This window comes from Desmodus rotundus, chromosome 8, assembly GCF_022682495.2.
Source record: "Desmodus rotundus isolate HL8 chromosome 8, HLdesRot8A.1, whole genome shotgun sequence".
NCBI lineage: Eukaryota > Metazoa > Chordata > Mammalia > Chiroptera > Phyllostomidae > Desmodus > Desmodus rotundus.
In genome coordinates this window covers 18,100,844-19,146,385 of record NC_071394.1, presented here as the reverse complement: position 1 = coordinate 19,146,385, position 1,045,542 = coordinate 18,100,844, and the positions used below count along the sequence as shown (strand labels likewise).

General features: G+C 35.7%; 1 protein-coding gene, 1 non-coding gene and 1 pseudogene across 3 annotated transcripts; 1 reads left to right on the top strand and 2 right to left on the bottom strand.

Annotated features, from left to right (window-relative positions):
- Nucleotides 1-99,216: 99,216 nt before the first annotated feature.
- CSMD3 (CUB and Sushi multiple domains 3) lies at nucleotides 99,217-984,271 on the bottom strand. 2 transcript variants are annotated; one of them, XM_024572155.3, is made up of 71 exons: nucleotides 983,825-984,271; nucleotides 888,098-888,320; nucleotides 868,340-868,452; nucleotides 784,614-784,808; nucleotides 725,806-726,013; nucleotides 695,583-695,695; nucleotides 651,426-651,737; nucleotides 636,358-636,435; nucleotides 629,072-629,159; nucleotides 615,909-616,033; nucleotides 564,820-564,941; nucleotides 536,701-536,804; nucleotides 522,400-522,512; nucleotides 468,044-468,226; nucleotides 466,209-466,535; nucleotides 463,119-463,313; nucleotides 445,103-445,241; nucleotides 439,007-439,194; nucleotides 436,160-436,348; nucleotides 432,831-432,947; nucleotides 427,423-427,638; nucleotides 425,707-425,895; nucleotides 394,562-394,731; nucleotides 384,415-384,571; nucleotides 370,998-371,189; nucleotides 366,146-366,272; nucleotides 363,686-363,888; nucleotides 344,795-344,986; nucleotides 336,996-337,134; nucleotides 334,942-335,129; nucleotides 331,113-331,307; nucleotides 314,034-314,150; nucleotides 254,245-254,358; nucleotides 253,638-253,733; nucleotides 251,891-252,094; nucleotides 240,871-240,995; nucleotides 233,369-233,465; nucleotides 231,085-231,189; nucleotides 219,945-220,063; nucleotides 211,824-211,893; nucleotides 206,294-206,410; nucleotides 203,735-203,944; nucleotides 200,932-201,120; nucleotides 200,065-200,242; nucleotides 199,065-199,210; nucleotides 185,004-185,084; nucleotides 184,208-184,321; nucleotides 181,724-181,912; nucleotides 181,195-181,341; nucleotides 178,694-178,882; nucleotides 173,145-173,330; nucleotides 171,750-171,944; nucleotides 168,995-169,168; nucleotides 162,800-162,973; nucleotides 159,883-160,056; nucleotides 158,474-158,659; nucleotides 156,324-156,497; nucleotides 153,877-154,059; nucleotides 151,214-151,390; nucleotides 140,603-140,782; nucleotides 138,394-138,567; nucleotides 133,438-133,611; nucleotides 131,969-132,042; nucleotides 121,160-121,271; nucleotides 118,802-118,981; nucleotides 116,132-116,197; nucleotides 111,196-111,354; nucleotides 107,845-107,957; nucleotides 105,202-105,289; nucleotides 102,866-103,001; nucleotides 99,217-101,100 (listed from the first exon to the last, which is right to left on the bottom strand). In XM_024572155.3, the coding sequence occupies exons 1-71, from the start codon at nucleotides 984,000-984,002 to the stop codon at nucleotides 100,941-100,943; spliced, it is 11,124 nt and encodes a 3,707-aa protein (XP_024427923.2). In that variant the 5' UTR covers nucleotides 984,003-984,271; the 3' UTR covers nucleotides 99,217-100,940. The 2 variants fall into 2 exon arrangements, with proteins under 2 accessions (XP_024427923.2, XP_045037633.2); XM_045181698.2 differs by lacking the exons at nucleotides 253,638-253,733; nucleotides 254,245-254,358; nucleotides 636,358-636,435; nucleotides 651,426-651,737.
- On the bottom strand, nucleotides 385,375-385,538 carry LOC112315781 (U1 spliceosomal RNA). Its single transcript, XR_002975929.2, has one exon. It is a non-coding gene; the product is annotated as a U1 spliceosomal RNA (small nuclear RNA).
- On the top strand, nucleotides 588,506-596,417 carry LOC112315612 (large ribosomal subunit protein uL4-like; annotated as a pseudogene).
- Nucleotides 984,272-1,045,542: the final 61,271 nt, after the last annotated feature.

Here is a 1,045,542-nt window from a genome sequence, read left to right as displayed (position 1 = left end):
TAATTTGTAATGTTTTTGTTTTACTTTTTCTTCTCCCACTAGATATTAACTTTTTTAGAATACAAAATTTTATCTTATTCAGTTTAATGCCAGAACACCAAGGATAGTGCTTTAAGTAGAGAAGTGCTTTCTAAAATTCATGAATATAAATGTGTTACTAGCTTTGGAAATCATGATTTTATTCTAAAATTCTCATTTCAGATAGTGTAGATCACTTTATTCAAAAATTTCAAGCAGCACACTTTTGCTATTCTCCTTTAATCAAAGTATCTTAAACTTCAAATATCTTAATGATGTTTCTTGAAACATGAAGGGTAAAAGCCATTCCTAGTTTCTAGTAAAATGCTGCTTCCCCATAAAGTGATTCTCAAAATATTTATACTCTGCAGTCACATCCAAGATATAAAACTGGATTACAATTTGATTAAACAATGACAGGTGTTAAATATTGTTTTTTGCCAAGCACTTTCACACATTTTGCCATATGTGAAAAGTCATTGGATGTCAACAGACCTGAATTTTATTTAATGAACTTTAAAGTTCCTTACCGAATAAGTTTAATGCCAAGGGTAAAATCCACTTACTGGATAAATTAATGTCTGTTAGGTTTAATAGGAATCAGAGAAGGGATTTATTTCTTAATACTCATGTGTGGCCAAGAAATACTAGGATCAAATAGCTATTTAGCATCAAGAAATCAAATAAAAGGCAGGATTTTACTCCATTTTATTAATTAAAATATGAGAGAAAACTGGGTTGTTAAGGAGGCTTAGTAAAAATGTATTTGATTAATTGGGAAACAGGTAAAAATGCCATAGAAACTCAGGAAGTAACTGTTTCTACTCACTGGAAATGAATTCATAAGAGTAACCTAGTAGTGAATGATGAGAAGAAAACCAAGTTGGAATATCAGACACGGCATTAATTATTTCCTTAATGAATAAACTTAGCACATTATGTGTCATTGAGTTTGCTAAGTGCTAGGCACCAATCAGGAAATAGAAACTACATAGTTTAATGTAAATAATTATTCAATTATAGTAAGAGAAGAACTATAAAATGTAAAGGAACTCTATGTGCTATCCTAGACATCATGGAGACAGTATCTAAGAAAGGACAAATTGATAAGGGAGGGAGGCCCCATCCCAAGGCTGGAGCTCAGACCTCCTTGAAGAAGGTTTAGTATAACCCACCAGGTAGCAGAGAAGTTTGCTAATTTTCCCAAGCCAGAGTTGGGCTCTAGTTACTGGGCCAGGAGGCAACAACCTGCTAGAATACAGATGGGGAAAAAGATCAGCAACAGCAGGTAGCAGCATGCAGAGCGTCTGGGAACTGTCCTGCAGGTGGGTGGTGCACAACTGAGGCTGCAGTGTCACTAGGGGGCGTTCTATGAGCATGAGTGATGCACGGCTATGTAAGATGTCCTCATCCCCATCCTGCTGACCAAGGCACAGTAGCCAGAGAAGGCCCTCCCTCCTTCATGTCCCTCCAGTGATCGCTACGGAGAAAATGTAACATCACACTGACATTAAAGCAGAAATGCTTGAAGGGCTTCTGTTTCTTATCAGGCAGTATACAGTGCAGGGTGAATTTGGAGCTAAGAAGAAAGACTCGGTACAGTAACACACAGCTTTCACCTTGAGGGAGCATGATTTGAAATAAGCAGAATCTCTGATCAAATGAAATAAAAATCAGCATTATAGAGAACCATTAACAAAGGAAGCCCTTGTTAGATAGAGCACCGCTGTGGGAAATATGGATCCAATTTTATATTTGAATACAGAAGTGCAGAGTCAACAAGGGGAATTACCTCTTTAGATAGAAGACTTCAGTTATGGGGGAGATATAAAGAAATAATTCACTCATTGTCTCTATTCCTTTTACAATAGTCTCATTAAGACCTCTATAGCCTTGAATTAATCACCTGGCATACTGTTTCAATTCACTTTTAACTGTTAGGAGTTTTCAGTTTCCTGTTCTCTGGTCATATGGGTAGATGTCCAGTTTGGAGTTGTCATGGACCATTCACTCATCTTCCTTCAAAGGGGACTTAAAAAGAGTAAATGTGATCACAATTTCTTGCCAAAGAATTCAGATTCTCAATGGATAACTAAACTTAATATACTCACTTGTTTTTGTAATTGCTTTTAGGAATACTTAGGGTTAATCATAAAACCTTGGATATGGGAACTCAAGTGGCTGGGAGCATATAAAATATTAAAATATTAGTTTAAATAGGCAAGATGACTCATGGTATAAATTAGTCATAAAATACTTTCCCAGATATATTATTTTTGTTCTTTTTTGATGTCTTTTTATTAGCCATAATTAATACCTTTCCTGAAAAATAAGAGTGAACTGAATAGTATTAGTAAAATATTATTTGATGTATTTTCACTCATGGAATGACTTTTGTCAATGCAATATGTTTAAAGGTTTGAGCAAGACAAATATAATAAAAGCCCAGGGCTCTTTATCAGATGAATAGTATAAGAAGAACAAAGACATTATAAAGATTGTGCACTTAACAAAATTATAGGTTGACAAAGTCTTATGCAAGAAAGCTATCTTGAGAATAAACATTAAGAAGAATAATAAGAAAATTTACTAAAACCCACATGAAGAACCAAGTATTTCTCAAAGTATTAATGAGTTTTAATGATACTTGACAATGGAATTCATCAATAGTAATATCCATTGTATTTCCTGCAGTCTGAGCAAGGGGATGATCAATTATTTATTCAATATGTAGTTATTAAGTACCTATTGCATGGTAGACAATGTTACAGGAATTGGGTATTTAGCAGTGAACAAATTAGGGTACGTCTTTTCTCCCAAAAGGCTTCCACATCGGTTGGTGATGAGAAAAGGAAAAAGGAATGAAGGAATGAAAGGGTTGTCAGGTAAAGATAAGTGGTAAGTGCTATAGATTTCAGGGTTGAAATCAGAAAAAAGAAAAGGTTGGATTTAGGAGGCATTTCAGGTAAGATCCAACTCACTAACAAAATCAGCCAATGCAGGTGTGGAGAAGAGTAGATGATTGTATTTATGGATGTATGTGTATGAGTGTGTGTACTAGTGTATGAAACTCCTGAGTGAGGAGTTGCAGAGTCCTGAGATGAAAATTGGTATGTTCTCATAGGTGAAACACAATATAAAACATAGGTATAGGATGGAGCAAGTAGCTCCTCCCATTTCCCAACCCTTGCTGCCAGGCACCAAAGGATAGAGGGGACTGGAAGCTACTCCTGACCATGAGACAGCTATTTGGTTCTGTTAATATATTTTTCACCTTGTATCCTTGAAACATAAGCAAAATGGTGATATGAACATAGTGTTCTTTTTTGTCATTTCCAAATTTGGGACCATCTGCAATAGTCCATAAAAAGTTAGAAAGACTATTAGACATGGACTCAGAGATATCATCTGGGGAATTTGTAGAAGTCTGGAGTTCTGGGATAGTCATGGATTGAAATCTCAGCTTTGCAGTCCTCAGCTTATAAATGGGTCTGATAAACACTAAACACAACAAGGAGGAAGAATTATTGGTTGTTGCTTTTGTCATAGTTAAAATCTTTGCTAACATTTACAAGAATGGTTTTGGTTGGAAGACAGAAATAAAAATGGATGGAATTGAGAGAAACCATAGAGAGTATAGGTAAGAAAATGGAAACAGATAGAAGAAATAAATTTTTCAAGGATTCTTACCACAAATGAAAGAGAAGCGGCATAGGATCTACAGAAAAATGAGGGACGAGGCGAGGGTTTTGTTTATGATAGGAGATACTATAGCATGTTACTTTCCAGATTGGGGCGGAGCAACTGTGAGTGCAGAGCATGAGAGGTAATTAAACAGTGTTCTCAATAAGTAAGGAAGGGTGGGGTGCATCTCACAATGGCAGGGTTAGTCTTGGGCATAAGGAGAGAGGGTCTATCCACAGTGGAAATAAGGCAAGAAGGCAAGTGCAGAAACAACTTAGATGGAAAATTTTGTGAGAGCCAGATGAGGTCATTTTCTTACTGTTGCTTCTGGTTTCTTGGAGAAATAAGAAGCAAGGTCATAAAATATGAGAAAATGAAAAAAGAGTGTTGGGTATTTGTGGAGAGGAGTAAAATAGTTGTCTGAGAAAGTGGGGAGGGAATTTTTTACAGAAACTTGTTAAGTTTATTGTAACAGTGACTTTGTTGCTATCACAAATAGAAAAGTCAGGGGTAAGTTTCTCTGAGAAGGGGGCACTTTAACCAAAGCACTAAAAAAAAGGAGCCAGCCATGCAAATATCAGGAGAAAAATTATTCCAGGAAGAAGAAATAGCAAACAAACTATCTTATGGCAAAACAAGCTTCTGCTTAAGGCTCTGAAATAAAGCTGGTGCTGTTTGGGCACAGGTGAGAGGGAGGGAGGGTATATAAGTTGTGGTAGGAAAATTAGGTAAGAGCCAAATCCTTTCAGGTTCTGTAAACAAGGCAAAAAGACAAGATTTATAATGCATGTGGTTACCCATTACAGAGATAATTCTGTGGGTTTTTATTTTTATTTTTGGGGGGTCCATCTCTTACCTAAAAACAGGGAAGAAAAGTTGGCAAGTATCGTGAGATTTTAAATGATGTGATTTACCAGCAATCAAGTTGCTAAGGGTGTGGATAAATACCTTTTTTTTTTGTAACTTACCTCATCACCAACCTCTAGATTATCTCAAAGCAGTAGAAGAATTCAAGAGACTAATGAAAGACTAACAGTTCATCAGGGTCTGCTTCCTCACGTTCATTCATCTACTTCCTCTACCATGTCTTTGGGCTTCAGCTTGGTAGGAGAGGTGGGAGACAGAATGTCACCAAAGAGGTCTGCCTATCAGGGTGTCGGGGCGATGTGATGCAATCAGAAAGAATCCGCGTGGGATGCACTATCCGAGGGAGGCACTGGAGATGAGTGACAAGTGGCCGAATGTTGGGTTATGACCCATACCAGAAAAAGACACAGCAGCAGGTCTCAGTAAAATGATGGATCTCAAAACAAACAAACAAAAACCAAACACACAAAGAGGCCTTTAGGCTTTTGTTCCATGGAAGGATTGCCATTTCTCCTAAATCCTTCTTTTTTTAATACCAGGTTCTGGAGGACCCAGGAGTCAAAACTGTGAGTCAGGGAGTTGACAGCAAAAGAAAAAGAAAAAAACAAAGCATGTTTCTCTTTTCTGCTATTTTATATTCTTAAAAATCTGGATCAGGCCTGAGCTGTGGAGGGACATGATTTACACTCTATGACAGATTGAAGTATTCTGATGTTTCACTGGTCTGGTATTTCTAATACCAGAAAACAAGACTGCTAATCAATACATGAATATATTAAGAAAAAAAAATCTATGAAATTAGCTCAATAAAACATCCAGAAATGGAGAGGAAAGGTCCAACAGAATGATTTTGAATGGCAGTAGTGAAACAGTACAGAGACATTTCATTTTTTTATTCATTCTCAGCCCAGCTCATTTAATAAGTAGTGAGTCGTGTATGTGATGACAGGACATTTTTGAAGGGTTTTAGTCGGGGAATGACATTCTCTAATTAACAGACTGAACATATCAGTTTACTGGCTCTGTGGGAAGATTTCAGGAGAGAAAGAGAGAAAGCGAGGGGACAATTATGAAGCTAGGACAACAGTTCAAACAAACGATAGTGGTGATTTGGCTAAATTGGCTATTACTGGAGGTTAATTGGAAGGGACAGTTCTGAAAGATGTTCTAAAGGTAAATACAATAGGACCAGATGACATGGGAGTGAGGTGTGGAAAGAAATGAAGAGTACATGCTATATTTTAGGCTCCAACGACTCAGCACTAACACGTATGAGATGTAGAAGATTGGAAAAGAGCAGGGGACATACAGTTAGGGAGAGCAATTTATGGTTGTGTTTTGGCAATATTGAATCTGCGGTGCCAAGGAGTTATTCATTTGGAGAGGTAACATTTGGAATTGTCACTAGGAGTCGCAATTTGTGGAGGGAAGGCAGGGATGGATATGTAGATTTTGGAGTCTTCAGCACACAGATAGTTTTTAAAATCCTGAATTTAAAACAACTCCTCTGGGAAAAGTAACTGTAAATAAAAGAGAAAGAGTGCCAAGTTAGAAAAAAAATAGGATGCCATAACATTTGAAGTTTAAGGAGAGGAAAGGTACAAACAGGAAACTGGGTGAGCACACTGGGCAAAGAAGTACAAGGAAGAACATAATGTGCTTTATCTCAAAGCTACAGGGTGGGGGGTGAGTGACACAACAGTGTCAGATGCTGCTGAGAGCTGGAAAAAAAAAAAAAACAGAGCAGTTATCATTTTATTTGTTAAAAAGTAAGTATTTGCTGACCTTGGCAATTTATTCTCAGTTAATCGATTGAAAAATAACCCAAGGTTTGGAGAGTTGAGGAGAGAATGGGAGATGGGCAAATCCACATACCAGAATCATTCTATCAAGGAGTGAATGGGAAACAAAAAGCCTAGAAGCCAAAGAGGATCCACACTCAAGAACCACTAACAAATGCGTTTTTAATAAAGCAAAAACCTGATTGAACATCAAAAGCATGTTTGAGCACTGATGAGAATGACTCAATGGAGATGGATGACTCAGCGATGAGGGTGGGGGTGAGATTAAAAGAGCAACAGTCGTGAGAATTGACAGATCATAAAATACAGCATAAAATGTGAGGGTGTGGCCTTGACAGGAGCAGAGACATTTCTGTAGTTAGAGGAACAAAGGAAAAGGGGAGGATTAGGGCAGAGACACAAGAAGGATGATTCATTTTTACCACAACAAGATAAGAAGATTTCTATATGATAGCTTCTATTTATCTTCTCAATGAACTGCCAGCTGGTGGCTGAGGCCGTGGGGGCCAGGGGACCCGGCTGGACTTGGTGCCCTGAAGAGGCTTGTCAGTCATCTTGGCCTTGCTCAGCAGGGTCTGGGTCTTGGAGTAGGGCCACAGGACGGCCTGTGGAGGGAGGACCTGTCCAGGCAGGAGGCACTCCAGCAAGCTTTGGGCTCCACGGAGGTGGCCAGGGTTCAGGCCATGAAGGGGAGATCAGCGGAGCTGGGGAGGCAGGACAGACTTCTAGCAGGCCACAGGGCGACACTGAGGGTAGAAGGAGGCAGCCCACAGGTACTAATTCCCTTTACTACTTCAGCTGGCAGTCATTGAAATGGGGGTGGCTCCCCTTTCTAGAAACAATAGGAGTCCCAACTTGACACTGTTCCTTTCATTTTTCATAAATGACAAGGAGACTGCTTATAACCCACTTTACAGGACTGATTTGGAAAACCGTATCTACCGTCATGTATACTATTTCTGTTTTCTGTCCCCAGAACTGCTTTTTGCAGAAAATATATTTTACCCTTGGAGTGGTAAAAAAGATAATAGAAATTTACATCACCATGCTAACTACAAAGAGTCGCCCTCTCCCAAATTAGCTTGTATTTTAAAACCCTAGAGATTTCTACTATTTAATTTTACTCATTTTTGGAATGGATTAAAATGAGCTTCCCAGTTTATGAAGCATTGAGTGCACAAGAGTTATGGTTAACGCCAGTAAGAGTCTAGAGACATGGAAAATTAAATTCAACTGAATGAAAGCCAGCAGCCAATGGGCAGGGTTGCAGAGTACATCTTCAGGGGCACCGTTTCAATGTATGAGCTGCTACGTGGGTCCTGGCATAGTTAAATGGTGTAGACTCAACGCTTCACGATTACAGCAAGAGTTTGTCACAAGGACTATTTCTTTGCTGAAGAGCCCCAAGGAAACATAATTGAGTGTATTATTGGCTTGATTATAGTCACTGAGATGATGACTTATTCTGCAATCACCCACAATGATACCTCCTCCTCTCTAAGATGAAAACGCCTTCTGTTCCCCTAACATTTTTTAGGTACTAATAAAATGTTTTAATTTGACAAATGAGAGAAGTCTATTTACTTGTCCTACTAGAAGGAACTTTAAAGACCCACGCTACTCGGTTGGCATATGTATGTATGTAAAGATTCAGGGGAAGATTTAAGCATTTCTATTTTATGGCTCTTTTGTAAAGAAGCCAAAATGAACATTATGAAAATAGGCATCCTCATGGGATATTCTACTTTAAAAGGTCATAGTTTGGCAGAGGAAATGAGTATGGTTTTGTTTTTTGTTTGTTTGTTTTTTATTTCTGTACCTAGTATGTAAAAGGTTTGGAACTGAAACAGAATTTCATAACTAAGAAATGGAAATGGATGTTCCCTGACACAATAAACACATATTTGTCTGATTTGGATTGAAATGATTAAACCAATCAGCTTCTATCTATCCCATGCACCAGAACATTTACATTCCTTCTATTTTTCCTTCTGGATGCCATTCATTGTTGAAAAAACTGAGAACTTGCCGGTATCGTGACAAACTGGCCTCGTGATACAGCATATGATCAATATACTATGTAACATTCCTGCCATAACCACCAACTGTATTGCTGATCATAAGGTCTAAGTGGAGTTTCTTGCTCCCGTCCCTTATTCCATGTTCCACTTCCCATTAAGCACTGCTGGACTCAGTCAGTTGACAGTTCGTAACTGCTGGGATTACCCCAAATGCACAAGTGCTGAGTTATCCTGTATTTATTGGTTCCTCCAGTTCCTCATGGACCTCTGATACTGCTCATGGCTAGCAGTGTCTGCACCAGTAGCTGCTCCTATGAATCCTCAGATTTCTAGACACGGCCTTTGTATTAGTTTCCTATTACTGCCTCAACCAATCATCACAAAATTAGTGACTTAAAGCAAAGCACATTTACTGTAGTTCTGGAAGTGAGTAGTCTAAAGTGAATTCACAGGGTTGTATTCATTTCATAGGCTCTGGGGAGAGTCTCTTGTCTTGTCCTTTCCAGCTTCCAAAGCTGCCTACATCCTTTGGCTCATTACCCCTTACCTCGCTATCAAAGCTAGCACTTAGTAACTCAAATGTTTTTGCCTTGTTCCTCTATCCCTCCATTTCTGCCTTCTGTCTTTGTAATGATCCTTGGGATTATATCATCAGGCCTAACTACATCATTCAAGACTCTCTCCCCATCTCAGCGTGCTTCACGTAATCACATCTGCAAAGTTCCTACAGCCATGGAACATGACATGGTTCATAACCCCAGGGATTAGGAACGTCTTTGGGAGACCATTATTCAAGCTACCACGGCTCCTCATTTTGTTCATGGTATAGCAGCAATCTGTTTTTCCTCTTGGTAATTTGAATGAAACATCCCGGACAGTAAAACAAACTTCTTTTTTGACCACTGACTTATCAGTATGAGGAATCAAAAACAGTGGGTCAAAGTACAGTCTTAGCTTCTAGTTTAATATCGTCTGTGTATAGGACCTCCAAATCCGTTGAGTCCAAAGCTATGGGCAAGGGAAGAAAAACCCCAGTTTGGATTTTTAAGTGTAATACACGAGAGATCTTTTCTACTTGGACCCTTTAGTTTCTGAACTCAGATTTTGTCCGTGGAGGTAGCAACATTATATATCAACCACTGTTTTAAAGAATTAATTGTGTCCTATTCAAATAGTAACACAACACCAGCTGGAGCTCTGACTGAATCTCCTGGAAGCGACTCATCATGAACACTGCTGTGGGGAGGTGAGGGAACACCCCCGGCAAGAGCCGAGCTACATATCTCTTGCCTTATAGCAAGCTCTCTGTATGGTGGAAATATTACATGTAAAACATGTGTGTAAGCAGTACAGTGGTGCCCTTGACCGTCCATCCTGGCTCCTGAGGGACAACTGTTCCATTTTCAGGAATTTTGTGAATTGATTTTTAAGCACAGTCATTGTTAAAAATTAAATTGTTTAAACTTTCAGTGGGAAGTTTAAACTTTAAGTTTTTAGTGCTTCTGTATAGAGCCCTAGCTTTCTATGACCATTCTCAGACTTTGAGAATTATATATGTAGTCACCTCTCTAGTTAATTTCCCTAATCCAGTAGGGTAATAAGACTCTTATTTGCCTAAGAGAGTCAAATAGTTACAGCCAAGACAAGGTTCTTAGGTTAAGCTTCCAAAGTGCCAGAAATACTGGGGTGCTATCACTCTAGATTTGAAGCCAAGACATTGGAAAAGCCACTAGGTCATAAAAGACAGTCACCTGGGATTTATGTGGACCTTGAAAAGACTTATTGGCAATCCAAAAAGTTAGAGTAAGACCCAGGATGGGATAATCCGGGATCCCCTCCATCTGTCTCAAAGGAACAGAAGTGTTTTGCTGTTTTTGTTATTGTTATTTTTGTTTTTCTTTTGTTCTCTCTCTCCTTCAGGAGAGAAGAAGCATGCCTGTCTCATGGTGCCTGTTCATGGTGCCTTTACTATAGGTAGGAAAGCAAGTCAATATAGCTCAATATTGTAGTAACATTGATGAGAACGAGTCCACATTGTTGAATTCATACTTCACATCTCCACCCCTGTCACCTAAGTAGCTCATCTGCCAGAAAGCTAGATCATCCATTAAAAGGTTGCCTATCCTCTCAGAGAGTGAGGAAAAAGTTCCTACTTTTTCAAAGGTTCCAAACTAAAGAATCACCCACCTAGCAACATCAACCAACACTGTAATTAAGACATTAATCCAGAAATTTTCTTGTATGTTTTCACAGAGTAGAATTAGATATTATGTGAAAAATGAGTACAATTAAAAAAATTTAAGTAGGAAATTGACTGTCATTATCTTAGCCAGTGGCATTAGCATCTTATGTAAAGAACTGAAATGATAATTTGCTGAGTGACTGTTGAAAATGTGTGGAGATGTTTTAAGCAGAGAATTATTTTTATCTGGAATAATGATTTTCTCAGCTGAAGTAAAAATGCACCACGCACTGATGAACTTCCTCAAAGTCTATTTATGGACCTGCAAGCGTTCAGGTTTGTCAGAAGTATATCTGAACTCCAAGTTCTGTGTTAATACCATGCCTCTTAAGGAGAAAAGGCAAGCGTACTATTAAAGTTTATTTTTATTTCATACAACTTGCCTTAAAACCCATACTATTGGATAGGTATTCAAAGAGAAGCATCTCAAGATAATTATTTAAATTAGAGGAACTAGTTACAGGTCATAATTTATCTCTTAATTCTAACAGAATATATGTCCCTCTACCTTATGATTTTATCTATATAATCCCTTTCTGCAACATGCATTTTCTCCAAAGGAACCTTGGAGTATCTATCACTTCTCAATTTCTCTCATATATATGTGAACGTTGCATAGGAATGAACAACTAATGTAAAGTTCATTATAATAGAAAATTAGTACTTATATTTTTCAAATGTTATTATTATTTCTTGAGTTTTACTTAGTTTGAACTATACGAAGTTGTCATTTTTGTGGATCAAGTACATACTAATAATAGACATTTTTTATGGTTCAACCTAGTAGTTCATGCTCACTTTAACATAAGAATTAGACTATGTAATTAAGAACCTTCATGGTTCAATCTAGGTAAAATCAGCGATGAGCTAAATTAATCACTCTGTAAGTATCAAATAAAGGTAGAAAATGACAATGATGGGAAAGGTTAGAGTTTTACATTTAAACCCTCCAAAATAAAGAAATTTTATTATTACCGAAATTCAATCAGATATAACCACACACACAAACAAAAATGGACTTGAGAAGTGACTAATTAACAAGGGCCTGGTGAGTAACCGAAAGTGCTGATGCATTTTAGTACGAGGTACTCAGCATATGTGCTGAAATGTTAGAATGTTTTCTTTCTTCAAAGAGGAGTTAGAGTTCACTGGCACTATACCAGACACTTTGAAGCATTTCATCTAATTGTTAATTAACTCCAGGATATCTTGTCTCAAGTTTTTCAGAAAAATGAAGTACAACAAATTGCTTAAAGAGATACAGCTGATAAATAGCAGACCTGGATTTGAACCCACATCTCACTCAGTTCAGGGCCTCTGTTCATTTTTGTGATTCCTGGACTGATCCAAATCAATTCAAAAAGAATAAAATACAATCCCATAATGAAATCCAGTTACAAGTGATATTGAGAAAAAAGAACAGATGATTTTTAAAAAATACTCAAGGCATAGCAAATAGATCGCATCCCTGAAAATTGGTTGTGGGACCAGAGACCGTCTTTGCATGGATGCTGTAAGCATGTTTTTCCCCATAATCAGAACAGTAAAATTCACAAAACCATAATATTATTCTAAAGGAGAGCTTAATGACCTGTAAAGTATCATTTGAAAACGGAAGTAGCGAGTTAGCACAAGCACCAAGAAGTGCCCTATCATTCTCCTCCTCCTCTCAGTTGCGATGCAATCAGCTCAGATACTCAAGTGGCATCTTCACAAACTTCTCACCCACAGGACTGCGGCCTCCGAAAGGCAAGTTTCATCTGCAGAATTACCATTAGTGCTTGATTGGCAAACTCCTCAAGATCCAGAAGAAAGAGAAAGACCGTAAAGAGCAACATACTTTTACCCTTACAAAATAATTTCAAAGTCACCCATAATTGACTGGCATAATCCTTTGCATTTTGGTATTAACATTTGACCTAATTAAAATAAAACACTAGTAGGGATGAAAATTAAACCATTCTGATTTTTTGTAAATATGCCCTAAGTTAAATATATTTACATATAAATTTATACTTTCACATAAAATAACTAAGAAAATAATTTTATCTTCTAAATAAAATTTAAGATGTATGGTTAAAGTTGGGTTTTGCAGTTTATTATTTCATAATCCTACACAAGTACAATTAACATAAAATTTGCTTATGATTATATTCAATTATGGCAGTTCACCTATTCTGAACATGACAAATATATATGGAGAGATGAATCTTATAAATTGTTATTTATTCCAAAGATAGTCAGCAAAGATAGTCAATATCAGGAACCATAAGAATAAGCCAGTGGTATAAATTTGCCCTGCCTCTTATTTTTCAGCTGTTTCAAGCTGTCAAAACATGTGGTTTTGAAACACTGTGAATTTTTGTAAGCACTTAACTACACTTCAGATATTCATAATTTAAACTGGGCGTGTTAGTATCTGAATATTAAAATCCTAAGCATGAAACCTTTCAGCTAGCCATTAATCAACTACCACTATGTGTTTTTATTATGGTTCTCGTCACATTTTACCTTCTATTATAGCTATTTGTAAATAAGTCTTTTCCTCCTTAAACTTTTTAAAAATTCTTGAAGGTGGGAGTATTTTCGTTTGCATTTTCACACATAAAATATATGAATTTTTTGTAGTTGAATGTTTTTTAATACATTAAACACTTCAAACATGTTGTTTAAATGACATACCACCCTGGCCCATATTTATAATAATGGGTCCAGTCCAACTTGAGGTATTTCTTTGTATTGTTCCCTAATGAGAATTCTTCTTTATAAACATAGTTACATTGCCTTTTATTAATATGAGGAGTCTAAGCTTCTTATCCGTGAGTCTAAGTACCCCCTAAGGAGAAGGAAAGTGTCACTTTTCAGCTAACACATGGAAAATCACAACTTTATGGGTAGCATCACACTCTGTACTTGACAGTGCTCCAAAGAAAGTATTTAAAAAGTTCAGTCACTTGTAAATAACACCAACACACATTACATGTGAGTACTGACGAACCTAGACATATCATGATGCACATTTCTGAATATGCCCTGAAATGTCCCTGTGTCCAGGACACAGTATTTCTCACATTTGTCCCTGCAACATGGTTCTCTCAACTGCTGATAAAGCAAAAAACATTTTCTGATTCATAGTAGTCATTCTAGTGTTCCCCTTGAATAATTGACTAGAATAAAGGCATTTTTAGACCTGCAAGCATTATGAATTTGAATCCAATATGCATTCTCTTAGTATTCCCCTGAAGGGCTAACCAAAAATAAATAAATAAGTAAATAATAATAGTAATAATAAATGGTAATAATTTATAAATAAATACATAATAAGAAACAGAGGTGAGTCCTGGCTGGTGTGGCTCAGTAGGTTGAGTGCCAGCCTGTGAACCAAAGGAACGCCAGTTTGATTCCCAGTCAGAGCACATGCCTGGGTTGTGGGCCAGGTCCCCCATGGGGGGCATGTGAGAAGCAACCACACAGTGATGTTTCTCTCCCTCCCTATCTCCCTCCCTTCCCCTCTCTCTAGAAATAAATAAAATCTTAAAAAAAAAAAAAGAAAGAAAGAAGACGATCTAAAAATCATGGGATCTTACTCAGGAGGGTAGTGAGGGAAGCGCCTAGCATGTTGCTAACATAAGGAACAGGCCTGGAACTGGACAGCAGAACTAGAAAGCAATTGGGTCTGCATTGGGTCAGAGGGGGGCAACTGAAAGTGCTAAGAGGAGAGAGTTTCCTTGGAAACAGGCGGGTCAATGCCCTGCCATACTTCAGCCTTCAGGAGAGCTTTGCACCTTGAGGAGTAAATTAATGATAAACTCATTAGGAAACAAAAAAGCTAATGGAAAAATGACATACAAATTTATTTCAAAATCAAAAATGACAAATAAAAATGCAAGAATTCTATGCTCATGAATTGGAAGTATTAATTTTCATAAAATGTCCACACTACCCAAACCAATCTAAAAATTCAATGCAATTCCTATCAAAACAATAATAGATATAGAAAAAATTTAAAATTGGTATGGAACCACAAAAGACCCAAATAATGAAGAAATCTTAAGAAAAAATCACAAAGCTTGAAGCCTCGCTTTCCCTGATTTCAAAATATAACTCCTATTACAAAGCTGTAGTAATCCATTTGCAAAAGAGCAGACCAGAGATCAATAGAATAAAATAGAAAGCCAACACATAAACCCACACATACATCACACTCTGTACTTGACAGTGCTCCAAAGAAAGGAGGTATAAGGTAAATTAACTGACAACAAAGCAGCCAAAAACATGCAATGGGAAAAGAACAGTATCTTCAATAATTGGTGGTGGGATAACTGTACCTCGCAGGCAAAAGAATGAAATTGGACCACTGTCTTACACCATAAGCAAAAATTAACTCAAAATGGATTCAAGACTTTAATGAAAGACCTACGACCATAAAATTCAAGGAAAAAACATAGGTAGCAAGCTCCTTGATGTAGGTCTCAGAGATAATTTTTTGGATTTGACAACAAAGACAACAAAAGTAAAAATAAAAAAGTGGGACTACATTAAACTAAACAGCTTCTGCACAGTAAAGGAAATCATCAACAAAATGAAAAAGCAACCAACTTAATTGGAAAAATATTTGTGAATCATATCTGATAAAAGGTTAATATCCAAAACATACAGGGTCCAGCAGAAGTAAGGCCTGCCTGAGTGTGGTTGGTAGAATATGTGAATATCTCTCATGAGATGGACAGAGATTTGAACGTTTCACCTAAAATGTCATATGGTGTGCTTGAATATGCCATTGTTATGTTACAGAATTACATGCTTATGATTTTGTAATAAAAATGGGCACTACTTGTGCCAGATCCTGTATTTAAAAACTCACACAACTTAATAGCGAAAAAATAAAAATTCAAAAATCCAATTTAAAAATGGGCAGAATTCCACATAGACATTTTTCTGAAGAAGGCATCAGATGGCCAATAGGCCCATGAAAGGATTTTCCTCATCGCTAATCATCAGGGAATTGAAATTAAAACCACAATGTGATAGCGCCTCACACCTGTCAGAATAACTACTAACACAAAGACAAGAAATACGTGCTGGCAAAGACATAGAGAAAAGGCAACCCTTCTGCATTGTTGGTGGGAATGTAAATTAGCTCAGACATTATGGAGTTTCCTCAAAAAATCAAAAACAGAGCTACCATATGATGCAGTCATTACACCTTTGGATCTTTACCTGAAGAAAATGAAAACACTAACTTGAAAAGCTCTATGTACTCCCATGTTCATTGCAGCATTATTTACAATAGCCAAATTATGGAAATGACCTACATGTTCTTAGATAGATGAATAGATTGAAACATATGATAGACACCCTCCACACACTCACACACACACACACACACACACATACTACGGAACATTACTCAGCCATGAAGGAGAATGGAATCTTGTTGTTTGCAACAACATGGATAGTCCTAGAGAGCATTGTGCTAAATGGAATGATTAGAGAAAGACATATATATGATATTACTCATACATGGAATCTTAAAAAATAAAAAAATCTCATACAGAGAACAGGTTGGTTGTTGCTAGAGGTGGGGGGTGAGGGGTGGCAAATGTGTGAATAGAGGCAAAAAGTACTCTTTAAGCTATAAAATAATAAAGTCATGGAGGTATAATGTATAGCAGGCCAGCTATCGTTAATAATGACACTGTATTGTATACTTGAAAGGTGCTAGGGGAGTAAATCTTTAAAATCCTTATCTCAAGAAAAATTATGTAACTGTGTACAGTGACAGATGTTAACTAGACTTATCACAGTGATAATTTCACAAAATATACAAATATTGAATCATTACAGTATATACCTGAAATTAATATCTCAATTATACCTTGATGTAAAATAAACAAATATACAAATAAACATATATACATAATTCTGTGGGGGAAAATGTCATACTCTGATTACAAATAAAATTCACGTAGCTCAAATATAAGCAGCATAAATTCACAATAATCTACACTCTAGTTAAAATTGACTTTAAAATATTTGTACCATACTATGAGGCTATAACTAGAAAATGTACTCATTCGTGTGTGTATGAACAAATGCTCATAGAGAAGGAAGTGGGTAATAAACTGAAAGACTTTTTGCCTCGCAATGAAACAAAAATGGGGCTACAAAAAAAATAAACTTCAGAATGTATTACTTAAGCTCTTTACAAAGATGGAAGTAAATGAAAACAGCAGCAACAGAAAAAAACCTAAAGGTGTGAAGGTGATCATCTCTGAGCATAAGAAAGGTGGAGCATGATTTTACTTGGTGATTTTTGTGGTGTGTGTGTGTGTGTGTGTGTGTGTGTGTGGTTTATTTAAGAGAATTCTATGAGCCTGGGTGGAAAGGTGAAACACTCCAGAGAGGATTTGTGATTAATCGATGTGTTCCTAGCTTGAGATCTCTTCAAATTAATTTCCCAGTTTGGATGTTTTTGATACCACCTGTGTAGTGGGAATTTAAACTCCCATCTTGCACAGGGCAGGTTATAGTTACAAAGTCTCAGGAGTGACTTTCCTTCTACCAACAACTGTGAAAGCTGCGGCAAACTTGCTGAACATCTCCCTTTTACACAATGGATTATTTTTAGTTCCTCTGACACTGAAATTGCAGACCTTCCGAGGTCTTTGTGTGGTGTTATTATTCTGATTCTCTACCTTGGTAGGTCTTAGTTCTTTTTCTCATTGCAACTAGCAAAACTCAACAGTTTGAGTCCGGTGCCCTTGCGGCAGGTACGGGCTCACCATGCTTACTAAACTGGACTTGTGTTCCTAGCTCCTTCTTGTCCTCTGAGGAGCTTGTTTACTTTTCATTTCAGCTGTGTATTTTTAAAAGATGTTTTCAAACATTTCAACTAACATTAAACATTTTCACAGCTTTACTGAGGTACAATTCACCTATCATCTAACAGAAACACAATGGAAATTTAATCCTACATATATTTGGAAATGGGAGACTTTAGTGTATCTTTGTTTATTTTTTTTCTATCCATTTTCTCTCTTGTGTTTAGGGTCTTTTCTGGGTTGTTTGCCAGATCCACAATGCCTAAATTCTTGTCTTTTCACCTCTTTTTTTTTAAGCTTACTGTTTGTATTTATCTTTTTTCTATCCTCTTTCTTTTTTCCTGCTATCATATGTTTCATTCCAAGCACTCTGTAGTTTTTGAATGTTCCTTTCTATATCACTCTATTTTACTTTACAAGTACAATATATTCCCCTACATCTCTGAAGATATTATAATTTTTGGAGTTCATAGTTTGTCAATTATTCTTAGCTTGTTTTGTTATTTTTAATTGATATGAGAAACATTCTGAAATATCTACAGATCCATGGCTATTCATTTATATTTAAGAGTAAAAATCTTCAATGGAAGTTGTGGTTTGTCTAAGTTGGAGGTGTTAGTGTTAATGGGGGAGCTTCAATACAGGAAACAACTAATTCACAACCTGAATCTTTGGACTCTTTTAGTTTCTCCACAGAGGAATCTTCCACTCTCTTGCCTAAAGTCTCAAGTATGGTGGACAGCTTCTTGTTTATGAGTAGGAGGAGGAGGGTCACAACCTTATTTACCATGAATGTAGACATTGATTTAATTTCTCTACTTTTTTTTTCAATGAGGAGGCTCATCATTGCCCTTGACTATGCCTAGAGTTTTTGAGGGAGAATCTCCTTTTCAATCTCTTCAGAGTTTAAACCTTAATTGCCATTTCATGGTGGGAGAACGGCAGTCACTTGGCTATTCATGATAAAGGAGGCAATCTAAAATTTTCCACAAATTGTTTTTTGGGTTTTTTTTTTTTTTTTAGCCACATCTCTTACCTGTTCCCACTCCCTGGAATACCCAGGTCCTAGATCTTGATCAGCATAGATGGAAAAAAAACCTTTTTTGTTGTTGTTGTTGGCTTCCCCCCTTGTCAAACTTGGGTTTAAGTTTTTTCAGCTTTCAGTCAGTGACCATTTCTCATTAATGTCAATCCTTCAAAATTATGTTGATACCATTCATGCCCTGTTGTTTCTCCTCATTCTCTTTGTCGCTGTGCATTTATACCCTTGTTATTTAGTAAGGGTTATTTTAGTACACTTTTAGAAGGGATTGGAAGACAAACATTTAATCAATCCACCATGTTTAACTGGAATTTGAACAAACTAATGTTTGCTTCTCTAGTGATTACATGTAACTATTTATGAGCCATGATTATTATTTTCCTTGTCAACGTTTTATACTTTTTAAATCTGATTTGTGTACCAGACTACAAGAATCAGAACAGAAAACCAATTCCCTGTGCTTTTGCACTCCCTTTCACCCCACCCCCAACACACACACACACACACACACACACGCGTGCGTGCATTGCTGTCATTCCAGAGTCTTCATTTTGGATTTTTTAAATCATTGACTTGGTTTGGATAGTAGGCACAGAAGGAGAGTTAAAGAGTGAAGTTTGCCAGGTTAACTTGCTTCCTCTTGTGATCACTAGTTACATCTTCCTGTATTTATTGCTCTTTGTTTTGAGTGTCCTTTTCATGATTGTTTCAAAGTGTTTTGTGTGTGTGAGATAAAACATCCACTTTTATAAATAAGGGTGTTTAGTTCAGTTTTTTCTTTTTGCCAAAGGCACAGTATTTTTCTCAAAGGTCTGCTACCACTGCTGCGTATCCTGTTCAAAGGTTTCCCTTATTTAAGATTCAGTATCACAGGAGCAGGTATCTCACTGACTATTTAAACTGTGGCTGTATCAGGGAGCAGGTAGAAGGTAACCAGGCCGTCCATGATGGGAACTTCAGCAAGAAGCTGAGATGGTTATTGCCCCCAACCCTTACTGAGACTACTCACAATGGGGTTGTATTCATTAGGGCAACACTAACAACTGTAACAAACAAAGCCCACCATTGAACTGCTTAATACAATAGAAGTGTATTCCTTAGGCATACAACTGTCTAACACAGATATCCTGGTTGGCGGTCAACCTTTTGCAGGGTCCTTCTATATTGTGACAGAGACAATGAAAGTACACCCATTTCTTAAGATTCTTGTTCTAGATATGCCACACATCACTACTGCTCCCATTATGGGCAAGGACCAGCCCAATGGCTTCAATTACGTGTAAGGAGGGATAGGAAATGCTACTGGTAGGCAGATTCCACACTCTGTAAGAGGGAGTCCAATTTTCAATGGACGTGTAATTGTCTCTGTCATAATAGACCTCCAACAAAGAGAAATGGGTGCCAAAAAGAAGGGAATGGACAGGATGTGTGCCAGGGAAAAGTCAACATAAGTCTGTTGGCTTACAAAATGTATTTCCATTGTAAACTGTGCTGCTATGAACATTGGGGTGCATAGGTTCTTATGGATTGGTGTTTCAGGGTTCTTAGGATATAATCCCAGCAGAGGAATTGCTGGGTCAAAAGGCAGCTCCATTTTTAGTTTTCTGAGGAAATTCCACACTGTTTTCCACAGTGGCCGCACCAGTCTGCATTCCCACCAACAGTGCACTAGGGTTCCCTTTTCTCTGCATCCTCTCCAACATTTGTTTGTTGATTTGTTTATGTTGGCCACTCTGACTGGTGTGAGATGGTACCTCATTGTGGTTTTAATTTGCATCTCTCTGATGGCTAGTGATGCTGAGCATGTTTTCATATGTCTCTGGACCCTCTGTATGTCTTCCTTGGAAAAGTGTCTGTTCAAGTCCTCTGCCCATTTTTTAATTGTGTTGTTTGTCTTCCTGGAGTGGAGTCATGTGAGTTCTTTATATATTTTGGAGATCAGGCCCTTGTCTGAGGTATCATTGGCAAATATGTTTTCCCATACTGTTGGTTCTCTTTTTATTTTAATGCTGTTTTCTTTAGCCATGCAGAAGCTTTTTATTTTGATAAGATCCCATTTGTTTATTCTTTCCTTTATGTCCCTTGCTCTAGGTGACATATTGGTGAAAATATTGCTGTGTGGAATATCGGAGATTTTCCTGCCTATGTTCTCCTCTAGGACTTTTATGGTGTCATGACTTATATTTAAGTCTTTTATCCACCTTGAATTTATTTTTGTGTATGGTGTATGTTGGTAATAGAGTTTCATTTTTTTTGCATGTAGCTGTCCAAATCTCCCAACACCATTTGTTGAACGCTATTTTTGCTCCATTTTATGCTTCTGTTCCCTTTGTCAAGTGCTGGAAGCAATCTAAGTGCCCATCAGTAAATGAATGGATCAAAAAACTATGGTACATTTACATGATGGAATACTGTGCGGCAGAAAAAAAGAAGGACCTCCTACCCTTTGCAACAGCATGGATGGAGCTGGAGAGCATTATGCTAAGTGAATAAGCAAGGCAGTGAAAGACAAATACCATATGATCTCACCTTTAAGTGGAACCTAACCAACAAAACAAACAAGCAAGCAAAATGTAACCAGAGACATTGAAATTAAGAACAATCTGACAGTAACCAGAGGGGAGGTGGGAGGGGACAATGGGGAGAAAGGGGGAGAGGGTTTTCAGGAACAACTATAAAGGACACATGGACAAAACCAAAGGGGGTTGCAATTAGGGGAGGGGAATGGGGATGGCTGGGGTGGGGGGGAAATGCAGACAACTGTAACTGAGTAAAAATAAAATAATTAAAAAAAACAAATACATAAAAAAACAAAATGTATTTCCAGACGCTTGTAAATAAGCCTGAATTTTAACTTAAAGTTGGCTGTACCTCCTTAACCAGAGTTTACAGCTCTTGAGGGAGGATATTTCCTGGAGAGGTCCAGCTGCTCCAAGGCTGGAATTCCCTCTGACACCTTGATGACTAGGCCAAATTCCACTGCATTCCTAACCCTCCCCTGGGGCAGTGTGTCAAGGAGGATGATTTAAGAAGGCATAACAGAGAACCACACTCAAAGTGAAATGCAAAGGTACAGGAGCCTTCAGGCACAGGATGATCAGCAGCTTAATGAAAAAGTTCTTTCCATCTCTCTCCTCTGCCATTTTCAGGACTAGGTTCAGTCTTGCATTTAAATGATATTCTGAGAATATATATAAAATTGCAAGTTGGGAATTTTTTCTTTCAAATCTTTGAAAACCTTACCCTGTTTTCTTGCATTAGATGTCATTTTGGGGAAGTCTGAGTAACATGAGGTGAATACAGATTTCTTCATTCTTGGGATCTTTATTATAATCATTTAGCTTTGAAGTTTATAAATGATTGCATTTAGATGTGAATATTTTTATTTGTTTAGTGTGAGTTTTGTCTAAAATTCTATCACATTTTATGTATTTTATTAATTTGAAGAACTTGTAACTAACTGACAGTATTTTCTTTTTGTGTCTAATTTTTATACCTGTTTCATTTATTGAGACTTGTGCTTTAAACTTCTAATTTTTTAATTTTATTTTACATTTTATATTTGATTATCTCCTGTTAATGTCCTCTCCAAAGTCTCTCAATTTGATTTTTGACTCACTAATTCACTTTTTTGTTCATCTACACCAATAGTCAATCCACCTGTTGGCTTATTTCAAAATTTTGTATTCAATGTCTGAAGTTCATTTATTTGATGACCTCTTACTCTTGCTTTATGTTTCCACCATCCTTTTTGATGTCCTTAAGGACATTTATCATGCTTATTTAAAATTGTTATTTTCTTAGATTCATTCATTTTGCTTCACCTTATATAAAATTAGAGAGGAAAAGGTAGCCTCAGGGCAGAGTGTCTGGTGTTAACTATCAGCAAGCTTTCCTTCATTTTCATCCCCTTCTACTGCAGGGAACTGCCCTCAAAGTCTCCTCCCTCTCTCTCAATCTCTCTCTCTCTCTCTCTCTCTCTCTCTCTCTCTCTCTCTCAATCTCTCTCTCAATCTCTCTCTCAAATCTCTCTCTCAAATCTCTCTCTCAAATCTCTCTCTCAAATCTCTCTCTCTCTCTCTCTCTCTCTCTCAACAGTGGCCCTTCTGGATTTCAATCATGTAAACTCTGGAGTGAAACAGAGAGAAGGAAAAACTCAGCCCTGACACCTCTGCCACATACTAACTTGCTGATACTTGCCTACCAAACTAGGGCATCCATTGGGCTTGCACTGTGGGAATGAGTGGAAGAGCAAAAACAAAGTGTTCTTCCCCAGCCTCTTGTGTTTCTTAGGCATCATTTCTTTTCATTTCCATCTCAACTGGAATCAACTGTCATTGGCCTCCACAACTCTACCTCCATTCAGTTCTTAGGTTAGGTTCCAAGTCTTTCAAACTCACTCACATTTCTGTAATGTCTCCAGTATTCTATTCAAAGAAGGCATTCAGCAACAGCCCATGTTAGCTGGTTGTCCATGATAAAAATATAAATTAATATCCCAATCACTGTATGTTAAATGATTATGTGAGATAAAGAATGCTAAAAAATTAAGAGTTGGAAAGATGTAAGATTAGCAAACAACCTATGTAACTCCTGATATTTCAAAGCCATACCCAAGGGAGCTACAGAAATAAATATCCATGGCAAAATCTAGTGCATGTGATATGCAGTAAGAGAATTTCTATATACCATGGCCAGTTGGGCAGATATTTCTCTCTAAAATAACTAGTTAAAACACTTTGCACACTCTCCCAATGCTAGGTTCAGGCAATATTGAAACTGCTACCAGTTGAAATCTGCACAAGATAGAAGACATCCAAACAGCAGTCTCTAGTTTTAAGGTGTGTCACCTGTCATAGGTAAAGTGCACTCAGATTAGTAAGTGTTGTTTTGGGTTTACTTCAAATGGCCAAAACATGTTCTACATTTTGAGCAGAGTCTAAAAACTACACCATTTAGTAAGCAAAAAACACACAGAAGGGATGTGGTCTGCAAGCAGAGGCACCCGTAAAGGTCAAAAGTTGACCCAAGCATGCACAGGTGTCACTGCCAGGTGTCATGATTGGGAATTTTGTACACTGACAAGGCAGCCTGGATTTAGGTCATAGGGACACAAACCCAGTCCAAATTTTGCAATAAAATATGCCATGTCTATAAGTGATCAGAGTTCACTTGAAATACCACCATGTTTTTTCTTCTTTTGTTCCATTTACAATGAAAAATATTATTTTATATACATGTACCTTAAGTGTTCCAGCAATATTAATCACTCAGCTTAAAAATACATATTATGGTGAGTTTCAATCTGAACACAGAATAGGAACATTTCATAGTAAAGAGAGAGACATCTAAAATCGTTATACAAAGAACTGTTTGTACTATTACTAAAAGGCTACTGACAGGTTGGCTTCATTAGTAACTCTTAGAAATTCCTATTGTTAGATTCTTTGTAAATCTTCTAACCACAATGTAAATGCTGTCTTTTCACCTCTCTCTGATTTCCCTGTGTGAAACAGTATCCCCATCACTCTGCTCCTTTTCACCTGTTTTCTTTGTTGCACTCTTCACCAACTCCCACACTGTCTGTCTCCCTTCCACCACACACGATCTTCAAGATGATGAAGAAGTAGTCAACAGTGTCTGTTCCAATAAGTGCTATTAGATATTAGTTAAAGTAACAATGAAAGAAAATTAGAACTGAGAATTTCAAAAGGACCCTTTATCCAAAACAAATTGCCTAGACACTAGTGCTTGAGTGATGCAAGATGCATATGGTAACAACAGTTTTGAAATTCACAGTCCTCTCCTGTGGCTACGATGAACTAAAGGACATCAGCACAATGACAAAGTTTCCGACTGCCCATGGTCACGCAGTGCTTTTTGTGTGGCTGATGTATTGTGTTGGCCAAAAAGTCCATTTAGTTTTTTCTGTAAAATAAAAGACAGATTGTTCATTCTCACCTATAACTGTATTGATCTGGATATTTTGAGTCTGTCAGTGATCTACTATTGGCCAGGGGCGCTGCTAAACATCTTCCCATGCACCAGACAGCCCCACAGCAAAGAATTATTTGGCCAAAGTATCAATAGTACCAAGAAACTTCACAAACCACTTTTGACACGTTCGATCAGTCACAGAATGTTCTCCATAACTACCCAAATCTTTATTGTGTTTCAGTTTCATGTTTACCTTTCTTGAAATAATAAAGCATAAAACAGAAAATGTTGCCTGTATTCTTCAATTTTCAGTATTAAAATGGCAGCACAAAAATTCACAATTTTGATTTCTTTTTAAATGCACACTGATATGACAGCTGTCACAATATAACTTAACAAAATTGTTTCAAATGAAGTTAAAGACAACAAAACACTTCTAGAGCCATCGTACAGAAAAAAATAAACAAAACTTTTTGGCCAACAAAATATGTTGTCAGTTTAGCCAATTTAATATGTAAAATCTGCTTACATTTCCAACTGCTCCAAAAAGTAAGTTAGAAGTGCAGGACTTGCTGTGTATTGAATTTTATTAGTCAGTTTAAGTCCTTCTTCTGCGAAATGGGTCTGTCAGTTGTTGGCTATTAAAACAGGCAATTCACAGTACAGAGTGGATTTAGAGCTTTTGTTATGGTGTAATTGAATCTGTTTTTCTCATAGACTTAATTAATGTGAATATAAGACTCCAATTGGTAGATGGCATTTATATAAATTTTTCCTTAATTCAGGGCAAAATATTGAATTTGAAATGTTCTCTATTTTCTCACGAGACATAGAATAGAGCCTGTAAACACGACAGAGAATAATAACCTGAGGGATCACCCCATAACCAGCCAGAGCCTGACACAAACATTCTGCATGTGAAATTAAATGTCTTTCTTTATTGTCATTTTAATTTACATTTTGGAATGTAACTTAAAATGTTTTATAGCCCATACAGAGGGCTTTAGAAATAGTATATTTAGTTTTCATTAAAAATATAAGCCACCGGAGAGGATAAAAAGAGATTAATACACTGGCTGTAGGATAAGAAGTATCCAAGATATTTTCTAAAGAGTTTATTAGTAATTTGCTTTGAAGATACTGTCCAATGATCTCAAGTTAGGTTTATAGGGTGCAAATGTACATGTGGCCTCCTAATGGTATATCACCAGGTATAGTATTTTAAAATAGAGAAGACAGTTTAATGTCTCCCCCTAGATATATCAGAGAAAATAAAAATGTGAAAGACCTAATATAAAAACCAGAACCTCATACAGTTAACAGAAAATGGTGATGCAAGGAATAATGTCTGTGTAATTTTGCTTAGAACTCTTAATTAACTCTTTAATTTTATGTGACAAGTGTTGAACACCAAAAATTTAAAAGGTATTTAAGTTAACACAGTTATCACTGATTTATTAGCTATCTAAGCATTTAGCTTCGGTTTTGGCATTTCCATGGGTCCAGCAATCTATGTTGAACACACTGGATTTTGTAGTGGTAAAATCCCCCGGATGTAACTACTTTAAATTGTTGCTCATAATAAAAGATGATTGAATGGTTCTTGTTCAAGTTAGTACTTGTACCGAACCAGAGAAAGGAGATCCTTCACCTGTATACCCCTTGCAGTCCCACCCTTGGGTCTGTGGCCACTTTCTGGAAAGGACACAGGTTTCCTCTGGGGAAGAGACTAAGACGCCTTGCCTCCACCTCCACGGTGCCTCTGGGAAGAGCCAGCCGCTTCCCTCTGATGCTCTTCATGCTGAGCAGTTTCTCATCAGAGCCTGTCTTTCCTCTTGTTTCCCCTACTCAACACAAAGCAGGGAGGCTCACCTTTGACTTCCCCAGAACTGACTGACTTTAAACCTATCACTTAATTGTCTCTTTTTGCTTGAATAAGCCCATGCTTGGCACAAAGACATTACAGGACATCAGCCTGGTGGATGCTTGGCAGTTACTGGTTCTGCCCACTGGACTCTAACCTGTGCATCTACTAGACACCTGTTTCTTTTCCAGGCTTCTGATTCAGGAGATTTTGCTACACTGCTAACTGATTAGGCTAATTTTCCACTGGTTAAGATAGTCTATTTGTCTCTTCTTGACTCTTCCCATCTCTTATCCACAGATAAATGCACCTTTTCTTTTTCTTTTTTTTTTTTTTTTAAAGGGGGCATACAGAGGAGTTCAATCAACACACCAACTTTCCCAATGTCCCTTCTCTTTTTTTTTTTTCCTGTTTCATGACATGTCCCCTTGGCAAGGCCCAAGAGCGTACTCGCTTTTTCTCATATGGAAGCCTAGAAAGGTCTGTGCAGAAACCCAATCAGGCATGAGAGAGAAAAATTCATGATTAAATATTTGAATTATATATTCCCATATATTTTAACCTAGAGTCAATGAATTATCATAAACATTTAACTAAAATATTCACCTGGGCTTATTTTTTTGCTAAGACAAAAATCTCACAAAATATATTTTTATTTGAAACAAGAAAAATGTTTTTTGACACCTTATCAACAGAAGTTTCAAATCTTAATTAAATACTTCGGATTTTCATCTTGGAGGGCATCCAGCCCAAGTAAACATTCTCAGTTTCTATCTCTAAACATTTTTCCCCTTTGAACCCAATTATTTTTTTTAACACAGATATTCATGGTCAGAACTCAATAAAAGAGAAAGACTTAGAACACACTCTAAACAGAATTCCACAGTAAATGTGAGTAAAAGGAATTAATGTGGCCATTAAATTTTTTCTCAAACTACCTTTCTTTTAGCATCTTCATATTAAAACTATGCATTAATTCAACATTTTAATGTAGAAAGAATCTGAATTATTTTATTGATTTTTAAATCAACATTGTTGGTGCACAGGACAAATCTATTAGTAGTATATAATTGCCTTTTCTTAAATTAATAACCTATAAGTCTTAGGTCATTTATCTCAACTTTTACTCTCATGTAGTTTAGTCTAATGAAAAATTCTGGCTGGTGTGACTCAGTGGACTGAGCCCAGGCCTGCAAACTAAACTGTCTCTGGTTCGATTCCCCGTTGGGTCACATGCCTGGGTTGTGGGCCAGGTCCCCAGTTGGGGGCATGTGAGAGGCAATGAATCGATGTATCTCTCACACATTGATGTTCTCTCCCTCTCTCCCTCCCTTCCCTTCTAAGAAGTAAATAAATAAATAAATAAATAAATAAAGCCTTTTAAAAAAGAAAGAAAAAAAAGAAAAGAAAGAAGAAATGGTTATGTCACTGGAGTGTGTTTCCTACCCTCTGTATATGTCAGTTCTACATTTTCAAAAACAGTCACAGGGCAGACCCAAAGGGTGAAGGAGTTAATATTATTATATGCAGATGATCTCTAACAGTGTCTGATACAAAAGAAAAACCAAAACAAACCAAACCAAAAAACAGTGTTATGGGAGTCTACATGTTCACTTCTATCATAAATATTTTTGTCTTGAGTGCACATATTTTTTACATGTCCATGTCAGAAGTTCTACTCCGCGTCAGAAGCTCTACATTATAATCATGTTTGACACTTGCACATTTTTGTCTGAACATTGTTTCCTCTCCCTGCTCGTTATCAGCTTGATGATTTTTGCGAAAGGAGTACATATTCTAGACAATATAAATTTTGCCTTTATTATTTCATAAAAGCCAGGGGCGTATTTTAAACATTTTTTATAACACAGTTTACCTTCTACTTTTCCAGAGAAGGATGTCAAATGTATCATAGAAACAGAGCCCATCACAGGGAATTGGAATAGGGTCATGGAGCTCAGAGAAAGCTTCATAAGAAGCCCAATTGAGGCTGCGCTAATATCATCTCATGTCTAGGCTAGCATTTTCTGTTTGTGGGTCCCTCTTATTTCCTGAAATATGATGAAACAAAAAATCTGGAATAGTCCAGGAGAACTAAAGCAGAAAATTTGCCAAACTGTGTTATATTTATGACTGTATTGCAGGAAAAGATATTTCCTTCTGTCTTTATTTTATACTTTGATATTTTCCCCCAAAATACTTTGGTTCATAGACGGCAATTATTGTTTTTTCATGATCACTATTACTAGTAGTTTTTTATCCACTGCCTGAATTTATTTATACTTAAAATTAGTTTTTCTAAATAGGTACATAAATAAGTAAAATTCTAACAAACTAGATTTTTCCAAGTACATATTACACAATTCATATTTTATACTTTTTAATGCCTAATATATAAGATCCCTTGAATTCTTCAACCACTTTTAAATATAGCCAACTAACAAAACAATTATAGCAGGTTGCAAAAATATTAATATCAGCTTTAAAATTTCTTCTTTATTTTCTCTACATTTTCCCTTATAATATTTTTTTTCACTTTTTGAGAAAACTGTGTTCATTAAAGATTAGAGAAATTCTCACTTCTCTAATCATACTATCCCACATATCAGCTTGAGTTCTGATTTGTTTAATTCTTCCTCCTGAGATTCTTAATAATTTTCTAAATAAGTTTTAAAGCTAAAATGAGAACTCTATTATGCTCTGTTTTTAATCTGGCCAGTTTTAAAACAAACTGACAAATTGTGCTTCTAGTGCCTTTAGAAGATTAACTATTTTATCTAAGTCAAATTATCGAGTTGAAAGCATTTTAAATTGGAAGTGTTTTTCCTAAAGAAATATCAATTATCCAAGTACTCATAACAATCATGTCTATAATTTTGTTGGACATTTTTAATTGGCATATTAGAACATTATCTAGGCTCTAGTTAAGTTTTCTTTCGGATTCTGCAGGAGTTACTGGAAGGGTACCGGTGTAGCTGGTGACGTGAAATTATTTTCTTCACAGGAAGAACCAAAGCATGAACTATTGTACCCACCTGAGGGCCTTTCTCATTGGAGCACTTATTTCATTCGGAATAATTTACATATAATAATACTGTAAGGAGGCAATGTAATGGATTTAGACAAATTTACTTAATTACCACAAACTCAAAATAAAATACATCCATTAGCCCAAAAATATTTCCTCCCTGAAAATCCCCTTCTGTCCGTTTGTGGAACTGAGTTGCCATCTAGTGATGTTTCTTTTCAGATTGAAGGACTTTCTGTAACGTTTCTTATGGTGACAGTTTAGTAGCAAAAAAATTATTTCATTCATCTAAACAGGTTTTTATTTGCTTTTATTTATGAAGGATAGCCTGGATTTTGAATACTTAGTTACCTTTTTTTTTTTTTTTTGCTATTCCTTTTGAATGAGTCATTCCAGATTTTGTGGTTTCTGATGCAAAGTCACACAATAATTTTATTGTTGGTCCTCTTTATATTAAGCCATTTTTCTTTGCTTGCTTTCAAGATTTTTCTTTTTCTCTTTGCTTTTCAGCAATTTGACTATAGTGTGTCTTGAAGTATAAATTCTTTGTGTTTTTATCATGCTTGGAGTTTTCTGAGCTTCTTGGATCTCTAGTATATTTTGCTGTGTATAATGCTCACTTTTGCCCAGATTTTTGAGGGAAAAATAAGGATGTGCATTAGACATGGGTAGTACCTGAAATACCTTGTATCTGTTCTTATGTTTTGTAATTATTTGTTACATAAAATTATTGTAGCATAGTATATTCAAAAATAAATGCTAAAATTGTTTTATAACACAAAAACCAAGTATCTAAATATAAATTAATTAATTAAAAAAAATTTTAAAGATTTTTTCTTGAAAGTTTGAGCCAAAAATATGGATGCACATTATACACGGAGACACACGATACACAGTAAAATATGGTAAATTAATGTTTTCCAAGAATTTCATATGTTTTCAGCCATTATACCTTTAATTAATTTTTTCTGCCTACTTCTACCTCTCCTTATCTTTTATGAATCTATTTAGCCTTATGTGATTTCTTAAAAATACCTTCTGTATATGTAAAAGTAGTTATTACCTTTTACTACTGCCACTTCTATTTTGATGGGTAGAACATCTCTACTTCTTCAGATGTTATTATAAATTCCAATAATTCAAAACATTATAGAGTTTCCCAAAATTCCAAGAACATTTTTACACTCGAAAGCTTCTTAAGTTCGTAAGAACAGGGCCTACACTGTCACACTTTGCCTACCCCAAGTTTGTAGTTTTACTATCATATCAAAAACAGTTCTATCTTTAACATTGAGCCTCTTAATTGAATTTAAAATATTCACAAAAATGTCAGATGTTTCTGACAGAACTGAAATGATTTGATTCCATAATTTAAATGAGCCAATGATTTCTTATTGCAATTAACTTTCTGATTGAGGCATCAGATGACACTTGTTTATTGGCATGGTATAACTATTTGCGAAGCAACTCTGCTAATGGATCTAACATATCAATAGCTATCATCACATTTCTTGTAAGTGCAAATACACACACATACTTGATATCAATAATGAGCCAAAGTAATTTAGCAGAAATATCATCTGATATAATTAAAAGTCATGCTTGACACAGTATTATGTAATGAACCTTCTGAAACTGCCCCTATTAAACTCTCATTTTCAGACAACAGTGTTTTAATGACTATTAATTTATGAAGTGTGCCTGATGCTTTTTCGGGAACTGTGTTGTCTTCTGGTTTACATGTGGCCAGTGACATGGCCACCGCCCCCCACGGTGGACAGTAAGTGCCAGCAAATTTGGGGGCTAAGTCACACAGTTACCATCAACTTTTTGAGAAATCTAAATGCAGTATCGAATTTCTCATGAATCTACTTTTAGTTTATTGTTGCTGAAAGAGTTTATTGAAAATATGATTTGCCAATAATATCCAGTAGACGGTCAGTAATTACAAATCTGGATGGTATAGGATGCATGCTTAATGCAAGGATGATTTTTCTTTCCTCTAACTCATTTGAGGTTTTTTTCCCTCTCGCCCCAAAAAAGTTATATCTTTCCTGATGAAGAAATTATTCAGCCATATACTTACTCTCTTTCACACATTTAAATAACTATCAAAAATAGAACAGTATTTTTTCACAACAATGGAAACCACAGACACATTTAACAGATAGATGTAACAACACTGGGAGGAGACATTTCAGCAGCTAAACCTGACAAAGATAAAATTTTTAATATGTAATTAACTCCTAAGTTAAGAAGAAAAGTAATGTAAGGAAAAAATATATAAAAGTATTACATAAGCAATTCAACAGAATAAGTTTATGAAAATAAGCTCAATCTTTTTAGTGATCAGAAAAATGTAAACTTCAACAATAATGTGACACCATCATTCACCCTCAAATTGACCACAATGAAAGGAAAAGATGCTATGCTCCCTAGAATGTGTTAATAGACACTCTCATGCTTTTTGTGGGACTGCAACCAGTTGCTACTATTTGGGGGTAATCTGACAGTACATAAAAATACGTAAGCATAAACTCTAGGAACACATACTTTGACTCCTGATATTCACCACAGAATAATTTCTTAGAGAATATGTAGGTTCTAGCATTATTTGGGCTTTGAGGGAATGCAGTAAGTTGTCATTAGAGAGAAACGATTAAGTAGAATGTGGCAAGACATCCTTTGACATAGAGTGAAGCAACTAGATCAACTGTGATAAACAGACAACACGGATGAGCCAAAAAGAAAAAAAGCTCTGGTTCCTATTTTAAAATGGGAAATAGAATATTCATAACATTAGGGGTTAAGACACATACATTCACTATGCCATTGCTTTTTCAAAGATAGCTCATATCACAGGCATAACCTAAAATATTAGTGTAGGCTCATTTCAGGGGAGAGACAAAAAGAGAACATTGGAAGCAAAGGGAAAAGAACAGAACTTGCTAGACCAACAAAACGAAGTGAGCACAGTGTGCCACAGCACAGCGGCAGTCCCACAGAGGAGGGTGTGGCACAGACCGATGATCAGAGTGTGCTCAGGTCTAAAGAGTAAAATGCAGTCTCTCGCCTGCATTTGCAGCCCGAAGCACAACGCACGCACAGCTAAATACGCACCTATATCCATGACGACTGCAGAACATCACAGTCTGGTTCGGCAAAAGACAGAGATACACGTTCACGAAGTTACACACAGCCGAGGGAGGCCCGTGTGGAGATCACAGACTTTGTCAGTGAAGAGAAGCAGAGCGTGACAACCCCAAATGTGACTGTATGAGTGCAGGACATGCCACAAAATATGTCACTTGGGTATGTTGATTTTTTTGAGCTAGGCACGTGGAAAACAACAAATGCGGGGAGAGGCTTTCTCTGAACACTCCTCATCTGCCTAAACAGAAATCCTCAAAATGAGACCCAAATGTCATAAATGCTTTCTCCTGGCGTGTCATCAGTCAGGGAAGATGGACTCTTACCACGAGAGGGGCAGCCAGAAGTCAACAACAGGGTAACTTTTCCACAACCTGTCATATCTATCACATATTCTCCTGGGGATCCATTCCCCTTCCCTAAAAACTATGTACTCTCCCCTCAGGAGCCCTATATTCCTCCTCCCCTTCCCCTGTTAAGATGGTATTTAATCCTGATTCTCAGCCACCTTCGAAGTCACTCATTTGTCCCTAGGTATGTCCCACATGTTCACGAAGAGTACATGCTAATCTTCTGCTTTTTGTCTTTCTCGTGTCTACTTGTCTTCCGCTAGAGGGACCAGCTAAGACCTCAGAAGGATAAAGGGAGAATTATTACTCCTCCCCTACATAAATTCATAGGATGGAAGTGGCAGCCCAAAGTGGTAAAAATGATTCCTGTAGACAGCAGCACTCTTTAGCCGCATGACGTGGTTTTCCATCCGCCCTTCGCCCACATTCAGGACACTGCTGGATGCAGTAAGGGATATTGTGTGACACTGAGCAACATGTTGGGAAATATGAAGAGGCCACCTGGGTTTGATAAAGTGAGTTGCAAATATAGATACAGAGAAACGGGAACAGCTTAAGGAAGACATGAAGAGCAGAAATCACAGGAAAGCCCTGGGCTGAGTGAACTTCCAGTTAAATTCACACTGAGCATTGAGGGAAAGGAACGCCCCGGGGACATTAGGCTATCTAAGGACAAGGGGAGCCAGTGTTTTTTTGGCATTTAAGCTTTTGATTTCTGAAATTGGAAATATAAAGATTTATGCAAACAAATGGGGAAAATTATATTTTTCTAAGTACATGAAGATAAATGGAAGAACAGACGGAAAGTACTTTTTCTATCTAAATCATTCAAACTCCTCTTTGATTACATTTAAATTATTCCTTTTCTTTTTTAATTTTTGCATATTTCATGTGTATTGAATGAAAAAATGACAATTTTTGGTATGCATTTATTATTTGATGCACCATTATTTTACAGGGTAATTGGGTCCTGAGTTAAAATGAATTGATGTTTGCTAAATTAATCCTAATCTTTCCTATTCTTTGAAAGTTAATCCTATATTAATAAGGCCTAGAAGCCAATACTGCTTTTTTTCATCTTTATACTTGCTTATGTTAATTAAAGCTTTTTATATTCTACTATAAAAATGGCTTGATTGCAAAATAAAAGACAGCTCAATAGTAACATCTTATATGCATTTCATTTACTTTTTAAATAAGGACTCTGTTATTAGAAAGAAATGAATCATAATATGCACTTACAAGTACTTGGTTTTTTTTACATGTAAGTTGTTTGTTAATAAGAGATCCCTGAAGATTAAAGTTGTAATTGTAAACATACTTAAAAGTTTCAAAAGAATACAGAAAGAACATTTGATTGGAAGTGAATTACAGAACTTAGCCTTATTCTATGAAATTTGCTATAAAAATGTTCAAACATGCAGGAAAGTAGAGAGTAAACTCAATGTCTGTGTACTTATCAAAAATTAGCTACATTTTCACAGACTTATTTTTGTCAATCCTCATGCCATTCTGTTTTATATGGTGTTGTAAGACATGATACAATTCTGTACTCAAATACTTCAAAATACAACTCCAATATTGGTGTTACCTTATATAGCCACTCTTACATTTAACAAAATTAACAATAATTTCTTAACAACTAACATTCACTTAATCTAATATATAATCGAATGATAATCTTCTGTCATGGAAAATACAAGTGAAAAAAATGATAGATTTGACTGCTATGAAAAATTATCTGACATATACCACAGAGCCTGCCCAATGACTCAGCAATCTATTCCTAGGTATATACTGACGGAAATGTATAAAAATTGTCACAAAACTACATGTACAAGAACATTCAGAGCAACACTGTGTGTAATAGTCTCAAGACAGATGCAAACAAAAGGTCTGGGGACAGTAGAACAGATACAGTGATGAATGTTTACTCAGTGAAATGACATTTGGCAATGAGAAGAACTATCCTTACAATCAACAACATGGGTGGATTTCACTAACACAAAGTTTCTTAATGAAGCCAGGCACAAAACATTACATTTTGTTTGGTTTCAGTCCCATATATTTATTTCAAAATGGACAGAACTTATCCATGGTATAGGAAGGGGTGACTTTAGGTAGGGCCTTGCATCACTGGAAAGAACAGAAAGACGGCTTTTAGGCTACTAGTAATATTTCAGTTCTTGATTTGGGTGCTAATAACCCAAATGGGTTCCTGTGTGAGCTGCGTACTTATGATTTCTGTGTATATTTAATACTTTAAAATAACTCAGATGATTAATTCTTGAACCCAATGATTAATATAAGCATCACTGAAAGTGAGACTGTTACCGGGCAGCATGGGGTATGGCCGCTTGTCACCATGTACCAATACATCATGAAGATTTGTGAGGAAGGACATAGGTTTTTATTAACAGGAAACCCGATTTGAAGGAGCTGAAATGTTTCTGCTCCAAGCCAACCTCATCCCTAACCTACAGTAAGCCAGGAAGATTAGAGCCCAAGACCAAATCCAGGGTTCCCCATTAGAGCTTATCTGACCCTTGAGAGCTGAAGATGGCTGCACACCACATCCTCTAGCTCCAGGCTCTCTCTCTCAGATGCGTGCTCAGGGGGTAGGCGTCTCCATTGTCTCCCGCAGCTCTCTCTCCAGCCAGTCTCTGGGGTACACTGCCAGGTCACTCCAGTCATTGAAGGCAAGCTCCAGCCGTGGGGTCCTGGAGCCCCAGGCTGCTGTGCGCCCAGAGCCAGTGCTTCCTTGTGCTGCTCTTGGGGCAAGAGAGTAGAAGCTGTCCAGGACCTGCGTGCTATGCTGCACTGGGTCTCTGCGTCTCAGCTGGCAAGACAATGACACCGTGTAGGGTGCTGCCTCCAGGAGCTGGCTTCTGACCGTTGGAGGCTGACGTTCCAAAGGGGCCAGCCTCTGTCGGTCACCGCAAGTGCTCCCCAACTAGAAATGTGAGATGAACCAGCCAGGTAAGCGCTCCCCGCCAGTGCAGGGCAAAATTCAGACAGTGTGGTGCCAAGAGAGGACCTGAACCCAGAGAGTTGCTTCTCCAAGCCTTTGCTTTTAAAAAAGGCCCTCCTAAAATCCCACGCGTGCAAGAATTCAGTGGGAGTGCCTGGCTTTTTAACCGTTGGCCATATTTGTCTTTGCCCCTATATCAGGGCATCAGCAGAAGCCTCTAGTCACCTTGGATGGGGCATTGAGCCCCCAGCTGTGTAGCCTGTGTCTTGAGCTACTAGCCCCAAGGCTGTGGGCTATTAAGCCCCAGCTCTGGTTTCAACCCTAGGAGTGCTCTGCCTCTCCTTCTGCAAACTGCATTGTGTTTCTACTAGCCTCTTGCCTGGCACTTCCCCCTTTTCAGGTAGCCCCTCCCTTCACAGAAGGCTGCTTTAATCTGCCACCTCAGCACCCTCGGGGCAGGAGAGGTGCTGGCTCTGGTGGATTGGAGCTCTGGCGGATTGGGCCCCTCACACACACACTGGACTGGACTGGACTGGCCTCCAGCAATCTGGGCACACCTACCCATTACAAGACTACTAGACACCATGTGATTTCTGCTTTGGTTTAATGTAAGGGCCACAGCATCCCATATGAAATAGTTTTCCAACAGAAAAGGGAGAAGGAAGGATATCTGTAAGTAATCATACATTAGATCTACACTTACTCTAGACAATATCAGGACAGAGAAACAAGTTACGCAGCTTGTAAAGAATTAATAGCTGTAAACAAAATGTAGGGCCTTTTATATAAGTGAAATGGCTCAGGTTTTTTTTTCCTACAAGTCAATGTATGATTTTTTTTTTCCATTTAAAACAAGGCTTTAGAAAAGCTACACAAGAGACATGAGAGCGAATATAACAGATTCATTTCCCTCCGGGACTCCCCAATCTCCCTTCAGTTCTGTCTCAGGGTCTTGAAGGATCTCAAGTCTGGTGGAGCAGTAGCAGTGACATGGGCATTCCTGGGTTCCCACTCTTAAATTGGAGTTTTTGTAACGTTTCTCCTTTAGGGGCAACATTAGCTGTAGTTTTATGATACATAGTATTCTTTCTAAATGTAAGTTCCTCAATATTGCTAGTTCCTTAAGCAGTACACATATAAATAGGAATTAAACTATCGAAAGCTCTTTTGTATTTATTGTGATGATAATAAACATTTTATCAATTAATAAAGCACATTCTATTGGTTGGGTTTCCTTAAGGTAAGCCGTTGCTAGATTCCTGGGGTATGCCTCTCCTGATCATGTTATGTTAATATTTAATACGTCATTAGAACGCGTGTACTAACATTTTATTTGTCATGTTTGCATCTATGTTCGTGGGTTAATCAGGCTTGGAATTACTCACGGTACACTTATTCAGTTTCAGAATAGAAGGAAACGAGATGCAAAGGTTTCCTCCCTTTACATTTGTTGGGACACTGTTACTGAAGATAGCAGGTTCCTCTGAGATCTATTAGAACATATCTGTAATGCCATCAGACCACAGAGCTTTTATTTGGTTGAGGAAATATTGCTAAGCATTCCAATTTCTTTAATGCCTAATGTTCTGTTTAATTTTCCTCTTCTTTCTGGCACCAACTTTGACATTTTATCTTTTCAAATGCTTTTGCATATACAAATTTAAATCATTACGCCGGTCTTTTCACATCTGTTTTATGGACAATTATTTAACCTTATTCCATCTACAATTTTTATATGCATCTTTTCTGTTCCATTTTTTGATCAACCTGGTCAGGTATTTGTCAATATTACTAGCATTTTTAATGGCAATTTTTTATGTGTTTAAAATGTTTTCTTTTCATTGGTTTCTGCTCTTCCTTACTTTCTCCTTTTTCTTCTGTTGCTCTCTAACTTACTGAAATCAGTGATGAATTTACTCAAATCATTTCTCATTTTCTAACATGTTTAAAAATCTAAATAGGCTTTTAGGTGCTACTTTAGTTCTGTCTCCAAATTTTTGTGTTCAATATCATTCACTTCTGAATTTATTATCAATTTTTAATGTCTCTCATAATTTTCCCTCTAATCAGAGCATATTCAATTGTTTGCTTTTCCCTCCAGATTTGGAAAATTTTAGCTATCATTTTGCAATTTAGGTCTGATTTATATAATATCATACACAGTGTTTGATGTTAATTCTTCAAAATTATTAATGTTTACTTTGAGACTAAACAATTCTTAATTTTAGTGTATGTTCACCCTGGCTGGTGTGGCTCAATGGATTGAGTGCAGGCTGTGAACCAAAGGGTCGCCAGTTCAATTCCCAGTCAGGGCACATGCCTGGGTTGCAGGCCATGTCCCTAGTATGACTCACTCGAGAGGCAACCACGCATTGATGTTTCTCTCCCTCTCTTTCTCCCTCTCTTCCCCTCTCTCTAAAAATGAATAAATAAAATCTTTAAAAATATATTTTTAGTGTATATTCAATATTTGCATAAACAGAATGAAAAATTTTTATATTTTGGGGGGTCAAAGTTTTTATAATTTATGTTGTTTTGACTTTGTTAATTGCATTAAACATATATATTATTTATATTTTTGATATCCACTTCTGAGAGGAGTGTATCACAATCTCCAAATATAACTTTCTCTTTTTTTTCATTTATTGAAGTTTTTTAACTTGTTCTTTGTATGTTTTAAAATTATTATTTAAGGTGTATATATATTTCTCATTTTCATATTTTCTTAGTATTTTTTTCCTTTTTACTGCATAGTGTTCCTTTTTAACCAGGTGTTTTTTTTTTCTTAAAATTGCCTTTAAATATAAAAATTTATACACCAAATTTTAAGATTTATATTTCCTTGATATGTTTGTTTTCATCTCTTAATTTTTAATCTTTTTCCAATTTTTTAAGACAATATATTGCCTTGGCTTTGAAAAGTGATGAGTTCCTGTGGGGAAGGAGGGAGGCAACATTCAATGGATACTTTTATGCCCTTTTGAATAAATTTTGTACAGCGTGCTTTAGGATGAGAAGCCTCTGGTTTTATCACCTGTCCATCTCTCTTGGTATTTTTGTGTTTTCAAGATTATAGCTCTCTCCTTCAGCATGTCAGCTCCCTTTGGTATATGGGAGAGCTAAGGAATGATGGAATTCTCAAAGGCTGGGAAGTTTACTTGCACCTGTTGACATCTTCCCACCTGAACCATCTTTCAGGGCTACTTGGGCCCTCTCTGGGTGGCAGCTGCTGTTTTATGCCTTTGGTGGCAACAGAGGAAGGCCAAGAACTGCAGAGGGCATAACAGTAGAGAGAAATGGACACAATCACTAAACTTTCTTCTAACTTGCTTCTCATATGAGACACCTCGTCCTATTCCCTGAGATAACTTTTGACGCACAAATAAAAGACTCTTGTCACTGTGACTTTTTGCACCATAAGACATTAACAAAATTCAGAAGTTCTCTGTCCAATGTGGCTTATTGGACAGAAAAGGATACAGAAGATTGAAGATAACCAGAACCTTGGAGGACCTAAAGATTCCTAATAAAAGGTTGCTGCTCTTATTTTCCTTGAAATAAATTTCAATTTCCATGAGTGTGCCAAAGAGAGACAGCATGGGGGAAGGGACCCTATCAAATGTCCTGGCTCTGGAAGGCTCCTGTAGGCTGTTGCAAATGATGTGCCTTGTTATGAGCTGTCACTGAGCGATAATTCTGTTTTGAGTAGACAAGCTGAATTTTAGGTACAATGGTACCCTGAGCAGCTCCTGGCCTGGGTTGTGGCCCAGCTCTGTGTCTGCAGAGGACGACTGTAGAGCCAAGCTCTGCTCCTGTCCACTGGCCTCAGTCCCACAGCTGTGCCAGCAGGAGAAACTAGTATTCCATTTATTCACTATTCTTTTGGAAGTTCATTTTAGTGGTAATTGAAAGTCCCTACTTTTAAAATTGTTCTTAAGTTTTATTATATTTAAAGTATAAAATCAAATGCACTTAGAAGCATAATATATTTTTCATCACTTTGGCCACTAAGTTTTTTTCTCCAGCCTCACATCTAGCCACCGTGTCCCACTTCTTTACTCAGGAACTCCACGTCTGTTGCAAGAAAGAAGGCTCAGCCCTCCTTCCATCTTTTGGCAAACTCAGTGAGTCATCAACAGGTTCTGGGAAACTGTGACATTGCTTATCCATGTGTGTATGGGTGCGTGTGTATTTGCCTGTGTGCCCTTCGGTTCCCCCCATGGCTGCGTTTTACACCATGGACAACACAGTACAATAGCATGACCAGGATGCCGACACTGATGCAGTTGAGGTAGAGAACATTTCCACAGCTCCGTCACCACGGGGGTTCCTGTTGCCCTTTACAGCCATTCCCACCTCCCTCCACCCCCTCCGTAACCCCTGGCACCCACTGATCTGTTCTTCGTTTCCATAGCTTTATTATTTTTAAGAATGTTATATAAGTGGCATTATACAAAGTTAACCTTTGGGGAATGGCATTTTCTTTTCTTTTTTAAATTTTTTTTGTTGAACTCATTGCAGTGACAATGGTTAATACAATTGTATTGGTTTCGGGTGTATAATTCCATAATACATTCTCTGTATATTTATTGTATTGTGTGATAACCACCCAAAGTCAAGTCTCCTTCCATCACCCTTTACTACTCCTTTACCCTCTGCTACCTGCCCCCACCTCTTTTACCTCTAGAAATCACCGAACTGTTGTCTGGGCCAGTTTTTATGTTTTGCTTAATCCTTTCACTTTTTTTTTTTTTTTTTTTACCAAACCTTCTAACACCCCCCACCCCGTAACAACTGTCAGTTTCTTCTCTGTATCTATGAGTCAGTTTGTATTTTGTTTGTTGGTTTATTTTGTTCATTAGATTCAAGCATGTTCTCTGACTATAATGGTCTGAAACTAGAACAACAAAATAAAAACTGAAAAACACACAAAGACATGAAGGCTGAATAACATGTTACTAGACAATGAGTGAGTTAACAATGAGATGAAAAAGAAATCAAAAGACGCCTTGAAACAAATGAAAGTGAACACACAACCCCAAATCTGTGGGCCACAGGGAAAGCAGTCCTAAGAGGGAAATTGATGGCATTACAGGCCTACCTCAAGAAATAAGGAAAATCTCAAATAAACAATCTAACTTTACACTTAAAAGAACTAGAAAAAGAATAACAAGCAAAGCCTAAAGTGAGTAGAAGAAAGGAAATAATAAAGATCAGAGCAGAAGAAAACAAAATAGAGTCTTAAAAAATATATAAAAGATCAGTACAACCAACGGCTGGTTCTTGGAAAAGATAAACAAGACTGACAAACCTTTAACTAGACTTATGAAAATTTTTAGGGTGTGGAACTTCTCTGTATCATATGGTGGATACATGTCACCATCCATTTGTCCAAACCCATGTACTATACGACACCCTAAGTGAACACTGTTGTGAACTATAACTTTGGAGGACAGATGTGTCAATATAGGTTCATGGATTGTAAGAAAAGTACCACTCTCGTGGGGGTTATTAAACATGGGGACAACTATACCTGTGTGGGATTAGAGGGCATATGGGAAAGCTCTGTTCCTTCTCAATTTTGCTGTGAACTTAAAAAGTCTCTGAAAAGTCTTAGTGTTTTTCTAACTGAGACCTAACATGCATCTCTTTTGGGTTTCAGGTGTACTCAATGGCTTTGCACCAACCAAGGTTCTTTTACTTGTTGAAACTTGATACAATATACCTTGTTTGGTAGAACAATAGAGAGAATCTCCATGCTAAAGTACTGAAATCTGTTCTTTGTGCACTATGGTAAACGTAGGACTAATTAACACAAACGTTTTCTTCCTTGAGTCAATTGGTACAGGGTTTGGAGATCAAGGGCAAATGAAACCCTGGGAGTGCAGGTCGCTGGAATTGCTTCTTTAGTCCTTTATTTGAACACAGTTCTCTTACTGCTGCTGCCAGTTCCTGGGCGCCCAAACAAGACCATCACAGCTCTTACATCCTGACCCTCAGGGTAATTTCTTGAAGTAGTGCTAGGAGAAGGAACTCAGTTGCCAATTGGAAATTCATTGTTTCTGAATAGTATCTTTGCAGCATTTTAACTTTTGTAGCATTAGAATTAGAAGGCATACATTTCAAGACAGAATCTGTGTGTAGTCTTCATTTTTAATTCACACAAAAACATCACTATTGCTGGTGGTTAAGGACCTCCTGCCCTTCAACCATTGATTGTGTTTCCTGATTTGTTTTCTCGCTCCCTCCGTACCCTCCAGCTAAAACCACCTTTCCTAACCCCAAGATTATTTTGTTCAAGTGACCTTGCTATTATGTCTTGCAGGCATGAATATTTCATCTCCATGGGTTTATACACACACACACACACACACACACACGGATAGGACTCTCAAGTTATCTTTATTCCTATAAATTGTTAAGGATTTCCACGTAGGAATTGTTCTTTCCATTAGCAGTAAATACTGTTAACCCTTTTGCATATTAAAAAAATGCATCTCTTCTTACTGTATTTATACATTTTGGCCAAATGCTATCATATTGCAGTTAAATGCCTTATATTAATTAATTGGATTTAACATAAGGGGGGGCATTTTTTTTCTGTTACATGTGAATAAAAAAATCCATTTTGCAAAATATTTGGTTTGAGTCACGTTTCTGATTGTAATCCTTTTTAAAGACAGCAAAGCAGTTGGCCGAAACCGTTAAAGGAGTTCGGACACAGAAAGCTGTGTGAAGGTGACTTTGCAGACCTCACAGGCACCGCTTCCCTCCCTCAGCCCTTCCCGTGGTTCTCTGTGCCACCAGCTCGCCCAGCCTCTTAGGAATCACTCAAATGGTGCCCAATCAGAAAGGCCTTTCCTGGAAAAATAACACAAAGCACCCCTTGATATTTCTCTTGTACCCCTGGATATTTTTGATCACACATTATGTATTTTCTTCAGAGAATTCCTCTGAATATAAATAATGACATTATTTATAACTATATACATAATTATAAATAATGGCCCACTGTGCCTCTGTCACACTGCAATGCAAGGTTTCTTCACTCAGGTGCCTACTTTACTTTATTTACCATTGTATCCTCAAAGCTTAAGGAGCACCTAGTGTATAATACGTCCTCTGTAAATATTTGTTGAAAAGAAGGGAAACAAAGGAAGGGAGGAAATAAACACTGTTCTTCAGTCTGATTTTTTCCTTTTATTTGTTATAAAGGGCGGTGGCTCTCATCTCTGAAACCTGTGCATGTTACCTTATGTGGTAAATTTTTTACACTTTTTGGATTATTCTTGTGGGTCCTAATGCCATACAGGTGTCCTGGTGAGAGAGGTAGAGGGACATTAGGCATCCAGAGGAGAAGATGATGTGAAAACAGACAGGGAATGGGGTGATGGGGCTATGAGCCACGGAGTGCCAGCCACCAACGCACGCTGGAGTGAGGAGTGGATTCCCACCTAGAACCCTCAGCGGAACTGTGCCCCTGTCGAAACTGGAATTTTGGCCTATGAAACTGACTTTAGACTTCTAGACTTCGGCAGGTGAGATAAGAAACACCTATGGTTTTAAACCACCAATTTGTGTTACTTTGTTACAACAGCCATAGGAAACCAATAAGTATCATATTTCAAACAGAAAAATAAAAATAATTTAATACTAATCCTACTCAAATGTAAAAAATATTGTTTGTCTTATACGCTTCAGAATTTTTTTTAAACACATGAAGTAAGAAATGGTAGTAGTCCCTCCAACACCATCCAACCTCCCCAAAGATAGCCACAACTTGAAATAGGTTTGAGTTTTTCCCATGCAAATTCCCATATTTTACTACACATTTATGCATTTCTAAGCAATATAGAGTATTGTGTTGTGTTAAATTTTAAGTACATGTTAACTTTTATATAAATAATATCATTTCAGTTACGTTTTTCTGCTGTATGTTTAGTCACTAAACATTACGAATTCAAGACTTTCCATCTACATGCCTATAGTTCTAGTTAACTCATTTTAAATGTAAGACAATTTTTTATCATATGACCAAACAGCTATTCATCTGTTTTCCTTTGATAGGTATGTATGTGGATTTTAATTTGTTTTACTTGCAAACAATGCAGTTAACATGTCTGAGCAGGTTTTCGGGAGCATTATTTGAGAACTCCAGCAAATACTCCTAGAAGTGGCTTTGCTGTGCTGTTGGCAAAGTGCATAGTCAGCTCTACTGGCTACTGAGGAATTGCCATACAGAACGATTATACCATTAAATAATTCACTATGAGTACATGATTGCTTCTGTTTCTCACAATCTAGACAGCAATTGGTATAAATTTTACCCACATCTGTTAAGTGTGAAATGGTACCTCAGTTTCCAAAATATTTGCATTTCCCTGATTATAAATGATAGTGGATCTTTGAAGATCCGATTTTCCATGCTTGGGATTTTTGAATTATCCAATAAATATCCTTTGGTCCTTTGTGAGTGTGTTGGGGGTGGGGATGTATGTATATTACCATTTTTAGCAGCTATTTTTATGAATAATACTTTTATTTAGTTTATGTTTAAAATGTCTTCTATCAATCCGTTGCCTATGTTTTCTTTAACTGGGTCTTTTCTCACACATAATTTTTTAAAATTTTTATGTAGACAGATTTATCTTTCTCATGGCTTATGGGGTTGCACGTATATGTATATACTTTGTAAGATCTATTCCTATATATCTTTGAAATGTTAAAGTTAAGTTTTCATATTTAAGTCTTCAATCCTGGAATTTATTTTGTGAATGGAGAGAAGTACAGATTTCATTTTAATATTTTCATGCTGTTAGAAAACCTTTCCAGCACAGTTAACTGATTTAATGGAAATCAATTCAATGGATTCAGGGGGGAGTTTAAAATAAAGGCTATTTAAGTAATTTGTAAAAGTAGGCAAGTATGTTGTCAAATATTTAAGTAACTTTCAGTTTTAATCCTCTACTTTCTAAAGCAATACTTGGACATTCCAATCATCAACATAAAATTATCTTCCCTTCTCTTATTGACAAAGAGTATAAAATATCTTGATTTAGACAACTCTGATTAAAGAAAATAGAAAAGGTTATCTCTAAGTCAGTTTGAAAATGACAGGCACCTTTACTGAATTTTATATTAATTATCACCAACTTGTAGGAAAATCGTATACTGACAGGTATTTATGATGACTGCTACACGCCATATCTTTCTTGGCAATACTAAGACTTGGTTTACGCAACATCGGTTTTAAGTGCGGGTGCTCGAGCCATGATAGGAAAGGCAAGGGCCCTGATCCAAACACAGCAAAAGGGGAAGATAGATATAAGTACATTAACAATCCAAACTTATTTTAGCTATTGATAAATGCTATAAATAACATAGAACTAATTGATGTGATGGCAAGTGACAAGAACAGGCTCATCGGATAGGTTAACCAGGGAAAAACTCTCTGAGGGAGTTAAAACCGACCTGAGACCTCAGTGACAGGAAGGAGCCCGTCATGCTAGACAGGAGGAGAAAACGATCCGGGATGAGGGGTAACGTGCAAGGAAGAATAAGAAGGCTTGTGTGACTGGAACACAGAAAATCATGAAGACGTGAAGTCAAATAGGTATATGGATATAAGGAATAATAATTTCATTCTAAGTGCAGTGGAAAGACTTTGGGTGTTTTTAAGTAGGGATGTGGCTTAGAGTCAAGATAAAAAGAAGGTAGGGAGAAATCCCTACAAGTGGATGAGGAAATAGGAGTCCACACCACAGGCCATAAGCCACTAGTTCCTCTCACCAAAGCCCCAGTTTATGGCAGGAAACGGCCTGTGGTGACTGCAGAAGTCAGAAACAAGAAGGACTAGCTAAAACCAGATCATTCTACCATGGAGGAAAAAAATGACCAGAGAACACCACCAAAACTCATTATATCACCATTATATTGAAAACTGACACTCGAGTAGAGGGGAGATCTAGGGGGACAACTGCCATGACACTTCCAGAATGGACCAAATGGGAAAAGAGACCCTCTCCCAACCAGGAGGCAGAGACAGAATTTGGCACCACAAAGTTCAAAAACTGGAAACACATAAAAGTCGCAAGAACTAACTCACCACATGGGCGCGCACTCGCCAGGTGGCCCACATCCACTCGGAGCCTGCTTTCACAGAGGCAACTACTCTCTGGGTTCTTTCTTTTTTTCTACCCAAATAAAGTTTGCTTTGTTCTCACTCCAACTCATTCTTGAAATTTTTCCGGGGTGAGTCAAGAACTTGGAGATCACCTGACACAGGAAAGGTCTTGGACAATGCTGGGGCAGGACAGCCCCTGGTGTGGGAGTGGTCCAGTGACAGCGTCACATAACTTATACTTTAAAGACTGTTCAGAATATGAGAGATGAATATATTACAGCAGACAAAAGTGGCCTGAGAGTGACCAGTTAGGAGGCTGATGTAGGTTTTATAGTAGTCTAGGCAGAAATGTTGGAGTCTTGGAGTAATGTTAATTGTAGTAATAATTTATACACACACACACTTATTTGAGAAATATATCTGTATATATACATATATATTTGAATATATATACACACGTATTTGAGATACCGTACTTTTCAGACCATAAGACGTACCTAGGATTTAGAGAGGAAAATAGGAAAAAAAAAAGTTGAAGCAAAAAATGTGGAAAAATATTTGATAACATCCTTTAAAGCAGAAATCCTTTTCTGCTTTGACATCTTTCCACAATTACAGCAGATTCAGCAGGAGACTACGGTACGCTATTGTATCTTTCTACAGCAAAATACAGTAATGACAGAACTATCAGCACCGTGTCCTTCATAGTTATGGGGGCTCTGTAGCTGAGAACATCAGTGGATGACGCACTGTTATGGGGGGATCTGCTGACACTGTTGTGGGGGGAATCTTCTGCTGACACTGTTATGGGGGGATCTGCTGCTGGAGGGCCACAGGTTGTACAACACTCTTGTACGGGGACAGCAGTTTTGCACAACCTGTGTGTCTCTGCAGCTGCTGCCAAATTACAGCTTTCATCATCCCAACCTGTCCAAGCATGATGGGAGTTGTAGTTTTGCAACAGCTGCAGGGCCATGTTGACAGGTGACCCTGCAGTGGAATTTGCCTACGTTAATGTTAATGGGGGGGACCCATCAGTCACGGGATGGAGGCTTTCTTCTCCTAAAGTCCCGGCACTGCCTGCACATTCCTCCCTAGCACTGTACTATGCCACAAAGAGGACTCCGCTCCTGCCTCCCTTGCTTCGCACAACCGGGACTCCCCCTCCTCCCAGCCCAGGGCTGGAAGCATCACCCTACTCCTGCTGCAGCGACCCTGCTCCTGCCTCCTGTGACCCCACTCCACTGCCATGCCACCCCCACCCCCGCCAGAGAGCCAGGTAAGCTACATTCAGGCTATAAGACACACCTCCATTTTCCCCAAATTTGGGGGGTGCGTCTTATAGTATGAAAAATATGGTAAATTTTGAAGGTAGAGCTGAGATGACTTGCTAATAAAGGAAAGAGGGATTTGGAAAGATGGAAAGAAAGAAATTCAGGGTGGCTTCATGATTTGGGATTAAACAGTGTCATTTACAAACATGGAGAAAATGAGGAGAGGTCATGTTTGGGTAGAGGTGGGAATTAATCTCTATTTCTGCCATGGCATGAGATGCCCATTAGATATTTCAGTGAAGCCAACAATAAACAGATCAATACAAAAAAGCAATCATATTTCAATTTACTGTCAATAAATCATCTGATAATGAACATAAGTTTATGTACAATGGCACCAAAAGTAATTAAAATATTTAGGAATGAATACAACACAAAGAATTCCAAATCCATATAGTGGAAACTATAAAATATCATTGAAAGAAGTTAAAGACCTAAATAAATGGAAAATAATTCTGTGTTCAAGACTTAATATGGTTCACATGACAACATCTTAAAACTGATCTACAAATTTAAGCCAATCCTTATCAAAATCTCAGTGACTTTTTACAGATTTAGAATAACCAATACTGAAACTCGTCTGGGGATTCAAGGGAGTCAGAAAAGCCAAGACTATTTTTCAAAGAGAAACAAAGTTGGAAGACTCCCATGGCCCTGTTTCCAACCTAGCACAAAGCTACAGTAATCCAGATGCAAGTGTACTGGCACAGGGATAGATACAGATCAACGGGAGAGATTGAGAGTCTGGTAAATGAGCCCAAACATCTATGGTCAATTGACTTTCAACCAGGTGCCAAGATTGTGCAATAGGAAGAGAATAGTCTCTTCAATAAATGGTGCTGTGATAATTAGATATTCACATGCAAAAGAATGACACCTACTTGACACCAAACACCCGAGCTGACAAAGCTTGCTTAGATGTGATACCAAAAGCACAAGCAATAAAAGTCAGATAAATTGGTCATCATCAAAATTACATAGTTTTGTACATCAAAGGACACTATCAAGAAAGTGACAAGACAACCCACAAACAGGAGAAAATATTTTCACATCATGTGATAAGGATCTAGTACGACTACTATATAAAGAATTGAACAAATTAAAAATAATTAAAATAAGGAAAAATCAGAATAGGTATTTCCCTACATACAATGTACAACTGAGCAATATGCACATAAACATTGCTCAACATTATTTGTCATCAGGATAATGAAAACCAAAGCACAATGTGGTACCACTGTACATGCACTAGGATAAAGAGCTACACTCAAAGAGATGGGCAAAAACAAACGTTAGTGAGGGAGAGAGAGGAATCCCTCCTATACTGCTGCTGGTGATATAAAACGATGCAGCTGCCGTGGAGGAAAGTGTAATTTTCTCCAATTCTGGAAAAGCGTAAACACAGTTTTTGGTTGCCCCAGTAATTCCTACTTCTGGGCAAAACCCAAGAGTAAGAAATACTATACAGATACACACACACAAACTTGTATGCAAGTGTTCAGAGTAACACCACTCATCATCGCAAACAAGTGGAAACAACCCAAATGTCCATAAATTGATGAGCAGATACTATAAATATAATGTGGATTCCATGCATTTGGATATCATTCATCATTAAAAAGGAATAAAGTAATAATAAATACTACAACCTGGATATGCTTTGACACCATGACCTAAAGGAAGGAACTGATCACAAAGGCCACATTATATGATTCCATTTATATATAATATCCAGAATAGACCATTTTTCATACAGACAGAAGGTGGATTAATAGTTTCCAGGAGCTGAAGGGAGGAGGGTTTGGAAGGGACTGTTAATTGGTACTTGGTTTCTTGGAGGGAATAAAAATGTTCAAAAATTAGATTGTCATGATAGTTGCAGAACCCTGCGAATATGTTTTAAATTTAATTTTATACTTTAAATGAGCAAATTGTACAACATGTGAATTATCTCAAAAAAGCTGCCCAAATTAAGAAAAAACAACAATGGGGTATAACCTGCAATTCTATAAACAGATTGTTTATATATTTTAGAAACATAACTGCATGAAGACGTTATACATTCTTATATAATAATTCAGAGAAATAGCCACAAAAACATTTCATAAAATATCATTTTTAGTGTTTGTAGTTTATAGATACTTCATTATGAAAATTCACTTCCAAATATGAAAGTAAATGCACTGAAAGGAAGGTGGGATAGAAAACAAAGAAAGCAATCTTTCCTGTTTTTCTGCTTTGCCAATGGCAAATCTCATTAGTAGGCCTTCTTTATGCATTTCTGTACAGAAAGCCTTTGTTTAGGGCATACAAGTGCACTTAACAGCTAAAGACCCATGCAGCTTAGTGATGAAGAACAGAAACCTCGGAGTCAGTTGGTTTGGGATAAAATCCTGTCCACCAATTACTACTTGGATGACCTTGGCAGGTGACAATCTTTCTAAGCCTTGTTTTCCTCAACTATAAATAAGGATAACAATGTAACCATTTTGGGAGGAAAGGGAAGGGTATATAATATGTCACAGTAATAAGCCATAGTACAGATCAATTAACGATGTATAGGAAGAAATGCAACTGTCTCTACTGTTATATGAAGGCTCTTATCACGTCTGCCATACTAATTTCCCTATTATTTCCAAAATTGGCACGATTAAGGCCACTTCTTTAACCATCCTAGGATAATATTAATTTTTTATTAACCAAGATATTATGATTCCCAGAAGAGCTCACATGTAGCCAGATTGTCACCACTTTTTTTTAGTTAAGGACATCTTCTGGTCACCTCTCAGCTTTAAAGCACAATCCACCCTACTCTTTGCTGCAAAGTCAAAGGACAAAGGAGGTAAACAGGCAGCTAGTCTTCCGGGATGACTTCAGAAACGCTGCAAATGAAAATTGCTAGCATCCACTGAGGGTCTTCTATATGCTCGGACTCTGTCAAACCTTCTTTGTAGTTTTCTTCTAATCTCCAAAACAGCCTTAAATTTGCTATTATGTTCTCCACTTACAAATGAGAAATTGAAGTCCCATAAGGGTAACCAACGTTTCAAATTTACAAAGCAAGTAATTGCTGAAGCCCAAAATTAAAATTAGATTTTCCTGACTTAGTACATTTCTCCCATCACATTTACAGCCTACTCAAATGTGTCTTTTTACAGCTCTGTTTTCTGTTTTGTTTTGGTTTGGTTTTGTTATTTTCTTTCCATTATGCCTAAATCTCAAACATGAAATTTACTCCCTTGAAAAAGATATTAAGGCAGGTAATTTTGTCCTGATAAAAAAAAATGTTTAAATACATGTTCTTTTTTTATTGTTTATGTTATTACAGTTACCCACCTCCACCCAGTACCACCCCATCCTTCAGGCAATCCCCACACTGTTATCTGTGTCCATGGGCCATGCTTATATGTTCTTTGGCTATTCCCTTCACCTTCTTTTATCCAGTAACCCCTACCCCTTCTACTCTGACAGCTATCAGTCTGTTCCAGGTATCCATGCCTCTGTTTCTATTTTGTTCATTAGATTCCACTTATAGGTTAAGATCATATGGTATTTGTTTTTCACTGACTGGCTTATTTCACTTAGCATAGTAGTGTCCAGGTCTGTCTATGCTGTTGCAAAAGGTAAGAGTTCCTTCTTTTTTACTGCTGCATAGTATTCCACTGGGTAAGTACACCACATGTTCTTTTAAAATATCTACTATTCCTTTATTTCCGAAGAAAAAGGGACAATGGTTGCTTCATAAAGAGGTTTCCTTTCTATAAAGTAGTAATTTTAAAATCTACCCTACCATTGTCTTTGTTGTAACAGCTATTTATATGAGCTAACTGGAGTACAAAACTCTTACAAGGAGTCTATCCTATAAATTGCTATTAAAATTTAACCATATATTTCTTCCAAAGTAATGTACTTCAAAGAATCAATGAAAAACCATAAAAAGTACACAGCAGTGAGTAGGAATTGTCTCCTATTGAAGAGTTCCTATCTGCTGGATTTGGGCAATTTAATTCTATGAACTGTGCTTTGGGGAAAATTTAAAAATCACATTGTCATTGTTGATGTTTATGACATTTAAAATAGATATTTAACAGGTATAAAATAATTATAGTCATAAACTGCTTTTGAGCAAAAATTTCAGAAGAGAAATTTTAACTATTCAGCTTTCATGAGACAGCCAGTTTTTAAAAGCTGTAATACCTTTGACAATGAAACACTTTAAATCTTTAAATATAATTGGAAATTAAAGATAAAAATGAAGATAATGCTGAAAATAAAATGTTTACTTAATTACATTAAATTTGAAATATAAAATCCAGCAAGTGGTCAATATGAGCTTGCTATTGTTTCATTTTGAAACTGTATTCCTAAAAATTACAAAAAAATTGAATTTCCAATTGATATCATTCATCTACATTACAATATGATTTTTATCCTTTTCTGCTACTTAGTATCAAAGAGAACTTTCTAAAACATTAAAAGTACTAATCTAGAGAATAACAGATAATTTAAAAAATTTTGAAAGATTTTTATATAAATTTTTTATACAGAAATTGTGTACAGAACCAATATAATTGGAGTACCTCCTGCTTATTTTATTCCATACTTATCTCTGTTTATAAGGAAGTTCTGAGAAATGAATATTACTTACAATAATGCCATACATATTCATAAAGTAATATTAAAGGGTTATTTTATGGTGTCATTATTCAACATTTATGTGGCAAGGCTTAATGGCCTGTATCTATAAATAATCTGAAAATTGCATGCTTTGGTGACTAAATGAAGTCATCTAAAATGGAAAACTGAAAAATAATACAGAATACTAAATATCCATGTATGTTATTTAATAATTGGATTGTAATTCAGCTGAGGGGGGGATATGATTCTGGGCATTCATTCTCACCTGATTGCGTTTCATCTTTCTTAAACACTGATGCATGTGTCAGAATATGTACGTGTTGGAGAAAATTTGTGCATTCACTTCAATGAAGTAACTAAACTGATTTTTCAAAAATTCAAAGTGATTTATAATTATTAGCCCTCACAATGACTATCTTAACAGTTTGAAATCCAAAAATAGACATTGTATTTGCTTGTTTCAAATTTATTTTAATATAGGTAGGTTGAGCATTACAAACTTCTTTACTAAAAACAAACACCGAAAATGTAGACATATCTTTGAGTGTAATGAATATTTATAAAATATTTTAATTGTTGGAAGAATTTCCCTCTAAATGACTCCAGAATGAGCATAATTTAGATATGTGACATATCAAATATAAAGATTCCATGAAATATCCTTGATAACTTCTTATATTTTGCCTATCCTAATTATATATAATACATAATATATATAATCTGTGACATATATTATAAAATATCCTATAGAATACAAATTTATCCTAATAATGGGTCATTATATTTAAAGCTTCAAGCATGTCATTCTTTCATTAAATTAAAATAACAAGCACCTACTATCTTTCTAACTCACTTCCTCTCCTACCCCCATTCCAGAGCTATTCCAGCTTTGACTCTGCTGGCCTTTTACTTTGCTCCACCCCACCTCATTTCCTCACTTTCCATCTTGCCAACTTAAATTTTAAGGTCCTAATTAAAATCACCTGCTTTTGCAATACTACTAAGTACCTTCATTTGGTAAAAACCTCAAAGCTTGTCGAATCCAATTGTTTACTTAATCTACAGGGTGGAGCAAAAGTAAAAAAAGAAAATTAATAAATAATAATACATGAATTAACTGTATTCTCACAACTGTAAACCTACTTTTGCCCCACCCTGTATGTGTCCATCCAACAGACAAACATGGCTGGAGAGTAATAGATAACCATTTATTCTTAATCACTTTTAATTCTTGATCACCAACCTCAAATGAACCATTCAGTCACTAATCAATTACACTAGTTCAATCTTTTGTCCTGATGACTATTTTATAGCTTCTCCTTTCTCTTCAAACATGTAGACTTCCCTCCACCATAACTCCCTCTTGACAACAATCCTACTAAGGAAACAATAGGGGTCCTCCCCTAACCCTAATACCCATATCTCCTCCGCGTCTGGGACTACAGGCTGTACCTTCCCACTGGTTACTGTGGGTGAAATGGGCAGGCCCACATCATGTTCTCCTTTTCTATGAAAGTTCTGTTTTGGTTTTTTTTTTAATCATTTCCTTTTTTTTCCTTTTTGTTTTCTTTTAATTTCATCTGTAACTATAATTGCAATTTGGAGGAGAGGAAAAGGAAGGGAAAAAAACCCAAGACATTTCTTATAATATTATGCTAGTATGATACTATTAAATTATATATTGTTATAGTATAGTACAGTATAGTACTATCTCCAGACCTTGCAGATATTGAAAACTTCTATCGTGGACTACTTTCAAGGTTCTTCAGAAGTTCCCTGCTGGGCTCTTCTTCCCAAAGATCCCTTGATATGCCTGAGACCGCCTCTGCAGGTGGAGACTTTCATCTCAGCTCCACACTCAGACATAAGCTGCGGAGTTCCCTCACTCTCCCACGTAGTCCTCTTTGATAGGACATAAAAGGCTGTAGGCAAGATGTCTCTTCTACTTTGCCTCCCTGTGGTCCACAGGAAATGGTGATGTGCTTCTTGTCATCAGTGGGAGTGATGATTGCCTACTGCAGCCCTCTGGCTTCTTCCTCTGCTCTGCGGCAACCCCTTTGACTGCACTGAGTCAGTCCTGAGGCCCCCCAGAGAACGCACACGGGGCTTCAGGAATACTTCTGGTGACTCTTCAGGGGCTCCTCTTCTCTCCCATTTGTACTCCAGTGTCGTGACCACTTCTGGTTGCTATTGCTGTGTCATAAGTTATTTTAAAATTGAATGGTATAAAAATTAATTGTATTATGATCACAGATTCTGTGGGTTAGGAATTCAGACATAGCACAGTGGGGATGTCTTTTTCTTGCTCCATGACACCTGGGGCCTGTGCTAGGAACCCCTCAAGGTGGGAGGTGACTTTATTATTTGAGGTATGGAGTTATCTGGAAGTGTTTTCTGTCATATACCTGAGAGTCAATACTATCAACGGGGACCTCCACTGAAGCTTCTACAGATATTTAATTTGGCCTTTTCTTAATGTGGCCTCGGGGTAGTTGGATTTTACACTTTGTGGTTTAGGCTCCAAGATTAGTATCCTAGCTAGAAAGGTGAAAGCTTTATCGTTCATGGCATAGCTTCAGAAAACACAGTGTCACTCCTGTCACCTTCCATTGGTTATGGGCCTGTCATACTGCTACTTAGATTTAAGGAGAGAATTAAATTTTACCCCTAGATGGGGAACGTCAATGTTCTAAAAGGGCATTTGGGAAAGGAGCTATCACAGCCAACTTTGAAAATGCCCCATACTACATTTTCTCTTAACGTACTTTTACTAATTAAATCCTTTCTTCAAAATACATTTGACTTTTTTTTTAATGCACTTGAACTGACTGAGAGGTCGAAGACTGTGGGATATGTTTTTCATGTGTTTCCTTAGTACAGTGGTCATTTTAAAGGGTCACATTTCTTTGGTATGCCATGTCTTGCCATAAGATTTCAACATCTTGTTACAGAAAAGGAGAATAACAAGGAATTCTACCGTCTTTTCTCATCTGGCATCAACCTCTACACACGTGAGAAAAACAAACAAACTCCGAATGATACTCGCAATGGAGCTTTCTCAGGCACAAGACTAGGAAATCTTTCTAGCAGTTTTTAAACAGTTGAGAAAGAACTTGGTCTTTGGAGCTGGAACTTCTAAGTTTTAGACCTAAAGACCTTACAACCATAACAAGAAAGTTGCAAAATAGAAATTGAAAAGCATTATGATTTATGTAGTTAAATAGCTTTCTTTTTGGTAAGATATGCAGAACATAGCAACAACCTGAAATAGTGTGGGATTATTTGAAGTGCTATGAAGTCAAGAGACCTGGATTTTCTATATGATCACTTAAGAGATCACCATGGTTATAAGGAAAGTTGCATTTGTACAGATTATATTTCTGCTAGAAAAAATTTCCTTTTAAATTGTGCATTTAGTCTCTGCTACCCTTGTTTATTATGACCTCATAGTGTGAAAAGAGAGGGGAGACCTGGACAACTGCACAAAGAGTTAAAAGTACTCAACCCTCACAGGGGTTAACAAACTAAAGAGTCTGATAATTGCAAAAGCTCTATGTTTAGACTATAACACTATTATTCTATATAAACTATCACTTGGCTGAACAGTCTAACTTGGAGAATATAGGCATCATATACATTTAGGAGGTTACAACTTTAAAGGCTATAAAACAAGATCACTCTACATATCTCTCTCAAAGAAAACAGGTATTCTGATTTTTCATTTGTCTTAAGAGAATAGATTTGAAGACAGGAAACAAGGCTTCAGGAGGTGCACCTTGCTTTAGGGAGGGACACACTGTGGCTCTTTCTGTCCTACAAGGCTTTTGTAAGCACAATCTGAGCACTATGGACATGTCTAAGTGTATTCCCACTGGGGAAAGATAAGCTGCCTTTAGCCATATGATGCAGACCAAGAGCTGGGCCGAGGGGGCATTAACTGGACATTTCGAAATGCAGGACTCAATCTGAGGGGCACCATAAGTAGAACCAGCGAAATCTCACCCTCTGGGTTGGAAATGCACTTTGTAACTTTGGGTCTCATTAAAAGTATTAACTATTACTGCAAGGAGTCTAGAGAAAGTTCTTTCTTCGAATCTGGAATAAAGGACTGGCAGGAAAAGAAGCAGGGGCCTTTGGTGAGGTGGGCGGGTGGGCAGAATTGATGCTGACCTAAAACTAAGGGTTCGACAGTAGACTGGGAAGCCATTGTCCACAGGAAAAAAAACAAGTGACAACCAGGAAAGGTTTATCTAATGTATAGAGTATGTAAGATAAACCATTAAAGCTTTCTTTCAATTTTCCATTTTAATATAGATTATAAAAAACTGATATGAAATCAAAACCTGTTCTTTAGAGTTATGGAAGAACCTACCAAAATAAATAAATAAAAGAAAAATGGCTCTCTCAGGAGAATAGAATATTGATTTGATTTTTATAACCATGTATATATCAATTTTATAATAAACATTAAAACTAAGTACAAAATAGCACAGCAGCTCAATTTTATATATGAGCTGATGAAGCCAGGTGACATTTGAATTACAGACGTTTCAATATGCAGAAGTGAGAGAACAGAGAATTTTGCAGAGGAAGCAATTTCTTCAGGAAGGGAATAGTGGAGGAAAAAATGTATATTTTATGTTGGAAGGAATAGGTCAATTTATTTAGACCACAGTCTAAAAAAAGAGAAAAGGGAAAGACAGGATTAGAAAAGTAAGGTGAAATTCAATTGCAAGTTTAAAGAGTATAAATTTCTCCAATAACTATAAGAAAGATATCAAATGTTATTAGACCAAGGAGTGACATGCTTAAGGATCTTTAGAAAGATTAAACAGAGCATTATGTAAGATGGTTTAGAGGCGGTAAGGGACATATTTCAATAATTCGGTAAGTCAAATGGATGTCAAAATATGCCACAAACAGGAAGAATGGAGAGCAGAATCGGATGTAAGAGCTACTGCAGAGGTTCGGTCAGTAAGGCGGGATATCTATAATCATCAGACCAAAATAAATAAATAAAGTAAATAAATAAAGAACATCTGAAGTAATCCTAATATTTTAAGGCTAGGTAAATTAAAAACAAGTGATTCTAAAGCAGAAGCAGGAAATAGAAGAAGGAGAAATATTTAGGGAAAAATAAAGGCATATAAAAAACTGCTTCGCCTTTTGTCTTTTGTACATTTGATTTTGAGTTTCTGGAAGAACTACAAGATAGAGGTGTTTGTTTTTGTTTTTTTTTTTAAACTAAGTGGTTGGAAATGTAGGTATAAACTTCTTTTATGTGCAGTATTTTTTCTTGCAATGAAATTTAGAATTTTGATTAATAGTATTAGTAGCCATTCTAAACCGTATGAAGAATGCAGTCATACACACAAAAAAATGTAGTCACTTGCTACTCCTAATGCTAATTCCTACTGAGTTTTGAAAAATATGAAATGAATGAGTCACATACTTTTATTATGCCAGATATTTATGTCTGATTTCACAGCATGTTAATGAGGCTAGGTTAAGCAATACTCTACTATAGAAAAACAATACTCTATAATATACAACAGTCCCAAAAGCCATACACATTAGGGGATTCAGATTGAAGTGTAGTTTTTATACACACTTAAATGAGAATTATGGTGATTACATGTGAAGATTTCTGATTTATTTATCTTTCAGAATGAAGGAAAAATTTCTGTTTTATGGTTAAATCTCCATCTGTATACCGTTGACTTTGAAACTGTGTATCTGGCCTAGACCTCTGTCCTGTAATCCCACACACCCGTCCTACTGCTTTCACCAAATGTGCTAGTAGATGTCTAAAGCTAGTGCCTATGAAGTTATCAAAATGTGGACTTTTGAATATAAAGGTGGTGCTAAGAATAAGAGAATAAAATACACAGAAAATCTTGAGGACTACTTTACAAAATCATTTAATACTATTAAATATTCATTTACTAAGTAATTATGTTCAATTACTACATAATTCTTCAAAGGCTCAAATATGTCTGCAAGGGCAGCTAAGAGAGAACGCATTGCTCTATTTGAAGATATTTTTCCATTTGACACCAGCTTTGATGCCCAAGCAATTAAAGCAGTCATTCTTACTATGTAAAATACACCGTTACATATACACATCTTATTCCAGTTTTTCAACTTACTAACTTTTTGATTTTTACCTAATCATTTTTCTGCAACAAAATTTGTTCTTCTTATATCATTTAATTTTAAATGTCAAATCATTTAGTTGAATTTGTAATAAATAACCACAAGTTTGTCACATATTTCACCTGATCACTATCCATGTTCAAAATTTCTACATTTCATGAACTGGAATTATAAAAAATTAAGCCATTATTGGACTTGTTTTTCTATTTTAAGCATTTAACAACTTGTGATATAAAACTGGCATCATATATCTGTAAAGTACTCCTATTAATAGAGCTATTATATCACTTTTCATATTTGTATAAGAAAACTCAAAATCTAAAATAAACAAAATTATTTTAGAAGAGAAATTCCATCCAAATGAAAAAACTGTCTAAATAAGTCATACTTCAGAAAGAGATTAAACACAACTTCTGCAGTCGCATAAATAAAATTATTCTCATTGAATGAAATCTTTCCAAGTAGTTATAAATGTTTGAACTATATTTTTACTTTCTAATTTTTAGGTAGTCAGTGGAATCACATTGGCCTACTGTCCTAACAAAACATTATAGCCTGAGTGGTATAAACAGCAGAAATTTATTCATCAGTTCTGGAGCCCAAGGCCTCACTATTATGTCCTGCAGAGCATATTTATTTACAAAGAGGTCATTGGAGATGGAACTAAGCATTCCAGGATGAGATCATTCTGGTTTGGGACGGTCCCTAATTCTAGCAACTGTTCTTATAGGAAAAGAGAAGGGGAAAGGACACAGAGAAGGTTTTTACACTTGGTCTTCACACTTCTGTTACCATCTTACCCATAAGATCATCTCCCACTACATTTGTTGCCTAGTTCCCCCTTATCCAGCCAGATTGCTTTCCCAGTTCCCTCCAGTATGCTAGACATACTCTTCCCCGAGGGAACTGACATTTTCTGTTCTCTGCTTGAAAAGCTATTCCCCAAGATGACGAGACTTCTTGCTTTACTCACCAGCTCTGGGGCTTTCCTCATATGCTACAACCTGTCAGAATTTGTCTGGCCATCCTGTTTATAATTAAACCTATATTCCCTCAAACTCCTTATACCAATTTCCTACTTTTCAAATTCCAGAGTGCTTCTCACATACTTATATTCTATATTTTAATAATTAATGTATTGGATTTTTTAAATCACAATTATGTCCCTAGCACTCGGTATAGTAGCTGACACGTAGTAGAAACTCAAGACATTTTTTGAAAAAGTGAATATGTTAAAAATGTGGCATATTAGAGAACTTTGAATAACTGAACATGGCTCTGATTGATGTTTGCTTTCTTGTCAGTGTATGAAGAGTTAGAGATCAAGCTGAAAATTAATCAAAAGCCAGGTTGTAGATGATCATGTATGCCATGTAAGAGATTTGTAATTTATCTTTTAGTTCAATTGTTTTCAAAATTGTTTCATTGTGTTTTGTTTTTTATAGCTGCTTGCAGTGAAACACATCAGTCAAACACAATCTTACAAAAAAATATGTACAAGAGAGAAAGTTAAGCTGCTCAGTAAGAAGCAAGAATGCGGGTCCCAGAATCTTGCCCTCTCTCTGTTTCTTTTCTTCTTCACAGTACCTGAAGATCACTTTACACACCTACTGTGTCCTAAGAGCGCAAGTTGATAAACCTTGCTGAAAGCAACAGGAAACCTCTAAAGGATTAAACTGAGAAGTTACAAGATGAGATTTGCATCTCATTAGATAACTGGGGCTATACTACAAGGGATAAATCCGAGCCTTGCAAAACTGAGGGCAGAAAGGCCAGCGGGGACAATCCCACAATAATCCAGAAGAGCTAGGACAAGGGCCTGACTCAAAAAAAATATCAGTAGTAACATTGTCTACAGATGAGAAATAGTGTGGCTAAAATCTGATAAACTGATTAAATATGTAGAATGGGGAGAAAAAAAAGGGGGACTTCCAGATTTCTTTGTAGGACCAGTGAGCCAGAAATGATGCCATTTACTAATATAGAGACTATGGAAAGAGGAGCAGCTCTGCACAGCAATGCGATCAGCCCTCAGTACATATAGGACATTCAGGTGTGTGGGTCCGGCAGCTTAGGGAAACCATCATGCTGAGATTTATCTCTGGGTATTACCTTATTCAGCATTCGCTCACTAAGTTGAAAATAGTCATTGAGTTCTTTCAATATTTTAGATGCTTTGCAAGTTAAGGAGCATGCAATGGGACAAAACATTCAATTTTCTTACATATAGTGATAAGAAATTATAGCCGAAATATGAAAGGGTAAAGGCAGAGCTCTTTGTCCTGTGTATCACAGACAATGGAAGAGGAACCAGGAAAGGGCTTTACTAACTTAGTCTTTTATTGCCTCTCAGCTCCAGATTTACCCTGTTTGCCACACTATACAAATGAATCTTGGTTCTTTAATTTTTTTTTTCCTTTGCCAGCTGCCCTGCTGTTAAGTTTTATCAGTCAAGGGTGATGGAGAGACACTGCAGGAGGAAATGGGTTGGTTTCCCACTTTAGGTGTGGTCACCTGGCAGCCTCTGGAGCTGCAGAAACTTCTCCAGCATCTGTTTTCTGCAGCTCACATGGTCTTGCCAGGGCCTGGCTCCTTTAATTACAGTAGCCGCATCATCACCCAAGGCCATGGCTTTCTCCTAGCAACCCCATTAGACAACTTTATGTTAATTGCTATTTTAATTCAGAGTCCCAAGAAATCTTTCCTTGACTATTATTTCAGGAAAGAACACCACAATGACTTAAATTTCAATTTGATTTAATTAATTATATATACTTATATTTATTTATTGTGTGTATTTATATATACTTACATATGTATGTAATTTAAAACGTTTTTATTTAGCTCTGGCTGGTGTAGCTCAGCAGACTAAGTGTGGGCCTGTGAACCAAAGAGTCATTGGTTCAATTCCCAGTCAGGGCACATGCCTGGGTTGCAGGCCAGGTCCCTCCCTGGTGGGGGGCGCGTAAGAGGCAACCAAACATTGGTGTTTCTCTCCCTCTCTTTCCTCCTCCCTTCCAATCTCTCTAAAAATAAATAAATAAAATCTTTAAAAATGTTTTTAATTAAAGGCTGCAATCTCTTACCTATATTTCCTAAAGATGGTCACAGGGAGGAATCAATGAAATTAAAATCAGTACATTTTATTAAAAACCTGAAAATATTAATTGAATACTACTATTGAGACTACAGCTATTAACAAGATGTCTTTGTCCATATAGAGATGTAGGTGTTATAAAAAAGGGTATGGATCAGAAGTTTCCAATCAATAAATTTATGCAAATATTTTACCAATGGATTATTTGCTTATTAAATATTTTTGTGAATATTGGCTGATCATTCTTACCAGCTCTCCATCCTAAGATTAAACAGGACAACAAAATAAACTTAATGGAGTTTCAAGCCAGAATAAGGAAGTGATACTTTGAGCCAAGCAAGACTATGATTTAATGTCCTATGTGAAGATGACCCTGCATGCATGAAACAGCAATGATTAATTTTCTACAATAATTTTACCCCTTTCCACAGTGCAGTGATATTATTAAGAAGTAGTTCTCTTTCCAGGGACTACATATCCAGGTGTCCTGAACCTATATGGGACCACTTACGCACCCTCTATTCCCCCATCAGCCAACTAAATGCAGACAGAATACTCTGAAACCCTAGGGCCTGGCAGCAATACAGAATAGAAGGAGCCGGAATCCCTAACCAGCCACAAAGCAGAAAGCTACTTATGAACTAGGAGCTTTCTCATATTGGACTGTTCTATGAACATAAAATAAGTTTCTGGTGGCTAAAGTCTCTGAAATCTTAGGGCTCATTTTTGTCAGTAGTGAGAATCCTCATATGAGACCCAATGGTGGTAAAAGAGTAATGTAACAAAAGAAAAGCTACACTTCTTTCCTTTAAAAAATAGCTTTTGCCTTCCTAACTTTATCAAATTTTCATATAAATGTGTTTTCATTAATTCTTTAAAGTGATGGATATTGCTTTAAGTACAATCCTTTCTTAATTTTCAAACACATGTCCTTTTGTTAAAACCACAGTGAGATACTACTCACACCTGTCGGAATGGCCATCATTCATAAATCAACAAACAAGAAATGCTGGAGAGGTTGTGGGGGAAAGGAAACCTAGTGCCCTGTTGGTGGGAATGCAGACTGGTGAGGCCACTGTGCAAAACAGTATGAAATGTCCTCAAAAAACTAAAAATGGAACTGCCTTTTGATCCAGCCATCATGCTGCTGGGATGATACCCTAAGAACCCTGAATCATCAATCCAAAAGAACCTATGCACCCCAATGTTCATAGCAGCATTATTTACAATAGCCAAGTGCTGGAAACAGCCTAATTGCCCCTCAATAAATGAATGGATCAAAAAACTGTGGTACATTTACACAATAGAATACTATGAAGCAGAAAGAAAGAAGGAGCTGCTACCCTTCCCTAAAACATGGATAGAACTGGAGAGCATTATGCTAAATGAAATAAGACAGGTGGTGAAAGACTAATACCATATGATTTCACTATAAGTAGAACCTAATCAACAAAACTAACAAATGAGCAAAATAGAGCCAGAGACTTGGAAATAAAGGACTGACAGTTGCCAGAGGGGGGGGCGGGGAGTAACAGGGGAAGGAAGGGGAAGGGGCAAGCAAAAGGCCACGAATAGAGGACTCATGGGCATGGACAATTTGTGGGGATTGACTGTGGGAGTCGGGAGGGACAGGGTAGGGGTGAGGAATGATGGGAGAAAGACAGGACAACTGTAACTGAATGACAATAAATTAAAAAAAACAGTTCAATTACTTTGATATGAAAATTAAAACATGATGCACTGGACAGGTTGCTCTTTTCTAATGAAGATTTCCTAATTTTCTTCATGGCCAAAGGGGAAAAAAAAAAGAAGTCACTGATATTTAATTTGAACTTCACTGTTAGTTGTACAATTTCTATAGTATGAATAGTGCAAACATGGTCCCTTGAATTTCAGAAGTAATTTATGCAGATCTATTTTTAAAGAAAACACATTGCCACCATAATTCAGTTGGACTCAACTTTTGTAACATTGTACCATCTGGAAATAAAATAGAATGCAGATATCCTCTGTTTTATCGCTGTGGCACTTTTCCGCTAGGCAAACACTCTGTCTTCTGCTTTCAGATGAGTTTGTGCAGGTGTGCTGAAAATCCTTACTCAATAATTTATCAAAAAATCCTCATAAAAATATTACATTTATCCCTAAGCATGCATTATGCATTCCCAAATGCTTTAGGAGAAAATAAGTACAATTCAATAATTAAAATAAGGCATGCTGTAATTAGTGCATTAAATTACTATAATGTGTACTGTACACGTGAAAAGGATGCATCCTTTCAGTGTACAGGTCATTTCTTTAGTCAACGAATATTTACTGAGTGTCTGAATGAATCCCGAAGGCACTATAAATGAAGTGATATATCAGGTGTTTTACTCTGTAATAGAAATATCCTAACTGCATATAATGAGAACAGGAGTAAAGGTAAATTCAAGGTACGGTTGTGGACAGGACAGGGAAGCGAGTGATCATCTTGCTTAATGTTTCCATTTTGCAAGCAAAGAAAAAAATGAAGGAACTTGCTCAATTAAAATGATAATGATGACTAAACACAAAATCCATTGAATTCGTTTCAACTCCAAAAATACTTGTTTGGAATATGGAACACTGTGCTCACCACTCCCTTCCTTGGATGCAAAGACAGACGTGAATCTTGTCCCTATTGACTCACAACTGGGCTGCAGCAGTGTGAGGGTGTGACCGAAGGGTGTCTCGATCTAGTTATGCCACACTGAAGTCACAGCACGAAGGCTTTTCATCTGTCCTGTTTTGTCCCTCATCTTGATACAGCTAATTTTATAGCCGGTGTCAAGATGTCAAAGATGAATCCATGTAGAAAATATGCAGCAGGTCAAGTAATGGAGATATGACCTATATAAGTGAGTTAAAAATAGCCCAATTAATCTGAGGCAAATAAAAGTTAGCTTCATGATTTTATAAATCAAGTTATACAATAGGGGTCTCTTTAAAGTAGCAAGTGTCTTTGGAGCTTGTTACAGTTTTAGTATCTGTAATCCCCACTTATTAGGCATTGAATGACCTCATATGAGGTAATCTTTTAGGTCTGTTCCATTCAACTCTGTGACTGCAAATGACAACATACTACCTGGTATGTAATACGTGTTTGGTAAGTTTTAAAGAATTAGCGTGAACAAATATGAATGGCCGTTTCTGTCATGGTGTTAGATGCTGTAACTACATTATCTCACTAGGCTCTCACAATATTCTGGCGAGGCAGACCTCATCACTCCTCTTTCCACATGAAGACACTGAAGCTCATGCTTAAGTAACTTGTTAGATTACACAAGTTTTAGGAGCCCAAGTTATACGAAAGCTCTATTTTCGTAACCATGGTACCATCATAAATCCATTCTATCATAACACTACCTTGAAATATAAAACACAAATCATATTGGAAAGAACCAGAATAAAATAGATGTTGTCAGAAATTTGAGTTGTGCTTTTGAGTTTCGATTTCTGGAAGATATGGAAAGCGAAAATAAATCTTCATATTTGTTTTCAATATTTTCAGAAATAAATCTCACAAGCATGGCTTTTGTATTTGCTTTTTTTTAACTTGATATTTTCATAGGAAAATACAAAAAAAATAACATAAGATTTTTTGCAAAAACACACTAAATGATAGTTTGGCTCTATTTCCTAATGTGATCTCAGAACAAAACTTGTGGAATGGTCAATTCTTGAATCTGTCTTCTATATACAGAAATAAAAAACATATCTTTATATTACAGCTGAGGGAAGGCATTTTTGTAAGTGGCTGAAGCCATGTGTTTTAAGTACATTTTAATCTGGTTTTAAATCAGCATATCCATTACATTGTATTTCCCAGGGAGAAGATGAAATGGTACAAAATTTTGGTAAGTCTAAATCTCAGTATGCAAAAGCCACAGTTGTCACAAGTATTTGTAATGCATATAATCCTTTATTATTGGCTGAGTAAAATATGCTTTAGATGTCAAAGTTTAAAGAAACCAAAATTATTCTAGCAAGCCTCTGTTTTCCTATCATTGTTTGATGGGTTGTTTTGTTTTTTTCTGCCCGGAGTTCCTTTCATGTCTTTCTTCTTATAGACCTGCTTTTATTTGTCAATCATGGGATCTCACTCCTCTATTAAAAGAAAAAAAGATAAAGCTTAAACAAGCAGAGAAGCTAATATCTTTATACCAGGGATTTGGGGGGATGGGGTAAGAGGGAGACTAGGAAGATGAGTGACCTCAAGAAAACCAAGATTTGTCCTTTGTGGGGGACACCCAAGGAGGGTCCTTCTGAGTGAAGGAGAGGAATCTGACTAGGAATGAAGCCAGATGAAGGAGAGAGGAGTTAACTGCAAGACCACTTACAGCAGAGTGCAGTTACAACTTAGAGGTTAGATCCAGGGAATAGGTGATAGGATAAATTATTGTCTTAAACCACACAATTTGTGGTAATTTGTTCCTGCAGTCTGAGCAAACTATAGCAGAGTCCTTTATGAGTGCATGAATTATTATCGTGGGCTTTAGAGTAGGATAGTCAGGTGGAAACCAACCCATTATATAGGTCTTCTGACTTGGTTTCACCAATATTCTGCTGGTGTGATGGAGCTCACAAGGGTGCGTGTGTGCATATGTGTGTGGGGGTGGGGATGGGGGAAGGGCAGTGACAACAAACTTGTCTGCCAGGGTTCTTCTAGCCAAGGAAGGGAAGGAAGGTGGGGACTCCTAGCGCTCCTAGGGAGACTCTCACTTATTCTCCCAGTTTTCAGTAGAAGAGCAAACCCCTTCATCTGGTAGTGCCTGTGGACATGAGATCAGAGCCTCACTGGTTTAACTTGTCCAATAATATGCCTCCTTTCTTCTACCAGAATAGGAGTGGTACTCACCCAGTTTGGTAGATTGGGATTGATACTGTGAGCATCTAACTGCTTTTCAATCAGACTACCCCCTACCTATGTTCACAGTTAACTGGTGCCTCCAGTGATTCCCTTAACTTGTTTCTTGTCATCCTTTCCTCTGCAGTCTGTAACTTTTCAGCTTTCTGCATCTTCCTAATTTATTTGAATATATCCACTTATTTTTTGCAATTTTTTTGACATCTATACTTTGGTGTAACTTCCTTTCTCATATGTGTACCTAGAGGTTTATAATTTTTTCATATATTCATTATAATTCAGTGGGATTTTAGGAAGTACTGGTTATAATCTCATGTGTTTAGGTTATTAAATTAACTCCAGGTGTTCAAATATTTATTTTTGAAGCAACATTTACACTTTTTATTTTATGCTAGGAATTTTTAGGGGGTTATTTTCATCCATTATTTTCTGTCAGTCCCTAGGCTTCTTGTTTAAGATAAAAGGCAGAAAAAAATCAAAATAATCCTTCAGTTTATTGCATATGTGATCATCTCAAACTCTAAAATCTCTTAAGATCAATTTAATTCAATATATTTAGCATTCACTCATACAGATACTTTTATTAAATTCTTCACACTTAAGACATTAAAATACCACAAACTGGACAAAAATCTAAGAATTTTTGTAAAAACAAGCTATAATTTTCAAAAGCAGATGTTGCCTAAAACATATTAATATATGCTCTACCTAATAGTGATAGAACACAAAATATATGCAAAACTCCATCTGTGACTAAAATATAATGTAAAAAGATATACGGTTTTTACTAACAAATAAGGGAACATTTCATCAGGGAAATGAGTTATAAAAATTATTTTCCTCATTAAAAACTTATTCAACATTCAAGTTGTAGTCTAGACAGAAGCAGATCGAACTAGCGTGGTGGACAAATGTACTGTTAGTAACCTTTCTTGAATTATTCATCATTTTTACTTATCTGCCTAACATTTAGCCATCTGTCTCCTTAGGTTTATAGCTCTTAAATATGGAAATACTCCAATATATAATCTTAATGATAAAATATTTCAAGGAACAAAATTGGCACATGGAATACTCAAAGTTTCCTTATATAACATTGTGAAACATAGAATTTATAAGAATATACTCACACTACCTACCTCCGAACTAACAGACATATAATTTTGGACTGTCTTGGTGGCACATGATCATGATAATTAAAGATAGTTAATAGCAACTGCAGACCTTCATAAAACTCCGTCTCTATAATTAATTAAATATAGGTTCTTTCTCTTTTACTCCCATAATTTGATTTATTCTAAGTGTGAAGACATTAAAATACTACTCTATCATAGGAGAAATGTCTTTAGAAGGACAAAATGCACATCACACAAGAAAAGTGAGATGGAGAAATTTCTAGAAATCCATTCTGAAAAACACTGTCTCTGCTAGGCATTTATTCCATGGCAGGGAGGGACGAGATGATTAAAACATATTCTTTGGGCCATAAACTATGGAAAAACTCTCTGCCTTTATCTTCTGTCATAACGACACATGTCTCAGACTACCAGTCAATGGCATTCATGGACAATTTTTTACTTACATAAAGGAAGAAAGGGTAATTACTATTTTAATGAAAAATACCTTGAAATTTCCTGTGTCTAAATAATCCTTTAGTATTAAACAGTATTTATGAAGCAATTTGATAAATTCTGGCTCTGTTACTTAATGATTATTTAAAGATCCTTCATGTGTACAGCTTACTTATACTCTCATTCACCACCATGAGTTGAGTTGTTGAAAGATATACATCCTGAGACAGATATTTCCCAGTAAAAAAAAAAAAATATTGAGGTCGTGAATTTCCTTTCTTAATTAATTCATCTAACCTCAAAGCATGACAGATAAAATAGGTTGGGTCATGATAAAGGCAAAGAGCAGAAATTATATTTAAAGATTTTATTTATTTTTAGAGAGAGTGGAAGGAAAGGAGAAAGAGAGGGAGAGAAACATCAGTGTGTGGTTGCCTCTCACACATCCCCTCCTGGGGACCCAGCCTGCAACCCAGGCATGTGCCCTGATCGGGAATCGAACCCGCGACCCTTTGGTTCACAGGCCAGCACTCAGTCTACTCACTCACGCCAGCCAGGGCAGAAATCAGAAATAGCCCTTAAATATGGAAATACTCTGGTATATAATCTTAATGCTAAAATATTTCAAGGAACAAAATTGGTACACAGATTATTCAAATTTCCCTTCTATAACACTGTGAAACATAGAACTGATCCTTAGTGGAGGATCGACTCAGAAAACGTGCCACAGGGAAATTATTAAAAGCCCCTGCAGCACTTCAGCCTTTGTATCTCTTAGTCATTCCTCAAGTTCAACCAACTGTGATCGGCTTCTCTACCCTGATTGGATTCCATAGTCTGATACTAATTGTTGCTTTCTTGTTAGTGTTCACAAAACTCAATTCTACTTTAAGTTGATGTTTTGGTGTGGTTTTTGGCTCTTATTCAGGTCCACAGGATGCACCTGTGGGCTGCTCCCATCCAGGTCAATAACCAGAAATCCAGCCGCACATCTGTTCTCTGAGAAACAAGTCCATGTATCCTGACCCTTCATTTCTATTTTAGTAGATGCTTGGGGTCCTGCCTGTTCAGTGGTCACAGAATCTGCCAGTATCACTGATGGAATAACTGGTGTGTAATTAGCAACTGAATAACTGAATGGAATAACTGAAGTAATTAGCAACTGTGAATAGCAATGAATTCCCTTCATGTTCTCATATTGTATACAATGATGCTCATCCCCAAAATTGGAGAAATGAGGTAGAAAAAACTCTTAATAGCTTGGAAGGTTGGAAGGAATCATATAACCCAGCTTCCTCCAAACCACAGGCCAGTCCATATTCAATGTGGGGAAGAGCTTTACTTAGGACCCAAACAAGATTGAGACATAGGGAATAAAAGTTCCATTTTTTTAATGCTGTAACAGCGAGCAAGTAGTGAAAGCAACTTGCCCTGGCCAGGTGGCTGAGTCGGTCGGAGCATCATCCTGTGTACCAAAAATTGTTGCGGGTTTGATTCCCAGTCAGGGAACAGGCCTAGGTTATAGGCTCGATTCCCGGTTGGGATACATACAGGATACAACTCATCGATGTTTCTTTCTCTTTCTCTCTATCTCTGTCTCTTTCTCAAAACAATGAATATATCCTCAAACAAAGGTTAAAAGAGTAAGTATTGCTGTTAACAAAGAATAAGTCAATAAAAGTAAGTTATGTCACATATTACTATTAAGTAGTGAAGTTGTATTTAATCTGTGGTTTTTTGTTACTTAGCATTTTCATAAAAATGGCTACTATAGGATTGCCGGAAGGATTAAGTGTGTCACTAAATAAAAAAGTGACTTGATTTGGGATCTGATTTCATCCTAATGTATTTCAACACCAGTATTCAACCCAGAGTTGAGGGTCAGGAAACATTATTGGGTTACTGAATGAGCACTGACATTCGCATAGTGAGTGCTAGGAGCAATATAATCTTTTGTCCACTCCTAGAGATGTTGATGAGAATTTGATAATAGATTATATATAATACCTATTAAGCTGTTACATTTGTTTATAATAGGCATAACTGAAATAAAGGGTTCAAAACTAAACCTTTAATAAGTAAATACTTTATTCTATTAGTAACTGAAATTCACATCCCTAGTCATAGGCATCAATTTATCAATATGTGCCAATGGTCACAGAGTGGTTTGGGAAAGAATGTGTGCCATTAAGATAATTAGTTCCCATTAATCTTACAAAGAATGATCTTAAATATAAATGACTTAGTGTAGCTTCCAAACGTTGTGAATTTATATGTTCATACTAACTTAAATAACAGAATTGACTATATTTTTAGAGTAGTGCACTTTTTGAAAAAAAGAACATTAACATTTCATGTTTGGAGATGTTTTTCCTTAATTAAGCAATGAACTAGTCATTTATTTCTCAACCACAATATATTTCAAATTATGCTCCTTTTCCTTCAACTGTATTTAAATCCTGTTCTCCACAGGAAAGGATAGAAAAGATGATTTATGAAGCAGAGGGCTTAGAATTTTCCTGTCATTGGGAGTTATGCAGGATTTGAATTGGTGGGAAGGATATTACCTGATCCTATAAACCATGAAGATATAAAGCAAATGCTGAAATTCGAAGAAACAATGTGAAGGAAATGTAAATCAGTCTTCTAAAAGAATTATACAGAAAAGCACATAAATGCTGATTACTGAAATGTGTATCTTTAGCTCTGCCCAGTACCTGGATACCAGACACACATATCCCTCAGCCTATTTAACACCGTGACTTAGACTGCTATTTTGGGTTTAGCCTTTCAAAAAAAAAACAAAAAACAAAAAACAAAAAAAACAAAAAAAACCCTTTTTCCCCATCACAAGTTATCTCCCCTTGGCTTCCCCCAAACTCAGTAAATGACATGTTTAAGTTTACTGAACTCAAAAATCTTCAATTAGCTTTGTCCTCATTTTCTTTTTCCACCCTATGTCCACCAGACCTTTCATTTGGTTTGTGAATATTTCCTATACCTACGTCTAAGCACGCTTCAATATTCCACTATTACTCTGCTAAGTCGAACCACCCCATCACTCTTCTAGATTCAAAGCACTCGTGGACTCCCTGGCTCTCTGCTTCTCCTCATGCTTCCCTACTCTAAATCCCGCCCTCCAAGCTTTACTGACATAAAACTATGCTTAAAAACGTAATTAAAATGTACAACATGATAATTTGACATAATGTTCTCCAGGATTGTATCTTGTCACAAATAGCATGATTTCTTTTTTTTTTATTTTAATGGTTCGATAATGTTTCTTTGTGTGTGGGTGGGTGGGTACTGTTTTCTGTATCCATTCATCCATCAACACTCAGGTTGTTTTCATATCTTGGCTATTGTGAGTAATGCTGCAATGAACATGGAGTGCCCACAGCTCTTTAGGATCCAGATTTTATTTCTTTGATACATGTTCAGAGTGCGCTTGCTGAACATGGATAGTTCTGTTTGTAATTTCTGGGGAACCTCCATACTGTTTTCCATACGGCAGTGCCGATCCATGTTCCTGCCAAAAGTGTACAAGAGTTTCCTCCTCTCCAGGCCCTTGCTGACGCTTCTCTCTCAACTCTTCGACAACAGCAATCAGTCCTAACAAGTGGAAGTGCTAACTCATGTGGCTTTGATTTGCATTTTTCTGATGCAATGTGAGGTTGAGCACCTTCTCAAGTACCTGTTGGCCACTTGTATGCTGTCTTTTGAGAACTGTCTATGTAAATCTTTTGTCCATTTTTAATTGGCTTATTTGATTTTTTGCTATTGAGTTAAATGAGGTTCTCATGTATTTCGGACATTAGCCCTTTGTTAAGCAGATGATTTGCAGAATATTTTCTCTCATCCACGGTAAGCATTCAAATGCATAGCCTTCAGAACTGTAAGGCATATCAAAGCACTTTCCTCTTCAACACTCCACATTGAAATACCAGCACACTCAGAATGCAATCCAGATTTTACTCAGACCTCCAAACTATTGGGTTGGCCAAAAAGTTCATTTGTTTTTTTTTGTATGATGGTTCTAGTAGTACTTAGTTGTCTTTTAACTTCATCTGAAAGAATTTTATTAGATTGTATTGTGACAGCTGTCATATCAGCATGGATTTTTTAAAAACTGCCCAAATTGGTGAATTTTTGTGAAGTCATTTTAATATTAAAGATGGAAGAAAATATGCAACATTCTCAGCATATTATGCTTTATTATTTCAAGAAAGATAAAAACAAAATTTCTGTGCAGTGTATGGAGAAGGTGCAAGACTGATTGAATGTGTCAAAAGTGGTTTGTGAAGTTTCTTGGTACTATTGACATTATGGACAAATAATTCTTTGCTGTGGGGCTGTCTTATGCACTGGAAGATGTTTAGCAGCTTCCCTGGCCTCTACCCACTAGAAGCCAATAGCAGGATATAGCTGAAATACTCAGAATATCCAAATCAATAAAGTTATTGATGATAATGAGAAATGTGTCCTTTGTTTTATGGAAAAAAAACTAAATGGACTTTTTGGCCAACACAATATTACAGGATAACCCTACCCTCTCTCTCTTCCTCATTAATTGCACGCTAGCGATTTCCATCTTTGTGCTGTTCTAGTTGGCCAGACTCTTCACTGACTCAGATTTCCCACACTTGCTGTTTCCATTACTAGAAATGCAAGTTTCCAAAGTCTTTCTATGGTACATTCCCTCACTTGATTTGGGTTTCTCCTTAATATCACTTCTTAAAAAGTATTCTCTAGCCACTCAATTTTTTTTTGTAATATGGATAATTTTATTTTCAATTATGGAAAAGAGTGTCCAAGATGACATAGGTGTAATAGGAGACCCTACATTAAGTTGAGACGAGGGCTGTACACTTAGTATAAGAGTAAACAAGATATGAACCTGACAAGGTAAAAGGGACAAGGAAGATTGCTTGTCTCAATCTCACCACTGGCAAGAGAGATGAAACAAATTTCACCTGAACATTTAAAGCGGGTACTCACTCATCTTTGTGGTCGAAACATACAGTACAAGTTTAATGGAAAGTGGTTTCAGGATGGTGATTTCTGACAGAAGCAAACTCAACTGTCCTCTGCAAGAACTCACTGCAGTTCGAGCTTACGATGATTTGAACTGCCATTGATTGTGAATTGCATTCTGATTTCAGGGAAGTCAAAATGTGAAAAGTGCATCTCAGAATGAATGAAAGAGGATAGGAGCTGCACTTTCTGCCTTAAGAGAGCTTAGAAACAACTAATCTCATTATGATTCATGAGATAAAATACACACAATAGCACAATTCATTGTATCAAAGTGCAAAATCAGTGTTGCAGACACGTAGGGAAATGAGAGTTCAACATGGACAAACTTCTGGGAAGAACGGTGAGGTGGGAAGTCTTCCTAGGAAGGCGAGACTCGGTCTGGACTTCGCTATCTGGATTGGGTTTTGGTGAGAAGAGGAGGAGGGATGGTATTTGTAATAAAGTGTGGAGTCAGATTAAATTTCAATATTTTTAGGTTGGAGGGAAAGAGGAGACCAATGTAGCTGGATAGCCACTCAATTTTAAGTAAACACGAGTGTATCACTGTATCTCTTTACTTGCTTTATTTTACGGCAGATCATTTGACATATTATATAGTTTCTTTTCAGTCTTTACCACTATATTGTAAGTTGCACTAGGGCAAGGACTTGGTTTTGTATCCGGTTTATTATCGAACATCTAAATCATGCCTGGCAGGTAGCAGATGTTTAAGATATATTGCTGGAACAAATAAATGAGAGATTATGGGAAACCCTTTTTCACTGAAAGATTCAGAGACAGGTAGATAACTTCAAAAATTATGTTTTCACCATTCCTTTGTCCTATAACTCTACAATATTCACTATAAATGACCAAAGATTTCAATAGTTTTTTTTAATAAAATATATTATGAACATATAAATACAGTGATTGTTCTTTAGTCTATTCTAATTTCTGGGAAATTTCTGGGAAGAGAAACCAGAATGAATCAAGAGAACTGTCTGATTTGGGAAGTTTCTTTCCTTTTTTTTTTTTTAAAGAAATGTTTATTACTTTGAAGTTCATCTATAACTTTATTTGCATTGCTGAGTGGGGAACTTGTACAATTTTTTAAACCAGTTTATTTTCTTAAATTATATACATTTTATGTTAAGCCACTCAAATATAATTATTTTGTGATAATATAAAACAAATATGCAATCAAAACATTTTTAAAAAATCTATACTGAACCAGGCTGAGTTAAAGAGGATTTTGTTATATTTTTATGATCAGCTATTATGGTTCTTTAAGTTATTCATTATAATTTGCTAAGTTAAGGACCATTTATCACACAATGTACTAATGATATTTAAGGCATGGATATTTATTCATGGAATTGATAAAATTGCTCAACTTCACACTTAGAAATTGTGTTAATTTCTAAAATTCCAGTTAAGTCTTGATTTACATCCAAAATGTAATCAAAATGCTTTTTCTTTGTTTATAACAATAGATATTTACAACAGACTGCATCCTATCTTTATCATAACTTATCAAAGTACTCAAAATGATCCCAGATGACATCTTGGTTTGCTAAGTGGTTTGACCTTCATGTAGTGAGAGCCAGACAATTTCAGACATTTCAGAAATCTTTAAAGTATTTGAGAAACATTATTGTACCTTATCTCATATTCTTCTGAAACAGCTTTACATGGGATACAATCATTAAAGACTTTCATTGTAAAGAATTTTGAACATTTGTAAAACATAACAATTGAGCTCCATTTAATGAGGCCTTTAAGATTTTCATTGAATAAAGTATATCCAGTCTCTCCTCCAATGTTACATAAATTATATAACTTTGAACGTAGTACACTCTTATGTTGTTTGCCTCTAGACCAAAAGTTGTTTATTACTGATACAAAGTACATCCCAGAGGATTTTCATGATTTTATTTTCCTCTGTTCTATACATTTTCAAGAATTAATCTTGACATAATCTTTGTCATTTTATACATTAAACTTCCAGTTACATAAGTATTTATAATCCAATATGATTGTCTTTTATACTGAGTACTGTATAGTCATATTAAAATTATATTATTCATATTAAGATTATTATTAATTTTTTTATTATTTATAGCACAAAGATTTTAATATTTTTTCTTTGCTCGGTAATTTTGCATAAATTGAACAGGATTTGTAATACTAAAAAATAAGATGCAGCATTGTATATGAACCTGGAAGACTGAGTTATCAAAAAATATTTTATGTTAGCAGGGCTAAAATTTAGCTGGAGACCCAGATACAGGCTTAGGACAGTTGAAAATGAGACCAGGATCTCCAGTTAGAGCACAGGCAGCAAACACAGGGCGGGCTGAATCCGGCCCTCCACCTTGTTTCTACACGGTGGCAGCGCCAAGCTCTCGCTTAACTGTTAAGGAGTAGTTACATTTATACAGCCCTAAAATTACATTCAGCCCTTTGTAGGCAGCTGGGAGCCCCCAGTGAAAATGAGTTTGACACCCCTGAATTAGAGAAACAGATGTTTATTGTAGCTAAGTAATGAGAAACTTCCTAACTCTAGATCACTTGCTATCTAAAAACATACACATAGTTTTTTGTTGTTTTTAATGAAGGGAAGAGAATAATTTGACAAGTAGGTATAAGTAAATTAAAATGAAGAGCAATTTCTAGATTTAACATAATCACATATGATATTTAGGATGTTTGGACAAGGCTAATTCATCTCAGCATGGTAAGGGAGCTACTCAGGCTCTTCAGTTTGTGATGGGGTTACGTCCCAATAAACATATTGCAAGTTGAAAAAACCATATCAAGTTGAAAATGCATTTAGTACTTCACTGGAGGTATCAGTTGCTCAGCATCCTGATTGGAGTGATTGACTGGGAGCTGTGGCTGGCTGCCACTGCCCAGCATCACAGAAGAGTAGCGGATTGCCTACTGCTAGAGCAGGAGGGGGGGGGGGGGAATCAACATTCCCAAATTTTATTTTTTAACATTCCAAATTTGAACTATGGATTACACTGATTGCATGTCACTTTCATACCATTGTAAATTGCAAAAATTGCAAGTGGAACCATTGTTGTAAGTCAGGGACTATTTGTAATTTCAAAATTATGTTGTTTACTGAAAGTTCTATTTAAAATTTTTCTTGTATATGGTTTCCACTACTTTCTTAACTACTCCCATTAATTTCTCCATAATAGCTTTTCCCCTTCTATAAACATATATATATATATGATTTATATTTTAGAAGAATTCTAAAGATGAATTAATTTTTCTAAGACAGAAATTAAGATACACTTATTGACTAACAGCGTATTCTGGTAGAAATACATCAGTATTAACTAGTAGACTTTTAGGTTAAAAAAAGAGTAACAGTATGGTGATATTTTCATGCTTTTACTCTATCTGCTCCCCAGAGCCACATTCGCCTGTGAAGTGTCCACCAAGTCTATTAGAAGACTCTGAGTCTACAGAATGTTCTACCTGTTCTTAAAAGCAAAATAGATGCTGGGTTTTCTTCTGCACTGGACTTCTCCTGCTGGGCTACTGCATCTCCTGTTGCATTGATGGAAACCCGCACATCTGCTGAACGGCCCTCACTATGGGGCCGGATCCTACAAGGCTCCTGTCGACTTTGGCACCTCCACCACAAAACCAAGGTCCTGTTGCAGAAGGAATGACTGCCTGCCTGCTTGCCTTTTAGGAAAGCCCCAGCTTTTACAGACTTAGCATGAAGGCATCCAGCCACCTGAAACGTAGGTGCTGAGAGACCCTGACTGCAGTTATTTAAGTTTCTATATCAGTGAAATGGGGTAATAAGTGTTTCCCCTTCAGGGTTTTGTGGATTTCAGATGACTGAGTAAACACTCAATAAATGTATTTATTAGTAATATTTTACTTAGTACACTTGCTGAGGCAGAAAAGAATTAAATAGGAAGCTAGCTAAGAGATGTGATTTATTTACAGTAATACATATTTTATTCAGTTTAGGCCAGCTAATCTGACGCTGTCAGGAAAGATCTGATATGGTCATGGATGCACACCTTCACTTAAAACTTCAGATCATATTAGAGTGATGCAAATGCAAAAGCACGCCTCAGAATATACTCAAAATGAAAGTTGTTTTGGTATGGCAGAATAAACAAAATGTGAGGTTAAGTAATAAATTAATGTGCTAAATAAACATCTCAGAATAGAATATTAGGATAGACATGTAGATAAGGACAGTTAACATTTATTCATGGGAATAATTATTAGAGTGGTTTGCTTACTCCTCCAAACATGAAACTAAAGAAACTATATTTCTTTAGACAGTTTCATTTGACCAAAGATGTAAAAGACTTGTACTTGAAAACTAAGACACTAAAGAAAGAAACTGAAGAAGATACGAATAAGTAAGTGGAAACAGATATGTTTGTGGATAGGAAGAATTAAAATATTAAAATATCCATACTACCCAAAGCAATCTATAGATTCAACACAATTCCTATCAAGATACTACCAATGGCATATGTCATAGAACAATTATTCCAAAACTTTATATGGAAACACAAAAGATCCTTAATAGCCACAGCTGAGAAAGAACAAAGTTGGAGAAATGGTGGGACCTGATATTCAACTACACTACAAGTCCATAGTAATCAAGACAGCATGGTACTGGTGTAAAAATGGACACACAGATGACTGGAACAACATAGAGTGCAGAAGTAAACCCATGGCTTTATGATCAATTAATATTCGATGAAAGCAGCAAAAACATACAATGGGGTAAATACAGTCTATTCAGTAAGTGGTGTTGGGAGAACTGGACAGATGTGCAAAAAATAAATAAAACTAGACCACCTCCTCACACCATACAATTTTCTCCATTTTCCTAGTCCAAAGACCAATAAAGCCCCTCAAGGAGTGGACAGTTGTTGCTAACATTTTCCCATATTTGCTTAATTTTTGCTGGATATTAAAATAGATTACATACACCATTTCAAACTCAAAATGGATTAAAGACTTAAATGTTAGACTAGAAGCCATAACAATCCTAGAAGAAACATGAGCATTAAAATCTTATATTTCTTGTACTAATTTTTTTTCTGATATATTGCTTCAGCAAGGGAAACAAGAAAAAATAAACAAATGGGACTGCAAACTAAAAGTGTTTTCACAGTGCATGAAACCATCAACAAATGAAAAAATCTACTGCATGAGAGAAAATCGCAAAGCTTTCACCAGAGTATTAAATTCTGTTTATCATTGTGGTAAAAACAAAGTTGCTGAATCTAGCAAAGAACTCTGAAATGTTTTTATAACAGTATGTGAATTTATTATTACAAACACACTCACCATAAGCATTTTTGAAGTATAATTCATTTGAATTATATCAGTCTTTCTTATTCTAACAAGGATTCATTCAACACCAATACCAACTAATTCGCTATAACATGCATCTGTATGCTACTCACACACTGGGTGCTGAATATACAAAGATAAATGACTCAGTTTCTACTCACATATAATCTCACAGAGGAAACATGTACAGCAAAGATAATGTCAAGTAGGTTCTATTTATTATGGTCAAAGGAGGGAGTGATAAATTCCATAGTGTGGTGTGGTTGGAAGAAATGTGGTATTCAGAGTCAGATCTATTTTTTTCCCCCAAACAGAGCTAAACTTTAATCATGGGTCTGACCTACACCAGTTTATAATGCTATTTTCCCTTCCCAGAATCTGTTTATATTTCTTTAATAATCACACCCTGATTTTCCTTTTAGGGAAAAAGTCCCTTTTACTCTTGATTTATGTCTTGAGTTAGACTAATTACTAATCTCAGCCTCAGGCATGGACAAAACAAGACTCAGGCTTGGCCAATTTTCTCAACCTTTCTAGTCAAATGCCCCATAAATCCTCCTCTTGGAGTGGACAATTGTTAACATTTTCCCATATTTGCTTAATTTTTGCTGAAATATTTTAAGATAGATTAAATACATCATTGCTATTTATTCCTAAAGATAAAACAATGTCACTCTACTTCTGTCACATAACCACTAAATTGTTATAATACATAAAAATTGGCAATAGCATAGTATACTTGAATTTCCTCAACTTATGTCAGTTTGTTTAAATCAGGATCCAATCAAAGACCGCATGCCATATTTTGCAGTATAATGCACATCTTTTTGCCCAACTTTCTGAGAGAGAAGTAAGGATGCGCATTATACGTGGGTATAATGATTACATACCATGGGTATAATAGCGAGTATGTGTATATGCACACAAAATGTGGGTGCACATTATGCATGGTGAAATACAGTCGTTTGCATTTGGCTGTTACATCTCAAATATCTTTTCATCTAGACAATCCCCTACCCTCTAACTTTTCTTTTCGTACGAAATGTGTTAGTTGAGGCTGGACTAGTTAATCCCGTAAAACATCTCTTCTGAGGTTATCTAAACAAATACATTATTTATCGGGGGTTTTGTCATTTAACTCCTATTTCTATTTTTTGAGCAACATACCAAGAAAGCTAGATAAAAAGGTAATAGACACAGGTTAAACACATTTGGCAAGAAAAAGGCACAGGTGATTTTGAATAACGAAGACATCTGTTTTCTCTGACTGTTGGTAGTGAGATTGTTCCCTGGGTGAAGATGGGAACAGCTAGCTCTCTCCAGTGTGAAGCCACATTTTCCACGGTGTGCACCGCAAGTTATGTGTGTGGTGAAAACCTGTTTCCATGGCAATACTCAGGTCCACTCAACCTGTCGTCTACTGGTATTAGCACTCACTGCCTGCCTTCCTGGTGTCAGTCATTTCATTAGTATTGCAAACTACCAATTGCTAGTGATATTTGTTCTATAATTATTAGTTGGCATTCTTCTACAAGGGCCCTCCTTCATCACCTGTAGCCTTTTTGATATCCAATATGGTTCTCATTCCAGAGTTAGAAGATGTGCTTAGTTCTTACCTTTCTTTAATCACCACTTTTCACTAGAAGTCACTTGTGTAATAGTCACATTAGGATATATCAATTAATACAGAAGGCATTGCTACTCACCCTCACCAATATTTCTTCTGTCCTTCCTCTTCTGTGTCTTTGAGAGGACTGCATTCCTGGCTCCCTGGAGGTTCAGGATAAGCTAATCAAGTGAGGAGGTTAGAATAGGTTACTAGTATACACCTGAGATGTATTGTATACGGCATTCACCATGCTTTCTCTCTCCACAACCATAGCAAATATTATCCCTCTAGCTGGTGGCGCTTCATCTCCTGGTCCCCAGATGAGGGGCTATGGTAAACCCCATGCTCCTTTTGATTTACATGTAGTAAGAGTGAGAAAAGTGTTTATTGCTTTAAAATTTTGATTTTTTAAAAGTTTTATTGCAACATAAAATATCCTGACATATATAGTAAGATATTGTACAATATCTTACAGAAGAGTTTTATAATTATGACTTCAGAATTTGCCCATCACTAAAATATCTACATGCAATATGGGAGTGTTTTCAAATATTCAGATATTCTGTGCTAAGCAGCAAAAACTCAGTTAACTCTTCCTATTTTTTACTTTTCTTCCATATGTTCTCACTTTAGGTATATGCTTGTGTCTGCAATGTGCCAGCTCACTTAGTGGCAGAGTTGCAAATCCTTTAGATGCATTTTACTTAAATAGATCACTGTAGTTTATCTCCAGATTGAAGTCATTGGCAGAGGACTGGAAATAGCAGTCATAACAATTGTTTAACTGAGAAGCCATTATCCATATGTGGCTACAGGGCTTGTGAGAAGTTGAAAAGGCTAAAATGCTACCAGTGCCTCCATTCAGCTCCTATTCCCCTCCAGCTTGTTCATGTTTTCAGCTTCCCAACATTTTTTCAGACTTCATCTCTGTATCACGGCCAGTGCTGTCGTACCATATGCTGCCTTCCGCGCTTTCACACTTTCCAAGAACGCTTGAAAAGCTAAAATCCATGGTCTCGTCTGGGAAGGAAGAAAGGCTCAAAAATAACTATACTGCCAAGCGGAGAGTAATAAATGCCATAGGAAAGGGGCAGATAAAGCGCTAAGGAAGTAGGCAAAAAGATCCTTTCCAGCTGTGAATGAGAGGAGACGGTTTCTTACACAGACCCCCAAAAGTAGACAAAACCATGGATGTGTGCCTAGGAGGAGTAAACAGGCATTGTCCTAAGCAGACTGGCAGAGAACACTGGCCAGTGAAGACGTTAGGGAAGGCTCATCAAGGAGTTGTATTAGGGGAGAGAGTATGGTTTCTTTCATCTCCCTGAACTGGAATTTGTGACCTGCTTGCCCTTTGAGGGAATTATACGCAGTTCCTCATTTCCAGAACTCTGCAAACCAGCCTCCACTTGGAGATGATTTATATTCACCATTGAGGTCTCTACTTAAAAACCAGTTTTCCTTGGAATATTCTGTAACTCCTTTCCAACTACTTTTTCAACTACTCCTTTCCAACTGCTTTTCATACTTATTGCTCATGAAGCTTTTGTTGGGTTGTGCTTAATATCAAACTGTCATTGTTTGCTTTGTTTTTACCCTGCTCCCTTGTCAGGCTTTGAGCTTCATGAGAGAAGGGACTGGTAGTTTATAGCAAGTGCCCCAGACAGATAAATTGATTAAATCAAAGCTAGATTTGAAGGAGGTAGGCTTGTAATGTTTACTGTATTTTAGGGATTGGGAGTGAGTATAAGTCAACAAAAATGTACTTCAAGTTACTAAATGATAGGCTATTGAAGATAGCTCCATTCATTTTCTATAGCTGCTGTAACAAATTATCTCAAACTTGGAGCTTAAAACCACGCAATCTTGTAGATGAGAAAGCTGAGGTGGGTCTCCATGTCCCAAAGCCAAGATGTAGGCAGGCCCTCGTTACCTTCTGGCAGCAATAGGGAAGAATTCACTTCCAGGTACCAGGGGCTCCCAACTTACCTGGGCTCATGGTTTCTTCCTCCATCTTCAATGCTCAGTGACATCGGGTCGAGTCTTGCTTATGCTGCCATCCGTCTGTCTCTTCTTCTGGTTCCTTCTTCCACTTTTTAAACACCCGTGTGTTTACATTAGACCCACCTGGATAATCCAGGTTACTCTCGCTGAAGCCTGCTCATTAGCAACACTGATTTCACCTGTAACCTTCATTGTCCTCTGCCATGTAACCTACCACAATCGCAGTTTCCAGGGTTTATTTAATACAGAGGTATCTTGAGAGAGCCATTATTCTGCCTACTACATTAGCTGCTTTAACATTGGAGAACGCTGACAGACTGAAAGGGTACTTTAGTCTTATGAAACTGCTATGACATCCTCTCTCTTTGTGACAATGACTAAATAATAATCCCAATTGCTTCTTAACACCAGAGTAATTAAAACCATGCAAAAAGAATAGAAAAAGGGAAGACATTAGTACATATGCTGTGGGAAAACAACATAAATGTGCACTGCTAATAAGAACAGCAAGAACGATGTGGGGTTTTACTTCTGTATGTTCCTAAAAGACATCATCTGTGATCTAACTCTGCCTCTCATTCTAACTTCATGTATCAAACATTATTTGTTCCTCCCTTAAAACTAACCACACTTAGTTTACTTGGCCACACATTTATATATTAATGTCAATAACATTTTTCTTCTGTTTGTATCCATGTTTTTTTTTTCTTTTTTATTCGTACCAGCTTGTAGGCATGTTCAGAGTGAATTTATTTTGCTCTATGGACCTGGAAGTTAGTTCTGTGATTATTGTGTCAATCAGCTGTTCAGTAGGTGGCTGCTAACTCAATCAAGTTAGTGAATGTGGACATGGAGCAAATAAATCAAATAGTCAAATCACATCATTTAGATATAAATTGGAAAGGAAGTATTCTGTGATCCAGGCCTACTTGAAAACTGCTTAGGACAGAACCAAATCAGCCACAAGATTACACTTCCAGTTCTGATTTTAGCAGAATTCCAGGGACATACTACATGAAAAGGATTATCAGAATATTTAAATTACTGTCAAATAGTTCAGCCCACAAGGTATTATATATGTGTTGTTAAAGTTGTTGCCATGATCATTTTAAGTTACTTTTAAATAAAGTTTTACAGAAAATGAAAGAAGTATCTCCGCACTTACTTGGTGAGGTCGAGGGGATTAATGGCTTTGCACCATAATCAGGCACTGGGCTAGGAGGTGGGCAAGTTATAAATAAATTGTAAATTCCACCATAAAAAATGAGCTAGCCCAAGAGGTAAACGCCATTATGATGATTTTAATGCGGTCTTTAAGGAAAACTGCAGGGTCCATTAGCAATGCCACTTGGAGAGATACCGCTACATTTAGACTTGATGGATAGATCACAAATCTTTGTTTGATTCTCAGATATTCCCTGTTCGGCAATGCCTGATTAAAGATATTTTATTCTCTACACTTTCCAGCAATCTTCAAAATCACAGAAAACAAATCCTCTGTTTCTCTGGTAAAGGGCAATCAAAATTAGTATCATTCTGTTAAAAATTGGTATATATAGTTGAAGAAACATGTTTTTCTGAAGAAAGAATAAAGAACACATTAAAATATCTATTCTCATATTTACAATTTTGCTGGTCTAGTTTTTAAGAACATGGTGAATGTGAATCACTAAAATTGTAATAACTATAGAGGTCATATGGTCATTTCCATCAAATAAATGCCTGCTTCTGAAAAGGAAATAATCAATAACTAATGTTAATAACTAAGAAAGGTTGATGTTGCTTTACAGACATCTCACAAATACCTAGATGTACATTTCTTATAACACTGTGGTGTCATAAAGATACAACTGGCATTATCAAATTGTTGTTAGGAATTCACCTTTGAGAAATAACCTTGCCAGAATAGACAGGAGGATGTTAAGAACAGTATAGGCAATGGAGAAGCCAAGGAACTTACATGTACAACCCATGGATGTGACGTAATGAGGGGGAGTGCAGGAAGGAAGGGGGTAATCCAGCAGAGGTGAGCAAAGGGGGCAAAATTGTGACAACTATAATAGCATAATCATTAAAATATACTTTAAAAAAGAATAAAACTTTATCAGTTAAACCAAAAAAAAGAAAAGAAATTAAAAAAAAAGAAAGAACCTTATCATATTGATTTTCTTAAAAGTGCCTTTGCCAAATCAAGGCCTACTATCAGAAAATGATGCTGAAAGACCTTAAAACACTTGCCAACACATAGATAAGTCTTTTGCAAATTTATCAGTATGATTTTACACTTAACATTAAAAGCTTACCAAATTTACTTTGTTAAGAATCTGGGTCAAGCCCTGGCTGGCATGGATCAGTGGATTGAGTGCTGGCCTGTGAACCAAAGGGTCGGCAGTTCAGTACCCAGGGAGGGCACATGCCTGGGTTGTGGGCTGGGTCCCCAGTAGGGGGCACACAAGAGGCAACCACTCGGAGATGTTTCTCTCCCTCTTTTCTCCCTCCATTCCCCTCTCTAATAATAAATAAATACATAAAATCTTTTTTAAAAAAACCCCAAAACCTGGGTCAGAATGTTAGACTAATAGGAACCAAATAACTCAGAATCTAATTTCCTGATATTCACTTAAAATAAATGTCAATTGCTAAGTGGAAAATGGCCTGACAGTTTGAAAGTCTGTTTTCTGTATCTATGAGTTTTTGTTTGTTTATTTTTGTTTGTTCATTTGTTGCCATTTGTTTTTATCCCATATATGAGTGAAAGCATATGGTTCTTATCCTTTTCCATATGACTTACTTCACCTAGTATAACATTCTCATGATCTGTCCACTTATTTTCTGCTACGTAGTGGAACTGTAGCTCAAAAAAAAGTAATCAAGGTGAGTTATATAACAATAATGAAAGTTATATTTCTTGTGCACTTGTTTTTGCAACCTGAGATTTGAACCTGCTAGGCAAAGCCTTAAGAATAAATCAAGCTCTCTCAAATAATCGGAGGTACATTGAAGAAAGTACACATGGAAATAAAGATAACAAAAGCTCAGAATTTTAGGACCTGAAATATATCAGGGCTTCACAAAGAATAAAATATAATTTAGAAACTGGAAAATACTTCAGAACTCCAAGGATCAGGCAATCTCCACGTGCCCTCAATAGTGAGAATGCATTACGCTTTTGGGTGGTGACTCAACATCTCTATATCTGTTTCTATTATTCCTACAGATAATAATCACCTTGCATTTTTCTCTCCCTCCATTATTCACCTTACATCATCTGTGTTGTTATCATTTTTACTTATATCTTCAGTTATTAGGTATAGGCTCCTGCTTCTAGTGAGTTCCCTTTGTCTTTACAGCTTCTGCTCCCTGTATAAATGGTCTCATTCTGCTTCTATATTTCTAATTCAAATTCCTAAGAGAGATACACTGATTGGCCCAATTAGTCACCATTATATCCAGCTGGACAGACTTCATGGTGCTCACCAGCCATGGGCCCTGATATAACATGAAGTTATATAGGTCAAATATAACATGAAGTTGTGGGGTATATATTTCCCTTAAGTGGGGCTTTTATACCCATATCTCTGCAATAGGATTGATTATAAAATTTATAGCGTGTTGCTTATATTCTTAGTAGACTAGTGGTTTTCAATCTTTTCCTGACTATGCATGCCTATGAGAAAATATTTTGAACATACATTTTGAAATTTAACATAGTTAGACATAATCAATATGTAATGTTGTGCTAATACCATAGGTATATTAAAGGACCTACTAACCCAACAGATTTTAAAATTGTGAGGAACATTAAATACGAAACTGAGTCACATCTACTTCCCTCAACTGCAAAATCATTTTGTCTAGAATAGAATCAATGAACTAACTGTTGATATCACACTACTGGATTAAAAGCAATTAAGCTGACTGGTGCTAACAAGTATTAAAAATAGGAGTAGTAATTATAGTAGAATTAGTAGTAAAGGAAATGGTAATAATAATTGTACTGCTACTAGTAATAGTAATTATAGGTGTAGTGGTTGAGAATAGTCACAAAAATATTGATTGAGTTATTATTCCAGGCACTATGTTAGGTTTATATATATACTTTAATCTTTATATCTCTTCCCTGGTATAGATATTAAATATATTTTCACATTATATGTAGAGAAGATAAGGCTTGAAGGAACTATATAAGTTGCTTAAAGTTACACAAATCAAGCTCATAGATTCAGAGAGCAGATTGGTGGTTGACAGATAAGTTGAGGTCGGAGTAGAAGAAATAGGTGAAGGGGTTTAAATTTAGTTCTACAAATATATTACAGAGATAATCTATATTTTATTTATACTTTTTATAAACACTTTTGTTAAGTAGGCCAAAATTATATTGGAGAATATATATATAATTATTATATATGTAATAAAATTACATATATGTATATATATACACACTTATGATGTATATGACCCTACAGAAATGCATGTGTGTATGTGCCTGCATGTGTGTGTTCCTACAGAAATAATTCTAATTCCTTGGGTGTAAAACATCTCAGTTGAAAAACTTCTCGTCAGACACTTTTCCTACGGGATCTTAACTTCTTCTGAAAAGTTTATTTTGCTACTTGGCAGTTAGGAATTAATAAAAGACGATAGTTGATTTTACAAATGGAAATCATATGAGGACATCAGAAATATGGAGTGGGGTCAGGGACCAACTTTACCTGGTTCCCTTCTTAATGGATGATCATTGCTGCTGGATCCCTCTGCCAAAAGCCAAAGCCCAGCCCTTGCATGTGGCATTCTCAAGTCTGATGGCCACGGCCCCCATCTTGCCCCTTGATGCTTAAATAGTGGAATAGAAGAGAGAGGAATAGAATAGTTAGAATATTCTATTTATTAGCCTAACTGAATTACTGGTATTAACTTATTTAAACCATATAGTGGTCCAAACAGCTAGGTACATCCCCTTCTATAATGGTCAACATTCTTAAAATACACATTCCCATCAAGTCAAAGTTACCATACTTCAAACTGTTCTCACACATATTTTCAAAAGGAGAATTTTGAAGAAATTATCTTATTAATTTGCTTTTGTTCACAACTGAGTAGACTAGTAATGAGTGAAAATTCACTGAACTCCATTTAAAACTAAGTAATTTATTTTAATTTACTATTTTGTATTTGATTTGTTTCATTTTTATTCCACATTGATTATTATTTTTCTTTCACTTGACAAATTTCCACTTTTCTCCTCCTAATTTTTTTAAGTGAGTATGGTTTTATCTGCCATTTCCTAACTAAACTTTTAAGTCTTCGAGGTTCTAATTCTTAGAACTCTAATTAGAGTCTAATTCTTAGAGGTTCATGAAAAATAATTCAAGTTCTCTGTCCTCACATGTGATGTTGATGGGCAGAATTAATTGGCAATCAAACAAGCAATTGTGTGATATTTATGGGCTAGCTACTTCATGCTTTCCATTATACTTAGGTCCCCAGGGAATGTGCAATATATATATATATATATATATATATATATATATATATATATATATATATATACACACACACACACACACACACACACACACACACACACACACACACATTAACCTCTGTCCTTGGAGGGCTTTCTAAATCTGTATGTGCAAAGAAGGTAACTGAAAAAGATTTTGTAAGCTTGTTTGTAACTGGTTCATCATATTGTAGCTACCCATATTTTTAGGATAAACATTGTCAACCATCTTTAAGAACTTATGTGATAAAAGTAGAACAATATTTTAAGGTCAATCTGTGTCCTTTTGAATGTATTTCACCCTGGTAAGAGAATCTCCCAGACCAAAAAAAAAAAAAAAAAAACAACCCTGATAAAATGTCCTTAACTTTTCCACTGAATATAAATTTTCTACTTATAATTTTTCATCTTTGATTCCAGTTTTCCAGTCCTGGTGCTTTAGGTTCATATGGCTCTAATGTTCTTTTGTAAAAACTGTTCTTTCTTTTGTACCTTCAGGGTAGTTGAAATAGGTTGGTGTTAAAGTAATAAAAACAATACCTCAAAAGATAAAGATCAAATGTTAAAAAATACTAATGCAAAATTTTAAAAAAGGATAAAAAGTGCAAATGCAAACCAGTGTGAAATCATTCCAGACTAGTAGTTACCCATAAAGAGAAGTTGTCTGTAGTACGCTACCTGTCTTAACCACCTTCTTCCCACATTCTCATGGAACACCCCACAATTCCAAATAAAAATGCTCCCCCACTTCATCTGCTCTAGAATATAACTACTTATTGGAGACATTACTGAACCCCAGAAACTAAATATATTTAAAATTGGGTTTAAGACAACCTCTCTTATATTGATCAGCATGTGTGTTTTCTCTTGCACTTAATTTTGTCCATTGTTACCATTCTCCATCCACACTCTCCAAAGCAGAAAATTGGAGTCCATTTAGACTATCCCATTAATGCACTGTCATTCTCTGTCTCCCAGCACATTCAGCCTGGGCCACATTCTTCCAAGTCCATCTCCACTCTATCACCCCAATACCTCCCCTCCCTCCCAGACAATAGAACTGGTTTACATCATGTTCCTGACAGACCTCATGGTCTTTCCCAGGTCTTACCAGACTTCTTACTCTAAACTTGTCTCCTCTAACTCTGCTTTCCTCTGCTTCCAGAGTGATGTCTTTTTCCCTAAACAAACATTTCACACTGTTTCTAAGTCTAAAATCTTCATTGAATCCCAATTTAATGCAGACAAGAGTTGAATTTCTATATCATTGTGCAGGGGATTTTCTCGATCATGTACTTCTAAAGTATCTAGTTTCATCATTTTTCTTTCCTTCAAATGCACTGTAGGCTTCGGGGTTTCTAAACAATGTCAATCCTAGCATACTTGTATCTCTCTATATCATGTCTATTTGCTGCTATTTTGCCTGAATCTTCCCTTTCCTACTCATTGCTATCACCAGTTATCTACCTTTTGGATTCTTATTCGTCCTTCAAGAATCAACTAAAACTATTTTATTTTATTTTTATGTAATCTTTATTATATTTTTCTGTTACCATTTATTCCCTTTTTACTCCGCCCCCAACAGTCACCACACGGTTGTCCATGTCCATGAGTCCTTTTTCCTTTGTGCTCACTCCCTCCACCCTGTAACTTCCATCCCCCACTAGCTGTCATCTGTTCTCCATCTACAAGTCTGTTGGCCTCATCCAACAAGGTTAATCCCTTTTTACTCCTTGTTTTATTAGCACTGGGAGCAGACTTTATATCACTTATTACAAGGCTACATTTGTGATTTACACCCTCGCTGTGGCTGCTTTACAGAGAACAGATTAGGAAAAAGAGGACGACGTGAAGAGAGCACTTAGCAGGCTACTGTGTAGTTCAAGAGAAAGATAATGTTACTTTCAACTAACATATTTGCGATGGAATGGACAAAATGAATACATCCAAGAAACATTTAGCAGGTAAAATTGACATGACGTTGTCATACACTGGCCTATGGGAAATGAAGGTGAGAGAAATGTTAGGGGGGCTACCTCCACTGGTGGTGTGAATAACGTAATAGCTGGGGTGCAAATCATTGAGTCAGATGCCTCAAAATTGGTCTAGTTTTGATATGCTGAGTTTTAATGAGAGCAAATAATTGAAAATTTTAAAACAACTTTTTGAGGTAGGAACAAAATTGCTCCCTCAGGAATGCGAATACCATGAACAAAAATCTACTTATATCTGGTATATACAGTCACACACTTATTACCTAGAATCTTCTGGCACCATGCACATATTTGCTTAAGACCACTTTGCTAATGGGCATCTAGTTCTCATGTTACGAAACTAATGCCTACCTATGTTATGTAGGCATAACATAGGTTATTTGTTTAAGGTTTATAAAACTAATTCATAGTTTATTAAAATATCATAAATTATAATTAATGTAGTAATCAAAAATCTGCACATAGAGATAACAAACAATCTCCTAGGACAGTAATGTTTTAATAAAACATTTCGATTGTTAGCAATAATGAAATATCCTGCAGCTGAATTAGCACAGTTCCCCAATTAAAGCTACAGGAAGAAAAAATTTTTAGCCTAAATTTTGGTGTAACTCACATGAGCCCATGGAACCCAAAGTAGACTACACCCAGGAAAGAGACAAACAGCCCCTGACGTCCAGGAGCTGGCCTGGTGGAATCACATAGGACTTTGTGTGGCAACCAGTTACCCTGGCACTGATAGAACGGATATTTTCCTGTTAAAGACGGACAATTTCAATATTATATGACTATGATGGATTCATAAAAACATAAGACCACTCTGTAGTCATATGTGAACAAAGACAAAACATGAACACTATCCAAGCATAAAAATCACCTCTTCTGACCAACATGTGTGACCGTTAACTTCTTTACCAATTATGGCTAAACTCCAGTTTAATGTGTCCTCTTCCTGATGATTTATTAAAATGCTCAATCATAGAATTGACCCTGCTTCCAATCCAGCGAAGAAACCCACTTATGTAAACACCAAAACCATGTAATACAAGCCTGAATTCTACAATCTGTTCGTTCTCACACTTCTTACTGAGGTGCACGATGATTCCCCATGGTGCCCATTCCCCATCACTGAGACAAGTGAGAAGGCAAATTTTCTCAAGCGTATGTGTGTTCCTGGCAGCCTTCTCCTGAAGGAAATTGATACTAACACATTCAAAATCAAGTAAATGCAAAAGAGTTGTGTTACATAAGATGAGAAAAACAATCTAGACTAAAGCATGTTTAACTACAAGGAAGAAAATGATTATTAAATAATTTTAGTTCATGACAGAGTCGATGTTGGTTTGTTACTGTCACACTTTCCAGAATAAAGAAGTTGGTGAAATAAAGGAAGGCACCTGGAGAGCGCTGATGAGGTCGGTCCAGAAGGCAGAGCCCTGGCCTCTTTGTTAGGATGTTTCCAGATTCTGTACTCTTCTTACTTCAGGCCCTTTGTATAGGATTTTAATTAAATAATTATTCTCTTAACAGATCAAACCTTAGTAAAAACTATTTTTAAATAAGCCAGCTGTAAAATATTACAAATATTGGAATTCTTGTGCAATATATTCTAATACATTTAATAAAATTTCTTCCTCCATGATATTTTTAACATAAAATACTTTCAAGAAAGATTGCTACACATCTTAAAATTTAGAGTGCCTTAACACAAAGCAGAATAATTTCATAGCTTCAGCTCTTCAGTCAGAAGAATATAGTGTTGACTTTATTTATCTAAATAGGATTAACTTAGCATTATTTTTATGCTAGTTACTATACAGAAAGATTTAAATACCTTTATTATATAACTACAACAAAAGTATTAAATGCAATAGGTTTTATAGACAATGCTTAATATATGTACACCTAGTATCTTCCCAGGTAAATAATGGATGTCAGTAAATATTAATTTTTTCTTCCCACCTCAGTTGCAGCTTCACTCAGTAGAGTGAGCTACTAAGATAAGATTTGACCTTGAAAGGGTTCATGTAACTTATACAGGTCAGACATTTCATCGCACAAATACATTAATATATCAGCTATTATTAATGTAGACAAGAAGGATTATATGAGCATAAAGGAACAACCTTGCTTTGCTTGGAAGATTTTGAAAGCTAGTAGATATAGGTGATTAAGAAGATATAATAAAGGGAAAGAAATATAAAAAATGTATATTTCTGTTCAGATTTTCTTATGTAGGTTTCTTTGCCAAAAAAATTTACTTGAGTAAAAATATATTTTGATTGTTTCTTGAAAGGTTTCCTGGTTCTTATTTGTTGGTACTTTAGTATATTTCCTAGTAATATTTTGATAATACTAATTATTTTTTCTTACTCAGTCACTTTCATGAAATACAAAAATCAGCGGGACTAAAACTCACACTGGCAAAATACCAGAATTCATAAATAATCCTTCTTTGAGTTACAATGCATTGTTCCCTGTCTACAGTTTCAGGTATTAAGATATCAATCAAGATAAATTACTTCATTGGAATATTTTTGGTATTTTAAGAAAATATTCTATGCTCATCTGATTAACTAGAGAGAAGCTAACCTCTAGACAAACATCATCCTAAATATTTCTGTGCTTAGAGGTATGTTCCCAAATTGAAAAGGTCATGTAGATCTTTACTTTTTCCAAATTATGTTACCAGAAATTCCGGTGGTCTATGCGATGCTAATAGGTATTCCATGGTTGAATATTTCTAGAAACGTTTTATTTATATTCTCATTTACAATATTTAATGCACATTAGCATGTTAACTGTTCTGAGAATTTCTAGAGAAAACCTGTTCTATTCAAAGTTTCCTAAACTATTTTTGGCCATGAGGTTTTTATTTTCAAAAACATCTATTGAGCATTTTGAGGAACACCGGTATCTGTGGAACATAATGTAAGAAATTTGGTCATAGATGCGGAACAATACCCTGAATGAGACCTACAGAATATAGAGTAAATAGAATTTATGTAATGATTTTTGTTGAGAGAATATTAGAAAGTAGTCACATTCATGGCTATACAAAAATAATGTCATTTATGACTGATGAGAGGATAAAATGTCACAAATTATTTCATAGTCCTATCAAAATTTCAAATGTATCACATCGTTTGACCCAGCAATTTTGGTTCTAGAAAGTTAACCCATAGGCCTATTGGGACATGTACAAAATGACAAAAGTATGAAGTTAGTTATTCACTGTAGTATTTTTGTAATAACTTTGACTAAAACATCAATGGAAATGCCCATTGATAGGACCTATTTATACAAATTGTGATAAATATGCATAGAGTAAAATGAGGAAGCTTTCTGTGTCTTGATAAGATCTTCAAGAAATATTAAATTTAAAAATGAGGCACAGAAAAGTATGTACAGTTGTCTGAGATTAATTTAAAATAAGAGGAATTATTGCTTCCTGTAAGCATAAGATGATTTCTGCAAGAGTAAAGAACAAATTAGTAAGACTGAGGTTCATGGGACCTGGGAGTATGGGGACAGGGAAAAGAGGGGGACTTTTGCTTTATGGAATTTTATTCTTTCCAATGATTGAAACATATTAATGCATTAAAAATGGAAAAACAAATAATTATAATTAGTTCTGCTCTAATGTGATACAGTGTTACTAAAATTCACCATGTTAGGCAAAATCATCCAATAAAAAGCCACAAGGTTTTGAGGAAAATTTATGGTTAGGGGCATGACACTCAAGAATATTGTCAGTAGCACATGAAGAAAAAACAAAACTCATACAAATCTAATAAAAATGGTAGTACAGTTATGGAAATGTTGAGTGGACCCAAATCATGCATGCGTTACAATAAATATAGCACTTTACCTTGAAAAAAAATCAGAAGTGTGTTTTGGGGAGTGCATGTCACAAGGATGGTAGCTGGTGAGTTACTGTGTGGTGCAGGGAGGAGAGTCAGCTGAAACCTGCGGACAGTGGTAGCACCAGGTGCAGGTGGTATTTGCCCGTGTACTCCCACGCAGCTTTGTTCAGTGGGGTGCAGCTGTCTGTGTTTGCAATTTCCTGTGGTTGGGGGAGTCAGGTATCATCAAAGGCATAATTTGTTTGCACTCAAATTGCTTCTTCAATATCCATCATGTTGGAACAGATTCACATTTTCACAACAAATGATAAAAAACTATGATTTTTGCCATTTAAAGACTTTTTTACACACTAAACTTATTTTGTGAACGTTTATTGATTCTTAAAGCAACTGAGTTAATGTTAATTTTTCCACATGTTATACTAATTACCCATAACTTTACTTTCTTTCCTCTATATTTTTTCTATATACTTTTATACATCTTTGTCATTAGCATAATGTCAATCATATCCTGAGAACTGGAAGTGAAATTGTAATTTTAAACAGTAAGTCATCACTAAAATAGTGCCTTGGATTCTTTATATGTGAAAAATTAAGGCTTGTTCTCCCAAATCAATTGCTGCTGAAATCTGCCATTTAATGCATCATGTGGTGGGTAGGGGTGGAGGGACTTATGAAGACCTAAAATTTCCTTTAAATAAAGGAACCACTTATTAAGTTACTGGGTAAATAATATGGTTTCTGCTTCTTTCAGTACTTAGGAATATTTTAAACTGTCACTTAATAACGATGCACTTAGTTACATAGCATTGTTCAAGGTAAAAGTACTTTAAATACATCTTAGTAACAGAAAATGCCATGTAAAAGGCAAACGATTTTCACAATCTGAAAGAGAAACCAGAGCACAGGAAATGTTATGTAAAAAAAAAAAAAAAAAAAAAGGATGGGTAGTGTAATTGCTTTAAGTAAAAAACATTCATTAACTCGACAGGCTCAAAGGAATAATCACAAAACAAAATTTTTAACATTTAAAAATGTTATACAGGCAAATCATCTACTGTCATAGTTATTTGGAGAAGTATTTATTTTCTAAACTAGATAGAACAAACTAAAAATGTTTCAGCTTCTTTTCAGTACCATAGTTCCATTTTTAGGAGTTTAGTTTTCATGAGAAAAAAAATTACCTGTTTGTCCAATAATATCCTGGGCAATTTTGATGCACTGCAAACAGCTATCAAGGAAAGTGAAAATATATAGGCATTAATCTATTGTTCAATAGATTATTTATTTATTTAACTGATTTAAACAATTTTCTGCATATGTACACTATCCCTTTTAGTTCTAATGGGTTTCATTCATATCGACACAGTTGATGTGAGTTGATGTCCTAAACTCAAGCTCTTCTAGGTCTAAATATTTGCTTCTAGGTCTAAATATTTGTCTAAGCAAAGTTACTCGTATCATCAAAGTAAAATCTAGTTTTTAAATTTCAACTGATTTTTCACTTACAGCTATTACCTTTGTATTGAAATTAGTAAGTATGCACTCTGGGAAAAAAGTAAAACAAGAAAATTGTAGTTATTTACACACATTCTTGATAATCAGATCTACTATTCACATTATATTTCTTTGCTTCAAAATATCTGTGATTGTACATGTGTGTATTTGAAAGCAAAGGAGAGAAAAAGGGAGAGAGAAAAAGAAGCAGTCATTTTTATTTTGAATGCTGAAGTCTCCACACCATTAAAATGTGAACATAATTTTTAATAATTAGTTATAAATTTATGGTCATTTCTAATAGAGTTCCAGACCAGTAAATATTTATATTGCTGACACATTGGTAACTAGCAATGTATTTTTCACCATATATAAATAATGCATGGTTTGAATAGCCATGCCAAATCCCTCTCTCTGTTTCTTTCGGATAACCTATTAGGTAGATTTACTAGGCAAAAAACAACAATGATTTTGCTCACCCAGAAGATAGTGTATCTTTAAATACACTTTGACATCTAGCTTGTCTTGTATAATTGATTCCTATTAAAACTGTCAGTGCTTTTTCCCTTAAATTTAACTGCAAATAATATTTTATAGATAAATTTTCAACTAATAAAGATCCCTAAGGATCTTTATTATTTCATTTATTCTTTCTTTTTCTTTCATTTGTATATGTTTGTACAAATGAAATAAAAAGAAAGGGTAGAACATAGATTGCCCATGAAAAGTTTGAAGAGCCTATGATCATAATGACAGCAAATGTCCAAATTTCCCATGTAATTAAATTGACCTAATATACAATTTTAAAATGAAATCCATCACATTTTGAATATTCTGAAGAATATGTATCAATGCCATATAACCAAAATCATTTCCATAGCTCTTAATCATTAGATTAAAAAAAGGTGGCATCTTATTCAACAGATTAAAATTTGAGAAAATATCTTGCTTATAATTTCATAAAAGTCAATTCTAATTAATAGAAAATAATGAGATAAAGCATACAAAGACACACAATAGATAACAGAATTATTATGTGGCATTTCTAGATATACTTGAAGAATTTTTAATAATGTGAAAAGACTAGTTTACTTTAGGATAAGATCCATATGTTTCTTAAAATGTTATTCATCTAATATTCATTATACCCAATATATAGTAGTACACACAGGTTTAATGTTAAGAAATATTTGTTGCATTAACAGATTAATTGATTAGTGATATATTGCTATTTATACTCATTCTTTCACACTGGGGATTTTTCCTTAGACTTTATGCTGTTATTTGGTAATCGAAGTCCACACTAAGCACTATTTTCATTGCCAACAATAGCACAAGAGACCAGCAACGTCCCTTTCCGCCCCATGACAGCGTACTTGCTGTAACGTCACGAATCCGAGGTTCTTAATCTGGTACGCAGATAGAATTCAAAGAGTTTGTGAACTTGGATGGGAAAAATTATACTTTTACTTTCCTGATCTTCTAATAAAAATGTAATATTTCCTTTAGTAAAAGTTGGGCAAAAATAGTCTCTGCTTTGGTCACCAATAAAAATCCAGATATTTGCATGTCATATTAAATATGGATATCTCAAAATATTGCTTATGATACTACTAAAGTTATAGAAATTATTAGCTCCTCTGCTTATTTAATGTATCAGAAGAGTACAGATGTATGTATTAGTATCTCTTTATGTATCTTTATATATTCATGTATATGTATATTAGTATACCAGGTCTGTCCAGAAAAAGTCCAGCCACTGTCAATATAACAAGAATGGTGCACGTGACATCAGTGTAACCTGGCAGCCAAGGAGAGTGGACTGGAATGCACATGTGTGAATAATGATGACTTCACAGTACTAGTCAGTGGGAGCAGTAGACACCGTTGAGTGAGCATGTGTACTGTGTGGCCATCACATTCAAAATGAGTGAGTAGAGTGAGTAGAGCAACAAATCTGCATCAAACTTTGCATTAAGCTTGAACATTCCTCCACAGAAACTATTTGCATAATTCAGAAGGCCGCAGCTGTGGGCAACTGGTGATTGGCAGCTTCATCACAACAATGCACCTGCTCATGCATCGAATCTCTTGCAGAGTATTTTGGCAAACAAAACATCAAATCACCCAGGTGACCAAGCCCCCCAACAGCCCAGATTTGCAGCCTGTGACTTCTGACTTTCCTCAAAACTAAAATCACCTTTGAAAGAGAAGAGATTTCAGACCATCAATGAGCTTCAGGAAAATACAACAGGGCAGCTGATGGCAATTGGGAGAGCTATGTGAGGTCCCAAGGTGCCTACTTTGAAGTGGACTGAGGCATCATTGTCCTATGTACAATGTTTCTTGTATCTTGTATCTTCTTCAGTAAATGTCTCTATTTTTCATAGTACATGGCTGGATACCTTCTGGGCAGACCTTGTATATGCTAAAATATTTTAAAATATTTTTATAACTATTTTGTTCTGATTATTTTGTATTTCATGTTACGCATTTAAAAACATCATAACTAGAATAGTGCTATAGTGAGGGAAAACTGTATTAAAAATAAAAAGATTAGGAATGCATGCTCTACTGACTTGCTCTGTCATTAACTGTTCAGTTGCTTATTGGGATTACAATGCTATCATATAACATCCTCCAGGTAACATATTTCATTCTAACAAGTTCCTTCAGGAGATGCAAACTCTTAACTCGATGGTGTAAAAAGATACTTGTTGAGAAAGAAGGCCTTTTGGTTCATTTTAAGTTATACCATGTAGACAGTTTTATATTTTTCTCTACATCTGTGTATTTTACTGGTTCTGCCAAATACACATTTTCATAGATGTGCTAATAGTGACGAGCGAGGTTTGGATTTTTATGAGAGTTTAAACACAGATTCCTTATATTGTGTCTTGCAATACAGTTTATAGCTAAGAATTTGAATGTATAGAATATACTTCTTTTTCAAGAATAATAAAATTATTACACATGAGAACTTATTAAAAGTTGGAAAAGTATCTGGCAGGTGTTTGCCGTGCCCATTTCTTTGCATACTAAAGAATGAAATCTGATGTCCTGTGGCCATTTCTATTCCCTGGTAGCTTTAAAATAGGCTCTCAAATTACTTTGGAATACCCAGCTCATGAAAGTGATGACAGAAAAATATTTCTCAGATGTTTATGACATGCATATCTCCTCAGATCAATATCCCATCTCCTCCAAAGTCAGCCTAAAAAATAAAAAAAGAAGCAGCAGCAAATCAATATTACTTTCAGCTACATTTCAAACTACCTGTTCTAAATTATTTCTTAGACACATAAACTTCTAAAATTCTATAAGTTTTTTTACCTGACTTTAACTTTTCCTATTTTAAATTTATAGATATTTGCACATTAATACTTTGATAGGCAGTGTGTTATCTTATCCTCTTTCACACAGAATCACCTAGTTATTTTTATTGACTCTCTTAGCCAATGTGTGCTCTCTTTTTTCCCCTCACTTGTAAGTGAAAATGACAAGTAAAATAACTCTGACTCTTGGTCTATTTCCACAATCATTTTCATGAGGCTACAGTAGCAAAAGATCCTGCTGGAACCTATGGCTTTTATGTGCTTACATACAAGGGAAGTACAGGAAGACTCTTTCAAATTGCTTCCTTAATTGCAATTTGCTAAGAAAGTAGAGCTTAAATGTTCTCACCAAAAAAAAAAAAAAAGAAGAAGAAAGTGTACATTTAGTGAATCATCACATATTATGCTTGAAAGATCTTATAATATTGTTAATTATACTTCACCAAAGCTTGGAATATATAAAAATAAAATTACCTTATTGCTAACCTTCGAGAAGGTTAAGTATAAAGAGCACAGAGGGAAAAAAAAAGAGAAATAATAAAGGGTTAATAAGAATAAAATGTGTAAAACCAAGAAATAATATTAAGAAAAGCATCAGAAGAAAGAGAACAAAAAATAGAAAATGAAAAAGGAAGAAATAAAGAGCAGAGAGAAATAATTTAAGGGCAAAGAATAGCAAAGGAAAATACAGACGATATGAAATGAGTGAAAGGTAGAAGTCATATAGTTCACAACATAAAACAAGAAACTAAAATTATATCAAGAAGCATTTATTTGTAAAATGAAAGTGTAATAACCAGAGATAGACTTTAAAGGCTGGAGTTTGAGGTTTTCAAATATAAAGACAACACTATATTTTATGAAAAAGAGTTCCATGAGAAAATTGAACTTAAATAACTTGTGATTTGCACTTTATAAAAACTTGATTACTTTCTAACATGTAAAAATGTATATGTTCCAACATGGCAAGATATGTTTTTGAGTATTAGTTTAATGTAGCTGTTCAAAAGGTTACTGTGTTCATCCTTATGAAGCGCACTAAACATAAGCATGTCTAAGAAAATATACTAAGGAAATATTAGAAATCATCAGGTATCCCTACATAAATTCAGATGGTATTATTAAAATGTTTATATTTGAGAAAAATTCAAAGATGAGGTGCTTATGATACTATTATTTTAACTGGGAATCTATTCATTTCTAATAGAGTGCCACAGTTGGGGAACAATAGAAGATAAAGAAGAAAACCACCTATTTTCCATTGTTACATTGCTAAATGTATATAATATGCAGTCTTGGCAACTTAAAACATCAAATATATATGGGTTGTTCATTCCTTTTACTGACCAATCCACTGTCAGATAATTTTTTGTAAAGAATACACATTTTACAAAAGCAATTATCCATTTTTATTTTGTTTACATTGCACTGAAAATTTACATCATACTTTTACAAAGTTTTTTTTTCATAAAAATATACTTCTTTACAAAAGTGTATGCATTAATATAAGAGGAGTAGCCAGTTGCAGGAGAAACATCGTTTAAACAAGATCATAAATGTATTAACCTTAACATTAATGAATGAGTCATTGTTATTGCAGTCATTTGAATAAACAAGAATAAATAACTGATGGCATAAAATTTAAAACAGCATCCTGTCAGTAGAGTACCATGTTGAGAAAATCGTATGAATTTCCAAAACAAAGTATCTCCAAGTGGTTTACAAGAAATTCACCAAGTGTTGTAGATACAGATCCAACAAGCAGAGCTCCGGGGTGCGATGATTTCTCTTAGGCACTCTGTCTCATGATACAAAAGGTCAAGACTGTTTACAGAGTGATCCGTATTTGAAAGGGACAATGACAAAGAGTTCACACTGGGTGCATAATTTATTCAATGAAGTGAAACATGCTATGAAAGGAAGACAATGGCCTATGAAATCAAAACGTGGGCCTTACTGTGTGACACAGATGTAAATGAGCCACCGATAACTTGAAATGCATGAATTAATTTGACAATGAAAGAAACCTGTCATAGCTGAGCCTACTAAAGAACAGCATACAATTTTTAAATATATGAAAAGTTGTTAAATCCACAACTTTAGGATTGGGAAGATTCAAATTTTTTTGACATTATGTTTGGGGACTCATCCAAAACATATGACTAAATTTGTTAGATAACATTTCAAAACAATGTTAAATACATTTGAAGGCTCAGCCAGAAGGGCAAGTTAAGTACTGTAATTGAATTACAATAGATTAGTAAGTTTTATTTGGTCTTTCAAAAACACAGAAAAGTTTGGTAAAGGATGATAAGTTTGGTGTCTCAGATAACTGCAAAATCATCATTATTAATAGAAAATATTTGCCAGCTAAAGTGGTTTCTGGGTGACAAAACCAACCAACTCGAGGAGTTAAACACTGCATCAGGGCTCACTGAATACTATCGGTCCAAACACAAAGGGGGAAATCAGAGAACAGCATGAGGATCTTGCCATTTGCGGAAACTATGACAACCAGTCTAAATAAAGAAGAGCAATGTGATTGTGGAAAAAAAGAGTCAATTCAGAGTGGGTAATCTTATCTCTTCTGTGGCCTAAATCAGCTCCTACACATTTCAGGGCTTGACTCAAACTCAAATAACCATGGAAATAAGGAAAACAATGACTTAATTAACAAGACCAAATAGCCGATGAGATACAGACTGGTGGGTGTGATGTAGCACAGGACAGTAAAAGAGAAGCCAGTGATCTACCGACTCGTGTTAAGTATAGCTCTTATTGTCTACCTTATAGCATTTTTTAAAACCCAGTCCCTCTAATATAGTTTATAAAGCACAGAAATATTGATATGGATGCTCCTCCAATATATGCAAATAAGTTTATGTTTTAGAATAATCTCCTTTTTTAAAAAAGCAAATAAACTGTGAGTAAGCACTCTCAGAGTGCAGCCAAACCTCTGTAAAACTCTCCATGGTAAACACGAAGAAGAATTATATAGGTCCAGTTTATGAAAAAACACTCTTCTCTATCATTCCTCAGGAAAAGGTGACCCAGCAAGTCCTGAAAAGTGTGCTTTATTTTTTTTTTTTTAGCAGTGAACGAATGTGCACTGTTTTATGTGTTGACTTCCGAGCTTCTGGAGAAGGCAGAGGTGGCCACGCTATACCATTGTGCAGACCGTGTTCAGGTTGGGGTCGAATCGCACTGCCTTCCCTTCCACTGACTTTGCATTGGTGTCGTACATGGGGTTTTCGAACGCTGCTTGGCCATTGTTGTTTTCATGGACTGAACATCCCGTGTACTGTGTTTTGGGTGCAGTCCTGTCGATGAGAACATTGATTAGCTCCCTGTTAACTTTCTTCCAGCAATAGCAGCGTAGGCTCAAATATAATATTCTTCAGTTATTATCATTAAAGGATAATGGAACTGGAAAGTATTTAATGATGAATCATAAACACAATACATATGATTTGAACAATTTACTTTCACTTTTAAATCCTGGGTAACTTTATTTACATACAATACATATTTATATACAGCACCAATATGAGCAATATAAGTATAAATGAATGATATATTATGGCTACTATCTTACATTTTCTTATGAAATAATAAGTTACCATTATGAATTAGCATGTAGAAGTTGTGATGATGATGATGAATTTAAATCTTATTACTATTTATTCATTCATTTATCAAATATTTACTGAGCATCATGTGCCAGGTATGATCCTAGACATTGAAAACATATGTATAGTTTTAAAGCATAACAAGTAGTCTCATGGAGCTCATATTATAGTGACAGAAAAAAAAAGAATAAATTAAAAATAAATAAAACAAAAAATGATACCTAATCAGACTCGTTTTGATGAAAAGGAAAATGGCTACTATGATAGGAAGTAACTGGAAGGCACTTTGAATAACACATAAAGCATGCCCGAGGAGGCAAAATTTAATCTGAGACTTGAGGGACAAGAGCTGCTTCCAGGGGTAGTGGGTAAGTAATGCTGGGGCCGATTTGAGAAGAGATTCAGAGTATCTTCAAGACAGAAATACGCTGTCCATTTAAAAATGCTGTGTTTTTAGAGCATCTGAATTCAAAATCTCAAAGAAGAAATGACTGTGCTGATACTCAAGTCATGAAAACTGTTTCCCTTTTAGTTAACAGAAAGTCTGGAGTCTAGGCTGGCTCGTATAAGCCGCTGTTGTGCACTCCCTCTTCATTACTTCATTTCTCTCACCTTCCGCTAATGCTTATTTCCAGTTTCTCTTTCCCGCATCAATAATTTACTGACATTTGTAATGGAACGGAGGCAGACTTGCCCCTACCTGTTTCTGGGACCTAAATCCTAGAAAAGATATATATTAATATAAATGTTTCTCAACTCCTTTTTTTTACGCCAAGCACCACTAACTTTAATTATATTTTATCATAATTTACATTTGTTATATCATTTCACTATCTCTAATGCATTTTCTGAACTTTTTTTATACTGAAAACTGTTAGGTAATTTGAAAGACAATCTTTTTCTTTTTTAAAGCAAAAAGCTAACTTAAGTTTCTTTCAGAGGCATTAAATATCTGCTTACCTACATATTTCCTTTTCTTGATAAAGGATAGTCCTAAATAGTGGAGAATTGCTTAGTATAAAGCCCCTCGCCAGGAAGTTGCAATGGACATAATGAACAAGGACAGACTTATAACATGTATAAGTCCTATGTTAGATACATCAAAATATAACATACTAATTTCATAATCTTCTACGAGCAAAAGCAGGTATGTTTGGTAAACATATATCTTCTTAGTGTAAGTCCTATGTTAGATACATCACAAATACAACATACTAATTTCATAATCTTCTACGAGCAAAAGCAGTACGTTTGGTAAACATATATCTTCTTCGTGTATATATTTTGGTAAAGAGGCAGGCAGGGAAAATAAGGCTTACACAAAATATGGCAACATTTGGCACACAGATATTGCAACAATCCAGAATAAAATAGAAATTACAATTTGAAGTAGGGTAGTAAAAAGAACATGAATACAGATTTGGAAAATATTTGCAGTTAAAATAAACAAACTTACCTTTGTTTATAAAGATAAAATCCAAATCCTGCAAATATAAGTGCAAAAAAAGGCACAAGAATAGCAATGGCCACAGAACTACTATTTGTACCATGAGGTTGATTTGAAGAATTTAAACCTTCTGACACATTCAATCCTATAAAATAAACAATAAATTAGAAATATATAATCAACTCAATTTTATCGCAATACATTTTTTATTTTCTGAACCAATTAAGATATTCCTTTCCTGGGAATCTACATAATATAAAAATAATTCATGAAACTTTTCAACTCATTTCCACACAATTTTGCAAGATGTCTATTATACATAAGATATTTTTTTCAGGAAAGGGTACAGAATAAAAAATAAGCAAAGTCTCTGAAATGAAGAGTTTATACAAGTGTAGGAAGAACACTAAGACAGAAATGAGTGGATTCATTGGCATGAATTAATGATTAATGAATGTACTTCAGGAAGGGAAAAGGTAATTCCATCTGGTGGTATGCAAGAATGTTTTCTGCAGGATATGCAATATGAGCTTGGCCTTGAAGAATCAGTAGAGCAACAAATGTAGGAGGATGCAGGACCATCATAAACCTAGAAATGGGAAGTTCAGTGGCATATTTAGGCAATGTGATGAGCGTTAGGCATAGTAGTATGGAATAGTCTCCAGTAGGAATAGGAGGCTAAAATGGTTAACTATGGCTAGACTCTGAAAGAGCATAAATATTCTATAGGGTTCAAACCTACTGCTCATTTACAGTGAGGGATAACTGAAGGTGTTTAGAAATGAAAGGCGCAATGATAAGACACATGATTGAGAATGGTGGCTGGGTTGGGACGGGTGTGAGGGAGTCCAGACGGGCAGCCAGAGCAGTTTGAAGGCTGAAGTAACAGTCCAGATAAAACAAAACTAAAATGTAAACCAAAAAATTTGAAATCTAGAGCATGAAAAGATAGATTTAGGGAAACATTATGCAGTTAAAATCAAGAGAACTCATTTGTGTGCATGAAAGAAGAGAGCAATGCAGGGTGTCCAAACTCGTCGCGTCTCTGGGCCACACTGGAAGAAGAAGAGTCATCTTGGGCCACACATTAAATACACTGTGACATGTAATCACAAAAAAAATCTCATAATATTTTAAGTAAATTTATGATTTTGTGTTGGAGGCACTCACAGCCATCCTGGGCTGCGAGTGGGGCACCCCAGGCAGAGTGTTTTACTTAGGCTGAGTAAATGGCGAAGACATTGGCACAGTTAGAAAATGAGAAGGATCAGGTTTGCCAACATGGTGAAACATGTGGCAAGAGAAAATAACTAACAGTCATTTTTCAGTTCCTTTTTTATAGGTCCTATCTCAGGCATGCCATGTTTGAGATGCTTTCAGAAACATGACAACGTCTTGCATTTAATTACATGACTGGGTTACTGTACTATGCTAATGTCTTACCTTGTTTTTAAAAATAACATGATTTTACATAAGACATTATCGAAAATGGGATCTTATTATTGTTCATTTAGAAAAAGCTAATTTCACTTTTTGATAAATGGTTACATTGAGGTAAATATCAATAATACCTTAGGCCAGGTTTAAAAAGTTAGTACCTCATTCTATACCTATTTTTCCAGGGACTCCTAATATTTATGTCAAGTTCAAAGGAAATAAATTTGTTAAGATAAACATAAAGTGGTAGTTTTGGAGCCTGAATTTATTATTTGTATTAACACCACAATAAGAAAATGGGAGAGAGTATAACCAAAACTATGTTAATAAATACACTTCAAACAAGACCACTCAATGTTTACACCCATTTTAGCGGGATTGGAAATAAGAATGAGAAAGCCCTGTGCCGCCTGCCACAGCAAATTTACATAACTGCAGAGCACGAAGTCCTGAAGAGAGAGCCGTTCCTCAAAGTTATCTTCCCTTTCCGGACCCTATGAGTTTCTCGAAGTGCCACTGCATGTTGGAAGGAGTGAGAAAATTGCAACAATATTCAAACTGAAGAGAAGTATTACAGTTCTCATAAGATATTACAATTTACAGTTTAATATTTTCCTTTATATCTATATCACTTTTTCTCCTTTTTATTTGCTTAAGGGCAAGACAATTTGTCCTGTGTATTAGAAAAATGATGAAAACCACATTGTGCAGAGGTGGTACGTGGAGAACCAGCATTTGGAAGACCGTGATTCTGTTAAAGGCTATCGAAATGGATCAATGTATACAGTCCTGACAATACAAAATTGAAGCTATAGTGTGTGTGCCTAATATACAGAATTCTCTGGATTTACTTATGATACCTAGAGTAATAAATACTACATGAAAATGAAAATGAATAAATACATTACCCAGTCTTTGTAGTCCAAATTGCCCATAGTCTTTGCCCTGAATAAATCCTTGAAACACAAAAGTAGCTCCATCAGGCTCAGCAGAAACCTAAAAATATTTATAATTTGATTAAATGTGAATTTGGCCGCAGCTGTATTTCCCCAGACTTAATATTTAATTTTATCCTAAATGAATATTGTGCAATGTTCTTTCCTATAGATCTTCCTCTATGTAAAATACAGAACATTATACAAATTTGCCATCATTATAAGCAAAATCAAAATTTTCACTTTTAAATAATTATGATATAAAAGAGGTTGCTCATTAATACTGTTATGTAGATATATAGATTTCTTTTAGGCCAAGGAAAAAGACAAAGACACGGTGAAACAGGAGGGGATCAATGCTCAATTAAAAGTTAAAGTATGAAAACGCCGTGTTTTTTAGATTACGTTATTGTTCAGCTTCTCCCCACTCTCACCAACCTTCATGGGGAGAGTACACTTCCCATCTCTTTGAGTTGGGTTTGGTCCTGTGACTTGCTTTGGCCAATGGAATGTGGTGGAATTGACAATGCCAGTTCCTAGCCTAGGTCTTAAGAGGCACCTTTCCCATTATGTTAAGTTAAATAAGTCAGTCACAAAGCCCACGTATTATATGATTCCATTAATCTGAAAGTCCAGAACAGGGAAATCTGTACAGACAGAAAGTAGATTTGTGACTGCTTAGGGCTGGGGTGGTGATGAGGGGTGGTTGGGTGGGCTGATAGCTAAAGGATATGGAATTTCTCCTTGAGGTGATAAAAATATGATAAAATCAGCGGTGGTGATGGTTACTCATTTCCAAATAATGAAGTGCCACTGAATTCAACATTTTAAATGGGTGAATTCTAGGGTATATGAATTACATTTTAATAGGGCTGTTAAAAAAAGAGGGCATGCATGTTTTCTACTATGTCCCTCAGTGCTTCTGACCTCTGACAAAAAAGAATGTGCTCCAGGTAGCTGCTGCCCCTCCAGCTCGGGCCCCAGAATCAGATACCTGGAGCAGCTCTGGACTTGCTACCATGGCTTCAAGTACAGCCAATGGAATGTGAGTGAAATTAACAATCAGTCTATCCACAACCAACTTCAGACATACTAGAACGATATACTGGCCCTGGCTGGTATGACTCAGTGGATTGAGTGCTGGCCTGCGAACCAAAGGACCTTTGGTTCGATTCCCAGTCAGGGCAGGTGCTTGGGTTGCATGCAGGCCAGGCTCCCTGTAGGGGCCACAGGAGAGGCAACCACATATTGATGTTTCTTTCCCTCTCCTTCTCACCCCCTTCCATTCTCTCTCTAAAAATAAATAAATAAATATTTGAGAAAAAAAAAAGAACTATACACTGGTGAGTGGCTGAAAATTTTGTAGCAATGTCTAATGCTGTAGTGTATCACATATTCAGATAAGACTTTACATGCAAAGTACCATTTGATCTCATAGATAAAATAGGAATTGAAACTTTTCAGTGTTCCTGGTTAGCTGAAGTTTGTTCTAGTTACCAGTAGCTGCAATTAGCTACCTAAGCTATGTATGCTATTGTAAGAATTATAAAAACAAACAAAACAAACAAAAAACCTTGAATCTTGCCCCTTAAAAGCAAAATATTATACAAAACCATCCGTGCAAGTCTGATACATCTCCACAAGTGGTAAGATTGATTCTTTATTATCAGACATCATACTCTGGTCATGGCCATTTTAAAAAATTAAATGCTTCTAAAGAGAATAGCTCAAACTCTATTATTTAAATGCATATTTATTTTGTTTCCTAGATGAAATAATGCAATTATACAACCTGAGTGCTATGAAAACAGAGTTGATCCCCAACTCCATGAATAATGGCACCAATAGGGAAACAGTATGGACATGTTTTCCATGGGGAACAAACTAACTGAAGGTTGTAACTTACTAAATAAATATCTTCTTTCCTGCTAGGTGTTCCTTGTAAAAGAAGGCTTATTATTTGAGAGAATATGGCCAGAGCTCTTTCTCTCATACTCATTTTTAAACAAAGGGTCCTCGGCATTATGTGAATACAAGACTTGCTTCCAGCTCCCAATTTAGAAACTCCATTCACACAAGTGGCTGAATAGGACAGGGTGACTCCATGGTGAAGCTATGACAACTATCTCCTCACGTGAAGCAATTTCCATACCTTCCTGTTCATAGACAATTTTAGAAAATATTCTAAATCTGTACTTAAAGTTAGTGGGCATGCTTCATTTTTCTGAAGCCTTTTATTATGGTGCATATCCCTTAAATAGTGGTTCCAAAGACTGAATTATATTTTATCCAGATTTATATTTATCATAACATTGACTGCAAACAAAATAAATTTAATGAAACCGATACAAAACTATATACTTCTGCACACATGAATACTACAGAAATAAGCAAAGCTCACCGAATCCTAGTAATCCTAGGTTTAATACTCTAGATTACTAAATATACTTGGCCATTTTTTTCTAAAAAACTTACCCATAAGAGTAATTTTACCATTTTATATGTATATATATTCATAACTAGCTAAATTTAGGAACTCACCTTTTCCAGGAATTTTAGTGACAAACCTAAGCACAAATTTGTGTCAGCAGCAGGCTTGTAAAGAATTATACTTACAAAGCCATCCATGGCCCAATTTTCCTCCTTCATTTTCTTCACAGAAGCATGAGCTGGTACTTTAATAAGATAGATGTGTAACATTAGGCGAGCTTCCTGGCTTTTATATACTCCTGTAAAAACAGTTATGCTTTATTTTATTATCTATAACTCCTTAAATGTATCATGTAATACACATGATTGGAAAAGAAATAAACAAGGCCAAGTCAAAGCTAGTTTTATTGGTAATGCTGTTTACAAAGCCTGCAATATACAGTTGATCTCTCTTTCAGCTGAAATTCTCAATTTACATCCTCATTGTGGGTTTAAATGACCTATGCTATTACAATTAAGTAGTTCTGTTCTTAATAATACCATTCCATAATAGTGCAAACAAAAGTATCATATTTTGAGGTATATAATGCATACTTTTTGGCCCAAACTTTTAAGGGAAAAATAAGAATGTACATTCTACATGGGTAGTACTAACTCTGCATCTATATAAATGTTTTTAATTATTTTATTCATGCTCATACATTACAAATGTAACTCTAGAAAGCAGTAACATTATCTATATGCAAAAAAATACCCTAGAATATGACAGTTTTGTTTCTAAATATAAGTAAATAAAATATTTAATTAAAAAGATTTGTTTCCTGAAAGTTTGGGCCAAAAATGTGGGTGCATATTATACACAGGAGTGCATTATAAGTGGTAAAATATGGTATTTCTTCCCCCAAACATATTTAAAATCTTTAAAGATATTAATCACATTCTAAAACTGCTTATGTTTTTCTTAAGTTGGGTGGCAATCGTGTGAAAGAGAGTATTCTAGATGCAACTTCAGTCACAAAGATGAATATGTTTTGTTCCTATATAAAGATAGGATGCTCACAGGTATTCTCCATTAAGTAGAGATTTAAGTCAGGTACACAACTAACTAAAATAGATGAGAGAATACAATAAATAAAAGACAAGAAGAGAGGATCATTTCACCTGGAGTGATCAGGAAATGCTTATTTAAAAACAGGATTTGAACTGGGTCTTGAAAAATCAAGAGGGATTTTTAGCTCAATAAGGTCAATATAGGCAATGGCATAAAAGACCTAGGCAAAAATATATACAATGATTTTTTTCCCTTACACTGACTTTTTAAAAAGTAGAAATAAGCTGGATTGTAAGTTTGTTCACGGGAAGAATAATAAATATAATCATAAGTAAAAATTTTGTGGTTAATTGATGGCTGAAATTTGACTATTCATTCTTTCATTTTATCTTTTACCTATGTAATAAAGTATCATTAGAATATACTGGGAACACAAAGATAATGATAATTAGATCCTGACATAATATAAATTACAATTAATAGAAAAAAGACACAGCAGTAATCAAAAATACTATTAATGGGAAAGGTTATAATTCCTGTATATGGAGACAGTCATAGCAAATTAAATTAATCTAATTATTTATGTTTGCTTTTCTATATTTGTAAAAGAAAATCTGAACATTTTCTCAGAGTGAGTACCCTTGACTAGAAGAACATGGTGTCAGACGCACTGACCGCCCTCACGCAGTTGAAAATCTGTGTATAACTTAAGCCTGTCCTCTGCTCTGGCAGATTCCCACTGCTTGTGTGCCCTTGACCAACTTGAGTTGGGACTGTATACGTCAACTGGAAAAAGTCCACACGTGAAGTGGACCCAAGCAGTTTAAATCCATGCTGTTCGAGGTCAACATAAGCACTAATTTTGTCCTAACTCTTTTACAGAAAATTTCAAAAAATGGTTTGTTTCAAAGTTACATAAATCAGTAGTCATAATTTAAATGCCTTGCTCTTATTCACATAAAGCTTCTTTCAAAGTATATCACACAACTATCTATAATTTCAAAAATGTAATACATATTAACTTTTAATACTTGTACTCAGGGTGTAGTGCAGGATCATTCAATAATTTAAAACGACACTTGAGAGTATTTCTATCCACGGGTGTACTTCCAAGATCCCAGTGGATATAGGAAATTGCAGATAGTGCAGAACCCTGTATACAGTCGTATATTGTTTTTTCCTAAACATAAATACCGATGATAAAGTTTAAATTACTAACTAGATACGGTAAGATATTAACAACAGTAACTATGAAATAGGACAATTATAACAATATACTATAATAAAAGTTACATTTGTGTGCTGTCTCTCTCGAAACATCTTATTGCACGGTACTCACCCTTTTACATGATGATGTGACATGATACAGTGCCTACGTGAGGAGGTGGAGCACAGCGGATGCCACGGGCACTGTGACTTAGTGTGGGGCTGCTGCTGATCTTCTGTGGATATGGACACTAAGTGACTAAGGGTGGGTAGCATACAGCGTGGATACCCCAAAGGGATAAATCACTTCCCGGCTGGGAGGGATGGAGCAAGATAGAGTGATAACTTCATCATGCTATGCAGATGACTTGCAATTTAAAACTATGAAGTGCTCATTTTTGGAATTTTTCATTTAATATTTTAGGACCATAATTGTCTTGGGTAACTGAAACCATGGAAAGTGAAACCACAGATAAGGGGGAACTGTATTTAGAACATATAAATAGCCAGGATGTTTAAAAATATATATATATATGTATTTCATATTTGCAATATGAAGATATAAGATAATTTTAATGAGAGCAATAATTAATATTCATTATTTTGACAATATTCTTTGAGGCCTGTTTTTTTCAGATGCTGTTCTAACCTCTGAGATATAGTCTGACTGTGTTTGTACTATGGAGGCTACATTAGAAGGGTAATCAGGCATACTGTTGACAAGATGACATTTAAGAAAACATTCACATGTGAATGTTTCATTATGTTTTCTTAACGAAAGAAGCGTGCACTACAGAGAGAGAAGAGAAACTTGAAAATGCTAGCAGATGGATACTGGTCTAGGTCCATTATGCCCGTTTAAAGTAGTGTATCTCTTACCTTTCCTGTCTTAACTAATGGTGCCCACCTAAATATTTTCATACGAATAATTTTGTGACCATAAACTAGATTGCAAATCACTGATCCAGTCTCCTTGGTATTATGAGACTAGAGGGAAATTTCATTGTATTCAAATTAAAAGTTCTGTCCTACTTCACGATGTCTCATTCTGACTACAGAAAAATATTCTTGAGGGAGCTTATTTCAGTATCACAGAGTTTTGTATTTGTGTAGAAATATTCATGTGTCAATCCCAAAACCAGAAAGCTTTGTTTCTGGATAAATTATAATTGTCATAAAAAAATACCGAATATTTCACAGTATTAGAATCATGAACAAAAATGATGGAATGATGGAAATGAAAGCATGAAGGCGTTATTCGTTGTTCTTTAATGTGATACCTGAAAGTAGCAGCTCCATGTTGCTATTGCTGAGTGTTGCGTTGACTCTCCCGGTGGAAGCATTGAAACTAGTAACTGTCAAGGTCATGGGTTGTTTCCTCCCTTTGAAATTGTAAGAGCCTTTCCATATATAATTTTGGGCAAACACATCATCAGGAACTGTGAATAGATTGAATAAACACATACATTAACTTTATGGTGTCCTGTAAATGCAAGCTTTAAATAGTAGATGAATGAATATTAATGTATTGGATAATGAAATATGCTAACTACACAATAATATGGCATGTGTATTATAAAATAAATTTTTTCACATAAATGTTTCCATTACTTTAGAATAAACCAAAATTGTGATAACCTAGATTTGAACATGAGTCATCAATAAAAGATAAATAAACACCACCAATTAAAGATATGAAACTTATGGAGTCCAGCTAAATATCAAGTTTACTTATATTTGTTCCCCCATAATAATATCTTTATTTCAGGAGGAAAATAGAACGCTTTTTATTGGGCTAAGTCAGTCTGTATATGAGCCCTCCAGAGGCCTCCTTCTCTCCTGGCAGTGGGGATATAGATTCACAGGAGGAAGAACACAGAGTTTAGCTCCCCTGCAAAATAGCCCTTGAAGACTGGCAGGAGGCACACTCCCTTGTCCCCCACACAGAATTCTAGCTCAGTTATTCCAACAATAGATGCTCCTGAGGAAGAGCTGGGCTGCACCACATTCACACCTTTGAAGATAAAGGTATTTTTAGAAATAAAAGAATCGTCACTACAATTGTCTGTCATGGGAGAGAGACAAATTGTGGCAGAACCAAAGAATATTCTAAATGCTATAAAGCATCCATCTAAAGAAGAAACACTCTTGTGTTAGATGCAGTAAAATAAGACTTAGTACATTTGTATAAATTAGTTATGTGATTTATGGTTAGGTAATTTAGGCATGTCCAAGTCCACTCAGATCCTGGGAAAAGGCTGAGAGAAGTTTCCCTTAATCTCACACATCATTGTAAGGAACACACCCAGCAATCAACTACTCAGTGGATCCATGCCTGCTGGGGTGAGTGAGTGAATGCATGAACTTAGGAAAAAGGGTACTTTTTTCCTTAAGTTACTCACATTTAGTATCATCATGCAGATAAAACAGGGAAACCTCAGGCCGTATACTCACTGCATAGTTACTAATAAAACATGTACTTAGCAGACATGCAATTAGCATCATGAAAAATCCATAGTCCTGACCCTGTGACCTTTGCTCAGTCATCCTTCTAGTGGCAGCCCTCCTCAAACCTCAAATTTCACAGTGATGCTCTCATTGTAGAGGGGAACCTTACCTGAAATTTTGATAGCGTGCATGGGTAAAAGCCCTTGATTTGGTAAGCATCTTAGAGAGTTTTTAGCTTTTAAAAAGCATAGCTAGAACAAGTTTGCAGGAAGTAAAAAGCTGAACTGCCCTGCGTTGCAAGAATTGGGAGTTTCAAAGTGTTAGACTGTTAGTTGTAGAGGTAGGAGGAGAGCAAGGGAGAAGAATGTTCTGACAAAGAGTCGGCACTCAGTAAATAAGTGGTGTTGTGTCTCTGTTCATTTCCCCTGGCTTGTACTGTGATTACTCTTTGCTACCCTTGAACCTTTAATAAAAATATGTTACTCCTAATGATCATGTCCATCGCGCCTAGGGAAATTAGGAAGTGTTGATTGAAGGAAGTGAAGGAACACCTAGTGGCTGGAGAAAATAGCATGGAGAAAAGTAGACAGCAGCTGCAGCAATGTACACTGTATCAGGATTCATCATTGATTTGGTAGTGAATGCTTAACAACTGACTCTCCAGAAAAAGAAAATAAAAAAGATTTGTAGCAGTTGCTGATTTCTATGGTGTAAATATTCCCATAATGGCAGATTTCAAACTACCAGTATGACATCGGTGAAAGTAGTTTGGAAGAATGCACAGAATTGGCTATGGTAAACCTGTACTTGCTAGCTCCAGCATGCCAGCACCACCCTACCCTTCTTCCCTATACAGAACTCAGAAATGTAACTCATTATTGGGCAGGAGAGCCAGACACAATTTGTTCATCTATTTCCCTAAGGGGGAATACATAATACATCCCTGGATTGTTCAGCCTATTTTGAGAAGTAAATGGGATTATGTATTTGGCAGTTTTTTATAAATTCTGAAGTGTCACCCAACTATCATTGATGTGGATATCAATGAACAGGAGGAAAACAATGATGGACATGGTACTTTCTTCCAAGGCCTATTTGAACATAAAGTTTGAACATAAACTTTGCTTCATGGGCTTCACAGTTTTGCCAAAGAGAACGATGTGCTCCTGACTTTGAACCACTGCCAAATTTCATTCTTGTTTCTTTTGAGCAATCTAACCACTTTGTCTCATTCATGATTTTCAATAAAATGCTTCTAATATGTTGCTATTTAAGATGACACTGCTCTGGAGTGTTATAGATACCTTTACTCCGGTTTAAGAAATTCCTTTTCTTTCTAATTTATTAACAGGATTTCTGAAAATCATGAACAGGAGTTGAATCTCATAAAATATTTTTGGTGCAAGTATTATAATAATCTTATTTTACATGTTAATCTCTTAATGTGATGGATTACTTTTAACAATTATTTAACAAAAAATATGTATATCATGAACAAAACTAGATGTATCTTTACTATAATGCATTTGATTTGCTAAGATTTTATGTATATCATGAACCCAATTGGATGTGACCTCTTTATTATAATGTATCTGATTTGCTAAGATTTTATATAGAGATAATTTTTCGTCTAAAATCTTGAGTCAAATGGACCAGTAATTTCCCCTTTCTATGGATCTAGCTGAGCTATTGGAGTTGTATGGCACATATAGAATGAGTTTTATTGACAGGATGAGTTTCTGTAAAGCTGGGATGACCTTTTCCATCCCTAATTTGGTGTAACTCCTCAGTAAAGCCATACACGCCTGGTTTCTCTTCATGGAAATGGTTTCAACCACCACTTGGTTATGGGATTATTCAAGTTTTATTAGATCCAGTAACATATACTTTTCTAATAATTTGTTCATTTAGTTTAATAGTTTTAAATTGACAGTTTTGATAGTTTTGTGTTAATATATTTCTCATTTCTTTCATCTACTCTCTATGTAACTACATTCACATTTAATTTTATTTTTTTTATTTTTTGTTGTTTTCTTGATCAAACATACCAGAAATTTTTCACTTCAGTTTTTCGGTGAACTACCTTTGGGTCTGTTTAGGTTTTTCTTGTATTTTTAGTGTTTACTTGTTTGTTCATATTTATTACATTGATTTATGATTTCTTTTGGTTATTCTGTTATACTTTTTATATCTTCTCAACAGGAACACTTAATTCACTAATTCTGAGGCCTTGTTTTCTAATGTAAAGATTGGAGTGTTTAACTCTCCTTGTAACTTTTCTTTTGCTTCAGTTCCCACATTTTGATATTTAGATTTCAACATCAGTACTAGCGTTACAGTTTTCATTTTAATTTCATCTTTAACTCATGATTTATTCATCTGCATTAATTATTTTCTTAATTTACAAACATTCAGAAGTTTTAAAATGTATGCATTTCCTTATTAACTTTTAACTACATCATGATCAGCAGAGATTGAATTTTGAAATTTGTGTTGATTATTTATTACTTAATATATGATCAATTGTGACAGCTGTCCTATTCCTTTGAAGAGAATATATATTCTACAGTTGTTTCATGGAGATATCTTTACATTTGTATATTAGCCAAACTTATTGTGTTGCTCAGTTTTTCCATATTGTTTTTAATTTTTTAGGTCTGCTTGATTTACTTATTGGTGAGCACTGGCCGTGTTTTGCCCAGGACAGTCCAGGCTGGCACATGATGTTCTGGAGGTAGTGTTCGGAGCGCCCACCTGTTCCCAGATAAAGCAGCTCCCGTAGGGAAATTCTGTGTACTGATTGGCCGTCATGGCTTTCTGACTCCATTGCTAACCTTCTTGTCTTATGATGGCTGAAAGTCACTATCCCCTGCCTGCCTCAGTGACACTCAGTCTGCCACTGCTGAGTGTTGCATAATCAGTGTCTCAGCGTGCAGTGGGCACTCCAGTTTGGTAACATGTACATTGGAAATTTCTGAACCCAACTAAAATGAATCTTATCACTGTTCTTAGCTCAAAACAACTGGGCCAGTTCTATCTCCAAGGTAAAGATTAGACTCTAAGCCTGTAATTTTTTTAGTAGCTTTTCATTTATATCATGTAAATAAAATACTAATATGAAAACAGCTGCTCTTGTATATGAACGCTTACTGTGTGTTAAGCACTTTGCACTTCCTTTTCATACAATTCATTTATAATAATTTAATCATTATATGTTTTGTTCAGATACATAAAATAACTTCTCCAAAGTCAAAGGGTAGGAAAGATATAACATGAAAATTACATCATTGTTGTAGGACTTCAAGCCCATGTTTTTAATGACTATGCTAGGTTTTATAACTTGCTTTTTAAATCTCATAATTGAAAGTAAACTGCATAAGTTCCAGAAATTCCTGAACATTTTACTCACATTAAAAGTGCATTTGGTTTTTTTTTGTTAAAAAATCTATATTTAAAAATTATGTATAACATCTAATTTTTAATTTAATATTTCAAATATAATAATTGCTATTGTTATTTTCAGGTACTCTTGAAAGGAAATTTTGTAGAGAAAACTATAAATAATATTTTTGGAATATTAATAAGTCACATCATTACACTGCTTGAAATTCAACATGTTATGACACAAATTACCAAATTCTGAATTCCAAAGAGTCAAATACATTGTTTTCACATACTGAAATATAGGTTTATAAATAAATGCTCATTTAAAAATTGTTAATAGCTTTTAGATATCATGACTTCTAGAAAAAAAATGATGTTACTGACCACTTAGCTTTGGGCTGGGTGTTCCTAGCACCGGTCTAGGATCTTTCACCAATATTTTGGAACCAGCTACGAAGAGAAATAAAAAATGTTTAAAAAGTTAATATAATTAATAACACACACACAAATACAGTGTCCTGTCAGTTTTATTTTCTGACTTATATAGTTTACTCCAAAGCATCCTGTTTATCATGGCACCTCTGCCCCTAGCCAACTCTCCTGTTATCAGCCTGCATGTTCAGTAATTCCCCTGTCATGTGCCAGTGACACAAGAGGGGACTACTGCCGCCATATGATGGGTTACTGTATCTTATTGGTGAGGCATATCTAACACGGAAAAAGTGGGTTCCAACATAAAAGTTGAGGGCTGAGCACATGTCCCTGTTGCAAAAAGGCAAAAATCATTTGTTTGTGTTTCAAATACAAATTTGTTGAGAAAGCTCATAAGAAATTGAGTAGGCCCAATGATGAAAAGTTAAACTAAAGTTTTAAGTCGAACCAAAGGTAGCCCCCAAAGCAAGGACATCCCTGGGGTGTTAGAAGTGCCTGGAAAGTTGCAGGAGTCCCGACAGCCAGTGCTTGCAGACCACAGAAAGACTTTTATCTTTATCCGAAGGACCATGTGACGCCTTTGAAAGGTTTGTAGGGGAAGTGATTTGGGTGAACTCCATTCTGGCTGGAAGACGAGGAAAAAGTGAAAAGGAGTGGGTACTGACATGGGCAGGGAAGTTAGAAGGCTGCCGCCGTGATCCCCGGATAAGTGATAATCCGCAGTGAGACTACTGCAGTGGTAATGATAAAACAGAAAAGGGGATAGATAAAAAGCTGTGGAAATCCTGGTGGATTTAAAGGGATAGGAAGATGTCAAAGTGGACTACCAGGTTTCTATGTGCAATATGGTGATAGACCACTGAGCCAGGATTACCAAAAGAAGACTACGGTAAGAAGAAATGCATGAGTTCAGATTAGCATATATTGAGCACTGAAATTCTCCGAGGAATTCAAGAAGAGACGTCGAGTAAGCAACTGAACATATAAGTCTGGAGCTAAGAAAAGATAAATAAGCTAGAAACATTGATCTATGAATAGTTTCCATAAAAGACACTGTTGAAGGCATTGGCTTAAATGAGCTTATCTAGGGAGAGAATATAAAGTAAAACAAAGAGATGGCTAAGAATGAAGCCTTTAGAAAATCATGAGTAGAAAATAATAAACTTATAAGGGAGAATAGATAGGTAGAATTATGAAGGAATAACATATTTATTTATTCAAATATTTATTGAACACTTTTCACATGCAAGGAACTGATCTCAATGTTAAAATTAAGTTTTAAACACTTTGAACAAAGGTTTTTCTATTTATTGAGATTATATTCCAGTTGGGGAGGAGCAGATGAAAGGACAGAGAGGAAAAAGACAATGACAAGCAAAGAAATAAAAGAATAAGATCTCAAGGGCACGGATTTCTATCATAAAACTTTCTTAAATTAAAAAAAATAATGGTAATGTTCCAGCTAAGAGAGTAAAAACATCTCAAGAAGGATAAATTCATTAACATTTGTCAATGCTGCAAGAGATCGAGAATTATAAGGTCTGAAAAAAATTTAAAAAAAAGAAAAAGGTAGTTTATTGATGACCTTATCAAGAATTCAGAACAATTTCCTTTGCTGTTCCTTCTGGAAATATAACCCTATTTTCTCTGGCAAATTCCTTACATCTTGTCCAGATGGGGAATTGTCCTAATTAAGCAGCAAGATGAGTAGTCACTTCGTCTAGACAAGGTCAGTGAAAGCTGTCACCCAGGTTGAGCGATGGATTTGGGTATTTGGGTATGGACTCTGTTCCACCTGTGACACTTGAACTTGGGAAGAGTGCTTCCATGACCAAGCTTGGGGAAAGGCTCTTTTGACCAGGGTTGCTCTGCCAGAAGTGTATGAGCCTAGAATGCTGGCAATGAATCTCTCTCCTCTATGGCGTTGAAGACTATACCCCCAAAATTTATGTTCGCCAGGAACCTCAGCATATGATCTTATTTGGAGATAGGGTCTTTGAAGATATAATTAGTGGGGGCTTTCATGGTGAAATAATCCTGAAATAATCCCTAAGTCTAATGACTGGTGTCTTTATAAAGAGCAGAGAGGACATACGGAGATACACAGGATAGGCATGTGAAGATGACAGTAGAGAATGGAACGAGGCGGCTATGAGCTAAGGAATGCCAAGAACAGCCAGAAGCCATGAGCAGTCAGGGAAAAGCATGGAATGAGGGAGCCTTTGGAGGACATGTGGACCTGCTGACCACTTGATGTCGGATGTCTGGCCTCCAGAACTGTGAGAGAATAAATATCTTTTCTTTTAAGCCACCCAACTGGTGCTGTTTTGTTACAGTCAGCCCTATACAACCAGTACACCTACTGTGAATAGAAAACCTTGTACAAGAAGTAATAAAGGCAAGAATAAAAAACAGAGCATAGAACAGAAGCTACCAAGACCTGAAGGATATTTTTGTGCCTCTGAGCCCCGAAATATCTACATTACTCCTTTCCTTTAACTGGCCAACATATTTCCCTTGTTTTAAGCTAATTTGACTTTTTTTTTTGTTTGTCTCTTGTATCTAAGAGAGGTCAAAATAGTATAGTATCTTTTGTGAAAAGGTTTTATACAAAAAACTTACCTTCGCAAACAGGAACTTTTCCAGTCCAAGTGTTATCAGACCTACACACCCTGTGTTCTGTTCCACCAGCTAAGAAGAAGCCAGGCTGGCAGGTATAAATCAGTGTATAGCCGTGGGAGGGAAGGTCCATTCCTACGACGTTTGCATGAGCAGGAGTTTCTGGCTGTTTACAGCTGTGGGCTATATTTTTTAAAAAAAGAGAAAAATGTTCATTTTTATAGGCATGTTAAGAAAATTTTGAGACTAGAGACATGATATATGTTTAGAGGTATGTTAACATCTTTATATAAATATACTTTAAAATAACTATTCTAATGAGTCAAAGGAAGTATACAAATATAAATATACATGCTGATTTCATAGATTAGCATTTCCTAGTCATCGGGTGAATGTTATGTTAGTAGGTAGACTGAGGAAAAAAGATTGTGTGTGTATACTTAAGCCCATACATATATACTACACCACCATTTTAGAGAGTCAAATACATATTACCATTTTAAAGGGCCTAAAAGATCTCACAATAAGAAATGTTTTATAGTGTGTCAAACTCTAATTTTCTATGCCAGTTTAGGGAATATTAGTTTATTATACTGTGTTATATTTACTTTAAATTAAAAACATGTTTTCTAAAGTTAAATCCAACCACAGCTCATTATGTTATTCTTTTTTTTTAATTACTTTATTGTTGTTCAATTACAGTTGTCTGCATTTTCCCTCCCACCATTATGTCATTCTGATATTAATTAATACTCCCTAATGTAGAAAGTACAATTTAATAATATTTTACATATAAAATTTTCTGGACATATTTTGGGTTTATATGCTAGCATTATTTTTTCTTCCATTTAACTTTTTGTCCAATTTCTTCATTTCTTTTCATTCCTAATTTTCTACCTCGATTCCTCTCTACCTATACCTTTGGCACTCCTTGGCCCTGACCCCCAGTTCACCTGTCCCTGTGTTTTAAAGACCATTCCTTTTCAATCAGAAATAGATGGTACAATCTATTTTCCCCCCTAAGACAACATTTCCAATCATTTGTCCATGGATAAAAATCTTTAAAGGGTATCTGAAAAAACTGTTCTGTGGATATATTTGTTTGGAAAACAAGTTTTCATTTGTCTCCCAATGGAGATTTACAACAGTATAAATAACATTTTTAACCCTATGTGATACACATTGTATTACATGGTTTACATTTGATATAATTCTTTTAATGAAAAATGATCCTCATGAAGGGAATATTGCTAAGGATAAGCACACATAGTCGTCTCTGCTACATTCTTAGCCCCCTCATATGCACATATTAAAATTCTGAGATGCTTTGCAGTAACAGAAGCTGTTTAACCTCATTTAAATCATCGTATCCCAAATGTAGGTCATCAAAGCATTTTGATTTACTATGAAATACTTAGTCACGTTCCACACAGCTGTTCTAAAGTGCACACTGAGGAATTCTTTTAAGGGATTTTGCCACATTTAAATATAAACGAAGCTGGTATGTGATACAACTGAGTGGGGTGCCCTGCTGCTTTTCGGTGACCTGCAGGTCCATGGGGGCTCCCATGACCAGCCGGGTGGTGCTGACAGGGCTAGAGTAAAGTCTCAGGTCCCACTTGAACTTCAGCAATTCCTAAAAGTTACATACCATTCTCCCCTTGCTTACTCTTTATTTTTTCTCCCAAGGGGGTCAGAATTTAAAAAGATGGAGGTGGAGATAAAAAGAGGAGATATGAAGGAAAGAAGAGATAAGTAACTTAGCAGCTAAAATTGATTTCTAACTGTAAGGAAGAAAAGACTATTTAGCAGTGACCTTGGAGTCTGTTCTGACTGACTTCGTACAGCAAGTGTCATCAGTTTAGGGTCAGTGCACCTGCACAGGCTCCAGGAGATCCTGAATTAGTATTCCAATTTTCTGTCAAGGCGCATATTTTCTTTCATGGGTATTTCTAGCATTCCTCAGCTTCTCAGACAGTTTCACAAGTGACAATATTAAGAGTTCCTATGTTGGAGTCTCCTGTATCTGAGTGTTTCAGATTCATAATGTAGATCTATACACCTACAAATAATTATCATCTAAAATTACCAGGTGACTGAACTGAACACGATGACGAGGGCTTTTCAAACAGCACAAAATTGTGCCTCATGCCTTCTCACTTCTTTAGTAACAACGCTTCCCAATGGACACAGGGTAAGATATAGAAAGAAAATTATATACACGAACTATGGTGCATGGTAATATAAAACATCGATGTGATGCATCTATTGTGTGGATAGAGATTTATTTTCATAATTAGAAGAAAAATGCATATGAATTCCTACCTGTGACAAGTATAATTTCTTAGCCACAATACTCACGTATGCACTCAGGCTGAATTCCACTCCACGTGAGGTCAGGAAGGCAAGTACGTGTTGTAGACCCCTGGAGAAGGTGTCCTTTTTTGCAATGAAACTGTACAACACTTCCTACCTGTAGCGAATTACAGAGAAAAAAAAAAAAAAACAGATGTCACAATACAACTTCAAATATGGCAACAAACAGAAAAAACTTTGAGAAAATATTTCAAAAGCAATTGTGTATGGTGGCAGTTGGAGGGCAAATACATTGAAATCTGATTTAAAATAAAATTGGGTGGGGGGAAGTCAAGGCTGAAGAAAAATACTTAGATCTCTGTGTGTGCATATCACCATGAAATATTTGAGTATCCAAAGTTTACATACATGCTAAACTTTGCCATAATATAAAGAAGATATATGGGTACCAAGAGGTCAATAAACTACATGTAAGTACCAAGTAGAATAACAGAAAGACTGACAGAGAGTTCAAGATAGATAAATAAAGATAGATAACGATAGATACAGAAGATAACTAACAATATAAAAGAGACAGTAAAAGCAATATTATATTAGATGCAAAAGTGTTTACTGAAGGTCGTAAAGGTGATAGAAACACACAGTGGAGGATATGCAGTTTGCTCCGAGTTTTTAAGGATGTGGAATAGAGATAAACATATGTAACAATGGCCCTCAAAGTGGGGGCCCAGGACCAGTCACCTCTCCATCACCTAGGAACTTGTAAGAAATGCAAATGCTGGGACCTTACCCCAGACCCACTGACTCAGAACCTCTTAGGGTAGGGGTTATCAATCTGTGTTTTAACAGACGCCCCAAGTGATTTTAATGAACACGAAAGTTTGAGAGCGACTGAAATAGCAATGGAAAACACAAGAAAATGATGAGAAAATGTATGGAGGATAAAATACACCTCACGTAGTTTGGCGAAAATGAGACTACATCTCATTGTTTGACATGGGTAGTTCACACAGTGAGCGGAGAAGCTGGGGGTACAATGGGAGGCAATGAAACACAGTTTCAAAACAAAACAGACTCCAGAGGGATATATACTTGACTTTAACTCTGGATCTTCTCTTACTTGTATAATGTATATCTCACCTTTGAGACTTAACTTCCCATCTACAAATAAAGATGATAATATTATTTGTCGTGAGATTTGTATTAAGGATGAAATAAAATAAGATACATAATCCACTCCACACAGGGATGGCACATAAGTTTTAAATAAATTCTAGCTATAATTATTAAGTCAGACATCAGTAAGAATTAAGGGTCTCAAATGGCAAAAGGGCAGGCTATGACATTTAAAATCTTTTTTTTTAATTGAAACAAATTTGCTAAAGCTTTCAGAGCAAGTAAAATTGGTATAGAATATAATATCTTTAGAAAATTAACTAGCCATCACATGAAGAAATTATTAAACAAAATGAATGACGAATGGTAATTCTGATTATGAGGCTGATGCCACCATTTTATAGATTTGAGTGGGTGAAAGCTGGACTAACTTGTGGAAGGAGATGGGGGAAGGAAGTTGTTTACCCAAAATGTATTTCAAGGAAGAGCCACCAGGATTTATTAAATGCTTAGAAGTGGAGGATAAGATAAGGGGCAGTTAGGGTCTGCTGCTTCAACCTCCCCCAAACAGAGCCTGAGATGGTCAATTGCTCTCTTTGGAATTAACACAGAGAACCTGCCCCTGCCTTTCCCTTAGTTTCTATTGCCACCTGCCAAAGCAACATGAGGCTAAGCCTAATGTGACTTAATACAAGATTCTATTTGGACTCTGAGACTAGCTAAATTCACCATTTCTCACAGTCTCATTATCTGCCAGAACTATGCCCCACAAGAAACATTTGATTCCAATAGTCATGCTTTTATAACAAATGTTATCCTTCCAGTTACCTTGTATTATGTCTTCCATAATGCCTTCACTTTAACTTTGAGGAGATATCTTGTCTCCCCAATACCCCATTTCGTCCAAGATTACTACGTTGCTCAACTCCAGGCAGCACTTGCCACGCTGTATTTCATAGAAACAGAGTCCCTCAAATTGTGTTCCAGAGCCATTCACAGACTCCCCGAGGTTGTGTAATACGGTGTTACAGATTTTGACTTTCTCCTATGCCTTAGATTATGTGACTCATCATGCGGATTTTGCAATTCTGTTCTTTAAACAGTTCTTCAAAAGCCATCACCTCTATCAATCCAACAATCCTACTTTATGCTAGATCTCAGTTAATGGGGCCACCTCTCACCTAAATCTATCATCATTTCATCTACTACCAAATACTCTCAGTTTTACCTCCTAAATTTTCATCAAACCTTCTGCCTCTCCCCTCGCCACTTACATAACCTGTTTTAGTCCTCAAAATCTTTCCTGCGAGCTCTGTTTCTCCCAAGTTAGCAGATGTCATGATCGCCGGGAGGACTTACCAAAACACACATAGCTGAGCACCCTTCTAAAGGTTCCGACTGAGTAGAACAGGCATTTCTGACAAGTTTCCAGGTAAGACTGCCGCTGCTTGGTCAGGGACTACACTTTGAGAAGGACTGCCACAGACAATCACCATAATCATCTAACTTGTCTCCATTTCTCCAATCTTGACCCGTGAAATTGCATGCTATTCTCCCTGTATGGAATGCCTTTCCCAACTTTCTTTTCCTAGTCTTACTCTAAAAGATTTAGTCCAGACAACATTTCTAGAAAGACTTCCCTGCAGCAACTGACTAGGAAAACTATGTGCTTCCTTAACACATTTCAAGTTATTAATGTTTTACCTATCCTATGAAATCACCTATTTTATCTGACCCAAATACCAACATTAGCTTCTCTAGTTCAGAGACTGTGTATTACTTAATCCTGTGAACAAACAGCTTAGGCAAGTGTCTTGACAATGTTGAAACAGGGAAAGTTGCTATCACCTGGAAAGATGGGAACGAGTGGAAACATTTTGTTTCTGGAGGGCACTCTTCCACCCAACAGGCGGAAATTTCAGGGGCTATTCTTGCCCTCTACCATTGGCCCAGAGAGCCTCTTAACTTAGTTTGTGACTGTGGTTATACTGTATATACTCTCCTTCATATAGATCAGGCTCTATTAAAAGGGTCCATTGAGCCTCAGTTACTAAGTCTATTTCTAACCCTGCAAAGTCTTTTAGATAAAAGAAAGCACTCCTTATTTGTTACCCATATCCGATCTCATTCGGGCTTGCCTGGACATATGGCAGAGGGTAACTCTCGGGCTGATGCCCTTGTCATCCTAGCAGATACTTTTCAATCTGCGGTGATGTCTCATCAATTTCTTCACCAAAATAGTGAGGCCCTATGTAAAGAATTTAATATTCCACAGGCCCAAGCAAAACAGATTATCAGAGAATGTCCAGATTGTCAAACGCTCTCAAAAGTGCCCCCTACTCTTGGAATTAACCCTAGAGGGTTGCAAGCTTGAATGATTTGGCAGACAGATGTTACTCACTACCCCCCTTTCGGAAGATTGAAATATTTACATATCTCTGTAGACACTTACTCAGGTGCTCTACTCACCACTCCCCTCACCGGGGAATCAGCAAAGCATATTAGAGCTCACTGGCTCGAGGTCTTCAGCCACTTAGGCCGTCCACAAGAAATCAAGACTGATAATGGCCCAGGATACATTGCACAAGCCACTCAGGCTTCCTTATAGAAATGGGGAATTCAGCATAAAACAGGTATCCCCTATAACCCTACAGGCCAAGCAATTGTTGAAAGAGCTCACCAGACCTTTAAAACATTATTAAACAAAAAAAGGGGAGCCAGGAAATATGGCCCAAGAATTTAACCATGCTAGCAATATATATGTACAATTTTTTGAATTGTGATGATAACCTGAAGTCACCCAAAACAGGCCTGCTGGCCCACACCCTTTGGTCTTGTACAAAGACCCATTAGGGCAAGGAAAGTGGGAGGGCCCAGTTGAGCTATCAACATGGGGAAGAGGGTATGCCTGTGTTTCGATTCCCACAGGCCCACTGTGGCTCCCAGCAAAAAGAGTGAAACCATACCATAACAGACACGCCCCAACAACAGATGTGGCCGTTAGTCAGGATTCAACAGCTGGGACAGACGGAACAGATGTCCCTGAGGACCAAGGCAGAAGAATGCTGCCACCAGAAGACACAGAATCACAGGAGCAACCCCCCAGATCAACCTCAAGGAGTAATTTGGGGTGACCTAAAAACCCTTAACACAAGGGCAGAGCAGATTATCCAGCAATTAAGAGTCAGGGATACTCCAAAGAACGGGTTCCTAGCTTATTTGTCAGTTGTTTCTTCAAACTTCACCAAGGTGGCCCTAACCTTGGGCCCGATGGCCTGCCTTGGAGGGCTGGGCTTAGCCTCTGAAACTGATCATATATTGGAGCCTTGTTATAGACCCACCTATGTTTAAGCTCCATACTTGGTGGAATCCTGAGCCTCCTTTGTCTAGTAAGGATACTGAGTGGACCCGAGGCACCTGGCTCCCTCCAGATGGACATTTAGAGGAAAAACATCCTTGGCTGTCTGCTCCGGAAGGCACTGTATATGTCTCTGTCTCTAACCATTTGCCTGCTTGCTTTTCTGTGTTAACCAATACCGTCTGTTTACCTATTATGGCTAAGTGGTATGCTTATGCAGTAACTAATTATACCGTTCAACAGTCTCTGCCTGCAGTAAATCTTTCCTTAGTTGGAGCAATAGGACTTAAAGGAGAAAGGCCAGGGGATAGTACCAAACCACCCAAATTTCCTTTATGTCAAATAGATGGTGGATCAACTGAACCAGTCATTTGGAAATATGTCGTGATCAAACACTGTCATTGATTAATATCACTAGCACCCCTCTAGTAGCAGAAAAGTGGGGTGCAAAATGGAAGGTATATGCCATAGCAGGCTCAGCAATAGTGAACCCAGCGCCCCTCCAAATGTACAATAAACTTAGTTGGCATAGCGGAGGAGCAGGAGCCTCTATTCTCAGAATAAAAAACCTTAATTATACCAGCCCATGGCATACTTCCACTTGGAAGATGGGGCTCCCTTTTGTTGACTGTCAGACGGGACAATTTCAACTCATCCAAAGGAGAGGGGTTACTTTAACATTTGGAATATTAAACGTACCTGGGTTACTGTATATGCTTCTCATTCTTATTGGTTGTAACTGTCCCTGGTACACCTCAACTTACGTATAATGAGACTTCTGCTGTGTATACCCGGCACTATACCCGGCACTACATATACCACTTGCTTAACCCATGTGAATGTCACTCAATTAAATCTTACCACCATATTTGTCCTTCGCAGACAGGCTCAGGCCTGGGTTCCTGTTAACCTTACTGAGAGTGGGCTGATCCTGCAGGATTAAGTGTTCTCAGTAAGGCCCTTGCCCATGTCAGAGCCTGCCTATTTATAGGCATGCTTGTTGCTTCCATAGTTTCTGCTATTATAATAATTGGAGCTGTGACTACTGCATCTGTAGCCCTCACTGAATCCATTCAAACCACTCATGCAGTTGATGTTCTTCTCACTAATACTACTCAGCAAATGATCCAACAAAGCCAAATTGATCGGGAAATTCTTACTCGACTCTCCGCCACAGATTCTGCTATTGTCTGGCTTGGAGAGTGATAGGATGCTCTTGCCCTAAGGCAACAACTTACTTGTGATCCTGGTTTTTCTAAACTCTGTGTTACTCCATTAAAGTGGAATTCCAGTCAGCATTCCTGGGCAGATATTTGTCATCGCCCGCAGGGTGCGTTCTCTACCAATCTCAAAGGACAAATTGATCAGCTCCAGCTTGAGCTCCACCAGCAGCTCAGTGACATCAAACGCCTAACTGAACAGAAAGTGTTCCAGACACTCCATGATAATCTACAATGGCTGAACCCTAAGAACTAGTTTGATGGACTGAATTTACGAGTTTGGGTCCTGGCAGCCCTTGGGTGCCTCCTGGTCTTAATACTTATTTGTGCTTTACAATATATACGGAGGTTATTTTCTCGAGATCACACTTGGAAACAGCAAATAGTGCATTTCACAGGCTTAACAACTACAATTGATTTCATAAGCAAAAAAGGGGGAGATGTTGGAAACCACCCTGCTTTTTTTCAGAAGTTGTAAACCCCCATGGCTAAGGCTGATACCTTGGGACCCTCAGCCACTAAGGAGACAAAGCTTATCTCCCTGGCAGGAGCACCACTTCTGCCCACTTTACTTCACCGTGCCTGGCCCCCAATGCATGATTGGTTAGCCAATGATGGGTAAGATTCCTCAAGGGAGGGACCACCTAAGACAGGCATGGTCACAAAGAGGCCCGCAGGGAAGGACTTGGGGGGCTATAGAAAAAGGGGGTGATGAACTCTCATCTCTCAGCGTAGCCTGAGTCCTCATTCTGTCTGTAAGAAGTCTCCTAATCTCTTGGCTGCCTTACTTCCCCTGCCTGACTTAAGCCTGAAACAATGACAGAGGGCAGTGCAGCCCTGTGCTGGAAAGGGCGGATTCCCCAGGTGATCAGGCCTAAGAAAGAATGCATAAAATCCTGTGAAACCTGCTTTGCTAGTACCCTCAATTTAAATGATAAGGGTCCAAGCCCCAAATGAGTTTGTTCTCCAAAGTTTTATGGCCCTTTAGCTAACTGACCCTCACTCTAAATAAGCCCTCATAATTCTTTGAATGTTATCTATTGTTTGATCATTATTGCCTGACAATGAATGAGCTTTACAGTGTATATATAAACTCCCTGTATTCCTATGCAAATTAAACCCAATAAAAACCCATTGAGGAAAAGGCTCCTGCTACTTTTCCTTTGAGAGACAGGCCACCTTTCCTCCCCAAGCAGATCATGTCTTGGTAGACATATTCTCATCCTTGGCAGCCAGGAGGCTCCTGAGGACGGAGCTCCCCCACACTCTCTCTCTAAAATCAATAAACATATACTTGGGTGAGGATTTTTAAGAAGTACTGTTTGTATAAGCAGTTATATACAATGTGAAAATTAATACTGAAAATTATTTTTATATCAGGAGTTAACAATCATACATATCATTTTACTTTCACCAGTGTTTTAATAAAAATTACTTTAAATCAACCCAAAGCATCACTATGCATGCAAATGCATTATAAAATTTTATGTCATGTCTAATTAGTACACATGACATCTTCTTTAGTTCATTATTTCTTCTTTAAATGCTATATATCTCAGATCCTAAATCATGAAGTTTAGAGAACTGAATACAGGATTAACTGAAATTTTTGCACAAACTTAGAACTTTCTAAATAAGATCTACCTTCCCCTTTCATGATATTTCATAGTAAATGAGTCTGCTAGAATTTTCATCACTGTATTCGTTTGTACCTTATCTTTAATATCACACACTTGTGTAATTTGATTATACAGTATAGGTCCCAACAACTTTCAAAATATATTTATAGTTAAGGTTTCAAAAATTTATATGCAGTCTGTAATCTATTTTAAACAAGTTTTCTGCTTGTATTTTTATTATGCTTATATTACACATTATACCCTCCAAAATTGAGATAACCACTAATAAAAGGCATACATAAGTTAAAGTTAATAGAACTGAAGGAGAAAAGCAGGATCATAACAATAAAGGAATAATGTGTTTAAGATGCAGTGCAAATGGGGGTTTTCACTGAGCATCAATTTTTAACCCTGAGTTTCCTGGTCTTTAAAAAATTGAATTTTAAGGTATCTTGTAAATTTGTATTAAAAATAATAATTTTTAATTTAACAAATAAAATTTATGTTTTTTAAAAATTTCCTGTTGTTATATTCATCATTTAAAGATAATAAGACACTAGTAACATAGTTGCCTTATTTAATGTACTTATATACTAATTTGGATTATAAACTAGAAATTGCACAATCAGCATGCCCATTTTGTTCGGGTTAACTATTTTAGTGTTAAATAGTGTTAAATGTCTTGGGGTTAACCATCTAAGAGTCATATTTAAAACATTTCATGTATATATATGTAGATATAGATATAGATATAGATATATAGATAGATAGATAAAATAGCTTTATGTAACAAGTCCTAAATCTAAATAATGTGTCTTCCAAAGCTCAGATCTCAATTTAAAGAGTGATACAGTAGTTAATGAAATATGTATTTGGCATTTCTCCCATAATTAATCTACATGTTGTATCAATCATTTTGACATCTACTCCCTTCACTGCCAGCCCATTTCTAGAAAAAATTGTTCCAATTTTCAAGAGTTTAGATAAAAAGATAAATTACAATATGTTGAGTATTGTTTTCAATGCTAGAATTTTCATAATCTTTACCAAGAGGTGATGTATTCTTATATGTTAATAGTTATTTCTATGCCCATAAAAATCTATTAGTATTATAAATCCATATAGGAAAGGAGAGTGAATAAATGAACACATTACAGGGAAAATGAAGAAAATTATTGAAGTGCTATTGCAATCATAATTTTTTCCTTTTTCTTGTCCCTCCCAGAAGTGGGGTTCCTACAGCTCTTTCGACTTAACTCTCTATTGCCACCTGATAAAACCAGCAGTGGCTACAAACACTAGAACATTCTGATTATCTCTTTGGAAATTTGAAACTGAGATTGAGGTAATTAATCATGTTCTGTGTGTGACTGAAGTGTAAAGAGAAATGATACACCCCTGGCCTTGTGGCCAATATGCAGGGAGAGAAAATGAAGTAAACACAGACGAGTGGAAAAGACTGAGTACTGTGGTCCAGCTACTAAATTCTGGGCTTGGTGAGTCTCACTTGAATCCTTCTCTTGTGGCCTCAGACATACCGGCCACATGGCATGTAATGCCTTTAGGGTTAAGCTAGCTCAAAACCGTTTCTGTTACTTGCGAGAGTTTTTCTCAACCAATGAAGATGTCTTTTCTGGTTATATAAGACCATATGCATTTGGAATATAATAAATTGATAGTAGTTAGAATTAGAATTTTTAAAAATTCTGTTGGCTCTCTACAGATTTAGGAAATATAATTAGCGAATACTAGAGGGGCAAAGTAGGTTTACAGTTGCTTGCATGGAAAATAGTACAATAAATAATAAATAAGAATATACTGTTTTCCATACTCACAACTGTAAACCTACTCTTGCCCCACCCTGTACATGTAGTAAATATAACTAGTATGCATACACACACATGGACCCATACCTGCCATATACACGTACAAAAGTTGATTTCTAATTAAACACACTCAATATGTCACTTGCAATGATAATAGAGACTAATATAATTATATATAGACTTTATCATATTTGAAATCTAGTTTATTCAAATTTACCTAGATAGAATATAATGTTCTAATATATGTTTATTAGCCAAGTAATATGGATTCAGGGTCAGGTTCATTTTTAAATACATTTTTAGTGATTATAATAGAATTCTTAAAATGCAAACTTAAGGACTCTATTCATTCTTTTTATTTTATTTTTTCCATTACCATTTATCCACTCTATGCCCTCTTCTACCTCCACTCACCATTTAATTAGATGACTATTCCAGACTCAATTTTGCTCATTTCTATTTCCATTGTTTCAGAGCCAATTCACTAGGAAGAACTCATGTTTTTTTCAGAAAAATCACCGAATCCTGTGCACAGACAGAAACATCGCAGTACTGTACTCTGGGAGGACACTGCCGGTGGCTGCTTCTCTGGCCACAGCCAAGTCACACTCTATTTTAATTCCTTTGCCCATGTGATGAAGACTGATGCTGCTGTCCATGGTTCAGGATTTAGATCAACTGATAAAACTTTTATGTACACAGGAATTTAAAGTTTTCTAGAGCATCCATACAATAGAGACTGAGACACTTCTTTTACTCTTTTATTATCTAGAGAGGCCTGAGGCAAACTGGAAGAATTGGAAATGCTCTCAAATCAATGTCTTTACTGAGCCTGATCTGTAGATAAATGAAAAGTATTTTTAGCAATGAAAATATGGCACCTTTGATGAATACTCTCTTTAGAAAAAGATGTTCTTCAGGTTCACACTGAATTTCACACAAAATAGCACAATTTAGAACACCTTGCAACACAAAGTGGCTGGGTATTGTGGAAATGGACAATTTCCTCTTGGAATCAGTATGCACTTTGGCTCCCCTGAGGTCCTGTAATGAAAACCTTGCTGTATCTCTACATAAAATCTAAATTGGAAAAGAGAGAACAAGAAAGTCGGCCACACATGACTGGGCATGCTAAAGAATTGTAATTTAACCATCCGACTACATATTATGTAACAATAGGTTATGGTTAAATTATTTTCTCAGATGTTTCTCACATCAATGACAATGTGTAAAAAATATTTTGGTATTATATACACATTATAAAACAAAACTATTTTAGTCTTATCGCCTTACTGAATAAGCACGTTTTATGTACTGGGTAATTCTGTCTCAGGGGCCTCTCCTTTCCCCTCTTTCACCTGTACTGTTCCTCACTGTCCCCGCCTCTTCCTGTGGAGTGTGCTCGTTCACTGCCTCACTCACTCTTACTTCCCCTCTCCTCCTGCTTACGGATCCTCCTACGCTCATAGCTCTCTCCAATGTTCCTTTATCCTTATGATCAGTTAGGCTATTATTCTTGAAGCCCATTTTTCTTCTGTTTTCCTTTTACTTCAACTCTTTTTGTTGCCTACTACCTTTCATAAATACGTTCGTAAATGCAGACATAAGCGTAAATTTTCTTCTGTTTGCGTCAACAGGACTACATGCGCATGAACCAATAACGCCCTTATGATACAGTTTGATGTTAAATGGAAATATTTATTTAAAGCACTCACCTGAAATCCAAATGTATTGTTCTGAGATCCATGCCGTGGCACCCCTGGGTTTTCACATGAGGTACGAGTGGGCTCTAAAATGAAGATTAAAAACATAAGATTTATTCAAAATGTACAGTTACATTTAAATGTATATTTCTCTCATACAAAACTATTTTAGGTGACATCAGTGTTAATGAAATGGCCCTGGGTAATACGAGAGTGTAAATCCAATAGCATCTCACCCTGGATAGTAGCTTAGTAATCCTGCAGCAAGAAATTCAGGTAAATGACATTTTATATAAATTATGCAACTCTTGAACTCTGAAACCTTGTAATATAAAAGCACTTGACATGCAACTAACTCTGTGGATAAAAATTTAAAGAAAAATAAAGGAAGAACACATGTATAAAATATTTGTCTAAGGACTTTGCTAAATTACAATCTCAGGTATAATAATATTTCCCCTCAAGAAGCAAGAGTTTTTTCCAGTCACAGGACTTAGTTATTTGGATTATTTTACTGATATCTGTAGGAGATTCAGACATAAGAAGAGTAGGGCTACTTGTCTCTGAGTTGGCTAGTCTGTATGACACGTTATCTGGTTAGTTTACCAAAGGTGGCAGTTAGTTTGAGGATTATAGAAATGTACTTTGACCAACTGCCAGTTATAAAAATAGCCACATAGTTGTAAAGTAAGCATTGGGGATACAGTCAATGATAATGCGATGGCTACGTATGGGGCAAGATGGCTACTAGACTTATTGGAATGATCACATGTTCATAAGGTATACAATAGTCTAATTGCCACATTGTACACCTGAAACTAATATAATATTGTATGTCAAATGTAATCAAAAGTAAATTTATTTGTGCTGGCTGGTGTGACTTAGTGGATTGAGTGCCAGACTTCGAAGCAAAGGGCTGCCTGTTTGATTCCTAGTCAGGGCACATGCCTGAGTTGTGGGCCAGGTCCCGAATAGGGGGCTTGGGAGGGACAACCACAAATTGATGTTTCGTTCCCTCTCTTTCTTTCTCCCTCCCCCTCTCCCTAAAAATAAACAAACAATATTTTTAAAATTAATTCACTTTTTTAAAAAAGAAATGAACTTAGAGCCATTTTAAAATCAATGCATCTTTGGTATATTTTTTGGAGCAAGCTTAATTTCAGTTGAATAATTTTTATTAATGCTAAAGATCTATACTGATGTTAGTACTTAATGATGTTAGTACTAGGAAAGATTTTGTCTTTTTCATTTTATTGATAAACAAAAAAAAGTATTTCAAGTGTTCCTTCTGGAAGTTTTCCATGTTAAAAGTAATATATTTATCAATATTCATTTTCAATGTTTTCTAATTTCTTCTATATTTTACATTTGTTTTTCATATTTAGTCAACTGTAGCTTATAGGTTAAAGAAACCCATTAAATGTCACTACTATCTATTTATCCAAAATTATGAAGCGTGATCAACCTGTCATTGATATTACCTATGCAGTGAGGTGATGAGCCGCTCCAAGTGCCATCTGCTTGACATATTCTGGTGCTCGATCCCACTAATATGAAAGGTGAATTGCAACTGAATGAAACCTCTGACTGGTAGATAAAGCTTTTGCCTTCTCGTTTTCCCTGGGCAGGTATACCGGGGTCACCACAAAACTTTGCTGGAAGTGAAAAAAAAGACAATTACAATAAAGATTTAGGATGCACTAAACAATTTAGAAAAATAGTGACGACTAACTGAAATAGTGCACTAAAGTGACATGCTGTCCACGTCAATCTATCCCAGGGCACGTTTTAGCTTTTGTCTACATGAATACTGAGTGTTCAATTCAGTATACTGTTTTAAAACCTAGTCTGATTCAGATGTTTTCCACCCAATGGCCCCTTAATAATTGTAGGGTTTTGTTTTGTTTTTTTAACATGGATCAGAATCAAGCCACATAGTATTTGTATGTACAGGCTGTAAAGGTGAAGTGGAACCCTGAAAAGGCGTGTGCTTCTCAGATAGCTCTGCCAGAGAGAATCAACCCATGACACCTAGGTCGCACTCGCCCGAGTGCTCTGTGAGGAAAACACACGGTCACTTGTTTTGTAGTGCGCGGCTGACGGAGCACACACCTCCCTGGTTTGGTGCCTTCCTCTTCAAAATACTGTGGGGAATTTTGAGTGTTTATTTTTAAGAGAAGACCATCCGAGTCCAAAACTATACAAAACTAAGGAAACTCAATGGCCTACAACAACCTCTAAAAGGATCTCCTTGTCAGGATTTCTCACCCAATTGATTAGATAATTTCATTCGATCTCTCATATTAATAGCATTTTTTAACTACTGAAAGACAGTATTCTAGATAGTTGTAGACACTTGGACTTATGAGTAAACAAACTAAGATTCCTGCCCTTGTGGATTACTGTATTTGTGAAGAAAGCAAACAATAAACATAATTAATAAGTAAAGCTAACATATGAGAAGGCAATTAGGTCTTAAGAGGAAAAGTTGTGCAGGAGAAGGAGATCAGGACTGTGGGTGTGTGGATGAGATAAACGGCGAAGGCTAGGTGTGGATTTTAAATAGGGTGACAAGGGTGTCTCTCACTGAGAAAAGGTTTGAAGGAACAAAGAATTTAGCCATGCTGGTATCCCAAGGGAGAGCATTCCAGATGAAGGAAATAGCATTGCCAGCACGTTGGAGGAAGAATAAGGCCCGTGAGGCTGGAACAGAGTGAGCCTGCAGGAGTGTAATAGGGAGTAAAATCAGATGGGTTCAAATCTAATAGATAACCAAGGTATCTATACACTAGGCTTCCAATTTATTTTATTGTAGTAACATGACAAACAATAAGTTACCACTTTAACTATTTTTAAGTGTACTCAGTTCTTCAATTTGTAGATCCAGCAGCTAAAAAGTTATTTGCCTATAACACAAACAAATAGCAACAATAAAACATTATTAATTCTGCATTAGGATGGCCATAGGTTGAATGACCATAAAACGCATTATCCAAACCAAGACACTTCTGGGAGTGAAAGGGAGCTTCTAACTGGATCAGACAAGTATGGGGACCAGAAGAATAATTAGGAATGCTCCAGGCAAACTGGAATGAATGAATGCCCTGATTATAAAATACCTCAGTTTTAAGCTCAATGTTCAAAGAAAGACTTTCGCTGAAATTGAAGATGCTACAATAAACTTAAATTTTCAAAACTCTTTCTTTACAAACTTTTTTTTCCTTTTTAAACACTTGAAAGTGATCATAAATAATAAAATCAAATAAATTAATGGGAAAATTGAGAGTAAAGTAACACAGGTAAAATAAACATTTTTACTTTGTATTGTTTCAATTTTCACCATTTCTAATATACACAAGCACTTCTAGCAATATAACACGAGACCTTAGGCTCCCAGGCCAGGCTCCTTGTCTTACTATTATATCTCTAGTACATTTTGCATTGAATGGTGATTTCCTCAGGGATCACTATTAATGCACACTTTAGCTTTAGCAGTTGTTTCTATTGCCAAATTATTTCATAACTCATTTTTGAAGAGTTTCTCTTACATATATATATCTGCTGAATATCACTGACCTCAAAATCACATCTTCACCCAGAGAGAAAGGAGAGAAACACACCCACTGACACCCCCAAGTGCTGTCCCCACGCTCATCCTTCCGTCTACCTCTATCTGCAGGTTTTCATGTCCTACACCAAACCGCCTATGGGTGTCAGGGTTAGAGGCTTAAGACGGTTTATTTTCAAAGGCTTCAGATCACAATGACGAAAATTTTAACACAAAATGACATGCTTTGAACAGATTGAAAACGACTTTCCTCTTTATAAAAATCTCTAAAATGAATGAACTTGCCTATTCAATGGGTAAGAGAACTCTCTGTTAAGTCTACCTTCTCTGAACTAGAATGCGTACTCTGTCATTTCCTAGAAGTGTGACCATCGGCCACGTAACAATGTAGCCGGTTCCCTAAATAATGTCAGTGTCCTCACTATTTGATTTCTGAGCCCAACTGCCATTGCCTATTAAAGTGTCACGACTGAACACATTTACCCAGAGGTCTTGTTATATGTAGTAAAATGATATATGTAAAACAACTGGAACAAAGTCAGCCCTATTATATTTGTATAGTTATTATTTAAATGTCAATAATAATAATTTTATTATCTGCATTTTAATAGGTCAAAAATAAAATATCATTATCAAGAGGTGTTTAGAAATAATCTTAAGATGGGTGTTTTGTTGAGCAGAATAGTGTCTATTTCAGAACACGTGCAGGAAAGAATCCATAGATGAGGGAATGCCAACACAAGGCAATCCACATAGCACACATCCAAAAGGCTGTTGCGAGTGGGAATGCCACAGTCCTCTCGAGATATCGTTGTACATAAAGTGGTAGCTGATATTTATTGAGTGCTTCTTGTAAGCCAGTCATGGGTACATAGGAAGGAATCAACAAATATTTCTTCAATGAAAAGGAACACAAGAGAAGGTAAACAAAATAAATATTACTGTCATCCTTTGAACGTCCTGGAATTTCCCAGGGACCATCAGATTGGACTTAAAGCACAATGCTGCATTCTGGGAAATGCAAAAGGAGCCGAATGGAGGCATGTGCTGCACCCCAGACTGTGAAGATGCGTCAGTGTGAGGTCTGCCTGTGGCTGTTAGGGAAAAACGTTTTATGATGGAAAAATGAAGCACAGGGGAGATGAGGTTATTCCTGATTCAGAAGCAGTCAATGTGGGCATCAGGGTTTACCCCCCACTGTCGGACTCAAGCCATTCATTACTGAGTAGTCCCCAAGATGGAATGCTTTCAATCCAAGATGGAGCCCCAGACTGTTCTGCAGAGATGTCAGAAGACAATATCACAACCTGCATTCATATTTTCTCACCTAAGAAAACTCTTGGTGGAGATTTTTGCATTTATGTCAAACAAACTTTGCCATAAACACATGTCTATAATACCTCCTTGTCCCCATCTATGCATACACATTGATTTCTTATTTGGTGTGAGAGAGAGACCATGTGTCTGTGTGTGTCTGTAAACTGAGTGCCTTGTGTCATTAACTGCAAAGTCCATTCTTTCCCTGAATGCTTAGCTCTATAATGTACCAAGCATCGTAAATGATTCTGCACTCTAACATTGCTTCACCTTCTACCCCTGCACCAATACCAAACTGCCTTAAGTACTATAGCATTCTAAGTTTTGATATCTGCCACGCGCTGTGCTACACACCAATAACACAACCTGAGTGCAGGGCATCGTTCACATAAACACGGTAAGTAACATGTAGAGTGTGTTATACAGAGAAAAAAGAAGGGATGGGAGGAGACGATGAAGGAGAAAACAATAAAGTCTAAAAGGGCAGTGTTATAGGTCGACATATAAAATTTTAATTATGATGATGAGAGAAGACAACACAGAGAATAGATATGCTGAATAAAACAGCCCAAACAATAAAAGGAAATTTCCAGGCGGAGTAAAGAGTGAATACTCAAAGGACTGATGCCAAAGCAAGGCTGAATGCCCAGAGAAAGGTAAGGAAGCGGGTTAGCGTGGATGAGGGGGAGAATAGCAAGCCACCGGGAGTCAGGGGAAAATAAGCAAAAGGCTGTGTGAGGCTGTCAGCAGGCACTTTGGCTTCTCCTATGAATGAGCTGAGACTGGAGGATGCTGTGCCCCTTAGTTAGCTCTGCCTCACTTCAAGGCCATGGGGACAGGGAGAATGCTCTCCTATCTCATGCTGGGAAGGAAAAGCCTAGGAACAGGATAGCAATTAATGTCTCTGAATGAGTACCGCCCACATCACGTACTGCAATAACATATAAAACAAAAATCTGGCTTTTTGGGTTTTGTAATCTTGCAGATCAATCTTCAAATGATATTTGCTGGGATATATAGTATACAGCAACCTCTATAACAAATAATAATCTCTTATCTCTACACTTACCTTAGCAATTTTAGGTGTCTAATCACAATCATTATCATAGCAAATGCCAGCATAAGAACTTGATTTCAATGAACATGTAGAAGTAACATCAATTTATTGCAGAAAGAGATTTGGGGTTAAATTAAAGCATTCAGCTGTGATACACTGGACTTAAATAAGAATAATTCTGTCAGATTAATCTCAGAGGCTCTCTATTTTGAGGAATAAGTTTGAAAATTAAGAAAAGTTTGCAAACAAAGCAATTTAGTCTAAACGTTAGATTTAGAGCAGAAGAAATATAATGGTTGGATTACATGAAAAGTAGCTACATTGATAAACACTGATTTTTTTCAATGAAACTTTACACATTGGAAGGAGTATAACAATCTCATATTTATTCTGACAAAGTTAAAAAATTTTAAGTAACAGTTGTAATGTAAGTAAAATCGCTCTAAGAGAGTGAAAATGGGAAAATATAATTTTAAGCATGGAGATTGTACTTACGTAAGCACTGTGGTACTTCCCCACTCCAGGTACCATTCCCGACACAGGTCAAAACAGCAGGAAAGGACAGCTCATAGCCTGCAGAACAGATGTAGCTAATACTGAAGCCCCAGTCGAAATTTGTTCCTTCCAACCTTCCGTTAGAGATCTGGGGAGGGGCTGGGCAGGTAACAGCTGCAATTACATCAAAAGCGATTAGGCACAGATTTTGAAACATGCTGGGTGTAAAAAATAAACAAACATCAGTAGGAGAAGCATTTGTGCTCCTTTAACCTTTTGGAGGAGGATATGGTGTGCAACATGTTTTATCCTCCTGGCGGTATTCCTGACAGATCCCTGGAATTACTCCCTCTAGAACACAACGACTTCTTGGCAACATAATGGCTACTGAAGGTCAGAGATTCTCTTACAAAACAACAAACTGCCTGACGTCTCAGAGAAGGCAAATAGAGGCTAATCTTCCTCCAGTACTGTAACTGATAAATTATTGGTTTTATATTCTTTTCCAATGACGTTTAGACAGAATAAAGAGCTGGGTTGTTTGGCTATACGTATAGGATGTCAGCATTGTAGTAAGGAATTTGGTAGTAATTATATGATATTTTTGAAAACACAAATCATGTATCTCATTAAAATATCTAAATTGTTTCTATTATCCACTTAGATTCATATGTTAAAAGTTAATGTAGAATATTTAAATGTATTATGAGATTTTTAAACAGTCATTTTAGAAGTTATTTTAAGTCGTCCTCAAGCAGAGATAGGTCGGCTAAGGTGACAGAGACGAGGGGAAGAAGAAAGGTACCAGCTAAAATATGAGGAATGATTCCACGACTAGCAACATATCTGAATAATTTTTGCATTTGTATAACATTGTCATTATCAGGATCAATTAATTGTGTGTGAAATCACTTTTACAATATAAAGTGTCCATTCACATATCTTCATGGACTAGTTACAGCGATCTGATTCCCAAACTGTGATATCAATAAGAAAAACACACATCAGAATTTTTTGTGTTAGAGTCTTTGTTAGATGCCAGGGAGATACAAACCTATCAATTTATGTAGAGAGACACCTCAATGGGAAATCTAAATTATCTTTAAAAATCAATAGTATTATTATGCGATGTAAGTTACGTGACATTGCAATTACACTATTCCACAAGTAATCAATCTGAAAAACTGGCCACAAGTATGAAAATATTTCCAACTGAAAAATAAATAGCGTAAGGTAGCAACTCTATGTCTATATTGAGTAAAAGATTAATTCTAGATTGCATTCTTTACTTTGTCCTTTTCTTTAAGGAAAATTAAAGTTTTATATTTCAGGTTAACTGTTTTCAAACTACTACATTTTTTGCCCCGTCCATGTACTATTTAATCCAAACAAATCACCAAATTAAAGTTGTAACAGTGATTTTCAACTGGCGTGCTGCAAAAAAATTTTAAAACATGAAATACCTGACTAGTCAGGGCACTGACCTCTTTTCCATCAGATTGTCAAATAAAAAAAAAAAATGACAACATGCAACACAACAATAGCCGACCAGTTTGAATGCCCTGTCTTGAAACATAAATACATAGGTCATATAATAGAGTTACATCTCATTGGTCATGTTGCATAATAAGTTTGCATCTGATTGATTAATTCTTGGTACCAGAAATCCTTATATACAAGTATAGGCACCTTACTTTTTAAAAAGTCACTTTAGAGCAAAAACGTAGTTATTTACTCCTATATTTTTTGCAAGTCAAAATTATACCGTTCTTTGTCAGATTGGCAAAAACTATAAATTTCTGGTTTGTCACAGAAGTTTAGTAACTAGCTTATGTGTGTCAAGAGATGAAAAGGTTGGGTTGCTGTTGTAAATCATCAAGGTTCTATTCACCATTAACTCTTCATCAGTCAGTCTAAACGACAGTACTATTTACATGTCAGAGTACATGATATTTTTGTTGTTTCTGTTACATTAAAGTTCACTGGCACTACTCACAATAAGATAAAATGTTTTTATTGAAATGTTTTTGAATCCTATATATTATTATCTTCTATATGGTTTAAAAATAAGAACAGAAGCAATCATTTTTTCAGTTTCAAAAAAGTGAAACAATACACAACACACTATTTAAGTTTACCTTCAATCTTCATATTAAAAATGGACATACACGGTCATTGTCACTTATAAGTAACGAAGAACTCATTCTACCTCTACAGGTTGGCATCACTCCACTCCATGTGCCGTTGGTTGTACAAGTCCTGATCCTGGAGCCGTTCAGTTCCATGGTATAGCCTGGCTGGCACAGGTACGAGACGTTTTGTCCGACTACATGATCATCTCCATATCTCAATCCATTGGCAGGGATACCTGGGTCTCCACAACTGATTACTATCAATATTGAATTATAGAAGCAGATGGTTAATGTGGTACATATGTAATAGAGAGGAAACCAAGCATATGGCATACTTAACATATAAGTAGGGAAAATTAGTTATCATGTTCCTCTCTAATCATAAAAGACAAGCATATTTAAACCACATACTAGCAATTTCTGATGGTGACCAGGTATGCTTATTATGGGTTCTATACATATAGTTCAGAAATTGTCACTTACACCTCGCAAAGGTTAGGTTATTATGTCATTTTATGCTAGGAAACTCTGACGTGGTAACCTGTTTTAACACGCATTAGGTGATCATGAGCAAGCCATCCACAGAATCAAGCTTTCTAGCATAAAATTTAAAATCTGTATTTTTATATATGGCTACTGAAGTTTCCAATGTGTCAGGCTTCTTGGACTGAGAGAATATTTTCTGCACAGTATTACTCAACTGGATATTATAATAGTTTAATTAAAACTATGCTAGGTGCAAAAATATTTTTTATTGAATGGATAAAAGAATGAATAAACTCTAAACTGTAATTTTTATCATGTATAGGGTGGGATACATAATTTGTGAGGCTCGGTAAAAAATAAAACTGCTACAGCTAGGGACAGAGAGATCAATTTCCCATTTCCAAGAACTCATTGCCAACCCAAGTGAAAGAACAACCCGGAAAAAAAGAACCACCTCTACTTTGGAGTGAGCTTGCTCCCTGGATTGGGTGCGAGTGAAGGGCTTCCATCAAGGATTCTGTCAAGTGCTTGCTAAACATGCCCTGGCACGGCGAGCCCAGGGCACAGATATTCTGCACCAAGATTGCACAAATACACCAAACTCTGGCTGCCCTTTGCTTGCACCAGGGCCCTTCAAACAGGACGGAGAACGAAGGTGTAACATGAGCCTTCCTCTGCTGCGGACAGGATGGAGCATCTGAGCAGTGAGCATCAGTGGCCCCTAAGCAGGGGTGTGAACAGAGAGGCCAGAAAGGCGCAGGGGTGCCAGGTAGTGGGGAGCAAAAGGCCTACAACCCATCCTAGGAAGACAGGGAGGCAGAGAAGCCAGCTGCACCCCTCATTTTTGAGCAGAGGCTCCAAACCCTCATTACATGCTCCACTTTCCCAGGGGACTTCAGTTACAAAACACACATTCAAAGGTAAAGCTATCGAATCTTTCGAGATAGTAATCACAAAGCATTAAATCCTAAGCACAGGGCCCTTTGAGGTTCTACCAGCATCACTTGTCCATAACACAGGCTCTGATTACATATATCATCACTTATGATGCCACCAAAGCTTTCAAAAAGACGTAAGACAGCATAGAAGATTTTTTAAAAATCCTAATATGACAGTTAAGAATAAAACGTAACAGAGATTATACATAAGCCACCAAAGCACTTGCTGTTTCAAGCACATGACTTAAACATGATTTGGGCAATGAATTGGCTGAACATTTTCTTGCTGCTAAGAGAAAAAAAGAAAAGACAGGTTATACTTTTTCTTTTCTGGATATAAAAAAAACACAAACAGTGGCATGCTTGCCTTTTATTATCTTTTTTTGCCTCTCAAATCTTTTTGTTCATAAAAGGGTTAATAACTACATCAGGTGAATCTGGGTTATATTCCCTGATTTTTATTTTTAAGTAATTCTTCCTAGAAATTTGAAGGTACCAGGGTTAAAGACTAAAAATAGACATTAGATATTAAGTTTTGGAAGCCCTTGTACTTATTAACTTAACATTAAGAATTATGATCTCAACATTCCTTTCATATTATTCTAATCCATTGAGTCAGAAGTTTGAGGGCCATGCACAATGGTGAATAAATAAAGAACGATGTTCACGGCACTCTACCTGCTAATCCTCAAAGCTCTGGAGACAAGTTTGCTGAAATCACCCTCTTTGAGTATTTCTACCGGACTCCTAATAAGACTTTTTGCACACAAAATTATTTTTGTCCTTTTGATTATTGGTGAGGAAAAGATTTTTAAATTATACAACCAAGTTGGATAGGAAATCAAACCTTGTCTTTCCCCATATGCCTTTTTTTTTTTCCAGTTTCAAAATTTATGAAAGTGAGTATCAGCCTTCAATTTATTTTGTTTTATGTTACCTTGTGTTATTTTATATTTTTAAACTAGATTCCAATTATGAAGAGGAAAATGAAAGGGCACACCCACCATTGCTATTTTAGGGGCAATGCTTTACAGACTCAATTAGAACCCTGGAGAGAAAGGCCATCTAACTGGGTGGAAAGGCACAGGAGCTGAGATGCATCTATCAGAGGACAGAGGGTTTATTTTGCAGAGACACTGAGAAAGAGTTCTGCATAGCGTGGCAGCTCATGAATGGGGCACTGGACAACAGCAGCTTCAGAACGATGTGTTTGGTGACTTTCTAATGAAGCAAAGGCCAGTGAAAGAGGCAGTTTCCAATAGCAACGGTCTTTTTAAACAGCACCTGCTCCACAAGTCAATTCATTCACCACCAGCGTGTTTTCAACAACAGAAAGAGGCTTTTGGTCTCTGCAAGCAAAACTTTAGAATCATAGCTCCTTAGAGATTTACCTTAAAATTTGCAAACATCAGTACTGACAATGGAGTGCCTTGGTTTACTGTAAGAAAATCTTTTCAAAAGTCACCAAAATCGCTAAGGACACAGCATTTACGTACACACAGAAGCGCACTTACAGAAACACACACCAGTAAACTCCACGGAGACAGATTATCTCTTTTCCACACTGCTGCATTCTCAGCCTAGTCTAGTACATCACAAATATAAAGTAAATACTTGTTTCTAGAATAAATTAGTGAATGAGTATATAAGGAATGATGAAATAGCTCGGATTTGCAAAAACACATATGTTCTTGTAAAGGTTTGAATTTGTTTTTATGGGAGGTTTACTCATTAGCTTCTATCATTTAATTGATGCTCATTTGGCATCATTTATGATAAATTGAAGCAGATAACCTCTAGGCTAAAAATAAAACATCACTGTGGTAATTTTAGTCTATGGCACTTCAAAACATCTTAGACGATCATTATAAATATGCACATGTAAATGAAATAGGGTCATACTATCCACACTTTTAAACACAATCTATTTTTACTCAGTATCTAATGGATAGTTTTACATGTGAGTACGCATAGGTCCATGTAACATTTTAATCACATAGTACTCTCTTATATGGATAAACATGCGATGTAATTCATGAAACCAAACTCCTGTGGGCCCAGGTTTCAGTTACCTCATTGTTTCCTACTAGAGACAATGTAGCAATACACATGCTTGCTCAGGCATCCTTATGCTTTCGCTTTGCCAGGTTTCAAGCCTGGAATAAAATTCTACTAGAGCAAAATGAAGTTCCAGAAAGGTGATCAACCGTTTCTCTGACAGCACTTTCGGTTTTACATGATCTCTCAATCCAACTGTTGATTTTGTTTTTAGGTCTCAGTGAGGTAAATTTTCTTTATTTTAACCTTGGCACTATTGACAGTTGGGACTAATTAATTCTTGATTGTGTGAGGCTGCTCTTTGCGCGGAAGGTGTTCAGTATTGACCTCTTCCTGCTAGACACTGTTAGCACAATCCACTCACCTACAGTGTGACAGCCAAAAATAACCCCAGACATTATCAAATGTCCCCTGGGAAGCAAAATTGCCTGTTTAAGAACCACTGCATTCAGCCACAGCGCTCTCTCCTTGAGGAGATTTAGATGACTTTTCAGCCTCACTTCACCCCGTTTCATGCTGGGATAGCCCCCAGCTTTCTCTTGTGTGAGATTAGCTCCATCTCCCTGTCCTATGGTCTACAAAAACAAAACAACTCACAAACAAAAAACTTGGAGAGTTCTCGGGTTGGTAACAAAGTCCAGCGAGGACCATTTCTGTCCTGGTCCTTAGGAACAAAGCGCCTTAGATTCATTTAGGACTGGGTCTGATTAAGGATGCTGTCCCTGACCCAAATGACGAGATCTGCTGGGGGCAGGGCATTGGTCGTGTTGGAAGAAGTTCTAGTAGATTAAAAAAAATCCACGAAATAAGTGGACATATTTCTTTTAGACCTGAAAGCCAGTCCTTACTCCACCTGACAAGCCCCGCCCTGGCATGGATTGTATCTTTTTCCCCACACACTGTGAGCACTGTGTACTCCAGGTACCAGGCCTGTTAGACAGCAAAAGGTCCTATGCCATACCTACCCTGAGTGGTTCTCGTGCTGACAAAAGAAAAAAAAAAAAAAAGGAAAGAAAACAAAAAGCAGTAACTACAAAACAGTATTTTTGAATGAGTATTTACTTGTGCTTAGTTTTCAAATCTTTTCTTTCAGTATGAACATCACAGAGAACTTAAATAAATTTTATAATTAAATTACTGTTATGAGTTACTGATAGCGTGGCAACTACTTTCCTTTCCCATTTGGTTTAGTTCCGTGAATGTTTCTTACCATTTATAATCCCTCTGCCAACACGTGCACAATGTTTGAATGTGTGACCTTAACCTCAAGATACATGCTTTTACCCGCCCATGAGGGTATCTGGAGGAAGACTCACAATCCAGCACAGGTGATGAGCTTGAGAAGGACCTGTTTGGAGTTGCAGAAGGATGGGTGTAAAGAGAAGGGAAGTATTCTTGTTTGTGAGGCATAATTTTAGAGAAGGATCAATTAAATGGGAAATTTACCAACTCCTTTACAATCTGAAGGTGGTTAAATATTAGCAGATAGAATTTATGTGAGTAAAATTTTACACTTTTACCAACATCTCCACTATGGCGAGATATGAGGGGGGAAGCAGAGGGGAATTGCCATTGTTGTTAAATAATGTTTCTTCCAAACATGTTTCCAAAAATTATTAAAATGGGGAAAGCAATCACAGATGACACATTTATTTTTTTTAAGATTTTAGTTATTTACTTTTAGAGAGAGGGGAAGGGAGGAAGAAAGAGAGGGAGAGAGACACCAATGTGTGGTTGCCTCTCACAAGGCCCTCACTGGGGACCTGGCCCACAACCCAGGCAGGTGCCCTGACTAGGAATTGAACAAGTTACCCTTTGGTTCGCAGCTCAGGCTCAGTCCACTGAGCCACACAAGCCAGGGCTCAGATGACACATTTAAACATGTGATGGGACTAGGGTTTTTAAAGACCGGAGAAGAGCATGTGTGTGCATTTGTGAGGTGGTTGTGGTGTGTGTGCACATTGTTGCTGGGCATTCGAGCAAATAAAGATACATTTTCAAATCACCCCACTGAGGAATTCTCAAGGGGCCAAAATGCTTGGAATCCCAAAGCTACTACACAGGCCTATAAAATATTAGAGACCAGAGGCCTTACTTACTGAACTCTTCATTCTCATTTCTTGGCATAGTGCCCAAACATAGTAAGTTTTGTGTAAATGATTTTTTTTATTAACTGAAGCTATGCGTAGTCAAATTACATTATATCCCCACAGGTCTCTATTTCATTTTAACTGCATTTATAGATTAAAAAATATAATAAAATCATTGGATCACTTCTCTGATATTCCTTATGGAGGAAGAACTAAGGACAAAGTGCCTAAGGACAACTAGCCCAGGAAGAAATACTTCATGTGACCAAAATTTTATTTTTTTAAGTGGAAAACTCCAAATTAAATTTATTTATATTTTACTTTATCACACCATTGTAAATTATAATTTATTTAGCTATCTTCAAGGACTTATTAATTTCTGCAAGGGTCTCTATTAATTCTTTAATATTCAAATAACCCTTTATTGGATGCTCTATTATACCATCAGTCTTGCTGATTTCCTGTCTTTCCACTGATATTGTCCTAATTCTAGCAGATCCCCCTTGTTAATAATTATATATGTGATTCAACAGTACTTGGTTCATTTCCTTTGACTCATTACATGAAAATACTTCATCTCTTGTAAGGTTTTCAGATTTATTATGGAGATATATTTGCACTGTATGTGGCACATTTCATCTTGAGACAAGCAATAAAATTACTAAAGACAGAGAGAGTATATTGTAATTTTAAGGAGAAAGGATTGTTAAGCAAAAACAAATTTTACCAGTGGTCAGCTCAATAAGAAATGATATAGCACTGTGGTACTTAAATTGGTAAATGCAGAGAAACTGAAAAATTTTGAGGAATAGATTATAAATTAACAAAACACTTCCATATGCATAATAAACAATGTCCTATTTTCTATCATGTCAGATGCACTTGGCTAATGTACTAAAGATAGCAGATAAAAACAAGAAAATAATTGGAGAAAAATACAAAAGGAGAAAATGAAGTGAACTTGAGCACATTGTGTCTGGAATCAAATAGACTTGGATTTAAAACCTTAGAATCTACATAAACTAGCTGTGTTTCCATGGGAAAGTTCTGTTTTCTTTATAAGATACCATTTCTTCAAGTGTGAAATAGAAGAGATAATAATATACACTCCATAGCTTTATTATTAGAAATAAGTGAAGGAATATATGTACAGCACTTAGCACAAATCCTAACAAATGGTAAACACTATTATGACAGATATTATTCTTTATGAGTAAAATTGGTTACAATTTCAATAAAAGAAGTGAATTTTTGTTTCAGTAGATTTTCCAAAAATTGCTATCAGGGCTTTTGTTTGAAAATTTCGTTCAGGTACTTTAATTTTTTTCATAATTTATTTCAAATTATATTTAGGCCCTTGCACATGGATACCAGAAAAAAACAGTGCATACCGAATGTAATCAAATTAAATCAAAAGTTATTTAAATTTTTTTTATTTGAGCTTAACCTTTCTGGCATGTATAGAAAATACTGAAATTGAATGGCAAATTCAATCCATTACGTTTAGCAGTGTCAGAGTCAATTAAATGATTTGGTGCCTCGGTTTCCTTATCCACACATGTGAGTCGGTAACACAATCTCTTCCAGCTCCCAAATTACAGGAATTATATCAATCAAATATTTACATTAACTTCCACTGCAAATTAATGAGAAGGAATCTGAAACATCAGTTCTAATTCAATTTGATCACCATATATAAGCATTTTCAGTATATTAGATGCTTTAACTACAGAACTTCAATCTATTTTATTTTATTTATTTATTTTTATTCTCACTTGAGGACATAGCTGTTGGTTTCAGAGAGAGGGAAAGGCAGGGAGGGAGGGAAGAATCATTGATGAAGAAACATCCAATGGTTGCTTCTTGTATGTGGCCCAACCAGATCTAGGCATGAGCCCTGGCCCAGAACCACATCAGTGACCTTTTTGGCTTGTGGGACTACGGTCCAAGCAACTGAGCCACGGTGGCCAGGGCAGTTTAGTTTATTTTAATTGCTACTGAAACTTTACTCTTTGTTCTCTATCTGGGTATACTTTTGTGTTTTCTTCTGGTTTGGGTAGCTCCTCCTAGGGAATTAGCAACTTTTTTTTTTTTACCTATAAAGTCAATTGCTAACACGTTTTCAGTTTTTAGTTTAATAACAACATCATCATTTAAAAGCTGATGCTTGACAAACAAAATATAACCAGAGATATTGAAATTAAGAACATTGTAACAATAGCCACAGGGGAGTGGGGAGGGGATAGTGGGAAGAGGGGTCTATAGGAGCTACTATAAAGGACACAAGGACAAAATCAAGGGGGAGGGTAGAGGTGGGGGAGGGAGGTGGGACTGGCTGGGGTGGGGTGGAGAGAAGGGGAGAAAATGAAGACAATTGTAACTGAATAAAAATAAATTAATTAATTAAAAAAAAAGATGATGCTTGAAATGCTGCTTGAAATACCTTCTTTGAAGAATTTCTCCTTGAAGAACTGACATAAAAAAGGGACTTTCTTTATATTTTTGATATGTTATTTGTACTTAATCTGTCTTGAGTTGAGTGATTTTTAACTTGACTTACAACTTCTAAGGAAAAATGAAGACCATTTAATTTTAAAAATTAATGTATTAATGTAATTTTCAATCCAGGACTTGGGATATGCTTCCTTGTTTATCATTACTAACATTGGAAAATATCTTAAATATAATACTTAGGTATTTATCCATGATGAAAGAAAATTGCTATTCTTATTGTGAAAAAAAAAGGATGTGCTATTCAGATTTCTTTTACTCAGAATACACTCATTGTTTCAGTCTTTCCGTTAACTCTAATTTTAAAACACACAATATACTAGAAACTTATAAGCTCTTTCTGCAACTGCTTTAAAATGGAGTGAAACAATAGGTTGTGTACACTAATAGGTAAAATAAAATTCACATGCGATATTTGAGTCAGTCAACAATTATGTGTTGAGTCACTCATGTGTCACATGACATGCTCCACCCTAGAAGGGCAATGAGACGTGCAGACCTGGTTACCAATGGCCTGTAAGGTTCACAGGTTAGCCTACAGGTAATAGTGAGAAGAGTTACATGGTATGGAGAAATCACTTTTCGTTAGAAGGAATATGAGAAAGTACTGTGCTGAAAAGGCTTTTGCAAATGTGCATCATTTGAGCTGATACTTAAATGGCACTAGTAAGAATTTTAAGGCTCACATGGGTTGGTATAGTATGAAATAGTAAAGCCTATTTGTTAATTATTAAATTGTTCAGTCTTGCAGAATTGAGACATTTTCAAAGTAAGTAGGAGGACTTCTATCTTCAAGATGGAGAAATAGATAAGGCTTCACGCTCCATTTGAAACAACTCCCCCAAAAAAGGACACAATATTAAAACAAAACAAACAAAAAACAACAACAAAATTAGAAGAAAAAAAAACAAGTTTCAAAAGGCATCAAAGCGCAGTGGTCCTTGAGTGACAGGTAACCAATGAGTCCAAAAACGGCCCTGTCCTACTGCATTAAGAGTTTCTAGGCTGTAGCCCAGGGAGGAGGACCCCATGCAGAGCCCGGCAAACTCCCTGAATGGAAGAGATGTATGTGAGAGTCAGGAGAGAATGAAGTGGGCAGAGTTATTGAGACGGTACCCAAGAGGACACAAAAAGAGATCTATGGAGATGTAGGGAAAGAACTCCTTGGGTGTCCTGCAGACTACAGCTCAGCCTGTGAGGATGTTGCATAAGGTGAGGTAAAGAACTACGAGAAGATTGGATGTGACAGCAGCATTTGGTGCTGACACAGGGCCAGAAATATTACTTGTCACTGACTGATCAACAGCTAGAAAATGTTTTGCTATTATATTACTGACTTGTCTATTATGTTCTATTCAGTGCTTATTTCAACAGCCTCTTAGCTATAGTCTGCCTTCACCTTTGAAGAGACAATGTACACACGGAGTATCTCAATAGCCCTGTCAACACACACAATTGTGCAGGCGAGACACTAACTACAGCCAATTTTCTCCAGCATCCCAGCTACGACGTGACATTACTCCGATGGCATCCTCCTCTGAGTAGATTTATTTGAACCACTCATTCAGGATATACAAATATTCTCAAAGAAAAGGAGGCAGATGGTACAACCCCTGGATTCTCACTTAAATTTCTAGGTGTTACTAGGTCAGCCAATAGCTGCTCCCCCACCGTCCAAAGCAACTAGTAGCTTCTTAGCACTGCCTGTTAAAAAGCCCAACACCTTTTTAGGTCCTGGAAACAACATGTTCTTCCTTTACAAATTTTAATTAAGTCCATTTATATTGTTATTCACAAGCCGACCAACTTTTACTGAAGGCCCTACCGCAAAAACATATGTAAGCTGTCCAAAGTGCAACACAAAAGGCACCCTTTACTCTCCCCAGAGTCTCTTCCGCTGTGGAGGCTTAACAACCTCTCAGGACCCCTGGAGTCTCTGAACACATTCTAAACAGTCCTCCTTTCTAAACATCCCACGATTTCCACGATGCCACCGAAGTTCTTTTAAATAAATAAGCAACCATGATTTTCCAATAGACATATTATTGTTGCTTAAATAAATTCTATTTTATTCCATACATAAGCATTAATTTATATATAGGAATTTCAAATACATTTAAAAAATTTCTTCAAGTGAGTAATTTTATTATAATACAGACTCTCTAAAATACCATTTTTTTTTTGAGCCTATCTAAAGGGCAAATCAGCTACCAGGACTCCCTATGATGGAGATGCAAGAATCCATTAATAATCAGTATGATTTTTAAAAACCCAACTCAGTTATTGGTATGTGTTAGACTGGCAAAATAAAAATTGCATTCTTTGTATTAACCTTGATTATAACTGATCATTTATCTCTATTCTTAAAATATTGTTAAATTTCAATTAACAGCACTGATTTTCTGTGATCCCTCTTTGCTAAGTGAGTCTTTAAGTCACTAGTATAAACTCTACCCATAACACCATCATTTTTTAACCTGAAAGACACTACACATATTCAAAACCTCGCACAGTTTGATTAGCTGTAAACTGCACATGTACATGAATATACTCAAACACTTTTCACATAACTAGTGGTGCTGACAAACATGGAGAAGAGACGTACTTGTACAGTTCGGCAAAGTTCCGGACCACGTTCCGTTGGCGGTGCACTGCCTGACTGAGGGCCCCGACAGGCTATAGCCCTCCATGCAGGAGTAAATTATCGAGCTAGAAAATGTTGTGCCATCAATCCGAAAAACTCTTCCATTGGCTGTTGTTCCTGGGTTACCACACTGTACAGCTATGAAAAAAAAAAAATAGTTAAGAGTATGTATAAAAATAACATAATTAAAAATCCTCTCACAAAAAGTTAATGACTGAAGTTTTGTTTCAAATTATCCAAAGGAGCTATAAAATCCTCTAAAATAAGCATTAAATTATCTTTTACAAGTGGACGGAATTCAAGATTAATTTATGTTGATTTTATTACTTTAATTACTGGAGTACAAATTGTACAACAGCTATTTTTTTCAAGTTTTCTGTTAGTAGCTATGGTAAACACTTTATAAAGTGAAGTAATTACTCAAGAGTATTGCCTTCGGGTGCTGCGAAATCTTTCAAGGAACTATTATAGGAGTCTCTGCCTAAAAAGCAACTCATGTAAAATGGAAAGATATGTGATAATGAGATGCAACAGAGGTTCATTATAATTAAATTTCTAGGAGGACAGATGTAAAATAAGCAAGTTAAATATTTTAAGTAGCCACATATATTTTTATTTATATTACTATATACATTCTAAAGCGGCTTTCATTAAATTTTCAACATATCATAAACAGGAGTCACAAACACTTTCCGAAAGTACAATTCCATCTCTATCACTTACTGCATCGTATATGTTTGATTTTGCCGATCCTTTACAGTGGTGCTGTATGTTTCTGTGCACATGTGTTAGAGACAGGAGACTTACACAGTTTATACAGTTAGAACCTATGATATGCTAAAACTTTTTACTTCTGTTGACTGGAGTAATTACCCTCCTCTGTATTCATTAGTACCTGCCTAAAATAACAATCTGGTCATAGGTGTTTATGTGTCACGATCCACAGTCTTGACACAATCCGAGACGGATGTGGAAAGTGTCATCCTTGTCTGGATGAGCTGAAGAACATGTAAGTATAACCGACAGACACAGATAACGGTGTGGTGAGGGCCACAAGGAAGGGGGGAGGGGCCGGGAGGGAGAGGGCAAAAGAGGGGGAAGTGGGGACATATGTAATAGTGTCAACAATAAAAATAAAGTTAAAAAATTAACAAAATGTCAAGTGATTTGCATTTTGAAATAGAGACCCGGGTTCAGTTCTTTTCAACAATAAAAATGAAGAACTTTACAGATACAGACAAATCATGCTTACGCTTCTGTCCTCGTATCTAATTCCTTCATATTAATACCCATGTTTTTTGTCCATAGTAGTATTTGAATTAAATACAAGTAAATTCACTTAATAAAAGAGGTATGTGCACCCCCTCTCAAGAGGGAGGGCTCAAAGCTCTGTGGACACGGTGAAGAGAAGCAGCAAATACTTTGCCTCTGAAATGCTTTTCTGTATTTTGTGTTCCTTTCCTTTGTCCATTCATCTACTAGAATCTGTTTTTCTAAATGATTTATATAAGCTCTATTTATGACATGAGAAAAACATTAATTCTGTTATATCTTCTACAACTCCTTGCTCTTCTTTCTTCATAAAGTGCATACTAATAAAACAGTCAGCACCAGATGATACTTCATCTAAAACTCTTCTGCAGTTCAGCTGAACAAAGGCGGACTGACTAAGGTATCACCCAGTAATGACTGACGTTATAGAGACTTCGCCTTTGCAAAGTCTGAGTGGTAAAGCCAACAGTTAGGTCTTACTGTCTCCTCAACAACACTGTCCGCCCACTCCCTTCCCTGTGACAGCTACTGAGTTGTAATGCTCTCTGAATTAAGGTCGCTGAATTTGCTACTTTGAGATTACGAACTTTCCTAGAATATAGATCCTAATTTTAAACACAATAAAAGTTTCTGAAATATAATCAATCAAAAAGCTGTCAAAAAATCTTTGGGGAATTATTTCCTATTTATAAAACTATTACATCTGATACAATATGGAGTAATTTTCAAAAATACCTTTGCAAGTTTAGTTTTTGCACTAAAATCATCTCAAAAAGAACAATTGAAGTTATAAAGATAGTTTTCCAGCAACATTTTATTTTCTAGCCAATCTTATTAATATTTAAATATGTTAACTCAGAACAATTAACAATTTTACTCAAACATCCAAAATTTAAAAAATTCTAGTTACAAGCAATATAATCTATAAATAAAAATATCATTTATATTCAGACATCTTTGTATATGTTCCTATTTCTACAAACCTACAAACTAAAACACATCTTGATGTAATGTTGATGTAAGAAACTATTTTTCCCCCAATAGTGTCTACCATAGAGCACTGTGATAAAGGAAAAAATAAACCTTCTTAACAAATATTTTAAACTTTTCCAATCCAGATGTTTGCTAAGATGTGAACAATGTTTGTATATAAATGACCCATGAGAGATATTTTTCTAATTAATATTTATCATATGTAGAACGCTGTCAGTAAAGCTGAAATACTGTTGCTTTTATTCCATGGTCGGGTGCAACAAAGAACTGGTGAATAATTTCATTAGTACTAACAACTTGAATTTGGATACACATTAAATTCCAGCAATTTCAATACATTAATCTCTGCTTGAGTTTACCTTTGCATTCTGGCTGCCTTCCAGTCCAACTGCCATTAGCTAAGCATGTTCTCTCTTCTGAGCCATGAAGGATGTAACCAGTATCACAAGCAAAACGTACAGAAGTCTGGGTTCTGAAATTGCTTTCCTGTCTGGAACCATGACCGGGGCTACCTGGATCCCCACAGGTACCAGTAATGTCACCTGCAATTCAGTACAGTGCAAGTTAACTCATTTTAATAAACATTTACTACGTTCGTAATTTAGTTTGCCATTCTGACAGGCATTGGTTTTAGGCATGTTGTTTTTAGCGTGAAGTTGATCGGGTAAAATCATAATTCATATTTCCCATCTGAGTCCAGCCTTAAGAAAAAGCCTAAATGAGAAAGAAAATAGTTGCAGAGTGTGGTGTTATTTTTCTTAGCAGTGATATTTGGACCTATTAAGTAAGTTAAGGTCATTTTGTTAGTATTGCCAGGACTTGGTTAATAATGAAGTTATTAGAAAATTTATAAATGACAGTACTATGGGCTTGTATGACAATGGGTTTACAAAGCTAAAGTTAAAAACTGGATTTGGTAATTTGCATGTTTCCTCCTCTGAATTTTCTAATTAATGAATTTTGTTGTTTTTGTTGTTAAATTAGATCAGTAGTGTGCTGGAAAATGTAAATGTTGCAATACAATCTTCCCTGTACACTAAAATTTCACCCCTAATTTTCTCTACCAGTGATCACTGTCCCCGGTAAATGAACTGTGTACTCCTTATACATGAAATACAAAACTAAATTGTAAATAATCAAAGATTAAAACCTCTGACTTAAGTTACTAACCAGGATTTTGTTCATGGCTAGGTATTCACCTTTTTTACTTTTAGGAATTTACTTAGTCCTTTTATCATTTCTTAAATATTTTATTCCACCGAGCCACACCAGCCAGGGCTCATTTCTTGAATATTTTAAATAAAAGCTGCCATAGTGTTAGTATATATTAAGAAAGAGAAAGAAGAAAAGACAGGGCAATATATAAGTACTAAAAATGCTTTCTTTCTGTTTATACACCTTTTTGACATGCCCTGTGTATTTGGAATTCTTCCTTACACTTCCTCATTTTCATGAGATTTAATATTAATAACCATACAAATTTTAAGATAAATGTATCACTTGTAAATATCTATGTACAATTTCTATTTTTGCAATTCAGTACCAGTTTCCAAATACAACAGACTGTAGTATGTAAATGTGATTTTATGTATAAACAGTTATCTGACAGTTTTTAAATCTACAGATTAAATCTGAAGTCCCATAAAGTTACTTCACAGAGATTAACCACTAGTTACAAGGAGATTCTGAAATAAGTAACCATTTAACAACTTTTACTCCTAAAGGGAGAACAATGTAAAACAACTCCTCATAAGTGTTTACCATGCTCTCTATAGATATAAAATAACATAAAGATAATGGACAATATATAAATAAAGACACAGGCAGAAAAACTAGCACCAGTATCTGGTTAGTGGGTAAAACAAATAGAATAGGTAGTATGAAATAGGGAGAGGTCACAGATCTAAAACTTAATGACATTTTATTTATTTATTTTAAAGATTTTATTTCTTTTAGAGAGGGGAAGGGAGGGAGAAAGAAGGAGAGAAACATTGATGTGCAAGAGATACATCGATAGATTGGTTGCCTATTAAACGCCCCAACTAGGGACCTGGCTAACAACCGGGGCATATGCCCTGACTGGGACTCGAACCAGCGACCTTTTGATTCGCAGGCTGGCACTCAATCCATTGAGCCATACCAGCCAGGGCTTAAATGACATTTTAAAGAAAAGCATTAAACAAATCCAAAAAGATTTATCACACACTCACTCCTCCAAAAATTATTGATTAAAAATAGCCTTAATATTAACTTATTCTAAAATATTAATAACCGAGCAGTGTGGGGTTAGAGAGACTCAGAAATTGTGTGTTGCCTATTAATAACAAAGAAAGATAGAAAACATAAATATCTTTCATAAAACTTGGCTTAGTTTAATTTAAAACATTTAAACCTTTATTTTAATGTATGCTATTAAGCAACCAATTGTTTAGAAAGTGTAATAGACATGAATTCTAACAGAAAATCACCGAAACAACATTGCCTTCTGGGAAAAATTGTATCTGGTAACACCCTTTTAATGAACATAAGCCCTTTACAGAGTAGCACTCTAAAACCACTTAATTCTTAACATTAGCCACAATACAGTAGAAAACATGCCATCTGTAATTTACCATCTACAACATCAGCGCTACTTTATGCTCTGAATTTATATTACTTTAAGAAGCATTCCAATAAGTGTATAAATAATGTTACAGCCTCTCTCAAATTCTTACAGAAATATATTATTTCTTTTGTGCATATATTTCTAATAGTAATACTAATAATGTAATTTCCAACAAACACTGTCCAATTTTCCAAGTGGTACCTGAACAATGAGGTTGTGATCCACTCCAGTGGCCATTTAATTGGCAAGTCCTTGATGAATGGCCTAGAAGGACACGCTTTCCTGTGCAGGAATAGTGAACAGTGGACCCAAAGGTGTACTTCTCACCAGACAGGACTGCATTAGGCGGAACGCCAGGGTGTCCACAGTCAATCACTACAATACATAATTATTGAATATAAAATTTTTTTATATCTCCTATCGAACAACCTGAGCCAACTTTCTACAAAATAAATCAAAAGTAAATTATCTGCTCAGATATATACAACCTCTAGAAATCAAACATCTAGGAGAAACCTGACTTTTTAAAAAATAAAGGGGAAGTTGCAGCTATAGGAGCAATTCTGTTATCCCACTTACCCCGAACATGAGTTTAACAGGAACAGTGTAAATAAGCATAAATGATTGAGTGCGTATAAGTCTGCATGTATGGAGGTGGTGAGTGTGTGTTCATACGCATACGTGCATGGGTCTGAAGTACATATGTGCCCAGACAAGGATGTGCAAGTTAGGGAGAAGAGTAAATATGGATTGGCTAAATAAGGGCATAGGATGCCAATGGAATTCAAAATGAGCACATACAGAAATTAAAAGGGAAGGACTTGGAGGGTGAAATAAAAGGGGTAAGGATGGGTCTGTGCCACATTGTCTAATATGTAGTTTAGAATAATTATATTCCTAGTCATTAATAAATAAATTATGCTGTACAAAGAAAATAATCAGTGGCTTGTTAACCAAGACACTGCTGGGCACAGCAGACGCAGATGCCAATATATTGTAGAATTTTCTTGATGACCTAGAGGTAGCTTAGGAACTTACTGTGTGCCCCCTTTTAAATGTAACTTGAAAAAATATTGAGCACAGCAAGAGTCTGGAGTATAAAATAACACACAAGAGGACATAAAGTTAATAAGTCCCTGGAGATCTTAGCACAAAACCAGGAGTACTATATGAAATAAAGGCAAAAAAGTATATGAGAGCCACAAAAATCTGAAGTTCATGTTTACACATCCTAGAATATATTTTCATTTTAATGTTGTTGCCACATAAGGACAAGTAACTAAATTAGTCAAACTATTAGTCCAGTCAGTGTACAATAAGAAAGTGAAATACATTTTCAGCAAGGGATCAACAATTGACTTAATTTTTGCATAGAATCTGAAATTTAACACATGTTGCATAAATTTGTTAATTCAGAGCATGAATGATATTACAAAATTTTCCAAAAATCCTACCACATGAATGTGAAGAGAGTGCCTCTAAATGAAACATGATCATAAAATAATTTTATAGTTTAAAATTAAGCATAAGCAAAAATTACACAATGATTTTTTGATATTCTACTCCTTCAATTTATGAAGTTATATCTCCTATCATGTCCAAGATTCTCCAACTCTTTGAGAATCTTAGTAGCCCTATTTGAGACCTATCAACTTGCTGAATTCCTAGAATTCATGTTCACTTCCCTATTCCTCACATAAATTTCATTTATTTCTATTTTCTCAGCACACATACCAGTTACATATTTATCTGCTAGGATTTACCTAGTTTATATTCTACAAGTCCAACATAACATTTAACTAAATACACTCACCAAATGGTCGCTGACTTGAAAGATGGTATATATTAACACAACTACCTTCATATGTGTATATATCTGAATATGACAAATATTTATGATCAATTCGTTTTAAGCAATACCTTTGTCTAAATCCTCAAGTATTCTGAAGTCCTAGTGGCTGTTTACATTAAGACTAGCATTGCCTCAAATGAAATTTGAAATAGCAGTACAAAATATGATCAAAATAGTTGCCCTCGGGGGATGATAATATAGAATATGAAAGATGTCTGCCTTTCATAATTTATCTGCTCTATCAGATTTCAAAGTCCAAGAATGATAGAGTTATAAAGCACATTAATATTTAATACAAATGATGCCTGAGCATTGAATTATAAGAATATAGGAAAGTGTAGTTTCAAAACAATGAAGCAGTAAAATAAAAAGTCCAATTAAAATAATAATTACAAACAAAATATTTCTGATATATAGTTCTAGACATTGTATAAGACAATAAACATCCATGTTACTTACATGGCATTTTCTCAAGGAAGAATTCATATTATCTACTTACTGATACATTCTGGTAGCGGTTTGTCCCACTGTCCATTTGGCTGACATATCAAAACTGAAGATCCAAATAAAAAATACCCAGGATTGCAGTCATAGAACACAACAGTACCATAGGTGAAGTTCCCATGTTCTATTTTACTTTCTCTTTTGGAATTGGCTGGAATTCCGGGATCAGAACAGTTTACCACTGAACAAATGACAAATTTTAAAAAGCGTGTGTTTGAAATAACATACATATATGCATGTAGATGTCTACAAGAAATTTAGTTTCAAAGGTAAATTGAATCAAGCAAATTAAAAATAACAAATAAAATGAATGCATTAACTATCTAAGATAATGAAATAAAGTATGTGTGGCTGAAATATAGAAAAAAAGAAAACATTTTTTGCAAAAACTTTGTGAACAATAGCAACCCCACAAGCATATGCTTAGTACGGATTTTGAAACTGATTCATTTAAACTACAGTTAAACCTTAACAAATGTAAAGTCTATAATGATTTAGTTGAAGTTTATCAGATAATATGAAGTATATCATACTTCTTTGCAAAATGGAAAAACACCAAAACAAAATCTTTAATCTGTTTCTATGCAGAAAACAACAAACTCCCAGTAGGTGTCATGGTAATTGAGGCCTCAAACATATTTTTCCAAAAAAACATACTTTTACATTTTTTATTGTTGTTCATTTACAGTTGCCCCCATTTTCCCCATACTCTCCCCTGCCCTTCCCAGCCCCCACCCCCCACATTCAATCCTCCCCCCTCCCCGTTCTGGTCTGTGGGTCCTTTACACATGTTCCTAGATGTGACCCTTCCCCTTCTTTCTTCCATTTATAGAGAAAATAAATGCCGAAGTTGAGTTTCATTAATTATGGAGCAAACAATCTTAATGACATTTTTTCAACCCTCCCATGAGGACTTTTCTTCATTGCTTTTTAGAGAGAGAGAAAGAGGACAGGAGAAAGGGAAGGAGAGAGAGAAACATTGATGCAAGAAAGAAGTGCTGATTGGTTGTCTCCCACATGCACCTGGACCAGCGATTGAACCCACAGCCTAGGTATGTGACCTGACTGGGAATTGAACCCACAACCTGTGGGTTACAAGTTGACACTCCAACCAACTGAGCCAGGATATGGTCTTAATGACGTTTTATAAGCAGGCATAAAATAGGAACAAGATGGTAAATGTAAGCAGTTAATACAAAGCCTGCTGGTTTTAACTTAAAAAAATAAGCTAAAAATGAGAAAAATGTAAAGCATTGCTAATGAGATGACATCAACATTAAATATTTTTGTTTTATCAGCTGAAGACTTCCCACTGTTCTGCCCAAGCTGTTTCAAACACGGTCATTTATGTTTCCACAGACACATGGCGGCTATGCCTGAGCTGGAAGAGTGTGAGGCTCCTACCTTTGCACATGGGTGGGGGATGGCTCCACTGCCTGTTGGCCTGGCACTGGGCCTTTGTTGGCCCTTGCATAAGATACCCAATATTGCAGGAGAATGTTACCACATCATTAAAGTTGAATCCATTCCCACTTGTCCTTCCATAAATTGGACTACCAGGGTGACCACAGCTGACAGCTAATAGCAGTAAGTGGGGGCGGGGAAAGCACAAAACAATATTTGGTTGTCAGTCATCACATGTGAATTACTCCTAACCATTTCAAACAATGTAGAAAGAAGGGCACTTTTACGTGAAAATATGTCTAAAGTACTTTTACTAATGCAGAGGAATGATTTAGAAAGCCACAAAAATCTAATGTAGTAGAAATACTATATTAATAAGTAGACAATTATTTACAGTTGTGATAATTTTATGCAAGTGGTACACAGATGTTTACAGTTTCATGGTGTCTGTTTTTTCTCTATTTCTTTTTAGAGAAGAATACAGAATTTTTAAATTCTGGGAATGCCTGAAGTTCATAGTAGTCACTAACAGAAAGAAATTGAACTAATTTTCCATTTGAGCACTGGAAGATACTTGAAAACAGTTTCTTATATTCAACTTTGAAATTATTGATTTTAATATTTATACAATTTTTACTTATATAATTTTTAAAAATAATGATTGATAAGCAAACCTGTATTTGAGGAATAATTTTTGACTATAAAATGTGGACCGTAAAAAATAATGCTGTACTAGAATTCTTACTGGTTTATTTTATTCACAATTGATATTTGATAATTTAGCACAATTTTCTTTGTAAATAATGATATCAATTAGATGCATACTTAAATCCTTTTAGTGTTACAGTTCTATTCCAGATTTTATGTGGCTCTGGCTTTTCCCAAATACTGTTTCCATGGCACCTGTTTCACCGCATAATCTCACTCTATTAATCAGAGCAAGTCTTGTAATAGTTCTTCGTAATTGGGCACAATGAAAAACCAGAGTCACTTCCAGTACTTTTGAAATGACCCGAGAGCAATTATTCTTCAGCTGTATTGTTAATGTCAACCTACTCATTTGGAAATGTAATTGCATAGTATTCTTGTTAAAATGATCAATAAGGAAACCGGTTTTACCCCAAGGGCCAATTTTCATTTATAGTCTCAATTATTCAACAAAAAAATAGCCAAGTGGTGTGACTGGGCTATGCTTGAATATAAACGGAAGGGGGGAAACTCCAGGAAAGCCCTAGGCACACTACTGCTGTCTCTAAGTCATCAGACATTCTGTGAGTGTGCTCACGGGCATGAGTGTGCTCACAGGCGTGAGAGTGTGCTCACGGGCCTGTGCGTGCACACATCCCCTTAGTCAAGCAAGTTTAATTGTTACCTATGTGCTGCACTGTCCTATTAAACCTCAACACACAAATGTGTTTTCCATGAAACTAGAGTTTCAATAAATTTCTGTTGGTTGAATAAAAATTGACAATGATGTATTTTACAAATATATAATTAGTTACAGAATAAATTAAATATTTTTTGTGAATCCACACTAAGAGACCAATGTGTTATTATCTGAAGCTTCCAAAATCTCTATTGCATAATCCTAAAATGTTACAATTACAACATATTTGCAGTGTTTATTCTAATTTTCTAACATCAGTTTTAATGTAAATGTCAGTAATTTGGAGTATAAATAACTAGGAGGAAAAAAAAAAGAAATACATTGATAATTGACTTCAAGTCCAAAAAAGGATAGATTATGATGTGAAACATGGTATATTGCTGGGGATTCAATGGGGTAAGAAAAGTAACAGAATTATCAATATTCAACTATATTCTGCTTTTAGTAGTATAATAGTCACAATATATGCACAATGGGCAAATCTATATAATACATATAGCAAACACAAAGCACAGCAGGTATACTTAAAGATTAATAATAAAAATGTACTATTTTAAAATCGATTTTATTCTTCAAGTGTCATCATAACTAAATTAACTTAAAAGATCAGATAGATATATTTGTTGAACTGGTAAGTTATTATATTAAAACTATTTCAAAATTACATATGGTTATACAATTTTTTTGTGAATTTACAAATAGCAGGAAGAATGCTTGAGACATATTTTTACATAAAATTTAATATTTTATAATCTATTATATAATTGCATTATCTACGTATATATAATCTTGATGTATTTAAGAATGCCATAGATTTTGAACCACAAAGGGTCCATAATGATAAATACTTTTAACCATTTGCTTTATATATAAGGTAATTAGGGCCTAGAGAGATTAAAAGACTTTCATTAGCTCATCTAATTAGCAGTGAAACTGAAATAAGAACAATGGTTCTCCATGTCATGTCAGATGACTGCCCCCACACTAATTATACTGCACGAATATCTGATTTTTATATGACAGCTATAGTATCATAATTATTAGTAAAAAATGTATCCAAAGTATTTTCTGCTATAAAAAGCTACACAGTGTTACATCACAGCAATACTGATGCTACTACGACACAGTGGTCCCAAGAAATTGAAATCCTTGTAACTAAAATTTGTCGAGAATGCACCTTGATAAAAATATGTTTTTTAAATATTTATATAGTCCTATTAAATACTAGAATAGTTCAATTTCATCTTTTGTCTTTATAATAAAACATAAATAATAGACATTTTCTTCCATGTTCATAGTAGATGACTTTATATACCTCTGAACATACCCTATTTTAAAGATTAGGACATAGCAATATGAAAAATGATTTTTGAGAATTTGGTTTATGTCTTTGTCCTTAAATATATATGTGAATATATATTTACATATACATATGCATGTGTGTATGCTTATATATCTCACCTAAGAATAAAGTTACTGGTAATGGCATGAGAACAGAGGTTTCTAATTACTTCTGCCATGCTTACTTACGCACACAGGACGGGAGCTGACCGGACCAATTGTGATCCTGTTGACATATTCTCACTGAAGAACCGATCAATCGAAAACCAGGATTACACTGATAAACAACTGTGTCTCTGTATCCATAATTTTCTCCAATGACTTGACCATTCACAATGAGTTCTGGAATTCCACAGTGACCCGCTGAAATGGGTCAGAAAGCAGTATTTTTAATACTGTGATCTACATTTTATTTCTGTATCTATATACATATGTAATATTATTAAACCTTTAAAACTGACTTAGAAGCATGCCACAAATGATGCAAATATGATTACATGGCATAAGAGACTGAGTAAAAATGCCAAATACAGGGAATTTAAAGAAGAGACACTTCTAAGTAACATTTGCATCTAGTAGAAATTAGAATTTCAGTCTGTATAAAAGTTAAAATGTAATATCAAACTTTGAGAAATATAGATACAGCAGTAGTTAGTGGGGAAATTTACAGCATTAAATGCTTTATTAGAAAGGAAGATGCATAATTAAAGACCTAAGACTGCACTTCAAGAAGAGGAAAAAATGGAGCAAAATAAAAAAGAGAAGAAACTAAAGCCAAAGTAAGTGGATGAAAGACTATATTATAGTCAGTTAAAGAAGTCGAGAAAAAACAGAAAGATTAATAAAAAATAGCATCTAAACAAAAAATTCTTTCTTTAAGAACAGCAACTAAATTGTGAACCCCCTAGCTAATCCTATCAGCACAAAGTAAGAAAGAACAAAATTACCAATAACAGGAATGAATGAAGTCATATCTATACAAGCTTACAGAAAATAAAATCATAAGAAATATAAAGAACAGCTTTATGCCAATACATTTAAGAGTTCAGAAGACAAATTCTTTGAAAATGACATTATACCAAAATAAACACAAAAATAAAGTAGAAAATTTGAATAGTTCTTTATGTATTTAAAGTATCTGTATTAAAACCTTTTCCACATACACACAAAAAATGTCCAGCTCAGAGGCTGTCACTGGTCACATTCAATGAAACACTGAATTAAAAAAAAAAAAAAAAATCTTACACACACTCTTTAAGAAAGAATCACTTCCTAACTCGTTTTATGCGGTAATCATAGCCACAATAGAAATCCTGAAAAAGACACAGGAAAGAAGCAGTGTCCTTTCCGAACATAAATGCTAAAGTCCTTAAGAAAATCTTAGAAAATCAGTCTAGGAACATATGTAAATAATAATACATCAATCTGGGGTTTATCCAGAAATTAACAGTTGCTTTAGATGGAAAATCAACTACCGTAACTTACCATGTTGATAAAGTAAAGAAGAAAATAATACATACATGATTATTTCAATAAATGAATAAAAAGCATTTGGTAAAAGCCCATACGTCATTGAAACTAACAACACATTAGGTACTTAAGAAAAATTTTCAACCTGATAAAGATGTCTGTGATATTGTGACTTATAATAAGAAATATCCATTTAGTATTGGTTTCCTTTTCTTTCTTTAACAGAGCTCCTAAACCCCTTGGAATTACCTGAATGTTGAGAACAACTAAGGTGTCTTTAGTTATGTTAATTAGGTGACTTTCAGACCTCACCTGAGGGTATGAGCTGGCTGCCAGTGGAGTCAACTAAGTGATTAGAGGATTTAAAATTTCCGCCCCACCCCCTTAGCCTCCAGGGAGGGGAGAGGAGCTGGAGGCTGAATTAATCACCAATGGCCAGTAATTTAATCCATCATGCCTTTGTAAGGAGGTCTCCATAAAAACCTAAAAAGACAAGGTTCTTAGAGCTTCCTTCCCAGGTTCTGAACAGTGGGGATTCTGGCAGAGTGGTAAGCTCAGAGAGCAAGGAAGCTCGGAGCCCTTTCCACATATCTTGCCCTGTGGATCTCTTCCATCTGGCTGTTCCCAAGTTACCGTATTTCACCACGTATAATACACACTTTTCTTGCCCAAATGTTTGAGGGAAAATAAGGATGTGCATTGTACACGGGAATTAGTACGAAAACGTGGGTACACATTATACACAGCAGTGCATTATACACCCAAAATACACTCTATCTTTTTGTAACAGTATTTGAAAAAAACAAAACAAAACACATACTATACTAATCAAGTAGTAATTATAGAATAGGTGGTACTAACAGACTCATAGAAAAATCATGTATTAAAAGCTTCCTTATGAGTAATTTGCAGATATCAGCAGTTTCAGTCCCTGGCTTAGCCAGGAATGCAGGACCCTGCCCACAAGCACTGGATAAATGCCAGGAATTCCTGTCAGAACTCGCAGAAACACTGTCTGCGGGCCCTGCTCCTGAACACTGGCAGTGCAAGGGCAGGTACCGCATTGGGACTAGGTGGTTACACACACAGGGGATAGCATTGAGACCACCCTAGAGCAGAGCTGGGAAATCCCTTAGCCCCCCTCTTCCCATGGTTCCTCTGTTAACACAGCCGGGACGCCTGAGTTGCTGCCATGGTTTTGGAGGCATGAGCCTGCCATGTTGTCAGGCTGTCAACTCCTGAATAAACCCCTTGCCTTCTCAACCATAGCCTGCCTCACAAATTTGGCTTTCATGATGGTGGGCAGCTGGACCTGTGGGTCATTTTCCCAGTTTCACTTTTAAAACAAACTGGTGAGCTAATAAGTAAAATGTTTCTCTTAGTTCTGTGAGCCTCTTTAGCAAAGTAATCAAACCCAGTAACAAAGTCGTTGGAACCCCCAAACTTAGCTGGTTTTTCAGAATCACAGGAAACTAACTACCACGGTTTGTGACTGGCATCTACAGTGGCGGTTGGGGACAATCCTGTCAGAGAGAACCCTTAACTTGTAGAATCTGATAGAATCCCCAGGAAGTTAGTGTCAAAGTTGAACTGTAGGACACCCAGCTGGTGTCTAGAGAATTGCTTGTTATTGGAATCGTGTGTAGAACACCCAAAGACATCTAAGAGAGACCTGCAGCTAACATCGTATTTTTGGATGAAATGTTGAATTCTTTACTCATGATACAGCAAAAAAGATGAGGTTGTCTCCTTCTGGCAGTTCTACTTAAGGTTGTTTGGTTGGCTCTGTCTAGTATAATGCATTAGTACAAAGGAGGAAAGGGAAGCATAAACCTGAGAAATCAAAGTAAAACAGTTCTATGCTCAGATGAAACATATATAGAAAATCCTATTTTAAGAAAATCCTAAAACTAATGAGTAAATTTAGCAAAGTTGCAGGATACTAGATAAGTATTTTAAATAATTGTGTTTTTATGTACTATTGAATAGCAGGAAGCAATTGGGAAATATAATTAAAGATGAACAACTTCACTTACAGTATAAATACACTGAACATTTTGAGGAACAAATTTAGCAACAGACATATATGATCTCTATGCTAAAAATACAAAATATTGCTAATGCAAAAAAAAAATTAAGGCAGACTAAAATAAAGAAATAAAAATACTAAACATACTATGTTCGTAAACCGGAAGGTTCAACATTGTTAGATGCCAATTTTCCACAGTAATCTATAGATTCAATGCAATCCTTATCATTACTTAAAAGGCCTTTTTAAAAATAAAAATTAATAATCTAATTCTAAAAGTGTTATGAGACTACAGAGGACTTAAGAGTATCCAAAGTTGTCTTGAAAAAAATAAGAACAAATTTGGAGAATTAACATACAAAATTTCAAGACATAAAATACATTTTATAAATAGTGTCAAATATCCCTCTTGGAACAAATAAAATAAAACAAAACAACTTACCCTTATTCTGCAATACTTGTAACCACAACTTAAAAATAAATCACAGATACAAAAGTAAGACCAAAACTACACACTTTCTAGAGACTGTCTTTCACGTATTCTTTGTGACATACGGCTGAGCAAAGGTTTTCTAAATCAGCTACAGAAAGCAATAACCACACAGAAAAAAAAAGATAAGGTAAACTTTATCAAAATTTAAAAGTTCTGCACGTCAAAGATGCCATTATGGAATGCCTGCGCAAAATATTCAGAAAGCACATAATGATGAAGACCTTGCAACCAGAATATACAGAGAACTCCTCCATTCATAATAGAAAGCAATTCAATGTAAAAGATACTTTTACAAAGAACATTTACAAATGGCCAATAAGCCCAAGAAACTGTAGTACATAAATAGTTATCAAAATAATGCAAATTAAAATGTTATAATTTTATACACCCAACAGAATGAATAAAATTTAAAATAAACTGACTATACCATACGCTGGAGAAGTTGTGAGACCACCAGAACTCTACCAGGAAATTTACTCCTGATTATTAAAGAGAAATAAATGCATATGCACACAACAAGAGTTTTACATGAATATTCATAGCAGTTTTATTTAAAACAGCCCCAAACTGGACAGATTCCAGGTGTCCATCAACAGGGTGAAGGCTAAGTGTGGCATATTCATACAATGGCATTCTACTCAGTGATTAAAAAAAAATGCTGACGCACACATTGACATAGAGGAAAGGGAATGAAAGTAGCCTTAAACAAAGAGATACCATTCCAAGCCAAGGTGTCTGGGGCTATTAGGACAAGTTGTTTTCCAACGTGAGAAGAATGACTGGGCCGCATGAATCCACAAGGTCATTCTAAGCTTAAGATGCTAGGATTTGCTTGTTTTGCAACTGTACTTTCCTCCTACCAACACCCTTTTAAATTTATGGGTGATGCCAGCTATGTCCTCTGCAACGGAGGATGATGCTGTCTTCACAGACTGAGAGGCAATGTTTTCTCATAAATATTTTATGTCCTGTCTCTTCAGAGAACAGAATTGGGATTCTAAATAGCTGAAGAAAATCACCCTCTCTATATGTAATATTCAATAAACAATATACAATAACAGTCTATAAGGGTGAAGAACCATAAAATATCATATTTTAATTTTAGTTTGCATATACATTTTCAAAATTTTAAGTAAACTAAGTAATCTGTAATTGAAATCAGTATTACTAAATTCAGTTTAGGAATTACTAGAAGACTTTTTTATTTTATTATTTAACCCTACATTAACATATAAAGATTTAATTTATTTACTATTTTCTTTTTATACAGCAGTCTAATAGCACATTCAAGTGTATGTGTTCTTATAAAGAAATGATTATTGCTATTTCCAAGTATACCTATTAACAGATATGCCTGAAGGGGTAAAAATAATAATTTTACCAAAACTTCTAACAAAACCTTTTAGGTTTCAAACTACCATTGTATTACCATGAATATTTTCAAGCTAATTAACAAAACAATATGCATTTAAATTGCTAAAATATAGAATTTTCTGCAGTGTGTCATATTGTAAACAGTAAAACTTTACAGAGAAACTGTTGTACACATTTATCAATACACTGTTCATAATAATCAGCAATTTCGAGTTGGTAAACAAAATGATTATGCCTGTTCCCAAAAGACAAGTGAGTGAATAATTAGAACAATTTTTATTATATCTAATTCAATACTGGCTGTCACATCTTGATATCATTTTAGAGAAAAATAAGGCATACATCATACCATTTTCTTAATATTAAAAAGATACTGAAATCTTTGAAAAAAGAGATAAATCATAATATTATTTTAATAATAAAAGAAGAGGTGTAAAAAGACATAGCTAATTGTTTCTTTTACTGCAGTTGTTTTTTAATATTAAATTCAAAGAACCCTAAAGAAAAAAAAATTTGCCCTAAAATCAGGTTTGCAAACATATATATTTAAAGTTTTAATAGAAAGTAATATTATACATGTTGAAACTGTGAAACAAAAAGGGAGGAGAATTTTTAAATGTGGAAATTATTTTTCTTCTTCGGTTATTACCTTAAACAAACAGGTGAAGGCAGAACTGACTGTGGTTTAGAATGAATTAATTGCTACAGTAATTAATCCAGCTGAGTATGCAGATATATATTTTTCAGCCATTAGTTTTCCCCTTTTTATTTTCACCATGCCTGGAAGACAATGTGTCACTCCTTAATGACATGAGTTTCATTTGCCATAGTTGTTAAGTTTTAGAGTTATTTGTTAAATAACTTTCTACCATGAGACATTTGTAAAGTTAAATATTTTTTAGTGAGAACCCTTACTGAGTAAATAAAAGTTGTTACCTCATATTATGAAAAAAGGATTGCATCTTTTCCAGAGGGGAGGAAAAAAAAAGCTTGGTTAAAATGATTTAAAGATCCTTACCTAGACATCTGGTTTCAGACCCACTCCAAAGACCCGAAGAAAGGCATTCCCGCACTGCGGAGCCCACAAGAATGAAGCCCGCGTCGCAGGTAAAGATGGCTGTGGAGCCGTACGAAGTCTGGGTTCCGATCTTATTTCCATTTGGAGGTGTAGGTAGTTCTCCGCAGGAAATAACTTCAAAGCAGTGAAAAAGTTAAAACTGTTAAATACATAGTCAATATACACTGGTAACAAAACCATGCTTTTAACATTCTGAATTCCCTTTGATTTGACATATGTACATTGGAATGGACATCTGTAAACCATGTTTGAAAGAGTGTGGGCATGTAGAGAAAATTATGACATCATTTAAAATTTATCCCCTTTCAGTTCCAATAAAATCTAAGTTAGAGTGTCATGTGATGAAGCTGTTGTATTTGTGTCTTTTGCAGAGCCAACCTGGTAACTCAGCAGGTTATAGAGGGAGAAGAATAATCACAGGATTTAAGGGAAGCTAATTCATTAGTCCAAAATCTTTCTCTGACTTACCAAGTGACACTGGGCAATCCCTTGACAAACCTGAGAGAAAGTTTTTTCATCATCTAGACAATGCTAAGACAGTAATTATAATAACTTTTTGTTGAAGACCCTACTATGTAATAAGAATGCTTTACATGGGGAATATTTGGTTCTCACAAGTACCGTTAGATAAAGTTATAGTTCACATTTTGTTTGTAGGTTTTAAAATTGAAAAGGGCAGACTAACTGACTTGGTGGGTCTTTCAGAACCCAGGGCTTAGGAGTCCTCCATTTTTAAAGACAGCAAATGAATTCTCTTTCTGGGAAAAAGAAAATAATGGATCATGTTTATTGAGTCTTTATTTTGTACCAGACACTATTACTAGTGTTTTCACGTACGTACTTCTCTAAAGAACCCTGAGGAAGATGAAACCATTATCCAGATTATATGCACTAGCATATGGGCACATCAAGATTAAGTAATAAGATTACACAGCCTGTAAATAGATAATCAGAATTTAAACCCAGCAGTCTAACTTCAAATCCAATAGCTAACCATCAACCCATAATGCATTATTCTGGCTCCAGCTCTGCTTTCAGGTCGAGCCTTTAGATGGCCATCAGACAGACAAATAGAAAATGTGCAAACTTTAAATTGCTACATATAAAACTGAAAATGAACTGATTGTTTTGAACTAATCCCCAAGTAATCCTTTGAGGTAGCTATACTATGTGTTAACATTAACAGCACTAATATATATTATTTGAATTTAAATGATGAGCAAATGGAGGACCAGAAAAATTACTATTTTTGTATTTCTCAATGAATTGCAATTGTTAGATTCCTTGTTATTTCCTGTTCTTAGCTCTTGGCAGGGACCTGACCTTATAGACCAAGTAAACCCTTCTTCGCAGTAGAGGACAGAGCACAAAGAAGCCAGACAAACATTTGTTGAATGTCTCATTAATGTTTCTGTTGGAGATAATTTTTATTAGCTCTTTGAAATATCCCTATGTTATGTGCCTTTTTAATGAAATTATATTAGAAAAATAATAAAGGTGGAGGCAGAGAAAGATCCTGGGAGAAAACCCTAAGGAACAGGGCAAAAATTTATGAATACAGAAGTATATTTTTAGAATATCAACTATAATTTAAATGTCTATATTTGAGATTTTAACTCATCAACATGATTATCTTATAAAAAGGTCAACCCCCAAATTCTATGCTTACACAGAGACTAAGAAAGTAAATTACAAAACAGAAATTAATGAGTAGAACAAAACTTGGTCATTGTGTACTCACTACACAGATAGTTGTCTGCTGTATTAAACTTCTTATTTATCGTTAGACGTCTGATTCCTTTTTTAGTTTATTTATAAACTATAAGTGTCTATACCCTAGATGGGTTAGAGTAGTGTTGGACACAAAATAAAAGGAGGAATTTTCAGCCTATTTCCTGGCACTAAGTAAACAATCACTAAATGTAGCGAAGGAGGTTCGAAGTGAGTTTGAGAAATTTAATCTGACTATCCTGTGTTCCGTTAGTTTATCTACATTAGACACTGGCCATTTATATTATAAGAATGTATGGAAATAGGAAGGCAATATATTCAATTTGATTCAATAAATACTTATTGAACTCCAATTGTGAGTCAAGTTCTAGCAGATATTTTTCAATGCATCATACCATTAAATTTTTATAATAACTATGAGATAGGCATTATCATAATTTTATAGTTAAAATTTTTGACTTAAAAAGAATAAACACCATATAACATAGTGTTTAGCAGACAAGGGTGTAATCAGTCTACCTGGGTTGAGTTCCATTTTTCCACCATTTATAGTCTCTGTGACTTGTGTAAAATAATGCAATCTGGGGCACAGTTTTCTTTTTGATAAGATGAAGATAATAATATCAACTAATCTGTAGTTTGGGAACTAAGGAACAAAGAAAATAGTACTTGAAAAGGGCTAAAAGTGGTGCCGGCAAAGTGGAAGTAGGCAACAGCATTTTCTAGTTGTTGTAGTAAATGACATGCCGAGAATTCCAACACAGATTTCTGAAGCCAAAGCCCATGTTTTTTGCAAAAGCATTGACTAATACAAAATAATTTAGAAAAATTTAAAATTTATTGAGAATACATTATCTTTTAAATGATATTATGTCATTATTGTTCAGTGTGCTTGGAAAGGAAGTGATCAAGCATCAGTCACCAAAGGTAGCTTATGAAGTAAGTTAGCAAAGTGGGTACTTACTTTGGCAATATGGTCTTTCATTTCTCCAACTCCAGGTGCCGTTAGGAAGGCATTCAATAGAAGCAGGACCTAGTCCATGATAACCAGGGTCACAGCTGAACACTACCTTGGTTTTGTATTCATAATGGGAGCCATTCACTATTCGCCATCTTCCATGGTCCAAGGTAAAGGAATTGATGCTTGGACATGTAACAACTATACAGAAGCCAAGAACATAAATGCGAATAAGTCAGTCAGTCTATTCAACCTCCTAACTGTATCTCAGGTCTATTCCCCCCTTTACATCACGGTTGCCTTAATTCATTCCCTAGTGTGCCATCCAAGGTCCTTTAACTTTTGTTTTTATTTCTTCCCCATGTAATCTTTTCCACTCCCCAGCTCTATGATATTGCTGGGAGTTGAACTCACCGTGTTATTTCACACTTAAAAGTCTTTGTGCAGGTTTACTGAGGTATAATTGACAGAATGTGGGAAAAGGGAACCCTTGGACAAGTTGGTGAGAATTTAAACTGGTAGAGCCAACATGGAATGCATACATACAGCCAGTATAGAGGTTCCTCAGAAAATTAAAAACATGCTACTGTGTGATTCAGCTACTCCCCCCAGGTATATATACAAAGGAAATGAAATTAACGTCTCTAAGAGGTATCTGCACTCCATGATCATTGCAACATTAGTTGCAACAATAGGAAAAGCCTATTCTCTTCCTCCTTCATACATTTTGGAAGGACTATATTTTAAGGAAGTGTGTTTTATGAGAATGGTCTTTTTATGTAAGATCTGTGATATAAGCTGTGACTAATTCAAAACTTGCTCAACATAAGCAGAGAAGCATTGTTAGTCACCTATGTTAAGACTGCAAATAATTTAACAAGGATCACTTTAAATGAAATCACAGCTAAGTTAAAACATTAGTACTAAATTTTAAAAAATCATTGAAATATAGAGAAATAATGAAGACCTCATTTAAACCAATATTCTCTGATCTTTATTGCTACCAAATATTTTATCAGAATGATACCTCTTAACATTATATACTATTCATTTACCTTTTAATGCAGCAATGACAGCGATGGGAAATATTCTAAATGTAAGTAACCCAAAGAACACTGACAAAGTCAGACTTTATGGATCATCTCAGCAGCATCATTCTTCCTTATACAAATCAGGACCAATGTACAAAAACATAATTTATTAATGAAAATTTTCAAGGGCCCATACATTAAAACGCAGGTTGATCAATGGAGGACAAAATAAATGAAATGTTATCATGTAAGACAGCTAAGTTAACTTTTCCTCTTCAACATCACACTTCATTTAAACAATATGTAAAATTCCAAATCATGTAAGATGCCAAGAGAAATGCGAGTGACAGAATTTCCTTCACACACATACCAACACAGCGAGGGGTCTTGTTATGGTTGCTCCACGTTCCATCTGATTGACAGACGGCGGTGGTAAGTTCCTTAGAGGACAATCTGTATCCATCATGACAAAAATAGGTGACTCGGGTGCCTACTAAGTAGTCTGTTGTGAGTATTCCTCCATTTGTTGGAGCTTTAGGAATCCCACAGGAAATTGCTAGAATACATACATAGACACAAAAGTATAGAAAGAGAAATATAATTTATTTTCCAAGTCTTTTAAACTGTTTGGGATGTTAAACTATTTGGGATTTTTTTTAATCCTGAAACAATATCAGAATACCTCCTACAAATGCTTTTCTGAACCAAAAACTTTTTGAATAATGTATTTCAAACCCCCTGTGAATGTGTTTTTTTATTTGGTGAATCCATACATGGTTAACCTTTGTTTCTAGATTCTTACTTATTTTCTAGTCTCCATGTGCATGGTTATCAGCACTCATATAGATTGTATGAGGATGCAAGTGAGGTGAATACAGAGTGTATATAGGGCTTACCCTTGACTACATCACCCCACAGCAAGTTTGGTCCATTCGATGACACAGGTGACTACTAAATATTATAAAGGGGGTGGTAAGCAGTAGTAAATAGGATGCTGGCCAGGAACAAAACAAATAGATTTATTTTACCTGGAAGCTGGACATTGCTTTGTCTTAGGAGCAGCCAAACTCTCTGTGCTTGGATGCATCCATGAGATGTCATGTGTATGGACATGTTTAATAAATATAAGACCAGGACTTACTGTCTTAAAAACTAGTTTGGATCTTCCTGCATTTCATTAATATGTCATAAACGTCTTGATTTTTAAATGCAACAAATCTGATTTAGGTGAAAATTAATTTTTTCATAATGTGACAATTACAGTTAAAATTTTATATTAAAATAGATTATGTATATACAATATTTTTACATCTTATTAATTCAAATGCCTATAAAGACATCTCCTAAGATCAACTGTTATCCTTCTCTGCTCTACAAGTACACAATTTGCATCTCAAAAAGAACAAGAGCTTAAGTATTCAAAGAATACATTTGGCAGCTACACTCTAAATAAAGTGAGATTAGCTGTATCTTTCATATCATGTTCAAATATGTGTAAGCATTTATACATATCTCTGCAGCAAAAAATTAGAATATAAGTGCAGCGACAGGACCACTGAAGTTATTATGTAACATTTGGTGTATGTACTGTATATTACCTATACGAAATCAGAAAATGTCTGAATTTTGAAATATCTAGTATTATAGGTTTCAGAAAAAATTCTAGATTTTCAACTATGTATAATTTTCTCATATCAAAAGAAATAAAGAACAGAAAGACATAAGCTTATTTTCAATGTTTACAAATGCTGTGTTCCATTTATCTGTCTCCAATTATAACCTAAAATTATTTCTACTTCTAAAACCTCTCAGTAAGTTGTTTAATTTTAATTAATCAATATGAATTAAATATAAAGTAAATAATTTTAGTGAAATCTATATGATATTATCAAAACTGAATGGGGCACTCCTTATCAGTGGATAATGTAACCTTTTGTAATTTGATAACCTATACATTATGAACAGAAAAACAGTAACACTGGCTAAATAACTTGTATATGCAATGTCATGTAATTACATTATTATCCTTAATATCCAATTACAGAACCTCTAAAATAACAGTGTTATAAATATAAATAATTTCCTGATATCTTTTAAAGAAATGTTTGTATTTCCATTTATGACTTCTGGTAATTTCAAAAACCAAAGATGGTATATTAATTGATCTGTTAACAATGAACTCTACATTGTTGGAGTAGTATAGCTTGAACTTATATCAAAGTAAAAAGGGAATATAGATTAAATAGTATAGGTTCCACATATGTGGTTAAGGCAAAATGGCTATATTTTAGAGCTGAAAAAACATCATCACTGAGTGGTTGACAAAAGGGTTTCTCTGCAGAACTCTCAAAACAAAGCAGAAATTAAAAGTTAGGCAGGGAATACAAAGTGACAGTTTCTACATAACACTGTGTAATACTCGATTGTATAGTTGGATGGAAATGGTTCCGTTCCTGAAATGCACGAGGGCAGTCAATGAATGGCTATTTGATGTGTCCACAAAGAAGTGAAACACCAAACCAAATCCAAATAGAGATGGTAAACTAAATTTTCTATCTTCAAATATGCTCAGATTGTTGCTCAAGTAAATAATTGTACAAGGAGACTGAAGAGACAGAATAAAAATAGAGAGTGTAAAAAATATTTGGAACAAAACAAAAAGTTTGCATTATGTGAATAGCTCTTTCCAATGACATTTCAGCATTTTATTTTAAATAACTATGTCTAAACACAGATAGGTTACATATAACAAACATTTTTAGAAAGCAATTAATCTATTAAAATTGTTCAATGATAGGGGTAAAGACAGTCTCTTCCACTAAATATTGTTGGGAAAAGTGGACAGATACATGCAAAAAATGAAACTAGACCGCTTTCTTATACTATATGCAAGAATAAACTCAAAATGGAGTAAAGACTTAAATATAAGACCTGAAACCATAAAACTTCTAGAAGAAATCACACACAGTAAATAATTTGCCAACACTCTTAAGTAATTTTTTTGGATGTATCTTATAGGACAAGGGAAACAAAAGAAAAATAAGTGGGCCTACATCAAACTATGAAGTTTTTGCACAGCAAAGGACACCATTAACAAAATAAAAAGACAGCCTACCAAATTGGAGAATATATTTGCCAATGACATATCTGATAAGAGGTTAATATATGAAATAAAAAAACATATATATTTACACCAAAATAATCCAATTAAAGAATGGGCTGAGGACCTGAATAGATATTTCTCCGAAGGGGACATATAGATGGCCAACACATATAAGAAAAGCTGCTTAACGTCATTAGTCATCAGAGAAACAGAAATTGAAACCACAATAAGATATCACCTCACACCTGTCAGAATGGCTGTCATCAATAAATCAACAAACAAGTGTAAGTAAAGATGTGGAGAAAAGGGAGCCCTAGTGCAATGTTAGTGGGAATGCAGACTGGTACAGTCACTGTGGGAAACAGTATAGAATTTTCTCAAAAAATTAAAAATGGAACTGTCTCATGACCCAGCAATTTCATTTATGCATATTTACTGAAATAAATCAAAACATCAATTCAGAAAGATATATGCATCCCTGTGTTCACTGCAGCGTTACATCTGATAGTCAAGGCGTGGAAGCACTGGAAGTGTCCATCGGTGGATGGATGGCTAGATAAAGAGAAGCTGGTTCATACACATAAGGCAATGTGACTGGGCCGTAAAAGAATGAGCTCTTCCATTTGCAACATCATGGACAGACCTAGAAGGTACTATGCTAAGTGAAGTAAGTCAGAGAGAGAAAGACAAATAGCATATGATTTTACTTATATGTGCACTCTAAAAAAAGTAAGCAAACCCAACAGAGACTCATACATACAGAGAACAAAATGGTGGTTGCCAGTGGGAGGGGCTTGGGGGGCTGGGTGAGACAGGTGAAGGGGTTAAGAAGAGCAAATTGGTAGTTACAGAATAGTTATGGGGATGTCAAGTACAGCACAAGGATTACAGTCAATAATATTGTCCAGTAATAACTATGTATGGCGTCAGACTTGTCAAGGAGGATCACTTCGTAATTGTATAAATGTCTAACCACTATGCTGTGCACCTGAAACTAATAAAATACTGAATTCAGCCATAATCGAAAACAATGAAAATAAAAAAATAAGTAATATTGTCCAATGACAATAAAAGTTCCATTTTGGAATGCCTGCTTGAATTAGAAATGTTTAATTGCACTTCACTTTACCTATTCTAATTGTAAAATGATTTTAAACCAAGCAATTAAAAAACATGATTCCATATGTAAATGTTGTATTATATACAAAAATAATCAATGAAATTTTAGACCTGACTCTACCAAACAATTTCAAAATTTCAGAAATTGCAGGATGTATTTTATTTTAGCCAAGTTAATTATTTCCCTAAAGACTTCCTAATGGTTTTTATATATTAAAATATATTTATTGCATATAATGTACATATTAAATAATTCTTATATAATAAGATATAATAGTTAAAAGTTCAGAGCATTTTAATATTTAAAATATATGACTTAGAGGTAATTATATGTATATTTTAGATACCCACAATTCTAAAATTATGAGATCAAAGATTTTTTTCCCAAAGAATTTCGAGTTCCTAGAAATTATTTAGTACTAAGAATAGGTAAGTACTCCTGCTACTCATTGCTCAAAGGAAAGCAGAGGCTTCCATATTTATTAAAATATATATATATTCTACATGAAGTGAGCACCCTCAGTGTTTGCAACCCAGTAAGGTTAAGACACTTCCCAGAATTCTAGTAAGTGGTTAATGTTTCCTGTATCACTAGAACAAGGAAACGATAGTTCTTTCATTTCTCATTTATTTATACATGTCTATTAGAGATATTATCCTTTCATGAATTAAAAATTGCAGTTTAATATGTAAGAGCAGCCATTTCAGGTGTCAGGTAATATCTATTCTCTTCTCATTTTAACTTGCTGTTGTTTTATTTTAAATTGTAATTGATTTTATTATAATCAATTTATTACATTTTATTTATTTCATCAAAATCGCCTCCATTAATCAGACTACACGTAAGAACCATCATTTATTAAGTAAGAGCATGTGCATTTTTTAATATGAGGATTCATAGTTGTCATATACACCTCCACATTGTGGGAAGGATACATCAAATTTAAAATTAAATTTCATATTGACAATATAATATGTTAAATATTTTAAAATTCCAGTCAGATTTTCTTGATATGATTTGTCTTTGTGATTATACCTACCTAAGAGACTAAGATGCTTTTACAAACAAGACCTGGTCCAAAGCTCTAATAATGTGTTACTTGTTAATTAAGTAGCTTGTCATTCTGTTTTCAGTAGCAGGATGCAATGCTCAGATGGTGCCTCCATTTTTAACAAAATACAAATGAAAATAAAAGACATGTATCTGTTGAGTTAGCTAAACAGTGAAGAAGAAATAATGTGGCAATTAGCTCCATTGTCCTCTCTCAAATGTGTTGCTCTGTGAGTACATTTCTGGGTACTCGTACTCAGAGTGAAAGCCCTCAGGGAACTTGCCCCCTCTCATCCGCTCTGTTCTTCCTGCAGACTGCATAGTACCACCGCCTCCAGCTCGGGGTCCATCACTTTCTGACAACAGAGTAATGGAAGTGGTAGATGTGTGAGCGGAGTGTGTACAACAGTGGATACAGACAAGGCCTAAATCACACAACAAATGAAGAATTTTAAAAGATATATGTCAAATTCTCCTTAAATTCATCCTTCTATGTTTTTAAGCCTTATTTTCCTGAGAAGCATCTATAATAGGCTTCTGAATTCCTGTATCTTTGGAAATTATAGTGACCCAAATATTTTCTAAAAAGTAAAAAGAAGTAACCTTTTATTAATGTGTTTCTCCTTTCTTAAATAAAATACTTTACCTTGACACGCAGGGACAGGTGCATCCCAGGCATGATACCCATAGGAAGACTTTCTGCACACGGCCGTGCTTTTTCCAACAAGTCGGAACCCTCGATCGCAGGCCCAGCGGACCACGCTATTAAGCTGTCCGCCCGTCTGGCTGATAATGTACCCATGAGGCGGGGATTCTGGTGTACTACAGTAAAAAGCTTTTCAAAAGAAAAAAAGTATCACTGTATAATTAACGAATCTGCAATTCCTTACAACCCAGAGTTATAAAAACCTCTAAGTGAATACCAGTACTGAAAAAAAATAGGCCAGCTATATGAATTTTATTTTATATGAACATTGTTTTTATTTCTATTCTCTTGACAATCTATTGACATAGCTTTTATGACTCACAGCTATCTCTGAACTTTCCTCTTTTATTTCTTATTGTCACCAAAGATGCCTTCTAAGTTGAAATACATTGTATTTTCCTAACACCAGAGAGGTACACAAACCCTACAAATATGTCAGTGACTTTGGGAAGCTGTGTTTTCTGTCACCCGAAGGGCCTGAAGGCCACAGCCTCGGCGAGCAGATTTGAGAGCATGCAGTTACGCTTCACTGTGACCTTATCTCCAGACACCAATGTCACGTTACACCATGCAGTTAATTTTGGTTTACACTGAAAAATGATTCTGTACATCCCGTAATCTTTTCTCCCAGTTTATTAAAGTTTCCATGCTATCAAGAGTGCTTACAAATGGTGACAAAAATGTCAATAAAATAAAACTTTTTTCATCTCTTGAAGTCTGAAATGCCACAAGATAATGTCAAGTGGCTTTTTCATGTATGTATACTTTGAAGCTATTCAGCCTGGCAGGATCCATTTACCCTTTGAAACGCCAATATATTCATCTGAGAAAAATGAAACTTTAGGGGTAAATGGTGGGAAATAGATTAGACTTAGAATATATGTGTCATAACCTGTCACTTCTAAAGGAAAAATATATATTTATTCAATATGTCCAGCTGTGTGGGGGTTAAAAGTGGTGTTCTCACTGTATTTATATCCAAATGTGTCATAAATATCAAATATATAAGGATTCATTCTAGAACATGGTCAATCTATTGCTTATAATGGTTTGATTTGAATGGTTTCCCTTTAAGTTTTTCTGGTCTTTAAAAATACAATTTAATGTGCTGACTTTTAAATGACATCTTGGGCACAACTTTAATAAAAAGACATTTACATTGTTCATATGATAGAAACATATATCCAGATATAAAATATCTTAGGGAACAATGCATATATCATAACTAGATAATATATTTCAATTTTTTAAAACATTTCTTCTTTGCAAGCCCAAAATCATTTTTTTAACTTTATACAAATCTATTTTGTGATAAAACTTGCATTAGTAATACGATGTTAATGATAAGATGCTTCTCATATGCAAAAGAAAATTGGTAGGAAGTTAAATCAAACTATCATTGTATGGTTTTAAAATCAAAGTAAATAGACAAAAATTATTTTATTTACATAGTTATGCAAATTAGTCTAAATGAGTGAAATTTGAGAGCATATTTCTAGAACTGAAATTCAAAACTTATTTAAGTATCTGCCTAGAATTGTTGTGTTACAATCGTTTATGAAATACTTATTAAAGTAATTTTCAGCTGACCCGATTAGCAATGGCCCATGGCTTGGGAAGACATAATCTGAACACCAAATGGAAAGAAATGACCAATAGGTTCTGAAGTCTTACATTACTGAGCACATACCCCTGGCACGTGATATGAATTAGGAAGGCCAAAAAAAAAAAATGGGAAGAAAGAAAGGAAGGAATACCACCTTTTCATAACGGAGAACTATTTATGTACACTTACTCAATAAGAAATTACTAACTTAGTCTAGGTACACCTTATAAACAAAAGGCATTTATAAAGAGTTATTTTGTGTTGAGATTATTTTCAACCCACTTCTTTCTAAATATTATTGAATGAAAAACAGTGAAACAAAGATTTATTTTTTAAAAACATTTTTAATGATATATTCATTTTCTCTCAACATTTAATATATTTAGCAAGTATCACAAAGTGATGAATAATATGAAAACAAATTAAACAGATTGTATGTTTATCTTTTGTTTAAACTTGTCATTTAAAGGTCTTAAATAGATCAGATATACACAAGTGAGAAACACTACTAACTTTTTGTGAGAGTTCAAGGGAAACAAATCTATTGGGGAAAAAAGCATTAAAATATCAGAGCTTAATTTATAATTAATTTAGATACAAATATCCTAAGTGTTTTTAATCTTTTCCAAAGACATATGACCAAGTTGTAGAATTATTATCACTATAATGAGGAAACTGAGACAGAGAGGATACATAAATTGCTCAAGAATCATCAATGGAGGAAGTGAGATTTAAATTCACGTGTAATTCAACAGTGTTGGTGTCCGCGCCCTCTCATCACAGCCATACGGAGGACAGAGATGGGATCTGTACAGGAGTTGTAAGTGTCACATACCTATATATCTTATCCGGAAGCCTTTCTTGTTATTGCCATGATCTGCTGACCACTGAAGAAATACTTCATGACCGTTGCTTGTTATGTTAAAAGCAGATGAATAGTCTCCACTGAGGGAAATAAGCACTGGACTTTGAATATTTGGTCCTTTGAAAAGAAAATAACACAGTTTAGATACAACTGAATAATTATCTTCCAATTTATCTTTAGCATTTAATATCTTTAGAACAGTATTATATATGGTTAAATTGCTCCACAAGCAATTTACCTCATCAACAACAACCTAAAAATAATATAAAATATTTGTTTTATACATATTAATTTCATTGCTAAAGAATCTACAATTTGTGAAATAATAACCAAGTTAACTACAATTTTCATACATATGGTATATAAGCAAAGTTGACGATGATACTCTAAAAATATAACATAAAATAATGTAAGCTGTTGTTTAAACTGAAGGTCTGCATGTATGATAAATAGTTGGGGCTGAATTTATGAATATCCAATAAACATAACCCATGGTTACCATCATACACCTGAAGAACATCAAATTCCTTTTCTGTCTGGAAGAATTCTACAAACATGCTGATGTTATATCCCTTTTCTACTGAAATGCTCCAGGCACACATCTGAAGATTTGGGTAACTGTCAGGATATCCAGGGCTCAGTATGACTCCCGTGGAATCGAGCCGTAATTCATTAGCAGGGCAGAGCACTGTCAAGGAAAAGTATCATTACATAAGATTAGTGTTTTAGGCTTATATGAAAACTGCCTTTTAAATACTGGATACTCCGCTTTCACATTCAATACTAGAAAAATATAAAAGGATACCTTGAGTGATGTGTTAGAAGAGACAACTTGTATTAAGCTTGCATTTCAAAAAATGGAGGAATGACCTAAAAATTTAAGGTATGGATTTCCACATTTTAACTTTTCTAGACAGTAAATAGATAAATAATTAAAATATGAGGCATTTAAAGTGCACAATCTCGCAGATTCATCTGGATGAAATCCATATATTTAATCACCGAATGTAATCACTCATTATATTTCAATTATATCAGTTTTTGGAATGCACCACATTTAGAATTGCTTTCCATATTTTAACTGTGAGATAGGAAATTAAAGAGGATCTAGGAAAAGAATAACAAAAATGATGCAGCATCATTTAGAAAAAGTAAAAAATCATAGTAATAATAATCAAGTAATTTAAAATAGACTAAAAACAATGCAGATTTCTTTTAAAATAATCCAATCTAATGACTGTTTTAGCAAGCTTGAGAAATTACTCAAACAAAAATGTAAAGTAAGCTTTTTAGCTTAAGTATCTGGTCAATTATTCAATATAGCAACTCAGCACGGACTCATTCTGAGGGATGATTTATTAACTTTTAGCTAGCATCTCCTGTTATTCTGAGACAACAATTTATTGTCTTTTCTTGTATTCCCCACAGCAGATAGAATAAAAAGAGGTGCAATTACTAATCTATAGGAAATTCTGATTTTAAAAATTAGATATTGGAACTCTAAAAGGTTAGTGATTGTGAAATAATTAGGTTATCCAAATAGTTAATTTTAATTTTTTAAATTATTAAATTGAGATTCAAATATAAAATAAAAAAGTGTTGCCCTCCAAGAGAGAGCGCTCACAATGTAGTCTGCATGCTGTGGTCGAGAAAGAAATTCTAGTATGTAATTGCTCATTCATACGTTCCTGTGCCTGCCCACATCATCTCCCATGCAGAATCGCCCCAAAGCTGAGGCTCTGCCTCCTCCATTCACATGTCTAAATTCTAAATTGATCCTAAATAATTTATTGTAAATATAACAAGATAGTTGTATGTAAAGAAGGAAGTTAAATAAATGGCATCTAAATATCAGGAATATATATGATAGATTTCAAAATATCCAACCAGCTTTGAGATGTTCTAAAATCATGACTAAGAGCAAGGTAAATTCTCATATTGATACTGGTTTATACATCCAAAGTGTTGTTCTTTTTGTTGCTGTAAAAGCCCCTTACGAAAATCCTTCCATCTTTTCTTAAGAAATCCAATGACACAGGAAATCAAATCTTAACCCCAACTTTTAGCATGTTTGATGTAATAAACAGAGCTTTTGTTTTAGACTTGTAATAACAGTAAAGATAGTGCACAGGAAACAGGTTTGCCTTCCTCAGAAAGAACCTCAAAGAAAAAAATAATCCAAGAAAATCTAATTGTATTTGAATTAACCAATATCTATAAATAGTTGCTATGTGTGATGCCATTCTGGATCCTAGAAGCTACACACATTAACACCACGTGATTCCTGCACTTCCAAGCTGCTGCACGTCATTCAAATCCATGCTGGCCTTGCCCTTCAGCATAGTGGATTCAGTGTAGTCCACCACACACTACTGTGCTCCACTTCTGTGTCTTTACAGCCTCATCTGTCCCTTGAACCACACTTCCCCATCTCTATTCTAACAGAGGAAGTCTCACTTGTAATTTGGAACGCAGGCCTCGGGGAGCAATGCCTCCACAAGCTCTCCTCTCCCGATCGACAGGTACACCTCATGTGATTCTGCAGCCCTCTGCCATGGCCCTTTTGCTGTGCTGACTTCACAGCCAGGGCTATTTATAACTTGTTTTTTGTTTTTTCCTCAGCTGCTCATACTTGACAGGTGTACAGCAAAGTTTAATGAATCAGTGTTTAGATCAGAAACTACTTTCAAATTAAGGCAATCAACATTGGAGTCTTTATTTAAAGTGATATATCTTATTTTCTACCTTTCAGCAAAAATAATTTAAGTAAGTTGAACTGGCTTTGGATAAATTAGAAAAAATAAAACTTGGAAAAATAAAAAAATAATGGTTAAAGTCAAATCTGAGAAATAATGGAATAAAAAAATACCAGTACAACTTGTAACATTACTGCTAGTTAAATATTAAATATTTAAAATTATTCCTGGTATTAAGTTAAACATAAAACAAGTATTTAGAAATAAATAATCATAATAATTGGTACCTTGACAGACTGGAGGGGCTCCATCCATTTGGAGTCGTTCTCCCAATCTGCATGTCAGAATTGCGTTACCCACCAAAGTAAACCCTGGAAGGCACTGGTACCTGATAATATCACCTATGAAAAAAAGGAAAGGCAGAGGGGATTTCCGATAAGCAACAGGGTGAAAATTAACAGGTGTTTCTAAAGCGACAGAAACACCTGTTAATTTTGAATCATTATTAAAAATCTATCAATTCTAAGTAGGGGTGATATTCAAAATATTGAACTACTAGTACTTCACAGGCACTGATCTATCAGCACTGAAGCTAAGAGTGAATGACCAATAAAACTGTACCATGCATGCCAGTTGGAAAGAAACAATAGTGAAGAAATAATCTGGTTGGTCCAGGTAGGATATTCATTAAAATGTATGAAACAATTAAAATTATTCTTAGTTATTGCTTTTACATTAAGATTAGGTTTACATTGGCCATTGATATTTCCTTACATTTATCAACCAAAATCAATAGGATGATGATAAAAGTTTATTATGGCAACATTATACAGTTATATGGCTCAAAATCCTGCACTGTTGTCTAATTGTACATCCCAGAAATACAGAATCCCTTTCCTTGCCTGCTAGTTAGTCCCCTTTCCTCTTTCCACTGCTGTCCATTCTTAAGAATTCCAAACTTTCCCCATCAAAGACGGAAGATGGTCTAAGGCAGGCTGTAACTATTCTTTATTTTTGTTTATTTTTAAACAAATAGCTTTGTTAACAGTGTGGTTTCTTTGAAAGTAATTTAACAGACGTTACCTATTTCAAATTCATCATCTTCTGTCAAAATTTCAGCATTCGGTACGGGGGGCGGAGGTTGGCACACTCTTAGCTGATAGGCTAGAAAAACAGACAATGTGTTTACTCTTCCTCTGAGTAGCTATATTTACTCACATATGTGAGAAAAAATTATGCAGGAATTATATATAAGAATAAGAAATGATAAAATTTATCAAGTTTTAATTATTTTTTTTAATCTATAACACTGAGGAAAAATAAATCATTCCTTAAATGCCCCAAATTTCCCGATGGTAAGAATGTTTGCATTTAACTCATTAATTTTTAGCCTTGTTTTCTTCCTTCGTGTTCTGCACTTCATAAAACCAGTGATTAATTTTCTTGGTGCAGTCACCATCTGAAATTATATGTACCAATTGATGTACTCAGCGCCTATCGGCCCCAAGGCTCATCGCAGAACCCTCTGCGCCCAGGAGTGTGCCTGGCACCCAGTCATAACTGCAAACAGGTACTCTGCGCTTACTCTATTCTGGGAGATAGTTTCCACACTTTACTAATATTAATTATAGTAGTCCTTATAAAGGTGTATTTATTTTATTACTCAGTTTATGTAACTATTTCTATAATTGTTCCCATTTTACAAAAGAAAAAACTATTAAAGTCTAACATTTGGCCTAAATCACATAGCTATAATATGATAGAATTGGAATTTAATCAATCATTTCCTTGATTAAGGCTTTTTTTTTTTTTTACTGGAGCTCCTTTTTTAATTTATTTTTTAAAATATGTTATCTTTATTATATTTATTTCCATTACCATTTAGTCCCTATAAACCCCCTCCTGCCAAAATCACCACAGTTAGAAGTCTTTAAAAAATATAATCTTGTTCATTCAAGAAACATATTAAACTACTATAAAATTTGAATAAAAATGTGTTTTATATGCTTAATTTCATCAATTAAACATAGAAGTTATTTATACACCTTGGTGCTCAGATGTGATAGAGTAAGACTTAAAAGACACAGTGACTCATGTGTGATCACACAGGTAGCACAGAGCTAGCCAGGACTCCCTCGAACATCCCTGAGCTTCAAAGCCCATCCCTTCAGTGTTTTCCCTATCATTACATTATTATTAGAGTATTGAGGTACATCAATTAGACCAGTTAATGAAGACTCCTGTCAAAGGAGATGAATGAGATGAATCTTCAAAGATGAGTAAGAGCCCTGACTGGTGTGACTCAGTGGACTGGGCATCGTCCTGCAAACCAAAAAGTCACCGGTTCAATTCCCAGTCAGGGCACATCCCTGGGTGGCAGGCCAGGTCCCTCTGGGGGGTGTGCAAGAGGCAACTGACCGCTGTTTCTCTCACACAGGGATGCATCCACATTTCTCTCTCTCTTTCTCCCTCCCTTCCCCTCTCTCTAAAAATAAATAAATACAATCTTTTAAAAAATGAATAGTATTTTTCCAGTTCTGAAGGGTATCATGGACAAAGAGAATTTCAGAAGTAGGAGAAAACAAGCAAAAATCTGAGTACCGATTCATCATCAAATAACAACAAAAACAATTTATAAGAGGTTAACTGTCTAATAAACTTCCAGGTTACTAAGGACAAAGAAAGGGAAAACAATTTGAAAATGCAGATGAAGAGGGATAAATCAAGGGAGATTTGTTTCAATATCCTGCTGTAAATTGTTGTCTGTCTCTTCAAACATCTTGCTTTCAGTACTAATTTAACCTGTTTATGAAAACCCTCGCTGTGCAGGGCTGTTCATTTGCAAGTAAAACACCACTCTACACAGACAGAGGAGTTACCACTAGAAAAGAGAATTGCTGGGAAACAAGCTCAGTTAAGAGAAACATAACCTAGATTTTTTTTTTTTTTAATTGTTGTTCAAGTACAGTTGTCTCCATTTTCACAGTTGGGTATAACATTAGGAATTTTGAAAATCATGTTTCTGAACTTAGACCTTAGACCTTAAAAGGGATACGATTACCAGGGTGAAAGGTAAGTGTAAGAAACACCAAAGGGTTAAGAGAAAGGGGAAGAGATACGGAGAGACTTAACATGGAGAAATTCTTACCAATCTATGCTTTTGAGAAGAACATTATATCCGATCGTAACATAGAGTGGAGGTAAACTCAGAAGTTAAGAGAAGTGTAGAGATGCCCGTATGTATATTATTTTACTTTTGTTTGACTATAAAGTTAGTTTTAATCTTCATGCTAATCATGTTACTGTCTTATTTAAAAACAAGCACCTTTTTATCATTGACAAATCCGTGACTATTGCAGTTTCAGAACGTGCTTAGAATGACTCAGGTGACTCAGCTGCAGAGTTCATGGGACTAGAGTTTGTAAATTATTATTAATGAGGAGCATGATGTGCAGGGATATGTCATTTTCCCAAGACAGCACGGGTGCTATGAGCTAAATTGTGTCTTACTCTCTGCCATGTCCCATCACCGACACTTTCATAAACTGTCCCCAGAGCTGAGGGACTGCCGTAGCATCATGGAGGGGTCACAGTGTCCTTCCCCCCCACCTCTATGACAGTCCGAGCAGTTCTACTCACATCAGTTTTATAGCTGTGGATTCTGAATAAACTTGCCTTTGAACCGATCTTCAACAGTCTTCATCTAAGTGATTTCATTGATTTCTTCACTTCAAGTCTGACTTCACGCTTCAAATCCCAAATTTACATTACCAGAATAAGCATTTCTTCTGGGCTCCTGACTGCCTACCCCCCTCCCCCTTGTCCCCTACTGTTATTTTCTAATCATAGAACTCTGACGGCGCATGTAATAATGCCTTGTTTCAAAATCTATTATTGTTCATCCGTTGGCTTGCTTGTTCATTGTTTGTGTCTCTATCTAGACTTTAAGTAACATGAGGGAAGTGACTTGTTCACAATTAAGTGAAGAAGATAATGGGGAAAAAAACCCTTTGCATCTTTTCTTTAGACTTTTGAAGGTAAAGCACTACAAAAAGTGAAATCATAAACAGCTTCCAGAAATTCTGTTTTTTAATCTTTGTCAATTTCTACTAGTTTGTTAAAATAGGTCTAAAATTTTTCCAATGTTCTTTTTCTTTTTGTTGCCAGCATCCTGGTGTGAACCTCTGTCATTTCATACCTGTTTTACTGGGTTGAGCACTATCCCCTAAAATGTCTATCTTTCTGGAAACCTCAGAATCTTACTTGGCAATAGGCTTGTTTCAGATGTAATAAGCTAAGCGGAGGTCAGACTGAATTAAGGTGAGCCCTTAAACCACAAGGAATGCGACCGTTATAAAAAGAGAGGAGATAGGGAGGGACACACAGGGGAGACATGTGATGATGGGGACGGAGAGTGGAGAGATTTTTCTGCGAGCTAAGGAATGCCAGTGTTGCCCAGCTGCCCCAGAAGATGCTTACAGCCTTCAGAGAGAGCACGATCCTCTCGAGACTTCTTCATATGTGTACTTCTGTGTCTTCACACTTCTAGCCGCCAGAACTGGGAGAGAAAAACTTACTGTTTTCTTAAGCTACCCAGCTGTGGTACTTTGTTACAGCAGCCCTGGGAAACTAATACTCCTATATGATGAAATCGGTCTACAGGATATTTTCTGGCTTCTGTGTCTTTCTGGTACAATCATTCCTACAGATGAGTGAAGTGGTGCAAGGGAATTAAGACAGTATTTACATGAAATCCACTGTCTGCAAAGGAGCCAGCAAACGTAAAACCAGCAAAGAGAAAGGTCAGTGGGGCTAGGGGCTGGGGTGAGAGAGAACCCCAGGAGAGTCTATGGGCTGGGCTCAGGATTGGTTTATTTCAGTTTGAGGCCAGTGGGAAACCTGTGAAGAGTCTGAAGTCTGGGAGTAACATAATCAGATTTCTCCTTTTAAAAATTAACTCTGGCTGCCGTAGGAAAAAATACACACAGTTGGAAGGGGACAGGCAAATGTGTTCACCCAGACTGTACACTGCAGCAGGTGTTCAACAAACACTTGTTGATCGAGTCTAAAAAAACTCATGTGTGTCCCCGAATGACTTGACATTAAATTCAAAGTCTTGATTATGGCCCCCAAGGGTCTCTAGCTTTGTTTCATAAACTTCACCCCCACCTATTAACTGTTTTATATCTTCAGCTGCAAGTAAACAGGTAGTTCCTCTCTGCTTAGAACTGAAGTACCCTGACTTGCTATGTCACCCAATTACAACACCATTCTCTCCTCACACAAAGATGTTAAACCGCATCGCTTCACTTTTTCATTTAAAAAACCTTTGAAAAATCAAACCTGTCTGCAACCTACCCTTACCGTGGTCTCTTCTGTTCTCTAATCAGCGTAGCTCTCCAATGGTTGCTAGTGTAACACTTAATAATGTGGCTAAAACTTTAGGTTCTATATAACTTTTTAAATTTATTTTGCTTTTTAAAAAAAAATATTGTTGTTCAAATACAGTTGTCTCCCTTTCCCCCTATTTTGCTTTCTTTGAAACCTATCTTCCTTTCTCATTTTAAACTTTATTCTCAGATGACTAAAATAGAGACATTTTCACTAATCATGCTACCTAGAGTTACCTTCTTACAGTTACTATGTTTCCCTTGTCTTGATTTCCATGCCACCGATTTTCACAGTCCATAAGAAGGATCTGTTTCCTGTCCATTTGCTTGCACTAGAATGTGAGCTGTGTGAGAGCAGAGGCTTTTGTTTATGTTGTTATCTTCCAACCCCTAGGGGCATAATGCAGTAGCTAACATAGCAATACTCAGTAAATATCTGCCGAGTGCTGAATTCTAGAAAGATGAAAAACTACATGGTAAATGAGTAAATTACATGTACGTACTTTCTTATGATATTGAGCATAAACTTAGTCTAGACTCTCTGGGTTTAAAAGTCATTTCTAAGGCTGACAAATGGGGAAATTTGGGGCAAGCTGCCTGTCTTCCGCCTTATTTTTTCCCTCATCTGTAAAAGAGTAATGATAACAGTAATAATTTTATGCCACCTCAAAGGATGGCTATAAAGATCAAAATGTTTATATATGCAAAGCACATGGAGTGGTGCCTGGCACATAGAGGCACTGTGTATGAGGAAGCCCTTATTGCATGAGATTGTGGCATTTTGTTTCTTCCGGATAATTGGTGTTGAGAGATAAATAAAAACATTTGGTAAAATATTAATACTTTCTGTTTTTCCCAAGTTTCACTTTTTACTCATGAAAGACATTCTCATCTGGCAGTTACTGAAATAATTACAAGCCAAGGTTGGGCACATTATCGTCATTGGCAGGACCAGGCTGGAATCAAGCAGCGGTCTGAGGCATGATGCCTCACATGTGTCTCACTGAAGGCAATAGTGGGGAATTAGCACTATTCCCCACTATTCCCCACTCCATAGCTCTCTGACCTCAGGCAAATTGCTAAGACTCTATGATTCAATTTTCTCATCTGCAAGATAAACACAAAACTAAGATGGAGTTAATAGATTGTAAAGGGCTTAGAACAGTGCCTGCCGCACACTTCAAAGGGAAGCACAAGCCCTGTGTGTCGAAGGTTAACCTGAGCCCGGCCTCTGTGATGGCAGCTGTGTCCCCAATGCAGAGACTCTCAATCTGACGTGACCCCACACACAACCCCGAAGCCATTCCAAGGGCTAGTGTGCATGCGACTTCCCAGAACATATCAAACAAGTCATTTTGTTTCTACTCTGCTTTAAATCGCCTATACTTTGGAAATGCTGAAACTGTTTATTTATTTTATGTTGATGCACAATACATGACACTGTGATTTAAAATCCTCGAGTTCAACAATGCATTTTAGAGTCCTGTATAACATATGCTGTATGTGTCTGTGGTTTCAAAACTGCTAGCACAATGCCCAGGAAATCGTTTTCGACACATACTAACTGATAACTAATTGAATCAAAACATTATCTCATCCTATATAATGTATATAGTTTTGTTACTTTGGAAGAAAATAAATGGGTTTAGGATGAATACACCCAACACTGTATAAGTTAGAATCATAGGTTTCGATCTGGAAGTCACCCAGTAAGTCACCTATCCTAATTGCTTTATGTTGCTGCGGTAGAGGGAGGAGGAGACCTAACGAAGTGGAGTGAGCCAGGCTAGGCCACACACCCAGGTACGGGCAGAAGTGAAATGTTTAAATGAAATTAGTGTTTGGTATGAAGTCAAACTAGGTTTGGCATTAAGTTTCTCAAGTAGCAACTTGAGCACCGACTTCAACAAGGTTCTTCAAAGAGTGCGTGTTTGTAATGAACAGTTTTTGAAAGAGCCACTTGCAAACTACATTTGTCACAATGTTAAACCAAGAAATGGCATTATACTATAATATTTTCAAAAAGCTACCAGCATTTTGTACCCTGCATTCAGCAATATATTCTTTCAAATAGAGAAACACACTTGAACTAAGGAATGCATGTATTGCCTATTACATAAGTGTAATTCAAATGTTTCCAAAATCTAAAATAAATAAATAGTGTCATCTAAATTTTACATAGTATTAGCATATATTTTGGTTCATGCTTTTCATGGATTATTCTATTTAGAAACAGCTTCAGAATTATGACCATTAATGAAAAAGCTGCATAACACAGATATTTACACACTTAGAATAGACATTTGACCTAAATCTGTGTTATCTTTAGAAGAACCATTTATTTGACGTGTCATTCAGCTTGAGAACACCATTTACAATTTAATAACTATGTGAGGACATATTCTACATGTTGGTATCTTTTGAGGATGGCTGTTATTTGAATCATGCCTTGTTTTGGTTCAAGTGTGTGTAGCTGCCTGGTTCCTGGCCAAACACATATGCTTCTTGGAAATACTTTAGCCTAAAACAGGAGGGGGAGAGTGGGGGGAAAGGTACAGAGAATAAGTAGCATAAATGATAGGTGGAAAATAGACAGGGGGAGGGTAAGAATAGTGTAGGAAATGTAGAAGTTAAAGAACTTATAAGTATGACCCATGGACATGAACTATAGGGGGGGAATGTGGGAGGGAGGGGGTAGGCAGGATGGAGTGGAGTGAGGGGGGGGAATGGGACAACTGTAATAGCATAATCAATAAATATATTAAAAAAAGAAATACTTTAGGCTTTGATTCTGGAGATATTTTTTGGTTACCTTTAATTTCCTATTTTGTTTGTAATGAAACATCCAACCTAATTCCAGAAAAGAAGCTGCATTTATCTACTTTATTTCAATGGAGCTATTAAAGGCTCTTCAAAAAAGACAAAGCAGAACACTGGACAAATTGCCATTCTTCCTCTGAACCAAAAGGGCACAAGTGCACAGCCTTCCTGACAAGTAAGAAGACAGTATTTCTTACAGAGGAAGAAAAATGTAATATTCTCTGTTCCATTATAAACTCTAAGATCTCTATAACCACTGGCATACTTCAGTGGCAACCCAGATTAGTTCAAGTAAAATAATTTGACGATTTGGAGAAAAATTGCAAGAGAAAAGCATTGATAATTACATAGTCAGTTATATAATTCTGGAAATGTTATTTAAAAAGTTATATAAAATAAGTTTAAGCAGCTCCACATGAAAGCGGACTTAGGAGTGTTTATATAAATCCTCTCTCTGCTGGTTCTAATGAAGAGGAAAAATAGTAAATACTATTATTCCATTTTGGAAAAAATCTGCTAGTGAGTTGTTATGAACCACATAGGTAAGTGTCAGCAGTGGTTAAATTACACTACCAGTATCATCTTTGTGCTACTAATATTTTGTAATTGGTTTCTTTCCCTGCCTACAAAAAGAACCTTAGAAATTAAGAGAAATGCTCAGCCCCAAATTTAGAGATGATACAGAAAAGTCTCTGACATGAGAAATGAATCTGCAAGATCTACCTTATTCCTGGTATTTCCCTAGAGATGGGATGACAGAAGTACAGTAAGCAAAGCTATCGGGAAATCTGAATTACCCATAAGAAAATTCCATCATCTGTTGCATGAATTGACTTCTCCATAATCACGTAGCTAATTGAAAGTATCCTGTCTTTGTGCTCAGCCCATTAGAACCTAAAGGAAATGTGCCAAGAGTCACCTGGCTTATCAGGAGATAAGAGCATATCAACAGTGACAATGTTTCTTTTTCAGTCTCTAATTTCTTCTCCCCGTTCAATACCATAGTTGAAGTGCTGTGGTCTGTGAAGGAACATACTATAGCTATCGTTATTACTTTAAACGATTCTGCATATTAAAGAAAAGAAAAGAAAACCCAGCTCTTGTATGCTGTCAGCTGGGAGCTGGCCCGGCTGCTACACCATGATTTTCTACTGTCAACCATAAGAAGTTTCACCAACAACTAATGATAATTATTTGACCTTTTTGGAAAAACACAAACACAAGACCTTTCCATAATCATGTCTGAGTACACAAAGAAAGAAACAAACAAACCAAAAAATACCCCACAAAAAAACAAAGAAACAAGAACACAGTCCAAACAACCAAACTGACCAAGATTCTTCCATCTCAGCTAATACGAGTGAATGCTGCTTCCTAGTTAGTGATTACAGGTTAGGTATGTTCCAATCCTCTCACCTTCTAGAAAAAACATACTAAGATACCCCATTGTAGGACTGCTCCCACTTTCTGATTGCACCCAATCCAGAGGAAAGCATGTGTCCTTGAAACTTTCCAGAGCCACTGAGCACTGCCTGAATCCTATTACTAGCCCCTCCTAACACCTTCTTACTGATATGCCACAGGGTTCCTCAAGGTGCGTTGTCTCGCTCGTTACAATGAGCCAATACACCCAACTTTATTTAACTGAGGTTGTGTTCCTGATGGACTTTGGCTGGAAGGGGCTGACAGTAAGATACTGTAGAAAATAAATAGCTTATCAATAGGTGTGCACATACAGCAAGATGTCAAAATATAGTGAGCAATTTTGACATGTCTTTTAGTTACTTAACTAATCACTAAGTAGTCATTAAGTAATAATAAATGACACTAACTCATAATAGCTTCATCAGTTTGGTATTCAGCTTCAATATATGTATTTATATATAATTCTATGACATCTATAATCCTATGTTCTCTAGACATCAAACAACGAAACACTTTATGAGTTCAATGCATTATCTACTGAAATATGAAAGGAGGTCAGGCCTTCTGGTTGTGTGAGGCGAAGGGTCACACAGTCCAAAGCAGTGCTGATTTATGTTTTATGTGAAATGGGTCTTTATAGCTGCAGCAGTCTCTTTTAGGATGGGACTTTCTGGAGTTAAACATACTTGTCCCAAAATACAGCATTTATTGTAAATCCCACATAATTTTAAAGGATGACCTAAAAGACAGTGCAGTTCTTTTAAATACAATTTTTGAAGTAATCTGGAAGTCAGCATATAATCAACTCATCTTTTTATAGAAGATGTGCCAACAATAGAAAACAATAAATAATCTGTTATTAAATCATATTATGATTATTAAGAAAAATCTTCTGAGTATAAATTAAGGTACCCTAATACTCCGATATTAAAAGAAGAGGTGACTTGGATAATGGATAATGGATAAACATTAAAATGATACCTTCTGCTTTAAATTAATAAATATGGATTCTGGCTATACTACAGCCTCTGGCTATTTTGATTGGCATAAGTCAGATCCTCACTAAAACTTTTTTCCTCTCCTCACAGTCACCATAGCACATTCTGGGACCTATAAAGAAAAACATACTAAGTATACTAAGTTGCGATAAACCTATGAACGTGTTGTAGTTAGCTTGTAGGTCCTGAAGGAGAAGCACTAAGAAGTCTGAAGCTCCAAGTTGTCATTAGAAGGGGTATTTTCTAGAAAATAAGATGACCTACCATCTTGCTAAAAATGAAAATCCTTTCTGCTCATTTTTAATTAGGTTTATACGCCATTAAATACGAGCTGGGCATGGGACAGTACCAGTTTAGGACATTGCCTAGCACTTAGTTATTGCTGCTGCTGTTGTCACTATTTAAAAAGAGGCCATTCTTTGGAGTCAGACAGACCTATTTTGAATTCCAGGCAGCCCTTGTATTTATTAGTTCTCTGGCTTTAGGTCGGTTACAATTTTTTATTCAGCTCTTTCATTATTAAAATGGGAATAATAATGCTTACCTTGCAGGGTTGTAATAAAAATTAGCAATAATGCATGAGAAGTACCCAGTGTAGTGCCAGGCATATTAAGTTTTCTGTAAATGGTAACTATTGCTACTATAGTGACTATTATACAGAGTCAGTGTCTGCAAAAACATGTGGTTAAGTAGGTTTTGTGCAGTTTACCTCCAAAGAGTCATTGCTTAGGACTGAATAGTGTTATTATTTATCATAAGCCAACTACATCTTGACTCTATGGCAGATATCAGGAAAATTCAGCAATACAGAGAGAGACAAAAACATTTTCTCAGGTGAAGAAAAAATATGATAGCTGGGATAAAGCAGCTAAACATTTATGCCTGTCCTATTTTTTCATTGCACAGAAATTGTATTTTTCAAAGCTTTTTATGAACATTATTTTTGATCATGAAAGGTTTTATGGAAGTGATATTTTATAAAAGACAGATGGCTGGCTAGATCTCATAAAGGAAGTTCAGGTTAAAGAGAAAAAGAATAGTGTTTTTCTTCTTTACAAATATATTAAAAATACACTAATAAATAAAACCTAAATGATCAATATGACCTTAAGAAAATATCTGAAAATATTGATCTGTCAGATTTCAAAAATAAATACACTAGCCCTAAGAAAACCACTTCTGACTTACAGGGTTGGGCACAACAGAAGCAACTATTGAATCAATAGTGGACTTTAAAGAAAACTAAATGGAGGAGTAAACCATTCTAAACTTAGCTATACTTAATCAGCTTAAAATAAATGTTAAATAGTAAATTATCTACTGGTTTACTTATTTAAAAAATACCAAATTTCTTGAATGACTTTTTTTTATCATTGCAGGAATTCACTTTGGCACTAAGCTACAGGTACTGAATATGGGCCCAAGATATAAATATTATATTTTAGATGTATTAAATTACATTAGTTTTATAATACTAATTTGAACACTGGTATCTTTTTTTTTGTTTCTTTGAGAGGGAATTGGCATGCATCTATATATTATAAAATAATCTTTTCAGAAGTTGTCACTAGTACAGCTAAAAAATTCAGTCAAACTCTTTGAAAGGATCTGAACACACATTCCCACTGTGAGACTAACATACTATTAGTCAGTCAATCAGTCAATAATAAAAATATACAAGAGTTACAAAGCAGAAATATGCTATGTCTTCAAAAATTCATTCATTATTATTAAACTCACAGGCTTGTAAAACAAGATGCCAAACTGTACTTAAGTTCTCAAAAGTTTGGTAAAAAGAGCAAGTGCAACCATAGAGAAGACGTAGCAATACCTATGTGCTCGAATTATCAAGAAATGGAGGAAATGGGACTTACGGTGGGGAGACTTAAGATAACTGAGCAACTATTTAGGAATGGAAGTTCAGGAGGCGGTGAGAGAAGGAATCTGCCTGGAGTCAGATTTGATAAACACTGGGGAGTAAGATTCAGTAGACCAGACTGCAGGGAAGCTTTACATTGATTTAATGCAGGCCTCACGCGTTCTTGAAAAGACGGGTCAGGATGAAAGCAGTGCTTAGGAAAATTATCCCAAAACAGCTGTGGGAGTGTCAGGCATGTGTCAATTTTAATACGAGCCCCGGCTGCATCCCCAAATTTCAAGGTTATTTTAAGGTTTGGGTAATATTTCCAGGGATGTTGATCTAAATGGTGGGATTCTCTAGGCTCTGGCAATTGTGTCTTATTATGAAATTATTTAAAGCATAAAGATAAATGTCCTATCAGAAAATCTAAAACGTGAGATAACTTGCGGTAAGAAGAGGAAAACGCACGGAACATCTCCTCCACCAGGCGCCCTGATAACTGTGTGTCCCCACTGCCTCCAATTCTCCTCTCATCTCAGCAATTCAAGTGCTGGCAACAATAGCCATGGCGGCGGTCATTTGGGTTGAGCTGTGCAAAATGGCCAATACTCAGCATATTTTTACCAAAATTTTTTACGGTTCAGTCCAGTTTATGCCAGTAATTAGAGTGATGGCTACATATACAATGTCTCACTCATCGTCTCAGCAATCCTGCCACGGTGTTTTACAGCAAAAAAGGTAATGGTCCGAAGGGTAACTTGTCCCCAGTCAACAAGTCACTGGAAAACAAAGCACCCCAAAATGCTTAATGTTCTTATTCCTAAGCTAATTCTATTTTTTATATATATATATAATTTCATATAGATTATAGTTTATATCATTATATATAGCTTATATAGTTTATATAAGCTACAATTCTTATAGTTTAGGAATAAGAAGATCAAATGTGTATTTGTGAATATATATTTGTGTGTATATATATGTATATTTTGACCTATATATATAGCTCAAAAACTACTTACAAACAGGTGAAACATATTTTAGTGTGAGAATATCCTTAAATATTCATATAACTGTTTGTATAAATCTACATTCATATGTTGTGTGCAGATATACATTCTATCCTGTTTTCTACATGAGTGCAAATACACAGACATCTTTTTCTCTGACCTTATTTTCCCTTTGAAACATGTCCTAACTTTTATAATAATTTTACATTCTTTATAAGGTTATCTTATGGATATTTATTGTCCATTTATTGTTATTTATTCAGGCAGGACACAAAATAATAAAAATATATGCAGGCATCCATAAAAAGAGAAAATGTTCTGTACAAAATGTAGTCAGCAACTAATTCATCCTTCAATTTTATTATTTAATTTATTGGTTTCTGAGTTGTGATTATTTATTAAAATAATAAAGCTGTTGTTATAGCTTAGACTATACTACATACTGCTAGCATCAATGTCCAAGTCGGTAAAAAAGGCAAATGAGTTATTTTTGTAGCAGCCTGAATAAAAGTTGTCTAGCTGCCTGTCCCTGTCTTGCTGGCTATGCTGGAATGTACACACAGCTCCAGCAGCTGTGCGGCCTGTGGAAGTTCAACTGTGTACCATTTACCGGCTGGTAGGTGCTGAGATTAGGCAAATCAAGTATTTTCTGGTCTATGCTCTCACTACATCCAAACCTGATGCACTTTAAATGTGAGCATAACAATATTTGACTTAGCATATTTTTCATAGAATATAAGATTTGGGTATCAAAGCTTTGCTTTGTGTTAAAAAAGATGAAAGCATTAAATTGTGTAATAGACAAAACACATGTTCATGTTGCAAATTTTCATATAACTTGCAAATGTAACTCAATAGCTTATTGATCCTGTGAAATGTTCATGGAATTCATCTTACATAATCATATAAAACAGAATGTTTTCATGGAAGTATGGTCACAGCAGAAAATGGTATATAATAATTAGAAATAAAATGATATTTTATATATAATTAAATAAAATCAATTTGAGATGCAAGAAATTTTTTAAAACTGTGAAACCACCTGAATGCTCTTTTAAAAAGTTACCCTTATAACGTGACAACCCAGAATAATCCTATACAAAGAATTCAAATTGAAACCCTTCATAAATTATTCTACAGGAGTAAAGCTATGAACTTAATGATCTGAAATAGTCACTTGAAACTGTAAGAGTCTAGAATAGATGTGGTTTTGAGACAAGAGTATAAATGATTAATATGATTCAAAGCATAAAGATATTGGGTAATCGTTTTAGAAAGACTCACAGCAGGTTGAATAGATTAAACATTTTGTATTGAAAAATCTATTAATGTCTCAAAGTTGACATGCAATAAAATACGAACAGCTGGTTCTCTTTTATTGGTTTCCATGTGAAAAAAATGATCATTTTCTACTGGGTAATAATCGAGTGATTTTTTTCTTATTTCGATTTGCTTACATTTTAACTTCCCTAAGTGTTTAGAAGAGGTTATTCTTTGCAAGTAAATGTATTTGAAATAATAAAAAAAAGTGTCAAATTGTAATACCTTTTCAATCATTGGTTCAATACATTTTACATTCAATTATCCAGAACAATTTTAAACATTACCAAATGAAATATAAACTCTTAGATAATACAAACCATGATAACTGAGCACAAAAAAGCCACTTGTTGTGAAATCACTGTGGAATTTGATTAGAATCTGATTTGAAGTGCTGTAGACTGATTCCAAAGCAGTATTGCCACTGAACTGCCCAATCTGAGGGGAGTTTTGATCTGGCCCATCCCTATTAGAAAGAGACACAGCAGAGAGGGAGAAAGAGTAACATTAATTTTGGGGAGTTTTCTGCCAAGTGTAGTAAAAGTATTACATATGAGATGATACAAAGTAGGTGAGAGAACCAATGAGTGGCAAGTCATATCAGTATCCTTTATGTTTATATAGGTGATAACATTTAAAATGTGAAGTATAAAAATAGATCACAGTTCTACCTGAATAAAATACAGTTATCAATTATAGTCTTTGGTTTCCGACCACAACCCAGAGCTTCCCAAATGCTTGAAGTTTGCCATCCTTTTATTTTCTTCAAAATAATCTTGAGTATCACAGACTGTCAAATTTAGAAGGGATCTTAGAACTCACACAGTGGTTCTATTAACCATTTTCAATAATTAATTCAGATATTTTCTTTATATTTTAGATGATGTTTAACAGGATAATGATACAAATATATTTTATAACAAATTATTGTGATAAATTCAAAAGTTATATTAAATAATTGTGATTTGAATATAGGCTTTCAATTTTCACTGGCTTTGTAAATAGAGAACTTTCTTACCTTAAACTTACCCTGATATGAATTCTCTGTTTTTGCATATTAATTTAATCATGCATTTAAATGTTTGTCCACATATAAAGTTTGCGTTCGAAGTGTTTAGCTGCTTTACGAGCAAATAAGCCAAATTCTTATTTCTCTTTTGTCTCATTCTACAAAACACAAACTGTCACCTTCAGTCACACGATTCGAAGATCGGATGGCAATTTCTGTTTACAGAGGACCGTGACGTGCATTTTCATCCCGACCTTGTGTCGCTGGTATGCATAGCTACCAATCAATCAATAACAATGGCCCTGGCTTACCACACGGTAATGAAATCATAGACTGGTTCTGTTTGAAGAACAGTGAAATTGATGTAGATGCCGTTCCCAGGGGGCACTCGTACAAGCCACAAACAGTCTTGAAAGTTGGGATATTCATCAGGGTACCCGGGAGAGTAGATGGTGCCATTCATGGCAGTGATATTCCCTCCACAAAGCGCTGCAGGAAAGGTGTGACACAAAAGGGAAAATAAAACAAAACAGCAATGAGCTGATTCGAGAAAAAGACAAACATTTCACACCTCTTAAGCCGTATAAAATACATCTGTATTAGTTTTTGCCTCAGTGAGGTGTATAAAATGAAGTCGCAAACATGAACAAAATAGAGTCAGCTTTTATTTATTTTTCAGTGTGATGCATGCTACATAGTTATTAACTATCGCTAGATTAGTAAAGCATGCCATCTTCATCTTCTCTTTTTCCAAATACTTTATGAATATATATGATGTTAGCTCTTGTCTTTTACCATGTCTGCATATATAAGGTCTCACAAGAGGTTCAAGGCATTATTATTTAAAAGTTTTTTTTTAAAAAGAAGGAACCCAAATTCAGTAGCAGTGTCTGGGTTACTGGTTTTGAGGGAATGATTATTAAACACACACACCTACACCCACACAAATACACAAACAGGAGAAGCTGTAGAGTGTTAACTTTCTTATGTTCAATGGGGAAGGTTTGGACTTCTTCCAGTAATAGTAAAATCAGTTATTCATTATGGAGCCTTAAGGGTTGGACCTATGTGCTAACCCTAGTTACTCAAGTGAAAGGGAGACTCTATGTTTAGCATGCTACTTGAAGCGGAAGACAAAAAATGTGCTAAAAAAACTACTGAACATAGATGAAGCATACCTTCACACCTGGGAAGTGGATGATTCCAATTACGACTCACTCCATGAAGACAGGTGAGAGCTGAATTTCCAATGAGTGTGTACCCAGGGAAACATTCAAATGAAATGGTTTGACCCACAGTAAAGTCGTTGCCAATGACAAAGCCATTTCGAAACGGGCGTGGATCAGGGCAGCTTTGCAACTGGTAGGCTGCAAAAGGGAAAAAAAATTCTGCATTTTGGAAGACCACAGATGGGGTACTATTTGCAACTTGCAAAATAGATGCAGTGCTGCTTGTAGTTGGGTTATAAGTAGCAATTCAGGTTTATAATAAATGATGTTAATGAGAGTATGTTATGAATTTTTTCTCAAGTCTCCAATTTTCACATTTAAATGTTAGTACAATTCATAAAAAATGCATTCAGTGTCTTCACCCACTTATGCAATCTGAATTATAAGTGTTAATGAAAGTGTAAACTACTCTTACAGCCACAATTTTAATCAAACACATTCTGATGTCTTTATACAGAGTGTAATTGCTTCCTAGTTACATTGCATATACATAGAATAAAATAAACACACATGTAAGACTAATTCTGAGCCTTTTTGAATTTTATTTTTACTATTTTTTCTCTAAAAGAAACTAGCCACCATTAAGTTTCTCAAAAGCAGTTATTTAATCATATAAAGTACTAGGAAGCAAATTTCCTCCTAATGTAAATTTTGTACTCCAGTTATCATGGTACTTTAGCCACTGCAGCATACGCACCTGCGCACTTGTTCCTACTCCTCTCATTCTCATTCTGCGTGAGATCGAAGCTCCTGTCTGTTCTGTGTGTCACTGTATCCTAAGCCTTGTCAACTGCCCTTCACATAGTAAGCGCTTAATGCACTCTGCTGAGTAAATTTTGAGCCTCTAAATAGTGTATACAATGCATTTTTCCAAAATTCAGGAAGTTCTTAAAGTCTCATCACAAGATCATTTAAAACTAACATTGGTTTCTGACCCTGCGTAAATTAATGTATTTCTCAAAAATGCCATTACCTCAATAATATCAATGCAGTAGAAGAAGAGATAGTTTTAAAAGTCTATATAATTCACAAATAATATGTAGTGATGATTGTAACGCCTTATGGCTCATGTCAATAATATTAATATTAGATCAATAACAGTAACAGATTCTTTAACTTTATGCTTTTATCGTACAAAAAATTAATCTTTTCTTCAAGGTCATATTGATTAAAATGCAGTTAATAAAGTCCAAATTCCAGTTTTATATCATTCAAATATGACCATTATTTTGAGCAACTGAGAAAAAATGAGGGCAGGGAAAAGAACCTGAAGCCAGGTTTGGGTTAAATAGCAAAGTGCTGGCGTCAGGCTCCATACACTTTCCCGAGAAGGACAACAAAGACAGCGTTGAGTCTTCTAGCAACAAAGAAGAAAATAAATTGTTGCCCAATTGTTCCCGAAATAATTAAATTCTTTGGGAGCATAGTTAATTCTGTACTGCAAGGTGGTAGAAATGACTCCTATTTTATGTAAAGGATAACATGTGATATAGTGCTCTTATATCTGCAAATATGATTCAAATTTTAATTATTTTAGTCCCATGTAGTTGGATGTTACAGTATCTCCTTTAACTGTATTTATGTGTCCTTTCAGTTACATGCACTTTTGTGGAAATCACATCCTAAAGTATCACATACTCATGAGGTCCTTAATAATTGTGGCAGATGTATAATCAAATTTTAAGTTATTTTATTAAACACTGAAGTCACTGGAATTACATCATTTGTGTAAAATATCATAACTTTAAATATTTCATTTTAAATCTTAGACTTTAAAGATACAAAATAATATAAATAATAATAATGGCTAAAATGCACTAAATACCTACTAATGGTATATACCATGGTATATATTTTACATTCACTTTATAATATAAAGTTCAAAACAACTATTACTAACATGAAAATAAAAAAAGAAAACATGGAGTTGAGTCCTAGGCCACTTTAGGTTGAACAGGGGCATCAACCTTTGATTCTACATCTACCCACGTTGAAGCTATTCATAAGGGATAAAAATCTTGCTCAGAGTCATGCAGCACTTTTACATCAGAACTAGGCCTAATAGAATACGACTGTCAAAGTGTTTATTTCTGCCCTGGCTGGTGTAGCTCAATGGATTGAGCGCGGGCTGTGAATCAAAGGGTCACCAGTTCAATTCCCAGTCAGGGCACATGCCTGGGTTGTGGGCCAGGTTTCTCATGGGGGCCACATGAGAGGCAACCACACATTGGTATTTCTCTACCTTTCTTTCTCCCTCCCTTCTCCTCTCTATAAAAAATAAATAAAATCTTTATAAAAAAAAGTGTTTATTTCCTTTCTCATGGCTATGAAATGGAATCAAGGAATATCATATCATTCTATCATTAAAGGTTAAAAAAAACAATTTTACATATATTAGATGAGTACTAAAAATATATTTCCAACTCATTCATTTTAATATAAAAACTAAGGTAGATATTTGATGTCCAGCTTGCCTTGCTTAACTGCCTTGCCTTGATAGGCTTAATTTTATTATGCATTAATTCAATCCCTTTGTTCATTATAGGGTTTTTCTAAGACCTCAGAATGACATCATTCCCAATATACGTTTGCCTGAAGATTGCATAATTTAAAAAATCTTGCTAACTGAAGCTTGCCTTAGTTTAGGTTATTGCCCTTCTGAAACAGAAAATAGAAAATTCTTAGAGTTATTTAGATTGTTAGTAGCTGATTTGGAGCTAAATCAACTTTCACTTTGTGTTATTCATCTCACCTTGGTATACAATGTGAAACCCTTGCTTGTTTTGTGAATAGTCACTGTGAAAATACAGGCTGGTTTCATGAGTAGTGCTAAATAAGGAAGATGGGATTTGCGGACCACTAAGTCGGCCGATAACAGTACTAGTTTCTGAGGTTCCACTTCTTACTTCCAAATAATCATGTATAGTTTCTGTAGAAAAATTAACAAACTGGAGATGTACACCTAAAGAAGAAAAGCACACAAAAGACTACTTTATTTTTTAATAAAGCAAATGCACACACACATAAACGCACACGTCCACATGAATACACTTGACATATTTCCATGTAGGCTGCGAGGTGTATTCTCTGGATCCGGTTCCTGGGGTCGATGTCTGCCCAGGGCAATTAACTTTGCTAGAGTTCAGAGAAACACTACTGCTCGCAAACGCCCACTAGTTGTCACAAGAGGAAATGTCTTCCCTTTTACCAAGATGCCACCATAGTAAAACTAATCAAGAAAATGGCTTTCTTGCTCTTTAATATTCTTTAACATTATATCAACCAACTTTTAAAGGTAAAAAGCAACTCAATAAATTGTATTTTGTAAAATACCTATTTGAGGCCAAAATTTAACTGCGAAGTTTCTATATAATAATGTAATCAGATTCCATGATCAAATTAGAAATTATTCATCATAGGGAAAAAATTAATTTCTCTAAAATATCATTCAGAGGTGTACAAGGTATCAGTGTCTCCTTTAGTACTTTTGTCAGAAACTAATACTAAATGTTATGAAATAGTCTCAATAAAATCTAGTGATCTGTGTTATATGCCAAGAAATTGCAAAATAGTCTCAGTTTCCTTATAAACCAAACTAAAATATGAGATAGTAAAATGTCCCTGGGATGCAAAACAACATAAAATAAAAGCCTCATAAAGGCATGTTTGCATAATTCAATTTATATTCAATTTTAGTCAACTTGGTGTTTTTTTCTACAACTACCATTTTGCGATTGTTAATAATAAAATCTGACATTGAATATTTTCTTTTGGCTAGGCACTGTTTTAACTGTTTGTTTAATGCTCACAGTTACTCCTGAGGATGAAAAAACTGAGGCACTGAAATACTAGACAAATAAGCTAGGTTTATACAACTTACAAAAGCTGAAATTTGAAGTCAGACACACTAGCCCTGGAGCCCCTGCTTTTAATAATTAACTACACAAGGGTTGTCAAGTCAAGTTATATTTTGTTACTCAAAAAAGAGTTACATGGAAAAGAGTTCCATAGACAAATAAAATGGGAAATATTGAAAATATTCTTTAAAATATGAAATATGTTCCTCTACCATCAGACAAACTTAGAATTTGGACATGATACCTTAATATGTGAGGCCCCAAGATATGCATATTTTCTCTAATTTTTTTCCGAGAATTTTTCCCTGAGTCCCCTTTCCACAAATTATCTTGTCAATTATTGTTTCATGAGAATAAGAAAATAATTCTACAATTGTTGGTTTGTACTAAATTTTCTGTTAAAAATTATAAAGTACTTGATTCAAATACATTAGGACTATTATTTAATTTAAGCAAAAGTCAAAGAAAACAGTGAGATTATTTAAATGAAATCAAACCAGAAACAGTCTCTTATGTTTTCATTTCCAAAATAGAAATGTCTTTTTTTAGTTAGATGTGTCTAATAAAAATTAGATGTGTCTAATTTTTAATAGACAGTTTTTAAAATCAAGGAAGCATTAGCAACAGATAAACTGAAATAATGATACTATTGAAAATGTTTAATAATAATATATTTTAAAATAATTCATTTAACTCCATAAGCAACATGGGGTTAGTAAACGATGTAAGAATAGCCATTTTGGTGCAAATCTATTATTCATATTCATCAGTATTCTCTTTCAATCAATGAACAAGAACTTGACTACTTCAAACTAATAGTTTACATGTTGTAGCCAGGGTAATCCTCATTAGAAAGACTCTAAGCAGCCTTTTTTCCGATTGTTTCCTGTTCTCTCAACACCTCAGTCCAATAACACAGTGTTCAGCCTTGTCGAATTTCTCTAGCTTGTCTAGAATTTCTTTCCAGTTTCCCATACAAGGACCCTCTTTGTCGGGCTAACTCTTACAGGTCTTCAAAGGCACAGTTCAGGCATCAGCCCCTCAGGCAAGACTTTTCTGCGTTTTTTGGACTAGGCTGGTTGTCTGCACTAACTCCAGCCCTATACTCTTGATTATACTTTAATAGCATAATGACTATCTGTCTCCTCATTGTGATTTTAACTTATTTGGGGAAAGGTACAAAGTTCATTTCACTATGCATTTTATCCCCAGCACTTAGCATAGTACCTGGAGTATAATATGTACTCAGTAAAGAATTATCAAAAATATACCCCTGTCAAAATTATTTGGCTTAAGCAACAATTATCCAAATTTCATTCCACAATTTACATAAATGTACATAATCCAAATTAAACTATAGTTTTGTGAACATTTTATATTAGACATTGATAGTTACATTCAAGGATGCATTTAATGATATTGAAGACTTTTTCACGTGTTTTTAATATACATACCAAAACCTACGGGCAGCTTTATGGTCCATGTGCAATCTAAACTGCTGGGGTAGTTTCCAGGGTACCCAGGGCTGAGAATCACACCACTGAAATCGGACATAGAGCCGCCACACTGAGCTGCAAGGTAACAGAGGTCCCACGTGAGCCAGGGCAGTGGGATACCCTACTACAGTAAGAACCAATCAAAATAATTTCAAGTCTTAGTCAAGTCTCTGAATTAAAACTGATGTAAATTTGAATATTGTCAACTCTCATTCACCACACACTAGAAATCAAATATAATCAACTGACAATGAATTTTCTAAAATAGCTCCAAAGACATTATGTCTCCTTTCTCAGCAATATATACAAGTAAAACCCGCTTACAGCACAACAAGGAGTAGCTCATGTGCCATGAACACAACCGAACAAGAAGCACTTGTCCTTTTCTACGGTGGGCAGCTTATTCCTCATCCTTAGGTACTTCTAGTAATGTTTTGATTCATTCTAAAGATGATATCATGTAGAACAAAATCAAGCCTACAATATCCATTCTCAGTATCGTGTTCAAGAGGGAACCAGTTTTACAAACTTCCCTCCTTTTCCTCTTTTTGTAAGAAGGATAAATAAAGAATTAAAAAATACATATATTGGTTTCTATCAGGAATGTGCAAGGAGTTCACATATCACACATGGTCTTTATCCTAAAAGAATCTAAACAAAGAATAGGGAAGTACAAAATATGTAAAAAAATATACCCAAATTTGAGAATTTAGGTATAATTTATCAGTGTGCTTGTTTTAGAATCCCTGTAACACTGATTTACTATTGATAAGCTAAGTAAAAATTATAAGAACAGATGATAACCCCAAGTTTTAATTTTTGGATGATTAAATAGAACTACTTAATATAAAAGAGTAATAGAATTTTGGAAGCTAATTGTTCTAAATGAACATTTTTATCATTCCATCATAAAAGTACTAAAAAAACCACATCTGTTAATTGTAGGTTGAAGAATTACATTTCATGAATGCACATCAAGTTTGAAAGTTACCTGTATTTAACACTGACTTGTAATTTCATTCGTTTATTTCTTGTTAAGAATAGTAACAGACAGATACCCAGACTTCAGGTTACGTATTAGTAAGGAAAATTCAGTAGAAATGCTATTAATGTTCTGGAGGATAGGAATAACACGTTTGACTGCTATCTTTATGTGACCTGAATAAATTATGTATCAAGCATAGGGGCATATATATAACCTTGCAGTCCATCTGCACATAAAGCTTTTTTTCCACATGTGATTACCACTGAGATCTAAAGATACAAGTGTATCCTTTGCCATCCTTCCATGGCTCCAGAGTAGATTTTGTGCCCCATTACACTTTTTGTTAGGGACACAACCATACCATAGCACTCCAAGGTAAACTACTCTTTGATTCTTCCTTCTAATTTGTCTGTATTACCTAAAAATCTCAAGTGACTTTTCCTTTCTTCCATCAAAGTGTCTGGCAGATTATTTATTTTCCAATTCACTAGGCTGTAACCTTGTAACTTGATGACTAGACTTTTAACATTCTCTGACTCAGCCTCATGCTATCAGTGTCTCCTTAGAACACAGCCATGATGCCGATTCAAACACTGTTATCAATATAGTACAGACTTGTCCAAAACCTACAAAACACAAAATAAGATGGGTAGAAAAGAAATAAAAATGCCCTATAATTCCACTTCTCACCGATAGCCTGTTTATATTCTCTTTTTCTCTTCTGAAAAATACATGTTTATATGCTTATGTACATAATGAGAATAAAATATACTTTTATTGCCTATTTTTCACTATAATAACTACTACTCTGTGTGTTCCGGGTTCGGTAATAAACACTTTAAACACATTCCCTCCTTTAATTTTTACAAGAGGCCTGTGAGGAAGATATTATTATCACATTTAACAGGTGAGCCAACAGCAGTGCAAAGAATAATACCCTGCCAGACACACCTATTGTACCCTAGCTGAAATTTGAATATAGACATATTAGACATCCAAGTGAGTTAAGGATTCCATACAGTTTCATATCAACATATCCTATGTAATAAAACTTAAACTTCTAGCTAAATTATACTAAAATATCATTTCCTTCTAATACTTCCCTTGTGAATAAGGTACAATGGGGAATGAATGCATAGTTAGTCAAAATGCAGTACTTTACCTAAAAAAATTAGCAATTTAAGAGTAATAATTGGTGCTAATAATATAGAAAGATGGAAATCGTCATACAATACTGTGTGGTATTTAACATAATAATTTTATGAAAGCAATTTAGCAATGTTTATGAAAACCTTTAAACAATTATATGCAATGGCATCATTAATCAACTGGTAAAACCCAAAGTAAACAATTAGAGGTATGCATGAAGGCATGTGAAAAGGCCTTATAAATGTGTATTTCAAAGACAAAACACAACTCTAACAAAAAGAGAGTAACTACACAAACCAGACTTATGCTATGAGCCACGAAGCCATTTTAAAAGTTGGGATTTTAAAAACATCTTATGGCCCTGGCTGGTGTGGCTCAGTGGATTAAGTGCTGGCCTGGGAACCAAAGGGTTGCTAGTTCGATTCCCAGTCTAGGGCATGTGCCTGGTTTGCAGGCCAGGTCCCCAGTAGGAGGTGCATGAGAGGCATCACACATTGATGTTTCTCTCCCTCTCTTCCCCTCTGTCTAAAAATGATTAAATAAAAAATCTTTTAAAAAATAAAATAAATAAAAATGTTATGATATGTGTAATTCCTCTAAGTTAATATCAAGAAGGGAAACATTATATAAAATATACACACTGTAGAATCCCAAAACTTTAATTTGCTCACTAAACAATATTTATTGGATGTGTATTTAAAATGAGAGCTTTCCTAGGCATTGGAAATATAGTAATGAAAAAAGAGACCTACATTCTCTGCTCTCATATCAGCAGAATATACACATTATTTGTTTTTTATGCTCTTCTATGTTCCCAATTTTTATACACAATTGGATACAAATACATACATACCCCACACACATAACACATACATAATTGGCATGATCTGTATAGATACATTTTAAAATAGGCACTGTATTTATTTATATTTTTATAACTAGTATTATATGCATTTGTAAGTTTCTTCTGATATTAAAAGATATAATTCCTTTAAAAACTATCATCTGATATAAAGTCTAAATGCTGTCAATATCATTTGCCAATTAAACACATCCTTGCTCTTAAGTGTTATTTTCCAGTATTCTCCAACAAGAATTGAGTACGTGGTATATAACAGTTACACAGTTAATTGTGGCCACCCAATATTCCTACATGAAAGCCTTAACTCCCAGTGTGACTCTATTTGAAGACAGGGCCTTTTAGGAGGTAATTACGGTTGAATGAAGTCCTAAGAGCGGAGCCCTAATACGACAGTACTGGCGTCCTTCCAGGAAGAGGAAGAGACACAGGGAGCGCTCGCTCATGGACAAAGGACCGTGAGAAGATGTAGAGAGAAGATAGCAATCTAAAAGCCCAGGAAAGAAGCCCTCAGAAGTAAACATTCCTGCCATCACTTTGGCCTTGAACTATTTGCTCCTAGAGGAGTGAGAAAATTAATCTCTGTTGTCTCAGCCAGCCAGTCTGGGGTATTCAGTTATGGCAGCCCAAGCAAACTAATGTAACACAGGTTGGTCGTTGTATAGAGGTAGGTCATACAAGTCACAGCAATTCTTCTGCCTCTGCCCTTCTTCGTCCCCAGAAAAGGCTTTCTTCTTCATCCATTTATCATAATTACACATACCACCCAAAAGTCTGTGTAAATTATATGAGCTGACTACATTTCCTAATGACTTCAGTTAACAACAGCTCATATTTCTGAAGTTCCATCATGTGATCAATGGTTAATTTAACACTAAATTACTCTTATTGCATTTCTCTTATTCCTTCCACTCTAAATGGTAAATGGATATTTTAATGACAGGGATCCTCTCTGACATATATTTTCATACTCTGTAGAGCCCAGTATATTAATGGTTGCATACAGATAACAAAAAGGAGGAAGAGGGGAAAAAGTTAATTGGTGGGGAGAACTAATGGGGAGCAGTGTTAAGTTAGGGCAAAAGTTTGGGCCCCAACTTTCAAAGCCCCAAGTGCCCGTTTGGTATATGAGGTCTTTCCGGAAGAAGTCCCACCATTGTTAATATAACAAAAACAGTTTTTGTGACATCCATGTAACCTGGCAGACAAGGAGAATGGACAGGAATGCACATGCATGAACAGTGACAACTTCACTGTACTAGTCAGTGGGGGCAGTAGACACCACTGAGTAAGCATGTGTATGAGTAAGCATGTGTATGAGTAAGCATGTGTAAGAATGTGTGGTACATTCAAAATGATTGAGCCAGTAGAGCAACAAATATGCATCAAATTTTGCATTAAGCTTGCCCATTCCTTCTCGGACATTATTCAAATGATTCAGAAGGTTTTGGGGGATGATGCAATGGAAGTTGCCTAGTTCTCCATGCCAGAAAAAGGTGTGGCAAAGTCACAGCAAGATCAAGACCATATTAACTGTGTTTTTTGATTGGGAAGGTGTTGTCCTCACAAGTACTTCCATCCAGGCCAAACAATTGATAAGGGGTATTACCTCAATGTTTTTCATCAGTTAAGAGATGCAGTGAGGTGAAAACTGCTTCAACTATGGGCAACTGTGATTGGCAGATTTGTCATGGCAACTTGCCCACTCATGCATCATCATGTCTAGGTGCAAAGATTTTTGGTGAAACATCAAATCACCCAAGGTAACTCAGCCCCACTACAGCCCAGATTTGGCATCCCAAATCTTCTGGCTTTCCCCATAACTAAAATCACCTTTGGGAGGAGGGAGACTTCAGATGGTCAGAAATTAGGAAAATACAACAGGGCAGGTGATGGCTATTCCAACAAAGGAATTTGCAGGGAGTTTTGAACAGTGGAAGAGACACTGGGAGAACTGTGTGAGGTCCCAAGGTTCCTACTTTCAGGGGGACTGAGGCATCACTGTTCTATGTACAATATTTCTTGTTATCGTGTATCTTCTTCAATAAATTCTCTATTTTTCACATTACATGTCTGAAGACTTTCTTGACTGCCTGTCACCACTGAAGATATCCCACGGAGTGCCATGCTGCCTTTGGTAGACTCCAGATTCCTTGTCTATCTGCTCAATAGTAAGCAATAGGATACTTACTATTTTCCTGATCCATGGGTACTTCTATCATATCATACTTAAAAAAAAACTCTTTGGTGAATCAAAAAACCTAATACTTTTCCACAATTTTCTGCAGTTTTAAGTCATCCATTGATATTGAATTGGGGTTAAAAATGTAAAACTTTAAGATAAAAAAAACAAAAAGCTATAAAACATTTATCTCAAAGTATCATTTCCATAAAATCTGACAGAAGGCAACCTATATATTTAAACAACACCATATACAAAGTGCAGTGTTAAAATTTGATAAAGCTTGTAAATGATTTATAGGTCTTTAACTTACCCAAACAAATTGGGATTGGGTAATTCCATCTTCTTACAGGTCCAGGCATACATGTTATGTGAGAATGACCCTATATAGACAAAACAATGCAGTTTAGTACACCTTTTAAAAGTTGAACAAAGCATAGTGAATGATTATTATGAAAACAAGCTTAAATGTATATTGTCATCTTTATTTTTTTTAATTTTTACTATAAATCTTAGTATTAGTTAGAATAAGAAAGGTAATTATATATACTTGTGACAAAATGTAAAAAAAATAAAGTTCAGATAGAAAAATTAAGACTCCTTATCACATTAGAATTGTATTTTAGGTCCTGGCCAGGTAGCTCAGTTGGTTAGAGTGTCTTTGCTATATGCTAAGGTTGCAGGTCCGATCCCCAGTCAGGGCACATTTAAGAAGCAACGAATGAATACATAAATAACTGGAACAACAAAATGATGTTTCTCTCTCCCCCCACCCCTCCTTCCTGTCTTTCTCTAAAAAAAAAAAAAAAAGGAGGAGGGGAAGATGGCGGCAACATAGGTGGGAGCGGAGTCCACTTCCCCTCAACGCCAGGGAAATACCTAGCTGATCTGAGGAGCAGAGCGAACAGCCAACAGTATTCCAGCATATACGAAGATCAGAGACCAAAGATAGAGGACACTGAAAGATCTGACGGTAAGAAGAGTGCTGAAGGACAATAAGGTCCACGGGACCCAGGACCGCGTGGTACAAGGGCGGCAGAAGCGCCAGCCCTGGCGCAGGGGCTGCGGCAGGAGTCTTGGGAGAGGGCCAGGCTGCGCTGTGAGCAGCCAGGTGCTTGATTAGACCAGGGGGGCTTGAAAAGGAGGAATTTCTCAAAAAGAAAAAGAAAATAGAGACACTCAGGGGCTAATTAGAGAACTCTCGGTAGTAGCCGAGGCCCCTGGCGCCCCTCCCCCTCCACCCCTGGACTGCTACGCTCACCTGAGGTCCGGTCGCGCGCGCGAGCAGATTAGCGAACAGGACCCACACTTGAAACCCCGGAGGGGCGCCCACACCTGAAACCTCCGAGATAATTTGGAGCAGAGACTAGCTGCTCCACCCACAGGCCCAAAACCTCGGAACCGAGTGCCGCGTGATTCAGTCCCAGGGCGGCCCCGCCCGCCCGAGAGACTCAAGCCCAGGGCGGCTGGATCGGGCCCCCAAGCACAGAGCCTGTGGCTCAGCGGGCTGCGCGCGCTCACCAAGCACAGGGCCGGCTGGGTGCCTGTTTTCCAAATACAAAGCTGCTGGCGAGTGTCCTAACCCCAAGGCGGCTGAATCCGCCACCTGTGCGACAGCGTTCCAAGCCCTGGCGGCTCGATTGGTCCGCCGGCTGCGCGCTCAGGGCACAAAATAACGTCACAGACCCAAAGCGGCTGGATTCCCCTGCTGCGCGCGCACGCTTCACAAGCCAAAGCGGCTGGATTGGCTGATCAACGGACTGATTGACTGCCAGGGACCACACCTACAAAACAGCGAAGAGTGTGACCCAGGAAGAGAGAAAAGTGAAACCAATCCTTCCAACCACCCCCTCCCGTTGCACAGACAGGACACCAGCAGAAATAACCTGACCGGTTTAAAGCCAACAGAAGATTTTTTTTTTTTATCCTTTTTCTTTTTTTTCCTTTCCCCCTGAATTCCTTCTTCCTCTCTCTTTTTTTCTTTTTTTTCATTCCTTCTTCCTCCCATCCTTTACCATTTTTATGTCTTCTTCCTGCCTTCTTTTATCTATTTCTATGTTTTAATTTTTGCTAAAATTCCTTCTTATCTTGCCTACGATCTTTCTTTATTCCTTCTTCCCTCCTTCCTTCCTTTCCTCCTTTCCTATTTCCTTTTTCCCTCCTTCCCATCTTTGTTTTGGTTTGTTTTGTGTGTGTGTGTGTGTTTTTTTTTCTTTTCTTTCGCCCCCCCTTTCTCTTTTTCCCACAGGTGAGACAACAAAACCTGGAGTGCTGAAAAGACTAGAGTTAGACCGTGTTAAACACATAAACGTCAGCTCAAGACCAGTGAGCACAGGAGAGTAAGGAGACAGCACCACCGAATCCCATTGGCATTCTACCATAGAAGTTCATATCATAAATCCAGGGAGTCAGAACAAAGCAATTTAAGACGCAGAGGCCAACAAGAAGAGCCTCACAAACGATGGGAAGACAAAGAAACAATTCCCAAATGAAAGGAAAGGAGGAAGTCTCAGAAAGAATACTAACCGAAAAAGAGGCAAGTCAACTATCAGATACTGAGTTCAAAGCAATGGTCATCAGGAAACTCACTGAGCTCTCTGAGCTCAAAGAGAACTACCAGAAACTACAAGGAAACTACAATGAACTCACTGCAAACTATATCAACATGAAAAAGGAAATAGAAAATATCAACAAGAGCCAAGCGGAAATGAAGAATACAATTTCTGAATTGAAGAACACAGTAGAAGGAATTAAAAGCAGACTTGATGAAGCAGAGGATCGGATCAGCGAGCTGGAGGATAAAGTAGAAAAAAACACCCAGAAGGAGCAAGAAAAGGAAAAGAGGCTCAGAAAGAATGAAGAGTCAATAAGGGAAATGCAGGACAACATGAAACGTAACAATATCCGTATAATAGGAATACCAGAAGGAGAAGAAGAAGAGCAAGGGATAGAAAACCTGTTTGAAAAAGTAATGATGGAAAATTTCCCTAATCTGAGGAGAGAAAAAGTCACCCAAATCCAGGAAACACAGAGAGTCCCAAGCAAGAGGAACCCAAAGAGACCCACTGCAAGACACATCATAATTAAAATGGCAAATTTCCAAGACAAAGAGAGGATCTTAAAGGCAGCAAGGGAGAAAAAGGAAGTAACATACAAGGGAGCCCCGATAAGGTTAGCAACTGACTTCTCAATGGAAACGCTCCAAGCCAGAAGAGAATGGCAAAAAATATTCCAAGTACTGAGAACCAGAGGCCTGCAACCAAGACTACTTTACCCAGCAAGGCTCTCAATCAAGATAGAAGACCAAATAAAGAGTTTCCCAGACAAAAAAAGTCTAAAAGAATACAGCTCCATCAAACCAGCTCTGCAAGAGATGCTAAAGGGACTGCTTTAAGGAAAGGAAGGAAAAGAGAAAGACAGAGGAACACAGGTAGGAAATAACGGCAATGAATAACTACCTATCGATAATAACCTTAAACGTAAATGGATTAAATGCTCCAATCAAAAGACATAGAACAGCTGAATGGATAAGAAAACATGACCCACACATATGCTGCCTACAAGAGACCCATCTCAGGACAAAAGACTTACACAGACTGAAAGTGAAGGGCTGGAAACAAATCTTCCAAGCAAACGGACAGGAAAAAAAAGCAGGGGTAGCAATACTCATATCTGACAAAATAGACTTCCAAAGAAGGGCCATAAAGAGAGACCCAGAAGGTCACTTCATAATACTCAAAGGAAGAATCCACCAAGAAGACATAAACATTGTAAATATATATGCACCCAACATAGGAGCACCCAAATACATAAAGAAAATCTTGGAGGATTTCAAGAAAGATATTGACAGCAACACAATTATAGTAGGGGATTTTAACACCCCACTATCAAAAATGGACAGGTCTTCCAAACAAAAGATCAACAAAGATATTGTGTCACTTAACAATACCTTAGAGGAAATGGACTTAACTGATATATACAGAGCTTTTCATCCCAAAGAAGCAAAATACACGTTCTTTTCAAGTGTCCATGGAACTTTTTCAAAGATAGACCACATGATAGGACACAAAGCAAGCCTCAACAAATTCAAGAAAATTGAAATCATATCAAGCATCTTCTCTGACCACAAGGGTCTGAAACTAGAAACCAACGCCAAGGGTAAAAACCCAAAACACTCAAAAGAATGGAGACTGAATAGCATGCTATTAAACAATGAATGGGTCAAGAACGAGATTAGGGAAGAAATCAAAAACTTCCTGGAAACAAATGAAAACGAACTCACAACAACCCAAAACCTATGGGACACAGCAAAGGCAGTCCTGAGAGGGAAGTTCATAGCAATACAGGCCTACCTTAAGAAGTTAGAAACAGTTCAAACAAACAACCTAACCCTATGCCTACAAGAACTGGAGGAACAACAACAAAGACAGCCCAGAGCAAGCAGAAGGAAGGAAATAACCAAGATCAGAGCAGAACTAAATGACATAGAGACTAAAAGCACAATTGTAAGGATCAATGAATCCAGGAGCTGGTTCTTTGAAAAGATAAACAAAATCGACAAGCCTTTAAGTAGGCTCATCAAAAAGAAAAGAGAGAGGATCCAAATAAACAGAATTAGAAATGAAAGTGGAGAGATTACAACTGATACCACAGAAATACAAAGGATCGTAAGAAATTACTATGAAGACCTGTATGCTAAGAAATTTGAAAACCTAGATGAAATGGACACATTTCTAGAAAAATATAATCTTCCAAAACTGACTGAAGAAGAAGCAGAAAACCTGAACAGACCAATATCAGCAAAGGAAATTGAAGCAGTCATCAAGAAACTCCCATCACACAAAAGCCCTGGACCAGATGGTTTCACAGGAGATTTCTACAAAGCATTTAAGGAAGAACTAACCCCTATCCTTCACAGACTATTCGAAAAAATCCAAACTGATGGAAGACTCCCAAACTCTTTTTATGAAGCCAACATCATCCTAATCCCAAAACCAGATAAAGACACAACGAAGAAAGAAAACTTCAGGCCAATATCGCTGATGAACATAGACGCTAAAATTCTCAACAAAATATTAGCAAACCGCATCCAGCAATATATTAAAAAGATCATCCACCATGACCAAGTGGGATTCATCCCAGGGATGCAAGGATGGTACAATATTCGCAAATCAATAAACATAATACATCACATCAACAACAGCAAAGACAAAAATCACATGATCATATCAATAGATGCGGAAAAAGCATTTGATAAGATACAGCACCCATTTCTGATAAAAACACTCAGCAAAGTGGGAATAAAGGGAGCAGTCCTCAACATAATTAAGGCCATATATGAGAGACCTACAGCCAACATCACACTCAATGGACAAAAACTTAGAGCTTTCCCACTAAGATCAGGAACTAGACAAGGATGCCCTCTCTCACCACTCCTATTCAACATAGTATTGGAAGTCCTAGCCACAGCAATCAGACAAGAAAAAGCAATAAAAGGCATCCAAATTGGAAAGGAGGAAATGAAACTGTCACTGTTTGCAGACGACATGATAGTGTACATGGAAAACCCTATAGACTCCACTCAAAAACTACTCGACCTAATAAATGAATTTGGCAAAACAGCTGGATACAGAGTCAATACCCAGAAATCAAAGGCATTCCTGTACACCAGCAACGAAACTGCAGAAACAGAAATCAGGGAAAAAAATCCCATTCGATATAGCAACAAGAAAAATAAAGTACCTAGGAATAAACCTAACCAAGGAGGTAAAAGACCTGTACTCAGAAAACTACACAACACTGAAGAAAGAAATTAAGGAAGATACAAACAAATGGAAGCATGTACCATGTTCATGGATTGGAAGAATCAACATTATCAAAATGGCCATACTACCCAAAGCAATTTATAGATTCAATGCAATCCCTATTAGAGTACCCATGACATATTTCACAGATATAGAACAAACATTGCAGAAATTCATATGGAACCATAAACGACCTCGAATAGCTGCAGCAATTTTGAGAAAGAAAAACAAAGCAGGAGGGATCACAATACCTGATATCAAACTTTATTACAAGGCCACTGTAATCAAAACAGCCTGGTACTGGCATAAAAACAGGCACATAGACCAATGGAACAGAATAGAGAGCCCAGAAATAAACTCAAATCTATACGATCAATTAATATTTGACAAAGGAGGCAGGAGCATAAAATGGAGCAAAAACAGCCTCTTCAACAGATGGTGTTGGGAGATCTGGACAGCTACGTGCAAAAAAATGAAACTCGATCACCAACTTACGCCATACACGAAAATAAACTCAAGATGGATAAAAGACTTAAATATAAGCCGTAACACCATAAAAGTCCTTGAGGAAAACATTGGCAGGAAAATCTCAGACATTCCACGCAGCAACATCCTCACAGACACATCCCCTAAAGCAAGGGACATAAAGGAAAGAATAAACAAATGGGACCTCATCAAAATAAAAAGCTTCTGCATGGCTAAAGAAAACAGCACCAAATTACAAAGAGTACCAACAGTATGGGAAAACATATTTGCCAACGATACCTCAGACAAGGGCCTGATCTCCAAAATATCTAAAGTACTCACTCGACTCCACTCCAGGAAGACAAACAACCCAATTAAAAAATGGGCAAAGGACTTGAACAGACACTTCTCCAAGGAAGACATACAGAGGGCCCAGAGACATATGAAAAGATGCTCAGCATCACTAGCCATCAGAGAGATGCAAATTAAAACCACAATGAGGTATTATCTCACACCAGTCAGAATGGCCAACATAAACAAATCCACAAACAAATGTTGGAGAGGATGTGGAGAAAAGGGAACCCTTGTGCACTGTTGGTGGGAATGCAGACTGGTGAGGCCACTGTGGAAAACAATATGGAATTTCCTCAGAAAACTAAAAATGGAACTGCCCTTTGACCCAGTAATTCCGCTGCTGGGATTATACCCTAAGAACACTGAAACACCAATCCAAAAGAATCTGTGCACCCCAATGTTCATAGCAGCACAATTTACAATAGCCAAGTACTGGAAGCAACCGAAGTGCCCAACGGTAAATGAATGGATCCAAAAACTATGGTATATTTACACAATGGAATTCTACGCAGCAGAGAGAAAGAAGGAGCTTATACCCTTTGCAACAGCATGGATGAAACTGGAGAGCATTATGCTAAGTGAAATAAGCCAGGAAGTGAGGGACAAGTACCATATGATCTCACCTTTAACTGGAACATAAGCAATAGAAGAAAAAAGCAAACAAAATATAACCAGAGACATTGAAGTTAAGAACAATCTAACAATAGCCAGGGCGGGGGTGGGGGGTGGGGGCGGGGATAGTGGGAAGAGGGTATTACAGGAACTACTATAAAGGACACATGGACAAAACCAAGGGGGAGGGTGGAGAGGGGGGAGGGAGGTGGGTTCACCTGGGGTGGGGTAGAGGGATGGGGAGAAAAGGCATACAACTGTAATTGCATAACAATAAAAAAAAAAAAAAAAACAATGATACAAAAAAAAAAAATCAATCAATAAATATTTTTTTAGAAAGTATATTTCAACATTTTTAATTGAAATATTCTAGTAAGATACTACAATGATTACAGAAGTAAAGGGCCAGTGTAGTGGTTTATAATAAATTGCTATAATATTCAAGGTAAGATTGGTTAAATAATTATAAAATCCTGTCATAAAATATTAAAACAAGTCAGTTAAAGTATATTAAATTTTAAATTGAAATATAAAGTCCAGAAATATCTGATTGTCCTTCTGGGACTAATCATTTGAAATATAACTATAAAGACTATAAATTATTAATCTTTAATTTAGCTTCCTCAGGAACTTATTTACTTAACATGTAAAATAGTTTGTGTGTCAATTTTTTTCTTAATTTTGTAATATGTCTAAACTTTAGAGAGATTTTGTATAAGACCATAATTTTGAGACCCTTAAAAAACCTACAACAGATGATCAATATAAATATAAAAAATATGAATACACATTGCAAATCCACTTTCTTAGCAAAATATATTTATGGTTAATTTTCACTAATTTGGGGAACTTATTATCATGGAAATTTAATTTAATGCTTTAAGTAGTACTTCATTTTTATTTTCAAATACTAAAAAGCCAGGAGTTCAGTTCATCCTGTGTGAATAGAGAAAAGTGAAGAATTAATTTTGCTTCAAAAATCATTTTAAATTACTTGCAATCAAAACACATTTAGTTCATTCCAGCAATTTCTCTCATACACATATTTTAATGAAAAACTAAATGCCATTTGACTTCAGGCTAAAATATGAGGACCGATATCAACACTGTTTTAAAACTTGAGGATTACTATCATTGGTTTGTTCAAATATTCTGAAAGGGCAATGAAGATCAAAACTGTGATTTTAAAATAAACTTACCTGAAGAGAATAGCCTTGATCACACTGAAAAGATACTACATCACCAACCATATATCTGTCTCCAATTTTAATTCCACTGCTGGGAGTCTGTGGTTCAGGACAGGAGTCCAAGCCGATTGCTAGGAATAGGTAATGAAAACATAAGCAACTCTCAAATAATGAATGCTTAAATCATGCCTATTAAATTAGCAAAACTGAATATCTGGGTCATAAAACCAAATATTACAGGGAGACATTAAGAATATTCTGTGAACAAGATTTAACTGTAGATGTTAAGAGCGATGTGCTTTGGAACACCCCCGTAATTTTTTGAATTTTCCTGGTACTAACTATCAAATAGCTCTGTGATTATAACTAAATTCTCTTTTAACTCCCAGCCTAAATGTCTTCTACTGTAAGACAAAAACAAAAATTCCTGAAAATAAAATCCATAAATAAAAATAATAATGTATTGTGAGAATAAAATAAAAGTATTCATAAAATGTCCTTATTAAAATGATTAAAAACTATTTGCTACTTCATCCATATCACCTGGTTTCTTCCTCCTTCATAAAGAATGGGGTTTTAATGAGATGTACTTTAGTATATTTATTACATGTAAATTTTTAAAAATATAATAATAAGTAAGATTTGTTTTCCCAACATACTACAGTCAGAAAGGAGAGAAACAGGTCTCTCATGGAGACCTGAAAAGTGTTGTATAATATGTGAGATCAGTTATTTCTGAGAAGACAGTGATGTCATTCAAAACCACTATCATTATTTTATAGTGAAAATTTACTTTTAACATAAAAGAATAAAAACATCTAAAATGTAAAAGATTTTCTTAAATAATTCATTTAAGACTTAAAACTGTTTAATTTCTTTGGCCTAAATATTTTTAAAACATTGTATGTATTTCACATTATTAAAATCTTTTTATCATCAATAAAGCCAATCTTTATTATAGTCTTTTTAATTCACATTTTAAGCAATCATCACTCCAAAATTATATATATATTCATTTCATAAAAATGCATTTAAACAAAATCCTAAAGTATGACGATATTTCATATATTAGTTCACTTCTTGACGACATGATTTCCCACTGATAGATCCTCTCACATCACCAACTTCTCCATTTCCTCTGTGGCACTGAACATAAAATAATAATGAGTAAATAATTTTGTGATTCATTTTCAAGATTGATCTCCTCTCTCAGGACACAAGCTCCATAAGAGCAGCTGAAAGCACAGCATCTTGAGGAAGCATTCAATAAACACTGGGTGTAAGGATGAATAAATAGTATATGAAAGAAAGTAATTCTTACTGTAACTTTTTCTTAATAAATACAAATTTCTATCTCTGCAAATGGAAGATACTTTCTCTACCTAATAATACAATGAATGGTCAGAGTAGCTGAAAGTCATGCCTAATTAGGTGGCATTTAAGGATAGGAAATAGTATAATGGCAGTAACTTGATAGAGTTATGATTAGATCAGGAAGTAAGGCAGAAAGAGGAGGAGCTAATTGTTCATTTGGAAATGCATTTGAGGCAGTCCTGAAAGTCTGCGGAATGGAATCCCAGTGCCCAGTGCCTCAATTAGCTAGGTCTCTAAACATATAAAATGTTCTATTTTTCTTGGGGTTTTTTTTTTTTGGTAATCTTGAATTTATGGACCTAGAAAAGATGTTACCATTAAATTGTGACCTACTTTTGAAATTTTAAGGGACAAAGTCTCACTTCCCCAACTATATTGTGTGATCCAAGAAGACACAAAAACTTAGAATTATTTTAATCTTATTTAATACATATTATTGGGCCTTACACATTACATGTAGCTGATTTCATAGAGCCCTTTCCAGGAATTACTAAATATAAGAAACAAGTAAGTTATGATACAGACATGTGTCTTGTCAATATGATTTTACATTTCTTTGGCTTCCTAGGGCTCCTGAACAGGGCAATTTATTACTCTTCCCCACTAAGGTCATTCTCACAGTCATTGTTATGAAATAGGAAAGTTACATGTATTTTTAGAAAAATTTGGCCTAAGAAAAGAAGGCCAAATTTTGTACATGTTCATTTCTTTTCCTTTCTATCAAGTTCTCTATCCATCATCATATACACGGAAAGCTACCGATGACCAGATGTGTCGATTTCCTCCTCTGGGAGGGGGATAAATAAAACTGAGCCAGTGACGCCATAGACATTGAGAGCCTCACTTTATGCAAGGTTGTTGGATAATACATAATAAAATCATTATGGAAGAGTTTTAACTTTAAAAAGTAATACGAACTCTTATAAACTATGTAACAACAATGTTGCAACTTAAAAATTCTTAGATGTATATAAGCAGAGAAAAATGACCAAAAGGATATATGGCAAATGTTAGCAGTGAATATTCTTGATTATGAGATTTTCGTGGCTTGTATGTCCTTCCTTGTATTTTTCTGCATTTCTAAAATTTCTACAATGAACATAAATTATTTTTGTAAGTAATAAAATCCCTTGTCTATTGGATAAATTAGTACTAGCAGAGAATTTGGGGGTACAAGAACATACTCCCTAAAAATAATTGAGTTGGACCAGCTAACCCATTGAATATGATTGTTTCAGGGAAGAAATTAAGATGAAGAATTGATCAGATACGCAAGACAAGTCATATAATGGCCTCTAATTTTTTGCATCTTTTTAAATGTGTACTAGAGGAAATAAAATAGAAATACTTGAAAACAGTGCAGTTCATATTTTATAGACAGATTTTACTCACACAAATAAACCTCTGAGAATTAAAAATAATTTTAAAATGTCTCATTTAAGAATTAGTTTTTTACTTCTTTTGAAGTGAACAAACCAGTAAGTTATTATTTATAGGAATGAACAAAGAAAAAGAAGTTTTGTAAAAATGTTGCAAAGGATTCACTCATGCTTAACCATGGCAATCAAAATATTATCATTTTCAGCTTCACAAGTGTAAATTTTATAAAATTAGGCCCTTTGCAATCAAAGATGCTCTTTGAGTGAATTTTTCTTTAATGGGAATTGGATCAATTAATTTGCTGCTGTAGCTAAAAACAAACAGAAACAAATCCAGGGACAAATCCTTATCAGAAGCTACAGAGTTAAGTCTGGTGTCGAATTACTGTAGGCAATTACACTGCCTGAAACATCAAAACCTCAGTTCATCATTCTAACATTTATTTGTAATTACATATAATTCTCTCCAATTCTGTTTAGAAGGGAATCAATCTGGAGTAGAAAATGTTGCTAATCGTATGATTTATGTCAGATAATTCTGATTATATAATTACATGTATATCACTTCCTAGTATTTAATAATGATTTAAGGAGGCTTTAACGCATTGAGAGAGGGAAACAGGAAGAATAAAGCGTATTACTACTAAGACTCTCAGTAACATTGTCCTATAAAAGGAAACACTCCTTCATTAATTTTACATGACAACCCATGTATAAACTTATTGAAAATGAAGACAAAAAGCACGGGCTTTGCGTTCATGTGAGAAAGAAACAGAAATTGAATCATGTCTTTGAGCAAGAGGTTGTATTCATTGAGTGAAGATCTTGTTATTTTAAATATATTGCCTGTCTTGGGTTTAAAATTTCTCTCTAAACAATAGGTACAAAAGAAAGAACTGTTATTTCTGTGTTTATGGTACCTTTGAGGGTATTTTAAGGTACTAGAATTACCATTTGGCATTGCACACTAATTTTAGGACTGTGTAAATGTAACTACTCCTTAACTGTTAAAGAGTAGTTGACATTACATTCGGCCCTTTGAAGGCAACCAGGAGGCTGATGTGGCCCCCAGTGAAAATTAGTTTGACATCCCTGGTCTAGTGTGAAAATGAAGAAAACTACAATAGTAAGCATGCAGACTTTTTTCTGGTAAAATGTACCTTGGAATTTATTATTCAACTAAACAATTACCTATTTTGTAACATGTAACTTGGCTGTTTGTGGATAAGTCTTTTTAGAAGGAACAATTCTGACATTTATTAATCTCCTGTGGGCAGCAGTGGTTTAGGAACAGGTGGTGCAGGCTTCCTTCATATTTATCTTGATACTTAACATTTTCTTACTTTACTTATCTTTGCCTTCTTTAACATTTAATATAGCGCTACTGTGGATAACTAATTGGATATTCAATAATGGATACCACTTAGGACGTTTTAGCCTACAGAATAATGGTAAATTAAACGATAACATGTTTAATGGAATCTGACATGCAGGTACCATTCATTCTGGCAAATAAGCAATTAAATAAGCAATTACTGAGCACCTACTGTATATTCTGTATCACGTTAGATGCTGGACATGCTAAGATCAATTAGCGACATAACCATGTTCTGATCTAAAGGAACCCGTTTCGGTCCAGGAGAGTTAGTTTAACGAGGATTACGGTGTAGTAGAATAATCACTCTAAATGAAGGTTGTTTGTTCCTTCTTTAACTAATTATTTAATAGGAAATAAGTAAGCATTAAAAATGTATGTTTTATTGATTTATGACAATAAGGGAGAAGGTAAGTATGATATACTTTCAAACAAAATGGCATGGAGTTCTGAGTGGTTTTCCCTCCTTATGGAAAGAGAAGTATTATTCCCGAAAACAAATGTAGAATTTGGGGAAACGCAGCAAGAAATGAAGCTGAAAAGGAAGGTAGGGTATAGATTGTAAACAGCCTTATAATCTTAGCCAATATAGAGAGTTGCATTTTCCTTCTGTAGGTAATGAGGGGAAAATTCAGGATTTACAGCCAAATTAAGAACGTCTTCATTATGGTAATGTAACGGCACAGAAACACTTTTCTTTAACATGGCTCTTTCTCCTTTCTGCCCTCGCATTCCATTCCCTTCCTCAACTAATAAGCCCTCAGGACAAGAGGTTCTGATCAGCTTCAAGTAGTTTCAAGAACAAAGCCTCAGGTCTGTTGATCACAGAAAAAGAATATCTGTCAATCTAAAGATAACATCGTGACTTCAGTTGTATTTCAACCCCAGGCAGAAGAAAGTGGACTGACCCTAGGAACCACTCCCTCATGAAACCAGACAGAACAGAACAATGCCATAGCTGGCGTCAGGACCTGACACAAGGATCCTGGCCCCAGCCAACCAGGAGAGCCCACCACCCAGCTCATCCCCAGGAAGCCATTGGGAGCCAGGTTTTTGAGCACAAGCTCACCTGTGACCGGGCGTGGTACCACTTCCTTCAAAAGAAATGTTTACTTTCTTGGCAGCAAACTCCTGTTTGCATCTGATTGGGCTTTGCTGCACACAGGCAAATGCACCCCTTTAGTCTGGTCACAGTAACTCTTGCCTTTGGCTTCCTCAGAGATATCCTGAGATACTTGACCACCCCTACATTTGCAAACAACGTTACTGCTTGTATTTTCCCATTTTAAAACATATATATTTTATAAGTTCAAACCCAAAAACTATTCATTGATTTATAGATATTCTACTTTACTTCTAGGAATTTCCATTATTGAGACTCAAATGGGTTTCTCAACAAATTTAAGGAAATGTGAAGGAACTTACATATACATATAACAATCAAATAGTTATTTCCAAATGATCAATGATGAGCCTTTACCAGAATCAAAGGGGCTGAGAGACTAGAAATTACAAATTCACTTCATGAAAGCCGGCTAACAATTGATATATTTAACAGCATTCCACGTACAAGGGACATTTTCCCTACAATGAATAGGTTTATGCAACACATATAATTACAATCAGCATCACATGTATTTGAAGACAAAAAACCCCACGAATTGTCATTTTAAAAATGGATTCCCACCATCTTGTAGAATTAGGGGACAGACAAATTTTATACTTTACATTAAAAAATATTGGAAATAATATGTTAACTCAGAGCAGCTGCATCTATTCACATAACTACCAAATCAGCACAGTTTCTCAACAAAAAGAATGATGTAGCTTCATGGCAACTTTTGATAACTGAAGTTAGAAAAAAGCAAAATACTAAGCAGACTATTAACTAATGTTCCAGCTTCTTTTTATTGAGCAGAGAGATGCATCCTCTCAACTCTGGAACTATGGGAGATTTGCCTTGTTTTCCTCATGCCTCCCAAGGCATGTGAAGAACAGACTGGGCAGAAGAAACATCAGATTGGTTTCATATTGTTAATAATAATAATCAGGTATTCCCAAGTTAAATGTTATGACCTCAAATTCAAAGTGCAAAAGAGCACTATAGATAAAAATCAGTCTATTTGTTAGCACTTACTTTTTTAAGTAAATAAAAAGCAAGGCATATCTATCTAGTAACTGCCATCAAATAATCTACATTTTTGTATTTTTTTTCCTGAAAACCTTACTCACTAGAAGGAATCTCAGCCAAATTTCCTTTCCCACGACAGGACACTGCCATGTTTCCTGAAACCTTTACTGTTTAAAATACTCCTTTAGGAATATAGAGTTTACTTTCTTGGTTTTAAAAGAACACATGAAAACTATCCTTTCTATAGCAAACCTTGATGTCTTCTGCATCTGTTGCCGGTATTCAGAGTGTGATTATGAGACTGTTATTTGCCTGTTGTGATTCCTTCCTTATGTTACCCTGTGGGCAGAACTTTTATCTTAGAGACTGTCACAAATGAAATACCAAAGATGTGCAGTGAAATAGGCATGCTCCATGGAGAAAAGTAACTATAACCATTGTATTTAAAACACACACAAGTATTTTGTCCAGAACACGACTGCTTAAGCATTACACTTTTACTTAGCATGAAAGCAAGGGTTTAACTTTTGTTTCCTTTTAGTCCTTTTTATATTCATTAAAATATACAGTTTTCTCTTGTAGAGGCTATTGTGTTCTCGTATCTCATATTTCATATTGTGTTCTCATATCCCAGTGACTTCAGGGGCTTCTCAATATATAAAGTTCTTTAAAATTTTTATGTCTAGTTAATCTAACCTGCCTCCACCAGAGAACAGATTCTTACATTAGAACAAAATTGATGTTTGTCCACTAAGGGAAATTACTATTTTGAAACTCGACAGAAATTATGATTCCCTTTCCAAAAAATAAGATGGATTATTTGCCAAAAAAAAAAAAAGCCACTATGTTTAGGTGTAGTCCCTGGAGTTCCTTGAAACTGTGCCCTTCTCCAGGGCACTGAGTGATCAGACAGCCTTTGCGTTCGACCTGCTGGACCCTCTACCCAAACCACAGCTGCTCTACACAGTATTTGTCCCACCAAGGGCATGGCATGTACCTGCTTTTCACTCTGCCATTAGCAGAGCAGCCAAAAGTGCTGCCACTGCTTGTTTCATAAATTTGACCTTAGGGACGAGAGCATCAGTTATTAGTTATTTTAATTTGTAAAGCTGTATTTCCAATTTCCTTGTTTAACCTCCCCCCATTCCCTTTCACTTAATATTTTGCAATTACTATGTTAATGTCAATGTTAATTAGACAATGGATTTGAAAACATGAAGAATAGTCCAAAACCCTTCTAATTAATTTAAAGAATATTAGGCATCCTCTGGCACTGGTTTCACTAAATCTATCATTTTTTTCTTTCTTCTACTCTCTTTCTCTGTCCCTCTTGTCTTTCTTGCCCCTCTTTTTCTAGGCTTTGTAATTCTGCTATTTCTTTATACTTCTTCAGTTTTTATTTATAGTTCCTATTTAAATTTAAATTCACTCACTTTGTTAAAAACAGCACATGCAACTGGAGTATTTTTATGTGACAATATTACTCAGCTGTAACTATTTAATTTTTCCCTCCAAAGAGGTCTTTTTAAAAACACCTGGAGAATATTTTCACTTCTTTGTTTTGATTTGATAAAAAATCATGTTTTAATATAATTCTATAGAATTTGTGTAATCCTGATATTTTAAATTATATTTAATCCAGGAAGGTTTTTAGAATTTCGTTCCAATTAAAAGGAAACAGTCAGCAAATATTCCAATGTCTTAGTTTAGGCCCCTCAAAAGTTTAGAAAAATTGGTGATCATCTTATCATCTTCTGATAATATTCCACTTTCTGGTTTCTGCAAAATACAATTCATATTGTCATGCCATCTAAATATGGTGCTTAGTTTTCTGTTTGTCTTTCTCTTGGGTGGAAAATCCATCTATACAACGATTCTTAGGAAGTATCTGGGGATCAGTTGGAACACAAAGCCTGACTTTGTAGACATGTACTTGAGATTATGTGAACTGAAAGCTAACAAGTTAAATGCCATTCCCTGTGAGAAGCCTCTAGACCATTAGGAGTATTGTTGGTCTTATTTAAAGCAACTGCACACAAATACATCGATACACCATTTGTTCTTACACTTATTCATTAGCAATGGTGAGTTCTTCCCACATTTCTTGAATTCAAATCAGATAAGTACTTTAGAAAGTATCAGCATTCCTTCTTGACTGCTCATTTTATAGAAATAACTGTTTTTTTATAGTGGATAAATAATCACAAATATAGACAAAGATCCATATTTGACATAAGGTTAACCTTGATTAGGACAGAGGCGTATCTCATTCATAACCAATCCCCCTACAATTCTAATCAGACGTCCCTTGACACAGTTAGGTGCTTGACTTCTTAAATTAAAGATCATGATTAAAGATGCTTAAATTATATTTAGTGTATGCCTTTTCTGCCAAAAGATTGTAGTTTTTAAGACCAAAAATTGCAACATTTAAATCCAGTAGTCATTTATTTTCCTTAACAGTAGTTAAACTCTCAGTTCTTCATCTAAAAGATAAGCTACTATGTATACTAATGCCTAATATTTGATAAGTAGGATATGGCTCAACTTCCTTCATTTATTGAACATAATTAAGAGTTTCTAACCAAAAGAGCAGTTTGAAAAATATTATAGATCATTGGATAAGTTATCCCATTAAATTGTAATATTCTTATATTATCTATCATATACCAATAAAGGACCTTCTTGGCATTTAAGAAAACATTTTAGAAATGCAAAAGTCATATAAAGGGGCTTTAAAAAAGTTGTTGTAATTTATTTGTGATTATGAATAAACATCAAAACATATGCTGCTTTTAACTGCATCACTTACAAAAAAGTTAAATTTCTGATCATGACATCCTGTAACTTTCAGGAGTCGTCCTACCTATATAAACAGTAGTTCCTTGTGCTGCCTTACACTTTAGCTTAGTCCTACTGAACTGTTGCAATTCTCCTAACAAGCCATACAGAGGGGGGTGCCCACCAAATCTGGACTTATCTTCTGGAGGGTGGGACCCTTATACAGGCTTCCCTGCCAGGTGCATGTTCTGGAACCCATCTGTATCAGTGTACTGCTGGCGTTGTTGTGAGAGGCTGCATTCGGCTTCAGTGAATGTTTTTTGAAGACTCTTTCAACATGTTTGCCCATTTCATGAGGGGTGATTTACGAGTGGACTTGCCTACAGTGTGCCGAGTGTTCAGAAGTTTTTGACCAAAAATGGCATGATCCCCATGCCCCACTCTCCCTGTTCACCTGATCACACCCAGAGATACTTTTTTTTTAATTGTTTCCCTAGATGAAAAAAAAAAAAAGATCCTCAAAGAGAAACTCTTTGCTGATGTGGAAGAGGTGAAAAAAAAAATGACAGAAGCACTCAAAGGCATCGAAATCGACAGTTCAAAAACTGGGGTTGTGGAAAAGAAAAACCTTGCTAGGTGTATTGCATCAAATGGAAAGTATGCTGATGGTGACTACAGTTTAAACATGTAAGAATAAATATATAATTGTTTCTAAATAAACTCTGGTTTCTGGGGGGTCTGGCCTCATCTGTCATAGCACTGTCAGAACCCAAAGTTCTCATGCTGAAAATATCCACTCTTGTCGAATTGTAAAACTTGTACTTGTTTATTAAGAACAGCCAAAGTGTCACCTCCTACTTGAAATATTTCCTGAATTTCATAAGTGAAGCTGATTACCTGTTGCTTTTATGCACTCTACCATAAATATCTCTATTCCGTATTCAGAACACTGTGTTTTGCTTTATTTCTTTGTCTCTTCTACACTGAGAGCTCATCAAAAAAGATTCTGTGACATATTTATCTTTGCATTCCCCATGCTGAGCATAGTATGTGATATTTAGTAGGTGTTTCAAAGATTTATTGGTTGAATGAAGAATAAATGAATAAATATATTTTGATTTGTAATCTATTAACATTACAATGATACATTACAAAACAGTAAGAAACAACAAGTATTGGTGAGGATGTGACAAAAAGTGAACCCTTGTGCTCTGCTGATGAGCTTGTAAATTGGCACAATCACAATAAAGGCCCCTCCAAAAATTAAAAATAGAAGTATCATATAATCCAGTAGTACTTCTTCTGGTTTTATAGCCAAAGGAAATAAAATCAGGATCCCCAAAATACATTGGTACTGTATATTTATTGCAGCATTATTAACAACAGCTAAGATATGGAAATAATCGAAGTGGTGTCTGTCCATACATGGAGAAATGAAGACGTGTGATTTCTATACATATGTATAATATTCATATATAAATGACAGACACTATATATATATATATATATATATATATATATATATGTCATATATATATATGAATGTTATTTAAACGATGGGAAAAAAGGATATCCTGACTTTTGCAACAACATGGAAGGACCTTGAGAACGTTACGCTAAGTAAGTAAATCTGACAGAGGAAACAGATATTGCACACTCTCACTGACACGTGGGATGCCAAAAAGGTGAACTCTCAGAAGCAGTGAGTACAATGCTGGTTCCAGGGGCTGAGCGGAATAAGAAGTGGGAAGCTGCCATGCACCAAGAATAAAGTTGAAGTTATGCAAGATGAGAAAGTTCTAGAGAGCTGCTGTATTTGTGGCCAGAGTGAATTCTACCGTACTGTGCACTTAAAAATTTCCTTAAGAGCATGGATTTCATGTTCAGTGTTTTCAAAATTGAAAAAGAACTTGTAAATTCTGAGGAAAATCAGAACTTCACACACATTGATTTGTAACTGAATTCAAGGAACACGTCATCAAAATCTTAAAAAATAAGTCAAATGTTCTCTTTTGACAAATTCCAGTTAATTTCTATATTCACAAACATAATATTTAAAATTTAATATAATTGTTCTTAACTTTCCTCAACAGCACAACATGTTACATTTACCTGTGTATTCCAGGTGAAATCCTGCAGCTGAAACACTGATGTCCGATTGAAAATTTAGATACAGATTGTTAGACGTACTGTTCAAAAGATGAGGTATCGTTGTTCCTGAAACGGTCGTTGAAAAGGCAGGTCAATGTTCATACAACAAAAACCATAATAAAACTAAGTAAGTTAACTGTTAATCAGCCAACAGGTTGTCACTAAAATTATGTATTTGTTAAGTTTTTTCAAGAGTTTTTAAAAGTATTTCTCCCATTTTATTGTTTCTAATTATCTCCAAGGGGACAGACCTTTGAGATCACTTTAGATTGCTCCCTAAAAACAGGAGCAAAGAGAGCCGGTAAAAGTTAAAGTAGTAAATGTTATGGTCACCTAAATTAAATGTTCTGAATTTCAGGTGGACTTCAATATTTCATACAGACAATTTTAAAGTTTGCATGTGATTTTTATGGTATATTAACATAAGGCTTCAGAGGATATATTCATTTATTGTCCTTTATTAAAATATATGTTATTTTATATCAGATCAAGTACGTTGATGCTTCTTATACTCTGATAGCAAAGCTGATAGGTAGCATTAAAAAAATCCCATTTATGAGCTAGCGTTAGCCTTGTCTTTCGGCAAATGCATCATAACGATGTTTTCTAAATTTCTAAAGGCAATCAACTTTATTCAATTACTGAGTGAAAATATAAAATACGTGTTTAAACCAAATACTTCTTGACTATGTGACATTGAGTAATAGTTTAAGACTCTTAAGATTACAACTCAAGCAGTTTCAAATAACAAGCATAAAAATAAATGTCAGTTCTGTGTTTTAAGATAAAGTCCAATGAACATATCAGCTGATAGTGTGCAAAGAGTTTTTGGTACGTGACCAGTTACTTTACACTTACTTTGCACAATTCTGTGGACCTTAACCACTGTTTCTTCTACAAAAGAAATCTCGCAACAAACTCATCACAGAACACACAATAGCCTTTTTTCTTTTTTCCTGAACTTTGTCTGTAGTTTCCAGAGTGAATCACTGAAGACAGGGGGAAATAAAATCTCAAAGATCACTTAACCGGCCATTCAACCCTTAGAAAACCTAAATCTCAGTCCTCTGGCTCTGGAGTCATACCAGCTGGGTCCTAGCCGAATTCTAACTTTAACTGTACAATACAACCCTGGGCAATTTCATCTCTCTAAGCTTCAGTCACCTATGAGGACCGCTGGATAGATCAAATGAGAAGTTTATGATGAGCCTCCCTCCCACATGGCTAACACTCAGTTATCATGAGTGTGTTATTTATCACTATTATCATCTTTACTTTAGCATCCATTGTTAGGAACATATTATACCTAATCTATTATAAACAAATGTATACTCAAAATTTTGTAAATATTTTTTCAGGAAAGTTTTGTCTCAATATCTAAAATATATTTTAAGTCTTAATCAAATCACTCCTACTCTAAATATGTCTTCTTTTCTTTTCTCAATGATGATGCTAAAAAACTGGTTATAATGCTCTATTTAAAAAAACAATTTTTGAAAATCCATTCAAACTTACTGCAGTGTATCTAAAACATGTAAGTTAACAGTTTAACTATGTTCATATTTCTAGAGTTTAAAAGTATAATTAAAGTTAATGTAAAATGCATAGTTAAAATTAAAGTAAACCTTCATTTAACCTCTTACATGCTATAAGAACCTGTTGGATTATTACATAAATTACCTTTAAAAATCTTAAATTTTAAAAGCGTCTAATCTTGGTACACGTGTATACATTAATTTTATATAATTTTATTCATTTCATAGAAATAATTATATACTCTATTGGCACTCAATAGTACATTATAGCTTGTACCACGTTTTTACACAGTCTCTTTAATTATTTTGATGGCTACATAACATTCTATTAAGTGGACATACCATAATTACCGGGTACCATCTAATGTTTACCTACTATTGCTCACTCTTTTTTTTCTTAAGGGTAAAGGGCACGACACACATATCACTGATGAAACAGGGGAAAATGCTACCCTTAACATACAAGCATCAATAAATAATTATGCAAATATAGTAAAAAATATAGTAAGGTTTTAAACAGCGATTTCTATTTCATTACCTTTAAAGCCTTTCAAACTTCTACCTTTGTGATTTAGTTCATTGCCTATAGTTCTTAAAAAGCAAATTAAAACCACCAAGTCAGAGTTCTAGGGAGCATTTTTTAGAGAGAGAGAGATATTAAAATTACTGAGTATAACTGTATTTTAAATAAGCTCAGCTCTCGTGTTTACCTGAATAACTTCCAAGCCTTGGAGCATTGCTGTCTCCGCCATCGTAAAAGTCCAGAGAATCCCAATTATGCTCCGTAGCAAAGCTGACAACTTGTACCTGTGAAATAACAACTGCCGGTAAGAACACACGTTTCTAACAAAATAAATATGCTATCGTTTATCTACACGCCCTAGAAGAGAGCATTAAAGCCTGGAGTGTGTCACTGTGGCCCTTCCTCAAAGAATGTCGCAGGACTGATCTTTGGCATTATGGCTCTGACCGACACGAGCGACTGCCATGAGAAAAGCATACGGGACGTCGAGCGGTGTCCCTGTGGATGCTACACTGAGTTCCTCCCTGTCTCAGAGTGTTCTGTTCATTCACAGCTTTGTGTTATTCCAGGATCTCGGTGCTAGAGTCCCAATGCCTGCTCCACACAACCGGTTAACTTTTATGTTTTGGAGTGTTAGACTCTTGCCACTGATTGAGTTTTCTCATTGGCGTTAGCTCTTAGGAAATAACCAGATTTGTGGTCTACAAGTATACAGGACCTTATGCTATAAATGTTCCTAGAATTATCCTGGATACAATATATTTTCATTTATTTGCATAACCTTTGTTCAATTTCTTATCTTCTATTTAAAATTTTTTCCCCATCAAATTGTTTATTAGATTAATTAAATAGCTGAAAGATGATTCATTTTGTTTGGTACTCTACTAGAAAACATTGCAAGTTTTAAATAAACTTTCAATACATAAAACAAAATTATTTTATTAGACATAAAAGTTTTAACATTATTATTCCCTATGCACCTATTTAATAGGTCTCAGTATAGATGGCCAAAATGATACTTTTTAACTAATTTATGTACATCTTTTGGAGATTATTTTTATGAACGAATCATAATCACTGAGAAAGTCTGTAAGGTTAATAAAAAAAAATGCTGAAGTATAAGTCTCTCATGTCTTAAATTTTATTTAAGGAAAGAGGCATGTGTTACTTTGTTGCACTTCACTTGGCACAGCTTGAGCTTCGCCGGGACCCGCAGGATCCTCACAGCTGTGGGTGCTACCTGTTTTTCTCTTTGTTTTATCACAGAGGTTACAGCTTTGGAGATGGGAAAAGGAATAACTTTATTATAAAGTCCATGATTTTATTTGGCTGAAGCGTTCTAAAGTACTTAGCTAAAGAAAGCACAACATACTTGCTAAATAATTACAGCGATTGCATTCATTAAATATGTCTTATCCACAAAGAGTCCATCACCATTCTTCCGTTCACGTGAATGATGCTCGTGCCTCCTTCCCGGGGGGTGAGTGCCACATGGCAACAGATACCCTGCCTGTGCGACAGGCGTTCTGCCCGATGGCAATGTTCCAGGACAGGAAGAAGACCAGAATGAAAGCTGTATGATTACACTATAATTATCACCTCCTTAAACAATGACCTATTCTTTGATTTTTTTCCTTTCCCTTCAATTCAGAAAAAAAAAAAAGATCACATTCAGTTAAAAACAATTAAATCAAGGATTTATGCAGGAAAGGACATTTGAGATAAGCTAAAAGTATTGAGAGGTTTTCCACCAAAAGGAATTACTGAGTTAGTAAAAATGTAGGGAAGTCAAGCCAAGAGGTGGATTTAGTGAACCATTAATAATCCAATTTAGCCACAGTGGAGGGTATTTACATAAGAGGAAATATGCATGCAAACTTTGAAAAAGGAGAAGAAATTTAAAAAGAGGAGAGTTTAGGGGAAAAATAAAAGAGATAGTAGAGTCAGAGTGCCTGGGTTTGCAACTTCCTGGCTCCATCTGCTCTTGAGTTTTGCAAGAATCTCCAGAGCTTTATTGGCATGTAAACCTGGAGGAGTGGCTGATCACTCTATGCCTTGGATCACTGATTTTCAACTGTCCTGCCCCAAGAGATTTTGAAACATGCAATACCTGACTATTTAATCAGGGTCACTGACCTCTTTTCCCTTAGACTGTCAAATAAAAAATGACAACAGCCAACACAACAGTAACTGTCCAGTGTGAATAAACCAAAATTATGCCTCTTTTTTTATCAGATTAGCAAAAACCAAATTTTTTCAGTGTTAATTTTAGTAATTAGTTTTTGTGTGCCATGAAGCGAAAAAGGTTGAAAATGGCTGCCTCGGATGACTTACATAAATCGTTTTAGTAAAGTGATCTAGTTCATACATTTTCTATAAAATTAATTAATTTTAGCTTAGGACAGCACCCAGTGTGTGTTAAGAATTAAATTTAGCTTAGCTAAGAGAGAGGTTGAGAGAGACAAAAAGAGACTGTAAAGGCTGAACACCGTATTAGTTATGCACCTGAAGAAGGTTCCACTGAAGGTTTGAGGAGCAGGTGAAAGGAGCACAGTTAGGACTGCGCTCTAAGTTCAGTGCTGCACTGGGTAGAGGAAATGCGAGTGAAGCGACAAGTCTAATGTCGACTGCCGCAGCCAGTGTGAGAAGCGATGACAGACTAAAGTAGGCTGGAGACAGGAAGAGGAGAAATCAGAGAAAGATGTCACATGTGTTGCTGTAGGGAATGTTACTGGATTTCCCATGACTTGAACAAGGGAAGGAAGTGAGAAATCAGATTAAAGAATAATTTATCTTTTTGTTCCTGACTCATTGAGATCAGACTGGTGGTAAGAACAGAAATGTAGACATCTCCAGAAAAACCTATTACCTTGGTAGAAGGAAGAAAATGTGTCTACTTCTGGTTGTGAGTACAAATGTACAGCAGACTGAATAATGGCTCCCAAAGATACCAAGTTCTAACCCCTTGGGGCTTGTGAATATTGCCTACATGGAAAAGTGTTCTTTCACAATTGATTAAACTACCGATCTTGAGATAGGGAGATTATCCTGGATTATTTGGGTGGGCTCTGAATGCATTTCACATAACAATGATTAGTTTTATGTGAAAGATGCCACGGAGATTTGCCCCAGACAGAGGAGGAGAAGGCAAGGTGACCACAGAGGCAGAGCTTGGAGTGATGTGACCAGATTTGGAGGAATGCAGTCAGCCACCAGAAGGCGGAAGAGGCAGGGAAGGACTGTCCCGCCCAGTCCACAGTCCAGCCTGGGGAGGGTGGGGGCTGTGCATGCGGCCCTGTCAGCACCATGTTTTCAGTGCATCTGAACTGGAATGGAACTTCTAGCCTCCAGTACCATGAGAAAATAATTTTTTTAAAAAATTAAGATTTTATTTATTTATTTTTAGACAGAGGGGAAGGGAGGGAGAGAGGTAGAGAAACATCAATGTGTGGTTGCCTCTCAAGTGCCCTCTACTGGACACCTGGCCTGCAACCCAGGCATGTGCTCTGACTGGGAATTGAACCGGCGACCCTTTGGTTCCTGGGTTGGCACTCAATCCACCGAGACACACCAGCCAGGGCTGAGAGAATAAATTTATATCATTTCAAGCTATCAAATTCATGGTAATTTGTTACAGCAGCCACAGAAGACTACTACGATTTACTACTAGGATTCTGGTCAAATTATAAATGCAGTTTGGCATAATAAACACATAAAATGTAGAAAACTCAAGTAAAATGACTGAAGACAAACTAGGACAAAAGCCAAACAAGAGTCAAGTAAAAGATAAAGAGAAGCAACTGGTTCAGTGTTCAGAAATACTTCGCGTTAGGAGGAGCTGTCCATCACAGGTATATATCCCTCACGTAGACATTCAACTCTCATTTCGCTTTGTGTAAAATGTGTTAGTGATGGCCACTCTATAAATTAAGACAATTAAGTAACCCACTATTTTTCCCTATGGTTTATCACATAAAGATTTATCTTTGCTTCATAAATATGTTACTGTTGAATGTAGCCCCGTTGGAATTCTTCCTCCAATATATTTTGCTAAAATGAATAGGCAAACAAATGAAAATCTTTCTCCCCACAAACTTCTCACATAATATTAACAGAAAAAAATTGATCTGTGTGTTGAGGTTATTTCTAAAGGATGCTAAATCATCCTATATTATTTGTAAGTACATCAGCATTTCAAATGTTTCTTCTCTTTTCGCAAATGGTTATCACATTTCATCTCATATAGGATTTATTGGGCATTCATGCAATTCCTTATGCGTACACATATTCAGCCCAACAGAGTACAGTAAAAAGAAGCATCGCTTTGAATCTGGCGTACCCGCCAGGTAGCTTTTAGGTGAAGTCAGTGAAATTTCAAATATGTTATATATCCATATGTATGTGTGTATGCAGATATTATATAATTCTTTATGATTTAATGATGTGTCTAAAATTAGCATACTTATAAGAGGTTAATTAGAAATAAGTGTTTGGTTGTCCTTCAGAATATTTAAAATTATAAGTTCAATATGCTTCACATTTTATAAGTTTGATAAATGCTCTGCTAAACTCAAAATTGTTTTCTAAAGCGGATTCATTAAAGAAAATGCTTTCTCAGTGAAAAATTTTATAGTGTCATTTATGTGTGTCCAGTTTTGAACAATATTTGACTAGGGCAAGTGATATATAACATACTTTTTTCCACAGACTTTTTATTAGTTCATTATGTTGTGTTAACTCCTTAAAATAGTCCAAAGCTTCAGTGATTGTGGCGGCAGTCCTTAGCTCCTTCTCAAAATATTTGTGGGGCGTGTGTTGCCAGGCACTGTGTTATCTGCTGAAACAGTTAGATTACCACTCTCATGAACTTATAACTAAGGAAGGCATAACAGTAAAACACAGTAGATGTGATGACAATGAAAATACAAGAATCTGGGAACATATAAAATGGGAATTTAATCTTGTCTCAAGTTCATGGAAGGTCTTCCACAGAAACTGACCCTAAGTTGAGACAGAAATGATGATTAGAGTAAGCCAAGTCAAAGGAGATTGTAGCGTGTGTTGCAGGCAGAGGGAAAAACATGCACAGAGGCCCAGAGGCTCAAGAAGGCCAGGTTTTTATAAAGAATGAAAACAGTGTGAATAGAAGAGGCAAGAAATGGAGACAGAGCACAAGGGCATAATCAACTGTGTCTAGGCACAGAGGATGGAGGGCACAGACAACTGAGGCATTATAAGCAGGAAAACGCTAGTATTAGATTTTTATCTTTAGAAGGTTACTCTATTTGCCCTAGGACAGTAAGAACCTGGGGCAGGGATGATGGTCACCCAATCTTAAATGGTAGAAGTCTGGATGGAGAGAAATACTTAGATTTGTGAAAGACAGACCTGACATAGTTTATTCAGAAGAGTAGCAGACAAAGAAAACTCTTCAAGATTTCTGGCTTGGGCAACTGAAAGAATGAAGGGCTCCTTCTGGGGCAGAACATACGGTGGGTTGGGGGGGTCTCCATTTTGAGAAAAAATCATGAAGTCAGTTTTGAACGGGTTGAATTTGAGATGCCACAAGAAGTTTAGCAGAAAATGCCCAGTTGGGCCATTGGATATGCAAGGTGGGGCAAAAGTAGGTTTACAATTGTAAGTGCAAAACACACAGAGATTATTCTTGTATTATTATTTATTGATTTTTGTATTATTTTCAATGTGAACAACTGTAAACCTACTTTTGCAACATCCTGTAGGTCATACAGCTTAGGTAACAGGTCTGAGTTATATATTTAAGCTTTGAAATGATCATTTGTTCTGTTCTTCATTAAAAAAAAAAGTTTTCTGATGGTTTATTATGACTCAGGCCCCAGGCATCAGGACGCTCTGGCAGCAGAAGCAGTACAAGCAGACAGGTGGCAGAGAGACTGGTGTGAGGAGATGGAAAAGCCCAGCGATCTCAAAAATGCATTGGAGGACTTGAAGAGGAAGAGGAAACCATGCACCTAGATGTACAAGCAGGAGCGATAGATACAGAAAACAAAGTCCAAGAGAGTAGTGGTGCCATGGAAACCAAGAAGAGAAAAAGTGTTGGAAAAGTGAGGGGAGAATCCCCAGGACAGAACGTTACTGTCAGACCCAAGGGGATGAGCAGCTCAATGGATTTGATGACCAGGTCCTGAGCGCTCACTGCGTGAGGGGCTCAGTTAGAGCGTTGTATGCTGCAGCCACATTGCAGGCATCAAAAACACAGAATGAGAAGTAGAAGGAAACTCCACTGTTTTAGTATTTAAGGTGAGATAGAAATGGACAGGCTGATGCTAACATAAAGCATGCGCTAAAGTAACCTTCACAATCAGATGGCATAATACATGTTCTATAAAGATTCTAAAGGTTTCAGTTTCCCCGTTCCTAAATTCTTTGTTCCTAATATCCTTGTTAATTTTAGTGATTATAAGATAGGAATGACTGGTTATCTCCCGAGTTTACAAATTGGTCAGAAAGTGGTAGGAGTTACTCAGAATGTATGCACAGACCGACAGTCTTGATTTTTAATGTCCTTAAAACACTAAAAATGTATGTTTCATGTTTTCTTTTTGGCTTACTGACCTATTTGATTCCTGAAACCTGTCAAGTAATTTTTTTAATTTCCAGAAATATTATAAAGGTAAGTTAAAAATTAGATTTTTTATTGTAAATTATACTTCACCTAATTAATGATACCTTGGCTACTTTTTCCATAACTAATACATCTCAAGTTCTTAAAGGAAAACCTTCTGACTCAATTGGAGAAGTAATCAAGTTATTTTTATGGAATACAGACTATGTAACATTTTATAAAGCATTATTACCTTCCCTGGAGTATACGAGTATATTTACTCAACAGTAAAATGCCATCAATTTATCTGGAAACAATCTCTTTGTAAAATGGAATAACCAGTCAAATCACACCCCCACCAAAAAAAATTGGTCACAAATGAAACAATGTGGCAGACACCGTTGTCTCATAGAATAGCATCCCTCTTCCTCGTGACCAGAGAATGGGTTTTATTCAATTAAAGGAAAGCTGTGCACATCATAGAAGGCTGAGCCCCTTGCCTGGTCCAGGTACATGGCATTGATTTGGGTGAGTCAAATCATAGTAACCCTTTGCTATTGCTTAGTGCATGGCTTAGGAATGGATATGCTTACAATTTTGATCAATAGTACAGGGGAGGAAGTCTGCTGGAAGTCTTCTTGACAAGATCTTCTACCCATTTTAAAGGTACATAAGATGGAGACATTCAGTTTGGGGTGTTGGATATTTTATGTAAAGGCCGTTAGGCTCGGGGCTGTTGCAGCCCTCCACCACCAGAACAGGGGCCAGAGAACCAAGCCAACACGCTAGGGACGGCAGAGCAGAGAGATGGGGAAAACCTGGTCCAGAACGATCCAGCTGAAACTTTGAAATAACCAACCCCTGAATCATCTTACCCCAAGACTCGATGTTGTAAGTGGAGCAACGCATTTTTCTTACTTTTTATGCCATTTAGAATTGTCATTCTGTTACTTGCAGGTGAAACACTTAATAATAAGTAGCTTTCTATTAAGTTCAACCATGCCAGGCAAAAGGCTATACCTTCGGCAATAAGGTACACTCTGTTCCCTCTGAAAAGATCACTTTCACACATACCATGAAAAGAAGTAAAACTTAAATATCCTTACTTGAATGCCTGCTCCCTCGGGCACGGTGATCTTCCACACACAATTCAGATTGTTGTCATAAGGCTCAGGGTACCCGGGAGACAAAATCGTCCCTTTGCGCTTAGTTAAAATCCCGCCACAGGGCACTAAAAGTAAAGCAGTCCGAGAGAGGAAGTTAATTCTAAAGCAAAAACCCCAAAATAAGACAAAAAAGGTGAGAGCTAATGTGTTGGACAGATACTAGACTTGCAAATACGACCAAATCACGCTATTTAAAAAATCACAATTTTTAAATTCATAAGAAAAATAGAACATTAAGTCTTCCTATACCACAGAAATGTTCAAAATTAGACACATTAATGGATAACCTCACAATTCCATATCTAAAATCATACTATAATTAATTTAATGATAGCATGCCATTCATTGTGTAATACTAAAAAGTTCATGGACACACTCACATGAGAAATTTCTAAATACAATTGTTTTGAAAAAGTATTTTTTATTTGTTACCTCTCCTTTCATGCATTCTGTGAGGAGGAATAGCATCCTTTGAGGAGTAATGATGATGATGATAAAAATCATGTTATAATCATAACATTTATCTAGAGTTTATTCTTTGCCAGGCACTCTGACAAGCACTTCACATAGTTTAACTCATTACAGTTCGAACAATGCAATGAGATATGAACAAGCATATTCCCTATTTTACAGCTGAGGAAAGGGAGTCATAAAGAAATTAAATAACCTATGCAACATCATGTAGCTAGTAAGAGGAGGCGCTAGGATTTGAATCCTGGTAGTTGGATTCAAAATTCCCTGTTCTTCGGCGGAAGGAACATACCCAGTGGGGCGTCAGCCTGCTTACTGCCAGAACAAGTATTATATGAGAGAAGTACCTGGGCCTGCCGTAAAGTCAAAAAGTTGTCTCTCAAAAGTCCTAATCTTGAATTAAAATTCTCATAGCATCACCTTGGTTCACACGTGATCTAATTTACAATTTTAAATACTGTGAGATGTCAGACATATTCCTTAAACTCTCTGAAACTCAGATACCTTGTCTGTGAAATGGTAATGCAATTGTTTCCAAAGGGCTTCCGTGGGAAATATGACATGATAATGTACATGAAGGAGCTAGCTCATTACTTCAAAAACAGAAAAAAAATCAATAACTCATATTTCCTTTTGCAACTCTTATTATTTAGGTACCAATGGCACTGTTATCCTTGGGCATTTGTACTAGTCTGGCTATAATGCTGAAATATCTAAATAGATCTTTCATAATATTTTTTTAAAAAGTTAATGATACAGTTTTGTGCCACTTCCAAAGCCAAATGCAAAAATCTGGAGTGCTCAAATGTTTTTAATTGTGTGGTAATATATTTTTTAGAGAAAGTAATTTTGTTGTATTTTCTTATACAATATATTATTGAGTTAAATACACATTTAGGTTAAATTGGCTGGAGAGAATTTAGCTCCTTTAAAAAGAAAACCAACAGTTTTGTATAATTTAAGAATACATGCCAAGAGTGGAGGAAGTACTATAAAAAAGATTCACCCCAAATATAGGAGAAAAAGAAGTGATTGATGACGTGCTGATCCTGAGTCGAAGGAAGTCCTTCACGAATGCTCTTGCTCTCCACATTCGCTGTCACTACCCTCCTTCGCTCATTTTTTGCTAGGTCACTGTATTAATCACATCAATGGTCTTCCTTGTGACCAGTGTATTTTCCATGTAATATAGTACCCATGTTAGTGCTAAAATGACCATTCGAAAAAGAAAATTTGATCATGTTGCTTCACTGCTGAAATTCCATAAGACATCTCCCCACTGCCTGAATTCTACAGATAAATATAGTTAATTAAGTAGCCTTTAACTATAGCTCCAGGCTTATGTGTACCCATAATTTCCCAATAGTTCACTATCTAAATTCCCCATCTCCATTCAGCCTACTAAACTAATATAACCTCTTAATGCTTTGACTGGATGGTCCTCTCCCACCTGGCCTGCCCTCCGTGGGAAGTTCAAAGTCACCCTTACCTCTCTAACCCTTCCCTGCCTCCGTTGTGTGTTAAGTGCCCTGTAGTGTCCCATAGTTCACCAAGTGCTTTCCTCTATCATAGTTTAGGTTGTACTATGGTTTCACATTCCTTATGTTAGTCTCTTCCAGTAGATGAAACCTGGGAAGATGAAGTGATCCATTTTCTTTGTCTCGAACTCTGTTGGCTGTGGTACCAAGAGAGTAACTGTTCTACCCTCCACATTCTAGGGTTCCCTTCCCGCTGCCCCAGTGACAAGCCATCCCCTCTTCCTCACTTTCCATTCTTCTCCTCTACTCATTTCACAGGCCTGTGTCTTTTCCACTCTATTGAGACGACAATGTCAAAGTCACCAGAATAGTCTTGTTGTGATGTGGTGGTCAAATCTTATTTTGCATTTTACTCAATCAATGAGTAATTACCTACCGTATTTTGCCATGTATAATGTACACTTTTTTGCCCAAATTTTGGAAGGTAAAATAAGGATATGTGTTATACATGGGTAGTACTAATTCTGTATCTATATAAATGTTTTAAATTCTTTTATTATCCTTATACATTAAAAGTGTAACTCTACAAAGCAATAATGGTATCCATGTGCAAAATAATACCCTAGAATATGATAATAAGTTTTGTTTCTAAATATAAATAAATAAAAATTGAATTAAAAAATTAACATGAGAGATTGTTTCCCTGAAAGTTTGGGCCAAAAACGTGGGCATGCAGTATACACAGGAGCACATTGTACACAGCAAAATACAGTACCTCCTGCTGCCCAACTCTCCATCCACATTAGTCTTTCTTTGCTTAGTCAACAAACAGGACACTCTCCTGCTGTCTCCTATGCTGCTGGTTACAGTCACTTTCTTTTGTTTGTTTAGTTCATTGTGTCCTTTCTGATCCTTTAATACTCTGTGGGTTGATCCTAGGCTGCCTTCTCTGCTTTTTCTAACCACCAGCTATCAAGGACGGCATCCATTTCCATGTCATCTATATATTACAAGTACTAAATGTTTATCTCTAGCCATGACTTCTGCCCGGCACTCTGCAATAACATGTCTAATAAATATCTCAACATTAATATGTCTAAAACAATATTTTTAAAATCCTCTCCCATCTATACTATTCCTCACTTCAGTAAATATGGCCGCATTTCATCCAGTTCTTAGGCCAAAAATATAGAACTCAATTCTTTCTTACACTCAAGTTTACATTTACATCTATATTCAATCTATCAGTAAACCTTTCAACTCTATCTTCAAAATACATCTCAAAGTTTACAAATTCTCATCACTGACCTTGACCTTCCTATCTAATCACCATTACCTTTCCTCTTCACTACTGCAACAGGCTTCTAATCAATCTTAATGCTTCTATTCAACCCCTCCTTATACTAGCCATTGTTATTATTATTATTTTTTTAGAAACTAAAATCACATCACCACCCAGCTCAATAAATCCCCACACTAGCTAGAGAAAATTCAGCCTCCGCAGTCTACAACTCACAGTATACAACTCGCTCACTCCCAGACTTTTATATAACCCTCCATTTTGTTTCATTTAACTATAAAATAGCAGCATGCTCTGGATGTCTTCTCCTAACTTCCAGCCCTGGCTTACTTTCCTCCATAGTCCTCACTACTGTCTGGAAGACGAGAATATATTTGGTAATGTGTTCTGTTTCCACTGAAATTATCAACTGCCTAAGTCAGGGGTCTCCTTGTTCAGAGCTTTGCTGCCAGTGCCTGGCCCTTAGTAAGCGCTCAGTAAGAGTTTGTGGGTACGATACCGAATGACTGGTTGTGCATCCCTGTACATCCTGGGGTTATAAGTGAACTCTTTACCAATCCCACATCATTCCTTTACCCCAGCCTTTTCCTAACAAGCTGTCAACTGTTTAATTCCACTTTAATCATTTTATAGTTTACCAACAAAACGCACTATAAAAAGTGTTCCCAAACCTGACCATATACATGATGTTTGACAAAGTTTGACTTCACATGTATATTACTTAACCTAACATTTGTTTTCTATTTTAAAAAGGCTATGTTACCAATTTCTCTCTTGATCAGTATTATACTGTATAACATATGCATTAAGAGAACAGGCTTTAGAATCAAGCCGCCTGGGTTTAAACCCTAATGCTGCTTTTTTCTTTAGTAACTTTAGAATAACTAAAGCCTAATTCTGCCTTTACTATGTATACAAAAGAAACAATAATCGTATCTACTTTTGATATTGGTGTCAATACTAATTGAGATAATGCTTAATAGTGTGCTTTATACAAATGTTAATAATTACTATGCATTATTGTATCATGCTTCATACAGATGCTAATAATTGCTAGTCATTATTGTATTTAACAACTTTTTCATGGATGAGTGGATGGATGAATGAATGAATGAATCAATCAATCAATGAATGATGATTCAGGTCCTGTATATATTTCTTCATCTATTTCTTTCCCACTACAAGGAAAGATGATACAGACAGGTGTTGCCATGGAGCCAATTTAAATAAAATAGTTCTTTCTGAGTCTCTAAAGAACTTTGAAAAAGCAAACCCAGATAGGGCAACGGAATAAGCAGCTGATTAAAGGCTCTTTGCCTAAGGCTAGTAAGTGGCAGGTTCAGGGACTTTTCAAAAGAGACCTCCAGGCACCACAAGCACTTAGGCCTCAGGCCGTACATGGGGAGTGCTGTTAGTGGCTGCAGGGGCTGTTGGTATGTGTCTCACAGGGAGCAACGCTGGAGGTTTTAAGAGGCTAAAAATTTTAAGAAATCTGAAATATAACAAGGTCAAATTTAGAAGATGAAAACTCAGTCTTCAACATATTTTTCAATTTTATATTTGTTCCAAGTCCAATGTTCTTTTAAAAATCACTGTACTTTATTGTAATTTACCTAAGAATGGCTTGATAGAACAGCTTTGTATAAAATCATTAAATTTTGTTTACATACTGGTATTTAAATATGTACATCCCTTAACTTGGTATCTGACCATTTTTACTCGAAGCGCAGCTTGCCTGTCATGTCTAATGGGGCTGCTATCAAGTCAACAATTTAATTCCAGTGTGCCAGTTTATGTAGAATTACTGAGCATTTCATTGTGTTTTACTATGGCAGAAAAAGAAATGGAAGTGTTGGTAGCAGTATAATAAGAACTGTGAAACTGAAACAATGCAATTGAGATGGAAATCATTAGGAATGTGCAAAGCTGTTTTCTTTTCATTTAAATTGGATCTTCACTTGGCTTAAGCTGTTAACTGAGCATTCATTTAACAGTAAAAGCAGGGAAAATACAACCATTATGTACAAAATTCTGACAATAAATAGTCAAAGATTATGTCTAAACTACAAAGTATAATTAGAGAATTTGTTCTCTCTCAGCATAAAAATACCCATATAATATATAAATCTGTTGTTTGTGTTCCACCTATGTATCGCTCCTAGGGATTCTCAGGGTAGTTTCAAACTTGATTTCAGATGGTTTGTAAAGGTCTGAGCAAGCAAAGTGGGCAAGAACATCACCATGTGAGGAAAGCCTGAAATTAAAATGCATAGGCCCTGGGTTCAAGAAGCTGGCCAGTTGTTCAACCTCTACAAAAATTCAGGAAATGACAGTTCTCTGCTAAAATCCAATCATTAAATGAGTGTTTACTGAACACTTACTACGTGCCAAGTCCTCTTTCCTTTGAGCAGAAAAACAATATAGTGTCAGAGTAGAGGCGGTCAGGAGAGATTAAGACATTTTTTAAAAGTATATAATGTAGTGTATAGTTGCTGTAAGAATTTTTTTTAAAAAGCAGGGTAAGAATACAGAGACAAAGTGGCAGGTGGATGGCAGAAATTTATTTTAGATACAATGTCCAAGGAGAATAAACAGGTGGAGACTTGAATGAAGCGAGGCAATAAACCCAAAAGAAATCTCAAGGATGCACGTGCCAAAGAAGAGAAATACAAAGTTCAAATGCCTTGAGAAAGTCAATGTGCCATCCATTAACAGATAGTAAAAATGAACAATAATGGAATATAATGCTTTCATATTAATCTAAGATAATTCTGCTCTCGACTCATATTTGAATCTTTAAGACAGCCTGTTCTTTTTTGAATATTTTAAGACAATGATTTTTTATTCAAAACATTTGAAGCTAAAAATATTTATAGTTAAAAAATGGAATGCAAAATATGTTTTCATTTCTGTAAAGATGAGCAGTTGGACCAAATGGTAAAACCTAAGCTGAGCCATTATCCAGATGTCATTTAGAATCCGTCACCTTTCTATTTCTTGTCGCACACAGATCCCATATGTCCTTCTGCTATGTATTCGATATTCTGGGTTTACACCTATTTTTATAGAGTGAACAATATTGTTAAGTGGTGTAAGGTAATATGTTCTTTTCACGTGATCTTGGCAGGAAACAGAAGTCACTGATACAATTTCTATCTCTAGATACGTACTTTCAAACCGATGCAAAAACAAAAGACAGTCTGTTCTGTGTGTGAAAACTCTCCTTAGATGCAGTGACACGTTTCTGGAAAAGCCCAGGGACCTTCAAAGAGAAGGGTTTTTGACAGAGAGATTGTAATGGCTCCTGAGAATGTTGTGTTGTGCCTTTAAAGTAGAAACTGTGGCTGGATCCCTGCAGGGGAGGGTGGTACCTTAGCACTGACTCCTGAATATGAATATCAGCCATGAACTTGCACAGTCTTTCCTGACTGGCAGGAGCACCTGTCCTTGCAGAGATGAACTCAGTATTGATGCCATGACCTTCCTTTTACTTGCATGGAATTTTACTTCTGATGGCACACATACTGGGATTAGCAAGCTGACACATTTGACAGACAAAAAACTTTATAATAATCATATAGGAGTTTTCTTCTACTTTAAAAAAATGGTTTATGTTTATAGCTTACAATTCTTATTCTCTAAACTTCATCTCCCAAAATATTCTTTTACTTGCATTTCCCTTTCCTCTTTCTAAAATAATTCTTTTTTCCTCTTTTCTTTAATGTCAGCTCATTTCTCCCCTTTATCTCCTTCCTCTTTCTATCCCATCTAATCAGCATACCTTGTGGATAAAATAAATTTCTTTGGATAATATGATGTTTGGCTTTTTTCAGAGTTAGAAAAACATGGAGTGCAAACCTTTGTTAAATATATATATATATATTTTCAGCCCTGGCTGCTGCGGCTCAGTGGATTGAGTGCTGGCCGGTGAACCAAAGGGTCACAGGTTCGATTCCTGGTCAGGGCACATGACTGGGTTACAGGCCAGGTCCCCAGTGGGCTGCAGCGAGAGAGTCAACCACACACTGATGTCTCCCTGTCTTTCTCCTTCCCTTCCCCTCTGTCTAAAAATAAATAAATAAAATCTTAAAATATATATACATGTATATATATATTTTCAAGGCCAATTATAATTGTAGTGATTGTTATTTTAACATTATTTTTATTTTATACCCTTGTAAACAATGAAAACAAACCATATCTTGATTACATGCTTATAGTTTTAAATCTTTCTTTATTTGTCCTTAAATACATCAATTGATGGAAAGAAATTTCATTGTAATAGCATAGTCTAATAAATAATTACTATAATTCTAAAAAAATTGTCTTGATATTTCTCCAAAGCCTTTCTTAAAAATTTTAAGTGCAAAGGAAAATAGCAAATTCAAGAAACCCTAAGTTATTAGAATTGAAAGACTGAAGGGAGATTATGCTTTAGTCCTTTCTGAGATTCAAAATCATCTGTGGAAGATAAATTTTACATATAACTTTAAAGTATTATTAAATCAACCTATCGGTAGATGAAAATCAATAATATCAAATCCTTTATCAGCATTGCATATAAATTTTATATTCTAGATCCAATACCTTTAGAATCTTCTGATTCTATGTTGGAAGATTTGGCAAGAACAAGAACAACTTAATTTCAGGATACATACTCAGTTCCAAGAATTATGCTAAGACTTTAAATCATCAAATAGCCACAATAAATCTAAGAGAAAGTTCTATTATTTTCCTGTTTTATCAATATGAGGATGGAGAATCAGATATTATGTAAATTTTCCAGAAACACATAGTAACTCAGTGCCCTTCAGAGTTATCATCAAAAGCCAGACTATTACCCAAGACTTAATTAACCCCTATGTTGAAACCCTACTACAGTTCCCAGCTATCAAGATTTTATGCAGTTTTACAAGATTCTTTACAAATTTTCCCCAGTAATTAGGACATTAACGTAAGTATACAGAAAGAACTTTTAAGGAGTAATTCATAGAATTACAGTTTAGTACTCTGTATATGCAGGTACTTAAAACACTCCAACTGGAGGAATAGATGGATTTTTTTCAATAATATTTAAAGATTAATTTAGTAGTTTGTGAGTTTCCATGATCTCATCATATCGCTCTATTTTTAAAATAGTTGGTTACCTTGAAGGTATTTTCTTTAGATGTATGAAACTAAGTAGAAATCACTACTTCTCTAGTTACCTTCTATTACATTGTTTCGATATTTTCTATCAATACCTAAATAAATAAATTTAAAGTGACATAGAAATTATGTAAATAACTACAGGGAAAAGTGAGACAGAAATAATGATTAATTCCTGATGTGTACAGAGAAATATTTTTAAAATCCATTGTGAGCTGAAGAGATTTATTATTATGTGTCTGTCCTCAATTATTAAATAGATTTAAAGCACCGTAATATCTATTAATGCATATTACATGACTAATTTTGTCACAGAAATAGGAACATTTCTCTCAGCTCATGGTTTCTTACTTTAGGATAACGTACTTATTATTACTTTATAAGAGTATGCAGTCAACATACACTGAGGCTCAGAAAGGGGAACATAATCTCTTGTCTTTCCATGAGAGTATAAAAGCATGCAAAGAGGAAGGTCTGTTTGTTCCATTAATGGTAGCTCCACGCCAGGTACAAAATAGGAGGGCCATCAGGTCCAAATGATTTATTCTCCTCACTTACTGATTGTCAAAAAGTGTATTTTAATAGGCTAAGATATTCCACATTATAAAAATGTGTAGAATTCTAATTAGAAAAAAAAAAGCTACTTCTAAATCAAATCGTAAAGAGAAGCAGTCTCTTGTCACTGAAGTCAGAAAAGCAGTTTCAAATCCTGCCTCGTCTTCGCTGGCTGCTTTATGTCATGTCACTCTAAAGAGACCTGTCTTACCTCTCTAACATTCAGCCTATTTGTGTTAAGTTCTGAGAGTTAACTTCACAGGTGTACTGTGGGGATTCAGTTTGTATTTAAATTATTCACTATGGAACCTGGGAAATAGAAAGCATTAATAACCATATCAGAAACTGGGGTTATTTAGCTGACAGATGAGACAGTTGAACAGTCCGTTACAGCCTTCAGGGCTTTAAATTATTTTTGTAGGGGGTTTACAACAAAGGAACAAATAATAAGAGAATAATTCACATTCCATTCATTGTAGTGGGCAGAACTAAAATATCTGTTGTAAAAATAACGCCCTGTGAAATATGCTGGATAAATCAGCTGTGGGGGGTGGTATCAAGTTCCTAGAAAGATCCAGTGACCATCCTTGGTTCATACCATTTTCCCAGCAAAACTATTCATAACATTCTGATTTGAATGATAAAAACATATGTGTATTCTACCTATTTAGGCCAGATATGTCTTATACAAATTACATGTCCTATGAGTGCATATCAACATTTTACCCTTTCCTCAGCAGAAATGAATATACCTTCCACATTATTTCACAATTTAAAAATATATTTTATTTTAAAGAACTATGGGCTAATATTATGTTAAATCTGTGTAGAATATTGGTAAAATGTGTCTTAAGACTTAAGAACAAAAACTACTGACACATGTAAGTGCTTTTTAGGTGTGGCAAAAATGTCATTAAAATAAATTTTATGAATTACCATATGTATGTTATGTGTGTACATAGGCACACTCATGCTTTCTCTATAAAAAAATGGAGAACTGAGGTTATTAATAAAAACAAAATTTTGCTTATCTTTTGTTATTCAAAAATTTTCCTTTTATTTTCCAAATCACGTACCAATAAAACTTTAATGAGAAAGAATTCAATGTAGAAGAAGCATTTCTTAACTTGAAGTTTTACCAATTGTCTTTTAATTTAATAGCATGTAATTAAAAAATAAATAACTTCCAGTTATGCCCTTGAGACAGAGAGGAAAGTGACTTCCAACCTTCTACATTGTCCACATTTATGGCACCAAGAACCACTGTAATAATCCTGGAATACTATACAATTCTAAACTACTTTTTATTGTTTAGAAATTATCTGTCTGTTTTATGTAACAGCACGCAGAGGGCCCACCACTTAGTGCATATTCTATTTACCAATTTAAATTGGACATAGTATTGAAAAAATAAAGTTTAAAACTAGGAGATTTCTGGCTAAGCCTGTGCATTCTATATATTAAAAAGTTACCATTTATATTTGTAAAAGACTGTTAAAATCTATTTTATATTTTATACATATTTATAACTAATGGAGAAATATATTTATTCACTAATGCATATTTTCTAATTCTTCTGGTGTCCAAGTAAAATATGTCAAAAAATATCAGCTTCTGTGACCCTTAAAAGACATGCAAGTTCTTTACCTATTGGCATAGAAATCTTCACGTAAGATTTTTTAAAATGAAAAATGATGTTTATTTCAATCCCTTATTAGGAACAATCAAATTCTGTTATTGGAAATATGTTGTACATTTTTATCTATATAAGTAAATAAGTGAGGAAACTTTCCAGCTAATTTAACACAAAATATTTTTCATTGACTGCGCCACACCTCACTGCATCAATATTCACTCTAATTTGTATATTTAAGTATATTATAACTAAAAGAGTAATTAAACTTAATATATAACTATTAAATCTGAAATAGAAATACCAAAAGAAGCAAGATGACTAATTTGATATAAAGTCTGTACAATCGCAAAGCATACAAATTTATATACTCACCAATACAGGTAGGTAAGGAGTCGTTCCACTGGGCCAAAGAATTGGGCACTGTATCACACCTAATCACAATGGATCCATGGAGAATATATCCTGGACTGCATTCAAAAAGAACCAATGAACCAACTGCAAATTCATTGCCAATCCTTCTTCCGAATCTTGGTTCAGGCACAGAACTGCACTGTGTGGAACTTGTTCTGGGAACAGCTGTATACAAACAAGTCTCCATTTTAACTCCACATTTGATAGACAGATACAGGTTTCCAAATGTAACTATTTTAAAAGATTTCAAAGAAATCTTCACTTTTTATCAAAGCTTCAATGAAAAATTTAAATACATTTCTAAAAGTTTTAAAATTAATACAGAATAAATACAATTAAAATGAATATTGTCATCAAGATTGTTTTTAGTTAAAAACATTTTGCTTTGATCCTTTAAACAACACTTTTTCTATTTTTTTGTTTTACAAAATTCTTATTAATATAAAAACGTAGTTTGAATTATATAAGTCAATTTATGGGATGATAACTGAATATATGTTTTTCTTTTTAAACTGGGATACTGAGTTCAGATAATATGTGTCAGATTCTATGAGGTAATGTCACAATTTTGTCAGCAGTTGTTCCCTAAAAACATAGATTTGAAAAAGCAAACACAACACTTTATTAATCTCATAGCATGTTTACCAATTTAGTTTTCAAGACATGTTTGCTATTGATGAAGACAGAACTGCATTCAGGCTAAGCAAAAGTCAGACAGATTAACAACAATAGAAATTTATCTTTTAATACGAATTATATGATATCAAATTTGAGATTGCTTTTAGAATTATTATTATATCCTTTAATTGTGACTCTTTTTTTTTGGTTTAGTAAAAGAGAATGATAACAGGATGTTTTTTCTTTTTAAAATACCTAAAGATGGGATCAAAGTGTTTGACAATGCCTCCCAAAATGATACGATGAATTCCAAATAGATTGATTCCTATTATCCGACTTGAGTAAAAGTAATTCAATTTTAATAGTGCCTTTTAAAATTCATAATACCCCACATTGTTTAACAGAGGGAATACTATTAAAAATGAAACTATATTATAACCAATATTATAAATAGAATTAGAGGGCTTAAAATATCAAATCACAAATAATTATAAATGTGTTAGAAATGTCAAGATACATTTGAGAATAGTACATGATCATATATAACTAAAACAAAATATTTCAAATGATAGATTAATTTAATGATAATGTGGACGATTATCTGTGAAAGGTGAGAAAAATGGTGTGAACCTACGTTTAATTGCACAAAAATATTTAATAGCCATGAAAAACATTTGAATTCTCCTGAGACAAAGAGAAACTAAAATTTTAGAATGGAGTAATGTTTCCTTAGCGTATCTAAGCACATCAGCACACAATTTTGTACAATCCAGTTTAGAGTTCAAAACTATGAGGAAAATAGAATATGTAGAATGTGAAGAATTGTCAGCAAAAAAAACTTTTGAAAACAAAATGTTAGAAGAAAAGGAAATCATACAATTGAGAATGATGATGAAGCAATTGGTGTTTTTTGACTTCGGTCAAGGTAATAGTGCTGTAGAGATGGGGAAGGCACAGGGCAAAACTGTTCAAAGACACAACTTGTATCCCCCTTATATGATTATGAGAATTGGATCATTCAATAACTCTGAACACAGCATGGAAATTGATATCATTCCTTAGTGTGTTACTAGGCTACTGGGTCACTTACCTTGGTAAACAAAGTGAAATCCCTTAGCTGTTATTGGTCCAACTGAAGTAAATCGAATTGTGATCTGATTACCTGAACTCAGTGGAAGTGATTCTCCTACTCAACAAAACAAACACTAAGATATCATAAATAATTTCATTCAGTAAACCTAACAAATTATATTAATTTATACTGTCATTTGAAAATATGAATCTATGTTCTATCAAATTACTTTAGTATATCCTATTGCTGACAATATATTTTCTTTGGGTGCAGCTTTAATTGCAACCTTTTTACTGGCAGGCTTTAAGTACATTTTAATACATATTGCCTCATTCTTTAAAGAATCCTTAAATATTTTGTATTACATTAAATACCAAAGACTAAGTGACTAAATATTATATTTACTTTATCACAACCCCAGCAAATAGTTGGTTATATTTTTCTCAAAAGTTTGATTCACTATTAATTCTGTCTCTATTCTTTTTTAAAAAAAATAATGCGTAATTCTATTTTCAGTTTACTTTATCTCTAATATGGATGACATAAATCTCAACTTTCACTACAACATCAATCAAAGTCAGTCTTTAACCAATAACTGATGCACGGCAGTTCTATGAAAGGATACCTGAATGGGATCCTGAGAGGGAAGATAACAGAGAAGATTGCTGAGTTGGCCCATCATACACCTCAACAACATCGTGGAGTGATGTCTGGAAAAATACAAACTGGCCAAACACCACTGAGCAACAGGAACCAGGAGAAGCAAACAAATCACCAACCATCCAAAAACAAAAACAAAAAACAAAAAAAAAAAATAGAAAGAGGAGGAGAGAGAGAACAAAGTATTACAATATAATAGTCATCTTTTTTTCTATATTTAAAAAAGGATAGGTGCCAATTGGTTGATATGCCTGACACATGTATTTCAGGTCATGAAAGTAATGACCACGACCTAAAAGCAATAAAATTGTAAGAGTACTAGTTATAAAAAATAAATGAAATGGTATAACATTTAATTTAGATTGGAAATCATAAGGTTGGTGATTAATGCTTTATAATAACTATTTTTTGATTTTCCCATTGGGAGTTTAATTCTTATCACTTTGTGACTCTCTTCTCTTTTTCTAATTTTTTCTCCTCTTTTATGTGAGATAGATGGAGTTTTAACTTGGAGGAACTTTCTTTTAGCTTGCTTTTAAAATACTATCCTGTTATGAATAATAGTTTCACTGGAAAAATATCAGCAAGATATTTTTCAGGGATAGTGTTTAATTCACACTTTAAGTTAAAAGTGATTTCTAAACATTTATTGTTAATCTTCTGCCAAAGTGAGGAAATACTATGTACGATTCCTTAGCAATTGAGATATTATAAAATTTCACAATGTGATTGCTTTTTCATGGTAAGTACAGATCTGAAGTACTTACCTAAAGAGCTTTAAAAATGTCTCTTTTTTACTTCATTTTGTACTTTTCCTTAAATTATGTACTTACTTTATGTGCAGAAACTACCCAAACTATAACTTAAAAGAACACGTTCCAAAAGAGAAATCAACTTGTTCTGTGTTTTAAAAAAAGAAATGGATAATAAAAATTATCCTGAAAATATTTCTTAGGTAGAAAAATTGTGGGGTTTAAAAGGGCATGACTTTTTTAAAAAAAGTTTAATATTGTAAAATAAAGGTAACTTTTAATACTTCAAAATCACATTATTGTAATTAAACTATACAGTTTATTATAACCTATAATATATAGAGATTTCTTCACATTTTACACCTTAAATCAAGGTTATGGTTGTCCCTTGGTTGTTCTATGAAGACCGGCCAGTTCATTCAAAAAATGCCGGATTTTGCATATGAACACATACACGAATACTGTGTATTTATACTTATTTTTTGGCCTGCTAAAATAAGCTGGTAACCTCAGTCCAGATCTTTGTGGAGTAAAGATGAACTGGGTTGCTGCTCCGAACAATTTCTGAACATTAAAGTGGTAAATCTCATTAAAAAAAAATCATCCTTAAATCATTCCCTATAAGTCAGGAAAGCAAATTTATATTTCTACCAAGTCATATAAATGTAGTCAATTATTTTAATGGTTTGCAAGTTATATAAAACATTTTCAGTTTAGACCTTTTTAAAAGATCCATATTTTGATCTACCAAATGCCAATCTATTTCAAAAATACTCCAAAAGACAGTAAGAAAGTTTTTGTTTTCTGTTTTTCCACTTGTTTCAATTGGCGTTTAGATGATCTGTTTTCAAATGTGTCTTTAAGAGGCTCTAGTATGATGCAGACTTTGCCATTGACTTTCCATATGCAGGGACTAACCACAGGGACTTTGCTAAATCAAGTACACTCTGCAACCAGGCTCCTGACAGTAACATTCTTTCTCTATATCTTTTTGTGATGAATCATTTGGAAAAAAAACCCCAAACATTAAAGTTCAACATCTTTTACTCTTTATGCTTAAGTACCTCAAATTTCCGAGCAAACTGCTACATTTATAAACAACATCTAAAACAACCAAAGTATATTATCAGTGATCCAAGACATTATTCTAAGGATAAAAAAGAAAACAACAAAACTTCCCTCTTTTGTTTTTGTTTTTGTTTTTTTGTTTGCTTGTTTTGTTTTGTCTGTAGGCCTCTTATTGTCAATTGTTATTTCTGTACCTGATAGAGCAGAATTTTGTATCACCTGTAAACTGGGTATGTAGACTCTAACTTTGAACAATATAGCCATTAGTATGACTTATTCACATTATGTTAAGTAAAGAAAACTGTAGGGCATGCCCTTTAGAATAACTTGTGCCTATAATTTATTGTAGTAATTCTGAAGTGAGGTTGGGGAGAATTAAGAAACGTAGGGGTTAAAGAGGGGATTGTTGAAACCCGCCTTACTGAGCAAAGCAGGAAGCTACTTTTCTTTCACTGTGACCTAATTTTGCATTCACATGGCCAAAGGAAATTGTATTTCATTATTTTTATTTTTTTGTTTTAATATAACTGCTCTTTTTTTAAAAGGTGATTATTACACAATATTATATTAGTTATATTAGTTTCAGGTGTATAATATAGTGATTTTATATTTTTATACCTTGCAATGTGATCGCCCCGCTAAGTCTGGCAACCACGTGTCACCGTGCAAACTTATCACGATATTATTGGTTATATTCCCCTTCATTTCTAACCCATCTCCTCAACCATCTCCCCATGTTCAATGGACACTTTCAATTAAAAACAGCTTTCATTAGACAAAAAAACATTTTCTGAGAGGATACCGAATCATTATATGAAAGGTAAAATTAAATACATTTTGAACGTTTTTTGTAGTATGAAAAACCAAGAACACTTGCATACTAGATCTGATTTTTTTAAACATCAGGTTAACTATTTTCTCACTTAACCGATACATTACAATTCTAAATCAAATACCCCCTTCTCATCCAGAAATCTCAAGAATTAAATGGTACCCTTGAATTTGCTTCACCATTCTACCTGTAAATGTCTTAATGTACTTAGTTTTCTTATGTTCAGATAGCAGCAGGCCTTCTGTTTATAAAATATTTTGAATGGCCAACTGTACCCTTTGCATGTTTTAGACTGATGTAGGAAAAAAACTGTGATAGACTTTAAGATGAACCGAAAGATAACTGGATGGTTTTTTTAGTAAGCAAAAAATGTCATCTAGCACATGCTTCTGAGTTACCTGTGTTTATGGTGGCTGTGCGACAGGCGATGGATTATCATCTAATGGACAGATCTGTGTTGCATCTATTTGTAAATTCATTTCATCCATCCATCCATACACCTGTCATATCTGATTGTTCAAATACTCTTTTAAACCATTGTAACATCTTATTGGTTCCCTCATTAATTCATGACTTAAATGAAGAACTTTATCAATGTTTATTTTTTATTTGTATGGGAGCCATGATTATTTCCTTTTTAAAACAAAAATAAAAACAGAAAAGCAAACATTTTTTAACACTGATCTAGATGCTGATACTTCAACTTAATGGCTAGACCACCCTTCTATGTCAAGGACTATAATTAACTCCCACAGCCTGGGCTGAATATACCTTCTGGAATGATCAGCAACAGGCTACCTTCTTTTTCTTAGTTTCCAACAGAAATACTGAATTCTGTTCATCTCAGCTGCCAGTTTCTTTCCTTTCCTCTGGAGCTCTGCATGTAGATATGGAAAGCACTTTGCTCTTAGGCTATTAGAGTAGGCAATCAACACTAAACTGTTTCTTAAGGGAAACACCATTTTAAAGGAATTTTTTCTTCTTTAAGTGTAACAGATATTTAAAAAGTTTTAACTCTTTTGTTAAAAAACAATTTTATGATGTTACATGTATTACGGCAAGATGAAAAAGGTAAGAAGAAGGAAGTCTACTAAGAAAGAAAGAAACATGTAAAATATCCCTGTAAATAAGGCTATGCATAGAATCTATTATTATGCCTCTAACTACTCCTGAGCCTCTTATTTACCAAATGTTTTCTTCTAGAGTACAGTACATTAATTCAACCACTATTTGTTGATTCTCTTCTATGATGTACCAGGAACTGAGCTAATGGCTGGGGTTAAAAAGGTAACCAATACATTGAGGGTCCCTGCTCTCAGACTCCATTAATTATATTTGCAGATATTCAGATGGAAGTGTACCTTCTTTTGTCCTTATAAAAAGATATTAAACCAGCTAATTAATTATAAACCAATAAGAGAACACTCAGGGCCCGTCTCTCCATGCAGATCACTGCTGTGCTGATCATTTAAGTCACTCTCCTAAGCAAGCCCTCTACCAACCGCTAATGAGCAACATTTGGAGGAGGTCCAGTTGCACTTTTTGGAAATCTACAATTTAGACTTTAAAAAATCACTTTAAATTCTTATCAGATCACTTAAATAGAGGAAACCTTTAATTTAGATATTGGTAGGATGTTTACCCCAACTTTAAAATTTCGCCCTGGTTCATTTGATTGCCCCGTGACCAACTAAACTCAGATGAGACCAGGTAGTGTGTCTGTCTGCCTCAGGCAACTAGACAGGCTTGAGCAGGTATGGGATGTCAGGGGGTGGCGGCAAGCACTGGGCACCTAGCAACAGAAAACCATAGGGTGCAACCTCGCCCCCAGGGTGACCTTTCCTTCTCTAGCATATCCTCGGTCATGTGGTTGAGACTCTCCCACCTTTCCTCTCCTAGCACATTGCCAGGCATGTGGTAGACCCCCTCCCAGGAGGAACAAGGAGGCTGGAAAATAGCCTCATACAGCCCTTGCACGACCACTCTATTAAGTGTTAAGCCCTAAAGACAAGGAGGTTCTGAACCACATCAAACAATCTTAGGAACAAAGCATAAGGGCTGTTGACCACAGAGATAGAGTTTTAGTCAAACTAGAGGTAACATCTAGGCCTCAGTTGTGTTTCAGCTCCAGGCCCAGAAAAGCAACAAAACCAGGGCAGGCAACACAGTGGCTGACATCAGGACCAGATGCAATGACTGATGAGCCCCTCCCCTAGTGCCAGCCAGTCAGGAGAGATCATGATGCGGAAAGAACACGCCTGGCAAGTGATGTGTATTCTATTGAGATCCTTCCTTGGGAACCCCCCTATAATCCCCACCTTCAGAGAGGGGATAGAAACCCTCAGAACAGAAGACTCAGCAGGCTCTCTCTCTCTCTCTCTCTCTGGAGCAACCTGCACCTGTCCCTTCCTTTCTTTTCCTCTTTCCTTTTGCACCAGCACCCGTCTCATGAGTTTGGCTTTTGTTGTGACCGAACTGTGTTTCAGTTCTACAACCACTGCCTAAGTAAGTCAGGAATTTTGGGGAGTTACACTTAATTCTTTTTCCATCAAAATAACTAGCTAGTAGACTGTACAGCGGCTTATTGATTTATTAATTAACTTTAAATGAGATAATAAGATAAGCATGGGCATGATTATTTTTATTTAGTAATCAGGACTGGAGTTATTGAATAAAAATGAAAATCAAGCATATTCAAATAAAGAGGGGTTTCAATGTTATTTTTGTACATTTTGTTTTACTCGCAGAAGGAAGTAATTCTGTGTATCCTAATGGCAGACTAATGCGAGAAAGGAAGAAACTCAGAATCAGACTGAGCCATGACCAAGGGAAATAATCTAGCAACTTCTGGGAAGGTGGTAATTAAGATAAGATTAAAATGTCCAAGATCTCATGGTGAATTCAGGTCTATGGAACTTGCTTTGACATAAAAGGGTTCACGTTTGATGGGGAAGGGCAGTAGGTGTCTCTGGGAGGTGGTAGTTCTGCCAGTCAGAAGGGGGGGGGCCTTATTCGTTATCGTACCGTGATACTGAAATGACAACGTTTCTTTGCTCCACAACAGAACGGAAAGAGCACTTTAAAGATTGTCAGCATGTCTAGCTGAGAAGACTTAAAAAGACTAATGCTTTCAAATTACCACTCTGTGGATCTGACATTAGGGCTTTTCAGAAAACTACCTAATGAACACTTAAGGATTCATTTTCTGGAATCAGATTCTTTAGGACTGAATCCAGCACATAATATACAGGAAAGTTACTTTCCCTTTCTGTGCCTTAATTTCCTCATCTGTAAACTAGGGATTATAAATGTACCCAGCCTAGTAGGACTGAGGCATATATTACTAACACTGATCATTATAAAACCCTTTGAATGATGCCTGAAACATAGTAATATTAGTTACTATTTCTATTTACTTAGCTGTTAATATTTGCTGATAATTTTTTCTGAAATTTACTGATAGACTAAACTGAATTGGCCTTTGTTATTAAACAGCATATCTTTCTCGTCCTCGGCTTTCCATACATGTGCTTTTTGAACAAATGACAGATCTGTTTGGGTTGGAAGAGTATCCCAGCTACTACAGTCAAGGTTCGTTGCAATTTCAGAAAGGGTATGCACTTCTCTAACCACTTGATTTTATATCCTCTCCCTTTGGGTGGACTGTGAAAATGTAATTAGTAGCTTTCTAAATGGACAAAGAGAAGAAGAGGAAGACGAGAGGTCATTCTGCTTCCGTCTTTGTTTCTCCCTTCATCGTAATTCCATGCCCTTCTGTTGCAAAGGGAAACTCCATTACAAAGACATATTCCACACAAAGGGAGTTTGGACAGGAAAAGAACTGGAAAATATAAATTCCTAGTAGATCTCAGCTTGATTCTCAATGTGCCTGTAACTGCTCTTGAAAAATCTATACATTCTTTTGTATTTTAAGGGTTCATTTTGATTACATTAGGTGCTCAGCTAGTTGGCAACTATTCTAAAAAAATTTTAAGTCATAACTGTTTTGCTGAGTTTCCTTTTTATTCAACACAGTGCAGAAGAAAACACACACATGTATCCCCATTGCTAACAGAACAGAAGTAAAGGACATTCAAGGCAAAGTATGTTTGGAACTGTAGCTGACTACGTATGAAAGCAGAAAAAATGACTTTTAGTGAGATAAACAATCAACGAGCGTGGCTGGTTTTATATGCATTTTGCCTCACACTTTCATTTCATGCAAATATTTGAAGACATTTTGTAGAAATGTCCACCTGTGCCAAAGGCTTCCTCTTCAAATTAGTGACATCGATGCAACTCTTTGTTCTCTGTGAGCTGTGAATGTGAGACTACTCATGTACAAACTGCTCCAAGGGTGCACTGTGGAATCACACCGCTCGGGTATGTCATGATTGTAAAGGCTCTCTCACTTAAAAATAATTATGAGGTATCCAACTGGCACTTCTATTGTATGAAAAATAAACAAATAAAAGGTAAATACTATGAAAATTTACTGTGAAAAGCACCAAAAGGCGGCATTTTAAAAATCTTCTCAGATCAAATCAGTTCTCTACTTATTTTTAAAAAGTCATTTAGTAGGAAAGTTTGGGGAAAAGTTGCATTAATTGATAAAATAATAAGCAAGAGTTTCATTAGTAATTTGGAAGCTTATAATTTCTACATACCAGGTTTCAAATGCCAAAGATTATTATTATAGTATAATAGTTGTAACTATTAACTCACCATGAGATGCTTTATACTAATATAGAATTTTAGTTAAGGTAAATCATGTGAATCATATTTGAATTATCTAGGGGACTACTAAAACTTCCACGCAGAAGATTGGCTCCAACCTAGATGCTGGGGCCAATCCTGCCCTAGAGCCACAATCTAGAAGGGCTAGGGTAGCAGCTCACGGAGCACAGTGCGATCATTCTAGCTCTGCAAATAAATATGCCACACCTTATTATTGCTATTTTATAATAACCAGGAAATAAAATGTTATGTTAAAAACCTACTGATTTTTAGAGAAAGCGAGGGGAAGGGGGAAGAGAAAGAGAAACATTGATTTTTCATTCCACTTATTTATGCATTCAGTGGTTGGTTCCAGTATGTGCCCTGACTTGGGATTGAACTTGCAATCTTGGCGTATATAGGGATGATGCTCTAACCAACTGAGCTACCAGGTCAGGGCTTCAAAAATGTTATTATATATATCTCACCATGACACCCAGGTATCTAGTAACTTCGTAGCTCCAGAACTCTAGTCCCGTCTGAAGTCATAACAGTAAATAGGATTCTAATTTATTTGCCTGTTAGCAATTTCTGGCATGATATTTCTGTCAATCCATAAACCAGGCTTACTGAGTAAACCCATAATATTTACTTCAGGTTCCCCTTAAGCTGACTTTCTGTCTATATTGTGACCATTTCCTGACTAGCCAGATTTCAAAATTGCCCATTTGACATATTTTAAACATATAAACATTGTTAAAAAAAGAAAAAAGTATCTCATATAGCAAATATATTTCAATTTTCTTCAAATTTTTTTACCTGCAATTTGGCAGTTGTAACATTGCCCAACAGCTCAACATTAATTTGGTTTAAAAAGCAATGAAATCAAGAAAAACACAATAGCACATCTAGAGAATTAAACAAGGAAAGCAAAGTAAAAAGTTTAAAGTGTTGGAATATTATTATTAACACTTTTTAAAACTCAATTTCAATTTAGATGAGTGTTTTTCTTTAATCATCTCTAAGACGTTTTTCTGCATATTTGGTAGAATATGTCTTCCAAATACCAACTAGACCAGACAGGTTTAGGTGAGGAAAAGTTTCTCACATGGATAATAAAAGTAATTTGTGAGATATTTTTTTAATTATGGAAATTTCCAAATATGCACAAAATTGAAAGAATAGTAAAATAAACACCCAGGAACCCATCGTCCAGTTTCAGACCTTACTGACTTCTGCCAGCCCTGTGCCAGCTCTGTTTTCGCATCCGCTCTGTATCCTCCACCTGCCACTGCTGTAACTCCCAAGTCCTCTCCTTTCCCCACGAATGCTTCAGTATTTATGTGTAACAGATGAGGACTTACACAAGAAGCACAGTGTGATGACCGTATCTTAGAGAACTAACAATGTCTTTCTATCATTTAATAATCACTTTGTGATTCCATTTCCAGATGTTTCTCTCTCCAAAAGGTAGTTTCACAGTTGCTTTGATTAAATCAGGATCCAAACAAAATCCATATATTTCATGGGGTTGATATGTCCCTAAAGTTTTCTGGTATAAAATCTCTGACTCCTATATTATTTTTAATATCGTGTACTACTTATGGAAGAATCTGGGTCTTTTGAAGTTAGGAGACTAAACTAAGATAAAACTCAACTAATCCACATTATTTCTGTCATCTAGTTTTTGTTGAGATTTAATTTTATGAAGGTGCTATTAAGCAAGTAATGTTCTCTGTTTGCAGGACACTTCTGAGCCGAGAGGGCTGCTCTACGGGCATAGTTCCCAATCCTCCCAGGTCCCATTCCACCCAGGGCCGTGTTATTCCCCCCTGTTTTGCATATGGGAATTTCACAGACAATTCAGAATTTAGCCTGAACTCAAATTCTTGCTTTCACTGAATTCTTAAACTATACTCAGGATATCACCTCCTACACATCACATCTTCTCAGTGGGCACAGCCCCACAAACCCTCAACTCCCAAAGTTCTGCCTAAGAGCTCATTAATTGGTAGAATTTACAACTATTTTAGGATGGCAGATGACAGGGTATATCGTAGGGCACCATTTTTTTAAAGTTTCTCAGGTTTTCCATAACATCATCACCAGTCACCTCTTTAATTGGGGCTCTAGTCTCATCATGTCGAGAGTCATGCTCGTACATAATCACAGCAGGAGAAACTCCAAGCCTCCGTATTCTTATTACAGACATAACCCTCCCATGTTCTGAGACTGATTTCCCTGAACCAGTGTTAGAAACGTGAGAGAATTCGCTGGTGCTAGAAATTTAGAAAATGAGATATCTAGTGTATTCAACTATTTACTAAATACATATATATTTTAAAAATCCTAAAATTATAATATTAACCAGTTATCATTCATTGAACCTCTACTGTGTATAAGGATATAAGCTAAGTTCTTTTCTCACATCAGCTAGATTGACCCTCCAAACACTGAGGTAAGCACTATTATCTCCATTTTAAATATGAAAAATACCGAGACAAATAAGCTAAGACAACTATCAAAAACAACAAAGCCATCAAGGGGAAGGAAGACCTAAGATTTGAATTTGTGAAATATGACCAGTCACAAGCCTGGCCTTTCAACTATGACCCCACAGAGCATTTATAGTAGCCTGGGGTCTACTGGTGAACATGAGGTTTTGAAAGTCATTGAGGAAAACTTAAGGCAGCAAAGCCCTGCAGATAAGATACATGATAAAGATTCTGAACTAAAAGAAAAAAAAACAATATTTTGTTCAGAAAGGTGGGGAAGACATTTTTATAGTAGATTTATAAATGCATTTGTCCTAAAGAGCCAGAATGTTATTTATGATCATTAAAAATACGGGAGTAAATTTCTGTTATCTTGAAAATACACTCATGTTACTTATATGAAAATGTATTCTTAATAAATAAGGTCTCATATCTTCTGTAGACTATTAGCAATATGTTGTAGAATTCAGAGTAGTAGCTGGATCTACAACTTCTATGGTTCTCATTATTACAAAGTAAAATGTTAATCGTAAAGAGCCTGGGATTTGCAGTCTTGTAACCCTGGATTTGACCAGCTTTGCTCCTTGCTGTTGTGTGACCTTGACTGAACTACTAAATCTTTCTGGATATTTTTCCTAATCTGCAAAAATATACCCACTCCATATGATTTTTTGAAAGATCAACCTGTAAAGCATCTTACTCAGCAGGTGCTTAACATACACAACAATGCCATTCACATATACACACACACAGAAAAACATACCCCATTCCTTGTGACCTTTCTAATCTCTTCTATTAAAAGGTTTAAAATGAAAATATAATTTTATAAAAGAAATAAGGTACCCATTTATTTTTTAATTTTGTCAAACGTGATGGTTCAATAGCAATCTTACCAATGAAAACAATAATAATAGACTGTTAATTTTGATACTAACAGTCATTTTGCCCAAATCATCAGATCTGTAAATATCTTTGTAGTCCCTAACCTTCCCAAGAGAGTGCAAACACGCGTAACGGACACACACGTAACAGAGTGTGAAGGAATTGTTGAAATAATTCTGCAGATTATACATTCAAGGACCACACTGATGTGTATTAGTGGAGAAATGGTCTTATTATTGCAGTTTCCCAAAAGAGTTTTCTTCTAGTTTTTTCAGAATCAATTTCAGACTATTATTGTCCATAATTTTAAAAACAAATACTAAACTGCTGAGAAATTTATAGGTAAATGGAAATTCTAGATGCTGTAAATATGAATGTGTTTCAGCTTTTTGTATAAATATATTTTGACTAGACACTTATTTAGGTATGCAGATAGGCTGAAATAAATTGGAGATGATTGTTTTTCCCTTCAGTAATTGGGGTGCATGTAACTGATAGCTATGGTAAAACAAACTAACCTTCCACTGAACTAGTAAAATCCCATTTTTGAGTGGTGGCCTTTTATTAACAAAGAACCACATCTTGTGGGAAATTAGTGATCAAGGGCCCTTGGAGGTTAACAACAAGTGGTCCCATACCAGACCCGTCTACAGTCTGTAAACAGGTTAAGTTCGAAAGGTATTACGTGCACATCTTCATGGAAACAGTATAAAAATAATAGGTGCCCAGATTCATTCACACAATCAATTTGACCTGAAACCAGTGTAGTTCATGAAGATAACAGAATATTTTAACTTCGCAAGAGATTTTGCAACCTTCTGGTTCAATTCTTTGTTCTACAAATGAGGAAACTGAAGCTCAAAAGAGGCTGAATGATTGATTTGCAATCCGAATCCTGTGGGAAAATGCATTCTGAGTTCCAACTAGAATAGCAAGAAATGTATCCCAGCAGGATTTGGGATTTCCTTGGGAAAAGGGAGTTTAAAGCCCTTAGACGTGACTGGAAAACATTGCTTAGTCGTATGATGCCTACGTTGTTATACTCGAAGATGTCTAAGTTGATTATTAAGGTGGAGAAATGGAAAAAAGTGAGGTCTTTATGTTGAACTACATTGGAATAAGCACATGTGTGTAAGTCTAAGAATGACTGGACCTTTGTTCTTAATTTAAATTAATAATTTACTTTTGAGCTTCTGTGCCTATTTTTTGTGCCTTATTCTCTTCAGATGGTGTCTGCCCACCTCCCTACTCCAGATATCAGAGGGTGAAAGCCCTTGGCAGTGTTGTGTGATAAAGTATTTAAGATACTTGTATAGTCTAGATATGTCAGAAGCTGTGAAGTGTGGAATCATTCTAAATAATCTAAATTACTTAATAATTGATAACTCCAATGGAAATAGCTCATTTGATATTGTAAAGGAGCATTTTACTTGTATTTGCAAAATTTATTCATAGAACTGTATAAAACATTTAGCTGTTAACAGAAGCTGTGTGAAAAATATGTTTTGGATTTTCTTCAATAGAAAAATGGCTGCAAATTAATCATTCTGGTTCCGAATGAAAAAAGATCTAAAATAGCATCACTTTCGCTCCTCCCAATTTACTTGTAGAATGGTTAACTGTTCAAAGCCCTGACCGAAAGTAAATAAAAATAAAAATCCATATAATTTAAAAGTGAGATTTCACAAAGCAACAACTCATCTGTTTAATAATTTGGTTCTAGATACCATAACAAAGCTAATAGTAATTCATGTTTAACTAAAACTTAATTTAAAATCACATTATGATTATTAAGAACTGATATATAAGGAACACACAAAGATGTGTGTATGTGACCCACTATATCACGTGTTGTTAAATGGTTTACTAAGCCATGATCACCAGCTTCAAAACACAAATGGACACTTATTTTTCCACAAGGAATGAAACCCTATTGTCAGTGGAGCTTTTGTTAGAACTCCCCCTGGAGACCAAGGATATAATATGTAATTCAACAAACTTACTCAACTTTCCCCAAGTATGTCTGACCTTGATCCAAATTACCACAACAGAATTTTTGCTTTTCACATTTCCATTCTTCTACTTTTCTCTTTTACTTACTTAATTGGAATACTACTGTTTAAATATTTCTTGTAAAACAGTTATTCTAAGTAACTACATTTTACTTCTTAATTGTTAGTTGTTAAATATTCATTACAGTTAAACAATGCTGGGTCCTCATTAGCAATAATCATTAAGCAAGGAAAGTACTGTAAAGATGGATTCATATAATTTATTAGATATCATGTTCCAAAATAAATAACAGACTCGGAAAACCTTTGGAGAGTATACTTTAAACAGGCCACAGGTAGCTTACAAGTCAATTTTTGAAAATGAGAACTGTAAGAAATCTTACAGTAAATCCTGTTTCATGCATTTCTCATGTTTAGACATGATAGGTACAGGGTGTTAAATAATATTCTGACTTCAATTTGTGAACTCCAAACATTCTCCAAGGTTAATTTGGATTTAATTTATAGCTTCGATAAGGCACTTAAGTTCAGTAGAGGGTGAGGAGAGGCCACGAGAAAAACATCCAAAGGAAGCCTATTAGCAGTGTGGCGGCCACATTTGCTGCCCTTACTTATGCTGCCAGGGGTTTATGTGCATTTGTATTTCCTCGGGATTGACTAGTGACGGTCTGAGCAGAGTGTTACTGTCCCTATTTTGAGGAAGAGGAAACTGAGGCCCAAAGGCCGCCTCAAAGGAGACTTGTGCAGCTGAGATTCACACCTAGGGCCTCTTGAACTAACACTCACTTTTAACCACTGTAGAAAACAATGGCCTATCAAACAAATTGGACATGCAGTGTGAATCATTTTTGACATTCCCTCCCTCATATGGTAAAATTATTTTCATTGACAATCAGAAAATAAGCAAATAATAATGGCCAGAAAAGATACACAGATGGTGAAAGAGTTTCATTTATTGAACTGAACTGTGGTATGTACGAGAGGGGGCCCAAACAAACCGGAATTATCTTCTGGAGGGTGGGACCCTTGTAGTACAGGCTTCCCCCACTGGGTGGGTATTCTAGGAACCCATCTGTACCAGTGTACCAGCTGGTGGTGTTGTGAGAGGCTGCCTTTGGATTCAGTGAATTTTTTTTGAAGACTTAATGCATTTGCCCATTACATGATGGGTGATTTATGAATGCACTTGCCCACACCACACTGAGTGTTCAGCAGTTTTTGACCAAAAAATGCCAGACCCCTGGTGTCCCACCCTATTCACCCTATCTTGCCCCTGAGCGATTTTTTATTTGTTTGCTTCCCTGGATGAAAAAATATTCTTAAAGAGAAATGTTTGCTGATGTGGAAGAGGCAACAGAAAAAAAAATGGCATAAGCATTAAAAGGCATCAAAATCAATTAAGTTTAAAAACTGTTTTGAGCAGTGGGAAAAAGTCTCGATAGGTGTTTGTATCAACTAAAGAGTACTTTGAAATGACTAAAGTTTGAACATGTAAGAATAACTACAAAATTTTTTATAAATAAATTCCAGGTATTTTGGTTTCCCCCTCATATATAATGGTTATAATGTGTACAATATAATTTGCATAATTATATAATTATATGCTTATGTATAATAATATATGCTATAGTAGTAAAATTTTCAAAGAAAGAAAATAAATATTATAATACAAAAGGTAAGATGTAATGGAGTAACATTTTAATTATATACCCGTGATTTTGAAAAACAGGGGAAAACACATTTTTACTGAAGTCTGGGCACCATTTGAGTCTTTTCAATTTTAAACAAAAATAAAAGGCCCAAGTGTCCGCAGGGGATGGCTTCACTGAAATAAGTCAAAGTCAGTTTCTTTGCTTCACAATCGCTGTTCTGTCAAGTGGATACTATTTAAATGAAGGAATATGTAGTACAACGGGGCTGCAGACATGAACCAAGTCATTCAAACCTTTAAGAAAGGATTGCATTTGCTTAGTTCTATTGGATAAAGGGCAACAAAATGAAGTAAAATAAAACAGCTCTTGAGCTAGTGTGTGGGTAAAAACATTTTAAAAATTAGTTACACACTGCCTTCGATGTATTGTATTGATTGTGAACTTATAATATTTTTAGAAACAAGTCTTTGAATCAAAGGAACAAAATAGAATCATGTGTCTGGGTGAATTTTTAAATGTATTGTATAGGTAAAAAGCAAATAAAAGTGAATTATCTAATCAATGAGTGATTCCTGGTTCTTAGTCTGTGACCCCTTTTTTTCTGTACATTCTCCCCAACTTCTTTCTCATATATTCTCTCTGCCTTTGCGTATCTAGACTCTCTGCGTCATTTTCTTAGCTAATGTCTAGTCATCTCTGCAAACTCCGGTCAGAGAAGTTGTCACTGAGTACTCACTACCATCACCTCAGCATCGAGTGGGTTAAGGGCTGCTTACTTATCCCCTGCTTATTCTGGTCCTGTAAATTAGCACAGTATTTGGAAACTTCGGTTTAAATGTCTTTTTTCCTCCACTATTTGATATCACTTATTTGTGTATCCCAGTACCCACTCCCTGGCTCACAAATTTGTGCAATGAATATAGAAACGTCAATTAAGTTCAAAAAACTAAAATCAAAAACACTGAGAAAATGTTTTTTACTCTGTTCAGGTAATCACAATATCTTGTATTCATTTCAAATACTGGGTGTTAAAAAAGACTGTGTTGGCATGACAGGACTCTCCTTTTGGGTTTCCTTGTTTTGTCTTACAAACAATATTATTTAAGCAATTATCAGTCATGTCTGATGGATCTTCCTTACATATAAACTGAGTTGTCCTGAGTTGTTTAAAAAAGGATAACAAAAATAAGGGTATTCAGTTCAGTTCATTTGAGATATATGGCCTTGAATTTTTTTTTTTTTTTTTTAAGGAGGCAAGGCAGAAAGCTACCAGTCAAATAAAAACAATTCACCTCTTCCTCTACCAAATCTCTCCTAACTTGAGAAAAGATGTGTGCCTGGTCACCAGATCCACTTTACAATATGTATGAAGGCCTACTTTGTGTCTATGCTGGGTACCAAAGCACAGGGTCTGCCCCCCGAGCTGCTTCCTTGAACACTTCCTTCTGGTAGCCTCATATATGGAATCACACAAGTCATTACTTCCTATCTTCTAAATGTGTCTTGATTCTAATTTAGGTACCTTCTCTCCCCTCCATTCCTATTATTACATCAGTTCAGGCCCATGTGTCTTTAACCTTCTCTGTGATGTCCCTGTGTAGCAATCCAGAGCAACCCCACTTCATTCTCCATACCTTTATGGAAGTAATTAATTTAAAATGCAAATCTAATCATATCACTTCCCTATCTAAGACAGTGGTGCTGTGGAATTGAGCAGATGGGCTACATGAATAGTTTGATATTTTCATGTTCTTCCCCCCCAACTGTTTCCCTGGCATTTAATTTCTAAAGCTTGTCTAGATCCCTGCCTACCACCGTATCTACTGTTAAGAAAAAACACTCACGGACACTTTTTCACTTTCTGATATAAACTCTAGATCATGAAGCCATATTAGTGTTTTGATAATGCTCATTAATTAAACAATTGCAACTGTTTTTGCAATTTTTAACATCTTGATATGTAACTATATCTTTGCAAAGGGATCAGGAGGTACTAAGACCCAAGCTAAAATCAGAATATTAAGAACTTAAGCACACACAAAAACTGTCTTCAAAGCAGAGACATAACATAATTCATCACAGAAAGTAAACACTTAAAATATCAAGCAACCAGGTAGAGATTTAACTTTAAGGAAAACAAAGGTGGGAGGGTAACCTGAAAACTCAGCCTCAAGCTCATGAACAAATTAGAAGTCGAATATCCAATTATTCAACAAATGTATTTACTGAACATTAGTAATGTATAAGTAAATATTCTGGGAGCTGAAAATATACAGTTCCTGCCCTCAAGGATCTTACAGGCTAGTGGAGGAGACAATACGCAAACATTTACTCACCACCCTGTACGATTCTTTCTTTAGTGTTCTGTTCATGCTACTCCTTGCCTGGAATGCCTTCTCACTCCCCTTCTGCCTGTATGACATGTACCACTTGGCCATCAGAAAACAAGGCTCATTTCTTCTGTGAACCCTCTCTGAATTTCCATCATTCAACCCCACAAATTTTTAACTCACTTGACCTCCTTAATATTAATATCCGCACCACCCATTCTGCACACACGTTGCCATGAGCTCTTATTTAAAAGGAATCATTGATGACAGGTGCTCACACTGCACTTGGAGTTGGAGCACAAGTGTGAAAAAGACAGGTGCAGTTCCAGGTCTCGGGAACTGACAGTCTCACACAGAAGATGTCACTACATGCTGCATTAGAAGTATGTAAGAGGAGCTGTCCCCACCATCTCGGAGCCTGTGGAGGAGGCTGAGAACAGGACTTCTATAACGATAAATACATCTGGAAGGCTGAGGTGCAAGGCCACTTGTGCCAACCACGTGGGGGCTCTGGAACCAGAGGGAGCGCACAGCTCTTTCTCAGTTTGGAAGTGCTCATGCTCTAGAAGAACTGAACTCTATCTGGGCAAGACTGGCGCCTATGTGTGCAAGGCAAAGAACAACCCAGTAACTCCTCGGGGCGAAAGGAACAAAACCAGAGCCACCTGGGAAAGGGAGCTCGAGCTCATGGAAACAGTGGATGGCTCCTGCAACCTCCCTGCTCGGCCACTGCCCACAGCGTTCGTGTAATGCTGCACCTCTCAGCGATTTAAACTGATTGAAAAGTAAATACATAAAATGGATTAAAAAAACAAGTACATAACATGAGTACTATGACCCGGGGTGTAATAAGATAGCATAAAGGTACAAAAGTATGTTTGTATTACTAGTATGAAGATAAAAAGAATGGCTTTGTACGCAGTCTCCAGCATGGACTTCTTCTTAGGCAGAGAGTTTCAAAAGGAATTGTGTTAATATCAAAAACCATGGGAACCTAACTTAAAATCCCACTGAAGTTTATTGATATACTTGTACAGAAAATTAAAAATTAAAAACATTTATGAACAAAATATCCAAAGCAACAAATTCACTTATAAACATAAAACTATGTAAGTTCTGCTGGAATAGGCCACCAAAGACTTTATCTCTTTTTTTATAAAAACTGAAAGTTTGGAAATGATCAGTAATTTGTCACCAAACAATATTCACTGAATAGTCACTGTCCTGTGGCCTTTACAGAGATATAACAAATCAGGTGTCATGTTTTCTGTATTTTAGCAACAGGTGGAATTAAAAAAAAAATGTGTGGCACCCTGAGTAGCTTAAAACAATATAAATTAACAACTTAGTTCTAAATAAGGCTATGTTTCTCTCAATCATTTGAAATTTCTATCAATCAAATGAAATATCAATCTTTTTTTGCAATGGAGGCCAGTGTCTTTATGTATTCCTAATATTTTTTTTGTGTGTGTAAAATCTTCTTAAAAATTCCTTATTAGGATGTCTTTAAGTTTTGCCCCATATTTCTGGGGCCAGGAAAAGAGCAAATACGTTTGTCAAGTGGAAGTACTTGTACTATGTGCACCATGTCAGGAAGCATTTAAAATCAGCTCCCCAACCCCAATTCTCTAGTTTACTCATTACTCACTTCCCCAGACAAATCCAAGAATTAGTCACACAATGAGTATGTTCAGGGAAGAGTGACAGAGGCCAGATTAAGTGGGAAAAGAGAAAGCAGTTATCACCAAGCCCCAACACTGCCCTCTATAACTCTTCCTAAGATAAATACATTGTGCTATGGGAAACCGTCGCATGATTAAATTCACTTATTTATGCCATCCATTATAGTAAGCACTACCTATGGCTGGTACGCAGGGTTCGCTTAAAGCATGAGGGCATCCCCCGCTTGCTGAGGATTTGTTGCTCCTTCTAACCAATGCAGTCTTCTTTAAATACTTTCTGAAATTAACAACAAATTGGTTTTTAAGTAATAAAAATTGTATATATTTTATGTTCAAAATCTGGGATTTATTATATGTGAATATGAATTTATAAAAGAGTATCGATGAACCAGACAATACAACTCTTAGGAGACACAGCAAACGCTTCACATAAATCACCTGGTAAACAACCTTATGCCCAGCATTTGTAAGTTTCAGAAACACAATTAATGGCAGCTTTTGATTTTGGATAATACTGACTTCACTAACCCAGAGACTGACGGCACAGCTTATAAAATGTGATGTGGCTCCTACATTATTAGCCCGTCCCAAATGTACTCAAGAGAGATAGGTCAACAGAGGGAAAACGGGATTTAATTTAGCTGTTAGGGAAGTGTGTGTGTATGTGTGTGTGTGTGAGAGAGAGAGAGAGAGAGACAGAGAGAGAGAGAGAGAGACAGAGAGAGAGAGAGTTTCCACTTGAGGTAATTAGATAGGGATTCTAGATAGGGATGAGATTAATTTTTACTTCTGTGGGTTGATGCCTAAGATCTCACAGCCCCCAAATCAAGCTTTCTGGATAATTAAAGCCATTCTCTATTCACAGATATAAAGGCTAATAAACTTCCCAAGAGAATAATAGAAATAGTCTATTTCTAATAATATAAATTAATAATAATGGAAAGAGAAGTAAAACTGAAAGAAGGTTGCACTACACCTAGATATCATACACTTGATATTTCCTTTTAGTTTTGATGTTAAAAAGGCATGTTTTATTACTAAATAGAAAAAATCATTTTTAACTTTATCATTAAAAATTAACACTTTAAAAATGTATTTTTGTTTAAAGCTGACTGACCACGTAAAGCAGAGGTGCTGACTTCTTTAAGATTAATTTCATGAAAGAACAGTTTTTCACTGTATAGTTTTTACACATAAAATATGCAGTAGTACACTTGAAGCTGCAGATTGTTAGCAATGACTTAGAGCAAAGGACAGTAAGAAAAATGATTGGGGATGAGGTATGGCATGTGTCTACCGTTTAATTTCTTTGGAGAGGCAGAGCCTGAACAGAGAGATGATGGATGATTTCTGTGGACTGCACTACTCAATAAATATATGAAGGCCACCTTGAGCTGTGAAATCTACTCTCTTGAAAAAAAAGAAAGAAAAAGAAAAAGTTGAGCTGACCAGTGCTTGTCACCCTGAATGTGAAACTTGCTATACTTCATAGATATATGTTACTTTTCAGAGATTGACTGGGTCTGTGGTAAGCATCCATGATGTGCCACTTACTGAGTAACAGCCTTCACGAGGATGTACATGTGAACATACCAACAATGGAGTAGAGAGGAGGTAAAGCTTAGTAACACCCATTTTTCTTTCCGAGAGATTTCTCCTCTCCTACACCCAGCATGCAAGACATTTCTCTCGTCTTAGAGAATTCTCGCTTAGGCCCAGCCCTAACCTTCAGACGTCAGTTTTTCCTATCCTTTCACTTTCCTATGTCTGATTCCCTCTCTCCCTTTTCTTGACTGTACATTACACAGCTCTACTGGATAATCTGAAAACCAGCAGATTCATCCTGCATGGGGCAGAGAGCGGGGGGAGAGTGAGCAAAGCAATCACCTAAAGCAAGGGGAGGAGTAAGGCTGAGAACCAGTCATGTGTGAACAAATATATTCCTGTCATACCAGGGAGAAACATGCCCACTGCATCTTGTATGTGCTCAGTTTTCAAAAGCGTTTTCACACTGAATGCCAAGACTCTAAATAGTTTATAAAATCAATTCACTAGATCAGAACAAGCTCTATATTTTAATGAATGAGAGCAGTATGGAGTAGAGGAGAACCGAACAGACCAGAGACATGTCAGAAAGACTGAGTATGAATTGAGTGAGAGGCAACGTATTTCTTCCCGAGGGTCTTCGTCAAAAAGTTGGAGGGCCTGTACTGATATTAGGTGCTAAACTATTAGTTTCTACATAAAGACAAAAACTTCATCATGAAATACATTTACTGTAAATTTTTTTTAGAACTATTAACCTCGATCCAACCACATTTTGGCATGAATTAAGGGAACAGGGAAGTAATTGTGGCCCCAATTAAACTCTTATTCCAAAAGTACTGGCTGATCAGCTCAAAAAGTCTGTGTGAAAGCAGTGCTATCATTGTTTATTTAGAAATAAATTAAGAGAGTAAGCTCACATTCCAAGAAGACAAAATAATTCAGCACTGTAGACAGCTACCTCCCAAGGGCAGAAATGATCTACGACAGGGAAGGAATGAGGAATGTTCTTTTTATGTATTTTACCAGCTGTGTGGAACAGATCTAAGTTCTTGTGGGCAGGAAAGTTTAAGAACACATTTATGTATCTACCTGTACATTTTCCGCTTTACAAATGACTGCAGAAGTGCTCAAGCTAATAATTAATTTTTGGGTTTAGTGAGTTAAAAAGACAGCAGTAAGTCAACTCTTTTGGTGTTAGGATCAATTATTTCCTGTATTTATTGTATAAACCTATTATGGTAATTGTACTGAAGTTACTGGCAACGTCTCCCTAGTGTTTTGCATATGGTCTATGAGCTATTTCGTTTCTTAAAAGGGATAGAGGGGATAAAGCTGCCAGGGAACTGGATGGATTTTCATATGTACTAACTCCAGACTCCTTTCACTTGCTGAGAGAATAAATTTAGAGATCCTCACCCATGCTCAGACGTCCCAGGGAACTTGTGAAGGCAGTGTGAAATGACAGTGTGAACAGACTTGTGAAGTCCACGTGTGTGCGTAAAGTCTTTAGACTCGAGCTGCAAATCCCACACCGAAACTCCCTAAGGAAAGGACTTAGGGCAAGTTAATGGAACAAACCTACCTCATTCCACGGTTACGAAGTTTAAGTGAGACAAAAATGCAAACCCCTAGCTTAATGCCGGGCATATCATCATCATGGCTGCATTTATTGTTATACAATTGATGTGGCAGAACTGGGTTTAGTATCAGGTTGGTTGTTTAACTTATTAATAAAACTTCCAGACCAGTCTACTAATGTATCATCACCGTCACTCTTGTATGCACATTTATCAGCACATGTCTTTCATTCTCCTTCTCCGAATAGCTACAACGTGCTTCTCTCTCTCTTTAGGACTCCTTAGTACTTACAATCTGTGCCACATCATACTGTCTAGGACGCCATATAATTGTATACATACACTGTGAAATTAACCAAGTTCCTGCCTTGCGCAGGCTTCTGCCAGCACCTTGGAAGAGGACCATCAATGCATTTACAGGATATACATTTTGGCAAAATTTTCAAAAGTACATATTCTTTTTCTTACAAGGGGCTCCTGTAAATGGATCGGCTTTAGGACACACAAAACCTGTATGCATTCCTACCTCTGGGCAAAAACTCAAAGGTTCATTTATTTGTAAAGTTGCCTCCAACTTGAAAGTTTTGACACTCCAAATGTGTTGAAACCCATTCAATGACTAGTTCAGCAGAGTAGGTCTTCAGGTTCGCAGTACATCTTGACTGACTGCGTACTTTCAGGGAATGGGGAGATGCACATTCTTTCAACTGCTCTTCAGACTGTAGAGCAGCTCCTCTTGGAGCTGTCAATCAAAACAGCACTTGGATTTTGGAGGAGTGAATGAAACGAGAGAGCTTGGAGAACTTGGGAGCTGTCAGCTCTGGGACAGTATTTAAAAACATAGATAGGTTTGATTCAGGAAAAATAATGCATAGAAAGATGATAACAAGTTGTTATTTTTCTGCACGATAGAGAATACTTTTTGGATGTGAGAGAGATAACATTGAATCATTAAACATGCCAATAATAATAATAAATAATAACAACAGCAATACAATAATATAAAATAAGAAGAGTGCTAGGTGCTTTATAAATATTATTTTCAAACTCAAAGCAATTCTGTGAGGCAAGTACTAACATTCCTGTTTAATATGTGAGGTATTTGACACTTAGCATAAATAATTTCACATGATTATACAGCCAGTAGACACAAGCCAGTACGAGAACCTAGTCTGTTTGACTTTTAACCATTGTACTTATTACACCTACAGTATATGCCAAACAAGAAAACTTGGCTTTTAGAAGAAGGAAAGTAATTGAAAAGCATGTTTATTCATCAAGAGCTCATCCCTAAGGTCAGATTTCTTAGGTGCATATCAGTGAAGGCAGGTCCAGGCTCTGGAAATGAACAAACCTTGGTTACATGATGTAACAATTTAAAATATTCTTTGTTAAGTAATCCTTTTTCACAGCAGTTAGTAGAGTGCTTACTAAGACAAAACAATAGATGGGGCACATTTTTTTAACTTGGGTACTTTTCAAGATAGCTTAAGATGATTTATGACTTATATTTCAGAACCGTGCCTGATACTATGCACTGAACACAATGTGCATTTTCGCTCTCTATTTTTTCATTGTGTTGTCATTGCTGATTGGCGGACATACTCTCAGGGCCATGTCTCTAACACTCTGAAGGACTTCATTTACTTATTTTTAATTTTGCATTTAAATTAATGCATTTAATAATGCATTTACAGGCCTAATGCATTTCATATGTGTACACACATATATGTATATAGGAACATGTGTATATACATGTATATATGTGTGTATGTGTGTGTATGTGTGTATATATATATATATAGAGAGAGAGAGAGACAGAGAGACAGAGAGACAGAGAGACAGAGAGACAGAGAGAGAGAGAGAGAGACCATTTTAATCCAATTACATTTCAAAATCATTGTGGCAATGCTCTGAGGACAAGCAAATACAGATGAGTAAGGCACAACGCATTCCCTGGAGTGGTTTCAATCCTGGAGTGATGGTTGTCCAGTGGAGTGCACACAGGAACCATCTTGGATGCTTTTGAAATTAATGGAGGAGCTGTTCCCCAAGCACCCTAGCTATAACATTGACATAGAGCCTAACTAAGGAATCTGCATTTTTTAAAAAGTACTCCACTGATTATTACACTCTTGTTCCTGACCTTGAGAAATTGATCTAATAAAAAAGACAGACATGCGTACAACCAATTGCAATATAAAACATATTAAAATATGTATAATAAAGTTATAAAGTAAGGAAAGATTAATTCTTTTATGTATCTTTTTTGGATTAAAAATCACTATTACAGTCATTCTGTATTTACAAAGAAAATAATTGAGACAAAGCAAGAGTATCTAGACAAAGGCCCCTTCTTTTATCCATACATGCACTTATTTATAGTATTATACACTACACTCTGTTCTGATGACTAGAATAAACTATTCCTGGCAACAGATGTAGTTTTTCTATTCTAAAAATTTTCTGAAGAAAAGTTTTATTATATTGTGTAGACATAGGCACATTTCACCCCATCGGCATTGTTATTCAGTAATAAATGTTTCTTCCTCGGTTCTAGCAGGATATTTTATGCTAGTATAACAGCAGTCTACTGAAACTCTGGCATTTTAAATATATTATTGGAAATTAAATCAAAATATCCATAAAATAAAATGTGTTACAAACCCCACACAAAGCAGAGACATATGGCATTTGAATGGATGCGAATGCCATTGTGAGTAGTCAACTGTGGATGCTCAGTGGGAAATCCTCATGGTTCTGTGTCTAGTCTTCATCCAATGTGGACTTTAGACTTGGCTGAATGACAGCCTCTTATTTGAGCACAGCTAGATACTGATTAAGTTAGGTTCTGTCTACACCATAATGAAAGTCACTGAATTTATATAAGCTTTAGCACCTGAACCAAAAGAGATATGAAGAGTTATGTCAACATTAGAATGTTGAAAAGGAATTGCTTTTGGAGTAAAATCAACAGTAGAAATCAGTTGAAGCATCAGTCGATTTAATTATTTCTAACATGTTCCATGTATTTCTGTCAGTTATCATTTCCAACAAGCAAGCAAATACTGCCATATTTCAATCAATTTAAATATCCCATAAATGGAAAATAAAACCACAGTGTGGTGTATACTTATTTAAAGAAAGAGTTTATCTCTACTTTGAATATGCTTTTGCAGAAGAACAGATTGCAAATGTCTCAGATTAGGAGTCGGCTTTGCACATTGCCTTTGACATGACGGGAACTGGTGCATGGTCACCGAACAGATGAATAAAGGCATCCTTGGCACCAGGAATGTATATGTCAATAAAATGGAGGCATCCATAAAACATGATTTTCCTCTCGCTTGGAGGAAGAGAGCCCTTTCTGTAGCTTTTTTTTTTTTTTTTTTTTGGCTACGTACCTATACAAATCTGAATTATGTGACTGAAATCATTTGGATTTGTGAAGCTTTTCCTGTGTAACAGAACACACTCTTTGTTGTTGTTCTTGTTAGATTTTAGTGCTTTTTACAACTGTACAGTTGGTGGCTTTCCAGGACTTTTATCAATGTTCATTCTTATGAAACTGGTGCAAGCATGGCCAAGACAGTAGCATTATTCAGAGCAAAAAAAGTGATTTTTTTCCACGTTCACATAACTACATAAAAATCCAAGAGGGCTTCATAACTTCCATAAAGATACCTTCAATTTCTCAGACCTCAGTGATTCTCATCTTTTCCCTCCTACATTATTCAAGGTCCATTCTAACACTTAGCAGTTGATGATATATATTCATTTAGTTCTGTATTTGGTGTGTCTCATCACCTCCACGCACAATAACTCTTGAAGGGCAGAGGCTCCAATTTTTCTCAAAAACAACTGCAATACCATGTTCTCAATCACTGAGTCATAGAGTCAACTTGGATTTCTCCGTCTCACCTAACCTCTCCAACCATGCCCACACATTCACTGGAAGCAGAATCATCATCTCTCATATGCTTCTTGACTCTGTCATTTTCCTTCCACTCACGCCAAAAGCTTCCATAGAAGTCACAGGGGCAAAAAATAGGAATGTAAGTGAAAACAGACTGATAGAAATTAAGACAGCAGCTGTTGCCATTTTAAGAGATGACTCAGTGAAAAGATGAGGAGGTAGAAGTTCCTGGAGATAGATTTTAATTTTTGATTACAAAATCTAATATGTGGCAGAATGTTGACCATTCAGATTTCTGCTGGAGTCATGAAGGTACTATTTTGTTGAATTCACTTTCAACTTTTCTACTTAAGTAACTAAATTAACATCATTGGTATTACATACTGTCCCGAATGTTCAGAATTATGTCATCAGTATTAATTTCAGCACTGCTTTGAAATACTTTTCCCTACTTCTGCTCTTGCATTTTCTATTTGAAATCTGAAGCAACAGAGTATAGCAGAGTAATTGTTAATTTAAAAAAAAAGTAAAGGAAAAAATTCACTACCTTTTAAATATTTTTCTTTTATAAATAAACTGCTAAATTAAAGGGAATCCCTAATTTTCTCTAGGCAGTGTTGAAGTGACCAAGGAGTCATGGATTACATCTTATTCATCTTGATACAGCTAGTGCCCCCCAGCACAGACTAATAAAAAGATAGGATTTGGTTAGATACATTTGTAAAAAGTTACAACCCAATAGCAACTCCTTAACTCAGGATGTTATGCCCTTATACCATATTTCCAATGAGTTTTTAAATGAATTTTCTGAACCTTCTCCAAAGTAGGCACTAGCTTATGAGGGGGGCTATAAAGGAATAGATTCTAGTCCTGGCTGTTATTCATTGTCTTGTACTCTGGCTGAAATGATAAGACATTAAACATTGCTACGTTTTCTCATATATGAAATTATAATAATCATACTTTGCATGCTTCACAGGTAATGTAATGATAAAATAAGAGATTTTGTATCTATAAACATTTTGTAAAATATGATGCAAAAATACAATATTAAAATAATTGTCCCATTTTGGAGACTGGAACAATGATCTCATTAATAATAGCATGAATGCATATAATCTGTAGAAGCATTTTAGATAAACAGTATTTATCTATACATTCATGCAACAGTTTTGGAGGCACAAGATGTAGTAGGAAGAGCACAGAGCTTGGGGATATCATAGATATTATTTTCAGCATTGCGGCACCTGAATTTGCACCTCATCTCTGGCAGTAAGTGTAGGGCCACAGGGAAACACTTAACTCTCTGAGGCTCAGTATCTCCATCTAAAAATCACATGATTTGATATATCTCAGAAAGATGATTTTTTTGCCCTTCATTTTTATGTCTTTCCCCTTCTCCCCATAGCTGAGACAACTCAGTGTTCCTCAGTATCCAATCTCCTTGTCCTTCCAGTTTATAGTAGGGCTTACAGCCATCCAGCTAGAGAGTCCATTCCCCGGGTTCCCTGAGGCCTATTGCAGTTTCCTGACTAAACGCTCACCCACAGACTAGGAGCAGAAGTAGTGGCTACAACTCCTGTGTCTCATCCTTAAAAGGAAATGACTCGCCTCCATTTCATCCATTTCACTTTTCCCACAAATAGGAACGTAACTGTGAGGCAGATGAGTCAGATTCAAGCGTGTAGACAAGTCCAAAGCCTGGCCTAAGTGAGGTTAGACCAGGACAGCCCTGCGGGCCCTGCCTACCATGTGCCTGTCAGACAAGATAAACATATTTCTATTTTGTTCAAACTACTGTATTTGGGGTTCTTTCTGATGCATTGTCTTGGTCTCTATCCTAATAATATAACCCTCTTTTTCCTATATTTTTTGCCTACCTTCTAATCTTATTTATTGAGTGCTTAACTGGTGCCAGACATATAGGTATGAATTTAATTTAAAAACGTATTAAAGTGTTCAGGACAGTGATGCTGTGTAAATGCTTTTCTTCTCTCGGTACATGCCAGGAGCTGACCTGACACGCGGGAAACAGAAAGTGAACAGGTCTGCCCCTTACTCATGACAATAACTAGACAGGCAGGGGAGAGTGATTATTTTGAAATAACTTACTTCATGTTTATTCAATGCAATTTGGTAAAGTGAAAATATGAAGAGAAGGAATGAACAATACCAGTAAAAATCCTAGAAATATAATTTTTTTTGTGAATAAAAGAGCACAGTTCAACAAAATCAAATTTCTAAGATATAATCAGGCAAATACATCTTAACAATAGTGAAAATTTCCATGGGAAAATAGTAAAATATTGATATCTACATGCAGAGCTGCTTGTATTATTTCTTAATCAAATAAGATAAGCACATAGGTTTCTTCCTTTTTGTTTTGTTTTTTGGCTCATTTGTTTTCAGATGACCCAAAATAAGAAAGCTAAGCTTTTTTCAGAATAAGAAAAAAGCTAAGATGAGAAGGGGGAATGCTCTTGTTATGTCTATCTTGATATTAGAGTCAGCTATTTTAACTTCAATGAAAATATGCTTACTAAGGACAGATAATATCTGTTTTGATAACCAATCTTGTCTCAAAGGTTAGCAAAATGTGTGGCCCTTAATAACACTAGTTGCAATAATATTTGTTACTTAAATTTGTTATTAGTAATAAATAGTATTAATACTGCCATTGAATACTTACTATGTGCCAGACTCCGTCTTAAGTTCTTTACATATGTTAATTCATTTAATCTTTCTAAGAGATCTATGAAGTAGATGCAATACTCATGCCCATTTTGTAGAAAAGGAGGACAGAGACAGCATTTCTCACAGTCATAGTGCATTACAATGTAGTAGAGCTGAAAGATTACTTCAGAATTTGTCACTGAAGAAAAGACCAAACTAATCTATAGTGATACAAATCAGCGCTTCCTCTGGGAGGGAGGAAAGAGTTAAGGTAATTGACAGCAAGAGGCACAAGGGAACTTTCTCAGGTAATGAAAATGTTCTTTATACTGATCTGACTGATGGTTATAAAAGTGTATAGACCTGTCAAAACTCATTGAGGTGTATACTTAAGATCACTGTATTTTATTACATGTAAGTTATACCTAACGAAGTATGATTGAAATAAAGCAGAAGCATATAATATTAAGACTAGCTCTAAGAAAGAAAATCGTCCAACACTAATATTGCTAAAAAAAGAAGGGGGAAAACATTCTGGAGGAATACGCACAGTAATTTGTCAGTGATGAGATATATGTGGTACAGCCCAGCTGGCCTTATGATGATACTATTTTTTATGAAACCATGTTTCAAAGCTAAGTGTAAATTTTATAAGATAGTACTTATTGCCATCCCTTCCTTCATGTAATGGAGTCCACAAACTGCACTTAAAGAATCAAAGCTTTTGATCATCAAAAGTAACTAGTTTGATTTCAGCATTGGCTAGATTTTTTTTTTTTGTAACAGAAGGTATATAGTAAAAGCTATTAGGGATAAACACTGCATGATTCTACTTACATGAGGTATAAAATAGAATCATAGAAGCAAAGAGTAGAATGGCGGTTGCCTGGGGCTAGGGGGAGGGAAAATGAGGAACTGTGGTTAAGTGGGTATAAAGTTTCAGTTATGCAAGGTGAATAATTTCCAGAGATCTGATGAATGACACTGGGCCTATATCTAAGAATACTGTATTGAGCACTGAAGATTTGGTAAAGAATGTAGATTTCACATTACATGTTCTTAGTACCACTACCACAGCAAAACTTATTTCTTAAATAGTTCTAGGAAAAGGTAAACACTTTTCCTTCCAAAGAGATTTTATAAAACATAAAATTTAATGTTTTTCTATATTTTACTCTTGAGCCAGCTGAGACTCGGAGACATCATTGAACTTTCCCGAGTGCATGTAGCTAAGAAGTCTTGTGCCCAGCATTTAACAATCAACTAGGAGTCTAAAGCCACAACGTATGCTCTTACCTCATTAGGCTGTCCTGTGTGCCCCGGCTACACTTTTTCTCCTGTTGGTGCTCACGCTCAGTAACAAATTGTTTTACTTAAGTGCAGAGCGCATTTTAAAATGTGTATGTAAGAACACAGGTGACTCTCGTGCCCTATTTATGACACCCTGCAATGGAGTCAGTCACATCTGTTTTCTACTTAGGGCATCAACGCTTCTGAATGAAAAGCCCTTGCAGATTTGTTGATTTCTATAGTTTGTTTCTGTGGTTAGTTAGCAAATATTTTTTTAAAATTCTTTTTCAACAGAAATAGTGTTAATGTTTGTTATATATGTAAAAATTTTCCCCCTTGTATTTAAAAAACTATTTATTATTTACAGTATTTTTAACTTCCATTCTTGAAAATTCAACCAATTTACTTTTGAGAACTTAGAAAAGGTAGAAATAATTCATGTAACTTGAAAAATGTAATTCCATCAGTCAGGAAGTAATTATGAAAGTTATAATTATCAAACTTTAATTGACTTCATATGGTGCTAATTTCGAAGTGTTTGAAGCATTTTAAAATTAGAAACTTGGGGTAGTTAAGATATTCCAGGTGTTCTTTGTTAGGAACTGGGTGGGATCTTTGGGATCGTGGATCTGCATGTGGGGTGGATTTGCCCTGTGGAAAAATCAAGTCACATTTATTTTTCTTAAAGTGTACCTTGAGTTTTTCCCCCTTGCATTACAAACCTCATGCTCAACCTGTGTAATTTGGTTGGGGCTGATTCTACACCCCATCCAGGAATACTCTTAACTGGTATTCATGAATCAATATTTCCCATTCAACGCCTCATTGGACAGTTGAGGGATTGAAAAGTAACCCAATCAGAGCCTTTGAAATACCAGGAATTATTTTGAAGTGATTCTTGCAAGAAAAAGACTAATTTCCCTTTCCTTTTTTTTTTGTTTAAAAAAAATCAAAGAGACTCTTACTCTTCCAACCATGTGGTATAAAATCACGAGGTTTAGAATCGCCAGAGTGCTGGGCTGTGGTGTGGGGAGTGAGGCTGGGGCCAGCGACAGGAAGCTCAGAAGGGAGAGTGCTGATGAAGTTGCCACTGAGAAGCTGCGTGCAGAAAGAGAAGAGTCAGGAACCGGGCACCATGGCTTCATTGGCTGGACCAGGTGATGTCTGAAATCAGTGTCCTCTGGGAATTCCGATCATGTATATTGTTTATTAAATCAGTGATCATTTATATATTATATTACTTAGGCTCAACCATCAGAAATTTGTTTTGAAAGATTGACCTGTTTGTCTTGGGACTTTAGTGACTTTTGAAAGGAAATAAGAATGGCTAATATTTCTATTTTAAAAACACCACAACTGAGGAGGCTTAACAGTTTAATTTGTGTCTATAATCTAAAAATAATCGTTTTTCTTAAAAACAAAAAAAATCAGAAAAGCACAATATAAAGTAATATACAGGATAAAAGTTGATAATATGCATACAGGCTGATATTTTAGAATTATATATTAATAGAGGCAGATAGGAGATTCCAAGTACTTTAAGCAAAACATGACTAAGAATACTTGAATGTGAATTGATACTGTCTCCTTTCATTTCAGTTATTTCATACCAGGAATAGTTTTAACATTTACTGAGATAAGATATTTTAACATAATACAAGCCAAATATAAGACTTGTATTTTTGGACACTAACTCATAACAATCTTATCCTGCAAATAGCTCAAAGTATACATATATTTAGCATATATATATATATATATATATATATATATGCTAAAATAAAGATGATAAAAAGTCATTCTTTGAAAGTGTTCTATACAAATAGATAATCTAGCAAATAGTTAAAATGATAGTGCTTTGGAGCACACACAAAAAACAAAACACTTATCTAAACCCCTTCACAGTATCCTCTTCGACTTCACAGTTTTGAGAAAGAACAATGGCACTCCAGTGGACCACAGGAGGCATCAGGTCAACATCCTGACTCACGACTCTCAGAGGTACTCATCTGCAATCTCTATTTAAACATTTTCAGTGACAGAGAGAACTCACGGTGTGGCAGGGAAACTGTTTCTTGTTAGAAAAACCTACTTTCTAGACCATCCTTTTTTATCATGTGCTAGAATCTGCTTCCATGCATTTGCTTCCCATTCATTCACATTATTTCCTATGAAGTTTCCTTGCCAGTGAGCCTTCCTTGGAATGATCCTTGTCCTTTAATTATGCCTTACATATAATATGGCTTCCAGATATCTCACCATCCTTATCAAATGGGAAAAAATCTTGTATTTAAAACAAGTTAAAAAAACCAAAAAACAAAAAAACCTGTGCATTATCCTCAAAGGCTCAACTGAACATGATGTTATGTATTATTCAAATCCCAGGCCAACATCACTCACGTTTCCTGCTACCGTGCATATGATATGGTACCTTTCATAGGGTGCTTACCACTTTCTATCAGTTATATTTATGATATATTTATCTTTTTATCTATACTTATATTTATCTATACTTATCTATATTTAATGCCTCAAGATTTCAGCATTTGTTAAAATGAAAAACAAAGAAGCAATCATTTTACATGCTGTAATTAATTCATAAGCTCCTGAGTCTGAAAATTTAGTTTTAAAGAAAGTGTTAATGGCTCAGAGATTTTGGGTATCTTTTACTGAAAACCTTCTTTTGAAATCATGTGAGTACTGATCTGATCTGTTTTAACTATATTTCTTCCTGGTTATTACTGTTAGAGAGGAAAGTCAATGCATATTTACCATTTCCTCAGTCAGTTTTATTATCTTTTAATAGTTTCATTCAATTTCTTTGAGTTTTCTAATGTGCAGTGGTATCATTTTCAAGTAATGACATTTTGCTATTTTCTGTTCAATATCCACACTTCTGTTTCATATTTTATCACATTCCTAAAAGGAGATTAAATAATAAGCTTGAAAGACACTTTTGTTTCACTCTAAAGTTGTAACTAGGATGCTCTACAGATTTATCAGTTAGTAATATACTTATACCTGGCTAAGAATAAAAAAAAATATATGTATACATTTTCTCAATTTATTATATAGATGTATTAAAGATATACACATATATATCTTTAAATTCTAAATTATTTCTAAATTAAATAAAAACAAAAATCTTCAAGACAAAATAAGAGTTAGTTAGGTATGTGCATGAGAAATCCCATACTGCAGAGAGACTGAAATGACATGTTTTATAATGCTTCTGTTACATATCATTTGTTCATAAAAGCACATGAAATCCTTTTAAATTGTTGAAGACGTTTTAGTCAAACATGTGGGAAAAGATAGACTTGGTTATTTCTATTATGAGATAAGAAAGTAGTACTTGTTAATGTTTACTGAGCAGTTTCTATATTCTGGGCACTTGTACATAATTACTTTATATGGGAAATCCTACTAATAGTACTATGAAATTATTTTCTTCATTTTACAAATGAGGCATCTGAGGCCTAGAGAGGTAAAGAAACGTGTCCAATGTAATAATTTTATTAAGATTGGAAACCAGATTTAAAAATTAGACTTTGTGGATTTAAGAACCACACTATCAAAGGTTAATATGATCTCTAAAAATGTAAATGTACGACAAATCGCATTTTATTACACTGTAATTAGTATACAGAATGGTGTATATCACAAATAGTTTGAACCAACAAAACAAGGAAGCTTTAAAAATTTCACTTCTGGAGTGGAAAGGTAAGAAAATAAAAACCAACCTGCAGAAACTGAAATGACTGTAAACACCTAGTGAAAAGCTGTTTTTGAAATGTTGCTCATGAAAGCACAACCATTTCAAAATACCAGCCTAGTAAAAATTGGTAGACTGTAGTCTTACAAATGGACAGATGCTTGATGCCTGAACTAAGATATCGTAAGTGAAAGGTGATGCCCAGTTTGCAGAGAAGAGAATAAAAGTCATGCCCTGTGAGGGTATAATCTATAGCAAAGATCATGTTTTAGCTCACCAATAGTTGGAAAACTAAACATTATTATCACTGAATTATTTTATAAAATGATTCTGTACTCTAAAACATAATCTTCAGATTTCAGTTTAGAGGACTTTACAGTCAAAGAGAAAATGTATTGATTTGCTAAAAGTAATATTCAGGGCTATGTGGCATAGATATTGCTCCGTGCAAACTAACAAAATGTCATCTCATTTACAAATGAGTATTTGTAAGTGTGGCTGAGGAGCTGGAGTCCCTGAAGACCTGTTCAAGACTTCGTTTGGCAAAGCTGAGGACTGAGTTTGTTGAGTATATCTGGGTATGAGCATCTCATGAGGCTCCTACTGAATGTCTCTTTTTCTGGACATTTTAATAGTAAGAAGTGTTTTTGAATTTGCTGCTGATTGATCTATAGCTTCTAACTAAATTCAAAAAGCAATTGAGTACAATAATGTAGGCAATTCTCATACTTTTTGGTGGGACTCTAAACTCGCTAAACCTTTCTGGAAAACAATTTAAAAATATGTATCATCAGGCATTTCAAAGAAGTTCATGCCATCTGATTTAGGAATTTCTTTTTGGGAATCTAGTCTAGGTATTCATCAGATGCAGCCAAAGACTTATACTAAAGCTTGTTGTCACAGTGATATTTATAAAGGAAAAAAGGTATGGAGGAGGGACAATCCAGATGTCCAGCCTTGTGGAAGTGGTTAAACACACTTAGGTACTAATATATGATGAAATAAATATTATGCAACCATTAAAATGATGATGTAGTATGATAAAATGTTTAAAATACAGCTGGCTAAAAATGGATAGAAAATGACATATATTCTATATGTACTCTTTCATTAAAACTAAACATAAAATACTTGGAAAAAAGCTTCAATGTTTACAATAAATTATATCTGGATAGTGGCATCATGGATGGTTTAAAACACTCTTTGGGTCTCCTATTTTTTTTTTTTTTACAATTAGTATAAAATATTTAAAATAAGCCCAAAGATGCATCTTTAAAAAATTGTATAGGCATTATTCTTGAAGGTTTTCAAGAAACCAATCAATATGATTTAAAAATGAAATTACTCTTTTCTTAATTGTGCCTTCATTTTTGACTTTGTTTGATTAATTATATGGCCTTTTAATATTCTTGGTGAACCAAATTAACAACTATATGTAAGTACAAATAATCTTTTAAAGGCTAGAATTTTAACTTTAGACTTTAATGATGTTTCCATTTTATTGTATGTAAAAAATATTCATTATTTAGAATTATTTTTTAACAAATTTTGGGATAATTTATTATCTTGGTTACATACTAATTTTCCCCACAGCATCTGCTCATTTGGCTTGGATTTTCACTACTGAACCAGTGACTGAAATCCTCCCCAGCTGTGATTTATGATCTGTTTATATACAATCTGCCAGACCACACTGCCATAAAGTCTGTAAGATTCTCAGCTAAGAGGAAAGTGAGGTTATATAGCCTATTCCAGACTCCCCCATGTTTTACTATTTAAATCTTAGCAAACTACAAAATTAACTTTGGATAAAAAAGAATCTAAATAGCTATAAAATGAATCCATATCTGGGGGTTCTAAAACATACTTTATTCTTCAGTGCTGGATTCCAGTTTTTAATACGTTGTGGGGAGGGAAATTTAAAATATGTACGCCTTATCAACACATTGTTAGTCTCCCAAAAACCTGAGGATCTTTAATTGAAGATTAAAAAAGCTGACATTAAAGATATTTTTAAGTTTATTGTTTCTAAATACCTTTTTAGAAACACTATATTGTTTCTAAAAAGGTATTCATATGGTTTTAAAAATCAAAAGTAGAAAAAATTAAACCATGTTTTCTAAGCCAGTAAAATTTTCGTGATTACATTTTCTGTAAGGGGCTCTGGTCAAGGGATGAAGTAGGTGAATGTAATAATCACATCTTCCCATGACCATATAAGAATTATAACTAACCTACAGAAAAACTGTCATATTCAGAACTACCTGGAATCTAACTGAACAGAAGTCCTATAACTAAGGTACATAGAAGAAGCCACATTGAGACTGATAGGAGGGGTGGTGAGGGAGAATGGCTGCTCCCACATCCATGTGTGGTTGTTAAAAATAGGGAGGGATCTCAACTGCAAAGGTTGTCCCTGAGGAACAAGGGTTTCTGACCTCACACTAGGTATACCAGTCCAGGGGTCCAGGACTGGGAAGATAAATCTTCATTATTTATGAAAATCAGCAGGAATAATGGCTAAGTGGGACAGAGGGCTGCTGCAGTCGAAGGTATTCCTCTTTACACACACAGGCTTTCTCAGGCTTGGGTAACCAGGGAGGCAGTGCCAATGGGCTCCACAGGATACCCATCACTGTAAGGCCACTGCAAGGCCACTGTAAGACTGGGAGATGTAGCAGCTCTACCTAATATATAGAAACAAACACAGGGAGGCAGCCAGAATAAGTCTAATAAATATGTGCCAAATGAAAGAAGAGGATGAAATTCCAGGAAAAAAATATGAACAAAATGAAATCAAGCCATCTACCATAGGCAAAGTTCAAAACACTGTTTATAAGATGCTCAATGAACTTAGGACTCAGTGAGAACTTAAACAAAGAGATAGAAAACAAAAAATATGATAGAAAACATATAAAGAATCAGTCAGATAGGAAGAATACAAAAACAGAAATAAAAAAAATGTTAGAGGAAATGAATAGTAGATTAGATGAAGTACAGGATCAAATAAGTGATTTGTAAGATAAGATATCAGAAAACTGAATCAGAACAGCAAAAAGAAAAAAATGAGGACAGTTTAAATGACCTTGTGCACAAGATCAATCATAATGACATTAGCATCAAGGAGGTGCTGGAAAGGAAAAGGAAGCGAGAGGAATTAAAAACCTAGCTGAAAAAATATTGATGAAAAACTTCCCTAACCTGCTGAAGGAAATTGATGTACAAATCCAGGAAGCACAGAGTGTCCCGCACCAAGACACGCCATAATTAATACACCAGAGGTTAAAGGCAAAGAGAGAATCTTAAAAGCACTGAGAAAAGCAGTTTGTGATCTACCAGGGAGCTCCCATAAGACTGTCAGCTGATTTGTCAACAAAAACTTTGCAGGTCAAAAAAGATTGCCATGAAATATTCAAAGTGAGAAAAGGCAAGAATTTACAACTAACATTACTCCACCCAGCAAAGCTACCATTTAGAATTGAAGAATAAAAAACTTCCCAGATAAGAAAAAGCTAAAAGAGTTCATCACCACAAAACCAGTACTACAAGAAATGTTAAAGTGCCTTCTTTAAGAAGAAGGAGAAAACAAAAAGATCAAAAATATGAATAATAAACTGTCAGTAAGTAGAGAATGGGGCAAAAGTAGGTTTACAGTTGTCCCTCCATTAAGCACAGAGTTTATTCCTGTATTATTATTTATTAATTTTTGTATTATTTTCCATACAAACAACTATAAACCTATTTTGCCCCACCCTATACATTTTTAGAAACAATTACTTTAAATACAAGTGGATTAAATGCTTCAACTATAAAACATAAAGTGGCTAAATGGGTAAGAAAACACAACCCTTATATGTGCTGTCTACAAGAGACCCACTTCAGATCAAAAGACATGCACAGCCTTCAAGTAAAAGAATGAAAAAGAGCCCTGGCTGGTGTGGCTCAGTGGATTGAGCATGGGCTGCAAATCAAAGGGTTGCTGATTTGATTCCTGGTTAAAGCACATGCCTGGGTTGAGGGCCAGGACCCCAGTGGGGGCCATGTGACAGGCAACCACATATTATTGTTTTTCTCCCTCTCTTTCTCCCTCCTTTCCCCTCCCTCTAAAAATAAATAAATAAAATTTTTAAAAAAAGAATGTAGAAGATATTTCATGAAAATGGAAACATATTAAAAAAAAAGTCAGTGGTAATACTTATACCAAACAAAATAGACTAAAACAAAAGTTATAACAAGACTTAAAAAAACCAAATGAATAGCAATTCTACTTTAGGGTAATTACTGGAAGAACCCAAAACACTAAATCAAAAAATACATGCGCTTCCACAAGTTCATTGCAACATTATTTGCAATTGCCAAGGTATGGAAGCAACCTAAGTGTCTATCAATGGATAAATGCCTAAAGAAGAAGTGGTGTATATATACAATGGAACATGACTCAGCCATAAAAAGGAAGGGGATCTTGCCATCTGCAATAACACGGATGGACTTAGAGGGTATTATGCTAAGTGGAAAAAGTTAGACAGAGAAAGACAAATGTCATATGACTTCATTCATATGTGGAAACTGAAAAACAACCAACCAAGCAGAACAGAAGCAGACTCATAGATACAGAGAACATTTTGATGGTTGCCAGAGGGAAGGGGCATTGGGAACATGGCTGAAAAAGTTGAAGGGATTAAGAAGCACAAATTGGTAGTTATAGAATAGTTAGGAGATATAAAGTACAGCATAAGGACATGTCAATAATACTGTAATAACAATGTATGTATGTGTTAGATGGGCACTAGATTAATCAGCGTAATTACTTTGACAGTTATATAAATGTATCAATCCTGGGTTGCATGCTTGAAACTAATGAAATATTGTATATCAACTGGAATTGAAAATATAAAAAATATTTTAAAAATAAATTTTCTTTGAAAGTTCTTGAACTTAAAAATCAGTACACAATTTAATACTTATAACTTTCTTTGGTCAGAGATGTAAATACTTGGTAGAAAGGTAAGTTTTTATTAAGGTTTTAAGACATTTTCAGTGACACCTTTAAAGAGGCTATGTTTAGCATTTTCCATAGAGCAATACATTATTTGGTAATTATATTGCACACATGTTGCTTGTTTCAATCATGTGTTTTTTTTTCTTTAATTACCAGCTTGAGAGCTCAAACAACTAAACCTATGCATATCTAACATAATTCTGTGTATGCCAGGGCATGGCTGCTGTGGGAATATCACCACACAAATTAACAATTCAGTTCCCATGAGTGAACAGGGATAAGCACCCACTTAAAACAAGATGTATACCTGTACTTACCATGACATCTGTGTAAACAGATAACTTACACTGTTCAGGTATGTGCAACACAGATCTAAAAATAAATTATTTTGTACATTTTAAGTATATTTTCATTGACAAATTTGCTTTTATCACTACAACATAAATTGTACAAAATTACTTTCTGACATATTTTGTAGAATTCTACATCCCATCTTCTGAATCATGAACTATGAAATATAGTGAATTGAAAAAATATTAAATCCAGTTTACAAAAAAATAATGGCCTCAGAGAGGGGATATTGCAAACGGTTAATATCAACTGATTTCCTACATGACATGTATGATAAATGCTCTAAATAAATGACTTCTCATTAGATTCTTGATTCTCACTAGAAAGCCATTAGGCTGGAACAGTTATTTCCTCAGATTAAGAAAGTGAATATAGCAACTTGATGAAAATGGCCAACAAGTACACGGCAGAACTGGGATGGAAATGAATCTCTATTCACTGCTAGAGAAGTGAGAGGAAGAGAGCATAATAAACAGGCCAAGACAAAATCAAAATGTAAAGAAATTTACAGTGAATATATATCTAGAAATATTGTATAATGTCCTTATAGATGAGGAAACTGAGACAAAGGAATACTGAACGATTTATCCAGCTTCGCATAGCTTGTGAAGAAATGGACCACGGGCTAGTTGCTGGTCTTTCAGTCTTTAAGAAGATATAACTATTTAAATGTATGGAGGTCTAAGGCATAAGAAAATGAATAATTTATAAAACATCACACAGTATGCTGCTTCATTAGGATAACTATCCCAAGCAACTCCTCAATCAACCCTTGGTGATGTAAGTTGAAGATTAAAATATTTAGAGGTATAGATTTTTATTTTTATCCCATTTGTAAAAAGAATACAGTGAAAGATTAGTTGATTTTTAAAATATTTTCATGTAGAAAAAAATTAATTATACACTTGAAAACAACCTACTTTCACCTATATAAATCACTCCAGCCCCTGGGACTATGTGGAAGAAAATCCCAGATATTGTATTTTTCCTAAGTAAATATAAACACAAAATTTTAAAGCAGAAAAAAAGTAGAGGATGATTCTGTTTTAAATGTTATGAAGAAAAACAAGTGATAAGAGAGCTAGAATAAAATGACTGATGATATGTTTTATAATTAGGTAAGAACTATAAGTGTGGGCTAATTTTTCAAGCAGGACATCCATAAAATAATTACAACAGAAATGAGCAAAATAAAGGGGAATAACTTGATAGATTTTAGACAAATTGAGCAAATTGTTTTGGAGGGCAATAACCAGATAGATGAAACTTTGTGATCAGCAGCTTGAAGAGCTCAGATTTCATTAAATAAAGGATTCTAGTATGGTCAAAATTTATTCTCAAGTGCAGTAAGCAATGTGTAGAGATAAATGGTTCCATGAAAAACTGTTAATGAAAGATGCATGTACTTCCTGGGGTAGAGAAGAGTCTATTATCTGAAGGAAATAGAACCAAACACTTGTTCAGTACTCAAAAAATATTTAAGATATGGTTCTAAAAATTATGTGTCTAAATGAATGAGAAAACACTACATTGAAAAGATTATAATTAACTTTTACCTAAGCCCTAAAATTTACATGCACACACACACATATTTACTGTTTCACACTCAGAAAAAATCATACGGATTAGGGTGGGGCAGGAAAAATTATCCCTATTTTATATGAGATCATGTCAAAAAAGATAAATGATATGCCTGAGGTCACAAGAGTGGTAAGACAGAGTGTGGCCCTGGCCAGGTAGCTCAGTTCATTAAAGCATCATGCCGATATGCCAAGGTTGCAGATTTAATCTCCAGTCAGGGCACATACATATAAGAATCAGTCAAGAATGCCTAAGTGGAAAAACAAACTGATCTCTCTCTCTCTCTCTCTCAATCTCTCTCAAATCAATGATGAAAAAAAGAGAGAGAGCAAACAAGACTGGAACCCAACTCATATTAGCTAAATGAGGTCTACCCAGAAAAAGCTCAGCCATTGTTAATATAGTGAGAATGGTTTGTGAAACATCAGTGTAACCTCGCAGCTAAGGAGAGTAGCCCGGAATGTGCATGCATGAACAATGACAACTTCATTGTACTAGTCAGTGGCAGTGATAGGCGCCATTGAGTGAGTACTGTGTGGCTGTTGCATTCAAATGACTGAGTGAGTATAGCAACAGATCTGCATCAGATTTTTCGTGAAGCTTGAACATTCCTCCACAATAACTATTCAGATGATTTAGAAGGCTTTGGGGGAAGATGCAATGAGTGCAGCAAAAATAAAAATGTGGCAGGAACACTTCAAAGATGGTTGAGAATCTGTTGAAAATGATCCATGTTCTGAAAGGCCTGCTATGAGCAGAACACCTGAGAATGTTGAACATGTACGGGCTGCAACCAACAAAAATCAGTGACTGACAGGGTGAGAATTAGAAGCTGATCTGGGGATTCCAAAGCTACTGTGTCTGAGATTTTGATGCAGGATCTTGGCATGAAACAAATTGTGGCAAAATTCATTTCACAGCTTCTGCTACCAGAGCAGAAGGAACATCGTGCTGCAGTTGCTAAAGACTTGATTCACACCACTACTAATGGACCATATTTCCTCTAGAAGGTCATAACCAGAGATGAATGGTGGTCAATGGCTATGATCTGGAAATGAAGGCCCAGCCATCCCAACAGAAGTCGATTGGATCTCCAGGCCTGAAGAAGGCACAGCAAAGCTGCAGCAAGATCAAGACCATGTTAACTGTATTTTTTTATTGGGAACATGTTGTTCATCATGAGTACGCCCCTCCAGGCCAAGCAATTAATAAGGAGTACTGCCTCAATGTTCTTTGTTGGTTGAGAGATGCAATATGACAAAAACGGCCACAGCTATAGGTAATTGGCGATTGGCAGCTTCATCACAACACTCGTGTATCATGTCTCATGAAGTTTTCTGGTGAAACATCAAATCACCCAAGTGACTCAGCGCCCCCTACAGCCTAGATTTGGCATCCTAAGACTTCCTGTTTTTCTCAAAACTACAATCACCTTTGAAAGGGAAGAGATTTCAAACTGTCAATGAGAGTCCAGAAAAATACTATAGGGCAGCTGTTGGTGATTACTAGAAAGGATTTTGCAGTGTTTTGAACAATGGAAGACTCTGGGAGAACTGTGTGAGGCCCCAAGGTGCCTACTTTGAATGGGACTGAGGCATCATTGTCCTGTGCACCTTGTTTCTTATGTCTTCTTCAATAACTGTCTCTATGTTTTCATATCGCATGGCTGGGTACTTTGGACAGACCTATATGTTTGTCCTCTCACAGAAGAGACTATGGCTTAGGTTAAATCAATGGTCCCCAACCTTTTTGGCACCTGGGTCCAGTTTTGTGGAAGACAATTTTTCGACAGGTGGAGGGGGTAGTGGAAGGGAGGACAGGAGGTGGACCTCAGGTGAGAATGGGAGTGAAACTCCGCTATCTCACCCGCTGGTCACCTCCAGCTGTGCAGCCCCATTCCTAACAGGCCATGGATGGCACCTGTCTGCGGCCCGGGGGGTGGGGGACCCCTGATTTAAGTAGATATGGCTAGACACAAACCCTCATTATATATGAAAGTAAGCTCATGATGTGAAAAAGCATATTAAATAATATAAATATTAATCTATTAGTCAATTATAAATACAACAGGTATGTTCCTGAAAATTATAAAACTAAGCATCATACATGAATCTCTTTTATAAAATTGCTTTATGTTAATGCAAGAAAATATATTATGATTTTTGATCTTATTAATGTTCCCTCCCTGCATCCACAGAACCTTGCACCTTACACCCTTCTCTCTACATAGAACTCTAATTCTACTCCTACCACACCTTAGGGGAAGATTGACAGGACAGAATAGAAATAAAGGTCAACTTCACATTTTTGAGCTTCTGATAAAGTCTGGACATCAAAATTAAAAAAAAATTGGAAATATATCTGGCTAGTCAGATGGAATAATTCCTCTGCCTCACTCTACCACCGTCGTCCTCAGTAGAAGCTTCCCCACACGGAAGGGAGTGAGGGGAGTCTGCAAACGAGCATGCAAACTGGTCGCTGGTGGCAGTCTCTTAAGTGTGTGTTTGCACAGGGTCCTCTCCAGGCCAAACTCTGGGAGGCACCTTTGAGTAGGATAAGTAGCTACTGGAGCCTAGGTTTTTGGAAGAAATTCAGGTGAGCATCAGTCTTTGGCTTAGTCCTACACCTGCAGACATTCAGCTGTATCTGGGAGAAATCAGGTGAAGGAGGCACCTTGCAGTCGCAGTGAGGAGGGTGGAGCAGCAAATGCTGTACTGGCACTTAAATCCCACAGAAATGAAGATGCCTCAGCGAGCACTGAAGGACTAAATGCTACATGGAGACCTCCCAGAGTTCCTCCTTACCCGTGCCCTGCTCACAAACCCCCATATTTACTCTGGCCTGGCATTTTCTAAACTTGCAGAATGTAGATCAAACTGGATAAGATTGGAATTTACATTTCTTGAACACTTTAATTTGTGACATGAGAATTGTATCATTTCATATATTTTAGGAGCATCACAGAATATTTCTCCATAGATTAATTAAAATATTTCAGCAGGAAATATGGGTCACAGAACATGCTGCAGAATTCTAATTAGCATCACACCATTTTTTAGAATTTCATTTAGAATAGAAATTCCCAATAAAAATATGCAGGGTCACTGTTTCCAAACAATCCAAAGACAGATAATGATACTGCCAATAAAAACAAGAGTTTTGTCAGCATAAAGATTCACTTTCAACTTAACAAATGTTATTTCTATAATTAAAAAATTAGAGATTTTGTGTACCATGCTTACTTATAACACCTTTAAATTTTTAATTGGTAGCCAAGGTAGGGCGGAAAAATAAGTTAGAAGCAGCATCAAAACATGATGTGAATGGTCTTCTAAAAACAAAATCAATTATAAGCATTTCCTTAAGAAATTATGTGTAGCCTGATTTTATGAATACTAAAAAGGAGTTAGCAATGAAGCAAGCATATGGTTGATGGATACATGAATATACTAATCTTTTGTTTACTAAATATGATAGATTAGAGCCTAGAAAAAAAACATAAGAATGTGCCATTCCAACCCAGGAGAAAAGGTTACTCAATTCATTTATTAATCCAATCAGTCACATTCTTAAAATATAAATCGGACTGTTATAAACTGTCTGAAGGATTATCATGCTCTTAGGATTTTATCATAAAATAGAATTTCTGACCACAAAGAACTTACACATTAGTGAGATATTGTTATTGGGCTATAAATTCTAAAAAAGAGTGCCAACCAAATATATAGAAATGTATATATATTTGAAACACACGCAGAGATAAATATGTACATCGGCATATTAAATGTTCTGAGAAGACTAAGAGGTAATAAACCAAAAAGCCTTTCATACTTTTTTAACTCAGTGTTTACAGACATTTTTTTAGGGTTTCTGCCCCTGCCCCTCTAACTCATGTGCTAATGTTCCCTCCTGATACTTTCGGAAAGTTTGGTGTAGTGAATTCTAATGAAACAAGTTCCTTCCTCTAGGTAGGTTAGAATGCTTCTTCCAGCTATAGTTACTGAGATAAATTTTCCATAAGTAAATCAATCTCCTTCTGATGTCCTTAACAGTCAATAAACTTCTCATCTATAATTTGATAAATAATATATATTTTTTGTCATGGAGTGGACTTATTCATCAATACAGAGGGTTTTAAGCAAATAGCCAGGATGAATAAGCTTGCTGGATATTCTCTCACCATAAACTAGCTAATTGGCAGTGTGATTTATACATCAGTATCTTCTGGGTTTGGTTAGTGGTAATCTGTGTAAACCAGTCTCCTAAAGTGTGACAACATCAGATTGACAAATCTGAAAAGCTTATGACTGCATTCTGCACCTGGCCCACGTGCAGACACCAGGCTTTGGCTCAGGTCTTATTGCCTCTGTGATATCACTTGGTCCTTTTCACTCATGTGCCTGCTTCTATCATTTTCTCTTTTGGGATCCATGAATTACTCTAGAATACTAACTATGTATGTTTTGTTCATTTCTAATATTCCCTACGCACAACGAGTTTTTCCTCCCTTCTCCTAATGTCTGTTCATTTCCTCATTGACTCTTACCTGTGACTCAGCAACCACTGTCTTCCTGCCACCAATGCCATATCTGAAGTCCCCATCAGGATGTGTTATTCTCATGCTTAAATAGTTTCATAAGTTTCTACAGCATACACGATACATTTCAACCACCTTTTATCCTTCAGTTTACAGAGTATTTCAATCTTCACTAACTTCCCTGAAACCAATTTTGATCTTTTTGTTAATTCCTCTTATAGAACCTTATTTTCTTGTCCTTACTCTTCACTCCCCAAAGCAGAATTTATAGTCATAATTTTGGGTGTGCGTGTTTGAGTGTATTCAATTATAGCTACTAGGTGACTCTCAAAATATATAATCAATATGACATGGGCCCTGACCAGTCAGAACTGATTCCAGGCTAGGTAGTTATCTAGGTATTACACCTTTAATTGCTGAGGGGAAGGGCTAGATGGCCAGAAAAATGAGACATCATTCAAGACTACCAACAGCATGGAAATATTTCAAAATTCTACCAAGTGGCTGTGCCATTGCATTCCAGGTGAATATTATTCCTAGATTGCCTGACTATTTAAGATACAGTGTTTACTACTGAACCCAGTGAAACATTCTGTTTCATTGGGCACCAGACATCCCCAGCCTAGAAAATGTCTCTCTGAAACATAGTAGGAACTCAGTAAGCACTTCTGAATTGATTTAAATGTGGCATACAATGCCTTCCATAATCTGCTTCTCCAGTTTCAAGTATATTAGTTTCTGAATAGTACTTTGTTCTTCAACCAGAGAGAAAAATGTGTACTGTGTCCTTTTAGACACCATGTACCATATGTCTATGCCTTTGCCTATCTTGTTCTCTCTGGCTACAGTGTTGTTCAAGCAGCTAACAATTGTTCATCCTCAAAGACTCAGGTCATACGTCATCTCTTCAGCTAAGTATTTCTGACACTATGACCCCAATTTCCCAATCCTGCCATCAGTCTGCCTTAGATCTTCCCTCTCCATTTTTCCTTAGTAGCCTCATAAACATCTATATAGCATTTTCCACATTCTTTTAAAATAAACTCTTCAATTATCTAATTCCTTTTCTATAATCTCTTAAAGAGCAGGAACCATTGTTTACATAACTTACATACTCAGATTCTAGTTCAATGCTGAGTATGCATTTGGTTTGAATAATTGATCCAGTTAGTGAAAAACTGCCACTCACAAGCAATATGATATAGATTTCTACCCACCACGAGGTTAGAATTCATACAATGACATTTCTACAGATTTAGAGATGGTAAAATAGAGCAATGGGATAAAGAAAAGGAAAGTGAAGTCCTTCAGTTTCCATACCTCTAAACTAAACACCACAAACATATTAAGTTGATGTCAGATTCAATCCACTCCTGAGTTTTGTTTGGATCATATTATGTTTTAAACATTCCGGAATTCACCTGTGTTCAAGAAGGCATGGATGCTAGCCCACCAGATACCACCATTTCATCCCGACTAGGCCCACATCCCGCTGTCATTTATGTCATCTGCCATTAAGTCAGTGCTTTTAATTTTAATTTGAATTGACAACCCCCATTACAGTAAAATATGTATTATGCCATATTTTCAAAATTTGTATATAAAATGTTGCTAACAGAAGCAATAGGACAGATGGAACTCTGACATTTAGTTTGGAATTTTTGCAGATAAGATAGCTTTAGTAAATTTGGAAAATATTATAGTCACATATTTGTTTTAGATTTTCCATTTTCAGCAAAAGCAGCTAAGAGTTTTTATAAACTATAAGAGAACGTCCTTAAATCTCTCTTTACCCAGGGACTGGAACGACACTTCTATAGTGTGTGATAGGCACCGTGTGTTTGTATACCAACCGGACAACGAACACTCAATCCTGTAACTAAATTGAAATACAATTCATTGAGTTTTCAAACAAATGAACTATTTCAAAATTCTGTTTTGTTAGGTCTACAGCAGACAAATTAAATCACATGAGTCACCAAAACAGAAAAAAAATAAACATCTGTATTTAATTGTAATCAGCACTGGATTGCAGTGCTGAACAATCAGAGATCATTACACCATTCTTAAATATCAGTGGGAGAGTGTCAAAAATGATAAGCACTCCGTGTTTACAGAAGAGTCTGCCTGTGGCATGCTGTGTGCTGTTGTGAATCATTTATCTTAGAGCTTTAATCTGTCACAGAATGAAATATTACAAATGTGACTCTGCATGACAGAATAATGAAACACTAAAAAAGCCTGTATTTAATGACTTCTCCATAAAAACTTTCAGAAAATGTTATGCATACATATGCATTTCTTTTCCTTTTCATTATTTCAGATATTCTTCCATATCAAGTTCTTAAGGGAAAATCACCAATTTTATAGTGAAATTGCAGGTAACATTTTCTCCCTGGATATGAATTAGTGTTCATTTATGGAATTATTTGGTAACCCAGCTACCAGCAGGGGAATAGAGTAGGAAATTAATCTTCTAACATTAGTAGTGAATAAAAAATTTAAAAAATGTTCTCAAAAGTATTTATGGAACACTGATGAGGAATAGAGGTAACAAAGGTAAAGATAACCATCAAGGATATTCTGATGAATAAAACCAAATGAAAACAAATAAAATAGAAAAGAAGAAAAGGAGAGGAAGAGAATAAAAATAATGTAGCATATCATTACTACATAACTTATCTTACTTCTGTAGGAACATAGAAGACTCAGAATTTGTTAAATTTATAGTCACCTTTAGAATTAACTGAAATTACACAAATCCATATAATTCTATAAGGAGACTCCTGAATTTCAGAAAAATTGGTAGGACTTTCCTCTATGACACTTATCTAGCTACCAGTACCATACTCTTTACGGACAAAGACAATGGGGGGGGCCATTGTGGGGAGGGCACAGGAGAGTAATGGGAGGGAAATGGGGACAACTGTAATTGAACAACAATAAAAAAGAAAAGGAAAAATAAAAGTAGATTTCACATATTTTTTGAAATGGTCAGATCATTACAGACCACTGAATCAAAGTTTTATTGGCTTTATTCCTATAAATATAGAAAATGAGGGTCAGAAAGCTTAAATAATTTGCTCAAGGTCACGCTATCAATTAAGGAGAGATAAAAGACTGCAATTCAGAACTTTGGACTCCTAGCTCAGCTTATTTTCTACTTTTCCACAATAACTGTCCAGTATTCTCTTCAATCAGTTTACTATTGCTACCTTCACCGACTTTATTACTTTGAATCTCATTCGAACACAATCTTTAGCAATCTGACGCCAGCCAATTGGTATTAAACAACCTGATGAGACAATGACTGAACTTACCATCTTGGTAAAATGAAGCAAAATATAAAAGCAAACATGAATGGAAAAATACTGCTATGGTGAAATAACCACTATTTAAACGAAATTGTAAAATGTCTAGCCTGATGTACTTGTATTATGTTTTACAATAATTTTTTAGAATTATTGCATAATTTATTTTTATAGGTGCTATAACAACAAGAGAAATATGAAACATCAACCTTGACATTCACTACACAATGAGTGCAGAGACACTTTTACCATAATGACCTAGCGGGTCATTTGACAATTACTTTGAAAAGTCAACTAATCACACTCTAGTCAGGGGTGTCCAACCTTTTGGCGTCTCTGGGCCACATTGGAAGAAAAAGAGGTGCCTTGGGCCACACATTAAATACATAAATGCTTATGAAAACTGATGAAAAAAAAACAGTTTTAAGTAAATTTACGATTTTGCATTGGGCTGCATTCATAGCCACCCTGGGCCACATGGGCCTGTGGGCTGCGGGTTGGAGACCCCTGTAATAGAGCATATTATAGTTATTTACTTGGAGGCTGAAAGGAAATCATTTTGTTTAAATTGGAAAGAATATTATAGCAAGAGAAATTTTGAGACATATATTGATGTGTATCTATATATGTTATAGTATACAATTTTTATGTTATAAATTGCAGCTTTATAAAGTATAGCTTGTATTAAAGAGTCGAAACATCTTATGTATTAACACTCTAAACCATCCTTTGATGCTTGACTGTGGCTGGCATTCAAGTCCCAGCACTTTCCTCCCCCTTATCTGGGCCAGCTGATTAGGAAGCATAAGTCCCACCTCCTTTGGCAATAGTGGGAAGTTCAAATCATACAAGCACTGAGCTGAACACAAAACCCTCACCCACTGCCACTCCAACAGTAAGTGGTTATGGAGCCAGTTTTCTTTCTCTGCTCTCTCATGCCATTTTGAACCTGTTTAAGAGCCTGCTATGCTTTCCCCAGAAAGCCTAGTTTATGTGAGGAATGAAAACTCCTCACACACTCCCTTGGTGGTTGTGTGGTGTCATCAGTCTCCATATCTAAACCAACTGTGGGGTAACCGCAACAGTTGACGCAGTGAGGAGGGTGCGTAGGTGACCACCGCTGTGGCTGAGGGTCTCCTTTGTCTTACTTTGTCTAAGTATATGGCTCTGCTACCTGCTGGCAATCTTGTACTTTGGGCTGTGCTGCTTTGGGCTGCATTTGCTGATTCTACCAAATCTGAACCTATTACCCTAGGTTCAGAGATACAACTCTTACTTTGTGACTGTTGTTTGTGAGTCTCAACCGGGCACTGGCTTTCCTTGTATAGAGTTCTTATGAAAAACAAACACAAAAAACTGATACCCTGTGCAATACATGGGCCCCTTTGGTGGCCAGTTGTGTGGAAGATCAGTTAATACACAGCACACTGAGGTCTACACTCCTAAGAGCAGATGCCTCACTAAGATCCTATAAAAATGCTCTTCTGCTCAGGCTCCGCTGCAATATAGATCTTGATTCTTGGGCTTATAGATGAAAAACATGGCACCCACAGCACACAAATAAGGAGGTAATTCAAACTCAAACTGCATATCCGTAAACCTTATAAAGCAGCAGTTGTTTGGGAAAAACATGTAACTCTGATGTTACAGATTTGATACTCTCTGGTGGAGAAAATGTAGAAATAGGAGTAGGGTTAAGAGATCATCCTTCCTCCAAAGTATGTCCAGTAACTGATAAACAAACTAGATAAAAGGTGAGAAAAGACAGAACTAAAAAAAGAGTTCCACAATTTGAGCCAATTAGAAAACCAAAATTTACTATAAGAATGTACATAGCAAAAATATAAAATACCTCTAGTGAATCTTGAAACTCTACAACAAAGGTTTTGAATTAATTTTAATAACAACTGAAGTGCACCAACTGGCAGACCTTCATGGTCTTAATTGGTACAAAGGATGGAATTATAGTCTCACCAAATCTAAATGAGGTATGAAATGTAAAAGAATAAACAAAGAAGAATTCTTCACCTTAATCATCAGAATTATTGCCCTGACTAAATATCCCATAGTTGTCATGGAAAGTTTGACCAAAAAATGTAATAAATTAAATCATTTCTTTTGTACTTACCATAAATAGGCTTGACAAATTGATACTCCATGGGTCTTTCCCCACAACTAAAATAGTTAATATGTTGAATATGTATTAAAAGAGAGCCTTAAAAGATTAAATAAAGTAATTATTTAGAGAAGTGACATTTATTCCACTATTTCTTCATTTAACAGCCCATTTGCCTGTTCTTAAACCTGGAAAGAATGAAAGATACCTCATAGTGGATTACTGCAACCTTAATTCTTGCTCCCAACCACTGAAGGCCCATAATCACTATTATTGAAATTACGGATTCCATCCAATCACCAGTGGGTAAACATTTAGCTATTATTGATTTGACTCATATGTTCTGTTTATGCTGATTTCAATAGCCTCTTACCAATAGTGTCCCTTCACCTTTAATGAGATACAAGGCTTTCTGCTTTCAGCTTCAAAAGCATACATGTTCCTGACCATGTGGTTTTCAACAGCCCAGCCGCAGCACCCTGTCGTCGTGGGCTGGATCATAGATGGCATCCAACTTTCTCAGGCAAGACAAATAATGACATCACACTGATGACATCTTCCTTCTAGGACGTCCATTCGCCATGATCATTCAAGACATGCAAATACAAAAGAGCTCACACAAAGGGGGAGGTTCTGTTTCCTCACACATAATAGGAGGCCCTAGTTAAATCTCTAGGAATTATTTAATCAGCCAGAAGCCACTGTATCTCTGACACCATTAAGAAAGTACTATTGACCTTCATGGCACCACAATGTTAAACCCAGACCAAAATACTTTAGGAATGCTTGGATTTTGAGTGCAATATATTACTCATTTATAATTTTACTTAACTACACTTCTGCTGTTCCTATTAAGCTGGTCACCTTGAATAGAGCCTCCTACAAAAAGTCTCTAGAATCTTTCCAAATAATAATTAAATAGGCACTGCCCCCTGGAGAGTCCTTTATTGCAGAGGCTTTAACCTCTTCTCATGCCTCTTGGAGTCTCTGGACCACCCAAGACAGCTATATGTTGTCCATGGACTTCTAATGTAAGAAGCTCCCTTCCTAAGCCCCATGCCATAAGCCATTACAGTGGCAATTCTGCATTCTGTATCTCCTGGGAACAGGGGCCCTCACAGGGTTTGAGGCCATGACTCTCTGTATCCAGCTGCCCATCACTCCTTGGGTCATGGAAGTAGCACCCTGCAAATATGGTGTGACCACTAAGGCCTCCTTGCTAAAATAAAAACGATACCCCTATACCAAGGCCAAACCTAGGCCCTTTGGCATATCCCACTTGAATGAGGGTATGCATTTCCCTGTCCTCAGTTCCTTGGTAGATGCCAAAGATGGTCACACCTCCTTTGGACCTGTCAGCTATTTGAGGAGCCCCTTGGGATTAGCTGAGTGAACAGCAAAGGGAGTCCATACACCTTACAGACAGTATGGCCACCATCATTGCACATAACTGAACTTCCTGGAGAGCTGCTGCTTTTAATGCCTTAACTAAGACATCCCTGAAAAAGGACTCAATTATTGGGACGATTGCCCAAGCTTTGGACAGTCACCTTTGCACTGGATGTCCTGGTCAGCAATCGGGTCAGCAATCAGCTCCGGCTGAACATTTTCAAAAACCCTCGGGTCACTGCCAATTGTCTGGCCATGTGCTCTGGCCAGTGAAGCAACCACAATTCCTAAGCCAAGGCTGCCCTTTAGGGGTTGAAATGTCTGGGAATATTGTGTCAGAGACACCTAAAATATAAGTCAGTGCTACACACATCCCCATGCATCCTGCGGCCACAACACGAGGCCTCACCACGGTACTCCGTGTCTTCTTCAGCGTTCTAGTTTGTAGTCGACAGTGTTCGAGGCACTCGTTTCGCTTCTCACAACACACGACAATGCTGAACTAGGCCGTCAGTACAATTTTTGCATCCCTAACCAATCTCTGCATACAGGCCTGATAAAATACCATTGTGGTTTAATTAAATAAGGCCAAGTTCTATTAAATTAGGCATGGCATGGTTCACTCACCAGTCAAACACCAAGAATGAATTGGGATAAAGTTCCATCAATTTTTGATGTTTGACTGCTGACAGCTTTTCAGTCTCACCCCTCTTATTCCTGCCTCCCCGCTTCTGCTCCATATCTGGGCAAGTTGTAAAGCGCCTGGGCGCAAGCTCCACAAGGACCAGCAGAAAGCTCAAACTTCACACAGCCCTGGCCTGTGTTAGGGAACTTCCACACCGGTGCCACCCTGGCACCACAATAAATCCCCAAGCCACTTGGCCTGTCTTACTCCCTTCAGCAATTTTGGATCATTTTGAAATCTGCTCTGTTCTTCTCAGAAAGCCTCATTTCATGTGCAACAAAGCTTTTCACACCCTCTTAGTGCACATATGCTGTCCTGACATCCACATCAAATTGCAAATGGGGGGAGGCTCTGATTCCACCTGGTAACCAAACACACCTTCAGATATAATTACATAAGTATACCCAAAGGATTAAATAATGCAATTATTAATACACATGATAATCTCATTTTCCTTACTCCAAAATGTCAGTCCAACAAAATACAAATGGTTTTCTTTCTTATAGGCACAAAATTAACATATGGTAGTCCCCTCCGTACCATTGGAAATACACTCCAAGACCCTCAGTGGATGCCTCAAACCAGAAATGGTACCGAACCCTAAGTATACTGTTTTTGTCCTATACGTACACACTGTCATAAAGTTTAACTTACAAATTATGCTCAGTAGGAGATTAATGACCATAACTAATAATAAAATAGAAAATTATAATAATATATGTAATAAAAGTTATATGAATGTGACATCTATCTTTCTTTCAAAATATCTTACTCACCCTTCTTGCTGTGATGATGTGAGATGCTAACAGGCTAAACCTATTCCAGTATCTGTGTAACCATCCTTTACCTGCAGTACATGGCTTGGTGTCTCTCATTTCTGGAGATCCCGGATCTAAAGTCTTCATAAATGCTTTCTGGAGCAATAAGTTGCCATCAGTTGGAACCTGTTTTCCATTCACATCTTCCAGCACAAACTCAATGCCTTTTCCTTCTTAACTAAGCACTTATTGCTCACTATGGCCATAATTTTTGCAGTTTGAAGCGTGGCAGCAAAACTAACACAAATTTGCTTTTCCTTCTTCACAATTTCACTGATAGAAAATTCATGCTTACTATAGATCTTAGTAACCTCAGTGTAACATTTTTCTTTACTTATATTCAATGGAGAACTCTCACGTTTTGACTTAAAGGAAGCATCTTATGGCTTCTCTTTGGCTTAGCTGAATCGCCAGCATCACTACTCTTGCACTTTGGGGCTACTGTTAGGTAACAGAAGAGTTGCTGGGACACAGACACTACCATACTGTGTCAGTGGGTCCGGTGACAAAGATGGCTACTGAGTCCCTAATGAGTGTCTTAGCATGGGGATGCCGGAGGAAGGGAGGGCTCATGGCCAGCGTGGGACTGAGTGGGCCACACAGGATTTGTCATGCTTTCAGAAGGGCACACAATTTAAAACTTAGGGATGTTTTTGTCTTATGAATTTTATTAATTATTTCTGCAAATTTTCACTTAATGTTATCAGACTGCTGTTAAGCACAGAAAGTAAAACCACAGATTAGGTAACTCTTGTACTCATCCCTGAATTGTTTTTCATAAAAACAGCCACTAATAAAACAAGTTAAAGTTCCCTTTTCTTTTTAATTGTTCTATATCTAATAAATAGTGATAAATAGTAAACATAAATTTTGAATAAGCACACCTTTGTGACCATTAATTGTCATTTTTAGTTAAGTAAATTCAATATTCAGAAGATACTGAAAATTGATTTTGATGCAATTCTACTGTTAAAAAGTGAAGTGTCATACAGTTTAAATATAAAATATAAGAATTCTTTATTGACCATAAGGGTTCTTTCAATACTGAAAATGTCACATCAGGAAAAACAGAATGCCAATGAAATGATTTACTGACCTAATGAGCATACAAGAAGTATTGCAGAAAAATGAGTGACAGTAAATTACTGAATTAAGTATAAAAACAGGCCACAATAATATGTTATGTAAATGATGCCGAATAAAATAGATCATTCACAAACACCTAGACATAAGAGCAAATGGTCTACTATATGTAAGTTTTATAGGAGACCATACGTAGTATAAAAGAACAGCTATCAGTTTTAACATATAAGAGATAAAGAGTTAGTTAACTTTACATATGCAGGCCAAAACTACATTAGCATGTATTTACATATTAAAAAGCTCAGATTACCCAAAGGAAAAACATATATACGTATATTTATATACACCGCATGTATCTCAGTTTTAATTTATTAATTTTCTTTTTCCTTCTAATTTCTCAGGAGACCTACATTTTTTCTTTGATGAATTAATTTTAAAATTGAAGTTATATTGGTTTATAACATGATATAAATTTCAGGTGTATAACATTATAATTTAACAACTTGTATACACTACTTCAGGCTCACCACAAAAGGCCTAAAGTCAGGTTTCCATCCATCACTATACAGACCCCTACTATTGACCCCCTTTACCTACTTCATCCTCCCACCATGTCCTTTCCCTGTGGTATCCACCAACTTGTTACCTGCATCTATGATTTGTTTTTTGTTTCTTTGTTTTTATGTTCTATATATCAGTAAAATTATATGGCATTTGTCTTTCTCTGTCTGACTTACATCACTTAGCATAACACCCTCAAGGTCCATTCCATGTCACAAATGGCAAGATTTTATCCTTTCTTTCTTTAATCACTTTCTTTAATTTTCTTTCTGCATTCATTATTTGTTGGTGGACACTTAGGTTGTTTCCATACATTAGCTATTATAAATAATGCAGCTATGAACATGGGGGTGCTTATATCTGTCCAAATAAGTGTTTTTGTATTCTTTGGATAAATGACTAGAAGAAAAATAGCTTGATTATATGCTAGTTTTATCTTAATTTTTTGAGGAACCTTTATACTGTATTCTATAATGGCTGAATGAATTTACAAACCCAACGATGGCGTACCAGGATTCTCTTTTCTCCACATCCTTTTCCATACTTGTTATTTCTTGTCTTTTTAGTAATAGCCTTTCTAACAGGTACGAGATGATATCTCATTGAAGTTTTGATTTGTGTTTCTCTAATCAGTGATGGTAAACATCTTTTCATGTGCTTGTTATCCATCCGTATGTTTTCTTTGGAAAAAAACTCTATTCAAGTCATCTACCCATTTTTAATCAAATTTTGTTTTGTTGTTGAGTTGTATGAGTTTTTAAATATATTTTGGATATTTATACCATATCAGATACATGATTCACAAGTATCTTTCCTATTCAGTAGGTTGCCTTTTCATTTTGTGGATGGTTTCCTTTGTTGTAAAGAAGCTTTTTCATTTGACATAGTTCCGTGTGTTAGTTTTGTGTTTGCTACCTTTGCTGTTGGAGTCAAATCTGCAAAACCACCCCTAAGACTGACACACAGGAGCACAGCATCTATGCATTCCTCTATGTATTTCATGATTTCGGATCTTAAATTCACGTCATTCATCCATTTTGAGTTAATTGTTGTATAAAGTGTAAGATGGTGGTCTAATTTAGTTCTTCTACATGTGGATGTCCAGTTTTCCCAACATCATTTATTAAAGAGACTTTCTTTTGTCCACTGTGTGTTCTTGATAAGGAAACCTAAATTTTTACAGACTACTTTTCACAGAGAACAGTTTATGTAGTAATGTGAAAGATATGATATTGCAAAAATAAATTGCATTTAACAATCACCATGTAGTCACTTAAGTCTATAAGATAAAAAGAAAATATTAAATTTAATGAATATAATTTAGATAATTATCTAATCACTACCAGTAGTTTAATATAATATTATGGTAATGCCTGAAATAAAAAAAGCAAACTAAAACTCTTTATTAATGCCATAGGGAAAGTTTCTAGACTGGCTGGAGGAAAAAAACAGCAATGAGAAGTAGAAAAGATAATGGCTATGACTAAGAAACCAATATAAAATATGTAGAAGTAGAAGAGAAGTCCAATAGGAAGACAGCTATTTTTTAAAAAGCCTTTCCCACAGCAATACACGAAAGGTTTTAAAAGCTCTATGTGCCCATTGTACAGAGTAATCCATTACACAGAGTAGACTAGAGTGACAATAACTTTTCAGTATTGAGGTTTTCCTAAATTCAAAATCTATACAACCAAGAGCCCACACCAATAACACAACATATACATATATATGTATATACAGGTTAACTGAGCAATCTGTGTAAAAGTTTTCATGCACACTTCCAAGATTCCACCTGGCAGCTAATCTTGGGAAAGAGTAAGCTTTGTGGCTTAACAAATATGCATTCGGGGTGGATCTTTCAGGATTTAAAATTATCTGGGAGATTAAACACAAAATTAAGTTACCATAGATTATCATCTTGGCTAACCTCAAGGTGATTTATATATTGAAATTCTCTGAGGAATCTGAATAACTTCAAATGGAACCCAATGATGCTCAAAAGTATTATAATTGACAATTCTCTTATTGAGAAAAATCAAAGCATAGAAATTGAATGACAGAGCAAATAGTACTCAATCAACCAGTAAAATAGAATCAAATATGTGCACATTTAACTTACATGAATTCAATTCTACATCAGGCAAAAATAAATGGAAATAATTTGGTTCCATGTGACCTGTATAAGAAACCAAACTAGCTTGTCTGATGCTATATTAAGAAACTGTTACCTGGTTTGGTATTGGAGGGAAAAAATGTCCTGTTAGAATTACTCAAAGACAATATAGAGCCTGTGCAAAATCATGTAGACAATTTTCTATGGGAGATTTAAGATATTTCACGGGTAATGGCTATATGTGATTTTTCTCCTTATATCACTTTTGAACCTTCATTGATGTAAAAAATGAAATCCCAATGACTGAAGTGAGTGTATTTGACAGATATTATGCTAAATGACTTACAAAGTAAAATTCTAGGAGTGTATAGATAGTCAGTATATAAAACATAAAGAAAGCATGATTATGATGTGGGACAAATGAGAGAAAAAGAGAAAATAATAGTAAGTGTTATGTTATCAAATGATACTAAAAAATAATAATAAAGTAAAGCCCAATATGGCAACAGCAGGAAATTAAGCAGAGTATGAGAGGTAGCCGAAGCAAAATAGGAATTTTATCTGTAGACACCTAGTGATCATTGTTTGATCAACTCCCAGCAAGTAGGTAGAGGTAAAGATAGGACAAAGTCAATGATTAATCCATATTTATTTAATTCTGCTATTCTTCCAAAGTTTAAGGAATCACAAGGTAATTGGATATCTACTGGAGATGTAAAATACAAAATAATTGTTTTGTACTTTAATGACATTATATAAATGTTTTATTTTTAGTCATGTTACTCTTAAGGGCCTTGTCCAATCTAGTAATCCGGGTCTTTTATTTTATCTGGGGTTTTTTTTTGCAGGGAGGGACTATGAATGTGAACATGAAGGAAGGTATGTGTGTATGTGCCCAGATGTGTTTATATGACTTACTACATGTTATTTGTCACTTACATATATATTATTTAATTATAAAATAACCCTATGAAGTAGACATTTATCATTTCTCGTTCATAGATGAAAAAAATAAGGCTCAGGCAGATGATGTGATTTGTCCAATGAAAAAGAGCAAATTGGGTTGGGCTCTGAACCCAGAAATCTGACTCGAAAGCTACACTCTTAAACCTAATGGTTTTGAACATGAACTTGTGCAACATACTTTATACACACAATCGCACTTATTCCTCACAACAATGCTGCTCTGTAGACAAAATGATCCTCATTTTGCAAATAAACTAAGTCTCAAAGAGATTATAGAATTGTCTAAATGTAGTTTGCTAAGAGGTGATAGGCTGAAATGAGAATCCAAGTCTCTTTGACTTTATATGTATTTTGAAATTAACAATGATGTAACATCTATAAAAATAAATTTCCTTATTAATAGATCAAAGTATACTTGATTTTATTGACAAATAATCCTAGATTTATTTTTCAAAAAAATAGTGTTAAAAACTCCTGGTTATTGGTTGTATTATTTTTACATTAGAAAAATTAAATTTACCTTATATTACCCTGTTAAAATAAAGATTCCATTCTTTCTGAATCTGTTAATAGACTTTTATTTTAATCACTATTTTTCCTTCTCTTTTTGAACATACTGTAAAATATCTCCAGGTGATCAGCATGTCTACCCGCTAGAGAAAGAGCTATTTTTCCACTTTCTCATTCTTGTGGCCACATGGCATCCCAAGAACAGTGTGCAATAAAACAAATCAATGGCTTCTCAAGAGGACTCGGATGGCCATGAGTCTTCTGGACCATTGTTGTTGGGATTCTGTCAGCAGCCATGTAACATTTTTGGCAGCTGAAGACTATATGACCTTTCCAGCAAAGAAAGAACTCTCTTGGGCTCAAAATGTAGCAACAGCAACAAAAACACAGTTGAGTAGAAGATGTTTTTCTTTCTAAACTATTCTTCTCTTCACAAAGAGGTCAACTCTAATTCGAACAATCACAAAGCTAGGAAGAACAAATATTTTGTAGAGTACAGAAACAGACACCTTGCTAATCCTGGCATCGGCACTCTATTTCAAGGTTAAAATGAAAAGTTCAGTCCATCATTTCTGATGACAATATTCTCTCACATCAGTTGAGAATCTTGGACTTATTTCGGAAGAGAGAAAAGGAGGATATATAGGTAGTATCTGGTTATAAAAAATTGGACTGGAAGCATCAGCTTATTTTATATATCAGCAGAAACCTTAAGTCAAGACGTGATCCAAAAACCTTGATATGATAAAATCCTTGTTCTTCTGCTATAATGCTTAGTCACCCAGACCCACACATCCACTAAAGCTATAGCAAATCCTATACCACGGAATACAATGCTGTAAATCTAAATTCTAGAAATCTGAACTTTCAGCCTCTCTCCCATACTTTACTGCTCAATAAATTGCCTTTGCCTATCAATCTATAAGCAGAGCTTAACGGGTTAGATCTAGCTGGATCTCAGATCCAAAACCTTTAGAAGCAGGTCGGTGATTTCTGAGACTTGTAATCAGGGAGATGTAAAGGCAGCAAAGGACACATTATCTTCTCAGTGTCAGTGCAGACGAGACTGTCAGGTTGACAAGATGAGCCGAAATGGCCTGTGCTGTCTTTTAATACTCATGGCTGCCCCAGGAACTAGGTCTTAAAAACAAAATTTCTTCTCTCTGGAAATGTGTTCATAAATATAAGACTCACATGATTTTTTTTTACATACTTTTGTCATTATCATAATACTTCTGCATTTGACTTTATGCATATTTTCCAGAGCAAACTGCTTTATGCTCCAATGATTTCCCATTTTATGTAATTCAAATATGAAGGCACTTGCAAGGTTACTGGATGTACTTATTTTTAAAAATTAAAAACAATCCTGTTTTCATTTTTATATTGTTGTTCACCTGTGTATTTGACTGTAAATTTAGATGGAATAAAATGACCTAATTTTTTTATTATTGTTATAAAGCTATCTAAAAGGATTGCAGAGTAAAGTACTTTATGAATATGTTCATAAAAAACTAACATTTTTGAATAGCAGGTAGTGAGAAGTAAAGACATCTGTAATGAAACACTACGTGATAAGATGAATCTTACTTACCAAATTCCTTGGGAACTGCTATGGAATAAACACAATTGTGCCCCACACTATAATTTTTGGGGTAATTTGGTGATAGCACAGTGCCTTCTGAACCTGTTGAACGACTTCCACATGGAGCTAGAAAATAAAATAAAGTGATGAAACATTATTTTTAGAAAAAATTAAAAATCATATTATGAATATTTTCTTAATATGAAAATAGGTATCCAAAGAACAATAAAGAAGATAGTCGATATTCTTTAAGTGAATAATATCACTCAGAAAAGTACATAGTAATAGAATAGGAAAGATGGCCAAAAAGGAGGTCTGAGGGATGCTCAGATCAGATAGAGGGTGAATACAGAGAAATTAGTTTCTTGGGAGCCCAAGAAGAAGACAGTTTCAGTTAAAAGAAAGAGTTCAAAACAGTTAAGATTTGCAAAATGGTAATACATGAAAAATGAGTCTGAGTGGATTTGTCCATCTGGAGTATCAGGGATCAAGGAGCTTTTTCTCTATGCCCATGGCTTCCCTGGGAAGGGATCTTGCCTAGCACACCTGCCTGCTGGCCCCACCCCTCCCCCTGTGGAGGTCTAATGAGCTTCCTGATTTGTGGGCTCAGGGCAGGAACTTGACTGACAGCCAGGAGCAACCCTGCCTGTAGAGCACAATGGCTGGTTTCCTCCTCTACAGGGTGGGTATTTCGGGGTGAGTCTGTTGAGGGGGTGGCCGTGGTTGTTGCAGGACACCTGTAAGTGTGTAGGAAGCCCAATGTAACTGCTTCTCAGCTTCCATTAATATTAAAACTGGTGGTTGAATTCCTTCCATCTATCTCTTAACTAGCTTTGAACTTGTGCAGGATTCCCTTCAAGCACACAAAAAGGAAGTTTTGGGTGTTATTAATACAGTCGTTTCTATCAGAGAAGCTTTCTACCAGTTACAGCCAGCCAATCACAACCAGCCCATGCCAAGAAAACTTTTTACATTTTTAAAGAGTTACAAACAAAACAAAAGCTAAGAGTATGTGACAGAGATATGTGGCCAGCAAAGCCCAAAATGCTATTTGGCCCTTTACAGAAAAAGTTTAACCCTTGAAATAGAGAAGTGACAGCTGAACTGTAGTTGGATGAAGAGTAAGTGGTGGGTAAAGAAATACAAAAGTAATCAGAATCTTGACCATAAACAGGAGGAGAATGTAGAAATAGTGAGAGGGAGATGCACAGCTGAATGAGTTTTTGGTGTGTTGTGTTGTGTTGTGTTGTGTTGTGTTGTGTAATAGGGAGGGTGGCGCGGTTCTTACAAAGGGAATGTCAGGAGCCCTGGCCTGGAGGCCTAGAAAAATAAGACTAACAACAAAAGTGGAGTGACTAGCCATAGAAAGCATTAGTGACACTCCTCTGTACCTGAGAAGAGGGCTGAAAGAGACATATTTGGGTATATGTTGAAAACGTGTTGGAGTTAATGCCTGATTTCCTTTTAAGAGAACTGAATGGAGTGTGTTATGTGGCTTCAGAGGTGTCATGAAAGTTTCAAAAAGTGAAAACTTTTGATTGATTCCTGGGCAAAGTTTAAAATATAGCAATATATTAGTATATGTACCATATTTTTCAGACTATAAGACACAAAAAGTTGGGGGGGGGGTTGGGAGTGCATCTTATGATCTGAATGTAGCTTACCTGGTTCACTGTTGGGGGGGCAATAGTGGAGCAGGGTCACAAGAGGCAGGAGCAGGACCACATATTTTGCTTCAAAAATTTTTTTCCTATTTTCCTCCTCTAAAACCTTGGTGCATCTTATGGTCCGGTGTGTCATATAGTCCGGAAAATATGGTAAACACTCACGCACACGTGCACACACACACACACAAACATAACAGCATGTTGCACTGAGATGGTGGCTAATAAATGCTCTGCCATTTTTCTCTTTCAATGTTCTATAATATGGTAATAAATCGACGTTCAGATACTAAAATGGGAATTCCCAGAAAAACAAGTTGACGATCATGATAATAACCATAGATGCATGACTCTCGTCACTCATTATTGTTTGACACTAGTCAGGTGTATTCTTGTTTCAGCACTGACAACTTGATTCAAATGATACTACTACCGATGAGAGTATCATGCAAGAATAAGTAGTATATTTTATGTTAACTTTCTGATTTTAAGGTGCTCCCAAATTACAATATTTCAAATGTATGTGACAAACTTTTATTTTTTAAATTTTGCAAGTATGAATAGAAATGAGGGCTTCTAAGTGAAGTTACGCTGTTTGCCTTACGAATATTCTGCCATTCCCCATTAATGTACAGCTGACAGCTCAATTTGGTTTGTATACTTTATTTTGCATAATGGACATTCAGGGCAGCTTTTGTTGTAAATATATTTATAAATACAAAAAAGTTTTTATTTAAACCACTGATGAATATATATGAGGTTGCCTATACTCACATTCCTTATGGTGACTACTATTATGTTAGAGTCTGTTATTTGTACAGGTAGCAATGATTTTATATTTCATATGGTCAGAAATTACAGCATGGCTTAACTTACACTCAATTATGCTGACTACTGTAGTGACTGAAACATTCTATGCAGTTATGTAAATATAAATAGGGGAAATTAACTGGTGTGAGATTTAGTTTTATTTTAATCAGTTTTATATTTACACAAATCTAAATGGACTAATGACTAAGCCAGGCTAACTTCATTAATTTTTCTAATATTCTCTCTCCCTGTTTTAATTTCACCTCATTGGCTAGCAGAAAAAAGGACATCCTTTCTCTTTCTGGCTCTGTTAACAATCAGTAGAAGATACAGCAAACCAGGATTTTAATTCCACGCTTATTTTCTCCCACCTGGCTCACACATTCAGACCTTTTGTCTAAATAGCCTTTGTTATTGGAATTCATTAAATGTAAGAACTCACCTAGTCCTGATTATAACTTATGTGACACGATGACTACCTTAAACCTGCATTTTAGTAGCAGTTTCATAGAACACATGGATCATGAGAAGAAATGGTTCTATGGCTGAGTGTGGGAAATACTGATACATAGATTAAAAAATGAGATTCTTCACTACCGGAGTTCATTGACTTGTTTACAAGGTTTGGGACATCATGTGATTTCTCATAAACTTATTTGATCATGGAGTCTGTTTCACTATAACATCTCACGGGACCAACATTCCCCCAGAGCACACTTGGAAAATGCCAGACTAATGATTCTAAAATGGGCTATCACACTGGCAATTACTCCAACATTTTTTATTGACTGCAATTAATTATGATTTTGCAGCACGACAGAACTGTGTTTTATGTTTACACACACAGCCAGAGTATTTTAAAGATTTAAAATGTCAAAATTCACCTGTTGTAAAATGCCAGTACTCTTGTTGCTGTCTCCCTGACTTGGGGGTCCAGCACCTCATTCGTTGTCTGCACCCAGCTGTAGCTTACCAGCCCCTCCTGCCTGCCACTGTCACTGCCATGACCCAGGGTCCCAGCGGTTTCTGCAAGAACTCTCCCAATACACAGCCAGCTCCCCGCACCTGCACAAGCTCTTACCGCTGCTAGTTACGTTTACAGCACACGAGTCTTATCAACTCCTGTCTTCCCAGAACAGTTTTGATACACTTGTCAGCGTCTGTCGGATGATTAAATGAACTGCTCTCACAAGACCAGGCTACTATAAAATAGTGTTCCACAGTCAGCACATAACACAGCGCTTCATTTGGTTGACATTACCCTAGAAATGCACTTAAATCCAAGAAATAATTGAGCAAACCATCTCTTAATAAATCCATATAAACCTATTTTTCTTTCTCTGATTAAAATAATCAATGCTTCTTTAATTTCCAGGAATCACTGTTGCTTTACATTTAGAAGTGATATTACATGAAAGATTATGTATCTTTAAACATTAGAAATATATTCAATGATAAGATTTTTACAGCATGAGAGCCACATGGATATTGAGCTCCACTGAAGAAATACCAACCAGCAAACTCATGCCTACCACTCCACAGTAGCAAATGCATGCTAACGTTTATTCACTCTGGAGTAGTCCCTCATTGAGTAAGCAAAATCAGCCCCACAGTTTAATGATGTATTATGCTTTCTCTTCTCTCCTTTTCTGTCTGTGTTTTAAGACCTTCTTTTGGCTGAATTTTATGGTTTGATTTGTGTAAGTGAAAAGTGCCTGTGCTCTAACTATATTGTATATGCTTGCTTTGCTCCTGAACTAGGAAACAGTGATGGAATAGACAGATGTGGTATCTCCAGGGAAATCAGAGGATGAAACTGCAACGGGGTTTTAAAGGCCTCTAGTCCCCTAATGTAAATACTTCCCACCTATGGCTTGATCATATGTGTGGGATGGAGGAGGAAGATGAGGATGATGATAATGAAGATGCAGAGGAGAAGGGGAAGGAGAAGGAGGGGGAGGGGAAGGCTTACTGCTGAGTGAAACAGAAGAATCCCAAACCATTTATAGGGAAGAAGTACTACTTAAATGTCCATATATCATAGAGACTTTTAATATATGCAACATTGCCTTAAGCTACTTGCAATTTCAGATGTGTCTTTTCACTTATGTTATTTATAATTTATTACCAAATACATTTTATAATGAAAATTTTTATATAATGCATATTTTTTCTCAGAAAGCAAGATCGGTACTTTTCAAAGTGATGAATTCTTACAGGTCACAAAAGAGCCATAGCTATATTAAATCAATAATTTACTAGGTGTGACCTGTGACTCCTGCAGTTTGAAAGAACTGCTGTACTTTACGGAAGTGCTGGTCCAGGTCTAGTAAAATACTCATGCCCTGCTATAGCCTGATCGAAGGTCACAAATCATACATCCTGATGTAGAATGCGCTGAAAGCTTTATCAGCCACAGAGTCTTTTCTTTTTTTCTAAAGAAGGACTTCCATAACCTTACACTCCGTGATGTGAATTTGTAATACGGACAGCTAGACAGCCACTATTCCCAGTATTGACTTCAAGATTAAAAGGACTACCACTTTTTTTTCCCCTCTGTTCAAAACCTTGATCTTAGTAGAAATAACTAAAAATTCACCTATTTATTTCATTCCACTCTTCATGTCTCCTATGTAAGCATGCATGCTTCATTTTGTTTATCTGCCTTAGATCTTAAACTTCCAATATGGCTATATTATGAAAATGGTGATAAATACTACTTTAATTATAAACTATTACTCTAAGTAACTTATTTATCTTGTTCCTCATTTTCCTCTGCATTACTTTGATACATTTGCATTTATTTACGTGATATGAATTTTCTATTGCTTCATCTGTTCACCTAAATGAAAAACGCAAAAATCAGCCTTTATTACTTATGAATTAATTTTGTGTTATAATTCCATACTCTTGTTTCACACACAAAAAAATCCATCTCAGTGTTGTAATCAGTGGTTTGTAAACAATTTTAATGACTCCCTGAGTCAGCTTAGTAGGATATGAGCTTCTAGATCTGTCACCTCACTGATTGCTGGGACTCATTCATTAGCTTTTACTGGTAGGAAGGCATTCCCTTCCTCCTCCAGTCGATGAGCCATGTTCTCTCTCAGAGGTGTGTTTTTAGAACAAAAAGCGTCAGTCTACCACAGAGGCTTTGGCATAGCCGTATTCCTCAGATAGGTCTTTCATGTTACCATATACAAACTCTACTAACAACAGTAGATGTGGATGTTGGTAGTTCGCGTCTGGTAGTCATATCACTCATTTTAGCCTCACTTTCAAGACTGGGTTATAATCCTTTGAAATTCATGAAATTTACCACAAAATCCATCCTTTTAAAGTATACAATTGAACGTCATTTTTGAAAAGCAGATTCAAAAAGTTGTGTAACCAATGCCACTATTTCATTTCAGAATTTGTCACCCCCAAAAGAATTCTTGTGCTCATTAGCATACACACTCCATTCACTGCACCCCAAGTCCATAGCTGTCTCTAACTTATGATTTTATGGAAACTGTGTAAGGGAAGACAGATTCTTAAAATGATTTTGATTGAATTATTAGCACTTTTTAAACACTCAAATCCCTTTTCATCACTTGGTTTATCCTTATTTCTCTCCACATCATAGATTTTTAGTGATGACAATCTTTTAGTTTTGATAAAAATACTTAAAACAGTTAATATATTAGTATTAAATATGTTTAGATGGGAAGAGCCCTCTGAAACAGTTTTTTAACTCCTACTTGGTCTCCCCCCAAATGTTGTATTCTCAGGAAAGTCTTCTGTGTGCCAGACTATTCAGAAGCCCTCATAATACAGCACTTCAGCAGTTACTTTTGGGACATTGATTACAACTTGTACTTATCTATTTACTTGTGTGAGTCTTTGATTAAAGCCTGTCTCTGTCCCTAGACACCAAGATCTATTAAATTAGTTTCCATGTCTTTTTAACATACCATTTATACCCCTGGAACCTAGCATAATGTCTGTTTACATAATAAGACATATATATACTGTGTGTGTGTATATTCACATATATATGGAAAATAAAATATAAATTTTATTAATATCTTTCTATTGACTAAATGCATGAAATACAAAATTCATGGGTTATTCAGACCCTTTGTTTAGGGTAGCATAATAGAATGCCATCTAAGCCCAAAGATTTGGAATCAGAAAGGACTTGGTTTAATTTCCAGCTTCACTATTTATTGACTGAGTAGCCTTGCAAGAGAGGAAAATCAAATCAGAACCGGAAGTGTCTGTTAGATCGGACATATGAGGTGCGCTTTAGTAAAATGAATCAAGATTTCTCCTGACTTACTCCAGAATCATCTGGAGGTGATATAATGAAGCTTTCATAAAGGTCTTAGGATGGTGAACAAACATCATAAATCTCAGGAAGGAGTACAAAGGGAAGTGAGAGGGCAGGGGGAACTTCCCTGGTGTTTCTGCCAAACTCTTCTCTTGAGAGAGTTAGGGATGCCTTTAATGACCCCGCCCCACCCCCACCCACCCAGGGCATTGTTTATAAGGAGCTAAGGTTTTTCTTTTCCTCTCCTCGTTTTTCCCAACTGTGAAAAGCACCGTACTCCATCCCAAAACAAGAGGAACCTACGACTGCCATTCAGCTGTCTTCTCAAGGGGTGCGGTCACTGGGCCAGCTGTTACTGGTCAGTCTGGGTGTGGTCCTCTGCATTTTTTCAGACTCCTTTCTTCACAAGTCCAGGGGGAAATAGAAGCTAACACTATTAGTGAAAAGGAGGAGACACTGCCCCATCTTCTCTTTTCCCATATAATTCAGGGGTTCTTGTCACTGTTTCATGAATTTCAGATGGGGAAAAATGTCTATATTTTCACTAGACCCAAACTGAATTTTGTTTTCTAACTGGATTTTAGCATTTCCTTTAAATTTAAATGTAGGCAACAAAGCACAGTAGTATTAAAAGAAAGTGGGACTTTGTCACCATCGGAAATCAGATGTTTTACTGTTACATTATAACTGATGCCGATGCCTCAACACATTGTTTATGCTCATCAGTACTAAAAATCACAGTAGTTATTAGACCTGCTGCTATACCTTTTAATTAAGGCATTAATTAAGAAGTTACATATTATTACATCAAAAGTGTTTCAATTATAGATTTTTAAGTACTTTGTAATTGGTTTATTTTTCAAGCTTAAGTGCTTTATTTTATTCACTTAAAAAGATGGTTCTAAGGTCCATCAGGTTCATCAGAGGGCACACACACACAGGAAAGGAACCCCCGTTCTATTAGATTCATCTACTCTTTTCCTTAAGGGAAATGGCTCAGAGATTGTGCTTTGGCCTCCGGAGATCTGAAAAATATTAGTTTTGTGGGAGGATTCTTTCTTTCCTGCTCTCTTGCCTCTTTTCCTAACAGGACAGATTGATTTTTCCTTGAATCAGAAAGGTTTGAACTTGGGGAGAAATATGCAGCTATAGGCCTGGATTAAGCTTGAGGCTATTTAGAACCATAGGCTAACTATGGTTTAGATTTACTCACTAACCCATCCATGTGTTTCAACGTAACTCACTGGGTTTCTGTTTTGGGACTCGGAACCAAATTCCCAGTTGCACAGAGAACTCTATATTGTCTTCTTTTGTGCATGTATATCCACTAGGAATCTTGCAGTGAATGGCTCACTGGTTGAAGTTTAAGTGTAAAATGAATTTTTCCTATGTTTAATAAAGAGGAGGGAAGCGGCAGTCTCCCCCTGTCTTCCTTTACTTTGTCTCCTTGAAAAATAAATGGACCAACCTTTACATTTTACAGTGTAACAGTGCTGACCTACTGACCTTTGGCAATATAAACATACACTTCAGAGATGAACTCAGGATCCACAACAAGGTATACGTGAAACAAGGTACATCAAGGTACACAGTGTTATTTGATCTTCTTTTACTGTAGAAATTTGCATGAGATTCTGTCTGGTCTTTGTGGTGTATTTAATAAACTCCCTGCAACGTGCACTGTATTCTAGATATGCTTATTCAATAATAAAACTGCTTACTTTCTCTTCAAGGTCTTATAGAATTAACTTTGTTAGTAGGATTTCTGTTTCCCTAGTGAAACTAGAGATTGGTCCATCCTTAGATGTCTTTTCTTATTACCTGAAAGCCATTCTGTGATACATTATGAATCACACCATAACTTTTAATAATTACTGTTATATACATTATTTTCTTCATCTATAAGAAAAGAATCACTGGGTTGATTCAGTTTTCTGTATAAACACATTCTTTTCTTTTTTCTGCAATACCTGGCAACACATTAGGAAGGTATGTTTGAAGGCTGACTTAAAAATAGACTGCATCGTAGCAGAGCACGGGGACATCTTAGTACATTGAGGGGCCATGTGACTACCCTTCCAGAGATAAGGAGTCCGATTAAGATGTCAAAGGCAGGGGACATAAAAAAATGCTTTAAATATGAGCTCTAAGTCAGTGGTCACAAGAAAATATTCCATGAATGATAGCCATTGATTTGCAATCAAATTTCTTTTTACGTGGGTGATTCTACATAGTGTGCTCCAGAACCCACAACAGCAGAGGATTTATTGATAACAATGCTAATGATTCTCTAGAGTAGCAGGCAGGAGGCCAACGGGAGTGAAAATTACGTAAAAGGGCCTAGAAAATAGCAGGTACTTAATAACATCAGCTTTTTTCTCCACTTCTTTTTAAATACTACTTTCCTCCCACTGCATGAAAATGAACCATGCTTCAGTCTTATCCCAATACTATCTTAACTTGTCTCAATACAAAAATACATTACACTTCTTTATAGAACATTGTTCTGGCCATGATCTGTATATGGTCTCTGAATAAAATTCCTATGTGTAGCCGAGGAAAGGCAGGTTATTTGAGAGTACTGAGAAATACTGTACAACTAGGTATTTGTTTTATGAGTCTTTCATCTCCATGTTTTAATTATGTCATGTTTTTAGATGAAATACAATTCTAATGGTTCAGCATGTTAGACTAGATGACCTGAACATACACTTGTAACGAAACGGGACTACAGACTTGTTTCACGTCTCCAAAGTCAGGACACTTCAAGGACAGTTAAAATAAGAAATTAGCCCAAGGTAAACGCCATTTAAGCAGAAGATCTGGAATAAAAGTTCAGTTATTTATTTCTTCATATAGTCTAACAATATGATTTAATTAAAAGTAGGCCATATGTGGCTGTTAATGGGAGACAACTTTAAGGTTAGAAAGCTGTAATTATAAAATGGCCATTTTATTTTTCATGTCTTTAGTTGTTTCAATTTTTTTCTTCAGTTGTTAGCGTAAGAGGGCTCTTTTTTTAAAAAAAACAGCTTTTATTATTCTTTATATATTTAATTGGCAGGTGAGAAAGAATGATGTCAGCTGACTACTGGATGTCTAATAGTAACATATTCATGTTAATGCACTTTGGACAGACTTAAAGGTTATCAGTGATTGAGGTACTTAATTCTTTCGTTTTCACACCCCATCTCCCCCAGAGTCCAGAACTGGTGTTAGCATGAGTGAAACAAAGGTATTAAAATAAGTTGCAGATTTTCAAAAACTGAGTTGACACTGACTGCATCTATTGTCATTTGTACTCCGCGCAAAGTTGATATAAAATGGAATGGAAAAATGCACATCAGATAGATGCTTTTATCAGTTATTGGTAGGAATTTACCTTCCTAATTCTCACACTTAGCCTGGAGGGAGATTTCAGAAATAAGTGGAGAACCCTAAAACTCACCACTTACTTTTGGTGCCACAAGTCCATTCAGGAAACATCTAACCAACTAAAGTATGCCAGGGACTCTTAGGCTCTAGAGATATAAAAAGATCAATACAAGGTCATTTGAAGAATTAACCAGCCTACTTATAGGATAGTGATTAAGAGTACGGACTCCAAAACAAGGCTGTTGGACAAGTGTGACTTCGAGCAAGTGACTGAACCTCTCTGTGTGTCTCGGTCTCCTCATCTGTAAAATGAGAGTGCTAGTACCCCCTAAGCGAAGGAGTTGTGCTGAGGTATAAAATAATAGGGGCACACAGTTACACATTGTGCTCAGCACAGGTAGGTAAGCTATTACTCCTCATCGTTCTTCCTCACTATGCTCTTGCCCTGTTGAGCTGCTTTAATTTCTATCCACAGTTCCCTGTTTACTCATGTTCCTGCATGTTCACATACGATGGACCCTAGGGGAGAGACACCATCCCCTCATGCCCTGAAAGTCACCTGGTTCCTTCTTATTTATAATTTGAAGATTTAGTCCATGTATCACTTTTATAAGGAAGACTTCCCTGATCTCTCTTTGTAACTAGCTCAGATGCACCTTCATGCTGTGCTCATAGTAGTTTGTTTCCATCTCTAGCAATGGACCTTATTTGTCTGTATCTCATCAGAGTGTAACTCTTTACAGGAAAGGAGCTTACTGAATTCACATTTGATCCCTAATAGTAAGTATAGAACCAAGCTGATAACTGGTACTGTTGAATGCCTTTAAAAAGGAATGAATGATACTATTCTTTAGAACAATTGGCAAGCTAGTAATTATTTAACAGTCCAAATACTTTTATTCCTACAGTCTTTTTATTGTAACTATTAATTGCGTACTCACTCAATTGTTCACATTGTGTGCTATTACAATGAAAAAGGTCAAGAATATTGCATTGGACCAGTTAAAAAAATAAAGAAGTCATAGGGCTGTAATGTATAGCACATGGCTATAGGTAATAATACTCTATTCATAGTTGGAAGTTGATAGGGAATAGATCTTAAAAGTATTCATTACAAAAAATAAAACAAAACACTTTTTTGGTAACTATGTGTGGAGATGGATGTTAACCAGACTTATTGTTGTGATCATTTCTCAGCATATACAAATATCAAATCAATATGTCATATTCCTGAAGAAAATAATATGATGTTATGTCAATTTTACCTCATTAAAAATATTGATTGGAATTATGGTCAACACTCACAAATTTAATGATTTACCTTTTAAAGTTCTAAGGCCCTAAAATAACTAAGGCATTTGCAAACATCAGGGATATATTTACACAGGGTATATTGTTTCAATTTTAGATATATACGATTCCATGCTGGGAGCTTTAGGGAGCAGGGGGAGGGTTAAACGGGAGTGGTTTTTCTTCTTAAAGAAGAAAAGAGACCGTATATGCCTGAAGGAAGTTGGAGAGCTAGCTCACTCATGTGGTAGAGAGGGGGACCAGTAGAGAGGTCGGTGTTCATACAGGCAGATTAAGTAGAGCATTATAAAACTCTCAGTATTTATTCCGATTTAGGAAACCACAGGTGGCTTTTGAGTATACATGTGATGTGATCTGACCTATGCTTTCAAGACTACTTTGTGTGTTGAGACCGAAGACACAGGGAAGGGGAGAAACTAGTTAGGAGAGAGGATGAGAGGTAAGAGATGGCTGGTGCCCTAGATGTGTTTATACAAACAAATGCAATGCCATCAGGTGAAGTAAGTCAAATAATGAATATTAAGGGGAAAATATGGAATCAGTCACTATTTGTGTTTTATTACCTTTACTTAATATTGAGTCAGACCATGGATAATGATGATGTTTCAACAGATACTTTTTAAAATATGAAAAATAACAAAGAAAGAAATTATCTTCTAAAAACATTTTTTTATCGCAAAGTGATTTGCAGGTACAGATATCCCGTTCTGCTATCAGTTAATGCATGTGACTTTCTCATGAGATAATATGCAGGGTTTCTTATCACTGAGCAGAACTTACCATAGGATGCTATCATTTGGGGTATACTTCTGACAAAGATAATCTCTCATTGTCCAACATAAACTCTTATAAATATTTTCTTCAAGTTTAAAATGTGCACTTAATCCTAAACAATGATAAAAATCTATAATCTAAAGTAGACAAACTTTGTGCATTCTTACGGTTCAATGCAGGTTAAAAATATTTACTTGGAGCCTTCTTGTATAAACTCATGTACTGCGGGCTAAAAAGTAATATGTAGCATAGGACTTCATGAGTTTATGGTCTTTTAGGTGAGACTAAGACACTATTACAAGAAAAAGTAAAATATGTATGGTTGCATTTTAAAGGTTTGCAGAGTAAGGTCACATTTATTTTCATATAAAAAATGAAAGCCTTATTTCCTTATTTGGGCACTTAGGAATCACAATCCAATAGCTAACTTCCTACTTATACACTCTAAAGCAAAGGCTACCAGTCAGTCAAAAGTTCCAAAAGACTTAGCGTGAAAAGCAGCTGAGACTCACCACCTAATAGAGGTATAAGCAAATTAACAATGACAAAGGCAATTGCTAGAATAAGCAAAATTTATATCTCTCTGGAACACTGAAGAGGGGCGTTGTGGATGTGATGTAACTCCTTATCTCTTCTACCAGGGAATCAGTATATACTGTCTAGAGTTGGTGAGACAAGAAACAGAGCTTCCTAGGTTATGCAGGGTCACAGAGAGGGCTGTTAGAGCAAATAGGAACAGAAATTATTACAAGACTCAGCTGAGACTTAGGAGAACAGAGAGGGGTGGGGAGGCTGACCATTGCTTTAAACGGTAAGCTATTCTCTATTGTATTTTTAGTTACTGCATGCATATTTCACTTTAGTAAAAACATCAATTATATCTTAATTAAAAGTAATTTATCCTTATGAACATTGTTGTTTGTACCTTTCCATCACTAATGCACATGCTTTACACACTAATTTTGACTTTTAAAGTATTAAATTAAGAAATGTGAAAGCCAGCCAATCCTGTGTGTTTGGGATTTGATACAATCACTACAGAGGAAAACAATAAACATGTGTTAACCTGGTAAAGAAGAAAAACATGTAGTCATCTCTCCTTACTGTGTGACAGTGACAGTCACAGAACCAAATGCTTTAAATAAGTTATTTAATACAATTCTTGCAAGAACTTTACACATTACACAACATTATCTCACGCTTCGGTGTACAAAATAAATAATTTGAACAAGGTTACAGAGCTGAACCAGGCTTTTTTCTTGTTTTTAAATCATTGTTTATAGTTAAATAGACCTAACTCTAAAACATGGGGACCTTTTTCCCTTCCAGTATACTAGAAATTAACAGTTGTGGTCATATTTTTAACATCAAAGTATTTTAACTGTTTTCTAATAGCTTGAAATATGCATTGAATAACTTTTATTTGTTTTCCATAATACCTTGACATTATGGTTAAAAGTCATGTGAAATCCAATTATATTTATGGTAAAGTTTTTATCTCTGAAGGAATTTAAAAATGCTGAACTCCTATGCTATCTTTTGGAAGGGAGTAAATCTGTAGCCATATGATGACATTAATAAATTAGGTTTAATATTAAAATGACAAAAATATAGTATTTCAACTAAAATATAACAGGCAATGCATGTTTCCCAGGGCTGTGCTTCTTGTTGAAAACTTTACTGGGTCCTCTGTATGTGTTGTGTTAATTAATTGAGTTTTTGCAATAACTTACTGCAATAAAACTATTATCCAGTTTCTTTAACTATTAGAAATTGAGGCTCAGCTTGCCTCAGGCCATAGGCACATGAGAAGACTTGAATCCAGGTCTCTTCTTCCCTCCACACTGTTTGTATATATTACTATTCAACCAACATGGAACAATATACTTAATTGGGCTATAACTGATCCCATAAGAATTCACTCGTATATAATATGACATATTCCTTGCTGATATTGGCATTGCTATGACCTTTCAATAAAGAAGAAACTGCTGAAAAGGAATGGGATTATTTTAGGCAAGCACATTCTTCGTGAGCACATACTATACACTGGTACTCTTGTCTTCCCCACAGAAATCAGCGGAAGTCATCTACTTATCATTTATCCCAGTGTGTAGACCTATTCTTTTCATCTAAAATTATTGGTATACTTTGAGTTTTCTCCATCAGAATACTTGGTTATTTTTTACCTGGATTCTGAAATTTTCCATAGTTTCTTGATGATTACTGAGAGTAAAGTTTGAAAAGTGTTTTAGTATGCTTATCTGGCTATAAATAAATTTCTCTTTTGTACAGCTCTTAATTCTAAGACAATGTAATAACTCTTTTCTTAAATGTCCTATTAACTTCCATGCACCCATTGTTTTTTTTTCTCTTTTTTTCTTTGGGATAATTAAATCCAAACTAATTCATTCTATTTTTATTTCCCTCATCTTTCGATAAATGAAATGATCGATTCAAGTCAAGAACTAACCAGCTGTTCTAATGTTAACAAAATGACCCTTTACTAGATACCTACCTTTACTTTATTTCTTTATAACAACATTTTGAAGTAAAGAATTTCAATTTTCCCCATTTTAGAGATGAGTCAATAAGCCTAGAGAAGTTAAATGACTTGTGTTTTAGTCAGAAATCATTCACACATATTTCTAATCTATCGATATATCATACAAGCAGAAAAAATTACCATGTGCATCAGACACCAAAAATCCATACTTTTCACTATCTGATCAGGGCTGTTAGGGTATTTTTTCCCAATGAAATTCACAGTAAGCAGCAAATTCACAGTAAATTCACAGTAAATTCACAGTTCAAACTAATGAAAACATAAAACCTGCATGCAAACACACACACATGTATATCTATTGCATTTTATTTATCTCTGTATATAACCAAAAAAGTTCCACAAATCACATTTATCTTTACTGGGTTCTTTGAATTATAATGTTTTTCTCTTCTAATTTGTTTTTATTTATGTTATTAAATTTTATGTCCATTATAAAAATGCCAGTCATGACCCAGTGGATTGATTTTATGACTCACTGGTGGTGACCCAGAGGTTGGAAAATCTGCCCTAGATGATGTCACTCCATGTCCACCATGTACAGTGCAGTAGGATCATTCACCTGCCCAGAGAGTCTGTGATAACTTGCCCCTGTGGTGTCAGTGCTTCTCTCTCCTTACTGGCTGCTGTTTTCACTGCATTTCTATCCTCATAAATGTAGTTGTAGATGAGCATATGATTTTTGAACATGCAATATTATTTTGTTCTAATAAAATGATTTTATTCAGTTATAATACCCAATTCCACAGCTCAAAATAAAAAATTGCCATGGTCTACAACTGAACTCTCTGTCACTTTCTTTTAAAATGTATATTTTTCCCACCACCATTTCCCCCTCTTTCCAGAGACAACTATATTCAAACAATACAAAAAATGATTAAAAATAAAATAAAATGTCTGTTTTTCATTAAAATAATTTCTAAAAACACTCTGTGTTTGACTTTCTGTTTAACATTCAGATATGTTTTTTGTGTGTGTGAAAGGCCACAAGTCATCAGTTCCACAAAGATGTGAACTGGTCCCTGATTTGGAAAATCCACTGGGAATTTATCCAGAAATACACATTCATAAAATTCTGAACCACCAGCATCAAACCTGCTTCATTGGTGACTTGCATGGTTTCTGCTCTGTGTCCACTCTTGTTCCTTCAAAACCATTCCTAAACTGTTCATTTATGCAGCTAACTGCTTAGCAAATTCCACTCCCCAAGAGAAGGTGCCTCTCCAATTGGTAACTTCCTTCATCTCAAAAATATTAAGTCTCTCCCGTTTGAATGTATTTTTCCTAAGACTTTTTCTAGCATCACAGGTCTTCTCCTAGCTATGATCATTGTCTGATCTTTTGTCAAATTCATTCTGATGACTGGTCTTTTACTAGCTCTAGCTGAGGCAGTTCTGGTTACTTTCATACCTGATACTACGTCACCGAAACTAGTTTTAGGTCCTTCTCCACCCTGCTGTGTTTTTAGGTCTTCCCTGTGCTATTGGAGCTATCTGAGCAGCTCTGATTTGGTTGTCACTTTTACACAACCAGTTTCTTAGGAGAAATAGATATTTCCCTTTATCCCTATTTCACAGCAAGATTTACCACCAATTCTTGGTAATATTTAAGTTATTGCATGTACCTACTTCTGTCGAAACATCAGTTGCCATGTGTTTGTTCCTCATTTACTCAGCCAGTATTTTCTGAGCACCTAAGATTTCAGTCAATCCCCTAAGACCTGAGCACCAATGAAGAGGTGCTCTTGCTGCTCTTAGCTACTAGCTTTCCTACTATCATGCGCATATTGCTTTAGAGACACCTGGGAATAAACACTTTCCAAAACCATGTCTTTACTGAAATCAATCTAAAAATCCTTGATACAATCTCTGCATTGCTATATCCAATTTGTAGGCTATGTGTTAAATGGTTGATTTTTTTTTAAAGTACAGAAATGATGTTAAAAATGTATTGATTCCTTCTAATAATATAAAACCTAGCAGCCCTGGCCAGTGTGGCTTGGTGTTTTCGAGTGTCATCCATACACAGAAGGGTCATGGATCTGATTTCCAGTCAGAGTGCCTGCCGGGGTTGTGGGTTTGGTCCCCAGTCAGGTCATGAGCGAGAGGCAATCAGGCAATCAATGAATGCTTCTCTCTCACATGGATGTTTCTCACCCTCCCCCTCTCCCTCCCTTCCCCTCTCTCTAAAAATCAATGAACATGTCCTTGGAGGAGGATTAAAAAAAACAAACAAGAACAAAATAAAAAAACTCAGCAGAAGAAAATGCTTCTTACCATGACAACTTGGTAAGGCTCTGTTCCATCCAGGTCTGCCATCATCTCCCATGATACAGGTGAGCGTTGAATAACCTTGAAGAACATAGCCAGCATCACAGTAATAGGTGACTGTTGACCCTAGTTTATAATCCATTCCAAGTCTGGTGCCATTCATTATATTGCCTGGATCAAAGCAGGACTCTCGGAGTTTTGCTGTAAAACAATGTTGATATAAAGTTAATTGTTTTAAAATATTGTTTTCTACACAGCCTCTAAGACTTCCGCATTATCACCACTAAAGGAAAGTATCAGCACCCTTTCAGCCTCTGAGTGCTGGGCTTTTAAAGCAGCCCTAACCCATATCTGACCATTTTGCTAATTCATATTGATTAGTAAGAGAATAAAATGCTTCATTGGTTTTCTCATTAAAATCAGTATCTAATATATATAGTTAAACATAGGATTTTAGAGTCTATTATAAAAAGAAGCAGGACTTGCAGCCTTATCTAATATTTCTTTGTTAATGTGCACCCTTTCCATGACATCCCTGCCTACGTGGAGCTCAGTTCATCTCACCACTAAGAGGAAAATGAAAGACACTTTTTTCTGTCCTGAAAACGTTTTTCTTAACCTACTTGCTCTAGTCACTCCCCCCATTTCTATAAGAGGCCTGTCCATTGTAAGATGGTGACAATATCTGTACAAAACACAAACCAATGTCTTTTAAGACAGAGAGTCTGTCAAACCAAGCACTTTCAAAGCTAATAGAATGAGACAGTTGTAAAAGTGTAGTCCATTCACAACAAAGGAACTGCTTTCTGTGCACCCAGGTAGTGAACTACAGAGACAGAGAGAACATTTGCAAAATACATAGAGAAATAGACTAGTTTATGCATTGTGAGAACAGGTACTAGAACACTTTGTTGTTAAATGATCTAGTAATACCTTAATATTTTCAATATATTATTATTATTATTTACTTAAGAAATAATAGAGAAATGTACAATGTTAGCACCATTACAAATTCAGAATAACAAAGGTGATTTTCTACATTAGAGTATGTTAATGGGAAGTCAAGAGGTGGGTGTATCTCTGGATATGACTCACGGCATCTTCAGAACTTAAGTAAAACATATGTTTGTGTTTGGCTATTACAGAAATCATATTAACATATCCAAATATGATAAACTCCAACAGTAAAAATATATTTTTTTCCTTTCTTAGAATGTTTTCAGACTTCAAAGTACTTTAACATTTGTAGGAAATAATGAGAAATCAGTGTTTTAGGAAGAACAGTATATAAGATTTTCCCAATACAACTAAAAGAGGAATGGTAGAATGAACACTCAAATGATTTCAACCCAATATCAGAACAATGAAGACGGCCACTTTCTTTCCTTCCTTCTTTCCTGTCAACAAATACTGAAGAGCCCACTACCCAGGCAACTCTGGAAATACAGCAGTGGGCAATTAGAGAATATTCTAGCCCTCATGACATTGTCAGTCTATTAATACTTATATTAAATAGGCACTTGTAATTGTGAGTATTGCAAAAGAAACCTACCTGAAGAATTGACAGATAAACTGAATTGACGGGAAAACATTAAGAGATAATGAGCTGACTGGGTCAGAGACAGATGAGGGGCATGAAGGGGAGAAAGTGCATTGGAGCATGCAAGTCGAATACACGTGATTTTTGAGTTAAATACAAAACTAAAAACTTGATCTCCCACATGCGTGCACCCATGTCAGCATGCACATTTGCACACACACACACTAACACAATTTGCACCCACTTATTATATTCAGACTTCACTATAAAAATTGTTTTCCAATCCAAGGAACTATATCTCTTCCCAGATAAAATATCCACATAACACTATTTTCAGGTAAGAATCAGCAGAGCAAATACTAAGTTTGGTCACTAAGAACCAGGCTTTACTGTTGCAGGGGCTGCTTGTTTACTTTTAAGAATAAAACCTCACACCGAGTCTCCTTATACAAGCAGGAAAATACAATGTACTTTTTAGGCAGAACAACAACCTAGCATTTAAAGCTGGCCTTCATGAGATTGAGCTAAATCCCTTGAGGGAAATGGAATGATTGAAATCACTGTTTAAAAGGATTACTTTCTGACAAGTCTAACAGCCTAATATTCATCTTTTGAAAAGTTTGCCCTTTCTGCTTTAAAGCTTCCCCACAAGTCTCTATCATTGATAAATCTCAACAAAATTGAAGGGAAATTTTTTCCACAAAGATATAAACATGATGGAAATTTAAAATTGTGCATGTAGGATAAAGGACAGGCACATGACAGAAAATATAATTACATGTGTAATATTCATAGATGGAAAAGATAAGCACCAAACACAGAATCGGGAAGGTACTGTCATGAAAAAGTATGGCTGCCTTAAAATAGCCTTGCGAGCTCATCATGGTTTGCCTGGGTCATCAGCTAGCTGGGTCCTGCCCCATGGTGTTGGGAGCTTTTTCTAATAGAAAACACTGATAGAGTGCAACTCTCAAGTTCAACTCTCCACACGATGCTTCCTAGACCACAATCACAAGGTCTAAACTTCCCCAGGGTCCCGTGATTTGGAGCAGTTAGCATCTGCAGACAGCCCCAGTGAATAGCTGGCACCCCAAATCCTCACTGTCTGGTACCAAGCAGCCTGTATATGATGCTGATGACACAGCCATTTTCCTACTTTGCTCTGTAAAACGAGAGACCCAGAGAGGGCTCAGTCTTCCCACTGGAATAAAATCCATGCCATGCCCATGCCCAGCAGACACCTTGTCCCTGGCATGCATTCCAAAAAGTGATGAAGATATTGGGGGACTCCAAGCAATTGTATCTTGCTGACTTGTGAGTTTCTCCTTTCCCTAAAAAAGCCTTCCTTAACCCATACTATATGAAGTTGTGGAATTTATCCTGACTTCTTTTGATAGCCCTGAAGAGACAAACCCAGTGCCTGTGGCAATTGTAAAAGACATTTAATTGTATATGCAATATTGTATTTCTTAAAACAAGAATTAATAGATCTGAAGCAAATATGGCACAATGCTAAGGTTTGTCAAGTTAAATGGTAGATACTTTATAGTTTATTTTATTATTAGATATTACTTTCAGTTACTGAAAACACTTCATAATTTTAAAAAGCCAAGTGGTATGTTACAAATCCAAAATATGTATTTTAAAAACTCAGTTGACAACTTGAGTTAAATTATCAGTATGCCCTTTGTGCACTCAATTATTGAAAAAATAAATTTTAACTTTGAACAACTAAGATCTAATTCATTTATAATCACTGAGAGTAAAACTTAAGAAAAATACATTTATAAGCATCCATAGGCATTGTAATATTGATTCACTTAAATGCATGCAAAATTTCTAAAATATTATAATTATTACTATATTTTATTATGCTTATTCTGAATATTGACATATTTAAATTACTTTAGACATTTTCTGAAATATAAGTATCACTATACTTTGTTCTCTTTATCACTGAGAGTAGTCTTGGAATAAAAAATATTTAAATGAATCTTCAGCTCCCCCCAAAATGAGTTTTTTTAAATTATTTTGTGGTTTCAGCCAACTCTCAGAGTATACTAATTGCTAATTTGTTTGCTGATACATTTCCTTTGGTAGTAATTAGGGAAATGCTAATTTCCTTTTCACTGATAGGAAAAGTCAGAGCTCTTTATGAGATGAATTGTATGTAGGTAGCCTACACTAAGAAATACACAGATAGTAACCACTGACAACAGCCAATACAACATTATCCTCCTGTATAAAATACTCATAATTCAAATCATGATGCTAAAATCAAATGTTCATATTTACCTTTATATTCTAAATGAAATCCAGTGTAGCTAACAGATCCATCACTCCGAAAAGCCAAATGCATGGTATTGGAGCTACTTTCTATCCTCTCTGGTAACTTGCTGTCTTGAAAACTTCCAATTAGTAGACTATTACTGTCTGGCCCGTCATATATATAGAGGAAGTCGTAGTTTGGTTCTATGCTAAAACTAAACGAGAGAGAGAGAGAAGGAAGTGGAATGGTTATTACTAAGAAATTAACCTTAAGCCATATAATCATATACTAGTACAGCCAATATCTTTAAAAATAACAACAGTCCCTTCAAAAATAAGTTAATGTGAACATTTGCCTGGCAACAACACACTGAATATGAATATCAAGTCAGCAGTGAAACACAGAATACATATTGGTATCTTCAAATATGTCTAAGCTGGCATTGTATCTACAGGGAATACAAATGACCGCAAGGCAAACAGTTTAGCTGATGAAAGGGTGAATGTTCTGGAGTCATAAATGTAGGTTCAAACCTTGATCCTGTCTTTGGTAAGTTATATATTCTTACGTAAGCTACTTTATATCAGTAAAATGTGGAGGACGATATCTATTTTTAATTTTTTCATTCAGATATTTTGCATCAGAAAATGAAACCTCTTTTCCTTTATCAGTTACACTACTTGCCTTGATTTCAAAATTTATAAGCAGTTTTGCTGTTTTAAAAATCAAATGCATATCAGATTCAAACAAAAGTTTGAGATACAAATTTGCATTTAAATTATGCAAATGAAGCACCACATAGTTTTAGGTATACCTTTTTTGGAAATAAATATATTTTCTTCTTTTAGAACTTAATGTAGGAGAAATCAAACTAATACACTATTTGTCAAAATTAAATAATGTGCAGATAAAGACATTTTAGCATGTAAATTTTCTAAATTAATATTTTAATATTGCAAAATTTGCAAATTAAATTTGCCTAAGAACCCTGCCAAAGTATGATAATTGTCCCATAATGATTATGGAACCCACATATTTATAAGGCAGAACAAAGCAATCATTTGTCTCTCTATCACCTAGCTCACATTTTGGCAGAGAAGACGATGAACTTTTACGGAACTACCACGCAGTTTAACACACTAGCAGAAGGAGGGGCTGTGGTACTAGAGCCCATGTACATCGGTCTTGGACACTGAAGATCAGTAACATTCCTACTTGGACATTTTTGATTTGTTGATACCAATTACTCCCAATGAAACGTTAAGGGCAAGAGGTAGGTCAGGTTTTGTGATCGCAGCCTATTAGCTCCCTGTGAGAAAACAGAGACTCCTTCAAAGAATGTACCCAAGGTGACAGGGATGACAGCAGCAGAGCGAGGGCCCAAACTCAGCTGTCTCCTTTCTCACACAAGACGCTGCATTCTCTGTCGCTTCAGTACTGAGCTAACCCTGAAATCAAGTACAGGCATAAACAACAAATGCAAATTTGAAAACACTCCCGTGTCAAGTTCTATCAGTTCTGTGGAGAAATATATGGAGGATCCATAAAATTCTTGTCATCTTGATTTAATGAGACCACCAGCAAAGGTGATAAATAGATCCTATATCTTCCCAAGTCCAATGGTGGTGCTGTACAAATGGATATTTAGATGCTTCAAAGGATTTTGGGTGACCCACATATGGAGGAAGAAAAAAAATCCTTGAAGTACTGACCTTTTCATCTTGAAGTTTAGGAAAAACTGAATTTTTTGAAGCTGTGATGGCACGTACAAGGAGGTAGAAAAGGTTATAAAGAGATCACATTTCATGAGAGTCAATAAGCCACTTGACTTTTAACATGTTTCCCGTCCACTGAAATCCGGTGAAGACGCTCACCCACCAGCCTTCCGAACGGCACTGGCATCTCTGCTATTAGACAGGGCTTTGTAAACTGTAGACTGCGGGGTGTTGGTGTTGGAATTAATAAGCAATAATAAAAATGTCATGTATAGAAATAGAAATTTGCCTAAGCAAACATTACAGCCGATGACAAAAAGGTTTTTTGTTTTTTTTTTTTAATGTGGGAATGCATAGGCACTCACCTGATAAATGCCAAAGAGATGACGTAGTCTGTGTTGACGGTGATTGTCCAGTCACAGTCCCTGCTGTGCGGATACGGGTGAGGGAAGTTCGGCGAAAGAATAAAGCCTGAAGATCCCGTTAAGTTGCCTCCACAGGGTGCTTGGAGTAAGCAAAGAAAACCCCTTAAGTAATTAATAAAGTTTATTAGCTATCAATATTTGTAAAGACAGTTTTTAAAAAAGGTTTAGGAGATTTTATATAGACCTGAATTTTTATAGTTCTCAATGCTTGCATATGGCACTGTCTTTCAAGAAAAAACACTAAAATATTAAATACATATATGCATAGCTATATTGAATTTAGCTCTTTTTACTGGCTTCAAAAGACAAGAAAAATTACATGTATACTTAGGTCCCTTTCTATTTTTGTTTAATGGAGAAGAAAACCATGGAGAAGAGGGATAAAGATGGTTTGCCCATGGTTACTAAAAATATCTGAAGGATACTAGGAAAGCTGAAAAAAAAAAAAGAAAGCAAACCAAAACCTCTAATAATGGTATATAAGATTTTTTGCTTATTTTCACATCCTCCTGGTGCCTTTTTATATATTGATGGAGGAAGAGCCTTTGATATAGTTTATGAGTGAGAATGGATAATTTTCTGAGAACCTACAGCACTATACATTAAAATAATCTTTCCATAAAAAAAGATTTTGTTTATTTATTTTTAGAGAAGGGAAAAGGAGGAGTAAAGAGAGGGAGAGAAACATTGATGTGAGAGAGATACTTCAACTGGTTGCTTCTCATGTATGTCTCACCTAGGGACCGAACAGGCAACCCAGGCACTTGTGACCTTTAGTTTTGTGGGATGACACCCAACCGACTGAGCTACACTAGTCAGGACTGAAATAGTCTTATTGGGTTGGCCATAAACGTCTGTTTAGGTATTTTCTGTAAAATAAAAGGCACATTCTTAATTTTCACCAATGACTTTATTGAGTTGGATATTTTGAGTATGTCCCACAGCAAAGAATTATTTGGCCAAAATGTCAATAGTGCCAAGAAACTTCACAAACTACTTTTGACACATTCGCTCAGTCACAGCACCTTCTTCAGAGACTGCACAAGTCTTTTTGTGTGTGTTTCAGTTGCACTTCTACCTTTCTTGAAATAATAAAGCATGATATACTGAAAATATTGTTTCCCCTTCCATCTTTAATATTAAAATGGCACAAAACTTCAGCAATTTTGATTTTTTAAATGCATGCTGATATGACAGCTGTCACAATGCAATCTAACAAAATTGCTTCAAATGAAGTTAAAGACAACTAAGCACTACAGAGCCATTGTACGGAAAAATGTAACAGACTTTGGCCAACATGATATATTGTATGTCAGGACATTCCTAAATTCTAGTTGCCTAACTTATTAATAAAGTTAGGTCTCTCTCTATATAGAATCAGTAGCTTCAGAAAAATAAAAAAATAAACATATTAAGGCTCCTGGTGGTGGAGTGTGACTATAAATAAATGAGGCAGAGATTGAGATACTCATGATTTCATGATGTCTCCTGTACGTAATCAGCACGTCATAACTCTTCTTTTCAAATTATAATTTTCTCAGGTCAACTTTACCATTCTGTTATAAGGCAGTCTCCATTTTGCTGACAGCATAAAACTGGTTAGGGAAGGAGGAAAACCTGGTTCTGGTAACACTGTAGATCTCTGTTCTTTGTCTGGATCTAGATATGCAAAGTCATGAATAAAATGTGGGAACTTTTGCCATCTAAATTATGAATTACGGATGTCTGCTGTTACATTTCTCCAGGTCCCTCACTACCCTGGCCTCAGTACCTCAGTCACTGGAGGATGGTACAATCAACCTGGTCAACTAAGCAGGATAACACCCTCCACCTGGTTACATGATCCCTCTTTCTCCTCCAGAACTTTGTTCATTTATCTCCTGTACCCTCCAGCTTCTCCCCTTGTCCACAGCATACTCAAGTCTCTTTCATCTTAAAAATAAAATAAAGTCCCTAAAACGTGTTTAGTTTTTCACCTGACGGTTGCTTAAGGAATCCCCTCACCATTTAGTGTGGGGTTAAATGAGTCAATGAATTTACTGTTTTGGCACCAGAGATGGGTTTCCTGGAAGATGGTGGGAGCAGGGAGGACAGCAGGGGACTGGACTGGACGGGATGTAGGAGGTGAAGCTCAGAGCTCAGGTGAGCTTTGATGCTCACCCTGTGTGGATTGGGGGGTGGGGGGATAGGAGGCAGAGGGAAGCCCTGGTTGAGCTTGGCTTGCAGCTTGGTTCCTAGTAGGCCACAAACCGGTAGTGGCCCACAGTGGGGAATGGAAACCCCTGCAATAACCCATCCCCTTCATTTTCCTATGAGGAGCCCAGACACAAACCCTGCAAATTCCCACCATTCTACTCAAATGGTAAACTGAACTGCTTATCCACCCCCATCAATCAGCATTAAATGCCTGTAACCAAAGTAGGGTTAAATTTCTCTTATTCCTCTTTGTCCCTGGACTTTGGTCCACCCCTTAACCTTGAGCCAGCACACAACCCCTCCTGAGAACCAGCTGGACTCAGTACAACATTCTCTGATCTGCTATCCCACCTGGCCACCCCTGCATCCCATGTCCCCACACCTGGTTCTTCTGGCCTTGTGCACTCCTCTCTCTAAGAGCAAAATGCCTCTTGCCTAACTCGGGATGCTGGTACATCTCGGGGCCACATGGGTGTCCCTGTCACAGCAGTCTCTGCCCCCACTACCCTAACCTGACATCATTCTTTTTTACTAAAAGTATCTCTTTACTTACTTCAAATTTACTTTTTATTTTACAAGGAATCTTTTGCAAAGCAGATCTAATTACCTTGTTTCTTTCTTATCTACGTGCTGTATTTACCCACTGGCTGACTAACATGATTAGTAAAGCAAGTCGCTACTGGGAAATACGGTTTCTTGTGTTATATTTGAAAGAAAAGCACCCAAGTGTTCATTTCGAGAAACCTTATTTTCATAATAAGTTCTATTTGGAGAGACACAATAACTTTCTTGTTGCTTAGGGATCTACATGGCTGTATTTGGTACTTTTCACCTCTCATTCTCTCACCAGTCATGGCTAGTTCCCTTGCCAACAATACAAAGGCATCTCAGCTCTCCCTGAAATGACTTTCCCTTTGACTTGTACAATGGAGACTTCCCCGCCTTTATCTTTCTCTTCATATCTGTAGTCATCCTTAACTGTTGACTACATTAATTTCACTGTCTTTGTTTTCAGAACTCCTAATTTTCTTTGTATAGACCTGTTTCATTGCCAAGGAATTTTTCTTTCACTTCATCTTACTATTTTATTATTCCCCTACATTTCTTACCTAGTCATCTCTAATTTTTACCCTATTACAGTCTTCCTAGTTAACCATATCCATTTTTTTTACTTTATCTTTGATTATACGCGGGTGACTTTTTTCTCCATCTTCTCTATCAGATTTCTCTGCTTAATTCTAGACCATATGCCCAGATGCACACTGGTTATCTCTACCTGATAGCCTATAGGTACATTAAACACAGAATATCCAGTATGTCCAAACCTCAGCTCAAATTTGGTTCTTCTTCTGCACTCCTTCATTGTTTGACTAGCACTATCATCCACCTGTGCTCCCTAGCTAGAGATGTAAAATTCTTCTTCTCTGTTCTTCACTGCATGCTTGTATCCAGTCCAGCAGGAAGCACTACCAAGACTCCACCTTGTTGATCCTCATGGATATTTTTCAGGCCGTCTCTTTTCTCCTTGCCTAATAGCATATTTCTAGATCTGACCTTCTTATCTGCCTCCAGAATTACTGCAATGGCTTCTTGTTTCCCATGCTTCTAGTTGCTGGCAATTCATCTTTCCCCTAGTAGAAACATCTAATTATACGGTGCTCATGTACAAAATTCTGCAGTTGTTCCGCATTGCCTAAAAGATAATGCCTCAGCTCTAGTAGTTTTCATAATCTAATCCCTGCGACCTTTCCACTCAACTCAACGACCACTGTAGACATAATTTACACTCAAATCCCACCAAACTGCTTGGAGTTCCTGTTGCCCCCATGCGTTTGCCCATACACTTTGTTCTTCCTGAAACGCCTTTTGCCTTTCAGTATTTATATAGCTCTTATTTACATTTCAAGTTTCATTCTGCCTCTAGGAAGTTTTCCTGGGAATTTCCAGTCTGGGCTCTACTTAAACTGTCTCCAATGCACTTTGGTATCCATAGCAACCTCTGCCTATCTCCATTATTTCCCTTATGATACTTTATTTAAATGTTCCTTTCAGGTGTTGGAATTCATCACTGCTCTATGAGATTAAGATTGTGACTTATATGTTACTTTATCCCCAGGATTCAGCACATACTGTGTATTCCATACGTGTCTGAGGAACTGGTGGTGGCCCTTTGTATTTATTATGAAGACAGTTAAGATGCCTATAGATGAATGTGCAAATCTTATTTGTACCTATGTGTTGTGATTAAAACAGTAGCATATTTTGCCTTTGATACTTATAAAAATCAATGTGAATTTGAAAAAAATAGAAAAATATGTGTCATAACAGCAAATGTATGTATATATATGCATAAAAGACAGAAATAATAGCAAAATGTTTCTTGTGTTTATTTGTATGTGTTTAAATTGTGGGATTATGTGTAATATGATAGAGCACTGTTTGCTTCACTTTTTCTTATTTTTCACAGGGAACGCTGGTGTTTTTATTGTTATAAATTTTATACACATGCACACGCTCATAAATATACTTATGTAGGTTTATCCTTTCTCATAAAATATATAGAAAATATATTACATTTTTAAGTATTTTATTGGATATATTTCATGATTGTATTATTATTTGGGTATAAGATCCTATAAAATTATTTAAATTCTATTATTTAAATTATTTATCAAGGTTTTCCTGATTTATTGATATAATTGATTCTGAAAATCTACAAAAGCCATTGAAATAATCAAAAACATTATTTGACATTTATATATTTCAAACACTTGTGAGTAAAGAAAATTTTCTTTGCCTTAAAGATACTCAACTTTAATACCATTTGAAAAATGCATATTTTAAATGCATCTAATGATACACCATAAAGAATAAAATTCTCTTTAAGTCAAACAGATTTATGAGTTAAATGTTCAGTTAGGTTCCATGAAATTCTGACACTGATAATTTTTTCTGAGTGTAGTTTCTTGTGAAACAGTTATACAGGCCACTATTGATACCTGTTTTACAATCTTCTTAATTATTCACCACACTATAATTTTATTTGTGTTTACTGTCTATCTCAGCAGCCCACCCACACTGATGTCTTTGTTATTTACCTTCATATCGAGTGCTGCTACTTTCCCTCTGGCAACGTCAAAGTAATCTTCACACTGTCAATTTTGTTGGAATGAATTCCATTAACTCTCTTAAAGATGACGTCCTTCTGCTTGGTACTTGCCTAAGGCTGACTACTTTTACATGCAAGCGAAATGCTTTATGCTCCAGGGTCTGAGACATAGACTTATGGAGTTTCTAAAAAAGTTCAGGGTTTAATCTTTGGCATAGTGTTTCCAATCATGGAGTTCTTTCTTATCAGTTTCAGAGGTCAAGCTTTCTGCAGCCTTAGCAATTTCTCAGACATTTTATTTTTAGGTTATTTTCTTCCTCAGAGAAGCACTAATGCATATCTTCTCCTCAAGCTATCTTTTCCTACCAAAAATAATATGCAGCACCATAATCCACACAAAAACTTTCCACAATCAGCTCAATTTAAGTAAAATTTAGTGTTCAACTGTTTTTTTTCCTAGAATTAGGTCTTGCTAAAATCTTGTCTACAAATGGAATTTTATAACAGCTTATCTCAAAATTCTTCCTTTGTTTTTTATTTTAGTGATTACTAGATTTCAGTAAAAAGCTGTTCAGTATTTTAGAATTCTAAACGTAAAAATATATAATAGAGTCCTTCTAGTTATTCTACCAAGCAATGCCCTATTAACCAAGCCTAAGAATCACAATGAGCAAGATGTTCTATAGGAAGTCTGTGGTGTTCTGTCATTTGCTCTTCACACACAGATTCTCTGTATGAGACACTCAGTTAAATTCCATTTAATTGGAATGTGACATTTTAATTTAATGGCACTTTTGTAGGTTAACTGAGTAGTAAACAGATAACAACTTCATAGTTACAGATTTTTTCTTCACAAACATTTCTTGCTTCTATGAGTTTGTTATAATAAATATAAATTAATTTTGATGACTTAGAATCTTGCAGTGGAACATGAAGAGGTATAAATGGAAATAATAAAGTGCAGAGGGAGATATGGCTAAATCAGAAATGGTTCAAACTATGCCCTTATTTTGTGCTTTTAAAAAAAGTCTCTATAATATGATTTTCCTCTGACATGTGCCTCATTTCCACAGATGTCTAGAACCGTCTGCCTTCTCCCTGCCTGGTTTGAGCTATTGAATATGTTTTGTTTTGTGAATCAAGTGTTTTTTAAAAATACCAACATATGAAATACAGAAAATGTGATGTGACAATTCTGATTTTTTAGTTTCACTTCATTAGAAAGTAGCTTCACAAGAACAAGAAACTTCTCTGTTATGTTTTACTAATAAATCCTCAACTGTTATGTCAGTGCCTACAATATACTGAGTGACTAATAAATATTGAGTTTGCAACCCCATATAAAAAATTACAAAATGGGGTAAAATAAATCTAAATAATTGAGTCATTGAATTTGTTCCCTGACTCACTATTTATACTATTACCATGTTTTAAAAAATACTATAAAATGATTAATTAAAATGCATTTATGAGTGTGATTTAGTAAAAATATAAGGCTTTCTCTCTTCAATGTGTTAAATTTGTGCTAAATAGTATAAGAAATAAAAGGATGAACAAGCTGTGGAATCTTCTCTCAAGTTGTTTACAATGTAGTTAGAAACAAAGTATGTGCAGAAATAAAGTTTTGAGTAGAGAGTATATACATTGGTCAAAATGTATTATAAATTTAAATGACACCAATTCTAAAATACTTAAGCTAAAACATTGGAGATTAAATTAGTTTCACATAAAAAGTTAACAATGAGATTTTGAAACAAAGACTACATAGCAAGTTTTTCACCATTTTTACCCCCGAAGTGGTATATCCCTCTAACTCTTTCTCGGGCCCAGTAGAGCAGTGAAGTGTACTTTAATTTTCTGGAGTCTAACTTGGGGATTCAGGCACAGAGCATGGGGACTAAAGGCAGATAGAAGTATGAACAAAGCAGCTAAAACCCCTTAGATCATCAAATTCAGAACTAATATTCTTTTAGAATACATGAATTGAATGAAAAAGTCAAAGCTTTGAAGCACAAGCTTAAGTTCCAATAAAATTTTTTTCTTAGAAGGAATAACCATTGTAGAGGCAAAATCAACATGGCCCATTTAAAATGTAGAGTCTGAATCACTGTTTAAATATTAAAAGCAGGGTATAACTGCATTTATATAGCAGATAAAGAAAGATTAGGATTTTTCAAGGGTTTTGCTTCTTACATTTTTTAAGGATCTTAGAACCACTGAGAATCTAATAAAATTGTGGATCTGTCCTTCCGAGGAAAATAATGATCATTTAAATAAGGGTCATTGTACATTTTTTGAAGGTCCATGGACCTCTGAAATCTTAGACTTTCATATTAGGACCTGTTCTAGAATACTGTTCTTAATTAATGGTACCAATGCCCATTTATAACCATTTTATACTTATATAAAATTTTAATTGTTCTTTAGTTCATACCTATACAGACTGGTGGGCTGGGCTGCCAGAAGTATCGATTTTCTACCTGAATGCAGGTTATTCTTTCTTCTCCTTGAAGTTCATATCCTGGGTCACACTGAAAGACAACAGTGTCCCCAGGCTCTCGGCCATCCCCGTTTCGAGTTCCATTCATGGGAACACCTGGATCACGACACGCAGTGGCGACAGAACCTATTAAAAGATAGAAACCCAACTTCAGTTTTGAAGGTACCAAATCAACCTCACAGTTCCAGACACTAGAGTTTGGAACCTTCCACATACCTATGTGCTTCTAGAAAGTTAAAAATGCCTCAACCGATTTTTAATGCCTGTACAATAAATATTTAAAAAATATATTTGTTAAGTAATTTGTGTGCTACATTATTTCAAGAAGGGGGATGGCATTTCAGTAGCTAAATAACAGATTTATTCAGAATTATTAGATGCTCTGTGAAAGACACTGTGAAAAGTATGAAAAGAAAGAGGCATGCTGGGAGAACATGTCTGCATGGAATATATTCCACAAAGGATTTTCATCTAAGTGTATATAAAGAACTCTTGAGACCCATCTATAAAAAAGGAAAAAAGAGATGCAGAATACAAAATCTTATTACAAAATAAGCAAAAAAACCTACCCCATTTCAATGAAGAGGATTCCAGATGGCACATGAAAAGGCATTCAATATCATTAGCCATCAGGGAAATGCAAATTATGACCACAATGAAATATCACTAAATACCTATCAGAATGGTTAAAATAAAAAAATAGATAACACCAAATGCTGGCAAGATTCTGGAGAAAACTGAACTACTTATCCATTGCTGGTGGGAATGTAAAATGATACAGCCACTCTAAAAAGGAGTATGGCAGTTTCTTGCACAACTAAACTTGTGTTTACCATACCCCCCAGTAATTCCACGCTTGCCCATTTACCCCAGAGAAATAAAAACTACGTTCACATAAAAACATGAACACAGATCTTCATAGCACCTTTATTGGCACTAGTTGAAAACTAAGAATGACCCAAAAACCTTTCAAAGGGTGACTAGTTAAACGGTGGCAATACATATTACAGATAATTACTTAGCAATAAAAAAGAATGATATACACATGACAACGTGAATGGTTTTGAAGGGAATTATGCTGAGTGAAAACATACACCGAAAGGTTGTGCACTGTTTGACTAAATCCATGTAACATTCTCGAAGTGACAAAATCATGAAGATGGAACACAGGTTAGTAGTTACCAGGAGTTTGGGGGTTGAAGATGGAAGGAGGGGACTGTGTTTATAAAAGTAACATGAGGGACTATTGGGATGACCTGCACTGTGTCTTGATGTACTGGCGGCGGTCATACAACTCTACAGAGAGCTACATAAACACCCACAAGTATATTTGAAACTAGTAAAATCTACATAAGATCAGTGGGTTGTATGTAAATTTTCTGGTTGTGATATTGTGCTATAATTGTATAAGAATGGTTATTGGGGTAAACTGGGTAAAAGTATGCAGGATCTGTCTTTATTATTTCTTACAACTGCAGGTAAATCTAAAATGATCTAAAAATAAAAACTTTAAACACATCAGTAGAGGAGAATAGTATGAAACCATGGGAAAGTAACATCTTTCTATGCACAGTATATGGCACATTTAATAATAGAGTTAACTCCAATTATGTAGGTTAATGGAAAATATTATTTTGAATTATCACAAAGTACATTTACCCTAAAGCATATGCCAATTAAGCATCAAGACAAAGAAGCTATTAAAATATCCACTTAAGCCATTATTAAATTATATTCACAAATGTGGATTCAGCACTTGTACAAATTATTTTATGAGTTGCAGATTAAAGTAATGAGACAAACTGCTGGTTTACGGACACATAACTGATATTCACTCATTCATTCACTTACTAACAATATATTCCAGGTATTGTGCTAGGTGCTAGACATGCAAATAAGAAATGTGCAAATGCAAATAGAACTGAACAGAGATTAAATTGTCTTCTTTAGTGGTGGTACTAACAGATTCTATTGTTTACATTTCTAGTAGGTGAGTAGGAAGGTAGGTAGGCGTGTAGATAGATAGACAGATAGATTAATCAATTTGTTAATCCATCCATAAAATTTGTTCTAACTTGTCTCTCTAATACGCATAACAAAAAAGAAACCAGAGAGTCTGTACACAGCATTATAATATCCTGATTCTCAAAGTTGTGTGAAAAATAAAAGGACTTTATAAATTTAAGACTTAGAAAAGAGTAGATATTGATGGTGTATGTAAAAGCAGCAATGGCGGCAAAAAGTAGTTGTATATACATTGTGTACAAACATATATACATTGTGTACATACATATATACAAACACACTTTGTTTACAACTTTGGAAGAATAAAAATGTTTATTTTTTCAAAGGGTTGTATTTTTTAAAAGGATTACAAATGTAGACTTAAATGTCATTTTACCAATCACTTAAATAAACCAAAATCTACTAAATCAGAAGTCTTATAATTTTGCTTCATTTTATTGATGAACTAGTGATTCTGAGCAATGGACTAAAATGGGGACTTTACATGTATAATTTTTTAACTTATTTTACCAAACCTATGAGTCAAGTGTCACTATTATCCTCATTTTAGAAGTGAGAAAACTAAGGTTTAGGAGGCCTAACCTGTCCAATATTGCAACTAAAGAGTTCAGAACCACAATCTGAAATTGTCTTCCTGACTTCAGAAACCAAATCCTTAAATGTTATACTACACCACCCTGTCCTCTTCTGGTTGTGATTGTCCCAGAGATGCCATTTCTCCCCTCCGTTAAAGTAAAATGATAAACTGCATAAACAAATTATGAAAAAAGGTGGAGATTATATCCATAAGTAAAAAAGCTACAGGTAGCATATATCTGAATCCTTTTAAAAAATATTTAAATCTACCTTTATATAAGTACTATATTTTTGAGAGATTTGTTTTTAATTGTTCCTAAAATAAAAATTGAACACACACTGGAGAGTACCAAAAGTAGAGGGATAGGGTCTTGATTCCAATTCCCACGTTAATTTGTTCTGTATAACTATCTATGCACGCAGAGTCTGGGCAATTATAACCTTTCAATACTCATCGTTTTTGTAAACTGTTTTTGTGATAAGCTCATTCATTAACGTTTTTCCTGAAGTGCTCTAGGGTAGTTTCCACCAAAACTAAAACTTATCTACAGGCTGGTTTTGCAATATATAAGTGGAAATTGACATTCTACACACAAGATTTATATTTAAAATGCTTTTACTGGAAAGAGGTGACATAAATGTGAAATGTGCTACAGCTTTTAAGCTGGAAAGTAGGAATAACAAAAAATTATGAGAAAACTTCATTTTTTTTGAGGCTTCCCATGTGCTGGATTCTGTGTCTTCAAGAAGTTTTAATCTTAAAAATGACATTCTCAAAATTAAAAATGTACATATAATAATGTTACAAACATGTATCAAAATTAAAGCAGTTGCTATAATCATGTCCCGGCTGAATTTGAGGGGAAAAACGTTGTTGCTCTATTGTCAGATTTACTGTGCTTAAAGATTCAAAGTGGAACCAAGTAGCTATAATCAGATAATGTATAATACGTGGAATGGCAGCTAAAATATGTGAAAATACGCCTTTGCTTTTGGGTCTGGTTAATATATATTAACCACTTCTTAGTTTCTTTCTCTCTTAATTAACAAATTAGTAGGAAGATTTGAAGGCACAATAGAAAATGATGGGGTTTAATGAAAGACCAAAGAAGTTTTTTCCTCTTGCAATTACTTGAGTTCTAAAACCAATTAGTTAAATACACACAGGAACAATTACTTGGTGTAAACACTATTGTCTTAATTTCTTATTGAAAATTTAAATACCATAATGATTATATTCTGTGTTTGTGGGTAGACAAAATTATACTAATTTTAGTGTCAATCATTCTTGTTTTTTTGTATCAAATAGAAACTGTAACCTTTGAAAAAAATAGATAACCATTTAAAGAGCCATGCTATCTTTCCTTGGGAATTTGGAGTGAAATAATCTCACATACATATGTGGATAATTAAAAAAAAAAATAATATGATGTTGGAACATAATAAAGTATTAGTCACATATGTTAAAATAGATTAATGATTTTATTCAATACTTATTTTTCACTTTTGAGGAGCACACAATTCTTAAAATATAATTCTTATTTGCAATTTTTGTTGTTATACATGTTTTCAAGTAGATGTTTGATCATCTCTATTCTCTCCTGTTCTAAAATAAGATATAGGGTGTTTTTTATAAAATGAAGACTTTTTTGGTAAGTAAGCATTTTAGCAACTATTTTAAACATAATAAAAAGTATATGTCAAAAATATATTTATCACTGACAGAAAATTATATTTATTTTTTAATTCCTTCTGTTCAAATTGCTTCTAATTTAATTTATAAAATGGATATCTATATTTGTTCTAGTAGGTTTAAATATGCCATTCATTTCTGCATTTACCTGGCATAAATATGTAAAACAAGCAGAAATTCCAACAAAGTTAAAGGGTCTTAACAACCTTGTTGTCTCACCTGTAATAAAACCATGGACAGAACATTCTGGAAAATGCATCTAATAGGCTTATGGGCTACAGCATCCAAATATAGTTTGAATTTAACTTACAAAACCTTATGTCATTGATAATAAAGGATAACATTCCGTCCTTCTTTCCTTCCTCTCAGATTAGGAATTATCAAGTGGCTAGTCTTTACTCAACCTTCGATAGTATTCCTTACACTAGCTGATTACTCAACAGAAATGATAATAGTCACAGGGAAAGATATATAAATAGAAGAGTATGTGAGTAGTTAATATTATAAATACATAATATTTATTGAGCACTATCTTAAAAAAAACAATACACTGTGAGCTGTATCTCAGTCGATTCACAAGAAGTGGAGTTACTATTATTCATATTTTTTCAGTAAGAAAATTGAGGCTTAAAGGGTATAAGAAACTTACCCAACATCACATACTTACTTAGGCAGTTAAAGTGGGAATGCAGACATGAGACTTTATCAAAGAGATATTTCTTAAGTAAAAGTGATAGACACTTCCTAATAAAATGTGCCTAAAGTGTGGCCTATATAAACTCAAATGATATGAATACTGAAACTCAATAATATAAAACTCAAATAATATGATTAGTAAAGTTAAAATTTCTAAAATGTTATTAATCTTTAAATGTCATTTTAAAATCAAAAGCCCAACTCTCTACCTGCCTATCATTCTATTGGAGTAATCTAATAACCTGCACAATATTTAACTTTGAGTGTAATTAGTCACTCTTTTTACTAAAAGAATTACATAGATATCAACTTTATAGTCTTATCCACAGGACTGCATTAGTATATATTGTGTCAAACTGAAAAAAATCTGTGTATCTAAGAAAGAGATACAAAGTACTTGTTCAACATGAAGGAAAGTTAATTTAGAATAGATACCAATAAAATAATTATAATAATGATGACTTTCTCTGTTGAGAGCATATAGTATGTAAAATATTTCTTTAGAGGCTATTGATACTATTAAGCTAAAATACAAAATCTTTATGAAGTATTATTTCTAACAAAATGAGTTTTGTATCTGGTTACCAGGATCAGTTTAAAATAAATTTGTAATGACAAATTTTTGCTTTCCAAATGGAACTATTTATTCTACCAAAAACAACTTCTATTCATACCAGTTTTTCTTAATAATTCTCAAGACCCAGAATGTGACAAAAAAATACAGACAAGCAGAAGTAATAGTTTCATAACTACTATTGTATGCACCAGGAACAATTTTATAAGATATGTATGTTGTTCTTGTGTTAATTATCAGGTTGGCCAAAATGTTCATTTGTTTTTTTCCATAAGATGGCTCTAGTAGAGCTTAGTTGTCTTTAACTTCATTCAAAACAATTTTGTTAGACTGCATTGTGACAGAGTCATATCAGTGTGCATTAGAAAAAAAACCCTCAAAATTGTTATATTTTTGTGTAGCCATTTTAATATTGAAGATGAAGGAAAATATGCAATATCTTTGACACATTATGTTTTATTATTTCAAGAAAGGTAAAAACCAAAATGCAAAAATAAAAAAAAGATTTGTGCAGTGTGTGGAGAAGGCACTGTGACTGATCAAACATGTCAAAAGTTACAGGCTGGGGTTTTTCCCTGGACAATGCTCCACAGTCGGGCAGACCAGTTGAAGTTGATAGCAATCAAATCAAAACATTAACTGAGAACAATCAATATTATACCATGCAGGAGATAGCTGGCATACTCAAAATACCCAAATCAATAAAGTTATTGGTGAAAATGAAAAATGTGTCTTTTATTTTATGGAAAAAACTAAATGGACTTTTTGGCCAACTCAATGTACAGGACCCGGCGGAAGTAACACCTGCTTGAGTGTGGTTGGTAGGGTACATGAATGCCTCTTATGAGATGGACAACAATTTGAACATTTCACCCAACATGTCATATAGTGTGCTTGAGTGTGATATTGTTGTTACATGATTACTTGCTTATGATTTTGTAATAGAACATTTTGTAAAAGAAAAGGAGTATTGCCCTGGCTGGTGTGGCTCCGTGGATTGAGTGCCAAACTGCTAACAAAAGAATTGCCAGTTCAATTCCCAGTCTGGGCACATGCCAGGGTTGTGAGCCAGGTCCCCAGAAGGGGGCACATGAGAGGCAACCACACAATGATGTTTCCCTCCCTCTCTCTAAAAATAAGTCAATAAAATCTTTAAAAGAAAAAAAGAAAAAAAAAAAAGAAAAGGGGTGTTATTTGTGCCAGACCCTGTATATAAGCATCTCTCTCAGCATGCATTAGAAAACAATTTAAACTTTAGTTGAGAAAGTTTATATAAATGTTACACAAATGTTTTTTTTACATTGCCTTCAGTCTTCACCAATGATCTAAGTTCACTGAGTTAATTGCATTCATTAAATAATGTGATCCTATCAAAATAAGCTTTGTCCTTTAAATTGCCCTAAGATGTAAGAAAATGAGAAAATGTCCCACAATAATTAAAAATAGCTCATTAAATAAATATTTGTGAAATAAGTGAATGGATAAATGAATAAAATTATAATTTATCATTTCAGTGTATGCCAAAAGCTTATTTTTGTTTCAATGATTTTCTGATACTGGGAAATATTTATTCCAAGTATGTGGTAAGGACATTAACATTACACTTTAATTTGTGTTAATCTATCTGGATAACCTGAGGATGTTTCCAGAACAAAAGAGTACCAAGAATTACAAGATATGACTGAGTTCTCATCATTGTTACAATTCACTGATATTATAAATCTACTTCTAAATTTTCATTTTATATTTGTTTTCATCTAAGACAGTGTAATTTAATTGGAAATATGCACTTTACCTAATACAGATTTTACAATCCTAATGAGTGCATGTATAGGTTTCAACAAAATTGTAGATGATAGGTCGAACTGTTTTTCAGTGATACTATCTTGGTGACCCTAGGCAAATTAACATTCCAGTTTTCTTACTGCATCACTTTGTATAGCAGAGAATAAATGCATTAAAAATCACTCAATATGTTCTCGTGGGTCTTTCCTGTTCAGAAAGTTGACTCTGGTATAAACTTTTTTATCTCAAGACCTTTCATAAAAGATAAATCTTGAATTTCATACTGTTAAATAACTAGTGTTATCAAAAGCAGGAGACACTAGATTTTAGTGTGTAGTGCAGTAAGAAAGGGAGATTAAGTAGGTTGTAGACATTCTCTGAATTTTAGCTCTCTCATCTATAAAATTGGCAGAGTAATATTTTACCTGCCTGTTTTAGTACCAGATAAAATCTCAAAGTTTCACTGTAACAACAATATTGCATAATTTTAAGGAAATATCAATTCTGAAATGAATTTTTAAAGATGAGTAGATTTTATTGTACTATTCACTGTGTAGTTTATCTAAAGATAAAGCTGTTTTATGTATTTTTATGATACCAGGAGAGTTTAGAAAAGTTGTAGTTTAAATTTGATATTCATAAGGTCTTACTTTCTTCCAGTTTTATTGTCTTATATTGTTGTATTGACTAAGAAATGACACAATATTCTTCACTTCACTATCTGTAAGGAAATAAAGTTGGGCAACAGGAATGTTTAACCTGGAAGGAAATCCCATCCAGAGTCAAATCAATCAGAACACATTTGAAATGCAGATGGTAACCTAGAGGTGGATTTCACCCAGGAGAATTTTGACCTTGATTGAGCCCTTGCTTTGTACAAGATCCATCAATTTTATAAAGAATGTTCAACATCATTATTAGGTCTCTACTCTGCCAGCTACTCAGCAACGTGGCTATCTTTAGACTTTCATTATGTTTCTAAGGATGTACCTAATGATGTGGCAATTCAGGTTAAAGTAGATGGCAGTGTGACAGAGTCATTGCCATCGACTCACAGGGAAAACAAAGTGGCTTCATGAATGGGATGCAAAAGAAACTTCAAAGTCAGAGTTGTAATACACTTACAAGCATACGGAAATCTCTTTCAAAAGTATATTTATTAATTTAATTCACCAGGAAATTGTTGTGTACTCACAGTGAGCCAGGTATTATGCTTAATACTGGAGATGCATTTTAGTCAGAGAAAATGCCTCCCTGTATTCAATTATTATGCTCTAAACGTGGAGACAAGTGGGGCTAAAATTATGGGTACAACGTTTGTGAAATCAAAAGGCATGTTAGGTTGAAGTCTGTCAAAATTACCTATACAGGACACTGATTTCATATCTAAAGTTTATAAAAGATAATATGTATAAAGGTGTAATTTGAGATAAAATTCTTATATTTGGAGATCGCCAGAATTAATGAAAAAAATAAAAGAAAAACCACATAAATTTATTTTACATTATTTCTGACCAGCAATATAAACATATAGAATTAGTGTGCTTTTAATTTTACGTTATTATTTTTTTTCTATCCAATCAGATTTATTTTACATTTACTAAGTATTAAGTACCAGGCGCAGGGCCAAGTTCTGTGGAAAAAATATCCACATTATAACATCCTTGACCTTCAAAGGAACACAACCTAAGAGCAACTACAGATGTGTACATGGCTTTAATATAATAAAATGGGTATTAAAATCAGGTCGCTTTTTGCCATTCAAACTGAAAAATTCTGGGAATGAAACAGGAAGCTAAAATAATTTAAATTATGTCATTAAAATATGTAACTGCTAACAGACTGTTATGTTATTGATGAACATTTCAAAATAGTTATCTATACAAAAGCTATTTTAAAAATAAAATTTCTTAAAAAATGCCATATACCTATGCAAAAGAAACACATTCTTTATATAAATTATCTAAACATTAAGAATAATAGAAGCAAAACAATCATTTATAGCACATCTGTATTTTTAATATGTTTCTTAGTCATATTTAATGCATTTTTACTCTTTTTCTGAACAATTTTTTTCCATATTCTTATTTTCATTAGTATTGCTATAAGTGTTTTTAAATTGTTGGCATGTTCAACAGATGTCTCCATAGGCAATATTATTTTGAATTAAGAATGTTTTTTCTCCATAGGTGCTGAGGTACCTGCTAAATTTTTGGCTAATTTTTTTTTAATGATGGAAAATTTTAACTAGATTGGCTCAACAACATTGTATATACACTTCAGCTTAAATGTTTTCATCGAAGCTGAATGTTTATTTTTCAGAATACCTTTCTTTGACAAATTTTTATTTCATGGTAATGTCTTTAAGATTAACGGTGACAATAGTTCTAGTCAATATTTCATATTTACATGGCAGCCTTCAACACAAGAGCAATTTTGTAACTACCAATTTGTACTTCTTAGTCCTTTCACTTCCTTCACCCAGCCCCCAACTCACCTCCCCTCTGGCAACCTCAGTGTATCTTCTGTATCTATCAGTTTGTTTCTGTTTGGTTTATGCACATGAACTCATATGGTATTTGTTGCTGACTTATTTCACTTAGCATACTATCCTCTAGGTCCATTACTTTTGTCACAAATGGCAAGATTTCATTCTTTTAACAGCCAAGTAACATTCCATTGTATATATGTACCGCACTTTTTTATCCAATTGTCTATTGATGAGAACTCGGGTCACATAGCTGTGGCCTTCTGAATCATCCGAATAGTTTCAAGGGAGGAATGTTCAAGGTTAACGCACAATTTGATGGAGGTTCATTGCTCTTCTCACTCAGTCATTTTGAATGTGATGGCCACACAGTACACATGCTCACTCAGTGAGGTCTACCACCCCCACTGACTAGTACAGTGAAGTCATCATTGTTCACTCATGCGCATTCCAGTCCAGTTTCCTTGGCTGCCAGGTTACACTGATGTTATGTAAACCATTCTCATTGCATTAACAATGGCTGGACTTTTTCCAGATAGATCTCATATATCTTTTTGAATTATTGTTATGGATTTCTTTATATGTGTAAAGAAAATTGCTGGATATCAAGGTGGTTCTATTTTTTATATTTTGAGGAACCTCCATAACGTTTTCCACAGTGGTTGCAGCAATTTGCAATCCCACCAGCAGAGTATGAGGGTTCCCTTTTCTCCATATTCTCGCCAACACTTGTTTGTCGATTTATTGATGACAGCCATTCTCACAGGTGCAACGTGATATCACATTGTGTTTTTAATTTGCACTTTTATGATGATTAATGACATCAGGTCATTTTCTTTTTTTTGTTTTTCAGTTGTATGAAATTTTTATAAATTTTGAGAATTAACCCCTTATGGGGTATATCATTTGGAAATATCTTTTCCATTTGGTAGGTTGTCTTTTGTTTTGTTGATGGTTTCCTTTTTTTGTACAAACACTTTTTAGTGTGATGTAGCCTCATGTGTTTATTTTTCCCCTTGTCCAAAAAGATATAACAGAAAAAATATTACTAAGAGACATGTCAGAATTTTACTGCCTATATTTTCTTCATGGAATTTTATGGGTTCAAGTCTTACAGTTAAGTCTTTAATCCATTTTGAGTTTATTCTTGTATATAGTATAAGAAGGTGGTCTAGTTTCATTTCTTTTGCATGTATCAGTTCAATTTTCTCAGAACCATTTATTTAATAGATCATATTTACCTCATTGTAGGTTCTTGCCTCCTTTGTCAAATATTAATTGAGCATATAGGTATGAGTTTATTTTGGGGCTCTCTATTCTGTTCCATTGATCTACGTACCTGTTTTTATGCCAGTACCATAGTTTTCTTATTACTATAGCCTTATATTATAATCTGGTATCAGGTAACATAATACCTCCAAATTTGTTCTTCTTTCTCAAGATTCCCTAAGGTTATTCATGGTTTTTGGTGGTTCCATATAAATTTTAGGATTATTTTAGGTGGTTCCATGAAAAATGCCATTGGTATATTAATATGGATTGCATTGAATGTACAGGTTGCTTTGGGTACTATAGACATTTTAATGATGTTAATTCTTCCTTTGCATAAGCACGGTACGTGCTTCCATTTATTTTTATCTTCTTCAAAGTCTTTCTTCAATGTCTTATCATTTTCCAAGTATAAGTCTTTTACCTCCTTGGTTAAATTTATTCCTAGATATTTTATATTTTTTGACACAACTGTAAATGGGATTTTTTATATTTCTTTTGCTGACAGTTCATTATTGGTGTATAAATATGCAACAGATTTCTAAATGTTAATTTTATATCCTGCTACTGAATTCATTTGTCAATTCTAGTAGCTTTTTTTGGTGGAGTGTTTAGAGTTCTCTATGTACAGTATTAGGTCATCTACATATAATGACAGTGTTACTTCTTTCTTTCCAATATGGATGTATTTTAGTTATTTTACTTGTTTGACTACTATGGATAAGATTTCCAGTACCCCATTGAAGAAAAGTGGTGAAAATGAACAACCTGTTTTGACAAAAATATGTCATATGCCCCTTGCCTCATTTTAAAAAGTTAGTACATAATTGTCCACTTAAAGTTAGAAAATATATATACTATGGTATTACCATACATAGAAGTGAAATAAATGAAAACAATACCCTAAACACAGAAGGGGAAATCGGAAATAATGTAAGGTTCTTACATTATATGATAGATGGTATAATATCATTTGATTATATGTTTTGATAAGTGAAAAATGCATGTTATAAATAATACAGGTAGTACCAAAAAATGTATAGCTAACAACTTAATAGAGGAGAACAAAATGATGGTAAAAATAGGAACAAAAAACAGGTGGATCCCATAAAATATATAATAATAAGTTAGACACACTCAACCACATAAATAATTGCATTCAATGTAAATGATCTAATTATTCAAAAGACTATAAAAGGGAGAGATTTTCAGACTGTAGAGAAAATTAAGACTCAGTCATGTGCTATCTACTAGTTAATCTAAAGAGCTATTCTAAATATTGTCTTAAAATTTGTAGGCAATTTGTTCATAACACAAGAATACCAAGTATCAACATCTTAAAATTTAATACACTATTACATTTAAAGTGCCAACATCTCACATTTTAATATCATGCACACAACATTCTCAATCAAAATATTTCATCTTTCATATAAGTTTAACAAATTATCAGCAAAAATCTGGCCTATTACTATGAATTTTGTGATGCTAGGGATAAATGCAATACCAGAGAGTACTTTTATTTAGGAAGCGATTCTACTGAAAAGAATATGGCTACAGAAGACAGCTACATTAATATAATTAAGGCAGTTAATATATCAAGTATTTAAAAATGACAAAGCTAAAGTTAATACTTTATCATGGCTCCAAATGACCATTTAATCATGCTCCATGTTTTGGAATATAGAACCATGCCCTCCATAGTCTCCCAACTGCTAACGTGACGTACCAAATAACGATCTCATTATGTCGGTGTCAAGTACCCAATCCACGTGATTTCCCCTCTAAACTTTTTTTTACCACTTACCTATGTTTTATTGAAATGGAATCATGTGGCACTCCCTGCTTTTTAAAAAATGTGTAGCTGGAGGTACTAAAATACTTCGATTTACAAACAGTGATTTTAAAAAATCATTCTAGGTTGTTTTCTGCTGTATTTGTGGCCTTAGTTTCGACTTTTGCAAGGATCAGTTTGTCTGACATCCTTGTTGACCTCGGCTTGGAATCTTCTCAAGAGACCCTTCAATGGACTGACCTTCTCTTTAGACATCTCGGGGGAATCAGCTTCTTTTTCTTTTTGTACACAAAAGTGCTTTTATTTTTTTATTTTTTATTGTTATTCTATTTCAGTTGTCCCAATTTCCCCCCTTCCTCTCCCCTGTCCTGCCCACCCCTCACTCCCTTGTTTAGTAAATACTTTTTCATTAAGCCTGTACTTTTAAAAATTCCTCTGCTGCCATAAATATTTATTATAAAATAATATTTAAAGTATTTCTATGATAAATAAATAGGTGTGGTTTTATTCCATAAGATAAATAACAAATACACTTACAGCAAGAGCATTTGGATTATATTCCAAAGCAGCAATTTTCAGCTGGTGTGCTGTAGGAATTTTTAAAACATGCAGTGCCTGACTATTTAGTCAGGGGCACTGGCCTCTCTTTCCTTAGTTTGTCAAATAAAAAAAATGACAACAGTCAAAACAATTCCCATCCAATGTGAATGAATCAAAATTATACCTGTTTTTTGTCAGACCGGTAAAATCATATATTTTTTGGTGTGTGCAGAATTTTACTAATTAATTTATGTGTGCGATGAGGTTATGAGATGAAAAGAAGGTTGAGAATCACTGTTCTAGAGCTCCGTAGCACATCTGCCAAGCCTCTATTTCCGCACATAATTCCCACTAATTCTGCCAATTCATGGCCTGACAGCTTTATGTAGCTTTCAAACAACAGCACAGACTATGGGACCACTTGCTGTTACACTGACTAGCTGGAAGGGCAACAGCATCCAATGCTTCTCCCACTACCACCCGAGATCAGAATGGGTTAGGTGTTCCTGTCAGAGACTATTTCATTTTATCCACGAGCGCCCTGTGTGCTGTCCTTGAAAGGGAAGTGTGCATAACCCAGTATCTGGAAAAGATGGGGAAACAGAGATGAGTAATCAGTTTTTATCTTTCAAATTTTACCATCTATGATAATTACTCTGAGCACTGCAAACAAATCTCATACCCTACTGGGTAAGATGAAATAGAAAGTAGAGAACTGAAAAATATGCTTCGGCTAATTTAACAGAACTATTGTTAATGATACTATGCTTTTTTAAAAAAAATGTCAAGTACAGGGCAAATGGCAGACCAGTCAGGGTGCCAGGACAACGGGCATAAGCCGGGACCGTCCAGAACAAACCGGCACATGCGGCCATTCCGAGAGAACACACACACACAGTGTCACAGCAGTGAGGATATGAAAGTGTCCGATTAGGCGGTCACCAGTACTAGAGGTATTTGACCCAGGCCTCAGAAAATGACTAAGAGTTCATAGAATTTGACGTGGACATACGTGTTTCAGGAGCACGGAGGAGAGTTTGCGAGAGAGGCAGGAATGTGACTGTCGTGTTAACCACGGGCTGTGTGCCATGAAGTGTGAAGGATGAAACTGGCAGGTAGTTGGGGTGCAAAGTGTGAAGGCTTTAAGTGTAACTCCAAAGTTTTGAACTTATGACTGTGTGGCCATTAGAGAATGTTCCACAGAGGAGTGATGTCTGAATTGTATTTTTTAAAACATCAGCCAGGTGGAACTGTGGGGAAGTCTGGCCGGAGAGATAATGAGGTAAGAGGCTAGTCGACTGCCACAGCCACAGCGATGCGGGCAGTAATACTGAGGATGAGGAAACGGGGCGTACGTGCTATGCAGGCCTTTGAGGCTGGGAGACACTGACCTCTCATGGCTAAAAGGATCGTTTCCTTGAGAAGTTTAAACAGCATAAGCGATGGGCCTTGGTATTTTATGTTACCCAGCAAGGGCAGATTCTTAACAGAGAGGTTAAAGACTGAAGAGCATAGAAAATGCTCTGTCAAAATCAACTATTCTGTGGGCAAGTGACAGCATGATACTGAAAGATGCCCTCCCTGTGGAACTGAACTGAGACAAGCAGATTACAGTTTAAACAAGGGACAGAGTGGCTGGCTGCTGAGAACCAAGGACAGCACACAGGACGACCTGAGATGCAATGTCAGACTCCAGCAGCTCTGGTTAAGCAGCAGTGCCTTGCAGACCGCAGCACCAAGCAGCAGAGTGACAGACTCCGCCCAGAAGGAAAAGGTCATCAGCTAGGAGGCAAGAGGCTGTGCACAGTGCCTTGATGATGATTACGAAGTGGTTCCCTGACCTACGTTTCAGTCCCATTCACTTTGCACCAACTTCAGTGAAATCCATTTCATTGGCTGCGTTCTGTTGTTGGACACTGACCTGCGATGATGCCTTGACTCTTTTCTTTCTTACTATTTGACACTCAATAAATCACAGCTACTTGCTCAAAACAGAGATGCACATTCTGTGTGTGGGGAGAGTAGAGATACAATAAAAGTCTGACAATGAGTAGGGGGCAAATGGAACAACTGTACTTGAACAACAATAAAAAATAAAAATAAGTAAAAAATAAAAATAAATAAGATGACACATCCTGATTCAGCCACAACTGTTGCTTTATGCCTGTTGTCCAGTTTCATTTTTAATAATTTCTGCTTTTACTCTCAAAACCTATCTTAGATTAGTAAATTAAACTATCCCTCCATATATATATTTGGGGAGCAAAGATCACATAATTCAAACATCTTCAAGACAATGTGTTGATAAACCATTTAGTCTCATCTTCATTTGGAAAAAATCACAGCTGGTGCCTGGGGTATGGGCTGGAATATGTTTAATAAAGAAGGTTAGAAAATGTCTTATAAAGAGATGTTTTATAAACATTAAAGAATGTTTAGTTCAGGGGTCAGAAATTGCTTCTAAAGAGAGGTCTGGGTGCTGAGTCTATAAGAAGGAGCAGGGCTGCGGCAGAAAGGAACAAAGAATGAGGTTTAGAGGCAGAAGGCGGCACAGCGGTGGGCATGTTTATGAAACCAAGATATACCTCAGTGAGGGGGGGGGTGCAATTGAGAAGTACTTGGTGATAAATACGTTTAACATCTGGCCCTTAATAGACGCTCCTCAAATGAATGGATGAATAAATGAATAGATGGGTAACGTGAGATAAATGCATCTAGGGGAGGGGACTTTAGGAAGGGCACTAAAGGGGCAAACTGACCTGCAAGACAAATTTGACCTAAAATGTAGTGGCTTATTGGCTTATACAGTCTGTTAACCCTCCCTTTAATTTTTATTGTTTCACTGAAAATTAGATGACTTTACACATAAAAATACTTATTTCAAGTTATGCTTTAAAATTAGCCTGGCTTCCTGCAGGACAAAATGACTAAAGCCAGGGAGGACAAGTGTCCTTTTTAAGTGAGAATGTGCACAATCCAGCGTTCCTCCAGTCCTCACTGCTTCACTTGTACGAATCACCTGCTTTTCAGAGTGTGAGCTAAGAAGTGGTTCTTGGGAGCATCCTCAGGATCATAGCTGATGAAATTGTAGAACTTCATCATAACTAATAGAACTAAAAGCTTCCTATTTCCTCCAGCATATTAATGCATGCACCCAAATAATAACAAAAGCGTAATATTAATAATAGCAGCTAAGCATTTTACTGTGCTCCAGACACAGTGTCAAGCTCCTTTCAAACACCTGCACTTGAGTCACAGCTCCATACACTGCTAGCGGTATGACCTTGAACAAATTAACTCACTTTCTAAACCTTAGAGTGTTTATTTGGGAAATGGAGGTGAAATAAATATCTCATAGGGCTTTTTTCGAGGGTTAAATGAAAGACATCATGTAATTGAAACATTTAACACCATTCTTGATATACAAATAAGAGCTCATTCATTAAAAGGATACTTTCACATTTGAAATCTGGGCACTTGGCAAGCAGTGGAAGCATGAATTACAGGAAATATCCAACCAAGATGTCCAATCAGTGTTCATTGACTGATGCTATTCACAACATTGTAACCCTCAAAGCAATTTTATTTTGATACATAGGTGTTTAGTCTCAGATCAGTAGTACAAATTCCTATGCCTCTTAAAAGCATATTATGAAGGCAGACTTAGTAAAGATCTGGTATTATATGTATTATACATATTGTTTTGATAACTTTCATATATGTGGCAAATATAATAAACATAAAAACGCATTGCTAATTTTACAGAAAAATCTGCATTAAAACTTCCCAGAAACTCCCTGTTTGTCTGAAGCACATACACTTGGCATTCGCAAGCACTAGCCTGAGGTACTATTTAACACGAGCGTTTGCAGATGTTTAACCACAAAAACCATTTATTGTAAGATATAATATGCATCATGTGTTACTAACTTAAGGTAAAGGAAATGAGAACTGTTAGCTGCCAAACTATAATTAGAAAGAACTGATACCAGACAACAGTCAAAAGCAGTTCTCTGACAAATTGTTTGTAACTTAAAAGAAAGTGAGAGAGAGAGGTAAACAGTAGAAAACAGAAGATATAAAAATATTTGATTGGTGTTTCAGAATTAGAAGCCATTTATGTTCACCAATTACACAATAATTTTCTTATTTTTCATACCTTTTTAAAAAGATATATGTATTTAAATTACAAATTTACAGATTTTGATTCTTCTACACTGACACCTCTTACACAAGCTTGATTTATATACACTGCCAAACAATTCATTTCTATTAGTTAATTAAATGAAACTCTATTCCACAAGCAAAAAATCCATTAATATTGCATTAACTAGTTGTTTACCTAAAGCAGTATATTTGTGGAGAGTCAAATTTTAGAAGTCCTTCATGCTTTCCCCATTTTTTTCAAGTTTAATTTTGTATTTATTCATATAATGGTAACAGTTCACTGGGCGCCATCTACTCACTACCAAGTATTGTGCATGCATTATTATTCCCATGTGAGTAGAACACAGACTCAGGTAATGAGGTCAGGTGCCCAAAGTCAGCAATTAGTAAGGAGCTACGGCTTGGCATTAAGGGCCATTTGAAGAATACTGGTTTTCACCTTGGAAATTTGGATATGTTTCTGTCAATAAAAATTTTTAAACACCCTACAATTAGAAAATCCATTAGATAATTTTATTAAAGAGACAATGAGTCTTGGAAATAAAAGTAAAATGTAGCAATTAAAAACTTGAAGTTGTATTTTTCTCCAGTCACTAAACCAAAATTCTTTTTAACAGAACAATGTATTTATTCATGTAACAATGTCTAGGAAAAAAATAAGCAGTGAACACTGGTAATTACTTATAAGCCATGGTGCTTCATTGTCTAGGCAATCTTAAATTTGAAAGTGGGTCTAAAATATTTTGTCAAAGATATCAGTGACTATATAATAAAGATTTTTAACAGAAGAAAACAAAATTTGTAAAAATGTGGAGTTGCTCATTTTGTAATGGCAAGTACTCATTTCCTTACTTACCTATAAATATTGCACATTTTGGAAATATACTGTTTGATCGTAAATCCAGATTGCAAGCTTTTGTAATGCAATCATTTCATTTGTGGAATCATTATAATGATTCCAAAAATATAGGTGGTTATTCAGAATCACCACCTATATTTTAAGGAAAATCAGTTTGACAATTGGAGAGAGGGTCTCAACAATTAATTTTTTAATTAAAAGTTAACCGCATTTCTTTTTTCCAAATGTATTTAACCATAGATTAATGTGAAGATTAGATAAGAATATTTAAAATCATTAAAGTTTTGAGTGGTAAAGTTAACAGAACTATTTGAATACCATTTCTATTTTGCATTTAAGAAATAAAATAGTAACTCACTTGAAAACTGAATTGCAAATCCAGATTTGCTGATATAAAAATCCGTGTCGAACTGGATGGTCACGATGTTGAGGGTGCTATGGATTCCTTCAGGGATAAGAGAGCCACTAATTTCCTTTAAAAGCATCTCGTTTTCTGGCGGACCATCCCAAACTCGGAGTATATCATGTGATGCTTCCGTATCGAAAGCAAGAAACTGTAGGCTGTGGGGAAAACATATGTTTGATTATTTTAAGCACAAATTCACTTTTAAATAAAGAATACAACAAATGTGCATCTTTGCTTCTATTAGTCATTCCTTTTATTCTATCAGATAAAAATATAAACAGCATATGTAATCTTAACTTCTGAACTTTTTCTATAATTTATTTCTTTTAGAATATGATTAAAGGCATTATTATATCATCTTTGCAAATTACCAAAATGTCAGGTACACATTCTTTTCAGTGTTCACGAATTTCAGCAACGGCAACAGCAGGTAACACTTTTGGAGAATTCGGTACATTCCAGGCACTGTGTAAAATGCATTATTTTTATTTGTTTGTTTGTTTAATTATTATAATCACCCTATGAAAAAGGAACAGTTTTTATCTCAGTTGTACAAATGTGCTAAATGGATAAATTAAAATAAAATGGTCCGAAGGGTGGCAGAGTCGTGAACTGAAGTTTTCTGACTTGCATAGTATCTATTTTTACCAATGGTTCATGCTTGCTTTATTAGTATCAAATGAAGTTTATTCACAATTGCAAACATAGTTCACACTCAGAAATCAATATCATCACAATGACAGATAAAAGGGAAAAAATCACATGAAAATCTCAATATATACAGAAAAAATATGAGAGTTTTTAAAAAGTCAATGTTATAATTACATACAGCAATCTATGAGTAAAAGGAAACTTCCTAAACATGAAAAATCATGTTGACCTACCTTTCAAAAAATGAAGCCCCACAAATTGTTTTATATTAACTCTATTCTACTTTATATTTAATCTAGACACAATTAATATTGATACTTTTCATGGCTCATGCCAAACATTAGAAATCCAATTATATCAACAGGCCAACTCTTTCTACATATATTTCATATTCAGGTTTGATATGTGAATTGTCATAACTTTACATTTGAGTTGTAATTTAATATCAACTATTGCTCTTTAATTTTTAAAAAAATTCCAGAAACCCACTGAAATTAATATTTTCAAGTTTTCTAATTCTAATACTTAAATAAAACAATGCATTATCTATGCTACATAAAAATAGGCTGAGGATCAATCTAGAGTAGTCTATTTTGAGTTCTTCAAACTCCCTTCCAAAAACAACACACCAGTTTTTGTCCAATAACATACCAGTTCACATCCAACAATGCATTCAGTATAACTTTCGGCGTGTTTTTTGAATGATGATACTTGTTTTCTAAAACCACTTGCACCCCCCACAAGCCTGTCTGAAATTCCATTTACAGAAAGAATCAATTCCTAAGTTTAAAGTCATTGTTTGTGAGCAATGATAACTAGCTCATAGGACAAAGACAATTTGTTCATTTATTAATCCATTCCGAGCCATCACCCCGATATTTAACCTAAGGCTGAGAGCATGTGACAAGCTTGGAAACCTGGCTGTAGTTGATTTAAGAGGAGGCAATGGTTCTGCTCTCATCTAAAGGGCAGTGATGTGAAGAATCGTTAGCCACCTAACTAAGCAGGGAATGAAAATCAAATCTCAGTAAAGGGGCAGAGAGCAGGTGCTCCAGAGATATGTCTACAGCCATGAAAGGCATGGAGTAATCTAGTCCCACTTCTCCTCTTATTTTTTCTAAATGTTTGTGAGATTAAATTTTTTTTTTTCTTAATCTTCACTTGAGGACCTTTTTTCCATTGCTTTTAGAAAGAGAGAAAGGGAGAGAGAGAGAAACATTGATGCAAGAGAAAAGCGTGGATTGGTTGCCTCCCGTACGTGCTCTGACTGGGGATCTCACACACCCTGATCTGGGGTTGAACATTCAATCTAGGCATGTGCCCTGACCAGGAATCAAACCTGCAGCCCTTGGGGTACAGGGTGATGCTCCAACCAGCTGAGCCACACCTGCCAGGGCACGAGGCTAAATATATAATGGGGACGTGGACAACTGTGTACACCCATCAAAGGGGTAGACTTGATATTTTAAGTCGTCAAGAATTATATGAGTAGAGTGCCAAAGAAGCAGAAGAACTTCTCTCCCTCTGTAGCTTCTAACAAATATGAAAAGCTTCTTTTTAAGGTGTTATATGAGCAACCGCTGTGGCCCATAAATCAATAAATCATGCTCATTAATAATTTTTCATATGTTTAACAGATGAAAACCAAGTTTTTCTTTACCAGAGTGTAAAGATATTGAAAAATCTTGATGTTGATTGATTCTGTACTTAGGGGCTCCTCAGGAAATCCAGAGTAATTTTGACAAAATGAAATCCGTTTACCTGACAATGTTTCCTGGGTCTACTTCAATCATCCACATGCAACGCAGATTATTGTCATATGGGAAGGGATAACCAGGGGATAGAATTCTTCCTGATGATTCTCCTTTAAAACGACCTCCACATTCAGCTAACAAAAAAGTGATGAAAATTTTAACTCACAATTTAATGCCAATCTTTTCAAAACAATATACAAATTTCACAGGTGCACACACACATGCATATATTACTTTAAGGAACACAATTGATTTCCCCTCTTCTTGAAAGTATATATTTCTGTATGCTTTCTCAGACTAAGGTATTAATTGATGCAAGAACATATTGCACAATAAAGCAAGAGTGTCAAGTTAGATCCCATAAAAGATAATAAAATGAACACAATTAGGGTTTTAAAAAAAGAAGACACATTCAAAAACTCTGAGTTTAGGCTCCCAAACACCTTAAGATGTGTTGTTAAATAATGACAATTTAAAAAGCGGAAACAGATGGCCAGCTGCTCACTGCTAGTTGGTTGCAGGCTGAATAATTCATCATCTTGCTACACCACCTCCTAGAAAACGCTAATCTTTACTTCCGTCCCTCAGGCCTTCTCAATTTCGTTGTCCTTTTATTCCCCTTTAAATCACTCTAAATATTTTCCCTTTTAGCCTTCCAAAAGACAAAGTGTCATTTTTATTAGATTTCTTACTTCAGTTAAATATAGTTTGGTTTTGATTTAATGTGGTCTCATTTTTATCAAATTCATTGAATTAACATGTAGGTATTGTCACAAAATATAATATAATTGTTATCTTTTGGGGATTCCCTCTCCATTTTAACACTACTTAATATAGAGTGATGTCTGGTGTGGTCTTACTTCAGTGAGCAGATAATCTAGAAAGAACTCTGTATTCAAGAAGAGAGAAAGCAAATATTTTAGTTAGTACATTGTACAACACTGCTAAACCCTAGAAATAAGGAAACACTATCTCATATATTACACATTTTAAAAATGTCCAGCTTATTTTTTATGAAGAAGTAACCTAAACATTGTTTACTGTTTGCTTAAATATTTGAAGATATTCTGATGTTTTTCTTGTTCTCTATACTGTTTGTATTTTACTCAAATTCAATGACTGAACTTATCTACTTGGCTTTTGTTTTGTTTTGTTTTTATTATCAGGGCAAAGCTCAAAGACAAAGCTATAGCTTTGGGAGAGACCTAATAACGGTCTAATAGTTCAAATTTGCAGGCTTTATTTATACAGGTAAATTTGTTTCAAAGATTTTAGATACTATATTTCAATGCACTGTGGTGGCTAGTTATATGTGGCAACTTGGCTAGGCCATAGGACCCAGTTATTTAATCAAACACTGGCTTAGGTGTTGCTGTGAAGTTTTTATCGATGTGGACAACACATATAATCAGTTGATTTAAAGAGATTACCTTTGACCATGTGCTTGGCCCTGAACCAGTCAACTGAAAGGCCTTAGAGCAAAAACTGAATTTTCTAGAGAAGAAGAAATTCCCTCTCAAGACTGCAGTATAAACTCTTGCATGAGCTTCTAGCCTTTTAGTCTTTCCTAAAGGTTTTGGACATTTCAGCCACCACAACTCCCTAACATAAATACATCTTTTTAGAAAGATCAATTACAGATGATAGATAGTAAGTAGGTAGACAGACAGACAGACAGATCTGGATCTAGTACGGATTCTGTTTCTCTGGACATCCCTGGCACACACGCACACAGAGCACTAAGCAACTTTATTTTGTAACGCAACATCAATTCCATTCATGACAATTTCTTTTTTAAGTAAATAAGAAGATATCTATATTCAAACGTCACCAGCACTTGAGGTTTTTCTCATTTTTTAACAAAAGTTTTGTTGAACAACTAGAACTACATAACTACATAATTTCATGTTTTGTCATTTCTTACAATTTATCACTGTTATTGGCATATATTTATTATGCAAACACATCTGATACTTCATTTCTCTACATTATTTTTTAATCAACTGCAGGTCGATCTGGAGTTATGTGCACTATGTTGTATCTTGAATTTAACATAGGTTTTCTTTTTCTCCATATTTCTTTGCTACAAATATTGCTTGGTATCTTGACTTCAAAGGAGCCAGGGTCGTATGCCATAGCACTAGTGTTCACTGCTGCGAGAAGACTTATATTTGCAGGATAAAAATGACGGTGTTTAAAGAAGGTATGCTGGTTAAATCCCTCCAGCTATGGTGTTTAAAAATTAATTTTTTAAATCAATATGTAAGCCTCAGATAATTAATTATCTAGAAATAATTCATATATTAGAGAAAAGTTTCTTATTTGACAGAGGCCAAAATATAGCCATATAAATATTTAAGGTTAATAAACACAGAAAATTATAATTTTAGGCTAAGAGGTAAAGCTATTAATTGTTGTCAGCAGAGAGCACCACCTAAAATAGAATTTCACCTTCTGTCGTCATGGAAATCATCAGCACGACACACCATGTGTCCAGCTATTTTTGAACTGTCCTTCTTGATCATCCATCATTGAAAACCACGACAACAAACAACAACAGCAACAACAACAACAAAACTTTACACTTCTCATGAAATCTTGAGCAGTATCAAGTTACTAAGTTTGTCTTAGGATATTTGTAAATATAAAGTTCACTGATTCATTGCAAACATAACTAAAATCTCCTGATCATAGACCAAATGTCCTTCCATTTGCATAAAATGTTTCCAAAAAATAAATAGTGTCTTCATCTTGGTTCAAAGTATATAGAAAATACATGGTTTTAAACTTGTTTTGTGATTTTAATTTTAGGGATAGCATGCAAATCAGTGCTTACAAGTTTATAGTTTCATGTTGTTATAACTGTTAATGATTTTCTAAATTTGTTTCCTACACACATAAAAAATACAACCTCAGAGAGAATTAATCACTGTTACATTTTTTTCATAACCAATGCCAGTGGGCTGATTATTGTTCATATTCTAATTTCCAAGCTTTATCAATTTAGATTGATTACTATTTTAGATATAATCCTCAAAATCTATTCAAAATTCAGATGCTGCCTGCAGATAAAGGACTAAGTTGCATTTTGGTTTGATAAAAACATGTTTTCTTTCTGCATGAATTGATGTTTTAATAATCCAATAGAGGTTTTATGGCACCAATAACACTGTGCAATTAATCTCTAGGCTTTTAATAACTAAAATTCCATTTAAAAAAATTGGTATTCTAGCAAGTTTTGTGGAGATTTCTAGGTTGTCCATACCAACAAAGATGAAACTTTGTCTCACAATGTACACGTTTCCAAACTCCTTAAAGTGTATACAATAAATATGTACAGTTTTCTGGGGTATCAAGTATAGCTTAATAAAACTATTAAAAATATTTGGGGCAATTTAAACCATGTGGGTCTGATACAGAATACTTTGTGTCTCCATAAATGCCATGGTGGAGTAAATGACTGAAGAATCACCGCAGGTTTGTTCTCTACCAAGGAGCCAGTATTTTGTTAAAACGTTGGGTTCTTTGTGTTGCCCTAGTATTCTCACCCAGCACCTATTTAATGTGGGGGGAGGGAAGGAGAAAAAGTGAGGTATTTACAACACTTTTCTATCTACGGGCCACCACACATACCCAGTGTTCATTAGTTGATCTGTCAGAAGGTAGAAAATGATCATTCTCTAGCTTCCCAGAAGCTGTATATCTGATGTCACTTTCATATGAATCTTATGGAAAGTGGTTAATTATGTTTTGCTACATACACATGAAAAAACATATACACTTCCTCAGACTTTTGAAAAGGTAAGTATAATGAAAGACTTTTTAAATTATTGAAAATAGTTTACAGATTTTAATCTACCTTGATAGGAAGACAGGACATATTTTTTATATTAAATAAAATTAATATTTATGTTAAATATTAAATTTCAATGTGATTTAATAAATGTATATGACGAGTCTTAATATATTTTTGTAATGAGGTAAATTTTATATCAAGATGGGAGAAGTAAAATGACTTTATATTGTACAAAATAAGTATTCATCAGTAAAACTATTAAAAGGATACATTCACTTTCCATTAATGTCCTTTTAAAATGCAGACAACTGTACTGCATTTTAAAAATCTTTTAAAGACTTTATTCATTTATTTATTTATAGAGAGGGGAAGGTAGGGAGAAAAAGATCGAGAGAAACATCAGCGTGTGGTTGCCTCTCAAGCGTCCCCCCACTGGGGACCTGGCCTGTAACCCAGACATGTGCCCTGACTGGGAATCAAACCGGCAACCCTTTGGTTCACAGTCTGGAGCTCAATCCACTGAGCCACACCAGCCAGAGCCATTAACTTACTTTTTAAGGTTTTGAAATAGTGTATTTCTTAGCCATATATATTTTAAAATTTTTATTAATTCTATTGGGGTCACATTGGCTAATAACCTTTTATAAATTTCAGCTTTACAACTTTATAGCATCTGTATGCTCTATTACACCATGGATGGATGTCATGAAATAAGTCAGACAAAAAAAGAAGAACTTATGATTTCACTTCTATGTGTGATAAAAAAAACAGAAAGCACCAAATAAGCAAGCAAAACAAACATACAGAGAAACAACTAAAAAGTCTCATGGAGACAAACAGGAGAACGCTGGTTATCACAGGAGAAAAGAGGGGAGGATAAGCCGGGTAAAGGGGATCAAATACGTGGTGACATAAGGAATAGACTTCAGGTGGTGAGGACACGTTAACTTCTTGATTTCAGGTACGAGCTGTGTGTAGACAGATGGAATCACTTTAAAAGGTAGTGTGTTTTGCTTAACACTTCTAAAGAAATATTTCTTTAAAATCTAAAAGAGCATCCTACCAATGCAGGAAGGCAGAGGGTAGTCCCATGCCCGTCTCTCCCCGGTCATGCACTTGAGGAGGCTACTTCCATGGAGAGTGTAGCCTGGGTTGCATCCGTAAATGATGGTGCTACCCGCAAAGTGGCCTTGGTCACTGATCTTGTATCCAAATTGGGGGATGCCAGGATCTTCACAATGGGAAAGTTCAAAGCCTGTGAGAAGAGTATAAATGTATTAAAGGTGAAATTTAACAGAAAAAATTAAAATTCTACAAGTCATGTCTTCCTATTATTTTAATAGTTGCATCACTTTTTTCTAATTGTAGTATTCTTGCCATGTTTAAATTTGATAGGACACAACAGCCCTAGAGAACTTTCTTTATTAGAATTTTCTGTATTTTTCAAATGAGATCCTATGGTCTCTATGACTCTATCATAGCTTGTTATAGTACAAAGCTTCTTGCCTACGTCAAGTGCTTAACAGCTAATAATAGATTATAACTACCAGGATCCTATCATCAAAAATTCAAAATTCAGACAAAATATGTGAAATCATAACTTTCCAAGCAACAAATATGTCCATTACAGATATAAAGTCACACTGCTTTACTTCTATAGTCTTAGAAGAATGTGAAATAGTTCCATATTTAATATATACTTTATCAGGAGGCAATGTAACACAGTAACTAACTTGAATAAATCTGAATTGTTATATTCTGACTTCTCCAGAAATGTACAGCTCTGAGAAATTCTCACAGGAAAAAAAACCCACATATTTTTCTTCCTAAATGTTGTCATTATGGGGTGTAATAATGTTGTGTTTCTGCAGAGTGGGGGCTTTTTGCATTAATTTTACTGGAAACTTGGGGACCTGGGGCCAGAGCAACCTATGACAAGTTATTTTGCAACTGGAACAGCGTTAAGAGAATTCCATAGAGATTTACCAAACTTGGAGGAGTTTGGTTACATTTCAAGGGAAAATGAGGCCCCAGGACCTTATAGGCATTTCCAGATTCCAAAGACTGGAGACACAGGAGGCTAATCTGCCCTTTGGAGAGATGTATTTAAATTCCAAAGGTTAGAATAAAAACCTAGGGTCCTTCCTGTCTCATCCCAAAAGAACAATGATTTTCCCTCCCCTTTCCAGAAAGGACAGGGCAACAGCTACACTTGAAGCAGAGGAAGCCTGTTTTCTTCACTCCTTGTCCCTCTCCACCTGTGTGGGGTTTTCTCTCTGATTTTCCTCTTGTTATACAGGGTTAAGGGCTGGGTCAAAGGGGGCTGGCAGGCTTATTATTACTATTGTTACATCACCTTAATAATAATAGTTTGATTTCTCTAGATCCAGAAGACCTTGTGTGTACATTCAGAATAAAATTAATGAAGATGGATATTGGAAACCTAACAATCAGAGCATAATGAACAGTTAAGATTCTGAGAACTAGAAAAGGATTAACTTAAACCAAATATGACACTAGTCATCAAAACCTAGGCTCTCCAGCTATGGAGTTGTAGATTTAATGTTTTACAAAAAATATTAATAGTTAGGTGGAAAATTATACCACTTATGACTTCCGAGACTAAAGGATGACAAAGAATATTCTATAGGCAGCTCCATTTTTAGTTTCTTGAGGAAATTCCATACTGTTTTCCACAGTGGCTGCACCAGTCTACATTCCCACCAACAGTGTACAGTTTCCCTTTTCTCCCCAACTTTGCCAGCACTTGTTGTTTGTTGATTTGTTTATGATGGCCATTCTGACAGGTGTGAAGTGGTATCTCACTGTGGTTTTAATTTGCCTCTCTCTGATGGCTAGTGATGCTGAGCATCCTTTCATATGTCTCTGGGTCCTCTGTATGTCCTCCTTGGAGAAGTGTCTGTTCAGGTCCTTTGCCTATTTTTTAATTGATTGTTTGTCTTCCTGGAGTGGAGTCATGTGAGTTCTTTGTATATTTGGGAGATAAAACCCTTGTCTGAGATATCATTGGCAAATGTATTATCCCATGCAGTTGGTTCCCTTTTCACTTTGCTGATGTTTTCTTAAGCTGTGCAGAAACTTTTATTTTGATGAAGTCCTATCTGTTTATTCTTTCCTTTATGTCCCTTGCTCTAGAGGACATATCTGTGAAAATATTGCTGTTTGGAATATATGAGATTTTCCTGCCTATGTTCTCCTCTAGGACTTTTATGTTATCATGATCTACATTTAAGTCTTTTATCTATCTTGCATTTACTTTTGTGTATGGTGTAAATTGGTGGTCGAATTTCATGTTTGTGAATGTAGCTGTCCAGATCTCCCAATACCATTTTTTAAAGAGGCTGTTTTTACTCCATTTTAAACTTCTGTCCCCTTTGTCAAATATTAATTGATCATAGAGACTTGGGTTTGTTTCAGGGCTCTCTTTCTGTTCCATTGATCTATGTGTCTGTTCTTATGCCAGTACCAGACTGTTTTGATTACCGTGGCCTTGTGATATAGTTTGATGTCAGGTATGGTGATTCCTCCTACTCTGTTCTTCAATTCCACTGCTGGGATGATGCCCTAAGAACCCTGAAACACCAAATCAAAAGAACCTATGCAGCCCAATGTTTATAGCAGCATAATTTACAATAGTCAAATGTTGGAAGCAACCTAGGTACCCATCAGTAAATGAGTGGATCAAAAAACTGTGGTACATTTACATGATGGAATACCACACAGCAGAAAGAAAGAAGGAATTACTACCTTCACAACAGATTGGATGGAACTGGAGAGTATTGTGCTAAGTGAAATAAGGCAGGTGGTGAAAGACAAACACCATATGATCTCACCTATAAGTGGAACCTAATAACAAAACAAACACGCAGGCAAAACATAACCAGAGACATTGAAATAAAGAACAAACTGACAGTAACCAGAGGGGAGGAGGGAGGGAGATAATGGGGGAAAGAAGGGAAAAGGTTGTCAAGGAACATGTATAAAGGAACCATGGACAAAGCCAAAGGGGGGAAATGTGGAGGGTGGGAGTGGGTGAAGTGGGGGAAAGTGGTGGCAGAAAAATGAAAACAACTGCATTCCAACACCAATAAAAAAAGAATATTCTATATGGCATCATTCATGAGGGAAATCTGTGATTTTAAGACACATAATGCTGGAGACAAGGAAAAGCTTTGTGTCTTAAATCATAAGATAATCAAGAAGAGATTTGCATCACTTTTATAGGCACAGATCCTTGACCAAATTAGTCTAAACTTGAACTAGAAAGGAAAAAAACTGTGAATTAGTTCACTGATGTCAAGTAACTAATTTACATCATTTTTAGACTATCAAAACATAAGTAAAATCACCAAAATTTGTAAGCTGAAAGTAATGAGTTTGTACTAAGTCTTCTGTGTGGTGAGGGATACATTAGCTCTTGGAGGGAAAAAAAAAAAAGGATCTCTTCCTAATCTCTTTTAGAGGGTCTTAATCATTCCCTCCTCTGTTAATCCATAGAATCACTCTGTACATTTTAATTCATTTACAATCATTTGCTTCTTCTGTTTGTTTCCCTAAAACTAGATGATTTTTTTTTCTTTCCCACAATGCCCACCCAGCACAAATCCTGGCACATAGATGTTCAAGAATGTTAATGAGTACGTTTGGATTCTTACAGGCAATTATCCCTAGGAGTCAACTAGAAAAGAAACTAAAATAATGCTGATGAGGAACTGAAATTTATGAAACAGTGAAAAAAAACCACATGAAGGATACATGATCAAGAAAGTCAGGCTTTCAAACACAGAAGTAGAAAGAGCAGAAGTTGTAACTTTAAAATTTTAGGACACATTACTTTGCATGGATCTGCATATCTGATACTAGTCTTAAAGGGTCCCTGCTGAAAAATTGCAAGATCGCATTCCTTCTACCAGACACAATATTCCGTTCATTCAAGATGCAGCCACTTTTGAGTTTCACCACATATCATCAATCAAAACAAAAATGGAAATCAAGTTTTCTTTTCAAGGGTTATTACCAAATGCATCCTTCCTTCATTTGAATATCCTGTGAATGTTCAGAGAATGTGGTCTGCAATTGCTGGTGATGAAGTAAAATGGAGACATTCTTTGTAAATTAAGAGAATTTATAATACTTTGCATTGTAGATAAAAATGCACATGGACAATAGTCCATAAAGTACAAAGCACAACATAACTTAGTCCAATTTGGTGGAATTATTGTTGCTTATTCATAAATATTCAGAACTGTCTTATCTTATGGAAACATTCAGCTGCCAGTCTTTTCATTGAAAAGCTCAAATACTTAAAACTTACAATTAAATAAAGACTTGTATGAAAAATCACATATGCTATAAATATCCCCCGTTTCTTGTGAAATTTGATAGTCTGATGAAATGAAAATTTCCAGAGCACAAAAGTAACTGAAAAGTCCCCATGACCTGAATCTTTTTAACTTGCTGAATAACTTAAACTGAGATCTAATGCCTTTCCTGCTACGTGTACTGTATTTTTTAAGGGTTTCTAATTTGGTTTTAAGTTTTAATTTGAAACCTACAAAGGGGTAGAAAGGATAATGTAACTACCATCTCACTCTATGACATTCTAGAGTCATAGTAGCTTCAGGTTAATATTAATTTTAATTCAGATTCATTTTCAGATTAATACAGTAATTGATTAATATCCACATCAATATTATTAATAAAAGAACAAATATTGCAAAGCAAGTTAAGTTCCATTTGTGGCCCTCCTCAGTCCCTTTCTGGTCTTTCCCTACTAAGAGCTAAAGAATGTTCTGAATTACCACATTTTGTTTGCCATGTGTAATGAGCACCCACATTTTTGACCCAAACTTTCAGGAAAGAAACATCAATGTGTGGTTGCCTCTCGTGCACCCCTACTAGGGACCTGGCCTGCATCTGAGGCATGTGTCCTGATTAGGAATAGAACCGGCGACCTTTTGGCTTGCAGGCACTCTATCCACTGAGCCACACCATTCAGGGCTACAAGTTGTTTTTTTTTCAAATTAGCATATAACATACTAGTTTCAGCTATACAACATATTGATTCAACATTTGTGTATACAGTATTGTGAAATGATGTCTACAATAAGTCCAGTTAATATCCATCACCAAATATAGTTACAATTACTTTTCTGGTGATGAGAACTTTTATTATCTACTCTCTTAGCAACTTTCAAATTTACAGTACAACACAATGAACTGTAATTTCCATGCTGTACATTACATTCCTAGAACTTATTTTACAACTGGAAGTTGGTACCCTTTGATGACCTTTACCTATTCTAAGGAGAAAAATGAGAATTAGATTATTCTGTCATAAATAATCTCTATAGAACCCTTTGGTGGATTTAATTAATAATATGTAACAGAGTAATCTTTAAGAATTATATTTAATATTTAGGTATTAAATTTCATTTAGGCCATTAATTAATCTTAAAAGAAAAAAAAGACTTATTTTAGAATTTTTTATGTTTATATTAGGATGTATATAAAGCAGGATGTCAACTTTGCTATTTTAAAATTCACAAGCAGGAAATAATCCATGACACATGCAATAGCTATGATGATTCTTTTTGATTCAGACCTAATGAAGAATGTAATGGGAGTATAAATAGAAACTGTTGAAGAATAACTACACATTCCTTTTTCTCACTAATCAAGTGAATAAAATACCAATACATACTATTTTCACTAATCAAACTATATCAAGCATATCAAATTTTGAAACTACAAAACTTTAAAAGAAGGCTTTCAGAAGACAATCCTCCAATTTTCAGTTTGTAGAAGAATATAAACAAACAAACAAAAGACTGTGGAAATTGCTGATATGCATTCTAGGCTGGAGGAAGAAGATGTAAGGTAAAGAATTGTTTTTTAATCTGCTGACACTCTAAATCCTATGTATAAAGTTCTGAGAAAAATGTGCTGCTTTGTGTATGTACATCACTCAGGAATGCTGATATTCAGCTTTTTCTGAAATTTTCTTTTTAACCATCAGCTATTTGGTATTTGGCCAAATGATAAGTGGTGCAGTCTAGATACATATATTAATAATATTTTACTGGTGTTGCCAAAGTACTCTTCTAAGTGACTCTACCAATGTATATATACCAAAGTGACTCTATCATGTGTACATGCCAAAGTGGCTCTAGCAATGTACACGTACCAAAGGTAAAAGAGTTTCAAGCTATTCTGATTGTCGTCAACACTTGGTATTGTATAGCTTTAATGTTTACCAATTTTGTGAATGTGCAATAGCATATTATTGGGGTTTACTCTTAATTTCTTAATTTCTATTAAGCATTTATTTATTTTGTATATTGGACACGGGAGTATCTTCCACTGTGAAATTTTCTTTTACCCCTGTTTTCTCTCAGAAATTTTTTTCTTATTCACTTGTAGGATTTTTTTCTACATAGTGTATGTTTTTCACATATATGAAATAACATATATATAGAGATATGAGATATATAGATATGGATATATAGATATAAACATCATATATATTAAAACATAAACACACACACATATATAAAATACCTCCTAAAATGCCTTATCTTCTTACTTTTTTGTGGTATGTTTGTTATAGAGAAATTATAAAATATATTTAATGACTGGGGCTTGCTTAGGAACACGGGGGCTCCTAAATATTCTGAGTGGCTGAGATTCAATATAAAAAATTAGAGGGCAAATATGACATGTGGAGGGAGAGAAGGGCAGAAGACCACTGCTGGCTTCCAGGAAATGCAGTTCCGGGAAGCTGCTGCCACGCAGGCCCACCTGCCAGCTACACGCTGCTGCCGGAAGGTGCTGGAGGAAAACGAGGGCCTCGCCACCCTCCCACCTTTCAGTCTCACAGGGCTGCCTTTACGGGGCAGATTCTAAGCAGAGATCCTCACTGGCAAGAATACGGGAAACACAGCTGTCAGGTTTTGACCTCTGCCCTGAAGGACGTGCTTCTCTGAGAAGGGCAGGAAGGCTCCTGGCTGTGGACGGATTTCTGCTGGTATATTTTGTTTTAGAAATCTTTCTCCAACATAGCTATTTCAGGTGACATTTTTTTTTCCTGAACATTTGAAAGTTTTGATACTCCTATATGTCTTCAGCTGCCAGAAATTAAATTTTATGTAAACAGTAAATGTGTAGGAATGTGGAATTTAAGTTCAAAATTTACAAAAGCTTTTGGGATGTGCAGGCTGTGAAAATGGTATTGACTCTTGTGATTCAAGTAAGAAGAAATTATATCCAGTAGTGTCCATGTAAACAGATAATCAAGAAATATTTCTTTAATATTATAGTTAGAATACCTTTTGCTACATAATGTATCATTAATTGATATTTCCTTTATTATTTGGTTAATTCAAGATTTAAAGAATAAAGGGAATGCCAAAAATATTTGTTTTAAGTGGCTATATTTGTTTATAGGATATTTAGGAATACATAGTGTAATTCTGTTGCTCCCTTGTAATTTAATTATTTTTTTACTTGCCTTTGCATTAAATACATTATATATTAAGACTAAAGTTAGAGTTAATTGGTCATTTGATTAATTTTCATGGTTAACATTGCTAATAAGATACTGGTAGTTAAAATAAAGGGTTTATTTTTAAATTTAATCTTTATTGTATTCTTTTACATTATCTTTTAGTCCCCTTTACCCCCCTTCCCTCAGCAATTACCTTCTTACCTATTTATAAGGGTAGCACATGAGAAAAGGCATCACACATTAGCTAATGCCCATCTTTACTTTGAATATAAAATTTAAAATTGCCCTGTTCTGTGTGGCTTAATTAATTGTTTCAAGCTAACAAACAAACAAACAAACAAAACCTGGAAGTCTAAGAGAGTCCAAATATATCTGAACTTTTCACTTTGCAGTAACACGTGTCTCAGTTAGGCTTTTTAGTGAGTGAATTAAATGTACAGAAGTAATAACAAGGGGACATCTGAACCCAGAGGTCCTGCCTAATGGCCATTCTGGACATTTACCAGTTCAGCTTTAGAGAAGACTATGATCCATCAAAAGGAAACGATTTAACTCTGCAATAGTTAGCTTAAAATACCCAGTTCCTTTCTACTGAAAGAAAGTGAAATAACTACAAATAAAGCACTAAGAGAATCTACAGTGAAGAAACAGAGTTTAAAAACTTGACAAACACCATGAAAGAGACTAGGAGTAAGTCATTACCCTACAGACCACTTACCAAAAGGAAAGCATTCAGGCTCTCAGGCATAAAATGACAAAAGTTTCTTTGGGAAGAAATGCACTAACATTTATTATCTTTGGATAGTAAAAAGTATCCAATCATGGAATTTTAAAATTAAAATATCTCCAACAGGCTGGGAGTAACAGAGTGTAGTAATTAAGAGCGTGGATTCTGGAAGTACAACCCCTCCTTTCGGTTTCCGTATCTGCATTTATTAGCTATGTGACCTTGGGCTTTGTTCTTCTCCTGGGGCGTAACAGGACCTCACTCACAGGTCTACATCTTGTATCTAGTAGGTGGCAGATAAATGCGAGCTATTATTTTAAACGATTATATTTAATATGGTAATGTTAAAAATCTCTGTGTGCCTTTTAAATAAAACCCAAGCCCCCCACTTTAGCCCACCTCTCCTGCCTAGCTTCCACTTTTTCCCATTCTTCTTTCTCATCCAGCTCCAGGGAAACAACTCAGTCTCAGACCTCGCTCAGGCCTCTGCAGCTAGTATCTGCCTAGAGCCCTCTACCCTCAGATCTGAATGTGTTGCCCCTTTTTATAACCCGAGCATGAATCCAGGTGATTTCATCTGAGATGGAGTCCCTGAGCTAACTAGTTACAGTAGCCCCATCGCCTTCACTGTATCCGTCCCGTTGTCCAGATATAAACTAATTCTAAATGCAGTTCTCTTATCTTTCTTCACATCTTTATTTTTTGTCTCCTCCCCATAAAAAGTTGGCTCCACATGGGCACACGCTTTGTCTTGTTCACTGTTTTCTTTATCCCTGGACCATAATACATTTCAGTGGGGGAAGACAAAATTTAAACTGTGACCAAATTAATAAATAATTTCAACAATAAATAAGTTAGTTCTAGTTGAGGAGGGAAAGGGAAGATAAGAGAAGTCACCAAATAAAAATGACATTTTTACCACGTAGCCTTTAAAGAGAGAACTACAGTCAAGGAAACTAGGCTTAGAATGCCTTCTTGAAATGTGCATTGAGAGGCTAAGGGAGTCTGGTCAGAGTATCTTAACAGGATTTCCCAAGTTCAATTACGTAGAGAGTTATCCAGAGCACAGTGATGTTTTAGCAAGATACTCTATTCAGACCTTAATGTCTGATCTGTTCTTCCAGCTTTAGAAAAAGGAACAGTAATTTTTCTTACTTTACTCCTTTACACCCTCTAGGAAAGATTGCTACATCTTCATCGCTCAGAGGGAAATTAACCACTAATTTGTGTTATACAAAGCACCTGAAAATATGCTTCATCTAGATCTTTATTTGGGGTGAGTTTCAGATTTCTCAAGGGCAAGAGTAATTGCTGCCATTATTTTGAGGAGAATGGAAGAGTGATCTGACTCGAGGAAGTAATTACTTCCGAGAGGCCGGAGGGAAGGCGAGCGGTGGGATCCACTGCCTGGTGCAGTCAAGGTCTGACCAAGTGCAGCAGAGACTTTACATTCAAGCAGCGTGTCTGTCTGTACTTCAACTATATAATCAAACTAGGATTGACTGAGAAACCTATTAGAGGGAAAGAGAATATCTCCACAAAAGACTAAGTAAGATTATTCCTGACAATTCTAGGGATAAAGACGGCAGAAATTTAACTTGCTTTACAACATAAAGGAATAGGACATTTTCTCCCCTGCAGTGTTTTTTATACTGGGTATGTATATAATTTATTTATTGTTGGAGGAAAGTGAGAGAAGTTTACTGTCTTCTTATTCTATAGTAAAGCTAATATTAATAATGGGTAAACCAAATGCTTTTCTTTTCTAAACACCCAAGATTTTCTGGGCTTCCATGACACCACTGACCATGGAAGCAAATGTTAATACAATGTCTTTGAACATACTTTTTTGGAATGTCTGTTATAGCTGTACCCAATAGTAGACACTCTAAGTTGTCTTTTCAAGATCTCTTCTTCCCTTCTTTCTCCATAGCAAAACCCTGGTTTTGTCCCCAGGTACAATAGAATCGTACCAGGCAGTGTATCATGATGGTCTAGTAGTAAACCATTTAGTTGGCCAAAGATTCAATTTTCTGGTGTGCCATGCTGGCAAATTTAGGCAGAGCTACACTCCCAGTTGCAGACAAAGAGAGATTAGAGAATGTCTGACAGATGATTGTCATCCCTAATAAAACGGACACTTGTGGTTGGCACAGCCTGTTCCCTCTTTCTTCCTGCCCGGAATGTATCCGCCTGTGACCTTGTCACAACAAGCATGAGGGCAGACAGGGAACACTAGGGATGCCACAGCAGCAAGACAGGGGCAGGACCCTTACTGACTAGACTGAACAGTTGAATCCAAACCTATGTACCTTCTTTGTTGTCCTTTGTCTCATATTAAAAATATAGCTAAACCATTGTTGTTTAAGCCATGGTTAGGTTTTTCATTACTTGAAGCCAAAAGCAGCCTCTCAGCCAGCATTTCCACCAGTCTGCTTTGCTATTCATAATTAACAAATGGACCAATGAGACCAATGGACCAATTGAATTAAGATAAAGCTTAATGGCCTGTTCTAAAACATTTCTTCATTTTTATCTCAGTCAAGTGAGATTCTGTCTACCTGAAACTGAAAGTAACCACAAGCAGCAAGTGTTATTAAGTCAACAAAACAGATGGTATTAAGATAGAAAGTGTCCTCAGACAAGGGTGGTCAGGAAATGCTTCTTCATGCTAAGACTAAACTATGAGAATCTATGGAAACGGGATTAACCTGATTTGTATTACATGCCTGGAATGTAATCTCTGTGCCTTTCTTCATTCTATTTTCTTTGCCTGAGTACTTCCCATTTCTTTCTGTGACCTACCAACCCTACCTTTAGTACTACCTAATTCATGGATCCATACCTGACCTGCTTTACCCTAATGTTCTCTCTCCTGTCTCAAATTCTCTTAATGGCAGGGGTGGAGTTGGACTTAGGAATGACTGGACACAGGAATCCAAACACAAATACATGGTCTTTTTCATTTTTTCCTATAAGGGAACACCTTAGCAAATTCTCTCATGTGAGGAATTTCATTATTGCTTCTAAGAATTTTATGAATACTTGGACATATGTGGCCTAGTAGAATCTTCTGTATCACAAAGGTATTTTACAAACTCAGTATTAAGATCACATGTTAACTTATTAAGAATATGTAAAAAGATGCAATTGAACTAACACTAACTAAAAACATTATGAAGGGAAAAAACCAAAAAACTATGCATAATATGTTTGAAAAAATATAGCCACCACACAGGGTGATAACTATTATATTAGTTGTAGATATAAACACACATTTATAGAGGTACATCTGTGCTTTTAAAAAATAATTGCTTTATACTCTCTTCTGAAAACCTTTAGCTTCCCATCTTCATAAAGACATGCATTCTATAATGACCAGCTGGAGTCATTCAGAAAGAAGGGTGACTTCAAATATTTGCTTTTTAAGGTTCCTTTGTCTTTTTTGACACCCAATGGCTCATGCCAAGGTCAAGAAAGTCAATGATTTTCCTCATTCCAGAGCACCCCAAGCACCCCATACAATTAAAAAATCCATGTATGTACCCCAATAAATTTAATTAAAGAAAATCCAAGTATGTCACCCCAATAAATTCAATTAAAGAACAATCCATGTATGTCCTACAATGCTCAGTATCTTTGCATGAATAATCTCAAGTTACAGAGTTTAAATAGAAAAGAAAGTCTAGATTTCCTCTATGAAACCCATTAACATTTTAGACATGGATAAATGCAAAATGATGCAGAACAAAGAAAGACTATTATGTAAACACCGAGCCTTGACTTGAAAAATGTCAGCAGCCCTGTTTGAAAACAGAGAAAGAAGAGGAAAGTAGGTTTTAAAATATTTTCCTTTCTAAAGAGATCACATTAATTATATTTGAACAATAATCCTCGATTCCATTAGTTTAGTCTATCACCCAGTAATATTCATAACACAAATTGCTTGGATTTCATTTGTCTTTGGAAGGGCTTCATAAGAAATCACATTATACAACAGTTCTCAAGAATTAAAAACAGGCATTCAACATTCATTTTATTAATTTATGTTTTCTTAATGTTAATGATGTAACAATTAAAGAACAAGTAGAAAAAGCCTTCAGATAATCAGGGAGCAAGAGTAATCTTTCAGTGTTACGCACAAGGATATTTTTATACAATAAATCATTATACTCTCTTATCTACTACTCCTCACAACATTAAGAAAGACTATTTTCAGAAATGATCATTTGATTCAGATTCCCTTTAGGATCCCATGTGAATACCTTAAATGCTGTAACCTTTTCAATTTCACAGTTTCTGTGATAGTTTCCATTCATCTGACTTCTTTAGAAAATTTATAAGGGTCATTAGATTTTTTCCCAAATATTCTAATACTAAAGATTCCTGGATATCACTACTTAATTTATTTTGCTATGTTACATAAATAATATAAACTTTTAAAAGCTGACTTGATCTGGTAGATGGCAAATTTATTAAACACATGTAAGCACTTCAATTTTACACGTGCTTTACTTTTAAGTAGTGTCTTAGTGTAGAAACTCAATAAATATATTATTTTAATATATTTTATTGGGCATGGATATTATTAGTCTGTTTCTTGAATTTTGATGTTGCTAAAATAAATGCACAGAACAATTGAAGTAAGCCACCTGGTTCTCAGTCTTTGAAATGCTACCTGTTAACTGTTAGAATAGTTGACTTCAATATCATAGAAGAGGATTGTATGAAGTTATTTTTAATAAAGCAGTTCAACAACAAAACAAAACAAAATCGAAACTTAGCTATTCTTTACTGTAAAATCACCTAAAACCATCGTTTGTCATCAATGCCTGTCCAACTACGACTATTACACGTGTAATGTGCATGTTTTGCAATTAGGCTGGTAGCTGAAATATTGAATGTCTATCTACCAAAAAGTTTAATTGTATATTTCTTAAATATTCGATGAGGAGAATAGTGCCATTTAGAAAATAAATAAATAAGCTCAAAGTCACAGATTACTTAGCTTCTGAACTTTACTTGTTTCAAATGTAAAATAGCAACAGTGAGGATACCTGTAATTTATGGAATTGTTAGGGTCAAATAAAATTATATATTTATAAGGGAGTTCCATACTGCAAATCGATTATCCAATGTCAGATTTCACTTCACCTCATGTACTTTCATTATTTAACAAATACTCAGAATTAGTGTTTGATAACTTTATTCTTCCAAAATACTTACTGGTATAGACAAGTTGAAAGCCTTCATCTGTCCCTTCAGAATCAGAATTAAATTCTAGCCAGAGCTGATTTGAAGTACTACTAAGTGTCAGTCCTCTCATAGATGCACCAGTAAAAGCACCTAATAGATGAGTCGTTTTATCTTTTCCATCATAAATCTGCAAAATATATGTATAATTACAATGTAAATGTGCCAATAATAACCAACTCAAATGATATATTTAAATATATGTGTTAAAGAGAACATTGTTATACTCTTCTTAAATCAGTTTACTGCATGTTTCCAAAGGAAAATTATACATGTATGTAAATTCCTACAAATACCAGGTTAAGAGTTAAAATTCACATGGGTATAATTTTATAACTCCAAGCTCAGTAGAATCTAAGTAATATTCAAACTCATGTTATGTAATTTTGCTCTTATTATAATAGCAATGACTTTTTATGGCAGGCAACTTAAAATTGAGAAGATCTACAGAGAAATTAGTTTCCTAGGTGGTTGGTTGTTTTTTGAATGCAACTCCCTCAAGGGGACCAAACACCTGCTTTTCTAGTAACATAAATAATATAAAATGCACTTGCTTATTTTGCAAGTTCTATGTCCTTTAACTTACCTCACTTTTTACATTTTTAAAATATCAAGCTACAATTAGTACAAGAGTACTAATTGCTTCTAGAAACTAATTTGACAAGTCAAAAGTATACAACAAAACTGATAAGCTCCCAAGCATTACTCCATCATTCGCCTCATTGCACTCTCACTTGCCTTGTTTCCTCCCTCCCTCCCTCCCTCCCTCCCTCCCTCCCTCCCTCTCTCTCTCTCTCTCTCTCTCTCTCCCTTTCTTTCTTTCTTTCTTTCTTTCTTTCTTTCTTTCTTTCTTTCTTTCTTTCTTTCTTTCTCTCTTTCTCTCTCTCTCTCTCTCTCTCTCTCTCTCTCTCTCTCTCTCTCTCTCTCTCTCTTTCAGGGAGAGCATGAACACAGTCCCTCACTAGCACAAATTATACAGTCTAGTTCCCCGTGTTTGGGGAAAGGGCAGGGGTCAGCACGTCTGGAGTGCGATGGATAAGCCTTGTGATGGGAAGACCACCTTTGTGATCACAGTGTCTCCCCTGCCAGGTAAATACAGCTTTTCTTTCACCCATACATTCTGGACACCTCTTCAAGTCAGTGGATACAGAGTGTTCCTTTGGAGCACTATGCAATATTTCATACAGTGACATTAATACAACTTGCTGTATCATTTCCATATTAATAAACTCAAGCTTTTTGCCACTAAAAGTAATGTTGAAATAAGCAGATTTTACATATAAACACATTTTTTGGTGCTTGTATTTCATTAAGATGGTTTTCAAAATATGGGATTTCTGGGCTAAAATATTCATGTATTGCCAGATTATGTTCCAAAAATTGTACAATACTTAAACTAAAGGTATACCAGCACTGCATGTTACCACTGTTTTGCCTTTCAGGCATGCATTTCAATGTGGTAGTTATTACCTCCAATGAGGTGAAACTGGTTCTTGAGGGTTATAGTATTAGATATTATGATGCTATCCTACAAAGATCAATTCTACCTTACAAATCTTATTCCGTAGTACTTAATGTCATGGAGCTGGGGCTGGGAGTCTCTTAGTTGCATGCTAATGAGTAGAATAAACTGAGAAAAACTGCTCAAAGTTATGTCTCTGGCTTGAAATTGTCTTTCTCTGACCTGACATTAGAGTCAAAACTGGGTCACTAACCTCCCAATCTAGTGATCTTGCTATAGCACCCATGCTTCTCCAGTGTGGTATTCATTACATTGATACCACCTACAGGAGGATTTCTAGGTCATGCAAAATGGAAATCATTATTCTATTAACCTGAATGAAATATTTTAATTGTGCTAGATTATTTGGTTTAATTTGAAAGTCTATTTACAATGTTTCCTATAATTTATACATAAAAACTCATGTATAATTTTCTCTTTCCTTTGTTTTCAAATTATATTGATCAGGTTTTAGTGAGACGTTGAACTTAATGAAATGAATTGGAAATTTTTACCCGTATTTCTAAGCTGGATTACTCAAATAAAGTAATGAGCCTTGTCTATCTGCAGATTCAAGACCTTCTTTAGCCCGAAGAAATGTTCCTGAGTTTTTATTCATTTAATTATTCTGTCCTTTTAATCCTTTTACTTTCCACCTAGAGTTCCTATTATTTACATATTCAAGTCTCCAAAACTACATTGCGATTCTTTTATATTCTCTCCTCTGAAATTTATCTATTTTTTCCTCTGGAAACAATCTTTCACTGGATCTTTTGCACTAACAACTAGAGTTTCAGCAGAGACTAATTTCTTTTTAGGTCTTCTAAGAAAATTCTAAATTTTAAAATCATTAGTCAAACTCTAGAATCTCTTTCTCTCTCATACTCTAATTGTATTATTAAGATTTCTCATAACTTTTAAAATTATTACAAATTTCTCTTTTAATGCTTCCAGAGTTCAAATTAATGCATAGCTGCTGTTGTTATGTATTTAACTTTGTCTTTCTTCCCTCTGATTACTTAATTCCCTTAAGTATGTGCTTATTTATATTTAGCTCTTTATAGTTTTCTGTTTACTTATTATGGATACAAATTTAAATGTTATAGAGATAACAAAAACTTTAACATACCACACAAATATAATTTCTATTCAGGACCCTCACAATACACTTCTAACCACATGACCCATTCCCTTTTCTGCACAGGAAGTTTTAAGTCTACAGTGACAAGCCCTTCCTGCTCTCCCCGCTTGAGTTGAGGGAATCTACCGCCTCATACACCCTCTAAGCTCCACCAGTTTATGTACCTGCTGCATTACCACAGAGAGGGTGGTAGGTGGGAATAGTTCAAGCCTACATCTTTATTTAATTCCTAATAGCAAACATCTTACTCGCCACTCTCTCTTTTTAAATGTCTTTCTGACAATTTAAAAAAAAGTGTGTTGCTATTTAAAAAGCACTGGAGTAACAGAGAGAAGGTCATATGGACAATTTTCCTAAAATTATATTGAAATAACTTAAATACCTGGTAGAATCTTCTTTATCATACAAACAAGTTTCTGTTTTAGATAATAATAGAGAGAATTTATTTGTCTTCAATAATGCCAAACCAAATGTTGAGGTTCGTTAGTGCAGAAATGTTTTTTGTTTGGTTTTATAAGATTCAACTTTTCACTTAAGAATATTATTACTCAGGGATAATTCGGAAGTAAGGATCAGAAAACACAACTTCTGTGTCTGTGAGTTTCAAATGGTCAATATTCTCAGAAGTCCACTTCTGAATACCATTGTTTCATGATATGATATAGCTTATAGACACTGTAAATCTGGCGCATCTTATTTGTGGTTAATATTGTCACGGTAACCCCAAAGAATAGTTTCATTTTATTTCCCTTACTTCCCATCAATATATAATTTGATTTCCACGTTAAATATAAATAATTGTCTTTTGGATTTCAACTAGTTCTGATTTCATGTTGTGGACACATTGAAAGAAATTCCAGTCTGTCAAAAGCAGTCAAATAAGGGGAAAATATAAACTAAATAAGTTCTCACTATAACTGAGTAACCAAAAATTGGTTTTTTAAAATTTTTTAAGTCTCTCCTAATAATTTTTTCTCTCAAATTTTTGATGGCAATAAAAAATGTTTAATGATGACAAGTACCATTACTTCACTCCATATTTATAAATCATTGCTATATATAACAATGTAAAAAGTAACAAAGTACTTCAAAAACATTTCCATGCATGCGTTTCATTCTGGGAATAAAAATTTAAAAAGAATATTAAGACATTCTTCTTAATGCAAAGAAATATTTAAAAATTAATCTAATATTTTCTATTATAGGAGAAACATTTATTTTGGACCTTTGTATATTTTTAAGCTATAAGCATACTTTTTTCTTTTCAAAAGAGACTTTCTTAGAGAAATAATGTTAAGAATAATTATTGAAAGAAAGGACATGAAAAGACAAATATTAAAAAACAGGAAAAGAATTAACTGATGCCCATCTGGGAGGACCTAATTCAATACCAAAATGCAGGAACTAGTTTATTTCACAACGTATAGTCAAAAGGTAGAAAACAAATGCTAAGGAAGCACTACGATAATAAAGAAAGTAAAATGAAGCGTGATTATCCAACCATGAATGTTAAAAGCCTGTACAAAATTATTAAATCCAATGAAAAGCAAGTGTTAGGAAGGCTTTCAAAAAAATAATTTTATAGTAATAAGTTGATGCTGTTTAACTGGTAAATAAAATCCTTCAAATGTATTAAAATAACTATGGAAACATAAAGGCAACAAGGAAGGACAATGTAGTATAGCCAAAAACAAATTACTTTTGAAGGAGACGAGTACAAAGCATACAAATAAGAGATCATAAAAAAAATGTGTCTTTCACTTAAAAGTAAATTTACCATAACAGTGATTATTGGGTCTGATCAGAAGCACAAGAAACTTCTATGTGAGATTGTTACTTCTCACAATTCTATTCTTATTAAAATCAGGATCTTTAAGAATATTTTTATTTAAATGGGCCTGTTTTTCCTTTTTAAGATGTACTATAAATTATTATTATCATTATTTTCAGCACATATCTTAATATCTATTTTTATCAGACATTAGAAAGCTAAAAAAATTAGATAACTGTGTAACACATTTTAGTTGGAAGGGAACAGACTCTTAGTGTTTCCCACAGAAACATTCTTAGTTACTGAGCACCTAATTCATATACTGAAGACTTACTTTTATGCCAAATATGGAATTTCAAGTCAATTTAAGAATTAATATCATGAAAGACATTGAGTGCTTTTATAATGTTAATAAAATTATTTGATAAGACTCTAATTTGTTAAAAGGTTGCAATTAATTTGGTTAGTCTAACAGTGGGACAGACTAGAACTTAACATTGCCATTTTTCAATTACCAAACCTTTGTAATGGATCAGGGCTTGAAATTAATTATGGTGTACAGAGCCTCCTAAGTCTGGAAGGTCAAACCCTATTTTGATGAACTGATTATCAACCCCAAAAACTGTTGCTAATTTTGTCATACATGTATGATTAGAAGGTATATACTCAGTCATTTCTTCAATGAATTATCCAGAAAGATGTTATTTAAACCTAAGAGCAGAAAGTACATAAAAAGTAAAATCAAAAGAGAGAAATTACACATGTACTTATGTGCACAAACCTTCAAATTATTCCTTCTCATGAACATTATTAGGGTTTTCATTTTTGGTCATTTGTTTTACAGATTGATTTGGAAATGTAAATACATTTTTTTCTAACAAGGTAAGACACCAAATTGTGAATGAAAGAACACATTTTATAATGGTTAATCAAAAAGGACCATATTCTAAACCTTATATGTTCTTCCAAAAGTAATGTGAAACAGAGCAGAGAACTTTTGTTTGCATTCCAATATTTGTGTCTTGGAATAGCTATATCATGTTTCCTCAGTTACAAGAGCTGGTGTATCTTAGTGAGGGACTTGGGGGCACAATGAATGGCCAGCTTTTCAGGGGCATTAGCTGCGTGATTATGTAACAAAGTTGCCATCCCAACTTTATAGTTCAAGTTTTGTGGGCTGTCATTAATCATTTAATCATTTCACCTCTGTGATCCTCAGTGGGAGAGAGATTGAAGGGTTTCGTGAGGCCTAATGTGACACCTTATACTAACGGATATTTACAGAGTGCTTCTGAAAGGAGTGATAAAGGATTAGCAGTGAACAGCAATAAGCAGAGTTGGTATATATGCATGGTGGTCATATGAGCTCACTGATGTGCTGTAAAATGTTTAACAACCAGCTCTCAAACCAACAAAACTGGAAGTGTATATGTTCATACATTTTTTAAAAAATAACTTTTATTGGCATAAGGAGAAGTTGACAAACTTTTTCTGAAAAGGATAAGATAGTAAATATTTTAGGCTGTTGGGGTCCGAACATCCCTGTTGCAACTACTCAGTCCTCCCATTGCCATACAAAAGCAGCTACAAACAATGTATAAAGTGACCTTCTCCCAACAACATTTTATTTACAGAAACAGATCTCAGGCCATTTTTTCCCTTAGACTGTCATTTGGGAATCCCTGATTAAAGGATGTCTAGCACACAATTTACAAATAGTAATAAAATATACCATATTCATTATGATAAATCCCACAGAGTTGGTTGATTGTTACAAAATGCTTTCAATGTTCTTTGCCAAACTATTTTATCTGCATCTTATCAGTGCCAACGGACAAACAGTAGTAGCTCCTAAATGAATATAACTTGGTATTTTTGTTAGATAAAAGTGAAATATCAACAAAAAGTTATATCAGAACTTCACTGGTGTGTAAATGATATGAACAACTTTTCTAAGTGGAATAGTTTTCAAATACTAGAAAAGGTATTTTCTCAATTTGTGGTACTATTCACAATGTATAGGGAATGAGAAAAACAAGAAATCAGGTCAGGATTTGTGGTGCTTGCCAATTTCTGCAGCATACATGCTCCAGCTGGGAGCATGATCACCCTATTAATGGAACATCACTGAATGTAAAGTTGGGATGAGATGCACACTTGGATACAGTGTTTCCACCACAGAGATACAATATGCATGACTAACATGAAAAACACAGATAATAGTCAAAGTAGTAAAATAATTAGGATATTAAAGTATATTCATTACTTTTGTTTTTACTATAATTTAAATGTAAGTAAATTTAATAGTAATCAAATTCAATTTTTAATAGTAACTATGTATAACACCAAGCTGAAAATCTAACAATCGGCTCTTAGAAGTGGTACATCCAAACGATCACACGTAGGTTAGGAAAAAAGCTTGAAAATAATACGTCTTAGAAAACAACAACAATAATACATTAATAACCTTCTTATCATTCTCCTAAAAGACATTATTCATCAAGTGATCCTCAAATATCAAATTTTCATATCAAATATCAAGTGTCAAATTTTTTATAAATATGACAGCAATTGTCCTAACCCTTTTTTGGAGTCTCAAAATCAATTTTGAGTTATTTTGTTGGCTCTTTTCCATTGTCGCCCGTTTAGTCTACATTCTACATAAGAAGTAAGTCTTAAACTGCACCATGCCCGCTCTGGTAAAAAGATTCCCTTGAATTTTGTCTCTGCTAAGCAGCAACAAAAGTGGAAACAGTATCGATTGGTGTTCGGCTTTTGTCCTATCAGGCTGACAATGGGAACTCTTCATTGTTAATTGTTTAGAGTCTACATCAATCAAACACCTCCTATAAATGTTAGTTGAAAGAATTCATTATATCACATATTTTGAGTGAGGGTCTGAGAAGTTCAGTACTCTTGGCCAGCTGAAAAGAGTGGAACCAAAGAAGGACACCCATGTAATTCCCACACCGGGGATCCTCAGGTGATCTGGAGAGTTTTATAAAAATATATAACCCCAGGTACAGACCAATGGAAACCATTTTCCCAGGTTGAATGTGTCAGAAAATCTGGCAGTGGCACCAGGGATAGCCTACCTGGAAGGGTCATAGGATCCTTACCACTCGCTATGAAGTTTACTAGCGTAGTTATAAATAGCTACAGTAGTTTATGGAAAGAAGGGGGAGGGAGAGAGAGCACGAGTAAGTGAGCAGCAGCCTGGATTGTGAGCTCTCTGAGAGGAAAAGTGTGTGTGTGTGTGTGCGTGTGTGTTTAGAAATAGATAAATACATACACATATTTTCTGTTGCCATTTCTGTTTTTATTAGAACCCAATACAGTGATGTTCTAGTGTAAATACTACCAGAAAAAAAAACCCACCTTCCAAACCCAATGTTTGTATAAAGATTATAAGAGAATGTGGCCAGTGCTACCACATAAAGAAAATAATACTTTTAAATTCTCTCGGTCAGGGGGCAAAGGACTCTATAACAGACTATTGTTTTATTCATTTCTTCTTATTCCCTAGGCTGAATGTAGGGAGAGAACTGATTCTACTAGGTTTGATATTAGAAAGTGCTGGAGATTGGGACCGGTTCTTATGGGCTAGTTTGCAGTTAAGACAAATGACCTTTTCATTCTTAGAGGACTCGGGCTCCACAATCTGAGAAGTTTTCCTTTTTCCTTGGAGGGCGCGTCTCACTGCCTGTGCTTGCCTAACTCTACCTGTGCCATTAGGTGTCTGTGAACTATTAGTTGTCCATGGGATTAATGGGAGGAAAAAGGTAACATATTAGCAATTTACATCTTACACTGAGGGAGAGACCATGGAGACAGACTTGGAGTGTAAAAGCCCTTGATCCCAAACTGTCTCTATAGAGTGGTTTGTAGAAGTTATTTTAAAGTAACAATTTAGAATAAATCCCAGGCAGATTACCAGTAAGGCGATTACTGAATTTGCATGTTTCTCTTTTAATATGTAGCATATAGTATTTTCAATTTTGGGAATTACTCTAAGAAAATTACAAAACACATCTTAAAAATTGCTAGGAGTATATATTTCTATCCCCTCATTAATGATGGGAATTCATTATTTAATGAAATCCAGTAGTGCATTAAATTGATTTTTTTGGCCTGCCTTTATCTCTCACCATCACATCCCCTCACTTTTGTCACTTACTACCGAGGTCCTACTCTTCCTCAAGGTAACACAAGTCACAAGTGCATGAAACCTGACTCCAAACAAGTAAGGCTTCAGTCAGACAGCACGCTGAGGAATACGTAAGAGCTATTTTATTTTTAAAAGACAGAAGCCGTTATTCCAAATTAATTTTCCAATAATAAGCATTATTCATGCATTCATTCATGAAAAAGGAATGCATACATTTCAGCATCCAGAGAAAACAAATATTCTAGGAAAAGTGGGGGAGCGTTTCCTGACTTTAAGACAGAAATACACGTTTATTATGTTTCTAGTATGCTACAGAGTAGGGGCTGGGCCTCTTCTCTGTATCTTGATACACTCCCCCCCCCCACACACATTTAGTGCGATGAACAAAAGTGCAACGAACAGAAATGGACCTAAAATACTAAAATTTAACGTATTTAGTTGTACTGCAGGAGATCTTTCCCACGTCCAAAAGCCTCGCATGCATACAGTACTGTTTGTGTCAGAGAACCATGAATTATAATCAAAACAATATTCTTTTTTAAAAGAAGAAAATAACCAACACACTAAAATCACTGCTTATAGAAGAGATAAGTCAACCTGAGATATCTTAATTATTTTCAAGATTGTGAAAACAGAATTATGTTGTTTATTGACATGTTTACTTTTATTCTAATTGTATGTATAAATTATATTTATCAAAACCTTACTTCAAAAAATATGAATCAGCAAATACGGAAATATTTATTTGCCTAATATTAAATCTTTTAGAGAAGGACATCTGATTATTTCTAAATTTTAATGCAAGTAATTAATTTTATTCTAAATGCTTATTATTAACAGTTAATTTTAAAAATAATTTGTAAATAGAGTTTTAGTTTAATATATTCATAACTATGAATTTTAAAGTCATATTTGCAAAGAATTATCCATCTATCAATAGAAATAATTTTAATAAACAGAAAAATAAAACACTTATAACTATATTTATTTTTTATTATCCTAAGATTTTATTTATCTATTTTGAGAGAGAGGGGATGGGAGGGAAAAAGAGAGGGAGAGAAACATCAATGTGTGGTTGCCTCTCATGCACCCTCAACTGGGGACCTGGCCCGCAACCCAGGCATGTGCCGTGACTGGGAATCGAACCGGTGACCCTTAGGTTCGCAGGCCAGCACTCAATCCACTGAGCCACACCAGCCAGGACATGACTATATTTATTGAATAAATGACTATTCTGTTAATTATGATTTATATATAAATATTTATTGAATACAAGATATCTGGCATGAACGTGTTTTTGTGTTGATGTTAATAAAACATTAAACTTTCGGTATCATAAAATAAAAGTTACTTATAAACATTGGAAACAAAACACTTTATCTCAATGAAAATAATATTATAAACATGGGAAATAACATATAATTTAAATCTATGAATGGTAGCATCAATTTATGGTTGATTATGTACGCATATATATGTATTAGCATATACTTAATGACTAAAAACAATCAAAATACAAGTATGTCTGATGTCACTTACCTTAAGAACATCTCCTTGTGCTAAATGAAACGTTCTGGCTGAAATGTTGATCCCCTTTCCTGCTTGAACCTGAATGCTATAAATGCATTCATGGTTGTTTTCATAGTTGAGTGGATAATTTGGAGAGAGCAAAATTCCTTCGTTATTTGTCGCAGATGCACCACACTCGGCTGCAGGTAAAACAGAATATTGAAGCACCGTTGAATAGAAAGCATGGGCATTTTCAGGTAATGTAATGTATGAGTGTGTAAATGTATTTCCTTGTAACTAGAGCCTCACAGGAAAATAATGTACGGAATGGCTACGTGCTGTAGATGACTCGCTTCCTCAGATATTCTACGGGAAGAACTGCCTGTGGTCAGGACACTTGTACATACAGGGAAATACACAATAATTTCAGTACCTCACCCCCCTCCCCGTGAACGTATGGCATGGGAAAGAATGGGAGCAAACGATTTTCAGAATATATTGTAAGTTTCTGGATCTTTGATTAATTTATTACTTTTAAACTTACAGTTTAATTATTTAAAGTAAAAAAGTTGAGAAATTTTGTTGTATAATGATTCTAATAGGATCTTTTTATTTTTACTTTTGAATTTGACCCTTTTTCCTCCCAATAGTCAGCATTCTCCTGATCCAAGAAATTCAGTAACAAAAAAGTAAATGCACACTACATTGCCTTGTAAAACTGTATAATAAGTAGACCCCACTAAACAATAATTATAACAAATTGGGCATCTTTAGAAATGATACCACCTTTCAGTTTAAAAGATAGAATAGATTAAAGCATTCTCTTAATCAGTGTATGGTACTGCTAATTCTCCAGGACTAATTATGGAAAATTTGTAGACATGTTTAACCACTTAGAGAGAATTAGAAATTTCTTATTTTTAAAATTTAATTTCAAATTATTTCTTAAAAAGATCGTAGCAATATTGCAATGTCAAACAAGGCCTTATAGTCCTCAAACATTTTCCTTGTCTCTCAGAAACTCAATAAACTGTGTTTTGTGTCTCATCTAATAACTTGCTTCATATTACCATTACCATAGGGAGAGTTATATTTTTAAAGGATTAACTAATCAGAATATATATAAAGTCATTATATTCCAGAAATAAGACTTTTTGAATAATAATTCATGGGAACAGCATAGGAAGTGTACAAGAAGGTGAGTGACAATGAACTGCTTTACCTTTTAAATGACTGAACATTAACAAAATTAAGGCAAAAGAAAAAAAGCCTAATGAGAATATGAAAATAATCAAGATTGGGCAATCATTATAATATCAACATAGTGTAAAATAATAAAAACTAATGGTGTGATGCTATAAATAATCAAGTAGTCACATGAAGAAATGTAGCCCAATATAGCTCCTCCAAATTTATTTCAAGTAAAAGGAAAACAAAACAAATAAATCTTACAGACTCCCAATACTGATTTAAATTATTTTAATATTACTTAAGTATGTTTAAACATATGAATAGATAGGTCTTATGTTGTTAGCTATGTACAATTAAAATACCAAACCAAGTTCACAAATACAGGAACAACACTACAAAAATAATGAAACTAAAAAGAGCAACAAGTATCTAATGTGGCATAGATGTTGTCTTCCTGAAATTAAATTGGCCCTGGCAATCGGAATAAAGAGCCAGCTGCCAGAGTACTGGCTTTTGGAGTTTGCTGTGTCTTTCACTATGCTGTGCTGTGTACTGATTCAATTCTTCTGCATCTTATACGTTTCTGAGCTGCTGAGAAACTTTCATGGGTATAGCGTAACACGATACCATGAGTCCTTCACTTAGTGGAAAAGAATCATTTAAATTTTAAATCTGCCTCATTTCCTTCTCACTGTCTTGTTAGAATTTAGGTGCACTTGTGAGGACCTGAAGATAAATGCATTGAACCATACAGATGATCCAGAATGCAAACATATTTCTATCAGCTTCATTGTTAGAGACTGTGAACAAATGTGTTATAAAATCATGGGATTCTGACAGTGTATTTTTATGCCAACTTACAACACATTGACCTATTGATTAAGAGCTCATGCTTGAAAATTTGGAGATTTAGTTTTCAAAACTAAGCTCTATCCTCTATCTGTATATTTTTGGCAAGTTATTTACTCTCTATCTTAAACCTCAAAAGTGTTATTATTACAATGGGAATAATAACACCCTCCTCAGAGGATGTTTGGTTTGTCTGTGTATGAGTTGAAAATACATGTACACTGATGATACCCATAGAACATTAGCAAAGGGCTGGCATACAACAACGGCTTGATAAGTTAAAGCTATCCTTATGAGTATTTTAAGTATGAATAGTAATGCTGGCACCATGTAATACACACATACACAAAAAGAATTTGGATATTTATATTGTTCCTATTGTGACTATCCAGGTGTATACAGATATTTATATATGAAAAGCCAGAGGATTCTTCCTAATTTTGGAGAATCACTTATGATATTAAAATCATTTTAATATAACCTAAGATTTTTCTCAGTAAAGAGTTGTTTCAGCTACCCTTTACAATATACTAATAATTTATTGTTCAGTTCCCAACATTTGAATAGGCTGTCAGAACTTTCTGCCATAAACATTATTAGATTTATACTGTATAATTTAAAGGAGGTTTGCTATTATATGAAAAATAACCTGCTTTTGTTATACATTACTATTTCAGTTGGTTTAAAATGGATATGAAGGACTTATTTGGTAAAATAAAATGAGGACTTAAACCAGAATGAAGAAAATTAAGAAAGAAAATGTCAATTAAATTGGCACCTTTTTCACTTAATCAAGGATGACTATAAATCGTGGGGCCCGGTGCAGAATGAAAAGGCGCTGACCCTTGTTGACATGTATTAACAATTTCAGGAAACCAATACAGCACTAAACCAAGCATAGGGACCTTCTCAGCTTGGAGCCGTGTTCGACTACCTGTGTTTGAACCAGTGAAGCCAATTCTGCACATATTCCTCACAACAACTTACAGGGAAAAAACTCTTTTCGACAGTTTTATAGATGAAGACACCAAAGTGAGCCTTCTTGCTAAAACCAGAGTGTATCAGAGCTGGGATTCACATCTGTCATTGTACGTGGTGTTAATCTAAATACTTTTTAGTGTGACAGGAGGCACTATTAATAGTTATCCTATGGGACTAGAGAAATAGTTGTATATGTGTATACATACTCATATAATGTATACGCCTATAATCCATTATACATAATTAGTAATGTTCAGAATGATTATCTCATTTGAAAGGAAGGTATTGACACATAAAAAAAAGAAAAATCAGCCCTGGTTGGTGTGGCTCAGTGGACTGAGTGCAAGCCTGTAAATCAAAAGGTTGCTCACTCAATTCCCACTCAGGGCACATTCCTGGGTTGCAGGCCAGGTCCTCAGTGGGGGGTGCATGAAAGGCAACCACACATTGATGTTTTTCTCCCACCCTTCCTTCCCCCTCTCTAAAAATAAATAAATTTATAAAATCTTTTTTAAAAACCTTTTTTCAGAATGTACTTCTTATACATACATGAAAATGAACACATAATTTTTTCAATAAGGATTTTAATAAAATAAATTATTTTCTAATAGTAGGTTAAGGAGGAACTCATTTAACCACAGAACAGAACTCCAGCAGCTAGGTGATTAATAAAGAATTTATTTTTACATAGAATCCAATCTTTGATTTTATCTTTGAATTTAAAATGTACCAAACACTGGCTTCCCAGCACGCAATGTAGCACTAACATTTATCTTGTATAAGCTCTATTTCTGCACTTCAGCTGCAGCTGTCTTGTTTGCCAATTGAAACTGAACAAGATTTAATGTTGAAATTAACAACAAATTTTGCACAGTGTGACCATATGCCTAAGTCTAGCAATGAGCATGCTTCCATGTCTGTTGCATAATAAGCCGACACAATGATATTTTCCAAATGCGAATCTGATCTTGTACTTTCTGCCTAAAATTTACTCATCATCGGCAAGTCAGAGTCCATGGAATATCATACCTGGCCACTTATAACGTGAACACAGTCTAGCTTTCTAGCTATTAACTATCACTCTTTCCCCTGGACCTTGCAATTCAGTTTTTCTAAACTACTGGTCCTTTGCCATGGTCTCATACTCTTGGCCTTTGTACATGTACTTTTCTCTGCATGTAAGCATCACCTCAAGTCTCAAGGGATGTGATTCCAGGGCTCAAATAAAGAAAAAAAAGATGTGATATGGAATTATACTATTATGACTCTTTCAAGCATCGGGCTGCAGCGATGGTGTGTGAAATAAATGAAATAATGTCATATTGAATTATCAGGGATAATTCTCACAAATAGTCATGGCTGCAATGTTATGAATGTCCAGGCAAAGTACCATGACTACATATTTCCATTGTATAGGACATGAATATAACAGCAAGTTTTCACAAAGCATACTTAAATGAGAAGATATGAGTACTGGCCAACTGTGATTGAATATTCTCAAGATATGTTAAAGTAAACTTGGGAAAAGACCAACCCGCAGAACAGCTAGCCCGAGAGAGAAGGGCGGTTAGTGGATCCTAGGAAGTTATGGTTACATAGAACAGCCAACTATATGGGAAAAAAGGAGTTTGAGTAAAAGAAGTCCTAGAAATTCAAGTGGCAAAGGTGAATTGAAAACAGTCATCATTTACCAGCCACAGTGACATTTCTGAAGAGTACACAGCTGTAACTGAACAAGCCTGCATCTGTGACTGGCCATGTCAGGGCGTGCCAGCGTTTTCAGACAAGTGCAGTGGGCTTCAGGGGCTGCAATGTCTCCTGAAAGTGAGATAAGCACATTTTCCCTACCTTAATGTAAGCTCAGCAACTGTTTCCCTCATGTTCTGATCTACAATGAATTGCATGCTCTTGATAACATCACTAACTTTTAAAGCCTGAGACTATTAATACGGATTCCCTACAAAATAATCAATGTTGAAGTATTAATAGCTGATAATGTCTCTTTTCTCTGATTTGAACTGGGGGTCATCTTTAAATCATAGAAATTAATAATATTAAAACACTACGTAATTTAGCAGAGTATTAGGGAAATATTTTTAGAAAAAATGCCTTCAGTATTCATTAATAGACTATAAATACTTCCTACTTGTTATGATGCCTTTATTTTGTGAAAAACAAATCCTGTTCATGTAAAATATATTTAAACTAACAAATTAAGAAGTGTATAGAAATGCATTTGATTTACCAATATAAAACTCTTCGCAGAGTTGAACTTAGTATGTTGACAGACGTGGCCTTAGCTGGACTGGAATAGGGGAGACGTGTGTGCTGGCACCTGGTGATAAGAATCACTGCTACAGTGAGAAACACTGAGAGCTGGCGCATCCATTGAATTCCATTTTTTTTGTCATGTGCTGAAAACCAGAGCGGCCCACGCATCATTAATCTCCGTTGCTGCAGTGAGCAAATCTGGTATCTATTGTTTACACAGTCATGTATTTCCAGATAAACTGGTAAAACGCTTTTCTATAATTTGGCTGGAAACTTCAAAAAATGTCTATAATGAGTGAAGTTGGTAGATACTTTTAAGGATTTGCATTGCAATTGAATTCCTTCTTTTATGTTATTTTGATAGCACCACAGGTTATTTTTTAAATTGTTTTATAAAAACAGTTAAAATAAATGACTTGATTATTAAAAAAAAATTCATCTTTCAAACCTAGACATATGGTATGCTAAGTCAAGTAAGGTGTAGCATTAAGAAGAAATGTATTATCCATATGTTTCTAACCAGTGGAAAAATAATGGTAATACATGATTGTGTTCATATAGGAGGGGTGTGGGTTCAAGCTGTCAAATCCAAATTAGCCATTTCTTCTTGTCATATATGTGAATGTGCCTAGATTTCTAGTTTTATTTTTAGTTTATTTTTCAGCTAATTGAGCCCATTATGTTCCAAATCCAATTTCTACTTTATTTCTTCAAATTAAGACACCATAGAATGCAAGAGGTATCATTCATTTACATGCCTCTAAGAAAGCAAAATTGTTGACAGTAATATATAATAGCCATTGGTTATGGAATACATACCAATTTCAGAGATGTTAAAGTGTTTTGAAAAGAACATCTGAAAATTGTGAAAAATGATAAATTGTGTTAAGATTGAATATATTGATGAGAACTTCTAATATGCTATTATTACTTGGCAGCATTAATAACACATTGTTTTGTTTTGTTTTTAGAAAGTTTTTATCAAAAAAGATTTTTCTTAATTAGGTTCCTGAAAAATGCTTGGCTTCTCAGAAAGGGATGGAAAGTAGAAGATAGAGAGATAAATCAAAAGACAGTCTGGGGTAGAAGAACTTGTATCAGACAAAATACACTTTAAAACAAAGGCTGTAATAAGAGACAAAGAAGGACATTTCTCCTTTGATCCCCGTAATGATAAAGGGATCAATCCAACAAGAGGTTACAACCCTTGTGTACATTTATGCATCTAACGTAGAAGCACCTAAATATATAAAACAAATATTGACAGACAGAAAGGGAGAGATCAACAGTAATACAGTCATAGTGGGGGACTTTAACACCCTATTGTTATCAATGGATAGATCTTCCAGAGAAAAAAAATCAGCAAGGAAACAAGGGCCTTAAGTGACACCTTAGGTCAGATGTAGTTAATTGATATTTTTAGAGCACTTCACTCCAAAGCAGCAGGATATACATTCTTTCCATGAGCACATGGGACCAGCATTATTATAATAGCCAAGATATGGAAGCAACCTAAGTACCCATAAATGGACAATTGGATAAAGAAGATGTGGTGCATATGTACAATGAAATATTATTTGGTCGGGAAAAATAAATTCTTATCTTTTGCAACAACATGAATGAACCTAAAGGGTATTGTGCTAAGTAAAATAAGTCAGAAAGACAAATACCATATGATTTCACTTACATGTGGAATCCAAAGAACAAAATAAATGATCAAACAAAATAGAAACAGACTCATAGACACAAAGAACGAACTGATGATTGCCAGATAGGAGGAGTTTGGGGGGTGGGGCTGGGTGAGAAGGTGAAGGAATTATGAAGTACAAATTGGTAGTCACAAAATAGTCCCTGGGATGTAAATAGTCCCAGTATGGCATAAAGAATATAGTTAATATTATTTTCATAAGTAACTATATGTGATGCCAGGTGGATACTAGACTTACCAAGATAATCATGTCACAAAAAATATAAATGCCACATCACTATGTTGTACATATGAAACTAATATAATATTGTATGTCAACTGTAATTGAAAAATAAAATTTAAAACATCTATGATTCCCAAATCTATATTTCCAATCTAGTTCTTTTTTTTTTCCTTGTTAAGTTTAGTAGGCCTTTAATTCCTTTTTAAAATTGTTGTTCAGTTACAGTTGTCCCCATTTTTCCCCTATTACTCCCCCCTGACCTAACCACCCCCACTTCCCACATTTAATCCTCCATCCCTGTTGTCTTTGTACATGGGTCCTTTATACATGTTCCTTGACTTGACCCATACCCTTCTTTCCCCTGTGATCAGCCTCCTTCCTCCATTCTGAATCAAGAAGCAGCAGAAAACCTGAACAGACCAGTAACAGCTAGTGAAATTAATGCAATAATCAAAAAACTCCCAGCACACAAAAACCCTGGACACCTGGACTGGACAGTTTCACATGAGAATTCTAAAAAACATTTAAGGAAGAGCTAGCCCCTATCCTTCTCAAATTATTCCGAAAGATCCAAGAAGAGGGAAGACTCCCAAACTCTTTTTGTGAGGCCGACATCATCCTAACCCCCCAAATAAATAGACACAATAAAGAAAGAAAACTACAGGCCAATATCACTGATGAACAGAGATGCTAAATTTCTCAACAAAACATTGGCAAACCACATCCAGCAATACACTAAAAAGACCATACACCATGACCAAATGGGATTCATCCCAGGGGTGCAGTGATGGTAGAATATTTGCAAATTAATAAATGTAATACATCACATAAACAAAAGCAAAGATAAAAATCACATGATCATATCAATAGATATGGAAAATGCTTTTCATAAGGTACAGCACCCATTTATGATAAAAACACTCAGCAAAGTGGGAGTAGAGGGAGCATTCCTCAACGTAACTAAGGCCATGTATGAGAGACCTACAGGGAACATCATACTCAAGAGCAAAAACTAGAAGCTTTCCCACTAAGATCACAAACAAGAAAAGGATGTCTGCTTTCCCCCATTTCTATTCAACATAGTATTGGAAGTCCTAGCCACAGCAATCAGACCAGAAAAAGAAATAAAAGGCATCCAAATAGGAAAGAAGGAAGTAAAACTGTCACTGGGTGCAGATGACATAATAGTGTACATAGAAAACCCTATAGACTCCACCAACAAACTACTCGACCTAGTAGGTGAATTTAGCAAAACAGCAGGATACAGAGTCACTATTTATAAATAGAAGGCATTTTTGTATACCAACACTGAAATATCAGAAACAGAAGTTATGAAAAACTCCCATTTGCTATACCAATCTAATTCTCTTTTTCCAGCTCCAGATTTGTATACCCTGCTGTCTACCACCTATCTCCACATATACACACTATAAGCAGTTCAAATGTCCAAACTGAAAGTATTTACTTGATCTTCCCAATTCGCAGTCTTCTGTGCCCTCTTTGCACCCTATTTCAGTGAACGGCAGCCAAATGGCTTGTCAATACCTATACTACCACAAATGTGTTATTTTCCTGACACAGGACTTTTGCAGGAGACGTTACCCCTCAAATGAATATTTTCTCTTCCTTTCACATACATTCTCCCACCCAACATCAATGTATCTAACGCCTACTCATCCCTTAGTCTCAACTGGAGATCATTTCCTCTGGGAAGACTCTCCTGTTGATAGCATTTATCACGCTTTATTAGAAAGGCCTGTTTACTGTGTATACATCTCAGACTTTTAGCTTTCTGAAGTCAAGGAACTTATCACAGTACTGTATCTCAATTACCCAGCATAGTGCCCAGCCCAGAGTGGTTATTATTAAATGCATACTCAGTAAATCTGTATTAATTAAAATAGTCCCTTAGAGTGCTAATCTTAAATTAGGTTCCATATTATTAATAAACTAGGTCAAAATTTAAAAAATATGTTTAATAAACCATTTGTTATTTTCTAACCTCAGTAAATGTGAGTAGAGATGTTTCCCTCTTTATGTTTCTAATTATGCTAATCTCTAATAAGTTTAGGAAATGAATTAACTCAACGACTCTAATTTTTATGCTGAACCATGAGAATAGCAGTAGAGTACTTTAAAATTTAAACATTTTAAACTTAAGCATCTGAAAATGAATTACCAGCCACGTATAAAAGGTACTATTTGTGTACTAAATTGGTTCTTAAGAGGTTTTTTAAACACTCCAAGTCCAATCCTGGTGATAAATGCCTTAACAGGCATACAGGAAATGAGGTTTAAACTAAAAATAATTTTAATTTCTAACTTTGTATAGCTCTTGGTTTGAAATAGAATACTTTATTTTAGGAGGGAATGGTTAACTCTAAGACTGAGAATGAAATTCCAAAGACGAGAATGTAGCTGTCCACGGAACAGATAGAAACACAGGAACTCTGTAACAGAAGTATTCGGTTTGTCATAGAGCTGTGTGTCAATGTGTGTTTGGATGAGTGTTGGGATAAGGCAGCTGGGCGAGGTGACGTAGGAAGCTCCAATCATGGCCTAGGAGAAATATCCCTCCGGGATACCTTGTTCTGATCCGCAAGCTATCAAGCACCCTTCTGAGGCCTGATTTGCTATCCCTGGAAACATAATGTTAGGAAAAACCCCTGAAAATGACTATAAAGATTGTGATCAGTAGAAGAAAATATATTCCTCTTCCAATAAATTAATACGTTCATACAATCAATTTTGTCTGGCATGTGCCAATCCACTGAAAGTGGTTCACCAAACTGAGTTCCTGTCCTGCAATCTGGTTTTGGATCGGGGGCTTCACCCGGGAAAAGACACCCTTTGAGGCTGCATACAGTGACCACCCTCGCTGCACCTTCCCCTAACGACTTTGTCCATGAAGAGGGTAGGTTTTGGACTCAGGCTGACCTGACGTCAAAAATCCAGCTTTCCCATTACAAGCCAAATAAGTGACTTCTGGCAAGTTATTTAACCTCATGTTTCATTTTTTTTATCAGTGAACTGAGTAAACTCTCTCTTACAGTCGTGAGAATTAGAAATTATAAACTTAAATGCCTAGAATCAGGTTCAGCATATAGGAAATAATACATGATAAGTAGTAGTAGCCATCATAGTAGTAATTTAGTAGTAATACTGCCTTTCTCTAATTGCAATCTCAGATTTGTCTAAATATTAGTTACAGTGTATTTTGTAATCAGAATTATAGAAGTTAAGGCCATAGCACTCACTGACAGGACCAGCATGCAATGCAAATTAGGCTGCATTAACATATTTCATTGAAATTTAAATACTGAAACCAACTAAAAATAGCCCTTTGGAGCAAAATATTATATTGGATTAATCTGCTAATGGTCATTTGCACCATATACAAGGTCTGCCCAGAAGGTATCCAACCATAAAAATAGAGACATTTATTGAAGAAGATATAAGATACAGGAAACATTGTGTATAGGACAATGATATCTCAGTCCCCTTCAAAGTGGGCACCCTGGGACCTCACACAGTTCTCCCAATCACCATCAGCTGCTCCATCATATTTTTCTGAATCTCATCAACAGTCTGAAATCTCTACCCTTGCAAAGATAATTTTAGTTTTGAGAAAATCCAGAAGTCACAGGGCACCAAATCTGGGCTGTGGGAGAGCTGAGTCACCTGAATGATTCGATGTTTCACCAAAAAACTCTGCATGAGACATGATGCATGAGTGGGCACGTTTTCATGATGAAGCTGCCAATCACCGGTTGCCCATAGCTGTGGGCTTCTGAATCATCCAAATAGTTTCCATGGAGAAATGTTCAAGTTTAATGCAAAATATGATGCAGATTTGTTGCTCTACTTATTTACTCAGTGATTTTAAATGTAACTGCCACACAGTACACATGCTCACTAAACAATGTCTACCACCCCCACTGACTAGTACAGTGAAGTTGTCATTATTCACGCATGTGCATTCCAGTCCACTCTCCTTGGTGGCTGGGTTGCATCGATATCTCACAAATCGTTCTCATTATATAACAATGGCTGGATTTTTTCCACACAGGCCTCATATATAATTTCAATTAAATTGTTAAGCATAGAACACAACAACTTAGTTTAAATATATATTTTTGACAGTTAAGGACATTATAACTTATGGAGATTACTTAATATCCTAAAAATGTCAGTGATGACATATTGAATTTTATATTTGTTTTCTTTTATGTATCAGGATCAATATGTAATATCATGCAATTATATTAAAATTCAAATATCTTTTACTAAAAAATCATAATTTTAAAAAGTGACTTTAAACTAAGATAATATTACACAGATATCTGTGATATTTTTATGTTGTCATTTGAGATTTTACAGTTTATAATTTGAAGAGGACTGTTTAAGCTTTTTCTGGAGCAATGCATCCAGGTAAAACTTCAAAGTGTGCTATTCTATAAAACACACTACAAATATGTTATTTACTGATTATTTGGATGGTTATATTTTTATCACTTTACAGTTCTCTTGAATTATGTATTTTGACTTATCACAAAATAATATTTCTGTTTTTTGCAATGACCTACAACAAATGAAATTTCAAAAAAAAGTTGTAATTCCTGAACAAATTTTGAGCTGAAACTTAAAAGTGGTAAAACCTTTTTTATCATGCAAAATGTAGCACACCAAATGCTATAGCAAAACCTGAACTTGAACTGTCTAAACCCATAGTAGATGAGACTAATTTCAGAGCTCTGAACCATGACATTATACAGCATTGGACAAGAACTGAACAAATATGTTCCCAAGAGTTAACCTACCAATAAAACTTAAACACATCTCCTAAAATGCCTTTCAAATGCTCATAGAAGTAGTCATAAAATGACAGAACCTTCAAATTTTAATTGAGAGTTTGTTGACCTTTCCACATATTTAAGATAGCACAGTAATCAGTACCTAGAAACATGCAGGAAAGTACCTTACCATGGAACAAAAAGGTTCAAATAAAAAATCTTTACAGTCGCTTTTGACAAGATATAGAATATGTCTATATCATACAATTTAACCAATAGTGTAACTACTACTTGCAAAATCTATAATGTGATTCTTAAAGAAAGACAAAGTTAAAACCTATATCCTGTGAGTTAAATGAGAAACACTTCTAGTATTCTGGAACAGGTTGCAGGCATACACCTGTTGTCCCTAGGAATACTGGAACTACTACAAACAAAATATAACAAAGGGGCAGTGGACACATTCTGTTATTAAATTCTGTTAGATAACTCTCTATGTGAAAATATCTATATGAAATAAGTATCAGTCTTGTTTTTACTGGGAGACACCAGCAACTTCTTGTCTCTGGAATTAAGGACAGAAAATTCATTCCCTCCTTCTTTAATTTTAGAGGCATGTGTTTCCATAAAAGTGGCCATGGGCCTTGTTTGAACTGCCACTGAAATTGTAATGTTGGGGACATCATACTAACTAACTAGAGGCACACTATAACGCAGTAATTAAAAGTGAGTTAGAGTTGGGATTTCTGCATTCTCACCTGAGCCCCGACATCATGCATCTTATCTCTTAAATCTGGATATGTACCAAATTCTGTGTCCCGTGAGGATTAAAGAAGTTAGCGTATGAAATGGATTTGGAACAGAGCCATGTATCTGGCCTCTATTCAATAACTAGTGTCCATTTGTGTTCTTTTACCCTCACATATAATCTTTCAGTGCTGTTCCTATTTTAGAGACGTAGAAATATATGACATCAACATACAAGGCTTGAAAAAGTCCATCACGCATATTGTTCTCTTCCACTACAAAGAACTGCTGCTGTACGACATAAATGAACTGTAGGCGTTTCTTGAATGTTTCACTTCAGAACATTTTCCCAGTGACTTACGTTATTGTCAAGTGGTCAAGCAGTCCCTCAGTAACAGTGCAATGGCTAATAAAGCCAAGAAGCCACTGCTGCAGCTGCTAGGTTGGCTTGCTCTCTTCCGAAGGTTTTGTTGGTAAGGCGACAGCAAGCCCGAATGGATTCAGTTTATTACTCACAGAGGCAGGGGACACAAGATCAGCATGATGGCATCTTCCTGTAGTCCCTTCCCCACAGGATGATACCAAATGAAAAGAGGCCAGGTGACAGATGGCATGGGTTTTAGGTCACTAAGCCATTGAGAAGCTAACTCTAAATTATAGCCAACAAGTTCCCAAGGCTTATACAGAAGCTTCCAAATGTTCCTGAAGAAGGAACAACAGAAAATCTTGTATATTGACCAAAACTAGGGAGATGGGTGAGAAAGAGCCCCACAGTTACTCTTCATCAGGCTGCTTATCAATCGCGTATTCCAGAAGGAACCCCAGGAGTCAGGTCAGACTGCAGACAAGCCTCAGACCCATGGCCTACGTGGAAATATGCAATGTCATCAGGACACTCACTATGCAGTGAAGCTGTTTCCTCACAGGTGTGTTTTCCTTGAAACATTGGAGAGTAACACAGTGTAAAATCTTCTCAACACACTAATATAGATTATCTGTAGTTAAGGAGGAGTAGATTAACACTAATGTATATAAACTTGACCTTCCATGGTCCAGCACAAGGAGAAAAGAATATTGAGTTAGATTCTTTTTCTTATTTAGGCAAAATATTAACACCTATGCTATAAAAGGAGCCAGATGATTGTATTACTATTTCCTATTAAAACAATTACTACTTCTCTAAACATGCATTCTTCTGCCCAGATTACTACTCAACCAGAGTAAGAAAGAACATGAATTAGGGTTTAAAACACAAGTAAAGTCTTTTGCAATATGGGGTAGATTATGTGTAAATATGCCTAAGAGAAAACAACTTGCAATAGCTAAAAATATTCGAGCTCATTAGTAAAGCATGCAGGAGTTTCAAATCTGTAATTATCTCAGTGAATAAAGAGTCTCTCTTCTATTACTTAAAAGAATGCATTTCACATAGATCCTTCCTTGAAGGTCAAAAACTCAAAAGTTTCAGGTTATGTTAAAGAAATGCCAGGGCTAGGAAACTTGCAAATAACCTGGCCTTTCTCTGGCTTTTTATGAGTCAAATCCTAGGACCATTACACTGATGTACAGTATGCACATGTGTTTATTAACAGGCTGTTTCTGGGCCTTCGGCTCAGGGTAGGTATGGAGAGACCCTTCTTTCCTACAGCATACATGTTTGCGGCTGCCACCGGGGTTCACCAGGACCACTCATTTGTGTATTTCTCTGCATCCACGCATGTATGTATAGGAGTAGGCATAATTTCTGAGAATGGAGGTAATGAAACCCGATTATTTTAGCTCTGCCTTTGAGGCCGATACCTAAAACTGTGCCTGATAAACTGGAGGGGTCCTGGTGGAGGCCAAAGCTCCAGGGTGGAAGGGAATGTGAGCAGGAACTCAACACACGCTCAGGAGACAGGGCCAGGCAGACTAGGGCAGCCCGGGAGTGCTGACTGCGGCACTCACTACCTCATGCTGCACCTGCTGGAACCCGGGTGGCCAGTTGCCTTGGGGCCCGGGGCCCATCTTGAATACAGTAGTTACTTGAGCACCTGGAGTGCCCTATTACCAAAGCGCTCTAACACTTCAGGTTCAGCCACATTGTCTGCAAAATGCTTTTGGCAGAGGTCTTACACAAAGGGAAGCATTATCTCCCCTCTCCACAGAGCAGGTTTAGCAAAAAGAAATGGTTCAGCTTTGTTTTTAAAGATGTTGGCTTTGATCTGCCCTGCCCCACCCCCTCCTTCTCCCCCAGCATTTTAATGGACCTGCGGCTCTGTGGGAACTTTATTTACAGGAACTTTTTCATAGTCGCCTATATAAAAATAACTAGTAAACACAAACATAAAACATGTTCCCTTCTTTTACATGTTCTCTCCCATACAATTTTCTCTCATAAAATTTTCTTTATACCCATTTCAATCACAAGTTATGAAGGCCAGAGTGCTAGTGACTGGCTAAAGACAACATAGCTGATAAGTAGTAAATTAGGACTTAAATCCAGACACTCTGACTTGAAATTCCAGAGTCATTCTATCGTGCCAATTATTTATAAGCAGAAGCATGAAGTGATAAAACAGCAGCAGCTCAGGAAAGGAGTCACTGCACTCATTAGGGATGACAGGAAAAGAAAGACAGACCTCCTAATGAGAGAGGCAAAACCACTGAGGGAAGTGCTCTGGATGAAGATGAAAGAGTTCTCTAAGTCTCAAAACCAAAGCGTGGATAGACACTTTCCCTGCCTCATATCACGGCACACAGTAAGATTCAGAACAGGAGGGAAAGGTGGTTGAAAGCAGAGGGCTTTCTCATTGTAAAGGAATTGCCCAGGAGACTTCCTTTTCTTATAACTCTCAAGTTAACAGAAATTGAGAAATAGCAATTAGGAAGGAAAACAGAAATAGCATGAGGAATAGAAATAAGATTATTAAGTCCTAGTCAAGAGAGAAGGCTTATCTTTTATGGATTGGTATTGTGTCTTTGAAAAAGGAGAAAGTGTAACTTTTTTGCAATCAGAATATTAGCAGGAATCAACCCAAATCAGATTTATCAATGGGGCTTAAGTTTCTGGGACCCTCGTGTGCAGGGGTTCCTTCTAAGGCTCTGTGCCTAATTTTACATCCATAACTTTCTATAATTCTTCTCAGAAAGGGCTCCCAAATCCTTAGGGCTTTAAGTACTATGAAATCTAAATCCATCTTCAGAAGCTACTAGCCCAGTCTGGACCATCACAGAGTATGCACGCAGATGACTGGGATTGGCAACAGAGAACACGGACCATAAAAACATTTGGGGACTCAAGCCAGAACAACGGCACTAACTAAAGTTTCTACTTACTAAAGGTTTTTTATCAATATCCTAGAGAGGAGTGTTAATACTGAAGCATTATCTAAGTATGCCTGAATATTTTACAGGATACACTCATGATTAAGTCAAGCTTACAACCAGTTTTTCTGGGCTTCAGTTCCTTTCGAATCGATGGTTTGGATCTCTGTTTTGGTTTGAGTAATCTTTATATAAGAGGCAGCTGAATCAAAGTGATTCACAGGCCCAGAAATCAGACTGGGAGCTCTGCTTTCTGATCCTTTACTTATTGACAGCGTGACATTCTATTTTATCTCCCTGTGCCTCAGCTTCTGAATCTATAAAGTGAAGATTATAACAACAGTGCCTACATAGGGTGGCTGTGAAGATGACATTTATGTAAAATCTGAGATCAGTGCTAGGTGCGTGCTCAGCACTGATATTATTCATTTCAGTGGATTCTCTGCAGTCTTCTCCAGTAGTGGCTCTCTTCCCTTCTATGCTCCATTTCCCACTTGGCCTGCTGTGGGCGGAGGCAGGATTGCTTATTACTCGCCATTGCTGACTCCCCTCCTTCTAGGCTTCCACATTTCATCAGACTGTACTTCTCCTGTTGCAGTCATTACAACCCTCCGCACCTCCTCCCGCCCCGCACTTCTTCACTGAATTCACACTCCCGGCCCGCTGTTACTTTCAAGCATGACTACTGTCAGATTTTGGGGTGCTTTTAAAATTTCCTAATCCATTCAGCCCTCCCCCCATTCTTTTGTAATTATTCCATACCTTCACTTCTCTCCACAAAGGTGAAGGTCTCCTCGTCAACCCTCCTCTTAGCTAATGATCTTGCCTCCTACTCCACAGAGCAAGAGAACACCTCACAGGTTTCTCCCTGCACAGTGCCACCTTCTCCCGCTTACTGTGTCTCCGCCTCTCCCCTGTGATCCATCGCTTGTGGTGATCATGCCTGTACTTCAGATTTGTATATTAGTCTTGCTTATGCAATGGCATTGCTTTATTAATTTTCCATCAATTTTTCCTCCTCATCAATCAGTTCTCATTGGATTATTTTCATTAGCATGCAAACATGTTGTATTTTTCTGCTATCTTATTTTATTCAATTACCTTCAATCATGTGATCGTGCATCATCCATAACAGTGACACATCCAGATTTTGATAAATACTTAATGAGGTATAAGCATCACCCATGAAGGATTAGTGCTAAAAAATGTTTAATCAGAAACGAATCAAGTCTTTAGACCTAACTTTCTGTTTACATGACAAACTAGAAGAGGGTTAGGAGTGGGAGACTGGTGTAACTGAACAAGTTAAATAACCCGTTAAGAAAACAATTAGAACGATCCATAATATGGAATATTTTACATGACAACTGTCCCAGTATCTTCAAAAAGTAATGTTACAGGGAAAAAGACTAACAAATCATAACCAAATGTCAGCCTGAAACTTGATTCAGATCCTAATTTGAAAAAAAACAGCTACAATAGACTTTTGGAGGAAAATTTAGGGAAATCTGAGTATATACCAGGTATAGTAATGGTATTACAATTATATAAGGGAATGACATTATATTTAGAAATAAATGGTAAAATATTCTGGGGTATAATATTTGATGTATGTAATGTACTTCCAAATATTTCAGGAAAATAACATGAAAACAAATATGAAAAATTTAAAAAACTGTTAAACCTCAGTGGGACTTATATGGGCATCCTATTCATTTGTCTTTGGAGCATTTTTTTTTAATTATCATAAAAGGTTGGGGGGGGGGACTCTCGATCCAATGTTTCCCTCCAGCTAGCACTTGATTACACAGATATTTTCAGCAAAACTCCTCAGAAGAGCTGTCTGCATTCACTCTGCAATTCTCCTCCCTTTTTCTGAAACTTTCACCCTGTCATTCACTGAAATTGCATTTGTCAAGTTCACTGGTGACTTCTGCATCACTGCACATACTCACACCCCTCATTTTACTTAACCTGTCAGCAGCCTTTGGGGCAGGGATCACTTTTTTTCTCCTCCTATCCCTTTCTTCACTTAGCCTCGAAGGCATCAGTCTCTAGTTGTTTTTCTCTCCTGTGTTCCAGACTCCTCCTTCCCTGTCTCCTTTGCTGGCTTTTTTTCTATCTTCCAGATTTCTAAACATTGGCAAGGCCCAGGGCCTGGCTTCTTCTCAGTACATGCTTACTTCTGTGCTCATCTCATCCAACTTCATGGCTTTCAAGAACATCTATATGCTGGCAATCTGTAAATTTTTTCTCAGCCTGGAGCTCTCCCATGATTTCCAGATTGTGCATTCGGTTGGAATCCTCCTGTGTCTGTAGCCTAGAGACCATGCCACAGAAGTAGTGAGTACTTCTCCCTGTTCTCTCCATGTGGTATACTCAAGGGGAAGTGGGTTCTTGGAATAGTCTGAGGTCTGGCTATGATATAAAAGCAGTGAAAGAGCATAAATAAAAGTAGCTCTGTGAATTCTGATTGGGACGCCAAGAATCTGCCTCCGAATGGGAGATGTTTTTCTAAATTGATTCCAGGAATTAGGACTTTACTAGGCAAAAACTGCTGTTGCATGTAACTTGAACAAATTATGGAGCTTGTAATTAAACATTCTGAAGATCTCTAGCACAAATATTCTTCAGTTTTTAAAATGCCCCCATATCTCCAATTTTAGTGCTCTGTCGTTTGAGAATCTAGACAGGATACTATAACTCCTTCTTAATGGATTTCTCTAACTTCAGTAAAGCAAATGCAAGTTAGGGAAACACAAATCCATTACCCATACGTGTAGATATCTTGTAAAACACAACTTCGATCATATCATTCCTTTGCTTAAACATCTTAATGGGTTTCCTTAACATAGTATACAAGATTCTCCATCATTCAAACTCCATCTGCCTCTTATATTTTCCAGCCCTCATCCTCTTACACAAAGCTATGATGAATGTCACGCTTTGGCTTCATGTTTCTTGAAGAGTAAGCCTTCTAATCTTGTCTGTTTGTAAGAGAATATATGTAAGCTCATTCACGCTGAATCAGTGGGGCCCCTTCATGACAATGTAAAAGGCAGGCAATGAGCATTGTGTTATCTTGAGCACACGGCTACTTAAGTAAAGCAACGTTGCTGTATCTCATTGGTCTCATCTGAAAAATGGAGATGATAATAATACTTTCGACATCATACTTGCTGAGAAGAATGAGTAAGTTAATACATACAAAAAACTTAGCACAGTTCCCCACCATAGTAGAAACTCGATAACCTTCAAGATTTTTAAAACTATATCTCCATTTTACAGATGGGGTTCAGAGGAGTTAAATGTCTTGTTGAACTTGCCACAATGACTAAGTTATGAAACCATAATTTAAACCTAGGGTGTTGTTTTCCCAAATCCAAAAATATGAAATATTGTAGTTACTACTTATTAGTATACCGATTCTCCTAAACCACATACAAAGGCTTCCAAACAACACAGAGAAAGTTGTGAAATAAGAACTACTTATCACTTTAAGAAATGTGGCCTTCATGAATTGATTAAAAAGCAGAAAGGAGAAACAGTCAGCTACACACTGACTACACGTTTCACTGGGATTCAAAGGGAGCAGACCCAAAACAGATTTGTAAATATATTGATTTTACCTATTTGACTTATGTTATATATCCTTTGCCTATGATGCCTTTCCTACCTTTTGCATTTGCAAAATCTAGCTCATTTTTACAAAAATGCCATTTTTGAGATGCTGCTCCTTATCCCTTCAGAAAACATCTGTTTTCCTTCTCAGCTACATTAAGGTAAGGATTTATCATTCTCATCTCATGATGCCATAATTAGTCTTAGGTACTTCCCCTTGTGATAGAATAGGAGATCCTCAATGAGAGAGAACGTTTATATTTAATCTTTGCCATCCAACTCAGTGTTCACTAAAAATTTGTTGAATTGGATTAATCTAATTATCATTGGGTAGAGGAATAGATAAGTATATCAAACTTATCGGTGTGTCCTAATAAGTAATTGCTAATGTCTAATTCATCTCCACCATTACCTAGCACATCATGATGAGCATTGTCGTCAGTCGAACTAAGTTCGGTGAGTTATTGAACAGATGAATGAGTGAGTGAATGAATGAATACTATATTTCAAAGGGCTGAGTTTAGAGTTTCCCGAAGATAGAATGTAAGGGAGCTTAACTTGAGAGAACTCTGATCCCTTAAATAAATGACTTATTTTGGAGAGTAAAGGGGATATATTCTTAAGAAAATAATCATAAGGACTAAATGTCAAAGTTTTTGAAAGTGTTCAGTGCTATGTCATCACTCACAAAGAAAAAAAATAATTCTAACCCTAACTAGATCATATCACAATATTTATTGATATTTGATTCCTGTTGTTTTTACTGCAATTTCTATGGAGAGGACATGTAATGTGAAGAAAAACTTTGGAATGAATTAAATATCATAGAGCTACTTATCCTGAAAATTAAGTGAATCAATTCAAGGAAAAATTCTTTGGCAAATTTTGTAATTTTATTTTTAGTCCCCAAACTATTATTATTTCCCCCTGAAAAAAAATTTTTTAAAAAGGGTCTAGTCAAGGAACATGTATAAAGGACCCATGGACAAGGACAATGGGGGAAGGGGACAAAGTGGGAGAGGGGGCTGGGCAGGGCAGGGGAGAGCAATGGGAGGAAAATGGGGGCCACTGTAATTGAACAACAATGAAAACATTTTAAAAAATGTTCACAGAATGACATACTTCTCAAAATGTCTTGCTGCTTAATTATCTGTCATTAATACAATGCTGGAAAAATCAAACAATGAAGAATATGGAGTCCAAGATTTGGAAGATATAAAAATCTATACTTTGCTTACTAGCTGTGACATTCACCTCTCTGTACACTGCTCTCTCCGTATGAAAAGTAAAAATATTAAACCCTATTTAATGAAACTATTGAAAGGGGTAAATGAGAGAACAACTTTACAGTATCACACACACTGCCACGTACATGATAAGCAATAGACAATGTTACTACTCATCTGTCTCTCCATTATAGATCTTTGGTCAGACAACTGAATGTCTGAACACTCTTTAAAGATATGATTTCCGTATCTAGGGTATTTGGTTTTGCCTAACCAACAACTCACGGATCCCTTGCTGCTCATAAGCCCACAGCAATTGGCATGTTATCTATAATCGTCCTTGATTATTTTTTAGGCATTTCTTCATAAACTGATTTGTTTTTACTTTTATGAGAAAGACATTGTGAGATCAATAAATATAATATAATCAAATAAGGATGTTTCAGGGAAGGGGATCAAAAAATTGTTAAAAAAGGAAAACACAACAGGAAAGTGTGAGCTTTGTAGCTTTATAAAATTCACTAGATAGTTTTTATTTGTCCTCATTCAGAAGGAAGAAAGCAGAAAGCCTCTTAAACAAGCTACCGTGGAGGAAACATTGAATGAGCTTATATTCGATAAATAAAGGAATTTGGCATAAGGAGGCATAGGAAGCCTCAATCATACACCATCAGAGGAGTTTTTCTGCAATTTTTCCACGTAGTAAAAGGTATCAGCCAGTTTTCCTTTGACAGACAGGGCGCAAGGATAAGGTGGTGAAGCTCTGGTATAGTGTTTTACAAGTAAATGACACCAAGTATTTTCAAACACCACGGTTGAACAATGGGAAATTCTCTTACATATCAGAAAAACAGAACATCCTAGATTTTGTTTGTTCTGGAAACTTTTTATTTTTTAATCTGGAAAAAAAATCAAAAGTTTCCAGAACAAAATCTAGGATTTCTTTTAGAAAAGAGCGATCAGATTCAGTTGAGATGGCAATTTACATGATAAGATAAGGTTAATATTTTATGCGTGCAGAATTCTGCAGCCAAGGATGATAAAACATCAACTAGTGTGAGTTCAAAAGGTATAGGAAAATGCATGAAGGAAAAACTATCCATCACCTTTTGAAACACAGTCTTTGTAGATGGATTAAAACACATGAAAAGTAAAATGTGACCTACACATTGAGCATACCAATAATGGAATTGGGATTCAAAAAGAGCTACAAAGAGAAGATTTGGGTAAAATGCAGAGATATAGAAACCTGCCCTATAGCCAGACATTCAGTCTGTGGGAGGTTTAATAATCCCCCCCTTTTTTAAACACCTGCTTGAAGGGCAATATTTAAATTCTGCAATTAACTTTCTAAAGCTCTATGTTCATTTTTCTCTGTTTTCTCAGTCATTTACCTTGACATTTTTTATGATTACCAAGCTCTTGTTTATTCAAATAAACACTCTGTCTCATACCTGACCCATATGTCCCTTCTTGATTCTGGGTTTAATTTGTGATGCTTATTTTACAACATTATATTATTCCCATGGCAACTGTCTTGGTATAATAAACAAAGGAGAATGACTTTTGCTGCTTTATCCTGCAGAGAAGGAACTCAGTTTGAGATTGGTAAGCTTGAACTGAACATCAAACAGCTAACAATAGGATTAGTTATGACAAAAATAAAATTCACTTTATTGCATACCCTTGATTAAGTGCTGAATGTATTTACTAGGCGGAAAAATCGCAGTCCTTCCTACTCTCCTGGACTCCACATAAACCTACCCCCATTAATGCTACTGAACTTAAGGTTGGCTGGCTCCTTAGTAAAATGCACTGTTACTATTTGGTAGTTCTAGTCTATTCCATTGTTCTTTTGTCTGTTTTCAAATCCTTAGCTACATTTAAATATATCTTAGCTAAGTGCATTACCAGATGACAAATAGTAATACCATTTATTAGAAATCTACTTCTGTACTGATGACATACATTTTTGCTATTATTTTCAATCTTATGAAACTAAAATTGAAAAAAACTATACATATATGTCATACAAAAACAATGGACATGTGAACTTTATAAAAACATAGAATTAGAAGAAGTAGTTTTAAAACCTTTTTGCCTAATGTAACAATGACCTTTCCTTTCAGTTTCAAAAGGCTTTTAGGAACTGTCGCTCTATTGCAACTTCCATTAAATCCTGCCCTCTCCGGAGACTAATTCAGTTACAAGTAGTAATAACATTTAATTATCTCCTCCAGTTAACTACACCGCCAGAGATAGTATTTCCTGAGAGCCGCAGATGTCACTGTTGTAAACAAGAACCAGGTTGGGGATACGGACTGAATATCAGAACCACACTGATGTATACAGCGCTTTTACTCCTTATGGCTCATATTTGCATGTAGCAAACATTTGCTCCCATCTAAACTACTTCAAATACAATTTCTGTTAATATATTCTCCTAGGGAAAATTACTTAACCTTCCTGTGCCTCAGTGTCCTTAGTCAAACCTCATAAGAACATGCCAGGCATTTGGTAAACACACAGCTAATGTTAGCTTTTATTATTAGCTCAGGTAAACTATTTCTTTTCTAGCCCTAATACTACGAGGGACCAGTCATTTTTGAATTAAATGAAAATATATTAGGCTAAAAGCAAAAATTAATTTTTCTAATGAAAAAATTGATCAATTGCATGCTCTTAGGTTATTAAATTGAGTTTTCTTTTGACCACTTCTTATAGCTCTAATCATTTCCCTTTCTTTCCAGCATGTTTCCCAATGTGCCTAGGTTAATTTTATTAGACACAGATGGAAGAAGAGTATGCTATAGGTATTTCTGCACTTGGGAATATTCTCCACAAGACCAGGAAGAGGTTACCCAGAGATAATACAGAGATTAGGTAGCAGCTAGGAATGAGCGGCCAGAGGGAAATAAAGGCAGGGCCCTGACTATAACAATCTAATGAAGAACTTAATAGAGAAGGCTAGAAGCAAAAGGAAGACGTGTCTCACTCATTAACTCAGGAGTCCGGAGCTCGGTTTGATAAGGTTGCCAGGTGTCCCGAGCATCACAAGCAAAATAGTGCAGGAGATGGGGAGTGTTTGAGACTGTGCTGAGAAAAGGGGGCGTCTGTAAGCTTCTGTAACCATCCCACTAAGATCGCCAGGTGTCCTGAACATCGCAAGCAGGAACAGCACAGAAGGAGGGAGTGGTCCTTGAGATTCTATGCTGGGAAAGGCGGCCTCTGTAACAATTGCGCTAAGACAAAGAGCCTTTGCTAACTGAAAAAGAAAGCCTTTGTAGAGGTACATTATCCCCAAGTTTACAAGGGGGAGAAAGGGGGAACCTAAAAGCTAAGTAAGGTACATAACCCCTGAACTCCAATAGTCGGTGTAATTAGATTAGCTAAGTACACACTTGTTGGCTTGGCTCAGGTGTGCAGAATAAACTTACTAACAACTTTATTCCCTCCTCTATTCATGGGGCATTTAGACTTGCTGGGTGCCTGCTTACAGCTTTGTGCTTGTATGTATTTCATAAATAGACTTGCTCTTTCATTTCCACTATACATATTTCTCTCCCACTTCCATTTGTGTCTTGTGAGCCAGACTAGAACCTAGGCGAGGGTGGAGGGCCTCCTGACTCGGATCTCTCTTTCCTCTGTAACAGAGAAAGCAACCTTCTTTGGTACTTCTGTATACTTTTGTGATTCTTTCTGGTGTGAAGCCCTCATTATTACAATTGTTCAAGGACATGACCCTAAAGCATAGCCACAATAAATATTTCATGTTTTGCCTCTGTTCTGTGACTCAACTCTCTAAAGCACTCTGTGCCCCCTCTGTAATCCTAAAACTAACTCCGTTTCAATTAGGATGCAAATTTTGGCTTGCCACAAGATTTATACTGAAAGGACATATATGAGGTATAAAGTGTTTTTAGGAGTCTGCTCATTTATCATCTTAACATTTAAAACATCATTCAAGGATATTTAGATTCTAACAAGGTAGAGAATCGCTTTAATGAAAGTATCCTTAGGAGTGAATCAGTCTGGATAGCTGTACTCAGATTAACTTGGTGCATGGTGATCATATGGTGAATTAAGTTCATACTGTCTTATGCTCCAAATGAGCACCTATGGTTCACCAAAGCTTACGGTGGGCACAGCAGGCACACAGATGACTAAGGTACAGCTTCCACCTCCCCAAACAGCATGTATACACTTGTCAGCTATAGTATAATAAAGTTTAGAAGCTTATCTGCTGATGGGCCAGTTAGATTATAAAAGGCTCTCCATGACTCCATTTGTTTATAAACCCCAAATTAATGAAAAGATTTTAAGCTCACAGTCTTCAATGCAGTTCCATTACATTGGAACTATATATTGGTTATTCACATTTGATATTCAGTTTCTAACAGGCACATTTTTTTCTCCCTTTGTTTACTTGAATTTTTAATAAACTTTTTATTTTAGATTAGTTTTAGATGTACAGAGAAGTTACAATGATAGTAGAGTTCCCATATATGTGGCACCTTGTTTTACCTACTATCATTCATTTTTATGCTTAATAATACATAATGATCGGTATATGTCATGAAAAGGTCATAAAATGTAGGTGTGCACTGTAGAATTGTCATTTTTTGATTAAAATAAGATTGTTATTTGTCCAAGGTCAGATAAAAATTAATGGCACAAAAAATTATATATAGAAATAGATGTTAAATGGAGGATTTTGAGGATGACTAAGTGTCTTTAAAATGACCAAAAAATGTGGGGACTGCTCCCTACAAACAAATCGTTACTAGTATTTAACTTACTAATCTACTTTCCAAAATATGTTCTTTCATTAGCTTCTTGTTTATATGCAATATGACCGGGCTTGATTTCTGATTATTTGGAATGCTTAGTAAAGACATAAAGGTTTTTGTCTTGAGTTTCTGTATGGCTAAAGAAAACATCAATAAAATGAAAAGGGAACCAAACATATGGGAAAATATATTTGCCAATGATACCTCAGACAAGGGATTGATCTCCCAAATATACAAAAATTTCACACAACTCCACTCCAAGAGGACAAATAATCCAATTAAAAAATGGGCAAAGGATCTGAACAGGCATACAGAGGAGGACATACAGAGGACCCAGGGACATATGAAAGGATGCTCAGAATCACTAGCCATCAGAGAGATGAAAATTAAAACCACAATGAGATACCATTTCACACCATTCAGAATGGACATCATAACCAAATTAACAAACAAGGGCTGGTGAGGATGTGGAGAGAAGGGAACCCTAGTGCACTGTTGGTGGGAGTGAAGACTGGTACAGCCACTGTGGAAAACAGTATGGGATTTCCTCAAAATTCTAAAAACGGAACTGCTTTTTGACCCAGCAAATCCACTGCTGGGATTACACCCTGAGAATCCTGAAACACCAGTTCAAAATAGCCTATGCAGCCCAATGTTCATAGCATCCTTATTTACAGTAGCCACATGCTGAAAAGAGCCTAAGTGCCCATCAGTAGATGAGTGGATCACAAAACTGTGGCACATTTACACAATGGAATGCTATGCAGCAGAAAGGAAAAAGGAACTGCTATCCTTCATGACAGCATGGATGGAAGTGGAGAGCACTATGCTAAGTGAAGTAAGTCAGGCAGTGAAAGAAAAGTATCATATGATCTCACCCATAAGTGGAACCTAATCTCAAACAAATGAGAAAATATAATCAGAGACTTGGAAACAAAGAACAAACTGATAGTGACCAGAGGGGAGGGTAGAGGGGAATAAAGGAGGAAAGAAGGGCAAGGGTCAATTCAAGGAGCATGTAGAAAGGGCCCATGGTCAAAGACAAGGGGAGTTGGAGGATTAAATGTGGGAGAAGAGGGGTAGACAGGGCAGGGGAGAGTAATGGGGTAAAAATGGGGACAACTGTAATTGAACAACAATTTTAAAAGAAAGAAAGAAACACAACAGTGGAAAGGCCAGCGTTTTGTTGTAATGTGAACTTCACAAAAGGAAATTAGGGACTTATTTCTTGACTCAAAACAGGACAGTGTTTCTTATTTTCAAAGTAATCAGGTTTCATAAACTTTGATTTCTATTTTTTTTTTTTGCTTTGGACATTTGGTTGCTACTTATAAAGGTGACCAGATATCCATTTATCCACTTCCTTAGAAACATGCCTCTCCAGGATGGTCACTTTAACATAAAATATCTTTACTAAAATATCATTTTACCTGTTGATTTTCCCTTTTTCAAAATGTGAAAATAATAATAAAGGTAAACTTTCTATCTTGGTCACTAAATAGTCAGTGAGAAGGTATGTGTGAAGTACTTAGCTGCAGATAGCACACTAAAACTTTGTCATCTCCACCTCTCTTTTCTCTCCTGCTGGCCTGGGAAAATCACTTCTCACAGCTGTGAGACCTTGTGGCTCACAGGAGAATTGGCAACACGCGGTGGAGAGAGTTACAGGCGTTAGGAAAAGGGAATAAGGTTTGCTGAGCAAGTGCTATAGGTTGAGGAGTTCACTGGGTAACCTACAGGGCTTTCATTGTTCAGAGCAAGAAGCTCTCTTGCAGCATTTGAGGGAACTTGGCAGAAAAGAGATCTAACAACTTCCCGAAGGTCACACAGCTTAGGAAAGGGTGGAGTGTAAATAGGAACTTTGTGACTGCACTGGAGGCCAATGCTTGGAAAGAAGGGTCCCTGCTTCTGCGTGGGTGGTATGCTCTGGATTTCTACCAAGATTCTTTCCCTGCCTCTACACATTTCCCTGTACTTAAATAATCCCCCATAATGAATGGGTCATGGTTGAAGAAGTTTCCTCCAATTAAAATAGAGGGCAGCTTAAGGAGCTCTCTGAAGCCACGTGTCAACTAGAATTCAGGCCAGCTTTTCTCCTAACTTTTTGAAGCCTCCAGTCAAAGACAGTAGTGTGTGGCAGTGAACCCAGCACAGGCCTGGAGCTCAGAACATTGCGACAGGCATGGCTGTGCCCCTAGGTCTTGTGCACCGCGAGTTTTTTATAGACACTGTGTTTTCTCTGATGATCATGCCAAATCTACATTCAAAGCGTTGGTAGATTTTGGGATGAGACACTGCATGATAAAATTCTTTATAGAGTGTAAGACTATAAGATGGAATTATTATACTTTAATATTTGTTAAAATATCAGCTGAGAATGTAAATGCAAAGATTACACAGAAAATTGCTTAAATGAAAATGTTACTTACTATTCACCTATCATTCAGCGTTACGATAATTTTCACCAAATTCTACCAACAGAAACTGAAAGGCACTGACCAATTTATAAACTAAGTATAGAATCAACATTAAAGATACATAAACCAAAAATGAGCACAAAGTTCCCAGAATTAGCTTTATAACGTAGTTGCCTTACTGTCAGACGCCTTCTTATAGAACTATGTATAGATAAGTTTTTTTAGTAAATGGTGGTATTAGTTTTACACTTGATATAAAATTTAAAACCTCATCTACGGTTTGTTTTGAGAATGTACCCATTGTTTGCTACCTTATGCCAGGGAAAGGCCATCTAGTTTCCAAAAAAAATGAGAGAAAAGCAAATGCTTGGAATATGACCAACTCATAATTTGTCCTATAATATAAGTAAGAGTTTAGCAATGCTGAGGACTAAATAATAGTTTTTAAACACGTTACAAATCACGTGCATTTTATGTGACTAAAGACTGTGAACTTTGAAAAGATAACAAAATAAGAACTATAAGGAACCAGAAATAGGAAAAGAAATTCATTTGTTTTAAATCATAGTTAAAATAGTGAAGAAAACTTTAAAGAAAATTAGAGAAGTAAAATTTTTAAAATGCCATTTTATTTGGAGAAATATTTTCCCCCATCTTGTAATTTAAATGTGTACTTATAGTGGCATTTATTAAGGTCAATACACTCAATTATAAATTTCCTAAGCTTAAAAGCAAGCATGTTAACTTGAAATGGGGGGAAATTTCCATGGCAATAACTTCACTTTCTAAATTTGCCCCCAGGGTGATTTTATTTTATCCTTCCCATTAAAGATTTTGGCACAAATAAACCTACTCTCAAAAAAATACTTTAATAAAACAAAACTAACTTGTAGCTATTTTTTTGCAGTCAGATTTCCATAAATCACTTACTAAAAGTTATTGTAAACATGGACGAACCTTTAAAAATATATATGCAACAATTTCTTTTCAGACCATGTAGCAGTCTGGTACACGGAGAGAAAAGTGTTAGTTTTTATGACTCTGTATGGCTGATAGTCCTTTGAGACCTACCTTTCCTTAGATTTTTTTGAGATAAAAATCATCTGGTGGGAAAAAAAAGTTGGATTTTAGAATGAGAAAAACTACATACCAATCAAAGTCTGCCACTCACAAGCTTGATGCTCTTGGTCAAGTTATTTAACTCTAAGGCTCAGGTTCTTTCAATGAAAAATGAGGGCAATAATCAGGACTGTAGTAAGGAGTCCAGGCAATGAATGCATATGGAAGAGCCCAGTAGAACCTCATAAAGATTAGTGTTTTATGAAATGAACTGCATTCCGTACCACCTTCGACTTTATAAACTAGATTGATGGGCTGCACAGACAGCAGGCTATACTAAAATAATAATTTATAATGATATTTAAATTCTTAATCCTTTCCATATGCCAGGGATTGTACTAGGTGTCTGGTTCTCATGGCTAACCTCTTTTAATCCTCCCGACTAACTCGTAACCATGAACTAGGTGCTACTGCTGCAAACATTTAGCAGATAAGGAAAATGAAGTTTAGAAAAGTGAAGGAACTCAATACCAAATGACCAGGACATATACCCAGACTCTCTGCAACCCTCAGTGGGACTATTCCCAACATTCTCATTAACTGGCCTTTGAAAATATTCACACAAACAATAGTGGAAATGGGGGCAATTCAGGTAAATGAAAGAATTCTATATCTGGCAACAGCAAGGGAAAACAAAAAACAAACAAACAAAAAAACACAACAACAAAAAACCCAGAAGAACTGCTCCCTACTATCTTCTTGGAAAATATGTTTTGAGTGTGACTGATCATCACCTCCCAGCTTCAAGCCTCTATGGTTGCTTGTGTCATTTCTATAAAAGCCTGTGATTTTGAATGAAATTTCATTTGTTTTAAGTCACTTTGTCTGTTATATAACCCATAGGGTCTGTGAAAACAATCTCATCACTATTAAAGCCTTCAGAAGCACATTAACCTGCATGATCATTCCTTGCACTTGATATGGAGAGTCACAGGAAGTGGACAACACGTGGAGCGAGGCACGTACGGCATTGTCTTCCTGACTTATTTTCATCGGAGCCCTCTGCTGAAAAGGACAAGGTCCTGAAGCATAGAGCGATTTGCCTAATTTTGTATCATATTATAATTTACACAGATCCATGACCCACAATTAAATTTACTATGTGTAAATTATATGCTTCGGGGAGTTTTAATAGCTTTATGAAATAATTTATAAAATGACCATTTGCATCTTATTCTATTATAAAAATACGTACTGATAATGGCTGAATGACTAATGAACTGAAGAAATTCTTGCCTCTCTGTTTCCTAATGATTTACATCCTAATACAAAAAATCCTTCATTTTCTCTATAGAATTTTTTGTCAATCAAAACATTAATTTCCAAAGATTGAGGCGGTGGCTCCCAACTTTCAATACTTTAATTATTGCTATTCTTTATCTTACAATAAGAAATAAGTTGCCATCTTAATTAATCTAAAAGATTAATTATATAGATGTATAAATAGAGTCAATACACACCCTGATCACCATTAAATTATCTATTATTTATTTGACACATTTTTCCTTGTAATCATCTTTCATTAATGTGAATTCTAAATTATAGAACATTGTTAAAACTTCAATCAGAAGCCATGGAAAATCACCCATTGATAAAATACCAGAATGTAATTTTCTATAAGGTTTCTAAATATGATTTTTTCTATCTATCTATCTACCCATCCATCCATCCATCCATCCATCCATCTGTTGTCTGTCTATTCATTCCTTACACCCACCATTTGAAAACAAATTTAGAAGTATGGTTGCTTGTATGGAGAATTTGAAAAGTTAATTGAGGTACACCAGATTGCCAAGTGGAAAAAAAATTGAGATAACTAATATGAAGTAAATGAGGAAATTCAACAGATTGTTAAAAACGAAGGGTGTGTAACCATGCAGTTCCATGAACAGTGACTACACATACAAGCAAATGAAAGCAGCTGACCACGTACCCACACACCTTGGCAGAGGTGCACTCCACACCCGTCGGCCGCCACCAAGACAGATGATCTCTGATGTCCCTTCCAGTCGATACCCTGATGAGCATGAGAAGGTCAGAGTGTCGCCAACGCCAAAGTTGAAACCAATTCGGTTACCATACTGAGGAGTTCCAGGATCTTCACAAGGTTCAAGGTTATATTCTGTAAATGAGGTGAGAGGAGGACAGAGCAAATGATAGAAGTCACTTTTAAGGTATATTCCTAAACTTTGCAAACTGGATACTCTCAGAGCCTAGTCATACATTTAAAAACTGACTACATGTATAATTATGGGAACATGCCAATGACATGCAATTTTTCTTCTTTTGTTCTAATAACAGTAACAGTAGATAACATAACAAACAATAAGTTATAAGATCTAATAATAATAAATACTTCTATTTGGGAAATTCAATATAGATGATAAAATGTGACCTTCTGAGTGATAAACTGAAAATGTGGCTATTTATCTCAGTCTTTCTTTTGCATTAGAAAATTCATTTTATAGATTTTGGACTTATAATACTGGCATAATAGATGCATGTTTTCAAACACACACACACACATTTGAAATGAATTCATTTGTACTTTTGAAATGCATTTTACCTAGTGGTTTTAATCTTATGCTTCTGGGGTACAAGGAATTCAATTAATCCATATTCTGAAAACACCTGACTTCAGCTGCAAGGGTTTATACATAAGAGTGAAGAGCCCACACATGGAAGACTGTTATACTACAGAAGCAATGAATGAACCTCATGAAAACGAACAGCTAAACACTCTTCAAAGTATGAGAAAGTAGAGCTGATTGAACAATATTTTATGTCATCCTAAAAAGAAATCACTTATCTAAAAAATATTCCCAGAACACTCACTATATAATTGCAATGAAGAACAAGAAGAATTGTTTCATGTTGATGAACTATTATTATATTGTTTAAAAATTCATTTGTACCTACTGTCGACATTTTAGCTTAAAATGATTTATGCTCATTTACTACTCATTATGGAGTACCTGGATTATATAATAAGACAAGTATTTCTATGAAAATACTAAAATAACAGTTAAAGAAAAGGTTAGCATTTGTATGATTTCATATATTTATAATAATACAATTTTTAATATTAGCAAGTTGGTATGAGATTTACTTATTGTTTCACACATAATACAATACTTAATACTTAAGTAAACAATAAGTACTTTTCTCACAATGTCATTTAAGTAGACGGTAGAAACCTAACTGATGGGAAACACTTTTTATTCACTTCGATCTTACAAGTTTTGTTTTCTATAATCCAAGTCATAATGTTGCCTACAGATGAGGCCATTCTAAAATAACATGGTACATAGATTCATGTACCACATTAATTTATTTCTTGATCATCTCGTTCCAAGTGAATATATTAAGTATATCTAATTCTTGGCCTGTAAACTATCTCTTTTTCAAGATACTGAAAACTATACCACTGGCTTAATTCACATTTTATTTTTAATCCTAATTGCAACTTTGAAATATATAGTTGAATTTCCATTTTAAGTTCACTAGGTATTTTAGCTAGTTTTGCTCTCTTTTAGAATTCCACAGGAGAATAACTTAAAAAGATATGTAACAATGTACTTCTAGTGGATTTCTTAGCAAATTACTTTATTTCTTCGAGGTATTTCAAACTATGTGTCTCTTTTCTTACCAGAGAATGTAATATTGAATCCTTCGTAGGATATTGAGAAATCTGAAATGAAGCGCAACTGAGCCCTGAAATTTCCATAGAGACCAGCGTTGATGGTCGGAGGAAGCTCGGAACCGGTCAGGCGAGCCAGCGGCCGGGTGAAGCTCCCGTTCTCTGTGATCAGTAAGTAATCGTGATGGTCTTCCAGGTGAAAGGTGTGAAAGTTGAACTGCACACCTGTTCAGAAAAAGAGGACGATTAGATTTACAGAGTTAACAAAACAAGGAACGAGAGTTGCCAAACTAAATCAATCAGGCCCTCCTCGTAACTGATTTCTCTGAAAATGAGGGCACTGCTATAAAGTATTCCCATAGTATCTTTTTTATTTTTTAAAATCAGCGTCCTTATAAGAGATATAGTGAGACATGTCTTGAAAACTGCTTGGAAAGAAAATGTAAAAATCAATCCTTAAAAATAACCCATGTTTTATGAAAAGTTCAAGGAACATTTATATTCTTTATTTATAATAGGAGTACAGCTTTCTGTGGAACACTTTACATGCTTCCTTCGATTCCTTCTGAAACCCCTCAAACAACGTAGCACCCAACTTCCAAAAATGCTTAACTCTGCTTTAGAAGAGAGATATAAAGCAGGCAGAGGGAAAAGTATTTGTTATATGAATATAATGACTATTTATTTTTCACTCCCTTCAACCTGTGCACATCATATACTGAAAAGTGCTCATTGAATGTCACGAACTGAACACACCTTTGTCAATGCACCATAGTCAACAGACACACTACCGACACCCACAGCTCCCCTCATTCAACTTTTCCGTCACTTCAGAGAGCCGAAAGCTACCACTTACTCAACTTCTAATGGCACAGGCAAATTTAACTGCACTACATAAATATTTCTGTAGTTCATATAATAGATTCATGTAGCACACACTCTTTTGGGTCTGAGTTCTTTACTCAACGTTAGGTATGGAAAATTCATCTCTGCTTTTGTGTTCAGCTGTGAGTTGTTTATTTTAATGTTGTATGCTAGAGCATTTCATTATGTGAATGTACCATCCTCATGTATCTTTTCAATATTTGATGGTCAACGTTTGTATTTCAGCACAAATGTAGACAGTACTACCACAGTATTCCTGTATGTCTTTTGAAGAACATATGTGCTTACATCTGTTGGGTAAGTTACTGGACCGTCAGATAAATCTATATTACAGACTGTCTGACAAAGTGGCTGTGCAATGTACATTTCTATCACCAAATTGGTTGCTCTGCATCCTCACCAGTACTTGAAAGTTTTGACTGTTTTTTTTTTTTTCTGGTGATTTTGACATGGCATTGCATTGTGGTCTCGTGTCAGTTTTTAATGACATTGTCTAGAACACATGAAAAGACTAACGATTAAATACACACAGATACCATACTATGGGTAAGGTCCCAAATGAAATATATGACAATTGTATCATTCATCTTTCCCCGAGTGCTTTATTTTCCTTAACTGACCTAAAAAATTCACAATAATCTTTATTCAAAATCTCCAAAACCAGAGTATGATAAGTGACATTCTTTAATATTATTCATTTACATTTTAGTTCTTAATGCTAAATATTTTTGGAGTCCACTTTGTTTAAAAAAATAGATAGAAAATGAGACCAAAACAAATAAATTAAAAACACAAGCAGTGACAAGGCAACATTAGGCAGTGAAGGCCATGACCTTGGAAAGTGAAAAGTTTGTGGAGGAGCAGCCCTAGGGCAGAGTGTCCAGGAACAAGAGCAGACAGGTGAAGACACAGCAATGGCTATTTGAGGAATAGTAAGAAAAAGTCAGTGGTTTCAACATGAGGATATCTTCTCCTAAGAGCAATTAATCATGAAGCCCTATTAGGGAGATTTATGTTGCAGACATATATGAAACACTTGGGCATAAAGTAAAAGTATCATGAATATCTAGGTGTTAGTTGTCACATCACCAACCATGACTTTGAGGGTGCCATACTGACTCCTGTGTATGTCTTTATTCCACCTTAAACAAAGGATTGGACTACACTTCATTTAAGTAAGGATAATCCCACCTCTAAGAGTCTAAGTGTTTTTATGTAGATTTTTTCCCTCAGTATCTCCGGAAGGCTACATATAATTAGCATCCCGATTTCTGTAATGAGTTTAAGGGAAAGATCTTCTGGTATCATGTATACAGAACAATGTAGCTAAATGGCGCCGTGTTTACATGAATGTAAAACAGTCAAACAGCTGTGCATGTTTAAACACCTTCACTTAGTGTCACGTGGTACACAGATCACTGATGGTATGCTTGATGTTTCTTAAAGACTTGATGGTTGTGATTATTCAAGAAAATTCTGACTATATAACATAAATATAAATAAAATAAAATTATTTCAAAATGATCTCACAGGAACTCTGGATCAAAATAATATGACAAATATAATAGGCGTAAATAGAAAAGTCTGCGTTAGTGATAGAAAAAAAAAATCAATTGTGTAACTGCTTTAGGAATAGGGATTCACTATATTTTAAAGTTCCAATAGCCCTGGCTGGTATGGCTCAGTGGATTGAGTGCTGGCCTGTGAACCAAAGGGTCACTGGTTCGATTCCCAGTCAGGGTACAAGCCTGGGGTTGTGGACCAGGTCCCTGGTACGGAGCGTGCGAGAGGCAAGCACATACTGATGTTTCTCTCCCTCTCTGTCTCCCTCCCTTCCCATCTCTAAAAATAGATAAATAAAATCTTTTTAAAAAAGTTCCAATAATCTAAAAAGATGAATCTGTTGACTACAAGCTCATTATAAATTAGTAGTATGAAATGGCAGCCAAAAAGTTAATGAGAGCAAACTGAGGCTTCATTAATGGAATAATTTATACAGTCAGATGATGGCCGTACTGCATTTCATTCTGGAAAAACACACTTTTAGAATATTGGTGTCCCTGGATATCACTAAGCTAGAACACATTCAGAGAAAAGTAATTAAAATAGTGGTGATAATGAAAATATTTTACTATAAAGATTGAAAGGACCTGGGAGTTTTCAGTCTGAAAAAAAAAAGGCTCAGATAACAGTTTGGGGGTAGTGGACATGAAAAACTTGGTAGCCACAGAGTGATGACTTAGGTGCATTTGAGGAACTTCGGGTTGGATCAGGGATTAGTGTTGATCAACTGATTGATTTTCTAACTTCAAGGAGCTGAACAGGGATAACAGGCACAGAATAACTGACAAACAATTAAAACTATTCACACATTGAGCAAGTTTTCCCAAGAAGTTGAGCAAGTTTCCCCATCAGTAGAAGTATCAATATCAGGTCAGTTCATCGTGTTTCTGGAACGCTGTAGAAACTGGTATGCTGGGAGAAAGGTTAGACTATACTACCTTGACAACTTCTCTCGACTTTAAGAGATTATCCTTTGACACAGGCTGATCTTCTCCTGATAGGATTGGCATTTTCTTCAGTTTTACAGTAAACTGCACCCAATCAGCAGCTATACAAAATTTGTGCCAGTAGCCACAGTGACCTGCTTTACTGGACGGGACAAAGGGACTTTCAGGTCCTGACAAGCCACAGAGTCACTCCTGAATGATCTTAACCCTCATAGGTATAAAACACAGCCCTGGGTGGAGATTCGACATGCTAATGAGACGCATGACACATGAATAAACATGTACTTATACTGTGCAAGCGCCAGAATTCCTGCCTCTACATGCTTAGATGTCCTTCTCAGACTTCGTATTTCCCACGTAAAACTCTGTAAAACAGCTCCCCAGACTTCCTTTTCGAGAGCAGAAATTTCTTTCTTCTTTTTGGTGTTGTCTCCCTCCTTTGAGCTAATAATAAGTCTCTCCCAAGCACTGTCTTTGAGGGAAACTGTCTTGATTTCCTCCTTGTGAGTTCCCAAGGCCCCCAGATGCTGACAACGCCACATAACTTTGGCTTCACTTTGGAATAGCTGTACTTCCAACACACTTTGCTTGGCTCTTAAAAGAATGAAATCCAAATCTACATTTCTTGCCATGTAAATACAGATTTAATTAACACTTGCAACCTGTGAAGATGTAAAACCTTAAGTGCTAATTAAGCCTCTGTTTACATAGCAAGCAGTATGTAGCCGTCCATTTTCTTATATAATACAGAGAAGCTTATTTTAAACTCCTTTAATCCACTGTGCACGGGAATAATAGGACACTTCGCTCAACTTCCAGCCAAGTGTCTTGTGTTAGGAAGAAAAACAAAAAACAGTTTATAAAGTCTCCTACCTTGTTCCTGTTCTTCAATACTAGATTACTAAGTTTTACATTTTTCTCAATAATTAATTTTATTATAACAACCCTTATATAATTCTTACCCTCGATAAAATAATATATAATTTTAATAAAGGAAAACTCCATTTGTGAAAACACAATGAATTCAAAGGTATTGAACACAAGCTTTAATTTTCAAAATTGTAACACCATCTTTTCATCATTAGGATTTAAAAAAAACTTTTCTATAGTAAAATTAATAAGTACAATATAATAGTACAAATAATAAGAACAGTATAGCAACAGAGTTAAAAGAAAAACTACTTCTCCAAAGTAGGTTTTAAATGAACAAATCCACTCTTTTTTTACACATTAGCACATGCAGATTTTCTGGTAATTTTAACCCATTTTTGTGTGGATATATTATGATGGCGATCTTCCCATTGTTGTTATTGCTTTAATCACTTATATTGCTTATTTGCTGTCTTGGTTGTGTTGTGCGAATGAGCCCTGTGTACTGCCATGGGGCCTTTCATTTCTCTGCTTGAAGAGCATTTGTTAGCGTCTACTGTACGCGGAGTGCAGGTTTACACCCCTGATCTGTGATGCGAGCTGCACCTGCAGTTCTGGTGGAAAACTGAATACACGCACACTCCTAGAATGGTTAAAAATTGGTGTGACAATATAATTATATTCATCATGGCATACAATCATAAATATTTTAACAATCTAGTGTATCTACATAGGTACTTTTTGCTTTGCAGTTGGTTCAGCGCTTCCAACCATCCTCATACATTTTGATATAAACTTTTGAACTTTTGAAATCAACCTTTTAACCCTCTTTTAAAACCATGCCAGAGACAAAAGCCATCCTGTCTGAGATTTCTTTGATTTGCAAATTCCAAATAACATTAGTTTGACACATCAAAAGAAACTAAGGCTTTCTTATCACCATTCTGGTAAAAACATGTGCATATTATAATACTATAGAAAAGGAAACGTAATCCTCCGTTGCAGCTACTCAAATTGAATATTGTTTTAGTATATTTTACTACTGATCTGTTTTTGCTCATGCAAAATGACACTGTAAAGGACAATGAAGTAAAAATAGATGCAATCAAAAGTCAGAAGATAGCCCAATTATCATTGGATGAGGAAAATTACCTTTTCCATGGGTTACATCAACAGTCCATGTACAATTCAGAGAATTTGGATAAAATTCCGGGTAACCAGGTGATAAGATTGTTCCACTAGGCCCTCTAACATCTCCTCCACATAATGCTGAAAATAAAAAGAAATACAATTATATTGTAAATCACAGTGAGAAAGGCAGAGCCTCAACACACTTCATGTCTCCTCCCTTGAAATGGAAAGAGTCTGACTCTCTTAGCTTAAGCTACTTCCCGGCAGTAACAGAAGTGTGTAAAGACCTCCTCCGATACTAGGAAGCATTTCACCCATTGCAGCGGCACCAGAGAAGGGAAAGGTATGTAATAGCCTCTGAGAATTAATACTGGCCCCAAAAGAGCATAGCTAAACTTGCCACATTTGAATTTGAAGTACATACTTGTACATTTCTAATTATAAGCCACATTTGCATAAATTGTACATGAATAATTAGTTGTTTAGCAGGTCCCTCTTTTATTAAGATTTAAGAAAACAAATTGTTAATTATATAAAATTCTTTTAAATTCCTAATGGGATATTTGTCATTCTTCATAGAATTATTTTTAAAACAGTGAAGTAAACTAAAATTTTGAAGGCTACTTCTTTTTTTTTTTTTAAGATTTTTACATTTATTTATTTATTTTATTTTTTTTTAAATATATTTATTGATTATGCTATTACAGTTGTCCCATTTCCCCCCCCACTCCACTCCATCCTGCCCACCCCCCTCCCTCCCACATTCCCCCCCCATAGTTCATGTCCATGGGTCATACTTATAAGTTCTTTGGCTTCTACATTTCCTACACTATTTTTACCCTCCCCCTGTCTATTTTCCACCTATCATCTATGCTACTTATTCTCTGTACCTTTACCCCCCTCTCCCCCTCCCACTCCCTTATTGACAACCCTCATGTTCTAGTTGTTTGCCTAGTTTGCTCTCGTTTTTGTTTTATGTGTGGTCGTTAATAACTGTGAGTTTGCTGTCATTTTTACTGTTCCTATTTTTGATCTTTTTCTTAGGTAACTCCCTTTAACATTTCGTATAATAAGGGCTTGGTGATGATGAGCCTCTTCAACTTGACCTTATCTGAGAAGCACTTTATCCTCCCTTCCATTTAATGGAGAACTTCCCCGATCTGGCAAAGGAAATAGACTTCCGGGAAGTCCAGGAAGCTCAGAGAGTCCCAAAGAAGCTGGACCCAAGGAGGAACACAACAAGACACATCATAATTACATTACCCAAGATTAAACGCAAGGACCTACGTCCAAGATTACTGTATCCAGCAAAGCTATCATTTAGAATGGAAGGGAGGATACATTTATTTTTAGAGAGAGGAGAAGGGAGAAAGAGAGAGAGAGAAACCTGGATGGGTTGCCTCTTGTACAGCCCCAACCAAAGACCTGGCCCCCAATCCAGGTGTGTGCCCTGACCAAGAATCAAACCAAGCAGAAAGGAGAAAGAACTGGAAAGGATGGAGTCCACGTGGTTAAAGACCAGAATTCCATTATTAATAATTTGAACTTCCAGCCTTAGGCAACAAATACCCATTAAGTATTTTGACATGGGGTATAACATGAAACAACTTCAGTGTGAAGGATGGAGGTTGACCGAAAAAGTTGGAGGCCAAGTTTAAGGTTGATGGTGGTCGTGATGACAACAGGAGATGAGGGTCTGTGTTGTGAATTGGGAATTCACTTTTATTTTTAATCAAGTTTAAGCACGTTGGTATACTTAGGTATTATTTTTATCCCTGATTCTCCTGATGACATTACCTTCATACTTTTCCACCTTGGTGAATTTACTCTTGCCAACCATATGGCTTTACCAGAGCCTGGCAAACATAGTATCTTTATACTGCTATCATTTGTCTCAACCTTAGGAACAGATGGACACATGGCCTGGACAAGTCCAACCGAAGTGGACGCTTCTCTTTTACTATAGTAGCTGGTCTGGGAACAGACTGGTCAGAGACCTTTCCTGGGATTTTTCTACTTGGAAGAACAAAGAAAAACTCTCATTCTTCTCTGATAATACGAGGCTACATACACATTTCCAACTCCCTGAGAGTGCAATCTTCCCCGCCTGTCTCCTGTGCCTAGAAAGCCTGGCTGCAATTGCAAGGAATTGTGGTGATGAAGGAGACTTGACTTGGGGTGGTGAATACATACAGAGTGTAGAAAAGACATTGTAAAGAAGTGTGCACCTGAAATCTGTATAATCTCCTTAACTAATATCACCAAAAAAATTCAACGAAAAGCACAAAAAAAAAAATGATTTTGTGAATATACAGAGAAACACCTAGGAAAATAGAGAGATCTTAAAAAAGTTTTGAACTCATGATCATAATTACTTATGATAAGTACACCGCCGAGACCTTTTCTAAGATTTGAGTAGTTGTACAACAAATTCTGCTTTTATGTTTTAAAACCAGTAAGAATTGAGTTTCTGTCACTTATCACAAGAATGTCGGCTACTACGAACGGTACTGTACCAAATACTGGGGGATGTGCTGATGACTTTTTCAAACCCTGTTATAAAAACAAATTGGACCAACGCTGTTACTAAATAATGATAGCACTGACAGTACTTGAAATGTAATTATAAAATGAAGAATGTGATCTTTCATTTAGAAAAAAATAAGTATAGAAGCAGAAACTAGTGTTATAAATACAAATTAAGGCCCAGAGCTAAACAGTGCACAGATTTACATTGTGGGTGCTTTTTTGATAAAGCAGGTATGAAAGCACCTCCCAGTCTTAGGGAAAGCAGTCTCTTCCACTGTGTTTCCCTGTGTCTTTCCTGAAAAATGAATCACTTCTCACTTATTCTCCAGGGAAACAAAGACCTAAAAAGGACACTGGTATACTATTCATCATAACCAGCCACTTGCCGCCACAGGGCAGCCTGGCTGTACTGCCGGTGTGTTGCGCAGCTAGGTAGCATTTGAGTTGGTACACGTTGCCTTCCACAGCAGGAGGGAAATGTTCTGTCTCTTCAGTGCATTCATCCAGTACCAACTTGACATTTTCAATGCTATTTCATCAAAAGGTCCAAGCACACAATATGCACCTAAAATGATTACCTCGGCACGTTAAAAAAATAGACACAGCATCCTTGGGCGTGGGGTGTGTTTGGCTGGTTATCGATATGCATTCTTGCTTTTCTTTACTGATGGTTTGATCATATAAAATTGCCAAAAGTCAAGATTTCATTTAAGAATATCAACTATTTTTAGTTATGTTAAATATCACCCTTTATAAAGATTACATTGATTTCTTTTTTGGTTTATAACTCAGTTTATTTTGCATGTTGAATGAATTCTTACCATCACAGGTTGGGAGCGGATGACTCCACCAGTGGTTTTTTTCACATAGAAGGGGCTCTTCATGGCTCAGCCTATATCCTGGATCACAGCTAAATGAAACAGTAGAGCCGATGGAGAAATCCTGACCATAGCGACGGCCGTGTACAGGTATGCCAGGGTCCAGGCAAGAGTAAGTGTTCACTGTAACGCCTGGGAAACGGAGGGGATGTGACAAAAAGTAAGCTTGATGGGAATCAGGTTTGCTGAAATTTTTATCTTTGAACAATTGTGGATGATGATTTTCACTAATAAATCAATGTGCTCTGAGCTTTATTAAAAAAAAACAATTTATTTAACAAATGTGTTTTGTTGTTTCCTTTGGCATCCCCACAAAGACCAAATTCAGGTCATTTAGTTATGTAAAATCTCTATGAAAACATATAATTATCAAGCTCTGTGTTGTTGTAAATTTTATATATATACACATATATATACATAAATCATAGCATTAATTAATGTTTCTTGAGCTTATTATATTCCAGGGACTACACTAAAAATTGCTTCATTTAGTCATAAAAAGACACCTATGAAATTAGTTTTATCATGAAAATTTCATTTGATAGTTAGGTGACTCTAACTCTGGAGCCCTTGCTCACAACTGATATTATACTTAAGATTTACAATGATTTTAAAGTTTTAATCAACTTTTAAATTGGAAGTTTACCATTTTGGTAGAAAATGCATATACAGAGAAGAGTAGAGGCATGTTGCTGTGTATGAAATCATGAACACCGGTGTCTTTCTAAATAAAACAGTACTTGGCGGGACTTTCAATCCCCTGTAGTGCGCTTGGGTATCTCTCCCTTCAGATGTAAAATCTTTAGCTGAGACAGTATCATGACTATGCTTTTCCCTTTAATAAGAAATGGTTTCCCAAGTTGGCACTGCTGACTTTTGGGGCTGAATAATTCCTTGCTGTGGAACTGTATTCTTCTTGCAGGATGTTTAGCAGCATCCCTGGCCTTGACCTGCTAATTGCCAATAGCATTCCTGCAGCCGTGACAATCAGGGATGTCTCCAGGTGTCGCAAATGGCCTCTGGAGTGCAAATGTGCCCCCAGCTGAGAACTGGGCATAGGGTAGAATAAATAATTATCTTACTGTTCCTAGAACGGAGACTTGGCAATAAATAACTACTGATTAAATATTACAAAAAAGAATAATTAGCATTTAAAAATTTATATATCATATCCAATCTCATTCACATGAGAAAATATTTATTTGTATTAGTGACCCAATTTTAAAATGAAGCTAAGCAAAATACTAAAAATTAAGTTCAATTTTAAAGAAGTAGAGTGTACCTTTTAAGTATATCAACCATATTTATTTCATTTCAATGCTGTTGTTTTTAATATGAAACTAAAATTTATCAGGAAACTTTATGTTCAACACAATTACTTTCACCTGTTATACTCCTTGTCTAAATATGATCATTATTCTTCTAGGCAACCAAGGTTTTGAAATCCCCTTTCATTTTGAGTCCCTCTCAGAATATTCTTTCCAAAAATATGTCTGAAATCCATTGAAAAGCATAATGTCATTCACTCTCTTACCCTACCCAAAGCATTCATCAGTACCAGTATGTAACACAAACCATAATGTGTGGCCTTTATTCCAGTGTCTTCCATCTCTAATCTATTTTATATACAATTTGGGGTATGTACATCCCTAAAACCTGTTATTTCATTGCTCTTGTACCCTCCTGCTAATGGTGCCAAGTTCATTACATCCCCACAGTCATTCTTCATTTCCAGGCAGATAAGTCTCCTCATTAGTTTTATGCTTTATTTCTCTGCCACAAATAACCTCAATTTCCCCCCTTAATTTACACAACTGTCTCATGTTTAACAGACAAGCTCAGATCCACTTTCTTTCAAATCTTTATCTTCTAATGCTCCAGCTGACATATAACTTTCCTTTATTTCAAACTCTTATGTTGTAATGATATCTACGAAATCAGGTAAATGGGGGTTTAAAGGGGTCACACAAAATGTAAATTATGGGAAAAGGAAGATCAAGCATTTTTAATTAATCAAAAGTGATTTTAATTCTTTCAGATTACTCAGAGTAGAGGTCAGGGAATATCATAAGGTTAATCCTCTGATTTGTCCTCCTTATCTTTCCAACTGATACATGAATAAGACGATATGTTTCTTGTATATTCCCCAGTGTACTGTACCCACCCACCAGTTACAGAATGAATCTGAAGAAATATTTGATGATTGACTGACAACCAAAAAAGGAAATGATAATGTTACAAAACTGGGAAAATCAAAAAGATCATGATAAACTGATAATATAACTTATTGACAAATAACTGTTAAATTTACAATTTTGTTCATTCCAAAAATTTAAAAGTCTTCTAAACAAAAAAATAAAATTGAATATTTGAAATGGAAAATGTGTGCAATTATTGAGTAAAATATAAAAGAACCATTGAACTTATGAAATAATTGCTAAAAGAACTCCTCAACCTTCATACACATCTTCCACTGACATTCACTGCCTATTAGCTTCTCAGACTGTCCACGGATAACTAGCATGTGAGCTTATTTTAAACATTTTGTTGTTTGCTACCTCTGGCATTTCCTTAGTATTTCTTTCTAAGGACATTAGAGAGAGATTGTTAGAAAATCTTTTGCAGAATTTATTAAAATGCACAACTTGTAAACTATTAGCATTCTCATACATCAACAAGACCTTTGATTTTTTAAAAGAATAAATTTAGTTCTCTTAACAATACAATGGTATAATCAAACGTAGGGAAAAGAGAATAGAAAAATCAAAAGACATTTTTGGCAACACTTACTTTCATAATGAATCTTGAAACCATTATTAGAACGGCTGTTGTCTGTGGTAAACAGCAGGTATATGAAGTTACTGCTGCTGAATAGAAACTGGGGCACTTGTGTGCCATTGTAAGACCCAAGCAAGGGTGACAGAAGATTTGGCCCATCATGAACTTCCAGGACATCATAATTGAGCTCAGTCTGAAACCTGAGATGCAGAGACACATGCGAAACATATTTATTAGCATAACACTATATAGGAAAATAATTAGGTTATTTTCCTTAGATTGCTATTTAAATTGCTATTTAAAATGTTCACCAGTTGAGTAATTTGCTTTACCTTGTCTAATATATATTACTTAAGATCTCATCATTTGCAAATACCAAAGTTACAAACTCTTATTCCTAAGAATTATCATTAAAAAGGTATGTGTTTATATGTGTGGTTTATAAGTAATATTCCTTTCAAATATTATGAACTGTCCTCAGTAAATAAATGGCCTTTTCACTAATGAGGCATATTTTTTGGATTTACTTTTCTTTTGTCTTTGTTTCTATGAAAAACTACATGATTTATATTTATCTTCAATCAGAGTATCAGACGTTCATTAACTGTGTGTACACACACACATATGTGTATATATATGTATAATCTGAACTTTGCTTTATATAGTGGTTTTGAATATGACATGTTTTGAACATTAAAAGGCACTGAATTTTTATATAGTTTTTATTTAAAAACAGTGGTTCTAATTACAGGTAGGTAATAATAATGATGATGTGGTTGATGTTTACTAAGTAAATGAAGCTCTGCTAAATACTGTATTTACATTAGCTTATCTAATCCTCCCACTAATCCCATAAATGAGCTCCTATTATTATGTGCACTTTGAGGGTAGGAGACCCCTGCCTGCAGGACTTCACTGGAATTGCATTTTCTTAAATGACAGAGCTGAGTCTCAAACCCAAGCATCTCAGTTCCTGACCACTATTCTATGATGGATGCTTTTATTGTTGAATTTGTGCTTGTTGTTGCTCCTATCATTTTAAAATTTATTTAAGATACAATTATTTTATACATTGCAACCAACACAGAGCTACTTTTAACATTCCTAACACACTGATAAAAGAGCATTTTGCATTCCTTCCTTGTACTTCAAGATTATACCGTATTCTAAATCTGGATCAGAAATCTTAGCTGTGAAAAACTTCATGTGGAATCATGGAAAACTGCATCTTACTCCCTTGCCCACGATGATGATGCAGCCCAAGAAATTCTCTTCCTACCTTCGCCAAGGTTTTCCTACAGGTCTTATAGCATTCAGCTTAACTATGCCCTAGGAAGACTTTCCCTAACCTCGCAATATGGGTTAGTTACCTTACTATATTGCCACAATGTACCGTGCCTTTTGTGACATTAATCACAATTATGTTTGCTTGTTTAATAACTGTCTCATTTAAGAATCTATAAAGTTCATGAGGTCAGATAGTGTTTGTTTTGTCAATGTTTTGCATGTTGCTGACCTGCAATGAATACTTATTGGATAAATATAAATGGATGAATCAATGTATTTTAATGACCAAATTATCTTTCATTTCTCTAGGGCTGTTAGCAACTTGATGAAAAAGCACTCACTAACTTGGAAAATGAAATTTTAATCATGCATTTTTATCCCTTTAAATTGTATTTTCCAAAAACATTTTTGGTAACTAGGTATCTCTAGTAAACTTCAGAAAATAATTTTCAGTTGAAATGTTTACTTATTTTCAGATAATCACTCTTACTACCAAATCTACCAATCTTTTCAGGATTATAAGATTAAACTACATTATTTTTCAAAAAATCAGAATCAGACAAATAAAATTCAGTACTTAGTGAAAACAAACCAAATGGGAACTTTAAAAATTAGAAACTTCATTTCATTGTAAGATCTCTGATGTGATTTTGAACATGGCATGTAAGTGGTCAAAATTAAGTGTGTAATTTAAAGCTATGTAAGAAGTACAATTGATGGCATGACTTATATTTAAGTCTTTTATTCATCTTGAGTTTATTTTTGTATATGGTGTAAGTTGGTGGTCGAGTTTCATTTTTTTATATGTAGCTATCTAGTTCTTCCAATACTATTTGTTGTATGGGAAAATATATTTGCCAATGATACATAGGACAAGGGTTTGATCTCTAAAAGATATAAAGAACTCACACAACTCAACACCAAGAAGACAAATAATCCAATTAAACAAGGTGCAAAGGACTTGAACAGGCATTTCTCCAAGGAGGACATACAGGGGACCCAGAATATATGAAAGAATGCTCAGCATCACTAACCATCAGAGAGATGCAAATCAAAACCATGATGAGATACCACTTCACACCAGTCAGAATGTCCATCATAAACAAATCAACAAACAACAAGTGCAGGTGAGGATGTGGAGAAAAGGGAACCCTAGTGCACTGTTGGTGAGAATGCAGACTGGTGCAGCCACTGTGGAAAACAGTATGGAATTTCCTCAAAAAACTAAAAATGGAACTGCCTTTTGACCTTTCCATTCCACTGCTGGGATTATACTCTAAGAATCATGAAACACCAATTGAAAAGAACCTATGCACCAAATGTTCAAAGCAGCACAATTTACAATAGCCAATTGCTGGAAACAGCCTAAGTGCCCATCAGTAAACAAATGGATCAAAAAACTGGGGTACATTTACATGATGGAATACTGCAGAAGGAAAGAAGAGCTCCTGCCCTTCATGACAGCATGGATAGAACTGGAAAATATTATGTTAAGTGAAATAAGCCAGGTGGTGAAAGACAAATACCATATGATCTCACCTATAAGTGGAACCTAATCAACAAAACAATCAAGTGAGCAAAATAGAACCACAGACATGAAAATAAAAAACAAACTGATAGTGACCAGGGGGATAATGAGGAAAAGAAGGGAAAGGGTCAAGGAGCATGTAAGAAGGACCCATGGACAAAGACTAGGATTGAATGTGGTGGAGGGGAGTGGGTAGGGCAGGGGAGAGCAATGGGGAAAAATGGGGACAACTGTAACTGAACAACAAAAAAAGGGGGAAAAAAGTACAATTGAAATACCTTTCAATATGTACCACTGTTACATTCTGTTAAGCAACACTTAGTAAAATGAATGGATTTCATAAGTTTATCTTACTTTTTATTTTGAAACCTGGAATATATTGTATTTGTTCAAAATAATTTTTTCAATAATATAACATAGGATAGGAAAAGTATAGGAACACAATCATTTGTACAAGAGCGCAAAATCAGACAATTGTGCATTATGAATCCTGTATTCAGTTGTTTAGTAGTCCACCTATTGTAGTATTTAAATTGGAGTTTCACTTTGATAGCTAGTCAGCTGATAATAACCCAATAAAAATGCACAGAAGAGTCAGGGATTACTTTGAACTGAAACATAAAGTGACTTAATTCTTAATAGAATAGAACCATTAGCTGGTGATATAGAGAACATTGTTCAATAGGAGTGAAGCATTATATAGAAAATCATCACAAATTTTCCCTAAAGAACTATAAAAACATATTACGCTAACAAAGGAAATGGAATAGGGTTACACAATAATTTGAATTTCATCTCAGGTTTTAAAGTTGCTGTTTAAATTTCTCATGAATGGTCTCCATCTAATGTTCATTTGTTCATGATGTTATCAAATTTATTGTTATAAAACCACATGATGATATTTAACAATGAAGCTGGATCTAATTTTACCAGTTATTTGTTATCTTTTAAAAACATTCTTGGTATTAATTCAAACCTGTTCTGACCATAGTGTGTTAGCCCTCATAAATTAAAAAAAAAAGAAAAAGAATGCTCTCTGGAAGGCTGACACTGACTGCTTGTGGTCAAGTATTGTAGTTGAGGCGGGAAAAAATAGAAGAGAATGAGAAAGAAACAGGCTTGGCATAATTAATAGTACAATAAAACACGTTCAGTTAGGAGCTGCCAAATATTGAGAAAATTTAGGAACTGGGAAGACAGAAAGCAAAAATTTCTCTGTGGATTTAAGGATAAGACTTGTTAACAGTGTTTGATTATGTTATAAAGAGATAAATGCTAAAAAAAAACACCACATATGTTCACTGGCATTATTGTTACTCTGTACTTGACACACAATTATATTTCTGAAGATTTCATTGACTTAAACTACTTGAGACAATCTGAAGAAGCTTCATTGTTTGTTTCAATGGCTGCTATGTTTGTAATGTTTCTTAGTTTTGTTTTGTTTTTTCCCAATAGATTAATTCTAACCCATCTACACCAGACAATATAGGAAAAAATTTTTTTAAAAAAGCTATGCCACCATCTTCATTATATTAAATAAAGATAGCTATAACACCATCTCAATTATACTCTCTGATACTTTAAAATTCCATTTTTAACATAATTAATTTTAGTTATTCATGAGTACTGGTACTCTACACAGTCAGGTGGAGCCCTAGGGAGTCACCCTCATTGGCCAAGATAGAGGCAGGGGGAGGTTCTTACACTGAGCATGCCAAAAGCTATAAAACTAATTGGATGGAAAAAAGTCCTTCCTCCCTAACCCTATATGGGCCTCGGGCTAGGGCAGGAAGATTGAGATGGTTTCTGAGGCAGGAGTCCACCATTATCCCCGGTTGTACAGCACCTGAATAAAACCTCTTTCCTATTGTACCAGCACCTGCCTCACGAGTCTGGCTTTCGTGGCATCAGGCAGTCGAACCTCTGTTTTGCTTGTTTACAGTACTAGAAAGCAAGTGACGTAACTATGTAAAGAGTACAATTCATTATTTGGAACCAAATTCTATTAAAAATATTCTCAGAATGAGAGGGGCTATTAAAGAGTTGGCAGTCTCTTTACAGGAGCTTGGCTGGAACTCAAAAGGAAATAAGGTTTTTCAGGAACATAATTCTTACTATATTCTTCAGAGATAACTTGTTTCTTAAACAATTTTAAGGGGAAAACAAAGCACCAAGATACTAAGGATCACTAAACAAGGAAATGATAGATGATTTCATCTATCTGATATCAATGTGACTATTTCATGCCACTACCCTAATGGATTAAACTCTCATTTACTTGCTAACTTAATGCAGTCCCTGGCTCTGTGCTTTGCTACCGAGATCCTACAAACCAGGTGACAGCTGTTTAAGATGTGGATTATGTTAAGGAACCAATTATCTAACAAAGCACATGGAGTGTAGGCGGCCTTAAAGCAAAATTTCATATATTTTAAGGGTCTTAGGAAAGAAGAAATGAAAGACATTTCAATAATTTTCCCATCAAATAGCTGCAACTCAAGAATCTTATGGGCTTATTGTGTGTGTATGTTTGTCAAAATCAATCGTCAGAGTATAATTCTACTGTATTTATATATTTATATGCTTTCTATGTGAATGCAATGCTTAAGGAGGTTTCTTTCTCTTTTTTTTTAAAGAAAGGTGTAATGAAATGGAGTCAACAATATAATTGGGAAATTATACGGATACTCTTATTTGGATTTCTGAAAAGCAATCCAATCACAGATCAGAGGCTTCATTCTTGTAGTCATTTATATCACAATCATTTACCTTACAGATAATTTATAATACTAATTCAAAATTAGTAATACTAATTTCCTAGGAAAGACACAATTAACCAGTAATTAATACACATTAATTTGATAGTCATTTTTCTGAAAGCCTTGTAAGTGTAGGGATATGGGTAGTGTGAATAACTGTCTTAGGCTATAGCAGATACTGATTTGAATGTATTTACAGCGCCTTTGTTGAAACCTGGCACAGCAGAATTCACAAGACCTTCAAAATATAGGACAATTAGGTCATTAATTTAAAGGTCACATATTCATTTCTCAGTATAATGCATATATATTTAAAGCTAAAAGGTCCACCTTATATATCTCAATAGTATTGATATAGCATGAAACAAACAGAAAAATAACTTGAAAACAGACTGAAATGTTAAAAGGGGCAAACAAGGCATAAAAAATATTTATTGCAGAAAATTATACACTTATTTGGTAAATAAAATGGAAAAATCAACTCTTCCTTTAGATAATATTTTTAAGATAAAAATGAATTTTTCCAGAGACCTTTCAAATGTAATTTTGATAGAGTGTCCAGGCTCAGCTTCAATCACCCACTCACAGTTCAAAGAGTCTTTGTAGTACCCGGGCCACCCTGGTGAAAGAATCAGTCCACTGGGAGCTGAAAAGTGGCCACCGCACGGAGCTGAAAATGAAATCAGAGAGTGAATACAAAACTTTCAGAACAAGTTACAGAAATTATTTTTAGTATTTTCTCTAATTTTTAAAATGAATCTCTGCATATACTTATTAAATATGAGTTCATAATACTTTTAAAGTGCATCTACTCCTTCTATTATTGAATGCTTACTGTCCTTAAAAAGAAAGCAAATTACTTTTTAAAATATGACACAGTCAGCATGTCAGAAAAATTGATCATCTCAAGTCACCCAATATATCCCCTAAAGGTGTTCTTGTGTCTCCATCTTCATCTTCAAAGCCTGAAAAACAGAGTTGTTTTTCTCTTTTTAAATTTTCTTATTTATGTTTCCAAACACAACTAATTCCCACTACATACTATCTAAGACTTTAATTTTCCTTTTTCCAAAGTCCCTACGACTATTTAGGCCTTCATCGACCTGTTGGTCTCCTCTGATTTTCCGTCTGCTAATTTCTCTCTTGCTTCAGTCCAGCTGTCATATTACTGTTCTTCAAATTATAGTTTCATCATACCTTTTCTTTTCCTACACGTCTTTTCATCTCTTTCCTTTTCAATCCAGGTTATTTAAATACTTATCAAGTATTCAAGCTTCTGCTTTTCCCTACACTCACACGCAATTTAAATCACAATAATAGCATTGCAATTCCAGTAGCTACATGATTAGGTCTTTTAGTATAAACACTTCATTTTGGAGATAAATAAACCAAGCTTTGAGTAGAGCAACTTGCAAAAGTTCGCAAAGCTTGAAAAGTCTCAAAAATACTTTCAAGTCAGTTTTTACAAAATGGAACCTCAAAACCTCTCCTCTCCCATTATTTCCTGTATCGGTAAATGAAACTACCGCTGATGGAGTTGCATAAGCCAGAGAGCGAGAGGTAGTCATCCTTCACATTGCCATTATCCTTCCATTTACTCCCTTATCCAACCATTCTAAAACTCACTTTCTCTCTGTAGTCTACAGCTGCCACGATAGTTTAAATTACCATAATCTCATCTATGGAGCAAAACCTCCTCACTGACTGTCCTAACTGGTTTCTACATTCGCGTTAGCTATCCTCCATATTAGAGCCAAAGTGGTTTTTTAAAACAACATCTCTGATGCTGCCCTTCAACGGCTTCTTTCTGTGTTGATCAGTAAGGCCGTGCATGACCTAGCTGTCTCTTACTCTCTAGCCAAGCCTCTGAGCTCTTCCCCTTTGATCAGCAAGCCCAGCTACATTAGCCTGCTCTAAATACCTGCAGGAAGTACACATAGGAAAACATGGAATAAGGAGTATTTGAATTAATGGAAATTATTCAGAAAGAAAAAAATCAAGTGTATTGAAGACCATTCCAATGACTTCCCCACTTATATTTTTATTTTCTTGCAATCTTTCCATTTAAACTCTATCCCTTGTGTTTTATTTGTTGTTGATTATTTGTGTCTTTCTGTTTGCCTTACAGATTTTATAAAAAACTATTGTTCCAGGCACTATTTTTTACTTTTTAATTGTTCAGATAATTTGATATAACCCAAATGAAATAGGAAATATTTATAAATTGGCCTAGGAATCAAGCATTATTGAATGATGTCCATTTGGGGAAAAAATATTTTCTATGTAAAACTGGCAAAACCTGTTATTTGTATGAGAAAAACATCTTTCACATTAAACTAAATATCCTTCCTTAGTGGAATTTAATTGTTTCCTAAAATCTTTTAAAAGAGACAATTTTTATGAAGATTATTTACTTCTCTTTGTCATAATGACTCATAAGTAGGTCTCCTGTAGGGTTATTATACATTTCAAAAATAAAATTATGTGCATATCATTATTTAAAGTACTGTATTTTTAAAAGACAGAGTAAAGTATTTTAGTGAGAGAAGGTCTTGGAAATATGGAGAGTTTCTGACAAAACTTCTTGATATGTCTTTGGCCCCCCAAGAGGGTATGAGACCTAAGAGAAAGATGCTCAGAGCGGGTCACTCAGGAAAAGCCTCGGGACCGTGCCGACCAGCCGGCACAGGGCAGGAAAACGTGCACGTGGAGAGGCCATGGTCGCAACAGCAGCAGAGTACGGAGTGGACAAAACGAAGGACCAAAATAAGGAGAAACCAATGGTAGAGGAAAACACTAAAGAGGAAAAAAAAAAAGATATAGGAATCTGCTCACAGGAAAAAGCAGCATAAAATATAATACAGAAAGAAAAAAAAGCTTTGGAACTAATAATAATAATATTAATAACAAAGATTTGAATTTGTACAAAGAAACCTAACAATACAAACAGAAAGTCAATAACTTAGTTGCCCAAAACTTGCAATTTTGTCATATGTATGTACTACTTATATTACATATAATTAGGTTTTATTTAAATAGATACATTTTTATTTTAACTTATATGACCTCTTTAGACTTGCCCTAAGCAAAAATATCTATGAAATCATAGCTTTTGTGTGCTAGTTATATTTTCCCAAAATGCCTGAAAATAAATATGTAGCTATTGAAATTTAAGAAGTGCTTATATATTTAACACCTAAAGTATGTGTGTGTGTGTCCAGTGATAAAGATAGTACGGTTTAAGAAAGACTTCTGTAAAAGACAGTTACTATCCCTGACCAAACAAGGGCAACTTGGAACATATAGAAAGCAGAAAGGTCAACCATAACAATATCATTCACGATTTATTCATTCATATTTCAGTCATTCAACAAGCAATTGTGTGTCAGGTACGTGCCTGTGTGGTGTTTGTATGACATCTACTAATTAACATTTATTGAATATTTTTATGTGTCAGCCACTGTGTTAGAAACCCCTTCAATTATTTTATATGAAGCTCAACATAATCCAGACTCATGTACGATTATTATAGACAAGAACATTGATGTGTAATTTAAATAATTTTCACATCAGCTAGCAAGGATTTGAACAGAGGCAATTTGACTTTAGAAAATTCCTTGAAATGTTATACAGATACTCTTCTTCTTTCCTCCCCATTACACATGTGCAAAAGACAAATTGGAAGCAGAAAGTAATAATGCCATAAGTAGTATAAAATATGGAAGTCAATGGGATAAAGGACCTGGAGGAGGACATTAATTAAGGCTTCATGAAGGAGATGGTGTTTGTGTCTTCAAGATGTCAGAGTTCACCAGAAGGAAAAGAGAGAGAACATGCTGTAAACAGCATGTGCAAAAGAGTAGACCGATGAGTTAGCACAGTATTTTTGAGCAACACCAGTAACTTTTTTAGGAGGCTGAGAAGTAATGGGAGATGAAGGAAGAAGAGTACCAAAGCATCCAATATACTGTGGGACAACTTTAACAGCATAAACAATAAAATACAATTTAAATAAAAAAGAGAAAAGGTGAACAGGAATATAGCTAATAATATTGTGATAAGTTTGCATTGTGACTGGTGATTACTAGAATTAGTGGGGTTATAACATGGTGAGGTATAAAAATGTTAAATCACTATATTGTACACATGAAACTAGTATAGCTAATATAATATTACATACCAACTATACTTAAAAATTATGAAAAGTAAACCCTAGTCATTTGAAAATTATAAAGGAGATATATATATCCTATATATATCTATATCCTATATCTATCTATCTATCTATCTAAAAATATATCTATATGTGAAGAGAGACAAAGAATAACATTTCAATTTAAATGGAAGTTACCTGCAATATGGATTAGGGGCAGTGCACCTGAAGTTGATGAGATCAGTTAGGTTATCTAGGAAAGGCATAATCAGATTCTGAAATATGGTGACTATAAGGAAGGGTCAAATATGAGAGATATTTAGGAAGTTGATTGAGTAGACTCAAAAGTACTAATGGATTACATTCGATGAGTTAGCAAGATGTAGTCTAAGTAAGTGGTCACTGGGCCCCTGGCATGCATAACAAGACCGGCAGTGATTCCGTTCACTAAAACAAGGAACACAAAAGAGGAAGTTTTATGTAGAAAGGAAATGAGATTCAGTGCTGGGGCTGAAAAATCTGTAAAATATCACAAGAAACAACAAAAAATAGAATCTGGATCTCTTGGCTATATTGAGTCATTTTCAACAGAGATTGATCTTAAAGTTTCAATGTAGGTAGAACATGAATATGAATACTTAGAAGAAAAAATAAAAGATGGTTTAAGATGCAACCCTTTGAAAAATATTTCAATGTAATAAAATAAATAGATATTGACCAATATTATCAGTAAACTAGGGTGAAGGTGCATATGGGTTATTTCTATTGGGCCTTCTTTTCTCCTAACTGTGTGAATTATTATAATATTAGCTGATAAAATAAATGCCTAGATTTTCATAGCTTAACATTATGTTTAATTCTCATTTGACCAAAATGGCCTTTAGCTTGACTAAACTTTAAACAGGTTTCTTCAAGACTCTAAAACCCTCACCTAATTTCCTCCACTAGAGGAAATGAGTATTGTCCCACAAGATCACAGCAGTTAAAAAGCTTCCCTCAATGCAGTTCAGTTCAGTCTCTCTTCCCTATTGCAATCGTCTTGGATTAAGTGTCCTTTGCCTGTTTAGCTTTGGTGAAATTTATCTTTGACACATTCTTGTAACAGTACAGTGAGGTAGACCTACTGGCAGACCAACCTTCTTCCTCCTTCTCTCTCAAGACGCAGGATGGCAAAGCCTTGGCCATTCCCAACACCTAACTTCCTAGATTACCTCGACCGTCATTTCCATTTCAGCTGGAAGGAAAGGAAGCAGAGCATGGAGGACCACACTGTGTACGCCTCTTACGGACCAGGGCCTGGAAGGTATTGTTATTACTTCTGCTTACTCACATAACTTACCTGACTGCAAAAGAGGTTATGAAATGAAGTCCCTCAGCTGGTTAGCTATTCCCCTTCTACAATTCTATACATAGGGTAGGACAGCTTAAAGGTGAACAGCTAGCCGTTTCTGTTATACTAATAAAGATAGTCATAATACTTTCCAGTTTAGCATATGCTTTTATATGCATTACTCAACTTGATTCTTTTAATAATCTTGTAGCACAAAAATGCTGGTTTCTTTCCCATGACAGTTTTGCAGATGAGGAAGAAAATCATGAAACATATGACCATATGATTGGTGAGAAACACAGATCTAGGCAGTGGCAGAGGTGAGATTCGAATTCAAATCTTTAAGTTCTAGGTTAAGAACTACCTTTATGATAGGCGTACTGGATTAATTTTCCAAGACCGACATCCATCTAAGCATATCTCATCCTCTTTAGGTTTAGTGAAGACAGAGAAGGATGGTAAGGGAGAAAGAGTATTCTCCCCAAAGATTTTAATATAAATCTGTGATTCCAATCACCCCGTTTTAAGTGCTTACCCATTATTAATTATTAATGTATTTATTTATTTCAATTAGAGTTGACAGTCAATATCATGTATTCATTAATTCAAAAAGCATCCAGTTAGTTTCTGTATATGTATAAGATACTATGCTAAGGGCTAAAATTGAAAAAAATCTGTATGACATTTTATCTGTCCTCAAGAGACACAAATCTACAAGAAAGACAGGCACAGCTAACGTGCAATGTAACTAGCATGCTTGATCAGAAACAAGAAGATTGGGTGTGGGAGACAGAAAGAGCAATAATAGGGAGTAAGAAGTACTAATGTATATGAGAGGGAGTCACATACTTTTTGTTTCTGATGCTGATAGTGGAGGACTGAGGAGAGAACATTTTGGTTTTATGCAGTGGTTATTGCTTTTGAAGACCTTCAGACCTTGGTGGGTATCTAGGGGACTTGTTAAAAGGCTGATTTCCATAAGGTATTTCTAGTATAAATGAGGAGAGACCCAAAAAATGGAATTTAATTACAAAAAATTGTGTATTTACTCTTACAAGTTTAAACTTCAGTCACCTTCAAAGTACTCTCCATTTGATGCAATACAGTTACCTAGATTATTTTTTCCACTGCTCAAGACAGTTTTTGAACTCATAGATTTTGATGCCTTTTAGTGCTTCTGCTATTTTTTGTTTTACCTCTTCAACACCAGCAAAGCTTTTATCTTTGAGGACTTTTCTCATCCAAGTAAACAAAAAAAGTCCCTTGGGGTAAGGCTCGGTGAATAGGAAGGGTGGGGCATGAGGACCATGCTGTTTTGGTCAAAAACCACTCAACATGCAGTGCAACGGTGTGGGCAGGTGTGCTCATAAATCACCCATCATGAAATGGGCACACTCATTGAGAGAGTCTTCAAAAACTTCACTGAAGCTAAAGACAGTCTCTCACAGCATCACCAGCTAGCACACTGATACAGATGGGTTCCTAGAACACTCACCTAGCAGGGGAAGCTTGTACTACAAGGGACCCACCCTCCAGAAGATAATTCCTTGTGGGGGGGGTACCCTCCTTGTATAAGGTGGGGCCCAGAAATCTAAATTGTTAACAAGATCCTCACCCTACCCAAATAACTTAGGTCATTTTATTGCTGTTGTCCCACAGTCCACACTGACAAAATCTAAGAGGATTTGGCTGTCTTGTAGCTCCCAGATGCTCTTAAATATTCTATTAGGTTTCTGGGGTAAAGAGGTGACTTGGATCTATTAGTGAAATGAAGATTTTTACCTCTAATCCCCCCTTTATTTATTAGCAATGAAAACAGAGCATGAATGATAGATATAAAGTAGACATAGTTTATTCATCTAGTCGTTTGTCTAAGGCCTGAAGAAAGTCAGTTATAAATAATTCGTATTGGAGTGCTGATTCATTTTTGTTCCACTTTAAGTAGAATGGACAAACTCAAAATACCCAGGTGTTGTAAGACCTGTATGAAAGAGTCAGAAGTGCTACAGACTATATTCAGATAAAATTCTCTTGAATAAAAACGCTAAGGAATTCTAGTGTTCCACAGCATAAGAGCTCTGGCATCTGAGAAGTGGCATTTAGTTGCTCGGGAGGGAGCTGGGCACTGCAAGAGCTGGGTTTTGATGCCAGGGGTTTTGCTATACATGAATTTTAGAAGTGAGCATTCTAACATTTGATCTCAGATAGCCTTTCTGTGGAGCTGTGCATCATGAAATCTAGATGCCACATTATGGATTATCAACAATGATGGTTCCATTTCCTTACTTTTTTAAAACTTGTTTTATGGTTATAGGTATGGTAATTAATCACCAACTGTCTCTAATCTCAACACACTGGATGATGTTTCAAAGAAAGAAAGAAGAATAAAAGACTTAAGTATAAATTGTAACACCATAAAAGTCCTAGAGGAGAACATAGGCAGGAAAATTTCAGATGTTCCCTGCAGCAATATTTTCACTGATATGTCCCTTAGAATAAGGGACATAAAGGAGAGAATAAACAAATGGGCCCTCATCAAATTAAAAAGCATCTGCACAGCTAAAGAAAACATCAACAAAATGAAAAAGGAACCAACCGTATGGGAAAATATATTTGCCAATGATATCTCGGACAAGGATTTGATCTCCAGCATATATAAAGTAGACAAATGACTCCACACCAGGAAGACAAACATTCCAATTTAAAAATGGGCAAAGGAACTGAACAGACACTTCTCCAAGGAGGGCATACAGAGGGCCCAGAGACATATGAAAGGATGCTCAGCATCACTAGCCATCAGAGAGATGAAAATTAAAACCATAATGAGATACCACTTCACCCTGGTCAGAATGGCCATCATAAACAAATCAACAGACAAGTGCTGGACAGAATGTGGAGAAAAGGGAACCCTAGCACACTATCGGTGGGAATGCAGACTGGTGCAGCTGCTGTGGAAAACAGTATGGAATTTCCTTAAAAAACTAAAAATGGAACTGACTTTTGACCTGGCAATTCCACTGCTGGGATTATATCCTAAGAAAGCTGAAACATCAATTCAAAAGAACCTATGCACCTCAATGTTCATAGCAGCACAATTTACAATAACCAAGTGTCGGACACAGCCTAAGTGCCCTTCAGTAAATGAATGGATCAAAAACTACAGTACATTTACACAGTGGAATACTCACAGCAGGAAGAAAAAGGAGCTCCTACCCTTAGTGACAGTATGGATAGAACTGGAGAGCATTATGCTAAGTGAAATAAGCCAGGTGTTGAAAGACAAATACCATATGATCTCACCTATAAGTAGAACCTAATCAAGAAAACAAAAAAAAAGCAAGCAAAATATAACCAGAGACATTTAAATAGAGAACAAACTGACAGTAACCAGAGGGGAGAGGGAGTTGGATAACAGGGGAAAAAAGAGGAAGAGTGGTCAAGGGTCAAGGCATATGTATAAAGGACAAATGGTTGGGGGAGGATTGTGGGTGTGAGGTGGGGATTGGTGGGGCAGGGGGGAGTGGTGGGGGGAAATGGAGACAACTGTACTTAACAACAATAAAAGAACTTCTTAAAAAAAAGAAAGAAAGTGTGGGAAACAAATTGGGTCTGTATTTAGAATAAAAAGAGGAAACCAGAAACACAGTCATTAAAGGTCCAGGATGGCAGAGAAGCAATCACAGCTCTGCACCTCTTTCCATTTCCACAAACTCTTCCTGCCTTCGCCCATCCCCAGCTCCAAGGAGATCAGCAGCAAAACCCTGCAGATTGCTACTAAATGAGTTTCCCCTACATTCGTCCTCTAGAAGACCTGGGATTTAATACTACCTAGATATGTAACTAAAAGAGGGCATTATTGTTAGGTATAAGTATGTATACCTATATATAAATAGGTATAAATAATATAAATATGTAAACGTGTGAACACATATTCTCTCTATGAGAACTATAAATACATTCTGATCAGAATTTATTGTTACTAAGTAACGTCAGATTGTTACTCTAACTGCTCCCTCAAAGGAATGCTCTCTGAAGAGAATGCAATATCTGTGAATGAGAAACATTTTCTTTCCTTTGAGGCTAATTGAGATTCAAGAGAAAACCCCTTATACTCAAAGGGAAAGTTCATCAGGAATGCAAGTCCAGACATCCCTCAAACAGTCCTGCAGGGACTTCAGTCCCTTCCTATTCGCTCAAGGAATTCTAGCAGATATCACATTAGGGAGCAGAAAGGAGCATAAACCATAGTTATGCAGAGAGTTCTCTGCCAAGGGCAGGGAAGTTCTTGCTCAAGTGAGCATTTTATGGAATATTCTGAAATTGGTGGAACAAAAACAGATATTAGTTTCTTTTCTTTCCCCCTGATTACTGTCTTTGAACATTCCCTGACAAATCTCTTTTTAAAAAAATGTTGGGTAGACCCTCTAATTTTCTCATTACTTTGTGTATTAAAAATTTTGGTCCAGTCCAACTGAAAATTCTTACCTTATTCCCTCCACCCACCCACACAAATGCATCTGTGAGTAATAGCCAGAGAGACTTGGAGGATGGACAGATGGATGTTGTTGGAGGACCAGCACTAGCTGATTCACTCATCCACTCATTTCAGCACTTGGAGTAGAAAACACATAGCCTCCTTATTCTCATCTTATCCCTTCTCCTGATTTTTAGGTCATTTTCCCTGCGGTGTATTAGGGCTGGGATGTGGAAGACTGTGCTGTAAATATTCCCTAGTTGTTGTTTCCCTTACTAACCATGACTGGTCTCTGATGTCTTCCATTTGTCAGATGTAGAAAAGGGTTGTTCTCATATAGGAGAAGTTCAACCATTTCTAGTCACCTCTCTGCTCCACCCTTGGCAGGACACTGCAGGTCTGTGGCTGTCGGGTTGGGGGCCAAGCCCAGGCCACCGTCTTTGGTAATCTTTTCATGCATAGGAAACTCACATCACTGACTGGCCAAATTGTTTAAGCTAGACAGCTTTCCCTCTCTTCAATCTGCCAGCTTTCATCAATTTTCTTTCACTTGCTCAATGGGCATAGAAGCAGGTCAGCAAGTACACTGTATAATCAGATACCCATGTATGGATTCTAGTTTCATTTTCTCCCAGGCAACTCCATTCTCCATGAGGGGCTCTTTTAGAGCCTTTCTCCTCAACTTGGCATGAAGAGAAGGAGAATAGCATCCTCCTTCCTGTTGGGAGGTAAATCACAACCTGAAGAGCTTTTGACTTCAACAATTACAGATGGATACATACATACATGCGTACATGCATAGTAAATGTGCACATACATAATAATATAGATCTGAATCTCAGTTACTCTTGCTGCTTATATAAATTAGGAATCAGATGTCTGAGGTTATGATTTAGAGAGTTGAGTCAGTTAGGACCCACTTAATAGACACGCAAGGGGTATCTGGACCTCAAATTTTTGGAGGAGGTCTAAGTTGTCAATTCAAAAGCAACTGGAAAGTTTGCCTCAACACCTTGTTATGCACTTTGCTCCCATTATGTTTCTTGTCAGGGACATTACAGTATAACAATATACAAACATTATGTCTCTACAAGGAAGGGACAACTTTCCTTTAATTAGTGTTAACTCAGCATCTTAATTAAATCAACAGCTTTGAGCCAATAGCATTCACCCAACTCTTCCGATGTATTTCATTAAATGTAATCCTCTATATCTATAAAGCAGACCAGTGAATGTATTATGTCCTAATTATATTCAAGTACATGGCCATGTAATTCAGAAGGCCAATATTCCATTTCCAGTTTTGTTGAGGGGATTGCTTTAGATCAAAGAGGACAGCACTGGATATAGTTCAGAAAGGATGAAAGACAAAGAACCAAGTAAAAAGGAGAGACATGAATAGTAAATATGCATCAGAGTCTCTGAGTCCCAGAGAAGAGGTGGCTAAGAAGAAACTAATCTGTGGGCCCAGGTAAACTGAACAACAAGCCATTTCTATAGAACTGAAGAGCAGCAAGGGCAGAAGCAGGGAGACCAGTCAGAAAGCCACTGCAGAAATCTAGACTAGAGACTGCTGGCACCAGGACGTCAGCAATGGAGGAAGTATAAAAGCAGATGGGCTTTCAATCTATTCCAGAGATAGAGCTAATGGATTTTTCTAATAGATCGTGTATGGATGTGATAAAAAAGAAAGGAGTCAGGAATTACTTCGGGAGTGTTGGGCTGAATGACTGGAAAATGGAGTGCTATTAATGATGATGGAGAAAGCCTGTGACAGTGGCCTGTTTGGAGCGACTAGTGGAGATCAGATTGGTTTCTGACAAGTTAAGTCTGAGGGGCTTATTAAACATGTAAGTGGCATATTGAGTAGGCAGCTGAGTATATGAGTCTAGACTTCAGGGCAGAGAACTAGGCTGGAGATACACATTTGAGAGACATCGGCACATGGCTGGTAATTAAAGTTGAAGCCTGGATGAAAATTACCAATGAAGAAAGTGGAAATAGAGAAGAAAAAACATCTAGGATCTGGCTCTGGAATTCAGAACAACAGAGGTCGCAGAGATGAGAAGAAACCAGGAAGAGAGGATAAATGAGCCTGGGTAGTATACTTAATAAAGTGAAATGAAAGAAAGTTTAATTTTCTGGACCTGTTTAAAATTTTTCTGTGAACAGTTGAATAACGTTATAACTTAAAGCTATCAAGAGACATTTCATTTAAAAAAGGTAAATGGCAGGCATTTCAGATTTTACAACAAAATGATAGATGCATTTTAACCCAACTCTCATTTGTGTTCTGCAAATAAATCCTTTTCATCTTCCAGTCTATATGAGTGCAGTTTAGTAGTAGCACTTTAAAAAATGGCATTCACCAATAAATAATAAATCCTCATACATAGGAATAGTTCCTTTTGTGACTGAAACAGAGATAGAAGATTTAATGTGTGTCCAACAGTCTTGCTTTTTAAATCACACCTAGGAAGAAGAAACCTTTCATGTTTTAATCTGAGCCTCATGGCGTAGTATCTCTTTAAAGTTCTTTTGGGATTCAGTGGTTGATTTTTTACTGGCAAATACAGAAGCAGCTATTTATAATGTAGAAATGCAGCTTAGAGGGTAGCTTGAAAAGATATGTCAAAAACTTGATCTCTCCTTTTTTTTAAGGAGTGTATAATTCCATATAATGAGGTAGAAGATTGTATTCACCAAGCTTCCAAGAAGACAGAAACTTAATTGCAAACTATTAAAATGAGATGAACTAATCTTTCCTGGGAGCAGAGGTCAGTGGATTCGGTAGATTCAGGATGGAGGAGAGGGTCTGAATAAACGTGAATAAGAACATGGAGCAGAGAAAGGGAAAAGAAGAAGAGAGAGAAGACTAGCTTCGCAATAATAGAATTATGTGTGCAAGCATAAGAGAGAAAGATGATGAGGAGGAGGAAGATAATTTTTACACTAACAGCTATCTTGGTCAGAAGAAGGGGGAAGAGATGGCTTAGGAAGATATCTGGGAAACTTTCTGTTTAATGCACTATACAAAACTTTTTCCATCTGAACTCTAAGGAAAAACAAAGTAAAAATCTCCATTATTTATGAATGCTTCTTGAATAACTAATTTCTGAGTCTGCCTGAATCAAATCATGCTAGTCAATTGAGCCACATTAGCAGCTATATTATTGGGAAAAAAATGTATTGCCAAGTGGTGGAAAGAAAGGAGCAGACAGGAGCAGAATATAAATGCAAACCCAAAAGGACACTGCAGAAACTTACTTGGAGACTGAAATGATATCGGGGGAGAATGCAGAGTTAAGGATGAAGTGGGCTAGCCAGACTCTAGGAGCTGGAGGGTCAGACTTGAGCAGCATTACACAAATTCACAAAGAGGAGAGACTTCACACTTTTTCATGAAATAACTATCTGGAAAATGTTTTTTTATGTAAGTGCAAAGGACAACCAAGTTTTTGGAATATTGAGATGTCTTCTCTAAAGGGAAAGAGTGGATGGCCTCTTATCTACTCCTTTGGGTATCACACTTCCCAAGGGATTGGTCACTGCTGCTGGATTTCCCATGAAAGTGACCTTCACAATCAGTAATTCGAACCATTTCCCTCTTATGAGATGCCCTTTCCTCCTGTGCATGGAGGGACTATATGTGCTAACAGGAACACTATTGTCTCTTGTCAATGGCATTATTTTTATATTATTAATTATTGTTACTGTTAAATAGAGAAATGTCTATCTGTAACCATGTGTCTATGCAAAGTGAGACATCACACCTCACACTTAGGAGGGTGGTCTGTTTTGCTCAGCCCATCTAATTCATTTCTGCTACTGACCTGCTAATGTAGGCCTGTGTGGTCATGACTGCTACTCTACAGCCCTGGGTATCTGGTGTTACTTTTGGACTCAGAGCCATCCAAACCTCTATCTAATGAAACTCAGCTTTACCACGTTGGAAAAAATAAATATTCAATAAATTTGGGTGGAGACCTAGTGTTGGAACAGAATGTTCTGGGTAGGTGTATGAACTGATGCAAGGATCAGAAACACCTGTAAGAAGTTCATGGCAGAGTGGACTTCCAGCAAATTCACCAAAATAACCAGACTCCAGCCCCACACCATCAATCTGGTGAAGCAATTCAGAGTGGAGGACAGTGATTCAGCTGTGGCTATAGTTAAGAAAGAAGGCCTCAAACAACATAGATTTTAATCTACAAATGGTAAAAAGAGACAATGACAAAACAAGGCCTAGCAATGATCATTTGCGGTTGGATGATAAGGCAGGCGTGTTTCAGCCTTTAGGATTGGCCCTCGGCCAGGCAAAATACAGGTGACAGAAAATTGTGTTTCCCAAAGCCCAGTAAGGAAACCACTCAGGACTGGGTCACATGTTTCACCTAAAAATTTGCCTTCTATATAGCAGTGCTGGTCACAAGGAAACTTCCCGTGACTAGAAGGCATCTGGGATTTTTCTCAGTGAGAAAAAGATTCCAGGATTTGAGGGTCAGGTGTGGCTCAGTTTGCATTGCTAAGTGCAGTAAAGGAAATCTAGTTGCCCAGTACTCCCTTGACAAAAAGAGCAAAGTGAAAGCACCATTTTACTCACATTTCAGGAGATATAGGCACACACACATATACAGGTAAAAAGAGAAGTAAATTTAAATGCAGTTAAACCATGCTCCTTTTCCACATTTCCAAATTTCCTAGAACCTAGGCTGGTGGAAGGGACTTACAAAAACACAAGCTGGGTGAGGCTGGCAGTGCCCTCAGGGGCTGCAAAGTAATTCTGTCCATATTTTGAGAAAGAAAAAGGGTATGGAAAGAAGGAAGTCCAAGGCAGAAGATTCTCATGAGAAAACCTCACTCTTCAAAGGGCTGAATTTAGTGAGGAGGCTCACAGGTGCATGGCAGGGCACAAGGGCTGTGTGGAACAGAAAAAACTAAATGAATGCAATGGAGGAGGTTCATGAAGGGACCACCGGGCAAGAAAGGGAGAGTATTTATGCAGCTGCTATGAGTGAGACACTGTGGTGGAGAAGATTTTTAGGAAACGTTCTGGGGGGTACCTCATGAGAATCCCTACAGCAGGTGTATCTGTGATAACCATCTATGCCATTCTTCACTGCTTTAGGATGTGTCTTTGAAGGAGACACCATGCAGAGACCGGCTGGAGGGAAAGCCAGTTTTATTTAGGCTACAGTCCGAGCACGAGAGGAGTCACTGATTGTCACTCAGTGGAGTTAGGGTGACCATGGAATTCAAAGTGAATGATGTCGATGCTGAATATAGTGATTCATGTATTTTGTTTTCCATTAGCAGCACCGAAATATAATAAGACTTTAGAAGCATCGAATCTTTCTTCCTCATGAGGACATTTGATCGACCCATTCTAAAGAAATAGATTAAAGTTTTCACAAAGACAGCCTGAATCTTTCCTTAGTTACACATCAATGCTGAACTTCAGGTCAGTGAATAAATTATATAAGTCAGTTCTTCTCAATTGTATTTAAGCTATCGGAAGTGAGTCTCTGTGGGACCCTAAAACTGCAACAAATATGATCTCACTTCTCCCTTTTGATGAACAATTCTTATCCAAGGACTGGGGCAAATAAAGTTTCCTTTCACTTTTTTCAAAGATTTACCATAGCTTTAGAGTTGAAGATTGGTTGACGAGGGTGAGTCGCTAATTTGGCAATGTCTAAACTTCTAGACAATTGAGGTAGAGGGGAACTGGAGGGAAAGGGCAATCTTTGAGTGGGTTGAGTGGATTTTCTTATCAAAACATTTTATACTGACTTCCCTTGACCTATAAATTCTGATTAAAACAAATAACTTTCTAATTTTAACACACAGCAACCCATACACATAAGCAACTATTAATGATGCATTTGATTTTGGAGTATTTTGTCTAAAAATAATAAAGTGCAAATAGAAATGTATTTGCATTAATCAAAACATATAAACATGTATGTATTTCAATGTATGTATCTTATATCTCTATAAGATATTCAATATGATAATAAAAAAGTTTTAGCTAAAAGAGTAAGCATATTATGAGAGGCAGTGATAATGCTCTAAAATAGACTATAATAAATAATAAGCAAAACTTTTCTGTCAAAATATGGGTCCTGAAGAACCAAGAAGACATGCAGAGAGGGCTCCCAGAAAGTTCTTTATGGAAGTGAGGATGGCTGTGTGGCCACTTGAGGAATGGTGAAGGGTGGGTGGGGGTAATAATTAAAAAAAAGAAAACAGGGAAAAAGGAGTTTTCCTCAGCTATTCTCAAGCTTTTGTGTTTTGTACCTAAGTAGAATTGAGGCAAAACTAAAGGAAATCTTATTAACCTATGTTAGAATTGAAGTGAAATCCCCTTAGTTATATAGGAGTTGATAGTAGTCTCCTTTATTGGGTGGAAATTGGCTCAAAACATGGCCTGGGACATGGCAGGTAACCAGGCGAGCACCATGTAGGAGTGCATCCAGCCCACTATGACTCTGCCTTTTCTGGCTCCAACCTTATCCCGAGTGATGTCCCCACCCTGTTGTTGGATCTAGAACTTGGTGGGTGAGCCATCTGCACACAACTTCACTCAGGTGTGCAGTACAAAAATATTTTTCTCCTTTGGAAACTTTCATAAAGTTCTCTCTGGTGTGGGGAGGCCTGTTGGCCTGTGCCAAATGAGAGTTCTGAATATTTTGCTTTTCTCGTTTTTTAAAGTTCTATGCCATTAATTTTTCACAGTGAAAAATATCACTGAAATTGCTCTTTCACATTAAGCAGCAATTCATAAAATGATTTGTCGACATCGACCTCATTATTTTTACCTCTCCATGCAGCTAGACACCGAGTAGCTTCCCAACCAACACTCAAATTAGGCAAGTGAGGATCCAACAAGTTTCCATAGTTCCCGGGAGGTGGCCTCTGTGTCTATCCATCTGGACTGCACACAACTCCCAGTGCAGAGGACAGAGTGACTCAGATCACGTCACTTCCCGCTGGCTACAGGATAATTGTGAATTTGCTTAGCACTGTTAAAGAATGTCATGCTCCAGACCCCACTGGTTATTCGTCAAACTGCTGTCCTCCACTCTAGTCACACAAAACCCATGCTATCCCTTCCATCTGAAACACTTCTCCCATCTCCTACTTTTGCTTCAAATACTAATGTACACTTTCCTGACTTATTCCTCAACTCTGGGGCAGGAACTGTGAGGAAAAAATGAATGAGCTCAGAGGCAAAGTATATTGGAAAGAATGAAACATCACTTTCCATTTTTCCCTTTTTACTGTGCAAATCCATTATATATTTAAAACATAATAGCATAGTCATAACCATGATCAGGGGTAACGCCTGGGACATTGGAGGTTTGGAAACGAACAGCGAAGTCATCTTGTTTGGCACCCCTGATATTACAAACGGGAAAGGCATTAGAAATGGAGAGAGGTAACTGAAGGGGCTGATAGGAAAACAACAATTGCATGGTCTGGGTTACTTCATCATGAAACATTGTGAATACATTCGTTCAATGAAATTCAGCATTTACAGGCAATGTCTGTATTGCTCAATTAAGTCTTCTGTACTTATGAATATTATATATTAAATGTTCTCAATTTATCAGCTAGAAATTGAGAAAACAAATATTCCATTTTTAGTGTGGGCACAGGTGAGAATAAAAATGTGGAAAGCAAGAAAAAGAAGAAACCATTAAAAAATGATCACCTAATCATTACACGGTGATTTATTAAAGGGTGTTTCTTAGTTGTAGTTCATCAATTTCTTAGTAAAAGCTCTTCAATATCTTAAGAAAATAGATTTGTAACTTTAGGTACAAGATTGGAAGGAAAACAGTAGAATTTCACAATGTTAATTCCCACCAGGATCTTTCTAAACAAAGTGGCCACCCGCAGACCTATAGATTCTAAACCGATACACTATATATCTGTTGTATTTTATTTTTAACTATGATCATCCTTCCTTCTTACCAATACAACTTATGATTTATATGTATGCATATATTCAAAGTTATATACTTCCAAAGAATATATATGAATACTACACATTTATGCATAACATATATTGTCCTGAATTTTCTTGACCACATTTATTAGGGCAATCAAATTTTTTTTTAAATAGCAAACTGTGACTATAAAAAGTATACATTTTAAATAATGGCTGCTTCAGCACAATTTATTTATGGTAATTAATAATAGTGAACACACTTTTGATAATTAAATGTTCATACCACCAATGGTTAAAATGCCAGAAAAATGTGAACAGAAACTATAAAGCACAATGAACTCTACCTATAAGGTTTACTAAAGAGAATGCGAACATGCAATCAATATTTGCCATTTTTTAATGTATGTCTTTTCATAAGAGCTCTTTTTAAAGAAAACTTCTAAATGGTTACTAAAATTATTTTAACATGGAAAATTAAAAGTGTAATTTTTTAAACAGCATACGTCTAATGTATAAAACTAGTATTTCAAGAAAAAGATCACAATGGTTCTGGTAGAACAGTGCATTTCCTGCTGTGGTTTCTGGGGCATAAAGATGACGGGGTTAGGTTTTTTCACTGGCCTTCCTGCTTACCTCCACATTTTGGAATTGGTCCACTCCACATCACTTTTCCGTCCATAAGAATACATGTAATTGTTTCTGTTCCCTGGGTTTTAATAAATCCTTCTTCACAAATAACTGAAATCGAGCTTCCTAATTGGAAGTTGTCCCCGAACCGCCGTGCATTGATTGGTGTGCCCGGGTCAGGACACTCATTGTGTCCAAATGCTTGAGGAGGGAAAAGAAAAACGTGCAAACAGTGTGAGAGAAGCACTTGTGTATTTGAGAAAACAAGATTTTTTAAAAGAGTTATGTTTATTTCTAGAAAAGTCTTTATTTAAAAAAAAAATGGAGGCTCTCTTCTGCCCATACCTATTTGCCACGATGTGTAATTGGTGTGATTGTTTTAGAATGTGAATTTTACAAAATATCTAAATAGAACTTTTTCTGCTTATTTCTGGACAGTATTAGGCTTAGTCTATGCAAAAATTTTCAGTAAAAGTTAGTCAGAATTCCAATTAATGTGAATACAGAGCAGGTTAACATACACCATTGCAAACTTGTCTTATGATGCACTGTTTGGAATAAAGAACTGGTCTCATTTTGGGAATTAAAGTAAAGTGTTTCCATCTAGCATGAAGGTCTTACTATTTCTTTATAATTTTCCATATGTCACCTACTTTCTGCCAGCTAGGAAAGGGAAGAGAGATAACTCTTTTGCAATTACTAGGTTGTAGGCACTGTGATAGAAGCTTTAGAAATGCTATTATCTGGTTTAACATTTAGAACAGCCTGATGAGCAAAGTATCATCACTTTGTGAGATACAGAAAAAAGTTAAATAGCTTCCCTCAGAGCATAGAGATGGATTGAAATGTATCTCCTGGTCTGGCTTTTCATTTTTTCTTAACAACGTATTGTATCTTGGGCTATTTGTCTCATGTTTCCCATGGGAATGTGAGTTCTTGAGTGCAGAGCCTTTTGTCTCCCACGGTGTGTATCTTAGCACAGTCCCCGCAAGAGCAGAAGAGGAGTGGTGTTGCGTTTTTCTGAATTTTTCAGAGACTATAGACTCCATGAGCCCTATAATTTTTTCCTTATTCATCAAAATGACTTAATATGTATTTTAAATTTTTAAATTAGTATAGTATAAATGGAAGAATATTTAAAACAGCAAAGTCTAAATTTGTAAACCATTTTATTAGGGATTTACAATTGAACATTATTATATTCATACTGAATAAGTACATGCAAGTATTTTAAATATTCTCACTAATCCTCACTTTGATAGTGTCCATAAATTATATAATTACATTATTGATTCTCTTTTTTTTCTTTTCTCAACTTTTTTTTTTATAAGGATTTGATGTTGATTTACAGTCAAGGTCTAAATATTTTTAAGTTAAACAGTATAAAATATATTAAAATGAATTCTAAAATATATAAAATGAATTTGTAAGTACACATAGCTAACCATTGTTTTCTGTTCTTAAATCCAACTGTGATTAAGCCTAGTTGCTCCTATACAAAATTCCTGATAGATTTTTTCAGCAAAAAAATAATAAAAATAAGAATTTCACTAGTAAGCATTAAATATAGGAATTTACATATGATGAACTAAGCTTAAGTAACTACTAGATCAATGAAACAAGGAACAAGGAGGCATATTTCCATAATACCCAAAGGTAGCAAAACATTAAAGTCAAAATTATGCATTTAATACAAAATAAATATTGGAAATAGATATGTGCATATATGCATATATCTTTATATATATAAAGTGTTTCAAAAAGAACTTTCAGATAAAGCAACCATTTTAAACAGCAGGTCTCTATGACATGTCACAGACAATTTAGCTTTAATGATGAGCAATTACATGTTGACACATTAGTGACAGTATTCACCACTAGTGATACTTTGAAAAGACAATAACTGTGTTTTATTACTAATTGCTAAAGCTCAGCATTGAACAGACAGAGATGTGGGAGGGGTGCAATTCTCTTTTAAAGAGTAGAAAACTAAATCCTATTGTTATATGACGCAAATATTAACTTGTCAAGTTGGTCAATATCCAACATTGTGGAAGTTTCAAGGAAAAACAATAAAAATCACTACTAATCTATGGCTGCAGGTAAAACCTTTACAAACAGAAGCATTAGTATCTAAGCATATTAACTTACTAAGATTATTTTTTCTTTATGTAAATTATATTTTGGTAATATTGATGCCATTTTTTCAGAAAAAATCATATTCATTCTTTTGAAATACCAGTATATGAGTGATAGACAATAGCTAAGTAACATCAAAGACATCTCAAATCTAGAGCAATATAACAAGCACAATAATATACTATCAAACGTCAAGGTAATAGTCCAAAAGCCAACTAAACAATAATAGCTGATGTCTTCTGAGCATTTATTAGGTACCATATACTCTATGCTAAATTATTTATATGCATCACCTATTTTACTCAGTACAGAAACCCAGTATGGTTTTACTGATGAGGACACTGAGGCTATGTCATTTAACCTAAAAAATGTAGCAAAGCCAAACCTGAAGCTGCATAGTTTGGCTTTGGAGCTGATCTTCTTAATTGCTAAGGGATTCTCCCCTCTTGGTAGCTTCGCTAAATCAGCTCAGTGGCCTACTGTCCTTAAATTAATAAATTCCTTCTTTGTGATACTTCCTTAGCCTTATGGATTTGTCTTTGGAATTATAACTCTGTGCTGTTATTATTTGTTACAGTCTCCTCTTGGTTTATGAATATCTTGAAGGAAAGTTCTATCTCCCTTTTATCTTTGCATAAAGGCAGAGCAAAGCATGTACTATATAGTAGGTTCCAGGTTATGCTTACAAGATTTAATAAAATAAGCTAATATATTGGCTGATATAATAATGCTATCTTAAATATACATCCTTAATATCAGGCCTCTCACAAACAAAGAGAAATGATGCAATAGGGAGTAAAATATGGTTGGCAATCAAGGACCAAGTGACAATCCCTGGCACAATTATGTGTATTACTTGTTCCAGTTTCCTTCTCTATGGAACAAGAGAGCTACTTTCCAGAATTCCTTTCTAGTTCTACTTTGTAGAAACATGTTAAGTGGAAAAAATACACTTACTGTTATAAGTTATGTTAAAGCCACGTCCTGACATTGAGTGGTCAGCTTGAAATTCCAACCGCAGTATATGACTATTACTAGTCAGATGGGAAGGCACTTCAGCCCCAGTGAAGGTTCCAAGAATCGGGGAGTCTGGAGAGTCCCCATCTTTAACAGCGAGGAAGTCAAACTGAGATTCCAGGTCAAAGTCATTAAACGAAAGGTGTATGCGACTCCCGGGATCGGAGATTATTGTCCAGATGCAGTTTAAGTTATTTCCGTACCCTTCTGGATAGTCAGGAGAAAGGACGGTTCCCATCGGTGCAGTAAAGTTAGAGAGGCAAGGAACTGTTAAAAATAAGATTATAAAATACAATAAATGTTCAAAAGTCATACTTCACCTTATCTTGCCATATTCTACAGTTAGATAATCAATTACAGTTTGAAAAAATAATAACAATTTAAATTATCATATAAGACAGAAAATAAAAATTACCATTTTTCTGTATTAGAAAAAACAAGTAATATTTTGGATGACTATATGTCTAAATGTGCACAAAAGTATAACTGGAGCAATAGCAGCAATTTATTTAGACACTTAGGTTTTCATTACAGGCACAAAGTTTTTGTTCCTGTGCTTAAAAATACTGGTAGAGAAATATTTAGAGATTTCATAGAAAGTAATAACGCTCATGAAATAATTGAAGACGAAATACACTGTGTGACCATTCACAGAAGTGGGAATAAGAGCAGTGGGTTGACGAGTTTCATTCCCGCCATGGTCATGGATGCTCCGATGGCCCATAACCCGGACGAGGAGATGACTTAGCTTGCGTAACAGCCACCATGGATGGCTGACAGTGGGAAAACAAGGAAACTAGCCGGTCAGCATCTCCACCTGCCACCAGCAAAATACATTTTCAATAGTGGAAAATGTATTTTGCAGCATGTAGTGTAATTCAGATAAAATGTAGGTCTTGAAAAATGTCAGTATTTTTTAAAACCAGGAAAATATCGAAGTGAGGTTTGTGCTACTGTCTTTGCAGGAAATATATGATTTCACAAATGAAAAGCATTATGATTGCAAGTTGGATATAGATGGAAATTCTTATATTTAAAAACCAGAAAATTAGTTTTACACTCATGATTTTTGACTTATACGTTTTCACTTGTGAATATTCAAAACAAAAATTCAAATTTTTCAATATTGCAATCATACCTGGCAAGTTGTATTTATTGGTAGTGAAAGTTGTATTTAATTAAAACTAAATGTGCCTCAGTATATAACATAAATTATATTTTGTTGCAGTTAAAATAAAATGTATTTGAAGAAATACATTTTTAATACAAGTACAGTGTATTTCATAAACACTGATGAATTTTACTCTGTGCAATATAAATAAATGGCATTTAAGTATGCATTAGAGTGAGCAACTGCAAGCAAAACTAAGTTAAAGCATCATGCATAGAATATGTTTTAAATATTTTAAGTGTTTTTGATTGCACATAAGCATATACTATCTTATTGAAATAAATGAGTCTATTAGAATTAGCTCAGATGTATAATTTCCATAAAAGTATGCTATCTATAAAGTATAAAATGCCACCAATAAAGTGTTACGAGAACACATGTAATATATAGTTTGCAATTAACAAGTGAACTATGTTAACTTTATTTAAATCTGTAATAAAATTTATAATTTGGCATAAGCACACTTGTTAAAGATAGTATCACAAAGTGCTACTCATTCAAAAATAATTACACGGTTCCAGCTCTTTGCAATTAATTACAAAAGCAATTATATGCAAGGACAGGGTAACATATGCTCTCTGGAAGCAAAGCATTTGGTACTCACAGATACAGATGGGTATGTTTGCAGACCATTGGTTATTCTCTTGACAAACAATGGATTTTTCTCCAATTAATTCAAACCCAAACTGGCATTCGAACCTTAAAACATCACGATTAGAAAATCCATCGCCTTCTCGAATTCCATATAGAGGTGTACCAGGATCGCCACAGCTTTCTTTTTCAATTTCTGTAAAAATAGGTTAAAGTCAGTTCCCAAGGTTTTCAGGCATTTGGGATCCACACATCCAGTTTAGTTACTACATGAATACTCTCTACAGTTGAGATATTTCAGAGCAAAATATAAAAATGTTATCCAATGTTACTTTTTTCCCTTTGCTACTTTTTTGAACCTGATCTGATGAACTGATCTGTAGGGAACAATAAGGGTATTTCTCTCATTTTGGAAAACTGAGGGCACCAAAGCTACCGGTATTTCATTTTTGTTTATGTTGCAGTAACATTGGTCTATACATTCTGTGTTTGCACTGGTCTTATTCAGATTTAATATCAAGGGACAAGATGAGTGATTTTCTAACTTTCACTAGTCTTCAAGCTAGGTTTTATAACAAGAAAATTTGGATCCTTGGGTGTTAGAACTTGCCCCCCCCAAAAAAAGCTGGCTCAATGTGGTATAATTTTGAGGTACATATCTGACTACCATTTCTATCTCCTCTAAAATTATTTTCCTATTGAGGTAGGAATTTTAACACATCTCTTTGTAGTTGAATCAATTTCATTTAGTTTACAGCATCATTCAGCCATTTAATTTATTCAGTAACTCTTTATTTGAACACCTATGATTGCCAGATTATGTTCTAGGTATGTGGGATAAATCAATGAATGAACAACGGTTTCTGCTCTCTGGTAGTGTGAATTCCATACGTCTACAAATAACAAACAACAACAAAAAACATCTTGTTCTAGAAGGTTACAGGTGCTGTGGGGAGGGTGTTGAGCAGGGAATACTGGGATTAAAGTGCTAGGTGATGGTGGAATGATATTGTTACTAGACTCCACAATTTTATTACTTATTGAAATTGCTTCTCCTCTTGAAAGAATGAAAGAGTGGATATTTCTTCACCTGAAAATGTCTTTATTTTGGAGGCATTGATTTATGAAATTCTCAGCTTACCTCTAGATCCTATTTATAACTTTATATGTTCATTTATACGTATTTATTTTAGGGATGCCCTACAGCCTTATAACAGCTGGGATTTTCTCTTCTTATTCTTAAAGATCTGTATATTATTTTTAAATGTTTCCCATCATTGTTGGATTAGGATCGAGAGTGTTTATCACTTAAAAACCATATTTTTAATGTTGCTCTTTCAATTCAACATACCTTAAAATGAAGGAAATGTTTGCAAATAAAGGTATAATTTTGAAGCTGCAATACCCTCTCAGACAGAAAAGCAACAATATGCAGTAAGTAAAATAAACATATACCTATTGTATATAACTGCCTTTCACACTTATTTTCCTATCCAGGAGGCAAGCCTAATATCTGAACAAATAACTCATGTGCAACAGATGAGCGCTATACTAGAGATGTGTACAAAGAACAATTATAGATAATGACAACTATCACTTATTGAGCATTGACACTGCCCTGATACTATAAAAACATTTTAAAATGTTTACTATGTAATTTAATTGTCATTTAGCCTATGAAGGAACTATTGTCATCTACATTTACAGAGGAGAAAACTGATAGAGAAGTAATTTTAGAGACGGAATATTTGTGTCTATCCCTCAATTCATATGCTTCCCCAATTCATTTCATGAGGCTTAACCCCCAATGTGAATGTGATGGTATTTGGAGGTGACGCTTCGGGAAGTTATTAGGTAATGAGGGCAGAGCCCTCGTGAATGGGATTAATGCCCTTGCAAAACAGGACTTAAGTCCCCTTGTCTCTTCCACAGTGTGAGGACACAGGGAGAAGATAGCCATCTCTGAACCAGGAAATGAACTCTCTCCAGACCCGGAATCATTCTGTGCCTTGATATTGGACTTTCTAGTCTCTAAACTGCAATGTTCGCTGGTTATAAGCCACGTGGTCTACGGTATTTTTGTGACAACAGCCCAAAGAGACTAAGACACTAACTTGTCCAATTTCACACAATTTGTGAATAACACAGTCTAGGTCTGTCTGGTTCCAAAGTCTTCTGCACCAAGCTCCTGTGGAGGAATTTTCATTCATTAATTATCCATTTATAAAACATTTATTTAGTTTCTACAATGTATCAAAAACAATACTAAGCACTAAGAATATAAAAACAAATAAGATGTAGCCTCCATCCTTAAGTGAGAGCACAAAGAAGCCACAGCAAAGACCTCTTAGATGTGGAAGGTAGCAAATAAGTCAAGGTTTCACAGAACTGGTGACTTTGAGATATCTCTGAGTTATCTATCTGAGCGAACTGGGGAAAAGTAAGGAAGAAAAGGTATCCAAGGAGGAAGAAGAAAAGCAGTGTGAGAAAAGATATGAAGCATTCTTCCTTCTCTGTCCTTCCTCGCTCCATGGCTTGATTTGGGTTAGCTGGAAGGCTGCGGAGGAAAGGCTTGTACTTGTAAAGCTGTCAGGACGGTGACGGGCAAGGAGAACTGAGAAACACATCCAAATTGAAGGAAATAAAGGCGACATGACAAGTAAATGAAATGAAGTTACGTGGGTTGCATCCTGACAAGGAAGGAAAAAGAGACATATTTGGATAGAGAAATTTGAATGGGATCTGTGAATTATTTGGTAGTGTTATATCAATATTGATTTTTTAATTTAGATGGTTGTTATGTGAGAGTCTTTATTTTGGTGAAATTCAAAAAGTATTTGGGAGTAATGAAGCAATATATTTGTATCTTGCTCCCAGCTGGTTCTGTGGTGGTTTTAAAACATGTCTACAAATTCTTTACTGTTCCTCCTATTCAGGGGTGGAGTTAAATTCTCCTCTCTTTGATTATTGGTCAGCATTAGTAACTGGCATCTAATGAATGAAATGTGGTACAAGTGACAACCATGACTACTTCTTTTGGCTTCTCTCCTAACACTACAAGTTGTCTCCAGCCCCTGCAAGTTTTGGCCATGGAGTGACCATTGGTATAGGCACTTTTATCTTGTCCATTGTGGCAAAAACTGTAGCAGCTCCAGTAACCATATCTGACCCCACAGAATCGCCAGAAGCATGATTTTCCTCAACAGCTTTCCTAAGGAGCCGCTATGCAGTTGAGAGAGTTAAATGCCTGAGGGGTGAACTTTGACCACCAAGTAGCAGGAGATGGGAAGGAAACCAGTAGATAAATTGTTAAGACCTCCTCCCCCAAAACACATGGCTCCCGAAGCACAGCTGGTCCCTGTGGCCCACATCACCCACTACACAGCTGTGTTTCTCGTGAGGCTGTGGCCACTCAGTAACATGGCACCCTATATTTGATTCTCCTATTTCCTTGTTATTTCTCTCCCTCTCTCTCTCTCTCTCTCAACTCATTTTACTATCTTGGAATTGCATTTCTTCCTTCCTGCTGTAAAATATTAGTCCATAAGCTTTGCCTCAGTGTGTGCTTTCTAGGGAATCAAAGATAAGATAAGTAATGTCAGGGGCACAAAACTAGTAAGCAAGGTAATGGAATGGGCTATCTAAAGATTATAAGCATTGATGCAATTTCCAGGAACATAAGAATATTAGCTGTCATTACTGAGTGACTATTTGAAGGAGATTTGCTAATTATTATTACTATTTTAACTCATGAAGGTACCCCATGTATTTCTTATTGGGACACTGAGAGCAAGGCACTGTTTTTCTAGTTTAACAGATGGAAAAAATTAGCTTGGGCAAGTCTGACCAAGGTCATATATGTGGAAATACCTCAAATGAGATTCTACTCAACATCGACCTGACTCCAGTGACCACACTCTGCTCCACTATTCCATGCTGCTCAATAGAGATGATAGCGAGAATACTGTGAGCCAGGTACTGGGATAATTAAGAAAGAAGATTCCAGTATTGGAAGAGAAAAGATAGCAATGTTAATTTTTAAGTGAGTTTCATCTTGAATACTTCAACACACTAATTCCACCTCTGTATGGCTCAGCTACAGAGTGATTTAAAAGCTATTCAGTTCTCTTCAAATTGTTTCCTTGTCTCTCAGGTCCTGTCTCCCATCATCTTTGCTACAAGCTACCTAAGTGTCAGGCATGTTGAAACACTCGCTGTTCCCTTTTACACCTACATGCCCTTAGGCGTGACATGTTCTTTGCCTGGAAAGAAGGTGTTCTCCCATGATTAAAAATCCGAGGAAATTCTATGCATCTCCCAAGGTCAACCTATACCTCTTCCATAAAAGCTTTATGCTTGCCTTAAGCTTGCAAGCAGTTACTTCCTTTTTTTCTCTGGGATTCTATAAACCTTAGAGCATACTTACATTGGTCCACATATTTTATTATAATTATTAATTACTCCCCGTTAGCTTTTATTGATCTTTGCATTTCAAATGTCTACGCACATGGTGATAACAAATATTTATGTATCATTTGTATGTCAGGGAAAGTTCTAAGCGCTTATTACATTAAATCCTGACATGGCCCTATGAGGACCCAAGGAGATAACTTGTCTAAAGTCTCATAAATTTTAAGCGGCAAAACTGGATTTGCACCCAGATGATATGGTTCCAGAATATGAGTTCTTAAGCACTACATGCTCTTTCAGAGCCTAATATTCAGTAATAGTTGTGGAATATAAAAAAAGGAAGGAAAGCAATAAATAATTAGCATATAAAACCATGTGGTTCTATTAATAAACAATATCAACCATAAAAAATTCATGCAGTTATACAGAACTACATTGATTAAAAAACATAAAATGACACAGTTACGTCTCACAAATAATTTAAATGTTAGAGCTGTATTATTATTGTAGGATTTGAGTGGCAGATATTTTCTATTAACCCCACAAGAAGGATTCTCCACATTTTTCTGCCCTGCTCTACTCCCACCCCAAGCATGGGAGTAGAGGCTGACCCACACGGGCCCAGGCCGTGCTCCTCTGCTACCACACTTCCTGTGCAGGCATCAGGTGGTCAGGAAACAGGTGGCCCTGGCAGGAGGTCAGGAGAAAAGTACTGTAGGGGTATTTTTCTCCAGTTTCTTCTCTACCTGGTCACCATAGGTTGGACCCGGCCCTTTACCAAAAGCCAAGCTCATTTCAGGCTGCTCTTTCCATACAGCTGTCCTCCGAGAGGAATGTTCCCGTTCCTGAAGGTGAGGAGGGCTCCCCAGTGTCACCAGTCGGGGAAACTGTACAGCCCTTGTTAATTTCCTCAGGCTCTGTCCACACACACCCAGTGTTTAATAGTGGCAGTGTCCTTCTTGACTACAGTATAATTTGCCAGCGAAATCTCTAGCATCCTACTAATACTTGATTTCATTTTCTTACCATATTTTGTTTTTTAGAACATAAAATAAGGTTGGGATTCCTTTAACAAATGTTACCCCTTCCGGGAATCAGCTAAATATTATGTACCATTCAGAACTAAATTTGGGAGGAACGAAGTGAGTATCCATTCGCAGAGTCAGAGGTTGGGCGCCCACGGGATAGCACCTGGTTCTGCTCTTTTTCTTCCCTGCTGTGGAGGCAAAGAAACCCGAAGCTGGGGAAGAGGCGCTAAAGTACGTGAGGATGGGAGATTAGAGCAAATATAAGCACAACACTCCAGAAGGCTCTCCTGCAGTAAGTTGAGAACAAAAGTAGAAATGTAGGTTTAAATGACAATGGCTGAAATTTGGACAACAGGACTCTTTCAACATCCTTTTTTTTTTTCCTCTAGTGATCAAGTAACTTTGATCCTTGATGCCTAAAGTAATAAACTCTAATTTTAAATTCAATCAGATTTCCAGGCAAAGACTAACATCTGGCCTTAAAGTGACACAGAAATTGCCATTGATCAGTCTCTGGCTTGACAACAGTTGACACTGTAATTCAAATACTTCACACAGAAACTGTGTAGGTTAAAAGAAAGTGATCTGTAAAACTTGCAGTTTTGCTGATTCTTAATGTTAAGAAGCCTCTTGGGAATCTCATTACCTTGGCAACGGGCTTTCAAAGGTTGTGAAATATAGAATCATGCATCTAGAAAGGACCTTGTGAGTTAAACTCTATCTCACCTTCAAGCATTTCAGACAAATGAGACTACAGTCAACATTTAGGGATATGCTGAGAAGGAAGTCTATAACCTCCCAGGCAAAGTAAGGAAGGACATGTTTGCAATAGTAAGTGAAAAGTGTTTTAAATCCTGATGAAAACACTGACATTTAAAAGCTTCAGATTATGTACAACCATTTAATTAAAAATATGGAAAATTTATACTGCTGGTAAATATACCTTGAGATAAGACTCCCAGAGTTGACCATTTCACAGAGCTGGCATAAAAGACCACCTGCAATCAGTACTTAAATTATACGTACTTCTGAGATGTAGCAAATACAGGCACTTAAAAACAAAGAAACCAAAACTTATCAGTTCGTAGTCATATTTCACCTTAAAAGTTACTAAATACCTTAATACATTTAATAGAATGGGGAACTCCTCATCTGTGATAAAAAATATTTGCTTTTCTTTGGGCCTAATATAATGTTAGCTGACATATTATTGGCACTTTTTCTTTGAATTGTGTTTATGTATTTACGGCAAACCATTTATACATTGCTATCTCAGTGCCCAAGTCTAAATTGGGAAGATAGCTGAGGGACCTACGGTTAATGTCTGTGGATGCAAACAAGGAGTTCCCTGGCCTTCACAGGTCTCCTGGTCTGAACACGCTCCCTCCAGATTCAAAGATTCTGGTGTCAGGAGTTGGCTCCTTTGGGAGATGATTAGGTCAGCAGGCCAGAGCCCTCTTAAACAGGATTTGCACTCTTTTTAAAGGGGTTCCAGAGGGAACCATGTGAGGACACAGGGAGAAGGTGCCAGCTATGAACCAGAAAGAGAACTCCCACCAGAAAGTCACATGCTGGCACCTTGATCCAGCCTCCACATTGTGAGAAATCAGTTTCTATTGTTTATAAACTACCCAGTCTGTGGTATTCTGGTATAGCAGCCTAAATGGACTAAGGCAATAGGTTGAAAATCTATGAATTTTTATTATGGAGTATAATCCTCCAACCCAGTGATTATCAGACTTCTGGTCATGGGTATCCTGGGGTTTTATGCAAGATAATACTCAACAAATTTAGCTCTACACTATTTCTCTCTCAAGAGAACATGCTGGAATACAAGAACGTGAGACTAAGGTTATTTTTAGGGAAAATACTAAGTACCTTCTAGTTTAATTAAAATAAATAAATAAATAATGCACAGAAGTAGGTATCTCAATTATTACTAATGACATATTTCTTGAAATTTCACAACAGGTCAAAGTAAACCACAATGTAACAACTTCAAAATTGAGAACTAATGACGACGCTATAGTTCCCCAGTGTATAAACTTATTCCATTGTCCAAAACAACTTAATTGGACCAGGTGGGAGTCAATTAGAAAACATAGGCAAACAACAACAACAAAAACAAAGCCACTTCCTGATAATAATAAAGTATCTCAGTTCAGGGAATCTAAAGGCTATTCTTACCAACTTCAAAGCACTTAAATCACTTTAGTTCGTCATTGACTAAGGACCCACTGTGTCCCAAGAACTGTGAAAGAAAGAGTGACCACAGGTGTATGTCATAATCCCAGCCCTTAAAATGCCATCCCTTAAGAGCTGCCAAATAGATGGATTAAGGACATATTTTTATTTCCTTGGCACACACATGGTATGCTCTGAATAACACCTATGTCACAAAATGTAACTGTTTTAAAACAAATCTCAAACCCAAGATGACTTGCGAAGCTAAGTGCATTACCTGTGTGTTCTGATTTAAAGAATATCTTCAATATGCAATGTCAAGTGACAAGTGACTCCCCCCTGACTTGCTCTGAGGCAGTATCCTTAAAACTCAGCCCACTGTTTATATATGCAAGGCCCTTCAAACAGCCTCCTTGGCACTTGCCCCCACTTTGTGACTAGGTGCCCACACAGTGTCTGTGACAGCAGGGCAAGGTGGAGGGCCGATTGCGACTTGGATGGGCGGGAATACATGTTCATGGGCATTTTCACCATAAAAATCTCAAGTCATTAGATGGCATCAACCATAGCCAGCTAACCATAGACAGCTTCATTATCATTTTTTTCAGGCACAGTGACCTTACCCATTTCTATTTTCAATCAATCACCTATTAGTATCGTCATTTAAGAAAAATGTATTGAAATTGTACTGTGTCCTAAATGTTGGGAACTTGGATATGAGTAAGACTTAATCTATTACCTGGTAATCTATTACCAGGAGAAGGAAAGTCTTAAAAATAATATAGTTTTAGAATAAAATATATGGGAGACCTGAGAGGAACATGAACAATTTTACTTAGGAATGGAGAGGCAAAAAAGATTCTATAAACTGTAACAAAAACTAAGTTTGGGTAGATTTTAGGAATATGTGTGGTTGGGGGAGGAAGGAGGGTGTGTGGTAGTTTCAGACATTTCAGGTACAGGGAGCAATTTCGCCAAAGGGATGATAGTGTAAAACACAGTCGGAGAAATTCAAATAGCTCAGTGCTGCTGGAGGCTGGCTGTAAGGACGGTGAGGTGAGGTTAGAGAGAGATGTGGGGCACTCCTGTGAGCTGTATTAAGGACATCTGACTGCACTCTAAGCAGGGATAAGCATTCTCATGACACACACCTAACAAACACTCCACACACAACAGCCACACTAATCTTGTGCAAAAGGAACTAAACATGAAGAGTCAATCGGGAGACATGACCATGTTCTTTCGAACGTACAGTCTAATAATGGAGCAGTAAAAATAAATAAATATCAGGAAGCACACCTTTTCATAAGACTGTGTAGCATTGTTCAATTGCAACCTCACTTAACCTTTCTATTCTTTAAACATTTTCCTTTGAAGTACCTCGGATGAAAGAACAAAGTGAAATATAGATTTTTGTCTAAATCTCTGTACCTGTCTGTTTAAAAGAGTCTGCAAGCAGGGATAGATCGATATTTTTTTAACTATAATAGTAACCAAAGTAAATGGATTTTTCTTTTGAAAGAACCGTAACTGTTAGGAGCCTGACAGCAGCCATCAAAAACTTCTTTATTGCTCTTACTGCATATACCAGATGGTAAAAGGACTTATAATTATTTGAAGGTATATCTGTAAAGCAAGTAAGAAAAATCAACTACTCTTATTATTAAAAAAAAAAGACTACATGGAGAAAATGAGCAGAATACATCTTCTGTTTTAAAAAATAATAACATTGCTACAAAAATAGGCCTTTATGAAATTAAGCCCTGGCTCTATTCATGTCCCTTTTTTTCTATCTAAAAAACATGTATTAAGCTCAAATATATGCTGAGTTAGTCACTGGGGAGGGGGGTGTTCGGGGAAGTACCCTAGATGAACCGGTCTAGGTGTTTGCTCAAGAAGATAAACACAGCATTTAATCAGGCATTTTGAGGCACTGGTGACAGATAAGGTTTTGGGATCTGGTTTCTTCATATCATTTAGGTCTCTGGGGCTACTGTGATAACCACTTCTCCATTGTCTTTTCTGTATTTCAGGTTCCAGGGACTCTGTGTCCATTTGAAAATCTGTTCTCAGAAGAAGACCCTATGCCAATCAAATTTGAGTCATTCTATAACTTCTTACAAGCTATCTCCTTGCAACTTTGAATTTGAATGATCATGTAACTCCTTACAAGTTAAAAAACTCAATAACAAATTGCCAATTACAAAAATAGTCACAGGGATGTAAGGTAAAGCATAGAAATACATCCAATAATATTATAATAATCACGTATGGTGTCAGATGTGTACTAGACTCGGGGTGTGTATTTCATAAGCTGCGTAAATGTCTAATCACTATAGTGTACATCTGAAAGTAATATGATATTGTATGTCAACCATAATTTACACTTTTTTAAACTTAAAAGTTTAAAAAAAAGGAAAGACAATATTTTCCCCAGGTAAATTTCAGCCCTAATGAGGAGATTTTCCTCACAATGTTCTAAAATAGGCCAGAAGACCCTAAGTGGAGACCACTCCAAAACTGAGAATATAGTACATCTCAAAAGATTTACACAAAATCACACCTGTGATTTCCACTATTTTTCAAAAATTCTGGAGAAGGCAGCAAATGGAAGAGACGAGAAATATTAAAGGTAATTTTTATAATAATTTTATTTCTGTAACTGAAAAAACAGAAGAAAATAATATCAGAGAAAAAAAGTAGAAAGTGTTGAACTAGTTTAATTAAATGTGGACTCCTTAAACAGTAAACATTTCTAGGTTATCTTCATATACCCTGGACCCAGAAAATGGGAAGCATCCAATATGTTATTTTCTCTTGTATATTTTCATGAATCATAAGGGAAACCAGACATAGGCAAATTGGAAGCTAGAGCTGGACCTCAACAGACACCCCAGTTTACACTAATTAGTTGTAACTGGACTTACCCCAAACACAGTAATCTGGGTTTATAAATAGTTGCTATATTCGATTTACAGAGAGCCATTCTAAACAACTGTATGATTTATATGTCATCATCATCATTTAAAAATAATTATTTACTAATCATAAAGCAAGGCATTCTAGAACAACATGCTTTAGGACGTCCTATCTGGCCATTATGTGCCTGGTGATGTGTGAATCTCTGTGGACCTGATACAGAAGGAGATGAAGGGGAAAAAAGTTATGTGCAGAGGCCAGAGGGGAGAGAGAGGAGGGACTCCAATGATTAAGAAATGTTGCTTTTTGGATCCTTGCTGGTCCATGGGAAAGATTCTGATCGTAGACAGAGAGTGAAGTTGGGGTTAACTAAACATAAATAATCAACACATACTGAGTTTTCTTTTGTATTTCCCTGAACATATAAAATATAATACGCTAAAGCAGAGACCCACGTTAGGGATTGGTAACATTCAGATGACATATTTTTGTGAGTAACAAGCAGGTCACATTATTTGCTGATGGGAAACAAAAAATAACTTATCTGTCAATGCATCTATGCAATGTAGAGCTAAATTACCAGTGTAAAAATCTGAAAAACTAGAAATATAATAATCATTAACTTAAGCACATATTGAGGTAGAACCACTTGCTCAGTTTGAAAGAAATGATTAACAGAGAAAGAAAGAATAGGGAAAACTGCTATTACAGATTTCTTAAATTATAAATGATGAGCACACATTTTCTCAAGAATTTTCTTGTCAGTAATGACAGAACATGCGCTGTCCCTATTTCCTAATACAGGAGCCATCCTGCCACTGTGCCAGCAGGGGGTCAGAACAGCGCAGTGCATTTCTCACACGCATTTCAGTCTGTATTTGCCTGTTCTGGTGAGTACATCAGATTGGACATGTCACATCTCACACCCTTGAAGGCATCAAATGGATTAGTTGATGTATTTCATTAAAGTGTAAGATACATTCTAAACATCAAATGTCAGCAACGATCACTTTTCAGTCTTGTCAAGAAACAAGGCTATTATTCTCCATGAGCATCACCACTTGTTTTCAGAGTTCAACCCACTTTGCTACACAGATTTTAGATGCAATAATGAGCTGATATGAACATGGAACGAAACAGAACACAGGCTTTGGACTCAAGGTATCCGGGTTAAAAGCTAACCTTTGCTGCTGTTGCCTCTGTAACTTTGGATATATTACTTAAAATCACAAAGATTCAGTTGCATTATCCCTACCAGAAGGAACACAGCAATAACTACCTCATAAATTTATTAGTATGCTTAAATCACGTAATTAACAATGCATATACTAAGCACACGAATTCTGTTATTCAATAATAATGTAGTGGAAGCACACTCTGTGCCATGTACTGCACTAGGCACTTGGGTAGAAAGGGTGGAAGCAGAGAAATCAACTAGAAAATCATTGCAGTGATCTAGGGGATTGCGATGGTGGCTTGATCAGGCTATTAGCAGTGAAGGTGGTCATCTTGGGAATGTTTTCTTTTTTAAAAAAATTTTGTTCTTATCCTTTAACGAGCATTGTACTTTATATGGAGGTTAATTTGGGGAACTAACAGTTATGCACCAGCTGCCTCTTGCCATCCTTTCATCCTCCCCCCAACCATGTAAGCCCCACACTGTGCCGCCCCCCCCCCCCCCCAGATTCAGCCACAAAGAGTCTCCTGAGAAAATACATCCTGAATGATCAGGAATGTTTGAACTCACTTTGGGAGAAGTTTGTGTCTCCAGCTCCTTTGGTCTACATGTTCTCTTATTTAAAAAAGTAGCTTTGGAATAAACCATCGTAGGCAGTAACTTTAAAAACAAAGAAACTGAATTCACGTTATTTCAATTATTTTTTTCTTCTCTTTTTAATTGTTTATGTATTACTGTTGTCCCAATATTTCCCCTTTGCCCCCATCCTCCCTTTGGCAGAGTCAATCCCAGCACCTTTGTTCACGTCCATGGGTGATGCGTACTATGTTCTTTGTCGAATCCCTCTACCTTTTTTTACCCCCTCCCAACTTTCCCCTCCCCTCTTACAGCTGTCAGTCTGTTCCTTGTGTCTGTGCTTCTGATTCTATTTTGCTCATTAATTTATTTTGCTCCTTAGATTCCAGTTATAAGTGAGATCATGGGATATTTGTATTTCATTGCCTGGCTCATTTTACTTAGCCTAATAGTCTAAGTTCCATCCATGCTGTCACAGAAGGTAAGAATTCCTCCTCCTCCTCCTCCTCCTTCTTCTTCTTTTTTTTTTTTTTTTTTTACTGCTGTGTAGTATTGTGTAAATGGATCACAGATTTTTTATCCATTCATCTACTAGGTGTTTAGGCTGTTTCCAAATCTCGCCTAGTAGAGTGAATAGGATTTGCTGATAGATGAAATGAGGAGGGAAGATGATAGAAAAAGGTTAATCAATGATGTCTGTAATAATATTGGTCTTAGTAACCAGAAAGATGAAATTTCCATTAGTTGGGATGGAAAAGACTATAGGGAAAGCAGGTTGGTAGAAAATCAGTTGAGTTAAGTTTGGGAGCTCTGACAGTTATGCTAGTGGAAATATCAAGAAAGGCATTAAATGTCTGGAGCTCTAGCAGAAGATGACTGTAAAAGTGAGTTAACATATGGATGATAATTAAAACATACCACCATATGGAATCACAGAGGTAGTGAGTTCCAGAAGAGAAGAATTCTTGACTAAGGACCACACACATTAAGCAACTGGGCATAGGAGAAGAAAGTATGGTAGGACTTAATAATTAAAAAAAAAAAGTCTAATGTTCTGGAACACAAGTTAATAAAAGGAAAGAGGAAGCCTGAGCATTTAATGCAGAGTTAATTACTGCTGATTTGTCAAGTAAGATATGTACAGAGGATCGATTGTTAGACTTAGCAATGTGGAGGTTATGTTTTTTTTTTATCTTGACAAGAGATGTTTTAATACCACAATAACTCCTGTTTGAAACAATGTATTTAAAAGACTATAGGAAAAGGCAAATCAAAGATAGGCAAGAGTAATCAAGTCTGTTGAGAAATTTTGTAGCTAAGAGATGCAAAGCTATGGAGTAGTAGCTAGCAGGGGAATCAAGGTTATGATAACTGTTTTCCCCTTTTAAATGAAGGGAAAATAAATCTATGTTGGCATGATCAAGGGGATAATTCTATAAGGATAGAACATTTGATTTTGCAAGAGAAAGAGAGGAGACTTGGCTGGAGCGATGTTCTGGAGCAAGCTGTCAGCAGTGGGATTTAGTGTCCTAGTGGAAGGGTTTAGGTAAAAGCATTGATATTCCATTTATAATAACAGTGAGGAAGACACCCTAAATAGATAAAAGTCTGGATATCTGTGTAGATCTAATAATAGACATGGCATGTAATTAATGTCAACTAAAACCTGTTTAACTGCAATAGGAATGTGCACGTGAACATTTGGTTCTTTAACTCATCCCACAGTGGTTCAAAGGGAAGCTGATTAAATCCAGACACATGGAATCTAAACCATTTTTACACAACACATTTATACAAATTAGTTTCTAACAACCAAAATACAGGTTTTTTTCTTTTGTGTTGATTAAAAGGATAATTAACCAGCAACTGGTTTTATATGCTTTTGTAACATCAAGATGTAGTACTTCAAAATTTCTAACCTCATTTAGAGCAAGGATAAAAAGATCCAAAGCATTTCTTTCAAATAGTTATTTAAGTGATAAAGTTCCAGTTAATTTGGATTTCAATTCACTAAACATTTATTTCTTATTAAGTTTTAACTAGTGAAATGAGACTTCGACATGAAAGAAAAGAAATATGTAATTGCTCTAGACATGCAGGTTGCTACTTCCTGTTAAGAGACATCAACACTAATTACATAATTATTGTTTAGGTGAGTGAGGCCCTTGATGTTAACTAGCATATCACCTCTGCTTCTTCCTATGGTTAAAATACATTCTTAGTATTTAGTCAATAACTATGATTTGGGTCAATAATTTAGATAATTTTATTAGTGTCCGAGTGTGTGTGCCCTCTCCCCAAAATTTATATGTTGATATTGTAATCCCCAAAGTGATGGCATTAGGAGTGGGGGACTTTGGGAGGTGATTAGAGAGAAATTGGCAGTTTGTAACCTGGAAGAGGGAGGGCTCTCACCAGTTATCAAATCTACCAATGACTCCACCTTGGATTTCCCAGCCTTCATAATGGTGAGAAATAAATACTTGCCATGTATAGACTCTCCCCCTTCTATGGAATTCTTGTTCTGACAGACCGAATGGACTAAGACAGGGAGGTCGTTGGAGAAGGTGCAGATATTAGCGAGAAGGCCACATACCCTTGTAAGCTTCATACTGAGCATAGTGCCTGGTGCATACTATACTCACACCAGTGCTTGTTGGCTAGATGTTAATTAGATTCAGACTGTACTTTGGAAGAAGGAACACTACTCATCCAACCAATAGGGTTTCGGCCTTTACTACTTTGAAATTATTCTTTACCCCATACCATTATAGACATAGTTAAGACAATAATGGAATTGAGTAATCCATATATTACAGATCCCTCTTTAAATTAAAGCAAAAGAGGCTGAGAAAGGAGTGATTGGATAATTGATGTATAGTATTAAATTTAATGCTTAATTAATAACACTGGGCAACAAAATGATGTTGCCTCAAATAAACAAAGAACCAATGAGGATAAAATTCAGGAGATAATGGCTGATTAAAGCTCATGTTTTCCTCAATTTAGGTTATGGCCAAATAAAAAAATAAAGACTTGAAGAAACAATAACAGTACTACTTAATTTCTTTAGCATCATTCTTCATGTATTTCTAAACCTCAAAAATATAGATAGTATTAATGTTTCATATGCTATTTTCTTAATTTAAAATGTATATTGAATCCAAGCCAAAACTATAAAAATGTTAACAGGGGAAAGTAGGGGAAGGGTCAAGTCAAGGAACATGTGTAAAGGACCCATGGGCAAAGCCAAAGAGGGGTAGGATTAAGGGTGGGGGGTTGGGGGGAGTGGGGTGAGGGAAAGTGGTGGTGGGAAAATGGAGACAACTGTACTTGAAAAATAATTTAAAAAGCATCAAAAATAAAATAAAATATTTCTTTCACTCAAAAAATGTATAATTACCTTGAATAATCCTTGTATTCACAGAAAACTTTATACTCTGTGAAGGCCATATATGAAATCAGCAGCAATGATTTGTCAAAGAGCTAAATTGTGGTCTGAATCTGACTTTCCACCAACTGAATATAATTAATTGGTTGTACTGCTGCAGACATGAGATTTTGAGTAAAACAACATAAACATTTCGGATCTCTTTTATTGACTAATCATAATCTTCTTTGGCTTCTTTCCAACCCTGTTTAGCGTGTGAACATGATATTTTCTGTTGAATTAAGCTAACTAAGGGGATGATTGAGCATTTAGACTCCAAGGACTATTCTTGGAGAGTGTTACATAATACTTGAAGATTTTTAATGACCTCAGTAGAAATGGCATAATGTTCCTTCACATTTTGAAAATTGGCTTTTTAAAAAATGCTTACCACCAGCCAATATATAATTAAAAAGGATAGAATCAAAACTTAATTGTCTCCACTTTTACACAACTGCCATTATAAATCTGTTATTTTATAACATATGACTTTGGAGATCCAGTATTCATTCTATAGCATTAGTCTATTTCATATTACTTATCTGAAATAAGCACAATTCACCCAAATCATATTCAAAATGAAATGCAACAGTGAAATTGTGTATTCACTACATGTGGAGTTATTTCATTAACCAAACAGTGATTTTGAGAACATCAGATAATTAAATCTTAGTATTGACATTTGACTTATCATATTTTCAAGACTGTAAACTCTTGGGCTGAGTTGGTATCAATTTGGAATTATATTTTATAGTGCTGAGTTTCTTTCCTAAAAGCATTTGCTTGTTTATCATGAAAAATAAAAGGCATTAACTCTGGTTAATTGGTGGTAGTTATGTGATAGAAAATGCAGAGCATTTGGAAGATTAAGCTTAGTAAATTGTGGCCCCAATTCCCCTCTACTGAGATTAGCTAAAGTGCTCTCAAGACTAACTGATTATGACAACCTAACAGAATAACTAAATTTATTATATCAGAGGCTTGGAATATTGCTTTGTTGATTAGATTACACTTATAGGTATGATCATATAGTATTTGTCTTTCACTGCCTGATTTATTTCATTTAGCATAATGCTCTCCAGTTCCATCCATAAGGTTGCAAAGGGTAGGAGCTCCTTCTTTCTCTCTGCTGAGTAGTTTTCCATTGTGTAAATGTACCACAGTTTTTGGATCCATTCATTTACTGATGGGCACATAGGTTGCTTCCAGCACTTGGCTATTGTGAATTGTGCTGCTATGAACATTGGGGTGTATAGGTTCTTTTGGATTGGTGTTTCAAGGTTCTTAGGGAATAATCCTAGCAGTGGAATGGAAAGGTCAAAAGTCAGTTCCATTTTCAGTTTTTTGAGGAAATCCATGCTGAGGAATTCCACAGTGGCTGCAACACTCTGTATTCCCACCAACAGTGCACTAGGGTTCCCCTTTCTCTGCATCCTCTCCAACATTTGTTTGTTGATTTGTTTATGATGGCCACTCTCAATGGTGTGAGGTGGTATCTCACTGTGGTTTTAATTTGCATCTCTCTGATGGCTAGTGATGCTGAGCATTCTTTCACAAATCTCTGAGCCCTCTATATGTCCTCCCTGCAGAAGTGTCTGTTCAGGTCTTCTGCCTATTTTTTAATTGGGTTGTTTGTCTTCCTGGAGTCATGTGAGTTCTTTATATATTTTGGAGATTAAACCCTTGTTGAGGTATCATTGGCAAATATATTTTCCCACATGGTTGGTTCCCTTTTCATTTTGCTGATATTTTTCTTTAGCTGTGCAGAAGCTTTTTAATTTGATGAAGTCCCATTTGTTTATTCTTTTCCTTATGTCTCTTGCTCTAGGGGACATATTGGTGAGAATATTGCTGCATGTAATATCTGAAATGTTTCTGCCTATCATCAGTGGTTTTTATAAGGGAGAGGCAAAGGGAGATAATATAGTCACACAGAGAAGGCAGCATAAGGATGAAGACAGAGTGAAATGATATCATTGTAAGTTTAGAAATGGTGGGGCAGACACCGGAAGCTGGAAGAGACAAGAAACAGCTTCTCCACTTTTTACAGCCCCAGCAGGGAGCATAGCTCTACCAATCTTGCACTTCTTGCCACCAGAACTGAGAGAATAGAATTCTATTGTGTTAAGCCACCAAGTTTATAATAATTTGTTACAGTAGGAAACTAGTGTCACCAAAAAAACTAATACATAATGGCATATGTATTATCCTACATATTAAAGTAACATTTGAGGTTCCCAGTTATGAATCTGATGTACCATTACTTTGTCAGGCTGTATGGAGAAAGGATACTTTCTTTCAATCACGATTGGAATGTTTCTAGATGAGCATGGTATTACAGAAATAACAAGCAGTGAAGAAGGCAATTTTATGGTTTTTGCAAAAGATTAGTTATAATGAAGGACAAACTGATATCTAAAGTAGAAACAAAACAGCAAGGAAATAATGAACAGTAAAATAAGTAAAGGTCTATTCCTCAATAAGTTGGAAGATACTTCTTGTGAAGTGCTAAAATTACAAAGTCAGAAAGCAAGAGATCAGATCACTGGGAAGTTTGTAGTAGAAATGGCACAGGGTATAGAATTATTAATGCTAATAAATAATTTTTTTGTGTGCCAAAGCAGCATGATGCACACTTTGCTCCAAAGAGATTCCTTTGTTTAGACTCTCTGAGCAGCTTAATGATTAAGGGCTGATAAACCTGGATTTGGGGTCTGAGTTTCTGAAGAGGGATGGTTCATCAACCTCCATTCCTTGCTTCAACTTTTTTGATGTCACCTCCATCCTTAGGTACTGTCTCCTGGAATGCGGCAGTCTCCTGGATTTAATTCCAATAGGAAACAGTATACCCGTGTCCCTGACAGTTCAAAGACCATCCCCAAATTGAGTTTATTTGCTTGACTTTTGTCCTATGGCTATTACTGAATCAAGGAAATGACAAGGGTAACAGAAAACCCTTGGCTTAGCCCCATCAGCGGCCCACATTTGGGGGGTGGCAGTGGGCTAAATGCGTATGAGGAAAAAATGTAATTTATTTCAGCTCAAACTCAAGTAAAGGGTAGGATTTCTTTCATCATGCATTTTTAAAATATCCAATGATTTTTACATTAACCTCTCATTTAAGATTGTGTTTGACCTTCTACATTTCATCAACTCTCTATCCCTTGAGGAATATGAATCTACCTTCCTATTATGGATTATGTTTGGAAGGTCGCCATAGTAAATACCAGTATGGCCCAGTGAAATAATAATAGTTCTTTCTCTAACAACACATGGCCACCCTTCCCCTTCTTCAATCAAATTGAAAAATAAAATATAGATATGACTGTGTCCTTCCAGATAGATTCAGTCATTAGTTTGATGTACACTTTATTTTACAATTTAAACATGTTTTCACACTTTTGTTTTGGCTAAATAAATTAGAATTTGGAAAAAATAATAGTGCTTCACATAGTGCTTGTTAATTGTTTTTAAAATGCACTAGAAGTAAAGTCTTATTAAAGAGTCTTATTAAAGGAAGATCTTCTGCAAAAGATCAATAAGAGTAAGCAGAGAACACCATTTACAAATGTACCTGTGCAATTATTAATAATGATAACGCTCAATATGCACAAGTGGATTGAACAACTTTAAGGAAAACCGATAAATAAATGAAAAGTAAGTAATTTGTAAATTTTATGATAATTACTATTGATTTAATAAAAACAACTAAGAATACATGTATTTACTACTTTTGTAAACATGTTATGAAAAGAGCTTTTAGTCATATGGAAATGAGATTATGTTAATTCTGTTAAGAGAGAGAGAGAGAGAGCCAGTGAGACACTTTACTTGACTTTGGGCAAAATGTTAGTGCCTGTGTTATCTGTACACTTAAAATGAAGGTAGTAACAGAATCTCAAAGAGGTTCTGTGAGTCTTAATTAGTTTCTGCAGAGTTCTACGGACATGAGAAAAGCCTAAGCCACCTGGGCGTGTCGCACTGTTAGTCCTTCAGGAGTTTTCCCTGGTGCTGTCTGAGGGGGCCAGGGGAAAGCCCACCAAGGGACTGAGCACCGACAAGAAATAAATACCCACGTTGAACAACAAAATGAATGAATTAAAAGCTAGGCTTTTGAAGGAAACCTAGAGCAGGTGAAAAAGTTCCCCTCTTGGGGATAGCAGAGGGGGTTAAATAAATTAGCCTTATAATGTACAGTTTAACAAAAAGTAAAAAGAATATATGATGTAAACTTAAGGTCCTGAAAGAGAAGGAGAGAGGAAAAGGCATAGATATGGAGAGAGAAACAAAAGGTGAAAAATAAAAGAGATCTGATACATACATATCTTACATGAAAGAAAGAAAAAGAAGTAAAGGGGCATAAGATGTAGGGGGAGAGCAGCAGGATGAAGGGTATGGGTTAAGGTCATTGTCAAACACTAACAAATTGAAAAAAGATTAATTCAGAGGATTGTAATATTCTAAAGTGCTTGGATAGCTGTTAAATCTCTTCAAAATAATAAAAAGATGTGCAGCAGAATTAAGCTTGATATTCAGAACTCAGATGATTTCACGAGCTGTCTGACTCAGAGCAATGATAAAACGTAAGTTCTTCCAGGCATGAATAAGTTCACAAAATGTTTCTGAGGATTTATTGGAAATATTTCCATGTAAACCACTCAGAAGTTTAGCAGATAGAAAGTGCTGAATTATTTTTTCAGGAATTAGCATTCTTCAAACTATAATGAATGCACAAGGTAAAGTTGCACTAATTTCTTGCTATGTCATTTTATCTCTTTTATATTAAATATTTTATGTTTAAATTATTAACTGTGAATGCCTGGTATTGTAAGAGCAAAGCCAAGTCATGATTTGAGTGATACTGAAGTTTTCTGAATCATTTTCAAACTTGGAACACATTTTTCCCACAGAATCAATGTTACATATAAATGTTGTCTGTTCCTGAGGACATATGTTCACTGTTTTAAAATGTGATTAGTGGAAAAGAATTCATTCGCTGGATATTTGCTGAACAGTGCTTTGCACCAGCTGTTCGTGAGATAATACACTGGGAGACAACAACACTAGAAGTTGGTCTAAAGCAGTTTACTGTTTAGTGGAGTGATTTAAAATCCATAAATATGTGAATAAATTAAAATAAATGTTATGTAAGATAAATGCCAAGTAACACGATATTTAATTCTGGGAGAAAATATTTTAATAAAGTACTTCCTTGTAATATTATACTTATTCCTTTGTATTTTGTATAACTTTCCAAGCAATAGGCTACACACAGTAAAAGGTCCCTGAATTAATAAAAATGGAAGGAATAGAAGGGACAGTTGATTGGCCAGTTTTGCTCCTTGTTTTGAAAGTTCCTCTAGTGGTGTCAGAGAAAATACATGAATTTAAAAAAAACAATTAAAACAAGCAAACAAAATAATTTTTCTTTGGGACAAAAGTATCCAACTCTAGGAGAAATAAATGCTTGCATAAAAAAATAAATATAACCTCTATCAAAACCTCCCATTTACTCTTCCAATCTGGCTTGCCCTATACACGGTTAAGCACGACTTGAAGTTTTGTAAATAGATTATGGTTATTTAAAAACTGCTGAGAATAAATTAAAAAAAAACATACAGAGATGTTAGAAAAGCTAGCAAAGTACAATGTGAATGGAGCAGAAAATTCGGTATATATTTGCCCTTTCTTGTCCCCCCAAAACACAGCAAACAAACAACTTGAATATATTAAATCCTGATGAAAGCCCCTGATCCTGCTAGTGATGAGAAATAGTTTAGATCAGAGGTCCCCTTGTGAGTGTTAACTGAACGATCCTGCATTCCAATCCCAGATACCCATCTATCTTAATTTCGTCTGACAATTATCTAAAGTTTTATCTCCCAGCGTTTGCTCTAGACTGAGTGCAAAGACCTAATTCTTACTGAGAAGCAGCTTATGGTTCCGAAAAAAGAAAGAATATGTAAACCAACACCTGATGAAACCTGCAGGTTGCTGGCAGGTGCCCACAACTTGAGGTCCGCTCTCTCCTTGAATAAGAGGTCTGGGTTTATTGGGTCAATGCCGTTTTAGGAAAATATATGCTTCAGGCACAGCCAGTCTAGTATCGATCGCTGCCACACTCTCGCTCACCTTATGGAGAAATGTGCCAAGAACAACATAATGCTTTGCACTGTTTTTATTGATTCATCATCTGTCTTTAACTCTTTGGACAGGAATCAGTTGTGGGCTCATTGTGTGAGTTTAACACAGATCCTCATCCATGCATCATCAAAATCAAAAAGTTATAATCATATATCTCAAGGGCGAGGGTCGGCAGGAAACCAATCATAGTGCAATTTTCATTTTTTATAAAAATGAGACTATGTTCAAGTCCTCTTCCGTTTACATAACACTTTACCACCCTGGTTCATGTCTGGATGCTCACCATCTAGCACAGTATTTAAGTGTAAGTGCATGAGTATGCGGTTTCATCGCTTCTGCATGAGGTAAATGTCAACCTCCTTGTCACTGATTGACTTCTCTCAGGCCCTCAGCATTTCCCTCCATGCTTCTACAACTTCTTTTCTACACTGTTAACAAAATTAGTTTCCTTTGTAAATACCTTTGTGAGATCCTGCTAACTCTTAGTTAAAAACCCCTTCCTCTGTTACCTAGCTCCACTCACCCTCTGACCTACCTGCCTTAACAGGCGCCACGTCAAGGGTTCCCTGCGTTCCAGTCACAGCCCTAGCTCGCAGCTTCCTGAATACCACGTTCCCTCTGTGACTACGTGCTTTGTGCGAACTCCCCTGCAGGAGATCCTCAGCCTGCAGGATATTCTCCCACTTCTCTGCTTGGTAAATGCTCTCTCGTGCTTCAGGAGTCCACTGGTCTATGGCCTCTGTGAAGCTTTCCCAGATGAGAAAGTCCTCTGTGGCAGTCTTCCATGTTCTTCTCTTTGCTGTTCTATAGAGTTCTGCTCTTCTGTAATACCCTAAGTCCGTGTTAGTGTATGTGTCTCTCCCCTGCTGGACTGTGAGAGAAAAACTATGTCAACTTCCATTTTGTATTTCCAGTGTAGCACTTGATTGAAAGACACTCTGTTGACTACATAAGCAAATGAATGAATGAATGAATATATTTTTGTCAATGAAGAGTGTGAGGAAATCCCTGAATCCATGCCAGCATTTAGTTTCCTGACAGAAATTAGAACTTTTTCATCTACTAGGCTCATTGAAACAACTTTTGCAAAATTTTACTATTTTCACATTTCAATTGTTTTCTCTTTAAATTCTTTACAAAGTAACATTTACATTTTATGCTCACTTTTAGAAAAGTTAAGGTGATTGTCAGTGGAACCAAAATCTAGGGAAGAGCTAACAATTGAGGTAAGGTAGAATTAACTACTTGGATAAGCCATTGGGTGGCTTTCTGTAGCCGGCACAGTTTGCTTGAATGGAGGAGTAGGTAAATGCACACACACACACAAAAAGACTGTATATAAAAGAGTGTATCATTTCTGGAAATTTCTGAGACCTTGACAGGATATGAAGTTAGTAATAGGTGGAGAGGTAAGCCTATAATTAGCATCATTTACAGGACATTCCCTCTCTGGACACCTGTCTTTCATGTCTTTTATTACAAATGCTAAAACTTTTCACAGAGCTAATGTTTTGATTATTTGCTGGCATTTGACACTTAAAGTGATCAGTAGCTAAAGGCAGATTTTGGCACAGAAGTTAAAAAAAACGAAGTCCTAAGACAGGCTACCCTAAGTCCTCGTTTGCCCTCAACAGTTCCAGTTTATGCCTATTATATCACTGTCATTATTAATAGCATCCCACACCATTCTGAGAAGTGTCCTGGTTTGAACAATAAATTATGTTTTCACCTTAACAATGAGAAATAAATGGGCTGATGAGATATGTAATAAAGCATCTGGATGTGCTCAAAACAAGTACAGACACCCTAACAGCTGACCCCGATCCCTTAGCACTAACACCTACAATTCTAAAGGAAGCTTTACTTGCATACCTCATTTATGCAGTTGAGGAATGTGGTAACAATAAAGAAAAACCTTTTTGACCTGAGTAATGAGCTTATGAATCCATTACTGTAGCTTACATTTCCAACCATGAACATCTCTATTGTAAATTAAAACACGCCGTGTCTCAGGGAGATTATTTATTAATGTAAATCATTGTCTAAACTCATCTCCTATTCTTAGAGCTATGATTGCATTCTGATGATAGTTTGATTGATAGCTAGATGAAAAATAGTCTTGATAAGCAATAAACATGGAAGCTTACAGTGATACAACCTGACCTTGGTTTACAGATGGTGGTGTGTCATTGTTGTGGATGAAAAGGGAGGGAAGAGGGATTAGCCAGGGATCTGTAAGTGTGCTTACATGTCACTCTGGCATTTTTCAAGTAGAAAGTCAGCCAATATTTTAAATGATTAAGCACCCATTTTATGAATGTGAAGTTTGCACCTCCAAGGTTGATTAAATAATCCTCTCTAAGTGGTGGGATATCAAAAGATGCAGCCATTTCATCATTGCAACCAGGTATTCCAGCCAAGTCCTTACACAAGTAGTCAGTACCGATGATTACATAACAAAACATTACAAAGTTATGACTTTATTCACTAGTCAACTAACCACTTATATAATTACAATCATTCAAAAAGCCTGCTACATTTCACATTAGTAAATAGCTCCCTTCCTGCAATTTTTCCAGAAAATAAATTTTGCAATTCTTACAAAGAATGATAACATGGAACTTACTTCATATGGGAAATAGCTGTACCTCAAAGTTTTGAGAGACTCTTGGGAAAAGTGGGGAAATCACTAAACATTCTTCTCAAAAATGGCTCTCATTATGATCATGCTAAATGAGTCACATATGAAATGAAGAAAACTGTTTTGCACTTAATATTATTTTTAAAATGCCCAGAAGAACAAGGGAGCTCTTGACTCATTTTTTGGATGTATTTTAAGACCTATTATACCATTGCAATTAAAGTTGAAATTTTTGTCTAAAATTGAATGCAATGAATTCATTTCAATATATTTATTTAGTTTCAAGAAAATGTTTCCTGTAATTTGTTTCAATCATATGTTTCAGAAATTTGGACAATATTAAGAGGATTCATCCTAAATGGATTTTCTGAATGAAAATTATCTTCCAAATATAAAGACTTCCTATAATTTCATAATTCACTTATTGATTAGATGCTAATTGAATATCTATCTAGAAATAGATCTGAATCAAAAGCTGGAAATAGTTCAAAAATATTTTTTGAATATTCACCTAAACAAATCCAAGTCAAATAAAGATAGTGTATGCTAAGAGTATTCAGGATATGAATGAAATGTTAATTAAGAAAGTTGTTTTTTGTTTTAAACTATGCATGCTAGTTAAAGAAGGAAGGAACTTGAAATGGAAAGCCTACTCTTCCAGAAATTCTATATTTATATAAATGTATAGATAAACAGTTGTAATTCTTTCATGTATAACTTTCTGTACAATTCACATTCTATATTGCTTCGTACTCTGCAGTGTCTTTCATGAAAATTGCATCAACTTTAAATCTGCTTTTTCCTATATTCAATCATAGTCAATGATGACTGTCAGCCACCCTCTCATTAAGACCATAAATCTCGAGAACGCTGTATTCTCTGCTTTGTTGTTACATCCATAACTCATATTTATTAGTATTTCTTTAATTTTTTACATAGTGAAAGAACATAGATTGTTCAGGGAGAAGTTTTTTAATACAATGAGAAAAATTCAATTTTGTATTTTAAAACTCACTTCACTAAAATCTATGTGTCCTCAGAAAAAGCCTCTTAACCACTCTGAATATCAATTTCTCACATGTAAGGTAGAAAGGTGAAGAGCAGTCACTGTTTTCTAGCTCTAACATTCTAAGAACAATGATAAAATTATACCACGTTTATAATCGTCAAATATAAAAATGGAAAAAACATCTAAATGCAGTTAAAATCATATGCATAGTTTTTAAAAAAGATTAATACATATTATTTGTTTAGATGTCTGAATGTTAAATGTTAACAATTTAATTTCTAAATGTGTATTTGTACTTTCTACCCCAATTTATAATCTGTAATTTGAATATCATACATATTGTCACCAAACTCTCACATGATGATGTGTTGTAGAAAATGTAACAGCACAACAGCTAAATTAGACAAAAAGCAATCTGAATCTCATTCAACATCCTTGCTAATGAATGGTTATCAATGGTTATGGAGAATTCCTGGGAAGAAATTTTCATTGGTAACAGAAAGTGTGGTAAGATTGAACATTTCCAAAATATCTGTAAACAAATATTTGATTTTTTACAAAACTTTTAGTTTCAGAACCATTGGTAATATTTGCTCATTATATGTAATTATGATACAAAAATTAAAAGACACATTTTTATATGTCTCAATTCTTTTCAATACACACTCAAGCCTATCTGCACTCATCTTATTCTTATTTCTAATAAATTTTCTTTGCTAACTTTTCACCTTTTTTGATGAAGAGCTAATGATGATGAAAAAGCATTTCTAAAATCTAACATATGGTTTTGATCTCTGCTTTGGAAACCTCCCTTATCTGTTCATGTAGATCTTCCTCAATCTTTTTTTTTTTATATAGCTGAGATATTAAAGATTCAAAGATGAGGGAAACAGAATGTCCTACAGAAGCCAACTGAGGATGATACATAAAATATAATTAATAACTATGGAAGTGACCTATTGAAAAAGACAGTAAATCATTTTAAACATATATGTGAAATAAGATGAAATTGATGAAGTGTGGTCCCAGAGGAAATGAAGAGCAATGGAATCAACAGGCTTGAAAAAAACAGGGATGATTTCCTCGGATATAGAGAAAAACGCATTTCAGATGACACACGTCCCTGTTGCTGAGAGGTCCAGGTGTAAGGCAGACTGCTACCATTTAGATTTTCACCCCCCACACAATACCCCCACCACACACACATGCACACACACAGATATAGAACCAACTTAATGGGATTCAGATTTCTAGTAAAATTCTTTTAAAAATTTAAGACACTACATTAACACTTTTACACTGACACTACTTCTGCATAGATTATAATTACGAAATTTCACATTAATGTCCCCCTTTCCACTGTCAGCAGGGTCCAAAAATCTTTGACGGGCTATTCTGGATGCACATAGGAAGTACACACGAGGTGTGTTTAGGAAGTCGGTGCTAGGTCAGGAGATTGGAGTCGGCTCCTTACAGGTAGAACCCTGTAAGGCTCACGTCTTCCTGGGAGAGTGCAGCCGTCCACCGTGTTGGATGCACAGTGTGGACACTGTACTTAAAAATATTCTTTCTTGCCTGTCACTTGGTTGTGTTATACTTCAGAGATTTTATAGGTGAGACAACTTACTTAAGAATTTTATACAAAGACAGGTTTTGACTTTACTCTGCCCAAATTCATGGGATAAAAATATGACCTATGTTCTAGTCTTGAGGATAAAAAAATATTCTATCACTATAAATGATCATAAAGTAACATTAATAGCAGTACCTGGTATTGTACTACCATTTTCCCTCCTGAACTGATTCAACAGCAAGGAAATCGAAAAGAAAGCTAACTGCTTATTAAGACTGCGAAGTTTCCCTGCAGAGACTGCGAGCAGCCCGGCCTGCCTAACAAATGTGCTATCCGTACAATCACACTGGGCGCCCCTCTCGGGAAAGACTCCCTCTTGGTTTAATGCTCTTCTGTTGCCATCTTGAAATTCTTAATTATTTTGAGCACGTTATCCACCGTTTTCATTTTGCACTGCGTCTTGCTATTTCTCCAGCTTTTGCCGGTGGACATAAAGGCATACTTGGCACTTACTCATTTGTGTGCATGTGGATAAAAATAATATTGAAAACAATGGCCAACCAAATTTTAAAAAACAAGAACAATTAAACATATGGTAGAAACTAGTTTAAAATAATTTCTTCACACTTTAAGGGATATGGCAAAGTCATTAAAACATACATTTTTATATAAAATACAGCAAAGTGACTTTCAAAGGAGAACTGAATATGAGGACTTCTTAATGACTAGTTTTAATCAATAGAAAAAGAAAACACCAGTCTTGAAGAATCATTCGCGTATCTGAATGAAGCTGTGGACTCAGTTTTCAATAAGAAAACAACGTCTCAGTCACTGATCTTTGAAGAAAGAGTAAAAATGAACAGTGTCTTCAGGACTGCGTGGTGATAGCTAGATCTCAGCGGGAATGGGAATGTGGAATACGTCAGCTTAACCTGAGCTTAAAGGGTTCTGCCTCAGCAAAGCTGCCACTGATCAAAGAACAGCACTGATACCATAACTCTGGCACAAATGATTACGTTGACTTATATAACAAATCTATGAATGGTAACCAGGTACAGATTGCCCTCCACAAATATTTTATACTAAGGAAACTTTTCAGTACTTTTACACAACCCCGTGAAGGCTGGGACAATGGAGAGGAGAGATCCCTAATAATAACAAACAGAATTTTGGGGGGATTCAGCAGATGATGCTGCTAAGGCAGATGTAACTGAATTTTTTTCAAAAGTAACAAGATTTCCTGCACTCAGTTTGTGCTGTAAAATTTGTATTGGGTACAATAAAAGTCAGTTTCATTGCACACTTAAAATACATATTGAAAAAGACATTTAAAAATATCTGTTTGAATGAATACCATTATATTAGCATGTCAAAGACACACATATATTTTTATTTAGCACCGAAAGTAAAGCTCCATTTGAGAAAAACACTTGAGTAGTTGCCATGGAAATGTAAAAAAAAAGGAAAAATATGAAACACTATAAGAGAGGAACAATAATCACTGATTAACGAGGAAGAAAGGAATGGTCCTAAGATTTCTAAAAGGGTAATCTTTAATTGAATGGAAGAGTAAACAAAATAAATATCAAAATGGGAGTAGATTGACATTATATCATTAGTCATGTACCTCTCAAAGGAATCATTATTCGGTTCTAAATTTCTACACAAAATCATAGGGGTCTAATTTCAGAACCTAATCTCTAATCTATTTGGAGGAGTAAATTCTTTAATACAAAATTTCAATCCCTTACTTATACCAATAATTGATTTACAATGTGAAATAAAGTAATAGTTTAATCTTCATTAGGACCTAGAGAATAATCATATTATCAATATGATGACTAGAATAAATAACTCATCATCAAAATATTTTCTTTTAAAGGCTCCATAGTTTGTATGTGTTTAGACTTTTTAAAATTTTATTTTCTTAATCAGTTTCCCCAAAACTTAATCATTTGTCCTTGTATCTTCAAAAGTTCTTGTTTTAGCAATTTAGCCCCCATTCCCAATGTACCTGTAAAGTCTGTGATAAATGCCTTAACCCACAGAAAGATCTGCACAGATTTTTAAACATGCTTTTCAATAACTCCACAAAAAACAGTGCTGTCTGAGAATAGCTACATTATTGAACATGCATATATATGTATATATATAAAGAACATACATATTTATGAACATACATACATTATTGAACATATGTATATGTCTGTGTGTGTATCAAGAGAAATAATAATACTGATATACTCAATTTTTCCAAGATTTTGCTATGCATTTCTTGTGTATAAGCTCATTTTATTTTTATAACAACCCTATGGCATAGATCCTATATACCCAGTTTTATTTATTTTATTTATTATTTTCACATTATTTTACTGTATTTTCCCATTACCATTTATCCCCCTATACCCTCTTCCACCTCCACCCACCCTGTTCCCCACAACAATTGCCATACTGTTGTTTTAAAGCTAAAAGAACTGAGGTTTTACATTGGTCTTTCCCAAGACCACACAGCAGGCAGAGGTGAATCAAAGAATAGAACGTGAGTTGCGTGACTATGTAATGCATGCTCTCACACACTGCTAATGCCCTTAGCCTCACTGCCCCTTTTAATGAATGTGTTACATATTGCCTCTCAATTTCCTGTTCTTCTGCAGTAACATTTTATAAATAGGAAGTATGCAACAAAGTATGTTCAATCTTCTTGGCTAATAGGAAGTGCAATTAAAATAAAACATATTATACTCATAAGATATTAAAGAACAAATGTCCTTTTAGAAGGGAAATCTTTCTTGCTTACCATTTTAAGAAAAACAACTAAATATTCAACAGGCTAGGTGCTATTAAGTGAAAGACAGAATATCCCCTTGTACTATGTTCTAAGAGTGGCCAGCAACACTGTGAAGAGTTCAAAGAAAAAAATCTCAAACCTAAGGAATTTCAATGTCCTTTTTATAATCCAGGGCAAACAAATATATATCAGCAAAAAATACTTTGACCAAATATAACATCATTTGGCTATAATGATAGAGAATGAAGAGCAACAGAATTTTCAGATATCTAAATTCTATTCTCCTGGATACATCTACATTTTATATTTTGAAAATATTTTATTTATTTATTTTTACAGAGCGGAAAGGTGGGAGAAGGGGAGAGAAACATCAATGTGTGATTGCCTCTCTTACATCCCCTACTGAGGACCTGGCCTGCAACTCAGGCATGTGCCCTGACTGGGAATCCAACTAGCGACCCTTTGGTTTTTCAGGCCAGCACTGAGTTCACTGAGCGACACCAGCCAGGGCATAGATCTATATTTCAGAACACTACACAAAAGTAAAATGCAAAGCTAAAAAGGCTTTATCATTTGTAATCATAATATTTTAGTTTAAAATCAATTAAACATATATATACTTATTTTGTAAGTATATATACATTTTCCAATGGAAAAGAGTAATAGAAATGAAATGCACAGATTAAGTTCATTTTCATTGATATTAAACAAATTTAATTATATTTACTGTATTATATAAAGAAGCAGAGTGTTTTAAAGTATATCTTATTGTTAAGTTTAAGAACAAATTCTCAAAATATTTTTATGATTCTATGAGAAAAAACTTTGAAATCTAATCCTGGCTATTCCAGTTCAAATCCTACATTTTAAAGAAAAGGAAATTAATATCCAGAATATTGTGTTTTCCCAGAAAATTATTTGTTCAGTATTTATTTATTGACTACCTTTTATAGGTCAGACATTGTTACATGTTAATAAGACAAATTCTCAGCCTTTGCTGAACATAATTTCCAATGGATAACAAATGAATTAAGGGCAGAATTGAGGCAGACTACAATTTTACATTCTCTTTATTAAAAAGAAATGAAAAAAAATGTCTTTGAAATACCTGGGAGTTTGCTCTGAAAAAAACATAATTTTAAACTCATTCTTTAAGAAAGTAGTAAATTAACTGAGTAATGTAAAATATTTTATTGTTGAAACTTACTGGGCTTGCTATTGAAGCCAATATACATTCTGATGGGCTTCTGCTGAATGACAATTTTTATTTATCATAGAGTTTTCAGAAAAAGTTCTAAAATGAGTTTTTTATTAATTATTTTTAAACAAAATTACTTTTCCTTCTTTAATTTGCAAGTGAAAATAACACAAACATGCTTAAATAAATGGCAACCAGAACAGAATTAAATATATGGTAGAAGTTATGAAGGGAAGGGAAGGGGTATCTACTTCCACTATCAGTCATTGTGAGATGAATTAGTTACATTACCATACCATCTAAATTAAAGAAGAATATAAATCTAATGATGGTTATGAAGAAAGGGTACATTATACATATCCTCTTTGAGGTGGATTTGGCGAGAATTTGTCACAAATAAAAAAGGTGGAGGGAGAAAAAACCCAATCTAAACTTTACACAACTGGATGCCCTCAGGCGCCCTTCATAATTTGCCCTTGGAAGAGGGTCAGGGAGGAGAAAGGGGCCACACACTAAACCTGACAAGCTCAGGGGAGGCCAGCATGGTGGGCCCCACAAACTCAGAGACTGAAAGTAACCACATAGGACGGTCTGAAATTAAAACTTCCTAACTAAAGGCGAGTCATGGGTGGTAGTCTTGTCCTAGCCTAGGCAAGTATCCTCCTTGACAAAGGTCAATCTTTACCTTAATTGAGCCATTCAAGTTTAAGAATTTTTTTTTTTACTTAAAAAGATTATTAAAGCAGGAGAATGATCTGTTACTTCAAGTACATATGATTTTTACAAATATCTATCATCTACTGTGCTGACCAAAGAGTTTATATGTATTTTTTTCTGTAATATAAGACATAATTTTCATTTTCACCAATAACTTTAATGATTTGGATATTTTGAGTATGTCAGCTATCTCCCATGTAATATAACATTGATTGTTCTCAATTAATGTCTCCACCTGATCACTATCAACTTCAACTGTTCTCCTTGACTATGGAGCACTGTCCAGTGAAAATTTTCCAACATGAAACTTTGCCAACCACTTTGTACATGTTAGAGCAATCACAGCAATTTCTCCCCTGGGAAGTTGTTTTGTTTCTTTTGTGTGTGTGTGTGTGTTTCAGTTGTGTTTTTACCTTTCTTGAAATAATAAAGCATAATGTGCAGAAAATGTTGCTTATTTTCTTCCATTTTCAGTATTAAAATGACTACACAAAAATTACCAATTTTGATAAGTTTTTTATATTGCATGCTGATATGACAACTGTCACAACACACTCTAACAAAGTTGTTTTGAATGAAGTTAAAGACAACTAAGTGCTACTAGAGCCATCTTGCAAAAACAAACAAACATTTTGGCCAACCCAATATTTATCTATCTAGTGGATGCATGTGTTTAACTGAGGGGAATTGCTGATAAAGTCTTTAATATACAAATGAAGGGCTTTCTCAAAGTCACTACTGGGCTGATTTTCGGAAGAAGGGCAGAATCAATGAAGTAATCAGCTGTGGAATAAGGGCAGCCTTTGCCTCCTGCTGTGGTAAGTGGCACAGGTGTCAGATGCCTTCCATGACCCATCCTGGAAGAAGTCTCTGTGCTACAGAAGACTCAGGTATATCCTCACAGCAATTAGTTATAATATGTCTTACAAAGATTCTCTACTAGGATCAGAAATCAGGTTTTAGACTCATAAAGCGAACAGTGAATTTATAAAAGTTCTTTTGTATTGAATCTCCAAACTTAGTTTTGGTTCCTACCACATGATTAGATCTTTGTTAGTAATGTTCAAAGACTAACTGTTGAATCACAACTGCATACGGTGAGAGAGCATAATGTTGCGATAACGTATCTAGTCTGCATTTGATTAATATATAAAATGCCTTATGCTATTTAATTTGCAAACTATAAATTCATCGTATCTTCAGACCATTACTGTACAATAAAATGTGCTATTTGCTCAGCTTCTTAATGATGTTTCCACTATTCATTATAATTTCCTTAGAATAAAATTTGACTGAAAGAAATCCCATTTTGGAGCAAAATTGGGCCTTATAATTATCATTCTCAGAATAATAGCTACCACTTATTTTATGTTGTACAGTGTCAGGCATTCTTGTAAATACTTTAAATGACTTTATATGTGCTCCTTTCAATAGCACTATGAAGTACTAGTATTATTACAGATAAGATAACTGAGACAAAATAAGTAACTTATGAATGTCCCCCTGCAAATAAGTGCTGGAATCCAAACCAGGCCATCTGACTCCAGTACTAAACTCTCAATCACTGTGCTCGCTGATTTCCCACAAATACCCCCGGCTTCCCAGGTGAGACACTACTGTAATACCAATGATGTTAAACATGTCAAAGCTATGACATGACTACAAATAACCAGTTGAACAAGCATATTCTAGGTCAACATTTCCAGGAGTAAAACTTTTTATCTATCAGAGGTAATTAAGTGCATAAACCTGTCTCTAGTTTGTAAGAACAGCTGACAAAGTGAGTGGGATTGGTCACGCTCCTTGGTAAGGATAGACTGATGATCTTAGGCAGACACCTGCTTTCAGTAATTTGTTGGGAAAACACGAAATATGTCAGTTTTACTTTTTTTAAAATCCATAGCTCTATATGTAAATGTTAATTAATAACTAGACAACTTAATTATATAATTTCTATTAAAACCTAATATATTAATGTAGGTCATGCATTAACAAAAATAATCTAAAGATTTGCTAATGAAAATTTAAGCCATTAAACAGTGCATACAGCTTTGGGGCCAAATAAGATTTCTTTGTACAAATAAAATGATTTTTTAGAGTTCTTCATGTGTAATAAAAGCAACGTGTAATTTAAGGTACTTTTATATTTGTGTAGTCTTATATCCTCTAAAACATCCAGTATTAATCTCTGACTTAAGCAGGGATAGCCAGACTAGCTCTGCACTTTTAGGAGGATGCTCAGTGGCATCCTCAATAGTTCTAATGACCTTGTGCTGTGGTTTGACCGAAAAGTCTTGCGAGGCACCACTACTAGTACCTGTTACTGGGAAAATCTATTTTGAAAACCTCAGGACAGGGTAATATTCTCCTTTGTGAAGATCTGATTATTCAAATAAACTCAGAGTCGTGCCCTCTGCAAATAGGCTTTGCTAGCACAGAAATGTTCCTAAGAAAAAAAGTGGAAGACTGATCAAGAGGTCTCCCATACCCCTTTTTAAAGAAGCAGTTGTAATCTCTGTTTCAATTTACCGTGGGACACCTTCAAATCACCTTGGTGATTTCTCTAATTTATTTACTACCATGGAGCCAACTTTAGATTTAGTTACTGGTGGGACTGTGCCATGGTTTCATTTCTCTCTCATTGAACGTGCTGCTGAATCCAAATGCCTTTTCACCCACCAGAAAGAAGATTACCAATGGAATTCTTAAATAAATTGATTCTAAGTTTGGCTTGAAATACATGGAAAAATTATTAATTTCAATATTATAAATGTAAAACATATAAACAAATGTTTATAAATATATGCAAAAATATTTTCATATTATTTAGCTAATTTAGTCATTTTGTTTTTTTCTCTTTTACTGTCTGATTTAGGAATCAACATTTTGGCTTCCAAGTAAACTACTGAAACCTATACCATAGATAAAATAGTAACAGATTTATGGAAAATGTTTTATGATTAATCTTACCTCCTTAATGCTCATAGCCAAGTATAAATTAAAACATTAATAATTGTCAAAAGTCTGGCTCTTGAAATTCTATATATAAAGGGTTTTAGGAAGTTTAAACATACTTACTAAAAAAGGCCTTTTTTATTTGCTTCATTTAGTTCACATGTTTATAACCATGAAATGTAAATACTTTTGATGATACACTACTATTGGTTAAGCTGTTTTGAGCTTGCCCCATACTTATTTGTCACTTGTATACAGGTGTTACTGTATTAATACATTATGTTCCATACATTTGTGTATGTACATGTAGTAACTAGTAATCAATCTGTTGTACTACCAGTGAAACTTTGAGTGCAGCCAAATATGTTAAAGATAAATGTTCATTCACAAGGTGAACTATGTGAACACCTAGAACTCTTCACCTTTAATATGATCGTATGCCTGAAAAGCTATCAACCCCAAACTTCTGGTGTACCTTCTTTTAACAGTAGAGGTCATTTAATACAGCTGCTTTGCATAAATTACTACCACATGGTATTCTCACGTGTTTGATCAGGTACACTTATTTCAAAACTAAGAACTACTTTATTAAATTATTGTTAACAAAAAATGATCTGCATTCATCTTTTTATTTAAGAAAAATAGGTAGCAGATATATTACTGTGCTGAAGGAAACTTGATTCTAGGTCAGGTTCTTTTCCGTGCTTTGGACAAGTTCTTCTATTCTCGTAAATAAAGGATATTGGACTAGACAGTTCAATTCAAACACAGATTATCAAACAGCTGTCCAATCCATGGTACTGTGCTAATGTCTAGGAGCTATAGGGGTGAACTGTCAATACCTTTAAGTACTTGCAGTTAGTTAATAAATATTCAGTAGAGCTATTTGTGTGACTCTCATTTAATTAAATTGTTAGATTCACCGTGTCTCTTTTCTTTGTAAACACACTGGAAATGAGTACCGGGCAACTTACAAATGATTTAATATGCCATACCCACAAGTTTATACTTTGTTATGTACTATATAAAATTAATCTCCTATAGTGATTCCATGTGTTATTATCCACACAAAATTACGACACTATGGGTTTGTTGTTAATTGGTCAGTTGGCTTCTTACTGGTTTGAATTAATGGAGCAGGAAATTCCATGACCCAATTTGTCCCTCATAAAGATGCATTGGAATGAAGCAGGCTTATACTAGAGACAGAGAGAACGGTTAGGAGTCATTATTAGAGGGGAGAGATATGAAAATAATGTTTTGGTGAAATGTAAAAAAATTATTTTGACATGTTGAGCTTAAAGATCTGTGGTACAACCTGGTAAAAATATTAATTTGATATGGAGTGGAATAAGAACATGAGGGGTATAAATTATAGGGAAAATTCTATCAAATATGTTCAGCAAAATTAACAGTAAACTTTTCTCTTTTTAGTTGCCCAATGTATTTCATTAATAGCAGAGATTATTTGAAATTTAGTAGTATGACCACTTTATCCAAAAAAGTGCCATTATCCAGAATCTTCAGATCCAGATGCTAAAGTAATGCACCCTGAATAAAAATAATATTAACTCATATTTCAGTATCATAAATTGTGTTACATGTTATTCTGTGATGAAAAGGAAAATATTTGCTATTGTATTTAATTTTTATATTATGTATTGAGCTTTGCTATCAAATTAACAGAAACATGATTTTGAGTACAGAGAAGACTCCTGTTTCCTGTGAAGACTCCTGTTTCCTGTGGGGCTGTATGGCGTTCAGGGGGTTACACGCATGCGCATTTGGCTCTGGACGGGATTACGAGGCATAGAGGCTTCTCCGATTTTCCCCGTAACACGAATTCTTTAGTATGTTTCTCTTCCCCCGCTAGCTAGCAGCCTCGTACTTTTGAAAACTTCAATTAAGTCTTTTCCTTTTAACTTATAGGCAGCTGAAAATACTGAATTTCCCTAAAGTTTTAAATGCTTTCTATTATCAGAATGAATTTATTAAGTGGTTCAACATAATATCTTACTTTTCTACCTGGTTTTAAAAAAGAACCATTTCCAAGAGAAATAATGCAAGAGACTTTTCAGCAAATACCATGCTCTTGAGATGAACTAAGAAATGGCAATTTTAATGAGAAAAATGTCTTTTAGAAATACATCCATAGCTTCTGTTATATTTGCTTACTAGACAAGATTTAAAGGATTATTGAATGAATGTAGAGAAAACATTCTCATTTATAAGCAAACATTTAAAAACTTCCTGTTCAAGTTTTTAATATAAAATCAATATAATGTTCTTTAAGATATAAATATATCTTAAATATATTTAAAATTAAATATATTTAAAATGTATCTTAAAAATATATCTAAATATATAGAGATTTAATAAAAACATCAAAATTAGAATAAAGAAGAAAAAAAGTACTCCAAAGAGTAAGTTTTAGATCAAAAAAAGTTACTTCCCCCCAAGTTAATAAGCTTATACTTTGATTAAAGCAATTAAGACTAATTTTACCTTATTCTTAAATAAAATAAGTATATTTCAAATATTTCTTTAAAATTCCAGTTCACCATATTTATGTTCAATTGTAAATTTGGAGACTAAGTGTGTATAGTCTCTTTTCATCTGTTATTTCTCCTACAAAGTACTAATGGCTAAGTAGTTATAATTAAGAGATTTATGAACATTTTATTGTTAATATGATTTAATACAATATAGCCTTTATGTAAATTTGTTCTTTGGACATATAAAATGTGATAAGTGCATTAATACTGGCTCCTTCTGTTTTTACTCCTGAATCTATACTACAGTACTCTATACATTTAATATATGTAAATGGTAATTTTCTGAGGTATTAAAATGAATCTAATATGATTCTTTGCTGCATACTTTGGCACAATGGCAAGATTTTCTTGAAAACATGCATTGTTAAAGGATGTAACAATGGTAAATAAAAGCATAAGACTGGTGAAAAACAATTTGTGGAATAAAGCCAAATTAATTATTTTTAGTAATTGGGGGGGAGATAAGTACAATTATACTTGTTAATGGTGTATATGTTCAAAATAACCAATTTAAAATTCTTTACTGTTTGCATTAGTAAGTTTGAAAATTAAGGAACCTTCAGAAAAGAGATCAGCAAACAAATTTGGGCAGAAGAATGGTTCAGACTCTGGGGAAACAGTGATATGGTTGGACCAGAAGGACAGGAGAGGAGGACTGAATAACACACAAGGGAAGGACATTACAGGTCTGGTATATAAAGTGAGCAAGAAAGAGAGAGAGAGAAGAGCATGGCTTGCTCAAGAAACCAAATATTGTTGGTGCATACAATGGATATAGGTAATGGGAAAAATGAGGACAAGAGGTGGATATGGTCATACAGTCTAATTGTGGAAAGCCTTTAATACTTTTACAAAGATATTTGATTTTTCTAAAGAGGTAAGTGGTAGCTCTAAAGTTAAGAAGTAACATGGCAAGATTTATATTTCAGATATTTACCCTGACCAACGCAGAGGGTTATTTGGAGGAAAACTAAAATTAGATGGGAAGATGTTTTAAATGTTCGTGCAAGAAATGATGAGGTATTGTGCTTCTGGATAAAAGAATATTAATAATGAAATGGATTTGAGATACAAGAATAACTGTCAGAGAGAACCAGTGAGCAGGCAGATGTGGGGACAGAAAAAAAAGGGAGGGGTTTAGGATGATACCAAGGTGAATATGATGGTTAGGTGGTTGAATGTGTGAGACAGAATTTTTTTAATCCAGTAAAGTCCCTGAGTCAGGACACACTTTTTTTCTTGGACAATAAAAAAAATGAGCCACTGCGATCCCGTGGGCAGGTGATCAGAGTCCTTGGCTCTCCACCTGAGATTTCTTGTGCATGTGCCCATTATGACTCTTTTATTCAATAAGTGTTTTCATAGAGCTTACTGTAGCTAAGCACTTATTTGCTTGCTTTCCCCCCACGTCCCCTGTTCCCATTTTCCATTTCCATTTCTCATTATCAGTGTATGCCACCTGACTGCTTTGTGTCTGGACCTTAACTTTACTGTCGTTTATTTCAAATCAGACAGACCTCCTGGATGCATTTTCAGATGCTCATTGTGAACATCAGGAACTGTAGCAAGCTTCACCTACCTCCATTAGCTGCCAATTTCTGGGTGGAAACCAGTGGAGCATTTAGAGTGCTCTATTGCCTATACGACTGTGATTTGGACTGCTAACTCTTCCCTAAAGTATTTTGTTTCTTCCATGCCTGTGAGTTATTCCACACTGCATTACCCTCATTGCCTTAGTCCCTCCTTTACTGAGCTCCCTATGATGGAGAAGGTTTCTGGAGGATCAGTGAGTGTTTTGGTGAAGGGTTCTCCTCTCCGTGTATCCTCTGCCAGGAAAGGAGGAGAACAAAGTTCACACACATTAAACGATGTAACCAAGAAAACTTTAACTGACCTGAATTTGATCTAATCCACGTTACTCCACACTGGGAAGATTAATGACAATTAAAGTATTCAGAAGACAGTGTTCTTGCAATATTTTATTTTTGGTTGGAATTTGTAAAGACATGAAATGCAACACGAGATTAGAACAGAGGGCATCTCTCTACATCCAGAATCAGAAATCAATTTCTCTTTTATGTTTTGTATGTATTTTTTTTTCTTGTTGTGTCTTCCTTCCGGGAACTTGAATTCAGTAAGCTATATGGTACATTTTGATAATGAAAAAAATATATATTTTTATAAAATAGCAACAAGTTGCTGCTATAAATAAAGATGTCTCAGCAACTCATATGTGTGAAAATCTAATGAGGGCTATGGTGCCATTTTTAAAAATCAGCATTTTTAGCAGCGATGCAACTGTCATACAGCAGATAATAAACAGTAAAAGCAAAACCTTGAGAAAGCACTTTTCTGTTCTCTTGGCTGCAGAAGTAGAAAGGCTGATTACCTTTGATAATTGGCCACTTTGCTATGGTCAAGGGACACTTTCATACAAGAGGATGAGCAGTTCCAGAGAGACTGAACTTGTGTTCTAACTTTGGAGATCAGTCTTTCTAATGGCACAGCAAATTGCAGTAGTGAAGAATTCTGGAATTAGAACTGGGGGCTTTAAATCCCAGCTCAACCACTTACTAGATTTGTGACCTTAGGCAAGATAGTGAACCTTTAAAACAATTGTAAAATGTAAATAATGACTTTGCTTTCAAGTGTTGTGTAAAGAGGAAGAAAGTTCAGGAGTAACAGACAATTAATGAGGGCTTACCTCATAGGAATGTACGATAAATGATAGAGTCATCTTTGATAACTCACTTACTATGGAAAAGTCTGGGATTCCTGAAGTAAAAATAAGTGAGATAGAAAAGTGCAAGAAAAATGTCATAGAAAAGCTGAATCTGTACATGCACAAAAGATGAAAGAGGATCGTCCACAAGCAATTTAGGTTTATAAGAATTTACAACAAAAAAGGACATCTTAGAAATGTTACTCTAATAATTTGACTTGGGCTGGTTGCAGAGGGAGAGTGGTTAACTTCAGCTGCAGACATGCGTAACGGTGGTGTGAACAGCGTAAAATAGGACAACAGATCAAACAAAACAGAACTGAGATATGGGATGGTATATCAATGTAGTCAGTTCAAAAAATGACCAGCAATTTCTTAGAAAGGAACAGACTGGTGATTAGGGGCGTGGATACTAAAACCAGACGGCCTGGGTCCAAATCCTGACTGGGAATACTTATCAGTCCTGTGGCCATGTGCAGGTTACTTAGGGTGTCTGGGCCTCGGTTAACCCATCACGTAGAGACTGGTTAATAACAATACCTACCCCTTTTGCACTGTACAGAGCTTAAAGTCAAGTCCAAAGAAGTAAGCACTAGATTCAGGCTTCTGTGAAAAATAATATCAACAGAGCAACTTCAAAATGGGGACGGGGTTCCACCCCAGAGGAACTGCTTTGTGAGTCTCAGTCCTCAGAACTTTGGGATGATAACAGTGGGCAAGATAGGCTTCGGGCTGGGTCTGAAGCCCATTACATTCCAAACAACTGCTTGCAAAGCTAACAGGACGCAGACATTATGACTATTAGACTGAATATTAAAAATATTGTTTAGAATTAGTATCACTATGTTAGCTTATCTTCACCTATAGAAATTCCCTTTTTCTATTCATAAATATCCCTTGACTTTAGCTCTTAACCCTGCAAGGTCACAGCTGATCTGAGAGATACAAACCTGATGAACTAACTGTAAGATCAGTGCCATCTCTAAATGTCAAGACTAAGTGATTATGTCTTGAGAAAAATTGTGACTGCCTGATACTGAACCTCCCCTACACCGCCCCTAAAAACTATGTAAATAAACAAGAATGAAAGTAACACCAGGTAGGACCTATGGCTTCAGAACACTACGCCGCGATTTGTCCATAACCAGTGAAAGGAAAGAGCTGCCTTCGTGACTATGAATATAGAGTACAGGATGGTGAGCTTAAGAAGGTTTGTGGGGGAGAAAAAAGGTCTGTGAAATATAGAGTAAAAGGACAACAAGGACATAAACAAAGCACAGGTAGAATCACCCCCATAAAGAGAAAGATAAATATCAATTCTCAAAATACTATAGTACTGGAACTCAGTCGTTCACAGCACCAGATAAATGGAGGGAACTTAAAGTATGTGGAACCAGGAGCAGCAGTCTCAGAGAGCATTGATTACAAGACAGATACACATATATATTGAAATGATAGTACTCACTGGAAATGAAACAGTGAAGGGAAATCATGAAAAAAGCAGAAAAAGAAATAAAGAATCCCAAAGACTGTAATCCATGTTGAATTCATTCTTGTGTGTGGTGTAAGAAGGTGCTCTAGTTTCATTTTTCTGCATGTATCTGTCCAAATTTACCAACCTAAACCATAAAAATCTCAGAAGAAAACATAGGCATAGCAAAATCTCAGGCATAGCTTGTAGTAATATTTTATCAGATATAACTCCCTGGCAAGGGAAACAAAAGAAAAAATAAACAAATGGAACTACATCAAACTAAAATGTTTTTGTACAGCAAAGGAAAACATCAACAAAATAAAGACAACACACAGAATTGGAGAACATATGAGACAACACATCTGATAAGGGTTTAATATCCAAAATTTATAAAGAACTTAAAAACTGAACACCAAATAAATAAATAAATAAATAAAAGAAACAAACAACCCAATTAAGAAATGGGCAAAGAACCTGAACAGACACTTCTCCAAAGAGGACATACAGATCGTCAATAGACATATGAAAGATGTTCAATGTCAATAATCATCAGAAAAAAGCAAATTAAAACCACAATGAGATCCCACTGCACACTGGTCAGAATGGCCATCATAACCAAATCAGCAAACAAGTGTTAGAGAGGGTGTGGAGAAAAGGGAACCCTAGTGCACTGTTGGGGGGAATACACACTGGTGCAGCCACTGTGGAAAACAATATGGAGTCTCCTCAAAAAACTAAAAATCGAACTGACTTTTGACCCGGCAATTCCACTTCTGGGATTATACCCTAAGAATCCTGAACTGCCAATTCAAAGAATCTATGAAAGCAAACTAGGACCACTGCCCATAAAATGAATGAAAATAGGAAAAAGTCAACCATATCTACACAAAACTATTGTGATAAATCCAAAACAGGAATTAACACATTCCAGATGAAAAAATTTTTCACCTGGAAACAACCATGGAGATGAACAAAATGATAATGCAACTCCACACACTAAAGGAAATATAGTCAGACAATCAACTAGGGAGATTAAAAATCTCCTTGAATTGGAAACATAAATAGTAGAACTATAAATGGACATAAAACAGGTTATAATGAAATAAAAGTTAATTTAACTCAGGAAAGAAATAGAAGAAAATAATAAAATTATACTAGAAGTGAACATAAATCAGAAGGCACCCAGGGAGAAAGATTAAAGTGACTATTTTATAAAGGACATTAAATAAAAGCAGGAAAATGTAAAACTCAGGTCCATGAGAATGAGATAAAAAACTGAAATGGATCAGAAATAAAGTAGGTGAAATGGAACAGAGGTAATTAGCAGAAGTTAATTTAGTGTCCCTTAAGCCAAAAATCAAAACAGTAGAATCAAATTAATATTTACATTTATATAGCCAAAGAAAATTTCCAAAGATAAAAGAAGTGGCAAGTCTACACTTGAGAGGACCTACTGGGTGCCACAGAAAGGTGAGGCGAATTCTAACTAATTTTTTAAATAAACAGAAAAAAATCCTTCAAAGACTCCAGGTAGTAAGTTGAAATGACTCACAAAGACATAAGAATTAGAAGTATCATTTTTCAAAACAACATGCAAAGTAAAGCAACAGAGAAGGAGTGTTTTCAAGAAAGGGACAGGATGCTCAACTAAACTGTCTTTCAAGGAAAAACAAAAAACTAAAGCTATAGAAAAATACTCTTGAACATGAAGAACTAATGGAATATTGTATGCCTGTTCTTCTAAGGAATTTACCAGGGGAAGAGCTTTGTCTAACCAAGACATAATTAGGGATATTTTGGCCCAAAACTGATCCTTGAGAAATTCTATTTTAATTTTAGAACTCAGATTAAAATAAGAGTGAGGTCATAGATAAAATAATAATATATCATTGTATTTTCTGCCAAAGTAGAGAGAATGAAACAACAACAAAAAATGTTTAAAATGCAGGGGACGGATAGTTTGTTAGAGCTTTCAAGAAAGCAAGACAGTCTTTCTTGTTACCTTTGAACCTAAAGTGTTGTGAGGCCAAAGGAAATACATCCATCTTGATACCCTTCACAACCCCTTGTCCTCTTACTGTAAATTTTCTGAGCATCCTTGTTTTCTAATTGAGAGAAAATTTAAACCATCAAGTATGAAAACCCACACTTTGATTTGTCCCTCCTCCCCAAACCTATAAATTTATTGGCATTCAAACCCATCATTACACATTTATGAGTGACATCTGACATCATGTCTATTCCTACTCATGACTACTCTCTGTCTATGTCCACGATACTATGTCTAACAATTTTCCCAGAGACACTTTGGTGCACTGCTGAGTTTCCAGTCACCTAACTACCACCATATCTATCAACATTTCTATTTCAGATGTGTAACACATCCCTGGATTGTGGAGTTCATTCTGTAACATACTAACATGCATTATAAACACTACATTGTAGCTGGTAGTAACTACTTGTTCCTCAAATCTTCCCATGCTATGTAACCAGGTCCCAAGTAAAGAACCCCGATCTATTTCTTGAATTCAGTTGCATATTGACAGCCAATTTGAAGTCTCACAGTGAAATTATATACAACAAGCCTAAATCTATTTTATTCTTCTACTTTCACATTTGATTTTTCTTCCCAATATCATATTTCCTTAACGTAATGGGTTCACCTAGTCACTCAAGCAGAAAAGCTGGGCACAGTCTTTGGTTATCCCTGTACTTTACTCCACACAACTCTTACACATCTGTTTGCATTCTCACACCTGCCAATTTTGTCTCCAGATTCTATTGTCTTCTTATAACCTCCACTGCCATTATATCTTGGGTTTGGGCACATCTCCTTTGTGGATGATTAAAATAGATTCTTAGTTCACTTTTTTCCCCTTTAATTCCACTTTTATAAAAAATTCCAAACAATACTATCCAAATAGAGTCACAGGTTACTATACACTGCTTAAATCCCTTCGTAGACTTCCAAGTCCTAAAGCCACATTCCAGGCTCCTCTGTTGCTGTTCCTTCCTTCTCACCATTAAGCTTCAGAAATATTAGCTACTTCTAGTTGACTCCTTTGGACCAGGCCTTTCATCATTCTATATCTTTGCCCATCTGACCACAGATTTGTGCTTTACAAACTGTCCTGGATCCACCCCTTCCATCTCCGCCATTGCTGACGTGATATCTCCTGTCTGGAGCCTGCCCTGATGCTTTGTCCCCTGTCAAATTAATTACTCTCTCTATGCTACCATTGCAACTAGTCCAAGCTTCTATTATTGCATGCACAACAAGGTACTTTTATTTATGTCTACGGCCACCTCTTGCCTGAAAAGGCAGGGATTGCCTTAAAAGAAGAGCTCATGTCCACAAAACCTCACAGTGTAGGTGCATACATGTTATTTGTGTGATGCATGAATGAATGATATGAGTTATAATTTGAAGTATCACTGTATTAAGCATTCATCTTTTTGAATCCCTTACTTTTTACTTGTATATTAAGAATGATTTATAAATTAGGTTTTTCTAAGATAAATGGAAACCAATTGTTCTTTTATATTTAAATCTTATTTAAATATTTTGAATAAATATATTTAAATACTTACATAGATTTTTTTACCCATTATAGACTAGTTGGAAGCAAGCAGAATACATGTATGAGTATTCAAAATTGAGTGGGTCTTCAAGTTACGTGGTTACATAAATGTGGCACTGGCAGACTGAAATTGCATGCACACGTGAAGATTAAATGAGATCAGATATTTACAACTTCTAGCACGATGTTTGGTGTATAATAGGTGTCTAAACAATGTTAGGTACCATCTCTTACAGACAGTTCTAAGTAAGCCACACATGGAGAGAGCAGATTTCAGAGGTCAGCTTACCTTTGAGAGTCATAGAGCCTGATTTCCAGTTTTGAATTGGCTCCTCACTTAAACTAGATGTATCAGGGTGAATACTTCGTAAGTTATATGAATGTCTAGTCACTGGGTGTACACCTGAAACTAATATAATATTGTCCACCCACTGTAATTGAAAATGATTTAAAATATGAGAGACATAACAGCAGCACCAATTGAGTTTCCTCGATGATGATGTCCTGCTAATTTACACCGTCAAAGTGAGAACATTAGACATAATAAAGTAGGGTCCTAACCCAATGGGACTATTCTTTTATGATCGTTACATTTTTCTCCTTTATTGATTCATATTTTTCTAGTTTTTTATTGTCTCCATACTTTTCCCCACCCCCAAATAAATAAACCATCAACTTATAAATATAAACTTTATAATTAGCTAAGATTTAGGTGATAGGAATTCGAATTGTTCAGAAAGACATAATTTCTTTTTTTTTCTTTTGGTGTGTTGGTATCCAAATAGTATACCTAGCTTTCCATATCTCACTGTGAAAGGTTTGTTTTCACAGTGTCTTGAAACTTTCCATTTTGTTGGACCTTCTTGCCCTGTCTTCTGTAGGTGATGGGAGAATTGCCTTAAAACACATTGTGAACAATGGATTTGAAGTAGTGTGAGTCTGACCAAAAACCCTATTGTATATCCCTGAATGTTAATGAACATTTAAATAAGTTTTCAAAAATTATGCTTCAGTCTTACAGCCATGAAGATTATATTGTTTCATTACACTTCCTTCAGAAGCCTTTGTTTTCCACTTCTGAATCTTGGTTGTTTGAGAAATACCCCCTTGGGTAAGGATTTTTAGTTGTTTCACTGGTGTAAAAACTGATGATAGGAATGTACATTGATTAAGCTCATCTTCCTTTTTTTTTGCTCTTACAACTTATTTTGGGAAAGGACCCTAGACACAACTATGGCTCCAGATCTGATGATTTAGCATGTAAATGGCCTTTGCACATGTATTGGTATTTAATTTTGCCATTTTCATTTCCTTCTTTTAAGCTTAAAGTATCAGATTTCCCAACGGTTATACATCCTTTCTGACCACAACTTGAAGATGCAGTGTCACAAAATAAAAGACATGCAAATATCATGATCATGTAACACCTTCTTAAATATGTGTAAAAATTCACAAAACTTTCCCAGGCTTTGTCAGATTCTTTGCTTAGGTAGAAGCAAGATGAGATTTCCCTTCCTGCATAATTTCACAGCACACAAACCATGAACAGAAAATAATCGCTCTTAATATAAACAGATATTGGCTGTCAATGCAATTCTCTGTTTTATATTGTATGTTACCCTGTATGTGTTGTTATATTTTTATTATTTGTATGAGTCACTTCATCCACTTCAGAATGTCCATCTAATATATCTAACAGCTTTATATACAGAGGGTGCTTAATAAATGTTGCCTGCTAATGATGTTTATGGACCATAACAATTGCCGGCATATACTGACAATATGATTATTTCAAAAAGAATTAACCAAGGTATTTATAAAAAGATCTTTGAACCTAAGTGGGTAGTATTATTTAAAGTAACAGAAAAAAATAGATTTTCTTCTACGTTAGCAATTGCTTTGAATGTGCCCCGACTTGGTGACTACCATACTGAGTTTCACAATTGAATTAAGATAAATAGAATGTTTCTATATCCTTATTACCACCAGGGATATATCAAGCAGAAAATAGCATTATTATTATTTTGAGTGGTGTTTTGCAAGACAATTTGAGTCAAAGTTACTTCTCTGAAATAAACTTAATGTAGTCTGAAATGCAGTGAAAGCTGCAATCAACATGAATGACAGTTTAGGGTACTGGCCAGAATAGGCTGCCGACTGATGCCCTCACCAAGTTGTTTTTCTTTTTCTTTTTTCCTAGCCTGGAAATACGCCATGGGAACTGAGTAGTAGACTCAGCCAGAAAACTATGTTAACAGATCAATGTGAGCAATAACCTGAAGCTTTCAAATGGTATACTTCTATTAATATAAAATACTATCATTTTACAAATATTCGTAACATCTTCAGGAACAGTATTAAGTTTTGTTTTGTAAATTTTATTTTTAATCAATAAACTTGTTTTTAAGAGAAATTTTAGATAGCAAAATTGAGTAGAAAATACAGAGTCCCCAGATGCTCCTTTCACAGGCATACACAGCCTCCCTCCATCTTGACATCCTGCACCAGAGTGGCACGGTTGTTACAATCGATGTATCTACATCGACACATCGGCCCCCAGAGTCTTCAGTTTACATTAGGGCTCACTCTTCATGTTGTATGTTCTGTGGGTTCTGACAATTGCATGATGGCATGTACTCACCACTGTAGTATACAGAATAGATTTACTGCCCTAAAAATCCTCTTGCTTTACCTAATAATCCCTCCCTCACTCCTTAATTCCTGGCAACGAGTGATCTTTTTACTGTCTTCATAGCTCCTTCTTTCCCAGAATGTCACATACTTGGAATACTGTATGCAGCTTTATCACATTATCTTCATTCACTTAGTAATACACATTTAAATTTCTTCCAGGTGTTTTCATGGTTTGATAGCTTGTTTCTTTTTAGCACTAAATAATATTCCATTATCTGGATGGACCAGAGTTTATTGTTTTAAGAATTTATTTATTTATTTTTAGAGAGAGGTGAAGAGAAGGAGAAAGAGAGGGAGAGAAACATCAATGTGTGGTTACCTCTCATGCGCCCCCTACTGGGGACCTGGCCTGCAACCCAGGCAGGTGCCCTGACTGGGAATCAAACCGACAACCCTTTGGTTCACAAGCCCACACTCAATCCACTGAGCTACACCAGCCAGGGCTGGACCACAGTTGATTTATCTGTTCAACTACTGGAGGACATCTTGGTTGCTACAAGTTTTGATAATTACGAATAAAGCTACTGTATATATATATGTGCAGGATTTGTGTGGCTATACATTTTCAATTATTTGGGAGAGAACTAAGAAGTGTAATTGCTGGATCATACAGTTAGAATCTATGTAGTTTTGTAAAAAACTGCCAGTTGTCTTCCAAAGTGACTCTTCCCACCAGTGTTAAGTGAATGGATTTCTGCTGTTTCACACCCTCATCAACACTTGGTGTTGTGCATGTTTGGGATTCTGGCCTCTGTCATAGGTGTGTAATAGTGTCTCATTGTTTTAATTTGTAGTTCGTTAATGGCGCATGATGTTAAACACCTTTTCATACGTTTACTTGCCATATATATCTCTTCTGGTGAGCTGTCTGTTCATGTCTTTTCCCCATTTTTTAAATTTGATTTGGTCATTTACTTACTGAACTTTAAGAAGTCTTTGTACATTTTGAATAACAGTCCATTATCAGGTATATGTTTTGTAAATATTTTCTACCATTCTGTAGCTTATCCGCTCATTCTCTTTACATTATCTTTTGCAAAGCAGATTTTCATTTTAATGAAGTTCAGCTTATCAGTTTCTTCTTTCATGGATTGTGCCCTTGGTGTTATATCTAAACATTCATTAAAATACTCAAAGTCATCCAGGATTTTTCCCATATTACCTTCTAGCAGGAGTTGCATAGTTCTACATTATACATTTGGCCAATGATTATAGCTGTGTAGTTCTGCATTATAGATTTAGGCCTATGGCCCATCTTGAGTTAATTTTTGTGAGGGGTGTACAGCCTGTCTTGAATTATTTTATGGATGTGGATGTCAGTTGTTCCAGCAACACTTGTTAAAAAGTCTATCTTCGCTCCACTGTATCGCCTGTGTAACTCTGCACAGTTTAGTAGATTACATTCTTGTGGGTTTGTTTCTCGTCTCTCTGTTCTGTGCTATTGATCTATTTGTTCCTGTTTGATTCCTGCACGTGCCCTGACTGAGGATCAAACTCCCAACCTCGCATTATAGGGGCAATGCTCTAACCAACTGATCTACCCAGCCAGGACCAACGCGTACTAAAAATAAAGAAATAAATGTTTTCGAATGAATTAAACTGAAATATAGATGTCCACTTTTTTACATGTTGAAAGAATTCAGCAACAAACAGATGACAAGTGTGTTCATCAGGATTTGTTTAGTTATAAGTGACAGAAGTAGAATCCCCCATGGCTTACACAAGGATAAGTTTATAACCTCACACAACTGGAAAACCAAGGTATTTAGGTTCCCTGTAGGCATTTAGGACTTTCAATTATGTCCACAATACTGTCTTTCATTCTTCCATCCTTTGGTTCTGCCTTGTCTCTGCTGGCAACTTTCTGACACAAGATAACAAAAGTTGGCCTTTTTTTTGGCACCAAGTTAAATGGCATTTAAGAGTTTACAAGCTCGGAAAAAAGATTTGCTTCCACCCAGAATCTATATCAATTGCCCCTCCTGAAATGACAAGTGTATCAAGGGAGTTTTGATTTGTCTAACCCAAACCTACAAGCTGTACTGAATTAGAAGAGATCAGGCTCACCAAAGCTGAGAACAGTTACTCAAAGAGAGTCGAATGATTTCTGAGTAGGCAAAAAAGCAGGTGCAGATGAAGAGATAAAAAAAAATTAGTCCTTGAAATGAATATGTACTATAACATTTGGAAAGATATCTTTATTAATTTTTTGAGAACGTGATTTTTATAAAAATAAATATATGTGTCAATATATTTGGAAATTATTACTATAGCCTAGGACATTCTGTAACAAAATTGAATGACCAACATTAATCCAAGAAGAGTTTTGAAGAGAATGATAGCCATTGGGGAAAAAATAAAATTTGCTAAGTATTTACATTTAATGATGTAAATGGTTTTATAGGTAAGGTCTCTCTTACTCTCAAAGACATGTAACGTTTATACTATTCAAACTATTCCAGAGCATTGAATTACTTCCTCAGCCATTGTTTGAAACTGCAATAACCCTAAAACCCAACTTTTATGAAACTAGCATAAAGAGAAATTCTAGGGCTCAGTCGAAAAAGGTGAAGGGTAAAGAAGTGCAAACTGGCAACTACACAGTAGTCACAGGGGTGTAAAGTACAGCACAGGGAATATGGTTAATGATATTGTCATAACTATGCATGGCACCGGGGGGGTACCAGAGGGAAGGGGTGTAGGGAGTTAGTAAAGCAAAAGGAGAGTCAAATATATGGTGACAGATGTGACTCTGGTGGCGGGCACACAATGCAATGTACAGATGCTGCAGCATAGAATTGTATGCTCGAAGCCTGTATGACTTTATTAACCAATGCTGCCCCAATAAATTTAATTGAAAAAAACAAACAGACACTGTCTTAGGCAATTTGCAAAAACCCTATTTAAGAATTAAAATGCATTGTAAAAAAAATAACGCCCTGACTGGTGTGGCTAAGTTGGTTGGGCATCATCCTGCAACGCAAAAGGCCGTGGGTTCAACTCCTGGTCAGGGCACATGCATGGGTTGAGGGTTCGGTCCCCGGTTGGGGCATATGCAAGAGGCAACCGATAGGTGTTTCTGTTTCACATAGATGTTTCTCTCCCCTCTGTCTCCCTTCTCCCTCAATAAGAATAAATAAAATCCTAATATATTATAAAAAACAAAATCTAAGTTATATAATTTAGTCACTACCTTTACATTTTTAATTTAAAAAAGAATCTATATAATAAAACATGTTCAATTTACAGGAAAGCTACATTCAAAGCTATGTCAACAAAATCTACAGGTGACAAAAAAAAATGAAGTTATCTTTGGATCAGAACTGGAAAGTTATTTTAGCAGGTGTTCCATTTAGAACCAACACACTACTTAACAGAGAGCATGATAATTATGAAATTTATTTTTAGCAGGCAAAGTTGCTGAAGCTATCTGCACATCAAAATTTGAAACTTCTCAAAATGAATGCTGCTTTAACTTTGAGCTCAGCTTTTAAATTATGGAGAGTGTAAAAATGAGATTTTCATTGCAGAAAAAAAATTATTATAAACAAACTTTTGAGGACATATCTTACCCTATCTTACATTATATGATTTAGGTTAAATCATTTATTCAGCTTTATTGAACAGCCATTGAATCACCAACAATGACAAAAAAGGGGTTGCTATTGGAACAATAAAGATGAACATGACATATTGCCATCTAGTTATGGGTTATGTAATGTATGAGGGGGGACCCAATAAAATGAAATTTTCTTCTGGAGTGTGGGTGAGTGTTCTAGGGACCCATCTGTAGCAGTGGACCAGCTGGCATTGTTGTGAGAGGCTATGTTTGGCTTCAGTGAGTTTTTTCTTGACCACTCGACAAGTTTGCCCATTTCACGAGAGGTGCTTTACAAGTACACCTGCCCACACCACACTGAGTGTCCAGCAGTGTCTGACCAAAAACCACATGACCCCCATGCTCTACCCTCCTTGTTTGCCGGATCTTAGCCTGAGGGACTTTCTTTTTGTTTCCCTGGATGAAAAAAGTCCTCAGAGAGAAACGTTTTGTGGGTGTGGAAGAGGTGAAACAACAATGACGACAAAATGGCAGAAGCACTAGAATGCGTTAAAATCAACGAGTTCAAAAACTGTTTTGAGCAGTGGGAAGAAGGTCTCAGAGTAAGTGTATTGCATCAAATGGAGAGTGCTTTGAAGGTGACTGAAGTTTAAACATATAGGAATAAATACACTAATTTTTAATAAATTCAAATTTGGGGTCCCCCCTCATCTATAAGGGAAGGTTTTATAAAACAGAAGTGCTCTTTTGTAATAAGTGGGATTATGGAAAACTTCAGACAAGAAAACCTATTTGAGCTTTACTTTGAAGGATGAGCAATGTGCTGTTGAATTAAAATTAGAATAGGGATTCAGGCAGAATTTACTGAGTGTCCAGAGGAGAAGTGTGAAACAACTTGCCGGGCTCAGAAAATTATGAATAATTTGATAAAAAAAATCAATTGTACGGAGGAAGACAAAAGCAGTGTGAAGAAAGTGAAAGACAAGATGCAGGGAGGTTTCTGACTCTCACTCTATAGACAATGGAAACTTACGGAAATGGAGTAAAATTGTAATATTACCTCTTTGCTGCTGGGAGATTGCCATCAGCAGTGTGGAGGTTAGATGGGAATGAGCACAATGAAGGCAGGGAGAAGCAGGGCATTGTGCACTAAGAATCCCCCGGATTAGTTTCAACTATCTCATCTTTGTGGACATTTGTGTATGAATAGTTGGGTACAGTTTTCTCAGTCACGATATTATGATCTTTCTGAGAGAGACAATATCTGGCTGTTTCTTCTATATTCAATAACTCATTCTGTAGTTGGCGCATACACAGATCCTTAGGAAATATTTTTCTGAGTTAGCCTTGTTGAACACTGACAGAAAGAAAACAAAATAATGCTAATTTTTGTGCTATTTTACAACAGTACTTTTGGCTCTTCAACTCCAGAGGAGTGAAGAGCTTTGTAAATATCAAGAGAACACTCTCCCGCTGCTGCAACCTGCTCACGAGCTTTAATAACTGTGCTCTCTGTTGAAGCACCGCCATTCGTGATTAATACAGTTTCTATGGTTTAAATGACTCTAGGTTTTCTGACAGGTAACCTTCACAGGGCAAAGGAAATAATAAGATCAAGAGGAATATAAGGATGCCAGGTTCAATTAACCATTTAGAGGGGAAACAAATAAGAAAAAAAAAAAAAAAAGAAAAATCAACATGTAGATACTTTCCACTTAAACTGACCACTCTTTAAATTCTGTAACATTATTTCATGTACCGAGGATAGATGTGGATTTTAAAGGAAAGAGAAATATATTTTAAATTATAATCAGGCTAACCTTTTTATTTTTTTAAAAACTGACATTTATATAGACTTTATGAACTATTCAAATGAATATAGTGCTGAATTTAGTCCCAAGTTAAACACACAGATTGCATATGTCTGGTCTCCTCGACATCAAGCATTCATTTCCATGTGTCCGGAGACAAAGGCGCGACAAGCCAATGCTTGAATAAGGAAACTCTGAGTAAAAATTATTATTATGCAAGTGAGAGAATTTCGTATAGCCATTGTTTAATTGATAAGCTAGAGAATAATAATTTTTACAATAGAAATAATAAATTCAAGCAACATAATGTTCTGATGAGCTCTTTTACATTTTCATTCCTTTAAGTCCTTTTGGATTTTAATGGAATTTATCAACATTTACATATTTCTTCAGTCATAATTCCAGATTAACATTTCTAATATGCATGTTGTATATATATTTATCCATTGTTTCTAACTTTAACCAAGGTTCACCATGTGTCAAAGGTATTCATGATTTCGCAATGCTTGCATCTATCTCTTATACATGGAACTGGAACAGAAGATTCGGTTATACACATGTAATTAATCATCATTCTGTCACTACCAGCACTGGGATGGGCCGTACAATCCCACACATTTGTGGTCTATGAGTTACATAGGAGTTAACAATCTAAACACTAAGTCAATGTATTTGATCTGAGAGACTCAGTAAAAGATTACAAAAAAGTACCCAAAATTCTTTGAGAAATTAAGCCCTTTACTTTCTATTTAAGACTTTAATAAGTAGTATAAACATAAATATATATATATATAAATATATATATTTATATATGAATATATATATATATTTATATATAAATATATATATATTTATATATGAATATATATATATATTCATATATAAATATATATATTTTGGCCAGGGAAACCATATGAGGTGTGAGAAACTGCATTGCCTATTCTGGGAAAGGCGAGGAGTCTGGAGTGACTAGAGTGGGGGGCTAGTATTGTGGGCTGGGGAGATGTGACATATGCAAAATAGACACATTCAAATAAAACTATTTGGTGTAAAGAAAAGTGAAATACACATTTGTAGGTAACTTAAAAAGGAAAGCATTTTTTAAATGTGCCCTTGCTTGTATTCTGGAAAACTTGTTTTGTAGATGCAATTAAACTAGAATTTAGAAGTATTCTCTGGTAGTGTTAAGATAACATATTTCCCATAGCAGCAATTCATCATTACCTTTGTAGTTAACCTTGAAGCCAACAGATCCGACACTTTCATCTGTTTGAAGGTGCAGCCACATTTGGCTACTCATGCTCACTATCAAGTCTGGCACAAAGCTTCCAGTCAGCCTAGAGAGAGATGGTCAAAGAAGAGTGAAATAGATTATTGAAACACTCTCTGTAGGCAAATTATGAGAAAGACATGCTTCTCAATACATTCCTGGTGAGAAAAAAGCAACTGTCAGATAAATTTACGAGACTATGCACTGATATAACAGAACAAACAACACAATTTAATGATCATGTTTATTATAAATAAGTACCACTTAACATGTTTAACTAGCTTAGATCTTTCATATTTCTGAGGCAACATATTAAATTTTAGATCATCAGAGAATTGCATATTTTTTGAGCTGAAAAGAAAAGAAGGATCTATAAAAATCTTTAAGCTTAAAACAACAACACTAGGGACGCACTACATTTTAACCTCTCAAGTTTCATAGAACCCTGTTCTAAAGAAATATTGTAAAAAAATATTTAAGCACTGTGAAAAACAATAAAATGTCAAGTAATGCAATATAATCCTTTGCAATACTGATGTTAGGCTAGCTATGTCACGTATGTTTTACTGCAAATATTTTTATTTAAAAAGCCATGCTGTTAATTTCATATAGCATCACTAAATCTATGCATTAATAATCTTATTCAGTAATGTTCAATGTTATGACCCTAACAAGGAAAATTACTTCATGTTTCCTCTGTCATTAAAAATGCTGTAGTCACATACTTGAAACAAAGCCAATGGTCACATAAAGGGTGTCAGCAAATAAGTAAATAAGATCTTGGGGGGAAAGGGCTATCAAGATTAGAAAGAGAGAAAAAAAATGGATTCCCTGATGAGTGAAATATTCATATAGCTAGAGAATTCTAAATTATATTTTAAAAATACAGATTTAAAAAATAAGAGATTACCCTAAGTGTTTACCTACTTTATTATTGTAACCACGAGGAGAGCTGAAAAACTACACTACAACTTGACAGCCCTTCCCCATCCGCACAGGGGCAGGTGGCTGTCACCAGGCAGCGCCCCCTCCTGGCGGTCTGGAGGAAGGGCTCCCTCGGCTGCTGACAGCACAAAAATGCGTGGTCTGAGCCGCAGGGTCTGTAGACCTTGGGTTTCTAGGAATTGTTTCTGCTGCTCTGTCATTTTGTACCGGCTCCTCCTTCCCCTGCTGCCAGCCACCTAGTTCGTTCTTCCTACGCCCCATTTGTATGGTAACTTCCTGCGTGTCCGTTTTCTTCACGAAGCCCACCAGCCAAGCGGCCGGATGGCCTGGAGGTAACGGGAAGTAGGCAGGACTGAGCCATGCAACGGTAGCACCAAGCGGAGTGCGAGTGGCCGTGGCTGGCGGTGGGGAAATAAAGCTTAAAGTTCATATATCAAGCTGTATACAGAGATGGCGATTTGTCTGCGGGTGGGGGGGGGGGGGAGGTAAATAACGCTCCTTTAAGCCTGATTCTACGGAATTGTCATTCAAGCAAGGGCCTGACCAACTTTCTAGCAGAAGGATCCTGGAGGTGATGCCAGCTGAGGTGAAGAGTTTGCATCCACTGGTTTAACTTTAGTAGATGATGATAGTATTGAGGTCGTTACTGTTTCACCCCTAGTTCTCATGGAGACAGAACTGGAAGAAATTGTAAACATAAATTCTACTGGTGACTCTACAGCCACGCCCATTTCCCTGGAACCTATCGCAGTGTAGAGTAACCACCCTAACCACCTTGCAGTGAATTCCACAGTTACTAAAGCAGATTCTAATACCACAGTGAAACCTGCATTTCCAAGTGACCTTCAAAAACTTGGGGCTAAGACTCCTGTGACTATATCTGCCCATCAGACTATTTTAAACAAAGTTTGATAGACATCTGATCTTGAACTTGGCAATCAGACTCTCAAACCAGATGGACAGAAAGTTAGTTTTAACAACTTTGGGCAAGTCTAGTTCACCAATTGTTTTAGCATTGCCCCATAGCCAACTACCCCAGGCTCAGAAAGTCACAACTCGGGCCCAGTGAGTAGACACTAAGTTAGAGCACAGCAGCAAACCAAAGCACTAGTCACCACTAGAGAGAGGCCAGAGGTGGGACCCTCCTTGGTGTCTCAGCACTGACCCCAGGAAATCAACTGATTAGCACTACAACTAGCCCTCTGTGTTACAGACCCAACAGTCAAAAACAGTACAAGAAAAACAAAGGGTGGGGGCCTTATGAATTAAAATGTTTGTTAAACATCAAATTGATTGGTAGTTGTGTTTGTAGGGCGATTTATTACTTAGTTGTTAGTGAATTCTTTTGAATGTTGTGTTTGGTGATTTGTGTGTGTGTGTGTGTGTGAAGTTTGATGTGTCTAATCCTTTGAATATTTTTGCTAGAGAAGTTAGAGCAAACTTAATTTTGGTTAAATTCCAGATGAATGTATTTATATCTTTTGACTCATTTTTTTATTGTTGTTCTAGTACAGTTGTCTCCATTATCTCCCCTCCACTCAGCACCCCCACCCATCCCTGCCTCCCACCCTTTTTACTCATTTTTAAATGCCTTTTATTCTTAGTAATAGTTTGATTACAAGGATGTTCTGCTGGTATAAAGATGCCAGAATTACTGATGGGCTGTCAAAAAATCATCCAGACATAATTTTTTCAGTTAACAGATAGCTAAAGTCCAGGAAAACTTGCTGCTCTGAGAAACCCTTGGAGCCAAAAATAGTACATAGTAGCCGGTGTATGCTTCCTTTGGAGTCCACTGTCCGTTGCCATCACTCACCTTTTGGGAAAAGGCAGTGCCAAGTGATGGAAGGTAGCATGCAGGCTTGCTTTCAAGGTGGACCAACTAGATTTGAGTGGCCTGTCCACTACCCTACCTCCTGTGGAACTTTGGATAGGTTAGTTATCATCCCTGAGTTTTTGACTTTAGCTGGAAGATGGCTATTTGATCATTTTGAAATACATAGTAACAGCAAGTCCTTGATGTAGTTCTCAAAACTTTGAGGATCCTTCAAAATGGTAGCTATCATTAGTATGAATAGGGACTTAACATAGAAGGTTAAGAGAACATGTATTAAATAGTTTCCCAGTTTTCATGCTCAAATAAGTCCTTTTCTGGTCACTACTCTTAGAAATACTATGATCCACTTAAGATGAGGGAACACAAATACATTTCCTGTTTGAAAGAGTCACAGTTTTTAAAAAAGGAGGAGGCATGAGTTAGAGAACTAACTTGGTTGTATAAGGAGATAAGGAGGTTCAGGAATGACCCACTCTCAGCTGATATCAGAAATAATGTTTGATTATTATGTGGGCAAAGTATTAGAAACTTCTTTTTCATAGGCTTTTCATTTAAGAACTTTGTAAGATTTCTCAGACCTTGTAACTTGCCCATGTCCCTTCCACCACTGTTAACCATTCAGTGTTCTTCGGTTGTTGTTGTTCATTATCATGTCAGTTATCTCTGACTTCCTTTCACTTCTTTTGATGAGGGTATCTTGAATGACATATCCAATCACCAACAAGCATCTTGTTCTGAGCTTGTTTTTTAAACCAGTTCTGAACCGTGTTTTTTATTGGCTTACCAGAGTATATCCAGCTTGGGAGAAATGGATCATAACCATGTCACAAGAAGCCAATAATGTAAATCAGAATGTAATATTTTCATTTACAACAGCAATGTATATAAACAGTTTTAATGTCTGATTTGACAATAAAAACAAACACTGGGACCAAAATGAAAAGAATTTTACATAAAGTTTCCCTCCATAATAAAAAGGGTTCTCTGAGAGCATCTCTTGGATGGAGGCTATACTATAATTAGACCAGTAGAGGGCAGCATGGAGGAACACATCCTTGAAGTGACCAGGGCAGCAAAATGCTAGCCCCTGAAACTGTAACATATCATCAATGGACTGCATGAGCAATATAACTACAGCGCCAGTGCCCAACGTTACAGAATTTATGTGAATCTATGACAAAGAAACCCAGTTAAATATTATGATTTAATTATGGGATTATGCATGATTGAGGAAAATTGGGATTGTTATGATATAAAGACCCTATGAGATACTATAAAATTTCAGAATTTAGTTATTTCTTACAAAGAAAATTTCAAATCACTATAATATAAAAGATACACACATAATTCTCCTTTGTAATATATGTGTGTATCTCTATGTATACATCTACACACACTACCATTTATTTGAAAGCACCTTGCAACTAAAGGTTACGGCATGTGAACTTTTAATTTCCAAATTGGTTAGTTAATACATACTGGTCTTTTGAGCTACAGTAGAAAAACAAACTTATGGGCAAGAGTGAGAACTCTAGTCAGAGATGACAGAAAATAAAATAAGTCCATTATGAAATGGGCATGAGAGCTTGAAACTGTAGCATGTGCATTAGAGACATTATATCAAATATGCCAACAGTCCACCTCACAGAAGATATTAAAGAGGTTTACAGGTGAAGATTCGGTTATTTCTCTTTATTATTTCCTCTTGTATCCATTCAGTCAGAAATGTTACCAGACAAAGCCTCTAGCATGGTAATTTTGTCAGTTCATAAATAACTAATGCATACAGTCTAAACTGTTCCTTTGCTAATTCATTTTCAATCTGTCGGTCACGTTTCTACCTAGTTCACTACTCATTTGTGGTGTAAAAGAAAATATAAACCTAAAAAATAATAATTTTCCTGATGCTAGAAAGACATATGTCCCCTTTTGTTTAGCATTCCCTTTAGAAAACTTGAAATTATAAATGGTATCTGTTACTTTTGAATGGATGGAATCTTTTAAGTGAAATGATCGTCTTACCAATTTTGCATGCCATGAATATTTTTCTTGGAAGCCTTGGGACTCTCTCTTTGAAATGTGACCATGCAGGAGGATGTCACCCTGTCTCCCTGTTTCTGTGGGAATTTAAGTTTAGCCACAGAATTCCGCGATGTAACATCTTGTTTGTCATAAAAATGGAACTTGTGTTTCTTCTTTCGATAAGAACAATGGGCATGTATGTAATGGAGGGACGGTATCTGCCTGCCTATATAAACACTTGAGGTTTACTTCTCTTAGCAATCTCCTGAACAGATTGCCTGCGATGCATATCACAGTCAGGTTTAATGCTTATTTAATAATTAAACCGTTTCATTATTTTCTGCATTTGGTGGAGAAAGTTCACTGGGATGGCAGGCAATTTAAGTTTGAATTGTGTTTCCCCAACAATGTGATGATGCAGATGAGATGCAAATGGCATTTCGAATGATGTGGACCAGCTGAAGGTCGTGTGGCCACAAAAAGTCGTGGAAGCGGCCCTGGGTTAAACAAAGTCTCTCTTCTAGTGCTCTGCTCTTTTGGAATACTAGCCGGATGAATTCCTCTCTCCAAAGTCGAGATATTACTGTTGAGTAATCACGGGTAAATCGGGCTCTAAAATACCACCAGGATCGTAACTACTTTTGATGGGGGGAAACTGCAGGAAGCCAGGAATGTTGCTCGCAGTTCTCTCTCTTAAACAGCTCGACTCTCCCATCACATTTGGAATACACGTGAGAACCCAGCCTTTTAGGACATTCAAGGGTTTTAGGAGGGCCCCATTCTAAGGAAATAATTACTGGTATTTATTGCATGGGCATCGTCCTAAGAAGAAAGTTAAACATGATTTGGATAGCCAGTAGGAAAGAGAAGAATGGAAGAGGGAATGTGAGAAGTAAAAGAACTTTCTCTTTCACAGCAATCTTTTTCTTCTTTTCTTTGCTATTTATACTCCTTCTGTTCCTCCTACACCTCTTTATCCTTTCTAGACTCAAATACATCCTGGGAAGAGAAAAGTGGTGATTTGTTAGATATATGGCCCCATTTGTTAGTGGATTTCTCTTCAAAGAAGGATGAGGACACAAGTCCTTTAGCTGGTAATGAATTACCTGCCTTGTGCACCTCATATCCTAGCCCTGAGCGCACTCTCTATCACAGTGTGGCTGCTGTCTCCATACATCATGTAGCTGCGAAGGCAGAGATTATAAACGGATAAGTTTAGGGAATAGTTGAGAAACTTGTGGAAAAGAGCGATCCCAATGTGAAGGCACCATGATGCAAATCAGCTTCCCTAAGTACTTGGAAAAAGGCAAAACTTTAAAAAAGTTTTATGTTGATGAATATACCAACATGAGCAAAAAGCCAACAAGCTATACAAGTGCACGTTTTTCTTGTTAACATGTGAGGAAAACCAGCTTTCTTATTTCATCACCAGTGACACCAATGTCTTTGAGAATCTGCCCAGCATGGCTGCCAGCTGATACCTGTCACATGAAAGCGTTCCCTGGTTCCTCGAAGTTTGCAGACGCCCTTCACAACACTCTTAATTCAGACCCCTAGGCTTGTGCATGGGCACAGACTGTTGTGTGAAACTCTGCAACCAGCAGGCTGTGCTCACTTGATGTCACAAGCCTATTGGGGACCAGATGACCCACCACATCGAGGAGTAGCCAACTATTCACCACAACTGTAGAACTCAGAGCTTGGGAAGCCACTGGAAGAGATTGCCCAGAGCCTTTCCTCTAAAGGTGAGCTGGGAGAAACTGCAGTGTTATACTCTGAGGGAGGTGACTGACCCGTTATTTTCCATCAGCAAATTTGCTGAGACATTCTCAAAATTCACTTGCATGGATCCAGGGACAGGTCAAAATTGTCCTCTGGTCCTACCCACCTTTACTTGGCTCTCTTGCTGACTGGCCAAGCTTAAATTTTGGAAAAAAAAAAAAAAGATGGCAGAATGGCAAGGACAGACTGTTACTCAACTCTTAGCAGCATTTACTCAGTTTTGAGACAACCTAAAAAAATATGAAGAAAAAGAAGTTAAAAACAGCTGTGTTTACTGTTCGGTTAAAAATTATTTGCTAAAGGAAATAACCTTCATTCTGGCTAATCTAGAAAAGAAGCAGGGGAAGAAGCTTCACTATTACAAGAAGCTGGGACATTGTTATAGGGATTGGAGAGAAGAGATTCCAGAAGATGCAGAAATTGCAGAAACAGGGAATCGGGAAAGGGTGTAATTAACCAGTGGTTTACAACTGACTAAGAGAACCTCAGAGGAAGGGACTGGTGAAACAGGTGTTTCCATAACTTTCCAGTTAACATTTCCTTGCCCTTTCTGGTAGATACTGGTGCAACTTATTCTGAAATTTGCCTGGAAATTCCTCACTTTCCATCTGATTGGATGTTGGTATTCTGAATAAGCTTTATACTTGGGTTTTATTTTGTTTTGTTTTTCCTGTGGTTCCCAGGTGAAGCCTGTGAATGAGAAACATGTTTGGTATTTTCTCTTGCTTCTCACATAAGCCTATTGTGGAAAGACCTCCTGTGCAATCACGACTACCGTATTGTATACTCTATATGAAGGGTCTGGGGGGTTCCCTGGAGGGAAAGCATCTGATTTGCTTACTGAAAGGAAAAGGATACAGCAGAGAGGGGCAGCCTCACATGCTGCTGGAATAGCAGCCTTGAGCAGAAACAACTTAATGCATCACTTTTGGGCCTTAAAATATATAATGTTGGTTTAATCTGAGACGTAGAACCAATAGAAATGGCTTTTCAAAAGCATAAGCCATGGCCACCTGTCAAACAATACCCTTTGTTGAGAACTCAATTAGAAGAAATAAAAGCAGTTGTAAGAAGAATTAGAAAAAGGAGGAGTAATTTTTAAAGCACAGTCATCCAGTAATACCGATACTGCTAAACATTCAGTAAAGAAGGTAAATTTGATGTGAAGGCTGACCTTTATACAAGATCTTGAAGAAGAAAATAAATTCATTGTCCCATTTACACCTGTAGCTCCTAACACTGGATCAGTATAAATTTGATACCATCCTCTGCAAAGCTTTTCTGCAATTTACCTATGCTCTGCTTTTTTTTTGGGGGGGGGGTGCTGTTCCTCTAATGGACAAGTCTAAATTTTCATTTGCTTTTACTTATAAAGAGTCCCATATTTATGGCAAGGAATTTCTCAAGAGTTTCAGTACTCTCTATATTTCTCTAGTCATTTACAAAAATAGAGTTTAGAGAAAGCTATCATCCCACCAGAAGGGTCTGTAACTATTCAATATATAGATGGTTTGCTGGTAGAGTCAGAAACTGGGGAGCAAAGCAAACTTGATGCCTTGTCCTTGTTCTAATCCACCCTTCACAGAGCATACCACCTCACTAGATAAGCAGCGTTATTACTAAACTGAGGTAAAATATTTAGAGCATTTGTTGTTATTGAGGCTCCCAAAGAGTTGACCCAATTTGCAGATGAAATGCCTTATTACAAAAAAAAGCATAGATAATTATGGTGACTAGCAAGATATCATAGACGCTGGATTCCAGCATTTGCAGTGTCGGAAAAACTGATGGAGCAATCGCATGATAACTGATAACTTCTCTGATCTTTGAATCAAGTCTGTGCATTCTGAAGAGGCTTGTGACCAAACATTGTTGTGGTCTTGTTTTGGGGGATTCCAAATTTTGTAAAGCATTTCTACTCATTTGGTCATGAAAATAAAGGTGCTACTTTTGGAATTTTAAGTTCAAAAGTTGGGTTTAGACCACACATCGATAATGTATTTCACATTATCGTGAAATTACAGGTTCCCCTGGAGGCCATGGCGCTGTGGATGCTGTGACAGCAGCAGACGGCCTGTAAAAAGACCAAAACCCTCGGCTTCAGTCACTGGACTCATTTGCACACCCAGCGTATTGCAACAGCTCTCTTGCATGTGCATAAGACCCAGACCATGCAAGTATGCCATCAGACTAGCTATGCACAAGCATTAGTGTTCAATCCCAACAGCGTGCTTGGGAGATTCAGTCTCCTACGCCTTGTTAGTCTTTTACCAGATCCTCATCAAACATGCTGCACGACAGGAGGAGAATTAGACGGTAGGCCCTGGCCTGATTCACCTGGTATTCTCGTTCATGATGCCCATTTAATAATGTTTGCCGATGGATCATGGACTCAGGATAAAAGTGGCCAAATTAAAGCTTTGTGTGCTAGAGTGACTTCTTTTAAAATTTTGGAAGCTTGTATTATTCCTAGAACTAAACTGGCCCAACAGTCTAGTCAATAGCAGTAATGAGAGTTGCAATTCTTGCAAAGATCAGAAAGCAGCCTAGTCCATACCAGTAAGAAGAGAATCACAACATGGATGTGGGATATATTTGATGTCTGTCATGAAACAGGGGAAACCTGGGAAAATACAGGATTCTTTACTTTGAGGGGAAAGAAAATATCTCCCAGAAAATTGACAGCTGATTTGGGAGAGGCTGTACATCTGCCTGCTCAGACCGGCACTCCACCGTGGAGCTCACAGGAAAACATCCAAAGGCAATGATTTTGCTGATGGAGCTGTAAAAGCCGCTGCTCAGTGTGGCAGGCTTCAAACTCAGAAGCCTCCCATTTAACACGACAAGCAGTTTCTGTTATTTTCCAAAAATGCACTTAGCAGAAGAAAACTGAAAGTGAGGCTAAAATAAACTTTACAAAATTACCGGGATAATCCAACAAAATCATTGCTATGCTGCGGTCCTTATTTCTTGGTTAATAATGTTGTATCATCAACATAATCATGTAAGTAAAAGAGAGATTTTAAAGGCACTAGGCTCCAGCTACGTGTATCTAAAGAGGAAGCTCTTCAAAACATATCAAAGACATGAGCAATGGGTCAACAGAATCCATGACAGGACACTCCCTAGGTATCAGCAGGCAGTCTTCCCCAGCCAACTTCACTGGAAACTGGGGGCTTTTGGATTTTATCGAATTAGTGCCTGTGGATCGGAAGAGATTTTTGTCTAGTTATGGTGTATAGGAGTTGTGGGTGGTCTGAAGTCTTTCCCTTCAGAGGCCAATGCTAGATTGTGGCAAGGTAACACCTCTCTTAATTCACATATTTTCTATTTTGGGGATACTAGAGCATAATGAATCAGAGAGAGGAAGTTGTCTTATTTCCACTGTCATCTAGTAATTATGCAAATGTTTGGCAATTTCCATAAGTTGAATCAAAATCATTTGCTACAATTTAGCAATATACTAGATTAAAATAGCCCATAACTTTATACAGCTAACCTTAATAAAAATGAGAACATCTCCGGGTAGCAAGCATTATATTTTTCCCTTTGAACTTCTATTTGGCAGGCTAACCAATCTGGCTGCAGGGGCTCCCCACAAAGGACTCAAAACCTAAATTTTCTAGAACAACTGATAATGGCACTGCACTCAACTCAAAAAGATATTCTAACAAACTTATAATTCTCATTGACTGCCTTGCTGTCCTATTCACAGTAGTTTTTTTTTTTACTTACTTAATCAAATTTTACTAGGAAACTAACATTTACTTATAACACTGCATTTTTCTTTCTGTACTCTCTGTAATATTTCCCACAATCCGTTTCTAAACAGTTCTAAATTGTACTTCTAACAGCCAAGAGCACCTAAGACATTCCCCTCAGCTTGAGAAGAGCTTAAATTGTGAGGGGTTTCTTCTAGACGGTAGACTCCTCTCTTACCTTTTCTTAGAACATTACTTTAGAAGCATCACCTTAGAAGCCTTGCGATTATAAATCTTGTCTCAGTGCTTTGAACTGCGCCATTGCTACAACCCAGGAATGTCTTTCTCAAGGACCTGGGAGTTATCCCTTTGAAGTGTAGTAATCAAAGGAGACAGCACTCCTGATTCTCTCTGTGGGAGGGGAGGAACCCAGCCTTTACAGGCAACTATTAGAAAGCACAAATGGCCTGTTCACACTGATTATTCTTCTACCTACCATTCTCTGGTACTTTTCCCCTAGCTCACCCCAGCATTTAAAAACCACCCCAACCCTTGTTTCAGCAGAGCTGAGTTCCACTTCTCTTTCCCACTGCAAAGGTCTAGACTCTTTTTTCAATAGTTGGGCCCCATTGCGATAGTCCTGACTCCTATTGCACCTGTCTTAAATATAATCTTCCTCGACAGTTTTACTGGCCTGCCACGATTTTCCGCCTACACATTATTGATGTGGTCTGTGCCTGTAAATCCAGGAATCCAAACATTGGCAGAGTAAAAGCAAAAACATCTTCTCACTATTTTTTAATACCAAAATAAAGTAACTAATATGCATCCAGATATTGAATCCCCAAATATGACAAAATAAAGTAGTTTTGATAGTTGGTTTGATTGGAAGGATGGTACAGGATGAAATGCATCTAATTAGGAGACAAACAGAAATCTACCATTTACAGACTAAGACTGCAGAAGGCAGGTCTCATGTTATTTGGTTGACTTTGAGATACAAGTTCTCTACAGTCCAAGTATAGATAAATAAATAAAAGTGGGTATCCATTATTCATAGAGATTTAATTGACTGTTATAACAATTGATTTACCCCCATAAAAACTGGCCCAAGGCTGGGTTTTTCCTCAAGACTTACAACAATTAGAGCCATGTAAATTAAACACTGGAAGTTCCATTCGTACCTTTAAATAGGTGTCTCATAATAATACTAGGTAATGGTTCTGGGTATCTTTGTGTTTCCTATCTGGGAAAAACTACTTGGAAAAATGCAATAATTACTGAAGGGCCTAGGTTATCTTGTAAATGTAATGTTTCATATGTTATTGATATAAATTTCTCCTAAGAAATTTATTGGAGTCTTCAAAAAAACCTCTTCAAATAGTTTTAATATGTTTTAATACATCTTTTCAAATCTGTTATCTATAAACTAAAAAAACTTTTTTAATATGTTTATTAACAGGCAGAGTAACCTCAGTGTTCAAAATGCATCCTAATCTTCCTAGTTAGTCCCTTAACACTAGAATACAAGCGTAAAAGCCCTAAAGAAGTGAACTCAGAAATATCCATCAAGCACTCAAATACAATGTGAAATATTGTATTTCTATTAGGTTCAGTGCCTGATTTTCTTTTTAATCACTCCAGACACATGGGTGTATCCATTAGAAATAACAACTGTAGTCCTACATTACAACATAGTTTTTGTATCACCCCAATATGTAATTTTTGCCTTTTTGCCTTGTGGAATCTCATTTAGTATTCTTCCTTCTAATGCAGTGCTTTCAAGGGCGATTTATATGTTCATTTTGGATACATGAAATCTACCAAACATGGTGATTATTGAAAAAATTACATTTAAAACAATCCCTGAAATACCCCTAGTAGGGTGACATAAGTAAGCGGTACCACTTTCACATGGTAGGATGGCTGCTACAAAGAAGAGGAGAAATAACATATGCGGGTGAGGGGGTGGCAAGAAGAAGGAACCCTGTGCACTGTTGTGGGCACGTAAGCTGGTATAGCCATTATAAAACAGCATGGCGGTGCCCTCAGGTACTAAAAATATAACTATCATATGATCCAGAAGTCCCATTTCTGGGTATATGTTTAAAAACCTATTATCTCAAAGAGATACCCATACCTCAATGGTCACTGCAGCATTATTTACAACAGCCAAGGTACAAAACAACCTAAGTGTCCTTCAACAGGTGAATGGATCAAGAAAAGGTGAATGAAGGACCTTTTTTCGTATGTAATTTTCAGTCCTTTAAAACCCTGTACTTCCCAAACAACGAAGAAATCCATCTACTGATTAGATTGGCTCTATGGCTGCCAATTTCTAATTCAGTATTGACAGCGTAACAAATCTAAGCTATCACATATAAAATCACAAGAGAATCTAGGGGGAACCATAGATTATTTCTAGAAGGTGTTTGTCCAATGTAGTGCAATGCCTACCAGGATCATCATTCTGATAAGAATGCTGAGGCCTTTTAAGGGGGTGGGAGGAGTATAACAAACAATTTTAGCACTGCAGCCAAACACATAGACCATGTAAAATTCTGACCCTTTCGTCCATCCTATCTCAGAAAGCCCAAAATGGGATTATAGGAGGCTCAGAGATCGACAACAAAGTCCTGGCTGATCAATGATGTCTCTGCTGCGGGGAGAGAAAGAGGTTAAACTTGAGGTCAAGCATGCGTAAGGACAGCTAAGAAGAGTAGAGTTTTTCTTTTGTTTAGTTTTAGGGTTTTTTTTTTTCCTAGAAAGATAAAAACTAAGAGTGAATAATACTGGGGCCTATAACGTACACATAAGGCAAATCCTTGGCTTTATTATGGGACTGAACTTGTACAATTCATAGAAAAATAAAATGAAAAAAGATAAGAGAAAATAAAAGAATAAACTAAAATAAGCTTACCTTCAATCGATTTGCACAGTAAGAAATGCATGCATGACAAGCACATTACATCCAGAAGTTGTAGATGCTGAAAATGACTCTTTATTTATATAAGTAGTTCTCAAACCTCTGGTGTGCATAAGGATTACCGGGTGAGTCTATCAAAATGTAGATTTGGGGGTCCAAGTCCCAGACATACTGATTCAATAAATCAGGTATGGGGGTCCTGAAATCTACATTTTAAATAGTTTCCTAGGTAATTTTTTTTTTTTGCAAAAAAAAAAGCCCACTTTGAGAAATATTGGCTTGATAAAGCCTCAACTGGAAATCAAGATTTATGGAAGAAATTCTGAGAGAAAGCATACCCTAAGCTTTTGAAGTTCATAGAAAGTAAACAATATACTTTCCCATAACATTTCTTCATGCCAACAGCCAAGGTAGGTAATTGGAAGATAACTCAAGGATCCAGCAGTTAATAAGTTCCTAATATTTCCCTTTTCTTAAACCTATGTTCATCCTTTCAGCTCACATTAAGAACTATATTGGGTCTGTTCTAACTGCCCCAATCCTGAGATAACTGCTGTTCATTGCTGGCTCACTATTTCAAGTTTCATTGCTAAATACTTCAAGTTTCAAACCACTGATAAACTCTCAACTTCATATCTTCAGCCAGGGGTGAGCTAGCCACCAATGAGTGAGCAGCAATGACCAGTCCTTACAACCAGTATGAGTCTCTGGGATCAATTTCATGCTTTTTAAAAAAATTCTGTGAGTGAAAGGCTATTTTCTAAAATAAGGCCCAATCAACCACTTTACAATGTCACCCTAGGCCTCCATTTCCAACAGACCCCTGTCTCTCAGTGCACCCTAAGAAGTTGTGTTTGGATGAAGCACATTCCGTCCCATTGAACAAGGATTAATTAATGTACAATAGGCTGGTTAATGAGAATAACTAAGGTTACTAAGCATATTCTGTTGCTGGCAGTGAGACATCAATAAACACATAATAAGGATACAAGTTTGTAAAGACATGATAGGCAAAGTCAAGAATAAAATATTGAGAACTTACACTTGGAGCACTGTCCTGGGGTCTCCAACTTCCCCCCCATCACCAATTGTCAAAGTATCATAGCCAATCTCCAAGTCAAATTCTTCAAAATTTATCTGGATAACCTAGCAATGAACAAAAACAAACATCTTAAATATGTAGCATTATGTAATAAACACAAAAAGAAAGCAATGGCAGCAAAACATTTAAATTGTACGTCAGACATTTCATATTATGGCAGCAGATCATGTCAGACTATGGCTCAAGTTCAATTATTATAATTATCAGACAAATTTCATTTGCTCCATTGTATCTTCTGTAATAGTTTTTCAATGAAATGGCATAGCTTCTGTTTAGAGAATATACATATAAAGTATTTGAAGCATGATTAATGCAAATCTACTTTGAGAAAGCTTTATAAAAAGTACATGTAGGTGGAGAGTGGTTTTCCATAATTCGCATATATTTTTATAAAGCTAACATGAAAAACACAGAGTATGCTATTTCCATGAAATAGTAGAGCGTTAAAAATGTTACAGCTAAATTTGAATCTGGATCACCAGTTTCAAAGGTATTGTGGCCAGAGTCCAAGATGGGAACAGATGAAGACCTGAACTCACCTCCTCCCACAGACACACCACGTTTACAACTACATATGGATCATCTCCCTCCGGAAGTTGTCCAAAATCTAGATGAATTGCTGTTCTCCACAACAAAGGATAAATGACCGCAGTGGATGGGAGGGAAGGAAGAGACGCTCTCTCACTAAAAAGCTCACCCCTGTCATGGCAGCACATGGTAGGGAGGGACCCCACCAGACAGGTGCCTCTCCCAGAGGAGCAAAGGCTTGGTGTCCCACATCTGGGACCCCAACCCCTACGAGCTGCACCAGAGAGACGACCCCCACAACACCTGGCTCAGAAAGAAGCACAATACTTGGGAAAACACATTAAACCATGATACATAATTACATATTATTATTTACTAAAACATATTCATGCATTCATATTGTTTATGCTCTTATGTAAATACCCATATTTCATTAAATTACAATTCTTAAATTAGAAACATAATATTAAGAATAATGTGATTAAGAATCGATCAATACAGTAAGAAATTACATAGATGCTATCCAATATACAATCAATTCTTAAGCAAAAATACATTTATAATAAAGTATCGTTCATCATGAGATAAAGAAAATGAATGCTTTAGGTTAGTGATATTAGTAGAAAGTCAATAAAAGGCATTTCTTTAATAATTATCATAACTATTTTTACCTTTGGTACATAAAATAATTTTAATTAATTAATTACTTATTTATTCAATTTCTGTTCAGTTACAGTTGCCCCATTGCTCTCCCCTGCCCGCCTCTCTCCTCACTGCTCCCACAGTTACATAGGAATAAATGCTAAAAAAAAAAAAATTCATAACATGGCTTTTAAGAGCTATATAACAAAAATTTGTGATTATGACTCTTTTTAAAAGTGATTTTATATTAGCATTGACTAAAACAATTGTTCAGTCCAGTGTAAATATATAATTATTAAAATATTAAAATATACAATTTTCATGACTGCAATTAAAAAATTTGTTTTCCAGTTTTACTCTGAGTTAAATATAAACACTTTCACTTAATAACTATCTGTTGACAGAGATTTAGGTGGCTTTTCTTTTTTTACTATTATAATCAACATGGTTATGAGCAATATTAAACATTTTCTGGTTCAAACACACAAGCACATCTTCAGGTTATGTACTTAGGAGTACAATTTCGGTATAATAAAGCAAAAATTCAAATTCGTAACATTGTGCCATATGCTTTTCCAAAACCATTTTACTAATTTAAAGTTTTACAACATGTGTACATTAGATTTCATTATTTCTATCAACCTACAGTATGCAAATAAGTGATCTTCTTTGCATTCTCTTCATTAATTAAGTTGCATGTCTTTTCATGCATTTGCCATTTACATTTCCTTTTCTGCAACATGACTATTCGTAGTTTGGCTAAATTTCTCAGACAAGCTTGGTTGCTTGCTATTTATCACAACGATTCTTTGTATCAGTGATTCCCCACCATTTCCCGTTTCCGCACACACAGGAAGGAACAGACACAGCGAGGAGGTGAGCAATGAGAGTTGCCCCCCACAGGCCCCGCCCTGCTCTGCCCTGCCTCACAGAGAGCTAAGATCAACATTCCAGTCCTACCTATACCTCATTCATAACGCAGTGTTCATAAAACACAACTGGGCCTGGCTCACCCCTTGAGAAGATCGGCTTTATATATTGTGGATACAAATCCATCACGTTACGCGTGTTGCAATATCTTCTTCAAGTTTGTTATCTGCTTTTTTACTTTCTGTGTTGTCTTTTGATAAGAAGAAGTTATTAATTTTACTAAAGTTGGACTTGTTAATCTACTATAAGTAGCACTTCTGCACTGGCTTAGGATCCAAGGTCATAAAGACCTTTTCTTTAAACTTTACTCTTTAAAATTGACTTTTTGTATAAAGTAGGTATGCGTGGTGAGCAGAATTCTTAGATGACCCCCAAAATCACTCATGACTATGAAGAAGGCTTATATAATGACTTCCCCTGGAATGTAGGCAAAACCTATTAATACGATGGGGTATCAATCCCATAATGAGTTCTATTATACAGATAATATAAGGGATATTATAGATTTTCAGATGTATTTAAGGTTTTTATTTAGTTGATTTAAGTTCATCAGAAGGGAGATTGGCCTGACCCAATTCAGGGAAGTTCTTTAAAGAAAGTCTGGAACTGAGAGACAAAATAAATCGGTTTGCCCTTGAAGAACACACCTTGGCACTGTGAAGAGGCCCAGCTAGCAAGGAACAGTGGGTGGCCATTAGAAACTGAGAACCTCAGTCGCACAACCCCAGTAACTGAACTCTTTCACGAATCAGGGAGCTGGGTCTCACTGCCTCTAATGAGATCACAGCCCTGGCCAATACCTTGATTTTAGTTCAGTGAGAATTTAACAAGAGGATTCAGCTAACTTGTGCCTAAACCCTTTTCCCATGGAAACTGTGAGGTCCATTTATTTTGTTTCATGCTGCTGATTTTGGGTAATTTATGATACAACAACAGAAAACTGGCACAGTGTCACTTTCACTAACTCCAGTATGAACAAGACATTGTCTCAGTACTTTAACTGAATAAACAGTTCCCCTTCCCCCAGTGATCTGCATGGCAAACTCTGACATATATCAAGATGCTGCATATCAGGTGTAGGTTTGGGGGCTCTAGACTCAGTTCTCTGGATCAGTTTATCTGTCCCTGAACCAACACTAATTGGCTTAACTATTATTTTTATACATATGCTGAAATTTTTCATTGTCATAATAAATAGTATATACTTCATATTGTCAACTGTTGGCATTTAGAAATAAAATTTAGTTTTGCTTCTTGATCTCATAATTAGTCAAGTTGATAAGGCTTCTCTATTATTTAGAAATCTTTATAAGTTATCTGTATTTTCCTATATAATAAGCATGCCTTTTGTAAATAACATTAAATTCTAGCTTTTAAGCTTTATTCTGCATTCCTTTCATCTAAACTTCTTTGAACCTCTCCTATAAATTGTACAGGAATAGGTGCTAGTTAACCTCATTAAAGTGAATCTCATTTAAAAGGGAATGCTTCTACAGTTCCATCACTAAGAATATGGTTAAGACAGATACTAGTTTATAAAAATGAGGAGGTTCTCTTCTCTGGTTTTCCTTGCTGATTTACTATTAAAATTTAATGATAGCATAAAATAAGTTGACAAGTGTACATTTTCTTTTCTATCAGGAAAAGCTCCCATAAGTTTGAGAATAATCTATTTTTTTGGAAGTTGAATAAAGCTATTCTGTAAAAACATCGTAGCCTCCTTTTGGGGAGCAGTAGTTGACATTTTACTGCTTGTTTATTTCATAGGTATAGTCCTTTTGTTTTATTTATTTTTTCTTGAGTCAATTTAAGTTTTCTTTTTATTTTTCAAGCAAAGTAGAAACAATGTATTTTATAGCAGTATTTTCTTCCAATGACTTGTAAATTCTCTCCCACCCCATATTAAACAAGCAGCTTCCAAAATTTAGCGATTACATTTAAGATTCAGAGAACCTGCCACACTCGTGTTCTACATACAAACACATCCCTCACGATAACTTATCTGGATGCTTCCTCCTGGTTCGGGGAAGAAAGTTTTCACATCTCAGACTGTTAACACCTGGCTCTGAATTGAACGGAGGATGGCATACACTGGGCTTCAAATGTGCAAGTCCCTAAACACATGTTTACTCAATGCTAACTGAAATGCAGTCAGTTCTGCCCTTTTATCTTAATTCTCTTATATTTAAGAGATCCGTTCCTACCTTGTTTTTTTGGTAAGAAGGTAATCATTTAAGGACAATCGGACAGCTTAAGAACTTGGCTAAAAGGAACAATAAGAATTTTGCAATACTTATATTAGCAAAATAACTCATTTTAAGACTCCTAATTCTGCAGTAAAGTATCACAGGGGTCAACCTCAGGCAAGACAGAACCGATTAATTGTTAACCATGGAAACCATACAGAAGGTTACTGAGGAGTACGATCTGCTTCTCTGTTGTAGCGAATTCCCTGGTTATGTGTCTATGCCCTTGCACCACTCACAAAAAAACTCTCAGAAAAATAAAATCATTGAAACTGTGGTGCATCTAACTTAAGTCCTTAATTCCTGGCATCTTTAAAGCTTCAGAGTACTCGAAGGCAGTGGATAAATATGGAATATCTTCCTAGAATATCAACTTTATGCTAACATCTAACATGAAAACAAAAGGCAAACTAATGGATACTTTACACTAATTTTTAACAGATAAGACTTCCCACAAGCTCCTGCTATCTTTTGTATGGTGTCATCTGACTTCAAAAAGCTCTGCACCAGCTCATGGTTACTTTTGCCCTATAATAAAAGCATCTATAGTTCTTAAATGTCTATGTGAAATGTCTAAAGATGTGGCACTTTTATTCTGGCAGGTATATATATCTTGAACAAGTGCTTCCCTAGGTGACACTACCTAGCTAGAAGGCAGTTGGGTAGATGTTATTTTAGCTTAACTGCATCGACAGTACTTACACCTCTTCATTTAAGTCAAATTTTCCTAGAATAATTTCAATCCTGAAGAAGTTTCCAAACTCATTGTCATATAGTTATTCCCTCTTTAGTCTATATCGGGTCTGTACTTTTATCCTGTTTCTAGTTCTAAGATTACATAAATGTGTGTCCTCTATATTCGTGTACTACTTTTGTTGTGGTAAACATATGTAAAAGAACACTTACAATTTTAACCATGTTTAGTGCACAATTCAGTGGCATTAATAACATTTACAATGTTGCACAGCTGTAACCACTATCTGTATGTCTGCTGGCATGTATGCACAGTCTTGTAGATTTCCTTTGCTTTTCTGTGAACCAGCAATGCTCTGAAAAAATTTTTTAAAAATTTCAGTGTATTCTGAGTACTTCATCTGTCATCCTATCGAGTGAAGAAATTTCATGATCTACTTTACCTCAAACCATTTCACAATAGATACACGAGTGCATTGCATTTAAAATTAAGGAACGTCTCCTTTTATATGTCTTAACAAGCCTAATAGACTACTAGATACAAAATATGTGTCTAATAAATGGCTGATTGATTGCTAATTCTATGCAAATCCCTTCATAGTCATTATTGTATAATCAAGTGCTAAAGAATTTGGACACCCATTTAATGGTAGATTTTATTTTGCGTGAATTGTAAGTGAGATTCATGCAAGTATATATGCCACAATGAGAACTCTATTCATTTTAAATTAAGTGATGGATTAATTACTAACTTATCCATATACTTTCAGATAAGCACTTAACCACTGAGCTGTCACAAAAATTTTAGACACTTATAATTCTTGAACAGTTTCAATGACACCCAATCACAGAGAAGCTAGAATAGTCTGAATTTGTAGAACACATTCATTTTAACTTGATTCACTGAGGCTTAATTTAAACATCAGTACTCAAATAGTACTTTAAAAGTAAAATCTATGCATTGAAAGCATTTAAAAATTATTTTTGCCTCAAATGGATAAGAATTATAATAAAACTCAAAAAATAGCACATCGAGTCACTCCCAATCGAGAAAAAATATTTAGTAGACTATAGAAAGGTAACTTGGAAAAATTACAAAGAAAACTTTGTGCAAGAATATAATAGGTAAAATCAGGAATGTGATGTGAAGTTTTCTTTTTATGGATGGATATTCTTGTTGTATGGAGTTGACGAATAGTCATTTTCCATCTTTTGACCTTTGTACAATGTGAAAATAAAATTAAAAGTTTAAAAAATGAACAAATCATCATCAATGTAATATGAATGCTTTCTGTACATGTTAATTTGGTAGTAGGGCTGAAATATTTAGTAGGGAAAGAGGAAGAATATAATGTTTATTAGTAGAGAAAAATGTCACATATTTTGTCTCTTTTATTTGTTCCTAATCACTTGTTGAAAAAGAAAACTGCATTGAGCTCATAGAACTGCTTAAATAAAAGTGGTGATAATAAAATATGCTCCTAAAATATAAAAATAGCTTATAATTGTCTTGATTTCTTTGTAAGAAATTAAGCCGCTCTTTTGGCTTCCATTTGCAGAGGGGTAATTCTACGTGCTTGTACGGTGCTGTTTATTGAGGGTTATTTAAAACTTTGAAGATGCTAAGGTAGTCCATTAAGAATAACCTCATGCATCTTAACATTGGCTTTACAGAAGTGTGAAATCTGTAAACAGCATTAAACATTAAATGCTTCATAGATTACTATTCCACTAGGCTCAATAGATGGATTTTTTAAGGTATTTCAATAGAAGTGGTATAAAATTTAGGTCTCATAATTCTAATCTCTGCATTATCCACAGAGGATTTTTTATGAATATTTTAGTTATTTATTTTTAGAGAAAGGGGAAGGGAGGGAGAAAGAGAGGAGAGAAGCATCCATGTGCGAGAGAAACATCTATTAGTTGCCTCTCATATGTGCCCCGAATGGGGACAAACCACAACCCTGGCATGTGCGCTGATCAGGAATCGAACCAGCAACCTTTTGCTTTGTGGGCCAATGTCCAACCAACTAAGCCACACTGGTCAGGACATTCACAGAGGATTTAAAGCCATGATTTCTACATCATCATATTTGTATGAAGTCATGTGTAATTCACACTTGATTATAAAATTTATAAACTTTACGTCTGTTACCCTTGAAATTTTAAAATTGGCAAATGTTTATGATATATAAGTTATTGGGCTCATTATTACATGAATTGCTTTATTTTAACCATAAAAGTACATGTAGTGCATATGTGTACATTAGTTTAGCCACTTAGCGCCTGAATATCCACCTTGTATTTTAGAAAATAGGAGCATACTTCCAAATACAAGCAAATGTAAAATACCCGATCATTGATTGCATCCAGAGTATAGACATTGTGACCTAAGCTTCAGCAATTATGGATTCTGGCAGATGGTGGCAAAAGCAGAAAGACATCCAGTTTTTGGTGCAATAGTTGTTACAATACTAAAGTCCTAGAGAAGCATTGTTCAATAGGAAAAATAGATCTGCTCATGAATCAGAACCAGAAGCCATATCACACTGTAACAAAGTAAGATCCTAGAAAGATGAAATTAGTTCTGCTACATTCCAGGCTAATCAAGGAATTCATTCCATTTTAGAGAAGGTAGTCTTTCTTCACCAGTCTTGTCCATCAGGCTACAGTATTCTATACACCAGTGAAACTGCAATACTCCGTTCTTCTGAATGGGCATTTGTATGATGATTATCACAATTGTTTTCTATTGTTATATTATATGGGATGTGATGACGACCTGTCTTTTGGCCATAGTCTCTGGACAATGAAGAACTACTTTGGAAATAATGGATAAGCCAGTGTCATGCTTGGAGATTCCCGACTTGTAGGTAGTAACTGGCTGAGATTTTGGGTTTTTCCACTAATGCAAATAGAAAGTATGTTGTATGTAGGTCTTTTACAAAGTTAACGCAGGCAAAAAAAGATGTAGCTGCATAGAAATCTGATGATCAAAGGGGAGAATTACGGCAGAAGCAATTGATTGCCTTCCCAACAGGCCTCTTCTGGGTTCGCCCCAGACCTTTCTCCTCCTAACACAACGTTAATTTGCTCAGCTATGTACCTTACTTGTTCATCTCGTGCTTTATGGATTGCTGACCCCACACGGAGTGCTATGGAATGGGTCCTCATCAGCCTATGCTAATTTTAGCAGTATCGCTTCAATTTGTCAGACGTAAGATTAGATATCACTGTGTGACCTAATTCTGGTCAGTGGAAAGTGAGAAGCAATCCACTGGGAGACTTTGAGGAGGAAGGATTTCTTGGTGCTCAAATGAAATGCCGAGTGAAAAAAGTCAGACGCAAAAGGATAAGAACTGTATGAGTTTACTCATATGCTGGATATAACATATAAAACAACAACTAAACAAGCAAAACAAACAAAAGAATCCAAATTCATAGACACAGACAACGAAATTGTGATTCCCAGAAGGAAGCAGACTGAATGTGGGGGGATGTGTAGAATGAAGGAGATAAAGTGGGTCAGTGATGAAGGAGATAAAGCGGTGATGAAAGAGGCTGGGCTTTGGGTGGTGCACACACGATAAAATTACATAGATGTCATCTTATAAAGCTGCCCACTTGAAAATTATATAATGATATTACCCATTGTTGCCCCAATAAATGTAATTTTAAAAATAAAGAAAAAAGACAAAGAATCTGTCTGTTTTGGGAGTGACTGTGTCCAAATATATTGATTAGAGCTATTGCAGCCATTTTTTAATATGTGGGTTGAGGACAAAGCCAATGCGTGGAGATGCCCAGAGTCAAGAGTTAGACGTTTTTACTGTACACCTTAACATGCGCACCTCTGAACAGTGTGCTGTAATAAATAATGCATTTCTGTATGATTTAAACAACTTGACTTATGGCTTCCCATACTTGAAAACATTCTAGTGGATAAATAGGTACAATTAATTCTCATTTTAAAGAAGTACCTTGTCCAAATAATTTACCCATGTTTATTCGCTTAACACTGATGAGGCTAACATCTATTTCAAATTTATCTGATGCCACAGTCCTTGTGCTTAAACATCACACCATTCTGCGTATGTATGGCAAAGATCTGCAATTTAGGAAATCCTTTTTGTCTGCCAAGCATCTGATATACATATAATCACTAGGTCCTTTAAGGTTGGGCATATGCCATTTGTGTTACATAGTGTTGCCAAGGGAGGATAATATCTGAAATCTACTAGCTAATAAAAGTATGTCAATTCCTTGAGGAAAATTAAATTTACATGAAATATTTGAAATAGATAAATATTGTAAGACATCAAAACTTAAATATGACACATGCCAATCCAATGTTCACTCATTTGAAAATAATCTCCCTTTAGAGAAAGAATAAATCTCAGATTCTAGAAGAATTATACTATATAATAGTGTAACAGGGTGCAGACAAGAGGGGATTTGGGGTGCAGCCCCAAACAGGGATTTGTAATGGGGTCCAGAACTCAAGGTGTCCAGGAAATATTAGAAAAATACACATATAGGATGTCCTCACCCCCACAGGTCTGAGCTGGGGGATGGGACACATGGAGCAGGGCCATTCAGAGCTGTTTTGGGTAGCAACAGCTGTGCAGCTAACCTCTTGCATGGTCATTTAACATGTCTATAACCTTTAACTGGTTTCATGGATACGTTAAATAGCTGTGGCCCTGCTTTGAGCCAGGAAGATGGAAGTGACTTCCACCCAAGATATGACTGGGAAGCAACTCCCCCTGGTTACAGTGCCTGAGTGAGAGCTTGGAGATGATTGGTTCCACGCCAGGGGGCCACACCTGCCCAGACTTACTATGGCAGCCCAGTAAAGATGAAAGAATATGGGAATGCTGGCTGGTGTAACTGATTGTAGGAGGAGTCAGAAATGGGGCTGCAGAGGAAGACTGGTGATAGGATTTAAACCCAGGCATGGCAGCCATGCAAGCAGAGGAACACGCAGCTTTGGCGGAGTGGGGACCCCATGGCTTTGGTGAGAGAGTGGACCACGTGGCTTTGGGTTGCTCCCTTTTGCCACGCAGCTTAGGAAGCAGGAGAGACTTTGCTGGGAAGAGAAGGGGAGAAAAGACTCTTGGTGGTGGGCCATGAGAAGGTGCCACATGGCTCTGGATTAACTGGAGATCGTGGTGGTGACATAGCAGATGGTGACGGAACCGAGGGGCTGCCTGAACCACGGACTTCTACTTCTTTTCCTGAGATACAGTACCCCGGACTGGGCAAAGGGGAGAAGGAAAGACTGTGTGCATCTGTGAGTATTCTAAAGGACTTTAGTATTTTAATGAAGACATTAAGTCATTACTCTAAGTCTGTATAACTTTTAAATAAATAATTCCTTTCCTTTTCACCAATCTCTGGCATTGAGAGACATCTTTCTTCTGGAGGCAGGCAAAGAGAGCCTAGTAGGTGGGAAGAACCCCCGGAGGAAAAGGGGGGTCCTTTTGGTATATTGTTCACCCCACCCCGGTCTGTTCTGTAACGATAGTACACAAGGATATTTTATTACAGAAGATCTATTCCAAGACTCTGAACCAGACCATTCAAACATGAGAAGTGCCAACCTAGGCAATTCTCTAGGTTCATCCACTTTGCTTCCAGCATCAGGTTAATAGTCTCAGTTCTTACAAGGGATCATATTTTAGAGACAGGGGAGGAGGGGAGTCTGAGACACAGAAAGATATCGATGGAATAATAAAAGCTTTCAGCTTTGCTTTATTTTTCTATGCCTTTTATGTCTGCACACAGGTCTTCCCCTCAAGGGAACTGCTGGTATGTAACAATGACAGATTAAATATGGCATTACAAATGCTTCACCAAAGGGAAGAAGCTACAAATTTTTTTAAAAAATGCATCAAATATTAAATCTATAACACAATAGTACCAATGTGTAGGTTCTTTTCTGTCATTAATTGAAGCTTAGCTACTGGAGGATATAATTTAAATTTCATAATACTTATAATTAATCAACTTGACTTAAAAATTTTTGAAGAAAATGCTTGAGGATAATGTTGTTGGTGTTAGGAGGATTTTCATTACATGTTTATATATGTTAAGTTGTAATATCCAAGATATTTTGAAAACAAATAAAAATGAGGCTCATGAAAATAAGTTTGTTAAAAAGAGCCTTGTGCTGGTTTTGTCTCTCATTAATAATTGGTCAACTTAATCTATGGTATCTATTTATTGTTCCATTTATGCATCTATATCTATTTTTATATGGAGAATCTTTAACTTGAAGCTTTCTTAAAAATGAGATTAGCTCAGAATGACTGAGCACACAGCTATAATAGTGATGATCAGATACTACACACTTTTACATAAAATGAATCATTCAGTGGGTTCTAATTTCTGTCATCAGTTTATATTTAGTATTTTCCTTATAACTACAAAGCAGAAGGATGAAAGATATTAGCTTCTTAATTCAGTTTTTGCTGTTTATTTTTGTTTATGTAATTTCCTCAAGTATAGGCATTACTTAATGGATCTTTATAACTTAATATCTATGGAAGATTTTGTTTACCCCCAAAAATATCTTCCTGAATAAGCATTTAAGTAGGAGTCCAAGGGTAGTAGGAGTCCAGTTAGGATACAAGAAGATTTATTTGCCTCTGAATCTACTGCTTGCCATACCTATCCAGGTAGAAAGATTCCTAGACCGTGAATAAATATTCTTTTGAGTGAGTGGTTGGGTTAAAAGTGGGGAGAGGTAGTTACACTATGGTTTCCTGTTTTATAAACTGCACTTCAATTAATAGCTTCTATCTTCAGTTTTGGATGTTATGATGAAACACAATTCAGATAATGTAAGTCCTCTAAGTAAAACCTCTCAATTTATTTAACTCATTCTATAAATATGTATTTAGAACCTACTCCTTATGAAGCATAATTCTACAATACTACAGACTCACTGGCTCTGAGCTCCAATATTGTGCAGCAGCTTGATAAGCCCCAGACAACCACAGTGAGGAAATGAATTGTCTGGCTTCATGGTGAGGACCGGAAGGGCAACTTTCTCCCAGACAGAAGTACTGGCAGGCACCACTGGCCCTCCAGTACTCCCCTCCAGTACTGGCCCTCCAGTACTCCAGCTGGAAGTTGCATCAACACTCAGATATCAGAAAGAGAAACTAGGGGGGAAAATCCCATTTACTCTAGCAACCAGAAAAATAAAGTACCTAGCAATAAAATTAACCAAGGAGATAAAACACCTGCTCTCAGAAATATATAAAACAATGAAGAAAGAAATTGAGGAAGATACAAATAAATGGAAGCATATACCATGTTCATGGATTGAAAGAATTAACATCACTAAAATGGCCATACTACCCAAATCAATCTATAGATTCAAACAATTCCTATTAAAATACCAATGTCATATTTCACTAATGTAGAACAAATGCTCCAAAAAGTTATATGGAACCATAAAAGACCCCAAATAGCCCCAGAAATCTTGAAAAAGAAGAATAAAGTTGGAAGGATCCCAATACCTGATATCAAACTATACTACAAGGCCACTGTAATTAAAACAACCTGGTACTGGCATAAGAACAGACACATAGATCAGTGGAAAAGAATAGAGAGCCCAGAAATAAATGCACATCTCTATGGTCAATTAATACTTGACTATGGGGACATGAGCATACAATATAGTAAAAATAGTCTCTTCAATATGTGGTGTTGGGAAAACTGGATTTGTACATGCAAAAAAAAATGAAAATACACCACCTACTTACACCACACACCAGAATAAACTCAAAATGGATGAAATACTTCAATATAAGTTCTAATACCATGAAAGTCCTAGCAGAAAACATAGACAGTAAAATTTCTGATATCCCACACAGCAATATTTTTGCTGATATCTATCTTAGGGCAAGGAAAGAAAGGAACCAACAAACAAATGGGATTACATCAAATTAAAAAGCTTCTGCATAGCTAAAGAAACCATCATTAAAATGAAAAGGAAAGTGAGTATATGGGAGAACATATTTGCCAATTCTAAATCAGACAAGGGTTTATTCTCCAAAATATATAAAGAACTCACATGACTCAACACCAGGAAGACAAACAATCCAATTAAAAATGGGCAAAGGACATGAATAGATACTTCTCCAAGGAGGACATACAGATGGCCCATAGACATATGAAAAAATGCTCAATATCACTAGCCATCAGAGAAATGCAAATTAAAACCACAATGATATATCACCTCACACCTGCCAGAATAGCTATCATCAATAAATCAACAAACAATAAATGCTGGTGAGGTTGTGGAGAAAAAGGATGCCTAGGAATTGTGGGGGAGGATGCAGACAGGTGCAGCCACCACAGAATTTCCTCAAAAAATTAAACAGTATGGATCCCATCAAAAAAAATGGAATTGCATTTTGACCCTGCAATTCCATTGCTGGGAATAAACCCTAAGAATCCCAAAACACCAATCCCAAAACATCAAAACAACTTATGCAGTCCTATGTTCAAAGCAGTGCTATTTATAAGATCCAAGTGCTGGACACAGTCTAAGTGATCATCAGTGGATGACTGAATCAAGGAATTGTGGTACATTTACACAATGGAATACTATACAGTAGAAATAAGGAACTTCTACCTTTTGCAACAGCATGGATGGAAGTGGAGAATATTTTGCTAAGTGAAATTGGCCAGTCAATGAAAGACAAATACGATATTCACTCAATTGAATGTGGAATCTAATGTATGAAATAAACTAATGAGCAAAATAGAACCACAGGCATGGAAACATGGAACAGACTGACAGTGGCCATAGGGGGTGGGGAAGGGGATAATGGTGGAAGGAAGGAGAAGGGCCTGACTAGTCAAGTAATATATATGAATGATCCATGGACGTGGACAATGGCGTTGGGATTGACTGTGGGAGCAGGGGGTGGGCTGAGTGGAAGAAGACAAAGTGGGGGAAATTGGGACAACTATAATAGAATAACATTTAAAAATTTCAGGAAAATTAGCAAAAAAAAATGAATACAATAACTGACATGAAGAATACATTAGAGGGAAACTATAGCAGTTTTGATGAACCAGAGGATGAGATCAGTGATTTGTAAAACAAGATAGTAGAAAACACCCAATCAGAACAGCAAAAAGAAAAGAGAATTAAGAAAAATATAAGGTACATGTAAAGTACAGCATACAGAATAGAGTCAGTAATATTGCAATAACAATGTATGGTGTCAGAAGGGCACTACACTTATCAGGGGATCACTTTGCAAGTGCTGTAAATGACTAATCACTATGTTGTGCACATGAAACTAATGTAATTATATCTCAGCTATAATTGAAAATAAAAAATATTTTAAAAGTAACAATTCTAAGCAGACTCCCTTTTTTTCTACCCAGAGTGTTTTCTTCATTGTCACTTATTTTCTGTGTTTACCCATTTCTTTTCTTTTTAAATCACTCATTGGAAACTTCCTGAAGATAGGAAATTTTTCTTTCTAATTTTTTAATCTATCATAGACTCAGCTTCCTATTCAGTAAAAATGCAACATTTCCTAGGAAAAATTTAGGATTTATCACATCAGTGTTCCTCTGGCCAGTCCAAGGTATATGAAGTCTTATGTAGTTGCTCTGTCATTCTAGGCTTCAGACAGACTGAGAGTTTATGCAGAGGTGGTCCTAATAGAGAAGGGGTACAATTACTGCATATACTTTTGCTCCCTCCCTTCTTTCCTTTCCCCTGGTATGGTACAATGTGAGTGGTTATGCTGCTCGCTCAGGAGGAGTCTGAAACTCAAGGAAGATAAGGAATTCTGAGCAAAGGGATTAGACAGATTGTATACTTTGATAATAGATATCCTATGTGACTCTGGTTGTATGAAGATATTAAAATCATCTATATGACTCTCTTCCACATTGGTGAGCGATTCCAGAGACCAAAGAGCTGACAGGCAAATGCTGGATACACAGGTACAATGTTGCATTTATCTTTCCTCATACCTAGCTGCAGCTCTTGTTGAGGTGCTGGGCAGCTGGAGCCAAAAAGCAAGGTCCCTCTAACTGTGCTGACTGCGGTTCTCACTAATTCCAAGGTTGCCATGAAGATAACCTTCTACTCTGTGGTAAAGAGTCTCAGGGATGGGAAGCAAAAGCTCGCAGCACTCTCCAGTTCCTTTTTCAGGCTCTTAATGGAAGCTGTCCTGGCTTCTTAGAAGCATCTGCTGATGGCTCTGATGATTAATTTCAGCAGAGAGTCTCCACAAGTATATTCCAAGTTCTCAAATGTGTGAGAGCACTTATTATCCACACAGGAGAAAGCAAAGCTCAAACACTGGTGCCTCGGCCTGCTCTGGGAACATGGCGGTGGTGGTACTAGTTGCAGTAGGAGTAGCATTATTTAGTAGTAGTAGCAGCAGCAGTAGTAGTAGTAGTAACATTTTTGAACATGTACTATATATATTCCAGATTCTGCTCTAAGTGTATTGTGTATAAACTCATATAATCCTTTCTAAACCACTCTGGAAAAGGCATTATTATCTTTATTTTATTATTGAGAAAACAAAAGCCCAGGTAAATTAAATTTTGGTGATCTGTGACTCATCATACCATTGTGTAATATGTATATCTTCATACACATAGGTAACTTTTATATTTTATATTATAATATGAGAAACTGTTAACTAAGGATAGAGAATATAGAAAGGGAGTAGAATATGTGTGTGTGTGTGTGTGTGTGTATATACACACACATTTTTTTATTCCAAACTGTGTAACAGATAGGTGGTGATTCATCTTCAGGAGAAAGTAAACTGTTGAAAGTCAATGGTTATTATGGACAGTATTAAATTCTCAGGTTATAAAAAAACTATATTGCTTCAGTTTTTAAGATATAAAACAAAGCTACATCTAAGTTTATTGAAATTGCAATCAAGGATACTGATCATTTAATTTTGGAATTAACTATTATGCATATGATGAGTGTTAAAATGTTATTTTAAGAGAAACATTAACACCTCTAAAATAAACATATATTCTTTGCAAAAAGAGAGATTCTGTTGTTTTTTATACTTCTCTGTGTCAGCATTTAGAAAATGATAATCATAAGCAGAAAGAAAAATAAATTATAAGAAGTTATAATTATAGAAATAAAAAGATATCTGAAAACTATACAATACTAGAGCTGTTTAATAAGTTATAAAATAATCATACATAAGTCATGAATAAATTCAGTGTACTTTTACAGACAGTGCAGTGTCTTGCACACAAGTTATAAATATTTGATAACTGTTTCACTAAAGTAAGAATATAAATGTTTTATAATTCATTATATTATTGCATTTAGGTGATTTCAATAATATGAAATTGCATATAGCATTGGCTTATACAGAAGGTATTTTACAAGCTATCAACACCAAATAATCAACACCCAATATTTCTTAAATATTTATCATGTGATAGACACTTTTCTAAACACTAAGTCATAACCATCTCTTCCTTTCTCATTCCTATGGAAAAAATTTTCCCCTTCTATAAATCTTACTTGAAATTTTGATGATTAACAGGGCTGGTCTTTTTAATTAATAGATGTGATAAGTTAAGTATATGGTTTAGTTTGGAGATATTTTAATATCTCCTTTATACAAATGATTCTTCTTTAAGTTGTTTTACTGTCTTCTCTCTTTTTGCCTGTGTTTTTCACCATTAAAGACTTTGTGATGAGTAGATGCACAGTTTGCAAAGCTGGAAAGGTGTGATCTGCCTGAATAAAATACAAAGTCTCCAATAGGTTTAACAGGATAACCACTGCACTTCCCTACACTAACAATGAAGGAACATATCAATGGTTCTATTACCTTTGCCTGTATTAATGGAAATTCATTTAGTGTTCTTAGAACTTCCCATTTCTTAAACCACTGAGGGGTGTTTGCTGATCAGCCCAAGTGGTAACCAGGAAATGTTGAGGACCTACTTTGGACATAAATGCTTTCCATAATACTCCCTCCTTCCCTAAGTAGAAACATACTTTTTCCATGCCAGAGTTAGAGAGTGAAGGCATGAAATGAAAAGGGTATGGAATTTTGGAATAATTAAACAATATTTAAATCTGTCTACTGACAAAGACATGCATCTGGGAAGAAAAAGAGACAGAGTGGGACAAAGTCAAGATTTGAAACTTTCCCTTTTATATCTAAGCTAGTAATTTGTTCCCAGTCTCCTTTGCTTGACAGTTTCCCATTTGAAGACACCATCCCTTAAAAGACCTCTACTCTTGAATCCCCTTGCCCTTCTCTTTCCCACCTGTGGTAAACAGAATAGCAGCTTCCCAAAGATGACCGTGCCTTAACCCAGGGAACCTGGATATAGGTACCTTGCATGTTAAAAGGGCCTTGCAGATGAGATTAAAGACTTTGAGATGAACAATTTGTCCTCTATTGCCCTGGTGGGCCCAAACTAATCACACAGTCCTCAAAAGTAGAAGAGAAAGGCAGATGACTGGGCCAAAGAAATGTGACAGTAAAAGAACTAGGCCTGGATTTGAAGATGGAGGAAGGTGGCTGGAATGACTTTCAGTTGAGAGCCAGCAAAAAAACAATAACAGAAAACACAGGACCTTGGTCCTACAGCCACAAAAAATTACAGTCTGCTGACAGCATTAATTATAGGAAATATTCTTCCCTAGAGCTCCAGAAAGGCACACAGCCTCCCAAGACCTTGATGTTATTACAGTGAGACCTGCACTGAACTTGTGACCCACAGAACTGGAAGATAATAAATGTGTTGTTTCAAGCAAAGTTTATGATAATGTATTACAGCAGCAATAGCGCCCTCACCATCATAATGCCATCCAGCCCTCATAACTTTCACATTTTGTAATGTGGCCACTTACCTGTCAGATTGAGACAAGTCACTTAAGTTCTCTGAACTTGTTTCTGCATGTATAAAATGAACACAGTGATAGCAACTATGTCTTACAGTTAATGAGAGGATTCAGTGAGATGATGTGTAAAGAGAACTTAGAATAGCTCCTGACATATGTACCCAATCATGTCCATTTTAATGCATTCATATTCATATTCAATAATGTAATATTCATAAATTAATACTGTTATTTTCCTAATATCAGTCCTCTTACTAGACAATGTTAAACAGGAATATTCCTCATTTACCCAGCAATTTTGGACTAATTCTGTGTAATAGGGTTTGTAAAACCTTTCCCAAACATCCTATTGCCCCTTCTTCCATGGTAGTAGGATTTCTATCTGGTACCAAGTTACCCTAAATAAAGATTGTATTTTCCATCTCTCTTGCAGGTGAGTATGACCATGTTGCTAACTTATGGTATAAGTCAATAAATAAACACATAAATAACGTGTTTTGCAGGAGAATGCAGAAACCCTTCTTAAGAGATAGCTTGCATTTGTCCTTTGCCCTCCTTCTTTACCTCTTCCCCCAGTCTGCTGGCTGGAACGTGTGAGACACCATGCTGGGACCCAGAAAGCAAGGGCTCCTCCCTGGAAGTGGGGGATAGTGAATTAGCCTACTTCACTGAGGAATTCCTACAGCAGTGCCCCCGCGAGTCTTGGACCACATCTTGTTTAAATGTCTCTTGTACTGGGGTTTTCAGGGTTTTCAGTCACTGACAGCCAAGCCTAATCCTAACTGATAAATCTGTGGACTCTGGTACCTTTAACTAAAGATTTCTTTGTCCAGCGTCTCATTTTCTTCCCCTAAGCCAGCTCCTCCAAATTTTCTTTGGCTGTATAAAGTATACTGATTGCTTCCATTTGTGTGAATTATTTAATATTTATACCTAATAGTCACTTAGCACAGTTTTGGTTATATATCTATCATTTTAAAACAATTACAATGTTGAAATTAAAGTGATAGGGACACCAACAGTTAGTAGTGGGAGGGGTAGTGAAAAGAAAACTAAAAATACTTTGTTTTTACATACTTTGTCTTTTTTTTTTTGTAAGAATCCAAGACGTTCCCAGGAAAAACTAATAAACATGCAAATAAACCAGTGAGATTTTTACATGGGAACATTTAATCACTTCTTTCAATATTCATTTGAAAAACTCCCACATGACAGCTACTATACTAAATGTCAAGGAAGCAAAGATTCAAGCATGGTTTTTGTCCTTAAAAGTTAAACTAGGAAAACAAAGGAGTAAACAGATAATTACAATATAATATGATAATTGGTGAGCTAGCACGCAGAGAAGGATCCTAAGCCAGTCTAAGAAGAAAGAGAAGGAAGTGTTCCACAAAAACCTGAAACATGAATTGAATCCTAGAACATGGCCAAGAATAACCAGCATTACAATTTAGGGAGGTGCGAACAGAGAGGGGAAGTATATTCCTTAAAGAGGGAGCAGCACGTCCTCCGAACTAGAGGGCTCTGTCATGTGCAGGCATGGAGTGGCGTGCTGGGGCGTGAGCCTGGAAAGGGGGGAGTGGTTCAGGTTGCCGATGGAGTCATCCTGTGCAGCTATGCGGGTCTATGTAAATATTTCATCAAGGAGGAAGATATTTCATTTTAGAATAAAATACCACACTGGATTTGTTAATAGTCTTAGGGTAAGCCATGAAATGAGATGAAGGTTGACCAGTTGAAAAGTTGGTTGGTAATCCAAAGGAGAAATAATGCAAACCTGGGTGAGGGAGTTAAGCAACTTTGAGGCATATTAATGATCTCTACTGAATTCATCAGACTTTGTATTTAGATGTGTCAAGGAAGAATATACAATGAATATGCTTGACTTCAGAATATTGAGGAACATAAATTTTAATGACATGGCAAACAAAGATGGGAAAAAGACTGAGAAGGTAGGAGAAAATTTAGGAAATTGGAAAATAAACAAGCAAGAAGAGAAAGTTTCAAAAAGCAGAAAATGATCAACAATGCCAGTAACTGTCTACCTATATCTACCATTTTCCTTTTATTAATTTTTATTTTGTAAACTATATTTTATTATACATCATAACATGTGTTACTGAAATTTAAGACACAATTTTTGTTAGTATAAAAGTGAAGTGGAAAAAAATAACTTTATCCCTCCAACCAGGGATAATCCTTTTAACATTATTGTTTTTTTTTAATTTTTTCTTTGTTGATATTTATTTTATTTTTTGTTGATATTTATTTTTAGATGGCTATTCAATGTGCCCACCTAAAGTTATCAATTTTAAATAAATTATTTCAAATAAATAAACCAGTCTGACCAGAGGACAGGTCACAATGTCAGGTGCTAGGAAGAATCAAGAGGTGCTGTAGGGCCAGGTGTGAGTCAGTGAAGAGGAGGGGAAGTAAAGGTCAGCACTTCTGATAGTCACCTACTCCCAAGAATTGGTTGTCCTGTAAATGGTGACACAGCCACTTTGTGGCTTGAGGAACTTCTAGTTTGTTTCCCTGTTTTCTGTCTTACTGATTTATACCAAGATCTGCATTTTATGACTAAGCTCTTTCTGAATCATTACTAGGTAAGACTTGGTAAGACTTGGTAAGTCCAAATGGCTTTGATTTCAGTTTATCTCTGAATTGCTACCTCAAGTTTGCTCCGTCTTGGCCCAGCTAAACTGTAGTGGACACTATCAGTACTCCATCCAGACAGCTCCCCTTGGATGCCTCTTGTCTTTTCTGCTAGCTGTTTGCTATCTTCCATATTCATTTGCCTCTAAGTCTTCTGGGGACTGTGTGAGTTATGGGAACAGTTTGTCCATATATGAGCCCCAAAAGACCTGCCTAACCTGTAGCCCGTGATTACGGCATGCAGAAGTAAGAGATCCCAGCTCCCTTGCTCTGAAGACACCTTCAGAATTTGGGGTAAATTCTCAGATGTAATTTACATGGCATAGAATCAGGCTGAACCTTGCATTTTGCCTGAACTTGCTCTCTTGCTTAACTACTTATTTCCTGTCTTGCTTCTCCCAGTTTCTCAGTAGTTTTCTGGACACACTTTCTTAATAAATCACTTGCATACAAATCCCTGTCTTAGGTGTGCTTTCTGCAGAAAAGACAGCTGCAGTCTGCAGAAGTAACAGTCTCCATGCCTGGCTGAGGTCTCAGACCTGGCATGGAAGCTTGGCACACATCCCCAAACTCCAACGACTTGGCACGGAGAACTAGTGCCTAAAGTGGTCAGGCTAAATTAAGTGGCAAAAGGCTAGCTGCAGTGATGGAACAGTGACAATATGGAAAGGCTTCTAATAATAGTATTATGATGGAAGTCAAGGGTGTATTCTGATGCCTGCAGAGTTTATGGGGAGGGACACTGGGGGGCGGGGGTTATGGATCTAAACACAAACCATGGGCTTAAATGTCATATTAAATATATGAATGAAATATTAAAAATTATCATGTTATAAAATTGACCTTTAATACTTCTTTAAAAAAATAAAAGAATAAAAGCACCTCCTAGAAGGGGTACCAACCTAGAAAAGGTTGTCCTTATTTACCTGCAGTTACATTTGAGTAGGTGTCCCCGAAAAGGTCGGGGGAGAAACTCCCACCTGTCATGCCACTTCAGCAGAAACCAAATCTCTGTCAGGATAACGCGGAATGTTACAGTGAAATTTCACCAGACTATATGGAAAAACCAGTAACTCTGTTTTATGATTTCTCTAGAGAAAATAGTATACAGGTATAATATCATTTAATATGATGTAAATATAGTTAATGTTTATTTATAAAGCAGTATAAATGGCAACAGAATATCTTCTATCCATTGTGCACTAATTTTAGACTATGCTGGATCAAAATGTCTATTCATTTCTCACATAATCCATATATATTATTTATTCTTATCTATTAGCTCTTTTATTTATACACCAAGTGTTAGCTGACCACCCCCTGTGGCTAGGTACTATGTTAATGCATGAACATTCTTAATTACTCAACATATTTCAACCTACATACTTTACTCTATTTGATGTGTCTTCCGCCTGAAATAATCTTTGGATCTAGGGGTGGTATGAATAATAGGCAAACATAATACTTTAAATTTGCAGGATAATTTCCAGCGTATAAAGTGTTGTGTAGTTTATTAACTTGTGTGAGTGACATGACAGGCAGGGGACATGGTTCCTGCCTCAAACGTGAGGGAACTCGGATTCAGAGAGGAGAAACGATCCGCACAGCAATCCAGGGCACTAGAGCCTTGGGTCAAAACTCCGTCGATGCATTACTCCATATAGAATAGTAAGAAAGTTATTTATAAGTAGGTCAGAAAGGCCCACAGTGGATTCTTAAATATATAAACTTAAAAATCACGACAGCCCCTTGATCCTCCGACCAATGTGCCTAGGTCATGGCAAACGACATTCTCTGACTCCTAAGGTGAAATGTGAGCCAAATTTGGAATATTTATAGTCTTAGAGTACAAACAGCATCATGCTTTTGGCTAGTGTTGCCCCGCGGTTTAAAAAAGTCAATTCTTACTCTTTTGATGACCAATTTTATTTCTTCTGACACTTCAGACTTCTGCTAAACCAGTGAGAGTTTTAATCTGAACTGAAGGTGACCTCATGTGCCTGTCTTTATTCTTCTGAAATTATATTCTTCCATGCTCAATTAATTTAATCTTTCACTACTAACCTCCCAGTGGATATTATTTTCTCAGTTGTGGGATTTGCTGACATCCTGAGACATCAACATCACACTTCTAACAATCATTCAATGTGGATACGAGAGCATTCTACTAAAAGTGGGAACAAGGGCTGGTCAGAGATTTGTAAGAATTCAGTTCCACAACTTTTTCATCTTAGTTCAGCATATTTCACCATAGAATTATTTCATTAAAAACTGTTTAATTTACCATTAATTTATATGTTTATATTTGAAGAACCACTTATACAAATGCATTTTGTAATTTTCAATACCAATGATATATATTTATATTTGAAACTAAATGCAAATACACTTGAGGTATTCGTTCTGCAATTCTTCCATGGATATTTGGATTTTTGGGTGGAAATGCATGGCATTCAAATGTATAAATGTAACATTAAAAATATACACAAAATATAAAAATAAATTTTCAGTTAGGTACCCTGCTCATTCACCTTTGCAAGCTGTTCATACACTATTTCCTATAATTTGATTCTCCTCCTAAGAATTACTTTGTGATCTTATTCCATCTTGTGGCTTCAAATAACATCTATATGCTAACAGCTTGCAAATGTGGGTTCCTGTTTTACAGAGCCCCTACTACAAACTCTTAGACTCTTTAATGCCATAGTTTCTACTTCCTTCCTCCAGCTCTATCTAAAGATGATGTCTGCCCATATGGTTATTGCTTATGCATTACTTTTTGTTATTTCAAAATTACTGCATAGAAACCCTCCAAATCCATTCAATGTGTTTTAAATAACTAATGTAGATTATACTTCTCCTGACTAGACCTTGACTGATATATCCCCTGGTGTCAAGAAGAGCCCAAGAAATAGGCTCTCAAACAAGGAGTTTTGGAGAGAGCTTTGCTTATTTTTGGCCCTTGACATAGCAGGGCTCTTGGTCTGAAGAAAATGGCATAAATATTATTTATTACTTGAGCTTTGAATGAAACACTTTTTGAAGGAAAGGTTTGAGGGGGGTGTGGCAAGTGGCTGTTGCAATGATGACTATCATACCCAAAACTATAAGGACTATGGAGACAGAGGACCATGAATGACTTTACTGGAGTGAGAAAAAAATTAAATTACAGCAGACAAGAGACCTTCTGTGGTGACCCTGTGGCACTGGGCAGGTATGGCTGAAAATTATATCCATAATTTAATCATGCAAGTTGTATAATTATAATGTGATGAATTTATAGACTCTCAATTTCTTGTGTGAAAATTAGAAGATTAATTGAGAAGGAATGTGATCTTATAATTTGAAATAGACGCACGTGGATGCTTCATAATAAAGCTGAGAATCTTAAAAGCCCATGTCTTTCAGAGTCACCACTGCCAATAGGAGCACTCCCTCTTCTCTTTCCTTGGAGCCCCAATAAAGGCTTCCCTTGAGGCAATTCCCTTGCAATGGGGCATTTCCTCCCCGCCAGAGCCGCCACCACCACCTCTCATTTTCTGAAGCAGAGCAGTCAAGCTCTCCATGGGATGGCAGTGTTCAGCATTCTGTACAATGTGGTAGCAACATGTGGCTGTCGAGCACTTGAAGTGTGGCCTGTCCGAATTGATGCCACTTAGGTGTTAAACATGCTTAGTATTTCAAGGATTTGGAATGAAAATAAAATGATGGTAAATTACTGCATGAATAATTTATGCTAATTACATGTTGAAATGATAAAATTTGGGTTAAATAAAATACAATCCTAAAATTAGTTTCATACTTTCAAAATGTAACTACTAGGAAATTAAAAATTATGTGTCTCACATGATGTTTCTGTTGGACAAGGCTGGTCTAGAGAACCTTCAAACAATTCCATACACATAGATCAAAGGGTTTGGAAAACTACCTTCTTATACAATTTTAAATGGGCATCTATTAAAAAAAAACAATTTTAAGTGTGAATGGATGCAAATATTGCAATTTCCATTATACTTTAAATTTGTAAATACCAAAATACAGTTTTTTAAAAAATCTTAAGTCATTAGTTCATTTAATTTCTAATATTTTCCACCATTACATTAAAACTGAAAAACCTGTTAAATCAATTGAACAAATTAGAAATTTTTTGTGTTCAAAAGCCAAACTTTGTGTTTCAATTCTAATTAGTATATAATCTACTTCTCTGTGTTGTGAATTTTAGTTCCAATATTGACAGATATACAAATAGATAGATGGATTAAAAATAGGTGTATACTTGGGTGAATGATACACAGACAGACAGATACATACATACATATATAGATGCATAGATAAAGAGATGGGCCATTCAGTAAGTTTGTTGATTGGGTAAAATAAGGTTGTCTCCTTCAGCTATATCTCAGTGAATCTATTTTTTGCTTTGTTCTCAAAGACTCTACTCAGGAGCTATGCACCTGGAATTACTTACTCGTAATCTCCAGAGTTTTATTTACACTCTGGTAGAGTAAAATATTAATATTTCAGGGGGAAGAGTAATACATGCCTTTATTTTGACATCATGAAAGACAGTCCTTAAGGGAGAGTTATGAAAGAGAACAAATATATAGAAGAAGATCAGCAGGCAGGACAGTGTTAGAAACCAGAGCACCTTAAAGTGGTGTCCGGGACCCTCAGGTACACCTAGGGAATTGCTTTTGGACCCCCAGGGTACACACACCTCAGATTAGAGACAAATGCACAAGATCACCTATACTGAGGAAGATTATCTTCATAAAAATTAAGAAAATGTTTAAGATAGAATATTATTTATTTCACATATGGATCTAATGTTAAGTGCATATATTAATGTAAGAAGAACAATTAATTCTATGATCAGATTATTTAAAATATCAACTCTAACATTTTAACTTCCTGTTATGAAGAAACCCTCAATTGCATTCCTTACTGAAATGCTACACTGAAAGGAAACATTCCCTCACAGAGGCTTGTGGAGGGGATACAAAGGAACCCTAAAATTACATTTTACTATAAGATTGTAATGCTCAGCCATCATATTTTATTTTTAGTAAGCTTCATGGCAATGTTAATATACTGATCACTAAAAGTGACTATAATTTATAGTTTCGTATTTTAGTATGAGACACAGTTACCTGTAAATTATTCAGCCCCATAATCAAATATGGAAGAAAATAGTTTATAGTAATGTTTTCCGCAGTAATACACAAGCTAAATCTAACAAATAACTGAAGAGAAGAAGCGTATTTCTTGACAAAATGGCAAAATTTGGCAATAATAATTGCCATCACTTAGAGTGATCCTATTTTGAATCAGAAATTTCACATTTTCTTATCAATAAAACAGCTTTATGATATGGTATTATTATTTCTAAAAGATAAAATAAAACAAACAAACAAACAAAAAAAAACTGTGGCTCAGAGGACTCGAGGATCATGCCTGCCAAAAACTGTATGGTGTCAAGAGTACAGCCCAGATTTGAAACCAGTTCAATCCGGTTTCACTCACTGCCAAATCTCAGAGGTTTTCTTTTTTCTTTTTTTCTCTCTCTCTTTTTTACCTATCATCGAATTGTAGTGGATATTTAGAACATCATGATTACTTTACAAGTCAGCGAACATACAGAAAAATATGAGCAATCATTTTTGAGGAAAATTATAGATATTGAGGGATTCAGAATGTTGGTTTACTGGGGTTTATACCAACTAGGAGAGCTGTGTGCCTGTTTTTCATGCCAGCAATTGCCTTCCAAAAATGAGTTCCTAATGTGGCAATCTAAGCAAGCAAAACTTTAAACAGTAGTTTTCAAACTATGTGCTATAACTTGTTAGTGTATCGTAAAAATGATTTAGGGAGGCATGATGAATATTTTAAAGATAAATAGATTACAACACATTAGGATAAATATAGTGAAGTCCACTTTGGTTGTAAGAGGAAATATTTTGTGGTACTGTGTGTGTGAGTAGGTGTGTTCCTGTGTCTGTGTGAATGATCCCAGACTCGATAACACAATGTCAAATGTAGCTCTAACTGTGCAGAATGGTTAAAAATGCTTGAAAACCAATTTCTGTAGATTATCTTACAATAGAGGTGAGCCAACAGATTAAAAATTAATGTCCTCAGTCAGCTATTTGATAAAAGTAGCAAAGAAGTAAAAGTAATTATGTCCTCCTTAGAAAATAAATTGGATTTTTTTAAGAAGAAAACGGGGAGATAAAAGTTTGGCAGATTAGGTCAGATAAACAAGGAGAAATGAGACGACCTCTGTGAATCTTCAGGTAACTCAGTGATGAGAATAAATTAAACTGAACAGAGCAGATATCTTACAGAACAGAAAATAATTACCACATTTTGATGACAATTACAGGTAATTACCATGGCACAAAAAAGATTTCTATCTCCACGCAAGATTAATACAGTGTGTTTGTTCCGTGCTTTACAATGAACTCACTTCATGCTTATCTTAGTGTGAGATATAACCGCGTAAATAGCACATGCCTCGTAAAGCACACAGCTCTGACCTTTGCTATTTATGTAATCTTAGACAAGTTATTTAGCCTCTTTGTTAAAAGCAGGAATAAAACTACCTTCCTTCTGGGGGAGTCTTATGAAGATTAAATAATTCATAAAGAGTGCTGCAAATTTTACCTGGCATGTTGCTAAGTGTTCAATAAATCTGAATTTATTTTTCAAGTGATTCATGATTTTTTATTTTCTCAATAACCCATAATTTGCACAGAGATTGTAGTCAATAAATAAACATTGGTTGAATTGAAGTGAACTGATGACATGGGTTGGCTGGTTAAAATGATTTCCTCTATATATGCTTACAAGAAAAGGCAGGGGAGAGCAGGAGAGGAAACCGAGCTAATTTTTCAGTTGTCTTACATTCATTCAGAATTATCATTATGTTTGAAGTATTGTCACACACGGATATTTAGGTGTATTACTCACTTGTAGTGAAAGACAGCCCAACCTTTTACATGTTATATTATGAGTCTTCTATTAGTGCTGAGCACATTAAAATACATTATTTATAATAAAGAAGATGTGTGAGACATACGGCAAAAAAGAAACATTGGAAGCCAGCTATGTTTATAAACATGATACTCCTGAATAATATGTCAAGTAAAAAAGATAAGAAGTGAAAGCCATTATTCATGGCCTCTTTAAAAAGAAAAATATACATACAATCATCAAATAAATGTCTCAGAAAGCATTCATTTATAATTTCCATGAACTGTCAATTGTATGTTAGCATCTGGGAGTAAAATTGTATTGTTCTAAATTTACTTTTTCCAAATTTTTCATATAAGTTTATGTTCTGTATAATGGGTAAGGAGAAAAGACTGCAGAAATCACACTTTCTTCGGAAGTGTTTTTTACAGTGGTTTCCTCATGCTCTCCTTTGCCGTTGGCTCCCTGACTCTGCCTTTCTACCGCAGACCCCCCTCTCACCTTATTTGTATTCACTGCTGTGATGACCCAGACACACTGTGCGTTGCTGTCGTACTGGAACGGGAAGTTGGGAGACGTAAAGGTTCCGCTTGGTCCTTGAAGATTAGAGCCACACGTCTTCACTAAAAGAGAAATTGGATTTTAAATGATGAGCGTATACCATATGCAAAACCATAGCAATGAAATAACTTGCAGATAGCCTTTAAATGCAAAATTGCACAATTATAACCACATTGAAATATATATTGTGGCTATAATGTTCACATATCAAAATGAGAGTGTTTTTATACACACTAAAATTCACAAGCTCAATATTTTCAACAATTGAAAACTAATGATGAATAAAATGCCCTTTGACTGTAAATAGGTTAGTTTAATTACAGAAAGGTATATTTATTCAATATTATGTTAACACAAATCTACAAAGACAAAACACAAAAAGCCTTGGATTGACTAAGCAATCTAAAGGGTAGTATTTTCATTTAACTACCCTCAGGCACATAATAGCATAATTGAGGCATCAATATTAAAAGTACTCTTTGTGTTCTTATAACTGTGAATTAGCATACAGAGGCTACACAAAAGGCTACACAGGAATAATTTAAAGTCCCACAAAATTTGAGTGCTCAAAGTTTCCTCCAATGCTTCTTTCTTCTACTTAACAAACCAGTGTGTGACCACACTGCATCTGTCTTAACTTCCTTTTTTCCTTTCACTTGAGTTTCACTTGAGCTTGTAACTGAAATGGTTACTTTTGATTTTCTCTTGTATGTGTCTGATTTCCACATTTTTTTATTGTTGTTCAAGTACAGTTGTCTCCATTTTCCCCGTCCACTCCCCCCACCCACCTATCTCCACCTTCCACCTTCATTTCTACCCCTGTTTGTCTTTGTCCATGTGTCCTTTATACATGTTCCTCGATGACCCTTCTTCTTTTCCCCCTCCCATTATCCCCTTGATTTCCAAATTTTAAACAATAAAACTTATTTTGTAACAAGGGAAAATAATCAAAGTATTTTCTTCCTTTAACATTAATTATCAATCTTTCCTTTTTTATTTACTAACTTATTGTATGTCTTGTATGCTTACTACTTCATTTCCTTCTCTTCCATTCATTCTGGTGCTGTTTGTTCTCCAGTTACCGTGGTATAAATGGTCCCAGACTCCGGCTGATTTTAAGCTACCAAAGGCTTATCAAAGCCTCACAAATGTCTGAATAGTTCACAATTGGCTCTTCTTTCCCCAGAACTATTGATTACAATCACCACATAATACCGTGTAAGTTTAAGGTGTACAAGATGATTTGTGTGTGTGTGTGTGTGTGTATAAGGCAAAATAATAAAGGTAGTTAATATCCTCATCACATCACATAATTACTTTTTGTGTATTAGTTTGTGTGGTGAAAATATTGAGGATCTCTTATATTCTCTTAGCAATATATGAATACAGTATTATTAACTATAGTCATGATACTGTACATTAAATCACCAGAAGTTTTGCATCTTATAAATGGAAATGCATTCCATTCGAAAAACTTCTCTCCATTTCTTCTAACACTCCCATTGCCACCTCTGGCAATTCACATTCTCTGTTTCTATGAGTTTTCCTTTTTCTTTTCCATTTTTCTTTTATGCAATTTTTGAGATATAATTCATATACCATAAAATTCAGCCTTTAAAATGTGTAATTAAATGATTTTAATTACTTAATTCCCTACACCCCCACCACAACAGCTGTCAGCCTACTCTCTATCTATGAATCTGTCTCTGTTTTGCTTGTTATTTCATTTCGGTCATTACATTCCAAAATGTGTGAAGTCATATGGTACATGCCTTTCTCTGACTGGCTTATTTCACTTAGCGTAATGCCCTCCAGATCCATCCCTGCTGTCCCAAATGGTAAGAGTGTTTTTTAGATTTCACATATAAGTGAGATCATTACACACTTCTTATAAGCCATCCATACTCACTACTCCATTTTCCTCCCCAATTTGCTTTTGAAACTATTTCATTTTTTATTCTCCAATTTCAGTGTGAATATTGTATTCTCAGCACCAATGACGATCATCCAATTGCTAAATCTAACATCTCTCCATTTTCTCCACATTCTGGATCTCCAGCAGTAATGGAAAAGTATTGCTAAACTTTGAAATTCTCTGCTTTCCCTTTCACAGCCCTGAAATTGTCTTGATTTGGGGCATAATTTAAAATAATTATGCTCCAAACTTGTGCCCTGGTTCTACTGTTTTCCAGCTGACCCTTAAGTATCATAATTATAAATTGATTTAATGGTCTCTTTTCTCTTTTTTTAATGACCTCTCTGGATGTTTAATTCACTTGTACAATGGTAACTTCTGTGTTGATAGCTCTCAAATGTACATTAACAACTCTGCCAACTCTCTTGATTTCTAGAGTAATCTTCTGTTTGCTGGACATTCCATGAAATATTTTAAAGATGCTTTTAATTAAGCCTTCTGATCTAATCTCTCTGTCTCTCTCCCATATATAAGCACTCCTGAAGACCTACATATTCCCCTTCTGAAGCATCTTGTTTTCCTTCTTTTCTTCTCTCCCTGATACCCATTGCTTCATCATCATCTCTTTCCTAGACTAGAAATACCTACTTAACTCCTTCTTATACTCCAATTTCTCTCTCTCTGTTTTTACCTTCATTAGTGTTACTATATTTTTCTTCCTAAAATAGAGATTTGACCATTTTAATTAATGACATAAAATCTTGATCACCTGTTTCCTATAGGATAAATTAAAACTGGTTCATATAGAATATAAAATGATTCCTGTGAGGCCCTACATTGCCTTTCCAATGCAATTTCCTGCCATTTTTTACAGCCATATACTCAACTTCTGCCAGAAAAGAATTCGTGCTCTCCCTTAAATGTAGCATACCCTCTATAATTTCCCACTTTTGCTATGATGTTCTTAAAGTCCAAAATGTGATGCCTTCTTGCATTTACCTGCAGAAATGTCATTCTTTTAAATAAAAATGTACCGACGCACCACTTCTTTATATAGAAAATGTTCCCATTTTTTCCACCCAGGGTTCAGTAATGGGTAATAGTACTCACAGCACATTATTTGAGTAGCACATGGACACATATGTTTAGATGCTAGTGATCTGATAGAAAGTGTAGTTATAAATATTTTAAAAACCTAAAGCAACAAAAATGTTACAGTAATCAAGTTTGAAGTTAGCAGGACAGAGCTCTCTGATGGGACACACCGCTTCTCTGGGTGGCACTTACTACTTGGTGTTTCACTGGCATGCCTTGTTTTCTAAAAAGCATACACTCTTATAATCTTCTGTAGACGAGGCCTCATTTATCATCTTTGTTCATTAACTCCTAGCTATTTTTTTCCAGATTCTATGTATCTATGATTATTTTCACTGTTAACTGTAGTGCCTTTGAAGAAGCTGTTATTTTACAATATATTGTATGCTGTATCAATACATTCCTATTACTTCCTTAGATGCATAGACTTAACCAGGCTTGGTTAAAAATGCCTAAGGGTAAGGCTCCATTGCTGTTGGCCTGTTAACATTAAGGGAAGTTGGTGAAATGGTGTGTGTGCACAGTGCTCTGTATCTGCAACTCTTCTATAAGCCCAAAATTATTTCAAAATAAAAAAGTTTAATTAAAAGAAAAGAATAACGTTAAGTACAATGAAATATGTTTTAGCTCAGCTGGAACCCTCGGACATTTAGATCTATGCTGGATATAATGTTTTTACAACACAAGTAAGACAAGCTCAACTTTTATATTTTGGTGCAGTATTAAAGTTACGATTCAGAGGTTCCCATCCTCCGAATCAAGCTACCACCCTGGGTGAATATTCTCATCCACTGTGGATTCACAAACAGTTGTCTGAGTAATGGAGTCCTATCATCTGCCTCTCTGAAGCCATTTTACAAATGTTGGATGATTTTTAGTAAGAAACATTGTGTTTGGTTATATCTATGTTTTTCAAAGTAGATGAAGTTTTACTTTTTAGTTTTTGTATCTTCAACTGTCCCTACATCTTCAACTTACTTGGTGTTTTCACTTGAGCAAATCCCAACCATCTGGATCTCAGTTATTTCACGTACAAACTTAGACAAGTGGGCTATAGCACTCTCTGATAGGCATAAAATGATTATATGATTATATTGTGCAGTTATTTACATGCTTTTAATGGCTTCTTCCAATAGGTGCAACGAGGATAGTAGAGCCTAGAAGTTATGTTTTTGTCCAATGATGCTTTTACTGTCTCGGAGAAATAGCCTTATTGTTATTAAAGTGATTTGATGACATATGAAACATGGAAAATGATGGATCCACCAAAAAGTCAATTTGAATTCAGTTGTATCTATAATATTCCTTTTTTATCATCTGTGAGTTGGGAAACATTATGGTCTTACCCTTAGCAAAAGTATTTCCATTTCTACCTTTCAATATCCAGTTACTTCTTTGCTTGTTAGACAGAGACAGGGATAAAAACTAATAGTGTTAAATTCTGTCTAAGAGTAACTGACCATTGGCCATGGAGTAAACTATATTTCTTCTGTTATTCAAGAGGTGGTGGACAAGAGCAGGTGAGATTAATTTTACCTTAGTAGAGTTTATATTTCCCCTAGAATCTCTATTTCCCCTTGAAAAAGTAGATATTCTAATAAGGTGTGACAGTGTAATAATAAATAGGTATGAACAGCTCAAACTTTGTGAAGTGCACCAAGTCAGAGAGGCTCACACCATGGAAAATGTCCTAACAAGAAGACAAAAAAATATTGGTAGGGGCAAATATGAAATGCCTGCACATGGATGAATGTTGGTACCTGATGACAGACCACTTCTATTAGCCACTGGAAACTGAACATAGAGACACGGTGTGGCTACTTTCTAGACGTGAGAGGGAAATATTGCTGGTTTCATAGAGATAAACCAGGGCAAGTGCCACCCACAATTTCACTCTCATCCTTCTTTCTCCGATTATCACCATTGGTATTTGAACTGAATCCATACCATCTATACTTTGCAACAAGCTTGTATTTTTATCATGACATTCGATTGAAGCACTAAGTGGGGGTTTTGGTGGATTTCTTTTAATAATTTATTTTCTCTCCAGGAGGTAAAAGAATGTCCCTGGGACTGAGTAAGGCCAGGAGGGGAAAATAAGAGAGTGGTGACCATGTGTCCAACAACTGAGTTAGAATAATTTGGAAAACTGAATTTACTTTGTATTCCAGGCTACTGAAATAAGCATATTATCTGTTATAAATATTCAATGTTGGTTAAGGAAATAAGATGTATTATAATTTTGGAACTTTAATAAGAGTCTAGCATTTAAAACTATGTCTATGATGCAAATTGATATTAAAATTTTATCATTTATTTTATAGCATAAATTATGATATAAGCAAATATAAACTAATATTATAGCAACATAGAATTAATATCAAGTGCAAAAGAAAAAATAATATTTTATTATTTATTAATCAAATATGTTCCATGTCTAGAAATAAATGTGACCTAATGGTTAAGAACTTTTGTTCAGTTAAATGTTAAATCAAATTGTTCAGTGGAAAAAATGAGTGTTTATATTTCAGTGTGCTTTTATCCTGATAAATTCTGCTTACTCAGTATTAGATAAGATACTTTAATTCACTTGTAAAAGTTGAATGCTATAAGCTTTTACTCTGCAAGTCTACGTATTCCACAGAACATTCGATGAGTGCATATTCTGTCTGAAGTACTGTGCTGGACATCGGAGGTGGCAAGGTAGAAAGACAGTCAGTCACAACTCCTGCCCTCACGGCCCTTGCAGTCATGAAGAAAAGGGAAACACTAAACTAGTAGATAAAGCTGGGCTGATGAGGGCTTTGAAAGTAACAGATCAAGAAAGCCTATGGAATTAGTTAACAGATCAGGAAAGGCTATTCACAGGAAGTGTGGTAGAAAAATAATCATTTATTTCTGTTTTGCCCCTCATTCAAACCCCTCCAGAGTAATTTGGGAGTCCTTCTCATATGGTTTTTTTAGAAACCTTATAAGGAACAAACTCATTCTAATCAAATTGGTGTGAACTTGTACACAATAACCCTGTTTCCATTTTGATGGCAACATTTCATGAGACATTATCTTTTGAAATTAGTATGTTCTCATTACTATTAGAGATGCCTAAATTGAAATGCTTTAGGGACATTTTAAGAAAAAAAATAATTCCATGTTTGCAGATGTATGTGCTTTGAATATAAAACAGTGCACTGTGAAAAAATGGCTTCAAGAAAATAGAATGGCTCAGAAAATTAATAATTTCTAAGATAGAAGTTATAGAAGGTACGGCATTTCTATTATTAGCTCAAACAGAAAATAAATATTTCCAAATTTATAAAAAATACTTCATAAATTAAAGTGAAATGTTTGTAATGAAGGAATTAGTAACTTAGAAAGGAAAATGCACAGAAAATGAAAAGGTTTGTGGAATTTTCAACTCGGATCAGAAAATATTTGCTGTAAAAATGGATAAAATATGGCAGAAATGTATTATCAAAGTAGATAAAGGGAAATAGGACAAGAGAGAGGAACACCACTCAAAATGAGCATCCTCTCTCTCAATGGACAGGAACAGGAACTGTGGGTTTTCACACCAAAAATAGAATTTCATTAAAGATACAGATTATGGGTTAAATGTCACAATTTTAATCTTTCTATATGACATTTGGCATTTATTTTGAAAGACTATGTTCAACCACCCTTTATCTTTCTCTTGCACTTTCTTTCTGGGAAATAAACTAATAGTTTTGAAAGTCATACACAAAGTTATTCATATTATAAATTGAAATCCCACCTTAGTGTTTATAACAATCCACATGCAAAAATGTAGATTTAAATAATGTCTTAAAATATGGCTGTAACACTTTTAATATGTTAGAATTTCATGTTATTCTTATTTTACTTTCATTGTTTAATGTTGTATATAAGGTACCTGAACGATGCTGAATTATTTACCTAAATATCAAAGAACTCTTACTAAAACTGCAGGTAAACAGGAACAGAAACTACCCTCTGATACAACTAAAATCCAGGTTGCTGACTGTTGATCACGAAACATACACCTACACACACACCTGAAGGTAAATGATGAAACTCATTTAAATCATTGTCTAGAACTATCAACAAGTAGTTCAGTTTAATAATATTTAATTAAACACCCCAGTCTCTACATCTTCATGCGAAGCTGATAAAATGTCGGAAGTGGAGTAGCAATTAGGGCTAATCTCCAAATACATCAAAGTGCCATCTGCATGAGAATGGAAGTCGTCGAATCCACGTCTTCACTGATAGGAAGCATATAAATGTGGAAGAATAATGATATAACTCCAAAGCAAGGAATTGGAACACAGAGGGGTTGCTACGAAAGGGACAAAATTAAAATCAGCAAGAGGCAGACTACACAGGATCAGATAAATTTGATTAAAACCAAACAAATGCAATTTCTATTAAAAAGAGGTAACATGTGCACATTTGTTGATACAAAAATAAAAGTAAGCAAATCTCCCCACCCCCACTTCTTGGCTCTTCATAATTTAACCTAGTCATGAAGGTTATGTCTACATAAAGTTCTCCCTCTGCTTGCTGTTTGTGTCACCGAATCATCTCACCTGCATACTAGGATGAAAGAAGATAGAGCATTACATCGGAAATAGACGTGATTTCTATGAATTAATGGTTCATTGCACTTTTTGATAAAAGTACAAGAATATCCAATGTAATCTAGGTTTGTCAGTGAGAAAGTGAGACAGATAAGGTGGTAAGATAGAGTGAGATGAATTAGCATGCACATATATCTGCGTGTGTATGTGTCCTATAGTGCTCTTGAGGCCTTTCAAGAGGGAGGGTGAGTGGAAGAGAGATGGGAAGGAGGAAGAAAGGAATATAAAGATGGTGTGAGTGGGACGATGGTGTATAGGAGACCGTTCTGCGTGGCATGGACCAAGCTCCCGCTGGGAAAAGCCATTGGGGAGTGAGGTCCAACACACAGGACCCATGCCCATGGACAGGTTCTCCGTGGGGAATCAGGCCTGCATTGTACCTAGGCCGCTTTGAGACTTGCTTTTGCTAAAACTCCCTCACCCTGAATTGAGGCAGCAGATGTTTACTGCCTATCTTTAAAGTAACTTCCTAAAATCTATGCTAAACCTTCCAAGGATGAGTGTAACCAGTTCAACCACTTTTCCCTTTACATTTGCAAATATCCTTCCTTTTCGATGTAATTAGCAACATCCTCTCCTTTGTATTCTGGAAAAGGTAACCACCTAAAGCAAACCTGTGCATAGTAAAGAGGACCATCCTCAATGTAATGTGCCCAGAAAAGCAATAACAGGCTGTCAAGGCAAGGGTCAGGGCGCTCTCCCCTTGAGAGAGTGGCTGTGCCGTCCCTTTTCCTCCGCAGGACTTGGTAGTCCCTGTGAATCTGTCCATTGCTGCCACAGCACACGGATTCTGCAGACCAGGATCTGCATCAATGGTGTATAGTGAAGTCAGGAGGAAAAAAAACTTAAGCAACTAGTTGAGCAAAGAATTTAACAGATTAAGAGTAACACTCAGTTGCAAGCTGCTTCCCTTCCTTTGATGAAGACTACCTTCATCCTTTCCCAGTAGAGCAAGTTACCTCCTGTATACTTAAAAACTGTTCTTGTTGTGTTCTTTAGATGAAATCGGGGACAATGGCTACTTGAATTTCTGTAAAATGTATGTAATACAGAAAATAGTAAAGCAGGAATTTGGAGTCAGTGTTAACCATTAGATGTTACGTTTCCACCTACTGGTCCGAGGGATCTGCTGAAAACCTTAGAAAGCTGGGCACTGTCCCAGAATTTAAAACAGGGTATTAGACTATCTCGTCTGCAACTATAAAAGCTGGAAATGTCATCTGACAATTTGTAATTTCAAAACGCACCTGCTCTAAGTTACATCTATGGCTTTGCACGTGCACTTTCCTTCATCTGCGTATTGGGTTTTAGTTCCCACCCTGCTGTCTAAAATTCATTCTTCCTCATCCTTACTTGTATTGGAATGTTGATACTTTACATTAATTGTTTGTTTAACTACAGAGGTCCCTTCTGTCAGCAACTGTCTTTCATCCAGTGACCAGAAGTTGGCTGTGAGTATAACACATAGTGAATGCCTAGATAAGGTAAAACTAAAGAAGTTCATCATCACCAAACCATTGTTATATGAAATGTTAAAGGAAAATATATAAGAAAAAGAAGATAAAAACTATGAACATTAAAATGGCAACAAATTCATGACTATCAACAATTGAATCTAAAGAACAAACTAAGCAAACAAGCAAAATATGACAAAATCATAGATATGGAGATCATTTGGAAGGTTATCAGCTGGGAGGGAGAAAGGGGTGAATGAGGGGAAAGGTTCAGGTATTAAGAAGTACAAACTGGTAGGTACAAAATAGCCAGGGAACTATATAGGAAATGGAGTAGCCAAAGAACTTATATGTATGCTTCATGGACATGAATTAAGGGGAGGATTGCTGGAGAGAATGGGGGTACCAAGTAGAGGGGAGAAAAGGAGGAAACACTGGAACAACTGTAATAACATATTCAATAAAATATATATTTTTAAAAATGCTACAAAGGAAAAGTACAGGGTTCCCTAGCAAGAGGCACAGAGCATGTTTATAAAAATCTGAATTATACAGTACTGTTAAAAAGAAATTAGAAAATTATTTCTTTCAAATGTATCCAACAACAAAACCAAATGTTAATATTTTCTTTAAATCTTACACATATGTTTCATGCATTGTTAGAAATGTATGTGCTATATTTTAGCTCTTAGTGATGTTGCTAAGTAATTTTTAAAAGTATATGAAAGCAGTTTGCTTTAGGTAGGCTTAGCATCTTCTACCCTCTAATCTTTTTTATTTTTACCAATAGATTTGACAAATCCTTGGTGATATGAAGGCCACATAACATCCAACCATTTCCCAAAATAATGGTATTTCATTAAAAGCTTTTTCTTGCTAACAAAAAAATAGAATATTCCTCTAAAGTAACATCCAAGGTCATTAACAAAAGAATAAGGAAATGAAGAGTAGAGGAAAAAAAGACTAAGAGAGTAAGTGCTTCTGGAAACTGGGTCAGGATATCCTAGGATATAGGAAACAATGATACATAGGCAAGTCCAATTCCCTATGCAAAAAATAATATTTAAAGAAATACGATTATTTTAAGGAACAAAATAGAAGATTCTACAGAATTTCCCTTGCCGAGATCATCTGTGTTTATACTACTCATTCCTATTCCTGGGAGATTGGCCAATAGCATGGCATCATCATATCGTTCTTCGAAACACCAGGAACAATAACCTCCATGGGAGGGTTTCTTGTACACCAGGCACTGTACGGGGGCTCTATCTATTTTACAGCTTTCAATCATTAAACACACATGTGCACACGTGCCCCCATGAGGTCAATATTTCTCTTGAGAACTATGGCTCAGGCAGGGGAGCCTAATACTTGGGTTCAAATTCTGGCTCTACTGTGTACTATCAATGTGCATACGATGGATCCCTGAATGACTCTGCATCTCAGTTCTTTACTTTGTCTGAGGGAAGAATAGAATAGTGTCTCACAGGCTCGCTGAGAGGATCAAATGATACACTTGAATCTCATTAGCAAATAGTGAACTCCGTATGAATGTTAGTTGTTATAATAGTTATTTAGTATTATTATTTGAATGTTACAAAGAATGTAACTGAGATTAGAAATTTAAGTCACTCCAAGTTTATTTGAATTCATAGCAGCTACATGTCAAAGTATAAGTTCTTAACCAGTGTGCTATAAATATTTGTTAAATTTTTGTTAATTTTGATTTATTTTTAGGTAGAATTATGATAGAATATTACTGCAAAAATATTCTAATTAACCAATGTAGCTTTTTATTTGCATATCTGAATTAATTCTCATATAAATATTAACTGTTACTTATGTGCATTTATAATATGTAAAGTTTTTCATGTTTGAATACATGAAATTATTTCTTATTAATATATATTCACTGTTTACACCAATATTTAGACACATTTTTAATTCCTGCTCCTAGAAAAATAAAGCCTTGCAAATATGTAAATCATAATTCTTTCCACAATTTCTGCATATTTTTTATTTTTAAAATTTTTTAAAGATCACCCTTTTCTTAAAGATTTTTATTTTATTTATTTTTAGAGAGAGGGGAAGGGAGGGAGAAAGAAAGTGAGAAACATTACTGTGTGGTTGCCTCTCATGTACCCCCTAATGGGGACCTGGCCCACAACTCAGGCACGTGCCCTGACTGGGAATCGAACCAGTGACCCTTTGGTTTGTAGGCCTAGACTCAATCCACTGAGCCACACCAGCCGGGGCTGCATATTATTTTTACTGTATGGATAGTACATTTAAATTTTTTAAAGATCATAGGCCTACAAAGGATGAACAGTTGACTACCTAATGAAGTGTTTGATAAAAGTCCATATAAAAAACATCGTGCACGATCCAAGAATTCAGGATTGCCAAGAATTTCCCACAACATATAAACCATCACCAATAGAAGACAGCAATAAAATCACATTTATTTAGTCCATAAGTCAATTCAAACAGTTGGTGTTCTACCTGGTAATGAAATCCTCTAAGTCACTGCAAAATGTGTACAAAGTATCTTCTGGGTGGGAAGCTGTGTGACATTTGCCACTCTGTAGTCAGCAATAGTAAATGATTTCAGCGACTGCTATTTCCCCTCTGTACATATATAAGTATATAGCCACAGAACAGAAAAAAAAGAAACCAAAAAACCAACAGTAACATAACACTGAAACCAAACCTATCCACAACACAACTATCAATCTTGTGAAGAAATTTACCTCAGTATCTATTCCCTAGAAACACATCAGTGATTGCACCATCCCCTGGAAATTAGCATGAACAATGTCCCTATGGGTTAGGAACATATCTAAATTCCTTTTGAGATTTGCCCCCTTGGCCACCCACTGAGCCAAGGGGGCATGAAACAGAGATGTTTGCTACATTTGAGTTTCTTATGGGATCATTCTCTGGGGATATATATTTCTGATTATTCCCCATGCATGGATAATCTAATTATATAACCTCAAGCCAAAAGTCAAGAAGGGATTGATTGAGACTATGTGATGTAGGCTGAGAGCCAAATGGGTGCCCATAAAGTGACACCTTCACCTATGTTACCCAGACTGATGCCTGGGGCAAGGGCTTATATGTGAGAGGTTTAGTTGGTGATATGGTCTCTGGGGGCAGAAATGAGGAAAAGCTGGGAGTGAAACAGGTCTGAAATGCAGAAAAGTCAATACAAGGATGTGCTATCCAGTTGGCTACCAGCACATGTAACTGGTAGCAGACCCTATAAAAACTTCTGATGAAACTTGCAAAATGCCTCTTAGACTAGTAGAGGAAAGTAAAGAAGATAGGAGGATATATTTCATCTGCTCCTATCTCCTTGAAGCTCAAGAATTGACTCCTAAAGCATTAGCTCCTCTACCATTTCTGGTAGTACCTGTGTAAAGGCCAAGTCAGTTTATCAACTTCTTGATCCAGGTGTCAGAGAGGCCACAGGTTAGAAACTAAGATGCAAAAAGAGAGACATGATCAAGTCCACCTGCAAAAAATGTACCTGTCATCACAGTTATTGGAATAAGGGGCAGGATTTATATACTGTTCAGATGTTTTGGACACATTGCCTCTCGTATTAAAATTCTAATACTAAGGCAACCAATTAACAAAAAAATAATTCCACTTAATATGTTTAAAAATTTAAAACATTTAGGAAATGTTTTAAAACAAAAAGAAGTCTCTAGTTGCAACATTGTATTATCTCATGGGAAAAGAGAAAGTTAAATGCACTCTGGATTTTTCTCCAAAACTTTCTCCTCTCTTCCCCTATATTTTTCATGTTTTCCTTCTAATTCTTATAATTGAAATGCCAGGAAAATCCTCTGCTCTATTTCTGTCCCAAATAATAGATTGAGAGAGCAATGAGATACCATCATTACCCTGATGCTATTCAGCTGTGCCATTGATTTCCTCGCACTCAGATGGCATGAAGCCTCTGTACTCTCTTCAGCGGCCAAGTCTGGAGGAGAGACGAGCTGGCATACTTCCAAATCATTAAAGACAGAGTGATTTGGCTGCTACGCTGGAGAAACACCCAGGGACTTGAAAAGAGGAAGTTTGGGCTTTCTCAAATGAACTGACTCACACAGACCTGCCTAGTGTCAGTCTATTTCTAGGTCTCAATCTGCCCAGGCATTCCCAGGCAGCACCTATGGAAATGAGAGCCTTTGGTCTTCGTGCATTTAATGTGAACCTTGCAAACTGGATGCGATGGTTTGGTGTTTGCCTGGGGAATCTTCAAACGGACTTATGAGCAGGTGAGCAGAATGTATGTTTTGGTTACATTGGTGTTGTGAAACAGGTAACTTGGAATTCCTCAAAAGAAGAAAAAAGGTGTATATAGAAAGCATTAATTACAGATGCAAAGTCTTTATTAATTCCCTTTTAACAGAGTAATTTGACACTATAATACTCCAAGTAAGCTGAGATCTTACTGATTCCGCCCTCCCTTCCCACCTCCTGACAGTCTTGCAAGAAGGTATATCTGAAGAGGAGTCCTCAGAGCAGACATCCTTCAGAACTGAGCCCAACTGTGCCCGGTGGGAGACTTCTATCTTTTAACATGCTCTTACAACCTGACAGACCATCGCTGCTGACAGTTGCCTTCAAAATGAATTCATAAGAGTAATATATGTGAAATAAGCATAGTTTAAAAAAAAAGACAAGAAAGCACTTGTCAATTTTTAAATGCATAATTTTCACAAGGTCATTGAAGTCAGTTTTGTCATTAATGGTTTATTCCCCATTAAAATTCATGGGAGAAATAAAACATCAATGATATTATTCCCATCAAAATGCAACAAGTGACCATAGAATTTTACCATGGGGTTAAACTGCCCTTATCTAAGATAGATCAAAATTCTTTCGATGATTGCCAGCCCTTTGGGGGGTGATGTCTCCGCTGTACGTCTCTGGTGTAGAGAGGAAAAGAAATGTGGAGGAAAGGACAGCTATTTGAAAAACAATAGGTAACATTACATTCTTCCCCATTCTATAACTGATATACTTTCATGATGACAGAAATGATGCCAAGTAAAATTCTTTTCCATTCAATGACTTTGCATTGTAGGGCAAAGATCAAATAAGCAGATGATACTCAGGATCAGCTCATGCTATGGCACGAGGAGCCTGGATTCAGGATGTTACTCAATTTCCTGAAATACCTGGAAACTGTATACATTTGCTTTTTGAAGTCTATGTTCTTTTAAACTTTTGTGATTTGCAAAGCAGCAGTGTCTACATCCCAGGAAAGCCTTTTTGGAAGGTGGCCTCCAGGCTCCAGGCCACCCCCACTGAGTCAAAACCTGCTTTTATTAAGTTCTCCAATCTGCACATTCAAGCTTGAGAAGTACTTCTTTCTGCCACAGAGCCCCTTCATATAGAGCTGCCCGTCAATGAATTAAGATTATCGATGGGAAACATTTCTCACCCACATCTTCTCTCTAGTGCCTCTAGTTTTATCATCCGAGTGAGGAATACTTTCACAGTGATGTTTCTTTGTGACCTCTCTGGCAGTGTGGCCATTTATTTAAATGCTCTGAGTCTTGTAGGGATGATTCTGCTTTGCTAGGTTATCAGGTTCAATCTAGTGCACCCTGTTCAGCAATTTTCCACTCTCTCTCCTCGTGAAATAGAAAAGAAGGACTAAGGTCATCCTGTCAAACCAAGCAAATAGGGGGTTAGGACTTCTACAGTTTGGGCATTAAGCCAAAATGTTGATGTATGTGCAATAATTGTGTGAAATGGGTTTCCTTGTTTCTGTGCTATAGCTCAGGAGACTGAGGCTTATACATAATTTCTCTAGGGTCATACACATTCTTACTGGGTTAAGCAGGAAATGAAACCTGTACCTATCTCACCTCAAAGTCTGTTCTCTTAAGCAAAGGCTACACTAACTCCCTAAAGTGGGGTGTGTTTGTGTATGTGTGGTCATCTTGGGGCCAGGAAATATGGGCAGATAAAGTTATGCACACTCCAAAAGTCTTATGATACTTATCCATCTAGAATTATCAATGTGTATTAAATATCAATTGATATTACATCTACTGATTTCCATTTCCTCTATCAATTGTTAATATATGAAATTCATTTCTCTGTATTTATATTTTCTCATTAATTTTATACCTACTAAGTATGAGGGGGAACCAAAAAATGGAATTTATTTATAAAAATTTATACTGTATTTATTCTTACATGTTTAAACTTCAGTCGCGTTCAAAGTACTCCCCATTTGCTGCAATACCCCTACCAATCAACATGCTTTTTCCCACTGCTCAGAACAGTTTTTGAACTCATCGATTTTGATGCCATTTAGTGCTTCTGTCATTTTTTTGTTTCACCTCTTCCATATCTGCAAAACATTTCCCTTTGAGGACACTTTTCATCCGTGGAAGCAAAAAAAAATTTTTGCCCAGGGTGAGATCAGGTGAGTAGTTAGGGTGGGGCATAGGGGGTCATGGCATTTTTGGTCAAAAACTGCTGAACACTCAATGAGGTGTGAGCAGGTTATCTTGTAAATCACCCAGGATGAAATGGGAACTGCATTTAAAAAGTTTAAAAAAATCACTGAAGACAAAAACAGCCTCTCACAACACCACCAGCTGGTGCACTGATACAGATGGGTTCCTAAAACACTCACCTCGTGGGGAATGCCTGTACTACAAGGACCCACCCTCCAGAAGATAAATACAGTTTGGGGGGTTCCCCCTTATATATCCCTCCTAAACTGTCATTCCTCTGCGTATATAATTTAATCTTGGTGTAGTTGAGTGAATATAATCACAGATCAGATATGTTTTCAAATATTTGTTGACAGGTGAAAATATAATTACCATTATGAACATATATAAGAAAAGAGTTCAAAGACCACACATTTCCATGACTCTAGAGAAGAGGAAAACTTTAAGCCTAATTTTTCATTCCAACTCTTCCCCGCATTACAGGACCCTAACAAGTCACTACATATTAATAAGTCTCATTGTCCCTTTCTATCAAATAGGAGTAATAATGCCTTGTTGATAATGATTTTATCATGATATCAAAAAACCAAGTGAAGTAATGCATAAAATTTTACTGTCATTCAAAAAAAGATAAATAGTAGGTTTTTAAAAACCAGAGACAGATGGAACATTTAATTTACATATATTATGAAAGTGCATCATACAAACATTGATAACCTAGCGTCAGCACATTTTTACCTGCTGTTGTCACTGCGTGGGCTGGTGCTTCCTCAGGTGATGAGCATTTGCTCCCCACATCCCAGCACACCACGTAAACGGCACCTCACAGAAGACTTCTCTGACCATAGCATCCAAAATAGCAGCTTGTCATTCTCTTAGTTTTTCTCCACAATATTTATCCTGCGAATACTCTCTATTCCTGTATTTGCTTGTGTCTCCTGCCCAACATTAGTTCTCCAAGAAGAACGTGACTTCTTTGTTAACCATTTTATCTCCAGAGCCCGGAACAGTGACTGGCAAACAGAGAATTCACAGCAAATGCTTGCTGAATAAATGAATGAATGAACTAAGGCTACAGGTAGCCACAGGAGGAGGATTTACAATGATGGCACCACCTCTCTCAGCTAATGTTCTTATTAGGTGCCAGGAAGTACACGCCCATAGCAGCAAACTCACGCTCTCACAGCCACTGTGGGGGCAAGTACTCCAGATGAGGAAATTAAACTTTAGGCTACACTAGACGAAGTCATCGATTCTCAACCTTGTTGGTACCTCAGAATTATCTTGTAACATTTTACGAATATTGGTGCTGAGGCCCCAACCTTAACAGTTTCATTTTCAATGCAATGCCCACACTAAAGCAATTAAATTAAAATGTCTATGGGTAGGAGCAGAGTATCAGTATTTGTTTTAAAGTGTGATTCTAAATTATATCCTTGAGAACTTTACCACTGCTTAATTAAGCCAGTAACAACCTTCCCCCTGGTCACATGATTCGAAAGTGGTGGATTAGAGATTTGATCCCATTTCTCTTTTACACAATGCTTGCTCTACTATAGATGTGCTGTTCTGCACATCTACTATAGTAGAGTGTATGATTTCAGTACCTTGCCAACTCCAATATTGCTAACTGGAACTTTGAGACAATATGACTTTATATCTAATAGCACTATTTTTAAATCTGTGCTGTTCTTACATTCAGTTTAGTTCCCTCATTGAAAGAAAGAAAGAGAGAAAGAAAGAAGAAAGAAAGAAAGAAAGAAAGAAAGAAAGAAAGAAAGAAAGAAAGAAAGAAAGAAAGAAAGAAAGAAAGAGAAAGAAAAAGAGGAAGGGAAGGAAGGGAAGGAAGGGAAGGAAGGGAAGGAAGGGAAGGAAGGGAAGGAAGGGAAGGAAGGGAAGGAAGGGAAGGAAGGGAGGAAGGGAGGAAGGGAGGAAGGGAGGAAGGAAGGAAGGAAGGAAGGAAGGAAGGAAGGAAGGAAGAAAGAAAGAAAGAAAGAAAGAAAGAAAGAAAGAAAGAAAGAAAGAAAGAAAGAAAGAAAACAGAGAGCACCTATTGTTCCTCCTCTCCACCCTGGATAGGTCACCTTTCTGAATAACATACAGAAAGAGGAGCTTTGTATCCCGTCGACAGAGAGGGAAGACCAGGCCCTTACACCACTCCTTTGAACACCGTAACAATGTTAATAAGAGCAGAAATGTGCTACAAAAGCATTGCACTGCGACATGATAAAGCCAAATTAGGGAGACATCCAGTGCTGAATACCTTATACTATTAAGCAGAGTCTGACAACTTAAAAAAAGAAACTAAAATTTAGATACGGTGTCCCTGATACAAAACTTGGGTTAGTTTTGAGAACAGATGACTTCAGAAGTTTTTATCTATGAAGTTAGGTTCTGAGGGATCATAATATCTCCAAGTATGACAGTGCTTTCCAGGATGAGAGCCTCATCAGGGAGAGATTTGCCTGTGCCAGCAGCGCTTTCAGCCAGATTGGTAGACAGCCCCGCGCATTGGTATAACTTCCCATTGCACAAGCGGTGAGTAACACAGGCCGCGAAGTGAGGAAGACTGGGGTTTGAAATTCAGTCCTTCCACTTTTGAGCTATGTGGGCATGCACTCTAACGTCTCTGGGGCTCGATCTTAACTACAGTTAATTACACAGTATTATTAACTACAGTCACCACACCGTACAGTGGATCCCCAGAACTTACTCATCTTATTAACAAGAATTTTAAAAGGGTAAAAGAGAATGATTAGTATGGAGAAGCACATTACCAATACCGGTCATAGGAGCCTAAACAGAGAAATAAATGAGTAAAAGAAACCAGTCATGTTTCTGGGAAAATTATTCCAGAGGAAGCAAACCCCAAGGGCAAAATACTAAGGAGAAAATGAGCTGATTTATTCTATGATTTGCAAAAAGGTCACTTGTCCAGACAGACTATTGTGATTAAGGTGGACGTGGCCATATCTGGCAATTGACTGCAGTTGGTACTGAGGGAAATGAGTAAAAAATAAGTCCTAGAGTTTGTACCAGAATGATTTTGCCATTAACTGGAAAAAAAATTGAGAGATATTTTGAGGGAAAATAAGGTGTTTGATTTTAAATAATTTAAGTTGGAGATGATGTTGAGACACCCTAAGGACAACAAAAAGCTACAGATACTATGACTTAGAGGAGAAGTCAAGGTTATATAGGTTTTGGAAGATAGGTTTAGAGGTAAGAGACAAATTCCTGAAAAAGCAAAAGTTGCAGAATAGTTGCTTAAAGATCAACAGAAGAAAAAAGTAATTTTTTCCAAGTGTCATCTTTTGCTAGTGCTTTTCTCTCAGTAGAGGGTCTGTCTGCAGTCGAGTTACCTATACTGCTTTTAAACATGGCCATGGATTCTTTGACCCCACCCATCTTGAAAAGAGGTTGACCTTACTGACTTGTTGCTAAGGAATATAACATGGTAGAGTTGAGGCTGGCTGATTTCCAGGCAAAGTCATAAAAGGCACCAGAGCTTCTGCTTGTCACTCTCCCTCAGTGTTTGCCCTTGAAAAGCAGTCGCTTTTCCACACTAAGAAATTTGGCTGGAGAAGTCAGGCACCTACACAGACAGTCCACAAGCAGAAGTTCTGGCTAGAGCTCTAACACATGTTAGCGTCAGTCAGCATCAAACTGCAGACATGAGAATAAGAGAAACAGTTGCCGTCCTAGCCTTGGAACTGCCCGGCAGCTTCCAAATATACGAAGAGGAGCTGTCCCTGCTAGGTCCTGCCTTATGTGCAGATACCTGAGAAAGATAACTATTATTGGTATTTAAACTACCAAGCGTTGGAATGACCTGTTACCTAAGCAGACATAACTAGAAAATGGTAAAAGCCAGATATTCAGAAGTCATTTATGAATCTGATTTTTCTCACCCAGTCCCACTTTATTTATTTATTTATTTAAATATATATTTTACTGATTATGCTATTACAATTGTCCCATTCCCCACCTTTATTCCCCTGTGCCCTGCACACCCCCTCCCACCTGCATTCCCCCACTTTAGTTCATGTGCATGGGTCATACATATACATTCTTTGGCTTCTACATTTCCTACACTATTCTTAACCTCCCCCTGTCTATTTTCTACCTACCATTTATGCTGCTTATTCTCTGTACCTTTCCCCCCACCCCCCACTCTGCTGCTTATAACCCTACATGTGACCAGCCCCACTTTATTTAATCCGGCAAATCCTGTGGTGTTTTCCACCTACATAATCTCTAAAATTAATTTACTTTTCTCCATTTCCATCACCACTAGAACAATCCAATTTAAAATTTCTTGCTGGGACAACCTTCGATTCCATTCCCTATACAACAGCCAGACAGCATGCTATATTTTCAAACCTCAAGTCCGATTACATGTACCCCCAGCTTCTAAAAATAACAAAACAACAGCAACTTTCTATTGCCCTAAGAATGAAACCAAACTCTCTTAGCATTGCGTATAAATCCCTGCGCAGTCTGGCCCTACTTGTCTCTACAGGCTTATTTCAAAGCACTCTTTCCTCTCCAGTTACTACTGCCTTCTGATTTCTTCACCTGCGTTCCCTTCAGCCGCGGCCTTTGCATATACTACACCCTCTGTCCCAAAATCCTACTCTCCCTTTTTGAACTTTTACTCATCTTTCAGAGGTCAATTTAACCATTATTTGGTCAGATAAATCTTCCCATTTCTGGGCAATCACCCAATTTAATGTTTTTATTGAGCCAAATGCTCCTTAGGCAGTCATTATTCTGATAAGGTTGTATTTATATAGAGATGTAGATATGTGTTTAATTGCCTTCTTTCCCTATCAGACAGTAAGTTCACTGGGGAGGGGAGACCATGTCCACTGTGATTAACATTTTATTCCAAAAACCTAGTCGGATGCCTGACATATAGAATGCACTCAATCAATAATCTACAAATGTTCACAGAGTAAATCAGGAAGGAATATAAAGACACTTTAATCAGCAGTGTATGAGGAAATCATGAGGCTCAGAGTTTAGTAATTGAAGGAGAAAGTAATAAACTAGATGTCTATCCACAGGGCTTTGTTTGCTCTGCCCCACCGATGACATTCTCCGACTTACTCATCTGGACTCTCACCAGAAAAATAACTCAGAAAATTGGCCATCTTGGTAAATAATCTCCTAGATTAATTTGAACATGTATATTAATGAAATGATATATTTATTTCCCAGGAAAAGAGCCATTTTAATGGAAAATGCCTGAGTATACAATTACTGTGTGAGTGGGTTTGTGTGTGTGTGTGTTGGAGAAACAAGACCAAGAAGAGATACAAGGTGAACAAAACAGGCATAAAAAAGAGTAAGAGGCAAAGAGAACACACTCTAACTACAACATAAAAGGAATAATAAGTACATGTGGCAGACAATTTTATTTCTATTTTCTAATCTCCAGGTTAAAAAAAAAGTTAACATAGCAGACATTGAGTGGTCCCCTTTTTAGTGATTTATTAACAAAAAACAAGATGTAGGAGTTCAAGTTTAAAATAGATATTGCTTACTGTCCTTATATTTACCAACCAAAACATTATCCATATACAAATATATTTTTAAGATTTTATTTATTTATTTTTAGAGAGAGGGGAAGGGAGGGAAAAAGAGAGAGAGAGATAAATATCAATGTGTGGATGCCTCTCACATGCCCCCTACTGGGGACCTGACCTGGCCCTCAGCCCAGGCTTGTGCTCTTAGTGGGAATCGAACCGGGTGACTCTTTGGTTCACAGGCCAGAGCTCAATCTACTAAGCCACACTAGCCAGGGCCATGTACAGATCTTTTTATAAATATAAATTATTTTCCTTTGGGACTGTGCACAAATTAACATTACAATAAAAATTAAGCAACCCTCCAATTTTAAATAATGTCATAAATTTACAATGTCTAATAAAAACCGACAGGAGAAAGGTATCAAGGATAGTCACATCCTTTTTAGAGCTTGAAGACAGTGATTTTGGTGGACTGATTTCAAAGAAAATGCTCTTCTACTTGAAAAATTCAATTTTCCTGCCAATAGAACAATTATGCTTAGCTTTCTGATGGCACTATATTTCTGCTGCTTTTGCATTAGTAAAATGTATCACGTATCATGCATTACTGTTTTCACTTGTCATTATAGATCTTAAATGCAATTTGTATATTACCTGGGAATAAAAGACTTTTGTTAGATATCAGTGTTCTAGTAATTATTTTGCTTTAAAGCAAGAGTTAGTGCTATCTTTAGGCTTCCTTTGTTTCTGATATGGCATAATCTGAATAATAATGTTTAAATGTAATAGAATAATGATACAATGTATAAACTTATTACTAATGCCTATTTTAATATGGTGTACGCATTTGATATTTTGTTGCAGCATTAAAATAAAACTGAGTATGATTTAATAAATAACACATATGTGCATGTATGTATAGAAACATATACATAAGACCATGTTCATGCCTATACACCTACATGTATATATTAAGTTGTCAATCGCTTGCAAAATTACAGAAAAAAATGCTATTTTATTGTTAAACCACAGTATACTTTTTAAAAATCTTTCATCACACACGAGATAATATGGTTATTATAAGAAGATAGATGGCATTTTTTCTCTGTCATAAAACATTAAATCCGTGGTTGTTCGATAATATGGTAGGAAATTACAGAAGACGTAAAACTTAAAACTGCTTTTAATGTTTTGTATTATATTGTGTAACATGCAAGGTTTATCTTCAGATGAGCATAAGGTGCTCTTAAAAATGAGCAATACTATGTTCATAAATAGAGTCAGTGAATTTAATTCCAATTTCTTATGCATAGAGAATACAATTTGACACACATACAATGCGATGTTCTTTAAAATATCATTCAACTGCCAAAGTTTTGAATCTATAATTCTAATGCTTTATTTGGGTCAAGTTTATTCCTACTTCAGCAGTCTCACCTACCTTCTTATAACCTGAACTCTAATGTTACACTTGTCCTGGTCTATGCAGAAGGTAAAATTTTTGCCTCTTCATTTATTAGTAGTGGAGCAGAAAAACGTGCCTCTTAGCTCTACTCTTGTAGAAACCTGATTAACCAGCAGTGAACAGTAAATTTATCATAGTGCTCTATGTCCCTTTAAAAACTTAAATTTCCATACTGATATTTTAAAAAGATTATACTGTTTATAAGCATTTCAGTGTCTAAAATTCTAAAGAATTCATTAACGATTTCTTAGGGTATATTTTTCTTTATCCACACCCAACCCCAAATTTTGCTTAAGTGTCTATTTGATATACAGGGTGGGCAAAGTAGGTTTACAGTTGTGAGTATGTGAAAAATAAATGCAATTTATTCTTGCATTAATATTTATTTATTAGTGTATTATTTATTATTATTAACCTATTTTTGCCCACCCCTATATATCTATATAAATAAATCTTCTAATCAGCCTCAGCTTATAAGATTTATTGCCTGATATTCATTTCATTGTTTAGAAATAATTACATCCAATATAGGATGCTATAATTTTTACTGAAAAAAAAATTACAGAGTTCATATTTCATAGTTATAAATGTTTTTCTCTCTATTTTCTTTCCTTTGCTACCAAGGGCCATATTTATCTAATCCCTGTATTATTGACACTTTCTCCCTGCCCATGGGTGGGGCGACAATCAACCCCCTTCAGAGCCATCGTGGAATTCCTGGCCCATGGAGTAACACACTGCAGGCTGCTGAGGAGAAGCTGGTGCCGACAGGATCAAGAAGTTTCGTTCTGGGCAGCTGCGAGACAATTCTCCAAGGCTCTCTGTGTGTTTTCACTCTTGCCTATAGAGCCATTGTTCTGAACTATATTTTCAAAGATTTATGGGGCAAACGCCTTTAGAAGAGAGAGAGATAGCATCTCTTTCTAGAACGAAGTACATGTTTGCTTACAATTTGGGAAGATAAGGATGTACCCGCTATGGAGATGAAAGGTCAGGGTTTCCTAAACTCAGTGTTCCTCTCCGATTAGGCGCAGCATGGGCAGCTGGTGTCTCGCGCTCCTCACTGGGCCATGTGGGAACTGGGGCTCAGGGGAGTGCTGCGAGGCTGATCCTCCAGCTACTCCCATTGCTGTGAGCAATAAACGAAGAGCAAGGCATCTTTTGACTTCTGCCTGTATACGTGAAACTGTGGAAGTTTGAGTTTTTAACTTGAAAGTATTGTAGAATCTCACGAAATGCTGTGTATACTACTCTTTTCCAGGTAGAGAAATTTCTGAACAATTTGGCAGTCAGTCTCAGGCACGCACCATAGTAACAGCTAGTATTAAGGTTTCTACCAGCAAGCGAGGGCGGAAATGTCTGCCCACCTTCAGAGAAGTTACACAGATGCTTACCTACACTGACAGGTAAACAGGTGAGTGTATAACCACTATGTAAAGAACTAACTGTTTAATGTTTGGTTCACTTCAGAGGTGAGGGCAGGGAAATAATGCTTGATGAGAAAGAATGACAATGGCAGGACCACCTAACCGCACAGACTCCTCGGCTGCATGCAATGCCGACCACAGACCCATTTGGAGATAACATGAAAAGGCCTTAGAATTTTTGGTAGTGCATTCCGGCTGCTGCAGTAGAGGATCAGCCCTCCTGGTGTTATTTCATTGAAATAAATTTCCATTGGAAACCATAAATGAAGCACTGACTAATATTTCTGCTTTTGCTGCCCCAGCTAGAGTTTACAATGCTGCCAAAGTTGACTTACTAGAGCAGGAGAAACTGACTTGAAGATATCTAAGAAAAATTCCTGAAATCAGCCACTGCACTGCTCAAAATGAAAAGTGAGCACGCTTTTCTTGCTGATGTGAAGCCATTTTCTGCATTTGTGTTTCCTGATTTCTCCCTTCATCCACCAACCTGACCTCAGATACTTTAAAGATAAGGATTAGGGGTGGGACTAAAGCCTCTCTGACCCGCGTGGGGACCAAGAGCCATACTGGGCTCTCTAAATACGCTGGAGAGTTAGGCAACAGGAGGCATTCAGAACTGTGTGACTAGTAGATATTGGCGCCTAAGTCTCTATTCCAGGCAGTGCTGTGGACTATTCAATTCCCAAATCAAATAGATGTGCTTGGAGTAGAGTTCACAATGGAGAACAGAAGATAATGTGGCCCGTCGGGCAGGGTCTTTAGGGCAAAATCAATGTACGGTTGCTGAGTACTCTACAGTTCAATATATAATTAGTATTGATGTGCTACTACCTTCTACTACAAATGCTTGTGAATATCTAAGGGGATTTTCCCAGCTGGGAAGATCATTTTGTAGAGAAGTATCACAACCTTTCTCCCCTGTAACCTTAATGACTCCTTTGAGATATCAGTGTCCATGACTATTTGGAGGCTATTTGGAGTTTCTGGCAACAGGAAGCCATTATGAATGGCAAGGCTACTTCTGAAAAACAGCTCTTCTTTTACTACTGGGTTCTTGTCAAATAAAACTCATTTCGGGTGGGTCACCATGGGCCCACTGATTATTAAGAAAGTGGGGGGCGGGCCTATAAGCCTTGTCAGTCAAATGAGAGTGGCATTTTGAAGGGAATTCCTAACCTGGCTCCAAAAACATCTCAGCTTTACAGGGAAAAGCAACATCTTCTTTTGGGGGAAAACTATCCCCTACTCCACTGTCTCAGACGAAACCTCTGGTTCAATGCACTATCAATTCAAATTTTTCTCTAAACAGATAAGCCTGTTTAAATGATGGCATCCTCTAGTCTACTATGGCAGTTCAAACTCTGCATTAGCCACACAAAATCTAAAATAGACATTGGTCTGTGAACTCAATGGGCAGAACTCAAAACCAATGTCATAGTTCTAGTTAATATTCTCCTTGATGAACCTTACATAATTACTTACTCTTGTACTGTTCTCTTGTCTAGCTGTCTAGTCTGCCACTTTGAAAACTACAGATTATAAAATGAAACATACACTCTTTAGGGCTGTGAACTGTGAAAAAATGCAAATGATGATTAAACTGAGTCATTCATGCAGATGCCCTATTGGAGGCAAGCTGCTCATCAAGTCTGCACTACCCAGATCACCACGACCACTGCCTAGATCCATCCCCCTATTGGACAGACAATGCATATACCATTATCAACTGGATACAAAGTAAAGGACCCTATGTTTCTGGTGCAGAGGACACCATTACTTCTCAGACTGTGATTTCTGCCTAAGGCTCTCCCATTTGTATTTTGGCCAAAAAAAAAAAAAAAAGCCATATTGCAGGAGTCATGTTCCTACCTAGTCCTGGGAGACTGCCTACATCATATCTCTGACCTCTCAAAGTCATCAGTGGCACGTGGGCACTGCTGACACTCTCTCGGGTTACAGTGTTGCTGGTCTGGTCCGATCCACCTAATCCAGACATACCACTGAGACCTTGAATCAAAGCTTGTTCACTTTTTTTTTTCCTTTCAGGGCCAATTTCACTCTAAAAGTTGAACTATTATCACAAAAGCCATTTGAATCTGTGATTGTAGTGAAAGTATTTGATAGATCTTCCACCTCTTCTACCATCCACAAGCATCTACAGAGGTTGAGTGTGGAAGTGGCTCCTTCAAAAATAAACTTAAAAAATTCCTTTCCCTACCTCTCCCCCTTCTCCCAGTCCATCTTCAGAAGCAGATCATTGCTCTTCTCAGCTATTGGGTAACGATAACAGAGCTGCTGTATATACAAATCTATTTTACAAATCTGAGATTCCAGCTTGACCATTCCTGGGCATGGTGTGTCTTTCTTTCCCTAACAGAAACCACATCTCTACTTGGCATGGACACCTCCGCTTGGTTTTGCAGTCTAGAGTGAAAAACCAACTTAAGATAGTGGGACTTAGCTCTGCTTCTGTCGGACTGACAAAATCCTAGAGCACAAGGGTAACAGTTACTCAGTAATTACACACTGATCACTGACTGACCCCTCTACAGAGGCCTCATGGACCAAATGCGGGGTTGTATTGAGTTTCTGTAAGTTTTGTAAAAATGCCCTTATTATACTTACAGCTGACACATTTGAATTAAATGTCCAAACGAGATTATGTGATGATTGCACAAAAGGTGGAGTTATCACTCCTGATAGGACATAAGGTTTCTGTGGTGGTGAAGGATAATAACATAAGGGGGAGAGATGGGTATAGAGGAGGAAGGCATGCTATTGATATTTGTTTTTCAGAACCACCCCTGGGGCCTATTTTAAAGAACAAAAATGCTTTAGGATAGCATTCCTAAGTTGTTGTGACTATCAGAAGTTAACTTAGTGACATATCTGCCATCTCCTGCCAGATGTCTTTACAATGATTTGACCATAATTGTCCTTAGCTGACCAAGAAGTCTATGAAAACAGCAGGGCATGACCCCAAATGCTACACCTGCTAGGTAAAGCATCTGTTCATACCTCCAGATATCCTCCCCACTTTCATTCTTATAGTGTTCTCTCTATTGTTCCATGGGTGAACAAATGCCACCTTCTGGTGGCACAGACAAGTAAGACAGAGAGCCCCTCTGGAAACAAGAACCAAACTCGATTATTTGAACTTAACTTTGAAACCTACAGTTTACCAACCACCTTTTAGTTCTTCCTTGGGAGATGAGGACAGTAATTTTAAACAATACTTTCTTTCCAGAGGCAGAGTGTATGCAGTAGGGACTGTTGTTATGTGGAAGGTATGGCTTAACCAACCTCCTTTACCAAAATATGAGGACATCCACTTTAAAGATTTTTAATAAAAGACATTCAAGAGTTCAAGGAAAATACCACCCATAGGCCATGTAGCCTTAAGACATTGTGTAGATCTTGCCATTTGAGACTACCTTGGTTATTTGGGGAAGCTACCGGAAGGAACAGCTGATTAGTTATTCATGAGTCCCCCTGTGGGCACTTCTCTTATGATAATGAGGATTACTGGATTAGAAAAGGCTGTACGAAATTAGCCCCCGACTTCTGCTGAACTGATCAATACCACCACACTGATTCTGGAAGGTTTTCAAGTCAACCTTGATGCACTTTCCAGGGTTATTAGATATGGCAGAATTGCCCAAGACTTCTACCTTGTGGACCGTAGTAGTTGTTCATGTGTCCCACAGCACTTGGATTAATGCCTTGGGACAGTGCAAAGATCGATAGACAGATGAAGAAGAAAGCCACCTGGTTTTCTAAAGTAGACACCAATGGTTGATGTGATTTGTTTTGCTAGTTCAGTCTGGGTCATTGGAGGTAAGCCACCTTCTGCAGTTTGTAGTCCCTTTGATAATAATCTTAATGAAATGCTGCATGATGAAAATTTGAATGGACTTGTTTCCAGCCTCTGGCATTCAGATTAATCAGAATTTCATACTAATGGAAATTCTCATGGGAAAGTGTACCAGAAGCCAAATGTGATACAAATGATGGGTAGATATTGTCAGGAGGAAATTCTCCATGGGTCCATCTTAGTAGACATGTTGCAACCAAAGGTGCTAACTGCCTTTGTTCTGGAATAATCTGTTAAAGTTGTTTGTATATTGAGAAAACATTTGCCCATTTGACAACCTTGGAAGATGGAGGCAGTGTCTCCTTCCAGAGCAAACAAGTTAATTTACAGTCTTGGGAGATAGAGTGTATCCCTCCAGTGCAAAGGAGTAGCCATACAGGGCATAGGCATGCATACGGCCAGTTATAGAGGATTTGGATTTCCTAGCTCATGGTTCCTTTCCTGTAATACAATCTATTACATGAGCTGCTGTTACCTGATCCTGTTCCTGTGGCCCTGTGGGAACTGGGCCTCAGGGCAGCAGCAACAATGAGGACTTTATGATATTCTGGCCATCCTTGTGAGGAGCAAACTGTCCTTTATCTCTGACTTAGGAGTGTTCTGGCTTCTGTTAGCAACTGTAAAAGTGTGGCAAGCTAACTTGTAAACTGCAATTATGAAAAATCTCAGAACCCCCATAGTTCTTGACACATTCCTCTGAACATCCTATGAGGCATATTCTGAGTCCACAAGGCTGAAAAAGAATGACCAGAGTGCCTATTTGCCAGAAAATCAAAAGCTTTACCAAAAGAACAAACCACATATCTCCCCATCCTTTCATGAAATCAGCTTCCATAACAGCTGAGAACACTCAATTTCATTAAAAACAAATGAAAAAAATCTTTAATGATTGGAAAAGGAGACAAGTGTCCTCTATATTTATTACCTGTATTTCCTAGCTACTATCAGTCACTAGGACAACTATTATTTAAGGTTTGAGGCCATGGGACAGGTAGGGAGTTTACATCAAAGCAACACAAACAAGTTAGGATTAAATATTAGATCTTTGCTTCCTTTTCCTGTGGGAGCCACCAGGCTGAGAGGAGTGTGCCTTCTTGTCTCCACGCCACGCCAAGGCATGTGCTCGCCCACTGATACCAGTGCGCTCTGAAAGGGGAATCATCTGGCAAAAATGTCACTTCACCTGCTGTGCTCAAGGCTCCCATTCGACTAGATATTGTGAACCTTGTTCACACCAACTGGCACAAAAACAGCAGACCGCCCTTTGCTGTCAGTGAATTGGTGGGACATCAGACTAGGGCTGAGTCCTGGGGTGCTGGCAGAGCTGTGGCTCGAATTCCCAGAGTTCAAGGTGGTGGGACTCATTGTCCTGGCCAGGGTGCTTTTGGAAATACGTGTCCTGAGAGCTGCATGCTTGTACCAAACAAAACCTGGTGCTCTTGGCACTGCAGAGTGAACACAACACAGGAGCGATACGCCATCTGCTCTGCCCTGGCTGCCTCGGCCTGACCAGCACGGTCATGTCTAAAGGTCATAGTACCGAGGAAGTTCCTGACTTCCTTTGGTGGCTGAAAATAAAGTTGAAGGCTGCAAGAAAACCAAGGGGGTTGATTTGCTTCTTAAGAAGATTAAGGCCTGGAATGATATCACAGAGGTCTATGCCTCTCCCTGAATGAGAGCTGGCAAGGGCAAAATGAGAAACCATCATCATATCCAACTCAGGGGACTTTAGATCAACTGGAATGAGCACAATGGTCTCCTCAAAGCCTTCAGAAACCTCCCTGGAACTACTCTGCATAAGCAAACTGAACACTTTCAAACTTGCTCCTGGCAGGCACAGGGGCCACGTCTGCATTTGGACTGAAAGTGCGTCCGCAGGTTGGACGATCTGTATGGCACTTGACGTAAATCTCAACAGTATCTACAACATGCTCAGGACATTTGCCCATTTTTTAACTGGGTTGTTTGTTTTTTCCTGTTGAGTTTGTAAGTATAAATTTTGGATATTAACCTTCTGTCATATATATTGGCAAATATGTTCTCCCATTCTGTGGGTTTTTTTATTTTGATGATTTTCTTTGTTATGCAAAAACTTTTTAGTTAGATGTAGTCCCATTTGTTAATTTTTTTTCTTTTGTTTCCCTTGCCTGGGGAGATATATCCAATAAAAATTTTCTATGTGCAATGTCCGAGATTTTGCTGCCTATGTTTTCTTCCAGGATTTTTATAATTTCTGGTCTAACCAGGTCTGACATTTAAATCTTTGGTCCATTTTGAATTTATTCTTGTGTGTGGTGTAAGCAGGTGGTCCAGTTTCAATTTTGTCTGCATGTATCTGCCCAACTTTCACAACACCATTTATGGAGTAAACTATCTTTAACCTATTGTTTGTGCTTGCTTCCTTTGTTGAATATTAATTGGCTATAAAGACATGGGTGGATTTTAGAGATATACAAAGTACAACCACAATGAGATACCATCTCATACCTTTCAGATGGCTATCATCAATAAATCAACAAACAACAAGTGCTGGTGAGGATGTGGAGAATGGGGAATCCTTTGCACTGTTGGTGTGAATACACACTGGTGTAGGCATTATGGAAAACAGTATGGATATCCCTTAAAACATTTAAAATGGATCTGCCTTTTGACTCAGCACTCCCACTGCTGGGACTATATCTGAAGGAACCCAACACGCTAATTTGAAAGAACATAAACACCCCCATATTCATTGCAGCATTATTTACAATCGCCAAGACATGAAAGTGTCCCAAGTGTCCATAAGTGGATGAGTGGATAAAACACTATGCGATTTAGACGCAATGGAATTCTACTCAGCTGTAAAAAAGAAGAAAATTTTATTCTTTGAAACAGTACAGATAGACCTAAAGAACATTATGCTAAATGAGATAAGCTAGTCAGAGAATGACTCATACTATATGATTTCATTCATATGTGGAATCTAATGAACTAACTGAACTAACAAGCAAAACAGAGACAAATTCACAGATGGAGAGCAGATGACAGCTAGTTGGGGGGTGAAGTTATGGGATAGAGGTATTGAGCAAAAAGGAAACAGGACTCATGGACATGGCCAATACTGTGGTGATTGCTGTGGGGGATGGAAGTATAAGGGGGCTAAATGGTAATGAAAAATATAATAAAAATTAAATGTAAAAAAAGAGTATCTACTAGAGATACTAGTAGATACTCTTTCATGCACAAGGTGCTCAATACAGACCTTAGCAGAATCGTGAAAAGCCCAGAGATCCAAAGAGCCCTTAACCACCATGAAAGAAGATTCATGGCAGAGACCTGAGGAGGAATCCCCTGAAAAACCTGAGAATCATGTTGAAGCTAAATCCATATGCAAAGACCCCACACCATTAAGACCAGTCTTCACCAGGCCAGAACCACAAATTCCAGGTGGATGAGGCAGCAGCCCTGCCAGACGCCAAACCAGATGAGAAGGGAGTTCCAGGCAGGAAGCCTGGGGGTAGGGAAGGAAGGGAAGAAGGCATTAATTAGCATGGCAAAGCAGAAGTCCTGGGTGGGGAAAACAGCTGCAGCTACTAAGAAACCAGCAGCTGAGAAGAAGCCCACAGAAGAGAAACGCACCACAGAAGGAAAGATGCCTGTGGCATAAACTTAAATTTGTTTATTCCATAAAGGTCAAATCACTTTGGACAGCTAATTTTGAATGAAAACATGATCAAAGGGGTGAAAAATATAAAAATAAAAATAAATATTAGAGCCTTCCCTTTGCACAAATCCTTTCTCCATCCGACCCAAGGATTTCTCACTGGCTTATTGATACCTAAGGCTTCAGTCTCTTTCCATACTGCTTTGTATTCTACCAACTTTTCAGATCCGTCCTCTTCTCAGCCCACATCCAAAGTTTTCTTTGCTGAGCAGTCCCTTCGTTTCCCTCTACTCTTCAAGACTATGGCCATAGGGCCTGAATATCCACGAGTAAAATTGACTGTTTCTTTCAGAATTAGTCAGTGTATGAACTAACAGTAACCTCAGGCTCCCTGGGGTACATTACTGAAGTACAATTATGTATGCCAAAGCTTATCATAATGTTTGACTATGAAGAAAATAAAAGATTAACATGTGAATGTTTATCTATGAAACCAGTTAGTAATCTTTCAGAATTTGGGGATAAATTGAGTTTTAGAAGAAATAATTTTTCCTAGGGACAACTCAGGGGAGATGAATAAGAAAAGGTACAGATTCATTCAGAAAAAAAATATTTGGAAAAAAAAATCCAGAAATGCTGCGGAGTCAGGGTGTAGTTGGCAGAGAAAATAGAAGTTCCTAAGTAAGGAGGCCAAAAGTCTTACATAGGCTGGAACTGAGAGTCTCTCTTATTTGCAAGAAACTTCCTACGACCCAAAACTGTACATGGATCTTTGCAAAGCGTAACTGCTCCTCATCATGTCCATGGTATGCATATTTTGCAACTTTTTGGTGTTCTGGGCTCTTTAATTCAGTGCAGTACAATGAAAACCACATGGACTTTGAAATCACACACATCTAAATCCAACTCCTGGTCCCAGCACCTAAGAGCTGTGTTTCCTTGACCTATTTTCTCAACTATAAAAGGAAACATTATTGCATTAATTACAGATACCGTATTTTTCAGACTATAAGATGCATTTTCCTCCCTCAAATTTGGGAGGAAAATGGGGGTGCATCTTACAGTCTGAATGTAGCTTACCTGGCTCACCGGGAGGGTGGCAGTGGTGGAGTGGGGTTTTTTTCCCCCTATTTTCCTCCCCTAAAACCTAGGTGCGTCTTATGGTCCAATGCATCTTATAGTCCAAAAAATACAGTAATACATATATAGAAAGTAGTCAGCATGACTTCTGTTACAGAAGGGAAATTAAAGGAAATATTGACATGGAGGAGATGGTTCTTGAACCTAGGTATTACGACTCTAAGTCTGGGATTCTATTCACTAAGGGAACACAGTGGGATGTAGCACAAGGAGTGGTCATATCTACCTTTCTGAGCAGTGTTTACGAGTGGGAAGAAATAAACCTGAAAAGAAGTTCGGGATAAGGTTTTGGAGGATCCAAAATGTTAACAAATTTTGATTTGAATAGTAAACCAATAAGTTATTTGCAGAACAGAGTGACATATGGAAAGTGGTTTTTAAATAAAAATACTCTAGTAGTAATATGTGAAGCAAATAGGAAAAGAGGGAAACTACAGGTGAGAAAAGTGAGGAAATTATTGCAATAACACAGCCCCCAAATCAGTAACTTATAGAATTTACAGTCCAGATTAGCATATTTTGGGAGATTATGCTGTATACTTCATTTCTACTTTTGATGATAAAGAAGATGAGGATGCTGGAAATTCTGACAATTTCTGTAAAGTAACACAACAAATCATCTATTTGTCTTGATAATATTGAGTACCTTTTCTGAATGTTTATTAATACTGAAAGATCACTCTAGGAAATACTAGCCTAAATGGATATTTATCCATGAATATCCAATAGCCCCCTGAGATGCGGTTGTTCCCAGCAGGGTGTAGTGACTACCAGAATACCACCTTTGGGTGTGCCACTTGTGTGACTACTTGGGTTGGCCTCAGGTGTGATCTGAAGCACACCACTGGTTGCCTTGGTTCTGGGTCCACTTGGGCAGTATTCTGGTACAGGTTGATGTCAGACACTGTTTATAACTGGCCTTGGGCCACCTGTCTGGAGCTGCCCTGCTATTCACTGTTTGTAGCCACAAACATCTACTGGGCCTTAGTGTACAGGGGAGGGGCCAAGCTGTGTACAAGGTGTGGCTCCCTCTGGTTTAGAGCTGGGGGCAGGTCTATAAAAGTTTGAGGCTCTCTGAGGCCTATCTGTATCTGTTGTCTACTCTGCTTCTCCTTTAGGTTGCCTGATCTTACTCTGAAGCCTTCCAAAGAAAAACTGCATAGTGGACCCAGACAGGCTGTGACCCACACCGGGTGTGAGCTCAGTAGGATGGGGTGATCAGGGTTGGGAGAACAGTGCTAGCAGGTCCCCTGCTTGGGGGAAGTGCCATCAGGCACTCAATGAAGGGATAGTGGCTCCTATTCCAGAGATATGCCAATCAGTCTCCGCCAGAGTCTCCAACTCTAGCTTCCCCAGGAAGAGTATGCCACAGGTTTAGGTTGGGTGCAGCCCACCAACTCCTCCGCAAAAGAACAGATCAAAAGAGTATAGTTGCGGGTAGAGTCAGAAGAGTCCACAGGAGTGGTGCAAGCACTTTACCTTCACCCTGCTCCACAGCCAGCCACACCCACAACCCAGTGACCAATAGAGACAAGAGCCTCTGAAGGAGACTTGCTCTAAAAGTCCCAGTAACATGCCCTTTCCCCCATGGAGCTGAGCTCAGCAGGGCAGGCCACCAGCTTTTTGTAGGGGAGATCCAGACAGTCTCCCATTGGGGTTGGTGCCAGCAATCCTATTGGAGGTCGATGGGCACTTCTTCCCATCGCTTGGCAAGAGCTTCTGAGGGAGATACACTCTAAACGTCCCAGCTTCAAACAGCTCTCAGTTACCCCTGCACAACTGACGTCAGCAGAGCTGGGGCCCTGGACTGCTGGAGAGCTAGAGCAACTGAGTCTCCATGGGGGGGAAGAGTGTGGGCTGAGCTCACAGCTAATACAGAAGTTGCTCCACCACCCTGTGATGGAGCCACACAACCCAGAACCTGCCATCTGCTTCCTAGACAAAAGCCTCCCAGGGAGATGTTCTCCATAGGTTCCAGCTCTAGGCAACACTTGGCTCCCCCTGAAGGCCTGAACTCAGCAAGGTGAGGCCGCAGGGAGTGGAAGGGCAGGCTAAGTGATTGAACAGGTTGTGGGGAGTGCAGGACACACGTGCTCATGGGAGCTCATGGAGAGGAAGAATGGTCCTCTTTCCAAACACACACAGCACGATCACTACCTGAGTCTCCAACAAGAGCTTCTCCAGAAAAAGAATGCCCCAAAAGTCCTTGGTGGGTACAGCCAGCACACCCCTCCACAGGACTGGAGCTCAGCAGGGTGGTGTCACCAGTACTTGGAGGACCAGGTGGTGCACTCCCCAGGTGCTGTAATGATAGGAGTACTCAACCCTGGGAAGATGGCATCCAGGTGTGTAGCCAACATCCTTGTACCCCAGGTGGACTTAACCCCCACTGATTTTCACCACCAGATGGCTATGCAAAGGCTCCTCTTTCCCATCTCTGTGCTCTGGGTTGGGGATCTCTGTGTGCAGTTGGTCCCCCACACTCCTAGAGGGAGGGAGTTTTGCCACTGAGGCATCCCTCCGGCTTCTCAGCTGCCGAATGTGTGTGTGGGGACCACCAGCCCTTTCTGCATCTCCACCCTTCTCACCAGCCTGTGTGTGGCTTCTTCTATAAATCCTTGGTTATAATACTTCAGTTCTGCTAGCCTTCAGTTGGTTATTTGGGTTGATTGCTCTATAATTTAGCTATAAATCTGGTTTGGCACTGGGAGGAGGTGAGTTCAGCTTGCACCTACTCTGAAGACATTTTGGAATCTCCAGAAATATTTTTTTATAAAATAATTTAAGTGATAGGCCAGTAAAGCAAATGCTGCACACATAAATTGGATTCTCAATACACAAAAAAGGAGGTGCAAAAGTAACGCATCCATTGAAATGTAGGCACTTTTGACAAACTTGAAATTCATTTTTCATAAAGTCATATTTAGTTATTTAGTTTTCTTCTCACAATTACTTCCGTGCTGCAAACCGACATTTGTCTTCTCTTCTTTCCTTGGAATAAATAAGGTAAAGGTGACTGAAAGGGACGGCGGGAATGCAAATGAGGCGCAGCTCCTTCAGTTGGGGCCCCATTTCATTTCTGCCCGAGAAACACTTAATTCAAAGTAAATCAGCGCCATTTTCCTCTGGTAATACATGATAAATATGAAAATGAGTCCACCTTTGACATTTAACATGCAAATTTATATTGCTCTCAGTATCTGTATGTGTCCGGCAAGAAGAGGAAGTGGCTAGCTGCCACTTCAGCTCTGCGACCTGAATGCATCAAACTTCCCCTTTGCCACCCTATAGAACAGGGGTATGACAAATGTAACAAAATATTCCAACCAGCCTGGTAGTGAGTACATTAGTCCTTGGGAATAGGGAGAGACTTCTTAAGAAAACAGAATATAATTTCAAGTTGTTTTTTGAATCCTTGATGCAGTTAGTTTTGTCAACTTGTCTCAGAGGGAATGTGGTCAGTTATCCTCCACAGACTTTGACGCAATTGGTGTGGGTTAGGACCCAGTCTTAGGTTTTTATTTTAAAAGCTCTCCAATTGATTGTAATGTGCAGCTGGGGACGAAGACCACTGGGCTAAATGAACTCTGTCAGGATAAGATTGTGTTTCTCAGACTCTCACTGCCTGGTGACTTCCCCTAACTCCGTATTCCCATTAACTTTGTCTTCAGTGCCATCCTACTTCATCACAGACATTCTGGATTTCTTTCTCTCCTCATAAAACTCACCTACCTGCTTTACAGAAGAGCAATGGGGAGAGGGGAAGAGCACCACTGGAGAATGATACCTTCTTCTGTTCTCCACCTGTAAAATGGTCTGTACCTTCATTGGTTGCCTCCTCATGGTCTCCCACCTCAAAGCAGAGGGCATGTCGGCTCCTATCTGAGTGCAATGCCATCCTCTCTATTCTGAATCCCAACCCTTCATGTCTAGAACTGTATTTCCAGTCTTGACCCAGTTCTCACTTGTGTCTCATTCTCTCACAAGCACTGGAGCTTTGTCCTTGCTTTTAAACCTCTTATATATTAAAAACAGTCTTTCCCCAATGGCATAGCCCTTTCTATCTATTAACCTACCTCTTGCCTTTGCTTCACAGTCAAGCTTCTGTTCTTCACTTTAAGCCTCAATCTTCTCATGCCATTACTCCTCAACTATATCCATGTGCCTTTCATATCAGCAGTTCCAAAGAACATGATTTTACCAAGGCCACTGGTGACCTCTTGGTTGTTGAAGTCAATGAGTTCTTATTTTCTCGAGTGATTTGAAGCATTGAACAATATTGACCACGTCTCATTTATAAAATCTCTCCCAGTCATATTATAACAGCATTTTCTCATACTATCCATCTCTGTTTCCAGCTACCTGTTTTTTGTCTCCTTCACAAGCTCGACTTCCTTCTATCTATTACATGTTAGTTTCCTTTGTACTTCTAATCCCTTCTCTGTATTTATTTGATCATTGATTTAATATAAAATCATCCATAAAGTATTCAGCTATGTCATATGAAAAATAGAGACATTTATTCTAGAAGATACAAGATGCGAGAAATATTCTACATAGGACAATGACACCTCATTCCTCTAAAGTAGGCACCTTAGGACCTCACGCAGTTCTCCCAGCATCTCTTCCACTGTTCAAAACACTCTGCAAAATCCTTTGTTGTAATCTCCATCAGCTTCCCTGTCATATTTTCCTGAATCTCATGGATGGTCTGAAATCTCTTCCATTTCAAAAGTCATTTTAGTTTTGGGAAAAGCCAGAAGTCTCAGGGTGACGGAGCTGAGCTGTACAGGGGCTGAATCACCTGGGTGATTTGACGTTTCACCAAAAATCTCTGCATGAGATGTGATGCATGCGTGGGAGCATGGTCATGATGAAGCTGCCAATCACCAGTTGCCCACAGCTGCAGCCATTTCTGTCATATTGAATCTCTCAACTGACAAACATCAAGGTAGAACTCCTTATTAATTGTTGGGCCTGGAGGGGTGTACTCATGATGGACAACACCTTCCCAATCAAAAACACAGTTACCATGGTCTTGATCTTGCTGCACCTTCTTCCAGTGTGGAGAACCAGACAACTCCCATTGGGACAACTGGGCCTTCATTTCAAGATCACAGCCATAGTCCCATGATTCAGCTCCAGGTATGACCTTCTTGAGGAAATCTGCTTCATTGGTAGCAGTTTGAATCAAGTCATTAGCAACTGCAGCACGATGTTCCTTCTGCTCTGGTAGCAGAAGCCAAAATGAATTTTGCCAGGATACATTTCATGCCAAGATCCTACAGCAAAACCTCAGACCCAGTAGTTTTTGGAATCCCCAGATCAGCTTCTAGTTCTCATACTGTCAGTGGCCGGTCTTTGTCATTTGAAGCCTGTACACACCCAGCGTTCTCAGGTGTTCTGCTTGTTGCAGGCCTCCCACGACATGGATCACTTTCAACAGATTCTCGACCATCTTTGAAGTGTTTGTGTCACACCTTTATTTGCACTGCATTCTTTGCATCATCCCTGAAAGCCTTCTGAATCATCCAAGTAGTTTCCACAGAGGAATGTTCAAGCTTAACACACAATTTGATGCAGATTTTTGCTCTACTTGCTCAGTCATTTTGAATGTGATGGCCACACAGTACACGTGCTCACTCAATGGGGTCTACCACCCCCACTGACTAGTACAGTGAAGTCATCATTATTCATGCATGTGCATTCCAGTCCACTCTCCTTGGCTGCCAGATTACATCAATGTCATACAAAGCATTCTCATTATATTAACAATGGCTGGACTTTTTCCAGACAGACCTCATCTATTTTTCTCTGAATTATTATAAAGTCTCCAAATCAGAAACTTTACCTGCTGTGTTGCCTCTCTCCTTTCATACTCCATTTACTGTAACATATTGTACTCTGATATTTTATACCTTTGCCCATGTAATTCCCTCTAGATGGTGTACCCCTCATATCCACCACCATTCTTATTAGCCTCGTCCGCTATGTCTTCAAGGTTCAGCTCAGGCCCTTCCTCCTGTGGGGAGCCCTCTCTGTAGAGTGCCAGTGCATCCACCTTTTATATAATGATAGCATAGAGTTCATGGTAAAGTACTGTCATTGTATTAACTTTAGAATGCCCTTCTCCTCCCCACCACTGTGAGTAAATTCAGGCCAGGTATGGACCTGTCTTACTTTCTCTTTACCTCCAGTGTCTGACCGGCACATAATAATCAATCAATATTTGTTCAATGAAGTACTAATATAACATCTTGTTTTTTCTTTAAAAAGGCAAAAAAGCAAAAACCTCCTCCTCTTTATGTATCCAGGCTAAAACTCCATATTCACATTGGCATTGGCATTGGCATATAAGATCCTTCACAATGAGATCCAACTCTCTGATCAAGCCTATCTTCAATTTTTCACCATTGTGTTGCTTTCTTTCCAATATGGTCTCTTTCATAACCCTGCAACTTATGTATAGTTTTATCTTTCTTCAATATAGTTTTATCTCTTAATTTCTCTGTCTGCCTCTCCTTAAATCTCTACTCATTTTTGAATGAAATTTTCTTTTTGTTTCACTCTCTTTGAATCAAAATCACTGTTCATTTTTCTGCAATGTCTTTTATTGTGATGGTAATACATACATTTCTGTGGTGTTTTTCCCACTAATATAGACCATGGATCTTCTTCAGGAAAAAGTAATTTCTTTCATATATATATATGTACATATATATACACACATATGCTTAATCCTGAGATAAAGTGACTAACATTTTCATGGTCAATGTTACTTATTCCCAAAGTTTAAAATTATCATTTTTATCTTAAGTCTTTTATGTGTTTTGAATCATGCTTGTGACTTGAATATCGTTGGTGCAACCATGCCTCTGTTGCTTTAGGAATGTTCTGTGAGTGTTTCATTTTGAACGTTAGGTAGAATCAATGAGGCTACAAATTCCTCAAGGACATGATTTGTTCAGTTCTATTCTGTGTTACTTACATCGTGTCTAGCATAGTGGGAAACAAAACATTCGTTCATTCATTTACATATTTGGGAGCATGTCTGCTATGTGCTGAGCATTACTAATTGTTGCTTTGTACCTATATCCACAAAAATTGCTGTAAGACTAGCTAAGCAGTAGAATGCAGCTTATACCTTAATGTAAGAATAGGTCTGTCAAATGTGATAAATTCTGTATGCCCATATCAAGTGTAAAATCCTATGCCTTTTGTTTCCTATCTGGTGTCCATGTCTTTCCCAGGTTTGTACAGGTTCATTTCACACTGTGTCTTTCATTTTGTTTCATACAATTCTATATTTTGCATGCAGAGACAAAGTGTCAGATAGTCTAGGAATCATGTGATAATTTTATCTACAAACGCTCCTGCCCAGAAGTAGCTCTATTGCTATTTAAAAAAAGAAAAAAAGAGTTTGCCCTATGGAGAAACTAAGGAAGGAAGTGGAATCCTCACTCCACCATCTTTACTTCTCTCCTCTTTTTATGTGATCAAAATTAGTGGAAAGGCCATTAAGCCATCATAGATCTTTCAGGTGGTTTGTATGCAATAGCACATCTTGTTGGTGCACACAGAAAATAAGGCTTTCTACATTACAGGGGAATTTTGAGGAATCTCACAAATTTATTACTAACATGATAGAGTTATTTTAAGAATTCTTTGAAATTACATTTTTAAATGGGTAGTTTCTCCTACTCATTTTAAATCTCCTGTTCTGATTTCATTAGTTTTTTTGTTTGATCATTCTTTCATAAGGATAAAATAGCCCCCTTCCCCGTTTGCTTAGTTCTGTGAAAACATCCACCGTTCATTTGGTTGTTATTGTTTTTTCCGCAGTTGTCTGTGCTTTGGTCCTGACATGTTCCACTTTACCCCCATTCAATTTCTAATCTTCACACTTTTAAAATTATAAATGCTAAAAGTTAAAGAGTTTTTTCCTATTTATTTCCCCCCAAGTCTCCTAGAATTGTTAATTATATGTTAAAATATTTATATACCATTTAGAACTCTCACACTATAATTCTTAGCACATAGCAGAATTAAGAATCATGTTATGAGGAAGTTTATTTTTCTAAAGATACATTGTTTAAAGTCAAGGTATTATAGGGGTGCATTTAAGAGTAGGAAATGTATGAACCCTGCTAATCATTTACCTTAATATGAAATTATATTTTTAACAGTGAATGAGATATAAAAGATCCACAGAATCTAACTTACTCTTAAGCACTTTGCTGATTGATAACCATATTTCTGTACTAAATAAAAGCAACATTTGCCTATTTTTAAACTGCCAAGATTAAACGCAAGGACCTACATCCAAGATTACTGTATCCAGCAAAGCTATCATTTAGAATGGAAGGGCAGATAAAGTGCTTCTCAGATAAGGTCAAGTTAAAGAAGCTCATCATCACCAAGCCCTTATTATATGAAATGTTAAAGGGAGTTACCTAAGAAAAAGAAGATCAAAAATAGGAACAGTAAAAATGACAGCAAACTCACAGTTATTAATGACCACACATAAAACAAAAACAAGAGCAAACTAGGCAAACAACTAGAACATGAGGGTTGTCAATAAGGGAGTGGGAGAGGGAGAGGGGGATAAAGGTACAGAGAATAAGTAGCATAGATGATAGGTGGAAAATAGACAGGGGGAGGGTAAAAATAGTGTAGGAAATGTAGAAGCCAAAGAACTTATAAGTATGACCCATGGACATGAACTATGGGGGGGGAATGTGGGAGGGAGGGGGTGGGCAGGATGGAGTGGAGTGGGGGGGGGAATGGGACAACTGTAATAGCATAATCAATAAATATATTAAAAAAAAAAAAAAAAAAAAAACATAGTGCTGTAGAGAACTATAATATTCTGTTGCCAGTAGTTTATCAGAGGCATAGTAGGCCTGCAAAGGTAAAGAAGAATATTGCTATAAATTAAATAGTTGTGCCCCCTCCCCAAAGAATTAATAGGTTTAATCCTAATGCCCAGTGTGATGGTATGAAGAGGTGAGGCCTTTGGGAAGTGATAGGTGATGAGGGTACATCTTTTGGTCATAGGGCTAGAGCTTTATAAAAGAGATCTAAGAGACATCTCTTGCCCTTTCCACCATGTAAGGTTATAGGGAGAAGTTTAGGGTTTGGGTTAAGTTTGGGTTATAGTCTGGAGGTTGTAAAAGGGCGCTGGTCCTGACCAGACATCATCTTGGACTTCCCAGCCTCCAGTATGTGAAGAAATAAAAATACTTGTTGTTTATAAGCCACTCAGTTATTGTATTTTTATTATAGCTACCAGAGAAGACTAAAATAAACATTGAACTAAAAATAACTTCAACATGATCCTAAATCCAGAAAAATCAATAATTTTACTTAATTATATTTAGAATTTATAATGGAAAGAAGCCCATAGTGATTAATGGGTACAGGCTCTCATCAGTGTACAAGAAACCAATTTTAAGTTAAATAAATGTTAAGAAAGATGAGCAAGGCCATACTCCCAGGAAGTGGGTGAACTGGAAATAGAAAGTTCTCATGGATATCTGTGTAGGTACCCCCATCCCATATGAAAGAGAATCATTCTTTGCTATCTAGTTGTGTATTTTTCTAATAATTTGTGAAATAGCCAAGATGTGTGGAGTGTAGTTCTGAACAACTGTTGGAAGGATACCATTGAAATGCAAAATTTCTAATTGTTCAGGGAGTTTTAAATTTTAAATGATATACATAAATTTATCACTATTCTCTTCACCAAATAACACATGAATGCCATCTTATCATTAAAATACATTAATCATTAGAGCTCAGTAAAATTTATTTTCTTATCAATATCACATAATAAACTTGTAACTATTGTGTTTTAGAAAAAAGACCATCAAGACACATAAATGTATGATAAATATCCATATCTAGACCATCTGTCTATTCTTCACCATATGTCACTCTATTAATTGCTAATATCATCCTTATTATGTATGCATCACCTCATCAGTAACATTATTTCATGAAACTAAAGAGGCATCAATAATAACTACATAAAAACACCTACTATACATGTTTCTGGTTGATAAATTTCGGCAGATTCTGGTTTGTTCTTGGACAAAAGTTTCTAGTGGCTTTAACATAACAGGAAACCTTCTACCAGGGCAAATTTCTCTAGTTATACCCAGAACTTTATTATTTTCTTAAACTGTTTTTAAATAATTAATAAAGTCTCCACAAAATTACTATTTAAAATGTTCATTTGGCAGTTCTCCTGTGAACAAAAATAGAGGCATAACACTCTCTGGGCTAAACGTTGTGAAGAGTAAAATATGAGTAGGAACTTATCTGTGAATTAATTTAAAAAAACCACCAACTCCCTAAATAAATACTAGGTAATAAGAGCCAAAGCTCTAAGGTTTGGCTGGCAATTACCTGTCATATAAGCTATATATGTACTTTTCACTTTGTATATGAAGAAAGGAATGTAAATTCATTGTGATCATTCTATTTAATCAAAGGCAATAGATGGCTAAACCACACAGATAACAGCCCTCTTCTTGGAGACAGCTGAAACAGATCCACTGAAAATTCAAGCATTTTAGAAGTGCTGATTATTGTGTTCTTCGTGAGATGGTTTTGGTTGAAGGAGCAACTCTACTGCTCATGAAATGATTAGGAACCAGTGCCAAAAAGAATAGAATTCACTGCTAAATTGGGTAGTGAAGACAGTAAATGTGAAGTAATGCTAAATAAGGAGGAGGTAAAGGATACTGTATTTTTCGGACTGTAAGATACACCAGACCATAAGACACACCTAGGTTTTAGAGGAAGAAAATAGGAAAAAAAATTTTCTCAACTACCACTACCCCCTCCCCCAGGGAGCCAGGTAAGCTGCATTCGGACTATAAGACGCACCACCATTTTCCTCCCAAATTTGGGGTAAAAAGGTGCATCTTATAGTCCAAAAATATGGTAATTAAAATCATCAGAAAAGAATTTTTGGAGAAGGTGAAAGTTGAGTAAGACATTGAAAGGTGGGCAAAATATGGTTAATAGGTGTCCTTTCATTCAGGAAAGGCCAGAGATATAGATCTAAAAATTAGGATGGCATTATTCTCAGCACTGAGATGTTTGAATAGACTTTGGTATAAAGGAAGAACTGGACACAGATAAATCATGGGTGATGTTTGAATTCAGGTGAGTTAACAATTAGCAGCAGCAGCACAACCACCTATCCATTAAGTGTTTGTGTTTCAGCCCATACACTAAATGCTTTTACATGGATTATCTCATCTTACCCACATATAAATTATTATCAGATTGTGGAGTAGGTGTCTGTTTATTCACTTATTAATGTACTGATTACTTTTTGGATTCAATACATATTAATGAACATTAGTAGATGTGCTGGATTCACTATTAAGTGGAATATATAGTGATGTTTTTTATTATTTTGTATTGATGTATAAGGCATGAACAGTAAACTAGTATTACAACACACTGTTTTTTAAAGAAAGGTACAACCCTCTGCAAAATCCAAATGAAGAAGATAACTCATGATTGAATGAATAAAGGAATTAAAATAGGACAACCATGGTCTTTCAGCCAAATGGCAAAGTGGATAAACACTGAGCTTCTTCCCTCCCATGACCAAAATTACAATTAGATTATAGAAAAACTACCCTGTGAGCCACCTCACAAGGTGAGCAGAACTCCTATGACTAGAGATATAAAGAAGAAGCCACTTGGAGACTGGTAGGAGGGGCAGAGACTAGAAACAGGCTGATCCCATGCCCATGTGTGCTGGTTAAGAATCTGGAGAGGTGTCTTGGCTGTGAAGGTCCCTACTTGTAGCAAGGGGTCCCAGCCCCATCCTGGGCTTCCCAGACTGAATTACCAGTGATGGGAACAGAAGTCCCCACAACAGCTGCTGTGAAAACCAGCAGGTAAGGCAATGGGCTGCTGTAGATCCAGACATTTCCTTAGCAACCTGAGCATGAACTCACTCACACACACTCTCCTAAGCTCCACTGAAGGAACAACAGAACAAAAGCGCCAAGAACATTTGGAGAGGAACCGAAATGTCTGGCTTTAGGGTGAGGGTTGCAGGAGCAGCTTGCTCTGGGACTAAAGTGAAAGTAGGCACCATTGTGCCTTTGTTGAGCCCTCCCTCATACAGCCTTCAGGCCCAGGCAGAAATGCTGGCAGGTGCCATTGTTCATTTGTTGAGCACTATCCCCAACCCAGCCTGTAGGTGCAGGTGAATGCTTTGTCTGGGTCTCCATCAGCCTGGCTAACAACACTTTCACCACAACCTGGTGAATCTCTGAGACTCCACTCCAATCAATTTACACACCACGCCTGAACCTTTTTCATAGGTGAATCCCCACAAGTGGCCAGCCTGGACTCATGTTGTGGACTTTCTTCAGATCTTTCAAAGGTCCATAAATCCCATGACAGCTGGTATTGACATGCCCTTTACCTCTTGTTAAGTGGCTTCAAGCCCAGCACTGGAGACAACCACCTTCAGTTCACCACAAAAACCTCTCCAAGGCCCCCCTAAGCCCAGCAGAGATAGCTAACAACTGCAGAACACTTGGTGGTTCCTACCACGTGGCCCTGGACCAGGCACAGGCAGTGGCTGACCTTGGTTTGCACCAGAACCCCTCCCAAGAGGCCTCAGTACAAACAAACCTGGTGGATGGCTTTAGACCACACCAGATTGCCCCCAATTATCACAAATGACACACCCAAAGGGTGACTTGATAGGCACTGAGTCCTTCTAAAGCAAATCATGCTCCATGAGGTCGGCCCACACACAGAAGCTTATTTGCTGCACTCATGGCCAGTCATCACAGCCATTTCTCTGAGGGTCAGTCCCACCCAGTGATGCGCCGACAGCATATGAAACTCAACTACCACATGAGAGCACACGCAGCCTACACAAGGGACATCCCTGGAGCACACGACTCGAGTGAAAAAGAAGACTGCACTGCTGGGCCCCACAGGACACATACTACATAAGGCCACTCTGCTAATCCTGGGAGTCATAGCAGACCTACCTAATACATAGAAACAAGTGGAGGGAGGAAGCCAAAATGGGGGAACAAAGAAATGTCCCAAATGAAAGAACAGGACAAAACTCCAGAAAAAGAACTAAACAAAATGAATGCAAGCAATCTACCAGGTGCAGAGTTCAAAACACAGGTGATATGGATGCTAGGTGACCTTAAGGGAAGAATAGATTATCTCAGTGAGAATTTCAGTGAAGAGACAGGAAACATTTTAAAAAGAACATAGAAAACATAAAACAAGGACAAGTCTGAAATGAAGATTGCAATAATTGAAGTGGTGAATACATTAGAGGAAATCAACAGCAGATTAGATGAAGCAGAGGATCGAATCAGCAATTAGCAATTCAAGGTAGCAGAAATACCCAATCAGAATAGATCAATGAACAAAGAACCTATAAAAGTAAAAATGGTTTAAGGATCCTCCAGGACAACATTAAGAATACCAACACTCGCATCATAGAGACTCCAGAAAGAGAAAGAGAATTAAAAAGAAGAAAAAAAACCTATTTGAAGAAATAATGACAGAAAACTCTCCTGATTAGGCAAAGAAAGTAGATGCACAAGCCGAGAAAATGCAAAGTCCCAAACAAGGTAAACACAAAAAGGCCCACATCCAGACACACCATAATTAAAACGCCAAATGTTAAAGACAAAGAAAATCTTAAAAACCGCAACAGAAATGCACTTGGTTACTTAAAAGGGAGCTTTCATAAGCTGTCAGCTGACTTCTCTACAGAAACTTTGCACGTAAGAATAGATCGGTATGGAATATTCTAGGGACTATAACTAAGATTACCCAGGAAAGCTGTAATTTGGAGTTGAATGATAAATAAAGAGTTTTGCAGACAAGAAAAAGACAAAGGAGTTCAACACTACCAAACCAGCGTTGCAAGAACTGTTATTGGGACTTCTTTAAGAAGAAGAGCAAAGAAGTTAAAAAAATATGAATAAGGAAATTTTGCAAAGAATAATATTCTCACTGACAAAGGCAGGCACATAATGAAACCAGTGAGTCGGTCAACAGTAAAGCTATTACAAAAGCTAAAAGGTAAAAGTTGGAAGATCACATTTAAGTAAAACAGTAATTTAAAGGGGTACACACAAACACACACACAAAGAAGTAAAAACTGACAAAAACATAAACCTGTAGGAGTAAAAATGGTCGTGGTGATTTTACTATTCAATCTTAAAGAAACCATAAACTTAAAATAGACTGCTGTTAACATAGCTTGCTGTATATGAAGCAATGGTAACAACACGCACAAACCAACATTCTAAGAGATAAACGATAAGGAAAGAGAGAGGAACCCAAACACAACAGAAAGTCATCAACATACAAGAAGAGAGAGCAAGAGAATAAGAAAGGAACATAGAAGAAATAGATAAACAATAACAATAATAAAATGGCAATAGCTGCATACCTATTAATAATTACTTTTACTAAATGGATCAAATGCTCTGATCAAGAGGTGAATGGATAAAGAAGAGGTGGTACATGTATGCAATGGAGTATCACTTGGCTGTGAAAAAAAGAATGGAATCGTATAATTTCTGACCAAAGGGGTGGGCCTAAAGGGTACTAAGCTAAGTGAAATAAATCATACAAAGAAAGACAAGTACCATATGATATCACTTATATGTGAAATCTAAAAAACAAAGAAATACACCAACAAAACAGAAACAAACTCATACACACATAGAACAGAGTGTTGCCGCATGGAAGTGGTTGGGGTGACTGGATGAAAATGGTGAGGGGATTAAGAAGTGCAAATTGATAGTCACAAAATTGTCATAGGGATGTAAAGTACATCTTAGGGCATACAGTCAGTAATATTGCAATAACTGTGTATGGTGTCAGGTGGGTGCAAAATTTATCAGGGGGTCATTGTGTGAGATGTATATATATAGTATCTAACCACTCTGCAGTACACCTGAAACAAACACACTATTGAATAGCAAACAGTGACTTCCTAATTCGCAGCCCAGTTTCCAACAGTTTTTATTTCTTTTGCCTTCTTTTCTAACTTTCCCTTAATCATCCCTGCCATTACTCCCACAAGTGAGTCATGTCCTTGTGCCTCAACAGACAAAAGCTTTTCTTATATGGGGGCTTCCAAATACATACAGATTGAAAATTAGTCAAAAATATTAGTCAAATCAACCAGTATCAACGCTGTTAAATGTATCTCAGTTAGCAAATGATCAGTTCTCAAACAGATGTTGTTTCTTTGAACATCATCAATGTCTAAAAGAAACATTCTGTACACCTTCCAAGTGCATAAGTCTGCTTACTTGCATAAACCCCAGCTTTTGGGTATCTGTTGCGCTTTCAACAAAGAAATAATGTTTCCATGACTGTAAATTGGCAAATATCCCATATATGTATGGAATTACATATATATACACACATCTCACTTAGGGAATAAAAATCATTGTGTGAATTTATGTCAAATCCATTAATATTAATTTCTCAATTGCTCTTTTTCTTTTAATTGATAATTTGCTGTTTGTGTGAGCCTTCAGTTCCTTTAAAATCCCCATTTCTTCATTGCTTAACCGTGCAATCCATAGACAGCAGCTATATTAATAACCTCTCAAAGGTGCAGCGCACTGATACTGCTATTTATGCTGCTGTCTAGAGAAAAGCATATTTATTCCGTCCAAGCACCCATGAGACATGGAAACTATTCTTTGTTCAGACTCACAGTGTATAGTCATTTCAAAACTTCAATTACTATTTCAGCATGTTCCCTCCATTACCATTTCCAGCACCACAGCCAGTAATTTCTAATAGCAAAATGTACTTTATAAACCATACACACATGTGCCTTGCATGAAATGAGCAAATAAAACTATGTATAAATGATTAATATCTGCAGGAAAAGGTAAAATTTAGGTGAAATAATATCGATATATAAATCTTGAATGTGCAAATTTTAAATCTCCCAGCTAATAACAGATGACTGTTGAATGATGAATGTATATATATATATATGTTTATCATTCATATATATATGCATCTATAGTCATCATTGATATATATAGAATTTATCTTGGAATTGAAGAAAAATAATCATGCATTAATATTCAATAACTATACCTTGATATTTAAGTCAGTACGGAGCTATTCTTTGTACTATAGCATTTATAAAAAATAAAATAATGTAAGAACTCTGCCTTTGAGCAAGTCACAATTAATATTATTCATTCTTTTTATTGAATTGAGAGGACTAAATGAAAAAAGATGGTTTATAGTCTCAATCTTATTTTATGTAGACCTTAAATTCCATGATCTAGCGATCACTTCTCTTCTTGAGATTTTGTTTCTCCATTAACATTAATCTCGTTTTCTTAAGTCTATTCTCTATTTTCCCATTCTTTCATTTGCCATCAAAAAATGCACATATCTAATGAAGCAGGGCACTTGGATCGTACCATTTTAAAAACATAATTTTCAATATACTGTCCCTCATAGCTATAGCTTTTCTTGAGTGGAGGACACCATAAAGAATCAACCTTATACAGTTAACTCTTGTGTTCATTGTGGGGATGAAAGTGACTGCCACTGCACTTACTACTCCGTGTTTACTTTATAAAGAACAATGCAATACATTTCCAATCCCAAAGCCAGGAACAAAGTTTGCTTTTGTTCTGTCACTGTTATATTTGTATTTCACATACAATGGTTTTCATGTAAACTGATCAGGCTTCCCTTTGTGTTTGGCAACTCCCATATTTGTCCAACATGTAAAACATTCTTAAAAGTTGTTTATCAACTTGTAGGTAAACTTTCGTGGCTATTTTACCTTTTTCTCATTATCCCTATTCCAATGTCTATTTATTGTCATACTATTGCACTATACCTCATTTTGTAAGCCTTTCAAAACCAGAAGAATAATGAATAAACATCTACCCCTCACCAGGAAGTTGTACTTAAACCTGGGAAGAATCAGGATTTGTGTACTTATTCTGAGTTGCCATGGCCAAGTGAGTGGAATATAACTAACCATTCCACTAATGGTTAAAATGGAATATAACCATTTTATCTTTGTCTACTCTCCCCTTAACACTCAGAAATCTTTCTCTCCATTCTATAGATAGTCTTGTTATGGACTTTGCCACTTTCCAAGTATTTGAGCTCAGAGAAGTAACTGGCTCTCTCTATGCTTTATACTCCAGATCTTTAAGATGGATATGAAAACGCTTCCATCGGTTTGTTTTGAGGATCCAATGAGGAGTATACGCAGTAGTTAACCATGGCTGGCACATAGCGAGTGCCTAAAAAAATGGTGCTGATAATGACCGTGGTATCGTAACAGTGGATAATCTCCTACACAACTCAATTTTTCAGCCACTGCATACTTCTAAAAGCATGACATTTTTCTAGTCTCATAGGCATACACACTCATCTTTGACTCTATCTTGCCACTTGCTTTTTTCCTATCTAGTCAGTTGTCAAATAGTTTGTCTCTATCCCTCTACTCTAGTTCTCAAATGTGTCCCTTCTCTGTGCCTCTGCTATCACCCTCATTCTGTCTGAGAGTAATCTACAGGGTGTGGTGAGTTAATGAAAATGTTCTCTGAGGAAGAGAGCTAACAGAATGGGGAGTACTGAGACACTGAAAGATGCAGAGACATCATAGTTACAAATACCAAGAACAAATAAGCAATCAAGGAGCCAGGAGGCTAGGAGGAAGAATTGTTCATTTTCAAACACAGCTTAATAAAGTTGAGGGAAGAAAGGGGCTTCATTTAATTTAGATGGAAATATTTAATTTATAGAAAGGGGTTGGAAGTAAATCTTATCTGCAATTACTGGTAATACGAAAGCTAGAACACTCATTATCCGCCTTACATTAAATTAACTAACGATAGAACCTGTGCTCCAAGTCCACCGCCACCAACATCACTGCTACTGCACACATAAGCAATTAAAATGGCAAAGCATACAAGTGGAGATAGGAGTATGGTTTAATAAATTCCTAACAACCAAATCAATGCCTATACAAGGTAAATTATGATTTTTAAAAAAAAGGCCAAAAAATTACCAGTGCCTTGTATTATATCTTTTATGCTCCAATCCATTGCTATATGCTTATCAGATGGGGAACTCCTTGGAAACCTAACATAGTGGTTTGCATATTACAGATTTTCAATAAATATTGTTAAATACATGAGCTAAAATTTCCTTAAAGACTCCATTACCCCTCAAAGATTTAATTAAAATTTATTCTGTAGAACAAATGTCAAACTATTAAAATGTGTAAAGAGAGCACTTTTTATTTCAAAGACTTTTCTTTACCTTTACATACAGGCCTGTGATCACTCCAAGCAGCAAAAACTTCAGCTATCCGTTGGCAAGTGATGCTCTTAGCGCCCTGCAGGACGTAATCTTCATCACAAGAAAACTGCACGGTTGATCCAAGGCTGAAATTGAACAAAGGATTAAAAGGCAGGATTAGAAGCATATAACATGATGATTAGGCTCCACGGCTACTGGCACTATCCATTAGGTCAAAAATGGTCCATAGTGACAGAATCTTCCTACTGTGAAAAAATATATATTTTAAAATGATTTGAGCAAATATAGAATAAAAGTCATAAACAGATTAATCTATTGTAAAATGATAACCTGCAGATACTGGTAGGGATTGTGTAAAACTGTTGTCAAGTTTAACTATCTTGTTATTAATTGTAGAAGCCAAGGTTAAATAATTGAGTAAGTGTCTTATCTAAAGAAGGTAGTAAATATGAAGCAAAAGATGAACTTCCTAATTTGCATCCAAGTGCTGGGCTCACGCCACATTAGAGTACTTCTCTAGCAGGGGTTCATATGTGTATAGATTTGGACATATATTTGCACATCCATTACTGTATGTGTGCTTATACATATTTAGGGCTGCAAAACTGTGCTGATTGCTCATATAAAATTCACCCACTCTTTACTATCTACCTATTGCAATTTGGATTTTACTTCCCTTCCCACTGAAAGTGAAGTTACTAACATGATCATTTTTAAAGACCCTAATTGATAAAGATAACAATTTTTTTTCCTGAAATAAAAACATGACCACACATTTTCTTTCATAAAAATCCTCAAACAGCAATTCACCTGCAAAATATATATACATGACACAGAAAGCCCTCCATCAGTTAAGTCCCTGGCAACATGCACGCCTCATCTCTAACCCAGCACCACACGTGATGGGCGCTTCTGGCAGCTGACAGTTTCTGCCCCTGCTATGCTCACTGCTCTTGCCTAGAGGGCCTTTCCTGCGCCCTCTCACCCAGCCTGTGCCTGAATAGCTCCTGTTCAGTCCCTGAGCTTATCATGCAGGCGACTGCATGGTCACATTTGTGCTGTAAGAAAAATATCTCTGGAACAATGTGGAGAATGATTTAAAAGGAAGGCTAATAGAGAAAGGGAGGCCAGTAAGAAAATACCTCAAGTAATTTACGCCAAGTGTTGGCAAACTATGTCCCGCAGGCCACATCTGGTCCACTGCCTATTTTTGCACAGCGCAGGAGCTATAAATAGTCTTTATACTTTTGAACATTTGAAAATAATCACAAAAAATAGCCTTTTATGAAATGTAAAAATTATGTTAAGTTCACATTTCAATGTCCATAAAAAATTTTTATTGGAACACAGCCATCCTCTTTCCTTGACATACTAACCTATGGCTGTTTTCATGCTACAATGTCAGGGTTGAGTAGCCACCCTGCAAAGTATACAATGTTTGCTATCTAATCCTTTGAAGAAAAAGTTGACCCACCTCTTGTCTAGGCTACAGATGATAAAAGACCTGAAGTAATGGGTGGCATGGCGAGGAACAAATAGATTTAGTATAGAGAAAAATCTAGGCATTTGAATCTGTTTTTCACTGGAGTCATTTTCTTTCTCTCTCTCTCTCTTTCAAAAATTGGTTTTACTTTAAATATAACAGAAGTTCATGAAAGTGCATTAAAATATACAGTTCATTGAATTATCATGAATTAAATAACCATATAACAAGAAATAAATTATTTTGATAGTTTTCTTGGACTTCTTAATGACTCTAAGTTTTATTTAGACTACCCTGTAGCCTGAGCAGCCTTACAAATTTGCCTAATGGTGAATTTTCTATCTTTTCTTACTTCCCCATCTCCGTAAGTAAAAACTCCATCCTTCTAGTTGAAGGCCAAAACAGCAGAATCATTCTTGACTCATCTTTTTTCCTCTTATTTTTCACATCCACCCCCATGGAACAAATCCTGTTAGCTGCACCTTCAAAATGAAGACCCTAACATTTCCCACCCCTGCCATGTCACCACCGTGATCTAAGCCAACAGTTTCTCATCTGTGTTACGCTGTTTGCTATGTGTTGGTTTCCTGTTTCTGTTCTTGACTCCCTGTAATCTATCCTTAAATAGCATCCATAGCAATCTTTTTGTTTTTTATGTTTGTTCTTATTTATTTATGCGTTACTCTTAGAAGGCCTCATTTTTGACTGGGACTCAGACTTAGAGGTAGAAGCCCTCAGAGAGGACAGCCTACGAATCTGGGCAATTGGTTCCTGGTGTTTTTCTTTGGCCTCCTTCATCCTCTTAGCCAAAAGTTTAGCATATTCTGCAGTCTCTTCCTTGTTTTTCTTAGTACGTTGTTGCTTCAGAACAATGCGCTGGTGTGTGTGTGGCAGACACGTGGGGTAACAAGACACTGAATCTTGGGTACTTCGGTCGTAGGTTTCTTGCCTTCTTTGTTGAAGGGTTTTAAAACTACATATAGACGGACTTCATCTTCTGTAGAGAGGCTGAACAGTTTTCTGATTCTGCCAGTTGTTTTTGGGCCCCAGGCAATGAGGCACAGTAGTATCTCTGAGACCAGGAATCTCTTCCTCTCTTTTTCTCACAAGGACCGAGTTAGGGGGACTGAGATTGGCATCCACAGTGCAACCCCGGACAGATCTGTACTTTCTCTCTGCAGTCCTCCTTGGTCTGTAACAGGAATGTCCCTTGCTCAGCAGCAGGCACACATGGTCATGGGTCAAGACACCCTGCTTCATGGGGAAACCTTGTTTTTCGTTCCCTCCACTGATTCGCACCACGTAACCCTTCTATTCTTCACCCAGAGCATCAGCAGCAACTTCTGTGGCCATATGCTTCTCATCAAAGGTACCAAGTTTGCGTTCATCGTCCACTTCAATGAGTTTCTGGCATCCATAGGCTGGGAAAGAGATGTTCAGCTTCATCTTGACACAGCCAAACACCTCCGAGGCACCACAGAAAGAGGACTCCATTGCAATCTTTTTATGAAAATGGTTCAAATTATGCCATTCCTATGCATCAAACCTTCTAGTGTTTTCCCATTTCACTTAGAATAAAGGAAGTGCCCTTATAAAGGCCTATGTGGTCTGCCCATGTTAATTTTCAGAACACATTTCCTACCACTTTCTCCTTCAATCCGTTCATTAGCCACATTGACTTCTTTGCCCTGGTTTGAAAATATTAAGCATTCTCTTGCTTCAGGGTCCTTACATCACACTTACATCAGTCTGGAAAATGTTTTATCAGGAAGTGCATATCTGTCACATCCTCAATTCTGATTTTTCTTCACATGTCATCTTATTTATAAGTTCTTCCATGACTATTCTCTATATTCCATAATCATCTTCTATATATTTCATTTACACAATATGATACATCACATAATTATTTGTCTACTTGTGTCCCTCATCCTACTAGAAAAACTCCCAGCAATTCTGTCTTTTGTTTTGCAACCTGTCATATATATTCTAATATACTATAAATAAATAAATAAATGCATACATAATTTTGGAGAGTGAATAAATGCTTTTTATAATATGTGTAGTAAATGCAAATATGTATTTTTAATAATGCAAATTCATTAACTGAAACAGCCTAATCCAGAGATAACAAGTCCCTGTAACTGGACACAGTTCCTCGTGGGTAAAATACTTTCTAAGACTATTCAAATGGCTTATAACCCACATGCACTCACCTCCCACCTCCGGACACATTTGGTGCGTTCCAGTAACAGCAAAGGAAGTAATGTGCTTGGAGCACAGAAAATGAAGAAGACGAGGTATAAAATTAAGTTAAAGAAGCAATTGGAGAGTGGGGTCAGATCATTTGTGAATTTGTAGGCCATGGTAAGGATGTTAACCTTTCCTCTTAGGGAATTAAGCAGTAATTGTAGGACTGAGAGACAGAGGAATGACATTACGTGACTTTATGTTTCAGAGTGATAATACCGGCTGCTGCGTAGAAAATAACCTGTAAGGGGCAAAGGTAGAATCGGAGGTAATGGTTACTAACCCACTGCAGCGCTCCCAGCTCTCACGGAGATGATATGATGGGGACTTGTACCATGAGGGTAGTTTTCAGAAACTGATGATGGTAAAACTTTTTTTTCTTAGAATGCCTTAGTATAGGCCTGACCCACAGAAGTAATTTTAATGACTGTTTTCTCACTAACTTAATGAATTAATGACTCTGTAAAGGTTATTCAACTTGTCACAGATGATTGTAATATTCTTGTCTAACCAGGCTCTTCTTGCTAAAAATAATAAATTGCACTTGTAACAAGTATTTGAGCTTTTTTCTTTTGATTATAGCCAACAAATTCACATACCCTGAAGACAGACAACTGGTAATAAGTGCATTGCTACTATACCAAAGACTGGCCAGCGATGGTCTTTGCATCAGACACCCTCCCTTCTACCCAAAGGTTAACGATCTCAACAATGTTTTCTTCAGTCAGTGCACTGGGGAAGTTAGTTTAGAACTGCAGTTAATAGTTTCAGCTGCAGAGTCATAGAGACTTTTGAGACCCCAACTCTTCCCTTTCTAAGCTGTATGGTTTTGAAAAAATACAAATTTCTGGATCTCCAGTGGCGCAATCGGTTAGCGCGCGGTACTTATAAGAAAAAATACAAATTTCTTCAAGCTTCCTCATTGGCTGTGATCACCTAATGCAAGATAATTTACAAAGAACATAGGGATAACATATTTTGAACACTAAACTATCTCTCTCAAACTGGAAATAATTGTGAAAGTCATTAATTTCTTCCCCACTATTAACAGAAAAACTCTTTGCATGATGTCTGCAAGTATCACCATCCAGGATCACAGTTAAATTTCAACACATTCTAGACCTAAAATACAAAAGTACTAAATGTCACAGAGAGGACAAAAATCCGTGAAATAACCAGTCTTTTCAGTAGCACGCAGGCTCAGTAATATCCCGGCAGTCGATATCTTGAACAAGTGCACCGTTTCCTCTTTACGAACAGATTTAACATTTGAATCAAACTTAAAGACCACTTACAACTAAGTTTCATCAAAAATATGTATTTCTAGGAAAGCAGTTACGCTGTAGTGACAATAAAGGAAGGTGAGCTGTACCTACTGTAATTTCTCTGTCATTACTGAAGAGACAGCTAAATAAAAGCCCAGCTAAATAAAAGCTTCCACTTTAGTAGGTTACTCAATCTGATGGCATATTCCAAAATAAATGATTGAACACATTTTTAATATAATTATCAAATCATTGAGCATACGATACGCAATAGCATAGTTTGGAAAACAAACGTTGATCTTCACCACGATTATGCATGTCTATGTTGAAGTGATATTATTAAAAAAAACGATGGTTATTATTGCAAAATACACTATAACAGCAAAGCTCTCAATGAAAGAAGATACACATTTTTCAAACTATATAATATTTTCCTATTCTTACAGAAGACAGCTAATATAATTATATACATAAAGAAATAAAATATGAACGAATATAGAGATAGGAAGGACAAATCATGGTGGCTGGGTCAGAGAAGAGGATTTAAGAATAAAGAACAAGGAATTTTTAGGGCATTATATCAAGAGTGAATTTGGGCATCTTCCAAACCTTGGCTACTGTAAATAATGTTGCAATGAACATAGAGGTACATTTATTCTTCTGAATTAAGGTTTCGGGTTTCTTTGGATACAGATGAGTAAAAGCTGTGATACAGTTACACAATGGAATACTACTTGACCATTAAACAGAAGGAAATCGTACCCTCTGTGACAGCATGGGTGGGCCTGGAGAGTATTATAAGTGAAATAAGCCAGTCAAAGAAAGACAAGCATCATGATTTCACTCATGGAATCTAACGAACAAAATAAGCTAACAAACTAGAAAAAGACTCATAGATACAGAGATCAGACTGATAGCTGTGAGAGGGGAGACTGTTGGGTGTTGGATGAAAAGGTGAAGGGATCGATACAAAAAATTAAAAGCACTGACAACAATACAGTGATTACAAAAGGAAAAGGTGGCAGGTTGGAGAGAATGACGTGGGGACAAGTGGTGAGGGGAAGAGACGTGACTTGGGGTGGTGAACACGCCATGTAGGGTACAGATGATGGGCTGTAGAACTGTGCACCTGAAACCTGTATAATCTTCTTAACCAGGGTCACCTCAGTGAATCTAATAAAAAAGAAAACAAAGACTGAAGTGTATTTAAGTATATTTTTCAATTTTCATTTTTTGTTTGATTTAAATGTACGATAATGTCCTGGATGGTGCAGAAATTCCTCACTTAAAGCAGTTGTATATTTTTTCAAATTATCATTGTACAGGTAGAAATTATCCAGGCATGAAGAATGACCTAAAAATTAAGCCATCTGCAAATAATTTCTAAATTAAAAAAAAATACTAACCATGCAGAAAATAAGTAACAACATTACCATAAAATACCAGTTTAATATCTTTGAAACTAAAATGATTCTCTAAATGTATTTACATTAATAATTTCAAAAATGATTTCATTGCACAATAGAAAATCTGAGGTATTTTTTACTAAAATGACATTTGGAGTAGAAAATTTTTATAATATTTTTCCCACTTAAAATTACACAAATGATTTATGATTATTACACAAAATGTTGAAGTGAAGATTAGCAATAAAAAGGTGAAAATTACTTTAAGCTATACATTGTCAACATATTTTAATGCAACTCCAGAATTCCAGTTCTGTTCATATTCACATTCATAGTTTTAGCCTGCCTTCCTGTGAAAACAGAACAATTGTCTCTTCTAAGAAAAGAGCAATTTCTCTACCTGGTTTTGGATTTGTAGGCCTCTCCTCATCACTTGTGCCCTTAATCATTCTTTCTCTCTCATGAATATTCAACCTGCCATTTTAAGCTGGAAGCTAAAGTGGTATTAACCCACCTATTAGGAAGTTGAAAAAAATTGCATGTTTATATAATTTATTCTAAGGAGATGATAAATTACCTTATTTTTAACTTATTTTGTTTCTGGTTCTAAATTTTATTGATAAATTTTACAGACATTTTAGAAGATTTTCAACATACACCCAAACTCTTCTTCAACAGAGAATAAAATACCATGTTTTTTTTACATGTATTGTTCATTTTACTGTTCTTGTAAAATTAACGCCATGCCTCTACAAAGACAGTATGAGCAGAACCAAGTCTATGTCAAATGCAAGGAAAATCTAACTCAGCATCCATACACCTTAATATTTCAGTCTAATCTAAAGCCTTCTTTGCACGGTTGACTATGAGCAGGCTGGATATTGTTTCTGGGCACCGTGGCTTGTGCGACGTTAAAAGCCATTCAGTACCTCAGTCGACACTGAGAAACCAACTACCCACTCCTACTCCCCGGCAAATAGGCCCTTTATGTGCAATTTAAAGTAGTGCTAGACAGCAGAGTTGCTAACTGTCCCCACCTCTCCAATACTTCTTTTCACTTCGACTTAAATCATATCACTAGGAATAAGTCCTACTGCTTATGGTTTTAATTCATATGTTTATATACTTCTATGAAACAGCACAATAGGTTGAGAAATGGATCAATTCCAAATGGGGTAATATCCTGGAAAAAGGAAAAAGCACCAAAGAAATAGATTACTTAGGAAAAAAACAACAACAACGGAAGAGCACTAAGGGAGTACATTGTTTTTCTTTTTTTCTTTTGTTTATTTTGCTCATTAAATTCCACATAAGAGTGAAATCATGTAGTATTTTCCTTTATCTGACTGGCTTACTTCACTTAGTTAATACTCTTGAGGTCCATCCATGCTGACCCAAAAGGGAATATCACCTTCTTGTTTTATGGCCAAATAGTGTTCCATTGTGTAAATATGCCACAGCTTTTTTGTCCACTAATCTACTGATGGGTACTTAGCTTGCTTCCAAATGTTGGCTACTGTAAATAGTGCTGCAATGTATGTTCAGTGCATATAGTCTTTCAAAGGAGTGTTTTGGGTTTCTTCTTAGGTGAGCACATTAATGTGGATTTTTGTATTGAGAACAGCTCTTCATTAATTAAATAGTTAACTAAGCAAAAACAACAGCCATTAAAATAGTTATAATTCTATACATTCAGGAAAAAATGTAGAATGATTATTATCACAAGTCCTTTACTTTAACTTCCAAAGTTAACTGTGCTTAACTCTTCAGAATCCTTGAAAATCTTTGCTTATTACATCTGACAAAAATACCAAGATTTTAAAATTCAGTATAATTGTGAAAAAAGACAACTCAAGTTGTTACTTTATCTTGATATTTGTTTCTTTTTCTCTGAAGTCTACAAAATACCTTCTTGCCACTGGATGATATCTTTTTTTGGTTGTATTTTATTTACATCTTATGTTCAACATTTCCTAGATTAACTTATATATTAATTGAATATAATTTTGTTTTATAGATGTTTAATCCTTGATAAACAGTGTTTTTATATTACGAGTGAAGTGCCATACAGCTCCATAACCATGTTATAAAGTAAGAATAAGGTACAGGGTAAAATAATAATATTCTTCAATAAATTAGTAAAGAGTACTTTTGATTATTTGCAGTAATAAGAATTAGGAAGTAACATAATATTTCAAAAAATCACAATATAAAGAAACACCTAAGAGCCAAAATAAAGTATATTTTAAAATGTAAACAAATTTTTAAAAATATTTTATTTATTTATTTTTAGAGAGAAGGGAAGGGAGGGAGAAGAGAGGGAGAGAAACATCAATGTGTAGTTGCCTGTCACATGTCCCCTACTGGAGACCTGACCTGGCCTGCAACTCAGGCATGTGCCCTGACTGGGAATTGAACCAGCGACCCTTTGGTTCACAGACTGATGCTCAACCCACTGAGCCACACCAGCCAGGGCTAAACAAAAACTTTTATTCTATGATAGAAATATTTATATGTGGTAAGGCATATCTTAATGGAGATTAATAAACATTTAAAATAGTATTACTTGAAAAAGATATATGTTTGGCATCATTTTTATAGTTATAACCATAGAACAGAGAGTGTTCATGAAATTAGGAATCAGAGTCTGATTATATAATCCCTATAAATCAAAATGTAAAATAAAATAATACGAGAAAACACCCAAAAGTCTGAAAAGTTTTAATCCTGTGGTGTCAGGTTGGTAAGCTTCTTAAAGGTTTCTGCCACATACTGTTTGAGGTTCGCATGTGGGCATCCATAAACTAGGCCTTGCATAGGCACAGTCAATGTAGCCTCAGATTCTTGCACATTATATTAGCTCTACCTGTACCCAGTGCTATTCTACTCCACTTACCCACATAACTGCATTCATGTTAACATGAATTAAGAAATACAATGAGAATAACCTTATTTATCTCTAAGTTTTCAAAGTTTGGGCTATGATAAAATTTTGATATTTTAATATTAATACCCATTAACTGTAAAAAGCCCCCTGAGTGACTGTCACCTTATGTTTAGGAATAGTTGTCATAAAGGAATAAAGCAATTGATGGGGAGGTTTAAAGAGCTGAAATAAGCCAGGCAGTGAAAGACCAATACCATATGATCTCACCTATAACTGGAACCTAATCAACCAAACAAACAAATGAGCAAAACAGAACCAGAGACATGGAAATAAAGAACAAACTGACAGCAACCAGAGGGGAGGGGAGAGGGGGATAATGGGAAAAAGGGGAAGTATCTTCAAAGAACATATATAAAGGACCCATGGACAAACACAAGGAGGGCGAGGGAGGATTGAATGTGGGAGATGGGGTGTGGAGGGCAGGAGAGAGTGGAAGGGGAAAATGGGGACAGCTGTGAATGAACAACAATAAAAGAAGAAACACACTAAAAAAATTGAGTTAATGTCAAGGTAAGAAAACATCCCATAGGCATACAGGTACTGGACCTTGTGAAACACAATGTTGTAAATTATTCAAGGTTATCAGTTTAAAAAAATTAGAATAAATCTTTAAAAATATATTAAGTATTAATATTTGAATAGGGCATTTAGTTTACAAAACACTTTCCTGTATAAATTCCCATTTGATGTAGCAGTTACAAATGTCATTTATTTTCTCAACAAAAAATAAAACTATGAAAGAATATCCCACAATGCATTGTGTGGGCAATATTTAAAGTGCAAAAGGAATACACAAAGTAACTACCTCACTGTTAGTGAATGCTCAGTGATTTGTAGATTGGAGGGACAATTAAGACTGAACACTGACTACCACATTTACCATCTATAACTTCAAACCTATATAGAGATGCTAAAAATTAATAAGAAATTATTGCATATGTTAGTAAAGGAAATTTGGCATATTAAGTTGCTACTACCATACTAAGTGTATAACATAAAATAAACTCAATTTTTCTTTTTCTTTCTAACATTTTATTATTTATCTTTTTAGAGAGACAGAAAGGGAAGGAGAAAAAGAGGGAGAGAAACATCCACCCCACTGGGGACCCAGCCTGCAGCCCAGGCATGTGTCCTGACTGGGAATCAAACCTTGATATTTTGATTCACAGGCCCACGCTCAATCCACTGAGCTACACCAGCCAGGGCTCTCAACTCAATTTTTCGCATTCAGTTTATCAACATTATAACCCACTGAGGAAAATTTCAAGTAGATTGTATTAAATTATCTCTAGTTGCATTATTGCTATAATATTTCATGAATCAATATGCGTTTTATTAAAATAAATCTGCCAAAACAAATGTACCTCAAATATTTCATCGTGTTTTCATGCTGCTGTGACTCTTTAATGAATAAAGAGTGTCTAACTTTTAAGTTCGGTGTGTTTAACTTTTAAACCATTCTCATTTAACATAAATAACTGTGCTATACGGCATTTCTTCTAATACATATACCATAAAATTACATAATCCTGATTAAAATAAAATGTGACTAATGTTTCTTCTTGCAGTAAAAATAACTTTCCAATAGAAAGTAAAACTAAAAACAAGAAATAGTGGTTTAATGAATGGTTGCTATGTCTCAGTATCTGCTTTCTGAAGAATAGAGAGTGATATGGAAATTAGCAGGTAATTTCTGAGGTTTATTTCCCAGGTATAAAATTCAGGAAGGCTATAATAATAGCTATTGTAATGAAGTACAAATAGTTATATAAAATATTATCCAGGAGTGTGTGACAATAAAGGATATTTTAGCAATTCTGAATTGGGCTATGGATTATCCTAACTTTAAAAGAACAATAAGTCCCAGGCATTCTACAAGTGTAGGAGATACAGCACAATTGTAGCTCAGCTAGGACTTACCTGTGTTACTGTAATTGTTAGGGGAGACATGCCCCTGCGTGCATCACCCTCCCCCTGCCTCTGTGCTCTCTCTCCTTCAACTACGAAGTCCGCTGGAGATTATAAAGCACAGAACCAGATATTTACAAATCTCCTGTGTCATACTCTTACTCTGACACAGGAGATTTGTAAATCAGAGAAAAGTTCCACATGATTTGTACAAAGTAGAAACAAGTGAGTGAACTGCTACCTTAAAGCTATTGATTGTATTTGAGAAGTTAAACTTAGAGTAACACAATTATATTATTTTAGATTTTTTTGAAGAATTCCAAATTCTGTCACGGTCAAACTGGTGCCCAGCATGTCAGATTAGTGAGTTCAGGAGTATGAACTAGCGAGGAGTTAAAGACGGTTTTACGCTTGGAGTACGAAGTCTGGAGCTGAGGGAAATCTACAGGACTAGCCCACAGACAGCAGACAGGCAGGCAGAGGTACACCAGGATGAGGCAGGCGAGCCTGGAGAGACTGGCTGACATTTGCAGTGTGGTCGCAAATACCATGGCGTTTGCCTGGACTCTGGCAGCAGGTGCAGAAGTAACTAAGCATTCAAGCAACAGGTATTAGTAACACACAAAATACACGGGCCAGCAGTCATTTCACAGCAGACTGTTCTCTGCTTTTTTATCAGCTAAAATAGGAGTGCTGGGCATGCCAGGTTGCCCCAGTGAATGGACACGCTGGGGCTGGAGTGTGCTTTAAATTTTTGAAGAAACACAGAGATCTATCATTCATTGTGCAAATTACTGGCTGAAGACAGCTCAACATTAGATCACTCTATTTCTTTCACTGACATCATGTCTTTGTCGAGCTGGATTTTCAGTAGCTGCTGTGATAAAAAGCAAGTACCACACCCTTTCACTGGGAACAGGAAATGAGAGTGGTGGTATTCAATGCAATTCCAAGTTCTGAGAAGTTATGAAGTGCCCAACTATGCCAAGCCGTTAGAACATGAAACCCTAAGACAAACTACTTAACAAATGCACATGGTAGGTTTTTCTTTGGGCCCGAGGAGACATGAAAAAATGACTGAAATATTAAGAACACTGTGATCCTAAACAGCCTGGAATTTTTTACTGTGCTAAAACATTATACTCCACTTTATAGGTCTATTTCTTTTTGTACAGCATTGTTTTTCAAAGTGTGTCCTGAAGGGGGAGGTTGTTACTTACTCAGACATACTGACCACACTCAAATGTCTAAAGGTGAAGATCAAGAAACTGTATTTTTTATATTGAAATTTTTAGATAATTCCAAGCAATGAAGAGGTTTGACCACAAAAACTTAGTGGTTAGCTGGGAATATGGCTCAGGTGGGCATAGCAATAAAGCAAGTACTTTGTGTGAATATATTTTAGAAATAATAGCTATGATTAGCTATCATGTGGAAAGCTCTACAGAGGTTACATATTGCTTTCCAGATAGAATGTAAGATCTCTGGGATATAAAATAAGGGGCCATTCATGGTCTGGCTGCTTCCTACCTTTACAGCCCTCTCTTCCACAATCTGCACCCATCTTCATCACGGCGACCTCTGTGACCTCTTCTCACACATGCGCACCACACCCTCCAGCAGTAGAATCAGATACAAACGCCTATTCTTCAAATCCAAATGCCGTGATTTTCACTTAGTGCAAGATGACAAATTAATCGTTTAATTTCCAAATGTGCTCTCTGATGTTATCCAATTCGACAGTTGAAAATGATGGAATGTTATTAATAGTACCATATCAATAGAATCTAGCTGCTATAGTTGTAAGTCACTGTGTCTTCATCTCCATATTATTAGTTATTTTTAAAACTTTATATTAAAATAAACTTTAACAAAATAATGAAATAAACAATTAAAAATATTACCTAAAATCTGATCCAACTCTCTTCCCATTTTCTGGTTCACCTGGATCTGGACATAAATTGGAAGCTGTTTTAATACCTCCTTCATTTACTGTAACAACAGAAAAGAGAAAAAGAAAGAATCAAAATACATATAATTAGAAAATTAAGGATACTAATATAAAAGTTTACATAAAATATATTCTTATATATATAGTTTTACAATTTAAATATCAAAAGTTAAAATATAATTCTATAACCCAGTAATGACTACAAATGATTTTTTTTTATTTTGGATCTACAAGCAATTAAGTTTGATATCCCAATTTAATGCCATATTAACATGAATATTAACACTTCAACAGTTAACAGTTAATTTTTCATTACTGTCAAAATTGTGAAGTCCCTGGAAATGCATTCCCAGGGCACGAATGCCAGAGTTTCCATGCTATTGGCAGTAAAGAAGTCATCAGTTCTAATACTGTCAACTGGGACCTGTTATTGTTAAAGTTGCAATAGAAAAATAAGGCCCTATGAAAAAAGTTCAAGGTTATTAGTACTTCTTATATGGTCTTTAACAAAGCAATTTTGTCTATAATGCCAAAGTAAACTATGGTACAAATTACCTAGTATGTCCTAGAATTATAACAATAAAAACTAAAGTAATGGCTTTACCTTCTAGAAATTTTCATGATGTTTTACTTAGCCATTGTACTCATTTTCAGGATTTTTTTCAGAATACCCAGTTAACAAAAGATTAATTAATATTTTTAGTAAATGTGATCACATTGGATAAATAAATTCCCAAGGTAGAATTTCTAATGGGAAAATCATTAAACCAGATAGTTCTGAAACATTTGAGTGATACTGTTTTACAAATTCAACTGTATAGTAAGTAGGAGAATAACTACTCTTTTGCTTTTTTAAATTATATTTTATTGATTATGCTATTACAGTTGTCCCTGTTTTTCCCCTTTTTAACTCTCCACCAAGCCCCCCCATTCCCTCTGAGAATCCCCACACCGTTGACCATGGCTATGGATCATTCATATAGGTTCTTTGGCTATTCCCTTCACCTTCTTTCAACCTTTATCAATTTAACTACTTTGGCTTTAAGCGGTAAAAATACAATGCAATATCCAGATGATGTATTATGGAATTGTACACTTGAAACCTACATAATTGTATTAGCCAATGTCACCCAGATGAATTTAATTATTTTGAAAAGATAATAATAGGGTCTGAATAGGGATTTGAGAAAGAAAGAAATATAAAATTTGCAATGGTTCCCATCTTACACTATAGATTAGAATCACTATGGAGCTTTTCTTTTTTTCTTTTTTAAAGAATAAAGATGAATATGTCTACCTCTAGATATTCTAAGGCATTTATTCTATGGTAGGACCTTGGGCATCACTTTTGTTTGTTTGTTTATTTGTTTTTATATATTTGTTTTATAATGTAAAGCCGATGTGGAGAACCCCTGGATCCCGCATCGTTTAGTAAAGAATGGTCAATGTGCTCAAATCAATTTATCAGATAACAAGAGAGCTGTCAGATCATGGCCCAACAGTGGTGGCTCTAACCAAATTGTGACATTTCTAATTCTATATTAAATTGTACTTTTGTGCCCTTCATTCTATAAAAAGCACTTTCCTAAATAGCCCCAGCAATACCCTACTGCCAACTTTATTACACACCCACTGGTCCCTGCAAATTCTGGAATATTTATGCGTCACTTTGTCTGTTGATTTGCTATTTAATTCCATTTTACCTTTCTATCTGACTGTGTGTGTGAGAGTGTGTGTGGCTATTCTGTTACTTTGGCTGATATCACATATAGGGGGCAAAAGTCACTCACCCACGATTGTCCATATTTTATATTTCTTTCATAGTCTGAAACATTACCTCATTGTTAATGACTCCCAATCTATGGTTTTGTCATCTTTTTTCAAGTTCTTTTCTTGTTCTCTCAATGACTTATAACAAAATTCCTAATGTCATCTCATGTGCCTGCTCATATTCACCCTAATCACAGATGCTTTTGTGACTCTATCATTGTTCATCTCCAAACCTTCTTGAGTGATAGAGGATGAAACTTCCTCAAACACAGTTCTTATTACTGTTTAGTCTCCTATTATTCTAGAGATCTAGTATATCCATTGTATTTCCCACTAGTCATCACAATACACCCACAACTCAAGTCCAACGGATGCTTTATCATCCTGCAGTTTCACTGATCAGCCTTCCTCAGTCCAAGCTTTGTCTCCATGTTTTTCCTTTCTTCCAAATATCACAGTCCTATTTAATTTTCAAGACTCATCTCAAGTACCATTTTTTAAAAATAAAATACAATCTCTCTTTTTCCCAGATTATTCAAATCCCCCTTTTTATAATCATTTTATCATATTAAAATTTAAAATCATTTTATCATATTATAAAAGAGTACTTTTACATTCTTTAGTCATATGTACAAAACATTATGTCCCTGATAAGGGGAAAACATTATTATTTTAGTATACCCACAATGCCTAAATAGGAGTTAGTAACTTCTCATTAAATATGCCCTAGTTATTTGATTAAACTATATCTTGTATATCGTTTTCAATGAGTCATGTATTTTCTATGGGCAGCACCATCTTTCCTATTTTTAAATGGCTTTTGTAAATATTGTATTGTATATTATTAAAATGTGACTTTTGAACATGGCATAGAGATAAGGAAAATAAGTGGCATGACTACACTTACCTACTTTATTATATTACAATATATACCAGATTATAGTTTAATCTAGAAGTACTCTGTGAATGCATTATTAAAAATAAAAAATAAAAAAATGATTCTTTTTCATTTCATTATTGCCTCAAAAATGGTCTAGGTCATATCAGTTTTTACAATAGCTAACACCTACATAACACTAACTACGTTATCAGGAGCTATTTTACATTGATCTTACATGTATCAACTTATTGAATCTTCACAACAATCTTAAGTGTAGCTACTAATATTATATACTTCCTACAGGTGAGGAACTGAGGCGTGAAGAGATTAGAAATTTTTCCAAACTCATAGTGATAGTTAATGCTTTAGTTGAGGTTTAAACCTTGGCAGATTGATTCAAGGAATCCTACTATTAACGCTTTAGCCCTATATCCTGTCTAGAAATCTCAGTAGGACAAAACAGCATCATTAATTAAAATTCAAAACATATTTAAGACATTTCATCTTAAAATGCAAAGAATAATTATAAGGCAAAAAATTTCTGCGTTCTGAAGAGAAACCAGAGTATGAAAATGCAGAGAATAATTATAAAATTCACCATTTTCACTTAGTTAATCCCAGTTTTTATGATTTTAATTCTCAAATTATTTGTGTTTATTTGAAACTGTCCTTTAAACTGTTGTTTTTAAACATCTGTGATATAGGGAAGACTTCCCAATTTAAAATGTAAAGACAATCGAACACCTCTGTACAATACATGTATTTAAAGTTCATTAATTAAAAACATTTACAACAGAAAGATAAAGGACAATGTATAGTAGGTTATTTCTCTGATATTTAGATATTTTATAATTACCCATAGTTAATGATGCCAAGAAGTTCAAATGAAGTTAGTACTCTTTTTAATCAGCAGCTTGCACTATATAATGCTATTTAAGCAATTGAGCACATTTATCACTTTTACTTCTTTTAACATGAATAGTAACTTGCAGAGTGGTAAGAGCCTATGCATTGCTTAAAAGTTTAAATACATGGAAATAATGTTTCTTGAAAAGAGCATCATTATGAGGGTACCCTTTTGCTCTGATCTTTGGGATATTACTAGTACTACTGCTACTACTGCTACTACTACTACTACTACTACTACTACTACTACTACTGCTGCTGCTGCTGCTGCTGCTGCTGCTGCTACTGGAGTCCTTTCCCCAGACATCTATGGGAAGAAGAGGAAAGGACAAAGTTGATGGCATTTAGGAAATTAAATTGTCATTTCACATATTATTGAACTGTCTTTATTATATGTGTTTATAAAATATGCTACAGAAATCTTAATTTATCATATTATTGTATGTTCTAGCTTGAAAACACTATATAATTAGTCAACATCAAAATATGGTATTCTTATTATAAGCAAGTTATCTCAGTCTTTTAATGTTATTTAGCATATTATCTACTATAAAATAAAAATAAGTAGATTTATACCAAAATTCACTTCCACATTATCTCATCCAACTAGTTACATTTTTTAGATGTTTTAATATTAGATTTTAATATTTTATGTCTCCTTATTAAAGAAACAGTGCTTTTGAATATTGCTCTGAACTCAAACATCGTAAATATTGGCAGACTGTTATTTTATACTAACTTCATGTTACACACAAAGTTGCCTCTTGATTTAGCTTCCCAGTAAAACTTTAGATCCTTGCCAGGTGAGACAACACTTTATTCATTTACTCGCTTCCCTTCTCCATGGTGCTGCCATGGAGAAGTTGATCAAATAGGATTGTGGAATGATGGAGCATATGAATGAAGGCACGTGTGGATTTAAAGAAGATGAAATAATAAAAACGATAAATTGTGGGAACCTCACACTTTCTTTATAATTCTACCTTACTATTCTAGAACAGCTTCATAGAAAAGCTGACAAAACTTCTAGTTCACAAAGCTCAACATCTAAAATTATAAAAACATTTTTATTTTTAAAATAAAAATATTTTTCCTTTCCTAGAAAACCTATTATTTTTGATGAAGAATAACAAAGGATGGACAGAGACTATTTAATTTCATACATTAAAGTTAGAAAAAGGTTAGAACTGACAATTTAAACAACCAAATGCTCCCCACGAGGACCACCTGAGGTTTTCCAAATCCTTTATAATTTGTTTTTAGTTAAACTTATCGGGCTGCTGTGGGGAGACACGCTTTGGCAGTGCGGGTAGTCCACGTCCTCCACAGTTATGCTCACTTCTGGCAGTGCCAGTAACAGAATTGTTGTTTTTACAAAGACCGTAAGCTTTACTATGTTTTTCATTTGAAAGGTGTCAGATAGAAAAGATCTTTTAAAATTGTTTGATCCTGTGTTAAGCGATATCAAGGAAATGAAGAACTGAATGCTTACTTGATAATAGATACAGAATATTAGTAATACTTAAAATAATATAACCTTTTTCTATAAACAACCTTTGAGCATATATTTTTGAAACTAGTTGTTAAATATTTGAGACAACATTGTAGTAAAATAAAATTAAAGTTGGCTTGTTATTTTGTGACTATGAAAACACCAGCATAATTTGTATTGATTGAAGTGGATTGTTTATATTCAACAATAAAAATGTACAAGAGTAGTTTTCATCCCACACAAAATGCCATAGATAAATGCAAATTTTGGTTTAGAATTACTAAGTAAATTAACATTTTGCTTTATATTCATATTTTTTAAATCCAGGATTTTTCCCCAGATGCCACATTATGTCTGTTGCCTTTCTTGATCACCCTCATAAACCCTGCATAAAAACAATAAACATAATATATATGCCCACTAAGGCAATATACTCAGTATAGAGTTTTACATATATCTTAATACCTTAACAAATCTTATATACTTTAGTATAAATAGCTTGAATTTCCTAGGACATCAAAAAGAATGGAGCATGCAGCATATGTAGCCAAAATAAGGAAAGGGTGAAGCAGGCATAGCATATAATTCTGCTAAGAATTCCAAAATAAACATATTGGCCATACAAAATATTAGAAATAAAAGTAGTAAATCTAATATTTAAATTTGCCAACATTTAACATTTATTTCATGTTGACATGATGACATTTGATGTCAGAATAATTAAATCTGACTTTTTCTGTTTATATTTTCTATTATAGAAAAAATATCTTTCTAAAGTGTATCATATATTTCACGGGTGTCCAACCTTTTGGTATCTCTGGGCCACACTGGAAGAAGAGTTGTCGTGGGCCCCACATTAAATACATTGTGACACGCAATAACAAAAATATCTCATACTGTTTTAAGTAAATTTACGATTTTGCAGTGGGTCATGTTCATAGCCGTCTGGGTTGCCTGCGGCTCATGGGCTGCAGGTTGGATGCCCCTGTATGAGAAAAATGCTGTAGCCCTATTTGTTTCTCTTCAAAACTGATGTATCAATATTGAGTATGTGTTACCCCCCAAATATAACAAGAAATCATAATTACACCACTAAATACTTTAAAATGAATTGTTTATTGCTTTACAAACAGGTATCCCTATTTAATCAAGAATTTCCAATTGATATCTGTCATTTTTGGTTTAGTATTTTCAAATCTAGCACATTTTAAAATTATGACACTTAAAATGTTTTTAACATACAGGCTCCAAACTTGTTTCTTGATAATTGATGTAACTGCTTGATTTGTCATTTTCTGTTATATATAGAAATCTATGAACATGTAGGTAAAGTATTTTTCTGATGTAAATATAATAAATTATTTTTGTTAAGTAGTTATAAACTTGTTTCATCAAATGATTTGGAGTTAATAATATGATTCTAAAAATAAACTCTTGCTAAAATAACACACTATTTATAATTACTAATCTTATTTTCTACCAACATGTCATTCTACAAATCAGATGTTATATTTTGAATAGCTACTCTCAAAATGTGTAATATCTATTTGTATGAATATAAAGACTAGAATTACTACGACTGCTATTGATTTATATTACAAAGATGCCTACCTTTCCTAAAAACTTTTAAGTTTGGTTATGGTAATAAAGATGAATTCACTAATTCAGTGATTCTCAATCAGATTCATGGATGAATGACATAATCAATTCATGAAAGACTACCAACTTTAAAAGGTTTGGATATTTAAATTCAAATTAAGAACATCTTTTTTTCTTGGATGAAAAATTACTATTAAAGTTTTTTCTTAGAAAATCAATGTGAAAATGTAGATACAATAATTATATTGTTCAAAGAATAATTCCGACAAGAAACCACCAATTTGAGGAATTTCACTATTTTTTTTTAGTTCTCCTATCCTGGAATTACAAAACTAGAATATTATCAATGCACTAGATCAAATGTGTTTACCTTTTGAAATAAGCTAGGCTTGGACATTTACTATATGAATCCATTAACTCAGTACACATTTAAATACAGTAAGATCATGAATAATAATCATGCATGTTATGCAGATATGAATGCAGTTAATTTGGTAAATATACGAACAGTTTTATAAAACACACACAGACCACACAGACATCACGACTTCACTCTTACACTAGAGAAAGTAACAAAAAGGAGTGCACTCACAGAGAGAAAACTTGTTGCTGTTGTCTTTCCCTGGAAACAACTTAAATCCTCTAGATTTAAAATCTATGGCCTTTTTCACTAGTTAAGGAAACAAACAAAAACATGTATCAGGATATACAATTTTAAAATGAAATTCAAGTTAACAAATTTTGTTAGCATGGATTTATGCAAGTTAAAGAAACTGCTTTCTTAAGTTTGATATAGGGTACCCAGAAGAAATTTATAAAAAAAAAAAAAAAGAAAGAAAAATTAGTAATATTATCACTAAGGAGTAAAATACCAAGCAGTAAGGAAGGATTTTAAGTGTTCTATGGGCAAAATCCTGCGTATATATGTAGGAATTTTTAATACTATCCAAGGTATTATATGAGAGCAAAGCATTCACATTTTATCATAAACCACTTGAATTCATCAAATTTTATGTATTAAATTGGAAAACTTAAAAACATAAAAGTGGAAAGAATTTACTAAATGTGGTCTTTAAAATAATGTATTTTTAAGGTAATTTCGCTAAACTGAAATGTTAGGACACATTTAATAAAACGGCATAATTGGAAAAAAAATATTTTAACATTTCTGCCAAAAATCACTTCCTTTCATAGTCATTACTTTTGACAATATGATGGATATCGGTGCATAGTATATAAAATTTGTGGAAGTAAATTACAGCCAAAATGTATCACTACTCTTTTTGATATGACACTATTAGAAATCAATATCGTAAGAGTGTGGCATACTTTATTGTGCACTATAAGTTTAAAAACATGTGACTAGGTTTGCTTAAAATAATAATAAATTCGAGGAAGTAACTTAAAACATTTTAAAAACATTTTAAAGTATTGTGAATAAAATAATTTCCTTTTAAATGTAAATTATTTAACTAGAGTTGCTATATCAATTTTAAAACTAATAAACAATAGTTCAGAAGACTTTAAATTTTAATGACACAAAGTAAAATAAAGAAAATCTATTTAATTAAAAGCTCAATAATTAAAAAGTTATGCAATGTTGTCTAATGAGATACTTAAATATCAATTATTTTCTTTTAAAAAACCAGCATGAACAAGTATGCTAGGGATAGAGTTTACTTCCTCAATTATAATTTAGAATTTTTTACAAATTGCTTTTCATGAGGTTTATAGGTAGGGGTAATGGGCTGAAATAATAGACAATTAATTAGGTTTTATTCATGCCACAATTTTGAAAAGAAACTAAACTGCTTTTTGTTACTTTAAAGTGACCATTTTACTACTTGTAAATTGCCACTTTATCCAAATAGTTCAAATTACAAATATTTTATTGGTTTTGAAACATTTTAAAGATATTTTTTCTTGTTAATATCTTCAAAAGCAGAAAGTTAAAGACAAGGTCTGATGGTTGTCTAGAATATATAGTTGAGAACTATCCATATATACTACATATAAAAAAAAGGAAAATAACCACTAGAGTAGGATTTTAAAGAGCACTGATTATTAGCAAGTATAAATTGTGTGATTTTGGACCAGTTCTGCCTTTTTACCTTGGTCTCTTCTGTTAAAATAAGAAGCTATGCCTGAAGAACTAACTGCTCAGTCTCTTTACAGTTTTGAGATTATCTATGTCCTTTAATTTATAGTGAAAAAGTGACTACAACTCTCAAGTTGTACTTTTTGTTGTTATTCTCCTTCACACCCCCACTCTTATGGTAAGCTAAAGTTTATTTCTACTGGAGTTTTCGATTGCTTTAAATTTATTATCTGTCACTTGTGAATTTGCTGGCTGTCTTAAAATTCCTTGCATTTTTAATTTTGAAGCATAATTCTAGATTCTCCAAGTCCAAACATGAACTGTAAGTAGGAATTCTGCCTCTACATTTTTTTGCATTATAAGATTTGAAGTATTACAAATGCATCTACAGATTTCATGGTAGTTTCAACACAAATCTGATATTCTTAAAAATAAAAAAGATTGTAAGCCAACAGACACAAATTAAAGAAGAAAAATCCAGAATGTCAAAGAGCTCAGTTCTATAATGTATTACTAGGGAAGGATGTTGAATACTACAAAATGGGTGTGTGTGTGTGTGTGTTGGGCCGATTGTGTGTTGGCCGGCATTCACAGACACCTCTGGTAATTGCTTTAGGTCCTAATTCCATGGAATCTTATTTTTCAATCACTTTAAAAAATATGTGTAATATTTTTTGCTTGGAAAACTTAACAGAGTATGGAATTTTAAAAGAAGACACCACATTTTATAAAATAATTTTTTTAAATTTTCACAAATCTACAGTGAATTAATTTTGTAACTTTTTATTTAAGTAAAAGTGGGTGTACTTAATAACTGGTTTTAAATCACACAACTAATATTTGAATAAAGACTCTAAAGTTTGTATATGGGGTTTCTTCCTTCCCAGAATTCCAACAAATTCAGGAATTCATAACACTTAAATAGATACCAGCAGATGTGCCCACATGCTCTGCATGCTGCAACAGGTCTTAAAGTTGTAGTGTGCTCTGAAAACTCAGGATGAAAAATGTGGAATTTTTATAGGCTCTTTATGGATTGTTATAATTAGCAAATAAAATTACTGCATGCCAAGGGTTACCATCAGTAGGGTTCACACTTTTAACAATTTTAAGATGGTCTCAGCCTTTAATTTAATTAACTTTTAATCTTCATTTTCTGACACTTTCAAATAAACCTTTTAGTATCTTTGGTTCTACAATTAAACATGAAGTTCCCCTCCATTCACTTCCTTTGACCCCTTTTTTGTTTTGATATATCATTCTTTTGAATGGAAATGAGTTTCTGTTTTATTTGTAATTGCTGTTTTCTTTTTATGAATTAATTTTACCAAAGATAATTTGACTATAAAATGTATTGTGAAAAATGATTAATATTCTCTTTTTGTATGGATGGATGCTTAGGATGGCCCTGGTTTTCAAACTTCTCAAGTGATCTCTACAACAAAAATATACTTGAAGATCTATTTTTAAATATTCTTATTCAAAATAAATAAAGTAATTTGATGTCACAGACTTGTTTTACCTTCAACGTCAGAAAGCACGTATGTACACTGTAATACCTTCTAGCGTGACACTAACTGGGAAAGAAGCAACTGCTTCAATACTGGTGACCAGCTGGTGCAGTTAATGAACAGCATCAGATTTGGTGCAATGGAATGTATTCTTCCCTTACAAACTTCATTAGTACACTAAACAATTTTAGATACAAAATCCAGAAAAATTACTTTAATGCATGGCAATATTCTCTCATCCCTTCTGATTTCTGATTATCATATTTTATTCAAGTTCTTCACTAGAAGTCTTGGTATCACTGCCTGGATTCTATTTTTTAAAAAGTGTAGATGGGCTCTGGTAGCTGTATTTAATGCAGGGCTACACTGCTAAATTCATGGCTATATGTTGTGTCATAACTCATGTTCTACATTGTCTGCCTGCCTTCCCGGACCCTGTCTCCTCCTTGATCTTTGTGCAGAAGGTTGATCTGAATGGGCTACATTCTGCTACAGTAACTGCAGCCCTGCACTAACAGCACTGGCATCACCTGGGGGCTTGTTAGAAAAGGGGAATATCAGGCCCCGCCCCAGGCTGTTGCATTAGAATTCATGGCTTAACAAGATCCCCAGGTAATTCTTATGGACATTTGAGTTTGTTAAGCACTAGACTCTATCAATCAGACTCTCTTATACCTTGAAGAATGCAGGAAGATGGAGGAAAGTGAGATCAAGATTATTCCAGTTTCTCATCATTATATTGACTGGTGTTGACTAGGACCCTTAACTGAAGGCTATTCTCAAGCCAGCCAACTATATACACCTGTCTTTTCAATGTCTCTCTCCTCTCACCCCAATGGGTTGAAAATGGTGATAGCCTGGCTGCTACTACTCTAGCTTATTACATGTTTCCTTGTGATTACTTTACATGAGCTCATTTAGAAATAATTCTTTGGTAAGTAAACCCTTGTTGAATTAGCACTGCTTCCATTTTTTCCCAATGGTCTGTGATGATATGCCACTGGTACATGGAAATCATTAGAGATTTGATTGTTCAGGACTGTATTAAGTAGCATCTCTTAATATTTGTCTGTAACAACTCTTACAATCTACAAAAGACTATCTCCAAGTAAAATTACGGGTGGCTGCTGCTGATCATTCTAACATTGGTTGTTTACTTGTTTCCTAGGGAATGTTTTAAAGAACTATATCACCCATTTTTGCTCTTTTCTGGAAATTATCTCCCAGAGAAGAATAGAAAATTCACAAGAATAAGGTAAATGAAAGGCAAGGCAAGTGAGTTGGCTGTATTGAAGTTAGTAACTGAATGAAGGGTAAAACTGGCAAGAAAAAAGTATGAGGCTAATAGAAACCTGAGACGAATTGAAAGTTACATATTAATTTGGTATAACTTACACATGAGATTAATATAAATGTTACTAAATAGAACTGTATATATTAGCTGTTTCCATAATTCTCTATCAACATTGCATTAAACTATGTATTTTTATTTCTAAGAAAATCAGCTACCTAGATATTTAAAATTCTGTGCTAAATATTTTCTTAATTTCTTTACCTATTTTTACCATATGAGATTTTTATATAACTAATTTTTTGTTGTAAAAGTGCCACAAGGGTACAGTATCCCTTATTGGTTGTGTTTCTAAAGCTTAGGTACTCTATGCCAACTGTCTATTAAAAATGGGATTATTTCCCTCCTTCCTATAGATAGATATAAAATAGAGAAGGGCTAAGTAAATTGCTCAAGTTCATACATATGTTAGTAAAATGTGTTCATTCACTGACTCTGAAACTTCAGTCCTGGCATCTAAACCACCACCTGACTGTGCATAATAGCCTTCCACATATTCAGTCAGAATTCCCAGGTGCACATAGATGAGATTAGTGCATCCTATCCTTATTTCCTCTTTTTAAGGCAAAGCTAATAATGCAACACTTTAAGTAGTCAACAATATCTGATTTTAAAACAGTTTACTTTAGTATAGAGCAGAACCACCTTTATTAACTGAATTTAATAATGAATAAAAATGATTATTTACTGACAGTGCTGAGTTTAACCTCATGGCTTAAAGCCCCTTAATGTTTTATCTTACAAGTGTGAACAAATGAATTAAAAAGGTGTAGCAAAAGCCAACTGATTTATGAGATTCAAATCATCATACAGTCATTTTAGTAAATTATGTTTGCCTGCATTCCTTTAAAATGGGAAAGTTCAGGAGAGTTGATGAACTTTATTTCCCCCTTACGTAAGCCTACTAAAGAAAAAATTTTCTAACCTCTTTGGGCTCTAGATCAAAACTATCTAGGAATTTCTGTCATTTTAATCCCATTCGGCATCATGAAGAAACATCATTTGAAGGATATTTTAAACAAAGAAAAATAAAGTATCAACACTAAAAAACTACAGTCCATGACTTAGAATACAAATGTTGTGATTATGAAGAGAAAAATAGTCTAGGCAATGCACCCCAAACCTAACACCATGCTGTTCTACCACATAGGAAGGTGCTGCTATTTCTAAAATTTTAAAGCTTAATTGTATGATTTCACTGTGTGCACAGCAGGGAAACCATATGCTCTAGAACACTCCACGTGAGGGAAGCAGCTTGTTGCAAAAGTGGGTGAAAATGCCCTGAAATAATTCTGAACAAGATAAAAAATGTCTCTGACACAGGACCATTTCTTCAACTCCAAAAAGCAGAGGAGTCAGCTTTGGCACTAACTTTAATCACAAATAGAAAGTCTAGCCCCTTCAAAATATTTTAAAAAGGGAAAAGATGTAGAAGTCAGAAGTATCACATTCACTGTGACTATCTGATTCAAAGGTAAAATAATTACCTATGGAAACCATTCGGGAAAATCAGTGATACATAAAACCGATTTCATTTCCTGTCTTTAAAGGTAAGCCTTCCCTTATAATTCACTGCAGTAAATATTATCTTCCTTTTTTTTACCCATTCTATAAAAAATAAAAAGCAGTACATTAAACCAATGAATAAGCTACCAAGATATCTGATTAATGATTATTAGCAAGCATAACAATGGGGTTGAAAATAAAAAAATATCATTAATGAAACAAGGTCATCATTATAAAATGATGGTTCCAGGTAATATTAAAATACATATACTTCCTAAGATTTACTCAGAGAAAAAGAAAAACATCGGGTCATTAGAAGTTCTTAATTTCTATATAGGAAAAACTTGGAAGCACAGCTTGAGAAGTAGCATTCAATAACAATGTTAAAATGGTTAGCTACAGATTTGTCATTGGTGAAAAAAATAAAAGTGTCATTGCTTAATATTGTCATGAAGCTTTTCAGGCATTCATTCAGATTATTTTAAGCTTATACCTTTTAAACATATATAAACCTGTTTCCAAGTAAATCCTAACACTTCTTCTTTTCTCTCTAAAAACAATTTATTCCCCAAAGTGTAAAATAATTAGAATTAAAATATATTTACTGTGATGAATGACATAGCATTGACAATTTCACAAATGTGATAAAATGGGGTAGTAGAATATAAAATGAAGATGATGTTCAATAAATAATTATGTATTTAAATAATAGATTGGGACATTTCAGGACATGAATTTAGAAATTGCTCCAAATATTGACAATGAACATAATTTTTCATAAAATAATATAATTAGTTAATGTCATGAGAACTGTAAAAACAGAAAAAAGGTATGGATAAAGCATGCAATAGTCAATTTATAAATACATAGTAAATATGTATTTACTTAACCAGTGTCAAAGTTCCTACAGAAAAAGGAATAATTAATTTAATAGAGTATCTTATAATAATCATATAAAGCCAGATACTTTTTAAAGTTATAAATTATTCACTCAGTTATTACTTATGATGAACATGCATGAAAATCAATACATCTGTTAGTCTCATAGAGGACGAGGGAACTTAATCAAGCAATCGAATGCAGTTTCACCATTTATACAAAATGAAAGGTAATGCTTAATTATTCAATCATAAAATATTTTGAATTGGCAACCAATTTTTGTATGCTTCTCTTTTACTAAATTTTGTATCCATCCACCAGGTAGTCTTTCAGAGATTTGAAACATGGTAAGTAAAGGGAAACTAAAACCTATATTTTTCTTGTTATTTGATAATACACTTAAAGATAATTTCAAGGTACAGAGAATTAGGGTAAAAATTAAAAGTAATACATTAGTTAAAATTTGACAGGAGTGTTTTCATAATTTATTCACCTATCCACTTATCTTTTTAGTGAAATCATAACTACTGTCATCAGCTCTGTCTTAAGGAATGACAGAATTAATTACTGTCATTAAAGTTCATCAAGGAAATCCTCCTGCCCTAAGATATCCCTTCCACTCAGGAATTTCCTACCTTTCAACTCACTCTTACAGAATTAAAGCTTAGCTTTAGAATAATAGCTATGACAGATTATCAACACTGTGCTTATTCTAGTAAAGAACAAGTTCTCATGGGCCCTGGACAGGGAGCAGGACTGTTTGACAGGTAGTGCTCTCTCCATGTGAGTCATCCTCATTTATGTTCTTGTTACTCAGTGTATCAGCATCACCTGCAATCTTGTTATAAATGCAAAATTTAAGATTCCACCCCAACCCCATCAGGTCACAATCCGCCTTTTGGCAAGACTGCCAGGTGATTTGGGTTCACGTTGCAGTTTGAGAGAAGCACAGTCCTGGATTTAGACTCCAAGCCCCTATCAACTCTTCATTTCACCTCTGTCTACTCGACCAATTCGTCTGCCTGCCTCTATTTACTTGTCAGTTTTTCTTTAATCTCCTGCTAAAATGACTTCTTTTAAAAAGTTCCATTAGACAATATCACTTCCTTGCTAAAGCCTTCTTATCTCATTTAGATCAACATACAGCTCTTTACCCTACCCATACGGTCTGATACATATGGGCTATATGGTCTACCTGTATGGTCTGCTAGTATCCACCTCAACACCACGCTCTCCGCGTCCACTGAGATCCAGGCACACTAGGCTTGCTTTTCCCCAAGCAAAGCTCATGCTTATACCAGCTAGTTCTTCTCTCTGTCTGATATGCTTTCTCCTCTAGTCCTGGCATGGCTGTCTTCTTCCTGTTGTTTAGGTCTCAGTTTAAATTTTAACTTCTCAGAGAGGCTTTTCCTGGCCATGCAAACTAAGGTAGTCACTCATACATTGTGTAACCTATTTTAATTTTTGGCATAGATATTGCTTCCATCAGGTAGTTATCTGTTTATTTACTTGTAGTTCATTTCTCCCCACATTAATATAAACTCAACTATGCAAGGTCTACTTAATTTTGTTCAATGTTTTATAGTCAAATATTGGAAGAAAGCCTCTCATGTAAGTAAATAACCAATGTTTGCTGAAGAAACAAACAAATAAGGAAGGGAAGAAAAGGAAGGAAAGGAAGAAGGAGAAAAAAATAAAAGAAAGAAAATTAAGGATGGAGACAAAGAAAAAGGAAGAGAGGGAGAAAGGAGAAAGGGAGGAAAGGAAGATAGATAGGTAGGTCTTAAAGAAAATAACTCTTGTCTAGGACAGTATCTGAAAGACACGCTAGAATTAGATGTTCAAATGGAGTGTTTTGGGAATTTAAAGCAAATATATAGTCACAGGGCACTGAGCTAAAAATGTACATGATGGAGTTCTCCTTTACTGGGATTAGAGGAGCATCAATCTCTAACCTTCTTGGTGGTATCATGGGCCACTTTTATGTTAATTTTAACGTTGGCACTATGCTAAATAGATAACCATAATGATGTGCCTGTCAACTCAAACATCAAGAGAAAATGTATGATAATGAATACATTATTAATAAACAATATCTCTGAATAGCTTCATAGACACTTAGGATTAGAAGGTACAGTGACAATCATATTACGACACTCTTTGATGTTTAGATGCTTTCTAAATACCCCATTTTACCATGAAATTATTCTTTAATATCTTATTAGTGATTGAGGAATTTACTATATTTGAACCAAACTCAATGTGAGAAGATTGTATTTTATAGTAAATTACTTGCATCTTCAGTGGTTCTGTACACGAACTTCTACAACTATGAACAGGTTTGATTTCTCTTACATATAACAACATATCACACAGTTGAAGACAGCTATAACTCATCCTTACTTCCATGTCATTCTCATGCTGTAGCAATTTTTCTCTTAAATTGACCAATAAATTATCTCTGTATTGCTTTTTCCTTTCAAAACAGAGACCATATTTTATACTTCTTTTGAATTCATCACATGCTTAGCACAAAGATACCATGTTCAATAAAATCCTGATACCTGATAGACATATATCAGTATGCATTAAGCAGCCATCCATAAATTAACTTCCCCATGGTGATAGTTCTTATGAAGATTTAAAAGAAGATGGTTTGGATTTACAGATTAATACTCTATGAAAGTATTAATAGAATTTTGCAACACAGTATCAGTTGCTTGCAAACAATTAAAAATATTAAAATATATTTTACATGTAGCCAGATAGCCTATTCATGAAAAGCACATAGTAGACCCCCCCAAAACTGTTATTTTCACGAAGTAGAGATTTTTTCACATTACAGCCTAGTTTTTTCAACAAAGTTACACATATTATAAAATTTCCCTTCTGAAATACACTGTGAATGAAGTGTAGACCTGTGTCTGATAGGCGGCTGTCTCCCCTTTTTTGCTGAGCAATGTAAAAGTGCAGATGAGCTTGCTCAAAAAATTACTTATGATAAAAAATGAAAAACACAACAACCTTGATTTTGTTTGCTTTAAAGTCACTGATGTAAAATTAATGGTTTTATGATGAATTACCATTCTTACCTGAAAATAATAAAAAGTTCTATTTAAAAACTGATTAAAATGGGCTTTCTTTTTTAAAATTTTGTAAAAAGATTTATTTATTTATTTTAGAGAGAGAGGAAGGAAAAGAGGAAGAGAGGGAGAGAAACATCAAGGTGTGGTTGCCTTTCTCGCACTCCCAACCTCCCAACCGGGGATCTGGCCCACAGTCCAGGCAAGTGCCCTGACTGGGAATCGAACCAGCGACCCTTTGGTTCGCAGGCCAGTACTCAATCCACTGAGCCACATCAGCCAGGGAAAAGTAGGCTTTCTTTTAAGATGTCATTATTGGTGGGGGGTGGGGGCTCTATATCATATTCAATTTCAGTTAAACATAATTTCATGTTACTTCATAAATTAAATTAAAACCCTGTTAGCACTATTGAAAGGCAAACTATGAAACAGGGTACAGTCAGTATGGAAGGACTGACTACACTGTGTAAGAACAAACAGCAGCAAGGGCTATAAATGATCATGCATAACATGTATTGAACACCACAGATGTTACAGTCATCTAGTTAAGTTCCTACCACAAAGCACAATTTTAAAAAGAATTTATATATATACTTTCTTAGAGAATATGTCCACATTTTTACTTGAAAACAGAAACTACCAAGACTGTTCATTAACAGTTGACAGAATTTGTCCACACATTAAAAAATAAAAGAAAAGGAAAAAGAAAGAAATGTCACTCTATTACAATACACAAGATAAACAATGCTAAAATAATTTTTTGAAGTAAAACACACATTAATGATTATTTTTGAGATGGTATGACTATAACCTTCCTGAGGAAGAAAACCCAACTGTGCTCATCATCTGTGTTACTTTAGCCTTAATTTAACCTAATACAAGCTTTGCATACCTTGGATCCTGTGAATTTTGAATACATAAAAGAGTGAATGAATACTAGTAGTCCAGCAATATGATGGCCAAGTCTTCATAAGGCTCTGCCAGACCATAATATTCCTTACAGAATAATGGTGTTACATTAGATGATCTGAAAGACTGCATCTAATTCTAAGATATATAAATTTAGTAATATAGGGCACTTACAGTTTTTAAATCATATCATCACATAATACCTGCTATTTTAAGACACCTTTGAGTTGAAATATTGATATCTTAGTGTTATATATTGAACTAATGGACTTAGGACTTTTTGAGAAAAGCATTTATGTTAATATTAACAAATAATTCCATATTTATTACTATGAAAGGCATATTGTAAGGCAACAAACTATTCTGATAAAAATTTAAATATCACTAGATATTATGTTATCTAATTTTAAACATAAGGATAGTTTATAAACTAAAAACATATTTTTTTAGGTTTATTTATACGAATATAAATCTTCCTTTAAGGACAGTTGAACACTTCCTTTAGTTTGATATAGACTCATCGTATTTCTATTCAGCACTAGTATCTACCAACATTTTGAATGCGTCTGAGTGATAGAAACACAACTTGCTAGTTTAACACTTTATTCACCTTTCAAGAATTAGTTTAAATATCCTCTCTGAAGCCTTCCTTCACTTTTATATTTAGAGGTAATCATCCTACTTTACTTTGGTACTATTTGAAAAATACTGATAAGACAGTGTTTCCCAGAATAAATTTGTAACTACTCTTTTGAAATGCCATACAGACTACTGGATGGCATCGCCTGCATTGTGCATTGTTACAGCCCTAACTGCCCAGTACATTGTCATGCTCAAAGCCAGTTAAACATATTTAGTAAATAATAATAAAATTAAGAACAGCTGCTATTTTTTGAACACAAGTCAGCATCTGTGCTACATTTTTTCACACAACCCCCTTGAGGCAGGTATCCTTGGTTACTAAGAACGTGCAGCTTTGTGAGTGCCCGGTTTTGTTCAAGATCACATAGCTAACAGGGGGCAGAGTGGAGTCTCAGCCTGGTCTCTGACCTCAAAACTAAACAGAGATGGTGGGCGTTCTGGTTTTTCCATTCAGTTGGAAGGAACTACCCAAATGTTTGACACTTCCACCCAATTACACATGTTTAATCATCTTAATAATCATAATGTTGTATGAACTATGATACTATTTTGCAGATATGGAAATTGACTTCCAATAAATAATTCTGTGACCTGCCCAGGATCTTACTCACAGTAGGTGGCAAAGTAGACTAAAATCGAGTCAATAGAAATTGAATTCTTGTTCCGAGAACTACTGGGCACTAATCTGGGAAACTGCAGTGTGGGGACAATACACAGTTCAAAGAAGATCTAAAACAATATTATTTATTAGTATTTTCATTCCCTTTTTGCTTCTTTTTATTCCAGTGTCAAAAGACTCTAAATGGTGAAAATAAAAAATGGTGTTCTTTTACTGAGAACAAGTAGAAAGCAAAAAAAAAATTCTTTAAGAAGATAATTTAAATTGATTTGGTATTGTTCTAACTCTAGTACAATAAGAAAATTAGTTGCGGTACCATACAGAGAATTGAAACTATCTTTAATAGATATTCTAAGTTTTTCAGATTAATAATGGAGCAGCTGTTATTTATAATAACCTAACTAGTTATAGTGATTAAGATGTAATGCACCATAAATTAACACATAGATTTTGAGCCCACACTCACACACAAGTACGAATACTATTTGCCACTTCAGTGCCCAGGTCTTCTTTTTGTTCTTAGTGACATTGATGGAAACTATAAGTACTTTGCCTCAGGCTATTAATAATAAATAAGAAATTAGTAATGATTAAAAACACCATAAAATAAAAGTTTAACTGCAGTGTGAATAGCAAAAAGTGATGAAAATATTAAATTATCACACAAGGCGTGACAGTATGGGCTCTCAGACATCAAAGGCACCGATGCTGCTGTGACCTCCTGTCACAGAGTAATTAATTTCAGTAAAATAATACCCATTTTATTACACTGATATTTATTCATATGAAATCCATTAACTATAGAGTTCTCATATTTAATTATAAATTTCTTTTGACTTCATCAATGTATAAGAGCTACAGGCAAGGCATTTATATCCAGGTTGAAGTGTTAATATAATAAAAGCAATGTATTATTGTGGGTTAATGAAAATGTTGTTGCCTTTAACAGGGATCAAAAAATGCTGGTCTTTTTTATAACTGTGAAAAAATGAAGTAGTTATCATTAATTCTGAAATATGCAAATATTTGATTATAGTGGAATATAATTTTATATCTTTTAAGTGAGGTGAAATTACAGATAGTTATTCATTAGTATAGCAAATATCTAAATATGTCCATGTGTCAGAAGTTAAAGTCTAGGAATGAAACACGAACAAGACCCATCTACTCCTTAACGCAAAGAACTTAACTCTTACAGGACAAGTCTAGGGCTGCTGATCGAAAGTCCGGGATATAACAGTGAGTAATACCAGAAAAACCTGAACTTCATGGAGGTGACAATTTAAGCTAAAACTTGGAAAAGAAATTAGAATGACCTGATTGCAAGAAAGAAGGGATACATTCTGAAACTAGCTTAAGGTAGAGAAGAACATGGTGAAGTTTGACAAATTAAAAAAAAAAAAGATTCTGTTTGGCAAAGAGTGAGAGAGAGAGAGAGAGAGAGAGAGAGAGAGAGAGACTGAGACTGTGAGAGTTACATGAGACAAATTCAGAGATGTGGACCAAAGCCAGGTCATGAGTTTCCTGTGGGTTGTCACCGAGTCTTGATTTTATTCTTAAGATCATTGGGAAACCACTGGAAGCCTTAACACAGTGGAGTGATATGATGAATCATTCATTTTTAAAAGGGAATTCTGACTACATTGTGGAGACTATAATAGATGAAAAATAATTATTTTATCTCTAAAATATCTAGATTAAGCAATTAGTTTTATATTATGTCTAGTGATTATGTAAAATGTTGATTAAGTGACTCACTGCCTGCATAGCCTATAACTTCTTGAGTGTCGTTATCAGCCATAAGCTTCAGAAACTCTTCCTTGTATCACCGAGATGGCCTTCTCTATGACCTCTACTCTATCTCCATCTCTTAAAGGAAGAGCTCATATAATAGTTCACTTTATTTCCCATAGATCAGAGCAAGGTACACAGTAGGAATTTCATACATGTGGAAATTATTTTAAGCTGACATTATTTTTAATAACAATACTGCTTTGATGTCAGCCAACTGCAATTTAGAAATTTGGGGAGCAATGAATGTTTTTTTTTATTATTTATGGCATGCTCTGCAAAAACCATGCCCACCATACCACATAAACCATAACTACTTTAGAAAATATAGGATAATGAGTTGGAAACAGAGTTGGAGTAGATATTTGGATTTAAAATATGTTCAATTAATATTTCCATTGATGCAGATATTGCTATTAATGAAATGCACTTATTTTTTGGCACTACATTGATTTTTTTGCCCTAAACTGCTAAATGAAACTTGCTACCAAGAAACAGTAAAATATGCTTGCTACTTTCCCTAATTTTCTGTAAGGTAGGAAGGCTAATATTAAATGACTAGAAAATTACCAGTATATAATTTAGCTTTATGGTATTTTTTGTCTAAAATTTAAATTATGAAGTTAAGTAATATTTAAATTTGGAGCTATAAACTCAATAAATAGCTGTTACCTTTTCAAAATGAGAATCTGTTCTCAGTGCAATAACCTGGGTCAGGGAATAGGTAATTTAGAAATAGAAGAGTAAGCTACGCAAAACAATCATCAGACATAACGTTTCCATTTTTCCCAATCAAATTATCTATTTTCTCAATCATTAATTAGCATTTATTCATATAACAACAATATCTCATGCAAATACTAAAAATTACTACATAGGATAAATCATCAATGTGTAAATATGTGCACTTATTAACAGAAACTGGCTATTTTATTTTCATGTTATCTTAATCTCCTAACTGGTATGTAGTAAACAGTAGGTATTTAGTACTTGTTTTTACTACTTTTTCCATGCACTCTTTTCTCTCTGCTTTTACCCCCACCCCTTTTAACATTTCCATTGCACTTCGATTTGTTGTGTATTTTAATTTTTATGCCTTCATATTACTCAAGTTTTGGCAGTGATATCTATATATTTCAGCTACTACTTTGAACTGTCTTTCCCTTCCTACGTCTTGTCTGTTTTTCAGTTCATTCTCTTAATTAGAAATCATTACCAAAATATAGCTCTGGCTGTAACTAAATGGGCACAAGGAAAATAACGTCCAATACCTCTATGAGTAACAACTGCAAGTTCTTTAGTTCTTTCTATCTGTTCAGCATTTCTTGGTCTTCTCCTTGTACTCTGTGTATCTGCTGGATGAGGAGGGAGCCCGTCCTTGGACGTGTTGGGGTCCAGACCTGCATTTCTGAGATTCGTAACTTGCACTCGCTGTTCCTCGGAAAGTCTATGGATGGTGACAGCTGTAACACTGGATACAGTAACATCTGCAGATGTGCTAGCAACAGCAATAGCACCAGTGGCAGTCCTGTTATGCTCCTCTAACTCACCAGTGGAGGTAGTGTGGGTCAATGTAGAAGAACCTGTGGGACACAGTAGCACTAGATGCTAACTTTTTCTTTTAAATTGTGTTTATATTTTTCTGATAAATTTAATAAATCATATTCCCTTCTATTACCTTAAGGATAATCAACATTAAGAGGCATAACACAAACACACCACTAAAATGTGAAGCAACCAGATCTGATGGTTGGTTTGTATCAATCAACCTATGGATCGATATTACACATAAATACATCACATTTTAACTATAATACAATTGCAGGGGAAAGGTAAAATAGTAAACCACTTATGTGGCCCTGAATCAATCTTCTTTGCTATGTATTGACAGATGAATTTTAGCATCAAATGTCAAGCAAGTGACAAGTTTTGATAGAATGAGTAACTATGTAACCACACTTTTCTCAAAAGAATGCTTTGAATAGCCAGTGCATCTTTCTTCACAATTTCTGGTAAAAAACATGAAAATAATCTATTTTAAGACAAGCAAATGAAGAAAGAATTTAAAAATCAAAGAAAAAATGAAAACAAAATGATTTTTAAAAATGAAACTTTGAAATATCTGCTCCATGTAAATATTAATCTTATTTGCTGGAAAGCAGTCAACATGATAAAATATTCAGTCTCATAAGCTATATATGCATTAGAACGTGGTGAGCTGTTTAGAATTTGGGTAATACTTTTCTCTATTTTAAAGTAAAATTTGAGATTCACCAATTTTCAACTATTATCAAACAAATCATTTTATTTAGAAGTGATTGAAAATTAAGTATATTACTGTGAATATTTAATACAAAACATTTTTAAATGGTTCATAATTTCTCAATATCTCATAAGCATTTACTATATATATATATTTCATTTTTAACTTTATTATTAAAAATTTACTATAATTTAAAATACATTTTAAAGATACCAAATTAGTTCTTTTTTTTCTGTTGACTTAAACCTTTTAAAAGATTGTCCTGGATAGTAAATAATTCTTACATAATTTTAAAAAGTATCCTTATAACAGAAGCATGAAACTGAATGAAGATACATTTCAAAGAATCTTGACAGCTAAAATGCTTTACAAAAAAATTATTAAATTTTGGAGGTACACCCTCTAATTACAAATAACAGTCAGGTCCAGGTTAGAAATCTTCTGAATATTTTTTTAAAGCCAGTGAGTGGCATATGCCTTCATCTACGTGCCTTCTCAATAAACTGCCTTTAAAGCGTCTGTCCACAACATAATTACAATTTTAGACAGAAATACACAGAGATATTTTAACCACTCCCCAAGAAGAACATAGCTATGTCACCTAACGTGTTTTGAGCATGCTCTGCCTTTTCCATCTTCTGTGGACAGGTGCTCAGCAGACAAATACTGCTGGTCTCTGTTTGAAAGTCAACAAGGAAGTCAAACGTGCAAGGTGTTTTGTGAAGATTAGAATCTACTCAATTAATGTTATTTATGTAAATTGGCCAGTATTACTTACTAAACTAATATTTGGCAAAGGTTTTCTTTAATGACATAATTAAGAAATAACTATGCTTACACTACTGATGTTCAGGTATGGACCTCACGCTAATCAGACTTTTGGGATGCTCATGTTCTTACTTATTACCATAAAAACAATTACCTGACCTGTTCCATGTAATTCTCTTGAGGAATTTAACTACACCTTCCATTTTTTAAAGAAAGCATGAAAATAGAATGAAAAGCTACTATTTTAAAACTTTTCAGAACTTCATGATAATTTCCAGGCATTTAGGTTTAATTTTAAAAAGGAAACCATGTAACTATAAACATGTTGTCACATATAATCTAAAAGTATATAAAAATTGAAATTTGTGCCCTGTCTCAAATCTCAGTGTTCCTAGCTTTAACAAAGTAAACTGAATAGCTATTATAGTCCATCAAGAAGGTCATTACAACTAAACCCAAATGATCTTTTGTATTAGGTCAATGAATCTCTGGTAATTCTTGGGAAATGTGTCTAGATTCCTTCTATAATTAATCTTTAAGACCTACAGGCCAATTCCAAATCCATTTTCTTGAAGACACAGACGATGAATGCATTTCCTGACCAAATCTGAGAGTTAAAACTGATCTTTGGTAGCATTTAGACCTAGGACTTGCGAGCGACCCCAATCTTAAAATCTTCAGTAACAGAGCTCTATTTCTGACTAATAGTGATGGTGATTAAGTACCATTTTCTTTTTTTAAGACAAAGTATTTTAATATGATTATCTTTAAAAAATTAAATTAATGTCAAAAATTGATTATTCAGATATCAAAATTTTAAATAAAGGGTCAGCATTACTGACTTTTCTGCCTCAATCTGCATTTTTTTCTTTTTTAATTGTTGTTTAAGCACAGTAAGTACTATTTTCTTAATCAGAGTGTGTAACAGGGTATACTGTTCAAATAAAGCATTGAAAACCCCATTACTCCAATAACAACAATCTAACCATCTATACACTATACTTCAACCAGATAGTTATGCTTTATTTATAGTTTTTATTTGCATTTTCTCTTCCCCATACTAGGAGGCAAGCTCGCTGAAGGCTGTCTTTTGCATATTCTAGTCACTGCTGAATCACATCTAGTATGCTGCCTGGTACATAGTAGATGCTTAAGAAATATTTCTCAAAAGAAATAATAAGTTAATGAATTGATTTAATAACAATGCTACAATGATATTAACAGTAATGAAGGAGATAAATTTCATAAATAAAATATGATTATAATTTTAACATGGCCAAGTAGTATTTCAAACAATATAATGAATCAAAGGTAATTGCAAAGGAAGAAAAAACTGAAAATTTTGTTTTTAACTTTCAAAAACATCACTTTGAAAAAGTGTGGGATCTGTAGATAAGTAATAAGAGTAACTTTAAGATGTTTTGTCATCATTCCCAAAACATGAAAGCTCATTGTTAGTGTAAAATAGGCTTACTTAGAATGTTCAGATTTCAATGGAGTAAAAAGTAGCTATATTTTATAAGGTCAAGAATAAAAGTACATCTGATTTTGTTTAGATATGTTTGATATATATAGTGGAAATATAAAGAAATAATACTGGTTTGCTTTATTAAAAAATCATCCTCTATCATGTAGTCATATTATATATGATATAATCATGTAATTTAAAATGTAAACCAATTTAGAATACTGATTTTGGTACCACTTTAAATTGGCAATGTGTGAAAGAGACTTCTCACTAGTCAAAATGTACCATTTAACAACTGAAAAACACTCAACATTTTGCATACATAATTGTTCTATAAGGTAGTTATTGTTGGAAAAAATCTTAGAATTAAGTATAGCAACAATCCAATGGTAAATATGTAATATAGCTTATCCAAAATTAAATATATATTTTACTTTCTTTAAAAATTTTTAGGGAGGCTACACAATTTTGTAACATTATATTTAATAGCACAGTGTTAAATGCTTATAAGACATACAAAAAATTAAGGAAAATAGCGTACATTCAGAAAATCCATTCTTCATTTGAAATGAAATCATGTATACAAGATGTAGTCTATCACAATTATATTATTCTTTCATTAAATTGCTTGAGATATATAAAATTAAATGTTTACAATATAAACACACATCTAAAATATGTTTATTAATATCCTTTAACAACACATTTCCCAATATAACAAAAAATAAATGAAATGGATTACATATATAAGCATGCTTCTAGAAATCATAACTACATGTCATCTTTGGAATTATGATAACAGAAAATGACATACATAGTACATGTAAACTTGCAAATTTGTTGAATAGTAATATTTACAATATTAAATTTAGGTTTTTTATGAATGAAAAGTATGTTTTTGAAGGCTTTTTATTTCAGTAGAATATCTGTAAGAGACTAAGTATAACTAATGAAAAGCCATTTATAAATGTGTCATTTAGAAAGTATACAAAATACTCATGTCATAATTGATTTTGAATTTTTTGATTTAAGTATTGTATATATATTTAAAATATGCTACTTTGTCCTGTAATTATTGTCTAATTCATCACAGAATTAAAGAATAGAATATGTTGCTAGAGATTTAAGTGGATGGCCCTATATGTACATATTACTATATAAGTACAGTAAAAGATAATTGCATATTCTAAGAAGTACATTTTAGGTATTTATGCTTGGCATGTTATTTATATAAAACCATATATGCTGATCCATTAATTTTATTATTTCAAATAAAAAGCACGAGTGAAAGTTTAACAAAATAATTCTAAGTTAATAATTTTGGGTATTGTGATATTTAATAAAGAAAATGCAAAACATTAAACATGAAAACATGCAAAAAAATATGCAAAGTATCAAAATAAAATTTAAATACAACTCATAAAACAATTCTATTCGAGCAATAATTTAAATATCCCATAAAATTTAGCATATGTAATTTAATTTGTACATTGCTTTTTTATTTAATAGTACATGAAACTTCTAGGAATATAAAAATAGGCAAGGTCTCTTGAAAATTAATTGAAACTTGAGGAGGTAAGTTAAAACAAAGTCACTGCTTTATTACATGTTACAATTTTCAGAAAGCAAATTGTGGCTGGCAAAATAAGATTTTTGCATTTTATATATTCTTAATTGTAGTATCCCAAAACCTGTATAGACTAGTATTTTATTGCATAAATTAGTGAAGTGTATGTAGTATGAATATTTAACTTAGGAAGAGACTGGTAAATTGAAATGGAAAGTAACCCTTCAAGTGTAAAATACAAATGATTTTCATTTCATTACTTGTTACCTAATAGAACATTTTCTAACTAGGAGAACTTTAAGTAAACAAATCCTGAAAAAAGTTGTTTGTCATTTAGTTTTAAAGAGTAGGTCTATATTGATGTTGTAAAGTTTTTATTTTAAACTAAAATGCTGAATTGATGTTGAAACTATGTGTAATTATAATCTTAAAATATCTAATTAAATGAGTATAAGATACTCTTGATTATAACATATATGCACCTCTAAGAAAGAAAACAGAGGCCAATTTAACTTTTAAATGGCAATGCAAAAATGCTGTCACTTGCTTACAGATTGCTGAGATGTTAAACTGAAAAAAACATTGATCTTCATACGGTAAAAAAACAAAACAAAATCAGTAACACAAGTAAAAGATTTTCTATGAACGTGATTAATTAAATGAACAGGTATGTACTAATTTAAACATACAACTAAGAGATTGAATACAAATTATCCTTCTGAATTGATTGAGGTATTACTATATATTTTTGTTCCTATTTGTCACATTTTCAATTTAAATTTCTAAGCATTAAATAAGAAACCAATATTAAGTTTTGTAAATATATTTGTTATTGTTAATCAAGTACAAATGATCTTACTTATTTAATATAAAAAGTGAGTCAATAAATATTTGCAATCTAAGCTGAAGCCAATGATAGCAAGATTTAATGATGCATTTACTAAATCCACACCTACTATGAGTAAATAAATGATTATAGAAAATACTCAATGTACAATGGGCTAAAGATAGTTTATTCAGTATATAGGGTTGTGAAAATTGGACAAATAGGTGCAGTAAAATGAAACTAGACCACCTTCTTACACCACATAATAAATTCAAACAGGATCAAAGACTTCAATATTAGAGCCAAAAACATAAAAATTGTAGAAAACATAGACAGCAAAACTCGGACATAGCTTTTAACAATATTTGACCCAATATATCTCCCCAGGCAAGGGGAACAAAGGAAAACATAAACAAATGGGAGTATATCAAACTAAAAATTTTGCACAGCAAAGGAAAATCAGCAAAGTAAAAAGACAATCCACAGAATGGGAGAATGTATTTGCTGAAATATCTGATAAGGGGTTAATATCCAAAATTTATAAAGAATTTCAAAACTCAATGCCAAAAAAATAAACAACCCAATTTGAAAAATGGGCAAAGTACCTGAATAGACACTTCTCCAAAGAGGACATACAAATGGCTGATAGACATGAAAAGATGCTCAACATCACTAATCATCCAAGAAATGCAAATTAAAACCACAATGAGATATCATCGCACACCCATCAGAATGGCCATCATCAATAAATCAATAAGCAAGTGAGGATGAAGATGTGGGGGAGAGGAACCCTTTTGCACTGTTGGTGGGAATGCAGACGGGTACAGCCAATGTGGAAAGCAGAATGGAGATACCTCAAAATATTCAAAATGGATCTGCCTTTTGACCCAGTGATCCCACTTGTGAGAATATAACTGAAGGAACCCAAAATGTTAATTTGAAAGAACATAAGTGTCCCTATGTTCATTGCAACATTGTTTATACTTGCAAAGAAATAGAAGCAGCCTAAGTGTCTACCAGTAGATGAGTGGATGAATCAACTATGGAACATTTACACAATGTAACACTGCTTGGCCGTAAAAATGAAGTTTTGCCCTTTGTGACAGCATGGATGGACCTGGAGAGCACTATGCTAAGTGAAATAAGCCAGTCAGAGAAAGACAAACACCATATGATCTCCCTCATATATGGAATCTAATGAACAAACTGAACTAACAAACAAAACAGAAGCAGACTCATAGATGGAGAGCAGGATGACAGCTAAGGGTGGGGGGGAGAAAAGAGGATGGAGAATTGAGCAAAAAGGAAAAAGGACTCATAACATGGAAAACAGTGTGGTGATTGTGGGGGGGATGTTAAGGGGACTATATAGTAATGAAAAATACAATAAAATAAAAAATAAACAAAAAAGAAAATAATAAAATATGTACTAATGCCAAGTTGTTTACATGGAAGATAAAGTACTCATATTCTGAATTTTGAAATTTCCACAGGCCAACTATAAATACCTTTATCTAAGTAAAATATTAAAAAAATCAAACATTTCAGAAAGTATATGATTACTCTCTTAGTCAAAAGTATGTATACACATATCAATTATGCCATATCACGTATGATATATGCAGCAAATGTGTTGTATATGCTATATAAATTTTTATATAATTTTATAATTATGTAATTATAAGAAACGGAACCTGTCTGGATGTGTTCAAACAATATAAGATCACATAATTATAATGTAACTGCAATTTATGTTCCATGTGGTTGATAGAAGTAAACAAAAGAGAGGAAGAAACACCCAAGAATTTACAAATCACTCCATTTTTATTTTCTCAAAGGAGGGTAGCATTCCCCTTCTCTTCCCTTTCCAGCCACCCTTTTCCTCCAAAATGTTTTATAATGAAAATATTTTAATGGTGAAGGAGAGAACAGAAAGCAGTAGGGGAAAAGAGCCAGTGGGGTTATGCTTTGTACCGACCATCACGGAAAGGGAAAATAAGGGAAGGGCTTACCCCCAACCTAGCTGACCATGTCCCTGAGTCAGCTTACCTTGACTACCTGACTGTACCCATGTTTATCCTCTATTTAATTCTACAACAACCTTTTAGTTTGGGGAAGCCGGTGTTTTGTCATTTTTCATTAACTGTAACTCTTCCTCTTTTTTAATTCCTAAATTATAAAATGTACACAATGCTGGGATAATATATATGGTATGATTTAAAGGGAAGCAAGGAGCTATCCTTACCCCCACATTTTTCTGTCTGTGGGCGCAAATGCTACCATGAAGATACTCTCTTAGGTATTACTCTCTCAAGATTATTCTCTTACAATTAGAAAAATATCTTTCTGGTTGAGAGAACTACCTGCTACAGCGATTGCTTAACTATCTCATTTGAATGAGTTTATTTTAAAGTAGCACCAGGGGCAGATTGAGAAATACATGTTTTCGGGAGGAGTGTCAAGCTTGCTGTAAGATCATTGTGGAGGCCTTTATCATCGGTTGATATCTGATCTTATGAGAGTGTTATATGATGGGAAAAACTGCATTATTATTAACAGGTGGGTTATAATGGAGGCGTGGGCAGATTGGAAAGGGCTGGCATTCTGAAGAAAAGGCAATTATGTTGTTGATTGTGGAAAGGTTGCTGAGCAACTGGTGAGCAATAGCATGAATATACTGAAATAGAGAAACTTAATAAGAAACTCAAGCCAAAATAGTGTCAGTTTCCTTAGTTTCATACACTCTTTGAAACACTTGTTATTCTATAGTAGCTAATTAATTGGTAGCAGGAGTGATCTGCTTAAAAATAAATACCATTCTTGGCTTAGACAAGTAGCATGTTAAAGGAAAAAAAATTCAGAAATGGTAACAATCTACAAAGTTTAGCATCAAAGGTTACCATTAACTGAAAGGTAAATCCATTATATATCATGTATCTGGGCCTTAAATATATGTTGTGATATTTATATATGTTCATATCGAGAGGTGAACCTTTATATTTCTTCATGTATTACTCTGCCAATTTCCTTTTCACAAAGAATAATTTTATCTCAGGACAGTAGTTTAAAAATATCCTGTAGTGCCATCAATAAAACCGAGGATGAATGCTTATAGCCATGATGTCTGAGATATACATTAATGCTTGGCTTCAAGTATGTTTTGGTTCTTTAGTTGGATTATGGAACTCGATGGTGTTAAAATTGATAGATAAAATGAGGAGATCTGGCTGAGAAGGATCTCACAGTCATCGCTGTGACATCTGACACTTTCTCTGACACTTTCCAACTTTCTCTGACACTTTCCTCTCTAGGAGTACAGAGTTTGATCCTCTGAGTTATGTAAATCAGAAGGTTCACTAGAGCTTCATTTACTCATGTCTTCCCTGGGGAAGAGACACATAACTGTGTGTTTTAAGTACAAAGAAATTCCATCTCACTTAAAGTTACTTGGAAAGACAGGAAAAATTAGAGTAAACTATGAACAAAGGGTTTGAGTAAAGGACTTGTGCTTTTACATCTTTGTAGATGCTGGAAAAAAGAAACCTGGCCTTGTATTCATTTCAGAGAAAGCAAATGTGGTATACTTAGTGAATCTTTCCATTCCCCATTCTTTCTACACCAAGGAAAGTGAGAGTTTTTCCCTATTCTGCCTTTCAGTAGCATTTTAAATGTGACTCTAATACTTAGTAAGTTCCATCTTCCCTCTTTTCTATCTAACAAACATGAGTTAACCAACTACTGTATACAAACACACACACATATACTTTCACACATAATATGTATACATGTTTAAATAGTAAACCACCAAGAATTTAAAAATTTAGAGCTGCCCTGGCTGGGTAGTTCAGTTGGTTAGAGCATCATCCCAGTGTGCCAAGGTCGATCCCCAGTCAGGGCACATACAAGAAGCAACCAAAGAATGCAAAACTAAGTACTAAGTGGAACAACAAATCTACCTTTCTCTGTCCCCAAAATTAATAAATAAAAATTAAAAGGATAAAAATTCAGAGCTATGTGTCATATTCAATAAAGAATACACATAGAACTATGATAATACAGTTGGCAAGCTCTTAGCTGTGTTTCAAAAACAGGGAAAACTTTTTATTAGCAGAGGTATTGGGACTGAGCTTAAAAGGTGAGCACTTTTTGGTGCATGAAGTATAAAAAGAACATCTAGTCACAGGTAACAGCTTAGAAAAAAGGAATGTGTGGAGAAAAGGCAAGACATGCTCAGGAAATTGCAAATTATTTGCTTTGCAGAAATTAAAAGAGCCATAGCAGATTTAATAGCCAGGGACCGATGTTTTGAGATGGAAAAATATCAACTTAAATTGAAAAGATGAGGTATCAATGACAGATAGTAAGCAGGAGGTTTATATGACGAAACTTATTTTAGAAGATTGTAATCACTGTAATATTGAGAGGACATTACAGATACATGGACTAATGGGAGGCCCAACATGTAGCTAACTCAGCCACATGACTGTGAGCCCTTGGAACAGGGTTGCTGGCTTTGTAAAATATGTATATTACTGTTAATTTGAATGTCAGATAAACAACATTTTCTGTAAGTATGACCTGTACAATACTTGGGGCATATTTATAATAAAAATTTATCCATTGTTTATCTGAAATTCATGTTCTACCAGGAATTCTGGGTATTTTCTGGAAACCTGACTTTGAAAGTGATTCCGACAGACAAGCTGAAAATTTCCTGCATGCAAGGACAAACAATAAATAAACATTGATTCTTCTAATTTAAGTATGTTTTGATTCATCCTGTGAAAACTTATGGAATGCCAGAGAGTGGGCATGATGTCATCACAAGTTCAACTAGACAAAATCCATGCAAGTATTTTTTTTTAATGAAATAAGAAATAAAGACAAGTTGAATGAGGTATGTGAAGGCCTGTTATTACACTCGCATTTAAATGATTTTAGTATTAAATGAGTAAATACTCTAGTTTAGCCCTTTATTCAGTATAAAACATGTTTTATGTTTGAGGGAGAAAATGCATACTGAGCATTATATGGAGATGAAGCTTCACTACCATGGAGTGGGGAGGCCAGAAGGGGGAGCTCTCACACAGTATCAGCGGATGTTCAATCACAGGAAGAATTGTTGATTACAGTCCCCGGCAGTGGAATAAACAGAAGAGAATAGTCAGTTACAGGCCCCAACAAGAAAAGACGTACATTGCATCTCCTACAAGAAATCACCTCTCCCGGCAACTCTACCAATGAGAAACCACCGTCTCCCTTAATTCTCCCTTTTCTCCAATGGTCTTTCATTTAAAACAACTCATTCCAATTTCCTCCTTTTTCTCCATAAACTAACATTCCCCTCTGTTGCTTGTTGGACTTTTGCTTCTGCTATAGCTTGCTTGTGCCAAATTGCAATTATTTGCTGTTTCTGAATAAACATACTTTTCTGGTTAAAAAAATGGCTTTTGATGTTAAGGTCAACAGGACATTGGAAACACGCCAGCTTTATTAACAACGCTTTAATCCATTAATACTTGCACTGAACATAGTTGCAGCAAGAATGAATTGTATCAGAGCCCTGGAAATGACCATAAATCTTCCATAAGGTGACTGTTCTCTAGTTGTCGAGTAAGTCATTTTACTTCTTACTCTTTTTCCCATTCTTGTTTTTTCAGATGATAGAAAATACAGAATGGAAAAGAAAAAACCCACTTCTATCTCTCTCTTCCTTACACTTTTTCATGTGTAAATTGAAATTTAGACATATTGAGATATGTAATGAAAATTATACATATATGAGATATATATCTTGTATTTATATGAGACAGGAGAGGCTTATAGATACTATCTACAAAGATACTATGTATACATATATATGGTATATATCTATATATGTGTTTGTGGGTATATTGGTGTGTATGTATAATCATATATAAAATATAGATGTACTTATGGTCTATATATTAAAAACAAAATTCTGAAAAGAATTTTTTGAGTGTGTTTTGTTTGATCAAGGTCATGTACATTCATGTATAGTTTAATTGGCTGACTTCCTGATGAAAAATGTTAATTAAATCAAAGGAAATTCTCTTACTCATTTAAGTGGTTTTGCATATCTGGAATTTTTATAAGCACCTGAATAATTTTGGTATATTCCAATTACAGGCAATAATATGGTTACTGAATCATTTTCCTGAGGTATACTTTTAACTCTCAAAAGGATGATGGAGAGTGGGGTGTGCTGGGGTGATCGATGGGGAAAAGGGACAACTGTAACTGAATGATAATTAATAAATAAATAAATAAATAAATAAATAAGGAAGGATGATGGAGGCTTGCTCCTGTATGTGGAATGGTTTCTTTTTATCTTCCCAAATTTCTGAGAGGTAATTAAGACACTATTAATCGTATTTGACATTCCAACATGTTTACTTCAAATGACTAGATAGCAGAACTATTTAAATATGTTATAAAGAGCAACCAATACTTACTGAGCATTTATGATATTCAAGACACAGCCTTCACTCATTTCATTCTCAAAAATACCTATGATAAAACTCAGAGCAGTTTCAAAACAGATACTGACTCATTTTGCTATTAAGTGGAAAAGATAGGATTTGGGTCCAAACTGCGTAATCCCAAACCACAGTCTTACACTGTGAATTAGTACATTTCTCTCTATCCCCTCTAATACAATACAGCATGTAAACTCGTGTCTGAATCAACATGTAATGTTTTTAATGTTTTGTTTTCATTGCATTTCTTTCTCATTGCCTCCTTTCCTTACACATATCCTTTTCCATCTGCTGCTTTGAATGTCCTGGCCTCAGGGGTAAATGGTTCTATGGGGCTAAAGGGAGACTTGCTCTAAGATCTCTCCATAGCCTTTGTTTCCTGACAGTCTAGGTCTCTGCAGGGCATTGCATCAGGTCATAGACACTGCGCAACGACTCAGGACAGAGGTGAGAAATGTAGGTGAGGCAATGACACGCACACCCTCCTTGCTGCACTGCAGAAAATGGCAGGGTCCAGAACCTGGACTTTGGCTAAGAGTTCACATGATGGCTTGCCCTGGAAGCACAAGTTCTTCTGCCTTCATGGGAAACGTGTGCTTCTACAGGGCGGTTGGGTGCCTTTCTTCCCACTGTCCAGGGACTACAATGACCCCTGGATTCTTGTGCAACTCAAGAGAAGAAGCAGGTACCAATGTTTCTAGTTTCACTCCAATGACCTAGAGAGAATGTTCCTCCTGGCAAGTGCAATGGGGGCTCTCTAATTCATTCGAGTTGAAGAGAACAAAGTGATATTTCTTGCATATACAGGTTTGTAAATTAAATTTCACAACTGTTTAACTTGCAATTACAGCAAATATGCACACCATAAACCAACAGTCTTTTTTAAAAAATAACTGACTTTCAGCTTGACATGATGCCACTGTGTTCTATTTCCCCCTTTAACTATTATAGTTTTTCTCTCATAAAGCAGTTCTTACTAATCTAATTTCACTTATCTTTTGAAAATCACCAACTGCTCAAGTTACATGACTCATCGTCCCTGAGGCTTCTTATTATGTTGTAAAATTGGGTCTTTTTTTTTCTTTTTTGACATAAATAAAGCTTCTGTAAATTTCTGGTTCTTAACTTTTATCTACAAGGACTTTTTCAATCTTCAAAAAATGTCATGGGAGTACTCTTTTTCCTCACTCGCATGCACATTTTATTGCGCATAGAGAGTAGATGCTTTACTATGAAGACTTTTCACCCAGGAATCAATTAGTCCTCAGCGACTATTCCCCACTGATGCGAAGTTGTAAGAATCATAGCCTCCAACAAGTTGTTACTTCATGCAAGCTCTATAGCAAATATTTTACATCTAATCTTCTGAACATTCATATGCAGGATGTTACTATAATTTATATAGTCAGAGGTAAAGGACACTCACTGATGTATACATTCAAGGGTTTGTTGCCTTAGGCACCTCATTCACTCACTCATTCGTTCTTTCACTCATGCATTTATTCACAAGAATTTATTGAGCGCCCCCTCTGTGCCAGACACTGAATGACCCAGAGGTGAGCAGTACGGATAGTATGTTCCCTAAAAAGATTGAACTCAAGTGGGAGAGGCAAAGAATGGACAGGGTAATTTAACAGCAGGTAGAGAAACACAAGGTGACATTTGAGCTCAAACCTTAGTAAAATGAAAGAGTGGGGCGTGACAATATGAGACCTGACAGATGTGGCACTTTTATTCAAACTGTCAGATACCATAGCTCGTGTTCTCGACCTCGGTGGCATCCTGCTTCCATGCGGTTGTGCATCGGCCACTTCCCTGCGTCTGTAACGGTGTTCTACAGTCTCCTGTGCTATGAAGTAGTATGCATTTTCATTTAATGTAATATTATGTTTTAAGAATAAATTCCACATTTAAAAATAAAAAAATAATAGCAATATCACCATGTACTGTTTATTCAATGAACATATATAATCTCCTACTGTTTGCTAGTCACTGTTACATGCTATGATACATTGATGAGTGAGAGAGATAATGTGAACAGAGGAACATAAAAACAATAAAATAAAATTGTAATATATTGGTGTGTTAGATTAGATGTAGTCAAAAATTCTTCGCAACTCTCTCCTATCAAGACATAGTCCATTTCCCCACCCTTAGATCTGGCCTGTCCTTGTGACTCACTATGACCAAGAGTATAGAAGAGTGATATGATGTGAGTTCTTGAGCCCCATTTGCAAGAAGGCTTATAGCTTCCAACTTTGCCGTGGAAAGTTTCCCTGAGACTGCCACGAGCTAGGATGCCCAGCCTGCCGGAAGCTGAGCGGCACAAGGAGGAGAACTGAAGTGCCCCCCATCAGCAGTGCTATGTGTGAGACCATAGTGGACCCTGAAGCACAGTCAACCTCCAGCTTCATGTAACCACCTCATGAGCACAGATGCAGCATGCCAAGCAACGGAAGTGTGAGAAGTAATAAATAATTGCTGATTTAAGCCTCTAAGACTTGGGAGTGGCATTTGCAAGCCATGGCTAACTGACACAATGAGTGAAATACAGAGCTTTATAGGAATATATAATAAAAGCTTGAATCTGGTCTTGGGGGTGATTTAATAAAGAGGAGCTTTTGGAGAAAACATTTTAGATTAAGACCAGAAAGATACACAGGGATTTCCAAGGTGAAGATACAGGGAAGCGGTGGCCCAGATAGGGTATGTTCTATGTACAAAAGCCACGAGGAAAGACAGATTTTTGTTAGTTCCCAGAAACCAAAGACCATTTCCCAGAAATCAAAGACCAGTGGTAAAAGATAAACTGCAAAGAGGAAATCACAATAATTTAGGCTGAAATTGCAGGTGGAGTGTACACTATGGGAAGCTGGTACAGCAGATACAGTACAAGGCATGTGGAGATCTCTCGATATTGCCATGAAGCCACAGAGACAGTCTCTTGATTCCACTCACTCTATCAGCACCACCTTTTTCTCATTTCTTTTCTGAATCAGACACGTTTCTCTAAAAAATTGTAGTTGTGCTACGACAGGTTGTATTCTCATTTTGCAGATGGAAAATATAAAAAGCATTCTTGAGATTCAACGTTTCCTAAATGTGGTCACCAGGAGGCATTTCTAAAGCAAACTGGGAAGTGACAAGTAGTTTGACTTTTGAACCCACGAGTCTGAAATGTCTGTATTCATTTCCCTTGGTTGTCAGTTTTCAATGCCACACCTATGAGGAGCTGGTTTATCAATTTTTTCAAAGAGAGGTAGAATTTTTTGTTGATTTAAAGTATATTTCACAGCAAGGCTAATGCACCTCCTTTGAAACTCATGCTGTGGAATCCCAGCCACTAACTAGAAGGCTGCCGAGGATTTGGTGGATGCCAGGGGTTCTTAGAGACCCCACAGACTCCACAGGCTCGCCAACAGAGCCTATCTGCAAAAATGGTCAGCTTGGTGATTCTTCGTTTGTGACGACATTTCCAGACGTGTGACCAAAAGTGGCATTTTCCATTCAGAAAAATGATTTCTGCTCCTAAATGTCACCCAATCTGTGCAGTCCTTCCTCTCCTGATAGGGAGCAGAATACTTTGAAATACAGGTAAATAACTTTTAAATTTTCATTAAGATGAAACTGCAGATGGTAAGCCTTGAAACAAATCAGGATGAAAAAATAACATGCCAGTCAGTCAATAACATAAACTGACATTAGCATTGTAGGAGAGGACAATATACAGAAAATATTATTCTGTAATCCTAAAATTATATACATAAATTATATATAGTATTATATATAGTATTTTCTTGAGTTAGCCCAGTTAAATGATCCATAGTGATTAAAGATTATTTATAATGTGACTACATCTGTACTTTCTCTTTCTGCAGAATATAATTATTTACAATAATTTTTTTATTGTTGTTCAAGTACAGCTGTCTCCATTTTTCCTGGCCCAACCATCCCTACCTCAATCCTGCCCCCCACCTTTGGTTTGTCCATCTGTCCTTTATACCTGTTCTTTGATGATGTATTTTTAACACCACTTCATAGATTAGCTGTATATAATGTGAGGAAAAACAGTGTTTTGGAATTTGTTATGGGTTCACATTGACTATGCTGAAGTGCTGAAACTAGGAATAGAATTGTGGGTGATTTGCCTTAGTTCCCTCACTTATCATATGAGGATTATGGGCAAAATTAGTGTTTCTCAAATGTTTCATCGTGAAATGCTACCTTCATTACATTTCTGGGGGAAAACCCTTCTTCTTACAAATAAAGTGAATCACTTTCAAAATAAGAAATGTATGTTTATTAAAAAAAATCAAGGAATCTGCTAATCAGCACTTCTAATCACCATGAGGTAACCAATCTACCACCGGGTTAATTTAATTATAGTGCTAAGCAAGGAAAATTGATGTTTTAGTTAGCATGTGAGACTCTATAATGGGTAAATTTTAATTATGTTTTGTGAAATAAAGAAAATAACACAATATTATTCTTTCAGGGAACCCCAAAAAAGATTACAGGGCTTCAAGATATTTTAAGGTCCATCCCAGCTCTACAAATCCATGAGAATAGAAAATTTAATATAAATAATTAATTTATTTTAATAGGTTGTCTGCCTTCCTTCCTCTCCTCCCCTAGCCTCCAGAACTCCACTCTCTACCCTTGTCTCTCCTCTCTTTCTTGTTTTCTTTCCTGCTACAAACTGTATTAGATACATTTAATACATTTCAGGCGCTCAAGGTTGTAAAAACAATCAAAGGAAGAAAGGAGATACCAAGAAAGTAGGCATGGCAATTTCAGAAATGTTAGTGCCATTGAAGTAGAAGTACAGGAGGTATGAGAGTAAATGCCTAGGTTATTGAGGGTAGCCTAATTCAGATTGGCTTATCCAGAGACTGAAATTTCTGTGCTGAGTGTGAATGGTGGAGAAAACAAAAACAAACAAAAATGTGTCATAGGAAGACTTGAAAGCCTAATTTTCTACTCAGAGGGAACAGCAAATAGAAAGAACCTAAGGCAGATTAAAAACAAAACAAAACTGTCTAAGAAGGCAGTGAGAGAATGCTAAATGTTAGAAATCAGGAACTTGCGTGCCATTGGAAGAAGTTTGGTCTTTTTCTCTAATTTATTCTAAGTAGGCAATGGAAAGTGAAGAACCGGTTTGAATTCAAACAGATCACTTTGCTGTTAACGGGTAATGTGTCTGGGTGCACGTGTGGGCGCGCCTGTGTGGTGTGCACGTAGGGAACTGATGATGCTACTAGCCAGCCGCTGTGGCAAGAATATGTGACACAGTAGCAGTGGAAGAAAATGAGGCAGATCTCCTGGCCCTTTTCCCCACTAGAGTATTCCAAAGACAAAAAAGTTGGAAAATAGCTATTACAGAGCTTCTGCACCAGAGTGCACATTTGCAAAGACTGCTAAGGCAAATATATCAGACCAGAGACTCCACATTAAGAGCCATGGGCAGATCCATGCCGAATGAGGAGCTGCCTGGGATGAAATGGAACGCATAATGAGTACTGAGGTTTAAAATATCCAAATGGATAATTGGAACTGATGTTTCAAATAAATAACAGAAGTGATGGGGATGCTGAAAGCTGAGGAGCACAGTCCCTGATACGAGCAGGTGCTGTGAGCAGCAGGGAGACACCAGCATAACTGGCACGAATGTGACTGTGAATAATGCTCTTTCATGACCCTTAAAGCCTCTAATCCATGCTGGGCAAGTGTGTCCAAGATATTCAGAAAATTTTCATCTCAGAAGTTTTAAGGAACAAAAAGGATACCAAGGCTAAAATGGGACATAAGAAGAAAATAAGATCGAGCATTCTACAAAATTTGATTCCTTTCACAAATATATATTGAAAAAACGTGCTTATTGAGTGTCTACCACATGCTAGACACTCTTATGCTAAGGATCTTCTTTTCAAGGAACTTACATTTTTAAAGGAGAAGACAACACAAAACTAATGAATTATAGAAAGGAAATATCCAACAGTGAATTGAAGAAATTTTTAAAAGTAGCATCATGGAGAGTGCCTGCTACCTAGTCAGTAAAGGCCTCTTTGAGAAGAAACCATTTATATTGTGACCTAAAAAACAAGAATGAGTCAAAATTATATAAAGGTGGGAAAAGAATTCCAGAAAGAAAGGCACGGTTGCTGAGCCACAGGCAGAGAAGAGAAGGGTAGTGAGAGTTTGGTGACACAGGCAAGGTCTGACCGTGGAAGAGCCAAATAGCTGTATCAATTAATTTTTTAAACACATGTGCTGGTCAGGAATGGTGACGTTTGGAGTTTGACCTGGTTTACAATTTATAAAGTCACCCTACTTTTGTGTAGAGAATAGAGAGGCTACAGAGTCAGAAGACATGGGCCTAAGAGAAGGCTAGTGAAGTTTTAAATGAGAGAGATGATGTTTCTTGATAATTGGGGACAATGGGTTGACTCAATAATCGAGAAATAATTAAAGTTAACATGAATTTTATATCAGAATATATTAACTTAAGTCTTCCAAATACCAAGAACACATTTGTGAGGTGCTGGCTACACCTACCGAAGAAATTTTAAAAGCTAATAGTCTGCATATGTGAAGTAATTTCCTATATTTTGATCAGACGGGTCCAACTCAATGAATATGAATACATTCAACTACTATCAGAAATAGGATTGTTGTAAAGAATAACTAGATGCAAGAGGTGACTAAAAACTGGAAAAGACCCCAAGCTTTTTCATTATTATTGCTCCAATGAAGAGAATAAATACAATAGAGAAGATGTACGCTATTATGTTGTCAATATTTTTCATGAAAAATAAGCATAATGGAAATTAATTATGTGAGTCCCTACTATGTGTAAAGTGGCAAAGTACTGTGACAGGTTCATTCAGAAATATCATGGGCTATCATTTGAAGATAATATTATATATTAGAAAGTGTTATTACTATTTTATCACTGATAAAACAGATTCCAAGGGCTAAGAATTTCATGGGTGTGAATCAAAGCCTAGTAAATGTTCCTTGCTCTATAATACGACACTGACACCCTACATCTTGATACCCATCCCTTTTTCACACTATACTGCACATAAGTGTGGAACCAACACACCTGATGCGCACAAGCCATATTTACTCAGAAATTATAATACTTATACAAGCGATTCAGCTCACCCTTTTCCCAGTGAAATAAAGTTATAGGGGATATGAATGGAGGAGAATAATGGCCTTGCCAACTAAAAATAATAGAATTATGAATTACATATCACCAGGGGTGAGCAGGTATTTTTTCTCATTTTTGAAAAAAACACATATGTAAGAGTCCAGAAACAGATAACATGTACCTTACCTAAAATATTTTACAAAAATGAATAAATATGTATTCATTCTCTGGAAGATACCTAGATTTATCAACCCCAAGACACTATTCATAGCCTGAATAGGAGTACAAAGGTTAACAAGGCACATCTTTTACTTTCAAACAGTTGTAGGAATTTTACAAATTAATGACAATGAAGGGAAGAATGGATAAAGAAAAGGATCATATCTGAATTAGTGTGCAAGGGAACACACGGCAAAGGCTGCATTGGAGTGGTGTGGGCAACGGTAAGCTGAGGCAGCTGGGGCTGAGAGGAAAGCCTGCACAAGGAGGGAGAGGTGTGGGAGTAAAGGAAATGACGATGAGATCAGCTCTGGTGCAGACAATGCAGGAGGAGCTGGTGTAGAAGAAATCTAATAAGGGGCAGGGTGAAAGGTATTAGCCAGTTTGAAGCAGTCATTCGTTACTCTGTGGCCACCCAGAAAACGTAGAGTATGAGAGATTTGTTTGAAGGATTTTAACTTGTCACAACTTTCAGCTTTTATCTCTAATTTCTAATTCTAAGTCACACTTGGAGGTATAATGAATATTTAATCAAAATTCACACTAGGAAATTTAAGTAACTTAGCAGTTTAAATAAGCATTTAACTTATAAATAAGGTTCCTTAAACAATGGGGGTAATCAATATAACCATGATTTAGTTTTAATCTGTACAACCTTTCATGCAATAATGAGGATGGAAGAGAAATACTCTAATGAAAGGGAGACTCCTTGCCTCTCATTTTTATATCCTTAACATTTCTAAGAAGGGAATTCTATTTGGATGATTTGAACTGTAAAATGTAATTGTAAATGTTCCATGAATTATATTGTATCTGATTAATGGATGCATTTGCAGCTGTCCTAACCATCCCCGCTTAGAATTATATAAATAAAAAGAATATTTCTCTCCTCGAGGGACAAGGCAGTTTAGTTGCCCTTCCACCTTATGAAGTCCAGGCTGTGAATTCCTGCACCAATGCTTTTTAGTTGGGAAACCTGTAGGAAATTAATGAGTAACTATGAATCTTATGTAACTCCTCATCTGTACAAAGAAGAAAAGAAAACCACTGCACCATATTTTGTGAACATGAAATATAGGGAATAAAAACCCTAATAGTCCCTGGCACAAAATCAAGTTTCAGTGGTAAGCGTAAAAAGAAAAAGCTTATAGATATTATTCAAAGGTAGCAACAGAAAAAAACCATTATTTTACTCTTCTCTAAGTTAGACTCCAGCTCTTCAGTATACTTGTTACCCGGTTAAAACAATTTTATTAACTGAAAACTCAATTTCTAAATTATTTATAGACCGTTTGTTTCACCCACATTTTAAAGTACTTATTCATTTCACTCAGTCAAAATTAGAATGTGCATTAATGATTTATGATTATTTGATGACTACCTGTTTTCCCTAAGCAACTGTCTCTATGAGATATATTTGTACAAAAGTTTTGTTTTATGAATGTATGAATAAAAGATAAAAACCAAGCGTCAGATAATTACTGGCTAGGGAATTGACAGCCTACAGAATAATTATATCAGAACTCCAAAATACCCCAAGATGGTAATCTTGTGGTCAAGAGATATTATATTTGCACTTTTCCTTAATGTTATATTAAGTGACACTACCAGAGGCTAAAATATTAGTTCCTGAAGATGTTTTATGAGATTGTTAACTTGACTGCTGTACCGAATCTGTCCTACCACTTGGCTGTCACAGAATGGTAGAGCTAACAGTACCGGAGTTAAAATGCATTTCCCAAATTTTGTATTTCATCTTTGTAAAATCTTCCTTTATAATGTAATTTCTTGACATTATAACATTCACACAAAAATGTAAGCAAAATACATAGTGAATTATATAGAAAGAGCAGGGAATTTGGAATAAAAAGACACAGATGCAAGTACTCTGTATGTGTTCCTATTTTGTTGTGGATTTCTTTCCTAATTTTCTCACCAACTATCTTCAGGTTAGGCTGCACCCATGTTGGTAAACATCTGACCCCATGTACCTGTATTTTTTTTCATTGGTATTAAACAATCTTATAAATCAGATCATTTTAATTTTTTATGCTGAAGTGTATGAATCTTTCCAAATTCAAAAAATAACCTTAAGTTTAGCTATTGTTTTAAAAAATATTTTAAATGAAGAAACATTTTTAGCCCTGGCTGGTGTGGCTCAGTGGATTGAGTGCTGGCCTGTGAACCAAAGGGTCATTGGTTTGATTCCCAGTCAGGGCACATGCCTGGGTTTTGGGCCAGGTCCCCAGTTGGGTGTGTGCAAGGGGCAACCACACATTGATGTTTCTCTCCCTCTCTTTCCCTCTCTCTAAAAGTAAATAAATAATTTTTAAAGTAATATTTTTAATGACATTTAGTAAATAAACATTTATTAACCTTTTCCTTCTCATTAGCCCGGGAAAAAATATCCTTCTTCTTAACAAAGACAAACTAACAAACCAAATTAATCTACCCATCTGTGCTCTGGACCACATTCTATGGCATCTGTAGGACTTTGGTCCTATGGTTACATTCTTTATTCTCCTGCATCATGAATTTCTCTTAATTTATATGGCCATTCACAACACATAAAAACATACTCTCAATCTCTAAGGTTAAAATTCAAAAAATAAAGTAAAACTATATTCTGACCCTACATTTCACTTCTAACCACCTTCACATTTCTCTCTTCTTTCTTAGCTGAATTTCTTAAAAGCATTATTTACACAACCTATTTTTACTTCCCCACTTATTATTTATACTTTTTAAAAAGTCCATTTAGAGTCTTGCCCAACTTTCACCACTAAAATGACCTCTATGTTACCAAATCCTAACCAATGTCCTCAACTTACTGACTTGACAAATATTTACTGTGCACCTTCCATACACAAAGGGCTCTTCTGTCGACTCAGCATGCAGCAGAGTAGAAAATATGCAAATACCCTTGACTTTAGGAAGCTTATATTCCGATGACAACCAGCACTACGAAGGAAAATAAAGAGGGGAATTTAAATGCCTGCAAATAGACGCCATTTTAAACAGGGTTTTAGGAAAGACCCCACTGAGAATATGAGATTTAAGCAAAGGCATGAAGTGATTCAGAGATTGAGCCACGCAAATTATCTGAGGGAATAACTTTTCAGACAGAACCATGACGGCAAAGTGTCTAGATGGGAGCACTTCCGACACCTTGGGAACCAGCAAGGATGCCGCTGCGCTGAGAGGAGTCCAGAGGGAAGAAATGAGGTCAGCAAAGCAAAGGGCTGAATCACAAAAGTAAATTAGACAGGTCCTTACTCTGATAGGGACAAAATCATTACAGGGTTCTGAGCTGAGGAATGGCACTGACTTAGATTTAAAAAATATTATTTGGGCTGCTTTATTTCTAATAGATGATGAAGACCAGAAGTGAAGGCGGGAAGACCTTTTAGGAAGTTGCAATGATGGAGGCAAGAGGCAATGGTGGCTGGAAACTGGGTTCTTGCAACAAAGGTGGAAGGAAGTAGTTATATTATGGGTATTTTAGAGGTAGAGCTTGATCATGACTTATTGATGAGTGGGGGGTGGAAATGATGCATCAAGAATGATTTCAAAGTTTTTTCCTAAATAAGTGGAAAAAAGAAAAATGGTCATTTGTTAATATGAGAAAGACAGGAAGGAGCAGAGGAGCAGACTTTATGAGAAAGTATCGGTTCAGTAATGGAGATGTTAAGTTTGAGAAGCACATGGGAAATCCAAGGAGAGAGTTTGTAAAGGAACTTGTGCGTATGCCACTGGGGTTCAGGGTGGGAGACCTGAGCTGGAGACGCACTCTTGAGGGTCATCAGCACAGGGTGTTTATGTTAAAAAAGCCACAGGACTGCACAAGAAGGCCAAAGAACTCTGTGAGGAGAAATCACCGGTGAGGGTGGGGAAGAGCAGGAGAGTGGCATTCTTTTCCATTTTTATAAGATTTTATTTATTTCATTTTAGAAAGAAGGAAAGGGAGGGAGAAAGAGATGGAGAGAAACATCGATGTGGGAGGGAAACATCAATCAGTTGCCTCACACACTCCTTGACCAGGGATGGAAACCACAACTCAGGAGTGTGCCCTGTCCAGAAATTGAACCAGTGACCTTTCGTTTTGTGGGACGATGCCCAACAATTGAGCCACGCTGGGCAAGGCGAGAGTACCAAACACATATGCAGAATGTGTATCAATGAGCAGGGGAAAACCAACTGTGTGCATTTCTGTTAAAAGGCTAAATAATACAAATTTTGCGAATGGTGACCTCTGTTCATCATGGGCACAGATGCTGCTTGGAAATGGTCTGAGACAAATTAAGTATAATGAATATGTTAAAAATTCTTCTGAGAACTTAATATAAAGGAGAACAGAAACCCTTCAGAGCACGTCATTCATCGACTGACTACTCCCTTCTTTTTGAAACATTCTGATTTCTGGGTTTCTACAAAACCACTCTCAAGTTTTCCATCTACTATACTTATCCTGGTGGATTCTTCTCAATCTCTTGTTGGTTCCTGCTTGTCCACATAAAATCTAAATTGTGAATTTCCCAGGGCTCCATCCTGGGTTTTTTCTCACATTGGGTTTTTGTTTATCTGGGGAGAAGTGATCAAATACCGTGGATTTAAATGCTCACTTACTAGACTGAATTCCAAATGATATTTTAGTTTAGAATTCTGCATGGACTTCAGAGTTCTGAACAATTCTAAATAGCTTGCTTATTAACATGCATATATGATCATTTCTGTGATAACACAAATGTACTCTAGAATGCAAATAACACAAGCCTCAAAGAGCACTGTTTCTTTCTTTCCACTATAAAACATTTTGTCCTTACAGTCTTTTGTATCTTACCAAGGAAACTTTAGAAATTATTCATAATTTCTTCTTTTCCTTCATGCCAAGTTCCAATTAGTCAGTAAATCCTGTCCATTTCAATTCAAACTTTTATAGAATCTGCTTTCCTTTCATTTTTTCCCCTCACTATCCTAGGTCAGGCAGTCCTTATGTCTCACCTGGAGAAAGCAAAACAGTTACTTTATCTACTTTCATTCTGACACCTCTAGAGTACATTCTCCACGCCGATGTGAAGAAAAAAAAAACAAATCTCAAAGATTAAATCATGTTTCTCCTTCTCCCCTGCTTAAAATCTTTCTAGGTATCCCATATCACTGCCTGAGGACGTGATTCTGTAACATTACTTAAGGTCACTCTCACTGAATTTTGCTGTTTCGGCCACATGGGAATTCTTTAGGTTCTTCAGACACGTTAAGCTTTTCCTTCTAAGCAGACTTTGTCTGCCCGACTGGGCCACTCTCCTCCGCGCCTCTGCACGGGCTCGGCCCCTACCCCACTCTCCTTGTTCTGAACTGCTGCTAGTCTTTCACCTCGTTTCACAAGGAAAACATGTTCCCTGAGTATCTCCCGAAACCAGGTCCTACATCCCTATTTGATTCCCCATTCCATCCCCCTCATTCATGTATTTATAGAAAATATTCGTATTTACTTTTTTGTGTGTATTTATTTAATGTGTCTATATTTGTATATTTGACTTGTTTCCTCAACTACGCTGCAATAGCCACGCAGGCAAGGGCTTTGCGCTTCTCCTTTTCCATCCTACTCCTTAGAGCAGGATGCAAGTCGCCCTCAATGAATGTTTGTTGAGTGAACGAGTGGATGGATGAATGACTGCTGTGGCCAGGTCTCAGGGGACTAGAGGAGTGAACTGAAGGTGCCTCTTAAGGAACTTCATTAATAAGAGAGAAACCTAAAAATAACTATGACACAAATATTTTACGTGGCTCCTAGAAGTATAACCTGCTGGGCAGACATTTGTAATATAAGAGCTGACGTGTTTTGTTTTTTTTTTCCCAGTTCTTAGTATATGAGCCAGTGTGTTAATTTCCTTGTATGCAATTTCATTTAACCCAAAAAGTCTTTGAGATAAGTTGTATTAACGTTTGTATTTAACAGTTAAAAAGCTAAAGTTTATGAAGATCCTAGATTAAAAAATTACAGCAGATTTTGAATCAAGACCTCCTTTTTCCAGGAGATGCATTTATAATCATGAATGACTGAAAAAAAAAAAAACCTTTATCATTCACAAATTACATTTAAATTATTATATATTTTTGGATACATGCATTAATTTTCACTTTTATTAAACTATGGTTTTCAAAAACTGTTTTATTGAAAATAGAAAAAATAAATGTTCACTCACAGAGAAGTGAAAATGTGAAATCAGAAATATAAGCCTTCTGTAATGAGGCAATCAGTTTAAATTTAAAAGAAATTTTGATATAATCAGTGTGTTTGCTCAGGGATCATACAGAATTCAATTTTACTGCGTTGGTGAGAAAACTGGATGTCAGGATTTAGGGAGTTAAAGAAAAACTCAATTAGCTCATTAATCAGGTTAGGGCAGAGATCTGGGATAGACCCTTTATCATATGCTGCACGTTTTCTTTCTCACGTTTCCTGACATTAATTATAAAGAGATGTAAATTATTATGTCAGCTTGTTTTACCAGGCAACATGCTATTACTCCTCTGACATCTACCACGATTGACCTCAGTGTTATATGGATTTCCAGTTTGCGAAAAATGTGTAATTACATGAGGTTATAAATCCATGGTGTGTGAAACAGTAGGTATTCAAAACTGCTGTTGTATTTAAGAACTTCATATAGAAATTAACTTGTGTTCAAGTTACTAATTTTTCCACATTTGTTTGTTAATTTTATCTTTATTCATTTGTTCTTCAAAAGATTGATCTTTTATTTCACACCCTTTAAAAATCAGAGTAACATGCTATTTTAATAAGTACTTTCCTTGTTACTGTTTTTTTCTGCATTATCTTTAATAACTTTGTTTTTGCCAGTTACCTAATGTAAAACATGCATAATTTTATCTAGAAATGGAAATAAATTAGCAGAAAAATTAGAATACCTAAGCAGTAACATTTTATGGATTAATAAAAACCAACATAATCTCTGAGAAAATAGACTATAGAACAGAGGTTTTGAAGAAAGGAGAAGAAAACACAGAATCTAGATTATTTACTGAAGTGTTCTTCAAAAATATAAAGAAAATATAACCAGAGACATTGAAATTAAGAGCATCATAACAATAGCCACAGGGGAGTGGGGAGGGGATAGTGGGGAGACGGGTCTATAGGAGCTACTATAAAGGACACAAGGACAAAATCAAGGGGGAGGGTAGAGGTGGGGGAGGGAGGTGGGACTGGCTGGGGTGGGGTGGAGGGAAGAGGAGAAAATGCAGACAATTGTAACTGAATAAAAATAAATAAATAAATTTAAAATTTAAAAAATCGTAATTTTAGGGGGAACATGGAAAAAAAAGCAAGATTTGAATGAAGACATTCTGATTCCTAAAGCACAGTTTACTACTTTGCCACAGAAACCAGTACTGCTTTTGCCATCCAATTACATCATAAGAAACAATATCTCAGCAATGTGTAAATTAAACCAGAAAAAGATACAAATATGTCATAAGTAGAGCCTTAATAACATATCTCTATAACTTTTGGGAAGACATTAGTCTAAGCAGATACAAAATGTTTAGTTTCTATCCCACCAAAAATAAATAAATAAATAAAGACAGCGAAAACAAATGAGGAAGGAAAAAAAACATTGTAACAATATTATTTATATTGAAAGAGATGCCACTTTTTTTTTCCTTTTGGTTTGATGACATTATTTTGATTAAAAAGTCCCTTAGGCACAGACATCATTGGAAATTTTTTTATTAAGTTAAAAGAGTGGAACTTGTACCAACTTGAAAATATGTTACCCTCTAAGTCCCCTCCCCCCAAAATATACTTAGGAATAATATTCTCTTCTAGGGTATGAAACAAATTGGTCCCATTCAGATTCAGATGGATTTTGGCCTACAGCCCTACATATCATTTAATTAAGTGGGGATGTATTATGTAGAGCTATTAAGTAAGTCACATATCTGAAGAAGCGAAGAAATGTAGCATGAAACACATTGTAAATTATATAGGAAAAATTATCAGGAAGATTAAAGTATATTGCAGTATTGCAGGATTATTTATACACAAAGGTATACTAAAGAAAAATTCAATATCCAGAAAAATGAGAGAAAATAAAAGAGTTATTGAACAATGTAGAGAAAGGCTTAAAATGTTGGGTCCTAATTTGCAAAATAATATTGGCTTAAAAGAGGACCTTGACCCCATTTCCTTTCCTTGGGAGTTGTGGGAAGTCATTTCATTCTAGAGGATTTAGCATGAGATTTAGTTCGTGAATTTTCTCAAGGTAATTTAATAGCTATTGAATCAATAGTACAACCCAATGGAAAAATGTGAAAAATTAAAATTTGTACATTAAGAATAAACTTTAGTATTTTAGCAATTCTTATGCATAAATTTAGGTAAAAAAAAAAAGGGTGAATCAGAGGCCAAAGCTTCAATTTACTCATTAAAATATTAATCATGGTTGGCATAATTTAGTAAATAATTTTATAGATATAAATAATTTAATAATAAAATGATCAAACATATTTTAACAATGACAGAGCAAACTTGGTGCCCTGTTTAAATATCCAAGGATGAGTAATTTAACTGGAATCAATGCTACATAGATAGATAGAGAGATAGATAATAGATACCTAGTGATCTCCCTTTCAGAAAGAAAATGGGGAAAAAAGCATAATTTTGGAACAAATAAAAGAAAACAAGAGTTGACTCTGGACATTGTGATGAGAGAGAGATATTTGGAGAAAGAGAGAGATCTAGAGAACGAGATGCCCAGAGTAAACCCCACATCAAGTACTATGGAGTCATTGCACAAACCGGGGGAAGGATACAGTGTCCACCTCCTCAGTCAGGCCTTCCACTGCCACGTGACACAAGGAGCAAACAACTATGGCTACACAGTCACGGTTTACAGCCCCTGAGACTTTATTAAAAATAAACATATAAATGAATGAAGTCATCGCAGAAAGATATATGTTGTATGTGAATGTATTCATAAACCATGGACAGAATAATTTAAATTAAGAACATGTAGAAACCAAGTTCATTTGATTCTCATTTAGAGTTAGAGCTGCAATAACAGCTCCCCTAAAATTTATGCTCATAACTATGTATACAAATTTTGAAGCAAAACCTAAATATAAACATGCTATCAAATGCTTCATCTACAAATAATTCACAGAAAGTCACTGATATACCATTTAAAAAAGAAATTTAACCATTTAAGATGAACACAAACTACCCAAAGAGAGTGTAATAAATATATACCTCCCTTATTTATGATTAAATTAAGATTCAAAGATATTAAACAACTTTAAAAAGTTAACCACTAGCATAACTGGAATTCCAATAACAAGTTTTAGATCCCTGGTTTAATATTGGTGTATCCCCTAATTGCTTAAACTGGATATTGGCAGTTTTCTATTTACCTCAGTTTTATCCTAACACTGGAAATGCCCTTCTATGGGCTAATTTTGCATTATCTATTCCTCATTGGTTTTCGTATTTAGTTTATGAACTATACAATATCACAAGAGTTCAATATGAATGTGAGAAATAGGTTGTTGCGAGAGAAAATTTACAACTAAAATAACACAATGAAGCACACCATATAAAAAATAGCATACCAATGGCAAATATGAATGAGAAATGAAAATGATAAATATAGTTTCCATTAGGTATTACATACTCTAACAAAGTGTAAAGCTTGGTTTCAGCAAATGTGTAAACGTTGCCATATATTTGTATGTGTGGAGTGCATGCCAGGTTAGAATAGGGTTCTTCCTGACTCGGTTTAAATGGAAACAGTGATTTAGTAGATTTTAAGATATTTGAGTGAAGGTAGGACATTCAGCTTCTTATACAAATCTCTTTCAAAGGAAATGTAGGAGAATCTTTGTTGTGACTCTTGGACTCTTAAGGCAGAATAAGATGAAGAAGGGGGACCAAGAAGAGAGAAGAAGATCGATGAAAATATTTCCTTTGAGAGATCTCTTGTAGATTGGTTTGTGCCCTTCCCAGTGCTGTCTAGTGAGGTGGCTTTCAATGTGATCACTCATTTATGAAATTTATCTCAGAAAGTTCCCACACAAAAAAGACTGGTGTATTCATGTCTGACAAAGCTAAAGTCAAAGTCACACATGAATAAGGTAAAACTGACATCTGTTGAGGAAATCTAGAGAGGAAGAGAGATAAGTCTGAATTTTTTGTGTTTCTTATAGCAAAGATTTGTTTTCTGTGTCACCAACCAGGATCATGGCATCATCAGAGGACCTGCCCAAGTAGGCCACCTGAAGGGTAAAAAAGTATGTCAGCCAAAGAATGCTGGGGGTGCCAAGTGTTTGGAACAAACTCTGGCAAGTGTCTGTTTAGGATAAGGATGAATCTCCCTGGTATAAGAAATCACAGAAGAGAGACGCTAGCTGGAATCACTGACGAGGTCCCAGGACTGGCCATTCCCGTCAGCCTGAATTTCAGGACCAGAGAGCATGTAGCTGGCTTAGGACTTAGTTCAGACCACTATCTTTTACCTTCTCTGCCCTCTACTCCTTTTGATCTTAGAAAAACCTAAAGGAGTGGCAAGTGGGAAGCTTAAAAGAAAAGGAAAAGGAAGGTCCAGAGACCAGAATGGCCCATCTTAACCCTCTCATTTCTTTATACAGGCACCTGGCCAACAATGCCTGCGAGAAAGAGAAGGAAGAATTTGATGATCAATCAAATGTATGATTTGATTAATATCTTGGAATTGGTACTCTAATTACAGAATTCAAACTGTGTTTCTAGCTTTAGAAATGGACTAATTTTAAAAATGGACTAATTTTTATCTCTCTAAAATTCATAAGATAAAGTCCTAACCCCCAGTGCCTTCACATGTGGCTCTATTTAGAGATAAGTTCTATAGAAACTGGTTAACTTCAAATGAGTTCTTTAGGGCAGGCCCTAACCGAATATGACTGATAGTCTCACAAGGAGAGGACATTTGGATATGCAGAGACAGACCCAGGCATGGGTGAGCGCAGAGGAAAGCTAGACGAGGACACAGCAAGAAGGCACCCATCTATGAGCCAAGGAGAAAAGCCTGCAAAGATCAGGGCCCCTGGTACCTTGAGGTTGGACTTCCAGCCTCCAGAACAGTGTGAAATAAGTGTCTGTTGTTTAAGCCACCCAGTGCATGGTATTTTGTTATAGCAGCCCTCTCACACTTATTCACCAGTTTAATGTGTCCAATGGACCTAAATGAATTTTCATCCTGTGGCAGGTGCATGTAGATGGTGTCTTTCTTTTATAAAATTAAAATATATTAAAACCTGTCAATATATCTAACTGTGAAAACCAGAAGAAATCTGAGGCTTTTCTTAAACCTTAACCTGCATTTGATATTTTGCTTTTTGATTACAGTTACACCACTTTCTGATTCACAGAACGAGTGTCCTTATGGGAAAAATAAAACCGGCCTGTGGTAGATAACCAGAACATACTGAACCTGAAACATGCATCACAATTCTTAAACAGGAGTGTAAGCCTCTCAATAACTCCGTGGTAGCAAAAGGCCTGAGCTACGTGTCTCACAGAGGGATTAGAGGCACAAAAGAAAAAGAAAGAAAGAAACAGAGGCTGGTTTCAAATAAATTCATGTTTTTCAACTTCAAAATGAGAACGTCAGAATTTTGTTGAATGCTTTTATTTTATGGATTTATTTTAAATTACATACGATGGGGTGGGAATCATACTTTTTAACTATGGATTCTAAAGTTCTGCAAGAAGGCAGACCTTGAAGTACAATTATCATAATCAAAAAATCATTAAGTTGGGTAATAACAGCCAAAAGGTGAGGAAAAATAAGAAAAATTACCCTATCCGATTCTCTCAGAGTATTACTGTGATTTTGAGTTTCCAGTGTTCTTGTCATTGAAGAGCGCTAACCAACTTCCACAAGAGGGCGCTTCACCCGATCTGCTGAGCCCGCAGAGTTTAACATGGTAGCCACTGGCCACTTCTGCCTTTTGAGCACGTGAGAGAAGTGTAGGTAGTGAGACAGAAGAACTCACATTTTAATTGTGTTCCACTGTAATTTATTTTAATTTAAATTTAGAAATAGGCAGCACAAAGTATGGTTCATTAAATACACGTTTATTGTTTCAGAAAACAGCAGCCGCGCTTAGACGCAGCATGACAGGCAAATGTTGGGAGTATATACACTGATGTAACATTGTGAGGTGTTTATTTCAATATTGTGTGCAAACCGTAAATTACAGTGAAACTCAAGGAAACCATAATTGCCAATACATTGAGATACTAATTGTCTTATTTATAAGTTGATTATTCTTTTACAAAAATAATTTCTTCCCAATAAAAACTTAATTGTCAATATGAGCTGTACTGTAAGTGTGGAATATACACATATATGTATGTATATAGAGAGAGATTTTTGAGACTCAGTTGAAAAATAAAATGCAACAGAAACCATTAACACTTTTTACATGGTGTTGAAATGTTAATATTTTGGTCATATTAGTTAAATGCAATTAAAATTAATTTTCTCTTTTTTTCTCACATTTTATGGGGCTACAAGAAGTTTTACAATTGGGGGTGTGTGTACACAACACTGTGAGGCCGAGCTGCCTTTAGAGCACCCCTTGTGAGTGACAGGCATAGGGCGCAGATTAGGCCAGAAAGTTTTAGACCTGGAAAGAAGTTTATTACCCCATTGTCTAGTCACCTCCAAGTCCTGAGATGTTATGGAAAGTATTCAAGTTCACATGTGGGGGTTCGACCCAAATCTACCAATTTCTAGCCCAGTGTTCTTTCCAGAGCAATATGTGTGTGAACAGAATAATACTTGTGTGAAGAAAAATTTATTCTCGGGTATCGTTACCTCTCGCTACTGTTCCAATATTAGTTTTTATTACTATTTTTCACCTAAACAGCTGTCTTGGGTAAAAGTTTAGAAGAGTTTTTTACATGGATAAACTAGGAAAATTAGCATATGCTTGGAAATTTCAGCAAAATTTCATGACCACAAATCTGGAGGCTCGTGTTCGCTATAGAAACTCTGTGTAGTACATGTTACTACATTTTCTGTAAGAAGGACGAATGTAACATGGCTTTTTTTCTTGTTAGGCCAATAATATAATGTTTAAATCTGACCTTTTCAAACAACAGTGCACTGGGGCATTATGAAACCATTGCCTTTTCTGATAAGGGTTATTATATTTCTTTCACCTTAAACTGTTTTATTTTTTTTTCTTATAGCTACGGATTTCTTCTTGGGTTTTCCAATAACAGTCAGTATACCTAATATAATAAAGGGAAGAATCAGCCTGTAAGAACAGATGATTTTAGCATTTGTTTTAGCCTATGCATAGGTAGCATATGAGGAATATACTCTGCTGATATACCACATGGTTAATTTTTAAGACATGCCTGTTAAATATTTGGTATAGATTTTCTGGGAATAATTTTCTTTACATATTTAATATATTGAAAGTTGTATTAAATGCATTCTTTTAAAAAATCAACACACACTTATATTACATAATCAAACAAATATGAGTCTCCAAGAAACTTACTGTGAAAGGTGGGGATAGTCTTATTTCAAATAATACTGCTATTAGACCTAATATGCTTGAAATTGCCCCACAAGTCACTTTCAGTCATACAATAAGGGTGATGATGCTTCTCCTGCTGCTACTGATAATAGTAATAACAGCTAACATTTTATATAATTCTTAACCTGGAAGACACTCTTCAAAGTGGTTTATGTATATTAACTAATTTTATAACTGACATTGTTTTATTAACACAACAGTTTTAATCAAGTACAATGTATAGACATGATTTTTTATTAACTCACCAAATTTGATTCTCAATGAATTTTAGCCTTTTCTCAAAATAAAGAATCTATTCTGTGGATTTGCAAATTTGAAGACAACCAAGGCTGGAGAACATAGTAAAATTATCATAAAACTTAGAAGCAAAACAAATATATATATATATATTTCTAAGGATTAAGACCTGGTTCTACTATTGTCTAATGTGACCTTGGGCTTATCACTTTTTTCAAAGGGGTACAGTTAGCTCATGTAGAACCTCAGGGGTGAACTAGAAAAATACACCCATTTCTCTGGGCGGTACAATGTCAGCCCACTGCTGAGCCAGAGGTTCACAGCTCCAGCTTGACACCTAGCGTGAAGGCCTTATGCAAGGCTTGCCTGCATAATTTATCCCAGATCTTTGTTTCTTGTTTGGTAAGCAGAGAAAATAATATATTCATTGGTCAAAAAGTCCATTTAGTTTTTTTCTGTAAATTAAAAGACACATTTTATTTCATTTTCACCAATAACTCTATTGATTTGGATATTTTGAATACATTGGCTACTTCCTGCTATTGCCTGCTAGCGGGTAGAGGCCAGGGGTGCTGCTAAATATCTTCCAAAGCATAAGACAGCCCCACAGCAAAGAATTACTTGGCCAAAATGTCAATGGTACCAAGGAACTTCACAAACCACTTCTGACACTTTCAACCAGTCATAGCACCTTCTCCATATACTGTGGAAATCTATTTTTTTTGTGTGTGTTTCAGTTGCTTCTTTTACCTTTTTTGAAGTAATAAAGCATAATACACTGAAACTATTATATATTTTCTTCCATCTTCAATATTTAAGTGGCTACACAAAAATTCACCAACTTGGATATTTTTTTAAATGCACACTGATATGACAGCTGTCACAATACAATCTAACAAAATTGTTTTGAATGAAATTAAAGACAAGTAAGCACTACTAGAGCTATCGTATAGAAAAAACCTAAGCAAACTCTGTAGCCAGCCCAATAATTGATGGGATATTGTGAAGACTGCATGAAATAACGCATATACAAAATATGTTATAAATTGTGACACCTGTGAATGTGTAATATTCAATTATTCCTTGAACAGTCATTGGGCATTTCTAACATGGTAAACTCTGGGGATGCGGAGTGAAAAAGCACAGATGCTATCTTTAGAAAGTTGTAAATTATAAAACCAGGTAACCATGAAACAACTCACAATCTGCTTCCTAGCTTTTATACAGTGATTGAAATATTTATATATCTGGATCTTCTAATTTACTCAGATATAAGCTATTATTTAAAGTCAGCCAATAGCAATAGAGAGTAATACTTTTTGCTCTTTGCTGGTCACTTTGAGTTTGTCATGAACCAGAAGGTCTGGTGTGATATTGGGAATGTTTAATGACAACTGGTTGCGACTAGAAACTGAACTGTGAATGTCAGCCACAGAGGTACGCAGAAAGTGCCCTACCGTGCCAGCTACTAGCCATTTGTTACGTTACAGGACAATCCAGTGGGTCCCAAAAGAGATGGGCAATTCGGAGGCTGGAAGGCAGTGCCGGTACTCTGGGTCTAGAGGAAGTGGCTATATCCTAATCACTTCTATTTCGATAGTTAATGATCTCTGCAGCCATTAGGGACTCACATAGTTTTATACCACATAGTTGTCACATCTGCATTCTAACCTAAAACTACTCGAAGCTTTCAAGACTCAAGTCAGGAGTCAGGGTCAGGTATTCTGAATGTTTTCCCGGGCCACGCATTCTGTTTCACTCCCCACATGAGCCCATAATTTCTGAACTTTCATACTTCATATTTTTTCTTTTAATATCATATTCACTCATCTTTTCACATCCTATTCAGGAAACTCTCCAATTTCAGGGACTGTGTCATATCACAGCCAAGCACAGTATCTGGTACAGAGTTGGTGCTCAGCAATATTTTTGTTGAACAAAATTGGACAGATGGGCAAATGAATGAATAAATAAATGTGCTATAATAGATCTCTAATAGGGGTTTTAACTTAAAAAATCAAACATCATTAGCAATTTGCCTGCCTCATTTATAACTTCAGGTAATTAAATAACTAAAGAAAGCATCAGATTAAATAATGATAAATTTATTGTCAGATGAAGCTAATTCTTTCCATCATACCTCACAGGATCATTTCTCAAAATATGTCCTGAGGTAAAAGTAGTTCCAAAATAAGTTCAAAGGGCTTATTTGCTGAAATAAAATAATTCAGCTTAAATTTGTTCAACCCTGTGTTTCCAAAGCTTTTTGGGCTACAAAATTGATTCTGGTATAAACACTCAACCTCCTACAGCTCTAAACTTAAGGAAAATCCAAAGTTAGTATCTCTGTCATCTGAATAAACTTCCTAAATTGTCTTTAGCTATTTAAATTTTTGAATCTAAAATAAAATATCTAGGGATTTTAATTTAATTTGATGATGCCATCTTCAAATAGCTCGATAAAATTGCCTACAAAATAAATGTAAGTAAGGCCCACAAGGCTTAACTCCTCAGACCCCATTTTTCACACCGACATGGGAGAATCAGTCACACACAATGTGCTTGACGGCTTGTACTTGCTGTGCTTGGCGGAAGTCCTTCGTAGGTCATTTTGTGCGATTACTTAGCCATCACTAAAAACAAATTACTTGTGCAATACATAGGCTCTGGTAGAAGTAACGCCTGCTTGAGTTTGGTTGGTAGGGTAATAACATGGGTGCAATAATTTAAAGTTTTGATTTGAACATTTCACCTAAAAAGTCATATGGTGGTTGAGTGTGATCTTGTTATGTCACAAAATTACATGCTTATGACTTTGTAATAAAAAAGGGTTTTTTTTAAAGACCTTTCGGAAAGCCATGATTAGGGAAAACCCAGGACATGACAAAAGAAGAGCTCTCCCACAGTCCAAAGAAGCAAGAAGTCTAAGCTGTCCCACTGTGTAAAAACTCTCATGCAAGATGAAGTAAGGAAGAGTACAGCCATCTGTATAGATTTGCTACTCACCATTTGCTCCAGGGATAATTCTGAAGCCTTACAGTATCGGAGCTTGCAAGCCCATGAAAACACACCTGCATCCAGCAGAGCAGCAGAGGAATGTGTGTCCAGCAACTGGTAGACTTATGTTTTCATGAAAGATGTGTGTTGGGTGGCAGATAGGTGTCGTTAAGTGAGTTAAAGAGCCAGCACCTTGCCACGGGGCTATGTTGGTAAGGGAAAAAGAAACTGTATTGTAGGAAATGTGGCTTAAAGAGATTTAGCTGAAGTGGAGATGGTAGATCCAGCAAAAAGTGTCACAGAATAAGCAGAGGAGGAAAGATGGAAAACCGACCATGGTAAAAGAACATACTCAAGTTGCCTTGTGGACATCAACAGTAAACATCTGCAGGAGTTTCAGTTGCCAAGAAGTGACATCACCATTGAAACCAGCTGATATTTATGAGTACACAAGGGCTTATGTACAGCCTAGTCAGTTTCACCTTATCACTCTTAGGGCTCAGAGGATATCACTTGACATAAGCTTTTTTAAAAAAGGAAGAAGGCAGCAACCTAAACCTTAAGAGTTTCAGAATCTACCCCAAGGTTACTAATTAACATAAAAGAGACTATTCTAGAAGAGATTGGGAAGTTTTAAGTTTAGTTTATTATCAGCAGGAATCTGTGGACCAAATTAAAATGTTGCTCTATAGTGATATTTTTGTTGTTTTGCAGTTGTTAAGTGCAATATTTTAAGCTACTATATGTTTCAGAAAATATTGTCAGAATTACGAGTGCATATTTGATAGATTATCTCCAATTCACAGTAGTTGCTCTATTTGAAGATACCAATCTAAATCACAATAATTTTACTAAAATATTTCTAGTTTCTCATAAAGTCCAAGTGATTGTAACATGTGGTTAATATAATTTCCCTTTCACTTTATAAAATATATCAATAAAAGGTTTATATACAGATTAAACACTAAGATATAATACTTATTAAATATTAAATAAATTTTAAGGAAACAAAATACTGGCTTAAGAAAGAACACTTAGCAAAATAAGCATTAAAGACCTTTTCAAACAATAAAATTGTGATATTTTTCCTTTTTTACTATTAGTCAGAGTCACTCCTGTCAATGAATATTGACTCAGTTCCTTAAAAAATAGTGAAAATTATATAACAACATCTCCATCTACTCCTGAATGTGATGATTTCTGTGACTATTTCTTAAGTACATACATTTTTTTTCCTTTACACTTGGCTCAAAAGCCTATTATCATCTGATTTTAAGCAATCATCTATATCAAAATATGAATTTAATGTTTCAAAGTGTAACTTTTTCTCATGAATGATGTCTTTCACTCACAGGTACTCTCAGTATTATTAATATATAATATTAACTCAATCAGAATAAAAAGGACTATAAAACAGGCAAGATAAAGGAAATAACATTATTCCTAACATTCTACTTTATTTCTAAAACCTCATTTTATATACATATATATTATATATGCATATAGATTATATGTATATATGTATATCTAGTGTGTGTGTGTGTGTGTATATACACATATATATATATACACACACACACACACTGTAAAACTATATTCCAACTCTAAATACAGTCATATGGCTTAATTTTTAATTCATAAATGTTAAAATGTATAGCAAGATAAAGAACTTTACTATAAACTATGTTTGACCAGAGTGAAGCAAATTAATCACTACACTGTGTTTCTGATAAACAACACTTAGCTCAGTTTACCAGGGTGTGTTTTGAAGGGGAACTTATATTTCAGGGAAATTTGAAATTAAATGACAGTTAGCCAGTTTACTATCAAACACACACACGGCTGATGAATAGAACATTGAGCTGGAAGATAATATAAAAATTGGTAAATACATTTTGAAGACAGAAATGAAAAATTAAGTATAGTTAGCTATGGAAGAATTTAATCCAATCATTTTATCAACGAATGTGGTAAAAGTCCTTAAATTTTATACTGGTATGACTATAAAAAACACACTTTTGTCAAAAAAAATGCTTTTGGGAGTTTTTATTGGCTGTTTTGGACAGATCAGTGCTTACTTAGACAAACCATTTTGTCTATTAAATGTGTTATTTTCATGATCTCTGATGACTGTGTCGACAAGGTACAAATACGATGATAAATCCGAAAGACTAGATGGGTTCATAAAGCAAAAAGAAAAGAGAAGTTGCTTATTTTTAACCCCTCAGTAAAATAAAATAAAAGAGAATTTCTAGGTGAAAGTAATTATTTTGAATTGAGAGTGATGTGAAGAAAAAAGATGATTTTAATAAAAATTAAAAGAAAATAAAACAAAATACAAGACTAGAAAATTTTCTCAAATACTAAAGATCAATGAAATTCAACTTCCTGTTCTTTCAAAACTCAGTTAATGAAAATAACTAGCTTACCTCACAAGTTTAAAATAATGCAGTTTGTCTATGTATGTAAAGGAGAAGCGGGGGAGGGTGGTGGGTTTGGCTGGGGTGGGGTAGAGGGGTGGGGAGAAAATGCAGACAAGTGTAATTGAACAACAATAAAATACTTTTAAAAAATAAATAAAATATATGATGAAAAAAAGGAGATTATTTTGAGATAGGGATTTAGTTTATGAATTTTCCCACAGCATGTATTCACTAAAAATTAAATAATACTATAATGTGGAAAAAACATATTCAGCAAGACTTCTTGAATTATGCTGACAAAGCCCCATTCATTGTCTGTACCAAAAAGCCTGTTTGCCCACGCCCAACATTCCCATGACAATGAACTACACCTATGCTGTCAGAACCACAGTTTTTATCTTCACTTACGGTGTCACTCTCTCACCTTCAATCTAGAAATCATGCACCTGACCCACACTGACAGGTACTGAACTAGAGGAGGGGCTTTATGACTAGCATGGTGGATATGATTCCCACTCTTTTATTAACAATGGATATATAAAGGTACTGATGTGGGCTCTATTTTTAAACCTGGACTAATGTATGATTGAAAAAATTCAATTATACAGAGCAAAATGCTTCTCATTTTTACTTAAAAAAATAAGTTCTGTTTTAAAATTGGGTTCTAAGGAAAAGTACTTTTTCCTGGGACAAACATTGTTTTCCCTTTTTAATTGTTTTCTGAGTTCAAATTTTATCTTTGATCACAATTTTGAAATGATTTGTACCTTGTGGTTAGAAAGTGAATTTCTCACCACTCCATATGGTTGATTACCTCTTTCCTCTGAAGCATCTTTCTTCACTGCATATCTGACTTTTACTGGAAGTCTTACTATCTTTTGGTTTGCACAACAAAGTGCCTGGCGACTGTGACTTTAACTGATGGGGAAATGAAGGCTCAGCCAACTCAAACAGCAATTAGCAACCTCATAATTCAACCCTTGACTCCCAATCCTACACTTTGTTAATATACGATGCTGCATCCCCAATAATATCATTTATCTTTGTTCAGTAACTGTGCACATACACTTGTCAAAACATTTCCAAGTGTAAACAATGGAGTAAAAAACCCCAAGTTATTTTCACGTAAATTATGTGCATCAGAAATGCCAAGGGACTCTAGGTAACTGAGGGTAATGGCAGTGTGTTTTCAATACGACTTGAAACATTGGTCCATGAAATATGTGTTCTCACCAACAATTACACAGGTGATACAAAATTATGATAACCTCTTTGAGAACCTGCATAAAATATTATTATTCATAAATTAAAATAGACTCTGTTAATAGTGATGTATCTTTGTTAAATTGAAAATAACTATCTATAAAATACTAAATTGCATAAGAATTACATGAACAATATGTAAGAAAAGAGAACATAATCAAAATGTGGTAAAATCTGTAAGGATTTAGAAGATTTAATCTATAAGATAGAATAGTAATATACTTCGACATTTGGAATTGATTGAATGCTGCAGTTCCTAAAGTTACATGTCCAAAACAAGTCTGTCATTATCTAAAGCCACAGCATCTGTGCACATAAAAAAGGTTAAATGTATAATAACTTAAAGTGAAAAATATTGTAATAATATTTTGTACTTGAATAACTGAGGTATATAGATAAAAATACCTTTAATAAACATCATCATCTAGAGATAAAATATTTTGTATGAGAAAAATGAGTGTCAACAGAAAATCTTCCAATTTGGAAATTAAGAAAACATGATCACAATGGAATGCAGCACAGCAGAAAGAAAGGAGCTCCTACCCTTTGTGACAGCATGGATGGAACTGGAGAGCATTATGCTAAGTGAAATAAGCCAGGCGGTGAAAGACAAATACCATATGATCTCACCTATTAGTGGAACCTAATCAACAAAACAAACAAGCAAGTAAAACATAACCAGAGACATTGAAATAAGAACAAACTGATAGTAACCAGAGAGGAGGGAGGAAGCCATGGACAAAGCCAAAGTTGGGTAGCATCAAGGATGGGAGATGGGGATGGGTGGGGCAGGGTTGGGGAGTGGTGGGGGGGAAATGGCGACGACTTTACTTGAACAACAGTAAAAATATTTTTAAAATGAAAGAAAACATGATCAAATATTGATAGACATAGAAAAGAAATAAATTGTAGGTTTACAATAAAGACCAAATGACAATAATATGTAGATTTGAACAAATAAATAAGTTTTGAACACCAGAGTAAATGGTTATACTATTTAAAAGTAGGAAATTGCACAATTCAAGTTCTCATTAAAGGAGGTTTAATGAAAATTGAATATGGGAACATTATTGAAAATAAAGACTAAAATAGTAAAATGATATTGAAATGATTTTCATTAGGAAGAGTTGAAAATTAAAGAGGAAACATTTTAAAAGCATAGAAGAGATAACAGAGGTTTAAAAGAGACTTACAGTATAAATAAACTCAGGGGTAAAAAAGAGGTGCTTTTGTTGATTTTTGTAAGAGTAAACTTACTGAATGGGGGATCTGGGAGAGGGAAAGCATTTTCTGTATCAAAGGGATTTTATTTAAATCAATACTTTCCTTAGTACTCTTGAGTTACAACAGAACTACATTGTTAGCGTGTTCTCCTCAAACTCTATTTAATCCCATTTATATTATGATATCTAAACCAATAAAGATGCAAGCCTATAACACAACTTGATGGAAGCTCTATTGGTGAAAGCATGTTGTTGTATCTATGCAACTACTCTATCAATTATGCAATTAACTCTAAAAATGGCTACTGGCATTTAGGAACTCCTAGTAGTATACAGTTCATTTTCATGGCATTTTATAAGACCCAGGTTAAACAGATATGCTATGAGGAAAATAATGAGTCTTTGGCAATCTAAGCTCCATTAAACCACTAAATATTTTAAATATTTTAAATATTTTAAATAATTGATAAATTGATAATAATTACTCAATAAAATGTTGAGTTACAAGAAACTCTTACGTGGACAGTTGGTTGTGACTGTTGTATATTATATTCCACGCATTTTCGATCTTGAATTAGTTTTTGTTGAGATACCACTGAAATTAAATGGTAGCATGGGATAATCTAAAAAGCATGATTCTGACTTCATGCTAGGGTATGTATATCAACATGTCAGAATTATTATTTTTACAGCTATTTTAGTGTGCTTATTAAAGTTTTTCAGTATACATTTATTTAATTGCAGTTTTAAGAATTGCTTCTCCAGCTGAACCTATGTTGTCCAGGTAAAATATAATTTGGAGATAATGCAATGAGAAAATCAAGTCTGAATCAGAAAAGTTTCAAAAGGATACAATGAAAAGGTGTATTTTGTATAATAAAATTTTTTTATTGATCTTGTTACAAAATCTTATCTTCTATACTTTAGGCCACTTTATCTTTTCTTTATAGTGTAAATATAGATTATAAGATTATATTCAAAATTATCACCTTTTAACTTATTTTTCCTGCTGAAAATAGAAATAACTCATACCCCATAAAACACTTCCTTTCTGTTTTACTACAGCGAATTCATTGACATGCTATTTTTCAGTGATAAAGCCAGACAGACAATGCTACAAAATAAAACTGCATCCTGAAAATACTATAAAAGTCAATTTAGGATCAGCAAGTAGAATATTGAAAATGATAATTAAATACAAATCTACTGGCAGTTTTGCACCATTGTCTTGTAATGCAAAATGACTCTATTTACCAGTTTCATGAAACCACACTGCATAAAGCAAATGAAGTACCATTTTATTTGGGGGAAAGATTTATTTTTCCTCCAGAAAAATCTATTTAAATAGAAGTTTAAACATTTCTATTTAAATATGAAAAAAAGTGTTATTTAATTCATAGTAAGATAAAGAAGAGGAGCCACGTGACTTAAAGATTCTATGACCACATGGGTCAAAGAAGGTAAGCCTGCTGAATTTTCCCATGCCATCCGCCTTAACTCAGGGCAGAGGGGAATCAGAGCCATACAATCTGCGGATGCACACAGCTTGGGAGAAAAATCAGGCTCCACAACAATCACTTCTTGTCAATTAAAAAAAGTCCTCTGATTTTCGAAGTACACAAGCATTTTGGAAAATCAAATTGGAAACTCAAAATATTGTTCAAACTTAAAGGTGATGTAGGTTAAAATGGAAAGATTAAAATTACTATGGTTTTGACAGTTATTTTTAATAATATATAATAAAATTTTCCATGAATATTTAATTTTTAATTTTAAAGTGTAGTGTTCTATGATGAGTAATATATTCTGAAGAATGTTAATATTACACATAGCTTTAAGAGCACATTTGCATTCATATTTCTTTTTGAATTCACTACATTAGAAATATAAATTATAGATTTTCCTACAGTGGATTTTATCTAAAACCTTTACTATCAAGCTACTTTTTCAGTGAATTTTATTACGGTGATACTCAATACACTATTATAAGTGTCAAAATACCAGCACATTAGTCTGTTGCTATTAGTGTGAGACATTGTATTGATAGGGCAGTAAAGACAGGATGCTGGTCCTTAAAATATAAATTGACTGTTAAGATTTGTACCCCAGAAAATAATATGTGGTCTAATCCCATTTTAGGTATAAACTATAAGCTGTTTAAAGTCACCATATTAAGTTTTCAAAGCGGTTAAGCCTGAAGACTACCGAAAAGGAAATCATTAAAAGAAAACAAAGAGATAATTGGAAAAATGTAACTGCATTAATGCTCACTATTCCCTGAACAGTAGCCGATACACTATTGAGAATGAAATAAATTATTTACATAATAGTCTGAGGATAAAGTACACTAAACCCATATAAGCTAGTTTCATTAGTACTCCATCTTCATGATAATCTTGTTATAATCAGAGTATTTTCAAGTTAATACATCAAATACTAGATCCCACTTAGTCAAAATTATACCTGTTAATAAAAACGGTAGATAAGAGACTTAAAAAGGTTAGTTAAACTAGCAATAGCCGCCACACTGCATAGGAAAGTTAACGTCAACTGACGGAGAGACTATCTACAAGTGCAGGCTTTCTGCAGTGTTTGGAGGTGCAGCTGCAGGTAGCATGGCCAACCCCTGAAGCACGTTATGACAGTGAAACATAACACCTGTCACATGCTACCGTTCAGGGGTCATCATACTCTTCGTCCTGAACACCGTGCTATAAAAATCAACTGAGTTTTACACTGTAATTTAGCTATGATAATATTTTACCCTAGCAAGAGAATGACCATTTTTGCTTGTTCAAATTACCATTTATTAATGCCAAAGATATGTTGCTTCTATCACAAAATGCAGTTGTGTATGCCAAAATCATTGTACACATCAAAAGAGGCAGAAGTATTGGTGAAATATACCTTGATACGGAGCGCTAAAGCCACGGTATCTGTGATTGCTGTCGGTAACAAAATGCAGTCTGAGCCAGTTTTTGTTGCTGATAATTGGTGGTGGGATATTCATTCCAGACAACCTGGATTACGGAAGACAACAACAACAACACACATTTAAAAGGCTTTTTAGCAGTAAACGGTTTTTACTGAGTTGGGGCTCCCCAAAATTTTTCTAGCTGTACTTTACAATATTCCCAACTTTGTATTATTAACTTTTTAAGCACAGATGAAATAGTTGTTTTGTGCATAGAAAAGTCAATAATAGAATAGTGTAATTTCACACACATTTTGTTCCTATTAGGCTTCATATATTAATAAAATCAATAAAGTGCCTATGATTTTTACTCCCCCAAATTTCTTGCACAGATAATAATGAACATACTAGAAGCGGAGCTAATGGTGCAGGTGGTGGTGTTCCCGATGTTATTACTGATACAGTATAGGTACAAAACAGAAAGACTTCAAAGCAATACGTATGCTTTTCCCACCTAATATATTTTCAGTATTTCACATGTGCCGGCAAGTTTCGCAACTTCATTTCACAGGACAGAACTATTTTAACGTAATTTCACAATGCTATTAGTTTTTGTGATTAACTTTCTTTATAAAATACAGGGTCTGGCACAAATAATGCCCCCTTTTGTGTTTACAAAATCATAAGCATGCAATTCTGTAACATAACAATATCACAATGAAGCACACAATATGACATTTTTAAGTGAAATGTTCAAGTTAAAACTACAAATTATTACACTCGTATTATTACCCTACCAACCAAACTCAAGCAAGCCTTACTTCTGCCAGACCCTGTATATTTATATAATGCACTAAAGGTCTGCTTCAATTGATTAAAAAAACATTGTATTTTGGATATATGAGGTCTGTCCAGAAGGTATCCAGCCATGTTATGTGAAAAAAAGAGACCTTTTTTAAGGAACATACACAATACAAGAAACATTGTACATAGGACAATGATGCCTCAGTCCCCTTCCCTGTAGGCACCTTGGGACCTCACACAGCTCTCCCAATTGACATCAGTTGCCACATAATATTTTCCTGAATCTCATGAATGGACTGAAATCGCTTCCCTCTTAAAGGTGATTTTAGTTTTGGGAAAAGCAAGAAGTCACAGGGTGCCAAATCTGGGCTGTAAGGGTGGCTGGGTCACCTGAATGATTTGATGTTTTGCCAAAAATCTCTGCATAGATGTGATGCGTGAGTGGGTATGTTGTCGTGATGAAGCTGCCAATTACCAGTTGCCCATACTGACGACTTCTGAATCATCCCAGTAGTTTCTGTGGAGGAATTTTCAAGCTTAACGCAAAATCTGATGCAGATTTGTTGCTCTACTAGTTCATTTTGAATGTGACAGCCACACAGTACTCATGCTCACTCAATGGTGTCTACCGCCCCCACTGACTAGTACAGTGAAGTCATCATTGTTCATACATGTGCATTCCAGTCTACTGTCATTGGCTGCCAGGTTACATAGATGTCACCTAAGCTGTTCTCATTATATTAACAATGGTTGGACTTTTTCCAGACAAATTTATGTATTTAGTCTCCGCAGAGCTAGTCACAAAAAGTAAGAAAGCTTTTTATAATCGCCTTAAAGCAAAACCTTGAAACTATGCCCCACATATTTCTAGGTGTGTTATAAAGCCAAGGTATAGTCAAAATAAATAATATTATAGAGTTAAGGAGACTTTTAAAAGACTAAGGTTTTCTCATAGCCAGTATATGCTGTATCTTCACCACTCTTCAAAACTTAACATTTTTTTCTTCATCGGAAGGCAAAATAAACAGCTGACTTCTGTGTGTGTGTGTGTGTGTGTGTGTGTGTTCCTGTGGTGAGTATAACCCTTCTCTCGGTCAATCTAGGGAACCAGTAGGGGGACACTGGAATATTTGTCATTGGGCATGTATAATCAGGAGTGAAGTTTAGAGATGGTGATGAGAGCAAGCACCCTTTATCCAACATCCTCCTCCCTCACCCCCCAAACCAACCTTACCTAGGATGTTTGGGAGCTAACCATCACTTACAGTGACTGATCCCCAGCTAAGTCACAGAAGTCTGAATTCACCTTTATTGTACCACTGTGCCCATGGGTATAAAACCTGAGCTCGTATATTAATGTAATCTAATTTTCTTGGCCTCTCCTATAAACAATTTGGGCTTTATCCCATAGATTTCTCATTTCCCTTCCTTTTTTTGGATCCTGTCTTTAACTTTACTATATCAATGCCCTATTTTCTCTTTTTAGAGAGGTGTTTCTCTTTATGGGTCCAACCAGCTTGTTTTTAGTATCAGAATTTAGTAGATACATATAATTCACCTGTACAATTTTAAGACACAAGTTTTAAAATTTTCACTTCATTGCTTCCAGAAAATATCCATGTTACATTTACTTTGTCTGCTTATTGCTCAGTTTGGTTCAAATAGCAATTTAATGAAAAGAATATTTGGATTTGATATAATTTAATTTTCAATAGAGTAGCATGTTTCATGCCAGGTTTTGATTTATAATTTGGTTCTCTTCAACTCCCTGATCCGATAAGCAGAAATATCCTTTCAGAAAAGTTTAAATTATTTTTGACAGGCTGTACATATTTTTAAATGCAATGAGTCTATATTGCATGGATAGTTGTAATACTGTATGTTATTACATACAGTATATTGGTCACCTGGTACTGCTCGTTAGTTACACACAACTTATACAATATGACTTTGCTTATGGTTTATGCAGAACACTAGCAAGGTAATCTACTTATCTTTGCACCCCATCTCACATGTTACCAGAGGAAGTCTTAGAAATGGAAAAGTAAGAATATATGCCACATAGAGTCCATTAAACTAATTATTTTTACTTTTTTATTGTAATTTTTCCATTATAGTCCTCTTATACCACTCTGCCCCCCAAAATCACCAAACTGCTGTCCATGTCCATGAGTCCTTTTCCCTCAATCTCTATACCCCCTACTCTCCCACCTCCCTTAGCTGTCATCGGCTCTCTATCTATGAGTCTGTCTCTATTTTGCTTGTTAGTTCAGTTTGTTTGTTATTCCACATATCAGTAAAACCATGTGGTATTTGTCTTTCTCTGACTGGCTTATTTCACTTACAATGTTTTCCAGGTCCATCCATACTGTTGCGAAGGGTAAAATTTTCTTCTTTTTTATGACTGAGTAGAATTCCATTATGTAAATGCCCCCGAGTTGTTTTCACCACTCAACTACTGATGGACACTTAGGCTGCTTCCATTTCTTGGTGACTGCAAATAAGGCTGCAATGAACACAGGGGTGCTTACGTTCTTTCAAATTAGTGTTTTGGGTTCCTTCAGATATATTCCCACAACTGAGATTGCTGGGTCAAAGGGCAGATCCATTTTTAATTTTTTTGAGGTATCTCCATTCTGCTTTCCACAGTGACTACACTAGTCTGCATTGCCCCCAACAGTGCAAAAGGGTTCCCCTTTCTCCACATCCTCGCCAGCACTTGTTGCTTGTTGATTTATTGATGACAGTCATTCTGACAGTTGTGAGATCTTTCATTTGCATTTGCATTTCTCTAATCATTAGTGATGTTGAGTATCTTTTCATATGTCTATTGGCCATCTGTATGTCCTCTTTTGAGAAGTGTCTATTCAGGTTCTTTGTCCATTTTCTAATTGGGTTGCTTATTTATTTTTTGGTGTTTTTTAAGTTCTTTATACATTTTAGATATTAACCCCTTATCAGATCTATCAGCAAATTATGTTCTGCCCTCCTGTGGGTTGTCTATTTTGTTGATGTTTTCTTTTGCTGTGCAAAAACTCTTCAGTTTGATGTAGTCTTGTTTGTTTATTTTTTCTCTTGCTTCTCTTGTTTGGGGAGATATATGTGATACAATATTGCTCTGAGCCATGTCTGAGATTTTGCTGCCTATGTTTTCTTCTATGATACTTATGCTTTGGGGTCTAACATTTAAGTCTTTAATCCAATTTGAATTTATTATTTTGTATTGTGTAAGAAGGTGGTCTAGTTTCACTTTCCTGTATGTATCTGTCCAATTTTCCCCAACACCATTTATTGAGTAAACTATCTTTATTCCATTGTATGTGTTTCCTTCCTCTGTCAAATATTAATTGACTGTAAAGTTGTAGGTTTATTTCTGGGCTCTCCATTCTGTTCCACTGATCTATGTGTCTGTCTTTATGCCAGTGCCGTGCTATTTTGATCACTATGGCCTTACAGTACAGTTTTATATTAGGTAGCATGATTCCTCCAACTTTGTTCTTCTTTCTCAGGATTGCTGTTGCTATGGGGGGGCTTTTGTGGTCCCATACACATTTTTGAAATATTTGTTCTACTTCTGTGAAATACATCACTGGAATATTTTCTATGTGGATTGTGTATGTACTGAACACCCTCCAAGCTGGTTGGGTAGCTATTGAAACAACAAAGATATCATCTTCAAGGAACTTATTCTGGTGGAGGGGGAAAATAATAAACACATGAATGAAAAAAAATATGTATATAGCATGACAGGCTTTTATAAATACTATTAGTGAAACTACGTAGTGTAAGAAAGAGAGTGATATATTAGATCAGAAAAAGGGCTCTCTGATGATGGCCCCATTAGTTGAATTCTCAAGGAAGTGAAGCCATGAACCACGTAGGTATCTGACATGTGACATACACAAAGAACCTCGAGCTGGGCTCTACGGCTGGAGTGGGGTGACTGCCAAATACAAGGGTTGGAGACGATGTCGGAGGGATGGCAGTTGGCCAACACTGTGTAGAATCTTGTGGGGAAGTTATTGGAATGCTTTTAGTAGAAGAGCGTCAGGTCTGCTTTGCATTTTACAAAAACTGACCTGTTGTGTTTAACAGAGTGTGGTTGCTACAAGTAGAGATTATTCAGGTGATTTTTGCTGGTGTACTTTGGGAATAAAGTTGATGGTGGTGGAGGCAGATAGGGTTGTTCCCTGAATTAATTTTTCTGAGAGTCAAAAGAGTTTGTAAGAAGCGGAAGAGCTAGAGATGATTTCAAAAGTGTGGTCTAAGCAACTGCAGAGATGAAGCATCCCTAACTGAGATGGAGGAGGATGTCGGAAGTAGAGATCGTGGAGGAATGAGAGGGGCCCAGTTTTGAACATGCGAAGTTTTTGGTGCTCATCAGAAGTTCAGGCAGAGCTATCAAATTCACAGTTGAATGCAGAAGTCACTAGTATATATGTATGATTTAAAGCCATGTTTCTAAATAGGGTCATCAGGAGAATAAGTGTTAATATTGAGGAGAAGAGGACCAAGAACTCACTCTGCTCTGGTTCTCTCCACCAAGGTTAATCCCAGAGGCACTGCAGAGAGAAAGGTGGAAGGAGAACTTGAGAAAGTTTTCTCCAACGGGGGAATATGTGGATCCTTCCTTGAATCCCTCGGTGGATTAGGGAGTGTGACAGCCAGTTTTGAGGACAGGAGAATAAAAATAGGAAGAGAGATGTTATTCTGCTCTCATTTTTCTTCCGCTCTTGCCTTAGTCTGTCAATGTGCTTCATCTATAGAGTTGGCAATTCCCAAATTCCCCCTCATCTTAACTCGTCCTGGCCGAGCGACATAAAGTCGTCACTTAGACCTGTGCTGCAGATAAAGATTTGTGAAAAACAAGTAAGGACCACTAGCTTTGGGGAGGTTTTTGCCCACTGTCCACTGCAAATCTAAAGGTTTAGTAGGGTTTGAACTCACACAGTCTAACTTTGAAGCATATTATTTCTAGCAAGTGGTATCAATAATTTTTATATTAATAATTGATCTGTTTTATTTCCTCCCATTTTGTTGTATGCCTTTAATGCCATTTTTTGGAGAAAAACTAATTATATCTGTGTTATCTTGTCGTGATATTTTAAATTGCATTCATGCTTAGAAATCCATTTTTATTCAGGAAATAAGTGAATCTCCATGTCTACCTCCTACAACATATTTCTGCTTCTATTTTAGACATTGAAATATTTAATCCTTTTTTCATACATTTTAGTGGAAAGTGGGAGTGAGATATAGGTTGAATTTTTTTCCCCATACAGCTGCCAATTGTCCTAGTATCATTTGAAAATATTGTATTCTCATTTCTTATGGAGATGATTCCTTTATCACACCTTATGTTCCAATATGTACTAGAATTACTACTTTGTTTCATTGATTGCATCCATTTTCACGTGTACCTAAAACACTGCTTTAATGATTACATCTATTTGCATTTCTATGTTCGTGGCTAGTACAAAGGTCCACCCTCATTATTATGGTTTTTGAAAAGTTTTAGTTATTTCTACCAGTATTTTTTCCAGACTTATTATCAGATCTCTAATAAATAATTTTTGAAGTTCTGACTAGAACACTATTGCACTCATTTGGAAAGAACTAACAGTCTGGACCATGACTAAAAATAGTTAACAACTGGAACAGCCGAATCACAAACTAATTAGAGTAGACAAGAAAATTATCAGCTTTGTTTTCAAATATTTTTGAGGAAACTCCATACTGTTTTCAAAAATGGTCGCACCAATCTGCATTCCTACCAACAGTGCGTGCATGTGTATATATATATATATATATATATATATATATATATATATATATATATATATATATATCAGAAGAAAGATTTCTATAAGAGATGTCTGAAATTTTACTGCCTATGTTTTCTTCTAGGATTTTTTTGGTTCCATGACTTACATTTAAGTCTTTAATCCACTTTGAGTTTACACTTTATACTAGTATAGCATGAGGAGGTGGAACTGCCTTATGACCCAGTGATTCTACTTTTGGGAATATATTCAAAGAAACCTGAAACACTACTGTGAAAGAATGTATGCACCCACATGTTTATTGCAGTGCTATTTACAACAGCCAAGATTTGGAAGCAGCCCAAATGTCCAAATGATAAAAAAAAAAAGCCGTGGTATAATTATACAATGGCTACAGAATCATTTGGCTACAGAAAAAGCAGGAAATCTTGCCCTTTAGGACGACAGCATGGATGGACCAGGAGAGTGTTATGCTGAAGGAAATAAGCCAGTCCCAGAAAGACAAATACCATATTATTTCACTTATTTGTGTAATATAATGAACAAATAAACTAACAAACAACATAGAACAGACTCAGATACAAAGAACAGACTAACTGCTGGCAAAGGGACAGTGGCTGGGGGACTGGTATAAAAGGTAAAGGATTGAAAAAAAAAGAACATACAGAGACAACAGTATGTTTGCCAAAAGGAAAGGGGGCGGGGGTGGTGGTAGAGGGGAAAGGGGATAAACGGTGGGGAAAAGAGGCTTGACTTTGGGTGGTGAGCACACGATGTGGTATACAGAAGATGTGTTACACACTTTAAACCTATATGGTTTTATTGACCAGTGTCATCCCAATCAATTCAATAAATAAGTGTCAGCCTGATGCAGTCATCTCTGTCTTCTTTGATATCTCTCAATGATATGTTTGTCTGGTTTGGCTTATCTCTAGTTTCCTCACATTTCCTTTACAATACATAAATAAGTTGTGCTAATATTAAAAATGAGCCACCTACTACACAGTATTCATTTTTACATAATTTTGACAGACCAAGTAAAAAGAATTATTTTTTTTAAGAATAAGAAACAGGTAACACAAAGGAAGGATGCAAAACCAAAGCAGATCAATAAATATGAAGATCTCCAAAATAAAAGGGCAAGGTATATTGTATGGCACATATACATATTTTTATGTTTACATTTACAATTATACCAAGTCTTTAAAATAAGGAAGATTTGATGATGGCATATTTTTAGAAATGAATTTAGGAAGGATTGTAAAAATGTAAGGGAAGCAGTTAGAATATTTCATCCCTGTTTCAAATCCACATCATTTGTGATTAGGATTCTGTTTTCAGTGATTATATGAGTACATGATATACCCATACCCATGTAATAGTGTAAATGACATAGAAAGGGTCACATTGTTTCACATTACAGAATTTTCACACAAAGTCGATTATAACACATCTGAATCTTACAAAAATCTCTCAACAGCTATGATAATTTCATGAGAGGATTTGTTTTTTAACAGTAGATAAGTTATCTTTACAGGAAATGAAAAATAAAAAAAATAACCTCAGTTTGAATACAAATCAAAAAAATTTAAAATAGATGTTTAAAGCATAAGAGTTCTAAAGTGAAGTAGCATAAGTCTAAACATCTCCGAAGTCATACATCGGAAGTGATAATGCCTAAATCTGGCTTGCAGGACTGCATGCAACATAGCATGTATTATGTATGATTGATAAGAGGAAATGGAATAGAAAGCAATAAATAGAAATCTTGATTTGTTCTGTAAGCTTTTACGCCTATTTAAATTTAAAACATGCAAAAATATTGTTCAAAACATATTTGCATTCTATACTGCACATTCAGTTACCTACAGAAATAAACTACGTGTGGTTGGTGATCTGATTTATAAGCTTGCCGGCAGAGTTCAGAGGCAATGTTTCAGAAACAAGGAGACTACCACGTCCTAAATAAGAAAATAGCATGAAAGAATTACCGAGCTCTTTCAGTGATGGAAGAATCACACATGTCAAAGCCAGAACACATTCATATCAAGCTTTACAGAACAGTGCCGAAAACTTAAAAAGAAACATTTTAAGTATATATTTGTACATATCTGTACGTTTATTTTAAGCTTTCTATTTTTAGATTCATGACGTGCCCAGCAATGACACTTCTCCAAATGTGGTTGTCTAAGGGACAAGCTGTTTAAATACATATGCATGAAGGCTCTTTAAGTATAAAGTGTTAGGCATGTGAACCAATCCAAACATCTCTGAAATATCAAAATACTTTATATAGACAACTATATTAACTGTATAATTTGAGATAGAAATTATACATTCTCATTTTTTAGCAATTCCAAATTCTGCAAAAGAGTGCAGTTTTCCACATGTAGCAACAGTGATGCAACATTTGGTGGGAGAAAGGAAGTGAGAAGGGGGAACTGTAAATTTAGATTATTATCAAATTGTCATCATCCAATTTTATTTCAACAATTTAGCATAGAGTCAACATGAGAAGTGACAAATACTCTAACAATTTTCCTACGATGTACTCAAACTGTGGTGATTCTTTTGAAGCTGATGTTTTGTGCATTAAATGATGTGTTTCTGACTTCGGTTGAAAAATACGCTTTTGGTGAGGGTGGTTGCGGTAGCCTGGATGGCTATTCTAGGAGTCATTTCATCTCCCTACTGCTTCCAGTGAGCATTACACATAGTCTGGAGAGACAAACCACTGCCCATTCAATGCCTGATTTTCAAAAGTGGTAATTTTGTAAAGAAATTTGGTGAAATCTCCAAAATTAATATCTGGGGTATATGTCAAGGTATATACGTATTTCAAATATCTCCATTAGGTCAAAAAAATGTTTCTATAGAGAAAATATTTTTTCATGTTAAAAAGTGAATTATTCTTTTCTGAAAATCTATAGTTGCAAATTTTACTATCTTTTAATCTTCAGTTACTCAACTTTATGCACAAAAAAAGTTTTATACATACAATTTTTAAGCACATTTTTACTGGCTACCTACTACATACACAGCAACCAATGTGAAATATATATTTGAAGAATTTTCAGATCTCATGAATTAACTTCAGCTCAAATGCTGTGTTTGTGTTAAGAAGCTACCAACCACTTTGGCCACCGAACTCTATTATAATTTCCTGAAGGTCGAGGTTTCATCGGAAATCCGTCACAGTGTTAGGAGCACACACATATAACAGGTGCTCGGTAAACGTGTGCTGAACTGCATTAAATGTCAACACCTAACCTTCGGGAAAAAGTCATCACTTTTTCCCATCACAGAAAAGAGCAAATGTGACAAGATGATATGTCAATAACAAACTGTGGAAATGGGATTTTTAAAGGACTTCACTTAAACTTACTTTCACTTTTCTCATAATAAATTTGGAGATGTTTCTGGTAAATTTCTGGTCAAATGAACTTCAGTTAACTATTAATAGGGTCTGCGTATTATGATGGCAAATGTGCATATTATTCATTGTCATAATTACAGAAGGAGGTTTGGGGAACATTTACCTGAATGACCTTAAAACAAATTAAGAGTAAAAAGTATTTCAGGGATCATATATTAGAATTCTATTATAAAATATTTATTTTACTCTTATATAAAAACATTTAATTTCAGCCAAATTATAAATTTATTCAGAGATCCTATAGTTCCGGTGTGTTTTCCTCTTCCCCCTGTCCCATTTGATCTCTTTGCTCCCCCTCTAAGTGACACTTCTGAAAAGAATTCTATGCACAGATGGTCTTAATTTTCTCATCTAACTTCTCCTCTTCCACCTACTCCCCATAGGCTTCCAAACATTCTACTTAAGTGACTCTAGAGATGGCCAAGACCATTGCACTTAGTAATCCTTAATCCTGGAACACCTTTTCATAGACATTAGCACGAGTGTCCCTCATTTTCCCCATCACACCTTGTCAGTGTAAGGGCTACCCTGATCATTACATTAATATTCTTATCTCCTCCCTGGATTGTCTATCAGCTTTCCCTGTATTGTTTTATTTCAAAAACTTACAACCACATAGCATATTTTATATTTTACTCAACTTGTTTATCTGTCACGCCAAACGTTATGATTTATTCTCAACTCTATCATCTCCTATAATAGTTTCTTGCAACAAGAAATCAATAAACAGCTTCAAGCTTGCCAACTTCCCTTTACATCCTTATATCTTTAATCTCTTAGCAGCATCTATACGGTTCACAGTGTCTCCTTCGAGAAGCATTTTGTGGCATCCTCTCATTCCACACTCCAGATTTCCTTCTATTCCATTAGCCTGTCATTTTTAATGTAATTTACTCACTCCTTTTCTCATTGTAAAATATTTGGGTTTAGTTTCCTGAGGTAGTCATGGGCCACCTTCTTTAATGAGTATGCATTCAACCCAAGTGATCTCTCCAAGTTGCCAGATATTAAACATCCCCCATTGTCAACTGACTCCAAACTATACATAACTAGACAATCTTCATTTTCCCTTGAGCTTCAGACCTTTGTAACATTCTGACTTTAATTATACTCCTGTATATTAAAATTATTTTTCTATATCCTGGGTTATGCAATGACAAATTTAACAATGAGAAAGGCATTAAAAGTATTTATCTTTTAAGGTTCAAGTTCAGAACAAGACAATTAAGTAGGTGGCATTTATAATTACTTATATACAAGGGTTTTAAAGGGGACAAGCAGCCTTCTTGGGGTAGCAGAGTTTATTACTTAAGTAGTTGTCCCTCTATCCTCATCTCTCTGTGGGACAGGCAAGGCATTAGGTATTGTTCCTCCCAGAGCTGTGGGCCCTGAGAGAATTGCTCCTGTAGTTTGAGTACCAAATACCAATCTAAGACCATCAACACGTATGAGGCCTTATGAGAAGCTGGCATAAAGAACAGTGATAGTTGAGTGTAGGGGGTATGATATAAAGGCAAGAGAGCACAACAAAGGACCAGTGAGGTTTCCAAGATTCTGACAATCGATCAGAGTGTTGTCCTAGGAGACTTTTCACAGACACTTCAAATGTTGTAAGTTTCATACCTTTTGTAGGGCACCAGAAAATGTGCACTGACCCCTGCTCTGATAATCTGTCATTTCTTAAATACAGGACAAAATGAATAAATAAAACCAAACAGGGTCTGACAGCACACAATGCCTGCACTAAGAATACCCAGGCAACAGAGGAAATCAGTGTAGAACAGCCAAGTAGGATGAACAAATGTGCGGGCATCAAATACTACTGAAACCACCATCAGAAAGAAAATTCTCTCTTTTCTTTTGTATTTTTACCATCACCATTAAGTCCCCTATACTCCCCCTCCTGACACCATCACCATGCTGTTGTCCATTTCCATGGTCCTTTCACCCTTTCTGTTCAATCCCTTCATCCTCCTACCCTCCCCCTCCTCAGCTGTCATCCTGCTGTCTATTTATGAGTCTGTCTCTATTTTGCTTGTTAGTTCAGTTTGTTCATTAGATTCCACATATGGGTGAAATCATATGGTATTTGTCTTTCTTTGACTGGCTTATTCCACTTAGCATATTGTTCTCCAGGTCCCTTTTGCACTGTTGGTAGAAATGCATATTGGTACAGCCACTATGGAAAGCAGTATGGAGATACCTCATAAAATTAAAAAATGGATCTGCCTTTTGACCTGGCAATCCCACTTCTGGGAACATATCCAAAGGAACCCAAAACATTAATTTGAAAGAACATAAGCTCCCATTTGCTCACTACAGCATTACTTGCCATCACCAAATATGGAAACAGCCCGAGTGTCCATCAGTAGAGGAGTGGATAAGACAACATGGGACATTTACACAGTGGATTATTTATTAACTTGTGAATACTGTTATCAGCCTTGCATCCCTGGGATGAATCCAACTCAATCATAGTGTATGATCTTTTTAATGTATTGCTGGATCCAGTTTGTCAATATTTCGTTGAGGATTTTAGCATCTGTGTTCATCAGGGATACTGGCCAGCAATTTTCTTTCTTTGTTTTGTCTTTACATGGTTTCAGAATTAGAATAACACTGGCCTCATGAAAAGAGTTGGGGAGACTTCCTTCTTCTTGAACTTTTTGGAATAGTTTGAGCAGGATAGAGGTTAGCTCTTCTCTAAAAGTTTGGTAAAATTCTCCTGTGAAGCCATCTGGCCCAGGGCTTTTGTATGGTGGGAGTTTTTTGATTACTGCTTCAATTTCACTAGCTGTTATAAGTCTGTTCAGACTTTCTGCTTCTTCTGGATTCAGTTTTGGATGATCATATGCTTCTGGAAATGTGTCCATTTGCCCAAGTTGTCAAACTTCTTGGCACACAGTCATCTGTAGTAGTTTCTGACAGCCGTTTGTATTTCTTTGGTATCATTTGTAATTTCTCCTCTTTTGTTTCTGATTTTATTTATTTGGGTCCTCTCTCATTTTTTTTTTTGATGACTCTGGTCAAAGGCTTGTTGATTTTGTTAATCTTTTCAAAGAACCAGCTCCTAGATTTACTGAACCTTCGAATTGTTCTTTTAGTCTCTATGTCATTTAATTCTGCTCTGATCTTGATTATTTCCTTCCTGCTACTCACACTGGTCATGTTTGTTGTTGTTCCTCTAGTTCTTTAGTTCTTGTAGATATAGAGTTAGGTCGTTTACTTGAAATTTTTCTATCGTTTTTTAGGTAGGTCTGTATTCTCCAAGGAGGACAGAGGGCACGTAAACATAGGAAACAATGCTCAGCATCACTAGCCATCAAAGGGAGATGCAAATTAAAACCACAATCAGGTATCACCTCACACCTGTCAGAATGGCCATCATTAACACATCAACAAACAGCAAGTGCTGGCAAGGATGTGGGCAAAAGGGAACCCCAGTGCACTGTTGGTGGGAATGAACACTGGTGCAGTGACTGTGGAAAACAGTATGGAATTTCCTCAGAAAAACTAAAGATGGAACTGCCTTTTGATCCAGTGATCCCACTGCTGGGTTTATACCCTAAGAATCCTGAAATACCAATTCCAAAGAACCTATGCACCTCAATGTTCATAGCAGCATTATTTATAATGGGCAGGTGCTGGAAACAGCCTAAGTGCTCATCAGTAAATGAATCGATCAAAAAACCGTGGTACATTTACACAATGGAATACTCCACAGCAGAAAGAAGGAAGAAACTCCTACCTTTTGTGACAGCATGGATGGAACTGGAGAATATTACGTTGAGTGAAGTAAGCCAGGCAGTGAAAGACAAATACCATATGATCTCACCTATAAGAGGAAACTAATGAACAAAATAAACTAATGAACCCAATAGAACCACAGGCATGGAAACATGGAACAGGCTGACAGTGACCAGAGGGGAGGGGTGGGATAATGCTGGAAAGAACGGGAAGGAACTAATCAAGGAACATGTGTGAATGACCCATGGACATGGATGACAGTGTGGGAATTGTGGGAGTGGGGTGTGGAATTGGTAGAGGAGGCCAAAGGAAGAAAAATTGGGACGGCAGTAATAGAATAACATTAAAAATGACTAAAAAATGTTTGATTTTGTGTAGTCTGTTGATAAATTCTAAAAGTGTCTTGGTTAAGATGTTAAAAAGAATCTGAAATTGTCATTGTGTGGAAGATGCAGATGTAATTTGCTAACTAACCTGAGTTTCAGAACCATGAATCACTTTTGAAAAAACAATTATTCTAAAGAAAGTTTACCTATTGGGAGCAAAGAAGAAAGGGAGACGGAGATCTATTTAGATGTGGGCTGGCACCTTTGCTACTGGGTTTTCATTGGAAACATTTGAGTTGGAAAAATAGGCCCTAGGAATTTTATGTTAAAATAGCAGAGGAAAGCGGAAGGCATTTCTAGGGAGCTCAGCAGCACATGAGTCAAGTGTAACACTTTTTTATTTTAATAAGATATACAGGTTAATTAAAAGCAATTAACCTAGCAGTAGGTTCTGAGGACTACAGGGCCTCGTCTTCACGCCAAGGTTTCTGAGGCACTCTGAGACCTGAAAAGCCTTGGAAAAGGATACCATATACTTGACAGATGGGTGACAAAATACAATTAACTATAAAAATGAAAATAGTAATACCTCTCACTTCTATGTGTGCTAATTTAAAATCTTTGCGTGGGGAATACAGTCAATAATGTTGGTATAACTATGTATGGTGCCAGATGCGCACCAAGTTTGTCTGCTGATCACTTCATAAGGTATATAAATGTCTAATTGCTATGTTGTACACCTGAAGCCAATATGATAGTGTATCACAACCATAATTACTTTTTAAAATAACCCAAAATGTTTAAAAAATTAAAGTTTTTGCTTGTAAGCTATGGTATTCATAAATTTCAGGAGAAGTTCTACCTATCATAAAGAAATACCGTTTACTTTCAATAAAAACACAGCTACGGAGGTAAAGGGGGCTGTACTGGAAGGTACCGCAGAACTGTGCAGTTGACTTCCGGCTACACACCTCCTTGTCTCCTCTTCCATGAGGCCCAAACTCTGTGTATTTACATAAACTTTTCTTTTTCTTTTCCAGAAGTAATTCAAATGTTTGTTTCATTTGAATAAAGTTTTCCTTCATTTGAATTAGTATAGACTATGATCAGAAAAGTAAAGGTCAAAAGAATAAAAAATACTTATACCCTACAGTGGTAAGTTGAGATTAGAATTCAGATTTCATTTTTTATCCTTTCAATTTGCACTGCAAGAACAGAACGTTCTTCCTTCCTCCATCGAACACCCCGTCCAACTAATATTGTCACTGCTGGGAGACAATGTGACTTATTTAAAGCGTATCCTCAATACACGGGTATTCATTTGAAAATTATATTGATTTCACATAGATATTACTTTTTATATTAAAAATAGCATGCTCAATGTTTAAGATATAGTATTTTCTGCGTTTCAGATTTATATTTAATTTGCTGATGAAAGTCCAATGAACCCATGTCAGACTCACTACTTATACACTTGGTTTCCTTTGAAAATTAAAACACTGAGCTTGAACATAAGCACACCGTTCGGGGACACTATCTCACATGCCCAGTTGTTAGCTACCCACTGTTCTCAATAAATCAGCCTACAAACTACTGGTCCGTGTCACAGAATTTCATCTCCCTATTTGTTGGAAGCAATTGCCTACAAACCAAATGCTTTTCATTGAGTTTGTTCAGTCGAAGATATTCTGCCTCCTTAGTGTAATTTATGTTTATATATTTTTAAAGCAAAGGAAATATCAATAAAATGTAATAGTAGAGTAATCATGAATAGAAAATCAAATATTAATAGGTTAGTGCTGTTATATCTTTCAATATATTAAAGGAGTTGTCTAAATTCATTCTTCAAATCATAGTATTCATTATAACTACAATTAGAAAAGACATTATAATCAGTATATTTCAAAATAATTTCAATAATTTGATATTATACCATGTGCTTTGACTTCATCTTCATTGTTAAGTACCTTAAGTAATTACTTATCCTTAAATAGTTCTGGTTATGGAATTAAATTAAAAATAAATTTATGAACACAATTAGTATACATTGATAATGCTCCATTTTTGTCCATTTGCTAAAAGGTATGTACAATTGTCTAGGGTTTTTTGTGTTTTGTTTAATGTCTAATTTATTTAACAAATTTATAGAGCAAGCATTTCATAAAGAAATAATACCTAATCAACAAAACAAATAAGCAATCAAAATACAACCAGAGACACTGAAAGAAAGAACAATCTGACCTGACAGTGACCAGAGAGGAGGAGGGAGAGGGATAATGGGGGATATTGGGGGGGCTGCATCAAGAAACATGCATGAAGGACACATGGACAAAGCCAGAGAGGGTAGGAGGTTGGGATGGGTGGGGCAGGGGGCATGGTGGGGGTAAAATCGAGACAACTGTACTTGAACAACAATTTAAAAAAAAGAAATAATAAACCAGTTACACAAAATGTGCAATTCTTTTAAAAGAAAAAAAATTAATAATTGATTTATTTAAGCTCCACCTCCCCTCCAAAAGCTTTTGATACTCTTACTGATAATACATTGGAATAAAATAAGCTATTCAGGAAATCAGTGAAGGGTAATTAACAGAAGAACGAGCCAAAGCCATCCAGTGGTGAGCTGGAGCTTCCTTGTATCAGCTTGTGCGACTAATTCTGCACCTGTCTTTATACGCTCCGTGTTCAGGTGCAGCGGCTTAGTAGCTTGGGCCATGGAATTGAAACATGCCACCAATTAGGACAATGTTTCCCTTCATGCTGGGAGAGGGATTTTAGCAGCCTATCACTGACACTATTTGATCTCTGCAAACATCTACTAGATAATATTCTGGTGTACTCCATCAAAGAAACAAATGCTGCTCAATATGACAGAACTATGCGGCATAGAGCAGAGCCACCATAAGTTTAACTTGGATAAGTTTTTCATCAGTATGACTTGATACTTTTAATTAGGCATCTATGGAATGATGATTCATAAATTATGTAGGATCATTTTACAGGACTCCTAGTGATCCAAGATTGGTATTTGCTATCTCTTTAAATGGCAAACAAAAAAACCATAGAATTCCAACATTAGTTACCTTCTTGTGTTCAAAGAGTTTACCTAAAAAATAAGTGCTATAAAAAATGATGAAGTAGAAACATTTAGGTTTCTTAAATCCTCACATTCTACCAAGACCCAGATTTTCCAGTGATCATCCAGTCTGAATGGAAGTCACTATCACTACACTAAAAAGCAATTGTAAAAATCTAGTACATTACTATCTCTAGTCCATGCATTCTTGACTCTGAATGATGGACCAACAAAGCCGAAGGATACGTATGGTACTTTCTTACAATCATGCAGATAAGAAGGCTGCTCCACAATGAACTTAGAGGGACATGTCCAAGTCTAGATACCGAGTTAGGTGCTTTCTACCGCTTTTGTGTAAGGTCACATTAAAAAATCTTATGACCACTCCATTTTTCAAATAAGGAAAATCTTAAATGGGTTAATTAAACTATTCATGGATACATGCCTAGTAATTGGTAAACTAGGGCTTGAATTCAGGCCTGTCATTTTCCAAAACTCCAGCACATAAAACTACTACCCTATGTCTCCTTTAGGAATGTTGACCAAAGGTTTCATACTGTGTTAGTACCCCCCCAAAGTCTTTGGGGCTTTTTCTCCTATAGTGTAACATCTTGTGTCACACATTGTCCTAAATCCAGTGGCTATTTATATCCATGTCTATTAATTTTATTCATTTATTTTTGTTGAAAATACATTTATTTAAATTTTGAATTCTTTGGTGTATGAAGGTAATGCATGTAAATCACTCCCCTTGTGATCAAAGATTGTGTCATCTTCAACTGAAGGTTGCTGGCATATAGGACTAGTGTTTAAGAAAGGGTGGGCAATCAATGAAAAAGAAATGAATACATGGACAAGTGATCGATCATTTGGTTGGGGGGAGAGAGGAAATAAAAATGTATGTGTATGTATCTTAGAAAGAAGATTATAGATTACACTTGATTTAAAATATAGATATAGTAGTCAAAGTAGGCTATTTGAAGGAATTCTATTTGAAGAGAAAACTATTCAAACGTGTATCATGAACATTTGGAGAAACAGCTCCTCATCACCAAATTTGTAGTAGGTGAATTAAACCAACAAATAATATGGGTCTCTGTGTTTCTTAAAAGAATTTCATTATGGGAATATATCTACATTCTAGTAACTTTTGAAGATCTAACATCAGAATGTTGGAAAATCTTAAAGAAGCTTAAAAATTACTACAGGAAACATTGGGGGTTTGGAGGGTGACAGAGGGTGGGGCCTGTCCATATATTGCAGCCATATTGTGGCAAGAAGAAAAATTTAAAAAGAGAGAAGAAATATGCAGAAATTTAAACTAGTTAATACCACAATTGTAGGGATAATAATAAGATTAAACAATATCAAACACTGAAGAAATTTAATAACAATAAAAGTTAAAGTGAATTAAGTACTTTGATAATTAGATTTTAAATAAGGATAAAGTTAATAAGATGAGATATTAGGAACATTAAGTTAAATAAAACACATAAAATTTTATCTTAGTGTAATTGTTTAGATATATACATATTATATAATCACAATATTTATAGATAAATACCTCTGCTTAATATTTTTTACTCTCCCATTACTATATCTTAAATCTAACCAAATTATTTTTCTTCTCTGTCTTACATTTTAGCTTTTCAGGGATACTACTTATCCTTTAAAAATAATTGACTTAAACATATTTAAAGGTAGTTACCAAGTCATTATTTCTTTTATATTTTTTCTAAATCAATACATTTAACCACTTTCAGATTTGTTCATTTGGTCTCTCCTCACTAATATTTTTTTCCAGAACAAAGCTACAGATAATATTCTTGTTGGATTTCATCTTCTTACACAATTTTACATAAAAATGTATGATAATTTTTCATCTCATCCAATTTTCAGTTCATTTGTTGCTAAATTGGTTTTCTACTGTATTGTTCTGCTTGCTACATGTAAATAGTCCCTCAACCATGCCCATCCCCATTTGTGAAGCTCTATCTATAAATTATTTTTCCATTTTCTGAGACACTAATAGGATTTTAAGTGATAATTTTCATTTTTAATATCAAGGATGTTAATGCTTTATTCCATTCATCTGTGTTTATGTGTTATCAAATATTTCAACTCTTTTCACTTAATTGATAGTGTTTGATGTCAAACATGACATCATATTTGTATACATTTTGTGTGAGTATGTGTATCAGTGTACAGTGTTAATAAAATCAAGAAATATTAATAAACACAGAGTATACCAAACATTATAACCCAAACATACAACTTTCTCTTAAGGAAACATGGTGATCTATTGTTATCAATGAATAAAAGTGTATAAAATTGGCTAAAACTACGGAAGATCTTTTAGGTTAGATGGGAAAGACCATATCTAAACCCTTCTGACATGAAGAGATGAGGACTCTGAAGACTGTGAATGTAAAGTACTAGTTGGATAAGGCATTAGGTCAGTTCGCCGCCAGAACACTTGATCGTTGGTAAGTCACGGGTAGCGACTGTTCAGACGGAAATACAGGTGTGCACATTCATGCTTCATCTCACTGTCAGCTGTGTCCCTTGCATATTACTTCAGATAAACGACTAAACCCTAATACATGGCCATGTTATTGATCCAGAATGAAGACGGAACGGTATCTAATTGGCTAAATTGTAGACTATAGATTTAAAAAGAATGTCCCCAGTCTTTAAAGGGAGTGAAGTGCTAAATTTATATAGTTTCAAGCCTAGAATCATAAAATATTTCCTACTTCGATGTGTTATTAGCAGGCAAAATGGGCACTGAAATATTTCTAAAGGGAAAGGAAAGATTATAGCAGGAAGAAAACTCTCAAATTATCTAATTTATTTTGATGCCTTTCTAATGCATTATAAAATATTTCTCATGTTTCCTTTTTTCTTCCAAATCCAGCACCCAGGAAGACAGTGGTAGTGTTAGTTGGTATGTTGTGTGCTGATGGTTTGAAAGAGTTAATATGGCTCATTAGCTTGAAGATAATAAATGGCCTGAGTTAAATCTCCCATAGCAATATCCTCAGATTACCAGGGCAACCTTTGCTTCACCACTTTAAATGTGCCCTGGTGGTTTAAACTGTAATTGCACTTCCCAGGACACCTCATTGACCACAAGGGACTGATTTAGCCACACTGAAAAAAATGCGAAGACTTTAATTATTATTCATTGAGGTGTCCCCAAATTTAAAACAAACTGTTCATGTGAAATCTCAATTCCAGGAAAAAGGAAAACAAAAAAGCACTCTCTAAAATTAGTTTATCTTTTTAGTAAAATACCGACTTTATAATAAAAGAGAGTGAAAGTAAAATAATCTTTATTGGAAAAGCTTATGATGTGAATATAATCCTTATTGTCAAATAACAAAAGGAGATGTTTGGACAATTGAAAATAATATAACGTCTAAAATGTACTGAGCACTCAAATTAGGCTCATGGTGATTTCTTCTGTGTACAACACCATATTCCCATGAGGTGGGCATAGCATCCTACTCATTTTAGAGAAGAATGAAGTCTAGAAAATTTAGAGCAAATTGTTCAAGTCCACACAGCTAGAAAGAGGCAGAGCTGGGATTCAAGGCAAGATTTTGGGGCCTCAGGGGTTTTGACTATCACACTACTAAACAAAATGAAAGTAAAAATACTGATAATGTCAATAGCAACACCATTTCCTTTTTACTACGTATGATACTCTGATAAACATGATGCAGGGGTGTCCAACATTTTGGTGTCTCTGGGCCACACTGGAAGAAGATTTGTCTTGGGCCACACATTAAATGCATAAACACTAATGAAAACAACAAAAATAAATCTCAGAATGTTTTAAGTAAATTTATGATTTTGTGTTGGGCTACATTCATAGCCATCCTGGGCCACATGTGACTTGCTAGCTGTGCGCTGGACACCATTTAATAATTTAATAAATTATCTCATCTAATCCACACAAGAAACCTTCTGCTCTACATATGTTTACTTAGCCCATAGGAGAGGCATCACTTACCCTAACCCTTTGTATTAGTTTGCTAGGGTGCTTGTCACAAAGTACCACACAGTTCTATAGGCCAGAAGCCCAACATCAAGGTGTCTGCAGTACTGACTCCTTCTTAGGGTCCTGAGGAAAAGTCTGTTCTGTGCCTCTGTCCCCTAGCGTCAAGTGGTTTCCTGAGAACTTGGTGTTCCTTGACATGTAAAGGCATCAGCCCAATCTCTGCCTCCACGTTCACATGGCATTCTGCCTATGTGCTGTCTGTGCCCACATTTCCCCTCTTTATAAGGACACAGTCCTGTGGAAGTAAGGTCTACCTAATGACCTCACTTTAACTTGATTATGCAAAGACTGTATTTCCCAGGAAGTTTATATTCATAGGTCCCAGGGTTTAGGGCCTCAACACATGGATTTGGAGGAGAGGAGATAAAATTCAACCCATACATGCCTTGCTCTCCCTCCCACTTATTTTTAGTTCGCTTACTGATAGGACTGATGAGACACAGAGCCATTTATTTCTCAAGTTTGAGTAGCATAACTGACCTAGAGGTCCAAAACCAATCTTTATACACTCCCTGTCTATCTCCAAGTGGCACACACACCTGGTCCTTGGGACTAGGCCGCCGTCATCTATGTGCATCTTGCTAGAAAAGTCACCGACATTCTTCTCTACAGCAGCAACTTCATACTATGGAAGTATACACCGAGAGTCATGTTTGAATTTTGGAACTAAGCCAGAAAAACTATTGTACCTGGAAGTACCTTGGTTTTCCCAATTTAACAAAATAATATAACTGATTTTCTATTTGATTATTAATGATCCCGCTATTGATGGCTTTGTGACTGGCAAATCCAGAGGTGAAAAGGTATAAACAGAAAAAAACCTAGCACATAAAAACTACTCCCAAACCTTGACAGATAGGATATGGGTCTCAATATGTATGCCATTACACAGAAAAGGAAACAATAACTTGCAAGTTATGCAACCTAATGAAGGTTTCATGCAAATGAGAGAACAAATAAACAAATAAGAAAAGCAGAAAAGGCAAATGATTTTTCAGAAATAGATTAACTTCCTCCCTGCCAAAAGGACCAAATAAAATAAATTTTATTAAGTTTCCAATTTACTTCCAAATGGGCCTAATTTTATGCTTTAGAACAAGCTATTTTAAACATGCCATACTCTTACACAACGAGTAGTTTAGAATACAAATACATATATGCATGCCAGGGAAATCCCCTCACCTTATGGCACAGGAAACAGCAGCGCAGAGCAGACCTCCGGGTCCAGCTGTTTGCAAGCTTGGACCCACCCTCTCTGTTTCAGTGCCCACTCTGTTCTGATGCTATCCCTCTCTGCTTTCGTTTTTAGCAATACAGGATTTGAAATGGAAATATCTAACTTATTTTAAATTTCATGAATGTAAAACAAAGTATTTTGAGAGATTTACAGTAATTTACAGTAAATTAAACATTTTTTTTTCTTATATCTGTTAGGATTCTGTTTGGCTAGCAGACACAAAGTTGATTTGGAATAGCTCTTATAAATAGACATATATTTTCTTATATAGCCAGGTGTCCAGGTGTGGACAGCACAGGGTTGATAAATTGCTTAAGGTGCCTTAGAGAACTCCATCACTAATACTCCCCACTTCCCAGGACTCTTGCCCTTCCCAAGCACTTTGAAGACTGTGCATTGTTGCCCTCTTGTAGCTAGGCAAAGCCATGTGACTAGTTCAAGGCCAATAGACTAAGAGCAGAAGTCTGGTGTTACTTTCAAGCTAAGGTAGGTAAAGGCCCTTTCCTGACCCTTTCGATCCCACTTCTTCCCTGACTTGACTTAGAGACTGCACTATAATTGCACACACGAGACAGTAACAGATGAAATTCCCCGAGCTACTATTTAAAAGGCAGTTGCCCTAGAGCAGTGATTTTCAACCAGTGTGCTGTAGAATTTTTAAAACACGAAATGCGTGACTATTTAGTTAGGGGCCCTGACCTCTTTTCCCTAGATTGTCAAAGAAAAATATAACAACAGCAACAGCCGTCAGTGTGAATGCCCTGTCTTGGACCATAAATATATAGGTCATAAGATAGAGTTGTATCTTCTTGGTCATGTCTCATAATTAAGTTGTACCTGATTGGATAATTCTTGGTACCAGAAGGTCTTATATAGCAGTATAGGTACCTGCTGCTTTTTTTTTTTTAAGTCACTTTGGAGCAAAAAGGGTAAGTAATTACATTTATTACTTCTTTGTAAATCAATCAAAACTGTATCTATTTGTGTCATATTGGCAAATAATATATTTTTGGTGTGCCACAGAATTTTAATAATTAGTTTACGTGTGCCAGGAGATGAGAAAGTTTAAACAGCTCTGCCCGAGAGAGGTGATACCACAACTGAATTGGCCTGAGTGAGAAATAAACCTTTGTTTAGTAAGCCACTGAGATGTCAGGACTAATTGGTTACACTCCACAGCCTAGCCTCTGACTAATATATGGTGACGGTTTTCATCATCATGTTTGCAGTCAGGTAATTGCCACCTTCTTATCCATCACTATCACGTGTCAGGCCAGAAGCTAGGGGGGAAGGAGGACGGGGAAATAGCCAAAGAAAATCCTAACCAAGTATGCTTTCTCAAATTTCTCTCCCAAAGGCAAAATTCGATGACTTGTACATAAATTCCTATGACCAAAATTCTTTCATATCACCACTACAGTTGCCTGGGAGTGTTGAAATGTGAATATATTTAACTGGATATTCCACCACCATCCAAATTGGTAAGAAGGAAGAGAAATTTGGCATAAAGTATTCACCCAGTAATGTCTGTCATAATCTTACTGGAATTCTTCTACAAAATAGTTGCTTCCAAAATTTTTACGAACCTTCTAATTTCTAAATCCTTCTAAATGACTTCTTTCTTGATTTTTCTCAAATTTCAACCCTCATGGCTGCTCTCCTCCCTGAAACTATCTCCTCTCACTGCTGCCATGGAACCTAACTTTCTGTGTCCTCTTCCTTTCTCTCTTACAACTTTCCATTTTGTTCATGAACTTCTCTTCCTGCCCATATCTCAAGGTTGCCCCTTATCAGTTTTTATTATTCTAGTAATTTCCTTTGAGCTCAGGTATTCCTATAGCTTTAATCATGAGTCCTCAAAATTATTCTCACTCAATTTCAAAATCTCTTCCACCAACCATCTCTTGTCTTATTCTTTGGAAATTCAATTACTTAAATAATTATATGCCTTTATCCCATTAAATTAATCCCTTTCCCATATTTCTCATTTCACTTAGAATCAGATAACTTTGAGAGAAGCTCAATCCCTCCATCTGTATTATCTCATTTTCAACTGATTTGAAAGTACCAAAGACTGACTGCTAAGCTAAGTTCACATCATTCTCCTCATCTTCAACTTGAGTGCAACTTTATTGGTTCTCGCAATTTTCATCAGTCCCAGGGCCCAGTTTTCAAAGCTTCTAAGCTGCAATGCTTTGCTACGTTCTTTCCACCCTCACTCAATACCTTCAATGATAATTCCAGTTCCAAGTCAGATTGTGTAACTTACTGGTTTAGAATCATTGTGTCCCCATCCCACAATCCACCTCCCTGGAATGTTCATTTTTCATGGAAGAAGATGCCCACTATCTTTTATACAGATGAGATTTCTTAGTGTTCTTGAGACACAACATACTATGTGATCTCTTGGAGATACTACATTTGCTTGTTTCTTTGGGGAGACACTTCATGAGTCTGTCTCATTTCTGCACATCTTGTAAGTGGATTTTCCTTATTTCCAGACTATCTTTTCAAGAATGTGAAAAATAAAAAAGAAGCCTTGAAATACACAGTTAATGCAGACCTCTGAGCAAAGGGTAGGTTTCCTCAAAGCTTTGAAAGATATAGCACCTTACTCCCGAGAAATGGGGAGACAATTCTTTCTGTGTAGTATAACAGATTCAGGTGCCTTCAACTCAGGGTTTCTCTCTTAAAATGAATCCTACTGCACAGGCAGCTCTTGGCTGGTCTTTTTCATGTCACTCTGTGGGAAACGAGGTAAGAGGAACTGACAACTTAGGTGCACCTTTTCTGTGTGATGATTAATAAAGCCCATGGCGTCTGAGTTAGGTGTCTTATGTCTTCTGCATATTTGAAAATGTGGCAGGCTAATTTGTTCACTGACCAGTAGGATGCAATGTCTGACCCTTCAGAATTCTTAACAGTGTCCTCCTGGGAGAATATTGCCCAATTGTACTTCCTGTGGAACCCAGTCTTGTCATCCTAATCAATTATAAGCCATGCTTGAAGACTTTGCTGAAATGTACCCCCTCTGGGAAGTTTCTCCCTTAAACTCCTGAGCCAGGCTTTTCCTCCTGTGTTGCTCCAGCTCTGCTTTGTACGAGAACATTTCATGGAAGTGTTTATTTATAAATGTGTTCCTTACAAGATTGTGATCTTGCCAAATATTATATCTAGTTTTGACTTTATATGTCATATACTGCCTAGTCTATAGTAAACACTGAATGGCCCTCTCTTCAAAATAAATTTTTGATAGATTTCCTTACATGTGCTCTCTCCAAAATGTGATTTAAAGCACACATACATGCGCATGTAGAATACCTTGTTTTCCACTGGTCTTTTTCTAGCCAATATGTTTTTCCTCCATAAACCAACACTAGAATCTCACTTTTTCCCTAAACTTGTAATGCATTATTACTTCCATCTTAAGCAAGTTGCCTGTAATTATAATTATCTTTCTAAAACAGAAAATGCAACAGCTGCACCTACTCTGAAAATGGATCCTTGGAGAATGTAATTAAGTTATTTCAATTTGGAACCGAATATTATCAAGAGCTATGGGGTATGTAACCTTAAGGCGTACCTTTCCACCAGGTTTTTAATGGTATGCCGTTTGCAGAAACCTAGACAACTGAAAAATTAGAATGTAAATTTTGTGCCTGCTCCAATCAGAGGTTTAATAAATGAAATTATGTATCATACAATCTTACATGCTATAGTTAAAACCTTTGGTAGGTGATAAAGTCATGTGTTTATTAGCTTTGTGATATTCCTTACAGCTTTATTTACTTTGTTTTATTGCCATGAAGACTTAAATTGTACTTAAATAACAGACTTAATCTGGAAACAAAGCCTTTATAAATTACTACCTTCTCCAGAAAAGTCTATTCCAAGGTTATAAATGATTTTCTACAGTTTGTGCCTTCATGTATAAAAAGTATAATTTTATCTTTGGCAATTACTTTAAGGATTATTTTATGATCAAGTGTAGGAAGTGGGGATGGCTGGGGTGTGGAGGAATAGTGGGTGGAAAATGGAGACAACTGTACATGAACAACAATAAAAAATTTAAAAATAGTTCAAATATTATGTAGAATAATGTTTTTAAACATCTGCCACATCTTATTTCTTATAATTTTACTTTAGATAATGCTGTGCATTTTAATGGCTGAAATACTCAATATATGGCTAACCATTGGTGTTGCAGCAAGCATCGTCTCTAAGCAAAGCTCAGGCTAGGCGAAGTTTTATTTGATAAACAGAGCTTTTGATGTCAGTAACACTTGGTAAATACTAAAAAGATTGCCAATGAAAATAGAAGTCTGGCATTAAAAAGGTATTTCAGTAATCATCTAGCATAATCACTAATGACTTCATGAATTCTTTATTGCCAATAATCAGTTGCTTACACTTATGTAGAAATTTTTTCCAAAAAAGAAACTTACTACCTACAAGTGATCTTTTTTTTGGGGGGGGTGAATAGTTATTTTACATGTCTACGTATCTGAACCAAATTTTATACATTTATAATTTGTAATTAGTAGTCTTAGGTTTTCCATTTATTCAAACAGGCTAAGTAAATCCCTCTTGCATTATAAATACTCTAAATATCTGAAATAATTTTATACGACCACCCCATGTTAAATATTTCCTGCATAAGGAAACATTGAAGCTATTATGAAATAGCTTCAATACACATATGTAGTCAGTAGTGCCAGAGCTAACAGAGCCTTGGCTAATTCACTTCGCATCAATAGCAAGTCAAAGAATTAAGTACTTGAAAGATTATTGTTGAAGATAACAGTAATGACATATATTTACAGTATTCAGGGAAATTAATCTATAGCCATCAATTTAAGTGGAACCCAATTATTATTAAATATAATTAACTCTGGTATATGTTGACATTGATATGTAACATTGATGTGGACAAAAGCCCTATTGTATGCATAACAAGAGATACTTTTATCAAAAAGTATACTAGGGCAAGTATTAGGAGATCTCAATTCTCATCTTGAATTTTCTTTCTTATTATTCTTTTAATTTCTTTGTTTTTTTTTAATTTTTCAATTACAGTTTACTTTCAGTATTCTCTTGTTTTGGTTTCAGATGTACAGCTTACCGAGTAAACAATCACTACATGTTTACAAAGTGTTCCTTCCGCCTGACATTTCCAGTTCCCAACTGACCTCATACATAGTTATCACAATACTATTGACTGCATTGGCTATGCTTCACTTTACCGTGTTCGCATCGGGCCTCATCCCCCTAAAGGGAAAGCCAGGCCAGAACAACCCTTACAATCCCTTCTGCCTCCAATATCTTTGCATTTTATGCACCCTGTTAAATTTGTCTAAAGAGAGGCAACCATGATGGAAGAATGGATAAAGAAAATTTGGTATATGCACACAAAATAATATTTTTCAGCCCTAGTAAAGAAGGAAATCCTTCAGGACATTATGCTAAGTGAAATTAGCCAGTCACAGAAGGAGACAAACACTTCATGACCCAACTATTCAAGGTATCTAAGTCTAGGTGATAGAAGCAGAGAGTAGAATGGTGTTTGCCAAGGGCTAGCGGGAGACAGAACTAGGGAATTGTTATTTGACAGGTTTAAAGTTTCAGTTGTACTAGAAGGAGAGATTCTAAAGATCCCCTGTACAGCATTGAGTATTAAAAATATCGTATTGGACACTTAAAATTTTGTTTAAAAGATAGATCTCATGTTAAATGTTCTTACCACAAAAAAGAGTGCAGTTCAAAATTACAGAATCATGATAGATATTTAACCAAGTTACTCTATCATGAATAAGTAGTAATGTGCAGAACCATAGCTTCATTGCTGCAATAATCCTTGGATCACGGCCTGAACTTCAGAAACAAAACTATAATGTGTAGTAGCTAGTGGCCAGTTTCAACTCCCTCAATCAGAGACTTGAAGTCAAAGAAACCTTTTGTAAATTTTATCATTTACCTTTATATTAGTCCAATATGTACTACTGTAGAAGTAGCAATTGCTAAACCAGTAGGGTTTTTTTGTTTTTGTTTTTGCTTTCATTCTGAAACATGTAAACCACAATTCTGCTGGGTATTGTGCACCTGGGCCTGAAATTATCATGAGAAGAATTAACGTTACAGAACCCTAAGCAGTGGGGCTTGCAGGAGGGGAAAACATAAATACAGCTAAGTGTGTTATTTTTGTCTTATCTTAAAAGGAATCTATTAATATGATAGACATACTTGGTAGTTTCTGAAGCCTAGCCAACTATGAATACATTTTAAAAATTTACCTAAAGTCCTTTCATCAAGATTCTACACACAATGTTACCTACTCTTCTTCACATTTCTCCTCCTTTTGTCTGAATACCTAGTTTTCCTCCTGCCCCTCTGAATGCACTTCCTCAGTGTCCTTCGATGGATCCTCCTCCTAAGCCTGGCTTGTATAAGCTGTTGATGTGCAGACTTATGCTCCACTCCTGTCTTCTCGTTCTATCCTGTCTCTGTCTAGACATAATTCCTGATGTCTACTGGTTCAGTTACCATCAGTATCAGCTATGTATCATTTATACTTCTACTAAGAACTCCCGAATCATATAGACAGATACTGTTATCTATTAGACTGCTTTAATAAAATGTCTAAAATATTTCTAGCTAAATATATCTAGAACAAATTTTAATTTTCATAGAATTCTCACTGCAAATTTGACCTTCATTCAACATTTTCCAATACGTCTTTACCAATGTGTGCACGATCTTTTATCATTCCTCAGTTCACTACAGAGTCCTTTTTATTATACCCCCTAAATATCTCTCAACTCATTCTATTTCTTTGCATCAATCAATGCCATGGTAATCCAAGCTACCATGATTTCATTCTTGGATTTCAGCAATCATCTCTTAAGTGTTCTTCCCACAGCTAATAGAGCCCCACTGCAAATCCATTTTTAAACATAAATAAGAATAATCATTTGAAAATGCAGACCTCTTCATGTAATTGTTTTTGATAAGAACACTTTAATAAATCTCCATTGTTCTTATCAAAATGTGTACATGGCTTAAAAGGTCATCCTTAGTCTAGTGTCTATATTTCTTTCCTTCACCAATCTCATCATTCTTTACTCAATTACTGATCATAAACTACTTTACCTTGCAATAATACAAGTGCATTTAGAATTTCAAAACAGCATAAACATTTTCTTTTTAAAACTATTATATCCTGAAAGTATGTCCTGTAAATGACAGATTTCAGAACATGTCTTAAGTCCCTAAGTAAAGACACCATACTCATTCAGATCACATTATTTCATTTTTGCCTTTAGAAAACACGGCACATAAAAGACCTACAAAAAACAGATCCAAATTTCCAGGACTATTCAATTAATTTGAAAGGAACCATCAAGTATGGACTGACATGCTAAATAACACAAGTATAAATTACATTAGGAACAACTTTAATTTTCATATACAAACTTTGACTGTCACATTACTTTCCATTGATGGAGTAATAAAGAAATACTGATGGAAAGCTCTTGTCTTTCAAATTTTCAATCTATTTGCTGTCTCGGTGTCCTGATCTTAAATGATCCCTTAGCTCTGACAGGTGCCACTTGTAATTTTCCTGTTAACTAAGTTTTTCTCAAATATTTAAACCTTTAAAAGCCCACATATAGCTGTTCTTTGATCCCCAGTTTGCCTTAGGCAATGATGTCAACACTAGGTGAATAGAAACTTATCTACTTACCATATTGTCGGTGGCTCAGAACCTTCTATTTCTAAGTAATCATACTTTTCCTCCATTTGGAAATCAGTAAATATGAGTGAAATCGTGTCCCCAGGCTCTGCTACAATGGTCCAAGTGCAATCAGCATTGTTGTGGTATTCATTAGGAAAGCTAGGGCTTGATATAATGCCACTGGATCCTCTCATTGTTCCTCCACATGCATCTTCAGCTGTTAAAAACAAGGATGAAATGTTCAGATACGTCATAGAGGAATGTAACTCTTTTAACATTTTTAATAAAGTAACAGTGCAAATGTTGTGATACCAAGTGTATATTATCTAATAGAGATGAAATAAAATGAGACGTCCATGAAAATAATTAGCACATATATAAACTATATCTTGATGATTTCGCAATAATGCTTGAAACAGCAATAAATGTAAATAAAAATCTGCACTCCAATTAATCTCCATATAATAGAACCAAGATTATCTTTTAATTGATTAGCTGATGAAGCTCACTTTTAAGGTCTGTGATGAGAAATCTTTAATCACGTTGTCCATGTTTATGGTAGGGCTGAGTTTTTCTTTTTTTAATTTTTTAAGAGACTTAATTACAAAGTCAAGAAACAATTTGAGAGAGAATATAATAGAGTTTTTGTCAATGGCATGATTCAAAAGCTACTGAAAATATTTGTGGAAATACAAGTTAATCATTTTTCCAGGGAAATTTAATTAGAGAGAAAAATAATATAGTCACAAATATATCCTTGTTAATATCCCCTGTGACTCCATCAATGTAAAGATAATTTTCAAGGTATTCACATGATATATGTAATACAATATTATAAACAAATTTCCTACTAACTTTACTTTTGAACCTATGGTTTTCATCTTCCAAATAGGGGTCATAAATTCCCCACGAGTGTACTGTTGGCCAGCAGTGTACACTAACTGAGGGGTTACATGACTGCCTGTGTTTACGCTCCTTGTTTCATAAATAAACCGAAGCTATAAAATTGGTCTTGTCATAACACTGTTCAGACCAGTCAAATTAATAAGTTATTGGTTTACTTCTGGAATAAATTGTCTCAAGATTTATATTGCTCTCTTGATCACTCAGTGGATTCTTCTAATTCAAGTCAAATGTTTCAGGAAAAATATGGTTTTGCAATTATCACTTCATGTAATGGATAATAATCTATAACTTTCATAAATAGATGGGGCAGTATCCTATAAGTCACAATAGGCAGAGAATAGCAAAATAGCTTTGGTACTGGGAAAGCTTTATTACTATGTTGTACGCATCAAATACCATCAGCTTCATTCTGCCCCACTCTATACATTTAATTCTGCAATTCATAAATTAAAAGCACAAATATATTACTCTTAAAAGACATCCAAATTTAATCATAGACAATATAAATATGATATTTATTTTCACTGCATGTCCTCCCAATTTTTTAAAGTTTTTTTTTAATTAAAATGAACTAATGGTTCAGTCTAGACTGTGAGACACAGTACTATAATTTTGTGCCAGGACACACTGCCTCCCTTCAATAAATCACCTTTAGCATCCAGTAAAAATGTCTTGCTGTTCCCCCATCTCCAACCACAAATTAGTTCTACTCTTTAACTTCTCAGCACCAACACTAAGGATGAATACTACTTTGGAAATAAATTGTCACACTATTGTAAATTTGTAGTGGAACTTGTAAGTAATCTACTCAAATCAGCTCTGTGTGCTATTTATTTTTCTGTCTCTAGATATTACAGCTCACACTCAGATTAAAGAAAATATTTCTCCATTTTTTAATTAAAACATTTTGATTGATCAATTAATGTGTCCAGTCCTGGGAAGGCATACACACACACACACTACTTCATTTAGGGTTAGGGTTCTTTGCTCCCCCCAGGCTTGGGCTTGTGGCAGATGGGGCAGAGGTAAGGCAGAGAAGCGGGCTCTTCTTCCCTGCTTGCCTTCCTAGTATTTCTGTTCATCCACCCCTACTCACTGAGCTCTCTGTGATTCCTCCTGAGGTTGGAAGTAGGAAGGATCAGGGGATGTGAATCTTTTCATTTGCCTGGTACTGATTTGGTACAGGTTTCCAAGAACTATGGCAGATGATTAAACAATGATGGCCTTTTTGCTTATGAGATTTTTCATGGGCCCCTCAGGGATATCCCAATCAGTTCCTTCATGGGCGAATGTGTCTCTCTGGCTAGCTGCTTACATTTCTCCTTCATGGCATGGGTATAGAGTTGTGTATTTCCATTTTATTTGTGACTGTCTTCATATCCCTGAAGTGAGCATCTTGGGCAGAATCTAAGACACTTCAAGGCCAGAAATCTCTCACAAAAGTCCTGCATTTAGCCAAAAGAAAACATACCCCCAGTATTCATCATCTGTGCAAATTCAATTTCTTCCCATATGCAGTAATATGGGTTTGCAAGAGACATTTAAATATTTCAACTATGATTTTTAAAAATAATGCATGTGTCCTCCAAGTTCCAGGGCATACAAGTAAAATTCTCTGTAGGGTCCCCTTGAAGTTCCTCAATCCAGGTTAGCAAAAGAGAAAAATAACATCAACCTCCTAAAACATGAAATGGAGAGCAACTCATGGAATAACTCAGTCCACGGAAAAACTTATTTTACAACAAAATAACTTCAAGCCTAAAAATGTATTTATTCACACTTGAAAACAAGGAGGAGAACTCACATCTTCCAGAGTACAAACAAATGCTCTTGCCAACTCTGGTATCTGGTTCTTTTCAGCACTGCTGTTTGATCTCTTTATTGCTATAGAAACTATCACAGAATCCTTATAGGGTAGAATTGTGAAGTAGGCAGATTGCTTTTAGTACATGTTAGATATGCACTATTGTTCTTAGGTGGCCCCACCGAAGTGCTAGAACCTATGCATTGTGATGTGGTCTGGATTTAATAGAGTATTTATCAAAGCCTTGTTTATGGAAAATGTTTACAGTACATTTTCTGTAAACATGGACTCAGAGCACAAGGTATTACATAAACCAAAACTTTTACTTTAAGCAGAGTTAGAGCACATGAAAGGCAGTATCAAAACAAACTGTGAAACTCAAACCTAGTACTGTGCTCTCTCTGCTAAGTAACATTGTCTGGTCTCTAGTCATGTAAATTGGTGCAAGTCCTGTAAATGGCAGGACTTTTTTTTTTTAATTGAGGTATAATTGGCATATATTATCCTATTAATTGCAGGTGCACATCATACATTGCAGGTTCAATATTTATATACATTATGAAGTGATCACCACAATTAGGTTAACATCTGTCACCATGAAAAGTTATTACAGTACGATTTGACTATATTCCTGTGTGGAAGTCTGTACCTCTTAATCATCTATTTTGCTTATCCTCCAACCCCTTCATTCCTCTAGTAACCACAAGTTTGTTTCCTGTCTTTATCAGTTTGTTTGTTTTGTTTTGTTTCTTCGTTACTTTCATTCTTTAGATTTCACATACCAGTGAAATCATATAATATTTGTCCTTCTCTGACTTATTTCACCCAGTATAATACTCTCTATATCCACCAATGTTGTCACAAAGGGCAAGACTTATTTCATTTTTATGACTTGAGTAATATTCCACTCTATATTCACACCACAAATTCTTTATGCAAACATTTATTGATGGGCATATAAGTTGCTTCCATTTCTTGGCTACTGTAAATAGTGCTGCAGTGAACATAGGAGTGATTGTATCTCTTCAAATTCATGTTTTTGTATTCTTCATATAAACACTCAGAAATGAAATTGCTAGATCATATGAAAGTTGTATGAATTTTCTCAGGAACCTTCATACTGTTTTACATAGTAATGTACTGTTTTACATTACTAAATAACATTCTTACAATAGGGTACTAAGGTTTCCTGTTCTCCACATCCTCAACAATACCTAGTATTTTTTGTTGGGAACTGCCCTGCCTAGTTTCAGAGACTGTAACCCTACATGACTAAGGCTGAGTGAGAGACCTTGAGACCCTAAGCCACTAAGGAGAAAAAGCTTATCTCCCTGGCAGGAGCACTGCCTCTACCCACTTTACTTCACCCTGCCTGGCCCCCAGTGCATGACCGGTTAGCCAATGACAGGTAAGATTCCTGAATGGATGGATGACCTAAAACAGGCATGGTCATGAGGGGGCCCTCAGGGAAGGACTTGGGGAGCTGTGGAGAAAGGAGGTGCTGGACCCTTGCCCCTCGGCTTCGACATAGCCTGAGTCCTCATTCTGTCTGCAAGAAGTCTCCTAATCTCTTGGCTGTCTTCCTTACCCAGCTCGAACTAAGCCTGAAACAATGCTGGAGGTGGGTGCAGCCTTGTGCTGGAAAGGGTGGATTCCCTGGGGTTATCAGGCCTGAGAAAGGATGCATAAAATCCTGTGAAACCTGCTTTGTTAATGCCCTCAATTTAAATGATAAGGGTCCAAGCATGAAATGAGTTTGTTTCCCCAAAATTTTATGGCCCTTTAGCTATCTGACCCTGACTCAAAATAAGCCCTCAGAGTTCTTTGAGTATCATCTATGTGATTATTACTGCCTGACAATGCTTGATGAGCTTTCCATATATGCCTTGTATTCCTATGCAAAGTAAGCCAATAAAAGCCTGTCAAGGCAAAGGTCGGGGTGCTCTCCCCTTGAGAGAGTGGTTGTGCCTTCCCTTTTCCTCCACAAGACTCAGTAGTCTGTGTGAATTTGTCTCATCTCAGCCACAATGCCACAGACACTGCTTGCCGTTGACTGCATCAATTTTTTGTCTTTTTGTTAATAGCCACTTTAATAGGTGATATCTCATTGTGGTTTTGATTTGCATCGCCCTGATGAATAATGATGTTGAGCAATTTTTCATATGCCTGTTGGCCATCTCTATGTATTCTTTTGGAAAAAAAAGTCTATAAAGACTTCTGCCCATTTTTTTAATTGGGTTGTTTGTGTTTGCTATTAAGTTGTGCAAGTTCTTCATACATTTTTAACATTAATCCCTTTATTATGTGTGTGATTTAAAAATATCTTTTTTCATTCAGTAGGTAGACTTTTCATCTTTTGATGATTTTCTTTACTGTGCAAAAGCCTTTTAGTTTGATATAATCCCATGTGTTTATTTTTATCTTGTTGCCCTTGAAGACACTAATCCTCAGTGATGCCAATCCAGCATCAAAGAGCTTCCTACCTATGTTTTCTTCGAGAAATTTTATGGTTTCAGGTCTTGTGTTCATTTCTATTCCATTTTGAGTTTATTTTTTATGGTGTAAGATAGGAATTCAGTTTCATTCATTTTGCATGTGACTGTCCGAGTTTCCCCAGAACAATTTATTGAAGAGCCCATTGTATGGACTTGTGTCCATTGTTGATCAATTGACCATGTATATGTGGATTTATGTGTGGGCTCTCTATCCTATGCCATTCATCTATGTGTCTGTTTTCATGCCAGTATCATACTGTTTTCATTATGATAGCTTTGTGGTATGGTTTTAAATTAGGGAGAGTGATGTCTCCAGGGTATGTTTCTGTCTCATGGGTCTTTTGTGTTTCCACACAAATTTTTTAATTCTTTGATGAAGTGCTATGATACAGCCTTCAAAGATTGAATCAGGAAGAAATAGAAAATCTGAATAAGCCAATACAAGTAAAATACTTAGATCAGAAATTTTAAAACTACCATAAAACAGAAGTCCAGGAATAGTCAGCTTCACAGGTAGATTTGACCAATCAAGTGTTAAAAATTATGTTTCTCAAATTATTCCAAAAACATTGAAAAGGAAGGAATACTTCCAAACTCATTTTATGAGGCATTACCCTGATACCAAACTCAGACAAAGATAACAACAACAATAATGGTTTTAGGCCTGTATTTCTGATGTACATAGATTTAAAAAATCCTCAATAAAAAATCAGCAAACCAAATTTAACAATACATTAAAAGGATCATATACCCCAATCAAGTGAAAATTATTCAGGAATGCAAGGAAGGAACAATATTTGCAAATCAATTAACATTGTCCACCATATTAACAAAACAATAGGTGAAAATCATATGATTATTTCAATAGATGCAGAAAAAGCATTTGGCAACATTCAACATTTATTTATGATAAAACCTCCCCCAAAAGTGGACATGGAAAGAACATTCCTCAACATAATAAAGACCATATAATACAACAAATCCATGGCTAACATCACATCATCTACGATAAGACCTTATTTTAGAGTAACCCTCCGTGTGAGTCTCAAGGCTTCCCTGTTGGATTAGTGCTGTGTGCAGCGCTGTTCTGTCCCACAACTCACTGGAATGGCAAGGTTCACAGAAGCTTGCTCAATAGAACCATTTCTTAAAAGACTCAAGATACATATGGGATCATATTGGCTAGTTTTCAAACCTTCTATGGATTTTTCAAGGTTTTTCATTTGATCATTTGTTAAAAATTTTATTGATGTCCACTAAGTACAAGGAGGAAATATATTAGTCTCTCAGGCTACAGTGAGGATAAAAAGTTAGCATGATATCTGCCCTCATGTCTAGTAGAGAGTAACAAATGGCAAAATGAGCATGCAAAATTACATTTCTGTCAGCTCTCATGAAGAAGCAGCATTGTTTGAAGCAGTGAACTGGGTATGGAATTCAGAAAAAAAAAAAGAATTCTCTGAAGAAACAATGTTAGAATAGAAACCTGGAGAGTGAATAGTAAGCATGTGCTAGATGAGAAGCAGAAGGAAAACTGTTCTGAGCAGGTGTGCCGAAACTTTCACTGAGAAAATGAGCCTTCTACAGACGGAAAGTCTGTGCACTGTTTCCAAGCCAATGAGGACCTATGTGCTACCAAACAATGTTGGCAGGGTAACTAGAGGCCAGACCTTGCAGGAACTTCTGACAAGGCTATGGAATTTATTCAGAGCAATGGAAAGTTATTGATGGGTTTTCAGCAGAGATCACATGATTGATTGGATCTGGGTTTTGAAAATATCATCCTGGAAGCTCTATGGAGAAAACAGGAAAGCAGTGGTAGAAGATACAGATTAGGTCCAGAGTCAATAGTCCAGGCAAATTACTATACATTTCTTGCTTCCAAAGGTAAACTATGCCTTATTTATTCAGTGTTTTAGCATATTTTTATCTCAATGCCTACAAAATATTAGATTTATAGGCACTTTGGAATAAATACCATCGTGGCAATATAAATTAGAATACCACCCTTTGGCCAATTTTTAAGAACAATTTTTTTTCACCTAAAAAGTAAACCAATGTGTTTAATTATCTTAGACTTCTCTTGAGGTTAACTAGAAGTTTTTGTGGCTTCAAATTGCAGTAACTTAACATATAAAAATATGGCGCATAATAAAAAGTTAGTATATGCATACACATACTCTTGTTCTAAGAAATGTGTATCATAAAATTTATGGTGTATTAATTTTTATATAAGGAGTATGCAGGCACATACACATAGGCTGGATGCTGGCAAGTTGCATGTTAAGTTACTTTCAGAGTCAACTGTTGTAAAATATGGAGAAAACAACTATTCTCAATAAAATCAACCAAAGCAATGTAATATTATAAAAATACAGATTTTTTAAAAGCTAATCCTTGTGATTTGAGACATATTTCACTTATCTAGGGGAAATACTATCAAGTGCCTAGTAAGTTCTTATTGTATTTAAATTTATTGATTAAAAACTATGAATGCTAAATTTAAAATGTTATTAAATCTAATTTTAACTTCACAATGTTATAAATTTATCATAAAATAACTCTTATTTTTATACTTTCAAATAACTGAATTTATGTCAACTTGGTAAACCATCTTTAATTTCTTACCTATAGAGTAGGAAGAAACATTTCAGTATTTTTCCACAAATGTATTTTTCCTAAAAATAAATTTAGTTATTTTCAATTTGGTTTTGCTTTAGGTCATACATCATATTTAAGATATTGTAAATTAAAACTGCCCCCAAATATGACAGTTAAAAAAAAAGACAGCTACAAAAACCACTAGATGAGTTTTCTGTAATACATAATTTCAGACACCGATCTCTTTCTGTGCTCTGCCCTATCAGCTTCTTGTGAAGTAGCTTAAGGATGAGGGTGGGTAAGGGAGGGAGACAGGAAAGAGGCTTGCTTATCAGAGAGGAAGAACTGTAAGTTATGGCAGATGAGTACACTTGGTCAATTCCAGATGCTGAACATTCAATCCCATCTCCAACTTCATTATGGGAAACCTTTTGGCAAATCTCCCTTATTAAATCTCAATATTTCATCAGCCCCATCAGCACTCAAATAAAGCTGTCATCTATGCGGGGCTTTGTATTTATTCCCAAGACAGGCATCACTGTTGTCTTCCTCTGAATAAGAAAATCCATTGTAATGTTGTACTCATTAATTGCATATTATATTATATATACAGGACAGAAGTCCCATTTATATAACTGCCTTTGTTCACATTTAATTTTCAGCATTATGCCTCTTTGTGTTTAAGAAGAAACTTTATTTATGCAGAAGAAAATTGAGCAACTGCTAGGTAAACTGCACATCTTCTAGATTGTTAGTTTTATTTTATGTTTGTCAAGCTACTACAAATAATGCTCTTCTAAGTTTTAAAGACAAGTGCATTTTTATAATTATGAAGAAAAATTAAAGTACTTTAATCATTTTAATTTCTCAGTCCTGCTTCTTTCCTACTAAAACATATGAAATTAAATTAATCTGTGAATAGATTTATAAATCAAAGAAAAACATTCATCATTCATTCTGATGAACACCTCATGGAAAGGGAAAAAAAAAGTCATGAATAATGGCATCTCAGAACTGGAGGTTTTTTCCTTGAATATTCAAATATGCTTTTGATAGAATATCCCATGATATCACCCATTTAGAATAAAAACACTCAGCAGACTGAGAATAGAGGGAGCATACCGCAAGAGAACAAAGGCCATATATGAGAAACCTACAGACAACATAACACTCAATGGGCAAAAACTAAAAGCTTTCCCCTTAAGATCAGGAACAAGATAAGGGTGCCCATTTTTCCCACTCTTATTCAACATAGTACTGGAAGTTCTAGTCACAGTGATGAGACAAGAAAAAGGCATCCGAATTGGAAAGGAGGAAGTAAAACTGTCATTATTTGCAGATGACATGATAGTATTCAGAGAAAACCCTGTAGTCTCCACCAAAAAACTACTTGACCTAATAGGTGAAATGGCAAAATAGCAGGATACAAAAACAATATTCAGAAATTGGTGTCATTTTGGTAAACCAAAAATGAAATATCAGAGAGAAAAACTAGGAAAAAATCCCATTTACTGTAGCAATAAGAAAAATAAAGTAGCTAGGAATAAATTTAACTAAGGATGTTGAGAAAACGAGAGGTAAAGTTAATGCACTGAGGCACGTAATAAGTAAATATGTGGACTATAGTTTGATTGTTTAATTTTAAATTTTGCGTAAAATACATCTCAGAATGTACAAATAAAAATGTGGGTGTTCATTCACGATAATTTAAATATTTGAAAAATATCTTCACATCAAAGAGCTATGACAGAGCAACAGGCAAAAAGTTACATTCTATTCTTCAAAAAAAATAAAAACTTAGCAAAATATAACTATTTTCAAACACTGACCCAGAGTCATACAGAACTGTGATCCCAGAAAAAAAGAGGAACAAATGGGGGAAAGCCCTACAGTTGCCTAACGTTCTGTCTATAAGCACATTCAGGACCATAGAGCAGGAACGGTGGTTGTGAGTAGAACATGGTGTTCTCCCTGAGCTGAGTGCAGGGAGCATGAGGTATCTGTATGTTGTAAGACAGAATTCCAGAGGAGAGGAAGCTCTTCGGGAAAATAACTCACAAAATCCGCATTGTGGCCCCATGGATCTTAGCTAAATACTAACAAATGTGTGCAAAGGGTGAAACTGCATGAAGTCAGGCAAAAAAAGAGATCAGAGATCTGGTTGCCGAATGATTCCAAGATAGCACACAGGGCTGGGTTATTTTTTAACTTCCTCCAGCTAGGGTCGAGAGTCCTCTTTAAATAACCAGAGTATTCAGTAGAAACTTCAGAAGGGACACACTTCAGTAGAAGGAATAAACTACCCCAGGTGAAAAGGTTACTCTAGGACTGCCCTAACAAGACTTTAAAATAGACTTCAAAAGACACAAACTGAACCAAATGTAACTACACATATACCAGAAGAAAGATTGATGTCTTCTAAAGAAAGATAACTAAACCCAGACACTCAATAACTTAAAATTCATAAAGATCAACATCCAGTAAAAAATGATTAGTCACAAAAAGAAGCATACAAATATGACTCATTATAAAGAGAAACATCAATCAATAGAAACAGAATGAAAATGATCGAGATGGTGAAATCAGCAGACAAGGACTTTATAACAGAGAGTATTATTATGTCCTACTCCTTAAATCAAGGGTTAGCAAATTATAGCCCAGACCATATCTTGTCTGCACTCTGAGATCTAAGAATGATTTTGTAATTTTAAAGGATTGTAAATACAAATGTAAAACAAACCAGAATCAAAGATAAATAAATGATAGAGACCACAGGTCACATGCAAAGTGTAAAATATTTACTATTCAGCCCTTTTTAGGAAAAGTAAACACAGTGAACACAGTAAGGGAACAAAGGGAAGATATAGAGGAAAAATACACTATTAGAAATAAAAATAACTGCTCATGGGCCTGATAGCAGATCAGATGCAACAGAATAAATCATGGTGAAATTGAAGATAGAGCAATAGAAACTATTCGAATGAAGCAATCGGTACAAGCAACCCTATAGAAAATATCAAGGAGTTTAACATAAGTGATACCGAAATTCCAAAAATGTTATGATGCAGAGAAGAAGCACATAAAATTACTTGAATAGACAATGGCCAAAAGACTTCCAAAAAGCAAAGATTTTTGAGGCATCTTGCTGTGGCAGAGACAACAGCTAAGCACTAAAATTCCTGGGCCACTTCCACATGGCAGTTGTTCCTGGGCTGCAGTTGCTCCACCAGACGGAATGTTCTAGTACTCTGCACATCTAGGTTAGGTCATGCAACTGTGAATAGAATTCTGGTGAATAGATTGTCAGTGAATGAGTCACCACTGCCTGCTTTGCCCATTAAAACCTACAACAAGATCATCCATGTTCTTTTTTTCCCCTCCTTCTTTTCTCTGATGTGGTGGCTCTGGGTGACCTTAAAGGCCACATGTTGAGGGAAGAGTTTCTTTCACATGAGTATTTTAAATCTCTAATTTATGAAGTCTATAAAGCAAGGATGTTTATTTATATCATATTTGTATTGTGTTTAAAAGATTGTCATGTAGTAGGAATTTATATAAATTTAGTGAATTAAATATGAAATAAATTAGTAATATATATGCAAACTGACCATTAAACTAATTAGATTATGATCTCTAACACATCTATGAAATAGAATAAAAAAAATCACAAGGAATATGTCACTATTAAAAATCAGAGGAAGAGTATGATAACTGGTTTCAAAAGTCAAAACAAAGAAGAAGGATGAGAAGAACTGCCAAATAAACTCTAAAATCAAAATGTATGTGGTGGGTCAAAAACTTTATTAAAAATGAGAGAGAGAGAAAATAACTGGAAAATGCATATTGCTATTCCATTCTGAAGGTGGAAGTTAGTTAACTTTTGAATTTTACTTCATATTTAACTTCAGTAAAGTTCAACTTCATTATTCACAGATGACATAATTATATATGTAAAAAATTGAAATGTAGAATGGAAGACACTCACCAGATAAAATGTACAACTTAATGTGTAAATTTAGCAAGATCATTGAATAAGAAGGGTAACATATAAATGTATATCAGCAATAAACAATTAGAAACTGAAATTTTAAAACATCATTTCTAATGAGATAAAATTTTAAATATCATTAAATAAAAATGGTGAAACATGAAAAGTCTGAGTAAATTTCTACTCTTGAAAGAAAATACAGATCTATGTAAATAAATAGATATTCCATGTGTATAGGGGACTGTTTTGCATGGCAGTGGGGAATGTAGCCCAGGACCCACACTCACAGATAGGTTTTCCCTTGGGGAATCAGGCCTGCATTATACCTAGGCTGCTATGAGACTTGCTTTTGCTAAAACTCCCTCACCCTGGATTGAGGCAGGAAATGTTTACTGCATATCTCTAAAGTAACTTCCTAAAGTCTGTATTAAACCTCCCAAGTATGTAGTGGAACCAGTTCAACCACTTTTCCCCTTGATCTGTAACATTCTTCTCTTTGAAGTAATTAGCGGACATTCTTTCCTTTGTTTTCTGTAAAAGGTAATCACCTACAGCGAACCAGTGCATAGTAAATGAGGACCATCCTCAATGTAGTATACCCAGAAAAACAATAAAAGCCTGTCCAGGCAGGGGTCAGGGCCCTCTCTCCCTCTCTCTCTCTCTTAGAGAGTGGCCACACCATCCCTTTTTCTCCACAGGATTTCTGTAGTCCATGTGAATTTGTCCATCGCAGCCACAACACATGGACCATGTGGGCCAGGGTCCACATCACGTGTTCAGATTACAAATCTATAAACGTCAATTCTCCCCCAGTTAAACCTATGGTTTTACTGTAATCCCGATCAAAATTTGGTGTCTGTGTATGTGTTGACGAGCTGATTTTCTAATTTATCTAGAAATGCAAAGAAGCTAAGGATAAATAAGATAATCTTGAAGAGAAAAATAAAGCTAAATACCCTGTATTAAGACTTATTATAAAGCTACACCCATTAAAACAATGAGAAATTAAAAGTAAATACAGGCCAGTCATACAACTGAGCAAAATAAAGAGTTCAGGATCATACACACAAATACACACACAGAAACAATTTCTGACATAAAGAGTACTGCATATCAGTGAGAATAGAACTTTTTTTTGCTTTTTAAAAACATTTTTATTGAGACATAATTCATATATCATAAAATTCACCTATTTAAAGCACACAAATTATATTCAGTGATTTTCAAGATCCGCCTCTGTTATAGCACATATAAGAATGTCATTCTATTCTCAATAATATTCCATTATATTGATATAGCATATTTTTAAAACATCATTTTTTAAAATTAAACAGTGTTGGGCCAATTGGATATCCACCCATACACAACAGTCAATTCCAGATGAAGCATGACTTAAACGTAAAAGGGAAACAATACAGCTTCTGAAATATAAGACAACACCTTCATGACCCTAGAATTGACAGTATTTTTTTTAAATACATACATCACACTGAATTAAAATGAGGAATTCTATTCCTTAAGTCGTTTCACTAAGAGAATTCAAAACACACAGTGGAAGATATTTCTAATACACATAACTTATAAGTGCTCATTCAAAATCTATAAAGAACACCTATAAATCATTAAGGAAAAGGCAAACAACTAAACAGAAAAATGAACCAAAGACTAGAATAAGAACCTTACAATGGAGAATCAACAAACTATCAATGGACATGGAAGAAAGGGACTCCACTCATTAGTTGTCCATGAAATTTAAGGTAAAACTACAAGGATTCTCTACTGGACACACACCAGGATATCTAAATGACAAAGATCAATATTGTAAATGCTTAGCAAGGACACGAATCAACTAGAATTCGAACACTCCTGATAACTCTGTAAATCGGTAGGGCTGCTTTGGAAAACTCGTTAGCAGCTGTCTGATAAAGCTATCCATACCCTATGACTTAATGTTTCCACTACTAGACATTTTCTCAGATACGCATCAAAGCGGTATTTATAGGAATGTTCACAGACACATCATTTATAGTAACCAAATGTGGGGAGAATCCAAATGTTCATTAAAGATAACACATAAATACTGATTTAGTCCTATAATGTACCACCATCAATCAATAAAAATGAGTAAACTATTACTATATGCAACACCGTGAAGGATCTCTCAAAGAATGTTACTGGTTAAAGAGCAAATTATGTCAGATTCCATTTTACAAAAGTTGAAAATAGGGGGAAAAAGTCTGTGGTGCTAGAAATCAGAGAGGTGTTTACACTCAGGAAAGGGCAGGGTAGTGACTGGGAGGAAGTATTCAAGAGATTTCTGACTTTCTGGTAACTATTCTGTTTTTGATCTGGGTGCTAACAAGGCTGTTTTCACTTGGTGAAAATTCATCATGTTGTACACTTAAAATTTGTGACTTTTTCTGTATATATGTTTTATTTTATCAACAATTACTTTATTTTTATTATTTTTTACTATTTTATTGAATTTGAGGTTTTTTAATTAAAAAAAAAAAGCTTTATTAAATAAGAAGGAAAATTCTTCAAAAGCACACATGATCCTTCCAAGGTTTCTACTGCTCTTTTCATAAATATCACCTTTCTCTCAAGCTGGTATTATCTCCTCTCTTTATTTCAACTACCCTCCAGGTATACTGATGATTCCACAGTCTCTGTCATTTAGCTCCATCCTCTTCACCATCCATCTAATTGCCTAAAGGGAATCTTTAATATTAATAAAACATATTAAGTAATTTGGATAGGAATAATCCTTCCCCAAATCTTTGTTCATTTCATAGTGATTGATTGTATAAACTTCAGTTGGAGGAGTTAATTCTCATCTGGAGAATGAGCTCTCAGCAACTGTGGGAGTTGGAAAAAGTGATTGAGAATGACTAAAATGGAAGAAACAGTTATCATTTAGTAATGAGGAAACTTTGCTTCCAAGATTCGGAGGGAAAATGTTATGAGGCAGAATAAATACCATGTGTTTACTGATCTATTTCATCAGGAAGAATGCACGTGCCACCACCCAGAAAGTTAGGATGGTGCCGGGAAGCTATGAGCTGTCCAGTGGGAATTGAGCAAAAGTGACTTAAGTCTCATCCAAGCCTAGCCCTTAAAAATTCCCTTTCTCAGAGTTCCTCTCTGAGACTGAATGCCATAGAACATGACTTTAATGCCATCTTCTCCTGCCCTTTCATAATTTATTTTCTACAGTGAATCCTGGAGTACTTTTTTTTATCATTTATGTAGTTACAGTTGTTCCTGCTTTTTATCCCTTTTCCCACCTCCACCCAGCCCCACCCTCTTTCCTTCCTAAATCAATCCCCATATCATTGTCTGGTCTGTGTCCATGTGTCATGAATACCTGTTCTTTGGTTAATCCCTTCACCATCTTTCATCCACTCCCCCCCACCCCAGGCTCTGGATACTGTCAATCTGTTCTACGTATCATATGCTTCTGTTTCTATTCTGTTCGTTAGTTTATTATGTTCATTGGATTCCACATATAAGTGAGATTATGTTGTATTTGTATTTCACTAACTGCTTATTTTGCTTAGTATAATGTTCTCTAGGTCCATCCATGCTGTCACAAAAGTTAAGAGTTTTTGTATTTTTCACTGCTGTGTAGTATTCCATTGTGCAAACATTCTATAGCTTTTTTATCTAACCATGTACTGATACCCATGTCACTTAAGCTGTTTCCAAATCTTGGATATTTTAAATATCACTGCTACGAACATAGAGGAGCATAATTTTTTGTATTGGTATTTTCAGATTGTTAGGATATATTCCCAGAAGTGGAATCACTGAGTCAAAAGGGAGATCAATTTTTAATTTTTTCAGGATACTTCATATTGTTTTCCACAGTGGCTGCACCAGGCTGCATTCCCAGCAACAACGCTAAGGTACCCTCTTCTCCACATCCTTGCCAACACTTGCTGTTTATTGATTTATTGATGGCAGCCATTCTGACAGGTGTGAGATAATATCTCATTGGGGTTTTAATTTGCATCTCTCTGAGGATTAGGAACGTTGAGCACCTTTTCATAAGTCTATTGGCCATCTGTACGTCCCTTTTGAATAAGTGTCTATCAGGTCCTCTCCCCATTTTTAACTGGGTTGTTTCTCTTCCTGGTGTTGAGTTGTATTAGTTTTTTTCATATTTTGGAGATTAAACCCTTATCAGTTGTAGCGTGGTGGAAATGTTCTCCCATAGATTGGATTCCCTATTCATCTTGCTGATAGTTTCTTTAGCTGTGCAAAAGCTTTTTAATTTGATGTAGTCCTATTTATTTACTTTCTCTTTTGTTTCCAATGCAGTAGGAGATATGTCAGGAAAAATATTGCTACATGAGATATACTGAGATTTTACTATGTATGTTTTCCTCTAGGATTTTTATGGTTTCACAACTTACATTTAAATCTTTGATCTATTTTGAATTTATTCTTATGTGTGGTGAGTTGGTGGTCTAATTTCATTTTTTTTCAGGTACAAGTCCAGTGTTCCCAACACCATTTATTGAAGAGACTGTCTCTGCTCCATTGTATACTTTTGCCACCTCTGTAAAATAGCAATTGGTCATATGGGCGTGGGTTTACTTCTGGGCTCCTTGTTCTGTTCCATTGACCTACATGTCTACTCTTATTCCAGAGGGATCATACCTCAACATAATAAAGGTCATATGTAAAAAACTCACAGCTAATATCATTTTCATTGGGCAAAACTAAAAGCATTCCCCTTAAGATCAGGAACAAGACAGAGATGTCTGCTTTTACCACTCTTATTCAACATAGTTCTGGATGTCCTAGCCATAGCAATAAAACAAGAAGAAGAATAAAAGGCATGCACATTGGAAAGAATGAAGTAAAACTGTCATTATTTGAAGATGACATGATATTGTACATAGAAAGCCCTAAAGACTCCATCAAAAACCTACTCCATCAAAATTCAGCAAAGTAGCAAAATACAAAATCAATACCCAGAAATTGATGGCATTTTTTTATGAGCTCACCAATAATGAGCTATCAGAAATAGGAACTAAGAAAATAATCTCATTTACTATTGCAACAAAATAATAAGGCACCTAAGAATAAATTTAAACAAGGAGGTAAAAGACCTATACACAGAAAACTCTAGGGCACTGAATAAAGAAACTGAGGAAGATATAAATAAATTGAAGCATATACCATGTTTATGGATTAGAAGAATTAACATAATTAAAATGTCCATACTACCCAAAGCAATCTATACATTCAGTGCAATTCCTATTAAAATGCCAATGGCATATTCCACAGAACTAGAACAAATATGTCCAAAATTTATATGGAACCACAAAAAGACCCCCAATAGCCTCAGCAATCTTGAGAAAGAAAAACAAAGCTGGAGGTTTCACAGCTCCTATTGTCAAACTGTACTATAAAGCCACTGTAATAAAAAACCTAGAGTATTTTTTGAAAGTGGAAATCAGATCATGCCACACATACTGTCCTATTTATAAGATTGTAATGGCTTCCCTTGAATTTGGAACAAGACCAATGCACTTACCATGGCCTTAAATGATCCTAATTCACAGAACTCTCAAGATAACAGAAAACAGAGGGCAGTACCTACAAGATCAAGATGGCTTCCAAACTTATAACGGATATTGAATGGGTGAGGAATAAATATTTACTGCATTAGATAGTTGCAATGTCAGGATTTGTTTATTATTACAACATAAACTATTAGTTATATAGACTATGGAAAATCCATCATACTGAAAATCATTTCATCAATGAATTTTTTTAAACTTCCAAAAACAAGGAATTTCCAAAAATAAAGAATTTCCATTTTCACACTTAAGTTTGATGTATTTTTTGAGAGGCTTTCTCCCAGTTCTATATTATAGGCCAGTAACTCATGCCTTGTGTTTATTTTTATAAACCTCATGCAGTGTTCTACCATTTTATATGTGGTAATTTACCATATATAAATAACAGAACTCGAGTCCAGTTTACGTGAAAACAGAAAATTTAAAATTTGAGTGCATCTGTTAACTTACTTTATGGAAGATAAGATTCATTTCAGCAGCAAGCACTTAACCCTGTATTTAAGAAACACTGTCTGTCATTCTCATCCTTGTATTTTCACTGCTTGGAAATATGTTTAGTACTTAATGGGTAGCCAGAGTGTCTATGTTAAATGATCCTGAATTAAATAGCTTTGGAGGGGAGATATCACTGACTTTCAAGTGGACTTGGAATGATTTCTTGGAAAATTAGAGTATTTATGTCCTCTAGTTCAACCTTACTGACATCTTTATTGTATTATTCCAGGTGTAAGTGCAAATCATTTTAATAAGAAAGATATTTTTACTTTCAACCTTGTCTAACACTGTTCTGAAAATGATAATAAACAGTCAAACTTAGGGTATTTCTCAAATCTTTCCAGAAAGACACTGGGTTCTTTAAAGACAGATGTTTGATACAACTAATAGTACTTATGTATCTGAATATTCATTTGGGGCAGTCACTTTGCTATCAATTTTAAATAGATAGAAATACTTGTCTATTTCTCATTATATTTTAGTTGATTTTCTTATCCATGTTCCATCCTTTCTCAGTGGGATCAAATTAACATCCAGCCAACTTCTATCCCTCCTTCTTCATTTGTCCCATTAAAATACATTCTCTGCATGGAAGTGAAATGTATTTTTTAATGGAAATTAGATAATGCCATTCACACATTCTTATTTGGTTTATGACATTCTAACAGCTTTTCTTGAATTTGAAATAAAACCAGTGCTCTTACCATGACCTTAAATGATCTTAATCCACAGATGTCTCAGTAAAGTCAGGCCACAGTAGTCATTTTTCATTTCCTTAAACTTAATGAAGTTCCTTCCGCCTTGAGGAACTTTGTTGTAACTCTTCCCTAGGCTGGTGTCTTCTTTCTCAAGGTCTTCTAAGGCTGGCTGTACACTCAAACCAGTGAGGCCTTCCTTGACTAATCACTATCTTGGCTACAGCAGTCCCTCATCAGTCTCTATCACATCACCTTGTTATATTTTTTTCATTCAGCCCATCACTATTCAGTCATTGTTGCTGTTGTTTCCTGCTTTACCTGTAAATATAATTCCCGTGCCCTCTTGACTATGTGACTCATACATTGGTCAGAGTACCATCCCAAGCATCAGAACAGATAGCTAGCTTATGGTAGGTACCTAAATAATATATGATTTGATTAAATATATAATTTATTCCTCAGGATATCCAGGAAATTTCTTGAACAATTATATGAAAGGCAGTATTGTGCTGAACTTAAAACTTAGTGTTCATGAATCACAGCGATCTGGAGATAAATCTGACACTTAAGAATTGTGTAATCTAAATGAATTTACTTAAACTTCTAAGCTAGTTTATGATTTGTAAAACTATATTTTTTCTGATAGTGCCTGCCTATTGACTTAAATGTTGCTAACAATCTCTCACTTACATATTTTCTGGGTTTTTGTTTTGTTTTGTTTTGATCCGTATCCCAAGAGTTCTATTTTTGTTGGTGAGGAGAAGGACCTGCAAGGTGATGCACAATTGACTTGTTACTCCCTCTGGCAAAATTGTCACAGCAGGGAGACAGAGAAGACACTCTCAGTCCATATATTTCATTTCACTCTTGCCATCTCCACTAGTTAAATGACAGGTTCACTGCTGCTGCTTGTTTCTCATTTTCTGCTACAAAATAGAGTAGTAAGAAGAGAATAGGAAGTGAGAAAAAAAGTAGCAAATTGTTGTTATGAAAAAGCCCTATGAAAAGGCAAATTATGAACACTTTTAGCATAATTTGAATTTTTTATAGTGCCTGATCACTGAAAAATAAGCTTTCTCAATCTGCCCCTGAATTTACTATACTTTAATATCAGTTTGCTTTGGAGCCTATTTCTAAGTAATAAAATTCAAAAGAAAGTAGATATTAATGAATCATAAAGTAGATAATTTTGGTTAATAATTACTAATATTCATTGTGTACATAAAGGCAATTTTCTAAGCCTTTAAAATAATGTGCCAAATTTAATCCTAATAATACCCCTGTAAGGAAACAATTACTTGTTTCTACAGGAAAGGAAACTCGGGCAGAGAGAGGGCACTAACTTGCCCAAGATCACACAAGTTAAAAAGTGCTAGTGCTCAATCACAAAGGAAACCATCGAAGTGAATAGCTTTATCCACTGTACACAGCGCAGAGTGACATAAAACACAAGTCAGGGAAACTCAAGGATGTACTGTACCCCCAGGCACATGGAGGCAACACGGGGAAATGGAAGATGTCCAAAGGAGGAGAGGAAACCAAACCAAATCAAAAAAATGGGATTGTCTTTTTCCCTTTTTCTAGAGAGCCTCTCCTAACTAGCTCTAAACACACGTAATAAAACAAAACAATGTTCATCACAAAATCCTCTCAGTTTGTCATTCTCTATATTTGAATTAGAATTAATAGAAAAAATAGTTAAAACACAGTATAAAATGTCATATTGGGGAAACAGGTTAAATATAGATGGCACATTACATTTTTGGACTTGTTTTATTAGTAAATTGTAATCACAAGATTATAGGGATTTATGAAAATAAAACTATTTATTATACAATTTCTATAGTTTCTATGTTATTACTCTGTATTATTTTCTCAAAATGTGGATTTTAAACAGAGTATTTAAATTTTTATTTAAAATATTTAAATGATTCACATGTTTATAGCATATAGTAGAAAACATTTTTTAATGTTTTAAGTGCACAATGGGGATGTTAGCCTAAATACAATGTAAAATATGCATATACATATACAAATATATATACATATCCCTAAAATATCTTAAAAATGGGTTACAGTGAATCCTTCTACAACCTACTTCAAGTAGAATAATTTTTTTAAGTTTATAATGTTAGTATGCAATATGACACAGAATGTTCTTGTGCCAATTCATGATTTTATTATAGTAATATTGACAAAATTTATAACATCTTGAAATATTTCCACTTAATTAAAAATTATAGGCTTCCCATGTACCTTGAGAAATTCATTCTTATTAAAATTAAACAAACTATTAAATCTGGTCCCTTACGATTTGTTTTATTATTTATTCTAATATAAATTTGAATATGTATTTTTTGTACTGTAAATGTACAATCGGAGGAGCAATGGTAAGGATATATTTTATGTTCACATAGGTTTAATATGATTGTTGCTCCTGTTCTCTTTCTTCTAGTTATTTATTTATTTTATGGTAATGGTATAACCCACAATTATCTGTTAGCATGAAATGAAATCAAAGGAGAAATTATATATATTATTTCATAATTTTTGTTGATTGCCTTTTTGAGCCTGTCTCAAAAAGAAATTAGGAAAATTCCTTGGCCAGTGGAAGAGGGAAAAAGACAGAGAGCGGAACACAGTGACTAAGCAATCGAGAGCCAGATACAAAAGGTCACCTGCCTGGGGAAGACATCGAGTTCCCAGTTGTATTCCAGCTCCAGGCAGAGAAAAGCAGCAAAACCAGGTGGACCGAGACCAACTGCAATGACTAAAGAACCCCTGCCCTTCCACTGACCAATCAGAGGAGACCATGACCCAGAAAGGGCACCCCCGGAGAACTGATGTGTATTCTACTGAAACCCTCCCGAGACTTCCCCTAAGGTTCCCAACTGCAAGAAAGAGGTAAAAGCCTCAAGACAAAGGACCCAGCAGGTGTGTGCTCTCCATCTGGGGAGCAGCCTGCACCATTCCCTTTTCCTTCTTCTCCCCCAACTTCTTTTTTCACAGGCACCCACCTGATAGACTCTAAGGCAATGGTCTTTTCCCAGGCTAATCCCCTGAACCTGTCCCTAAGGCCCCTCTTCTCTGACTTCCCAGTGAGCTAAGGCAGCCCAGCCTAGGCTCCCCTGTTTCTTCTTCTTTGCTACGCCCTTCCTTCTTTCACTGTCCCCACTTTAATAAATGCATCCTCATCGTCACCTGGACCCATGTTGTGAAACCTTCCCTGGACAAAGTCAAGAACACATTCAGTGCCAGGCCCCTGTCCAGTAACAGTTTAACTATAATACAACTTCATATTTCAAAACAAAGTATTTTTATATACATGTGAATGTGTTGGTCATCTGATCAATTACAAACTTCCAAGTTAAGAAATAAAAACATGAATACCTGTAATCAATGACTTGTGCCACATAAGTAAAAGTAAACACTGTTTTCATCTGTTTAGTAGAGAATATGAATGTCCACTTGTATAACATATTACTATAAGAAATATGTATCAGATTCTAATACAATAAATGTTGCTATAGCAAAACTGCATTTATCAAAACTTACAGCTAGTCCATAGCTCACCTATAAATTTTTAGCCGTGTACTGTTCATCCAAAATCTTGCCACCTCCTACTTATCTGGGTCAGCTTTTCATGATGTGAGTTACCATGTGCTAGTGAATACAATCTAATTTTTATACAGTCCAAACACATTATGACTGGGAAGGTTAAGTTCAGAGCCAAACATAAATGAGTTTTGGATATTCTGCTCTTTTGGATAGTATCTCTTGGCATGATAAATAAAAACTTGGCTGCATAGTCACAAAGGGGGTGAACAGAGGTATGGCACACCCACATTTACATGCAGGGCCCCAGGACAAGCAAAGCATAAATTTTCTACATGGTTAATTTTAGCATCCATCCAAACATCAGTGAACCAGTTAGTGAGGTGAAGCTGCACTTTAAATGATGTCCAAGGGCTTTTTTATACAGTGTTAACATTTGCATAAAACCAGCTTTTTTTGTGTGCCTTATGTTTCCAAATCAATTTAGCTTTGTGTGCTAATATTATACTTGAGCCCTGAAGATAAAGAAGCATGCCGGTCAGCCATGTGTGCTGTTAAATCCCCAAAGGAAACCACCACTAAAAACCAAAAGATTGACACCAGACAAGATTAGCAAAAGAATTAGTCATGCACAATCAACTGTGTTAAGTACTGGGGAAAAAAACATCTGCTTCTCTTGTCCTTCAGGAAAAGGATATCAGGACGTATGTTAGTGCTTCCAGCATATATTATTATGTGATTCTGAGTGTACCACTGTTTTCTGAGAAGATGGATTAATTAGAACCGATTACCATGGCTACTTTAAACACTACTAATGAGGTGGGCAAATAAGAGCTTCATGCTCTGTGCTATTAAGTTCCCAGACCTGGGTGGACCCAGAGACCTCTCCCCAGGTCTCTTTCTCAATCTAGAGCTACAGAGGCTTGGGTTCTAACATCAAAAAATTCTATACAATGATGGAAAATTTCCAAATCAACCAGACAACACACAAAAATATTCGACAAGTAAATCCTTTCCCAAAAGGGCTTATTATCTAGAAATTTTGACTATACCATAGGATGAAAATCCTACCAAATAGCTAAAGATCCTTAAAATTCAACTTCTGGAAAAATGAAATTTGTTCAAAATTCTTCATTACATTTTTTAATGTCCTACATTTTAAGATCTCACAAAGAATTACAAAAAAGCAAATACTTTAAATATTTATTCAAATGCATCTCATACCATCAAGTAATATTTCACATATGGATTATTTTGAAGTATTACCATTAAGAAAAAAAAACAAGAGAATAGAAAACAAAAAGATGTACCAAAAGATACACTCATAATTAATTTTGTACTTTTATGTTCATTCAGTCCAACTTATTCCCTTCTTCAGTCCATGTCAAAAAAATAAATTATTTTAGGTGAAAAAGGAATTTAGAAAATTACTTGCTTTCTTCTGAGACCTCATTTCTTCCTACCTGAAGTTACAGGGACCAGCTAATTGTAAGTGACACTAGATTTAGTAGCCTTAATAATTGGAGATATATTCCATGCAAACCCTTTGTTAGATATTTTCCTTGTATTGTTTAATTAGGCCAGCCACATTCACAAGCCTATTTTAAACACAAGGAAATTATCTGAGAGGTGAATAAATGTATCCTGCTTTACACAGCTAACAGTAAAAATGTGGATTTAATTTTTAAAAAGTGTTAATGTGTGGTAGCAAAATGATGCCTTTCCCCAAAGATATTAACTCTGGTAACCTATGATCATGTTAATTTACATCACAAAAACAGAAAGGGTTGCACATTAAGGTTGTTGATCAGCTGACTTGGAAATCATGAGATTACCTGGAATTATCCCAGTGGGAGACTAATTGGAAGAATGCCTCAAATCACACACACACACACACACACACACACACACACACACACACAGTTATATACAAGGCCTGTCCAGAAGGTATCCAGCCATGTAATATGAAAAATAGAGACATTTATTGAAGAAGATACAAGATACGAGAAACACTGTACATAGGACAATGGCTCCTCAGTTCACTTCAAAGTAGGCACCTTGGGACCTCACACAGTTCTCCCAATCACCATTAGCTGCCCCATTGTATTTTCCCGAATCTCACCAATGGTCTGAAATCTCTTCCCTTTCAAAGGTGATTTTAGTTTTGGGAGAAGCTACAAGCCACAGGGCATCAAATCCGGGCTATAGTTGGGCTGAGTCACCTGGGTTATTTGATGTTTTGCAAAACAGTCTGCTAGAGACGTGATGCATGAGTGGGAATGTTGTTTGTGAGGAAACTGCCAATCACCAGTTGCCCACAGTTGTGGCTTTCTGAATCATCCAAATACTTTCCATGGAAGATGTTCAAGCTTAACAAGAAATTTGATGTAGATTTATTGCTCTACTTGCTCATTTTGAATGCGATGGTCACACAGTACACATACTCACTCAAAGGTGTCTACCACCCCCACTGACTAGTGCAGTGAAGTCATCATTGTTCACACATATGCATTCCAGTCCACTTTCCTTGGCTGCCAGATTACATAGATGTCACCCAAACCATTCTCATTATATTAACAATGGCTGGACTTTTTTTGGAAAGACCTTACATATATTTGTGTGTGAAAATATAATAACAATGTATAAATTTGAAAATACATAAAGTATATCTATAATCAAAAATAATATAGTAACAAATATGAATAAATATTATATAAGGTTGATACTAAAATAATAAAAGCCAAGTAATTTGGGTGGGATTAATAAAGCTAATAATTACTGAAAGTAAAATTGGAGACAGATTTTTGAAGAAATGTTAACATAGGTGGACAAAATATGAAAAAGAACAAAAGGAAGAGAAATGGGGAAAAGAACATATAACTCCTTTTTATGTTGTTATTTATATTGCTGTTGTCTGATCAATTTTGGCACCCTTATAATCCATAAGAAAAAGCAGAGGACTCAGTTTACTTTCCAGGCTTCAGTTCTTCCCATAGCTCACCTTTACAACCCTCCTACTAATAAACACAGTGCTCTCCCAGCTGTGGAAGGAAGCGCTCTTCCTTCCCCTTTTGTCTCTGTTACTGGCTGGATAACTCTAATTTTTGCTTTCAGTATCATGTCAGTTATTATTTTTAAGAATGGCTTTTCTACTTTTTCAGGCCAGGCAACTCTTTCCACCTGTTGATATAGCAACATAAGGATACAGATAGGTCTGTATCAGATCTGGCCAGGCTGTGGGGCATAGGAGGGGCCAAGTGAGGGAGGGGTCTCAGGAAACACCGGAGGGTAGGGGTAAAGCCACTCAGCCAGCCCACCGTGTGATGAGTAAGAGGGGGGCCGTGCGTGGGGTTGTACAGGCTAGTGAGGGTGACTGATGAAGGGAAAAGCCCTCCTACTCCCTTCCTGAACACAGTGGCAGGAGGAGGTGCTGACCTGCCAATTTATCGAGCTTGGAAAAGCTGGACCCATTCAGAGTGCATAGAATTTTGGACCAGGAAATTTAAATGTAGGATAGGGTAAAATACATGGCTTTTCTCCCTCTAGCTCACCCTGCCAGATGGGCCAGAGCACTGGCAGGCCATCTATCCAGGTGTCAGACACCCACCCAGCTGGGAAGCAGTGGCGGTGCAGGCAGCTGGCAGTGCAGTCAGAGACACACTGGTGAGCCGACAGCTGGAGGGATGGGTGCAGGCGCTGAGCTGGTAGAACAGCAAGTAGGAAGCTGGCGACCACCAGACTCCAGGGAGAAGCCCAAGGCCAACAGTAATGGGGAAAGAACAAGCCACCTGGATTATTGTGCACTAGCCACCTGTGTTTCCCAAAGGATGGTATTTTTGAATGGGAGAAGGATCTCCAGGCACAGCCTGAGGTCGGTCTGGCAGAGAGTAGCAGGATTTTTCTCTGAGAGTTTTTGGAGAGAAAGGGCTCTGAGGCAGAAGCCAGCCATTCTTCCAAAATTGAGTAGCTTTTGAATAAACAACCTCTTTCCTTTTTCACCAAATCTCTGCCTCTGGAATTTTGCCTACAGGGCGACAACAGGCAACAGAACTTCACATTGCTAGCCATGACACTACATTATAGTAACATATTTCTTTGTGTCTTCAGGACACCAGAGACTCTTTAAGAGTAGGACTGTGCCTTCTATTTCAATTCCATGTTAAATAGAAAAATGTATTGTTCTTGGAATGTATTGAATTATCATTTGTCAAAAGGAGATTACTGAATGGCAAATGGTTCACAAAATTAGAAATTAGATGTCCAAAATCACACATCGACAATCACCCGTCATATCCACTTGGATATCTCACAAGCGTCTTAACCTTTGTATCAATAAAAAGGGATCTAATCTACTTCCATATTCATCACCTTTTCTAATATATTCATTCATCCAGTTAAACATTCCAGCATAAAACAATAACACTGAGTATGTGTGCCAGCCTGTATTTGGTGCTCTGGGAACCACCAGCACTACCACCTACTGTGTTGCTCACACAGGAACCCTCTGTATTTTTCCCTCTTTCCCTCTCCCCATTCCCCCATAGCTAAGTCACCATCCAGTCCTGCTCATTTTATCTCCAACAAACCCTAACTGTGCCAGCTTCCCATCTCCAGGTTCAATCACTTGATCCAGACTGTCTCTGCATGCTCTTCCTCACTTGAATCTTTACATCACTTCTAAACCCCTTTAATCTATACCCCAACCAGCAACAAAACTGATATTCTAAAAATATAAATCAGAACATGTTACTCTCCTCTGACAATGCCTCAATGCTTTTGATTATATTTAAACCAAACCGAGAAGTCTTTCCTGTAAGTCCCAGAAACCTACATGACCTGGTCCCCCAATTGTGCCTTTCCTATTGTGCTGCCAGCTCCAAACCATTTTTCATTTCATCAAATACTCAATCCTACTTCTAACTTCAAGGCATTGTTTGACTTTTCTTCTACCTAAAATACTTTTTACTCTTCATTAGGAAATTTATCATCTTTTAGAATTCAGCTTAAGTATTACCCACTGAGAGAGGATTTTCTGACCACATTATCTGAAATAGATAGTTATTATTCTTCATTTAAGTCATTTTTCCCTTCACTTCAGGCTCTGGTTTCTTTCTTTTGTAACCTATACTGTAATTTGCAATTTTTGTAATTATGTGTTTTTCTTTCTGTCTTGCCCAATTCAAGAATTAAGTATATTGAGTTCCCTGGTGAATATTTAGTTCCTTGCAGAGTGCTTAGCTTAACAGAAGCTTAACAAAATTTACTCAAGTAAGTGAATGATGAATGATGAAAGGGAAAAAAAGAGGTAGAAAGGAAGGTAGGTAGGCAAGAAGGAATACAGAGTTATAGCTTGCTGCTATAGTTTGCTGTTTAGTTATTAAAACAACATTCATGAAAACAGTTTTCTTCCCACAATCAGAAAAATTCAATCCCAGATCACTCTTGAACAGATTTACATTTTAAAAATATAGCTAGAAAACAAAATTTGCATGTGGACTTTTTACTCTCTCAATGGCTACATCAATGTAATTTAAAAAATATTACATTACATAAATCATGGCATTAAAATTTATTAAAATTGTATGAAAGTGGAAGACCTAGGTGCATTGATTTACATTAACAAATTATAAATGTAATTAAAAATAGTTTGTAAATATAAAAAGAAGTTAACATGTTTAAAAGCTATAAAAGATTGTTAATATATGCTCAGAAACATCCTTATTTAAAATTGAACATACCTTAATATATAAACCAATTCCAGTAACTGTTTGTAAATTCAAGAACAATTTCAAAGCATTGCTCATTGTCTGTGTTTTCTTATTTTCAAATTAACCTTCAGCTACTGATAGAATTCTACAAGTAAGAATACTCGGGGCTATGACAATACAACCCCTGAGGCATAGTGAATGAACTAAATGGCATATTTTTTATGTCAAGTTGGATAATATAATACTTTATTAAATCTCAAAATTCATTTCTGCTCAAAATATTCTGTTTACTGAAAGATTTAAGCATTTTTGAGAAAGGTAGTTATCTGTTACTAGATTGTCTTCTATTTGGAAGTAATGAGAAGTTTCACATTTTCTTAACAATGATAAATGGAATCAATGAACTATTGCAGATGACATTAATATCAATATTAAAATGCATGATGAAGATTGGATTTTCACATACCCAAATTAAATTTTACACATTTTTTATATTTGTCTTTTCATATTCTAAACATAAACTTGAGCAACAGATATTCAGTGATGGCAATTCAATAGGTTTTTCATGTCTTTCTCATTGGAACTCCTACCTTTTGAAGATCTAGGGGGCGCCATAGTAGGACACAGGATAAAAGGCATGAAAAGAATAGCTTAGTCCAGTTTTTCCAGGATTTAGGGAAATTTTCCCTATTTCCTTTAGAGTTTCAATGATAAGGAACGGACAAAGCCAGAAGGGTCAAAAGTAGGCCACTCAGTCTTCCCTACTTGTCAGAGTTAAGGATGAGAAAGGAAGTCAAGCCTACCTTATTAACACGAATGACCAGCTACAGACTTGTGATGACATACACATTTACTGAACAAAAATTTATTGCCAACCTGCTAAGACCAAGCAGTATGTTAGGTATTGATGATGGGAAATAAATGAAGTATTATAGTCTCAATAAGTTCCATGACCTGTGAGAAATGATACATTGCATGGAAAAAACACAGGACATTTTGGAAATACTGAAGAGTGGGAGCTCTCCCAAAGAAAGGTCAAACAGAAGCATGAACGTTTGTAGAGTACTAAAGAATGACTGTAAAATTTGCCAAATAAAAGAAAGGCAGGGAGAGTGGAGAACACCTCATGCTGAGAAGGTAACAAGGAAAAAGGAAGAGAGTGAAAACAGAAGGATCTATGTGGGAAGTCCAACTAAAATTGGCAATAAAAATTCCTCTTTGGCCTTGTTTTCATCTATGCTCAGGGCGTGACTCCGGCCACGTGGCGGAACCTGGGTCTGGGGCCGGGCCATGAGTTTGTTGTCTCAGAGACAGGAAGATGGATGCAGCCTATAATGTTCTAAAGAACTTTTAGCTCATACATGTTTTGACTTTATGATATTTTGAAAATCTAACTTATTAATAAATATATGATATCAATAAAATATAATGAATACTATTGTCATACTGCCTTTATCAGTATTAAGACACTATCATGGTTAAAGGTCAAAGCACCTTAGAGGTACTGACCACTTTGAGACAGTCCCTGTACTACCTGCTATGTACGCACTATAATTGTATCCCTACATGACTGTCTCCATAGAAAATCCCAAGGAATCTACAAAACTCCTAATGCTAATAAGCGAATTCAGCAAAGCCTCAGGATGTAACAGTCATATAAAAATAAATTCCTATATACTAGCAAAGAGCATTTGGAAATTGAGATAAAAAGTACACAACCATTTGAACTCACTAAAAATATTAAGGTAGAGGAGTGTTTTTGGTTTTTTTTAAAATCAATTGTGTATTCATGAGGCAAACAGATAAGATACTATATACTTTTATTTGTCTAACTTTTTTCCCATTATTTTTATGTTTTTATTGTTGTTCAAGTACAGTTGTCTCCATTTTCACCTCACCATGCCCCCCTGCCCCACCCATCCCCACCTCCCACACTCAAACCTACCCCCTTTGGCTTTGTCCATGGGTCCTTTATACTTGTTCTTTGATGGCCCTTCCCTGATTGTCCCCCATTATCACTCTCCCACAACCTCTGTGGTTACTGTCAGTTTGTCCTTTATTTAAATGTCTCTGGTTGTATTTTGCATGCTTGTTTGTTTTGTTAATTAGGTTCTACTAATAGGTGAGATCATATGGTATTTATCTTTCATCACCTGGCTTATTTCACTTAGCATAATGCTCTCCAGTTCCACCCATGCTGTCATGAAGAATGGGAGCTCCTTCTTTGTTTCTGCTGCATAATTTTCCATTGTGTAAATGGACCACAGTTTTTTTGATCCACCCACTTACTAACAGGCGCTTAGGTTACTTCTAACACTTGGTTATTGTAAATTGTGCTGCTAAGAACATTGGGGTACATAGGTTCTTTTGAATCGATGATTCAGGATTCTTAGGGTATCATCCCAGCAGTGGTATTGGTGGTTCAAAAGGCAGTTCCATTTTTAGTTTCCCGAGGAAATCCCATACTGTTTTCCACAGTGGCTGCACCAGTCTGCATTCCCACCAACAGTGCACTAGGGTTCCCTTTCCTCCACAACCTCTCAAACACTTGTTGTTTGTCGATTTGTTTATGATGGCCATTTTCACAGGTGTGAGGTGGTATCTCATATGTTCCTGGGCCCTCTGTATGTCCTCCTTGGAGAAGTGTCTGTTCAGGTCTTTTGTCCATTTGTTAATTACATTGTTTGTCTTCCTGGAGTGGAGTCATGCGAGTTCTTTATATATTATGGAGGTCAAACTCTTGTCCAAGGTATTATTTGCAAATATGTTTTCCCATACAGTTAGCTTTCTGTTCATTTTTTGCTGTTTTCTTTAGCCATGCAGAAACTTTTTATTTGATGAGGTGCCATTAGCACACAAAAGCCCTAGACCCGATGAGTTCACAGGAGAATTTTATAAAACATTTAAGGAAGAGCTAACCTCAGACTATTCAAACAAAAATCCAAGAAGTGGGAAGACTCCCAAACTCTTTTTACAAAGCCAGCATCATCCAAATTTCAAAATAAGATGAAGACATAACAAAGAAATAAAACTACAGGCCAATATCACTGATGATCAGAGACGCTAAAATCCTCAACAAAATATTGGCAAACTGCATCCAGCAACACATTGGAAAGATCATTAATCATTACCTAACTTATTTTATATAAATTCGAACAGTCTTACATTTTAGATGGCTAAATGTGTTTTATCAAAGAAATGTTTCAGGGGAGGTGTGCTACCCTATTGCACACTGTCTTGGCAGATGGTGGCTAAATGTTTACCAAGTAGTAGTACTGCATTTGAGGTTTGCTCTGGACCTATTTCACATTTTATGTAGAGAGAATGTGAAAAAAAATAATACTCTACCATATTTTAATATAATTTGAATTTTATATGAGTATGCCAAAAAGATATGAAATGACTGTCCTGGCAGGTGCAGCTCAACTGGTTGGAGCATTGTCCCATACACCAAAAGGCCACCGGTTCGATTCCTGGTCAGGAATATACCTAGTGTGCAGGCTCCCTCCCCAGTTAGGGTGTGTACAGGAGGCAACTGATCAATATTTCTCAATCAATATTTCTCTTTCTCCCTTCCTCTCTCTAAAAAATCAATAAAGATATTTTTAAAAGATATTGAATAATTGTCTATCATATTTAGCTTTAAAAATATTGAAATAACATAGGTGTAATTGTGACAAAATGTGCACAACCACTGTATAATAATAATTACAAACTGTTGCTGGAAGAGATCAAAAAGAATATCTAAAAAGAATATCAGTCATTCTATGCATATGAACTAGAAAACTTAATAAAGATGTCAGCTATCCCCAATTTGACCTATATGTTTAGTATGATTCCTATTGAAATCTCAGCACATTTTTTGTAGATATAGATAAAAGTATTCAAAAATTAATATGAAAAGCCAGGAAACTATAAGGGCTAAAATGATTTTGTAAAAACAGAATGAAATGGAATGAATTGGTCTACCTACCTAACTTCAGGACTTCCATAACTGCGTTAATGATGACCGCTGGTATTGTCAGAGGGGTAGACACACAGGTCAATGGAATGCAGCAGAGAATCCAGAGATAAACCCACAGAAATACGCCCAACTGATTTTTGATAAAGGGGCAAAGCAATTCAATGGAAGAAAGAGCCCTTTCAACAAACAATGCATAAAGCAATTGAAAATCTGTAGTAAAAAAATGACATAAAACTCAGAAGTTATATAAAAAGTAACCCAAAATGAGTGACATAAATGTAAAATAAAAACTATAAGGCTTTTAGGAGCAAAGCAAGAGGAAACCTTCAGAATCTAGTACAATGTAGGACTTAGACATGACACCGAAGGCAGGGTTTATAAAATGAAAATGGAGAATTTGGACTTCCTAATTTTTAAGTTGCTCTGTAGAATACCGGTTAAGAGTATGAAGGAAAAGTTCCAGACTGAGAAATGATATTTATGTACCATGTATCCAACATAGATTAGTATCACAAATACATAAAGAACTCTAAAAACTTAATAGTAAAAAACACACACAAAAAAAATCAAATCTGAAAAGAGGCAAAAGACAAAAAGTGACATTTTACTAAAGAGGATATACAGATGGTAAATAAATACCTGGACAGAAGTATTACTGTACACTACTGAAGTCCTAGATATACCCTGGTGTTCAGAGACCACAGTTAGTACACATGTAAAGTATTTTCTCAGCTTACTTTAATAATCATGTATTGAGTTCTATAGGAGGTGACGGGGATAAAGAAAAAGACTTAGGCTCTTCCCTCAAAACTATACATCGCATAAAAGTCTCCATGGTCTCATTATTCTATCTAATTGTAAAACTTAAACAAAGCAGTTAACAGTTGGTATACCTTCTTTCTCAAACACCCTTCCATTTATTTTTGTGACTGTGATTCACAAAACACACTCTACTGGTCTTTTCTTATGTCTCTGAGAGATTTTACTATTTCTCATTTGTTGATTCTCCCCACTATTGTACATCTTAGATAATTCAGTACCTCTGGCTATGGTCCTGAACTTGGTTCTCTTCTCCATTCCATGCTTCCTCTCCCACATGATATTCCACAGATCCCCAAGAGTATAACTCTAGCTCAGCTTTCCTATCCTGTGCTCCAGATCTATATATCTCATGCCACTTTTACTTTTACCATTTAAATATTGTATAGATATCTCAAAATAAAAATGTACAAAACTATCCCCAGTGAAGATATGTTTCCCTGTCTTTATTCTTCATCTCAGTGAGTGGTGAGTTTTCCCCCCAGATCTAATCTCTTGCTTGATAATTTTTCATCACTCATCCACACATCCATTGATTTAAAAAGAAATCTATAATTTCTATTAATCCCTTCCTGAGAATGTCTCTTCCTCATCACACCATTATGTCTCCTCTCTGACATCCGTTGCCCAAGCCACCAGCACCTCTTGCAAGGAAAACTACAACAGCTTCCTCTCAGACTGTGCTCCCCTGTATTCTTGGTCACTAGAATCTTCCTTGAAAATGCAGATTTCCAAAAACTATATAGTGGTATTCCAGTGCACACAGAATAAAGATAAAAATCCTCAAAATGACTCACAACATCCTGCATCAAAGTCTCACTTCTAAATAGTTCTACACCCACACATTCCCCTCCACTTTATCTCACACACTATGTTCGAAATGCACCAGATGTTTTCTCAGTTCTTCAAAAATACAAAATTCCCCTTATCTTTGACCATGTTCTTCCATCTGCTTAAAATGCTCCCTTTATCACCCTTATCTGCCTCTGAGCCTTTTGCTAGGCTGGCTTGATTTATTCCTCATATTTCAGTCTGAATGTCATTCCCTTGGGTTGCCTTCTGTGACCCTAGTGTCAGTTACATCTTCCCATAGAACATGTTATCATTTCCTCACAGCACTTACAACAACTGCATCGTATCTTCTGTGTAATTCTTTAACTGAGACATTTAACTGCCTGTGTACAGATCAGCAAGAGACATGAGGGCATAAAATGTGTTCCTGTTGCGTTCACAGCTATATTTCCAGCACCTGGTCTAAAAGTGTTATCAGAAGTACAGCTTTCTCAAAATGTGTTAAACAAACTACAAACAAAACTTTGTTGGTTTCCTCCTGCATGTTATAAAATGACAGATTATAACATTACAAAATAATCAAAGTAATATATGATTTAAAAAAGAATTAAAGCTGAGTAAACACTAATTTCTCATGTGATTTATTAGCATTTAAGTGTAATTTTCTGAAGGTTAATGCAGATATTATCAGTGACTTAATATGTAATTTTTTAAAATAAATTACATCTTGTGATACATGACACAAGTCCTGAATATATGTATAAAGTCTGTCTGGAAAAAGTCCAGCATGTGTTAATATAAGGGGAAAAGTTTGAGCAACATTGATGTAACCTGGCAGCCAAGGAGAGTGGACTGGAATGCACGTGCATGAACAATGACCACTTCACTGTAGTAGTCAGGGGGGTGGTAGACGCCATTGGGTGAGCATGTGTATTCTGTGGTCATCCCATTCAAAATGACTGAGAAAATAGAGCAATGAACCTGCATCAAATTTTGCATTAAGCTTGAACATTCCTCCATGAAAACTATTCAGAAGATTCAGAAGGCTGCAGCTATGGGCAACGGGTGATTGGCAGCTTCATCACGACGATGTGTCCACTCATGCATCACATCTTGTGCAGAGTATTTTGGCAAAACATCAAATCAACCAGGTGAATCCTCTCCACTACAGCCAAGATTTGGTGCCCTGCAACTTCTTACTTTTCCCAAAACTAAAATCACTTTTGAAAGGGAAGAGATTTCAGACCATCGATGAGATTCAGGAAAATATAATGGGCAGCTGGATGGCGATTGGGAGAACTGTGTGAGGTCCCAATGTGCCTAATTTGAAGGTGACTGAGGTGTAAGTATCCTACGTACAATGTTTCTTGTATTTTGTGTCTTATTCAGTAAATGTCTCTATATTTCATAGTACATGGCTGGATACCTTCTGGACAGACCTTGTATTTTACAGAATCAAAATCTGGGAAGGGAGTTAACATTTCAGAGTTCGATTGAGTGATAAACCTATGACAGGTAAAAGTCCAAGTTTTTTCACTAAATTCATTCTCTTAAAAGGATTTTTTATATTTTAATTTACATTATACAAAACATCTGGGACACAGAAGATGCTTTCCACAAATCCATGCTCCCTATCACCTGCTCCCTCAGCGCTGCAATAGCCAAGTTGCTAATATAGGACACGTGACCTGCATCTTCATCTTCCGTTGCCTTTGCTCACTGTTTCTTTGTCATGTATTGATACAGGCATGCTTTACATTCAATTCTGTTTTACTTCTAAAATCATACTCCTTGTAGAATAGCCCCAAATCAGTTTGTGATAGTGTTAATCAAATTCAAGTCATTCATTTAAAGCTACAAAGCATTCTTTGGCTTCCTTAAAATGTATGCACTTACATTTCCAAAAGTTTCAAAATATATTTTCTCAGAGATATGATTTAAATATTTTCTGAAGTCTCAATATACAATATCAACCCAACCAAAGCCCTGTGACTGTATATGGTGTAATCCTAGACTCTACTTTTAGCTAAAGAATAAAATGTTTCCCTAAGATCTAATTTAACCACATATAAAGAAGGAAAATCCTTTGGAAATAATGTGAGCTTTCACATATGTTATCCCTCAAAGATTCCTAGAGTCTCCAAGGTGTAACAGCTGTGGAGCCATCTGTGAGCTGAATCAAGTACCAATAGCAAATATCGTTAATACAGAATTTAATCCAAAAAGTTAGAATCAGGTCAGAATTCATTAGTACAACATTGCTACCTTCCTAACAAATAGGTCAATCAGCAATTAATACTCTGAAAATTATTGTGTGAGAATAAAATTTTTGAGCAACACATATTTTATTAGGGTGTCTGAAGAATTACCTATTTATGCTGAAGTTCATTCATTCATTGATTCATCCAGCAAATAAATATTTAGTGATGGCACCGTGATATGTCATCATCCTGTGGCCACAATAGCAAGCAAAATAGAGAAGTTTACACTTTTAGAATATTCTACAGGGATTGCAGCTCCTCATTTGAGTGTAGGCATAACCTACAAAAATAATAGAATATCATTTTTCTGATTATTGTGTGTCCTATGGCAAAGGATTTTGCAGATATAAGTAGGGTTTCTAGTTGGTTGACTTTGAAGTAATTTAAAGGGAAAGTATCCTTGGTGGGTCTCATCCAATCAATTGCACTCTAGAAGGAATGAAGAGCATATGAAGCAGATGATTTTCTCCTGACCAGGCAGAAGCAAACTGCCATGCCAGGGATTGTGCCACATGGGAGAGAATGGCAGGCAGCCTCTAGGATTTACGGATATCAGGACTAAGCTACAAGGAACTGAAATGTGACAACATTGTAAGTGTTGTCCCAGTAAGCCTGGAACAATACTTATTTCAACCTGGTGCAGAATCTGAGCAGAGAATCTAGCTAATGCACGCACAGATTTCTGACTTACAGGAACAGTGAGGTGAAATTGTTTGTTTATTTTTTAAACCACCAAATTTGTGGTGTTCGGTTATGCAGAAATACAAAACTATTATGCAAGCAGGAAAGTCTTGCACTTTTCACCTCTTTAACTGCAGAAAGAAGTTTTTTGGTCCCTCTTGATCACTTGTTTACTTCATCTCTATAGATACCAGTGAATTAAGTGTTGTGATAGGACCTCAGAGCATAAAAAGCGGAGAAATGTAATAGTGTTCGAAAGGGTTAAGAACTGACATCTCTCTACACTTTCATCTCTATAATTGTTCTAACAATCCTAGCTCTGTGAATTACTATAAGCTCTGTAATGAGCATAACCTATGGCAACTTTTTAAAGAGGGTAAAATACAGGGTTCCATAAAAAATATAAATTGAGGATAATATATATAAATATATTTAAAATAATATAAATCTGAGAGCACAAATAATATGCCATTAATCAATAATTAAATGTAGTTTTCTAGGGTGAAATGTTAGAATCCCAGTAAAGTCAATCAGGTTTTAACTTTGAGGAATACCTAATAGTTGTAGGTGAAACACTTTACTTCAGCAGGTTCAAAACTGCCAGATTGCTCTGTGTATCACTAACAAACACCACATCATGTCCCTGACTTCAAAAGCACAATCCATTGTTTTACATCTCACGTTAAACATCCTTATCCACTTTTGGCCTCCTTACTTTTTACTCAATATTTATTCCAAGATGCCTTTCTTCAGAAATATTTTTTCTCAGTTTAATGATGATGCTCAAGTCTTTTTGGGAAGCCAGTGGAAACTGTTTTGAGTCAATCTTTTTTTTTCAAGCCAAAACACAGTAATTACATGTAATGTATAAAGCAACCTGTCAAATAACAAGTAATATAAAATAGCAGGAAATGCAAATTTGAAAGGAAAACAAATTATAAAATGTAATAATATTAACAAAAATTTCTTATGATTGGAGGAATTTATTCAATTTTGTAACTGACATTTTATTTTGACAGAAGATCAACAATACAACCAAGCAAAGATACTATGTTCTTTTACAGATATTTTGATATGGTGAAAAATGTCTAGAGTTTGGAGTAAAGAAAATTTAAAGTTACATTTTATTTCTGCATGATCTTGGGAAAAAATACTACCCTTCTCTGCTAAATATTATAAATTTTGATTATGCCAAGTTTTGGCAAGACATAACAGGAATATTGATGCTTTACTAATGGGAATACAACCAGGTGTGGCCATTCTGGAGAACAGCTTAGAAATAATTAGTCACACTAAGAATTCATTTGCACTTATGTCTCAGAAATTACACTCCTGAGTACCAAATCAGAGTATAGACTTGTAATAAGAAAACTTTAATGTTCTAAGTCACTGCAAAAAAATAAAGGAGAAAAAGGAATACAGGGGTAGGCAAAAGTAGGATTACAATTGTGAGCATATGAAACAGAGTTTATTCTTGTGTTATTTATTAATAATTGTATTGTTCATTTTTATTACAACTTTAAATTTACTTTTGCCCACCTCTATATTGATGTTAAGGACTCACTCTCAAAAATTTGTATCCAGTTGGTCTGGAAAGGCCTGGAGAGACTAGACATTTCATAGAAGGTTCTGCAGTCAACATTGAGAGTTTTGGATAAAGCGTAAAATCATAGCACTGAGTGAAGGGTAAGAAACTGCAAGAAACCAATAGCACAATACCGCCAATTTAAATTGAAAGACAATATTAAAAATAGCACTCCTTATTTTATAAGGACACAAACATAAAAGATGTAACATACATATTTAAATGGTCCTCACATGGAGAGATGCATGAGTATATGGAATGGAGATAAAAGAATTCAATATACAGTTATCCATAGAAAGTCCCTGCATGCAGACAAGAAAGGGATCTTGTAGTCTTGCAAAGAATTCTGGTAACAGTGTTCCAGGAATAATAAACATGATTAATTGAATCTGTTATACCTAAGCTACAAACACCAATAACAACAACAGAGACCACATAAAATCAGAGAATAAGACTATTTACTCGTTAAAGTCCTTTCTAGTTTATATTGTGTATTTTTGCTCTAAGTAGCTCTTTTTAGTATATATATTCATCCAGTTAGAAAGGTTCTGTTACTTTGGCTGAGTCTCACCTAGTAAGTGAGAATTCAGTAGCTACATAGGAAAAGGCCAACACTTATGATTGGTATAAGAGGAATAACAGAGCGAACAATGATTGCTCTGAAGAAGGAAAAGACTTGGTGATGGGCAACAGGACTATGGACAATGTTGCCCAACACGTGAGAGCCCTTCATCTGTCATTTGCAGAAAATAAAAATGAACTTACTTTGTTTGGAATGAAACAGAACAAAATGAATCACCAGATGGAATTCATGAGACCTTCATTTCAACGTAACAGAGGGCTTCTATTTAGAGTTGTTCCAAAAGTGAAGACCTGCCCCTGAAGACCGTGAGTCACGGTCATTGGAGTGTTCAAATGTAGCAGGACTGCAACAGGGGGTCGTCACATGTCGGTGCTAATAAAAAATGATTGTCACTCTTTGAGTCATCACAGTCATACCCTTTTTACCTCTCCTCTACCCTCTTATTTAGAATCTATGATAGGAAATGTATGTCTTTTTTTTCAATATTTTTTAGGTTCATAAATACCAAGTAAGATAATTTACTAGGATCTCACTAAGGATTACCTATGAGAGGTAAGAAATGAATCTATGCATTGCATGAGTCAGCCACCACTCTATATTCTACAATACATATCAACTTCAATATAAGGTAAACTGCATTGCAGTAAAAGCTATATTTTTGAAAGTTAAATTCACATTCCAGTAAAACACTTAAATCTGGTAAAAATTAAATTAAGTTAAAAAAGTTATGTTTAAAATTCCAGAATTTTAAGTAGTATGTGAAAACACAGGTCAAATGAAAAATAACTGAACATTAGAGAAATTTGCAGAAAAGGGTATATTTTATGCACTAAATTTAACTTTTAGTGGAATGCAGTTTATCTTATTTTGAAACTGATATATATTGTAGAATATAGAATGATGGCTGATGTTCATAGCAGCACAGTTTACAATAGCCAAGTGCTGGAGGCAACCTAAATGCCCATATGTAAATGAGTGAATCAAAAATTATGGTACATTTACACAATGGAATACTATGCAGCAGAAAGAAAGAAGGAGCTCCTACCCTTTGTGACAGCATGGATGGAACTGGAAAGCATTATGCTAAGTGAAAAAACCAGGCAATGGAAGACAAATACCATGTGATCTCACCTATAAGTGGAACCTAATCAACAAAACAAATAAGCAGGTAAAATATAAACAGAAACATTGAAATAAAAAACAGACTGATAGTAAGCAGAGGGGAGGGAGGAGGGGAATAACAAGGGAAAGAAGAGGAAGGGTCATCAAGGAACATGTATAAAGGATCCATGGACAAAGCCAAAGGTGGGTTGGATTGAGAGTGGGAGTTGGGGGTGGGTGGGGCGGCAGGGAGGGATGGGTGAAAACAGAGACAACTGTACTTGGAAAACAATAAAACAAATAAAGAACAATATAAAGCAGACAATTGTAACTGAATAAAAATAAATTAATTAATTAAAAAGAAAGGAACACACAAAACAGAAACAGACTCCTGGACACAGAGAACTGACTAATGGTCACCAGATGGGAGGGGGCTTGGAGACTGGTTGAAAAAGGTGGAAGAAGTGAGAAGTACAGATTGGCAGTTACAAAAGTCATGAGGATGTAAAGTACAGTGTAGGAAATACAGTCAATAATATTGTAATAACTATGCATGGGGCCCGTTTGGTACTGGAAATATAACCTGGGAACACTTTGTAAAGTATATGATTGTCTAATCACTATGCTGTACACCTGAATAATATTAAATGTATACTGCAATTAAAAAAAAAATTCCAAACAGGACAAATTTTATATACAAAAAAAGAATGAGTGATTTAATGGTTTTTAAGAGAAAAATTATCTAAGGAACTGAATTATTATAAACCAAAACAGTTTAATAGTAGTGATTATTGATAGGGCACCTGGGTGTCACTAAGAAAACACCTTCCTTGAGAATATCATAAATTTCACTGAAATTTATTAAAGAAAAATAAAGAACATCAAAGCTAGAATTAGGAAACTGTGAAATTAATAATCATAAAACCTGAGGTCACAGTTCAGTACTGTAACCTAACAAGTGTATCCTCCTTTGCAAAACTCAGATTTTTGATTTCTGAAACTCATTTTAACTCATTAAATATTCATTGAGTGATTACTATGGGGTTAGTCCTGAGCACATAGAACTCAACCTCAAGGAGCTCAAAATCTTAAGAGTGGGGGTGCCTACGTCAGTAAATGCTTGAATTCAGGGCAAAAGAAGTGAACAACAGAAGTGAAGGCCTCGTGCAGTTGCTGCAGAATGAGGAGATTAATGGTTTGGTGAGCGTGAGGAAAAGTAGTGCTGGAGGTAACAATACGGACTCCAGAGCTTTGGGTTAAGGATGAGAAGAGATAAGGAGTGCTGAAATATTTGAGTACTGCACGTTTTCTCATCTGATGGAGGAATTTCTGAATGTGCACCCTGTCACATCCTTCTTTTTTATGGCCACTGATACTGTACCTGGTTAAGCTCCTAATCCTTCCCCGTGTGAACTATAACTCTGTCTCCCTTTGTGCACTATGGATGAAGCTATTTTCTTCAGAAAGCTGGAGTTAGGGTAATATATAGTTTCTTTGAACAAATAAGTTAGTTTCGTGTCTGAAGGTGAAGAGAACAGAAAATGAAATATGATGAATTATCTTTTAAAATTTTGTCTGAGAGAAAGACTGCAATTAAACAAAGTTAGGGGAAATGTTCATAATTACTGGTAGTAACAAGTTAAAAAGTGAATGGTATTGCTGGCATGAGGCAAAAGTCTTCTTTTAGAGATAAGGCAACCAGCACATTTAGTGATTTAAGTATCCTGTATACGGTCCCCCATCGACTACTCAGATTGCACGGGAGTCAGGAACTGACTGTTGTCGATGGTCCACCTTATATAAGGGTGACAATGCCACCTCCCAGAACAGCTAGAACAAGACGTCAGGTGATGCCCCCCATCAGGCACAGTACATGACGCAGAAGCACATCCAAAGTTCATTTTCTTGGCTTCTATACCTTTGCTTTTGTTAAATTATTATACATGTCCATGGCACTTTTTTATTGAGATATACGAGGTCTGTCTGGAAAATGTCCAGACACTGTTCATATGACAAGAACAGTTTGCTTGACTTCATGGAAACTATTCAGATGACTCAGAAGGCCACAGCTGCGGGCAACTGGGCATTGGCAGCTTCATCTTGACAAAGGGTCTACACTGGCATCACGTCTCATGTAGAATCACCCTGGTGGCTCAGCCCCCGTACAGCCCGGTGGCTTTGTGCCATGTGACTTCTGTCTTCTCCTAAAACTAAAGCCACCTTTGAAAGGGAAGAGATTTCAGACCATCAGTGAGATTCAGGAAAATATAGCAGGGCAGTTGATGGCAGTTGGGAGAACTGCGTGAGGCCAAGGTGCCTACTTTGAAGGTGTGCAGTGCTTCTTGTATCTTCTTCAATAACTGTGTCTATTTTTCATATTGCATGGCTGGATACATTCTGAACAGACCTGGTAGTTTGCCATATAACATTGTGTTAGTTTCAGGTGTACAACATAATGATTTGATATTTTTATATACTGCCAAAGGATCAACAAAATAAATCTACTTAACATCCACTTCCATACACAGGTAAATTATTTTCTTATAATAGGACATTTTTTTAATCCCCACCCAAGGATGTGTTTATTGATTTTAGAGGGAGATAAAGGGAGAGAGAGAGAAAGAGAGAAAAACATCAATGTGAGAGAGAAACATTCATCAGTTATGTCCTATATGCGCCCTGACCAGGAACTGAACTTGCAACTAGTTATATACACTGACTAGGGATCAAACCCACAATCTTTCTGCGTATGGAACGATGTGCCGATCAACTGAGCCACCCAGCCAGGGCATAATGAGGACTTTCAGGATTTAATCTCTTAGCAAGTTTCAAATATGCAATGACGATGCTGTACTTTACATCCCCATGGCTTACCTATTTCGTAACTGAAAGTTTGTAGCTTTGAACCACCTTTTGCCCATCCCACCCTCACCTCTGGCAACCACCAATGAACTTGCGTTTTTTTTACATACAAGTAAGATCATATGTTATATGTTTTTCATGGCACTTTTATCTATGAAGCAAAAGAAGAATGCCATTAGAAAATTAAATTGTATAAGTAATTGTTTAAGTATGGAAACTGCAAAACACCTAGAGGCTTTAACATATCATCTATCAGACAAGACTAGAGGGTTGACGATTCAAGGAAAATTTTATAGTCAAAAAGGAAATTTAAGTAGATGTATAGCTGGATGAGAAAAGTCTATATATTGTGAATATTCCTCTAAAATTAATTCTAAATGGGAAAACCTGAAAATATTGTAATTTTAAGAATACAAACAGCTTGAGTTGTTCAGAAAAGTGCATAACTATGATGGGGTGGATTCCGACTATGACCTTGCTTCCATATTATGTATGGTAAGAAGCTTAGGACGGATGTATTCAGTATGTGACTACGCACTGAGTGATTAACGACAGCATTTAGGTTTCTCAGTTTTCCAGCTGATAGAGGAGATGTAGACAATATAAGAACTCTCAGGAGGTGGGTATGTGAAGCCTCCCAATCTCTCAGGTTTTCTATAATGAGTGCTGAAAGATTCCTTTGTTTCCTGGAATCGAGAGAGCAAATCAGGATTATTGATGTAGCTAATTTTCTTGAATGCTTTTCTTCTTTGTTTCTTATCATTAAGTACTTTACAAGGGACATCAGGCCAAAAGCAAGCACGTTGAGTTTAGCTGACTGAGATTTAGTTTTAATCTGAACCAAAAACTGCTACAAAAGGAAAATTACTATATTAACTTCATAAGAAAAGTAAGTATATTGACCTCCTCTGTATGCAGGCTCCCAGAGTGCAAGTAGAAATATGTTGTAAGTAAAATAGGGTACAATTGCAATATCCCTGCATAAAGCATGATCATATGAAGTGATTAAATTTTCTGGTCAATCAACACATATGTTTTAATGGCACCTTGTCATTTTTATGGACCTTTCCCTTTATAGCAGCCACCATAATTTGTAATCACGTATATATTTGTGTGATTATTTGCAAATATCTATCTTCTCTACTATCCTGTTCTCTTCCAGAGTGTAGGAACTATGGTTGGTGACATGGTTAGCTCTACGGTTGCATCTGCAGTGTCTGGCATAGTGAGTAAATGAATGACTCACCATCTGTTCTGGCCTAGCCTTTCTCTCTTTACTGCTGTACATTCCCAACAGACGCCAGTAAAAGAGAGCTGCTATATTCTAAAGGATGTCAGAAAGGGAAGAGTGGTCTGATTATATTGTTTTTGACCTTTTAAAAGGAAGATCAAGGGGCTACCTCACACTCACTAGAAAAGCTACTATTAAAAAAATGATTAAAAAAGAAACTAAGGGTTGGCAAATTGGAACCTTTGTACACTCTTGCCGGGAAACTAAAATGCTGCCACCATTGTGGAAAACGGTGGTGTAATTCCTAAGGAAATTAAATTAGAATTATTATGGCATCCAGCAGTTTCACTTTTGGGTATATACCTAGATGGATTTACAATGGGGTCTTGAAGACATATTTATATGCCCATGTTCACAGCAACATTACTCACAATAGCGAAAACATGGAAGTAACACAAGTGTACATCCACAGATAAATAGATAAGCAAAATGTATTACATACACCCAATGGAATATCATCAGCCTCAAAAAGGAAGGAAATTTTGACGTAGGCTACAACATGAATTAACTTTCAGAACATCATGCTAAGTGAAATAAACTAGTCAGAAAACGACAAATACTGCATGATTCCACTTGTATGAGGTAACCAGAGAAGTCAAAATCAGAAAGAAAATGATGGTCGATAGGAAATGGGGGAGGGGAGAAGAAAATGGGGTATGACTCAGTTTCAGTTTTTGTTGTGCATTTCAGTTTTGGTTGTAGTGTTTCAGTTTTGCAAGAGAAGAGTTCTGGCGATGGTGGTTGCACAACAAAATGGATATGCTTAAACCACAAATCCATATACTTTAAAATGTTTAAGTGGGTACATTTTATGTTATTTTACTACAATAAAAGGTAAGGTTAAGCAAAAACATGGTTTATGTCATTATACAACACAGAAGCTTGGTAAAAAAAAAAAAAGCTGTCTCAGTTGTGGTTATGGCCAACCTTTTAAAATAATTTGAAACTCAAAAGCTCTTACTTAATTCCCAAGTGTAAGGACTTCTCAGGCAACCAGTAGGGGCTGTGGGAAAATGCCATTCTATTTTATTGAAGGAAAGGCTCTCTAAGTCTTAATAAGTGGCTTCGTGCCAAACTCAGGGTTGCCTCAAGGGACTGAGATGCTGGTGCCCCACTTATTTTTACCCCCTAAAAGTACTGGAAAGATCCACGAGCCATCTATGTTGCTGGATTTTTAAATATTCCTTATAATCCCTGATAAGAATTATCATTTACAATGTGATATTCCTAAAAATAATTTTTATAATGTATTTCAAGACTGTATTTTTCATTATCGGCTAATAAATATGATAAGCAACAGAATAGACAAGAACTGCACGAAGGTGTTTACTACCTATCTATAAGGACATCTGTGATTACAGTCATTTGACAAGCACCAAAATATTTAAATTCATTATTTTTGAAAAAGGAAAGTAGTAGACTTTGGGAAGAATGTATTTGGATCTTAGTGCAAATACACCTTTGGAACAGAACTTAGCCTTATCTGTTAAACACATTTTGAAGCCAAAAACAAGCCAGTAAGTCCATTTGTATTTGTCAGATGACATGGTATTTCTGGAATTGTATATCAGGGCTAGAACTAAAGTCAGGGAAGTGAGGCACTCATCTCAGATGCTAAAAATTCAGCACTCAAAATAACATTAAAATAAATATTAACACAAAAATTCTATGATATCAACATTTTAATTAAGGCAATAGTTTTTGGCACTCACTCCACTCGAACCCTCCACCCTACCCCCACTTTTAAATCCTTTGACTCTAATATGGCTGGGCACAACACTAAGTTTTTTGTTTTAAACATTTTTATAAGGATATTAGTATAACCAACAGCATTGTTATACTAATATAGAGACAGAGCCTCCCTCTGGAGAACAGAGGAGATTCCCTGACAAGGATTATTAAAATCATGTCTGAAAGGTACAGGTAGTATCAACTAGGGTACGATATTCTCATGGTCCCCCACTTGGCCATTTCTTTTTTTTTTTAAGTTAATGGACATTTTGAGGTTAGGTTAAATGAAGAACTGGCTTCCCATTGTGCTACAAAATGAACATGAGATTCTTAGAAGTAATTAATCCTTAAAGGTACAATGTTTACCAGAGCTATGCTTAATAACGTATAAATAAATTATACAGTATGTGTAAGAGTACAAAACCTTTGTTAAATATTCATCACACAGAGATGAGAAATAATGTCTTCTTTTGTGGTGAATGTTAGGCAGGTTTGCTAAAAGTCTGCATGTAAAATATTGAGGTTTCATAAGTCTGAAATTCCTCAAAGTGACACAAACTCACTGCATATACAAGATCCACCTGTGACAGTTCAGGTAGTCGGATGGCAACTTATGCAGGGTGAGCGGATTTGACTATGAAGCTCACGATGCTTGACATACTTACATTAATAAAGTCCTTTGTCTCCGCCCATGAAGTCTCCTTCTGTTTTGTTTTGTTTTGCCAGGATACCGAACACGATGGCAGGCTAACTTGCCAGCTTCTAACTATGGCAAATCTGAAAACCTTAGTTGGTATTGAAAATATTCTTTTTCATTTGTTTGTTCTCAATTTATTCAAAGGTAAATAAATATCTGGGAAATATCTGTGTGCCACATATGGAGCAGTTTCACCTGATAACAGTTTACTTATACCAAATAATTAACTTTTTAAATAGCTTTATCTATTGTTAATGCTTCAAGGTCCTCAGATGTATTTTCCTCACAAAATTTTACACTACATATGAGGCCCATCCTGCAAAAGCCCAGTCAGTGTTAGCATGACGAGAACAGTTTGAAGGGCATGACTGTAACCTGGCAGCCGAGGAGAGCGGACTGGAATGCATATTCGTGCACTTGATGACTTCACTGTACCAGTCAGTGGGGACCGTAGACACCACTGAATGAGCATGTGTACTGTGTGGCTGTCGCATTCAAAATGTCAGCCAAGTAGAGCAACGAATTGGCATCAGATTTTGGGTTAAGCTCGAACATTCCTCTGTGGAAACTATGCAGGATCACTCAAAAGGCTATAGGGGAAGATGAAATGAGTGCAGCGTGAATAAAAGTAGGACACCAGTGCTTCAAAGTCACAGCAAGATCGAGACCATGTTAACTGTGTTTTGTTGATTGGGAAGGTGTTGTCCATCACGAGTACACCCCTCCAGGCCAAACAACTAATGAGTACTACCTCGTGTTCTTCATTGGTTGAGAGATGAAATAGGATGCAAGTGGCCGCAGCTGTGGGCAACTGATGATTGGCAGCTTGATCACAACAACACACCTGTTCATGCGTCACGTCTCGTGGAGAGTTTTTTTGGAGAAACATCAAATCACCCAGGTGACTCAGCACCCCTACAGCCAAGATTTGACACCCTGAGACCTCTGGCTTTCCCCAAACTAAAATCACCTCTGAAATGGAAGAGATTTCAGACCTTTGATGAGAATCAGGAAAATATGACAGGGCAGCTGAGGGCGATTCCAGCAAAGGATTTTGCAGTGTTTTGAACAGTGAAGAGATGCTGAGAGAACGGTGTATGGTCCCAAGGTGCCTACTTTGAAGGGGGCTGAGGTGTCATTGTCCTATGTACAATAGTTTTTGAATTTTCTAGCTTCTTCAATAAATGTCTTTTTCACAGTGCGTGGCTGGATACTTTCTGGACAGATGTCATACATTAGACATTGATGGAATTGAAGAAAACAGTGGTGTATTCATATGCTTTCTGTGGATGCATTCAGCATTTCAGAAATAGATCCTCAAAATGCAGAGGTAGTTAAATTTTCAGTGGATGAGATATGTATTATAAGCACATCTCTCTGTGAATATAAAACTTCCCAATACTGAATTTAAATCTAATTTTGTGACAGCTGTAAAAATGGCTACCTCACAGAGAAAAGCAAAGAAATCAAATTTATGCTATTCTCTGGAAAGTTACAATGCTAAATAAAGTATTGTTCTGAATTTTAAACCATAACATTTCCATCTCTAGTGAGGTTCCTGGGAAAAATGCAGTTCTTTAGAATATATTTATAAATCAGCTTTCATGATGAAGAATTTTGAAATAATTTCCATACATAAGTAGTAGTAAAAGGAGGGGTGAAACTTCACACAGAATGTATTTGTTTACAAACATCTATGGCAGAAAAAAATACATTGCTATCACCACTAACTGATCCGAAAATTATGATTGAATTAGTCAGGTTTGTACTAAACCCAGATGACGTCAACACTTCTGGACAAAAAGGGGGGAAAAATGAAAACCAAAGAAAAAATCAGCCTTAAGAAAAGCTGACATTACTGATTCCACAATGAGCGGACGTGCCGGAACAAGAACCAGAACAATTTGTGCACCATGTGTGTGACAAACTAGTTCCCCCATAGATTGCCTGTCTTTGTAATTTCCCTTATGAAGAGATGAAAGAGGACAATAAATTTAGGTGAACTCCACCTCTTGAGTTGACTCTCCCTAAGCTCATAGTGTTCAAATGCAAGTTACTCATTTTCATTCTTGAAGCAAATTGAAACAGGTAGTGATATTTTCTTTTATCCTTTCAAAAGTCAAAGAGCTTCTCCCTGTAAAATTGCAAATTTAAGCTTAAGAGTCTTTATAACCATTCACTCTAGACATAGCATATAAAATATGGTACTGTAAAAAGAGATGATCAAAAACCTTTTGGTTTTAAATGTGTGAATATAGCTGTAGATTTAGACATATATGTATTGTATAACATATTTAATGGACACAGCTGATACAAAATTAATGATAGGAAATATGTCCTGAGTTTGGAGTAATATCCCTTTTTCAACACATGTTGGAGGGAGATGAATGATGGAGGACAGTAAAGAAAATGGTGCCAGATTGTATCTTAAAATTAGCAAGATTTCTAGAGTTTTCCTGTTACTCAAATGTCTGAGATACTTTCCCTGTTAGTAAAAAACTGGTATTTATTTCTAGCTCAGAAAAGGTGACACCGTTGTTAGGAAATCCAGATATAATTTCTGTTCTTTAAAGTCATATGATATTATGAATATTTACAGATATTCTGCTACTACCTCTGGGTGTGTGGTAGGCTTCCACTTCTCTACCATTTTCAAGTAGTCATGTGACTTGTTTTGTCCAATGAAATAAATAAGGGCTTACCCAGGGGCATTTCTGACCCAAATTTAAAGAAGCATTGCCTAATTGCCACTTCTGCTTCCCCCCCCCCACTATAGCAGTTACAGGAAATTGTCCTGAGTAGGTGTCTCTCTAATTAACAACATGTAAAATAAAATTGAAGTCATATTACTACAGAAGCATTATACTTTTGTTCCGTTAATCTGCAGGCCAAATTCCAAGTTAGGAATATGGAATTCCAATTTACAAATTAGGAAAGATATTCAAATTTCAAAAATATGCAAAAATTCTTTCAGAACAAATACAAATATTTGGATTTATATAACACTCATATGGGCCAGGGTCCACAAGCATGGATGTTTTAATTATATTGCTTCTATGAATACAACTCTCAATCTTTTCAATATCAAACTGTGATTTATATGTCACTAATAGATGTGATGCGACCCTGAGAAGCTCTTTCATGAGTTCATATTTACTAATATTGTAAAGAAAATAGTTGAATAAATTATACTGTTCCCTCTTTGTGATTTATTGCTTAAGAAATTTCTCACTCTGCTTAATAAGTTTGGTTTTCTATCAAATATTATTTCCTTTTACTTTTTGAGACTATAAACCAATCATATTTTTCAGATATGTTCAGGTTCCCAGATGGATTGAAACCAAACATAAGTTTGGGTCTATCAAGCATATAAGAATGCAGAACATTGCCCTGGCTGTGTGGATCAGTGGATTGAGCACTAGCATGCGAACCAAAGGGTCGCCGGTTCAATTCCCAGTCAGGGCACATGCCTGGGTTGTGGTCCAGGTCCCTGGATGGGGGATGCAGAACATGAGAGGCAACCGTACTTTTATGTTTTTCTCTCTCTTTCTCCCTCCCTTCCCCTTTCTCTAAAAATAAATAAATAAAATCTTTAAGAAAAAAGAATGCAGAACATTATTCTAGTGTATTAACCTTCATCTTGGTTTCACCTTACTCTTCTGTTTCTTTTAAAATAGGTGCCCCTATTTGCATTTAGTTCATTTGCTATGTGTATTGTGTTTTTATGCTGTACCAACTATTTTTTAAGTTAACTATATATTAAATGTAAATATGTAATAAGTGTACTTAATATTTTAACATACTCTAAATGCTATGGCATCACAAATACAAGGATCAGTAAATAAAGAGAAGATTGCCACGGTCAAAGCACAGGGAACTAATAACATTAATATGAGAACAAAAATGATAGACAAAATACTTATTTATCAAAAATTCACTTTAAGATACTACTGCCAGTTTTACATACATAATAATTATATAGTAAAAAAGAGAATTATTTCTGTTCGAGTCAGATCTGCAATTAAGAAAAGCCTAAGGAGAGTAACTATAGAAAGATTTTAGATTTCAAGTACATTCAGCAAGAGATCAAGATACATAGTTTCTAAAGGCATACAAGTTTCAGCACGAGATTTTGTCCTCTGTTATTGACTATATGGAAGATCTTTTATCACTGAATGACTCAGGGGCACACACCCTTTTGTAACTTATTGAGGATACTGGTGACCAATCAAACTTCACAGAGGAGAAAGAGACAAAGATCAAAAATGTGTAATGTCCCTGTAGCATGATTCTTATAAAAATTCTTATTACTGTGCTTTCTTAGCACAGAAAAATCAGAACTTTTCACATGGAGCTAGTCTGTTAAAATACGTGTCACATGGCATTAGCCAATGTCCTTGGTGGGCTACCATCCCCTTGTCCATTCATTTATCCTATTTTTATCTCATCTTTAGGGTGGTGGCTTTACAAAGAGCAACAGACTACCAGATGGCCATTGCTGTGGTTCACTGAGTTTATATCCTATCAGGAAGTTAGATGATTGCTTTTCAAGGTTCTCATTGTACATTGAACAGTCTATCTCACCACAGGGAATTCTGAAGCTGTCAATATATTTTTGGCTAACATGCCCTATCATTTTTCCTTCAAGTCATGTTCCTATCTAATCACTTGAACAAAAGATAATATAATTTTCTTTCTGTCTGTATGTTTTAAAATGTAGATAAGTGTTAAAAATGAGTATTGCTTAATGTCTATAAAATTCTGTTTCTACTTTGGGAGCAATGTTATAAAACTATTTCTTATAGTTTCTTCAAAAAGTATAAACTTTCCCCAGACAATCTGTATCTTTCATTTAGAAAAAATATATTTTAAATTCATATTTGTCAAAACACATACATAAAAACTACAAATAAACAAAAGCCTCTACAGAAGCATATGAGTCAAAGTTATACGAAATAGGCATAAACAATTAAAACTCCATTGCTTCGGAAAGAAACTGACTTTTATCTTTGATTTTCCAAACATACAGGTCAATGTTTTTCTAGGAATTATATCAAAAAATGGAAATGATTCTGTTAAGGTAAATAATACAAACCTTATAAATTAACAATACATTATCATAACATATAACATTAAAAAATACAGATCTAATGACTGTCTCTTTATTGCCAATGAAAATTGATTAGTTTAAAATGACAGATGAGGGACCAGAAAACTTGGACAACACAGTAAAGCAACAAAAATGTTTGTTATATACAAAATAAAGAAGAAAAAAGTAAGTAGCTTTCTGAATGAAGATTCAACTCACAAATATCAAAAGGGACAAATAATGTGTGAGTTGAATGTTAAAAACCAGGCTGATTGCTAGTTGCAGCAGCAGAGCATAGGCCAATTATATGGTGAGAATAGAAGGTCCTGATTTTATTTTCTAAGGATCAGAAATATATGGAAGGCCAGCATTTATTGCTTATGCAAGAACACCACTGTTTTGCATAGAATTCAAGGACACACATTTGGATGATAACCCACATCACCAAATAGGTGACTTTCCAAATAAAAAGTCCTGTACTTAATAGACCACGGGCTTCAGGAGGCCTGGGGCTGTTTCATCTATCATTGTACTTAGCAGTGTGGCCTGTGCATAGTGACTTCTAATAAACATCAGTTTAATTATGAATATATTTTAAATATGAGTATGTCCAGAAATAAATGACTCAGAAATGCTATGTTAACCTTCAGAAATATATTTTCACCACTGGTGAATGTTATTTGCCGATCCCAACCTAATTTGCTAGGCTAATGTGGAGCTAGAAGTTCCCCTTAGCACACAGGTGGCAAACACAAGGCCCGAGGGCCGAATCCAGCCCTCCACCCTGTTTTGTCCAGCCCAGCACCTTATTTCTACCCAGTGGCAGCACTGAGCTCTCACTTAAGGAGTAGTTACATTTATACAGTCCTAAAAATTACATTCAGCCCTTTGAAGGCAACTGCAAGGCTGATGTGGTACCCTCTGAAAATGAGTTTGACACCCCTGCTAGCCAGAACTCTGAGAAAAATTAATTCCACCACCCGAATGGTTCTAGAACCTAGATATGTCCATTCTCTGGTGCTCAATTTTCATATACATGTTTTGATTATGCCAAATACATAAGATAGTAGTTACTGTAAGTTGAATATTAAATATTAGATATTTTATATACATTAACTAATATAATTCTCATAATAGTATGATGAGAAATTCCTCTATTATACCAATGAGAAAACAGAACTGAAAAATGAAATATCTAGATAAAGGTTCTACATTTTCTCAGTGGCAGAAATAAGAGCAAACCAAGGCTTTTACTAGTCCAGTGTCTACTCTTTCCAGAGTTTACACTCTTGTTCAAAAAATACTCTCAATATTCTCTTTGTAAGCACATTTTAATTGTCTGTGGACATTTTTAAATATAGTAAACAAAATAAAAACAATAATGATAGCTATTACTTGTATATTATTTGAAAATTTACTATTTTATATAGTTAGAACCAATTTGCATGTTTTGAGTACATTCTGTCTGCTAGGCATTATATAAACAGTTTTATAAACATTATCTCATTTAAATTAGTCTAACATTCACAATCTCATGAAATAGATAAAAAATATTCCATTTTTACATAAGAAACGGCATTCTCAGGTAATACGTTGCAGGAAGGAAGATGGACTCACAGATCTTATACCCCTAAAGGCAAATCATGTGCCCTTGGTCCCAACATGCTGGATCCCGCTCAAACAGTTTAATCAGGACGTTTTCATCATTTTATGTCATAAACGGACTTTTCAGAACAAGGTTAAGGTACATGAGAGAGCAACTGAAGCTTGGCCTGACTGTTGGTAAAACAGCCAGCAGTTTTCCACGGAGAAATGAAGAAGCCTCCAGTGGCCTGGGAGATTTGTAATTCGCCCCTGTGGCCCGACATCACCGGGACATTGCTGGCCGCCTATGGAGCGACACTATACCCCTGTCACCAAAGGATTCATGCTTAACTTGCTCTGGGTTCCAGAGCACTGAGTATGGGAACATACTAACAGTGCATATCTTTGCACTATCCCCCTTACACCAGTCTGAACAGTAAGTTCTTCTTTTTAATACACTCTGCTAGGTTTTCTGATTATTTATTTGTTTTACTTTTAACCTTTGATTAGAAGTCACCACTTCTTTGGAGAGCTTTCGATGTAATTTTCATATAGGAAACATCTGGCCAAACCTTCCCTCCCCTTTCCCCTTTCCCACTGTTGCCTTTAATTGCTTGTTTCAATTCCATGTTTGGGTATAACACTTTGATCCCAAATCACATATCAAGGTTTATAGCAGGAAAATAGTATTATATTCTCACAAAAGAAACTGCTGCTATAATTCCATTGACTATTTTCATTATCATGTTGCAGAAGACAATTTTATTACCAAGAAAAAAAAATTAGACCTTTCACTCTTCATTGTTAATTTATTTAGTTGCAATTTCTTTTGCTTTGTAAGAGGCAATGTTTACTTATTAGCACATTTGCTCATCTGCACTGACAAATATTTAATTTAGATGGAACCAGAGATATGACATCTACATCACTAACATGCAAGCCTTCCTCCATCAGGATCTCACCTGTGAGATCGAAATAAATAACATTTTACATCATATACTTCAATGATCAGTGCTTTCTCTGAATCCTCTCATATGAGGTCTGTCTGGAAGGTATCTAGCTATGTAATAAATAGAGACATTTACTGAAGAAGATACAAGAAACGCTGTACATAAGACAATGACATCTCAGTCCCCTTCAAAGTAGGTACCTTGGGACCTCACACAGTTCTCCCAATCACCATCAGCTGCCCCATCATATTTTCCTGAATCTCATCAGTGGCCTGAAATCTCTTCCCTTTCAAAGGTGATTTTAGTTTTGGGTAAAGTCAGAAGTCACATGGTGCCTAATCTGGGCTGTAGGGGGCTGAGTCATCTGGATGATTTGATGTTTGGCCAAAAAACTCTGGAAAAGAAGTGATACATGAGCAGGCATATTGTGATGAAGCTGCCAGTCACCAGTTGTCCATAGCTACGAACTTTGGAATCATCCTTCCATAGAGGAATGCTCAAGCTTAAAGGAAAATTTGATGCATATTGTTGCTCCACTATCTCAGTAATTTGAATGTGATGGCCACACAGTACACATGCTAACTCAACAATTGCCTACTGCCCCCAATGACTAGTGAAGTTATCATTGTTAGCGTACGCACATTCTAGTTCACTCTCCTTGGCTGCCAGGTTACATTGATGTTTCGCAACCATTCTTATTATAATAACAATGGCTGGACTTTTTCTGGACAGACCTCGTATATTCCAGGATCGTTACTTTGGCTATAAATTTACTCAAATCAACAAGGAAATACACATTGAACATTTTCTCTAATCTATCCAAAAGTCATCCTAATAAACCTAAAATTTACTATGATTAAATCTTTATATCTTAAAATGTTAATTCTTCCATCATATATTTTGATTTTTTATGGACCCAGATTTAGCTGCATCAATAACACTAAATTTATGTGTAATTTTTATATTTGTATTTGTGCTGAAGTGTGTATATCAAATGCCATTTTCAATATAGAATATCTTTATGAATTTCAGTCTGTTTAATCTAGGAATAGCATATCCATTTTACATTGTCTGCCAACTGCTCATATTCAGTGAACATTATTGGAAGACTGGGTAGAAAAGGACTCTGAGAGCAATCAAAGCTCTGTGGCAATAAGCATAATGGAAATGTCTATCAGAGGAAGAACACAGAGAATGGGTGCCAGGTGTTTTCATCCCAGACTTAGAGTTTCATTTTTATAGAACATTGCATAGCCCAGCATCAGATAGTTAGTTGTCTTTTACAAATAATAGCAGATGGTATCGATAAAATTCATCCTGCCTGTGAATAAACACAACAACCCTTGCACCATACCCTCTGGGTTGAAGTGTCATTCATTTTTCTTAATTAAACTATCATTGTTAGGAAGCATCAGAAGAACTCTCTGAGAGCAAGTGTTTCATCATGGAGAGACTCTATGTAAATACTAGGGAAAGCAAAAAGCCTATCATTGCAGGGGTATCAGCCCCCAGCAAAGTTATAAAATGAAGAATCAGTATACTATTGAGTGACCACAAACAGAGGGGAAGTCATAGAGTGAAGAGTCTATTTTTTCTTTCAAAATTAATGATAACTACACAAAACCCCAATACACTGTTGCTCCATTCTTTCAGTTTTAATTTTTAAAAATGGTTAGTGGGAAATAAATTGCTCCTTAGAAAATTAAGTCATGTGCTTTATGAAGTATGTCTTCATACACTCTACCTTCAGCCAGTGAATATCAGTAACAGAGACCTACTTTGGGGAAGGAAAAGATAACGATTGACTCATTGAAAATGTTCTTGCTCTGAGTAGTTTGCGTTTCTAGTAAGACCTCTCTGAGAGCTGCTCTTAAAGCACTTCCCTAGCTGAACTTCCTTCCACTCCACTGGCAGAAATGAAGATTTTCCTCATTAAGGTGCCTAACAAACTTCACAGATTATGCTATTAAGGCAAGTGGCATATATTATTCTAATTATTTGATTACATTATGATAGTCCCACTAGAGCTTGGTTCTTAAAGGCTAAACTTGTTTCTTAATCATCTTTTTGATTTTCAGTGCATGAAATAATGCTTTGCACAAGGTGGGCCCACCCATAATAAATCTATTTCAATGAGTAAATGTATTTATTAATATTATTGTTAAAGAGAAGAAAAGGTGAACTTGACAGACTTAAGTTGGGAGGGCAGAATTTCCAAAAGCAGTAGGTGCCACTTTTGAGAAGATAAAAAATACCACAGAAGTTAGAGTGGAAGTCAGAGGATGGAAGTGTGGACTTGGAAAGATGGGTCTAAACTATGGCAAAAGCAGGGAAAAACCATCAACAATATGAAGTGTTGGTTTTAGGTTTAGACTTGGATATAAACACAATTGATTTCTATGTAGTTTCTGTCGACAGTAATTCCTTTCTCACAGGAGGAGATAGTAACAAGTGTTGAAGAAAATTAGAAACATAGAGTTAGAATAAATAATAATATGTACTTGGCCCTTACACATACTACCACATTAAATGCTAACAGTACTGTGAATTTGGTATTTCTATCTCTTCATCTTATCATAGCTAAATAAATAGTCACCAAAATATTTTTCTTTCTCAAAGACCCTCATCAGTAAGTGGCAGAATCAGTGTTTAGACTCGCCTGTCTTGCTGAATGGTCTCTGAATTGAGACGGAGTAGGAGCCTGACAACAGAAGCTCATGTTCGGGTAGTATTGGGGCTGCCCTACTGAAACACCTTAGAAATGTTTCTTGGTTTTAAGTACCTTCATAAGTCCTTTGATATAGGAAGGTTTATGCTTTAAAAAAGTTGACTATGCATCTTTTGGCTGATACACATATAAAATTCCGTTTCCTCCCATGATAAAATATTTTTTAAGAGTGATGCAAATTATTTTGTGGAAGTGTTAGGGTGGTAGCAAGCTCAGCCTTTGAAATGAGACAGAATGGGTTTAAATTTGACCTCCTCATCACTCCCCATTCACTGCCAGCAGAAATTTCTCCATGGATTCTAACACTTCTGCACATCTCGTGTTTTTGCTCTTGTACCACACCACCCCTATGGAGATGTTTGTACAACAAGTAGACTCGAAGAAAAGAAACAGTGCCTTCCACCACACTGAAGGGCAAGTTAGCTTACAAGCTTGGAGACCAAGATATGGTCTCCCTCCACAGCAAAAGGCAGGTGTGCCCACTGTGAAGGATTCGATTTCCCTAAGTTCATGATTCCTCTCCTATAATACCAACTACTATGTGTGAAGGCACCTCACATTCTTCATGTCATTCTAGGGGAATCGGGGCTAGTAAAACTGGCACAAGTGTTGATACACTGACTCCTACACTCTGTGAAAAATAAACTCTCTTTTGTTTCTGACCCAAATGTCTTGTGTCTTCTTATCACCATTGAAGTAACTGTGGCAGAGAAACTTGTTAACTTGCAAGTTAAGTTAAATATCATGCTCCTCACAGTTCTTGATACTTCCTGAGTAACCTTGAGCAATAATTTTTAATTTTTTGAGCTTCAGTTACCTATTGTCATGAAATTTAAAAATGATTATGCTTATAATTTCTTAGTACACTATAAGTGCTCAAAAATGGTAGTTAATAGTCATAGAAATAGTAACACTATTTCTATGTTACTGTTTCTAGAAATAGTAACCAGCACTAGTGACAGAAACAGTAGTAATAACAGTAGTAATACTAGTAGTACTAGTAATAACAGTAATAGCAGTATTAGTGCTAGTAGTGGTAACAGTAGTAGCAGCAGCAACAGCATCAAAGGGAGCTAATATTGAAAGAATATCATATATGGCAGATATTGTACCAAGTGGGAGTTATAGGCTATCTATTTAATCTTCAACAAATAAACAGATGGGTTTTTCCTCTCACTGGTTAAATGAGATGAATTTCACAGAGTTGATGATTTGCCTAAGGTAACTCACATGGTAATTGTCAAGTCTGGGATAAGAAGCTAGCTGTGTATGATTTCCAGTGGTTTTTCTTGCATGCATTCGTGGCCACATGTTTGAACTAAGCAGTTGGACATTCTTATATCACATCCGTAGAGGGCAGAGGAATTACAGAAGCAGATTTCAAAAGATAAATGATACATCTATTTTGTTTTGTCAAAAAGGAAGTCCAGAGAGAAAGCAATGTCAGTCTCCAGAATTTCTGTGGGCATGATTCACCCATGAATTCGGCTTATGTTGAACATATTCTATCTTCTAGTTTCTGTATGTTTTAAAAAAAATTGTAAATGATTTTTTGAAAGAGAGAGAGATATTGATTTTTTTTGTTCCACTTATTTATGCATTCATTGGTTGATTCTTGTATTGTGCCCTGACTGGAGATCAACCCCACAACCTTGGTGTATTGGGATGACACTCTTAACTAAGTGAGCTACCCAGTCAGGGCCCAGTCTCTGTCCTTTGAAATTATGTAGACATTACCAAATTATTGTGTTTTCCCCATAATACCAATAATGTTTATCAGCATTGGTAATAAAGTATACAGCATTCTTAACTTCACAATTGCCCATCCTAACCTCTGTACCAGAAATCTTTAAGAGATTCACAGATCCAGTCAATAAGTTCAAAGTTAAAGAAAAGATCCATGACTTTGACAACCTAATGAAATTTCTAAAATCATAAACTCCATGTTTTTCTAATATAAATTAGAAGATACACATATGAGCGATGTATGTATAAATATGTATATAAACATAAAATATATTTTACTTTTTCATTTCACAAGTAAAGTCACATTTAGGCTAACATTTTTCTAAACTTGTCATGTAGTATATGACATATATATAATTTTTAAGTTTCATATATTACAAAAGGAACAACTGTCAAAAACCAATTATGTTCTGCAAATAGACTACCTGCTTACAACTTCTTCTTTTACAGTATTTTCATTGTGTCTAATATACAGTTGGCATAAAAATGAACATTATATTTCTTCTTACCTCTACATATGGGAACCGGAAAATCCCATGAAGCTGTATTAACTGAATTGGCTATACAGGTGAGTTGAGGGTGGCCATCAAGGATGTATCCAGTTACGCAGTTGTAGCGGATCTTGTCCCCAACGTCGAACCTTGTACCATATAATACACCTTTGGGTGGGACTCCTGGATTTCCACAAGAGCTACTCTGCAACTCTGTAGAAGAGAAGGAAAGAGTAGTTAATAGTTTTTTAGTATTTTACTGTATATATTTTAAAGTTTTAGATTTATAAACATGTAGATACAGATATATTCTATCCTTTTAAGGAGGTCACAAAAAATGTCTTCCATTTAAATACACGTAACAGAAAAAATTGAGAAGGAAAATAAATTTTACTGAATAAACATCATTTTTTTGTGCTGACAAAATTTACATACTTTATATAAGGTCTGTCCAGAAAGCATCTAGCCATAGATGAAAAAGAGACATTTATTGAAGAAGATACAAGATACGAGAAACAATGTACATAGGACAATGACACCTCAGTCCCCTTCAAAGTAGGCACCTTGGGACCTCACACAGTTCTCCCAGCATCTCTTCCACTATTCAAAACTCTGCAAATTCCTTTTTGGAATTGCCATCAGCTGCCCCATCATATTTTCCCAAATCTCATCAATGGTCTGAAATCTCTTCCCTTTCAAAGGTGATTTTAGTTTGGGAGAAGCCAGAAGTTTCAGGGTGCCAAATCTCGGCTGACGGGAAACTGAGTAACTTGAGTGATTTGATGTTCCTCTAGAAAACCAGACAAGACATGATGCATGAGTGGTCATGTTGTCATGATGAAGCTGCCCGTCACCAGTTGCTCATAGCGGTGGCCTTCTGAATCACCCAAATAGTTTCTGTAGAGGAATGTGCAAACTTAACTCAAAATTTGATACAGATTCATTTCTCCACTCACTCAATCATTTTGAATGTGATAGTCACACACTACACATGCTCACTCAATGGTGTCTACCACCCCCAGTGACTAGTACAGTGAAGTCGTCATTGTTCACACATATGCATCCCAGTCCACTCTCCTTGACTGCCAAGTTACATCAATGTCACACAAATAGCCCTCATTAAATTAACAATAGCTGGGCTTTTTCCAACAGACCTCATATTATTTAACCTTTGTAGCAATTCTAAAATAAGTATTACTTATATTGTACACATAAGCAAAACAGATTGACACAATTTACATGGCTTCTTAAAAGGTGCATTCTACTAACATAGTAATAGGCAAGTCGGTTTTATTGATATGTTCCCCATTACTCTGGTGTTCGTACTTAACCCTACAACATGAGCATTCATCCGAAAATAATACACATTTGGATGAAAATTCTTTTTCACTTGTGAGAAAAATATAATGCTGTAAAAATAGACATAGTTTTGAAGTTAGAGATTGGACTACAGTGCCATCTGTCATTTGTTTTAACTTTGAAAATATAATAAAACTATAATAACTATATAAAGTTGTGAAGTTTTAATTAGATCAATATACAAAATATCTGGAAAATGTCTGACATATCAGAGTATTTTACCTAGTGCCTTATTTTAGTTGATGCTAAAAAGTATATAAGTATATAAATATAAGAGATTTTTTAAATACTTATTTCAGAGAAAAATCAATTTCACTTTATATTTAAAAAAATGAAAAATGTCATAGAAATAGCAGAACTTACAGAGTTTAATGAGGTTAGGGGAGAATTTTTTCCCTTATATTATTTTCTAAATTTCTAATTTATAAACTTCCTATTATATTACTTTCCTTTTCATGCTATAAATAATAATCAAAAGGAGTAATGAATTTTATAGCATGAAAACATATTCCGGTTTGAGTAAAGCCTATAATTCAGTTAATGATATTATGCAAATATTAATTTCCTAGTTTTGACTATAATGCTATGGTTACATATATAATTAATACTAAGGAAAGCTGGATAAAAATATATGTGATATCTGTGCTGATCTCACAAATTACCTGAAAATCTGAAATTACTGCAGAATAAAAAGGTGAAAAAGATGTCACAAGGCAAAATGAAGTCTCCTTTCATTTTGTTTGATAGTCATCCCATTTGATCAGCTAGGGAGTTTCATGCAATCTCATTTTATATTAAGCCAAATAGTAATAAATAGCTTTATATTGAAAATATCAGTAACTTTATTACATAAATGGCAAATTAAAAATGTTTCATACTATGAAGTGGCTTTACAAAAAGGATGTCATTTATGGATAATAAGTATATGTAGAACTGAAATTTTCTATTTTTATCCATGATAGGCTTTCAGGTCTACTGGAAGTATTTCAAATGTAGAGAAGTAAAGCACATAACTAATATCCATTAAATACCAATGGATTTTATAAATAGTATGCAATTTCCTTAAGCTTCCTCAGCATTTAATGACACTATAAACTAATATTTTAAATTCAGTAATGAAGGTTAATCATCTGTAATATTTCACCTTACTATTTTTCCCAGGCTTATGGTATTAGTTAATTTTCTGTAAAGTTCAAAACGTATTTATTGTCTATGAATTTTGAGCAATTTTTTTAAAATACAATTTGAAATGAACAGCTAATTTTGAAATAGCTAATTTTTGAAAACTTATTTGATTAATAGATGAGATATTTGCTGCAGGAAATGGTAAAGTTAATAAGTTTCGATAAATTGAATAAGAATTCAATCCTTTGAATATAATATTAATAAAGGAGATACTTTTAATGAAACTACCACTTGTGGCCTTAGAATCCATCCACTCCTTTCCCTCCCACTCCCTAAAAAATAATTAAGGTCAGGACTTCAATTATCATAAAGTTATATATTTAGGAGAAAAAGCAGTTTCCAAATTATTTCACAGGAAGCAGTTAGGCATAGAAATAGCAGGAAAGAGACAGAGGAAAGCTCTAAATAATTATACTCAGATTTAACTTGGACTTAAATGAACAAATAAATATTACCCAAAACAAAGTATCTAAAGCAAAAATGGACCACAAATGAAGTAAATCAATGAATGAATAATAACGCTAGTTAAAATCTTAATAAATTACCTAATCTATCCCCTGCTTGATGGCTGAGTTACTTCTAAACCAACAGATAAGAAGTTAGGCTGTTTCATATGAAACAAAAGAAGATAATTCAAAAAAGAAGATAATTCCTGCTTCTATTGCTCTTGTTTTTGACCTTCATTAAATAAGAACAGCTATACTTCATCCTCTGTAGATTGAAGACACTTATTAAAATACTTCACAATGAAGTTTAATAGATTCCAATTCTATATACACTGCTTGTGGATTCTATTTTTTGTCCTCTCCCACCCTTTAATTTGGGACTTCTCTTTAGGATCTCTATGTCTATTTTAAAATGCAGTGCCAAGAAGGGTGTGTTATTAACTAAAAGAATTATATAACCAACCATCAAAATATGCTTTATTCTGATTGAACATTCACATTTTGTTCTTGATTTAAAAAAAAATAGTGCTCCATCTTTGAACTTTTTAACTAATTTAGCTTTTTTATTAATATGAGTTTCAGAAGCTAAATTAGACTAATTTTTAGGCACTGTTTCTACTAGCTATGAAGAGTCTGAACTTCATAAGTGAGGCAGAGAGAGACAATTACTATAGGATTTCACTGTTATGTGGAATCTAATGAACAACATAAACCAACAGAATAGACAGACTCAGAGATACACAGATCAGACTGACAGAGGGCAGGGGTGTTGGGGGACTGGGCGAAAAACACGAAGGATTAAGCAGTACAAATTGGTAGTTACAGAACACTCACAGAGATGTAGACTGCAGCACAAGAAATACAGGCAAGAATGTGGTGATGACTACACATGGGGCCAAGAGGGTATCTGAGGAAGCAGGGGGACCACCCTGTAAAGTACCTGATTTTCTAACCACTTTGTTGAACATCTGAAACTAATACAGAATAATATTGAATAGAAGTTGTAATTGAAAAATTAATAAATAACAAGTTTGAATTTTAGGGCACAATGAAGACATATACTATATTTAGTAAAGCAGATTATAAACTAATCATTAACATATACATTATTAAAAATAAATGATAATTTTAACTATTATAAAATTATCCTTATGGAAAATAGAGATTTAAGCAATAAAATGAATAATTCTCATTTAACCCATCACATGTACCTGCAAAACAACCACATTGTGCTTTCATTTCAATTCCTTTCTGAAGCAAATAATTACATCTAAAATCAGAATTACCAAACAGACTGTTTTCTTCTTTCACCAAAGATGCCACTAATATATCAGTCAAATTTTAGGTGGTTAAAATAAAAAACAATGATGGAAGCCTGACAAAGGCTACCTGACATTCATTCTGTAATGCAAGTACTAAGGTGGGGTTGGAGAGGGGTGCTGGGTGTGGGGGAGTCACTGCAAGTTATTTTCTCCACACTGTTGCTGAGCACTGGTCAGTTTTTAAATGCAAAAATGAATATAGAAAAGAAACTCCTCTTGTACTGCAGCCTCATTTGAATTAGTTCTTAAAATCTATCTCATGAGATAAAGTGTGTAGATAGAACAGAAATACTTAGAGTGGATAGTTTAGTGAATTGAGAGGATCACTGGAAAATGTATCTGAAGACATTATATTCAAAACATGTCTCTGTTGATTAGGTTCCCCTTATAGGTGAGATCATATGGTATTTGTCCCTCGCTGCCTGGCTTACTTCACTTATCATAATGCTCTCCAGTTCCATCCATGCTGTCACAAAGGGTAGGAGCTCCTTCTTTCTTTCTGCTGTGTAGTATTCCATTGTATAAATGTACCACAGTTTTTTGATCCATTCATTTACCGTTGGGCACTTAGATTGCTTCCAGCACTTGACAAAACAAGCAAGCAAGCAAAATATAACCGGAGACAGTGAAATAAAGAATCTGACAGTAACCAAAGAGGATGTGGGAGGGGATAAAGAGGGGAAGGAGGGAGGGTTTTCAGGAACAACTATATAGGACACATGGACAAAACCAAGGGGGGTGGAAGCAGGGGAGGGAGGTGGAGATGGCTGGGGTGGGGTGCAAGTGGTGGGGGGGTAAATGCAGACAACTGCACCTGAACAACGATAAAACAATTTAAAAAAATATGCCTCTGAATATGGTTGAGACCCTTTAGGTAAGTTTACAGCTCTAGCCACAACAAATGATTAAGTAAATTAAAATTCATCTTTTTTTTTTTACTGAAAAGATTTGCATTTTATTTATTCTCTGTTCTCAGAGATATTGAAATTATCAGCAAATATGATGAAGGCATTTTGGCAACATAAACTATTTTAGAGTATGAAGTATTGATTATGCAGCAAAAAATTACTTGGTAAAGATCCAAGAAAAGCAAAAACCCAATTGCGTCACAGAGGTTAGTTTAATGACACTTGTCAACGCTAGTTGAAAGGAAACACAATTCATCAGAAACTCTTGAGGGTTCCTCCTAACATTGCTCTGTGATGGGCACAAGCTAAAGCGACACCACCTCTTCTTGCTTTCTAAGAGTTTACAGTTTAGGAAAGTTAGCAGTCTTAATGTAATTGTTGAGATCAGCTCTGAGCCATACCCTGTTCTAGGCACACAGACATTCATATTCCTGGCTGCGTCTCACAACACACCCAATGACTTGTTGTTCAAGCTTAGATGTCTCAGACTTAAGAGTCTCAGATAGTCTTACAATTGCATGCTGTTACCCATGAAAAGCAAATACTATTTTCGCACATGCTTATTTAGCAGCTACCATGGGCAATACTCTGGATATACAGGTTTGCATATGACTCCCTGCCCTCATGGAGTTTATCACCTGGTGTTGACAATGGCAGTACAGAATTAATTACGGAATATTAATTGTAATGTGCCTAATAAAATAACCTAACCTATATGCTATAATGAGAGTACACGATTGAGAAAATTTAAGTAGTCTTGATTAAGAGGAGGTCTGAAAGAATCACATGATAAAGTAAGGTTTAAATTGAAATCAGAAATAGGATAAGGAATTAGCTGGATAAAAAAGGAGAAGAGTTAGCAAGTATATTCAAAATTTTAAAGTGTAAGAATCAATGTACTATAATTATTGGATTTAGCAATGTAGTGAGTACAGGTTCTATGAATGTTATAGGGTAGAAACTGAATTGGGGAAAAAACATTACAAAAGGGCTGAACAAAGATAGGTTCACATAGTGAATGTATATACTATGCATAGGCTCGTGCATAGAAAGGGGGACTATTTAAGTTGCTACATTTTGTTTGTTTGTTTTTGAGGGAAACATAGTAAACTCTCCAGAAGAGAATAACTAAAAGTAAATAATTGAAATCCATTCTAAAGAAATATGAGAAGTTTTCCTAAGTATGTATGATACATACTGTGTGAATTTACAAATTTACTACTAGAACAATAGTTAATATGAGTAATTATTAAAAAGATTCCTCAAAATTAATTTTAAAACAAAGAGTAGCCAAAATAATATATGCATATTAAATATGAGAATATTAAATAGGGCTGTTGATATGATTACATAAAATAATATATGCAATTAATTTATATGCTGAGCAAGCTCTCTCTACATAGAGGGTGTTATGAGCTCAAAAAATTGCAGCTCTATTATTGCTATAATTAATTTTGTATTTGAGATATCTAAATTAGGTGTGATTAAGTTATGATCTTCTAGATGCAGGGTCATGTCTTCATTAAATGCGTATGTCATGTCATTCCTGCTGTCTTAAAAAATTAGTCAAAGAGTAATTTAGTCAAGGGTAAAATTCAATTAATCTTCTCTACATTGTAAATAAAATTTAAGAAATAATCTCAACTCCTCTACTAGTTGGCACTATATATCAAGCAAGCACTATGCAGGCACAATGATTATAAAAAGATATGAGTTCACAGTAGTTTATTTTTAAAGAAAAAATGTTTAAAAGTAAAATGTAAATCCTGAAAGAGAGTATATAGAAAGAACTATAGGAGAAAGGGTTTTCATCATGTTTTTCTTTAAGAAATTCAATAAAACTCTACTAAGCAATTTAGGAAGAGTGAGTTATACTAATAAACACATAAAACAAATTTGGCTCTAAGAAATCCCCAATTTGTTAGGAGCACATGGATAATTGTGAAAGGCAAATATTGAACAAAATATCAAGGAGAAAACCTGACCTTGAAAATTGGAATGAAAATGGAATAAAAGGGATACCATGGCTACAGAATTGCATAATTATTCAGTCAAGTAGATGAAGCATGATCCTGCTAAGATCAATTAACAATGTTCCAAAACACTGTAAAATTATATCTACTAAGGGGAGTAAAATCAAGTTGCTTGTACTTCTTACAGAAAATTAATGTCAAGGCTTTATTTCCCAGATGATTAAAAATAACTTAGGAAAACATAACAGCAAGTTAAACCACCTAATACTGAGCCATTCTGAGACTTCAAAGCACTTAGCAAACTGAGATGTTTTCTAACTTTTTTAGTGGTATGTAATGTTCTTTTATTACAGATTCTCCATTCATGTACGATAGAAATGGCATCATTTAAGAATTCACTTAGAGACTGATTTGAGGAAATATTTTGTGAATATTTTGAACCAGTTGCTGCATTTATAATGTTCTCACAGACTTTAACTCATGTGTATATCTGAATGAAAATTTCAGATATATATGAATTTGCATTCAGCTCTACAGATACAACTGAATGACATTTGTTTCTTTGTACATTCTCTCTCTCACTAGACTATGAGCGCATTGAGAACAGAGTTCCTAACTTTGTTCTGTGTTTCAAGAACTTAGCCTATTGCCTGGTAATGTTGTTAACAAGCCACAAGGATCGCTCAGTTTATTGAGTTATTTCCTCTAGTGGAAACATGTAAAAGAGGGTCATCACACACAAGTTTGTCGGAGTAAATGCTGAGGCACAGACGACAGAGAGGAACGGTGGTGCATCAGACGGCTGCACGCACACCACCCGTTAAACCAGTGTCACGACAAGCCCTGGGCCACACTGACAACACGTGATTTTGTCGGGTCAAACCATATACTGTGCCATTGAAATCTGTTTATTTTTTATTTTTTATTTTTAAAGATTTTATTTATTTTCAGAGAAAGTGGAAGGGAAGGAGAAAGAGATGGAGAGAAACATCAGTGTATGGTTGTCCCTAGCACGCCCCCTACTGGGACCTGGCCTGCAACCCAGGCAAGTGCCCTGACTGGGAATCCAACTGGCAATCCTTTGGTTTAGAGGCCCATGCTCCATCCAGTGAGCTACACCAGCCAGGCATGTTTTTTTTTTTCCTAATTAAACTACATTAAATTCTATAAGACAGTTCCTAAATATAAGCACGATTCTTTTTTTCTTTTTATTGTTGTTCAAACTACTGGTTACATCGCAAGTCCTCACTGATGTAGAGATGGAGCAAACATTAGGCCACATTTGCCTTTGAAAGCCATACTGAAATTCTGAAAAGCTTTTTTCCAATTTGGCAATCCAAGTAAGAACGTCCACTACCATTTTTCTTATTTTTCACTTCATGAGAGGGAATTCAAACAAACTGTTGGTTGCTGGAGAAGAAAGGAGAGCACACCAGCTCTGTCTTAGTTAATACGCCTAAGAGGAAAATAGAATACTAGATTGGTTTAGGTGCACGGAGATTACAATGTATTTCATGCAGTGGAAAGACAAAAGTCTAATGTTACACTTTTTTCGAATTAAGATAAATCTTCAGGTGGGCTGATTATATTTCCAAGTGAGGGAAGTATGAGGCAGTGAAAGAGTCCGTGTGAACCACGCAAATAAAGACGCATGCTGTCCAGGCAGCAGCAGTCTGTTCTGGATGTGGGGTGCTGATAGAGCCCACAGGCAATACAGATAAAATGTTGGAAATCAGTTTGAAAGTAATGGTCAGATACGGTGGAGAATATCCGTTGCACAACATCCAAAGAATAGCAGTTGCTAGATATGTAATTTTGATCTGCGAATAAGAGGCAATTAATGTTCTTTCCATTTCAAATATCTGTGTCCTTTTTGGCAAAACAAAATTTACCACTTAAAATGAACTGATGAAAAATGTTATTTTTGTCCTGTAAACTATCTACCACTGTATTAAAATAAGGAGGTGGTAAGGTCATTAAATATAAAAATATGATTATTTAAACCTAACTATATCCAGTGTAGCTACCAGAATATTAACAAAGCAAATACATATATAGGATGGGGGCACATTAGAAGCCATCCTCACTTTACAGATTCTAAAAATGGAGCGATGCTGCATCTGGCATGGGTGGCATTTGATAGCTTGATTCAGAATAGAAAAATAGCAATAGACTCTCCTCTCTTTATGACAGAATTGTGACAATATCTATATTAAGGCTTTTAGATAAAAGTAACTTAATTCTTTAAAAAATGTGTTAAGCTGATTGTGGATAATTTACTAGATTATATACTCCCTGAAAATGCGTGAGTGAGAGATGCCACTGTATTTCAGCAATTAATGAATCACCAAATGGAAGCCTGAGGTATAAATGTGAAAGGGATATAAAAATAGGACACTGTCTCCATTCCTTTGGAAATTATACCTCAGCTGAAAACAGGGCGTGCACACTATGACCCTCTGGTAATTAAATAATAAAATAGACTCCATGAGGTAAAGTAAAAATTAAATAACTTACATGCTTATACAAAAGGAGGAAGACTGTATGAGACACAATGAGTAGGATTTTATTTGAAGAGGAACCAAGAAGAGAGTCCAGGAAATTGCATGAAGAAAGCCCCTAGAGAGGAATGTATGAGATGTGGACGAGTGCAAAATGCGAAATAAATGGCTTAAGCAGAACACCATACAAATGGAAACACAGAATGAAACTTCAGAGAAGAATGTCAAGGTCACATTTTGGACAGCCTATGGATCAGCTGTCTTGGGATCAACGCTACGCTAATACTGCCAAAGGCCTCAAAACGAAATAGTTTCAATAGCTAGCACTCATTCCCTGGACGGGAGCCTCTGACTGGTCTAGGCAGGGATGGGTCAGGCTATGCCCTCAGGTCATCAGGGACTCAGATTTCTTTCCATTCTACTGCTCTATGATCCTATAGGGCACTGCATTTAAGTGATGAGCCTGGACCACCAGAAACACTGACATTTAGGCAGTGTTGATACTGAGAGTTGAATCAGAGAAAGAAAGTTTCTCTCCCTTCCATTATGCCTAACAAAACCCCTTCTCATTACTACATCCTGCTCATATCCAAGGTTTCCTGCAGACGCACAAAGGCTTTTTGTTTTGTTTTGTCTTGTTTTCCATTAAGGCCATTAACTCTATATCCTCATGGATCAATGACCTGTTATAGATGAAAATGTTCATGGAAGTGAATAGATTCTGATGGACTGAAATGAAGAGCCTCCATTCTTGGAAGGCCCTGGTTCTGCTCTGGAGAAGGTGTTCCTTTGTCTTGTATCCTGAGCTGTCCCTTGGCATTTCCTGTTGAATAGTTTTTCCTCATCCACATTCTCTGCAGCAAACTTTGAGGTGGGTGTGGAAAGGTAGACTACCCTCAAGAGTACACAGTTCTTATATTCTACATCTGCTAATGTAGGTTCAGTGCTCGAAAACTGCCTTAAAGATTGAACAATCAAAGGGATTTGAAAATGAGTTCTAGAATTGATTTGGCTAACCTTTCCTTCAAAATCTTATTAGGGACTGGCTTGCATGCTTCTAGTTATTGCCATGTGCCAGGGAACGCTCACCACCCACCCACACCCTGCTTCAACCTTCCCTCTCATTCTCTTTTCAGTGGGGACTACCTGGGGGTAATCTGAAGCAACGCGCAGGGATGGAACACTCTTTGTCTGATCTATGCTCCATCCTTGGGATAAGAAAACAGGAGACTTACCAAGCTTTCTTACCCCTACTGCACCATAGCAGTTGACTTTTCCATTCCATAAATCACCAGATTTTAGACTCTATTTCCTTAAATCTCCCCTTGAAAAAGAGCCAGTATATTCCTCGTCTTTGTTGTAAAACCTTTCAAAGGGAGTCAGGAACAGGCAGCACACCTTAACGACAATCTCGTTAACCTCATCCTTTTGAGCTACAGCTGCAGCGGTCCCCTGTCTATTCAATCATGAACAATTACTTCATCACGCTTGCCGTAACTCAGTGAAGTCACCAGCTTTCCAGCTCGTAACAGTTTTCCTCACCACAAAACAGTAACAAACACTTCAGGTTTTTATATCAATGCACCACTTCGGTTATAAATACTTCATTAATGTCAGAAATAAAAGCCAATTATTAAAGCAGAAAGGGATTTAATAGATTTCAGGAACAGGTTCTGGGCTGGACCTCTTGATTAATACAGAATTAGCCCAATAAGAGGACAGCTACCCGGAGGCCACCACTGAAATGCAGTTTACTTGGAGTCACTGCTGATCCCCGACCCCTGAATAGCAGGACACTGGAGAAGAGCCTCTTGGAATTATATTTCAATGACAAGGGAGTCAAAGCAAGAGTCAACCAATACAACCACTGTGATTTACCCAAAGGAAGGCAGAAAATGCTGGAAAGTGCTGGAGTAAAACACTGTTAATGAAATCAAAAGCTAGAATCTGCAATACAATTTCCTTTGCCTAAACTCAAGGTTTCATTCTCACACAGGTGCATACAGGTAAAGGACTTAATTCACATCTACTCTAAGAGTCATAGAAGTGTGATTTTATTTCTTTTCTAAAAATTTCAGATAGAAAAATAATGGAATGGAGAGAGAGAGAATTTGATCATACTGCCTAATATTCAGGTATTCCCCCTTCATCCTGTTTCAAAATTTATAGGTTAATTTCTTCAAAATAGCCCTAGACAGTCCTTCCAACTCTGCCTACAGAAGAAGGTCCAGCCTCTCACTTGTGGGCAAGATCCTCCACAATTCACAATCATTTATGCATTTTCTATGTATCCCCATGCTCACCTACTCACATGCTCTATTTTACTCAAATAGTCACTTCCCCCCAAAATGTCCCATGTATTCCTGCTTCACAGACTTACTTATACCACCTGGAAATGTCTAGTTCTTCTCTGTCTATCCAGATGTTTCTATTCTTTAATATTTAAGCCAATTCTTTGCATAAAGCTTTTCCAAACACATCAGTCTGACCACAGTGGTCACCTTTGCTCTGGAACCACAAGTTTTTATTCTCTGTTATATTCACCTATCATTTATTCAAATGTCTTGAGACATTTCATTTTGCCATCTTTTCTTGCTTTTCTATTTTTTTTTTAAGTTCTACAGTGGTGGGGGGGAATGGAGACAACTGTTCTTGAACAACAATATAAAAATAAAATAAATAAAATTCTATACTCTTCTCTATCTCATACTACGTAAACACTGTCTACTTGATACTGTGTTTTTCATTTGCCTCTTTAAAAGTGCAAAGTCTTTAATTCAGATGCTTGGCTCTTAATATTTATTTGGTTACAGAATTAGTTTAATTCCAAGAATAACTGGAAGGTTAGAAAAATACGAGAAGTACACATGATTTCACATCTATTTGAGAACTCAGTACCCTTGGGTGAAAAAAGTCCAAATTCCATTCTGAATCAAAGGATGAGACAATAAACTTCATGGGGACGGGACCAGGTGGGAAGCGGAAACCAGGGCCTGGATGACAAGTACAATGAATCCACACCCTCACTCTTCCACAATAATGCTCAACCTTTCCTCCCTATAAGACTAGCTCTGAAATTTTTGAAACAAATTAAAAACAAATAAAAAGTTCTTGACCTAGTTGATCTGCATTCTTGCAGTTGAACTTACCATTAGAAAATTAAAAAGAATGAAATCAAATAAATCTAGCTTTGAATCCCACCTGCCATTTACTAGGGTGTGGCCAAAATGGCATTCAATGCTTCACTTTCTTCTTTGGTACCATAGGTGTTTCCAACAGGTATGTGAACTACTCAAGCCAATTAATAATAAGTCACTATGATTTTTACTACGCTGTGATTTTCTTGATATCTCTACATTCTGAGGTTCATTTTTTACACTGAATTTATTGGGGTGAAATTGGTTAATGAAATTATATAGGTTTCAAGTGTACCATTCTATAATGCATCACCTGTATATTGTATTGTATGTTCACCACCCCAACTCAAGTCTCCTTCCATCACCATTTATCCCCCCCTTTTACTCTCCTCTACCTCCCCTTACCCCCCTTTCCCTTGGTAATTACCATACTATTGTCTGTGTCTTTGAATTTTTTTTTTGCTTGATCCCTTCACTTTTTTCACCCAGCTCCCCAACCCACGCCCCTCTGACAGCCGTCAGTCTGTTCTCTGTATCTCTAAGTCTGCTTCCACTTTGTCTGTTTGTTTACTTTGTTCATTAGATTCCACACCAAAGTGAAATCATATGGTGCTTGTCTTTCTCTGACTGGCTTATTTCACTTAGCATGTAATACTCCCCAAGTCCATGCATTGTCACAAAATGTATAATTTCCTTGTTTTTTTAGAGCAAAGTATTATTCCACTGTGTAAAAGTATGACGGCTTTCTTATTCACTCATCTACTGATGGACACTTAGGCTGTTTCTGAATCTTGGCTATTGTAAATAATGCGGCAATGAACATGGGGGTTCATAACAATCACTTGTCTCAAGATGAAAAATAGTCATTTGCACATAAACTAATTTTCCTCAGAAAATATGTATTAATGAGGCTTGAGTTCATTAATTATGTCTGATTTCATTCCATTCAAACAATATCGTATTTAACAATGGCAAATGTTTCCCAGCAATGCATTTATATCATTATTCAGTTCATTTATCTTCAATGAGATTTTAATGTTTAGAATGTATTTTACCCTTTCAAGCACTGACACCTCGTAGTCATGATAACTAGTTTTGCTACTGGTTATAGCTGATGGTATAGCACAATAGGAATTGCCTCAACAAAGCTATGAAGAACTAACTGAAACCAATTATGATAATTATCTCTTAGTTCCGTTACTTGCACTAGACTCCTTATTCCACACTGACAGACTGCAGACAATTTTCCCCGATGTAACCTACCCGATTGCATTTCAGGCTTTATTCAGTGATCATGCGCACTTCTGATTAAAATCAATAGGAGCTATGCATGAATTGAGTGACGACTGGGGTTATTAGGATTGTGACATGCATATAAGTGAAAATTAAGTATCATTGGACCTTCTGATTTTAATTAAGCACCCAAACACTCTTAATCAGCATATAATTAAATTTAAGAGAATGTACATTGTGTGCTAATTGCCATTGATTATTAATAATATGCTTATTTATGCATGCAGACTCTATAATAGCATATATCTCCAAACTGTTTGTGAATGACAATAACTGAGCTCAGCATAATAAAACTGTTAATGAAATGGAGTCTCGCAAGAACTGTCAGACAAGAAAATAGCTCAGATCTCAGAATTATTTACCCTATTTCTTTTGAAAAATTATAGCAAGCCACATGAACTCACATAAGAGAACATGAATAATCATATTCTACTTCATTTTATCAATCATGTTATATTTTCTGGGGTTATATGTGTTTTGGGAGTATTTGACTAAAATATGAAAATAATTCATGTGCACTAAAAACATAATCTTTAGTGTATCTTTTTAAATGGTATGTTTTTTCCTTTTATTATGCCAGCATATACAATTAGAAATGACTCTTCATTGTATGCTATAAGTTCTTGCTTCATTTACTCATTCGTTCGCTTATACTACCTAATGGTCAGTAGTGTATTAAGCACCAACTGCATGCCACACACTGACCGAGGCACTGGGGATATAACAGGGAGCAGCGTATCCCCCTTCCTTCACGGAGTCTGTGAGCTAAACTTGTGAGCAGTGGTGGAGAGGTGATTCGATAAATAAAATGATATTGAAGGTTTTGTTAGATAATAAATATTAAAGAGAAATATATAGCAAGAAAGGTGAACAACATTTTGACGGGGGAGGTAGAGGTTCTATATATGAGTGAGGACCCCAAAATATGGAATTTACTTATAAAAAATTGTATGTATTCTAACATGTTTAAACTTCAGTCACCTTCAAAGCACTCTCCATTTGATGCAATACACCCACCTAGACTTTTTTCCATGGCTCAGAACAGTTTTTGAACTCACCGATTTTGATGCTTTTTAGTGCTTCTGCCGTTTTTTGTGTCACCTATTCCACATCGGCAAAACGTTTCCCTTTGAGGACTTTTTTCATCCAGGAAAACAAAAAAAGTCACTCAGGGTGAGAGCTGGTAAATAGGAAGGGTAGGGCATTGGGGTCAGGCGGTTTTTTGTTCAAAAAAAAAAAATCACTCATCATGAAACAGGCAAACTCCTTGAAAGAGCCTTCAAAAGAAAGTCACTGAAGCCAAAGGCAGCTTCTCACATCAGCTGGTACACAATCATTCAGATGGGTTCCTAGAACACTCACCTATTGGCGGAAGCCTGGACTACAAGGGGCCTGCCCTCCAGAAGGTAACTCCAGTGTTTTGGGGGTCTGCCCCCTACATTAGCTAGGGAAGATAATACTGAAGTGATAACATTATAGTTAAGATCTGACTAATGGAAGCAAAAGAGCTAACCTTAGGGATATGCCGGGGAAAGCATTCCAGAAAGGAGAGCTGCAGCTGCAAAGACCCTCACAAGATCAGGGGACAGTAAGACCCCATTGTAGGTGGCATGGATTTAATGAGGGGCGATTGGAAGGGAGGTCTGAGAGTTCAAACAGAGCTAGAGAGTGTTAAGACATTAGAAGCCACTATAAGAATACTTTCAGCTCATTTGTTTCCTCTCTACCCCTCTCACTGAGAAAATGTTTACATAGCTACTTCATGATTTTTGGTGTTTTTAGACACATAAATTATTTCCTCATATTGGAAAAAAAGATTTACTGTCTTTCTCACCCCAAACTATCCCTCTCTAAACACTCTCCCCATAATTTTTTTGTCCTTGAAATGTTCAATATTAACATTTTAACTATAGAAATGCTATTCACAACATTCTTAGAAAAGCTATGCATTATATTGATTACTTTTAGTTTCTGAAGAAGTTTGTTTTCTGTAGAATAATTTCCCTTTTTTAAAAAATACTTATATTGAATAGAAACTCAACTTCGAATTCTTCACCACTTGTCTGAATTTCTTCCTGAATTCATTCAAGTACATCAAGCATTTAACTTCAACTCACCGAAAAAAAAAAAAAAAAAATCCAGAACACTCTAATTTTTTCCATCTGAATAAGTTGATGTCTATTTCATGTTTCTATCACCAGTAATTATTCTATATATTCCATAAACTATCTAAGAGGTTGTATTCTCTTTTGCATATCCCATCCCAGTCTCTTTGTTATAATGAAACACTAGTAACTTCCTAAAAATGTGTGTGTCTCAGAGATAAAGAATGCGTATCTATAAATGCCTTATCCTATGCTCAAACTCCACGATGGTTTGGATGGGTATAGAATTATAATGTGGAAACCTTTTACTAGGATTTGGAAGGCAATTCTTTGATACTGTTGAGGTTTTGAGGACCAAAACCATTCTGAATTATGGCACTTTGAATTTCAGTTTACTTTTCCCTATTTCACTTGCTAAAAATCTGTATATCTTATAGTTTACAGGGGTTTTGTTGTTGTTATTTCACAAAGGAAGAAGTTACTTTAATCAATGGTTATGTATACTTGCTGGGCCCTTTCAATCTGGAAACTTTTGTCCTTTGTTGTAAAAGAGAAATTTTGGATAATTTCCTCTCCTTCAATTTATCATACTCTCCTTTAAGAATGACTATTATGGACTTCTCTAATTACTATTGGTTCTGCTACTACTTTATCTCTTCTTTCCAAATTCCTAAATCTGTTTCCCTTACTTTTCTGAAAATTTTCCTCAAATTTCACTTGAAATCCTTCTATTGACTTTCATCTTTTATTAAATTTTATTTATTTATTTTTAGAGAGAGAGGGAGGAAGGAAGACAGAGACGAGAGAAACATTGATGTGTGAGAGAAACACCAACCAGTTGCCTTTTGCAAGCCCCCAAACAGAGACCTTACCCACAACCCAGGAATGTGCCTTAACTGAGAATCAAACCAGCAACCTTTTTTGTGTGTTTTGTTTCATTATTTGTTATTGTTAATCTCTTTTTTTAATTTTAATTTTGTATTGTTATTCAATTACAGTTGTGTGCCTTTTCTCCCCATCCCTCCACCCCACCCCAGCTGAACCCCCCTCCCTCCCCCACCTCCACCCTCCCCCTTGATTTTGTCCATGTGTCCTTTATAGTAGTTCCTGTAATCCCCTCTCCTCACTGTCCCCTCCCCACTCCCCTCTGCCCATTGTTAGATTGTTCTTAACTTCAATGTCTCTGGTTATATTTTGTTTCCTTTTTTCTTCTACTTATTATGTTCCAGTTAAAGGCGAGATCATATAGTATTTTTCCCTCACCGTCTGGCTTATTTCACTTAACATAATGCTCTCCAGTTCCATCCATGCAAACCAGCAACCTTTTGTTTTGCTGGCTGGTGCTCAATCCACTCAGCCACACCAGACAGGGCTCCTTGTCTTCTTCTGCAGTATTATGTTCATGTCTTATGTCTTCTAGTGGATATTCATATTAGGGTTTTTTGTTTGTTCATTTTTGAATTTTTCGTCTGCTCATATAGTCTGTGTCCTCTAAACTGCTATATTTGACTTGTTTTAGACTTAGATTCTATGCTAGAGAACTTCTTCACAAGTTAAATTACTGTTTATCAGATAATATTTACAAGCCATTAAGGAAAAATCTGAATAGATGTTCTGAGTATATGGGAGCTGTTTCATTCTCATAGATTTCACTATAGGGTCATGTTCTTGATTGTTTATGTCAGTATTTTTAAATATCTCCTATTGGATTGTTTATTCTGTATAAAATAATCCTTAATGATTTTCTTGGAGAGTACAGTGCTGGCCAACGGCTTTATGTGAGTTAAGGAGTGAATAATATGTATGTGGAGGAGGGTATTAAATTTTTGTATGGAAGTATTCACTTAATCTGTTCTTTTTTCCAATTATATCTGAGACTCAGCATCCACAGATCCTTTTAGCCACTTCAAAGAAGAAATTTCCAATATTCAAATGAGGTCAAAAAATGAAAGTTATCTAGCTGCATGTTTTTGCTCCTCTCACTGCTTCTTAGTTGGATTTTCAACTAATCACCTGTTTTAAGCATGACCTTCACTGCCTCTGTTAAAGGTTTCTGTTGCCAGCAATTCAAGAAACCATTAGGACACTAAGAGAGGTAAATTCGATTACTTCTTGGCCTTCCCACTTACTTATTTAAGACTCAACCTTCTAATGAATTCTAAATTGTTACTACTGGTTCATCCAATTAATAGTTCCTATTTTTTTGTTTGGCTTTAATCCTCTCTTGTATATTCTCATGAGTTTTTGCCATTTAAGAATCCTGCCCTGGCTGGTGTGGCTCAGTGGATTGAATGCCAACCTGTGAACCAAAGGGTCACTGGTTCAACTCCCAGTCAGGGCACATGCCTGGGTTGCAGGCCAAGTACCCAGTAGGGGGCACATGAGAGGCAACCACACATTGATGCTTCTCTCCTTCTCTTTCTTCCTTCTTTCCCCTCTCTGTAAAGCTAAATAAATAAAATCTTTTTTAAAAAAGAATCTTTTTCTGTTTCAGAAGGGTTTCAGGAAATAATAACAGTTAATGTGTTTAATCTTCTATCTTCAAACAAAACCCAGTACTTACACATCAATTGGGAAATGACAAATGAACTATAAAGTGAGCATGTTGGGAGGTGGAGATGGCTGAGGTGGGGGGAGTGGTGGAGGGGAGTAGTGGAGGGAAAATGGAGACAAGTGTATTTGAACAACAATATAAATAAATAAATAAATAATTTAAAAAATGCTCTGTATAATTCTAAACCTTTCTAGTGAGATATTTTTAAATATTTAATCATGTTTATGAATGAATTTAAACATATTTACTAGTGAACACACAATGTTTTAAAGGACCTGGAGTAATCAAATTAGCAAATATGTTTGATCTACCTGCATATAAGTCCTTTTAAATTAAATTAACCAAAATCTGTACACTGACTCACCTTCTGAGTCTGGAGAAACAACATAAAACAACATTAAAATGATAAATAGAACGACTGTTTATTCCCATGTATTGAACTCATGTGAAACTTCATTGTACCAAGAATGATCTACCTTTGGGGGGAAAAAAGCCACAAATAGAACATTTTAAATAGGTTCTTAACTGCACAGGAGAGACTGTTTCGTGTGACGACACAGCAAAGGATGCTGCCACGCTGCCCTTGAGTCATCGTACTCAAAAGTTAATCATGCTATGACTATGCATAAACTACATGTTCCAATATTTTTAAATCTCACTGTATTTTAACAAAACGTATTTCTGAAACAATGAGATTATATTTGTTCTAATTGTTTGTACAGCACACTGCAATACACGAAGTACGCAGTCACAAATGAGTGAATGAAAAAGGGAAAGACAACAGTGAGGGAGGGGGAGTGATGAATAGGCCTAGAGCACAGAGGATGTTTAGGGCAGCAAAAAAGCCTGCATGTTATTATAATGATAGATACCTTTGTCAAACCTCTGGAATGCACAAGGAGAGTGAAGTGCAATGCAAACTATGAGATTTGGGTGCTAATGACATGCCAGTGAAGGTTCTTGGACTGTAACAAGCGTACCATTCTGGGGCAGTGGTTCTTAGACACGTGCTCCAGGTGTTCTGTAAACAGCATTTTTATTAAATGGCCTTGGAGCTCTGTTAAGAGAAACTTAATCATTCAGGTCTTAAAGACTTCAAAAAAATACAGATTATTAACATTTTAAATATAATTTCCTAATCAGCAATACTAAACCCACTAAGCTGTGTACTATAATAAAATTCAATCAGAAAGGGAGCTAGGTCAAAAGGAAATATTTTACTATCACTGTTTATAATATTCACTGTATGATAGCAAAAAAACTTGCTCTAATTCCTCCTAAATTCTATGCCTGAGCACCACTTCTGCATGTGTGTATACATATAATTGAAATTTAAAGGCATATATAAAGTGTACAAAAATGTGTACATTTAAGATGCATACTAACATACATTGTTGACTTAAAAAATAGGGGGTGTAGGTATGTGTGTATCAAGGGGTTTATGGGAACTTTGCCTGTTCTGCTTAGTTTTGCTGTGAACCTAAAACTGTTCTAAAGATAAAGTCTATAGAAATAATATAATATGATGCTAGTTTACACTGACATTAAGTTTCAAAGGTTCTTCATTCTATGACCCTTGCTATGAGTTAGGGTTAGGGTTAGCTTGCCATCAGGGAGATTTCACATTAGTTGACCAAGTGAAGAAATGCACGTACTGTAAGATATCTGTTATTAACTTGTAAGTAGAGGTTATAGAACTTTCCTCCATCTTCAGTTGCCCTGGCTCCCTCACACTTACTTCTCTACTGCTATAGTCCCATCCCTTTAACTACCAGTCACTATGCCTCTACTTCACTGAAGTCAAGAAAATATGGACATAAGTAATTTTCTTTACGTTTTCTTATATAGGATCACTGTAAAGGTTATTGATATATGTTTTTGCCTTCTTATTAAGAAACACTCAGTACTCGCTAAGCTCCATTTCCATGATATGGCCAGTTTGCCACATCACTCTCCACTCCCCACTCCAAGGGTCCTACTATTCTTGTGTTTTTCACACTTCAGGTGCTTGTTGGCAACAATTGTATTTTAGAAAAATCATGAGATTGTGAAGTGCTTACAACACAAACAGAGTCCTGAGAGAGCCTTACTCTGAAATACTTGTTCTTAGAAGTCAAAAAAGAGCGAGCTTTGGGACTGAGCCTTCAAATGGAATTTGTGGGCGAGGAAAAAAAAAAGCATTGGGGTTTTCTTTTTGAATAGGATTGCCAGATAAATTAAATAAAGTCCAGTTAAATTGGAATTCAGACAATGAACAGATAATTAGTTAGTATAAGCATATTTGCTAAATTTAACACCTTCATTTGGGGGTAGGGATCAGTTAGGGAGTCCTGGGTAAATGGATGAGGAGGTCTCACTAATTCACAACAGATTGCATTTCCCACTATCACGTTCAGAAGGAACCTACTGCTACATTTGCTGGACTAAATGTTTAAAAAATTAATATAGCAGGTTTTTTGCACAATGGTAGGTATATTTTGATAAAACTCCATACCCATCACAGCTTACTTTCCTTTCACCTCGAAAAGAAAAGTTATATATTCTTCCTGTACAAATATTTGAGGACAACTTACACTATGAGAAAACTTGTCTTCCTTTCCAAATCCTTTCAGTCCATTTATCAAAAAGTACCGCCCTCTTACAAGGATCCCAGAAGAAATCCAGTCGCTTTCTCCCTCCACAGGAGAGTTATCTAATTGTTGCCCAGCACAACAGCCTCTTTTGTCTGTATCTCCCTTAAGCTATTTGTCTGAAAACTTTTTCTATATTCCTCTTCATCCTATTTTCCGATGAAGTAAACTCATTTTGAGGCTCTGGCCCTAAAGGAGAGCCCTGCCATTTACCGTCTGCTCATTTTGTGGATGAGTAGGTAGGTATGTGATCTGAGGCTAAAATGGAAAGCTGAATCTAGGTCCTGGGCTCCTTGGAGCCTCCTTTCCAGCTTTAGAATAAAAAAGATAATATTCTGATCCATATACAACTACTATAACCACTGTTTAATTGTTTCAGAATCCAGACAGAAAAGGTGAGAAACAGACACTCTGTTAGCCCCAGCACATATATTTCTTATCTTTTCTGCAAATTATTAATATTTTCTCCATTCATTTATTACTCAGTTATTGGAATTTTCTGTGCCCAGCATTGCGATGTATCTTTAAAAAAAATGTTCTCTGCTCTGTAGACACTTACTCTCCAGTAGAAGAAACTCTCCTGAAAATTTGATTATGTTATTAGGAGAGTAGGTTCATATGCAAAGGGCATGGGAAAGACAGAAAAGGACAACCCAGTTAATTTTACTTAGAAAACTCACAGAAAAACATATTGCACTGGCTCTTACATTATGCATCAAAGCTCACTTGGTGAACATGGGATAAAAGGCATTCAGAAGAGGGACCTTTTGCAAAACCAAGAGGCAAAATACAGGAGACTTGTTTGGGTAAGATGAGCAGATTGAACAGAGTTTACAGCGTATGCTTACGTAGACAGAGGCAAAGTTAGAAAGATATATTGGGGCCAGATTGTAAACACTGTTGATTACTTTAAATTTTTGCCTACGATGCCTGGGCATGTGGAAGGCCTTCGCAAAAGTTAAATGACATGATCAGGGTTATATATTGAAAATACAAGTGTGGCAAGAGAATCAAAGCTGAGTTGAAACAGAGAGCAAAAGGACACTGGGGACAATAAAATCAGCTTGAAAGTTTCCTCAATTAGAAAAAGGGTCAGAAGGTCTTATGTCAATGATAAATCAATTTCCTTTTCATCAGCTAAACTCACTCCGTGCTTAGGAATTTATCATGGCTTCCTATTTACCTTTGCAGAAAGCCTCACATCTGCCTCACTTCTTGTGTGGCATTAATTACACTCACAATTTAAACTCACTCTTCTTATGTAATCATTCCCTACTCTAGTTGTTTAAGAGCCCCCCTAAAACTAGTAGAAAAGTGATTTAAAGATCTTCAATCCAGCTCTAGCCCTGGTTTTATGACCTCAGGTGAGTATTTTAACCCATTTGTGGAACCATTTTCCCTTCTAGTAAGTTCTGTGAGGGCATGAACCATGTCTCCCTTGTCCATTGTTTCATTTACGCCGAGAGTATATTACACACTTATTGATTAAATGGAATGATAACATTTAAATGGAATGAACACTTATTGATTAAATGGAATGATAACATTTGCCTTCTGTACCAGATAGGAGTCCTATGAGGATCAAAGAATATAGGGGATAAGCATTTATAAACAGTTTAGCCATGTTAAAATATTAGTTTGATTATTACTTAATTATAGGTATGTTCTGCTTACAAAAATAATGCATAGTTACTGTAGAAAAAATTTAAATAACAATAAATCACAAAAGAAACAACAATTCTTATGCTGTGCAGAAATAATCAGCAAGATGAGCTCATACCCAGACTTTTCCTCTGGAAATATTTACCTTAAAAGAAAAGACCATATAGCACACAATATTTTATACCCTATTTTTCCATCAATAATAGATTATAAAAATTATGTATCATTAATGTTTCTTATAACATAGCCTTAGTTATAAATTATTTTATATGTTATATGTTCAGTAATTCATTTAATTATCTGACTTATTGGATAATAGCATTTCTGTTCCTTATGGACAAATTTAAGTGGAGAGGTTGTTTTTACAAAGAAGTCAATTTACTAAACAAAACACCGTAGGAGAACTCAGCTTAGTGTCACATACAAATACTTGATAAGCACATAGAATCTTAATAAATATAGCTGTTTCTATTATAAAGGATAGTATAATCAAATGAATGCTGAAATAGTCAATACATGAATCCTTATTTACTTTACACAATGTCTAAAAAGATCAACACACCTTGCAATCCATTATTATGTAGTGGATACCATGTGGGCTTGGAACTGTAACCGTGGACTTGCACTCTAGCTCTGCCATGTATTAGAAGCTGGGTGGCCTTCAGTAAGTCACTCAATCTCCACGGGCCCCAAATTTCTTATATGCCAACTGGATATAATAATAATCACGGCAAGTGGTTGTTAGGAGGATTATATGGTATCGTGCTTATAACACGCTTAACACTCTGCCTGACACATGGTTAATCACTGAGTAGAAGCTATTGTTAGTTTTATTGTCACAATTACTCAGCACATATGCCATCAGCCTGTTAAATCCCAACAGTCTCAGGAGAAATCTCCAGGATCCTCTCGAGTGTCTCGTACCAGCATGACGCTTACCTCTTCCCAAAATACATCATAAAAATTACTACATGTAAAACAGATCATTTCTGGTTCAAGTTTGCATTGGAATAAACTCATTAATTCCATCAGTTTCAAAAATTTTTAAATTTAATTAGCAGGGATGTAGAGTTCTTAGATTTATAAATGGAAAAACAATCTAAATTCTATTCTATTATTGGTCTTAATTTCAAAATATAAGGGAACATTATATACGTATAAGTTTAACAATTCTCCTCTGGAAAAAAGTGAAAATAAAATATTTAGCCTGGACTATATACATATAACTTTTGAAGTTCTTCTCTGAGTAAAGACAAACGATTTATCTTGGGGAATGTGTGATCCTTTCTATCATGTAATCCACATACAAAATTGATAAAAATGTCCCTGACCAATAGTTTTAAATACCCCTTTCTTTCCTTAGATACACTAATGCAGGACAGTGTTTTTCATGTATAAAGTACATTACTACATCTTAATTCGGTATTAAGAACCTATTTTAGATAAACTAAGTAACTTATTCAATGATTTTGCAATTTTAGTTATTGCTATTTAATGATCTCCCTGATGGACACTTAGGAAGCGTAACCATAGTAGCCTCCCTGAGGCTCTATGCTGACCACTTCAGAAACGTCAGTGTGTTCCGATTCACCCACTTAATATCTTATTTTCACTTGGAAAAATACGTAGGATTACCTAAATCATGAAACAGAGCCAACATTAAAGATATTCTAATATGAATTACTTAGCTCTAAAGAGGCAAGTCAATGATTTAATTTTCTATGATATATCATTTCTAATTTTTAATTTCTAGTAGATACTGTATATTAATTATGCTTGTCAGCATGCTAATAAGAAATAAATTCACACTTACAATGGTATGAGTAACATAGAATAGTATATTTCTAGCACACAAATGAAATCTGGATGGGGTAACATTCTAAACCTTAGTCAAGTATTAAACTATTTAGTTGTTTTTAGTCAACCCCTTAAGTTAAAAGTTGTATTACCATTTGTTTAACCTGATATAGTTTAGGTTGGATGCCCCAACAGAAAATACACACACACCTAGTAGGGTATTGTTAGCTGCCTATTTTCATGGAGGGTGAGCAAATAGAGACTCAGCAGCATCAAGCAGCCGGCCCAAATTCAAACCATTGGGTGGTGGATGCAAGTTTTGATGGGAGCTGCATGGTGTTTTCCCACTAGTCCCTGCTGCCTGTCATCCCTGAGGAAATCACAATAATGTCTACAAGACTGCAAAGCTCTGAGGAAATGCAACACAGTGACATGACTTATTAGAAGTTAGAAAAAAGGGAAGGAAAGAAGCACCTGGAGGTGACAGTGCTGCTTCCTCTTGCAGGAACTGCTCTCTCAGGTCCTGGCCTTGGTTATCGGAATGTGAACATCAGGAACAATGCTTGATTACATGCTGACACCTCCCAGGATTCTGTCCAACTCCATCTCTTCTCTGTGCTTCTGACTACACACCCAGCCGCCTATTTCACACCGTTATTTAGATGCCTCATGGGCATCACCACGTTAACATGCCAAAATGAATTCCCTGCTTTCTCCCCAGTCTTTGCCGTCTTCAGCAGCCAGCACCACCACCTTCCCTGCCGTTAAAAGGAGAACATCAGGAGTCCTTTCATATCATTTCTTCAATGCACTTTCAAATTCTACCACATTTATCCACCAAAAGATAGGTCCTACCAGCTCTCTTCTTTCCACCTCCACCACTACCACCTTATTTCAAGCCACCAATCCCTCTCCCGGCTGTTGTGATACTCTCCTACCTGGTCTCCCTGTTTCCACTCTCGCTCCCTGCAATCCATTTGCCTACACAGCACAAGTGGTTATCTTAAAAGATAAACCACCGCCTGGCGCCCCCAGTTCAAACCTTGTAACAATTCTCATTGCATCTATGACACTATCCACGCCCTAAAATGCCTCCGGGCTCTAGAGCAGACTGTGCTGCAGTGTAAGCAGGCCGCCAGTTTCTTTGAAACAACAAAAAGAGACTATCCCTATACTTAATCCCTCCTTCTTTTCTCGCCTGAACTCGCACTGATTTGAAGATCATATATAAATCTGCATATAGTTGGCATATATTTGATCTTTAGCAGCGTTATGCAAGAATAATTACTGAACTTGACATTTACTTCTTTAGTATTCATGGAAACTATAAATCTCTTCGGGGTAGGGGCTATGCCTATTTTGTCAGTGGTCTCCAGGGCATTGTATAATCCTTGGCATCGAGAAAGTGCTAAGTACTAGTTGAATTAATTAGTAGGTTAGAGTAGAAAGTTCACAAAGAAACGAGATCCACTGTCAGGTTAAAGAGGGCAATCCAAAACATTTCTCTCTCTCAGAACTCTTTCTACAGACAGACAGCTTCATAGGAAAGATCTCTTTGCATTATCTTGTTCTAGATGTCATTGCACGAAGCTTACTTACAGGCTCATATCATTTCCCATAGTCACAGGTCTGCTAGAAGGGTTCTAACATGCTGATAAATATCCTTCTTATTTCAAAGCTGTGTTCTACAGTTTTATTTTCTACATCTCTGCTGCCATCAATTAAAGAATGCATGAAGTTAATTGAGAATGCAATGCCCTGCATTTTGTCATAGTTGTGGGCAAGTATTATACAATTTCAAAGTCCTCCTGTAGCTATCAAAGGTTAATTGAAAGCAGAATTATTAAATTTCAAAATTATAACCTGAGCCTTATCCAAACAGTCTTCTCTTGTTGTATGTGTCCCAGCATGGTCTAAATTAAACATTCACTAGATATTGAGCCAAAAAGTAAATTATCTGATGGCCTGTTTTATTTTTTCTTTCCTGAGAATATCACATATTACCAGAAAATGCATCATTACAAACACATGTGCATTTCTCACAGAGTCTGTGTTGACTGGAGTTTTACCAGAGTTACTTAACGTCATAATATTTTCAAGGTGGCCCTTTGCCTTTCAACTTTGAGCATTATGCAAAGAGACATGTGACTTTTTGAAATAAAAATTGTGTTTGTTTTTTAAACTTTATTACAGGATAGAGTTTTTTATATTATCTCATGTAAATCTAATTATCACATTAGTTCATTTTAAAAATGCATTTAATACATTCTTTTAAAGGAATGGGAAAAGATAAATATGCACATTTTAATGTTTCACCCGACCCAGTTCACTGGGATAGTTTTCATTTTAAAAGCTAAATTTCAACATAGATTTCTTGGTATTATATACCTTTCAGCTACAGCCCAAACTTCCCACAACTAATAAGCCACATGTTTTGCTACTAAAGTAGAGGAACAAAGCTGGGAAAAATAAAGAAAAAACAATACTCTATGGACGGCACTTTGACAAAATTGTAAATTTACTGGAACGTTTCCAAACTGTAACATTGGACATAATATCCCCTCTGTTGCTATAAACCAGGGTTAGTAAAAAGCAACTTTTCATGGCAGAACGGCTGCTGTTTTTGCTTAAAAATAATTGCACGTGTGATTAATTAATTGCAGCTCTTTAAATTGATTATATAAAATGTTATTTATTCTTGGTCTTGCTTAGATCTTTCAAATTATAGTTCTCTAACTCTGAAAGCAACCATGAATTTTAATAAAGGGCAGGGTTTGCAAATTACTCTTGCTCAGTTGCAGCCCGTGACTGACAAGCCTCTTTTAGAAACTGAATGAAGTTCTGTTGTTCATCTGAGAGGGGACTCAAATTACTCGATGAGGCCACCAGAGGGCACTCTAATAATCACAAGATACTCCTCTTGAGGGGCTACACTGCCTTGAACTGTCTCATTGGAATTGCTAAAGTGTTTCTATAGGCTCAAAGCTTTCTGGTGCAACATGTCACCAACTTGAACACCTTTTTATGTCCACATCTTCCACCAACAGATTTTATGTCTTCATCTCAACTAAGTATTTCCCATGCTCTGCAGCCACAACTTTTGAGGTCCCGATGTGTGACAGTAAAACTACCACAAATTTCTTTTCTCATTTTCACAGACAGAAGATTCATTCCTACCATACATCTTAGCCACCTCAATGTATGGTTGTCTTTTTTCCCTTAAGTCAAGAAGTTTCACCTTTTCATAGAAAAGAAGCACTAGACAGCTTCTTGTGGCGTATCTGAATTATCAGCATCATTACTCTAGTGGTTTGGGCCATTATTAAAGTAAGGGGTGCTTGAACATACATGCGCCCTGCAACAGTATGACAGCTGATCTGATAACCAAGACAGCTACTAAGTGACCACTGGGCAGTGTGGAGATGCTGGACAAAGAGATAATGCACATCCCAGGCCGAACAGAGTGGGGAATCTAGGAGATTTCACCAGGCTACTCAGAAGGGCGTGTAATTTAAAACTTATCAATTGTTTATTTCTTGCATTTCCATTTAGTATTTTTAGACTGCAAGTAAATGAAACCATGGATAAGAGGAGACTTCTTGTAAATGCATGACAAACTTTATTTTCTCTATTTTATTCAGTTTTTAATAGGAGTCAAACAAAGGTAATTAATGTTAAGAAAACACAGCTCTTATCAAAATGACTGTGTGTGTCCAAAATACTCATAGTTTAATCAGTACTGTAAACATGCATCATTATTTTTCTCTTTTCTTGAATTGCTTTTTCTTAATATAAAAAATGACTTACTTTCCATATTTCTTTACCTTTAAAATAATTGACCCTGTTTATCAAACTAGCCAGTTTTACTTCCCTCAAAAGATGTTTGTGGGGGAATCTGTGTGTGTGTGTGTAAACTGTCATTTCCCATGTTATGTATTCTTTAAGAATTTATTTTAACCATCTCACACCGGTCAGAGTGGCCAACATAAACAAATCAACAAACAAATGTTGGAGAGGATGCAGGGAAAAGGGAATCCTAGTACATTGTTGGTGGGAATGCAGACTGGTGCAGCCACTGTGGAAAACAGTATGGAATTTCCTCAGAAAACTAAAAATGGAACTGCCCTTGGACCCAGCGATTCCACTGCTGGGATTATACCCTAAGAACCCTGAAACACCAATCCAAAATAACCTATGCACCCCAATGTTCATAGCAGCACAATTTACAATAGCCAAGTATTGGAAGCAACCTAAGTGCCCATCAGCAAATGAGTGAGTACAAAAACTATGGTACATTTACACAATGGAATTCTACGCACCAGAGAGAAAGAAGGAGCTTATACCCTTTGCAATGGCATGGATGGAACTGGAGAGCATTATGCTAAGTGAAATAAGCCAGGTGGTGAGGGACAAATACCATATGATCTCACCTTTAACTGGAACATAATCAACAAAAGAAAAAAGCACACAAAATATAACCAGAGACATCAAAATTAAGAACAATGTAACAATAGCCAGAGGGGAGTGGGGAGGGGATAGTGGGGAGAGGGGTCTGCAGGAGCTACTATAAAGGACACAAGGACAAAATCAAGGGGGAGGGTAGAGGTGGGGGACGGAGGTGGGATTGGCTGGGGCAGGGTGGAGGGATGGGGAGGAAATGCAGACAATTGTAACTGAATAAAATAAATAAATAAATAAATAAATAAAAAGAAAAAAAAAGAATTTATTTTACACTCTTGGATTTTGAAAGGTCCAGCTACTGGAAGTATCATATTTTGCTTTTCAAAAATGAAAATTGCACCCTTGATATCTACAAATACCCACCGAGTTCCACATCTGAGTTTCTGAACCAGAAATTTCAGCTTGATCCTGAACCCTTCAATTGAATTGCACAGATTCATGAAGTATGGATGAGAAATATTATGATTTTTGCTACATATTTTAAATAGCTTCCATTAGAAGATATAGATAAATTGATTCTGATTATATTAAAGTAATTCTCTTTCTGAACTAAAGACAATACATATGTAATCTATTTCTCATTTCTAGAACAAAAGTAAATATAAAAAAACAAATAATAGCAATAACTTTAGCTAATAAAATTGTGAATGTTATATACATGTTAATCAAATTATCATCAGAATCATCCAAAATAAAACTTACTGTTTTTATTATATGTAAAAGAAAACTGAAACACAAAAAGGTGGAATAAGTTGGCCAAGACCACGCAAGGGGTCCAAAGCTGACTCTAGATTTAAACTCGTGCAGTTTTGCCTTCCAAGTTCATGTCCTCTGCAGTCTGCCACTCTTCCAAACCAGAAGTGGCAATGCTGGCATGCCTCATGAAGAACTACATGAAGGCACAGATAGAATTTGTATTAGTTTTTAAATACAAGGAATAATTGTCTTCCTGGGTGAAAAATAGTCTCTCCTTTAAGCGAAATGACTGAAAACAATGTTAAAACTTCTGACACACTCACCTATACTTTTGCAAATGTATTAAACAGTTCTCTGAATCTTAGCCTCTTCCAGAAATCCCTATCAATGACCATAAAATGACTTTAGGCACAGGAATAATAGATTTGAGGAATAAAATGAAGATATAAAATGACAATTTATAAACAGTATTTAAGAGTTTCTCTTTCCTATATCATTCCAAATATTTAATACTGTTAAACTTTTGAGGTTTCTAATCCAATGAGTATGAAATAATATTTTGGGTTGTTGTTTTAATTTGCAGTTCCCTTATGTCACATGAAGCGTATATAATTTCCTTTGTTTACTAGGCATTTGATTTCTCCATTTCATTAACTGCTTGCCTGTGATCTATTCCCTCATTTTTTAAATAGAATTTATTGTTTTATCCTTTATAGATTTGGGGTTGCTCTTCATATAATATGGATGTTAATTCTTTTTCTGTTGTATGTTATCATCTCCCATAAAAAAAATTCTTTACTCAGCATGGGCTATGAATCAGACACCCACATAAATCACAGAGATGCACTGACCTTAAAAATTCCTGCCCTCTACAGCACAGAAATCCAATATACATGATGCACGTAAGTTGTAGTAAATGCTGTGACACTAAGTGTTTAAAAAGCGTTGTGGGACACTACAGAAGTGGCAGTTTAAGAATGTTTTGAAAGCCTTATGCTTCAGTAGAAACCAAAATAAAGTGAGGCTTCTGCTCCTTATTGTTCCTGTGGTCTTCTTTCCTGGTATAGTTGATATAAAAGTTTACTTTGTTTTCCACTATATCAAGGTCTCCTTTTATATTTACTTTTAATTTTACCTATCCACCGCCATGTGTTTACATAGAGTGAGTGTGGTTGTGGTATGAATAATTGGGAGGCAGATATAGGTTATTTTATGTATTCTTGGTAGTTCCTTGACCCCCAACACCTCGTAAGTTGTCAATGCAGGTTTGGTGACCTGAATATGGCACTAGCACCCAAGTCACACACTTATGGGGAATCTCCAGAGACACGATTTTTGTTCTGAGTACAGTGTGTAACTGCTCCTCTTCTGCATCATCTACCTTCTAGTTAAGAAAACATATCTAGGGACTATCACTGTCTCTTTATCTTCAAACTCTTATACTCAACTATTCCTACAAAAAATCTATAAAGTCATCATCTTACTTTTACCTTACAAATCACCTTGTTTCAGAAAAATTTTAAGGAATGCTTGAAAATGCCATGGTGAGCAATGACTTAATAAAGATATGTTCGTATCAATTTGGCTGTTTTCTATGATATGAATAGCAGATAATGCTATCATTCTTTAAAACAATATCCTAAAATATATCTGTAGTCTAAAATATACAGGATATTTATGTTTTTGTCACCTTAAAGTGAAATAAATTTCTGCATACCTATAGATCTCAAAACGTTGCAGAAGTCTATATATGACATGGTGATTTCAACGTGATATGAAAATAAGAGAAAATTCTATGAATCAGAAAATTTAGACTCTTACAGTATGAACAAACACTTAAATCTTTCATACACACATGACATGGTATATGAAACCACAAGACAAGCTCATATGGTCTTAATAAAATAGGATTTTTATGGTTTTAGAGAAGCATATGAGTCCACTGATCTGTACTTGTTCACAGACTGGCTTTGTCTGTGATTTTAACCAAACAAATTTAGTGACTCTGTTTTGAGCTTTACTGTGAGGATAAAAAGTCTGATGTGGTTTGACTGATCGGTTTTGAAATTAAACCAAAGGAGTGAGAGGAAAGGTTTCAAGAATTTCCAGTTAATATTTTCTTGTCTTATGTAGAAAGACAATAGAAAAGGTAAACATTAATAAAATAGACTAATAAAAAAGTTGTTCCTCAGAATGTAGATTTAACCTGTCTCAGGCTGGTGGGCCATTTGTTGTTAATGATGTCAGTGCAATTACTAATCAAGATAGAAGTGCATTCAAATTAATTGAAGCCGTCCTTGGGAAAAATCATTATCTTCTAAATAGACATCCAACTGAAGGTGAAATAATTTCAGTCTGACTTTGGGTCATTAAGTCATGACTGCTAATTTTCTTTCCTGAAATTTATTTACTCTCAAGTAAATATATAATCAATTTCATACTAAAATTACATTTCCCACACTATATGGGATAATGCAAGCACAGGTAAAACAAATAAGAAAACCTTAGTAAACCCCACTACGCCATTCACTTTCTCTGTGCTATACATTTTTGTGGCTATGTTCTCTCCTACACTAAACTACATAACCTTTCAAATGTCTCATTCACCTCTGGGCTATTTATAAATTTTTTAAACAGTATATAATTCTTGGTACAGTCTTTGATTCTACTTCAATCAAGTTCAGCTTCTCTAAATAATTTTCAAAAGAAATTTGGCAAATGTATTTTGACAAAGAAGCAGGGAAACAACCATTTTCATACATTGCTGGTGAAAAAGAATTGCTTGATGCTTTCAGAAAGTAATCCAAAAACATATTAAAGTGTATTTTATTGATGTTTTTAGCATCTACATTCATCAGGGATGTTGGCCTATAATTTTCTTTCTTTTTTTTTGTAGTGTCTTTAACTGGTTTTGGAATTATGATAATGCTGGCGTCATTAAATGAGCTTGGAAGGCCTCTCTCCTCTTGAATGTTTTGGAATAGTTTGAGAAGGAGAGCTGTTAGTTCTCCTTGGAATGGTTAGTAAAGTTCACCTGTGAAGCCATCTGGTCCAGGACTTTTGTTTGTTGGGAATTTTTTGAATACTGCTTCAGTTTTACTAGGTATAATCTGTCTATTCAGATTGTCTGATTCTTCTTGACTTAGTTTTGGAAGATCATGTTTCTAGGAATTTATCCACTTAGTCCATGTTTCCAGTTTGTTGGTATATAGTTGTTCATAATATTTGCCTACACTCCTTTGTATTTCTTTGGTGTCAGTTGTAATTTCTCCTCTTTCATTTCTGATTTTATTTATCTGGGACCTCTCTCGCTCTCTTTTTTGATGTGGCTGATTAAAGGTTTGTCAATCTTGTTTATCATTTCAAAGACCCAGCTCTTGTAATCACTGATCTTCTGTATCATTCTTTTAGACTCTATTTTGTTTATTTCTGCTCTGATCTTTATTATTTCCATCCTCTAGACACAAAACCATAAAAATCCTAGAAGAACACATAGGCAGCAAAATCTCGGACATTGCTTGTAGCAATATTTTATAAAATATATCTCCCCAGACAAGAGAAACAAAATAAATAAATAAACAAACAAATGGGACTACATCAAACTAAAAAAGGTTTTGCACAGCAAATGAAAACATCAGCAAAATAAAGAGACAACCCAATAGAATGGAGAAAATTTTTGCCAATGCATCTCATAAGGGGTAATCTCCAAAATTTATAAAGAACTTATAAAACTCAACATCAAAAAAATTTTTTTTAATGGGCAAATGTCCTGAGTACAGATGGCCAATAGACATTATGAAAAGATGCTAAAGTCACTAATCATCAGAGAGATGCAAATTAAAGCCACTATGAGATGTCACCTCACGCCTGTCAGAATAGCTGTCATCGATAAATCAACAAACATCAAGTGTGGGTGAGGAGAAAGGGGAACTCTTTTGTACTGTTGGTGGGAATGCAAGTTGGTGCAGCCACTGTGGAAAACAGTATGGAGATACCTCAAATTTTTTTAAAAAATTAAGTGTGATTATGCCTTTTGACCTAGCAATCCCACTTCTGGGAATATACCTAGATAAACACAAACCACTAATTAGATAGAACATAAGCACCTCTATGTTCGTTGCATTATTTACAATCACCAAGATATGGAAGCAGCCCTATTGTTCATAAATAGATGAGTGGATAAAATAACTATGGGACATTTATGCAATGGAATACTACTCAGCTCTAAAAAAAAAAGAAAAGAAAATTTTACCTTTTGTGACTTTATTAATTGCTAGAGGATAAATTACAATAAATACACACGGAGAGGATCAAACACCCAGAATCAGAGACCCAGGTGTTGGGTTGGCCAGAAAGTTCATTTAGTTTTTAGTTATTTCCATATGATGACTAATAATGTTTAGTTGTCTTTAACTTCATTCAAAACTATTTTGTTAGACTGTATTGTGACAGTTGTCATATTAGTGTGCATTTAAAAAGCTTATCAAAATTGGTGAATTTTTGTGTAAGCACTTTAATATTGAAGATGGATGTCAATATGCAACATTTTTGTCATATTATGCTTTATTATTTCAAGAAAGGTAAAAATGCAACCGAAATGCCAAAAATAGGTTTGTGCAGTATATGGAGAAGGTGCTATGACTGATCAAATGTTTCAAAAGTGGTTTGTGAAGTTTCTTGATACTATTGACATTTTGGCCAAATAATTCTTTGTCGTAGGGCTATCTTCTGTGTTGGGAGATATTTAGCAGCACCCTTGGCCTCTACCCACTAAAAGCCAATAACAGGAGATAGCCAATGTACTCAAAAATATCCAAATCAATAAAGTTATTGGTGAAAATGAAAAAATACATCTTATTTTACATAACAAACTAAGCAAACTTTTTGGCCAACACAACACATTATATGCCTCCAGATGCAAGGACCAAGCATCACCTATGTTGCATTCCACCTGAAAATTCATGTCCTCTATCTGATCAGACAAACTACGGTAAATCTTCTAGTTTCAAAAAGGTAGGAAAGTGGGAAGACTATTTTCTTAAAAGTAAAAATTGTAAAAGATAGTGAAAATCTGTGGAAGGATTCTAGAGTAAAGGAAGTAAAAGAGGCATGGCAACTAAATGCAATACCTGATAGTATGTTTGATTCTCTATTAAAGAACAAAATCAATATTGTTATTGAATCAACTGATAAAATTGGAATATAGATTATTGTAGATTACAGTATTGTGTCAATTTTAAGTATGCTAAAGTTGAACTGTAAAAAAATATCCCTAAGAAAATATGCACTAAAGAATAAGAGTAATGAAACATAATGTTTTTAATTTACCTTCAAAAGGCTTAAGAGAAAATAGACATACGTACATACAGACACACACACACAAACACCAAGGCCAGCAGAGCAGGGCAGATACAGCAACTGGTCTTAAACTTGGATAACAGGTCAATCTGCATAAAGGTTGCATGACTGTACTATTTTTATTTTTGCCACTTTTCTGTGAGTCTAAAAAACTGTTGAAATATAAAGCAAAATAGAGGGACCTAATTTATCTTGCAACTGACTTCCAAGTACTTCCTCTGTTTGGCTTCCTCATCTCACTGTCCTCTACCTCCCTGGGTTTTTTTTCTACACCTCAAGCAATAGCTCTGTCTGCTATCCCTTCAACTTAGAATGCTCAACCTTTGGATATGTACTTATTTTGCAACCTTATTTTATTCAGGCCTATACTCAAATATTGTCTTAGAGAGACATTTCCTTTTTAGTCTTTGCAAAAGAGCATCCTCATATTTAATTTAATCTCCTAAATATGCTTTATTTATTCTCAAAGCACTTAGTCTATTTTTTCCCTCTACTCTGTAGAATGTTGGCTAATGAGAGCAGGATCTTCATTTTCTTCATTACTGCAGCCCCTAAACTCAGTTATTGGAGCAATAAAAACACAATATTTGTTGATAGAAGCAGTAAAGGTAATGACTAGTCATGAAGTTCAAATATGGAATATGAATTTACAAAATTCAAATAAAGAATGCATATAATGTAAAAAATACAACTATCCCTAAATATTTTAAATATTTTTTTGACTCATAAAGCCTTTAGAAATTAGGCAGAGCTCCAAAATTCTTACATTCTAATATTTTATACTGAAATCTGTTCTTTTTCCAATAAATACTTAAATTCAACAAATAACATTTGTTGAAAAAACTCAAAATAATATTCAATATTAAAAAAACAGGCAAGATTCCTCTCTTCTAATATTTTCTTTAAGAAAAGTAAAAAAACCTGTATCTTTGGAATATTTTGAAAAGATATCTAGTAATACATATGGCCAATAATCATGAAAGACAGTACATGCATCATTTCAAGAAAACAAGTTCCAAGTGTTATAAAACATGAATTTGATAAATACATACTCAGTAGAATAAAATCTTCACAGTATAACACATTTACACATAATTAAGTGACTCCAGAGAATTTCTCAAGGAGAAATAACTATCATTTATCATCATCATGTAGATAAGAATTGCACATGGTTACTTAATATGCTTGAATTATTTTCATACAAAATATATATTACAAATTAAAAAGTTAAATGTTCCCTCTATATCAGCACTTGCAAATTAGTGTTACTTTGATTGCAATTTCTCTAATGGAGGCATTTCAAAAAAATTTATATTGATGTATTTCATTTGACCTTTTTTAAAAAATTAATCACACATATGACTTAGTTGTAAATTTCACTTTTATAACTATTCCTATGGCTTTTTATACAATGCAGTATACTTTTAAAGAAATAGGGAGATTCACTCAATATTAACTGGGTTTGTAGATGTGGATTCATAATTTTTTCCTTTTTTTTGATAGGTAAAATGCTTTAGGATGAGATTAATGTTAGATATTGCAGAAATAAAGCACTATTTTGATATCATGCTCCTCCTGTTTACTACTTAACGCATGCTTTACTTTTCTTCTTCCTCAAAAGGTTATTTAATATTATTTTTTATTTTTTTAGGTCATTTTAATATTTATTCCAGTCAATGCTAAATGCTGAATAATAAAAAAAAAAAAAACAGCAAGACAGATTTTATTGCTACTTTTACAAGTTTTCCCTAACTTAATATCAGTCTAGCATAATTTTTAATATTTGAGCTCTGGAGCCAAATAATGTCACCAAATGCAAGCTGTACAACTTCCTAGTTTTATGACATGAGAAAATTACAGTGTTCTCTGTCCTAGTTTCTTCATTTATAAAGTAGGGATGGCAGTAGTCTGCCTAATGTGGTTGTTATGAATATTAAAAAGGTTAACGATTATAAAACACCCAGAAGAGGAAATGACTCACAGCAAAAATAAAGATTAGCCTTTATTATATTATTCACTGTTTTTAATAACATGTGCTAGTTTCAAAATATTTCAATAGCATTATATTTTATAGTATATTTTACATACTTATTTCAAAATTATTAAATATTTATTTAATGCATATTCATTATTTTATTCTTTCATGTATTTATCAAATATACAGGGTCCAGCACAAATAATGCCGTTTTGTTACATTAAAGTCTTTTATTACAAAATCGTAATCACGTAATTCTGTAACATGACAATATCACACTCCAGCACACCATATTATAATTGCACCTATAATATTTTAGGGGAAATGTTCAAATTGCTGTCCATCTTGTGAGAGACATTCACGTACCCTGCCAACCACACTCAATGGCGTTACTTCTGCCGGACCATGTTTATTAGGCACTTTCTTAGGCAAAAACATCACTCCAAGCCGTGTGTGTGTATGTGTGTGTAGTCCTATATGTATTGTATGTTGGTATAAAATGAAAAAAAAAAGAGTTAAACAAGATGTATTTCTACAATTAAGAGGCAATACTATTATTATTATTATTACAAATAAGCAATGCTATGAATTAGTAATGATTGACAGTATACAAGCAACCCCAAGGAAGAAAGGGAAAGAGCGAAAATCCTGAATGTGGGCTGGAAAGGAAAGGAACCACCCCCTATTTTCTAGCAAGTCGTTCAAGCACGTAACCTCTGATTAAGCCAAACGAGTGACACCATGAATTTCACATCAGATGCCCCCCAGTTTCACACCTTCAGAACCTTTGGACAAAACATATGTTTTCTCTGTATTTTCTGCTTTATATTTTGTAGCTTCTGCTTTTTTAAACCTCAAAAATATAATGCAACTTTGACTTATATACTAATTCTGCTTTGGTTTATTTTGTTTTGGGCTAGCCTTTACTGAAACCGGTCATTCTGTCTCTATTTTGCTTCAATAAACCACTCCAGCCACCAACCAAGTTTAGCTAATATTTCCATGTACTGCCTTCTACAATTGATGCTCTATATTTCCTGGAAACAACAAATGTATTTCATAAAGTTATGACTGAAGTAGTAGAACGGGTTATTTATTTTCTCTTACAAGCACGTATTCACATCTATTATCATCCTTTGTGTCGCTGAATTTACCGTATTTTGCCATGTATGATTCGTACCCACGTTTTTGGTCCAAACTCTTAGGAAAAAAATATTTCATTTTAATTTTTTAATTCAATTTGTATTTATTTATATTTAAATACTTATCTTTGTATTACAAGGGAATTTTAGCTCTTCTTTTTTGACATATGGATACTGTTATTACTTTCTAGTCACACTTTTAACACATGAGCATAAATAAAAGTATTAAAAACATTTATATAGATATGGAATTAGTACTACCCTTGTATAATGTGCACTTATAAATTTTCCCACAAAAATTTAGGCAAAAAATATGCACTATACCCAGCAAAATATGGTATTTTTGTTGAATCTAAGTTCTGATTTTTTAAATAAGCTTCTACAATATATCACTAAAAATTTCACCTGCCCAGTACACATGTGAAATTAGTCTTGGATTATCACATGCTGATTAACTTTTGCCATTAAACATTCAAACATCTTTTCTTAGTCATATTAATTTTAACTTAGTTTTATAAATAGCAAATTATCTGATGCAAATATATACTGTAATAACTATTCACCTAAATTATACTTATACAGTGTGATCTTAAATCAAGAACATTATAATTACTACAAAATGTCTGTGTTTAGTATCTGTCTGTTCTCACATGCATAGAGAAGTATTAAATGCGCTTATACACTTACTAAATTCTGGCTAAAATGTGTTTGTTCCTTTAAATTCCTGGTTTTCTTTATTCTTCTCATTTGCTTTTGATTCCCCTTTTGATCTAAGAATGAACTAGCTTGTGGTAGTAAGTTGTTTTTTTTTTTTTCTTGTTGAAACATACTCTCCCCATCTATGTGAAATTACTATGAGCCTGAGCAGTTCAAAGCTAAAGTTTACTATGTAAATAATACGGCATTGCCTAAATATATTGTTTTTATCCTTATTATAAATCTGATCAATATGAAAGTGATGAGTTTAGATGAGCCGGGTCTTAAACACTCTTTTTCCAAACACAGTGTTAAAATCTGTATTTATATTAATCCCAAATAAGGCATGGAAAAGCACTGTTGTTACCTAAAACACCAGACTTATCTAAATAAATCATTGAAGCATCTAAAAGGGATTAAAGAGAGGAGAGGGAAACTCATTCCATGAATTTCTTAACCAGAAATATCTAGGGAAGAGTATTCAGAAGAAGTTTCACTTTGTGTGGGGGCTCGTCTCTTGTCCACAAGTGTCTCAGCTCTTTTCTCATTGCGTTGTTTTCACTCTCTTTTCTACTAGTCAGAGTTCCAAGCTCAATTATTACATCCATGAAAATTAATATAAGCATGCTAAGGGGTCAAGGTAGTTTGGTTTTCAAGAGGCATATTCTACTGTTACTCACTTCTGATGCAGTGACTAAGCAAATGTACCACATAGAAATGACACTTAATAAAGACAAATTTCTTTGAGAGAATTCTACTGAAACCAATTGGTGGGGGTATTAGATAATTTAACATACAATTCAGTAAAAGAAACTTAGATAATGAAAGGAAATTCTGAGTTTGTCTTTGGTAGTCTCCAAACAAAAACTACTTTATCTGGTTAGTGGGGGGGGGGGGTTGTTTGTTTTTCATCTTTCTTGTTAGTCCTGAGTAATAGCTACGTTGTATTTCCCTAATTAAAGTGGAGTATGAACCTAAAGTAAATAAACCCTTAAAAACATTACATGGATACCAACTAACAGCTCTGCCCTCATCATTATAAAAATCCACAGGAATTAAGAGAGCCATAATATGATTTAAAATACACAATCACTGATTTTAGATAACTTTACATAAATATATGTAGCTTTTCATTGCATATATACATTGTAATCTCATCCCTGGGATTCAGAAAGCAATCCCCCAGATGGTGTTTATGGGTCTGTCTGAACAAGCAGATGTTTGACCTGCAGTCATTTCCCTCACACACATGGCCCATCTCTAGGCTACTTTCTCTAGCCACTGCTAGTTGTTTCGTCCATACAGTGTTCTTCAATGCTTTCATTGACATTAACTCATGCACTATTGATTGGTATAGAGGACAAAATGTTTCCTTATTGTCAACATGTAGTCTATGGCTTAAAATATTAATTCTAGACTCTCAGAAGGAAGCAGTGTATGGCAAGAAGATAAGGGTCAGGTCATCTATGATTTACAAACATAAATTCTATCCTTGCCCCTATTGCAGGCTTCCTTGATGTTCTTGGGGAAATAATGTACCTCTTTGAGACAGTTTCCTCATTTATAAAATGTGTATAATATTTTTCTTCCATATTCCATAAGGGTACCATACAGATCAAATTAGACATATTTAGGAAATACTTTGACAGTTGTAGCACTATATCAAATATTGTTACTATTAACTTTATGGTATTGCTTTAGCCTAATTTTTCCACATTTTTTCCACTCAGAAAATTAGATAATTTACCAGGATTATACCTGTTTACATAGAGAACATAGTATGTTGGGATTTTAAAATAAGCAAGCAAAGTGATTTTCACTTAGTCATTTCCTTTTCTATACACTCCCACATTAACTTTAATTTCATGTCCTTCATTGTATTTCAACCACTTCTAAAAGAAGGGGAGGAGAAGAGAACAAAAGAAAATAGGTAACAGGAATTCCTGTAGAAGAGGACCACTCACCATTGAAGAATTCTGCAGCACTTACGGGTAACATGAAGCCACAGAAAATTCTGATGTCATCTAGGAGAGGCCATGTGGGCTGCCCATTCTAGGACATTTGCCTTATCTCACTGAAGACCAGGGTGGACTGTATTCACAGAGAACTGTGTCCCTAATCTAACTCACAAGAGACTAAGGTATTGACCAGCATGCAAATTTACTGATTAAAAACAAATTAAACTTTATGAGGATTGGGCATGAATATCAACAACATCCTCCCTAACAACTCTCATACTTGTTCAAAACAGAACAAGTGCTTAATGCAAATATCTTCAAACTTCGTCTATTAAGACGACTAGATACTAAAGCCATCTAGTCAAAATTATCTCTCACTTATGTTTCTTAGGTCATTTTCTAAATTCAACTCCTTTAACTCTTATGAGTCTGCATTATCAGTTCATGGTTTGCTGCTTTTTTCTTTCAGTATATTTTTATATTGATTGCTAATATCATAAACTAAGCTATGGCTATAGTCTATATTTTTGGGGGGCTAATTAGAAGGCATTCCTATCTTCTTAAAAAACTTCCCATATCTTTTCATTCTGCCATTATATCTTTGTTAACTTTTCACATTCAAGGTTCACCTTTCCCTATCCCCGTATAATTATAGAAGTATGGTAAAGATAGTAATTAAAGTTACAAGAAGAAACATGAAACGTTATCACATAGTGCTTTGTTAAATCCCCATACCAGAAAGAGTCAATCAAAAAAGTCATAAAAGGTGATTTGAAATTTACCTTTTAAATATAACACTTAGCTATTTTGGGGGAAAAACGGTTCAAATACATAGCTGTCCTATATTCATATGCATATGCATCCTCTTTCTAGGCCTGTCACATACTCTATTGGCAGATACACTAAACATTGCCTACTGGTCCCCCAAAGATAGCTAAAAGATATGAGAAAAGTCACGGAACTCACTGCTGAGCATTTAGTACTTAATGATGTGCAAATGTTATTCTGGAAGAACTCCACTCAAGCAGCTTTACAGGAGGATAGTTAAATTACTTGATATTTGCTCCAGTGAAACCGCAGAAATAACTTAGATATACATGGTCCTGAAGTATTTTCTTCCTATTCCATACATTGAGCACCCATACATGTAAAAGTGTAAGAAGATTCTCTATCACTTAAATAACCAAACATGCAGCAGGACAACACCTAAGAGGTGGAGGAGGTTAGGGGGCAGGGGACTGAGCAAACAGGGAAAAGGACTCATGGACAGGGACAATAGTGGGGTGATTGCAGGGGGAGGTATGTGGGAGCTAAATGGCAATGGAAAAAACACAATAAAATAAATAACCAAACACATAATTCAGAAAGCCCAAGACTTAATCATTCCTACACTCTTCTTAGGTGGTTATATCTCCATTATTAGTGGCAATCTCCTTCTTCTAGTATTATATAATATCTTCTAAATGATTAATATAGCAATAACAAAGAACCTAGAATTTGGCAGACAAAATTAACAGTTTTCTCCTCTGGCTCAGGGATATAAGGGAAGTCATATTCAGCATTAACCTTATATTTGAAAAGCCACCAGTACTAAGTATAAAATAGCATGCTAGCTCTGAATCTACCCTCCGGGTGTTAATATCTGAGATGTTGCTTCTAAAGAAGTTCTGTTTAAAGATACATTGAAGGAACATTTCTTGTTTGCTATTTTCCTAATATGCACAGATATTCTGGGTCTTTCTGAGTGCTCCATCACTTTGCCTTAAATAAGTTTGAGATGAATTCCCCATAGACAGGTGCCATATTTTTCCCTCTAACATTTCAAAACCCAAATAAAGTTTTAAAAACTTTATATATGCAGAATTCTGATAACATTTGTTTGCCATCTCAAGGTATAATTGAGATATACTTAATGTAAGTCTTATTCTAGAAGTAAAGGAATACTTGTCTTAACTAAGCTTTCTCCCCTCAAACTCACCTATCTCAAGATAGAGTGGGAAATCAGCGTATAGGTACATAGAGACAGGTAAGGTGTGTAATGGAATGGGAAGAGAGAGACTCCTGAGTCATGGACAGGGCAGAACTGTAACATGGTTCTTGGGCAGAGCCACAGAGGAGGTGGTAAAATCACAGACCGGGGATGCAGCACAAATCCTATTTGGTAAATGAGACCGAGGAATAAATGCATGTATCCAACGAGGGAATGAAGCAAGTGGGCCGTTGGATCTAAAAGGCCCTGTTAAGGAGATAAATGGACTTTCTCTCAGCTACATGTATGTGCAGATGATTCCACTGCCTTAGTCTAAGGCATAACTTGAAGAATGTGAGGACCAACAGAATGGCTTATGTAAAATTTCTCGCCATTATGGACACTTGAAATAAAAAATAAGTTCAATTCAAGAGAATGTTAAAGTGAATTCTTTTGCACACCTTTGTGAGTTAAAAATCATACTCACTACTCAGTATTTATTCATGCATTAAGAGCCCACTATATGTTAGACACTGCCCTAGGACCATGCTCCTGTTTCAAAGGAGCGTGGCAGACGTGAGTTCAAAGAATTAAATAGAAAATTAAGAAAAAAAAAGGTTTGGCAAAGTCATAGAAAAACATATTTAAATGTATAATTCCTACAAAGATTTCCTTCTCTAAAATGTTCAAGACTTTGTAAACTTTAAGTATATCAGATATCCCATTTGCCCACTTGTTGCTGAATTGCTTTTTTATTTTCATTAAATTTATTGGGGTAACATTGGTTAATAAAATTATACAGGTTTTGAGTGTAAACAGTATACAAAGTCAAATCTTCCATTGTTACATCTTTGCTCTTGGCTTTTTCCAATATCAGTCTACTCCCTCCTCATGCTCAGTCCTTCTCCATAGGTCACCTGTCTGCTATACATATTGAAGTGCCGTATGATTTGACGGGGTAATATTCACCACACTTACAGTTGTCCTTTCTATATTTGTATTTCCGGCCCTTTGTCGAGACTCCATGCCACTTGAACACAGGGACTGTGACTGCTATAATTACCACTGTGTCCACCGTCTCAGCAAGGAACCTACTACAGACAGAAATTCATCAAGAGACTGTTGAATGTAAGTAACTATACCCATGAAGGCATGTCTGTGGGATGTTGACATACTAGGGTCTGAGTCATTTGGTTTCTCATATTTTAAACAAATACATGGATAGAAATCAAGAATTAGCAGAACTGCTAGTGAAGACCTCCATTAAAAACTTTGTTTAAATTGCCAGATGTTTTCAAATTGCCTTTCACACATGCTGGATCACCAGTGATTATGTGTGTTGGCTTAGGGTCAGTTTAATGACATTTAACATCTGTAAACCTCAGTTTCCCTTTCAGAATTATAGGAATGGTTGAAATGATCTGTAAACTTCCTTTTAGTTTTAAGAGTCCTTTGCTACTTTTTGTGTTGCCTAATATCCTATACAATCAAGGTGTCCAACCTGGGGTGTCCAACCTTTTGGCATCTCTGGGCCATGCTGGAAGAAGAAGAGTTGTCTTGGGCCACACATTAAATATATTGTGACATGTAATCACAAAAAAATTTATACTGTTTCAAGTAAGTTTACGATTATGTGTTGGGCTGCATTCATCGCCATCTTGGGCCACGTGCAGCCAGCCGGTGGCAGGTTGGACACCCCTACACACAATTAACTCTGCCCATACAACCTTCAAGTCTTTGGACAGCCCCAGAGATCTTCTGTCTGAAACTGAGAGTGGTGCTGTTAGCATCATCGGATTACAAGAGTTCAGATATTTTGAGCCCAACTTCCATCAAATATAATGCAATAATTCTCTCTGAAAACATCCAGTACAAGAGTATTCCAAAGGCTATGGAGTACTCTCATACAGCATACTCAATACTTCTGCCCATTCCATTTTTAAAAGATATTTTGTTTTATGTTACACTGATTATTATCCTGTTATTAATGTTTTAACACTGATGCCCAGCAAGTTTGTTTGGAGTTCAGCTCATTATCCTTATATAAAACCATTTAGTCCCTTTCCCCTATGTTAGTTTTTAAAACATTTGAAAAATAGCTGTCAGTTATCACATTATTATAACATTCTCATTTATCTCCTTCAGATTAAATTTTCTCAGCTAACTTAAATTTTTTTCATATGGACATGATTTACAACAATCTTAACTGCACCCTTTAGCTTGTAAATCTGCCCTGTACACTTGCCACCTGTACTCATAAATATAAGTGTTATCACAGAAAATCAGAAGCTAGCATACTTCACTGCATCTCTTTAACTCTACTTCAGTTCTATATTTATTTGAATGTAGGAATATATACATACTTGCATGTGAATTATTCAGGATTTCTGTAATGATTTTGTATTATTCTTTTATACTCAGCCCAAATATCATAAACATTTCTTAAACTCTTCATAGTCATAATATGTTAAATAAAATAGTATCTGGCAGTAAGCTGCAAATGATTTATCTATTTTCCTATAGTTAGATCTTGGTTGTCAATTTTTTTCAACTTGCTATATAAAAATGACAGATATTTTTGTTTCATAAACTTTCCTTCTTATACTGACTAATTTATTATTTGAGGTTATTTGCCAATATGTGAGAAAAATTGGGTCATGGACTCATATCTAAAAGCATAACATCAACTCATAAAATAACAATGTAGGTGTAGAGTGCAGTTTACTATAAATGTAAGAGTTTTTAACGCTCACTAATTTTTAAAATGGTACCTCAAGTATGCTTTTGTGGAAATATTTTCAAATGAATCTAAATGTGATCTTTTTATTTTCAGCTAATATAATTTATTGTGATGTATGTTAATTTTGAGATTATAAAAATTATCTGTAGAAAAATTCCTTCCTTCAAATAATATTTATTGAGAGTTTTATGGCATGAATTATAGTACTAAATATAACATACAAAGATGCTTTCCTTCATAAACTCTACAATAGGTATTGATAGGTAACATTTTATTCAGAAATTAGGAAGGGGAAAGGCAATCTGAGAGCAGTTTTCTGAAAAAAAAAAACTGAGGGAGCGTCTTTTCATTAAAAACCAGAGTATTAGTAACAACTGGGTTGGCATGAAAAGTGAACAATGACTTAGACACAAGCTATAAGCAGTGCTTACCAGCTTAACACCAGCCCAATACCAGCTCTGGATGTACATATCGAAAAATCTGATGCAAGTCAAGAATCATTTCAAGTCATTTTTCCAAAACGTTTAAGTGAAAACCAAGGACATGATTTCAGTAACACTTTATAAAAGGTTTTTAACTTAAGTGAATGACCCAACTAATTACACTGTAATTAAAAATGAACTTACAAGTTCCAGCCAAGATGGAGGCATAGGTAGAAACCCTTTGCTTCCTCACACAACCAAAAGGAGGATAACAACCAATCTAAAATCAATAAACAACCAGAAGTGCCAGAAAATCAAACTGCACGGAGCTCTGACAACCAAGGAATTAAAGAAATAGTCAAACAGAAAAAACAGACGGGTAAGAACCTGTGGCAAGGCAGTGGACCATGCGGCTGGGCTGGCTGAACCAGAAACTGAGACTCTGCTCACAGTTGCTGCGGTGGGATAAACTCCCAGTCTCACCTGAGAGTTCGTTGGAAAGTGAGCTAGCAGGTGAGCTGCATTGTTCCCTCTCTGGCCCCTCTCCCACAGGCAGTACCGCAGGCAGCACAGCAAGGAGGGTTGCCCAGCCCAGGTTAATACCGAAGGCCCCGCCCCCTTACAACTTAACAGGTGCGCCAAGACCAAGAAATAGGGCCCAAGTGAAAGAACAGAGCAAAGCTTCAGAAAGAGAGCTAAGCGATGAGGAGATAGCCAACCTATTTGATGGAGAAATTAAAGCCCTAGTAATCAAAATGCTCACAGAACTGATCGAGCTTGGTCGAAAAATGAAAAAAACAAAAACAAATGAAAGGTACCCAAAGTGACATAAAGCGAAATATTCAGGGAACAAAAAGTGAGAGGAAGGAAACCAGGACTCAAAGCAACAAATTGGAACAAAAGGAAGAAATAAACATCCAATTGGAACAGAATGAAGAAACAAGAATTCAAAAAAATGAAGAGCGGCTGAGGAATCTCTGGGACAACCTGAAACATTCCAGTATCTGAATTATAGGGGTGCCATAAGGAGAAGAACAACAAGAAATTGAAAACTTATTTAAACAAATAATGAAGGAAAATTTCCCCAATCTGGTGAATGAAATAGACTTCCAGGAAGTCCAGGAAGCCCAAAGAGTCCCGAAGAAGTTGGACCCAAATAGGAAGACACCTAGGCACATCATCATTAAGTTACCCAAGATTGAAGATAAAGAGAGAATCTTAAAAGCAGCAAGAGGAAAGGAGAGAGTCGCCTACAAAGGAGTGCTCGTAAGGCTATCAACTGACTTCTCAAAAGAAACCTTACAGGCAAGAAGGGGCTGGAAAGAAGTATATGAAGTAGTGAAAGGCAAGATGACTCTATCCAGCAAAGCTATCATTTAGAATGGAAGGGCAGATAAAGTGCTTCCCAGATAAGGTCAAGTTAAAGGAGTTCATCATCACCAAACCCTTAGTATATGAAATGTTAAAGGGACTTATCTAAGAAAAAGAAGAAGATCAAAACTATGAACAGTAAAATGCCAGCAAACTCACAAATATCAATAAATGAACCTAAAAGAAAAGACAAACAATGAAAATAAAAACTAAGCAAACAACTAGAACAGGAACAGAATCAGAGAAATGGACATCACGTGGAGAGATTTCAGTGGGGAGGGGGAAGAGAGGAATGGGGGGAAAAGCTCCAGGGAACCAGCAGCATAAATGGTAGGCATAAAATAGACAGGGAGAGGTCAAAACTGGTATAGGAAACAGAGAATTCAAAGAACTTATATGTACAACCCATGGACATGAACTAAGGGGGGGATGTTGGAGGGTTGAGGAGTACAGGGAGGAGGGGGGATTAAAGGGAAAGAAATTGGGAAAACTAATAGCATAATCAATAAAATATACTCAAAAACTGAACTTACATTCTTGAAATTTTATATCATTTGGCTTGAAAATTCCAAAAAGTTCTGAAAAGGACAAAATCTTATATGAATTAAAACATTAAATTAATTGCTATATAAATTCCATGTACTTTTTATATTGGTTATTTGTAAAAAATTTGATAATTTGTAAAAACTGTATTATATACTTGCTTTTATAAAACTTATTGAGAATATTAAAGCTCTAAATTATTATGATCAAATTTTTTCAGGAGACTTAGAAATGAAACTGTTCAAAGAATGTTATTTTTCAAATTGATAAATTAACAAAGACACATTAATCTTCTTCCATATTTTCACTGTGTGAAGATGTCTTTAGATTATCTAGATCAGCATTTCACATATTGAAATATGCATTAAAAATGTGCAGATATATTTAAATGCATAATCTAATTCAGTAAGTTTGAGGTGAAGCCTACTATTTTCATTTCTAATTAATGCTACTAGGTTATGCTGCTGATTCTATGAATTACCTTTTGAACAACAAGGATCTTTGAAGACTAGCAGTAAAACTAAGTAAAAACTTTAACTTTGTTCCTCATGTGGTTAAAAAATGTTAGTACTCACTATTGAATCTACATCAACTTCCATTACAAGGCTACTGTCCAGTGTGTGGGACAGTCACTTTTAAGGTAATCAAATACTTTGCCTTCACTATGGTATTTGAGCATCCATAAGTGCCATTTATTGGCTCATTGGCTCTTCTACGAACATTACTCTCATAAAAACTCAACCTAAACTAAAAAAAGGAAACAGTCTGTGTAAGTCTATTGTAAGTGTTCCTCCCACAAAAGTGTTTCCAACTGTGACAGATTTAATGTCTCGTAACATTATTTTTTTATGTAGGTGGAACATTTGGTTTTTATCCTTTTACTCTCTTCCCTAGCAATAATTTTAAAAGTCAGATTAAAGTTGTTAGATTTTATAGGTACAAAAGTTAAGGTACACATTTTAATAATTTATACCTACAAGTATTTTTTTAATTTTTATTGTTATTCAGTTACAGTTGTATGCCTTTTCTCCCCAACCCTCCACCCCACCTGAACCATCCTCCCTCCCCCACCTCAACCCTCCCCCTTGATTTTGTCCATGTGTCCTTTATAGTAGTTCCTGTAATCCCCTCTCCTCACTGTCCCCTCCCAACTCCCCCCTGGCTATTGTTAGATTGTTCTTAACTTCAATGTCTCTGGTTATATTTTGTTTGCTTTTTTCTTTTGTTGATTATGTTCCAGTTAAAGGTGAGATCATATGGTATTTGACACAATGTAATTCTATGCAGCAGAGAGAAAGAAGGAGCTTATACCCTTTGCAACAGCATGAATGGAACTGGAGAGCATTATGCTAAGTGAAATAAGCCAGACGGTGAGGGACAAATACCTACGATTTCTTGTTATTTCCACAATTCTTGGAGGATTACCTAACATCTTCAAAAATGGAATTATTATTTTTTTAGCTTTTTCTTTTTTTAATTATTATTCTTTTTTTGTAGTTCGAGTACAGTTGTCCCCATTTTACTCCTACCACTCCCCTCCACCCCAGCCATTCCCACTCCCTACTCTTGATCCTAACCACCTTTGGTTTTGTCCATGTGTCCTTTACACATGTTCATGGCAAAAGTTATGTCAGAAAGTCTGTATTAACATGTTGAATTGAAATTATAATATCAATTGGCACCTCATATTCAATTAAATTCATATGCAATTAAGTCATATTCAGAATCCAGATTGCCAACCATTACACTATGGGACCTCCAAATTAAGTCATAGTCAATGGATAATTATTCATATAGCTGTGATTTATTGCTAAACAATATCAAGGTTAAAGCCATTCTGTGATGCAAGTAGTATTTGTATATCCCTTTTAATTATCTCTTGGCTATAAAGTAAAAAAAAAAATCAATCACACATAGTTTAGGCCCAGAGACTAAAATTACATTGAGTAGCCAAATTTTTTAAAAAATTGCACATATAACAAAGTAGAATATCAATTATGAATAGAAATGAATTATAAATAAGGTAGAAGATCAAATAAGAATGGAAGGGAGAAGTGAAAAAATATTTATTGATCAAAAAACTACAATTAAAAAGAAAATGAAAACAATCAATGGGTGGAGCAAATAAAATACACACAGTGTGGTAGTAGATATTAGTGCCACTTATTAACCGTTGACAGATTATAAACCTCAACTTAACAAAAAGACAAGCAGATTGGACAAAGAAAATACCCAAGCACAAGTTGTTTATTATACTAAGTGAAATAAGGAAAAGTACTACAAGTATCACAGATATAGAGACAAAAAAAAAAGTCAAACTCATGGAGACGTAGAAGAGAAAAGAAAGTGGAGTTTGCGAGGTGCTGGGTGAGAGAAATAAGGAGAGATTGGTAAAAGGGTACAAACTCCTTTTAGGTATAAAATAAAGTGTGAGGATCTAATGAATAACATGGTGACCACAGTTGACAACACTGTGTTGTATAATTGAAATAGCCTAGAAGAGCAAAACTTAAATGTTCTTATCAAAGGGAAAACAAGGTAAACACTGAAGTGATAGATACCATTATGTTACTTAACACAATGAGGGAAATTCTTTCACAATATATACATGTATCAAATTACTATTTTACACTTGAAATATTTTATAAAAGTATCTATTATACATCGATAAAAATGAAAAATGAAGAAATACACATATTCAAGAATTAAGAAAAGTTTAATATAAAAGGATGAAAAAATGTACAACATGGAAATACAAATCAAAAGAAAACAAGCATGTATTAACTAATAACAGACAACGTACATTTTAAGGCAAGAAGCATACTTTTAAAGAATAAATAATATTTGATTATAAAACATTAATTCTCTGGAAGATGTAATAATTCAGAATATGTATATACCTAATAACAGACACACATAAAGCAAACATTGATGAAAATAGAAAGAGAAACAGACAAATGTACAATTATTGACAAAGCAAGAGTCAAAAATTATGCAAGAACTAAGATTCTGCTCTACTTTTGGTTAATTATAAGTGTGCATTCTTTAAAAGGCAGTCCATGTTATTTTACTATATGCGTGTAATCATATTCATGAATTCCAACTGAACAGAATATTCTATTTAACAGAAGCAGACACATTCTGCATCAAATGTTAGCAAATCCAGACAACTATTCAAATCAACTTTAGGAATGGGCAAACACTAAGTAGTATATTTGTTACCTCTCAAAGGCGTAAAGCTTTATCCTCAATAGAGGACCATTCAAAAAGGCAGTTGGAGGGAGGCAGGAGAGGGTAAAGGGCAGTAAATGGCGATGGAAGAAGACTTAACTTGCAGTGGTGAACATGCAATATGATAGACAGATGATGTATCATAGAACTGTACCCCTGAAACCTGTCACCCCCATAAATTCAATTTAAAAAGTGAAAAAAAAAATATCTTTAATACAAATGCAGGTTCATTTTTTTTCACTTTTTATTTATTTACTTACTTATTCATTCTTTGTTGTTCAAGTACAGTTAAATTTAAATTTTTACATTTGTATCTTTTCAAGTTGTCTATTTTAACATCTATTTTCATAAGAGATATTAGTCCATGGTTTTCTTTTCTTGTGAAGTGTTTGTCTGGTTTAGGTGTCAGGGCAATATCGGCCTCAGAATGAATTGGGAAATGTTCTCCCATCTTCTAGTTTTTGGAAGAGTTTGTGAAGGATTGGTGTTAATTATTCCCTATTTGGTAGAATTTACCAGTGAAGCCATTTAGCTCTGGGTTTCTCTTTGTGGGATTTTGTCTCTTAAGAGAAGTCATGAAATTTCAACTTTAAGCCATGAGAAATTAAAAGAAGAATAGAAGAAATGACCCAGCTATTGTTTTAGGTTTTTTTTTTTTTAAGTGATTTTAAAAATAGGTGGTGTAGCCCTGGCTGGTGTGGCTCAGTGGCTTTAGTGCCCACCTGCAAATCAAAGGGTCACCACTTCGATTCCCAGTCTGGGGCACATGCCTGAGTTGGCGGCCAGGTTGCCAGTAGGTTTCTCTCCCCTGCGTTCTCCCTCCCTTCCCCTCTGTCTAAAAATAAAGTAATAAAATCTTTAAAAAAAAAGAGGTAATGTATACATAACACACCGGCACAGACAGCAGTGTAGTGATAGGCAGAGGGACAGGGGTGTGAGGGCCAGGTGGAGGTGGGCACCGCAGGGAGGAATGGGGGCAGAAAGATGAGCACACCATGCAGTGAGCAGATTGTGTTTTATTGAGTTGTACTTGCAACCTGAATGATTTTGTGAACTAATATCACCCCAATAAAGTCAAATTAAAAAAATAGGTAGTAAAAAAAAGTAAAGCATTCTTTTCTTCATCCATTGATGTATTAACATAAACTTTTTTTTAACTTTTAAAATTTTAAATCTCATGGGTTTTAGATACCTTAGGTTGTGTAATTTAATCCTGCAAGAACTCAAGGAGATTCTCTCCTCCCCACTTGGTACGTGAGGAACCTAAGGCTAAGTTAAATCACATAATCTGTGTGAGGTCACAGACATACTGTAGTGCTTATGAGCAGGAACTCAAAAACCACAATTCCTCCTAAGGAAGTTGGCATGCTGGGTGAATTACTAACCTATGGGCTTTAGTTTCGTCATTTCTAAAATGAGAATAATAACACTACCTACTCAGAATCGTTGTACAAACAAAATGCATGGAAAGTGCTTATGACTGTGCCTAATTTACATTACATGCTCAATATTAGCGGTGATGTTTACTGTTACTAGGTATTGCCCAGAAATGCCACTTACGTTTAATTGTTCTAAAACTCTTGAGTTGTAAGGCAAATAAGAAAGTATTAAGTCTCACACTGGAAAATATAACCACTTAAAGTAAATTTGATCCCAATCATATAAACCATTTTACTACTGGTTTTTTGTACCTTCTTGTTTTACTACATGTAAATCTGGTAAAAAAAAAAAATTTTAATTTAAAAGGGGCAAAATACATAAAATTTGAAGTGATCTTTATTGTAAAGTCTCATCCATTTAACATGGATCCTTACCCAGCTGGTGTGGCTCAGGGGATCGAGTGCCGGCCTGTGAACCAAAAGGTCCCCGGCACGATTCCCAGTCAGGGCACATACCTGGGTTGCAGGCCAGGTCCCAAGTAGGGGGTGAGTCAGAGGCAAACAAACATTGATGTTTCTCTCCCTCTCTTTCTCCCTCCCTTCCCCTCTCTCTAAAAATAAATAAATAAAATAATTTAAAACACTAAAATAGATCTTTAATGTCTTATTTACCATCTTAAATTCTGTTTTCCATTAATAGAGACTTTGGAATTAATTTTTCATAGCACTTGCCTTTTTCCTGCAAACTAGGCTTAAGCTGTGAACACTCAAAAACATATTGCTTAAGATTCTATAACTTCTTTCAAGACAAAATTCTCTAAATAATGTTCACAGGTCACAGCTGAGCTTAATTTAAAATTACATTTGTTGCAGTAGCAAAGCATTCAACCCGCACTTTCCTGACAAAGTTCTACTGTAAAGTACATGTTACAGTTATGTTCAAGTACTTTCCTTTCCTAGGACCATTTATGAGCTGCCCACTCTCCTCTTTGCACAGTCCACTACACTTTCAACATAGTTTCACGTGCACCATCTTATTTGTACCTCCCAATAGCCCCTAATGATAAGGTATCCAGGCAAGTTCTCATTGGAAACCAAGGTGTTTCCTTAGCTAATTGACATGCTGGGCAGGAAATTCAAGTCTCTTAAGCCTCCATTTATATTTACCAAATGGCACTTAATCCCCTAAAGCTATCATGCAGGGCAAAGTGAACTCTGTTAAGTGAAAGGATGCAAATAGCATGACTATCAAAATTGCAGCAACAACGTCTGACAACTCCTTTACCCCTCCTGGTCCTTGGAAGATAATGTGCTAATTGAACTGTTGAGTTAATATAGTAAAGTGAGGAGGGATGCTGACACCCATTTTTAGATAGGTTAGAATATGTTTGTTCTGCAAATTCACTCTAATAGCACAGATCATCCTAGCCTTCGCATGATTCATTTAGCCAGCTTGTCTGTGCACCCTGACTGGTGCACAGAACTCCCACACAATTCTTTACCTCTCTTCTAAGTATAATTATAGCAAATGTACATGTGATTCTACTGATGAAGCTCAAACACAGCTGAGAAAAGGACTGAGATACAGAATGATTTTGAAAAACAACGCACTTATTCTCTTAAAAAAAACTTTCTACTTATTAAAAAACTAAGCAAAACGTCCCCCTTCCTAAATTAGAGGTAGTGAATTGATGGTGATTTATCTTTGTCTTCCCCACGCTTTTAATAACCTGCTCAGTTTAACATCCTTCAACTAGCAATCAATCGTGTCATGCTAACAGCTAACCCACAACGTGGAGTTTCTTCCTCCTACCACCATAAATGGGACTTCAGGTCCCGGGAAACAGGACTTAAATGACTCAAAGACTACAGTATCAGCAGAGTGGACTAACAGCATTCACACTAAAATAATGGATTGTAATCATTATTTATCAAGAAGTTAATATGCTCATTAAATAGGGTCTCCTATTTGAAACATACCTTAATTTAATTTTAAAAATAACTACATCAGGCATTATTTTGTCCATTACTTGGGGAGAAAGGAGCACAAAGGGTAAGTAAGCTGTCCAATTGGGTTCACACAGCAACAAATGGCTGATGAAGATCTGGCACCATGATCTTAACTTTAACCACTACCCTCAACTGGAATCCCAACATGATCTTTAAACTAATCACATTATCCTGGGCCGTCATTTCAGTTCTGGGCCTCAATTTCCCACAGCCTGCCCTTTTGCCCTTTTAGAATTGACCAAAAGCAGTGAGCTCGTTGGTGTTTTCCTGCTTCTAATGCCCTGTGAATTTCTACCTGGATTACTACCCATCCCAGAACAAGTGAAATGTTAAAACTAGTACATATACAACCACAGTGTGTTCTAGTATATTTTCCTTACTCTTAAGGGTGTGGGGGCCCAGTCATTTCCTTGATGTTTCATGTTTATAGCAGCACAATTTACAATAGACAAATACTGGAAGCAACCTAAGTGCCCATCAGCAAATGAGTGGATCAAAAAACTATGGTACATTTACACAATGGAATTCTACACAGCAGAGAGAAAGGAGCTTATACCCTTTGCAACAGCTTGGATGGAACTGGAGAGCATTATGCTAAGGGAAATAAGCCAGGCGGTGAGGGACAAATACCATATGATCTCACCTTTAACTGGAACATAATCAACAAAAGAAAAAAGCAAACAAAATATAACCAGAGACATTGAAGTTAAGGACAATCTAACAATAGACAGGGGGGAATGGGGAGGGGACAGTGAGGAGAGGGGTTTACTGGAACTACTATAAAGGACGCATGGACAAAATCAAGGGGGAGGGTGGAGGCGGGGGAGGGAGGTGGGTTCTGCTGGGGTCGTTGGGGTGGGGTGGGGTAGGGTGGAGGGATGGGGAGAAAATGCAGACAACTGTAATTGAATAACAACAAAAAATAATATATATATATATATATATTCAACCTACAACAGTAATCCTAAATATTCTCTCATGGTGGACTATCACCTTCCCCCACTATTAGGGGTACTGACCAGGCCTGACTTACTCCAGACCTTTTCCTGGTTACTCCAGCCCACCTTGCAGTTTTCCAGGCACCCAGCAAAAGGCCAAAGAACCCCCAAGAAGCAAAGTTATAGGAAGAAGTGAGGTTTCCCAGAGGTCAAGGGGGGAAGGGGGACTCTAGGACACCTGCCACCACCTGCTAAACCCCTAACTCCCAGAGTATCCACACCTAGTCCCTGGAAACTCAGGACCTCCGATCCTGGTGCCACAACTGGTCCCATGGCCACTGGGACTCTATGCTGTTCACCCAGACCCTAATTCGCCAAGGTCCACACAGGTCAAGGACACGCAGCCCTTGGGTCTCACCTGGAGCCTCAGTGGACGACCTGCAGCACCAGCGTTCCATTCCCCAGCACACCTGGCGGCCACACAGCATTGGAGATCCGGTGCAAAGGTGCCGAACCGCACTTTTAAAGGCTACAGAATCAAGAGGCCTCCGCTCAGCTGTCAAAGAGTCCCACCCCAGGGAGCCTCTTCCCCTGCTTTTTATCAGTTTTTTTTTTTTCTTTGCAGTTATTTGATGTTTATCCTAACATTGCATGCTGTGTGTGCTGAGATTGGGTTGTGGAGGAGTAAATAACGCACCTCTTACAGTCCCTGGTGTCCGGAACTAGAGGAATGATTTACTCAAGGATCTGTATCTAAGTAACCTCGTGTTCGTAAGGACCTGAATTAAGTGGCAAGGTTGTGGACAGCCCTTCAGAGATAAATAATACAAATCTGGGTATTTTTGTGAAGTCATTAGGGAGTGAGTGCCTCACATTGGAGCAATGTAAATAACTGGGGAGTAGATTGCAGACTGAAACAATCTTACACAAAGACACCAACTAGTTGATACTCCTCTTAATCAGAGGTGAAGTCTAGGTCCCCGACACTTAAATGCGGGCAGGCTTGCTACTGCTTGTAAACAGTAAAATGAGGCAGTAACGTGCTGCGCGATACCTGAGGCTATAGAACACAAAAGGCAACGCAGCTTCGGCTTTATCGGTGGAGCGTTTGTGTTCGGAACACCTGGCTGCCGTGGAAGAAGTCCAGTACCCTGGGATTGCTCTGTCGGAGAGGGCATGTACGCGTGCTCGCCCAGCTGAGCTCACAGCTGACAGCGAGCATCTATTCTCAGCCATGTGTGAGACATCTCGGACTTAAAAAAAAAAAAAAGGTAATTTTTTTACACAGCAGTGGTAACTGGGACAAGATATAAGGGTTGGAAAAAAAAGAAATAAAACACATTAGTCATAGAAAACTAAATGTAGGAAATTTAAAGTATCTATAGTCAAACTATTATAATTAAAAACACATTCGAAATGTAGCTGGAAACAGGGGCCAATCAGTAAATGTTCACTTTCTTTTTAATAATCCAGCGGGTTATAATTAAAAATAAATTTTTTATAAATAATAGTATTTAACTTATGATGAAAAAAACCTCCATAAAGTATCTTTTCACAAAATGAATTTCTATCATCTTAAATACTCAGTAATACATTTTATTATAGAATAGAAAATATATCCCATGTTATTGTCCAGATGAATTCTTTGAATGCCATTTGTAAATGCTGTGTGTTTGAATGCCTAGAGGCGGCTGAAGAAGAAGGTCTCAAGTACAAAAGGTCGAGTTACAAAATGGGAGTGAAGAAGTACAATTTTTCAGAAAGGAAAACACTTTAAAATCTCTCAATAAAAGAGGTTGCTCCTAAGACATTAAGTATTAGAAATTGCAAAGAATGGATGTCATTTCAAAATGAAAAATACAGTTCAAGTGGGAGGATTCTATCCTGTTCTCTGACACACATCACTGACTTTTGCAGAAGAGCATCCATGCTGATGCTAAAAAGTGCTGTTATTTTTTTAAAGGCCTTGACGTGCACTGAATACTAGATTTCCCAGGCAAGATAACTGTTTATGTGAAAAATAACTAAATATTCATACATAATTTTAGATAAGTAAAATATGCATGACACCAACAATATTAACACCATTATATATTCAGAAAAAATTGCTTCACTTTCCCCTCAAGATTGAGTAATTGTGCTATTAATTTAAAATGAAAAAGATTTTAATTTTAATAAAATGATAATTATGAAAACTAAAATTTTAATGTTAATATATTAAATAGTTTTATGTTACTTGCATCAAAAGATAATCAACATTTTAGAGTTAACCCTGGGTTTTTTAGAGACATGGACTCACTCACATATATTTTAGTTTGATGGCCAGAATGAAATATTAATATAATAGAGTTCTTTTTGTTTCTCTAAGGATTATCAGATATCATTTCAGGGGCTGAAGAGACATTTAATGTTTTCAATTTATTGTAATTGTGTCAGTCAGCTCTGTCCCATTTCTGTGACTTGGATTTTCTTGTAACATCCAACTACTTATAATAAGTGATGAAAATTTCTGTGGACAGCTGCCACAATGACTGAAGTTCACTAATCTGAAAATCAGAAATCATGCTAACACCGTAGTAATGAAAAGTGATTAGATAATCATCATACTGCACTCCGCTTCCACTATGTCATTAACAGCAATTCTTCTCTATTGTGAGAACTCATTGTTAGGTAAGATAATGGACTTTGAAATCCTTTTGAATTTTTAAGGGAAATTAATTTATTTTTGACACAGATTTGTGGTAACAAAGAAATGCATTTCATTTATGCAATATTTAAATATGAAGTGTTTGCAAGCAAATTTCTCTTATTATGATGTGTAAAATTCTACTATATATGAGACTTGATTTTCTCTATTAAATTGGAAATTTCTGCAGAGGATCGGGGCATAGATTAAACCCCTAGAATGAATGCCAGAACTCTCAGTAAGCCTTCATTAACAGACTGTTCATAATATTATTTTCAAGAGGAACAATGAAAAGTTTCCTCTCTTTCTGTGAATGCAGAAAAAATATTCACAGGCTACTTTAAAAGTTATACTCAAACATAAATAACTTTAATAAATCTGTGATATATAGACCTGCATAAACTTGCAAGGTGATTAAAGTGATTTTTTACTTTTTATATTTTGATTATATTTCTTGATGTTTATTTTCCTTTTGCATATGTAAATCTCTCTAAAGCCCAGAAATAATATATATTAACTTTTTCCTAAGGGGAAAATTTCATTTGATATAAAATTACTTATGCCCCCATTTTAATAACACTTTCATTGAGGTATAATGCATAGAACATACATATTACTTTTTTAAAGTGCCAAAATCAATGGTTTCTAGTATAATTACAGTCATGGAAACATCACTGCTGTGTCATTTCAGGATACATTCATCACCTTGGAAAGAAACCTTATCTCATTGGCAGTCACTCCCCATTCTCTTCTCCCCTTACTCCCTGGAAACTTTATCTACATTGGGTTTCTACAGATGTTCTATTCTGGATATTTTATAAAATAAATAATACAGCATATAGTCTTCTGTTCTCTGGTTTTAAAGGTTCATGCATATTGTTACAAATATCACTGCTTCATTCTTTTTCATTGTTGAGCGTATTCAATCACATAGATATACAGGTATTCCCCGCTTTCCAAAAGTTCATGTTTCACCACTTTGCTTTTAAGAAAGACATACATTAGTACCTGTTTTTGCTAACAAATAAAATCTGAAGAGAATGTTTGCTTTTACAAAAAAAAACCATTACTTTATTAATGTAAGTCTTTTGTACAGGGAAGTGGTGTAATGCAAACCTTGGGAAGCAGGGAGACGCTTTATGCCATTTTGGCTTATAAGCGGTTATAGGAAGGCTGTACTTTCAGATGGTGGGGGAATCGTGTGCCACTTTTTAAAAAAATTAAATCAGTTGATGGGCACTTGGGTTATTTCCACATTTTGGCTATTGTTGAATACTACTGCTGTGAGCATATACTGTTTTTGATTTCTAATACTATATATTATCACACTGTTGACTTCTAATACTATATACTATTGTACTGGGTTTTACAGTATTTGATGTGACTACTCTTGCTTTAAGTAAAAATAGACTTTGTGGGTCTTGTTTGTGGTAAAAAGCAGAACTAATCTATGACAATAGTATTGAAGAAAGAAAGAAATCATTTTTTTTCTATTATTACTTTTATTAGTATTTAGTTTATGCTGAATTTACCCCTGGGCCATTAGCTTTTGTTTCTTCAGTTTTTTCTGAGATATCATTTATGTCTGTGTAATGTCCTCTTCTGGTTTAGGAACAGTCTGCTTTTTACAGTAGTATTGTCTCAGTGTGGCAGGGAGAGCTCATGTAGGGTTTAATCTGCCCGTGACCTCTGTAAATTCTATGCCATATATTGGGAGCTTTGTTCACCTGGATATGCTCAATGACCAGAGACTCTACATCTAAACTTTTAAGTTCAGCATTACTCTCTGCATTTTTAAGCACGTGCAGCAAAAACTCAGCACTGTTTTAGGGCCACCAACCCTGTGTCCAGCCCCACTGTTTGGCCAGGGCACCACCATTACCAGGTCCACCATTGTAACGATGGAATGGGCCACATGGCTTCTTTAAAGTGACATCTTTCAGATACTCAGTGGCTTTTCAAATATGCATACCCTCGATGGACTGCACAGTTTCACAAGTGTTCTTAAAGTGAACACAAAGATTTGAACCTCTTGATTTGCATGCTTTTGTGTTGTTTTCTGGGTAAAGTGAATAGCAAACCATTTTCAGAGGTCACCCCTGGTTGCTTTTGGGAAGAGGAAGAGCAAAATCAATAATTTAAACAGTAGTTTATAGGAAGGTTGGGCTGATGACCAACTAGAAAACAGGGCAATTATTCTATATGCATATATAAAAACATACTAATTGCAGAAAAGGTATTGATTTAGCTTAAAGACATAAAAGAAGTTAATTGATAAACATAAACACTTTTACTTATTCAACAATAACTACATAGATTAGCTTCCAACCAATTGGGAAAATAGCCATATTTAAGAAGGTCATAATTGGGCATTAAAAATAAGTAAAATAGGAATAACAGAACTTTAGGAAGGTATGAATATTGTATTCTGTGTTCAGAGATTACCAGATAGGGATTAAGCTAAAAGATTTTTAAAATCTGTTTACAGAAGGTTACATGAAGAATAAATAGAATCCCTTAGTATCTACTATGTGCAAAATGTAAATGAGAATCAACAAAGTGAATTAGGCGAGTCTCATGTCTCCTACCTTATGGCATTTGTAGTATTTATAAATCTATACAGTAGATGATCATTTCTTTGATAACAATGCCTCACTTACAATGGTGGAGAAACAAAGAAAAGCAGTAGAAAGCACCAAGGATTCCATAGGTGAAAGTGAATTTGAGGGTGGGTTTACATTGAATAGTTGAACTGTTCTAGGTCTCTAGACTGGTTGAAACCTCAAGCTAACTATAATGTTAGAATTCTCAAGTCAGAAGAAGAATGGTATGAGAGATGTAGTTTTCTCTCTTTAAGTTTATTTATTCTTTTCTAAAGAAAGCACAAGAAAAATTATAAGTTAATATATACTTTTCATTAGAAAATAAAAGATCTTATATATAATGTCTAAAAGTGAAAGAATTGCCTAATTCTGTACTTACTTTGGGTTTTTTGTGTTTTAGAAAAGTTAAATAAACTATTATCTCAATACTAGGTTAAGCAACTTAAAAAGTATAGTATCCAAAATCACTCCCATATGGAAACCACCACAGTGTATCGGAAGCATTTATTTAGCATATTGGAAACAAATATGACATATCAATTTCTGACCCCTGTGCTAGATATTTGTCTAGGAAATTCTGAGGTAAAAATGCATTAGCTTTAGTAATCTCCATTTTTCATAATCTGACCGTTGCCCTGATTCATTTGACAACGTTTTCATGTCTACTTATAAAAATTGAAAAATAAATTTTGTACTTTCTCCTCAGAACTTCCATGGGTTTTGTAAGTGTGCATACAAAATAACTCAGGATGATCTGGTCACATACTGCTTCAGAGAAATTTAGTATCTGATCAGCACTCATTATATTATGCTCAAATATATTTTCACAGATAGCATAAAGTACAATTTACTCCATTTTTTATACTGCTATTATATCAGAGAAAAAAATTCTTAAAAATCTAATCAACTTTCAAAAAAATTTCATGACTTCTCAGCAACTTTCTACTTTCTAAAAAAATAATTTCATGACTTCTCAGCTCTCTTTCTAATTTCTATAAATCCTTTGTCCTTTTTTTCAGTAATCTTTCCTTCTCTGCTTCTGTCCACTTGTCAAAATCAATAATATCCAATATTTATCTGATGAATCAATACCCATAAACCATAAAACAATGTCTGCAACATTGATTTTCACAGCAACTGTTATTCTTTTTTTTTAAGATTTTATGTATTTATTTTTAGAGAGAGGGGAAGGTAGAGAGAAAGAGAGGAAGAGAAACATAAATGTGTGGTTGCCTCTCATGTACCCCCTACTGGGGACTTGGCCTGCACCCCAGGCATGTGCCCTAACTGGGAATTGAACCAGTGACCCTTTGGTTCACAGGCCTGCACTCAATCCACTGAGCCACACCAGCCAGGGCAAGCAAGTCATTCTTTAACTAACTACTGGCAATGCTATATAGCACCAAAGAATGATTCAAAAATGCACAAAAGTTTTCTCTCTATCTACCACAAGGGGACATGAAGTTGTAATTCCATAGGGGGGGGAAACAGATTAAATGCATGTCAATTTGTTTTTCCTTAATCCTTTCTAATTTTATAAAAATCTTTTCACCTTTTTCTTTATTCTTCTGCTTTCAAAAATCTTTCAACTATCTCTTTGTTATCTATAGATTGGATTCTACCACTCACTAAAATTCAATAGAGGGAAAAAAGAAACCTTTCCATCTCTCCATGTTCTGCCCACTCTCCATGACCTCCTCTGCTATGACTGGCCTGATTTCATTTTTTTAATATTAAACTCAAAAATTGGAGTAAAGCCTTTGATAGAAAATTTTTACATGACAAAGTCTATAGTTTACTAAAATTTTAAGTTTCTGTCCTCAAAACCATAAATAGCACATGGAGATACACTGCAGAGAGATATAAGAATTTCCGGAGTGGTAGGCCAACCAACCTAAGAAAGGCTAGTATCTGATTTTGATACTGACTTTTTGTATCCTATCAAAAGATCATAGAAGCCCTAAGAGTGGACAATCAGAGCTGCCAGGTAAATGGAGAATAGAAAAAGCATTCTATAAAACTGGGGGCAACTGGAAATGAATGTTCTGCTTGAGTAGATGAAACTAGAAGATTTAGGACTGGACTCCCCCCACCCCAATAGAGTGGGAACTTAGTTCTTTCTCTTAACTAGGACACAGACCAATAGTATGGATAGTAAAGCTCAAAGAAAAGTTGAGGCTGTGAGTCCAGATATGAATTAAACCAGTACATAAGCCAAAGTTATCATTTCAGAAAACCCAAACCAGGATTCACATTTCTCCAGAGTTAAGGGATTGCTGGGGACATTAGAACTGGACAGCTGACAAAACAAACTGATATTTTGTCCTTATCAACTTTGTCAAACTTTTCTTTCTATTTCATCCCTTCCCTGGAATGACCGAACTTTGTGCTATAATGTACTCATTAGCCAAGTACCTTTGCCTTTTTTTTCATATTTTTCTTCCTGATAATCAGTTTTATTTTTCACCTGCACTTTACTACTCAGTAATTCTCCATACTTCCCTATCTCACTTTCTCACTTTAGAATGATCTGTAATGATGACATTTATCATTTTCAACTACGCTCTATTTTTTCTCTGGCTACCACTGAACCATGTGTTCATCTCCTTTCAAGTCTATCTTTCTTTTCTCTTACCTCTTTTCTTCCTTTCTGTGAGAGGTTCTCATGGGTCATAACCATTGCCACATATGCTGAAAACATTATTCTTCTTCTACTGAAGCAAACCAGACCTTCCAAGGCTTATCCCCAGAGACAAAGATAGAAAGTGTATTTAGCTCCTGTGTGTAGACTGAAATTCACATCCTCACTGGGTCAGTTTGTGCCACGCCGTTTCTGAACCTGGGACATAGTTAGTTACATGACTTTTCTTTCAGATATAAGTCTTATAATTTTGTTTGTCAATTATACCTCATAAAAGCTGAAATTAAAAAAAACTTCAATATTTCTCTAGAATTAGATATCATACCTCTTAAATGCACTTCATCCACTTTAAAACTGGATGACACATCCAAATTGACACCATTATTTAGTACAGAAGATTCTTTTTAATATACTGAGTATGACCCAGTTGGCCACACCCTATTTTCCAGTCTGGATATTTTATAGAATAAATAATATCGTTTATAGTCTTCTGTTTTACAACCTGTATGCTGAGCCAAGAGTTAATTACTGCTTTGGGACCCTCTCTTTTTTGTCACTGCCCACTGTAATGAAACAACTAGATAGTCCTCTGAAAACTAACAAGGCCCTCCAATCTGCCACACTTAAGTTTTTCTATTCCACCTTTTTAAAACAGTTTCTCACATTTAACAATTTACCTCTCCATAATGTATATGTCAGTTAGGCTGGTTGTGGTAGTCATTTCACAATGCATATGTATATCAAAATATACCATACTATTCCTTAAATATATACAATTTTTATTTTTCAATCATACCTCAGTAAAACTGGGGAAAAAATATACCTCTCTTACCCTGGTTACTAAGTTAAAATTCATAAGAATTAGTATCTGAGGAATACTTTGAATTTATGTAATTAGGTCTCTTCTTTTTGCATCTGATGACTAGAAACACATGTATGACTTTGAAGATAATAGTGGTGTGGCTTCTAATATCCGGTCTGACCCTCAACAAGTTTTTTAAATTTTCTGACCAAGTGTAGACTTCACCATTGTCTGTCTGTCCGGTGAATGTTTCAAATGAGTTTGGAATTTCAGTGAGCATTCTCTCCTTAATCTCACAGGTTAAAAGTTAAAAAACAAATTGAATTAAATGCTAGTTGTTAGTAAATTATATTTTATATTAATTTTCACCTGTAAAACTGGAGAGACTAATTCTAACCTGTGTCACTATTTTCATCTAACAAGAAAATAACTAAAAGCAAACTCATTGTTGTATTCTTCTAGAATTTTCTGGCTGTTCTTAATGCATACTGGAGAAGTAGAGTTGAAATACATTAATATTTCAGAATCATTTAGAATTCTAGACTTTTTAAAAAAGAAAACCAGCATTCAAAAGATTAAAAATGTAAAACTCCAGATATGTACGTATTGAAAATGTTCCCAGAGTACAGCTAGTCTCAGCACTCCATTATTAACTCCAGATTTTATAAAGATACCATAAATACAACTTATAATGCTCAAACACTGCACCTAAGTATGAATGATTTGTTGAGGTTGCTACCAGGAATTTCTATTCACAGGAGACTAATGACCCATCAGTTTCAACAAAATGCTCCATTAACGTAAAAATGAATTTGGCCATCGGAAAGGCTGTTAAATTCCACCAAGAGTTTTAAGAGCAGATTTAGATTTTCCTTTATAACATTAAATAACAGTGTCTATCATCTGGCCAAAGAGGGAGAGGCATAATTGATGTGTAATACTATGTCAAAAATGGAGAAAACTTCCTCATTTATGTTTAAATAAAAGAGGTAAAAATGAAATTGGGGTGGAGATTCTGAGAATTCTAATTTACCTGAAACTTTTAGGCTTCCTTTTAGACCACAGGTGGCAAACACCAGGCCCATGGGCCAAATCCAGCCCTCCCCTTTGTTTTATCCAGCCCAGCACCTTGTTTCTATCTGGCAGCAGCACCCAGCTCTAGCTTAACTGTTAAGGAGTAGTTACATTTATACAGTCTTAAAATTACATTCAGCCCTTTGAAGGCAACTGCAAGGCTGATGTGGCGCCCTGTGAAAATGAGTTTGACACCCATGTTTTAGACCAACTGTTCAGATTGTATTTATTTTTTAGCAACACACAATATCAAAGTCACCATCATTGGATTACAATGGACACTCATTTATTCATTAGTTAAGTATTCATTCAACAATGATTTTGGAGTGCCAATTGAATAAAGGCATTCCACACTTGGAAAAATACGAGTAGGTCAGGAAGTCTGGATTCTAGACTAGAAGTGGGATAATAGGAGATGAACGAAGATGAACAGATAGGAAAGAACTAAATTTTCTTATATCTTCATGAATGTATGACCATGCCTTCAAATGGGAATCCCAGGAAGATTTATTAGACAAAAGACATGATTCACATTTAATTCTCCAAATGCTGAGCAAGAATGTTACTTTAGAATATGTAAATGTAAAAAAAATGTGGATCTTTTCAGTCCATTATATAAGGGAAAGAGAATTTAACTAGAAATTGAGACTATGCTTTAGTCTCTGTTAGTATGTAAAATAAAAGCTTCCTCCATTACCTGATCTCTGACTCTCCACTTTGTTATTTTTCATTATTTGTTTTAAAGTCATAAAATGGATAATGTTTACTGCACTGGAAATTAAGAAGAGCATAAGTTATATTTCTATGAAAACATTGTAACAACTATAAACAGCTATGAATGTAAGATTTGTAGAAAAACTGATTTATATTTGTAATTTGCAGAATGGGACTGCTTTCTGGTAATAAACATTGAGACTAAGTGCAGTGCAGAGACATCATTTCCATTTAGTTTTTATTTCTAACTATGAAAAGTGATTGACATCAATTTCAGCCACATTACAGAAGGAAAATTAGGATAGTTTAGCTGCAAGAAATTCCAACTCATATTAAAGCCACTAAAATATGGCCAACTGATGCTATTTTGGAATTAACACAATGACAAAACTGCCATTGAAAATTTTAAAACAAAATAAAAGATTTTATATCAGGAGGTCTGTGGTGTGTGAAATAGCATAGCTGATATCACTTACAATTCTGTTAGGAATGCTGGAGCCTGAGCCCCCTGCCAAATGTTTGGAATAAAAATCAGCCGTTTAACGGGATCACCAGGTGGTTCTTATGAACACAGAATTGAGGAAAACCCTGCTTCAAACCAACACAGGAGAGAAAAAGGGGCAGGATATAGAGAATGAGGCCTTAGTTCCAGTAGTCAGCCTGCCATTTACTTCCTTGGGCTGGTAAGTGTTTAATCGCTAGTTCTCCGAAAAAGAAAAAAACAACGACAACAAAATCCTGCTTTTAAAAATGTGCTACTTCCCATAGTGTAAATATTTGCAATATAGGCTACTTCGCGGGCTCATCACGAGGTCCCTGGCTGTGGTGTCGGGAAAGAGATTCGGGGTGCAGTTTGCTCTCTCTGACCTCTGAGCTGGCTCACAAACACTGCTACCCGTAAGTAAACTGTGTCGTGTTTTCTTTTGCTGCAGATCAGACTGATAATACATATCGAACTGAATTATTTTATGTCCATATAAAAAGATGTGAATACTCTTGTGAATTAGTAGGAAATTAGTTGCTTTTATTTATTTTTCTCCACATAATCAATCATAAGAATCCTGAGAGCCATATTAAAGGTTTTCTAATACAACGGCTAGAATATGGTAGGTGTGTCATAGGTATTTTGAAATGCATTAATAAATAGATAAAACTGCTCCATGCTTTATTGGTAGAACCAGTCTATTTTAATCTTCATAAAAGGATATTGAGCAAGAATATGTTTTAGTTTTTATTCTGACACTGTGGCAGAGACTGCCTGCTGTTCCCCACTGGCCTCTGTTCCTTTCCTTCATAGCATTACAATGTTTACCTGGGAACATTGTGAACATCCTGAATATGAACAACCTGAATATAGACTACATTTCCCAGCCTGCAGTGCAGCCAAGTTCCATGTGACTAGAATCGGGCCAATTGGATATAAGTAGAAGTGTCACAGAAAGGTTTTGAGTAAGTAAATATTAGGAACTGACCATTATTGAAGAATGCAGAGGTGTTGGAAAGGCAAGAGAGAAAGCTAGGAAACCTGTAGAGTCTAGCGTAGCAGTCTAATTTAATCCAGGGGAGAAACAATGCTTACTTAGACTAGCATCTTAGTAGTATTAATGGTGAGAAGTGGTAAGATTCAAGATGTATTTTGAGTCAGTATTTGCTCCCCTCCCTTAGATGTAAATTGCTAGAATAAGAGGGGAACAAAGCATGGCCCCAAAGTGTTTGGACCTCAACAATTCAATGCATTGTGTTGCCATTTACTGAGAAAGACATGGGGATGAGAAAACTTGAAATTCAGGATAGATATCGTATTGGAAAATATGGGCAGATATAGTGAAATAATTCTCAAAATGTCACAATTTATTCATGCCATCTGCCCCTTACGCAGGCCCTCTGCCGTATAACTTTGTCATGCCCTCATGGTCTGATCTCTGACTTACTTATATGACTTCCTTTAGCCAATGGGGTGTAAGTAAACAAAATCAAGCAGAGATTGGAAAAGTGCTTGTACATTTTCTTCTTTGTCATGATTGTTTCTCTGGTATAGGCATGAGAACCTGCCTAAAGTATCATGTTAGTGGATGAGAGGTCCGGGTATTGCCAGATTCCCCCAGTTGCCCTACATGAGGTAAACCAGATTACCCAATAAGCAGAAACATGAGTGAATCTAGCCAAGATCACCAGACTGACCCCTTCAGAAGCTTGAATACTAAACTTCCCTCAGTCAGTAGGAACTGACCATTATTGAAGAATGGTTTGGTCAGTTGATAACACACACAAGCCGGAGGGACAGCACAAGGGGTCCAAAGAATTAAGGTACATTAGTGGGAAATCAATGATTAAAAAGTGCACCCTGGGAGGCAAGTGATAGAAACGTTTTAAGGAGAGAGAAATACAAAATGTTAAATACTAAAAAGAGTTAGAATAATTTGAGAATTGACCTTTAAAGCTATCAATGTTTCTATCATTGGTAACCTTGACAATAAAATTCAATTGAATAAAGAAGGCAAGTCCTAATTAAAGTGATTCAAGGAGGTAAATGAAAAATGGAGAAGGTGACCATAGAAAATATAGAAAAATTTTTGAGAACTCCATTGTAAGGAGTACCAGACAGAGGGAGCAAGGGATGGAAGTAATTCAGAGTTGCAAAAAATTGTTTATTTGTTTGGTTTTGTTTACCCTAAAGGAAAGCTAATGCCATGTGCCTTTATGGAAACAATAGGAAATATTTATAAGAAAAAAAGATAATACACAGAGACATAATTGCAGAAACAGAGTAAAACAAACGAACAACACAAACCCTAGAACTGAGTACATGACGAGCGGGTTTGGCCTACATTAGTGCCACGATGTCTAACATCATACGCATATGTAGCAGTGTACAGATTCGAAAGCCCTGAACTAGGTCAGAGTCAGTACTTTTAATGCTGACTAACGAACTTTTGTTCTATGATCTAACTCAGGGTATTTTCCATTAGCATATAATTAGTAAACAATAGAAATGGTTTATTTATACCAATAGTAATGTAATTTACTAATTTCAAATCATTTATTTACATTTATATTTATAAATATTTGCATGATTGTATTATATTTGACACCAATTGATGAAGATTCCTATTAGTCATACCTAATTTTAAAATAAAATATTCTAGCATTTGCTATGTAAAGTATTCTCATTTTATATTTCTGATCTAATGCTCTTATTCAATCCTACATAATAATTAAAGAATTGTTAATTGTGCATGATTCCACACATTTTCCCTATAATAGTTTTGAGAACTTTTGATGATCCTAACACTCACTGAAGTTTCTAGTAAAATCACATCAACAATTGTATTTACTTTTCGTAATGAAGTAGTGTTTCAACACCTTTGAAAAGTGTTGTTCAACACCTATTTTTTTTCAAGTGGCAAAAAATGTGAAAAAAAGTAATATATACTATTTGACAGACATGTTAACATGAGAAAATTGAAATAGGTGTTAAGTATTCAGATATCACATAAATAGGATTTATTTAAACTGCACTGTTATTGTCATATATTTTTTAGAATGAGATATGTAAAGTAATGCTATATTACGTACATCTAAGTTTTACTTTATCACATGCTACATTGAATTTGTTTTTGTTTTTGCACTTTCTTTTTTAATTAAATTATTGGGGTGACACTGGTTAATAAGATTAGGAGGATTTCAGGTACTCATTTCTACATGATCTGTAGATTGCATTGCTTGCCCACCACCCCAAGTCAAATAACCTTCGGTCACCATATACCTGAACCCCTTTACCCTTTACTACCTCCCCACCCCCTTCCCTCAGGTAAGTACATTGTTTGTGTCTATGAGCTTTTGTTTTTCTTGTCTGTTCATTTGTTGCTTTCAGTTTTATATCCAACATAGGAGTGAAATGTTATGGTTCTTAACCTTCTGTCTGATTTATTCCTCTTAAAATGGCATTCTCGTGGTCCAATGATGGTGTCACAAATGGCAGTATTTCTTCTCTTCATGAGGCTGAGTAGTGTCCCATTGCATATAAGCCCCACAACTTCTCTATCCATTATCTATCAAAGGACACTTCAGCTGTCTGCATGTCTTGGCCACTGTAAATAATGCTGTGACGAATATAGGGGTGCATATATCTTTGTGAATAACTATTTTCAAATTTGGGGGGTAGATACCCAGAGAAAGGATTGCTGATCATAAGGTAACTCTATTCTTAATTTTTTGAGAAACCACCATACCGACTGTACCACTTTACATTCCCACCAGCAGTGAATGAGGGTTTCTTTTAGTTCACAAACTCTCCAACACTTGTTACTTACTGATAGTAGTCATTCTAACAAGTGTGAAGTGGTATCTCATTGCGGTTTTGGTTGGCATTTTTTCTAATAGCTAGTGAAGTTGACTGTCTTTTCCTATACCTACTGACCATTTGTATATCTTCTGGAGGAAATGTCTGTTCAGATCATGTTCCCATTTTTTAATTGAAATGTTTGTTTCTTTGGTGTTGAGCTGTATGAGTTCTTTGTATATTTTGGATATTAACCCCTTGTCAGAGCTGTAGTTTGCAAATATCTTGCCCCGTTTGGTTGGTCGCCTTTCTTGCTGTTGTTGACAGCTTCTTTTGCTGTGCGGAAGCTTTTTAGCTTGCCATAGTCCCATTCATTCATTTTTGCTTTTATCTCCCTTATGTTTAAGTTCAAATTCATAAAACACTCTTTAAAGTCAAGGTCCATAAATTTGGTACCTATCTTCCATGTAATTAATTTGTCTTCTGTTTAGGTCTTTGATCTGTTTTCAGTTAATTTTTGTATATGGGGACATTGAACTTTATCAATTTCAGATGGCCACGGGGTAACTAAAATTTGAATTTGAAGCAGACCTCCATGACAAAATTTAGTCCATGTGACAAAAGCACTTCAGTATGTGTGTAAACAACTGCTGGGAACATGATATGCACAGTTCATCAGAAACATGTAAGAGATGAGTAACTGATATTGTTAGCATGTTTTCCACTATAAATAAAATTATATCAGACTGACTCAAGAGCAAAATTGAATAATGACTGGTCATAATTAAAGAAATTTAAATATAACTGAAATGTAATATAGCAGACTTTCAGACTAATTCCTTAAAATTAATAGCTTGGAGCCTTTGAAATTACACACAGGTTGGAATTACACACTGCTTTTAAAGTTACATAAAAATAAACAAACAAAATTTCCCAAACTGTTGGAAAGTGAATTCTCATTTACAAGAAGGCTATGTACTACCCAGTTTACATCAAAATATACCATTAATTGCTTCCATAACTCAAATCTTTCTCTAACTCATAAATAGAAGACATTTGTAACATAAATTCTCTCTTCTTACATTAATCAACTTACATCTGAAAGGATTTGATAATTCTTCTAAACACATTTTAATTGCTTTTACTCCCTCTCATATTTATTCTTTATGCTTACTAAGTTCAAAAAATATTTTATCATTTTCCTATCAACAAACAAAAAATATTTATTTCATTTATTTTAATTTTTTTATTGTTATTCAATTACAGTTGTCTGCATTTTCTCCCCATCTCTCCACCCCACCCCAGCCAAACCCACCTCCCTTCCCCGCCTCCACCCTCCCCCTTGGTTTTGTCCATGTGTCCTTTATAGTAGCTCCTGTAAACCCCTCTCCCCCTATCCGCTACCCACTCCCCTCTGGCTATTGTTAGGTTGTTCTTAACTTCAATGTCTCTGGTTATATTTTGTTTGCTTTTTTCTTTTGTTGATTATGTTCCAGTTAAAGGTGAGATCATATGGTATTTGTCCCTCACCACCTGGTTTATTTCACTTGGCATAATGCTCTCCAGTTCAAATGAGTGGATCAAAAAACTATGGTACATTTACACAGTGCAATTCTACTCAGCAGAGAGAAAGAAGGAGCTTATACCCTTTGCAAAATATTTCTAAGATTAATATTAGTGTTAACGATAAATTTATCTTAGGTTAAATTCTTTTATCTGCATGCTCTTGGCTTGTTTTTTTTTTAGTAATTTTTAGTTAATCTTTTTTACAAATGTCATATCAGAGATAATGATGTTATGTGTATATAATATGAATCTAATATAAATCATATATATTTCACTATAGATTTCACTTTTTAAATCCCTACTTTTGCCTTTATATAAAAACTTTATTATTATTATTATTATTATTATTATTATTCAGCAGCTTTTACATTTTCTTTGTCTACTCTATTGGTAGTTTCCTTCATGATATATTCTATGGTTTTTGCGATTAGAAAGCTGTCTTCTTTCTTGAATTGATAATATTCTGCTATATTTTTTATAAACTGCACATTATAATTTTTAAAATTTAATTATTTCCAGTCATCTGAAATATATATTATGGTAACTCTGTTAGGAAATCTCTTCAACACATCTGATGAACTAATATTATCCTGGTATGAAACAAGCAAAAAGTTGTACAAAAAGACAAATGAGAGACTGATTATATAAAGAAATGTAAATGGAGAAATGCTTATGAAAGTATGGAATAGGTTTATCTCACACTATAGAAAGATAGTTCAACAAATATCCCTCAATATAAAAGATGGACAAGAGAAAAGAATATGAACTCATTATTTTCAAGTGATATTTGCAACATTATCCTAAAGTATATATAGAATGTTATAGTTTATTAAGCACTTTTAAAAATAATATTAAACATGACCAATAAAATCTTAAGTTTTTAGATAGCATCTACCCATTTGAAGGATCTTTATATAATAATACTTTGAGGTACAATTTATTTGGAATTTTAAAAAGTGATTGAAATTGTTTAAGAATATTGGATCCTGAATCTGTGGTAGCAGAACACTGTACATACGTGTACACCGTACATAATTCTGAATATGCCTCTCATGTTTTCCCCATATTGTAAGCAGAGCTATTTACTATCCTGGCTCAACAGCAATATAAAAGTAGAATCTCCTTCCCAGGGAGAGGGCCTGTTTACTTGGTACCTATTACAGAAGACCCCTCACTGCAGAGGTCCTCTCCTATAGCACATCTCACTCTGTAGGTGGGCATCGCCAGGCCCTCTTCTCAGGTCCTTGAGAATTGACGTTCTGGGAACCTGAAGGATTGTTGATTGTCTGGCTCTTTCTACTGCTGTATGTACTAAAGTAATTTGTCCCAGACTCAGTACTTTTGCATCTTGTGCCAGCATCCGTGACACTATGGCAGGCTAACCTGTTAACTTTCAAACAGAACAAAATCTCAGAACCTTCACAGTTCTAGACAGTATGTGGATATAGAGAACTATAAAGTTTTCAAAGATGGGTCAGTGGTTTCCATTATTTCTTTGTCACTTGGAGAAAATAATTAATCAAAATGATCAAAAGAACACCCTGTAATAGTTTCGCACAGTTATTTCGGTTCTAGGTATCATCTCTTCTAGCCACAGTATCTGTATAAAGATGTCTGTTCTTTGCTTCAGGGACCTTATAATTTTCCATAAAGTTCCTAAGAAGTTTTGTATATGCACTCACTTAAAAGACTGTATTTTTGCAACAAGTAGTATTCAGTTAGTTTCCACCCAAGACTTGCCATTCTTCCGTGTACCATCTTCTAAAGTCAGTTGCAATCAGTGCCTTGCCATGATCCACTAGCACTGTCTCTAGCTCTGACCTGTTAGCTCAGAGCTGCAACTCTCTAGTACTTCTCTTAGCCTGGGTCAGTGTTTCGACATTTGTCACAGGAGAGGAATTGTGTGTGCGTGTATGAAAAGTATCATTTCTTTGGTTCAAGGTGAAAATGAATTACTCCATTGGCAACACTCTGATTCCAAGAAACCCTACCTGGGGATGCTTCTGCAGAACTTATTTGGCCCAGATAACACTCGGGTAAATTGTCACATCCACTTTCTTATTTGACAGCACTCTAAGGAAGACAAAACCAATATTTGGCTATAGTGTTTCTTTTGAGAAAACAGAAATTCAAAGGGTTTATATAACATGATCCACTATTATAATAAATATCAATATTATATATTCAATATATTGATTATTATATCAATATATAATATTGATATTAAATATACATCAATATGTAATGTTAAATATATATGTTATATATATATATAGTATATGTATGGTGGAACAGAGAAAATAGTAGCTAAAATATATCGAATGGTGTTTATGTATAAGGCACTACTCTGTGGACGTTGCATCATTAACTCCCTTGATCTTCACAACCACCTTGGAGCATCAGTATTATATTACTCATTTACATTAAGAAGAACTGAGCCTACAACATCTGAGTGATGAAGTCAGCTTTATGTATTAGGTCTTATAATGTCATGTCCAGCATTTAGAAAAATATTTCCATTACCCTAAAGTTATCACTAAGAAGAAAGACATGCAGTATTAAAAATGCATTCATATTAAAATGTGAAAATCTTTAAAAATAAAAACATGAGTACACTTGGATTATAAGATTATAATGAAATTGTATTTAACCTATGCATTTGCATATAACAATGTGCTATTTACCAACCTAAATCAATTTACCAAAATAAAGGAAAAAATGTAAAGAATCTAACAACTTTATCTGTTTTTAGATAAAAAATGGAGCCATTTAGGTTGATTGATTATAAAATGTATCTTCTAACCTCCTGTTCTTTCCTGTCTTGTATTTTTTCATCACATTGTCAACTATCACCCAAATGAGTCACTCAACAGGATCCGTAAGGCAGAATTCGAAGATAGGGTCCAAGACTTCCACCCCTTCCCATGAGTGTAGTGGAGTGTACGGATATCATGGGGTATCTGCCCCCTCCATTAGTTTACATTGTGTGCCAATGGTAATGCGACAGTCACTCCTGCGATCATGTTATTCTATATAGGGCTCCTTACCAGCCAGCTGGACTGGGAGGTCAAGTCAGAGGGGTGTGCTCCAGCTGAGCTGGAAGAATGCCAGACTGCCTTTGGTGGGAGAGGACAGTAAGGAATCTCAGGCAGCCTATACAAACTAAGAAAATCTCTGGTCCATACCTAGCAAGAAAATAGGGACCTCAATTATTTTACTGCTAACAAATATTACACCAGCAACAGGTAAGCTTGGAACAGGTACCTGGCCTTAGGTTTAATCGCAGGGCTACCCAACACCCTGACTGCAGCTTTGTGAGATCGTAGCTAAGAACCTGGCTGGCCCCTGCCCAGTCTTCTGACCTACAACATTATGGGATTTTAATTTGTGTACTTTTTGTCCACTAAATAATGGCAATTTGTTATGCAGCAGTATAAAACCAACACAGGCCCTGGCTGACGTGGCTCAGTGGGTTGAGTGCCAGCCTGTGAACAAAAATGTCACTGGTTCAATTCCCAGTCAGGGCACATGTCTAGGTTGGGGGCCAGATCCCCAGTTGGGGGCATGTGAGAGGCAACTGGTCAATGTATCTCATGCACATTGACATTTCTCTCCCACTCTCTCTCCTTCCCTTCCCATATCTCTAAAAATAAGTAAAATCTAAAAAAAATAAAATAAAAAATAAAACCAACACAGATGGAAATGTTCATTTTGTGGGAAAAAAGTCCTTTAAATATCCCTGTGAGAAACAAATCCTATAATATGTCCACATGGAAAGGCACGATGGAATTTTTTATGAAGCACAGTTAGTGATAACTAGTGCTGAGAGTCCCGGCTGAGAGAGCACACCGTCAGAGAACTGTTTGTGGAATGAGTGAGAAGGTCTTCATGGGCAGCACCGCGGATGAAGAAAATCCATCGATAACTGTCTTCAAAGATGATAGAGAACCAAAGGAATTATTGTAAATGCAAATGAATATGAAGAAAACTACATAGAAAGATTCAATTATTTTATCTAAATACTTGGAAACATTATTATTAATGTCATAATTAGATTTTACAAAGAGTAATGACAAATGAACACTTAGTTACCTGAAATATTAAAACTGCCACAAACAGTGCCTTGAGGTCAATTCACATGTTGTTACATAAGGAAGCATCAACATATGGTTCAAAGAGTATTGTGAATTAACATTACTTCAGGTTAGCTTCTTGCATCTTCTTGATCATCTACTTCCCATCTACTTTAGCTTGTTATAACCTTAGAATTACTAGGATTTTCTCCCCCTACTACTCCAAGTATAACGAAGTGAAAACCACACCTTTTCTTCTTTCGTTACTATGGCATTCCATTAAGTGGGGTTTTGACAACATCTTCCCATGTTCGTTAACATTACAGGTTCACTTTTTAAATTTTTGACTTAAAGAGTATACAAAATCTAAAGAATATTTTGACCAGTTTTCATATCACACTACATAGAAAAGGTATATAATTTTTATTGAAATAGTGAAGACTTATTGTAAACTATGTTGTCCAATGTGGCATGGGAAAATTCCTAAAAATCCAATTCTAAAGCTGAGAGCTGTGTACTAAGTATTGAAAATGGGATTTGATGACATTATTTTTCCTCTTGTAAGATAATTTTACCTGAAATAGTGGGTACATTAATTAAATCAAAATGATTGATCTTATTTATTACTCCTATCAAAATATTTGATTTGCACATTGTATTTTAGCTATTTATTTTTTATGAAATTAAATGTTGCCCTGTTAAAGAGCATACAATTTTATAAAGAAGAAACCATTAAGTTCTAATTTCTGTGATATGCTATCACCCTTAAAAACAATTAATATACATGAAACTATATTTTCTGTAACGTACTACATTTTGGTAGTGGGAAAATCAAGATAAATTCACAAATTAATTTCTTAACCAAACTCATACTATACTTGTAACCCAGTTGTTGTATATTATCAATTGTAACAATTTATCACAATGTATGCCCTTTGAATCTATGAAACACTAAAAAGTATCTTTGACATATAATTGGAATCTTTAATCACTGTCTCAATCTCGCAACTCACATCAAAATGATAAATTATAGCAGTTGACAAATATGATGCATTTAGCAACATATATAAAAGAAGGAAATTCAATATGAAATGAGATTACACACTAAGTTTAATCATTCTCTTTCTAGAGAATAAAACACAACCTTGAATGCCATCTCATCTTTTCCACATGAAGCACAAAAATTAAGTAGGTCATATATCACTGATTTGAACAATTTTTTATTTTCAGCTTGCTTTTTTTTATGCTTTATGAGCAATTTTGTAATTTTAAAATGCATCCTAAAAAACCCATTTAGCCACCCTGGGCCAGCGGGCAGGCACAGGGGCAGCAGGTACAGGGCCTGCCCAGAGCCATGGGAGGCCCCGGCCAGCGCTCTTGGCCTTGCTGACTGTGTTCAGCTAGCCTTCCACTGCTGCCTCCAGGAGCAGCTCAGCAGCACAACTCAGGTCTTCACAGCGGATCTGAGGGCGCAGACTGCAGACTCACACCCCTCCCGGACGTGCCCTGAGAAGCAGCACCAGACGGTGAAATGTCCTAACTGGGTTTATCTTGTAGAATCGTCACTGAAGTTTCAGAAAGCATGTGTTCCCGATCAGGGGTTTTCTGGCTTTCCTGAGCAGGGATTGGGAGGTGAGCAGAGCAAAGGTGCCCCCCTTGTTTATGAAGTCCTCCTCCCGCGTGAGGAGCCCGAGGTGAGGCTGGGTGCACTCAGGACTGAGCAGCACCAGACCCTGGGGGTCTCCTCTGACTGGATACATATTTCAGATGAGTCTGGCACTTCACCAAATATCCCACCTCAAGGGCAGAGTGAGGCCAGCATGAAAAAGCAACCCCATGCTCATCAGGTCTGTCTCCACCCGAAAGATGTGGGTTTATGGTTGGGGGACGGTACAGGAGTTGGTATGTAAAATGTGCACAGGACAATAGGGAACCTTATTCAGAGGAGAGAAAATATTCAGCAGGACCCAGCCATGTTTTCCAATAATTATAAATTATTTTTTCAGTGCATTTGCAAAGGTTTGTAATACCTTTATATTTTTCTTTCGATTCTAGAATTACCAGTGTGACAGCTAATGCAATAATTTGTTTCAAATGCTAGTGTTTAAGCTGTATGATGCTGATTTTATATATTTTTCTTGTCGACTGTATTATAGTTAATGAAATTAAAAACAGCCATCTCATTTGTCCCCAGGGGCCAAGGAACTAAGCACACCACTGGTCTATTTCTATTAAAATAAATTGCAGGCAGCTGCATTTGAATGGTCAGGGCTGGGCTAGTATTCAAGAGATTAAGACATATGAAACCTACAATGTTAAAAAATGCAACTTTTGTAATAATATTGAGGATCATTCTATTGATCTTCCTAGAAAAAAAAAGATCTTTAATTTCAGGAATAAGAACGTGACAGAGGTGAAGGAATCTATAAAACAGCTGGTTACTTGCATAAATAGAATAGTTGGATAAGCTGTGGACAGCCCAGATAAACTACGTAAGGTGATGTACCACAGAAAGAAAGTTCATCGTCCTCTTCCAAATCCTTGTTGTAAAAAGAAACAGTCCACTAGAAATCAGAGCAGTGACATGGCAAATAAAGAAAGATGCTGGCTTGCGCAGGCCAGCTGCCTGAAAACTTACACCGTGATAGCACTGATTCCAGCTCTTCACACACACCTATCACCAAGATATAGTAAAATTTAGTTCTTTTTCCTGAGGCTTGTCAGGACCGTGAAACAACGGCACAAGTTTTGTTCAGTAGGAATTTGACATTGAATGTCGCTTTAACTTTCAGGAAAAAGAGAAGTGTAAGTGAACCTGCAGCTTATTTGAGGAGGACTGAAGACCTCGGAGTGGTGGTGGGCTGCTTCTTGGACTCGTCAATAGTTTAGAGGAAGAAAAATGATATATCTCACTTGGCTGTTGTGCAGACTTGTGGTCTCTAGTGAAGTCGCTACTTAGAAGGAAATTTGAAGACTATATAATGAAAGAAAAAAAAGCCCCTTTCAGGCCCTCTTTACCAGTGCTAGCTCTCTCTCTCTCTCCTTAAGTCTTCCAGGCATAGTGAACTGTTGTATCTCTGAGCCTCCATTCTCAGGACTGGGAAGATTACTAAAAGCATTCCTGGTGCAGGTGTGTTAAAACATACACAAACAGGATATACAACAGTGGGACTAACAGACTCCGAACCTAAAGATAACAGTGAAACAAACTGAAGCCTGCACTATCAGCCTGAAACCTCCAGATTTACAGCTAATTGCCTTGATTACCCAGCTGCAAATTCCTCCCCCTTTTTAATCCAATAAAAACATACAGTCCCTACACCTCAAGGCTGGTGCATTTCTCCGCACCTAGCCCTTTTCCTCTCCTGGGAAAGCAAAAAATAAAACTTTGCTCTCTGCATTGTCTTCTTTGTGAATTCTTTCACAGCCCGCATCCCGGGTCACCCTAACATATGACAGTTGGTTTAAACTGGCTTCAAGCAGCCATAAAAAGTGGTGATCAGAACTATCATACAAAACAGAAATATAAATGATGAAAATATTCACATTTTAAAACAACAAATTAAGTGGATTGTGGGAACAAGCAAATCTTCTTACTTTGGTTCCAGGATATACTGATAATATAGCTACAGATGTAGATGCTTATTTATTAGGTGTTTTGAGAAAATATCTACAAAAGAGCATTTGTTTATTCAAAACATCCCTGAACTATTTGATTTCCAAAAATGACTTGTCAAAAAGCTATGAATTGTGGAAGAATCAAAATGTTTTGTGATGGGATTCAGAGCAAGGGTCCCCTGAAAATAGGACAAAACCTGTGGTTAGAGGAAGGGAAAAGTAGATGCACAACAATGACAAGTTAATAGCCGTACCTTTCTTGAAGGGTAGGGGACTGCTGCCTAGGTCGAAAGGTGTACATGACTTTAAGAGTATATAGTAACTGGTGACATAGCCAGGGGAGGCAGATGCCCACCCCAGAAGCCACTGGGAACTCTTGCCCTGACTAAAGATGGCAGCCAAATGAAGGTAAAAGATATAGGGGAAACTGGCAAAAATGGCACATCATAGGAGGGACCAGATATGCAGTTACATAGGAAGTTCCAGGATGACTATTTATAATAAGGGCAGGCTGAGAGAGAAGGAAGAAGAAGCCATGGGGTCTGTAGAGATAGAGGAGTTACTTCTGCTTCTCTGGGGAAGAAGTAGCCAAGCAGTCTGAAAGGGTGCAAATGGGAGTTGTCTATGAGGTCTGGTGTGTAAGGGGGAAGCCACATGGTTTTGAGTAAGAGTGTGCCATGAGGTCTGGAGTAAGAAGGAGAAGACAGCAGCATAACTGATGGGACTGTGTGGGGACCTTCCTGACAAAGCACGGATTCATAGGAGATGCTTGAAGCTGAACTGTGACTGGGAATGTTGAGCTGCAGACATGTGCTTCTCTGAAGGACATATGGAGAAGCCACTCCCTTGGGACATGTGGCTTCCTGGACTCCACTGGGATCCAGTGTAACAGGGCATGTGTTTCCCTGGACCACTACATGGAGACTGAGAACAACATACCCCATATCCTCAAGGGGAGAGCTGCTGCGAGAAGTTGGAGACTCTGAAACCCATGAATGCACATTTCAGAGCAGACAGAGATCCATTCGTGCAGCTGGCTTAAGAACAGATAAGGTTATAAGGAACTTCAGGGCATGGTTTTGGCTGATAGCCTGGTGGGAAGCAAGGGAAGTGCTGGGTCTCATGGGAGAACAGGGCTCCCAGCAGGAGTGCTCTCAGCCCCACCGAGGTTGGAACCCTGTTAATGAAAACCTGTTTCCCTCAACACTAATTGTTGGTCATGTGCCAAGGCACTTTAAAAAAAAAAGTGTAACATAGTGTAAAGTTACATAATAAAAACAGTAACAAAATTGTAACAACCTGCTTTGAAATAATATCCGAATGGGATACATGAAGCCCATCACTTGCCCCCTAAAAAACCTCATAAGGAATCTATGAATATGTCATGCTACATGGCAAAAAAAGATTTTGCAGATATAACTAAGTTTCAGGATTTTAACAGAGAGAGATTAGCCTTGATTGCCCAGGATGGGAGAAATGGAGGCAATCATATAGACCTTTAAAAGCTGAGAAGTATCTCCAGCTGAAGTCACATATGCGGAGGGAAAGAAGATGGTAGAGAGATGTGTCAGGACATGAAGGCTGAGAGATTCCAGGTACGAGAGGGACTCAGTGCTCCAGTTGATGGCTCTCAGAGATGGGGCCCCAGGAAGGGAATATAAGGAAGAGCGAGGCCTGTAGGAGCTATGAGCAGTAGACTTTCCAGAATCTTCTGACAAGAGCCCAAGATGCTGACATTTTTATTTCAGCCTTTGTGACCCAGAGCAGAGAATATGAGATAATACATTTCTGTTGTTTTAAGATGCTAAATTTGTGGTCATTTGTTTTGGTAGCAATATAAAACTAATATACACAGTAAAGGATAGCCATCACAAATCAATACCTGGAGATTTCTGCAGCATGGTAGCCATTCCCTTAATACTACCTGGATGCCTAGCACCTTATATTTTAAGTCAGGAACTCCCACACATGCATTTAAATGTCTTGAAGATATATGAGTCCATTTCACTGAAGCAGAAAAGTCTGGCAGAAATTTAATGTTGCACATACAGAAACAATAGGGAGCTTAGAAAATATTTTTTAGTATATTTTATAAAACTTGACAGTAACACCAGAAAACACAGCAACATCATAATTCATCTTCCAAGTTGCTACATTTTCAGCATACTTAGTACTTACTGCAAGAACCAACAAACCTAAAATATCTTTGTATGTTGATGCACAGAGACAGGTTTTTCTATCAAGGAGCCTTTAGTAGAAACTTATTGTATTACTAACTCCTTCAATGTTGCCAAAATTACATTACTTAAAATGAAATCTCCGTGTTTTAAACTAGGGATTAAGTTGCCAAGATAAAAACATTCAACTGTTGCAAAAACACCTTTAAAATAATGATGATTACTCTCAAAATGGAGGAAAATAAGTGTTGGAATGCATCCTCCCTCGCTAGACAAGGCAGTTCAGAGATGTATGAGGCGGCAAATAGTGATCACCACTGTTGTAATGTGGCATTGTTTAAGATGTGAAAAAGAGAAAAGATTTTTACCAAATTGTTTGCTAGAGGGCACTTTTATTTCCTAGTGAGAAGGGTAGCACTAGCTGAAATGTTTAGTTAGAAACTTTTCCCACAAGCAAACTGTTAACCTTTATTCTAAAGAAATTGTATTTCCTATGTGATTGTTCTCTAGTGTGCTCTTTAACATACCATATTTTAAATTATCATGTGCTGTAGAAAATAACCACCCCCGCTACTACGTTTGTGTACCTCTTATGACAATATTAAGATTTGGTTGATAGAGTCCTAGAGGTGGGTAAGGCAGGGGCTGTTACCTAAACTAGGTGAGAATTTTATTGTCAAATTACAGAAAAAAATTACAAGTCCATGACCTCTATCTGAAAGCCTCAGGAATAGATTATTTTGCATTAGAATTTTCTGACATTTTAAAAAGAAAAACATGCAGATTCTAGAGTTTTAATACCCTCAACAGAGCCTGGGGTAACACCTCATTATCAAACAATATTTCTGTAGTGGCACATAAATTCCCTCACTATGTAGGATAAATACAGATTATAAATGGCCTCCAATCTGTTCAAGTCATGTTTTGATGTCAAATGAATTTGTAACAAACTTCTAGATGAAAACCGTCAGTATTGCCCTGACTGGTGTGGCTCGGCAGGTTGAACGTCATCTTGCAAACCAAAAGGTCATTGGTTGGATTCCCAGCCAGGGCATATGCCAGGGTTGCAGACCAGGCCCCTGGTTGTGTTTCTCTCACACATAAACTTTTTCTCCCTCTCTTTCTCTTACCCTTCCCCTCCCTCTAAAAATAAAGGAATAAAATCTTAAACAAAAACAAAAAAAAAATAACCCTTCCCTATCAAGACCTTTTTAAATTTCCATTTTGTTATTAAGGTATTATAGATCTGTAGGTCTGGAAAGGTTAGTTTACAATGGAAGATGTTAACTCTTGTATCTTAGTGGCCTTTAACTGTTGACTCTAACCTGCAGAGAAGACAGATTACTAGTTTGTTTTCTGGCAGACAAGCAAAGCACAGGGGGGGACAGGGTGGAGACCGTGGCGCCTGATTCTCTAATCAGGCCTAGTTTCCTGTTTCTCTCACCTTTTGTTCCCTTTTGTTAATGTCTAACCCTTTAGTGATTTCTTGGTCTCATCTCCTAAGACTTAAGGGAAAGACTTTTCTATGTCTAGGTGCGCTGCTATGGAACACAAGAACCAATTAATTCTAGCATTTTAATATAGGCATATATTAATGATGAATAACAAAGTGAATTTGGGGACAGGATTTGAGATAACAGGAAGAACTGTATCTTTCTCCCAGATGATTCCTCCATTTCCACCCTGGAGAATTTTGGTTTGACTATAGCACACTAGGCCGTGGTCCTTTTATACCACCATCACTTACCTTCATAATACACTTTAAAGCCATGAGCACTAACTGCAAAATCACTGGTCAAACGTAGTGAGAACACAGACTTGGTACTTGTCACTGGTGGAGGCAGGTGGAATCCCGTTAACCTAAAACAAAAAGGAATTAATTGTTAGAATAATAGACATTTTACCTAATAGGGTTTAAAGAGCATTAAAGTAATTTTGTCATCTCCCCAAGCTTTGTATAAGTTGTGCATATACATTTATACACATATGCATGAATTTATGACATGTTGATTAGAACTCACTGATCAAAAGTGATTACTGTAAATATATATAAATATATTAATTTACTATTTATGTAAATTACTACATATTATAGCGATCATATTCATCCCCTATGTGAAAATATTAATTCAAACTTTGGGAAAAGAATTGTGAGAATATGTCTTTGTACATACTCCTGATTTTTACAACTAAACATTTACAATTTTGTCAAGTAAATTATTTTCCTAATTGTTAGAAATATTTATAAAGAGTGGGAAGTATTTAGTGAAATTTAATACTGAAGAGATGTGACCTAAACATGAAATCTTATTTTCATGTTTTAAAAATGAAGAGTAATTTTGTTTTATCAGTTTATCTAGTAAGTTCTGTTATATGTAATTACTTTTTGTTTAATATTGTTTATGTTTACAGAGCAAATATTTGACATTGTACCCATAAATTATCACTTATTTGGCTAATAATTTGTTGCACATAATTACAAGCAATTTTATAGAATTAGGTAATTTATAGGTCCTAGCTTGTGTGCTCAGATTGAGCACCAGCCTGCAAACCAAAAGGTCGCCAGTTCAATTCCCAGTCATGGCACATGCCTGGGTCGTGGGCCAGTTTCCAAGTTTGGGGTGTGCTTGAGACAACCAACAATGTTTCTCCCCTCTCTCTCTCCCTCCCTTGCCCCTCTCTGAAAATAAATAAATAAAATATTTTATGGTAATTTATAATCGAAACTTTCCAAGTCCTAAAAGAAAAAACAAAATTAAAAAAGCATATTCATGAGATATTTTTTTCTAAAATAAATGAGAATACATAAATTTTTATTTCTATGAATTGCCTTTTTTATTTTTCTCATTTTAATTATTGTGTAAAATTTGTATGCAATAGAATTATATTTTTACATAATTGCTATTTTTTTACCAACATTCTATGTGTGGGATCAATCTATACTGAAATGAGCATATATTTTTATTGCTATATAGCAGTAGTTCTCAACCTTGTCTTAGGTCTGCTTATATTCTAAAACATTACTGAGAACCCCAAAGGGATTTTGCATACTAGATCTTGCAATGCTCACCCTACTTAAATTGAAGCTGAGAAAATTTGAAGTGTGCATTTATTATTTCCTTTTCAAATAGCCAACCACAGTAAGTTAATTTTACTTGGAAACTCAGACTTTGTTATTGACGACAAGTCATGTCAGTTGTTTTCCTGGAAGGAACAAGTCAAGTTAATTTTTTTTTTTTTTTAGAAAATATGTACCAAATAGGCAAGTGCAACTAACCATAATTTATGTGGTTAAAAGTAACCACATTAAGTAAAAAGTTTGTTTCATCAAAAAGGTGGCCAGCTCAGCTGACAGTTCAAGCGGGTAACTGTTTTTCATTGAGACAGCCATCATATTTTCACAGGAACAAGAAGGGGCTTTTGCATACTTTTTATTTGGACACAAAAGTCATTAAAAACAAGGGCACTAGTGGGTTGATATTAATGAAATAATTATTTATAGCTTCAACATAAACATTTTTTAGTACAACTGGGTTTCTTCACTTTTTTTTCCTTTTTTCTTTGTTTTGCATTGTAGGTATGATATAATAAAGAATTCAGTGACTAGTGAATACTGGTACAGTTTGAGATGACTAATTGAGATTCTTTAAGGCACCAGCTGCTTTACCCACCATTACTTTTGTACCATGAGAACTAAGGTCAGCACAGTGAAGCAGGTGAATAATGACTCAATTTTATTATGGAAATAGTTCTGATCTAGTGGAACCCCTAAAAATGCCTCAGGACCTTCAAGGATCCACGGATCACATTCTGAGAACCACTGCTGTATGGGAAGACATTGTAATAGACACACATACTTCATTGATTCATTCTACTGTTGGTGGACATTGGGGTCGTTTAGAATTTGCCCACTGTGTTTTCATCAACATCTTTGTAAAAGTTCACAGGTATGCACTTATGTAGCAGTTTCTCTAGAATATAAAAACATTTAGAGCTTTAATTTTTTTTTCCTGTATAAGCTACATCCCACAAGAGACCTATTCAAACTGTTTTCTAAATTCCTTTGTCATTTCCATTTTGATCAATGGTTTAGAGCTTTATCTCTTAAATTATAAAAGTATGAGTATGGTGACAGAAGGAGACTTAACTTTGGGTGGTGAATGTGAAATGCAATTATACAGATGATGTGTTGTAAAGTTACATACTTGAAACCTGTATAATTTTATTAACCATGCCATGCCAATAAATTCAATTTAAAAAAAGTCTGTAACATATTACTGCTTATAATGAGATTGGGGAAAAATAGACAGGGGGAATGGTGAAACAGAGTGAAGGAGAGAGAGGGGCTTTTCTTAAAAATAAAAGTGGTAACATTACCCAACTCTCAAAACTTGGTGATTATTAAGTAATAGAATTCATGTGGAATTACCTAGTGTATTTTCTGGAACCTAAAAAATAGCCACTAAAAATCAATTTCATTAGTGATATGATTCAAAATCCCATGCCCTTCCATCCAAATCTGGCATGCTATGGCTGAGATAAATTGTGCCTACAACACCAAAACATTTTCACAGCGATTTATCATGACATACAGTAAGATTTTTGGATATGAATTACCTTACAGTTTCACTTTGGTTATACAGTTCTTAAAAATGAAGCAGGTGACACACAGGGAATTCTCTGCTGAAACAAACTATTAACCTATTTAATTTCAAAACGAATGAGAAAACCGCAGGAACAAGTAGATATTTAAAGTAATGACTGTTCAGTGAGAATAAATCAAGCATACCCTATTGATATCTGGGTACATGAAGCACAGCAAATAATTCATGGTTATGTGAAGATGGCAGTAATTGTACTATTAAAGGAAAAGATGGCTGTGGCAATATTTGAATAATTATGTCGTTTGCTGAGAGTAAATGACCTGAGGCTGCTATCAAATACAAAATTCCTGAAGAAGGCATCCTGTGTGAGCAAGGCAAATGCATAATGTTAGGACCATGTGCTAGGTGTAGCTCTAGAATTGGAAATTAAATACATGCTGATACACATATGGGTTGGGATTGGGGTAAATATGGATATAACTATGATCATAATAACATATAGATGAACAGGTAAGCAACCAGAATCCACTGCCACTGTTGTCTATTCTTTCCATTGTATTACATGCTTTTAAATCTTAGAACTACACTTCCCAGAATATCTCTAATTGTCACTGGTTTCTCTGGTAGATTTTGCCAAAGAACACAGTTTTAACATATTTGGAATGTAAATTAAAAGTGTCAGCATCGTGATGCCTTGGCCCGTGGTTGCATGGGCTGCAGTGTGTGTTAAAGGTGAAGTTTTTCTACCACATTACCAAAATTCTTATTTATGTAATTGTTTTGGTGCTACAAACAATTGAACTCATCACAGGTGCTTTTCCATAATTTCTACAAATTCCTTATTTCCTGAAAGTTAGTGCAGGTTTTCTGTAATACTTAATGGCCCAGGCTTAAATTCAGAATCTTAAGTCTTTTTCTGCTGTAAGTTCTGTATTTTTTTTTCTTTTTTGTATGAACCCCAAGGAATGGGCAAATGTAAGAAATCTCTACCCAATAAAGAAAACAGCTGACAATATCCTTACCTCATTGTATCTAGAGTCAGTCCATAGAGGTTTCAGCAGAAGTAACGCCTGCTTGAGTGTGGTTGGTAGGGTAATAATATGGGCGTAATAATTTATACTTTTAATTTGAACATTTCACCTAAAATGTCATATGGTGTGCTTAACTGTGATATTGTTATGTTACAGAATTACATGTTTATGAGTTTGTAGTAAAAGATTTTGTAATAAAAAAGGGGCATTATTTGTGCCGGAAACTGTATATAAAACTCAGTGATGTGTTTTTCCCAGTGATGTGGAATTTCATATTAAAGATCAATATTTTTATGGTAACCACAGAAATATAACTAGAAATTTTCTTCAAAACCCACCCTTTTCAATTTCTTCTCTCTCTGCTGCAAATATTGTCCCTTCTTCATAATCTTAGTTTTTATTAAATTCATTGATTCATTTATCTTTAAAGCTATAGATGATTATAATCCCAAAGGCAGTCTCATTGAGGCACTGAGAAAACTTGAAGTACAGGAATGGTATGTTGGACAATTAATCAATGTCAGACAATTAAACCTATTTAAAAGTGTCCTCAGATTGCTTAAACACCTGCAATTATTAATGAACATATTATTTCCAAAGTCTGGGGTTTCTAAGAAGCAGTTGAAGTTATTGACTATGAGCTTGGATTCTAGAACATATAATTCTACTGCTTATCATCACTTTGATATTGGGTTTACTGCTATATCCAAAAAAATGAGTTTAATACTAGAAATTATCCCATAGTAATATTATGGGGATTAAATGGGATATTGCTTGTAAAAATGTAACACAGTGTCTAGCACATGCTGAATATTTTTTGTACCATAATTGCATAATGAACCTACCCAGGGCTCATCTAAGTGGAATAAACATACTAAGTGATAACTCTTGAGTGAAATACCTGGAGTAAATCTCAATGTTGTCATTTACTATTTTGTGGTGTTGGGCAGATCACTTCCCTCCCATTCTGTTTTTTAACTGTCAAAATGTAAATGAACATATTTATAACCTATCCTTTAAGTTTTTGTCAGTTTTTAAATAAGTTAATAGGAGCATGCCACTTGGAGTAATGGCATTTATAAAGCATTACAAAAGTATTTGTTACTATTGTTGTCCCCTCCCAATGAAAAATGTGAGAATTAGAAAGTTCTTTTACACACCTATTAGAATTTTCTTCCTGTAGTACCCAATCATTGATACTTATAATAAACTTGGATTATTTGAATAAATAATCCAAGTAGTTTTTCAAATATATGCTCTTCTACATTTTTTCTTTCCTCCAATTTAGCATTCCTAGAACTTTTGATTATTTTGGATTTAAATTAGTAAAGGTTGATTATATGTTATTTGCTTACAGTAAATTTAAAGCAAAACAATGACAAAGAAAGAGATGAGAGCATTATTACATTCCAGTCATTGGTAAAGCTTCTCAATTAGGAAGAGGAGGAGAAGGAGGGAGAGGGTGAGAGAGGGAGGGAGGAAGAGACCAGATGAGAACGGGATTCTTAGGAATTCAATTCCAGAAAGTGAGTCAACTGATGCCCCACAAGTTCCCAAAATCCTGACATTCATTAAGGAAAAAATCATGACTTTACAAATGTATGCTTTGCATTCTTCCATACTGACAATTATTTTTTGAGCCATTTATGCAATACACATCAATGAGAATTTAACTCAAAATTAATGGCTGTTTTTGTTACTGCCAGTCTGTTCTTAATTTCAATGTCTCTGGTTGTATTCTGCTTGCTTGTTTGTTTTGTTGATTGGGTTCCACTTATAAGTGAGATCATAGGGTATTTGTCCCTCACCACCTGGCTTATTTCACTTAGCATAATGCTCTTTAGTTCCAACCATGTTGCCACGTAGGGTAGGAGCTCCTTCTTTCTTTCTGTTGCATGGTATTCCATTGCGTAAACATACCATAGATTTTTGATTCATTTATTTACTGATGGGCACTTAGCTTGCTTCCAGCACTTGGCTATTGTAAATTGTGCTGCTATGAACATTGGGGTGCATAGTTTCTTTTGGATTGGTGTTTCAGGGCTCTTAAGGTATAATCCCAGCAGTGGAATTGCCAGGTAAAGGCAGTTCCATTTTTAGTTTTCTGAGGAAATTCCATACTGTTTCCACAGTGGCTGCATCAGTCTGCATTCCTACCAACAGTGCACTAGGGTTCCCTTTTCTCTGCATCCTCTCCAACACTTGTTTGTTGATTTATTAATGATGGCCATTCTGACAGGTGTGAGGTGATATCTCATTGTGGTTTTAATTTGTACTTCTCTGATGACTAGTGATGCTGAACATCCTTTCATATGTCTCTGGGCCCTCTGGTTGTCCTCCTTAGAGAAGTGTGTGTTCAGGTCCTTTGCCTATTTTTAAATTGTATTGTTTGTCTTCCTGGACAGGAATTGTATGAGTTCTTTATATATTTTGGAGATCAAACTCTTGTCCAAGGTATCATTTGCAAATATATTTTCCCATACAGTTCGTTCCCTTTTCATTTTGCTCATATTTCCAGAGCGGAGGGGAAGAGGGATAATAGGGGAACATCAGGGAAGTGTTGTCAAGGAACCTGAATAAAGGACACATGGAGAAAGCCAAAGGGGGTAGGATCAAGGGTGGGAGGTGGGGACAACTGGAGCATGGGGAGTGGAGGGGGAAAAATGGAAACAACTGTCCTTGAACAACAATTAAAAAAAAAGAAAAAAAAGAAAGACACAGTTAATTCTTAAAAAAGAAAATATTGGCTCTTTCTAATTCCCAGAAAGGCAATATTCATGATCTGTCAGATTTAGCAAAATTTATGATTAATATTATTTATTTATATATTTGAAACATGTATATTAGAAGTATGGAATTTTGTTCGTCTATTTTTTTCAGACATTAAAGAGTTTGCTCCAAAAAGAAAAATGACTGCACACTCAATGTCCCTCCTTAGATAATGTAGGGACTGATGATAGGATAATAATATGTGGATAGTGTTGTGACTCCTCTGTGTGTGTGTGTGTGTGTGTGTGTGTGTGTGTGTGGTCTATATTCTTTGTCATATGATCCAGTGATGAAAATGACTATTAAATTGAATCAATTTAAATTATTATAAAGAAGGTTTTGAGATTCTGTGCACTCTCCAATTTTATGGATTTACACACGTAAAAAATGTAGTAAGAAATAGTATTATATGGTACATGAAATAGAACACTGTAATTGCCGAGTTTTCAATATAGCTTTAAGGTGGTAGTGATTGAAGATGTTCTGATAAAGGAACTATACAATTTAACTTAGACATTCTAAAATTTAGGAAAGTGATGACTTTTTCAGAATAGTTTTGGTTCTGTTTAAGTCAACTTTGTAATTTCAAAGCTAATGGATAGAAGCATTTGAGAATATGACTACTCTTGCAAGAGGCACATAACCATTAATTACACCCACTATGTCTGACACCACTTTTTAATACTTTTTCACAACTGCACTTTGATATTATTATCTATATCTATCTACCTATAAAACTCACAACTGGCAAATGACATGGCACCTTGAAAACTTCTCGTGGTACAGACACACACAACTTATGAATACATAGCACCTTGTAGTCATTTTAGGTTGAATAAAATTATAATCTTTCTTCTTTGGAATACATCATGGAGCATAATTAATATGAGAATGCAATGACATAGAGCATATGTACAGTCATTTCTCTACCTAATTAATTAGTGGATTTGGACATGATTTATGAACTAATTTAGTGTTATCAAATGAAAATTTTTAACATCAAGTGCAAAATCCCTCAGACCATTAATCTAGTACTTTAAAATAATCATATTTCAGGTCCAAACATTTTAAATTGGACTAGCTAAAATTAAATCATGAATTAGTTCTCATACTGTTATGAAATGTTTTACTGCATGTAAAGCATTTTAAGAAATCATTCTGTACATTGTCAAGATAAAACGACTAAAATGTTTCATGTCATTGTACCTCTTTTGACTTTCTTCACTTTGGTCCTAAGATTCCTTTCTCTCTTAGTTTCATCTTACCTCCTTGGCCTCTGCCTTTTACATCCCCCTCTGCTGCTGCAGCCTGACCTCCCTAGTCTCCATGTCTGAAGTGCCAACACCTCGGTCCTCAGACAACATCTTTTCTGCCTCACTGTGTTCTCATCTAAAGCCATGGTTTTAACTGCTCTTCTTCCTCCCCTCAGCTCCAGATTTGTTTATCCAGATGCCCACTTGTTGTTACCACTTACATGGCTTTTAAAACTTGACACACCAGATCAAACGTTTTATTTTCAACATGAGCCCAACATGATTATTCTTTATCCAGAAAAATACAAGTATTTCTTTGGTGTCAGTTGTTACTTCTCCTCTTTCATTTATGATTATATTTATTTGGGTCCTCCCTCTCTCTCAGTCTCTTTTTTTTCTTGATGAGTCTGGTAAATGTTTGTCAATCTTATTTATCTTTTCAAAGAACCAGATCTTGGTTTCATTGATATTTTATATTTTTGTGACTCTATTTTGTTTATTTCTGTGGTGATCTTTATTATGTTTTTCCTTCTACTTATGGTACTTTAAGCTTTGTTTGTTGTTCTCTTTCAAGTTCCTTTAAGTATAAACTTAGATTATTTGAGATTTTCCTTGTTTCTTGAGGTAGGCCTGTACTGCTATGAATTGCTTTCATTGTGTCCCATAGATTTTGGGTTGTTGTACTCTCAGTTTCATTTGTTTCAAGGTATCTTTTGATTTCTCCCTTGATCTCAGTGTTAACCCATTCCTTGTTTGGTGATATACTATTTAGCCTCCATGTCTTTGTGTGTGTTTCTCAGCTGTTGTTGCTTTTGTTTGTTTTCCTTTGTTTTTTTGGTAATTGATCTCTAGTTTCCTACCATTATGGTCAGAGAATATGCTTGATATGATTTCAACCCTGTTAAATTTATTGAAACTTCTTTTGTGTCCTAACGTGTGGTCCAGACAGTTACCTACAAAGGAGTTCCTGTAAGACAATCAGTTGAGTGCACATCACCATTAAGTTACCCAAGATTAAAGATAAAGAGAGAATCTTAAAAGCAGCAAGAGGAAAGGAGAGAGTTACCTACAAAGGAGTGCCTATAAGGCTATCAGCTGATTTCTCAAAAGAGACCTTCCAGGCAAGAAGGTGTGGGAGAGAAGTATTCAAAGTCATGAAAGTCAAGGACCTACATTCAAGATTGCTCTATCCAGCAAAGCTATCATTTGGAATGGAAGGGCAGATAAAGTGCTTCCCAGATAAGGTCAAATTAAAGGAGTTCATCACCACCAAGCCCTTATATATGAAATGTTAAAGGGACTTATCTAAGAAAAAGAAGATGATCAAAAATGTGAACAGTATGACAACAACAAACTCGCAACAACTATCAACAACTGAATCTAAACAAACAAACTAGGTAAACAACTAGAACAGGAACAGAATCACAGAAATGGGGATCACATGGAGGGTTATCAGTGCGGATGGAGGAAAAGGTACAGGGAATAAGAAGCATAAATTGTAGGTACAAAATAGATAAGGGGGAGGTTAAGAATAGTATAGGAAATGGAGAAGCCAAAGTAATTATATGTACAACCCATGGACATGAACTAAGGGGGGGGATGCTGGTGGGAGAGGGGTGCAGGGCAGAGGGGAGTAGAGGGGAGAAAAAATGGGACAACTGTAATAATATAATAAATAAAATATACTTAAAAATAAATATACAAAAATGCAAAAATATTGAATATTCTGCTTTGCTGTAAAATGCTCTGAAAAAAAATCAATTAAATCCATCTTATCTAGTGTGTCATTTAAGGCTGATGTTTCCTTGTTGATTTTCTTTCCACTAGATCTACCCATTGAAGTCAATAGAGGGTTCAAATACCCTACTATGACAATATTACTGTCGATCCCTCCCTTTATGTCAATCAAGATCTGCTTTACATATTTTGGTACTCCTATGTTGAGTGAATACATTTTTGCAAAAGTTATACCTTCTTGTTGGATTGCTCCCTTTATCATTATGTAATCAACTTCTTCATCTGTTACTATAGCCTTTGTTTTAAGGTCTATTTTGTCAGATATAAGTATTGCTACCACAGCTTTATTTTTATTTCCATGTGTATAAAATGTCTTTGTCCATTCCTTTATTTTTAGACTGTGTGTAGCTTTTGTTCTGAGGTGGGTCTCTTATAGACAGTATAGATATATTTCTTGTTTTCTGATCCATTCAACTACACTATGTCTTCTGATTAAAGCATTTAAACTATTTACATTTAAAGTGATTATTGATAGGTACACATTTATTGCCATTTTATTCTTTTAACTATGTTCCTCGGTTTTCTTCCTCCTCCCCTTCCTCCTCCTCCTCCTCCTCTTCTATTCCTTTTTCTCCTTCTTCTCTTCCTTCTTCTCCTTATTGTTTTTCTTAAAGAAGGCCCTTTAGAATAGACTCATAAATAGAATACAGACTAACAGCTGTCAGAGGGGAGGGGATGGATGTTGCGGTGCTGAGTAAAAATAGTAATGGCATTAAGCAAAAAAAAAAAAAAAAACTAAACACAGACAACAACATGGTAATAACCAGGGGGGAGGGGGAGTAAAAATTGGAATAGGGGAAATAAATGGTGATGGAAGGGGAGTTGAGTTGGAGTAGTGAACACACAGTACAATATATAGATGATTTGTAGAATTGTATACCGGAGACCTATATAATTTTATTAACCAATGTCATCCCAATAAATTCAATTAAAAACAATAAAACAATAAATAAATAAACTAAATCACCAATTATAAAAAAATAAAGTGCAACAGCGACCAGTGGATTTTAATGTAACAGTATGAGAAGTCCTTTGACCTGGTTTCAGATTCTGCCCTACTACTAACCTTTAAGAAATTTCTGCTAGTCAAATTTTGATATGGCAGCAAAGAAGAATATCTACAATTTTCTAAGAGAGTCATTTAAATAATCTCTCCTTTCCAAATGCATATCTCTGTAAAGTTAGATTATCACATATTTCAAATCAAAATAATGTCTTCCCACAGATGTACTGCCGGAGCAGACATGGTTTTATAAAGGCATACATTAAAGATATTTGCAAAATTATTTTTAGGTGCCAAACTTCCCCTTATTTTTTGTTTTGCAAATATAATTATTTTAATGAAGCTATGTTTTTTATATTAATATGTAATGGGTTTGTTTTTTCTATTTTTAACTTACAAGTTAATGTACAAAATATTTTTAAACAAGTAGAATTTTTTCAACTTTTTATGGTAAAGGTCTAAGGAAAGAAGCTCAACTTCATTGCAATTAGAAAAATACAAATTTGAACCATGAGACCATTTTACACCCAGTGGATTGTCAAAAAGTTACTATACATTAAAAATAATTCACCATAGCTCTGGCTGGTGTGGCTCAGTGGACTGAGCACCAGCCTGTGCGCCAAAGCATTGCTGGTTTGATTCCCAGTCAGGGCACATGCCCAGTTGTGAGCCAGGTCCCCAGTAGGCTGTGTGTGAGAGGCAACCATACATTGATGTTTCTCTCCCTCTCTTTCTCCCACCCTTCCCCTCTTTCTAAAAAGAAATAAAATATTTTAAAAATAATAATTCATCATAAATTGTTGGTGGTATTGTAAACAGGTATGACCACTTGGAAAACAATTGGCATTACACAAATTTGAATAAATCTGAACTGCATTTCTGTATACACTGAATCAGTTATTCTAATCTGAGAGTTAATAGATTCTCTTTTACTCTCTACTGGAAAATATATGCAAGTTTATTCATAGCTATATTTTTGTGAAGGCAAAACTGAAAAAAAGTAGAAATGATTACCTTTTACAAAACAGACAATGAATATTGTATTCATAATTGAAGTATAGTATATGCATAGATTGAATAAAAATGAATGAAAATGGATGTACAGGCATGTGCCACATTGCGGATGACTCCTACAAACATTATGTTGAGTCAAAAAACTGAGTCCCAGAAAGCTGTAACAGTGTGATACATATTTCATAAAACTTACCAATGAATAAGCAAAATTAACCTTTGTGTTTCTACTGATAATGGTGTATGATTAAACTATATTGTTTTGAAAAATTAAAGGAAATGATGGTTATATTATAGGAATGTTTGTTACTGGTGAGAGGTCAGAGTAACAGCAGGGATTGGATGGAGAGGAAACATTTGCATTCTCCTTGTTCCATGGTAGGCCTATTGGTGTTCGTGCTAATATAATAATAAGTTGTGTGTTTCATAGTTACATATTTCATATGTAAAATATTTTTTCAAGATTGTGAAGAGAATGTAGGTAGTTCGTGTGAAAATACATTTGACACATTAAATGGTGAGTTAGTTCCAGTACACTAACATTCCTGGTGAGAAAGCAGTTCCATTAACACTATTTTTCTACTTGGTTGAGTATTTTCCAACAATCCTGTCTCACCTAGATGTAGTTTGACATTTTACAATTAGGAAACACTATTTTTAAAATGAATGCATGGAGTTGCTGTAATTTTTTTATACATTGAAAAAATACTGTTAATATATTAGATGCTGCTGTGAGGAGTTTACAGATCCTATGAATTTTCAGTCCTCTTATCCACCAAGCAGAAGGTCATATACATGGTGGGTTTACAGTTATTTGTATGGACAATAATACAGCAATTACTAAATAATAGTATAGGACTAAACTCTATACTATTTGTGGTCTCACAACTATAAACCTACTTTTGCTTCACGTTTTGTAAACAGTATTCTGAAATTTTATCCTGATTTTGAATTTTTAAAGGAAGGTATAATACAAATATAATGTGTTGATTTTAAAATAGTTTGAGGGTAACAGTATTTTGACACAATATTTTGTCACTGATTTTATAAAAGTCCTTATGTTTGGTATGTGTCCAAATTTACAATCCTTTCTATTTTCCAAGATTAGTGTTTTTAAATCTATATTTAATGAGAAATACTATATAAGAAATTTTTATTGAAGTTTCTTGAAACCCTAAACTTAATTTCTTTTTGTCTTCCCAAATTTTAGCCCAAATTGTATATTGTTGTTGATACACGTAGTTCTTTTTGTGTGGACTCAATAACTTCTAGTTATCATAAGAATGTCAAACCTAAACATTTATGAAAGAATAGTTAGTTCTGTTTTATACAATTATTTTTTTAAATTTTATTGAATTTATTGGGGTGACACTGGTTAATGAAATTCTATAGGTTTCAAGTGTACAATTCTATAATATAGCAACTGTATACTGTATTGTGCATTTGGCACCCAAAGCCAAGTCTCCTTCCATCACCGTTTATCCCCCTTTACCCTCTTTATGCCTGCCCCCACCACACAGTTATACTTATGACACTGTATATATGCCTTTGGATGCATGTCATGTCATAACAGCAAATAGGTGTTTTTTAAAAAAGTGGATTCTCATATAAATATGTGCCTTTAATGTTATCGAACTTTAAATTTATATTTAGTAAAATGACTTTACAAAATAAGTGGTCAATAAAAGTTATCTGACTCTGAGTTTGTCTAATTTAAAGTAAATTTTCTAATCCATCATTCCCCAAAATGGAGAAATGTAAATAAATATAACCAATTAGCGGTGCTTTAACCTATTAAGATTCAAGCTTCATTGTTTCAGAAATCTAATTTTGTGACCTTGGATAAGTTATTGATATTTCTGAAATTTAACTTCTTCATCTGTATAATAAGAGTATTGGGAACAATGTCTGCAATGATGTTATGAGAAGTGTATATAAATAGCATGACATAGAGTGGGTATTAGACAATGTAAGTTTTTAACAGATACCGAGTAACTGTAGCTTTCCTTAAAATATCGTATATTAACAAATCTAAGAGAAATCACAAGGAATTAATTCTGGAATATCCAATCTGAAATTGCTATTTAGAGTTTGAGGTTACTATACAAAGTGTTCTTTTGCTAAAACATTTATATTTATGAGAACGTCAAGTTACTCTCTGTGAGATAATCAAACAGGCACTTTGATTGTGCCACTGGGTACCAGTGAGAAAATGAATGTTTATGGAGAGTAAGTGACTTGCACAAGGAATATTTCTACCAGGTAATTTATCAACACCATGTATAGTTTGCTCTTGGGATACCAAAAGCAGAGTAAGGGAAGTAAATGTTTCATAGATTTCCTATAAAAGATTGAATACATATTAATCATAAAACAAAGTGTTTAAAATTGCTTGTTGACATCTTTTGCTTTATGTTTTAATCCCGGCTTTAATGGTTTAATTTAGTCTGTTTTAAACCCCACCTCAATGCCTTTTGGAAACTTGCCTGGTATAAACAATAAGTGATTGTATGTACTTTTCAGTCCTTGCATTACTCAGATTTTAAAGAGTCTTTTATGTTGACAAAAAGTTTAAAAAGCTCATTCTTGAGATCTATCCAATAATTAATTTGAATGCTACAAAGTGAGGAATGATATATAAGGAGGGGAGCATTTAATTGCCTACGGTGCATCAAAATTTTAATTGGCTTTTTTTTTTCCTAATTCACTTGCATGCCCCGTAGCAATACAAGTCTTTAGTAAATTAAAGTGTTGCAGAGGAGGGTACTAACCACAACACATCTTTTTAAAGCTTGTCCACAGAAAAACTCATTTCTACCCTTAATTCCTGTGATGTATGGAATCTATATATTCTATACAAGGCTATTTATTACCAAGGTGAACTAACAGTAAGCAAAATTCATATTGTCATTATGTGGAAGTTATTAATATAATAGTTAGATAAGAAAAAACTGGTATTGTTTCTCTGATTGAGTAAACAATCATTAATGTCACATATGCAATTTAGACAAACACACAAAACATCCCTGCCAGTGGGTCAGGAATTTACAGCCTCTGCATTTCCGAAATATCTTATTATATACTGTGTGTAATCAAGATACAGGGACTGTTTCTAACTCTGAAAGGGGATTGTCTTCAGAGATGGCAAATCAGGTTGAGTTATATCATTCTCAGTCGAACCCGTCCGACAGCATGGAAATGGGGCTATGGGAGTAGAATTAAATCATTAGGGTGAGCTGACACAAAGGACACTCTATGGCCATTTACTTCTGTGGTCTAACAAGTCATTTAGGTATTTTCTAATAATTGTTGTGGGAAAGCCTTTTTCTACTACAAAATTTTACCTGCAAGAAAGGAGGTAAAATTGTGTTTTTTACTACTGTGTTTCAGTAAAAGGAGCAGCAATGAGAATGAGGAGAGATTTTAACATGGGTATTAGGAAGTGACATGGGAAATTGAGGGAGGGACGGAGAAAAGAAAGGAGACAAGATTAATTATGTAAGAAGAGAACCATAGTGGCTGCTCAAGTACAGTTAAGGGAACACTGCCAACATTTTCTGAAGAAGAAAAGGTCTACCAATTACACAAGTGGGAATTCAAGCTACAGACTGTTGTTTATTCATTCTAATTACTGTTCCATGATTATGTCCCTTAGGCATGTCAATTCCATGGTAATGTCAAAAATCCAGCAAATTTGTAAAATAAACAAGATATTATGGCAGAACTTATTACATCTTTTATATCTGTCCTTCACAGTAGTGAGAAAACAAACATGAAACAATTAATATTCCAAAACAATAAAAGGATAAATAAAGCACAGAGTTTAGCTACAGTAATGAAGTATATGTTATAACTATGACCAAGAAGGTATAAATAGACTATGGGCAATAACAATGTAAGAAAACTAAAGGGGAAGATGGCAGCATAAGTAAACATATGGCCCGCCTCCTCACACAACGACATCAAAATTAAAACTAAACTATAGGACAACCATCACTTAGAACCATCAGAAATCAAGTTGAATGGAAGTCTGACAACTACTGAATTAAAAAAAAACCACATCCATCCAAACTGATAGGAGGGGTGGAGACACGGAATGGTCTGGTCCCACACCCACATGTGGTATATATAATTAAAGAGGGATATCTTGGGAATGAGGAGTCCCAGCCCCACAACAGGACCCCCAGCCCAGGGTACCAGTGCCAGGAAGATAAGACCCCCATACTTTTGGCTGCAAAAACCGGTAGGGATTGAGTTAATGGAAGAAACTTCTGGAGTCCCAAGCAGTTCCTCTTGAAGAACCCACACAGAGACTTACTCAGACTCACTCCCTTGGAGAGCCAGCACCGTGGTAGTAGCTTGAAAGGTACCAATGGGATACAGGGAGAAACTGAAGTGTTTGGTATCAAGATGAGAGTTGGGGGACAGCTTTCTCCCAGATAGAAAGGGGGCAGTCCATTGTCCTTTTTCTAAATTAGACCCTCCTCTCACAGAGCCACAGAGACAGCAAGCAGGTGCCATATCTGAAACTCTATCAACCTGGCTAATACTATTTGCCCACCTTGGAGATTCTGTCCCACCCAATTTACCAGCCCACCCAAGCTATAAGCAGTGATTTTTCCATATGAATGGCTGGTCTTGGCTCATGCTTCACAACTTCCTAAATCCTCTCAAACAAGCAACAGTCAGCCTCAGTGAGCCCCCAACCTCTTTCCTCTTGCTAAGTGGCACCAGGCCCAGGACTACCAGCAGCCAGCCTAGATTCACAGCTTGGCTTTGCTGGGGAATATCCAAGACCAGAACAACTAGCAGCCATCTCAGACTGTTTTATAGCTCATGCAGGGTGGCCCCAGGCAGAACACAGGTGGGAGCTGACCTTGCCCTGTACCACACAGGAAACCCCAGAGCCTGTACAGCCAGTGGACAGCTACAGACCACATTGGAACACCAGCACCCTGCCCCTGCATAGCTGATACTGCATGGGGGACAGAGGTTGGTGGTCAGTGGTCACAGCCAGTCCGTGACACTATCTGTCCTGGGTAAATTCCTTCCATTACCTATATAGCAATCACATCTCAACCAGAATAGGAGGGAGTACTCAGCCCACATGAGCTTGAAGGGTACACCTCAAGTAAATACCCAATGTGGGTGATAGGAGAGGTTGTGCCACTGGGTCCTGTAGGATACCTACTACATTAAGTCACACTACCAAGACACAGAGTCAAAGAAGCTCTATCTAATACATAGAAAAAAGCAGGGAGGCTGCCATAATGAGGATACAAAGAAATATGGCCCAAATGAAAGAACAGATCAAAACTCCAGAAAAAGAACTAAAAAAATGCAGGTATGCAATCTATCAGATGAGTTCAAAACACTAATTAAAAAGGATGCTCAAGGAACTAAGTGAGGATGTCAACAGCATAAAAAAAAAAGATACAGTAAGAAATGAAGGATACACTAATTGAAATGAAGAACAATTTACAGGGAATCAACAGTAGAGTGGATGAAGCCAAGAATCCAATCAATGATTTGGAACATAAGGAAGCAAAAAAAAAAAAAAAGAACAAGAACAAAAAGAATTTAAAAAATGAGGATAGTATAAACAGCCTCTGGGACAACTTTAAGAGGTCCAACATTTGCCTCATAGGCACACCAGAAGGAGATAGAAAGAGCAAGAAATTGGAAATCCATTTGAAAGAATAATGAAAGAAAACTTCCCTAATCTGGTGAAGGAAATAGACATGCAAGTCCAGGAAGTACAGAGAGTCCCCAACAAGATGGATGCAAAGAGGCCCATTCTAAGACACATCAAAAATTAAAGATAAAGAGGTAATTTTAAAAGCAACAAGAGAAAAAAAGTTATCCTACTATCCCTTCCCACTACCCCTCTGGTCATGGTCAGTTTGGTCTTAATTTTCAATTTTAATATCTCTGGTTATATTTTGCTTGCTTGTTTGTTTTGTTGATCAGGTTCCACTTATAGGTGAGATAATATGGTAAAATGACTTAAAATATACATACTTATAGTTGTGCCCAGAAGCAGCTAACTGGACCTATAATTTGAGTTGTCATTGCTATAATTCCTTAAAACACAGTCCATCCTAATACCCTTATGAAATGAAATGAATCGAAACTCTTGCACACCTTCAAAACCAGCCATAAACCTAAATATAAAGGCTAATATTCTAAAGCTTTGGAAGAAATCTAGGCACTATCTTTTCCATCTTTGGATAAGCAGATATGTATTAGACTGCATAGAAAGCACTAACAGAATAAAATATTAATTAAACTTTGTCAAAACTTAAAACATAAGCTTATCAAAAGATAGCATAATAAAATGAAAAAAGCAAATCATAGTTTGGGAAAAACATATACAATGTATATATTTGTCAAAAAATGGCATAAACATTGCATCAAGACACATATTTCAATATTAAGACACACCAAACAACCCAATTAAAAGGAAGGCAAAATATTTGAACACACATCTTGTAAGATGTATCAATAAATTTTAATAGCACTTTTAAAATATGCTTAATATTTTTAATATTCACAGAAATGTGAAATGCAAAGTAAAAACACAATAAAGATTGACAACCTCAAGTGTTGACAGTGACATGGTACAATCAGAGAACTCTCGTAGTAACATGGTAGAATACAAGATGGAGCAACTATTTTGGAAAACATTTTGGGAGTTTCATATTTTTATATGTATATTTACATATATATATTTACTATATTGAGTCAGTAACACAGAATTCCACCCCTAGGTATTGTCCAAGACAGCATTGCCTCCAAAGTAAAACCATTCAAATGTTCATTAACACCCAGCTTTTTAATATTGGCAATATTAAATGATAAAAATAACACTGTCAGATAAGTCAGCCATACTGTATATTTTTAATTGGATGCATATTGAAAGACATGAAGAGTGTAAAAGAAAAAAATAGAAATACTAAGTGTTGAATGTATCATGGGAAAAAAATGGAAAAACAGACCCACACCTGTAATCACTCTAGTGACCTTTACCTTCGCATAGACATGTACTTTGAAAGAACAGTTCAGGCATTTTTAACTGCCATTCCAATGAGAAACACAGCCAAGAATGTAAGAGCTTTTACTTCTTATAGGTTATCTGCTTACAATATTTTGAATTAGAAGTTTGAAAAACAGCTACAGTTAAAGTAAAATATACACACATTGGTAACAATTTATGACTAAGTGAAATATGTAACATCTGGCACTTTGAACTTGAAGAATAAGAGTTGATCTACGTCTAGGAGAAATTTTTTGTAAGACAGCAAAAATAGTTATGTTTAGATATCATCTTTGTCAAACTGAAATTCAGAAAACCACTGAAATAACAGACAGGCTGTCAGCTAATTTTCACATCTGTTTTACCAACTAGCTTAGAAAGAAACAAGTTCATTTATATGGACAGAGATGTGAATGTCCCAGGTGCTGACATGAAAGGGTCTAATTTTCAGATATTTATATTTTATAAATCATACACATTAACTAAAAATAATGTTTTATTATCATATGAATATTTATTTTAAATGTGTTTATTTTTGCATATTGTTGTATATCAAAACTGGGTACATACCACTCAAAAACATATTACATGATATGCATTCACTTTACCAAGAAGACAAGGGTGGGGGGAGTATTGAATGTGGGAGGTGAGGGTGGGGAGGGCAGGGGAATGTAATGGGGGGAAAATGGGGACAACTGTAATTTAACAACAATAAAAAAATCCAGAATGAAACCTTGAGATAAAAAATAATATCTTTAACCACTCTAACGAGGTCATAATTCAATTTAAATTCATGTTTGTGAGATATTGATATACTAGTATTATAAAGTCAGAGACACACAGCTGATTTGTTCATGGGATAATATCTTTCCAAATAAATAATAGATGGTGTATATGACTTTATTATAATTGTACCACAAATGTTAAGCATCCTTTGTGAAATAAAACTGCTTTTATCATAAAATATTTTCCATCCATTCTTCCATTCAAAATATACTAACCTTGTTCTAAAGTTCGTAGGATGAGGATGTCCATCATATAAGGATAAGTAGTCATATTCTTCTTCTAGAGCAAATGACTGAAAAACAATTTGTATTCTATTTTGTTCTTCTGCTATAATTACCCATGTACAGTTTGCACCATTTGGATATCCGTATGGAAAACCAGGGCTTTCTATAGTGCCATTAAGTCCTTTTAAAGTTCCACCACACGTATAAATAAATCCTGCAAAACAACAACATCAAAACAAATAGATATTAATATGATATAAAATAAGAATAATCCAGGAGATTTATTATTGTTTAACAAGACCCAGGTTAAAATAATTTTCTAAATGACAATTTTAAAGATATGTAAATTATCTAATTTTTAAAAAAGATAAAAGAGAACTAGCAAAATACTAGAAGATTTGTCATTTATCAAACATACAGGGTTTAGTAATTTTAAACCAGTAGATAATGTTAAATCCTCCATATCTCTGATTCAACATCTATTACATGATTCAACACACAAACAGTTCTAAAACGTGATCACTCTCCTGGGTGCATTTCAATCTAATTTTAGACACTCTTGAACAACATTGCGGAAAAAGATGAGGGGATTAAGAACTACAAAATGGTAATCACAAAGTAGTCCCAGAGAATTAAAGTACAGCATAGGGAATGTAGTCAGTAATATTGGAGGACAACATTGTAAAGTATATGATTGTCTAAGCACTATGAAGTACACCTGAAACGAATATAAAATAATATTCAATGTAACCTGTAATTGAAAAATAAAATGTAAATAAATTATGAGTTTAGTATGCATTTGGATCTTAAAAACTTAACTCCACTTTGATTTGGTAAAGCATGAAAACTCTTATCGGTGTCCATGCTGCTACCTGCACCAATCAGTGTGCTTTAGGACAGTCGGTCACTCCCTGACTCTAGCAGACTCAGACCTGAAACAACCAATGTCATTGCTCTGTTGTCAACCAGAGACTTTGGTCCAAAATGTACACACTCATTGAACTGCAACAGGTGAAAACTGAGGGAGGGAAGAAAGCATTTTCAAAAGCTGAATTCTGGACAACTATCAGCAGCCATCCTGAAAACTCCCATACTGGGTCTACAGGAGGTTGTCATCACTGAGAGCATATCTCTTGGAAATAACTAGAAGACTGACTATGTTTCTGGAGAGACTGATTTATGAGAATTCAGTATGTTGTAGTCATGCCATGTAATATAAAGTCCTAAGATTTGTATAATGGTCAGAGAAGGTGGTGCTCAGCATGTACCTAAACTAGTCTACGTGCTCTTAAAGCCTGGATGTGGAAGCAGCCATGGTTGCATACGTTCTGATGAGAACTCGTCACCCAGATATTATTTTCCCATTTGCGGTCAGACATGAATCTTAAGTGCCACAAAGGTGTCAGTCAGAGACACCAAGCTAACCTGGGGGAGAGGAAATTAGTTTGGGTTTATGGGATGCCAGATTGCCCAAAGCATCTGTATTTGGAACTAGATGTAGAAAATGCAGGAAATCTGGGGCTTCTCTCTCTGAGAAGGAATGAGTTTATGTATTATAGGTTATGTATTATGTACTATAGAGCCTCTTCTCTAACAAACGGTGTCCTCTGAGTAGCTGACTGTACTGAGTGGTGGTGAGGCCTATGGCTTAGCACTGAACTAATCAGTCTAACCTTATCCTCCTAGCCTTAGTAACTTAAGAAATCCACTTTGGTTGCCTCCATATATGGCAAAGACCTAAGCCTGGGACTTTCACTAGGTGATATGAACCACAGGTCTTGGGTTTCTTCTGCCCTTTTAAAAATGTACTAAGAAGTTGGATAAGGTAAAAGGTTTTAAAAATCAGTATTTTGGTGTATACATATGTTTTTACTCATTCACCAAATGTCAAATAGGGCATTTTATTATTTCCAAAGTGAAAAAAGAGAAAGGTCCCTTTTAAATTGCTTCTTGCAGAGCAATTACTTTGAAGCCTTAGGTTAATTAGCTATCACCCATTTCTATTAGTTTTCTGCCTGAACAGCTTCCAATTTGAACTTCATAACTAAATGCAAGCCTGAATCCCTTCATCTACAAACTGATCTCTGGGCTGTTTTATAAATTCACAAGCCTCATAACCCTGACGGTTTTAGAAAGAGGACACATGTCCTAAGATAACATGCTCAGCTTTGTCCACTGTCTCCTCAAGGGCTTGTTGATTTATGAATTTCAATTATTTCCCTTTTTTAATTCTCCAGACAAATTAGAAATTGTACCTATTTTAACATTCTTATCTGTATTCTCCATTTCATTTTCATTTTTGTGGATATCTAAGTTTGTTTGATGAACATCACATTATTCATAATAATAAAGTACATTTTCCAACACAAAATATTAGAAGTAAATATAGTTTTTAAAGCTAAAACAAAATCACCCCTCATTTACTTAATGCTTCACAAGGTTAGTAATTGTTATTAACTTGGTGCTTCTCATTCCAGGCCAGCTCTAGAGATACATACACACATATATATATGCATATATAATATGCATATGTTTATGCATTGTTCATTTCTTAACAAATGGAGTCATGTATACCATGAATTTTTCTGAATCTCTATATTTATTTTGTAGCATATTATGATTTTCTTCTGGACCCCTCTGTGTCCTTATACTACATTCTTTTGTAATGATTTGTAGCTACACGGCTTATGGTAGGTTTATACTATGAATTATTTAATAAATCTCCCATTGAGGTCATTGTTCTTCATGGTTGCAAAGTGTAGAAAGGAACTTTGGGTGTATATCCTTGTGTATTTGCATGAAATATTCTTCAGATGGAGTTCCAGAAATGGGAATGCTGGATTTTAAATTTAGATCGGCATAGCCAAATTATCCTCAATACATATAAAAATGTCTACATCTATCTCCAGGCTATGAAGTGTGGGAACACTTTATACCTCCTACCCCAATTCTGGTGATACCAGATTTGTCACAATACAAATTTTGTGAAGCAAAAATGCTATCTCCCCATCCATGCACTAGCCAGACCTGACCCTGCTTAGCTTCTGAGATCAGACGAGATCAGGCACACTCTGAGCGGTGTGGCCATAGACAAAAAATGTTCTCTCTCTATTCCAGAATTTGGGGAATAGAACATCAAGAACATAGAGTTGTGTAGCAAGGTGTGTATAAGAGTCCATGTGCATTTTCACTATTAATTGATGACTGAAGGCAATGCTGTGGATTTACAGAGTAAGACCATCCAGGTATTTCCAGATAACTCCTATCTGTGCTTTGTTGCTAGAACAGAGAAAGGAGAGGTTGAACAGTATCAGGGAAGGGCAGTGTAATGGATGATTAGACTGCTTGTCTTCCTACAGTTAGCAAGTTCTAGTCAACCTGTTGTTGATATTTCTAACTACCAGCTGAGACACCAGGACTCTTGGGAGTATGAACACACACTGTAAACTGATATTTATTCTAGACTTTCCTGATAAACATTAAGGCCAGACTTTGACAGATCCCCAGAGAGATAAAGTTTGGAGACTGAATCCTGTCATGTTACAGGGCTAGGCAAATGCTTTAAGCTTTCCATAAATTGCCATTCACAATGTGTAAGATAAAAACTACCAAAGTGTATGGTAATAAAAAATAATTCAAATCCCTTCTAAATCAAGAACCGGCACTCTTCTGAGGAAGATAACAGAATCCAGTATCTCTAAAACATATTATTCTCAATGTCTTAGTATCAATCAAAATTTACTTGAAATTTAAATAAACAGGAATTGCAATACGTTTTTGAAAAAGATGAAGAAGAGACACAATTAAAAGAACATGAGAAAGGCTTTAGCTGGTGTGGTTCAGTGGATTGAGTGCTGGCCTGCAAACCAAAGGGCCCCAGTCAGGGCACATGCCTGGGTTGCTGGCCAGGTCCCCAGTCGGGGTCACATGAAAGGCAACCACACATTGATGTTTCTCTTGATCTCTTTCTCCCACCCTTCCCCTCTGTCTAAAAATGAATACAATCTTTAAAAAATAAGACAAGGAAGAAAAGGAAGAAAAGAAAACATAGGAGAAGAAGAAAAAAGAACTTAATGAAAGATGAGCCTGATATTGGACTTTGCAATAAAGATTTTAAAATAGCTATCTTTGAAGCTATTTAAAAGCTGTTAAAGTTGTTACTTAAAAACTTATTTTATTTAAAAGTTCTGAAGCTATTTGACATAAGATAATATTAATAATTGAACAGATAGAGAATATTAGTACAGAAATGGAAACTAAAAAGAATCAAAGAAAATTCTAGAGCCTACTAGATCGACATTATAGCATATTAGGAACTACAAAAAGAAAACATTAATGAATTTGAACACATATAAATATAAATTATCCATTGTGAAAATCACAGAGAAAAAATGTTGAAAAAAGTATCCAATGTTCAGGGATGTGTTGGGCTAGTGTTAAGTGGTTTAAAATTAGTGCAACCTAAGTTCTGGAAGAAAAGATAGTGAGTTGAGATAAAAATAACAATTGATAAAATAATGGCAGAGACATATGTATTTTACATGAAGTATGGACTTATATATTTAAGAAGGTCAGAAGAATAAGAAAAAAAAAAAAAAGAAGAACCGAAGCTAGTTAAAGCATTATCAAAATGCTAGACTTAAGTAAGGAAAAAATGAATAACTTAATTTTTTTTCATTTTGTTATTGTTCAAGTACAGTGTCTCCATTTTCCCATCACCACTTTCCCCTGCCCTACCCACACCCACATCCCACCCTCAATCCTTCCCCCTTTAGATTTTGTCCATGGGTCCTTTATATGTGTTCCTTGACGACCCTTCCTCTTCTTTTCTCCATTATCACCCTCCCCCCTCCTCTCTGGTTACTGTCAGTTTGTTCTTTATTTCAGTGTCCCTGGTTATATTTTTCTTGCTTTTTTAAAAAAATTAGGTTCCACTTATAGGTGAGATCATATGGTATTTGTCTTTCATTGCCTGGCTTATTTCACTTAGCATAATGCTCAAAACCCACATTACACATAGGGGAACAATATTAGGAAACTTCACCATATGAATACAATGTAAAGATAATTTTAAATTGATAAAAGAAAAGCAATTCCACTTATATTGAGCAAAAATATTTAAAGGGTAAATTTGTCATTTTTCAAATAAATGAAACCTGCAAGGAATCATCTTCTGCAAATCTGCACTACAAAAAATACAAGAAGCTGTCTGTCTTTTAGGAAGAAGATAAATGATAACCAGTGGAAACGGGACTGTATAGAAAAAAAATGAAAAAAATATTGTAAGTGGTAAATAAATGCCTATTTTTCTTCCCATAATTTCCTTAAAAGCCAAATGATTGTTTATATTGTACATATAAAATAAAAAAAAATATTACAGCAACCTTACAAAGATAGTCAGCATCACTTAAATGAATACTATACACCTTTAATTTTATAACACTTTTTTAAACGTGAGGTAGGATATAAAACAAGAAAGAGGAAGACGTGTCAGATGCTAAGAGTGAAAGGAAGAGAAGGAAGTTGGAATTTTGAACATATTATTTCATAGAGAGCAACCTATATGGCCATGTTCTCACATTTATGTAAAGTCGTTTATGTTTCACTAATCTCATATTTTCACATTTTCCAAAACTACTTTTACATTTTTATGTGCTGCTAAAGTTTGCATGTTTAATTATATAATTGAAGAGAATTATAGAATCAAGAGCAATCATCAGGTATTATCTGTTTAAATTTCCAATGCTTATTGTGTACAGAGTATACAGATGCTAATCAATACATGTTTATTGAAGTTTTTAAAAGTATATCCATAATATATTTTAAACTATTGTATGATTGAGAAAATAAATAGAAACATAAATAGATTAGTTTAATTACTATAGCATAATTTGTCCCTTACAGGTGGCAATTTTATATTGAAAGCCAACAAATCGGCACACTCTTTTCTTCATATTCTTTGTAGGTCCATAGATCAATTTATAACAATATGTCAAATTATTAGTATATTTTTTATTCAGGTGACAATCTCTGAGTGTGGAAATGACAGTTTATTTATTTAGCTTTTCATTTTCAGTAAGATCTCCTCTACCATGGTGAATTGTTCACTGATTTTTCATTTTTGTTCTAGGGTTTTCCACCCTCTTCTCATTTCTCACCCTTAATCAATTTATGGGAATATGTGTTTCCTTTTTAAAATTTTTTCTGTAATTTTTCTTTGAAATTATAAACAGTTTGAAGAGTTATCTAACACCTCTTGATAAATTAACTTTGAGTTTCCAACACTGTTCTCCTTTAAATTTCTGCTCAGATGAGAAATATAATAAAACTTCTGGTCAAGATGGAGGTATAGGTAAACATGGCTTGCCTACTCACACAACCACAGCAAAAGTTACAACTAAACTATGAAATAACTATCACCCAGAATCATCAGAAAATTGAGCTGTATGGAAGTCCAAGGAATTAAAGATATCACATTCATTCAGGTGGGGAGTAGGGGTAGAGGTGCATAGACATGGAGAGGTAGAACAAACAGCCCCACACCCACATTTGGTAGATAAAAATCAGGAGGAATATCTTGGAAGCTAGGGATCCCAGCCCCACACCAGACCACCTAGCCCAAGTTTTCAGTGCCATGAAGATAAGCCCCCATAACTTCTGGCTGTAAAAATCAGTAGGAGTTAGGGTGGCAGGAGACACTCCAGGATTCTCAGGTGTCTCCTCTTAAAGGGCTGCCATGGACTTAGACTTATGCAGACTCACTCCCTCTGGGCTCCAGCACCAGAGCAGCAGCTTGAAGGGCACCAGTGGCATATGGGGAGAAACTGAAATGTCTGGCATCAGAGCAAGTGTCAGGGGAAGGCTTCCTCCCAGACAATACTCCAGAGGCCAGGCAGCACCCATTGCCCCTTTTCTGAGCCCTCCCCCACACAGAGTCACAGAGCAGCTGCACCATATCTGAGACACCATCAACCTAGTTCACAGGGATTGCCCCACCCTGCCTATTACCTAAGGTTCCACCCCATCCAACTTACAGGTGCACTTCTCTACATTAGACCAAGCTACTAAGACAGGGAGTCAAAAATCTCTACCTAATACATAGAAACAAACACAGGCAGTTTGCCAAAAGAAGACAAAGAAATATGGCCCAAATGAAAGAACAGAACAAAACTCCAGAAAAAGAACTAAATAAAATAGAGATAAGCAATCTGTCAGATGCTGACTTCAAAACACTGGTTATGAGGATGCTCAAGGGACCCCCTGGGAACTTCAACAACCTAAAAAAGACTGAGGCTTCCTAGACAAGGTAAAGCTGAAGGAGTTCATCATCACCAAGCCATTATTATATGAAATGTTAAAGGGACTTATTTAAGAAAAAGAAGATCAAAACTATGAATATTAAAATGGCAATAAATTCACAACAATCAACAATTGAATCTATAAAACAAGCTAAGCAAACAAGCAGAACAGAAACAGAATCATAGGTATGGAGCTCATTTGGATGGTTACCCATTGGGAGGGGAAAGGGGGAGAATGGTGGAAAAAGTGCAGAGATTAAGAAGTTCAAATTGGTAGGTACAGAATAGACAGGGGGATGCTAAGAACGGAATATAAAATGGGGTAGCCAAAGAACTTACATGCATGACCCATGGACATGAACTAAGGGTGGGATTGCCAGAAGGAATGGGGAATACTTCATGTAGGAGGGCAAAGGGGGAAAATTGGACAACTATAATAGCACAATCAATAAAATATATTTTTAAAAATGACAGACAAAGATCATAAAAAAAGAAATATAATACACTTGCTTAGACCATTAATATAAGATGAACGGACTTGAAAAAAATTCTGGGGTGGCTGTTCAAAAGGCTCTTAAAATTAAAGAATCAAAAAGCTCTTCTTATTCTTATGTCATAATTCAAATAATGGCATATGTTTGTGATGTGGAAAAACTGTGACATGTGCAAAGAAAACTAGATTTTTTTTTAAAAAAAGGAAGCTCTGATGTCTTCTAATACAAGTTGTTTTACACAGAGCAACTTTTCCAGAATGGATCTGGGACTTCTGATTTCTCTATTTTTACTCAGCCTTATTAGAGTAAACTTTACACCAGTCAGTCTGTTAGGTTTTATCAATTTCCTAGCTCCAATCAAGTATTAAAATAATAAAATGATTGTGAGGAATATACCAGAGAATCATCACAAAACATAGAAATTATAAAATAACTTATGTGACAATAAACATTGCTTTCGTTTAATAATCTTATGCTTTGTCATGGTTAATACAAACAGGTATTATTTTGTCTACTGTTTACAGCAAATTTATAGCTTTGGGGTAGTAATGGAGAAATACAAGATTTTGTGGTGTATGATATTTAACTTGTTCTCCCACCATTTCTTACTTATGACAAAATAAAGATACTCCAGGCAATGACATTCTTCCAGATTATTATATTTGGGGATACTGTTAATTCAGTCTCCCGTCTCCATATACTTTACAAAATTCAGAGGTGTCTTATAGCCCTCCAGACACGAGCTGCCTCTCATCTTTATTGCCTGAACACTTCTATTAAAATTTTTTTTTGCAAGGAAGTACAGAGCTGGAAAGAGCAGAGAAAATATTTCTGTATCAATAAAGTAACTGAAAGGCGTTCAGGGTTGTATTTTCCAACTTTTCTTCTTTCTGACATTTACTTTTCTTCACTGCAGCAGCAACAATACGATTTGCCTTTTTTTCCTTCATATTGTCGGCTTACACGTGTTAACCCGGTGCTATTAATAATGGTTCTGGTTATTATCTTCTTCCACTCCTTGGCTCTTTCTTTAGGCCTACCGTCACTATTTACTTTGAAAGGAATAGTACATTGAAAAGACAGTCAAGATGAAAAACAGGCTTTTTGTAATTCCAAAGAGTAGTTACAGCCCTTGGCACATCAGCAAACAAATCATAAGGACCTCTGAATTCCTTTGCAGGCTTGCTTTCTTGTACTGTTTGGAAAGCAAGAGTGTGAGTGACAGCTAAGAAGATATCACCATTTGTGGGGGTACTCAATTCTGCCCATGACGTAGTACAGGGGAATCAGTGGAGGTGAAAGATAAATTGCTGCTGAATGGGTTTTCACACCACGGAAAGTGTATTTTTGTTGAACAGTAGTGACAGTCCAGCTCCAAACTGCTGACAGAGGGCTGCTAGCAAGAAGATACATTTGAGACTTACTGTCAAGATACAAGCTTTCATGTTAACCAAAGAATATTTTTAAAAGAGTATTTCAAAGGATGATGGAAAAAAAAGAGAAATGATATTTAACACATACAACGTGAAAAGAATATCTGAGGGCCCAAAATAGAGCCTAAGTTGGCAAAGGGAAGATAACTAAATTTCTTAGGAGTGAATACCTCCAAGAAAAAAGTAAATCCTTAAGGATAAGGGTTGGTGTTGGGTGGGAGAGCTCCCTGAAAATGGCCAAAGTTACTGGATAAGTAGACCTGAGAGAGACCTTTATCTCAGGTTCTCTCACCAGAAAATTAGAAAAGAGGAAGAGTGAAGGTAATGTTAATGTGCCATGACCACATTATGCATTTTGCATGCTATTGATGTCTATTTAGTGGAAATTTAAAGATTAAAGGCAATCCTTAATTGACACATGTGCATGGTGCTCGTCTAAATTGTAACATGGTAACATTCACGGCCTCCACCTGCAGTTTTTAATCACAGCCCACTGAGGCACCCACTGTTGCTATCTCCTCATTTTGCAGAAGAAGAAGAACTAGAGAGAGTTTACATGATTTCTCCAGATCACACATCTGTAATAGGGAGTGGACCTTTGTATCAAACACAGACAAAGTGAACCCCCGGCCGTTGCTCTTACACAGTTAGTGCAGCTGCCTGTATAAAATATGAAGCCATTTTAAACGATGAGATGCCTCTCCTTACCAGGGCACCCAGCTTTGGAAGAAAGGGTGAGGATGAAAAGAGATAGCTTAATAGTAGTAACAAAACCAACCCTGGATATCAAAGGGGTAGATGTTTCTGGCAAGAGGAACAGCGGGGAGCTACATCCAGATTGTCCTTATATTCAGTTAAAAAGGATTTAGTCTTCCAAATACATAACATAATTGAACCAAAAAAATTAGTCATAGAATGTTTAAAGATGAAAGTTTTTCTGTTTTGTTCTTCCTTTGACTTGTTTTGCTTTGTTTTGGGTGGTGGTGGTGTGGTGGTGGTCATGGTGTGTATGTTCTGTGTGTTTTAGGGTTTTATCTGTCGTCTTCAATTGTAGGTGTCCACGTATCATACAGATTTTCAGTGTGTTTGTACGTTAAACTACATCCATTTTAAGACCCTTAAATGATATAGAATAAACTTCATATGATTCTGTCTACTGAATCTTTTCTATACAAATGTAAATTATATGTATTAATTTCATGTCCTGAATAAAGTGTTACTAGTCTACTACTATTTGATTTAAAATGCAGGAAGCCAAGTTGCAATGACTGTGGTCTAAAGTAGAGGGTTCCCTACTGTTATCACAGAAAATTAATGACTCTTCATTTTCCACTTTTTGCTTTATCTACTTTACCTACCGCTTTCTAACATTGACCAGCGCATGTGCCAAAGGGACATATAAACCACTCCTTTTAATGTTTCCCATTGGAAACTACTAGACTATAAAGAGATTTTTCTTCCTATATGGGATGATTATAAAATTTATGTCTTATCACAAAAGAATTGCTTGCTCATGAAATGTTATCATCACTGCTGAAACTGAAGAGCGTACAAGGTACAGCATAGATGCTTAATGCATTTGTAGAGCTATCTAAGCCACAGGTCTCAGGAATATTTTACAGGCATATGCAAAGGAAAAGTAATTTCTTATATATCTATGTAAAATTGTCAGTTTGAGGAATAACTTGCTCTATAAATATTTATGTTACCATATACCCTTAAATTAATACTGCCTCCTTCAAAGGAGGTAATTATTAGAAAAAAGGGAATATCTTTTCAGATGATCTGCAAAATGGGTCAGTGCCAATGGTGCAGTACAGTAGAACGTTTCCAAATAATCCCTCTCACTTCTATATCCTCATGTCACTCCTCCCACCTAAAGTGAAATATTTCTCCTCCTTGAGTCAGGATGGCATGTATAGATTAGGTAGCGGCTGGGAATGAGCAGCCAGTGGGGAAATAAAGACAGGGCCCTCGCCATTCCAACCTAACAAAGAACAATACAGGAGGCTGGAAGCAAAAGGAAGACATGTGTCACCCATGAACTCAGCAGTCCTGAGCTCAGTTTGATAAGATTGTCAGGTGTCAGGAGCATTAAGAGCAAAATAGGGCAGGAGGAGGGGAGAATTGTGGAGACTGGGATGAAAAAGGAACTTCTGTAACACTGTTACTAAGACTGCCAGGCGTTCTGTACATCACACGCGGGAATTGCACAGGAGGAAGAGAGAGAGGGACCTATGCTGGGAAAGGGAGGCTCTGGAACAATTTCACTACCTAAGACAAAGAGCCTTTGCTAACTGAGAAAGAAAGCTTTGTAGCTGCACATTATTCCCAAGATTTAGAAGGGGGAGAAGGGAAAGGGACCTAAAAGCCGACTAACGTATATAATCCCTGAACCCTAATAGCCGAGGTACTTAGATTAGCTAAGTGCTCACTTATAGCCTCAGCTCAAGTATATAAACTTACTAACAAACTTACTAACAATTTTATTTCCTCTATCTGTGGGGCATTTAGACTAGCTGGGTGCCTGCTTACAGTTTTGTGCCCACAAGTGTATCATAAATAAACTTATTATCTCATTTCCACTATACGTTTTTGTCTCTTGCTTGAATTATTCCCTTTATTCTCTTGCAAGTGAGACAAGAACCAAGGCAGGGGAGGGGGCCTCTTGGCTCATCTCCCCATCTGTAACAAATGCATTGCCTTTTCCAATAGAATGCAACTACACCTGTGCCATTTCTGGGCGTAGCTATCGGGAAGCCTGGCAGTCTCCAATTTCAGTCTTGGAGTCCTGGGCCACCATGTCAAAACCAAAATCCTTGCTGAAGACAGATACCACCAACCGCAGCCCTTTTAGCCACCCCAGAAGTGGCCCAGGACATGTGTGTAAAGCCATTTTGGATGTCGTAGTCCCAACTAGGGTCCTACATAAGGCAGACCAGACAACACCAGCGTGACCCCCGCCAATGCAACATAAAAGAGAAAAAACATTCAACGGAGCCCAGACAGCCCAGGGAGTGATGAGAGAAAACATCATTATTGTTTTAAGCCACTAAGTTTTAGGTGTAGTTTTTTTTTTCCAGCTTTAGAGAACTGAAACATATCAAAAACTAAGAGACAATAATTAAACCTAAAATATTAATTTCAAACTCCTTAGAAATTCAAGCTATTTCTCCAAAGGGCGTGTGATAAGAGCTGTTAGTATAAGTTAGGAAGAGTTCTATGTCAAGAGTGAACAATTACTATTTAAATGAACTGAAGCAAGTCACTTAAATTCATTGAGAAGTGACATCTAATTGGATGCCAAGTATTTGTCACTTCCTTTTTTAAATTTAATTTTATTAGCCACTTTTTAATGTCACTGAAAGCTATTCCCTTCTCTTCAACCTCACCTGTAAGGTAGAGGTCACACCTTTCACGTTTCTCTCAAGGATTACTAGGAGCCCTTACTCCCCATACCTTCTCTTTACCTCTTCTCCAGTTTATTTTGGAGCCCTACTTTGCTGCTTTTTAAACTGCAGATGAAATCGCACCTGCCCTAATTCTCCTCAATGACTTTCCCCTGTCTAAGGAGTAAGTTCCAGGTCCATAGCATGACTTTCCAGCCCTGTGGTGTCCGCCTCTTGTTTTTCCTCTGCTCATAACTGGTGTCACCCTCTTCTTTGAACCAGGACTTCAGTCATCTTAAGCCTTCATGACTTTGCATCTGCTCTTCCCTCTCCCCAGTTTTCCCTTTTGCTCTGTAGACCTCATTTCTATGTTTAAAAAAAAACGCGATAAAAAACAAAACAGCTGTTGGCAAACAATGCCCTGCACTCAATCTGAACCATTTACCCAACCTCTAAACTACTGAGTCAGCTGACATTTATAGTTTCACAGCACTGACCACACTCCATTAATGTGCTGCCTACGTACTGGAGGATGGCTTTTAGTTCTTTCCCCCAGCACCTAGCTTAGGGCCAAGAATGCTAGCAAATGCAGAGCTTAGTGAATGAGTAAGTGAAGAATAAATGAGATGGATAACATGCAGAAGTATATTATAAAGTTAGAATTGCTTTGCAAACATTATTTTGATAATTTCCACATAACGGGTTGTAAAAATAGTTCCCGAAAGAATAGCCTGAAAGCCAGATGAATTAAATGACTGTATCTGGGGAAAAGTGGGAAGTGATTGCATATACATACAACAGAAGTAGCCTGAAGGTTGCCTACAAAATAAATATAAATATAAAATACATTTATTTTATATGTTTGCCTATAAAAGAATAAAATAATTTTATACTTATTTAAAGACACTAGGAAATAATGAAAAATTATTGTTAGAACTGGAAAGTGATCTTTTATCTTGTATTTGTCAAAAAAATTAAATGATTTATTAGTTGATCATGGTGGTTTTAAAAGTGATTTGGGAAAAATGGAGATAAAGATAAATTAGTTATAAATTTAGAAGGATGGATTTAAATTAAGCAATATTTTATTTAGTCACATAATTGAATTTGTTCACCATTAGAATGAGACAATATTGAATCCAATTGCTGAGTGGTCCATAAACTTCAGGCATTGTACTAAGTGCTTTGCAGACATTATCAAGTTTAATTCTTGGAAAAACCTATGTGACAAGGATTAGCATCCTCCCTTTAAATGTGAAAATTAAATCTGTCCATTTGACACTGTTAATAAATGGCAGAGCCATTGCCAGATTTATGGCTTAAGCCCATGCTTTCTTGTCATCAGTGAGAGTGGAAGACAGAATGAAGCAGTGGAATTTCCTGTATCCAAGAATTTTATTAAAAAGAAAAATTACCATTTCTCTTCAACGGCTTCATTATTTTTCTTTATGGAAGAAACACTAACCCTGTTAACACCATGGCCTTATGTCAGCTCTCGCTTCCATGAATGTCGTCACATCAAAAAGTCGCATTTCTGAGAAACAACAAATGCTTCTAACATTGTTTATGGTTTCCTGCTTGCCGTTAAATTGCCATACAAAAGCACCTGTGTAGGGGGTTGAATAGTGGCCCTCCAAAAAAGATATTTCCATCCTCAGAATGTGGCATTATTTGGAATTAGCATATTTGCAGATATCATTAATGTAAGGATCTCAAGATGAGGTCATCCTGTATTAGGTAAGGCCCTAAATCCAATGACAGGTATCCCTACAGGAGAGAATAGAAGACCCACAGGGACACAGAGAAGGCCCTGTGACGATGGAGTCAGAGATGAGAGTTATGGTGTCACAAACAAAGCAACGCACTGCATCAACAGATGCAGCAAAGGCAAGGAGGATTCTCCTCTAGAGAACTGGAGGCAGCGCAATCCTGCCAACACCTTCATTTCACACTTCTGGTCTCCAAAACATGAGAGAATGCATTTCTGTTGTTTTAAACTGCCAAGCGCATTGCAATTGTTGTCGCAGACCCAGGAAAGTCACAGAACAAACACCTATTTCCCATTTCTGCCCACCAGCCAAAGGCAGGGTTACGCCTAGGGCAAGAACAGCTCATGAATTCCTTAATTGTTTACATGCAGCAGTTAGTGGAGGCTCGCTTGAGGCGGTGACATTTCAGAGCGTACTAGCAGTATTTCAAACAGCAGTGCACAGACAGTAAGATGGCTGGAGGGAAGAGACAATACAAAGACTAGGAAGAATTTACGAATGTTTGCAGGATGGACAGGAGACCAGTGTGGCCAAAGTGCAATAGATAGGGAATCAGGTGGGTTTGGGGGATATATAAAAAAAAAAAAAAAGCCAGATCATGTAGGCATTTGTACAGCTTATCAAGGAATTTACATTGCATTTTCAGCTCAATAAAGTCATACAATGATTTCATATTTTGTGTGGAAGTGTAAATGAAATACAAGCTGAAGAGTGTGTGATGGCAACTTGTTTTAAAGTGGTGATATTAAATACTGGCACATGGAGAACGAGCCAGAGCTAATTGGGTGGTCGGAAGGAGATGGGGAAATAGGCTTTGGCAATTATCTAGGAGAGGTAACAGTGGGTTTTCCAGTAGTGGCGATGACAGTTGAGACATCTTTTAGGAATTTTGTGAATGTCCTACTCCATGTGCTGATAGATAGGAAGGGGGAAGGAAGTGAAACAGCAAACCTCTGCACTAAGATATCAGAGGGTATAAGAGGGGTACAAAAGCCAGTAACTAGGAGGGGTGGTGAGAATTAGGGAGTGTTATTCAGAGAATATATATAGTACATACATAGTGGCCTACCAATTTTATATGTGTATACACCTATATATGCATATATAAAACATGCATATATATGTATAGTGGCCTATTTATTTTTTAAAAATTCATATGAATGTGGAAAACAAGAGGCTGTAGGGAGAAGGGTAGAAAAAGAATTTTTGTTCTAAATGCTCTTCTAACAAGCCCAATTTGCCATTGAGCTCTGTTTGTATCCCTTAGACTATAAAGAGCAGTAATTACATACAACACTGAAACACTAAATTATTCCTTTGCCTCGAATTTGTTAATCTTCCATTATTTTACTGTGTGCCTGTTTTAGGACTATTTTCTGCCATCAAGACATTTTTAGATTTGTTTAAAATTTGATATCATTTTATTCAAAGTGAGCTTATTCAAACTTTTTCTACTTTATTCCTGGAAATATTTTTGCTTTTCTCACCAGTTCTACACGTTGACCTTATAAGGGTTCTGTTAAAGTGAATTCACACTTTAGACAAGGTTTCTTATCAGGTTTTCACACTTTACTAGAGAGGACATTTTTCCCCCTGAATCTTGTAATGGTTCTCTCTATAAATAGCATTCTGCTATTTTGTGTCAAGCTAGTCTATGTTAAAAAAAAAAAAAAAACACTGGCTAGAGTATACCTTTTAAAAATTACTTCATTTTTAAAAAATAGTACACATTTTCCTGCTTGTCTCAGTGGCCTACTTTCCTTTTTAAAACTCTCCACTAACTTGTTTCTCCTGTCTCCTAGTTTTCTCATATTATCTGCTTTCCTTGTAACAGCCATTCCAGTTTGTTGTTATCTGTAATAAAGAAATACAATGTTATAAATATCCTTAAATTGGCTTTGCACATATGTGGATCACTTGTTTAAGTTAGTGAAAGACCGCTGTATGTACAGGAAAGGGCATGCCAGGTAAAATCAGAACACACTTTATCAAAGAGAGTTCAAGTTCTCCTTGGCTTCTGCTTTTTACACAATACTCCCACTCCTGGAGCATAAAATAATTTCAGTTGGGCACTTTTCAAAATTAGTAAACTTAGTTTTGCACTCCTGAATTCAATGCCTGAATGAATTCTATGAAAAAAAAACCTTTTACGTGAATTAGAGGAGTTTCAGCAAAAATTTATTTACTCTATCTAGGGGACTGTCCTTGAAGTTTAAAGAAAGAATGCCTAAGACAAATCAAAGAATTAATTTCTGGAAAAAATAGTACAGACTAAGAATAGAACTAAATTATGAAAGGCTTGCATAAATTAATGAAAGATACGATTGATCTTGTTAAAGATGGGTGTTTAAAGAAGTGTCTATTTTTTTTTTGAGGGATGGAGGGGGGCTATCTGCCAGTATAATATGTCCATATTCCCCAATTCACTCCCCCAAAGCTACATAGATGCCTCCCAAACCTTCCCCATCTTAGTACACAGCAATGCTGTTATTAGAATTGCACAAGTCAAAACTTAACAGATTTCATGAAATAGGAGATTACATTAGAAAAGCAATGTGTCAAAATTAATATATTGTAATATGCTATGTAGTTTAAATATATGTGTAACATACAAACTATTATAATCACTTAATAATTCCATAGCTCCATCTATATTTCTAAAAGTATGTGTATAAAAATATGTACATATTTTTGAGATGTGAATCTAAAAAACGAAACAAGGAAGCTGCCCCACTTTAAAGAGAAAACCACAAAGAGTAGAGTGATTCTCATTTTCTCAATCCTCCTCCAATAAATATTTCTTGAGGGGAAGTAAGCACTCAATAAAAATGTATTGAATAAATGGGAGAAAGTAATGCCTTAACTAATGGATGACACATTCTCACTAAGAGTGAAGCAAGTGTTAAAAAAAAAAATGAAAGTCAACATAAGTCTATTATGTAAAGTGTACTGAGTTTGACTCTGTTAAACATATGTAATAGAACCACAGGGAGTATATTAGAATGCAGAATACTTCTAAATCTAAATTTCTTCATATGAAGGGAAAGTTAATCCCATCTACACTAGAGCTACCTAAATGATACTATTATTGATTTCCATGAGCATTGTGAAACACAACCAAAAACACTTACCTATATGTTTCTTGAAGTAATATGTAGGATCTATAACATAAAAAATAATTTTTGTAATAAAATATGTTATAAAGTTGCAACTACAGTTGTTAATTTTTTAAGTCCTAGATATTATTTAAAAACATAGACAAATATGAATCTAGACCAAAATGATATAAAAACAAACTTGTTAAAATCCCTGGAAAATTATATATATATTTGCACATACATGCACATGTATGTATGTTCTTATATGTGTGAATGCACAGGACAATGTCTCAATGGATACTTACTAAAAACAAAAAGTCAAAAAGCCATGTTGTACTTATATCAATGCTAAAAGCAAATTAGTAGGGTACCTTATGTCTTTTATTAGTAGTACTTATTAAATAACAAATGCAGTTTCTTTAGTAATGGCTAATGCAAATCATGTTAAAAAGCTATCATAAGCACTTGCTTTGTGTAATATTGCTTAGCCTTTTCAAAAATTTCATGAGCCAGTCGTGTTTTCACCCTTCATTCCAGATGCAGAAACCGAAACTTAGAAACTGAATTTCCCGCCAATCACACTGAGCAAGTGGTCGAGCAGCACTTGGGACCCAGACCTGCTCTAGACCACAGCCACTCACTATGGAAGCCAATAGCCACTTGCCTTCATTCAGCATGTGATTTGTAGACAGTGTAGCCAATGTAAAGGAAGAACTGCATTCTTTAATTTCATTTAATTTGTTTCAATCAATTTAAGCTTAAAACCAAAGAAATATAAAATATTTTCTTCATTAAACATGATTGTGGTATTGGTAGGACTAAACTTGAACATTTTTTTTTACAAATTTGATGTATAGCTTAAATATTTTATTTTTGCAATGCATGATGCTTGTAGAGATGTGTCTGTGGGGCCTCCAGAATAGTAGCGATGATGGTGGAAGGGGACAAAGACAGATAAAAAGTTATGCAACAGGGTTGGAGGGTGGAAGGAGTGAGCAAAAAGGAATAAGGACTCGTGGACATAGACAACAGTGTGGTTATTGCTGGGGAGAAGAGGGTATAAGGGAACTAAATGGAAATGGGAAAAAGTACAATAAAGATTAATTTTTATAAAAAAGTTATAAAAGCAGGTCTCACATCAGTATGAAGAGCACCAGGTCTGGCTTCAGGCAGACCAGGGTTAACATTCCACTTCAGACCCTTGCAGCCATATGATATTGAGCGTGTTCCTTAGCTTCTGTAATTCTGTGTTTTATCAAGTACAAAACCAGTGGTATATAATAGTATTTATGTCAAAATGATTTGTAGATAAATTAGGACATACCAAGAAATTTGTACAGTGCCTGTCGACATCCATTTATTTCGGCTATGACAACATGGTGGAATACTGTATGCGTCTTGTGCTTGAGGTAATAATGTATCAGTAAACCCTGCGGCGCATGGACATTGCCTACATTACAAACATTTAGTAACTAAATACGGAAGCACTGATAACCACTTCAGTCCCAATAAAATCTCCTTGTATAAACCCACCAGCAATGTGATGCTTGATGGACTCGCAGACACTAAAACATGTCTAATAAATCAGTGAGGGTATTTAAATATTATTTCATTGGAAATAACCTAGTTTTTACAAGTCGTGAATGAATTGTTTTATTGTACACATGAACATTTAGGGAAGTTCTAAATGTCCTATGTTTTAGGCAACAGCCTAAACTAAAGATTATGTAAGAGCAACGGAAAAGTGCCATCTGCTGGCTGTGGATTTCCCTGCAAACTCCTTCTGATTATGTCCTTTCGCAACTGCTTCCCCCTGCCACTACAATTACTCTGCGTGTAATTGCTTTTCTGTTCCCTAAAATGTTATAGTTTCGTATTTAAACTCGGTGATCATGAATTAATAGACAAAATGACTAAAGGAATAAGGCTCACACTGTGATATACACCTGCGTTTCGAACCCACGGCAGCATTTGTCACGAGGCAATAAAGCAGTGGAATTAACTATGTCAATGAAAGAAGACCTTACGATGAATAAATATCCCTAAATATTTTAACAAGTGTATTTTCTTATAATGTTTATTAAATACCTTCATTCACATTTGAATAATCAGTTGTTTTTATGGCAGAAATAAAAATATTTTGCTATATAAACCTCACTTCATTGAAATACTATATTTTTAATAAGTTGTCAAAAAATTAGATGAGACAATCTAATTTCATTCTGTTCATCTGGCATCAGAGAATAACTCAAAACTAATATAGTCTTAGTAGAATAATAGGTCATTTAAAATTTATTCATGTGAAATTGTAATTTTAAGTAACTGAACATTCATGACATTTAGAGCAACTGTATTCATGTACAAGCTATGAAGCACAATTTATAATATAAATAGTATGAGCAGAAAACAATATTACTAATTCATTAGCAACAATAAATATAGCTGCAATATGAACTAATCATAATGCTTCCTTGATCAATTTAAGCTGTACTCAGTGTTATTTTTCATTTTATATAAACATGTATATTAAGAACTAGAGACTGATCTCAAAAAGAAATTGAAATAGATTCTAAAAAAAAAAAAAATACAAGGTCTGGCAGAAGTAACGCCTGCTGGAATGTGGTTGGTAGGGTAATAATAAGAGTGTAATAATTCATAGTTTTAATTTGAACATTTCACCTAAAATGTCATATGGTGTGCTTGGGTATGACATTGTTATGTTACAGAATTACATGCTTATGATTTTGTAATACATTTTTGGTAATAAAAAAGGGTGTTATTTGTGCCAGACCCTGTATAACCCTGAGCTTTCATTAGCTAAAAATCTATATGTTATCCAAAAAAGTTTGTATATCTGTAAAGAATCCAGGAAAACAGCATTTATAGCTTAAAATTAAAAAGGATGCATTTGAGGTTTTAAACTGAAGTTGAACATAAAAGTCTAGTTGGACAACTATTTTGATTTAAAAACAATTATGAAAAACACTGGGTGAGGAACTCTGCCAGGTTTGGGGCATACAAAGATAAACAAAATGCAGGTCACAAATTTGACATCCATATAAACAAGAAGGGAAAATATAACTTAATAATTGTAGCAATGGATATAGTTAGTTATATGTGCCGTAGAGAAGAGCCAGAGAAGAAAATTGCAAATACTTCTCATGAGATAACCTCTATGATCAAAAGTAAGCATATTATGTTTGATCTTCAAATGATAGTTCCTAGTATACTTTTTAATTTTTAATTATTTGTATTTATTGATTTTAGAGAGAAAGAGGAAGGGAGAGGGAGAGAAACATCAATTTGTTGTTCCACTTATTTATGTATTCATTGATTGTCTCTGGTACTTACACTGACCCAGGATTGAACCCACGACCTTGGTGTATTACACTCTAACCAACTGAGCCACTCAGCCAGGGCTCTAGTATACTTTCTCGTGATACATTAATCAGCATAAAAGTTGAGAACTGTTTCCCTGTAATTAGAAAGTCACCATGCCTGCTTTTGTGCATCATACCAACACTGTGACAATGTAAAGTAGTATCTATCACTTAATATTTGCATAAGACTATTTAGCCCGCGGCAAAATGTATAGGTAGGCAAAATGACTGTCTCTCTTCATTCAGTATGTTCACCCTTTTTTGACCCTTTTTAAAGTGTTGTGGGAGGCCTCTCTTTGAATGCTTGAGGTTTTGTTCTGTGGGGCACCTGTTTGCTCATTAGTGCAGCATTCCCGATCCCTGCTCCATGCCCCACTCTCTCCTCCTAGGAGAGGAGAGACAGCCTGACTGGTGTGCTTTGCAGGAGAAACTGGACATGCGCAACAGCTCATTCCTCCCCGCCTTCCCCTGGGAGTTAGCTGCTCTATTCCTGTCTGCCACAAAGTTTAAATGCAGCATTTGCTGCTGCAAGCCAGGAAGCCTGAGGTTTTGGTGGTGTTACCTGAATTCTAACACTAAGGAGATAGGGATGTTGAATCCTTTCCTCCTTGATAATGTTCCCTATTTCCACCATCTTTATGATAGATAATATCTGCTAATTTATTTTGTATTAATTCATAAAGTAATACTTCTAAAGTGTTCTCTTTTACAACATAATGGTTAATTTTGCATTTTTAAACCACATATCTAAAGGAATGAGTAATTTGTAGGACATATTAAAATGCATATTTAAATTCATATGTAAATGCAAAAATAAGTTTAAAATTACTGGAAAACCCATGTGAGTGTTTTTTCATTATCATTTGGGAGTGGAAGGATCACCCATCCTCAGTCAGGAGACTCAAAACACAAGCGGGTTTAGCATGTCTGAGCCTAAAGTCTGTCGTGGCATTCGGCTCGTCTGTGCTGAATTAGTCTGAGGTCCCACCAGGGAAATGTGGCTATTGATGTAACTTCCTCACATGCTCACTATGGGGATTAAATGATAATTTAGTGAAGGTAAAATTAGGTAATATAAGCAAAAGATTGAGTCTTGCTGCTCTAATATATTTGGATATTAAATACCAGAACATATTGTGTACTTTAATGAAAAACTAAACAATTCACATCATATTGAGTGTTTTTACTTGTTCTGATGTTTTATTACTTGACAAAATCATTGCAGAAGTTTTTGGTCTTCCTAAGTATTTTTATTTTTCTCTTCTTAATGTAAATATAATTTAATAAAATATAGAGAGGGACAAAAGTAGGTTTAATGTTGAGAGTATGCAAAACAGTTTATTCTTGCATTATTATTTATTAGTTATTGCATTATTTTCCATACAAACAACTGCAAATTTTTCCACCCTGTATAGCTTTATTTTATTTTTTAAAATATTTTATTTATTTTATTTTTAGAGCGAAGGGAAGGGAGGAAGGGAGAAAAACATCCATGTGGGAGAGAAACAATGATCGACTGCCTCTTACACATGTCCCAGCCAGGTGGAGCACACCCAGGCACGTGCCTGGACCGGATCAAACCAGCAACATTCGCTTTGCAGGACAACGCTCATCCAACTCAGCGATGCCAGTCAGGGCATCCCCACCCCATATAGTTTAAAAAGAGTCTTATGTACTATTACTTGATAAAAAGCAGTATTTTTTTTCTGAAATATGACCTTTACCTTTACTAAGAAATTGGAGTTTTGGATGAAAGAAAAAATTCCATGAGTGCAAAGTATAGAAAATATCATAAATTTACTTAGTTTTATACTTGCAGTTTTATGTTCTTTTTAATTCAGAAAATCTATAAAACATGGTAGGAAATATTACCATACAAAATTTTTAACATTTTTACTAGCAACATGTAATACAAATGAAAGGAAGTCATGGAAAGAGAATGTTTGTAACATATATTTCAAACACAGGACTCCCTGATATAAATAAAACCTTATCAATTGATGAGAAATAAAAACAGCACAAGTATAAAAATCTTAAAATTATATCAAGAATGTAAATAAAAAATAAACATTGGAAGAGGCCAATGATTTCATTAATTATTAAGAAAATGCAAAATAAAATATATTTTTTTATTATCAGGTATGTCTGTCCAGAAACTATTCAGCCATGTACTATGGAAAATAGAGACATTTATTGAACAAGATACAAGAAACATTGTACATAGGACAATGACACCTCAGTCCCCTTCAAAGTAGGCACCTTGGGACCTCACACAGTTTTCCCAATCGCCATCAGCTGTCCCACATATTTTCTTGAATCTCATTGAGGGTCTGAAATCTCTTTCCTTTCAATGGTAGTTTTATTTTTGGGGAAACTGGATATCACAGGGCACCAAAATCTTGACTGTAGAAGGGATGAGTCACTTGGATGATTTGATGTTTTGCCAAAAATCTCTTCATGAGACGTGATACGTGAGCAGGCACACTGTTCTGATGAAGCTTGCAGTCACCAGTTGCCCATAGCTGCAGCCTTCTGAATCACCTGTATAGTTTCTACAGAGGAGTGTTCAAGCTTAATGCAAAATTTGATAGATTTGTTACTCTACTCTGTAATTTTGAATGCGGCAGCCACCTAGTACACGTGCTCACTCAATGGCCTCTACCTTCCCCACTGACTAGTACAGTGAAGTCATCATTGTTCACACCTGTGCATTCCAGTCCCCTCTCCTTGGCTGCCAGGTTGCATGGATGTCACACATACCATTCTCATGACATGACAATGGCTGGACTTTTTCTGGGAAGACCTTGTTTACAGAGTCTAAACATACAGCATTATTAAAACTTGGATAATATACATTATGCCACAATATAATCAATAAATACTTAAAATAAATATGTAAAATAAAAAGCCAACTGATATACTCCATAAATATTTGGGGTAATGAAGTGATGAAAATTTTCAGAGTTCATATTCTCTGTAAAATTCCACATCTAAGACTCTATCATGATTACAACACAGTTGTATACAGGTATATTTGCCATCATTATTTATAATAACCATAATTTTAAAGTGACTTATGTGACTGTGGAGAGGAAGACTGCTAAATTAGAACATGACTATGTAGTGGGAAACAATATGTATCCCTTTAAAATGAAGGAATAAACATATTTGTCTGACCAGGAAATGGCTTGAGAAAAAAAAGCTATTTGTAGTAAAATTCATAATGCTCAATCTTATACTTATAGAACAGTAACATCAACAATAAAAATGATAAAAAGGGAAGTATTTTGTAACATAGATGTACTTAGCCATATGCAAGCGGAAATGTGAAGTGTAAAATTACTAGTAGTAATTGCCTCTTATGCAATAGTGGGATTTTAAAGTGGAGACTGTGGTGAAATGAGAAGATAGGGACCACCACTTGTTATTTTCTAACTTCTCAAATTCACAGTAAAGAATGGGTAGTAGTTGCTTTGCATGGTATATAGTTGTTTGAAATAAAAAGACAAAACTTTGTTATAGGAATAAATGCAAAAATAAGCAATAAAAAAGCACAGTGTAGTCAAAAACAAAACCAAAACAACTTCATGAAAGGAGCATCCAGAGTGGAAAAATAAAATCCCCCACAGATGTTAAACATGGTATTCTAGATCATTTTTCCCCTATCGCACCTCCAGGGAAGAATGGTCATTAGCAGCAACAACAGCAGCAACAAATGAGGGGGCTGGTGGTCCCTAACACACAACGACGTTCCTTTAGAAACTGATTTTTGTTGAATATTCTCCGCTCTATTCCCTTTTCACAGGCACTGCTACCGCCTCGGCCCCAGCCATCGTGATCCTTGCCTGCGCTGCCTACGCTCACCACCTCTCTGACCCCAGAGATATCCTCACAGACTGCCCAGGTGCGTGCAGCATGCTCTAAACAAAATCTCTCACTGGTTCCCCACCACGTTCAGAATGAAGCTCCCAGATGTAGCCTGGCCCTTCCATCACTGACTCTGAACCCCGCCCCCCCAAAGAAAATATTACCCTGAGCAGCAAAGACTTTCTACTTTTTCACAGTCTTACAATTAGAAGGAAGGGAGAATGTCTCCTCATTTCAAGGAACACACTGCCATAATTGCTAATGTGCTTGGCTAGAAAATAGTCATCTTAATTAAGATAGTGTCTCCAGCGCCCTACATCACATTCATTCCTCTCCCTATATAATTAGGTCAGCGTAAAAGGCCTTCTATTTAGGTGGATCATTTTTCATGATAATGTATATATGGCTTGAAGGATGGACTCATTTACCAGAGTTCCATAAAACACATAGTTTGATTGCCATAAATACATCCCATCTTCTGAGAAGTGTCAGCTTCCAGAGGCTTCGCTGGCTAAGGCATCTCCTTGGGGCAGGTATATTTCAATTGCATTCTACAGAATGATTGCTGTATGCTTACATCTGCCAAAAATAAGCATAGAAAAAGTGCAGGCACAGGGGCGAAGATACATCCCATGGTGCTTTCTAACTCTCCGTGGAGATGTGCGACAGGAGGGTCCCACACCCACGTGTGGTAGAAAAAAATTCATGAGGGCTATCTCAGGAGTGAGGGGATCCCAGTACCAGACCAGGTTCCCAGCCCAAGGTACCAGTGCCAGGAAGAGAAGCCCCATCACTTCTGGCTATAAAAACAAGAAGGGTTGGAGTCAGTTAAAAAACAAGCAGACAAACAAAAAAATCACTGGACTCCCTGGCGGTTCAACCTAAAGGTCCCATGCTGAACTTACTCAGATGAACTCCCTCTGCTCCAGCACCACCAGGGTAGCAGCTTGAAAGGCACCAGTAACATACGGGGAAGAAATTAAGGGTCTGGAAGCAGAGTGAGAGCTGGGGGACAGCTCTCTCCTAGACAGAAAGGTAGACAGAGGCCATCATACCTTTTTTGAGCCCTCCCCCCACAGAAGAGAAAGGCAGGAGCCATATCTGAGACTCCATCAACTGCTTTACACTGTTTGCCCTGCGGTACTGTTTACCTGAGGCTCTGCCCCACCCAGTTTATGGGCCCTGCCCCAGCCCTGTACTTCTATCTAAGTGGCTGTAGGCCCTGCACTAGCAGCAGCCAGCTTTGGATCACAGTCTGGCTCTGCCTCAGAAACTCCAAGGCCAGCACAAGTAGCAGCCATCTGCAGATTGTTTTGTAGCTCATGCTGGGTGGCCCCAGGCAGAACACAGGTTGTGGCTGACCCTGACCAACACCACCCATGAAACCCCAGAACCTGCACACCCAGTGGACAGCTACAGACCATGTCAGAGCACCACCCCCCTGCCCCTGCACAGAGGGCAGAGGTTGGTGGTCAGTGGTCAAGCCAGTCAGTGCAGCTGGTGGGCCTGGGTCAATCCCTCCCATTGACCTGCCATCAGCAAAACAAAGCTCAACTACAAGAGGATGGGGTACTCAGCCCACACAGAGGGCACAACTGGAGTACCCAGTTTAGGTGATAGGGGAGGCTGAGCCACTGGACCCTACAGGCCACGCTATCAAGACAGGGAGTGTTAGTGGCTCTATGTAACACACAGAAACACACACAGAGAGGCTGCCAAAATGAGGAGACAAAGAAATGTGGCCCAAATTAAAGAACAGATCACAACTCCAGGGGGAAAAAAACAAAAAAAGCTAAACAAAATGGAGGTGAGCAACCTATCAGATGCAGAATTCAAAACACTGGTTATAAAGATGCTAAAGGAACTCAGTGAGTACTTCAACAGCAAAAAAGGACGCAGGCAGTAATGAGGGATATACTAATGGAAATGAACAATTTACAGGAAAGCAATAGTAGTGTGGATGAAGCTGAGAATCAAATCAATGATGTGGAAAATAAGAGAAAACAACCACCACCACCACCACAACAACCAAATAGAACAATAAGTAGAAAAAAGAATCCAAAAAAAATGAGGATAGTGTAAGAAGCCCCTAGGAAAACTTCAAGTAAACTAACATTTGCATTGTAGGAATGCCAGAAGGAGAAGAGAACAAGCAAGAAATTGGAAATCTGTTTGAAAAAAATAATGAAAGGAAACTTCCTTGCTTTGCTGAAGGAAATAGACACGGAAGTCTAGAAAGCACAGAGAGTCCCAAACAAGATGGATATACATAGGTCCACATCAAGGCACATTGTAATTAAAATGCCAAAAGTTAAAGATGAAGAGAGAATCTTAAAAGCAACAAAGGAAAGCAGTTAGTTATGTACAGGGGAGTTCCAATAGGCTATCAGCTATTCTCAGAAGAAACTTTGCAGGCTAGAAGGGATTGGCAAGAAATATTCATCATCATGAAAAGCAGGGAACTATATCCAAATTTTTTCTACCAGCAAAGAAATCATTTAGAATCAAAGGACAGAAAAAGAGCTTCCCAGATAAGAAAAAACTAAAGGAATTCATCGTATTATTATATGCAATGTTAAAGGGACTTATTTAAGATAAAGATCAAAACTATGAATAATAAAATGGCAATAAGTACATACCTATCAACAATTGAATATAAAAACTGAAATAAACAAACAAGAAGAACAAAGACAGAATCATAAATACAGAGAGTGTTTTGATGGTTACCCGATGGAAGAGGAGTTCAGAGGAATGGGTGAAGAGGTGAGGGGATTAAGAAGTACAAATTGGTGGTCACAGAATAGCCATGGTGATGTAAAGTACAACATAGGTAATGGAATAGACAAAGAATTTATACACATGGCCCATGCACATGAACAAAGGTGGGGGATTGCCTGAGGGGAGTTGTGGGTGCTGGGTATGAGGGGAAAAGATGAACATCGGGACCACTGTAACAACGCAATCAATAAAATATTTTTTAAAAGGTTGTCTTTTCATTTTGTTGGTTATTTCCTTTAACATATCCATTACCATCAAATTGCCTTCCCCCTTCATTATTGTTGTTCTTATTATGATTATTTTATATGCTTACTTCAATCTTTTTCATTTTTTTTTCTTATTCTTTCATCGATTGCATAATTACAAAGGGCCTTTCTGTGAGTTTACTGATTCATTCTTCTAATAGTTATTGAGGCTCTCTCTGGAGCTTTTCAGTTCAGTCATTGTATTCTTCAGCTCCAGAATTTCTGTTTGCTTCTTTTTTATTATTTCTATTTCTTTGTTTTATGATTTCACTTACTTGAATATTTCTGTTCTCTTGTAGTTCACTAAGCTTTTTAAAGACAGTTATTTTGAATTCTTTCTCAGTTTTAGACCTGCATTTCTTTAGGGTTGGTTACTGAAACTTTATCCTGTTTCTTTGGTGGTGTTAACATTTTTCTGACTCTTTGTGTTTCCTGTAGCCTTGATTAGTGTCTGCTCATATGGAGGAACAGAAACATTTTCCAGTCTTTACAGACCGACTTAGGCAGAACCAGCCTTTCACCAGTGACCCTAGCCAGAGGTTCTGGTGGTCTGGTTGGCAGAATTCATGGGTAGGTGGGGCCAACAACAGGGGTCACAGTCAGGCCCAGAGTAAGGAGCCAGGGGCTAGCTTTTGAAATCTGCACATTTTGTTTTTTCTTAGCTACCCCCACACGACCTAGCCATTATTCCCTCAGTGTTCTGGATGAGGTGCAACGGAAGCAGGCCTTTTACCAAGTGCCCCCCCCAAGGCTGGTGAGGATGAATGATGACTTTGCCTTTCCTTTCCCCACAAGAAAACTCATGGGCTCTCTGCTGTACTGTGCAGGTTTCGGGAAGGGGTGATTAGGTGAAGCGAAACTGTTCTTACCCTTTTCAATAAAACCTTTTCTCATTTCTGTGTTCCACTGGTATGCATAAAGTTCTCATAGTTATTTTCATCGGTGAATGGATGTTAAATAAGCATTTCTGTGGAGGCACAGGGCTGGAAACTCCTATTCCACAGCCTTACTAAAATCACTCATTGAATTCATTTTTGTGAAAGTTAGAAGGTGTGTTTCTAGGTTCCTTTTTTTTTTTTGTGGCATGTGTGGACACAAATTGTTCTAGCACATATTTTTACAACATTCATATGTATCTTTAGAATAGGTGTTCTCTAAGTTTTGGTTTGCATATTTTATTAGAGTTAGTCTTTAAAAAGAGCTAATGCAGACTATGAATAAAGCATGGGGGCATGAATGGAAAGGGAAATATTAGCAATCTATGTATTGTTGAGATCTTATCACCATACTACCTTGCCTTTACATTTATATTCTCCAAGTTATTGCCTTCAAATGGAATACTTTAAAGAAAAAAATATTTCTGAATGTGTATTCCATTTGGCCAAAATTAATCTTTGAGGAGCCTATAATACAATATACTTGACAAACATATTTCACCAAAACATGTATTTCAAGTCCAACAAGTTCTAGCCTTCTGAGAGAATATGCCCAGATGAAATTTTCCTGGTGGATGCATAAAGGAAGAAAGTGAACTCTATGGCCCAAATGAATCAGCAATAGCAGTGCAATCTGAAGATTTTGCTCAACACTTAAAATTTTCAAGTAATTTCCCTTAATGTTCTAAGTTGTCCAAAATATAAATATATCTGAGAAATTTGGGAAAGAAAAAATACAGTGAATGGCCTCATTTGTGACTGTGGCCCCTGATCTGTACTAAAATGATATTCTCATGCAAATGCATTACCTTGAACATAAGCCATAGCATGTATGTGAACATCCTTTGGAGGACAGATATTGTTGACAAACGAGAAGAAAGAGGAGGAGGAGGAAAGGAAGGGGGAGGAGGAGAACAGTTTTCTTTACCACAAGTTTCTTAAAGCCTGTAACTGGTTACTCTATTATGTGCATTTTAAATTTGGAATTGATGGCAAATCATAATTCTAAAAGTGACTGGCCTTGGAACCATTTTTCATGAAACACTTTTCAATGTCTCTCCTGAGACCAGTGTTCTGTATATATATTTACATGAAATGTTGAACTATAAAAATGCTTGGACCTGCTGAGCTTTTCTCAACAGAAGTGAGCAAGGGTTTATGACTTTTCACAATAATGAGAGTGAACATAAGCAGAAGGAAACTTTAGATAACTCACATTACCATGGAAGAGTCGGTCAAAGAGTTGAAAATTAAGCTGCTACAAAGAATTCAAAATTTCAGACTCTCATTAGATTTTGAGAAATTTACTTTAAATATAATTCATAAAGTACTTATATCTAAAATAATATACTTTCATAATTTAGGAGTAAAATATTTAAATAAATTAAATTTGCAAATTAGTCAAAAGAAGAAACACGTAATCCTTTGGACATAGAGATTTACATTGAATCTTCAATTTTATACATCTCCACGTAACTTCAGTGAGAATGTTTTCAAAAGACTCATAGAATTAAAACTGTTATGTTGACATTTAGTATCATAAAATTATTCTTCTGGTCTATTTTAATGAAAACTTTAATGAATATTTTCATATTCGGTATTTATAAACCATAGTGCTGAGTAGAGTCGTTTTCATTATGATGACTTCATATAGGAAATAATGTTCATTGCCAGTAAAGCAAAGTCACACTTGAACATGGGTTTTCTATGTGCCTTCACCACTGCTGCACACCTGCTCCAAACTGAGAAATTTATCAATAAAATAATGAGAATGTTTTTCTTATATTGTCTTCAGTGTCAATGTCTCAGAAACATAATTCTATCAGTTCGTGTAATCTACTATTAGTATATACAACTTTTATTTTTGTGATATTAACTTTTTTATTATTAATTTTATTTATTTATTTATTTATTTTTAGGAAAAGGGGAAGGGAGGGAGAAAGAGAGGGAGTGAAACATCAGTGTGTGGTTGCCTCTTGCACACCCCTTGCTGGGGACAGGGCCTACAACCCAGGCATGTGCCCTGACTGGGAATTGAACCAGCAACTCCTTGGTTCACAGGCCTGTGCTCAATCCACTGAGCTACACCAGCCAGGGTGATATTAACTTTTTAAAGCTGGCTGAAAAAGTACTCAAAAACACCATATTATACATATTTTTCTTAGAATGTATCAAGTTTCCAGTTTAACCAATAGGTTTTTAAAATGTTAAGTCAAGATCATTTTTATTCACATATAATTGGTACATTCACCATACAAACTATTCCTAAGATTGCATCTATCATTTATTTCAAAATACAAAGGAAAAAATACTCCACTATTTGATACTAAAAGATATCAGTATCCCAGCAGTGATGTCCTACCCATTGACATTAATAAATCAGTTGTCCTAGATTTTATTTTGTTTTGTATTGTTTGCTTCTATTTTTGAAGGTGACAGAATTTCTTTGTGTAGCTTTGGCTTACTTTTCAGAACTTACCTAGAGCTCTCTCACAAATTATTTTCAGAGATATTCTTAAAAGACATCATAAGTCTAAGGCAATACACCACTTGCTAAAATATACTTTTTTCCTATAAAGCACCTCAAGCAACACCCCTTAAATTTCCCTATTTATTAAAAAATAGCTTAAGATACTACAGGCAAAGTACAAAAAAAATGCCTTACTAAGAACTATAGTTGCTTTAAAATACTATTTTATAAAACAGCTTTAGTCTATAATGTTAATAGTGATAATAAATAGTGGCCCTCTGTCTCCTTAATAATTTAAAATACAAGTTTATTTTTTCCTTATTGGCTCAGCTCAAAATTGAAAATATCCAATGATTTATATGCATATTTAAATGTATCTTTTTCTCCAAAATGAATTCTTGAGGACACTAAAATTTTGAGTGCCTAATATATGTGATTACACTTGACAAAATTTGTTTGCTGATTTACAAGCTTTACAAAATAGATATAAACCTAGAAGCTTTTTATATACTCTTTACACATAATCTACTATATCTTAATACCTACTGTCTAGGGATGATGTGTTAACCATGAAAACTTATGCTTACAGAATAATACTAAGAAGAACCAGAGTTATGTAAATTATTGATGTTAGAGCAAAAGTTTCCCTTTACTCCACAGTATTTAAATATACGTCAAAATCTTATTTATTAAAATTAGGTTATTCCCTTGAAGCTAGCTTTCAAAAACAGTTTTCGAAATATGTTGGAATAAGCACTTTCCCGGCTGAAGCTAAAATATTCGAGATTACTGTGTGATTGACATTTCAATCAGATTAAGGATTTATTTGCAGAGAAGAATGAGTCTACTTAGTGTTTTCACAAATAGCATGAATACCTACTAATCAGATAATAATTTTATAAAATAAGTTGTCTGCACTATCAAATCACCAACGCATAGACCCCCTTAGAAACAACAGCACATACCTGTGTTTTTGTTATTTATTTTTTTATTCAACACAAGTTCTGATATAATATAAAAAGTTTTACAAACTTTTAAGTTTTTAATAAAGATTTTGATCCACTTATGGAGAATACAGTATGAATCCTTATCATAATTTTGCAACATTTACTTCACCTTCTAATATTTTATTTATGTTATAGATTTCTTTGTTTACATTCTCACCAGCTATTGCTTTATGAAGTCTTGCACATAAATTTACCTATAACTTAAAACACAAGTATGATTCAAGATTTTAAACCCCTGTTACTGAAATTAAAATACAACCCAAACTCTTCATCATGGCTTATAAAGCTATCCACAATCTAGTTCATACGTATTGTTGTAACTTCAATTTATACCATGCGAACCCCCTTGCTCTCTTTGCACTTGACCTCCTTTATATTTCTCAAGCAAGCCAAGGTGTTTTCATGCAGGACTTTTGCACTTGTTATTTCTTAGGTCTAGAAGACTATTTCCTGCCCATTGCATAACTGTCTTCTTCCCATAATTCAAGTCTCAATTCAAACCATGTCTCCATAGAAAAGCCCGCCCTGGCCACCATACTTAAAGTGATCCTTACCACTTTACTGTATGGTCTCCATCACAGTCCCTTATTATTCATATATTTGTAGTCTATGTATTTTGTTCATGCTAATTACAATCTAATTTTTTCACTCTTTTACATATTTGTTGTCAATTTTCACCAATGAGATGGAAACATCATTGGCGCTATTTGTCGTACCTGCTGTTTGGTACTGCCTGGCAATAGTGAGTGGTGCTTATTTGTTTTAAAAAAGAATTACATTATCAATCATAATTCCTATTTGTCCCTTTGGGAAACCAGTTAAATGGAAATTTTCTTTTCCCAAATAATGTTGTCCCTAAAGAGCATAACTTGGCCAACTGCCAGATTATCAAGTTTCCAAAGCAACATTTCTCCTTTTAGACTAATATCAATTTCAAACTCCCCAGCTGATACTAGAACACCTTTTCAGTTGTTTGCTTCACCTCTAAGGTCAACTTCAGGGAAAATGTCTGGAGTCCCAAAGCAGATTTCACTTACCAGAACAGAACAGATAAACTAAATCCCATCTGGAATGAGCTTGGAGAGCCAGATTTACTAATGGCCTTAAACTGGAAAGTGTCACACTTAGAAAGATTAAATGGTATTACAAGGTGTGTGTCTGCGTATCTGCATGTCTTCTATATATTTGCAGTTTCCTTTACAGTAAGTGTTCCAGGGATTGTGAATATCAGATACCGATAAGTTCTTTGATACAAGGATCTAGGTGTCTTATTTCCCTTATATATTATAATATTTGTCTGCCTAAGTGTTAACATTTTTTAAAAATTCAAGTTTTCAACATTTCAAACTCTTTTTTACCTGTTATCATAAGGCTGAGGAAAAATAATCTTGAAAAAGAAAATGATGAGCCCTGACTGGTGTGGCTCAGTTGATTGGGCTTCCTCCCAAAAAGCAAAAGGTTACCAGTTTGATTTTGGTCAGTGTGTGTGCCTGGGTTGTGGGTTCTGTCCCTGGTCAGGTTGCATCTGAGAGGCAACTGATTGATGTTTTTCTCCCTTTCTTTCTCCCTCCCTTCCCCTCACTCTAAAAATAAGTAAATAAAACATTTTTCTAAAAAAGAAAGAAAAGAAAATGATGACCTTACCACACATTGTAAATATCTTGAACCTTTGAAACTATATCACGAAGACTGGATTCCATGATCTAATAATTGATTGGCATCTACTTTAATGTTGTCAGTGCACATCCTATCTAGATAATATCTAGTCCTACTTTGATTCTCCTTTAATCTTTGTTTACCTGAGGTTTTCTCCAGGTAACATTTGCTGGGGAAATGGACACTGAGATTGCTGGGACTGATGGAGTACTCAGGGAATCACCTGTAGAGGATCACCAAGGAATGGTGGGTGGCTTTGCTGTCCAAAATAATTAATCCTTGGGACACATACATCCAGTGAAATATAATTTCATGGAAAATGCCCCACAAAAATATTCAAAAATAGAACTTAATATGCTTAATGGTGACAAATGAGGTAAATGAAAGGAAAATATTAATCGTTTTTTATTCTTGGGTTCAGACTACTGTCATTATTACTGTTCCTCTCTATCCATTCATTATCATGTTTTGAGGTAGAAAATAATTTTACCTGTATTTTAATTAAGCAATGCATAGCAGTCCCAGAGAATCTGGGTGCCAGCAATAATGGGGGATGCTAGAGTTTGAAGAGTAAAATGGCGTTTAGGGAGTCAAATTCTCTGATGAATTCTTGCTATCTACATTTATATTGCATCTGTCTTGAGAAAGAAAGTTTCTCTCTGGTAAAGATACGAGTGGATTGTTGACAGGAGGAAAAAGACATCCCCAGCTGAGAGAAAAGTGTTTTCCACCCTAACATCATATAACAAACTAGAGTGGCCAGTATTTGAACGTGACTAGAACACAGGCTTTTACTTACCAGTATTTTCTTCAAAAGCTAGAGTATAAGGGACCTTGTCAAGTTGTCCTCAGGTGTTTGACATTGTCCTGTAGACAACACTAGAATCAATGAATTGTTACTAAAGCTTTAAAAATGAATATTGTGAAAGATAATTTTACATCATTTATTGAGTGCATGTATGTATTTTCTCAAAAAATATGATATTTCCTTTTCTGTAAGAGAAAAACTAAAACCCCAGTTATGGCCTCCAGAGCCATTAGTAAATGCCTTTGTCCAACTTCTCAAACTGTATTCCCCCATCTGTCAGGCTATTAGTCTTTTCGTAAACATATTATAAACCTACATCTTCCAGTGATTTTACTACGCTTTGACAAGAAGTCTCTTCTATAAAATGTGTACCCTTATGGAACTTCCTCATTCTCTAAGCCCTTACTGTTTATTGACCTTTCCCCATGAGGTCTACTCTAATTCTCCCGTAAAAATAATTCTTTTTCTTTTCTTTTCTTTAAATGTCTACAGCTTTAAGAGGCTTGGTTTTATCTTGAAGTCAGGTAATATAAAGTTAATGTATGATTAATAATGGATTATCTTTATTACTGGGCTATGTCTCAAAATAACATGTGAGTAGGAAATATTAATTACAAGTATAAATAAAACAGCTGGGCTCCTTGAAATTGGTTTTGGCTATGATTGTTTTTGGATTTGACACCAAGAGCAAAGACAACAAAAGGTAAAAAAAAAAAAAAAAAAACCCACAAGCAAGACTACATCAAACTAAAAGGCTTCAGCACAGCAAAAGAAACCATCAACAAAATGAAAAAGACAATCTACAGGATGGGAGAACACGTTTGCAAATCATATGTCTGGTAAAGGATTGAAATCTAAAATATATAAAGAACTCATAAAATGCAATAGCCAAAAAAAACAACAACAGACAGTTCAATTAAAACATGGGCATGCAGACAGGTAGACATTTTTTTTTGCAGAAAGAACATAAAAATGGTCAACACATACATGAAAAAGTGCTAAATGTCTCTAATCATCAGGGGAATGCAAATCAACGACACAATGAGGCATCAACTCACAACTGTTACAAAGGCTATTATCCGACACTTAGGAGACAACAAGTATTGGCAAAGATGTGGAGAAAAGGGAACCCTTGAGCACTGTTGATGAGAAGAAAAATTTGCTCAGCCACTATGGGAAACAGAATGATGATTCCTCAAAAAATGAAAAACAGATCTAGCAATTACACTTTTGGTGCCTATCCAAAGAACCTGAAATCACGGTCCCAAGGGGATACCTGCACTCCTATGTTCATTGCACTATTATTTACAGAGGCCAAAACCTGGAAACAACTTGTGTCCGTGGATGGATGAATGGATAAAGAAAATGTCGTATGTGCATGCAGTGAAACATTATTCAGCCATAAACGTAAGAAATTCTGCCGTTTATTGTAACATGGATGGGCCTTGAGGGCATCATTCTAAATAAAATAAGTCAGAGAAAGACAAATACCGAATGATCTCACTTATATGTGGAATCCAGAAAAACTGAATTATAGAAATAGAGAACATACTGCTGGCTGCCAAAGGCAGGGAAGGGAGAGAAAAATGGATGAAAGGGGTCAAAAGATACAAACTGCCAATTATTAGATAAATAAGTTTTGGGGATTTAATGTACAGCCTGTTGATTATAGTGAATTATATGGTATTGTATATTTGCAAGTTGCTAAGCAAGTAAATCTTAAAAGTTCTCATCATAAAAATTTAAAACCATGTGAGGTAATGGATGTTAACAAAAGTTACTGTGGTAAATACACAAAATTATTGTATTGTACACCTTCAATTAATACAGTGTTGCATGTCAATTACAACTCCAATAGCTGAGAAGAAAGCTTGGCCACTAGATTATAATTGTCTAACCTGGGTTATGGGTACGTGGAGGTTAATTATATTATACTCTCTACTTTTATATATATTTGAAATGGTCTGTAATTTTAAACATAATCTTTACAAAATTCATGTTATTTCACATTCAGATAATTTTAAATGAGTATAAAATTTGTCTACTGTAGTTAGTTGCCTGCATAGTTGTTTTCTCAAACATATTTCTCAACTGTATCCTTTTTGAGGATAAAGACAATATTCTATTAATTTCCACTTTATTTTTTAAAATACACTTTCAAGTATAAATAAACATATGAATAAAATTTGAATGAATTATATGGAGTACTGACAATATATATTTTATCCTTTAATTTTTGTTACAAGTGTTTGTAAGTTATAAACTGTAAATATTAAATGTATATGTCAGCAGTATTTGCTGCAGAACAGAGGCAGAATTATTAGATTCTTTTGTTTGTTTTCTTAAGTTTATATTTAATGCAAAATAAGCTTGTAATTTTTATTATTATTTGTTTTGCATTGCTTGGATGACGGTTGCCCATAAGCTTAAAGTGAATTAATGATATTGAAAGGTGATTACAACAAACAATAGTGGGATGTCGGTAAAAAGTCACGGATTAATCACACACATGAAATGTGAAGTAAATCTTTAAGCAAGGAAGAACAGTGTCAGCTACTCAATTTGGACAGGGATATAGACACAGTTAAGAGATTCCAAAGAGATCAACAAAAATATTAAAATATTGTGAAACAAGCTTTATGAGAAATGGTTGAGAGAATTGTGTTTATTAGCTTATAAAGTAAAAGGCAAAGGAAGAACAACACTTTTTGCAGAAAAGTGTTCATATGGGAGTATTTCAATGAGAATTACAGCAAGTAGAATTTTAAAGCACTGAAAAGGATTTTAGACTCACATAACTATAAGACAAAAGCTTGTTATAGTCTATAGAGCCATACTAGTTAAATAAAGTTCAGGTGAGGTCAATATGATTAAGTCCGTTGATTCATAGTTCACTCTGAACCAGTAACTCTGCAAGGCCAATTACAAGTTTTCCTGGTTTAAGTATTTGGGAAGAAAATGATTTTCTATGTAAGAGAATATGTTTATTCTTCAAGGTATCTAGGAATTTTAAAATTCCATGAAGTACCGTAACAACATTATTTTGAATATGTTCCCACTAGTGTCTTTTGTTCTCTTAATCTCCTTAGTAGTTACCAGATTCATTTGGTAAACTGTGTCTAGGTTGGCCCGGGTAGTTTAGATGTTTGCGTCTGCGGGCGATGAATACCAGAATTAATCTGTTAATATCTTGAGCCTCAGTCTCCTAATATAAAGTGTGAGGGGCTGGATTGTATGATCTTAATTTATCAATCTGCCAGATTTTTAGTTTTCACAAGTGATTTAAAAACTGCTTTTCATGCAAATGAAGCAAGCATATCGCCAGTAGGGGGAGTCCTGATCTTATCCCCAGAATTGTAGAAGCCCTTAGAGTTTGGCACAGAATTGTAACAAATCTGGCTGCTTTTCTTTCCCCCACCATAAAAACTTGGGGAATGTATATTTACGCCAAACTTGTAAAAAGTAAAAAATGTAGAGAGGTATTATGCTGTAAAATTTTTCTGATATTATAATAGATTTTTTTGATGGTTTAAAATTAGCATTTTCACTTGATCTTCATCAAAATAAGCTACTAGTTCCAGCAGTCACTCTGAAGTAGAATCAAATACCTAAATCTTTCAATAAGAAAGAAAGAGAAGATTTCGGCTAGACTTACACACACACAGATGGCATTCCTATATTCTGTGCCTTCATACGTAACACCTGCTACAATCTGAACTCTAAACTGCTCTGGAAAAAATAAAATATTTGTCTCTGTTGATTTATTTCAAAAAATATTTTTATTCATGTATTATAAAATAAAATAAGTTGTTGTTATCTCTGATTTTATAAATACATTAGTCTTTTCGTCCCTGTTTTAATATATTGACATTATACCTGCCTTCTTCCAATATTTTTCAATTTTAATTCCATTTTCATCTTAATATACAAAATATAATAAAACTTAGGAGGAACTCAGAATTTACCTAGAATGGCACATTGCGTCCATTAATCTATACTACCTGTTTTAGGAGAGCTGCCCTTGCCAGTTTCATTGAATGCATAAGGTAACATTTCATTTATATTTAAAAATCTGGGAAACACTGGGCCAGTTAAAAAAGATATCACTCTGTCTCTCTCTCCTCTCCCCCATTTCTCTTTCTCTCTCTTGCACAGAAGGAACATTTGAGTATAGTTATAAGGGGAGAATGTAAATTATTAATATAATAAACATAAATGCATTTGGGTAAACAGAACATGCTGATATCTTTTTTTTTTGGCCTAAAATGAAAAAAAATCAACCTGCATGTACTCTCTTGGTAATAAAAGGTTTTCTGTGAATGATAAACACACACACATACACAATTCTGAGTATGTTGTGGGTTATAGAATAGCATGAGAGAAGACACAGGAGTGCCAGTGCCAATTATAGCAACATCCAGGAAGGGTGCAAAAGATACAGGCTTGGTCTAGGAAGGAGGCGATAAAAATGGAGTGAACTGCTCGGATTTAAGGCAAGCAATGGAAGTAAGACATGACAACTTTGTGATAGGTTAGGGTGCAAGTAACATGAGGAAGAAGACCTGGTCAGGAATAATTCCCAAGTTTTGGGCTTTAGCTCCTAAGTAGGTTAGGTGCCAGTAATAAAGGTGCAGCAGAAAGGGTGTGGTTATGAGAGAGCTGCAAGGAATTCCATATCTCCAAATGCACCACCCGCTCTGTAATGTAGTAACATTTTGATTTAGAGTTATTCATAATCTAACCTTGGTGTATTTCATTATATTTGAACAAAGTTTATCTTAGAGCTACAAAACAGAAAATAGTGACTTTGTACTTTAGTGTTTTTGTATGTGTAGGAAAATTTTGTACATCAGTAGAAAACTATGCATTACTTATTGACCCCTCAGTTTATCTGATTCCTGTCCCCTGAAAGCTATTTTACAACTATGTAAACTGCAGAAAACTGATAGCCGTGCAAACTTGGCCCTTTCTGGTAGATGTTCAATTGACTTCCTAGTTTGCCTCAATTTGCATATTCATTTCGATGTTGCTGTTCTAAAAATGTGTCTATTCTTTGAATGATTGGTTCCTTAGAACCATCTATTTCTTTCCTTCATTAATTAGGGAGTAAAATAAAAATGTTAACATTTGTTCATTTTGATAATTTTATGAGTTGTAATTTCACAATTTTCTTGGAAAATTATACTTCCACATATTTATTTTATTACATTTTAATTTAACAGGACATTTGCTTTGCCAATTCAGTTCAAGTTATTTGCCATTACTTCCCTAAAATCCTCAAACTAGGGCATGAAGAAAATATAGCTGAAAAGTCAGTCCTGTCTCTGAACTATATTTAACTGAATATGCAAGCTGGGGAAAAAGTAGGTTTACAGTTGTAAGTATGTGAAACACAGTTGATTGTTGTATTATTATTTATTAATTATTATACTATTTTTCATGTGAACAACTGTGAACCTACTTTGCCCCCCCAATATTGTTGGAATATTTGCCCACAAAAAAAGCTCATCTGTTCCTTCTCTTATTAATTTAGAAAGAGGAGACATAATTAGAAAAGAGGTACCACTATAAATGCCTTTTATAGAAATGAATCTTAATCCAGGTCTTGTGTTCCTACAACTTTCTGATAAAGAATAATTGAAACCAGTTTCCTAGAGACTGGCAATGAATACCAACCACAATTAACCACCAAATCCAAATTCAAAAACAAAGTGCCCCACCAGTAACCTTTCATTATAAAGTAAAATGATTTTAAATTAGTTCAGTATTCTGTGAATCAACCAATCAATGTTTAAATTAATTACTTATAACTGATAAATAAGTCACCGAATGAAAGTTCCATCGTACCCAAGGAATGCTTTGTAGTCTCGTGTCTTTTGATATGTGCTACTCAAAGACAAAATGCTTTGCAAAATGTGTGATGTAACCAAATACAGCGTCTTGGAGTCCTACAGTCTGTAGTAAAACAAATAAGCCAAAAAGGAAAAGAAAAAAAATAAATAAAAGAAAAAGGCAAATCTCAGAAGATTGCTTCTCACTTCTACCCTCAGGCTTTTCCAGTCAGCTCTTTGAGCTAGGAATAGATCCAAATTTTGTCTCCATCCATAAATGTCAAGTTTACACAATATTTCTTGACTTCAAAAATAGATGTTTCTCTTCAATAAAGTTGTCAATTTATTTTAGGAGATTTTCTCTTTATTTGGCACGACTGAAGAATTTATCATTATAGGTAAACTAAAATGGTTTCCTAGACACTAGTGGAAAAGGGAGCACAATAAAATTATTTTCATACAACAATTTAAGTGTAAGTGGAAAAATCAATTTATAAAGCATATTTGGGAAATGCAACATGAAACATTAAGATATAAAATAAAAATTATGAAAATAAAGAATGTTCTAAGAGCATAGACAGATCTGGTCCTTTAAGGTCTGAAATTTTCTATGTCAGGGAACTTCACTTTAAGAAATAGAATGCAAAATTACATAAAAAAAATGACTAAGTTCTTTGTTGGGTTTTTGAGAAGCTTAAGCAAATGCAGGACTAGGAAGCTCAAGTTTCATGAAAATAAACGCCTCTCTAATGAAGAAGGAAAACTTTAAGTGCTGTCCAATTATTTATTCATTTAGTAAACTAACATTGAAGGGACCTAGCACTCCCTCACATGGTAGTTTCTGAGGAACACAGTGAGGGATAAGAAGAGGGCAAGTCCCACTGCAGCATATGCTCTGCGTGAATTTAATAACCACGTGGCCACTTTGGTAAAGAAAGATATAAATTTATGAAACAAGCTATATCTGAAAAATTCAAAAAATATGCAAGCATAAGGAAACAATACCCATAGTCCCACCATACCTCTACTACTATTTTAAAGTAGTATTTCCTATTTTAGTTTAGCCCATTAACAGATAGGTAATTGTGGTGTGCTTATGACAATACTGTGTATTCAGATTTATACCACTTTATTTATATTGCTGTACTTCAAGATTATTTATTTTGAATATCTATTTTATATTGTAAATATCAAATTATAGTTAATTGTAACAAAATGTGTTTAAATATCCCCCAATTACTGGGAAGGTTTTGTTTTAAATTTTCACTGTTATAAATATTACCATAATTAACATCTTAGGTTGCATATCTGTTTAGAGTTCTACCTGTGGGATTGGTTGTGCGAAATATGATTTTTTAAAGATATTTTTTACATATTGTTATTATTCCCAAGAAATATTTACCAATTTTAACTTACAGGAATTTTTAATTAAGACAGTTTTAATTTCACACCAGCTTCATTATCATTGTTATGATTTATAATTAATTAAAACTTGATAGTCAAAAAATGTATTAGTTTTGTTTTACCCAACATTTATTTAATTCACATAGAGGGTGAGTCACTTTTAGGACTGCTGGCTTATTACATTTCTTTAGCGACTTGATAATTTAAATTCTTCAACATGTTGGAGGGAAGTTAGTGTTTCCCTTTATTGCTTTTGTATTGTTTTGTTAAAAATAATTTAGTGGATCATAGCATAATAAGTTATTCTTACTTGGTGAATTTTTTCCTGAACATTAGTGCCACATACTGAAATGTAGAAGAATTATGACTGAATATTAAAGTCAGACAATAATAATAAAGGGGGAAATCTTGGGAGTCAATATAACAAATCTCATACGTAACCTAGCAATTCTTTTCAGCAAATATTTATTAGGCACATCTAAACACAGTATTTCACAAAAGATGCGGTATTGAGATGAATCTGGAGAGAGAAGGTATGGGCCACCTCAAACAGAAGGAATATCATTTAGATAAGCACAGAGAGGGTCAAAAGAGAGAATACAAGTGCTAAGAAATTAAAATAGCTGCATATTGACAAAAATAGAGAAATTAGGAAAGTTCAGGCAAGACAGTGGCAGGACAGAAAATGTTTAATTTGAATGCCAAAATGTTTAAATAAAGTAATCATCTGTTCAAATTTGTACTATAGGAAGACTAAATATCAAGAATCTATAGAGAGATTAAACAAAAACTCAAGAATGGTTCTATTTCTACTAAAATGGTCCAAACTACAGCTGGGGGCAGGGCTAGGCACAGGACTCCCAGTAGAACTGGAAATGAAGAGATGCACGTTTGAAAGAGACAGCTGAGGAACTGAATGAATGGAATGAGGCAAGGAGACACCTGACCTTTAGAAATGATAGCAAAATTCAACAGGATGAGGACTCAGAAAAATACAAAGTTTGGAGAGACAGAATGTGTTTCATTTGGATCAGGTTGGTTTTCAGCTGTCTGCAGATCATCAGGCAATACAGTCCAGTAAATAGAGATTTTGTGTGTTTTTTTTAAATTGACATTTGGTAATTGACTTTTAAATTATTTATTATAGTTGGACGAGTTGCCAGACATTTAAATCATTTGGATGGCATGGGAGGTTTCTCGCAGGGGGATCAGTCCTGTCTTATATTAGGCTCTATCTCCTCCCCATTCTGCTGTCACCGCCTTCATTTTGGTGCTCACTGTGTCTGACCAATGCCCTAGACCATCACTCTGCTTTCAGTCTTGCCCCCTCTCTAACCGTTCTCCAACTCTTGCCAAAGGGGCTTTCTAATGCATATGATTAGTTCACCATCTTATTATTTCTTATAGTCTTAAGAAAACTACCTGGACCACAAACATTTACAATGTGTGTTACCTCTTAGTTCTCAACACTCATTTCTTAACCCAAACTCCCAAACTCCCACCATACTTATGGATATGTCCTGATGTTTTATCCATTCCTTAAAACAAAAATATGAATCTATGGTCATATTCTGTTCTAATTATTAACTTTCCTTTCTCTTCTGCTAGACTGTAATATTCTGGAGAAAATATTTGTACTTTCCCTAGCACTTAAGTATCCCTAGCACTTAACTCTGAATCTAATATTTGGAGGGTGCTCAAAATATGTTTTATAAATGAATTGTTTCCTCTGAAAGAGTACACTGTTCATATCAAAACTATATTTTTGAAGATAGTTTGGATGGAAGCCTATGAGTACAGTGCATCTGTAAGAATCCAGCGAGAAACTAAGAAAAACACGCTAGGTGTTTCAATGGAGAGAACCTACACAGCATTGACTAAACAGATGTTGAAGGTAGAAAAAGTGAAATACTGAATCATCAGATAGGAAATAACAGCAGATCCCATCCACTGAGCTGGAGAAATAAAGGGAAGGATTTGCGTTTATCAGAACTCAGGTCATTGAAGGGATTTCAAAGATTTGGAAATCAAATCTCAGAGGAGGGGTCATTACTCAGCTGATTCTTGAATATATGAGAAGGCATAATGAGGTTGCTTTGAGAAGTGCCAAAAGATTCGGGAGAACAGAATGAAGTGTACGTACTGAGGTGGAAGTTCACAATAGAGCATCACTACCAGGAAAAGCAAGAGAACAAGAAGATGCAAATACCTTCTCTCCATCTTTTCATTTGCTCTCTAATATCCTTATTTGTGGGACCAATATTTGTCAACAGCTGGGTTGCCAAAGGGATACATTGAATTTACATAGCCCCAGCCCCAGTATCCAAAATAGAGTCTATATTTTATTTTATACTCCAAGCAGATGGATAAATTTAGAGTTTAGAGAATAGTTTAATAACCAGTATATCCATAAACCAACTTGGCCTTAAAAATTTATTCTAGAATCATAATACATAAAAGAAGTAAGGATTCTAAAAAAAAAGGACAAAAGAAAATAATACCCATTCAGAAAAGAAATAATAAGAGATGACTTACCAATGTCCTAAAACATTAAGGAACTAAGGGCAGATCTTGCTTATGCCCAGCTGTAATGACATAATATGTGAAATAAAAATGAGCTCACTGAATTCATGGATGCTCCCTCGATGCTTTGAGGACTGATCAGGAGTACACTACCAAGAAGAGGTGCTCGGTAAACCATATGCTGACTTCACAAAATGGCTTTGCCTAACATTTTTTGGCCTTGATTTTTGTTGGAGGAACTCAAGTGTTAAATATGAGTTTGAACCTGAAATAAGAGGCTGGGGATAAGAATAGAATCTGTGGAGTCTTTAACATTTCATTGAAACCAGGAGAGAGGACAAAATCTCCCAAAGAAACTTTTGTAGAAAAGGATAAAGTACCCAAGATCGTTCTTGGGAAATGTGAATATTTAAAGTTTATGGCAGGGTATAGGGAGAGAAAAAAAAGAGAGATTGGAAAACACGAAAAGATACAATTCAGGAAAGATGAGTCCTACTATCACTTTGCTGTTTTGACTTGTACTTTTATTAAAATCCAATCGAATGGTGTTCTTGTATTGAGTGGTCATTTATTTTTGGTAACATGTATTTAGTGGTCATTTATTGTTTGGTAATATGAAGATTACTTATTTCTATTAAGGTTTTCGTTTGGAGCTTTCATGATTTTCTTTTAGACGTTTCTACAAAACTCAAGATAGTAGAAAATCTTTAATGACATGATTCTAACTGCTCCTATGAAACAGCCTTGAATTTTAGTTGCAGTTTAAGAAATGTTGTGCCAAAAATACAAAATGTTTTGGAAAAGCCCAAATATATGGAAATGCAGCAGAAACTGTGCCAGTATTCTCTTATCCTCTTCCTTCTCCTGCCTTTTTCATTTTTATGGGCAGAATCCAAACACAGTTGGTAAGTAAGGGTGGGGAGTGGATGTCTGAAAAGCACTTTCCTGGATTGCAATCTTATTTTGAACAATTACAAACATAAGCTTCTGAGCAAATTATGCACCTTCTCTGACTCATTTTCCCCTTTTGTAAAATGAGAATGTTTTGTCACTAAGTTAATTGTAAATATTAATTGAATTGATACATGAAGAAAATTTGAATCAGTGCTTATATATAAGAAACACCTAATAAATAATAGAGTTTGCATTTATTCATCTCTGTACTCCTTTTGACTAATAATCAGCATATACTATTGTGTTGGGAACCGCCCTGCCTGGTTTCAGAGGCTGTAACCCCCCATGGTTAAGGCTGAGTCAGAGTTGGGACCATAAGCCACTAAGGAGACAAAGCTTGTCTCCCTGGCAGAAGTGCCACCTCTGCCCACTTCACCCTGCTTGGCCTTGAGCTTGGCCAGTTAGCCAATGACGGGTAAGAATCCTCAAGGGAGGATCAACCTAAGACAGGTTCTGGTCACCAGGAATAAACTCTCAGGGAAGGACTCGGGGGGCTGTGGAAAAAGGGGGTGATGGACCCTCGCCCCTCAGCTTTGACATAGCCTGAGTCCTCATTCTGTCTGCAAGAAGTCTCCTAATCTCTTGGCTGCCTTACTTCCCTTGCCTGACTTAAGCCTGAAGCAATAACGGAGGGCAGTGCAGTCCTGTGCTGGGAGGGGCGGATTCCCTGGGGAATCAGGCCTAAGAAAAATACATACATTCCTGTGAAACCTACCTAATTTGTACCCTCAGTTTAAAAGATAAGGGTCCAGACCTGAGATGAGTCTGGCGCCTAAAGTTTTATGGCCCTCTAACTAATTGGCTGTAACTCAGAATAAGCCCTCAAAGTTCTCTGTAAATCATGTATTGTTTAACCCTTACTGGCTGACAATGATTGATGAGCTTTATCTGTATTCCTGTGCGAATGAACCTAATAAAAGCCCCTGGAGAGAGAGGCTCTGGGCCCTTCTCCTTTGAGAGAAGCAGCCACCTTTCCTCCCCAAGCAGATCATGTCTTGGTAGTCTTTTTCTTCATCCGTGGCGGACCGGGGGGCTGCGTTAAAGCCCCTCGACACTATTGAGATTTCTCTTTCAATATGTGTATTATCTGTATAAAAGCTCCTTATTTATACGTAAGTAAAGTAAGGCTTAAAGATATTAATATTTTGACCCTAGAAACAACAAATGGGCATTCAGCGACAATCATAGTTATTAGAGCACATTTACGAATCTTTTGAAGTATGAACCACAGACCACCAGATTAGAATAAGCTGCAATGCTTATGAAATATGATTATTGACCCTGACTCAGTCTTACTGAGCAACAGTCCATGGAGATTAAGCCCAGAAATTGCATTTCACACTGCTACTTCAAATGATTCACAAGCATGCTAAGTTAGAAAATCTTTGTGGAGAAAAAATATGATCCAGAATGTATAAGAAAGGCAAATGTGAAGGAAAAGAGCTTCCACTGATGGCATATAGAGAATACATAAATTATGAAATATTTCAGATATTTTATTGCGATTAAACCTTGGAAAAATTATCTTCTTGATCCATAAAAGAAAGGAATATTTTAAATTGAATGTATTCCTTTATCTCAGAGGGCCATTCTGTTGGCTCTTAAAGAAGATTCAAAACAAATGAAACATGTTAAATTGTATAAATTCTTTATATATTTTGGAAATTAACCCCTTATCGGATGTATCATTGGCAAATATGTTCCCCCATTCAGTGGGTTCCCTTTTCATTTTGTTGATGGTTTCATTTGCTGTGCAGAAGCTTTTTAGTTTGTTCTAGTCCCATTTGTTTATTTTTTTCCTTTGTTTCCCTTGCCCTAGGAGATATATCAGACTGGATAGCAAATTCAAGCTATTTTTCATTCATTAATTGGACACATACTTGCTGGTTTAGTTTTTCAAGATCCAGCTGTTAGAAAAAAAAAAGCAGACAATTTATTTTCTCATTTAGGCATAGTTACATTTGACTTTTATCATAACTGACCTCACATCAATGAGACAGAAACTAGATAATGTCTGCAAAATCCCGTAAACGATAAAATGTAATGGACTGAGAAATAATTGTTATTCTTTTGGAAATACAGTGGTATTTCTATATCGCTTGCCTATTTTTTGCATATCTCTAATAATCAACAGATATATTAGCAGCCTACTATGTTTCATAGACTATATGAAGCCTAACATTAAGAAGATAAATATGATAAAATTCATGCCCACAAGTTGTTCATTGTTAAAAAGTTTCAAAGACTAATAGCGTAACTGCAGTTACAGAGGTGATAAGACATAGTACATGTAGAACAGAGGCGGGGGGTTAAATCTTCTTGAGGGTGGGTAGAGAAGATGAAATATGTATGGGAAGGTGAGGAGGATCTCCTAATGTGAATATGATTGAAAGGGATGACAGAAGAGGAGCAGTAGCACATAGAAGAACCAGAGCATGGCATGCTCATGTAGCCAGATGTCTTGCTATTAGCGGGAAGGTCAAGGATGAGCCTGGATAGGTCAGTAGCTAATAGATTCATTCATTCATTCATTCATATTCTATTTGAACCAATGTTTGATTATCTTTCTATGCTATGCTAAGGAGTATAGATAATGCAGAGCTCAAATACACAATTTTAAGCAGGGAATATCCCTTTATCATATTTATATTTTATATACAATATTGAGATGAGCCAGAGGCAAACACAATTGCTCTCATGGACAATGATACCAGCATGGAGTGAAAAGTGCCGCAGGCACGGGGTGGAAACAAAGAATATTAATGCATTTAAGGTGGAAAATAGGGAGAGAGACCAGGTTTTTTGTTTGGATGAGTGAATGAATAAATTGTGGTACCATCCCCCAAGAAAATGATTCTGAATGGAAGATGATTAATTTGCTTTTGTACTTTCCATTTATATGCATGTGATCCTATCTAATTATAGTTATCTGGTTCCTTTTCTGAACCATATGAATGAGTGTGAGTAGGAAACTGACATCCTAATTTTTAAAACCATTTTGACTCACAGCATTTTAACCAATATTTGGCACATACTAGGTACCCAACAAGGTTGTTGTATGGAATTGAATACGTGTACTATGGCCTTTAAAATAGACTACCAAATTTACAAAATTCTCACTAAGGAAATTCAATCCAAAGAGAAACATTTACATGATTACGGTTGCTAAAGTTTTGAATTTGTCAGCGTGCATTCCTTTCAGAAAATGCATCTTCAGCTATCTGAATTGCTCTTTTCAGTTTTCACTTATTGACTTCCATTCAGAGATATTTTAAGCACATAGATATTAGCTCCTGAGACATCGTTGGTAATCAAACAAGATACCTGTTTATCATGGGCTCAAAAGCACCATGGGAATAATTATAGCATGCGTACACAAGTGCTTGAATTTTCTGAGTTTCAGCTGAGGACAGAAGTCATTCATTTTCCTATTCTCTTTTTCTTCCTCTGCCTCATTACTGTGTGACATTTATGAAAACAAATCAAGATGCAAAATGACAAGTTACCGCATCACAGTTAATGAAATAGAAAGGGTCCAATGGAATTAATGTGACATTTCTGTTACTTGGGTTTATGAAGACCTATCTATCTGCAGCTAATTCCTATTACCGACAGGCTGAAATGGACTAAGAATACATATTTAGGACAAAATGAATGGGCATTTACACTTAAGTTCATTATTTTATGCACAAATTCTATTATTTTTTCATAAGTAAATCTATGGCTCTTCAAGTTCTTCCTAAGTAATGGAGTTACTCTCTATTTAGTCTGTAAAGCTAAAAACAGCAACAATGACAAAAAAATATCCCTCCCAAAAACCTCTGGGCCTTTAATTCACTCTACCTGTTCTGCATCATCAGTTTATTCCCTTATGTTTCCCACAAAATATTCCTATAAAATGTGTGTGGTCATGAATAAAGTGACTAATGTATTGAACCCTTTCAACATGCCACACGCTGGCTTCAACATTGTATGGGTTACGGCATTTAATTTTCATCATTAAAATACTCCATGAGGGTGTAATTGGTGTTATATTTGCTCTGCCCTTAAAAAAACTAAATTATAAAAAGATTAAGTAACTTGCTGAAATATATACATGTTTCCAAAGCAAGAGTGTCCAAAATTAAATTCTGTCTTTATTATATACTAGTTGGTTGATCCTGGGTGAATTACTTAGCCAATTCAAGACCTAGGTGACTAACAAATCTCAGGTTTCACTAGACTGAAGGACTTCCCAGAAGACAGGACTTGTAGGGCTCAAATTGATATAGACCTTGAATAATTGATTACCCTTTCATATTTGAAAAGTAAGCATAGTAAAAGTACCCAACTTTAAAAATTTTCTTGAGTATTAAATATAATCTATAGTGTATTAGAATAATTGGCTAATGATGAATGCTCAATAACTGTTTGTTTTTATAATAGCTATTGTTTTCTCCTCTATCTTCCTTGTCTTAAATTCCCTGCTCTATTCTGTTGTCCATACAGCTGCCAGAGTTACCAAACCTACACTGATAATGCCACTCTCAAGTTAAAGATGTGTGGTGACTCCACATTTTCTATTTAATAAAACATCTATTATTTAACAGTAGATTCTTTGCGATCCACTCTTTACACTGGCTAGTGACCTTACTGGGGTGGGGGTGGAAAACAAGGCAAACTCTGTGGACAGATATGCCAGGCTTGGATCCAGTTTACCGTCTCTTACCTGTGTAGCTTTGGGAAGTTCTAAACCTCTCTATGTTTTAGATTCTTCGTTTCTAAATGGTGGGCCATGATATCTGCCTCAGTGAATCTTTGTAAACATTAGATAAAACAATGATCGTAAATTATCTTGCCAATAATAGGTCTCCAATCAAAGCTCATTTGTTTATATCCTCTGGGTTTCTTACACCTGACTTACCTTTCAAATCTGTCACTGTCCCCACACGTATAAACCCAAAACAACAAGGCAAAATTGGTCTTAACAAAGTATTTCATTCATTCATGCTCTTTCCTTTCCACATAATTTTCCCTCCCAACTTCTTAATGGGAACAATTGTTCTTATACTTTAGGACTCAGGAAAAAAAAATGTCACTTCCACTGTGGAACATTTCTAATTAAGTTCCAGAATACTCTTAATAAACTACTTACCTTCATTAAAAAGTTTTTCACATTTTAAAATTATTAATTTATTTATTCAGTTCCTTCTACTGTCATATTGTGAACCTCCTCAGAGTTTCACGTGACATTTTGTAATTATAGAATATATTAATAATACTCCTGTAAAGATTAGTAGAATTAATGGATAAAATGACTTGTGTTACTATCTTTTATATGTGGACTTGGGTTCCACCATGAACCTGTCACTTAAAGGAGGTCACAATTCTTAATTAATAAATGACTAAATAGAATTTGTATGATATATTCAATGGGCATTATCCTTTGGCTGTTATATATGAAGGTCAGTCCTCAAGAAGTCCAGCCATTGTTAATATAATGAGAATAGTTTGCATGACATTGATGTAACCTGGCAGCCTAGGAGAGTTGACTGGAATGCACATGTGTGAACAATGATGGCTTCACTGTACTAGTCAGTGGGGGTGGCAGATGCCATTGAGTGAGCATGTGTACGGTGTGGCCGTCACATTCAAAATGACTGAGTGAGTAGAGCAACTCATCTGCCATGGATTTTTCGTTAAGCTTGAACATTCCTCCATGGAAGCTATTTGGATGATTCAGAAGGCCGCAGCTACGGGCAACTGGTGATTGGCAGCTTCATGATGACAACACACCGACTCATGCATCATGTCTCCTGAAGTTTTTGGGCAAAACATCAAATCACCCAGGTGACTCAGCCCCCTGTACAGCCCAGATTTGGTGTCCTGCTACTTCCCAAAACTAAAATAAAACCAAAATGAAACTTTCACCTTTGAAAGTGAACTGATTTCAAACCATGGATGAGATTCAGCAAAATATGGCAGGGCAGCTGATGGCAATTGGGAGAACTGTGTGAAGTCCAAGGGTGCCTACTTTGAAGGGGACCAAGGTGTCATTGTTCTGTGTACAATGTTTCTTGTATCTTGTATCTTCTTCAATAAATGTCTCTCTTTAGCATGGTATGTGGCTGGATACTTTCTGGACAGATGGCATATATTAGAACAAATTTTTTAAAAATATATTGTGGAACCTCTCTCAGACGTACTCATACACCTGAAAACACTGACATCTTAAAAGAAATCAGTCTTGTGATGGCAGTAAAACATTTATAAAGGAACTTCCATATTAGAAGGGACAACAGAAGGTTTTTTTATGTTAGCGACAAAACTGGGAAGGCATCTAGTTCTTTCTGAAGTTGGCAAACCTTATTACGCATCGGAGACACAGGAACTGCAAATGGATGCAAAGAATACTGGCAAAGAAATACTGGCAAACACTTATACATCCCATTAAAATGATATACATGAGTTTAGCATATATGCAGTTAAGTAGATATTTATATTCAACAGAAATATCTGGAAATACTAAGAAACTATGCAGGAGAAGATCCATAATAAATTGAAGAAAAATTTGTTCTAGCTATAAGTGCTAAATATAGGCATTATGTATGCATATTTTAACTGTTCAAATATTCCAAGTGTTCTTCAAATTGACTTGTTATGAGGAAACATTGTAATAATTAGAAAGCAAATCAAATATGTATAAATGCTCCACTTGGTTTCCCATGGTAGTAACATGGGATAATTAGTTTGTTCATGAAACTTTGCATAAAATCCTCAAAGAGTTCCCTGGCTTTAGAAGTAATTTATTTATATTAGGAAAGCAATGTCATAACTGTGACAATGCATGTCATTAAGGAATTATGGGAGGTTGTTTAACTAGTTCGAGGGATCTTTGAAGTGGTAAATAGATCTCTTGATGAAATCTGAAGTTTTATGATATGAAAGTTTGTTTTAATGGAAAGTTTAGAGACATTTTCTAAAGGAAAGTTCCGCAGCTGATCTGAATACTCTTTCAATGGCCAGTAAGAAACAATACAGGAAAGAAGAGATGGAGAGATGTCATGTACCTAACACTGACAGAGAAGACACAGCTCACGCTGGAGATCACTATAAAAACAAAAGAAATTCATTAGTGTGTAAAGTACAGAGAATCTTTTGTCTAGATGCTGGTCTAGATTACAGTTGAAGTAGAGGATGTTGACCCATATAGAATGCAAAATTAGACAGTAAAAGAAGTAAACATTTCTTATACCAAATCAACAGACAGTGCTGGTCCATTTTCCCCCTGTTGCTCAGGAGTTGACAGGAGAGTGGGGCAAGATAAGAGGGAGGAATAAAGAGAAGTAAAGTGTCCTAGGTGAGTTATAGAAAAGGGACTACAATTCAGATGAGATTGAGCCTGATGCCAGGACTCACGGTGTTTCTGCTGCATGACTGTGTGACTTGAGGAGGTTTGCTTTCTTTGTTCCTCAGCTTTAGGATGTTAAAACGGCATCTAATCTGGAACATCATAGCAATAAGAGTAGCTAACAGGCTTTTAGTGTAATCCCTGTGACAGGAACAATCTTAACACTTTATGTATATTAACTTATGTCATCTTAACAAAACCCTATGTGATAGGCCATACTATTATCTTCACTACATAGATGAGGAAATGAGCACAGAGAGATTAAATAGCTTAACCAAAGACAAAGGTAGAATAGGAGGAAATCTGGCATGGATGCTACATGATTAACCTGAGTAATGTACTGACTTCTAGAATAAGGTGGTACCACTAGATTCTGAACTATTAGAAGATGTGTGTAAAGGAAGTTGAGAATCTGATCACTTTAATAACTTATTTGTTAACAGGTATTCAGGAAATGCTTCCAGACTTCCAGGTGATGACAATAATAGTGTATGTGTTTGTAGAAGAAAAGATTAGGAAGCACTTTCACATATATTATCTCAGATGAGCCTCACAAGAAATCTACAAATCACCAGCAAGGAGACAGCGACTTAGAAAGAAAAAGTTGTTTGGGGGTTCAGGAACTGATGACGTATATATGGACCACATCTTATTTATCCAAACATCTAGTGAAGGACGCTTCAGTTGTTTCCCTATCTTGGCAACGATGAATAACGCTGCAGTGAACGTAATAGCACGTATATCTTTACAAAATACTACTCAGCCATAATAACAAAAGATGAAATACTGTCATTTGCAACATGGATGGATCTTGAAAATATTATTCTAAGATGTGAAGCAAAATAATTCTTGCAGAAAAAAATCAAAAACCTTATGATTTCACTCACGTGGCATATAAAACTGAAAACGACAAATGAACAAACAAGACAAACAAAAACTCATAGCCACAGACAACAGTATAATGGTTGCCAGAGAGAAATGGGGCGTTAGGGGAGGTAGTCAAGGGTAAAGGAGGTCAAATGTATGGTGAACACACAGTGCAATGTACCAGATAATGTATCATAAAATTGTACACTTGAAATTTATATAATTTTATTAAGCAATGCCACTCTAATAAACTTAATTTTTTAAAAAACTGATGATAACTTACTAGTCTTTCCATTGCATGCTTTTTTTCTCTCTCCTCTTTGCCCTAATTTTTATATATGTTATCACGCTATATGTTCTGATTTTTTTGTACAATTAACTTTGGTGCAAAAATGTTTAATGTTTTCATGGATCATATTGGCATTCTTTGAGAGCATGCATCTTATCTCTCTATAGGTTGAAGACAACTTATGTCTTACACTTTGTTTCTGTACATTACAGAATCTGAAGGGCATGTGTGTTTGATAAATACTGCTGATCATTTGAGGGTTTTGTTAAGCACCTTTTTGAAAGGTTCATAGACAGGACATTTTGATCTCCTTTTTTATTGCACAGCACTCAAGAAATCATGGAGGATCATAGAGTTTTCACTAAAAAGTCATAAATGCATATGCACAAGCCATAAAAATGAATGATCATATGAAAACAAGTAAACTTTAATTTAAAAGAGATTCATCTCATCCTTTATAGTGGCAGAGGTATACAACCTAAAAAGCAAGATGAAGCAGGACGAAGCATGATAAATACGTTTCGTGATAAGGTGCATACTATATCTACTTCATATATTGAGAAGAAATTAAAATACAGGCTTCCAAGGTCAGAGTGGGCAAACGATGCTAATTATAGATTACAAATTTCTGTTAAGTTATTCATGAAGGGAAAAGAGACAGCTGTAGGACAGTTTCACAGTTGGTACAGTTTCATTTCACTCCAAAGATAACAAACACAACTTGAAAGCCTGAATACATTACAATAAATAACAAAAGCCCTTAAATTGATTTGTGTTAGCTTTCATACACACAGAAAATGGAAAGGACTCATGTTTGGAGATTCTTTCAAGGTCCAGAAAACTATTATTCTCCTCCTCAATTTTATTTTTTGCAAAAATCACCCAACATAAACATTTAATTTGGAGGAGTCCTTTGTCTTTGCATCTATCTGAAAAATAAAGCAGACTCCCATACCCACATTTGTAATATCAAATGAAATAATATATTCTTAAGTGGTTTGTAAAATACTTATATACTTTGTCATAAATAAAGTGTACTCTTTTCAGTTTTCAAGTACACTTAGAGTGTATGGAATATATATTCTATAGATGATATTGCCCCACATAGCTTGTTAGTAATAGTAAATATATTCTAGCACCCAGTTTTTTCTAAGTCAAATTTTGAGGAAAGAAAATTAAAAGAAACAAAAGGCCTGGGAAACAGTCAACCAAAGGGAAGGTACTCAACATACGTCTAATAGATAAAATAACAGAGCAAGACACTATGTAGTTATCAAGGTCAGGGTGATAGACCGCACTAAGAGAAATAGTTCCAGGAACAATATTCCAGTGCCCAAAATTTTGATAGAAAGCTGCCCCCCCACACACATGTGGGTGCACATATGCACTCACACGCCTAAGTGAAACCAAAACATACAAACAAGCAAAAAATGCCATAAATAGAGAAGGGTAGAAATTTGCAAAGGTCAAGGATAAAAAGGGAAATAAAACTGTCTCATTCTCATATGGTGAGTAATTCAGTAAGAGCAATTGACCTAGAAATCTTGCCAGTTTGCATAACACAATCCAGAAAACCATTTGTCAGAAAAGGTAAAAATGTGTACCATATGAGGTTGGCCAAAAGGTCCATTCTTTTAATGTAAAATAAAAGATACATTTTTAACTTTCACCAATAACTTTATCGATTTGAATATGTTGAGAATATTGTCTATCTCTTGCATGGTATAATGTTGGTTGTTCTCAGTTAATGTCTTGATTTGATCCCTATCAACTTCAACTGGTCTGCCCAACAATGGAGCATGGTCCAGTGAGAAATCTCCTGCACAAACCTTTGCAAACCGCTTTTGACACATTCGGTCAATCACAGCACTTTATCCATACACTACACAAATCATTTCTTGTGTGTTTCTGTTGCTTTTTTACCTTTCTTGATATAATAAAGCATAATATGTCAATATATATATTTTTTCCATCTTCAATATTAAAATGACTACACAAAAATTCATCAATTTTGATGTTTTTTTTAATTCATGTTGATATGACAGGTGTCACAATGCAATCCAACAAAATTGTTTCAAATAAAGTTAAAGATAACTAAGCACTGCTAGAGAGATCTTATGGGGAAAAAAACAATGTTTTTGGCCAACCCAATATCTCATTTGGTGAAATTTTTGCACTTTTATATTCTCATTGAATCCTGCTAGAAACCATCATCATATTGTTAAAACTTGTGGAGATTGGCTTTCCGGGAGGTTTGGAAATCAGCCACAAAATACACAGCAGACACTATATGCACCCACTTAGAAAAATTATTTTGTTTTGTCCCTAAATTGTCTAATGCACAAGTATGCTAATAATAACTTTCCCACTTCAGTAGCAACAAAAAATAACATGCTTGGTATGGTCCTAGATTAAGGTGAATAATAGCTCATGGGTGAAACAAGCATTGTAGTATACAGGCTCAAGGCCTGTATATGAGATGAGGTCTGAGTTTGAAAAAACGGTTTTGTTTTGCACCAACGGTACTTAGAAAAATTAAGTTCTCTACTTCTCAATTTTGTCAAGGAAAGAAAGAAAAATAATAATAGAATCTATTTCACAGGAGCATTAGCACAGCATCTACATATTTTGGGATTCAGAGTCAGCTCTGATTTGTAGTTTGGGGTAGTTGTCAATAAACAGAAAACTTAATTGTGCAATAACATGGAGAGAAGAACACATGCTTTGAAATCCACACAACTTGATTTGCAATCAGACTCCAGTATGAATCAGTCTTCAGTACTCTTTGTACATGTTGTAACCTCTCTAAGTTTCTGTCTGTTTCTTCAAAAGTTTCTAATATTTTCAAAATTGGGGCTGAGCCTTAGGAAAAAAGTGGATGTAAAGTTCCTAGTCCAATGCCTGGCACATAGGTGATATCAAGAATGGTAGCCTTTGATGATTTTTCAATGAATTATGTCTATTAATATTTCACATATAATATTCAGCAAACAGAAAAAAAGAGGACATTGTTTGAGTCTTCCCTACTGCTGGCTCACTGTTATAGGTTTGTGTCTCCAGGACTCTGTGGAGAGATGTTTAGCATCTTGGCATGCTGAATTTTAAGCTGGAGGAAACTCAATGTGCACTTATTTTATAGGTGGAGAGTCATTATTTTGCTGAGGTCATTTAAATACCTGTGAGAGGGCTTGGACAACAATTGGGTTTTCTGATATTTGTTTCAGTGGAAAGAGTTCAGTTTCAGAAGTCGTCATCCAAGAAGCTGGAATTTGTGCTACAACCAGAAAATGCAATAAATATGAATGGGTAATCAAGAAGGGAAGTACTCTAGGGTGAGCTAAGTGAACAAAGAAAAGTGCGTAGCTAACTTTAGAAGGCTGGTTGCCCACTATCTTTGAAAGGGCATTTCCACTTAGAGGAGTTGAAAGAGATCATAAAAATGTAATTTTGGGCCTTGTAGAGAGATGTGAATGCCTGGATTATGTGGACACTATCCCAGAGATGGAGAAGTCACGGATAAGTGATGAAACTGGCTTTCTGAAGTATCGTATACTGTTTGAAATCAAGAGCAAACGGTCAGTGAAAGGGAAAGGAAAACACTAATTTTTTTCTGAAATGTGTTTGGAACTAAACATCAGTAGTGAGAAATGGAAGACATAAGATAATGCATATAGTACATAAAGAAGTACATAAAAGGCAACTGAGTCCTTCAAATAATCATTACTTTCAAATGAGTACAAAGATTTTTTAAAAGATAGAAGGAAGTAAAATGCTTTAAATAGATTTTTTAAATTTGGTTGAAGCTAGTAATAGCAGCACGATGAAAAAATATGTATGTTAATGTCTTTAAAGGTAGGGTGTCTGTTGAGAAATCAGCTGAGAACAAAATAGTAACAGAAGCTTAGATGCATGAAACAGACTAACAGCTGCTGGAAAGGAGGGGTGGGGGCAAGGGATGAAAGATGGTGAAGGGATTAACCAGAGACCATTTATGCAAAACCCCTGCACTCGGGCAACAATATGGAGATTGACTTAAGGAGGAGAGACGGTGAGGCTGGGTGGAGGTAAAGGGAGAAAAAAAGGTCAAAACTGTAATAACATAAATAATAAAAATAAATTGATTCAATTAAAAAGAAATAAAGGCAGTGTGTGTCTACAAAGCACAATGAGGACCATTAGAAAAGATGACCATCTTTGTTCCAGGCAGAGAGCTCTTCATAGCTTTGATTGTTATTTCATAAGGTCTTTTAAGTGGCAACCAGTTTTACCTTAATTTTCCGATATTACATTTTTCTTCATGACTAGGAGTTATTGGTTCTTACCACCCAAGCTGACACATCATGGTAAACGTACCCATCATAGTAAGATGATACTTTGAATTTCACACGCCTGGGAACTGAGAGAATAGTCATGAACACAACTAGAATCCCTGGCCAAAATATAAATATTATATTTTAAGATTAAATAAATTTAATACATACATACACACATATAATTACTGTTTTTTTTTTTATTTTCTTTAAAACATGGATTGCCATATGGCCAGGGTTCCAGTACGCAGAGAAGTTGCTCAAAATTACTCAACAGAATATCTGCACTTTCTGTGAATATTGCCAGATAGATGGTGAGGCTACAGTGTCCCAGAATGTAATAATCTAGTGAGGATATGTATCAATACAAGATGAAACATCTGACCCAATCTTATTCACTGCTACAATCATCTTCATTCTTTCTGATAGTGAGCTTAAAGAAATTTGATAGGATTCTTAAAAGCTAGAATTCTTATTTAATCTTAACTCTAAAAAAGATATGACAACTCTTCAATAAATACATCCATTACTGATATTAAAATATAAGTAACTAAATATAAAGAGGAATTCTGAGATATTAGTACAAAGTGTTAAACATTTTATTTTACTAGTAAATGATTTGTTGTTATAAAACAACGATATGCTGGTGTAAAGTATATCTTTAAAATAGCTGATTCATTTTTTATAGCTTACATTTTTTCCAGGGAACATGTTTTGGTTCTGAACATTAAGTTATAAACCAGGTGCACTATTGACATCAAGACAGAATAGAATAACTATACAAGCATTAAATACAATTGCACCCTCTGAATATAAAGACCAATTTTCAGTCCTTACTCAGGCAAAACTATCTTTAGAATCAGTGGGAGTTCTTACTAAATTAGGAATGAATTGGATTTAATAAACCCACAGCTGTGTCCATTTTAGCATTGCTTTTTTTTGCTAGAATTCATCACATTTTTAAAAATTTTTAACTAATGAAAAACCATTTGTATTACAAATATGCTGATAATTAAACAATTCATTTTGACAGCTCTATTTCTGAATGTCTTCTTGAAAAGATAATATCACTAGAGTAACAGAAAACTCATGCAGAAAAACAAGGGTTTTTAATGCAGAATCTAATATTTTAAATTATATTTACTTTCTGTTCTATGGTACCATCTATGGGTGTATTTTTGGATCTAATTAAAAAGAGCTAAAAAAATTATTTCAAAGGATCTAGTCTAAAAAATTATTTCAAAGGGATAAAGAATTGAAGGAAAAAAGGGAAACTGAAAATCTGGCAAAAGCACCAGGCTGAGGTTTGGAAACTTCCCATTCTTCCCTTGTCTTATTTTCAGAGAACATAAAAAGGAAAAGAATAATAATAAAACATGATTGCTTCCTACAATTATGAAATTCTAAAGGGAAAAGCAATTTTTGTATTAATACTATGAAAAAGTCTTCTGAAAAACCCAGAATAGCTGTTTTAAATTCATCAATAGCAAATGTAAAAGTAAATACTTCTTTTGAAATTATGATAAAAGTGCCATCTTGACAATCGAGCCATATTTTCCCAGTACAAACATTTGTGTTTGGTTGAAAATAGAGAGTTTTTCTGTCCCTAAGTGATAGAAAGAATTTCATTGGCCCCCAATTGAAAATTGAGGCAGAGCAGTTACTGCAGTGGTTGTTGAAGTTTCACGCATGACAAATGAATGCCTTATGATCTAGTCCCATGCAAAGTTTTAGTTTCAAGCAAAGAGACTGGAAAACTTCACCCAACAAAATTATTCCCAAAGCCAACTTAATAAAGTAATAATATAGAATTAAAACATTAACAACTACTTTTTTGAAATGTTATTAGTTTCTTAATTACAAATGTGTTTTAGAAGCAACCTAAGTGCCCGTCAGTAAATGAATGGATCAAAAAACTGTGGTACATCTACAGGATGGAATACTATGCAGCAGAAAGAAAGGAGCCCCTACCCTTCACAACAGCATGGATGGAACTGGAGAGCATTATGCTAAGTGAAATAATCCAGGTGGTGAAAGACAAATACCATATGATCTCACCTGTAAGTGGAATCTAATTAACAAAACACACAAGCAAGCAAAATATAACCAGAGACATGGAAATAAAGCACAAACAGACAGTAACCAGAGGGGGAGAAGGATCACGGAGGAGAATAAGGGAAGGTCCATCAAGGAACATGAATAAAGGACACAGGGACAAAGCCAAAGGGGGTAGAATTGAGTGTGGGAAGCAGGGATGGGTGGGGTGTGGGGAGTGTTGGGGAGAAAATGGAGACAACTGTACTTAGACAACAATAAAAAAAAACAATGTGTTTTGTAGAATTTAAAAAGTAAAAACTAACATACCACACATTTCTTCCAAAAATTTTAAAAAATGGGTTAAAATATGCTCTATATTTTAAAATCGATGGCCATATTTTTGTAGGGGGTGATGGACCCTCACCCCTCAGCTTTCACTTAGCCTGAGTCCTCATTCTGTCTGCAAAAAGTCTCCTGATCTCTTGGCTGCCTTCCTTCCCCTGCTTCACCTAAGCCTGAAACAATGCTGGAGGTGGGTGGGCCCTGTGCTGGAAAGGGCATGTCCCCAGGGATGACCAGGCCTAAGAAAGAATGCATAAAATCCTTTGAAACCTGCTTTGCTAATACCCTCAATTTAAATGATAAAGATCCAAGCATAAAATGAGTTTGTTTCCCCAAAGTTTTATGGTCCTTTAGCTATCTGACCCTGACTCAGAATAAGCCCTCAGAGTTCTTTGAATGTTATCTATTTGATTATTACTGCCTGACAATGCTTGATGAGCTTTCCATATATGCCTTGTATTCCTATGCAAATTAAGCCAATAAAAGCCTGTAAAGGCAAGGGTCCGTGCACTCTCCCTTTGAGAGAGTGTCGGTGCTGTCCCTTTTCCTCCTCAGGACTAGGTAGCCCATGTGACCTTGTCTTGTCTCAGCCACAACGCCGTGGACACTGCTTGCTGGTGACCACGTCATGGTATTATTACCATGGCTTGATATACAGCAACCATTGATAATTTAGTCACGCTCAACATTGTTGAAAACAACTTAATAAACATGCAATAAGTAAACATGTTTATAAACACAAACTTAAAAAAGCATGAATAAACATGTTCATTCATATTGATAAACTATAGAAGTTTCACTCAATCACAAGAGTTTAGCTTTTAATTCCTTGCAGGCAGGCTATGTCTGTTTTTCTTTTTTCTTTTTTTGTCTTTTAAATGTGTTTTGTTGATTATGCTATTACAGTTGTCCCATCTCCCCCACCCCCCTCATTTTATGTCTATTTTTCTATCTAGAACCTAATTCAATGACCAGGATTTAGCACATTTTCAATTACTAGCTTCTGTTATAAATTGAGATGTTACATATTATAAAGGGAAAATAACTATATCATAATTCTAAAGTAATATCCTGATATTTGTCTGAGTAGAATATTTCTTCATTCACTCATTTGTTCAACAAACATGGCATCACCATTTTTGGGAAAAGATAGACAAACACAAAAATGATACTGGTTGCCAGAATTAAGAATGTTTATTCCTATTGCTGATTAAAAACCAAATAAACCAGCTGACAACCATTTTCCCTTAAAAATTGATTTATGTATAAATTATATAAAATGTCATATAAATTATATAAAATATGTATATTTGTGTGTGTTAGGCATGAGCTGTGTGTCAGATATGGCCTTAGGTCCTTATTATATAAAACACAAAATAAAACAAATCCCTCCCCTAATGAAGTATGTGTTGCTAAAGGTGAACATAAATTGTCTAGATTTTCAATTGGAGTCCATGAAGATCACTTAAAACATTACTACAAATGTACTCCCTTAGCAATCTCATAAACCAGTAAAAAGCAGGTTTCTTTGAATTTAATCCCGACCACCAGGAAATGAATGAGGATTGTTATTGTAATTTTCATATGTATCTCTAGTAGCACAAACATTGATATGGATGTATACATACACACACAAATATGTACAAGTACCGCTAGTATAAGAAAAGCAATTTCCATAAAATTAATACTAAAAGATGATATGCTTTCAAAACCTGAAAGCAGAAATAGCATTGCCTATTAGGAAACTCCCAAGTTTTCATATGAGAAGATGTGGATATAAATTGAATTTCTGTCATTTGAGAGATAGGTATTTGGGCAAATTTCTTAATATGTCTTCTTTTTGTTTATTGAATTTATTGGGGTGACTTTAGTTGATTAAATAATACAGATTTCAATGTACAACTCAACAAAACGCCATCTGCATATTGAATCGTATGCTCACTATCCAAAATCAAGTCTCTGTTCATCCCCATTTATTTTTATTCCCCCTTTGCCCACCTCCACCTTGCCCAACCCCCTTTCCCTTGAATATCATCATACTGTTGTCATGCCTATGTGATTATAAATATATATATATATATATATTTATATATACATGTGCATATGTATGCACACATATATATATATAGATTTCTTTTTGTTGTCGTTTCTTTGTTTAATCCCTGCAGCTTTTCCACCCAGTCCCCCAACCCTCTTCCCCTCTGACAGTTATCAGTCTCTTATATATATATCTATGCTTCTGTTCCCATTTTGTTTGTTATTTTGTTGATTAAATTCCACATATGAGATCATATGGTATTGTCTTTCTTTGACTGGCTTATTTCACTTAGCGTAATAACTTCCAGGTCAATCCATGCTGTCACAAAAGGTAGGATTTTCTTCTTTTGTACAGCTGAGTAGTATTCCACTGGGTAAATGTACCATGGCTTTTTTATCCACTCATCTGCTGATGGACACTTGGGCTGTTTCCAGATCTTGGCTACTATAAATAATGCTGCAATGGACATGGAGTGCACATATTTTTTCAAACTAGTATCTTGGGTTTCTTAAGATATATTCCCAAAAGTAGGATCTCTGGGTCAAAAGGCAATTTCCTTTTAATTTTTTGAGGAAACCATAATGTCTTCCATAGTGGCTGCACAGTGAGAATTCCCACCAACTGGACAAGGGTTCCCTTTTCTCCACATCCTTGCCAATTGTTGTTTACTGATTTATTAGGGTAGCCATTCTGACAGGCATGTGGTGATATCTCATTGTTGTTTTAATTTTCATCTTTCTGATAATTAGAGACATTGAGCATTTTTTCATGTCTGTTGGCCTTCTCTATGTCCTTTCCAGAGAACTGTCTCTTCTGCCCAATGTGCATTTTTTAATTGAGTTGTTTATCTTGGTGTTTAGTAGTATAAGTTTTTTTAATATGTTTTGGAAATTAACCTCTTATCAAATGTACTGTTGGAAAATATGTACTCCCCATGCAGTAGGTTGCCTTATCATTTTGTTGATGGTTTCTTTTTGCTGTGCAGAAGCTTTTAAGTTTGATGTAGTTATGTTTGTTTATTTTTTTCCTTCATTTCCCTTCCCCAAGGAGATATATCGGCAAAAAATCACTAACGAGAGATGTCTGAGATTTTACTGCTTATGTTTCTTGTGGGATTTTCATGATTTCATGACTTACATTTAAGTCTTTACCATTTTTAGTTTTTTTATAGTGAAATTTGGTGGTCTAGTGTCAATTTTTTAACGTACTTGTTCAAATTTCCCAACACCATTTATTGAAGAGACTGTCTTTACTTCATTGTATGTTCTTGTCATGTTTGTCAAATATTAACTGACCATAAAGTTGTTTGTTTCTGGGCTCTCTGTTCTGTTCCACTGATTCATGTGCCTGTTCTTATGTCAGTATCAGGCTGTTTTCATTACAATGGCCATGTAGTATAGTTTGACAATAGGTAGTGAGATACCTCCAACTTTGTTCTTCTTTCTCAAGATTGCTGAGGCTATGTGGGGTCTTTTTTTGTTCCATATACATTTTTGGAATATTTTTTTCTAGATCTGTAGAATATGCCATTGGTATTTTAATAGAAATTGTGTTGAATATATAGATTGCTCTGGGTAGTATGGATATTTTAATGATGTTAATTCTTCCTCTCCATGAACACAGTATAAGTTTCCACTTATTTGGGTCTCCCTCATTTCCTTCTTCAGTATCCTATAATTTTCCAAGTACAAGTTATTTACCTCCTTGGTTAAATTTATTATTAGGTACATTATTTTTTATTGCTACAATAGTAAATGTGATTATTTTCTTAATTTCTTTTTTTGATAATTCATTATTGGTATATAAAAATGCCACTGATATCTGAATATTAATTTTGTATCCTCCTACTTTACCAAATTCATTATCAGTTTCAGTAGTTTTCTGGTGAACTCTTTAGGGTTTTCTATGTGCAGTATCATGTCATCTGTGAACGGTGACAGTTTTAATCCCTCTTTCTCAATTTGGGTGCCTTTCATTTCTTCTTTTTGCCTGATTGCTGTGGCTAGAACTTCTAGTACTATGTTGAATAAGGGAGGTGAAAGTGGACATCCCCATTTTCTTCCTGATCTTAAGGGAAACAATTAATTTTTGCCCATTGGGTTTGATGTTGGCTGTGGGTTTGTCATATATGGCCTCTATTATGTTGAGATATGGTCCCTCTATTTCCACTTTTATGAGAGTTTTTATCATAAATGGTTGCTGAATTTTATCAAATTCTTTTTCTGCATCTATTGATATGATCATGATTTTTATTTTTCATTTTTTTAGTGATGTATCATATCATTGATTTGCCAATATTGTACCAACTTTGCATCCTTGGAATAAATCCCACTTGATCATGGTGTATGATCTTTTTAATGTATTGCTGGATCTAGTTTGGTAATATTTTGTTGATAATTTTAGCATCTATGTTCATCAGGGATGTTGGCCTATAATTTACTTCCTCTGTAATGTCTTTATCTTGTTTTAGAGTTAGAATAATGCTGGCCTTGTAAAAAAAGCTTGGAAGTGTTCCCTCCTCTTGAAATTTTTGAAGTAATTGACAATGAATAGATGTTAGTTAGTTCTTCTTTGAATGTTTGATAAAATTCACCTCTGAAGCCATCTGATCCAGGACTTTCATTTGCTGGGAATTTTTCTATTACTGCTTTGACTTCATTAGTTGCAATTGGTCTATGCTGGTTTCCTCATTCTTCCTGATTCAGTTTTGGAAGACTTTATGTTTGTAGGAGTTTATGCATTTCACCCACATTGTCCAATTTTTTTGCATATAGTTTTTATAGTATATATATATTTTTACAATCCTTTGTATTTTTGTGATGTTAGTTGTTAATTCTCTTTCATTTCTCATTTATATATTTTGGTCCTCTCTCTTTTTTCTATTTGAGTTTTTAAAGGTTTCTTAATCTTGCATCTTTTCAAAGAATCAGCTCTTGGTCTTGTTGATCTTTTATATGTATATTATATATATATATATTTTTAGTCTCTATGTCATTGATTTTTGCTCTGATCTTTATTATTTCCTTCCTTGTACTTTCTCTGGGCTGTTGTTCTTTCTTTTTTAGTTATTTATGTGTAAGGTTCAATTGTTTATTGGAGATTTTTTGGGGGGGTGTTTCTTGAGATAGGCCTATTTTGATATAAGCTTCCCTCTTAGCACTGCTTTTGCTGTGTTCCATAGATTTGGGGTTGTTGTGTGTTTATTTTTATTTGTTTCCAGATAGTTTGTTTCCAGGTAGCTTTTTAGTTCTTCCTTGATCTCATTGTTTAATAACGTGTTCTTTAGTCTCTATGTGTTTGAGTGTTCTTGTTTTATCTTGTGATTGATTTCTAGTTTCATAGTATTGTGGTCTGAGAAGATGCTTCATATGATTTCAGTCTTCTTAAATTTATTGAGACTTGTTTTGTGCTCTAACATGTGGTATATCTTAGAAAATGTTCGGTGTATACTTGTAAAGAACGTATATTCTGCTGCTTTGGAGTGCTCTGAAGATATCAAATCTATCTGATCTAGTGTATCATTTCAGACTGCTGTTTCCTTGTTGATTTTCTATCGGGAAGATCTATCTATTGATGTCAATGAGGTGTTAAAATCCCCTGCTATGATTGTATTACTGTCAGTCTGTCCCTTTTTGTCCATCAGGATTTGCTTTGTATATTTAAGTGCTCCTATGTTGAGTGCATCCATGTTTACAAGGGTTATAGCCTCTTGTTGGTTTGCCCTCTTTATCATTATGTGGTGTCTTTCTTTGTTTCTTACTTTGTTTCAAAGTCAATTTTGTCTGATCTATGTATTGGTACTCCAGCTTTTTTTTTTTTTTTCATTTCCATTTGAATGGATTTCTTTTCCATCTCTTCACTTTCAACAAAAATGTGGGCATTTTTTTTCTGAGGTGGGTCTCTTTTTGACAGCATAGATTTTATGGGTCTTTTTTTTTCTTATCCATTCAGTTAAGTTATTCCTTTTGATTGGAACATTTAATCCATTTACATCTAAAATTATTATTGATAGGTACTTATTTATTGCCATCTTATCCTTTACACCTCTGTTTCCTTCTCTATATACTTCTGTTCTTCTTCTTAAGGCAGTCCTGTATGTCTTATTTTTTCATGAATAAAATATGAATTATAGTTTCTACCAGCCTAAACTGTGTTTGAAAGTACTTATAAACTTCAAATGATGTGTAATGATTTTATTAATTGAAAAGATGAAATTAGGGGAGTAAGTCTCATAAAAATAAAAAAACATCTGGAAATTATAACAATAGTCATGATAATGATTAGAAAAAGAAAAGTAAATCAATTTTAGGGGAAGATTCACATAAAAGGTTATGTGCACACGGAGGTGGGAGGGTGCCGAGGAGGGGAGGCTAAACACGGTCCAAGGTTAAAGACAAGTAAAGGCGGCACAACCTGTGTGATCAATAGCAGGCTGACTAAAATTTAGGGTTCTTTAAGGACTGTGAGCATTCTAAGCAACAACAACAAAAAGAACTTTTAAAATGTTATCTTCAAAAGTGACGAATGAGGGTGGGAAAGTATGATCTGGGTCATATAGTGTAAAGCGAATGCATGCTTTTTCTTTTTTTTAGGGAAAGCATAGAAGACTCATGATTAAGAGCAGCTTGAAGGTCAGCATGAGAGAGGATTATTTAGAGCATATCCAGCTGATTTAAATGAGTTGTGTGGAATTATGTCCTTGGATAATATAACAACTTGCCGATATGATCTTACAACCATTGTCACCACCTAATAAATCAAAAGAATGAGCAGTAGTGTTAGAAGTTGTATGTAGCGAAATTGTCCAACTTCAAAGTAAGGCAGAAAGCAGATTTCAGAAATATAAGAAAAAGAGCCTGACACCAAACAGAGGCATAAAACTAGAAGAGAAATATTAATTCTACTTTGCAAGTATGTATTAGGCATTTTTCATTTTAAGGAGAGTATTCAACTCTGATACTTAGAGATTAATATAGCATAAAGTGTATATTCCTGGCATGCCAGGGTCATGGAAAAACAGCCATGTGATAGGCTCTGTGATCGATTTGTATGCAAATGCTATGAAGCATGTAAACAGAATATTAATTTTATCTAAGAAAGTGATCATGGTATTTATATAGGAAATAATTTTAATGTGAATGTTAAGCAGGTGAGTTGGAACTTTACAGAAAGAAACATAAACACTTCAGTGCATTTGAAAAATAAGTAAGATGCCAACAACAATTTACTAAGAACAAGTATTATAAAACATGGCATAGTGCACAAAACAATGAACCTGGGTCAGGCAATGTAGTCGGTAGTATAATACTGAGCTACATGACTTTAGTCGAGGTACTTGGGACCTCGATATTTATCGAGAATATATATATATATATTCTGGATCTAGTTTTCTTATACATAAAATAAGGATTATGCAATAGAGTCTTTTTTTTTTCTATTATAATCTACTGCAAGAAGAGAATCCCATAGAGTGTGTGTCTTGCTTTAAACAACAAATTTGGGTTGGAGCAAAAATGGAAAAGGAGTCATGGACATGGATAACAGTGTGGTGACTGCAGAGGGGAGGAGGTTTAAGGGGGATAGTTGGTAATGGGGAAAAGTACAATAAAAATAAAAATAAATAAAAATAAAAAACAACAAAGTATTAATTATCAAAATATTAATCAAAACTGTCATTTATTAAGTGCTTTCACAGGTATCATATTTCATCATGATGATACATTATGCACTGCATGGGGACATGTGACTTGGACAGTGGTAAATTACAGATGCTTCAAAAACTGTATCAGCAATGGTCTACTAGGAAATTTATGGCCAGCTGAATAATGGTCTCTCATGACATGACATGATGCTCTGATTTGGACTGTAGTGTTATTAAATACATTTTGTAAATCTGTATCAGAGTACACAAGTTGTGTTTACAAACTTAGGACATTACAGAAGTTAGAAAAGGCAGCTAAAGTAGACTTTTATAAAATTATGCATGCTGCAATAATGAGCGTGGAGTGAAACAATAATTTATGAAAGAAAATAAATGAGAAATCTTCAAATTAAATTAAGAACTATAATCGATAATGTTTGGTATTAATAGATTGTAAAAGTTTCATCTTACCACTAGAAAATTTGTCTTTAAATTTTCTGCAGGAAAGATATGTGTCTTTGTTTGCTCTGCATAGAATCTAGTTCAGTGATTGAGACATAGCAAGGGTTCATTCATGTCTTTTCTGACTGCACTTCTCTGAAACTAAGTGAACCAACATGTGTAATAACTTTACAACATTACAATTAATGCTAGTTTAACTAAATTGTAGTGTCCTGGATGAGGATAAATCTATGCCTTTGCACTCTATAGATCTAGTCTGAGGTATCAAGGTCATGTCCAGGAGCTGAACTTAATACTACTTGGCTGTAATACTACTATCACCATAAAAAAGAAGGAATTTTTACCCTTTGTGACAGTATGGATTGACTTGGAGCACATTATGCTAAGGGACATAAGCCAGTAAGAGAAAGACAACTACCACATGATTTTACTCATATGTGGAATCTAATGAACAAACTGAACTAACAAGGAAAATGGGGACAGGCTCATAGATGGAGACCAAATGACAGCTAGTGGTGGGGGGTGGCTAGGGGGTGGAGAAATTGAGCAAAGAGGAAAAAGGACTCATAGACAACAGTGTGATGATTGCTGGGGGAGAGGGGTATAAGGGAACTAAATGGGAATGGGAAAAAATACAACAAAGATTAAGTCAAAAGAAAAGAGAAAATGAAATAAAAAAAATTAAAACAAATTATAAAGTAAATAGGGAAGATAGAAGTGGGAATGGGAAAGGAAAGGGAAAAATAAGTAAACAAACATAAGAGGTTCATTGACAATAATTTTAACACTGACCATTATAAACTTCATCATAATTATCCATGTACATTTTTCTGTGATTCTATGTACACCATTCTTACAATGCTATAGTTACAAATAATTAAACATAAATTAAAAACAACCCACAAGCAAGAAATTGTTTTCAGTTGTTGAAAGTCATGGAAAGGCCTTCCTCATGAACGTGAAAATTAAATAAATGAAGTTGCCAACATTCAGTTATAGAAGTTGACTGACCCCACAGGGTTAGAAGGCTAAAATCATGAAATAAAGGAGGAGACTCAAGCATTTCTTTCAATTAGATGATATAGATGTAGTTCTAAACAAGCAGAGCTATATTCTATAATTTTTGCATCAACAAGGGATCTCTGATCTAAAGAGAAAAATAAAGGTATTGAAATAATAACAATACTACTACTTCTACTAAATTATAATTTTAAAAAAAGGAATGAAGCATGGCCCCATTTCCACATAATTTAGAAAGAATATTTGTAACAAAATTTCAAATGCTTTTAAGTGCAGAACCAACAGTGAGCTATTTCTGAGCAACTTCTCTGAATGAGACATTGTGTTACCTTATCTAAATTTCTGTAGTTTCTTTCCATGTTCATTAAAGCAACTATTGGTTTGTCATGAAGTTTAACTGCAGAGAGAGGCACTGTAAATCCCCCGAGAGTATGCCTTGGTCAGCACTGTATATTTATGCCTAGCATACTCCTGGAAAATAATGACTATATATTTATATTTATATATTTATATATATAAATAAAATCAAGGGATGATCACAGAGATAGCAGGTATTTGTATTCTCATGCTACTCCCCATTCTCAGTGGGAATTAATAGATTGAAATTCTTTTGTCAGTCTTAATTCTGATGACATTTAGTTACTTAAAGCCAATTGACCTACATTGCATAACAAAGAACGAAAATTTCTAACCTGAAAGAAGACAGCCAAATACAGCCTTCCTTATCTCTTGGAAAACACACCCAGCTCTTCTAATTTAAAATAACCATATCATTTCATTTTTACATAAACAAATAACTTTACTTTGCTCTTCTTTACTAACTCATTGCCTATATTCATCATCACAGATGTTGATATATTCTCCATATTCTAAGCATGGCAAATAAATTCTCACATGAAAATATACAGACACTGATACTTGAGGATTTGTTATTGCTTGTTTCCGTGTTCTATTCTGCAATGGGTATTATGTATTTGAATTCTAATTACCAGGGCTCCAGAAAACCCTGTCCTACTCACCCCACCAATAGCCCACACCATATAGGTTCATTAGGAAAACTGTGTATGTGTGTCTATATTTTCTCATCACCTACTATCTTTTTAATTCCTTGTGAATTGATTTATGCCTCCACCACTCTACTGAGACAACTCATTAAAAGGTTATTTATCAATGACCAAATCCAATTAACTTTTCTAAGTTGTTTTTCTTTAATCTTTAATGCCTTCGGTGTTGTACATCTTCCCCCGCTGCTTGAATACCCTTATAATTCCTACTAGCGAGCTCTCATGGTTCTCTTCCAAATTCCATCAGTTTTTCTTCTGTCTCCTTCATTGCTATTACCTGCTTTCTACTTTCAGAAATGAGTGGTCTCCAGGGTGCTATCACTGACATTTTACTCTTTTGTTTTTTGCATGCTTTGTACTCCTCAATTCACGTGCATTCAAAATAATCATAACACACAGTCTCCCAAATGCTGGATTGCTCTGAGTGTTAAATGCACTAGTATGTTTAAGGAGATTTGAAGCATATAATACACGTTCAATAGATGGTAGCTATTATTCTATTTTCCTGAAAATCTAAACACACCTTTTCTATCATTTATTGGGTATCAATAAAAAAAATATATCTCAAGCCCAGTCTTTACAAATCTAGTTTCCCTCTCTCCCCAATAACCAGCTTCTTATTCTTATTATCGTGTTTGTTATTATCATCCTTTTATCTTAATTTTCTAAATGCAAATCTCTTCTTCCCCAAAAGTTTTAATCTATGGAGAGTATTATCAAGTATTGACTTGGTTGTATCAAGTCAATGTGTAGAATATGTTCAATTACATACATAACAACCCAGTGTAATCTCTTCATTTTGTAGAGAAGGCAAATGAGAGCCTGAGAGTGTATGGAATTGAAAGTAAGTGATCTGCTGATGTTCACACAGCTGGTTCAGGAAGAATCAGATTTGCACCTATTATCTTATATTTTTTAGAACTGTTTTATGGGAAAGAACATTTTGAATGTGTAAAATTAAAAAAAAAATGTTGTGAAGGAAAAAGTGAGCCATTTGTCAGCCTCTCACAGCGGGGCAGTGATGTGTACCGATGTTCTACGAAATTGTGTTGGAAAAAAAATCATTTTAGCTTATGAGATGGCTGATTGTCAAACATGGAATCAGGCTTTTTGGTTGTCACTCACATACCTGGAGCCAAGTGATATCCTATTAAAGAGCCTCAACCACCAGGGACCTGGAGGCCAAAGAAACTTTAATTAGGGACCCGTGAAGTAGGATCTGAGAGGCACCGCCAGGTTCCCTGTGCAGCTTATTCTTTTCTGACCTGTGCCCCCCTCAAATAACTGGATTGTCTTCTTTCAATGTAAAATACCTCATTAAGAAAGAAAAATTTATGTTTTTGAATTCAATAAATAAAATATATATGTCATTACATATGAATTCTGTGTTGTTAAAGAATTTTAATTCTAACTGTACCTGAACAACAATAAAAAATTGTGGGAAAAAAAAAAAAACAAAGGATTTTTTTTAAAGCTACAAACTTCATTAAGTAGTTTGGTTTGTGAGACTGAATCAACTGAGCAAGCCCTTCTCAAAATTAGGACACAATACTTCTTTAATATATAAAAGCCTACAACTAATAATTCATTCATTGTACTTATAGACTTTATAGCACTCTAGACAAAAAGAAATAGGAGCCCATATTTCCAAATTAATCATATTAATTTAAATATAAATTGAACTGTTGAACTAATCCATCTCTAGCATCATGTGTATGGAACTGACAACTTCAGAGATCTTTTCAGTGTGTTATGTCAGTTTTAGGATAAAAAATCTTTTTAAAATTCTAACTACTGCAAAATTTTCTTATCTGCAGCATAATGGATAAGACTATGACTTTAGGAATCAAAATATACGGTGAAATCCTGTTTCTACCATTTACTAGCTGTGTATTTTTTGTATCACTCCTGCTTTTACTATGTGCTGGTGTTATTTGAGTTGTGTGTGTGACATTTGGAATGATCTGGCAGGTTATTTGAGGCCTCTGGGAACATTAAAAAATGTTTCCATATAAATTAATGGTAATATTTTCCCATTATGCCATTTTAACTTATAAAAACTTTCATTGCTTTTTATTATACTGGAATGTGAATTGTGATACATGAATTAGCTTATCATAATATTTTACTTTTTATGCTTTAAATAAATCATCACAATTAGTTTTCAGTGGATGAAGCAAAGTAATAATCAAATTTAAAAATTGGAAAAAATATCCAATGTAAAGCCTACTATCTGAAAATATTCTGTTTTAGGTTTTGTTGGTAGTGGTTGTGCTACAAAAGCATATAGAATTTTGCTACCTACATGTCAGATTTTTTTTTACAGCTATTTTATCCTGCTTGCCAATACCATTACATTGTAACAGCAGTTTTCACTAGGTAGTCCTATATAATCTATTACATTTTTAAAGTCAAAGACCTGGCATTGGAAATTATTGCATCTCTAAAACAAATGTCAGATTCATTCATGCTGTGAAACACTATTATAATTTTATGTCTATAAACTACATCCGCTTTGCAAATAATCACTCACCTGTTACAATCCCCTAAGCACTGAAAGCTGGTTTTAGCATCCTCAACACCCCTGCGCATACGAAGCAGCAGGAGTAGAGCAAAGGTGCTGGAGTACGCCACTTTCATCGCTCTCTGCTTCCTTCCCACTAACCCAAAAAGTCAGTTAAAACAGAACATTGATGGCAAAGCCCCCAACTGCATATCTAAGCATTTTTCAGCTATGTGATTGTTTTATTGTAAATCATTCCCCTGGGAGTTGTCATATTATTTTTACTAAAGATATTTTTGCAGCAAAATGAATCAGGTTAAATAATTCTGAATTAATATGTTCTCATCGTAAAATGGTGTAAGTATAAAATGGTAAAATTGATGTCTTCTCTATACTTACTGTCAAGAAAGCAGCAAGACATTCTTTAAAACAACTGGCTCTTTAGAAATATAAGTACAACAGGCTAATATAAAAATAGCTTTGATAATTATAAAAATATACCTGGCTTCCTAGAGGCAAAAAGGAAGTAAAAAGTAGTTATTTGTGAAGCAACTTCAAGTAAATAAAACAACAGGCAACGCTACCTCTCAGAGCAAAGCCTGTCAACACCATTTTCATTGCTCCAAAAAGTTCTCATGTCCAATAAAAAATTCAAACAAGGAATATAAAAGCTCGTTTAAATGTTTCAAATTGAGGAAAATAACTGGCAAAGTAAAAGTTATAACAACAAAAGAAAGGCACGCTTTGATCTGTCAAACAGTGACATAGAAGTGCAGTTTTCAAAATCCTGAGGTTTTAAATATCTGCTCCGACGCTCACACTTCAAATATAATAAAAAGAAGACATAGGTAAAGATGAAAACAATGAGAAAATAATGGGTGGAAAAGAGTGTTTACGATCTGAAAGGTAATGTCAATGGGTAGTAGGATAGAGGGTGTTTTGAAAGCAAACTTCAAAGATCTTCAACACCACCATCTTTCAACCTCAGGAAAAATGGAATCTCATAAAGATAAGATTTTATGAGGGAATTGGTGTAACACATCTTGAAGAAGTAGTGGGGATATCTAAGAGAAATAGATATACTGCAAGTGATTGGCTGTCTTAATTTTTTTAATAAAATAAGAAACCTGAAATAATTGTTTCCAGATATTTTCAGAAATATAAGTAATGCTTCATGAGGCATTTCAAATTTTAAAACACATAAAAACGAAAAGCAAAAAAAAATTAAAACATTAACAAAGGGCAGGTTGAAGAGCATAAAATTAAGTCTAATGGCAAATTACAGAAAATCATGGAGGACTAAAATTTAACATAACAAAAGATTAGAAGAGGTAGAAGAAAGATAAATATTAATATGTTAATTATGCATGAATAAAAATAAAACAATATACAAAGTGATATTTAAAATGTCAGAAAGTGGTAAGTCAGTTAATATTCTACTGTATTTCAGTATAATTTAGAGCAACCAATATTATTTAAGTTTCTATCTCTAGAGTACTGTGCGAGATTCCTTGGTAATTGCTAAATACACAGCCACCGACTTCTCATATTTCTCTGTTACATGAGGGAGATAGAATATGCATAAATTACTAAATACAGGGTTGATCATGGTAATAACTAATTCTGATACAAATAAAATTTAGGGTTGATGTGAGGAAAGAAGTGTTTAATTTCAACTAGAGAGTTCCTAGAGATGATATTTCAATAATGTAGGAGATATATTTTAAACCAGGGAACAAGTTTGTTTTGTTTAAAACAAAATAATTTAAAATCCCCTCCAGAAATAGCACTTACAGAATGAGAAAGTGAAATGAATGCACATACGAATAACTATAATGAAGAACTATGGTCATCTACAATAGCTGAAGAACATTAAATTCTATCTGTAAGGCTGTTGAGTGTAAATTGGTTGAATTTTATTCTCTGCAGAATGGTTGGTTCCTTCATATGCGCCCCATACTTCCGAACCACGAAGTCTAGGATCATATTATAGAAAAGTTTCCTCTGGAATTGGTCAGCCTCAACAGCTTATTAACAGATTTAGATTAGTTTCGAGAACAATATCAGGAAAGTGAGCAGAAGACACAAATACATCAATGGCCAAAGAAGAATGGCAATAATCTAAATTAAAACTTCATGGTTGGAATATTTGAAGCTTTTCAACAGAGGAAAAGCTTTCTTTAAAAAATGTGACCAAAAAGCAACCAATTCGAGAATTAGAGAGAACCTCATTAGCATTACAACTACAGTGTCTGCTAGATATTTGGGGCTATCTTGAAAAATATTGGGGTGTTAGGAGGTAAAATAAATTTCCTCATACAGTAGGCCCATTATCTGAGGGCAATATGTTCTAAGACCCCCAGTGGGTGCCTCATACTGCAGGTAGCATCAAACCCTGTATATGTGACATTTTTCCTTTATATACCTACCTGTGAGAAAGTTTAATTTATAAATTAGTCACAGTAAGATATTAGTAAAAACAATGCACAATAAAATAAAACCGTTATAACCCTAAACAGTGGTGAAATATTATGTTATTTATGTTATTAAATATTTTACCACATTTTTGCTTCAAATTTTTTTCCTATTTTCCTCCTCTAAAACCTAGGTGCATCTTATGGTCCAAAAATATGATAATTGTTATAAACAGGAGTTAAATTCTTATGGTATAGGTTGGGTCACAAAAACATCACCATACTCCTAAATAAACACTCAAAATACTTTCAATATTAAACACTGAAATAAATGCGAACAATACATCTAAGAAAGATGAATAAAACTGAGTCAAATGATGATTTTCTAACCACTTATTCAAGTTCAGGGACATGAGTGTCCGAAGCCTATCCTGGCACCTGAGAGATCCAGGCAGGCACTCATCCTGGACACTATGTCCTTCCACCTCGGGGCTACTCACACAAACTGCAAAAAATGTAGACACACCAGTCACCTCAGGGATACATCTTAGGGATGTGGGGACAAACTGAAGTACCCAGTGAAAAAACCACACACATAAGGTGAACGTGCAAGTGCAAAAGAGCAAGTGCAAACTCCATACAAACAGTAGCATTGGCTAGGAATTGTCTTTTCATATACCTTATATCCGAAGAACGTTGAAGGAAAGGGTGTTATTGGAGGGCCTGCTCTATTGTGAGAAACGTTATGTCAATGTGAGTGCTAGCTCTCTCTTTTTTTAATTTTATTTATTTATTTTTAGAGAGAGGGGAAGGGAAGGGGAAAGAAAGGGAGAGAAATATCAATGTGTGGTTGCTTCTCACATGCCTCCCCATTGGGGACCTGGCCTACAACCCAGGCATGTGCCCTGACTGGGAATCGAACCAGCAACCCTTTGGTTCACAGGACAACACTCAGTCCACTGAGCCAGACCAGGCAGGGCTCAGGATCGCTTATTATATTGTACTTACCCATCTACTTGTGATGATGTGAGGTGATACAATGCCTATCTGATGAGAGGCAATGAGGTGGAAGGCACAGGCGTTGTGACATAGCGTTAGGCTGCTATTGACATTCAGATATACTCACCAAGCACTTTACGGCTTCTTGTGGGCATATCCGAATTGCCAGCATCACTACTCTTTGGGGCCATTGTGCAGTGAAATAAGGATTACTTGAACACAAGCACCGCACTAGCATGAGAGTCTACCTGATGACCCAGACTTAGATGGCTACCACGTGACACGGATATGCAGGACAAGGAATTACTCACACCCTGGCTAAAATGGAGCAGGATGGCAGATTTCATCACACTACTGGAAAGGCATGCAACTTAAAACTTATAAATTGTTATTTCTGGAATTTCACATTTAATATTTTTGGACCAAAGTTGCTGGAAACCTCACAAAATAAAACTGAGAATAAGGGGAAACTTATTAAAGAACACACAGCAATCTAAAATCTTATATACATGCAAAATTAAAAAAAATACTCTTGTCATGTAGTCAAATTGAAGTATGCTTCATTGTGAAACCCAAAGAAATACATTTGAAATGTTTACCACATGGAGGCATAAGACATTCACTAGCAACATCCTTCGGTGATTTGTTCAGGGACTGCCCTGCCTAAAAATTCCACTTGGTGATGGAAGCACATATAGAGAGGTCTTGAGTCAAGAGGGCCACTGTCTCTCAGGCCCCCAGATTGCAAAACACCAGTACAACACTCAATCGTGACTCTGCTGTGAAACTTCTATCTCCTTAGGCTAGTTCATTCTGTCCTCTTGCTCCCATAATGTTTTGATCTCCCTTTAAATAGTGTTTATTAACACATACTAAATTACTTTTTATGAGCTTTTCTTTCTCATTGGAATGAATTATGCATGTCTTGATGGTATGGAGAAGCCATTATTCGACTCTTTCTTACTCTTTCAAATCCACCATTCTGACTAGACTTAGAAAATAGGAACTCAATAAATGCTTATTCAAGTGAAAATGTCAAAGTGTCCATAAAACTTAAATTTTATATTTGTATTGTTCAGATAACATTCTAAGGAAATACTTTAAAATCTAATACAAGAGTAGTGATTAAGAAATACAGTATTGTTACATTGTTCTTAATTTCAATGTCTCTGGTTATATTTTGTTTGCTTTTTTCTTTTGTCGATTATGTTCCAGTTAAAGGTGAGATCATATGATATTTGTCCCTCACCACCTGGCTTATTTCACTTAACATAATGCTCTCCAGTTGCATCCATGTTGTTGCAAAGGGTATAAGCTCCTTCTTTCTCTCTGCTGCATAGAATTCCATTGTGTAAATGTACCATAGTTTTTTGATCCACTCATTTGTTGATGGGTACTTAGGTTGCTTCCAGTACTTGAAATTAAGAACAATGTAACAATAGCCAGAGGGGAGTGAGGAGGGGATAGTGGGGAGAGGGGTCTACAGGAGCTACTATAAAGGACACAAGGACAAAATCAAGGGGGAGGATATTGGAGGGGGAGGGAGGTGGGTTTGGCTGGGGTGGGGTGGAGGAATGGGAAGAAAATGCAGATAATTGTAACTGAATAAAATTTTTTAAAAAAATTAAAGTAAAAAAATTAAAACATTAAAAAATTTTTAAAAAAGAAATACAGTACAAATTAGAAACTTCAAATAATATTATAATATATGTAGTAGAAAAAGTAATAATGACCTGCTAAAGAATTAGGCAACAAAAGAGCCTATATTAAAATTGGTGTTAACTTTACATAAGAGTTTTTAAAAAATTTTTATATACTGAGTGGTATAGATATACATAGTAATTAAAATATCCTTATTATACGTCACATATCAAACTTAATACATTTTATATTACAAATAAAAACATAATTATAAAATAATATAATTTTTCATATGAACTGACTAAATGAGAAAGGAAATTCAGAACCAAAAGATAAAACTTTAAAAAATAGTCTTTCAACATAGATGAATAGTGTGTTTTCAAAGAGTACCTTGAAAAAATATTATATATGTCTTAGTAAGACATAAAGAAAAATAGAAACATAATAAAATGTCTCTTCCTAAAAGTTCAGAAGCCAAAGAAACAAAAATGGAAATAATAAAACTAAAAATAGAAATAATGTAGGGAAAATTGCATTTATGTTTACAATGATATTCTTAAAATATTGACAAAATTCTTAAAATATAAATTCAATCCATAATAAAAGAAAGTAATATAGAAAATAAAATAAGGAATATCAATAATAGTATAATAACAACTTGTGTGAACATTATCAAATCATTTGGAGAAATATTATTCACAGAAATAGATACAAATAGCATTATGAAATGCCCAAACTGGTGCAAAATATGACTAAGGGGAAAAATAAAACAGAGAATATATAAGAAATAGTATAGAAAAATATTCATTTCATACTCCAAATTCTAAAAACAAAACAAATGCTTATTAATAAATCCAGAAAACATGCAAACCAAATATTGACACGATAGAAAACAATCCCATGCCAGAGGAACTGCTGACGGGGGTTATGCAGGGCTTTTCCCGAGACTGCAAGGCTGGCCACGACCCAGGGGACCAGTTAATATACCTTATCATTTTAACAGAGAAAACTAGTCTAAAAATGTATAATTAAGAACATATATCCAAGAAAATAATCGATAAACTTGATTATTTATCCTTTAATTAAATCTTTTGAAAAGTACAAAGACTGTTTTTAACTTCTTCATTCCAAAGGCTATATTTAAGCAATGCCCAATACAGCTAATACTGACTTAGAAAACCAATTATTTTGGCTTAGGGTGTGATTACTCATTTTATCAAGGAACCTGCTGGTTTATGGAAAAGAACACCTACCTCAAGGCTTATCTTAAATAACATAAGTATACTCTGGTTTCTCTTCAGATCGCATAAATCTTTTGCCTTTTTTTTAAATAACATAAGCATGTTATTCTAATATACACAAAAGATTAAAACAAGTATCTCATTAAATGTTTGAGAAATGAATATCATTCTTTTTATTATGTTAACATGTTATTGAATAAACTGAAGTATGCTTAGATATTTTCAAATAAATATTACAGTAATTATTTAATTGCAATAGTCATTATTAGTGGCAATGTATGCTTCTCATATGATCAATGCAGTATCAGGACTATGTGAAGGTTACAGATAATGTAAGAGATGAGGAACCAAGACCTAAAAGAAGGTGCTGAGGTCATCTGGCCGGTAGAATGTAACTGGTATTAGAATCCATGTTCTATTCTGTCAGCTTAGAGATTGGTGATGATAATAATAAATGTTTCCAACTTAATTTTCTCTACTGCATATTCAAAAGTGAAAGTAGCAAAGGTGATTCATGCTTTTACCTGCTTAATAGATATAAAAAATTGTGTTATTTTATTTCCTAGAAAACGGATATCCAAATAGGTATCAGTAGCCACGATTAATGGAGTTAGAAATACTTGAAGTCTATAACAGCTGAAAGATTTGGGCAATATGTATTGATTTGATATATATTGAATGAAGATTGGACGTAAACTAAAGTAATGAATTCAATTAACTACAATCCAATTCAATTATCCTAATATTTAATTAGTGCTGACTCTGTTTATGAGGTTCTAAGTTAGGTATAGAGATCCCATGCTAGGTGATTTAATATCTTTGACAAACTCTATTTTACTCAGTAGGGTTATGATTAAGGAACCATATTTTATTTCTTTTACATTTCTAAGAAATAAATTCACAGAAAGTTTCCCATGAAGTTTGGGCTGTTGAAAATAAGATGTAATATAAATAAATATGAAATGAGACCTTATAAATACATAACAGCTATGACCCCCTTTCTATCTATGTTAATTTGTAAAATGAAAAAATACAATATTAAGTAGCATTAAATAAATACCTAACATAATAATATAACACCTAATATGTCAGTATGTATATAAAAATATACATGGTTATTGATACAATGTTTATATATAATGTTAGTATATATGTGTGTGCGCACGCACACACACACACATAGTAACAGCAAACTGCAACTTAATCAAGGATTCAACAAAGTGTGTCCGAACACTAACACGAGGCCGTCCCTCTGGCAACATGACCATAACCAGTCTGACTTTGCGGAATTCTCCTGTTTTCGAAGTCTTCCCTTCATCTTTCAGCATATAAAATAAATTGTTCTATGTTCAGAAATACTCACTGCAAAAAAAAAACCTTATACATCTGAACAAATTTATAATTCATCTCCATCTCTGATGTTTTTTCCCTCAAAGTCAATGAAATACTGTTCAATGTGATAAAAAAATTAAAAGAGCAAACGTTTTGAGTTGGGCAAGCTGGATTCGAACTGTTTTCTTCACTTGCTTGCTGATTTCCTCTTTCTAAGTTGTTTCCTCATATTTCAAAAGGAGCGAACTCTACCATGCAAACTTGAGATGCCCAAATGAGAGGTACTCAGAGCACACAGCAGTGATCAGGGAAAATCAGTTTCTTTTCCTGCCATGAAGATAGGAAAAGAAATGAAGATTCTAAAGAAGTAGAAATATCTATGGCTTATAGTACTGAGGAAAATGTTTTCACGAGTACTTTAGAGAAAAATGAACTATTATAAAAATTGAAGTTACATATAGAAGACAGAAGTCATAAATTGTGAATATGTATGCTTAAATACATAATTAATAAAAATGCATATACTTGTGACCCAGAGATTCCACTGCTGGGAATATATCCTAAGAATCCCTCAACACCAATTCAAAAGAACGTATGCATCCTAATGTTCACAGCAGCTCTATTTACAATAGCCAAGTTGGAAACAGCCAAGTTGGAAACAGCCTAAGGGCCCATCAGTAGATGAAAGGATTAAAAAACTTTGGCATGGTATATTTATACAATGGAATACTATACAGCAGAAAGAAGAAGGAATTCCTACCCTTTGTGACAGCATGGATGGAACTGGAGACTATTTTAAGCTAAGTGAAATAAGCCAGTCAGTGAAAGACAAACACCACATGATCTCAGTTATAAGAGGAATCTAATGAATAACAAGCAAATCTAACAAGCAAAATAGAACCAGAGACATGGAAACAGGGAACATATTGGCAGCTGCCAGAAGAAAGGGGAGAGGGGAAAATTGTGGGAAAAAGGGGAAAGGACTAGTCAAAGAACACATATGAATGACCCATGGACATGGACAACAGTGTGGGAATAGACTGTGGGAGCAGGGTGGGGGTTTGTGGGTCAGGTTGGATGGAGGAGGGCAAAGGGGGAAAATTGGGACAACTGTAAAAGAATAAATACGGATAAAAACATGAATAATATTAAAAGATAATGCATATACTTATTTGGCATTGTGTTTACTCACTGTCAATAAGATTTTGTTGACTGCATTCAATTTTGGAGTTTAAGAAGTACTTGAAGAGTGTGTAACAGAACTGCCTCTTCTATGTCAACATTCTTCTTAGAACTAGCTGAGAGGGCAAAGGTCAGCAATCTAAACCTCTTCTAATTTTCATAAAGGCTGACTATGCATCTTGTAGGTGACTTCACTGGGATTCTCTTATGTATTCACAACAAACGAGTCAGCTTGAGAATCTTTCCACGTCATTTTAAGCAAGCATTCCTTGTTATAATACTGTCATTATATATAAATGGTCAGTAATACTTTCAATGAAAAAGAGTTGGAAGTTGAGGAGAAAAGAGATAATGAATGGAAAGGCAGTGCAGGGCTGGTTATTTGTTTGTGAGACAGAGCTTTGTGAAAGGTGGAGGGACCACTTTCTTTGTTAGGGCAAAGAAACTTAGACATTGGGTTTGAAATGTTGTTGGGACCAAGTCAGCGTAGACAGCAGATAATCTCCCTGCGTTCGTTTGGCATTTCAGTAAATGGAGCTAATCCTGTGTGTTATGGAAAGTGTTGGAAATTCACTGTGGTGCACAGGGAAGTTTCTTCTGTTTATTTGTACCACGTCAAGTAAAACAATCCGAAACTTTTATCTGAAGCTTCTAAATTCACTTTTTCCCCCTGCTGAAGTAATCAAAGCAGAGAAGGTAGTAATATACATAAACAATACAAATGTTTGGTTTTTACCTTATATTAATAGTTAAAATTTTGAGACTGAGAAATTGAAAAACCTCTCAATATTTGTTGCATAATATAAACATTAAATCTGTTTTTTTACACATTAAATTATTTACATAATGAAGAGTGACCTTTATGGATTGTGGAAGGGGATAGGGAGATGGAAATTGTGAGGTAGGATGTTAGTACAAACATTAAAATAGCATGAATCCACAAAGCAATCAATGTGGGGGGATGAACTAAACATATTTTATTTTATTTTTTTAGTTTTTTCATTTTTTTCTTTTTTTGCCTAATCTTCCACCCCCTTTTTGTCCCTCCACATCCTACCTACCCCCCAGGACTGTTATCCTGCTCTCCATCTATGACTGTGTCGCTATTTTGCTTGTTTGTTCATTTTGTTCATCAGATTCTCCATATGAGTGACATCATATGGTGCTTGGCTTATTTCACTTAAGCATAATGCTCTCTAGGTCCATCCATGGTGTCGCAAAGGGTGAGATTTCCTTCCTTTTTATGGCCGTGTAGTAGGAAATGAAATAAATATAAAATACTAGATCAGATTTGGTGAATGTCCTAACCTTGTAAAGATAGGTCGTTCTACTCGACTCCTATGTAACCAAAATTGGTATTATTAATTCAATGCCAGCATCTCATCCTATAACCATTTATAAATCCTCATATTGCTCTTTATATTACAGATTAAAAATAAGGCAAAATGGAACATAATCTACTTATTTAAGTCTCCAAAAATACAAAAATAAGGAATAGAAAACTGTAACACAAACTGTTGTATTTTATATTTAGTTATTTGTCCCTTTGTATGTGTTCACCTTGGTAAGTTAGCTCAAGGCTCCTTTCACGAGTCACTAAATTCAGGGGCTTAAATTTAAATTTAAATTTAAATTCGAAAGTATTAGCAAGTCATTGAGGAGTTCTAAGGCAGAAACTAACCTGGAAAAAAATGGGTATGAAGCACAATTTGCTGATCACAGACTATTATGTAACTGTACAAACACTGTTGCAGAAATACATGTGGAATCATCATTAATACTGGATAAACTAGTTAATATCTGTTGGCTGAACAGATGGAAGTCAATAAACATTTTAATTGAAAATTAGTAGGGAAATTACATTAGATTAAATCAGAAAATGATGCATTTAATTGGAAAGTTTCAAATGTCTGTAGGATGTAAATACTTACCTGTGATAGGATAAAGATTTACTATCTAAGATATGTAAATAAAGACTGTATATCACTGATATATCATGAAAAAAGAATCCCAGTGAAGAACTAAACAGTTTCACAATAACCACATTGGTGTGGTATTATGTTTACAGAAAGCTTGCTTCAAAACAAAGACTATCTTTTCTCTTCAAGTAATGACTAGATATTCATCTCTATATCCCCAAATGTAGACTAGGGCTTTACTTATACTGGTCCTCAATAAATTATTGATGTCTGAAAGAATATGTTGATGAGTCCCAGAACTGATAAAATAAGCCACTGATTCTTTTTGTGGACATAAAATCTATTGACCACTGTATTTTTCAAAACTCCTGACTTAAAATGTGTCCAAGCTACAATATTTATTTCAAGATAATACTATTCTAAGTAAAAGAGATAATAAACCAAACTGAACTTTTAACCAAAAGAAAATGACAGAAACAATTGAGAAAATATTTACATGAATGAGCACAGGATACAACATTGGAAGACGTTAGATCTCTAACATCTTCCAGTTTCTTTTGAGACCTGTGAGCATTTTGCTTTTGAAGGAATTGCATGATTAGAAGGCAGTCTTTCTAAAACAGGGAGATTCCAGTGATCTATGCAATGACAGCTAAAAATAAGTAGCGATCTTCAAATTATTGGAAAATGGCTTATTTCTAAGTACTTACACATGGTAATATTTAAAAACTAAGTTCAAAATATTATTCCTATATTTTTCATCTGTTAATATGTAAATGAATACTGCCAAGCTCACACAGATATTAAAGATTTATTAGCACTTTGCTGTAAAATGGATTTGAAGAGTTGCTATTTGACCTCTTTTAAAAAGATTGAACAGATAAAAGGGCACTAAAGTACTAGTAGGATTTATAGAAGGAAGATTTTTTTAAGCCATGAATAGCGCATTGAATGTGAATTCAGTACAGGTAATGGTGGGCTTGTCATCATTTCTATTGCAAACTTCACGTAAGAGAGTTTATCATCTCTATCATCTGTAGAAGTTATGAAACTGGAAGTTGGCACACAAATTAGCAGCCTGGATGCCAATTTGTTTACACGAAAATTTGAATCAGTTCAGCTGTTTTGATTTAGACATTAGCCCAACACCTTAGCCCATGGTTTCTCTAGGTATGGGAATACTGAGTAAATGTTTTGTCTAGACTACATAGTTCAGTCAGCTAGAGCACAGAACCAGGAAATCTAAGGTAGCCTGTGTTTCATCTCCAGGAGATAGTACTTCTGTTAATATGAAAATCTAATACTATTACATGTAAGTATCTGTGTCTCCTTACACAATTGTTTCAGGAAGTACTGTTTTAAGTCTGATTAAGATTTTGGGGTAGGTGCAGTGTTCTTTCATCTCAAGAAGCTTTACTCCCATAATCTAATTAGGACTAAATAAGGGGGCTCATAAGGCAGTATCCAATAAAGAGAAGTGTGCAGTAGATAAAGAGTTTAGAGAATGGTTTGTATACCAGCTTGGCAAGTCACTTTATTTCTCTGTTCTGTTTCTTCTTTCTGTAAAGATATGCAGGTAAACCTCTACATTTTGCCAGAGTATACGTATGGAATGAAGTAGACTCTGTTGATGGAGTTTGCATATGAATATTTAAAAAATACCTTTCCACAGCATTAACATGAAAATAAAACCAACTATATGGGAAAACCTATGTGCCAATGATACCTCAGACTAGGGTTTGATCTCCAAAATATATAAAAAACACGCACAACTCCACTCCAAGAAGACAAAAAAAACCAATTAAAAAATTGGCAAAAGACTTCAACAGACACTTCTCCAAGGAGGACATACAGAAGGCCCAGAGACATATGAAAAGATGCTCAGCATTACTAGCCATCACAGAGATGCAAGTTAAAACCACAATGAGATACCACTGCACACTGGTCAGAGTGGCCATCATAACCAAATCAACAAACAAGTGTTGGAGAGGATATGGAGAAAAGGGAACCCTATTTCACTGCTGGTGGGAATGCAGACTGATGCAGCCACTGTGCAAAACAGTATGGAATTTCCTCAGAAAGCTAAAAATGGAACTGCCTTTTGACCCAGCAATTCCATTTTGGGACTATATCCCAAGAACCCTGAAACACCAATCCAAAAGAACCTATGCACCCCAATGTTCATAGCAGCACAATTTACAATAGCCACGTGCTGGAAGCAACCTAGGTGCCCATCAGCAAATGAGTGGATCAAAAAACTGTAGTACATTTACACAATGGAATACTACTCAGCAGAAAGAAAGAAGGAGCTCCTACCCTTTGTGACAGAATGGATGGAACTGGAAAGCATTATGCTAAGTGAAATAAGCCAGGCTGTGAGGGACAAATACCATATGATGTCACCTTTAACTGGAACATAATCAACAAAAGAAAAAAACAAACAAAATATACCCAGAGACATTGAAACTAAGAACAATCTAACAATAGCCAGAGGGGAGGGGGGAGGGGACAATGGGGTGAAGCGTTTTCAGGAGCTACTATAAAGGACAGGGAAAAAACCAAGGGGGAGGAGTGGAAGTAAGGGAGGGAGGTGGGTTTGGCTGGGGTGGGGGGAGTTGGGGGAAAATGCAGGCAACTGTAATTGAATGACAATAAAATAATTTTAAAAAATACCTTTCCTTGCCCATATAAAGAAATCTAATGTGCATTCCCTGACTAGATGTCAGTAGGCTAGATAGTAAAAATAGGTTATAAGAGTTTTCCCATCCTTAAAATTCTATAGAATCAAGTGGAAGATTAAGCTACCAAAAGGAAGAAATTTATTTTCCAACACTTATGATACAAATGATAAACAATTTTATGTCCATATATTATTTTATATGTGAAGTCCATAAATTCATCTGCATTCATAAATTTTAAATTTTACTCAAGACCACTGGGTTATAATTGAAGGATTATAAGTTAATTCTGGGTGTTTTGTTTTGTTTTTGCACTTAATGCACTAAACAGTTTCCTGTGTTTTATTGACATAGTTAACTTACATATTATTGTGCATTTACTTCACTGAATATTGCTTATAAAAGTGGAAAATACCTTTCACATTTATCTTATGGAATCTTTTAGAGAATAAAGCAAGACAAGTAAAAGATGTTGAAAATTACAAAACTAAGAAGTTATATCTTGCTGAAATTGTGACATATATAAATGACAAATATTAATGGTAGGCTTTTTAAAAATTAAATTCTCAAGGTCTCAGTTTTTCTCTTAAAAATGAAAAGCTTTCACTAGTAACTTAGACATTTTCAGGTTCAGGTTTTGATAACCCTAAGAACTTATGAATCGAATATTATTTCAGAATTCACTCAATAACTAGCTAACCATATAATCCTGGGAAATTTTTGTCCTCTCTGGCCTCAAGAAATGTGGATAATTTGTAAATGGAGATAATAATCTGTACATAGGAGATAACAGCTATCTCACAAGATACTTAGAATTCTAAGCAGGGAAGTGAGGGAAAGAACCACTATTTGAGATGTAAATGACACACAATATAAATGGCTTAGTACAGAGCTTCCCCCATAAAAAAACATGTAACAAAGAATTTTATCCCAATGCTATTTCCCAAAACATAATACTGCCTTATATCCTCTCTATAAGAAATACCTCTGAACATTCTGCAGTCAACCAGATGGACTTGTTGTAGATGGAAAACTATGGCAGGAACCCTTGCTTTTTCAGTTATTAACATTTAATAAATCCACTTCTGCACAGTCTACTTCCACAAATGAATTTATTTTCAAAGTGATATCAACCATATTTTTAAAGGTAATATTTTAAAAAATTCTCACAATCATTTAAAAATACATAATCATAACTATTCCTTTAAAATTGACTAACATAAAGCAGAGAGGAAGAAGGCCTTTATAATCTTGTACATTACAAACTCAGCTTTTAAAAGACTCATTATTTTTATACATTTCAATCACTTTCTGAACATTTAAACTCTTCAAATTTACTAGCATTCATTATTTTGAACATTTTATTCCCATATCATAAAGAAACTAAAAATATTTCACATGTTGATAATATTGAAGATAACCCCTTAACATTATTGATGGCCCTTGTACTGTTGATATTTGTAAAATGTACTATTATTCCTATGGTAGAGTTTTGTATGACACCATCATCTTATATAAAGTGTGTAAGAGAAATATGAAGATGAAAATGCAGGTGAGAGAGAATGCATTAGTCATATGTTAATATGACTTAAACATAATAAAAAGTGAAGAAAATAAATTAAGAACAAACTTTCTAGATTTAAAAGCCTTTAAAGAAATTTTGTCCAGATTATAACAAAACACAAATAATAATTTACCTAAGTACTATCCCTCAAATTTGTCTATGAGACATGAAAAGCTGTCAATGTAGTGATTTTATTTTTATAGATTTATATCGTCAAGAAATAGATTTTATTAAAAATATGATTACTTATTTGATATACATATTATATATTTTAGAACCTGTTTTCATTGCCTAGTTATTTCTTTTTGTCTTCCTCAAAACAAATGGTTAATATTTTTTAAAATTTTACCACCAAACAATAACTAATATACTTATGTGGTACTAATTGATATATGGTACTTCAATATTAACTTTTGAGATTGTGTATATTGGTGCCATCTAAGCAAGCCCTGTAGTAAAATCGATGAGGCACGGTGCAAAGACAGTTCAACATGGGCTTGAATGGCAATGACCGAGTCTCAATTCCAGAGCTAATGACATATCACCTAGTAAAATTCAGTTATCCTCTCTAGGTATGTGCATTTACTGTATAAAAGATTAGCATTGAACTAGCTGATATTTAAGAATCCTTCCTGTCTTGTAAACCCCATGATTTGTAACAAGATGAATACACAAATGTATGCAATTATATGAATACATCAATATTAAAATGTCAATTTGGAAATACAACAGATGAAATGAACCTAGGAGCAGGGCTAACATTTTAAAGCTTTGGGTCTGGCCCTGATTCATAGAGCCAGTACCTGAAGTAACTGAGTAGAGGTGGCAAGTGCAAATTTCAGAGTGTTTTTCAAATAGATAACAGCCTGGGAACTTAGCCAAAGTGAAATAATAGCTAGTGAGAAGATGCTACGTTTTTTTTTTTATTTACTCCCGTGGAAATGCTAGGGCTGGTTGTGTAAGGGAGAGAGCACGTGAGAGTTCATCCTGGCTTTGCACATGCAAGCGTATTTCGATAATATTGATTGTGGCTGCCACTGTCCAACACTGAATATGTTACATCTGTCATCTCCCTATAGGCCTCCTAATATTCTAAACTTAAAAAAAAAATAGGTAATGAAAGTAAAGTTTGGGAAAGTTGAGTGGCTAGCAGATTCATTATTTGATACCAGATCTTGGTGGCTCCAGAGTCCTTGTTCTTCTTTCCACTTCACTCCAGGGGTTCTCAAATTTTAGAGTGCATCAGAATTACCTGGATGACTTGTTAAAAATACCAGTGTCTGTGCCCAGCCACCAGGGCATCTTATTCAATAGGCCTGGGGTGGGGATCTGAGAATTCATATTTCCACAGGATGCTGATGCCACTTTTTCAGGAATACTTTGAAAGTCACTGCAATGAAATCACTTAAGAGTCAATGGAATAGTATTGTGAAATCCAATGCCACATGATGATCATTGATATTCCTGTTATCCAGTTACATGGTGTGTGATATATATAGTAATGATGTAAATTTAGACTTTTTTAAGAGGAGATTTTAAATTGGATTGTGGGCAACAAGCCATCATTATATAGAAAATATTATTCCTTATGAATTCTCAATCAGCACCAAGAAATAGCTTAACAAAGGGCCTGATAGCATAATGCACTTGGGCTGGCTGCAAGATTAGAGGCTGGAGAGAAAGATGCCTATCAATGCTGAGGCCGTGAATACTGAAAGGTATTCAACAAATTGATTTTTCTCAGTGTCTTTGGTAAAGTGATATGCTCGCTGAAAATAAGAGCCTCACCAGGGGTCTAACTCTGAGGAAATCTCGCAGATACGGAGACTGATCTCCCTGGAAAATACCAAGAATCACCCATCTGATCATTGAGAGAAAAGAGATGAATTTGGTAAGGGTAGGTCTATCATCCTTACCAGACCTCATCCAAAATCCAAATCAGAACTGCCACTGTATCCCTCAACTATGTAACCCTTCAGATTGAGTGAAGGGAATGGAATAAAGAAATAGACAGTCATGTTTTAATGTATATGTAGATAAAGTAAAATGGTCTTAGGTTTTATGTGTACCTCACATATTTTTTTCTAATCTCTTCATTTGCAAGCATTTTACTTCCAATCTCTCCAACACTGGAATTCAAAATACAAGACGGCATATTTTCTCATAGCCATGTTGCCCAAAGTAATAGGTCCCTTGCTAGACATGTTGTGGGGTGGGTGCTTCACAGTTATTCTACACACTGGACAAAACATTGAAAGTCTTTGATATTCTGAGTGCTTTCTGGAGGCCCTTGAGTGAATGGTAGTCACCTGTTGGGACACCGGGAGAAGTATATTTGGAGCCTAGGGAAGTGCAGGTTAATTCCTTTTAGTTACTGGTTTTCAAGATCTTCAGACAAGAATTTAACAGCATAGTTTGTTTCCACATAAGTACAAGGGCATTATTAAATCACTTTTTGTTTTCTCAGATCTCACTTTACGGTAAGTACTTAAAGATGCTATTAGCTACTGCTCCCTTTTATTATTTCAATATTTCTGTAGACCCCGAATTGTATGTTAAGGGAAAAGACAGTATACCCCCTAAAATATTCCACTATCTCACAAGTAGTAACTCTAATATCATGAACAGTAACAACTACTGCTACTAAGTTGATGTTCCTGGAATACTTAATATATTGGGTAATTTTCCTTTCTTTCTCCTTGAAGGATCTCAAAGAAGTTGGAATCAGGTTTTTAAGAGACTGAAACCTGATTTTTAATTATTTCTACTCAGACACTTTTGCTACACCAGCTTGATGTAGCCTCCCCCTCCCCAACTGTTCAACACGGGAAGATTCCAGAAAATACGGTGCTGCAAAATGACATTTCAGAGCGATTTCACCAAGATAGCTGTACAGGGCAAGTTCAGCTCAGAACTCTGGGTGCTGTTCAAGCCTTTTCAAGGCGCTGCATTGGGTTGATTTAGCAGCTCCGCGGTGCAAAGCCTCCCTGAAGTGGTAGTGTTCAGGGAGAAGGGACTCCGCCTGATGCCCAAGTGGATCTTTCTTTGGGCGTCCTGCTTCATTACTATTCTGCAATGCGCTTCAGTCCTCGTGCGCGCCCAGCTCTCAGCCGTCAGCAGGCCCTCCAGCCAGGCAGGAAGAGGACCTCACCGCGGTGGGGATGACCCTGCGCCTTTTCGTTTTTTCTGCCCTCTCCTCTGGGGTCTAACTAAGCCACTGCAGCGCTAGAATCCTGTGACTGGCCCCATGCTTGCCCTTCTGAGACAGAGCTAGGGTGGGGAAGCGGTGATTATAGAGGAGCAGCAGGCTCATTACTTGCTCCCCACGAGGTTTTCCAACTCCCCAGTTCCTGTTAGAGTTGAAGTTGCCTGAAAAAGAGCAGCGCTAAGGTCAACTTGGGGAAAGGGAGCTTTCTCAGCGCCTCGGCCAGATTGCGCGACAGCAGTGGCCACAGCTCACCGACCATCATGGTTCCACCCGGGAACATAAACTTACGGTTACCAGCCACCCGTTTCCTCCTCGGAACCCCTCTCCTAACTCTCAAGGCATTCTAAAGGCCCCTCTGTGTCAATCCATGCGGACCTCCTCCCAGCAACACACACACACACACACACACACACACACACACACGAGCACACACGTGCTGTGGTCCAAGCCAGACACTCAATTTCAATCTCCGCGGCGGTCCTTGGAATTTCAGGGAGTGGGGCCTTCTAAAAGATATTAATAAATATCCCCAGAGGAAATAGATGAAAGGGAGAAATACCTGTCCAAACTGCAGCCGGGCGGGAACCCCTGAGTCTAACACAAAGGTCACTTCCCAGCAGGTGTCTTGGTCTTGCAAACCTCCAGGGAATGATTTCAATGATAATGGCGGTGGGTGGTTTTTTGTTTGCTGTTATTGTTTGGTAAAGACATTAACCCACCGCACTCCTCTTTGAAAAGCTCCCTCAGGATAAGACAATTATTCTCCTGACCTGCCAGGGCAGACTGTCTGCTTTGAGGACTGGGAATCAGTCGTGCGCACAGGTGCGGTACTGAGACCTCCCTCGTGGCCACCACAGGGTCGGGGAAAGGTGGTACTGCTCTCCCACCACGTGGACACCTGAAACAAGACCCTACCTAGTAGTCATTAACTCAGGCAGAGTGTGCGAGCTGCGGTCTTTCACAAGAGCTCTGTCGTGGGAGGGAGTAAGAAAGACCTCCTTGGAGTTCCGGAGCACATGGAAACGTGGATCCTTCTGGAAGTCTGGGGCCCTAAGAGAAACCCCAGAAGCACGCCCTGGCGCAGGGTTCAGGACCAGCACACTGGCTCCCACCTGCTTTTGACTGAGGTCAGTTCATTCTGAACCTTCTCTGCACCGGTGGTGTACTCTCCCCCCCCCCACCCCCACCCCCGCCCTCCCTCCCCGCCCCACAAGCCCCATCCCAGGAGGAGGAGGAGTACGGGGAAAGTGCCCCACGGTGTCTGTTTCCGGGGGCGGGATGTTTAAGCACGACTTGGAGACTCACAGTTTCTATCTGCGTGAGACCTAAACAGACACGCTGCAGTTGCAGCCTGCGTTTCAGAAACCTCTGCGTGTGTGTGAGAGAGATTCAGCTTGAAACAGGCAAGCATCAGATCTGAGCAGCCTCTGCCCTGCCCCACCCCCCAATTTTCTGCCCTCTATCGCGTTTTAGTTTAGAAGACAGTGGAGATACAATGCCCAGAGAAGGTTGACTCCTTTTCAACCCCACTCGGGAGGTTCAGGCCTACTACTGAAGGCCACTTTCTCTTCTACTCTGAGGCGTTTCCTCCCACTGAGCCTCTTTGTCACTGCCGATGCAGGCAGAGGTGAGTGGTGGAGGGATGAAAAGTGTGGACACAAGGTGGAAATCTCACGCTGGAACTGCTCACTGGGAAAACTACGCGCCCCCAACTTCCTGAGCCCTGGAGTTAGCTTGGGTTAGGACCTACCTGCAAAGACCTCCCAATCACTCCCCAAAGTGAGCTTTCCCGTGGGCCTGAGTGCCCAGAAGCAGCCGTGTGGAAGACAAAAGTGGATATAGACAATAGGGAAAACGACTTCTATGCCATTTCAGCAATGCCAGTTCTAGGAAAGCCGTGAGACTAGGGTAACATTAAAACAAAATAAGGAGAAGGAAGGAGCACCTGTCAAAACTGGCACCGTCCGCGACGACAGAGAGCAAGTCTGAAGCAAACAGCCTAAGTTTGTTTCTCAGAATTTGAGGACAGTGTTCCAAGGTGTAATCTATAGGAGATGCCTCCCAAGCGGCAGATAGGCGACAATAAAGAACTTTACTACCATTAAAAACATTTTTTAAACGATCCGTAGAACATTGGTTTTGGACAGATCCAAAGCAGGGAGCGACACTTTTCTGCCTCCCAAAGTCCCCCAACCTGGTACACGCTCAGTGGAGACCGACTATCTCAGTGCAAAGTCCAGGAGTTGTGAGTAGAGGGGTCCCGTTTCTGGTGCCATTTAAAGCCAATTAAGGCGCCCTTCTTTTCTTCAGGCGCGTCTCCTTCGGAAAATACGGTAGGTGCGGGCAGCAGGGCTGTAATCGCAGGCTGCGTGGACCAGTGTTTGTCAGGCTGCCGTGCTCTCGCTGCTTCGGAGACTCCCTCCCCTCACATGCCCCCCGAATGTGTTTTGGCTCAACAGGTATCACGTGAAAACTCGCTCTTAACCCCCGGTCATCCTCCAGCAGGAATCACCCCAACCTTTTCTCTGTTCTTGGCTCTCTGCGCCTCCCCCACGCCGAGCGCGCGTCTAGCAGTCAGCCCCAGGGCCATCCATGAACCAAAGACTCCCAGTGGCAGACGAACTAAGCGTAATGGGAGGCTCCTCACACATCGAGCCGGCGACGAAACCCCTTGTAAGCAACCTGAGACGTGTTTTGTGCACTAGTCAGTGTAGTTATGCAGCTTAGAACAAGCAAGAGGTTTGCCTTAGAGCTGCGCTGAGGTTCCAGGGGGGAAAAAATGAAAAAGAAAAAAAAAACCCAACAACAACAACAACAAACATGCTTTAAGGAGCAGGTTTAGATTACAGCGCTGTTACTATCAAAGAGCCTAGGGATGACTTCTTGGCATTTAGGGATGTAAATTAAAATTCGAAACCATTACTGGCCCCAATAGAGGGAGAGGTAACCCCTCCAGCTCCCTCCACCCAAAACATGAATTATCATTTCCACTGAATGCAAATGGGCTGCCTTCTGTGGGGGGACAGCCAGCTGCAAGCTGGACAATAAACTGTTTCATAGAGACGTGGGCCCATTGCGGTTCAGAGAGGCACTCCTTCACAAAGGAAGAAGCGTCCAGTTTGTGTCGACGGCCCTGGCGCGCCTGGGCCAGCACACCCCCGCCCCCACCGCGCACCCCTGACACACAGACACCCAGGATTTGATACGAGCTTCGCTGAAAGCGACCTCCATCTCGTCTATTCGAGCTGCCATGAGTATGGGGAGGCGATTGTTCAAAAATGATGGCATGAGTCATATACACCCCTGAGTATTCTTTGCAGCAATTAATGGGTAGCAGCAGGGAGCAGGATAAGTTGTGGAATAGAGCTGGGGATTTATTTTCTCCCTGAGGACAGCTCTCCTTCCAATGCTCCTGACTGTCCCTTGCCTTCCTGTTTAGGAATAAATTTTACATCCCACCCACCACCTCCCCTTGTCTGTGCATGTGACACTCTACCTGTCTGAACATTGAGACTTGCTGGGGATTTTCTTTTTGGTCATCAGCTAATGACTTTCCTCCTACCTTCATTCATTCCCAAAGGTGGATCTTTGTACTTCAAGGTGTCTCAGATCATTTTAAAGCCTCCTTTTAAGCTAAACCTCTACCACAGGACTCAGGGAAGCTCCCCTACCCTTTGCCAATGCATAAGTGCCCACAGAGAATTAATTCACACATGCATGAAGACGTTTCCGGAGGTGGGGGATGCTTGGAAAACCCCTGAGCCCTATTGCATCTAAAACCATCACATTCCTAGCATGTTGGTAACTTTCCTACCTGAAAGGGTTAAAAGTCATTTCCAGAAGTACCTTTAATATAAATATTCCAACCAAAGCATCAATCCACACTGGTTTGACCAGAAATCGAGATAATCCTCACCACCAAGAAAAGTCTTGCAGAGGAATTCTGTCTGGTTATCCACTAGTTAGAAGAGGCTATAAGAACCAACTCACGTATTCGTTTGAGCATACTGCAAGAATATTTATTGAGCACAAGCTCAATCACTGCATTGAACGCCAAATCTGGCAAGCAAAATGCATTTCCTATCTGAAGGGGGAAAAGAGCTCTGAATCAACTCCTTCAGTATAATTATGATTATTTTATCGGTGCAAATTACAAAGTAAGATACCAGCCTCTCTCTGATGACAAGTCAGCTCCCCTCCATCCAAAGCAGAGAAGACACCCCCAAAAACAGACCTACCTTTCACACAAGACACTGTCAATAAAAAGACGAGGTTCCAAAACGTAAATCCACTTTTAATCCCCATTTTCTTCATCAGGAGAAAGTCTAGGCGGCCACATTTAGCACATCTTCTCTTGCCAGGCTCCAGGGGCTTGGATTCCTTTGCTCGGCTTTCCCCTTTGCGGATCCCTTTCATATTATTGGCGAGCTCCTAATTTCTGCTCCTCAGCCCGGCGCAGTGGAGCTGTTGCTGTTGTCGGTGCGCGGTCACAGCTCGGAGTGAATGGTGTTTCTGGGATACCACAGCAACCTTGACGAGGACTCAACCATCTCTCCAACGGGGGCACAAAGTCTCCGTACTCTGGGTTCTGTCTTTCCTTGTGCGTTTTTTCCTCCTCCAGCAAAATCTCCCTCAATTCTAGCTCCTTATAGCAACCACCAGAAACCACCAGTGAGCCTCTTAAAGCTCAGCTCCGCTCTCTGACAAACTCCCCACAATATTTGAAATTCAGGGGCTTGTTTTTCTTTCTTTCTTTCTTTTTTTTTCTCCCCGGAGTAGATCAGTTTTGCCTGTAAAAGCAGCCCAAGAAATATTATGTTAGTGAGCTCTCCAATGCAGCCTGTGAACACAGGAGCATGTTAAAGGAATATTTTAATCGGAGGATATGTGTTGCCGTTGGGGAAACCGTGATGAAAATGAATCGGGCTCCATCGATGCCCACGTCGCTATAATGGGACATGTGTTACTACTGTAATTGCAGCATATTACAGGAAGGCGCCTCGCATTTAGTATCCCATGATTTAATTGAAGAAGGACATCATACAGAAGAATTTGTATGGACCCATGCATCCACATAGTCAAAAGCATACGTGTAAACCGGGAACCGGATTTTTAAGATTCGTTAAACCGATACCACCGGAGACCGGATCGGAGGTGGGGGTGGGACGGAGGAGCTTGGGGTAGGGAGGGAGTCAGAGTCATTTCCCCAAATAGTTCGCCCTTTCTTCGTCCCTTCCCCACTTTCAGCGGATGTGTGCCGCAGTTAAACCACTTTATCTGTGGTAGCTATCTAGAACAGATCCATTTGTCTTAATTCTGAACCGGTCCCAAATATGTAAATAGTAGGTTTCTTTCAAAAGGGAAACTGTAGGTATCTATACGGCTGGACTCGGCAGCCTCTCGCTCAGCTCAAGGGTTAAGGTTGTACAAAAGAAGAGTTCTTGCGCCATCTACTGGCCATGCTTAACTCGCCTGCTTCTCTTTTCCCTCTCTGAGGGGGGGACCACCGTTTCTCTCTTCCCCAGGGGTCGGGACTGCGTCCCGATCCCGGCGCGTTCTACTGCTGTGTCAGTTTCCTAATCTTTCTTTCTGCCCGTCCTGTCCTAGATCCTACGACCAACAAGTTCCTTAGATTAGACACCAAACGGTGATCTGACCTTTCCGGGGGATCTGATCCCATCTGGGGGGTGGGGGGGGGGGGGGAGGGCTACCGCGCTGGGTCTGGAAGGGATCTTTGCGAGGGCTTCTGGCTCTATTTGCATGCTGAAAGCAGTCTAGGAGATTAGCATCTATTTACAGGACTTGGTCGGAGTACTGCCCAATCTGAGTTTGTAGCTTTTCACATTGCCTGCAAATGATGGCTCCCATCCCGTACTGCGCGATCATCATGGTCAGCCTCTGTCCCCGGGCTCCAAGGTGCAGCTGCCGGCTCGGGGGAGCCAGGAGGTTGCATCTAAAGGGAGTTTGGCTCCGGGAAGTGGGCACATGCCAGCGAGCGTCTGTAAGGCGTGCGTGGTAAGTGGGTTCAGTCTGCATCATAGGGAGGATTCTGAGTTCTCCGGGTATGACGGTGTTTTGTGATTCACCCAGGGAGTGTGTGTGTGTGTGTGTGTGTGTACACAGGCGAGCCGTAGTGCCGAGGGAAGGGTAAGAGTGCCTGCTTATGGAAGATGATAGAAGGTGTGATTTTCTATGAGTGGGTGTATTCCCAAGTGTGTTTGTGCGTTAAATATGCGTGTGCATGCGGATATGTTCTCGTGTGTGTGTGTGTGTGTGTGTGTGTGCGCGCGCGAGAGAGAAGGATTTCTCTCCTGGTAGGGAGCCTTAGCAAGAGGCAAATGCTGTAGACTTCCAACTGACCTCATTAAATACGCAGAGGTGCCTTTAGGGCGGTGTGGCCGAATACTGTTCCTTCCCAACAGCGCTTCCTATTGTCCGAGTGCAGATTTCCAAGGGGAGGGGGCAACAAGGTTGGTCTGAGACCTGACTGGGAGGATCGACAGAGAAACCATCACTAGCCTGATCAGCCACCTTAGTGGAGGCTCTGACATTGATTTCAGTCAGGATGTCAGGGCGTGTTGCTGCTGCTGCTGCTTTTGCTGGCCTGAACAAGGAGATAGATGCAAACAGTTCCTGGGACTTAATGAGCACACTGGAAAAAACCTTCCTCACAGTGGGCAGAGGTTAGTTACTCGACCGAATTCACTTTTCATCAAAAGAAAACAAAACTCTTAGGTGTACATAATCTACTTAAATGCATGGTTATGTATTCAGACAGGAGGACTTCAAACCAAAAAACATTATTTCTTAAAAGTCAGGGATATTGTAGTGGGACTTAATGTGCAAAAAAAATAAACTTTGACTATGGGACCATCGTCACTACTACTAAGATATTAATTGCTGATACTTATTTTTAAACATGCTAATTCTGTAATTCAATTATCTTTCCCTAAATGAATCTTGCCTATCATTTCAACGTGAAGTTGTTAACATTGTCTGGTAGTTAACAATACATTGAACAACACTATAGTTTCTAGTTTCTATAGCTCATAATAAAAACCATTTTTACCTGCATCTTCCAGCTCTGGAGACCAAATGGAAAATCATTATTTTACAGACAGGAAAAGTTAAGGCACAGAAAAATCAAATGTTTATCCAAGGTCATTATCAGCAGCATGGGCATTTTGTCCATTCATTTAGTGTTGGATCACACTCTTGTCTTTTAAGCTAAGCAGGCTCCTCTTCAAGGGAGCATTTCCAAAGGTGTTCCAGAAACATAACACTATGAGCCAAAATCCTGCATGAGAAATCCCTCAACTTCTATAGAAGGAAAAATACAGTGTCTGCATTTGTGAGGTAGAAATCATCTCTCTCAGTTGGTCTGCAGAAAAAGAACAGTGTTGTACACAGATTTATTTAAGACTTTTAGAAAAGATAGAAATAGGTAACGTAGGAGCAAACATTAAGTGCTTCCTATATGCCCGACACGGTGTTATACTTACATGGCATATCTTCGTCAATCTCATTGCAATTTGCTGAGACAAGTACTACAGTTATCCTCATTTTGTAGGTGAATAAATTGGTACACAAAGGTGTTAACTGTCCTGCTTTGCCCAACGTAACATGTCGAAGAGGAAGTATAAACCACCGTTGTCCAATTGCTGCATCAATATGCATGCACACTGCGCTATGCCACGCCAGAGCCCAAAGACCCTTGTTCTAAAACACACAAATGATAAAACCGAAATTTTTATAGTACATTTATCTGGATAATCATAGAAAAACAAAGATTTATAAGATAACCTAAAGGTGATCAGTTTTAAAATATATATGTATACATATAAACTTTTTTTATACAGGTCAGTTACTCCCACCCACCCACCCCCTTTTTTTTTTTTTTTTTTGCTTCTTGCATACTATTGATCTTCTCACATACAGGTCAAAGAGAAAAGTGACTTGGTAAGAATCATTCAAAAAAGTTTAGGGAAGAAATGGATAGGTGTTTTCAATGGAAAGTTGCAGATTTCCATTCCTTTTCCATTTTGCCAAAAATACTTATGTGATATCATTAAGTATGATCTTCAAACAGGGCTCAGTGGGAACTCAAAAGGGAGAAAATAAGCACCTTGAAAAAAGTGTTGTGTACTAACCAGACCCTCTCTATGTATTTACTCTGTTTTAACATCACAGGGGTGACATCACAGAAAAATGGCTGAAGCAGAATGAGCACTCTGAGGAAAAAAAACAACAAAGACTTGGAGAGAGGTTACTTTAAATATTTCAAAGAAGTATGTAGACTTTGGACAGAGTTGTGAACTTAGGAAGTGTTTTTCTTAACTTATGTCACAGAGATACAGGTTTACATGAATATTATTCTCCAAAGGCAGCATTTATTCTGTTATAGAAATCTTCCTGCCTTTTGGAGCTGAATGTCTACTGATCGTAGAGATACACTTTTTAATTAAAATGTTCAAATTCCAATCTGTGAGTCTGGGGGGGAAATCTAGTTAGAGTAAAATAAAAATGTTAATGATTTACAAATAATCAAGCCGACTTTTTCCTATTTGTTTGGAGTTTTTATATAGAATTTGTTGCCAGGAGAGTAGTAGAAAAGAGGAACTTATTGCCTTCTTTTTCTATAAATGTCCATTCTTGGATCTGTCTCGTCTGTTCTCTCCAACTCCTGGGAAATAAAATATTTGGATGTAATTCTGAATTACGAAGAAATTCTAATTCAAATCTGTAATTTCCTTGATGATTTGCAATAGTTCTTATTTGGCTGAGGAGAAAAGAAAGAGGTCTAATATTCAGGGTAAAACAACTTAAAAAAAAAAAACAATCATATTTAAGAAGATAAATTATCAGGCAGAGCAGAGTATGTGCCCTGCCGTTAATCAGGAAGCACTGTTGAAAGTTGGAGACAGCCTCTTGGAAGTGGTACTGAGCGCATGTTCCTGGGCATCCTTACGTCCTGATTCCTCTGAGTTCTATTATTAGTGAGGCTTAGCAGGCATATCAGACTTTTTAAGACTTCTTAAGCTTTAACAACATTAAGAAAGTCAGAGACTAAAAGTTTCTAAGTTACATAAGGGGAATACTAGTGTATTTTGAAGAACAGGACAAGAGAAAATACTTAAAACTGAAGGCAGTATCTATTGTTGTATCCACATAAATAAACCATACTTTTACTCCCCACAAAAAACTTTATTTTGGGCATGGACCACATGCATAATAAATTTAGTACACTAACATTCACATTTTATTAACCAGTACCTTCTTAAGTATTGATTATATAATATATAGAGCTTTTACTATAAATTATATGAACACATTTTCCCAGAAGAAGAAAAACATGGTGAAAAGTAGGGGCACATGTGGGTAATGATCCTAAAAGAAAAGAGATAAGAATTGAGAAAATGTTTAAAAACTTTTCTGTTTGTCTTGACATGCATTTCACTCTCCTCTTACCACCCGACTTCATATCACTTGCCTCTGTGTAGAGAAATAGAAATAAAAAATTAAGCAAATGGTACCCTTGATGAACAATCAGGATAATCCAAGCTTCTTCTTTTCATACATAATACAGTTGTTTATCTGACACAGTCTGAAAAAATCTCAGTTCTTGGTGTAGCAAATCTATTTATCATCATTTCTTTAACTCTAATATAGTTATGTGGTATCAGCCTCAAATGCACTTGAGAATACACAAATACTTAGAGATTATAAATCAAAAGAGCAATTTCAAAAGATATTAAACCTATCAAAATTACTATCAACATGCAATGCAAATTTGATTTCATATCCTGAACTATCTGCCAATAAACTCATTACCTCCTAAAAATTAATTTTCTAACTTTATGCTCATCCATGTGTTATCTGCTAATCTTCAATATTGATGATAAATTCTTGCAATAAATGCATATTTTTAAATATTCACAATACAGTAAAATCCCTAATGCATTTTATTTTGCGGTTTTCTAGCCTATTAGATTAGGTAGCATATGTGAGACCTTCTTCATATTATATTGCATTTATCTACTTAAACATAAATTTTATAAAGTTTTGCTGAGGAGTCTCAACACTGGCTGTTAAAGAATTTTACTCCTGAAAGTTAATTCTGGAAAGGTGCCAGAATTTGTTTTCAAATTATTATTAATCATTACTTCGGAAGCCCCAACTAAGAAAAACACAGCTCACAGTTAGATGGTAAGTACCAGTCACCTGTACCTAAAATTTCTTTTCACAAGATAGTGAAGTTGTTTTGCCGGTGATACTCCAGAATTCATTAACTTTTTATAAATATAATTGTGAGACTATTTTTTCCTAAATAATTATAAACTCTGAAGACGGAGGAACCATTGTACAATAATGGCACTGTCGGGGGGTTCACAACTTTGCAGTCTATAATCTATGTATGGGTATACACGCGCTTGTGTCTGAACCACATTCAGAGAATGAATTTCCACTGTTGCATAATTTGACCCAATATTTAAACTTCCCAAATGATCACAAACAACTGTTATTTCATTGGTTTTCCAGAATTATCTAAAATTAACAAATGTTGAAATATTTCTCAGAATAAGAGTACAGGAAGCCAAACAATACATAGAGCCTTTCTTCAGAGGAAGATAACAATTATCTTGACTTAGAAGGACCATGTTGGCCACCAAAGCGAATTGATGCAGCAGATTCTGGCTTAGCTACACATAATCCAATTTGTATTGTAAGGACAAATGTCTGTCCCATCCGGGCAGGGATCCATTTCATCACTCCTCATGTAGCAGGATCATTTTCATCTGTGTGTTCATTCATTTATTTGAGAAATTATTTTGATTTCTTATTGCAAGGAAACATAGACAAGAATTAGAATTATCCTCAAAGAGCTTACAATGTAATAGGAGGGATAAAATATATTCTCAAACAACAACAGTGAATGTCAATACAGAATAACCATGTTAGGGGAAATACCTGTAAAATGCTAAGATGGTGCGGGATTCTAGCTGGGGGAATTAGAGAAAAATTCAAGGAAGAGATATACATTTGAGCCATTCTAGAACCACCTGGGGATGTTTGGCAAGACAAAAACCTTCGTGGGAAGACTGTCTTATAGAAAAATTATAAGTAAAGTTTACATGCTATAAATGTTTTTTGGGGTTTAGACAATTAGGTTAAGTGATACTTTTAGAAAAGATATGGCAAGTAAGGCCAGAAAGATAAAATTTGCCAGAAAGAAGTGTGAATCGGGAGACAATGTGTCCTTGCCAATATTTCCTACATTTTTTTTTCAGTAGGCTATAATGAGTGGTCAGTTCAGTTAAACATCTAGTGGCACATTTTTTTTAAACAGCTCAATCAATAGATTGTTTCATTGAATAAGCAAATCAATTTGTTTTGGTATTTTGCATTGCAGTGGTTTATGAAAAGAATCAATTTAAACTTTCAATTTGGTTTAAGTACTCAGGTATTCATTATAAACATACAAAATAAGATTTAATAATTTTTAAATGATATAACTTAATATAAATGTAATACAAAATAAAATATACAACATATAATATTAGTATATAATATAAATCTGATACTAGGCCTAGATACTTTCATCTCTATAATAACATTATGAACAAATACTATAATTGAAATTGCCTGAGGGATTTACTTCATTATCCAGTATATACACACTGATCTGAATTTTGTGAGATTTCACCTGTTTAGCGTTGGCTCAAATGGACCATGAGTGAAATGCATTATGTAATATTTTTATGGATATAATAGTAATAGCATCTCTTAGGAGGTTAAGCTATTCAATAACTACAATATGATAATAACCTAATTTGTCCATTTTAACATTTTAGAGGGTATTTCTTCTGGGACAAAATGAATCTTATTCTTTATTTTTCCCAATTAGCGTTGCCCTTTTCTAAGTAATTAAAAAAAAAATAAGCAAAAGCCAATCAGCAAGCAACAACAATGACAAAACACACAAACAAACAACTCTGTTTCTGGAGAGCAAGCTTGCCCACTCAAGTGATGAGAAGACAATGAGTAGAAGGAATGTGACAGATGAACACAAGTTCTTCTCTTCCAAAGGAAAAACAATAAAATAAATGTTTTCTCTGAGTCTGCATCAATGTACAGTAATGTCTTCAAGATAAAAAAGGAACTGGGATTGAAAATGCCTTTAGGATTAGAAAGCTATCGCTTTTTCATGTCAGAATGAGCTTTAATTTCCCATCTTTAAAATTGGAATAACTGTTTACTTCACAGTTTTTAGTGACTCTCTCATCAAGTGTGACGGCATAAGAAATTACTCCATACCTTGTCATACTTCCTCTCACTGGTTAAACAGTTTACCCCCAAAGTGATATTTCCAAGTCCTAACCCCTGGGACCTATGCATGTGACCTTATTTTTTTAAAGAGTCTTTGCACCTATAACTAATACAAGTAAAATAAGAACCTTGAGATGAAATCATCCTGGATTTATAGTGGCCTCTAAATCCGATGATGTCTCCTTAGAAAAGGAAGAGAGAGACTCGAGACACAAAGGGGGAGACAATGGGAAAAAGGAAGTAAAACCCGGAGTGATGAGTCCAAGAGCCAAGGAACTCCCAAGAGGGCTGGCAGTCTCCAGGGTGTAGGAGGGAGGCATGGAATGATTTCTCTCTCAGAGCCAATAGAAGGAATTGATCCTGCCAACATCTTGACTTCAAACTGTGAGAGCAAAAATTTCTATTGTTTTAAGGCACCAAGTTTCTAGTAATTTGTTATGAAAATCCTAGAAAACTACAGTACCTGAAATTGCCAAGACATTTGGCCTTATGAGCACAGCTACTGCACTTCAATGTGATAACAGGCTCATCTTTTTACCTCCACCCTATACTGGAGCATTCTTTATTGGAATATTTTGAGACCTCATAAGTTATTAATATTTCTTTATTTCAAAATAGTTATGTATTCTTATGACTCATGTCTTTTAGAATGAGTTTTACATAAATATCTCAGTCTGAACTAGAATTCTCAAGCCCCAGGCCCTAGACACACATTTTATTCTCTTCCTAACATCTCAGACGCAATGTAGGTAATATTGCATTCATCCTTTTCATATACTCCTTCTTCCCCAATTTGCTTCTTCCGATCGAACTTCTCTGTAATCACTGCCTTTTTCATCCAACTACTTAGTCAAAACCTCACTTTCAGAACTCTCTCCTCATGTTGGCAGTAGAGTCAAACACTAACATCTGAAAATATCTCCTTTACATTACACTCCACTGTGTCTCTTTCTGTCTATTCTGCTGCCATCACCTGAGCCAGGTAATAGTGATCTCTTGGATATATTATTGCAAGGACCTCCCAGTTACCCTGTCTTCAGGCTCACAACTTCTGCTCCATTCTATTATATACTAAGTACAGTCATTTCATCACGACTCTTATCTTCTCAAACCACCTGCATGCCCTTTCATCATCATTATCTTCAGGAGATATTGATGGTCTATGTCATAAATACCACAGCCAAGCCCATTCATGGTTGTTCCCTCCGTCTAGTGAGTCCACTCTGACAAATGCACACACCGAACGTGTTTGCATTCTGCATTAAGCCTTTGTTGATATTGCTCTCTTGGCCTTTACTACTTGCTTATCTTTGCCAGCCTCTACAAATTTCATATCTCAACTCTTAGTTCAGGTCTTATTTTCTCCAGACATGTGGTATTTGTCCATTTCAATTGACTTTAAGCATATCTTTTTTTAAGTCTATAGACTGTCTTGTGACATTTATACTACTTCGCTTTACTTATGTTTTGTTATTTACAGTTATTTTCCTTATAAATACATTGACACATGTTAGGGTTTATTTAGAAATGTATCATTAAAATGATTAAAATGGCTTCAATAAATCATTTTGAATACTATATACTCAGTATATATTTACTGAATGCCTAGTGTAAGACATTTTGACAATTTAAATCTTTGAGATTATTTTTTTTCAATTGATGGAAACATTGGTGTGTATGTGCTTATGGAGGGGTGGGGGTGGAGAGAGAGAGAGAGAGGGAGAGAGAGAGAATACACATCATACAGAGAAAGCAGGAAAAATAAAGTTTTGAGTCCATAACCACTAACATTAATTATAATAAAAGGTTTGATTACTAATGCCAGAAAAAGTTCTCTCTGATTCTTCCTTGGCTCAGAGACACTCCAATTTCCTATGCAGAAGCAGTTCTGTCTGTTTGGCAGATTGTTTGAGCTGGAATTAAATGTGCACAGCTGGTACCATCTGCTGCAAATTCTTTAATTCTTGTTATCTCTTAAACAGCTTTTGGTTTTGTTGTATTCATAACTCATTTCTGGAGCATGAGGAAGATCTATTGGGGTCTTAATAATGGGGTCTTAATGGATGTATTGCTGGTCCACAGATTAGTAGTAGACAGTCGTACTCTGGTTTATCAACATTGCTAAGTATCTACCTAGGTTTACTGGTGACCAGATTGATTTTTGCACTAAAATCAAGGTCAATTTTAGGTAGACAGATAGAATAGTTTTTTAAAGAATATGTATTGTAATAATACTAGTATTTAAAATTGCCCTGGCTGGTGTAGCTCAATGGATTGAGCACTCACCTGTGAACCAAAAGGTTGCTAGTTCGATTCTCAGTCTAGGACACATGCCTGGGTTGCTGGCCATGTCCCCAGTAGGAGGCACATGAGAGACAACCACACTTTGAGGTTTCTCTCCCACTCTTTCTCCTTCCCTTCCCCTCTCTAAAAATAAATAAAATCTTTAAAAAATAAAATAGTTCTTTTTTTAAATCTTCAATATCTCTCAAATTAGGGTCTTCTTCTGAATCTCATCGTCATGATTTTGTGCAGGCCTCGCACTGCACGTCCCCAGGCCACTTCAATGCATTGTCTGCTGAGGACTTAGAGCGATCTTTCTGAAACAAAATACCAGCTATACTCTCCTACTTAAAATCCCCCAATGTCTATATATTTTCTTCGAAATATATTTGAAAATCTGTATTTTTACCAGTTACTACTGGTCCTTTTCTGACATTCACTCCGCTTCTGTTCCCACTTTGCTTGGAAAACTCCAGAATACAATTCAAACCAAAATTCAAGTGACTGTTTTCTTTTATAGAATTTATTTCTTGTTTTCTTGGGTTTGAACAAAATGACCTTCTATGTTTCTGTAGAAATTTGTGCATAATCTTGTTGGAACATTTATCATAATATATTGTCATTTTTACCTATTTAGTTTCTGTATTAATGTTTGCAGTCCTAATGGGCAGAGTGTATTTTTCCCCCAAATCTTCAAATACTAGTCCAGCACCCTATAAAACTAGAAATTTGATAAATTACTTAATGGATGAATGAATGATTAAACCACTAGATCTGTAGTGAAATTGGCAGGAAAGAATTCAATTCATAGTGGATTAGTAGAGGTTCCCTTATAAATAAAGGTAAGAAACTTATTTTAATCTGGTAATAGACACTTAAACACACATAAAAAACATCATTATTTCTCATTTTGTTTTAAAATTATCCTCAAGTAATTTGACTCTAATCGATTAAAGGTTTTAAACACTTTTAATCAATGGAAATAAGGGCAGCCAAGGCAGCTACTTGGGCTGCTTAGGTCTAAATTTAGTTTCCTATTGACAGAATTCGTGCTGATTGGTTCCTTTTACTTGCTACGCTGCACAGAGGGAAGCAGTTGGCTTTTCCTTTAGTCTGACAATTGTCTGACCTGGCACTGATAAGATATACTATGCTCAGGGCATCCTGCTGAAATGCAGAAAAAAATATGGGGAGGCTTGGTCAGACGAGTACAGTGTGGAAATGTCTATTCAGAATGTTTAAGAAGATAGTACACGTAAGGAGAAAATATGTAGGAAAAAACAGCAAGTTTTCTGATATTGTGGAAGTCATGTAGAAAACCTGTTTATGGCATTTTGAGGTGCTTGATGGTCATTCTGCAAAACACTAGAGAGCAATATTATGACATAGCACTCCTTCTGGCAGATCGTGATTTCATGTTAGTCAAATTCTGATAACGTTGAAAGGGTTTCTCTCCAGAAGTAGAAATTGGATTTTTCTCTGCCATATACAGGTGAATTTTTGATTCTGGTGTACATCAAAATGACCTGACAACCTACTGTATCAAAAGGAATGGGAGCAAGGCCCCTATATATTTTTAACATGCACCTTTATAGTAGAGGTTAAAAGAACATACTAAATTTCACATAGCTAACTTTTTCCAGGAAAGAGAATAGAATCTCTCCCACTGCCCCCCTCAGGGCTACTCAAGCTAGCTTTTGGGTGTCATTGGCTATTAAATAAATGAAAAACAGATGTAAAAATATTAAACACAAGAGAAAACACACCCGCTATTACAATTAATTTAACAGTGTCATATGTATATGTATATATATATATATATATATATATATATATATATATATATATATATGTTTTTACTCAATACAGATTGTGAAATTGGATACTTGAAATATTGTTGTAGTCAGCTAACGTGGACAGAGACCCTGGGGGATCTAGGGCAGGAAGGGCAGCAGGAAAGAGCATGTTGTTAAGTTGTTGGTAAGTTAGTTAAGCGGCTGCTCAGATAAATAGTTTTCGTCAATTATATTGCTATTCTTATAAAACTTGCATACAGAAGAATCCTGAAATTGATCATCTTTGTATACATCACACAGATAAATGTTTAATGCACCTGTAATTTTTTATTTCCTTTGTCCTTTGCAGAGCAAACCAGCTTTTAATTCAGAAGTGGAATGCAGTCACCAACTATTGGCATTTACATCATTTGAAAATATTTCAATGTATTAATTTATTAGGAAATTCATTGAATGTAGAATGTTCATATATTGCTGACTTCTAAACATTGAATCTAAATGCTGTCTAGTTGCATAGCTCTATCAACCCCTAATATTTTTGCAGGTGATGAATGCAATTTTGACATGGCAACTTTTCAGTATTGTACACATGTAGCAAGAATAAAATTATTTTTCTCAGTTATTCATAACCCTGGGGGAAAACTTTTCTTGAATCACAGAATTTCCCAAATACCTGAGAGTGTAATTGTTTAGGTATAATTCAAAATAGTTATTGCTCCAAAATTCAGCACAAATATTCTATATTTTAAAAAATTGTTTCAATCACTCCAATGGTAGGTAGTAACATCAATTTTTGCTTGGTGGGGTATGGATCTCTGATGTGCCTCTCATGCTATGCTTGACAAGAAGATTGAATTCCAATTGCAGCTCAATCTCATAACAATTCAGGATCTTCAAACTTGCTTACCTTTCACCCTCACTTGGTTCCTGATTCTAACATGTTATTGGGTATTATTCAGAATTTGCTCCAGCCTGCACATGACTCCTATCTAACCAATGTGCACTTAACAACTTTTGAGAGATTTGTTTTAAACAGTATTTTTGTATTTGCTATTTTTACTTTTGCTTTTCTATTTGTGCTATATAACCTCTACTTTCCTCCCTCCCTCCCTCCCTTCTTCCTTCCTTCCTTCCTTCCTTCCTTCTTGCCTTCCTTCCTTCCTTCCTTCCTTCCTTCCTTCCTTCCTTCCTTCCTTCCTTCCTTCCTTCCTCTCTCTGTCTCTCCTTCATTATCACTCTTTGATTTCCTCACTAGCTATTACGACCCTCTTCTTCCTGTAATCTTTCAGGGTTTCTGAAGATCCCTAGACATACATGAACACAGGACCTGGCTTTGTTTGTGGTGGCTTACTTTAGATCCTTTGAATCTTGAACAGTGCCATGAAGACTGAAAAATGATTAGAACTAATTTATTACAGTGGTGAAAACCAAATACGACTGTAAGTTAACTTCTACTACATGGAATTTTTTATTTCCCTATGTCTTCACTTGTCTATTTGATTAATTTTGTGTGATCCCAGTATCTCTAGGTCTCTATAATGAATATCTATTTTGTATCTGCTAGCCAGAATTGATTTCTATTGCCTATCCCCATAAGAGTAACAGTTCTGTAATGCCTACAAGGGGAAGATAATAAACAAACAAATAAATAGTCTAAGTTTTGGAGCTCTCTGAGTTTAATTAAAAATGTTTCCACTTGCCTTTGACACTTTCCTTAAGTTAGGCATTCCCCAAAGGCCATAAATAGAATAAAAACGAAGCAAAGAAACGAAACACCCAAAATCTGGGCCTCAAAGAAGCAATTCTTTTTCTCTAGGCACGTAACATCAGTTCCATTCCTCAATAGCCCTCTCAAAGTCACTGGTTATCACTTGAACCCACTGTCACAGCCACTACCGCTGCTTCTATTGCCATTGCCACCATAAAGCCGCCCTGCGTTGGCATGGCTGCGGTACACAGCCTTCAGCTCTTAGTCCAGGAGCTCATTTCTACCAAGATCTGGTGATGAGGGAAGCCAGGTGGTCCGACAGGACAGAGGCTTGAGAGCTCGAAGGTGTGGATTGGAAGAATCCCTCTGTTCTGACTCTACTGGGCAAACCACGCCCCTCATTTCATCACTGCTTCCTTCTGCTGTGATTGGACAATTCTCGTCTTCTTTCCTTTGAATTTTCTCATGTCATTTAAAGTAATTTCTGGTTAAGGTTCATAAAATATTTTTTGAAATAAAGCCGAGCATGAGCACACACATATGTTGTGTATATTTATATTAAATGAATACAAATTGATTTTATAATTTAGGTCATTTATATGATTTTGTCATTTTTTGTAATTCAGACTTTTCTGGCAGATGATCACTTTTCATTATGTCCCTTTAAGCTGTCTCCTCATTGTCTGTAGATCTATCTGGAATAGTCTACCTCTCACCTTCTTGTTTATTTATTCTAATTATGCAGGAGCTTGGAAACCACACAACCAAATTCTGTAATACTGATTTGATGTAATAAATAGGGTCTCAGAGAGAAAATAAGAACCACTACTGTGAGTAGTTTGTGAATTTCAATGTAATTTGAACTATTATTTCATTACTCAGAACCGTTTAAGGCTCGCAGGTTGGCTCCAATGTCTGTGTTCTCTATTAATGGACATTGTTAGATAATTGAATTTGAGAATGGTAAATTAATTTACTACCTTACGTTTTTTGTTTACACCAAACCTAAGAGGTGATCAGTGATCAAAATAAGAATTATCTTCAAGGAGTTTAAGTTGCTTGCTTATAAGCAACAAGATGCATTTAGTAGAAAACTAAAACAAATTGTTATTATTGCCCCCCCCCCATCCTTTTTTTCCATGTGTCACTGTGTTTGCTGCTGAGGCTGGCCCCTGCCATCTTTTGAGAGAATTGTCCGCAGGCATCTGTATGGAAAACCTGAAACGCCTGGGGGTCTGTTTCTCAAATTCTTCTGGAGGTCACCATTGTCTATGCTTGCGTAGTATCTCAAGATGGACAAACTTAAACGTGTAATTTCTATTCCAGTTTTTCTCAAGGGATTAAACTGCACCTGGGACTTCACCTCAAATCTCACCCTTGTTAAGCTTCTTGTCTTTTCTTGTTGTATCATGCTGACCCCTATTGGAGCCTGAGGCCAAACACAAAGTGTGCACTCACATGTCTACTCACTAAAACATTTTCCTGTATTTTAAAGCAAGTAGAAGTTAGTGAAAGCTCTACAGTTTAAAAATGACAATATCGAAAGCCCCGTGTTGCTTTATCTGCTTGCACCCCATTGGCAACGGTCACAACAAGCTCACTTGACAGGAGGGCGGGGCATCTGTGCAGTCTGACCTCGATTCCCCCGTTCTCGTCATGTAATAGCACAGGGTTTTACACCAAACAGAGAACAGCAGTACAGCAGCCCGTCTTTACTTAAAAACTGGCATTTTGTTCATCATGACATTTTCTGTATTAATTTTATTTATGTAAAATATTGCCTTAAAATATAATTTATCTTGATTATTGAGATTTGTGGCCACCTGAATGAGTGACTCACTTGCTTCCCCCTCATCCAGGCCTTACTTTCCAGTCCTGCCCCCCGCCCTGCCCCCACTCCTTTTTCTGGTTTCTGCTGGGAACACTTCCATTATAAATCATTTGGCCCCTTTGCCTGTGTTCTCTATGAATGGGCATTGCTAGAATACTGAGATGAATCCTTGTCTCAGAGTCAGTTGCAGGAGAACCTGATCTAAAATAGTGAATAAGCAAGATGTAGATTAAAGCACAGATTATGGATAGGGCCAGTAGTCTTTCTCTGACACTGGATTTTGCCTTGTTAAAAAATTATTCTGCTGTTTAAGGTTGCTTTAACTGTACATCTGCTTAAGTCTTACAAGAAATAAATTCATCTTTTTATACAATTTACATTAATTATATTTGCTTTACATAGAACTCAGTGCTTCTATTTTTGTCCCCCATAAGTGCTATTTTTATATATAGTTGAATGCATGACTGTTTGACATTCTATTGTTTATATTTCTAAATCAATTATCTCACTGTATATAAACATTGGCTATTTTATACTCTTAACCACCTTAGTCTGTATTAAAAACAAACAAGCAAATATTTGCTGTAAATCAAATTAGGAAATTTTATTTCAATGTACAAATTAAGGCACATTAAAAAGACAAAATCATTTTCACTAACTAGATAAAAATGAAACCCTCCATACCAAATCAAGAGATAACATGGTTTACATTGTATGCCATTAAATAAGAACAGTCAAAAATGCTAACTCTAAAAGAATTTGAGATCCCTTTTAGGAACTGTGTCTGTTCAAATAATGAGTTTGATAGAAGAAACTAAAATTGTATATTTTGTAGTCACATGACACCAAATAATTACTGTAAGTGAATTTAAGTTAATTTAAAATATTTCACATGGCTAAATACCATATTAAATTATATACTTTCAACCTAAAAAGGTCCAATGAGCTTCTCATGTGATTTCCTCCGCACACGAGTAGGAGGACTACAGTTTCCAGGTGTCCAGAATGAAGCGGAAGGGAGTTTGCTGCAGACGCAAACGTGCAGGGTGCTTCACCAAGCCCACTAGGGGGAGTTTTAGTATTTGAATGTGGTATCACGGGGCATGCCATCTGCTGACTCAGACCAGCCAGGAAAAAACAGTGGAAATTGTCTGAATCTTCTAATCTTGATCTCTTATGCTTTTGTACCATTAAGTAAGATGTTCAATGATTTCCTACTCTTGAAATCTTAACTTTCTGACTCTTTCAAATGGGTACTGTTGTCTTTTTTATTAATCGAATACCCAGCTATTGCTGATTATTCAGTTAATCTATTTATTTCTCCATTTATTTATTCCCTTAATAAAAGTTTATGGCATGACATTTCCCCTTCTATAGCATGGAATTGGTTCTAACCAAGGAAAGTGTTTCCCAGCCCCCTTCACCCTTTATTCCCATGAGATTAGCCTAGTGAATGAAATGTTAGTGGAGGCGGTTCATTCCTAGTCCAAGAATTTTAAGAAGTGGGTGAGAACCCTTCATTCTCATTTCATCCACTTGAAGGCTGCAGAAAGAGTACTTCGAGGGCCCTGAAGACGTCAGTCCTGAGATGGAAGTGACCCTAATCTATGACAAGCCACTGGTCAACCTGGAACACATATATTATATGACTTTCACATCATGTAAGAAATAAGCTGCTTTGTACGTGATAGATACATTCCTACTTTGTTAATTCCCCAGAACTTGGAGGCTTGCTTCAATGGTTAGTGTTAACGCTGCAGGTACATTTTCTATAATAAAGCAAATGAGTAATATTTTAATATTAATAGAAAAACATATAGTCATTTAAATAAATAGCTAATAAGCAGACATTTCATGCAGAATTACCACAACTAGCTATTAACCATACAGATGTGCAGATTCAAAAGGAGCCTCTTCTCTTTTGCTCCCAGTAGATTGGCAAAAGCTTGTTAAATGTGTATTGGTTACAGTGCGGGGAAATACTGGGATTCTGTACAACATTAGTGAGATGGTAATTGCTACAAATTTTTAGTTAGTTTTATAGAATTTGGCACAAAGTATAATTATTCAGGAATTTGCCTAGTAATTCTCTTTTTAGTGAATCTCTGCCCTTGAGCATGCACTCCCACAAACATATCACATCCAGGACAAATATATTCAGTGCAACTTTGAAGTCATGAAAAATTAAAAACAGCCAAATATGCATTATTATGGGAATGGTTAAATAAAACACAACAACTTTTTACAATGACACACTATGTCCTAATTTAAAAAAGAGGTAGATGACTATACATGGATATGAAGAGATTGCCAAGACACATTAGTGGGTAAAAAAGAAAATATACAGTATAATTCCTTTATGTGAATTAAGTGTATTTCTAAAGACACAAGAAAGTGTTGAAGTCATATGCATAAAATAGTTATATATTTGCTTTAATTCTAAATTTTCTCAGAGAATAAAATACTCTATTTTATGAAAAATTGACAAGAACATATTCATATGTTATACATTACAAATAGAAAGCTCTTCGATTTATAATCTTAATCTCTGTTAGACCAACTTTTCCGAAAAATGCTTCCCTTTTCGAACTTAGATCCTTAGGAGTAATATATATCATTAAATTCTGGTAAAGATACTTTGAATAAGTATCATCACTAAGATACTTATTTCTGAAAATTTATTATTTAATTTAGTAGATTTCCTATTCTTAGTTATTAGTATTCATTATTTATTATTGCCACATATCATGAATAGAAATGAATCATATATTCAGCTTATGTTGTCCTCCCTGCATCATTTAATATAGTGATAAAAAAGTTAGTGGACATAATTTTTTAGCAAGCAGCACATTTAGTTATTATTATTGTAAGTCATTGATCTTCTGTGAGGTTGAGTGGATACCAAAATATTCTCACTGGGATGTGGACAGAAGGTGGTGAGTAAGACTGATGTGGTTTTCTTCATGTAATTATGGCTCATGCATCTTTTGCAAAATAAATCAAAATTATGATAACAGCCAACAGTGGTGATGTGTATTCATTTATTATCTCAGCAGATACTGTCTTCCAGAGTGTGGTACAAATAACAACACAAGAATATCATTTACTGTAGTATAACAGCATTATAAAGAAATTTTATATTTGTATAAAAAGAAAAAAAACAAGAAGAACCAAGCTTTGTTTTCACTGATAAACATTATTTTTCAAAAGCTAATTATTTGTCTAAATTAATTTATTACAACCACTTAAAAATGTAAGCTCATACGTTCCAACTCAGCCATTAGTTGATGATGATACCAATGTTGAGAAATATTTAGTGATTTGCCAACATTCGAATAGTCACTTATTTTGTCAGGTCTAGAACCAGACCTTCTGACTTCCACTACAGTATTTATTTTATTTCTATTAAATTTCACCTATTTCTGACAAGTTGAAAGAAATATATTAGCATATACTACTCAAAAGAGTATAAACATATAATTAACTCTAAAAAAATTAATGGCAACTCACACATTTTTACTTTGCCTTGTGAAAAAGGAGTGTGTGTGTGTGTGTGTGTGTGACATGCCATTAGCAGCTCCTTGATAACACACAAGTAGATGCAAGGAAGGTCAAGGCCAATTACCCTTGTTTGGGAGGACAAAAATAGTAGATAGAGATCTAACTCCTCAATTATTTTTTTACTTTACTTTGGTTAAATAAACAAATCTGCATATCTCATTAAAGAAACATATCATTACCTTGTGCTAATTAATCCAGTTTCATCTTTTCCTTTCTGCATGACCATATTCTTTCCAGTCTCCTAGATACTTGCAACTTCTGTTATCCCTTTTGTGGACTTCTTCTACACTTACGTCTATCTCTCTTCCTAACTTCCCTCCTACAGCTAACTTACTTTCTACCTTTCTATTTGAATGTTGCACAAAATTCTAAATTTAACATTCCTGAAAGGCTTCATCACCTCCTTCTGCTACATACATTTTCTTGAATTCTCCATTTTATTCATAGCATCATCGTTTCTCCAGTAATGAAGATGTGACCACCAGTGGTAGCTTGCTTCTTATTCATTCAGTAACATCAATGCATAGTGAGTAACTGATGTTGCCTGCACTGCAAGATGCCATGGCTTATAATCCACATTCTGTCATCTGACATTCTGTCATCTGTCAGATTGAGGAACAATTTTCAATCTATTGTGAGAGAAAGATACTCAGAAAGTCACAGTCCTGTAAAATATTATAGAAATATCCAAGGGCATTTTGATAGCATCTTCCAGAAACTCCCCAAAGATGTTGGAGGAAATGAGTGGAGATGAGAAGAGATTCATCAGAAGTCAGGATAGGCTTCCTGGATAAGGTAGTGCTAAGTACTGGCAAGGGCCTCTCTGGTGGATTCCTTGCTTCTGTTATGCATCCCACCATTTATTTTTTCCCTATTTATTTATTTAATAATTATTTTATTGTTGTTCAATTACAGTTGTCTGCATTTTCCCCCAACCACTGCTGCCCACCCCAGCCAAACCCACCTCCCCCCTTGCTTGCATCCTCCCCCCACCCCCAGTTTTGTCTATGTGTCCCTCATAGTAGTTCCTGAAAACTCTTCCCTTCATTATCCCCTCCCACCTCCCCTCTGGTCACTATCAGATTGTTCTTAATGTCTACATCTCTGGTTATATTTTGCTTGCGTTTTTATTTTGTTGATTATGTTCCAGTTAAAGGCTGGAAGCATCCCATCATTTAAATGAGAACTTTTTCTTTTTTTAAGTAAGCAGTCCCTTTAATTTTTTGGTTTTTCTTTTTCTTCTTTATTGAATTTATTGGAGTGACATTGGTTAATAAAATTATATTGGTTCCAGGTATACAATTCTATAATACATCATCTGTATAGTGTATTGGGTGTTCATCATCCCAAGTCAATTCTTCTTCTATCATCATTTGTCCCCTCTTTAGCCTCTTCTACCATCCCTCATCTCCCTTCCCTCTAATAATCTGTGTCTATAAGTTTTTTCTTAACCCCTTCTCTTTTTTCACCTAGCCCCCAACACCCCTCCTCTCCAACAGCTGTCAGTGTGTTCTCTGTTATCTATGAGTCTGTTTCTATTTTGTTTGTTAGTTTATTTCCTTCATTAGTCTCCACATATAAATGAAATCACATGGTGCTTATCTTTCTCTCACGGACTTCTTTCACTTAGCATAATACTTTCCAGGTCCATCCATGCTGTCACAAAAGGTAAGATTTCCTTCTTTATTTATGACTGATTAGTATTCCATTGTGTAAATGTACCACAGCTTTTTTATCTCCTCATCTACTGATGGATACTTGGACTGCTTCCCAATCTTGGCTATGGTAAATAATACTACAATGAACATAGGGGTGCATGTATTCTTTCAAATTAGTGTTTTGAGTTTCTTTGATTATATTCCCAAAAGTGGAATCGCTGGGTCATAAAGCAGTTTCACTTTTAATTTTTTGAACTAGCTCCCCACTGCTTTCCACAGTGACTGCATCAATCTGCATTCCCACCAACAGTGCACGAGGGCCCCCTTTTCACATCCTCACAAATACTTGTTGTTTGTTGATTTATTAACGATAGGAGTTTTGACAGGTGTGAGGTGATATCTTATTATAGTTTTAATTTGCATCTCTGTGATGATTAGTGGTTTTGAGCATCTTTTCATATGTCGATTGGTCATCTGTATGTCCTGTTTGGAGCAGTGTCTATTTAGGTCCTTTCCCATTCTTTTATTGGATTGTTTAATATTTTGCTATTGAGTTTTGTGATTTCTTTGTGAATTTTGGAATCAAGTCATTATCACATTTATCATGGGTGAACATGTTCTCCCATTCAGTAGGTAGTCTTTTCATTTTGTTGATGTTTTCTTTGCTGTGCAAAAAATGTTTAGTTTAATGTAGTCCTATTTGTTTATTTTCTTTTTGTATCCCTTGCCTGAGGAGACATATAAGAAAAAATATTGCTATGAGAAATGTCCATGATTTTATTATGTTTTTCTCTAGGATTTTTATGGTTTTGAGTCTTTAGTCTATTTGAGTTTATTCTTGTATATGGTGTAAGAATGTGGTCTAGTTTCATTTTTTTTTTCACATATCTGTCCAATTTTCCCAATATATCATTTATGGAATAGGCTATCTTTACCCCATTATATGTTCTTGCCATTTTCGTCAAATATTAACTTACTATAAATGTGTGGATTTATTTCTGGGCTTTCCATTCTGTTCCATTGATCTATAGTTCTGTTATGTGCCAGCAACTTGCTATTTTGATTATTATGGCCTTGTGATACAGCTTGATTATCAGGTAGCATGATTTCTCCAACTTTGTTCTTCTTTCTCAAGATTGCTGTGGCTGTTTGGGGTTTTCGTGTTTCCATATACATTTCTGGAGTATTTGTCGAGTTCTGTGAAATATGCCATTGGTATCTTGATAGGAATTGTGTTGAATCTATAGATTGCTTTGGGTAATACAGACACTTTAATGATGTTAATTCTTCCAATCCGTGAACATGGTTTGTGCTTCTTATTATTAGTATCTTCTTTTTCAATGTCATAATTTTCTGAATACAGGTCTTTTACAACCTTGGTTAAATTTATTCTTACATATTTTATTTCAGTTTTTGGAGCATTTGTAAATGGAATTGTTTTCTGCTAAAACTCTCAACAGTAGATTATCAAATTGGATCCAGCAATACATTAAAAAGATCATAGACCATGATCAAGTGGGATTTATTTCAAAGCTGCAAAGTTGGTGCAATATCTGCAAATCAATAAATGTGATAACACTGCATAAACAAAATGAAGGAAAAATCACATGATCATATCAATAGATGAAGAAAAGCATTTTATAAAATCCAGCACCCATTTATGATAAAAAAAAAACCTCTCAGCAAAGTGGGAATAGAATTAACGTACCTCAACATAATAAAGGCCATATATGACAAACCCACTTCCAGCAACATACTTAATGGGCACAACCTAAAAGTGTTTCTTTTAAGATTAAGAATAAGACAGGGATGTTCAATTTCACCAGTCTTATTCTTTTTTTTTAAATTATCTTTATTGTATTTTTATATTACCTTTTAGTCCCCTTATATGCCCCTCTCCCAAGCAATCACCACACTGTTATCCATGTCCATGAGTCCTTTGTCTTTTTTGCTCAATCCCTCCACCCCCTAACCGGCCCCCACCACTAGCTGTCATCCTGGTCTCCATCTATGAGTCTGTCCCCATTTTCCTTGTTAGTTCAGTTTGTTCATTAGATTCCACATCTGGATGAAATCATATGGTATTTTTATTTCTCTGGCTTATTGCATTTAGCCTAATGTTCTCCAAGTCCATCCATACTGTCACAAAGGGTAAACTTTTCTTCATTTTTTATGGACAAGTAGTATTCCATTATGTAAATGTCCCATAGTTGTTTTATCCACTCGTCTACTGAGGAACACTTGGGCTACTTCTATATTTTGATGATTATAAGTAATGGTACAAAAACATAGGGGTGCTTATGTTATTTTGAACTGCATTCTGGGATCCTTCAGATATATTCCCAGAAGTGAGTCACTGAGTCAAAAGGCAGTTCCATTTTTAATATTCTGAGGTATCTCCATACTGCTTTCCACAGTGGCCGTACAGGTCTTCTTTCCCACCAACAGTACAAAAGTGTTCCCCTTTCTCCACATCCTCACCAGCACTTGTTTGTTGATTTATCAATGATATTGCTTGTAGCAATTTTTATTGGATATATCTCCTCAGGCAAGGAAACAAAAGAAAAAAAATAAACAAACGGGACTACATCAAACTGAAAAGTTTTTACACAGCAAAGGAAATCATCAACAAAATAAAAAGACAACCTACAGAATGGAAGAACATATATGCCTATATAGCTGATAAGAGGTTAATATCCAAAATTTATAAAGAACTTACAAAATTCAACACAAAAATATCCAAGTAAAAAATGGGCAAAGGACCTGAATGGACACTCCAAAAAGAACATACATATAGACAATAGACAGATAAAAAGATGCTCAATGTCACTAATCATCAGAAAAATGCAAAGTAAAACCTCAGTGAGATACCATCTCACACCCGTCAGAATGGCTATCATCTATAAATCAACACCACTCTTATTCAACATAGTATTGGTAATCCTAGCCATAGCAATCAGACAAGAAGAAGAAGTAAAGCACATCCTACTTAAAAAAGACAAAATCTGTCACTATTTGCAGATGACATCATACTGTATATAGAAAAACCTGGAGGTTCCACTAAAAAAAAATTCTAGAACTAATAAATTCAGTAAAGGACTGAGATATAAAGTCAATATTCAGAGATCAGTTGCATTTTATACACCAACGAACTATCAGAAAGAGAAACTAAATGAGACAATTCTAATTGAGGCTTTTCTTACTTTTGGAATACCCACTTGCAGAAGGGTCTACCAAAGACATTTTTCCTCTTGTTTTTTGTTTTATTTTGGTTTACTTTTTACAAGGGTGGGTGTCCATGGTTGAACATCTTGATATTCTACATTCCTACTCTTGCTATCCCCTACTAGAACACCTGAAATGGTTTGCATTTTACCATAGGTAGTTAGCTAATGATTATTGAGAAAGAGAGCAAAGGGAATTAGACAACAAGCTTAATGAACTGGGCAGCATGAGACTGTTCTTTACCAGGAAAGTACAGCTTCACACCACAGGGGACCATAGAATTGCTCTGCCAAGAGGATTAACACTCCTTCCTTCCCCGCTCTAGTACAAGATTGTTGAGTGGTGCAGGAGGAGGTGCTTGACCATAGAACCTTGTCAGTGTAAGTAGGAGCTGGAACTATCAAGCCTGTGAAACTTGAGAAGTTGATTGGTTATTTGAAACACACCTGGTCCATCCCAAACCCAAGCTAATATAATCTCAGGGGAACAAAGAAGTCTCTCTTGTGCTCATGACCAGCACTTGTCCCATGCACTCACACAACCAGTCTCCATAGCCATGTGGCCTTAGCAGCTGTGCAGTCAATGGCCATGTGAACTCCACACACAGGCTCAAGGCGGGAGCCTGAATATCAGTACAGCAGTGGATTGAAGCTGGGAACACAAGCTCATTTAGCTGGATGCTAGACAGGATTAAGCCTTAATATGTTACACAATCTTTAGACATTGGAGGGACCTCCATTTGATTTGCATCTTAAATAAATGTTACCAGTAGACCTCATCCTCTTTTGTGAGTCCCTGAAATTGTTTTTTCTTATGACACCACAAGAACCCCACTTCCACTGGCAACACTATTGCTTACCAGTATATTAGTCAATCCACAAATGGACAAAGTCTTCTATGTCTCAAGTCTAATTCACATGCTAAGATTTCTATGTCCAATATGTCCAAACACATGTAGCTATTGAAATTTCATGTTAAAGTAATTAAAATTAAATATAATTATAACTAGTTATTTTAGTCACACAAACATTTCAAGTGCTCAATAATCACATGTGGTTAGTTGCTACTCTATTGAATTGTGCATACACTAAACATCTTATCCTCTCAGAAAGTTCTTTAACATAGAGCTGTTATAAGTGCTCACAAAACTGAAGTAACTTTCTTTCCCACTACCTGACTATTTCCTCACTTACATGATTTTGCTCCCTCTTAGTTTTCTTCCTAGAATGTCTTTTCTTTCAATTCTCCTTGTTTGAATGGCATACAACCTTAAAGATCCAGCTCACTTGCTTTCTCCTCCATGAAATTTTCCTTTATCCCTATATCCAGGAGTGATATTTCAATTACTGAATTTTCACAACTTGTCAGTCTTTCTTTGACACATATGACTTTATATTTTTGTACATGTCTTATTTATTGACTAGACTGTAAGCTCTCTGGCCACCATATTTCCCTTATCTTTTCATTTTCTACTACCACTACCATGTCCTTCACATAGTAGCAAGTGTTTATTAAATGATTATATTTTAGTTGAGTTTAGTTCTTAAAATTATACATGTGGTATTCACTTCTATAATTTTTTAATCTTGAAAAAAGATTTGGAAAAAGGATACTTGGAGGCTTAATATAAAATAACTGGAGGATTGTAATGTTATTACTTTTATTGTATTTGAACAAAGACAAATGCTTAAAAATATAATTAATCTATTGTCTCTCAAGTAAAGAACATGTAATTACCCCAGTCTATGACAGGTTTAGGAAAATCCCTATTGGCAGAAACCAGCAGCATTTTTTAATCAGTCAAACAATAAGTTCAGTACATTTTAATTTCACTTTGATATTTATTTTCAAAATATTAATAATCCCGGTACCTTCGAGTCTCATTTTCAATTAGACCACTTCCATCCTCAGATACTTTTTATCAGGTAGTCTTGTGTTTTCAGTACTTTCAACTTATTTTTAAACACATCAGTATTACTTCAATCAGAAACATTCCTGTTTAGTTGGTAGTCCAGGGTCATCCTCCGTCAACCATCTGGATTTTTTACCTGCCAGACCAGGCCCTTGAAAATGTTGTGGACAGGATGTATAATACCCACTCAGAGCAGTTCTTGAACAGTGTCTCTGATTGTCTTATGCCTCCAAGCAATTTATATTTTTGACGGTTACCGCTCTTCATGGGCGATAGACTTACTGGTTCCCAGTTGGTGTTCCCCCTCAACATTAGTTTGATTGATCTAAACCAAAGGCATACTTCACTGATGGAAGTTTGCAGAGTTTGACGATGTAGGCTATTGGTAAAGAAAGAAACACAGGCCCAAAACTGGCTCTCTTGTGCTAAATAAAGCCCATGATACCATATCTAGGTTTAATAATTGACTTAACTGCTGTTTCAACATCTCCCAGAAACATAATCTTAGTCAACCAGTCTGTAACTTTCTAGTCAAGACCAATGAGGTAATCCCTTACCTGGGCTTGGAGCCTCCCCTATTCCTTTCCCACCTCCCCTAACCCCGCCCCCCTCAATAGAGAAAAGAGGCAATCTGCATGATAAAAACACTTTCCCCAAAAGAATCTGTGCTGGTCTAAAAATAATCCTTTATTTCCCTGGCCAGTGTGGCTCACTTGGTTGGAGTGCTCTTCCCAGTCAGGGTATACATCCAGGTTGCAGGTTCGATCCCCAATCTGGGCACGTATGAGAAGGCAACCAAAAGAGGTTTCTCTCTCACCTCAATGCTTCTCTCTCTCTTTCCCTTCCTCTCACTGTAAAAGCAATGAAAAGTGTCCTTGGGGAGGGTAAAAATATAAAATTAACAACCTAAAAATAATCCTTTATTTTCTTTTGCTAATAGTTCCCTTGGTTAACTTCCATCTTGTGTAACCTCTGAAAGCACCCTTCTAATTGCTAGATGGGAGCTGCCAGATTTATGAATTATTTAATAGACCTCGAATTTCCTCAGCTGACTTTTGTTTTTTAACAATATCAATGCCAATAGGATCTCTGGTATTAGAAATACAAAAATCTTACATTCTTGAGGGGTAGAGCGCTCAATGTGCTGTGTCCAGGAGACCATTCTTACCATAACCGTCTGCTCTCCATGATCATAGATGGTACTAGTGGGGCCAGAAAACATCTGAGGATGACCATGTGTTAGAGTACATTTTCTCCAGAATCAACTAGAGCCAGAATCTTTTATTTCTAGGGGACCAGTGAATAGGGAGATCAACATGAGGCCTCTCTGATAGCCTCCAAAGATCCTTCCGTGGAGACAATTTGGGCCTGCATTTGATGCCTAAGTTTGGGAAGCACACACCCTAAATTAGGACTGTATCTCTGAAGCCTCTTCTGGCTCAGGAGGCATCAAAGATGGAAGGGGCAGGTTCCGAAAGCTTTAAAGCTTTCAACAAGCTTTGGCCAACATAGTGTTGGGTTTGGCTGTCGGTCTATATTTTCAGGTGGGGTCCAGGCAGCATTGAGGTCAAACTACATTTGCTCTTTGTTACATTTACCAGACCTCTTACAGCTGATGGGCTTTTCTAGCTCCCTTTCTATCTTGGGTCTTTTCCACAGTCCGTACCCATTCCTGGAATGTATCAGTTCCTCCCAGATCAGCAAGGGATTGTCGAACATCATAAATGTCTTATCCCACTGAGGCACCTCTTTCTGCTGACACCGTGCCTGGGCTCAGTGTGAATATCAGTGTCCCATACTAGGTGCTGGGGATGATTTGGAGTATCTTGGCTTTCATACTTGTAGTGAATGGGACCTGACCTGCACCTTCAAAGACAGAGGCATCAATGGCCTGTCTCATTTTCAACTCCCTAATAATTGTACTTCCTCCATAGATTTCCATGGCCCCATGTGGTCAGGGAGAGCCCCTCATTGAACCAAGCCTCTCTGCAGGCTAGAATAATCAAGTCAATAATGAATCTAGTGTCCTGACACCTGACCCGACCCACCCCCTCAACTCAGCCCCAGGGTCATGAAATTGCCATCAGAGGGCAGGGTGTGTGGTGATGTTGTTTATTTTCTCTGCCTCCTGTCCAGCTGTATAAATGTCACATTTCAGATCCGGTGACTGTATTAACCATGCCTGTGTGCTTTTGCTGGATCTTGGTGGCTATATCTGTAAGCTCAGATGGAGTACATTTTTTCATTAGGAAGATTTCCTTAATGGGGCTGGGGTATGGGGAAGGAGGGAATAGCTGCACCGCTGGCTGAGATTACTGTTGTAATTTTGGTTTTCTTTGTATTAGGGGTTCAACGGTACAGGGCTTTTCCTTATTTTGCTGTCAATTACCACAATATCCTTTCCTAACTTTCTCAGGGGTTCCATCTTGGTGTTCTAATCAGGCTTTATTAGAAGCACTTGGCCCTAGTCCTCATCAGTCGGAGTTCTAGCTTTGCAAAACAGCACGCTAAGATCTCTTACTTATTATCCCATTCTCCCACCTGTCTGCAAGCCCTAAAGCTAGTGGAGTATGAACTACCTGCATGTCCTTCTCTAGCCTCAGCTCTTTTCCCAACTTTCTGACTGGAGCTTCAGCCTCTAGCAGGGCATTGGTGGCCCACCATACTGCCCACAGTAAGGCCAGCCCACTGCTGCAGCCACTCTTTCCCTCCTTTGCCTCTGTGGGCTCAGCACAGTTCCTCAAAGAATGCTTTAGACCAGCCGATGCCTCTGGGGCATCTGCTAATCATGCAGGGGGTGGTGGGTGGTCCACACACCTGTAACATAGCCCCCAGTCCTTCTCACGTAGAGGTCAAAGACCATCTGGGGGTTCCCACTCCTCCTGCCACTTTCCCAAGACTCATTTTGTCTGTCTCTTCATTGGCTCATTGTTTCTAGGTCCAGGAACTGGCCCTGTACCCGGAGGGCGGACAGAGACCCAGGAAGTGGCAGACGAATCCAGACTGGTAAGGTGACAGGTTTAATAAGTAAGGAAACAGTAAGGAAAAGAGTCTTGTTTGGGGCAGCTGTGAGCAGAGTAGATGTCAGCACACACCTGCCAGAATTTTATGTGTCTATAGAGAGGCCTTAAAGGGGCTCAGTCACGTACACCAAGGGTTCTCTACAACACATTGCTCTTGTGAAGTCTGCATTCTTGTAAACGGCTCTGGCTGTGGGATTAATGTGCAGAACGTGCAATCCAAAGAGAGGGAAGGGGTTGAGGAGCCTCTCGTTGCCCAGATCCAGCTGGCTGGTCAGCCGCAGGCTCATGTTCTCTCCCCCTAAGATAATGAATGTTAAAGATTGAAATGCTTATAAAATGGGGGCAGGGGGTTAGAAGCGGGATAGTGAGGAAGAGGAAAGTCAAAGGCGAAAAAATGCAGCATTGACTAATCCGATCAAATATTTTTCAGTTAAATACAGAGCAAACGAGCATTTTACTCAGAACTGATTTTGAGTCAGGCTCTCTGCTCAGAACTTTGCAACATATATCTTACATTTCAATATAACCCATTTAAAACAGGCATCTGATACTTCATCAGAGGCCCCCAGGCTAAACCTTTTGCTCAGATTTCACAACAGTGAGGGAAGGAAGTGAGACTGAACTGGGGCCTTTTCCTTCCAGGTCAGGTAACATAACTCACATTGGCCCATACTGACTACATTGACTGCTTTAATCATTCACGAGACAATAGTTAAATCTCTTCATTTCTCTGTATGTATAAATGCCATTGATTTTAAAATACTTGTAGTATTCCCAAAATGGAATGAGTATAGAGTAAAGCAAAGCTTTCTGCATTTTTATAGCTATATAAAATCATGCTGCTTCTTTCCTAGTTAATTTGCTCTCGCAAAAAACAAATTATTCATTTGTCAATTATAGGATTTGTGACTATAATGAGATAAAAAAGGTAAATATATTTTTTCTGCTTTAATTTTTCTAATCACAGTATGAAAGTTACTAAAGGCAGTGTACTTTATGGTAGGAACCAGCTTTGCATGGGTTTACCAAGGCCATTTCTTAGTGCTTCAAAATGATGAAGTGAATTTCAACAAGATACTTTATTTTATGACATAAAAAATATTCTCAACCCTTAAAAATTAAGTCTCACTGTAGATAAGACTCCCTTAAGTAAACTCTAAAGTGTAATGGGGAAAAATTAAAGAGGGTAGAAACATATATCTAACACACAGGGAAAATAATTCATATATGAAATATTTTACTTCTGGTATATATAGTGAATTCAACTCATGGGAAATAACATTAAAGGCAGCATTAGAAATAATGTAAAACCACTTTAAGCGAAACATAATTCTCTAAAAAATGACAAGTCGACAGCTTAAAAGGTCTCAAGCTTCATCCTGCCAATGTTCATTTCTTTTCCTCTTTTTCATTTGGAGATGTTTCTAAAAGGCACCATCAAAGTGTTCCTGGCAATACTAAGGGACTGCATCAAGAGAATAAGGAGGAGTTTCCCCCGTTGCTAACTTTGGTTGTGTAGAGGATGTCAGTTTTGAATTTTATCCTCAAAGATGTGCATATATTCATCTAAATACCAATGTCATGGAAGGGCATATTGTAACTTTGTGAATATGTCACTTCTCAAAATGTCTTCTTTATCATTGACATTATTGAACAATTTTATTTTTCTGAGAGAGGAAAGTCTTTCAAACAAATGAAAATCACCATTAAACTAAAAGGTACGTATCTCTTAGGTAGGTAAATAAAGACATAATTTGAAATAAGAGATATGAAAATATATTGTCTTGGATTTGTAAAACAAAACAATCATTTTCATTAAAAATACTGGTTGATCCTGACAAAAAGGAAGCATTTTCCCTGAACCAACTATTAAGTTGAATTAATATACCTAGTAAATTAAATTAGCATATTATGGTGCAGGGCAGTATATTTCCACCTTGTTGGAGAACCAGGAAGCAACTTGTTTTCATGATATGAATGGGCAGATGTTTTGCTCTTGGCTATAAAGAGAAATAATAACAATGACAGAAACAAGCAAAAAATATTAACAATCTTACTAAGGCTGCTATTCTCCCCTTAGTGCTTTAAAATGGATATTGAACAAAAGTGGAGGTATATCTGCTTATTCAAGGGAAATCTGCCTCTTATGTAAAGCATATAAATACAGAAAGAGAAATTTTATTTCCAAATAGTGTGTTCCTTTATTGTGACTATGTGCTGTACAGGGTGTTTAATGCTGAATACTATAAAAATGGAGACTCAAGACCTGTCTTCAAAATTTTCATGATGTAGTAGAGGGAACTGATATGATAATATAGAACTATGATCATACGTAATGCTTGTAATTGTACTCTCAACGCAGTGCTGTAGAAACACAAATCACTGTGTTGCCTGGAAGAGTGCCGGGGAAGTGACCCCTTGGAACTGATTATAGAATATGAGAGTGAGCCTGTGCTGTTGCAGGAGTGAAGGGAGGGTGCCATAGGTTGGAGGCATACTGTGTGATAGTGAAGAAAGGTGAAATGTCATTTTGGATTTTGTCTTCTTTAGAGAAGATATCTGTATTAATTAAGGGTTGAATATTTTATTAGTATATTAATTTCGTATCTTTGATTTGAAGAATTTAAAAGACATGATTTTAAACAGCATTTTTGAGATATAACTCACATGCTAAACAGTGTACTCATTTAAAATTTACAATCCAGTGGCTTTTAGCATATTCAAAAATATGGTTCTTCTTGAGTTTTTCTGTCTGACTTATTTTACTTAGCATGGTATTCTCAAGATCCATCCATCTTGTCGCAAGAATCGTATGATTTCATTCATATGTGGCACATAAAACTGAAAGAACAAATAAACAAACAAAAAACCTCATAGACACAGACAACAGAATGGTGGTTACCAGGAGGGAGGGACATAGGGAGGTAGTGAAAGGTAAAAGGAGCCATGTATATGGTGAGAGAAAAAGATTTGACTTTGGGTGGTGGGCACACCCACATGCAATATACAGATGATGTATTATAGAACTGTACACTTGAAATGTATATAATCTCATTAACTAATATTACCCCAATGAATTCAAGCAAAAGGATAAATATTAGCCTCCCTCCAAAAGTACAACTATCTCCACCACAGTCAGTCTTAGATCACTGTCTGCACCTCAAGAAGAAATTCTGTTCTCCTCTAAGACTTCTGTGGTGTCACGACTTATGTTTAAGTCTTTTATCCACCTTGAATTTATTTTTGTATATGATGTAAGTTGGTGATTGACCTTCATTTTTTTGCAAGTAGCTGTCCACCTCTCTCACTGCCATTTATTGAAGAGGCTATTTTTACTCCATTTTATGCTTCTGCCCCCTTTGTTGAATATTAATTGATTATAGAGACTTGGGTTTATTTCTGGGCTCTCTAATCTGTTCCATTGGTCTATGTGTCTGTTCTTATGCCAGTACCAGCTCTTTTGATTACAGTGGTCTTGTAATACACATGATCTCACCCATAAGTGAAACCTAATCAACAAAACAAACAAGATACAAGAACAAACTGACAGTGACCAGAGGGGAGGTGGGAGGGGATATTGGGGGGAGGGAAGGGGGAAGGGTTTTCAGGAACATCTATAAAGGACATGTGGACAAAACCAAAGGGGGATGGGATCAAGGGTGGGAACTGGGGATGTCTGGGGTCGGCGGGGAGTGATGGGGAGAAAATGGAGTCACCTGTATTTGAGCAACAATAAAAAAAAGTTAAAAAAAGAAGAAATTCTGCATCTATTAGCTATCACAAACCTATTTCCCTGTCCTACCCTCCCAGCACTAAGCAGCTATTAATCTACTTTTTATTCATATAGATTTCTACAAGGTATTTATTTAGTTTCTATATATATGCCCATTTGTCATACATATTGTCTGTATTTCTAATATCAATTTTTTTTATTTGACTGGGAATACATTGCATTTTTGATTGAGCCAGTTCTGTAATTTAATTACCAATTCTATTGATTTTCCCTAATTTCTATAAATTTCATCATATTTTATAATATTTTTAAATTTTGAGAATTTTAAATCCTCACTTGAGTATATGTGTATTGATTTTAGAGAAAAGGGAAGGGGGAGAAAGAGAGAGGTGAGAGGGAAAACTCAATTTGTTGCTTCCTTTACATGCCCCGACAGAGAATTGAGCCCACAACCTAGATATTTGCCCGTTAGGAATCAAACCCAAACCTTTTGGTGTGTGAGACAATGCTCCAAGCCACCCATCCAGGGCTCTATCAATTTTTCATTACCTTTTTTATTACTATTTTTTAAAAAAAAGTTTGGTTAAATGATTTGTTATTTCCCTTTCATAACTTCTGATGCTTAATGCAAACTTTTTCATTGAGCATTTTCTACTTACAGCTTTGCATTTAATAGGTTTTGATAAGCTGAGCTTTGGTGTTTTGTTTTATGTTGTAGTTTCAACACCTACTTGAGCCAACAATTTTTGTGAGTCTCTTTCAAGTTCTAGGAAGTTTGGAATTTCATTTCATTTGACAGCTTATACTGTGTTTATTAATTTAAATAATTAAATTCAATTAATTCGGTTAATTTGATCAATTCATCATATATACATGATCACATATATAATTCACCACACACACACACACACACTCACACACACATATGTATGTATGACTTTATGTTGGGTGGATTCGTTTGCTAAGGCTGCCATAATAATGTACCACAGATTGTATGGCCTAAAGAATAGAAATTTGTTTTCTAAGAATTTTGGAGCCCAGAGGTGTGATATTTAGGTTTCAAAGTACCGGTTTCTCTGAGGTCTCTCTCCTTGTCTTGTAGGAGACTGTCTTCTTCTGTCTTCACATGGCCTTCCCTCTGTAATACTGTGTCCAAGTTTCATTTTCTTATAAAGACACAACTCATACTGTATTTTAGCTGTATTTGGTAATGAGGGTTTTGTTGCACTTCATTCTTTTTGATATACTTTGATATATTAATGGTAATGTACACATGTGTACAGTTTTAAAAAATGTTTTGCCATAGCCAACCCTTCTAATTAGTATACAATAATGGATATATTGTAACAGCACTTTTTGCAACATATTAAAAAATAAACTAGAGTCTTAAAAAACATTCTCACTATGGATGCTTTATACAACCATGCGGATTTTAAAATACTATTAAAATATATATAGTACTTGATTAGATTAATAAGTACTTTAAAAATGCATTTATTTTTTGTTTTTTTAAATATATTTTATTAATTATGCTTTTACAGTTGTCCCCGTTTTCCCCCATGGTCACCCTTGAAGTGGTACCCAAAGTATTCAAAGTAATGAAAAGCAAGGACCTACAACCTAGATTACTCTATCCAGCAAAGTTATCATTTAGAATCAAAAGTCAGATAAGGTGCTTACCAGACAAGGTAAGGTAAACCATATGGATGCCAGAAGGAGAAAAGATTGAAAAGGAAATTGTCACCTGGCACTCACTCTGGTGCCAGACATTTCAGTTTCTCCCCATATGCCACTGGTGACCTTCCAGCTGCTACCCTGGTGCTGGAGCCCAGAGGGAGTGAACTGCCGAAGTCCTAAATCCATTGAGAGCTCCTTAAGTGGATACTCCTGAGAATCCTACAGTTTCTTCCACTGTGCCAACCCACACTGATTTTTACAGACAGAAGTTATGGCAACTTATATTCCTGGCACTGGAACCCTGGGCTGGGGCTTCTGGTGTAGCACTGGGATCCCTCATTCCTGAGCTACGCCCCCCCAATTTTTATCTACCACACTTGGGTTTGGGACCACCTCTTCTGTGTCTCTGCATCTCCATGTCTCTGCCCCTCCTACCCATCTGGGTGGGTGTGATTTCTTTAATTCCTTGATTGTTGGACTTCATACAGCTCAATTTTCTGATGATTCTGAGGGATAGTTATTTCATAGTTTAGCTGTAATTTTTGCAGCGGTTTTGTGAGGAGGCAACCATGTTTACCTATGCCTCTGTCCTGAGATGTTCTGAGTCAGGCCTCTGGGGCGTGTCACATTCAGCCTTGGTGACTTTTCCCTGTTCTTCAACAGAGACTGGGTGTAAGGCTGATGTCGGTGGCCCGCATGTGTGGCTGCAAGGCTGCAGGGTTGCGCATAACTGGAGTGGGAGTCGGGATGCCTAAAAAATGTATTTAAGTAAAATATTAAATCTGTATTAAATTCAAATCAATACATAAACACATCTTTCTATGTAATCTATCATAATCATTATGCTCTATGAGAAAATTAGTGTATAATTTAAGTTTATCCTAGCTAAAACAATTTCTTAAAAAATTAAAATTTTCCTGACATCTAAACTGTTCTTTTTAGCACTAGTCTCTAACCAAGTATATTGAAATTAAAAGAAAAAACTTAATAAAGCAAAATTCTGCTTAAAATTTTAATGCAGTTTTGTTTGGGGAATTGTTTTGCATGTTTGGCAGATGATCCATAGAAAAGCAACATGATTAATATCTTTAAATAAACTTTATGAAGGCAATAAATCTACTTAACAGGTAGATTTACAAACCTTTGCTTTAGAACCAACTACACAAACCTTAATACAAACAACTTAAAAAATTGAAGTATTGTTTTAATCAATATTTATGAGGATTTTTTTACATATTGCTCATAAGCTAAGTTGAAGGATGAAAAGCAAAGAGTTTTACACACTCTACATTACATGAAAGACATGGGCTAATCTTCTGAACTGTTTCGTATTTAGTATTTAATATACAGAAGAATGTATGTAATAAAGAGGACAGAAACAACATCTGTGTATTTTTCAGTCTCTGAACTCATTGTAGAACATCTAGCCTGCCACACAGCTGGTAGTGGAAGTCCACTGTGTATTTTGAGCAACAAGATTGCATTTATCAAAAAAAAAAATTCAATTAATGCTTGGCATAGCGTTAGCTACTAAGTTAGGCTTCATCAACATCAGTAAAATGAAGGAAACTTATTATGGTCAATAGTTGAGTGTACAGGGTAATAGTGATGCAAACACAATTCATTAGAAGTTTACGGTGAAATAAGAGGTGATAGATCTACCATGGGAGCCTTGAATGGAGAAACAAATCAGAAAACCAAGGACAGAACCCTAAAGGACACCAAGAGAGCCAACAGATATAAAATAATTTTCTCTCCTTTAACCAAGTAACTTGTTATACTTTGTCAAGTTTGTTAGTATAAAAAAATTAACTGTCAAATAAATTTAATGATAAAGAAGGAAAAGGGAATGTTGCACAGTTTGAAGAAAGTCGTATGATTTTATTCATGTATCTACATCCACATTGACAATTTTGAGTGAACTAACCTATTGAATAAATTATAAGCTAATATTGCTTAGAAGACTCTATCAATTACTTTGCTGAATTAAATCAATTGGTCAAAACAACTCAGCCATCTAGGTAATATTTTCTCAAAAACAAGTACTCTGAGATGTCATATATATTTGTATATATGTATATATATACACACACACATATATGTGTGTATATATATACACACGTATTTGTATATATGTATATATACACACACACACATATACATGTGTATATATATACACACATATGCATATATATATACACATAAATATTAATTATCCATATTGTGAGCAATCTGGTTTCACAGTAGATTTTGTGAAAGAGGTAAAACCCTACTGAGGAAATTTGGGAAGAAGGAGGCGTAAATTCAGATATCTGAATATTCAGTATCTTTTCTAACTTCTTTTCCTAAGGGGTACCGCGGTTTTGGATCATTGTGTGATTGATGATAAGCCACATGTAAAAACCATTCGGTGCTTTTGTCACAAGTTGCATGACCTTAACTCTTCTAGTGGCAGCAGTCGGCATGAGGTGGGGATAACCGGCTCTATGTTCATTCTAAGGCTTTCACAGCTCCTATGTGCTTATCAGCTGTTTTGTTAGACTCTTAAGCATAAACTAATTGATGTACTATAAAAATATAGAAAAAATGTTTATATGAACAGGCTAGAATCACTAAGTAGGTCATTAAGGCAAGAGGTCTTGGCAATAAGGGAATTTATAGTGAAGTGTGTTGTATATAAGAGCATTACTTAATTCTCGGTTTATATTTCACTACAATAAATTTTGAAAAAGAAATGTAGGAGGTGTATGAGCTTGAGGATAACGATGGAAAGCAGCTTTTCCCTCCCCTGCCAGGCACAGAGTGAGCATAGGGTGAATACTCGCTGTCCTTGTCAGTGCCCCTCCTTTCTACCTGCTCTCTTCTCTTTGCATTTTCTGCTTTGCCAAAGAAAACAACGGTACATTTATTCAAGAATATTTGATTAAGTCTCTTGTAGTGTTTTATGGTATCTGTATTATTGATTGTAATTCCTGAGTACAAGATCTTGGGCTTGCCTCTTTTAATAAAAAGGAAAGTAAATTGCCTCAAACTGTACTTTAAGGAGAGTGTTCATTCCGTAAGTGTACCATTTATCTAAGACTAGGAAACTTAGGTTTCTGTAGTAAATTAAAAGGGGTGTACCAAATGGTTTAGACAATACAAGTCCCTGGAGAAGGGCCTAATAACCCTATCAAACAGCTTATTTGATGGAATTATGTGGGGGTGGTCCGCCCTCAGGGCACCCCCCCACCACAGATGAGAATAAGTCTACCAAGACATGATCTGCTTGGGGAGGAAAGGTGGCCAATCACTCAAAGGAGAAGGGCCAGGAGCCTTTTCCTCAATGGGCTTTTATTGGGTTCAATTTGCACAGGAATACAGGTAAAGCTCATCAATCATTGTCAGGCAGTAAGGATCAAATAATAGATAACATACAAAGAACTCTGAGGGCTTATTCTGAGTCCGGGTCAGTTAGCTAAAGGGCTATAAGACTTTGGGAAACAAACTCATTTCAGGCTTGGACTCTTATTGTTTAAACTGAGGGCATTAGCAAAGCAGGTTTTACAGGACTTTATGTATTCTTTCTTAGGCCTGCCTGATCGCCACAGGGAACCTGCCCTTTCCAGCACAGGACTGCACCTCCCTCTGTCATTGTTTCAGGCTTAAGTCAGGCAGGGGAAGTAAGGCAGCCAAGAGATTAGGAAACTTTTTGCAGACAGAATGAGGACTCAGACCATGTCAAAGCCCAGGGGCGAGGGTCTGTCACCCCCTTTTTCTATAGCCCCCCAAGTCCTTCCTCGAGGGCCTCTTCATGACCTTGCCTATCTTAGGTCATCCTTCCCTTGAGGAATCTTACTCGTCATTCGCTAACTTGTCCAGCACTGGGGGACAAGCAGGATGAAGTAAAGTGGGCAGAGGTGGCAACCCTGCCAGGGAGATAAGCTTTGTCTTGTTAGTGGCTTTTGGTCCCAAGGTCTCTCACTCAGCCTTAGCCATGGGGGTTTACAGCTTCTGAAACCCGGCAGTGAGGTTCCTAACAGAATTAAGGAGGCTGAGAAGAGCCTTTATTTCTATGTCATTAATGTGTTCGGACAGTGGTTTCCAATTTTTTCACAATTATTGCATTTATTGAACTTCAGAGCTGTGATTCATTCCTAATAAACTGAGGGCATACTCTCCTCTAGGGTGTGTCATTGCTTTTAACTGACTTGCCCCCAAATTCACACATACACTTTCATACTTTTCATACTTTACTACTCAATATTGTGTTTGCTAAATAAGCTTTGTAAAACTTAGGTGAAACTGAGTTAAAGCAGTATCTGTATTGCATGCCTCTTCCCATTTCATTCATTATGCTCTGTATTCTTCGTCAAATGAATAGAAATTATATGATATACAGTAATTTCAGGACTCCACGTATCCCGGAATGCTATTACTTATCACACATATTAATAGTGTCTGAAAGATTTTCATGGGAAAATAGAAATGGTTTTGTTAAAAAAACCTGATCTAGTATATTTTTTACGTAAACTTATAATTTTGAAAACAGCTTTAGACTTATAGAAAATTACAAAGACAGTGCAGAGAGTTTCACCACATTATTTAGGATATTACATTAATATGGTATATTTGTTCCAGTCGATGAACCAATATTGATGCATAGTAATTAACTGAAATCCATGCTTCATTCAGATTTTTTACTTTTTGCAAAACACATACCTTTTTTCTATTCAGTATCCCATAGTATATTCAGTCATCATATCTCCTTTAGGGTCCTCTTGGCTATGGCATTTCCTCCAAATTCCTTTGTTTTTCATGAACTTGACATTTTTTGAGGCATACTCACTAAATATTGGGTAGGATGTCCCTTAATAGAGACATTTTTAGACTGGGGATATAGGTTTTTATAGAAAGACCACAGAGACAAAGTACCATTTTATCATATTCTCTCAAGGGGAGATACCAGTAACATGCCAACACTTTGACAATAACCTTGATGACAGTTTTCTGCAGAACAAGGTTACTCCTTTTCCCCCTGTTCCAATGGTGAACACTTCGGAAGGGATCACTATGTTTATCTCCTACTTCAGTAGCGGGGAATGCATGTTCCGTAACTGCGAGAGCAGTACCTACATAAATTATCTGATATTCTCCTGCTCTCTGTTCTTCTTTGTCTATTTATGTGTTATTTTACATATTCAATCATTTACTTATGTAAGTATGGATTCATGGATATTTATTTTATAAATAACTTTGAGTTGTAACTTCAATGCTACTCTATTTTTGTTGCTAAAATTGCCCCAGGTTTGTCCCCTGGGAGCTCTTTAAATTCATTCCTGTGTCTCTGACATACCTTCTCTTCTTCATTGTGCTTTTTTCTTTATTTTTTATTTTTCAACACTTTTTTACTTTCTGACACTACATGATGCTCTAAATTCATTTTACATATTTCCTTTTCCAGTCTTAAGATCATCCATTTCTTCAAGAACTCTGGTTATCTTTATATATTTGTAATGCAGTTAGATTGCTTTGTTACATTTTGCATTCCATCCTGGGATTCCCCTGACTTCCTGAACTGGACAGAGTATTTCCACTCCTGAAAATCCCTCTGTGTATCATGTCTTTAAACCCATCCCTGACCCTACAGTTCTGAGAATCACTAAACTCTTCACTATAATTGCAGTTTTGCCTTTTCTAAAATTACATATAGTTGGTAATGATATAGTGTATAGCCTTTTCAGACTGGCTTCTTTCATGTAGCTCTGTGCATTTAAGATTCATTCTTTCTTTCGTAGTTTGATAGCTCATTTCTTATTATGGTGGAATAATATTTCATTATATAAATATTTGGATGTTCCAAACAAATTGCTTTTTCAGTCATCTATTGAATGATATGTTGGTTGCTTCCAGTTGCTAATGATACTGAGTAAAGATTTTATGAACACTCCTATGCAGGTTTTTATGGGGCTCTAAGTTCTCAAAGCAGTTTGCTAAATAGCTGTTATCACAATTGCTAGGTCATAGAGTAAGACTAAATTTAGCTTTGTTGTTACTAATGCTAAACTGTCTTCCAAAATTGTAGTTTTGCATTCCCACTAGCAATGAATGAGAGTTTCTGTTGATCCATATCCTCACCAGCAACTGGTAGTGTCAGCTTTCAGAATTTGTCATTCATAATAGGTGCGTAGTGGTATTTCACTTTTGAACTAATTTGCAATTCTGTGATGACATATGATGTTGAACATGTTTTTATATGCTTTTTCATCATCTGTATATTTTGTAAGGTATTTTTTATCTTTTTTCCAGTTTTCAAATGGGATTTTTTTTTTTTTTAATTTAAGTGTTCTTTTTGTGCTTAGGATACAGGTCCTTTATCAGCTATGTGTTTGGCAAATATTTTCTTTGGGACTTTGACTTGTTTTTTTCATTCTCTTAACAAGATCTTTCACAAAGCAGAAGTTTTAATTTTTAATAAGGTACAATTTACAATGTTTTTCTTTCATAGATTGTGTTATTTATATTGTATCTAAGAGTCACCAAAGCCAAGGTCATGTAGATTTCCTCCTATGTTTTTTAATGTAGAAGGTTTATTATTTTGTGTTTGCATTTACATCTATTGTCAATTTTCTATTATTTTGTAAAAAGATAAGGTTTGTGACTTGCTTTATATTTTAGCTGGTAAGGACATCAGTAGTTTCAGCACCATTTGCTGAAAAGACTATCTTTGCTTCATTGAGTTGCCTTTGATCCTTTGTAAAAGATAAATTTGCTGAATTTGCAGGAGTGTATTTCTGGGCTCTGTATTTGGCTGCACTGCTCTGTGTCTATTCTTTTGCTTAAATGTACTATCTTGATTACTGTAGTTTTACAGTAAGCATTGGGGTTGAGAAACGTGAGACTTCTAGCTTTGCTCTTCTTTAGTATAGTGTGGCAATTCTAGATTGGCCTTTCATATGACTTCAGACTGATTTTTTTTACATCTTCAAAAGAGCTCACTGGGATTTTCATAGGGATTATGTTGAATTGACAAATCAAGGTCAGAAGAATTGACATCTTAACAATAATTGAATTTTGCAATCCATTATGTGTATCCATGTATGTAAGTATTCCATATATACGAAACCTGTCCAGAAAAAGTCCAACCATTGATAATATAACGAGAACGGATTGTGAAACATCGATGTAGCCTGGCAGCCAAGGAGAATGGACTGGAATGTTCATGTGTGAACAATGATGACATCACTGTACTAGTCAGTGAGGGCGGTGGATGCCATTGAGTGCATCACATTCAAAATGACTGAGTGAGTAAAGCAATGGATCTGCATAAAATTTGGCATTGAGCTGGAACATTCCTCTGTGGAAACTATTTCGATGATTCGGAAGGCCACAGCTATGGGCAACTGGTGACTTGCAGCTTCACCACAACAACGTGCCTGCTCATACGTCACGTCTCGTGCAGACATTTTCCAGCAAAACATCAACTCGCCCAGGTGACTCAGCCCCCAACCCTGCAGCCCAGATGTGGTGATCTGCAACTTCTGGCTTTTCTCAAAACTAAAATCACGTTTGAAAGGGAAGAGATTTCAGACCACCAATGAGCTTCAGGAAAATACAACAGGGCAGCTGATGGCAATTGGGAGAACTGTGTGAGGTCCCAAGGTGCCTACTTTGAAGGGGACTGAGGCATCATTGTCCTATGTACAATGTTTCTTGTGTCTTCTATCTTCCTCAATAAATGTCTCTATTTTTCATAGCACATGGCTGGATACTTTCTGGACAGACATGTGATAGAAAATTAAACAAATTATGAGTAGTATTAATACAGTAAGTTCTTGAATGACTCAATTACAATGAAAAAAACAGAGTGGCACAAAGTAACATATCCTAAAGTGACAAAACAATGTCCTTTTTCAGATTATTCATTCACACAATAATTTCCAATGTATTAAGACTTAATTTTTTAAACATGATAATTTTATGTCTATTTGCTTTTTTCCATTTGCTTTCATATACTGTGCTACATATGCTATTACAAAAAAAAAGGATATTTAAATTATAGGTTTCCCTCAAATGAGAAATATTTTTTCCCTTCTCTTTGACTGTCAGTTCAAGCATTCTAGAACTGGATTTCTAGATAAAGTCTAGAAATCCTTTTATCAATATGAGTTCAGGAAAAAAAAAAATCTGAACAATACTTGAGATAGTGCTCAAGACTTTCTAGATACATAGTATTTAGTATATCAGTTGGAATCCCCTATGTTAATAGACAACAAACAGAAAAATGGGTAATACAAATAAAAGCCTTTATGTTAAATATTAATCTCCTTAATCTTTTTTTTCTTTTTCATTCTCACTTGTGTCTTTACTCAACTTTTAACACAAGTAAACCCTCTGTTGAATTCGGTAGGTTTATTGTCTTTACCTAACAAGAAAACTAGAATGCCAGAACATACAACTGAATTAATGTCTAGGAACAGTTTTTTTAAACTGTACCCTGAAGCTTATTTTTTTAATTTAATCTTTATTGTATTTTTCCATTACCATTTAGTCCCCTTATATTCCCCACCACCCAGCAATCCTGAAGTTTAAATGGAATAATGACTTCAATTATTCCAGTACCAATGACTTCAAACCAGTACCCTGAAGTTTAAATGGAATAATGACTTCAATTCACATTTTTATAAATCTGTGATATTTCCCAAGACCCAATCGTAAAGGACACTAATTAATGTCTCATATTTGTGTTTGTTACATTTAGATATCTCACAGTATCTTTATATGTAACTTTATTTACTTTAGACTCATCACCAGAGGTTTTAATATACATATAAAAACAAAGTATTCAGTAAGTTATTTTTATGGAAAGATCAGTCGCGTATGTTCAACATTTTGCAGGAATTAAGGCATACTGTATCTGCTTGCTTGATTTTGCATCTTGTGGGAGCCAACTGCACGACCTCAACAGAGAAGACACACAAAGTCACTTTGGGTAATTTAGTATAGGAAGGGTAGTTATGGTTTTGCCAAATTTCAAAAAGACATTGATCATCTTATTTTACCCTTGGTACGGGCAGAATAACAACATGGATTCCACTGAGTAAAAGCTGACAAAAACTTCCCATGAATTAATTACTTCACATTCACTCTCTGCTTGGTGGATTTTAATACTAAAGTTTATGTTTTGCTTGTCAAATTAGTATCCCTACTCATGCAGGCGACTTAGGATGCCAGGAAGTATTTGTATTGTCACTCCTGCATAAATGGAGGCATACCCACTAAATGCCTGAGCTCCTTGGATGGGAGGCACCCTTGACCTGCATTAGGAAATTTCTCAGCTGGCCACCTCTTTTAAGGGCTTAGCGCAGGGAGCAAGTCTGCATCTTCCCTCATGTCATGCTTGAGCTCTTCTTTTCATTTGGGATCTGCAAGAGATGCTTCCATTAGTCAGCTCTCACTGGGTTAGAATCTTTTTCTAGGCATTTCACCCTAATGTGAGCCATCTTATATTGAAAAGAAGATACATATATTTATTCACCCTGACAGTTCCCAGCATAGAAATTGTAGCTTTAAACCAGACTTTTAAAAGCCCATAAAACAGTAAAAATACTTTTTTTCTTAAGACTTGTCACAGGGGGGAGGATTAAGATGCACTGACCATTCTTCCCTCCTTCCTGCTCCCAGCTAACCCTCTACCTTTGCTTTCTTATTCCAATTTGCTTCAGCCCAAAGAAGTCATTTTCATCTCACTAAAATTGTGCCAGAAGTAGATATATGCACGGTCCCATGACCATACAAATTCAATATATTAGCATCTTGAACAGAAACATATTGTCAGGTTATATTTGTTAAATTCACCTCTAGGTGGTACATCCCCTAGGTTATTTTTATTATTTAATTCTGTGGAGGTGTTTTTGCTCTATGACTGTGGACCCTAAGATAATGCCCTTCTTTTGATGGCTGGAGGCAGAGATCCTCATTGTCCTGTAACGTGTAGGACCGTTCAGAACGATTATGAAATGTAGCACTCAGAACAGCAACGGTGCCACAGTCGAAGAACACTCTTTCTGACCAGATCTCATCCGTAGATCCACCATACTTTAATCCAAAGTTTCATAAAGAGATAGCTTTTGCCTACTCTCACCAATTAAAGTTTTGTGTCTCAATTAATTACTTTTACATTTGAACTTGGAGGCCACCTGTTCTAATTAGAAAATTATTTCGGATGCCCAGCTTTCTGTATATTATCATTTGTAACCCAATTAGCTTGCACAAAGCATAGTGCTCCAAGGTCACTGCTCTCATTTCAGCCTCTCTGTAAAAGCAGCAAGATTAGCTTGTACATCTTAAAACAGTCACTCACAATTAAAAGTAATAGCAAAACTTTAAATTATTTTGTCTCCTTCCTTTGATCTGACCCCCTCATCTCCCCTTCCACCCCTACAGTTGAACTGCATCAGTGCTTCTCAGCTCTTTTTCACCCGTTCCCATATCTGATACCTCAGCAGTTTGCAAATGCATGCCTAGGAAGTTGCTTCCTTGCAGGCTGGGGCTTGCAAGGCTCACAGGACCTCAGCCAATCACAGCACCACCATTGCGGCTGCCTCCTTTCCAGCCACAGAGACCACGGTTTTAGAATTTGCTTCCTTGCCTGCCAGACACTGAATCTGGTGGTTTTCTTTTGCAAAACCTCAGGGGCCTCTTCTATTGAGCCATTAGAAGCCACCACCGGGAAATTACACATTTTGCTGGGAAATTACTCATTTTGCTTACTTCAGATTTGTGTGTGTGTGTGTGTGTGTGTGTTTAAACAGTTGACCAAAGGGCAGAAGAGCCTGGTGTGAAGAGGGAACAGACTTTTGCAACTGTTCTCGGCTTTCCAGCTGCCCAGAGTTTTTTGTCTGATACCAAGAATGTTTAAAACTAGGACCCTATTTTCTTCCTGAGATCATATCTTTCCACTTTCTTTACATTCCCAAGTCAGTATTCCAGAGTCAATGATTTGTATTAAATTTACTTGAGGCATCAATCAGCAGGGCTTCCATCATGACTCTGGTGGCAGAAAAGATGCCCAAAGACTCAGTCTAACAACATAGGTCCGTTAATGCACACAGTATTTAATGCACACAAAATGGCTATTCAAACCTGGGAAAGCAATAGCAGGCTCAGTCCAAAGGCAAGCTGCTGTGACTTTCAAACCTCCATAGCAGTACCCACTACCACCCCCTCAACAGAGTGTGTAGCACAACACTCCTTTTCCAGAAAAACTCCATTTTTATGGGGGCAGGATATGTGCGTAGATTCAAGTGATATCCCTACTTGCCGATCAAAGGCACATAAGTGCTTATGATTTAAATTTATCCCCTAGCGTTTACGTCGGACTAGGTGAATCGGAGCTCAGTTTCTCAGGTGTACCACTTTCTTGTTATCCAAGCTTCCCTAAAGGTAATAGACTCCAGTTTCTAACTACCATTGAAAGGAAGTTTTAAGAATAATTAAACAGTAATACAGCACATAAATATTGCCAATTACTATATTTGGCTCATTGAAATGCATATTGGGTATTATGCTTCTTTAAATCGGATCTATCTCAGGAACATTTGTGAGGTTTTTCTCTAATGAAGTTAGACCATTGGTAATATGCACGTTGGATGAGACTCAAATCAAATGGATGTCCAGGAAAAACAGCATCTGTAATGTAATCTAGGGTTGTGGACTTCAGGTGTTCCAGTAACTACAACTCAAGTGCTAGATTAGATCCAAGTGGTCTTCTTAAGGAAAATTCTAACCATGACTTCAGGTATCTTGAAAAGTTCACCTTTTTTTATTGTGTGGTGTTCTTTCCAGTTGAACCAAATGTTGCTGGCACTTTTTGACCATCTCGTTAGAATGTCAGGCCTATCACCTATGGATATTTCAACCTTCACATCATCTCCCTTCACCTATAAGGAGTAGCTCCATGCCAAAACTGTCACCTCAAACTGTCTCATTATTCAGTTCCCTGGCTTAGAAGATAAGACTTTTACTTTGTCTTTTTTTAAATAAAATTATATTGCAAAGTTGTACTTTTGGGGCACATTACTTAGTTTCTCCAAGAAATCTTCATTTGTTTGTATTTAATGTTATGCTCTGTATATCAAGAATTATAAAAATAGTCAAATGAACATTCCTAATACATTTGTTGTAAAGTTCCCCTCACAGACTCTAATAACATATAAAGTTGTTCCTTAAAGTTTTCTTGCTCAAAATGTCTTAGAATTTACTAGCAGAAACATACTGTTGAAAACTTGCCTGTTTTTCTCATTATTCATTATTCATAATGAAGATGATATAATTATCTATATCATTTTATCGTTCTACCTTTCAAGAAATGTACCTTCTACTTAGACTAGTAGACTCCTAAAGTGTTTGATGAACTCTTATTCTGGAATAGCATAAGCGTTTATTGCAGCATAACAAACACCCCAAAGAATTACCATTTTATTTGCCCTCGACTCTGTGGGTTGACTGGACGCTTCTCCTACTGGCCTTGCCCAGGCTTAGTCATGGCAATGCCATGGCTTGATGGTAGCCATCTCCAGAGACTATCCAGCACAAGACAGTTGAGAATTCGTTACCTCTTTGGTCAGTAGATTTGCTTCAGGACAAGTGGAATAAAGTTTTTGATAATTTTGATCAGTCAGGATATTTCTATCTTGTGAAATAGTAGATCAGTTGCTGAGAGGGAAAATAGTATTAAGCAATTTATTAATCTATTTATCTTGAGAAAGCAAAAGCCAGCCCCTATTACTAAGAAGCCAACCTGATGCTATCAGTGAGGCCTTAGTGTTTGTGGGAATTGCCTGGCACCCATACCTAGGTCTTGGTATTCTCTTGTGGAATCAAAAACACTTTATCAGACAAGGCCACTCTGTGACTAGAACGAATCCAGAAAAAAACAAGACCACCCCATAATCACATTTGAGCAGAGGCAAAAAGAGGAATGTTCTCCAAACAAAAAAACATGACCTCACATCCACTTAATGTGGCTGATGGAAGCCACTGCTGCTGCTTTACTGATTACAGCTTTGGCCATTGATTTGTCACCACCTCCTCAAAAAGAAATATTCAGATACCCAATTATGGAATTAATCCCACCTCCTGACTGCATCGGATGCAAAATGAAACTTTGCTTCCTCAGAGCTGCCCCAAAGTCCCCTGACACAGGACCAAATCTTCCATACTTTCTAACTCCCACTTACTGAGACTTCCTGTGCTTCTCCATGATAGGTGTTTTTCCTCTCTTCTGAGTCTTAAAGACAACTCATTTAACTATAAGTGTGCTCTTGGTGGTCCTTGACTTGCTGTCATTGAAACTTTATTCAATCAAAACAGATCACAAATGCCTATTATGCATCTAGGCGATGCTAAACATTAAAGATGCTGTATGAAAGACTGTATTCTCAGAAGCTTACATTTGCATGGGATGGAGAACAATAAAAAATGATCTACTGTATTTCACTACAGTATGATATAAGCCTTCCTAAGAGCACGTAGAAGTGGTTTCTATTATTGTGTGTCAAATGTCAATAAGAAAGTTAAAGGCGAAACAAAAATACCGAAGCACTAAATTCAGGCTTTAAATATGTTAATTGATTTTATTTTGACATCAGCATCCTCACAGATTCCACCTTGGGGCAACAAGAAAGTAGGTGGTGATTAGTGTGTTGGGATGTCTCATATTTTCCTTCATAAAGACATATCTGCCTGGTGTGTTGTGTCTGAGGATTGTTTCCTCTCATAATTAGAGTTTATATTACCAAATGTTGTTTGTTATTTTCTCCTTGAGTATGTTTGATAGTAGAATGGTTTGTCTTGCTCAATATTTGGTTGTCTCTTGTTAATAGCTTCTCCTGAAGAATGTTTATTGTTTTTGATGTAATCCAGGTTTAGAAATCATCAATAGATTTAAAGTATCTGTCCAAGGACTTTGTTGTTTCCTTCTTAGAACTCTGTCTTGTATTTTTCTTCTATGAAAAATGCTGGACTGTGCTGATTGATTTTTCTTGCTGATGTTAGCATTCCATATATTTTTAAAATTCATTTTAACTAAGTTTTTATTTTATTGCTCTTTGTTGCCAAACATTAACAGTGTGTGTGTGTTTTCAAGGGTAAATGGTATGTATCATTTACTTCTTTAAAACCCTCACATGGAGTGATTTAGACTCTTGGATTCTCTTAAGAAAATGGTGAGAAGAAGGCAGTATGGTTCAAGACACTTTATTCATATGTATTTGAATTTTAAAAGTTGTACTAATCAGAGGTAATCATTTATTGGCACGCTAATTTGCCTCAATAGTGCAATTTTATATTTCAACATCTTTCCTTTTTGATCCTGTTTTCTGTTAATATGGAAAGTACCCCGAATAATATGTCTATAGGCAGGTGTTGATGCATGCACACAGGGGTGTGGAAAAAATAGCAATGAATTCTCTCTTAGTACAAGCTGTAAGATCCTGGAATATTTTTCTCCTTTTAAAATAAAGATTAGAAGTTTGATCATTAGAGATAACTAGAAATAAACATCCATCAAAAACATTTTTAGGATAAGATAATACATTAAGTTTGATGGTTGATTTATTGCCATTCATTGATCCAATATTTGTCAAGAACCACTGTTATAAGTGATTCAGATAAAACTTTTGTCCTCCACATGTTCAAAATTCAGTAGCAAAGACAGAAGAGGTCTCTACCTCAGTGCTAAGACTGTATAATACTATCTGGGAGGGGGTTGGGATAGGTGAAGGATAAGAAAGAATAAACTTGTAGTTATGTACACAAAAGGGTGAAGGCACTTCAGGCAGAATAAACAACATATGCAAGATGATGGAGATGAGAAAATGAAGTAGACATTTGGGAAATTTAAGCAGTTGGGTTTGATTGGAGCACAGGGAACTTGAGGGAGGGAAGGCATTTATTGGATCTAATTATGAGGGAACTTGTATTTTTGCTAGGTTTATCCTTAGGAAAGGGGGTCACTAAAGTCTTTCAGTCAAGGAGATGACATCGTTATATCTGGGTTTTTTAAATTTTATTATGTTGTGGGATGAAAGCTCCAAGGACAGGGATTGGGAGTTCTTGTCAAGGCAGGACAAGTACGAATGGAGAGAAAGGGTTTGTGACGTATTTACCAGGAACATGGATGGGATTTGGAAGCCACTTGGGCAGAGTAGATGAGGAAGAGAAAGGTTCTCAAGATTTTTTGGCTTCATGAGATTAAATATCAGGATTCCTGAGTGAAGACATCATGATTGAGAACCGTAGTAGAGAATAGGATGAGAAAGTCCATTTGGAAACAGTGAATTTATATAACATTGGATTGTACCATAGTGAATATTTAGTACGCAGTTAGAAATGTTCAATTGAACTTCAGTAAAAAAAATCGTATGTTAGAATTATAACTTATCCAAAGTCATTCAGTTGTGACAGAACTCATCAGTACTTTTCTCAGCTATCATTCTCAGATATTTTGGCTAAGCTGGTTTATTGGTACTTATTTGTATTTTTGTCCTTCAAATGTCTATTTAGTTGTATTAAACTGGTAGACTTTTTGGGGGGGGTTGTTGTTTGTTTTGATCCAAGAAACAATTTGTTTAACATGTTGACCGCCAGGGTTTGGGCAGGGTTAAACAATAAGGCTTGTCTGCTGTTACATAAACAGTAGACAGACAATCAATCAGTATGTTAAATTTCCTCTGTCTCCCTTTCTCTTCCTTTTCCACATTCCATTGTTTCCTCCTTTCCATCCTTCCTCTCTGTTCCCACATTCCTTCTTCCCCTTCTGTCTTCTTACTCTCCTTTCCCCTCTGCTGCCTTCATTACTTTTTCTTTTGCAGGTATTTACTAAGCATGTACTACATGGCAATGTCAGAAATAAAGTGGTCAACATCACAAATATATTGCTTGATCTTTGGAGATCTTACTCTAGTAAAGGAAAGAAGAAATATACCAGCAATTTAAAAATGTTTAATCTAAATTGTTATAAGCTCTATAAAGAAAACAAAAAGGGTAAAGACTTTACATGTAGTATTTACTACCATATATCAAGAATTCCACTCAAGACTTTTTGGTACTTAATAAGCATTTAATAAATATATATTGAATGAATGAAAACAAGTTCAGTGACAGATTCATGAGTGATGCGTAGGTAAGTAGAACCCAGGTTTTATGACTTTTAGTTCAGTAAGTTCAAATTATAACTTGAGTTTTTGAAAGAAAAAAACTTACAATTCTGTATTCTGAAATCAAGGCTACTCGAAAAGTTATATCAATACTTTGAAGGCTATAATTCATTGAAATTGCTCTTAAAATTTCAGGTCAAATTTTGCTTTTTTAAAAAATAGTATGTGTGTATCTCACACCATTACTGCCATATAAAACACATTTAAATGCAGAGAGAAAGAAGGAGCTTATACCCTTTGCAACAGCATGGATGGAACTGGAGAGCATTATGCTAAGTGAAATAAGCCAGGCGGTGAGGGACAAATACCATATGATCTCACCTTTAACTGGAACATAATCAACAAAAGAAAAAAGCAAACAAAATATAACCAGAGACATTGAAGTTAAGAACGATTTAACAATAGCCGGGGGGGGGGGGTGGACAGTGGGAAGAGGGGATTACAGGAACCACTATAAAGGACACATGGACAAAACCAAGGGGGAGGGTGGAGGTGGGGGAGGGAGGTGGGTTCAGCTGGGGTGGGGTGGAGGGATGGGGAGAAAAGGCATACAACTGTAATTGAATAACAATAAAAATTAAAAAGAAAATGACTTCTAAAGTAGCCAATGGAAGTGATTCCCTCAGTTAACCCCAATTTACTTTCTTCCTGTGACTTTTAACTGTCATGTTCTATGTCTTATTTTATGTGGGCTAGAATTTAAGCTAGAAGAACAGGAAGTTTATATATCTTCTTATTTTTGTTTTGCCAGCTTCTAGAATGTTAAATAAAATATAGTTGAATAAATAAATAAATAAATGATGATGGACCAAAATTTAAAATTCTCTATAAATGTTTTAAGGGTTTTTAAATGAACAACAACAAAACCCTTATCTGTGCTGTGTTGTTTTAACACCAGAGAATTTCTTGTGGTTTTTAAATCATGATTTATTTCAAGGAAGTAAATTTATGTTTTGTTGACAACCATCTGGTGTTATAGAGTTAGAGTGGCAGATTCAGTGGTAAACTTTAAATTCCTTTATGAACACTTTTATTTATACATTAATATTTTATTTGTCAAGGTCTCACTTTGATATCTGACTCAATAGTGTAGGCACATTTTTAGTTTGAAATCTAGAATTAATATTTAATGTTCCTCTGGCAACACTTATTTACAACAAACATATATTCATGATCCAACTCTTTTTCTTTGCTTTATTTCTATCAAAACAGAGCATGTAGGTCTCTCAGTTTTACTTTCACAATATAATATTTTCAAAAACATTTTTCTTCTCCTAAACTCTTTTTTTTCTTTTACAGAAAAGTTTGACCTGAACACATTTACTCAGAACTCCCTAGGCCCTCTAAGCTTCACAAATCATATATTTAGCTTAATTTAGAGATCCCTTATTTGTTTTACAGACAGTTTTAAAAATCCTATGGCCAGATATAAATTTGGCAGCTGTAGACACATTTTGCCTTTGTGAGGTTTCAGATGTTTTCTTAGCTCACGATAACATAATTAACCACTTTCTATATTGATTTACAACTTGTCTGTAAAGATTACTGATTATATTCTTTTGCAAGCCTAGATGTTAAAAAAAAAAACCAATGATAGGAAGGTCTTAGTGTGATGAGTGGATGCCTGTTCAGCTTGGGTCAGTTCTGAGAGCTTGGGGTTTGTGTAACTTAGAAAGGCCAACTAAGGGTCCGGGAAAAAATTGCAATGTTTATTTTATCATCATAGTTTTAACCATTTTTGAATATTATACTACGTTTAATTCTTTAATAATTAATTCCTAATTCACTCCTTTCCCAATTCACTAATAAAAATTTTCCCAATTACTTTGCACTATTCATTTTATGCCTTCTAACTAAAGTAATTCCTTCATAGGAGATTTTTCAGAGAAACAATTTCTTATAGCTAATAGTACTCATATTCATTGGCAGCCAATTTTATGTATTAATTCCAGTGGCAAAATGAAAGCACAAGATTACACTTTCTTTATTTTGTTTGTGTTTTTTTCATACCAGATTATACAATGTGTTGGGAGATGTCTCCATGGCCATCTCGTGATTATTTTTATTAGAGTAGGGATTTTACTGAAGATTTGTGATGATTTCAGCTACTGACTATGAAAAAGTGGGAAATCACTTAACACCCACTTGTTTTGGGTTAGATGACATATTACTGAAAGGAGAAGGAATGAATCAAACTGAGGCAACACATGTATATTTCTGCCCATCTTGGTTTCCCTTCCAAGCATCTTGGCAACATGAATTCAGCCCCGCTACTAAATCTCTTAGCAATTTACTGGCAAGAAAAATCTCAGGCCACCTTAAATTAGTAAGGGAGTATCAACTAGCATAAGCTTAAAAGTTAAGTTGTTAGAAATTGGGTGACATGTTTAACTTCTCTATTTAAGATGGCTGCTGAGTGAGGTGGGGAATCTGGGGAATCAGGAGGGAAGGAGTAGAAAATTTAATAGTATTTTCCATTTCTCCCTGACCGACTATTAGGAGTGATCAATTAAGCAGCCATTTTTTCTAGATTTCTGAGGAACAGAATATTTATTGAAGATGTAGTGAAAATAGCACAGTAGCCAACTAATGCCTGTACTCATATTGTTCCATCCTGGGCCCCAAGGAATGGAATTCCCTCCAGATGGCTGGCTAGTGATGGGTAAAGTGGTACTGGGTGTGTTGCTTCCTAGACCAGGACTTAGGTGCTTCCAAGTTCCCACTTACTTCATCCTGGAAACCTGGGAGTCAAATATGTTCTCACAGCATTATCTGATCAGACAGGTTGAATATTTTTAAAGTTGTAGAATTCATTGTTTTAATCGTGCTTTTCCCTCAGTCACAGTATCAGGAGTTGGACCTGCACGTGCATGATTCTGGACTTACTGATTACTAAGACTCCACACCAAATTTGAGAGCCCACTATTCATATGAGATGCTTTAATGTAACTGTTGCTTTTATCTCTTATTCCTTTTATTTCCTATATATTCCCATGATGTCCTTTCTATGGGCAATGCTGACTGAATTTTTGAAAGATAAGCAGCATGCACAATATCCCTTGGTAGAAATAGGCACACAAGCTGTCCCACTAAATTTTAACTACCAAACTGAATTTTCAAATGCATAAAGGGCTAAAATTTCATTTCTAGTATCATGTAGTATTTAATTGAAATCTTCCAATAAAACATAAAATAGATTAATCATGTGTTCCCCAACATAGTGAGCTTATTGTAAATCATCTTAATAACTTTGTTTACATTGCCTCATTGTGTGAAATTGTTGTAGAATAGATAGTAATTTTAAGAAAAGACCTATAAAACTATGTGTTTATAATATGTATTTACACAGGATTTCTTAATGAGCAATCAAATGTTCATTTTTCATTATAGGAACCCATGCTTGGTTCATAACAGCTGCAATATGTGTTTATTTTTAATAAATGAATAAGTGAATACTGATTTTTTCACTTAGAGAGCTATAGGTTATCAAGAGAACTTTATAATTTCTTAATACTCAGAAGAAACATATTTTGTGTGTTTTTTTAGTTTATAGTACATGCATAATATGCTTCAGATAATTATTTTTTGGATGTAATATAAGAAGAGCACATTCAATTCGGTTCGATAAACAACTTCAAAACTAAAAAGAGACTTGACACTCAAGAACCTACAAATTTGCTATGTGATATATCACTTATAAGAATTTATCAGAATGCTCCAGGAACTTATTCAGTACTTCAACAGCATAAAAACAAACAAACAAACAAAAATACTCAGGCAGACATGAAGATTATATTAAGTAAAATAAAGAAGAATCTGTAGGGAACCAACAGTGGTGGGGATGAAGCTGAGAATCAAATCAATGATTTAGATCATAAGGAAGAAAAAAACATTTAATCAGAATAGCAAGCAAGAAGAAAAAAAGAATTAAAAAAACTGAGGATAGGCTAAGGAGCCTCTGGGACATCTTCAAAAATGCCAACATCCAAATCATAGGGGTGCCAGAAGGAGAAGAGGAAGAGCAAGAAATTGGAAACTTATTTGAAAAAAATAATGAAAGAAAACTTACCTGATGTGGTGAAGGAAATAGATATAAAAGACTAGGAAACACAGAGAGTCCCAAACAAGATGGATGCAAAGAGGATTGCACCAAGACACATTATAATTAAAATGCCAAAGGTTAAAAACAAAGACAGAACCTTAAAGGCAGCAACAAGAGAGCAGATAGTTACCTGCAAAGGAGTTCCCTTAAGACTGTCAGTTGATTTCTCAAAAGAAACTTTGCAGGCTAGAAGGGACTGTCAAGAAGTATCCAAAGTGTTGAAAAGCAAGGACCTATAGCTTATATTACTCTATCCAGCAAAGTTATCATTTAGAATTGAAGGGCAGATAATGTGCTTTCTGGACAAGACAATACTAAAGGAGTTCATCATCACCAACCTATTATATGAAATGTTAAAGGGAATAATATAAGGAAAAAAGGATCAAATCTATGAGCATTAAAATGACAATAAATTCACAACTATCAACAATTGAATCTAAAAAAAACAGACTAAGCAAACAAGAACAGGGACAGAGTCATAGATATGGAGAACATTTGGAGGGTTATCATTGGGGAGGAGGGAGGGGAAGAATGGGAGGAAAGGTGCAAGGATGAAGAAGGATAAATTGGTAGGTACAAGATAGACAGGGAAATGTTAAGAAAAGTATAGGAAATGGGTTAGCCAAAGAACTTACATGCATGCCACATGGATATGAACTGAGGGGGGATTGCTGGAGGGAATGTGGGTACAGGGTGGAGAGAGCATAGAGGGAAAGTTGGGACAAGTGTAATAGCACAATCCATAAAATATATCTAAGGAACTGGAATGTAAAACTTAATTTAAAATAGTCCTGAGGACTATTGAAGTAGTCCTGAAAATAATACCAGGTAGAGAAACAATGATTTACATTTTCATATGAGATTAAAGGCAATAGAACTTTTAACCCACTTACACAGAAACATCTCTTATAAGTGTATGTTAGAAATAATCTATACCTTATTATAAAGAGCATTGTCTCTGTTCATTTGGCAAACCCCATGGAACTTTACACATCAAACTACGTATGTTACTGTACCTAAATTATCCATAAATAAGTAAATGAGTAAATAAATGAATACATAGTACTATGGAAAGTCCTTGAGGTATTTTCATGAGGAGCTAATCTACCTGTTTCTTTTTTATTTTTTTAATTTGTATTGTGTTTCAGAAAGACTATTTGGAAATTGGGTGGAGAATGGGGTGGTGGGCCTTGTGGCAGTACTGACAAGCAGTACAATAGTTGGGAGGTGTTTAAGTAGTGGAGACAGAGACATGGAAGGCTTGGTGTAGTGATAATTAATGAAATTAGAAAAATGAACTGAGAGAGCAAATGGTAGGGAGGTTTATTTATCAAAAAATTGATAAATCCAGGTGATGGATTATATAAACAAAGAAATCAAGAATCCTCCATCTTTTGCATTGTTCCATATTTTTTGCTATATCTTTTCCCAAGTGTTATAATTTGTTGGCAAAGAGAGAAAGAGTAAGAAGTAGTGAGCCCCTTGCACAGTAGTTGGTATTTCCACTCCACACTTCCAACCGATAAAATACTTTTCTCCTTTTATTCTCTCTGAGGATTTGCTGCCCTCATTTTATTTTGAAGGCACTAGAATCAATTCGTTGAACACTTAGCAGCAGACTTGGTTTTCATAGAACTCTCATTTTAGTTTGATGTATGCTTGTTCTACTAAAGAGGTGTATTTCTAATGACATTTGTTCTTGAAATGCCTCATTTTGTTCACATTGCTTTGCCTTTCCCTTTGGCTGAAATAACTTCTCTTTCTTCTGTACCTTCTCAAGCCCACTTTTCCTCTAAAACAGTCCTTCTCAATATGCCCTTCTCTGAAAACATTATTGTTCTTTATGCCACCAGTGTGCTTTGCACTAGCTTTTCTTCCAACACCTATCCCACTATATTCAGTAATGATTTATTTACCTGTCTGAGTCTTTGACTAGTTTGAAAACAGAGCAAAGATGATTTCATCTCTCACAGTGCAGTGTACTTAGTAGACATTCAAAAAATGTTTTGAATGATTGCAACAAAGAATAAGTAAATTGCTAAAAAAAAAAGTTTATTTTAAAGAATTAAGGAAGAGAAACCATCAACCACACAAGCCAGCCATTTGTTGCTCTATTGCCTGTGTGTTAAATTGAAATGCCTGTACTTTGGGGGACAAAGAATATTGCGTAGTAGTGAACATGCAACCTAATGGCTTATCTACATGAAAACTGGCTTTGAGTGGTCATATTCTGGATTTATTCTGAGATCATGTTCTTAACATGATATTGATAAAGAAAGCTACATAGAATAAAAAAAAGATTTTCTCTGGTCCTTGTATATCTGGCCGATACCACTAATGGTTCCAACTGGATGGGAAAAAGAAACCAAACTATTCCCACAATTTATTCTAAAATATATATTCATTAAAAGCCAGAGAGGAATAATTTTCAACCTTTCAAAGAATTCTGTGATCTAAAATGGCATACATAAGAAGACATTCACTTACAAAGAAATTGTCATTAATGAGTTATTAGAAATGAATACTCTGGATCATGTAAAGCAGAAACTCCCACATCTCCAAACTTTTAACTTTCATGACATTTAGAATTTTAATATTTTCTCATCATTACTTTTTAGTTTCCTCTGTGTTTCATTTCTGATTATAAATGAAGGAGGAAAATTTATACCATGAATAATTTTTTTTTACTTCAAGCAATGGAAAATTCATATGGGGATATCGAATCACACATGGTATGAGAATTCAAATTGCCTATAAATTGGCAGATCCATCATTCTACTCAGCATCACTTATCCTCCATGAACTGAATCTTTCCCCTACATCCCCCATTAATTCTGCAAACATTTATTGAATATATTCTACATGGAAATAATTGCATTAGGCCATGAACCATTATCACTGTTTAGGCAGAAGTTGCAGAAAATACAAATATATCTGTATATCCCAAATCTATATTGGTATAGAAAAAATTGGGTTGCTAATAAGTCATTTAACTGATTGATGGAATTTGAAGACTTACAGAGAACTAATAAGTTTAAAGTACAAAGAGACAATTTTCATCTTGACTGAACTTAAAACTCAGAATCAAAAATTTAAGTAAAACCAAAGGGAGGGAGAAAAAAATTAAAATAATGAAACATTTTGATATTTGTGGAAATATTTCAAAGGGATTTTAAAATTTATTTATAGTAACAGAGTTATGTTATAGCTCAAATGTTGAAAAGTAGAAATAGTTGTTTCTATACATACATTGATATTTCATATTTTTATACTTATATATTTATAAATAGGTAGATTTAGATAAGAAAGAAAGAAAGAAAGAAAGAAAGAAAGAAAGAAAGAAAGAAAGAAGGAAGGAAGGAAGGAAGGAAGGAAGGAAGGAAGGAAGGAAGAAGGAAGGAAGGAAGAGAAAGAGAGGAAGAAAGAAAGTCAAGTGTGCATTTGGAATTCATACTGATGAACCATCAGAATTATATGAAGGTTGAGTTGTTATACCCACCAGTTTTTATGATTTCCCCTGAATTATCCACAATTTCTTTTCTAATAACTATTAATTGTCTGTGTTAAGTATTTACCAGGGGGCTGACATTTAATTAATATTAAATAAAATGATGCATTATTGGATTAGAATAAATCTAATTACCTTTTGGAGTAATATCATTCTTGACTTTGGCTTTATTTTCCTTGCATTCTGGTCATCTGAAGCAGAATTTAACAAAAGACACATGGATTAGTAATACAGCTTAATTTAAAAAATGCTTTCCTTCCCTTCTTTGTCAGTGTCTACTCTTTGTTTTTTCATTTCAACATTTTATTATTTGTATAATGGTAGGTATCACAGTTGTAAAATGTTTCTTATTTTTGACATATTTTCATTATTATATCTTATGATATATTTTTCCTTATTCTTCCAAAAAATATTACATGATGCTCAGCATTTAGAAGATGATGCATAAGTTTTCTGGGACCAGTGGGTTGTTTATTAAATACTGCAGTTTATGGAGGTGACACTAGATTTTCATGGATCCCCTGTAATACTTGAAATGTATGTTGTATATACATTTAAATTGGAAATGATGCTTGCTAATCTTTGTATGATTTCTGTTACCACAAAATCCATCCCACTAGAAAACTATCCCTTAGGTTTTCACTTCTCATTTTCTAAATAAGAACATTTGATCTGAGCATTCACAAACTTTATTTGATCAAGTTTTCAGAAAGTCAGAATTATAATATAGGTCAAATGATTAATCTTAATTTTGCTTGACTGTTTAATTTTGCTTAATTTTGCTTGCTGGATGGTGAACTTTTATTATACAGAGATAATTTTCCTGCAAAATTTATCCTTCAATATATATGCATTCTTCAGGATATTTAATTCTTATTCACAAAACTCTCTGCTTTGGTCCACATTAAAACCACCAACCTGTACTAGAGTATTTCAATTACTCTCTAGCTATTGATTTTCCCCCTTTCTAGCACTCAAGTTTTGCCAAAAGTTCAATGCTTTAAAATCAATGTATTAGGTAAAATGTAAACTTTTTAATAATTTTAAGCATGTATCTACTTACCATTTTTGCAACAAAATAAAAAGCTACAACCAAAATATTTACTGAAAATTTCAAGGGAAGGAATACAATAGAAAAATGCAGGGAAAATAATAATATATCAATGAATTGCTCACAAAGAGTACCACAAACTTAACAGTGCTAAAAACAATGATAGTTCTAATTGCATAGTAAGAAGGAAGAACATGAAGAAGGTCAAGAGCTCAGCTGGCTTTCATTCTGGCCTGGTAATTTTTCATTAGTCTCCCCCACACACCATTACCTTTAGTGTATTTCAGACCTGGATTATTCAAGGTATTGTAGGTAGTGATACATTCTGGAAAAGACTTTGCTGTCCTTTTGATTGCCCTTCGGCTGGTAGGGCAAACTTCTGACCATGTTCACCCATTCATTTGCCAAATATTTATGTGCCTACTTCATGCTGGGGACACAGCCATGGACCATATACTGTATTTTGCTGTGTAAAATGCACACATTTTTGCTCAAATTTTTGAGGGAAAAATAAGGATGCACATGATACATGGGTAGTACTAATCCCATACCTATATAAATGTTTTTAATTCCTTCATTTATGCTCATGCATTAAACCTGTAACTCTAGAAACCAATAATGATATTCATGTGCAAGATAATACCCTGGAATAAGATACTCGGTTTTGTTTCTAAATATAAATTAATTAATTAATTAATTAATTAAAAAATTAAAATGATTTTTTCCATGAAAGTTTGTGCCGAAAACTTGGGTGAGCATCATGCACAGCAAAATACGTGTGGTTTCTGTCTGCAAGGAGATTTCTGCATTGGGGTGGTGGTTGCTTCCATTCTGTTACTAGCGGACATAGTATTAATGAGATGGCTTTCGGGCAGGAGGAAGGGATCCTGTGCTTTAACCAAGGTAATCAGTCTAAAGGGACTTAAACCTTGACATCATTAAGGTTTTTCTTGTTGAAAGAGGTATTGTTTATTGTTTATCTGTTTGTTTTCATGTCTGTATAGTACTGTAAGGGTGACTCAGGTAATCACATAGGAAGCTTGTTAAAAATATAAATTTCTGAGACCCACATCCAGAGATTTTGATTTAGTAAGTTAAGGCTCATGCTCAGGAACTTGTATCTTTAACTAGAACCTCAGGAGTAGTCCTTACCTAGAAAAAAATATTAATTTCAGTGTATGGAGTTTGTGTAAGTTTGGAAATATATTTCTGGTTTTAAGCATTATTTGTTGTTTGTTTCCCCCCTTTATAGGATTTTGAACTTTTTTTTAATCTTGTGACAGTTTCTTGTCTGCGTATGACATATTTCTGTATAAGTTTTGTTTCTTTCTCTCTCTTCACATGAGTTTTTTTAAAGCTCAACAAAATAGTCTTAAAGAGAAGTTCAATATATACTATTTTTATTATATAAAATATACTGATCTAGTGGCTGGAAAAGACTGAAAATGAGAAATTTTTACAGAGAAAAACCTCTAAGTCTTTCAGTTTCAAGTAGGGCAGTAGTGGAAGCCAAAAACAGTTTCTTTCTTTTTTTTTTTAACACTGAACCTGCAAAGTCATGTCAAGTACAATGGATTTGGAATGTCAGCACCCTGCTTAACCCAAGCTGTGTGAATTGTAATCTCTTAAAAGGGACTTTTCCCTTTCTGTTCAAATTTTGTTTTCTTCTCTATGGATGAGATGTTTCAAGTTTGGTGTGACCTGGCTAATTTTTCTTTGTGTCATCCACACATTCAGATCAACTACAGGTACTACAGGCACCTCCAGATTTATGCAGAGGGCCAAGTACCGTTTTTCTCAAAGAAAGATATTTGTGACCATCTGTTTCATTTCTTCCAAAGACAGGGATTTCTCATAGCCTCTCCAGCCTTGAAATGATTGACAGTTACAAGTGTAGAAGCCACTGATCAAACTACAGAGTGCTACCAATGTGAGGTATGTGGACTCAGTTTGAAAATACTCAAGGAAGTCAGCACTCAGGTTTGCATTTCAAACTATGCTTCTCCATCTTGCCTAATTTGTCATAGACACTTGATGATTAAGTTTGACCAACTTAAATAGGAACTGCGGTATTCATTTAGTAAGCTCAGTTAAATCAAAGGGAATTGAGATTCTTTTAAAAATAAAAAATTCAGAGTATGTTGAACTCTCTATATAGAGTTCTGCACACTCTGAAATTTTTGAATATATGCCTAGATATTTTTTCTATTTCTGTTGTTTTAATGTAATAACATTTACTTATGTTTACCTAAAGAATTGGCAGTATAAAACCAAGGAAAGTAAGTGTACCACTAATCCCAGTATTTCTCAAGAATTTTACATATTATTTCAGTGCAATTTATTTGTTGTTGGTAGTTCACTA

What these genes read in the sequence shown, in the direction of transcription:
- CSMD3 (XM_024572155.3), bottom strand. Translation starts at nt 984,002, where the DNA reads ATGAAAGGGATCCGCAAAGGGGAAAGCCGAGCAAAGGAATCCAAGCCC. An exon ending in TCCGCTCCCAACCTGTGATG is followed by an intron (nt 432,948 to 436,159) that starts GTAAGAATTCAT and finishes TTTTATTTTCAG; the next exon opens with CATTATGTGGAGGAGATGTT. An exon ending in ATTTCACCTGGAATACACAG is followed by an intron (nt 220,064 to 231,084) that starts GTAAATGTAACA and finishes ACCTATTCCTAG; the next exon opens with CAATCGGCTTGGACTCCTGT.